General features: G+C 47.0%; 1 protein-coding gene across 3 annotated transcripts; it reads right to left on the bottom strand.

The window, feature by feature from the left end:
• Positions 1-203449: 203449 nt before the first annotated feature.
• Positions 203450-1024170, bottom strand: PPP4R3B (protein phosphatase 4 regulatory subunit 3B). Of its 3 annotated transcripts, none has more exons than XM_069608059.1 (16): positions 1023658-1024170; positions 882707-882762; positions 817498-817596; positions 738246-738869; positions 695440-695517; positions 676394-676510; positions 602842-602958; positions 590251-590382; positions 589876-589972; positions 556854-556892; positions 556510-556668; positions 474794-474963; positions 412876-413015; positions 375781-375965; positions 275520-275716; positions 203450-204657 (listed from the first exon to the last, which is right to left on the bottom strand). In XM_069608059.1, the coding sequence occupies exons 1-16, from the start codon at positions 1023797-1023799 to the stop codon at positions 204568-204570; spliced, it is 2442 nt and encodes an 813-aa protein (XP_069464160.1). In that variant the 5' UTR covers positions 1023800-1024170; the 3' UTR covers positions 203450-204567. The 3 variants fall into 3 exon arrangements, with proteins under 3 accessions (XP_069464160.1, XP_069464159.1, XP_069464161.1); XM_069608058.1 differs by having other exon boundaries at positions 590233-590382; positions 1023658-1024098; XM_069608060.1 differs by lacking the exon at positions 1023658-1024170 and adding an exon at positions 898783-898852 and having other exon boundaries at positions 590233-590382.
• Between the last annotated feature and the right edge of the window lie 129263 nt (positions 1024171-1153433).

The following is a 1153433-nucleotide window of genomic DNA, read 5'->3' as shown; positions in this document are numbered from 1 at the left end:
ATAGATCTCAGTGGTTCCCAGGTAGCACGTTCAGGAGTTGACTTGCAAAGCACAAAGATGTTCTCATGAGACATATCGAGTGGTTTTTAAAGTATTAGAAACTGGGGTCTGTTTGTGAATGAGTGACGTATGTATGTCGTGGTATTAGGGGGGCGGCCTGCTTCAAGGGGAGGCCTGGCTGGAGACACAGGGTCTGAGGAGGCCATGTGACCGATGGCCCCTTGGCGTGGGACACCTTTTGAAGTGTACATGTAGTTTGGCACCTTGGCCTTTCGCGCCCCTGACAGCCCCCCATGCCAGCGCGCATCCACCGGCGCGAACCGCCTTTGATACAGGGGGGTGGGATGGATGGGCCTGGGGCGTGCAGATAAGGCACAGGAAGACTGCTGAATGGAGACACACTTATGTGGATTGCAGGGGGGCGGCCTGCTTCAGGGGAGGCCTGCCTGGAGACACGGGGTCTGAGGAGACCATGTGGAAAATGGCCCCTTGGCGTGGGACACCTTTTGAAGTGTACATGTAGTTTGGCACCTTGGCCTTTTGCGCCCCTGACAGCCCCCCATGCCAGCGGGCATCCACCGGTGCGAACCGCCTTTGATACAGGGGGGTGGGATGGATGGGCCTGGGGCGTGCAGATAAGGCACAGGAAGACTGCTGAATGAAGACACACTTATGTGGATTGCAGGGGGGCGGCCTGCCTCAGGGGAGGCCTGCCTGGAGACACGGGGTCTGAGGAGACCATGTGAACAATGGCCCTTTGGCGTGGGACACCTTTTGAACTGTACATGTAGTTTGGCACCTTGGCCTTTCGCACCCCTGACAGCCCCCCATGCCAGCGCGCATCCACCGGCGCGAACCGCCTTTATATCAATATATAGTATATCGCCTTTATATCAATGATAGTATATCGTTGCTTATCAATAACAAATGCCACATACCAGAGATTCTTGTGAGCACAGACCCACACTTCAACCGGTGTATTATAGTGGTCAAGACCCTAAGGCCTGTATAATCCAATGGTAATTGTTAGTATAGATATATGTGTGACTTTTATAGAGACATAACCTACTGAAAGACTTTGAACAAGTGTTATTTAGTGCATGCATTATCGAGAATATGTTATGTTAGCTTAGATAGATAGTGACCACCCTGCTTCACAGCGACCAGACCTTCACCCATTCGTAGCACAGATGTCTGACGTCCATCCTTGAATGGAGAGACACTTGATTCATTTAAAAAATCGAAACAAACGTTGTTAAAATATATGTGGTGTTTTATTTTGTATCTTATTTTCATGACACAAAAATACAAGACTTTAAAGATTATACAGGTCAGGTTGCAGCACAGCGAGAGAAAATCCCCTGTACTGACCGCTGTCACTCGGGAACGTTTCTCTAATGGCACGAACGGCACAGGTGGGTATCACTCTTCGAACGCGGTGTCCAAGCCTCCCGTGGAGCCACCATGTAAAGGAATGATAGGCCACCAGCCTGTACCACCTGTGAAAAGGAATGAAACAAACTGTTTTTAAATGACCAAGATAAGTTTAATAAACGTTTGTTGTCAATGACGATTCTTGTAACTAATGGCATTCTGCACGGACAAATGCTATCTAGACAATGCACACTATTGAACGACTTACATGCGTTACAATGATATGTAGATGTAATTTTGGATATAGTAGAAGAACATGAAATAGGAGTGGCATGACAAGCAGAGTATACTTACTCGTTACTCGGATTACGAGGACAAACAGTTGCGCGAAGTTCGTGCATAAGCACCATCATTATTCTCAACATGGCCCGTGTGAGGCAGGCTGCCCTGAAGTCTGGCAGCTCGGTGATGCATTGCGGTCGTGGCTCGCCTTCCGAAATGTAGGCCAGGCATCCCGAGTTTTCTCGGCAGCAGCAGTTCTTGTCCTCAGTTGGCATTAGCTTGCACCGATTGCATGTGCACCAGGTGGAGACGCCGTCCATTCGACTAGGCCCAGGCTCTTCATCTGTTGATTCGTCCTGCCAACTGCCGTCTGAATCCCCATTGTTTTCGCGTGCTTCCCTTTCCAGTAGTTCCTCCTCGGTATACTCGGGCTCGTACATGTAGGGCATTATTGTAGCCATTGTGTGTTAAACAAACTAAAATAATTTATAGCGGTGGTACTGGTATCTGTTCACACGGGCTACAAGTGGCGAAGGTAGCTGACCAGAGCACTGAAACGAGTCACAGAATACTCAAAGTAACACAGAGAGAGGAATGGAATCGAAAATCTGCTGCTGTGTGTTGTGAAACGGTCTGTTTATACTTATTGAGGAAAGAGGCGTCCTGCCATTTCCATGGCGACACGTCATTAGCTGAAGCGCAGCGAATGTTGACACGAGACGTGCTTTGGCGTTGGGAAATGGGCGGTACGAGTCTGCTGATGACAGGCTCAGGGGCGGGGGAATTGATTTAGTGCCGCAAAAGCAGGTCAGCCAGGGCGATCGGGGAAAAGATAGGATTATCAGAAAATGGCGGCTCCCTGGTGCTTGTTTTCGCGTGCGTTTAATGGACGAAAACTCGGGTAAGGTCCATAGGAAAGTTTTCTAAAATCGAGCCACTTAGGCTTAAAAAAACATGGCCGACCCGTAGGGAGAATAAAAAATTTTACTAGACCATGCCTTTAACAATTGTCAGGTAGCAGGTACACAGACTCAGAAGCACACATGTTAAGACAAGTTATTTATATTTTGCATAATAAGTGCACTGCCTTCTTTGTCCACGGCAGCCATTTCAGGGCCCCTCTTATGGTGGGGGCCCGGGTTACAGGCTTCTTTTGCCCTCCCATAAAGACTCTCTGTATCGAAGCATTTGATAAAATAAACTTGTATCCTGAAACACTGGGTAATCAAAGTCGACTTGGATTTTTCTAAGATCACGAAGACCACATTCTCTACGTACAGTGTCACCGGGCAATCCATGGTAACTGTCGAAGACTTTTGAATTGCAAAAGCTGCCGCTAAAACTTGCTCACAAAGGAACTGTACCTGCATCACTGGGTGTAGGAGTCTGCTATAATACGCTAAATGTTTGTGGCCGAGTGATGTTTGCTGGGTCAGGACTGCTGTCATCACCTGCCAGTTAGAATGAGAAAACAAATGAAATGGTTTCTTGTAATTCAGGGTCACCAAGACTGGAGAATTACTGATTGCCACCTTGAGTTCCCGAAAACAAGTTACCATTTCTTCAGTCCATTCTATCAGACCTTTCACTTTCTTCACTTCCTTAAGTCCCTGCAGTAAGGGCCTTACGTAAGATATACGTTACTTACCTGTAGCTCCTATTCTCCAGCATTGGATCGTTCATAGATGCACATGCTGTGAATATTCCCCGTCATTAGGCTGGGAATCCTTGATAACAAAGAGCAGTTTAAATTTAAACTTTCTGTCACTTTTGTGCTCTAGTACAGTCCTTTTTGGGTCATGCTGTGCAGAGCCAATAGGAACACCTCCCTTAGCTCTTTCCCTTTCGGCCATCTTCAGATGTGGCAAGCGCTGTCACCATATATTATGCAGCACCAACAAGTCAGAGAACTCTTCCTTTGCAAATGAAGGTGGCGCACAATAAAACACTTTTTATTATTACACAAATTTATTTTTAAGGAGGCCTCCAACCCGTCTCGCACCCAGCCTCCACCAGCACCCCTTTCCCAACAGACCAGGAACCAGGCCGGTGTGTTGTCAATTAATTATTTATTATTTTATTATTTTAATATCCAATCAGAACAAAAATATGACAGCAGCCACTAATGTTGTGGCTACACAAATGCACAGACTTCTAGAAAGTAACCAGGTTAAGAGATACAGTAATGCTGCACCTATTTTGTGGTATGAAAAGTAATGGCAAACAATTTCACTCAAATGATGGCAAGAAGGTTAAGCACTCCCCCTTGCGACTATGGAAAAATGGGTTTTCAATGGTTTACCACTACGGGACAGCACACAAGGTTACTTTGGGCTGCTTACACTAGCAGACATATAGGGCTTCAAAACAGACTAGCTAGCACACATAGGAAATTCGCAGCACATGAGAAAGAAAGTCAAAAATAAAAGGGAATGCAATTCAAAATCTGTGATCAGGGTACAGTAGGGGAAGAGATAAACTAAAAACAACACGATTTCAAAGGTTAAAGACTATAGAAGCAAAAAGGCAAATCACCCTAGTGTCTTCTGGGGCTGTGAGGTGACAGGTAAGCTCTGAGCAATGAAAAACGAAGGAAGTGCAATTCAAAACCTGTGCTCAGAATATGATAGCAGAAGGGGAATACTCTAGGAAAAACGCTTTCAAAACGATGAAAATAAATTTTTAGGAAAACGAAAATGGAAATTACATTTATTTTGCTGTGACTGAAAATGACGTGCTTTTAACAATGAGAAAGGCACATAGGAACCCTGGTTTTCAGTGAAAATGACAGGGGCAACTCACAGGTATGCTTTGGGCAAACGGATTAGTCACAACAGGAACACGGCTTGGGTTTGCTATGACAAATGCAAATGGGAATTTTACTAAAATGACTTTTTTGGGGAACAATTTATATTTAGAATGACTCACAAGACACAGGAAAGGGAGAGGTGGTTTTGTATGCCACCTTTCCCTACTCTGTGAAATATTGTTTTGTGGTGTTCCTTTGAATGTTAATGTATTTTATGGGCTATGGGGTCTTTTACTCCATAGGGTCTCGTGTTTTTTCTGTGTGTTACACAGCACCCTTCGTGCAGTAACACCGGAGGGGTCATAGTGACCCCCCACCATAGACTCCATACCCTGGGACTGACTACTGTCTCCCAGGGCATGTAAAGTCACCATTGGCTTTACTAGTCCCAAATGACTAACAGAACCAGTACAAACCATCATATTGTGGACGTACTGGTAGGGGCAATTCGATTGCCCCTGGGTCTGTTGTTCGAGGGAGTACTGTCCCGTCCCCCTTGTCGAGTTTTGGCTGGTGGCAGTGGATACTACTTTTTATATTCAACCGCAAATATCTCTCTATGGGATTTTCCCATTGTTCGAGGCTAATACTTTTTTAACATAGCCTCTAACATACCGCCGGTTTATTTAATATTAATTCACCGGTTGGTATTTTCTGCCAGAACTCGGTTTTAAAATGGCGTTTGTGTTCACCTCTGTAACTCCAAACCAAAGGTCGAGTCCTTTGTTCCACTTTTGGCGTGCTTCTATACAGAAGCCCTCCAAAGTGGTGCCACTCTGTCTGGGTACCGCAGGGGGTGTGGGAGGGGGTTTAGGCACCTTGGACTAAGTTGCCTTGCCAGCCCAAGTCGCACTGTTCCGTGATTGGCCCAAGTGGTGAGCCACCCCGCTCACCACTTAGCATGTTTGATTGACAGCTAGGCTGAATGAATGGGGATTTTCTGCATAAAAGCAGGGCTTTGGGGACTGGAACTTCAGAAGTCGCCACAGGACCTGAAAATCCGACGAGGGAGAAGCTGAGCCGACCTGCTAGGACGACACCACCGGTGGAGCCCTGCTGAACCGACTCACCACTTCCCAACGACACAGGAGATCTCCCTGCTGGAGAGTCTTCTTCCCTTGACTGGTGGGCACAACCAGTTTACCTTCTTTTCTCGCATCCCAGGACGTATCGTGGTCGAATTGCCCGTACCAAGCACCCTGGCAACCGGATAGCCACTTACCACTGGACCGCGAATAAAAGGACCGCTCCTTTTAATTGAGAACTCCGCGGCTGGTTTCTTCCCTGGCAGTGCAACTGACTCCTGTTTTCCTCCACGACGAGATCCTCTTCCCCCGGACGAAGCACCGACTTGCACTCGCTGCCAGGAACAACTGCCCCTGCTGGAGCGTTCTCACCATTTTAAGGTACCGTGTCCGCCAGGCCTCCCTTTCTAAAGATTGCTACAAGGTAACAATAACCCCTTAACCTTCTGGACTGGGCTAGCCGCCTTGACCATCTAACTGGTCCCTTTCTTTTGGTCCAACTGTTTCTGAACCTTTTGCGAGGCTTTTGGGCACTTTCAACCGTGAGACCTTGGACACATTTCGTCCGGAGCCTCTTAAAGTGGGTCCGGCCTTTTTAACTTTGACTTTACGGTTTTAACCTGTCTTCTTCTCCTACTGTGTTCTCCGAAAGTGTTGGGATCTGTTTCTATCTTTGCTCTGCCTTTCTCTCCCTCTTAAACCGATTGATTAGAGTGCTCACCGCTGTCTGAAAATAAGTGTTGCTTTACTTAAGACTTGTCTAATAATCATTGAAGGGAGTGTATATCTTTTAGTGACCGTGTTTTTGAACTGCTTGATATTAGTGCCAGTGTGTTTAACTAGATGTGTTTTTAAATAAATAATTATCTCTTTTACATCAAGCTCTGGTCAGTGTTTGCTTGTTCTACTGTGTTCTTTTGACCTATTGTGAATACTCTGTATACTGCCTAACTCTTCTTGAGAGAAGTCTGACTGCTCAGCCACAGCTACCAGGTAAATCTGGGTGGTACAGACTGCTACCAATTGGGTTTACTGCCAACCACCTGTAGTCTTAAATCTTTTGCAGTGGTCCCAGAGGGAACTGCACAGGTTTCTGCCTAACACAGGGACATGCAATGAATTCTTCCACAGAAAAATGACTCAACTTTGCAGGCAACAAAGGACTTTTCAGATGGAAAAGGACTATAATCAACGGGCAAGCAAGGGATGATTTTGTTACATACGAAAAATGACTTAAATGCACAGATGAACAAAGAATTTGTCAATGGGAGAGTTCTCGCAATGCACAGACAAATAAAATACTTTTCAATAGAAAAATAACTGAATTTCACAAACAGATAGGATAGGTTTGTTTTCCCATGGGGAATCTCTAGGGTAGTGCTTAAGAATAGATGACTTCTTTAATCTATGGTTGGAGCGGTCTATACTTACAAGAGAAAAAGGGCTTCATGGTCATCAAGGGACGCCAGGGATTCACTGCAGGGACAATTAAGGGGTCCAGCCAAGGCCTCACCCTGTCCTCCAAATCAGCTACTCCAGCTCCCTGCCTCACTCCAAGACTAGGCCAATTTCTGCAAGGATAGCTCCAGATTTTCATCAGCTGCACACCTCGGACTTTGTAGAGAGCAAACCTCATTTGAGGTGGAGTAACCTATTTATAAGTCAAATGACATCACTGATATGTCATCCTTCTCGCACAACTGATATGGCAGTGGTCAAGGGTTCCCTCCCCCTCTGCAAGCCTGTAGGTCCAGAGAATGGGGGAGTAATTTGAGAAGCCAGGGGAGGATACCCCATCAATCATATGACAAAGACAGGGGGTTGGATCTGGCTTCTGTACCTGAAAATCTCACATTTTGATAAATGCCCTTTCTCATCAAATTACATCACATATGCCAGCATATTCAGACACTACATTTTTTGGTGAATCAAATGATCCGACCTAGAAGTTTGTAGGTTATTCAATGGCCGTGTCACAGGTTTTTCCTAGTTTATGCCTAAACTATATTACTAGAAACGCTGGCATTCGATGGGCGGAATACCTATCTCGTGTTACACATTTTCTCACATTTGTATGATTGTCATTTGTCATATTTATACAGCGGACACCATTTTCTTTCTTATAACTTTTGATAGGTTGGTGTCACCAAAATCATGGTCATTTTATTTACACGCTGGATGCTGCCATTTTTGCCTAGACGGTCTCAGCCTTTCCAGACCTTTTTCCAAAGAATCATGAGGTCTTCCCCTCATATGTGGCAAGAAACATTTTCAGGCATCCCCATGCTTAGATACCTACATTTGCTCCTTCGTGTTTGGGCAAGGGCCTCATTTTGCACACAATCCTTTTACTGAGGGGCAGGTCTCCCCACTGACTCCGCCCTGTAGTTATGGCATTTTAGGGCCAGTTCCCCCCACAGCAGACGCGAGTAACAGTAGGAGCCAAAAGAAGAGGCATGAGGGGTAGGTGGGAGGGTTGCATGTGAATCTATCAAAGATACCAATGCTGGAGAACAGGAGTTACAGGTAACGTATTCCTTCTCCAGGATTGGATCTTTCATAGATTCACATGTTGCGAATGGATTACAAAGCAGTATTAATAAACAATACATATGGGCGGAGGCAAGCTCCAAGCACAACTTACAACTGGAGACATAAAAAGTTCCTCAGAACCGATTGGCCAACCCTGTCCATGCAGTAGAATTTGGTGAATGTGTGCACTGATCTCCAAGTAGCTGCACGATAGATGTCAGACAGCAGGATCCCGGAAAGGAAAGGAAGGCAGTGGAATAGGTCACTGCTCTGGTGCAGGGGGCCTGCCTGGGAGAGGCCTGCCAGCCTTTCGATGGCATAAGGAAATGCAGGCCGCTATCCACCTTGATATATAAGATTTAGACCACGCCATCCCAGGTCCAGATGGGCCAAAACACACACATAATTGGTCCGTGAGACAGAATAACTTAGTACGTGCAACATAGTACTTTAGGGCACACACCACATCCAAAGAATGCAATGCCCGCTCAAGCCTGGAGATGGTGTGCCGAAAAATACTGGCAAGACCACTGGTTCATTAAGATGGAAGGCGGATGGCATCTTAGGCATAAATGTTGGGTTAGTGTGTAGTCTGACCGTTTCCCTGTGGAATGTGAAATTAACAAGCTACTTACCAACTGGTAACATTCTTTCGAATGGATGTTCCTCCAACATATTCCACATCTTTGACATGTAATGTCCACAGTTGTGTACTTCGGAAACTTTTTTGGCAGAGGGAGTCTTGCGTCGATGGCGTCGGGTTGATGTCCCTCAAAGGCCTCCATCGAGGGCGACGTCGCCGGATGTTATAAATAGGACACACAGTGCCCGTAGCCTCAGTTTATGTCTTTTCCTCCATAACGTGCGACATGCACATATCCAATGCCTGCTTGACTGCACATAGCCTTGAGGGAACATAAGCTGCAAGAGCATAGGAACTTCAGAGAGGCAGGCTGGGAGGGCGATGCAGAATACGTTGGAGGAACATCCAGTCGAAAGAACGTTACCAGTTGGTAAGTAACTTGTTCTTCGAATGGATTGTGTCCTCCAACGTATTCCACATCTTTGACAGACTCCCAAAGCAGTACCAGAAAATGGAGGTGGGAAAAGATTTTAGAATACCCAATCAGATGGCACAATAAAGAACTGCCTTACCAAAGGCCATATCTTGACCATGGAGCATATCCAGGGAGTAATGTTTGAGAAAGGTGTGGATAGAAGCTCATGTGGCTGCATCACAAATATTCCTAATAGGAACTCCCCACTGCAGGGCTGTGGAAGTAGCCACGCTCCTAGTGGAATGAGCTTGCAACCCTTGAGGAGAGTTCTTGTCCGCCAATCAGTTAACATTCCGTAATGGTGAGGATAATCCACCTGGACAAGGTCTGTTTGGTAACAGCCTGGCCCAATCAGTGTCAAGCATACCCCAAAAAGAGTGGATCGTCCACTCTGATCCTGGACATCCTAGAAATATAAAAGCTCAGAGCTCTCCTAGGGTCCAACCTATGGAGTCGCTCCTCTTCCTTACCAGGATGAGGACGACGACAGAAAGACGGGAAAACCACGTTCTGGCTTAAATGAAATTCAGGTACTACCTTAGGTAGAAAGGAAGGACATACCCTCAGTACAACCCAACGCAACACCCACTCTATGATTTGTTGCCATTGACACTCACTCAACTTTTCACTGATTAAGGTTTAAATAACATGCCGTACGTATGTTTATATGCTGCTATGCTGTCCAGCTTCCATCGTGCCTGTGGTACTCTTACTAAACACATCAAGCTTATGATCCATCCGATTACATTTCACTCTTCCATAATATTATGAGGTGTACTGCTGTATTGGATGCATTACATACACTACCTGTAATGCCTTACAAGCTTGCCCGTACCTAAGCCTCACCAAGTACTTTAACTGCCATCTTTAATAGCACTTTCCGTTGGTCTGCCCGACACGCTACTACATTGTGACTAATATTACCCTTTACTCATTCTACTGGACTGTGTAAGTTTAATCAGCTATGACGTTCCTAAAATAGCTCATGTAACCTATGCTTTAATTTGAATCCGCTTTACGCATCGTAGCCTAGCTGCACATTGCATGGTACTTATTGTATAAATAAGCGCTACCTCTCATCTACCTATACACCTGTCCAGGCACAAATATGAGAATATAAATAGTTAGTGCTGTGTGCCCAGCTTCCCACGTGCTATGCCCGACTCACTTGGATGTATTGTATCATGTTGCCACTGAGATACCACATAGTTTTATACTTGCTATGTTTGAACTACTGTCACTTCTCTTAAAGTTCTCCCATTGATGTTACGTATTTAGTTGATAGTATTTAACCTCTCACCATTGCTGCATTGTCAATTGAATCAGCCTGACTAACTGAACTAGCCATTGTGCCCTCACTATCACCTTGCTGTCATTTGAATTAGCCTACCGTTATCTGAATTAGTCACTGTGCACACGCTATCACCTTTGCTGCACTGTCATTTGAATGAGCCTACTGTTATCTGAATTAGTCACTGTGCACACGATATCACCTGTTGCACTGTCAATAGAATTAGCCCACTGCTATCTGAACTGCCTACCTTTGTACCTACACTACCTACTGCAACCACCAATTCATTGACAAATTATCTTCATAATCATTTGACGTGGCTTGCCACCATGGCCACTTTCCATAGAGTTATATTGGCCATGACCTTCTTCCTACCTCTATTCCAAACCATTACCCCAACTAACTTCCTACCACCTCTCCAACCACGTATCACAAGCACCTTAGTTGATGTTCTTTCCGCAAGGTCCTCAGTCAGCTCACCGCTTAGCCCACTTGAATGGATACAGCACTTTGCTACATCACCCACACCACTGATCCCACTACCGGTACACCCGAGAAACTGGAGACTAGGCTCTCGCTTCCCCAACTACAAAGTCACCTAAAGGCTCAACAAACATTCCACAACACCGGCCAAGCCTACGCCCAAACCTAAATCGTTGCTTCCACCCACCTCCAAATTCTCCTCCAAACCACCCCTGACCACTGCACCACCACCAAACAACCCGAGCTCAGGTGAACCCAAACAGACTCCTCTGTCACCTTCCATCACAGGAGCTCTGATTAATGCTCGCTCCTTAATAGCCAACGCAACAGAGATTGCAGACCTAATCCTAGCCAACCAATTATACTTTCTAGCCATCACAGAAACCTGGCTCTATCAGGCTGCAGGCCCAGCTCTCTCATTAGCCTTACCAGAAGGCTACACTATCATCAGGATAGACAGGAACCAGGGTAAAGGAGGGGGAGTGGCCTTCATATCGAAAGCCCATCTTTGTCTTAGAGCCAACTCCCTCACTAGCCTACCTTCCGCCGAATTCCTATCTGTCAAATTTGTACTCTCACCCACCAAAACTGTACTGATGCATCTAATCTACTGCCCCCAGGCCCAGCTGCATCCTTTGAGGACATTACCAACCTCCTCTCTACTAACACCAAATTAGGATCCCAAACCATCCTCCTAGGAGACCTGAACCTAGGCTTTAAAGACCCTAATGACCCACACACCGTAGCCGTGGAAAATTCCATCCCTCAACTGGGCCTCAATCACAGAATCACAGAACCAACTCACACCAAAGGTCGGATATTAGATTGGGTGTCTGACCTCAACTGCTCTGTCACAATTCTTCAAAATATACCAGTAGCCTGGTCAGACCACCCCTTCATCTCCTTCTCTATCCAAGGAATCCCTGCCCCAGCACCAACACTGCCCCCCCCCACCCTATCCAGAAATTGCCGAAACATCTCCCTAGATAGTCTTCAGCCACTTAACAACATCTAGGACATCTCCAAGCTCAAGGACCTTGACCCCACTAAGCTGGTCGACCTATATAATACTACTCTCAAATCAGCACTAGACACCACTGCACCGCTCAAACCAAGAAAAGCCAAATCTATCGCCCATCTCAATAAGTGGTTCACACCGGAACTAAAAACCCTCAGGAATTTCAAAAGGGCAGCAGAAACCACCTGGTGTAAATCTCCCACAACAAAACCATGTTCACATCAGCAGCGGCAACCTATAAAGCAGCCATCTTATCCACCAAAAAAGAAGCTTACAACAATAGAATCCAAAACGCCAAATCAAGCACTAAAGAGCTCTTTAGTATCTTAAAGGAGCTTGAATACCCTGCACCTCCTTCCCAGGACTGCATTAAGGACGCAGCCTGGTGCACAAAAATACAGCATTAGCTGACAAAATCTCCCTACTACAAAGTAAAATTGTGTCTCAACTAAAAAATCTAGCCTTTCAAGCTGCCACCGCCTTACACCACCGCCAGAGAAATGTCAGCCACACTGTACACCTTTTGAGTTCTCCCAAGTATCCACTAAAGAAGTGGAAGACATCATAAAAGGTGTGAAACCATCTCACTGTCAAGGCGACATATGCCCAGCCTCCATTATTAAGGAAGGAGCCAAAGGGCTAGCACCTTTCTTCACCACATTGATAAACTCCTCCTTCACTTCCAACAAAGTTCAGAACAATCTCAAGGAAGCATGGGTTATGCCCCCTACTGAGAAAAAAAACAGCCTTGACCCAAGCATCCCAACAAACTATAGGCCCATCACCACCGTCCCCTTCCTGCTAAAAATTCTAGACTGAGTGGCCTAACTGCAAATACAGAAACATCTAGAGGATAACAACCACCTAGGTCTCAGACAATCCGGCTTCAGGCCAAGGCACAGAACTGAGACAGCCCTCCTTGATCTGAAGATCCAAATGGATGAGGCCAAGGACAAAGGAAAGCTAGTGATCCTGCTGCTCCTACACTTGTCCGCGGCATTCGACCTCGTCGACCACCAAATTCTAACCAGGCACCTCACCACATCGGCAGCTTTCTCCGCCAATGCCTCAGCCTGGATCAACTCCATCCTCTCTAATAGGACCACTAGGGTCTTCTCTCCATCAGCCTCTGCTGACCTGAGCCCCATTCTTTGTGTAGTCCCCCAAGGCTCATGCGTGTCACCCACGCTCTATAATATTTTCACAAAGCTCCTCTTTGATCGCCTGGACAATTTGGGTGTCATCTAGACCAACTATGCAGATGACACCCAAGTCTTGTCCTCATCCCCCTCACAGGGTGCAATGAACAAGATACTACACTCCTGAATGACATCTATCTAGAAATCCAGGCCTGGATGGCTAACAAAAGCCTATGTCTCAACGACGATAAGACCAAGCTCCTGATTGTCGGCACGCAGGCACCTCTAAACAAGCTTGACTATAGGTACATTACCTTCAGCATTGACGGCAACCCAATCAAAGGAAATAAAAAGATTGGATGTCTACTTCAACGCCATACTTTCCCTCAAGAAACTAATTAGCTTGATAGCTTCCTCTACAGCCTATACTAAGAAACTAATTACAACTGTAAAGCCTACCGTTCCAGCATCAGCTGCCTAACTTTAGCCAGAGCACTAGCATTGTCCAAAATAGACTACTGCAACACACTCTTTTTAGGCTCCTCCGAACTTAACTTAAATAGACTTCAGGTCCTGCAAAACAACTCATTAAGAGCAGCACTTAGTTTACCTAGATCCAGTCACATATCGACCCCCAGGCGCAATGCCAACTGGCTAACAGTTTGCAACAGGATCACCCTCCGCACCCTAGTATTCACACACAAGTGCCTTGCGAATACAGCACCCAAATATCTCTCCGACAAAATCGGTCTACACCAGTCAGCCCACACCACCTGAGCTGCCCTATCTCTCCACCTTACCGTACCCAGGTTCAGCCTAAAAACGGCTTGAGGAGCAAGCTTCCCAGTCCAAGCAGCCAAACGCTGGAACTCCTTACCCATTGCCTTCAGACAAGAGCCCTCCCTCCTGGCATTCAAATCCGGAATCAAGGACTGGCTAAATAACATGCCAAATCCCCACTTTCTTTCCTCACTTGATTGCACTTCTGCCCAGACTCTGTTATAATTGTTGTTGCATGCCTCCAGACCTTCTGTAACCACAGGTCCTGCTAAATTCAATTGTACTGTCATTGATGCTTGTGTATGTATACCACAAATCTTTTTGTATTCATGTATGTAAACCACAAGTCTTTTCCAGTGCCTAGTTACCTCAGGGTTTGGTGCGCGATATAAATAATAAACAAATACAAATACAAACCCTATCCTTGTGGAACACAGTAAAGGTCAGCTTAGATGAAAGTGCCTGCAATTCACTCACTCTGCGAGCGGAAGTAAGCGCAACCAAGAGCACCGTCTTGAAAGACAACAGTCTCAAAGGACAAGAGTGCAAAGGTTCAAATGGAGCACCCATCAGGAATTTCAAGACCAAATTCAGATCCAAAACCGCCTCCTGGAACGGGGACGGCGGGAACACATTAGTGAGTCCTTTAAGAAATTGGGAAATCAAAGGAATCTTAAAATAAGAACACTCTTCTGACAAGCGCTTGAAGATAGACAGTGCCGCCAGGTAACCTTTAATGGTACCTACTTGAAGGCCCCTGTGGGCCAAAGAAAGCAAGAAAGATGGAACCATGGAAATGGAACACTGAAAAGGATCAACATTTTGTCCTCTGCACCCGTCGCAAAACCTACGGCAATGGCACAGGGATTTTGTTGCTGGCCGCCTGGCCGAAAGCAACACCTTCATCACGTTACCCGGGAGGTCCCAATCCTTATATCTCAACCTTTCAGATACCAAGCGTGAAGGTTAAGAGTCCTGACCTCTGGATGGAGAACCCGACCCCCCCCCTCCGCACAAGAGATGATCCTCTCGGTAGGGAAGACGGTGTGGAGGGCAGATGGACATTTCTAGAAGGTCCGGGTACCACGCTCTCCTGGCCCAATCCGGAGCAATGAGGATCATGTGGGATCTGAACTTCCGCAAACTCCTTAACACTTGAGAAATGACGGGGACCAGAGGAAACGCATACATAAGTGGGAATGACCAATCCACAACAAAGGCGTCTCCTAAGGCTCCTCTCGGAGGAAATTCTCTTGAGCAGAATCTCTTGAACTTCCGGTTGGCACTGGTCGCGAACAGATCCACTTGTGGTGTTCCCCAAAGGGTGAATATCTCCAGAAGGACTTCCTGAGACAAGTCCCACTCGTGAGAGACTGTGCTCTGCCTGCTCAGAGCATCCGCCGCCGCATTCTCCTCTCCGGCCAGATGAACTGCCGAGAGTGATATTCCCTGCTGGATAGCCCAGAACCAGAGCTGCATCGCCTCTCTGCACAACGGGAGTGACCCTACCCCCACTTTTTGCATGGCCACTGTATTGCCCGTCATGATAAGGACGCTGCCCCCGTACAGACGGCAGAAAAGCATTCAGCGCCAGCCTGATGGCCCTCAGCTTGAACAGGTTGATATGGAATTTGGACTCCAACGAAAACCAACGACCGCTGGCGGTCAAATTTTCGGCATGTGCTCCCCATCCTGTGAGGGAAGCGTCCATCACTACTGTCACTTCCGGCTACGGTTGCCAAAATGGCTGCCCCTTCATCAGGGTCCCCTCGTTGGCCCACCACAGCAGATCCTGTGAGACCGAGAGTGGAATCTGAACGGGATCCGACATCTTGCCTGAGAATTGTGACCACTGCATCTTGAGGACCCATTGCAGGGATCTCATCCTCAGTCTGGCCTCTGGCACCAGAAAAATGCAGGATGCCATGAGGCCGAGCAACCTTAAGAATTCGAAAGCTGGGAGACTCTGGGCATGTTGAAACTTGTCCACCATTTGCACAATGTGATGAGCCCTTACCTTGGGAGGCGAGCACTTCCCCAAGGACGTGTACCACACAGCCCCGATTTACTAGAGCTGTTGGGAAGGTGTCAGATGCGACTTCTTGAAATTGAGGGAGAAGACCAGCTTGTGGAGGGAGCGGCATGTGAGACCGAGATGATCCATCGTTTCCTCGGGAGAACGCGCAAGGATCAGCCAGTTGTCCAGGTAGGGGTAGATGTGAATCCCCCTTCGCCTGAGATACGCTGCCACTACCACCATTAGCTTGGTGAAGACCCTCGGGGCATAAGTCAATCGGAATGGCAGGACCCGAAACTGAAAGTGCGAGTCGCCAGCCGCAAACCTCAGGTACTTTCTGTGCTTTTAATAAATCAGCACATGAAAGAAAGCATCCTGTAGGTCCAGAGACACCAACAAATCCTGAAGTTGAAGGGCCTTGAGGACCTGAAAAAGTGACCATCTTGAACTTGTCCTTCCTGAGAAGTTTGTTCAACCAACGCAAGTCCAAGATGGGTCTCAATCCCCAGTCTTTCTTTGGAATCAAACAATATGGGGACTACCATCCTTGGTTCCTCTCCGCTGCAGGCACCAGCGCCTTTCTCCAGTAGAGTCAAGATTTCCTGCACAAGGAGCGGATCTGGAAGCTTCAAAGAGATTCCCCGGTGGATTGTCGTGAGGCCATTGTAGGAAGGGAAGGCAGTAGCCGTGGGCTATTGTATCCAGAACCCACAAATCCGAAGTAATAGCTCGCCATTCTTCGAGATGCTGAGACAGTCTGCCCCTAACCGGCGAACAATGGGACATGGCCTCATGATTGTTTTGGAGTGGCTGCGGCAGCGTCTGACGGCAAAGAGGTTGCTGCATGAGTGGCTTTGACACCCCTATTTCCCTGACCACCATGGGTACTTTTACGTTGACCCCTTTGACTGGCGGCTCTTCTCGTTCTACCAATGGAGGAGTAGTAACAAAAAGAACCTCCCTTCCAGTGCTGTCCCCTAGGTCGAAAAGGCACAGGTTGACGCACAGCTGCGCTCAAAGATTTCGCCACAGCTTTTGAGGTCTGCAACCTCTCAAGGCTCTCGTCAGCCTTGCTGCCAAACAAATGCACGCCATCAAAGGGCATGTTCAAAAGACGGGCTTGCACATCTGGAGCAAAACCAGACTTCCACAATCACGCAAATCTGTGTATAACGGTGCTCGCAGCCATGGACTTGCTAACACTGTCGGCTGTGTCCAAACCCAACCGAAGGGATTCACACATGGCATCCTTGCCATCCTGCATGAAAGCAAGGAACCCCATCCCTTTCTTCCCCTTCGGGAATATGCTCAGCCGCTAGAGAAACACAATTCCACAGGGTGTGTGAAAATCTTGCTAAGGCACAAGTGGAGTTGGCGGACTTCAGCGCCATACTCCCTGCAGAAAACACCTAGCGTGCCAAACCGTCGAAGCGTTTGTCGTCCCTATCAGGAGGGATGGTAGGGTATGCCGCCTGCCTCAAGGTGGCCGTAGCTGCCTGAACCACCAAACTCTCAGGAGTGGGGTGAGATGAAAGGTAGCTGGGGTCGCTACCGGAAGGGCAGTATTTTTTAGTTAACGATTTGTTAACTGCCGGAAGAGATTCCGGTGTCTGCCAAGCAGCCGCCACCCTTTTCTGCAATATCAAATGAAAAGGTAACACCGGGTCAGCGGACGGACCTTGATCCAAAATATCTGTTAAGTCATCCGTAACAAAAGCTTCTGGAGGACTAGACCAACCAAGATACTCAGTGACCCTGGCCATCAGTCTAATGTAGGATGACTCAGCATGAGCCCCAGGCTCAGGTCTGCCAAACTCCACCTCAGGAGAAGTGTCCAAACCACGGGCATCATGAAGAGATTGTCGTAACTCTTCCAACTGACTGTCCCCGGAAAAGACAGGAGCCACATCCGGCTCATCAGGGTCAAATTCTAAATCTGACTTCTCATCCTCACAGATGTCATTGAGAGGGTGGAAAAACTCCTGCCTCGGGACAGAAGAGGGTCTGGAGTCCTTAACAGACCTCACAGACTTGGAAGTAGCCTTCCTCAGAGGATCCACCGTACCAGGGACCTCCAGGCAAATTCCGGCCACAAGGCCCCAAAGGTGCCGACGGCTTCAGCATCGAGGGTTGGTGTGAAGGCAAAGCTTCGACATCCGTATCCGATGGACACTGCGGCGACTGAGTCGACGCTGACCTCGAGCCATTACCAGACCTCTGCGGTCTCGCCAGAGACGAGGACCAAGATCTGAAAGCACGTCTGTGGCGATCACCCTGAACCTTGTCCGAACGGGACCTCGAAGGTTCCCGATGAGAATCGCACTGAGGACCCTAGCCCGAAGGCACACGAGCCACGGATCGAGACAGTTCCTTGCCGGCTACTTGCGAAGGCGTGGACAGAACTGTGCCCTGGGATTTAGAACTCCTACCTACCTGAAGCTTCTCCTTACGCAAGTCCTTAGCAGTCAGCAACTGGCATTTGGATCAGTCGTCTGTGTCATGACTCTCGCCCAAGCACCACAAACAAATACAATGCAGGTCCGTAATCGACATCTTAGACTTGCAGTCCCGGCAAGTCTTAAAGCCAGACCGCGGAGTCAGAGGGGTCGAAGAAAACGACTTAGTCACAAGGAATACAAGAGACACGCGAGTCTCCGAAGCAAACACGTTTGTGGAAAAAACGGAACTGAGGGTACTGGCGCCATGCATCCTATTTATTACATCCGGTGATGTCGCCCTTGAGGGAGACATTTGAGGGACATCGACCCGACGCCATCGACGCAGGACACCCTCTGCCGACATTGTTTCCGAAGTACACAGCTGTGGAGATTACATGTCAAAGATGTGGACTACGTTGGAGGACACAATCCATTTGAAAAGGCGGTTTGCAAGAAAATAACTGGATTTCACCTCCTCGTCTGGCCGATGTTATGAACACCAAGAAGGCGGTCTTCTAGGAAAGATGCTTGATGGATGCCCTGTGCAGGGTTTCAAAGGGTGGTTACATGAGCCTTGACAGCAGCACATTCAATTCCCACGTGTGTGCTGGGCGTCGGACACGTGGGAAAGACCTGAACAGCCCATGCAAGAACTCCTTCACCAGCCGGTGGGACCACATGGACAGAACACCAGGAGAACGGTTGGACCTGGAAATTCCAGCTAAGCGCACCTTGATCGATGAGTGCGTCTAACCTGCCTGAGCCAGGTATAACGGTTAAGGCAAAATGTCCTTTGGCCGGACGGCATGAGGCCGTAACTGACTCCTGCCTCTAGCAGCACACTTGCAAGCATCTCCATTTTCACTTGTAACACGCCAAGGTGGACAGCGCTCTAACATGAGCCAGAACCTCTTGGCAGTCTTATGGAGGAGACTAGGATCTGAACTGGTTCCTGGACAGGAAAGCCCGGTGTGGATTCTACTTGATAGGAGCAGCTGACGAGAGGGCGAGGAGATCGGAGTACCAAAACTGCCTCGGCCACTAAAATTAGTCTGCACTAATATTGCCTGAACGTGCTGATGACCTGTACCAGTAGCAGGATCAGAGGGAATGCATAAAGGAACTCACCCCCCCCCCCCCGGGAAACACAAAGGCATATCCCCCAAGCTCTCCAGATGGGGGAATTGGCTGGAGCAATTCTTGCCCCGACTTATCGTAGGTCACGAAGGGGACACTCTCCGGAGTGCACCAAGTCTGGAACCACAGGTGAAGTTGCGTCGTCGTGTAGTTCTCACTCGTGGCAAGAGCACAACTGTCTGCTGAGCGAGTCTGCTGGGGTAGTCTGAATCCCTGATAGATGGAGGGAAAACAGGAGCATGTGGTGTTGCAATGTCCAGTGCCAGACAGCCAGGGCCTCCTTGGATAGTTGCAGGGACCTTCCCCCCGCCCACTTGTTTGTGCACATAGAAGATTGATGTTGTATCGTCGGTGTAGACTTGCACCACCTTCCCCGTCAATAAGGGAAGGAAAGACTTTAGGGCCCAGAAAATATATCAACTCCAGTAGATTGATGTGCAGGCACTTTCCTTCTGCGGACCAAAGGCCCCTTGCGTGTTGGTCCTGACAGTGGGCTACTCAGCCCTCCAGTGAGACATCAGTCGTGACAGTGGCTTAGTGGCCGGGTAGCCTGAAAGGGGCACCCTTCACTAGATGGGCTCTTACTGACCACTAGCGAAGACTCTTTCTGAAGTCTTGCATCAGAGTGATCGTCCCAGGACACTGATGCCTGAAGACATCGAGCATCCAGGAATTCCTTCACCGGCTCCATGAGTGATCAGAGAAATGCATGACAACATCCCCAAACAGGGATCATTCAGGCCCTGCAGAGACTATGTGCTTTTGCGAGGAGCGCCACCATCCTCTCGTCCAAGGGCGTTGTGGTGCAGGATTGAGTGTTGAGCTTCACTCCCAGGTAGAGTGCCTATCTTGATGGCACTAGGCATTACTTTGGGAAATTGATTGAGAATCCAAGTCGTTGCAGACACTGGATGGTGAACATCGTGCTGTCTGCTGCTAGTAGGTAGGAGGGGCCCTGACCAACCAGTCCAAGAGCGGGTATGTAGATGTCCCTCCGCCGCAAGTGTGCCACCACTGGTGCAAGGCACTTGGTAAAAACCTTTGGAGCCAAACGAAGGCCGAAGGGCAGGGTCTTGAATTGGTAGTGTACTCCTGCCACTACGAAACGCAGGTAGCACCGGTGTGAGCGGCAAATAGGTATATGAAAATAAGTATCTTTGAGATCTGTAGGACTGCAACTTCCTCCTGTATTGATCGCCTGAGGAGAATGGCAGTCTCTTATACGAGAAAGAGAAGTGGTTCGAGGAACGGTCGACCCGTGAAGTTCTATTAAAGCATCATTTTCCAGCGCAAAAGGACTGCCAGCTTTGCTGCAACATGCCTGGGGAACGAGCAGTTTCGGTGTAAATCTTGGTCGAGAGTACATTTTTTCTACCTTTTCCCCCGAACAGGTCGATGCCGTCAAATGGCATGTCGACATCTCTGGATTGTACCCCCGGCTGGATGTCTGTAGCCTTGAGCCAACCTTGTCGGCGAAGCACTGCCAGATTAGCTAGCTGGCGAAATCCTGTGTTGTCAATGTCTACTAACACTGTAATGGCATGGTCTGATGCCAACTCACCTTCGAGAAAAATGTCCATTGCCTCTTGCCATCAGGCAGAAATTCTAGAATTGGGCCCAGCTTGTACCATAACTCACAATCATATCTGACGAGAATGTCCATTGTGTTAGCAGCCTTGATGGAGTGGCTGCAGTCATTCTGATCGTCTTGTCAAAGGCATCAAGGCGTTTTGCCTACTTGGCCAAAGGAATGGAGCAGGAAGATGATGGATTGGCCTATGTTTTCCTGGCTGCAGTGGAGAAAACAGTCTGGCATAGGCTGCATGTGGAGACAGATGGGGGTGGTGTCTGGGGCCCTGTATTTATCAAAACATTCCTTTTTTACCAGAGCGGGGTGTGCCATGGTGACTAGGCCATCTTCTAAAAGCAGAATGGACATAATGGACTTCCTCTGCTGCTCTCTCCATTGGTACAGAGACTTTCTTTGCGTTGCTCCTCCGGAGTGAAGCCAAACATCTTCGTCGTCCTGCCAATGAGACCATGGAATGCACCTACTTCATCTGGTAGAGTCTCTCTAATCGGGGCCTTATCTGGCTCCCATTCGGCAGGGACGAAAACCTCAAACTCGTCAGTGTGCGATGTGGTGGGTTGACACCACATCGTCAAGGTGGTCTGTGTCTGTCCCTGTCTGAAACAATTATGGAGGCACTGCCTGGTGTTCGATCTCCCTACGGGGTTGTGGAACGTCTTCCTCCCTGGATGGACCAGGGATGCCTGCGGGAGGCCGCTGTGGTGGTACTGGCGTTGGAGCCAATTCTGGCAGCTTTTGCTGCATTGTGGCCATCAGCATAGTAAGAGTGGTTAATATGTCCAGTGATATGTCTCTTGGTGGAGCGGGCTGCGGAGCTGGCCACAATGGAGGTAATTCGGCCCCTGCAGGGGTTGGATGCAAGGGTGGCACCAATGGTGTCTTGATCAGGCCTGCTTTCCCACGTGATGACATGGGTGCCTCTTAGAAGGTGGCGTCCTGCGCTGAGAGGAACAGGGAGGTGACATAACAGCCTCCACATCTGTTCCCTGCACATCAGAGCAAGAGAGACTGGCCCCACAACTAAGGTGTTCTCTGGGAGTGACCCCACTTTGACATCCGGATATGACGGTCATGGGAGCACTGCCAGCACTGACACCGTGTTGGTGGGAGTGGATGAAGTGGGCATGACAGCTGATGGAGCGATTGCCGTGACCATGCAAGATGACACTTGACGGGGTCATCAACGGACATACCAGTGTCGTCTAGGTTCTAGTCGACGGGGTAGCGTGCTCGTCATCAACAGCTTCGTCGGCAAGGCACTCGATGAACCGGAGGAAAACTTGGACACCGACGAAGACTTGATCGGCGCAAACTTTGCCGACAATGTCGACACAGCAGACAGTCTACTAGAGCCCACCAAATTTTGAAGTAGACTTGCTGGACAGGAAAAAAGGCCCTGGCTGCCCTTGCCCTCAGAAACCCTTTTGGCACCAACCTTAGCTGGTGAGGACAAGTTCTTGTGAGACCTCGGCTCATCGTCGGATGCCTCCCTGTGTCTCTTCCTGCTGCTGGTGTGGTCCTTGTGCTACTTAGACATCTTACTGACGGTGGTTCGCTAGGCTGTCCTGCCCTTCCATAGACAGACATGACTCCGTACAGTAGCAGAGTCAGAGGGCCCACAGGAATCCTCGAGCCACGCAATGAGGCGTGAGTGACGATAAGGCAGCGTTTTATTAGAAAAAAACAGGAAGATTTTGAAGTCCTGTATAATATGTGTATGCAGACATTATAGACAGTCGTCGGGTGGTCTTCAACATGCACATTCTTCAGTTCACAGCAGGCACGGGCCCTAAACAGGCTCTTCCTCATGGACTCAGCCATGAGGTATGCCCAAATAGACAGACAGTGAAATTGAAAGTCAACGGCACCGGTAAACGGTCCACGGACTCTACACCATCGCCACTTGCGACGGTTTTCAATGGGTCATCGGAAAAAGCAATTTTTGTAACTAAGATGATGTGTTACAATTTTATAGTAGATATATTGTAGAGAGATTTCTGAGGACTCCCAAACCAAAAGTGTGGTAAAAATCGGAAGATGGCTGACAGGGGAGGAGCTAAGGGAGGTGTTCCTATTGGCTGTGGGCAGTATGACCCAAACATGTCTGTACTAGAGCACAAAAGTGACTGAAAGTTTAAGTTTAAACTGCTCTATGTTACTGAGGATTCCCAGCCTGACAATGGGGAATATTTACAGCATGTAAATCTATTAATGATCCAATGCTGGAGAACTAGAGTAGTCAAAGATCTACAATAGTTAGAGCCCCAAAAACTGCTGCATTTGTTTCACCGTGACTGGCTGAGGTGCAATCTGAACTCTGGTGGCTCTCTCTGCCATTACCTTCCTTCCTGCGGGCAATATCACTTGCCCCAACCCAAATAAACTACCTCTTTCTGGCAGTACTGCAATTTTTCTTTGTCCACTTTGTACCCCTTCTCCGCAAGCAGGGCGAGGAGTGTTATTGAATCTCCTTGACATTGCTCCTATGAAGTGCTTTAGACAAATATATTGTCCACATACTGAATTACTGTATGGGACACATGTAAATTGCCCAAATCCATTTGAACCACCCTGTTAAAGACAATCGTAGAGTCACAGTACCACAACCTTGGGGCAACCTTGTGTTCTCAAATCTCTGACCACGATGCGTAAACTCTGAGGTACTGAGAATCGCCGTGTAAGCAGACCAAGAAAAATTCATTAAAAAAAAATCAATCACTGTGAAATGGGTCAACCCAGTAGGGCTGTTACAGAGAATGGTAGCAGGATTCGGTACCACCGTAAATTCGCCTCAACAATATGATTGAGGGGTGGCAAACTCCTGGACCATCCTCCAACTGGACCCCTTTGCTTTCTTCACAGGATAGATGGCCGTGTTACATGGTGACGCAGAAGGCTGTATGCAATGCCATAATGGTCTCGTAAATCCCTGTAGGCATGGGATACTGCTTAACCCATGGTAATATTGCACCAGGTTTCAATTTTATTCGCACTTCTCAAAACCTCTTTACAGCCCCACATCATGAGGATCGCTGGTCCATAAATGGTCTGGCACCTTTTCCAAATCCTCCTTCCAATGTGGCAATGTACTACCAACGATTAGCATGGTCTGTGGCTTCCCTTTGCTCCATCACTATCTGGGCAAGGTACCCCAATCTCAAACACCATCTCTCCTGTGTCTTCTTTGTCTTTGAACAATTGCTCATCGGACACATCCCTTGCGATAAGATTGGAACGATGCACAGAACTGTGCGCCACTCTGTCTTCTTCATCAGTGCCCGAGATAACCACCCTGTTCTTCTTGATCACTACTGCTTCTAAGAGAATTGTAACAATGGTGCCAGATGTTGCTTCTTTCAGCACAACAGCCCAAAATAAAAACTCAATTGATACCGGCCATGTCCAATTTGTGCTCCCCGGGACCCAACTCAACAAAACCATTACACCATAAAGAAACAAAGAAACAAAGTTAAATGTACAGCCCCACCCCCCCTTAATTGCGCTATCACTACAATATGCATGCCAACGCGCTGCTTCTCTTACCAGATACAAACCTTGAGTTGAGCATACTATAACTTCCTCTGTGAAAGCAATCGACATCCGCAACTTGCTCAAGAGTTCTCTACCAAGAACATTCACTGGGGTATCTGTACAATGCAACAAAGGAGCGTATACATTTGGAGTACATACCTGAACACGTAGATCTTCAGTATAAGGAACCGACAGGATAGCCCCAGAGAATCCCTGTGTCTATCATTTTGTGTGACAAGGGGAACTCACCTTCCTTAATGCAAGATTTTGTAGCCCCTGTGTCAACCATGAGTGAGAATTTTCAGTTACCTACCTGCACACCTATCCAGGCTTCCTCTAATGGATCGCTGGTAACAGACATGACTGGACACACCAGAGACCCCTGTGGGCTGTCCTACTCCTGGTACATATTCGCACTGGGGAGCCAAAAAGGACTCACTACAAAAACACTTGCCCCAGTATAATGAGTTTCTTGGGTTAAAGGATTTTTCTCCCATGTCTGTACCGATACTTGTGTTGGCATGGTCGGTGGGATCCCATAGGTCTGTGCAGCCCCAGTGACTGGGCTTTGTTGAACCTCTGCCTGCTGCAATTTTACAGAGGCTGGGGCGAAGGGTTAGGGATTGCATCTGTTGAGCTCCCATGTTAAAATACTCTGACCCGTCTCGACAATCTCGTGACACGTGTCCCAACCTTCTGCATGACCAACACTGAATCCTATAGAACCCTCCATAACTATTACCCATTGGCCCATTGTGATGCTGGAAATGCATCGGAGGGACAGGCCCTCCGTATCCTTGTCCTTTACTGCTTTTTATCGTGTGTTCTGTCGTGTTTTCCGCGCAGGAGTTCATGTGGGACTCCTGACGGTGCAGCTCTCTCCTTTGGTTTTGGTGAACAGACCCATGGGATACCCCTATGGCACCCATGGGTAGGGGTGCAACCCTGTGCCCCTAGTGTATGTTTTTGAGCACCTGTGTGTGACCCACAGAGCAGGGTACGGGCTGGTGGCAGCTCCGTGCTGAATTGACTGGTGCCCTGAGGACCTCCATTTTGGGTTGCCCAGGCCCTGTTGTTGGAATCGGTAGATTCCTGATGGAGACAAAATGGCCCCCATGGCCTCTTGCCTTCCATCCCCTGTTACCTTAATCTTCCCGAAGTCCCGGGAAGCCCTGACTATGTCCCTTCCCCCTGACTGGCTGTTGGGTGGAAGTTCCATGTATGGTAGTGTGGGGAAGTGCTGACCAGACTGGCTGGAGCCTTCCCAACGACCGTATGTTGTGGGTACGCCTGTGGGTGGGACCTGGGTGAATGGAGTGTGTGATAAATACGCATTCTATGTTGTGGGTGTCTAGTATCTGGTGTTTGACCCAATGACTGAGACAGTCCTGCCCAAAACCTGTATGAATGCAGGAGTGTTGAATGGCTGGGTACTTGCCCCAATACACAACTTGTTGTGAGTGTCTGGAGAGAAGTGAATGGCCTGAATGCACTGTGTGCCTGATTGGCTGCTTGTCTGCATGAATGCCGTTTGCCGTGATTGGATGCTTGAGTATGACCCAACGGAATGAATGGGAGATCAACAGTATATCTGGGGACCTCTCACTGCTAGGAATCGTGTTCAGAAGCTGAAGTCCACTACAACGAGTAACTGGAGTAACTGAAGCTCGACCTTGAAGCCCTGCTGGATGAGAAGAATTGCTGTTGCTCTCCTTCACAATCTGAAAGCTGCTGTGCCTCGAAGGACTGACCCAGAGAGGACCTCGTAAGGTGCCCTCTTCCCGAGCTATGAGGGACCATCGTGCACCAGCAGATTTTTGCCAAAGCTCCCTGGTAGACAGACCTTCGACAGGCTGCCGACCCGAGACGGGGACCACCGCGGAATCACAAAGAGAAGTGCCCGGACTGTTGCCGACCGGAGCCGCCATGCTCCCATTTGCCTAAGAACTTTCGAATACAAGGACACTCGTCCGCATCGTCGCCGCTGTATCCTGCTGGAGAAGGCCTGACTGTCGACGTGCCGAGAAGCATCCACCGGTGGGTTTTCGACCACCCAAAGACCACAGAGACGCCAGCGACTCGACGCTCTTGCTGGGCCACAGTTGTTCAAACTCTTTGCAGTCCAGAACTATCGACGCTGAGGTGCCCCGCACGCCTCTTCCTGGCAGGACGTTTACGCTTCTCCATCAATGAGCACCACTAGGAACGAAGCTGCCACTTCACCGTCGTAGCTCATCCTGTTCTCTGTCGGATGTTCGACGACCCATGACTCCTGCCTTAAAGGGAGGGCACTCAAGAACTGCCGACGATTCCCCGCCGAGCAACACTACAACGCCAGGTACTTTGGGGTTGCAGAACTATTGGGTAGTCTAGTGGGAACAATAAATGGACTGGGCTTGTATCTTTATTCTATAGGTTGACCAGGTGGGGGGGCTCTCCACACAGAGCTGTGTTTAACGGTAGTGACCAGTATTCTGCCAATTGTTCAACCATCTTGCTTTCCTTCCTCTCTCTACTGCTGGTTTCCTCTTTATTGATCTGTGTGACATTTTGACAGTATAGTTGATGCACTTTAATGAGATCTGATAATAGTTGTGGTACCACTGTAGAACTGTATATATTTACCATTGTTGATTGATTTTCTGAGCACAAAGTGATTTATTGTGATAGTGTACATAACCTTGAATATTAATTATATAAAGAATGTGTTTTAACCAATACAGTGTGTGGACATTCCTTTGTGGGTGCTTGGGGACTACACTGTACTTAAGATCCAGCCTGCATCACCTCCTGAGAAGCTAGGCCTTGATTGCTCGACTACGTTACCAATAATAGAGAATCTTGGCTGGGGTCCTCTGTGCCTCTCCTCTACCCTAAAGAGAGCAGAAGTACAGACACCCCCTCCAGTCTTTATACCCATTAAACAGAGGACCCATTCCTCCGAACCCACCATATGACCAACTTCCCCTTGGAAATACTCCCCCACCCATCTGAAACCCTAATTTGCCTTGCACCAGGAGCATAACCGTCCATCCACCCCTGTGTCATAACCGGTTCACCATGTCCCTGGTGTCCCAATTGCCCATGCTGTTCCTCCATAGACTTAGTAATTACTGCCCTTTCTAAACAGATCTTTGCTGTTTTTTTCTGAGCAAGCTTAGTCTCTGCCTTTAGTGCCTATTCTATACTCCTTTTCTTTTTTTTATTTTACAAAAATGCACAATGTGTGCTTGAATGTCCAGTCAATTCTCTACCCCCTTATCTAAATCATGCTGAATATGCTTGGGGAGTCCCTTCTTTAGTAAGTGATAATGTCCCATAGTCCCATGGTTATCGCGTCTCTGCCCTCCACATCTCCTGAATTAACTCCCAGCTCTCAATCCTGAAGAACTAGATTTTCCCAACCAGCTGACATTTTCCACGCAACCTGCTGGCTGCAAAGTCTGAATGAATTCATAAAAACCCACTACATACAGATTTAAAAAGTCCCTATGTATGTTCCTCAGTGTGCATGCATTTTAATAAATCTCTCCTTTATAGTGGGTTCTTGAGGACATGCCCCTTCTTTGCATGTTCCCCATCTCTCAGTTTCTAAGTACTTCGTAGCACACCATGTCTAAATCTCATTTATATTTAATTTGGAGGTTTTACCATTGTATCTTTCGTGCACATCTAATATTTATCAACTTCAAACAAAAGGTAAAACAATTGTAAATGGGATATGTTACTGTAAACTACACTGGATACATATAAAATTGTGCATCATCGCACCCAGTTCGCCATCCCCCCAGTCACAAAAATGGCGTGCACAACATGAACCTCTCTTCATCGTAGGGACCCTTCCTGACCACCCCAACTGTTTGAAGGGTGGCCCCATAAGCTTACGCAAGGCCATGTTTAAATCCGACCCTGTGGTGGATTTAAAATACGGTGATACATCCTCTTTACCCCTTCAATGAAGGCTTTCACGACTGGAATCTTCCCCATGACACCTTGTTCTGTGATGTAGTGTATGCAGAAAGAGCAGCTAAATGGACCTTTAGGGAATTGAACACTAGTCTAGAGTCAAACAAGTGTAGTTGATATTGCACTATGTTAGAAGTAGAACAGCCAATGGGATTAACAGACTTTCCTCACTGAATGACCAATCCTTTCCAATTGTTAAAGTAGCAGTGTCTAGTGTAAGGTTTACATGCTTCTCTTATTATGTTAATGTTAAAGGGAATTTGTACCGCGCACTATCACCACTGGAGTGGTCCCCTGGATCTCTGGTGGATCTGGAAGGAATGGTTGGGGGGTTAGTAGGGTATAGCGGGAATAGGTAGAGCATGAGTTGTGATGTCCTGTTGACAGCTTCAGTTCGCTTTGCATAGTTTGCTGAGCTTGGGTGCAGTTTACGGGTCGGTACAATTCCCATTTGCTGGTGTGCATGGCTATGTGTTTGTCGTTGCCGTGTGGTTAAAGGGTGTGCGAGTTGCTGTGCAGAGAGGTGGTTGTGTTTGTTTGCATTTGAGAAGTGTATGCAGAAATGGAGGTTTTTTTTATTGGGTTAGTGAATCTTTCCTTACCTCGTTGTTGTGGACTTCTTTGCTCATAGTCTCTGTGTGCCGGACGTTCTGTAGTGGTTTAATCGCCAGGCGCGGCGCATGGTGGGGAATTTCCTCTGTGATTGTCTAGCGGTTTGTGGACATGAGGTTGTGGCACCCCCCCCCCGTACCGCCCTGCGTTGGTCCCCACCCACCGAGGATCGGGTGCCCTAAGGTCTCCTGGGTTGCGAGTTATTGGTTATGCTCCCCCCCATCTATAGCTGGGTTCCTGTCTCTAGGGTAATGATTAGGGTGGTGTATGCATCGGTCAGGTGAGTTAAGATGTCCAAAATCTATGACTTCAGGAGCCAAGCTGCTAAGTTGGTAAGTTGGTTGCTTGAGGGTGTGGATGAAGGGTTGACCCTTTGTTCTAAGACATGTTGTAAGGGCTGGTCAGTTTAACTGGTGGGAAAACAGACATCCTGAGTAGACGAGAGTATCATGTAATAAAGACTGGATGGTGGTTATCTGTACTCCTGATCTCTATATGGCAGAGTAGAAGCACAGGGCACGTCCAGCCAAGATTCTCGATTGTTGGTAGCAATGGACGAGCAATCAAGCTTAAGCTCTCACAAGGTGATGCAGGTTGGTTCTTAAGTACAGTGTAGTCCCCAAGCCCTCACTAAGGAATGTCCACACACTGATGTGATAACACAGTTCTTTATATAAATAAGGTTCAGAATATATACACAATCAATAACACACTGAGCTTTGGCAATACTAATATGATAAATATGTACAATGTCTATGTGGTACCACAGTTAACTCTCGACTCCTTTAAAATGCACCAACTGCTGACAGTTTCCAATGGCATACAAATCAAATAGTAAAGTGAATCAACATCAGACATAGGAAGGAAGACAAGTTAGCTTAAACAATTGCAGAATACTTTGTCCCTACCCAAGACACAGTTCTGTGTGATGATCCCCCATGGGCAACCTGTAAATAAAGTGCATCAACAAGCCCAGTCCATATATGTTTAAAAATAGTCTTGTTTCCAGCTAAAAATGTTCTACGACCCCAATGTTCCTGGTTTAGCAGAATTTCTTTGACGGTTCGTCGATGGATTCTTCACAGGTGGAACAGGGCATCGAGATTCCTCAAAGAAATGTGAACAGTGTCGTCGGGGCAGCAGCTTCGACCTTCGTGGTGCTAGTCGATGATCGGTCGCGGACGTCCTGTGAAGATGAGGCGTGCAGTGCACCTCAATAACGAAAGTTTGTTGCTGCAAAGCAGATCGATGAAGAACATAGGCCCGGCAGCGGGCCTCAGCATTGACATCGACAATCGGGACTCGACCACGGCTGGCTTTCCGATCTTCATCTGCGTCTTTGTGTACTTCGGGTGGCAGGAAACCCACCGGCAGATTCTCCTCGGCTCGCCGACAACCTCTACTTTCTCCGGCGGCACATAGCGGTCGACGGTGATGGCAAGGGAGTCCTTGGTTTCTATGTTCTTTGCTAATGGAGCATTGTGGCTCCAGTCGATGAGGTTACATCGGTCCTCCAAACCTCGATCAGTGGTGATGGTCGATGGCCTCAAAGTCCTGGTGCTTACTTCAATGTTCCTCGGCGGACCCAGTCTCCGGTCGACAGCTGTTTGGGACTGACATCAAGAGTGCCTTGATGAAGATCCACTTCTGCACGATGTTCCCTCGTAGCTCAGGGACAGGTTTCCTAGACAGGTCCTCTCTTGGATCAGTCCTTGGCAGATACAACAGCTTTCCGATTTTGACGACGGCAAGCAACAGCAAAACCTTCTTCCAGTGGGGCTTCACAGTTAAGATCAAGTTTCGACTTCAGCTTCTGAACAATTCTGTTAAGTATGAGGCCCCCAGATATACTGTTCTGTCTCATCCACACTGCTGAGCCAGGCTCAGAAAGCCAATTATTCAGAAGCGCATTCAGCAGGCAGGCAGCCAACCAGGCTCAGAGTGCATTCAGGCCATTCTCTTCCATCCAGACACTCACAACAAGGAATGTGGATTGGGACACAAACCCAACCTTTCAGGACACCACACTGCTTTCATACTAGTTTCAGGCCGGGCTGTCTCATTCATTGTGTGTTACACCAGAAACCAGATGCCCATAACATTAAATGTATATTAGTCACACACTCCATTCACCCAGATCCCACACCCCAAGGATGTACCCACAACATACAATCACTGGGAAGGCTCCAGCCAGTCTGGCCTGGACCTTCCCCACAATACCATATATGGAACTTCCACCCAACAGCCAGTCAGGGCTTCCCAGGACTTTTGGAAAACACAGTAACAGGTCACAGAAAGCAAGAAGCCACAGGGGCCATCTTGTCTCCCATCAGGAATCAACTCATTCCAATGGCAGGGCCTGGGTATCCCAAAATAGAGGATACTCTGAGCACCTGTCAAATTCAGCATGGAGCTGCCACCACCCCAAACCCTGCTCTGTGGGCCACACACAGGTACCCACAAACATACACTAGGGGTACAGCACTGTAACCCCACCCATCGGTGCTATAAGGGTATCCAAAGGATCTATGTTCACCACAACCAAAAAGAGGAAGAGCTGTACTGCCAGGAGTCCAACATGGACTCCTGTGCAGAAAACACAACACACACATAAAAGGACATGGAGGCACTGAGTGTCATTTTGCGTTTTCTCTTGCTGCAAACAGATCTGTGTCTGGCTGACCCCATTTTGTGAAAATGTTGACATCTCTAAATAGCTCCCACTTGTGTTCTGAGGATAGGTGGTCTGTATTTCTGCTTAGTGTGTCTGCTAGGCAGTTGCGTTCCCCTAGAACGTGTTGACACACAAGGAAAATGTTACTCTGGAGGCTCCATCTACAAATCTTCTGTGCTAGTCTGGACAGGTTTAACGAGCGCGTCATGCCCTGTTTGTTCATGTGAATCATGGTGGCTGTGCTGTCTGAGAATGAGAACAGTCCTTCCTGTCAAGTGATGCTGGTAAGCATTTAGTGCTTTGTGTACTGCTAGCAATTCCAGAACATTGAAATGCTTCTTTGCTAGTGGCTGTGCCCACCTGCCGTGTGCCGTCTGTGGAGGTAATGAGCTCCCCAGCCTGTGAGCGATGAGTCTCTTATTGTGGTTTGTGTTTGTGGGGTGATAAAAGTTTAACCTTCTATATGTTGTCTTTTGTTCACCACTGAAGTGCTGACACCACAGTCTGCGAAACTACCACTAGATTGTCCGGCTTACCACCATTGTTTCGCCATTCATTCTTGTACTGGATGCATGTGCAGCTTTGAATGTGACACGAAGATGCAGGATGTCATCATACCAAGAAGACACATCACCTTCCGGACTACTACTGGAAGATTCGCTGGAAATCAAGGTATTTAATGCAGCATGTTTTGGACCCTCTCGTTGGAGGGAAAGATGAAGGAGTCTTCTGTTTGAATTATTGCTCTTAGGAATCATTTCACTACGTTTGGAACTAGGTCGACTTTGATGAAGTCCTAGTTGAACCAGAAGGTTTGTTTCTTGTGTGTGCTGCCAACATCTATGGTGTGTCTTCTGTTATGAGCCAGTCTAGATAGAGGTACACCAGGATTAACTGTATACCATGCCCTCGCCGGAGCTGCTGCTGAAAGGACTGGGGGGTTGCATTTGTTCTTGACTGGCATACCATGAGCTGGTGCCCACACCTGGAAAATAGCTGGACTGGGTTGATCTTGTGTATCCTTGTGCACTACAAGTGCGCTGGTTGCAACAAGCCCCTCTTTGTATAAAAGGATTGTTGGCAATTGGACCTAGAGTCTTAAGGGTCTTATGTTAGCCATTTCCAGGGCGTCATCAACTGCCTTCTCAAAACATACAGTGTCCTCTATAGGCATATTGATGAGTGGCTTGTCTCAGGTTTTAGCCCCGGGTTCCTAAGCAATGTGTGGCATTTAATTAGCGTGCAAGGTGTTTAATGAGCATTCCCTTGGTAACCACGCTACCTGCTGTGTCTGCAGCATCAAGGGAGCTTTTAATGATGGCATTAGCCACTTGTTTGCCCTCAGTTAAAGTCTTAAGGATTGTGATTGCAGATGCTCTGGCACCCCACTAACCTGCTCTTCTACCTGATCCCACTGGGCCCTGTTGAAGCTGGCCACAAGGGTCATATTATTTGCAATACGCATTTGGTATGCTGCAGAAGTCGCAAACTTCTTCCTGAGTGCATAAATCTTTTTGGTTTCTTTTTCAGGTGGCGCTTTGGAGGTAGTTGGGGGCGGGAGTGGGGAGTACCTTCACTTCTGCAAGCGGTTTTAACTACTAGGGAATCAGGTTTGAGGCGACTCTTAAAGAGAAGGTCTGTTGGCGCAGGGTTAAAGCACTTCTCGATGCGCGGGTTGACTGCTCTAGTAAGAGTGGCAGTAGAGAGTGAAGGTAGGCAATGTCTGACCAATGGTAACAGGCGGATGTACTGCCCTAACTTTTTTCTCATAAGGATATTGTGACAGTCAGCATCTTCCTCTGACTCTTATGTATCTATCTCAAAAAGAATAGAGCTGCTCTCTTTATAAGGTCATTATAGATCAGCTGGTCATCGATGGGCGAGTTTTAAACTGGCTCTTGTGTGACGCATGGGGATGGTACAGTAGTCATCTGGCTCATCAGGGTGTGTGCCAGGGTTGTCTTGTAAGACGTCATCCACATCTAACTCAATAACAGGCTCCACATAGGGGCCAGTCTGTTGTATTATGGGCATTTTAGCTGGAGGAGGAACCTCCCCATGTATAATGTTTTGTGCTTAATAGGGTGCTTGTTAAAAAAATTAAATAATAAATTACGAAACTGCCATTTTATCCATGGTGCTTTTGAATCTATCTCTAGTCCAGGGGCCACTAAATTGAGTATCTTGTAGGGGGAAAAACGATTTCCTCTTGTGGAGTTAAATTAGACTTTCTTTGGAGTGCCTCAGACAATGAGAGGTAGCTCCTGTGTACCCTGACTCTAGTGTAATAATACTCGTTGAAACAGACGGTTTTGGCGGCTGTCCTTGTGTAAGTGCTTGTGTATGAATGTTAGGCGCAGAACCACACTTGCTCGCCATGTGTTTGTTTTCAATCGTGCGCCGAAGGACAAGCAACGGGCACAGAGGTCTTCTGAGTAGCCAAGCCGCCTGCTGAAGGGCGAGGTTCCACTGCCGATTTAGCCACTTTTCAGCGGGTGTGCCAAACAGTGTGCCAACAGTGTAAGATGTTAGTGTTTCGGCACCATGTGGGATGCCTCCCCCTCTGTGTGTGTAGTGTGTGTGCTTATCCCTAGAGGCCTCCATGGCAGTGCAGGACGCCTGCCTTCCGGAGCTGGGGGAAGAGCACCCGGGAGTCTTCAGTTTGTCAATCAAACATCTCTCCGGCGTCACTTATGGTGCTGGTGCTGTCTTGTTCAGCCTTGGATTCCTCCTCGCCAGCGAGGCATTTTGGTGATGCTTCACCCTGCATTGCGTAGGCTGCACAGCGCTTCGACCAACTGTCTCTAAGGGTTTTTGGCCAACAAAGCTTACACGCCCTGCACCAAGTTTCCTGGTGGTCCATAGGGAGGCAGTGGCTACACAAGTCATGTGTGCCCTTCCAGCAAATCTTTCGGTTAGCAAGAGGGGAAGAATTTAAATTGATTCTTCACCATGATATGCACCGGAAGACAGGGAGATGGAAGGATTAAAGGGACATGTTAATGGAAGCATTCCCTAAATAAGAATGTGAAATGTAATACCCCACTCTCCCTAATGTGCAGGCCGGAGACTGAAGGTAGGACGTAGAGACTGTCCGGACGGCTTTCTGCTTCGGTGAGCTCCTCTGGATGGGTTGATCAAGGCATTGAAGCTAATGAGGAGTATAAATAAGCAACACTATGCTACAATTAATGACTAAGTCTATGCGCCTAAAAGTATAACTTGGAACTCCACCAAATGAGACCAACACAATGGCAGAAAAAAAACAATCTGAGGGCCTCAACGCTTGAAGGACCATGGGTACAGTACACATCACAGTAGGGATAGTATTACAAACAAGCCCCGTTGAGACCCCTTTTCAATTTCAAAAACAAGTCCAGTACTACTCTGTGTTAACCACTAGATGTCAGCCTATGCACATGTGAATCTAAGCAGAGCCACAAGCCTAATTAATATATATATATATATATATATATACATACATATATTCTGTAAAAAAACTTTGTTAAAGGGACGTTATGGTTAAGTGCGCTACTAAAAACCTATGAAATTCAGTAAAAAAAACTTTGCTAAAGGGACGTTATGGTTCCAAGTAAAACCGAAAAACTCCAGAAATTCACCAGTTATGGTAAGCTATGCAACCATAGACTAACACCTAACATTGCCGGTCAAGTGGCACAGCGAGTAGAGCGCTCGCTTTGACATCCGTGCAGAGTCTGCCAACGCAGGTTCGAGTCCCGGCAAGGCCAAACTCAGCCTTTCATCCTTCCGAGGTCGATAAATGAGCACCACACAAGCAGCGCTTAGGTACCTGAGGGTTCGTAGTGCTATATAAATGCAAAATTATTATTTTTATTATTGCTAACACTTATACAGTGTATACTGTATAACTCTGTAAGCCTTGCATTTTCATATTGTGGCGCCCTATTACCTACGGGTCTGGAGAGCGTAATAAGTGAATAAACAAACAAACCCAGGACATCAAAGATGACATCACAAATGTCATTGATGACCTCACTGATGACATCACATGTCTAACTCGCCGTTTTTTCTTTTAGTGATATATCTTAGACAGTAATAGTTAGGAACAAAGAAATCAAAAAGTAATAGATTTGTAGACTTATATTTCAAATGTGTCCTTACAATAATTCATTTAGGGTCCACTCACAGCATATGAAATATATACATAAGAAAAATACACACTTAAAAGAGAGCAATGCTTTCTGTGTATGAAGATAATCAGTAATGTTATCAACACTTTCTTATTCTTCTGATTTTTATTACTGTACCTTCTCTGGATGTGTTCATATTTGTATGTGTACTACTTTTTAGGGTGCAGTCACATCATGTGATATTTGTACCTAGGGAAGTACTAGGTCTGAAGCAGAGCAATCTTTTCTTTGCATAAAGATAATCATTTAGGTTGTGAACACTTTCTGCTTCTACTGCTGCTTTTTTGCATACTTCACTTTCTCTATACATATTTGTATGTGTTGTTGTGTCATTCTGTTTTGTATGTAGTAATGAAATTATGTAGTCAGTGGTTTTATTAGCTACTTATTACATGTTGCACAGTACAGAAAACTCTAATAAAGCATTTATTATTTCACTATTCAACATGGGAAAATTATGAATATTGCACTTCTATCATATATGCTGCACACAATCCTCATATGTATACATGAATAGCTTAGTATATTCTTAAGAACTTCATAATAGAATGCTATTTATATTAAAGCATTGTCTAATTCACTACATAGCTCAGGATATCTATTCCAATGATCCTTAACACTTTTCATGTCAACATTATAATAAGAATCCCTTGTACAGAGTTTTTATAAAAAGTAAATACATGTCATCAGTGATATCATCAATGACATTTGTGGTGTCATCTTTGATGTCCTGGGTGTTAATCTTAGCAATGCACGTGGTGGCGTGAGTTATGGTTGCGTAGCTTACCATAACTGGCAAATTTCAGGGGGCTTTTGGTTTTACTTGGAACCATAACTTCCCTTTAACAACATTTTTTTTACTGAATTTCATAGGTTTTTAGTAGCGCAACTTAACCATAACGTCCCTTTATCAAAGTTAATTTTCCTGAATACACATATACATAGTGTGAATTTGATAGATGTTTACTACGATTCCCTTACTTTATATACATATAACATGCTGAACCCCCTGCTAGTGATGTTGATATCAGCAGACTGTGCGAATGTCCGCGGACAGACACAGACAACATCAACACTACCCAAAAACTCAGGGGGTATCTTAGATTGTTCTATCATGCTATATAAACACTGAAAAAGTTCAAAAAGCAGCACATAAACACATTATGTGTAATAATAAATAAGAAATGGAACCTATATATGTAACACATCAACCATCTATTTAAATACCATATGTAGTAAAATGGAATATACCACAACAAAAAAGAGATCCCTCCAACATAATTACCTGACAGAAAGTGCACAGCTAAGAGCAACAGCATACCTACACAACAGTAAGAACACAACTTACCAGAAACTAGTAAGTAAAGTTCATTTTTCTTACATATTTCTAAACTTTCTGTATTTGGTACACTAAAAGTAATATATATTTTTTTACACAGAAATGTCCAGTACTTTGGATTGGCTTGAGGAAAATTTCCCACGTGAGGAAATGTCTGAAGACAGTGATACTAATGGTAGACATTTCTCTATATAAGCAAATTAATAACCATTACTGTATGTGTACTTAACATATATTTTTTAACAGACCATACAAACATTGAAAATAATACACCAAAAGAGACATTAGAAAATATTCTGCAGTGCATGGAACAAAGAATGGACATGCTTATGGAAAATTTCAATCTTTTGAAACATTTTGTGGAAGACCACATAAAAGAAAAAAATAAATATTGTCCCACATGCACCTGTTCCCTCTCTCCATGTCCCAGTCAACTATCCCCAAACCCTCAACACCAAGAAAAACGTTTTGATGAGACATCCATCCCTTCATCCCCTCCCATCCATCCTTTCCAAACCACTAATTCCCCTGTTTTTGTGTCAGTTTCTGCTTCCCCGTCTCTTTCATACATTTTATATCTGTATATAATAAAACAAATAATGTGTGTTTTAATTTAGTCCTTTGTGTCTTATTTCTTTCTTTAAAAAGGCAGTTAAGATGTCCGCGGACAGTGCGGTTGTCCGGAATGTCTGTAATTAACCAAAATGGAGGTGTACTAAGGACGCTTTACCGGTCTGTGCTGTTTGCAAGCAACATGGAACTGTTCTTAGAACACAATCTGTGTCCGGATTGTCCGTAATTAACCAAAATGGGGTGTCCTAAGGACACTATATCTGTCCGTACTGTCCGCAAGCAACATGGAACTGTACTTAGAACACATTGAGTGTCCGAAATGTTCACAATTAACCCAAAATGGAGATGTTCTAAGGACACTTTGCCTGTCTGTAGAACATCTATGCACATGTCCACCGCACCCATAAGTCCTACGAACATCGCGCCTGTCCGTAACTCTCCATATTACTTGTCGCACTTTTAATTAGTTTGAGGACCCGAACGCTGTCCGTAGAACACCCGCACACATGCGCATGACCGTTCATGTGCATTTGGTGTCCTGCGGACACCAGTTCCCTTTGAGGATGTGTCTGCGACGTCATCATGTGACCGCACCCACGTTGAGCATGTGTCCTGAATTGCGGACACTGTTCGGTACCGCAAACATTTTAAAAGTACTTTTTTGGGCAATCCAAAGGATTTTACAGTAAACATTCACCATTGACTTCCTGCACAGAGAAAATATGATATAATCACGCTTCAAGAGACGCATATACAGAAAAAAAGGAGAGGCCTCCTTCGGATTAGTGGCTACAATCAAATCATCCAATCGAACAATGAAGAAAAAAAGAAAGGAGTACTTATAGCCTTCGCAAATCACCTACAGATCCACACAAACAGACAAGAACGGTCGCTATGTCTTCACAAAGGTCAAGATAGACAACCGCCAACTATCAATAGCCACTCGGTATGCTCCAAACACCGGACATGAGGGCTTTATCAAGGACACAATCAACAAATTAGAAAACTTCACAGAAGGGGAGGTGATCCTCACCGGAGACTTCAACTTAGCATGGAACCACAAAGAAGATCGATCAAACCCCAAAAGTAACCAAGTAGGATCTCCCTCTCAGGCGCTGAAACAGACGATGCAGAGCCAAGCCCTAGAGGACGTATGGCGCAGACTTAAAGGATCAACGGAAGGATACACCTACCACTCGCATGTACATGACACCAGCTCCAGGATAGACTATATTTGGGCATCAGGGACCCTAATCGGAGAAATACGGGACATAGAAAGAGGCCTAATATCACTCTCGGACCATGCCCCATTGTGGATTACACTCCCCAAATTCATGAAAAGATCAAATCTATGGCGATGGACGCTCCCTAGAGACATAATACAAGACCCAGTGTCAAAAGAAGCTATCATAGAAAAGAGAGGAATACTTTGAGTACGACGACACCCCAGATGTCTCCATAAGCACAACATGGGAAGCATTCAAAGCAGTAATGAGGGGCCATCTAATCGCATTAAAGGCACAGAAAGACAAGTTATCGCATATATGGGAAGATGAACTAGGGAAAAAACTGGTAGAAATAGGGGAAGAAATGGTCAAGAATCCCTCCAGGAAAGTAAAGAGCACAGACATATCCAGAGCCAGCTAGACTTGATCAGGACCAAAAGAGCAGAATCGCAATTAATGCACGCAAAACACTGGTACGCGATGAAATCAAACAAAGCCGACAAACTACTAGCAAGACAGTTAAAGGGTAAACGACAGGAGCAAACGGTGCAAACACTGAAAGACGAACAAGGAACAGAGAAAAAACAAACGAAAGACATAAAAATAGCTTTTTGAAAGTTCTACCAGAACCTGTACTCTTCGCAACATCCGAAGGAAGAAGAACAAGCAGCCTTCCTGAAATAGAAATCACTCTCCCGATGGTATCGCCATCTGAAAAAGAGGCCTTATAGGAGTCCATCACGCCGGAGGAGGTAGGGAAAGCAATAAGAGATCTCCCCAAGAATAAATCCCCAGGCCGGGATTGCTTCACCTCGGCCTTCTACAAAACATATGCAGACGTATTGACACCCCATCTGACCACATTATTCAACACCTTCAAGACCTCGAACAATATCACGGCTTCAATGAACGAGGCTAAGATACTCGTCTTCCACAAAAAGGGAAAAGATCCAGAAAACCCGAGCTCGTACCGCCCAATAGCCCTTATTAATGTCGATGCCAAACTCTACACGAAGGTTCTTGCAAACAGGCTGGCGCCTCTGCTCCCCAAACTGATACATCAAGAACAAGCGGGCTTCATCCAAAGCAGGAAAACCCACGACAACATAAGACGTATAGTACATCTCATAGAGAAGGCAGGGATCATGAATATCCCAACGTCAATTTCGCTAGATGCGGAAAAAGCCTTCGACCGCATCGAATGGTCAATGCTATTCGCGACCCTTAAGAAAATGGGCATGGGAAACTAATTCATAAACATGACCCGTGCCAACTACAATGCACTGACGGCCAGGATAGCAGTCAACCGGGAACTCTCGAATCCCATCAAAATCGGAAGAGGCACAAAACAGGGATGCCCCTTGTCACCACTGCTGTATGCAATTTTTTTAGAACCCCTGGTGAAAATCAGAGCGACCCAAGACATCAAGGGTATAGAAATGGGAGGACACACTAGACAGCCGCATATGCCGACGATATGATGACAATCACAGAACCAAGCAAAACCCTCCCACTCCTCATCCAACTAATAGACAAATATGGGGACATTTCGGGGCTGAAAATCAACAAGCAGAAATTAACAGTAATGGCACTAGCTGGAAACAAAGAAGAGATCCACAAATTAACAAAAGACCTACAACTACAAACGGCAGAAGAAGGCGTGAGGTATCTAGGAGTGACACTGACACCCAAGATACAAAACCTGTACGCTGGGAATTACACAAACCTCATAAAAGCTGTGAAAAGAGACCTAAACAGATGGAACCCGCTGACAATCTCTTGGTGGGGCAGAATAACCCTAATCAAGATGACGATTCTGCCCAGATTGCTCTATTACTTCCAAGCACTCCCCATAAGGATTCCGACATCTTTCTTCAAGTCACTCACCAAAATCATCACCAAATACGTATGGCAAAACAAAACACCAAGAATCTCACAACAGGCGCTCACAGCTCACAAATCAGATGGAGGAATGGCGCTCCCCCATTTCAGGAAGTACTACGAGGCGGCCCAACTATGGGTAATCAACAAATGGATCACGGACACTTCAGAAAAATGGTGGGAGGCACAGGATAGAGCTGTCGTAAGATCGAACCTGCGTCACCTCCTGTGGAAGAGACCTGAGCACAGGCACAAAAACATAAAGATCAGCGAAGTCATGAGCTCTACCATGCAAATCTGGGATAGGGCCACCAAGAGAGAAACCCTAGCGATAGACCCGGCCCCTTTCATACCACTGCTCGACAACCCGGACTTCCCCCCATGGATGGCGAAAGGGTCATTCCAGAAATGGAGAGACACTGACTGCTCAAAAGGGGGAGACATGTTTGTGGGCCAACGGATCAGATCCTTCACGGAATGTCCGGATTTGCTGGGTCTTACGGAGAAAGACAGATACCGGTATGAACAGATCCACCACTGGCTCACAACCCCAAGAATAACGAAGGCCATGACAAGGGATCTCACCCCATTCGAGTCATACATACTGACCCAAACTGGAGAAAATAAATTTGTATCAACCCTCTACAAATATATAAACGCACAAGAAGAAAACATTACATATCTATACATGAAAAAATGGGAAACCACATTGGGAAAACAAATTACGAGGAAGCAGTGGATACATCTGTGGCAAATAATCCCCAAGTGGACCCGGGCAATTCAAACAAGGGAAGCATGGACCAAAGTGATGGTGCAATGGCACTATACCCCAGAAAGACTTCACAAAATGTTCCCCACAGCTCAAGGGAACTGCTGGTGGGGGTGCGACACCACAGGCATATGGAGACACATCTGGTGGGACTGTGGAGAACTACAACCATTTTGGGCAGAAGTGAAAACGCAAATTCAGGAAATGTTCGAGGGAACGGCGAATCTAGCAGATGAGATCTGGATGTGTGACATGTGGGCCCCCGGCAATTGCCCAGAATTGGAAAAAAAAGCCCCCCCCCCCCCCAACTACACAAGAATGGCTTCACAGGATATGGACCTATGTAGCAATGGAGAGAATCACATATAATCTCCAAGGGGACAGACAAAGATTTGCTACAGACTGGGGAGAGGTTATAGAATTCCTTCAAAGTGACTATATGATACAGTGGTGCCCACACACCATCCGCATCCTGGACATGTTTACTAGTTAGATCTGTAGCATACAAGGGACACAAAGGACCTGCAAGGACGCTAACACCGGTTGGGAGGGAGGGGGGGAGGGAGGGAAAGGGGGTTTGGGAACAATGTTGAGTCCCGATGTTAATGTTTAAAGAAATGCCAATAAAAATATTTGTTAAAAAAAATATTCACCATTGCACATATCCCAGACAATGACCCTGATTTCTACATACTTTTCGGAACTTTGAGAGCCTTTTGGGGTGTTCGATCTGTCCGCAGACAGCGCGACTGTCTGCGCACCAGCACCCCTATAAAAAGCCACACCCCAGAGCTGATCTTTATTCTGTCTTCCTACTATTGAAGATAACCTGATTTTGCTGTGCTGCTTTTGCTGAAACCTGATGGCATCCATGGCTGCTGCTGTTCCACCCGGTGCTATATCTGCCTCAGAACCACCCCCACCCCCTCCACCACCTCCCCAAGGGCCTGAAGAGTGGAACAGGCGTGAGTATGTAGAGGAGGTGGATGAAGAGGATGAGGTAGTGGAAGTCCCTACTACCAGCACTCGCCGTGAGTCTTGGGTGTGGCGGTTGTTTACCATTCAGGGTGGAGTACCAAAAGCGTGTGTGAACAAGGTCACCTGCAACCAGTGTAAAATGGTGCTGAGTCGTGGGAGGCCTGGTTCGTACAGCTTTGGTACGACATCCATGAAGCGACACCTAAGGTCGTTCCATGGTGGGGCTATTCGCAAGGTTGTACCTTGTGATAAACGTAGTAGGTTGAGTTCCTCTACAACATCCTCCGTTTCTACTCCTGTCACCACAAGAGACACTCCTGTGGGATAGCGCACCCCTCCAGCTGCCTCACAGGCCATCCATGATGCTGTTGACCCTTACCTTTCGAGGGTCACAATATTGTGTATGTACTGCGATGCAGTACTCTGCAGGGGGGAGAGTCTTCAAAGTGCTTTCGAGACTGGGGCCATGGAGAATGAGAAGGTCTGCTACCTACCTAAATAAGGCCCACCGTACATCTTCCTCTCTCCACCTACCCTTTCTTATCCCCGTAGTTGGTGTCCCTTCCTTCCCCTCCTTTCCCCTCCTCTCCTAGTGTGTTGTGTGTAAAAAAAAATATATATAAAACAAAAATCCCAAAAAAAGGCTCTTTTCAGAGGTGCCTTTCACACTCTAAAAATAGAAGTGACAAATAATGCAGGGCCCTGTACCTTTTTGATAAATCCGCGGACATCTAAAATTTTGGGTTGCTGCCCTATCACAACCATTGCACTTTTCTCTTGGAGGAAGTGGTGGCTCTGAAAAGAGCCATTTGGTGGTGTTTGAAAAACTTCAAATGGTCAACACCTACTCCAAAATGGATGGCTGTAATTCCAAAAAAGGTCGTAATGCATTTTGTACATTTCTCAGAAAAATCTGATTGCCAGCATAAGTAAGATGGACTCCATCTCTGCGAAAAATGAATGTGCTACGAAACATAATATTTTCATTGTGAAACGAGGACATGCCAACATCTCTTAGAAAGGCACAAACAGCCTTATTTACATTGTGCCTCGCTTTCTCCATTTGTGGACCAAATGAAGAAGAACGCAGCCACATTTGTCGCTGCGCAATACGAGAAAAAATTACTTGGGAATTTGGAAACATGTCATTGACCTTCCCAAGTCCTTCTTTCATTGCAAATTGCAATGCAATTCCAGACACGTCCTAAACTGTTCCCTCGACAATGAATTATAATTATGTCTGGATGATGCTCTGTCTCCAAACTAGCACAGAGAGGTACCAAGTCCAGCCACTTCATTCCATGCAGTGCACTTCCACATGAGGGAATCCAAGATCTGAAGCTACTCCACAGCGTTCTGCATGCACCTCCAACCAATGTATCCATGAGTCTCCCAAAATCCATATAATCTGTTTTCTGAAACACACAGCCATAGCTATCTGTTCTTCTCTCAGGAAAAGGACTTTCTGACAAACTCTCTCCTTACACAACACACCGAGTAAACTTTACTGACAATCCCTTGCTTTTCTCATTCTCATGCCTCTCCACCCCAAAATCCGCGTATGTAATATGCGATGTCCGTGGACAACTGCCATGTCTGCGGACACACAGAAAAATTTGAGCATGGTGTATTTAAATTTAAATAGTGTGCCCCATTTCCCCTTTGAGGTTGGCTCTGAAAAGAGCCTTTTTTTGCAGATGCTTGACAGACACCTGTTATTTTGTATTTATTTTTCTTACTTTACTCCTAAAATCTTCACATTACCTTCTCCAAAGCAGCCCTTACATTCCAGAACAGCATTGCATTTCCCATAAAAGAAAGAAATGCCATCTTCTTTAAAATAAACAGCATTACTGGAATCAATATTATCATTATTAAAGAAGGACATACCAGCTCTAAGCATGAAAGCACACATGCCTCGGTTGATTGCACACCTAGCAATGATTTTCTGAGGACAAAAAAACAGAACTATTGTCCCATATTGCCCTAGGTACTAATCCTGAAAAAATAAGTTTGGCATTTGGAAGGATGTTCATTAGTGCTTGAACCAAGTGTTCCAAATCTGCCAACAAAGTTGGGGCACTGACATAGCCCAAATGCAAAGCACCATAGTGCAAAACTACCACATGGGAACTGTTCATCCTGCCCATATCTTTACAGACTTGTACAATTACCTGTACATTGCAATCAGGCACAGTGCTCCACAAGACCTCCACTCCTTTATTAAAATTGTTTGCCACATGCCTACATTGAGCATACTGCTCTAAACCATGCACAAACAAATCCCAAAGCACCAACACCCTGACTTTCTCCACCTCTGCCAACTTCACTACACACAGTCTCTTTCAACACAAATCGACAACCCCAACAACTGATTGGCTGATCCCTACAGCCCCCTTTCCATGCTGCATTTGCAGGAAATCCCTGGATGTGGCACACCCTGTCCGCAGACAGCCGCGGACCACGTAACTCTTGGACAGCCCTTCTACGCTTTCCACTTCACTCTATGTGCCATTCAATCATTGGATACAGCAAAGCTGTCACACAACCATCCACCAATCACATCCAAGACCTCTACATCTAACTCCATCATCAGAGTTCAGCACTTCAAATGTACTGTTGATCAGTCCGAGTACAAGTCTCATATCATTGGTAAGCACCTACTACAAAAACTACTGTACAAGTCTCCAAGATTTCTACTTGCAGCTACAGGCATATCCACATGCAAGAATACAAACTACAGGTATGCATATTGTCTGCACAGTACATGAACAACTCTTATGAATCCATATAAACAGAGTAACTGCCACTTAACCTGTATAACCTATAAAAAAAACTCACTGCCATTTTTCCCCATCTGCTCAACTCTCACTTCCAAACCGATCTAATTTTTTTTTTTTTTACACACACCGCTATCTAAAAAATTATAATATTAAAAAATGGGAGAAATAACAGTATAATTATAGAAAAACACTTAGTAGTGTATTATAAAATCACACACAGTCAGGATAAGATTATGCATCTTTATACTCTCACACAGATAGACAGTATCATTGAAAAGCTCCCAGCTGAAATAACACCACTGCTTATAAATCACATTCTTCTACTTTATTACCCATCCCATCACAAATGCAGTCATTCCATGCTTCTCTATACATTACCTCTATACCTAACATTCAATAACACAGCCTTAAAAAACCAAGTGAGATTCATACACTTAGTATTCTACTCATTTGCAAAGCATATTGACCTAACATATTGTAAGTAAAATATAAAGCCTACACATAGTCAAAGGAAACTACATTCACACACTATGTTCACGTATCAAACAAGAATACTACTACAAAAACAAAAATAAACGTCTAAATTAACATCAGTGCTATAAACACACAAAATTACTAACTTCTTTCTTTTACAATTGCAGTGAAGACATTCTACTGAAAAGCAGCAACATCTGCAGTACAAACAACAACTCAGAAGAAACCTGCTCATTCCAAACAAAAAAGTAAGTACAATACTACCATAATATTCTTACTGTTACTCAAACACGCTGTGCAGTTGATTCATGGACTTTGTGTGCCAAAAAACAGATTTGTACACCATTCTGCCCACAAATCCCCATTTATTAAACAGGGATTAACAGGCAGAATAGCACACAAATCCCTGTTTTTCGATGCACACATGACATAACTCAGCCCCTAGAATGTTAGTATTACAGAACAAAACTTGTTTTAATTCTATACCATTAGATTTAGCATTAGTACTTCTCCTCACCACTAGCCCTAGCTTACTTTGTACTGTCATCTGAACCCAAGTATAGCAACACACAAATACAAGAATAGCCTTCCCAACTAGTTGTAGCTGCTCAATGCACAATCACACACCACCACATACATCCTTACCATCATACTCACACACTCATGCACACAGCACACATACATTGCAGAACAGCAGAACCCATACCTTCTTTTTTTTCAACTGACCCCAAAGAATGCCTACCAAGAACCAAGTCTGTAGAAAGCAACGCAGAAGTAGAGCAAATGAAAATAAAAGTGTACAAAATAAGCATCCATCTCTAGCAGAATTTGTAAAAAAAAGTTCAATCAGATATAATAGAGTCATTAAGCGAAACAAAACAAGCTTCCAGTACAAACACTTTCCCTCCTCTTTCAAAATGTAAAACGAAACAAAGTGATTAACAACAATTCAGCTACCACTACTGCTAACACTGCTCCTATAAATCTTGATGTAGTGGCAAGTAACCATACCAAAAAAAGTATATCAGAAAAAAAGTTCCGCCACAGAGTCCTTCAAAATCTTATAAAAACAGAAGAGAAATCATGCACAACCCTTAAAACCTACCGTAGAAAATTAATTTTAGAAGCATTGACAGACAGTGCAATCCTTCTCAAAAGGAAGTTATTTATTTTAGTGTTAAACAGAATGAAACCACTAACAAAACTAACTACTAAATTACAAAAAAGACTTCTAAATAAACGGAATGTCAACAAAAATAACTTCTTAAATATCTGTGGAGGTGAATGGAGTCAAACCACCAGCACAAAACCATATTTCAATGAAGAAGCATGCAAACAAAAGCAAACAAACATAATTGCCATACTTAGCAGTGGAAGAGGCTATGTAAAACTTAATACCATTATGGAACAAGAAATACTGCTTACAAAAATGTGCCCAGGAAATTCATCATCACCTCTCCATTCAACTGAACCAGAACGTCCAGTATATAAATGGCCATGCAGGTCAATGTGCAACATGGACAAAATATCTTTCAAATGTTTACGCCAGTTCCTCAATCAGTATGTGAAAGGCAAAGACAAAATCAAAATGAAACTACTACAAAATATGGATACCTGTCCAGTGCGCAAACACACAGGACTACAAGAACATTCATTAGCCTGCATTTCAGGACCTATTTGCAAAAGCACCTTCCATCATATCAAAATGATATCAGCATATCATTCAACTATAAGAAATCTAGTCTATAAACTGTACTATGCTAAAGGTCCTGCTTTAGCACTAGCCAATGTAAATAGTCTTCTACATGGTACAGCCAAAGACCTACTTAAAGAAATAGAGCATATCCAGAGAAAATATTTTGCAAGTGAAAGGCACTTACAAAATGCAATACCTTTACACCTTCTACTACACACATACAGAAAAGTACATCCGCTGAAGTACTATGCCTTGTGTGTGTTGCCGCAGAACTTTTTATAAAAGCAACACAAAAACTGTAGATGTAACATACAAAATAGAAGACAATGAAGATTCCAAATGGTTTGAATTAGCTCTGTACCTTATAGCAGAAAACAAATATGAAATAAATGACCGTTAATACTTTGCACTTACTACACTACAAAACTTGACAACAACCAAACTCCTTCACGTGCTATCACAAATAACTTGGAATTATTCCCACTACCAAAACCCCAGCAACAACTCAATGTATATGAGAGCATCATATTTCAAACAGTGCACCCATTTCAAACAATAACACACCTTCAATCAAAAACAGCTAAATTACCTCCCTCTGAATTAGTGAAAGGCATTCGTGGCAAAGTAGTTCATTTACCATTAGATCTGAAAGAAAATGTGAACACACTGAGTACAACGTCCAATAGAGCAATCTTGAATTGTCTTAGTAAATGGTGTACCTACAAAAGAAACAAATTTGGCAACAACTTGTAGGATTACATAAAGTTAGACAAGCCTTGCAATATCTAAAATACAATAATGAATACTACATATACATGAATATTGAAGAAAACTTGAAGGAAACCACTAAAATAATTCAAGAGTCACCAGAAGCTGGTCAATTTGAACTTCTAGATCCTGCTACACTATCCAATATTTTAGACCATTATACAATTCATCCATTACACTCTAGTGACACCATAGATGATGCACTAGAAATGCACCAAATGCGACAAACCAAAGGATCACCAATCAGCATATGGGAAAAAAGTATAGAAGCACAGGCTTTTCCTCTACTCTTTCCTACTGGAAAAGGAGGAAGGTACGATGATAGACCCATTCAGATAACCGCATCAGAATAACGCTTGTTACAAATGTATTCTGAAGATCCACATTTTGTCTAAATCTGGGAATACATATTCCATCTACTCTTTGAAAGTGAACTAGCAACTCTATGCTACGGAGTTACACACACTAAAATCAGCTACCCAATTTCAAAATATGTCAGCTACGCAATTACTACAAAAAGGGCAAGAAAAAGATGAGGTTCTACAATCAAGCATAGCAAATCTGTTAGTAGACATGCGTGGTACTAAAGAGTACTGGTTCAGACATCACAGAGATGTATGTTGTATGAGAAACGTTGGCCCGCCCACTTGGTTTGTTACATTAAGTTGTGCAGAATATGCATGGGAAGATTTACATGATTTCCTACGCATATCAAACAAAAACAAAACAAACATAGATATACTAACACCTGGAGAACTTTGCTCTCTAGATCCTGTTAATGTCTCAAGATATTTCCATCATCACTTCATTGCTATTCTACCCTTTATTTGTAATAAAACTTTCCTCGCTTGGAGAAGTGCAACACTTCTTTTGGAGAAAAGAATACCAAGCCAGAGGAGCCCCACATATCCACAAGTGTTTATGGATTAAAGATGCTCGTAAATTTGGTCAGGACAGTGATGCCACAGTTTTGCAGTTCATCCAAAAATATGTCACTTGTGAAATCCCTTCACAAACGACACATAGTGACCTTCATGCATACATTTTACAATTTCAAAGACACAAATGTGAGAAGTATTGTCATCGCAAATATAAAAACAAATGGAAATACTACACCAACTGCAGCTTTGGTTTCCCTAGACCAGTTTCAACAACAGGTAAATCACCTAAGAACACATTATATAAAAAGAACAGAAGCAAAATATATCAATGATTACAATGGAATCATTGCCCTCTTATGGAATGCAAACATAGATGTGCAGTACATTTCAGATAATTCCACTGCAGTTGCACAATATGTTACAGCCTACTTAACCAAAGCAGAACAAACAGAGCTGCAAGACCTCTGGAATGACCTATCATTGGACAAAACACTATCTCAGAAATTGTACAGTTTAGGCATAAAAATGCTCTCCCATAGAGAATGTGGCTGCTATGAAGCTGCAGATCATTTAACTGGTACTGCTTTAAATGGAAAATCTGAAAATATAGTATGGCCAAGTCTTGGTCCTGCTAAATCTAGAAAAAGTTCTCAAATCATACAACAACATAGAAACAATAGCCAAAAATGATCCCAACAGCCAAGACATTTTGAAAAACAATTTACTAGACACATACTACACAAACAGAAGTACCACTTTGGAAACCATGTGTCTATACCACATAGCCCAAAACTTCACATACAAAAATAATATAAAACCTGATGAAAACAAAGGTAGATACAGTGTGACAAATTGTGAAAGCAGTTTAGTGAAGCTTACGAAAAGAAACTTAATCATATAGAAATGTCATTAAAAACTCCTCAATATAAAGAACTATATTACATGTCCCTGCTACAACTTTATAAACCATGGAGAAAAGAAGAAGAGATACTAGGTATCTATGACTCTTATGAAGATGCTTTCAAAGCAAATGAAAGCACGATAACCGATGTAAACTTTACACAGTACAAAACAATGTTGCACAATGAACAGCAACACACAGAAGAACTCCAGGCTCAACTAGATAAGGACACTCCCGACAGTAGTCAACCTTCTGTAACAGGAAGCCAAGAACCACTGAGACAGCCACTAATGGCAAATGAGGCAGAATTAGCTATGGCAGAAGTAGAAAACACCATGTGGGACTATGAAGAAGACACAGAAGACTTAAATGTACTACAATCAAAACTAAACAAAGAGCAGCATACCATTTTTCAAGAAGTAACAAAAGAAATTGCACATGGTGTACAACATGAAAATAAAGAATGTACCTGCCAAAATTACAAACCTATACTACTATATGTCAGTGGTGACGCTGGTTCAGGCAAAACATTCTTAATCAAAGTCAGCAAGTTCCTTCAACAATTGACGAACAACAAACTGTCAGCTGTTGTAACTGCCCCCACAGGTTTAGCTGCCTACAACATAGGCGGTGTCACTTTACACCGATTACTACTCCTTCCAGTAGAACACCGAAACAAATTAGAATATTACAAACTTTCTAGCGAAGCTGCAATGGAATTACGCAGGGTGTTAAAACAAATGAAAATGCTGCTAATAGATGAGATGAGCATGGTCTCCAATCTAATGTTGGCTTTGATTCACCTCAGATTACAAGTAGTACTCCAAACAAATTACAAAGAGCTCTTTGGAGGAAACACATTGTTTTCGGAGATCTTCAATTGACACCAGTGAAAGGTGAACCTATTTTTAAAACGTTAGGACACAAACTCTGCCTTAAAACTGTTGGCAGCACAGGAAATGTTAACCTTTGGCAACATTTCCAATACAGAGAATTAACAGAAAACATGCGCCAGTCTGCAGACCTCACCTACGCCAACATTTTAAAAAGTATTAGAGTTGGTGTACTATCTCAAGAAGCACAAGCAATATTAAAAACCCAGCAAATCCATGCACTTTATGGCCGTAACTCATGTGCTACTGATGTTGTGGAACAATTACCACACACAAATGTCACTTGTATGTCCTTGATGCCAACTCCTGCAAGCTGTTCCAAGTTCAATGAAACAATGTTGAAAAAAGAAATGCAACCAATAATTTAAATTTTCTCCACAGACAAACTGGACGTACATGGTATGACACTACCCATGTGTCAACAAGCCACAACAAGATTAAATACCTTAGAAAACTATCTCTAACACAGCTGGTTTGGAGAAAATATTAAAATTATCTTTAAACTGTAGAGTAATGCTTAAGCGTAACCTTGATGTGGAGCAAGGACTAGTTAATGGAGCACTTGGTACAATTGTTGGCTTTCAAACATACCCACGTGACAACAACATTCAGTTTGTCAATATTCTCTTTGAGAAACTATCAGAAGTAAAGAGAATAGGACGCTCAACAGCTCGATTCCTTCTTTTCAAAGACATGTATGTACGCAGAGAGCATTTTTTTCTAACTCTAGCATACAGAGTCACCATTCACAAATCACAAGGTCTTACCGTAGATAAAGCATTGATAGATATTGGGAACACAGTTGTAAAGAAGGCATGAGCTACATAGCACTATCACGCTTACGTACACTTGATGGTCTATTTTTAATCAACTTTGATGCAAGTAAAGTGAACGCTGATATTCCTTGCGTTTTAGAATACAATAGACTATGTTCACTGTACACCCCATCTAAAAACCTATCCTGTTCCACAAAAAGCAAAACGTTATAAAAGAAAACTACTTCAAACAGAAATGCAACAGGATCTCACTGCAAATCCTCCAAAGAGAGTAAAATAAGCTAATACTTCATCAATTACTACAACCAAAGAAGAATGTACTACTCAAAGTAACTCAACTACTTCTTCAAAGAAGCAACACACACTCCAAAGAAATGACTTGCACACAGAACTATCTGGTCCATTCAAATTTTCAAATGTAACTGGTGGCAATTGCTACGCAAATGTAGTAATAAATATTCTATTTCAATTGCCACCAATTATTGACAACATTTACTTACACAATACAGACCAATTGTGTTTGCAAATGTTAGTCCTTCATAGAAATGCAACCAACAATCCTGGCAACACTTAGTTTTCATGGAATAAGACAAGAATTGGACTACTGTGCTGGAATAGTGAAATTCACTATAAACTCACAAGAAGATCCACAAGAATGTCTAATGTACTTACTACAAGTACTGGAAAACAAAAATATACCTATAAATGAAATCTTCCAGATTTCATACATGTGGAAACATGCATGCACTCTCTGCAACAATGTGGCACAGGAACACATCCCTAATGAATGCTTCCTGTATGTATCAATACCTAACTGTGAATCCATTCCATTTCAGCAACTTGTACAAAATGCAAACCATGGTAGATTATGTACTACCTGCAATTCAGATAATCGCTCCACCTTACAAATACAAAAACATAGTAAATACGTAATACTAATGCTTTTACGTTCCAATGCAGATGGAACCAAAAAACAACTGCAAGCTGACTGGATTCTCACATGGTCAAGTATCACTTGGTTAGAAAACCTTCACAATAGGTATAATGTACCATGCAGGAGCCACAACCAATGCAGGTCACTACACTGCATATATAAAAAAAAGAATTGTGGATGGTTTGAATGTAATGATACCATTACTCTAAAGCAAAGATTACCAGCAAATCTTATAAAGGCTTATTTAATCTTCTTAAAACCAAAACTTAATAACAAATCTGTGCATAAACATTAATAAAACTTCAATTAGAAAACTATAAACACATACAATACGCCAACAGGTATCTAACTGCCTCAAAAGTCTGCAACAACCAAACAGATAAATCAACACCACTAAATTATAAGAAGGAATAAACAGTTAGAATACACCAACATCTATCTAACTGCCCGAAGAATCTGCAACAACCCAACAGGTATATTAGCAAAGTTAATAATATAAATAAAAAACTATAATCGGTTACAATTCGACATCAGGTATCTAACAATCTGCAACAACCAACAGATAGAACATTAGCCAGAAGCAATAAGTAAACACTAAAAACAAAGAAGAAAATGTACTGTACCATAACAAGGAAAGTTTTTTTTAATCCAACATGTATTTCTTTCCCCACAGACCCAATGATTTAAGCAACAAACACAGAAACGGAGCAAATTGCACAATGCACTGGTTTGTAAACTACTAAATATAAGGGTCAAAATAAAGCAGAAACGTCCATTATGCAATGTAATAAGTCTTTATAAAGTACCTACACTAACATGATCTTTTCTTTTATCACAGAAATTGAAAAAGAATATCTGCGCCAGTTACACACGTCATGAAAAAAATATATCCAATCACAAAAAAATCAAACATTAAGTATACTATAATAAATACAACTCATAAATACTGCTCCATAACACAACCATTGAAGCAAACATCTAACCATACACCACAATACAAACTGTTTACTTCCATGGATATGTTATACTGCAGTGTTTGTTACCAAACTCTACAATCTTAATGACATGACATAGCCAAAACATCACATACAAACTATACAAATCAAACACAAACTGTATATTTGCAAATATTTGCTAGATGTTTGATTGTATGGGTGTGATCTATGGGTGTGATATGCTGCAGTGGTTGTCCAGGGCCTTGAGTCTTGGGTGCATGGCCTACGGCCTTAGGCCATGCACCCAAGGCTCTAGGCCCTGGCCACAACCACCGCAGCATATCACACCCATAGATCACACCCATAGAATCAAATTTTTTAACTCTGCTATATGGGCTACTTATACAGGATATTAATTACAATCAACACTGTACTAACAACCCAAAACCAATATCATACTAAAGTAAAATAGCCAGAAGCGCATTTTTTTTTAAGTCCACGGACAGCTGCGGTGTCCACAGACAAGATGAACACATCAGGGGTGCCTGCCACCTAAACATATATAGCATTTGACCCATCTCTTACTCCCCACACCCTCCCCAAGCACTCCTGCACACCAACACACTTGCCAAAGGTGTATTTCTCCCCCGTTCGTCGCCGCGCTGTCTGCAAATGTCCACGGATTCAAGATGGCGGACGCATTAAAACAATACGACGCACCTCACGCTTCATTCCAGCCAATCAGCGAACATGTTGCATGTCCGCGGACATGACGCAAGCCGATTATCCAATCGGGGTCCTGTCCGCGGAGCGAACAGGGAAAAGTGTCAGCGGAGCGGACATTGATATCACTATTTTTTGTGACCTACTTTTTGGTCTTTTTTTATAAAAAAAACCTACTGGATGGATTTTTACCAAATTTACAAAAGCACGCTTTCGGGACCAAGCCGCTGCTCCTGCCGCAAATTTGGTGAAAATCCGTCCAGCGGTTTGGGCTGTAGGCGTGAACAAAGTTTTTCCCCCATTCAGTCTATGGGGAAAAAAAGACATTTTGGGACCCCCCCCTTATAACTTTGCCCCCTCTGGACCAAACCTCACAATATACACACACATTACACAGCCACAGTAGTGGCCGTGTAGTTATGGTTACAATGCTAATCCCATAGGAAGAGCACTTTTTGGGCGGCTTATAACTTCACTCTCCCTGGACGAATCCTCACCAATCTTTGCAAATGTTTTTTTGCAAAGTTTGACGAGGTTTGGTCCAGTGGGGGCAAAGTTAGAAGGGGTCCCAAAATGTCTTCCCTTTCCATGGTGGCCATCCTGGAAAAGGATTTTCCTTCCTACACTGGGACGCCTGCGGTGTCCCAGTGTTGGAAGAAAAATCCTATTTTTTAGCATCCTGGGTTCCTGCTGTGGGAACCTAGGGTGCTAATGGCCTTCATTCCCCATTTCAGGGGCTGGAATGGGGGGATAATGGTCCAGAGACCTCGTTATCCACCCTCGTTTCGCTTGGGCTGATAACTTGGGCTGCTGGGCCGGTATCCACCATTCCAGTCTCTGGAACAGAGGATGAACGTCACAATAATCCCATTAGCATAACACAAAATGCAAATGGAAATGTTGGAAAATCTTATTTAGTCTATGTACTTTACTGAGAAATATAAAGTAGATGGAGTCTATACATTTTTTTTAGTTCCATTTTTTAACTGTGAAAGGTGGTTCCTAAAGGAATATGTCGTTTGTTGTTTTTGGATGTATTTTTTTTGGCAGGAGAGCGGAGAACGAAAGGTGGGGAGGGAAATGCTTAGCTTACCATAACTGGCAAATTTCAGGGGGTTTTCGGTTTTACTTGGAACCATAACGTCTTTTTAACAACGTTTTTTCAGTGAATCTAATATATATATACACACACACACACATAAATATATATATATTCAGTAAAAAAACTTTGTTAAAGGGACTCAGTGTCCGGAATGTCGGCAATTAACCAAAATGGGGGTGTCCTAAGGACATTATAACTGTCCGTACTGTCCGCAAGCAAGATGGAACTGTTCTTAGAACACAATCAGTGTCCGGAATGTCCGCAATAAACCAAAATGGCTGTGTCCTAAGGACACCATACCTGTCTGTATTTTCTGCAAGTAAGATGGAACTCTTCTTAGAACACACTCATTGTCCGCAATTAACCAAAATGGAGGTGTCCTAAGGACACCATACCTGTCCGTACTGTCAGCAAGCAAGATGGAACTGTTCTTAGAACATACTCGGTGTCCTGAATGTCCGCAATTAATCGAAATGGCAGTGTCCTAAGGACATCATATCTGTCTGTACTCCCTGTAGAACATCTACGCACATGCGCACCACACCCATAAGTCCTACAAACATTGCGCCTGTCCGTAACTGTCCGTCTCATGTGTGTCGCACTTTTAATTAGTTTGAGGACCCGAACACTGTCCGTAAAAAATCCATTCCCACGCATTTGATGTTCTGTGGACACCCATCCCATTCGCGGACACGTTCGCAATGTCATCATGTGACCGCACCCATGCTGAGTGTGTGTCCTGATTTGTGGACACTGTCTGGGTCCCCGAAAATTTCAAAAGTACTTTTTGGGACAATCCAAAGTATTTTACAGTAAAGATTCACCATTGCACATGTCCCAGACAATGTCCCTGGCGTTCTACATACTTTTTGGGCCTTATTGGGGTGTTCAATCTGTCCGCAGATAGCAGGGCTGTCCGTGGAGTGCGCACCTGCACCCCTATAAAAGGCCACACCCCAGAGCTCATCCTCATTGTGCTTCTGGCTACCTGACAGAGCATTGTCTATTTTGGCTTTTTGTAATGCTCACCTGATTCCCACAGAGGCACCGACCTGTTCTGGACTGCTATGACCTCTTCTAAGGTGATGCGCAGGACTCGGAAGACGGACTGGACCGGACCCCCAAACCTTGCCTGTCTGGCCCGTAGAAGAATCCTTCTGTAGATGGAAAAGGGGATTAACTGTCTGTTGGATAATGTGTCGGATTTCCACCCTTCCCCCTCTCACACTCCTCGAACCCCCTCCGCGATTCCCCGTAGAGTCTCACCTTAGAGTTTGAAAGGACGAGCTCTCCATCCTGCTTCCGATGCAGGGGTTCATTGATTTCCAGTTACTTCACTGGATCTCGGGTTTGGTGAGTATTCAACTCCGCTTGACTTTTCCGATATGAGGCCGTAAGTATTCAGTTGCAAAAGTTCAAGCCTTAATTGTCCGTTGTCCTTTTCTCTATTTCAGATGCAGGATGAAGAATACGCGTAGAGGAATGGATTCGCCGAAGGTAAACTCTGGTGAGTCTTTTTGATGGATGGTTCCCTTAGTGATCTTGCTTTCACCCACTAATGCGTGTGTCTTTTTCCCCTTAGGGGCCGGGGTACGGAAGTGCCAAAGAAGCGGCGCCAACCCGAGGTGAGGAAAGATTGTCCCAACAATAATCAGGTAAGTCTTAAGGTGGCAGAATCAGGCCTTCCTCAATCTGTTCCTTCGCTCACCTTTGTTTTGTCTCTTTTTCTCCTTAGGCGCTGAAAGGCGACGGATGGTGCCAATGGTCGCTGAAGAGCCCGAGGGCGTCTCGTGAAGGTGAGTGGAACGCGGCGCTGCAGCGAGCGATGCGATGCGCTTCTAAAAATAATGTCTTTTCTCAGGATCGTCGGAGTGATGGTTCCGGACTCCGGATGGAGGTAGGTAAAGTTCAATTATTCACCTTTCTCTCCTTTCCTTCCTTTTCAGGTGTTCCAGGTTGCAGGCGGGCGTGGCTGGAGCCAGGATGCAGGAGCAGACACGGTGAGCGTCCAGCTGCTAGATGCAGAACAACGCGAAGCGTGAGCTGCTGTCTGGGCGTGGTTTAAATAGCCCCCAAAGTAGTTCCAGGTAAGTATTCTTCCTCAGCCACGCCCGAGTTGTAAAATAGTCCCATAGGTAAAATAGTCCCTTTCAGACCTCAAGGAGGTCTCGATCCGGCAGCATGGTCTGCATCAGGTAAGTCCATCCAAGCACTCCCATAATGAGCCTGGCGCCTATGGTGCCAGGACTGATGCCTTCTATGAGCCTGGCGCCAAAGGCGCCAGGACAATGTCCAAAGAGTCCCTATAAGGGGTTGCTGGGTCCCTCCCTGGGGACATGATGTCTGCTTTCGGGACGCTGGGCCTGAACTGGCTTCCCGGGAGTAGGCATCATGACAGCACTCTCCCCCAAGGCCCCTCCCAAGATTGTTCCCTCCGGGGGTTTTGGTTTGTTTGGGAAGATCCGGTGGAATTTCTTAATTAATCTAGGTGCATGTACATGGTCACTGGGTTCCCACGACCTCTCCTGAGGCCTGTATCCTTTCCAATCGATTAGATAGAAAAGTTTTGATCTTAACATCTTTGAATCTAAAATGTTCTTCACCTCGAATTCAGGTTCTCCATCTATTTGAATGGGTTCTGGAGGCTTGATTAGTCTGGTTCCAGGTTGCACTGGTTTCAAAAGTGACACATGAAAAACAGGGTGAATTCGCATGTTAGCTGGTAAATCAAGTTTAACGGCCCCTGGATTGATTATGGCCGTAATGGAGTAAGGCCCCAGATATTTTGGATTAAAAGTTCGAGGTCCCTTGAGCGATAAGTGCCTGGTAGCCAGCCATACTTGGTCCCCAATCTGGTACTGAGGTGCTTCACTCCGATGCAGGTCAGCATTCTTCTTGTATTTTCTCTTGGCTTGTTGTAAATGTGTAGTTGCTTCTTTGAAGGCTTGGGTAATTGTAGAATGCAGATGGTCCACTGCGGGCATTCCGAGGCCTTGAGGCGAGTCGAGGTTCGAGGGTAATGCCCATATAAAGTATAAAAAGGACTTTGCCTAGTTCCAGAGTGTACCGAATTATTATATGCATATTCGGCTATCCAAAGAATGTCTTTCCAGTTACTTTCAGATTGCTGCAACATACACCGTAAATATTGCTCAAGGGTCTGATTCGTCCTCTCTGTTTGACCATCGGTCTGAGGGTGGTGACTAGTCGATAATCTTACATCGATTTGTGCCAAATGACAACATCTATGCCAAAAGTGGGAAATGAATTGGCTTCCCCGGTCTGAGATTAGTACAGACGGGAATCCATGTAAACGAACAATATTTTCAAGGAATTCTTTGGTTAGAACTGAAGCTGAAGGTAAACCTTTCAATGGAATGAAGTGGACCATCTTGGAAAATAAATCCACAATAACAAGAATAGTGTTATATCCTGAACAACAAGGTAAGTCCGTAATAAAATCCAATGACAGGGTGTGCCAAGGTGCTGGCGGAATGTCTAAAGGTTGAAGGAGACCGGCTGGTCTTTTCTTTTGGCCTTTATTTTGGGCGCAACCACCACAGGACATCACAAATGATTTAACATCTTTTCGCCAAGAAGGCCACCAGAATTGTCGTTTCACCTTTTCTTCCATCTTGGCAATACTGGGGTGCCCCTCTATTAGTGTATCATGATAACGAGAAATAACGAGCTCTTGTAATTCCTTGTGTGGCAGAAATAAGCGCCCTTGGAAATAAGGTAAATCATTATTTATAGTAAAGTCAGATCCCTTTTGTATCCAATCCTGTAAGTCTGTAGGGTCCAGGAGTTGTTTAACTCTAGCTTGAATGTCTTCAAGCGTTTGTAAAGAAGTCATGCCCAAAATTCTCTGTTCGGGAATTATCGGTACAGGTTCTGAGTTAGTATCAGTTCCTCCCATTCCTATTCGGGATAGAGCGTCCGCTTTGCCATTCTTACAGCCAGGACGGTAGGTGATTACAAAATCGAATTCCGCAAAAAACAAAGCCCAACGGAGCTGTCGAGATGACTGAGCCTTGGCGGTCTTTAAATACTGTAAGTTCCGGTGGTCGGTGATCACCGTGATGGTATGTCTAGCGCCAAGTAGATAATGCCGCCAGGCTTTAAAGGCAGATTTAATGGCTAACAGTTCTTTGTCAGTGATTGCGTAGTTAACCTCGGGTGCCGAGAACTTTCTGGACCAAAATGCAACAGGATGCAGTTGGTGAGTTTCGGGATCTCTTTGAGACAGGACAGCTCCCATGGCTAGGCTGGATGCGTCAGTTTCGACGGCATAAGGGAGATCTGGGCGCGGGTGCTTCAATACAGGTGCAGAGGTAAATTTAGCTTTTAGTTCCTGAAAGGCCTGCTCGGCTTCTTCAGACCATTCGAAACGTTTATTTTTCCTTAAGAGCGCAGTGATGGGATGAACCACACAAGAAAATTCCGGGATAAACCTGCGAAAAAAATTGGCAAAGCCAACCATGCTTTGAACACCTTTCACAGAGCTAGGCAATGGCCATTTGAGGATAGCATCCACTTTTCGTGAGTCCATGCGGACTCCTTTAGGTGTCAGGATGAAACCAAGAAATTCGACTTCTGTGGCATGGAAAACACATTTTTCAAGTTTAGCAAATAGTTTGTGTTGGCGCAATTTCTCGAGAACTGCCCTGATATGTTTTCTATGATCAGATTCCGAAGAGGAGTACACAAGAATGTCATCGATATATACGACAACACAAACGTCGATGAGTTCCCGAAAGACATCGTTCATGAAGTATTGGAAGGCAGCCGGTGTATTGCACAATCCGAAAGGCATCACCTGGTACTCGAATAGCCCATATTTGGTGCGAAAGGCAGTTTTCCATTCATCGCCTTCCTTTATTCGCACCAGATGGTAGGCCCCCCGGAGATCTAACTTGGTGTATATGCAGGCATCCTTCACCTGGTCAAGGAGTTCAGGGATCAGAGGCAAAGGGTATCGGTTTTTAACAGTTATCTGGTTCAATGCGCGATGGTCAATACAAGTTCTGAGGTCGCCTTCTTTTTTAGGCACGAAGAATTAAGCCGAGGATGCAGGAGACTTAGACGGGCGAATAAAACCATTGGCTAGGTACTGATCTAGATATTGTCGTAAATGAAGATTCTCGGGTTCGGTAAGGGCATAGATCCTGCTGCAAGGGGGTTGTGCACCGGGCAATAGATCGATCTGGCAATCGTACGACCTGTGAGGCGGTAGAGTGTTGGCCTGTTCCTTTTGGAAGATGTCTTGAAATTCTTGGTATTCTGGCGGTATTTGCAAAATGACAGGGGTTACTGTAGCTAGGCCAATATTTGGATTTCTTGCATAACAGGTTTGTGCACAATCTGGAAAGGTTATCCTCTTTGCTCGCCAGTCAATTCGAGGATTATGTGTTTCCAACCAAGGGATTCCTAGAATTACTTGAAATTGCAGTGCCTTGATTACATCAAACACAATTGCCTCCCGATGTCCGTCTTGACCCAACAATGTCACTTCAGTAGTGGAGTGCGTTACCGGCCCAGAGGCGATTTCGGTTCCATCCACTGTGGTGATGACATCCTTACTGGTTTTAGGGCAAAGAGGGAGGTTGATCCTGGAAGCCAATTCACGATCCACATAGTTTCCTATAGCCCCACAATCGATGTATGCCTTAATGGCATGTAACCGTCCAGGCTGCTTCGGATTTACGAGGACCATTGGCATGATGAAATGCGAGGTCAGAGAGTTAGTTTTTAAGCTCGGCAAGCGGACCCCTACGCTGGTCGGGCGTGGTCGTTTCCCGACTCAGATTCCATCAGGTTCTTATCAGCGACTCCTACCGCCTTCTTAGACGGTTTTATAGGGCAATCTCGTAAAAAGTGTCCAGAAGCCCCACAATAAAGGCATAATTGCATTTGCCATCTTCGTTCACGCTCTTTTTGAGTTAAAGGTCCTTTAACCCCTCCAATTTGCATAGGTTCAGTAACATCGGCACACTTGGGGTTAACATGGGTTTTGACCAAAACCCGGGTCTCAAACTTGGACCGATCTGCCTTTCTGTTTTGAAGTCTGTGATCTAATTGGACCACCAAGTCTATATATTCAGAGCAGTCTTGGGGTGGATTTACGACCTGGGCCAAGACATCCTCAAGTTCTCCACGTAGACCTCGATGGAATAACGCGATTCTTTTATCCTCCGGCCATCCAGTCTCCACAATTAACCTATTGAAGGTCACGATATAGGCTAAGAGGTCCAAGTTACCCTGTCGTAGGGATAGAAGCTCGTTGTCCAGGGTCTGTCCCTGAGAATGCCGCGCAAAAAGTCTTTCCATGCTTGTCTGGAAGGCTTGAAAGTTCCGAAGAATTGGGTCATCTTGAGTAACCAGTGGAACTGACCAATCCGCAGCACTGCCGCTGAGATATGATAGTGCAAATGCAACCTTGGTTTGGTCGTTAGGGAAGGCCCCAGGTCTGCAGAGGAACTGCAATCGGCATAGATTCATGAATACGGCGAACCTTTTGGGGTCCCCGGCAAAACGTTCCGGTGGGGCCAGTGGCATATTTCCAGGTAGATTAATTTGCACGGGGTTATTTGAATCCACTGGGGCGGAATTACCCCCAGAACCTGGTAAAGGAGTTTGACCAGCCTGACCTTGTAATAGCTGTCTGGCAAGATCATCAGTTCGTTCTTTAGATACAATTAACTCTCTCCTGAGGGCATTCGTCTCCTGGCGAGTGGAATGAACTTCAGCCCATAATTCCCCCAATAGCTGGGCCAGCTGGTCTGTCTCGGAAGTCTCCATAGCGCCCGGGTGGGAAACTGTAGGTAGGCTTCGCATTCTGTAACGCTCACCTGATTCCCACAGAGGTGCCGACCTGTTCTGGACTGCTATGACCTCTTCTAAGGTGATGCGCAGGACTCGGAAGACGGACTGGACCGGACCCCCAAACCTCGCCTGTCTGGCCCGTAGAAGAATCCTTCTGTAGATGGAAAAGGGGATTAACTGTCTGACGGATAATGTGTCGGATTTCCCCCCTTCCCCCTCTCACACTCCTCGAACCCCCTCCGCGATTCCCCGTAGAGTCTCACCTTAGAGTCTGAAAGGACGAGCTCTCCATCCTGCTTCCGATGCAGGGGCGCGTTGATTTCCAGTTACTTCACTGGATCTCGGGTTTGGTGAGCATTCAACTCCGCTTGACTTTTCCGATATGAGGCCGTAAGTATTCAGTTGCAAAAGTTCAAGCCTTAATTGTCCGTTGTCCTTTTGTCTATTTCAGATGCAGGATGAAGAATCCGCGTAGAGGAATGGATTCGCCGAAGGTAAACTCTGGTGAGTCTTTTTGATGGATGGTTCCCTTAGTGATCTTGCTTTCACCCACTAATGCGTGTGTCTTTTTCCCCTTAGGGAACGGGGTACGGAAGTGCCAAAGAAGCGGCGCCGACCCGAGGTGAGGAAAGATTGTCCCAACAATAATCAGGTAAGTCTTAAAGTGGAAGAATCAGGCCTTCCTCAATCTGTTCCTTCGCTCACCTTTGTTTTGTCTCTTTTTCTCCTTAGGCGCTGAAAGGCGACGGATGGTGCCAATGGTCACTGAAGAGCCCGAGGGCGCCTCGTGAAGGTGAGTGGAACGCGGCGCTGCAGCGAGCGATGCAATGCGCTTCTAAAAATAATGTCTTTTCTCAGGATCGTCAGAGTGATGGTTCCAGACTCCGGATGGAGGTAGGTAAAGTTCAATTATTCACCTTTCTCTCCTTTCCTTCCTTTTCAGGTGTTCCAGGTTGCACGCGGGCATGGCTGGAGCAAGGATGCAGGAGCAGACACGGAGAGCGTCCAGCTGCTAGATGCAGAACAACGCGAAGCGTGAGCTGCTCTCTGGGCGTGGTTTAAGTAGGCCCAAAGTAGTTCCAGGTAAGTATTCTTCCTCAGCCACGCCCGAGTGGTAAAATAGTCTCATAGGTAAAATAGTCCCTTTCAGACCTCAAGGAGGTCTGGATCCGGCAGCATGGTCTGCATCAGGTAAGTCCATCCAAGCACTCCCATAATGAGCCTGGCACCTATGGTGCCAGGACTGATGCCTTCTATGAGCCTGGCGCCAAAGGCGCCAGGACAATGTCCAAAGAGCCCCTATAAGGGGTTGCTGGGTCCCTCCCTGGGGACATGATGTCTGCTTTCGGGGATGCTGGGCCTGAACTGGCTTCCCGGGAGTAGGCATCATGACACTTTTGCTGATCTTGTTGCTCTTGCTGCTTCCCATCATCAAACCTGATGGCATCTGTGGTCAGCACCACTCCCAGCCCCTCCACCACCCCCACCTCCCGAAGGGCCTGCAGTCGGGAACAGGCGTGAGGATGTAGAGGAGGAGGATGAAGAGGATGAAGAAGATAAGGTAGTGGAAGTCCCTACTACCAGTTGTCGCTGTGAGTCATGGGTGTGGCGGTTGTTTGCCATTCAGGGTGGAGTACCAAAAGTGCGTGCGAACAAGGTCACCTGCAACCAGTGTAACGGTGCTGAGTCGTGGGAAGCCTGGTTCGTACAGCTTTGGTACGACATCCGTGAAGCGACACCTAAGGTCGTTCCACGGTGGGGCTATTCGCAAGGTTGTACCTTGTGATAAATGTAGTAGGTTGAGTTCCTCTACAACATCCTCTGTTTTTGCTCCTGTCACCACAAGAGACACTCCTGTGGGACAGCGCATCCCTCCAGCTGCCTCACAGGCCATCCATGATGCTGTTGACCCTTACCTTTCGCGGGTCACAATATTGTGTATGTACTGCGACGCAGTACTCTGCAGGGGGGAGATTCTTCGGAGTGCTTTCGAGACTGCGGTTACGGAGAATGAGAAGTTCTGTTACCTACCTAAATAAGGCCCACCCTACATCTTCCTCTCTCCACCTGCCCTTTCTTATCCCTGTGGTTGGTGTCCCTTCCTTACCCTCCTTTCCTAGTGTGTTGTGTGTAAAAAAACAAAAAAATATATAGAACAACAAAATCCCCCAAAAAAGGCTCTTTTCAGAGCCGCCTTTCACAGTTTAAAAATTGACAAATAAATAGTGCAGGGACCTGTGCATTCTTTTTTAGAAGTCCCTGGACAGTTTGCGGACATCTTAAATTCTGGGGTGGTGCCCTATCATAACCATTGCACTTTTCTATGGGAGGAAGTGGTGACTCTGAAAAGAGCCCTTTGATGGTGTTTTTTTGTGTTTGAAAAACTTCAAATGGTCAACACCTACTGCAAAATGGATGGCTGTAAGTCCAAAAAAGGTTGCAATGCATTTTGTACATTTCTCAGAAAAATCTGATTGCCAGCATAAATAAGATGGACTCCATCTCTGCGAAAAATGTATGTGCTAGGAAACATAATATTTTCATTGTGAAAAGAGGACATGCCAACATCTCTTAAAAAGGCACAAACAGCCTTATTGACATTGCACCTTGCTTTCTCCATTTGTGGACCAAATGAAGAAGAACACAGCCATATTTGTGTCTGCGCAATACGAGAAAAAATTACTTGGGAATTTGGAAACATGTCCATTACCTTCCAAAGTCCTTCTTTCATTGCAAATTGCTGGAGACATTCCAGACACATGTCCTAAACTTTTCCCTCCACAATGAATTATAATTTTGTCTGGATGAGGCTGTGTCTCCAAAGTAGCACAGAGAGGTACCAAGTCCACCCACTTCATTCCACGCACTCCATGCCAGTGCACTTCCACATGAGGGAATCCAAGATGTGTAGCTACTCCACAGCATTCTGCTTGCACCTCCAACCAATGTTTCCATGAATCTCCCAAAATCCAGATAATCTGTTTTCTGAAACACAGAGCCATAGCTATCTGTTCTTCTCTCAGGAAAAAGACTTTGACAAACTCTCTCTGTACACAACACACCTAGTAAACCTTATTGACCAATCCTTGCTCTACTCATTCTCATTTGCATGCCTCTCCACCCCAAAATCCCTGGATGTAATACGCGATGTCTGCGGACTACCGCCATGTCCGCGGACATATCGAAAATCTGAGCGTGGTGAATGTAAATTTTAATAGTGTGCCCCATTTCCCCTTTGAGGTTGGCTCAGAGCCTTTTTTTGCAGATGCTTGACAGACACCTGTTATTTAGTATTTTTTTTTTCCTTACTTCACTCCTAAAATCTTCACATAACCTTCTCCAAAGCAATCCTTACATTCCAGAACAGCATGGCATTTCCCATATAAGATAAAGAAATGCCATCTTCTTTAAAATAAACAGCATTACTGGAATCAATATTCTTATTATTAAAGAAGAACATACCAGCTCTAAGCATGAAAGCACACATGCCTCGGTTGATTGCACCCTTAGCAATGTTTTTCTGAGGACAAATAACAGAACTATTGTCCCATATTGCCATAGGTACTAATCCAGAAAAAATAAGTTTGGCATTTGGAAAGATGTTCATTACTGCTTGAACCAAGTGTTCCAAATCTGCCAACAAAGTAGGGGCACTGACATAGCCCAAATGGAAAGCACAACAGTGCAAAACTACCACATGGGGATTGTTCATCCTGCTCATATATTCACAAACTTGTACAATTCCCTGTACATTATAATCAGGCACAGTGCTCCACACCACCTGCACTCCTTTAACATCAAAATTGTTTGCCACATGCCTGAATTGAGCATACGGCTGTAAACCATGCACAAACATATCTCCAACCACCAACACCCTGACTTTCTCCACCTCTGCCACCATCACTACACACAGCCTCTTTCAACAAAAATCCACAACCTCAACACCTGATTGGGTAATCCTTACAGTCCCCTTTCCATGCTGTATTTGCTGGAAAACCCGGATGTGGCATGCCCTGTTCGCGGATAGCCACGATGTCTGCGACCGTGTAACTTTTAGACATCCCTTCTACCCTTTCCACTTCACTCTCTGTGCCATTCCCTCATTGGATATAGATAATCAGTCACATAACCATCCACCAATCACATCCAGGACCTCTACATCTAACTCCATCATCAGAGTTCAGCACTTCAAATGTACTGTCGATCACTCCGAGTACAAGTCTCATATCATTGGAAAGCACCTACTACAAAAACTACTGTACAAGTCTCCATGATTTCTACTTGCAGTTGCATGTATATCCACATGCATGAATACAAACCACAGGTATGCATATTTTATGCACAGTACATGTACAACTCTTATAAATGAATATAAATAGAGTAATTACCACTTAACCTGTATAACCTATAAAATGAACTTACTATTATTTTTCTCACCTGCTATAATCAACTGTCACTTCCAAACCGGTCTGCTATCTGAATTCTTTTTTTACACACAAATATCTAAAAAATGATATTCAGATAGGAGGAATAACAGTATAATTGTAGAAAAACACTTAGTAGTGTATTATAAAATTACACAGCCAAGATAAGTTCATGCATCTTTATACACTCACACAGATGGACACCATCATTGAAAAATTCCCAGCTGAAATAACACCACTGCATGTACATCACATCCTTCTGCTTTATTACCCACACCTTCACAAACTCATTCATGCTATGCTTTTCTATACAGTTCCTCCCATGTACCTTACAAAAATTGCAAAACTAGTACATCATTATTTCTTCTATCTCCTAAAATGCAATAACACAGCCTTAAGAAACCAAGTGAGTTTCATATACTTAGTATTCTACTCATTTGCAAAGCATGTTGAACTAACATATTGTAAGTAAAATATAAAGGCTGCATGCACATAGTCAAAGGAAACTGCATGCATACACTACGTTCAGTTATAAAACAACAATACTACTACAAAAACATAAAAATCAACTTCTAAATTAACATCAGTGCTATGAGCACACAAAATTACTAACTTCTTTCTTTTACAATTGCAGTGAAGACAACTCTCCTGAAAAGCAACAGCATCTGAAGTACAACCAACAACTCAGAAGATACCTGCTCATTCCAAACAAAAAAAGTAAGTACAATACTACCATAATATTCTTACTGTTACTGAAACACACTGTGGGGTTGATTCATTGAATTTGTGTGTGGAAAAATGGGGATTTGTGCACCATTCTCCCCACAAATCCGCATTTGTTAAACAGGGATTTGCAGGCAGATTGGCGCACAAATCCCCATTTTTCAGCACACAAATCCATAAATCAGCCTCTAGAATGTTAGTATTGCAGAAAAAGAACTCTTAATTCTACACCATCAGATTTAATATTAGTGCTTCTCCTCACCACTAGCTTACTTTGAACTGTCATCTGAACCCCAGTATAGTTAACACAAATACAAGAATAGCCTTCCCAACTAGTTGTAGCTGCCCAATGCACAACCACACACCTCCACATACATCCTCACCATCACACTCAGACACTCATGCACACATACATTGCTGAACAGCCCAACCCATACCTTCTTTTTTTGTCAACAGACTCCAAAGAATGCCTACCAAAAAGCAAGTCCGTAGACCGCAACGCAACGGAAAATAAGTGTCCAAAATAAGAATCCATCTAGCAGAATTTGTACAAAAAGTTCAAACAAAAGATCTAATTGAGTCATTAAGCGAAACAAAACAAGTTTCCAGTACAAAAACTTTACCTCCTCTTTCAAAATGTAAAACAAAAAGTGATTAACAAGAATTTAGCTACCACTACTGCTAACAGTGCTCCTATAAATCTTGATGTAGCGGCAAGTAAACATACCAAAAAAAGTATTTTACAAAAAATGTTCTGCCACAGAGTCCTTCAGAATCAGGAGAGAAATCATGGACAACCCTTAAAACCTACTGTAGAAAATTAATCTTAGAAGCTCTCATAGACAGTGCAATCCTTCTCAAAAGGAAGTTATTTATTTTAGTGTTAAAAAGAATGAAACTACTAACAAAACTAACTACTAAATTACAAAAAAGACTTCTCAATAAACGGAATGTCAACAAAAATAACTTCTTAAATATCTGTGGAGGTCAACGGAGTCACACCACCAGCACAGAACCCTTTTTCAATGAAGAAGCATACAAACAAAAGCAAACAAACACAATTGCCATACATAGCAGCGGACGAGGGTATGAAAAACTTAATACCATTATGGAACAAGAAACGCTGCTCACAAAAATATCCCCAGAAAATTCAGTATCACCTCTCCATCAGACGGAACCAAAACATCCAGTGTAAAAATGGCTGTGCACGTCAATGTGTAACATTGACAAAAACATATTTCAAATCTTTACGCCAGTTCCTCAATCAACATGTAAAAGGCAAAGATAAATTCAAAATGAAACTTCTACAAAATATGGATACCTCTCCAGTGCGTAAATACACAGGACGACAAGGACATTCATTAGGCTGCATTTCAGGACCTAATTGCAAAAGCACCTTCCATCATACACAATGATATCAACACATCATTCAACTATAAGAAATCTAGTCCATAAACTATACTATGCTAAAAGTCCAGCTTTAGCATTCGACAATTTAAATAACAATCTTCTACATGGTACAGCCAAATACCTACTCAAAGAAATAGAGCATATCCAGAGAAAATATTCTGGAAGTGAAAGCCACTTACAAAATGCAATAGCTTTACAACTGACTATGAACAATTCTACAAATGGCAACCTTCTACTACACACATACAAAAAAGAAATACTAACATTTAAAAGTACATCCGCTGAAGTACCAAACCATGTGTGTGTGTGTTGCCGCAGAACTTTTTATAAAAGTGGCACAAAAACTGTAAACATACACAATAGAAGACAATGACATTTACAAATGGTTTGAATTAGCTGTCTACCTTATTGCAGAAAACAAAAACGAAAAAAATGACCCCTTAATACTTTGCAATTACTGCAGTGCAAAACTTGACAACATCCAAACTCCTTCACGTGCTATCACAAATAACTTGGAATTATTCCCACTACCAAAATCCTTGCAACAACTCAATTTATATGAGAGCATCATAATTCAAACAGTGCATCCATTTCAAGCAATAATACGCCTTCAACCAAAAACAGCAAAATTACCTCCCTCAGAATTAGTGAAAGGCATTTGTGGCAAAGTAGTTTATTTACCATTTGATCTAAAAGAAAATGTACACACTCTAGCAGTGCAACGTCCAATAGAGCAATCTTTAATTGTCTTAGTAAATGGTGTACCTACAAAAGATAAACAACTCGTAGACTTACATACATTTTAGACGAGCTGTATGTGGGATATTTTGTGTAAATTTGGGGTCTGGCAGTATTTTCTTGCCACCAAAAGATGAGTGGTAATTTGGTAATAACTTATCCTTGCATTTAGTTTGGATTTGGCCTCTCATCAGTCTAGTGACCATACCTTGTTATATTATATTGGCAAATCTAGTAATATGTAATACTGGTGGTATTTTCTGGTGATAGATCATTTAGTGGTGAGCATAGTTTCCTTCCCTACTTTATAACCCCATCATAAACAAAACCTTCCTTTCTATTAGACTACCTCCTAGTGATCAATAGAGGGCCTTGGACCTATACACACAAGGGGACCCAACACTTTTATATAGAGTACCACCTATAGCCTGTAGCCGGTATCACAGGTTTATCTACATCAGTGACCTATGCGCCTGTAGGCATCATTACTGGCGCAGAGACCTCCAGTAATCTATGTATTATATCAGAATCCCCCAAACAACATGCAAGGAGGGGACACACACACACACTTATTTTATCACTGCTTATTCTGTTTGTTATTCTATCTGTATGGGCAAATTGACAAATGTACTACCAAAGAAAATGAATCTTCCCCATGTCCACATACGCAATCCCCAATGCAATAAAAAAAACTCTGAATAAGCTGCTTTTATATATTGATTGCATTGCAAACAAATACAATTCACAATAAGAATCTTACCATGTACATTTCACCATTATCCGTAATAAAAGAGGAAGAGAGAAAAAACAGGTACAGAGCAAATAAACCTTTTTAAAAATAGGCATTACTATCTAGCATTATGAACATGACGAATTAAAATGCAGGGGATTTTATTTGCTACTCTGCCTACATGACTTTTTTAGATCGCTCCTTCATACAACAGCACACAGTGACCTCACTTAAACTGTGTCTGCTTACCAGAAATATGTGTAGCTCTCTCCCACACGACCTTGTCTTTGCTCCCCTCAGAAGAACAGGCCCAGTCAGCATGAACTGTCCCTGTAATCTTGGTGTCTGGAATGCACGGTAAAACTTCCAAGCCAGTGCTTAGTGACACCAAGAACTTCTGCCTTCGGAGCCCAGCCAACACAAACTAACTTCTCCCTGTCAGTTTTCCTCTTAGCAGAGCTATGCACCTACCCACTTTGCCTTTGTGATATCTGCAGACACTTTCCTCCAATCAGGTTAAAAGGCAGCATCACCCTTCACTTTTACACAATGGGATCTTTGCTCACTGAGTAACTGTTTCAATTATTATTTCCTTTCGTGCATACTTTCTGATTTCTGCAAACACAGAAAGAGAAAGAAGAAGAAAAATGCCAGTGCACATTTGAAAAACGAATTTCAAAATTTGTATTTTCACCTCATTTTGTACATGGGACTACATTATAATGTTAAGGAGTTCGCATTAGTGATTAGTAATTGTTAATTAAGTTAGTGAGTTATATAAATAATGTTCAATAATGTAGTCTTCTATGATTGAGGTATTCCAGAGAGAAAAAGAAAACAAAATGGTGCACTTTTGTTCTTTGCAGTTTCACATTGAGCTTTTGCTGCATTATGAATCCTGTACCTTGCATGCCACCAGCAACCTATTCACATGTTATACTGGCAACATAAAAATGGCTATATGTGTGTGCCACATTATTGCTGGCAACAAAATACCATCACATTTATTGAAGCGCTATATACTCTGAAGCGCTATTAATATTATAAAGCGCTATATATATTACTACATACCCCTCCTTTTTCCGACAATTTGGCAATCCACAATTAGAGGAAACTCAACTTGTGCTCCTCTTTTTCTTATCAAAGCAACTCAATAAAATGAACATTTACATTTTTCATAATAAATCACTGCTTAATCACCATAAAAGCAAAATCCATCTCAAGTGGGTCCATAGGCTCTTATGAAATTTTGTACACTTTTCTTTCCAAAGAAGTGTCCATAGGCCAATGTCCAATGTCTTTGTTTGATTGTGAACAAACATTTTATGTTCAATAACAAAATAAAACAACAAATTAAAACAAAGAATTAACATAACTAATTAAAATAATTAAATAAAACAATTAAGTTGTGGGGCTCCATCGCCCATACTTCCAGGATGCATCGGAAATAATGCACCCACAACGCTGCAGGTTCAGTTCAACATTGTTCCATTAATGATGTCCACCTCTGAGACGTCCCGACCATCAACTTCACATCATCTGGTTCATTTGGTGCATTCTTTCATCCTGGCACTCTTGGGTGCTTTCCATAGGAATCATCTCTTTTGGCGTCCCAGTTACTTTGTCTTCACCTCCATCCGGAGACATTGATCTTCATCCCTTGGACTCCATGACTGCATCATCTCCTGTGTCCTCCGGTCCTGTGACCTCTGACCTCAAAACATATGTTAATTGTTCTAGATCATAAATAAATAGAAAAGAGACACATTAATTAGATAGCACAATACCAATTTCACCCTTTTTACCAAAAATAAAATATATAGTCCAAAACATTTCGCCCTTTTTCTTCTAGTTTCTGAAATTAAGCACATGTTAAAGAGAAAACAAACATATACACAAAACATCACTATATATTAAACATATTTCAACCTTGTAATAAAATAATAACACCTGCTTCAGCCCCCTTTTGTCAGTGTTTACCACCTATGGTATTTTATTTACATCTATTTCAAAACAAGAATTACATCCATTTTTATTTCTCTGGTATTGGATATTATGAAGGGTACTATGTGTTTTTCTTTCATGTATTCAGGGTACTTGAGCTGTTTCTACTTGCTCAAGCCTCCCGACTTCATGTTTGGGATGACAGGACTTAATTTGGTTAACATGAACAAATTGCTGTGTTACCGTTTCACCCTCTGTTTGTAACATTTTATATACCACCGGAGACACCTTATCTATAATTTGAAACGGCCCCTGCCAGGCCGCCAGAAATTTAGAATTTTTCTGTTTACCTTTTCCAAAATGAAATTTATACACCTGATCCCCTACACTATACTCTTTCACAGATGTCTTTTTATCATAATATCATTTTGCACTGTCAGCTGCCCTTTCCAAATTCAGCTGCACAAAAGCAAATGCATGTTGTAAATGCTTCCTCAGTTCTTCCATATATTCATGAACTGTAGATGCGCTTACAAGTGTCTGTTCATGTGTCCTGTATAACAAATGTTGTGGTAACACCATTTTCCTACCTGTCAATATCTCATGAGGGCTGATACCTGTTGCTTTGGCAGGAGTTGATCTGATTGCCATCAAAACCAGAGGTAAATGTAAATCCAGCTGGAACCTGCCTTTGCTACAAACTTCTTTAATATGTCCTCAACAGACCTGTTCAACACCCCCAGAAGAGGCGGGTCTGTAAGCAATATGCAGTTTTCTTTTCACCCCCAGTATCTGCCACACTTTACTCATTAAAATGCTTGTAAAATGACGTCCTCTATCTGATTCTATTCTTTGTGGTAACCCAAATCTTGAAAATATATGATTTACCAGTAACATAGCTGCTGTTTGCGCAATACAATCTGGTGCAGGAATACACTCTATCCATTTTGACACCAAACAAACTACACTCAAAATATAACGATTCCCCCTGCTCGACCTTTTTACAGGCCCCACATAGTCTATTTGCAAATCTGACCATGGAAGGGTTAACCCTCTTCATCAGTGGAGCTCTATGGATTGGTGAAGCGGGTTTAAATTGGGCACATACTAGACATCCCCTAGTATATAATTGCACATCCTGGGACATATGTGGCCAGTAAGCATTATCTTTCAGTATCTCTAATGTTTTTTGTGAACCCCTGTGCCCTGCATTTATTGCATCATGTGCATGTTGCAGCATTAGCCCTCTGAATGAAAGGGGTACCCACCCACTGTATTTGTCCTGTTATGGATTCCCTAATCATGAGGCCACCCTGTAGTCCGATTCGTTTTTTATTCTTTAATAGCACCCTCAACTCTTCTTTTCCTTCACAATCATTCTCAGTTAAAGGATTTTGTTCTGGGTCTATCAAATGATTATAATAGATTCCCAAAATTGGATCATCTTTTTGTGCCTTAATCAGGTATTGATCTGGTGTATCATAACTCCATTACACTACTGGGTGTTCTACCTCTTTTGGAGCCTTAGAGCATGTAACTGCAGCAATCTGTATTTCACCAAGAAAGTGTTCAATAGGTAGCAACTCTCCCATCACAGCCCCAATTTTGGCTAAATTATCTGCTTTATCATTTCCCTACTTATCGTCTCCTGGAGTTTTTAGATGTCCCTGAATTTTCCTCCAGTATATTGTTAAATCATTCTCTGACACTAATTTGTCTATAGCCTGTAGCATCTTTCCATGTTTGAGGGGCTTTTTATTGTACGTAATCATGCCTCTTGCTTTCCAGCCAGGCAAATATTCCACAAAGCTATTTCGTGCATAATCAGAATCAGTCACCAGGACAATTTCACTAAATTTATTATCAACTGCGGTAGTAATTGCTTTATAAATGGCTGCCAATTCCGCTATCTGACTGCTCCTAGCCCCAATTCTCATCCCTATATTGAGAATGCCCTCACATTTCAACCAGACATGTCCTATTCCTGATACCAATTGTTTATTACTGTCATTTTCAATGTGAAAAGCACAACCGTCAACATATACAGTTGGCAAATCCTTGCATGTCTTTTCATCAAAAGCTTTGTGTGGTGATTGTTCAAACTCCTGTAAACTAGATTCCACTTCTACCTCATTTGATACATGTTCAGCTGCACAGTCATGTAAATCTGCCAATCCTTCAGCAACTGGGCCATTTTGTCCATATCTCACTTCTACAGGAAAGCCTTGTAATGCCAATGTCCAAGATGTAATTCTGGACTGTGCTAGGTTGCCTGACCTAATCCTTTTACTCTCTTAAAACTGCAATGGTTGATGATTTGTCTCAATGATTGCCTTTTCTCCCTGAACAATGGGGCGGAAATGCTATAACGCCCACACAGTGGTCAAAAGGGCCTTTTCACATTCACTGAATTTAAATTCAACCCGAGAACATGCATTACTTACATATGCAATGGTTTTGTGATTCAAATCATGTTTTTGAAATAACACTGCTGACATACAATGTTCAGAGAAACCTATCTCTATAAAGAAATCCCTGTTCTTTAAGGGGTATGCTAAACATGGTGCCTTTATAAAACAGTCCTTTAATTTAACCACTGCCTCAGATTGCTCTTTTTCCCATTTCCAAGGTGTATTCAGCTTCAGTAGTTTAGTCAATGGTTGAGTCATTTCAGCATAATTTTCAATATACTTCCTGTTATATCCCGTCATTCCTAATAAACTTTTTAAACCTTTCACACTTGTAGGGTCTTTTAATTTCTGTATGGCCTCCACCTTTTTCTTTTGTGGGTTTAGTCCATGTTCAGTCACTTCATGTCCTAGAAGATTTACCTTTTTCTTGCACTGTTGTGCTTTCTGTAAAGATACTTTGGAACCCGCCTTTTGCAATTGGCCAAGAACATGTCTAATTTCATGAAAATGTCTTTTTAAGCTTTCTTTTTTTATCAGGACATCATCCACATAAACTATAGTTCCTCTTTCCGCTGCATCAGGCATAGCCTTTCTCAAAAATATACCAAACTCACTCCCACTATTGACATACCCGAATGGTGTTCTAACCAATGCGTATTGGGTCTTATCAAATGAAAATGAAAACATATTCTGAATATCCTCTGCCAATGGCACACACCAATATCCAAATGTGAGATCTAATGTAGTAAACACCTTTGAGCCATGCACCTGAGCAAGGCCTTGATCAATGAATGGCAGTGGCCATCTGGACATTGGCACTCTTTTATATAATTCTCTCAAATCTGCACACAGACGCCATTGAACTATTTGTCTTTAACACACCCAGAATAGGAGTGTTGGATGTGCTATGAATGGGCTTGACAATTCCCAGAGACTCCAAGTTTTTAATTATCTCTGCCAATGACTCTAAACATGCCACTGGTAACCGGTACTGGCGCACAAATACTGGATTTCTACTACACACTTCCGGTAATGTGGCAACATATAAATTAGTTAGGCCGCAATCATATGCATCTTTAGCAAAGACATCTTTAAATTCCATAAATATTTTTCTCAATTCATTTTTATCTTCATTGCTATCACATGCATCTGCTAACAAAATCTGCTCCTCTATCATTTTTGAGAATTCTGGGAAATCCTCCAGTGGAGGGATCTCTGTGCTTTCTTCCAACTGTGTGGCTGTGTCTCTCTGTAAAACTGTCACTTTTAAATATTTTGGCATATCAGCTTCCACTTCAAAGTGCTGATTTTCGGTTTCATTTTCATTTAAGTCAAATACTATATAGTCCTCTTGGTGACAGCACACTGTCTCATTTGAATCATAAGGGTACACAGATTGAATTTTAAAGATCCCTTTGGGCCGAGAATCCAGATATTCTGGTAATACACCCCCTGCATCTACATACCTTTCAGGGATATTTCCAATTACCATGTTATTGAAATCTGCAGTATAATGCGATTTTTGTATGGCCATTCCTAATAAAGAATTTTCCTCTAAATTAATATCCTGATGTCCTTTATTATTCCCCATAATTTTGACAGATCCTTCTCCAATATCTATCAATGGGGTGTATTCATAATCCAGGCCTTGTTGCCTCTTGTACTCATTTAAACACACAAATGCATCCAAATCTTTCATTTGCTGTCCATTCTTGCACTTCAGCATTATTGCACCCTGCTTGGTGAATGCAGGAATAGTAGTATCCTTCCTCATCTATAATTCAATTGCATATGGGACCAATTGTGCACAATGATAAGCCTTTCTTTTGTCTTCAAATTCAGGTGCAGGCCCACCTAGCCGTGACCATATTTTTAAAGGAGATCTAACACCATACACATTCTGTGCATGATATCATTGCCCATGTAAAAATCATTTTGTGTTCCACTCACTATCCACACATAATGGTAAATTGTTTTCTGCCCAATATTAATCTTTAGCATTCATCTATCTGCAATTTTGTTTTCAAAGTCTGGACTGTCCAAACCAGAGACATGTTGGTTTTTAATTCTAAATTTTGGTATCTCCTCCCTCTCCATTATTTTCTGCAGTCATTTCTCATTAATAAAGCTTCTTTCCTGTTCAAGCGCTAAGGTGGCTTTTATCACTTTAGAATGGTCATTTATACCAATGTGAACACATGGTTGCTCATCTTCCATGGGTATTTCAGCAAGAGAAGTAGTGTGTTTTTCTGTGTCTGTTTTAGGAGTTGTATTCTGTTTGCATTTCTTCTCTTTTAAATAGAAGCGCAATCTGTGCTCATCTATTTCATTTAGCCATGTTTTCCTAGGGTCTAAATAAATATGCACAGATTGTTTTTCCTTTCCACCTTATATTTTATCTTGGCACATCAAAATGACAGTAACGCTAGGTATACAGCTATTCTGGAGGTATACCTCCACTGCATCATTCGTTTTGGCAACGGTGTGGCATTCATTTATACTGCTGTTTTGTGATTTTCTTTTTTTTAGGTCTCAATGGTTTTTTGGTTAAGGACCACAGTACTCCATTCACCCCACCTATGAGAGGAGACAATCTTTTCAAGCAAACTGTCCCCATCAGAAATGGAATTTCACAAATAGATGTGATCAATACCTCCTGTTTCATTCTGTGTTTTCCTATCTTTATGTCAACGTTGGTAACACCTATAATAGGCACCTCCTCACCGTTAAAATTATGTACTGGTCCTTCACTTTGCCTCACTGTGATCTGATTCTGTGGGGCTCTCCCTTCATTGATACTTTTTACCAATTCTTTGGACATAATTGTGGCCTGTGCGCCGATGTCAATCATCGCAAATGTAATGCATTTCTCTTCCACAGTGATGAGAGCATAAATGTCTTCAACTCCCTCTAATACATATAAAAAGAGTGAATTCTGACTGAATTCAGGACTCACCTTTCTCAGGCCTTTTTCACTTCTGGCTAAGCACATTGGTAAATGGTAAGACATTTTTCCCTCCTTTCTGTCCATTTCTGTGTGAGAGACTATTCATTTCCCCATATTCAGAGGTCTTTTGGAGTGTGGCCACTGTTCGCCCATCCATCCAGGGATCATCAAAGTTCACACTACAATCCTCCAACTGAACATGTATAAGAACATCACTTGGTAATTTGCCATTTTCTAATTCTGTGCATTTGTGGCTATTTGGTATGGTACCAGACTTTTTAACTTCTTCAAAAATCTGTGGCTCAAAGAACTCTTCAGGTGATTGATCTGTACCCTCCTTTGGAGTATTTATTCTTTCTGCCTGTGTTTGGATAGTGTTTTGATTGTCCAGGCAAGGGGTTATAGCATCCCCACTTAGTCCCTGCTCACTCGTATTCCCCATGCATGAGTTGTCTTTCTTAAATCCGTCCCTTTGTTTTTTTGGAATCTCATGTTTTCCTTTTTCATTTGTGCACATTTCTACTGTTTGATTTAGCTCCAGATTAAACCAAACTTCTTTTTAGATGTATTTGCACTTTGTCACATGTTCATTTGCCGGTACTTTCATTTTAAAATCATTAGGCATCTCAGAGTCATTATGCAAAATCACATCAGGGCAATCTGTTTTCTTAGCATTGCAGGTATCATTACTACTTAGTCACTTGTCAGAAACCACACAGTCATTGCTATGGCCTTCTGCCCCCTCCTTTGATGACTGTTTTTGTGCTGTACAGAGGTTTCCTATTTGCTCAGCCAACATTTTCACTTGGGCCTGGAGAAACTGGAATCTTTCCATCTTCCTAGAATCTTCTCTGTGTCCTAGAGCGATATTGGTTGTTTTCCCCCAGATTGAATCTATTCTGATATCTCAGGAGAATGATTTCCATTGGGATTGCTTCTGAACTCTCTATTCATATGTGGAGGGGAGCAGGGTGCACCCATCCTTTGGTTGTAGTCCCCTGGTGGTGGTGATTCATTGTATTGACGTGGAGCATAATTCATATTATTCTTCATGTCCTGTCTCATTTTGTGAGTATTGTCGCCTATGCTGATTCACATTTTCAGCAAATAGATCCACATATCAGGGTCTATCCTGATTACCATATATCATGGTGTTCAGGTCAAATCTGCTTTGTGTCCCCAATGTCTGGTAGGAACCATTATTTCTTTGATCCTGACTTTGTCTCTGATTATTATTCATACCCGACATATCAGGCCGATACCCTGCCCGGGGCCTGTCTCCTACGTACCTAGGGCTGATGTAGCTGTCCCTATTACTGGGATCATGTGATTGAAACATCGGTGCAGGGAGTGACAATCTCTGTTGATTACCCCTTTGTTCAGGTGTCAAATTATTTTTACCTGGACTTTGAACAGACAAGGGACATTTTGGCTGACCTGATCTCCATCACTGTTGCTGAGGGTTCTTTAGATTTTGGTCTAGTGTCTTTCATTTTATCACTTTCTCTACCCGGACAATAGAGTACTTCATATAGTTTTGTACTTTGGTGTACAATCCATTCAAGGGACTTGTCACAGTCAAATTCACGGACCAACTGTGATATGATGTCTTTCTGTATCCCATAGAAGTAGGCAGTTTTAAACTCATTAGAATTGGGGTCAAAAGATACATCAAAGCGAGAAAAAGCTCTTTTTAAGTCTTGCAAAAACTGCCGGTGTGACGTGTTAGGCCCAGCCGTAATTGTGTATGCAACCTTTTTTGCCTCTTGCAATGATTGGAAAGGAGAGAAATGAGGTCTTATCTCTTTTTCAAACTCTGCCCATGTCATGTTCTGCTGTTCATTTAACCCTCTAATGATACTGGCTGTGGGAGCATCCAGATTTAAGTATTGCCTGTATTGTTCCTTAGGTATCTGGAGGGCTTTAAATATATCAGGCACCGCTTCTAAATGGTCCTCTAGACCACACTCCCATCCTTTTTTAAATGGTTTGATCAGAGCTTTGATTGATTTCATTATTTTTATGGGGCTACTCGTTGCTATGCAAGGAATTGCACTACTTTTTGATTCAACCCTGGTTTCAGGTGTATGGGATTGGTGGCGGCCCCCAATGGGTGTATCAAATCCCCCAAGGGTGCTGCAACCAAGTTCAGTCACCGACCCAGTCACTGGGCCACTAGCTCTCTGTGTAGAAATAGGATTCACCTCAACTCCATTGAATGTGGTGCCCTGCCGTCTATCCTGGGATCTGGAAATGCAGATTTGCTGTTCCAAATCCTTGTACATTTTAAGGAGCCTATCTGCCTCCTTAAGCAAATAATTGTTTTCATCACTCATCTTATTAATTACCTCCTGCATATCGCCCATTTGATTTGGCATTAATTGAATTCTTTGTTTCTCTTGTCTCTTTCTTGAAACATTTTAACCATTTCCTGTTCACCATTTTGGAGATCACTTTCTTTCTCAAAATGTTCTTTTTGCAAAACCTGCATTTCCAAAACAACCTCATCTTTATCTTGTCTAATATGATCTACCAACACTTTCAAGTGTTTCAATTCTTGTTCACTATCCTCAAACTGCTTCTTGCTTTGAGATAATTGAGTGTCGAGATCTCTAAATTTTGACTGCATGTCCACTAACAAATTCACCTCTATATACACCTCTCAAATTCCTAACCAACACAACCAAAACCTACAGCACAACAAACCGCACAAACTTCACTACATTGCAACAACAAAACAAAAAGTCACAGACCCGCACAACAGTACATGACGATTACCGTCCGCAAACACCCCAGGCCCAGCCAACGGACCCACTGGGCTGAGGCCGCCAACAGCACATCACTGCTCTCTTGCACTTTTCCTGCTTCCTCCCACTAACTCAACCTCCCCTTCTTTTTCAGAGTCACCAGAGCGCCAGGGGACCACTCCGGTGGGGATAGTGCGCGGTACAAATGTCCTTTAACATTACCATTAACATGTCATTTTGACATACCTCCAATTCTGCTCTTAACATTTCCTCCTTTTCACTTGCTCCATCCAGATCAGATTTTAACCTGCTAATAAGCTTGGTATCATTTTCTTGCATTTGCTGGGATCTATTTAGGATAACCATGTCTTGGCACATAGCCGTATCAGACAATCTTTCTCTGCATGTTTATCAACTGCATTTAGTAGTCTCAAAAGGCAGACCTGAATTATACTGCCTTCTGCAAAAATGCTGTCTAATGGTTCTTTCTGTACTTCACCATAGATGCGGTGATGCCATTCTGTGGCATGATTTGATGACCATGTCACATGTGCATATAGCTTTGCCTCTAGATATTGCACTAGCTCTGGGAATGTGGCCTCCATTTGAGACATTCTAAAATTCACTTTTAGTGTCACACTATCATCATGGAATGGGTTCCCTCTAATGCAAGTATGGTAGGGTGAGACACACTTGCCATGCCCAGTATGTACTCTACAGCCACATTCCTGGCCAACACACCACGTATATAGGATATTTTGTGTAAATTTGGGGTCTGGCGGTATTTTCTTACCGTCAAAAGATGAGTGGTAGTTTGGTAATAACTTATCCTTGCATTTAGTTTGGGTTTGGCCTCATACAATTCTAGTGACCATACCTTGTTATATTATATTGGCGAATCTAGTAATATGTACTACTGGTGGTATTTTGTGGTGATAGAGCATTTAGGAGTGAGCATAGTTTCCTTCCCTACATTATAACCCCATCATAAACAAAACCTTCCTTTCTATTAGAATACCTCTTAATGATCTACAGAGGGCCTTTGACCTATACACACAAGGGCACCCAACACTTTTATATAGAGTGCCACCTACAGCCTCATTATAAACTACCTACAGTAACACAATCTTTTCATCACAGAAATTGAAAAAGAATATCTGCTCCAGTTACCCAAGTCGAGAAAAAATATATCCAACCACAAAAAAATCAAACAGTAAGTATATTACAATTCAACTCACAAATACTGCTCCATAACACAACCATTGAAGCAAACATCTAACTATACACCACAATTAAAAATGTTTACTTCCATGGATATGTTATATTGCAGTGCTTGTTACCAAACTATACAATCTTAATTACATGATGTAGCCAAAACTTAAACTATACAAATCAAACAGTACACAAACAGTAGAGTTGTGGATATTTGATGGATGTTAGATTCTATGGGTGTGTAAAGCTGCGGTGGTTGTGGCCAGGGCCTAGAGTCTTGGGTGCATGGCCTATGGCCTATGGCCTTTGGCCATGCACCCAAGACTCTAGTCCCTGGCCACAACCACTGCAGCATACCACACCCATAGAATCAAACATTTTAACTATGCTATATGGGCATTTTTTATGTCCGCGGACAGCCGCAGTGACCGCGGACATGATGAACACATCAGGGGCGCATGCCACCTAAACAAATGGAGCATTTGACCCATCTCTTACTCCCGCACACTCCCCAAGCACTCTTACACACTAACACACTCCCCAAACTTGTATTTTTCCCACATTTGCTGGCACACTGTCCGCAAATCCAAGATGGTGGACGCATCAAAACAATATGACGCACCTCGCGCTTCATACCAGCCAATCAGCAGACACGTCACATGTCCGCGGACATGACGTAAGCCGATTAACCAATCGGTGTCCTGTCTGCGGAGCGAACAGGGAAGTGTGTCCGCGGAGCGCACATAGATATCACTAATTTTTTGATACCTACTTTTTGATCGTTTAAAAAAACAAACTACTGAATGGATTTCCACCAAATTTACAAGAGCATGCTTTGGGGATCAAGCTGCTGCCCCTGCCGCACATTTAGTGAAAATCCGTCCAGCGGTTTGGGCTGTAGGCGTGAGCAAAGTTTTTTCCCCATTCACTCTATGGGGAAAAAAAGAAATGTTGGCACCCCCTATAACTTTGCCCCCTCTAGTCTTAGCAGTGCACGGTGGTGGCGCGAGTTATGGTAGCTTAGCTTACCATAACTGGCGAATGTCAGGGTTTTTTCAGTTTTACTTGAACCATAACATCCCTTTAACAAAGTTTTTTTCTCTGAATTGCATAGGTTTTTAGTAGCGCAACTTAACCATTACGTCCCCTTTACAATTTTTTTCACTGAATTTCATAGGTTTTTAGTAACTCAACCTAACCACCCCTTTAACAAAGCTTTTTCACTAAATATAGATATAGATAATATAAATTTGATAAATGTTTACTAGGATTCCCTTAGTTTATATACATAGAACATACTGAGCACCCTACCTGTGCTAGTGGTTCTGATGTCCGCGGACTATGCGCATGTACGCGGACGGACTCGGCCAACATCAATCCTATCCAAAAACTCAGGGGGTATCTTACATTGTTGTATCATGCAATAGAAACACTGACCAAGTTCAAAAAGCTGCACATAAACGCATTACATTTAATAATAAATAAGAAGTGAAAACTGTATATGTAAGACATCAACCATCCATTTAAATAGCATATGCACCAGAATGGAATATACCAAAACAAAATAAATATGACTCTTACATAATTACCTCACAGAAACTGCATAGCAAAAAGCAACAGCAGACCTACATAGCAGTCACAGCACAACTTACCAAGAAACTAGTAAGTACACTACATTTATTTTATATATTTATAAGCTTTCAGTATTAGGTACACTAAAACTAATATTTATTTTTTTTGCACAGAAATGTCCAGTACTTTGGAATGGCTGGAAGAACATTTCCCACGGGATGAAATGAGTGGAGACAGTGATACTAAGGGTAGACACAACATTTCTCTGTGTAAGCCAATTAATAACCATTACTTTATGTGTACTTAACACATTTTTTTAACAGACCATGCTGACACTAAAAATTATATACCAAGAGAGACATTAGAAAATCTTCTGCAGCGAATGGAACTAATAATGGATATGTTAATGAAAAATGTCATTATTTTAAGACACTTTGTATAGGACCACAGAAAAGAAATCATTAAATACCACTGTCCCACATGTACCTCTTCCCCCTCTCCATGTCCCAGTCAACTATCCCCAAACCCTCCACAGCAAGAAAAATGTGACAATGAGACTTCCACCCCTTCCCTCCCCTCCCATCCATCATGTCCAAACCCCTAATTCCCCTGTATTTGTTTCAGTTTCTGCTTCCCCCTCTCTTTTGTAATTTTTATACTGTTATACAATAACATTTTAAGTGTGTTGGTATATTCCTGTGTCTTATTTTGTTTAAAAAAGGCAGTTAGGGTGTCCACGTACAGCGCGGGAGTCTGGGATGTCTGCAATTGACCAAAATGGGGGTGTCCAAAGGACACTATACCTGTTTGCACTGTTTGGAGTTAAAATGGGGGTGTCCGCAGGACACTAAATCCGTCCGCATGTCTGTAACTATACAAATTAGGGAGTCCTAAGAACATCCCCCTGTTTGCAATGTCCGCAACCAGAATAAATATGTCCATAGAACACATATCCCGTCCGCAAAGTTCTGATGCACATTTATTTTATTCAGGGACTTGAATACTGTCGGTAGAACACCCACGCGCATGCGTACCACACCCTTGGGCCCTATGAACAGCACGGCTGTCTGTTACTGTCTGCCGCACATGTACCGCACTTTTAATTAGTTCAGGGACTGGAATACTGTCCGTAGAACATCCACGCGCATGTGCACAACCGACCCCGTGCATTTACTGTTCTATGAATAGCCGTCGCATTCGCGAACGTGTCCGCAATGTCATCATGTGACCACACCCATACTGAGCGTGGGTCCTTGTTCGCGAACACAGTCCGGGCCCCCAAACATTTAAAAAGTCTTTTATGAGCAATCAAAGGTATTTTCCAGGAAATGTTCACCATTGCACATGTTCCAGACAATGTCCCTGGCGATCTACATACTTTTTGGAACTTTTTAAGCCCTTTCTTGGTGTTCAAAGTGTCCGTGGACAGCACGGGTGTCTGCGAAGCGCACCCCAGCACCCCTATAAAATGCCACACCCCAGAGCTGATGCTCATTCTGTCTTTCTACTACTGCAGATTGACCTGCTTTTGCTGATTGCTAAGAGCTGTCCTGATGGCATCCATGGCTGGTGCTACTGCTGTCTCAGCACCACCCCCTCCACCACCACCACCACCACCACCACCTACCCAAGGGCCTGCAGAGGGGAACAGGCGTGAGGATGCAGAGGAGAGTGATGAAGAGGATGAAGAGGATGAGGTAGTGGAAGTCCCTACTACTAGCACTCATCGTGAATCTTGGGTGTGGAGGTTATTTGCCACTCTTGATGGAGTACCAAACACACATGCAAACAAGGTGCACTGTACTCAGTACCAGATGGTGCCGAGTTGTGGTAAGCCTGGTTCGTATAGCTATGGTACTACTTCAATGAAGTGACACCTAAGGTCGTTCCAGTCGGGCTATTCATAAGGTTGTACCTTGCGATAAACCTAGTAGGTTGAGTTCCCATGCAGCATCCTCCGTTTCCGCTCCTGCCACCACAAGAGACACTCATGTGGGACAGCGCATCCCTCCAGCTGCCTCACAGGCCATACGTGATGCTGTTGACCCTTACCTTTTGAGGGTCACAGTATTGTGCATGTACTGTGACACAGTACTCTGCAGAGGGAGACGCTTCAAAGTGCTTTCGACCCTGTGGTCAAGGAGCATGAGAAGGACTGCCCACTACATGAATAAGGTCCACCCTACATCTTCCTCTCTCCACCTGCCCTTTCTTATCCCCGTGGTTAGGACAAACTTCCTTACCCTGCTTTCCTTGTGTGTTGTGTTTAAACAAACCAAAATATTTTAAAACAACAAAAAACAAAAAAAGGCCCTTTTCAGACCCGCCTTTCACAGTTCAAAAATAGATTGTCAATTAAATGCTGCAGGGCCCTATGCATATTTAGAGGTCCGTGGACTGTCCGCAGACTTAACATTTTTGGGGTGCTGTCCTATCAGAACCATTGCACTTTTCTCCAGGAGGAAGTGTTGGCTCTGAAAAGAGCCTTTTTGTGGGTTTTTTGTGTTTCAAAAACTTCTAATGGTTTTGCAACACTTATTGCAAAATGGATTGCTATGATTCCAAAAAGGGATCCATGCTTTTTGTATATTTCGCAGAAAAATATGATTGCCAGGATAAGATGTCTCTGTGAAAAATGTGTGTGCTACCGAACATATTTTCATTGTGAAAAGAGGACATGCCAACATCTCTCAAAAAGGCACAAACAGCATTGTTGACATTGTGCCTCGCTTTCTCCATTTGTGGACCAAATGAAGAAGAACGCAGCAACATTTGTCTCTGCGTTATATGAGAGAAAATAACTCAGGAGTTTGGAAACATGTCCATGACGCTCCCAAGTCCTTCTTTCATTGCAAATTGCAAAGAGATTCCAGACACATTTCCTAAACTGTTCGCTCCACAATGAATAATAATGTCTGGATGACACCGTCATCAAAGTAGCACAAAGAGGTACCAAATCCGGCCACTTCATTCCACGCACTCCATGCCAATGCACTTCCACATGAGGGAATCCAAGATGTGCAGCCCCTCCACAGCGAGCTGCATGCACCTCCAACCAATTTATCCACGAATCTCCCAAAATCCAAACAATCTGCTTTCTGAAACACACAGCCATAGCTATGTGCTCTCCTCTTAGGAAAAATACTTTGACAAACTCTCTCCTTACACATCACACGCAGTAAACTTTATTGACCAATCCCTTGCTCCGCTGAGTCTCATTTGCGTACCTCTCAGCCTCAGAATCCTTGTATGTAACATGCGCTGTCTGCGGACAAATCGTAAAATCTGAGAGTGGGGAATGAAAATTTAAATAGTGTACCCTATTTCCCCTTTGAGGTTGGCTCTGAAAAGAGCCTTTTTTGTTGTTTTTTGTGAAGATGCTTCAGAAACACCTTTTATTTTGTATTTTTTTGTTTTTTTCTTCTTATTTTCCTCCAAATATGTTCACATTAGCTTCTCCAAAGAAATCCTTATATTCCAAAACAACATGGCGATTCCCATGAAAGATAAAGAAATGCCACCTGCTTTAAAGTAAACAACATTACCAGATTCAATGTTGTCATTATTGTAAAAGAACATCTCAGCTCTAATCATAAAAGCAAACATGCCTTGGTTAATTAAACGCCTAGCAACATTTTGCAGAGGACAAAAAACAGGGCTATTGTCCCATACTGCCCTAGGCAACAAAGAAGAAAAAATAACCTTGGCATTTCGAAGGACTTTCGTGGCTGCCTGAACCAAGTTTTGCAGATCTTGCAACAAAGTAGGGGCACTGACAAATGCATGACAACCACATCTGGACTATTGAACCTAGTTATATCCTGACAAACTTCCAACATTGTCTGAAAATTAAAACCAGGCACAGTACTCCACACCACCTCCACTCCTTTTACATCAAAATTCTTTGCCACATTCCTACATTTAGCATACTGCTCCAAACTATCAACAAACATATCTCCGAGCACCAACACCCTGACTTTCTCCACCTCTGCCATCTTCACTAAACACAGCCTCTTTCAATACAAACCACAACCTCAACACCTGATTGGCTGATCCCTACAATCCTATTTCCATGCCAGATATGTTGAGAAGTCCTGTATGTGGCGCAGACAGCCGTGGTGTCCTAGTAGCAATGGGGCAGCCATTATACCCTTTCCCTTCACTCTCTGCACCATTCCCTCACTGGCTACTGTTAAGCAGTCACACAACCATCCACCAATCACATGCAAGAACTCTACATCTAACTCCATCATGACAGAACAACACTATTGATCACTCAAAGTACAATTGGGCTGTGACTGCAAAGGACTTACAGCAACAACTACTATAAAACTCGCCAAGATTTCTACTTGCAGATTCATGCACATCCACATGCATGAACACACACTACAGGTATGAATATATTCTGCACAGTACATGTACAGCTCTTGTATGAATGCATATAAACAGAGTAATTGCCACTTACTGTAACGCTCACCTGGTTCCCACGGGGGCGCTGGTCTAGTCTGGATTGCTGTGGCCTCTTCTAGCGTGATGCGCAGGACCCGGAACACCGATTGGACAGGACCTCCAAATCGTGCTTGCCTGGCCCGTAGGAATATCCTTCTGCAGATGAGAAAGGGGATTAACAGTCTGCAGAATAGTGTGCTAGCTCCCCCCTTGCCCCCTTCGTTCCTCTCTAACTTCCTCCAAACCCCGGTTTAAGCTCACCTTATGGTTTGGAAGGATGAACTCTCCATCCTGCTTCTGGTGCAGGGGCGCGCGTTCGTCCAGTTACTTAACTGGTTTTCAGAATGGCGCTGGCAAAATCCACTTGACTTTCCTGAGCGATGCGCCGTAAGTATGAAAGTTCAAAGTTCAAGTGAGGCCCCCTTTATGTTGTCTTTCTAACCTGTGATCTGTCCTTTATTTCAGGTGCAGAATGAAGGCGATGCGTCGAGTGGTTAATCTGCCGAGGTGAGTAGTGATGAGGGCGATCCCTCTAAATGTCCTTACTCCCCAGAAATGTCTCTTGTCCTTTCCCCATAGGGGTCGGGGTACGGTACCTGCCAACGGGGCGGCGCCGACCCGAAATGTGGAAGAAAAGCAGGTAAGTATTATGGCTGTTAATCAGGCTTTCCTTCTGTGTTCCTTCTGCTCACCTTTTGTTTCTTCCTCTCTCCCCTAGGTGCAGAGATGTGGCGTCCGATGCTGACAGCGAGATGGAGCCGGGAGATGTCTCGAGGACAGGTGAGTGAAGCGTGGCACTGCAGCGAGCAACGCGATGCTTTTAAATGGAAGTCTTTCTTCAGGGATGCTGGCGAGAAGATTCCGGATGCAGGTAAGAAGTTTGAAATAGTCCTTGGTTTTCACCTTTCTCCTCTCTTCCTTCCTTGCAGGTCTTCCAGGTTCGAGGCGGGCGTGGCTGGAGTCCAGGAGCAGGAGCTGACACGGTGAGCGTTAAGCTGCAGGAAGCAGAACAACGCGAAGCATGAGCTGCTGTCTGGGCGTGGCTTAAATAGCAACCAAAGTCGTCCCAGGTATGTATCCTTCCCCAACTAGGTATGTATCCTTCCCTGGCCACGCCCGAGTGAAAAAAATAGTCCCTATGAAAAAATAGTCCCTTTCAGGTCTCAGGGAGGCCTGAAGCGTGCAGCATGGTCTGCATCAGGTAAGTGCACAAAACACCTCCCTTTATGTCCAACATGAGCGTGGCGCCAAAGGCGCCAGGACTGAGTCCAACGAGCCCCTATAAGGGGCCGCTGGGCTTTTACCCGAGGGCATGATGCCTGCTTCCGGGGGTGCTGGGCCTGGCCTGGTGCTCCGGGGGTAGGCATCATGACACTTACCCTGTATAAACCAGTAAAATAAACTTACTGTAATTTCTCCCATCTGCTATGATCAAGTGTCACTTGCAAACCTGTCTACTCTCCAAATTTTTGTTTACATACACAGCTATCTAAAAAAGTGTCATTTCATATTAAAAGACCAGAGAAATAACAGTAGAATTGTGGGGAAAGGCTCTGTAGTGCATCATAAAATGACACAGCCAGGATGAGTACATGCATCTTTATTCATACACACAGGTAGACAATATGATTACAAAGGCTTCCAGCTGAAACACCACTGCCTCTACATGAAATCCTTCTGCTTTATTTCCCACACCTTCACAATTGCATACATTGCATGCTTTTCTGTACAGTTCCTGCCATTTACCCTGTAACAATAGGAAAAAAAGCATATAATTATTTCTTCTATCTCCTAACATTCAATAACACAGCCTTAAGAAGCCAAGTGTGCTCTGTACACTTATTATACTCATTTGTAAAGCATGTTCAACTAACAGATTCTAAGTAAAATATACAGGATGCACATAAGCTAAGGAAAGTGCATGTACATACTATGCTCCGTTATCAGAAAACACTACTACTGCAAAAACAAAAAAAATCAATGTCTACATTACCAGCAGTGCTATAAACACACATATTTACTAACTTCTTTCTTTTACAATTGCAGTGAAGACCACTCTCCTGAAAAGCAGGCGTCTGAAGTACAAACAAGAAGAAGAAACCTACTCTTTCCATACAAAAAAGTAAGTGCAATACTACCATAATGTTCTAACTGTTACTCATACACACTAGAATTCTAGTATTGTAGAACAAACAAGTGTATTAACCCTGTACCATTAGATTTAGTATTAGTGCTTCCCCTCACCAGCTGCATACTTTGTATTGTCATCTGAACCCCAATATAGTAACACACAAATACAAGAATAGCCTTCCCAACTTGATGTAGCTGCCCATTGCACAATCACACACCTCCACATACATCCTTACCATCATACTCAGACACTCATTCACAAAGCACGCATACACTGCACAACAGCCCAACCCACACTTTTTTCTCAAACAGACCCCAAAGAATGCCTACCAAAAAGCAACTCTGTAGAAAGCAACGCAGAAGTAGAGCAAATAAAAATAAAAGTGTCCAAAAGAAACATTTATCTCTAGCAGAATTTGTACAAAAAGTTCAAACAAAACAGCTAATACAGCCATTAAGCGAAACAAAACAAGCTTCCAGTACAGAGCTTTGCCTCCTCTTTCAAATTGTAAAACGAAACAGAAAGTGATTAACAAGACTTCAGCTACCACTACTGCCAACGCTGCACCTATAAATCTTGATGAAGTGGCAAGTAACCATACCAAAAAAATTATTTTACAAAAAATGTTCCACCACAGAGTCCTTCAGAACTTTATAAAAACAGGAGAGAAATCATGCACAGCCATTAAAACCTACTGTAGAAAATTAATCCTAGAAGCTCTCATAGACAGTGCAATCCTTCTCAAAAGGAAGTTCTTTAATTTAGTTTTAAACAGAATGAAACCACTAACAAAACTAACTACTGAACTACAATAAAGACTTCTCAATAAACGGAATATCAATAAAATTGGCTTCTTAAACATCTATGGAGGTGAATGGAGTCACACCACGAGCACAGAACCATATTCTAATGAAGAAGCATAAAACAAAAGCAAACAACCTCAATTGCCATACATAGCAGTGGACGAGGGTACGAGAAACGTAACATCATTACGGAACACGAAACGCTGCTCACAAAAATATCCCAAAACGTCCAGTTTACAAATGGACGTGCACATCAATGTGTAACATTGCCAAAAAATCTTTCAAATCTTTACGCCAGTTCCTCAATCAGTATGTAAAAAGCAAAGACAAATTCAAAATTAAACTTCTACAAAATATGGATGCCTGTCCAGTGCGCAAATACACAGGATTCCAAGGACATTCATTAGCCTGCATTTCAGGACCTATTTGCAAAAGCACCTTCCATCATATCAAAATGATATCAACACATCATTCAACTGTAAGAAATCTGGTCCATAAACTCTACTATGCTAAAAGTCCTGCTTTAGCACTAGCCAATTTAAATAACAATCTTCTACATGGTACAGCCAAACAACTACTCGAAGAAATGGAGCATATCCAGAGAAAATATTTTGGAAGTGAAAGCCACTTACAAAATGCAATAGCTTTACAACAAACTAGAGAATCTAAGTGATTTCCCCGCTGCTGAACCTACCACGGGCAAAACGTTTGCATGAGAAAGGTGCAAACTACCAAAGGTACTAATAAAATAAAACTACTGTACAAATAGCAACCTTCTATTACACACATACAAAAAAGAAATACTAAATTTTAAAAGTACCTCCGCTGAAGTACCAAACCGTGTGTGTGTGTGTGTGTGTGTGTGTGTGTTGCCGCAGGCCTTTATTTAAAATAAAAGTAGCACAAAAACTCTAGACATAACATACAAAATAGAAGACAATGAAGATTCCAAATGGTTCCAATTAGCTCTCTACCTTATAGCAGAAAACAAATACGAAATTACTAACCCCTTAATACTTTGCAGTTACTGCACTGCAAAACTTTACAACAACCAAGCACCTTCATGTGCTATCACAAATAACTTGGAATTATTCCCACTACCAAAACCCCTGCAACAACTCAATTTATATTAGAGCATCATAATTCAAACAGTGCACCCATTTCAAGCAATAATACGCCTTCAACCAAAAACAGCAAAATTACCACCCTCTGAATTAGTGAAAGGCATTCGTGGCAAAGTAGTATATTTACCATTAGATCTCAAAGAAAATGTACACACTTTGGGAGTGCAACGTCCAATAGATCAATCTTTAATTATCTTAGTAAGTGTTGTACCTACAAAAGACAAAGAAAATTTGGCAACAACTCGTGGACTTACATAAAGTTAGACAAGCCCTGCAATATCTAAAAGACAACAATGAATACTTCAAAGAAATGAATATTGAAGACAACCTGAGAGAAACCACTGAAATAATTCAAGAGTCACCAGAAACTGGTCAATTTCAACTTCTAGATCCTGCCACAGATTCTAATATTTTAGACCATTATACAATTCATCCATTACACTCTAAAAACACCATAGATGATGCACTGGAAATGTACCAAATGCGACAAGCCAAAGGATCACCAATTAGCATACGGGAAAAAGTATAGAAGCACGTGCCTTTCCACTACTCTTTCCTACTGGAAAAAGGAGGAAGGTACGATGATAGACCCACACAAAAATAGCATCAGGATATCGCTCTTTATGAATGTATTCTGACGACCCCAGATTCAGACAAAACGTGGAATACATATTCCACCTTTTCCTTTGAAAGTGAACTAGCAACTCTATGCTACGGAGTTGCACACACATTAAAATCAGGTACCAATTTTCAAAATATGTCAGCTACGCAATTACTACAAAAAGTGCAAGAAAAAGATGAGGTTTTACAGTCAAGTATTACAAATTTTTTAGCAAACATGCGTGGTACAAAACAATACTGGTTCCGATGTCACGGAGATGTACGCTGTATGATAAGAGAACTTGGCCCACCCACTTGGTTTGTTACATTCAGTTGTGCAGAATATGCATGGGAAGATTTACACGATTTCCTATGCATAGCAAACAAAAACAAAAAACACAGATATAAAAACATCAGGAGAACTCTGCTCTCTAGATCCTGTAAATGCATCAAGGTATTTCCATCATCGCTTCATTGCTATGCTACACTTCATTTGTAATAAAACTGTTCCTCCCCTCGGAGAAGTGCAACACTTCTTTTGGAGAAAAGAATACAAAGCCAGAGGAGCACCACACATCCCCATGCTTTTATGGATTAAAGATGCTCCTAAATTTGGTCAGGACAGTGATGCCACTATTTTGCAGTTTATCCAAAAATATGTCACTTGTGAAATTCATTCACAAACACAGTGACCTTCATGCACATATTTTACAATTTCAAAGACACAAATGTGGGAAATAGTTGTTGCAAATATAAAAAACAAAGCAAAATACTACACCAAATGCCTCTTTGCTATCCCTAGACCAGTTACAACAGGTCAAGTAAACAACTTCATGTCTTCAGTTAGACATAGTGTCAAAGGTAAATCACCTAAGAAGACATATTACATAAAAAGAACAGAAGAATCAAAATATATCAATGATTACAATGCAATCATTGCCCTCCTATGGAATGCAAACATAGATGTGCAGTAAATTGCAGACAATTCCACTGCAGTTGCACGATATGTCATAGCCTACTTAACCAAAGCAGAAAAAAACAGAGCTTCAAGACTTGTGGGATGACATATCATCTGAAGAAACACTGTCACAGAAATTGTACAGCTTAGGCATAAACATGCTCTCATAGAGAATGTGGCTGCTATGAAGCTGCAGAACGTTTAACCAGTACTGCCTTGTATGGAAAATCTGAAAATATAGTATAGCTAGTCTTGGTCTTGCTAAATGTCGAAAAAGAGTTCTCAAATCATAGGGGGACATAGAAACAATAGCCACAAATGAGCCCAACGGCCAAAACATTTTGAAAAACATTACTAGACACATACTACCCAAACAGGAGTACCACTTTGGCAACCATGTGTCTATACCACGTACCCCAAAACTTCATACAAAAATAATATAAAACCAGACGAAAAGAAAGGTAGATACAGAATGGCAAATTGTGAAGGCAGCTTAGTGAAACTTACCAAAGTTTAATAAATCATAACAAATTGTCATAAAAAACTCCTCAACATAAAGAACTGTATTACATGTCCCTGATACAACTTTTTAAACCATGGAGAAAAGAAGAAGCATTACTAGATACCTATGACTCCTATGAGGAAGCTTTCAAAGCAAATGAAAGTACTATAACAGATGTAAACTTTACACAGTATAAAACAATGTTGCACAATGAATAGCAACACGAAGAACAACTCTGGGCCCAACTAGATGTGGACACTCCAGACAGTAGTCAACCTTCTGTAACAGGAAGCCAAGAACCACTTGGACAACCACTTATAGCAAATGAGGCAGAATTAGCCATGACAGAAGTAGAAAACACCATGTGTCAGTATGAACATTCTACAGAAGACTTCGCTGTACTGAAATCACAACTGAACAATGAGCAGCGTAGCATTTTCCAAGAAGTAACAAAACAAATTGAACATGGTGTGCAACATGAAAATAAAAACTGTACCTGCCAGTCTGCAGTCATCACATCTGCCAACATTTTAAAAAGTATTAGAGTTGGTGTATTATCTAAAGTAGCACAATCTATATTAAAAACCAGGCACATCCATGCACTCAATGGCCATAACTCATGTGCTACTGATGTCATGGAACAATTAGCACACAAATGTCAATTGTATGTCCTTGATGCCAACTCTTGCAAGCTGTTCAAAATTCAATGAAACAATGTTGAAAAAAGAAATGCAACCAATAATTGAAATTTGCCCCACAGATAAACTGGACGTATATGGTATGACACTACCCATGTGTAACAAGCCACAACAAGACTAAATACTTTAGAAAACTCACTCTCTAACACAGCTGGTTTGGAGAAAATATTAAAATTATCTTTATCTTTAAACTGTAGAGTAATGCTTAAGTGTAACTTTGACGTGGAGCAAGGACTAGTTAATGGAGCACTTGGTACAGTTGTTGGCTTTCAAACATACCCACGTGACGACAACATTCAGTTTGTCAATATTCTCTTTGACAAACTATCAGAAGTTAAAAAGATAGGACTCTCACTAGCCTGCCCATTCACAAATCACAAGATCTTACCCTAGATAAAGCATTGATAGATATTGGTAGCACAGTCTTTAAAGAAGGCATGAGCTATGAAGCACTATCACGCTTACGTACACTTGACGGACTATTTCTAATCAACTTTGATGCAAGTAAAGTAAATGCTGATATTCCTTGCATTCTAGAATACAATAGACTGTGTTCACTCTACACCCCATCTAAAAACCTATCCTGTTCTGCAAAAAGCAAAACGTTGTAAAAGAAAACTACTTCAGACTGAAATGATACAGGATCTCACTGCAATTCCTCCAAAGAAAGTAAAAGAAGCTAATACTTCATCAAGTACCACAACCAAAGAAGAATCTACTGCTCAAAGTAACAACTACTTCTTCAAAGAAGCAACACACACTCCAAACAAATGACTTCGACATGGAACTGTCAGGTCCAGTCAAATTTTCAAATACAACTGGTGTAAATTGCTACGCAAATGTAGCAATAAATATTCTATTCCAATTGCCACCAATTATTGACATTTACTTACACAGTACAGACCAATTGTGTTTGCACATGTTAGTTTTTCATAGAAATGCAACCAACAATCCTGACAACACTTACATGGTCAAATTCACTATAAACTCACAAGAAGATCCACAAGAATGTTTAATGTACTTACTACAAGTACTGCAAAACAAAAACATAACTTCCAGATTTCATACATGTGGAAACATACATGCACTCTCTGCAGCCATGTGGCACAGGAACAAGTCCCTAATGACCGCTTTGTGTATGTATCCATACCTAACTGTGAATCCATTCCATTTCAGCAACTTGTACAAAATGCGAAACATGGCAGATTATGTACTACCTGCAATTCAGATAATCGCTCCACCTTACAAATACAGACACATAGTAAATACATAATAGTAATGCTTTTACGTTACAATGCACATGGTACCAAAAACAACTGCAAGCTGACTGGATTCGCACATGGTCAAGTATCACCTGGTAAGAAAACCTTCAAAACAATAGGAATAATCTACCATGCAGGAGCCACAACCAATGCAGGTCACTACACTGCATATATAAAAAAGAAATGTGGATGGTTTGAATGTAATGATACTACAATTACTCTAAAACAAATATTAACAGCAAATCTTGTTAATGCTTATTTAATTTTCTTAAAACCAAAATGTAATAGCTAATCTGTGCATAAACATTAACAAAACTTCAATTTCAAAACTATAAAAAGGTAGAATACGCCAACAGTATCGAACTGCCCCAAAAATCTGCAACAAGCCAACAGATAGAAGATTAGCAAGATACGAGAAATGAACACTGAAAACAATTTAATAAATATATTTGACTACTACAAAAAGTTTTTTTTTTAATCCAGCATGGATTTCTTTCCCCACAGACCCAATGATTTAATAAACAAAGAAACTGAGCAAATTGTACAGTACACTGGTTTGAACTACAGTACTTCTAAAGTACTAAATATGACGGTTGAGAAAATACAGAAATGTCTATTATGCAATACAGTAACTCATTATGAACTACCTACACTAAGATATGACCTTTTCTTTTATCACAGAGATTGAAAAAGAATGGCTGCTCCAATTAACCATGTCATGAAAAAACTGCATACAACCACAAAAGTTCAAACAGTAAGTATATAATAAATGGACTCGCAAACACTGCTGCATAACACACACATTCAAGCAAACATCTAACGATAGACCACAATCCAAAGTGTTTACTTCCATGGGTATCTTATGCTGCAGTGCTTGTTACCAAACTCCACAATCTTAACTGCATAGCCTAGCCAAAACTTTACATACAGACTCTCCAAATGAAACAGTACACAAACGTGTGGGTTGTGGATAGTTGATGGGTGTTCGATTCTATGGGTGTGTTATGCTGCGGTGGTTGTGGTCACGGTCTAGAGTCTTGGGTGCATGGCCATGCACCCAAGACTCTAGGCCCTGGCCACAACCACCACAGAGTAACACACCCATAGAATCAAACATTTTGACTGTGGTATGTGGACTGCTTAAAGGGGTTATTAATTCCAATCAATGCTCTACTAACAACCCAAAACCAACATCATACTAAAGTAAAATAGCTAGTAGTGCGCCCAGTATTTAGTATGTCCACGGACAGCTGCGGTGACCGCAGACACTGCGAACACATCAAGAGCTCCTGCCACCTAAACAAATACAGCATTTGACCCATCTCTTACACCCACACCCTCCCCAAGCACTCCTACACACTGGCACACTCCCCAAAATTGCCTTTCTGCTCAGTTTGCTCAGTTCCGCACGCTCTGTCCGTGGATGACCATGGACCCAATATGGCGGGTGCATCGAAACAATGGACATGACGCAAGCCGATTAGCCAAGAGCAGACACAGATATCACACATTTTTTTAGACCTACTTTTTGGTTGTTTTAAAAAGATCTACTGGATAGATTTCCACCAAATTTACAAAAGCACGCTTTCGGGACCAAGCTGCCTCTCCTGCCGCACATTTGGTGAAAATCCATCCAGCGGTTTGAGCTGTAGGCGTGAGCAAATTTTTTCTCCATTCAGTCTATGGGAAATAAAGACGTTTTGGGACCCCCCTATAACTTTGCCACCCCTGGACCAAACCTCACCAAACTTTGCAAAAAAAAATCAGAGTGGGGCATATAGTTTGGTGAGGATTCATCCAGGGGGAGCAAAGTTATAAGCCACCCAAAAAGTGCTCTTCCTATGGGATTAGCAATTTAACCATAACAACATGGCTGCTACCGCAGGCCATGTAATATTATATATATATATAAAAAAACTTTGTTAAAAGGGACGTTATGTTTCCAAGTAAAACTGAAAAACCCTTCAAATTCGCCAGTTATGGTAAGCTAAGCAACCATAACTCGCGCCACCACTGTGCACTGCGAAGACTAACGCCCAGGACATCAAAGATGACATCACAAATGTCACTGATGACATCACGTGCATTTACTTTTCATGAAAAGTCTGTACAAGGGATTCTTATAGTAATGTTGATAAAAAAGTGTGAAGGATTATTGGAATAAATATGAAGTACGTAGTGCATTAAGTAATGCATTGATACGAATACCATTCTATTATCAGGTTCTTTCCAGTATACTAAGCTAATCATGTAGAAACATAGGACTTGTGTGCAACAGACATGATGGATGTACAATATTATTAATTGGAAAGCAACGCAGAAGTAGAGCAAATCAAAATAAAAGTGTCCAAAATAAGCATTGAGCTCTAGCACATTTTGTACAAAAAGTTCAAACAAAACAGCTAATATAGTCATTAAGCGAAACAAAACAAGCTTCTAGTACAGAAATGTTCCCTCCTCTATCAAAATGTAAAACGAAACAAAGTGATTAACAAGACTTCAGCTGCCACTACTGCCAACGCTGCACCTATAAATCTTGATGTAGTGGTAAGTAACCATACCAAAAAAAATATTTTACAAAAAATGTTCTGCCACAGAGTCCTTCAGAACCTTATAAAAACAGGAGAGAAATCATGCACAACCCTTAAAACCTACCATAGAAAATTAATCCTAGAAGCACTCAGACAGTGAAATCCTTCTCAAAAGGAAGTTACTTATTTTAGTTTTAAACAGAATGAAACCACTAATTAAACTAACTACTAAACTACAAAAAAGACTTCTCAATAAATGGAATATCAACAAAAATAGCTTCTTAAACATCTGTGTAGGTGAATGGAGTCACACCACGACCACAGAACCATATTCTAATGAAGAAGCATATAAACAAAAGTAAACAAACCCAATTGCCATACATAGCTGTGGACGAGGGTATAAAAAACTTACCACCATTATGGAACAAGAAACACTGCTCACAGAAATATCTCCAGAAAACTCAGAATCACCTCCCCATTCTACTCAACCAAAACGTCCAGTCTACAAATGGCTGTTCACATCAATGTGTAACATTGCCAAAAAATATTTCAAATTTTTACGCCAGTTCCTCAATCAGCATATAAAAAGCAAAGACAAGGGGGTGGCCACCAGGGGGCGCGCGGATGAGTTCCTCTCCAGCGTGAGCTCCCGTCCCGAGGTCCCGAAAATTGGAATGAGCCCCCACTTTTGGACCCCCCCGGGGGTTAAAACTCGAGACAAAGGTTTATGAAGGTAACGACCATACATGGAAGAAAACCCGGGTGAAAACGACCCAGGCTTGCAGTAAATATCGCCAAGAACCTGTGGCGGCGAAAACTAAACTGGATTTGGCCTTGGTGCGGCCCGGAACTTCTACCCGGCTGGGAGCGACTGCTTTGCAGACACCAAGAGGAGTATGCACCAGAGGCTGAGCCCCCACATCTACGCGACGCCACTCCTGGATGCGAGGACCCGGCGGAACAATCAATGGCCCGCAATAGCGAAGAAAGGGTCAGAGACAACCCAGGCAGTGAGAAGCCGGACGCCCCATGGGGACAACAGGGGCATGGGCCCTGTGCTCACTCTTCCGCTGCAACGTATTCCCGCGGAGGGATTAGTTTGCCTCCCTCTGCAAGGAGCGCAAACCAAGAGAAGTAAGTGATTCCCGTTGCCCCCCCCTCGCTTGGCCGTAGGACACAGAGCCCTCAGCCCGAATCTGCGACACAGTTAATTGCGGCCTTGCCTGCGCCCTACGCCCTGGGGGAACCCGCGAAACCGAACAAAGGCAATGCGTTACCTTCCAGACGCGGGTTGTCCGTGGGGCTTCTTGATAGTTAGCCCAATCGACACTATTGTGCCCTCCAGGGGTACCAGAAGAGCTCGACTCTGCCTAAAAGCGACAACGAAGGGGTGGGCACACAATGGGTGCACTTTGCGTCTGATCTGCAGGCCCACACGTGGAGGTGTCCGCAGGACATTGAGAGACTACCAACAACCCCGCTCCCGCCCTTCTCTAGATGATAAGGTCCTTGCTCAGACTAACAAAAACGCATCTCCCCCACAGAGGGAAAGGCCCCCGGAGACACTCTTAAAATGGCCCGTCTTGGCCAGAAACTGAATTTAAAAAAAGAGGAAATAATTGGACTAGGGGCGTGTGCCTCCTCTGTGGTACCAGGTACTCCAGCACTTGCACTCACGGCACGTTGAAACTGCAAACATCAGGCACATGAACGCCCGCCAGAAACTTGCGATATACGCATACGGATCAGCACCCCGAATTGACGTCGGCCCCACAATGGCCACATCATCAACTGCTGGCGCAGAGACCGCCGCGACAAAAGGAGATATTGCAGATTTACTGGCGGAAGGAAGGAATATGGGAGCCAACATAGGAGGAAAAATCGATAAACTCACACAGCGCCTTGACAACATAGAGGACAGGGTTGAAGGTGTTGAGAACAATCAGGCCTCAATTGATGTCTTGGAAATGCAGCTCACCCACAGAATAACTGAATTAGAAAGAAGAGAGCAAGAATTCAAACTTAAGATGGACGATTTGGAGAATCGCGAAAGACGAAACAATCTACGCTTTTTTGGGATTCCTGAGAAGGAAGGGGAAACAGAGGAGGACCTAAAAACGACCCTTCATGACATCATCAAGCTCCTCGTTGCGGATGACAACATTGATGAACCCAAAACAGAACGCATTCACAGAGCGCGAGGCCCACCTGGAGGCCCGAGATCGGTGCTGGCAAGATTTCACCGGTATCAAGATAGGATGAGAGTGTTGGAAAAGGCGAGGAGTGGAGACACCATCACCCTGAGTGGAGCCCAAATATCGATATATCAGGACCTCTCCGCCCTGACATTAGCCCTGAGGAAAATGTGCAAACCACTCACGACGTGGCTTAAATCTCGGGACACGCGCTACAGGTGGGGATATCCCTTTTCTCTCTCCTTCGAACATGAAGGCACGAAAATCAGGTTGAGCTCTGAACAGCAGATCAAGGATTGCATCGCTGATTTACTAGGCCCGCAGGATTGCGAGGAATCCCGTGACCGTCCTCCCAGGGATGGGACGGAATGGCAGACACAGGGCCCGAAGAGGAAGAAGGTGAAAGGTTCGAGGAAATATCGCAGAGGAAACGGCTCTCCGGAGGGTGGCAGTTGAGCCTCGATAAGTATGGTACTCTTTGCTTGAATTGACATTTGATAAAGGGACAACATGGTTGCTTCTTGGTGAAATGCGATTGAAACCTCCACTCATCTTGCAGAATTGGGCTCACTCTGGGGGGAGGTTCCTGGAGCTCATTAGTTATGTTGATGTTTATTCTACGAGGGGACCGGGAAGTAACGGTTTCCACTGGTGGTTCGGTCTATGGCTAGTGAATCTAACTTGGCCCGATCGGACGCCACCGAACTCAGGTAGAGGAAAGGGGGGGTGGGGTGAGGGGACTAAGGCACATGTTGAATCAAGTGTAAATTTAAGAACTATGAACAGTGCAACGGTCATGTGGTTGTTTCGATACCAAGGAATTGAGTTACAACGGTCAGAGAATATGTATGGTCTTAGATTCCGTTGTTACGATGACCGCTGAATCCCATTGCAGGGGTGCCATAAGGGTGGGAACGTTGAATGTCCAAGGTCTCAATTCACCAACGAAAAGATCACTTGTCTTTAGAGAATTTCGCAGATCAAAAATTGATATCCTTCTATTGCAGGAAACTAAATATATGAAAGGAGAGGAGAGGGTGGTCCTGGGGAGGCGTTCCAGGATGGAGTTCTGGGGTTCGGGACCATTGAGGAGGGGAGGAGTGGGAATTCTCATTAGGAAGGGGTTAGACTTCAAGATCACAAAGGTTTGGTCAGATGTTGAGGGCCGTGCCCTGCTGGTTTCGGGGACTATTGGGAATGTGTCCACCACGATTGCCACAATTTACTCCCCCAATGTAGGGCATGTTAGATTTCTCTCCAAAACAATTCCTAAGATTATGCTAGAGTCAACAGGTCATGTCATCCTTGGGGGAGATTTTAATACATGGATTGATCCCGCGTTGGATTGGAAACCTGGTAATCCAGAAACGTGTGAAACTCGGAGGAGATCACGCTCAATTCAGGTCAATGATGGAACTGTATGGACTCACTGATGTGTGGAGACAAATGCACCCTACAGAGAGAGCTTACACCTTCTTTTCAGCCCCACACAATACACTCACCCGCATTGACCACCTCTACCTCTCAAGAGATCTATGCGGTACAACCTCACACACAGAAATCACACCAATCACATGGTCTGATCATGACATGGTGATCGCCGACATGGTATGGGAGTCCTTGCCAGTCAGAGGTGGGAAATGGAGATGCAATGAAACCCTATGGAAAGACCCTGTCTTTAAGTCAGAAATGGAAACTGAGATTGCCGAATACTTTCGATTGAATGACACTAGGGAGGTCTCTAAACAGGGGGTCTGGGTTGCGGGCAAGGTGACCTGGAGGGGAATCCTTATGAGGGAGGGAGCCAACAAGAAAAGAGAGGGCTCTGATCGAAAATAGACTCTGCAGGGAAATCACTCAACTAGAAAATGAGGCGAGGGATGGGGATGCGCTAAAACCGTCAAAAAGCCAGCCAAGCACAGAAAAAAAAGAGGAGCTCCGCCTCCTGGAACATGACCAAATAACATGCAAACTCCTCTTCCTCAAACAAAAGTTTTATGCGAAAGGAGACAAGGCGGACGCGTTGCTGGCGGCCAGGCTGCGAGCACAACAAGCAGAACGCAGAGTGCAGGAAATAGTTGATGGAGGACCCAGCACAGCGATAAGTAGGACCACCATTCCCCAAAGCCTTTGCAGACTTTTATGAAGTCCTGTACACCCCAGAGACGGAACCGGACCCGTCCGGCATTCGCTCCTACTTGTCTGACATTGATATGCCCAAACTGTCATGCAATAAGTCGGAGGCCGTGGACGCCCCCGTAACTGAGGAGGAGATTCAGGAGGCCATAAAACGATTAACACTAGGTAAATCCCCGGGCAAGGATGGGTACACTGCAGGTTTTTACAAGACATTTGCCACACAGTTTACGCCCTTCCTAGTCGAATTATTTAATGAAATCCTAGAGACCGGGAAACCTCCAGACTCTTTTGTTAAAGCACTCATAACTGTCATCCCGAAAGAAGGGAGAGATCCTAAAAAATGTGGATCATATCGCCCTATTTCCCTGATCAACATAGACGCAAAGATATACACAAGGGTCATGGCTGCTAGAATTGAGTCATTCATGCCCCGCCTCATCCACCCCGACCAGGTTGGCTTTATATTGGGTCGCCAGGGTGCAGACACCATGTGTAAGACCCTGCACCTGATACATGCCTCCCACAACTTGGATACTGATCCCTCATTTTCCATCGACGCAGAAAAAGAGTTTGATAGGGTTGACTGGTACTTCCTAATGGGAGTCCTTTGCAAGATTGGAATGGGCCCCAGACTCAGGAAGGGAATCCAGGCAGTCTACTCGAGGCCCACAGCTTCGGTATTCGTAAATGGGACATATTCTAGGTGGTTTCGGTTGAAGCGAGGAACCCGACAGGGATGCCCACTATCGGCCATCTTGTTTGCCTTATCGCTTGAACCACTGGCACATAAAATACGATCAGACACCAGCATAGAAGGGATGCACCTGGGTCACACAGAGCACAAGCTGGCATTATATGCTGATGACATACTCCTTCATGTGGTCAACCCCTCTAGATCCATTCCGCGAGCTATATCCCTCTTTGAAGAATATGGCCAGTTATCAGGGTAAATCAGTCCAAATCCATATTGTTACCCCTCCAGGGGACACCAGAGGCAAATGAAACGAAATATTCCTCCCTTGGACTGAAGCGAGAACATGACGCTATGCAATATTTGGGGATTCAAATTACGAAACGAATAGACACTCTATATGAGGCAAATTTCCCAAAACTCCTTGCCAGATTCCATGCGGACCTAGCCAGGTGGGACAAATTAACCATCTCGTGGCTTGGCAGACTTAATGCCATAAAAATGACATGTCTCCCGAGGTTCCTCTATCCCTTTCAGATGCTCCCCATTAAAATTCCGGAGCGATACTTCACAGAGATTCGAAAAGCGACCCTTAGGCTTCTGTGGCAGGGGAAAAAAGCCAGAAGCGCCTATCACACATTAACGTTGCCCAAAGACAAAGGAGGGGTAGGCCTTCCAGATCTCAAGAAGTACTACGTTGCGGCTCAACTGCGAGTGCTCATCCCTCATTTACGCAACCATAAAGAACCACAGTGGATAGAGATGGACAACCACTATTTAGACCCAGCGACACTCTCGGAGTGGCTATGGACCCCACGAAAGAGAGTGTTGAGGAAAACAAAGGAGCATCCACTCTTTGCCACCATATGGGAAATATGGAGGGAGGGTCCAGAGATGAGAGGAATCACAACATGGCCGTCCCCCTTGAGTCACCTATGGTCCCCTGGCATTAATAACCACATCCCCAATGTTGAAAGATTCCAGGCGTGGTATGAGGCGGGGCTAGAGAGGGTAGGCCAGCTTCTCCGATGTGATTCCTTTATCACTCTCCCGGAACTAACAGAGGCCCTAAATATAGGCGTGCTGTCCACTTTCCATTACCTACAGATCAAAGGGGTCTTAACGAAGGCGGCATGGAAGGCAAAACTAAGAGAACTTATCCCCTTCGAAAAACTCTTGGACTCCAAGACTGACAGGAAAGGCCTGATTTCCGCCATGTATAAATTACTCGTAGAGGCAGGTGGAGGGAACACACAATCTCAGAATGCGTTGGGAGAAAGACATGGGGTTGGAAATCGATGATGACATGTGGGACAATATGTGCCGCATGGCAATGCGCACATCCATATCGTGCCAATACAAACTCCATTCCATCAAACTCTTGCATCGCTGGCAGTATGATCCTTATAAACTATCCAAAATGTATCAGTCATCCTCCCCCCTCTGTTGGCGTGAATGTGGACAAGTTGCAGACTATTGGCACATGTGGTGGGGATGTCCAAAGATTAAGATCTATTGGGATGAGGTCTTGGGGTGGATTAGACATCTGGACGGGATTCAAAGGACGGCAGACCCTCATCTTGTCCTATTTGGTCTAGAGAAAATAGAGGATGAGTGGAAGAGAGTACAAGGCTTAGCCCCCCATCTCTTGCTTGCGGCTCGGGCCTCATTAGCCACAAAGTGGAAATCAGCTATGACCGCAACCGAGAATGAATGGATTAATACTGTAATGAACATATGCACCATGGAAAAAATCACTGCCTCACTCCACGGCAGGGCAGCACAGTGTGAGGTCCTGTGGTCAGACTTCCTATGCAAACACACATCAAACAGACACCCACCCTAATGGAGATAGGGTTAATTGTCCGTAGAGCTCGATTGGGTCCCTCTCCTCTTGGTAATGTTCCCCTACTGCCTTCCGCTTTGATCCCATTCCCATACTGCCCACCAGACACCATCAAAATCAAGATAAGACGCCCTCCCAATGGAGAGCCCCTGAACACACTACATCGAAACAGTTTCAATCTGTGACAAAGGGCACAAGATCATACAAGCACGACTCCATGGTAACACGACTTCTTAGTCCATGGGGGGTGGGGAGGAGGTTTAGGAGAATGAAGAAAATGAGAAATCTAGGTAGATCATTCTCACGGTTATTCAGTTTGGTCTATGGTTACGAAGTTGTGCATTGTATATTGGTTTTATTTCCACCTGTGTAACGTCTATGAATCCATATGTAAATTGTTCTTTTGTTTCTTTTCTCATTGAGAGAACTGTTATGTATAAAAACCTAATAAAAACCAAATTTTTTTTAAAGAAAGCAAAGACAAATTAAAAATGAAGCAAAGGCAAATTAAAAATGAAGCAAAGGCAAATTAAAAATGAAACTACTACAAAATATGGATGCCTGTCCAGTGCACAAATACACAGGACTACAAGGACATTCATTAGCCTGCATTTCAGGACCTATTTGCAAAAGCACCTTCCATCATATCAAAATGATATAAATACATCATTCAACTATAAGAAATCTGGTCCAAAAACTCTACTATGCTAAAAGTCCTGCTTTAGCACTAGCCAATTTAAATAATCTTCTACATGGTACAGCCAAACAACTACTCGAAGAGATAGAGCATATCCAGAGAAAATATTTTGGAATTGAAAGCCACTTACAAAATGCAATAGATGTACAACAAACTAGCAACTACTGTACAAATAGCAACCCTCTATTAAACACACACAAAAAAGAAATACTAAAGTTTAAAAGTACCTCCGCTGAAGTACCAAACCATGTGTGTGTGTGTTGCCGCAGGACTTTTTTTTATAAAAGAAGCACAAAAACTGTAGAAATAACGTACAAAATAGAAGACAATGAAGATTTCAAATGGTTCCAAATAGCTCTCTACCTTATAGCAGAAAACAAATATGACATTACTGACCCCTTAATACTTTGCAATTACTGCACTGCAAAACTTAACAACCAAACACCTTCACGTGCTATCACAAATAACTTGGAATTATTCCCACTACCAAAACCCCTGCAACAACTCAATTTATATGAGAGCATCATAATTCAAACAGTGCACCCATTTCAAGCAATAATATGCCTCCAACCAAAAACAGAAAAATGTACCTCCCTCTGAATTAGTGAAAGGCATTCGTGGCAAAGTAGTTTACTATTAGATCTCAAAGAAAATGTACACACTCCAGCAGTGCAACGGCCAATAGATCAATCTTTAATTGTCTTAGTAAATGGCGTACCTACAAAAGACAAAATAAATTGGCAACAACTCGTGGACTTACATAAAAAGTAAGACAAACCCTGCAATATCTAAAAAAACAATGAATATACAAAGAAATTAATATTGAAGAAAATCTTAGAGAAACCATTGAAATAATTCAAGAGTCACCAGAAATTGGTCAATTTCAACTTTTAAATCCTGCTACAGAATCCAATATTTTAGACCATTATACAACTCATCCTTTACACTCTAAAGACACTATAGATGATGCACTGGGAACGTACCAAGTGCGACAAGCCAAAGGATCTCCAATCAGGATATGGGAAAAAAGTATAGAAGCACGGGCCTTTCCTCTACTCTTTTCTACTGGAAAAGGAAGAAGATACGATGATAGACCCACACAGATAACAGCATCAGAATATCGCTCTTTACGAATGTATTCCGACGACCCCAGATTCAGAGAAAACATGGAATACATATTCCACCTTCTCTTTAAAAGTGAACTAGCAACTCTATGCTACGGAGTTGCACACACATTAAAATCAGGTACCCATTTTCAAAATATGTCAGCTACTCAATTATTACAAAAAGTGCAAGAAAAAGATGAGGTTTAACAGTCAAGTATTAAAAATCTTTTAGCAAACATGTGTGGTACAAACGAATACTAGTTCCGACGTCACAGAGATTTACGCTGTATGATAAGAAACCTTGGCCCACCCACTTGCTTTGTTACATTAAGTTGTGCAGAATATACATGGGAAGAGTTACACGATTTCCTACGCATAGCAAACAAAAACAAAATAAACTGATATAAAAACACCAGGAGAACTCTGCTCTCTAGGATCCAGTAAATGTTTCAAGATATTTTCATCATCGTTTCATTGCTATGCTACACTTTATTTGTAATAAAACTGTTCCTCCCCTCAGAGAAGTGCAACAGTTCTTTTGGAGAAAAGAATACCAAGCCAGAGGAGCACCACACATCCACATGCTATTATGGATTATAGATGCTCCTAAATTTGGTCAGGACAGTGATGCCACTGTTTTGCAGTTGATCCAAAAATATGTCACTTGTGAAATCCCTTCACAAACAACACAGTGACCTTCATGCACAAATTTTACAAATTCAAAGACACAAATGTGGGAAATATTGTTGTCGCAGATATTTAAAAAAAGGGAAATATTACACCAAATGCTGCTTTGGTTTCACTAGACCAGTTTCAGCAACAGGTCAAGTAAATAACTTCATGTCTTCTGTCAGACAGTGTCAAAGGTAAATCACCTACGAACACATATTACATAAAAAGAACAGAAGAATCAAAATACATCAATGATTACAATGCAATCCATGCCCTTCTATGGAATGCAAACATAGATGTGCAGTACATTGCAGACAATTCCACTGCAGTTGCACGATATGTCTCAGCCTACTTAACCAAAGCACAGAAAACAGAGCTTCAGGACCTCTGGGATGACATATCATCTGACAAAACACTATCACAGAAATTGTACAGTTTAGGCATAAAAATGCTCTCTCAGAGAATGTGGCTGCTATGAAGCTGCAGACCGTTTAACTGGTACTGCCTTGTATGGAAAATCTGACAATATAGTATGGCTAAGTCTTGCTCCTGCTAAATCTAGAAAAATAGTTCTCAAATCATATGAAGACATAGAAACAATAGCCAAAAATTATCCCAACAGCCAAGACATTTTGAAAAACAATTTACTAGACACATACTACCCAAACAGGAGTACCACTATGGAAACCATGTGTCTCTACCGCGTAGCCCAAAACTTCACATACAAAAATAATATTAAACCAGATGAAAAGAAAGGTAGATACAGAGTTGTAAATTGTGAAGGCAGCTTAATGAAACTTACCAAACACAGCTTAATTAATCATATCAAATTGTCATTAAAAACTCCTCAACATAAAGAACTGTATTACATGTCCCTGCTACAACTTTTTAAACCATGGAGAAAAGAAGTTACTGATACAAACGACTCCTATGAAGAAGCGTTCAAAACAAATGAAAGCACTATAACCGATGTAAACTTTACACAGTACAAAACAATGTTGCACAATGAACAGCAACACAAGAAACTACTCCTGGGCCAACTAGATAAGAACACTCCCGACAGTAATCAACCTTCTGTAACAGGAAGCTAAGAACCACTGGGACAGCCACTAGCAAAAGAGGCAGAATTAGCTATGACAATAGTAGAAAACAAACACCCTGTGTCAGTATGAACAAGCTACAGAAGACTTCGCTGTACTGGAATCACAACTGAACAATGAGCAGCGTAGCATTTTCCAAGAAATAACAAAACAAATTGAACATGGTGTGCAACAAGAAAATAAAAACTGTACCTGCCAAGACTACAAACCTGTACTGCTATATGTGAGTGGTGAAGCTGGTTCACTCAAAACATTCTTATTCAAAATCATCAGCAAGTTCCTTCAACAATTGACAAACAACAAACTGTCAGCTGTTGTAACTGCCCCCACAGGTTTAGCTGCCTACAACATAGGCAGTGTCACTTTACACCGATTACTACTCCTTCCAGTAGAACACCAAAACAAATTAGACTATTACAAACTTTCCACAGAAGCTGCAATGGAACTATGCAGAGTTTTCAAAGAAATTAAAATGCTGCTAATAGATGAGGTGAGCATGGTCTCCGACCTAATGTTGGCTTTGATTCACCTCAGATTACAACAGGTCCTTGAAACAGACTACGGAGAGCTCTTTGGAGGAAAAACACATTGTTTTCGGAGATCGTCTTCCATTGACACCAATGAAAATTGAACCTATTTTTAAAACCTTAGGGCACAAACTGTGCTGTAAAACTTTGGCAGCATAGGAAATGTTAACCTTTGGCAACATTTCCAAAACAGAGAATTAACAGAAAACAAGCGCCAGTCTGCAGACCTCACATACGCCAACATTTTAAAAAGTATTAGAGTTGGTGTACTCTCTCAAGAAGCACAATCAATATTAAAAACAACCAGGCACATCCATGCATTCGATGGCCATAACTCATGTGCTACTGATGTCATGGAACAATTAGCACACAAATGTCAATTGTATGTCCTTGATGCCAACTCTTGCAAGCTGTTCAAAATTCAATGAAACAATGTTGAAAAAAGAAATGCAACCAATAATTGAAATTTGCCCCACAGATAAACTGGACGTATATGGTATGACACTACCCATGTGTAACAAGCCACAACAAGACTAAATACTTTAGAAAACTCACTCTCTAACACAGCTGGTTTGGAGAAAATATTAAAATTATCTTTAAACTACAGTAATGCTTAAACGTAACTTTGACTTGGAGCAAGGACTAGTTAATGGAGCACTTGGTACAGTTGTTGGCTTTCAAACATACCCACATGACAACAACATTCAATTTTTCAATATTCTCTTTGACAAACTATCAGAAGTTAAAAGGATAGGACGCTCAACAGCCCGCTTCCTTCTTTTCAAAGACATGTATGTACGCAGAGAACAATTTTCACTAACTATAGCATACGCAGTTACCATTCACAAATCACAAGGTCTTACCCTAGATAAAGCATTAATAGATATTGGTAGCACAGTCTTTAAAGAAGGCATGAGCTATGTAGCACTATCATGCTTACGTACACTTGACAGGCTATTTCTAATCAACTTTGATGCAAGTAAAGTAAATGCAGATATTCCTTGCATTCTAGAATACAATAGGCTGCGTTCACTCTACACCCTCCATCTAAAAACCTATCCTTTTCCACAAAAAGCAAAACGTTGTAAAAGAAAACTACTTCAAACAGAAATGCAACAGGATCTCACTGCAAATCCTCCAAAGAGAGTAAAAGAAGCCAATACTTCATCAATTACTTCAACCAAAGAAGAAAATACTACTCAAAGTAACTCAGGTACTTCTTCAAAGAAGCAACACACACTCCGAACAAATGACTTCAACACAGAACTGTCAGGTCCATTCAAATTTTCAAATATAACTGCTGTAAATTGCTAACCAAATGTAGCAATAAATATTCTATTCCAATTGCCACCAATTATTGAGAACATTTACTCACACAGTACAGACAAATTGTGTTTGCAAATGTTAGTCCTTCATAGAAATGCAACCAACAATCCTGACAACACTTAGTGTTCATGGAATAAGACAAGAATTGGACTACTGTGCTGAAATGGTCAAATTCACTATAACCTCACAAGAGGATCCACAATAATTTCTAATGTACTTACTACAAGTACTGCAAAACAAAAACATACCTATAAATGAAACTTCAGATTTCATACATGTGGAAACACACATGCACTCTCTGCAGCCATGTGGCACAGGAACAAGTCCCTAATGAACGCTTCGTGTATGTATCCATACCTAACTGTGAATCCATTCCATTTCAGCAACTTGTACAAAATGCAAACCATGGCAGATTATGTACTACCTGAAATTCAGATAATCGCCCCACCTTACAAATACAGACACATAGTAAATACGTAATAGTAATGCTTTTACGTTACAATGCAGATGGTACCAAAAACAACTGTAAACTGATAAACTGACTGGATTCACATATGGCCAAGTATCACTCGGTAAGAAAACCTTCACAACAATAGCTATAATCTATCACACAGGAGCCACAACCAATGCAGGTCACTATACTGCATATATAAAATAGAATTGTGGATGGTTCGAATGTAATGTTTGTACCATTACTCTAAAGCAGAGATTACCAGCAAATCTTGTAAATGCTTACTTAATATTCTTAAAACCAAAATGTTATACGTAATCTGTGTATGTATGAACATAAACAAAACTTCAACTTCAAAACTGTGCACAGGTAGAATACGCCAACAGGTATCTAATTGCCCCAAAAATCTGCAACAAGCCAACAGATAGAAGATTAGCAAGAAACAAGAAATAAACAGGAAAACAATGAAAGAAATATATTGTACCACAACATAGGTTTTATTTTAATCCAGCATGGATTTTATTCCCCACAGACCTAATGATTTAGAAAACAAACACAGAAACTGAGCAAATTGTGCAGTACACTGGTTTGAACGATAGTACTTGTAAAGTACTAAATATGAGGGAAAAAAAAATACAGAAATGTCCATTATGCAATGCAATAACTCATTATGAACTACCTACTCTAACATACGATATTTTCTTTTATCACAGAGATTGAAAAAGTATGTCTGGTCCAGTTACCCATGTCATGGAAAAACTGCATACAACTACAAAAAACTCAACCAGTAAGTATAAAATAAATAGACTCACAAACACTGCTGCATAACACACCCATTCAAGCAAACATCTAACCATACACCACAATCCAAAATCTTTACTTCTAAGGGTATCTTATGAAGCAGTCCTTGTTACAAACTCTACAATCTTAACGGCATACCCTAGCCAAAACTTCACATACAAACTCTACAAATGAAACAGTACACAAAATTTTGGGTTGTGGATATTTGATGGGTGTTTGCTTCTATGGGTGTGTTATGCTGCGGTGGTTGTGGCAAGGGCCTAGAGTCGTGGGTGCATGGCCTATGGCCTACGGCCATGCACCCAAGACTCTAGGCCCTGGCCTCAACCACCGCAGCATAATACACCCATAGAACCAAACATTTTGACTGTGGTATGTGGGCTGCTTATAGGGGATATTAATTACAATCAATGCTCTATTAAAAACCCAAAACCAACATCATACTAAAGTAAAATAGCCAGTACTGCATTTATTATGTCCGCGGACAGCCGCGAAGACCACGGACATGGCGAACACATCAGGGGCACCTGCCACCTAAACAAATACAGTATTTTACCCATCTCTTACTCCCTAACCCTCCCCAAGCACTCCTGCACACCAACACTCCCCCAAAATTGCATTTTGCCTCTGTTTGCCGCTGCGCTGTTAGTAGATCCAAGATGGTGGGCGCATTGAAACAATGTGATGCACCTCAGGCCAGCCAATCGGCGGACAGGTTGCGTGTCCGCGGACATGACACAAGCAGATTGGCCAATCGGTGTCCTGTTCGCAGAGCGAACAGGGAAGTGTGCCCGCGGAGCGGACATATATATCAAAAAAAAATTTGCCTTACGTTTTGGTCATTTAAAAAAAAAACTACTGGATGAATTTGTGCCAAGTGCAGAACTCATGCCAACATTATAGATGATACACTGTGCAAAGCATCGCAAGATATTGTGCAAATAGCAAATCATCCCCTGTAGGTGTTCTTCTCGTCTGTTGTGTTCAAATATAAAGTGCAATGTGCTATGTAAACAACTGGTACCAAACTGGTAACTATGTATAACTGTTGTAACCCTAGAGACACTGGAACATTAGGGACACTGAAAAGGTGCAATGCACAGTGCAAATAATTACATCAGCTCACTGTTTTGCATAAAGTGCAATGTGCTGGGCAACTTACATTGTGTGTTCTTGCTATATGTTGCAATCTACAAGTTACAAGTTACAAATGAAACCTGAGTGAAGCCCAAGTGGGCATATCAAGCCGTGCACCATGTGGTCTGATGGGCCTACATGTGTCACATGAATATACTTATGGGACTGTGGATTGCATATTGTCATATTGCACATGCTAGTGTGTTCTTGTTTGTGTGTCGGGCATGCCGTATTGTGCAGCCCTTCTTAAAGTTGGCTCCAATCGCCATGCCCGGCACGTTACCAGCAGACAGATCTTGACCTGATTTAACAATCATATAAGCAAACCTAAGTATTAAAAAAACGGAATGTTGACACTCAATAACATTTCAGTGAGAATTCAACTACAATGGGGACCACAGAGCAATTTAAGTTTGTAATCTTGGGAAACCTGCTATTGACCATAACTTTGCCAGAAATGTCTGTATCCACACTTCTCAGGGACACAACATTTCCACTGCTTGTGGCAAAGAATGTCTACACCAATCTTGTCTAATCTCCCATAAATGTGTACAGTTCATCTCTATTGTGCCCAGTTGGAAATTTGGTGTTGTAGTCCACTATATAGCGGGATTCCATTTGTCTCAACTTCCTTAATCTATTCCCTCCTCTGGGATGAGCGGCGACTGTATCAATCGCAAAGTATTTGAAAGAGGAAGTGTTGCCTTTATGTACATCCTCAAAGTGCTTTGCTAATGGATAAGCCATGTCGCAATTTTTAATCGCTCGCAGAGGTTGTAAAATGTGCAGTCTTACCTCAAGTTTGGGACTGCCTATATACCATAACTTGCATTCACAAGTGATGACATACATCACAAATTGTGTAGAGGATTTGATCACCTTCTTGATTGAAACCTCCTTCCCTGTGCGTGGATGGGTATAATTTTCTCATGCTGGACCCAAATCATCATGCTTTGAATTTTGGGCTGGTAGAAAAACCAGACGATTGATTGGGAAGCCACTTGTCGACCGTTTGGGCACTGATGGGCTGGATCATGCTTGGTGACAGCTTAGATTGAATGGAAGCAGATTTCATATTTTTGACTTTTGCATGGGCTTGTAAAAGGTGGCTGATATATTTATCTCTCTTCAACAGGTACCAATGTTTGCCCAACATTCTTCTCATTTCATTTGCACCTTGAAGGTGGTAATGAATCTGATGACATTGTCACCTTTATCTTGGGAATTGTTGTATTGGATCTGATTTTTAGCATTGATATCCTCCCTGGACTTGCTGCAGCTTTGGTTGTACGCTTTATTAATCATTTGCTTGGGGTATCCCCTGGCCAGGAATCTCGTAGCTGCTCCCTTTGCATTACTCTCCCAGGTTTCCTTTTCACTATAATTCTGCTTTAGTCGAAGAAACTCGCTGTATGGTATACTGTTTTTAAGGCAAGTTGGATGCGCACTTGTGGCGCGCAGAACTGCATTCTTGCTTCTGACATTTCAATACAGATCCGTTGTAATATCATTTACAACTTTTACATTGATGTCTAAGTAAGTAGACCACTTCAGCCCTGTGATCTTTGGTGAACTTTAGATTGGGTCGCTCCATATTAAGTATTCAAAAACATTCCAACCATTCTGCTTCAGTGCCGTCCCAGAGGATGAACATGTCATCAATGTGCCTTCGCCACAGGATGACCTTGCTGGTATGAATTTTCTTATCACTGGCGAATAAGCTTTCTTCCCAGGCACCCATGTATAAGTTGGCAAATGTCTGGGCTACTACAGTACCCATTGCGGTTCCGCATATTTGATGATATAATGCCCCGTTAAACATGAATGTATTATGCGTCAGGCAGAAGGATAACATTTCGAGCAGCATCTGCGAGTGGTCACGATGGCGGAGAGATTTTGTCGAAAGGTAACGTTTCACTGCTTCAAGGCCTTGAACATGCGAAATGCAAGTATAAAGTGAAACTATGTCAAGTGTCACAAGAAGATCATTTGAATTCCAGGGGATTTGGTCAATTTGATTGAGAAAGGCTGTGGTGTCTTTCGTATAGGATGGTAGTACCTCAACGAACGAAAAAAGGAACATATCCACAATTTGATGTATTCTCCAAGAGAGAATCTATTGAAGCCACTGTGGACGAACCTCATTGATTTATGCATTTTGGGAATATAGTGGATTATCAGAGTGGTTGGGTGCACCTTCATTAAATACTTTTTCTCGTCCAAATGAATAAGACCTTGTCCAAACCACGCTGTTAGTTTCGCATCGTATTCTGCTTTGTATTAAGTATACGGATCTTGTGGTAGTTTGGCATAGCTGTGGGCATCTCTCAGTTGTTACATTGCTTCTACTTGATAGTCCTTAGTGTTTAAGAGCACCACATTGCCCCCTTTCTCTGATGATTTCACCATGATTGTTCGATCCGTTCTTAAACTCTCCATTGCTAACTGCTGCACATTGGTCAGGTTGGACTTGCATTTCTCCCTCCTGAGCTTGACTGCTAGATCCTTGAATTCATCAATGATTAAGTTCTCAAACAAATCAAAAGTGGAACTGTTGATGTTAGGTGGATTGAATTTAGATTTCCTCTTCAGATTGCTTTCTGCTGGCATATTAGTATTTCCGCTTGCAGGTAAAGCTAATTTCCATACATCTTGATCCTCCATACCAATTTCTAATGATGGCTGTTGATTGTATAGAGAATTTAAGTCAGTTAGTGCTGGTATATCTCGGAAACTTAACTCTTAAGAGGAATTTCTTCAGTGACTTCGAGCTTATCCACATGATCATTAATCGCATAAAATCTGGCCAGTCTTAATTTTCTGACAAAGCAATAAAGATCAATCCTAGATTGAGAGTAGTTGTAACTGGTAGTTGGACAGAAAGAGAACCCTTTTGTCAAAACATTACATTACGCTTCTGTTAGAATTCTATCCGATAGATTAACAACTTGCATTGCACTATCTGGTGTTAAGTCTTCTTGTTCTTGCCAGAGCGTGCTAGACGGCCTCCTAATTGGTCTCTCAATTATTTTCCTTTATCCCCTGCTTCCCCTTGTGGTCTTCCTCTTGACATTGTATTGTTTGCAAATGGCTTGCTTCTGTTTTGGTTCCTCCCTTGCATTGATTTTCCTGCGTGGTGCAACAGTATAATTTCTTCTAGAAAATTCAATTTGATGCAAGTGTCATCGTTGCTGGTGATTGTGGAGTCTGTTGAGGTGCTAGCGATGTCATCTATGTCTGATTCTGTTCAACGGGTATTCTGCTCCGTTGATTCAGTCATGTTATACATTCCCTTCCTGATGCTATCGTACTTCCTTGCAAATGTGTAAATCCGGCTGGTGTCGTAGTCTTCTTTATCTCTCAAAAATTTCCATGGTTTCCTATCCTTGATTTCAACCTCATATTTGCTCAATTTTTTTGCATTTGCGCCTTCATGTTATTGGCAACATCTGCATCGGCTCCAGTGAACACATCTTTTTCCAGCTCCTGAATGTCTTTAAGTGCCTTGGCTCATCGCTTTTTGCATATTTCACCAAAATGGTCAACATACTGAACATGAATAATCATTGGTGGCTTCACCCCATTGATTTAACATTTCTGGATCAGGGTCTTCATATGTCGTTATCGTGAAAATCCTAAGACCCCTCGGTATCCTACAATTGTCTATGTAATTCTGCAAGGATTTCACTTCCCACCATTAGTTGGTTTCCTTTCTATGGAGTTTTTCCAATCTGATTTTTTTTGACGTATAGTCTTAGTTTGTTACAGTAGCCGAATTTCTGTGGGCTTCTAATTGTATTTAAGAGTCTCACTGAATAGAGCCGCTGCTTGTGCATCTCTGCTGCCCTCTTTGCCCACCATATTTGTGATTTAAACTTGTAATGGACAGCCTGGGAATGATTTCAAAATATATTTCCAACTGATTGGCTGTTCAAAGTAGTGGTCGTAAAATACTTTACTGCACTATTGCACAGCATTACTCTATCAACAGTTGAAAACTGGTTTAGCCGCGTGTCATGTTATGCTTCTGCTTTAAGACTCATGTGTCACCAATACAGTAAAGTAAACTAGCACTGGAATTAAGGTTTAAACAACAGGGGGCTTTGCCTACCTGGCTTGCGCTTTCCGGGTCCTCTGACTTGAGCAACGCAGTTTTTGGCTTTCCCAGAACTGCTGGTTGTTCATCACACGGCGATCCAGAAAGCTGTTCATTGAGGCAATCTGAAGTTGCAGATGCGGGGCAGCGTACGCTGAAATATATATTCACTGAAAAACATTATTAAAGAGATGTTATGGTTAAGATGCACTAATAAAAACCAATGAAATTCAGGGAAAAACTTTAATAAAGGGACATTTTGGTTACAAGTAAAATCAAAACATTTGCCAGTTATGGTAAGCTATGCAAACATAACTCGCATAACCGCCATGCACTGCCAACATTAACACCCAGCACATCAAAGATGCGATCACAAATGACATAATCGATGACATAGCTGATATCACAAATCTGGGTGGTTGTTTTCTTCAGTTACAGTATTCATTTTAAGCTGAGGACTTCATGCAGATATACTACATTGAAACCAGGATACACATACTATAAAGGTACTGTGCATGTAGAGCTTCACCTTGTGCTGTATTCTGAAGTTTTTATTTCCCCAGGGTTTGCTCTGCGGTCATAATGCACATACGTAAAACAAGAAGCAGGTCCCACACAGAGAATAAATTAATCAAGAATGTGATATGCTTCGACTTTTTGTACAACCTAAACATACCATCTTAAGAATACTTTAGTTCTATGATCCATACTGCATCATTGTTTCTCTATATATTATTTGATCGCTGTATTCACAAAAAACTTCAGTACAAAGTTTATTTTTGAAGAAGCACCTTTTATGTGGCATGGAGTTTATTGCAAGGCCACTGATTACCTTTGATATGTTCTAAATGACACTAAGCGGTACCCCTTATACAGACGTTCCTTTTGCATTGTTACACAGCAGTAATATCATATGTGATGTAATTTGTGATGTCATCTTTGATGTCCTGGTGTAAAGACTCGAGGGGGTGTCTGTACTTCTGCTCTCTATATGGTAGAGGAGAGGCACAGAGGACCCCAGCCAAGATTCTCTATTGTTGGTAGCAATGGACGAGCAATCAAGGCCTAGCTTCTCAGGAGATGATGCAGGCTGGTTCTTAAGTACAGTGTAGTGCCCAAGCACCCACAAAGGAATGTCCACACACTGTATTAATTAAAACAGTCTTTATATAATTAAGGTTCAAGGTTATAGACACAACCAAAATAACTCACTTTGTGCTCAGTAAATCTAAAATGGCAAATATATACAGTTCTAAGTGGTACCACAATTATCATCAGATTTCATTAAAGTGCATCAACTATACTCTGGTTAAATATCACACAAATCACTTAATAAAGGTAACCAACAATAGATATAGGAGGGAAAGCAGTTGGTTAGAACAATTGGGCGAATACTGGCCCCTACCACTAGACACAGTTCTGTGTGGGTGATCCCCGCACCTGGGCAACCTGTAAAATAAAGATATATCACAAGCCCAGTCCATATATTGTTCTATAAGTCTTATTTTCCTTCTATAAGGTTTCTACCACCCCAATGCACCTGCAATAGCAGAGTTAAACGACGGATCATTCTTGAGCGGCTCCCTTTAAAGCAGGAGACATGGATCGTCGAGATCCCTCAAAGAAAGTGAACTCGGCGTCGAGGTGGCAGCTTCGGTCCCAGTGGTACTCGTCGGCAACGGAGCAAAGACGTTCTGCAAGGAAGAGGAATGCGGGGCACCTCGATGTCGATAGTTCAGGACCACAAAGAGTTTGTGAAGAAATGTGGCCCAGCGGGAAGTCGAGTCGTCCGGCGTCTCTACGGTCTTTGGGTGGCGGGAAACCTACTGGCAGATGCTCCTCAGCACGTCGACGGACTGGCCTTCTCTGGTGGGATTGAGGCGGGCGGCGGTGTGGACGCGCGCACCCGTGAATCAAAAGTCTTAGGCAAAGGAGCGTTGCGGCTCTGGTCGTCGGCAGCACAACATCAAGCGGTTCCCTCTTCTGGGCAACACGGCTTCGACGGGCCTCCAGCGGTTATGCAAACCTGCGAACCCTGGTTGACGGCAGTGGACAGAATGTCCGGTGCTCATCTTCGTTCTCCTCGGCGGTCCCAGTCTCCAGTCGGCAGCCTGTCAAGGGTCTGACTTGCAGGGCGCCTCGGCAAAGGTTAGTAGTGCTCGATGGTCCCTCGGAGCACGGGAAGAGGGCGCCTAACCAGGTCCTCTCTTGGATCAGTCTCGCCGGCTTTCGGCGAAGGGAGACAGCAGTCAACCTTCTTCTTCAGGCTCGGCTTTGAGACCAAGCGTCAGTTTCAACTTCTGAACGATTTCTAGCAGTGAGAGGCCCCCAGATTACTAGTTCATCTGTCATTCATTCTGCTGGGTCACACTCAGGCAACCAATCACTCAGAAGGGCATTCAGCAGTCAGTCAGCCAATCAGGCATACAGTGCATTCAGGCCATTCTCCGCCTTCTCAGACACTCACAACAAGGAATGTGTAGTGGGACAAGTACCCAGCCATTCAACACTACACACTGAATTCATATTAGTTTCGGGCAGGGCTGCCTCAGTCATTGTGTCAAACACCAGAAACCAGACATCCACAACAAGAAGTGGTCACAGACTCCATTCACCCAGGTCCCACCCACAGGATGTACCCACAACAGACAGTCACTGGGAAGGCTCCAGCCAGTCTGGCCTGGACTTCACAACACCACCATATATGGAACGTTCACCAAACAGCCAGTCAGGGGGAGGGGACAGAGTCAGGGCTTCCCAGGACTTTGGGAAAACAAGGTAAGAGGCACTAGAAAGCAAGAAGCCACAGGGGCCATCTTGTTTCCTACCAGGAATCAACTGGAGGAAATGGAGGATACTCAAAGCACCTGTCAATTTCAGCATGGAGCTGCCACCAGCCCATACCCTGCTCTGTGGGCCACACACAGGTGCCCAGAAACATACACCAGGGACACAGAGCTGTACCCCCACCCATGGGTGCCTTAAGGGTATCCAATGGGTCTGCACACCAAACAAAAAGACAGGAAGAGCTCCACTGCCAGGAGTCCCACATGGACTCCTGGGCAAAAAACAATACAGAACACAAATGAAAAGGGACTACAGGACAAGGACAGGGAGGCCCTGTCCCTCCAATGCATTTCCACCATCAAACCTGGTGGTTAGTGTTAGCAGGGCAGTGGTGTGAGTTATGGTTGCATAGCTTGTCAGAACTTGCACATTTCTTGGGTTTTTCGATTTTACTTGCAACCATAAAGTTCCAACATTTATTTCACTGGATTTCATAGGTTTGTGTTACTGCAACTTAACCAGCATGTCCTTTTTACAAAACAATTTCACTGAACATATATGGCATACATTTCTTACCGTAATCTTATTTCTGATGCTTGTATCTGCTTGGATTCACATCCTTTGCATAGGCCGATATCTAGTGGTAGCTGCAGAGTATTGCACATGTGGTTTCCAAAGTTCAAAAAGGGACGTTGACAGTGTCTGTAATTCTATCGCTATTGCAACATCCACTGTACCCATGATCCCTCATGCGTTGAGGTCCCTCAGATTATTTGATTCTGGCAAGAGGGAGTGTAAGCATGGAGTGTATGTAGAGACCATGAGGTGTGCAAGATCTAGGTTTTCCCCAAGAACCTTCAACTCCAAGAGGGGAGGGAGGGTGGGCGCATGTGAATCTAAGCAGATACAAGCATCAGGAATATGATTACAGTTAGTAATGCATGCCTTCTGAGGTTTGTGGATTTGCTTCGAATAACATGCTTCGCATTGATTAGCAAGCAGTAATTGTAGAAGGCGGTGGGTTGTTTGAAGGTAGCACTGCAAAAAGATATTTCAACACTGATTGTCCCACCTGTGTATCACCCTTGGAATGCGTGTCTAGACAGTAATGTTGGATGAAAGTGTGTACTGAACTCCAAGTGGCAGCTTTGCAAATGGTATCAGGGGCACATTTGCTATGAAGGCTAGAGTTGCCCCTGTGTTGTCTGCTCTAGACTTGAATGGGAACGTTCTCTTAGCAGGAGAATAGCAGAGTTGGATGCAGTTGACAATGCATTTAGAAATTGCTACCTTAGAGATAGGATCCCCTTCCCGTGGCTAGAGATCCAAAAAGATATAGGTTTTCTCAATGGGTTTCGTCTTTTGAAGGTAGAACATGACAGCTCTAAATACATCTAGTATATGAAGGCTTTTTTCTGCTAGGTTTGATGGATTCTGGAAAAATGCAGGAAGTTCTATAGCCTGGTTTACATGAAATTTAGCTATACATTTGTCATGATGCATACCCCCGGGCATCCAGACCACGTCCATCAGCCCCGGGAGCAGGCATCATGTCGCCTTGAGAAAACCCAGCAACCCCTGCTAGGGGCTGTCTGAGTTCAGTCCTGGCGCCTATGGTGCCAGGCTCATATGGGACATCAGTCCTGCCGCCATAGGCGCCAGGCTCATAGGTGCACACTTACCTGATGCAGACCATGCTGCAAGAAGATCCAAGCCCATGTGAGGCCTGGAAGGGACTACTTTACCTTAGGGACTATTTTGTTACTCGGGTGTGGTCGGGGAGGAATACCTACCTGGGACTACTTTGGAGGCTATTTAAACCACGCCCGAAGAGCAGAACACGCTTTGCGTTATTCTGCATCCAGGAGCGTAACGCTCACCGTGCCAGCAGCAGCATCCAGCCTTCTGCCACGCCTTGAACCTGGAGCACCTAGAAAGAAGGAAAGAAGAAAGGTTAGAACAAGAGTATTACCTGATTTCTTGCCTGATTCCGGATTCATCGCATCTTCAAACCAGAGGAAAGACTTTGTTTTAAACGCGTCGCATCTCCAGCAGCAGCGCCGCGCCATACTCACCGTTCCACGCAGCATCTCTTCGATCCGGCGCTGTCTCCATCTTAACATCGCCGAATCCCGGCACCTAAGGGGGACAAGAAACAACAAGGTGAGCAGAGAACAGACAGACAATCTCTTTAGCCACCATATGCTTACCTTATTTTACCGCTGCAGGTATAATTCTTCAGCACGCCACATCTTCTAATGCCTCACCTGTAAAATAAGGAGAAAGCAGCAAGTTTAACCCTTGGCATTATTTACCGGACAGTTTTGGGAAACAGACTTTTACCGGAGCGCTTTCAGCTGTCAATCTACTTATTGGGTCAAAGCTGCAAGATAAGAGAGGAATTGAACAGGAGTGAATTCCAGACATTTTGAACTCTTACGAACTATATACTTACGGCTCTTCGCCAGGACCTTTTGGAGTCAGGATTAGTCTACAACTCTTCCAACATCTTCAGGCCAGTGAAGTAACTGGTCATCAATGCGCCCCTGCGTGCTTCGCAGGATAGAGAGCTCATCCTTCAAGAATATAAGGTGAGATTGCTGAGAGGGCGCTTCAGAGGTGATTAGCGGGGAGGACAGTGGGGGTGCTATCACTTCTATCACTTGAATCCACAAGTGGCTAAATCTATCTCTCCACTTGTAGGAGAATATTTCTACGGGCAAAGCAGACAAGATTAGGAGGGCAGATCCAGTCAGTCATCGCTGCACTACGCATCACTTGGGTGGAGGCCGCAGCAGTGCGGGTCCGACCGACGCCCCTGTGGGAGCCAGGTGAACGGAACAACATTTCGATGTGAAATCGAGGGTGGGAGCATAGCACTACCTTGTCTTTGTGGATAATCGCAAATGGGTATTGTACAGATAGAGCTTGCAGTTCACTGACTCTTCTGATAGTAGTATGGGCTAAAAGAAAAGCTGTTTATATGTCGGATGTTTAAGGCTGGCCCTCTGCATAGGCTCAAAGTGGGCACCGATGAGCCTTTTGAGTACGATATGGGGTCCCAGCCGGGAGTAGGATTAGAAACTGGTGGGTATAATCAGTGCTACAGATAAGACTTTAGAAGGGGAGTATTTTACTAAGTTTTTGAAAATTGGGAGTAAATTGATTTTGTTGGGAGTAAAAACATGAGTCCTGTTCCCAACGGGAGTATTTTATAAACAAGTGAATATATGTTCAACTGTAAAACAGAAAAGATTTTGTGAGAAATACCTCTTTGCACCAAGTTATTCATGCATATTAAAAGATACATTTGACCACTTCCATAGTTATAGTAATTTCTTCCTGTGGAACTACATGAACTACAAGTCCAAACACATCCATGGAACTGTTTGGGTGAAAGCAGGGGCACAGGCTCCAATGTTCCTTTTCCACATTTTCTTTTTATTGGAAGTATTTGTACTCCCCATTTGTTTTTGGGGGGGGAGCATTTGCCTATTATTAGGGAGTAAAAGTACCCGATACACCCCTTATCTGTAGGACTGGCTAATATTATGTGAAGTCATTATAGCAAATCCGATACCAGCTCATTAATACGGCTATTCTCTCCTGGTGGACATGAGTAGGAATACCCAGTGAAATCAATAGGTTTAATTCTGTGACTGCTCTCTGAAATTGAATATTTTGCAGATTCCGCTTGATGGGCTTTGGCCCAAATAATTTTTCATGCCGATTCTTCTTAAACCTGGCTGATGTCACTGTAGCGCTGAAATGGGTACGAATTTGGTCTTATTGGTTAATGCACTTCAGCAAAATTAACTTTCCAAGTGCCGACACCCCTTCCTAGCTGCCTCGGATACAGTAAGGTCAATTGCTGAGCGACCCCATACTTTGTATCTAAGTGGGAACTATTTCACAGATCCATGGTTTGTGGGAAAGGTTTTGTATGGTGGGTGAGGGGGTTCGGGTTTCTGGTGCAATGCTGGCTCAGCAACCTGTCAGCCATAGGGGAGACTATGGCAGCTGCAACAGCAAACTTGATTTATTGGGTCATTCAAACATGTGAATCACTTTGAGACGCATTAAGGAAAAAAGTTCTGGAGTGGCTCCGGCAAAGGACCGGACCTGGAGTAGTTAGATGCTCTGAAGTGAAACTGGTTGGAAGACTTCAGATTGATGAATGGTGTATCCAGGACAATAGGGATTGTGCATTAGTGGAATGCGGAGCAAGTAACCTTCCTTTTTACTTTAGTAACTGCAATTACTTACCTAAAGTACCATTAACCTGAAACTGGTAGTGAAATAGTTCGGAATTAATTTTATTGTTCCAAATATTCTGTGTAAAATGAATTTCTATAGTTCTAGTTTATGTTTTCTGTTGTACGTCATATTTGTCAGCGCTCCTATGCCTGCGGGCAGTAGTGCTTGCAGAAGGCCGAGGAAGTAGCCGACGTAGCCGCATTGCTGATAACCTGCCATTGAACGTGTTTGGAAAGCTACCGCCGTGGCCATAGCTCTGATGGCATGTGTAAGGAAGGATTCCCATTTATGTGAAGTTTTCCCTCCAGTTGTGTACCCCCCAACTTTTTTGCTGCTGTATAACCACCATAGTCTGACTTTGCCAGTGGCGCACAGCCTTCAGCTGCACTCAACTGGGCTTTCGCTCACTTTATTATGGGAAATGGACATATCCTTAAAGACAGTCAGTACTGGGAGACTTTGTTTGCCTTAATCCTTTTCCATTTTGCAACTTTTCTGCAACATGTTACAAGTACACAATGTACATTACAGTACAGTGCGCTTGGGTCTTCCTTTCGTTCCAAAGACCCTAGACTCCCTCAAAGGATTGTTTAGGAGAAGTGCATGTGTGCCTGGGACAGGGCTGGTGGCAGCTTTTCTTTTCACTTTATTTTAACGCTTTCTTGCAATGCAAACCGTGTTTACTGCATTTGGCATAGGAAGGTGGCCTAGCTCCAAAATGGCCATGCCACAAGGTTCTTTGTCCTGTCCTTTGGCCATCTTGCCCCTTTGCCTTCCCCGGGTCAGTCCTTATTTGGGCATGCATTCTCCCGTGAAACACCAAGCTTTTGCAGGCTTCTGCATGCCTTGTGTGTGCTTCCAGGATGTGGGCTGGACTGTCTAATTCCAATACACATCATGGGTGCCAGAGAGTCGGGTGTTCTGTGAATGACTGGGACCACCATGGACCATGATTAGTCCACGTCTGGTGTGCCTGTATGTGAGCAGATCTCCCATTGGGTTTTGGCACAAAGGAGATTCTGGATGAGAGAAGGCCCCAAACACCCACACCAGGTCGATCTCTTGAGTTCTCACTGAACCTAAAATAGGATCCAAGTATCCTAAAACTAAGAAGCCGAGTCGAGGAACTGCTGATGACCTGCTGGAAGGTTTGGCTCCCTGAGCCCGCTGTCATCCCGCTGGACCCCTCTGCATCTGATGGAACTAGAAGGTCTGCGAAGACACTTGGATCCATTAGAATAGTGGGACCAACTATTCTCGGCACCTTCATCAATCCCTGCAAGTAAGCCTTCTCGGAAGTGTTCCTGGGCCAACCAGTGGCCTGACCAGCTTGTGCAGGAACTTTGCTCACAAGCTCTGTGTTCACGGCACTTTCATACCGAATTTCGTACACTTGGCATTCTCACATCTGGAATAAAGAGAGCGCCCAAACCGGAGTACACACAGTTACCGTGTCGCCCAGCCGTGGTGACAAACTTCACAGGTGCATTGCTGCTGTGCCCCTCCGAGCCCTGAAGCCTGCTACAGTGAAACTGGCCTGATCCATCCAACAGGAGCGGAGAAATCACATCTGTGCAGTTTGGGAATCAATGTTGTAACTTTGTGCAGAGTCGCACAACTGCCGCATTTGAACCAGCAACCGAAGTGGGCTTGACTGCCTAAGTTTGATCTGGAATGCGCCGGGGTTGGTGAGTACCTGCAACCCTTACCGGTGGCCCCTAGCACATCCACCCACTTTTACGCACAAGTGTCCCATGAGGTCCACTCTCCTTTCCACTGATAGCCTGTGCTATCGAACCATTCCCAACTCCTGGAACCCATTCTGCCCTCAGGGAGTGACCCACCACGAATAGTAGGAACTTGTTCTTCATTGCCTTACCCACCTTTCTGAGCTGCTACAGCCCCTGTAAGAGAACCTGTTTTCGTCCTTTTGCACTTTCACGTGCACCAGCATTTGAAAGTACATTGAGCGCTAGGCTCCTCTCTTTGTAGGGACTGGACTGCCTCTCAGTTAGGGTTTATTTTATGAAGAACTGCCTAAAGACTATTTGCGCTGCTTGCTTCCTTCCATTCTAGGTTGTGGACCCATTCTGTGCGCTTTAATCCTTTAGGCTATTTGGTATTGTATACATGTATTGTAGTAGGATTGTATTGGTTTAAAGGTATTACTGTTAATAATTACTGTGTGTTGAAAATCAAAGGCCTTGAATAAATGTACTTATATTTTTAATATCGATACACCCGTTTGGGAGTGATTTGTAGTGTCCTTTACTCTGTGTGTTCATTGAGGTCTTTCAGTCACCCTCATCCCTCCTGAGACCTAGTATTGACCACCGCCAATGCCACCTTGATTGGTCTGGCTTGTCCAGAAGGTTGACCGGTTCCAAGAAACTAGGCTGGCCTTCTGGACCTCTGCCCACCAGGTCAGAATTCAGAAATCCATCTTAACAGCATGGGCATGAACCCCGGTGTCCACCTCTGTATTCCAGGAAAACAGGTAACTGGACATCGTCGTGGCATCCCCGTTAATGCACAGTAGTGGTCGGTTGACCCGTGCTGTTTGCGATGTAGGGGGAACTTTTTGTTGCTCAGGCCTCAAAAGTCAGAAAGGGAGTATCTGTCCACCAGTAATGGTGGGTGTGTCTTTAGCACGTGTCTTCTAAGGCTGAATTCAAACGTGTCTTCTGAGTCTGCAGTCTATTTCAATTAAAGCCGACATCTTTTGGAAATGCACACTATTCCTTCCCTGGCATTAAGGTGGTTAAGTGCTTAACTGTAATGTGCCGAACGTTAGAAAGGCTTCAGCGTTTAATACATATTACACGCGCCCCACTCATCTCTCCCCTCACACGGCACGGAAAGGAGTACTTGACATCGGTTTCCCAATGTATTGCTACTCACGGCCAAACGCTTCCTGGTCAGAGCTCCAGCCTGCCGTTCTTCTCTCCTCCAACGATCAAGAGAGGCTTTGGAAGCCCGACAGCCTGGTTTTTACCCCCAAAAGGTGATGAAGAGGGAGTTTGATTTGTGGAAGCTCTTGTTTCTGTCCAGGTAGAATTTTAGAGCACGTCTGACATCTAGGAAGTGCAATACCCTCTGGGCGTCATCCTTGGGGTCCGCGAAGAAAGTTGGTAACACTATCTCCTCATTTAAGTGAAAAGAGGAAAAGACCTTAGGTAAGAATGTGGGGTGTGTTCTGAGCACCATCTTGTCCTTATGAAATGTAGTATATGGTTCTGTAGTCACGAGTGCCTGGATCTCACCGATTCGGCTTGCTGAAGTAAGGCCCTCTGGAAGGGCCACCTTGATGGAAACCAGCCTGATGTCCACAGACGCCACAGGTTTGAAAGGTTTATGGGCCAGGGCACCCAGGACCACCTGGAGGTCCCACACCAGGATGGTTTCTTGATAGGAGGGTATAGTCTAGTCAGGCCCACCAGGTGCCTCTTAACCACTGGATTAGAGGATGAGAATATCTCCCTCCTCGGTTCTTGTAAGCTCTGTGCAGCATGTGTCTACTTGCGCACCCGAGTGTTCGAGTTGCGCAGAGAAGGATAGCACGTCATCCAGAGTGCAAGTCACGGGAATACTTTCCTTTAAATCTGCCCAGTCATAGAACCTGGTCCACTTGCTTTTGTACTGGCTCCTGGTAGCGTCGCTCCTAGCTCCCTGTATAATAGCCAGGTTAGCCTGCAACAGGTGCAGATGCTTCAGGGAGCCACGATGCAAGGGCTAACCTCTGCAGGGAGGGGATGATGAACGTGCCCCCCTACTGACAGAGTAAGTGTGCTGGGCCCAGTGGATATGTACTGGGGCTTGGTCCAACAGGCTGAGCAGTTCCGAGAACCAAGGTCTTGCTGACCACCACAGAGCCATCAGGATGATCCGAAGGTCCTGCGACTCCCTGCTGCTGCAGATGACCCTGTGCACCAGGGGAGTGTGGGGTGAAGCGTATGCATTCATGTTGTTCCAAGGGATCTGCATTGTGTTGCCCAGTGAACCCCTGCCTTGCCCCAGCCAGGAGGCGAACTGGGGGCACTTCCTGTTGGTACTGGTGGCAAAGAGGTCCACCTGCGGATGACCCTGCCTGCTGATTATCCCCTGCAGGACCTGCTCGTTCAACTGGCATTCGTAGTTGTCCGCACCCAGCCTGCTGAGGCTGTCCACCTCTAGGATTGTCTCCTCCGGGAAGTGGACTGCCGACAGGTACATGTCGTTCTCCAGAGCCCATTCAAAAATGTCGATCACCAGTCTGCATAGGGGAGGGGACCGGGTGCCAACCTGCTTGTTGATGTAATACATGCAGGTGGCGCTGTCCGTTTGAATGAGAATCACCTTGCCACTCATAATGGGTAGGATGGCTTTTAGAGAAAGCCAGATAGCCATCCTCTCGAGCCAGTTGATGTGCACCAGCTGCTCCTGACGGGACCATCCTCCATGGACAATATGGTTGTCCAGGGTAGCTCCCCATCCCTCTAGGGATGAGTCTGTGGTAATGGTGACCTGAGGTGATGGTTGCCAGAAGGGCCTGCCCATTTGCAGGTTGTTGTCTGCACCCCACCAGACTAGATCCTGGTGGAGATGTGGTATGCTGACCTGCTCCGCCTGTGAACCCTTGTCCTGGTTCCAGGAGGCTGAGAAGTAGCTGCAGCCACTTCATTCTGAGCCTCATATGTGGCACTGCAAGAAGACAGGAGGCCATAACTCCCAGCAGGTGTTGGTACCACCATAATGAGGTCACTGCTCTGCTGAGAAAATTTCTATTCTCTGCTATGACGGCTGGGGTAACCATCTTGAACCTTTGGAGGGGAAGGGAAAGGTGCAAGGTGGAAAGGTCCAACACAACTCTCAGGCCAGCCGGTTCTTTTTGTGTATGGCAAAAATTTGTGAATAGAAGCCCATGCCCTGCTGTGAGGCTTTCTCCACTGCCTGGCTTGATACTAGCAAGCGTATTCCCGCCAACAGAGTTGCTGTACCAATCTGCGGGAGCGGAGTGGAGGAAGGTGGTGAAGGAGGGGACTGAGGAGTGGCGCCGGTGGGTGGAGTCAGGGGAGCGCATGCTCCCAGGTTCGCACCCCCACATGCATCTAAACTTAAAGGTGAAGATGATTTTTCTGGTGAAAAAGGTTCCGTCTCCAGTCCCTAGCGAGGGACGTCCATACAGTATGGAGGAAAAGGGGCAGGATGTAGCAGTATAAATAAGACTGCACAAAATCCTGATTGTGTTCCAGCCAGCGTCTCCACTAGCACAACCTACAATTCGTTTGGAAACTCTGGCAGCCGCAAGACCATCCAGGGTTAGATAGTACATTCAGGGTGTGAAATTTGCAATCGGCATTCGCTAGTGATATTTGACGAGTAAGAAAAGGTGTGCTGTGCACATGTATAGAAGTGAGGTGGCAAGTGATTTATGGCTCATTAGTAGCTTGCAACTGGAAATTGCAGCAAGAACTAAAGCACATAATTTCATGTTCAACTCTTAAGGAAAGAACCAACCTCAAACAATTATCGAATCATTGAATATGCCAACTAGGGCCGATGGGAGTTGTAGACCAAACCATGAGGAGGACCAAACTGCCTGGAGAGACAAAGATTGCAGACCCCTGCTCTAGACTGGCTAGCTACTAACAAACAACCATTTCATTTACATTGTATAAATCTCACTCACTCAGGGCCCATTCAAACACTCAATCATCCAGATGGACAGTGTCAGTCTCTCTGGTGGTATCAGATAGTCAGGCATGTTGATGGGGACCTATGTAGATGAAGACTGGCACATCCCTGAATACAGGACTGTTCAGATATGAACCATAAGCAGGCAGATAGGTTTATATCATTTAAGTAAACAGGAACAGAACCCCTCCCCCAGCACAGCTTCTCCATTCACCACCAACTGCTGTGCCTGGAATCCTAAACATAAGATACATTCTATATGGAGTGTTGCCAGCAGCACACACCTTACAGGGCAAGATACATCCTAACACATCTCAAGTTGTTTACCCAACACACCCTCTTTTCACCACTGCAATCTTGCCCTTGTTCCATACTTGGCCGCCACTCACACGCACTGCACCCTGAAGTACAGGCTCTACGCGAACAGGATCGGAGTATGCCAAATCTCCTTCCTCTTAACCACTCCTTTCTTTATTCTGACCCAATAACTGCACTCCACTCTTAATTCTTTCTTTCCCCGTCTCATTCTCACTCATCACCCACTTCTCCTTTTCCTTTAAACTCCTCCTCAATTTATCTACCACACAGTCCATCTCTTTCTCTCTTCCCAACCAGGGGAAACTCACCCTGGTGTTAGATTTGCACCCTCTTTTAAGTTCAAATTGACTTACACCCGTTTGGAGAATGGGGCGACACGCGAAAAGCATATCATCTCTCTTGGATGGCCACTTTGTCCATTCCACATGCTCCAGCCATGTGGATAGCATCCGTTACACATCTAATCATCCTTTCTACCATACCATTCCCTTCTGAATGATATAAAGCTGACCTCTTGTGCTTCACACCACACTTCATGTACCTCACAAAACACCCACCCGTGAATTGTGTACCATTGTCAGTCAGCATACTTCCCGGAATGACTTCCCTAACAAAAAGTTGCTAATTTAATTCCACAATACTCTCACCACAAATCTTCCTTACAATCTTGAATTCAGACCATTGCGAAAATAAGTCTACTGGTAACAAAACATACTTTCCGCAACCATAGCCTGTCTCCACGTGATCTATGATATCCATGGCAACCTCATCCCATACTTTTCCAGGAATGCTAAACTCCATCATGGTTTGACAACTGACTTCCACACCTTTGCCCACTTTGATACATTGAATGCAATTGGTCGGTCTTCGCTCAACATCTCTATCGAACCCCAGCCACCAGTACTTGCTCCTCAAAATGGCGTTTGTCCTTGTTGTGCCAACATGTCCACTATGAGGCAAGTCAACAATTATTTTTCTAATGTCCTCTGGAACAACAGCGCGTTCCCACCGGAAAATGATATCGACTATACTCAATTCTTCACACACCTCCCAATTACGCCTTCTCATTTTGTTGCAACTCCACCTTTTTGGGCCGTACGGATTCCAACCTTCACCCACAGAAGCACCACATCCTTTTTCCTAGCTTCCATCCATTCCTCCTTGCTCACAATACCTTCATGGTTGACAAAAACCATTTCAGATACAACCTCTTCAACATTTTCATTACTCCTGCTCAACCTTGACAATTGGCTAGTACATTCTCTTTCTCTTGTATGACTTGCATTTATTTCAAATCTGCGACTTTGTAATCTCGTAACCAAACTAGCTACACGCCTAGATACCTTGTCCAAACCCTTACTCTCAAATATACCTCCTCTTCAGAATTCCTTGCCTGCGACAGAACAGTACCAATACCATTATCACTGGCTTCTACAGTAACTATACTCATTCTATGTGTATTAAAACTGCCCAAAGATGGGGCCAAATCAATTTCCTCCTTAATTACATTACACTCTTCACACTTTACATTCCATTTAAACTCCTCACCTTTCTGTAGCAATTTTCTCATTTCACTAACCTCATCAGCATAATTCTTCACAAATTTCTGATAGGATTCCCTCGTCCCCAGAAATGAAAGCAGTTCTTTCAATTTTGGCCTTTCCACCTCCTTTATGGCACATACTATACTACTCTTGGGTTTCACACCATTCACAGATACCTCATATCAGAGATACTCAACTTTGTTTACCTTAAAACGTACATTTCTCTTCCCTCAAGGTTATTCAATTTGCTTGTAGAATACCCAGTACTTCATTCAAAATTCTGTTGCGTTCTCCTTCTGACCCACCACACACCAACACGTCATCCTGGAAACCGAATACTCTCTTCACCCTTTTGAAAAGTTTATCCATGACCTTCTGGAATACAGCCGACGCGGAAACTAAACCAAAGGGCATCCTTCGAAATTGGAATACTCCCTCAAGTGTTATGAATGCTGTCAACTTCCCACATCCTCCTTCATGGTCAATCTGATGAAGCCATGTCCAATTTAGAGAATACACGATCCTTGACCCACCGCACCCAACCTTTCCCCCATGTTGGGTAATGGGTTGTGGTCTATCATAACACATCTATTCAATTCACGCAGAGCTACATAATCGCAATTCACCCGATCATTTCTTCACTAAAACCAAAGGGGACGTCCACTCAACACCACCTGCCCTTTCAAGGATGCCCATTCGTAATAAGTTGTTTAACTCCTTTTTCACACCTTCCCTTAAAGCCAAAGGAACAGGCCGCACTCTTGCTGCGATGGGCACACTCCCTTTCTTTAACACAATTTGATGTTGCATGCCACTCACATTTCCCACTCCCTTCTTAAACACATTTGTGAATTTCTCGCTAACTGTGGACCCCACATGAAGAACCTGATCGTCAGTACTGGGATCCGACCTTATCAGCTTTTTCTGATCGCACCAGCTCAATAGAGTCAATCCGTTCTTCGTCACATACACTTTTCCTTGTGCACATCTCCCTTTGAACTCAAACTTTGCTTCAAAGTATCCAAGAAGCTCTATCTTGTCTTGGTTATATCCCCCAGGATTAACCTAAGGCTCCAACAAATTCCTAATATCACCTTCCATATCTTGCTTAAACACCAACCTAGACATAAGGGATATTCTCGAACCAGAATCTGCCATCATTGATATCTCCCTTTCATTCACTCTCGCACTCGCATAAGGGTGCGCTCACTCCTCTTCATCCACACCTTGGACCATATTGACAGTAACATTTTTAACAGGACAAGCTTCCTCCTCTACAGAAGATCTATGCCATTCTTCCTCATTCACATATAACACTTTTTTTTGGCTAAACTGAACATTTTTGCAACGCACACCTACAGGTTGCTGGCTGACGTACCAACTTGCCAACTCCCTCGCTTGACGCATCAATGCCGTGGGAACAAGGCGTAGCGGCGAATCACCATTTCTCAAACAGGAGACCAATACAGATGGTGCCAGGGGTCTGGGTCTTTGGGATCCTCGTTGCCAATGTTAAGATATGAACCAAAAGCAGGCAGATAGGTTTATATAATTTATTTTAGTAAACAGGAACAGACCTCCAGCACAGCTTCTCCCTTCATCACTCTCCAACTGCTGTGATTGGAATACAAATCATAACATCCATTCTATAATACACTCTATATGGAATGTTGGCAGCAGCATACTCCTTACAGGGCACGATACATCATAATAAAGACATGGTCTGTTTTTTACAACCTGGGAGCACAAACCGATTTAGCTTAAATCTGGAAAACTGGCAAGTCTCCACATACACCCACTTTCCCTACCATCTGAGATCCAATATACTTTTTCCAGTTGTCAGCTTCAAGGCGCCGCCTCAATATGCTCGGGACTGCTGCTAGGCGGCACACCACTGTCACTGTAAGTCTTCTGTTCCTTTGTGAGTCGTCTCTGGAGACAGAGGACGGTTTAAGTTACTTACTTGTAACTATTGTTCTCCATCATGGGTCTGGCGTGGATTTACCTGCTCATGAATATTCCCTATCGTCAGGTGAGCATCTTCAGTAAAAGAAAAAAGTTTCAATTTCATTTTAAAACTGTATTTCTCCTCTAAACCAATTATATTAGCATTATATGCTCTCAAGATTTCCCATATAATGCCATATCATCCAGTCCAGATTTTAATATTTTCAATCGGGAAGTAACATTTTTTTGCCGCCTCTAGCCCTGAAAGCTCTGCATGCACTGTTAATACAAGTGAAAGGCAGTGACCCCTGAGAGGTCAAGCATTTTGACATTCCACTGAAACCCCTATAGCCATACTAGTCATTAAACGTATGTTAGAGTATGAAAAGTAAAACAAGGTGTTGATTCACCATGTCACCCCTTCATGTATTGCATTTTTGAGCTGTGGTCGAGAAAAGGGTTAACCTTCCTTTACATGAGTGTTATACAGCATTTCTTCCGAAATGGGAAAAGGGAATATGTGCCCGGGGCCCCGCCCCCTCACTTAAAGATAAAGGCCCAATATGGAGTGCTCACTCGCCGCAACATCATTTGTGAACCCGGGTTTCACTGAAAAACCCAACAGAGTGCAATGTTTGGAAGAGGTTACATCCCATCATGTCCTCAAGTTAAACAAGCAAATATATGTCAATCATTTCTACTGAATATAGATGGGTAAGAGGGGTTATTGAGTTTGCTTACTCAAGCAAACTTATTTGTGTGTCAAACTGACCTATTTGGAACCAGGTGACCAGGATTTCAACCACAGTGTAACCAAAAAGGTAATGCCGGACAAAAACATGCCTTTGTCTCATGGAAACAAATTAGAAGTGCATGTAATGGCAATCCCTACAAAATGTAATGATGCCTGGAAGCTTTTAAGGAGAGTCCTTTTTCAAGGTTTGAGCTACGCTCATGTCCCCTCACTTAGGTACTGGATCACCTTTGCAGAGTTAGTTTCCTACTAAGAACAGTGGGGATACTGAACACAGATGGACAATAGTTTCAGATTTGGCACAGGCTGCAAGGCTGGAGAGATGCTCAGCAAAACATTGAACACTTTGTCCACATCATTCTCTTGGCATTTTAGGCCATCACCCTACCATTTACTGTCTGCAACTCACCACAACAAGGCAAGAAAGCTTCATGCCATGACCCTGTATGTACATCTTTTGTACAAAACAGACACTCTTTCAAGAAACTATAAGGACTTCTTCGTTCCTCATCATGCATGCTCATCAACATAGTGATTGCAGCTTTGGTAGAGGGCAAGCCAGGTAAGTTGGACCTCCAGAATCCAATCCTAGGCAGTGGTTTATTTACTGCCATACAATTGGATGAGGCGACGATGCATTTTGCCTAACATCCCCTGTTGCCATGTCCGTTAATAACAAGGTTCTTTGGTCATGTTATTTTGCCACGTTTGCTTATGAAGGGCACCATTTTTACACTTCTTACAGTCTTATTGCGCTTATTCTTATGATTCTTCATTACCCAGTTTCGGTCAGATGCTGAATGACTTGCAGCCTGCAGTGCCATCTAGTGGAGAGGAGAGGAAGCTTTCTGTAATGAATAAATACAGTGACAACTTTGCGTAAACGGTAGAAAGTGGAAAATGAAATGTTCTGTATTTGCTAGAATTACATGCATAAAAAGGCAATATACGCACCTTATCTGAAGGGCTGGGTATAATTGAACACCTTCCATGCAGGCTTTAACTACTGCCACTTTCCACCACAAAACATTGCTCCGAGAAGTGGTGTAGGCAGAGAGAGACTCCAAGTGTACGTTCATTGAGTTAAAGACTAATTCTGAGTCTAATGGCTATAGAAAGTAGTTGACTATATTTGACGGTGAACACTCAATTGGATTGAGCGAACGTGTCTTGCACCATAAAACAAATCAATTGCATTCATTAAAATAGCAATGTTGTGTGTAAGGTTTACACCCTATCGATTTCCATGTACCTTTGATCTATGTGACCAAATTCTATGACCTCAAGAGCCAGGCTGCGAAGGTCAATGTCTGAGGGCATGGGTGGAGTGTTGTCCCTTGATCTTGTGTCAGATTGTCTTCACAGGGTAGTTTCATGGGAAGACCCAGGGACATCACCCGAAGGTAGGAGAACCAGGTTTGTAGTGCCCACATAGGAGCTATCAGGATAAGTGTTGCTTGTTCTCAGTGTAGGTTTGGGGAAAGCGTGCGCAAATCTCCCTGGCTAATTCATTATTAGTGCATTCGCTTTGAAACCTTTCTGGGGAAACCTGTATGTGTAATCTAGGCATTGTGCGTCCTCCTGTATAGCAAAGAGGTCTATTTCTGGGAACCACCATTTTGAGAAGATGTTGTTTCACGTGTCTGTGTTTAGTTGCCACTCTTATTCTGAGGGCAGCATTGCACAACCACCAGTGAATTGAGTACCCCTGGAACATGTGTTTTAGTGCCCACTGACAAATTTTCTGGGCTGCTTTGGACAGCCCTGGAGAATGTGTCCTGCTCTGTTTGTTTATATAAAACATGGCTGTGGTACTGTCTTTTTAGGACAGATTAGGACTGTTCTGTGTGCCGAGTCCTGCATGCCTGAAGTGCTTCGAGGACTGCTAGCAGTTCCAGGAGGTTGATCTGTTTCTTGGTCAATGTTTGTGTCCATAGCCAGCGGGCAGTGTGGTGGAAGAAGTGAGCTCCCCACCCTGTCAATGATGCGTCTGTTCTAAGAGTAGCTTCGATTGCTGGGGTGTTGAAAGGTTTTCCCTTTAACAGATTATTTCTGGACCACCACTGTAGCGATTGAAACAGATTGCAAAACTACCACTGGATCATCCCACATGGCGCCTGCTTGCGACCACTGTTTCGCTAACCCCCTTTACATTGGATGCAAGCACACTCTGGCATGCCGCACTAGGTAGATGCAGGAAGCCATCATTCCTAGCAGGGGCATTGCCTTTCGTACTGCCATTTGACGACCAGCTGCATACTGAGGTGTTTGGAACAGCATGTTTCGGAACCCTCTCTTTGGAGGGGAAGACTAGATCAGCTTTTGTTTTGATTAGTGCCCCATGAAACTGTTTTACTTGGCTGGCCACTAGACTGGACTTTTAGTTTATGGGAAGCCTAATTAGAACAATGTTTATTGTTGTGTGTTCTGTAGGTACCGTTGGGGTGTGTCTCCAGTAGTTAGTCAATCCAAGTAAGGGTACACTGGAATGGACTGCCTTGGCAAGTGGGTGGCCACCACTGCTAAGACGTTTATAAACACAATGGGTGCTGATGCAATGCCGAATGGTAGCACTTTGAATTGTTAGTGCTTGCTTCCAAATTTGAATCTCAGGTATTTTCTGTGCACTGAAGGAGAAAAGGACACCTTTGCACACCTAAATGTATCTAGACTTTTGTGTGAGTTATTTTTTATGTTTCTGTAACGTTATCTAAAGTCAAGGTGCGGGGGAGAAAAATAGCAACCCTGGCATATGGGTTGAAGGAAATATGAGAACAGAATAAGTTCCCTATTAGGGAACTCCCGTCCCCTGCACACTATCTGGGGCTTATGGAGCCAAAGTATTCAAAGAGTATCTAATATAGGTATTTGGTGTAGTTTTTGGTTAGACTTAAACCAAGCGTTAATTGAAGCAAGTGTTTTTAGCCTAACATAGTTAAAACATAGAGACAGTTATAGAATAGATATTCACTTAAGTACAAAAGACAACTTGTGACTTGATCTTTAGTTCAGGATTTATTGGTCCAAACAGGATTGCCCAACGCGTTTCGAGAGTATTCTCGTCTTCAGGGGCTATATGCAATTCAAAACTTTAAATCTATTAAAAAAAAAGTTAAACAATGTTCTAGATTAGTTGAATTGATATTAATAATTTACATTCAATTGCAATATTCATTTTTACAAGAAGATATTCATTAGATAATAGAGAACCTCGTTATTTACAATTCCAGTATAAGCATTGATTATTGTGTAACAGTGATCCCACTGTCGCATATGTTCACAATTTTGGCAATTACACCATACAAAACCAAAAGAGGTATCCATAATTCTTATGGAAAAAACTTAGTTCATTGAAACCAATTGGTTTTTTAGCTAATATTAAAGTAACAGAAAGAGAAAGCACTAGTTAATCGCCATTTTCAGAAAGGACAGAGTAATTCCAAAGTACATATTTTATCATTTCAGCACGAGATCTCAAGGTGGTAAGGAATAGTGGTTGGCTTACCCTGTTTTTATGTTTTAAACATTAGAATAAGAAGGATGCTCCATGATTATGGGTCTGTAAAATATTTCACATCAACAGTTTCAACAGGAGTCAATACGGTGTTTAAGCCTGTGTAAAATAAAGTAATGGACCAGTCTAAGTATATTGGTATATTGATATGATTAAAGACACGAACAATCTAAACTGAGATGTTCACTAATGGGGATACATAATAGACTTACTTAATGGAGTTCAGTCTCTAGAGATGTGGGAAAGATGGTCGTGCTCGAGGTCTGTAGGCATACTGCTACGTTACCGTAGTATCCACGGATTCTCCATTAGCAGGAGAGAAATGCTGGTGTGGCTTTTTTTCTTTAATCTGGGAAATTGAAGAAACCCCGTTTAGGATCTAAAAGATTCTCTTAAGGTAAAAAAAGTTCTGGCTGAGGGCCGTTGTCAGCATACTTACAGGTTTCTGACTGTATGACTCGACTGGAAACAAGTACCGTCCGGCTCCATATGCTGGGAAATACAGAGTGTGAGACTAGGTTACAAGATGGCTGTATTTGTGGATAATGTGAACATGACGTCATCACGCGGCCTGCGTGCATGACGTCACGAATGTAAACAAGGAGATGGGTGCGTGACGTTGAGAAAGGATTCAATCGAAACAACATACTAGATTAATATCTTAGTGCCGTGGTGTAACTTGTAGATGCGATCGGATACGACCCTATGGTGTATATCAAAATAAGGGGTCTATAGTAGATGAACATTAAAAACAAAGGTAAAAAATAAAGGTACAAAAATGAAGGTAAAAAATGGCGGACATGGTCTGCTGAGATACAACTCTTAGATGAAGAGGACCAACTCTTAGATGTGAAGAAGTTAGTTATAGTAACCTTGTCTTGAGGAGAGGAGAGCTACATAGCGATGCAAAAAACTCTAACAGAATGTATTGGGAAATGTGGGAGCAACATGTAGAGTACATATGTAAATTGAACAGATATTAAAGCTTTCATCAGATATTTTCAAATACGATATTTAAAGACGTGGTCCACTTGGAGTATGATGGTAAAAGTACCAACACTACCCCAAGGACTATACTGTGATATTTTTGAAGAAAAGAAGGGGTATGGTCCTCTTAGCGAGTAATGGTAGACAGGTCAGGTAAAAACAAAGTGCAAAATTGACACATATTTGTAATTATACTGCTGCCTCATTCAGAGTTAACAATCTCTTTGTTTTGACATGAAAAAGCGTCTGGTTAAATCTTTGTTGTAACTAGAACCGGTGCAATTCTTATACATTTCTTTTGATGCATTTCTACATTTCTAGGTAGCGTCTTGTAATTATTCAGCTGCCTCATTCAGAGTTCACAGTCTCTTGGTTTTGGCATAAAAAAAGTCAGGTTTCATCTTAGTTGTAACTGAAACTGGTACAATTCTTATACATTTCTTTTGATGCTTTTATATGTGTCTAGGCAGCATCTTGTAGTAGGAAATTCAACATGATGTTAAGAAGAAGATTATGCAAAAGGAGGTTTTTATAGATAGGGTCCTAAATAGTATTCCTCATTAAGACCGTGGGGTGATAAAGCATCAAGTTTATGTATCCAGAATAATTCCCTTTGGGATAGTCTTTTGGCTAGGTCTCCACCTCTTGGAAGGGGGTGGATTAATTCAAGGATTGCCCATCTAAGTTGGGTAATGTTATGTCCATTCTCTTTGAAGTGTCTGTATACCGGTGATTTGGTATTACATGTCCTGATGTTGGATTTATGTTCCGTCCAGCGTTCCTTTGCCTTTCGGGTTGTTTTGCCCACGTAATATTTCCCACAGAGGCATCAGAGTGTGTAAATCAAGTTTTTGCTGTCACAGGTCGCGAAATCATTCAGAATATTTTTTTTTTTTTACCACTGCTGGGGTGTCTTATGTGGTCACCTTTTATGATGTTAGCACAATGCTGACAATTCAAGCATGGATATGTACCGTTTTTTTGCTTCCTCAGTGTCGTTTGGGCGGATTTTTTGGGTCTTTCTGCTCTGATGAGAGTCCCTGAGGTTTTTTCCTCTCTTATAAGCCAGCATTGGTGGTTCGGGGAACAATCGATTCAAATTCGCGTCTGATTTAATGAAGTCCCAATTTTTGGTAATAATCCTTTTAATCTGTAAGCTCTGACTAGAGAATTTCAGAGTATGAATTAATCTTGTCGTCGTTTTTTTGGGTTGTTGCTCTAGAAGTTTAGTTCGAGATATAGGTGCTGTTCTTTGGATTGCTTTGTCTAGTATTTCATCTGGGAATCCTCCGTTTTTGAATCTTTGCTTCATATATTTATATTCATTCTGGAGATTGCTTGTGTCAGACGTGATCCTTTTTAATCTGAGTAACTGGCTATAAGGAAGGTTATCCTTTAAGTGTGTCGGATGAAAACTCCCAAAGTGGAGTGTGTTGTTTGTATCTGTAGGCTTTCTGTAGATGTTGGTAACCAGATCAGTGCCCATTTTCGTAATGTTAACATCCAAAAAATGTATATTCGGTTGGCCGATTTCCAAGGTAAAGGTAATTCCTTTGTGACATTTATTTAGGTAATCAAAGAATTGTTGAAGTTCTTCTTGAGTCCCCTGTCAAATCCCAAAGATGTCATCTATGTAGCGTTTCCAGCAGATAATTTTGTTTTTCTATGGTTCTTTATTCAGTATATGTGTTTGCTCCAAGTGAAACATAAAAATGTTTGCTTAAGCAGGGGCTACTGCTGACCCCATAGATGTCCCTGATGTTTGTAGGTAATATTTGCCTTCATATCGGAAGTAGTTATTTTTTTTTTAATTTTTTTTTTTAAAGTATTTTATTGGTTTTGAAACAGGAATTAATGAATACAAACTTTACGAACTATAACAAAAAATAAAAAGAACAACAAAAACAACAGTCTTCGTGTGATGGTATATTTAGAGTCTGAGATGGCTTGTGATTAACAAAATACTGATTATTCGGGAAGTGGGGGGAAAACAGTTTCAGGGGGCATCGACTCTGTGGTGGTGCAAAAGGACAATACTACAAAGCGTTATGGGGTCTCAGGGAGGCTTATGGTCTGCGTTGAAGCGCATGTCTCTCAGGAGGGCCTTCCAGGAGTCCAAGGTGCTGCTTGTGGCGTCCCCACTGGTCATGGTTCCTTCTTGCCAGGCTCTGGTTTCGGCAGCCGCCCATCTTTCCAGCTCATGTAGCCACTGTTCGTACCTGGGACCGGCAGGCGTCTTCCAGGCCATTGCTATGGTTCTTTTTACTAATATGCAAGAAAGGTCCATCAACTTCACAATACGTTTGAGCTTACTTGGTCTGGGGTAGGTCCCAAGTAGACATTCTCCGGGTGTCCAGTCGTATCTTTCCATTCCAGCGTCCTTGCAAAACTGTTTGGCTTTGGACCAGAGTGACATCGCCCTCGTACAAGTCCAGAACATGTGGATCATATCCGCCTTGTTGTTCCCGCACCATGGGCATGCCGGTGAGACCCTCTTGTTGAATGAAGCAACCCTTTGGGGAGTCATGTAAGTTCGGTGAAGTACGTTCAGCTGTATTTGGCCAAATCTGGAGTTTCTTGACACCTTCTTGGGGTGTATTAGTGCTCTCTCCCATTCCTTGTCGGTGAGTGGTGTTTCAAGGTCTGCTTCCCATCTCGCCTTCAGTGTCAATCCTTTGGGATTAGGTCTATCGATGAGCTTGTTGTAAAGCCTGGAGATTGGTCTCCAACCATCCGAGAGGTCATGCAGTTCCTGCAGCAGCGGGTCTGGGGTGGGTTCCTCTGGCCAGCTGTTCCACTGCTTCTTGGCGGCCTGTTTGAGTCTGTGGTACCAGAGAAATTGGCCCCTGGAGAGTCCCTCAATGTCCTGTAGCGACTCGAAGTCCCTGAATCCCTCTTCTCCGAACAAGTCCCCCCACTGTATATGCCAGCTTCTTCCCATCTCCTAGCTACAGAGAGGTCTGCCCTCGTTTTGCACACATCCACCACTATAGGGTTGTCAGGGGAGTACGGATGCTTCACCTTCCTTGTGTAACAGGTCCTGGCCCATATCTTCCTGCCAAGCTCAACGATTAGGCGGATGTCCAAGGGTTGCCGGAGAGGGTACCACAGAGTTTCTTTAGGGATTAGGTTGGTGTGGTATTGTTTCAGTAGCCCTAATTCGGCTGTTGGTTCATCCGATAACCATTTTGTGATATGGCTGAGCTGAGCGGCCAGGTAGTAGAGCTGTAGGTCTGGGGGTTTTATTCCTCCCTCTTTATGTGGCAGAGTTAACGTGGCCAGTGACAGTCTGTGCCTATGGGGGCCCCACAAAAAGTCCCCGATGATTGCCTCTAGTTTCCTGAAGAAATGCGGCGGAACATAGTGGGAAATGTTCACGAAGAAGTATAGGAATCTGGGGAGAATTATCATTTTGGTGATCGCCGCTCTTCCCACCATCGCTAGTGGGAGCTTGGACCAGAATTTTATAGATCTTCGGAGATTGGTGACTACGACTTCAGTGTTGTGCTCATGTGTGAGCTGCGGAGTGTGGCCCACAGTAATTCCTAGGTACCGGAACTTGTATAGTTGCCACTTTATCCCTATGGGCGGGAGGTCGTTTGCTGGGGTGTCCCGCAATCTGGCTAGGGGGAATGCAGAGGATTTGTGTCTGCTGAACTGTATTCCAGAGTATTTCGCAAAGTTATCAAGTTCTTCCAGTGCAGTCGGTGCATTGACCTCGGGATTCCTTAGGTAGAGAAGGACGTGGTCTGCATATAGCGATATTATGTTGTAGACGTTGCCCACCTTAATGCCAGCATCAAAGAATTGTTGTCGGAAGTATATGGCGAGCGGTTCTAGACCCAGTATGTATAGCATGGGCGAGAGTGGGCATCCCTGCCTCGTGCCCCTCTGTATTTCCCAGGATTCCGATAGTGTTCTGCCCGTTCTTGACCCTGGCCGTCGGGGAGTTGTAGAGTACCTGGATCCATCTAATGAATCCTTTACCAAAAGCAAAATTCCTCAAGACCTCCACAAGCCACTCCCAATAGATGGAGTTGAAGGCCTTGATGGCGTCGAGTGACAGTATCGCTAGGTCTTCATCGGACTCGTAGGTTTCGGCCATGATGTGCTGTAGCCTCCTCAGATTAGCTGTGGTGTTACGTCTGGGAACAAATCCATTCTGGTCTTCGTGGATTATGGACCCCATCACTCTAGCAAGTTTGCTGGCCAATATCGAGGTGAGGATCTTGCTGTCATAGTTTAGCATAGCCAGAGGTCGATAGGAGTCACAATCAGTGGGTGGTTTGTGCGGCTTAAGCATGGTGATGATTATAGTCTCTTTCATAGTATTGGGCAAGATCCCATTCGCATAGGCCTCCTGGTAAACTTCGTGTAGGATGGGAGTGAGAATAGATTCATATGTTTTGTAAAATTCCGGCGGGAGGCCATCACTGCCAGGGGCCTTGTTGGTGGCGAGCGACCTGATAGCCTCCCTAACATCTTCGGGAGAGATCTCCAGCTCCAGTTCATCTCTCTGCTCGCTGGATATTCGGGGTAGGCCTATCTCTTCCAGAGTATCTATTAATGACTCGGTGGGTATCTGGGCTTCATGGGCATACAGTTTTGAGTAGAATTTAGCGAATGCCTCGTTGATCCCCCATTTGCGTCTTGTGAGATACTCCATCATCCCTTATCTCCGTGGGCAGGTGTTTGGGGTGTTCACGCCTACACAGCCAGGCCAGCAGTCTGCCCAGTTTGTCTGACTCTTTGTGGGATCTAGTGGTGTATGTTGCAAAGTCAAATTTCTCCAGTCTATCCCAGGATTTCTGACAATTTTCAGGGGCTTTCAGTTTCACTTCGACCTCTGGAGAAATGTCTGGGGTGGCTTCCATGCAGGTGATCTCTGCTTCATGTGTCTCCAGGTTCGCCTTTAACTGTCTGCGGATGCCGCCAGCTCTGGATATGATTTCTCCCCTGGTAACCACCTTCATGGCTTCCCAGAGTGTGCTCCAGGTGGACACCGATCCTTTGTTGATTTCGACATAATCCTCCAATCTGTCAGCAAGATCTTCTCTGAACTCTGGGTCATCTAGTGTCGCGGTGGGCATCCTCCACAAGGGAATCGGGGGTCTGGGTCCCCTTAGCTGCCATTGCATGCTCAGCGGGGAGTGGTCAGAGATAGATCTCCCCAAGTACTCGGAAGCTATTGCCAATGGGACCTGTTCCCTGTCTATGAACAAGTAATCGATTCTTGTGTGGACTCCATGGGGGGCTGAGTAGTGTGAGTAGATCCTGTCAGCTGGGTGTTGTGCCTTCCAGATGTCCACCAGGTTAAGTTGGTTGATTGTTTCTGTCAGGGTGCGAGTTGCGGGGTTGCTTGATTGGGGGGGGAGGAAGGGATCTGTCCATGGCTGTGTCCATGACGCAATTGAAGTCTCCACCCCATATGAAGGTACGGCCACGATGGTGTGCCAACTTGGCATTTAATACGCTGAGGTATGACGGGATTCCGTGCTGTGGGAAGTATGTGTTGGCCAGGCAAATCGGCATCTGTTCTATGGTGCCCCACATTATCACAAATCTTCCTGCCTTGTCGGATTCACACCCCTGTAGCTGGAAGGGCACGTTCGGGTTCACCCATATTAGTACGCCTCTCGCATATTTGGAGTATGGGGACCCACACAAAGTCCCTTCCCATCGGTCTGCTAGTCTGGACATTGCGTCCTCCGTGAGATGGGTCTCTTGTAACATCGCAATCGAGACTTTCTTTCTTCTGAGGTAGAATTGGATGCGATTCCTTCTGAGGTACGAGCCCATTCCCCTCACGTTCCACGTCATCACGGTAAGATGTGACGCCATTGGTTCAGTGTTCTGGATTTGGGATGAGATACAATCCCTGTGGCCTGGTGTGGTGTCAGGCCACGGATAGCGGGCTGCATGGTGGCGGCATCTGGTTCGTAATCACTTGGTTTATCACCTGTGTCCATCTTGTGTCTTACTGGCATTCGTGAAACGAAGACTGTGAAACTAACGAAACTCAAACTGGTGCACCCAGCGACTACAACACTGTCGCGGTGCTCAGGTGCACTCGAGCCGTCTGAACCCATCCGGGGATCGGGCGCGAGTCGGGTCGGGCGAAGAACTGGCCCGATTTAGTTTTTCGCTGGGGGTGGGGCTGGTGCGAGGCGGCAGGGCCGAGCGAGGGGCGTTTCCTATGACAAACTGTTGACTGGATTACCTTCTGGGGTCCGGCAATGTGCGTTTCATGCACGCTTTATGGCCGCGTGCGGGCGCCGTGAAAAGGTCTATGGGGTTTAGTCTTCCTTCCATGGAGCGTCCTTGCCTTCAGCAAGGTTATTATCTTCTAGCCACATGTTGGCTGCCTCCGGGTTGTCGAGGAATACCACTCGGCTGTTGTAGATGACTCTTAGGCGGGACGGGTAGAGCAACCTGTATTTGAAGTTCAGTTGGCAAAGCCTAGCCTTGATCGGGACGAATTAATTCCTATCCCTCTGCACCTTCTGAGTGTAGTCTGGGTATATGGAGATCTTGGAGTCTCCTCGTTCGATAGGACCTGTTTCCCTGGAGTGTCTCAATATGATTTCCCTGTCTTGAAAATTTAATATCTTGGCTATTATTGGTTGTGGGTGTGAGCCGGGGGGCGGCCGTTTCTGGAGGGACCTGTGGGCCCTTTCGACCGCAAACCCCTGTGACAGCTTGTCGGCTCCAATCTCCTGTATCAGCAGGGTTTCGACGTAGGATGTGGTGTTCGAGCCTTCGTTTCCCTCTGGGATTCCCAGGATCCTGATATTTCCCCGCCTGGCCCGATCTTCGGCCTCCTCAGCCCTTTCCTCGAGGATTGCGACCTTCCTTTTCAGGTTCGAGACTTTCGGACTGTAGGGCTGCGGAGGTCCCGGACGTTTCCTCTGCCGTGTTCTCTAAGGTCGTCACCCTCTCCGCCAAGTTGCGAGCATCCTGTCTGATGAGTTGTATATCTATCTTAAACTCATCGATCTTGGAGTCGATATGGGTTTTCAGTGAGGCAATAGCGTTGAGGATTTGGGTGTGGTTGTCACTGGCCTCCGCCTCAGTCGGCCGAGTGTTTTCGGTGGGGCTAGTCTTGGCTTGGGTGGGGGTCTTAGCCCTAGTTGAAACAAAGGAATCCATGGTGGCAGCTTTAGTTTTGTTTTTGGCGGCCATTTTGGGGGAGCAGGTGGGCTAAAGTTCGAGATCTGTGCAACCCCCGGAGTAAGAGAGTTTGGGGCCACTTATGTGTCCAGAAGGGAGGTTCTCGAGTAGAGCGTGCCCAGAGAGTTCGATGAGTGTAATTGGGAGAAATCTGGGGCGCTGGCCGCCAGTGACGTGAGTACTCCGGGCCTCCACAAGCTTATCCAGGCTCTCGCTATCGCTGCCCCCACCGCGTTTGCACTCCGGTCACAGGAGTATGGGCGTTGGGGCGCAGCAGTGGAGATGCTCCAGCCTAGGAGGTGGGCACAGGCGGCGACAAGGGAGGGCGGAACCGGGGGTCCAGCTAGCGGGTGTCTTACGGTCGCACGCACCTTGTTCGCCAGGCTCCTGCGTCCCGTGTTCACTCGCAGTCTCGACCAGGATCTGGGATGGCTCCTGGGGTCCAGAGGCTGGCAGCGTCGGCGCGTTCTTCTGTGTGCTCCTCCGTCTGAGCGCTCGCTGTCTGGTCGTGGTGCTGGGTTCCGCAAGCTCGGGGACCCTCGCGTTTTCCTTCGTCGGTGCATAATGCCAGCCGGAGCCGATCTCTGCGGTGGATGGGGAGCAGGGCGAGAGCTCGGGGTTCCGGTCCTGCCTCGGTCGGGTGTCGCCAGTTGACACCTCCTCTCCGATCCCGACTGGTGCACAGGCCCGGGAGCGCGGAAGTGTGTGTGCTCCACACGGGGACCCCGCCAAGCTGTTCAGGCCGCCATCTTGGAGCTGGGCCTGGCGGGGGAGGGAGCGTATTCCGGGCCCACCACTGCTGTCCAGGGGGTCCGATAATCAACCCTTCGAGAGATTCTTGGAGGGAACCGCTTCCCCCACAACTGCGTTCTTTTCAGCGGGTTGTTGCTTCTCGTATGCCGGAGAAAAAGGATCAGGAAACGGCGTCTCGGCCGGAGCTCAGCGGATCAGCCGCTGCATGCCATCAGCTCCTCCAGGCCACGCCCCCGGAAGTAGTTGTTATAAAGGATGTTTATCAACTATATGGCAAATACTTTTTGGATCAGGATGTTGTGGTGGTTCAAAAGAAACCATTCAAGTGCCTCTATCCCCTGATTATGGGGAATGGATGTATATAGACTATTTACATCTAGGGTAAATAGAATCACTGATGGATCGTCTATTACTATTTCTTTAAGTAGTCTTAAGAAATGAGCAGTGTCTTTCAAGTATGTAGAAGTTTTTTGCACCAAAGGTTGTAGCGCTCGGTCTAGATAAATAGCCAGTGGGTGGAATATGCTTTCAGTTCCTGCTACTATTGGTCTGAACGGAGGATTCGTCTTGTTTTTGTGGATTTTTGGTAATGAGTAAAAAACAGGTGTGACTGGAAATTTGTTGATAAGAAAGTCACTTGTTTGATCTGTGATGCAATCCATTTCCAGAGCTTTATCAATGGTTTTCTTGACTATTTCTTTGATGGATAATATTGGGTCAGAGTCCAAAACTAGGTAGGTGCTTTGGTCATTTAGTAAGTTCAAACATCCTTTGTTGTAGAATTCAGTGTCCATTAGTACAAGAGCTCCTCCTTTGTCTGCTGGTTTAAGTGTGATTGATGGGTCTTCAGCTAATTCTTTAATTATTTTGAGTTGATGTTTTCTGATATTCATTCTGTTGTTGGAAGAGTATTTGATTCTTCTGAGGTCTTTCGTAGTTTTGAGATTGAAGAGCTTGATTATAGGATAATTGATCTGGGGATGGAAAGAGCTCTTGTTTCTCAGTTCCAAATAGTTACATGTTTTCCTTTTTTCTGCTGTTTCTGGAAGTGAATCGAAGAATACTTTCAGCTCCATTTTTCTTATAAGTTTGAACAGATTGACTTCTTCTTCAAACATTGTAGTGTTAGTTGGAACGAAAGATAGGAACAAATTTAGGGTATCTATTTGAGTTTTTGTTAATTGTTTAGATGAGATGTTAAATACAATTGTTTCTGTTATTTGTTCTTCGTTCTTTGTTTTCTTTTGCCCTCTTCGGGCCTTCCTCCTCCTAAAAAAGGAATTTCGGGAGTTATTGTAGGTGCTGTACTTGGGTGTATTGATGCTAGCACTTCTGTCTCAGTGGTCGAGGCAGTTGTTTGGCCTGTGGAAGGTGTCTGAGATCTGGGTTCGTTTTCCCCACTTGTGATATCACTGCTTTCAGTATTGTCTGCTGGTTCCGTTGGTCTTGATGGTCTTGTAGGTGCAGGTCTTTGATTATTGTAGAATTCTTGCCACGTATACACAATGTCGCGGGCGTAGTCTAATGTGTCACGCCGAAATTTTCTGATTTTTCTTTGGTCAATCTCTTTCTTATATCCGTCAAGTTTTCTATTTGTATCTTCTAAAATGTTGCTTAGGTCTTCCGCTGATTTGAGTTTGGACAATTGTTGTGTCAGATCTTCAATCTCTTCTTTAATTGTAGACAAGGATTTCGCTAATTCTTCAATGGTCAGAAGAATTAGATCTAAGGAACATTTATTAAGGATTTGTTGCCACCGTTTTACTTTTATAATACTGTGCAAGAGTGGTTGCATGTAATTACTGGGAGATCTCCCTCCTGATGAGTTTTTCGAATTTGAAGATGAGCCTGTCTGGATTATCGTCTCCTGATGATTCTTTCTCAGTATCTTTGATGAGGCCTAATATCCGGTCAGCCTCTTCTTCACTAAAAGCAAAGGTAGTGGCTGATTTATCTGTTAATGAATTAATCTTAGAAAATTACATAATTCAGTGGGTGGGTGCAGGTGTGTGTTTTTATGCCAACCCTCTCAAGGGAAATATAAAGAACCAAAGGAGAAAAGGACACCTTTGTACACCTAAATGTATCTAGGCTTTTGTGCGAGTCATTTTTTATGTTTCTGTAACGTTATCTAAAGTCAAGGTGCGGGGGAGAAAAATAGCAACCCTGGCATATGGGTTGAAGGAAATATGAGAACAGAATAAGTTCCCTATTACGTGGGCAAAACAACCCAAAAGGCAAAGGAACGCTGGACGGAACATAAATCCAACATCAGGACATGTAATACGAAATCACCGGTATACAGACACTTCAAAGAGAATGGACATAACATTAGCCAACTTAGATGGGCAATCCTTGAATTAATCCACCCCTTCCAAGAGGTGGAGACCTAGCCAAAAGACTATCCCAAAGGGAATTATTCTGGATACATAAACTTGATGCTTTATCACCCCACGGTCTTAATGAGGAATACTATTTAGGACCCTATCTATAAAAACCTCCTTTTGCATAATCTTCTTCTTAACATCATGTTGAATTTCCTACTACAAGACGCTGCCTACACACGTATAAAAGCATCAAAAGAAATGTATAAGAATTGTACCAGTTTCAGTTACAACTAAGATGAAACCTGACGTTTTTTTATGCCAAAACCAAGAGACTGAACTCTGAATGAGGCAGCTGAATAATTACAAGACGCTACCTAGAAATGTATAAATGCATCAAAAGAAATGTATAAGAATTGCACCGGTTCTAGTTACAACAAAGATTTAACCAGACGCTTTTTCATGTCAAAACAAAGAGATTGTTAACTCTGAATGAGGCAGCAGTATAATTACAAATGTGTCAATTTTGCACTTTGTTTTTACCTGACCTGTCTACCATTACTCGCTAAGAGGACCATACCCCTTCTTTTCTTCAAAAATATCACAGTATAGTCCTTGGGGTAGTGTTGGTACTTTTACCATCATACTCCAAGTGGACCACATCTTTAAATATCGTATTTGAAAATATCTGATGAAAGCTTTAATATCTGTTCAATTTACATATGTACTCTACATGTTGCTCCCACATTTCCCAATAAATTCTGTTAGAGTTTTTTGCATCGCTATGTAGCTCTCCTCTCCTCAAGACAAGGCTACTATAACTAACTTCTTCACATCTAAGAGTTGGTCCTCTTCATCTAAGAGTTGTATCTCAGCAGACCATGTCCGCCATTTTTTACCTTCATTTTTGTACCTTTATTTTTTACCTTTGTTTTTAATGTTCATCTACTATAGACCCCTTATTTTGATATACACCATAGGGTCGTATCCGATCGCATCTACAAGTTACACCACGGCACTAAGATATTAATCTAGTATGTTTCGATTGAATCCTTTCTCAACGTCACGCACCCGTCTCCTTGTTTACATTCGTGACGTCATGCACGCACGCCGCGTGATGACGTCATGTTCACATTATCCACAAATACGGCCATCTTGTAACCTAGTCTCACACTCTGTATTTCCCAGCATATGGAGCCGGACGGTACTTGTTTCCAGTCGAGTCATACAGTCAGAAACCTGTAAGTATGCTGACAACGGCCCTCAGACAGAATTTTTTTTACCTTAAGAGAATCTTTTAGATCCTAAACGGGGTTTCTTCAATTCCCCAGATTAAAGAAAAAAAGCCACACCAGCATTTCTCTCCTCCTAATGGAGAATCCGTGGATACTACGGTAACGTAGCAGTATGCCTACAGACCTCGAGCACGACCATCTTTCCCACATCTCTAGAGACTGAACTCCATTAAGTAAGCCTATTATGTATCCCCATTAGTGAACATCTCAGTTTAGATTGTTCGTGTCTTTAATCATATCAATATACCAATATACTTAGACTGGTCCATTACTTTATTTTACACAGGCTTAAACACCGTATTGACTCCTGTTGAAACTGTTGATGTGAAATATTTTACAGACCCATAATCATGGAGCATCCTTCTTATTCTAATGTTTAAAACATAAAAACATGGTAAGCCAACCACTATTCCTTACCACCTTGAGATCTCGTGCTGAAATGATAAAATATGTAATTAGGAATTATTCTGTCCTTCTTTCTGAAAATGGCGATTAACTAGTGCTTTCTCTTTCTGTTACTTTAATATTAGCTAAAAAACCAATTGGTTTCAATGAACTAAATTTTTCCCATAAGAATTATGGATACCTCTTTTGGTTTTGTATGGTGTAATTGCCAAAATTGTGAACATATGCGACAGTGGGATCACTGTTACACAATAATCAATGCTTATACTGGAATTGTAAATAACGAGGTTCTCTATTATCTAATGAATATCTTCTTGTAAAAATGAATATTGCAATTGAATGTAAATTATTAATATCAATTATTCAACTAATCTAGAACATTATTTAACTTTTTTTTAATAGATTTAAAGTTTTGAATTGCATATAGCCCCTGAAGAAGAGAATAACTCTCGAAACACGTTGGGCAATCCTGTTTGGACCAATAAATCCTGAACTAAAGATCAAGTCACAAGTTGTCTTTTGTACTTAAGTGAATATCTATTCTATAACTGTCTCTATGTTTTAACTATGTTAGGCTAAAAAACACTTGCTTCAATTAACGCTTGGTTTAAGTCTAACCAAAAACTACACCAAATACCTATATTAGATACTCTTTGAATACTTTGGCTCCATAAGCCCCAGATAGTGTGCAGGGGACGGGAGTTCCCTAATAGGGAACTTATTCTGTTCTCATATTTTCTGTGTACTGGCCACACTAAAATATGAAAGTATGCTTCTTTCATGTCCAATGTTGCCATGTAATCCATTAGTTTTAGAAGTGGGATGACTTTCTGCAGCATTGTCATCCTGAATTTTTGGGGCTAGACATTTGTGTTTGCAGGGCACAGGTTCAGCACGGGCATCTTGTTAAATCTTTCTTTGGAACAAGGAAGTACATTGAATAAATACCTTTATTTTCTTCCAGAAATGGCACCAGCTGTATAGCTCTGTTATGTAGCATAAGGAAAAAGTTCCTTACCTGCAACTATTGTTTTCCAGCATGGGTCTGGCATGAATTCACATGCTCACGAATATTCCCAGCAGTCAGGCCGGGAACCCTCTGTAAAAGAAGAAACAGTTACACTTTCACTTACAAACTGTCTTTATCTTCTTAATCCAATCACTGAACTCTGGGACATACTGCCCCCAGCCAATGACTGCTCTCTCCCTAAGCCCCTCCTCTGGCAGCCATCTTCAGATTTGGTGGCACGTAAAGTGGCAGCATGACCAAGAAGAACCGCAGAGGGGCAGGAGGGATTGTTCGCATGAGAATTCATGCCAGACCCATGCTGGAGAATAATACTTACAGGTAAGTAACTTGTTCCTTCTCCAGCATGGGGTCGGGCATGGATTGACATTGAAGGCGAGCGTCCCCAAAGAGCACGACTCTCCCCGCAATGAGAGGCAATAATGGACTCTCCCAAAATGGGAATGAGGCTAGGACCAAGTGCGGGTGAGCTTAATGGAAGTTTTATCTAAGTCAAATAGGGTATGCAAAGAACTCTGCAAACTCCGAGAGCGCTCTGTATGACAATCGCAAAGACAGGCGTTTATATTTACAAAAAGTGTCATAGGCACCTACACACTATAGGGGGCACATGTACATGGAGATTGGGTGGCGTCGACTAACTATATGTGCAGCTGTGATGCATCGCTTTGTGGTTGGTGGACACCGCCGGTCAGCTGGGCTAATCCGGGAGGTGCCGTCAGGCCAGGCGTGGCCAGTGTCATTGATGGACGTCTTTCTTGGCTTTCTGCCCTAATGGCCATGCACACCCCATTCATTCAATGCTGCAATGTCAGTTGTCCTGTAAATCCTACAATAGGTTATTCTACAGGTTAATACAACACAGGAGGAATGCACATTAGGTGGAATACTTTGACGATACATCAATACATGGTTTCTGTTCTCCTGTTGACTAGGTATCATGGGCCATGGGGCCATGGGGTCGGGTCAGCTCTCAGGGCACGGGGTGAGCTGTCCGAGTTTTAGGACTCATTAGAAGTAATCTCTTTAAAAAGTGGAGGAAATCAGGTATAGTAATAATAATAGGCTAAGGGGGAGCAAACCTGACCTGTATATAATTAGAACAACAAAGCTCCCACACCTAAATTAGCTTTATGGCATGTAGTTCACTGGATGAATTAGGGATCCACACATTAGTGAACGACGATTCAAACAAAGACAAGTAGAAGTTCAAGGAAAATACAACCTGACTTCATAGAACAATATTATAATAACACACAGTTTTTAATAAATAGAGTTGTTAAAATCATCACATAAAACAAAGTGTCCAGTGCTCTAAAGTGCATAGCGATGTTCGTCCCATCAATACTAATGTGCAAAATGTGCTTCAATTGTACAAAAAACGCAATTTCACAGTATCTCTCCTTTAGAGATCTCAATTCAAATGTGCATAAAAATATGAACAGCTTTCAGTTATTCAAGTCTCCATTTTTACAATAGGATTGAACCACTTGATATTACAACAGGTGATACTGTGTTGTTGACAATGAGTACCTCCTGTCTAGATGTCTGGGTTAGTCAATACCTGAGTTTCAACTATTCGAGATTCTTAAGCTTTTATTGATGCTTTATATTAGTATCTCAAGTTTCCCAACATGTTTCGTTTCTCTAGTGGTTAGAATTACTATAAGGAACTTCTTCAGGGGTATAGGTGCACCGGGGCGTAACAACGCCTTAAACCGGTCTTGCAGTGGTCTCTAAGGAAGAACTTGACAAGTTGACGTTGTCGTAGCAGTGCGGATGGTGGTTTGTTGATTCCCAAATTGCAATTCTAATGCATAATTATCTTCACCCTTATGGTTTCAATCCCAAAGGGAATATCCAGGCCAAACCTTAAAGAAACACAGACCACACCTTATTAATACATGTGGTCTCTAAAATACATCAATAATATTAACAATATTGTGATGTATTAGGAGATGCTTACTGTATCTTAGTGTCAGTAAGACCACTCCTCAAAGGCTGTTTGAATGTTCAATGTCAGCACCTTATGAAGCCCTGTAGATAAACAAAATACAGGACAAATAGTCCCATCGTCTCTCGTCGCACAATATAGGCTGGCTCTCTAATAGTGTCAAAGTAAAGTTTACTGGGAGCGTAAATGGGAGAAAATGACAAAAAAGTCTCGAAGTTAACAGACTTACTTGGTGGCCGGCAGCTCACAACTCCATAGTACGAAGTCATAGTCAGTTAGTGCTCTTCTTAATCACAAGTCACAAAGGTATGGCTGGTAGATGAGTCCTAAAACAGACTTTAATTAGCACTGTGTTGGAATACAACAGGGTTCAAGAAAAAGTCCCAAGCAAAAGAAGGCTGTTTGCTCAAAACATGTAAAGATTAAGAACAGTCTGAATTCAATATTGCTGCGCTGGATATGTCCCTACGGAGAATATGTGCGCTACATCCATTATTATTCAGCTAAATTATTCAAAGGCACACGATCTGGAGGGGCAAAATGCGAGGTATTAGTCTCGGCGGAACCGTCTGGTGGATGTAGTAACACTAACAATGCTAGCTGTAAAGAGCGTATCATAAACGTTCAAATAGTGCACTAACGGACATATGTTCATTGTTGCGCCTAGTTCAACCAGATAACTGCGTAGGCGTTATGACAATACTTGGCATAATCTTACCTAATTCGGGCGAGCTTTGCAGACGCTGGGTTCGTCTGACTGCTAGAGCTGTCAGTTGGACGCCGTGTGAGCAACCATTGCTACGGTAACTCAATCGTATTGAGCACGACGGCGAGCGTTACTACGCATGCGTGGAGGATGGTACACTCGTCATCAGATAGAATGTTGACGAGCACCATGTACTTGTTACCCTCTTAAAAATATTTAAATTTATGGTGAGTAATCCTATTCTAAAAAAGAGGGATTTTTTTGTGTGTAAGGAAAGTAGAAACAAAGTAAAAAATGGCTTCTGATAACTGGAACTGCATTCGCACTAGGGCTCCGTTTGTAGCCTATTTTCCTCATTACTTCATATTGTCGATGTCGTCCCTACACATGCGCTATCGAAGGTCACACTAGTCACCATTTTGATCAGGGAAAGGAGCAAAGTGCATGTGTTTTATGTGATGATTTTAACAACTCTATTTATTAAAAACTTTATGTTATTATAATATTGTTCTATGAAGTCAGGTTGTATTTTCCTTCAACTTCTACTTGTCTTTGTTTGAATTGTCGTTCACTAATGTGTGGATCCCTAATTCATCCAGTGAACTACATGCCATAAACCTAATTTAGGTGTGGGAGCTTTGTTGTTCTCATTAGAAGTAATGACAGATGCTTTTACACAATGTTGGTGCAATATTAGTTGTCTTATTTTACAAGTGCCATTAATCTGGGGTGAACTGGTGGGTCGTGGGACCTATGAGGGGGCACCTCTGGCCTTTGGTTATGGCCAGGTTTTACTGCTGGGCTGTAAATAATTCAGGTGGCTGGCCGTGGCTATGTGAGCTGCGGGGGAACATGAATGCTTGAAGCGGCTCCAGATGAATTGGGGGAGGTGAGGCGGTGTAGCTCGGGCCTTTGTTTTCTCTGGCAGGCTTCAATGGGAAGGGAGGGGAAGTGACCTTGGATATGCCCACGATGATACTCTTCTCGTATGCTGCAAATTATGTTGAAAACAAAGGGATTCGTATAATGCTTATTGATTTTCTAAAGGGTTACACGTCTACATTCTTTGCACCTTTATATAGTCATTTCAAATATGTTAACTATACCAACATTTCTATTAATCACTACAGGGTGCGTATTTGCAAAAATAGCAGCTTTTTCATTATATGGTAAACACGATACGTGAGGTAGCATTAGGGTTGGCGGAGCATGCAGGAACAACAGACCAATATGGTTGACAGCAGTAATACATGTTAAACTCATACATTCACATTTGATTGCATTCTATGTATCTCTTTCAGCAATTTACATGAGCTCATAATACTGTCGCGCTTGTGTTCCTTTGCACTCTAGCAGCATCAGGGTAGTCATGGCATAAGGACTTGGTATCACTCTCTTTACATTACCCCTAGAGGAGCACATAGTAGGAGGCCAGGGGCACTGAGTGCTTGCACATAACTGATGAGGTTTGAGTATCGTGACCATTTTGTCACACACTAACACATTCTTCTATTCTTACAGTGTTTGTAGATTGTTGACACGGGGGCCGTGCAGAAGGAATATCATTGTGGTGCAATATAAACAGTTTCTTGGTACAGGATTGAGGCTTTTGTTTCATCGAGGACGATTTACAGTTATTTTCCAAGCCAGCCCCACTACCCGGGTCACGCTGAGGATAATGATGCACTGGGGAAGGTGAATGATACAGTGTTTGCTCTAACACTAGCTCATGTCCGACTGTTCGTGGGAACAGGCTTTCAGCGGATCTGCCAGGGAGCGGAGGCAACAGGGGTAGGCGAGGACTCTCTGACAGTGGGGGCTGTGCTGCAGCGCATGAGAAATCATGTCTTAAGATGGTGTTCTGGTTTTCAAAATGGTTTCCAGGACCTAGCCTAATACAGTACGTTTGGTCAATGTGTCGGCCAGTGGTCCACCCACCACCTTGGCCCTGGTGGCAGGGGGTCCCCTGACGAGTCATGGACGTCACAAGGAGGGGACTGCAGGGGAGGGGGGTCTCTTGGACCTGTCCTCCCATACATTTCCCCCCCTTTCGTTACTTAACTAACAAATACTGTAACTCCCCCAACCTCTGACGTTCCTTTTCATCAGCCACCGCTTCATCCCATGCCGGGGTGCCCTTTATGGGCATCCACGTCCTACACACCCCCCCCCTCAGGCTTTCCCCCCTTCTAGCATATTCATCTGGTGTACAAGTCAGGTATATACAGTCCCTATCCCCCTCCAAATCCACCCACACCTCCTCATACCATTCAAGTTAACGGGGCTCTCTAATTGTTGTGTGCCATAATCTGTCTATTATATCCACGCTGCGGTATACTGGCACCATCTGGTATTTGGGCCCACCCTCTTTACCTGTTTGCACCTGAGCTTCCTGCATAGCTTGCACTGTACCTCGAGCATTGCCCATTGTCCCCATCATCAATGTACCATTTGGTACAGCGTTTGCACAACATCGAAGGCCTATCTGGCACACACAAAAAATTAGAAGCAAAAACACTACTGTGGGCATTAGTAGTTTGACAGTCATTCCCAGCCATGATGGGACCCAGGAGAAGAGGTTGTCGAACCACGTGCTTGCTTCTGCCCCACCTTCGGTTTTCATTCTTTCTCCTAGGTTGTGCACTGCTGCGATCACGTGGGACAATGTACCATTATCTGCTTCTTCAGAAGGTACAAAAGTGCAAAATGCACTTCCGATTTTTCGGCAAACACCTCCGTCCATCGCTGTTAATAGGTTTAGGACATACCTATTTTGCATCGTCATTAGCCGCAGTGTTCTCAGCTCTACCTTGATCACGTTGAAACCTTCTTCTGTGTCGTTTGCTAACTGAATTAGCTCCCAGCGGGTTATTTGGAGCCACTTAGCATTTGCCCGTGCCTGGATACTTGGAAGGAGTGAGGCAAAGAAAGTCTCTGCTAAGCTAAACAATCGATATCTGTCTGGGATCTGCACCAGTAGTTCTGAGGATGCTTTGGATATGTAATTGGACGATCGTCTGTTTGGGGATAGCATTTCTTCCTTATTGCCAGAGGACAGGACATACATTTGCAGCTCTTCTGTCGGTTGGGCCTTGTTTTCACAAGGGGTATCTTGCCCTTTCCTGCCCCCACCGATGTGGCTCTCTAGGATCACCATTAGAGCAGAATGTAGTGTGGCCAGTGAGCAACTGCCGCACCATGATTGTGGGAGATGCAAGTATGCCTGGCTGCCACACAACCAGTAAGTGTCCATGAGTGCTGCTGTCCCCTTCCTCATGTCTGGGATGGTGAGAGTCCTGTTGCAGTTTTTTTTTACCCCCATTACCGTTTTTCCTTCTCCCTGGAAACACAGTTCATATGTTATTTCTTTCTGCAGTTTGAACGGTTTTTCAATGGCAGTTACCCAGGTTAGCTTTGCGATATGCTCCTTCCAGACTGGTGTACACGTTTTTTTGATCCACTGCAGCTTTTGAGGTGACACTCCTCGCAGCTCCTCAGCTTTACATGTCACTTCTTCATCTTCACATTTGTTGTCTGTGAATAATGTCCCCTTTATTATAAAGAATGGTTCTTTCAGGCACACTTTTGGGTAGCATGTTTTCTCGTTCTGTAGCATGCTAAAAGTTATTTTGTGTGCCTGAAAGGTGTTCTTAATTCTGCACAGCGTAAGATGAAGGAGACATTGGGCTTTTATAAGAGGCAATTCTTTTGGTAGCAGCACCTTGGGTGTTCCTGAGGCATGGGGGATAAGGGAGCAGACATAGCAACTCTCATTTGTTGTTTGCTTGGCAGTTGCGCTCATGTCCGCATACCATTTATTAGTCTGGTGAGGGTGTCTTGGGTCTTCCATTTTATCTAAACCCAGACCATAATACTTGTCGTACTTTCTATTCCCCACCTCCCTTATCCTTCTATTATTTCTAAGGTATCTCCCAGCTTCATGGGCTAAGTGTAATCTAGACCCCCTTTTCCCACACCCCCCTCTTTCCATTCATCATACAGAGAGGCAAACTTTTCTGCCATCTTTTTGTTCTCTTATTTTATTCTATGATGTAATGAACCGTCTGCTGTAGGGGTGGTTACTTGTGTGGGCAGGGTAGTGGGAGTATTGTAAAACCATGATATGACAGAAGGGTTGCGGTCATTTAGGCTGTGGACATTGTAGTTAGAGACATTTGACAGGGGAGTTGTGCTAACATTCATTTCAACACTGCTTTTCTTGGAGTGGTTGATTGTTTTGGGCGGTTTCGTGTTATAGCCCCATACAAGCTGGTATCCGTTTCATACCAAAAAATCACCACCTTTTGCCCTTTCAGTTGTTATACTTTCATTTGTCATATTACTTCCGTTCCCCCCTTGCCCCCTCATTCATCTCGACAGAGATGAATGCTATGAACCAATAAGTGCTTATGCCAAACAATATCACAAAGAATAATACGATGCACACAGACAGTCCACATTCATACGAATATCTACAACGTTTTACTATAGCATCTCTACATCTAGATATTCTGTTGCTATCCGTTGCGGGCTTCCCGTTTGTTGCCATGGTTGTTCCTATTCAAAACATAAAAGTTCATTAAGTATATACATGTAAAAATTTCTTTTTGTACTGTATCTACCAGAGAATTATAGGGTGAGAGGGAGGGGGTGGGGACGGGTGCAGAGAGAGAGAGAGACGAGAGCGACATTTTCTCATTCATATTTGATCACTTTTTTCATTTCAATCATTAAGGTTATTCAGTTATCTTTTTCTTGTACCTGTAAGTCAATTTGTTCGTTAGCATATTAATATACCTGTTACACTTCCTTTTACCTGTACCTTTTCATTCAACATTTTCATTTGTTATTGTTTGCTGTTGTCTGTGCCTCCTCATTCACTTCCTCCTGAACATTATCGTACCCCCTCCGTACATCTGTTAAATGTATCCAGTACCGGAGTCCTTTGACCTTGACAGCGGTGAGAGTACAAAAAACTACCTCGTATGGGCCATGGAACCCTGGGGCATTCCACCTACGCACAAAACTTCTAACAAATGAAATCCCCTGGCATTAGTTGTCCTTGGGGGCTCTGTTCCGCAAATGACACAGCTGTGTTCCTTTCTTCTCTTGTAAATGGCGGTGAGAGTTGTCTTGAGATTGCACGCGCTGCTCTAGTCAGTTTTTTCAGGTAATCAGTAAACTCATCTCCGAAGATCGTGGTGCTTCTGTGTGCATCTGAGTGTCTACGCAGCGGAGAATGTGCTGTGTGCATTCGTCTTCCCGTCACAATCTCGTGCGGGGACAAGTGGTGGTCCTTACTTGGCTGATTTCTCAGCTCGAATAGTGCAAGGGGTAAACAATACACCCAGTTCTTCTTGAGTGAGAAACATAGTTTAGACAATCTTCCTTTTAACAGGCTGTTGATCTTCTCGACAACACCATTACTTTGAGGGTGATAAATTGAGCAAAGCTTATGTTTAATCCCCAACAATGCAGTAACTTCTTTGAACAGCTCGTTCACAAAATGAGTGCCGTTGTCTGAGCGAATCACGTCGCAAATTCCCCAGCGCGGGAACACCTCTCTCACTAGGAACTTTGCGGCACATTTAGCCTCAGGGCGTGCACATGGACCAGCCTCGACCCACCTAGAGAATGGACATACAACTACTATCATGTAGCGTGCCCCATTACACCTTTTCCCCCCATGTCTGCGTAATCAATATGCAGTTCCCGGAAGGGCCCTGTAGGTTTTGGAATTGTCCCTCCGAGTGTCTGTAAAGTCATCCCAGAATTGTATATCTGGCAGGATGTGCACTTCATTGCTGATCTTGATATATGTTCTTGGAGCCCAGGCACAAACCAATCTTCCTGTATCTCCGCTGCTATGTGTTTGGCATTGTGTGCTGGAAAGTGTAATTGCTGGAATGCTATCTCCATCAGTTTAATGGGCATCACCACTTTACCTGTGTTATTTTGGCGCCATAATAAGTCTGTTGCCGACTCGCTGTAACCCCTTTTTTCCCCACAATGCTTTTTCCTCATTACTTGCTCCTTCCTGCAACTCTAGTATTTGCGATATGGGCATGGCATTGTACCCGTCTGGTAGTTCCTCACTTGCTTGTTGCTGCAATAGGTACTCACTTGCAGTTTCCTTTTGAAAATATGACGCCTCCTTGGCGGCAGCGTCCGCTGCTGCGTTTCCCAAAGATACAATATCTGCATTAGACGTATGGGCTTGGCACTTGACGATTGCCACCATTGTGGGTTCTTTCAGTGCCTCAATTAATTCCTTTAATAGTTCGGCATGTTGTACTGGAGTCCCATCCGCCCTGCGAAACCCTCTCCGCCCCCACCGGGCCCGACCACCGTGTACGGTGGTAGTCATGTAGGCTGAATCTGTGTATATTGTTACTGTGCATCCCTTGGCTGCACGTAATGCTTCAATTAGGGCGATAAGTTCTGCTGCTTTGGCCGAAAAGTGCGATGGCAGACGATATTGTACTAGCATCTCGTACTCCCCTTCTTCTAATCTCACTACCGCCATTCCCACATGTTTTTCACGTGTATCCATGTCAATTGATGCTGATCCATCAATTGATCTGCTGATCCAGCATAGCAGGAACGGCCTCGGATGAGAACAGTGATGCAGGCCCACTGGCTGAACATTGCAGTTTTGAATTTCAGATGTCTTGAAACCTCACAGAAATACAGCTTCAAGGTTGTAAGTGCTTACCTATTGAGTTTGAAGTTCTGTGAACTAAACAACAACTCTGGAAGTGTATGTTATAATAATTAGAGAATAATTGCATTTGAGCATCAGGTGCTCACCTAACAGGAGTTCTTTCTATTTTTCTTTAGTTAGTAAGTGCTTCCATGTTAGGTGAGCAATTGTTGCAATATCTCCACTACAGAAAACCATCTCTCTATACTTTCAAAATCTTCACCAAGCAAGCTCAGAAAAGAGTGGGAAAAATGTGGGAGGAGCTACTTAATGGTTTGGTGCCTTGAGGGCCTTTCAAGGGATAAAAAGGTGGGCACTTCTTCCACAGTCTCAACGCAGGAACGGCCTCGGATGAGAACAGTGATGCAGGCCCACTGGCTGAACATTGCAGTTTTGAATTTCAGATGTCTTGAAACCTCACAGAAATACAGCTTCAAGGTTGGCACCTGCGTTTTATATATTTGTAAGTGCTTCCCCTTTGAGGTTGAAGCTCTGTAAAATAAACAACAACTCTGGAAGAAGTACATGTTATAATATTTAGGGATGGATTGCATTTGAGCCTCAGGTGTTCACTTAACAGGAGTTCTTTCTATTGTTCTTTAGTTAGTAAGTGCTTCCATGTTAGGTTAGCAATTGTTGCAATATCTCCACTACAGAAAACCATCTCTCTATACTTTCAAAATCTTCACCAAGCAAGCTCAGAAAAGAGTGGGAAAAATGTGGGAGGAGCTACTTAATGGTTTGGTGCCTTGAGGGCCTTTCAAGGGATAAAACGGCGAGCACTTCTTCCACAGTGCCCATAACAGGAACAGCCTCAGATGAGAACAGTGATGCAGATCCTCTGGCTGAGCATTGCAGTTTTGAATTTTAGATGCTTGGAACCTCACAGAAATACAGCTTCAAGGTTGTAAGTGCTTACCTTTGACACTAAATTCTGCACTGAATCTGAAACTTGGCCACTCTCACCGACCTCGGTCCTGGGCCCAGCCACTCTCCACTTGCACTGCCTCCCTGGCAACCCCTGCACTGCGGGACTGTTCTCTGTATCCCTACAGCCCCCCCTTCCCAGCACTTGTCTGTACTTACCTTGCACTTGCCACCAGCTGGCCCTATTTATTTATTTATTTCTACTTACCTTGTACTGCACTTTTCCCTTCCCCCTACCCCTGCACTTGCGTGGTCTGAATGACACCTGACCTAGTAGGATCGCTGTCTGTCCTCCCCTGTTCCCCCCTCCCTGCCTCGTCGCGCCTTGAAACACTTGTGTATAGGCGCGTTACAAAAGGGATATCATATCATCTACAAAGTACACTTCTCCTTCTGTTAGGGCATTTTCACTTACCACCGGGCCCTCTCCCTGTTCTCCTGTGTATGTTGCAAAATCGTGCTCTTGCAGGACTTCTAATGTACATGGTTCTGTGATGAATGTCACTGGGTTTACTATTCTGCACCTTACCATGTGGATGTTGGCGCTGGACAATATCTCGTATGCTGTTGCCCGCTGTGTTGTTAGTGTGCTTTTTGATCTCTCCAGTATTGCGAAAAGGGAGTGTTCCACAAACAATGTAACGGAGCACCCCATTACTAAAGTGACACTTTTCTCAATGGCGAACGCGGCGGCAGCGAGAGACTGTTCACACGCGAAGTGCCCTTGCATTACTGCGTCTAGCGTGCTACTGTAGTAAGCCAATGGCTTGTGTCCCATGGATGTCTTTTGGGTCAATACAGCTGTCATAAGAGTTCCTTTGCAGTGGGAAAACAGGTAAAATTTGCGCTCATAGTCTGGGTTGGCGAGTACTGGAGCACTTGAAATTAACTATTTCAGTGATGCAAAGAAGTCACTCATTTCTTTTGACCATTTTATTTCTCTGTTCTCCCGCTGGGCCTCTTTGAGTGCTTGTAAGGGTCTTGTGTATTCTGCGTAATCTAGTATCCATGCTCTGCAATAGTTGCACATTCCTAGAAATGTTTGCATTTCTTTTACCGTTTTTGGCTCTCTTACTGCTGTGATCGCTTCTACTCTGTCACGTATTATCTTTTTGCCATCCTTTGATATCAGCTGTCCCAGGTATAATACTTCTGGTTGACAGTATTGTAGTTTCCCCCTGTCCACTTTGTATCCTTGGTGGGCCAGAAGTGTTAGGAGCGTAACTGAGTTCTTCCTGCACTCTTCCTCATTCTGTGCGCAAATGAGCAGGTCATCTACGTACTGAATGATGGTGCTGTCAGGTCTCCCAAGTCTTCGTGGAGGATACGATTGAATATGCTGGGACTCTCACAGTAACCCTGTGGCAACCTGCAATGTTCATATCTTTTCCCCCCTAGTGTGAATGCTGTCAAGTATCTGCTTTCTTCTGCCAAAGGAATGGAGAAAAATGCATTTTTCAAGTCAAATGTGAAATGTGATGCGTTTTTTGGGATACTGCAAAGTATAGATGCAGGGTTCAGGACTAAAGGAAACTCCTTTTGTATGATGTCATTTAGTGGGCGTAGATCCTGGATCATCCTCCATGCCCCTCCCTTTGCTTTCTTGATCGGGTAAATGCAAGTATTACGTGCTGAATTTGAGGGTATTATTCCCTGGGCCAATAAGGCACTTATCGTTTCCTTTATCCCTTCCTCAGCTTCACGGGACAATGGGTGCTGTTTGACTCGGGGCAGGATTGCTCCTGGTTTAAGCTTTATTGTGACTGGGGTAACTCCGTGTAACAACCCTACATCATGGGGACCCGTAGTCCACAAGTTGCTTGGCACTAGTTTCATGTCATCATCAAAAAAGGAAGGCGGTGCTCCTACCACTGCCATCAACTGTACGGGCACTTGACTCACTTGTATCAAGACATCACATGGTATTGCTATCTCCATTATTATCTCTCCGTCACTTTCTGAGTCAGAAAAGAGATCCTCATCTGATAGATCACGTAAAGGCAATGTCAGCATTGATGCACAACACAGTGCACCACTCACATCCATCTATGTCCATGCCAATTACTGCAATTCTTTTGGCTGATATTTGTACCGCATGCAAATCTAGAGATATCACCGAACCAGGTGCAATGTCTGGGCGTACTATTGGGCGGAAGATGAATTCTGATGGCACCCGCCATTCTAACTTTTTTTAACTCAGGTACTACTTGGGCTAGTGTTTTCAATCCTTCAATGAACACATTTGGGTCTACCGGCATGCCACGTGTCTCTGGTGCTGTTGCTCGCGCATGTACCACCAGCATTACACATAACGGGCATATTCCTGGGGTGGAGCAAACTATTCCTCTTTCTGTGAATGATATAGTCATATTGAGCTTGCTGAGAAGGTCCCTTCCGAGCAAGTTTATCGGTGACTGTTCATAACAGAGTAGGGGTGTCCTCACTGTTTTACCCCCCACTGTCACATCCAAATTTTCTGTATAAGGAACTTCAACGACAGCCCCAGAGAACCCCTGCGTCTCCAACCTACGGTTAGATAGCGGAAACCGACCTTCACGAATGCATGATTTGTCGGCTCCCGAATCCACCATAAATATGAATTGCTTGTTTCCTATCTGCGCCCCTAATGGTTGCTCCGCTGCATTGTAGGTGGTAGATCGAACGGGACACGCAAGTGTTCCCTGTGGGCTGTCCTATGCTGGCTGCCTCATGGCTCCCCCTTGACTAAAGACATCGCCTGACACTACTGCTACACCGCTGTAGGGGGCTGGGGCAGGTGCCCTGTTCGCAACTGTTGCGAAAGGGTTTCCTGGTGTGTATTGCATAGGTTCGTCGTTCTATGGGTGGCCCTGTGCTCTATTGTGTTGAGCTGGTCTTTGGTCTACATACCCTTGCTCTTGTTGCCTCTGCTGTATTCCCATTGGAAGGCCGTATGGGCTCCCTGGGTGGGGGTTACCGTATTGCTCCATATCCTGAAATCCGTTGTTTGGTCTGTTCCTACATTCTTGTGAGAAGTGCCCCCACCTCCCGCAATTCCAGCAGCTCCCTTGTGCACCTCTGGGACCTTGCCCGCCATATCCTCCATTACCACCGTACCCCTGCCCATCTCCTCTACGACCCCTGTCCCACCTCGTCCCCCTCGAGGGGCCCAATCTTGCCACTGTGGACCTCCATACGGCTCCTGTCCGTTCCACTGTGGTTGTCCCGCGCCCAATTCGCTGCCATCCTCCCCTGTATTGCTACCAGCCCCCCCTCCTCCTCCTCTTCTCCCTCCCTGTTATGTGGGAGCTCCGCTACTGCTGCAGCGACCTTCACCAGTTTCGTTTGCACTAACTTGGCCTCATCTGCCAATCTTTTTTGTGCTATTTCTTTGTCACGCTCTTTTATTCTTTTGCAGTGGTGGACTATTATACTCTGTATTTCGGGCCACACCTTCGCCTCAATCCCTGCAATTTTGTCAAGTGCTTTCTGTACCTCTTTAGTCAGGCCTCTCTATTATGAAATAAAATAATAATGTTGACTGGTACCAGGGCGTGCCCGTTTCCACTCTCCACATCTACTGTACCCGGAAAATGTAATCCATAGCATCTTCCCCCTCATTCATTGTACATTGCATAACCGACTAAGTCTGGTGTGTCTGGAAATGTTTCTCTTAATGCGTCCCACACTCGTGCTCACACTGTGTTGAATGAGGCACCATCATGGCGGTCACAGTCTAGTGTTATCCCCGGGAAACCAGCTTTTACCCACGCTCTATCTGCCTGGTCCCCAACTGCTGATACTAGCAGGATTTTCACATCACCTAACGCCAAGGGAACTCCAGCTGTGTGCTTCTCGAATGCATATATCCACTTACTAGCCCCTCCTGACAGCGGTGGTAACAGCTTTAACAAATTGGCCTTATCCATCTGAGCCCAGGGTATGTAATTTGGTCTCCCTCCTCCCTCCTCCCCTGTGTATCAATGGGAGTTGTAACTTCCCCTTCATCACCTTACTTGTACTCACCTTCGTTCCCTTCTTTCCTAGTGGAGCCATTCTCCCCAATCTATTCCTTAATCGTCCTGTCCATTCCTCACCCATTGTTCTCCCTAAAGATGCACCATCCATCCGCCCACTCTCTCCTCCCATTGCCGCACTTAATCTCCCATCTTCTTCTTCATCATCCTCCACATCACACCACAAGTCCTCTCTTCCCCCTGTGACCATTATTTCATCATCCGCATGTTCACTCGCCCCATCTAGTTCTATTATTCGTGTGGGCTCTTCTTGTATTCTGAACAATATTTCCCCCTTTTTCCACCCCTCCTCAATTGTCCTGTCATGGCTCTGTGCCCTTGGTGCTTGCTCTGACCGGGCAACATTAGTCCCTCTTTGCTCACAAATGTTTTTAATTCTTGATAATTCTTCTCTTGCTAATGAGAGCCTGGAATCTAAATCCTCTGTTAGCTTTTCTATGTCTACTGTGGGTGTACTTATCTGTCCACGCTGTCTATGGCTTTCATACGGCGGGGGTGCAGTCGGGCCATGTGTTATTGTAGCTGGAGTTGGGGGCACATATGTGGGGTCACTATATCCCTCTGCGGGCACCGGTTTATTAAGTATAGGGTACAACCGTGTCACTTCACCTTGTTTTCCTTCCATCATCTCTTTATCATCTTTGGGTATCAGTAATGCGTTATCGGTGGTGGATGGCAAATTGGTCCCTGACTCCTCCTTTTTGAGAGGGGGCACTTCTTCAAACAATCTCCAGAGATCTAATATCTCCTTCCTATTGTGGAACTGCTTCCCCTTATATTTCATAAAAATGCAAGTAGCTACCATATCTAGAACATTTTTGTCAAACGATCCTCCTTCTGGCCATATTTGGGGCAGACCTTCTCCCTTTAACTCTGTGACCCACTGATCGTGGTATTTTCTAATGCGTTCAGCATACCCAGGTAAACTCTTACAAATATGGGCCAGGGGTGTTTCTGTCCCCATTGGATGTGCTTGGCTTATGTATATATACATATATATATATATATATATATATATATATATATATATATATATATATATATATATATATATATACACACACATATATATACATATATATATACATATATATACATACACATATTTTACGTGGCCACGCTAGTGGCCATGTAGTTATGGTTAAGTTGCTGTTTCCATAGGAAGAGCACTTTTTGGGCGGCTTATAACTTCGCTCCCCCAACGTGTTCGCTGATTGGACGGCGAGGGGCGTGGAGCGCGTCAGATTTTCTATGGCGCCCGCCATCTTGTATTCGCCGTCGACAGCGTACAGCGCTGTGAAACGTGGATAAAAAAAATTTTATTTAGTGCCGTGTGTTGGTGTGTAAAAGTGTTTAGGGAGGGTGGGGGAGTATGAGATAGGTTCAATGTTTTGTTTTTTATGTGCTAGACGTTTTTGTTGCGTTCGATTTGTCCGCGGAGAACACGGCTGTTCTGACATTTTGTAAATAAACTCAATGGTGGGGTGTTTAGAGGACGAAGTATGTGTCATTTTTGTTCGCAAGGGAGGTAAAAATGAGCTATGAACACTCGCGGTGTACTTAATTGTTCGTAAATACACAAACTGGGGGTGTCCTCAGGACGCTGTCCGTATTGTAATCTGTCTAGTTGAATGTGTTCTAAGAACACTCGTGGTGTCCCGAAATGGTTGCAATTACACAAAATGGGGGTGTTCTGAGAACGTTGTTTGTATTGTTCGTTGTCAGGGTGAAAGTGTTTTAAGACCACTCCTTTTGTCCGCTAATAGTACAATTTCCTATGGGCGTCAACCAACTTTTTGTCCACTAAAGAAACGATAAATCCGGCTGGTGTGCGCCGACATTATGTGATAATCCTATGACTGGCGCTACTGACCTGGCTGACTTGCTTTTGCGACACTAAATCATATCTCCCGCCCCTAAGCCTGATATTATCAAAGCATTCATATTCCCCGCCTCTCTCCGTGACGTTACAGGGTGCGTCATCAAACGCGCCCAGTTCTCTGCAGTCCTAAGGGACTTTACACAGAACCGGAAGACAACACATATTATGTCACAACACAGCGCGCCACAATTTGGAATATGAAACAGTGATTTAAAAGCAAACAGCAAGATTGTAAATTTTGTAAAGTACATTTATTTGACATCAAATGTTTAGAGAATATTCATCAATTTGCATTTGTCTTTGTTGTCGATCCGCAAAAGTTCATGTTGAGGCACGCAATGTTCCTTTGCGGTACAGAGGGTGTTAGATCAGCTTACAACTCAGTGCGCCAGAATTCGGAATATGAAACTGTGGTTTAAAAGTAAACAGCAGGATTGTACATTTGGTAAAGTACATTTATTTCACATGAAATGTTTAGTGAATATTCAGCGATTTGCTATTGTCTCTGCTGTCGATCAGCAAAAGTTTATTTGGAGCCACGCGTTGTTCCTTTGCGGTAGATAGGCTGTTGGTTTATGATAAAAGCAGTAAATGGTCGCTCTGATAATCGGAAGGTTGCTCCAACAACGAGCCATTAGACCACCCTATTGGTTGGTAGGTTGTTTGTAGCTGCTAGAACTGCATAAGGGCATATTGGTCCTTGGCGATTGTCCCATAAAATGGTGAGCGTCATGAAGTTGCATATTTGGACCTGCACCTGGCAGTTGAAGACCCCATCCGCTGGAGTCTGTAAGTCGTAACATAGGCAAAATGGGGCCACATACCGGTTTTAAAAAACATAAATTAGTCTCACCAGCCGATCTTCATTAAAAATCATCATTTTATTCATTAGGGCGTGAAACTATTTGCTATCGAAGTATGTTAATAAAATAATAATATTTTCCCATTCATATAGCGCTAAGAACCGTGAGGTATCTAACCGGTGCTTATTATTAACCACGGTGTGTGGTGCTCATTTATCGACCACAGAAGGATGAAAGGCTGAGTTTGGCCTTGCCGGGATTCGAACTTGCGTTAGCAAGCTGTGCACGGATGTCAAAGCGAGGGTTGTACTCGCTGTGCCACTTGACAGGGTACAGTGAAGTGGCACAGCGAGTAGAGCGCTTGACCGCCTATAGACCGGTTAAATTATTTCTATTAACCCACCCTGTGTCGTCTGCCTTTTTCAGAGCCCTCTAAACGACAGGGGATCAATTTGGCGGCGATAGTGCACGGTAGAAAACATTATGCCACTTTCAACGAACAAGTTCAACTTGAGCGGCCTTTAATGCTACGCTATTGTAATTATATTTGGTATAAAATAATCTAAAGGGTTACTTACAGTGCAATTTCCATTGTCTACGAGTGGTGCAGTCCCAAAATACCACTCCGCGTGTGCGAACGATCTTTCGCATAGTGATATAATATATAAAAGTGGTTTCGTTTCAGAAATTTCATCTTTGTCTTCTGTTACGTTTTAGCAACACTCCTTCAAGAGAAGTCTTTCATCACAATCTCTGTCTGTCAAGGTCAAAACACAATACAACCTTATAGTCCGCTTCGTGAGCCTCTCCGGGGCCCGAGAAAAAAATGGAAGCAGCTGACCTTCACTGTGAACGAGCATACATTCTTACTTTGAAACATTCTGTGTAAAGCCATCTGTAGAAGTTGGTTTTTGCACGCCATGTTTGTATATTGTTTGCGTGATATTAAAAAAAGTTTAAGGGACGTAATGGTTCTAAGTACAGCCGAAAGACCCCTGAAAATCGCAAGTTATGGTAAGTTATGAAAAATAACTCGCGCCACCACCGTGCACTGCTAAGACTAACACCCAGGACATCAAAGATGACTTCGCAAATGTCATTGATGAAATCACTGACATCACATGTGTATGTACTTTTCATGGAATTTGTGTACTAGGGATTTTTATTATAATGTTGCGAAAAAAGTGTCAAGGATATTGCAATAAATATACCGTTATTAGTGCTTTGAACGATGCATTGATATAAATAGCATTGTATTATGGGATTCTATCTAGTATAATGAGCTACTAATGGAGAAACATAGCATTGTGTGCAGAGTACAAGATGAAAGTATAATATTTGTAATGTTAATATGTTGAATAATGAAATAATTGTCCTGAAATGTTCGAAAATTCACAAAATGGGGTGTTCTGAGGACGTTATTCGTATTGTGTGATTGCTTAGCTGTATGCAATGAGGGAATGGCACAGAGTAAAGTGGACGCCGTCCGCGGACACCGCGGCTGTTCGTGGACAGGGCGTGCTACATCCGGGTTTTTCCAGGAAATCCAACATGGAAAGAAGACTGTACGGATCAGCCAATCAGATGTCGAGGTTGTGGATTTGTGTTGAGGCTGTGTGTAGTGAAGATGGCAGAAGTGGAGAAAGTCAGGGTGTTGGTGCTCGGAGATATGTTTGTGCATGGTTTACAGCAGTACGCTGAATGCAGGCATGTTGCAAAGAACTTTGATGTGAAAGGAGTGGAGGTGGTGTGGAGCACTGTGCCTGATTGCAAAGTACAGGGAATTGTACAAGTTTGTGAGGATATGGCCACGATGAACAGTCCGCATGTGGTAGTTTTGCACTATGGTGCTTTCCATTTGGGCAACGTCAGTGCCCCTACTTTGTTGGCTGATTTGGAACGCTTGGTTCAAGCCGTAATGAAGATCCTTTCAAATGCGAAAGTAATTTTTTCTGGATTACTACCTAGGGCAATATGGGACAATAGTTCAGTTTTTTGTCCTCCGGAAAACATTGCTAGGTGTGTCATCAACCGAGGCATGTGTGCCTTCATGCTTAGAGCAGTGATGTCATCAATGACATGTGTGATGTCATCTTTGATGTCCCGGGTGTTAGTGTTGGCAGTGCACGGTGGCACGAGTTATGGTTGCTTATGTTACCATAACTGCCGAATTTCAGGGGTTTTTCGGTTTTACTTTGAACCATAACGTCCCTTTAACAAAGTTTTTTCACTGAATATATATATATATATATATATATATATATATATATCTTTTAAAACCTTGTGCGTTTTCAACATCTGGGCAATAAGGGAGTGGGTGTGTGTAGCTTATTCTTAAAATACCTTAGGGGGCACAAACAAGAGCAAACCACCTTTTGCACACCACCAATATTTTCCGCACAAATATTCAAAAGAACCAGCTCAAGTTGTTGGGCTTACCACCTTAGAATGTCTCTTGGTCACACTTACCATGACCACACCATAATCCTACACATTTTACCATTTGCCAAAATCACCATAACATGGCTACGTTTTAAGACATGTAATGCATATACAATGATAGTCAGCACTCTTAACAGTTAACCTTTTAATCTTTTTCCTCCCTCCCTAGTTGGCCCCTTCTTCCTTTGTTTGATATGAGGTCCCCCTTTTGCTCGAATCTCTGTTTTTGCTCAGTATTAACCTATTTTTATTCATAGGCCCAGAAAGAAAGAATAGCGATTACTAATATATTCACCGTGTCTCCCTTTTTTACCAGACACCTTTATCTTATCCTCCACTTGTTCATATATTCCCAGTACTAGTCAAGATAGCAATATGCGGCGCCGCCTTCTACCCCCTTGCAGAGCTAGGTTCCCGTCTCTTTATCTCTTTTCACCTTTTGATCCTAATGGCCATATGGAAAGAAAATGTAAAGAAAGTGTACGATTGCTTTTAGTGGTCCCAAACGTGTCCCCTTTTAAATTACCTCATTTTTACCCTTCTCCCTTGCCCTACTTCGTTTATGATCACTCGCACTTAATACTCACGTGCCCGTCTTGAACCGAGAGTCTCCGAACTGGATTCGTCCAGGCGGCGCTGCCACACGCTCAACGGCCAGCCCCAGCTCCGGCGAGCGGTACTCAAAGGGGATCTTTTGAAACGGGATCCCGTACCCTTTCTCTATTGAGTGTGCACTTCTAAGCATACCAGTTGCCGTAGGCGGGTAGCTTTCCGGAGTAGGCGTAGCGTGCGTCTGCCCTTTCGACCGCAGATTTTCGTGCCAGAGGGGACGGAAGGGATATATTGGGAAATGTAATCACGCAATCGGGGTCACCACTGAAGGAGAGTGTCCCCAAAGAGCACAACCCTCCCCGCAATGAGAGGCAATAATGGACTCTCCCAAAATGGGAATGAGGCTAGGACCAAGTGCGGGTGAGCTTAATGGAAGTTTTCTCTGCAAACTCCGAGAGCGCTCTGTTTGACAATCGCAAAGACAGGCGTTTATATTTACAAAAAGTGTCATAGGCAACTACACACTATAGGGGGCACATGTACATGGGGATTGGGTGGCATCGACTAACTATATGTGAAGCTGTGATGCGTCGCTTTGTGGTTGGTGGACACCGCCGGGTGCCAACGTGGGGTGGGCAGGTCAGCTGGGCTCATCCGGGATGTGCTGTCAGGCCAGGCGTGGTCAGTGTCATTAATGGACGTCTTTCTTGGCTTTCTGCCCTAATGGCCATGCACACCCCATTCATTCAATGCTGCAATGCCAGTTGTCCTGTAAATCCTACAATAGGTTAATCTACAGGTTAATACAACACAGGAGGAATGCACATTAGGTGGAATACTTTCAAAATACATCAATACATGGTTACTGTTCTCCTGTTGACTAGGTATCATGGGCCATGGGGTCGGGTCTCAGGGCACGGGATGAGCTGTCCGAGTTTTGGGTCTCGTTAGAAGTAATGACAGATGCTTTTACACAATGTTGGTGCAATATTAGGTGTCTTATTTTACAAGCGCCATTAATCTGGGGTGAACTAGTGGGTCGTGGGACCTATGAGGGGGCACCTCTGGCCTTTAGTTATGGCCAGGTTTTACTGCTGGGCTGTAAATAATTCAGGTGGCTGGCCGTGGCTATGTGAGCTGCGGGGTAACATGAATGCTTGAAGCGGCTCCGGCCGAATTGGGGGAGGTGAGGCGGTGTAGCTCGGGCCTCTGCTTTCTCTGGCAGGCTTCAATGGGAAGGGAGGGGAAGTGACCTTGGATATGCCCACGATGATACTCTTCTCGTATGCTGCAAATTATGTTGAAAACAAAGGGATTCATATAATGCTTATTGATTTTCTAAAGGGTTACACGTCTACATTCTTTGCACCTTTACACAGTAATTTCAAATATGTTAACTATACCAACATTTCTATTAATCACTACATGGTGCGTATTTGCAAAAATAGCAGCTCTTGCATTATATGGTAAACACGATACGTGAGGTAGCATTAGGGTTAGCGGAGCACGCAGGAACAGACCAATATGGTTGACAGCAGTAATACATGTTAAACTCATACATTCACATTTGATTGCATTCTATGTATCTCTTTAAGCAATTTACATGAGCTCATAATACTGTCGCGCTTGTGTTTCTTTGCACTCTAGCAGCATCGGGGTAGTCATGGCATAAGGACTTGATATCACTCTCTTTTCATTACCCCTAGAGGAGCACATAGTAGGAGGCCAGGGGCACTGAGTTTTCACATAACTGATGAGGTTTGAGTATCGTGACCATTTTGTCACACACTAACACATTCTTCTATTCTTACAGTGTTTGTAGATTGTTGACACGGGGGCCGTGCAGAAGGAATATCATTGTGGTGCAATATATTTGTATATATGTATAAACAGTTTCTTGGTATAGGATTGAGGCTTTTGTTTCATCGAGGACGATTTACAGTTATTTTCCAAGCCAGCCCCGCTACCCGGGTCATGCTGAGGATAATGATGCACTGCGGAAGGTGAATGATACAGTGTTTGCTCTAACACTAGCTCATGTCCGACTGTTCGTGGGAACGGGCTTTCAGCGGATCTGCCAGGGAGCGGAGGCAACAGGGGTAGGCGAGGACTCTGACAGTGGGGGCTGTGCTGCAGCGCATGAGGAATCATGTCTTAAGATGGCGTTCTGGTTTTCAAAATGGTTTCCAGGACCTAGCCTAATACAGTACGTTTGGTCAATGTGTCAGCCAGTGGTCCACCCGCCACCTGGGCCCTGGTGGCAGGGGGTCCCCTGACGAGTCATGGACGTCACAAGGAGGGGACTGCAGGGGAGGGGGGTCTCTTGGACCTGTCCTCCCATACAACATGCTCATGAATAAAGAATACATAGCAGTACACCATTAGACAAACACAGGAGGTGGCAAGTCTCATCAGAAGCAATTGCTCTTACCTCCGAACGAGCACACCTTCAAGTGAACAGGTTTCGTAGCACTGCTTGCCCGACCCTGGACTCCTCTTTGGAATTCCTGTAGACGCAGTAGAATCTCGTGAAGGTGTGCGTGGACCTCCACGTAACAGCCCTGCAGATGTCCAGCAGGGGCACACCAGACTGAAACGCTGTTGCAGTGATCGCACCGGTGACACAGTGAGTGATACAGCCGGAGAGCCACCTGGAGATGGAAGCCTTGGACAAGGCCTTCCCACGGTTCACAGGACCCAAGTTCACAAAAAGTTGAGAAGTCTTCCAGAAACTCTTTGTGCGTGCCACATAGAACTTCAGAGAACAAGCCACATCCATCGAGTGTACAGTCCTTTCAGCCGACGACAAAGGTTTCGGAAAAAACACAGGCAACACCAAAGAGTTGAGGTGGAATTCCGACTGAACCTTAGGCATGACGGAGGGGGTGCGTCTGCAGCAACACCCTTGTGTCGTGAAAAGTCAGATACGGCTGTTTGAAGGAAAGGGCCTGGATCTCACCTACGCTCCTGGCAGAGGTGATGGCCATGAGGAAAGCCGTTTTCCATGATAGGAACCTGAGAGGACCTGATGCATAGGCTTGAAGGGGTGAGCCTAGTCAGTACCACGTTGAGTTGCCACGCCGGGGCATGCGCCTTCATCGGCAGGAAAGGTTGAAGTAGTCCTTTGCGGAACTCCTTGAGACGGTGGGACCAAAGAGAAGATAGTCCTGGTGTAGCGGGAGGTAGCCCCCAGATGCACCTTGATGGAGGCGTGTGCCAGCCTCGCCTTGGCCAAGAACATAATCTGTGGGGCCGTGACCCTCAAAGGGTTGATCTTCTGCGTCCGGCTCCATGTCGCAAAATGTTTCCACTTGTGCCCATAGCACTTAAGTCGACAACGCTCTGGGCCTGGCAAAGACCTCCCTGCAGTCTATCGGCAGCTCATACCCTCTGAACTCTAAGGCTGCATGAGCCAAGCCTTCAGGTTCAGCAATCCTGGGTTGTGTGGTAGAATTGCACCTCCTTCTCAGACGAGTAGATCCTCGACCACCGGCAGCTTGACCGGGGGCACAGTTTACAGGCTGAGAAGATCAAGGTACCAAATTTGCCTCGGCCACGGAAGGGGGCGACAAGGATTATCCTGCATCAACGCCGTTTCAGTTGATTGATGACTCGCAGCAGGAGAGGGAACGCGTCCAGGAACAGGCCTTCCCACGGGAAGGAAAATGTGTCCCCCCATGCTCCCTGGCTGTTGGAAACTGCTGCAAATTTCTGGCATTTGAATTCATTGCGGTCACAAAAAGATCGATCTGGGGTCTGCCTCATCTGAGGTAGAGGCTGACCACTTGATCCTGTCAAAGTTACCACTTGTGGTAAGAGCGCAGCTCCCTCCTGAGGGAGTCAGCAATGGTGTTCTTGACTCCCGCCAGGTGAAAAGGAATGAGGAACATCTCTTGGACGATGGCCCAGTACCATAAATCCTGGCGCGCCTCTGGAGAGCGCTGTGGATCTGGTACCCCCCCTGCTTCCCAATGCAGAACATTGTGGTGGTATTGTCCATCAAGACCCTCACCACCTTGCCCTTAAAGGAACGGAAGAAACGACTTGAGGGCCAAGAACACTGCCCGCAGCTCCAGGACACTGATGTGGCAATTCCTCTCCTCCAGTAGCCACAGGCATCTGGCATGGAGACCTCCGGTGTGGGCTCCCCAGCCCTCCAGGGAAGCGTCCGTGTTGACCGTCTCCTGGTACTGGGGGCTCTGGAAATCCGTGCCCTTGGCGCTGTTGGAGCACATGCCCCACCATCTTTGTCTAGAACAATTTTGTCTGTGAAGCTTCCGAATACCCGGATCCACCGAGCATCCAGCAATTCACGAAGGGGTTGCATACGCAACTTGAAGAGTCGGATCAGGTAAATGCAGACGACATCATGCTGAGCAGTGACTTGATGGTCCGCACCGTGGTGGTCTTCAGTGCCAACAACCGTTGCACCTTGCCCAGCATGGCCAATATCTTGCCTTCCAAGGGGGCCGCCAGGCAGGAGACTGTTGAGCCTGGCCCCCAGGAACTGCGCATTTTGCGATGGTATCAAGCAAGATTTTGGATAGTTGACGGAGCACCCCAGATCCGTTAGCAGCCGGACAGTCCTCCATGTGTGTTCGATGGCTACTTCCCTTGGCTTGGCAGAGATGGGACAGTCGTTGAGGTACGTGTACACATGTATCCCTTGTAGATGTAGATGGGCCGCCACTGGCGCCAGGCATTTTGTGAACACCCTGTGCGCCGACTTCAGTCCGAAGGGAAAGGCCTTGAACTGGCAATGGCTTCCCTGTATTACAAAGCGCAGGAACTTCCGATGCTTCTCGTAAATGGGGACGTGGAAGTAAGCATCCTCCAGATCCAGCAACGTCAAGAAGTCTCCTTCCTCCAGTTGGCCGAGCACATCCTGAAACGTGACCATCCTGAATTTTTGGAACTGGAGGTATTTGTTGAGACGCTGCAGGTCTAGAATGGGCATCCAGACCCTGGTCGTCTTCTTTACCAAAAAGTATATGGAGTAGACTCCGGATCCCCGGAGTTGCTTTGGAACCAGCTATATTGCCCCTTTTTTTTTTATCATGGTCCATACTTCCTGCAGGAGCCGAGGGATGTGCTGCTCCTGCCGGGCCACCAGTGGTATTTGCAGAAACTTTCGTTGGAACTCAAGAGTGTGTCCGTAGGCGAGAGCATCCAGCACCCATCATCGGTGGAGATCTTTTCCCAATTGCTGATGAAGCCCGCCAGCCGGCCTCCCAACGGGGTGCATGGGTGGGGGCCCGATGTCCTGGCCGGTTCAATTCTGCTTCGGGCCTGCGTGCCACCTTTGAGTGACCAGCTCCCCCGAAAGCCTTGGAACAGCCTCTGTAGGCCTCCTGGGACTTGGATGGAGAGGGTTGACAGTATGAAGAGGACCCTCTGCCAAAGTCTTTCGACGATCTGTCAGTTTTTCCACCAGAGGTACGAAAGGACGGGCGATGCGGATGAAGAGTGTCCAGGGCACGGGCCGTCTATGTGTCAGTCTTAAAGGCCTACAACGATTCGTTGACGGCCTTCCCAAACAGGTTGTCCCCGTCGAAGGGCATATCCAGCACCCTCGTCTGGACCTCCTGACGGAAGTTGGTGGCTTTCAACCAGTTGACGGAGACATACACCGTTCCCCATCGGTCGGAACCCTGTGCCCACGATGTGCAGGGCCACAGTGATGGCATGATCCAATGCCATCTCACCCTACTGCAGGATCTCAAGCACCTCGACCCGCTTGTCATCGGGTATAAACTTCTGCAGCAGGGACATCTTATACCACAGCTCCCCGGCATATCTGGCCATGATTACAAGCCCGTTCGCTGCCTTGACTGAAGAAGAAATATCTGTGCCGTGGAGCACAGTCGAGGCCTCCTCTGCCACCCTTTTTTGCATCCCGAGGAGTCGGTCTCAGGCTTAGGGATGGCATTCTCTTCTCCAGCGTCTTCTCTGGGCCGGGTCAGCCCCTTTTGCCTTTGAGAGGGCGGCCGCCGTGGACTTCACAGCAGGCATAGAATTAGACACGCCCCGTCGGCGCCCCTTTTCGAACTTCAAAAACTTCATGTGCAATACTCTGCAGCTACCACTAGATGTCAGCCTACGCAAAGAATGGGATTCTAAGCAGATCCACAAGACTCAGAAATATATACACATACACAAAGCTTGCCTATTTGCAGTGGAACATAGGGAACAGTGAGTGTGTGAGACTACTTGTGCTGCTGCTTCAAGGAAAACAGTGTCTTTTAGGGCAGTCTTAATGAGAGGTTGACAGTGTCAAAGGCAGCAGAGAGATTAAGAAAGGTGACAGCTTTTCTCTTTGAAGGATGGGGATGCTATTCTATTGGTTTCACTATGTTGTCAATATGGACCATCCAGTTATCAGAGCCCTCTACCCAAGATGCTATATAGTCCCAGCCTCACTTCATGCTTCTTCAATTGCCAAACATGTTTGCCAACTCCCACACATTTGCATATGTGTTTTCCCTTCTGCAATCGCATGGCAGGCTGAAAACTGTTCTGTGGTTTCCCAGAGCAAAATCAATGGTTTCAATTAATTCAAAACTTTCAAGCCATCACTTATATTTTGCAAATGCGATGTTGGGACTTTCAAGCCCACATGTGGGCCCTTAGCCTGCTTTGCCTAGAGGCAAGCAGCACCTCACTGATGACACGGAGGCCAAAACATGTCTGGGGTTGCTTCTGGTCTTGTGCCAAAAGGATGTGACCTCGCAGTCTGGGCTGGACTGCCCTTTTTGGGGTGGGACCAGGCCTGATTTGCATATATTCTCTTTCTGTAATGGTTCTACAGGCTGAACAGCATTCTGGAGGGTTTCCCAGAGCAATGCCAGTGGTTTGGATTCATTCAAAACCGTCCAGCCATCACCTTCTAGGTGTAAGACTATCCCACTGCCTAGACAAAATGTGGGATGCCCTGGCTTCCCCCCTCTGGCAGATATGACGAGCATATGCTTTACATTCTTTGCCATTGGATCTACAATTCCACTGCCATTTTGACCATACACTGAATCCATTATCTTTCATCATTACATTTAAAACTGTACCCGTTTCAATACATACAGGGTAGCTAGTGTGCCAGTATAATTTCCACACACAGGTCACAGATACTTACTCAACCATTAGGTAACCATTAAAAGAAACATAATCCAACCTCTCCAATGCTTCATTAAATATTCAGGGGTGTACCACCAATCTTGGCCAGGTGCTGATATCATCAAAATTACAAGTGCAGGGAAAGGGGGCTGGGACGAAATAGTAAAACGACTCTTGCAGTTCTTGTTACAATATGTAGGTGTTAATGCTTCAGCCATAAATGATCAGTATAACGTCGGGACATGCATGATGTTCTCCCACTTTACTGCAATAGGTCAGGAATATGCTTCTCTTCAGTTTAGACATCGATATAGAAGGCTAGTCCCCCATAAACGACTCATGTAATCCAACTACAACAGAATGTCCTAATCCTTTTCTAAAAGGTTTAGTGTAATAGGGGTCCATCAATAACAACCTGTGATCACTTTTTTCATAAAAAGGTACATTAGATATTTTCCCTTCTCACACATTTCATGTCTCTGCCTTTTCTTGTACTTTACCGATAACACATTCTATTTTGTTAAAAATGACATGGTAGAAGGAATATGTTATTCACCTCCAACTCCTGTTCTCCAGCATTGGTATCTTTCACATGCAATCTTTCATGGATTCACATGCTGTATGAATGTTGTACATCAGGCTGGGAATCCTAGGTAACAGAAATTTATAAATGAATTATAAAACTAAAATCACTTCACTGTTCACTTAGAGTTGTGTTGGGTCATCTTGCCCTGCAGCCAATGGGTAACATGTACCTCAGCTCCTCCCTGCTAGAGGCTCACTTCAGATTAGCATAAAACACAAACGTGCCAAGAAGAGCCTCTAGAGGGAGGGATGGACGTGTATCTAGAACAGATACCAATGCTGGAGAACAGGAGTCACAGGTAAGTAGCGTATTCCTTCTCCAGCATTGGATCCTTCATAGATTCACATGATGTATGAATATATTAAAAAGCAGTATCCAATCAAATATTACAAAAAAAATGAGGTGAAAACTCAGTTTCAGGAATGCTCACCTCAAGCAAACAAATGGCAAAGTAAAGCATGCCTGACCCTGGACTCCTCCATGGAGTCCGTCTATGCAGTAGAACCTTGTGAAGGTGTGAACCGATCTCCATGTCACTTTTCTGAAGCTGTCAGACATTGGGACTCCGGAGAAGAAGGCCCTAGTGGAAGAGACAGCCCTGGTGGAGTGTCCTAGGCCTACCTGGGAGAGACCTGTTGGGGAGGTGTAGGCAATATGAAATACAGGCAGATCATTATTATAATACATTAATAATGTGCCGGAGTCCGCAGGCATTAGGGCACAGAAGAGAAGAGGGACAAAGGACAGAGCAGATAAATGCAAAAGAAACGACAGCAGGGGTGATAATATCGCTAGCATGTTATTCAACGGGGAGGGATTTCCATTTTATTCTGAAACTCAATACATTTATTCATGCAGACGCAAGTTTTTAGGGAGTTCAATTCCATCTCTTGGTGGCTTGAACAGCAAAAGCCCTACCCATGCCTCTTGCTCTTTTGCTCCTAGGAGCAAACATGTAAGCCCCGTTTCTAGATCTGGTAGCTCTACCCGAACAGTAAGCATTTATGCCTACCTTCAGGTAACTGGGTGCATGACCCTAGAGGCATTTATGAATTAAGGTCCACACCTTAAACTGAATGCGTGCTTCCACATGCAGCCAATGCAAACTCCTTCTGTGAGCAGAAATAGGTTAGTGCCTGGGAACATTGACTATCCGCACAGTGTCACTTTGAAGCACCTGCAGGAGTCTTAGTCCATTAGTACTTACTCAGACCATAAGCGCACTGCAATAATCTAATCTTGGTGTTCTAAGTGCGCAAACAAAGGTGGCACAGTTAGACTCAAAGACGTACAGTTTTATTAATCTCAGGATTCTGAGGAAGTATTTGTTTTATTCAAAACGTTGGTGGTATGGGCATCCAGGTTCAAGGATGATTAGAACCTAACACCCAGTGTTTTAACTTTGCCAACGACCTTGATAAGATGTGTTCAATAATGAATCCTGTATACTGACTATCCAATTTTGCTCTGTCCTGGGATGAACCAAATAGCTTAAGCTCAGTTTTGGTGGCATCAAACACATGCCAATATTGTTAATCCAAATCTGCATTTTGGCATAGATCATATTTATTCTCTAATCACAATCTTTTGTGTAGTTACCACTCAGCTCAAACACAAGCCGAGTGTCAGCATAATTAGTGAAATGTACTCTCAGCCCATCCAAGAGATCACAAAGACGGTGACAAAAGACATTAAAAAGTGAGGGGGACAAGCATGAAGCCCGATTGCTGAGGGTGGAGTGCTCCAGATATCTTCAGGAAAGCCTGAAATTGGGAAGTAGCCACTTTATCCAGCACCTTTAGTAGGAAAGGGGCCTTCGAGATAGGTCTGAAGTTGGGAGTGTGTTTTATGATCCAACCATGTTTTTTTTAAATAATGGGGTAACGGACCTTCTTCAGGGAATTCTGGACCTGACTCTCTAAAACTGGCATTAGTATGCCGCACAAGGAAAGGCATAAATAATTCCCTGTTGCCGAGGATAACTGTAGATGGAAGAGTATCCCCTGCGCAGGGGGTGGGCTTCATTTCTTTCAAGATGTTAGTCAAGGGCTCTATCGAAGTGTCAGAAAATGGTGGGTTTATTGCACAGGGTAAATTCCTTATTATGATGGAAAGTAGTAGGCTCCATGCATGCTACCCAACTTGTTTGCAATCTGGGACGGTGCAGCAATTATTTTCTGGGCAAAAAGCTTGAATTGCTTCACAATCCAGTGTAGCGGGGGATAACTCTTGCAGCATAACCTTTGGTTTCTCATGTTCCCTAAGGATTTGGAAAAGTTTAAGAGTAGTTTCCCACCCGCGTGATATGATTATCAAAGTGATTTTTTTGCATTTACGATCTCAGTGCGGTACAATTTTTGCAAGGTTTTACATTTTTCTCTATTAGCCGGGGATTGGTCCTTAACCCATACACGTTCTGCTTTCATCATCTGGAAATGGAGGCTTAAAATAATCCCTTGCCCACAGTCTTAGGACCAAAATCCACAATCATCTGGGATGATGTGCAAAATTATTTTACACAGAACAAAATATTTCAAGGCCCTCAATGTCCAAAGAATGCAATGAAGGTTCAGCCGGATAAAATGGAGTCTAAGAAAACTGGTAGTACAAATGGTTTGTTTAGATGAAAAGAAGGAAGCTTTGGCATTAAGGTAGAATTGGTTCGTAGCTGCAAGAAAACACCAGGAGGTTCAGTGAGAGATAGGAGTCACAAGCAGACCCTCACATTAAGGGTAGAACCCTTGGCAACAACAAAAGAACTTGTGACTCAAAAATTAACGATTTCTTAGAGAGTCAAAAAACGTTAACACATGTCCTCGTTAACCATCAAACTCATTACGGATGAAAGACAATAATGTCAACAGATCTAAAACAATTGCATATTTTAATTATTATTTCATACAAATACAATAGGCATATTAAATACAAAAACTGTATAGATATCCTCTCATGGACAACACAAGCATATTCCTAATCCACAAAGGGAGATTGAGCACAGAGCATCAACGTGCTCTACTGATGCAGCAAAATTCTGCATATAGGTCCCGAAAGTAGGGGCCTAGATGGTTAAGTGGCTTATACACTGTGATAATACATGATGAAATTAATTGCCTTGCTTACCCACTCATCATACGTACCATACATACTCATTCATGAATCATTATTCATTCATACACAATCAATAAATTTAAACCATCATAAAAAACAAGCCCAACAGGTTTCTTTCCTTTAGCGGGTGATTCCATAGACATTCATCAGGGGCGGAAAAAGTGGAATAATTGCATGGTAGCAGTGACCAGAGTTTTATCCTCCCAATGTTTAATTATTCACTTTAAAGTTTAGATACTTTGTTTCATAGATATTCCGATCTTTGTATTCTGGAAAATCTAGGTAGAGAATTTCAAGCGATATCTTCTACTGCGGTACAAACGAACAGTATATCAATTGCTGTTCATAGTTATGTGTAGTACACCTATACAAATATCACTGACACATTTTGTGCCTAGTTTATCAAAGCTTGCAATTAGCTCTGTTCACACAGTTTCAAAAGATGGTACACATGGCTCAGGTTCCCATCCCCCTAAATGTCACAGTGCCTAAGGAATGGCTAGATCTATAAACATTGGGGTGAATAGAGGAATAAAAAGAAAGAGAAATCAATCATGCGACCCCACAAGCAATTATGTGGCAGGGGCCCAAAAGAAAATGGAGAATCAACAAGAGAACAGAGAACGGGAAAGGAAAAGAGCCGAAATTCCAAACATGAACAGTTGACGGTCTCTAATCCGACCCAGCAAGTCTTACACAGAGTTCTAATTGTGCTGGCTCCCACGTGGAATATTTCAATTCGAAAGCACCCTTACTACACAACAGTGAGATCTTAACCTTCCAGTAATTCAATATAAAGCCTTGTTGGCTCACCAGAGTATCTGATGTCTGCTCCTTGACAAGCTCAGGGATATTCGCCTTCCATTGTTATATAGGGTGCACCTTTTAGGAGGTTACCCACCGGCTCTGCATATGGCTTCCCAAAGGGATCAAACCAGGGTACAGGAGCACCGTTCACTCATATAGAACGAGCTAAACAGCTCGTTCCGTTTCTGAAATAAATATATCAGGAGTTCTTCAATAGGGAGCTCAAAATAATGTGAAGACAGAAGTAAAAGCTCTGCCTAATGGTCTGGAAAGGTGTGTAACGTAACAGCTTACCCACAAGCGTGTTGGAAAGAGATCCCTTAGCTAGAATGCGACCTTCTGACTCATGTCTTGACAGGCGAGGTATCGCGTACCGATGAAAAATAAAGCTTGCGCTCTCTCGGACTTGCTCACACCTCGTCAGTGTGCTTTATTGTGCAAAAACTATATGGTGAAAATATACAGCATTACAAGAACATACGGTTCCTTGGTGTTGTCGAAATGTAACAGGAGTGCCTTATTTCAGTTCCTATAAGTGTATTTATATCAGATGTGTCAGTGGGATCAGGGAAGTGAACGACCGGTTAAGTCGTCACTAGTTATAAATAGCCTTCAACAATCCGACTTGTTCTTCAGTTATTCATTCAGTAAATGTAGTTTCCTCAACTTGTGCGGGGAGTGAAAAAGGGGTAGCGTATGGGAAACTAAATTCTCTGTGTAGCTCCCGACTAGAGGAAAAGAACTTCACTTACATCTAGATTGATCTATAACAAGTCCAGTATCCCAAACTGCTGCGTTGCGAGTGTCGCAGCATCGGGTATCAGTCCCTGCCGGATTCAGAACAGGCTCTATATGAGTTGTGTTCCGGAGCGCATTTAAATACTTCCGGGTGCCACCGTATACACCAATCATATCGGCCCTTCAGAATTCCCACTCTACGTCACTGTTACGTGACCAAAAGGTATGACAGAATCGCTTGAGCGTCGGCGTTCCTAATGGATACCGCCGCCGCCATGCTGCGCTCGCCTTCCGCACTCCAGACCACCTCAATCACCATGCCTACAAGCCAAAGTCAGGCAGGAGCAAGGCCAAAGTGTGCACGCCAGGTAACAACCTCAAATGGGCCACAGAAGAGGAAAACATGTAGGCACCACCCTTTGTTGGATAGTTTGTATGGGTACTTGTGTTTTAGTGTCAACACCTCTGTAGATGAAGACGGCACATTAGACCCACTATACCCTGATGTGGCTCCCCGACAGTAATTATAGGAACTATGTTACCCAGTCAAATTTTTCATGGAGACCGTTCGACATGCTTTTAGTCAAAAAAATGAATTCACGTTCTTTTTTTGACAGAGCAATTCTATCGCGGTTGGCATCATTGCTAGGGTTTCATTTGTAGGTCACCGACCAGGAAAGATCCTGTATCTGGTGAATGCTCTCTACCCAATGATCTACCAATGGGGAGTTTAGTCCGGTTTTTTAAGCAACTCTGATGTTCACCTATGCGCAACTTTACTTTTCTCTGTTTTCCCTACATATAATTTATTGCACGGGCACCATATCACGTAAATTATCCAGCTGGTATAGAGTTTGTTAGAGTCTTCTGTAACCAGGGGTTTTTTAGACCAATATCTATAGAAATACGTTTCTTTGTGAATGCACAGCACGTACAAGACCCGCACGGGAAATGACCCTTAGGTGCCTGAAGACCCCAAAGTTGTGTCAGTGTGGGGGGAGTCATTGATCTCAGTGTAATGTCATTTCGAGTTATTGATTCCTTGATATTGCGACTTCGTTTGAAAGTTATGATCGGTCTCTCAATTGGGTTTGGGCTGTTTTCCAACAGCTCCCAATGTTTGCAAATGAGACTTGATGTGTTAGACATGTGGCTATAAGTGTTGACAAACACCAAACGGTCATCTTTGATCTTATCGCATCTCTGCTGTTTGTATTGGAGAAGGGAATCTCTATTATTGTTTTCAGCTCTCTTCCGAGCGGTATTGACAATGTTATTAGGATAGCCTCGCTTCACGAGGCGTGTCTGCATATTATTGGCTTCTGTTTTGTAATCACCTCTTCTTGAACTATTTCTCTTCAATCTCAGAAACTGCCCCAGAGGAAGATTATCCCGTATGTGCTTGGGATGAAAACTATCATAGTGTAAAACAGAGTTCTTATCGGTTGGTTTGTTAAATAGTTTTATAAAAAAAGTTTGGTACGTAGCTGCACCCTGACTTGTACAATACCAAGTATGACGGTTTACAGGACAGATGGATTTCCCCCACTCTCCTGGCAGAGGTAATGGCAACCAGGAAGTTTTCCAAGATAGGAATTTGATAGCCTTGAATAAGGGCTCAAAGGGAGGGCCCATCAGCTTGGAAACAACCACATTGAGTTCCAAAGCGGGGTCAGGCATTTGCACTGGTGGAAATGTGCGAAACCTTCCCTTCAGAAATTCCTTGAGTAGGCGCTGAGATAACAGCAAGGGTGCAACTGAGCTGCGAGTGAATCTTGAGATAGTGGCTAATTGGACTAATAGAAGAATGCTTTAGACCACTGCAGGCCAGCGAAAAAAGTATGGCACGTCCTGCGATTGGAAGCGCAAAGGATGAACATGGTTTGCGGCACACTATGTTGTAAAAAGCTTCCACTTACTATTGCAGAAGGAAACTGAACACCAAGCATACACTTCACAAGAATGTCCCTGTAGTCTTGAAGCATGGTTATTTGTCCAAATTCTAGGGATGCAGGCGTCAGGCTTTCAGGTTGGGACAGGCTGGTAGTGTTGCAGGACTGCTCAGTTGTCCCTGGATGAGACGTTGAAAATTGGTGGTAGAATCAGAGGCGTTGGGAATTTGAGAACTAGAACTGCCTCGGCCAAGCTGGCACCACCAAGATTAGTTTGCACTGACATTGTGTGAAGGAGTGGAGGACCTTTGGAATCAGTGGGAACACATAGAAGCTTGTTCGGCCATTGACATGAGAAAGCATCTCCTAGGCTTCCTTGTTGCTGAAATCTGCTGGCGAATGCCCTGCACTTTCCTTTCTCCCTGGTGGCAAATGGGTCCATGTCTGGACCCCCCCCCCATGCTCTGAAGATGCAGAGCACTTGGTCGTGGTGGAGTTCCCACTTGTGGCAGGAGCATAGTTCCCTGCTGGGGGAACTGGCTATTGAGTTGTGGATGCCTGGCAGATGGAATGGACACAGATACATCCAGTGAGCCATAGCCCATTTCCACAGGGATTCAGCTTCCGTGGAGAGGAGGAGGGAACGGGGGCCACCTTGTTCCCGAATGTATAACATGGTGCTGGTGTTGTCAGTTAACAACCTTCCCTTAAAGGTGGAGTCGGAATGACTATCACCCAGAACACGGCTCTCAATTAGAAGACTGTTTAGCAATCTTTCTTCTTGGCACCAGATACACCCTGGCATGGTAGTTTCTGGAGTGGACTCCCCAACCTTCCAGGGAAGCATTGGTAGTTACTGTGACTTGGTGAGTTGGAGTTTGAAATGGGGCACACAGGGGGTGGGGGGGTATTGCCCACCATTGAAGAGCCTTGCGGAAGGCATGCTAGTGGGACAGCTAGCTTGTCGTTCCAACACCCAGAGATTTGCTTCCAATGGGCATGCAGGTATTTCTGAACGGGTCTCAAGCAGTCGACAGTGCTTAAGTAGCAGAATGCAGGAAGACCTTGTTGTGTTGTGCCTGTCTTATGATGTGCAGCCAGTGATGTCACGTGGAATGTTGATGATTGAGTGGTGGAGTGTTGTGGTGTGAAAGTTCTAGGTGAAGGCAGTTACAGCTTGGCCTGCCTGGGTGATGGGAGCCGGTGTTTGTCTTAGCTGATGTCCTTGTAACTATCCAGTATGTCTTATGTGAGGAACCGTAACTAAAGAAGCTGTAATAAACCTGCCTGAAGTAATCCTAATGAGTCTGGAGACAACGTCTTTACATTGGCGACGAGTTAGTCTCAAGTAGTGAACCTACGTGCATCAAGCTGGGAAAGAAGGCAATTGAACCTGCTGCGGGGGGTGCAGGAAGGACAAGGACAACCAGCAAGAAGAAGGACAACACCGCCCCCTAGTGATATGCAAGTCCCATCACCCAGGGTGCAGAGGGAAAGGGGAAGAAGAGAGTCCCAAGTGAGATGGGATCAGCAGCCCACAAGATGGGGGGAGAGCTGACTCCTCGGGCTCAAGACAGATGCTGGGTCATAAACTGAAAGGACGCTCGAGAGGAGAGCTGACCCTTTAAAGAGAGGAAGGGAAGCTGGAAGGAGAGACGTTACGCCCGTAGGTTAAAATAGCTGGAGTAAGAAGGACTCTCCCACAACCTTAAAAGACATTAATGAGGCGAACCGGAAGAAGCACCATAATGAGGAAGGACGTGGTGGGGCCAGATGCCCCCATCAGCAGGACAGGCAAACTGTTGTCGATCTCCTCTGATCCCTAATTATGGCCAAGATAAGGAGTCGAAACGCATACACATGGCTGTGTGCGCATAATGGAGCTGAGCCTGGCAGTGCCGAAATTATTCAGTGTGCGCTGGAAGCAGTCTCCCATAGCATAATGGGGAAAGGGAAACCGTGCCAGATCCGTGTGACAGTTGGAGGCGCAGAGCTCTGTGAGGGCAGTGGACAGGAGCGAAATGGTGACGTCATATTCCATGCAGGGGGTCATGGCGGAGGAATGGAAAATACCGTTTCATTGTGGCCAAAGATTCTAAATGTCCGACTGCCGTAGCTGCTGTGATGGTTTGTTTGAATTGACATCGGACTCGATTGCGCAGCCTATGAATCTAGTTGACTATCGGTCATAGTCACGTGATTGAGATACTGCTTATCGTATGAGAAAAGGACTACAAGGCGTCGCTCGACGTGATGGGGATGACATGTGAAGAGAAAGGAGTTGAAACGTGATCCATGTGTTAGGAGAGAGGTGTTATTTGATCCAGTCTCAGCGCATTATTAAAAAGAAAAAATAATTGGTTTGTTTAAACCGGAATGTCTGACATCGGAGCGCAGACTAGGAAGATTTTGAGCTCGGGAAAATGTTGTTGCATGAAAAGGGAAGGTTCGACGCGGGACATATCGTTGAAATGTAGTGGTCTTACAAGAAGAAGTTTTTTTTGACTGATAAACTGGAAGATGCAGATGGATTGGCTGCTACTTTCTGTGCAGTGCATGTACTTCGCGTGGATGCTGTTTATTACAGATGCAGCAAAGGATTTCAGATGCAACTTATCACTGCGGTGTGCGCAATGTACTTGATAAGGAATCGAGGAGGATAGACAAGTATCCTTTTTGTGTAATATATAGTGATGTTAGCGCACGTTTTGGCTATTTAAATGTGGTTAACTGTTGATGTAGTATACAACAAGCCACAGAAGTATGGAGGGTAAATAGTTTTTAAAAAATGCACATTTGTGATGGGTTGGTATGAGGAAGGATGTAGTGCGAGTGTATAGAATAATTTGTTTTGAGGATTTTCAGGTTTGGAGTGCCTTGCTCATGGCACATGGACTTCCGCTCGCACAATGTGTTACTGTGTTGGTGCAAAGAATGCACATATGAATGGGTTTGTGTGTGATGGCTAAAACTAACGTTTTCTTTTAGGATTTGCAGCATTTAGAGTTGCATGAAGCAACATGGACTGGTAAGGGTTTCTTTAGAGCCCAAATGGCTATGGACATTTAGGGTGTGATGGAGCCTAGTAATGGCTATGGACTCTTAGGTCCACTAAAGTTTTGGGTTTGGTGTTTTGCTTTATTTAAAGCAAAAGATGGTTAAGGCATTTCATTGTCATGGAATGCATGATATCAATCTGACTGATAATATTGTATATAATATGCAATTTCTGTATCTGGATGGTGAGAGAGTCAGTGAGAGCTTGGTAACGGATTGTACTCACAGTTAGCATGGATGATGTGTGTTGGTTTTGTTTTTAGACATGCGAGTTAATCCATGGGTAATGCGTGCTTGGTGTGGTTTGGACACTGTTGTATGTGGGAGGTAGTTGTGTCCTCATGTTTGGTTATTGGTCTGGTATGGATTTTACCTCATTTGGTAAAAGTTGAACTGACATTATGTAGTTCTAGAGCGGGGTAGCGCCCATGCTCTTTCAGTACAGGAGATTGTTTTTTTTTAAAATTTAAGTTTGGAGATGGGTTTGGTTTATGGAGTTTACCTCATTATGGGTAAAGGTTGAACAACGCTGTGGTTGTTCTAAGGGGAGGTAGCGCCTCCTCTAAGGTTTGTTAACCTTCTCATCACGGAGGACAGTGGGTAGCTGGTGGCAAAGGGGTAGCTGGGGACGCCTGGTTATGACCCGTTGGAATGGAGGTGGTTTGTCCTGAGATGATGAGAAAATAGTTTTCTATGTTTCTTGTGGTGTTGTTTGTGGACCCTTATATAGTTTACATTTTGGCTACTATGGGTTCAATGTTCCGACTCTCGTGAGGTGGTCACCAGAGCTACTGGCGTGTTTGGTCTACCAGTTTTAGTTGATAGGACCGGGAGGGTGTGGCCAGCTTTCCCGGTAGGTGCAGTAGGTTTTCACACGGGGTCTGGTTGTGAGTGCTCAGTGATGCGAGTCAAGGTTCCATTTTCTGTGAGTGGCAGTGGTGCTGTTCGCCGTGTGTGATCTTCGGGTGGCATTTGGAGGGCTTTGAGGCCCATTGTGCTGTAGAGTGGCAGTCTAGAGGCCTGTTGGAGTTCCAGGGTGGCAGCCTGGACCCCGCAGTAGTTGGAGGCAGGGGCGTGTGGAAGGTGGTGCATAAGTGTTCAGGTGACGTCTGACTGTAGGTTGTTTGGTTGGCTGTTTTGAAGGTGGTTAGCCCTCATGGTGGTGGTGTCTGCGTGTGGTGTGTGTCTATACTGTTCGGTAAAGGAGGAAGGTGTGTTGGGTCATGCTTGTGTGTCATATGCTCTGTGTGGTGTGTTTGGATAAAGGAGGGAGATGTGTTGTGCCTGTTTTATGATGTGCAGCCAGTGATGTCACGTGGAATGTTGATGATTGAGTGGTGGGGTTTTGTGGTGTGAGAGTTCTAGGTGAAGGCAGTTACAGCTTGGCCCACCTGGGTGATGGGAGCCGGTGTTTGTCTTAGCTGATGTCCTTGCAACTATCCAGTATGTCTTATGTGAGGAACCGTAACTGTAACTAAAGAAGCTGTAATAAACCTGCCTGAAGTAATCCTAATCAGTCCGGAGATAACGTCTTTACAGACCTCCTAGGAGGGACTTCAGGTTGTGGACTGATGCAACTTGTTTCCTGGAGAGTAAATGGGTTTTTGCTAGCATGGTCTTCACTGTGTCAGGAGATGGGGCAGCTCTGAAAGAGATCATGTTCAGCTGGGTTCCTAGAAACAGCATCTGCCGGGAAAGAAGCAAAGCAGAACGGGTCAATTTATAGGGAAGCCTAGAGAGGATTGTTGTATGCTGGTGAGGTTGAGGAAGGGACGATGCTCTGATAAGCCAATCATTGAAATAGGGATATACATGTACCACAAGTCAACGGAGATGGGCAGCAGTCTGAGCCTGGGCATGTCGTGAAGACTCAGGATGCCACGTTGAGGTCAAAAGGTAGGGCCTTGAACCGATAGTGGAGGCCGGCGACCATAAATTGCAAGACTTTTCTGTTAGGATGATGAATGGGTATGTGGAATTAATCATATTCCAGGTCCAGAGAGGAAATAAAATTATCCTGTTGCAGCTGGCTTAGCACATTTTGGTGTGACCATTCGGAAGGGTCGAGTCCTGATGAATTTGCTGAGGAGGCCGTGGTCTCGAATGGAGCCTCAACTGCTTTACTTTCTCTTTACTAGGAAGTATCTTGAATATACACCATGACCTGTTGTGCATGATGAAATATTTCTATTGCCCCCTTGGTGAGGGGGATGCATACTTGCATTGTAACACCCATGTGTTCGTCCCTTCGCAGGAGGGAGGTATGTTGGGTGGTTCTGAAAGAAACTCTAGGGTGTGACCGTACTGAAGCAATTACAGAACCCACTTGTCCATGGACATTTTTTCCCCATTCTTGGTGGAAGTGGGAGGGGCGCTCGGCCACTGGAGTATGGAAGTGCTCTGAAACACTTGTGTACAAGCGCTATACAAATAAAATATCAATATCAAAAGTGGAGGGGCAATTCCGCAGTCTGTCAGGCCTGCTTACCAGTGTCTCCTCAGTTGAGAGGACCATCAAAATCTCTGTAGGACTGAGACGTTCCTCTCGTGGTCTCCGGAGGTGTAGGCAGTGGAATGATAGGCCTATAAGCGATAGGAAAGCAGATAGTCCTATGATGTTCTGGCAAAACAAGATTTTCTGTACTGAAATGTTATGTTATCTATGTATCATTGGCATGACCGCAAAGCGCTGGTAGGTTGAACGCCCTCGGGAACCGTAGTTCTGGTCAGTTGAAAGGTAGAGATGTAGGATGTGTGGGTGCACCAGTTATGTGTGCAACTGATGTAATTGCCTGATGGTAGCTGCATCCTAGCGTTAAGTGTGGTGCTTAAGTTATCAGTTGAATGTGTGCAGCATGGTGGGTGGACACCACCCAGACTGGACTCTGGCTGCGTTAGGCCTGAAGGACGCATATGTGAGCAACAAGGCCGGAATGTGCTCGGCTAGCTGCGTTTTATTAGGTGATGAGATGTTCATGGGGTCATATTCGTATGTGAACAGCTAGGCCGAATTAGTCGGGGGTATAGCTGTGTTCTGGTTGTATGATGGTGAATCGTAGAGAGTAAGCATAGTGATGTGATAAGATGGTTATCTTTAAAGCGCCCGAGACCAGGCATGTGAACAGGATGGCGGGGACGCAGCGACACACTGACACAGACAGGGTGGGGAACAGGAAAGCAGGGTACACACAGTGATACAGGGTGGCATGTTAACATTTACATTGGCATTTCTATCTAGATGCGATTCAGGATAATGTTTGCGACTCCTCTCAAGTGTAGGGCATGCTAACGTTTGCAAATCTATCTAGGCCCGACTACCTTGTTGCAGGGTTCCCAAAGACCAAACAGTCTCAGTATTGGCCTTTATAGATTGTAATGTCTCATCCACTTTCTTCCCAAAGAGATCCTCTCCATCAAAAGGCATGTCCACAACCTTAGATTGAACATCCAGACGGAGGTTTGTCGCCTTCAACCATCCTTGATGGCGTAGGACTACTCCGTTCCGCATCTGCTGTCAACCGGTGTCGGCAATGTTCACCACCACAGAGATGGTGTGAACTGAAGCTACCTCTTCCGTGCGCAAATGTTTAAAGGCTTAAACCTTATCTGGCAAGAATTCCAAGAAAGGGCCCAAGCTTGTACAGGAGAGAATGGCTGAAAGGTTGGCTGCCTTAATTGTAGTGGCAGCTGTGGACACAATCAGTTTTCCAAAGCCATCTAGCCGTTTCCTTAACCGGTGGCACCGCACATGGAGAAGATCCTTATCCGGTGGCACCGCACATGGAGAAAAGGGGTTAGCAGAGTGCTTATGAGCAGCTGCTTAAATGACAGTCTGGGCTAGGCTCACACGGAGGCATTTGGGAGCGTTCTCCAGCACCCTATATTTCTTTTCAAGCCTGCCTTTTCTTTGAACATCTGGAATATGAGTGACCAGTGTGGCAACAGTCATGGCGCCTAGATGGTACAGGAAAATCAGGAGGCAAGTCCTGGGGGACCTCAACAGGTAGTAGAGGCACCCTAGATTGCAGAGTTGATGACCAGGTCTGCAAGGTGGGTAATATTTCCATAGAGATCAGGTGGAGCAGGACCAGTCGGAGGATGAGGAAAACTAGGTGCATGAGGTGGTTGCAAAACTAGAAGCGGTAAGGAGAGTTTTTCCTCATCTTCCATGGGAAAAAGAAATCTTTGTTGATTATATGCTCTAGGATTTCTTCTGTAGGGACCAGGAATAGCTAGCGGAAAATAGGGATCCTGCATAAACAAATATTGCGTACTTCGACCAGAAGATGTGGTTATCATGGAAGACTAATTGAAGATGGTGCCGGTGGATGGAGCCTTGGGTCTACAGGTCGACGAGGCAGACTATCTTCGATGGCGATTTAGACAAGTGCTTTGCGGATGCTGAAGGTGTCCAGGCTTTCATGGATACTAAAGAAGTCGCCAATGTGGCCGGTGTAAGGGTACAGTAGTACGACTGACAGTGTGACTTGGTGGTTGGCAGAAACATATTTATATGGAGAAAAAAAGCAAATCCCATCTTGCCCCAACTCTAAGAGGGGTTTCCCTGCATCAACAAAAACAAAGGAATATGCAAGAAATGATAAGTTGCCCACTGTAGTGACTAACATACTCCTAGTCCCTAGTCCCCTTTCCTCCATACTGTATGGGCATCCCTCACTAAGGACATGATAGAACCTTTTTTAACCAGAAAAATAAACTTCCCCTTTAAATTTAGATGTGTGCGGGCGTGGCCCTGGGAGCATGCGCTCCCCTGACTCCGAACAGCGGCACGACTCCTCAGTCCCCTTTGAGGCTTCGACAATATTACGATTGCCCAATGAGACTAATTTTATTAGAGGGGAGGATGGTGGGAAGTATGGAGGAAAGGGGACTTTGGACTAGAAGTACGTTAGTCACTACGGTGAGTAACTTATAATTGCTGCTACGTCCTGTCCCCTTTCCTCCATACTATATGGGTGATTACAACTGAATGTAGCCCCAGGGTGGAGAGCTGACCCTCTTAGGAAAACAAGTTCCTTAACACTGACCAAATGCTGCATCCGACCTGGAACTGGCATCCAAGCAGTAGTGCTTGCAGAAGGCCGAGGGCGTAGCTCATCTAGCTGCCTTGCTGATGACTTGCCACGGAACGTGCCTCTGGAAAGCAACCACTGTGGCCTTAGCTCGGATAGTGTGGGCATGCATATTTGCTGGGAGAGGTTTGTGCTGCCCCTCGTAAGCCTTGTTGATGGCCATAAACACTCACCTTGCTATGGACGCCTGATAGCCAGGCTTAGAAACCCCTCCTCCAACCCCCGAAGGTCACAAAGAGCATCTGATTTGCAGACAGAAGCTCCTGGTACTGGCCAGGGAGACTGAGCATGCCTGACATCTAGACAGTGCAGAACCCTCTGAATGTTGTCCTTGGGTTCCGCAAAGGAAGTAGGAGAAACTATCTCCTCACTCAAGTGAAACGAGACCACTTTAGGTAAGAATGCAGGGTGAGTTCTAAGCACCACCTTGTCCTTTTGAAATGTAGTATAAGGCTCTGAAGCCACCAGCTGTCATCTGTAAACCAATTGAAATAATACACTTTCAAATGGCATAATTACTATGCCTGACAATTTACAAATATGGATTACCATGTTACAGAAATGCACAATCTGGAATACAGTGTGCCCGTGTTTAACAACTTTCTCTCACCACAATAGAATACAAAACAACGAAACTCGAGATGCGGTAAGACACTAAGACACTACAAAATGGCGCTCTGCATTTGCAAACACTTTGGACCAGACTCAAATTACCCAATGTCCCTAGCGGTCACTCAGTTAACATCATCCTTTTAGTAGGAAGTGAAAACGCTCACGCGTCCTCATCCGTGACGAAGAAATCAATGAGAAAGTCTCCGACAGGAACGAACAGCGAACCTTGTTTCTCCAGGCTGGAGTTAACACGAAGACGAGCACAACAAGCAGCAGTTCGTTCAAGGAAAACAAGTAAGCCGGCAGTACCATACATAGTTCTAATTACACGGCCAGTTATCCTTAAACAGTCTAGTCCAAGAGTTTTTAGATTATTACAATCCGCACTTTCTGTTACTATTTACAGAACGGCGAGGTGGATTATATTTAAAGACAAGTGTGGACAATACTATCATTATCATGTAGATGAAAACGGTAAAGGATTCTCCGTGTTACATGAAAATCTCCACTCTCAATCCACCAGCATATGCTAACATGGTGAGCATATTGTGATGCTTTTTTAAAAAAAAACAGATGAAATTACCGTGGAGTGCGACCCAGCGCTTTTGTAGAGCGACTTGGTCCCACTCGCGGTTCTTGTACACATAAAACACATGATTAGTTTTTGAAAAATTCTTTTGCATTTCTCTATTAGGCATCAGTGTCTAACACCTAGAAGATTTCACCAGCTAGTTGATCCTATACATCTTGGTTCAGTTACCATTGGCACTTTAAGAACACAGGTCAGTTGTGTTTTTGTTTGATTATTTTACAACCTTTTATAAAACCTAAATAGACACGCTTTAATTAAATTAAATATAAGTTCGATATTTTTATCTTTATTTCAACTTACAGGAAAAGTAAAGCTTGAAAATTGTACCTGAAGAAGGGCTGGTCCCGAAACGCGTCGTCCACTCTGTTTTGTGAGAACTGTAATCTCATGTGTTGTGATTAAGGAAAAACCAATGTTATAAATTTGTTTGTCTGTAATGACTGCATATTGCTGAAACCATTGTCTCGTGGAACGCACAAGTTATTTATTTATTTGTTGGAATTTGTACCTGTGATACAAACCATCTTGAAAAAATAGTTGTCTTGAAGTAAAGCAACTTAAATCAAATTAAACAGTATATTTTCTTTAAACATTAATACAATATTTACTGATGTTCAGATAAAAGTGCGCCCTGTGTTTGCCCACCAAGTTAATGGTGGACCTTTTCTCTAGTTCTATTGTATGGTCTCTTAGCCAAGACTCACACAGGAGCACCTAAATTGTAACATTAAGGGTTACTTTATTCAACCATTGAATAGCCACAGTTTGCAAATAATAAGAGTGCACCTCTACACCCCACGTTTGTTTCTGAAGCCAACATTGCCTGGATTTCGCTGACCCTGCATGCAGATGTAAGGCCCACCAGGAAGGCTGTCTTAAGGGTGACTAGCCTGATGTCCGTGGACACCATAGGTTCAAATGGTTTATGTGCAGGGTGCTGTTAGGGAGAATTCTCTGTTCAGGCTAATTTCCCAAACCTAGTGAGTCCCCCCCAGCAGCTTTGCTGGATTTTTGGGGTTTATTTTTTCTCCTGCTAAGAGTGAGGCTCTTTTTCTCCCACTCTTAGGCATGATTTGAGAATGTCCTTTGACTATGTAATGTGTTTTATGGGCTATGGGGTCTTTTACTCCATAGGGCCTCATGTGTTTTTGGTATGTGTGTTACACAGCACCCTCAGTGCAGTAACACATGGGTGTCATAGTGACCCCCAACATAGACTCAATACCCTGGGACTGACTACTGTCTCCCAGGGCATGTAAAGTCACCATTGGCTTTACTAGTCTTAAATTGTGAACAGAACCAGTACAAACCATCATATTGTGGAAGTACTGGTAGGGGTAATTCGATTGCCCCTGGGTCTGTTTTCCAAGGGGGCACTGTCCAGTCCCCCCCTTGTCGATTTTCTGGCTGGTGGCAGTGGATACCACGCGAAATAGTCCACCGGAATATTTCCTATGGGATTTTCCCATTCATTTTAAACGCACCACTTTTTGGTGCAATACTAAAGATACCACCGGGTTATTTAATATTTATTCCCCGGTTGGGTCTTTTTGCCAGGACTCGGTTTTAAAATGGCGTTTGTGTTCGCCTCTGAAACTCTAACCCAACTCGAGCCCTTTGTTCCACTTCTGGGCGGGCTTCTCCACAGAAGCCCTCCAAATGGTGCCACTCTGTCTGGGGTCAACACGATGTGTGGGAGGGGGATTAGGCACCCTGGACTGAGTTGCCTTGGCAACTCAAGTCGCACTCTTCTGCGATTGGCCCAGTGGTGAGCCGCCCGGCTCACCACTTAGCATGTTTGAGTGACAGCTAGGCTGATGAATGGGGGTTTTGCTGCATAAAAGCAAGGCTTTGGGTACTGGAACTTCAGACGTCGCCACAGGACCTAAAGAATCCGAAGAGGGGAGAAGCTGAGCCATCTACGACGACACCACCGGTGGAGCCCTGCTGTACGAACTCACCATTACCCCGACGACTGAGGAGATCTTCCAGGAGAGTCTTCTTCCCCTTGAGCTGGTGGGACCAACCAGTTCGCCTTTTTCGCCTTCCTGGATCGTCTCGTGGTCGAATCGCTCGTGGTAAGCACCCCGGCAGCCGGATAGCCACGCTTCACCACTACCGCGAATAAAAGGGTCGTACCTTTTAACCGGGAAACTCTGCGGCTGGTTTCTTCCCTGGCAGTGCAACGACCTCCAGCTTTCCTCCACGTCGAGATCCTCTCTTCCTCTGGACGAAGCCCCGACTTGCACCCGCTGCCAGGAACAACTGCCCCCGCCGGAGCTTCCTCACCATTTCAGGTACTGTGTTCCGCCTGGTCTCCCTTGCAACAGACTGTCCAAGGTGTCCCGTAAATCCTTGACACTCTATCCTGGGGTGACCTCGGACCTGCTAACATTACCTTTCTGACTTGATCCAACCTCTTGACTTTTCTGCAAAGACTGAGTGCATTTCCACTGTGTGATCTTGGGCACATTCCGCCTTGCTCTCACCAAGAGTGGGCCTGGCCTATGGACTTTTTGCTTTACAGTATATACTGCCTTTCTTGACTTGCTGTGGTTTCTTAAAAGTGTTGGCATTGTGTGTTTTTCCTATCCTGCCTTTTCTCTCTCTAACTAAATTATTGGAGTGCCATCTACAGTTACACGCTCACCTCTGTTTTGCTAAATAAGTGGTGTCTTAACCTAGACTTGTCGAATAATTAACTAGGGAGGTGTATATACATAGTGACTGTGTGTGAACTTGACATATTAGTGCCAGTGCATTTTCACAAGTGTGTTTTTAAATAAATTATATACTTTTACACCAAAGCTCTGGTCAGTGTTTGCTTGTTCTACTGTTGTTTACGCCCTATTGTGTATACTCTATATACTGCCTAACTCTTCTTGAGAGAAGTCTGACTGCTCAGCCACAGCTACCAGGTAAATCTGGGTGGTGCAGACTGCTACCAATTGGGTTTACTGCTTACTCCTGTAGTTTTAATCTTTTGCAGTGGTCCCTAAGGGAAATGCACAGGTTTCTGCCCAACAGGCGCCCTAGACCACATTGAGGTCCCACACCAGGTGTGGCTTCTTGATAGGTGGGTAAAGCTTGGTGAGGCCCGCCAGGTGTCTTAACCACAAGAAAGGAGGATGAGAATACCACCTCCTCCGAGTTCCTGCATGCTCAGATTGCCGCCAGATAGGTGCAACATGTTTCCACCTGCACCCCCGAGTGTGCGAGGTGTGCAGAGAAAGACAGCACGATGACCAGCGTGCAGGTCAATGGATCGACCTCCTTTGATTCTGTCCAGTGGCAAAACCTAGCCCATTTGCGTTTGTACTGGCTCCTGATAGCATTGCTCTGGGCACTGTAAAACATAGGGTATTGGAAGATCTAGTCAAACTGGTGGCAGGTTTCAATGTAAATTTGTTGGTGAGATAGGGCGGGGCTAGATTATTTAAGGCTTTGTAAGTGAGACAGATTGTTTTTAGTTCAATTTTTTGATGAATAGAGAGCCATGTACATGACTTTCTGATGGTTGAGATATGCTCGTGCCTAGGGATATTTAGTGCTGCACGAAGCGTGTTATTTTGTAGTACCTGTAGTTTATTAATTATAGATTGGTTCGCACCTAGGTAGAGACTGTTACAATAGTCCAATTTGGACTGTATAAGAGCCCTAGCAAGCGTAAGGCAGCTGTTCGTGGACAAGAAGGGTCTACAAGCTCTGATCAGCTTTCCCGTGAAGGCAGTGGCTGAGGCAGTCATATTGATTTGTTTGGAGAGGCTGGTGTTAGCATCAAGGTCAAAGCCGAGGGGTTTTTACACTTTTAACAATGGGAATAGTGTTCCCATCGATGATGATGCTGTTGTAAGTAGGGCTAAGTTTCAGCAGGTTGTTAGGTGAACCAACAAGGAGAAGCTCAGTTTTCTCATCATTCAGGCAGAGGCCATGTGTAGCCATCCATGCCTGAATGATGGAAAAGATTTCATTAATCCGGGTGATGTCATCTTCGTAGTTCCCTGAGATAAGGAGTAACTGGGTTTCATTGGTGTAATTAGTGTAGGTGACACCCAGATGGTCCAGTTTATCAAAGAGAGGCTTTGTAAATATATTATACAAAGTGGGCGAGACGCAAGAGCCTGGTGGGACACCACAGGTGATGGGAATGGGGTCTGCCGCTGCTACTGGTGAGAAAACCCTCATGGTTCTATTAGCCAAGAAAGATTGTATCCACATGACAGCAGGGGCGGAGAAGTGGGCTGCCAAGGAGAGGTGGTTACAGAGGATTTTATGATCAACCAAGTCGAAGGCCGCTGAGAGGTCTAAAAAGGAGTAGGATGGTGACGTTACCTTTATCTTTAATTTCATCAATCTGGCTTTTGAGGTCAACAAGGGCAGTTTCTGTTCCATGTTGAGGTCTAAAGCCAGATTGGCGTATTCCTAGCAGTTGGTTTGTCTCTAGGTAGTCCCGAATTTGCAGGTAGGCAACTCTGTCAAGGATTTTAAGCAGGAATGGGACCGTGGTGATGGGTCTGTAATTAGTGGGTATGGCCGGGTCTAATGATTGCTTTTTTAGGCCTGGCGGCCGGTAGCTGAAGCAGCCTCTGTACCTGCACTGGTACCAGGACCTTCTAGAGCCATCCTGCTCATGTGTTTCCTGGGAAAGAAATAACCTTTGCGGGGTGCGGATGAAAACAGTGCTCCTTCCTTGGGCCTGGACTTGTGCTTGACAAATTCCTTCAAATCCTCTGGAGGAGACCTTTGGAAAGCTCCCTCCACCTGGCTAGTCTGTTCTTCAGAGCACGTGGTGTGAGCGTTTTGCACGCGGCACAACCATCCCAGCCGTGGTCAGGTACAAGGCAGCGGAGGCAAAGAGCATGGGGGTCAGATGTAGCGAAGAGCCCCTCGCAGGCTGGACACCTGCAGAAGCCCGCCGACGTCGACATGTTCCGGGGAGGAGCGTGGCGTGAGAGGACAGAGGTATCTGAATAAAAGACAAGAAAAAAGAAGACAAAATTACTTCTCCAGGGAAGAGCGCATGTAATTACTAGGCCGGAGGCCTAACCAAGGAGCACTGGTGAAAGTGGTCCGTTCCAGTCAATGCGGAATAGAGGACGGAGGAGTGGCACTGATGGGCGGAGTTAGGGGATCACATGCTGCAAGGGCCGGACACCCACGCACATCGAAATTTAAAGGGGAAGTTGATTTTTCTGGTGAAAAAGGTTCCATCGCTCGTTCCTAGCGAGGGACGCCCATACAGTATGGAGGAAAGGGGACGGGATGTAGGAGTATGTCCAAGAACTAAGAGTTAACTGCCCTGTGTCAAAAACCTATTTCCAACCTTTACTTGCAACTAAACTAAAAGGAGTTTGCTGTCCTCTTGGTTCAGAGGAATGACTCCCTTCTTCTGAACGAAGACACACACACACACACACACACACACACACACACACACACACACACACACACGGGGGGGACCTACTCACTTTCCCTGGTTCCCTCTTGGCTCCTTGCACTGCCAAGAGAATGCGTCCCTTCTTGTGGCATTCCAGGCTCTTTCAGCTCCGTATCCTGCCTGGTTTCACAGCCATCCTGGTTGACTACCCTGCCAGGTACTGTGACTAAGATCAAGGAGGATGCTTTTTTTCATATGGGTGCGAGTGCCAGACTCCCTTCTCCTCTTTACGTCTTCTGATAGAGTTGGTTTAATTTCCTGCCAAGTACTCTGTGGCCTGATGTATCCAACAGTCTCTTCACTCTGGTAGTTAGGGTCCCACTGCCTGTATTTTGGGCTTTTCTAGCTCCTAACTTAACACCAGCTTTCTCTGCCCCCTTATCTCTCAGTCTGTGAGGGTTCTGGCTCCCTCGGAGCTGCAGTCATCCGCGTGACTCATGGGGCTTGACCGAAATTTCTACGGTCTGCGGCAGCTCTGCCGTGGAAATCTTCCTACCGGCAGTACTTTCCGGGCTCCAGGGACACCTGGAGCCTCTCCACCAGCTCTAGGTCTCTCCCTATCGCCAAAGGTCGGCTCCAGTCCTTTTGGCTCCCTTCTCGGACTCCTGGTCCTTTTTCGGCTCCAACTCAGTTCTCCGCTTCCTCTGGCAGTTCCTCCAGGAAGGGCTCGACCACAAAGCCATTCTTCCCTTTTCATTGTATGTTTGAATTCGGCTGGCTCAGGTTGTCTAGTCTGTTCATGTTGGTTCTGCCGGATATTCCACATTTCATTGCGGTGCCTCCACTTCTCAGTGGTGATACTCAACTGTTCACTGGGTTGGCAGTGTTGTTCTTCATCCCAGTTTGAGTGTGTCATCCCCAAGCAAACCATACTCTTCCTCGTCTCAGTATTTCCAGAGGGAGTGGTAATATCTACCCTACAGAGACACATGGAAGTGTGTGGCGCAGGTTAAGGTAGGGTTAATGGATAGGGTAAACGGGTGAGATAGGTGGTTTTGTATGGCGGACATACTGCGTTCTCTACAAATAGTCGTTGCTGGTCCTCTTGAGGGTATCCAGAGATAATATATCCCCACCAATAATATCGCCATATATATTTTTGGGGTAAATGGGAGCAGGGGTTGCGGGGGTGTCCCCCACTCCCTTTAAAATAATAGTGTTGGCGGGGGTGTCCCCCACGGGTTTAATGGGTTAATATCACCTAAAGAAATATGGCGCCATTCTTGTATGGCGGTATTTTTGCAGGGCTATTAACACATGGAACCATCATGAGATCCTCCCGCTGAGTCCCACCCACGGGGGACTATCGGGTAGCTGGCTCACTTCCCTGGCCTCATGAGAAGGCCCCCCCCATGGAAGCAGTGATTACATCTGGGGATTCGTCACACTGGGGAAAGTGACTATGTGTGGATTGATTTTGGAGTTTTTCCCTGTTTCAGAGGGGCAGCATGGGGAAAATGGCCCTTCTTGCCATGAGACCTCGACCTCTTGGAAGAGGGAGTACATGCTCTTGGGGTCTATGGTGAATGGAGGCCCGACGCTGAATGGAAGCTGTGTCTGAAGTCATCGTTCCCCTTACCGAGCCAAGTCACTAACCTTCGAGGTCTGTCCTTTAGGGTCTTGAAAAAGTGACATATGGAGCATGAGTTCACATAATGCTTCGGATATGCTGGTCTTCCAAAAACATTTTTTCAAATGGCAGGTGAAGCATGCCTTAAAAAGGCACTTTTTATCCCTTGGATCGGCTATGGCATTAGAAGGAAACCAGAGAAGGCCTGGTGTTCGTTGGACTGAGGCGTGCTGGTGTGGACTTCTCCAGAGAGAAAACCGGGAACCCAGGAGCCTAAAACAAAGACACCAATTGTCAGGATAGTTTTGGTGGCCAATAGCTCCTGATTTTTTTTTTTTAGTGGTAGAGGACTCCCAAAACCTGAAAGTGCAGTCAACACTTGAAGTGAGCCTGTAGTGGAGGAGCGGTGGTACATGCTGCCAATTGACTGCAGGGCAGGATGACCCAAAACGACTAAAAGAACACTAAAGTGGCTGCAGTTTTAGAATTCAAATAAAAATTGCTGTTACCGAAGATTCCCAGCCTCACTATGGTGAATATTCATACAGCATGTGAATCAACGAAAGATCCAATGGTGGAGAAGGCCAACATTTCAAACAGTAATGCACTATAGAAAACATTGGATCCACATTTCAATTTCAGAATTCTATAGTTTAATAACAGCAATAATGGGTAGACATGGTGTTATAAGTGGTAGGGAATACAAACTAACTGTTTAATGGAACATTATACTGAATTTCCCAAAAGCCAGCTCCTCCTTTTCAAACGGAAATTAAAATGACCTACACAATTCGCAGAAAGTAGAATTTTAGTTGACAGGGTTTTCAGGAGAAATGCAACTGTAGCACATACAAGGATAGGATGTTGACTGCACCTGCATTATTCATAGAATTTTCAATTTCAAAGAATTAAATCAGTTTGGAGTATTTCTTCCGAATTTTCTCTTATCAAATAAGGTAGACCCACCATTAAAATATTTCGTTGATTTGATGCTCTTCGAAAAGAAAACTTCAGAAAACAGTTTGCCTCAACTAAATATTTATTTTTTGTTTGCAATTCATTTACAATCATGGAATGTGCTTTTTTAATTTTGTTTTAAAAAGTAGCTTTCACGCACTACCCCACCGAAATAAATGGTTCATGTATTGCATGTTGATCTGTGAAATATACAGGGATACTGACTGATGTACTTCCCTGTTCATCCATTCTAGTTCAAAATGACTTTCAGGTGCAATAAAAAATAACACTACTTTTAGCAGAAATTAGGTCTTTGGGTTAGTGTTTCTAATAACCACAAGCATCTAATTTCACTTTGGAAATAACGTTTCGATGGCAAAGAATTCTTCAGCAGACTTGCAAGAATAACAGTAAAACTCTTGATGAATCTTCTGTGTTCTTCACACATCCAGTCCGGCTTCCATTGGGGCACATTGAGGCACTAATCGAACATTTAGTTATTGTGGATACCATTTAGGAGCAACTGCACCTTCACATGAATAAATCTGAAATTGCATTCAGAGAACAATGCTCTTTACAACTCTGTTCATTCGGTCTCCAACTTTCTTATAAAAACACTGTAAAATGTTCTGTATTTTAAATATAAAACTCAACATGCACTACAATGCAGTGTGCTCTCCCTCCAATAATTCCACTTTGTCCATTTTTAGTCGCACTTAAATAATGGTCCCAATGTTATTTAAAACTTTAATAGAAGAATATTTTCCTTCAGTTTTAAAATGAGGCAATTGATTTAAAAAAAACAATCAACTGGGACAGCACCATTGCAGATGTAAAATTACTGGGTTTGCAATTAAATGTTTCCCCCTGAAGAATTTGGGGCAACCATACAACACTGGCCTTCTCACTTCCCAAATCTAAGAGTTGCTTTGCAGTGAAGCAGTCCTCCAGGTATTCATTGCTAGGCCTTTGAACTGCCTGAATGTCAAACTCCCTAGAGGCTAGAAAGGGATGCAGTGTCTTGAAGCTTGTTGTTTAGAGAACCAACTCCTTTTTAGCATACAGAGTTCCTTCAGCCACTCCTCTGATTTTCATTCAAGGGAGAAAGCTTTTAGACTAATCTCAATGAACAGGTTTGATCATTTGATTAAGACTGCACAATATATGCTCTTTTTCCGATCTTTATGAACCAAGACGCTGCCTTTTCCTCGGAGATGCATCTTCCTCCTCCTCGTCATCGTCTGGGTAATCCACTAGTCCAACTAAAGTTCCCTGTTTGTAGCAAAAGAAAAAAAACATACATTTATAAATTGGAATTACACCTGTGTATAGTAGTTTTGCTATTGTAAAACATTTCAATCTGAACAGACTAATCCGAATACAGATATATATGTATATTTTATCAGTCTTGAAGGGGTTTGTTGCCATTTAACCTGCATGCTACCATGGTTTGCAGAGTATCAATACAAATTCAGCTGACATATCTCAAAGGAAAACATGGTGGTTGGTATTCAAACATTCCAAGAAACCATTTAAAAATAGACTGTACATGGGCAAAGTTTAAGATCAGATGAAGGAAACCATGTAAATGAGTGAGATTAGTGAAGTGAGAGTAAAGAAAGAATGATTAAATCACATGAGTCCAACAAAGAAGAATGTAAACATACATGATATGTGATCCACCAAAACGATGACAAACACGTAATGCGGTCAAAGTCTTCAACAGGGAACTTCAATGGGCCTCAATTTAGTAAAGGAGTACTCAAAAACAAGTTAATTGCTGCAAGCACACCACCACCAAAATAGACTGAAGTCCAATATAAAAATTAACGTTTTCAAAGAACAAATTACTTACCCCGGTAATGTTCTTTCTGATGGATGTTCCTCCCATGGACCCCTCATCTTAGATATATTCTCTTGCTTAGCAGCACTCTGAAACTTTCCCCCAGCAGGGGGGCCATCATGCGACCTGGTGTGGTCGATCCTTGAGTCGTGTGATTCGAGACCGGATGAGACGTTGACATCAGCATAAAGGCACGCCAGGTATCCAGTGACCTCAGCTGTAATTTTTCCTATGCATGGCCATGATCTGGAGTAAAGAGCAAAAAATTGACGCTTAAGCGTTAAAGGAGAGAGCCCTCGAAGAATCGTAGGAGGAAGCTCCTTAACTGTGGGGTAGGTTGGGAAGGCGAGGAAGAATCAGTGGGAGGAACATCCATCAGAAAGAACATTACTAGGGGAAAGTAATTTGCTCTTCTAATGGATGGAAAGATTACTCATCCTAGATAGACTTCTTATAGCAGTAAGGCATCACAGAGGAGGGAAGGCGCATACTCCATGGCAATTAGGTCATCAGCTGTTGACAGACAGTTCTCCCAAAATGACTCATTTGTGGAACTGGTATCCAGGCAATAGTTTTTAGCAAATGTGTGTATGGAAGACCTCGTCGCAGCCCGACAGAACCTTTACAGGTACACCTCTCGAAGAATCGAAGTAGCTGCCACGCCCCTTCTGGAGTGTGCCCTGAAGCCTTCAGGAATTTCCTTACACACTGGTGTAGAATTCAGATACATAAAGCACTAGCCATCTGGAAATGGTTTGCTTTGTTACTCTTGCCAGTTTGTGCCCGAGTTGCCAATACAGAGTTGGTCCTCAAAACTAAATTGCCTTGCTCTAAAAAAGTACAAGCTCAAAGCCCTTCTAGTGTCGAGCCTATGCAGCCTTTCTTCCTCCTTAGATGGATGAGGCAGGTAGAAAGTTGGCAAACAAATTGTTTGCAACAGATTAAATCCTGATAACGAAATATTTAAGAAACAAAGGGTGTACCCTTAGTCCCCTTGCCTTAAATCGTAAAAGGTGGTTTGCAAGACGAAGCCTGCAACTCACGCTTGGGCGGAGGATATAGCGACCAAGAAGGCCTTCCATGAATGTAATCTCAAAGGGCACACATGTAATGGCTCAAATGGTGCAGCCATAAGGAAGTAGAGTACAAGGTTTAAGTCCCATGTCGGCCGGGGGGGGGTGGGGGGGGTGGGGCAGTAGAACGCAAGGTGTTAATCGTGCCTTTTAAAAAGTGAACCACCAAGGGGATTGCGAAGTACGACCCCTGTTCTGGCATGCACTTAAAAATGGATAGCACCGCTAAATAGCCCTCGCTGGTGGCAACCTTTAGACCTTGTTTTACCAGATGAAGTAGAAAAGGCAAAACCCTTCAGATGTATAAAAAGGGATACACACATCCTGTGCTCTACAACAGCTACAAAACGTACTCCAATGGCAGCAGTATGGAACCTCGCTTGCAGCCATTCTGGCCTAAAGCAAAACCTGCATCACGTCTTCCAGAAGGTCCCGATCACTGTATCTTGGGCGTTCAGAAGCCAGGTGTGCAGGTTGAGTGTTTCAACTCTCAGGTGAAGAACCAGTCAGAGAGAAGGTCTGGCCTCCGGGGAAGAATGTGGAGGACAGATGGCCATATCCAGAAGGTCTGGGTACCATGTTTTGCTGGCCCAGTCCGGGACAATCAGGATCATGGTTGCTTCTTACCTCCTCATCACTTCAGGAAATACAGGAATCGGTGAGATCACATAGGTGCTGAAAGTTCCAGTCCACTACAAAAGCGTCCCTCAATTGCTCATCTCAGGGGAAGATCCCTGGACCAGAAATGTTTGCACTTCTTGTACACGCTGGATGCAAACAGATCCACTTGCAGAGATCCCCCACAGGGCGAAGATGTCTAGAAAACCTTCCTGGCACGCTCGTGGGAGACCAAGCCTTGCCTGCTCAGAGCATCCCACCCCATTTTATGCTCCTTCTCATCTAGATGAATTGCTGATAAGCTCTTGTTCTGTAACACCCACAACCAGAGTTACATCGCCTCTCTGCACGGGGGAGTTGCCCTACACCACCTCTTGTTGGTGTAGTGCATGGCCATTGTGTTTTTCGCCATGATCAGGACAGTCTTCCTCTTGTATAGAGGGCAAAAGGTCCATCAGCGCCAGTCACCCTCAGCTCCAACAGGTGTGTTTGACATTTTGTCTCCGCCAGGGTTCACACTGAGCTCACCGTCAGCTCGTTCAGGTGAGCACCCAGCCTTTTTGAGATTCGTCCATTACCATAGTAGTCTCTGGCCACGGTTGCAAAAACAGTTATCCCGCCATAACGTTCTCTTTGCGAGCCCACCACAGGAGATCCTGAGCGACTCTGCTCGGGACTTGAATTAAGTCTGTCATACTAACAGAGAACGGAGACCATTGAGATCTGATGGTACATTGGAGCAATCTCATTCTCAATCAGGGCTATGGCATCAGAAAGATGCAGGATGCCATTTCCCTGAGCAACCTTAGGATGTCTAGGGCTGGCAGGTTTTGGCATTCTGGAATCTTGACACCATCTGTTGGATGTGTAAAGCCCCGTCATCGGGAGGAAAAGCCTTGCCCGAGGGGGAATCCAGGACGGCGTTGATGAGTTGAAGCGTTTGAGAAGGTGTCAGCTGAGACTTCTTTAAATTGATGGGGAAGCACAGTCTGGTAAGGTGTGATTGAGATGATTCAAGGCTTAATCCGGAAACCACGGACTGATTAAACAATCGTCCAGGGAGGGAAAGAAGTGAATCCACCCCTTTACTGAGACTGGCTGCCACTACTGGCAACAGATTGGTGAAAAGCTACAGGTAAGCCTGAAAAGGCAGAACTCGAAACTGGTAGTGAGTATTGTCTATGACGAACCTCAGGTACTTCCTGTGCTTTGGTTGGATCGGCACATGAAAAGCAAGTATCCTGTAGGTAGAGGGACACCAACCAATCTAAACATTCCTGGGCTTGGAGGATCTGCGAGAGTGCTACTATCTTGAACTTCTCCTTCCTGAGGAACCTGTTGAAGTGCCTCAAGTCCAATGTGGGTCGCAGACCTCTGTCCTCCTTTGGGACCAAAACAATAAATTGGCGTACCACTGCCTGCTCTTTACCTGCACTGATAACAACTCTATGGCACCCTTTTCCAGAAGAGAGGAAACCTCTTTGCAATCTGGTGGGTGCCTTAAAAAAAGGGCAGCAGTAACATTGGGAAACTACCTGCCGTGCCCAAGTATCTGTAGTAGAACTGCACAATTCTGGAGAATGGTGTGACAGACGCCATCCTACTGTTGTAGAATGGCAGAAGTCCTCACCAGAGGGGACATATGTGGCAATGGTCTGTGTTTTACTGCCTCCACCTCTTGAAGGTAGAGAGAAGAGTCTTGGACCTTGGAGGGCGGTGGCCCGCTTTCCCTTTTGGCCATACTTACAGTACCAAAAGGGCTTCATGAGGAAGATTGAGTAGGCTGTTTTTCCAGCGCCCCGAGGGGCTTTGCTGCAGCTCTGCAGTTTCTCAAGGCTGGTCCAAATAAGTGTGACCCATCAAAGAGCATGTCTAGGAATTCTTCCTGCACATACTGCACAAAGCATGATTTTCGTAGCCAGGCAAATCTTGCATGACATGAATCGTCTGACACATTCAGCCGTGTTGAGTCCTGGCTGTAGTGCTTGGTGCATAGCTTCTTTTCCATCTTCCATAATGTTGAAGAAGCCATCTCTCATTTACGGATGTGCTCAGCCGCCTCTGCAATGACATACCATAAGGTGTATGTGTATTTGGCAAGTGCACAAAGGGGGTCAGTGCCTTAAGAGCCATGCTGCCCAAGGCAAATACTTTTCTGGCCAGAGCATAATATCTTTTGTCATCCCTGTTTGGAGGGGTGGTGGGGGGAGGGGGATAAGTATGCAAAGTCACACTCTTCTATTTCCCTTGCTGCAGGGCTCCAGCCTATGGCATCGGCCACCTTTGCCATCATCTTTCAGTATGCCACACTAGGGTAGCTCTGAAAATCTCCTTGAGGAAATTCTATCTCTAGAGAGGTGTATAGGCTGTTTGTGTCATGCAAAATGGAGGCCAGATTAGCCATTTTATTTTCCTCCATCTGAAAACCCATAGGCTCAAATGCAAAAGGAACCAAGTTATCATCTTCGTCGAAGATGCCCTGAAATGAGGACAAAGTCCTTTGTCGATTTTGCAGCAGACCCAGAAGTCGAGTGGTCTTTCGACTATCTTTGTCGAGGGTTTTCACCTCTCCCAGGCTTTTTGGCACACAAGGAGGTTGGTGTACTACGTCCCTGCCGGTTTCTTCGGGCGTGGTGCGCTGTATGGTCTTTTTTTCCCCCAGAGGAAGAGAGAACAGGTGAACCCGCTTTCTCAAAGACCCGCATGACCACTTTTCCATCAAAGCTGTTTTAGAAGTGATGCGTATGTGTTTTTTCTGGTGACAAGTCCATGGACGAGTGACTCCTCTTCTTCGATGACTAATGACAGGAATCACTCCTTGAGTGTGATTTCTTACAGTACCTCTGACAGTTTACTTTCCCCGGGCGATTTTTCGGCCGCAGAGAATTTGTCTTAATTGTGTTTGCATTTTGACGATTTCGTATTCTGCGACTTTGAAGTCCACACAATCAAATCCCGTGAGGGTCGGTTAGCGACCTTTTAGCATGGCAATCACATCACTTTTTAAAACTCGAAGGTTTCTTAGCCAACAGTCAAACTGAATTTTTCAAAATAGAAATGCGTCAATTTCTCAAAGGCGATTAATGTGCTGGGCATGCAGAAAAAAGGAACTTGGGTCACTGGTCGCTGTGTATTAATGCTGACTTCGATGTCACATCCGGTTTCGAAGCAGACCGCATGAGGATCCTTGAAAATAGGTCGCACGACGGTCCCCGCTTGGCAAAAGATTCCCGAAAGGGCCGCTAAGAAGGAGAATATATCCAAGATGAGGAATCCATGGGAGGACACTATACATTAGAAATCACTGATCACAAAATTAACTGATTTTCCATTTAAAAGTGCTCAATCATAATTAGCACCTAGGACTAGCGACAATACTGAAATTATTTACTAGTTGCGCAACCAATTGGGTATGTGAAATACCTAGTTTTCCCACTTGGATATTCTCCACTGTGTCAATATAATTTGTCTGGAGCAAAAAAGTTAAACAGCAGCATACATACCTGTGTTATTCTCTGATGGTAATCAATTACCTGACTAAGTCAACAATATATTGCTGTTCAAAATGTTACAAAAACTAGTTGAGTACATGGAAATGTTATATAACCACTAAGGCACTTTTCAGGGGCGGGGAAGACTCTGTACTCACACAAACAGCACCAACACCGATAACCAAATGGGAGACCATGCCACCAATCAAATCACTGCTATTACAACCTCTTCAGGCATGACCTTACCCACGCTAAACAGTCTGCACTCTACAAGGGACAAACATTCTGCCACCGCCAGGAACTACACAAGTCCGACTTTGGCTGGTAAACTCAAGTCTGGGGAGCAAGGATAGCTCAGGGGCAACGCATTTGTCTTGGAAGCAAGACAAGGTAGCGCAACACAGGTTCGAATCCCGATCCCTGCGCTTAGAAACAATTTGTTGGAATGAAGCACATTATAAAAGAACAATTATAGTTATGGGCAGAACAATGACTAAAGAGCTGCTATACATCAAGAAGACACCAAATAAAAAAAATAAAACCTCAAGCCGGATACCGCCATAGGATGGTTGCCTTAAACTTAAAACCTAAATTGACTGTCTTAAAAAACATGCAAGATTGTGCATACTCTACAAACCTAATTCTAAACAGAAGGCTACCTCCTAAGAGAAGGGAAATAATTATTTAAAAAAAAAAACTGCTGAGCAGAGAGTCATTGTTGTGGTCCTTGATAAACGAAAAGGAGGCATATTAACTACACCTTGATGCCAATTATTACCAAGGATTTAGGAATAACCCCCGCCACAGGCTACAAACTATTGCAAAACCCTTCAAGTCTGCGCCAAACAGTATTGGACACACCCAACATTCCATACCAGACAGACTCCTGTAGATTCACAAATCCTATCCGGGGACAATTTATCCACCTTAATCCCCTGGAGATGGACACAACAAGCTTTGTACAGGACAGCGCATTTGAGCAGGAAGACTCAAAATATTCAAAGTGTACCACCAAATGCACTCCTGCCCATGTTGGATGTCACCTCACTTTATTATCACATACAGGGAAAAGGGACTTTGCAAATGCAAATGTATGTGCAAATCTATGTGTGAAACAAAACACTTACAAATTGTGAATGTACTACAACAAATTTTGTGAGACAAGCCAACTATGGTGGGACTTTGATTATGTTCACTAAAAAAGGTTTTGTAAAATTATACACTTTGGTTGATTAAAATAACCCACTTAGGGTTTTCTGACTCTCTATGGTGTAAATTATTGTATGAAGGAATTGTTAGTTACATTTTGTGAACTGAATTAAGTGCATGACAAACAATTAGTTGTCAAACTATAAGTTAACTAGAGGTTATACAACTATCTTAACTTCAATGAACATTTGTATTTTGAAATCCTAATATAAGCCTTTATAATAATATGCTAAACTTTGAACAGCAAGCAGTGGGACCTGTATTAGACCCCACATGCCGGCAACATTAATGTTTTTGGGATTGAACTCCCCTTGGAGTGCACCAAGGGTTGGCATGTAGCAATACATGCCCTCTTCCCTAACCTCACTTTATTAGAACATTGCACACGAAGAAAGAATAGCTGCATGCCTGAAATTTCTGTAAAAAGCTGCCAAAAGCTGCCAAAAGCAAACACACTCCAATCGGGTCTCTCAGACCTCTTGAGTTGGGCGTTTTCACACTTTTGACTAAATGAACAACAGTTCCTAGAAGAGGGTAGTAGCAACAGGCAGACCATGGCTCCTCAATGTGAAACTTTTCATGGCACACCTGGAGTAAGAGCTTTTACAACATCAACACGCAAACTGATCGCATTTTCCTGATTTGTACAGAAGGCAAAGATTCTACTAAACATTGTTCCATGAATCACTGAAAGGCTTCCATCACTGCATTAAATCCAAATCCTGTTGTGGCAGAGCGTACCGTGGCACTTGGAAGATTTACGCTTCAGTGGTGTGTACTCGAAATGACTTGATGTGGATTAATTTAAGCCCGGAGTCCAACATTGGACGTGAACCAGCAGTGTGGTTATGAAATAGCGTGTTACTGAGATATCTGTTGGGGTTTTTGGCTACACGAGGCCTCTGGCCCGGCACTCGCCCTCGCACTACCACCTGGATACTCCATCACTAGACAAGATCGTCTCTCCAAAGGTGGAGGTGTAGCAATTATTGCCAAAGACTGCCTTTCTATCAGGAAGGTAGAGAAATCCTTGCACAACAGTGACTACCTCCAAGTCAAAATTAACCTATCTCCCCAATGTACCATTGCTGTCCACATGGTCTACCGCCCCCCCAGGCCCAACAGGTGACTTCCAAGCCCCTCTCATCCACCTCCTCTCTGACAACCTCAAAAATCAATCAAAAGCCATTCTCCTTGGGGATGTTAACCTAGGTCTCCTGGACAAGAAGGACCCAGCAGCCAAATCCCTTGACTCAGCCCTCAAGGCGCTGGGGTACAATAACACCATCTTTAGCCCAACCCACACCCAGGGCAGAACCCTTGACTGGATTGCGCAACATAACTGCCCACTCATCATCACTGGAAACTCTCCCACCCCATGGTCAGACCACCACATCACCTTCAGCATCCTCACCACCTGCTCCACCACCCCCCCCCCAACCACTGCCACCCAGCCTTGCCAGAAGCTCCCGCCAACTCACTAAGGAAAAGCTACTGCCTTTCCTCCAAGGCTCAGCCTTCAGACCCCCTTTCTCCACAGACCCAGGAACACTTGCAACAGCCTACGAAGTTGCCATCAAAGCAGCCATTAATTCCATTGTCCCCCCCCTTAAACTCCGTAAGTCCAAACCCACCACCCACTCCAACTCCTGGTTCACCCCGGACCTTCTTGCACTCCGCATTGAAAAAAAGGTTGCTCTCACTCAGTGGCAAATGTCTCACTCCGACAAAGACAAGATGACTTTTAAATCATGCTCCACTAGATATAAAAAAGCAATCACCCTAGCTAAGGCCAAATCCTTTGAATCCAGAATCTCTGAAGCACAATCCAGCACTAAAGAAATCTTTGCCATTTTTAGGGAGCTTGAAACACCTACGCCTGCCCCCCAGAACTTCAAAGACAAGGCCTGGTGTGATGCTATACAAACAGCCATGAAAAATAAATTGAGCCTGCTCCAAAACAAAATACTAGCCACGAAGCAAGTCCTACCCAACACACACACCCCTGTCCCACCACCAGCCCCGGACCCCTCCCCCAACTTTTCTCATTCAAACCCATTCTAGAAAAAGACATCACCAACATAATGAGGAACATCAAACCCTCCAATTGCAAAGGTGATGCATGCCCAGCCACCATTATCAAAGACTGCGCTGAAGCGCTAGCTCCTTTCCTTACAGCCTTTGTAAACGCCTCCTTTGCTACTGGGAAAGTCCCTGCCTCCCTCAAGGAAGCCTAGGTCCGCCCTCTCTTAAAAAAAACAACTCTCGACCCCACATCCCCCAACAACTATAGACCTATCACCACTGTCCCTTTCCTCTTCAAAATACTGGACAAAGCAGCCTACCTGCAGGTTCAACACTTCATTGAAGAGAACAAACTCCTAGGACTCCGCCAATCAGGTTTCCGCCCCAGACACGGGACTGAAACCGCCCTACTTGACCTGAAAAACCAAATGGACGATGCCAGAGACATGGGCAAACCAGCACTTCTCTTACTTCTTGACCTATCCGCGGCTTTCGACCTCGTGGATCATGACGTCCTATGCCACCACCTCTCCTCTACTGCCAAATACTCCCCTGAAGCCACAGCATGGATCACTTCCTTCCTACAAGACAGAACCATGCAAGTATTTTCGGATTTAGCATCCGCATCACCAACTATCATTCTCTGCGGTGTGCCCCAAGGCTCCTGCCTTTCACCCACCCTCTACAACATATTCACACGACCACTTTTTCTCATCCTCAACGCCATGGGAATTTCATACACTAACTACGCCGACGACACACAGATCCTCCTCACCCTCACTGGCAACTATGACACTGACTCCATGACCCTCAACAACCTCTACAACACCATCCAAGCCTGGATGGCAGACAATGGTCTATGCCTCAACTCAGACAAGACTGAACTCCTTTTGGTAGGCTCACCCGACACGCTGAAAAATCTAGACTCCCATTTCAGTCATTTCACCATAGACTCCATCAAAATACCTGTCTCAGAATCAGTCAAAACCCTTGGAGTCTACTTGGATTCCAACCTATCCATGGATAAACAAGTCAACGCTATAGCCTCTGCAGCTGCATACCATGCCAAACTTATCAACGCAGTCAGGCCCTTTCTCTCCAAAGAGAACTGCACTAACATAGCCAGAGCCATCACTCGATCTAGGCTTGACTATTGTAATGTACTCTTTCTAGGCACCTCCAACAAAAACCTAGAGAGGTTACAAATCATTCAGAATAGTGCTCTCCGGGCAGCCCAAGGCATTGCCAAAAGAGAACACATCTCGGAGGCCAGAAAACTAGCACACTGGCTCCTAATAAAAGAAGATCATCTTCAAGACTTTGACACTGACCCACAAGTGCATTCACCTTACTGCCCCCGACTACCTCTCCCAAAGGATCCATCCCGTCTCTTCTACGAGGCCAACCAGATCACCATATACTAACATGCTCTCTGTGACATTAGTAAAAAAAGTCAGAGCGGGCGGATGCAGCTTCCCATATCTCGCACCCACTCACTGGAACGCCCTACCTCCCACAATCCGAGGTGAGGCCTCCCTCAGCACCTTCCGCAAAACCATGAAAACCATCTTATTCACATAAGATGCCTCGCACCAGTCGAATACATCTCATATGTTCCTAATGCATAAACTGTATTGTAATGACCAACTGTACCAACCAAAATGTCAACTCTATGCTTTGTCGAATTCATAATGTACCACTGAATGACTATGCCTGTAACTAAGCTCTTGCAAGTAACAGCGCCTCAATGCCCATGGGTTACTTGCGCGCTATATAAATATAAATAAATAAATTTATAAGCATGACGTGCACTTGAAGGACTTGATGTTTCAAGCTTGAAGCAACGAATATGTAGAAGACAGTTGCAGGAAACTTTATAATCAGTCAAAGGTTTTACACACCCCCACACTTTGGGGTTTTTGTCCCGTTCCTTGAACTGTTGGTGTTGAAGGAATCCACTTTTCTAACAAAAATTCCCCCGATGAATGTTCCGTTAATTGAAGACATTGTGAACAGAAACATGTTGGGATCTTATTTTCTGAGACACATGTTGAAAAATGTATTCTATATGTAGGGTCTTGGTCATATGTTGGAATATCTATTATGTGATGTATTTATGATTTGCACAGGCGATGTCCTTCAATGTAAGGGTGTTCAAGGGATCAAAATGGGCGATTGCTTTTACAAAATGTATAAATTCTTCTTTTTACTGTGAAAAAATATATTTAAGAAAAGAATATTAAAACATGTGAATGAAATTTTAATGATGTATTGAGGCTGTGCAGGACATTCATTTGAATATCAGTCTGGCCCCCACCCACAAGTGCCGTCCAGCACCGAAATACTAGGCAATTCTCTGACCAAGACAGTATGTCTTGTGGGTTGTGGTTGTTGTGCAAATCATTTAGCAGGAGCGAAATGGCCCAAAATGCCAACGGGCAGGAACAAGCATCTACACAGGATAGGTATCCGTCCAAACCACACAATTTATTATCTACAGTCATCCCATCACTGTTAGGAACATTTTTCCCTTTTTGCTACTTTTTCAGCCTCTTTCTTTGAGGCTCCCAGCATATTTGCAGTCTGATTTGGTTTTCTTACTTTCAAATCTTTGTAGCAAGTGTGGTACCTTTTCCAACTCCACTTGCCACTACATCTGTTCTTTGTGCAACACTGATTAGCCTTACAGCCGTCAGTGCAGAGAGACCCTGTCCACATTTCTGTTTAGAACTACTGGTCTCTATGGCTACTAGGACAGAGGGACCCAGTCCCTCCTTTTCACCCTGGGTGGATTTTCCAATCAGGCAGCGAGTTTCTGACTGGCTGGAGAAGTGCCTTATTTTTCGTAACCTTATGGGCACTATGGTGGATCTTTCCATTTTTACCTCAAGGTTGCCTTTTGTTCAGTATTGTGGCCACAATGGCATCCTTACGGTTAACGTCAGTCTTTGTGAACCACTGACTTTGACAGTCTTCCTCCTGTTCAGCCTTAGCAATGGAAGTGAAGGCGCATACCTTTTCATGTGCTTTGTCCAGAGCTCAGGATGGGCATGTGTGCTTTAACAGTGATATACGTTCAGGTTTTGCAGTTAGTTGACAGTAGACCGCTATGCCCCTTTTCCAAAGCACAGAGAACCTTGAAGGGCACTGGTACCAAACTGCAACTGCTAAACCTAAACAACGGTAAGGCAAAGCTCTGCAGCTTCCCCATGGCCAGAACTGGTTTTCAGCTGGATATCTTCCTTGTGGCCCTCCAGATGATCCTGGGACAAGCAGATCTGTTCTGGCTGGGAATGCCTGAAAATACTTATCCTCATTTGAACAAGCGTGCCTTTTTAACAGTCATCCTCGCTGGCTGCATCTTGTGGGTGTCGCAGCTAGTAGGATTTTATTTTCGTCTAGCAATGTAAAATAGCCGACAGAGCAAACCTGCAGCCATTACTGTGGCATTGATACTGTACCCGCAGCCATGTTTAGGCAGTTGGCACCAAGCAAGAGGATTGGCTGGCACGCACGAGTATCAATAAGGCTGTGTGAGCATAATTTAAGCATTTGTCTGAGGCACAGGTACCCCGCCCTCCACCTCTCCCCCAACTACATGTCCTGCAGCTTCAAGAAGGCATGCCTAGCTGCATGAGAATTTGAACAAGGATAATTAGTGCACTAGATATAAAATCAGGCCTTGTAACATGTGATGCAAAGATGAGGTATGTGTGTCACGAGGGCTGGCCGAATGTAATTGTACCAGTCTCGAATGGTGCTGTAAAGATATGCCCTCCGATAAGGTGGTTTTTGTACCATCCTATATTGTGGTAGCTACAAATAACCCTAGGGGGAAGGATAAAACACCGGACAAGAAAAGGAAGAAAAACCTCTTAAAAGTAGGTAGCATGGTCAAAGCCATCAGTCTCAACTCCAAGGTAGGGGGTAATATGCCGACAGATACAATTAGTCCACACGCAACTCTAGAAAAAACACCACACATATACTGAAAAACATGCACTATAATAAAGTCACATATAAAACCATTAGTAAAAATAAGTACTTAACACTAATATGAAGTGTTTAGAAGATATCAGTATATTATAAAAACAGTAAGGCCTATACAAGCACTCTCCTAACACCAATGTCTATATGGGGGTCCTTTGACAAGGGCATGCACCCAACATAAAATAACAAGGTTTGGCGAGAATCAGGATACCACACAACCTAACTAGTTCAGTACCTAGTAGTGCACAACTAAGTGCAGGGTCCTAAAGACACATCCCAACCCTAATACCTGTGAAAGGCCCTAGACCTGGTGGCCAGAACCTAACATACATGGAGGGGCATGGGAAACAAGTTCATCCTGAAGAAAAATAGATTTACAATTCGTAAGGGCTAAAACACAATTCCCCATCCATTTAGCCCTCATAGGGCATTACAAGAGTATTAATGCCCAGTTGCCCACATAAAGGATGAAACCATAGTACACTATCAAAAAGCTTTAAAGTCATTAAACATTTAGTAATAGTTACCTTACTGCTCCACATTGCTGCCAGTGGCAGTTACAGGGTTTACGGTACTTTTACCACAGCGGAAATGAAAGGGACGATTTTAAAATTCATATAAATCACAGGCAAGTACAGAAAAGGTAACTTCGCTGAGAGCTCACTGAACCCCTGGACGATCCAGAAAACATGTATAGGGGTAGGTTAGAACCCCAGAGTCACTTTAATGAGTGGTCCAGTGTTAGTTCAAAGTTCCATAGGATAGAATGGAAAAAGCTAAAGGTGCATCCACATTACTGCAGGCAAGTCTGATGTAGCAGATGCTGCAACAATCAACCCAAGGAGTTTCCAAGTAAGAGTTCCAGAGGTCATAAGATGTATCCCAGAAGAAGTTACAGAACAGGAGCACCCCTCAATGCAAGTCTATGGGGAGTCTTGGTCAGGACTCACCTCTGAGAAATCACTACCAGGGCGCAGTGGGGAGATGACCATCATCAATAATCACCTTCCTATCACCCCAATGTAGATATTCAAGTCGATGGCCAGCAAAAAGATGAAAGAAGCAAAAAATACAAGCAGAAAATGCAAAAAGTGGAGGGGCCCCAAAAAGTGGCCCTGGAATTGCCTTAATAGGAATTATGACTTAACACCCTCCAAAGTCAAAGAATACACCATTAGAAGTCTCAGTGTTGATGTAACAGGCTAAATCATCATATTTACTTTTTTGTACCATTATGAACCCACCCCCCTCCCCCAAAAACACGGTTTCTGTACAAAGGAGGCAAAAGTTTGAGATGGGGATACTCTGCAAGTTTCCCAGTCAATTTCTGTACACCTTTACAGTAATAAATCTGAAAATTGTCCATGTGCACCCCTCTGCGAGAGCAAACATGGTCTATTGACCGGTTCTTTGGGATGGTACCCACTCGAGGGTCCGCAGCCACACTTTAGCTCACTGTACCTTTCACAGATGGGAACAACAAGTTACTTTTCAACTGGTAACGTTCTTTCGACTGGATGTTTCTCCAACATATTCCACATCTTTGACATGTAATTTCCACAGCTGTGCTACTTCGGATATTTTTCGGCAGAGTGCGTCCTGCGTCGGGTCGATGTCCCTCGAAGGCCTCCGTCGAGGGCGACGTCACCGGATGTTATAAATAGGACGCACGGTGCCCGTAGCCTCAGTTTAGGTTTTTTCCTCCATAACTTGCGACTTGCTCGTACCCAATGCCCGCTTGACTGCACATAGCCTTGAAGGAACGCAAGCTGCAATAGCATAGGAAATTCTCCATAGGGGCAGGCGGGGAGGGCGATGTGGAATACGTTGGAGGAAAATCCAGTTGAAAGAACGTAACCAGTTGGTAAGTAACTTGTTCTTCGAATGGTGTCCTCCAACGTAGTACACATCTTTGACAGACTACCAAAGCAGTACCAGAAAATGGAGGGAGGAGAAGAATTTAGAATACCAAATCAGATGGTAGAATAAAGAACCACTTTACCAAAGGCCATATCTTGACCATGGAGCATATCCAGGGTGTAATATTTGACAAACGTGTGTATAGAAGCCCATGTTGCTGCGTCACAAATATTCCTAATAGGAACTCCCCGCTGCAGGTCTGTGGAAGTAGCCACGCCCCTAGTGGAATGAGCTTGCAACCCTTCAGGCGGGTCCTTGCCCGCCAATCTGTAACATTCAGTAATGGTGAGGATAATCCACCTGGACAAGGTCTGTTTGGTAACAGCCTGGCCCAATCGTTGTCCAGCGTACCCCACAGAGTTGATTGTCTACTCTGACCCTGCACATCCTACAAAGAAAAAAGCTTAGAGCTCCTACGGTCCAAGCTATGGAGTCGCTCCTCTTCCTTACCAGGATGAGGAGGAGGATAGAAAGCAGGAAGTACCACTTTCTGGCTTAAATGAAACTCAGACACTACCTTAGGTAGAAAGGAAAGACGTACCCCAAGTACAACCCTATCCTTGCGGAACACAAAGGGTGTCTTAGATGAAAGTGCCTGCAATTCACTTACTCTGCGAGCGGATGTAACCGCAACCAAGAAAACCGTCTCGTCTTGAAAGACAGTCTCAAAGGACAAGAGTGCAAAGGCTCAAATGGAGCACCCATCAGGAATTTCGAGAACAAATTCAGATCCCAAACCGGCACCTGAAATGGGGACTGCGGGAACACATTAGTGAGCCCTTTCAGAAATTGGGAAATCAATGGAAGCTTAAAATAAGAACATTCTTCAGACGAGCGCTTGAAGATAGACAGCGCCGCCAGGTAACCTTTAATGGTACCCGCTTAAAGGCCCCTGTGGGACAAAGAAAGCAAGACAGACAGAACCATGGGAATGGAACACTGAAAATGATCGACATTGTGTCCTCTGCACCAGTCGCAAAATTTAAGCCAACAGCAACGGTACAGGGATTTGGTTGCAGGCCGCCTGGCCGAAAGCAACACCTCCATCACGTCATCCGGGAGGTCCCAATCCTTATATCTCAACCTTTCAGATACCAAGCGAGAACCCAACACCCAGTAGGGAAGACGGCATGGAGGGCAGATGGACATTTCTAGAAGGTCCGGGTACCGCGCTCTCCTAGCCCAATCCGGAGCAATGGGGATCATGGGGGATCCAAACCTCCGCAACTTCCTTAACACTTTAGGAATGACGGGGACCAGAGGAAACGCGTACAGGAGTGGGAATGACCAATCCACGACAAAGGTGTCTCTCCTAAGGCTCCTCTCGGAGGAAATTCCCTTGAGCAGAAGCTCTCGCACTTCTGGTTGGCACTGGTTGCAAAGAGATCCACTTGTGGGGTTCCTCAAAGGGTGAAGATCTCCAGAAGGACTTCCTGAGCCAATTCCCACTCGCGAGAGACTGTGCTCTGCCTGCTCAGAGCGTCCGCCGCCGCATTCTCCTCTCCGGCCAGATGTACTGCTGAGAGTGATGTTCCCTGCTGTATTGCTCAGAACCAGAGCTGCATTGCCTCTCTGCACAACGGGAGTGACACAACCCCCCCCTTTTTTTGTTGAGGTAATGCATGGCCACTATGTTGCCCGTCATGATCAGGACACTTTTCTCCCCGCAAGGACGGCAGAAAAGCCATCAGGGCCAGCCTGATGGCCTGCAGCTCCAACAGGTTGATGTGGAGTGTGGACTACGACGGAGATAAACGACTGCTGGCGGTCAAATCGGCAGCATGAGCTCCCCATCCCGTGAGGGAAGCATCAGTCACTACTGTCCCCTTCGGCCACGGTTGCCAAAACGGCTCCCCCTTCATCAGATTCCCCTCATTGGCCCACCACAGAAGAGCCTGCGAGACCGAAAGTGGAATCTGAACGGGATCCGACATCTTGCCTGATAATTGTGACCACTACATTTTGAGGACCCATTGCAGGGATCCCATCCTCAGCCTGGCCTCTGGCACCAGAAAAATGCAGGAAGCCATGAGGCAGAGCAACCTTAAGAATTCGAAAGCCGGGAGACACTGGGCATGTTGAAATTTGTCCACCATCTGCACAATGTGATGAGCCCTCACCTTGTGAGGCGAGCACTTCCCCCAAGGACGTGTCCAACAAAGCCCTGATGTATTGGAGCTGTTTTGAAGGTGTCATATGCGACTTCTTGAAATTGAGGGAGAAGCCTAGCTTGTGGAGGGAGCGGAAGGTGAGACTGAGATGATCCATCGCTTGTTCGGGAGAACGCGCACGGTTCAGCCAGTCGTCCAGTTAGGGGAAAACTAGAATCCCCCTTTGCCTGAGATATGCAACCACCACCACCATTAGCATGGTAAGACCCTCGGGCAGAGGTCAATCCGAATGCCAGGACCCGAAACTGAAAGTGCAAGCTGCCAGCCACAAACCCCAAGTATGTTCTGTGCTTTGGATGAATCGGCAAATGAAAGTAAGCATCCTGTAGGTTCAAAGACACCAACCAATCCTGAAGTCGAAGGTCCTGGAGGACTTGAGTAAGAGTGACCATCTTGAACTTGTCCTTCCTGAGAAATTTGTTCAACCAAGGCAAGTCCAAGATGGGTCTCAAATCCCAGTCTTTCTTTGAAATGAAAGAATATGGGGAATATCATCCCTTGTTCCTCTCTGCTACAGGCACCAGTTCTATAGCGCCTTTCTCCAGCACAAGGAGCCGATCCGGAAGCTTCAAAGAGATTACCCGGTGGATTGTCGTCAGGCCACTTGAGGAAGGGAAGGCAGTAGCCGTGGGCTATTGTATCCAGAACCCATGCATCCGAAGTAATAGCTCGCCATTCTTCGAGATGCTGAGACAGTCTGCCCCCAACCGGCGAACAATGGAACATGGCCTCAGTTGTTTTGGAGCGGCTGCGGCAGCGCCTGAAGGCAAAGAGGCAGCTGCCTGAGTGGCTTTAGCACCGCTTTTTCCCCGACCACCACGAGTACTCCAACGTTGACCCCTTTGACTGGCGGTTCCTTTCATCCTACCAAAAGAGGAGTAGTAACGAAAGGAACCTCCACTTCACTGCTGACCCCTAGGACGAAAAGGCGGAGGTTGACGCACAGCTGTGCTCAAAGATTTAGCAGCAGCTTTTGAGGTCTGCAACCTCTCAAGGCTCTCATCAGCCTTGCTGCCAAACAAATGTGCGCCATCAAAGGGCATGTTCAAAAGACTGGCTTGCACATCCAGAGCAAAACCAGACTTCCGCAACCACCCAAACCTGCGTATAACGGTGCTCGCAGCCATCGACTGGCTAACACTGTCGGCTGTGTCCAATTCCGACTGAAGGGATTCACACATGGCATTCTTGACATCTTGCACGAGAGCAAGGAACCCATCCCTTTCTTCCCATTTGGGAATAGGCTCAGCCACTAGAGAAACAATTCCACAGAGTGTGTGAAAATCTTGCTAAGGCACAAGTGGATTTGGCCGACTTCAGCGCCATACTCCCCGCAGAAAACACCTTGGGTGCCGAACCATCGAAGGGTTTCGGCACGCACTGAGACAAGATACTCAGTGACTCTAGCCATTACAATCCAGGAGTGGTGTGCCGCCAATGACCTCTGCCTTAATGCCAGTAAGATTGAGATTCTCCTCATCGGCACACTCACTCCCTCCCTCCCTCCCTTTCCTGTAGCTCTCTGGCGGGCCTCTCTTGGCCCTCTTCCTGCTCCCACCTGCAAGGCTAAACACCTCGGGGTCATCTTCGACTCCACACTCCCTTTCTCTCCTCAGATCTCTGACCTCTCTAATGTCACACTACCAGCTGCACCTCCTCAGAGGTATTCTTCCTTTCCTCTCCTTTCTCCCCCAGAAGCTCACTGTCTCCAGAGTTCTGGTTCTCTCTAGGCTGGACTATTGCAACAGCCTCTTTCTAAATCTGCCTGCTTCTAACTCTACGCCCTCTGCAACTCATCCAGAACAGGACTGTGAGACTGGTCCTTGGCCTCAAGCCCAGGGATCATATCTCTCCAGGACTGAAATCTCTGCACTGGCTCCCAGTGGCTGGGAGGATTAAATTCAAAACCATCAGCATCATCCACGAGACCTTCGGGGGACTCAATACCTACAACTCTTTTCCTAAATATCTTCCCTTTTAAACTCTTCGCTCATCCGCCTCCAACTCCCTCAGGATAAGTCACTTCTCCAAGCAACGAGTTGGTGGTAGATCTCTCTTTTTGGCTGCGGCCTCCCTCTGGAACAGCCTCCCTGAAACTTGAGGCAAACCATCTTCGGTTCCGGAAGCACCTTAAAACCTTTGCTTCTGCTTTCTCTCGCCCGCTGAAGTCCTGGCTGATGCTGAGACTGCACTGGTTACCTGGCCACCCATCTGATCTCAGGCCTAAGCCCTGCCAGTTGCACACCTGCAGTGGATCCCTGGCAACCCCTGCACCTGGGGACTGTTTTCTGTATCCCTACAGCCCCCCCACCAGCCTTTCTGGCTGCACTCAACCTGCACTTGCCACCAAGCAGGCCGTTCTCTTATTTATCTTGTTATTTTATTATCCCATGTACTGCTCTTTCCCCTCCGCCTACCCCACGCACTTTTCTTTTTTCCCCCCTTCCCTTGCGCGATCTGAATGACACCTGGCATAGTAAGATTGTTGTCTGTCTTCCCTCTGTTCTCCCTCCCTTGCCTCGACACGCCTTGAACCACTTGTGTATAGATGCGTTATAAATGCCATATCATATCTCCTATAGGATGACTCGGCATAAGGCTCAGGCCTGCCAAACTCCACCTCCGGAGAGGTGCCTAAGCTACTGGCATCATGAAGAGATTGACGTAACTCTTCCACCTGACTGTCCCCGGACTAGACAGGAGCCACATCAGGCACAACAGGGTCAAATTCCAAATCTGAGCTCTCCTCATACTCAGATATCATCCAGAGGGAGAAAAAAGTCCTGCCTCGGGACAGAAGAGGGTCTTGAATCCTTAACAGGCCTCGCAGACTTGGAAATAGCCCTCCTTGGAGGATCCACAACACCAGGGCCCTCCATGGGCAAAAGGCCCTGAAGGGGTCGACTGCTTCAGTGTCGACAAAGGCGCCGACGGCACCGAGGGCTGGTGTGAAGGCGACGCTTCCCTTCTGAACAAGAGTACCAACAGAAACCCCATACACGTGTTTCAGCCTTGTTGGGCCTCAGTGAGGTGGAGCTGTGCCTCTCTGAGCACAGTGAGCAAGGGGTCCACGTCTGGATGACCCTAGGAAGCTTAGGGTGACTAAACCCAAGTCCCTTAAATAATAAAAAAACTGCCCATGGGGGCGCCCCTCTGCGAGAACAAACACAGCCTTTTGACCTGTTCTTTGGGATGGTACCCACTTGAGTCTCTGCAGCCACACTTTAGCTCACTGTACCTTTCACAGATGGGAAATATAAATCGGGTCTCTACCTTTGATGCCTGGTTTCCCCATTGGATCATTTAGCAATGGTCTTTGGGGTTCGCTGTGAGACATTTAGCTCATTGTTCTGTTGCTGCTATTTATCGCCAAACTGAGTTATCTATCGGAATTGAGCCCCTTAATCATCTCCAGTGCCAATTCTGGGCCATCTTGTGACTGCCCACCACTAGTTGCTGCTTCTGCCCTTCTCCAGTATCATGAGCCTCCAAGGAGACACTGTTCAACAACATCATCCAGCTACAGGCTTCTTCCTTGCAAATTGCCTCTAGCAGTACATTAGCAATGAAAGCGAGCATTGCTGCGGTACTACGTGTGGAGTGTGCATTAGAGGTACAAGGCAGAGTTCACTTTGACTGCCCGACTGCTATTCAGGCATGGTGTTCTGCTAATGATCTCTGCCATAAAGCCAGTAAGACTGATCCTTCTCATTGGGAGGCCTGCCCCCTGCTTCCCTCAAACTCTGGCCACCGTCCTTGGCCTCCCTCCCCTCACCCTCTTTTGAGGCAAAAAACCTTGGGATCATCTTCCACTCCTCTCTCGCCTCCTTCCCTCACATCACAGACCTCGTCAAGACGTCCGAATTACTGTACCGAAAAGAAATGTCAGACTAAAATGACACTGTCAGGAAACGGTATGCTTGCAGTTAGCAAATACTGGTGTAAACACTATTAAAGAATGGTCTACATCATTAGGCGGCACTCCCGATTCAAACTCTTAATACTGAACACTGGAACATGGTGTATTCAATCTTGCCCCCAATGAACCTACTCTTCTGTCCAGCTCTTTACACTATGCACACAGTCCATCACCACGCACAGAAAAGAATCTGTCTAAAAATGCCACTTTAACCCTCATGGAGAAATGATTGATATGATATAAGGCATTTGTAACGCGCATATACACAAGTGTTTCAAGGCGCGACGAGGCAGGGAGGGGGGAACAAGGGGAAGACAGACAACGATCCTACTAGGCCAGGTGTCATTCAGATCGCGCAAGTGCAGGGGTAGGGGGAAGAGAAAAAGTGCATGGGGAAGGGGAGGGGGGGGGGAGTGCAGTACAAGTAAGTAGAATAAAATAAATAAATACGGCCAGCTGGTTGCAAGTGCAAGTTAAGTGCAGACAAGTGCTGGGAAGGAGGGGCTGTGGGGGATACAGAGACAGTCCCGCAGTGCGGGTGTTGCCAGGGAGGCAGTGCAAGTGGAGAGTGGCTGGGCCCAGGACCGAGGTCGGTGAGAGAGGCCCAGTTGCAGATTCAGTGCAGTTTCAGTGAAGAATTTAGCAGGGGAGAGGGAGAGAGAAAGCAGAAGCAAAGAGGAAGGTTTTGAGGTGCTTCCGGAACCGGAGATGGTTCTCCTCAAGTTTCAGGGAGGCAGGAAGGCTGTTCCACAGGGAGGCCACTGCCGCGGAGGGAGATCTACCCCCAGCTCGTTGCTTCGAGAACCGGCTGACCCTGAGGGAGTTGGAGACGGATGAGCGAAGGGCTTGGGAAGGAAGATATTTAGGAAGAGAGAGTTGAAGGTATTTAGGCCCCAGAAGGCCTTGTGGACAATGCAGAGGGTTTTGAACTTTATCCTCGCAGCCACTGGGAGCCAGTGTAGAGATTTCAGTCCTGGAGAGATACGGTCCGTGGGCTTGAGGACAAGGACAAGTCTCGCAGATCTGTTCTGGATGAGTTGCAGAGGACGGAGAGTGGAGGCAGGCAGATTAAGATGGAGGCTGTTACAGTAGTCCAGCTTCGAGAGAACCAGGGCTCGGGAGACAGTGATCTTCTGGGGGAAGGAGAGGAAGGGAAGAATACCTCTGAGGAGCTGCAGCTGGTAGTGTGATTTCTTAGAGACGTCAGATATATGAGGAGAGAAGGAGAGTGTGGAGTCGAAGATGACCCCCGAGGTTTTTTGCCTTGCAGGTAGGAGCAGGAAGAGGGCGCGAAGAGCGGCCGGCCAGAGAGCTGCAGGGAATGAGGGAGTGGGTGTGGCGATGAGTAGAATCTCAGTCTTACTGGCATTAAGGCAGAGGTCATTGGTGGCACACCATTCCTGGATAGCAGACAGACAGTCGGAGATGAGAGGGGAGAGGAGGAGGCCGAGGGTAGCCTGAAAATGAGCTGGGTATCGTCTGCATAGCACTGAAAGTTGGGGCAGAGAGCGGCGATGCGGTGGGCAAGGAGTGCCAGATACTGGTTGAACAGCCAGGGAGAGAGATTTGATCCCTGGGGGACACCACAGGTGGAGAAAAAGATGTCAGAGAGGAAAGACCCCAGTTGGACCTGGGAGGGTCGATTGGAAAGGAAATGATTCTGCTCACATCACTAGCCCACTACGACCCATTCACCCAACTGCGCTGTGCCCACGAGAAGCCTAATCTTGTAGTGCTGGTTTTCCAATGATTGATCTTGCGATCTGCCCTATTGATAAAATGCACACTCCATTCTCACAGCCACAAATCGCATAGAATTATACCGGCACCCATGATTCTAATACTCGTGCTCTGCACCCATTGGCATCTCTGGATACATATTTTTCTCCCTCTAATTCCTGAGTGCTCCATTTTGCAATGCCACACATGGAGGTCATCAGTATGGCAAGAAGTTCACTCTACAAGACCACTTTACATAAACACCAAGCTTCAACTGGATTTTTACTTAATTTGAAGAAGAGACATACTTTCCAGCAGAGGTGTGTGTTTTCGGGGTGAAACTGGAACACTGTGTACAAGCCCTGATGCACCTTAAAGGGTTGGTATCCATAATGGAGCCTGCCCAGACCTCTCAGGCTAGCACCTTTCAGCAGGGGGTGGTGGCGGATGGGGTGCAATGCAGTGTTCAAAACCATATAGCTTACTGAACTCATGAAAGATATGGGTGCGTTTCATCTGGTTTTCAAGGCTAGTCTTGCATAAATAACTTGTCCAGGACAGGAAATTAGGTTTACAGCTAACCCCCCTCCCCACCAATAGAGCAGCCCCCTCTCTGGAACAGTGACATTTTCCTTTCTCCTCCATGCACCGATGCATTGCACTTTGCCACAGCAATCTGTTGGGGCTAATGTCCGGTGCATAAATACTCTCCAAGCTACGATTTCAGGAACAACTATTGTTAATGAACAGATGTACAAGATTACAAATAACCAACCCCTCTTTGCTATCCATTAATACCTCAGACAAACACTTTCTCACATTCACCGACCACATCCCTTGACCCATAGCACCTTGTAATTCTCCCTTATGTACCCAACTAGCCTATGTGTTCTGATTTCTTCTGCAAGTTTATGGAAAAAAAATCTTTTATATTGCACCACTAGACCCGGCTACAACATTGCTATGTTTCATTTGCCTGTACCACCGCCTACTACTGTGGCTTGATCATTTTCTTTTCATTATTCACACCTTTCCCTGGTTACACCATACAAACTTGTTTGTGATCTCAATGGCTGGTGCTTCTTTTGCCACAATGTGCACTTTCAAGATGGGCTATCCCCTTTAGAAACTATTATCACATCTTTTGAGTCTGGCAGGTGCAAATGAGTTACTTCCTCTCCACAATCACTCTTGTTACTGCGGTTGGACTTTTTTTACGTCAAGTTTGTGAGGCGTTTAAAGTGAATTTTAAAATAATGCACCAAACTGACCATAAATATCTAATTATCAACCCTACGCAGCACATGTGGAATTTGTGGAGAGTGCAGATCCAGTGTAATTGGTTCACGAAATCAACTTTGTGATTGAAGTTTCTTAAATGTCTGTAATAGAACTGTAGTTCCTCTATTCATAAAGCATATTCATGCCCAGGCACAACAGACTTAATTGGTGGGTATTTTTTTTAGAGTTGTAAGGGAGAAAACTATTGTCGGAAGCTTGCTGACCCAGAACAGAAATATGCAGAGTAACAACGCTGTTGAAAGATGTTGGAACATTTAAATGCTGGGCACAGTGCATTGCTGCCACCTAGAGGCATCACGGATATTGCAGCATATTTTTTAACAGATTTCATGAATAGTCTAACCCGCTCGGACTAGTAGAACTAAAATGATACACTGCCTGTCAAAAAAGAACTATGCGAGCCGAGTGGATTTTTCTGGGCCCGTTTATCATATCCTGCTTGATAAGAATACACACACATCTAAGATGAGGAATCCGTGTGAGGGCACAATCCGTTAGAAGCAGCATTTGGAAAACCTCTCCTTCCGCGAGACTCCAAAAAACACTGTGTAGTGCTGTGAAATTCAGCATCCAGTGTGATGAATCCTGCGGAGTCATAACTGATCCCCAGCTTAAGTCTCCTCCCATGTGGCATGGGGAAGGCAGCCGCTACCTGATCCAGAGGGTAGTATTCCAAGGGTGGATCACATGGGAGGAGATGGTTGTCAGGGGAGAGTGGCAACTCCAGCAGGGAAGAAGCAATATTCTTCTCTTTCTTGCAAGGAAGATCCTTTCATTCCAAAAGGTTTTGATGGCATGTTTTCGTTATTCAGAACTATTTAATTATAAAACTCTAAAAACTACTTTGTCAAACCAAAACCCTATTCGGTCTTCATGTGTGCATGATAAGCCTAGAACATATCTATCATATAATGAATGGTTGTACAACTCCAGGCCTCGAGGGTTGGATCCATGTCAGATGTTCAGGATACCCCTCATTAATATGAATGAGATACATTTGCATACAACAATGATAAATTAATGCAAACATATGCTCAAGAATATTAATGAGAGATATATCCTGAAAACCGGTCGAGTTTCTGGTCCACGAGGCCTGGAGTTGGACAACCCAGAAAGAGAATAATTCAGAAGCTGAAACAGGAACCAAAGGAGACTCTGCAGAGATGTGGAAGCTGGCCCTGCGATAGTCCCTTGCAGCAGCCGCACAGTGAAGCAGTCTAAGCAAATATAGGGTCCTGGGACATACAACCATGTAAAAGAATATTTTTGAAGAAGTTTTGAATACCGACCAAGTAGAATTGAAATGAAAAGGCAAATATGGTACAATTCTCCGAATATGAGATGTCAAACCTGGAACCAGCATCGCCTAAGCCAAAAGACATTAGTGAAAACAAAGCGGGAAAAGTTGTACAAATTCACTGACATGAGATGTTAGTTGGGGAATACCCAACAAGCATTGCCAGGCGACACCGAGAGAAAGGTTGACAAACGTTAACAAACCTTCATATATCGGATGACAGTATGGGGGAAATTGGTACAAGTAATAAACTGAAGTCAAAAAGGTTGTGCTTCTGAAGAAGTACATTTGTGTGCTACCAAAGAAGAATGTGAATGCTGCAGAGACACCTGATCAGAGCATGATGTAGTGAACCTTTTTGGAAAGATACATGGCAGGAGAGTACACCAGAGGATCTGTGTGAGCCAAAAGGGTAGATATTCCTGGCAGGAGAGTAAACCAGGATATCAAGAGTTTCAGTTGAGTAGTTTCTCATAAGGAGAGTACACAAGGAAACTTACTTTGAACAGGTGTGTTGGAGAGAGACTGTCATATTATGTCGCTGCTTCAATTGAACAGTTGGTCAACCAGAGAACTTGAAAAGACTTGCCTGTTGCCACCATACTTTAATCAATACTGGAGAAAACACATGTGTTTTGCCATCCTGAGGAAAGTATTAGGTAAAAGACATTTGTTGTGCCTTTAAGAGACTGTTTTTGAAACCCAATATTGTGAATAATTTGCCTGAAAACCCCAGGGGAAGGGAAGAAACCCCTGGACACCAGGATTGTTTGGTTGAAGTCACAGTTTGTGAACATTACTATTGAATTGAAGTTGGAAAACATTACCTTGCAACTTTTGTTTGGGTATATTAGTGCAAATGTCAGATTTAGTTTGGACACAGTCAGCCTGCTTTAGTTTCATAGGAAGGGACACTCGCTTTAGGTTAGGGAAAGTTAAGCCTTTTAGCCAAACCCCTTTCCGTTAATAAAATGGCTGATGTTGAGAACAGAACTTTGTGTCTGCCTCTCATTTCTGACCCCTCACACCAGGCAACTATTTTTTTGGACCTTCCTTCTGATTGGATGGAGACTGAGAATGACCATGTTGGGTAATTTATCAAAAGAAAAGAGTACATCTAGGGTGTGCGCTTGCTTCCACTCTTCTTCTGCCTACTACCATTGGGCACATATAATTGTATTATTACTAAACAGGGATGATGCTGTGTTGTCAGTCACCACAATTGGTTTAAAGAAACAATGCCTTTGTGAAAGCAGTGGTCTTGAAAAAAACTAAACAAAATCAATGGTTCTCACAACCCAGAGGAAAACACATTTTCAACTCTTTAGATTCTGATGGTGGAGCTATTGAACAAGAGAATATGATTATTTATGTGCATGGATAACTGTAAATAGAACTCCCAAATCGAGGAATCTAATTGAACATTAAGTATGGAATGGCCGTGAGGAATTCCAGCATCCGCACGGTGAGAGGGCGCTCGCCTGGGCTTTTTTGATTTCTTAATAATGAAAAACAATATTGGGAGACCAACCTCCGAGGACTGTGAGAGGCCATTCCACACACAGTCCATCTGCGTCCCGCACAAAACACCTAGTCACATGTACTCCGGGAAGGCAGCCTACAGGCACCGCCTTCCCCTGTCATATTCAGCTGGAATGTGACAGCCCCGGGTACATCAAAGCATCTGCAGAAGGGGGAAGGCAAACCTCCCTCCAGTCATAAGCAGCCCAATTTAAATATCAACTCCTCCATGGATCTGCATTCCTTTTGTCCTCCGGCTGGTGGCAGTGCATACTAATGAGAGATAATTATTGAAGCAAGCCTGAAGGGGCTTGGTTGCCTGAATAGACAAACGGAAGGCAGGACTAACCCCTTTGGTTTGCAATGTATCAACTTGAAGCTAGTTCCCACTCCTTTGTACGAAAGGCAGAGAAATGCATGTCTGGGTCCACCATTTACCATAGGCAAACCCCTGCAGAGCTGACCCCTTATGGAGTGGAGAAGTGGTTTGGGGAGACCGAATGTCTCCCCAGCAAAAACTTCAAGGGAACCCTGGACTTTAATCAAGAGTCACAGAGAGCTCAGTTAACCAGAGAGACACTTTGATCTACAACAGACAAGGAGATGGGTGGTACTTGGGTATATGTTGTCACCCCCATTTCTGTCCTGTTGCATAGCACTCTGGTCCTGGCCTCATGCATAACAGAAGATTGTTGGTGGGGACCCAAGATTGGTTCATTAAGGTGGGCTTAGCCTGCACCAATCACTGGGGCCCATTTGGCTTTAAGAGATAGCTAAACTACCTCACTTAGCAGATCTGAAGACTTGGAAAGGAGTAAGAATGAAGACTCATTTGGACCCGAGGTGAAGGTACAGTCTACACCTTACATCTTCAACCATTGAAGGAAGGCCAGGAATTCCAAGAGGAGAAAGATCCCTCCCCTAAACATCTCCCAAGGATCATAGGGAGATACCGGACTCAAAAAGCCCCATCCAGCAGCTCTAGAACCTGTACCCAGCCAGCACACAGCATGCCCTGCTAGGTTCTGCCAGCAAGCTTCACAGTTGGGAAGTGCCAGAGAGTCTCTGGACAAACGACAAGGCCGTTGCCTGCAACCACTCTTCTGAGCTTTGGGTCGCCCACCTTGTAAGGACACTATGAGCCTTGCAAAGAAGCTAGGAGTGCCACACAGGCATCATCCAGCGTTCATCTTTTACAGACATTTTTCAAGACAGCCGAGTCTTCGAACCACACCCGGCTGCACCGCTGTTGTCACACTGCAGGGACCAGAGCGCCCGAGACGCCTTGAACAGCAATCCAGATCCGCCAACCAGCACAGAGAACGATTTTTGTCTTGAGTTGCCGCGCCGGACAGCCTACAGACGTCCGCCCAGTCTCGTTTGCTGAATTGCCTACCACCTGCAGCTGTCTCCCGCCACTAACTCTAGCACCAACAACTTCTTTAGCACCAGGAACCGAAGGCCCCTAGAGACAGCTACAACCCTTTGCCCCCTTGTTGCTGAAACCAATAACCTTGAACAGTAAGACTAATTACCATCTCCCCCTGTCCGTATCCAGAGTGCACCCCTTTCCTTTGTGAAACTGTCTGTCCTCTGTGTTCCTTTGTAGTGTGGGTTGTATTTTGTATTGTGCTAGAAATGTCTGTTGTAGTAATAATAAAGTAGATATTTTCATACAATCTTGACTTGACAGTCCCTTTTATCACTGGGTAATAATTGTATTTTTGCTGTATTGTAACTAACCAACGATCCACAACCTTGCAGAGATAAACCTGCTGTTCCGTCCACGTTACCAAAAATTGGACAAGATCTTATAATTCACTTTTATTCCAATCTGTTCGGAATCCCTTCTCATGTACTAAAGGTGTGGGGTTGATTGATGGTTTAGAAACCGATATTTATCCCTGGACCACTGGTCCCCTGGAAGTTGATTCATCAGAATGGCAATTGCAAGGTTTCACAAAGAACATGGGTATTGAGCCATACTGCCTGTTTTAAAAGCTTATGAAGCCTGTCAAGCACCTATTTATAGCTCTGAACTTTGAGGGTATAGACTTTGCTCTATGCTGTGTGTCTGAAAATGCTTTTCAAAGACTATTGTGGTTGCCAACTTCTACTCCTAATTTACTGCTACATCTACCAATTAACGTAATTAGCATAGATCAATTAGTAGCGCTGAAACCAGTCCTTCATTGGATATGAATCTTGAGTAGCCCTTTTTTTAAAATAAAGTTTGAAGATGCTCTTATGGATTTATTATAGAAAGAGGGTGCTCCTACAGTGGCTTGGTGTTTACTTGTAAGGAGTATGTACCATCATGTTGGCTACCCAGAGTTCTGGTCTAGGCCAGCTCTAATAGATGCAATATGAAATCCTTAATTAAAGCAGCCTCACTGAATGAAGTAGAGCGCATTCCTTTAACTTTAAGGAACGGGCTATTTAAGATTTATTTTGGTTATGTGGAATATTTGTGTTTGATCATGCTCCAGTTTGCACACTCATTGGTTATTAAATTCGAGCTAGACATTTTAGAATTAGCTGTGTGGCGAATCAGTTATTTGTCCCTTCTCCCCATGGGGGAGCACCACCCTGCGAGGCTAGGGAGGTCAGCACGCTCCATAAGACCCTCCATAGGGAGACGAGGCAAGTGGGACCTCACTGGGAGAAACTGCCCTTTGGGGACGACCCCCATTCTCGTGAGAAACTAACTTCCAGGTCTATCTACCAGTCACATACATGGGACTACAAGTAGGAACGAAAGAAATCCATTTGTAAAAGAAAATTAAGATGTCTCGGACCAGATAAGTATATTTAACTGGGACGAGTAGGAGAAAAGGGAGAGCTTGATGCACAAGGGAAGCCTCCTGAAATCATTACACCTTGTGGAGGCGGAGCAAAGGCAAGTCTCAGAGCCCACGACTTTCAAGGAGGCAGAGAACATCAGTATGAGACACAGGAGGCCCGGCTTGTGCAGATGCGATAAAGGCATCGGGAGGAAGGAAAGAGGAACAAGCTATCTGGTGGTGGAGTGACCACAAGTACAGAGGTGTTGGGCAGGACACCCGAAGAATGACGCTGAGATCGCTGGTGTGGAAAGGTTCCGACCGCCAACGCAAGTGCAGAGCAGTAACCTGACTAGGAACCTGGAACGGGAATCCGACAAATGAGAGGCACAAGAAAGCACACCTGAGTGAAAGTTGAGCCCTGCCACCCTACCGAGCAGAGAAAGAGGTACTGGGGGAACCGGGAGGAATTCAGCAGAGGAGAGGAGGAGAGAAAGCAGTAGCAAAGAGGAAGGTTTTGAGGTGCTTCCGGAACCAGAGATGGTTCTCCTCAAGTTTCAGGGAGGCAGGGAGGCTGTTCTAGATGGAGGCCCCAGCTGAAGAAATATCTACCACCAACTCGTTGCTTGGAGAAGCGACTGACCCTGATGGAGTTGGAGGCGGATGATCGAAGAGCTTGAGAAGGAAGATATTTAGGAAGAGAGAGTTGAAGGTATTGAGGCCCCAGAAGGTCTCGTGAACAATGCAGAGTGTTTTGAACTTAATCCTCGCAGCCACTGGGAGCCAGTGCAGAGATTTCAATCCTGGAGAGATACGATTCCCTGGGCTTGAGGCCAAGGAGAAGTCTCGCAGTCCTGTTCTGGATGAGTTGCAGAGGGTGGACAGTAGAAGCAGGCAGATTTATCAAGAGGCTGTTGCAATAGTCCTGTCTAGAGAGAACCAGAGCTCTGGAGACAGTGAGCTTCTGGGGGAAGGAGAGGAAAGGAAGAATACCTCCAAGGAGGTGCAGCTGGTAGTGTGACTTCTTAGAGAAGTCGGAGATGTGAGGAGAGAAGGAAAGTGTGGAGTTCAAGATGACCCAGAGGGACCTGCCACAGAATGTGTCACTCGAATACGATGGCCGTGGCCTTGGCTCTGATCGCATGGGCATGCACGTTTGCCGGAAGTGGCTTGTGCTGCCCCTCAAAGGCTTCCTTAATGGCTGCCACCATCCATCTTGCTATGGAGGCATTGGAAGCCTGATATCCGGGGCTCCACACAATGAAGGTGATAAATAGAGCCTCAGATTTGTGGAACCTATTGGTCCTGTCCAGATAGAACTTTACCGCTCTCCTAATATCTAAACAGTGCAGAACCCTCCGAGCATCATCCTTGGGGTTTGCAAAGAAAGTAGGGAGTACAATCTACTCATTTAGGTGGAACGCCGAGACTACTTTAGGAAGGAACGCGGGATGCGTTCTAAAGACCACCTTTTACCTCTGAAAGGTAGTGTATGGCTCAGAAGCCACTAGAGCTTGGACCCCGCTGACATGACATGCAGATGTAAGACCCACCAAAATGGCTGTCTTCATGCTGACCTTCCAGATGTCCGCGGACACCATAGGCTCAAAAGGTTTATGCGCCAAGGCGCCCAACACTATGTTGAGGTCCCACACAGGGTGTGGCTTCTTGATGGGCGGATAGAATCTGGTGAGTCCTGTCAAATGTCTCTTAACCACCGAATTGGCAGACAAGAAAACCACCTCCTCTGAATTCTGGTAGACTCCGATGGCTGACAGGTAGGAGCGGCATGTGTATCTGCACCCCAGAGTTTTGCTAGGTGTGCAGAGAAAGATATCACATCGTTCAGTGAGCAAGTGAGAGGATCTACTTCCTTGGACTCAGCCAGTGGCAAAACCTAGTCCACTTGCTTTTGTACTGGCTCCTAGTGGCATGGCTCTTAGCATCCTGAATCTCTAGATACGCCTGCGAGAGGCGCAGATGTTTCAGTGCGACCTGCTCAGGAAGCACACTGCTAAGGTTAACTTCTGCAGAGTGTGGTGTACGACTGTGCCCCCTGCTGTGATACTAGATGCGCTGGGCCCAGCGGAAGGTGCACCAGAGGTTGGTCTGACAGTCAGGGTAGCTCTGAGAACCATGGCCTCGCTGGCCACCACGGGACTATCAGAATGATGCAGAGGGGCTGGGACTCTCTTATCGTGCATATCGCCCTGTGTACCAGTGGAGTGGGAGGGAAGGCATAGGTGTTCATGCTGTTCCACTGAATCTGTAACGCATCACCCAGTGAGCATAGACCCTGTCCCTGCCAGGATGCGAACCAAGGGCAACTCCTGTTGAACCAGGTGGCAAAGAGGGCCACCTGAGGATGAACCCATCTGTTTAAAATCTGCTGAAGGACGTGGTCGTTGAACTGCCATTCGTAATTGTCTGCCCCCAGCCTGCTGAGCTTGTCCAACTCCAGGTTCGACTTCCCCTGAGGTGGATTGCCCTCAGGTGAATGCCGTTAGCCAAGGCCCATTCCCAGATGCTGACCGTGAGGGTGCATAGGGGAGGGGACCTGGTGCCACCCTGCTTGTTGAGGTAATACATGCTGGTGGAGTTGTCAGTCTGAATGAAGATCACCTTGCCGGTGATGAGCGGTAGCAATGCTTGGAGAGCCAGCCAGATGGCCTTTAGCTCTAGCCAATTGATATGTGCTTCCTGTTCCTGTCGGGACCAAACGCTGTGGATGCTGTGGTTGTCCAGGGTAGCTCCCCATCCCTCCAGGGACAAATCTGTGGTGATGGTAACCTGCGGTGCTGGTTGACTAAAAGGCCCGACTATCCTCAAATTGTAGTCCGAGTTCCAACAGACTAGGTCCTGGTGTAGGAAGGGAGGAATGTTGACAAGTTCCAACCGAGCCCCACTCCCGATTCCATGAGGCTGCGAAGCGCAGATGTAATTTCCTCATTTTGAGTCTTGTGTAAGGTACTGCCAAAAGACAAGCCGCCATGATACCCAGGAGATGCTGGTACCACCATGCTGAAGTAACCTCTCTGCTGAGAAAGTGACCTGTGGCCCTGTTGATGGCTGTGATCTTGTCCTCGAGGGAAAAACTCCCTCGGATCTCATACCCCAGATGAGGCCGAGGAACGTTGAATTCTGCGTTGGCTCCAATTGAGACTTCTTGAGATTGATGGAGAATCCCAAGTCATGTAACGTGTTCATGAGGACGGAGGAGGTCTGCTGAACCACCTCCGGAGAATTCGCCCTGGCGAGCCAGTCGTCTAGGTATGGGTAGACATGGTGACCTTGAGCCCTGAGAAGGGCTGCTACTACATTTATAAACCTGGTAAAGACCTTCTGGGCTGAATTGAGGACAAAGGGTAGCATCTTGTATTGGAAATCGAAGCCCAAGATCTGGAACCGAAGGAAGGACCGATTGTGCTGCCAAATCGGGACATGTAAATAAGCATCCTTCAGATGCAGGGAGCACATCCAGTCTCCCCTGCACATTGTCCCCCTATTCATTTTTGCATTTGCGTGTTGCTGCCGCCCTGCAACATGGGGTAGGCACCATGTATTTGCCCATTGCTGGACTTCTGCATCTGTGCGTTGCTGCTGCCCTGCAACATAGGGTAGGCACTATGTATTTGCCCATTGCTTGACTTTCGCATCTGTGTGAAATGCACCTATTATGTCCCTCATATGTACTCCTGATGAAGCTCCCTGCAACAAGAGGTGAGCTTTGCCAAGTATGTATTTTTTTCACTACCCGGTCCAATGTATTCCTGGTCTGTAACTAATGTAACTTGTTTGCTTCAAGCACTTACTGTAACCATATTCTTAAGTTAAAGCGCCTAGATGCCTCTGGGCTTTGTGCCCCATATAAAAACCAAAATAAAATAAATAATAAATAAAATAAGTACTGGGGTAACCATCTTGAACTTTTGAAGTGGGAGACAAAGGTTCAGGGTGGAAAGGTCCAACAACTCTCAGGCCAGCCTGGTTTTTCTCGTTTATGGTGAGAATCCTAGAATAGAAGCCCACACCCCAAGAGGAGGCTAGGACTTCTTCCACTACCTGGCTCTCTACGAGCAATCAAATTTCCGCCAACATACTTGCTGTCCCAATCTGTGGGAGGAGAGGGAAGGAGGGAGGTACCGGTGGGCGGTACCTCGTGGACACTACTGATAGGACCCAGGGGTCCACAAACTTCTTGCGCCAATTGTGTGCCTAGACGGAAAGTCTGCGCCCCGAGACACGTGGATCCGGAGGGGAGTGTCATGCCTTCTTTCCCACTGAGGGGGGCTGAAAAAAAAAACCTTATTCACTGCCTTGTGCTGTTTGCAGCGGTCTTGGCTTGGAGATCGGTCAGGCTGCCTGGACTGTCGGTCTTGGAAGCCCCGTACCCCACCGAAGGCTTGGCCCTTGTCGGAACGCTGGTGCGTTGGACTGTAGGTCTTGGGCATGGATTTTGTGATGCTCGATAAAGACTTTGCAGTTTGGGAACGGTTCTTATTCTCCAATTCCTCATCGGTGGAAGAGGTCGCTACCCTCGAATGGCATGTCCAATATGCGTTCCTGGACATCCGGGTTGAACTTTGTGGCCCGGAGCCAGGCCGTCCTTCTCATGTCCATGAAGATGTAGATGGCCCAGCCGGAGTTGTCAATATGCGCCATGGTGGACTCCATGATATCTTGAGCCACCATCTTCGCTTCTGCCAGCCCCGCCTTAAAATGTGCCTGACTGTGCACCGGAAGTTCTGGAAGTAAGTCTGCTATTTCCCACCAAAGCCTCTGGCTAGCGGCTGCGAACATGGCATCCGCATTAGACGGATGAAGGTGCAGAGGCGCGTTGCAGTAGACCACCTTCCCATACGCCTCCAAGATCTTCTCCTCCTTGACTAGCAGAGTCGAGAATGAGGTGGCCGATGTAGACTGAGGCTTTGAGTATATGGAATCTGCTGCAATCACTGAGGAGTGTGGTAGAGGGTGTGCCGACAACAAGAGTATCCCCCTCCAACTGCCCGTACTTGGCGTCGAGGCAATTGTTGGTGGGCTGCGCTGAGAGGTTTCAGCCATCCCTTCTTGGCCAGGGCGACTGTGTCCTTCTGCACCGGAATCCCCGTTCTAGCCTCAGGGAGTGGAGTGAAGACTTGGCGCAGGACCCCGCCTCTGGTGGTTGTTCAACCTCGGGTTGTGGAAGCCAAACCTGCAAGTATATCATGGAAAGCCTTGGCTGATGGTGTGTCGGGGTCCTCCTAATCAGTGTCCACTAGGGTGTCCAACTGATCTGGAGCCGGTCGAGGAGTGCTGGGAGCCTAAGGCTGAGGTGTGGGGCCTGCATCCAGAGGATGCTGTGGAGGCGGTTGTGGAACGGCCTGAGCTGTGGAAGGCAGGGGAGCCGGAATCGAAGTACAGTGAGCAGCTGGGGCTGTGCGGGGGCCTGAGGCACCAGAGCCCTAGGAGGAATGGGTGCTGGCGGTGGGACTGTAGGTAGCATGTCCCGGATAACATCCCGAAGGATGCAGCTCTTCTGAGGGGACCTCATCAGCATTTGGAACTTCTCAAAAACCTGTCCTCGCAGGCTGGCGGGGCGGCAGGTGGTATTGACAGAGTAGTGGCTTGCATCTGGGGCCTGTGCATACTCTGCCTAGCCGGTTGCAGGTGGTATTTGCCCTGCGATGAAGGGTAAGATGTAGGCACCGTACCTGGTTGACACCAGCCACACCGGGACACCATCTCCTACCTGCTCCCCAAAAGGGGTCCGTGTCTGACGAGAACTCAACTTGTCTGGGGCGGTGGCCATCTTGTCGAGCTGCATGCCTTGTGCCTGCGTCGTGGTGCCTGGCTCGCTGGCACCGGCCTCCTCCTGGACTCTTGGCGGTGGAGTGTGAGGCCTACCCTGCACCTCAGGACCAGACCTAGCAGGCGCAGAGCCCTTGGCTGAATCACCAGTAGTGCTGCATACAGGAGTCCCCTCAGACATGTGTCCGGTACTAGCACGAAAAGAACCTTGCGGCGCCTCAGCGCTGTTTCCGGAAGCATCCAACTACCCCCCTCGGCCTGGCGGCTGGTAGCTGGATAAGCCTCGGTACCAGCGCTGGTGTGACGACCCAAACAGTCCCTCCCGCTGAGACGTTTCCTAGGGAAGGAATCGCCCTTGCGTGGTGTGATGGAAAAGAGGCCCTGCCTTGGACCTTGATCTGTGCTTGAAGTTCTTCAAGTCCTCTGGAGGCGACTTCTCGAAGAGCTCCCTCCACCTTGCTAACCCGTTCTTCAGAGATTGAGGTGTGAGCATGTTGCACGCAGTACAGCCCTCCCTGCCGTGGCCAACGCAGCGGAGGCACAGAGCATGGGGGTGGTACATAGTGAAGAGCCCTTCGCAGGCTGGACACCTGCTGAAGCCCAAGGACGTCGACATGTGCCGGGGAGGAGCGCAGTGCCAGAGAACCGCGTATCTGTTAAAGATTAGAAGAAAAAGACAGTAACCGGGGAAGAGCGTGTGGAATTACAAGGCCAAAGCCAAACCCAAAAGCGCTGGTGAAAGCAGTGTGTTCTCGTCGAAGTGGAAAAGAGGACTGGGGCGTGGCGCCAGTGGGCGGAGTCAGGGGAGCACATGCTCCTGGGGCCACACCCCTGCATGCCTCTAAATGTATAGGGAAAGGAGATTTTTTCTTATGAAAAAAGTTCCGTCTCCAGTCCCTAGGAGGGATGCCCATACAGTATGGAGGAAAGGAGACAGGACGTAAGAGTCATCAGGTTGCACTGATACCATCTGAAGGTGTGGCGGACTCGAGGCACCAGAGGAATTGGGGAAATGCATAAAGAAACTTCCCTTCCCATGCCAATGCAATGGCATCATCCAAGCTCACTAGATGGGGGAAGCGGCTGGCAAAGGTCTTGCAGCGACTGTTGTTGTGGGTGGCAAAGAGGTCAATCTCCGGGGTGCCCCACGTTTGGAACAAGTGAAGCTGGTCGTTGTGCAGTTCCCACTCATGACAAGAACTAAACCCCCTGCTGAGGGAGTCCGCCAGAGTGTTCCGAGTTCCCGGTATATGAAGGGGAAAGAGAAACATGCCCTGCTGTAGAGCTCAATGCCACAGGGCTTGGGCCTTCCTGGAAAGCTGTGGGGACTTCGTTCCTATTTGCTTGCAGTTATAAAACATCAATGTTGTGTTGTCAGTGAACATTTGTACCACCTTTCCCTGCAGGAGGGGAAGAAAAGACTTCTGGGCCCAAAAAGTAGCTTGTAGCTCCAACAGGTTGATGTGCTGGCTCTTTTCCTGCTCCGACCAAAGGCCCCTGGTATGTTGGGCCTGACAGTGGCCGCCCCAGCCCTCCAGTGAAGCATCCATTGTGACAGTAGCCTGATCGTCCGACAACCTGAAGGGGGCATCATGCACCAGATGTTCCTTTGCTGACCACCAGCGAATTCTGTTTGAAAACTGGTGTTAGATCAATGCAGTCGTCCCAGGAACCTGAGGCTTGGATCCAGCAGGCATCCAGGCATTCCTGCACCGGTATCATGTGTGACCGACAGTTGGTGATCAACGGTATGCATGTCTACATCATCGCCAGCCAGGATTTGTAGTTGCAAACTGCCATTACCTGGGTGCTGTTGAGACAGCGCACCTCGTGTAGAAGAGCTGCCACCCTTTCGTCTGAGGGTCTGGCAGTGCAGGTTGGGTGTCGAGCCTTGCTCCGAGATAGAGTGCCTGTTGAGATGGAACCAGGCACAACTTCGGGAAGATGGAGAAACTCAGTTGCTGTAGAAACTGTATGGTGGTGGCAGTGTTGGTTTCTGCCAGCGGATAAGAGGGGGCTCTTACTAACCATTCGTCCAGATATGGGTAGACGTGAACGCTCCTCCGCCACAGGTGAGCCACCACTGGCACAAGGCATTTAGTGAACACCCGCGGAGCACACCGCTGACGAATGGAAGGGCCTTGAACTGATAATGTACTCCTGCCACTACGAAGCATAGGTAGCGCTGATGTGAGGCGAATAGGGATGAGAAAGTAGGCATCCTCGAGGTCGAGGGACGCCAAGCAATCTCCTTGTTGCAGCTGGGACAACACCTGCTGTAGCAGGACCACACGGAATGATTGCGCCTTTAGGAACTTGTTGAGCACCCTCAGAACCAATATGGGCCTCAAACCACCCGACTTGTGGTGCAGCAACTTTTTCCTTACCAAGCAGTAGCAGGAGTATACTCCTGTGCCCAGCTTGTCCTTGGGTAACTTACACTGCAACCATCTGCTGTAGAGCTTGCACTTCCTGAAGCAAGAGGTGTCGCAACTTCTGTTTTGTGTGCAGGAGGAATGTCCGGTGGATAAGTCCATGAACTCCACTGAGTGGCTCTGCTGGAGGAGGGACAGCACCCATTCATTGGTTGTGATGAGTGTCCATTCTTCGACGAACCTTGACAGTTGTCCTCCCACAGGGGTGCTGAAGTAGGAGGACCTGGCCCGTTCATGCGTGTTGACCAGACTGGCCCCTAGACTCGGAGGCGACAGGGCGTCGCTGCAAACCCCTATAGGACTGGAACATTTCCTGTACTGGTCTCCTGACAAGTACAGGGTTTTGTCGGAGGAAGACTGGTACGTGGTGCGGTTATCCCGCAACATCCTGCCATAGCGCCTTTTTCCTGAACAAAAGGACTGGCGCCTTTGCTGTAGTGTGCCCAAGGAGCGAGCGGTTTCCGTGTCCATTTTTATGGACTGTAATGCCTCATCCACCTTCTTTCCAAAAAGGGCAGATCCGTCAAAGGACAGATCCACAAACCTGGACTTGACATTGGGTCGGAATCTGTGGCCTTGATCCAACCCTTGCCTCACCCCACGGTGAACTTCTGGGATGCGATGTCCTGCATACTGGCAACGAGACTGACATAATGGCCTCCTCCCCTGCTTCCTCCACATCTGATTGGGATAGACTTGGCTTTGGCACCACAATACCACCGTGCAGCAAGGCCACCCCAAGGTTTGGGAATGATGCCTGTGAATTGGCCGTCAATACAGACACTGTGCTGGTGTGGGTTGCAATTCCTGTGGACTGAGTGCTATATCCAATGACTTCCATTTCAGGAATTTAAGGGCAGGGGGAAGGGGAAGGGGGGGGGGGGGAATGATTTGGCACTGACAATCTGGCTATGTGTTCTATTATTTAGTATTGTGTGATATTACTACTTGTTATTAGTCATTTTTTATAGTGGTTTTTTTGGCCGGTAATAAACAGTATTTTTGTACTTGCCCGTCTGTGTAATCCTTAATTGCTTCTGTGTGTGGACTCTTTGGGGACCCCTGACCACACTCCCCTCTCCCGAGACTCTCCCTTGAACACTCTCCATGCTACCTCGATTAGTAAAAAGTTCCCCTGTTCACTATAACTAGGTTGGCCTCCTAAACATCTGTCCACCAGACAAGAGTTTAGAAATCCATTCCAACAAGAACCGCACAACTTTACCCTTCGTCTTCTGGACGTAGGTGAAAATCTTTGCTGCCCTGCTATGGAGATTGTTAGGGAGAATTCTCTTAAAAGGCCAATTTCCCTTACCTATAGAGTCCCCCAGCTGGATTTGAAGGGTTTATTCTTTTCTCCTGCTAAGAGTGAGACTCTTTTTCCCACTCTTAGACATATTGCTGATGTGTGTTTTAGGCTATTTTTTGTGCTTATGGTCTATGGGGTTTTTCTCACCCTCATAGGTATCATCTTTTTACATGTGTGTTACACAGCACCCTCAGTGCAGTAACACAGGGGTGTCATAGTGACCCCTAAACATAGACTCCATACCCGGGGACTGACTGTCTCCCAGGGCATGTAAAGTCCCCATTGACTTTACTAGTCAATAGTTATGAACAAAACCAGTACAACCCATCTTACTATGGAAGTACTGGACAGGGTTAATAGTTTTTCCATGGTGTTCATTTTCGAGAGGGTACCGTCCAGTCCCTCTCTCCAAAATTTCTGGCTGGTGGCAGTGGTTACTTCCATAAATATTTGACCACAAATATTTTCCTATGGGATTTTCCCAGTGACAGCCTCTAAGATACCACCGGTTTATTTTATTATTAACTTTACGCCTGTAGGGTTTGATTGCCAGATCTTTGATAATATTTATTTCTCGTGTCCTTCTCTGAAATCCTAACCCAGGTTGGGGATCCTTTGTGCGTCCTTTGTGCGGGCTTCTACACAGAAGCCCTCCTTTCGGTGCCACTGAGTCTGGGGTAGACAGGATGTGTGGGAGGGGGAAGAGGCACCCTGGACAAGATTGCCTAGGTAACCCAAGTCACACTCTGCCCTGATAGGCTGGGGGGTTATCCCGCCAGGATAACCACCCCGCTGTGTGAGTGACAGCTAGGCTGTATGAATGGGTGGTTTTCCGCATAAAAGCAGGGCTCTGAGGACTGGAGGACAAGACATCGCCACTGGACCTAAGAAATCCGAAGAGGAGAGAAGCCGAAGACCTCTGCAACGACTGAACCACCGGTGAAGCCCTGCAGCAGATCCTCACCACTTTTCTCCAACGACCAGAGAAGATCTTCAACTGCAAGAATCTTCAACCCTTGAGCTGGTGGGGCCAACCAGTTCGCCAATCTCCTTCCAGGACCTGCGCCTTGGTCGAATCGCCAGTGCCAAGCACTAGGAGACCGGATAGCCAGGCACCCATCCACCACGACCGCGATTTAAAGGAGCGTACCTTTTATTCTGTTTTGGCATCATGGCGGCTGGCTTCATCCCTGGGCAGTGCAGTAACTAACCTTCCTCCACGAGTGCTGGAACTGCCAGGAACTACCGCCCCTGCAGGAGCCTCATCCACTTTTAAAGGTACATTGTTCCGCCAGGCCTCCCGTTTCGTTGGGTACTGCTAAAGGCGTTTTAAATCCTTTACTTACCTTATGGGCTGGCCGCCTCTATCGTCTAACACAGTCTTTTACCTCCTGCAACCGCCTTTTCAAACGTTAAAGACTTGACTGCAGCTACTAGAACAGTTTGATCCTGGGCACTTTGCCTTGTACCACCGACTCTGGCACAGGCCTATTGACTCTGGCTAAATCTGTTACAACTGCATTCTCTAGATTGCTTTTCATCAAGAAATGTGTTGGTGCACCTAAACTCTTATAACCACCTTTTCCTTCCCCTTTAAATATTGCGATATTGTGAAGTGCCATATTGCTCGGTTTTCACTTAAGTATTGCTTATGCTAAAGTACTGCCTTGCCTAACTTGTTCACAATCCAATTGGGAAGTGCTGCTGGTGTTTTTAGGAGGCTAACCCTGTATAACTTGACCTATCCCTCCCTCTGAAGAAATTGTTGGAGTGCCATTTCTGCTTGGTTTACACTGTGCCATTTTGCTCCCTTTTCACTCTTGCTCAAACTTGATTAGGGAGTTATGTATACTTTTCTTGACTGTTTCAACTTGCCTTAATGATAGTGATTTGTGTGTGGAATCAAGAGTGTAAAATAAATTATAAACCCTGAATACTACTCATCTCCCTCTTGAGACAAGTCTGACTGCTCAGCCACAGCTACCAACTAAATCTGTGTGGTACAGACTGATACCAAAGGGGATTTATTGCATATACCTGTAGTGCTAATCTTCTGTAGTGCTCCCTAAGGGAACTGCATAGGATTATGCCTAACGGAGATCCTTTGGGTGCACGGACTGGCAGGACCCGCAGGCCAGGATGTCTTGGTTTTATCCCAAGCAGTAAAGACAAATCCGGTGCAGATGCAATACAGACACCTGCGGACAGCATACTGGGCCAGGCATGCAACCCAAAACCTTCACAGGATTGGGCATGGTGCAGAAACATTTAGAGAAATCAAAAAGTGTGTTCCTGAAGCAAATTGTATTAATTTACTGGTCCCGACATCTTGTCCAGCAAGGGGTGCTTAGAAGTGTCGGGCGGAGCAGAGGCTGCACCCCACTGATGGTTGAAATGTTTCCAAAGAACACCTGTGCGGTGGATGGTATATCACAGATGAACAAGTTACTTACCAACTGATAACGTTCTTTCGATTGGATGTTCCTCTGGAGGAGGGGTTAGATTTTTCGATACCCTTAGATGGCCGAGTATAGTACTGCTTTACCAAAATTGAGCTCCTTAGACTGGGAAGCATCCAGGCTATAGAATTTTGAGAAAGTATGCAGCGAAGACCCAGTTGCTGCTTCACAAATGGACCTTATAGGAACACCTCTTTGTAGGGCTGTTGAAGAGGCAATGCCTCTGGTGGAATGAGCCCTTAGAGCTTCTGGTGGGTCTTTTTGTGCTAATATATAGCATTCTGAAATACAAAGCACAATCCAGCGTGATATTGTTTGCTTTGTCACCGACTGATCCAATTTCTTTCCTGTGTAGCCAATAAACAGTCGATTGTCCACTCTAAGCTTAGAAAGCCTAGAGAAGTAAAAGCTTAAAGCTCTTTTCAGATCCAACCTGTGTAATCTTTCCTCCTCCTTACTAGGATGAGGCGGGGTATAGAATGCGGGTAAGACAATTCTCTGACTTAAATGAAAATCAGATACCACTTGTGGTAAAAATGAGGGTTTAACCCTCAATACAACTCTGTCCTCATGGAACACAGTATAGGGTGGGCCAGAAGACAGTGCCTGCAATTCACTCACTCCTCTTCTTGCAGATGTTAAAGCAACTAGGAAAGCAGTTTTCCATGTCAGTAATCTTAATGGACAAGTGTGCAAAGGCTCAAAGGGAGCACACATTAAGAATTTTAGGACCAAATTGAGATCCCAAATTGGCACTTGAAAAGGGTAAGGAGGAAACACATTAGTGAGTCCTTTTAAGAATTGTACTATCAAAGGAATTTTGAAGTAGGAGCATTCTTCCGACGAGCGCTTGAAGATGGAAAGCGCCACAAGATAACCTTTAATGGTTCTAACATTTAGACCTTTATGTGCTAGGATCAGGAGGAAGGACAGTACTTCCAGAATAGCATACTTGCCAACATTCTATGACCGAAAAGATGTAGGATTTTTCAAGTTTCTTACATAACGACATCACAGGAAAATACAAAACATACATTGTTGGCACCATTGAAGCATTCTGAAATACACAGCCCACCAAACCGCACATGGAAAGATGTTAAAAATGTTTAATTCTGAATGGTAAGTTAACACCAAATTCAATTACCTAACTTCACAGAAGGTAATCGCACAGAGCTGGTAGGCAACGTTTGTCACTGTTCTGTACCGCAGCGTGGGCAATACATATGTATTCCTGCAGTTCAAGTTGAACACTGAATGACATGGAAACTGATACCCCCTCAGTCTAATAGGTAGATGCTGTGTGATGGTGTTATGCTCTGCCACTTGCCATCACTGATAGTTCACCTAAGGGTTGTACCAGCAAGAGTGCAGGGCAGAGTCACGTAGCTATCAGGTCAGTGGATTGGTCTGAGCCCAATCAAAGTAATCCCCTACCAGCCGACTGTACAGACATGTGTTGCATGCTTTGTCCTGCAGCCTGCCTTAGTGTCACAAATTACCTGCCACTGTAAAAAGCAGTAGGATCTGTCACCCAAATCTGTAGGCGGTAGGACTGCTTAAAAAGCAGTAGCCTACTACCTAATTCTGTAGGGTTGGCAAGTATGGAATAGAACATAGAAAAGGATCGACATTCTTTTCTCTGCACCAGTTCCAAAACTTTTTCCAACGGCAACGGTATAGACACTTTGTTGCTGGCCTTCTTTCCGAAAGCAACACCTCCATGACGTCATCTGGAAGGTTCCAATCCTTGTATCTCAGCCTTTCAGATACCAACCGTGAAGGTTGAGCGTTTTGACCTCTGGATGGAGCACCTGACCCTCCATTTGAGAGAGAAGGCTCTCTCTCTGAGGAAGACGTGCTGGGGGACAGATGGACATGTCAAGAAGGTCCGGCTACCACGTTCTCCTGGCCCAATCCGGGGCAATTCGGATAATGCGGCTCCCGAACCGTCTCAGTCTCCTGATGACCTGAGGAATGGCAGGAATCGGAGGGAACGCGTACAATAGTGGGAAATTCCACATCCCCACGAATGCGTCCCCCAGGACTCCGCTCGGGTTAAATTCCCTTGAGCAATACCTTTCGCACTTTCAGTTTATTCTGGTCGCAAATAGGTCCACTTGAGGGGTTCCCCAAAGGGCGAAGATCTCTTGAATGACTTCCTGAGCCAGTTCCCATTCGTGGGACACCGTGTTCTGCCTGCTCAGAGCATCTGCCGTCATATTCTCTTCCCCGGCTAGGTGAACTGCCGTTAAAGAGATTCCTTCTTGAAGTGCCCAATACCAGACTTGCATTGCCTCTCTGCACAGAGGTAGTGACCCTACACCACCTTTTTTGTTTAGATAATGCATGGCCACTGTGTTGTCCGTCATTATCAGGACATTCTTTCCTCTAACAGATGGCATGAAAGCTTTCAGCGCTAGTCCGATTGCTCTCAGTTCCAGAAGGTTGATGTGTAGTTTGGACTCCGATGGAGACCAACAACCGCGGATTGCCAGATCGTTGGCATGAGCTCCCCACCCCTTGAGTGAGGCGTCCGTCACTACTGTGATCTCCGGCCATGGTTCCCAAAAAGTTCTCCTTTCAGGATATTCTCTGAACAAGTCCACCATAGAAGATCTCAACGAACCTTGTTCGGAATATGGAGAAGATCCGTCATTCGACCTGAGAACTGGGACATTGAGTTTTTAGAGGCCATTGAAGGGATCTCATTCTCAGACGTGCCTCTGGCACCAGAAAGATGCAGGATGCCATGAGGCCGAGTAACCTTAAGAAGTCGTAGGCCTGAAGATTTTGGGCATTTTGGAATTTGGAAACCATCTGAAGAATGTCTTGAGCCCTCAACGAGCTCTTTCCCAGGGATGTGTCTAATACAGCTCCTATATATTGGAGCCGTTGAGGTGGTGTCATTTGTGACTTCTTGAAATTGAGGGAGAAGCCCAGTCTGTGGAGGAAGTGGCAGGTGACTTTCAGGTGATCTAGCGCCTGTTCGGCAGAACGTGCTCTGATCAGCCAATCGTCCAGGTAGGGGTAGATGTAAATCCCCCCCTCTCCTGAGGTGCGCTGTGTGATGCTGGAAATGCATTGGAGGGACAGGGCCTCCCTGTCCTTGACCTGTAGTCTTTTTTCATTTGTGTTCTGTATTGTTTTCTGCCCAAGAGTCCATGTGAGACTCCTGGCAGTGCAGCTCTTCCTGTTTTTGGTTTGGTGTACAGACCCATGGGATACCCTTATGGCACCCATGGGTGGGGGTACAACCCTGTGCCCCTAGTGTATGTTTTTGGGCACCTGTGGGTGGCCCGCAGATCAGGGTAGGGGTTGGTGGCAGCTCCATGCTGAATTGGCAGGTGCTCTGAGCATCCTCCATTTTGGGATACCCCGGCCCTGCCTTTGGAATCAGTTGATTCCTGATAGAAAACAAGATGGTCCCTGTGGCCTCTTGCTTTCTATTGCCCATTACCTTGTTTTCCCAAAGTCCTGGGAAGCCCAGACTCTGTCCCTTCCCCGACTGGCTGTTGGGTGGAAGTTCCATATATGGTGTTGTTGTGAAGTCCAGTCCAGACTGGCTGGAGCCTTCCCAGTGACTATGTTGTGGGTACACCCTGTGGGTGCCTGATTGGCTGGCTGACTGCATGAATGCCCTTCTGTATGATTGGCTGCTGAGTGTGACCCAGCAGTGTGGATGAGAGACAGAATGGTATATCTGGGGACCTCTCACCACTGGACATTTTTCAGAAGCTGTGTCTACACTTGAAGAGTAACTGGAACTGCTGATCCTCGACGCCCAGCTGGAAGAAGACTTGCTGTTGAATTTGCTTCGACCCGATCTGAAAGCTGCCAAACTCTTCGAAGACTGATCCGAGAGAGGACCTGGTAAGGCGCCCTCTTCCCGTGCTCCGAGGGACCATTGAGCACCGCTAACCTTCGCCGAAGCTTCCTGGCAGTCAGACCCTCGAAAGGCTGCCGTCTGGAGATGGGGATCGCTGAGGAGAACGAAGTGAAGCACCAGGACTTCGCCGCTGTCAAAGTCCATTGCCGTCGACCAGGGTTCGCAGGTTTGTGTAACCGCTGGAGGCCCATCGAAGTAGTGTTGCCCCAGAAGAGGGGACCGCTTGATGCCGTGCCACCGACGACCAGAGCCGCCTGCTTCTTTGCCTAAGACCATTTGAATCAAAAGGACTCCCTTGTCCGCAAAGTCGACCACTTTGTCCTGCCGGAGAAAGTCAAGGCCGCCGACGCGCCGAGGAGAATCCGCCGGTGGGTTTCCCGCCACCTTAAGGCCACAAAGACTTCGACGAGTTGACGCCCTTGCTGGGCCACAGTTCTTCAGAAACTCTTTGCGGTCCTGAACAATCAATCGCCGAGGTGCCCCGCACACCTCATCCTCGAAGGACGTCGCCGACAAGCACCGCCTGATCAACGTTGTGGTCTCGGCACCCTCGAACTTTCATTGACGTCGTCAATGCCAAGTTCACCTTCTTCGACGCCTAGACTAGAGGGAGATGTCTGTACTTCTGCTCTCTATATGGTAGAGGAGAGGCACAGAGGACCCCAGCCAAGATTCTCTATTATTGGTAACGTAGTCAAGGCCTAGCTTCTCAGGAGGTGATGCAGGCTGGTTCTTAAGTACAGTGTAGTCCCCAAACCCACACAAAGGAATGTCCACACACTATTACTGAAAACACAGTCTTTATATAATTAATATTCAAAGGTATGTACACTATCACAATAACGCACTTTGTACTCAGAAATCAACAATGGTAAATATATACAATTCTAAAGTGGTACCACCAATATTATCAGATCTCATTAAAGTGCATCAACTATACTGTTAGAATGTCACAGATCAATAACAAGGAAACCAGCAATAGAGATAGGAAGGAAAGCAAGATGGTTGACACAATTGGCAGAATACTGGCCCAGCTATCTAGGCACAGTTCTGTGTGGAGATCCCCCCCACCCACCTGGGCAACCTGTAAAATAAAGATATAGCACAAGCCCAGTCCATGTATTGATCAATAGTCTTATTCTCTCCTATAATGTTTTTACCCCCCCCAATGTACCTGGTGGAGTACAGTTCTTCGAAGACGCGTCAAGGGATCCTTCTTGAGTGACTCCCTTTAAAGCAGGAGCCACGGATCATCGAGAGGCGAAGAAGGTGAACTTGGCGTCGACGACTTCGATGAGAAGTTCGAGGGTGCCGAGACCACAACGTTGATCCAGGCGGTGCTCGTCGGTGACGTCCTGCGAGGATGAGGTGTGCGGGGCACCTCGGCGATTGATTGTTCAGGACTGCAAAGAGTTTCTGAAGAACTGTGGCCCAGCAAGGGCGTTGAGTCGAAGTCTTTGTGGCCTTAAGGTGGCGGGAAACCCACCGGCGGATTCTCCTCGGTGCGTCGGCGGCCTAGACTTTCTCCGGCAGGACAAAGCAGTCGACGTTGCGGACAAGGGAGTCCTTCGATTCAAATGTTCTTAGGCAAAGGAGCAGGCGGCTCCGGTCGTCGGCGGCATGGCGTCAAGCGGTCCCCTCTTCTGGGGCAACATGACTTTGACGGGCCTCCAGCGGTTACACAAACCTGCAAACCCCTAGTCGACGGCAATGGACTTCGACAGCGGCGAAGTCCTGGTGCTTCACTTCGTTCTCAGCGGTCCCCGTCTCCAGTCGGCAACCTTTCGAGGGTCTGACTTCCAGGGAGCTTCGGCGAAGGTTAGCGGTGCTCAATGATCCCTCGGATACCACGGAAGAGGGCGCCTTACCAGGTCCGCTCTCGGATCAGTCTTCGACAAGTTCGGCAGCTTTCAGATTGGGTCGAAGCAAATGCAACAGCAAGTCGTCTTCTTCCAGCTGGGCGTCGAGGATCAGCAGTTCCAGTTACTCTTCAAGTGTAGACACAGCTTCTGAACAATGTCCAGTGTTGAGAGGTCCCCAGATATACTATTCCGTCTCATCCACACTGCTGGGTCACACTCAGCAGCCAATCATACAGAAGGGCATTCATGCAGTCAGTCAGCCAATCAGATACACAGTGCATTCAGGCCATCCTCCTCCCTCTCAGACAATCACAACAAGGAATGTGGATTGGGACAAGTACCCAGCCATTCAACACTACACACTGCATTCAGGCCAGTTTCGGGCAGGGCTGTCTCAGTCTTTGTCTCTCATACCAGAAACCAGACAGCCACAACAAGAAGTGCATATTGTTCACACACTCCATGCACCCAGGTCCCACCCACAGGGTGCACCCACAACATACAGTCACTGGGAAGGCTCCGGCCAGTCTGGACTGGACTGCACAACAACACCATATATGGAACTTACAGCCAGTCAGGTGGAAGGTACAGAGTCAGGGGTTCCCAGGACTTTGGGAAAACAAGGTAACAGGCAATAGAAAGCAAGAGACCACAGGGGCCATCTTGTTTTCTATCAGGAATCAACTGATCCCAATGACAGGGCCGGGGTATCCCAAAATGGAGGATATTCAGAGCACCTTGTCAATTCAGCATGGAGCTGCCACCAGCCCCTACCCTGCTCTGCGGGCCACCCACAGGTGCCCACAAACATACACTAGGGGCACATGGTTGTACCCCCACCCATGGGTGCCATAAGGGTATCCCATGGGTCTGTACACCAAACCAAAAACAGGAAGAGCTGCACTGCCAGGAGCCCCACATGGACTCCTGCGCATAAAACAATACAGAACACAAATGAAAAAGTAATACAGGTCAGGGACAGGGAGGCCCTGTCCCTCCAATGCATTTCCAGCATCACACGCTGCCACCACTATCATCAGTTTGGTAAAGACCCTCGGGCGGAGGTCAATCCGAATGGCAGGACTTGAAACTGATAGTGTGAGTTGCCAACCACGAACCTCAGGTATTTTCTAGGCTTGAGATGAATCGGCACATGAAAATAAGCATCCTGGAGGTCCAATGACACCAACCAATCCTGAAGTTGAAGGGCCTGAAGGATATGAGAAAGGGTAACCATCTTGAACTTGTCCTTCCTGAGGAACTTGTTCAGGTTTCTTAAGTCCTGGATGGGTCTCAGTCCTCCGTCCTTTTTGGGGATCAAAAAATACGGTCAGTACCATCCCTTGTTCCTCTCCGCTGCAGGTACCGGTTCTATAGCACCTTTCTCCAGCAGAGTTAAAACTTCCTGCTGTAGGAGCAGGTCTGAAAACTTCAAAGGGTGTCTCCTTGGTGGATTGCTTTGAGGTTGTGTTAGAAAAGGAAGGCAGTAACCTTGGGCTATTATTTCTAGAGCCCAAACATCTGAAGTAATGGCTCACCATTCGTGCAGATGCTGTGACAGCCTGCCTCCTACAGGTGTCTTGTGATGCAAGTGCTCAAAGTGATTTTGAGGCGGTTGCTGCAGCCGCTGATGGCAGAGAGGCTGCAGCTGGAGCTGGCTTTGCACGTTTTACTCGTCCACCGCAAGTGGCCTTTCTCTGGCCCCTTTGACTGGCCATTCCTCTCGTCTTTCCATATGAGGAGCAGTAACAATGGGATCGTCCCCTCCAAGATTGACCTGGTGCACGAAAAGGCTGAGGTTGCCTGATGGCAGCTCCCAAAGACTTGGCAACTGCCTTTGAGGTCTGCAACCTCTGAAGGCCCTAGTCAGCCTTGCTGCCAAAAAGGTGAGACCCGTCAAAGGAAAGGTTCAGGAAACTGTTCTGCACGTCTGGTGCGAAACCAAACTTCCGTAACCACGCAAATCTGCGCATTACCGTGCTAGCGCCCATGGACCTGCTCACACTATCTACAGTGTCCAATCCAGATTCAAGGGATTCCTGCATGGCCCCATTCCCATCTCTAACGATGGCTAGGAATCCTTCCCTTTCGTCCCCTTCTGGTATGTGCTCCGCCGCCATTGCAATGCACTCCCACAGAGTGTACGAAAACTTTGCCAAGGCACTTGAGGTGTTGGCTGATTTTAATGCCATACTCCCAGCTGAAAATACCTTCCGTGCCCAGCCTTCCACACGCTTATCGTCCCTGTCCGGAGGGATAGAAGGGTACGCCAATTTATTAGAAGCTGTGGCTGCCTGTATGACCAAACTCTCGGGAGTGGGATGTTTAGACAGATAACCGGGGTCGCTACTTGCAGGGCGGTATTATGAAATAAGGGATTTATTCACTGTCGGAAGAGAATCCGGAGTCTCCCCATTTTTGGCCACCCTATTTTGCAAAGCTACGTGAAAAGGTAGTATTGGGTCTTCAGTAGGACAATGATCCAATATATCTGTTAGATCATCTTGGATGAATTGGGCTGGAGGTCTGCCCATCCCAAATAATATATTACCTTTGTCATTAGCTGACGGTATGATTGACTGGCATGTTCTCCTGGTCTACCAAAGTCATTCTCAGGAGATGCATCAATACCACTTGCATTGTGCAGTGATTCAACCAAATCCCTCATCCTGCTTTCTTCTGAAATCAGTCATTCCGGGACATTTGGGGTGCCATATTCTAGCCCAAAAGGTACATTCTCCTCATCAGATTTCTCTTGTTCCTCAAGAATTAAGGTGAGAGACTTGAAGAACTCTTTCCTAGGAAGAGGTTTGAAAACCTTTTCTGGGAGAGGTGAGGGAGGAGTATTAATGGGCCTTGAAGGGATTACAGGTTCTTTCCCTTTTTCTGGCTAATTTTGCCGAACTGGGGGTTTCGGCGTCGAGGGCTTCGGGGTCAACGTCAACAAAGGTGCCAATAACGTCGGCGCAGTACCAGTCTTAGACAGCGCCGCCTTCGATGGCGTTGAAGCGCTCTTCGAAGACTTGCCCTTCGAGATGTGTTCGTTCTCGGACGGCGTTGGTGACCTCGAGCGGTCGACTCGACTCTAGCGGCTTTTCTCGCTCGGTGTCCTAGAATGTTCTCTATCCTTCCTCTTTCGATCACCTGGGCTCAAGGGCGCGCGAGTGTCGGAGCGATGATGCTCCCGGCCGGCTTCCGAGGAAGGCGCGGACCGAGGCTTCGCTTTCTCGAACACCTCCATAATTTTGATCCTGAATGCTTCCCATTCTTCAGAGGATGAATGTTTAGTGCGACATTTCATCCTTTTTGGGGATTCGTCCGAGAAGGAGGTGGACCTGTGGCGTCGTTTCTTCGATTTTTTTGTCGAAGACGAGCTATGGTAATCGCTTTGGGACTTGGACCGATGCCTTTCGCGTCAAGGAGCTTTCTCCTCACGGGACCTCGACTTGACGCTAGAGGCTTTATGGTCGGATTTGCAACCTACCTGTAGTTTTCCCCTCCTTTCTCGCAAGTCCTTCCCCGTCATCGCCTGACACTTCGTACAGGCCTCCATGTCGTGGCCTTCTCCGAAGGCACCACAAACACTCTCGGTGCGGGTCTGTGATCGACATTTTTGAACTGCCCGACTTGCACTTTTTGAAACCCGATCACAGGGTCGTGGTCGACGTCGATGACGAGGACATATTCGATATTATTTGCTATTCTTCACAGAACTTGAGGCGCGCCGAATCTCTGAAGCAACGTATACTGCAGAAAAAACGGAACTGAGGCCAACGGGCGCCGCGCGTACTACTTATACACCCGATGACATCACCCACGATGGAGGCCTTCAAGGGACCATCGACACGACATCGACCCACGGCGCCCTCTGCCGAAAATGTTTTCGCCGAAGCAGCTAAAGCTGGATGGAATACATCTAAGATGAGGAATACGTTGGAGGACAGAATCCACTCGAAGAGGAATCCGTGGGAAGAAGAAATCCCTTAGAAGAACAAGTTATTTACCAACTGGTAACATTCTTTCAACTGGATGTGCCTCCAACGTATTCCTCATCTTTGATAATCATGTCCAGCTTCGGAAAACTTTCGGCAGTGCGTTGAGTCAATGTCCCTCGAAGGCCTCCATCGAGGGTGACGTCATCGTGTGCTATAAGTAGCACGCACGGCACCCCTTGGCCTCAGTTCTGTTCCCTCCCTGCTTCATGTTGGCTGTTATCACAGGCAGGCAGTATTCAGCCCTGCGAGAACGAAAGCTGTAACAGCATAGGAAATTCTACAGAGGGGTAGGATGCGCGGGCGATGAGGAATACATTGGAGGAACATCCAGTCGAAAGAACGTTACCAGTTGGTAAGTAACTTGTTCTTCGATTGGATTGTGTCCTCCTACGTATTCCTCATCTTTGATAGAGTCCCAAAGCAGTATGTAGGATTGGAGGAGGGTGGAGAATTTAGAATGGACCTTTTTTTATAAGGCAGAATAAAGTACTGCTTTCCTGTGCATGGGAAGCATCCAAGCAATTATGCTTGGTGAACGTATGCAACGATGACCATGTTGCAGCATCACAAATGGATCTATTGGGTACTCCCCTTTGCAGGGCTGCAGAAGAGGCTATGCCCCTGGAAGAATGAGCCTGCAAACCCTCTGGTGGGTCCTGGCACACCAATCTGTAACATTCTGAAATACCAAGGATGATCCACCTTGACAGAGTCCATTTAGAAAAAGCTTGTCCTAATTTTCGCCCAGTGTATCCAATAAAGAGTTTGTCATCTACTCTCAACTTGGAGAGCCTAGAAATATAAAAGCTTAGAGCTCTTCTAGGGTCCAATCTATGGAGCCTTTCCTCCTCTTTACTGAGATGCGGCGGGGGATAAAACACTGGCAGAGCAATTTTTTGATTTAAATGGAAAACCTTTAGGCAGGAAGGAGGGTTTTATCCCCAACACAACCCTGTCCTTGTGGAATACAGTATAGGGTGGCCTGGAAGACAGCACCTGCAACTCGATCACTCTACGTGCAGAAGTTAGTAGAATCAACAACATGGTTTTAAAGGTTAATAACCTCAATGGAGATGTGTGCAAAGGTTCAAATGGGGCACACATTAGAAATTTGAGAACCAGGTTAAGGTCCTAAACTGAAACCTGTAAAGTAGAAGGCGGGAACAAGTGTGTGAGTCCTTTTAGAAATTGAACTAACAAGGGAATTTTGAAGTAGGAGCACTCTTCTGAAGATTGCTTGAATATGGAAAGCGCTGTCAGGTAACCCTTAATGGTCCCAATATTAAGACCTTTGTGTGCTAATGATAGGAGAAAGGATAACACATCCAGAGTTGAACATAGAAAAGGATCAACATTTTTTTCCCTGCACCAGTCGCAAAATCTATTCCAGCGGTAACGGTAGTGATTTTGTTGCTGGCCTGCTTGCCGAAAGCAACACCTCCATGATGTCATCCGGGAGGTTCCAATCCTTGTATCTCAACCTTTCAGAAACCACGCATGAAGGTTGAGAGTGTTGACCTCTGGATGGAAAACCTGTCCCTCACTTTGCGAGAAAAGATCCCTTTTTGGAAGACGTATCAGAGGACAAATGGACATATCCAGAAGGTCCGGGTACCACGTTCTCCTGGCCCAATCTGGGGCAATTAAGATCATGCGGCTTCCAAACCATCTCAACCTCCTGATTACTTGAGGAATGATGGGGATCGGTGGAAACTTGTATAGCAGTGGCGATTCCCAATCCACCACGAACGCGTCGCCTAGAGCTCCTCAGAGGAAATTCCCTTGAGCAGTACCTTCCGCACTTCCGGTTGTAAACAGGTCTACTTGAGGGGATTCCCTAAAGGGGGGGGGGCAAAGATCTTTTGAAGGACTTCCCTGAGCTAGTTCCCACTTATGGGAGATTGTGCTCTGCCTGCTTAGAGCCTTCACCGTCGTGTTCTCCTCCCCAGCTAGGTGAACTGCTGATAGGGAGATTCCTTCTCGAATTGCCCAGTACAAGAGCTGCAATGCCTCTCTGCACAGTGGGAGTAACCCTACGCCTCCTCTTTTGTTGCGGTAATGCATGGCCATTGTGTTGTCCGTCATTATCAGGACATTCTTTCCCCGTACAGAGGGCAGGAAGGCCTTCCGCGCTAGTCTGATTGCCCTTGCTCCAAATTTGATGTGTAGTTTGGACTCTGATGGAGACCAACGACAGCTGACTGTCAGATCATTGGCATGGGCTCCCCACCCAGTGAGTGAGGCGTCCGTCACTACTGTAATCTCCGGCCATGGTTGCCAAAAGTGTTCGCCCTTCAGAACATTGTCCTTGCTGGCGCACCATAGAAGATCCTTCGACACCCTGGTTGGAACCTGAAATCGGTCCGACATCTTTCCTGAGAATTTGGACCATTGTGTTCTTAGGAGTCCATTGAAGGGATCTCATTCTCAGGCGGGCCTCTGGCACCAGAAAAATGCAGGATGCCATGAGGCCGAGCAACCTCAAGAAATCGAAGGCCGGAAGATTCTGGGCAGTTTGAAATTTGCTAACCATCTGAAGGATGTCTTGAGACCTCACCTTGGGTGGCAATCTCTTTACCAAGGATGTGTCTAGTACAGCTCTGATGTACTGGAGCTGCTGGGAAGTGGTCATCTGTGACTTCTTGAAATTGAGGGAGAAGCCCAGTCTGTGAAGGGAGTGGCAGATGAGGGGGAAGACCCCCTCTCCTGAGATTTGCTGCCACTACCGCCATCAGTTTGGTGAAGCGCCTCAGGCGGACGTCAAGCCGAATGGCAGGACTCAAAACTGATAGTGCGAGCCACCAATAGCGAACCGCAGGTATTTTCTGTGCTTGAGATGGATTGGCACATGAAAATAAGCATCCTGAAGGTCCAATGACACCAACCAATCCTGTAACTGGAGGGCCTGCATGATCTGAGAAAGTGTCACCATCTTGAATTTGTCCTTCCTGAGAAACTTGTTCAAGTATCTCAAATCCAAGATGGGTCTCATTCCTCAGTCTTTCTTGGGGATCAAAAAGTAAGGGGAATATCAACCCTTGTTCCTCTCCGCTACAGGTACTGGTTCTAGAGCACCTTTCTCCAGCAGGGTTAATATTTCCTGCACAAGGAGCGGATCTGGAATCCTCAGTGTTTTCCTGGTGGATTGGTATGAGGCTGCGTTATGAATGGGAGGCAGTAACCGTGGGCTATTGTCTCCAGAGCCCAAGCATCTTAAGTAATGGCTTGCCATTCTTCAAGGTGCTGAGACAGTCTGCCCCACACCGGTGACTTGTGACGCAAGCTCTCAAAGTGGTTTTGAGCGGTTGCTTCAGTTGCTGATGGCAAGGTAGCTGGAGCTGGCTTTGCACCTTTACCTCGTCCACTGCGAGGGACTTTTTGTTGGCCTCTGACTGGCCATTCCTCTCGCCTTTCCAAATGAGGAGTAGTGGCGATCGGATCGCCTACTCCATGGCTGTCCCGTCGGACGAAAAGGGTGGGGTTGCCCAACAACGGCCCCTAAAGATTTGGAAGCTGCCTTTGAGGTCTGCAACCTCAAGGCTCTTGTCAGCATTGCTGGCAAAAAGGTGAGACCCGTCAAATGGCATGTTGAGAAGACGAACTTGCACCTCTGGTGCAAAACCCGACTTCCACAACCACTCAAATCTGCGCATTACGGTGCTTGTAGCCATGGATCTGCTGATGCTGTCTGCAGTGTCCAATCCAGACTGAAGGGACTTGCGCATGGCTTCCTTGCTATATTTAACGATTGCTAGGAAACTGTCCCTTTCCTCCCCTTTGGAATGTTCTCCACTGCCATTGATATGCACTCCCAAAGAGTGTACGTACATTTTGCTAAGGCACATGTGGAGTTGCCCATACTTCCAGCTGAAAAAACGATCCCAGCCCATCCATCCATGCGCTTGTCGTCCCTATTAGGAGGGATGGTACGGTACGCTGCCTTGTTTGATGTAGCCGTGTCTGCCTGGACCACCAGACTCTCTGGAGTGGGGTGCTTGGACAGGTAGCCGGGTTGCTACTGGAATGGCAGTATTTTCTTGCGAGAGATTTGTCCACCGCAGGATTGGTGGACAGGGTCTCCCAATTTCTGGCCACCCTATTTTGTAGAGCCACATGTAACGACAGAATTGGGTCTGTAGGTGGACCTTGGTTGAGAATATTCTTAAGGTCATCTTGAACAAATTGTACCGGAGGTCTAGCCCCAACCTAGGTATTCCACCACCTTAGGCATTAGGTGACGATATAAAGAGCCAGCGTGCTCTCCAGGTTCTGGCCTACCAAACTCCAATTCAGGAGAGGTATCAATGCCACTGGCATGATGTAGAATATCACAAAGATCCTCCATTTTGCTCTCTTCCGATATGAGGCACTCCGGCACGCGGTTCCAAATTGAAGCCCAAAAAGGGCATCCTCCCCATCCAACCTTTCTTCCTCTTCAAAGATGGAAGAAAGGGATTTGAAAAACTCCTTCCTTGGCTAAGGAGTGAAAGATTTCTCAGCAGCACTCACAGGTGTTGTAGGCTTCAAAGAAGGTTTTGATTTAGCCTTCTTACGAGTTTCCTCATGACCTGGAGGCTAAGCTGAAACGACCGGTACTTTTGGTGTCAATGGTTTCGACGTCGACAGTGTCGTCGATGTAAATGGCGCTAAGGGCTTGGATAATGTGGACAAATCAACGGACCCCTTCGGAAATTTTGGCTTAGTGGGTTCTGCAGGCTGCGACGATATCGAACGCTCGTCACGTCTCGAGTGATTTTTACTCTTTGGGGTCCTCGATGGCTCTCGATGAGTATCCTTCCAAACACCCGGGATCGAGGGGGCGCAAGTGTTTAGTCCGCTCTCTGTTGGCTTCAATAGAAGGCACGGACGGAGGCTTACCCTGCTTTCAAATATTTTGAGCATTTCTAAACGGAATGCTTCCCACTCCGCGGGTGTCGACTGTTTGGTGGGGCACTTTACTCTCTCAGGGGTTTCGCCTGACGAGGATGAAGAGAAGGGTGACCGATGGTGCCTCCTTCTTGATCGCTTCGTCGAGGACGAAGAATGGCGTGAGTCACTGCGGGACCTCGATCATTTTTTCATATCTCTCTTGTATGGAGGAGAACGATCTCTCGACTCGGCGGCTGCGGAACGATCGGATTTGGTCTTAAGAGGCTTGGACAACTTCCCTACCTGTAACTTCCCCTTTAGTTCTTGCAGGGATTTTCCTGTCATAGCCTGACATTTTGAGCAGGAATCCGTGTCATGGCCTACCCCCCCAAGCACCACAGGCAAGAACGATGTGGATCCGTGATAGACATTTTTGAGTCACACTCCTTACACTTCTTAAAACCGCTGCGAGGAGTCAGAGTGGAGGATGAAGACATCTTAACGATGATTTTTTCTAAACTGCATAGTCAAAATAACTAGCAGGGCGTGCAGAGTCTGAGGCAAACTTGTTTGCGGAAAATCTGAACTGAGGCCAATGGGCACCGTGTATGCAACTTATACCACCTGATGACGTCACCCTTGACGGAGGCCTTCGAGGGACATTGACTCGATGCAGGGCGCCCTCTGCCGAAAAAGTTTTCTAAAGCAGCCGAAGCTGGACATGATCATCAAAGATGAAGAATACGTTTGGAGGACAAAATCCATTCAAAATGTATTTTACTGTGTTAAATACTTGCCCATTTTGTAGTTACCACCCATGCCCAACTTTTTAATGAAGAATACATTTGTGCAGATATATTGTGTTGACCTTCTCTTCCATTTGAGGCTAGGTAGGCCCGCGCGAAGCGAGGGCTCCGGTGAAGGGCTCTTACCGGTCATGTCGGCCCCCCACAGTAGGGGTGAAAGCCATTTGCACCCCATGGTTTATCCAAGGTGAGAATGGTTCATTTTCTTTCCCTTGGGAGATTGGGAAAAAGATGGCTGCCTCACTAAGGAAAAGGGACTAAGTCCCTTTTCCAGTTCTATGGCAGCAGCTGGGAGACAGGAGAGCTGGGACTGGTCCAGCTGTTAAGAAGAGAGGGAGGGGAGGCAGTGGAGAAAGGGTATGGATGGTTTTGAGAGGGGTGGAGAAGTGGGGAGTCAGAGGCTCACTGCTGCCTCCCCACAATGTTTTGCTTTAAAAGGATACCCTCGGGCGGCTTGACACAGCAGGCAGAGAGAATGTGTATTCTCGTCCCCTGTTCCAGTCACCTGATTGGCTGACTTCCCTTCCCCCCCAATACGAATGTGCCCTAGTCAAAGTATTCCCTGTACCTCTAGCCAGGTCATACCTTCTGAATGGTTGTCTTGACTGCTGTAGTCTTCATACCATTTGGAGAGCCGGAAACTGTCTAAGATAACACCCTGTATTCAAAATGGGTTGTAGCTCAGTTTGAATTTTGACCCGATTTACACAGGAAACATTAAGGCAGTTTTTGTCACAGGAGACTACGTCCTTGCCCAGGATCCATTGAAAATAAAAACTGAGAAATGTTGGACGATATGAAGGGATGCAACCTCTAGTGCCTCTCTCTCTCTTAACCAGGGATGTATGGATCCTTAGAGCCAAGGGGAGATTTTCAGAGCAGTTGCTTCGATTGGACACCAGGAAAAGCAAGAGAAAAGGCCTACCATCCCTGCTTGACTGGTGACCCTGCATTAGGATGTTTTTGCTGGCAGGAGTTATGTTATGTCACTTTGCATTTATATAGTGCCTTATATACCATTGGTATGGTCTGAAGGCGCTGGTAGATTGAACGCCCTTGGGAACCGAAGTTCAGGTCAGTAGAGTGAGTAGAGAGTCAAAGGTGCATGTGAGCACCGGATGTGTGTGCAGCTGGTGCAGTATTCGTGTAATAGTTGCTTCTTAGCGGTAGCTGTGGTGGTTGAGAGGTCAAGAGTATGTGTTCGTTCTGGCAGGATTTATCCAGACCGATTGTGGCTGCGTTAGGCCTGAGGAGAACGCCTGGCTGAGGGTGCGTGACCAGCAGTGTTTAGTTAGAGTGATGGGGAGTATGAGGCAGATGTTGGTATGAGAACAGTTATACCGAATGGTGTCATAGTATCTGTGTTCTAGTTGAGTGGTGGTGTAAAGAAGAGAGTAAGCATGGTGATGTGAGATGGCGAGTTACATGCTCAAACTTTCCATGCATTCCAAACCATTCCATGTAAGTCGCGCAATTCAATGCACTCCAGTTCGATCCATGTCTTCAAGTCAGATCTACGCACTTCAGCCCGCTCCACGCAATCCAGTCCGTTCCACACACTCTAGTCTGCTCCATTCGTGTTGTTTCATGCACTTGTGTTTCACCTGTACCCTGTTTTTCACCTGTACCATCCACATACTTCCCGGTACCTTTCACATATTACACCAGTACCTTCCACATACTTAATTTGTTCTGTCCACATATTTCACCCTTCCATCCACATATGTCACCCGTTCCATCAACATACATCGCTCGTTCCATCAACATACGTCACCCATTCCTTCCACAAAGACTGGTAAGTGGGGAAATTTCTTCTCTGTGAGAAGAACAGTGGGCTAAAGACTTGGTTGAGACTCTCCCAGGGGCCATCCACCCAAGAACAAGTCAATGGGCTGTGTTCGTACTGGTCGAGAGTTTCCCAGACCACCCTCCGTTTTGCATTCCTTCCACAAATTTCATCCATTCCGTCCGCTCTAGGCACTCAACGGCCCCAAGTAGTCTGCTCTATGCACTCATCCATACTCACGGCCCCCCTCTGCAGTCAGGCCCCCCCTCCGCAGTCACGCATTAATTCGCTCTTACACACTCCTCCGTTCTACACACTCCTTTTCTCTGCGTACTCCTGTTCCGCTCTGCACACCTATCGCACTCTGCGCACCTATCACGTTCTGCGCACTCGTTCGCTCTATGCACTCGTTCTTTTCATGCTCTCATCTGCTATGTGCACTCGTCCGCTCTACACGTTTTCTCTGCGTACTCCTCTGTTCCGCGCACTGTTTAGCTCTGCGCACCTATCACGTTCTGCGCACTCGTCCGCTCCTGGCACTCGTCCGCTCCTGGCACTCGTTCTTTTCACGCTCTCATCTGCTCTACCAGGTCGTTCGTTCATACGCTCTCGTCCGCTCTGCACATTCATCTGTTCTATGCACTCCTGTGTTCTTCACACTCCTCCACACTTACGCACTCATCCACCCTACACACTTGTCCGCCCTACACTCATCCCCCCTGCACATTCATCTGCTCTATGCATTCCTTCGTTCTACACACTCCTCCGGACTTACGCACTCATCTGCTCGACGCACTCGTCCGGTCCACACATTCATCTGTTCTACACCCTATCCGCTCAAAACACTCATCCGCACAACCTATTCATGCGTTCTACACTCATCTGGTCAACTCACTCATCTGTTCAACGGATTCATCTGCTCAGCGCACTCATCTCTTCTAGGCGCTTCATTCATTCTCACGATTTCATCTGCTCCATTCACTTTGTTCACTCATCCGTGCATTATCGATTTCAGGCCATGTCACTCGTCATACGCACTGGATCCGTTCCGTGCTCACTATCTTTTTCATGCCACACATTCGTCTCATGTACTTGAATCGTCTATTCTGTATTTTCCATTTATGCCATGCATTCATACAGTCGGTATCATCTGTCTGTGTACTCATTAGTCCCTTGTATTCATCTTTCTATCCTCTTCTCTTTATTCCTTTCGCTCATTTTGCACTCATTACATCCATTTAATTAATTTAAACCTCATTACTGCTTTCATATGATTTATTCTTTTTATCAACTTCACTGCTTCAATCTATTTCCCTCGTTCTATTCCGTTTGTCTTTTTCGTTTTCATAAGCGGTTATTAGTTGTCGCATTCTCGCATGGGTCTTGATGTTGTATTGTTATTTGGTTTATTGTTGTTCAAGATCTAGTAGTTTGTTGGGTTGGTGTTGTTGAGATGCTGTTCAGTTTGGGTTAGTTTGCGTACGGGTTGGTTTTAGGGGAAGAGCCAAGTTTTCAGTAGTTTGCGGAAAGACATTAGATCTTCATTTAGGCGGATGTGGGGTGGGAGTGCGTTCCACAGCGTGGGGGCTAAGGCTGAGAATGATGATCCGCCTAAACAGAGTTTGTTTTAGGTATGATTAGGAGGCCGGCTGAGCTTGATCTAAGTACGTGGAGGGTGATAGGGTTTAAGCTTGTCTTGAAGATATTGAGGTCCTGTTTTATGCGCTGCTCGATGAGAAATGCATAAGGTTTTGAAAGTCACCCTTCGGGCCACTGGAAGCCAGTGCAGAGTTTTAAGGGCTAGGGAGATGTGGTCTCTCGGGCTGAGCACTAGTAGCAGTTTGGCTGCAGCGTTTTGTGCTCTTTGCAGTTTATTCAGTTGGTAAGCGTGGACTTCGCGGTAGAGGGGGTTAGCGTAGTCCAGTCTTGATATAACAATTGATTGGACCGCGGAGAGTCTGTTGGGAAAGGAGGGATAGGGAAAGATGCGCTTAAGAGTTTTAAAGGTGGTAGTGGCAGGACTTTGAGACGTTGACTTGATGCGGGAGTGTTAGGTCGGAGTCAAGGGTGCATGCAAGGTTTTTTACTGAGTTAAAGGGAGTTGGTGAGTTGCCCATGGCAGATGGCCAGGGTAGTGGGTGTGGAAGAAGTTCGGAGTTGCCACATACCATTCGGTTTTGGAGGGGTTTAACAAGAGGTGGCTTTGGGTCATCCAGAGCTCAATGTCGAGGAGGCAGGGTCAGGTCGGCGGTTGGGTTTTGAGTTCAGGAGTTTTAGAATCAGTTGAGTGTCATCAGCGTAGTTGTAACACAGGATGTTGTGTGAACGAATTATTGGTGGGAGGGTGATCAGGAGGGCAGATACGCATGCTCCTTGTGGAACTCCTGTCTCGACTGGTCGTGCTTGGGAGGAATAGGTGGAGAGTATCGTTATTTGGTACCTATCTTTGAGGAATGAGGCTATCCATTTGAGAGCGGTTACACGAATTCCTAGGGAGTGGAGGCGGTCAAGGAGGATTGAGTGATTGATTGTGTCGAAGGCGGCGGATAGGTCGAGAAGGATTAATGCGGCGCATCCCGCGGAGTCTGCCGTGATTTGAAGGTCATTCTAGATTGAGGTTAGGGTGGTTTCAGTTCCATGCCGGGCTCTGAAACCTGATTGTGCGGGGTCAAGGAGATTGTTGGCTTCGATAAAGCCATTTAATTGGGTGTAGGCTGTTCGGTCAATGAGTTTGGCAAGGAACCTGGTGTTTGAGATGGGGCGGTAGTTTTTGGGCTCTAGAGGGTCGAGGGAAGGTTTTTTTATTAGAGGTTTGACATGAACCGTTTTGAATGCATCGGGAAAAATACCCGAGGAAAGGGAGTCATTTATGATGGATCTTGCGTGTTCTGCCGCGCAGGTAGAAGCAAATATTTCTTTGAGGGTTGTGGTTGGGCAAGGGTCTAGCGGAGAGCCGGATGGTTTGTGGGCAGAGAGAAGCTTGAGAAACTGGTCAGGTGATATTGGACTAACGGAGTCGAACGTTGGTTGCTCAGTGGTCGCAGGTGGTGGGTTGGCCGGTATGGGGGGCCGGTTGCCTGGTGGATGTAAGCGAGCTAGTTTGGTGGTTAGCACATTTGTTCTTTCGAGAGCCGTGGCATAAAAGTGGGGAGAGAGAGTGAGTCGCACAGTGGTAGTGCATGCCGGTTTGGTGAATTCTTTGATTTTGTTGAGTTATTTGCTGGGGTTTTTGCAGTTTAGGATTCGGAAGTTGTAGTGGGCTTTTTTTGCTTTCTGGATTTCAGCCTTATACTGGTGAAGGTGTCAGGCTAAGGTGGCTCTGCTCTCTTGGGTTTTGTCCTTCTGCCATTTGCGTTCTAGGTATTTATATAGTTTAGTGGTTCTCAAATCGGGTGTGAACCATCTAGGGAAGAGGCCACGGCGGGCTGATGGTTTGCAAGAGGGTGTGAGCCGCATTAGTGAGTCGTTGAGCCATGAGTCGAAGGCGTCGGGGGTTAGTTGTTTATTGAGTTGGCAGATAGGTGGAGGAGACTGGAGGAGTGCGTCAGCTAGGTCAGGAACGATTATTAGTTTTTTCCAGCATTTGCGTAGATTCTGAGGTTCTGGTTCGGGTAAGGGGAGCGGGATGGGTGAGCGAATGGCGAAAGAGACAATGAAGTGATCGGACCAGATGATAGGGATGGGGGGGTTTAGATGTATCTGGTTGTGAGAGCTAAATATGGCATCAAGAGTGTGTCCTTTATAGTGAGTCGGGCCATTTATGTGGTGTTGGAGGTTGATCGCGTCTAGACCGTCAAACAGAGAATGAGTCATGGGGTTGGTGGGGATGTCCAGCCATATGTTGAAGTCTCCAAGAAGGGCGAGGTTGGGATGGTTTAGTTGGAGGGTGGCAATAGAGTCGCAGAGGTTGTTTAAGAATTGTCTATCGTAGCCAGGGGGTCTGTAGATTATTAGGAAACTGTGTGGGAACGACGGGGAGAGGGTTAGTTTAACGAGGAGTGATTCGCAGGAAGGAATGTAAGGTTGATTGTCGATGATTGAAGCGTGGAAGTGAGACTAAGACGAATGCTATCCCCCCCTCTAGAGGGTTGGTTCAGTGGGATGAGGAACTAGTCAGGGGGGGAAGGCTTCATTGGCGATTGGGGCGAACTTGTCAGAGAGCCAGGTTTCAGTGATGAAAACCAGGTCTGGTTTGTCAGAGGCGAGGAGGTCAAAGATGCTGTGTCTGTTTTTTGCTACAGAATGGGCATTGAATAGGATGCAGGTAGGCGAGGTTGGTGTCGGAGCTGCAGCCGAGGTGGGTTGGGAGGGAGAGGGTGGAAACTGGAGAGGGAGAGCGGTGAGGTGGTTGATGATCAGTGGGAAAAGTGGGCGAGCAGCAAGGGGTTGGCAGGTTTTGGGTGGGAGCGGATGGATGTGTGTGTTAGGGAGATTGGGTTAGGCCCGGGGGACTTGAAGTTGGGGTGTGGGCGGTTAGGAGTTTCAGTTGAAGATGGTGAGAAGTCGAGGGAGAGGGGTTTCAGGAACGGTGAAACAGGGGGGATGGTGGTGATTGAGGGAAAGAGGTGGTGGGTCGAGACAGGGAAGGCGATGAGTGCTGAGAGGTTGAGGGAGACCAGATAAGTTTCCTCTTTAGTGTCTTGGAGTTGGAAAGTTGGAGTCATGAAGAGGATGCAAACAACTAAAGAACAGCATGTGCAACGCAGACTAATGCAACTTGCACTGCCAGTATGAATTGTGAAGTCCTGAACACTGGACACATGAACACATGGAAAAAGAGCACAGAGGGGAGGCCTTCCTTCCTGCAGCGCTTTTATGAAAGACTGTTGTTGAATCAGGCTATATCCTTGGTGGTTACCAGAGAGCGACTCCACTAAGCACCTGGAGCCTGTTTCTAAAGGATGAAGCTGTGAACGGAAGTTACAATAATTCCTCAAACCTGGATACTGTGACAGACCACTTTGCCATCCACTCCACCCTCACTCTAGAAAGCAATATTCCCACCCCACCTGCCACAAATCACAGCCAGGCAAATCAAATGCATCAAAAAACAGCACTCACACCATTTATACCATCCCATTGTGTCCTTCACATCCACCTCTCATTACTCAATTACACCACCACAACCACCAAGGGACAACAAAATTGCCACTCAGTCAAAACACAGAAATCCCAAAGTACTACCACAAGGCATGATTCAACAATTCCCTCACCATCAAACAAGAAACCAGATACCTAGAAAGAGGCTGAAAAAATAACCCATGGCCTTCAACCAGGACACCCCCTAAGAGAGAGCTGCTCCACATGCAAGATGGCTATACACAGCAGCAAAGGGGCCCTCTACCTCCAAGCACTCCAATCTGGTCCAAACTCCACACAAAACCTTTATTATCCACCACTACCACACACCCTCATCCACCACAGTACACAACTCCAAGATACACAGCATGACACAAGCCCTGGCTCCCACACTCCCTTTTCCACCCCAAACCATCCACACATGGGGCGTTTACGCCAGATTAACCACAGCCCTCTCACAATCAAAATACTCTGCACACTTCCTGGACTACACCTGCCCAGCTATGGCTGCATCACCGCCCTGGCTCCAACGCCCGTCTAAAATGGACTCATCTCATCTACACACAATACAGGACCAACATCCCCCCTCAAGAAAATATGCCTGACTCCATGCTTCCCAGAAAGTACAGTCCTATCACAATCCTGCCATACCACATCCAACTCATGGAGAGCTTTGTCACAAGCCAATTCCAACAGCACATCACCACAACCAACCTCCTCAACCCATTCCAATCAGGACTCCGCCAAAGCACAGAAACTGCAGCACTTCACATGCTGAATGACCTACAAAGCATCATTAAGGACCCAGCCATTCTAATCCTACTGTACATTTCCACAGCTACAAGCCACCACCTACCACACCATCCTAGTAAACATCCTCTCAGGCGCTGTCCGACTGATTTACTTCCTTCCTCACTGATGCAACATTTTTTCTCAATGCACCCCTATCAATTAAATCCTACCCTGGTAAAATACATAGTACAACAAAGATCATATCCCCTCCTACTCAACTTATATGTTGAATCCCTCAGAAAGACATAGCAACCATGACATCCACTTTCACCTATGCACAGACAACAAACAAATCTATTTCCAAATGGAGATGCAGCCTCTCAATCGACACCAAGTTGTACACCCACTTTCTAAAACAACCAATCCAAATGACCCATCCAAATTTGAATACCTCATCACCCTCCCTCCCAAAATAAAAATGCCACTAAGAAGCACCAACCGAACCTCATCCCCTGGATCAGAGAATTCACAACAGACTGCCCACACCAGTCAAGTCCCCATGCTTCACCATTGACCACCACCTATCCTTTACACACTGTACAGCTGCCGTTACCACGACATGTAACCTATAGCTACACCTAGGCATAAGACAGCCTTCGCCCGGAATATTACCATACAGCTGTCCAGGCACCATCCCATTTGAAGCTAGAGAACAGTACTGCTCTGCTCACTTGATCACAGTGCGGCTCTCCTCGCTGGATTACCTAACACTTGGCTCTTCTGCAAACCATATAGAATGCAGCAGCAAACCCCATCTACACCTACAAAAAAAAAAACACATTACCCCAACTCCAGACTCACAAACCTAATATTGCTTTCAAAGGACTCTGCATTCACCTCAAAACCCCATCCTACCTTCACCTGTTAGGACAGTTTTTTCTGAAGTCCAACTAAGGGCTTAGTAAAACCATTCAACGGTGGCAGTACAAGACTCCACTCTTAGTATAAGGCTGTACCACCTGAGTTCATGGTTGCTTAGACAGAGCAGCCAGGCTTATTTTAGGAGGGAGAGAGAGAGGGCTGTAGAATCAGAACAAGTGAAATTGAAATACAAATGATCCAAGAAAACACTGAAACACTTTGTATTGTAAAAATAAAGGATTTATTTAATTTACAGGTAGGCCCAGATAAATCTATGTGTAAGGGTAAGTAAGTACTAACACATATGAAATCACACGATAAAAACAAAACTATACTTGAAAGTACACATACCCAAGTATAGACCTTATTTGAAGTACCTAACAGAAGTACTAGGGAAGTCAAAACCTTTTCATACACATTCAGTATAGGTCAAGCCTATTCTCGGGGAGTAAAAACCAATGGTTACTTTTTACAATTACATTCAGTAATGCAAGGGCAGTAGACCCTTCCAGTTATAGAATGATTCTCAGTACAAATCACTTCATCAGTCAACTGGACAATATACTTTTGGTGAATAGTGGAACACTTATTCTAGGTGTAGTAAAAACCTATAACTACTTTTTTGATAACACACAGTTGTACTAGGTGAGTAAAACCTAAGGATGTAATATACAATTACAGGTGTTTTGAAAATCGGGGAAACCCTGATTGAGATAAGCAGTAACTCTTGTAACATTTTTGGGAAGCACACAGCTAACACAAGCTAAGTAAAACTCACATACTTTAACCTTACAATGAAGGGGAAAGTAAAACTCAATGTCATTTTACTGACTAGTTATTCTAGGTAGGCAACAACCTAATGCAGACTTATTAAGGACTGGCTAGCAGCAAGTCAGAGGAAGCAAGACCCGGTCGGGGGGGGCACCCATACAATCATCTTCAAAGGACTAATCTGGTGATACCAACAGTTGGAGGACACTCATACAATTACTCTGCAGGAAAAACTGGTGAAACTAACACTTTACATTTGGGAAGAGGCACAACCTAATCACAGGAGAGTAAAAACCTTCACATCTATTTCTATTAGACTGGCAAAACAGTTTCTAAGGAAGAAAAGATGTTAACCATACTTTTAAGAATAGTGCATCACACATTCAAGATCCGTAAGAACTTTTGTAACTGTTAACTCTTAGAATTACAGTTACCAAACAACTATTTACAAGTAAGTAACTTTTAAACACTTATTTTCTTTTCTAGGTAGAAGTCCCAATCGCTTGAAAGTCTTTCCCTTATTCTTGGAGCACGAGTGTTCAGTGGCAGAAGCGGGGGACACTAAGTCTAGTGACCAACAGGCAGTGTCAGGATAGGTTCTTTAGTAGCAAAAGTCAGAGTTCCTTAGGAAAACTGGGCAGACAGGCGAGTACTTTAATTGTAGGGTTAGTAGAGGGTCCAGGGGCTTCGCAGAAGACACCCTAGCAGGATTCTAGCAGTGGGACTGGGTGCACTGGGTGAGAGGCCTACCCATCACAGAAAACAACCCACAGCTACACAGAAACCCTAACAGGCCTAAGGTAAGTACATACCCAAGCCAACACACTACCTCAGCATTGAAGATTTTGCAGCAGGAGAACTTCAGAGTCTGCAGCCAAAAACCCAGTCAGTGGATTCCTTGTCGTGGGGCCTGAAAACAAGACCTCAGAAGGGACTTTGCAGCAGGGATTGATGAAGAAGGCTCTAGGCAAGGTTTCCATCGCGGCAGAATGCTGTTCTGCGCCTTTTCAAGGAGCACAGAAGACAGAAAATCGTGGTTGAATTCCCGTTGTTTTAAAGGTCCAGCACTCTGGTGAGGGGACTTTTTTCGACTCCATTTGTTTCTCTGGAGATCCACCAGGATGCCCACGAAGTTTCAGCAAGATTCCAAAGACTGTGCACCACACGATGGCTCGAGGTCTGAGGGTATTGCAACAACAAGGTCGCAGCAATGCGTGGGATGGCTCGAAATGAAGGTCTTCTCGAGTCTAGTGGGTCCCACCAGGCTCTGGGCCGGGGTCGTCGTTTTCGGAGGCCCCAGGTTGATTGGAAGGAAGGGCTACAGCAGGCTCCGGTTACACAGCAGGCTCTCAGGTCCCTGGAAATCATCTCAGCCCCTTTTCCTTCATCTTCCTCTTCGGTTTCAGCTCCAGTGGTCGACATATCTTCAACTTCCAGGTACACAGTATTTATCAGCAATTACAGCACAACCTCTGCATTCTCTCCCCGCTTTATACAAGAAGGGGCGGTCTGGTGGTCCAACCAGGAAAGCCAGCCCCCCCCCCCACACCTGGGATTTGTCTGCATTCAAGCAAGGCATAAGAAAGGGCTGGGGAGTTTTAGACTCCTCTCTCACTTCCTGCTCTCACAGAGACTGGAGCCTGGGAGGGGAGTCCAGGAGACTTCCGCCGAAGATCAAAATCACACACAGGAATTTCCCGCCCTGGATGTCACGGGAAGGAACAAGAAACGACAAGAAAAACTAAAATGGCAAAAAAAAGAAGACATGGGCCATTTTGGTAAAAATGGGCACACTTTGGTCCCTTTACTGCAGCTGTGAACACAGCCCGTGGTAACAGTGCACCAAATTAATACAAGGTATCGCTGCCACCAGTCATTGAAGGTAAGCTTGTCACTAACAGAATTGTTTTAGTGTCAAAGGGGATACATTGTATCTCCCCAGCACTCAACATAAGGTGGGGCGTGCTGGTTTCAATTAAAATGTAAAAGGTATCCAAAGATCCCTTATACCCTTGGGAAATGTAGTTCACTCAAGGTTAGCACAAGAAAGTTAAAGGGGAGCCCCTAGGGCAACCTAGCAACAACATGCACTTATTGCCAATATATTGGTAAAGAGGATAACTTTAAAAAGACACTATGGAGAGTCTTACAAATTACACCCATAAAAAGAGTTAAAGATTATGTGAGTGTGGAAAAAGGTTCCCAGTCACTTAGGTATTATGGAAAAATATCCCACTAGTAAAGCAAAAGGTTCTGGGGATGTCCAAGGTCAGGAAGATTTACCAGTACTGTGCAAATCATACCTAAAAAACAACACTGACACAAACACCAAACAAGCCACTGCAAATCTCTTACACATTCCTCTATGCAAGCTAAATCAGCACACAAATGAAGGCCTTCACACAATGGGCACCCAGAGCCTGGAATGCCTTTTCACTGCATATCCATACTACACCTGCCATAACTTCATGCAAAAGCCTCAAAACATAGCTTTCATCGCACCTAAATACACCCAAACGCCCCTTCTCCCATGTTATCCTTTGTGCATCATCTTATCTTAGTTTGAAAACATGGACTTCTGTTTTCATCTCCCCTTTTTGGAACTTTATAAAGGTGTACCAAGACCGGCTGGGTAGGGTCTGCACTGTAGAAAGTGCAATAAAAAATAGAAATGCAACTTTATTCTAAAGGAAATAAACGTTTCCCATAAGAATCAATGCAGATGCGCAAAGAACAACGGTAAGCAGCTGTGAGCCATCAACAAATTCAGAATAGTTTTGAATTGAAAGGTCACTCTTGACATAGATAGGCTGCAGCCAAGTAAAGCTTGTGGAGGAGAAGAGTGTTAGAACATATTGACATGATGGCTGGGGTATAGTGTGGCTGTCTATGCAGGTCCAGCAGCCTGTGGTCTATTAAAGCAGTTAAGGTAAGTCTAGAGTTTCAGGGATCCCAGATAACATTTTCTTTGTAGCAGATCATCTTTTTGTAACAAAAGGCTGCTTGTTCTACCAGTTCCCAACCCTCAGATTGCTTTAATGACAAAGTTTAAGTGCACATTTCCTCTGTAGTATAGGTATATTGCAGGCTTAGTGCAAACTCTGCCACTACTCCCAAACATGCAACTTCACAAACATTTGGCTGCTACACAATCTTTAGAAGTGGGAGGGGGTTTGGTGGTCACCATACTCAAACTTTCAAGGGCGTCATCCTTGGGAAATGCACAGGATCTGAATTTAGCCTCGAATGCCCAGGCATCCTTTACAAATACTCGCCAGATATCGTCTAGGATAATCTTGGCCACAGGCTTCCTGGGCTCAAGGTAACCAACACTATGCATGGGCACATCAGTGTTTTCCCACAAGGACACAACAATAAGCTGTAGAACCCCTTCAGAAATAGCAATGCAAGAGCACACCTAGAAACTACATGGCAAGTGGTTGAGAACCTTGCCAGTTATTTGCAGTCACGATCGTCCAGTGCATTTACAGATAGCGAGTCCTTTAATGAGGGTTTAATTAAGGAAAAGGGTTGGAAAAACCATTAAGACAAGCACAAAAAAGATCACATGGTTTATTTCAAAGCCACATTTCAGGATTGTTGCTCGAACAGTTGCCATTCCAAAAATGCTCAAAATGCCCTACTTGACCAATTATTTGTTAGGCACCATGCATCTCTTGGATAAAATCTACACATTCACTCCCTTCACACTTTCAATCTCCAAAACCATATGAAACTTGTGTCACCAACATCCAAGTACACATGCAATGATCAAACCCATTAATGGACTTCCAATCCCCCTTTATGTAACCACTAGAAAAGTAATTAATTTTTATGTATTTATTGGATGTTTCTTCGTACACACTCCGGGAGAAACTTGGTGCTTAACAAAAGCGTATTCACATTTACATCAACACTAACCACTCAAAAATAAATGCGAAGAAGGCAGCATGGGTAATAGACATATTGTAGAGTAAAAGCATTCTTTGAGAGGAAGCTGTGCAGTCGTTTGCTCAGATCAAATTATGTCTGTCCCCGCAACAACAAACATGAGGATGTGTATGATATGCCATGCTAACATTACAGTATCCCAAATATGACAAATAGAGGAGAAAAGTCAAGCAGAAATAACTGGAAAAGCGAACTGGGTTGACTCAGAAGAGCAATTCTACGAAGATGATAAATTGTAAAAATGTGCTAAGGGCTTAAATAACTCATTTACTAATTTGCAAAAACCTGAAGACAAAAGAAAGTCAGAGTATGATGTATACTGCGCATGACATCAAGTATTAAAAGGAGCAAATAAAGCCTGAAGGGTGTCAAAGCAAATGCGTAAAAACCAAACTAAAATAGGAGTTCCAAAATACAACTAAACTGTCACAAAAGAAAACTGCTAATTGATACAATTTAGCTTTTCGGCAAGTTCACCCTGTCTCAGCAAAAGGCATGGCCCGAATGTTGTGGGAAAAAAGGCGATTGATTTTGTACTTTCCAAAAAAGATTTAACATAATAAAAGTATCGCTAATTTCTTTAACTATTGGAACACGCTTACCTTAGGACTTGCTGCAGTTGCATTTAGATTTGTATTTTTTGATGCAGAGCCATTGGAACTCACTGGCGCTGTCTGAGCAGCCACAGATTTATTTGTATTTGCACCATTAGCTGCGGTAGCAGTGTGGGAAAACGTGAATTTGAAGCCACCTGTTGATGTCCTCTTTGGAAGATTTTCTTTATCTTCACTCTCTTTAGCTAAATAAGAACAAGTGAAATATTGGGAGAGTCTCAGTGACCTCATGAAATGGCAGCATAGCAGATAATGTCATTATACATGTTGTGCAGTATAAAAGGTTTCCAATAGCATATTATGTATTAAAATGACTATCACTCCTTGAAGGTATCCCCAAGCCACCAATATGGCAGATCCATTCGAAGAAAAAAAAGTTACTTACCACTGGTAATTTTCTTTAGACTGGATGTTCTTCCCATGTATTACTCATCTTTGATAAATACACAAGTCTGCTTGCAGCTTCGTAATTTTCTTTTCATAGTATCGGGTGCAGTTTGTCGCCGAGTCATGGCCCTCAGCGGCTTCCGTCCTGCCTTCGGCCGTGACGTTGATGCTGGTATAAGTAGCTTGCGCAGCAACCGTTGCCTCAGTTCGAGTTTTTTCCTCCCTATGCTCAGCCGTTTTAAGGGTGTGACCCTAACATTGTAAGAAAGGAAGGAGTAAAATACAAACATTCTCACCAATATAGAGGAGTATGTTGGGAGGGCGATGAGAAATATGTGGAAGGAACATCCAGTCAAAAGAGCATTACGAGGGGTAAGGAATTTGTTTGTCGAATGGATTTGGTCCTCCCACGTATTCTTCATCTTTGATAGACTGCCAAAGCAGTATGTTGAAGGAGGGGGAATAGAGAATGTAATGCTGATTAATTCTGTGAAGCACAGGCTGTCTAAATTTTGCCTCCTGACATTGCACACTTTCAGCAAATCCTATTGCCTGGATGCTAAGAGGATCAAGTTGCTGCACTACAAATGTCTTGTACGGGCTACCCTCTCTCGAGAACCGAAGCCGCCACACCTCGGGTGGAATGCGCTTTTAGACCATCGGGTGGATCTTTGCCAGCCAAGGTATAGCATTCCGAGATGAGTACAATTAACCAGCTTGATATGGTTTGTTTGGTGATGGCTTTTCCCAATTTGCAACCCGAATAGCCCTCGAAGAGCTGGCCATCTTGCCAGATTCTGGCCTTTCTAGAAATATAGAAGCTTAGGGCCCTCTTTGGGTCTAAACACCACAACCTCTCCTGCTCCTTAGAGGGATGAAGAGGTGGCTAAAAAGCAGGCAACAATCTTTTGAGCCAAATGGAACTCTGACACTAGCTTTGTCAAGAAAGAAGGACACACCCTCAGAACCACCATATCCCTAAAAAGTTATTAAAGGGTTGTTCAGAAGGAAGAGCCTGAAGCTCATTGGCTCTACGGGTTGATGTAGTCGCCGTTAGAAAAACAGTTGTACGGGTTCACATCCTGAGTGGACAAGAATGTAAGGGCTCAAAAGGTGTTCCCATTAAAAACCTTATCAAAGTCAAGTCCCATACTGGTACAATAAATGGCACCGGGGGAAAGATGTTAGTCCTTTCAAGAACTGAAACACTATAGAAACTTTGAAATAGAAACCCTGATCCGGTGAACGCTTACAAACAGAAATCGCTGCCAAATAACCCTTTACAGTGGAAACCTGAAATCCCTGGTGGGCCAGATGACGTAAGAATGACAATACAGAAGACATTTTGCATGTAAAAAGGGGAATTACTCTTATCCATGCACTAGCTGCAAAATTTGTTCCAGCGGTAGAGATTAAGTAGCTGGCCTTCTGGCAGAAAACAAAACCTCCATTAAATCTTCCAGAAGTTTCCAATCTTTGCATTTTACCCATTCAGAAACCAGGTGTGAAGGTTCAGAGTCCTGATTCCTGGGTGATGAATGTGACCTCCCTCATGCGAGAGCGGATGGTCCTTTCTAAAAGGTCAGTGTTAAGGGAGTTTTCTAAAGTCCCACTTGGAGGTAAGACTTTAGTAAACTATCCCAGTGGTTTGTAGATCCCCCAACTCTTAGCATCTGTCTGTACGACTCAAGGACCTTAATAGAGTGGCAGAGCAGTCAGGCTCATCTAAGAGTAAGATGTGAGCTGTTGGTAGGTACACTGAATCCACTTAGTAATGCACATCAAAGAAACACTTACACAAATGTATATTCAAATATAGATTATATTTACACAAGTCACTGTAAAATACTTAACACAATAAACCAACAGAAATGGGTATACTTAATAATTTCAAAAGGCCACTTCTTAGTTGGTAGTTTCTGAACGTGCACAATTGTTACAGGAGTTGACAGATCTACCATACCATCAGTAATAACGTGCAATGTTGGGACAAACCTCCAGGTTTGCCAGGGGACCTCTAGGAGTTTGCAGACTCTCGGAAGGCCCAACACCTTCCTCAGGAAAAACCGAGGACTCTGTCAACGGCAAGTTCAAACTGCGGTTTATTACAACCAAAACAAACTGGTATCAGCACAGGAATAGGAAGAATCTGTGCGCAACTCATTCGTTCTTCAGCTTGCAGGCCGGTTTTACACTACAACTGCGTCAAAATGATGTCACAACCTGGGCCCTTCTCCAGGAAACTTATAAGCTTTCCTAATTGGATACCGAGACTCCTACCACCTATAGTGGACCCTATACATGTTATTCTACTGGCCCGCACATGTCAGGGGGCTCACCTGGTCCATCCCCAAGTCACAATCTACAACAATGTTGCACTGTGGGGATCTTACCATTGGTTCTTGCCCGTTGCTACCTTCCCCTAGAATGCTGAATTGTGGTTGGTTAGAGCCGAAGTCCCCAGGCCTGGGATCTGCAGAGATTCTCAGCTCTTGGTGTACCTTTTCAAGGTAATAAGAACTATGTGTCTGCATTGTAACTTGTGTGTACCACCTTAGTCTATTAGAGTGCTCTTTTGGTCGGTGCAACACTGGTCTCACATTGTAGCATCTTTGTTGCAGTCCTCTGTCTGGTAGCCTGCGGTTGGCTCTTGTTCCCAGCGTCGGCCGCTGTCCATTGTCTGCGTCGGCCAGGTCACGTGTTCAGAGACCATGATTTTGAGCTGTGTAGCTCTGAATTATAAGAAATTATTCACATTTACTGCAGCTGGTGCCCTTATCGTCTAGGGAATGGAATGTCATCCGTATCTTACGGTCTTGGCAGCGGGTCCCATCTCACACATCTTGCTCTGGTCTAGCCTGAATTCGGCTCGGCTCTTGCTGGGAGGCCTGTGGCCTGCTGTAATTTCCTAAACCATTGTAATGTGGTTTCTACAGTGTTCGTGCTATACTACATTCTCCATAGGTTAGTCACACTTTGTTCTGCAAGGTCCCATAGGTGTTCCTGCAGTTCCATAGGGTTTGTCGCATGTAAGCATCTGCAAGCCTTGCTCAGGATCTCTTGCGTTTGCTGCGTTGCTGCGTTTCGCTAATGGCAAAATAATAAAAGTAATGACGGTATGTATATGTGTGTCTGCAAACTATAGAACTGTACGCTCTTGTTCTTCATGTATTCAAGTGTGTGTCTCCTGAGTGCGATTGTCACATGTGCTTCATGTCCAATGCTGCCAGGTCGTGATGCCTCCATCGACGTCAGCAACAGGGCTTCTTGGTGCTTCAATCGAGACTGTCAATTGAGGCGCCTTTGGTTACGACCTGAGGCTCCTCATCCACGCTGGGGTAAATTCGTACAGCGCCTGGTCTGTAGGGCTGGTTGAGGTTGTATGGCTGGCTGAGGGGGTATCTCGCGACATACCCGTCAACCATTGGTCCGTTGGAGATTTGTCCAAAATAAAATGGGCGATTGCAGTGTTTCCTGGCCTCCTTTCGTGTCATGAATTTCGTGGGGAGGGGGTGGTAGCATTCCCCATCTCTCTTCAGCACCCACAAAGTAATACAGTAATTGCATTTAGCCAGCATACACATAAAATGATGATGATTTTTGGGAAGGAGAACAGTTGGTTAGTGTTATCCTAGCAGAGCTTCAGGTTCTAGAGGCGTTTTCCCTGCACAGCAAGTCTTTTAAAGTCCAAAATGCATCCCAAGTTAAAAGGCAGTTGGGTGAGGCTGAAAGTCTTCAAAAGCAGCAGGAATCAAACATTCCTGTCAATAGTTTCTAAGCTCTAGGAAGGAAGATTACAAGAATTAACCAATGTTGGAGACCCTGTTAAAGGACTCACTAAAAGGGACACAAGCAACGGCTCGAGTCGGAGGTAAGGGAGGCGGGGGGTTTGCCATGGACACCTGTGCGTGGAGCAACTTTCTGGAATAAGGTAAGCAATACCTTTTTTCCCCACAGTACTTGAAGTTTGAAGAAAACGTTTATGGTGGATGCTCCGCGATGGTGCTGTTCTGGACCAGAACTACAGATTCCTTGGTCTGATGACAAAAGGCAGGACAATGGACGGGATCTCTCAGCAGCAGTCTCAAGGGAGGGCCTTTGGCGCAGCTTTCAGCAACATCTCTGGTCACTCTGCGGTTTAGGTGCCTTTTCTGCAGCACCAACAAAGGACATGATTCACCCGGTCAATCTTCTTAGGTTCCTGCAGTCCCACACTCAGAGGTGTCTGGTCAAGTTGGATTGGGTCTCGAGTGTCCTTGAGGACTCAAAGACGTGGACAGATACGGCCTTTCCAGGACGATGCACTCATAATGGGCAGGTCTCCTGGCATTGGGGTTTTGCAGCTCTGGAAACTTACAGGCCCTCTGGCGATGGCTCAAATCAAAGTTAGTCTTGGGACTGGTTGTTCCCACCAATCAAAGGGAAGGAGTCCTCTTCGGAGTTCCTCTGACATACAGAAAACAGGGTCAGGACAGCAGCGGTCGCTTCACGGTGCTGCAAAGGGTCTGCAGGCATCTATGGTTGTCTTCTTCGGTTACTTCAGCTTCCAGTGGCAGACTTACTTTTCACTCCAGGAGCCTTACCTTTCATACATTCCCAGCACACACTCCTCTGCAATCTTCCTCAGCAGTTTATATAAAGGGGCGTTTGGCTGTTCAATCATGGCAGCTAAAACCCTAGTGGGAGATGCTCCCATTCAGGCACTCTGGCAGACAAAGGACAGGGGGTGGAGAACTCCTCCCCCATTTCCTGCTTGCCCCGACACTCTGGAGCCTAGCCAGGGACACCCAAGGGTTGCCACCAAAGGCAAAACACACAAACAGGCCTCCCCTTCCAGAACGGTGGAAGAGGGCTAACAAAGGAAAAAACAGTAGTAATGGCAAAGAAAAAGGGAGGCCCCAATTTGGTACTTGGGTGCCCCTATTGTGCACTACCGAGGCTATGGACATAGCCTGCAGTAGAATAATCACACAATAGTTGGTAGAACCCGTCCACCGCCACCAGCCATAACTAGGAGATGGTCTATGTGACTAAAGTCACAGGAGAAGAGAGAATGGGGATACTAGGTATTTCTTTGGCGCTCCACATAAGGTGGTGTGTGGCAATCTCTCAGAATATAACGTTTTTGGATACTGACCAAGTATCTATCGTTAAGGACCGTTACTCTAGAATATTTGAAAAGAATCTCCAAGGAAGACCCTAAGGGTCCCACAGCAACACTGGCCATAAGAGGCCATGTGCTGGAATAGTAAAATACAGATGCCTTTAAGAGTTAGGGAGAAAAATAGGCTCCATATGAAGAAAATAAAAACACTAGAGTTCCAAAAGACAGAGCCCAATGTGTGGTAAAGGCTCTACTCATTCAGGATTGTTCTGGGGTCTCACTAGGAAAGGGTATGAGGCATGAACATGGTAAATTTCCCTAACAGTCCGGGTACTACTTTCTCCTGGCCCAATCTGCAGCAATCAGGATCATGGATTTCCTGAACTTTCTCAACCTCCTGATGGCATGAGGAAGGATGAGGCCTGGTGGCAACGGGAGTGGAAATTCCCAATCCACTAAAAAGGTGCCGCCTAGAGCTCCTCTGAAAAAATTCCCTGGAGCAGAATAGGTTGCACTTCCTGCTTTCACTTGACATGAACAGCTCCACATGAGAGGTTCCCCAAAGTGCGAAGATCTCTAGAAGGATTTCCTGAGCCAACTCTCACTAGTGGGAGACAGTGCCCTGCCTGCTCAAAGCGTCTGATGCTACGTTTTGTTCTCCAGATAGGTAAACTGCCAGGAGAGGGATTTCTTCTTGTAGTGCCCCGAACCAGAGCTGCATTGCCTCGTTGCACAGTGGTGGTGACCCTACACCCACTCTTGTTGAGGTAACAGTCTTCCCCCCGGTACAGATAGCCTTTTCTGCACTCAGCGCTAGTCTCATTGGTCTCGCCTCTAAAAGGTTGATGTGAAGTTTGGACTGACAGACCAACAACCGCTGATTGAAAGGTCGTTCATGTGGGCTCCCCACCCTGTGAGGGAGTCATACGTCACAATAGTCATCTCTGGCCATGGTTTCCAAAAAGGTTCTCCTTTCATCATGTTCTCCCGACGGGCTCACCACAGAAGATCCCACACGATCTTGCTTGGGACCTTGAAGAAGGTCTGTCATTTTGCTGGAGAACTGTGACCACTGGGATCTGAGGGCCCATTGAAGGGACTGAGCTTGGTGAAAACCCTTGGGACTGAGGTCAGCCCTAATGACAGAACCTGGAACTGATAAGAACTGCCAACGGCAGATCTCAGGTACTTTCTGTGCTAGGAATGATTTGCCTTTAGGACTAATTTCTCTCTGTCTTTTACAGCATGTCACTACAGGTTATGTCTACTTCAAAATAGTCTTCACAAGCAGTCAATCTCCCTTCCCCTGCTGCACCCGCACCTTTCTGCCAGCTATCAGCCCAAGTGATTACCCAGAAGTCTTGGTGCCACTCTTTTGGCTTCAGGTAATGCTTGCACAATTGTATCACGGGCCAATTAATTGTTAGCAACTTCACAATGCCGGCAGATTGCTTTTCAACTTAACGAAAGGCTGGTGTTGCTGTTAATATGGGGAGACTCTTGGCTTGGGCAATGCTTGTTCTCTGCTTCAAGAATACATACACTAACTTTGTATTTTTAAAGGGTATGCATTGTTAAAGGAACTAATTACAATTAGCTAAAAATCTGGGAAGATTAGTACCAACACATCCAATGATTATGCAGTCCCTCCTATTGGGTTGAGAACACCAGCCATCAATCTTCTTCCCCCATAGAAACTGAAGGTCAGAGCTTCTAATGATTCCCAGGTGAAGTTCTTAATCGCAGGCAGGCCAATACCTTGTTTTGAAGAGCATCTCTGGGTTCAGACCCCCAATACCAGTGCAACATTAGTGATGTTTCTTTGATCCAGGATCAAATCTCTCAGGGACTTATCCACAATAGTTGGCATCTGTAATTTAGTCGAGCGTAAATTCCCAAGAGATTTGGAACAAGATTTAGAAGTATAGTGATCAGATAAAGAGGGACCTGTATCCGATGCCACAACAGGGATCAAAGGCACACCATAAACTTGCCCATCAATGTCACAGGATAAGAATGGACGCATAATATTTACATCAAATTGATTCAAACTCTCAGCTTTCAATCGATCCCACATATTAACAGAGTTAGGCTCAGTTTGGCTACATTTATCTTCAAAATCCCCGCCTTGTTCCGGTATATCTACTAAAGAATCCTGCTGATGGCTAATGTTTGTGTCCTCGGCAACCATCAGAGAATCCGTTTGACATAAGTTATCCACATAACGAGATTCACTAATGTTGCAACTTAATTTATTAGGGCAAGCCATAGGCAGAAATCATGGGTATTTCTACACTGAAAAAGATCAGTGGCAATTGTCTCTTTTGTGAGTTGCCATTGGGCAAAGCCACAGTAATCCATTTGATTAGATTGCTCACCCTTTAAATCTACTGGGTACATACATGGTATAATAGCTGTCACCCCATCATTAAAATCAAACTGTGTAGACAGTCCTGAAATGACAATTAGCAATATAGCAGCAGACTAAGATTCACACTGAAGACACAAAGATACTAACGGGGGTACAAAAGCAACACCATCCAGTTGCACACTTACTTCATCCTCACTAGTGCGATTAGAATATTCCTGCTGAAGGAAATCTACACTAGTGTTGCCATTATCCGCAAAGAGACTAATTTTAAATCTCTTGGAGACATCTCCTTCGTGTAATGGCAGCCACCACATCCAAAATACGATTCCTGTGAGGCATCTTTTCAACTATGGTGCCCTGTCATGTAATCACCATCAAGAAAGAGTATAATTAGAGGGTTTAAGCCCCACAGGCCTCATACGCCTCACAAATATCAATCACAGCGTCAGAGAAAAGAAAAAAAGCGCTACTATAGGAGAGTGCTACCAGCTACCTAGTAAATTATAGACGGCCAGCACATCAATTGATTCCAGAAGTGCATATAGAACTTTCTTCCACGTAGAAACCAAGGAGACAGACAAGGCACAATAAATAAGCTCCCGGTCCATGGGGCAGAAAGCAGGAACTCTGGCTCAGAAGAGCAATAAAGAAGGTCATGTGGGAGAGCGCTAGGTGAGTCAAGGAGGAAAATACCACGCTCGAGAGACTCACCAGTCACTTTACTCCCCTAACTCAAAAAAACAACACGCTCTAAAGGAGCCGCAATGCCACAATGAACTTAAACAGTATTTCCTTGTTACATAAAACAGAGGACCAGAAGAACAAGTTACTTCTTACCTTGTAACGTTCTTTCGACGGGATGTTCCTCCGACGTATTCCTCATCTTAGGTATCTCCTTCCAGCTCTGCTGGCCTCGGAACATTTTTTCTCTAGAGGGCGCTGCGCGTCGACGTCCTCCGAGTCGATGTCCCTCGACAGCCGCCGTATCGACGTTGAGATCATCTTGCATATAAAGGCCGTGCGCAGCTTCCGTTGCTCAGTTCCGTTTTGTAGCTCACAATAATTCTTTCTGGACTAATCAGCCTGAAGGAGCGTAAGCTGCAACAAGGGAAGTAGAACTGCGGGGATGGATGGGAGGGTTGATGGGGAATACGTCGGAGGAACATCCCGTCGAAAGAACGTTACAAGGTAAGAAGTAACTTGTTCTTCGAAGGGATTGTGTCCTCCGACGTATTCCTCATTTTAGATAGGCTCCCATAGCAGTATTTTATTATTGGAGGAGGGAGTACTGACTTCACGCTGTCTTATATTGATGAATAGAATGCAGTACAGCCCTTCCAAACCTAGTCTCTTGACTGGAGGAGGAATCCAAGTTGTAAAATCGTGTAAAGGTATGGACAGACGACCATGTAGCGGCCGCACAGATGTCTTTAACCGGCACACCTCTTTTGAGGGCCGATGAAGCTGCAATACCTCTGGTCGAATGAGCCCTAAGGTTTTGAGGGGGCTCTTTCCCTGCCAGTTTATAACATTCCAGGATGGCTAGAATGATCCATCTGGAAATGGTCTGCTTAGTTATTGGTAACCCCAGCTTGTGACCTGTGTAACCTACAAACAGCTGGTCTGCCTGTCTTATCCTGGCTAGTCTACTGATGTAAAACTTAAAGCCCTTCTAGGGTCTAGCCTGTGTAACCACTCTTCCTCTTTCCCCGAATGAGGAGGAGGATAGAAAGATGGTAGGGTAATCTTCTGAGTGATATGGAATTCAGAAACCACCTTTGGGAGGAAATTAGGCTTCACTTGCAGGACAACTTTGTCTTTGAGAAAGATTGTGTAAGGGGGTTTACAAGAAAGAGCTTGTAATTCGCTAACCCTTCTAGCAGATGTAAGTGCTATTAATAAAACAGTTTTAAGGGTAAGGAATCTTAACGAACAAGAATGGAGTGGTTCGAAAGGTGTGCCCATCAGGAAAGCTAGGACTAAGTTTAAATCCCATAGGGGGACTTGGAATGGTCTTGGGGGATAAACATTGGTTAACCCCTTTAGAAACTGTTTTACCAAGGGTAACTTGAAATAGGATGGTTCTTCCGCAGTGCGCTTAAAGATGGATAGCGCTGCGAGATAGCCCTTAATGGTGTCAACTTGAAGGCCTGAATTCGCCAAATATAGTAGGAAGGACAAAACCATTGGTGTACCACATGAAAAAGGGTCGATATTCTGTTCTCTACACCAGCTGCAAAATCTGTTCCAACGGCAGCGGTATAAAGGCTTTGTTTCTGGCCTCCTTGCCGAAAGCAACACCTCCATAACATCATCAGGGAGGTCCCAATCCTTGTACCTCAGCCTTCCAGAAGCCAAGCGTGAAGGTTGAGGGTTTTGATGTCTGGATGGAGAACCTGACCTCCCTTCTGTGAGAGTAGGTTCTCTCTGAGTGGAAGTCGAATTGGAGGACAGATGGACAAGTCTAGAAGGTCCGGGTACCACGTTCTCCTGGCCCAATCCGGCGCAATTAGGATCATGGTTCTCCGGAATCTTCTCAACCTCCTGATCATTTGAGGAATGACAGGGACCGGTGGGAACGCATACAGAAGCGGAAACTCCCAGTCCACTATGAACGCGTCTCCCAGAGCTCCTCTCGGGGGAAATTCCCTTGAGCAGAACAGATCGCATTTCCTGTTGAGGCTGGTGGCGAACAGATCCACCTGAGGGGTTCCCCAAAGGGTGAAGATCTCTTGAAGGACTTCCTGAGCTAGCTCCCACTCGTGGGAGACTGTGTTCTGCCTGCTCAGAGCGTCCGCTGTCAAGTTCTTCTCTCCGGCTAGGTGAACTGCCGATAGAGAGATTCCTTCTTGGATTGCCCAAAACCAGAGCTGCATCGCCTCTCTGCACAGGGTTAGTGATCCTACGCCTCCTCTTTTGTTGAGGTAGTGCATGGCCACCGTGTTGTCCGTCATTATCAGGAGGTTTTTCCCTTGTACAGCTGGCAGGAACGCCTTCAGCGCAAGTCTGATGGCTCTCAGCTCTAACAGGTTGATATGTAGTCTGGACTCCGATGGAGACCAACGACCGCTGATGGTCAAGTCGTTGGCGTGGGCTCCCCAACCCGTGAGTGAGGCATCCGTGACTACTGTTATCTCCGGCCAGGGTTGCCAAAAATGTTCTCCTTTCAGAATGTTCTCCTGACAGGCCCACCACTGAAGGTCTCGAGCCACCCTGTCGGGAACCTGAAGAAGAGCTGTCATTCTCCCTGAGAATTGTGACCACTGAGTCCTCAGTGCCCACTGGAGGGATCTCATTCTCAGGCGAGCCTCTGGCACTAGGAAAATGCAGGATGCCATGAGGCCTAGCAACCTCAAAAAGTCGAAGGCTGGGAGACGTTGGGCATCTTGGAACTTGGTAACCATCTGTAGAATATCTTGAGCCCTCACCTCTGGTGGCGAGGCTTTTCCCAGGGAAGTGTCCAGGATCGCTCCTATGAACTGGAGTCTCTGCGATGGTATCATTTGTGACTTCTTTAAATTGAGGGAGAAGCCCAGTTTGTGAAGGGAGTGGCGCACGTGATTTAGCTGGATCTGAGCTTGTTCCGAAGAAACAGCCCTGATCAACCAATCGTCCAGGTAGGGGTAGACGTGAATCCCTTCCCTCCTTAGACTTGCCGCCACTACCGACATTAACTTGGTGAAGACCCTCGGGGCGGAGGTCAGCCCAAATGGCAGCACTCGAAATTGATAGTGAGAGTTGCCAATTGCGAACCTCCAGTATTTCCTGTGTTTGAGATGGATAGGCACATGGAAATAAGCGTCCTGAAGGTCCAGAGATACCAACCAGTCCTGGAACTGAAGGGCCTGGAGGATCTGAGAAAGAGTGACCATCTTGAATTTGTCTTTCCTGAGGAATTTGTTCAATTCTCGCAAGTCCAAGATGGGTCTCAGTCCTCCGTCTTTCTTTGGAATGAGAAAGTAAGGGGAGTACCAGCCCTTGTTCCTCTCCGCTACAGGTACCGGTTCTATGGCACCTTTCTCTAGCAGGTCCAACATTTCCTGCAAGAGGAGCAGAATATATATATATATATATATATATATATATCTCTATCTCTATCTATATATATATATAATTGATGTAACTTTTTTTTTCTTCTTCTTCCTTTTTTTCAATTCTTTTCTTTTTATCTCCACAATGCATTTAAAGTTTCCTTTGCTAACTAATTGATGCAATAAAATAAAAAATAAAAAAATTAACAGATTTTAACGCCATGCTACATGCCGAAAAAACTTTCTTTGCCATAGCATCATATTTTTTATCGTCCCTGTCCTGTGGGACGTAGGATAAGCCGTCTTGACATCGGTAGAAGATGCTGCCTGTACCACCAGACTTTCTGGGGATGGGTGTTTTGACAAAAACTCCGGGTCTGTAGAGGATACCCTGTATTTTGTAGACAGTTTTTTATTTACTGCCGGGACGACATCTGGGGTTTCCCAGTTCGTCATAATCTTCCTCTGAAGAGCTTTATGAAAAGGCACCACAGGATCCTCCTGTGGGCCTTTGCCAAGAATATCCGTGAGGTCATCTTGTTGGAAAGATTGTGAAGGTGCAGACCACCCCATAAACTCTGTGATCCTGGCCATTAAGGCTCTATAGGGGGTTTCAGCATGCTCCCCCGGGTCTGGCCTAGCAAACTCCACCTCAGGGGAAGTGTCTAATCCACTTGCCTCATGTAAGGAATCATGAAGATCCTTTAACCTGCGTTCTTCAGAGGAAAATTCCTCTCTAATTGGGGTTTCAGGTCCCTGCAACTCAAATGTGTCTTCCTGTCCAGACAATTCACCCTCTTCCATAATTCAGGACATAGTTCTCAATTGTTCTGAACTCATAAAGGGTGTAAACCCCATTTCCAAGGCAGAGGGTGCCGAACTTGTCATAATCGGCCTCAAAAACGTCGATGTCGTCGACGTCGAAGGCTTCGAGCGTGGCGTTGAAAACAAAGGCGGAGGCCTCGATGACCTCGACAGAATTGGGATTCTGCTCGACAATCTCGAAGCCATCGTCATCGAGGTCCTGGGGATAGTCACTGGGTGTGTCGTAACCGTGACTTTTCTTGGCGTCGAAGCTGGCGTCGAGTCGACAGACCCGTGTGTCGAAGGTCCCTTCGACAACGGCGTCGAAGACACCGACCTCGGCGTCGACGGAACCTTCGTCGACGGCGTCGATGGAACCTTCGAGGAAGGTTTGGAGGCCATAGTCCTACTCGAGGGTTCGAGACGCGCTCTTGAGGTTTCCTTCGCCGGGTACTGCGACTCGCAGCGTTTTCGACCTTCGGGTCTTTCGACCAGAGCATCGCTCTCGGCAGTCTTCGAGGGGGTCGAGGCCGCTTTCTCGAAGACGCTCATCATATTTTTGCGGAATTCCTCCCATTCAGCCCGGGAACTATGTTTCGTGGGGCAAGGGATTCTCTTTGGCGAAACAGAGGAAGAGGAAGACGGAGAAGGGGATCTTCGACGTCTCCTCTTCGAGTGCTTCGATCTCGAGGAGTGATGGGACCCACACCGAGACCTGGAGCGCGAATGGTGACGAGGAGACGAATGTCTCAACTTCGTCGACGAAGAAGAAGCTTTAAAAGTCTTACTTTTCTCCAGCTTCCCCCTACGCTCCTTCAGGGCCTTAGCTGTCATGGACATACAGTCCTCGCACTCCAAACAATGGTGTTCAGCTCCCAAACACCACAGAAACTCTGTGAGGGTCAGTAAGCGACATCTTTTTCCCACAATCTCTGCATTTTTTTGAAGCCAGATCGAGGAGTTGTCGGTTCCGACGAAGAAGCCATCGAGTACAGATCGAATAACTCGAGGTAAATAGGTTTAACCTGACAAAACTGAGCAACGGTATTCCGAGGCACTGAGTAAGCGCGGAAAAACAGAACTGAGCAACGGACGCTGCGCGCGGCCTTTATAGGCAGGATGACGTCGATACGGCGGCTGTCGAGGGACATCGACTCGGAGGACATCGACGCGCAGCACCCTCTAGAGAACAAATGTTCTGAGGCCAGCAGAGCTGGAAGGAGATATCTAAGATGAGGAATACGTCGGAGGACACAATCCCTTCGAAAGACCATATCTACCAGTGCTCTTCAGCTCTCCATATACAACTTTCAAATGGTGCTTTAAGGGGAACCATATAGTGTGTCTTCAGAATTCACAATTAGGTACACGCGACCACTCCTTGATGTTATATTTAGACGTTAAAGGTTTCAACAATATCCTTAGTAAGGTTATGTATTTGGTAATGGCCTTCGCAATGTTCACCCGCCTTAATTGGTGATACGCGACCACTTCGTCGAATACACAGTCTTGGAATAGTGAACAATGGATGTAAGCAGTGTTCTATTGTACGCGAGCAAAAAGACTTCATTTATATGCAAATGCTACATTTCCCATTATTCAAATAATACAGAGCCGGTGTCCGCTGCCCCCCCCTCATTTTCATGCTTCCGATTGAGGGTATGGCTGCGTTCCTTCGTCACAAACACACGGCCCGTGGTATCCTGACTGGTGCGCCCCCTCCCAATCGTCGCGCTATACGCGGACAACACCCTTCTATACCTACTAGACCCGGACACCAACCTGCTGCCGGTCTTGCAGGAAATATCGGAATTCTCCAAATTCTCGGGGTACAAAATAAATCAGGCTAAGTCTGAGATAATCCCCCTTACACCGAAGGTCACCAGGTCGGAAGCCATGGCGCAGCTCCGCTGGACACCTAACTCTGCCCGATATCTTGGTATAATTGTAGCCACTGATCGGGATACGCTATATAATACCAACTATGCGCCCTTACTTACACAACTAGAAACCAAACTAGCGATATGGAATAAACTCCCTATCTCGATGTATGGCCTCATTGCCCTTCTGAAAATGGTTGTGGTCCCCAAGCTACTCTACCTATTTAGCAACATTCCCATCTGGCCGGGGAAAACTTTTTTGGGAAAACTGCACCTACTGGCCTCGTGCTTTGTATGGGGTGGGGGCACAGTGAGAGAGCTGGTCCAAATTATGCGAAAATACTGATAAAGGGGGGCTGGCAGTGCCTGATTTTACCCTGTACTTCTATGCGGCGCAGGCATACTACTTCAAGTATTGGTTCCACGACATGGAGGCATACCCTCAGACGCAAGTGGAAAGACAATTGGTCACCCCCATTGATCTGTGGGCCAGCATATTCACTGAGAAACGTGGCAGCCGTGTGGGCCTGAACCCGGTGGCCTGCACGTCTCAGGCCTGAGCAGAGCTATTCCGCAGAGTAGGTTGCGCACACACCCCTACTGGAATCACACTCCCCTGTGGCGACACCCAGACTTTATCCCCCTCCTTGATACGAGGCTCCAGAAGAAATGGAACCCGGGGAAGGTCATGGAGCTTGGGGACCTGTTCCCAAACTGGGAATTCCTTACACTTGCAGGAGTGCAGACCATCACCGGCCACAGGCTCACAATAACCATCCAATACCATCACCTGAAGGCAGTGCTAAAACATAGATGGCCTTCATTCCCCAGAGACACCCACTCATCCATTTATGACAGACATACTGAACCAGGACGGCTTCAACAGCACCATCTTTAAAATATACCTCACAGCCCAGACCCACACGCCCTCTCTGAACACGAAAGTTAAATGGGAGCAAGACCTGGGAATAGCAATAGATGACACAGAACGGGCCAAACATTGTCGATATACCAAGTCCATGTCACTAAACGCCAACCTGAGGCTGATCCAATACAAAATTCTAAACCACCTACACATTACACCTGGGAAAGTTGCTAAATTTGACCGTTCCACACAACCCTTGTGTCCAGAGTGCGGGCTGCCAGAGGCTAAATCTTTCCACATGTACTGGGAATGCCCCCCCATAAAGGCAGTTCTGGGAGGACGTGGCCTCCTGTCTCAGTGACACCCTTGAGGTTCGCGTCGCAGCCACACCGTTGAAGTACCTCCTGGGGGACATTGGCAAAGTCTTGGTAGGTTCCCAGAGATTGTTTTCAGTGGCGGTGCCCAAACGCAATATCCTTCGGCACTCGAAAGCTAAAGCTGCCCCCCTGTTCACGGCTGGCTCCGGGACCTGCTTGAGACATATGACTGTGAAACCTGTTTCACGCGACTGACCACGCCGTACAATCGTCCTAAAGACATTTAGGCCCCCCTCAGGCGTTATCTGAACCTGGTGGACTAGTCATATGCCACACTAACGTAACTAATTCCGGTGACTCAATCATACAAGTCACAGTAAGCGGTTGCTATTAATACCTGTAAACACTGCGGTTTGTATTGCAAATTACCATGTACGTTTTATTGATGATCTGTACGTGTCAGCTGGAAAAATAAAGTAAAAAAGATAATAATTCAGAGTCAAGGAACAACTACCACTTGTTTTACTCATACGAGAGTGAACGAGGAACTGGATACTGATGCCGGCAATGCCCATGCAAGATATTAGAACGCTGAGCTTCACTCACCGGCTCCAACCCTAGCTCTGCGGGTTGCACTCGCACTGCTTCTACAACCTCACCACAACTTCTGCTGCTTATGGCTGCTTAAGGAACCACATCCTTCCTCTGCAACAGTGTCTACGGTCCGGTCACACGATTCTGGAACCCCTCTCGCTCCAGAGACTCACGGCTTGGTAACTGCTCCTCTCCTCAGTCGCCAGCACGTTCAGAACGTGGCAATCAGGCTCACATGAGGAAAAGACTACTCTCCTGCATTCCCTTCGCTGTGCAGCCTCTGCAATTCAGAGATTGGGTGAATAGGACCCTCTCGGAACACGCAGTTCAAATCTGCTGTTTCCACGTTCCGGCATCCCTCTTGTTCTCCCACTTCCGCTAGTTTTGCCAACCTTGTGCCTCCTTCCTTCTTCCACAGCTTGCAGTCCAGTCACAGTTCCAGCTCCCTCCTCTCCTTCCTATTGCCTGCACGGGGGTGGCCTTTTATGCCTCCCAGGTTCCTTCCGGTGTGGGCTGTTCCACTTAATTGCCTGACTGCTGCAACTACATGCCTCTTCAGCCCACTTCCTTGTCCCAGTACCTCTGGGATTCTGGGACTTGTAGTCCCGTTGTGCAAAGTTTTCTCTTCTATCATTTGAGTTTATTTTAAGGGTAGATTTATTTCTCTTAACCTCATTAAAAGATGGCCTGTTAGAATTAGTTGTTACAGAGGAAGGAGATTTAAGATAACATTTCAGATTCCTTTACATTGTACCCATGGGAGTAAGAAGAGGGTTTAATTTCGGATACTTTGAAAGATTCTTCTGTTCTTTAAGTTTGCTCTGATTTAACAGAGAACTTGTACCCCAGGTCACAGGTCTTGTGTATAGATCAGGAATGTAATGGCAATATGCCATTATCTGTTTTGGAAACCCAAAAAGGTACTACCTTTCAAATGACAAATACTGTGTCTCATCCCACGGGATCTCACCACCATGGGCCTCGTCTCCTCCAATGTGACCCTCCTGCAGTACTCCACCTTAAGGGTTAGGATCAGGAAGCGTCTGCCTTTCCCTGGCCACCAAGGAAGAGACTTTAGGCAGGGAGGAATTCGAAGGATTCTTCATATTACTCGCCTGGTCACTTGTGCATGGTATAGGCTCACAATGACACCCTGGAATTGTGGAAGGCTTAAAAGCCTGAGTCAAAGACATACTTACACAATTAGAGCATTTTACATAGAAGGGTGGCAGACTGTCACTTTATACAGAAGGAGAGATATAAATATATATCTCTACTTTTGTATAGGAGAAAACTCCTACAAGGCAAAAAACCTTGGGGTCATCTTCGACTCCACACTCTCCTTCTCTCCTCACATTTCTGATGTCTCTAAGAAGTCACACTACCAGCTGCACCTCCTCAGAGGTATTCTCCCTTTCCTCTCCTTCCCCCAGAAGCTCACTGTCTCCAGAGCCCTGGTTCTCTCTAAGCTGGACTACTGTAACAGCCTATCTAAATCTTCCTGCCTCTACTCTCCGCCCTCTGCAAATCATCCAGAACAGGACTGTGAGACTTGTCCTTGGCCTCAAGCCCAGGGACCGTATCTCTTCAGGACTGAAATCTCTACACTGGCTCCCAGTGGCTGCGAGGATCAAGTTCAAAACCCTCTGCATTGTACAGAAGGCCTTCTGGGGCCTGGGGCCAAAATACCTTCAACTCTCTCTTCCTAGATATCTTCCTTCTCAAGCTCTTCGCTCCTCCAACTCCCTCAGGGTCAGCCGCTTCTCCAAGCAACGATTTGGGGGTAGATCTCTCTCTGCGGCAGGGGCCTCCCTCTGGAACAGCCTTCCTGCCTCCCTGAAACTTGAGGAGAACCATCTCCGGTTCCGGAAGCACCTCAAAACCTTCCTCTCTTTGCTTCTGCTTTCTCTCCCCCTCTCCCCTGCTAAATTCCTGACTGTAATTGCACTGAATCTGCAACTGGGCCTCTCTCAACGATCTCAGTCCCTGGTCGTGTCACTCTCCCCCTGCACTGCCTCCCTGGCTACCCCTGCACTGCGGGACTGTCTCTGTATCCCTACAGCCCCCCTTCCCAGCACTTATTCTGCACTTACCTTGCACTTGCCACCAGCTGGCCCTTATTTATCTTGTTATTCACTACCCCTGTACTGCACTTTCCCCTCTTCCCTTTCCCCTTGCACTTTTCCCTTCCCCTCCACCCATGCACTTGCGCAATCTGAATGACACCAGGCCTAGTAGGATCGTTGTCTGTCTTCCCCCCCCCCCCCCTCCCTGCCTCGTCGCGCCTCGAAACACTGTTGTATAGGCGCGTTACAAATACCATATCATAATACAAAGTGACAGTCTGCCACCCTTTTATGTAAAATGCTCTAATTGTGTAAGTTTGTATATATACACATATATACACACACAAACACATCCCTCATTTCACCCTATCTGCGTCTGTCAGTCATCCACATTTGCAGTATATTTACAGTATATTTTACATAGCATGGACAGGGAGCACAAGGTATTTCTTCTTACTAGAGGAAAGTACGTTACTATAGTTTGTCAGCATACTCCCAAGTAAGGCACCACACTTGATAACTCACCTTACATTAATTAGGTAAACACATCATGTAGCCATGCAGGTATGCCTCTTGGAGGATAGTGTCTCCCTTATGTCTATGTTGTGTTCCCCGCATTCATCTTTACACAGCCAACCATTGGTTCCGCCACTTTGGCCAAGCAGCTGGTCACCCCCAGAATATCCTCCTGGTTACCCGGAGAGACATTTAAAACATACAAGCGAAGAAGCATCCTCACTTAAAGCACACAGATCAACTCATCGCACAACAATGCTATTAAGGAGATTTTTCTACACAGGCCTCTGGTTAGAATATTGCAACCATCTAACCATCAGCCGGTAAGATAGCCGAGTGGGTTGAGCGCTCACTGCTTTCTTTGTGATTAGGAGGTACGAATCCCAGCAAGGTCAATTCAGCCGTTCATCATTCCTAGGTCGATAAATGAGTACCAACTTTCAGCTGGGTGAAAATTGCATGTAAATATGTTTTTTGTACAGCACTTTGGTGAAAGTGCTATGTAAGCAACAAATCATCTAACCTAATGGCGAAACAAGAAATCCAACCAAATGGGAAACCAAACCTCTTAAAAGAGTAGTAGCAATGGATGGCCAGTCAGTAATTTCAGGAGTGTGGAAAGGGGGCAGTTTATTTCAGTTTGTATCACAGTTATACAAAAGAAACATCCAACACTAGTATATTGCAAAAAATACAATGTATTAGTCATGCAGATGAACTCATCAGGTCACAAAATAAGTACTTAAGGTACACATAGCGCATAATGGACCCAGTGAATGCATAAAAAACAGCAGTGGTGGTCAGATGAAGAAACAATCCAACACACGGGGATGGTCACTGTAAATAAAAAACAAGGGAGTTGGAGGGAATACTAGTCACAGTAAAACTTTGCATTCAAATACTCCTTATCAGGAGCCAAGATGCCACACAAACCAGGACAGTACGCCCAACCTTCTAGCACATAGTAACATGTGTGAAACAAAAGCAGGCTATATAAAAGGCATAGAGGTAGACATACAGAGCTTCAGGCAACCATACCCAGAGAGCACCAAAAGGCAGGATTAGACTTGAAGTGCTTGTCACAAGGACACATTACACTCCTACAAAAGACAGTAAAACAAAAGAAGCCACAAGGGAAACAATGAAACCGGCCATAAGCAGGAGCACCAGTGAATAGGCCAGCCCTTCAACGTTAAACTCCAGGCACCCTGGGGTGCAGAGGAAAAATATTAATGTCAAGTAATAGTCTTCAGGAAGCAGTTCAGGTAATTGTTCAATGTTGCATAGGAAATACAAGAAAGTCAGTAGGCAGATATGTGGCTGTGGTGAAAAGCCAGTAAGATCCAGTCCCAAATCACAGATACAGACGTGGCAGCAATCAACCCCCTTGAGGAGATCCAGGCCAGGTTCAAGAACCAGCAGCCAGCAGTATTCAGGCCCAACGCAAACTAATGGGAAAACATGGTTGCAGAGTTCTTCAACCACGGGGACCACAGGAACCCCAAAAGTTAAGTATTGAGAATAACCCACCAATTCAGGGCCCAATGATTAAGCTCCCTTGTCTTTGTTCTGAGAAAAGTTGGTTCCAAGAAAGTTTAACAACCCGGCAAATACAGCTATTCTTTTGCACAGTGATTTAAGGGATCTTGAATCCTGGACCAACAATGAGCCGGATGGGTGTGAGAAGTGAACTAAACCTGAAATTGTGAAACAGTGGCAAACTGATATAAAAGGGAAGAATGATCCCCTTTTAAGGATCGGTAAGAAAGTCGCAATTACCCTGGCAGGAGAGTACACCAGGAAGATAAAGAGGCTAATGGAAGTACAAAGTGTCAGAAACTGAACATTTTAGAGAATTGTGTATTGAAAGGAAGCTCAAGGGAAGATGCATTCCCCTTGGACAAACTTGAACTGTGCCAAGTGAAGCAGAAAGTATCCAGGAAAAGAGGTATTTTCCTTACAAACTATGGAAGTATAAAAAGGTGGAGGAACTCAAGGGAGAGGTCTCCCTTTTAAACCACAAAGTAAAATATTGGAAGAAAAACGAAATGTAGGGGAGGACCCACCTACCTAGTCTATTTGAGCAGGAGAACATTGTTGATCTTTGTACAGAGGTGCCAGAGCTACAGTGAATGACCAGAAGGAAAAATAGGGGAAGAAGAACCCATTTCTCTGGTAAAACTTGATTCTTTTTGTGTTTTGCACCTTAAAGCTTTATATTATGGAACTCTGAAAGAAAGCTATAAGTGTATAGCCTACAGAAATCCTCTTGCACACATATTGAATTTATAGTGTAAGGGTCAGATTAGGGTTTTTGGACAAAGGACAGATGACAAACATCCCGTCACACACAATCCTTAGTTTTGTTGAGGCAGGGAAACCCCGTTTAGGATTAGAGATGGATAGGATTTCCCATATCCTGCTATTATTTTGAAAACAAAAGTTCTATTTAATAACAATACTGATTACTGTATTCAAGTCTTACTCTTGATCCTTTACAGAGCCCAGATCTGAAAGGGTCAACACAAGTAGGTTATACACAGCCCTACAGATAAGGTGCGTATTGTGCCTTTTTACGCAAGTAATTATAGCAAATACAGAATATTTCATTTTCCACTGTGTACCATCCTTCACTGTATGTATTCATTACAAAAAGCTTCCTCTGGCCTCCACTAGATGGCACTGTAAGCTGCAAGTCATTTAGCTTCTGACCGCAGCAATCAATCATTGAGATGTGACAGTAGCTGGGTAATGAAGAAGTTCAAGTATACGCGGAATAAGACACTAAGAAGTGTAAAAAATGGTGACCTTCATAAGAAAACTTACGTGACCAAAAACCCTTGTTATCAACAGACATGGCAACACTGGCTAGGATTGTATTCTGGATGTACGAACTTACCTGGCTTGCCCTATACCAAAACTGCAGTGACTGTTGCCACAAGCCAGTGTTAAGGAGCATGTATGAGGAACGAAAAAGTCATTAGTTTCTTGAAAGAGAATGTCTTTTTTTTTACAAAAGATGTACATACAGGGTCCTGCCATGCAGTTTTCTTGTCTTGTAGTGGTAAGTTGCAGACAGTATCTATATTGAGTAGAAATGATTGACTGCTTGTTTAACTTGAGGACATGGTGGGCATAGGGTTTCTCAGTGAAATCAGGGTTCACAAGTGACTTTGCCGTGAGTGAGCACTCCCTATTGTTGAAGGATTGTGCTTTCATCTTCAAGTGAGCGGGAGGGGCCCCGGGAACATTCTATTCCTTTTTCCCCATTTCGGGATAAATGCTGTATAACAAACCCATGTAAAGGAAGGTTAACCCTTTTCTTGACCACAGCGCAAAAATGCAATACATGATGGGGTGGCATGGTGAATCAACCTTTTGGTTTAATTTTGATACTCTGACAGACATTGAGTGACTAGTATGGCAATAGGAGTTTTCATTGGAATGTCAAAGTGCTTGACCTCTCAAGAGGTCAATGCCTTTGACTTGTATTAACAGTGGATGCAGAGCTTTCAAGTGAGGAGGGGATTCTGTTCTTTTTTAAAAAAAAATGTTTACTTTGAATTCTATGATTTGTAGTTGTCAATTTAAAATGAGGGAAGTGGGGGTAGAAGCGGCAACAAAATGTTAGTTCCCAATTGAAAATATAAAAATATGGAGTGGATGACATGGCATCATAGGGGAAAACCTGAGCTTTGTGTGCGCGTCTCATTTGGGATTGATCTGGATGTTTTGAATGTGCTAATGCAATTGCAGTTCTGTTTTGTAAGGCAGTTGGAAAATGATTTTGGATGGTCTCCTGTTAGCAAGCTCGGATTATATCACTTTGCGAAATGGAAGAGTATTTTGTTCAGGGGGAAGTGTTTGGAGGATGAACAGAAATGCTGCAGTCCTCTAGCTCCAGAGAACAGTGACAGTGGTGTGCCGCCTACCAGCAGTCGCGAGCACATTGAGGAGGAGCCTTGAAGCTGACAAGTGGAAAAAGTATATTAGATCTCTGACAGGTAGGGAGGATGTGTGAGAGAGAGAGAGAGAGAGAGAGAGAGAGAGAGAGAGAGAGAGAGAGAGAGAGAGAGAGAGAGAGAGAAACGGGGGGTGAGAGAGATCATCTGGATGATAAAGTGTTTGAATGGGCCCAGAGTAAGGATGTGACTTGGTCACTATACAAATTAAATTGTTAGTAGCTAGCCAGTGTCGAGCAGGGGTCTGCAATCTTCATCTCCAGGCAGTTTGGTCATCCTTGTGGTTTGGTTTACAACTCCCATCAGCCCCAGTCGGCATAATCAATGATTAGGTAAGTGTTTGAAGTCGTTTTTTCCTGTAAGCTGGTAAGCCTGTGAAAAGCGGAGTTGGAATCAACTCAAGGGTAAGCCAATGCAAGTCTGAACTGAGAAAAGCACAGCTCAAAAAGACACTGAGGTTAAGTATCCCAAGTCTAAACAGAACCTCTGGTTTGAAGAAGAGTGGTCCAGCTAGATTCTGTGCTGTTGCAGCGGTGCAGACACTGGGTTCCTAAACCTCAGTTGTGGGAAAACGAGGCAGGACCTCCGGAGGACTCCTGTGGCAGCAATTTGAAGGCCTTTGGCTGCTACAGGCTCCTTTCTGATCAGCGGGACTTTGTGGTTTCAGCACTCGGGAAACCGCACCACCGTGAATCTCGGATACCGTTTGGGCTTCCGTCACTCCATGGGTCCTGCACTCTGGTGACGGGACTCTAGCTTTGGTCATCCTGCTTCTGGAAGGTCCTTAGGAGACTCCTGCAGCTTCTGGCTGGATTTCAGACGTCGCAATCGACTACTGACTTCTCGACCCCGGCACTCGGTTCTTGCAGCAGTGAAGTAGTACAGCCAATCATGTAAGATGGTCCAGTGGAGTTTGTTGCAGGGTTAGTTGGTCCCACTAACCCAAGGGAAGAAGTCATCCCTTCCGGAGCTTCTCTTGTCCATCAGAAAAAGGAATTCCAGCACAGCAGCAGAGCAGGGCTTCACTGGCAAAATCAAAGGCCCAGGAGGATGCAGCAAGCTTCGTTCATGGTTTCTTCGTCGGGCGTTTCTCCCAGTGGTCGACTGCTTCTAGTCCCACAACCCTCGCCTTTTAAACAGGTTTCTCCCATTCATGCACAGCCTAGGCTGTAAATCTTGAAAGGACAGCCAATCAGCACTGGTTGCTTTCAGGCCTTCCTAGAGACAAAGGACAGGGGAATTTCGGGATCCTCCCTCAAATCCTTCCTTTCCATACACACTGGAGCAAAGGTCGGGCTTCGGGGCTGAAGCCCGTCAAAGGCAAAACAAACAAAGGGCTGAACTCGGCCTCGACACAGTAAACCCAAGAAAGACATCACAAACAGAAAATGGCAAAAAAAGAAGACAAGGGCCATTTTCACAAAAATGGTCACCCATGGGTGCTATACTGCAGCTGAGGATTCAGCCTGCGGTAGAAAAAGCACAATGGTAGGAACATTAAAACACTGCCACCAGTCATATAAAGTAGTGAGGGTAGCATACAAATGTAACATGAGAATGTAGGATAAGGGGCTACTAGGTAACTGCCCTCCATATAAAATGGTGTGCTGGACCCACAAAGAGAAAAAGTAAAGTCAATTTCACTTCACTGTTCTTGGGAACGGTAGTTCACCCAAGAAAAAGGCATTTAAACCTTATAAGAAATCTAAAGGATTTCTTAGTGACACTGCACTGAAGGTGCTGTGTGTCACCATACAAAAAGTAGATGCCTATGGAGTTTGTCAGACTCCAAAAACAGAGGAAACCTACAATCCAAATCAGATCAAAATACGAGAGTGAGAAAAAAGGTTTCACTCACTTCATGGTTAGAATTAAAAAGTCCTAAAATCCAGCAAACTAGCTGGGGGTCTCTAAGGATGAAGGGAATTAGCACAGAAATGACAATTCTCCCTAACACTCATCCCCCCCCAGACTAAGGGACAGGTGGATTTAATCCACTCCTGGATGAATCTCAAACTCCAGTCGGTCATACTTTCTGGAGAGAGCATCAGCATTTTGGTGATTACACCCTCACCTATGTTCCATGGTAAAATCAAAACCTTGGAGGCCGTCCCCCTCCCCCTTCATTTGCACAAACCATCTCAAGGGTTGGGGGTCTGTCTGAATAATGAAAGTAGAATCATACAAATATGGCCTAAACTTCTTCAGAGACCACACAATGGCAAAACATTCACTTTCTATAGTTGCCCACCTTGTCGCACGGTCATTCAGCTTCCTGCTGATGAGGCAGAAAGGGTGCTCCCTACCTTTATCATCCAGTCGGCTCAAACCTGCACCTATCCATGTGTCAGAAGCATCTGTTTGTATTGTGTTTATGTTTTGGCTCCGACATAATCTGACATTCTGTAACCACTGCTTTTGACAGGGAGACCGTCACCAGTGAGAATATCATGCTGGCCCCAAGGGTTCAAGCCTGGTGTCAGTGAAAACAGGAAAGGACACTGATTCAACCGAGCCTTGGACTCTTCCCGTTGTTGCAGAGTCAGCTCTGAAGAGAGTTTCACTCCTTCAAAATTGTCTCATCTGAAGGGTGTCGCCTGAGGAGAGCAGGGAGAGGCTCACTCTCCTACTCCTGATCAGAGGATAGAAGCAAAGCTCCTAGTTCTGCTCTGGAAACATAAGCCTTCAGACAGTTAGTGTTATAGACCCTAGGGGCCACACCTTGGGGTTGCCCAAGTCCACTAAATAATTGACATTTCCAAGTTTATCCACGATCATGAAGGGTCCAATTCATTTGTCCTGCAAGGCCCTCTGACTTTTAGGTACTATAGCCAAGACAAGCTGGTCTGGATTCAACTCCACCATGTTGGCCTTCTGGTCATGTCAATGTCTGACCACAGCCTGACCTGCTTTCAGGTTTTCTGAAGCTTCTGTCAACATCAGTGCCATCCTCTTCCCGAGGCCTAGCACACAGTCAGTGACTCTCACTGGCTGTAGAGAAGGAGCACTCTACAACCCTTCCTTGATCAGGGCCAAAGGGCCTCTGACCGGATGACCATAGAGAAGTTCAAAGGGGCTGAACCCAACCCCTGCTTGGGGGACTTCTCTATAAGCAAAGAGAAGGCATGGCAGTAGAAGGTCCCACTTTCTCCTAAGGGGTTCCTTTAAAGCACTGATCATGCTCTTCATAGTACAGTTCAAATTCTGCATGAACCTATTTGTTTTAGGATAGTAGGCGCTTGAGAACTTGTAGGTCACTCCAAATTCTTGTCCACATGTCTGCATAAAGTGAGAATGTTTGATGCCCTGTCAGAGATGACTTCCTTAGGAAAACCTACCCTGGTAAAGATACCAGGGAGGGCCCTTTGCCACTGCCTGAGCAGTAACAGTTCTCGTAGGTATGGCCTCAGGATACTTGGTAGCATGGTCTACCACAACCAATATAAATCGGTTGCCTGAGGAAATTGGAGGCTCTAGGGGACCAACAATGTCAATCCCCACCCTCTCAAAAGGGACTCCCACCACAGGGAGGGGCACTAAATGTACAACATTCTTGGACCCACTGTTGCCAGAAGTCTGGCAAGTGTGGCAACTCCTACAGTATGGATCTACATCAGCCCCCATCTTGGGCCAATAGAAGTACAGCGATAGCCTCTCTTTGGTCCTCTTGAAACTCAAGTGGCCAGTCAAAGGAATCTTATGGGCCAACTGTAGGAACGGTTGTCTCACCTCTTGGAGCACTACCAGTCTTCTGTAGTGCCCTGGGGTAGATTCAGTAGGTTCACTGTAGAGGAGGCCATCCTCCCAGTAGAGCCTATGCTTCCCGGCTCTTGCCTTTCCAAGGGAAGCTGTCTGTTGGCGCACACCTTCTAGAGAGGGACACCCTCTTTGTCCTCGGTATTACCCAAATTGAATTCTTCGAATGAACAATTGACCTTTTCTATATATATATATATATATATATATATATATATATATATATATATATATGGGAGGAAGGGTGGGTCGCATGTGAATCTAAGAAGATACAAGCATCAGAAATACGATTACGGTGAGTAATGTATCCCTTCTGAGGCTTGTGAAATCTGCTTAGATCACATGCTGTGCATAGATTAGCGAGCAGTGTTAGAAGGAGGTGGGATGCGAGAAGGGTCATGAGCAAATAAATGTCTTACAACCGCTTGTCCCACTTGAGTATCTGTCTTGGAATGGGTGTCAATGCATTAGTGCTGAGTAAAGGTGTGAATAGAGCTCCAAGTAGCTGCATTGCAAATGGTGTCAAGGGGTACATTTGCAATGAAAGCCAGAGTGGCCCCAATGCCTCTTGTAGAGTGGGCTCTTGGCGTGAAAGGCAAATATTTTTCAGAAAGGGAGTAACACAGCTGGATACAGTTAACAATCCACTTAGAGATGGCACCTTCAGAGACGCAATCTCCCTCTTTGCCTGTAGCTACGGAGACAAACAGCTGATCTGTTTTCCTTAGCGGTCTGGTTTTGTTTACATAGTGTAGGTCCGCCCTATGCATGTCTATGATGTGTAGTTTCAACTCAGCCGAGCTGTGTGGGTCTTGGAAGAAAGCCGGAAGCTCGATGGACCTGTTCACGTGGAATTTAGTAATAAACTTAGGTGAGAACCTAGGGTGTGTATGTAAAACCAGTTTATCTTTATGAAAGGTAAAGAAAGGATCCTGCACTGACAGAGCCTGAATTTCACTCACCCTTCTTATAGATGTAATTGCTACTAAGAAGGCCGTCTTATAAGTCAGGTGTTTGAGACTGCTTTTATGCATGGGCTCGAATGGGGAGCCCATGAGTTTAGATAGCACCACGTTAAGGTCCCATCCTGGTGGTGGGTTTGAAATTGGATGGTGAAGTCTCTTTACTCCTTCCATGAAGGCTTTAACCACTGGTACTTTCCACCACAACACCTTGTTATGGGAGGTGGTGTATGCTGACAGAGCTGCCAGGTGTACCTTTAGTGAGTTAAAAACCAACCCTGCGTCCAGCAGGTGGAGCATGTATGTGACAATTGTGGAAGGAGTGCAATCAACTGGGTTGATTTGCTTATTCTGGTACCAGATAACGAATCTTTTCCATTTGTCAAAGTAGCAGTGCCTCGTGTTTGGCTTCCTAGATTCTTTTAGGCTGTCCATACATCTCTGCGGCAAATTGAGATGTCCAAACTGTATGACCTCAGGAGCCATGCTGCAAGCTTCATTGAGTTGGGTTGAGGATGCACTTTCTGACCCTGGTGCTGGGACAGTAGGTTGTACCAGCCCGGAGTTTGATGGGTTCGCACACCGCTAGTCTGCCTAAGTGTGGGAACCATGGTTGTCTCGCCCACATGGGAGCAACTAGGACGAGCGTCATCGATTCTCTGTTCATCTTGTTGACCACCTTCCTGATGAGGGGTGTTGGTGGAAAAGCGTAGGCAAACATCCCTGACCAGTTCATCCACAGGGCGTTCTCCTGGGAGCCTGGTTGGGGGAACCTGGATGCGAATCCTGGGCACTGTGTTTTCGCTTGTGACAAATAGGTCTATAGTGGGGAAACCCCACTGAGAGAAGATATCTTCTACGATTTCTCTGTGTAGACACCATTCGTGTTCCTCTGGGAGGGGGATCTCTGCTCGAAGCGTCCGGCAGAGAATTGAGGTCCCCTGGAACATGTTGAGATGACAGGAAGATGTTCCGTCTGAGTGCCCATATCCAAATTTTCTGGGCAAGCTTGGACAGATTTGGCGAACAAGTCCCTCCTTGCTTGTTCAGGTAAAACATGGCTGTAGTGCTGTCCGTCCGGATCTGCACTGACAGGTTCAATAGGTAGGGCTCGAACGCTTGAAGTGCTCTGAATACTGCCAGAAGCTCTAGCAGGTTGATATGATTCTTGGCCACTGAGTGAGACCAGAGACCCTGAGCTGTGTGGTGGAGATGGTGTGCTCCCCACCCTGACAGGCATGCGTCCGTTGTGACTGCCGCCTGTATCTCGGGATCGTAAAAGGGTTTTCCTGTGGACAGATTTTCTTGTCCACCAGTGAAGGCTTTGTACAAGTGTTGGCGAAATGACCACTAGATCGTCCCACTGACCACTTGCCCGAGACCCCTGTTTTGCCAACCATTCTTGCCTGGGACGCATGCGCAGGCGCGCGTGGGGGACCAGGTAAATACATGACGCCATCATGCCCAACAAACACATTGCTTTGCGTACCGTTATTTGGCAACCGGCCTGATATTGCGGAATTTGCAGCAGTATATTCCGAATTCTTTCCTCTGATGGAAAGGCCAACCCCTCTTGTCTGTTTAGGACAGCTCCTAGGAACTGTTTGGAGGTGCTTGGCACCAGACTTGACTTTTTCTCGTTTATGGAGAAACCTAATTCAAGAGGAGGTCGATCGTTCTTGGAATGTTTGTTCTGCAAATTACTGGGGTCTCCCCCGTGATGAGCCAGTCGTCCAGATAAGGGTACACTGGGATTGCCTCCCTGTGTAGGTGTGCCGCGGCCACCACCAATACCTTGGTGAATACCCTTGGAGCCCAGGCTATCCCGAAGGGCAGTACCTTGAACTAGTAGTGCTGACTGTCTACCTTCAAGCGCAAGTATCTTCTATGCGCTGGGAACATGGAAATATGAAAATAAGCATCTTTCGTGTCCAATGTTGCCATGTAATCCCCTTTTTTTTAGGAGGGGGATTACTTCTTGGAGAGTAGTCATGCAAAATTTTTGGGGCTTGACATACTTGTTTGCAGGCCTTAAATCCAATACTGGGCCCATTGTAAAAAATGTTTTGGCACAAGGAAGTAAGTTGAATAAATACCCTTGTTTACCTGGTGTCCCGGGACGAGTTCTATTGCGTGCTTTGCTAGAAGATTAGCGATCTCTTCGAGGAGGATCTTCTGGTGGTCTAATGAGTGTACTTTTTGTCGGGGAGGGTGGTTTTCGGGGACGCTCTAACAGTTGTATGCAGTATCCTGCGGACACTGTGGACAGCACCCATCTGTCTGATGTGATCCCTTCCCAAGCTTGGGTGAAGTTGGAAATGCGTCCCCCTACAGGGGATGCGCGAGAAGGGACCCTGAACGGAATGTCACTGTTTTGGGGGAGGCGTGCTGCCACCTCTACTGGGGCTGCCTCTACCCTTACCACGTACTCTCTTGTTACCCCTGCCATAACCCTGGGTAGACTGCTGGTTGTTCCATGGTGTACCCTGCCCCTGGGAATAGTTGGAGCCTCTCTGGGAATTTTGGCCGCGTGGGTGACGAAAATTGCCATTCCCTCTTTGATTAGGGTTTTTTTGGTTAATTGGCCCAGGGATTTGAGAGTCTCATACTCATCCTTGGCATTTTTAAGCGCGTCCTCTACCGCCTTGCCAAACAGTAGATCCGGCTCCACCGGTTTGTCCATTAACGATGCTTGGGTCTCAGGTCTGAACCCAGATCGCCATAATCAAGCATGTCTTTTGATAACGGTGCTCTCTGCTATCAATCCGCCAGCGTTATCCACGGCATCAAAGGTTGCTTTTAAGATGCAACCGGACACGGCTCTTCCCACCGATGCAACCCGCGCCAACTGGCTTTTTAAGGGTTCTGGGGCGGAGTCGATGAGTGCTGCGACTTCTTCCCACTGGTGGCAGTTGTAACTCGCCAGTAGAATGGTGGAGTTGGCAATCCTTGCTTGGTAGGCGGAAGTGGAGGCTACTTTCCTACCCAACCCATAAATCTTCTTGCTCTCCTTGTCGGGAGGAGCTTCAGACGATGATAGGGGCGTTCCCGCCCTCTTTCAGGTGTTCATAACTACTAGGGAGACCGGTTTCAGATGCCCGCTTATGTACAGCGGGTCCGATTGGACTGCCCTGAATAGTTTTTCGATCCTGGGGTTTACCGCCCTGGTGAGGTTGGGATTTACAAGGTAAGGGTCTATTCTTTGTATAGATTTGAGGACAGGGATGGCCTGGGCAACCGGTCTCCTTTCTCCCACTAATTCCTCGGCAAAGTCCCTCTCTTCCTGTGCTCCCTGGGTGTCAATGTGGAAGTGTTCTGCCGCTCTGGACAAAACTTCATTCAGGAGAGGTTGGTTGTCGACAGGGGAGTCGGTAATCGGGGGTTCTTTGTCTACTGGGAAATCTACCCTGTAGGTTTCTGGGTCGTCCTCGTCCTCCTCTTGGTCCTCGTCATCCCCATAGTAGCACGTCCCAGTTTGGTCTCCCAACGTGCCCAAATCTGGATCCTCAATAAAAGGTGGATCCTCATTATATTGAGAGTAGGGCTGTATACAGAAGGGGTCCGAAGACCGTGTTGGTGCTTCAACCCGGGACTTCTTACTTGGGGGTATCGGGTCCCTAGAGCCTGAGGGTGTAGCTCCGTCAGGGGTATATGAGAGGAAGTGCTCAGGATTCTTGGCATAGAAGTCTGCCAAGGATGACATCCTAGACATAACTGTCCATGTCGTCACTAGACCATTTCTTAGAGCTGGGAATTACTCTTTCCTGGGAGAGTTTCCCCGTTTTATTTTGACTGGACCTATGGCTTTGTGCAGGGGTCTTGGTTAAAATGACAGAAGACTGAGACTTGTCTGTCTGTTTCTGTGGAGTAGAAGACTGTGACCTGTCTGACTGCTTCTGTGGTGTAGAAGGTAGAGAATGCTTCTTTTGTTGTTTTTCCCCCTCCCCGTGGGTGGAAGAGTGTTTCCCCGGGGTTTTCGCTCCTTCAGAGCTTTTCGACGTCTGGCGTCAAGGTTCGGGGTAGTATCCCCATCTCTAGAGTGTGGAGGTCGGGACTTGGGAACAGCCGTCACGCGGTCTGCTGACGCCTGGAGTGCGGCCTGGGGATAGAGGTCAGCTTCGTCTTCCGACGATCGAACCTCCGTTACCTTAGGGAGCGAGGCACTTTTGGCAACAGTGGATGGCTGCCTGGAGTCATGTGGCGATCTAGCTCAAGAACGCCCAGAGGACACAGATTCGGTGGACCGTTCTCTGTGTGCCTCTTTCCGAGAACTCGACGTGCGCGTCGAGTCTCGGTGGGACTTCGCGTGTTTGGTGGAAGTGATGTGGGTAGCGCTCGTGTCGCAGGGGGTTTTCCCCATAGCTGCCCTGCCGGACAACCTTCCGAGGTCAGGGACTTGCGCTTGGCTGTCTCTCAACGCCACGTTGCCCTCGCCATCCGAAAGCACGGAGTCACTGCCATCGCTGAAGGCGCCCTCCGCTGCCATGGCCTCTTGTTGCCTGGAGTGGTGGGCCCAACGTTTGGTTGAATGGTCCTTAAGGGTTTTCGGTTTAAACCGACTACACGCTCTGCAGTTTGTCTCGGGGTGGTCCCTCGGCAAGCAGAGGTTACATGTGGCATGTCTGTCAACCCAAGGGTACTTGCAGTTGCACTTGGGGCAGAATTGGAAAGGGGTACCCTCCATACGCACCTTGTGGCAGCGGGCTAGTGTGTGTAGGAATCTATAAGAAAAAGCATATATATATATTTAGAGTGTAGAGTATGTACCACCCCCACTCTCCCTACTTGCAGGGCAGAGGCCTTCCAAGGCCCGGGCCGAGGCCAGAGGCCTTCCGAGGCCCAATTCCGGCGTGCAGCTCTCGATGGTTCTTTCTTCTCCGACGACATCAAGTGTCGAAGGTCGGTGACTCGATGTTGGGGTGGAGAAAATGGTGAAATATAACGATATTTAGCAAAATTATGGCTAAGGCCAGGGAACTCTGCGGGATGCTTCCGACCAGTATGGCGGAAAAAAACAATCTGAGGGTCCTGGACGCATGAGGGATCATGGGTACAGTGGACGTCACACTAGGGATAGTATTACTGGCACACCCTGTGTCGACGCCCATTTTCGAAAAACAAACTAATATTCCGCATATATACATTTTTAAGGGGTTTTGGTGGGGGGGGGTTCCCCCTGCACATTTTTGTATTTTTTATTATTTGTAAAGTGTGCCAGGCCCAAAGGCATCTGGGCACAAACTTAGAGAACAGTTTCAATTGACATACAGGAGAGATCATTGAGTAGCTCAACCATGTAACAAATGACTCACAATTCTGTCAATTGTGAAAAGGTCATTGTCATTCGAGCAATTGACTAACAATTCATATACAGCCCTTTGTCCTCTGCTGAAGTCTGCCCTAGAGGGTCCACCTTCTTAAAGTAAGGTCTGTAGCTCAGGGTGGTCTCTAGAATCCAGATCTCCGACGCAGGGAAGGTTTTCTTCCAGCTATGTCACCAATAGCTGGTTCCACAGAATTTGGTTGGTCCTCCCACTCAGCCTCAGCTGGGGAAGGATTGTCTGGAGGGACCTGGGACAGTCCTCTCATGGATGTCCTTTGAATAGGTTTATGATTGAGACCTTTGTGATGCTGGAAATGCATCAGAGGGACAGGGCCTCTGAATCCTTGTCCTTTACTGCTTTTTATCGTGTGTTCTGTCGTGTTTTCTGCCCAGGAGTCCATGTGGGACTCCTGGGAGTGCAGCTCTCTCTTTTGGTTTGGTGAACAGACCCATGGGATACCCTTATGGCACCCATGGGTAGGGGTACAACCCTGTGCCCCTAGTGTATGTTTTTGGGCACCTGTGGGTGGCCCACATAGAAGGGTATGGGCTGGTGGCAGCTCCATGCTGAATTTGACAGGTGCTTTGGGTGTCCTCCATTTTGGGATACCCAGGCCCTGCCATTGGGATCAGTTGATTCCTGATAGGAAACAAGATGGACCCTGTGGCCTCTTGCTTTCTATTGCCTGTTACCTTGTTTTCCCAAAGTCCTGGGAAGCCCTGACTCTGTCCCTTCCCCCTGACTGGCTGTTGGGTGGAAGTTCCATATATGGTGTTGTTGTAAAGGCCCAGCTAGACTGACTGGAGCCTTCCCAGTGACTATGCTGTGGGTACCTCCTGTGGGTGGGACCTGGGTGAATGGAGTGTGTGACCAATATACACTCCTTGTTGTGGTTGTCTGGTTTCTGGCATGAGAGACAAAGACTGAGACAGCCCTGCCCGAAACTGGCCTGAATGCAGTGTGTAGTGTTGAATGGCTGGGTACTTGTCCCAATCCACATTCCTTGTTGTGAGTGTCTGAAAGGGAGGAGGGTGACCTGAATGCACTGTGTGCCCGATTGGCTGGCTGACTGCATGAATGCCCTTCTGTATGATTGGCTGCTGAGTGTGTGCCAGCAGTGTGGATGAGAGACAGAATAGTATATCTGGGGACCTCTCACCACTGGTAATTGTTCAGGAGCGTTCAGAAGCGTTCTGGAGCTGAGTCTCCACTCTAAGAGTAACTGGAACTGCTGATCCTCGACGCCCAGCTGGAAGAAGAAGACTTGCTGTTGCATTTGCTTCGACCGATCCGAAGGCTGCCGAAATCGTCGAAGACTAACCCGAGAGAGGACCTGGTAAGGCGCCCTCTTCCCGTGCTCCGAGGGACCATTGAGCACCGCTCCATCTTCGCCTAAGCGCCCTGGAAGACAGACCCTCGAAAGGCTGCCGACCCGAGACGGGACCGCCGAGGAGATCGAAGTGAAGCACCCGGACATTGACGCCGTCGAAGTCCATTGCCGTCGACCAGGGTTCGCAGGTTTGTGTAACCGCTGGAGGCCCGTCGAAGTTGTGTTGCCCAGCCGTGGGAACCTCTTGACGCCGTGCCGCCGACAACCGGAGCCGCCCGCTCCTTTGCCTAAGAACATTCGAATCAAAGGACTCCCTCGTCCGCACCGTCGACCGCTTTATCCTGCCGGAGAAAGTCGAGGACGACCAACGCGCCGAGGAGAAACCTGCCGGTGGGTTTCCCGCCACCCGAAGACCACAAAGACTCGAACGACTCGACGCCCTTGCTGGGCCTCCGTCTCCACAATCTTTGCGGTCCAGAACTATTGTCACCGAGGTGCCCTGCACGCCTCTGCCTTGCAGGACGCCGACGCTGCGACGCCGACGAGCACCGCTCGGACGAAGCTGCCGCCTCGTCGACGCCGTTCTACCCTGTTTGTCGACGGACGTTTGCCCCGTGTCTCCCGCTTGAAAGGGAAGGCATTCAAGGAGGGCCGTCGATTCCCTGTCGCGAACGCCGAGTTCCTCGACGCTTCTCGACGATCCGTGACTCCCGCTTGAAAGGGGGTCGCTCAAGAAGGATCTGTCGACGCCTCTTCGACGAACTCGACTCCACCAGGTACATTGGGGGGGGGGGGGGTAAAAACATTATAGGAGGGAATAAGACTTGCAGAACAATATATGGACTGGGCTTGTGCTATATCTTTATTTTACAGGTTGCCCAGGTGGGGGGATCTCCACACAGAACTGTGTCTAGTGGTAGGGGCCAGTATTCTGCCTATTGCTCAACCATCTTATTTTCTCTCCTCTCTCTACTGCTGGTTTCACTCTATTGATCTGTGTGACATTGTTACAGTATTGTTGATGCACTTTAATGAGATCTAATACAAAGGGTGGTACCACTTTAGAATTGTACATATTTGCCATTGTTGATTTTCCTAAGTACAAAGTGAGTTATTATGATAAGTGTACATAACCTTGAATATTGATTATATAAAGACTGTGTTGTAACCAATACAGTGTGTGGACATTCCTTTGTGGGGGCTTGGGGACTACACTGTACTTAAGAACCAGCCCGCATCACCTCCTGAGAAGCTAGGCCTTGATTGCTCGACCATTGCTACCGTACTAGAGAATCTTGGCTGGGGTCTTCTGTGCCTCTCTTCTACCATATAGAGAGCAGAAGTACAGACACCCCCCACCGGTCCTTTACAACCTTACTCTTTTCCAGAGATCTTGAATTTCTCCTTTCTCTTTTTCCCTTTCTTGGGAAGTGAAGGGTGGCCTTCCTGTGGACTGGAGGCATTGGAAATCCACTCAAACTGAGAGGGTCTCAATGTTGCCTCTCTGGCCAATCTGGTTTGCTCCTTTCTTTTTGCTGCGAGGCCTGGGGGTACTAGATACAACTCCAAGAGTATTTAAATCATTTCCGAACAAGACTCTCCCTGGCACTACATTATGTACACTAACAGGCATTCTAACAGTCATTATTGCACTGGATGAGAGCTGACAGAATAGGAACCATTTGGATAGGGCCTCCTGCAAGTTTAGTGGGACCTTTGAGTGCCTTCGCTACATCCTCAGGTTTGAATAAACATTTATCTACCACTGTAATGCTTTCCCCAGTGTCTCTGATGGAAGGGGATTCCTGACCATTTACAAGAACACTGTCCATATAATATTCTTTTGTGTTGTCTGGAATGGAGTTAAACAACCACATTTGGTTGTTCCCACAGACCCAGGGACACTAAAGATACACTGGCTTGAACACCAATGGGGTCTTCAGCCAGAAGTTGAAAGTGTGCACTTGCCATTTGTGCTTCTCCCTCAGCAATGAAGGCTAAAGAGGCAGTGTGGATCCCTGAAGGTTTACCCTTACATCTGCGATCTTCTTTCACATGGTCTACAGACCCACATACAAAACATTTCCCAAATGTTCTCTGGAATGTGTGTTTCTGTTGACCACCCTCTGGTTTGGCACCAGAGGGTTCACTAGACCTACCAGTTTTGCCATGGCATTTACCCTTGATATGTTTGTGGCTCTCATGTGGATGGTTGGAATTGTCCTTGTCCTTACCCTCTTTCTTGTGCTGCATCCCTTCTTCTGAGTTGCCCCAGAGTCCTTGTGAGTGGCCCTGTTGGCTACCCATAAGTCAGCAGCTTGTGCTAGCTATTTAGAATCTATTTCTTTTGTCAGCCAAGCGCTGTCTCAGCTCAGGAGAGCAGGCATCTAAAATAGATTTTAGCAAAAAAGATCTAACTCCTTCAATTCCTTGGAGTTCTTTCTAGTAGCCCCAAGCCTCCCAGCAAAAAGAAAGGAAGAGCAAATCAGATTGGCCAGAGAGGCAACCTTATGATATGATATGGCATTTGTAATTTGTAACCTTGAGACTCTGCACTGTCCACAAGGTTTTCTGGGGGTGGGCTCCAAAATACCTTCACCTAGCCCTCCTCAAATACCTCCCCTCTCAAGCTCTTCGCTCCTCTACCTCCAACTCCCTCAGGGTCAGTAGTTTTTCAAAGAAATGAGCTGGGGATAGATCTCGTTCTTCGGCTGGGGCCTCACTCTGGAACAGCCTCCCTGCCACTCTAAAACTTGAGGAGCTGGGTCCGGAAGCACCTCAAGACCTTCCTCTTTGCTTCTGCCTTCGCTCCCTCTCCCCTGCTGATCTGTTCCCTCTTGGCACCATGCACCTGGCCACCCTCTGTCCTCCGGGCCCAGGTACTTACTCACCCTGCCACCCTCCCGCACTGCCTCCAGGCCACCCATTGCACTGGGGTCTGTATCTGTACCCATACAGTCCACCCCACACACCCTTTTTCTTCCTGCACTCATCAGACCTAGCCTGTCTGCTGCCTTAAACACAGCACTTGCCACTTGCTGGCTGCACTACCACTGTTTGCTCCCTTTATCATTTATTTATTATGCATCTTTCTCCTTTGCTCTGCACTTTCCACTTCTCCCCCGTTCCATGCACTTTGCCCTCCCCCTCGCCCATGCACTTGCGCATTCTCAGTGTCACTGGGCCTAGTAAAATTGTGTTTTTGTTCTCCTCCCTTGCCGCGCTCTGAAACACTTGTGAATGAGCACAATAGAAATAAAATATTAATTGAATTCAAAGATCTGTACTCTGTACCCCTAAACCCAACCATCTATGTTTTTCAAACATTCACATACCCAGGTAGCCCAAGGGGTACCATCAGTCTTTTTGAGAGTCCTAAACCTCTTAAGGTACTCGGAAGGAATTTTCCCAAACCTGGCTATAAATGCCAATTTCACTGATTCATAATCATTTCTTTCACTGGTACCCAATTCCATCACAGCCTTTCAGGGGGAGCCTACACCTGAGCCATGGAATTAAAACATTCCCACATATTCCTTGAAGACCATAGGTGCATTCAAACGTACCCAGCCAATCTAACACATCAAGTTTAGGTTCATACATACTCACTGCTTCTTTGGGCAGGCAAGGCCTCTTCAGGCTAGTAGAACTAGAGGACCCTGCAAGAGAAGCAGAATCAAGTGACATCTTTCTCATTTCCATTTCATGCTGCATCTCTCTTTCCCTTAGTTTCAGCTCTTGATTTTCTGTTTCAGCCTGGACATTTAAGTATCTTGAACTCCAACTCTAATCTTAGTCGCTCAAAAGAAATATATTCTGGGCTTAGATTTGGACCTTGTGGGGTCGCAATGGGAAGTGACTGGGGTATAGGAGTAGGCTTTGGCAGAGGGGGATCTCCCTTCAGGAGATTCCTTTGGCTCCTCTTGCAGATTGGAGTTTGACTCCAAACTAGCATCCTCATCATGGTCTTCCACATTACTTGGGCGAGTAGGTTTACAGGCCTACTACCCAAACTTTGGTGATTTAACAACCTTACAATCAATTCCCATGTTTTTCCTTTCAGAGTCAGACCCCCCTGGTTTTGCACATATATTTCAGTTCTACTGTTAGGACAATCAGGGCTGCCTCATTAAATTTATCCATAGTCGGCATGTTACAATTGCTTAACGTTTTGGTGGAGCTTAGCCTTGTGGCTGGTTTAGTTGCGCACAAGTACAGCAAATAGTCAATGTAACCACTCTACGCCGATCCCATTTCCTGTCACCAGTGTTAGATAAGAATTAATTGGTGTAGTAACACTGGGTGAGACTACACAACACTTATCTGCTTGGTGTTAGGTAACCTGCCTTCTGGTATAGGTCTGTACTATACAAGTTAGTAGTGTGACTGAGCAGCCAGGCCCATCTCAAGAGAGGTAAACGTAATCTGTAGCAATGAAATTCGCAATTACAAGTATCTAAGTAACAATTACACTCAAGGTTTAAGTTATAAATAGCTATTTGTTTAACATCAATTTTTAAATAAGTGTTCTTTAAAAAGGGCAAGATATGTAACAATCAAATATACTTTAAAATACTTTTCCAGAAAGAGCACAAGTTAGTGGATACTCTTTGGATATGCTTTTTACACACTTTCTACACCCGGAGGTGCCTTCATTCACAAGAACAGTAATGGCGTTCATACGACTAGTTCTACTTTGCAGATTCAGATGTTGCACAAAGGAAATGTTAAAGGAAGGAAACAAAGGTTAAACAGGTTAACAATATACGTGAGGACAACTAAATCTTCCAATGAAATCTAGACAAGCCTTTCCCAGCAATGACAGTCTAAAACAAGTTACCACCTATGAGGGACAGAAAATATCAAAGTCAATGGACTAGCAGAGTCTGCAGGGAGCCAGGACTGCCGAAGTCAATTGCAGCACACTCTATGGAGCGGAAGCACTTAGATAATAAAAGCCTTGCACAAAGTTAGAGAGTTTTGTAGACATCACATGTAGGGTCACAAGCCGTTAAGCCTGTGAAAAGCAGAGCTGGAATCAACTCTAGGGTAAGCCACGGCAAGTCTCAACTGAGAAAAGCACAGCTCAAAAATACACAGAGGTAAGTACCCCAAGTCCAAACAATACCTCTGGTTTAAAGAAGAGTGGCCCAGCTGGATTCTGTACTGTTTCAGCAGTGTAAACCCTGGGTTCCTAAGCTTCAGTCGTTGGGACAAGAAAGAGGACGTCTGGAGGGCTCCTGCTGCGGCAATTTGAAGATCGCTGACAGCTACTGGCTCTTTTCTGATCAGCGGTACTTTGTGGTTTGAGCACTCGGTAAACAGTACCACCTCGGATACCGGTTGGGCTTCCTTCACTCCTGGGGTCCTGCACTCTGGTGACGGGATTCTAGCTCTGGTCGTCCTGCTTCTGGAGGGTCCTTAGGAGACTCCTGGAGCTTCTGGTCAGATTTCAGACGTTGCACTCTACTACAGATTTCTCGACCCGTGGCACTCGGTTCTTGGAGCAGCAAAGAAGTACAGCCAATCAGGGAAGATGGTCCAGTGGGGTTCGTCTCGGGGTTAGTTGATCCCACTAACCCAAGGAAAGAAGTCGTCCTTTCCGGAGATTCTCTCGTCGATCAGAAAAAGGAGTTTTAGCATAGCAGCAGGGTTTCACTGGGAAATTCAAAAAGGTCCAGGAGGATGCAGCAAGCTTCGTTCATGGTTTCTTCGTCGTGCGTTTCTCCCAGTGGTCGATTCTGCCTATAGTCCCAAAACCCTCTCCTTTTAAGCAGGTTTCTCCCCTTCATGCACAGCCTGGGCTGTAAATCCTGAAAGGACAGCCAATTATAAAAAAATGTTGATTGTTTATGGTTTAATAAAAAAACCTTCACAAAATAGTTACATTTTGATGACTACATATATAAAAAAAAACAAAAGAATACATGAATTTACCGGTGACATTAAAAAAATCAATCAATAAAGTCAATCAATACAATTTAAAACATAATTCATACACATTAAAATTATGACTCAAGTTTGTAAACACGACTTAAACCTAAAGGCAGCATCATTCCAGCATTCTTTGCACATTTATATATTTCTAGGCGTTAGAACCGCTTTGTAAACAAAGACCCAGAGTAGGCTACATAGATGGAAAAGGGGCATGATGAGATTTTGCTATGGTTAAGTTAAGAGTCCATATATCTTTAATTAAACCGAGCAAGTCTATAAGTCCGAGCAATTCAATCAGTTTCAGGATAAGTCGTTGGCTATAGCCCTTCATACATCATTTCCATAGTGATTCCCTAGCAATCTGAGTTTAGCTCAAAGAGCACAAATCAAAAATTCGAATGCGTGGATCCTCGAAAAAAAATCACAATAAACCACCAGGTGCTTCAAAGTTTAATTTTCTTAGTTCATAACACAAAATCGACATCTGCCTGATTCCATTATCCCCTGGCATCTATACCAATATTTAGTTCTAGCATAAGTTGGTAATTGGTTTCGTCTAAAACAGATATTTTCATCGCTGTTGAGGAGGAGAATTGAATTAAATATTTAGGTATATCACCCCATTTCCTCCGAAAAAGATTATATTCAGGGAATGAGGGAGTTTCGTTGATGGATTTGAGAATTAACTTTAGCTTTAACGATAATTTAATCAGAGAGGGAATATTCGGTTCACTGAGAATTTTATTCAGCTCCACAGAACAAGAATTCTCAGAAGCTTGGTTACAGTGCTTATCGCAGGTAGATACATGTGTGTGCATACATGCATACAATACAATGCATATAATTTGCATGTAAGGGAGATATGTATGGATATATATATATACACACACACACATATGGGATACATTACTCACCGTAATCGTATTTCTGATGCTTGTATCTGCTTAGATTCACATGCTGTGCATAGGCCGACATCTAGTGGAAGCTGCGGAGTATTACAGTTTGTTTTTCGAAAGTCGAAAATGGGCGTCGACACAGGCGTGCCAGTAATACTATCCCTAGTGTGACGTCCACTGTACCCAAGATCCCTCACGCGTGTAGGATCCTCAGATTGTATTTTTTCTGACATGAGGAAGCATGAGGAGTAGCGTGAGTACAGATAATCCAAGCAGATAGACAGAAAAGGTAAGACTACAAGCAATCATGCGCCTTCTCTCGGAGGGGAGGAAGGGTGGGTCGCATGTGAATCTAAGCAGATACAAGCATCAGAAATACGATTACGGTGAGTAATGTATCCCTTCTGAGGCTTGTGGAATCTGCTTAGATCACATGCTGTGCATAGATTAGCGAGCAGTACCAGAAGAAGGAGGTGGGATGTGAGAAGGGTCATGAGCAAACAGGTGTCTTAGAACCGCTTGTCCCACTTGTGTATCTGTCTTGGAATGAGTGTCAATGCAGTAATGCTGAGTAAAAGTGTGAATAGAGCTCCAAGTAGCCGCTTTGCAAATGGTGTCGAGGGGAACATTTGCAATGAAAGCCAGAGTGGCACCAATGCCTCTAGTAGAGTGGGCCCTTGGCGTAAAAGGCAGAGTCTTGTCAGAAAGAGAGTAACACAGCTGTATACAGTTGATAATCCACTTCGAGATAGCGCCCTTAGAGACGCGATCCCCCTCTCTGCCTGTAGCTACGGAGACAAACAGTTGATCTGTTTTCCTTAGCGGTCTGGTTTTATTTACATAGTATAGGACCGCCCTACGCACATCTAGGGTGTGTAGTTTCACCTCAGCCGAGCTTTGCGGGTTCTGGAAGAAAGCCGGAAGCTCGATTGACTGGTTTACATGGAACTTGGATATGAATTTAGGTGAGAACCTAGGGTGTGTGCGTAAAACCAGTTTGTCCTTGTGGATAGTAAAGAAAGGATCCTGCACTGACAGAGCCTGAATTTCACTGACCCTTCTTATGGAGGTAATGGCTACTAAGAAGGCCGTTTTATAAGTCAGGTGTTTGAGACTACTTTTATGCATGGGTTCGAATGGGGGTCCCATGAGCTTAGCTAGCACCACGTTGAGGTCCCATCCTGGCGGTGGGTTCGAAATAGGAGGGTGAAGTCTCTTTACTCCTTCCATGAAGGCTTTAACCACTGGTACTTTCCACCACGAGACCTTGTTATGGGATGTGGTGTAAGCCGAGAGGGCTGCCAGGTGTACTTTCAGCGAGTTAAAAACCAACCCTGCATCCAGCAGGTGGAGCATGTATGTCACAACGTTGGAAGGAGTGCAATCAACCGGGTTGATTTGTTTATTCTGGCACCAGATAACGAATCTTTTCCACTTATCAAAGTAACAGTGCCTTGTATTTGGTTTCCTGGACTCCTTTAGAATGTCCATACACCTCTGTGGTAATTTGAGATGTCCAAACTCTATGACTTCAGGAGCCATGCTGCTAGGTTCATAGAGTTGGGTTCCTGATGCACTGTTTGACCCTGTTGCTGGGACAGTAGGTTGTACCAGGCTGGGAGTCTGATGGGTTCGCACACCGCCATCCTGCGTAGGTGTGGAAACCATGGTTGTCTCGCCCACATGGGAGCAACTAGGATGAGCGTCATAGATTCCTTGTTCATCTTGTACACCACCTTCCTGATGAGAGGAGTTGGTGGAAAAGCGTACGCAAACATCCCTGACCAGTTCATCCACAGGGCATTCCCTTGGGAGTCCGGCTGGGGGAACCTGGATGCAAATCCTGGGCATTGTTTGTTTTCGCTTGTGGCGAATAGGTCTATAGTGGGGAAACCCCACTGAGAGAAGAGATCTTCTACTACGTCTCTGTGAAGGACCCATTCGTGTTCTTCTGGGAGGGAGTTTCTGCTTAGAGCATCCGCTAGGGAATTGAGCTCCCCTGGAACATGTTGCGATGACAGGAAGATGTTCCGTCTGAGTGCCCATATCCATATTTTCTGGGCAAGCTTGGACAGATTTGGCGAACGAGTCCCCCCTTGCTTGTTCAGATAGAACATGGCTGTCGTGCTGTCCGTCCTGATCTGCACCGACAAGTTCAGTAGATGGGGCTCGAACGCCCTTAGCGCTCGGAATACTGCCAGAAGCTCTAGCAGATTGATGTGGTTCTTGGCTACTGAGTGAGACCAGAGACCCTGAGCTGTGTGGTGGAGATGGTGAGCTCCCCACCCAGTCAGGCATGCATCTGTAGTCACCACGGCTTGTACTTCGGGATCGTAAAAGGGTTTCCCCTTTGCGAGATTCTCTCTTGTCCACCAGTGTAGGCTCTGTACGAGTGTTGGCGAAACGACCACTAGATCGTCCCAATGACCACTTGCCTGAGACCACTGTTTCGCCAACCATTCCTGCATGGGACGCATGCGCAGACGCGCGTGGGGGACCAGGTAAATGCATGACGCCATCATGCCCAGTAACCGCATAGCTTTGCGTACTGTTATCTGTTGACCTGACTGATAATGCGGAATTTGCAGAAGTATATTCCGAATTCTCTCTTCCGAAGGGAAGGTCAATCCTTTCTGAGTATCTAGGATAGCTCCTAGAAACTGTTTTGAGGTGCTTGGCACCAGACTTGACTTTTTCTCGTTGATGGAGAAGCCTAATTCGTGGAGGAGGTCGATAGTCCTCTGAATGTTTGACCTGCAAATTCCTGGGGTTTCCCCCGTTATGAGCCAGTCGTCCAGATAAGGGTACACCGGGATTGCTTCCCTGCGTAGGTGTGCAGCCGCCACCGCCAGTACCTTGGTGAATACCCTTGGTGCTGAAGCTATCCCGAAGGGCAGTACCTTGAATTGGTAGTGGCGACTGTCCACCTTGAAGCGCAAGTACTTTTTGTGCGCTGGGAGCATGGAAATATGAAAATAAGCATCTTTCATATCCAAGGTTGCCATGTAATCCCCCTTTTTTAGGAGGGGGATTACCTCTTGTAGCGTGGTCATACGGAATTTTTGGGGCTTGACATATTTGTTGGCAGGCCGTAAGTCCAATACTGGGCGCATTGTCAAATCTTTCTTTGGCACAAGGAAGTAAGTTGAATAGATACCCTTGTTTACCTGGTGTCCTGGGACGAGTTCTATCGCGTCCTTTTCTAGCAGAATGGCGATCTCCTCGAGAAGGATCCTTTGATGCTCTAGGGAGTGCACTCTTTGTCGTGGAGGATGATTCCGGGGACGCTGCAGTAGTTCTATACAATATCCTGCGGATACTGTTGACAGCACCCATCTGTCTGAGGTGATCCCTTCCCAAGCCTGGGTGAAGGTGGAAATGCGTCCCCCTACTGGGGTTGCGTGGCAAGGGACCCTGAACTGAGCGTCACTGTTTTGGTGGAGGCGTGCCCCCGCCCTTGTTGGGGCTGCCTCTGCCTCTTCCACGACCTCTCTTGTTACCCCTGCCGTAACTCTGGGTAGACTGCTGGTTGTTATTCCATTGTGTACCTTGTCCCTGGGCATAGTTGCCTCTTTGTGAATTTTGGCCGCGTGGGCGACGAAAATTATTGTTCCCCCTCTGGTTAGGGGGTTTGTTGGTAAGCTGGCCAAGGGATTTGAGAGTCTCATATTCATCTTTGGCATTTTTAAGTGCGTCTTCGACCGCTTTCCCAAACAATAGGTCGGGTTCCACTGGCTTGTCTATTAAAGAAGCCTGGGTTTCTGTCTTGAATCCCGACTGCCGTAACCACGCATGTCTCTTGATAACAGTACCTTCTGCTATCAATCTCCCTGCGTTGTCAGCGGCGTCGAAAGTTGCTTTTAAAATGCAACCAGACACGGCTCTCCCCTCTGGCGAGATCCGAGCCAGCTGGCCCTTTAACGGTTCTGGAGCAGAGGCAATGAGCGCCGCGACTTCTTCCCATTGATGGCAATTGTAACTAGCCAACAGGGTGGTGGAATTCGCAATCCTTGCTTGGTAGGCGGACGTTGAGGCTACCTTTCTGCCAAACCCGTAAAGTTTTTTGCTCTCCTTGTCGGGAGGAGCTTCTGATGAAGATAAGGGCGTGCCAGCCCTCTTTCTAGTGTTGGTCACCACTAGGGAATCTGGTTTAAGATGTCCCTTTATATACAGAGGGTCAGACTGGGCTGCCCGGAAAATCTTTTCAATTCTGGGGTTGACAGCTCTGGTGAGGTTAGGATTCACCAGGGAAGGATCTATTCTTCGTTGGATGGATTTGAGGATAGGGATGGTCTGAGCGACCGGTCTTCTCTCTCCTACAAACTCCTCCGCGAAGTCCCTTTCCTCCTGTACACCGTGGGTGTCGATGTGGAAGTGTTCCGCTGCTCGAGCGAGAACCTCGTTAAGGAGGGGCTGGTTATCAACTGGAGAGTCAGTAACTGGGGCTTCGCTTTGTACTGGGGAATCTACTCTGTAAATTTCCTGCTCATCTTCTCCCTCCTCCAGGTCCTCATCCTCTGCATAGTAATCTGTCCCGGTTTGTTCTTCCATAAATGCAAACTCCTGGTCCTCTTCAGGGAAAACTTGTCCCTGATAACTGGGGAGTGGAGTAGAATATGGAGTGGAGTAAGGCTGAACCTTGAAGGGTTCAGGTCTTTCGACCCGGGGCTCTTTACTTAGCGGGATAGGATCGGAGGAGCCTGAGGGTGTGGCCCCTTGAGGGTTATATGAAAGAAAGTGTTCTGGGTTCTTATCATAAAAATCAGCCAAGGAAGACATCCTAGACATAACCCTGTCTATGTCTTCACTGGACCATTCCCTGGAACAGGGTATTACTTTAGCAGGTGATTTATTTTCAAGGGTAGACTTGTGTTTGCTTGTCTGCTTAGGCTTTACAGGGGTGGAAGGCTGTGCTTTCCGCTGTTTCCCCCCTTCTCCGTGCGTGGAAAAATGTTTTCCCTGTCCCTTGGGGGCCCCAGAGACTTTCGACGCCTGGCGTCGAGGGTCTGGAGAGGTATCTGTGTGCTTCGGGCGTGGGGCCTCACTGATGTTAACCGCGGTCTCGGTATCTTGGAGCGCGGCCTGGGGGTGGAAGTCGTCTTCGTCTCCCGACGATCGAACTTCCGTTAGTGTGTGTAGCGAGGCACTCTTGGCAAGAGTGGATGATTGCCTTGCGTCGTGAGGCGATCTCGATCGAGAGCGCCCAGAGGACACCGAGTCGGACCGTTCTTTTTGTGCCTCTTTCCGGGAAGTCGACGTCGTCGAGGTCCGGTTGGTCTTAGTGTGTTTAGTGTGTGTTAGGTGTGTAGCGCTTGCGTCGCCGGGGGTCTTCCCCATAGCCGCCTTGCCGGACGACCTTCCGAGGTCGGGGACCTGCGCTCGTCGGCTGTCTTTCGACGCCGTAATGCCCTCGCCGTCCGAAAGTACGGCGTCGCTGCCATCGCTGAAGGCGCCCTCCGCTGCCATGGCCTCCTGCCTGGCGTGGTGGGCCCAACGCTTTGTCGAACGGTCCTTAAGTGTCTTAGGTTTAAACCTACTACACGCTCTGCAGTTCGCTTCGGGGTGATCCCTCGGCAAGCAGAGATTGCACGTGGCGTGCCTGTCGACCCAAGGGTATTTGCGATTGCACTTGGGGCAGAATTGAAAAGGGGTACCCTCCATACGCACCTTAAGGCAGCGGGCTGCTAAGTGTAGGAATATATATAAATGTAACTATATATCAAGAGTGAAGAGTATGTACCACCCCCCACTCTCCCTACTTGTAAGGGCCGAGGCCAGCGGCCTACTAGGCCCGGGCCGAGGCCAGCGGCCTACCGAGGCCCAGATCCGTCGTGCAGCAGTCGACGGTCGATGACTTCTCCAGCCGTCGTCGAGGTTGAGGGTCGACGTTGGGGTGGGGAAGGGAATGAATGTTGGCAGATCTCGTGGGTCGGATGGCTGTTCTCTTGGTGATTCTTTCCGAAGTAAGGAGGTACTAGGTTGTTCAGGTATTTGGAGGTGAGGGAGACTGTTCTGAGGAAGATTCTGTCCTTTATTTTTAACCAACAAGTCTCTTTTCTGAATTTAGTGATGTGTTCTCTATGTGGAATATTCAGCGCTGCTCTCAAGGCGTTATTTTGCAAACTTTGAAGTTTGTCTATGATATACTTGTTGGCTCCTGAGTACAGGGCGTAGCAGTAATAGAATATTGACATTATAAGAGCATTCCGCAGTGTAGTGCAGCTAGCACTAGTGAAACAGTCTGGAGGCTCGGATGAGTTTACAGGTATAGGCTGTTGTGGAAGCAAGGGAGTTGACTTGCTTTTTAAGGGTGAGAGGAATCCAGATAGAATCCTAATGTTTTTACCACGGGCATCACCTTGATAATGTTATGAATGTTGAAGGATGTGTAGTTTGGGCTTATTTTTTTTAGATTGGTGTCAGAGCTTAGGATCAGTATCTCAGTTTTGTCGTCATTCTGGCAGAGGCCGTGGGACGCCATCCATGCCTGAATGAGGATGCATATCTTATTCACCAAGGCCGAGTCCGCTTCATGGTTGCCCGAAAGGGGTATGAGGATCTGGGTGTCATCTGCATAGTTAGTGTAGGTGACACCCAGTCTGTCCAACTTGTTGGACGGTTTGGTGAAAATGTTATACATAGTAGGTGAGACACAGGACCCCTGTGGGACTCTGCAGGTTATTAGGATGGGATCAGCGGAGGCTGAGGTGGAGAAGACTCATGGTCCGGTTTGCTAGAAAGGATTGGACCCAGGCTATGGCCTCTTCTGTAAAGTTGGCGGCGAGCCTGAGATGGTTGCATAAGACTGCATGATCCACCAAGTCGAAGGCTGCCGACAAGTCTAACAGAAGTACCAAATCTGTTTTTCCGTTGTCCTTTAGCTCCTCAATTTGTGTCTTAAGGTCTAGCAGGGCTGTTTCAGTGCCATGGAGGGGGCGGAAGCCCGATTGCCGCGAGTGTAGCTTGTGATTGGCTTCCAGATAATCCTGAATTTGTAAGTAGGCAACTATCAATTTTAAGCAGAACAGGCACAGTGGTGATAGGTCTGTAATTAGTTGGGATGGAGGGATCAAGGGTTTGATTTCTAAGTAGAGGAAGGACCCAGGATTCTTTCAAATTGGTAGGTACTGTATTTGATTTGAAGGAGTAGTTTATGAGCTTTGAAATGAAGGGAGCTAGGTCCCTAGCTGCATCCTTTATTATTGGCGCTGGGCAACTATCACCCTTGCAGCTAGAAGGTTTGAGGGAGAGGATTACTTTTTCAGTGTCAATAATGGAGATAGTCTTGAAGCTGAAAGGCAGAATTGTTCTAGTTTCGGTGGGCCGAGGTAGTTGTTGATCAGAGAGGGGCAGTGTGGCTTTTTAGTTGCCTATTTTGAGTTGGAGTGGAGATTTTATTCGATAAGGCATTTTGTATGTTGGTGCACCATATCTTGTCCTTGGGGACATTGTCTATTGGTTGGACTGGGGGATTCCATTTCCCGGAGGATGGAGAAGAGTTCCTTCGTGTTAGATTTGGCTTTTGCGATCCGGTCATTGAAAATATTCTTTTTAGTGTTAATTATTTCTTTTTTATAGTGTTTGGATAGTTTGGTTAATTTGTCTTTATTAGTTTCAGTGGGGGAACTGTGCCAGATGGCTTGGAGCTTTCTTTTTTGTTTTCTTAGGTCCTTGAGTTAGGGTGTGAACCAGGCATTCAAGTGCGCTTCCTGCTTTCCTTTACGTAGCTTAACTGGTACAATGGTGTCTAGTGCTTTAGTCATGGCGTTGTTGAAGGCCTCTACTAGAGTGTCAGGATCGGCATTACTTTCCAGTATATTGATAGAGGGAAGGAGAAGAGGGATGAGTTTTTCCGGAGTGATGTCCTTGTTGCTCCCGGCAGGGAGGGGGGGTGCCATATTGATGGTTTTCGGGCCTAGGAGATCTAATGCAGCGGTAAAGGTTATTAAGTAGTGGTCCGTCAAGAGTTGCGGGGTGATGTCAGTAAAGCAGATGTTGCAGTTAAGATCGGATACTCAGCTGAGGGTCCCACCCTTAATGTGGGTGGGAGAGAGGACTTTTTGGGTGAGTCTGATCATTTAGCAAGGCTGCTATTGATTGGGTATGTTTATTGTCCGTTTCATTAAAGCCAATATTAAAGTCGCCCAACAGCAAGGTTTTTGAGTGGTCTTTAGTGTTTAGCTAGGAGACTAATTAAGTCATCTTCGAATGTACCTAGAGGTCCCGGAGGCCTATATGTCAGATGGATAGTCAGCGTACGGTTGTTGGATAACATCAATTTAGCTGTGAGTATTTCACAGGATGAGCGGGGCGGCAAGTCTAATGGGAAGGGTGGTTTTGGAGAGGATGGCTAGCGTCAGGGTGCTATTAGGTTTCGGTGGAGGTGGGGGTTTGGTTGTGGGGGAGATTTGGCTCATGTAATTCTTCCACATGTAGTTCTTCCAATGTAGTTCTTCCACATATTCATAGAGTAACAATCTGTTAGTGGGCGGCCCAAGTACTGAATTAGAGGGGCATACACAATAGCAACCCCATTAAGAGTCCAAGCAAAGCGTGTGGTTTTCCGTTTGTCATCAGCAAAGATTAGGATGTATGATTTGGCAGGATTGGCCAAGAGATTATGTTCTTTCGCAAATTCTGCGAATATATCTAACTTTTTTTGCAGACCGAAAGGGGTTCTATCAAAAAATAGAAGATCGTCGGCAAAGCAAAGCCGCCATGTTACACCCCTTTTTGACCCTGATATCAGTAGTAATGGGGTTGCTCATTGCCCCCTCATGATTCAGTCTAATTCGATAGTGTTGTGATGAAGTAACGCAATCTGGGCTACCAGATAGAAAAGAATACCCAATTTCAGCATTTTTGCCCAAAGAGTTTCTCGGATCACACTGTCAAAGGCCGCAGTTAGATCTAAACGGGCTATATAAACAGGCCCCATTTTCGAATGACTAGTTTGAGCCTGAAGATGAGATAAAATGGTTGCATTCAAGGGGCCACCTATCTGTTTGCGAAATTCCACCTGACAATGTGACAATAGTACCTTTTGGTCGATATGTATTTGCAATTGAGTCAACAGTAAAAGAGAATATCTTCGAAGAGGCGTCTGTAAGCGCAATATTTCGATAGTTAAGAGGAGAGTTAGGGGGACCCTTTTTATAGATCGGGATAATGTGTGCAGAGCGCCAGGAAGATGGTACTACACGAGTATTGACAATCAAATCGTATTTTTAAAATTTGAGCCCATAAAAGAGGATCAGATTTATATACACAAGGGGGCAGGCCATATGGTCCTGGAGCCTTTGAGTTCTTTAATTTCCCTATAGCTTCAGCAATGTCAACAATGGACCGTATAGAATGCATACCTGGTTCTAGTTTTTGGTTCAGAGCCTTTGAACGAAGTGAAATGCGCTGGCAATTGAGATTTATCCTTTATGAAGATTGACCATTTCTCCGCAGTGATAACAGACTCAACTGCAGCGGCAGAGCATAATGTTAAAGTGCGCAGGATAGACCACACTTGCCTGGTATCGGGTCTTAAAAGATGGTAAAACATTTAGTTGTCTACAATGTTTAGTTCTCTTCTCATCCAAATAATTTTATTTTTGAATTGCTGTTTAATTTTTCTTATCTGTTCTCTCAATAGTTCAGAATAAGAATTTCTTCTTAATAAGTACCTGATAAGTGTGTTTTTTTCTTTCTTTAAGCCCGCGAGACTTTGATTGAAGGAATGGGCATGGCTAACATACGAATGGACTTGGGTCATTTTTTCAATTGCCAGCCTATTTACGTGAATTTGAATGCGAGAAGTATTCTTCACTTCTACGTCCAACAGGGAAGGACCCACAGCACTTAACCTAGTTATAATTTCACCATCCAATTCAATATATTTTAAGAGCTTGCGATAAACTGTGGGGTTCAATTTTACAGTCAAGAACTGACGGTCGGGTTCCACCAGAGTTAGTGAAGTGCCCTCTGAGAAGCGAGCAAAAGGAATATGCAGCAACAGTTTAATAATCATATGTTCACCCAATTCTGGGTGGAGCAGTGTATCAATAAAGTCCCAAAGAAATGAGGAAAACGTCAGTGAGCTGCTAACTCCCCTTGACCAAGTAATTATAGGGATGTAAAATCATAGGGGGTGATTGAATGTCCCATTCAAGAAAAAAATGCATCCATTTCTGGATATTTCTCCTTGACAATTCTGAATGTTTCTTCGCAATAGCCTCTGATTGAGACACAGCATCATAACAAAAAGAATTGAAGTCGCCACCAACGATTATTCTTACTGCAGGATTTGCAACAAATACATCCTCTAATATGGGTTTCAATTCATCAAGTATAGAGGATAATGCAGTAGTATACTTATTCCAATAAATACAAATCAGTAAAATAATAATAGATGGATCCTCGCCGGCAGTCAGCTGAATGGCCAAAGTTGCATCAGAACTGCTAATCAATTTGGAAGAACATTTGCAAGCGGTGTTAATTAATATGCCCAGGCCATGCAATGGTCTTCCCAGAGAACCACGACTTGCCACCTGCATATAGGCAAGGAAGCCCTTGACGGTAAAATGAGTTTGGTGCATGGTTTCTTGCAGAAAGAGAACATCTGGGTTTACCCGTTTGTTATTCCTGCGCCATGATTTAAGGTTATTGAGACCGCAGGAGTTCCAGGAGATAGATAAATTAGCGGAGATATGAATCTCCTAACAGATCGGATTGCATTTCTGATTGCACAGTACAAGGCTCCATCCATGGCAGTCCCTTAATTGCTGATACAAAAGGCATGAGCTGTTTCATTGGGTTCCCATCTATTATAGGAGGATTACCATGAGCGGCCTTGGTTGCCGTCTCACTAACAGGAGGTAGGGGAGTCTCTATGAAACTTGTAGCATCCTCCATTGACAAACAGATGAGACATTAAATCAATTGATTTGAGGTCCTCCCTCTGTTCCCAAATAAGTTTCATTATGAAATGAGAAGTGAATTTACAAATCATTCTGTTATTGTTCACTGATGCTAATTTAACCCACTCAATGTTATTGGATTTTATAGTGCGTAGGGTGGGAATGTCCAGTAAAGCATTTAACAAAAAGGCTCTATTCAACTGAGCTTTAACGAGTTGGATCGCTTTCCCAGCCCATCAAGGTAGCAGAAAAGGACGGCCAATCAGGACTGGTTACATTCAGGCATTCCTACAGACAGAGGACAGGGGAGTTTCGGGATCCTCCCTCACATCCTGCCTTTCCAGACACACTGGAGCCAGAGGCAGGCTTCAGGGCTGAAGCCCGCCAAAGACAAAATGAACAAAGGGCTCAACTCAGCCTCGACGCACAGAGTAAATCCCAAGAAAGTCCTCACAAACAGAAAATGGCGAAAAAAGAAGACACGGGCCATTTTGACAAAAATGGTCATCCATGTGGGTGCTATACTGCAGCGGAGTATTCAGTCTGCAGTAGAAAAGCACAATGGTAGGAAAATTAAACCACTGTCACCAGCCATTTAAAGTAGTGAGGGTAAAATAAATATTACATGAGAATGTAGGATAACGGGCTACTAGCGTGTGCTGGACCCACAAAGTAAAAAGGTAAGTAAAGTCAAATTCACTTCACTGTTCTTGGGAACGATAGTTCAAACAAGAAAAGTTATTTAAACCTTATGAGAAATGTAAAGGATTTCTCAGTGACACTGCACTGAAGGTGCTGTGTGTCACCATACACAAAGTAGATGCCTATGTAGTTTGTTGGACTCCAAAAACAGAGGAAGCATAATCCAAATCAGGTCAAAATACATGAGTGAGTAAAAGGTCTTGCTCACACCAGGATTAAAATTAAAAAGTCCTAAAGTCCAGCAAAAGAGCTGGGGGTCTCTAAGGTTGAAGGGAATTGGAACAGAAATGAGAATTCTCCCTAACATCTGCGAACATGAATCAATCAAGGGTAAAGGGTGGCTTCCACAGAGCAAACACTACTTTCAAAGCTGTTGCCGATAGGGAAGCCTATGACACCGGGAGTATGTAACGAAATAACTGAATAGGCCCCTGAAGCAAAGGCAGCTCCATTGGAAGCTTTCCCCTATATCGCAGGGAAACATTGGAAGTCTCTCCCCCACACTAAGAGAAGAGCAGTCTTGCTGGGTGTTGTGCAAAGCTCTAAAAACCCAGCTGTTTGATCGGACCTGCACATAGCATGTTCTCAAGTCTCTGCTATGCGCTCTAACCCCATGTACCTGCAACAGTTCATCATGTAAAATATACCACCTATAGGGGTATATAACTGAGCAATAACCTGTAACTGCTATGCAGACCGAATGTACCACATGAAAGTAAATAACATGCATCTGTAACAGCGCCTCAATGCCTTCGGGTTGTTGCGCGCTTTAAAAAAATGAAACGTACACCAGTGAATGTAGCTACTCCAATTGTGTACACAAACACAAGTACGGAAATTCGAATTGTCTGTGCTATAGCCAGAACTGAATGTTCTCATATTAGCGACATTAGCATGATTGACTATGCTGAAAACGTGGCATAAGACCATGCCGGGCCTGAAAGAGGATGAAATGGAGGTTTTTACTGTGGAGTCAGACCGCTGCTCAGGGGAGGGGCAGGGACTGGGTTCTCACATAAAGAGAACTGATCTGCTGGGCTATAAATCCTGCGAGGAAGTACAAATGAGGGGGAGGGGTCTTTGCTTCACACACTGAGGGAGGTAGACTAGCAAATTAAGTTTACCTCCACTATTTTGCATCTCAACATGGTGCTGAGGTCCTTAGTCAAGCTTTATGACAATATACATGATGAATTGAGAGCTCACATCTTATTATTGAGCGAAATTAAGTTAAACATTTAACTATTGGGGTAGCAGTGTCTTCACAATCCACCCGTTGGTATATCTAACCCTAATATTTATATATATCCAGAGTTACCAGGATAGGGGGGATCTCAAAGAGTTTGGTAATCGGTGACCAAAATGTGGAAATCACAGGAGTCATTCTATCTACAGGGAACAACTATTTGAGCTGTTTTGGTGAGTGTGAAGGAGCGTTGAATAAGGATGGTGTGAAGCAAGTTAATAAACATTTTACAAAATCTAAAAATGCCGAGGAGCTAAATGTGATACCCAGTAAGCGGGATGCAGTCATTGGTCATAATGTGAAAAACATTGGAGTCATCTCGTCTTTGGTGGATGACCCTCTGGAATCTGGAGTAAAAATCGAGGTATGAAGAAATTGGTGGGGACGAAACATGCTAAAAAGTAAAAAAAAAAAAAAAAATTAGAGCAGCAGATTCAATGGGAAATCATCTCGCAAGTTTTTAAGAAATGTGACGATTGTAGAGTCTTGACCACACAAAAAGGAGGAAAGGAGGGAGGAGTGGAAAAGAGAAGGTCTATAACCAGCAGCTGGAAGAGAGTATGGAAGTTGGGGGGGGGGGGGGGAGAGAGTGAATTGGGACCGGTGCATGTTAATTTCTTGCAGAGTAAGAAGAGTTATTCGGGCCCAAGCGGTGGTTTATGCCGCAGTTCAGACCATGGGCCTGAATACACATTTTCTGCATTTGGTGGGCCTGAAGGAGAGCCCTCATTGGGATAAGGAGAGGGCATTGACTCAGGAGAAGTCTGGGTGCCCTACTATCCCCAATGGGGGAAGAACAGGGGAGGCTCAGGGTATAAGGAGAATTGAGCCAATTGTGTAGAATGCCTTTTTGAAGAAACTCCCTTGGTCCGATCTTGGAAAAAATTGAATTGGTACTAATATTTAGTTAAAAGCTGGTCAGAATGTTGGAAGAGAATGAATACACAATCCACAATGGAAGTGGGGTGGGGGGTGATCCGAGGAGTAGGTACAGTGTGTTGAAATGCACCCGTAGTACAGACAATATGAGTTCCCACCAGAATGGAGTGCACTTCACCCCATTAATTGGGGGTGAGATAATGATTTCGATACTGGCCTCGGCTGGGTCAGACCGTCAAGTGGCATTTGGGAATAATAATCAAATTGAAAATCCAGAATGGGTAGACTTGTCTTGGGAGGCAGCAGGATTACTGAGGCTGGTTGCACACAACAAGCAATTTCTTTAGTCGAGAAAAATGAAAACTGCATCATGGAACTCACGGGCGGTGCTCACTTTTTAAATAATCAGACTGCGATGCTCCTGTTGAAGGATTTCAGTTGTGTACTTCTACAGGAGACGCGACTTAATGCTCCCCTGGTGTTGGACAGATTTGAAATCTTCACTCAAGAGGCAAAACCAAGTGTTCTCGGTAGGTCCATCAGGGGAACTTCTAGCCTGTGATAAAGTCCTGTCAAGACTTGGGAGGCCAGAAAACTGTCCAATCTCCGATTTGGTATATGAACGGTGGAATTATCATGGAGTCTGTATTATGTTAAACCACTGCTTTTATTAAACATCTATTGGTATAAAGGGGTGAGCGATGGACAGGTTTCTGAGCCTGATCACTAGACTAATCTTAGATTGGAAATGTGAGAAACCTGATGGCCGAGTCATCCTAGCAGGTGATTTAAGTTCAATTTGTGCTGAAACTGAGGCAGAATTATGGAATGGTCTAGGGAGGATTTTGGTTTGTGAGACAAGGTGAGGTTTGGAAGGAAGTGGACGACGGGGCGGGCACCTATAGGACTGTCTGAAAGGAAACATGCAGGTTGACTGCCCAAGAGGATAAACCTGGTATCGGGGGGAGAGTAAGACCACACTGGACTACATCTTTGCAGACTTCGCCTTGTTTTGAGAATGTGTGGATCTGAACACTGTCAAGAACCCGTGAAGTGACAACTGTATACTTAACACCCAATCTGCGCGAAAGCTGGGAAAAGCTGATCAAGGGGGTGCAGTGGATCTAATGGTGAATGCTGCAAATAATAGGGTCTCTTGGAGACCAAGGGACATCAGACGCCTGAATCAAAAATTTAGATACTACATGTAAATACATAAGAGTGTGAATTGAACACCTTTTTGGTAAATAATTATGACAAGTCTCCAGAGAGATTGGTTAGCATGGCTTTACCATGTGATAAAAATATATATAGACGGAATAAGGTAGATACTCCTAGGTATGACAGTGTTATGGCTACTGAGAAAAAAGAGCTGTGTGCCACCATTAAATCGGCGAATGGGGGTGGGTGGGACAGCGTGATTAATGACAAATTGGCGTAAATTAGGAATTTGGTGACCATCTGCAGGCTGCGTTGCGCCCTCACCTCGGGCAGCAAGGCTTTTCCCAAGGTTGCATCAAGGACTGCTCCGATGAACTGGAGCCTTTGAGATGGTATCATGTGGGACTTCCTGTAATTGAGGGAGAAGCCCCATCTGTGGAGTGAGTGGCAGGTGATGTTGTTCCAGCACTTGTTTGGGGGATTGTGCCCTGATCAGCCAATTGTCCAGGTAGGGGTAGATGTGAATCTCTCCCCCCCACCCCCCTCACCTGAGACTCGCTGCCACCACTGCCATTACCTTGGTGAAGACCCTCAGGGCGGAGGTCAGCCGAAAATGGCAGAACTCTAAACTGAAAGTGAGTCACCAATTGCGAACCTCAGGTACTTTCTGTGCTTGTGATGGACAGGCACATGAAACTAAGCATCCTGAAGGTCCATTGACCGTTAGGCTAGAATTTATGTAGTAACCCTGTGGGAGACTACACAAACCTTGTCCTCTTGGTATTAGGTAACCCACCTTTTGGTATAGGCCAGTACTACGCAAGTTGGTAGTGTGACTGAGCAGTCAGACTCATCTCAAGGGGGGGGGTAAATGTGAGCTGTAGCAATTAAATTCGCAAATACAAGTAACCAAGTAGCACTTACACTCAAGGTTTCAGTGATATTTATTTAGCATCAGTTTTTAAATAAGCATTCTTTAAAAAGGGCAATATAGCTATCAAATATACTTTAAAATACTTTTCCATAATCAACACAAAGATAGTAGAGAATCTTTAGAGATGCTTTTTACACATTTCCTACACCCAAAGGTGGCTACACTAACAAGGACAGTAATGGCATGTATATATCACTAGTACACTTTGCAGATTCTGAGGTTTGCCGAAAGGAAAGGTTAAGAGAAGGAAAAAGGTTAGACTAGTTCTCAGAGCATGTGAGCACTTCAATCTTCCAATGAAATCTATACAAAAACCATTCCCAGCAATAGTAGTTAAAAGCAAGTTATCACCTCTGAGGGACAGTAAATATCTTTATTTTAATTTATTTAGGCATTTATTAAGCACGCTTAGCCCGGGGACATCTAGGCGCTGGTTACAGAAGCATGCAGGTTAGAAGATTATTTAACTTGCTTATGGTTACAGAATTGCATAGTATACGCAGCAACTATCTTCAGGTACATTGGTAATGCTGGTTGCAGGAATAAAAGTGTTAACAGGTCGTTTCTAGCGTCACTTATTCAAGGTTACAGAGTTGCAGGGGTTTTTCAAATTATACAGTGGTCATACATCAGTGATGCTGGGGTGCAGAACACCACATTGCGGATGTGTAATCAGTATCTTAGGATACATTGGTCATACAGGGGTATAGGAGCATGCCCCGGTTCACAAAGTGTTGTGCAGCTATGCAATAGTCACTGGTTTGCTGGGTTGAAAAGCCATGTTTTTAGTCCTTCTGGAAGGACCAGAGGGAAGGGTCAGCTCTCAATGCTACTGGTAAGGCGTTCGTGTTTCACTGAAATCACTGGGAAGCTGCTGCCACCTGCTATTTTCCGCTTGAAGCAGGGGATGACCAGGCAGGAGGAGTAGGCAGCTCTGGTGTGTCTGATGGATTCGGTTCTGGTGATTTGGTTCGAAAGCTAGCTGGGGAGCTCATTGATAGACATATGCGAGTGAGGAGAGGATTTTAAATGTAATGCGCTCCCTTATCGGTAGCCAGTGGAGTTTCCGTCTGGCTACGGAGATGTGCTCCCTTGTAGGAATGTTGAGTGCTGCTCTTATTGCAATTTTCTGAATTATTTTGAGCTTTTTGACACTTTTGGTGCTGGAGCTGGCAAATAGAGAGTTGCAGTAGTCAATCCTAGATGGTATTAACGCTCTGGTGAGTGTGATGCAGTTGTCTGTGGTCAGAAACGGTCTGCTAACATTGATCAGCTTGGCAGTGTAGGCTGCTGCCGATGCGATAGCATTGACCTATCTGGTCATGCAAAGTGAGGAATCTAGGTACACTCCTAGCGTTTTCACCTGTTTAGAGGTAGTGATGGTGTAACCATCTATAATGTAGAGTCAATGGATAGGTTAATTTGAGAGTGGTTGCTGATTAGTAGTATTTCAGTTTTGTCGTTGTTAAGGCATAGTTCATTATGAGCCATCCAGGTCTGGATGGTGAGGTAAATTTCGTTTAGAATGTTAGAGTCATGGAGGTGACTGCCTGGGATGGGTACCAGTATCGGAGTATCATCAGCATAGTTGGTATAGGTAACTCCTAGCATATCAAGTAGGCCAAACAATGGCTTGGTGAAGGCATTGTAAAGGGTACAGGAGATGCTGGACCCTTGCGGGACTCTGCAGGTCACTGGGGCAGGAAGGGCGGCTGCTGTGTTGGAGAAGACCCTCATGGTGCGATGAGAAGGATTCAACCCAGTTTATGGCTTGATCTGAGAAGTGGGCGTCCGAGGCTAAGTGTCTGCACAGTATTTCATGGTTGAACAGATCAAAGGCTGCAGATAGGTCTAGTAGTAGAAGAGCAGCCATGTTGCCTTTGTCTTTAACCAAGCCCATTTGGATTTTTAGGTCCAAGAGGGCTGTTTCGGTGCCATGGTCTGCGCAGAAGCCAGACTGAGGCCAAGGAGATTGTGAGTTTCTAGAAATGTATGAATTTGTAAATAAGCAAATCTGTTCAGTATTTTAAGGAGGAACGGTACAGTGGTGATTAGGCGGCAGTACGTTGGGCTATTCGAGTCTAGAGTGGGTTTTTTGAGGAGAAGGGGGGACCCAGGCCTGTGAGGTTTTCTGGTACCTCCCTTGTGGCAAACGAGTTATTGATTAGGGACGTTATGAACGGGCCAATTCAGCTGCCGACTCAGATGCTGGGCAGATTTCACCTTGACACTTGGAAGGTTTTAGGCTGCCGATGGTTTTGATGGTGTCACTGATGTTTATGGGGGTGAATTCGAATTTAGGTGGAGGGGTCAGTGGGATGGGTTGGGTGTCGCAGTTGAGGGTGGGCAGTGGAGCTAGCTTAGATTTCTTGGTATTGATTTTGTCTCAGTGTGGCGACTTTGCCCAGGAGTGCATTTTGGATATTATTGCACCATTGTGAGCCTTTGATGCAGTGGTCTGGAGGGGGTGCAGGGGATTCTAATTCCCGAAGGATTAGAAAGAGGTCTCTGGAGTCGGATTTAGCTTCCAGACTCCGTTGGTTGAAGGAGTTTCCTTTGGCTTGGAAGATGGCTGTTTTATAAACTGTGGCCGCAAGGTCAAATAGTTGTTTGTTAGAGAGCGAGGTATTTTTTTCCAGGAGTTCTCCGCTATTCTTTTTTTTTTTTTAAGGCATAAGGCTTTAAATTGGGGGGCAGGGGAGTACCAGGAGTTGCGCTGTGCTGAGAGTTTCAGTTTATACATAGGCCCAATGTGACAATTTTGTTGATAGCCTCAAGAATGGTATTATACAATGTCACCAAGTCCTTGGGGTTGAGCTGGGGTGAGGGGGTTCAGAGTTCCGAGTTGGGTTGCGATATAAGTGGGAGTATGATGTGAGGGGTGATGTTGCGAGGATAAAAGGCCGACTGGGTTTCTAGGGTGGGGCTAGTTTCCAGTGGGGTGTTGGTGAAGAGTATGAGATTGTGGTCCAACCATGGGCAGGATGTGTTGGCTGTAATGGTTGTGCTGCAGTTGCAGTCTGCCAACCAGTCTAGGGTACAGCCTTTGTCCTGAATAGGGTTGGTTATGCTTTGGCAGAATCCTTGCGTCTCGAGCAGGTTGGCTATTGCAAATGCCTGATCATCTGTGGGGTCATTGAGACCTAGACTGAAATCTCCCATGAGGATGATTTTGGAAGAGGCTTTGGTGTTCGTGGAGAGGAGCAGTGAGACGTCCTCCTCAAAGGCGCGCAGTGGTCCTGGAGGGCGATAGATGTGCAAGTGGAGGGTAGAATTTGGTGATAGCGAGATCTTAAGTGATAGAAGTTTGCTAGAGAAACTTCAATCAAAGAAACCAATTGTGATGTTAGAGAAGGTTCTGGCAGGGATGTTATTTTTGACGATGAAGGCTATTCCCCCCCCCCCTCTTCCTCTCCATTAGCAGAGTCCTTTATCAAAGTCAAATGGACTAGAAGAGGCTGCAGGGAGCCAGGACAGCCAAAGTCAATTGGAGTACAGTCTATGGAGCTGAGGCACTTCTTAGATAGCACAAAGTTAGTGTTTTTGTTTGAAGAAAAATCACTGTAGGGTCACAAGCTGTTACACTTGTGAAGGGTAGAGCAGAAATCGGCTCTAGCTAAGCAGCTACTGCAAGTCTCAACTGAGAAGAGCAAAGCGAAAGACACTGAGGTAAGTACCCCAAGTCAGAACAGTACCTTTAGTTAGAAGAGTGGTCCAGCTGGCTTCTGTCTGGTTGCAGTGACGCAGATTATGGGTTCCTGGGCCTCAGTCGTGGGGACAAGAGGGAGGACGTCTGGATGTCAGCGGCAGCTACGGGCTCTTTTGGGATCAGCAACACTTCACGGTTTCAGCTCTCTGTAAACAGCACCACCGCAGATCTTGGATACGGGTTGGGCTTCCTTCACTCCTCGACTCCTGCACTCTGGTGAGGTGACTTGAGCTTGCGTCGTCCTGCTTCTGGAGGGTCTGTGGGAGACTCCTCGAGCTTCTGGTCGGATTGCAGACGTTGCACTAGACAACAGATTTCTCGACCACCGGCACTCGGTTCATGCAGCAGCAATGAAGTACAACCAGCCGGGGAAGATGGTCCAGTGGAGTTAGTCTCTGGGTTAGTTGGTCCCACTAACCTAAGTCGTCCCTTCCGGAGCTTCTCTTGTTGATCAGAAAAAGGAGTTTCAGCACAGCAGCAGAGCTTCACCAGGCAATTCAAAGGTCCAGGGGGATGCAGCAAGCTTCGTTCACACTTTGTCGTATGTTCTTCCCAGTGTTTTTCAGTCCCAAAACCCTCGCCTTCACTCACAGCAGGGTGGCTGTCCTAAAAGGACAGCCAGCCAATCAGGACTGGTTGCATTCAGACATTCCTGAAGACAAAGGACAGGGGAATTTCGGGAATCGCCCTCACTTCCTGCCCTTCCAGACACTGGAGCCAGAGGCGGGTTTCAGTACTGAAGCCTGCCAAAGGCAAAACGAACAAAGGGCTCAAACCTGGCTTGGCGCACAGAGTAAATCAAAAGAAAGTCCTCACAAACAGAAAATGGCGAAAAAAGAAGACTCTGGCTATTTGGACAAAATGGTCAGCCATGGGTGCAATACTGCAGCTGAGGATTCAGCCTGCGGAAGAAAAGCACAATGGTAGGACAATTAAACCACTGCCACCAGCCATTTAAAGTAGTTCGGGTAACATAACAAGTAGGTAGGATAAGGGGCTACGAAGTAACCCCCAGCAGCCCACATCTACAAAGAGAAAAGGTAAGTTAAGTCAGTGTCACTTTACTATTCCTGGGAACAGTAGTTCACACAAGAAAAGGTATTTAAACCTTATGAGAAATCTAAAGGATTTCTCAGTGACACTGCACTGAAGGTGCTGCGTGCCACCATACAAAACGTAGATGCCTATGGAGTTTGTCAGACTCCAAAAACAAAGGAAATACAAATACATAATCCAAATCAGGACAAAACACATGAGAGAGAGAAAGAAAAAGGGCTCATTCACTACAGGGTCAAAGTCAAAAAGTTCTAAAGTCCAGCAAAAGATCTGGGAGTTTTTAGGTTCAAGGGAATTAGCACAGAAATGAGAATTCTCCCCAACAATGACACCATCCAGTCTTGGAGTTGGAGGGCCCGAAGGATCAGAGAAAGGGTAACCATCTTGAACTTGTCCTTCCTGAGGAATTTGTTCAGGTTTCTCAAGTCCAAGATGGGTCTCAATCCTCCGTCCTTCTGGGGATTAGTAAATAAGGGGACTACCAAACCGTTGTTCCTCTTCGCTAGCGGTTCTATAGCACCTTTCTCTAGCAGGGACAACATTTCCTGCACAAGAAGCGGATCTAGAATTTTGAATGAGTTGTTCCGCAGAGGATGATCCCGAGGCCTTTTTAGAAAATGAAGGCAGTAACCTTGGGCTATACATCTGAAGTAATGGCATGCCATTTTTTCACATGCTGTGAGAATGCCTCCCACAGGGGTCTTGTGGGTTAAGTTCTCAGAGTGGTTTAGAGGCGGCTGGAACAGTGGCTGAAGGTAAAGCAGCAGCTGTTTAGGCAGACTTGGTACCTTTTCCTCGTCCACCAGAGGGAATCTTCCCTGACCTCTACGACTACCCAGTCTTCTCACTCTTCCAACTGAGGAGTAGAAGCGAAAGACCCTACCCCTCCAAGATGATGCATTAGGGTAAGAATGTTGAGGCTGTCGGATTGCTGAAAGACTTTGCTGCCGCTTTAGAGGTCTGCAGCTTCTCCAGGCTTTCGCCAGCCTTGCTGAGAGCCGTCAAAAGGCATATTGAGAAGCCTGGATTGCCTGTCCAATGCAAACCCCGACTTTCTGAACCACCTAAATCTGCGTAGTATGGTACTTGTCGCCATGAATCTGCTGATGCAATCTGCAGTATCCAGACCAGACTGTAGGCACCCACACATTGCCTCTTTTCCATCTTCATTGAAAGCCAGGAAGCTGTCTCTTTCCTACCCTTCAGGGATGTGGTCAGCCGCCATTGCTACACAGTCCCACAGGGTGAATTTTGACAAAGCACAAGAGGCATTGCAGACTTCAAAGGCATGCTCCCTGCTGTGAAGATCTTCCGCGCCCAAGCATCCACACGCTTGCTATCCCTGTCCGGCGGAATAGTGGGGTATGCCGACTGTTTAGTGGCCTGCCTGGATTACCAGACTTTCTGGTGTAGGCTACTTGGTAAAGTATTCAGGGTCCCTGCTGGATGTCCTATACTTCTTGGAGAAGTTTTTGTTAACTGCAGCAATAGTCTCTGGAGATTCCCAATTTGATCTAACCCTTCTTTGCAGAGCAATATGAAAGGGCAAGATAAGATCTTTCTGTGGGCCGTGGTCCAGGATGTCTGTTAAATCATCTTGCTCCAATGGGGGCACAGGCGTGATCAGAAAAGTCTTGTTTTCCAAACTCCAACTCGGGTGATTTATCCACACCACTGGCTGTCTGCATATAAATCTTTCATTCTTGACTCCTTGGATATTAAGGCTTATGGGACATTTGGAGTACCATACTTTTGGCCAAAAGGAGGATTGTTTTTCATCAGAAGGCTCATGTTCCTCATAAATTTAGGATAAGGCCAAAAGAAATCCTTCTTTGGCAAAGGTTTATAAGGCGTCTCTTGCGTCACTGGCTGCTTCGAAGGCTTCAAACCTGCCGTCGACGATGGCTTGGAGGTCAATGACTTAGAAGTTTGACCATGGCGTCAATCTCGACATATATTGTTGACAATGCCATGGAAGTGCCGGATTCTCGACTTGTTGAAGCCAGGGGCGTATTTTCACCAAAGTGCCAGGGGTGGCAGAAGTGACATCGCATATCCTTTCACCTATGACATCACAGGAAGTGATGTCATGTGACCCCCACCCCGAAGTGACATCACGGGAAGCGATAGAACATGACCCTTCACCCCTTTAAGGAGTTAAGCAATTGTATAGAATTCCAGAAAGACAAATTTGTTATTCCTATTCTTTCTTATTTAGGGTCACTACTCAAAGTGTTACAGTCCTCAACATGAATTCCAGCCACTCCAAAAACAAAGCCACATGGCACTGGCCACAGCCCAGGAGCTTCAATGAAAAAAGAAAAAAAAAAGTTTTTTTTTTTAGGGGTAGCAAGGGAAACCCCAGGGGTCACAGTTGCGACCCCTGGCGACCCCCAAATGCCGTCCCTGGTTGAAGCCCGCAATGATTTCTCGTTCATTCGAGGCCATGATGGCTCTCCATGAGATTCTGGCCTGCATCTCTGGCTCAAGGGTGCATGCGATTTAGCCTTCAACTTCCGTTTGTAGTCCTTATACAGAGCGACCGTGGTATGGCTTCTCTTTCTTCGAGGGGGTTGGGCCTCCCTCTCGAAAATGTTTAGCATTTCTCTCTGAAACTCTTCCCACTGAGCCGGAGTGGAGGATTTGGTCGTGCATGTGATCTCTCAGGAGAGGAATAACTTGAGGTTTAAGGAGATGTACAACGCCTCTTTGCCTTCTTTGACAAAGACGAAGAGTGATGTGATCTACTCCTGGATTGTAATATTTTTTTTGGATCTCTTCCGACGAGGAGAATCTCTCAACTCGTCGGATGACTGTTTTTTGAAAGACTTGAAAGGGTTTTCGGAGGGGTCCTACCCACTGCAAATTTACCTTTACGCTTCCTTGGAGCCTTATCGTCATTGCCTAACAGGAAACAGCCGTCGTATGGTGCACCGTGGCCAGACACCATAGTTATACGCTGTGGGGGATCAGTAATCAACATTTTTGCCACAGTCTTGACATTTTTTAAACCTGTCTTAGGTGTTGAAGGGGCAGACAGTGAAGACATTCTAGGTTTAAATTTGAAGAACCAAAGCATGCTTTAAATCTCTCGAAGTGAAAGCTGCATCGGGAAAACGGAGCTGAAGCCAACAGGCATTGCATGTGCTACATATACTGGTGATGACGTTGACCGTCGGACTGAGGGCCTCGAGGGACATCGAGTCGACAGGACCAGTGCACAGCACCAATTTTCCCTCAATTATTTTTCTCTACATGCGGAAATGGCTGGCCTTTGTGTGCTCATTACTTTCCATGTGCACAACTGACTAACGAAGTAAGACAATTTGTGAGCATGCGTGTGGTGAGTCAATCCAAAAGCGTTTGTAAGGCAGTCCTTTCCAGCTACTGCAACTCTTTTACAAATCAGTGTAATTTGCATAACGTTTTCCAAAGATAGACTAAGAAATAATTTCTTATGTGATTATAAAGCGTCAACCAGTCTAAGACTTAAGGATCTGCCACAGTACCCAGCAAAGCTACGCCTTCTGAGACCATGCATTAAGCAGGGCGCGAAATGTGCACTCGCCACAAGCCCTGGCTAGTTGTATTTGACTCTTGGTGAGTAAGAAATGGTGTGCTGTGTGTATGTGCAGAATTAAAGTGGAGAGTTACTTTTTCAGGCTGGCTAGGAGTTTGCAACCTAACAGTTTGACCCCTGCATTAAGTGTTTTATTCCCTTGGAACAACCTCTGCATTACAAAAAACAAATCACCCATCATTACTGATGTGGCTGGCAAAAAGATTCAGATAGGATACTGTTAGGGAGAATTCTCTGTTTAGGATGAATTTCCTAACCTAGTGAGTCCCCCAGCTGCTTTGCTGGATTTTTGGGGTTTATTTTTTTCTCCTGCCAAGAGTGAGACTCTTTTACCCTCACTCTTGGGCATGATTTGAGTGTGTTTCTTTGAATCTAGATGTGTTTAATGGGCTATGGGGTCTTTTACTCCATAGGGCTGCATGTGTTTTTGTGATGTGTGTTACACAGCACCCTCCGTGCAGTAACACAGGGGTGTCATAGTGACTCCCCAGTATAGACTCCATACCCTGGGACTGACTGTCTCCCAGGGCATGTAAAGTCACCATTGACTTTACTAGTCTTAAATTCTGAACAGAACCAGTACAAACCATCATATTGTGGACGTACTGGCTGGGGCAATTCAATTGCCCCGGGGTCTGTTAGTCGAGGGGGCACGTCTCCCTCCCGCCTGATCGAGTTTTGGCTGGTGGCAGTGGATACTACTTTTTATATTCAACCGCTAATATTTTTCCTATGGGATTTCCCATTGTTTTAGGCGACTATCTTTAATTATTTACGGTAGCCTCGAACATGCCGCCGGTTTATTTAATTAATATTAATTCTCCGGTTGGTATTTTTTGCCAAAACTTGATTCTAAAATGGCGTTTGTGTTCTCTTCTGTGACTCCAACCCAAGTCGAGCCCTTTGTTCCACTTTTTGGCGGGCTTCTCCACAGAAGCCCTCCAAGGTGGAGGCACTCTGTCTGGGGTACTTAGGAGGGGTGGAGGGAAATTTAGGCACCCTGGACTGAGTTGGCTAGGCAACTCAAGTTGCACTCCATCCTGATTGGCCCAAGTGGTGAGCCGGCTGGCTCACCACTTAGCATGTTTGAGTGACAGCTAGGCTGAGTGAATGGGGGTTTGCTGCATAAAAGAAGGGCTTTGGGGACTGGAACTTCAGAAGTCGCCACAGGACCTAAGAATCCGACGAGGGAGAAGCTGAGTCGAACTGCCACGACACCGCCACCGGTGGTGCCCTGCTGGACCGCCTCACCACTTTTCCCAACGACAGAGGAGATCTCCCGCCGGAGAGTCTTCTTCCTTTGACTGGTGGGGATAACCAGTTTCACCGTCTTTTCGCTTTCCCGACGTACCTCGTGGTCGCCTTGCCCGTGCCAAGCACCCCGGCAACCGGGATACCACGTTTTACCACGACCGCGAAACAAAGGTACCACCTTTAACCGGAAAACTCTGCGGCTGGTTTCTGCCCTGGTAGTGCAACGACCTTCATCTTTCCTCCAAGTCTAGATCTTCTCTTCCCCTGGACGATGACGGAACTTGCACCCACTACCAGGAACAACTGCCACCGCTGGAGGATCCTTCCCACTTAAGGTACCGTGTCCCGCCTGGCTTCCCTTGCTACCGACTGTACGGGGTAGATTTAGCCCCCGGCTTTCGAACCTGGGTTAGCCTGGGACACCCTGGCTAAACTTTCCTAAGCCTCTCTAAACTCTTTGAACCCTCTGCAAGACTTTCTAAGCCTAGTGTAACTGTGATCTTGGGCGCATTTGTGCTCTGCTCTCTCTAAGAGTGGGCCCAGCCTTTGGCTCACCAGTGACTTTTGCTCTTCTGCCTTGCTAATAGTGTTCCTGAATCTTAGAGTGGTGTACCTTTCCATATTCTGTCTTTTTCCCTCCCTTTCTCACAAACTTATTGGAGTGCAATCTAGTTAAGCGCTCACCTCTGTTTGAAAATAAGTGGTGTTTTACTGTGATTTATCTGATGAGGAAAAAGGGGGTGTATATATTACAATAGTAACTGTGTTTAGAATAGTTTACAACAAGAGTGCTGGAGTGTTTCAAACCGTGTGTTTTTAAATAAATAATTATATACTTTGATACCAAAGCTCTGGTCAGTGTTTGCTTGTATTGTTGTATCTGAGTGCCTATTGTGTATACTTTGCATACTGCCTAACTCTTCTTGAGGGACGTCTGACTGCTCAGCCACAGCTACCAGGTAAATCTGGGTGGTACAGACTGCTACTAAGTGGGTTTACTGCCAACACCTGTAGTCTTAAATCTTTTGCAGCGTTCCCTAAGGGAACTGCACAGGTTTCTGCCTAACAGATACAATAGTTGCAGATGGAGTAATGCCAACTAAAAAGAATCTCCACTATAATGAAGTAATTCAAAGGCCAGGAGAACATAATTTGTGTAAGGATGAAAACTATTAGAATAACTGCACCACAGAATATGATAAGAATTCCTGGGCCACTACTTCCCAACCACGCTACATTGTTCTGTGTACGGAGCAGTGACAACACTTACTCAAAATCAGTCTTGCAGCTAAGGCATACCGCCACCCATTTTTTCTCCCTTAACAAGGAAACTGTGCCCAACAAAAACGGTAAACAATGAACATATTCATATATCACCCTTCTTAAACCCACAAAGCTACATTGATATTCTGGAAGCAATGGCCAGCAGAGAAGTGGCATAGGAAGGAACTCTACTAATATTATTTCCCGGTTTCAAGAGGAATTATTAGGGGAAAGAACATCTTCTGATCGGCATAAAGTATCCCTTTTGGCAAAGCAAATTATTTGACGCCCTGAAAAATCATTTGCTTCCATGTAGGGAGTAAAATCGCATCAGAGCCCTACTTGCAACCCCGACATAGGAAATGAAATGACAGGGCACATAATGTAGCCTATAGTTTTGCCATCCCTTCCTCACCACAGCCCAGATGACAATTTAACAAGAGCCTTACTGAGGTTTTGCATGGAAACTGTGGAAGAAAAGCACATGCATTTGTCTTTTATATTTAGAGCTGCATTCTCAGAGGTACAACAGTTCACGGTCCTTTGTCTGTAGTTGTGGCTGGCCGAAACCAGTTCTAACTGGGCGGCTGACTGTCCTGGATGGACAGCCTACCCCCCAGGTGAGTGACAGATCCAAGGGGATGAAGTTCCGCGATATAAGGTGAGGATTTTTGGACTATAGGCAGAGTCGACCACCGTAACCAGGAATCCAAAGCAGAAGACTGGCAGAGATGCCAGCAGCACCTTCCGGGAACACAGAAGCACAGGTGAAGCCCTGCAGCTGTGCTGACCCCATTTTCAAATGGACAGGGAAGACCCACCAAGGGCGACTTCCTCTCTTAGGCCGGTGGGACCAACTAGCATCAAGAACTCCTTCATTTTGGGCCATCCCCCCCACGTCCTACAACTTACCTGGGCTGCAGAAACACCAATACCAAGGGTACCTGGACCATTACAGAGTGCATTGTCTTCCGAAGATCGAATCCGGCTGAAACTTCTGTGTGGACATTCAGAGGCAGTAATTCTTCACCAAAAGTCCCCTCACCAGAGTTCAGGACCGAGTAACCGAAGAAAATCCCGCCAGCGATATTAGTTTCTTCTTAGCGCGGAGAAAAAGGCACCAAAACCACAAAAACCAGCTGAAGTGAGCTGAATCCATTGAGGCCGACCCTTTCTCACGAGTGCTGCAGCAGGAGCCTGCCAAAGGTCTCTCCCCCCCCCCTTTCATCACCATAACCAAGGAGCACGAATCAGCATCTGCAACGTTGTACCCAGCTACATTTTCTTCATATTTACTTTATTTTAAAGAGTCATTTATGATGCGCTTAGTTCTTACGAACTTTCATATTACAAAATTAGAGGTACAAAAAAATACCTAAGAAAATTCAGATACACATCTTTTTACAAAATACCTATGAAAGGCACTAATAAAAAAAAATTAAATACAAATAGGTCACAAACAGATGCCACTGCATATAAACAGACAAGCACAAGTACGAAGAGCACATTAAGTTGTACAACAGAATAAGACCTAGTCAATGAATACACCACCATTCCTTTTGCCTTAACAGTGTTGCACTCCAGTAGACATTAGGTTTCTCAAATTTCCCTGTGGCGGTCACGCAAGTCCAGATGGCACAAGTTACCTACCTGTAACTGTTCTCCAGCATGTGTCTGGCATGTGTCTGGCATGGATTCACATGCTCATGAATATTCCCAATCGTCAGGCTGGGAATCCTTGGTAAAAGAAAAACAGTTTCATTTTCGTTTATAAACTGTCTTTCTCCTATAAACCATTCACTGAACTCTGGGTCATACTGCAGCCATCTTCAGATTAAGTAGCACGCAAAGTGGCAGTATGACCAAGAAGAGCCACAGAGGGGTAGAAGGGAGGGTTCGCATGTGAATCCATGCCAGACCCAGGCTGGAGAACAGTTACAGGTAAGTAATCTTGTTCTTTCTCCAGCATGGGGTCTGGCATGGATTCACATGCTCATGAATAAAGAATACATAGTAGTACATACATACATAACCGTGGGAGGTGACAAGGCTCAACAGAAGCAATTACTCTTACCTCCTCACCAGGCTCACCTTCAAGCAAACAGGTTGCGTCGCACTGCTTGGCAGACTCTGGACTCCTCCCTGGAATCCCCGTCAACGCAGTAGAATTTCGTGAAGGCGTGTGTAGACCTCCACATAGCAGCCCTGCAGATTTCCAGCAGGGGCACACCAGACAGGAACGCCATCGTAGCAGCAATCGCTCTGGTAGAGTGGGCTCTCGGTCAGCCAGGCAGCGGTCGGTTTGCCAACCAGTGAAAATGAGTGATGCAGCCAGAGAGCCACCTGGCGATGGAAACCCTGGACAAGGCCTTCCCATGGTTCACAGGACTAAAGTTCACAAAAAGCGGAGAAGTTTTCCGGAAACTCTTTGAGCGAGCCACATAAAACTTCAGCGCTCTCGCTACATCTAGCGACTGCAAAGTTCTTTCAGCTGGCGACAAAGGAGTCGGCAAAAACACAGCTAACACCAAGGGCTTGTTGAGATTAAATTCCGAAGGAACCTTGGGCATGAAGGAGGTGTGCATCTGTAGCACCACCTTCGTCTTGTGGAAAGTCGAGTCGAGTAAGGCTGCTTGCAGGACAAGGCCTGGATTTCACCTACTCTCCTGGCAGAGATGATGGCCACAAGGAAAGCGGTCTTCCAAGAAAGGAACTTCAGCAGGGTTTGATGCATCGACTCGAATGGGGCCCCCGCCCCGTTAGCCTAGTCAGCACCAAGTTGAGTTCCCACGCCGGGGCAGACGCCTTCACCGGCGGGAACGAACGGTCGGTCCTTTGAAAAACTCATTCACTAGACAGTGCGACCAAAGAGAAGACTGTCCCGGAGACCTGGTGTAGAGGGAGATAGCCGCCAGATGCACCTTGATGGGGGCGTGTGCCAGCCCCGACTTAGCCAACGACAACAAGTACGGTGGACCTGGGGGGCCGTGACCCTCAGAGGGTTAAATCTTCTGTGATCGACACCAAGTCGTGAAACGCTTCCATTTGTGTCCATGGTACTTCAGCGTCGACAACGCCCTGGCCTTGGCGAGGCCCTCCCTGCAGTCCGCAGGCAGCTCGTAACCACCAAACTCTAATGCTGCAGGCCTTCAGGTTCAGCGATCCTGGGTCGTGGTACAGGTTTGTGCCTCCTTCCCTGGCGAGAAGATCCACGACCACTGGTATCTTGACTGGAGGGGATGCGGACATGCTGAGAAGGTTCAGGTACAAGATTTGCCTCGGACCTGCTGGCGCGATGAGGATAATCATGCACCAGCACATTCTGAGTTTACTGATGACTCGAAGTAGCAGCAACTACAGAGGGAACGCGTACAGGAGCAGGCCGTCCCAAGGGAAGGAGTATGCGTGTCCCCCCCCCCATCTTCCCCAGCTGGGGAAACCTGCTTTTTCGAATCTCTGGCACTTGGTGTTCGTCGCCATCGCAAACAGATCGATCTGGGGACTGGCCCACTTAAGGAAGAGGCTGTCCACTTGATCCTGCCAAAGCTCCCAGTCGTGGCAAGAGCTTGGCAACAGTATTTTTGATTTCCCCCTGGTGGAAAGGAATGAGGAACATCCCCTGAGTGACGGCCGAGTGCCACAACTCCTGCACCTCTTTGGAGAGCGCCGGGGGATCTGGTGCCCCCCTGCTTCTGGATGTAAAACATTGAAGTGGTATTTTCTGTGAAGACCCTCCCCACGACTCGAGGGCCCAAAACACAGCCCGTAGTTCCAGGACGTTGGTGTAGCACCTTCTCCTACGGTGGCCACAGGCCTCTGGCGTGGAGACGTCTGGTGTGTGTGCTCCCCATCTTCCCAGGGAAGCATCCGTCGAGACTGTCTCCTGGTATGAAGGGTTCTGGAAATCCGTGCCTCTGGTGATGTTGGAGCGCACACCCAACCACCTTATCGCTCGACGGAACTCCTAGTCGAGCGCAATCCTGTCTTTGAAGCTTCCGTACACCTGGATCCAAGAGGAGTCCGGAATTCTTGGAGCGATCAGATCCGCAACCTGCAGTGCCGGATCAGGTAGATGCATAACGACATCATGCCGAGCAGCGACTTGATGGTCCTCACCGTGGCAATCTTCAGTGCTAACTTGCACTTTGCCCAAAATGGCCACTATCCTCCCCTCCGACGGAGCCACCAGACAGGACACTGTTGAGCCTGGAGCCCAGGAACAGCACATTCTGCAATGGAATCCAGCAGAATTTTGCATAGCTCACCGGGAACCCCAGAACCGTCAGCAGCCAGACGGTCCTCTCTGTCTGATCGACGGCAATGGTACACATGTATTCCCTGTAGTTGCAGATGGGCCACCACTGGTGCCAGGCGCTTCGTAAAGACTATGGGTGCCGACTTCAGTCGGAAGGCAAGAGCCTTGAACTGGTAGTGCTTCCCTTGTACAACACAGCGCAGGAACTTGCAATGTTTTACGTGAATGGGGTTGTTGAAGTATGCGTCACCTGCTGCAATGTGACCATCCTGAATTTCTGGGACTTGATGAACTTGTTGAATCGTCGTAGATAGAGGATGAGCCTCCAGCCCCAGGTCTTTTCTTATATAAACTCTGGAGCCCCGGAGTCTCTTCGGAACCAGCTCTATCGCCCCTTTTCTTAACATGGCCCCAACCTCCACCAGCAGCTGAGGGATGGGTTGTTCCTGCCATGCCACCGGCAGTATTCGCGGACACTTTCGTTGAAACTCCAAAGTGTTTACATGGGCAAGAGCATCCAGCACTCATCGATCAGTGGAGATGTTTTCGAACACGATGACTAAGTTTGCCAGCTTGCCTCTAACCGGGGTTCAGGGGTGGGGGCCCAATGTCCTGGCCAGTTCAGTCCTGCTTGGAAGCTGGCACGCCGCCCTGGGAGCCTTGACGATGGCCACCTCCAAAGGCCTTGCAACGAGCCCTGTAGGCTTCCTGGGTCGTGGAGCGGGAGGGTTGGCGGTAAGAGGACGATCCACCACCAAAACTCGTGAGGGAAGGAAGGACGGTGCTGTTGCAGCGTGCCTAGGGCCCGAGCCGTCTGTGTCGGCTTTGATGGCTTGAAAGTCGACTGCCTTGATGAAGATTGTCTGTCGAAACGGCATGTCCAGGACGTTCGTCTGGACCTCGTCGGAAAGTTGGTGGCCTTCAGCCAGCCACGACGACAGAGGCAAACCCTGATTCCCATCTGGCTGAACCCTGTTTCCGCAATGTCCAGAGCCACGGTGATGGCGTGGTCCGACGCCACCTCCCCTTCCTGAAGGATCTCCATTGCCTCTACCCGCTTGTCCTCAGGGAGGAAATCTAGGATCTGAGCCATCTTGTACCATAGCTCTTGGTCGTACCAGGCCAAGATCGCTAAGGCGTTGGCCGCCTTGACCGTCGTCGCCAAGTAAATTACTTTCCATCCCATGGCGTCCAATTTCTGCCCCTTGCCTTCCGGGGAAGAAAAGTTGAAGACAGATTGGACGACTACTTCCTTTTGGCAGCCGAGTCCACTGAACCCGGCAATGGTTGTGAACGTAGACATTTGGAGGCAAACTCCGGCACTCAATATTTATTCTCTAGCCAGTCTCAATTTGCCGGCACCGAGGAGGGGTTCTTCAGAAGTGCCAGCCCCTCATTCCAGACGTCATCCAGGAGTGGTACAGACAGAATAGGCTTCCTTTTCGCCTCTCGCCGTTGGTACAAAAAGACTTCATTTTTCTTCTCTTCCGGGGTGAGCTGAAAGTTCTGATGCACGGGCGATCATGGAGTGGAAGATCCCACTTAGTCCTGCGGAGAAGCCCTTGGTGGCGATGAGACCACTGTTAGTCTGTGTCCGTCGTAGCTGTGTCTGTCACCGTGTCCCTAGGGGGAGGGCAGTGAGGGTTGGAGTGGAGGCATAGGGTGCCTCCTTGTCTTCGACGGTGGTGGCCCAGGTGTCGTCGCTGGTGGTGCCATTGGCATCCTCTTCTGAATCTCCGACACCAGTGTGAGTAGGGGCGAGAGAACATTCTGCGACAGGTCTCTGGCAGGTGCCCAGGGAATAGGGTCGCTGAGCCCAGCGCCCATGTCGTCGACCCCTACCAAAAAGCCTTGCCTTTTATGCAGGTTTCTCCCATTCATTCCAGCCTAGCTGTCAGTAACCCAGCAGGGTGGCTGTTCTTGCCAGACATCTAGCCAGCCAATCACCTACGATTGCATTCCTGTCTCCTAGGAGACTAAGCACAGGAAGTTTCGGGCACCTCCCTTGAATCCTGCCCCCGGCAGACACCCTGGAGCCAGAGGCGGCCTTCACTCGTGAATCCCGCCAAAGACAAAACTAGCAAAGGGACCAAACCTGGTTTGGCGCGCAGAGTAAATCTCAAGTATGACCTTTCCACAAAGAAATTGGGAAAAAAAGACGACCGAAGTCATTATGAAGAAAATGGCACCCTTGGCTGCTTTACTGCAGCTGCGAACGCAGCCCGCGGTAAAAGCACACCACAGTAGTTAAAAGTAAACCACTGCCACCAGCCATTCATTGAGGAAAGGGCAACATAAAAATGTTACATGAGAAGCTAGACAAAGGGATACTAAGTAACCCCATCAGCACCCTATTGTTAGATGGTGTGTGCTGGGTCTAGAAACAAATTTAAGTAAAGTCAATTTCGCTTTACTGCTCTTGGAAACAGTTTATCCAAGAGAGGTATTTACACCTTGAGGAAACCTGGAAGACTTCCCTGTGCCACTGCACTGAAGGTGCAGTATGACAATGTAAAAGATGATGCCTAAAGAGTTTGTCAGACTCCACAATCAAAAGAAACAGTGTTCAAATCTGCATGAGAGAGTGGGAAAAGGGCATCACTCTCTCTGGGTTAAAAATTCAAGTCCTCAAAATCCAGCAAAGTTGCTGGGGGTCTCTAAGGTAGAGAGGAATTAGCACATTTCTGAGAATGCTCTCTAATACTCGTCCCCTCAGACTAAGGGACAGGAGGATTTAATACACTCCTGGATTAATCTATTCCAGTCATTCATACTTTCTGAAGAGACCATCAGCATTTTGGTGATTACACACCAACCTGTGTTCTATGGTAAAATCAAACCACTGAAGGATGACCATCTTAACAATTCAGGATTTTTCCCCTTCATCTGCATTAACCATCTCAAGGGTTGGTTGTCTGAATTACAAAATTAGATCCATACAAGTATGGTCTAAACTTCTTCAAAGACCACACAATGGCAAACCATTCACGTTCTATGGTTGCCCACCTTGTTTCAGGGTCCTTCCGTTGCCTACTGATGTTAGGGAGAATTCTCTGTTTAGGCTGAATTTCCCTACCTAGTGAGTCCCCCAGCAGCTTTGCTGGATTTCTGGGGTTTAATTTTTTTCTCCTGCCAAGAGTGAGACTCTTTTACCCTCACTCTTGGACATGTTGAAGTGTGTTTTCTTGGTTAAACCTTGTGTTGAATGGGCTATGGGGTCTTTTACTCCATAGGGCCTCATGTATTTTTGTGATGTGGGTCACACAGCACCCTCTGTGCCGTGACCCAGGGGTGTCCTAGGGACTCCCCAACATAGACTCCATACCCTGGGACTGACTACTGTCTCCCAGGGCATGTAAAGTCACCAAAGACTTTGCTAGTCTTGAATCCTGAACAGAACCAGTACAAACCATCATATTGTGGACGTACTGGCTGGGGCAATTCGATTGCCCCAGGGTCTGTTAGTCGAGGGGGCACGTCTCCGTCCCCCCTGATCGAGTTTTGGCTGGTGGCAGTGGAAACTACTTTTTATATTCGACCGCGAATATTTCCCTATGGGATTTCCCATTGTTTTAGGCTAACACATTTAATTAATTATTTACGGTAGCCTTAAACATACCGCCGGTTTATATATTTATTTTTATAACTCCGGTTGGGACTTTTTGCCAAAACTTGATTCTAAAATGGCGTTGGTGTTCGCCTCTGTAACTCTGACCCAAAGTGGAGCCCTTTGTTCCACTTTTGGCGGGCTTCTCCACAGAAGCCCTCCAAAGTGGTGCCACTCTGTCTGGGGTACTTAGGAGGGGTGGAGGGGGATTTAGGCACCCTGGACTGAGTTACCTTGGTAACTCAAGTCGCACTCCGTCCTGATTGGCCCAAGTGGTGAGCCGCCCGGCTCACCACTTAGCATGTTTGAGTGACAGCTAGGCTGGGTGAATGGGGGTTTGCTGCATAAAAGCAGGGCTTTGGGGACTGGGACTTCAGAAGTCGCCACAGGACCAAGAATCCGACGAGGGAAGAGCTGAGCCGACCTGCTTCGACGACACCACCCGGTGGAGCCCTGCTGAACCGTCTCACCACTTTTTCCCGACGACCGAGGAGAACTCTTAACGGAGTGGCTCCTTCCCTTGACTGGTGGGGACAACCAGTTTTCGCCTTCTTTCCGTTCTTTGAGGTATCTCGTGGCCGCCTTGCCTGTGCCAAGCACCCCGGCAACCGGAATACCACACTTTACCCCCATACCGCGAAAGTCGGCACCAACCCTTTAACCGGAGGACTCCGCGGCTGGTTTCTTCCCGGGCAGTGCAACGACCCTCTTCTTCTGCTCTTCAGCGAGAACTTCTTCTCCCCTGACCGACGTCGAGCCCTGCTGCCACTGCCTGGAACAACTGCCACCGCTGGAGGATCCTTTCCGCTTAAGGTACTGTGTTCTGCCTGGCTTCCCTTGCTACCGACTGTACGGGGTAGATTTAGTCCCCGGCTTTCGAACCTGGGAGTGCCTGGGACACTTTGGCTAAACTTTCTGAGCCACTCTAACCTCTTTTTGACTCTTTGCAAGACTTTGAATCTCTAACTAACAGTGTGATCTTGGGCACATTTTCGCTCCGGCTACTCTAAGAGTGGGCCCTGCCTAGTGACTTTTGCTCACCTGTGACTTTATTCTTCTTTAAGCCTATTGCAAGTGCTCTGGACCTTAGAGTGGTGTGTCTAACCCATTTCTGCTTTTTCTCTCCCTTTCTTGGAAACTACTAGAGTGTCATCTAACGTTAAGCACTCACCTCTGTTTTAATTAAGTGGTGTTTACTTAGAGTTGTCTAGATAGGAGAAAGGATTGAATCTACTTTCATTATAACTGTGTTGAAGTGCTTTTACTATATTTTTGCTAGAGTGTTTTTAACTTATGTGTATTTTAAATAAATAACTATATACTTTTGAAACCAAGCTCTGGTCAGTGTTTGCTTGTGCTATTGTGTTTTGGTACATATTGTGTATACTTTACATACTGCCTAACTCTTCTTGAGAGAAGTCTGACTGCTCAGCCACAGCTACCAGGTAAATCTGGGTGGTACAGACTGCTACCAAAGGGGTTTACTGCTCTACCTGTAGTCTTAAATCTTTTGCAGTGTTCCCCAAGGGAACTGCACAGGTTTCTGCCTAACACTGGTGTACAGCGGTGGGATTTGTATTGAGTATACATTTTATTGTGCTTTAGATACCTTAGTGCAACTAACCACAAAGCTTAGCACTGAAAAAGTAAAACCTCTAACATGTCAGTTATAGAAAGCTATAGTCAAGAGTCCCTTGCAGCCAAAACTGCTGATTGTTTAAGAGTGCTCTGTAAACATAAGGATCTCCTGACTAAGGGCAAGAAAATGGAGCTGATTGAAAGATTGTTAGCTAACCAAAGTCTGGGTGATGGTTCAGAGGAACCTACCACTCCAGCGACTGTAGATGACAGTGTTGAAGTTAACATGGAGCAAAATGTTGATGTTTCTGAGGAAGAGTCAGAAGAGGAGGGTGAGGCTGTTGTAACTGTCCCCCCTAGGCCTCTGCCTGCTCTACCTGCTGTACCTACTGGACCTTTACCAGGTCCCACATTTAGTCCTCAGTACTTTGAACTGGAGAAAATGAAGCTAGAATTGGAGTATAAGAAACTTAATGCTCAAACTGACAAAGAACTAAGGCTAAGGGAAATGGAGCTCAAGTATGACTTAGAAATGAAGAAATTATCTGTTGAGAATGTTTCTCTCTCTGGCTCCTCTAGAAGTTCCAGTCCTAAAAGACCCCGGATGCCTAAAGAATTGGTTGGTATGTATGAGCCTAAGTTGGATGTGTTGGATTGGTTGTCTCTGTTTGAATATAATCATGGGCTCCAGAACATCACAGGAAATGACTTACTCACCTGGTTGTTCTCTAGGCTTCCCCCTGTTGCAACTGATGTGGTAATGGAGATGGGGGAGGAGGATAGGAAGGACTATGAATGTGTGAAACTAGCTTTGATAGCTAGGTTTGGGAAGACCCCTTCCCAGTATCTTAAGAGGTTTAGGAGCCTCAAAAAGCATGATGGTACCCCTTGGGCTACCTGGGTGAGTGAATGTTTGAAAAACTTAGAGGGATGGATTAAGGGTTACAAGGTGAACACTTATGAAGGTATGAAGAATTTGTTTATGTTGGAGACTATTTATGATGCCTGCTCTCCTGAGCTCAGACAACACTTGGCTGATTCCAGGGAATTAGATTCCCGGAAACTAGCTAAGGCTGCTGACTTGTGGGTTGCCAACAGGGCCACTCACAAGGATTCTGGGGTAACTCAGAAGAAGGATGGGGAGAAACAGCCTAAAAAAGACTCCAAAGAGAATTCTAATAATTCCTATCCCAAAGAGGGCCCCAAACCACAAAATAACCAGGGTAAGCCACATGGGAAACCTAGTCAGGCTACTGTACCTTCTGGCCACAAGCCAGAAGGAGGTCAGAACAAGCCACCCTTCCATAGAGCATTTGGACAATGCTATGTCTGTCAGGGTACCGACCATATCAAAGGAGATCCCAAGTGCAAGGGTAAACCTGCAGGGATCAGCACAGTCTCCTTAGCCTTCACTCCTGAGGATGAAGTACAGATGGCTAGTGCCCACTTTGAACTCTTTGCTGAAGAACCCTTGGGTCTTCAAGCAACTGTAAACTTAGAGCCTATGGGTCTGGTTAGTCCCCAGAATAGGGTTGTGTATAACTCCCTACCTGTTAACTCTAAGGTGTATTATGTGGACAGTGTTCTTGTCAATGGCCAGGATACTCCTGCCAGGAGAGACACTGGGGCCAGCAGAACAGTAGTGGATGAAAGCTTCTTTCAACCTGAAGATGTGGCCAAAGCACCCAAAGGTCCCACTAGGATGTCTGGAGGCCCTGTCCAAATGGTTCCTATTCTACCAGCCCTCATTCAATGTAACAACATGACAGTAAGGATCCCTGTCAGTGTTCAGGCTGAGGTACCTGGGAAGGTCCTGTTAGGGAATGACCTAAGAACTCTAGGAGTAGTGTCACATACCCCCAGGCCTCCCAGTATGGAGAAGCAGAACTTAACCAAATTGGCTAGAAAGGCTACCTTGAAGGACCCTTCTAAGCCTGTGGGACCCTCTACTGAGAACCCCACTACAAGCCCTGGGTTTAGTAAGTTGACCTCTGACCCAGGCACCTTTCCGGATAGTATGCTAGGAACATGGGAGCCCCAACCAAGCTCCATCATTGTTCCCCTAGTCTCAGAGTCTCTGACTCCCCCTGCTTCTGAGGAAGAGGTGGATAGACCAACTAGGCCCCTATCTGGACCCGAGAGAACTGGTAATTCTCAGTGCTGGTGGAAAACCAGAAAAGAAAAGTCTAAGGCCAAAAACCTTCAGACTGTTGGACCTTCTACTGAAGACCCCAACTCAAATCCTAATATTAGGGGGGGAACTCCTAAAATAGGTAAGGGTAGATCTAAGAGGAAGGGGAAGCAGGTACATTGCCTAACCCCAACCCCTCCAACCAAGAGGCCTAAGACCCAACCTGCTCCCACAAGAGAGGTGGTGAGGAACCTTGGAGGCCCCTCTAGATCTAAGGGAATCCTTTATAAGGACCCCTTGAAAAAGCCTAACATAGGTTCAGAAGTTGTACCAACTTCTGAGGGACTGGTCAACCAGATCCCCTATAACAAAAAGACTGATGTTCCTCAAAGGGTCTGTAGGTCCGTTAGCTTACAAAAGAAAACCTTTGAGTTCACCATTGAGCACAGGTCAGGGTGTCACCATCAAAATGCTGATGGACTCTCTAGGATGTATATCATCGACTAGAGGTATGAGGTTCATCCAGGAGTGGATTAAATCCTCCTGTCCCTTAGTCTGGGGGGGGCGAGTGTTAGGGAGAATTCTCTGTTTAGGCTGAATTTCCCTACCTAGTGAGTCCCCCAGCAGCTTTGCTGGATTTCTGGGGTTTAATTTTTTTCTCCTGCCAAGAGTGAGACTCTTTTACCCTCACTCTTGGACATGTTGAAGTGTGTTTTCTTGGTTAAACCTTGTGTTGAATGGGCTATGGGGTCTTTTACTCCATAGGGCCTCATGTATTTTTGTGATGTGGGTCACACAGCACCCTCTGTGCCGTGACCCAGGGGTGTCCTAGGGACTCCCCAACATAGACTCCATACCCTGGGACTGACTACTGTCTCCCAGGGCATGTAAAGTCACCAAAGACTTTGCTAGTCTTGAATCCTGAACAGAACCAGTACAAACCATCATATTGTGGACGTACTGGCTGGGGCAATTCGATTGCCCCAGGGTCTGTTAGTCGAGGGGGCACGTCTCCGTCCCCCCTGATCGAGTTTTGGCTGGTGGCAGTGGAAACTACTTTTTATATTCGACCGCGAATATTTCCCTATGGGATTTCCCATTGTTTTAGGCTAACACATTTAATTAATTATTTACGGTAGCCTTAAACATACCGCCGGTTTATATATTTATTTTTATAACTCCGGTTGGGACTTTTTGCCAAAACTTGATTCTAAAATGGCGTTTGTGTTCGCCTCTGTAACTCTGACCCAAAGTGGAGCCCTTTGTTCCACTTTTGGCGGGCTTCTCCACAGAAGCCCTCCAAAGTGGTGCCACTCTGTCTGGGGTACTTAGGAGGGGTGGAGGGGGATTTAGGCACCCTGGACTGAGTTACCTTGGTAACTCAAGTCGCACTCCGTCCTGATTGGCCCAAGTGGTGAGCCGCCCGGCTCACCACTTAGCATGTTTGAGTGACAGCTAGGCTGGGTGAATGGGGGTTTGCTGCATAAAAGCAGGGCTTTGGGGACTGGGACTTCAGAAGTCGCCACAGGACCAAGAATCCGACGAGGGAAGAGCTGAGCCGACCTGCTTCGACGACACCACCCGGTGGAGCCCTGCTGAACCGTCTCACCACTTTTTCCCGACGACCGAGGAGAACTCTTAACGGAGTGGCTCCTTCCCTTGACTGGTGGGGACAACCAGTTTTCGCCTTCTTTCCGTTCTTTGAGGTATCTCGTGGCCGCCTTGCCTGTGCCAAGCACCCCGGCAACCGGAATACCACACTTTACCCCCATACCGCGAAAGTCGGCACCAACCCTTTAACCGGAGGACTCCGCGGCTGGTTTCTTCCCGGGCAGTGCAACGACCCTCTTCTTCTGCTCTTCAGCGAGAACTTCTTCTCCCCTGACCGACGTCGAGCCCTGCTGCCACTGCCTGGAACAACTGCCACCGCTGGAGGATCCTTTCCGCTTAAGGTACTGTGTTCTGCCTGGCTTCCCTTGCTACCGACTGTACGGGGTAGATTTAGTCCCCGGCTTTCGAACCTGGGAGTGCCTGGGACACTTTGGCTAAACTTTCTGAGCCACTCTAACCTCTTTTTGACTCTTTGCAAGACTTTGAATCTCTAACTAACAGTGTGATCTTGGGCACATTTTCGCTCCGGCTACTCTAAGAGTGGGCCCTGCCTAGTGACTTTTGCTCACCTGTGACTTTATTCTTCTTTAAGCCTATTGCAAGTGCTCTGGACCTTAGAGTGGTGTGTCTAACCCATTTCTGCTTTTTCTCTCCCTTTCTTGGAAACTACTAGAGTGTCATCTAACGTTAAGCACTCACCTCTGTTTTAATTAAGTGGTGTTTACTTAGAGTTGTCTAGATAGGAGAAAGGATTGAATCTACTTTCATTATAACTGTGTTGAAGTGCTTTTACTATATTTTTGCTAGAGTGTTTTTAACTTATGTGTATTTTAAATAAATAACTATATACTTTTGAAACCAAGCTCTGGTCAGTGTTTGCTTGTGCTATTGTGTTTTGGTACATATTGTGTATACTTTACATACTGCCTAACTCTTCTTGAGAGAAGTCTGACTGCTCAGCCACAGCTACCAGGTAAATCTGGGTGGTACAGACTGCTACCAAAGGGGTTTACTGCTCTACCTGTAGTCTTAAATCTTTTGCAGTGTTCCCCAAGGGAACTGCACAGGTTTCTGCCTAACAACTGATGAAGCAGATTGGGTGTTCCCCGCCTTTCTCATCCGGCTGACTCAGAACTGCACCTATACCTGTATTGGAAGCATAGGTTTGTACAATAAAGGATTGGTTGTAGTCAGGAGCTCTCAAGAATGGAGCTTGACAAAGGGCTTTCTTAAGTCCTTCAAATGCCTTAGTGCACTCTTCATTCCACCTGACCCACTCGGGGAATTTGGGTGAGGAGATCACATTCAAGGGAGAGGCAATGGTCCCATAGTTCTCAATAAAGTTCCTGTAGTACCCGAGACCTAGAAAGGCTCTCACTTGGGTTTGAGTAGTAGGGGTGGCCCAGTCTTGTACAGCTCGTACTTTGCTAGGCAATGGCCTTACCTCCTCCGACCTCATGTCCAAGGTAGACCACTTTACTCTGACCAATTTGACATTTACCTACCTTTAATGTCGGATTGGCCTGCTCAAGAGCCTGCAATACATATCCTAAGGGGTCAATTTGTTATTTCCAAGTAGGGCTGAACACTGCAATATCATCCAGTTATGCCATGCAGAAGTCCTCCCTCCTATTCAGAACATGATTTACAATCCTTTGGAATGTAGCAGGTGCATTCTTTAGTCCAAAATGCATAACCTTAAACTGGTAGAGGCCTCCTGGGGTTGAAAATGCAGTTTTCGCCTTGGCATGGTCTGTCCGAGCTATTTGCCAATAGCCTGAGGTTAGGTCAAATGTACTGAGGTATTTGGCTAAACAAAGTTTGTCCATCAGTTCATCTGTCCTACGTAAACGATGATTTAACAATCTAGCAATTAGTTCATTTTTTTTTTTACTTTTACATGGAAATTCCTGACTTTACACTTTTCTTTCAGTTGCTCTATTGTCAAAATGATCAGGGCTTCCTGACTGAAGTTATCCATATTCGGCATGCTACAATTGCTTTTCTAGTGGAGTTTAGCCTTGTGAAGGTTTTTAGTTGAACAAAAGCAATGCAATTTCTTAGTGCAACAACTCTACAATAGATCCTCACCGCCTGCCACCAGTGTTAAGCAAGATTGTATGCAGTACCCTTTGGGTGCACTACAACAACCCTGACCTCCTGGCAATAGGAATCCAACCTATGGTACAAGTCTGTACTACACAGGTTGGTAGCGTGTTGAGCAGCCAGGCTTATCTCAAGAAAGGTCAATGTGAGCAAGGTTGTAACAGAGTTTCACAATGACAGTTTGTCAAATAAATACTTCTACACAAGGTTTCTTGACAAAACAATTAATTTTTTAGCAGTCAGTTGAATAAGCCTTCTTTAGAAGGGAGCAAAACATTTAACAATTTAAAATATACTTCAAAACACACTTAGTTTCACTAATCAGATAATACCCATTGGGAATGGCAAACAGACACTTTCTACACCCTCCGGTGAATTAAATAAGCTAGGACACTGTAGGCATCGATTTAGAACAGGTACATTTAGAGCAATACTGAGTTTGGTGCAAAAGGTTAGATATGGGGAAAAAACAAAGGTTACAAAATAATACATAAACTGGCAAGTACTTTTTGAACCCTCCTGTTAGGCAAGATTGTACCCTTTGGGTGCACTACAACAATCCTGACCTCCTGGCAGTAGGAACCCAACCTTTGGAGGTACGGGTCAGTACTACACAGGTTGGTAGCGTGATGAGCAGCCAGGCCCATCTCAAGAGGGGTCAATGTGAGCTGACGGGGAGTTAGAGATTCACAGTGACAAGTATTCAAATAAACTCTTAGACACAATGTTTCTTGAGTAAACAATTATTAATTTATTTACCAGTCAGTTAGACTAAGACTTCTTCAGAAGGGAGCAATATAAAGCAACACACAAATACACTCCAAAAATACACACTCATCGTTATCTAAATCAGCAATTACCCATTTGGGATGACACACAGAGACTACCTACACCCTCAGGTGACTTCAATAGCTAGGGTGCGGTTGGCATTCATGTATCACCGTTGCATTTAGAATTATCTTGGGAGTAGTGTTAAAGAGAAGAGAGTTCAGAAGAAAATAAGTATTCACAGTTATTCTTAAGTAGGTAAGTGCTTTCAAAACAACCCCCCCAATGCTAAGTTAGTTAACCCTTTCCTGGAAGGAAGGCAAAACACATAAGCAGAAGAGACCACTTTTCCAAAGCATCCAAAACCAGTGATGCACATATTTTTCCCCAAGATGTCAAGTAACGCCAGTACTCTAAAGTTTGCTGGTAAAGATAGTTTCCTTTTTTGTAGATAGGTAGCAGATATGATCTTCGCCCAGATGCCGGTATAGTACCTTCTCTCCAGACCTTAGTATACAATAGGAAAAGTAGTCTGGCCCAGAATTCAGGGGATCTTTTTAGGACTGCATTAGATAGACCGTTAGGGCCAGGAGCACCAGAATCTGTAAGCCTATGGATTTGAGTTTCATTATCATCCAAATCAAAGAACAAGTTACTTACCAACGGTAACGTTCTTTCTATTGGCTGTTTCTCCCACATATTCATTATCTTAGATATTCTTATCGTCACCTTTGCCGCTTCAGAAAAAAAAGTCCACACCGGAGGGCGCTGTGCTCAATGTCGTGGCGTCGATGTCCCTCGAGGGCTGCCGTAGAGCATCAACGTCATCCGTAGTATAAATATCTTGAGCCTCAGTACTGTTTTTTTCGATATCCTCAACTGAAGAGTTGATAAGGCGTACCCTTCGACTGTAAGCTTGCAAGGAACATGGAGTGTAAAATACATAAACTGTACGGCGGAGTCGGTTGGGAGAGTTGATTAGGAATACGTGGGAGGAACATCCAATCGAAAGAACGTTACAGTTGGTAAGTAACTGGTTCTTCGAATGGATTGTGTCCTCCCACATATTCCTTCTCTTAGATAGACACCCAAAGCAGTGAAAGTTTGGAGGAGGGAGTACTCATTAATTCTACTCATGGACTGTATGTAGAACGGCTTAGCAAAAAAACATCCTTGGGATGATGTCAAATCTAAACAATAGTGCTTCACAAGTGTGCATTGACGACCAGGTGGCCGCTGCATAATCTTGCACCGGCACATCTCTCTGAAGAGCCGTCAAAGTTGCCATGCCCCTAGTAGAATGACCCCTTAGCCCATCTGGAGGGTCTTTACCTGCCAGCCTGTAGCATTCTCTAATTGCTAAAATTATCAATCTGGGTAAGGTTTGTTTTGTTACTGCTAGGCCCAATTTGTGGCCGGTATATCTAGTGAAAAGTTGGTTACTTTGCCGAAATTTTGACACTCTAGAAATATAAAAGCTAAGAGCCCTTTTTGGATCCAGCCTGTGGAGCCTTTCTTCCTCTTTTCGCATGAAGGGGAGGATAGAAAGATGGCAATGTGATCTTTTGAGACAAGTGAAAGTCAGACTATTTTTGGTAGAAATTAAGGTTTGACTCCAAGTATAACTGTCTTTACAAAAGATGATGTGAGGAGGCTTACAAGAGTGCCTGTAACTCACTCACCCTGCGGACTGATGTAATAGCCACTAGTAGGACTGTCTTGAAAGTGAGAAGCCTTAGCGGACAACAATGCAAAGGCTCGAAAGGAACGCATGAAAAGAATTTTAATTCTAAATTTAGATCTCAAACGGGGACTTGAAATGGGACTGGAGGGTACACGTTAGTGAGACCCTTTAAAAATTGCACAATCAAGGGGATTTTGAAGTAAGACACCTCTTCCGAGGAGCACTTAAAATAGAAAGCGCAGCTAGGTATCCTTTTATTGTACCAATCTGGAGCCCCACATCGGCCAAATGTAATAGGAAAAAAGTACCATAGGTGTACCACAAAGGAATGGATCCAAAGTCTTATCCTTGCACTAGTTCCTGAACTTGTTCCAATGACACCGGTACAAGGATTTTGTTGCTGGCCTTCTGGCCGAATGAAAAATCTACATTAGTCGTCCGGGAGGTCCCAATCCTTATATCTCAGCCTCTCAGAAACCATGCCTGAAGACTGAGTGTCTTGACCTCTAGATGGAGAACCCAACCTTCCTCTAGCGAGAAAAGATCCTCTCTTTGAGGAAGACGTATTGAGGGCAGATGGACATGTGCAGAAAGTCTTGTTACCATGTCCTCCTGGCCCAATCCAGGCGAATTAGGATCATGGTTTTCCTGAACCATCTCAACCTCCTGATTACATGAGGAATCACAGTGACTGGAGGAAACACGCATAGGAGTGCAAATTCCCAGTCCAATACACGCGTCCCCTAGAACTCCTCTTGGAGGAAATTCCCTTGAGCCATACATTTCGCACTTCCGGTTGACACTGGTCGCGAACAGATCCACTTGCAGGGTTCCCCAAAGGGTGAAGATCTCTTGTAGGACTTCCTGAGCTAGTTCCCACTCGTTGGGAACTAGTTAGACGTTTAGCTTGGTGCATGTTAAATAAGGTTAGTTCAATTCCTTTAATGTGACATCTCTCTCTGCACATAAAGCTGTCAGACACTAAAAGGGTTATCAGAGTAAGGTCTCCTGTTCGTGCCAGGCAGATATGAATAGTATCCCTTTTGAAATGATAATCTGGTCAGATTGTCTGTAATCCATAGCTCAATCTCATCAGCGTTCTGATCTTTTAAGGCGGCTAGCAATATTTCTGGATTAGCAGCAACAAAATGACTGGGTTTTTTCCAGATTTTATTCTGTCCATTTTATTTTGTTGCCACTCGCATTAATGTCCGAGTCCTCAACCAGCATTTGCTCAGCACACACGTCTCAGCCGTCTAAAGTAAACAATGGTGGAGTGATCGCTAAACTCATTTCTCGTTACTACTAGCTTTCTGGCGTGAGAGATGACAGGGTTGTAGCAAAAGAAATAATGTAAAGTGGCCGATTTAGTTCCACTTTTCCCAAGTTTGTTTGCCTGGTACATCACCGAGCACACCTCTGTTCATAAAGCAAACAGTCTGATAGCGTCTAAATACAGCCAGTACCTTTGTTATTAGTAGCATTATTAACTTCCATCATGTACATACTCCTTACATAGTCTGCGACATTCTTTTTTAAAACAGCAACAGGCATTAAGGTCACCTCTTATAAGTATAAAAGCATGTGCACCAGTTCTATTTATATCCTCAATTTCTCAGACTGATTCCATAATAGTCTCAGAAAATTGGTTACCCGGCGGATCATAAATGTTTATAATTATCAATTCATATTCATCATTTGGAAGGCAGGCTCTCACGGCAAACAGACACGTTTTCAATGATAGGCAAAATTTTACTGGCTTTTATATGATTTTTCACTTCAATTATCAGGCCGCAATAAGGGCGACCCTGAATACCCCTTTTATGCCACAGTTACAAACATTTGGAAATCATCCATGTTAAACTCAATGAGCAACCAGCTTGCCTGTAAGAGGATAATATTCTGTAACAACATTTTTAAAAGATCCTTCCACATTCAAAAGGTGAGTAAAGTCTCGTTTGTTCTAGCTACATATTTGTCAATTTCAATTCTCATGCATAATTGTGGGTTCATTGTTTGAAATTAGCCAATTCAAAATCCCAATTACATTCTCTTGCAGGGTACTTGTACTACCTTTCACTCCGGCATTAAGTCCAACAGACTTGAGGCTTTCTAAAAAGTTTCCAGTATCCACAGTTAAGCATTCTTTTATAGGCCCTTTTTCAATGACAGCATCCAACTCATAGCCCAATTTAAGGATACGATTATGTGTCCTAATCATATGAGCTGTTTCAGCAGACAAGTGTACTCTGCTAATTGGAAACTTCACATTTGTAATTGGTTCAATGAAGTCAAAATCTTTAGTATCCAAAATTTGCAGCAGGAGTATTTGACGTGAGGGACACAAGAGATAGGATGTATTAATATGCTGCTTACTATTAGCGAGATGTATCATTTGTATGCTTCATCCCCTCTCCTAGAGACCCCCAGCACGTTTTGCTGGCCCTTTTTCTTTAAACCCTGAATGAGTGGAGCCTTTTTCCACTCATTCATTCTTGTGGGCTCTGTCCTTTGGAACTCTATTCTTTGTATTCGACCTAAACTATGGAGTCTGTCTGCTCCATAGCTCTTAAAGGAATCTGTATGTGTTATATTGCAGCACACAGCTCCTTGTTGATAGTGTTGCTTGGGACCCTTAGGGTCCTCCTTTAAGATTTTCCAATACCCTCAAGAACTACTGTTTTTAAGGATAGAGGGATACTTAATATCCTTCCCAAAACATTTTAGTCGGAGAGATTGGCACACATCATTGTATGTTGAGTGTCCAAGAGATACCTAGTATCCCTCCTTCTCTCTGCCCCTGTGACTTTTTAGTCACATAGACAATCCCCTAGTTATGGCTGGTGGCAGTGGACGTGTTCTACCAGCTATTGTGTCATTTTTGTCCATAGCCTCGGTATTGCACAATAGGGGCACCTAAGTACCCAATCGGGGTCTCCCTTCTTTTTTCTCGCCATTACTAGCGTTTTGTTCTTGGTCAGCCCTTCTACCATTGTGGGTGTGTGTGGTGTGTGTTTTGTCTTTGGTGGGAGTTTCCCACCCCCACTGTCCTTTGTTGCCAGAGTGCATTAGGAGGACCAGCTCCCCACAGGGGGGGGTCTTGGCTGTCATGATTGGACAGCCAACTGCCCCTTTTTGTAAAATGCTAAGAGATTGCAGAGGAGTGTGTGCTGGAACTGTATAAAAGGTGAGGCTTCTGGAGTGAAAACCAAGTCGACCACTGGAAGCTGAAGTAACTGAAGACAGCCAGAGATGCCTGCAGACCCTTTGCAACACTGAAGCGACCACTGCTGTCCTGACCCATTTATTTGCGTGACAGAGGAGCTCCGTAGTAGACGACTCCTTCCATTGGGCTGGTGGGAACTTGGTGCAATAACGGGCCGGGCTGATTACCTGACTCCCATGACTCAACACTCAAAAGTTGAGCTTGGCCAAACTAGATTTAGTTTTTAGTATTGAGTTTGCATTGTGCAACGTAAAAGCGAATATTGATGATACATATGGAACTCAACTCTCTGTATGAACCATTTAACAATTTTGATAAGTCAAACAAATGGAAGCAATACTAATAAAAACAGACAATTTTGACTCCCAGAAGTGTGCACTAATTTTTTGTGATTTAGGAAAGTAGTGAGAGAGGTTAGGGCAAGATTGCGCCTCTATCCCTGCACCTTGATAGGCGGCACACCAGCACATTACCAGGGCGACCTACATCCATTCAGGGATATGAAGAGCTCCATAACAGGGACTTTAAGTGATAGTGAACTAAGTTGAGGAATAATTTGTGTAAATATTTGTTCTGTCCATGATGTGTTAAAATGTTGATGAGTGAACACAGTACGTGCTAACCCCTAGACTCCTTTTGTGATTAGCGAACTTTGAATTGAGTCATCTCCCGAGGTCCTAGGAGTTTCCAGTGCAGTGGAACCCCAATACCAGACCACCAGCTGCAAAACCACAGTGTGAACCAAGAAGTTGCTGAAAGTCGTGCCCCAGGTCCTCCCTCGATACTGCTGCTGAGAGACCCTGTTATCAGACCAAGGAATCCGGAGGTCGGGTTCAGAGCTGCAACACTGCAGAGCATCCACCACAAACATTTTCTTCTAACCCAAGGTACTGTGGTGGAAAAAGGTATTCCTAACCTGATTGCAGCAAGTCGCTTCAGAGCATTGAAGTGCACGTAGAGGTGCCCAGTTGAACCCCCTCTTTACTCCGACTCAAGTCGCTGCTTGTGTCCCTTCATCGAGTCCTATTTAGGGTCTCCATCATTAGTTACAACTTGCCGTTTCTAAAAGACTAGAGCCCTGAAGAAATCCACACAAACTCTTTGTATTCTGCTGCTTGTCAAGACTGAGCCCTCTCAGAATTGCCTTTAGCTAGGGTTGCGTTTTTAGACAAAATACTTGTTATGCGAAGAAACTCTCTAGAACCAGGCTAGTGTTACTCTAACCCTTTTCCTTCCTTTAAGTTACTTTTTATGTGTTTGCAGAGTAAATACCTTACCGTAAATCTGCTAAGAATCGCATGTCAGGGTAACTACCGATAATACGATGGCAATGCATTTTCCCTTCCCAACGTTGCAACAAATGCAACCGTGAACACACACAAGAGTGAAAGTGTCCTTTGAAATCTATCCTAACGTATTCTGAAGTGTTCTGGTGTAAACGTATGAGGTATTTAAAGTGATTCTGGTGTAACTAGAATAAATATATAAATTCTAAGTGTAAATGCTTTTTTTCTGTGCTCATCTAACTGGGTTCAGTGTACTTACCTACAGCTCACATCTTCCTCTTAAGATGAGCCTGACTGCTCTGTCAATCTACCAAGGTCCCGAGTTAGTACAGACAGACTGAGTTGGGGGATCTACAAACCACTGGGATAGTTTACTAAAGTCTTACCTCAAATTGGGATTCTAAGAAAACTCCCCTAACACTTATGTTTTGTTGAGCCTTGTGTTATTCCTTTTATTGCGAATACAGATTCAGGATTATTCACATCTATCTCAAGAGCCACAGCTTGTTGGACACAGACCATTCTTTACATGTTTTTAGCGATATTCTCTTTCATAGATTTTTGTAAGTCTGGGGCCATTGACACTGCCTGGACTACATCTTTAGCATTTTTAAAAATTTAAGTCGGCATTAGCAGCTAACATGGAGTCTTCAAAATGTTGTTTCGACTTACAGTTTGAATCAGCCAGCTTGTCAAAACTAGTTTTTGTGCACAGTTTCTTCTTTTTCTAAGTCTTCTTATTGCTCGTATTTGTGGTTATCCCAGAGTTGGAATTTTCTCTTCCCCGGAACTGTAGCTTACAATAATACAGAGCCATCATTCTTACACTTTTTTGTCGCTGTTTCCTAGTAAGATGTTATCGTTGAAAATTCACAAACTTAATCATCCGATTCATTCTGTGCGGCACTTACATCCTCTTGTGTAGGGATGACAATGGGATGATTTCTCTGTGGAGAAGCTGAATTCTGTTTTTGCATTCAATTCATCCAGGTCTGTATCTTCAGGATCGGGCTGAGGGACAGCCAAATGTATTTTTCCATTTAAGGGTAGTAATACTTTCATAGCAAATTGTAATGCCGCCAATTATGCCTGCATTTCATTCTGGGAGAAAGTCATGTCAGATATGGAGTTTACCATGCATATGTCTTCTGTAACTGGCCACAAATTAGGGGAAACAGTCTCTGCGTACCATTTGAATTAAGAGAAGGCGTAGGTTCATTTGTATGACTTCTGATGCAATGCAGACTAACAGCAAGTCATGGGAAGCAAGACCTAGTTGGGGACACTCATTTATACTAACAGGAATAGTGAAGAGGAACCAACATCATTACTTTTGGGAAGAGGCACAAGCAAATCACAGATGAGTAATATAACCTTACATCTACTCTGTTAGAATGGCGAAAGAGTTTCTAAGAAAAGAAAGATGTTACATATACTTTTCAGAATAGCAAAATATTTCCAAGGTATGTAAAAACAACCTTAAATATACTTTTCAAAATGGCAGCCCATTTCTAAGGTAAGAAATACATTTTGTAACTGTTCACTCTCAGAATTAGTTACCAACCAACTTCTTTTGCAAGCAAGTAACTTTTAAACAAGTCATTCATTTCAAGGCAGAACCCTTTCCTTATCCAGTCCTTCCCTTATTCTATAGCACAAGTTCACTAAGAGGCAGTAGAGGGACCCTAGCGGTCTAGGGTCCAGCTGTAGGCAGGGTGAGATGGGGTTCAGTTGCAGGCAATGTCAGAGTTCCAGAGGAAGACTGTTCAAACAAGTAAGTATTTCACTTTAGTTAGTTGAGGGTCCAGGGACGCCAGAGAAGACACCCTAGGAGGATTGCGCAGTGGGCTTGGGTGAACTGGATGCGTTGCCTCCCAATCACAGAAAACGCCCCAAAGCTCAACAGAAATCACAAGGTAAAATACCCTAGCCAACACAGTACCTCAGCACAGAAGAATAGTTGCATCAGGAAGACTTCAGGATATGCAGCCAAAAACCGGGCTAATTGATTCCTTTGTCAGGGAGACTAAAGACAGGGCTTTGGAAGGACATTTGCAGCAAGGATCACAGGAGAAGACTCCAGGCAAGAGTCTCCTCACAGCTGGATGCGATTGTTTGCAAGGTCCAGAACTCTGGTAAAGGGACGTTTCGGACTTGGATCATGCCTCTGGAGATCCAGGAGGATGCCCATGAAGTTTCAGCAAGATTCGAAATTTGGAAGACCAGGCACCGCACAATGGCTCGAGGTCCCAGGGTATTGCAGCCCCGCAAGGTCGAAGCACAGCGTGGGATGGCTCAAAAGGCATGTCTTTTTGAGCCTATTGAGTCACACCAGGCTCTGGGTTGGGGTCATTGTTTTTGTTGTCTCCAGGTTGATTGGAAGGAAGGGCTATAGCAGGCTCTGGTTAGCCAGCAGGCTCTCCGGTCGCTGTAAATCGCCTCAACTGCATTTTCTTCATCTTCCTCTTCAGTTTTGATTTCAGTGATCGACTACCTCTTCAGCTTCCAGGTTTGGACTTTTATGCAAGAACCCAGCCAAGCAAACAGACTTTCAACATTCAAACTTGGGGGTTGGCAATTCTTCCAGGATATTTGAAAGGTGTTACACTCTGCACACCTTTGTTCAGTATTGGTGTAACTATATCCTTAGTGGATGTGTGTGTAAATATAGATATTTATAAAGGTATATCGTGGTTTATGGTGTGGAGGTTCAACTGTCAACCCTGAAACATAGGTTGAAAATCTAAAACGGAAACATGAAAGAGGTTCCCAAATAGGGAACTCCCGTCCCCTGCACACTATCACAGGCCCTATATATGAGCCAAACATTCAACAAATGCTTATGTATACTAAGAAATTGATTGATAGGTCTACGAAAAAGTAATCATGGCCATTTTTTTTATAGTATCACAAATGTGCCTTGAGGCAATAAGCGTAATATATAGTTAATGTTCATTTCATGAGGCCCAATGTGTTTCCAGAATATTCTCCATCAGGGGTTCAATTTTCAAATCAATTCTAGAAGATAATATAGATAACAGTTTTAGTAATTCATTAAGCATACTTTTTCAATTCCAAGTGAATATCAGACTCATTAGATTCAATTTATATAATCCTCTTCAATTCATTTGAAATTTGAACAGTCTATCAATGTTGCAAGGACTTGGTGGAAGAATGCAGCAAAACCCGTTGCAGGACACCTATCATGATTGGACTCGGGTCAGGTAAGCGATTTTGGACGGTGGTCACTGCAGTACAGCAAAGCAAGGGACTCATCTGCCGAGGTTGGGCTTTCCCTACTAGCTTGTGTCCCCTTGGTGCAAGGACGCCGGAATTTCGCAGAGGTTCGTCTTGTAGGGCCAGCTGAGGATCCCCCAAGTTCCAGGTCGAAACTCGGAACGGTGACGCCAGCAGTCTAGTAACCCAAATTTAGAGCTGGTCAGCCAAAGGACGATCCCGGGACACTCCGAAAGCTCTTTGTTTGCAGGGTACAAAGCAGACATCAGGAATGGATGGTCCCTCCCCTCCAAGGGTCGCAGCTTCTTTGCAGGACTGCTAAAGATCTTTAGCAAGACAGGGCTCCTCTAGGACAGCAGCATAAGTTGGTAGTCAGCCTTCCTTCTGAGGGGTCTCCGGTTTCTTCGCAGGTCTCACAGCAGGATAGGAATCGTGGCTCCTTCAGGTTTCTCCAGGATCTCTGAGGAATGGGTGCAGGGGCCCTCGTCATCTCCTAAAAGTCAGGTAAGAGCAGCTGCCTTCAGTAGCCAATGACAGGACTAGCCCACACACACTTTCACACACTTTCACACATACCACTCAGACACACAAACCAGTTTGTGGCTTGGGACCAGATAGTCCATGTCCACATCCTGCGAGCAAACACACAGCCCTCCAGTAGCCCGCCAAAAGCTTCCGCTTTCCCAGGCACTGGAAGTCCTTATAAGGATGTTCCAGGCCTCTCAGGCCAGGAAGAAGGCTAAAGAACAAGATGCCAAAAAGAAAAGCCAAATGCGGTAAGGCTAAAGCGAAAAGTCCCCAAAAGTGGGAAAAAGTCAATGCTGCCACTAGCCTATCCTTTTAGCAGACAGAGTAACCAAAACTCCTGAGTTTTAGCCTACGGCAAAACAAAAATGTACTCCATTGTACTGCAGTGTAAGCTGCATTGTACAATGAAATAAGGTTACAACAAGTGATACAAAAGTAACCAAAAGTAGTAGCACTAAAACGACTAAGGGAAAGACGTTTTCCCAGTACTAACAGCCTGAACGACATGTTGGTTTCTCCATAACATCTGAGCAGAACAACCATCACAGAGACATCATTATGCATTTCAGGTGGAATGTGCTGTATACTAAGGAGTTACTGTGAAGGCGCAGAATGACTGATGGAAAGGAGGCGTTCTGTCGTAGTAGGGATACACAGAAACGCCTACTGATCGTTTTATCTTAGGAAATTAGCTCTAAACCTGAATTGTATTAATGATTTTTTTGGGAACAAATGTCTAATGGCTCACCCAACTTCAGCTGGTCTTGCATTGTCTGGATTTATTATCTACAGGATATGGAGGTTTAGGGTGTTGGCCAGACGGCAGAGTTATATGGGTTTTAGGTAGTTTTACATGTATGACATGATATCATTCTGGATGTACTTTTTTATTATATAGAATTGTTGTTTTAAGTGAATTACTGTATGACTGCTTTTATTGTGATAACTCCTTTGATGCTTGATGAATTTTGTAAAGGTTTGGAATAAACCAAATACAAAAATAAATACAACCCCCCCCCCCCCAAAAAATGAACTGCCCTCTCTCTCTGCATCTGTGGTTTACGGCATACTTTGTGACCTCGAAGGTGCCCCTGGAACAGCCATGCAAAAAACTTGGGAGTCTGAAATGCATGTGCAGATATCCGATTCGAATTGGTCAATGTGTTAACGACTGCAGAAATTCAAACTGTATCTGGATTTACACTATACACAACAGCGGGTTATAGCCAGTCTGTATTGGTTGACAAGAAGGATGAAAGTATGAACATTTTACCAATCGGATATTTGCAGGAACTGCAAAAAGGAAATTGGAACCAATACCCATGTGTGTTGGTCTTGTGAACAAGTATCTCAATACTGGGAACAAGTACTCTCCCGAATGGAATTTGTAACTCAGTCAGTACTGCCATTTAGCCCACTGCTCGGTGTTCTGGGCTTATTCCCAAATGGTTCAAAAAGTTTTAAACTGGAGTTAAAAATTGGACATACAAACCAATGCTACGAGCTAAGAAACAGATTTTGATGAGATGGAAGTCTAATGGGGACTGGTTCCAGAGTATGTTGCCATTGGCTGAGAAGGAAAAAAGTTTCCAACGACAAAAAAAAAAATTGGTTGTAGATTATCAATTAATTTGGGGCATTGCCAATGACTTATACGCTTAAAATATTACTGTTATGGAATCTCATTATGTGTGTATGAATAATGATCTGCTGGTTTAGCTCACCCTCGTCCCTTTTTGCACCTAGTGTTTGCTCAGGTTTGTCTTGTGTTGGGCGTTTGTATTGTTGTGCTCGGGTACAAGCATGTAAAGTGGGGTTGGGATATTCTGTATTACAACAATATGAGAATGTTTATTTGTTTGGCATGTTCTGCTTTTGCAAGATCTCTCACTGGATTACTTAAGTTAACCTTCCTGTGTTTTTGCAGAGACTGTGGGTCATTGGACTAATGCATCCACTTCAGAGGCCTGTGTTTGACCTCGTGCTCATAGGTTTGAATCACAGAAGGCCCACTCAGCCTTTCATCCTTCTGAGGTTGATAAAATGATTACCATTAAGTTGGTGCTGGGAAGGGGCGACCCCACCCCACCCCCCTGAGCGCTTTAGGGTAAGGTGAGCAGCATTCAAAGCACTATGATAGTTAAGGGGGGGGGGGGGGGGGTAGTGGTAGGGCCCCACCCCAATATAATCAATCCACAATGTGTAGCCCAAGGCGCGAGAAAAAATGCCATTTTGTATAGCAGTTAGTCCATTTTGTGTAGATGTTAGTAACCATAGTTTGGAGACTAGGTCAGCGCGGCTAATGCAGCATTTCATGCACTAGGCCCTAATTGCGAGACGAGGAAACTCCAGCCATGCCCCAGCTCCCATGAGGACAATCCACATCCCTGACCACCATAAAGCTCATTAATTGTTCTAACCGTGTTGCAAATATGTTTTTCTATCCGCAAGGAATGTGCCCTACAGGGCCGCGACAGGCGCCTGGTGTGCATTTTATCTCACACTGGCCAAAGCATGACCGAGCCCATCCCTGGGCGACCATGAGTTTTAGCAAATATAACGTACTAAACCTGAAGATCCCTGAATTCCATGTCACCAGGTGCCCTGTGACCACCAACCACAAAATAACAAGTCCTGAAATGTTCAAAGATGACGGATATTGCATGTCTTTGAGCAACAATTATACGATTTGTATTGCGAGCTGCTGGGAGGAATAAATTCTAGTTCAAAACGAGGGTGGCGACCTTCGAACCGAATGGCGCGTAAGGGAGACAGTGAAATGTGTATGTGAAGGTTAAAGTGCCCCAGGTGCACAGTATAATTATAAAGTAGCATTGTGTTAGGAGTGTAGTTAATTTGTTCATTGACCTTCGTGGGTGAGCAGAGAATGACCTTTGCAGCACACACGTGATGGAAGACGGTCAGACTGGGCTTGAACCAATGACCTGGCATTGATTGGCATGGGGCAAGCGGATCATGTATAGGCGCACACCAACCAGCCACGCAGGTTTTTACTGTATGTATTGCGTCACTATGACAATGTGTCTCCTTTTAAGCCTCTGCTTGTACCTTCTTTTTTGGCAGAATGTTTTAAGCAGCACAGTTCTTTGATGTTGCTCTCACCTGTGTGCAAGATTAAAACTGGTTATCCTTATAAAATAGACTGACATTTCTTCCCTAGCGTGTTGCATTCTCTCTGGTGTGAGCGTTCAGGGACTTGCCTTCAACGGGTAACACTAAACATCCGTTATTAGCGCCACGATGCCCCTTCGGGTGTGAAAGTGCGCTTTACAAATACACAGGTTAGGTTATGTTAACACTGTTGAATACTGCTTGTATTTCAAGGATTGAAAATAATTCATACAAAAATATGTCAGGAAAGGATCAAAAACAGAAAAATGAATAAGTTTCCATAGAAAACTATGGAGGGAAAGTTGCAAAAAGAACATCTTTCCTAACCCCTCCCTATTCCCCCTTGGCGAGAGGCAACAAACCCTTGGGACTCATCACACTCATCCACCTATGCCCTCCATTGTGGGCTGTGCCCTTACACCACTGTATTCCGATGCCTATTACCTTTACCCTCCCTCATGCACATTGACTTTATTCCTTTCCTCCTTGTACTCCCCTCTCCCCCCCCCCCATTTCTCTCGTAGTCTTCGGCCACAACTCAGTCAACTTCCATCTTACTCTACCATGCCCCTTCACCATCTCCCTCATCCCCAGCACCCCGCAAACCAGATGCTTCTGCTCACCCAGGTTCTTCAAACTCATCTATCCCCTTTGCCTTCTGCACAACACCTCATCCTTTCCACAAGCCTGTCACTTAATTGTCCTCTGGCAGGCACAGCCCCTCTACATCACTGACCACTTCGACTGATCACCCTACACTTTCACTTCTTGCTACCACAGAAAACTGCCCGCCCACCCCCCAGACTAACACTAGCAGCTCTCCACACCAACTGCTACCTCATCCGATATTCCCTACACTGTTGGGAAGGGCAGTGGAGTGTCCCACTGTCCGTCTCCGACAGCACCACATAAGTCACTATTAAACTTCACCTTTTATTACTGTTCTGGCTCTCCTTTGATCATCCCCTGGAACTCTACTCCTTGACATAAATCTTCTCAAGTTACTTCCCACAGGCATAACAATTGTCATGTTGGGGGGACTTTACCTTCCCAAGCTCTCCACAGATACCCGCCTTGAACGTCCATGCTATCTGGCCACTCTTTCTACTCCCTCCCATTGTGATGGGTACTCTTGACCTTGGATTTCTGTCTACATCACTCTCTTTCTCGCCCTATTAACTGCCCTTCTCCTGATCACTCCATTGTTCACTATAAAAAATTTTTTCCTCTACCTTCTAACTCCTCTTGACAACCCAAAAGGAATATCAAGGAGGATTTTTCGCCTTACGTAGATTATGTGAGGACCTCTAGCCATACTCTGTCCCCTAGTCATGCCTCTTCCATTGGCTATGCTTTTCTGACTTTCAATATGCACTTGTGACTCCCTTTGACCATCACTATCCTGGATGCATGATCGCACCTTCATGGTCCCAGCCCTGGATCACAACTATTGAAACCTAGCCCTTCAAAGAAAACGTGTTGTGACTTCCGATGCTGGCACAAACCCAGTCCCCCACACTACTTCTCAAACTACACAAATTACCTTTTTGTGCTCTCCCATGCAGTAGCCTCTACTAAATTCTACTTCACAAACCTAATCGCCTCTCTTTGCAATCACCCACCAAACATTCATCTACTCTCCTAGCTTTGCACTTAACACCCAAATACCTATTGCCTCCTCCGTCTTTGCTAATGACTTTGCTCTCTGCTTTTAATCTAAAATCTCAACTTTGTGCCACTCTCAGCCACCTTCTTCCTTCCCCACACAACTCCTATCCACCATCTCTCAGGAACCCCATCTACTCTTGACTACATGTCAGCTACCTGACCTACAAATTTATAAACCATCCTTTCAGCGCCAAACTACACTGCAAATCGATCAACCCATTTGCTCTTTAAACATTCAGACTTAGTCTTAGTCACTCAACCTCATCTGTAAACTCCTAAACCTCGTGCCGCTGGACTATTCAAGCATTCTTCAAATAGACAACTGTTCTACCCCTTTTGAAATAAACCTCTGCCAATCCAACCGCCCCAGTGAACAATCACCTGCTTTAACTCCCACCCTTATTATTCAAAGTTGCTTGTCAGAGTCCCCCTGCACTGAGACCCATAGGGAGTGATCAGTGAACCCTCCCCCACAATAGATGAGCTAAACAAGATACGTAAAGCAAAAAGGTGTTATTTATCTTCAAAAGTAGGGCCAGGATACACACAATAGCTAAATGAGGTATATGGAGAGAAAGCAGCAACAAGTAAATCTTTCCTAAAAGGATCACTCTTCTATGTATTACTCTCCATTTTACCCTTGTGCTCAGCAAACTACCAATGCTTATACCTACTCCTTGGCATTGCACTTTACTCCTTCCTACCTGTACGAAAAGTCCTCAACCTAGTTACTCATACTTTCTAATGACCCAAATCCCCCCTCACCTTCAACCTACCAACGCCATCCTGGACGGCTCTCCCTGAAAACTACTCAAGTTCCTTCTAGTCTAAAATCTATCAACCGTCATGCTATCCAGTACCTGGCTGACAATCTGTTGACTCCCCATCCTGATTCCTCCACTCTCAACCTCAATGTTCCAAGCAACAGACCCTCCCCACCTCAGCATGCACCTACCACTTCTGCCCTCCCAACTCACCCACCTCCATTCTGGCGAGCAGCTCATCAAAAAGTTAGTGCAACTCTGGTCTCAAAAACGGAGCTTAAACTTCACCTACCGGCCAAATAGAGAGTCCCCACCTGGCTCCCCCACCTCCGATCCTGGCCATATCTTACCCCACCACTCCCTTCAGTACTGCATAACAATGTAATTGTGTATTTGTACAGTATTCCCCTTTTCTTTGAGGCACTTGCTCCCCCGAGCACTAGGTTAATGTTATCTTCGTAAATGACTGGTTTTATTTCTGTTTTGGGCCAGGGCCATGTCCCACTTGGTTCACGCCCTCAAATTGGCTCACCAGGCGTGCTCATCTTTCTGCTACGTTACAGGCTACCCTTCCTGGAAATGCCTGCCATCTATAATTGTTCAGCTGAAATTCATAATAAAGAGGATGCTAAGACATAGGAATATGGAGACATGGTTTCGCAGGTGTTTTTTCTTTGCATCCATGCTCCAAATTCTGAAGGTTAGTTTCTGGTCCTCTTCACAGGCAGCAGGGTAGAGGGTTCCCTGCAGTTGAATAATAGGACAGAAGCTAACCAACACATCACTTCAATGGAAAACGTATTTCCTTCTGATCCCCAGTCTTCAAACACACAGAAGATTTCAAAGCAGCCCATTTTCATACATGTTTAGAATACCTTTCTTAGATTCCATAAATTTTTCATAACTGTCTGGAAAATCATCCTCAGATTTAGATTTCTCAACTGGTGGTACAACGGCGTCACCTTCTTCCTCTTCATCTTCATTGAACCACATATCCTCATCATCCTCCAAAGCTCTTGTATCTCTACGAAATCTGTTGCTACGCAATATAGATGGTACACTGTAAAATAAACCCAAAGTGAGTTTGAGAATACTGAATTTAAAAAGTAAATGACTGTTAGAGAACTGATTGGACACTATGTGGATTTAATTAGCCTAAGAAATGGTCAAATGTGTGGAATTAGTTTAAAACACAGACGGCAAAAATTATCTTTTTGAAATATCTCTAAATGTCGACAGTAGAATGGAACTCTGAAGTCTACCTGATCAATTACATGCCCGCTGGAGGTGCAGACAGGCAGCGACTATGGATGACAATACTAAGACAAACCAACCAACTGGGCAAATCAAAAGTAGTAAATTAATAAACAAGAGATGAAACGCAAAAGGGAAAAAGACCTAACCAATTTGACAATTCTCACAGGGCTGCAAAATAAAGCCATGCAGTAAGATGCACGATGGTGATGCCTACATCTATATGGCTTCCTTTTGCCCTAGGCTTTCATATGATTTACCTGGATTTCGGTGACACATCTTATCACAATATTCCAGATGCCGCTAATCAAAGCATACTCTGATGCATAGCAGGATTCAATTAGAGCCCAAAGAGAAGGTTGCCAACTAATCAGGAACGTGGGCTGAATATACCAATATAAGCCCATGTTAAATCCTGAGGCAATCACCTTTCCCCAGTCCATGTTCGACCGCCCCAAGTGCCCTTTTCCACTCCCACCCCACCGAACCACCTCTGAATCCTGCAAGGTCACACTCATCTGTTCCTCAGGCTCTGCTCCTGCCTTTTGCATCACAGGAATAGAAGACTGGTTCCAGCTGGAGCCATTCTTCCATTTCTAAGACTGTTTCTTATGCGACCTGCACGCGTGCACCCTCCCCCCCCACCGCCCGCATGTAGGTTTTCTTTTTTTTTTTATTTAAAACTGTTAGCACTTTGGGGCTAAGCCTAGGGTGGAGGGCAGCTGCATTGGCCGGCAACTGTCTGGAGCCCTGGCCCATTAAAAAGGCAGATACAGCCTGCCAAGGCTGGCATTAATGTTTAAAGAGCAATTTCACATTGTAGTGTACAGTGATATGCTTTGCCAATCTAAGTTAATGAACTGAAATACAATATGGACCAGCACAAACTCAGAATTGGCTACTACTATTTTTAGGGTATTCATTCAATATAGACCTAGCTTCGGGAAGCAACTGAAGGCTTTTCAATCATAAGGGGAAGAACATGGTGAGGGAAACAAGGGATTGAAGCCCACAGTATTTGTTGTACTGTGCAAGATTAGCAATTCTCTTCTCTTACTGACCATTAACTCACCCTGCTATCCTAACAGAGGCCCCAAACAATATAACAGAACACGCCATTTCCCTCCCAGTAACTGGAAAACTAGTATCAGTTGGACATGCCCTCACCATATTCTTGCCTAATCTGCACGCAGGTGACGTGCTCTGGCTTGCTGAATGCCAACAAAACACTAATGCATACAGCACACAAGTAGACAGCATGGCCTGCATAAGTGTACTAATCACAACCTTAGCTTTGACCACCCATAGGCTCACCTTTTTACTTGCATGAGCCAAAATGCAAATAGAAAAAGCAACAGGATGGGCAAACCTAATAAGTCTAAACACCAGATATTCACTGGTGGACGGTGGAGGAAATGACAGTTTGCCTTCCATTCTCAAACAGATGGTTAATGATGTTTTTTTAAAATAAATTGGCATTTTGCATGGATATCAAACAGTAACAATCCCCACACCTCATCCCAGCCGCCCCCTTACCCAACTTTTCCCCCATCTCTGCAGGCTTCTTCTTAAACATATTCAAATTTCCGTTGGTATACAGACCACAAGTCAGGATGTATAGCGGATAAGCATAAACGATGAGCCAAGAGCATATGTTAGCACCCTCCTGCTGTTCATCCCCATCTTTCCAAGGATCTCCCCCTTTTCCCAATCCCTCCCCAGAGAAGGTATTTCCCAGGCCAAATGTTCTGGGCTAGTTTGGACAGCCCTGGAAAATGTACCCCCCGTTTCTTTATATAAAACATGACTGTGGTGCTTTCTGTTAAGTATAGGACTGGTTTGTGGGCTAACAGTCCTGAAGGCTTGAAGTGCTTTGAGGAATGCTAGCCGTTCCAGAAGGTGGCTATGTTTCCTGGTCAGGGTCTGTGTCCACATCCCGTGAGCAGTGTGTAATGGAGGAAGTAAGGTCCCCACCCGGTCATTGACATGTCTGTTCTAAGAGTGGCTTTGATTGCTGGGGTGTTGAAAGGTGTTCCCTTTAACAGATTTATTCTGGACCACCATTAGATCTTCCGACATACCGCTTACTTGCAACCATCGTTTCACGAACCACTCTTGAATTGGACGCATGCACACTATGGCGTGTGGCATTAGGTAGATGTAGGAAGCCATCATTCCTAGCAGGCGCATTGCCTTTCGTACTGTCACTTGACGACCGGCATACTGAGGTGTTTGGAATAGCATGCTTTGGACCCTTTCTTCGGAGGGGAAGACCAAACCGTTTTCTTGATTAGTGCCCCTTAGAAACTGTTTTACTTGGCTGGGCACTAGAAAACTGCTTTCTGTTTACGGAGAAACCGAATTGGAACAACCGGTTGATTGTCTGTTGTGTGTTCTGTAGGCACCTTTGAGGTGCGTCTCTAGTAATTAGCCAGTTGTCCAAGTAAGGGTACACTGGAATGGACTGCCTTTGCAAGTGGGCAGCCACCACCACTGCTAGGACCTTTGTAAAAACCTTGGGTGTTGATGCAATGTCTGTTACGCTCACCTGGTATCCACAGGGACGCCACCCAGCCGGGTTACTCGCTGGTATGCTTCTCAGCTTTGCCCTGATGTGGTCTGCGGGGAAGGTTCTGCCTGAAAATACAGGAGGACTGTGTTCAAGACTGACCGACTGGGGTAAGTATCCTCCCTCCACCCCCGTATGCTTTCAGTCCCTCTGGCACCCTCTCCTCAGCTTGTGGTAGAATTAGGCGTGCTTTCCGTCCTGCCTTCTTTGCAGGGGCTTGTTGTCTTTCATGGGCGAGTACGGTCCAATTACTTCACTGACGCCGGCCCGTTTGATATTGTTCAGGTAGGTCTTATTGCTGTTCTTTTGTTTTGTTGCTATCCTGCATACCTTTCTTTGTTTAAAATGTCTCTTTTCTCTCCCTTAGGTATGCAGAGCTTCAGAGCGGCGAACTGGCTTGGTTGAGCACCGTTGGTAAATGATGGCGCATTAGGAGCGCTATGATGCGGTAAGCAAGCGCTATGCGCAGCAAAGTCTTGCTTTTTCTAACCTGCGTTTTCCTTCCTTGTAGGTTGCGGTGTTCTTCAGCGCGAGGGGAATGTCCGGAGTGGTGCCAGCCGAGAGGCGACCAGCCAGGTACGCCTTTTGAGCAGTTCGTAATTTGTAAATGTCTACTGCTTTCTTTAATGTTGCCTTTATCTTCCTCTTTCAGGTCGTTCTGTCCGGGAGGCGTGCAAATTCGAGGAAGCTGTTCCCAGTAGCTGTGAGTGTTTAAAGATGAAGCCTGCAGGTAAGATGCTGCAGCGAATGATGTTCCTTTTGTCTCCTGGCAGGTTCTGCTTCTCCGAGGTTCGAGGGAATAGCTGGACACGGTGAGCGTCACGTTGCAAGCTGCAAAGTAACGCAAAGCGTGTTGTCTTGCTCGGTGTGGTTTAAATAACCCCAACAAAATAGTCCAGGTAAAGTAGTCCCTAGGCTGCCACACCCAAAACACTAGACCTCCATGTTGGCTGACAACACAAAGTAGTTCCCAAGCACATTGTTTTTCATGGTGTATGAGCCTGGCCCCGTAGGCGCCAGGACTGGCCCCAGGAGGGTGTTTGAAGAGGATGCCAGGCTCTAGAGGCCCGAGTCCTGACTCCACCTGGCCAATGGGTTTGCAAGAGGGGGTTTTGGGCGAGGGTCGTGACAAAGCCAAATGGTAGCACTTTCAATTGGTAGTGCTTGTCTCCCAATTTGAATCTTAGTTTTTTGTAATGTTTGCTGGCAACATTGAAATATGAAAGTATGCATCTTTCATGTACAATGTTGCCATGTAATCCCCAGTTTTAGTAGTGGGATGACTTCCTGTAGCGTTGTCATCCTGAATTTTGAGGCTTGACATGTGTGTTTGCAGGGCGCAGGTCCAGCACTGGGGGCATGGTTAGTTCTTTCTTTGGAATAAGGAAGTATATTGAATAAATATCTTGATTTTCCTCCAGAAATGGAACCAGTTCTATTGCTCCTTTTTGAAGCTGTATCTCGATCTCTTCCTGTCGTATATGAAAATGTTCTGAGGACATTTCCTTGCATTAAGGGGATGGTGGTGCAGTGTTTTCAGGAACTCTATGGAGTATCCTTTGGCCACTGTCTAGCGTGCCCAGCGATCTGTAGTTATTCCCTCCCATTGCTGGGCAAAGATTTATGCCACCCACAACTGGGGAGGCATGGGAGGGAATGTGAAGCAGCCTGTGATTTGGCAGCAGGTGTTTGTGTGCCTCTAGAGGCTGCAACACTGCCTCTCCCTTTTACATGGCGTAACCCTCTCTGCTATGTTCCTGAACCAAATTGGTTAGATCCTTTGAAATCTTGTGCACAAAATGCCAGCGTGTATTTAATTCTCCTCTTTGTACAAAAGGCTTGTTTGAAATTTGACCCAGGGTCTTGATGGTTTTGTGTTCCTTTTTGGTAGTTTCCAGCGGTTCATCCACAGCCTTCTCAAAAAGGACAGCCTATTCAATAGGCATATTAATGCATGCTGTCTGCTTTTCCGGATTAAAACCGGAGTCCCGAAGCAATTAGTGTCTTGAGAAGTGTTCCTTATGTGTTAACTCTTCCAGAGCAGAGTGGGACGTTTTGGAGAAGATTTTGAGTGCTTGCTATTCTGGTCATATAGGCGCCAGAGGTAGTAATACGCGTGCCCATTGTGTAAAGCCATTTACATTCTTTATTAGGGGGGCGCTTCTGAGGTGGTGAGTGGAACGCCAGCTCTCTTCCTGGTAGCAGTGACCACAAGGGAATCTGGCTTCACATGCCTTATGATATAAAGAGGATCGGATGGTGAGATCTGTTCCACCTTTGGGTTCACTGCCCTAAAGGAGTGAAGTAGTCGAAACTCTCTTCTTGATGGATTGAAGAAAGGGACTGAATTTTTTTTCTCTCATTCATAATGTCTTCTACAAAATCAGTTCCCGCATGGGCCACTTCCTCAGTTTGTATGCCGAAATGGTGAGCTGCTCTTTTCAGCAGATCATTATATGGTCAGCTATGAGTGAGGCATGACCACTCTACTGTCGTGGCATCAGTTGAGTCGATCATAGTGACATCATGGTCATCTTGGTCTCTTAACTGATTATCGTCAGGATCCTGTTCAGGGTCATCCTGATCCACATACCAAATGTCCTGATCTGCCTGTTCAGATTGGATGTCTCCATGCTGAGAGCCTGGGATGCATCTCTAAACCTGATAGTAGGGATCACACAGTGGGCTACAAGGAGTGCTAGGGCCGAATAGGCGCCATAGGTTCACTGAACTGATCCATGGTCTATTGTCAGATAGGGAACTTGTGCATGAAATTGACAAAGGATGACACCTTATACATGGTTCCCTCAAAAATCTTGAGTTCATATTCCAGTTTTTGGTGTTTCCGTCAATGGGAACACTACATATGTTTTTTTTTTTTGCAGGGATGAAGAAAGGTGAATGGGCTTCTTCATAGTCCACAAGGGCATCAAGAATCTGTTTTTTATGATTACAAGGCGTCTTATGGTGCTTTTCTCCGCCTGATCTTTTCGAAAGGAGTTTGTGCAGGCCTATTGCCAGAATTTTTTTTTTTTTAAACAAACTTTATTTTCTATTTTCTTCTACAGAGCATAAGTTACACGCATGCCTAAGAAAACCAGTTTAGTATTTGAAGCATTCTGCATTCTTCTTACAGTCAGTGTTCATTTTTTCTTAAGTAGGTTCTTGAGTATAACAATTAAACAATTAATCCCCCCCCCTTTTCCATTATTCTCTTTTTAAACAGATTTATTTTCCCTTCGGCGATACCGTATTCCAAACCTAGTAAGTGCAACATGAAATTTCTTACAACATAGTCCTATTTACTCTTGTTGCTATATCGTATATTGTCCTGTATCTCCGGGGTTTTCCCCTTTTTTCATTTCATTTTGCCCCCCCTAGGTCTTCTCGGCCCCAAACCCCCCCACCGCCCCATGCCCATTCTTACTGGGTTCTTGAGTCCTTTGCTGTCTCCTTCTGGTTTTCTCGTCGTGCTGTCTGTCTCTCTCTTTCTCCCTCGGTTCTGGATTGTCAGGTGATCAATATATTGGAGGGACCGTGGTTTATAGAAATGGGCTTCCCTGTCTCCGACAAAGTCTCTAAAAGGGGACCATATGGACAAGTATCTCTGGTATGTCCCTGTTTTATGGCAGTTACCTTCTCCATTGCCATTACCCCCCATATTTTCACCCACCACCATGGTGTCGTCGGGCCCTCTAGCGTTTTCCATCGTTGTGCCAATGTCATTCGTGCTGCTGATAGTAAGTGTGTTATTAGGGTGGCCATGTGTCCCGATGCTGCGTTAATCCCTCTGCCTCCGCTCCCAGCAGGACCACCTTACGAGAGAGCGGCAAGTCCCTGCCAGTAATGTCTGATGTGTCCCAGTATCTCCTTCCAATAGAAAATTGCCTTGGGGCATGACCACCACATGTGGAATAGATCACCTCTCCCTCTACATTGTCTCTGGCAGTTTGGGGGATACTCTGGGTTTATTTTGTGTAATCTGGGGGGGGGACATATACCATCTGTAGCATAATTTATATGCTGCTTCTTTAATTGCTGTACATTTGGAGGGTCTATAGGCTCTTGTCCGTATCTGGTCCCACTCTCTTTCCGTTATCGACTCTCCTACATCTTTTTCCCAGTTCTCTTTATATATTAGGTTATCTGTTGGTTGTGCCCCATCAAGCAGTCTGTAGATTATTGATAACCCCCTCTTTGCTTCCTCCTCTTGCATTGTTAGTTCCAAGCCTGTTGGGGCTCTTGTTCCCGCCCTTTTCACTGAGGGGTGGGAGATCCAATGTCGTACTTGCATGAACCTTACGTTTTCCCCCAGTACGAATTTCTTTTTGCATTCTAAGAAAGGGATTGGGTTACCGCTTTGGTACATGTCCTGCAGTGTTAGGGTGTCTGCGCCCTTCCATCCCTCCCAAAATTTCTTCTTCAAGCCTGGGGAGAAGTCAATGTTATGTGCTAATGGGGATAATGGGCCCAGCCCTCGTTTGATCTTTTTCATTTGCATGGCTCTGTCCCAGTTACTCAGGGCTGTTTTAGTGGCTCCTAGTACTTTTCCTTCGGCTTTGCAGGCCTTGGGGTTCAGTGCCAGGAGCGCTGTTATCAGGATCTGTGTGGATGCTTGTTCTATGCCTCTCCATCCTTTGGTGTCGGCTGGTTTAGCCCACTGGAGTATGGGGGCCAAAGTGTGCTGCCATGATGTATCTGGCCAGATCTGGGACCCCCAGGCCTCCCAGGAGCGGGGGACGGGTCAATATGCATCTCTGTATTCTGGGTCTCTTTTTCGCCCATATGAAGCTATATACTGCGTTTTTAAGTTCTCCGATTAACTGTGGCGGGATCTCGGCGGGTATTGAACTAGTCATGTATAGTAGGTGGGGAGAAGGGTCGTTTTTACTGCTGCTATTCTGGCAAACCACGATCGTTCCTGGTTATCCCATCTCAGCAGGTCCGCTTTTAGTCGTTTCCTAAGAGGGGGGGGGTGTTTATCTTGTATAGGTCCTCGGATTTCTTTGCCAGGTGTACTCCCAAGTATTCTAGAGTGTTTTTCTCCCATTTCAGGGGGAGTCTCTGCTTCATGCTGTTTATTGTATTTGTGTCCTACGTTATGTTTAGTGCTTTCGATTTATTGTAGTTGATTGTAAACCCGGATATGGTGGCATATTCTTCCAGTGTCGCTACGGCTCTCGGTAATGTATTCGTAGTGTCTCCCATATAGAGCATCACATCATCGGCATATAATGCTATTTTCTGCGGGGTCTCCTTGATTTGCACTCCTTTTATATCGGGGTCTTCCCTGTATCGTGCTGCTAGTGGTTGCATAGCCATTGCAAATATTAGTGGGGGTAGTGGGCAGCCCTGGCGCGTACCTCTCCATATAGCCATTTGTTTTGAGTTGCGGCCATTTATCCAGAATGATGTAGATGGGCATTGAAAGTTTGCCAGGATCATCTTGCTGGACTGTGTACCGCACCCGAATTTCTCCAGGACCATCTGCAGGTATTCGCAGTCCAAGCTATCGAAAGCACGTGTAGCGTCGAGGGCCGCTAACATGAATTTCTGATTTGTGCGTCTCCCCCATTCAATTACATCTATGGCTCTTCTGACGTTATCTTGGGTGTGTCTTCCCCCGAGAAACCCTGCTTGATCCTTGTGGATGATGTCTGGGAGGACCTGCAATGGCCTATTTTTCTGAGGAACTTTCCCAATGCCCGTCTGTTTCTCTGGTTGACTGCCGTAGGGGGCAGAGTTTTGTCGAGGCCAGGGACCATTACAAAGTTGAAATCCCCTCCTGTGATTATCTGGCCTTCGCACCAGCTCCCTAATTTCAGTAGGAGATCTGTGATGCATCGATCTTGTCTGTTAGGTGCGTATATCGCCAGGATTGTGTAGGTCTTCCCCGTAATCTTTCCCTTGATTCCCAGGATTCTCCCTTCTGTATCGCAATCATTTGTTGCTTTCGGAAGTTCAATTCTTTAGCCAGCAGTATTGCGACCTCTTGATTTCGAGCCGCTGGAGGCGAAGAATTGTTGTGGAAAGGCCTTGTTGGACATCCTTTTTTCATCCGCTTTCAAGAGATGGGTTTCTTGCAGGATCGCTACCGTTGCATCTTCTCAAGCCTGTTGAGAATCACTCAGCGTTTTCCGGGGGAGTTCAGCCCCTGTACTTTAGTGAGACGGTCAATGTATCTGCCATTGTTGTATGGGATATTTTTGTTGCTTCCGTCTTAGTGTGTCTTTGGGGAATTATCTCCCCCTTCTGCTTTGTTGATTGTCGTTTCTTCCATTTTTGGGTGGTGGGCCTTTTCTTCCAGACCCGGATCCCCTCTTTATGCATCTCAATCGCTGTTTGGCCAAATTTCCCTCCTCCCCACTCCCTCTCCCCTCCAATGGGGTGTTCCGTGCAGGGGATTTGAGTTTCCCCTCCCAACCCACACCCGTTGTGGGTTGTCCCCCCCCATTCTTCTCTATGTCGGAATGTATCTTTTCCCGGTTTGGTTCCAATATACGCCTTTTTTTCCTTTCCTCCATGCTTGTTTTGGCTATTTTGAGGTGGTCCACCTGCTGTGGTCAGGTGTTGCCTCAGTTTTTCTTCCAGTCGCTTCTTTATTTAGTGTCTTCTTCAGGGTGTCTCGCTCATGATATTTTAAAGGGCCTGCTAGTTTCTTTTCTCTGTTAGTCCTTTTCTTTTCGGATGACCATTCCCATTGGTTGTTTTGGCTGCTAGGTGTGCTATATTGTGGGTTAGTTTCGGTTTGGCTTTGTTCTCCCTCAATTTGTAGTACTGAGAGGACTTCCACGCATGTACTGATCCTACCTTGTTTCCCTTTCCAGGATAAGGCTAGTCCAAAGGGGAATGTCCATCTATATGCGATTTGTTTGGCTTGTAGAGCTTTTGTGATCGGTTGCATAAGCTTCCTCTTATGTAGGGTGACTGAAGCTAGGTCTTGGTACAGTTGGATCCACCCTCCATTGAGTGTTAGTTCTTTGTGGGTACGTGCGGCTCTCAAGATGTCTTCCTTCAGACTATAAGAGGCCATGGCGGTGAGAACATCTCTAGGTCTCACTCCTGGCTGGTTCCTTTTGGGGCCTACTCAGTGAATGCTATCACATTCGAATCTCTCGGGGGGGGGGGGGGGGGTCAGGGGGGATGAGTCGTTCAGGATGCTGCTGAAGCAGTGCTGCATGGTGTCTCGTAGGTCTTTATCCTGGATCGTTTCTAGGAGGCCCTTGACCCGGATGTTGGATCTTCGTGAGCGATTTTCCAAATCTTCGGTTTGGATCTCAAGATTATTTGTGGCCCTGGCAACTTGGTCTAGTAAGCCATTGTATTGCTTTGCCTCCTGTGCCATATGAGAGAGACCATTTTCAAGTGCATCTACTCTGCCTCCGAGTTAGTCCATTTCTTGTCAAACCACTTTCAGTGATGTCAGCTCTTCTTTCATCGTTTCTAGTTGGGTCGGGAGCGTGTTCGTTATCCTGGTTTCGATGCCCTTTAGACAGTCAAGTAGCTCTTCCTTATTTATGGCCACGTCGTCCTGGGGCGTGGAGTTGTTGGGCGTCGTTAGTTCTCCCTGATTCGGGGGGGGGGGGGGCACTCCGTTGTGATGTGTTCCAGCAGCTTTCTAGCAGACTGATTTTTCGTCAGTGTTTTGGTTCTCGGGTGGGTGGTTTTCCCTTTGTGCCCAGGCATCAGGTTCTCTCACCGTTGAGACTCTGTGTGGGCCTCCTGACACTTGTTTGCGTGGGTTTCTGTTGAGGGTGGTTCCATCCGATTGGGTTTCCCAGCGGTATTCTATGTGGTTGGGTATTATGGGATTTTTATTGCCCAGTGTTGTTGGTCTGTTTGGGTGCCCCCTGGTGTGTCAGTGGTCGGCTGGTCTGGGATTAGGTCTGGAGTAGGTTCCCTTGTGTGACCACTCAGGTCACCACTTGGCGTTTACTGACCCCCTGCTTCAGGTTGTTTTCGTGGTTCTGCTCCAGGGCATGTCTGGGCCTAGTATTACTCTGTTCCCAGGGCTCTCCTGTTTTTTGTAGAGCTCCCAGTTATGTAGTTGTGATGCGGTCATGCTCCACTATATTGGGGAGAGTTCCCTTTTTGGCTTGTTTGCCCACAACTCTCTGGATAGCCTCACAATGCACACCGCCTCTGGGTACTTAAGTCCTGTAGGTGCCGATGCAGGATTACAAACTCCCAGATGCCACCTATCCTTCAAATGTCTCTGCAATTAGGCAGGGGGAGGGAGGCACGAAGGTATGTCCCGACAGATTTGGAGGATATAGATAGGTTGGCCCCGCAGTGCGTGGTGCGGCGTGAGTTTGCTGCCTCTAGGTCCCTTAAGCAGATGCTATGCTCAGTGAGGATCTGGTTCAGAGTAATAAGGGGGAGAGTGGACGTGTAGCTCGAGATCTGCAGCCAGGGATGTCGTTTAAAAGCCACACAGCATTTGTGAATGAGCAGTGTTATGCCCACTCAGTGGGCCCCTACACAAATGATGGCTGTATGGGCCAATGTGCAGCCCATCTAGTGCCCCTCCAGCTAGTGGGGCCCCCGCAGCATCTTCCGTGGCCACTACACCGCAGCAGGGCAAGAGGGGAGCGCACCAACCTGCCACAACGTGTTAAACTCTGAGGGTCTGTACCTGCGGTCCTTGATGAGGAGCGCTGGAGTCGTGGTTCCTGGTCGTAGTCCGCAGCACCCTCAGCCGCCGCAGGGTCTCGTTGGTCCTAAAAGACGGTTGGCACTCCAGGCCTGGGACCGACTCGAGGAGCGTTGAGGTAGTGGTTCCTGGTTGCGGTCCGCAGCCCTCAGCCGTCGCAGGGTCTCGCTGAAGCAGTGGGGCAGGGCACCAAGAGTGTCGCCAACGTGATGCCGGCAGAGTGGAGGCAGCGCAGCTGGGGTGTCCGTTGGTGCTGGGGCCTCGGCTCCAGAGTAGCGTGTCGCTGTTGGTGAGGTCACGCAGGTACGTGATTGTGAGGCAAGGGTCATGGTATGCCCACCTCACGATAGAAGGGCAGCGGACCCGCTGCGTTTGGCAACGCTTGACAGAGTAAAGTGGGTGAGGTGCGCGGCTCAGAGCAGCAGCCGCCCCTCCCCCATCAAGCCCATGGAGCACCGCCACTCCGTGATTGTCCTTTTTGTTGTGGGGCGGGGGGGATGCCACCCACCCTGGGAGCGGGGCGCCCGCCTAAATAGTCCTACTTGGTTCCCTGCTGTGTCTTCCACTTCCCAGCATGTGCAGGGTGTGCTTTCAGAGGGCTTTCTGGTGCCGATTCCCTGCGGGGGGGGGGGGGGGGGGGCGCGGGATTCGGATCCGCACCAGTCCCTTTTCTGGTGTTGTGTGGGGCCTGGTGGTCAGGATCCCGGTGTCGCCGGGTGCGCGTGGCCGCTGTCAGCTTTGTGCGCTTGCTGCCTGCTGGGCTGCTACAAGTACCACTGGTGGGCTCCGAGAGTCTCTGTGCGGGGAGGCTTGGGGCGTTATGCTAATGCCCGCCACGTGTTGTCGATTCAGCTTTTATGCTGCTGGGGCCCTGGTGTAGGGCCTGGGTTCACCCGCCCCTTGCCCGCTTACTTGTTCTTGGTGAGCGCTGTCATCTCTGTCTTGGCCCCCCAGTACTGGCGTCACCGGGCTGAGGCAGCGGGGGAGAGGGGGTGTGGGTGTGGGAGGGGATTGCGCAGACTGCCGGGGGAAGACCTGACTGTCAGCTCCAGAGGCAATGTCTCGGGGTGGTGCGCCTGAACCGCTACGCTGGGGCCGATGCCCCCCTAATCCCCTGGCTGGCCTGAGTGGGTTTGCTGCGGATTTCCCCTGTTTGGTTGAGCGGTTCCTACTCAGTTGGGGTGCACCTCTTGTCCATGCAGCCCCAGTCCCGATGGTGTGTGGGCCGGACGTCTGGTCCGGCCTTGGTCACAGCCCTATTGCCAGAATCTTAGCCGTAAAGCGTGGTTGCGGAAACACAGCAGGCCTTGTCGGCAGTGGTTCGGTAGGTCGAGATGCCCCTACTGCCGCCGTGCAGCCCTCCTTCGACAGTTCCACAGAGGAGCGATCCTGGGGTATGTGCTTGGGTGTGCCATCGTTGCCAGAGACTTTCCCCCATAGCGTGCTACGACTGCCTTTCCAGGCTGGGGATAGGCACGTGGGAGCCAGAAGGTTCCCTTGTGATGTCTTTGGGCTCTGAAACTGAGCCTCTGCTGCCTTGGCCTTCTGGATCCAAGTTGCGCAGTGGTCTCTGACTCCGCAATCATGGCGTGTGTCGCCCACTGATGTGATCGGCACTCTTGAGTTTTAAGTCTAAAGAGCTTGCAAGATACGCAGCAGGACTCTAGGTGATCACAGGGAAGGCAGCGGTTACACACCATCTTTCCACAGGAATTTTCGATTGCACTGCGGGAAAAATTTACATGAGTGCGTTACATGGGGAAATGTTGAGAAAAAGGCAGCAAGACCAGAACAGTAGAGACTTGGAATGGGGGCAGGCATTCTCTAGACAGAAAGGATCAGTCCTCCCCTCCACTCCCTGCTCTCCCTACTGATAGGCTGAAGCCCGTTGGTCAGAACAAACGTCTGTCTCAGTTTCCAAAAAGCAAGCGTCGATGAGATGCGAACAGTAACCGGTAAGTAAGGTAAAACAGTATTAAGTTCAAAGTAGCTTTTGATAAGGGACTCCGCAATAATTATCCACGATGGTGGAAACAAATAATCTGAGTGACTTCCTTCTGCAAGTACTGCTTGTTAATCTATGCAAAGCATGTGTTTCTAAGCAGATCCACAAGCCTCAGAAGAAATACATTATTCACCGTAATCCTATTTCTGATGCTTGTATCGGCTTAAGATTCACATGCGCCTACCCTTCCTCCCATCTTGCAGTTGAAGGTTCTTTGGAAAAACAGATCTATCCCCTCTACCTACACTCCACACTTACACCTTACACTCCCTCTTATTGTAAACAAATAATCAGGGACAGACACGTCGGGGATCATGGGTACAGATGTCACACTAGGGATAAAATTACAGACACCCCCATTGACGTTCCTTTTCAAACTTCAAAAACGTCATGTGCAGCTTCCACTAGATGTTAGCCTATACAAAGCATGGGATTCTAAGAATAGCCCAATATCTAGTGGTAGTCGCAGAGTAGTACATGATTTGTTTTCAAAACTTAAAAACGGCAGTTAACTGGGCGTGTTTGTAATATTATCCCTAGTGTGAGGTTTCCTGTAGCCATGGTCCTTCAAGTGTCGGGGTCCCTCAGATTGTTTTGTTTCTGACATGAGGGCGCTTGAAGGGTTTGCATGAGCAAAACAAAGATAAAGTAGAAAGGTAAAGGTAGAAAAACATCCATGCACCTTCAAACTCCTGGAAGGGAGTCGGGGAGGGGCATGGGAATCTAAGCAGATACAAACATCAGAAATACGATTACAACAGGCTCCATGCCTTATCTGTCGAGGCATCAGCACGCTATCGTCATCGATGCTCACATGCATTGCAAACATTCCACATCGGGTATGACGCTCCGACTAACCCCAACACGATTAGTCTACTGTCTTTTCCTGGTTTTTATAACACATGCTGGAACTAAATACCTGCGCTACCCTGCTCGGCATTTCACCCTTGTCACTTAGCTATTAATGTCCTTGCGCGCCCGTGATGATGCCCTATACTGTGATGATGCACTGTACTGTTATTTGTTTACTGTCCGGCTAGGCCTGCACCTGTGATAATGTACTATATTGTTACTTGCTCTGTTAGGCCCGGTCGGCGATGATGCCGTATAGTATAGGGCCTATACTGTGATGATGGTCTAAACTGGTATTTGCATTCTGTCCTGCTAGACCCCTACTATGATGACATTTTGTAGTCTCTCGCACCCTATTGGCTAGGTCCGTGCACTTGAACACTTACTAGATGCAACTACGACCCCACTCCTAGAACCTCTTTCTCATAGTACATGCGAGAGTTTCCACTCAATTAAACCTGCTGTGACAGTCCATACTACCTCAAACTTAGAGTAGTCTAGTGCATACGACAATAGTTATACCACCCGTGTAAGCAATTATGTATGCCTTCAAAACTTTCACCTTCATCGTGTTAACCTTCCTCCACATCCTCATCACCACCGCAAGTACTACCACTACCAGCCACCGCTCATCCATCCGGACTACACACTGCCCCATGGATGAATACATTAAGCCCACCACAACTCTGCTTCCTACATGGATTAACCCAACTCCATTCCTACCTTCCTTCCTTCAACACTACATCTATAGTCACCCCAACGCGACCAGCAGTACCTAATGACACATACCAGCCCCATGGCCCCTGCTGGCCTTACGCCACTTATCCGCAGCATCCTTTACCCCACAAAATTAAGAAATGCTAGACATGACTCTAGACTAGGCAAGTCCCATCTAATCCCGCCAGGCCCTCTACCTACCAATAACCAATGTTCACGACCCATAAGGCTTCCGTCCAAACCTCACATAGTCCCTAGGAGCACCAGGCCACTGTCTGCCCTACCGGTCACCCCTGTCCTGAATAAAACATCCTCAGCTATCCATGGGCATTAATTAATGCCAGATCATTGGTGGCCCATGCAACCGACATTGCAGACCTAATCTTAGATGAAAATGAAAAAATTGGACTTCTTAGCAGTTAGAAACTTGGTTACATGCAGCTGCAGGACCATCTATCCTCATTGCCACGCCTGACAACTACACAGTCCTTAAAGCCGATAGAGCATCTGCAAGAGGAGGTGGCATCGCCTTCATTGCTAAAACCTCATTAGGTCTCGGATTGGCATCACAAACCCCCCACAGAATCCTGCGAGCTACTGACTGCCAAACTACCCCTCTCTAACTCACGTACCACAACAATACATCTGATTTATAAGCCCCTTGGACCTATAGGATTGTTTGAAGAAGACATCACAGCCCTTCTGTCCGCTGATACTAAGCCAATGTCTAAAATTCTCATACTAGGCGACTTTAACCTCGGCCTCAATGACCCCAATGACCCATCAGCATTGGCCTTTGCCAACTCCTTGGCTGACTTTGGTCTCACCTAGATAGTTATACTCCCTATGTTCTATAGACAAGCACACTGGAAGAAAATTAGGTGTGGTTTGTATTCATGGCTCCTACGGGACCAGAATCCCAGACTGGGCTTCCTGGAAGTTCTTGAGGCCTACTAGGTACCATATTGATATTGATATAGATATTTTTTTCTATCGCGCTCTTGCTACGACTATCGTCAGCCACGCTTCGTGAGTTTACAAGATTCACAACCAGATTTCCCTATTAGTTCAGTCAGTCCTGTTTTCTGTCTAACTTTATCTACTTCTATTTCGTATCCTTAGCGGTTCTCTCGGCTTCAAATCTTCCCGTCATTGCCTTCCTGTTCTTGTTCCGAGCAGAACTCATTTATGTGCTTCTTTGGTGTAAGCGATTAGAGTCTTTCCCGCCATTTGACATCAGCAGTTTGTCCCCGAGCCACCCATGAAAAAGGAATAACCCTTGACTGGATTGCAGACTTCAACTGTGCAACCGACATCTCCATTGAACCATTACATTTGACTGATCACCATCTGCTCTTATTTAATTTCCAAGATTGCACACTTCCCAAAAGGGAGAACCCTATGGCCCAACCCATACAGACTAGAAACAAAATAAACATTACAGCAGATAATCTGAAACCTTTTCTTCAACCCCTACGCTATCCCTTACCTGCCACCTCCAACCCAGTAGTACTAGTGGATCTCTATAACAAAACCATCACCAATGCACTAGGTAGTATCGCACCACTAAATGCGTAAAAGTAAACACATTGCACACTTAAATACATGGTTCACGCCAAGCTTAAAGCCTTAAACGAAAAAAGGAAATGTGCAAGAACCTGGAAAAACAACCCATCCACTATCAATAAAGCTCTCCTCCAAAAATCTCAGCTAACTACGTAGAAGAAATTCTGTTAGAAAAACGGGATACCTACAACAAAAGGATTGAGAATGCAAGCTCTTACACAAGAGAACTCTTTACCATTCTAAGAGAACATGAATCCCCAACCCCACCAACCGATAATTGCATCAAGGACAAAATATGGTGCACCAAAATTCTAAACGAATTATCAACCAAAATCACTCCGCTCCAAAAGAAAATAGCTATCAAAAAACGTAATCTCCCACCCCAAGCTAATCGACCAAAACTTAACCATATCTTAGCTAGGCCACTACACCGCTTCAGTTTTAAGGCAGTATCCACTCACGAAGTGCATAATATAACCTCACTCAAACCCTCCAACTGCCAAGGTGATTCCTGCCCTGCTTCCATCATAAAGGAAGCTGCAAGCAAACTTGCCCCTTTTATTACTAAGCTAATCAATGCCTCCTTCCTCACATGTACCGTCCCCACCAACACTAAAAAACTCTTGGGTCCTCCCTCTCCTAAACGCTGGACCCCAATATCCCCACCAACTTTAGGCCCATCGCGAGAGTCCCTTTTTTACTTAAGATCATTAACAAAACGGCATACAATCATATCTGGAAAAAACCAAGCTCCTTGGACCTAGTCAATCCGGCTTTAGACCTCAACACAGCAGCGAAACAGCCTTGATAGATTTAAAAATTCAGATTGACGACCTGAAAGATGAAGGAAAATCAGCCCTCCTGCTCCTGTTGGACCGGTCAGCCACCTTTGATCTGGTTGATCATAAGTTGCTATGTAACCACCTTTCAACTACGCCCCATTTTTCAACAGAAGCAACAGCCTGGATTGAATCTTTCCTTAGCAACAGATACATGAGTCTTCTCTGCATCTGCTGGTGTCGACCCCATTCCCATATCCTGTGGAGTCCCTCAGGGATCCTGCGTGTAACCTATGTATAATGCGTTTACCAAACCATTGTTTGATGATCTGGGTGTCACATATACCAATTACGCAGACAACACCCATATCCTTCTACCGTTGACAGGTGAATATGACAAAGACGTAGCGCTCATTAACAAAATCTACCTCATCATTCAGGCCTGGATGGCCACGCATGGCTTATGCTTGAATGATGAGAAGACTGAATTACTACTTCTTGCCACTCCCACTAATCAGAAAAAAATGAATAACCAATACCTATCTTTCAATATCGATGGGAATGACATTAAGGTGAATAAAGAGGTAAAAACCCTATGTTTCTATTTAGACTCCGCCCAGAATCTACGCAAACAGGTCAGTGCCTCAGACACAGCCTACAACGTGTAAACTTATACATGCGTGTAAACCCTCCACTCAACTAAAAGCTGTATTACCTTGGCTAGAGCACTAGCATGGTCTAAAATTGACAACTGCAATGCACTTCACCTAGGCGCTAGCAAATATATCACTAACAAACTACAAATCCTACAGAATAATGCACTGAGAACTGCTTTGGGCATCTCCAGAAGGCAACACATTTCTGGGATCAGACGTGACAACTGGATCTAAATCAATGAGAGACTTCAACTAAAAACAGCCGGTCTAACCCATAAATGCCTCAATAACTCTGCCCCTCCATACCTGGTTGAAAAATTCTCCAAAAACATCGCCCGACTAACCAGATCTACACACTCTGGTTGCCTAAAAGTCCCCAGATACAAATTAAAAAAAGGAGGGGGCAGTTGCTTTCCCGTTATGGTGGCTCAACAGTGAAACTCACTACCTACTTTCTTAAGAGAGGACAAGTCTTTCCATAAATTCAGGAAGGAAACCAAAATCTGGCTTACTTCCAAAGATTCACCAGAATAAGAACCCTCCCAAGGCCCCTTCACTGACTATGTATAATCCGAGTAAATTAGACCTGGATATTTTGTATATTGTAGTGTACTATTCTGCTATCCTCTTTTTGAATCTCTCTCCTTCCAGACTTTAGCAAACCCGATCTGATGCTTTTGTATATTTTACATTCCTCTGTGTTAATTTGATATTATTCTAACTCACATTAATGTAATACTATCTATGTAACCAAGAAATGGAATATACCTGTAATCTGCGCCCAGTTACCCTTGGGTTGTGGGCGCATTATAAATAAAACAAACAAACGATTAGTAATGTATGCCTTCTGGGGTTTGTAGATCTGCTTAGATCACATGCTACGCATAGATTAGCGAGTAGTAATTGGAGAAGGTGGTGGGTTGTGAGAAGGTACAGCAGCAAATGTTTTAATACTGCAGGTCCCACCTGAATCTGCTTCAGAGCATACGTCTAGGCAGTAATGCTGAGTAAAAGTATGAATGGAACTCAAGTAGCAAATTGCAGCTAAAATAACATTTGCAATAAAAGAGAAAGTAGTTACTGTGCCTTGTGTTGAGTGAGCTCTTGGTGAAAAAGGTAGACTTTTTTTGACAGCGAGTAGCAAAGTTGGATGCATTTGACTATGCATCTGGATATTGCAATTTTAGAAATATGATCTGCTTTGCCAACTGCTATCGAACCAAAGACTTGATCTGTTTTCCTTAGTGGTTTAGTTTTGTTTAAGTAGTATAAAACCGTCCTCCTTAAATCCAGGGTATGGAGGCTTTTTTCTGGTGAAGATGGCCACCAGGGGTGGAGCTAAGGGGACCTGTCTAATTGCCTGTGGGCAGTATGACCTCAAAATGACTAATGGAGCACTGAAGTCACAAGTAGTTTAAAAAAAAACGTAAAGGCAAACTGTTTTATTTTAGAGGAGTCCCAGCCTGATTAGAAATATTCAAGAGCATGTGAATTCATGACCGATCCAATGCTGGATAAAGATGGCCTTATATGTGAATGAATCTGGTCTTTGTACTCCCAGTCCTTGAAGGGGTGGGCGAGGTGTGCAACAGTGCAGCGAGGACAGATTATTTTTAGAGCCCAGGTTGCCGCAGTCATGAGAGCACTGGTCTTGACTTCCTTCTCGTGCACCTGATTCGTCTGCGCCTGTCTTGCTGCTAGGCCGCCTTGTGAGTTTGTCGTACATTGTTCAGTCTCACCATCCCTCACTTTCTCCCCCTCCATGGTGCTCTGCATCTATTCTGTTACTCAATCACCTATCCCATTTCTCTTTTAAAGTCTGGAAGGAAATAATTCAAGAAAGATCTCCTGGTCTCCAACCCAGGCCTGCCCATTGCCAACACCTATGTCAACACTTCTTCCAGGCAGAATGTCACTGACATCCTCTTCTTCATTCCCTCTCCGGATCTTTGGATTCCCCATATGGTCTCAGTCCTCTCCCCTTTCCATTAATGGTGGAAGCTGGTGGGAAGTACTCTTGACAGTTCCCATCGTCTAGGGGCATCATTCATGTCTACCAGAATGGCACGGTCATTGCCCAGTGCCCTCATCCCAACAACCTCCTCGTTTATAGGCGTCTTCCGTCTCATCAACCCCATCCCCTTCTCCTGCCACCACCCAATGGCGTACCACATTCCTGTACCCCTCCGACCTTCAAATTGACAACCAGCGCCACTTCGCTACCCTCAACTGTCGCTCTGCCGTTTAACAATCCTCCCGCATCTGCCACCTCCTTGAAGACTTCGACCTTGGAAGTCCTTGCTCTCGTGGAGATATGGTTCACTGCCAGCTCTGTCACTGTTTGAAACTCCTCCCAGAAAGCTACAAGATCCTCTCCAAGCCAAGGCCCAACCAGCTTGGGGCGGAGTGGCCCTGATCTTCCCTGAATGGGTCCCGGCTACCATCATACCCACTCACATCTACCCTTCCTTCGAATCCCTCGTCTGCAGACTTGGCCTCTCTCCAATCATCTTGCTAACTCTTGCCACCAACTACAGGAACCAAAGGTTTGAGCCCTTTGTCTTGCCTTTGGCGGGCTTCAGCCCTGAAGCCCACCACTGGCCCAGAGTGTCTGGAAGGAAAGGATGCGAGGGAGGGTCCCGAAACTCCCCTTTCCTTTGTCTCTAGGAATGCCTGAACAAAACCAGTCCTGATTGGCTGGCTGTCCAGGTCAGTCACCATGCTATGTGATTGACCACTCAGGCTGTGCATGAATACATGATGGAGAACAATAGTTACAGGTAAGAAACTTGTTCCTTTGCCAGCATGGGGTCTAGCATTGATTCACATGCTCATGAATGCTCATGAATAATACATAGCAGTACAACATTACACAACCACAGGAGGTGGCAAGGCTCGACAGAAGCAATTACTCTTACCTGCGGAAGAGGCTCATCTTCAAGCGAACAGTTTGCATAGCACTGCTTGGGCGACCCTGGACTCCTCTCTGGAAACCCTGTCGACGCAGTAGAATCTTGTGAAGGTGTGGGTGGACCTCCACGTAGCAGCCCTGCAGATGTCCAGCAGGAGCACACCAGACCAGAAAGCTGTCATTGCAGCAATCGCTTGGTTGTAAGGGGTTCTCAGACGGCCAGGCAGCGGTTGGTTTGCCAACCGATGACGGTGTGTGATACAGCCGGAGAGCCACCTGGAGATGGAAGCCTTGGACAAGGCCATCCCATGGTTCACAAGACAAACGTTCACAAATAGTTGAAACGTTTTACAGAAACTCTTCGTGCGTGCCATAGAGAACTTCAGAGCACGAGCCGCATTCAGTGAGTGCAAAGTCCTTTCAGCCAGCGACAAAGGTTTCAGAAAGAACACAGGCAACACCAAAGGCTCGTTGAGGTGGAATTCCGACTGAACCTTTGGCATGAAGGAGGATGCTTCTGCAGCTCCACCCTCGAGTCATGAAAAGTCAGTTACGGCTGTTTGCAGGCTAGGGCCTGGATCTCACCCACCCTCCTGGCAGATGTGATGGCCACAAGGAAAGCAGTTTTACATGAGAGGAACCTGAGAGGAGCCTGATGCATAGTATCAAAAAATAAAAAACCCATGAGCCTAGTCATTACCACGTTGAATTCACACGCCAGGGCAGGCGTCTTGACGGGTGGGAACGATCAAAACAGCCCTTTGAGGAACCCTGAACAAGACAGTGGGACCAAGGAGAAGACCGTCCTGGAGACCTGGTATAGCGGGAGATAGCCGCCAGCGCCAGATGCACCTTGAAAGAGGCATGTGCCAGCCCCGCCTTGCACAAGGACAACAGGTATGGAAGAAATCGGCAGGGCCGTGACCCTCAGAGGATTGTCTGCGCCCAGCACCACGCAGCGAAACACTTCCACTTGTGCCCGTAGTACAAGGGTCTACGCTGTGGCCCTGGCAAGGACCTCCCAGCAGTCCAACGGCAACTCGTATCCTCTGAACTCTAAGACTGCAGGAGCCAAGCCCTCAGGTTCGGCGACCCTGGGTCGTGATGCAGGATTGCGCCGCCTCCTCTGGTGAGCAGATCCGCGACCACTGGCAGCTGGAGCGGAGGTGAGGTGGACAGGCTGAGAAGGTCCGGGTACCAAATCTGCCTTGGCCACGCCAGGGTGACTAGGATCATCCTGTATCAGCACTCAGTTGATTGATGACTCACAGCAGGAGAAGCAACGTAGGGAATGCGTACAGGATCAGGCCTTCCCACAGGAAGAAAAACGTGTCTCTTCCTGCCCCACCCTCCCAATGCTCCTTGGCTGCTGTGGAACCTACTGGCGGATTTCTGGCATTTGGAATTTGTCAGTCGTAAACAGATCGATAGGGGGCCTGCCCCACTTGAGGAAGGGGAAGTCCACCTGACCCTGTCAATGTTCCCACTCGTGGCAGGAGCGCAGCTCCCTGCTGAGGGAGTCTGCAATGGTGTTCTTGACTCCCGCCAGGTCAAAGGGGATGAGGAACATCCCTTGGGCGATGGCCCAGTGCCACAAGTCCTGCACCTCTGTGGAGAGCGCTGGGGATCTGGTGCCCCCCCAGCTTCCTGATGTAGAACATGGTAGTGGTGCTGGTGAAGACACTCACCACTTTGCCCTTGAGGGACGGAAGGAACGACTTGAGGGCCCAGAACACTGCCTGCAGCTCCAGGATATTGATGTGGAGATCCCTTGCCCCTGGCAGCCACAGGCCTCTGACGTGGAGACGTCTGGTGTGGGCTCACTAGCCCTCCAGGGAAGCGTCCGTGGTGACCGTCTCCTGGCACGGGGGGGGGCTCTGAAATCCTGTGCCCCTGGTGACGTTGGAGGGCACGCCCCACCACTTTATTGCTTGACGGAACTCGTCGAGAGCAATTTTGTCTACGAAGCTTCCGGACACCTGGATCCAGCGAGTGTCTAGGAAGTTCTGAAGGGGTCGCATCCGCAACCTGCAGAGCAGGATCAGGTCAATGCATGATGACATGCCGAGCAGCAACTTGGTCTGGACCGAAGCGCTCTACAGTGCCAACAACCGTTGGCAGCTTGCCCAGCAGGGCTGCTATCCCCTCTTCCAAGGGAGCTGCCAGGCAGGAGACTTGAGCCTGGCCCCCTGGAACAGCGCGTTCTGCAATGGTATCAAGCAGGACTTTGGATAGTTGGAGAACCCCAGATCCGTCAGCAGCTGGACGGTCTGCTCTGTGTGTTTGATGGCTACTTCCCTTGGCCCAGATGAGCCAGTCATCGAGGTATGGGTACTGTAGACGCAGACGGGCCGGCACTGGTGCCAGGCACTTCGTAAACACCCTGGGTGCCGAATTCAGTCCGAAGGGGAGGGCCTTGAATTGGTAGTGCCTTCCCTATACAACAAAGCACAGGAACTTCTGTTGCTTCGCATGAATGGGGACGTGGAAGTACGCGTCCTCCAGATCCAGCAACGTCAAGAAGTCTCCTTCCTCTAGTTGGCTGAGCATGTGCTGCAATGTGACCATCCTGAATTTTTGGGACTTGAGGGGAGATGCTGCAGGTCTATAATGGGCCTCCAGCCCCTGGACTTTACCAAGAAATATCTGGAGTAGACTCTGCAGCCCCAGAGTCTCTTTGGAACCAGCTCTATCACCCCTTTTCTTATCATGGCCGGTACTTCCTGCAGGCGCTGAGGGATGTGCTGCTCCTTCCGGGCCACCAGTGATATCCGCGGACACACTTCTGCTGGAACTCTAGAGTGTGTCTGGTCGAGAGCGTCCAGTGCCCATTGGTCGGTGGAGATCTTCCACTTGCTTACGCAGCCTGTATCCCACCAGGGTGCATGGGTGGGGGTCCAACGTCCTGGCCAGTTCAATCTTGCTTCGGGGCCTGTGTGCCGCCTTGAGAGCGACTATGTCGGCCACCTCCAGCAAAAGCCTTGGAACAGCCTCTGTAGGCTTCCTGGGTTGTGGACCGGGAGGGTTGACGGTACGAAGAGGACCCTCTGCCGAAACCTTTCAACGATCTGCCGGTCTTCCCGCCAGAGAGACGAAAGGAAGAGTGATGGTGTTGAAGAGTGCCAGATCACAGGCCGTCTCTGGGTCAGTCTTAATGGCCTGCAACAACTAGTCGACGGCCTTCCCAAAGGGCATGTCCAGTACCCTCGTCTGGACCTCATGAAGGAAGTTGGTGGCTTTCAGCCAGCCATGACAGAGGCAAACACCGTTCTCCCCCATCTGGCGGAACCCTGTGTCCGCCATGACCAGGGTCACTGATGGCATGGTCCGATGCCACCTCCCACTCCTGGAGAATGGAAAGTGCCACGACCCGCTTGTCGGGTAGGAACTCCAGTAGCGGGGCCACCACAGCTCCCTGTCGTACCCGGCCAGGAATGCAAGTGCGTTGGCCGCCTTGACTGTTGATGCTGCCGAGTAGATCACCTTTCTTCCCATGGCATGCAACTTCCTCCCCTCGGTATCTGGAGGAATGGAGGATGAAGATTAGGAGTTAGAAGTCTTCTTTCTCGCTGCCGCCGGAACCACAGTGTCCGGGGGAAGGCTGTGAACGTAGGCACTTGGGTGCAGACTCTGACATCCAGTACTTTTTCTCCAGCCTATCCCTCTAGGTCGGGGCTGTGGGCGGATTTCTCATCAAAGCTAGGCCATCCTCCCAAACGTAGTCCAGGAGAGGCACCGCCAAGATGGTCTTCCTCTTGGCCTTGTGCTGTTGGCATAGGAAACCTTCCTTCTTGCTCTCTTCTGGCGTCAGTTGGAAGAGTTTGGACGCTTTGGCAAAAATGGCATGGAATGACCCCACCTCGACCAGGTGAGAAGCCCTTGGCTGCAGTGAACTGCCCGCTGTGGGCATGTCATCCATAGTCGCTGTGTCCGTCCCCCTGTCCCTATGGGATTGGGGGGGGCACGTGCGTGTGAAGGTTGATGCAGCGGCGTAGGGTGCCGCTTCCTCTTTTTGCCGGAGCCAACTGTCATCATCCTTTTCTGAATCTGGGACACCAGGGTGTGTAGGGTCGAAAGAATGTCCAGCGATACATCCTTCAGAGAGGTCGGCCGGTAGGCCGACTGGGCTCCATGCCGATGTAAGCATTTCCGCTGTCTGTCCTCACCCGCAGCATCCTCCTGGACCGTGTACACAGACACATGGTCCTCCTCGTCTGAGGAAGAAATATCTGTGCCCTGGTGTATGGGTTGAGGCCTTCGCCCACCCCTTTTTCGCATCCTGAGGGTTCGTGTTCAGGCTTCGGGATGGCATTTTCTTCTCTGGTGTCCTCTCCACCGGCTTGGCTGAGGCCTCCCGCCTCAGAGGTAGGGACACTTTGGGCATTGGTGGGACTGCCTTGACTGGGTCAGCACCCTTGGCCTTCGAGAGGGCGGTCTCCACCAAATCAATCTTCGACAACTACTTCACCTGGAGCCTTCTGGGGCAGGTTGACGCCTTTTCCGGCACCTTCGTCTTCTCAGGCTTTTCCCGCAGCTTCGCCGGGTTAGCCCATTTCCTCTTCGGACGAGGAGCTGGAGCGATGGTTGGAGAAGAAGAGCGCGCCCTGCCCATCACAGGACCCACTTGCGCGGCGACCCCGGCGGAAACTGAGTTGGTGTTTGGCCTCGTCTTGGGCCCTCACAGATGGATCGCCCTCAAAGGACTTAGAATCCCGCTCCTCGGACTGGCCGGTCCTGGCTGAGACATGCCCCTGCTTGCCGCACAGGGCAGAGGCCTTGGTGCTGAGCTACGACGCCAGCCTGTGACTTATCCTTCACGGTTCGCTTGGAGAACCAGAGGTAGATTTCACAATCCGCTTCCCTGTGATCCGGATGGAGACAGAGGCACTGGAGGAGTTTGTCCTCTACAAACACATTCTGCAGTCCGCAGCTGGAGCAGAGCTTGAAAAGGTAACTCCCCTCGCTCTTCTCTTCAGACATGGTCCGGAGTACGGAGTAGGCCCGATGGCCTTCTGGAACCCTCAATGAAACCTCAACGATTCCTGCCCTAGAGGGGCGTTGAAATTCACCAACAAATGAATGGCCCACTTGTCTGCCAAAGGAGCGCAAGAGCACATGGATTCTATGACAAATAGAACTTTTTATCGCAAAAAGTTTGTAAACGTAGAACAGCTCATGGAGCAAAACATGAGGACTCCAAACACTTGAATGTGCAGTAAAAACCTGAAGATTGTTACCAGAGGAGGGGCTTATGGCGAGGGCAGTCATTGACTGGGGGCAGTATGACCCAGAGCTCAGTGATTAGGAGAGATAGTGTGAAAGTGAAACTTTTTTCTTTTACCAAGGATGCCCAGCCTGACCGGGAATATTCTTGAGCATGTGAATCCATGCCAGACCCCATGCTGGATAACTTTTTGTTCTTCCTAAAGTGTAATTCGGTTTTGCTCGACCCGATCTGCTTTATACAGATCTAAAAGAGTGTAGAAGTTAATATTTGCCTTCGGAGTTGCTTAAAGCCCCTCTTAAGAAGTATACGATTACTTACCTTGAATAGCTGCTGTTCTTCTAAAATTAACACTGGGTTGTGCCTCCCCTGAGACTGTCTAGAGCATTTCCAAAATATTCATAGGGTCAATTATTTAACTTGAAATACATTGCGTCTTTCTTAAACAGTGATTGGGATTTTCTTTCTGTATTCTAAAATAGTTATTAAGTGTTCATACTTGTGTAGCTTAAGGCCCATCCAGAAAGTCTATGAGATTATTTACTAGCTCTGAACGGAGTTCTAAAAAGTAATGTTGCAAGGAGTACATTTGTAACAGGGTTGGTTTATTGTGCGATTTCCTGATTGCATTCTGAATGTGTTGTAAGTTTGACTCACCAGGAACTGTTGATTGCTATTCTGAATAAGCTTATACTTTAGGTTGTATCCCCCCCACCCAAAGTATTCAGTTGGTTTTTATAATTGTGTTCGTATGATATGTGATCGTACTTATTTCCCAAAGATATATCTGCGCCTACTTGTATTTTTACAATAGTGTTTCTCTGGGCCATATGTATGCTACCATTTCTTTGTAACAAGCTACAGCCCTCTCTCCCTCCTAAAATAAGCCTGGCCACTCTGTCCATGCTACCAAAACATTCTCAGGTGGTACAGCCTTATAGTAAGAGTGGATCTTATGTACTGTCTCAGATGTATGGTTTTATGAAGCCCTTAGTTGGCCTTTACAAAAACTGTCCTAACACCACATAATGCCAGTTCGAGTACCATACACTCAAAATAGCTGTGCCACACATTTTTCACCCGAAGACTTACTCTACGTCATTTAGGGCTGTCCTCAGTGAACATGAAGATCATTGAGGCTGCCAGAAAGCAATTGACAAGATCCCAAAACAACAGAAAGTGGGTTAGGTTAATCAACCCTCTTTCCAGCACTTGGACAACGAGATGATCGCATATGGCATCTCGGTGGATGTATATGCCATACTTATCTTGCGGCCATTGGCGTTTCCCGGAACATCAGCAAGTCTACCTTCTCCACAACAAATCCAGTGGTCCGAACACATCTGGAACGCCTGCTTCGGTTGCATCCACTCATTAAGAGGCCTCACCATGTGTGGAATCTGAATGTTTTGTCTGCGCTCACCAACTACCTAGGCGACCTATGCCCTGTGAAGGCTCACTCCCCGTCTTACACATGCAAATACAAATGAATATGAAAACACCCCAATGGGGAATGAGACTAAGAAAAGGTTGCAAGAGTTAAGTTTTCTATATAAAGAATTGCCATCCAGAGAACTCTTCTGCGAGAGCGCTCTGGCAAACAATACAAAGATATTGGCTTATGAAGGGAAAAAGCATCATCGCGGACATCACACTATATGGGACTACAGATGCTTGGGATTGGGTGAATAACATTGACACATCTGGCTATGGGTGCCGTTTCATCCGGATTGGTTGCTCCATTGGCGGGAGGGTGAGCGTCACGTGGTCCGGCTGCCAGTGTCCAGGAGTGGTGAAGGTCAGGTCTCGCTGAGGCAGGGCAGACACTAACTACGCTAGCATAAAAAACTACCACTAGACATAATAAACAATGACCATCAGTATAAGCTTAAATAAATCTTCGAACCTATAAATTGCATGCATAAAATCAGAGCATCATTCATTAGGATTTATATGAAGTTACCAGGCTTAGGGGTCCTGGTCAGTGTGATAACATCGATCATGAGATGGGTCGGAACGCATCAAAGCAACTATGGGGCACACTGACATTTGTTAGTTCTAGGGTGCAATACACTGTGACAGAGGTCTAGTTTTAGTGGGGGGCAGACTGGGGTGGGATTCACAGCGGGGTCACATCTCTGGCACATCAAGGGAATATCTTAAGGGGCTTAGGGTTATAGTGGCAGTAATTTTCTAACAGCTGGGGTAAGTGGGCACAGACAGGTTTTGTGGAGACGGATGAGCTACGAGTCATGGTTCGGGCCGGTTCACACACAGGACAGTGATCTCAGAGGAAGAGTGAGATGTTACATTAGTATATTTGTTTCAATTGTCCCCGGCACATCCGTGAGAAATGGAGCTGTGAAGCTTTCAGACAGTCAGAAAAGGTGGGGGCCATAAGCGCGGAGTGCGCGGCGCTGCAGAGGGGAGAGAAGCCTTTTCGTATTATCGCAGTGATGCTTAGTCCAAAGATGGAGCCAAGGGTGCACAAAATGGACGCCAAGTGTCCCCCACAACAGCCCTGCTTAAGACACGGGCAATAGAAGCGTCCGCCGCTATTGTGTGAGCAAGTGGTCTACATTGTGCTGAATGCGTGAAGGGGGGCCTAAACAACCCTCACTCCCACACATTCCCCCCTTTCGTTACATCTAAAGTAACAAACTAATCCTTTTCATTATTCTCCCTCCGATAATACTCTGCTTCTTGCACTGCTTCATCCCATGCCGGTGCACCTTTTATTGGCATCCAAGCCCTGCAGACGCCTTTAAGGCTCTGCCCTCTCCTGACATATTCATCATGGGTGCAGATCATGTATATACCCCTTCCCCATCTAGATCCACCCATACCTCCCTGTACCATTGTAGTTCCTGTGGTTCTTTAATCGTGGTGTGGTATAGGTTGTCTACCCCGTCACTCCCACACACCTGCCTCAGTGATCAAGGAAGGCGCCAAAGAATTAGCCCCATGTATCACCACCCTAATCAACTCTTCCTTCAAAAACTTGGTAGTCCCACACAACCTCAAAGCAGCATGGGTCCTACCTCTAATCAAAAAGCCAACCTCGACCCCAAAATGCCCACAAACTATATAGACCCATTACTACTGTCCCTTTTCTGTTAAAGATAATAGAGTAGCCTACCTCCAAATACAACAACATTTGGAAGACAACCTACTAGGCCTACGGCAATCTGGTTTCAGACCCAGGCACGGGACTGAAACAGCCCTCCTGTACTTAAAAATCCAAATGGATGAAGCCAAAGACAAGGGAAACTTGGCCATCCTGCTCTTGTTAGATTTGTCTGCAGCCTTCGACCTAGTTGACCACCAAATACTCACCAAACACCTCCACTCGGCTGCTGCATTCTCCCAGGGGGCCTTAAATTGGATTCAATCCTTCCTTTCAGACTGAACAACCAGAGTCTTCACCCCCTCAGGCATACCTCAAGGGTTCTACATTTCCCCCAACACTTTACAATATCTTCACCAAGCTCCTCTTCGACCGCCTTGAAGACCTGGGAGTCACATGTGCTAACTATGCTGACGACACCCAGGTCCTTTTTGCGCTCTCGGACGCTATGATGAAGATGCTGCCAAGCTAAACGAGATTTACCTCGAAATCCAAGCATGGATGGCCACCCATAGCCTCTGCGACGATAAGACGGAACTACTGATAGTTGGATCACATGCCCGTCTCAATAAACTGGACCCCAGATCCCAATCCTTTGTCATTGATGGTAATCTCAAAAGTCTCGAAAGAAGTCAAAACACTTGGCGTGTATCTTGATTCTACCTTCTCCCTTAAAAAACAAATCAACGCCACAATCTCCTCCACAGCATATACAAATAAACTTAACGCCTGCAAACCATTCCTGTCTACTAACAGTCGCCTTACGTTGGCCAGAGACCTGATATAGTCCAAACTAGACTATTGTAACACTATTCCTTGGCTCCACAAACTACAAATACTACAGAACACACTCAGATGTGCACTGAATCTCCCACACAAAGCCCACATCTCCAAGGCGAGAAATGAAGCCCATTGGCTACCGATCCGCGAGAGAATTAAACTCCGAGCACTGGTTATCACACAAATGCCTTTACCCGACAGCTCCACAATACCTTTCTGACAAATTCCAGACCTACCAGATCCCCATATCTACACCAACTCATCATCCTGAGATTCAACTTGAAAACAGCAGGTGGAACTAGCTTTCCTGTTCTAGCAGCCAAAACCTGGAATGCTCTCCCTATGACAATCATGGCGGAGACCTCGTTCTGGTCATTCCGAGCCAAAGTAAAAGAACTCTACGCTACTCAACAATAGACAGTCAACTGCACTTGGCTAAATCATGTGTCCGATCATCTTTATATTTATTGTTTACAAATCTGACCATGACTGTATGTGCAACTATCTGTAACATTGCTGCTCATAAGTTAATGCGCCCAGTTACCTGAGGGTTCGGCTGCACACTACAAATGAACAAACGTAACTAAACTAAAGTTATAAGCCTTTGGAGCCATTGGCTACCAGAGATCTTCAGTTGCTCAATTGGAAGGTGGCACTGTTGGTTGCCCTCCCTTTCTCAAGGAGAGTGCAAGATACAGGCCTTCTCAGGATCAGAACCCATCAGTTTTTTCAAAAAGACAAGGCCTTGCTGCATAGGTACCCGGATTCCTGCTCAAAGTGGTTTCCTTCTTTCCCATTAATAAGGATGTTATCCTACCAATGTTTTTTTCTGGACCTACAGTCATCTGCAGACTCTGTGCAACAATGGATGACTTTAAAAAAGGTTATACATTCACAGGTATGCACAGAAATGTTGAAACTTGGTCCAGAGCTCAAAGAAACCCTCTGTGGATCAATGAAAAATGTCCAGGTTCAGGTAAAGTGTCCAGTGTCAATAAACAGAGTTCCAGTATCAATTCACAGTTGGATTGGAATGAACTGGGTGAAAATTAAAGCGCAGCATCACAAGTGTGAACAACCATGAAGGGCCTAAAGTGAAGTCCTCAGGAACCAGACCGCTAAATTGAGCAATTGAGGGAACGGATGAAGGACCTTGCCCTGTTCTTGGACCAGGAGATTGTGCCATTGTGGAAGAGGGATTGGCCCTTTTCCGGTTAGCTGCACCAGTTCGGAGTACCAAACGCAAGCTGGCCACTGTGACACCATTAGTACAATTTTGGAGTCTGATTCTTTCAGCTTCGCTAATACCTTGGGGATCAGCGGAATTGGCGGGAAGGCGTAGAAGAACTCCCTCGCCCAGGGGATATTCAGCGTGTCTCCCAGAGACCTTGCACCCACATTTTCCCAAAGAGGCATACCGGGCCAGTTTTTATTCTGGAGTGTTGCTAGCAGATCGGTCTCAGGAAGACCCCACTCTTCGAATATGGGGCATACCGTTGGCGGGTTGATTTCCCACTCGTGGTTGAAATGCAGTATTGTGCGGCGGAAACCCGTTTTTTTTTTTTTTTTTTTAAATCAGGACTCTGGACAGATGGAGTGCCATGAGAAGAATGCGGTGAGCCAGGGTCCATTTCCAGATAGAGTGGATGGGGGGCTTGTGCCCGCTTGGTTGTTTATATACAACAGAGGTAGAGCTGTCCTTTTGTACAAGGACTGACTTCTTTGCATTGTTTGGAAGAAATGCCTCAAGCGAAAATATAAATGCCCTGTAGTTATAAGGCATTTATGTGTTGCGGCTTCTCTCCTTGGACCACAGCATGTGGACTTTGAGGCCTTCCAATGTGGCTCACCAGCCGCTGATGGACGAGTCGGTGGTCATTTATTTATTTTTATTTATAGCACGCTAATCCAGAAGAAAGCAGACAGGAGAACCTGCATCTGGGGGCAGATGTCAAATAAGTGAACCAAACTAGAAGACCATAGAGTGAATCAGCAAAAGAATGGTTTTCCTAAATGCCAGTAGAGTGTCAGCCTTGCATAGCTCCAACGAAGATTGTTCCATTATGTGGGGCCAATTACTGCAAAGCATCGGTCATCCCTGTAATAGCAATGTGTGCGAGGGATTAACAAGAGATTACTGTGTGCTGACCATAAGCACCTTGCAGGCTGATAGAATTTCAGCAGTGAGCTTGGGTAAGGTGGGCCATGCCAAGCTTGTCCTAAACTCTGAAGACATGGGGCATTTTCCTTTCCTCCCAGGATTTTTGGTTCTAGTCTTTGTTGGTTCCCCACCTGGATTGGTTAAATGTCTCTTCTATCTATTTCACATTTCTTGTTAACCAGTTTAGTCAATATCTCGTCCTCAGGACTGGAACGTGTGTCTCTTTTCACACGATACAAGTCTTCGCAAACCAGGTTATTTGCTTTCTCTGTTTTTTACAGGTCCAATTACATAGTCTTCTATTTACTCTGTCATTCTTCGAACTGGGACAAGATTATTCCTGCATATAATGGTTCCCTGCAGTCTCCCACTTTTCCCAGTTCCCCCAGTACCATTTGTAATGCGGGGGAAGGTTGCAGGACTTGGCGCTTCGTTGGGTAAGCTTTCTCTGTCTTCTCACTCGTCTGTTTCCCACTCTCGGTTCCTAGTCTGGTTCATACCATACACTGGCTATCAAACTATTCACACTTCACGCCATGGTAGTCTGTCATTTTCCAGGTGTCCTGCCCACCACTATACAAGCGTGGTCAGACCACCACCAGGTACATAAAACCTTTCTTCTTCCTCGTAAGGCTTTCCTCGCTGCTGTACGCACACCTGCACACAGCACTCTTCCTCTCCACTTGCTCTGACACAACCCAGTTAAAAATACATCTCTTGTTAAAAGGACATCTGCCTTTCTTTTTCCATATCGTTTTTTTTTATATTGCTTTAAGCCAAATGTAAAGATGCCACACTACTGTTTATAGCAGGCAGTTCACTGTACGTGGTTTAGGGTGGATCTCAGGAACCAGAGTCCTTGTCACCAAAGGAGGAGTCTCTCCCAGTGAGGTACCACTTGCCTTCACCTCTAGGGAGGGTCTTGCGGAATAAGCTCACATCCCTAGCCTCACATAGGGAGGCCCCCCCTTGGGGAGAAGGGACAAACAGCCAAGATTCGTCACAGAGCAAATAAGCCCAGATTGAGAAAATACTATGAATAGCCCTGAGGAGGGTAGTGAGAACAGCCCCAGAGTGGGGAGAACCTGAGAACACCCTAGAGTGGGGAAGAGAGTGAGCAAGGCTTAAAGTTGGGAGTGAGAAGGCAAAATAAAAACCAGGGTGGGGGGAAAAACTGAGAAAACCCCAGAGCGGCGAGCAGAGACTGAGGCAATTCCAAACTACGGAAGTAGGAGAATAGCGCTTGATTGGGAAGGAAGCAAGTCAGAAAGAGTCCCAAAGTGTGAAGAGACAGAGGCCTAGTCTGGAATGCCTTGATCGCATTCCATCACACCTGTGGCAAATGCCTTTCCTAAAAAAGCAACACAGTTAGAAGCCAGCAGCCATCCCATTTCCAGTTAATCGTTCTACAAAAAGTCTTCCTTTGTTTCTTTGGTGGTTTTCTTTTTTTTTCAAGATGGACAAAGTGGTTAGGTTAAAGTAGGATTCTGGAAAGAGGAGACTGTTCAGGACTCCAAGACCCAGCAGTATGTACTGACTGCAACAGTTTTCAGTGAAAATAGTTACAGCCTGGAGAAACACTAGTAAGTAGAGGACTCTTTTGGATTTCTGGTTTTCAGGATCTGGTGCCCCAGGGCTTGAAGGACCCCCCATACCCCCAAGAGTCACTGAAGATCCCTACGATGGACAACAAAAAGCCATAGCACAACGGCTACAGTCAAGCCGGGAGTGAAGAACCTGTTGAAGACTCTAGTAAGATGAAGAAACCCATTAAGAATTCAATCCAGCGGCTGGGTGGACGAATACCACCAAGCTCGAAGTACGAGAACAAGGACGGGAAAACCAGAACATCAGCTGGTCTGACGTACAAACAGAATGAGACCGTAAAGACCAGCACAGCAGAAATCAGATTGGAGCAGTCTAGCAGGAGAGGGCACTGCTACAAGAAGGAAACTCACCTTATAGGACCACAGTGGAGAAGGACCAAGGAGGAATAAGCACCTTATGGAGGTGACTGAGATGGTGAGGCACTGACTTGGGAGTAAAAGTGTTTCTGCACTTTTGAGTGTGCGAGTTTGTGTGGCAAGTGGATAGGTAAAGTAGTTTAGAGCGTGACTGAAGTGGATGTTACTAAGTGAAAGGAGGGTGTTTGAGTAGTAGTTGGAGAGTGTAGAGAAGTAGCGTGAGGAGGGTGGAGAGTAGTAGCGGAAGGAGGGTAGTAGTGGTAGAAAGGGAATGAGTAGTGTAGAGTAGGGGAATAGTGGTGTGGAGGAGTGGTAAAGCCGAGTGGGAGGAGAGGTAACATCAAAGGGTGGATGCAAGAACTAGATTGTGATAAAGATTCTGGGGGACAGGAGAGAGAAACAGCAGGAACAGTCGAGATGAAGGGAGAGGACAGAGTGGGCGTGGAAGATCACAACAAATCTTAAGAGTATCTGCAAGGCAGCTCCAAAATCACTGTAGAAAATGAACATCTGGTTAGAATATGGACAGCTCGGAAGCCCCCGAGCGAGTTTAGAGTTCGGTAGTACTAACCTGCGGTTACAAATGCCTGTGTTAGGGAGGAGATCCGAAAGGAGACTAGGGAAGGATGGCCCTATGGCCCACACGTATTTTAATAAAAATCACTGAACCTTCCTTGAGACTTAGAAAGAATGGTGCGATATCTGTGACAACTGCTAGACTCAACGAGTATAGCATAGAGATCATTCAAAAATTTTAAAACTGACAGGAATCTGTCATAAAACTCCTTCGGCAGTTTGCCAGACTGGCTTCCTCAAAGAGACCAGAGAGCAGGATCCAGCCACCAAATCATTAGTGGGAGTTGCGGGCAAAGTGCCAGTAGAACTGCCGCTCAGCCTAGACCACCCCCCATAGGAAGTGAGAGGGAGAGGGGCCAGAGAGGTCAACGAATATAAACCAGTTAGTACTAATATGGAGGCTGCCACACGGGCTCACAAAGAGCCTGTGTGGTCAGAACACCCATTTTGAGCCTACCTTGTGTTTGCCCTGAACAAAGGAAGCCCTTAAAAAACAAAACGGTAAAGAGGATAAAAAAATAAAAATATAAAATAAATAATACACTGGTACCCCAAAGGCTAAACAAAGGTGAATATGCAACCAATGCAATAAAATGGCTTACTCACCTAGTGAAGCCAAAACTAAATTACAGCTAACACCAACCTACTGCCTAAAACCAATGTAGAGGATAGAATAACCCTTGGGCAAAATTGGGTGCACGAAAGGAAACCCTTGGACTGGGGACCTTCGAGCAGCCCAATACCATACATCTTAGGGCATAAAGTGTTGTAATGGCATAGAGACTTCAGGACAGTTCCCACAGGCTACCGTAACTGGGGTCCATGATCCAAAATTGTAGAGGAGAAAAAGCAAACAAAGTTGCCAGGTCTGAAGTGTCCCTAGAATCCACGAAAATAGAAATTCTGTCTTAACGATAATGTATGAGATTCAAGGATGAAACTGGCAGTGAGCAGGCTATGAGTCACCCAGCACGGGTCTGCAGGTAATAAGGTGACAGTTTCAGCTCCGATGAGCCAACGCCGCTATGAGCAGCATCGGAGCCACAAGGATAGGGGCCCTTGATGTTGGACAGCAAGGCAAGCAGCACCTACCGCTTATTGCCCATGGTCAAGAGGCCCCCCTCTCAGAATGTGCAGAGACCCCAGACTGGAGTAGAACGGAAGGCAGAAGAGTACACCAAAAGAATTACTGTACTGAAGGGAGAACTAGTAATGTCCGCTGGTTACAGTGAAGGGGGCATTCAAGGTAGGCTTCCCCTGGTTGAGAGAGGCAGCGCTTCGCTTTACAGGAGATGGCTCAGACAATGTTGGTTCAGTAGCAATCACAGCTTCCTTGAAGACCTTCCTGGTGTTTTAGACACCTTTCAGTGGTAAGGAAACCATTATTTAAACTTGGAGGTTATCCACTCTTGGATAACCAACTCTGAGACACTTGTGCAGTCAGTCAAAATGAGGATGTGGATTAGGGTGTCCGAGAGCTTACCCATGCCAAACGAGTTTCAAGCACACTGCAGCCCTTCCCACACTCTGGACAGAACCAGCAAAGAGGAAGAAGGCAGCAGTTCACAAAGGCAGGGTTTGAAAAAGAGCCATTTTGGTAATTGTAGTGCCCAAAAAGCACAGTTATGCACATCTAACATATATACAAATAAAGAAATACTGCTACAAGCCTGTCAGGAACGAACTGTCAAAGAGAAACATTGAAAATAATGTGCGACAGGCACCATCAGTCGTAACGATAGTAGTGCTACACAAAATTGTAAAAAGGGAATTGGGGTCCCCCTGCACTGGCAGCTTTAGGGCTGGCAAGTAGAGAAGTTACTGAGGCAAGTGGGGTGGTAAAAGCACCTCACTTGCCAAAAGAGCCAGGAAATATGCCCAGGGATCACAAAAGAATGAAGCTTAAAGGCAGCAGAAAGGAAACTAGTAAACCTGTGACACGTACATGCTTGATAAGAGACAAACCTTTGTCATCTCGGTACCATACTATTCAACAAAAAAGACAAAATTATACTTTGTCAAATGAACCTCAACACTCAATTCACAAATTCAGTGTATTACTGCAAGACTTCAGCATAAAACGGTTTACAAATCAATGTTAGTGTCAATGATTGCAGAGCTTACAGAAAATTTTCTTCAATCCAAAACAAACTTATGGTTTGAAAATTGATAGTACCTGTTTAGTTTTTGATTTTGTCGGTCCTTTTCTTGTTCATATTTTGTCTTCAGTCCCTTAAATGTCTGAACATATTCAATGGTTTCAAGTGATTTATAAAAGTTGTCAACAATATGTACTGTCAATGACTTAATATCTTCCTGTGAATAAGAAACATTTAAAAATAAATGATTGCAAAAAGTACTAGACAACAAGTATAATCCTTGGTGGTTATTCTAGATGTTTGACCCCTAACTATTTCCTCGAAACAGGAGTAAGTGACTTATGGCAATTAAAATTCAGAGATGTATATAAACCAGTAATAAAGAAAGCACACATGGCAAATTAGATACATTGTTCAATACGTAAAAGTAATACATTTGAGTATTGCATTCTTTTTACAGTTGAGCACTAGCCAGATTCATAAGTATTTCTTTTTTTTAAGGCAATGCAGCAGATTACATTTGTCCGATTTTGAGTAGTATTCTGTAGCCGTCTATGATCTGTGCACGCAATATAGCAATTTTGTTTTCAACCACTTCTGGACTTTCACCCCACCCCTCTCAGATCCATCTGATATCCTGGCTGATCAAACAGACCAGAAGTAGCAGAGGCAGACCAAATGATGAATGCGTAGGCTGCACCCCAATGGGCCTTCTGCTAGCGCGTTGCAAACCAGTCCTTTTCATGCCATACAGGTTGCAGGACACTGTGTTAGTGGACATTGTGATTAATCCTTCAGAGTCATTATTGATCCCCAGCATAAAGTCTCCATGTGCCATGGGAAAGGCAGCCGCTACCTGATTCAGACCCTGGGGGTGGCAATAAGAGGGAGGATCACATGGGAGGAGATGGCTATCTGGGAGAAGTGGTGACTCCCTAAGGAGTCGCCGCAGTATTCGTCCTTTTGTGGTGATGAAGATCCTATAATCCCTAAATATCTGATGGCATGTTGCCACTACACAAAACCCACCCATGTGAAAGCCCCAAGATGATCTATGAGAGGCCACCTAAACAGAATAGGTTTTCCACTTTGGGAATATATGGATCACATGCGGTACCCCCTGACTGCAATGGTTATGTCTTTTGTAAAGACCCTAAACTTAATGTTGTTGCACATAATGTTCATATGACATCTGCCGTCTCCTCAACCATCATTTGAAACAAAGTGACTTTGGGAAACCTAGAAACATTATGGACTTCAATGCCCAGAATGCCTATAGTACTGGGATGACAGAGGAGGGAAGAGTTGATGAGGATCACTGGTGATGTTAAACATACTGTGTGGTCTAGTTTCAATTCTAACAGCTGAGCAGGACATTTAAATTGAAAGCCCAGCTGTAGCTGGGAAACTGAGGAAGGAGAGCGGCAGGAGCAGCAGAAAGGAAACTAGTAAACCTGTGACACGTACATGCTTGATAAGAGACAAACCTGGTGATGTTAAACATACTGTGTGGTCTAGTTTCAATTCTAACAGCTGAGCAGGACATTTAAATTGAAAGCCCAGCTGTAGCTGGGAAACTGAGGAAGGAGAGCGGCAGGAGCAGCAGAAAGGAAACTAGTAAACCTGTGACACGTACATGCTTGATAAGAGACAAACCTTTGTCATCTCGGTACCATACTATTCAACAAAAAAGACAAAATTATACTTTGTCAAATGAACCTCAACACTCAATTCACAAATTCAGTGTATTACTGCAAGACTTCAGCATAAAACGGTTTACAAATCAATGTTAGTGTCAACTTAATGTTGTTGCACATAATGTTCATATGACATCTGCCGTCTCCTCAACCATCATTTGAAACAAAGTGACTTTGGGAAACCTAGAAACATTATGGACTTCAATGCCCAGAATGCCTATAGTACTGGGATGACAGAGGAGGGAAGAGTTGATGAGGATCACTGGTGATGTTAAACATACTGTGTGGTCTAGTTTCAATTCTAACAGCTGAGCAGGACATTTAAATTGAAAGCCCAGCTGTAGCTGGGAAACTGAGGAAGGAGAGCGGCAGGAGCAGCAGAAGCGCAGGCCACAGCAGAGGTCACAGCAGGATTCTGCAGTGTGCACGCAGTGGGAAGCAAAAGCATGGAAGAACACTGAGATGCGAGAAGCACTCCCAAGTGACGGGGGACCACTCGCGTAGACCTGTGTACCTGAAGACCCGCTGGAGCCTAAGTGCCGCGTGAGCAGCAACAACCACCGAAGAGCTGTCCGTTAGCAGCGCTGGCGGACCAGAAGGAGTCCGACAGTGACCCGAGGTCACGCCTGCATGGAGACCGCACTGCAGCCCCGTGAAAACACCCAGAGATGCCGAAGGAAGCCAGTGAGTTTACCTAGAGGGAGGTAACCCCGGGTCACTCCGTAAAGCACTATTACAATTTGAAGACAATTGCGAAATCCAACTAAGGAGAAAAGTAGAAAAGGGCAAACAGGGTACAATTCTCCTCACATGGCACATCAGTTTTGGTAAACCTGGAATTGCATTGCCAAAAGGCTATGAAGCAGAGAAAGAAGGGCAAACCGGGTGCAATTCTCCTCACAGGAGATGATCAGCTTGGGGAAACCTGAAACCCGCATTGCCACCAGCCAAAAGACTAAGGTAGAGAAAGAAGTGCAGAAAGGGTGCAATTCTCACAGGGGATACCAGTTTGGGGAAACCTGCAACCCACATTGCCATTGCCACAAGCAGAGAAACCATTGAGAGTTGCATGAAGTTAAAACCATTCCTGGCAGGCGAGAAGACCAGGAAAGGAACAGTTATTTTCAAGATTATAACTGCCATCATAAAAGGGTTTTGTGTGTGAAGTTGAAACCTTTCCTGGCAGGCGAGTGAACCAGGAAAGGAACAGCTTCCTACAAGTATAAAATGTTGTTGCTATAAAGAGCAAGTAGTGAGTAAAGAAGATGTTCACATTATCATTATTTTATCGTTTTGACAGACTATTGTATAACAAGAGACACGTGCTGCACTGTCCTGACAAAGTTATTCTATAAAAAGGTTTGTGACATTTTCCAAAGTAATCATTTGTCATTTTTTGTTCAGAGAGGAATTGCCATAGCATTTCGGTGCTGGACTGCCCATGTGGGCGGGACAAAGACTGATGTGCAAATGGATATTTCCCATTTGTGAAAGGTACAGTGAGCAAAAAGCGTGTGCTGCAAACTCTCATCTCAGAGTAGGTTATCATGCCATGTTCTTTCTGGAGAGGAGCACCTGCTACCTTTTTTAAAATATTTGCAAGGAACTTGGGGTTGGTCACCCTGAGTTACCTGGGGGCAACCAGACGTGGACTCCCTGCTCACTGTGCTCCGAGAGGCACAGCTTCACCTCACTGATGAGGCCCAACAAGGCTGAAACACGTGTATGGGGTTGCTGGTGGTACTCTTGTTCAGAGAGGAATTGCCATAGCATTTCGGTGCTGGACTGCCCATGTGGGCGGGACAAAGACTGATATGCAAATGGATATTTCCCATCTGTCAAAGGTACAGTGAGCAAAGAGCGTGTGCTGCAAACTCATCTCAGAACAGGTTATCATGCCATGTTCTTTCTGGAGAGGAGCGCCTGCTACCTTTTTTAAAATAATCATTTTTGCTACTTGGAAAGAAGACTTTGTGGAAGAAAAAGGTGCTTGGATTTTGAACACGTTTTGTGGAAGAGATTTTCTTTACTCATTTGAAAGAAGTGCTGGATTAAAAGAAACCTTTTTTATTTAACTGAATAGAAATCTTTCAAAAGTCTTCCTGCATTGATTCAGGGGAAGGGAATCAAACCCTATTCACAAGGATTGCTTTATGGGAAATGGAGTTTGAATTTTTGCACATTTAGGTTAAACTAAAAACAGATATTTACCTTATGCACTTTGATTGTGTGCACTAGCGTGAGGGTCAGATACATTTGGATACAAGGTCATCTTTAGCCTTTAGTTTGTTAGCTAAGAAAATGTTGGTTAGGATAGGGACAGATAGGTGTTTATCCCATCCCCTTTTCATTTTAATAAATTGAAAAGTGAGGTAACTATAACTTTGTGTCCGTCCCTCATTTCTGACCCCTCACAGCATGTTCAAGATAAAAAAGGGATACCGAAAAAAGATTCTTCCTTGTGATTCCAGTACTCCCAATCCTAAATTTCCCTCCTTCACAAATTATTGGGTATGCCTGCACCACAGGCTGGACAGGAAAAAGCATTTCCCAAAAAGATACCGCCGCTTAGAAAGGGGGCTCTGAACATGCATCACTGAGACCTGCACGTACCAAGGTTTTTTCTGCTGCAGTGACTGGAACACAACATACACATGTAAAGGTAAAATGTGAGGGTGTTTTGAAGAAGGGAGATTAAGGGCTAGGAGCAGCGGAATAACCATGTAGATAATTTGTTCATACTCTAGTATCTGATCCCCCTCCTTCCCAACCCTTAAGGAAACTAGACCCCGCAGATCCATGAAATAGATAGCAAAACCTGCTTGACAAATAAAATGTCCCTACTTTAGGACGCATCCAAAGAATAGTGTTTAACAAAAGCATGAGAGGTGGCCCAGCTGGCTGCCCTGCAGATATTTGCAATGGGGCCATGTCTCTGGAAGGCTACCGATGCTGCCATGGGGCGAACGAGCGCAAAGTCTTTCAGGAGCCAGGAAACCAGAAAGCTTGCAAGCTTTGCAGATAAAACTGATTAGCCATCTAGAGATGGTAACATTAGCCGCCATGTTTGCATGTGAAAGACGACCGTAGGTTATGAAAAGATGGTCCGATTTCCCAAGAGACCTAGGGCCTCGTTACAAGGTGGGCGTTAAGTGGATAATGTGGCAGTAATTCAATCACTGTCACATTTACCACACCACCAAATAAAGGGAACCTGAAAAATAGCGCTAATACTGCCAGCAGAATCAACGCCAAAAACCAGCGGTAGGAATAATTTAGTTACCTTTAACTCCTGTTCATCATTAGTATCTTTCATCGATTCACATAACTTGTTAGGCTGGGAATCCTCAAATAGAGCAGCTTAAACTTAAACTTTCAGCCACTTTTGTTCTCCATCATCCTTTTTGGGGTCATACTGCCCCAGCCAATAGGCAAGGCTCCCTTAGCCCAACCCCTGTCTGCCATCTTCAGATTTTGGCACGCACACGTGAGTGGCAGTATAAGCCAACAAAAAGCCAGTGGGGAAGGCGGGATAGTCGCGTGTGAATCGATGAGGATACCAATGCTGAAGAACAGGAGTTACGGGTAACACACGTATTTCCTTCTCCAGCAGTAGATCTTTCATAGATTCATATGCTGTGAAGAGATTACAAAGCATTATACAATCCTGAAAAAGGGCATAGGTAAGCTCAAAGTAGTACACTTACCAACAGAGACAAACTAACCTGACGCAAACCGCCAGAGAATCCCTGTCGATACAGTAGAACTTGGTAAACTGTATTTACCGATCGCCACGTGGCTGCCCTGCAGATGTCCAGTAGCAGAGTAATTAATAGTTACTCACTGTAGTGACTAACGTACTCTTAGTCGATAGTCTCCTTTCCTCCATACTGCATAGGCGTCCCTCGCTAGGGATGGGAGACAGAACCTTTTTCACCAGAAAAAGCCTTCTTCCCTTTAAAATGTAGAGGCGCGCGGTCCTGGGAGCATGCGCTCCCCTGACTTGGCCCCCAGCACCACTCCTCAGTCCTCATTGACGCATCAACAATATTTAACATTGCCTAATGACACCAGTATTAGGGGGGGAAAGATGGTGGGACGTATGGAGGAAAGGGGACTATGGACTAAGAGTATGTTAGTCACTACGGTGAGTAACAATTACTCTTCTGTCGTGTCACCTTTCCTCCATACTGCATGGTCGATTACAACTGAATGTAGCCCCAGGGTGGAGAGGAGAGCCTCTTTAAGAAAACAGATGCCTTAGAACCGCCTGTCCAAAAGCCGCGTCTGACTTGGAGCCTGCGTCCATACAGTAGTGCCTAAAGAAAGAAGAAGTGATGGCCCACGTGGCTGCCCTGCCGATGACCTGCCACGGTACCTGCAGCTGGAATGCGATGGCCATGGCCTTGGCTCCGACAGCGTGGGCATGGATGTTAGCTGGAAGAGGGTTGTGCTGCCCCTCAGGCCTCCTTGATGGCCAAAACCATCCACCTTGCTATAGAGGCCTTGGATGCCTGATAACCGGGCCTCAACCCCCCCGAAGGTAAGACTCTGACTTGAGGAAGCCCTTGGTCCTGTCCAGATAGAATTTCAGAGCGCATCGGACATCCAAACAGCGTGAGGCCCACGGGGTCTCGCCCTTCGGGTCGGCAAAAAACACACGCAAGACTATCTCGTCGTTTAGATAGAAAGTGGAGGCTACCTTAGCTAGGAACATGGGTGTGTTCTCGAGACCAACCGATCCTTGTGAAAAGTAGTATAGGATTTGGAAGCCACCAGAGCCTGGATCTAGCTGACTCTGCGAGCAGAGGTGAGGCCCACCAACAGAGCTGTCTTAACCCCTTAAGTGCCAAGGACGAGGTAGCTCGTCCTTGGCATTAACTTCCTGTTGCCAAGGACGAGATAGCTTGTCCTTTTAGGCACACTTTTGTGCGATCCCTGAATGGCAAGGATTGCACAAAACTGTAATCCAAACCCTGGGCTATGTGAGGGGGAGGGCCCCCTTCATGGCCCGGGGGGTTGGATTACCTTCAGTTTCACGTCGGCATGCGTAATGCACGCAGACATGAAACAAAGTAAATTCACTGTGGCAGCCATTTTTGGCTGCCGCAGGGAATAGAGAGGGTAAGAGCCCTTCTCCCTTGATCTCCGGCTGTATTGCAAGCCGGAAACCGAGGGAGGCGTCGTTGGAAAGGGGAGACTCTCCCCTTTCCAACAACACCTTTTTTGAAAGCATTGCTGGTCGTGGATCAGGTGCAGAGCGCTCGATCCGCGGCCAGCAATGCCACTAGACCACCAGGATCTGTTTGTGATGTGGGAGGTAGGGGGGGGGGGGCTGCTTACTAGGTAATTGTTATTTTTCTGACATGAGGTAGCATGAAGTGTAGCGTGAGTACAGTTATATCCAAGCAGATATTTATCAGACAAGCTCATAAGCATCCATGCGCCTTCTCTCCGAGGGGAGGAAGGGCGGGTCGCATGCGAATCTAAGCAGATACAAGCATCAGAAATACGATTACGTAATGTATCCCTTCTGAGGCTTGTGGAATCTGCTTAGATCACTTGATGTGCATAGATTAGCGAGCAGTGGAAGAAGGAGGTGGGACATGAGACGGTTCATGAGCGAATAAGTGTCTTAGAACCGCTTGTCCCACTTGTGTATCTGTCTTGGAATGGGTGTCAATGAAGAAGTGCTGAGTGAAAGTATGCATAGAGCTCCATGTAGCTGCTTTACAAATACTGTCTAAAGGAACATTTGCAATGAAAGCCAGCGTGGCGACAAACAGCGGATCTGTTTTTTCTTAGCGGTCTGGTCTTGTCTACGTAGTAGAGGACCGCCCTCCTCACATCTAGTGTGTGGAGTTTCACCTCAGCTGAGCTTTTGGGTTCTTGGAAGAAAGCCGGTAGCTCAATAGACTCGTTAACATGGAATTTTTAAATGAACTTAAGTGAAAACCTAGGGTGAGTTTGTAAAACCAGTTTGTCCTTATGTATTGCAAAGAAAGGATCCTGCACCGACAGAGCTTGGATTTCTCTGGCCCTTCTTACTTCTTATGGAAGTGATGGCTACTAAGAAGGCAGTTTCATAAGTCAAATGTTTGAGACTAGATTTGTGCATGGTCTCAAGGGGGGGGGGACCATGAGCTTAGCAAGTACCACATTAAGGTCCGAACCTCGTGGTGGGTTAGAGATTGGAGGGTGGAGTCTCTTTACCCCTTTCATAAATGCTTTGACAAGTGGCACTTTCCACCATGCCACTTTGTTATGGGAAGTGGTGTAGGCTGATAAGGCTGCCAGGTGCACTTTAAGTGAGTTTAAAACTAAACCTGCATCCAATAAGGAGCATATAGGTGACAATATTAGGAGTACAATCAACTGGGTTGATTTGCTTATTCTGGCACCAAATAACAAATGGTTTCCATTTGTCTGGGTAACAGTGCCTTGTGCTAGGTTTTCTTGATTCTTTCAAGATATCCATACATATCTGGGGTAAATTGAGATGTCCAAACTCTATGACTTCAGGAGCCATGCTGCCAAGTTCATCGAGTTGGGCTGAGGATGTACTGTTAGCCCCTCGTGCAGGGAGAGTAGGTTGTACCGGCACATGAGTTTGATGGGGTCGCACACCGCTAGTTTGCCCACATAGGAACAACTAGGATGAGCGTCATCAGTTCCCTGTGGATCTTGTTCACCACCTTCCTCATCAGAGGGGTTGGTGGAAAAGTGTAGGCAAACATCCCTGACCAATTCATCCGTATAGCGTTCCAACCTGGACACGAAGTCTGGGCATTGAGGATTTTCGCTTGTGGCGAATAGGTCTATAGTTGGAAAACCCCACAGGGAAAAGGTGTTCTACGACCTCTTCGTGTAGACACCACTCGTGTTCTTCTGGCAGGGGGTCTATGCTCAGTGAGTCTGCTAGAGCGTTGAGTTCCCCTGGAACATGTTGAGATGCCAGGAACATCTTCCGTCTGAGAGCCCATCTCCAGATTTTCTGTTCAAGTCTGGATAGATCTGGAAAGCGTGCCGCCCCCCCCTTGTTTGTTGATATAAAACATTGCTGTTGTGCTGTCTGTTAGGATCTGCACCGACAGACCTGTTAAATGGGGTTCGAACACTTAGAGGGCTTTCAACACGGCTAGAAGTTCCGGCACGTTGATGTGGTCTTGAGCCGTAGAGTGAGACCATAGACCCTGAGCTGTGTGGTGAAGGTAGTGCGCCCCCCCACTGCACTAGTGAGGCATCTGTTGTAACCACTGCTTGTATCTGGATCGTATAAGGGTTTCCTCTTGATCAGATTCTCTCTTGTCTACCAGAAAAGATTTTGTACTAGTGTTGGCGAAACGACCACTAGATCGTCCCACTGACCGCTTGCCTGAGACCATTGTTTCGCCAACCACTCCTGTATGGGACACAGGCGCGTATGGTGAACCAGGTAAATGCAAGATGCCATCATGCCTATTAAATGCATTGCTTTGCGTACCCTTATCTGGCGGTCGGCCCGATAGTGTGGTATTTGCAGTAACAAGTTCTTTACTCTGAGGGAAAGACTAACCCTTCCTCGGTGTTTAGAATAGCTCATAAGAACTGTTTTGAGGTGCTGGGCACCAGGCTTGATTTTTTCTCACTGATCGAGAAGCCCAAATGAAAGAGGAGGTCGATTGTTGTTTGAATGTTTTGTCTGCAAATCGGAGTTTATTCCCCTGTTATGAGCCAGTCGTCCAAGTAAGGGTACACTGGGATTGCCTCCCTGCGCAGGTGCGCTGCGACCACCACCAGTGCCTTGGTGAATACCCTTGGAGCCAAGGCTATTCCGAAGGGCAGCACCTTGAATTGGTAGTGCTTGTTTGCTATCTTGAAACGCAAGAACCTTCTGTGCGCTGGAAACATTGGAATATGAAAATAAGCATCTTTCATATCCAGTGTTGCCATGTAATCCCCTTTTTTAGAAGCAGGATTACTTCTTGTAGCGTGGTCATGCAGAACTTTTGTGGCTTGAAATACTTGTTTGCAGGCCTTGAATCTAATACAGGGCGCATTGTTAGATCATTTTTGGGCACAAGGAAGTAAGTTGAATACATACCCCCGTTTACCTGGTTGGCCGGGACCACTTCTAGGGCGTCCTTTAATAGAAGCGCTGTAATTTACTCTAGAAGAATCCGTTGATGTTCTTCTGAGTGTACCTTTTGTCTCGCGGGGTGATCGGGAGGTCTTTGAAGAAGTTCTACACAGTAGCCCCCTGCTACCGTTGACAGCACCCATCTGTCTGAGGTAATACCCTCCCATGCATGGGTGAAGTTGGAAATTCGTCCTCCTACTGGAGATGCATGGGAGGGTACTTGGAGCAGGATGTCACTTGCTCTGAGGTGGCATGCCACCTCGAGCTTGGCCTCTGCCCAGAGTACCACGACTTCTTCGTTGTCCTTGTGGATAGCCTTGAAAGGATTGTCCTTGGTTGTTACCATAGGAACCCTGGCCCTGGTTGTATCCAGATCCCCTCTGAGAATTGCGTCCCCGAAAGCGGCGAACATTGCTGTTGCCCCTCTGCCCCGTGGGTTTGTTCGTGAGATGGTCTAAAGATTTAAGGGTTCTGTATTCGTCTTTAGCAGTTTTTAGTGCGTCTTCTACCGCCGTGCCAAAGAGCACATCTTTTTCCACCAGCATATTGATTAAGGTGGCCTGTGTTTTCGGCCTGAAGCCTGATTGGCAAAGCAATGAATGTCTCTTAATGATAGTGCCCTCTGCGATGAGTCTACCTGCATTGCCTGCTGCGTCAAAGTTTGACTTTAGGGGACAGGTAGACACCGCTCTACCGTCTGCTGCCACCTGGGCTAATTGGGACTTAAGTGGCTCAGGTGCGGAAGAAAGTAATGCCGAAACCTCTTCCCACTTGTGGCAGTTGAAACTTGCCAGAAGTGTAGCATTATTTGCAATGCGAGTCTGGTAGGCTGCAGAAGAGGCTACTTTCCTGCCCATTGCATAAATCTTTTTGCTCTCCTTGTCCGGAGGAGCCTCAGAGGAAGCAAGAGGAGTGCCTCCTCTTTTCCGTGTGGTGGTAACCACCAGGGAGTCCGGTTTTAACTGGCCTCTTAAGTAAAGGTGGTTGGAAGCTGCAGGTCTAAACATCAAGTCCACACGCGGGTTAACGGCCTGTGTGAGGTTGGGTGCCTCCAAAGAAGGTTGTATTCTGCGTTGCACAGACTTTAGTATAGGAATAAATTGGCCTACAATTGCTCAGCAAGTCTGTCTTCTACCACCTCTTGGGTATCTATGCGGCAATGTTCTGCCGCTTTAGTTAGAACTTCGTTGACTAGCGGTTGGTTGTCTACAGGGGAGTCTACTACTAGAGGATCCTGATTAATGGATGAATCCAAGGAGTAAATGTTGGTCTCCTGGTCTGGGTCTTCATCGTACCCCCCATAGAATTCATCTAAGTCCTCATCCATAGGTTGAGGATCAGATGTATCAAACAAAACATCCTCCTGTTCTTCTTCTGGATGGACTTCAGGGTCATACATATCTAAAACTCTGCCCTGAGTTGGGACATCAGTACGAACCCTCTTAGAAGGGTGTTGAGACACAGGGGGTCGGGAGCTCAAAGGGGCTGAGGTGGGTGGGGTGGTCTGAAGGCTTAAAAGCTGGCTAGGGTGCTTTTCAAAGAAGTTCCCAATAAAGCACATCCTATGCATAACCCTGTCGATGTCCTCTGCGGACAAATCTTTCGAGTTTGGAATTACAATTTCGGGCTCGGCGTCAGGAAGGCCCATGCCTTCATTAGTGGGAGGGAGAGGCTTAGGCCTAGGGTCTTTAGGTCTCCCCTTGGATAAGTTTTGTGTATGGGAGATTTTAGAGTGTGTTTTATGGTGTTTGTCCCCACCCTGGGTCCCAGAGGAGAGTGAAACTGACTTTTTGGGGCCCGACGTCTTGCTAGCTGAAGAACGTTGAATTTCAGGTGTGGGGGTCGAGGTTTCGTCTGCGGACGAATTACCCTCGGATGTTGTTTTTCGTAAAGCACCCTTGTCGTCTTTCGACGTCTTACCGTCTTTTGACGTTTTACTGTCTTTCGACGTCTTCGTCTTGTCATGTGGCGATCTGGATCGAGATTGCCCAGAGGACCAGGATTCAGTTGACTGTTCAAGGGGTGGCGAGAGTCGTAGAGTACTCGATTCATCTGTCTGTCGAGTGTCGACTGGGGTTTGTGTGTTTTGTGGTGTGTATACTTGGAGCGCTACCGCTGCCGGGTGCAGGCCCTGCAACATGGCCGCAGGCCTGTCCTACGGGGTCGGGGGCTTGCGCTTGGGTAGGTACCGCTACTCCGGTGCCATCACCGTCCGAAAGTGCGGCGTCGCTGCCATCGCTGAAGGCTCCCTCCACGGCCTTCAGTTGCCTGGCGTGGTGGGCCCAGCGCTTAGTGGAACGGTCTTTCAACGTCTTAGGCTTGAAGAGCCTGCAGGCTCGACAAGACGTCTCGACGTGATCTCTCGAGAGACTAAAGTTACAAACGAGAGGTTTGTCTACCCAGGGGAACTTACGGTTGAACTTAGGAAAAACTTAAATGGGGTGTTCTCCATAATACTGGGTAAAGGTGATGGCAGCTGGGCGAACAAAGTGTAGGGAGGTGAGAATATGCATTCTACAAATGGCCTAACAATGGCCTCCCCCCTCTCGCCCTACTGTTTGGGCACCGAGGCCCGGGGCAGCCTTCCAAGGCCGTTCGGTCCGGCACGATGGTCTTCGACGGTAGTCTTTTTTCCGATTCTTCGGCGTGGTATTACGAAGTCGAAGAAAGGATAGAAAGAGAAACTATCTTATTTAACAAAGTCAATGGCTAATTTGCCAAAAGGACCTCTGCTATACTCGTCCGTCTAGCATGGCGGAAAAAATCAATCTGAGGGACCACGACGCGTGAGGGATCATAGGTACAGTCTAGCATGGCGGAAAAAAACAATCTGAGGGACCACGACGCGTGAGGGATCATAGGTACAGTCGATGTCACACTAGGGTTAGTATTACTGGCACGCCCTGTCGACGTCCCTTTTCGAGTTTCCAAAACAACTGTAATACTCTGAAGCTTCCACTAGGTGGCGGGCTATGGACAGCATGTGATCTAAGCAGATTCCACAAGCCTCAGACACAGTAAAAAAACTTGTTAGAGACGTTATGGTGAAGTTGCGCTAATAACCTATGAAATTCAGTGAAAAAACTGTTAAAGGGACGTTATGGTTTTACGTGTAACCATAACGTCCCTTTAGCAAGTTTTTTTCACTGAATTTCATAGGTTTTTAGTAGCGCAACTTAACTAACGTTCCTGTAACAGTTTTTTTTCCCTGAATCTACATATATAGATAATGTAAATTTGATAAATATTTACTAGGATGCCCTTAGTTACATATAACATAGAACATACTGAACCCCCTACTAGCGCTAGTGCGTCTCATATCCGCGAACCATGCGCCTGTTCGGGGGCGGACTCGGACAACATCAGCACTATCCAAAAACTCAGGGGGATCTTCCATTGTTATATCATCCAAAAAAACACTAAACATGTTAAAAAAAGCAGCACATAAATTACATTCAATAATAAATAAGAAGTGAAACTGTATATAAGACACTAACAGTCTAATTACATAGCATATGCAACATAGTGGAATATACCACTACATTTATTGTATATATTTATAAACTTTCTGCATTAGGTACACTAAAGCAATTTCTTTTTTCTTTTTTTACTACACAGAAATGTCCAGTACTTTGGAGTGGCTGGAAGAATATTTTCCTCGGGATGAAATGAGTGAAGACAGTGATACTAATAGTAGACACCACTTCTCTATACAAGCCAATAACCATTACTTTATGTGTACTTAATTTTTTTTAACAGAGCGTACAGGCATTAAAAATAATATACCAAGAGAGATGTTAGAAAATCCTCTGCAGCGAATGGAGCTAAAAATGGATCGGTTAATGAAAAATGTAATTCTTTTAAAACACTTTCTGGAGGACCATATAAAAGAAAACATTAAATATCACTGTCCCACATGTACCTGTTCCACCCCTCTCCATGTCCCAGCCAACTATCCCCAAATGCTCCCCAGCAAGAAAAACATTACGATGAGACTTCATCCCTTCCTCCCCTCCCATCCATCATGTCCAAACCCCTAATTCCCCTGTATTTGTTTCAGTTTCTGCTTACCCCTCTCTTTCGTAATTTTTATACTTTTATACAATAATAAAATATTAAGTGTGTTAGTATATTCCTTGGTCTTTTTTTTTTTTTTAAAAGGCAGTTAGGGTGTCCGCGGACAGCGCGGCTGTCCGGGATGTCCTCAATTAACCAAAACGGGGGTGTCCTAAGGACACTATGCCTGTTTTTTGTTGGCAATCAAAATGGGGGTGTCCTAAGGACAGTATACCTGTTCAAATTGGCCATAGGCAAAATGGCTGTGTCCGCAGAACACTAAAGACATTTGCATGTTCGCAGCTATGCAAAATAAAGTGTCCCAAGAACATTGACCCTATTCGCATTGTCCGTAACCAGAATGAATATGTCCGTAGAACACAGACTGTCCGCAAAGTTATGAGACACATTTGTTTTGTTCGGGGACCTGAACACTGTCCATAATACATCTGCACGCATGCGTACCACACCCTTGCCCGTACAAACATCGTGCCCGTCTGCAACTGTCCACCAAACGTGTGTCGCAGTTTTAATTAGTTCGAGGACTGGAACACTGTCCGTAGAACCGCACGCATGCATGCATGCGTGCGTAGACCCGACCCCGCGCATTTGGTGTCCTACGGTCAGCAGTCCCATTCACCAAACTGTCATCAATGTCATCTTGTACCTGCACCCGGGCTAAGCGTAACGAACACAGTCTGGGTCTCCGGACACCTAAAAAGTGTTTTTTTTCAGCAATCCAAGGTATTTTCCTGGCAAAGTGCACCCTTGCACATGTCCCACACTATGTCCCTGGTGATCTACATACTTTTTAGAATTTGATCTTTTTCTTGGTGTTCGAAATGTTCAAGAACAGCACGGGTGTCCGCTAAGCGCGCCCCAGCATCCCTATAAAAGGCCACACTCCAGAGCTGCTCCTTATTCTGTTTTTGGGCTTCCAGGACAGAGACGGCTCCTTGTTCCATTGGATTGCTCTTGCTCTTTGAAACAGCTGTCCTGATGGCATCCATGGCTGCTGCTGGTGCTACTGCTGTCTCAGCAGCACCCCCAACACCTCCCCGAGGGCCTGCAGAGGGGAACAGGCGTCAGGATACAGAGGAGAGTGATGAAGAGCATGAAGACGATGAGCTAGTGGAAGTCCCTACTAGTTCTCACCCTGAATCTTGGGTGTGGAAGTTATTTACCACCGTTGATAGAGTACCAAAAGCACATGCACACAAGGTGACCTGCAAACAGTGCAAGATAGTGCTGAGTCGTGGGAAACTGTTTGTACAGCTATGATACTACCTCAATGAAGCGACACCTAAAATCGTTCCATGGTGGGGCTATTCGTAAGGTTGTACCTTGCGATAAACGTAGGTTGAGTTCCCCTGCAGCATCCGCTCCTGCCACCACAAGGGACTCCTGTGGGGAAGCGCATCCTCCAGCTGCCTCGCAGGCCATACATGATGCTGTTGATCCTTACCTTTCAAGGGTCACAGCATTGTGCATGTACTGCAATGCAGTACTCTGCAGGGGGGGAGAACCTTTGAAGTGCTTTCGAGACTCGTCAGGAAGCATGAGAACAACAATAAGGCCCACCCTACATCTTCCTCTCTCCACCTGCCCTTTCTTATCCCTGTGGTTGGTGTCCCTTCCTTACCCTCCTTTCTCTTCCTTTCGTTGTGTGTCATGTTTAAAAAACCAAAAAATATATAAATCATCAAAAACCAAAAAAAAGGGCTCTTTTCAGAGCTTCCTTTCACAGTTCAAAAAGAGAAGTGTCAATGAAATGCGCAGGGCCCTGTGCATTCTTAGAAGTCTGGACAACCGCGGTCTCCGCAGACATATCGTAAAATATGGGCGTGGGGAATTAAAATTGAAATAGTGTGCCCCATTTCCCCTTTGAGGTTGGCTCTGAAAATATCTTTTTTTTTGCAGATGCTTCAGAAACCCCTTTTATTTTGTATTTTGGGGAGGGTGGGGGGTGTTTCCATATTTTCTTCCAAAAATGTTCACATTAGAGTCTCCAAAGCAACCCTTCTGGTCCAAAACAGCATGGCATTTCCCATAAAAGATAAAGACATGCCATCTACTTTAAATTAATCAACATTACCAGAGTCAATGTTGTCAATGTTGCAAGAGAACATGCCAGCTCCAAGCATAATAGCTAACATGCCTTGGTTTATTAAACACCGAGCAATATTTTGCTGAGGACAAAAAACAGATCTATTGTCCCATATTGCCCTAAGTACCAAACCAGAAAAAATTACCTTGCCATTTTTTTTATATATTTCTCTTTATTTAGTTTAGGTTAGACCTTACATCAGGGAACATAAACCAAACAAAACATAACATTCCGACTCTGACAGTCTAGTAACTACAACAAGTGCACTGGGTCCTGCTCTAGAAAATGTCACATACTTTAAGCATCATGTAAGCTTTTGCGGCATTGTCGCTCTACTTTTGCCAGTTGTGTCGCACCTTCCCTTTATTTCCTTTAGTCTATTGGGCATCGTCCCACTTCTGCCACACTTTTCTGGCCTTTCGGATCCGTGATCCATTGTTCATATGTCGGGCTTACGTCAGAACCCCACAGTTGCGCTATGTTCCGCTTAATTATTGCTGTGGCGGTTTAAAAGAGGATTTTTTCGTACCGTGTCATTGTTCCTTCCTCTTCCACCCCTAATAGTAAGCTCTTTGGGTCTGTGGGGACCTCTCGTCCCAATACTCTGGAAAGTTCAGCACCGCACTTTAGCCAATATTGTTGGATCTGGGGACATTCCCATATTATATGAAAAAAGGTGCCCTCTGCTTGTTTGCATCCTAAGCAGTTTGGATCTGCCGTTTTGCCCCAGTGGTATAGTGCCACCCTTGGGTGATATACTCTGTGTAGTATTTTTAATTGTATCAGCCGTAGTCTAGATGAAATGGCCATTTCCCTAGGGTACAACAGCACTGTGACCCAATCTTCAGGTAGAATTTCGCCCACGTCCCTTTCCCATTTGGTTTTCAGGCCTTGTAGCTCGGGTGTTGCAAAGGACGTTATTGCATTATACATCTCCGAGGTGGTTTTCCTGTCAATGCTTTCTAAAACTATGTTTCTTTCTATTGGATACAGTCTGGCATGTCTGCGAGGGGCGTGAGATGAGTCTGTAATGAATGTTGCAGTATTGCAGTGTATTTAAAGCACTCTGGGTCAGGGAGGTGGAATCGTGTTGCTAGGGTTTCAAAGGGTAGGATTTTTCCAATCTGCGATTACATCATCTACTTTTGTTCCCCCCCACCCCCTCCGCACCCAGCTCATCCATCTCGGTAGTTTGGCAACTTCAGGGAGGTTCTGGTTTCCCCATATGGGCTGTATTGGCGTGATTGTTTTGCCCCAGCTGATGTAATTATGTACTTCTGTCCATATTAGTGTCGAGTGTGTTCTCATGGTCCGTGCGTGTGCATTGTTTGGTATAAGTGTTCCTCCGGGGCTCCCTCGGTTCCATTCATGACGTTGGCTTTGAAATGGGGCAGCGTCGCATCTCAATGTAATATAGTGTTAATTACCGCCATCTGACTCGCCCAGTAGTACTCTGCAGGCGGGGTAGTCCTATGCCTCCTTCCCAGATTGATCTCTGGAGTGTGCTAAGCGCTATGCACGGGTGTCTGCCTTCAAATATTAGATTCCTAAGGGTGCCCTCAATTTTGCGGAATTCAGCTGTCGGGATGTGTAGTGGGGCGTTCTGATGAATATAGAGGAAACGGGGCAGTGCTATCATTTTGAACAACGCCGCCCTTCATGGCAATGTCAGTGGCAGGGAGGTCCAGTGTCCAACATCCTCTGTGAATCTTTCCACTATTGGCCGTAGATTTCTTGTTGCGTAGTCATTTAAGTTGTGTTATCTGTATACCCAAGTATCGGAAATGATCTATCTCGACTCGATAAGGGCAACTATCCGGGACTGCATCTTCTACATTCCCTAATGGAAATAATATTTACTTGGCCCAATTTACTCTAAGTCCACTAAATTGCCCGTACCTCACCAGTATCTGTGTCACTATGGGGCAGGAGTTCGCCGGATCTTTTAGGTAAATCAGTAGATCATCTGCATATAAGGAGACTATCTTCCCAGTCTTCCGCCCATTGGAAACCCCTCCATAGGTGTGTGTCCCTTAAGAGTCTGGCAAGAGGTTCTATTGCTATTGCAAATAGCATTGCTGATAAGGGACATCCCTGTCTTGTTCCTTTCCCTAGTTTGAAGGGTTTTGAGGTCCATCCGTTCACCTTGGTCTCTGCTTCGGGGAGCTATAGAGGAGCTTAACCCATCCCATGTACCGTTCACCAAAGCCCATTCTACGCATTATCTCCCATAGTGCCTCCCACACCACTGAATCAAAGGCTTTCTCAAAGTCTATTGCTAAGAGGGCTAGTGTATCTTGGAGCGCCGGTGCTCTTTCCAATGCCGAGTGCAGTCTGTGTATGTTCATTCGTGTGGACTGCTATGGCATGAATCCACATTGGTCCGGGTGTTTTTTCTTATTAGCCGCGATCCAGGAGACCACCTCCCCCCTGAGCAGCGTTTTATATGCTTCACAGAGTTTCCCAGGGTCATCTACTGATCCCAGGTTTATCTCGAAATATGTTTGTGTAGTTGCTTGTATCTGCTCCACCAGGTCCGGAAAGCCCAGGTAGTAGCCGTTGAGCCGCCATGTTGGAGGGGGGGGGAAGCGGTCTCTCTGTCTGCAGCTCCATCAATAGCGGGGGGAGTGATCTGAGGTACCCCTTGGGAGCAGGGTTGCTGTGGTTGCTTTATGTATATCTGCTGCCGGGAGGAAAAAATAGTCCAGCCTCGATAGCGAGGCATGTGCTCCCGAGTGGAATGAGTATTCACTTGCATTTGGGTGCAAGTCTCTTCATACATCTCTTAGTCCAAATGCATTTATGAAGGTAGCTAGTTTGGTGTGGGTATTCGGGTTTCTCCCCCTCAGGTGTGAACGGTCTAGGTCCACCATCATCACTTCGTTGAAGTCGCCCCCCAAGACCAGCATATCTGATGTGTCCGTGGTGATTATGTGTGTAATCTCCTCTAGCAGTCCTGTATTCAAGGTTGGTGGTGAGTAGACCGCCACCATGGCTACAATTTGGTTCCGTAGGGTCCCTGTTAGATAGACATATCTGCCCCCGATGTATTGTGTTACTTTGGATAGGGTGAAGGGAAGTTTCTTATGTATCAGTATTAGCACCCCCTGGGAGCCCATAGTAAAACCAGAGTGAATTGCTAATCGATCATTTGAGCGCTTAGAGAAGTTACAGGTTGTACCCGCTAGGTGCGTTTCAGTAAGGAATATTACATCTGGTTTTTGTCTGTTCAGGTATTAACACCAGTCTCCTTTTTCAACCCATTGCCTAGCCCATTTACATTCCATGTCAGGAATTTTAGGGTTCTTTCTGCGTGTCTAAATGTGGTTGCCATCAATCATGTATGTTATTATCATTACTGCTTCGTGTTCACTGTCCGGATCCTGGCCTGGCGTTTTATTTCTGGTGCTGTGCCGCTCTAATGACCTATTTGTGTAGTGACGTCTAGATCTTTGTATCAGGGTGGGTGGGAAAGGCTCTCTCCAGTTTCTTTGTGCTTTTAACCTCCTCAAGTAATACATCCTGCGAGCTTCCCCCCCGTCCCCTGCACTTTCTTCTTTTACTAACAGATTCAACCAAACAACCTGCCATCCCCCCCTCCCCGTACTCCTCCCCAACTTGAAGTATCTGTCGCCCAAACATTGTTAGCAATACAGAACTCTGTCGCTAACTCAAATTAACTAACCCAACTTATTCCCACTCCAAGCAGACTTACTACTTTGGTGAGAATCTGCGGTCCTGGGGTGGGGCCATCGTGGCCGCAGATATTGTAATGATTTGACAAAAACAGAGTGGATCATCACTCTTTCGTGTTAGTGGTGGAGCCTCGTTCTGTCCATCTCTTGAGCATTTGTTCTCAGTTTGCTCCATTGTGTCCTGAATATCATTCTTGCGGTCTTCAGGAAGGTACCTCTTCACCTAGATTATTCTGCCCTTGCGGTATGTGTTGTCAAGCCGATCGGTCTAGGTTCAGTCGAGCCCGGGGTCTTCACCTGGGGTTTGGATCGTCCGCCTCCCAGTCACCTTCAATGTGGTTTTCGGCCCATTTCCAGGCTTCTTGCGGAACAGTGAAATGTACAGTGGTGCCGTTATGTTGGATCCTTAAATGGGCCGGAAAGAGTAGCCCGTACTTCACATTCATTGCATGGAGCTTTCTCTTCAGATGCTCAAAGGATTGTCTGGCCTTTTGTACCTCAAGAGTGTAGTCCGGAAAAAAGGAAATCCTAGCGGCGTTATATGTGATTGTACCCTTCGTTTGGCCATTTGCAGAATTGCGTCTGTCTCGATAGTTGAGAAGATTCGCAATATTTGTTCTTGTGGGGGTGCCGGGGCTTGGTCTACCTGCAAGCATTCGATGGGCTCTTTCTATCGAGAAGAAATTTTAGAATGATTTGGGCGCAAATAGATCTGCCAGCCACTGCTCCAGAAAGAGCTCCATGCTGTGCCCCTCCGTTTTCTCGGGAAGGCCGAGGATGCAAATGTTATTGCGGCGTGATCTGCCTTCACCCTCATCCACTCATGCCTCCAGTGTCTTCAGTCGGGTTAGCGCTTGTGACAGTTGTTGGCGCACCCCTCCAAGGTCATCCTCTACACCAGATACTCGCTGTTCCACTTCCCCAGTGCGTGATTGTTTCTGGAGATCATGGCGGAGGAAGGACACCTCCGCTGAGATGCCGTACATTTTTTTTCCATCGAGGAGCAGGAATTGGTGATGGCAGCCATCACGTCTTTCAGTGTCAGTGATTGATTCAACCGCTGAAGAGGAGGCATTTTGTATTTCCGTGTCCGACGTTGCCGTGGGGATGCTCGTGGCGTATTGGTCCATGGTGCTATGTGTCGCTGTTTTTCAATTTTTATCTTTGCCTATGTTATCGTCCAGTGCTATCTGGTTAGGGTCTGCGGATCTTTCCAGTTTCTCTTGTGGTCTGAGTGCTTATGGTGGTGTCCGTCCAGGAGGCATAATATGGCGATGCAGAGCGGGTCAGGATTCTCAACACCTTCTCAGTACAGGCCCCGGTCTATCTCTGTGTATCACAGGTCCGTTTGTGTATTATTGTGGACTTCAGGGTATTTTGTTACCCCACTTGGATCCTTCCTGCCCCTTTGCCTTCTTCTCACACAGGCGAGATTGGGCTGGGAGTGGAGGAGGTTTGCTGTAGATGAGTCCTTCACCCCACTTCTCCTTTTCGTGCCCTGTTATGGAGTGATGACGGGCACTGTGGCGTTATGTCAGTGCCTCTGCCTCGTGAATCAAATTGCCAGTCTTAATGTTTGGGCTGTCCCCTTGGGGTCTTGAGGTCTGGGGGTCTACTATTTCATGCCCCTGGGTATTGGTATATGGTGGATGGGGGGGTGGGGGGATTCGCCTGGACCATATTATCACTTCCTGGTACTTCTACTATTATTGTGTAGCTAGCTCTCTGTCATCCCCCCTCCTCTGTCGTTCTGAGTTGGGGGATTCTGTGCAATTATAGCAGCGGCTCTGCCACCGGTACTCACTGGTCGCTCTGGAGCAAAGTCTCTCTTCCACTTGGGGATCAGCTTCTTTCTTCTTCGTGCACCGTTAGTGTTGTGGATCACTGCCCCTCACTCTGCCCGCTGTCTCTTCTTGGGTGTTGTTCAGGTTCTCCGGGCTCGGACCGATTCCCATTTCCTGTGGTGTCTTCACTGCCAGACTTTTGGTCGCCACTGGACTCTTCCGGCCCCCGCCTCTTCGTGCCCTCGACGCTTCCACTGCCTCCTGCTTCGGCTCTTCCTTCTTGCAGCAGGGCTGTCTGTCGAGCGGTGCTTTGTCTGCCTGCGGGGCTCTGTCTGAGGCTGGTAGATCTCTGTTGTTTCCCCTGCTCCGTTGGCCCGCTCTGGGGGTGCACCTTCTGGAGCGCTGCTTTCCGGACTTGGCTGCTCCTCCTGTCGCTGATCTCAGGTTTCGACGGCCATCTTATTCGGACATTTTCGCGCCTGCAAGCCCCGGACTTTCGCGGTCTGTATCTCCTGCAGGAGTCTATTTCAGGCTGTGCCACTTCGGTCGAGTGCTCCGGATCCATTCACACGTCTGTGGATATAATTTCCTTGTCCTCCGTTTCGCCTAAAAGGATAATTTCCCAGGATATTTTTGGCGGCCCTCGGAGCTCTCGGGACTCATGTCCTTTCGCTCTGATGCTGGCCACGCCTCCGGAAGTAGTTTCATTACTGCCTGAATCAAGTTTTCTAGATTTAACAAAGTAGGGGCACTGACATAGCCCAAATGCAAAGCACCACAGTGCAGGACAACCACATGTGGAGGACAACCACATGTGGACTGTTAACCCTAGCCATTTCTTGGCAAACTTCTTCCATTGTCTGCAAATTGAAACTAGGCACAGTGCGCCACAATACCTTTACTCCTTTTACATCAAAATTCTTTCCCACATTTTGCATACTGCTCCAAACCATTCACAAACATATCTCAAAGCACCACCACCCTGACTTTCTCCACCTCCACCATCTTCACTACTCACAGCCTCTCTCAATACGAACATCAACCTCAACACCTGATTGACTAATCCTCAAAATACACTCCCATTTCATGCTCGGAAGCACCTGATGTGGCATGCTCTGTCTGCGAACAGCCGCACTGGCTCTGGAGCATGCAAGTAACACTGGGGCAGCCTTTCTACACCTTCCACTTCACTCTCAGCCCATTTCCTCATTGGATACTTTTAAGCAGTCACACAACCATCCACCAATCACATGCAAGACCTCTACATCTAACGCCATGACAATTCAGCACTTTAGATGTACTGCTGATCACTCAGAGTACAATTGCGCTGTGACTGCAAAGCACCTACAGCAACTACTAGTAAACTCTCCCTGCAGATTCATGCACATCCACATGCATGACCACAAAGTACAGGTATGAATATTTTTTGCACAGTACATCATACATGCCAACATTCCGACCCACCTGGGAGGGACATTTGTAGATCGGGAGACAACATTTGTGTCATAAGAATGCATTGGGCAAAGATGTATTTTTGGCGGGAGAATGTGAAAAAAAAGAAATTTCACAGAAAAATCGGGAGCCTCCTGCCGAAAGTGAGAGGATTGGCATGTATTGTACATGTACATCTCTTGTATAAATGCATATAAACAGAGTAACTGTTACCCTGCGCAACCTGTAAAACAAGTTTACTGTCATTTCTCCCATCTGCTATCAAGTGTCACTTGCAAAGTGGACTGCTGTCCAAATTTGTATTTACCCATATTATTAACTGCAATGTGCAAACTGTTATTTTCTTCATTCATTCTTTCATTTCTGTAACCACTGCCACGTATTAACCACATTTCAACCATGATAGCATTTAATGCATTATTATTCATAAGATGTACATACAATTTCCTTTCTATACATTCTGCATATTTCACATACATTCTATCATTTCAACTTCCTTTACAAATGACTATATTAGTAATCAGACACAACACACACAGCTATCTAACAGTGTCATTTCATGTTAAAAGATGGGAGAAATAACAGTACAATTATGGAAAAAGGCTTTCTAGTGTGTTATAAAATTACATGCAGCCAGGATGAGTAAATGCCTCTTTATTTATGCACACAGATGGCCAATATCATTTGAAAGGCTCCCAGCTGAAACACCACTGCCTCTACAACTGTTCTTCCAATATAGACGACTCTCTCATTCCAGCTGGTTGCCCATTCCGTTCTAGATTTCACAACAGCATTCAACTATGCGCAGGTGCAGTGATATCCATCACATCACCTACAACTACGTACAGTGTTGTAAACATCTCCCCCCTTCCCTTCAGTCTGCAACAAGCACCAGATCCTTCCTTGCAACCCTTACTTTATTTCAGACTCTTCCATCTCCATGCACCACAAAAATCACCCAGTACTTTACTAATCACCTACTGAGTAATAACCTGCTGACCCCATCAAATCCATCAGATTTATTTCCCACACCTTCACAAACACATACATTGCATACTTTTCCATACAGTTCCTGCCATTTACCCTGTAAAAATGCAAACAAAGCATACCATTATTTCTTCCATCGTCTAACATCCAATAACACCGCCTTACGAAGCCAAGTGTGCTCTGTGCACTTACTATTGTACTCATTTCTAAATCACATTCAACTAATAGATTCTAAATAAAATATACAAGATGCACATAGGCAAAGAAAAGTGCATATACATTCTATGCAGTTATCAGAAAGCACTACTACTGCAAAAACAAACATCCATGTTTACATTAACAGTGCTATTACAACACATATTTACTAACTTCTTTCTTTCACAATTGATGTGAAGACCACTGTCCTGAAAGCAGCAGCGTCTGAAGTACGACCAAAAACTCAGAAGAAACCTACTCTTTCCATCCAAAAAAAGTGCAACACTGCCATAATGTTCTGTTACTCAAACACAGTAGAATTCTAGAACAAACAATTGCATTTACCCTCAACATTAGATTCAGTATTAGTGCTTCGCCTCACCAACGCCATACTTTGTATTGCAATCTGAACAGTACAGTAAGACACAAATACAAGAACAGCCTTCCCAACCTGATGTAGCAGCCCATTGCACAACACACCTCTACATACATCCTTACCATTATACTCAGACACTCATGCACAAAGCACATGTACACTGCACAAGATCCCAACCCACACTTTTTCCTCCAAAAGACCCAAAAAAAGCCTATCAAAAAGCAACTCAGTAGTAAGCAACGCAAAAGTTAACGAAATCAAAAAAACTCTCCAAAATAAGCATCCACCTCTAGCAGAATTTGTACAAAAAGTTCAAACAAAACAGCTAATACAATCATTAAGCGAAACAAAACAAGCTTCCAGTAAAGAAACTTTGCCTCTTCTTTCAAAATGTAAAATCGAAACAAAGCAATTAACAAGACTACAGCTACCACTAGTGCTAAAACTGCACCGATAAATCTTGATGTAGCGGCAAGTAAGCATATAAAAAAAAAATCTTTTCCAAAAAAAAACTCCACATAGTCCTTCAGAACCTTGTAAAACAGGTGAGAAATAACCCTTAAAACCTACCGTAGAAAATTAATCCTAGAAGCTCTCGTAGACAGTGCAATCCTTCTCAAAAGGAAATTATTTTAGTTTTAAACAGAATGAAACCACCAACAATATTAAGTACTAAACTTCAAAAAAAGACTTCTCAATAAACGGAATATCAACAAAGATACCTTCACAAACATCTGTGGAGGTGAATGGATTACACCACGAGCACAGACCCATATTTCAATGAAGGAGCATACAAACAAAAGCAAATAAACCCAATTGCCATACATACCAGTGGTCAAGGGTATGAAAAGCTTAATACCATTATGGAACAAGAAACGCTCCTCACAAAAATATCCCCAGAAAACTCAGTATCACCTGTCCATTCCACTCAACCAATAGGTCTAGTCTACAAATGGCCGTGGACATTAATGTGTAACATTGCCAAAAACTCTTTCAAATCTTTACACCACTTCCTCAATTAGTATATGAAAGGCAAATTCAAAATGAAACTACTACAAAATATGGACCCCTGTCCAGTGCGCAAATACACAGGACTACAAGGACATTCATTAGCCTGCATTTCTGGACCTATTTGCAAAAGCACCTTCCATCATATCAAAATGATATCAACACATCATTCAACTATAAGAAATCTGGTCCATAAACTGTACTATGCCAAAAGTCCTGCTTTAGCACCAGCCAACTTAAATAACAATCTTCTACATGGTACAGCCAAACAACTACTCGAAGAAATAGAGCATATCCAGAGAAAATATTTTGAAATTGAAAGCCACTTACAGAATCCAATAGATTTACAATTGACTACCAACTGTACAGAGGGCAACCTTCTATTACACACATACAAAAAAGAAATACTAAAGTTTAAAAGTACATCTGCTGAAGTACCAAACCGTGTGTGTGTGGGTGTGGGTGTGGGTGTGGGTGTGTGTTTCTCTGCAGGACTTTTTATAAAAATAGCACAAAATAACGGTAGACATAACGTACAAAATAGAAGACAATGAAGATTCCAAATCTTATAGCAGAAAACAAATACGAAATTACTGACCCCTTTATACTTTGCAATTACTGCACTGCAAAACTTAACAACCAAACACCTTCATGTACTAACACAAATAACTTGGAATTATTCCCACTACCAAAACTCCTGCAACAACAATTTATATGAGAGCATCATAATTCAAACAGTGCACCCATTTCAAGCAATAAAACTCCTCTAACCAAAAACAGCAAAACTACCTCCCTCTGAATTAGTGAAAGGCATTTGTGGTAAAGTAGTTTATTTACCATTAGATCTCAAAGAAAGTGTACACACGCTGGGAGTGCAACGTTCAAAAGATCAATCTTTAATTATCTTAGTAAATAGCATACCTACAAAAGACAAAATAATTTGACAACAACTCGTGGACTTCCATAAAGTAAGACAAGCCCTGCAATACCTAAAATACAACAATGAATACGACAGAGAAATTAATATTGAAGAAAACCTGAGGGAAACCACTGAAATAATTCAAGAGTCATCAGGAACTGGTCAATTTCAACTTCTAGCTCATGCTACAGAATCCAATATTTTAGACCATTATACAAGTCACCCATTACACTCTAAAAGGCACCATAGTTGATGCACTGGAAACGTACCAAATGTGACAAGCCAAAGGATCTCAAATCAGGATATGGGAAAAAAAGTATAGAAGCACAGGCCTTTCCTCTAGTCTTTCCTAATGGAAAAGGAGGAAGGTACGATGATAAACCCACACAAATAACATCAGAATACCGCTCTCGACAAATGTATTCTGAAGACCCCAGATTCAGACAAAACGTGGAATACATATTCCTCCTTCCCTTTGAAAGTGTACTAGCAACTTTATGCTACGGAGTTGCACATACATTGAAATCAGGTACCCATTTTCAAAATGTCAGATACGGAATTACTACAAAAAATGCAAGAAAAAGATTAGATTTTACAGTCCAGCATTACAAATCGTTTAGCAAACATGCGTGGTACAAAAGAATACTGGTTCCGACGTCAGAGAGATGTACGCTGCATGATAAGAAACCTTGCCCCACCCACTTTGTTTGTGACATTAAGTTGTGCAGAATGTGCATGGGAAGATTTACACGATTTCCTACGCATAGCAAACAAAAACAAAATAGACAAAAACACCAGGAGAACTGCTGTCTAGATCCCGTGAATGTATGAAGATATTTCCATCATCGCTTCATTGCTATGCTACACTTCAATTGTAATAAAACTGTTCCTCCCCTCGGAGAAGTGCAACATTTCTTTTGGAGAAAAGAATACCAAGCCAGAGGAGCACCACACATCCACATGCTTTTGTGGATTAAAGATGCTCCTAAATTTGGTCAGGATAGTGATGCCGCCGTTTTGCAGTTCATCCATAAATACTTCACTTGTGAAATCTCTTCACAAAACAACACATAGTGACCTTCATGCACACATTTTACAATTTCAAAGACCCAAATGTAGGAAATATGGTCATTGCAAATATAAAAATAAAGGGAAATACTGCACCAAATGCCACTTTGGTTTCCCAAGACCAGTTTCAACAACAGGTCAAGTAAACAACTTCATGTCTTCAGTTAGACATAGTGTCAAAGGTAAATCGCCCAAGAACACATTACATAAAAAGAACAGAAGAATCAAAATACATGAATGATTACAATGCAATCATTGCCCTCCTACGGAATGCAAACATAGATGTGCAGTACATTGCAGACAACTCCACTGCAGTTGCACGATATGTCACAGCCTACTTAACCAAAGCAGAGAAAACAGAGCTTCAGGACCTCTGGTATGACATATCTGACAAAACACTATCTCAGAAATGGTACAGCTTAGGCATAAAATGCTCTCTCAGAGAATGTGGCTGCTATGAAGCTGTAGACCGTTTAACCCTACTGCCTTGTATGGAAAATCTGAAAATATAGTATGGCTAAGTCTTCGTCCTGCTAAATGTGGAAAAAGAGTTCTCAAATCATATGAGGACATAGAAACAATAGCCAAAAATGTTCCCAACAGAAAAAACATTTTGAAAAACAATTTACTAGACACATACTACCCAAACAGGAGTACCACTTTGGAAACCAAGTGTCTATATCACGTAGCCCAAAACTTCACATACAAAAATATAAAACCAGATGAAAAGAAAGGTAGATACAGAGTAGCAAATTGTGAAGGCAGCTTAGTGAAACTTACCAAACGCAGCTTAATTAATCATAAAATTGTAATTAAAAACTCCTCAATATAAAGAACTGTATTACATGTCCCTGCTAAAACTTTTTAAACCATGGAGAAAAGAACGAGTTACTAGATACATATGACTCCTAGAAAGTTGCTTTCAAAGCAAATGAAAGCACTATAACAGACGTAAACTTTACACAGTACCAAACAAAGTTGCACAATGAACAGCAACACGAAGAAGAACTCCAGGCCCAACTAGATGTTCACACTCTGACAGTAGTCAACCTTCTGTAACAGGAAGCAAAGAACAACTTTGACAACCACTAATAGCAAATGAGGCAGAATTAGCCATGACAGAAGTAGAAAAAACCATGCGTCAGTATGAGCAATCTACGAAGACTAGACATACCTGACCTTTTCCTGCATTACCTGGTAGCGCAGGCCCAATACGCCTGCGCTACCAGGCGTATAGGGCCTCTGGTGGTGGTCCCCCACGGAGGACCTACCACCCACACTCAGAGAAGGCGACAATACAACCGAAAGATGTGAGGGGATTACTATGGGGCACTCAAGTGCAGCATGATAAGCTGGAGGTGCAGCCCCTGGAGGTTACACTTAAGGCATGGGACCACCTGGCGCAATGGGCCAGCTTGGCACAATGGTACTCTCCTCATATGGCCATCTACTACGTTAGGGGATCCCACTCACAAGGACATTTTCAGACCAAAAAAAAAATAAATAAATAAAAATAAGAAAAAAAACACTTTACGAACCTACACATTTCCATAGTGGGCGACTTGGCACCAGACAGCAGATTTATTTCCTGGGAAAGGGAGAGTGGAGCCCCATAACAATGTTTTTATATTACGGACTACATGAAGTACTACGATCCAAGTGGACTGATTTCCCAGATGCCCCTGCGGCTTCTCCTATCTTGATGTATGTCAACTGGCGTCTTCCTTATATAAAATAGTACGCTCAAATGTACCCTATCCAGCAAATCCCTATAGGGATAAATGGGAGGATTACTTGGGAAATACTCTGACTAAAGACCAGTGGGACACAATTTGTACACAAACGAGAACCATATCCATAAACAATAGGTTTCGCCTGATACACTTTAAATATATACAAATATATTACTCTACTCCGCCTGAATAAGCTATATCGGGATAGTTCCCGAATTGCAAACGCTGTGATCAGTCACCAGCGGTTATCTATCATGTTGCTTGGCTGTGCACCCAGGTATTGGCACTTTGGGGTAAGATTGCAGTGGCAGTGTCCACAGTGCTGAATGTTCGGGTATTGCAATCTCCTGCGGTTTGGTAGCTCGCCATTGTGGAATCCGGTACTCAAAGTGAGAAAGGACTCATGGGAATGGCACCTATTGTAGCAATGTCGCTCATCGCCAAACCATGGGGCGCGAACAGAGCCCCCACCTTTCAGGAATGGATCACCACTATGTCAAGGTGCGAGGAGAGAGAGACCCAATATAACCAGATGCTCCCACCCAGTGACAGACCCTAGCACTTTTGGGCACTTTTCTGAGCTTATATAGCGGAGAGAGCGGAGGCCAGGGCGCAACCCTACTCATAGGATTAGAACCTACAGGGAATGTAACACTCTTTCTACACCTGTGGTCCAGTTATCAGGTACCCCTGGGATTAACTTAAGGTATAATGGGAAAGGGTTATGTGAAGGTATCCCCCACCAGTTTATTAGTTGATTGTTAATGCCAAAACAATTGTTGCCCAACAGGGCAGGCGGAAGGTATAGCCCGATAAACGTGAACTCTCGATGTACCTACGCAAACCTGTGATTCCCTGTGCACGGATTGGGAGGAGGGGAGGTGGTGGGTTGGGCTCTATTGCCCCCTTTCATTTCTCCATTGTCAGCTTGTTATGGATTAAAAATGTCAATAAAAACAGTATAAACAAATTTAACAAGATTGATCTATGGAAACACCTTCAAAGACGCTTGAGCAAGGGGTTCAGTTCCGCCGTATTTAATAAAAATTTCCATGCAGACATAAGTGGGCTGACTTTGAGGGTGAGGCTGAATCTATACCAAACAAAGGAAGTAAGAGGCGCAAGCCAGTTGCCCTTCAGAACTTTCAATGCAGGCTCTGTGGCCACAACAAGGAAACATATCACATCACCTTAATGTGTTCGGGGGCTATTGCTCTGAGAACTAAATGGTTGGAAAAATGTCTCAGTAAATTTACAACATTGCCACCGGAGGACTGGTGGGGGTGGCTGACCTTTTCCCGAATCTCCCTGACACTAACTACGTTAGCCTTTTTGAAAATAACTATTTAAACTATTAGCAGAAAAGTAGGTGCTGGTCTAAAGAAAGTCAACTATGTAGAGAGCTGGGAGACGGCTACACTTCTTTTTCTTTGTTTTTCTTTTTGCTTCAGTTTATCAAATAAGGATTTCATGATTTTAAAGTTAAAATTCAGTTTCATTGATTTTTAATTTTGTGATTGAATAGGTTTGTTCTGTTTTTATTTTAAAATGTCTTCAAAAAAGCTTAAGGTTAATTTTATCGAAAAATGTTTCATATGTACGTTGCCAAGTATCAGCATCATAGAGCTCAATCGGTCAACAGAAGAAAAAATACGGGCATGTTTAACATTCAACTCTTTAACTTGGTATTAACTCCCTTACCCACTTCCCTTACCCCTCCCTCCACCCAACCCTTACCCCCTCCCGCTGGAGACACGACAGGCATTGGTTGATGGTGATCCTCGGGTCGAAGGCACTTTGGTCTGCAGGTGTTTTCGGCACTTTAGCTGGGTTCCAGTCATTTGTAGGCCTCGAGGAACGAAGCCCATTCCACTTCCCTGCTCAGGGATATTCCGTGGATGGCCCCCGTGATGCTCTCCATGTCGAAGAGTTCTCTGGCCTTTCGGGCCCAAGTTTTTTCGGAAGGGAGGGTCGTGGCTTTCCAGCAGATGGTGATGCAAACCCTCGCTGCGAGTAAGAGGACGTAGGTCATGTGTGGGACTTTTACCTAGTCCGAGTGAACATTTATGAGAGCCTCAGGAGGTCATACTGCCACCTGGGCAATAGTTTGAATCCATGCAATTTGTATTGCACCATGATGGATGTTTTTAGGGCTGTTCTGCACATCTTGGACCATAGCTGGTCCAACATTAACAGCCCTAGGTCTTTTTCCCATCTTTTCCTGAGGACCTCGAGGTTGCTTTTCTGTTCCGTTATCAGGGCTCCGTATAGGAGAGAGGCAAGGCCTCTACTTGAGTGGTTCTCACTGAGTATCCGTTCAAAGTTGGAGGTCTCTTTGGAGTTCTTTCCACGTTGATGCTGAGAGCACCCCTTTTAGCTGCAGGTACTTGAACACTTGGAGATCCCAGTTGGAGCACTGTTTCTAGGTCTTGAATTGCTATGCACCCATCTTGTTTAAGGAATTGTCCAACTCTTTCTAGGCCTGCCTCATACAATCCCCGATAGCGATTAGGATCTTGAATTTTGTCTGATGGGTGGGGCCCAGATACAGCTCATGGGGGAGGGCCATGTGGTGAGACCTTTCATTTCCTTCTTGTTCCACCACATTTTCAGGAGCAGGCCCATTGCGAAGTGCTTTAGCACGCTGTTCGGGAATGCTTTTTTAGGGGCAAATAGCCATTTGCCCAGAGTTACTGGCCTTAGTAGGTAATTTTGGATGGCCACCCATTGTTTCTGCTTGTCTCCTAAGGTGCAGGATAAGGGCACGATACTGGGTGGCACAATAGTATGCCTAGGGGTCTGGAAGACTGGTTCCTCCCTTTTCCTTCGGCTGGATTAGGGTGCCATATGCGATGCGTTGTTTCTTGCCTTGCCATAGGAATTTCATAAACATAACTTTCAGTTCGGTAAAGCGTGATGTGGGGATCATGATGGGCAGCATGTGATATTGGTATAGGAGCTTGGGCAGCATTACTATCTTTGTCGCTTTATGACAGCCTAGCAATGATATTGTAAGTTTGCCCCACCTCTCTAGATCCTTCATTAGTTTTAGCAATAGTGGTGGTAAATTAGCCTTGAAGAGGTCCTCCACGTCTTTGGTAATTTAGATCCCCAAACATTTCAAGGTCTTATGTGTTGTCTGTATTCCAAATGCGGGGATGTTTCCATCTCTGGGGTTTGTTGAAGCTTTATATGTGAAGAGTGATGATTTTTCCTAGTTTACCTTTAGACCTGCCCATTTGCCAAATTCTTTCAGTGTTTGCAGTAATCTGGTATTGACGTGCTGGTTTCCGACAGGTAGAGCATTATATTATCCGCGAACATGGCTAACTTGTGTTCTGCATCGCCCACCGCAATACCCTTTATTGCTGGGCCACTCATTGAGTTGCCTAGTGGTTCGATTGATAGGGCATACAAGAGTGGGGACAAGGGGCAGCCCTGTCTGGTTCTCCTTGATAGGGGGAATTCCTGTGAGAACTTGTTATTCACCACTACTCTGCCCCTGGGGTTTTTATATATTGCTTGCGCCCCCGTTAGGAAGTGCTCTCCAAATCCCATTTCTCTTAGGGTGGCCCAGAGGAATGCCCATTCCACCCGGTCGAAGGCCTTTTCTGAGTCAACACTGAGGAGTTTGCAAGCTCCATCCGTCCTCTTGGAATGCTCCATGAAACTTAGGTTTTTTTTTCATGGCGTCTGACCCTTGCCTCCCTTTGATGAAGCCCACCTGGTAGGGTGGATCAGGCAGGGCATTATGTCCTCCATGCGCGTGGCTAGGACTCTTGCATACACCTTAGAGTCAGTGTTCAGCAGCAAGATTGGGCGGTAGGATTTGCATGATGTGGGGTCTCTTTCTGCTTTGGGGAGGATCAATATGTGCGCTATCGAGAAGGAGGGTGGGGCCTGGCCTGAAGTATGAATGTGATTAAATAATTTAGCGAGGTGAGGGGACAGGTTTTTCTTGAAGTGTTTGTAAAAGCCCATAGTGTATCCGCGTCTTCACCCGCCCCCCCACCCCGCCAACCCCTCGGGGAGGCGTTTGCTGCCTCTACTACTTCGGGGGTTATTGAGGACTCGAGGAGGGTCTGCTCTGTGTGTGTGAGGTGGATTACGCCAGTTTTCTTTATGTATTCCCCCCCTTCCTAGCTTTCACCTTTTCCCCCTCTAATGTGTAAAGTTTTGCATAGTAGTCAGCAAATTGGTTGGCTATCCCTTCCTGAGAATGTACCCAGCTCCTTTATTCTGTTCTGGTCCGGTCGACCCATCTTTCCACTTTCTGGGCTTTCAATCTGTTGGCCAACATTTTATCTGCCTTATCCCCCTTCTCATAGATTTTTGGCTTCAGGAGTGTCAGCTTTCTTTGGACATCCCCCATTCCCAAGATACTTAACTCTTCCCTTTTTTGCTTGAGTGTTTCCAGGTATCCTCCCTGTAAGAGCCCAGGGTGTGCAGCCTCATGTGTAATGGCTTTCCCCAATTGTTCCTCTCGTAATCTCCTTTCTCTCTTCTGTTGTGCTCCTCGTCTCAACAGTTGCCCCCTCCAGACCGCTTTTCCTGCCTCCCAAACTGTTGCGATTCCGATCTCCCCATTATCATTAATTTGAATGTATTCTTGTATTGCTTTATCTAGCTCTTGAGAGTAGATCTTATCCTTTAGGAGGAATTCGTTACAGCGCCATTTAGTCTCTCGCTGGCTCAGACCTCCCAGTGTTGCCGTGACCATGTGATGGTCCGACCATCCGATTGGGCGGATTTGACCGCTTCCAATTGTTAGGGATGTTTTCTAGTAACCATTAAGTAATCGGTTTTGGTGAACGTCCCGTGGACTGCGGATCTGAACGTGCATCCTTTTTTGTTCGGGTTGAGTTCCCTCCAGACGTCCACCAGATCGGCCTCCCTAAAGCAATCTTGAAATTTGCTAGAGTTTACCCCCGAGTGGTTTTGGGTTATCCTGTGTCGTCTGCATGTCCATTTGAGGGTCAGCCCATGAGTTGAAGTCCAGCCCTGCCGCCCAACCAGCAAGGGGACCCTGGCCGTACTCATCATTGATGTGAGGGCTTCCTCATTGAACTCCCCTTGGCCGGTATTTGGTGTATAGACCCCCGCCAGAGTGATGGGTGCAATTCCCAATCTCCTCAGACTATCGGGAGTCTCCCTTCCATTGATGTTTGAACCACTGCATTTTCTATATTAAACATCTTGCGGAAAATCAGGCCTACCCCTCCTTTGTTACGCTCTGCCGAGCCCCAGTAGGATTGTCCCTTCCCTCTCAGCTGTTTCTCTTCCCCAGCTTTCAGCCTGGTTTCTTGGATAAAGAGCAAGTCAAGGTTTGCTCTATCGAATTCCTGTGTCACAAGCGACCTTTTAGAGGGCGCGTTGAGCCCCTTGACATCATGTCTGCCCACTTTCAGGGTTCCCATCTCCCGTTTTGATATAGTGGGTGCTGCCATCATCCGGTTGGGTCCCGCCCGGCTATCACCCTATCTCCCCTCTGGGCCTTGTGCTTGGCATGTTGAGGTGTGCCCCGAGTCTTGTGTGACTGTCTGCCCATTTGTGTGTCTCCCTCCCTTTCCCCTCCCCCTTGAACTGTTAACCAAAGTAATCCCTTTAAATGAACTGTGAACATAAAATCACCCGATAACTGAACCGCAGTCATTGTGTGACCTAGGCTCTTTGGGATAGGATGCCCTCTGGAAGTTGAGGGCCACTAGGGTTTCGACTCACCCATCCTGGGGGTAGGGGGTCTCTCCTGAGACTTCCTTTTCTTCGTTTTTTGAATGTTTGTCTTGGTAGCGAATACCTTTCAGTCATTATCATGAAGGCTTTGTTAGTGATTCTGGGCTTAATTTAGCGTATTTTCTGCCAGCTTTTTATCGTTTTCGCAATTGTTGGGGTTTGTCTACTTCTCGCACCTTGGGTGCCTGGTCTTGACAGTCTGGTTACGGCTCCGTTTTGGTCCATTAGGTGCTTCAGTACCTGTTTGGAGTCTCTTCTGGGGTCATCACTTAGTATTCTTCTCCTTTCTCTCGAAGGTGAGGTCAAATGGGTAACCCCACCTGTATCTCACTGCTTTCTCCGTTAGCCCTGTGGTGAGGGGTTTGCATGCTCTCCTTCTGCGAAGTGTAAAGTTAGACAAGTCTTGGACTAAGGTTGGAGCCTTGGAACGGATGTCCTGTGTCGGTTTTGCTCTTAGGACTTCAGTTGTTTCCTTGTAGTTTAGGAACTTCACTTTTATCGAACGTGGTCCCCCCGCAAATGACGCCCTCCTCTGTGGGCTCTTTCAATGTGCACTATTTTGCCCACTTCTGTTGCAAAGAGCTGGTTTATAATTTCCTGAATTTTTCTCTCGACCATAGCTGGTGTTTCCCCTTCTGTCTCCGGTAGGCCACTTGTTCTTAGGTTGGACCTTCTCTCCCCATTTTCCATGTCGCCCATCTTAAGGGTTAGTTCTTTTTTTTATTTCTATTTCAGTCATCCTTGCATTGAGTTTCATTTCCATTAGGTATGTGTTAATTTGGTTGTGTTCTAGATTTTCAACCTTGCTCTCGATGCATTCCACTCCCCCCCCTACCCCCCCCCCCAACCGGTTTCTGAGATGGAAGTTTGTATGTCCGATCTCAGCGCACGGATTTCCGCCATGATTCCTGCAATGTCCTCTTTCGTGGCCGCTGTGCTCATTTTGGTGGAGGGGGTGGGGGGCCCAGGTTCTCTGCCCTTCAATATTGTTGCAGTCTATCTAGACTTCTCGCCGCCAGCCTTATTCGTTTTCGTACCGTTTCCCTGGGGTTTTCGGCTTGGCTGTGTGGGAGCTCCCTGTGCGTTTCTATTGAAGGTTCTGGAAAGTTTTATTGGGCTCCAAGGTGCTCAAGTACGTATTATTGCTCCTTATGCTGCTGAGGTAGGTTGGTGTGAGTTTTACCCTTTGTGTTCCTCTGGAGCACCAGCGGCCCAATTACCTTGAGTGTGGACTGTAGCCTTGGTATCTTAACAGTGTTGGTGCCGGACTGCTATGGCTCGTGCCGGGGCGAATCACCAGGTGTTCCCATATGGGGCCCTATCCGGCCTTCTAGCCCTATCTTGAGGGCTGAGAACAAGGCTGTTCTCCGGGGGTGCACCGGCGTGTGCCCCCGGGTGGGTGCTGCTGACTCTGCTTATTGGGGCAGTTTGCTGGGTTCAAAAGTCACGATTTGCCCCCCTCCCGGGTGTGTCACTTTATTGGCGTGGTGTTGCTCTATTCCCCGTCACTGTTCTCAGTTGCTGTAGGGCACACCTGGGGCTATGACTATTCATTACTACGCCCTGTGCAGGAGCGCGAGGGTGGAGGAGGCCTTTCTTTACCTTTTCTCCTATATTCCCGGCACAGCCTCCGCACTCTTAAGGTCTTTGTTGTGCCGTGGGAGCTAGTGGCCCGTGCTCCTGGTGCAGGTTTTTCTCATACGTTGTTGGGGGAGGCTGGTAGGGTGCGTCGGGGGAGGGGAGCAACCCTCTCCCACACCTTCCAGGTCAGAGCGGCTCACGAACAGCTTCCTTGCCTTTGCCTTACGTGTTGTGCTTCCAGTGCCTTTGTCCCTCTTCACCCCCACCCCCAATCTCCCCCCCCAGCACCACCGTCCCTGGTGGGCTCGGGTGGGACAGGCTGGATGTGGGGTCTGTGTGGAATTCTTCCGCTTTATCCGCTGTTGCTGCACCTCTACCTACCGACGGGGGTCGTGGCTCTCCTGCTGGATCCCCGCATTCTCCCAGGGTCCGGCTGCAGGCGACCACCACGGCAGCAGGGGCGCTGCGGGGAGGACCGGGGCCAGTCTCGTCCTCGGGGCTCGATCCGTCTCAACGCCCCCATTTCATGCCGTGGTATTTACTCCGTAGTCCCTCTCACCGAAGCCCCAAGCAGCCGTCCCCACCCCAGGTTGGGTGTGATTCGCTTCTCCACATGAGGGGCAGCTGCTCTTCCAGGCAAAGTAATGTCAGCGGGACACGCCCGCTTCGCTTGTCCCCAACAAGTTGGCAATCTTTTCCTGCAGGCCTCCGTTGCTGGTGCCTGGTGGGGGTGGGGGTGGGGGTGGTGAGCGCCTCAACAACTTCCGTGATTTCTCTTCCAAATCGTCCCCCGAGTAGCTTTTTGGTGCATTTGCACTGGCGAGCAGATCTTACAACCCTTTTTCTGCTGTCTTTCTTTCATTAAATTGTTGGGAAGTGCTCCGTTTCATCCGGATAATCCCCATTGGGTCAGGAGCCGTGGATCAGGCGGCCATCGCTGTCCGCGCCCCCTAGTGGTCTCTTCAGGTTTACTTTTAACCAAATGCTAATGAAATAAAAAGAATTCCACTTATTGTTTTTTGCCTCTGTTGGACTTTTCCCTATATTGTTCTACTCCCTTTCAGGAGTTGGATAGGTCTAAAACTCCCGTTAGAGCAGACTCGTGTGTGTTAGAGAGTGAAATGGAATCAATAACTTTGCCTTTAATGCGTTGTTATATACTTGCTTTGTTTGCACCCACTGAAGTACTTGTCTGGCAGTGCTTTTGATCTGAAAAAAATACTAAATAAATTGATAAATATTCTATTATGTGGTCTAAGTGTGGGCCTAATTGTACTTTTATAATTGCACATCCCCATCCTAAAAGGGGAGCATGACTGCTCAACTACATTACCCAGAGAGTGCATTTTGTCTAACTTGGTGGACACCATGTACTTCCACTCAGGATAGGCCATTTCACATTACTCAGAGGGCTTTAGAAAAACCACAACACCAAAAACAGTCATCAGAGTCAAGTCTACTTGTTTTGGTTTTATATGGCATTCATTTTAATGATCATATGCCATAGATGAACAAGTTACTTACCAACTGGTAACGTTCTTTCAATTGGATGTTCCTCCAACATATTCCTTATCTTAGATGTATTCCATCCAGCTTTAGCTGCTTTGGAAAAAGAATTCGGCAGAGGGAGTCGATGTCGTCGTGTCGATGGTCCCTCGAAGGCCTCAGTTGAGGGCGACATCATTGGGTGTTGTAAGTAACACGCGCGGCGCCCGTTGGCCTCAGTTCTGTTTTTCCTCTTTTACTATTGATTTTGCCCAGTGTAGATTGTGCCGGCAGACAGATATTCACAAGAGTTGAAGTGGCAATAACCCAGAAAAATCTACAGAGGGGTAGGTTGGGAGGGCGATGAGGAATACGTTGGAGGAACATCCAATCGAAAGAAGGTTACCAGTTGGTAAGTTACTTGTTCTTCGAGTGGATTGTGTCCTCCAATGTATTCCTAATCTTGGATAGACTACCAAAGCAGTATGGACAATTTCTCTGGAGGGGTTAGATTTTTCGATACCCTTAGATGGCTGAATATAGTATTGCTTTACCATAATTCAGCTCCTTAGACTGGGAATCCAGACTAAAGAATTTTGAAAACGTATGCAGCGAAGACCCAGTTGCTGCTTCACAAATGGACCTTATAGAAACATCTCTTTGTAGGGCTGTCGATGCCTCTGGTGGAATGAGTCCTTAACCTTCTGGTGGGTCTTTTCGTGCTAATCTGTAGCATTATGAAATGCAAAGCACAATCCAGCGTGATACTGTTTGCTTTATCACCAATTGACCCAATTTCCTTCCTGTGTAGCCAATAAACAGTTGATTGTCCACTCTAAGCTTGGAAAGCCTAGAGATGTAAAAGCTTAAAGCTCTTTTTGGATCCAACCTGTGTAATCTTTCCTCCTCCTTACTAGGATGAGGTGGAGGATAGAAGGCGGGTAAAACAATTTTCTGACTTAAATGAAAATCAGACACCACTTTAGGTAAAAATGAGGGTTTAACCCTCTAGACAACTCTGCCCTTATGGAACACAGTATAGGGTGGCCCAGAAGACAGTGCCTGCAATTCGCTCACTCTTCTTGCAGATGTTAAAAGCAACTAGGAAAGCAGTTTTTCAGGTCAGTAATCTTAATGGAAAAGTGTGCAAAGGCTCAAAAGGAGCACACATTAAGAATTTTAGGACCAGATTGAGATCCCAAATTGGCACTTGAAATGGGTAAGGAGGAAACACACTGAGTCCTTTTAAGAATTGCACTACCAAAGGAATTTTGAAATAGGAGCATTCTTCCGACGAGCGCTTGAAGATGGAAAGCGCAGCAAGATAACCTTTAATGGTTCCAACATTTAGACCTCTATGTGCTAGAGACAGGAGGAAGGACAATACTTCCGGAATAGAACATAGAAAAGGATCTACATTCTTTTCTCTGCACCAGTCGCAAAACTTTTTCCAACGGCAACGGTACAGAAACTTTGTTGCTGGCCTTCTTGCCGAAAGCAACACCTCGATGATATCATGTGGAAGGTCCCAATCCTTATATTTCAGCCTTTCAGATACCAAGCGTGAAGGTTGAGCGTTTTGACCTCTGGATGGAGAACCTGACCCTCCATTTGTGAGAGAAGGTGCTCTCTCAGAGGAAGACTTACTGGGGGGCAGATGGACCTGTCTAGAAGGTCCGGGTACAACGTTCTCCTGGCCCAATCCGGGGCAATTAGGATCATGCAGTTCCCGTAGCGTCTCAGCCTCCTGATGACCTGAGGAATGACGGGAATCGGAGGGAACGCGTACAATAGTGGGAAATTCCACTCCACCATGAACACGTCCCCCAGGGCTCCTCTCGGGGGAAATTCCCTTGAGCAATACCTTTCGCACTTCCGGTTCATTCTGGTCACAAATAGGTCCACTTGAGGGCTTCCCCAAAGGGCGAAGATCTCTTGAATGACTTCCTAAGCCAGTTCCCATTTGTGGGACACTGTACTCTGCCTGCTCAGAGCATCTGCCGTCATATTCTCTGCCCCGGCTAGATGAACTGCCGTTAGAGATTCCTTCCTGAATTGCCCAATACAAGAGCTGCATTGCCTCTCTGCACAGAGGTAGTGACCCTACACCACCTCTTGTTTAGATAATGCATGGCCACTGTGTTGTCGGTCATTATCAGGACATTTTTTCCCCTGACATATGGCAGGAAAGCTTTCAGCGCTAGTCTGATTGCTCTCAGCTCTAAAAGGTTGATGTGTAGTTTGGACTCCGATGGAGACCAACGACCGCTGATTGTCGGATCGTTGGCATGAGCTCCCCACCCCATGAGTGAGGCGTCCGTCACTACTGTGATCTCCGGCCATGGTTGCCAAAAAAGTTCTCCTTTCAGGATATTCTCTGAACAAGTCCACCATAGAAGATCTTGTCGAACCTTGTTCGGAATCTGGAGAAGATCCGTCATTTGACCTGAGAACTGGGACCATTGAGTCTTTAGAGCCCATTGAAGGGATCTCATCCTCAGACGTGCCTCTGGCACCAGGAAGATGCAGGAAGCCATGGGGCCGAGTAACCTTAAGAAGCCGTAGGACTGAAGATTTTGGGAATTTTGGAATTTGGAAACCATCTGAAGAATGTCTTGAGCCCTTGACCTGGGAGGCAAGCTCTTTCCCAGGGATGTGTCTAATACAGCTCCTATATATTGGAGCCGTTGAAAAGGTGTCAATTGTGACTTCTTGAAATTGAGTGAGAAGCCCAGTCTGTGGAGGAAGTGGCAGGTGACTTTCAGGTGATCCAGTGCCTGTTCAGCAGAACGTGCTCTGATCCACTCGAATGGTGTGACAATCCACTCGAATGGTGTGACAGGGTCAGGTCATGACCCAGTCAAAGGGGAGATGGAGGGGGTGAGGCACAGGGACCCCACAATCTGAGGCTGGAGGCTTACTAAAACAAAAGGCAGTCCTGCCCCCAGATAGAAGTGGGAGATGGGGGACCCCCCCAGTCCCTAAAAATACGCCTTGTGCCTTGGATGTTATCAATGGTGCCACTGTCACGCATAATGACTCCCGCTAGTCCTCCTGCCTGGGGTTCTCTTTCTCATTTTAAGACAGCAGCTCCCCGAAAACCCTTGGGAGTAACCAAGAAAACCCAGTCTGGACCTGGTGTATAATAAAGAAAGTTAATTTAAAAAAAAAAGGAAAAACAAAAAAAAGCAACCAAGACAAACCATGGGCCTTCCCCACAACCAAACTGCAACCAGCACCTCAGAAAAACACAAAACTAACAAAAACAGCAAAAAAGGGAACTTCTAGATCCACAGCACGCCAGAGAAACAGCAGGGAAAATGGATACTATTCCAGCATGGTTTCAGCAAAAAGGGGAAAGGGTTTGTTTTTTTAAGGCTCACACCTCTAACACTTCTTGGAGAAAGGGCAGGCACCAATTGGAGCAGAGTTAGGTGAGCACTGCAGCCAATGGAGGGGGCAGGGGCACAGAACCACTTCCAGCACGGTAGAGTGGAGGCAGTGTGTGCCGATGAGGTCAGAGGTGGTGCAGGTCGACCAAGAGACCAGGCGGAGGACGGGTAGAAGAATAGTGTGTGTGTGGTGGGTCAGAAGAACAAACTAATTTTCCATCTCACTGCGGATATTTCTTAAATGAAAAGGTGAAAACGGCCATCTTTCATTATGCGAAGAGTGTTCCGTACCAAACAAAACTAAGGTTCAAGTCAGTGAGCCCAAATCAAGATCAGTCCACTATCCAGACTAAACTATCCTAATCCCACCACTATTGCAACAAAAGTACAGGATAATGACTCCCTTCTCCTGTAAGGTGTTTTTTCACCAAGGTCAGTAAAGTATAGTTCTTGGTAGCTACTTTTTTCAAGTCACACAGTTCTGATACTGGGTTCGTCAATGTTTCAACAGTCTTTCACTCAATTACACTTTATTTCCTTCTACATCTCTTGTTTTATTCCAGTTGTTTGCCCCTCACCTCTCAGGGAACAGGTTTATTAATTTCTCTTCCCTCAGATTTAAGATTTTCCCTTTATTCAATGTCCACTCTCTCTCACTGGGAGTGTGGGTATTTCAGTAATGATCCTCACTCGCTTCAATTATTCTTGATACCTTACCTCAACTGGGATGAGTAGGAGCGTTCAAGTAATGATCATCATTCCCCCTACGGGGTCTCCTGCTTTCCCCTTTAACTGGATTGTTCAGGGATAACATCACCAGATTCCTAACAGGCTGGGATCCTCCTTCGCCTATCAGGTTGGCTTTTTGTTTCTTCTGTAGTGTCACCTACAGTTTTCCGTTCTTTCTTCGGCGGTTCACTTCACGATACCTCAATGGAAGTGGTATCGGCACTGTTCATGGGCGTCCAAGTCCCCCATGATTTGCTTGCGGTCACGCCCTCACTTACCTCTCGCTCCAGACACCTTGTGTCCCCCTCAGATTCTTGCATGTCCTTTCCTACACGGAGAATCGGAAGCTGCACTTCGGCTTCGCTCTAGCACCGGACGCCACGCGTCCAAGTTTCCTTCAGAGTACCTTTGCCAGCTGATTCAAAACTCACAGGTGCCCCCCTCTACCAAGGTCTTCCGCCTTATGACGCTCTTGTGGTACTTTCCCAGCATGATGCCAAAGTCCTTTTCCGTTTGATTCATACTCCATATTCAAGTCGTTTTCCTCTTCTCAGTACCACATAGGTTTTCCTTCACAGTTATAATTAGAGTTTTTGGAAGACAACAATAAGTACTTCATAGCTTTCCTCACTGGATGTTTATGAAAGTGGGTTAGTGATATGTTGTGAAGGGAGTTCCTCATAAGAAGGGGAGTCCTTGTACCCCCAGAGGCGGAGTCTCTCCCAGTGAGGTCCCACTTCCCTCTACCCCTATGGAGAGTATTGCAGAGTGGGCTCACCTCCCTGGCCTCACATGGAAAGGTCCCCTATAGGGAGAAGTGATGGAATCCTGTGATTCGTCACAAGGGTAAGAAAGGTGGTGGCAGAATCTGAGCACAGTACAGGTGAGGTACTTGTGAGTGTTACCAGAGGTATGTAGTGTAATATAGAAGTGTGGATGGGTATTTTAGAGGGAAATTATAAAAAAGTTACTCACCGTAGTGACTAACGTACGATTAGCCCATACTCCCCTTTCCTTCATATTGTATGGGCGTCCCTTCCAAGGGACGGGAGACGGAACCTTTTTCCCCAGAAAAAAGCTTGCCCTTCAAATTTAGAGGCATGTGGGGGCGCGGCCCAGCCAGCATGCGCTGCCCTGACTCTGTCCTCCGGCGCCACACCTCAGTCCCCATTGACGCGCCAACAGTAGATTTAACATTGCCTAATGACAATAGTATTATTAAGGGGGAGGTTGGTGGGACGTATGGAGGAAAGGGGTCTATGGACTAAGAGTACGTTAGTCACTACGGTGAGTAACTCAATTACTCTTACGTCCCGTCCCCTTTCCTCCATACTGTATGGGCGTTTTCAACTGATTGTAGCCCCAGGGTGGAGATGAGACCCTCCTTCAGCAAATAGGTTCCTGAGAACCGCCTGCCCGAAAGCCACGTCAGATCTACAGCCGGCATCCAAACAGTAATGCTTGCAAAAAGCTGAGAGAGAGGCCCAGGTGGCCGCCCTGCTTATGACTTGCCAAGGGACATGGCGCTGGAATGCGATGGCCGTTGCCTTGGCCCTGACTGCGTGGGCATGCATGCTGGCCAGAAGCGGCTTGTGCTGGCCCTCGTACGCTTCTTTGATAGCAGAGACCATCCAGAAGGATCTGGAATCCTTTGAGGCCTGATAGCCTGGCCTCAAGCCGCCAAAGGTGACGAACAGAGTGTTGGATTTAGGGAAGCCCTTGGTCCTGTCCAAGTAAAATTTCAGGGAACGCCTGATATCCAGGCAGTGCAGCGTACTCTGTGCTTTGTCCTTGGGATCGGGAAAGAACGTAAAGAACAAGTTACTTACCAACTGGTAACGTTCTTTCGATTGGATGTTCCACCAACGTATTCCTCATCTTAGATAGATGTATTCCATCCAGCTTTAGCTGCTTCACAAAAAGTTTCTGGCAGAGGGCGCCGTGCGTCGTCGAGTCGATGGTTCCTCGAAGGCCTCCGGGAGGGTGACGTATACAAGTAGCACGCGCGGCGCCCTTTGGCCTCAGTTCTGTTTTTCCCCCTCACTCTTGTTCTACTGTTTAGATTGTGCCAGTAGTCGGGTATCAGCCTTGCGAGAGGTGAAGTGGCAATCACCCGGAAAAATTTACAGAGGGGTAGGCTGGGAGGGCGATGAGGAATACGTTGGAGGAACATCCAATCGAAAGAATGTTACCAGTTGTTAAGTAACTTGTTCTTCGAGTGGACTGTGTCCTCCAACGTATTCCTCATCTTAGATATATGTTTATTTATATAGCGCCTATACACAATGTGTTTCAAAGCGCTTCAAGGCAAGGGAGGGAACAGGGGAAAATACAACCACATTCTTACAGGCCATGAACAGTAAGGATGTGAAATTAACTATCGTACTCGGCCTGAAGACATTTCAGATAGTGCAAGAGCTAAGACATAGATAAGGGAGGGAGGGAGGGGGAGAGTGGGAAGGAAATGGAAACAGACAGGCGACTACCGTACTAGGCCCGACGACACTTCTGGTAGAGCCGGAGAAAAACAAAAGGTGAGGGAGAGGGGTGCAGAAAGGGAGGGGAGGAACAAAACAAGCGACTATCATACTAGGCCTGACGACATTTCAGATAGTGTTGGAGGGGTGGTGGGGAGGAAAAAAAACAGTAATGGGAGGGTGGAGGAAACAGACAAGGTTGCTATCATATTAGGTCCAGGGACAATTCTGATAGAGTAAGTGCATAGAAAAAAGTTAGGCGGAGGAGGTAGGAAAAGGGAGAAGGGAAAGGAGGAGAGAAAAGAGTAAGCAGTCAAAAAGAGTTGAGAAGCAAGAGTGGAGAGCAAATATAATTGCTGAAGTCAGTAGTAACACATAATGTTGCAAGCCAGGATACAAGATGAAGATGGGAACAGCCTGATTCAGGGCCACCATGAGTACAAGATGCAAAGTAAGTCCAGCATGAGAGTTGAGAAAGAGTGACGCACCGTGAATGAAGTCCATAAAAGTCAAATCCAGCATTGGCCACAAGACAGTGATGGTGAAGGAAGGCACAAGGTGGGTGGGGCTTGCTAAGTGGTGAAAAAGAGCAGCAGGCAGAAAGGTACCAGGTGGGCGGGGCGTAGGCCAGGTGACCTAGATCCACTTGCACCTCCTCCCCATCTGCAAAGGAAAAGAAGCTGGAGGGCTCCTTAAGTAGGGAAACAGAGGCAAGCAGGAAGGCACCAGGTGGGTGTGGCTTGCTAAGTGGTGAAAAAAGAGCGGGAAGCAGGAAGGCACCAGGTGGGCAGGGTTTGCTAAGTGGTGAAAAAGAGCAGCAAGCAGGAAGGCACCAGGTGGGCGGGGCTTAGACCAGGTGACCTAGATCCACTTGCACCTCCTCCCCATCTGCAAAGGAAAAGAAGCTGGAGGGCTCCTTAAGTAGGGAAACAGAGCGGCAAGCAGGAAGGCACCAGGTGGGCGTGGCTTGCTAAGTGGTGAAAAAAGAGCGGGAAGCAGGAAGGCACCAGGTGGGCGGGGCTTAGACCAGGTGACCTAGATCCACTTGCACCTGCTCCCCATCTGAATCCCCATTGACTCCCAAAGCAGTATGGACAACTCTCTGGAGGAGGGAGTAGCTTTTTTGATGCCCTTAAATGGCTGAATATAGTACTGCTTTACCAAAATTCAGCTCCTTAGATTGGATGCTTCCCAGACTATAGAATTTTGAAAAGGTATGCAGCAAAGACCAAGTTGCTGCTTCACAAATGGATTTTATGGGAACACCTCTTTGAAGGACTGACGAAGAGGCGATGCCTCTGGTGGAATGGGCCCTTAAGATTTCTGGTGGGTCTTTCTCTGCTAATCTGTAGCATTCAGAAATGCAAAGCACAATCCAACGTGATATCGTTTGTTTTGACATGGATTTACCCAATTTACTTCCGGTGTAGCCAATGAAAAGTTGATTATCCACTCTAAGCTTGGAAAGCCTAGAAATCTAAAAGCTTAGAGCTCTTCTCGGGTCCAACCTGTGCAATCTTTCCTCCTCCTTACTAGGATGAGGTGGAGGGTAGAATGCGGGTAGAACAATTTTCTGATTTAAATGAAAATCGGACACAACTTTAGGTAAAAATGAGGGTTTAACCCTTAATACCACTCGGTCCCTATGGAACACGGTATAGGGTGGCTCAGAAGACAGTGCCTGCAGTTCGCTCACTCTTCTTGCAGATGTTAAAGCAACTAGGAAAGCAGTTTTCCATGTTAATAATCTTAATGGACATGTGTGCAAGGGTTCAAAAGGGGCACACTAAGAATTTTAGAACCAGATTAAGATCCCAAATTGGTACTTGGAAAGGATAAGGAGGAAACACATTGGTGAGTCCTTTTAAGAATTGTACAACTAAAGGAATTTTGAATTAGGAGCATTCTTCCGACGAGCGCTTGAAGATGGAAAGCGCTGCAAGATAACCTTTAATGGTCCCAACATTTAGACCTCTATGTGCTAGGGACAAAAGGAAGGACAGTACTTCCATAATAGAACCTAGAAAAGGATCAATATCCTTTTTTCTGCACCAGTTGCAAAACTTTCCCCCAACAGCAACGGTATAGAGATTTTGTTGCTGGTCTTCTTGCTGAAAGCAACACCTCCATGACGTCATCTGGAAGGTCCCAATCCTTGTTTCTCAGCCTTTCAGATACCAAGCGTAAAGGTTGAGAATCTTGACCTCTGGATGGAGAACCTGACCCTCCATTGTGAGAGAAGGTCCTCTATCTGAGGAACACGTACTGGGGGACAGATGAACATGTCTAGAAGGTCCGGGTACCACGTTCTCCTGGCCCAATCCGGGGCAATTAGGATCATGCAGTTTCCGAACCATCTGTCTCCTGTTAACCTGAGGAATGACGGGAATCAGAGGGAACACGTATAATAGTGGGCAGTTGCATTCCACCACAAAGGCGTCCCCTAGGGCTCCTCTCTGTGAAATTCCCTTGAGCAATACCTTTCGCACTTCAGGTTGATTCTGGTCACAAATAGGTCTACTTGAGGGGTTGCCCATAGGGCGAAGATCTCTTGAATGACTTCATGAGCCAGTTGCCACTCGTGGGACACCGTGCTCTGCCTGCTCAGAGCGTCTGCCATCATATTTCCATCACATTTCCAACCCGGCTAGATGAACTGCCGTTAAGGAGATTCCTTCTTGAATTTCCCAATACCAGAGCTGCATTGACTCTCTGCACAGAGATCGTGACCCTACACCTCTGATTTAGATCAGGCCGAGAGCGGGATTGTTTACAGAGAATGGGACACACAACTCAAAAAGGGAAAGAGCCAAAGCTTTGCATCTAAAAACCATAAATTGGGACAGCTTTAAAACGAACAACTTTTCCCAAAGTAAAAACTAGACAAATGTAGCGGCACAGGGGAAGAAACAAGTACATATACCTGCATTGCTAAAAAACGTGTAAAGTCCCTCCTGAAGATCTATCTGAAAAAACAAGATAGTGAAACACGTGTAGAGGGCATAGAATTGAAAGCATGAGGGCATAGAATTGAAAGCATCGATTTATTAATTTTGAAAATAAAATTTGTTGTGCTGAGGGCGCAAGACATTTGGTTCCGGTCTTTCTTTATGAAAAGATAACATTATTATTTAGATAATGCAATGCCACTGTGTTGTCCGTCATTATCGAGACATTTTTTCCTTTGACAGATGGTAGAAAAGCGTTCAGCGCTAGTCTGATTGCTCTCAGCTCTAAAAGGTGATGTGTAGTTTGGACTCTGATGGAGACCAGCAACCGCTGATTGTCCGATTGTTGGCATGAGCTCCCCACCCCATGAGTGAGGCGTCCGTCACTAATGTAATCTCCGGCCATGGTTGCCAAAAATGCTCTCCGTTTAGGATATTCTCTGTGCAAGTCCACCACAGAAGATCCTGCCGAACTTTGTTCGGAATCTGGAGAAAATCTGTCAGCGGGCGTAGAGTGTATGACAGAATGGGTGATGTTGGTAGAAGGAACGAGTGATGTAGGTAGACGGAACGGCTCTAGTATGTTGAATGGAACGGATGTAGTGTGTGAAGCGGGTGTGGAGCGAACAGGTGGTACATATGGATGGGACGGGTGATGTATGTGGACGGAACGGGTGATGTATGTGCTTGGAATGAACAAAGTGTTGGATCGGATGAACTGGGTGGAACGATCGGGTGAACTGGGTGGAACGATGGAACGGATTAAGAATGTGGAAGGAACGTAGAAAATGGGTGAATGGAACAAGGGAGGTTTGTAAAAGGAATCGGTTGAAGTAGGCAGATGTAACAGAGTAAGTGGGTGTATAAAACGGGGGGAAGCATGTGGATGGAACGGGTAGAGTGGATGAAATGAATGAAGTGTGTAGATGAAACGGGTGAAGTGGGTATAACTGACGAAATGCATGGAATGGTCAGTCTACACTGAACGGTTGGAATGCATGGAACTATTGAGTGTGCTCGATCTCAAGCACCTAAGGTAAACCACCATATCTCATCTCCACGCCTACTCTCTTTCTTACACCACCACTCAACTAGAACACAGCAGTACTATGACTCCATTCGGTATGGCTGTTCTCATACCATCACTTGCCTCATACTCCCCATCATCCTAACTAAACACAGCTGGTTACACACCCTCCAGCCTAGGTGTTCTCCTCAGGCCTAACGCAGCCAAAATCGGTCTGGATAACAACCTGCCAGACCGAACACATACCCCTGATCTCCCAACCACCACACCTACTGCTAAGAAGCACCTACCACACGAATGCCACACCTGCTGCACACATATTCCGGTGCTCACACGCACCTTAAGACTCTCTTCTGGCTTGAACTTCGGTTCCAGAGGGCGTTCAACCTACCAGCGCCTTGAGATCATACCAATGGTACATAAGGCGCTACATAAATGCAAAATAACATAACATTTGACCTGAGAACTGAGCCCATTGAAGGGATCTCATCCTCAGGCGTGCCTCTGGCACTAGGAAGATGCAGGATGCAATGAGGCCGAGTAACCTTAAGAAGTCGTAGGCCTGGCGATTTTGGCCATTTTAGAATTTGGAAACCATCTGAAGAATGTCTTGAGCTCTCGATCTGGGAGGGGAGCTCTTTCCCAAGGTTGTGTCTAATACAGCCCCTATTTACTGGAGCTGTTGGGAAGGTGTCATTTTTGACTTCATGAAATTGAGGGAGAAGCCCAGTTTGTGGAGGAAGTGGCAGGTGACTTTCAGATGATCCAGCGCTTGTTCAGCAGAACGTGCCTTGATCAACCAATCGTCCAGGTAGGGGTAGACGTGAATCCCCTCTCCTGAGGTGTGCTGCCACCACTACCATTCACTTGGTAAAGACCCTCGGGGCGGAGGCCAATCCAATTGGCAGGACTTGAAACTGATAGTGAGAGTCACCAACTACAAACCACAGGTATTTTCTGTGCTCGAGATGAATTGGCACATGAAAATAAGCATCCTGGAGGTCCAATGACACCAACCAATCCTGAAGTTGAAGGGCCTGAAGGATCTGAGAAAGAGTGACCATCTTCAACTTTTCCTTCCTGAGGAACTTGTTCAAGTTTCCCCAAGTCCAAGATGGGTCTCAGTCCTCCGTCCTTTTTGGGAATCAAAAAACACGGGGAGTACCATCCCTTGTTCCTCTCCGCTACAGGTACTGGCTGTATAGCACCTTTCTCCAGCACTGTTAGAACTTCCTGCTGTAGGAGCGAGTCTGAAAACTTCAAAGGGTGTTTCTCCCTGGTGGATTGTTTTGGGGTTGCGTTAAAAAAGGAAGGCACTAACCTTGGGCTATTATTTCTAGAGCCCAAACATCTGAAGTGACAAGATTGTCCTGGCGCACGAAAAGGCTGAGGGTGCCTAATAGCAGCTCCTAAAGACTTGGCAGCTGCTTTAGTGGTCTGCAACCTCTCAAGGCTCTCGTCAGCCTTGGTGCCAAAAAGGTGAGAACCGTCAAAGGGCATGTTCAGAAGGCAGTTCTGTGTGTCTGGTGCGAAACCAGACTTCCGTAACCACGCAAATCTGCGTATTACCGTGCTAGTACCCATGGACCTGCTCACACTACCTACAGTGTCCAAACCAGATTGAAGGGATTCCTGCATGGCCTCCTTTCCATCTCTAACAATGGCTAGGAATCCTTCACTTTCATCCCCTTCTGGTATGTGTTCCGCCGCCATTACAATGCACCCCCACAGAGTGTACGAAAACTTTGCCAAGGCACACGTGGAGATGGCTGATTTTAACGCCATACTCCCAGCTGAAAATACCTTGCGTGCCCAGCCATCCACATGCTTAACGTCCCTGTCCGGAGGGATAGAAGGGTATGCCATCTTATTTGTAGCTGTGGCTGCTTGGACCACCAGGCTCTCATGAGTGGGATGTTTAGACAGATAGCCGGGGGTCGCTACTGGCAGGGCGGTATTTTGAAGTAAGGGATTTATTCACTGGAGGAATAGAATCCAGAGTCTCCCAATTCTTGGCCACCCTATTTTGCAAGGCTACATGGAAGGGTAGGAATGGATCTTCGGTGGGACCATGGTCCAATATATCGGGCAAATCATCCTGGATGAATTGGGTTGGTGGTCTAGCCCATCCTAAATAATCAACCACTTTTGTCATTAGTTGACGGTATGGCATGCTCTCTTGGTTCTGGCCTGCCAAAATCTGTTTCAGGGGATGGATCAATGCCACTTGCATTATTTAAGAATTCCACCAGGTCCCTCATGCTGCTTTCTTCAGCAATGAGGCATTCTGGGACATTTGGGGTACCATATTCCAGTCCAAAGAGTACATTCTCCTCATCAGATCTCTGCTGTTCCTCAAAAATTGAGGTCAGGGACTTGAAAAATTCCTTCCTAGGAAGAGGCATTACAGGCTTCTCTTTTCCCTTTTCTGGCTGGGGTGGCTGAACTGGAGCCTTTGGAACCTTTGGCGCCAAGGGCTTCGGGGTAGACGTCGACAAAGGCGCCGACGGAATAATGGTCGTCGACGGAGCAGACTTCAAGGGGGTCAAGGCGCTCTTCGAAGATTTGCCCTTCGAGGCGCTTTGGGTTTCGGATGTCGTTGGTGACCTCGAGCGGTCGCCTCGACTCGAGCGGTCTTTCTCGCTCAGCGTCCGGGAAGGTTCTCGATCCTTCCTTCTTCAATCACCCGGGCTCGAGGGCGCGCGAGTGTCGGAGCGATGACGCTCCCGGCCGGCTTCCGAAGAAGGCGCGGACCGAGGCTTCGCTTTTTCGAACACCTCCATCATTTTAACTCTGAATGCTTCCCACTCTTCGGAGGAAGAATGTTTTGTGGGGCATTTCATTCTTATTGCGGATTCGTCCGAGGACGAGGGACCTGTGGCGTCTTTTCTTCAATTTTTTCGTCGAAGACTACGAGCGATGGGAATCGCTTCGGGACCTGGACCGATGCCTTTCGCGTCGAGTAGACTTCTCACGGGACCTCGACTCAACGCTAGAGGCTTTCCGGTCGGATTTAGGGCCTACCTGTAGTTTTCCCTTCCTCTCGCAAGGTCTCCCCCCGTCATCGCCCGACACTTCGTACAGGCCTCCATGTCGTGGCCTTCCAAGAGATACCAAAGACATTCTCAGTGCGGATCCGTGATAGACATTTTCAAACCGCAAGTTTTACACTTTTTGAAACCTGATCGCGGGGTCGTAGTCTACGTCAATGACAAGGACATATCGATATATATCAGTGATATTCACTGTGTCACAGAACGAGGCGCGCCGAATCTCCGAAGCAACATGTACCGTGGAAAAATTGAACTGAGGCCAACGGGCACTGCGCGTGCTACTTGTATACCCGATGACGTCACCCTCGACGGAGGCCTTCGAGGGACCATCGACTCGATGACATCGACGCACAGTGCTCTCTGCTGAAAATGTTTTCCGAAATAGCTGAAGCTGGATGGAATACATCTAAGATGAGGAATACGTTGGAGGACAAAATCCACTCAAACTGACTATTTCTTCATTCAAGTGAAATGTGGATGGAACCTTGGGCAGAAATACTGGGTGCGTTCGCATTACTACCTTGTCCATATGAAAGATGTTATATGGTTCTGAGGTGACCAGCGCCTGAATCTCGCTGACTCTGCGAGCCGAGGTAAGGGCGACTAGTAAGGCAGTCTTGGTGACCAGCCTAATGTCTATGTATGCCACTAGTTCGAATGGTTTGTGCACCAGGGCGCCCTAGACTATATTCAGGTCCCACACTGGGTGTGGTCTCTTGACGGGCGGTTAAAGTCCTGTCAGGTGTTTGACAACAGGGTTGTAGGAGGAAAAAATGCCTTCCTCCGAGTATTTGTAGGTCCCAATGGCTGCAAGGTAAGTACGGAAGGTGTCGGCCTGTACGCCCGAACGAGCGAGGTGCGCCGGAAAGGAGAGCACGTTGTCCAGATTGCAGGCCAGAGGGTCAATTCCCTTGGAGTCTGCCCAGAGGCAGAACCTGGTCCATTTGCTCTTTTTCTGGGCCATGGTGGCTTTGCTCCTGCCGCCCTGTGTGATCTCCAGATTGGCCTGTGAGAGGCTAAGGTGCTGAAGCGTTAACTGCTCAGATACCACGCTGCGAGAGCTAGTTTCCCTGGTGCGGGGTGGAGAACCCTGCCCCGCTGCTGAGCCAGAAGATGCGCTGGGCCCGTCGGGGAGGTTTATCAGGGGCACCTCCGAGAGGCTGAGGAGCTCCGAAAACCATGGTCTGGCCGGCCACCATGGAGCAATCCGAATGATACAGAGCCGGTGCGACTCCTTGATCTTGCAAAGTACCCTGTGGATCAGGGGAGTGGGCGGAAAGGCGTAGGCATTCATGTCAGTCCACTGGAGGTGAAATGCGTCGCCCAGAGAGCCGGGGCCCTGACCCTGCCAGGATGTGAACTGGGGGCACTTCTTGCTGTGCCAGGTGGCGAAGAGATCCACTTGGGGGAGACCCCACCTGTTGAAGATCTCCTGAATAACGAGGTTGTTTAGCTGCCACTCGTAATTGTCCGTTCCAGGCCTGCTGAGCCTGTTCGCCTCCAGGTTGGATTCCCCCGGGAGGTGGACTGCCGAGAGGTAGATTTAGTTTTCCAAGGCCCATTCCCACATGCTGATCGCCAGTTGCACAGAGCCACCCTGCTTGTTGACGTAGTATATGCTGGTTGAGTTGCCTGTCTGGATGAGGACAACCTTGCCCCTGAGAAGTGGTAGGAATGCTCTGAGCGCTAGCCAGATGGCGTTCAGCTCCAACCAATTTATGTGGTAGTCCTGCTCCTGTCAAGTCCAGGTGCTGTGAACTGAGAGATCGTCCAGGGTGACTCCCCAGCCCTCGAGCGAGGAGTCTGTGGTGATGGTGGCTTGCGGAGAAGGTGGCCGGAAGGGCTTGCCCATCCATAGGTTGTAGTCCCTGGACCACCAAGTTAGGTCCAGGTGGAGAGATGGAGGAGCGGTTATTTCGGATTGAGAGCCCCGCTCCTGACTCCATGAGGCCACGAAGTGCAGCGGAATCCTTCTCATCCTTCGTCGTGTGTGCGGGACGGCTAGCAGAACTGCCGCTTATAGACACAGGTGATGTTGATACCACCAAGCCGAGGTCACTTCTCTGCTGAGGAAGTGGACAGTGGCCCTCTTGATGGCCGAGATCTTGTCTGACGGGAAGACCTTCTCAGAGCATGTGTCCCAAATGAGTTCCAGTAACGTTAGAGTCTGCGTAGGGAGCAGCTGTGATTTCTTGAGGTTGAGCGAGAAGCCCAGGCCATGCAGTGTGTTCATAAGGGCATGGGAGGAGTGGTGAACCACCTCCGGAGATGTAGCCCTGACAAGCCAGTCGTCGAGGTATGGATAGATGTTGGGGGCCCTGCTCTCTGAGGAGGGCCGCTACCGCGTTCATGAGTCTGGTAAAGACCCTGGGGGCCGAGTTGAGGTGACTTTTATTGGAAATGGTAGCCCATGATCCTGTAACGCTCACCTGATTCTCGCAGAGGCGCCGGTCTTGACTGGGCAACTACCGTATCTTCAAAGGTGATGTGTAGCACCCGGTTGGCTCTTTGGGTTGGACCTCTGTGCACTGTATGCCTGACGTGTAGAGTAAGATGTCTGCAGATAGAAAATATGGGGTTAATGAACTGGGGTTATTGGGGTGTCCCTATCTCTTTCCTCTTCTCCTCTCCTGTAGACCCCCAAAGGTTAACGCTCTCACCTTAGGTAAGTGAATGCCGAGCTCTCCATCTGCCTCGGGGCAGGGTGCTGTAACCAGTTTCTTCACTGGGTAGGTAGCGCAGGCCTCTTGACTTCAGAGGACTGCTGTCCGTATCTACTGCACGAACGGTAAGTTTCGAGTAATTCTAATGTCTTTAAAGTCTTTAGTAATGATGTCTCTTGTTTTGCAGGGTTCCGGCGATGGCGGATGACTGGCTGAAGTGAGTTGAAGATGGAGCCCGTGTGATGAATAGAAGCGCCTGGAAGCACGTAAGTAAGCGCTTGTTGCCTGCTTCACGATGCGCTCTAACTGTCTTTTTATTTTGCAGGTACGAGTTCGGAGCGGCTGCAGGGTGCCGGAATACCCACTGGATTAGATGTGGCAAGGAGTAATGGCACATGAGTATTAAAGTTCCCCAATGTCTTTAAACGCACCTTGTTTTGTCTTTCAGATGCGGGATGCAGCGCCGAAGGCCTCCGGAGCGTGCGAAGAGATGGTAAGCTTTTGTCTTTCAGATGCCGGAATGCAGTGTGAAGACCTCCGGAGCGCACGAAGAGTAGGTAAGCCTTTGCCTTTCAGATGCCGGAATGCTAACCTGTTCTTGCTTGTCTTTATAGGTGTTGCTGAAGACTGGATTCAGGATGGTAAGCCTTTTTCCTTAGGCCCAGGACCGGATGCAGAAGACACGATGAGCGTTCTGCTGCAGAGGTTGCAGAATAACGCAAAGCAAGATTCATCCACCGGGTGTGGTTTAAATAGCCTCCTGTAGTGCTTAGGTGTCTCCTTCCACAGCCACGCCTAAGTAAGAAAAGAGTTCCTGGTAAGAAAAGAGTTCCTGCCTTCCAGAAGAGTTCCAGTGTTCTGAATCTAGGGAGTGGCTCCAGCCCCACCCAACAGGAAAAGTAGTTCCAAACAGAAGAGGATCAGAGGCTCAACTGGCAGGCAAGTAAGCAGCATGGTCTGCTGCAGGTAAGTCCACCCAAGCATTATGAGCCCGGCGCTTCCAGCGCTGGGACTGGGCATATTTATGAGCCTGGTGCCAATGGCGCCAGGACTGGGTCCAAAAGGTCCCAATTGGGACTGGTTGGCACTCGGAACCTGGGTTATGGATCTGCTTCCAAGGGAGTTGGGAAAACCCTGACCTTTTGGAAGCAGAGATCATGACAGATCCTGAATCTTAGGAAAGAACGATGGGGCTGCCAAATCGGGACGTGTAGGTATGCGTCCTTCAGGTCTAGGGAGCACATCCAGTCTCCCTTGTCCAATGTCTGCTATAAAAGCTGGCGTAACCATCTTGAACTTTTGCAGGGGTAAGGAGAGGTTGAGGGTGGAAAGGTCCAGCACAATTCTCAGGCCCGCCTGGTTCTTCTGAATGGCGAAAATCCTGCAGTAGAAGCCAAAGCCTCGTTCGGAGGCTGGAACTTCTTCCACTGCCTGGCTCTTTATGAGCAACCGGATCTCTGCCTAAAGAGTTGCTGTCCCAACGTGTGGGAGTGGAGGGGAGGAGAGGCTGGAATGGGTAGGCGGTACCCCGTGGATACTACAGAGAGAAATGTGCACGGAGAGCAAGTGTGCCCGCCCCCCACCGGAGACATGTGGACCCTAAGGTGCGTGTCATGCCTTCTTTCCCTCGGAGGCTGAGGAGGGGGACTGGAAAAAGCCCCAACTCCCCCACACCCTTTTTGTTGTTTGCGTCGGTTCCGAGACGGTGAGCGGTCTGGCTGCCTGGATCTGTGTTCCTAGAAGCCGCGGGACCCTCCATATGTACAACCCTTCTCTGAGCGCTGCTGAGATTGGGTGTAAGATTTGGGCGTGGTCTTTGTAAGAATGGAGAAGGCCTTTGCCGTTTGAGAGTTGTTCTTTTTGACCAGCTCTTCATCCGTAGAGGAGTGGAAGTCGTCTCCCCCTCCCACGGTAGATCTAGAATACGCTCCTGGATGTCCGGGTTGAACTGCGTCGCCCAGAGCCAGGTTGTGCGCCTCATGTCCGCAGCAATGCAGATGGCACAGCCCGAGGTATCGATATGCGCCACTGTGGATTCCATGAGGTAATGCGCCACAAGCTTGGCCTCTGCTAGCCCTGCCTTAAAGCGTGATTGGCATTGGGAGGGGAGTTCCGGAAGGAAGTCCCCGATTTCCTGCCATAACCGTTGGTTGGCGGCAGCCAGCATGGCATCTGCGTTGGTCTGACGCAGGTGTAAAGAGGCGTTGGAGTAGATCTTCTTGCCATAAGCCTCCAAGATCTTCTCCTTGACTAGCAGCGCCGCAGAGGAGGCGGCTGAGGATGACTGAGGCTTGGAGTAAAGTGATGCTGCAGCGATCACCGAGGAGTGTGTCTGAGGATGGGTCGAGAACAAGAGTGTCCCCCCCCTCCATCTGCCTGTACTTGGCGTCAAGGAATCGGTTGACCGGCTGGACTCAGTGGGGCTTGAGCCAACCCTTCTTGGCCAGGGAGACTACATCAGTTTGCAGTGGAATCCCCGTGTTGGCAGAGTGGCTTCTTGTGAGGACTTCAGTCAGAACCCCCTCTGCCGGCTGTTTGATCTCGGTCTGAGGGAGGCCTAGGTACTCTGTCGGGCCAGCAAGACGTTCATGGAAGGCCCTGGCTGAGGATGGCGTGTCCGGATCCGGATCCTCGTCCATGTCCTGCGGATCTGGAGGATCTTGTGGAGGAGGGGTAGATGGCGCTGGAGGCTGGGTTACAGAGACCGCAGCCGGAGGCTGAGGAGGCAGAAGAGATTGCAGAGTTGGCTGTGGAGCCAGAGTAGGCGGCTGCACCAGGTTCAGGGAGCCTGATCGAGGCATTTGTGGTGCCATTAGCATGGCGGGGAGGACTTCCCCGACTGCGTCCTTGATAACCCCCATCTGAGGAGACCTCATGAGGCTGAGGCATTTGTCGAAGAGCACCTCCTCACTGGCCAAAGAGGTGGCAGGGGGTACCGACAGGGTAGCGTGGGACTGCTGGAGCCACTGTGTACCCTTTCGTATGGTCGCATGGGAAAGCTGCCCTGCGCATATGAAAGGTAGACTGTAGGTCACATACCTGGTTGCGACCAGTCCCATCTGGACCCTCGTTCTTCGCCGAATTCAAGGAATGGCAGACTGGTGCTCTTGTTAGGCGCGGCGGCCATTTTGTAGAGCTGCCTACACTTACTTTCCAGCTCAGTGAAACACAGTCTAAGATCAGTAAGAACCTATCACACTATTTCTGGGATGGCTCAAGGCAGACCAAGCTACACTCAAGAACACTTTTCAAGAATGGCACACAGCTATTCTAAGTAGGTAAAACCCAATGTTGTAATATACTATTACAGTTTAATTTTCAGATCAGTTCAACACAGCAATAACTATATTGTTTTAGGGTGGCACTCAACTAACAGAAGGTAAGTGAAACATGCATACTTTTTAAGGGGCCATCAGCAACTTAAGGCAGACCTATTCTGGACAGGCTAACAGCAAGTCAGGGGACGCAAGACCCAATTGGGGACACTCATACATGTATATCCTAACAGGAATAGTACAGTGGAACCAACAGCATTACTTTTGGGACGAGGAGGACCCAATTCACAGGTGAGTAAATGCACCCATCTACTCTATTTTAAAATGGCGAGCCAGCTTAAGGAAAGTAAGACTTTCAGTACACTTATTCAGAATGGCACACAGCTATTCCAGGTAGGTAAAACCTATATTAACTTTTCAGAATGGCAAAACCGATCTAAGGTAAGTAATAACTTTGCATACACTCACAAGTGGCAGAACACTTTCAATGTGTAAGTAAGAACCTTTGAACCGGCTCACGCATAGCAGTTACCAAGTAACTCTTTTACAAGTAAGTTAACTTTTCAACACTTGTTTTACTTTTCAAGGCAGACCTCCAAGTATCCAGCCCTTCCCAATTGTATGGCAGGAGATCTCTCAGAGACAGAAAAGGAACCTTAGTGGTCTAGGAGCCAGCTGTAGGCAGTGTGAGATACGGTTCAGTTGCAGGCAAAGTCAGAGTTCCGGAGAAAGACTGTCCAAGTAAGTACTCTACTTTCAAAGTTAGTTGAGGGTGCAGGGACTTCAGAGACAACACACTAGGAGTCGTCCAGCAGGGCCCTAGTTGACCTGGACAAGAAGACTCCCAATCATAGAAAACACCCCACAGCTACACAGGAATCACAAAAGATGGAAAGTAAGCAATATCGAAGCCAACAGTACCTGAGCACATAAGAAGGGTTTGCAGCTGGAGGGCTTCATGATCTGCAGTCAAAACCCCAGGTGCTGAATTCCTTATTGTGAAGACAGAACCCAGGACAGGCTTTCAACAGGGATCAACGAGGAAGGCTCCAGGCAAGAGTTTCTTTGCGGTTGGATGCAGCTCTGTGGATTTTGTCGCCCTTTTCAGGAGCCAGAAGAAGACTTCCTATCGCTGGTCAGATTCTCATTGTTTGCAATGCCCAGCACTCTGGTGAGGGGTCTTATCGGACTTGAAGCACGTCTCTGGCGGCCCAGCAGAATGCCCACAAAGTTTCAGCAAGATTCGGAAGACTCCGCACCTCACGATGGTGCGATGTCCCAGGGTATGCAAGGGCACAATATGACGTGGGATGGCTCAAAATGGCGGGTCAGGGTCTTTGTTGTCAGAGTCCCCAGGTCGATTGGAAGGAAGGGTAACAGCAGGCTACGGTTACACAGTAGGCTCTTCGGTCGCTGGAAATCGTCTCAGCCGGGTTTTCTTCATCATCCTCTTCGGTTTCAGTTCCAGTGGGTGACTACCTCTTCAGTTTCCAGGATCTGACTTTTATGCAGGAACCCAGCCAAACAGACATGCAACCATTAAACCTGAGGGGGGCTTAGCAGTCCTTTCAGGACAGACAGCCTGCCAGTTGAACTGGATTCTCGCAGTCAGGCTGGAAGACAGGGGTGCGAAGTTGGACTCCTCCCTCGCATCCTGCCTTCCCACATTGGAGTCTGGGCAGGCTTGACCAAGGTCTCCCGCCGAAGATAAAGACAAGACAAAGGTGAAGGAACAAGAAAGGACATGGAATAATAAAATGGCAAAAAAAGACTGGCACCATTTTGGTCAAATGAGCACCCATGAGTGCCTTTACTGGGGCTGTGGAAACAGCCCACGGTAAAGGTTCACCGAATTAATAAAAAAGGTTCACTGCCACCAGCCGTTGAAGGTAAGTTTGTCCTTGTAACAAATGTTACATTTAGAATGAGAAAGGGGATAACCATCATCCCCCCAGCACTCCACATAAGGTGGGGGAGGAGGTTCCTAGTCTCACCTAATGTAAAAGGGATCCAAATATCCTTTCTACCCTTGGGAACTGTAGTTCTCACAAGGTTAGCCCGAGAAAGTCAAAAGGGGAGCCCCAAGGGCAACCCAGCAACAATAGGCAGTATGTGCCAAAAGTTGTCAAAGATGATACAATTATATAAACCACTATGGAGAGTCTTAAAAATGACACCCATAAAAAGCGTAAAACACTCAAGTGTGGAAAAAGGTTCCCACTCAATGAGGTATAAGGAAAAATAATCCACAAGTAAAGCAAAAAAGTTCTGGGGTTGACACGTCAGGAAGACTTATCATTGCTGTGAAAATCTTACCCAACAGTAACAGAGGGTGGAGGTAGGTGGGAGGAGAGAAACATCGGAGAGACGCAGGGTGGAGAGGTTGGTGGAGTTGGACAGAGGAGTAAGGCGATTGAGTGATGCTTAAAGATCTTACCGTACATCGCTACATCACCCTATAGTACCAACATCATTGATAGTGCAGGGTCACTTATTAAGTCTGAGGGAGTTTAGTTTTTCAAAAAGCCATCTATAGTCTGACAAGTTACTAGGCAGTAGGGGTTGCAGTGCAATTAAGACTAACCTGAGCCAGGGACCAGAGGGTTAGGGGTGGGGTGTCAAAGGAGACTAAAGGGGGACAGTCTTAGTGCCAAACCCCTTTTTCACCCTGGTGTCCTTCAGTAAACTGCCCGTTTCTATCCTGGAGAGTTTACTAATTATTCAAAAGAACAGTCCATATACACCTTGCGTTGCATTTAAATAAAACCCCTGAAAATTCCTTGAGACTCTGCAAATTAAGGCCATCTCTGACATTGGGTAGTAGACATTTGTTCCAGTGTCTACTACGAAAGAATGGGGAGATGTGCTTCCTTTACAAGAACTCTCTGCTGCGCCATCTCAAGAGTCCCAGAGCATGTGCAAGAACCTAATCGTAAAGCTTCCCATCAGCCTCAAAGCTTTATGGATGGGTCAGGCCATAGGAAATGCATGCATCTTTGTTATTAGCCAGCATTCTCCTTATGCACACATGACAAAGAAAGGATATTCCATAGATCAAAAAGGAAGACAATAATTTGATACCATTAAGAAATATAACAACTGTTTGTAATAAACAAGTAAACATTGCAAGGTGTGTGGGTGGTGGTGAAAAATTAGGTCTAGAAGAAACGTTTGGGAAAAACTAAACTGTTGAACAAAAGCCATCTGAACAGATAAGTGTGGTGGTCCATGTGAAATGTGCAAGTTGCTATGGCAATAAGCCAAAAAATAAACTCAACGGGGGGGGGTTTCTTTATCCTCCATCAAATGGCAGGAAAAGTCTTTGGTTTACTGTACATAAAGGAGGTTACAGAAGTGCTGTAAAGTACTAAGATTGCAGTTCTCGCCTACCAAATTTATGAATCTAAAGAAAGCCAATCCTTGACAAATATCACTAAAGGATGGTGGGTCAGAACAGGTGCTCACTCCAAGCTGTTCCACACACTGCAGAGTGTGGATGTTTTTGCTTTGTATTTTTGAAATATTTAAGTACAGGATGTCATTTGGAATAGAAATGACATACAATTGGAGCAAAGACGGGTTGGTAAAGCAAAGCATGGGTAGAAGTTCAGTGAGGGATAAGCAAGATATAAGTGCAGGATGACGGGTGGGAGAGCGATTGTACAAGATGTCCACCATTTTTGTGATTTTAATGACAAGGTAGGAAGTCAAGTATTCGGCAGAGTGCGAAGGATCCGGAGGGGTTTTTGAGGGGTGAGGACTGGGGTGTGGGAGCATGGGCTGGAGAGTCCTGGGTAGGCTGTGAGGGTGAGCAGAGGGGTAAACCAATAATAGTGTAATAACAGCATTTGGCTGCGCCATGTGTGGTCAGGGTCAGCAAAGTCGCAGGGGGAATAGCTGCGTTAGTTGCAATGCATTGTGGTCTTCAACCAGCTGGATGGCAGGGGAAGATCAATGGAGCGCAGACAGGAAGAGGTAAAGGAGCAGACCGTAGTAATTATCTTGGTCGAGGTAAAGGGGACAATGAGTCAGACTTGAATGGACCTTTGGAGATAGGTGAGGGCGGAGGATGGACGAGTGGGGGGCATAGGGTAGAGAGGGTGAAATAGGAATAGATCAAGAGTTTAACTGGACGGGAGTTGGAAGGTTATGCAGGTTGGTTAGTGACTTATCAGAGTGGAATCAAGCAAGAGCTGTTGGGGGCTTTAGTCATATTGGCGAGACCGACATCGTTATGATAGCAGGAACATCAGCTTGGAGTGTTTCAAGTTAGAGGTGAAGGTCATAGAAGAGATCGACTATGCCCTGTGGGTTCTGCTTAGGTCAAATCACTTTTCTGTGTGTTTGTGTTTTGGGAACGTAGCACATGGTTTACTGATAATCTTTGACAATACAATACATGATTTGAATACAAGATCTGAGCAAGACATACTTACCACTCTGATAAATTCGAAGAGTTCAATTACTGCAGAATTTAATAAATTGTATCTAGTTCCATTGTCCAAAAGTGCATTTATAACTGGCTCAAAGAGATTTCCCTTAACGATGTAACGGTTATAAAATTCATCCTTCAGGCCAATTATCCTCCTCATGAAGCGTAGAGCACCTATTGAAAATATTTAAGGCTGTTAGTATTGTGGGTAAAATCCGATACTAAAACATGTATTAAACATAAAATTGAAAGCAACGTAACAAAAGCGTGCCTAGATGGATTTTCAGAATCAGACCTGTGGACAGATTGAAAGGCCACTATTTTGATGGCCATAAAAAGACACTAATAAATAGCTAAACTATCAAGATAGTATGGCTGAGTAGCAAGGCTGAGACCTTGGAGACTGCGAGAATGGGTAAAGTTTAATTTAGGCACAACTCAATGTATGCAGAATGTATACAAATGGACAGTTATATTTATTAGGCCTTGAACAAACCATTACCAATTAAAATCATATGTAGGTAAACTAAACATACACTAAAACACATACATTCACCTTGGGGTACTCTAGATACCGAGAATTAACACTACTTTTAACAGTTAGATCAGTTTGATAGAGCACTAACAAAGTAAAGCAAGTGAAGAAAAACAGAAAAAGGTAAGTATGAAACCAGTTGGTGAACAGACAAGTAATTCAAAAAGTAGAACAATACAGACCTGTACTAATGTCATTCCCTTGCTACCGGAGAGGAGGGCTAGTACCCTAAAAGTCATGTCCCAAAAGGTAACGTGCAGGGAGCAAGGAGTCTTAAAATGAACAAGTGCTGGCAAAGCTCACATGTAGCTTTAAGTGTCTAAAGTAGCGAAAAACAAAGCAAGCAAAATCCTTAGGGGGTCCTCTCCCAATTCCAAGTGTGTCAGGGGAGGACCAGGAGGGAATCCTTGACCAGAACTCCATTGATCATGACAGGAAGGGAGAGGCAGGGTTAGGACTTTGCATCCGCTAAAGTCTATGGGGGTAATGGGTAGAAACAGGCATATTAACTCACCCCCGCCCGTACTCCAATTCTGCAAAATCGTGCCTCTGAATCCACTGGGCCCACTTAATGTCTTGGCTCTGTCCGTGGTGGCAGGGGTTGCTGGTGTAGAGGTCACTTTCAGCTTTTGGATTTAGGTCAAGCTAGTCGCAAGTTCTGTGCTCTGGCGAGGCGGCTCCTGGCACTATGAAGAAAGTACGACCACGATGCCGCCCATCTTGGAGGACACCAGGGAACAATGCGGGCACGAGAAAGATGGCCACCACAGTCAAATGGTGGAAGACGAATGTAAAGACCGGAGGTGGGGTCTGTACTTCAGCTCTCTATATGGTAGAGGAGAGGCACAGAGGACCCCTGCCAAGATTCTCTATTATTGGTATCGTGGTCGAGCAATCAAGGCCTAGCTTCTCAGGAGGTGATGTGAGCTGGTTCTTAAGTACAGTGTAGTCCCCAAGCACCCACGAAGGAATGTCCACACACTATCGGTTAAAACACAGTCTTTATATAATATTCAAGGTCATATACACGATCACGATAACTCACTTTTTACTCTGAAAATCCACAATGGTAAATATGTACAATTCTAAAGTGGTACCACTAACGTTATTAGATCTCCTTAAAGTGCCTACGGTCAGAATGACCCACAGATCAAAATAAAGAGGAAACAAGCAATAGAGAGAGGAAGGAAAGCAAGAGGCTTAAGCAACTGGCAGAATACTGGTCCTGCTACCTAGACAGTTCTGTGTGGAGATCCCCCCCCCCCCCAACCTGGGCAACCTGTAGAAGAAAGATACAAGCCCAGTCCATATATTGTTCCCACTAGACTTTCCAATAGTTCTGCAACCCCAAAGTACCTGGCGTTGTAGCGTTCCTCGTCGGGGAAATCGACAACCCTTCTGGAGTGTCCTCCCTTTCAGGCAGGAGTCACGGGTCGAACGTCCGACGGAGAAAAGGTCAGGCTACGACGGTCAAGTGGCTGCATCGTTCCTAGCGGCGCTCGTTGACGGGGAAGCGTAAAGGTCCTGCCAGGAAGAGGCATGCGGGGCCCCTCAGTGTCGATAGTTCTGGACCGCAAAGAGTGGAAGAACTGTGGCCCAGCAAGGGCGTCGAGTCGTCGGTGTCTCTGGTCTTTGGGTGGTGGGAAACCCACCGGTGGATGCTCCTCAGTGTGTCGACGGTCAGGCCTTCTCCAGCAGGATACAGCGGCGACGATGCAGACGAGAACGTCCTTGGATCAATGAAGTTCTTAGGCAACGGGAGCATGGCGGCTCCGGTCGGCGACAGCGGTCGTCGACCGTGGCGGACAACAGTCCGGCGCTTCTCCTTGGAGTTCCGCAGCAGTCCCCGTATTGGGTCGGCTGCCTGTTGAAGGTCTGTCTACCAGGGAGCTTAGGCAAAGATCAGCTGTGCACAATGGTCCCTCGTAGCTCAGGTAGAGGGCGCCTTACCAGGTCCTCTCTGGGTCAGGTCTTGAAGCACAGCAGCTTTCAGATTGTGAAGGAGAGCAACAGCGATTCTGCTCGTCCAGCAGGGCTTCAGGATCAAGCTCCAGTTACTCGTCGTAGTGGACTTCAGCTTCTGAACACGATTCCTAGCAGTGAGAGGTCCCCAGATATACTGTTGATCTCCCATTCATTCCGCTGGGTCACACTCAAGCATCCAATCACAACTACGGTCATTCATGCAGGCAGGCAGTCAATCAGGCACACGGGGCATTCAGGCCATTCACTTCTCTCCAGACACTCACAACAAGTTAGGTGTATTGGGACAAGTACCGAGCCATTCAACACTCCAAGCTGCATTCATACCGGTTTCGGGCAGGGCAGTCTCAACCATTGTGTCAACCACCAGATACTAGACAGCCACAACATAGAATGCATATTTGTCACACACTCCATTCACCCAGGTCCCACCCACAGGCGTACTCACAACATACAGTCGTTGAGAAGGCTCCAGCCAGTCTGGTCGGCACTTCCACACACTACCATATATGGAACCTCCACCCAACAGCCAGTCAGGGGAAGGGACAGAGGCAGGGCTTCCCGGGACTTCGGGAAGATCAAGGTAAGAGGTGATGGAAGGCAAGAGGCCACGGGGGCCATGTTGTCTCCATCCGGAATCTACCAATTCCAACAACAGGGCCTGGGCATCCCAAAATGGAGGACGCTCAGGGCACCAGTCATTTCAGCACGGGGCTGCCACCAGCCCGTACCCTGCTCTGTGGGTCACACGTGCCCAAAAACATACACTAGGGGCACAGGGTTGCACCCCTACCCATGGGTGCCATAAGGGTATCCCAGGAGTCTGTTCACCAAACCAAAACAGCGCTGCACTGTCAGGAGTCCCACATGAACTTCTGCGCGGAAAACACGTCAGAACACACGATAAAAAGCAGTAAAGGACAAGGATACGGAGGCCCTGTCCCTCCGATGCATTTCCAGCATCACAACGACCCATGTGGCAGACAAAAGACAGTCTTACAATGTCCTTCGTGCCAGAGAGCAGCAAGGGAAGGCCTCTTGTCTCACTAATTGAGGGTCTTCGGGTACCAAAGTCCAAACCCAGGACGGCAACTGATGCAGAGGGAATGAAGCGGGAGCTGGCCAGTCGGTTTAGGGTGATTGTCCAATTTCATCGTGTGATAATGCTGCGCATAGGAAACGCTTGTAAAGCATTCATCAAAAAACGAATGAGCAAAATATGCGTTTTTGAAAATGTCATCTTACCATACAGTCAAATTCCACACAATGGCACAATTGCACATTGTGTTGAATTTGACATCATAAAATGACATTTCTCAAACTGCATCATGTTTATCTGACATCTATCCCACGCAATCCGTCCAATGTAAGCGGGAGACACCATTGCAGCCCCCGCTTCCAGTAGACCGAACAAGGGGAGTGGGGCACGACCCTGTAAGCCCGGCTCCTCTTCCACTATATAATAGTACAAGGGGAGTACAAGCCTGTGGTCCAGATTAGATCGGGATGCAATCATTTAATAAAGACAATTTCTGCAGTAATCGGCTATGCAACTAAATGTTTTTGATGAAAATTCCCAGTTTTGGCCAGTCCACAGGGTGGTCATAGGACACGTCTGAAGGATTCCAAAGGAAGGATCCTCGAGCAGGGGGTCATGATTGGTTGTTCTCACTGTTCCAGTGGTTGAAGCACCAATGTTGGTTGGCTGCAACGACTATCCAAAAGTCTTCAGCCGGATGGTCTTATTGAAGGGGCCTTGTCCGTAATGAGGCTCGGCCTCATCTGTAAAGAGACTGAAGAATGGTTGCGGGAGTCCTTCTACCTGAAATTTGAACTGGAGTCATCCTCCCTCCTCCCCCCAAAACCTCCAATATTAAGGATCTGCACCATTCAAACTGGCAGAGGCTGAAAAAATAATCAAGGACAGTTTCAGACCACTACATCTGCCCAAACACACTGCCACGATATGGACTGAGACCAGAAGGACCAAGACCCCACACTCAGCCACAAACATACCACAGACTTGCCCAGGAAAGGGCTTACCATTAGAGTAAATCTGGTCTGGGTGGGGAAGAAGGCAGTCAAAAAACAATATTGCCAATGGACAGCCAACATCTTGTGGCACGGGCACTTTAGTGCATAGGGTACTCTAAAAGGCGTTATGCAGTAAGATGCCAAATTGCTAACAAGAAAGTAAAAAACCTGGTAGAAGGAAATCTGCTGCCACCGGTCCATCCTGGACAAATCATGCAAGTAATCATCAAGTTACTAAAAAACAAGGAGAGAAAGGAATACAAAGTATCCATACCACACCTCACTAAGGTGATGTGTGCAGTTTAAAAAAAAACATTAATTTCATAACTGGGGCAGTCTCACTCTGCACGGATGGCTTGCTTAGCTCCTCTTTCGGGGCACTGTGGCTAAGGAAAGCAAAATGGTTTTACTTCCCTCTAAAAGTCATAGCAAAATGGATGGAGGGGCGGGGGTGGTCATATAGATTTATAGAGGGAAACGTGATGAATCAGATGGATGCATCAAGGTTTTCCCAGCGGTGACCTACTCTGATGTGGCTTGGGGAAGGCAGCTGGTACCCGCTCCCGACCCTGGGGGCGGCTATATGAGTGTCACATGGGGAGGGGAGAGAGAACCTCTGCGGAAATAACTGGACTCCATCAGGTGAGATGCAGTATCCCATTTTTCGCCTTCAGGATGAATCCTCCATTTGCAACAATCTAATGGCCCTCTTTCACTTATGGAGGGCAGTTGAAAGCTTTGGTCACATCCCAAAAGCCAACTTTCAACTAACCGGCCTTGAAAAATTATGGAAGACACTTTTCCCAGCTCCACATACTCATCTAAACATAGTAAGCCTTTAAAACCCATTACAAACATGTATAGAGTATTCTCAGAAAGGGACTACTGTTTCCACAATCCCCACAACACAGTGACTAGGAGGAGGAGGAGGAGGAGGAGAAGTAATGATCATTTCCCACTGTAAGCAGTCTAGTCCTTCTGCCAAATCCTATTGGCCAAAGCCGATATAAAAGAAGGAACAACTCAGGAATTGTGAGCGAGGTCCCTTGGAGGACCTGGCTGCAGGAATCCTGTGCTGGAGAAGGGCTAAAAGAAAACTGCTGGGCCAAGGGTAGAAAGGGGCAACCGTTGCCTCCCAACTGCCTGTGGGGAGCTGTCAAACACTGGAGGTGTCAAGGAAGAAAGTCTGAAGAGACTGAAATATTGCTTCATTGAGGGGGGGGGGTGGCGAGTGGGGGGTGGGGGGTGACCAAGGAAAGTTTGTCTTACCCAGCTGGGGTGAGACACGAAGTTGATGAGACTAAAGAACTATGCTGGCAGAGGGAGAGGCAGCTCAGGAGAAGACGTGGCATCTCCACTGAAGGCATGCAGAAGCTGGATGCGCAAGCTGGTGTGGTGGAGCGAAGGAGCTCACCATCAGAGAAGGAAAGAAACGTGGTGCAAACAAGGCATGCCGTGGAGAAGCCAGGACCTGCAAGAGAAACCCTGGTGTCCGGCAGCCAGAATTAGAAATGTTGTCCTTACCGGGAGCTGAAGAGAAGCCAGTGTGCAGGAGCAGAGCCAAGAGAAACTGGAGAGATGTCCAAGCCGCCCAGCTTGGGAAGCAAGCGAAAAAGGTACGTTATTGTAAGCGTGAGCAAGACCTAAGCTGCTGCACACAGCAGGTGAGTCTGCTACAGCAGAGTGGTGACCCCGGGGTGTTTTTGAACATTGTGAAGTTACAGAAAGTGAAATGACCAGAGCATGGTTTGTAAATCGAAAGGTCAGGAGAATTTTAATAATGTGACGTTATGGAAAGTAAAGTATTAAGAAGATTGATTGTGAATTGAAAGTGTCAACCCAAACCGCAATAAGAAATGAATGCAAATGTGGGGAAAGCTTAAAAGAACAGTGAGACAAGTAGATATACGAAGCCAAGAAAGGTATCATTTACTTGGTTGTAAAGAGGAACTACAGAATATGAGAAGTCCAGGCAAGCATACACCAGAGGAGACATTCTGGCACAAGAGTACATCAGGCAGTCGTGAATACAAGAGAATTCCTGGATGGCAGGAGAGTACGCCAGGCAAATGGCAAATCTAAAAGGAGTGTCAAGCAGAAACAGTGTTTGTAATTAAAAAAAAACTTTAAAAAAAAACTTGTGTTAAAAGAAGGCACTTTTGAAAATTCAAAGATGGCCGCTGGAGAGTGAAGTCGCACTTCACATACTCCGTGCTAACCCTTTCTAAGGAGGAAACAATGCAAACTAATTTCCGCACCAACAGAGGAATTATCACTCTCCACAAAGCGGACAGAGGAGATATACTGCAGCTGTGTGGAAAAAGAAGATCGCCGTTATATCGCATAGCTATACCAACTGAAGAACAAGCAGGAGACTGCTTACTGCAGCGAGGGACAGAATCACGCAGGAAGGACCGACACAAGCAGAGGCCGACAACAGTGCACTGAAGTGGCAACAGTGCACAGACTTGAGGGAATACTCCCAACCCCAGTACCAGAGAGGAGACCCGCTATGGGAGCCGAGGAAGCGAACGCCCCGTATGGTGCACTAATAAGGTGAGCCGGACCGGGGGGTAGGGGTAGGAGGAGGAGGAGGAGGAGGAGGAGGAGGAGGAGGAGAGCGTCGACCCCACGAACGGGAAAGCAGGTAAGCAAACACTGCGAGGAAGGTCCTGAGGGACAGCTACAAGCCAGCAAGCACAGACACCGAGATAAAATAAAGGTCCCTGAACACAAAGGAGGCTACCTAAATCTGCCTACACACAGACAGACAAAAGAAGGCCCGCTGCAGAGCACACCAACCCAATCAAAATATATCTGGCAACAATCTAAGCGCAGGACAACAAAAAAAAGCAGATTCAAAAAGCAGTCCCTGGAGGGGGACCCCTCAAGTCGACAGGAGAAACGAAAAGTGCGCAGGGGTGTCCACCCCCCCCCCCCCCAGGTTTCACAAGCGATCTCGCAGCTGGACAATAATGCAGTCCCTTGGGACTATTTCACCACAGGGAACCCACCGTGAGGAGCACCCACCGAAACCATATCTGAAGCAGCCAATAACCTCTTCAACATCCGCATCTCTGGAGACCAAGTGCAGCCCATTGACCGGAGCCTCTGGGGGTTCGGGGGGGAGGGGGAGTCACAAGAACAGTGGAATCGACTCCCGGGCCACAACACATATCCTAAGCCAACACCCAAAACGAACTCGGCGCCAAAATCTAAGGGGAAGCAGACACCAGATCTACAAGATGTAAACAAGGGCAGGAAAAGGGGTCAGCTGGAAATGTGCTGGCAACAGAAGCCCCAGCAAACGGACTTGGAGACCAACATAAAGAGCCAGAAGATGCACTGAACCGCAGAGACATGGCACTCAAAGAGGTCCTCCAAGAATGCCTTAGAATATGGAAGAATGAATGTCAACATCGTTCCAGGAGCAAATAGCGAATCTAAAAGAAGGAACAAGTTACTTACCTGTAACTGTTGTTCTCCAGCATGGGTCTGGCATGGATTCACATGCTCATGAATATTCCCCGTCGTCAGGCTGGGAATCCTCGGTAAAGAAAAAACCAGTATCAGTTTCGTTTCTGATCTGTCTTTCGTAGTAATAACCAATCACTGGTCTCTGCGTCATACTGACCACAGCCAATGACTGCCCTCTACCTAAGCACCGCCTCTGGCAGCCATCTTCAGATTTGGAAGCACGTGAAGTGGCAGTATGACCAAGTGAAGAGCCGCAGAGGGGTAGGCGGGAGGGTTCGCATGTGAATCCATGCCAGACCCATGCTGGAGAACAACAGTTACAGGTAAGTAACTTGTTCCTTCTCCAGCATGGGGTCTGGCATGGATTCACATGCTCATGAATAAAGAATACATAGCAGTACACACATGCACAACCACGGGAGGTGGCAAAGGCTCAACATTAAGCATCACATCAACTCAACATTAAGCATCTTACCTCCTCACCAGGCTCACCTCAGGCGAACAGGTTGCGCAGCACTGCTTGGCCGACCCTGGACTCCTCCCTGGAATCCCGGTCGACGCAGTAGAATTTCGTGAAGGTGTGCGTCGACCTCCACGTAGCAGCCCTGCATATGTCCAGCAGGGGCACACCAGATAGGAACGCCGTGGTAGCTGCGATCGCTCTGGTGGAATGGGCTCTCGGACGGCCAGGCAGCGGTCGGTTTGCCAACCGGTGACAGCACATGATACAGCCGGAGAGCCATCTGGAGATGGAAGCCTTCGAGAGAGCCTTCCCCTGATTGACAGGTCCAAAGTTCACAAAGAGTTGTGACGTCTTCCGAAAACCCTTCGTGCGGTCCACGTAGAACTTCAGCGCTCTAGCTACATCCAGCGAGTGCAAAGTCCTCTCAGCCGGCGACGAAGGCGACGGGAAGAACACAGGTAACACCAAGGGTTCGTTGAGATGGAAGTCCGACGGTACCTTGGGCATGAAGGAGGGGTGCGTCCTGAGCACTACCCTCGTGTCGTGGAAAGTCAAGTACGGGGCCTTGCAGGAAAGGGCCTGGATCTCTCCCACTCGTCGTGCGGAGGTGATGGCCACAAGAAAAGCTGTTTTCCACGATAGAAACTTCAACGGGGCCGAGTGCAGAGGCTCGAACGGAGGTCCCATGAGCTTGGTCAGCACCACGTTGAGCTCCCACGCCGGGGCCGGAGCCTTCACCGGCGGGAACGATCTGAACAGTCCCTTCATGAACTCTTTCACCAGACGATGAGACCACAAGGACGTCCGCCCCGTGGTTCTGGTGTATCGGGAGATCGCAGCAAGATGAATCTTGATGGACGCGTGTGCCAGACCAGCTTTGGCCAGCGTCAGCAGGTACGGCAGTACTTGGGGGGCCGTAATCCGTAGAGGGTTAATCTTCTGTGCGTGGCACCAGACAGAGAACCTCTTCCATTTGTGTCCGTAGCATTTAAGAGTCGAGGACGCCCTGGCCTTTGCAAGAACCTCTCTGCAATCGGCCGGTATGTCGTATCCTCCAAACTCTAGCGCTGCAGGAGCCAGGCCTGCAAGTTCAGCGACTTCGGGTCGTGGTGGAGGATGGCGCCTCCTTCCCTGGAGAGTAGATCCGCGTCCGCCGGCAGCTTGATCGGCGGGGACGCTGACAAGTCCAGAAGGTCCGGGAACCATATCTGCCTCGGCCACGCAGGTGCGACGAGGATCATCCTGCACCGTGACCTCTTGAGCTGGTTGACGAGCCGGATTAGCAGAGGCAAGGGAGGGAACGCGTAGAGGAACAGGCCCTCCCAGGGGAACGAGAAAGCATCGCCCATGCTCCTCGTCTGGGGAAACCTGCTGGCGAACCTCCGGCACTTGGTGTTCGTCGCCGTCGCGAACAGGTCGATCTGGGGTGTGCCCCACCGTCGGAAGAGGCGATCCACCAGATCCTGCCGTAGTTCCCACTCGTGGCACGAGCGCAGCTCCCTGCTGAGTGAGTCGGCAATGGTGTTTTTTATCCCTGCCAGATGAAACGGCACCAGAAAAATCCCTTGGGCAACGGCCCAATGCCACAGGTCCTGCGCCTCCTTGGACAGCGCTGGGGACCTGGTTCCGCCCTGTTTCCTGATGTAAAACATGGTGGTGGTGTTGTCGGTGAAGATCCTCACCACCTTGCCCTTGAGGGACGGAAGGAAGGACCTGAGGGCCCAAAACACTGCACGGAGCTCCAGGACGTTGATATGCAGGGACTTCTCCGTCGGGATCCAGAGTCCCCTTGCGTGCAGATTTTCGGTGTGCGCTCCCCACCCTTCCAGGGAGGCATCCGTGGTCACAGTCTCCTGGTGGGCTGGGGTCTGGAAGTCCATGCCCGCCGTCAGATGCGCGCGGGTGCCCCACCACCGTATCGCTCGTCGGAAACTCTCGTCGAGCTTGATCCTTTCCTCGAAGCTGCCCGTCGTCTGGATCCAGCGCGCATCCAGGAATTCTTGCAACGGGCGCATCCGGAGCCTGCACATGGGAATGAGGTAGATGCAGGAAGACATCATCCCGAGGAGGGACTTGATGGACCTCACTTTGGCCGCGTCGGCCACCAACATCCGTTGCACCTTGCCCAAGATGGTCCTGGTCCTCTCCTCCGACGGGGAGGCCAGAAGGGACACTGTGTCGAGCCTGGCTCCCAGAAACAGTGCGACTTGCGCGGGCACCAGGTGGGATTTGGCGTAGTTCACGGAGAATCCCAGGTCCGTGAGGAGTTGGACGGTCCTTGCCGTGTGGACCACGGCGAGCTCCCTCGTCTTGGCGCGGATGAGCCAGTCGTCCAGGTAGGGGTAGACGTGAATCCCCTCGCGGCGCAGCTGCGCCGCCACCGGTGCGAGGCACTTGGTGAATACCCTGGGTGCCGACCGTAGTCCGAAGGGAAGGGCTTTGAACTGGTAATGACGCCCTTGGACCACGAATCTGAGGAATTTGCGGTGCCCCTTTAGGATGGGAATGTGGAAGTAGGCATCCTCCAAATCCAACGACGATAGGAAGTCTCCTTCCTCCAGCTGACCCAGGACGTGCTGGAGGGTGACCATCCGGAACTTCTGCGCCTTGATGAACTTGTTCAGACGTCGCAGGTCTAGGATGGGGCGCCATCCTCCCGTCTTCTTCTTCACGAGGAAGTATCTCGAGTAGACTCCGGAGCCCCGAAGCCTCTTTGGGACGAGTTCGATGGCGCCCTTTCTGAGCATCGCCTTTACCTCCAGGAGAAGTTGAGGGACGTGAAGTTCTTTCCTGGCCACGGGGGGGACGCGCGGGCACCTTCTTTGAAACTCGAGCGCGTGGCCCCGGGCCAGGGCGTCCAGCACCCAACGGTCGGTGGAGATGGACTCCCACACGCTGACGAAGCCCGCCAGCCGGCCTCCCACCGGGGTGCTTCGGTGGGGGCCCGACCCCACGGCCGGTTCAATCCTGCTTGGACGCGGCCTTGCCGCCTTGACCTCCTTGGCGACGACGGCGGGGTCCGCTAGACTTGCCTCGTCCTCTGTAGGCCTCTTGCGACGACGAGCGGGCCGCTTGACGGTAGGAAGCGAAACCGCCGCCGGAACCTTTGGAGGCGCCCTTGCCTCCGCCGCTCCGAAAGGGCGTCCGTCGTTGCAGGACTCCAAGGGCCCGGGCCGTCTCAGTATCCGCCTTGATGGCCTGAAGGGAATCGTCCACTGTCTTCCCAAACAGGTTGTTCCCGTCGAAGGGCATGTCCAGGACTCTGGTCTGGACGTCCTGCCGGAAGTCCGTAGCTTTGAGCCATCCACGACGTCGAAGGCAAACGCCGTTGCCCAGCTGGCGGAACCCGGTGTCGGCGATGTCCGTCGCCACGGTGATGGCGTGGTCCGAGGCCACCTCACCTTCCTGCAGGATCTCAAGGGCCTCCGCCCTCTTGTCGTCCGGCAGAAAATCCAGCAGGGGAGCTATCTTGTACCAGAGCTCCCTGTCGTAGCGGGCCACGATAGCCAAGGCGTTGGCCGCTTTAATCGTCGTCGCTGCCGACGAGATGACTCTACGTCCCATAGCATCCAATTTCTTTCCCTCGCCGTCCGGCGGGGAAGTCGATGTGGAGGCCGCACCCCCCCCCGCTTTCTTCCTGGCTGCCGCGGAGACGACGGAGTCCGGGGTAGGTTGCGCCCGGAGGCATAGGGGGGCCGTGTCCGGGACCCGGTACTTTTTCTCGTACCGGTCTCTTCTAGCTGGCGTCGTGGAAGGGTTCTTGAGGAGGGAAAGGCCCTCATCCCAAATGTCGTCCAACAGAGGCACTGCGAGGACCGTCTTCCTCTTGGCCTCGCGCCGCTGATAAAGGAAGCCTTCCTTTTTCTTCTCCTCAGGGCAGAGTTGGAAAAGCTCGGAAGCCCTGGAGATCATGGAGTGGAAAGATCCGATCTCGTCGGGCGGAGAAGCCCTGGTGGGAGGCGACGACGGAAAATCCTCGTCGTATGCCTCGTCGTCCGTACCCGTCGCTGCCGTGTCAGTCCCCGTATCATCCCCTCGGGTGGACGGGGAGGAGGGCTGGAAGGGGCGCGACGGTTGAAAAGGAGGTGGTGGATGGATCCTTCTTTTCTTGGTAGGGGGAACACCAGAAGGTCCCGGTTCTGGATCCCCCGACGGGAGAGGTTCCTCCGTCGGTAACGGTAGCCTCGTCCTTATCTCGGAGCATAAGGACTGTATGGCCAACAAAATGGCCGCCGAGTTGTCTTGCGGCGCTGGCAGAGGGGAATCCGACGGGCGAGCAGGGGCCCCGTCGGTATCCTCGACGACATAGTCGTCGTCACCTGCGTCGGGGTCCATTCCGACGGGCTGGCCTTCTTCCACGCCTAGGCCGTGGCTTAAGACCTCGATCAGCTCCTCTTCTGAGTTTGAGGCCGAATCTCGACGACGCCCTGCCCCCCCCTTCTTCCCCACGGAGGGTTTCACGGGGGTCCTATCGATGGGCACAAAGGAAGACTCCCTCCGAGGAGGCAGGGAGATTCTGGGCCCTGAGGTCGCCACCACTGGTGCAGCCACCACAGGCTGAGCCAGGGCCGCCGCGACCGTTTCGATAGAGGGCTTGGTCGGATGGATCAAGGCCTTCACCACCTTAGGTGCGCTCACCGCCTTATCCTTGAGGGAGGGGGCACTGCCACGCTCCTCCTCTGCCTTAGAGCTCGACCGGGGCCTCTCCAGGAGCTTCGCCGGGTGCTCGGCCTTCCTCTTACCCGACCCAGAGCGTTGGCTCGTGGCTGATGGTGCCGGGGAGGGTGCGCCCTGCCTGGCGCCCGTAGAGCCCGACCGTTCGGCGCTCCCGGTGCCAGCGGACTCGCGGTGCTTGGCCTTATGTTGGGCCCCCGTCGCCGGGGCGCCCTCAAAGGTCTTAGAAGACCGCTCGGATTTCTTCTTCTTCTCGCCAGACGGGCTCTTACCCTCCAGCCAGTTGGCGAGACGTTGATGGCGGTCCTTCATGGTCCGTTCCGACATGTTGCCGCAAAACGCACAGTCCTTCTCCACGTGCGTCTTGTCCTCATGAAGGCAGTAAAGGCAGAAAGAGTGTTCGTCCTCCTTGAAGACGTTCTGCAGCTGGCATCCAGGGCAGACCCTGAACAGCTTTCCGGGCGTCGAGCTTCCCTTCTCCTGGGCCATCTCCGAGACCGGGCCTGAGAAGCTTCTGGATTCCTCCGAAGTGTAGCTCGACGAAATCTTCACCCTTGAGGGGCACAGATGAATCCGACACGGGTCCCCGTTGATCGGATGTAGGATCGGTGGAGCTTGAGGCTCTTTTGACCGAAAGAATCGAAGTTTTTTGTGAAAAAAGCGCGAAAAATAGCACTAACGCTCGAGAGCAATAGCACGAGGATCCCAACACATGAACGTGCGGTAAAAATCTGAAGATGGCTGCCAGAGGCGGTGCTTAGGTAGAGGGCAGTCATTGGCTGTGGTCAGTATGACGCAGAGACCAGTGATTGGTTATTACTACGAAAGACAGATCAGAAACGAAACTGATACTGGTTTTTTCTTTACCGAGGATTCCCAGCCTGACGACGGGGAATATTCATGAGCATGTGAATTCATGCCAGACCCCATGCTGGAGAACTAAAAAGCTCCCTGAAAGAGGTCAGGGAGGAAATACTTTCGGTGATAGGGTGGACACTACAGAACAGGAACTATCGGAGCTCTCCGACAATGTCCGGCAGAATTCTGAATTGCTGGATCAAATTGCAACTGTGACACAATCTGGAGATCCAGTCAGAGGATCTCGAAAACCATTCCAGAAGGTCGAATGTCAGGATCAAAGGCATAGCAGAAACAAAGTAGGATGCAGACCTAAAGTTTCTAGTCCAACAATGCTTTGCCACCCTTATGATGGAGACCTCCCCAGAGAATATACATATTGATTGCATACATAGGGTGGGACCTAGAAGGTTAGGTCTGGGTGACGGACCCAGAGATGTCCTGGCAGCACGGACGTCTTACAAAATTAAAGAAAATCCTTCGAACGCCCAGGGGTCGGACAACTATTACAATGAACGGATCGCAAGTCTGTCTGTTCCAAGACCTAGTTGCATCCACATTAAGGAAAAAAGAGCGATGCGCCCCCTGACAAAAGTACTCCTAAATAAAAAGATCCCATACAAATGAACATTTCCTTTTGGCCTACTCTTCTCATGGGGTGGGAAGCAACAGACGGTTACACTACATGCACCGAAGGCCTTAATACTGGGAATGGAGGAGGAAGAGGCAGACCCCAGAGAGAACTTGAGGGGCACCCTGGCATAGGACAAGGCCATGGGATTGGTCCACCGCAACAGGGAAAAGAGGAGACAAATTGAAGGGCCCCCTACCAAAACAGAGAAGGGACTAAGTAGTATAAAGCGGACACAAGCAAGTTCTCAGGGAAGGGGGAAAGAACACAAAATACAGGGGTAACCCAAAATTGGAATACAATGAAGTGGAGAGGAAAAGTGGAAATACATGGAGTGAGAAAGGAATGATTAAGATTAAACTAGTTCTCAAAACAGGCACCACTTTGAATCCACAGGAGGTTACACTACTACCTCAAAATCGTCTCGGGGAAAACATAGGGTGCTTCCCAAGATAATTTGGGTTGTCTTAAGATACAGAGCCTAGACTGGATAAGGGAAGAGTGGACAGGGAAGGAGAGAGGGGAGGCTGGGAAAGGTTGGTGGGGAAAGGGGACGGGGATACAGTGTCTGTGGGCCACGAAGTAGGCGGTTTGGAGGACCACAAAGCGCTAACAAGCAGCCAACTCAGAAGTCAGAAACAAGGTTACCAGAGATACTCCCTGAAGTGTGGGTGGGAATGAGCAAGGGGAACACCAGGAACATACAAGATTACTCCTATGAGGCAACAGCAGGACAGAACCCAAGAGATCATGGGTGGGGGGAAAATACTGAAAATATTTTCACATAACGTGCAGGGCCTAAACAACCCCATGAAGTCAAAGAAATTAGAGGTCCAACTTTAAGCGGAGGCAGACATTATCCTTCTGCAAGAGACACATTAAAAGAGGGGATAGATCTAGAATACATCTACACCTGTTTATGTAAATCTACCAGGCTAATGCCAAAAATAATACCGCTGGTGACCTGATCAGCCTTAGAAACAAGCTTCGAGCTGAAGTAATGCACACCCTGGCAGATCCCACTGGCAGATATCTATTTAGTCAGATCCGATTGAACGAGAGGGTACTCGCGATAAGCACAGTATATGCCCCTAACACAGGACAAGAGACCTTCCTACATCAGGCCTTAGGGATATTAGAAGGCTTTGCAGTAGGTGAGGTCCTACTGACATGAGACTTCAACATGGCCTAGGAACCGGTCAAAGACCGGAGTAGCCAAGGACCCACTAGGGGGCTCAGCCCATCTAACACTGTAAAGAACATGTTTACAGACTTCGCATTAAGGGACCTGTGGAGAGCAAAAAAAGGGGACGAGATGAGGTATACATGCTTCTCCCACATTCACTGCACGTTTTCCAGGATGAATTACGCATGGGAAACTCCAAGGATATTAGGGGCAATGTCCAAAATAAAGGTGGATCCAATCTCCCCATCAGATCATGCCCCCATATGGCTTCAGCTGAGAGGGATGAGGCCACAAAGCTTGGTTTGGTCATGCAAGATGCATAGGGCAGTAGTCCATGATACAGTAACACGAGAAACATTGGGGGCAAAAATTAAAACCTACTTTGAACTCACGACACACAAGGGGCCCCATCAGATGTAGTGTGGGATGCCTTCAAGGCAGTGCTCCAGGGAGAAATTATCTCTTTCAAAGCACAAAAATCTAAAGAGAACAGATTATAAAAAGATCTAGAGGAGGAACTGAGGGAGGCGAAAAAGAACTAGCCGAGAAGAAAAACAAGACAAATTATAGTAAAGTGGAGGTTAGTATGAGACAATTAGATCTATTGCAAACAAGCAGGGCAGAGAAAGCGATACTCCATCTAAAACAGAGATTCAACATTAGGGGCTAATAGGGCGGACAAAATGTTAGCCAGACTCGAAACAGCGGTAGAAACAATATAGATCGCATTAGACTGTCCAACGGCACAATCTCAGAGTTCAGAGACAGAATAGACTCCTTCTCAACCTTCCACACGCAATTATAGTCCTCAGAAAGACCAACCCAACAAACCACAAAAGATTATTTAGATAAGCTCCAGATGCCGAAGGTGACAAGAAGATGGGGACATAGTTGAAAAAGACATAACAGAGGAGTAAGTAGGGAAGATTATCAAACATCTCCCCAGTAATAAGGCACCAGGCCTAGTGGATACTCTGCAATTTTCTATAAAACTGAGCAGGGACCTCATGCCATTCCTTACAAAATGATATAATACATTTCGGCAAATATGAAGTATAACACGCTCTATGCTGGAGGCGAAGGTCGTACTCTTTGGGAAGCCAAATAAAGCCTTCATGAATTGTAGCTCTTACCAGCCTATAGCGTTGCTGAACATAGATGCCAAAATATATACTGGATCTAGAAAAAATGAAGAATATACTGCCAATGGTGATCGGCAAAGACTAGTCAGGCTTTATCTCAGGAAGGCAAACATGGGTTAACGCTAGAAAGGTCATCCATCTTATAGAGCAGGCGGAAAAACAAGTCCCGGCAGTACTCATTTCCCTCATGCCGAAAAGGCATTCGACAGAGTAGAATGGCCCTACTTATTTAAAGTAATTAAGCACATGGGTTCGGACCAAACTATATCCAGATGTTGGAAGCAAATTATAAAGACCCATCGATGAGGCGATCCATCAATACGCAAGTCTCAGACAGTACAGATAGAGTGGGGTATGAGGCAGGGAAGCCCCTAAGCCCCCCCCATCTATACGCTATATACCTAGAACCCCTGCTTGCCACAATTAGAGCAGACAAAAACATATGGTATTACCTTTGGCAGGGAGACACAAAACAGCAGCATATGCAGATGATATGCTAGCGGCACTTGCACAACCTGAAACATCAATCCCACCTTGGTAACAGTCTTAAGGGAACAAGAAGATGTCAAGGCTGAAAATAAACCTGACCAGGTCAGAATTGCTGGAGCTAGGATTATCAAAAGAATCATCAGCTGACATGCAAAGGTACCCAATCCCCCGTCAGAATAGCTAAGGGAAGTATCTCGTACCTAGGAGTAGAATTGACCAGTAAGGTATCCAAACTATATAAGCCCAGTTAACCGGAGATGTTAATAAAATCACAGGCTGATTTCGCAAGGTGGACCCCCCCTCAACACCACCTTGCTGGGGTGCATATTAGATAAAAAGGTGACCCTCCCTAGATTATTGTACACATTTCAGACCCTCCCAATAGCAGTCCCGCAGTCATTCTTCAAGGTACCAAACACGATATCTAAATTCATCTGGCGGAACAAACGGCCAAGGATGGGTCTAGATCTACTATAACTCAAAGGAATAAAAGCGGGCTGGTCATGCCAAATATAAACAGATACTACGAAGCAGCCCAACTGAGAGTGAATGGCTCACGGAAAACGGGGAAAAGGTCTGGGCACGGATAGAAAGAGCAGCAGCGGGCTGCCCACTGGCCAGCCTATTATGGTTACCAGGGAAGGACAGGCCCCAAAACGCAAGACGCAGTCTATTCCTTAGAACAACATGCAGCATTTGGGACAGATGGTTCAAGAAGGGATTCCTTTCCAGTTGCCCCTCCCCATTTACTCCACTGTTTGGGAATCCAAACTTCACCCCGGGGATGGAAAAAGGCAAATTTACCCAATAGTGGAAGCATGGGTGTAAGAAGGTGGAAGACATGCGTTACGCTCACCTGGTATCCACGGGGATGCCACTCAGCCTTGGTTGGTTGATATGCGCCTCAAACCCTCTCCCCGATCCCTGGGTAGTGCCGCTGATGGAAGTTGAGCCTGAAATACAGGAGGGCTGGATTCAAGACTGTCTCTGGTAGGGTGTCTTCCCACCTCCCTTCGATTCAAAACCTTCCCTTGGCCCTCGCCTCACCTTAATTCTTTAGAAGGCGTGCTCTCCGTTGCAGGGGTGCCTAGTCTCGAATGGGTGTGAGCGACCAAGTTGCTTCACTGTTGCGAGCCCTTTTGAGTGTCTTTAAGGTAGGTCTTGCTGCTTTACAGTCTTTGTATTCTATTCTGTTCTTTCCTTCCTTCCTTCCCCTTATTGTTATTAATGTCTCATTTCTTCTCTTTAGGTGCGCAAAGAGATTTCCGCGTTTTCGTGCGGGTTGGAACTAAGCACGAGCCAGTAAATGAAGGCGCGGTGTGCGCGACGCTGATTTGCATTTATATGCTAACCTGCGTCTAACCAGGTAAGAATCTTGTGGTTTTCGTTGTTCATTTGGAACTGAGAGTATGCGCTCACTAATTGTAACGCTCACCTGATTCCCGTAGAGGCGCTGGTCTTGACTGGGCGTATACCGTATCTTCAAAGGTGATGTGTAACACACGGCTGGCTCTTTGGGCTGGACCTCTGTGCACTGTATGTCTGACTTGAAGGGTAAGATGTCTGCAGATAGAAAATATGGGATTAAGGAACTGGGTTATTGAATGTCTCTCTCTTCTTCCCTTTCTCTTCTCCTGTAGAACCCCAAAGGTTAGCGCTCTCACCTTAGGTAAGTGAACGCCGTGCTCTCCATCTGCCTCGGGGCAGGGTGCTGTAACCAGTTTCTTCACTGGATAAGGGGAGCAGGCCTCTTGACTTCAGAGGACTGCTGTCCGTCGTTTACTGCACGAACGGTAAGTTTCGAGTAATTCTAATGTCTTTAAAGTCTTTAGTAATGATGTTTCTTGTTTTGCAGGGTTCCGGCAATGGCGGATGACGGGTTGAAGTGAGTTGAAGATGGAGCCCGTGTCATGAATAGAAGCGTCTGGAAGCACGTAAGTAAGCGCTTGTTGCCTGCTTCACGATGCGCTCTAACTGTCTTTTTATTTTGCAGGTACAAGTTCGGAGCGGCTGCAGGGTGCCGGAATACCCACTGGGTTAGATGTGGAAAGGAGTAATGGCACGTGAGTATTAAAGTTCCCCAATGTCTTTAAACGCACCTTGTTTTGTCTTTCAGATGCGGGATGCAGCGCCGAAGGCCTCCGGAGCGTGCGAAGAGTTGGTAAGCTTTTGTCTTTCAGATGCCGGAATGCAGTGTGAAGACCTCCGGAGCGCACGAAGAGTAGGTAAGCCTTTGTCTTTCAGATGCCGGAATGCAGCGCGAGGCGTTGGTGACAGCCGATGGACCAGGTAAGTGAAGAGCTGTCACTGAAGCCCGTACTGCTAACCTGTTCTTTCTTGTCTTTACAGGTGTTGCTGAAGACTGGATTCAGGATGGTAAGCCTTTTTCCTTAGGCCCAGGATCAGATGCAGAAGACACGATGAGCATTCTGCTGCAGAGGATGCAGAATAACGCAAAGCAAGATTCATCCATCGGGTGTGGTTTAAATAGCCTCCTGTAGTGCTTAGGGGTCTCCTTCCACAGCCACGCCTAGGTAAGAAAAGAGTTCCTGCTTTCCAGAAGAGTTCCAGTGTTCTGAATCTAGGGAGTGGCTCCTGCCCCACCCAACAGGAAAAGTAGTTCCAAACAGAAGAGGATCAGAGGCTCAACTGGCAGGCAAGTAAGCAGCATGGTCTGCTGCAGGTAAGTCCACCCAAGCATTATGAGCCCGGCGCTTCCAGCGCTGGGACTGGGCATATTTATGAGCCTGGTGCCACTGGCGCCAGGACTGGGTCCAAAAGGTCCCAATTGGGACTGGTTGGCACTCGGAACCTGGGTTATGGATCTGCTTCCAAGGGAGTTGGGAAAACCCTGACCTTTTGGAAGCAGAGATCATGACACTAATGCTGTTCTCTCTCATTTTCAGGTTGCTGCGTTCCGGAAGCATGCAATGCCCAGATGGAGTTCGCTGGATCGACTGTCTCCAGGTAAGCAGAATCAGGAGCGGACGATGGGCTGAAGACCGGATCCTATTCGCAGGTAAGATTCCAATAACTGTTTTTTCTCTCTCTGCAGGCACGCGGTTCCAAGAATAGCTGGCATCAAAGAATACTGGAGGCCCAACTGGACAAGGTGAGCGTCACACTGAAAACAGCAGAATAACGCGAAGTGTCTTCTGCTGTTTGGGTACGGTTTAAATAGTCTTCAGGAAAGTAGTCCAGGTAAAGTAATCCCAGGCCAACCACACCCTAAGCACTATACCGCATAGCTCAGTTCTTGGTAACTGAGCTATGCAAGTGCCTCCATGTTGACTGAAGCCCCCAAGAAAGTAGTTCCAAGTAAAATAGTCCCAACCTAAAGATGTTCTCCATAGTGATTATGAGCCTGGTGCCAAAGGCGCCAGGACTGACTCCAAGAGAGTCTCAGTGAGATTTTAAGGCCTTTAAGGCCATAATGGAACCCCGAAATCTGGTCTGCCTGGCAGGCAGACTTGCCAGTGGGGTTCAGGGGTAGGGATCATGATAACATGGTATTAAACGGTGAGATAGCAACTTTCGAGAAATGTAAGGCTCATCTGGCAGTGAAGGAAACTGACAGATACGAATACATACAGTTGAGACACTGGCCAAGACAGCCCAAGGTATATACCGCAGCAACTAGACGATTGACAGAATTTGAAACATACATAACCATACATACAGGGACAAGCACCTAACATCAAGCATCTATGCGATCCTGCAGGGATGCTTAGTTCAAGAAAACTGGCCGTACCAGGCAGCATGGCAGGGGACAGCTCAGTCAGCAATTCCCCAGGAATACTGGGAGGGACTATGGAGAAACATCCCGAAGGTGACCAGGTTTATACAGCTCTGGGAGGCATGGTACAAGATGCTACAGTAGCACTACACGCCCAGCAAATTACGCAAAATGTATTAAACAACTGCCCACGGTTGCATCAGGGGTTGTAGAGTATTAGTAGACTGGAGGGACTGCCCCAGGATAGACATATTCTGGGAAGACGTGAAGGCTCCGATAATAATCATACCAGAATACCAGAACTACATGATATTTCCCTGGGGGGGGTGGGGGTCCTATATGGACTTCTAGACCCAGAACTATACACAATCTTGAAATTGCAGAAGAGAGCCTTAATGACAATTTTAATTACTGCATGGCTTGTCATTGCTAGGAACTGGTAACAATAAGACCCCCCCCCAAATGGTCGGAAAGGATACACAAACTGTGGAACCTCAAGGCAATGGAGTGGACCACATACCGAATACAAGGATTCGGTCGAACTGTGGAGAAGTACTACAATACCTAAAGAGATTATATGCAACAATGGTGCCCACAAAATCTGATACTAGATCTAAGGTGAACCCAAGCACAAGAGGTATAGATTTAAAAAAATAATAATCGAGTGGAGCAAAACTATGAAAACGAGATGGCTAAGACACTGCGAGATGCAAGGAAGGGCTGGGGGGGAACAATGAGGGGTGGTGTTGGGGGATGTTGTATCATGGAATAAACATTTTAAAAAATAAATTAAAAAAGCCACTTTTGTTAAAGAACTTACAAGCCTGAACACTTCATCTAACAGGATTGTTGTGGTCCAAGAAGGACACAGAATTGTTAAACCCAGAGACACAGTGATACCAGTAAAGAATGCAGGGAAAGGGAATCACCAAACCCAATCTACGTACGATAGCTGAGCAGTCAAGGCTTATTCTCAGAAAAAGTGTGAGCGACCTAGGGCTAAAAGGTGTCAAAACAGAGCAACACCAATAATTCAAGTTAGACAGTTGGTATATAAACAGTACTCTTAGGTCCCGTCCCCTTTTCTTCATACTGTATGGGCGCCCCTCCTAGGGACAGGAGACAGAAACTTGTTCACCATAAAAAATCTTCCCTTTAAAATTAGAGGCGCGCAGGGATGCGGCCCCGGGAGCATGCACTCCCCAGATCCGCCCATCGGTGCCAGTCCTATTTTCCACATTGACGGGAATGGACCGCTTTCACCAGCGCTCCTGGGTTTGGCTTCGGCCTTGTAATTCCACGCGCTCTTCCCCGGATACTTTCTTTTTGTCCTTTTCTTCTAATCTTTAACAGGTACTCGGTCCTCTGGCGCCACGCTCCTCCCCGGCGCATGTCGACGTCCTTGGGCTTCAGCAGGTGTCCAGTCTGCGAAGGGCTATTCCCTACGTCCGACGTCCACGCTATGTGCCTCCACGGCTGGGAGGGCTGTACTGCGTGCAATGCTCTCAGACCTTGAGCTCTGAACAACAGGTTAGCAAGGTGGAGGGAGCTCTTTGAGAAGTCTCCTACAGAGGACTTGAACTTCGTCAAGCACAGATCAAGGTCCAAAGGAGGGCCTCTCTTTTTCATATCACCCTGCAAGGGAGATTCCTGCCCGATGAAAATTCGGAGGAGGGGCTGTTCTGGTCCTAACACCAGCGCTGGTACCGAGGCTTATTCAGCTACCAGCCGACAAGCCGAGGGGTCGTTGGATCCTTCACCAGACAGCGCAGAGGGACCGCAAGGTTCTTTTTTCCAGGTATCCACCCGAGGGGCTACACCACAGTACCGAACAAATGTCCGAGGGGGCGCCTGTATGAATCACTACCGGCGAATCAGCCGAGGGTTTATACGCCTGCCAGGTCTGGTCCTGAGGTGGAGGGGAGGGCTCACGCTCTCCCACCGAGTCCAGGAGGAGGAGCCAGGACCACTACGCAGGCACAAGGCATGCAGCTCGACAAGACGGCCGCCACACCAGACAAGACGGCCGCTCATCAGACACCGACACCTTTTGGGGAGCAGGTAGGAGGTCAAGTGTCCAGGTGGGACTGGTGTCAACCAGGTTCATGGCCTACAGCTTATCTTTCTCCATCACAGGGCAGATAACACCTGCAACCGCCTAGGCAGAGTATGCACAATCCCCAACTACCAGCCGCTACTCGGTCAATACAACCTGCCAACTCACCAGTAGTTAGTAGTTCCTCAAGCTGATTAGGTCCCCTCAGATGAGCTGCATCCTTCAGGATGTTTTCAGGGATATGCAACCTCCAGTCCCGTCGCCAGCACCCATAGTCATTACTCTTATGGCTCTGGTGCCTAGGACCCCTCCCCCCCCACCCGCGCAACCCCAGCTGCCCACGCTTGGGCCTTGGATTACGGCTGCACTGCCCCCTACAGCTCAGGCCGTTCCACAATAGCCTCTGCAGTAGCCTACGGCTCCGGTCCCCACAACTCAGCCTAAGGGTCCCAGCACTTACCCACCGGCTCCAGATTAGTCAGACACCCTAGTGGACACGCACCATCATCAGCCAAGGCTTTCCATGATCGACTTGCAGGTTTGGCAGAATACATAGGGCTTCCACAACCCGAAGTTGAACAACCGGATGCGGGGGTCCTGGCCAACGTCCTCCATCTTCGCCCCGCGGCTAGAACAGGGATTGTGATGCAGACGGACACAGTCGCCCGGGCCAAGAAGACATGGCTGAAACCCCACTCAGCGCAGCCCACCAACAGGCGCCTCAATGCTAAGTACAGGCAGTTGGAGGGAATACACTTGTCAGCACACCCTCTAAAACACTCCTCAGTGATTGCAGCGGCTTCCATATACTCAAAGCCTCAGTCGTCGGCCACCTCGTCCTCTGCTCTGCAAGGAGCAGATTATTTTGGAGGCATATCGGAAGGTGGTCTACTCCAATGCCTCTCTGCACCTTGGTCAATCTAATGCAGATGCCAGGTGTGCAGCCGTTTACCAGAAGCTTTGGCGAGAAATACACTTCCTTCCGGAACTTCCGGTGCACAGAGGCATGTTTTAAGGTGGGGCTGGCTGAAGCGAAGATCGTGGCTCAAGATATCAAGGAGTCCACAGTGGCGCATATTGACACCTCATGCCAGGCCATCTGCATCGCCACGGACATGAGAAGGACGGCCTGGCTCCGGGCCACAAAGTTCAACCGGTTTGTCCAGGAACGCCTATTGGACCTTCCATTCGAGGGTAGCGACCTCATCTATCCAATTCCTCATCGGTGGTGGAATGGAAAAGATTAGGCTCAAGACACTCGTCATCTCCCAACTTACCTTGACCACTCAAATCAAGAAATTAAAGATTAGGCTCAAGATTTACCCCAACCCGGCCGCCACCAAAAAACAGTATTCCTCCGTCCAGACCTCACCACACCCCCACAGCTACTAGCACTACCAACATTCCTCCAACCATAATCAAGGGTGCACTGATCAATGCTAGAACCTTGAAAGCCCATGCCCTCGACATATCCGACACCATAAACGTCTCTAGACCTGAACTTCCTAGCATCTAGCAAAACGTGGCTTCATGCTGCTGCCAGTCCCGAGCTCTCACTCGCCATGCCAGACAAATACTCAATTACTCGATAGGGACCCCAACCTTGCCCAATGAGGGGGTGTCGTCTTTTTCTCTAAAACTGCATTAGGTCTCAGACGTGTCTCCAACCAAACTCTTGCATATGCCGAATTGCTAACTATCAAACTACCCATATCAGACTCCCGCACCACTACCATTCACCTCGTCTGCAGACCACCAGAGCCGGTATCCACATTTGAAGAAGATATTGTTCTTCTGCTGTCCAACACCACGCCAGGATCTCAAATTATTTTACATGGCGACCTCAACCTGGGATTCCAAGATGCTAAAGACCCTAAAGCCACTACTCTCGCTAGTTCCATCTCTGAAACAGGTTTCAGACACAATCTCAGAACCTACCCACATCAAAGGTAGGACTCTAGATTGGATCATGGACCTTAACTGCAACATAGATATTGTGTCCAATACACCTTGCGCCTGGACAGACCACCACTTGATCTCTTATTATAAAGAATGACAGTAACCAGATCATCACTCCTAACTTCGCCCCCCATATCCAAACTAGGAACTCCAACAACAGTGGAAAAACTGCTCCCACTACTGCAACCAATATTCAATGCCACTAACACTAAACATTCAGACCCCACAGCGTTAATAGACCTGTATAACCAAACCCTATTCAACGCTTTAAACACCATTGCCCTACGCAAAACTAAAGCAAAAGAAGTGCAGAAACGCTCTGCAAGAGTCACTCGACAGCTATCAAAGAGAATTTCGAATCAGCCTCTCTAACCAACAACAAGTCACTTACCAACTGGTAACGTTCTTTCGACTGGATGTTCCTCCAACATATTACACATCTTTGACATGTAATGTCCACAAGCTGTGCACTTCGGAAACTTTCAGTAGAGGGTATCCTGCGTCGATGACATTGGGTCGATGTCCTTGGAAGTCCTCTGTCGAGGGCGGCGTCACCGGATGTTATAAATAGGACGCATGGCACCCATAGTCTCAGTTGAAGTTGTTTCCCTCAGAACGTGTGGCACCAGTCTCATGCCTCCTTGACTGCACATAGCTTTGCGGAAACGTAAGCTGCAATCGCATAGGAAATTCTCCAGAGGGGCAGGCTGGGAGGGCGATGTGGAATACGAGGAAGGAACATCCAGTCAAAAGAACGTTACCAGTTGGTAAGTAACTTGTTCTTCGAATGGATTGTGTGCTCCAATGTATTCCACATCTTTGACAGACTCCCAAAGCAGAACCAGTAAATGGAAGAGGGAAATTAAGAGTACCCAATCAGATTACGGAATAAAGAACTGCCTTTCCAAAGGCCATATCCTGACCATGGATTGTATCCAGGGAGTAATGTTTAACAAAGCTATGGAGCGAAGCCCATGTAGCGGCATCACAAATATTCCTGATAGGAACACCCCACTGGAGGGCTGTGGAAGTAGCCACTCCCCTAGTGGAATGAGCTTGCAGCCCTTCAGGAGGGTCCTTAGCCGCCAATCGGTAACACTCCGTAATGGTGAGGATAATCCACCTGGACAAGGTCTGTTTGGTAATGGCGTGGGCCAATCAGTGTCCAGCATATCCTACAAAGAGTTAATCGTCCACTCTGACCCTGGACATCCTAGAAATGTAAAAGCTCATGAGGAGGGTAAAAAGATGGAAGAACCACCTTCTGACTCAAATTAAATTCAGATACTACCTTAGGTAGAAAGGAGGGACGTACCCGCAGTACAACCCTGTCCTTGTGAAATACAGTAAAGGGTGGCTTAGAGGATGGTGCCTGCAATTCACTCACTCTGCGAGCAGAAGTAACCGCAACCAAGCACAGTCTTGAAGGACGGTAATCTCAAAGGACAAGAATGCAAAGGTTCAAATGGAGCATCCATGGGAAATTTCAAAACCAAATTCAAATCCCAAACCTGCACCTGGAAATTGGACGGCGGGAACACATTAGTCAGTCCTTTAAGAAAATCAAAAGGAATCTTAAAGTAAGAACATTCTTCAGACGAGTGCTTAAAGATAGACAGCACCGCCAGGTAACCCTTAATGGTACCCACTTCAAGGCCCCTGTGGGCCAAAGAAAGTAAGAAAGACAAAACCATATGAATGGAGCACTGAAAAGGATCAACATTGTGATTTCTGCACCAGTCGCAGAAATGACGCCAACGGTACAGGGATTTTGGTGCAGACCGCATGGCCGAAAGCAACACCTCCATCACGTCATCCGGAAGGTCCTAATCCTTATACCTCAACCTTGCAGATACCAAGCGTAAAGTTTGAGAGTCTTGACCACTGGATGGAGAACCTCACCCCCCCTGGCCTCCATCGCGAGAGCAGATCCTCTCGGTGGGGACGACGGCATGGAGGGCAGAGGGACATTTCTAGAAGGTCCGGGTCCCAGGCTCTCCTGGCCCAATCCATAGCAATGAGGATCATGTGGGAACCAAACCTCCACAATACTTAAAATGATGGGGACTGGAGGAAACGCGTACAGCAGTAGGCATGACCAATCCACTACGAACGGGTCTCCTAAGACTCCTCTTGGAGGAAATTCCCTTGAGCAGAATGTCTCGCACTTCCGTTTAACACTGGTGGCGAAGAGACCCACTTGCGGGGTTCCCCAAAGGGCGAAGATCTCCTGAAGGACTTCCTGAGCCCACTCGTGACCGTGCTACGCCTGCTCAGAGCGTCCGCCGCCGCATTTTCGTCTCCGGCCAGATGAACGGTCGAGATCGAAATCCCCTGCTGGATGGCCCAGAACCTGAGTTGCATTGCCTCTCTGCACAATGGGAGTGACTACCACCCCTTTTTTTGTTGAGGTAATGCATGGCCACTCGGTTGTCCGTCATGATCAGCACTCTTCTCTCCCCCCCCCTATAGACAGCATAAAAGCCTTCAGGGCTAGCCTGATGGCCCTCAGCTCTAACAGATTGATGTGGAAGTTTGGACTCTGACGGAGTCCAACAACCGCTGACGGTCAAGTCAATGGCATGAGCGCCCCATCCAGTGTGGGAAGCATCCGTCACTAAAGCCACCTCCGGCCACGGTTGCCAAAACGGTCCCCCACCCCCCTCATTGGCCCACCACAGAAGATCCTGGGAGACCAAGAGTGGAATCTGAACGGGGACATGACATCTTGCCAGAGAACTGCAACCACTGCATCTTGTGGACCCATTGCAGGGATCTCATCCGCAGCCTGGCCTCTGGCACCAGAAAAATGCAGGGTGCCATGAGGCCGAGCAATCTTAAGAATTCGAAAGCCAGGAGACTCTGGGCATGTTGAAACATGTCCACCATCTTCACAATGTGATGAGCCCTCACCTTGGGAGGCAAGCACTTCCAAGGACGTGTCTAACACAGCCCTGATGTACTGGAGCTGTTGGGAAGGTGTCAGATGCAACGTCTTGAAATTCAGGGAGAAGCCCAGCCTGTGGAGGGTACGGCAGGTGAGCCCGAGATAATTCAACGCTTGCTCGGAGGAGTGCGCCCAGATCAGCCAGTCGTCCAGGTAGGGGTGGACGTGAAACTCCCTCGCTTGAGGTACACTGCCACCACCACTAGCTTGGTGAAGACCCTCAGGGCGGAGGTCAATCCGAAAGGCAGGACCTGAAACAGAGTGCGAGTCACCAGCTGCAAACCTCAGGTACTCTGTGCTTGGGATGAATCGGCACATGAAAGTAAGCATCCTGTAGGTCCTGTTAAGCTCACCTGGTATCCACTGGGACGCCACTCTGCCCTGGTTGGTTTCTGGAACCTTCTCCCCATTTTCCAGATGGTGTCTACCCTGAAAACACAGGAGGGCTGGGTCCGAGACTGGACGACTCAGGTAAAAGTATCCTCCCACCACCGCTTTGGTTTCAGCCCTTAGGCCCTCTCCTCACCTTGTTGTGGTATTAGGTGTGCTCTCCATCCTGCTTTCTTAGCAGGGGTGCCTAGTCTTCAGTGGGCGTGGGCGACCGAGTTACTTAACTGGTGCGTGCCTGTTCAAGTGTCTTTAAGGTAGGTCTTATTGCAGCAGTTTTTGTATGGCGCTGTTTGTTCTTGCCTGCCTTTCTTTTGTGATTAATAATGTCCTTTCTTTCTCCCTAGGAGTGCGGGAGATTCGGCATGGCATGCCGGTTGGTTTGAGCACTGCCGGCAAATGATGGCGCGAGATGTGTGCTGCAATGCGGTAAATAATATGCTATGCGCTGCTTTGTCTTGCCTTTGCTAACTTGTGTCTCCTCTCTTCCTTACAGGTCACGATGTCCTTCTCCAGCAGGTGTGGAACTCCTGAACGATGCCGGCCGGGAGGTGACAAGCCAGGTAAGCTTTGTGTGATGTTCGTGGCTTAAGCAATGCTGAAGTATGCCTTTTCTAATGTTGTCTTTCTCCTTTTCAGGTCGCTTCGTTCCGGTAAGTGTGCGGTGCCCAGAAGAAGCTGTTCACTGGAGAGCAGATGACAGGATGAGATTACAGTTAAGATTCTATTAATGAGGATGCTTTTGTCTCCTCTGCAGGCTCGTTGCTCTGAGGCTCGCGGGTATCACAGGACAATGCTCTGTTGCTTGGGTGTGGTTTAAATAGCCTCCCAGCAAAGTAGTCCAGGTAAAGTAGTCCCAGGCCACCACACAAAACACTATACCGCATAGCTTAGATTTTAGGAACCAAGCCATGCGAAAGCCTCCATGTTAACTGCAGGCCCAATGGAAAGTAGTCCCCCTTCAAACATGTTCTCCACAATGAATATGAGCCTGGTGCCAGAGGCGCCAGGACTGACTCCAAGAGAGTCTTGGCAGTGGATGCAAGGCCTCCGAGGCCTTAATGGAGCCCCGAACCTTGACCTTACCTGGCAAGTGGACTTGCCAGTGGGGGTCTGGGGTAAGTGTCGTGACATGTCCAGAGAAACCAACCAATCCTGAAGTTGAAGGGACTGGAGGACTTGAGAAAGAGTAACCATCTTGAACTGGTCCTTCCTGAGATGTTCAACCACTGCAAGTCCCTGATGGGTCTCAATCCCCAGTCTTTCTTCGGGATCAAAAAATAAGGGGAATACCAACCCTTGTTCCTCTCCGCTACAGGCACCAGTTCTATAGCGCCTTACTCCAGCAGGGTCAAGATTTCCTGCGCAAGGAGCGGATCCGGAAACTTCAAAGAGAGTTTCCCCTGGTGGATTGTCATGAGGCCGCTGAAGGAAGGGAAGGCATTAGCAGTGGGCTATGGTATCCAGAACCCACGCATCTGAAGTAATGGCTTGCCATTCTTCGAGATGCTGAGACAATCTGCCCACAACCGTCGAACCATGGGGCATGGCCTCATGACTGTTTGGAGGCGGCTGAGGCAGTGCCTGAAGGCAAAGAGGCAGCTGCCCGAGTGGCTTTGGCATCACTATTTCCCCGACCACCACGGGTACTTTTTTGCTGGCCCCTTTGACTGGCGGCCCCTCACAGTCTACCAAAGGAGTAGTAGTGGTAGTAACGAAAAGAACCTCCCCTCCATTGCTGTCCCCTAGGATGGAAAGGAGAAGGTTGACGCACAGCTGCGGTTAAAGATTTAGCCGCAGCTTTCGAGGTCTGCAACCTCTCAAGGCTCTCGGCAGCCTTGCTGCCAAACAAATGTGCACCATCAAAGGGCATGTTCAGAAGACGGGCCTGCACATCCGGAGCAAAACTCTACTTCCGCAACCACGCAAATCTGCATATAACGGTGCTCGCAGCCATGGATCGGCTAACACTGTCTGCCTTATCCAAACCAGACTAAAGGGATTCGCACATGGCATCCTTGCCTTCTTGCACGAGAGCAAGGAACCCATCCCTTTCTTCCCCCTCGGGAATATGCTCAGCTGCTAAAGAAACAGTTCCACAGAGTGTGTGTGAACCTTTCCAAGGCACAAGTGGAGTTGGCCAATTACAAGGCCATGCACACCCAGCAGAAAATACCTTCCGAGCCAAACCGTCGAAGCGCTTGTCGTCCCTATCAGGAGGAATGGTAGGGTACGCCACCTGCCTCGAGGTGGCCATAGCCGTCTGAACCACCAAACTCTCGGGAGTGGGGTGAGTGGATAAATAGCTGGGTCGCTAACGGAAGGGCGGTACTTCTTTGTCAAAGATGTATTAACAGCCGGAAGACATTCCAGGGACTGCCAAGCAGCTGCCACCTTTTTCTGCAAGGGAAGATGAAACGGCAACACCAGGTCAGAAGATGGATCTTGATCTAAGATGTCCGTTAGATCATCCTGTACAAAGTCTTCAGGAGGACTGGACCATCCCAGATACTCCGAGACCGTAGCCATGAGCCTCCTGTATGAAGACTCAGCATGAGCCCCAGGCTCTGGACTACCAAATTCCATTTCCGGAGAAGTGTCCAACCCACTGGCGTCATGAAGGGTTTGCCTCAACTCCTTCTATTGACTGTCTCCAGAAAAAACTGGAGCCGCATCAAGTTCACCAGGGTCCTCAAAATCAGACTTTTCTTCCTCTTCATAAATGTCATCCAGAGGGAGTTGAAACTCTGACCTGGGGACAGAAGAGGGCCTGGAGTCCAAGACTGGCCTCCCAGACTTCCCAGTAGCCTTCCTAGGATGATCCACGATATTCGGATACTCCACAGGCCAATTGCATGCAAAAATACCTGAAGGCATCAAGAGCGTCAACAAACTCAATGTCGTGAGCGTCGAAGGCTTCAGCGTCAATGGCGCCATGGGCTGATAAGACGGCAAAGCGTCGAGCTTTGAGCCCTTAGCAGGTTGCAGCAGTCTCGCCAGAGATAAAGAACGAGACCTGAAGGCACATCTCTGGCGACTTTCCTGAGCCTTGTCCGAACAGGACCTCGAAGGTTCCCAGTGATCGTCGCAGACCCGAGCCCGAAGGCATGCGAGCCGCGGTACGAGACCAGAACTGTGTCCTGTGATTGGAATATCGCTAACATCTGCTCCTTAAAGGCAGCCCATTCCTCCGAATGGAGGACTTCGTCGGGCATGCCACTTTCCTCGAGGCACCATCCTCTGAGGAGGACGGGGAAGGTGACTGGTAACTGAGCTTCCTAGATTGCCGGGACGAGAAAGAAGAATGGCAGGAACCACTCCGGGACCGAGATCCCCGGGCCACCTGCCGACGCGGAGAGTTGCCCCTCGAGTCGTCAGTGGAAACCCCCTTGGACGATTTAGATTTTCAGGACTTACTAGGCTTAGAGCCCCTACCTACCTGGAGATTGCCTTACACTCCCGCAAGGCCTTGGCAGTCAGCGACTGGCATTTCCAACAGTCATCGGTGTCGTGTGACTCACCCAAGCACCACAAACAAATGCAATGAGGTTCGGTGACCGACATTTTCGACTTGCAGTCCCGGCAAGTCTTGAAGCCAGACAGCGGAGTCGGAGGGGGTTGAAGAAAAAGACATCAACAATGAACACACGAGGTGCGCAGATTTTCACGAAGCAACACATTCGCGGAAAAAACTGAACTGAGGCAATGGGCGCCGTGCGTCTTATTCATAACATCCAGGGACGTCGCCATCGACGGAGGCCTTCGAGGGACATCGACCAGACGTCATCGACGCAGGAAACCCTCTGCTGAAAAAGTTTTCGAAGTGCACAGCTGTGGACATTACAGGTCAAAGATGTGGAATACGTTGGAGGACACAATCCATTCGAAGCAATCTTACAGTCCAAAAAAGAAACCTATAACGCCTGCATCAAGCAAGCCAAATCAAACACAAAAGGAACTCCTCAATGTACTTGGAGAACTGGAATCACCAGCATCTCCACCACTCTCATGCATCAAGGACACCACATGGTGCTCAACATACTTGCAGCACTACTCAATAAAATAACCATGCTGCAAAATAAAATTGAATCTAAAAAACTTCTCAAACTAGACATCACTGCCAAACCTACAACCTCAACGCCAGCCACAAAATATTGCAAGCCGTACAATTTCTCCCCTCTGACCACCAAAAAGGTAGCAGACATAATAGCTAAAGTAAAACCCTCAAGATGCCAGGGCAACATCTGCCCAGCACCCATCATTAAGGAGGCTGCCAAAGAACTTGCGCCATTCATTGCGTCACTCATTAATACGTCCTTCCAATCCGGCATAGTGCACAACCTCAAAGATGCCTGGATCCTCCCGCTTCTCAAAAAGCCCTCACTAGACCCTGCCATTCCCACCAACTGCAGACCCATCACTACAATCCCCTTTCTCTTTAAAATTATTGATAGAGCAGGTTACCTGCAAACTCAGGAACATTTAAAAATCAATCTCCACCTTGGCCTCAGGAAATCTGGTTTCAGGCCGAGGCACAGCAGCGAAACAGCCCTTATATGTGATACATTACTCACCGTAATCTTATTTTTGATGCTTGTATCTGCTTAGATTCACATGCTGTGCATAGGCCGACATCTAGTGGAAGTTGCGGAGTATTACAGTTTGTTTTTCGAAACTCGAAAATGGGCGTCGACACAGGGCGTGCCAGTAATACTATCCCTAGTATGACGTCCACTGTACCCAAGGTCCCTCACACGTCTAGGATCCTCAGATTGTATTTTTTCTGACATGAGGTAGCATGAGGAGTAGCGTGAGTACAGATAATCCAAGCAGATAGAAAGGTAAGACTACAAGCAACCATGCGCCTTCTCTCAGAGGGGAGGAAGGGTGGGTAGCATGTGAATCTAAGCAGATACAAGCATCAGAAATACGATTACGGTGAGTAATGTATCCCTTCTGAGGCTTGTGGAATCTGCTTAGATCACATGCTGTGCATAGATTAGCGAGCAGTACCTGAAGGAGGTGGGATGTGAGAAGGGTCATGAGCAAATAAGTGTCTTAGAACCGCTTGCCCCACTTGTGTATCTGCCTTGGAATGGGAGTCAATAGAGTAATGCTGAGTAAAAGTGTGAATAGAGCTCCAAGTAGCTGCTTTGCAAATGGTGTCATGGGGTACATTTGCAATGAAAGCCAGAGTGGCCCCAATGCCTCTAGTAGAGTGGGCTCTTGGCGTGAAATGCAGAGTTATTTCAGAGAGTGAGTAACACAGCTGGATACAGTTAATAATCCACTTCAAGATGGCACCTTTAGAGATGCGAACCCCCTCTCTGCCTGTAGCTATGGAGACAAACAGTTGATCTGTTTTCCTTAGCGGTCTGGTTTTATTTACATAGTAGAGGACCGCCCTACGCACATCTAGGGTGTGTAGTTTCACCTCAGCCGAGCTTTGAGGGTCCTGGAAGAAAGCCGGAAGCTCAATGGACTGGTTTATGTGGAAGTTAGATATAAACTTAGGTGAGAACCAAGGGTGTGTGCGTAAAACCAGTTTGTCTTTATGGACAGTAAAGAAGGGATCCTGCACTGACAGAGTCTGAATTTCACTGACCCTTCTTATAGAAGTAATAGCTACTAAGAAGGCCGTTTTATAAGTCAGGTGCTTTTATGCATGGGCTCGAAAGGGGGGCCCATGAGCTTAGATAGCACCACATTAAGGTCCCACCCTGGTGGTGGGTTTGTAATAGGAGGGTGAAGTCTCTTTACTCCTTCCATGAAGGCTTTAACTACTGGTACTTTCCACCACGAGACCTTGTTATGGGAAGTGGTGTATGCCGACAGGGCTGCCAGGTGTACTTTCAGTGATTTAAAAACCAATCCTGCATCTAGCAGGTAGAGCATGTATGTAACAATAGTGGAAGGAGTGCAATCAACTGGGTTGATTTGTCTACTCTGGCACCAGATAACAAATCTCTTCCACTTGTCAAAGTAGCAGTGCCTTGTGTTTGGTTTCCTAGATTCCTTTAGGATGTCCATACACCTCTGTGGTAAATTGAGATGTCCAAACTCTATGACCTCAGGAGCCATGCTGCCAGGTTCATTGAGTTGGGTTGCTGATGCACTGTTTGACCTTGGTGCTGGGACAGTAGGTTGTACCAGGCCGGAAGTTTGATGGGCTCGCACACCGCCATCCTGCGTAGGTGTGGGAACCACGGTTGTCTTGCCCACATGTGAGCAACTAGACGAGCGTCATCGACTGTTCATCTTGTTGACCACCTTCCTGATGAGGAGTTGGTGGAAAAGCATACCCAAACATCCCTGACCAGTTCATACACAGGGCGTTCCCCTGAGAGTCTGCTTGGGGGAACCTGGATGCAAATCCTGGGCATTGTCTGTTTTCGCTTGTGGCGAATAAGTCTATAGTGGGGAAACCCCACTGAGAGAAGATATCTTCTACGACCTCTCAGTGTAGAACCCATTCGTGTTCCTCTGGGAGGGAGTTTCTGCTCAGAGCATCCGCTAGGGATTTGAGCTCCCCTGGAACATGTTGTGATGACAGGAAGATGTTCCGTCTGAGTGCCCATATCCAGATTTTCTGGGCAAGCTTGGACAGATTTGGCGAACGAGTCCCTCCTTGCTTGTTCAGGTAGAACATGGCTGTCGTGCTGTCCGTCCGGATTTGCACTGACAGGTTTAGTAGGTAGGGCTCGAACGCTTGAAGCGCTCTGAATACTGCCAGAAGCTCTAGCAGGTTGATGTGGTTCTTGGCCACTGAGGGAGACCAGAGACCCTGAGCTGTGTGGTGGAGATGGTGAGCTCCCCACCCCGTCAGACATGCATCGGTAGCGACTACTGCCTGTACTTCGGGATCGTAAAAGGGTTTCCCCTGTGCAAGATTCTCTCTTGTCCAACAGTGAAGGCTTTGTACTAGTGTTGGCGAAACGACCACTAGATCGTCCCACTGACCACTTGCCTGAGACCACTGTTTCGCCAACCATTCCTGCATGGGACGCATGCGCAGGCACGCGTGGGGGACCAGGTAAATACATGACGCCAACATGCCCAGCAAACGCATTGCTTTGCGTACCGTTATTTGGTGACCGGACTGATATTGCGGAATTTGCAGTAGTATATTCCGAATTCTTTCTTCTGAAGGAAATGTCAACCCCTCTTGAGTATCTAGGATTGCTCCTAGGAACTGTTTGGAGGTGCTTGGCACCAGGCTTGACTTTTTCTCGTTGATTGAGAAGCCTAATTCGTGGAGGAGGTCGATAGTCCTTTGAATGTTTGTTCTGCAAATTACTGGGGTTTCCCCCGTTATGAGCCAGTCGTCCAGATGAGGGTACACCGGGATTGCCTCCCTGCGTAGGTGTGCAGCCGCCACCGCCAGTACCTTGGTGAATACCCTTGGTGCCGAAGCTATCCCGAAGGGCAGTACCTTGAACTGGTAGTGCCGACTGTCCACCTTGAAGCGCAAGTACCTTCTGTGCGCTGGGAACATGGAAATATGAAAATAGGCATCTTTCATATCCAAGGTTGCCATGTAATCCCTTTTTTAGGAGGGGGGATTACCTCTTGTAGCGTAGTCATTCGAAACTTTTGGGGCTTGACATACTTGTTGGCAGGCTGTAAGTCCAATACTGGGCGCATTGTCAAATCTTTTTTTGGCACACAGAAGTAAGTTGAATAAATACCTTGGTTTACCTGGTGTCCCGGGACGAGTTCTGTCGCGTCCTTTGCTAGCAGATTGGCGATCTCCTCGAGGAGAATCTTCTGATGTTCTAAAGAGTGTACTCTTTGTCGTGGAGGATGGTTCCGGGGACGCTGCATTAGTTCTATACAGTACCCTGTGGATACTGTTGACAGCACCCATCTGTCTGATGTGATCCCTTCCCAAGCCTGGGTGAAGTTGGAAATGCGTCCCCCTACTGGGGTTGCGTGAGAAGGGACCCTGAACTGAGCGTCACTGCTTTGGTGGAGGCGTGCCGCCTCCTCTACTGGGGCTGCCTCCGCCTTTACCACGTCCTCTCCTATTAACCCTGCCATAACCCTGGGTAGATTGTTGGCTGTTGTTCCACTGTGTACCCTGCCCCTGGGAATAGTTTGATCCTCTCTGGGAATTTTGGCCGCGTGGGCGAAGAAAATTTCCATTCCCTCTCTGGTTAGGGGGTTTATTGGTTAACTGGTCAAGGGACTTGAGTGTCTCATATTCGTCCTTGGCATTCTTCAGCGTGTCCTCGACCGCCTTACCAAACAGATCGGCTTCCACCGGTTTGTCCAACAATGATGCCTGGGTTTCTGCCTTAAAACCAGACTGTCGTAACCACGCATGTCTCTTGATAACAGTACCTTCTGCTATCAATCTGCCTGCGTTGTCCGCGGCGTCAAATGTTGCTTTTAAAATGCAACCAGACACATTTTCTACCCTCTGCGGAAATTCGTGCTAACTGGCCCTTTAAGGGTTCTGGTGCAGAGGCTATGAGTGCCGTGACTTCTTCCCACTGATGGCAGTTGTAGCTGGCCAACAGGGTGGTGGAGTTTGCAATCCTTGCCTGATAGGCGGACGTTGAGGCTACTTTCCTGCCGAAACCATATAGTTTTTTGCTCTCCTCGTCTGGAGGAGCTTCGGACGATGACAAGGGTGTTCCAGCCCTCTTACGAGTGTTGGTGACAACCAGGGAGTCTGGCTTCAGATGTCCTCTTGTATAGAGAGGGTCAGACTGGGCTGCCCTGAAAAGTTTTTCAACTCTGGGATTGACTGCTCTGGTGAGGTTCGGGTTCACCAGGGACGGGTCTATTCTTCGCTGAATAGACTTAAGGATAGGGATGGTCTGGGCAACAGGCCTCCTTTCTCCCACTAACTCCTCGGCGAAGTCCCTCTCTTCTGGACACCGTGGGTGTCAATATGGAAATGTTCTGCTGCTCGTGCGAGAACCTCTTTCAGGAGGGGTTGGTTATCGACAGGGGAGTCGGTAACCGGGGCTTCCTTCTCTACCGGGGAATCTACTCTGTAGGTTTCAGGGTCTTCCTCTTCCTCTTCTTGGTCCTCATCATCCCCCATAGTAGCCCGTCCCGGTTTGCTCTTCTACCATGCCATATTCTTGGTCCTCACCAAAGGAAGTCTCTCCTTGATACTGTGAGTATGGCCGTGAGTATGGTTGTACATCGAAGGGGTCCGCAGACCACATAGGTGTCTCAAACCGGGGCCTCTTACTCAGGGGGGGGGGGGGGGGGGAATAGGATCATTAGAGCCTGAGGGTGTAGCCCCTTGTGGATTATATGAAAGGAAATGGTCTGGATTTTTATCATAAAAGTCTGCCAAAGAAGACATCCTTGACATGACCGAGTAGATTTGCTGGTTTTAGAAATAGCAGCAGACTTGGGCTTGTCTGTCTGTTTAGGAGGAGTGGAGTGTTTCACAGGTGTGGAAGAGTGCAGTGGCGGCTGCTTCTGCTGTTTTGCCCCCTCCCTGTGAGTGGAAAAGTGTTTTCCCTGTCCCTTTGTGGTTCCGGAGGTTTTCGACGCCTGGCGTCGAGGATCGGGGGTAGAGTCCCTGTCCTTTGAACGTGGGGCTGCGCTGATCTTGTGTGCGGGCTCCGACTCCTGGAGAGCGGCCTGGGGGTGGAAGTCGTCTTCGTCCTCCGACGATCGAACTTCTGTTAGCTTAGGGAGCGAGGCACTCTTGGCAAGAGTGGATGATTGCCTGGAGTCATGCGGCGATCTCGATCAAGAACGCCCAGAGGACACCGATTCGGACCGTTCTCCATGTGCCTCTTTCCGAGAACTTGACGTCGAGTCTCGGTTGGACTTCGTGTGTTTTGTGTGAGTGGTGTGTGAAGCGCTTGTGTCGCCGGGGGTCTTCCCCATAGCCGCCCTGTCGGACGACCTTCCGAGGTCAGGGACCTGCACTCGGCTGTCTTTCGACGCCGTAATGCCCTCGCCGTCCGAAAGCACAGCGTCGCTGCCATTGCTGAAGGCACCCTCCGCTGCCATGGCCGCCTGCCTGGCGTGGTGGGCCCAACGCTTCGTCGAACGGTCCTTAAGTGTCTTAGGTTTAAACCTACTACACGCTCTGCAGTTCGCCTCGGGGTGGTCCCTCGGCAAGCAGAGATTGCATGTGGCGTGCCTGTCGACCCAAGGGTATTTGCGATTGCACTTGGGGGAGAATTGAAAAGGGGTACCCTCCATACGCACCTTGAGGCAGCAGGCTGGTAAGTGTAGGAAATGTATAAGGTGTACCTATATACCAAGAGTGTAGAGTATGTCCAACCCCCCACTCTCCCTACTTGCAGGGCCGAGGCCAGAGGCCTTCCAAGGCCCGGGCCGAGGCCAGAGGCCTTCCAAGGCCCAAATCCGTCGTGCAGCAGCCAACGGTCGAATTCTTCTCCAAGCCGGCATCGAGTGTCGAAGTTCGACGTTGGGATGGGGAAAGGATGTAAATTAATCGATATTTTAGCAAAAGTATGGCTAAGGCCAGGGGACTCCGCAAAATGCTTCCGACCAGTATGGCGGAAAAAAACAATCTGAGGATCCTAGACGCGTGAGAGATCTTGGGTACAGTGGACGTACACTAGGGATAGTATTACTGGCACGCCCTGTGTCGACGCCCATTTTCGAGTTTCGAAAAACAAACGGTAATACTCCGCAGCTTCCACTAGATGTCGGCCTATGCACAGCATGTGATCTAAGCAGATTCCACAAGCCTCAGAAACTTAAAAACTCAAATAGAGGTGCTCAAAGACAAAAGGTAAACTAGCCCTCCTCCTACTTCTCGATCTGTCGGCAGCGTTCGACTTAGTAGACCACAAAATCCTCTGCGCTCATGTAAAGATGCCGATGGGGGGGGGGGGGGGGGGGGGTGTCTGTACTTCCGCTTTCTATATTGTAGAGGAGAGGCACAGAGGACCCCAGCCAAGATTCTCTATTATTGGTATGTGGTCGAGCAATCAAGGCCTAGCTTCTCAGGAGGTGATGCAGGCTGGTTCTGAAGTACAGTGTAGTCCCCAAGCACCCACAAAGGAATGTCCGCACACTATCGGTTAAAACACAGTCTTTATATAATATTCAAGGTCACATACACTATCACGATAACTCACTTTGTACTCCGAAAATCAAAAATGGTAAATATATACAGTTCTAAAGTGGTACCACCAACTTTATGAGATCTCATTAAAGTGCATACGGTCAGAATGACACACAGATCAAAATAAAGAGGAAACCAGCAGTAGAGAGGAAGGAAAGCAAGATGGTGGAACAATTGGCAGAAAACTGGTCCCGCTACCTAGACAGTTCTATGTGGAGATTCCCCCCCCCCCACCTGGGCAACCTGTAGAAGAAAGATACAGCCTAGTCCATAAATTGTTCACTCTAGAGTTTCCAATAGTTCTGCAACCCCAAAGTACCTTGGAGTTGTAGCGTTCCGCATCGGGGAATCGACGGCCCTTCTCGAGTGTCCTCCCTTTCATGCAGGAGTCCCGGGTCGTCGAACGTCTGACGGAGAACAGGTCCAGTTACGACGGTGAAGTGGCTGCGTCATTCCTAGCAGTGCTCGTTGACATGGAAGCGTAAACTTCCTGCAAGGAAGAGGCGTGCGGGGCACCTTGGTGTCGATAGTTCTGGACCGCAAAGCGTTTGAAGAACTGTGGCCCAGCAAGTGCGCCGAGTCGTCGGCGTCTCTGTGGTCTTTGGGTGGCAGGAAACCCACCGGTGGATGCTCCTCGGCGTGTCGACGGTCAGGCCTTCTCCAGGAGGAAAAGTAACTACAGAAATTGAGTCGATAGGTGTACCCCTCCTATCTATATCTCAGTATTTCACATGTGACAGAAGGTTATTTCATTTACAAAATTATTCCTAACACTAGGTCCCTAGTAAAAAAGCTTTTTCGCCCTATGTGTGAACAGTCTAGTGCCCATAGGTACTTGACCCTAGTGGGTACTGATGTGCCGACTGCAAGGGGATGTTGCGAACCTGTCCCTATCCTCTCTAAACCACTTGCCTATTGGCTAAAAAAAGAGTGCACACCTTTGGGGGTCGATATCCGTATTTTAATATTTTCGCCTCCCAGCCGTGTGTCTTATCAAAATTCAAATTTCAAAACAATAACACAAGGTTTTATAAGAAGAGATTTCTATGTCATGCTTGTCACATAGAGCTCTATTAAAAGGCTCTTTTTGCTCTGTACAGTACTGTGACTGTGGAAAGCAAATAGAGTTGTGATAACTTCGATTTCTTTTTGCAAGCCCTTTACTTAATATGTAGGGGTATTGGGATCTGGGTTATCAACCAGATACTGCTATAACAGTCAACCGGTTTCAGCGGGATTCGCAAGTGGCCGCTTTCTTCAGGAGTGAATATTAGTGAATTGAATATTCTCTTTGAAATTCTTCAATGCTAGATTACATATGTAGTAATGATCAGAATCCGCACAGTGAACTGGATGCGGTTATACATAGAGACACAGGCGTTGAAAATCAACCTGTACAGAATGGATAAGAGTCCAGATGGACAGTGAGATATAGTGCACAGTACATCCCCTTGCAGTCGGCACATCAGCACCCACTAGAGCCAAGTACCTATGGGCACTAGACTGTTCACACATAGGGCGAAAAAGTTTTTTTTACTAGGGACCTAGTGTTAGGAATAATTTTGTAAATGAAATAGCCTTCTCCAGGAGGATACAGCGGCGACGATGCGGACGAGAGTGTCCTTGGATCAAATGAAGTTCTTAGGCCAAGGTAGCACGGCGGCTCCAGTCGACGACGGCGGTTGGTGACAGTGGCGGACAACAGTCTGGGCGCTTCTCCTTGGAGTTCCGCAGCAATCCCTGTCTCGGGTCGGCAGCCTGTCGAAGGTCTGTCTACCAGGGAGCTTTGGCAAAGATCTGCTGGTGCACAATGGTCCCTCGTAGCTCGGGAAGAGGGCGCCTTACCAGGTCCTCTCTGGGTCAGTCCTTGGAGACAGGAGCAGTCAGATGGTGAAGGAGAGCAACAGCAATTCTTCTCTTCCAGCAGGGCTTCAAGGTCAAGCATCAGTTTCACTCCAGTTACTCTTCGTAGTTTGGACTTCAGCTCTGAACACTTCTGAACACGATTCCTAGCAGTGAGAGGTCCCCAGATATACTTTTGATCTCCCATTCATTCCACTGGGTCACACTGAAGCATCCAATCACTACAAAGGGCATTCATGCATGCAACCAATCAGGCACACAGTGCATTCAGGCCATTCACTTCTCTCCAGACACTCACAACAAGTTATGTGTATTGGGACAAGTACCGAGCCATTCAACACTTCATACCGGTTTCGGGGAGGGCTGTCTCAGTCATTGTGTCAACCACCAGATACTAGACACCCACAACATAGAATGCGTATTAGTCTCACACTCCATTCACCCAGGTCCCACCCACAGGCGTACCCACGACATAGTCATTGGGAAGGCTCCAGCAAGTCTGGTCCGCACTTCCCCACACTACCATATATGGAACTTCAACCGAACAGCCAGTCAGGGGGAAGGGACAGAGGCAGGGCTTCCCGGAACTTAGGGAAGATCAAGGTAACAGGCGATGGAAGGCAAGAGGCCATGGGGGCCATTTTGTCTCCATCAGGAATCTACCGAATCCAATAACAGGGCCTGGGCATCCCAAAATGGAGGACGCTCAGGGCACCGGTCATTTCAGTAAGGAGCTGCCACCAGTACGTATCCTTCTCTGTGGGCCACCAACAGGTGCCCAAAAATATACACTAGGGGCACAGGGTTGCACCCCTACCCATGGGTGCCAAAAGGGTATCCCATGGGTCTGTTCACCAAACCAAGAGAGCTGCACCGCCAGGAGTCCCACACAAACTCCTGCATGGAAAACACGACAGCACACAATAAAAAGCAGTAAAGGACAAGGATACGGAGGCCCTGTCCCGCCGATGCATTTCCAGCATCACAGCTCACCTCAGGACTTCAGCATGCTTCTCTCACAACGTGGATCGAATCCTTCTTAGACAATAGAATGAGTAATCTCTCAAACAGCATCAGCTAACCCTGAAACGGTCACCTGCGGCGTACCCCAAGGCTTGTGATTGTTACCCACCCGTTATAATGTATTCACCAAGTCTTTGTTCGACGACTTGACAATCTGGGTGTCACCTACACTAACTATGCAGATGACACCCAGATAATCATACCAGTCACTGGCGACTACGACACCGACACCAAACTGCTCAATGAGATGTACAGAATCAACCAAGCCTGGATGGCAAAACATGGACTGTCTAAATGACGAGAAGACAGAGCTCCTCCTCCTAGGATCAAAACTCAAACTAAACAAACTCAGTTAGCAGTTTGACACCATCATTGATGGCAATTCCATCAAAGTCTCCAAAAGAGGTGAAAACTCTTAGCATATACATCGACTCCTCATTAAACCAAACTAGACATGTCCATGCACAAGCCTCATCTACAGCCTACACATGCAAACTAATCACAGCCAGAAGACCCTTTGGCTACTCCTAATTGCATTACCATAGCCCGAGCGCTACTACTCTCCAAGCTAGATTACTGTAACGCACTCTGTCTTGGAACTAGTCAACAAAACTTGAAAAACATGCAAGTCCTACAAAATAACGCCATGAGGGCAGCTCTAAATATTCCCAGATCCCCTCAAATCTTGGAGGCTAGACGCAACCTCAACTGGCTTTCAATCAAGCAAAGAATCTGTTAGGCAGAAACCTGTGCAGTTCCCTTTGGGAACACTGCAAAAGATTTAGGACTACAGGTGTTAGCAGTAAACCCACTTGGTAGCAGTCTGTACCACCCAGATTTACCTGGTAGCTGTGGCTGAGCAGTCAGACTTCCCTCAAGAAGAGTGCGGCAGTATGCAAAGTATACACAATAGGCACTCAGATAACAAGCAAACACTGACCAGAGCTTTGGTATCAAAGTATATAATTATTTATTTAAAAACACACTGTTTGAAACACTCCAGCACTCTTATTGTAAAACACTCTAAACACAGTTACTATTATAATATATACAACCCTTATTCCTTATCAGATAAGTCTTAGTTAACACCACTTATTTCCAGACAGAGGTGAGCGCTTAACTATAGATGGCACTCCAATAAATTTATGAAAAAGGGAGGGAAAAAGACAGAATATGGAAAGGTACACCACTCTAAGATTTAGGAACACTATTAGCAAGGCAGAAGAGCAAAAGTCACTTGTGAGCCAAAGTCCATAGGCTGGGCCCACTCTTGGAGAGAGCAGAGCACAAATGCGCCCAAGATCACACAGTTACACTAGGCTTAGAAAGTCTTGCAGAGTGTTCGAAAAGAGTTTAGAGAGGCTCAGAAAAGTTTAGCCAGGGTGTCCCAGGCTAACCCAGGTTCGAAAGCCGGGGGCTAAATCTACCCCGTACAGTCGGTGGCAAGGGAAGCCAGGCGGGACACGGTACCTTAAGTGGGAAGGATCCTCCAGCGGTGGCAGTTGTTCCTGGCAGCGGGTGCAAGTCTCGTCGTCGTCCAGGGGAAGAGAAGATCTCGACTTGGAGGAAAGATGAAGGTCGCTGCACTGCCAGGGAAGAAACCAGCCGCAGAGTTTTCCGGTTAAAGGTATTACCCTTTATTTCGCGGTAAAACGTGGTATTCCGGTTGCCAGGGTGCTTGGCACAGGCAAGGCGGCCATGAGATGCATCAGGAAGGCGAAAAGACGGTGAAACTGGTTATCCCCACCAGTCAAAGGAAGACGACTCTCCGGCGGGAGATCTCCTCTGTCGTTGGGAAAAGTGGCAAGACGGTCCAGCACGGCTCCACCGGTGGTGTCGTCGTGGCAGGTCGGCTCAGCTTCTCCCTCGTCGGATTCTTAGGTCCTGTGGCGACTTCTGAAGTTCCAGTCCCCAAAGCCCTGCTTTTATGCAGAAAACCCATTCACTCAGCCTAGCTGTCACTCAAACATGCTAAGTGGTGAGCCGGCCTGCTCACCACTTGGGCCAATCAGGACAGAGTGCGACGAGTTGCCTAGGCAACTCAGTCCAGGGTGCCTAAATCCCCCTCCACCCCTCCTAAGTACCCCAGACAGAGTGGCACCACTTTGGAGGGCTTCTGTGGAGAAGCCCGCCAAAAAGTGGAACAAAGGGCTCGACTTGGGTTGGCGTCACAGAAGAGAACGCCATTTTAGAAACGAGTTTTGGCAAAAAATACCAACCGGAGAATTAATAATAATTAAATAAACCGGCGGTATGTTCGAGGCTATCGTAATTAAATAAAGATAGTAGCCTCGAACAATGGGAAAATCCCATAGAGAAATATTTGCGGTTGAATATAAAAAGTAGTATCCACTGCCACCAGCCAAAACTCGATCAGGGGGGACGGAGATGTGCCCCCTCGACTAACAGACCCCGGGGCAATCGAACTGCCCCAGACAGTACGTCCACAATATGATGGTTTGTACTGGTTCTGTTCAGAACAGAAGACTAGTAAAGTCAATGGTGACTTTACATGCCCTGGGAGACAGTAGTCAGTCCCAGGGTATGGAGTCTATACTGGGGGGTTACTATGACACCCCTGTGTTACTGCACTAAGGGTGCTGTGTAACACACATCATAAAAACACATGAAGCCCTATGGAGTAAAAGACCCCATAGCCCATTAAACACATCTAGAGTCAAAGAAACACACTCAAATCATGCCCAAGAGTGAGGGTAAGAGAGTCTCTTGGCAGGAGAAAAAAATAAACCCCAAAAATCCAGCAAAGCTGCTGGGGGACTCACTAGGTTAGGAAATTCAGCCTAAACAGAGAATTCTCCCTAACAGAATCGCCAACAAAAAACAGACTCACAAATGTCTGCTCCTCTATAGTTGACAAAAAAAAACATTGCATGCAATATCTCAGACCGCCCTATGAGATCGGCACAGGCAAACTCCCTCAAAGTCCCAAGCTTTAAACTGCAAAAGGCAGGAGGTAACAGTTTCCCAGTACTTACAGCCAAGTTATGGAACTCACTACCCCTCTCACCAAGACCCAAGCCAGCCTTCCACCCATTCAAAAGAAACGCAAAACTTGGCTTTATACCCAGGCACCTTAGCTCATCCATACCCATGTAAATATTGCAATCATAAAATTGCTGTAATCTGTGCATTCCTACACATGGTAATCTTGCAACTGCTGTATATACCAGTGTCTAACGTAATCTAACATTTTCCTTTATATTGCCATTGTACCTTCTGTAACTATCTGCGCAAGAAATGCGTCCAGAAGCCCTTGGGCTGCAAGTGCAATACAAATAAACTAAATAAGAGGTACAGTTCCCAGACTGCAAAGTGTTTAGCCATCCCCGAAAAAAATCCACGCCCAAGACCTACAGTCAAACGCACCAGCGTTCCGACAAGGGTCGGGCCTTCAATGGGTTCCGGGGCTTCCAAGAACAATGGTCCAGGAAGCCTGACCGATCTCCAAGCCAAAACCGCTGCAAACAGCACAAGGCAGGGAATAAGGGCTTTTTTCAGTCTCCCTCCTCAGCCTCAGAGGGAAAGAAGGCATGATACTCCCCGCCGGGTCCACGGGTCTCCAGTGGGGAGCAGGATTGCCTTCCACGCACACAATTGGCGCACAAAGTCCACAGAACCCTGGTTCCCATCAGTAGTGTCCACGAGGTACAGCCTACTAGTACCTCCCTCTCCTCCCCTCTACTTCCCTCTACTTCTCTACTTCCCTACTTCCCTCTACTCCTACAGATTGGGACAGCAACTCTGTTGGTGGAAACACAATCGCTAGTGGAGAGCCAGGCAGTGGAAGAAGTCCCAGCCTCCCATGGGGGTATGGGATTCTATTCCAGGATTTTCACAATACAAGAAAAACCAGGCAGGTCTGAGAGTTGTGTTGGACCTTTCCACCCTGAACTTTTCCCTCCCACTTCAAAAGTTCAAGATGGTTACACCCCCACCTTCCCCTCCAGCTCTTAATGCGGAGACACTGTACAGGGGAGACTGGATGTGCTCCCTGGATCTGAAGGACGTTTATTTACACCTCCCGATTTGGCAGCCCCCATCGGTCCTTCCTTCGTTTGTTCAGGATAATGGGCTTCCATTTCCAATACAAGGTTGTTAGGCAAGATTGTATGCAGTACCCTTTGGGTGCACTACAACAACCCTGACCTCCTGGCAATTGGAACCCTACCTTTGGTATAAGTCTGTACTACAAAGGTTGGTAGCGTGTTGAGCAGCCAGGCTCATCTCAAGAGCGGTCAATGTGAGCAGTAGGGGGAAGTTACAGAGATTCACAGTGACAAGTGTTCAAATAAACTCTTACACACAAGGTTTCTTGATTAAACAATTATTAATTTATCTAACAGTCAGTTTGAGTAAGCCTTCTTCAGAAGGGGCAATATAATAGTAAAACACAAATACACTCCAAAATACACACTCTTAGTTTCTCTAACTCAGCAAGTACCCATTTGGGAAAGCACACAGACACTTCCTACACCCTCAGGTGACTTAAATAACTAGGGCACTGTGGGCATTAATACATCTCTGTTGCATTTAGGGCAATACTTAGCAGTATGTCAAAGAAAAAGGTTATTAGAACAAAACAAGAGATCTCACAAATATTCTGAAGCAGGTACGTACTTTTGGTAACCCCCAATGAAAAGTAAATTAACCCCTTCCTGGAAGGAAGACAAAGCACACAGAGGGAAGAAGAATCATTCAGGGAGCCAGGCCAATGTCAAGTGGGCAAAAGTCTAGGTGAGCTGAAGCAATTCTTGCAGGTAGGTAAAAAGTCTTGCACAATGTTTTAGAAGTCTTTGTAGAACAGAAGAAATCAAAGTAGAGCCACAAGCCGATTAGGATTGTGAGGTAAAGAAGCTGTTAGCAACTGTACAGAAGCAAGCAAGCAAGACAAGTCTCAACTGAGATCAAGTGAGGTTACACAACAAGAGGTAAGTTCTTAGACTTTACAGTACCTTTGGTTATAAGAAAAACAGTTCCAGCTGGATTCTGTTCCTGTGCAGCTCTACAGGCAACGGGACAGTCGGCGACAGAAAAGGACCAACTTCTATTCAGTGGCACTTTGCAGTTTCATCTTCTCGCGTCTCAGCAAATAGTACCACTGCGGACTCTTGGCTGTTGAGATGGGCTTTCCTCGCATCTGGGGTCCAGCACTCTGTTAGGGTAGCTCAGCCTCGGTCAGTCCTGCTTTCTGGGAGTCAGGAGGATCTTCCTGGCGCTCTTAGCCAACTTAAAAGCAGCACACACAATCGGGTGTTCCTCTCCCTGGCTCTTCAGTTCCAGCAGCAACTGCAGTGGAAACAACCAGCTTCGAGAGGCTGGCCAGGTGGCTTACTTTGGAGTCGATTTGTCCCACTAACCCAAGGGGAGAAGTTGTCCTTTGCAGGGCATCTCTAGTCGACATGAAGAGCTTCAGCACAGCAGCAGGGCTTCACCGAGCAAACCAACAGTCCAGGAGTTGCAGCAAGCAGCTCTTCTTCCGATTCCTTTGTCCAGTGGTCAACTATGCCTTCCAAACTAAAGACCTCGCCTTTAATGCAGGTTTCTCGCATTCATTTGCAGCCTAGTTGTCAATCACACAGCAGGAAGACTGTCCTCCAAGGACAGCCAGCCGCACAATCACCTTTGGGTGCATTCCTGTAACCAAGGAGACGAAGCACAGGGAGTTTTGGGAACCTCCCTCCCTGCCCTGCCAGACACGCTGGAGCCAGCGGCGATCTTCACCAGTGAACCCTGCCAAAGACAAAATGTATAAAGGGACCAAATCTGGTTTGGCACGCAGAGAATCCCAAGAAGGACCTTGCCAACACGAAATGGCGAAAGAATAAGACCGGGCCATTTTGACAAGATGGGCACCGATGGATGTGTACTGCAGCTGCAATTGCAGCCCGCAGTAAAAACACACAATGGTAGGGAAAAGTAAAGCACTGCCACCAGCCATTAATTGTAGAATGGATAACACAAATGTTACATGAGAAAGTAGACAAGGGATACTAAGTAACCCCTCCAGCACTCTATGTAAGATAGTGTTGGGTCTAGAAAGTTACAAATATAAGTAAAGTCAATTTCACTTCACTGCTCTTGGAAACAGTAGTTCAACCAAGAGAAGGTATTTAAACCATTGAGAAATCTGGAAGACTTCCCTGTGCCACTGCACTGAAGGTGCAGTGTGTCGGAATGTAAAAAGATATTCCTATGGCATTTGTCAGAGTCCAAAGTAAAAAGAAAGTGTTCGAAATCCATAAAAAATACATGGGAGAGTGGGGAAAAAGGGTGTCCAGTCAAATGGTCGGAAAAAAAGGTCGATTTTTTTATTTATTTATATAATTTTTTTGTTTGGGTTGGTAGAAAAAAGTGTTTAATAAAGAAAACGGGGGGTTGTGGGGGGAACCCCCCTAAAAAAAAAAAAAAAAGACCCTTTTTTCGATCAGTTTACTGTCGATCAAAAGGCATTCGATCCTTTTGTTTTCGACCATATGACCTACAGCCGGGAAAAAGGTCTCACTCTCTCCAGGACAGAAATGAAAAGTCCTAAAGTCTAGCAAAAAAAGCTTGGGGCCTCTAAGTTAGAAAGGAATTAGCACATTTCTCAGAATACACTCTTAAAGTACACGCTGAAAGACCAGTGCAAGCGAGTTGAGGTCAGCTCAGAATAGGGTAAAATAGCACTCCCCAAAGTAGGAAGCACCACAAATGGCAAAAGGATGCTGCACTCCAAGCCAGTACCTGTGAACTGAAGACTTTGTCCCAGCTGGATGCCTCCTGGTAGCAGTGCAGCAGATCAGTGTTGCTGGACCTTGGTCGTAGCGACGAAAGGGAGGACATCTGGCGGGCTCCTGTGGCAGAACTCGGGAGGGGGACTCCCCAGCAATTGATTTCATTTGTTTTAGCTGCACTTCAGTGTTTTGGTACCTTTTCCTCAGCACCAATGAAGAACGAAATCTCTGGTCGGAAGAAGCTTGCTCTCTCAGTCCTGTACTCTGGTGAAGGGACTCTGGATCAAGATTTCCTGCTTCAATAGGGTCCTCTGGATGCCCACAAAGATTTGTACGGATTCAGACTTCGCAAGACTATGCACTCGTCAATGGTCACAGAACCCCTGGCATTGGGCTTCTGCAGCTCTGGTGAGGCACAGCAAGTTGGGGGTTGTGCCAAATGGATGCTTGTCTTGAGGCTAGTTGTTCCCACTAGCCTAAGAGAGGAAGTCGCCCTGTACAGGTCTTCCCAGTCGATTTGAAAATGGGGTCAGCACAGCTGCAAGGCTTCAACGGGCACTTTGCGGTACAGAGGGGTGCTGCTGGTGTCTCGTCTTCTTCAGATGTTCCTCTCCAGTGGTCGACTGTCTCTAGTCCCAAAAACCTCACTTTTTATGCAATTTCCCATTCATTCACAGCCTAGGCTGTCGATCGGACAGCCAGCCGGCCAATCAGGACTGGTTTCACTTAGGCACACCTAGAAACACAGGACAGGGAAGTTTTGGGACCCTCCCTCACTTCCTGCCTTTCCAGACACAATGGAGCCTGAGCGGGCTTCAGGTCTGAAGCCCGTCAAAGGGCAAAACACACAAAGGACTAAACCTGTTTCAAATGACCGTAAAAGCCAAGAAGGCACCAACAAACAGAAAATGGTGAAAAAAGACTGGGCCATTTTCGGAAAATGGTCACCCATGGGTGCTGTACTTGAACGGAGGATTGAGCCTGCAGTAAAAATGCATACTGGCACCAGCCATTTAAAGTATGTTAGTGTAACAAAAAATGTCACATGAGAAGTGGGAAAGGAACTTACTAAGTAACCCCTCAGCATTCCACATAGGGTTGTGTGTGCTGCTCCCACAAAGAGAAAGGTAAGACAGGGATCATCTTACTATTCTTGGGAACGGCAGTTCACCCAAGAAAATGTAATTAAACATTCAGAGAAGTCCAAGGGACTTCTTAGTGGAACTGGGGACTGCACCTAAGGTGCTTTGTGTCACCATGCAAAAAGCATATGACTGGAGTTTGTAAGACTCCATAAAACGGCAAAACACAACAGTCCTAGTCAGGAAAAAATACATGAGGGAGGAGGAAAAATATATATCATAAGCCCTAAGTCCAGCAAAAGTGCAGGGGGTCTCTGTACTTTTCAGGAGGAACCCTTTCGATGGCTCATTCTCTTAACATATGACGCACCTCTTCCTGTAAAACCTGAAGGTGCGGGTGATATACCTTTACGGGAGGTGTAAGGATTTGTGCGCGTTTGAACTCCAACAAGTGGCCGTACTGGACTGCATCTAGCGACCACCTGTCCTTTGTTATTGTTTGCCACTCGTCGAGGTAGAACGCTACATTTCCCCCCCCCCCACACACCTGTCTGCTGCTGAGGCAGTCATGGTTGTGCCTTATTTTGCCTACCTCTTTTTGATGTGGCTGATCCGCACCTTTGCTGCCCCTGATGGTATTCCCTATTGCGCTGGGAGGATTGGTAATTTCTCTTGTAGCCCTAACAGAAGTATCCATGTCTACAGTAGTTCTGGTCTCTAGAGGATGAGAATCTTGAATTACCCGAGGCTCCTCGAAAGTAGCGAAAGGACTGCCTGCCCTGCAGGGCTGTAAGACCTAGCAGTTTTCATATCTGCCTTCATGGCTTGAAGGGCCTCATCAATCTTGTCTCCTCCAAACAGATTTTCCCCTTCACATGGCATATCAATGACTGTGCTGTACTTCCTGCTGAAAATCGTTGCAACGTAACCATGCTTGCCGGCTGAGGACTACACCATTGCCAATCTGTTTGATCCCCGTTTCAGCGCGGTCTACAGCGATGCTGTGATTCGAGGCTTCCTCCCCCTTCACGCACCAGCGTGGCTTCCTTCCTGTGCTGTTCTGGCAAGTGTTCCAATATAGGGGCCAGCCAGTGTCACATCTCTCGAACGTTATCAAACAACTATTGCCAGGGCATTTGCTGCTTTGACAGATGTTGCCCCGATGGTGAGAACCTTTTTTCTGAAGGCATTCATTTTTCTGTTTTCATTGTCTGGAGGATGTTAGGGAGAATTCTCTGTTTAGGCTGAATTTCCCTACCTAGTGAGTCCCCCAGCAGCTTTGCTGGATTTCTGGGGTTTAATTTTTTCTCCTGCCAAGAGTGAGACTCTTTTACCCTCACTCTTAGACATGTTGAACTGTGTTATCTTGGACAAACCTTGTGTTGAATGGGCTATGGGGTCTTTTACTCCATAGGGCCTCATGTATTTTTGTGATGTGGGTTACACAGCACCCTCTGTGCCGTGACCCAGGGGTGTCCTAGGGACTCCCCAACATAGACTCCATACCCTGGGACTGACTACTGTCTCCCAGGGCATGTAAAGTCACCAAAGACTTTGCTAGTCTTGAATCCTGAACAGAACCAGTACAAACCATCATATTGTGGACGTACTGGCTGGGGCAATTCGATTGCCCCAGGGTCTGTTAGTCGAGGGGGCACGTCTCCGTCCCCCCTGATCGAGTTTTGGCTGGTGGCAGTGGAAACTACGTTTTATATTCGACCGCGAATATTTTCCTATGGGATTTCCCATTGTTTTAGGCTAACACATTTAATTATTTATTTACGGTAGCCTTAAACATACCGCCGGTTTATATATTTATTTTTATAACTCCGGTTGGGACTTTTTGCCAAAACTTGATTCTAAAATGGCGTTGGTGTTCGCCTCTGTAACTCTGACCCAAAGTGGAGCCCTTTGTTCCACTTTTGGCGGGCTTCTCCACAGAAGCCCTCCAAAGTGGTGCCACTCTGTCTGGGGTACTTAGGAGGGGTGGAGGGGGGTTTAGGCACCCTGGACTGAGTTACCTTGGTAACTCAAGTCGCACTCCGTCCTGATTGGCCCAAGTGGTGAGCCGGCCGGCTCACCACTTAGCATGTTTGAGTGACAGCTAGGCTGGGTGAATGGGGGTTTGCTGCATAAAAGCAGGGCTTTGGGGACTGGAACTTCAGAAGTCGCCACAGGACCAAGAATCCGACGAGGGAAGAGCTGAGCCGACCTGCTTCGACGACACCACCCGGTGGAGCCCTGCTGAACCGTCTCCCCACTTTTCCCGACGACCGAGGAGAACTCTTAACGGAGTGGCTCCTTCCCTTGACTGGTGGGGACAACCAGTTTTCGCCTGCTTTTCGCTTCTCGAGGTATCTCGTGGCCGCCTTGCCAGTGCCAAGCACCCCGGCAACCGGAACCCCACCACTTTTACCCCAACCACGAAAGTCGGTAAAACCCTTTAACCGGAGGACTCCGCGGCTGGTTTCTTCCCGGGCAGTGCAACGACCTTCTTCTTCTGCTCTTCAGCGAGAAATTCTTCTCCCCTGACCGACGTCGAGCCTTGCTGCCACTGCCTGGAACAACTGCCACCGCTGGAGGATCCTTTCCACTTAAGGTACCGTGTTCCGCCTGGCTTCCCTTGCCACCGACTGTACGGGGTAGATTTAGCCCCCGGCTTTCGAACCTGGGAGTGCCTGGGACACCCTGGCTAAACTTTCTAAGCCACTCTACCCACTTTCTAACTCTTTGCAAGACTTTGAATCCCTAATAACAGTGTGATCTTGGGCACATTTTCGCTCCGGCTACTCTAAGAGTGGGCCCTGCCTAGTGACTTTTGCTCACCTGTGACTTTGTGCTTCTTTGAGCCTATTGCAAGTGTTCTGGATCTTAGAGTGGTGTGTTTAACCCATTTCTGTTTCTTTTTACCCCTTTCCTTAACCTAATAGAGTGTCATCTAACGTTAAGCGCTCACCTCTGTTTTAATTATGTGGTGTTAACTTAGAGTTGTCTAGATAGGAGTAGGGGTTGAAACTGCTTTTATTATAACTGTGTTTGAAGTGTTTTTACTATATGTTGCTAGAGTGTTTTTAACTTATGTGTATTTTAAATAAATAACTATATACTTTTGAAACCAAGCTCTGGTCAGTGTTTGCTTGTGCTATTCTGTCTGAGTACATATTGTGTATACTTTGCATACTGCCTAACTCTTCTTGAGAGAAGTCTGACTGCTCAGCCACAGCTACCAGGTAAATCTGGGTGGTACAGACTGCTACCAAAGGGGTTTACTGCTCTACCTGTAGTCTTAAATCTTTTGCAGTGTTCCCCAAGGGAACTGCACAGGTTTCTGCCTAACCCTGGTGTACAGCGGTGGGATTTGTATTGAGTATACATTTTATTGTGCTTTAGATACCTTAGTGCAACTAACCACAAAGCTTAGCACTGAAAAAGTAAAACCTCTAACATGTCAGTTATAGAAAGCTATAGTCAAGAGTCCCTTGCAGCCAAAACTGCTGATTGTTTAAGAGTGCTCTGTAAACATAAGGATCTCCTGACTAAGGGCAAGAAAATGGAGCTGATTGAAAGATTGTTAGCTAACCAAAGTCTGGGTGATGGTTCAGAGGAACCTACCACTCCAGCAACTGTAGATGACAGTGTTGAAATTAACATGGAGCAAAATGTTGATGATTCTGAGGAAGAGTCAGAAGAGGAGGGTGAGGCTGTTGTAACTGTCCCCCCTAGGCCTCTGCCTGCTCTACCTGCTGTGCCTACTGGACCTTTACCAGGTCCCACATTTAGTCCTCAGTACTTTGAACTGGAGAAAATGAAGCTAGAATTGGAGTATAAGAAACTTAATGCTCAAACTGACAAAGAACTAAGGCTAAGGGAAATGGAGCTCAAGTATGACTTAGAAATGAAGAAATTATCTGTTGAGAATGTTTCTCTCTCTGGCTCCTCTAGAAGTTCCAGTCCTAAAAGACCCCGGATGCCTAAAGAATTGGTTGGTATGTATGAGCCTAAGTTGGATGTGTTGGATTGGTTGTCTCTGTTTGAATATAATCATGGGCTCCAGAACATCACAGGAAATGACTTACTCACCTGGTTGTTCTCTAGGCTTCCCCCTGTTGCAACTGATGTGGTAATGGAGATGGGGGAGGAGGATAGGAAGGACTATGAAAGTGTGAAACTAGCTTTGATAGCTAGGTTTGGGAAGACCCCTTCCCAGTATCTTAAGAGGTTTAGGAACCTCAAAAAGCATGATGGTACCCCTTGGGCTACCTGGGTGAGTGAATGTTTGAAAAACTTAGAGGGATGGATTAAGGGTTACAAGGTGAACACTTATGAAGGTATGAAGAATTTGTTTATGTTGGAGACTATTTATGATGCCTGCTCTCCTGAGCTCAGACAACACTTGGCTGATTCCAGGGAATTGGATTCCCGGAAACTAGCTAAGGCTGCTGACTTGTGGGTTGCCAACAGGGCCACTCACAAGGATTCTGGGGTAACTCAGAAGAAGGATGGGGAAAAACAGTCTAAAAAGGACTCCAAAGAGAATTCTAATACTACAAATTCCAAAGAGGGCCCCAAACAAAACTATAAGGGTAAGCCACAAGGGAAACCAAATCAGGCTAGTGTACCTTCTGGTCCCAGACCAGAAGGAGGTCAGAACAAGCCTCCATTCCAGCGAGCCTTTGGCTCATGCTTTGTTTGTAAGGCTACTGACCATGTGAAAGGAGATCCCAGATGTAAGGGTAAACCTTCAGGGGTCCAGCTTGCCTCCTTAGCCTTCGCTCCAGAAGAGGAAGTACAAATGGCAAGTGGAAACTTTCTATTACTGGCTGATGAACCCACTGGAGTCTCAGCTAGTGTTTCTTTAGTCTCTCTGGGGTTGTGGGAGCAACAGAATTTAGATGTCTATAACTCTATCCCAGATAATACTAAAGAGTATTATAAGGACAGTGTCCAGGTGAATGGTCAGGAGACTCCTGCCATTAGGGACACTGGAGCCAGCATAACTGTGGTGGATGAATCATTTTTCAAGGCAGAGGATGTTGCTAAGGCACCCAAATGCCTCACCAAGTTAGCTGGTGGGCCTGTGCAGATGTGTCCCCAGTTACCAGTTCTCATCCAATGTAATGATATGGCTGTAAAAATACCTGTCAGTGTACAATGTGAAGTGCCAGGTAGGGTTCTGTTGGGTAATGACCTCAAAGCTCTTGGAGTTGTATCTCATACCCCCAGACCGCCTAGCAAAAGGTTCCAGGAACTCACCAAACCTGCAAGGGAGAAAACCCTGAGAGGGTTATCTCAGGAGATGATGACAGAAATCACTCCTCTACCACTGGAGCAACTTACTGCAGTAACTACCAGATCAGGAGCAAAGGGGCAACCCAAGACTCCTAGGAAAAAGCCAGCAGCAAGCACTCCAGTGCTTCCAACAAGGACTTCCCCTAGGTTGTCCAAAGTTACACCTGTAACTCCACCTCCAGCTGAGGCTGAGAGGGAGGTACAACCCTGTGTGGTTGAGCTAGACTCTGAGGAAGAGCTAGAAGGAGGCCCCAACCTTATTGGAGATTTGGACCCTGAGGACCATCCTGAGCTGCAGTCTTTACTGGCAGAAGGTGGGCCTAGCAGGGCAGCTTTTCGTAAGGGGCAAAGAGAATGTCCAACTCTGGAAGGTCTCCGCCACCAGGCAGCTTCTCAAGCTGATGGGCAAGAGCCTGGGAAGTATAGGTTGCACTGGGAAGATGGCCTCTTCTACAGTGAACCCACTGAGTCTGAACCTGGAGACTACAAACGCCTTGTAGTCCCACAAGAGAACAGACAACAGTTCTTACAACTAGCCCATGAGATACCTTTGGCTGGTCACTTGAGTTTCAAGAAGACCAAGGAAAGGCTCTCACTCTACTTTTATTGGCCAAAGATGGGGGCTGAAGTAGATAGATATTGTAAGAGCTGCCATACCTGCCAGACTTCTGGTAAGGTTGGTTCCCAGAATGTGGCACCTTTAGTGCCTCTCCCAGTTGTGGGAGTCCCATTTGAGAGGGTAGGGATTGACATTGTTGGTCCCCTTGATCCCCCAACCTCCTCAGGCAACAGGTTTATCCTTGTTGTAGTAGACCATGCTACTAGGTACCCTGAGGCAATTCCTATGAGGACTGTTACAGCTCCGGCTGTGGCTAAGGCCCTCCTTGGTATTTTTACCAGGGTTGGGTTTCCTAAGGAGGTAATCTCTGACAGGGGGTCAAACTTTATGTCCCACTACATGAAAGCCATGTGGAAAACCTGTGGAGTTACCTACAAGTTCTCAACCGCATACCACCCTCAGACAAACGGGTTGGTTGAAAGGTTTAACAGAACCATGAAGAGCATGATAGGTGCTTTAGAAGAACCCCTTAAGAAAAAGTGGGACCTTCTACTGCCATGCCTTCTCTTTGCTTATAGAGAAGTCCCTCAGGAGGGAGTAGGTTATTCTCCCTTTGAGCTTCTCTATGGCCATCCAGTCAGAGGTCCATTGGCCCTGATTAAGGAGGGATTGGAAGGTGCTCCTCCCCTCAAGCCAGTCAGAGTGACTGACTATGTGATAGGTCTCCGGAGGAGAATGTCACACATGATGGCAGAAGCAAGTGACAACTTGAAAGCTGGTCAAGCCCTGGTCAAACATTGGCACGACCAGAAGGCTAACATGGTTGAGTTTACTCAAGACCAGCTAGTTCTAGTTATGCTCCCAACAAGGCAGAGGGCCTTGCAAGACAAATGGATGGGACCCTTCAAGGTTGTGGGAAAACTTGGAGAGGTCAACTATCTGGTGGATCTGGGCAGACCCAGGGAAGCTCCTAGAGTCTTCCACACCAACCGACTAAAAGCATACATCTCCAGACCTGATGTAGGAGCCTTGCTTCTAGCTTCAGCTGCAGAGGAAGAAGAGAGTGAATCTCTCCCTGATCTTCTCAGAGGTGTGCCTTTAGATGAGAAAGTTGAAGGAGTCAACCTCTCTTCAGACCTGACACCTGAGCAACAAGAGGAGTGCAAATCTATGTTAAATCAGTTTGCCTCCCTGTTCTCACTGTCACCAGGCTTGACCCCTTGGGGCCAGCATGAGATACTCACTGGTGACTGTCTGCCAGTCAAAAGCAGAGGATACAGAATGTCAGAACATATCAGAGCCCACATCAAAGGAGAGGTCAAGAAGATGCTTGATCTCGGGGTAATAGAGCCCTCTACTAGTCCATGGTCTAGCCCAGTTGTGTTAGTACCAAAGGCAGGATCCAAAGATTTGAGATTCTGTGTGGACTATAGAGCTCTAAATGCAGTCACCAAGACTGATGCCCACCCTTTGCCCAGGACAGATGAGTTGGTGGATAAACTTGGTGCAGCCAAGTACCTCAGCACATTTGACCTAACGTCAGGCTATTGGCAAATAGCCCTGACAGACCATGCCAAGGAGAAAACTGCATTTTCAACCCCAGTTGGCTTGTACCAGTTTAAGGTCATGCCTTTTGGACTAAAAAATGCACCTGCCACATTCCAAAGGATGGTGAACCAAGTTCTGGCTGGGATGGAAGATTTCTGCATGGCATACTTGGATGACATTGCAGTCTTCAGCCACTCCTGGGAAGAACATGTGAACCACCTAGGACATGTGTTGCAGGCTCTGGAACAGGCCCATTTGACAATCAAAGCCAGTAAGTGCCAGATTGGTCAAAGTAAAGTGGTCTACCTTGGACATGAGGTAGGAGGTGGAGAAATAAGGCCTTTGCCCAGCAAGATTGAAGCTGTGCAAAATTGGACAACACCAACTACTCAAACCCAAGTGAGAGCTTTTCTAGGCCTCACTGGATATTACAGGAATTTCATTGAGAACTATGGGACCATAGCTTCTCCACTGAATGTAATCTCCTCTCCCAAATTCCCTAAAAAGGTAAAATGGAATGAGGAGTGCAATCAGGCCTTTGAAAAACTGAAGAGAGCTCTTTGCCAAGCTCCAGTATTGAGAGCTCCTGACTACCACCAGCCTTTCATTGTACAAACTGATGCTTCCAATGTAGGTATAGGTGCAGTTCTAAGCCAACTGGATGAGAAGGGTAGGGAGCACCCCATTTGCTTCATCAGTAGGAAACTGAAGGATCCTGAGACAAGGTGGGCAACTATCGAAAGAGAATGCTTTGCTATTGTGTGGGCACTGAAGAAGTTTAGGCCATACTTGTATGGTTCTACTTTTGTTATTCAGACTGACCACCAACCCTTGAGATGGTTAATGCAAATGAAAGGGGAAAATCCAAAACTATTGAGATGGTCAATCTGCCTGCAAGGGTTTGATTTCACCATTGAGCACAGGTCAGGGTGTCACCATCAAAATGCTGATGGACTCTCTAGGATGTATATCATCGACTAGAGGTATGAGGTTCATCCAGGAGTGGATTAAATCCTCCTGTCCCTTAGTCTGGGGGGGGCGAGTGTTAGGGAGAATTCTCTGTTTAGGCTGAATTTCCCTACCTAGTGAGTCCCCCAGCAGCTTTGCTGGATTTCTGGGGTTTAATTTTTTCTCCTGCCAAGAGTGAGACTCTTTTACCCTCACTCTTAGACATGTTGAACTGTGTTATCTTGGACAAACCTTGTGTTGAATGGGCTATGGGGTCTTTTACTCCATAGGGCCTCATGTATATTTGTGATGTGGGTTACACAGCACCCTCTGTGCCGTGACCCAGGGGTGTCCTAGGGACTCCCCAACATAGACTCCATACCCTGGGACTGACTACTGTCTCCCAGGGCATGTAAAGTCACCAAAGACTTTGCTAGTCTTGAATCCTGAACAGAACCAGTACAAACCATCATATTGTGGACGTACTGGCTGGGGCAATTCGATTGCCCCAGGGTCTGTTAGTCGAGGGGGCACGTCTCCGTCCCCCCTGATCGAGTTTTGGCTGGTGGCAGTGGAAACTACGTTTTATATTCGACCGCGAATATTTTCCTATGGGATTTCCCATTGTTTTAGGCTAACACATTTAATTATTTATTTACGGTAGCCTTAAACATACCGCCGGTTTATATATTTATTTTTATAACTCCGGTTGGGACTTTTTGCCAAAACTTGATTCTAAAATGGCGTTGGTGTTCGCCTCTGTAACTCTGACCCAAAGTGGAGCCCTTTGTTCCACTTTTGGCGGGCTTCTCCACAGAAGCCCTCCAAAGTGGTGCCACTCTGTCTGGGGTACTTAGGAGGGGTGGAGGGGGGTTTAGGCACCCTGGACTGAGTTACCTTGGTAACTCAAGTCGCACTCCGTCCTGATTGGCCCAAGTGGTGAGCCGGCCGGCTCACCACTTAGCATGTTTGAGTGACAGCTAGGCTGGGTGAATGGGGGTTTGCTGCATAAAAGCAGGGCTTTGGGGACTGGAACTTCAGAAGTCGCCACAGGACCAAGAATCCGACGAGGGAAGAGCTGAGCCGACCTGCTTCGACGACACCACCCGGTGGAGCCCTGCTGAACCGTCTCCCCACTTTTCCCGACGACCGAGGAGAACTCTTAACGGAGTGGCTCCTTCCCTTGACTGGTGGGGACAACCAGTTTTCGCCTGCTTTTCGCTTCTCGAGGTATCTCGTGGCCGCCTTGCCAGTGCCAAGCACCCCGGCAACCGGAACCCCACCACTTTTACCCCAACCACGAAAGTCGGTAAAACCCTTTAACCGGAGGACTCCGCGGCTGGTTTCTTCCCGGGCAGTGCAACGACCTTCTTCTGCTCTTCAGCGAGAAATTCTTCTCCCCTGACCGACGTCGAGCCTTGCTGCCACTGCCTGGAACAACTGCCACCGCTGGAGGATCCTTTCCACTTAAGGTACCGTGTTCCGCCTGGCTTCCCTTGCCACCGACTGTACGGGGTAGATTTAGCCCCCGGCTTTCGAACCTGGGAGTGCCTGGGACACCCTGGCTAAACTTTCTAAGCCACTCTACCCACTTTCTAACTCTTTGCAAGACTTTGAATCCCTAATAACAGTGTGATCTTGGGCACATTTTCGCTCCGGCTACTCTAAGAGTGGGCCCTGCCTAGTGACTTTTGCTCACCTGTGACTTTGTGCTTCTTTGAGCCTATTGCAAGTGTTCTGGATCTTAGAGTGGTGTGTTTAACCCATTTCTGTTTCTTTTTACCCCTTTCCTTAACCTAATAGAGTGTCATCTAACGTTAAGCGCTCACCTCTGTTTTAATTATGTGGTGTTAACTTAGAGTTGTCTAGATAGGAGTAGGGGTTGAAACTGCTTTTATTATAACTGTGTTTGAAGTGTTTTTACTATATGTTGCTAGAGTGTTTTTAACTTATGTGTATTTTAAATAAATAACTATATACTTTTGAAACCAAGCTCTGGTCAGTGTTTGCTTGTGCTATTCTGTCTGAGTACATATTGTGTATACTTTGCATACTGCCTAACTCTTCTTGAGAGAAGTCTGACTGCTCAGCCACAGCTACCAGGTAAATCTGGGTGGTACAGACTGCTACCAAAGGGGTTTACTGCTCTACCTGTAGTCTTAAATCTTTTGCAGTGTTCCCCAAGGGAACTGCACAGGTTTCTGCCTAACAGAGGAGTGGCACACTTCTGCTGCGTACAAGTCTTGCGGCTTGCTGCCAGTGATATCACAGACTCTGGAGCGGGTTGCGAGGCATTTTGGTGTTGTGTCTGGCGCCTTAAACTTCTTATCCAGTCTACCTTTAACTGGCAGTTCTGAAAATGGATGCATCAGAGTACGGAGGCCCTCCTGCCAAACGTGATACAGGATGTGTATGGAGAACACTGCCTTCCTGCGTTTACCCATGTGGTCGAAGAGGAAACAGTCCTCTTCCAGAATCAAACCAAACTCCTGTAATGCTTTAGACATCATGGAGTGAAAAGCCCCAATGTCATCTGGAGGCGAAGGTTGAGCAGGGCTAATCAGCACGTCTCAGTCAGGATAATCTGTGTCCCATGTGTCGGCTCTGCATGGAGACAAGGAGGTGGTGGAGCTTGTATGCCACAGACCAATGTCGTGGTCTGCGTCAACCAATTCTCCCCATCTTGCCCTCTTCTACGTGGACTATAACCTCATGGAGGTCTAAGAGGCGTTTGACCTCTAGAAAGTTTGTCCTGGTATCTAAAAGGGATGGGTTTGGTCTCTTTGATGCTGTGGCTTAACTTGGCCTTCTCCGTATGCCAGTCTTGTCTGAGACTGCAGGAGCCTGGCATCAAGCTGCACCAAAAGTAACTGTAGTGTTGTAAGCACTTGCAGGGAAAGCACGGATTGCAGATAAGGGGGTATTGTGGATTCATACTGCCCATTGCAGCAGGTGTTATGGAAGATAGGTGTCTGAAACCGTAGAGGTGGGTCTTCCTCTCTGGTCCTTAAATAGGAGGATGGGAAGTTCCTTCTTCAGGATCGGAATTAGTGACACCTGGACATTCTTCTGGCAGAGACTCAAAATCAGATGTGATTTCATGCTAAAAAATTTCTTCTGGCATGATATCTGGGTAATCTATAGGAAACATTCCTAGAGGAGACTGGTCATGCTCTACCGTGTCCCCAGTTGGGGTTTTCGAAATACCTTTTGTAGACAGTATACTGCCCTGCATAGGTAATCTCTGAAGTCTCCTTCGTAATGGTGGTCGACTGATGCGTAGGTTTTTCTCCGGCCATTTATGTTTTTTGGTCGTCGACGAGGGATGAGCCATTGACACTAATGAAGTTGTCTCTGTCAATGGTGCTGTTGCAGTGGATTTCGACGACGATTTGGTCGACGGGTCTCGTTGACGATTCATACCCGGAAAAGGATCTGTGAGATTGGGATGACTAGTAGGATTTCTTTTTCCATCGAAGACGAGGTCCTCATAGCCGGTTTGGATCTGTGTTTGTCCATCAACGGAGGAGATCTCCTAGACGGGTCAGAAGTGGGTTTTGTCAATTGCCGTGAGCCTTTATCCCTCATTTTTTCCGATGTCTTTGTCAACGGGACCTTGGCTGAGTGCTTAGTCAGTATGAGACCCGTCATCAATAGCTGGTAGTTTTTAAACAGGTAAAGAATGGCTGCCCGCATCGTGACCCGTGGACGATTTTTCCTCACCAGTTTGTTTTTTCGCCACCGGCTCGTCAGACCAGGATCTCGGCCGTGATGGTGATCTCTTGTCAGAGGAAGTGGTAGCACTCCCCCTCGTGACGACCCCACTGCCAACGCCGGGTACGTTCCTCATTGAGCCAAAAGATTAGGCAACGGGCTGCTATGTGGAGGTCGACGCACACCTTCACGAGATTCTACTGCGTCGATCGGGATTCCAGGGATGAGTCCAGGGTCGGCCAAGCAGTGCTGCGCAACCTGTTCGCTTAAGGTGAGCCTGGTGAGGAGGTAAGAGATGCTTAATGTTGAGTTTTTGTATTGATTAATGTTGAGCCTTTTACCACCCCCCCGTGGTTGTGCATGTGTGTACTGCTATTTATTCTTATATTCATGAGCATGTGAATCCATGCCAGACCCCATGCTGGAGAAAGGAACAAGTTACTTACCTGTAACTGTTGTTCTCCAGCATGGGTCTGGCATGGATTCACATGCGAACCCTCGGCCTACCCCTCTGCGGCTCTTCACTTGGTCATACTGCCACTTCACGTGCTACCAAATCTGAAGATGGCTGCCAGAGGCGGGGCTTAGGTAGAGGGCAGTCATTGGCTGTGGTCAGTATGACGCAGAGGTCAGTGATTGGTTACTAATACGAAAGACAGATCAGAAACGAAACTGATACTGATTTTTTCTTTACCGAGGATTCCCAGCCTGACGACGGGGAATATTCATGAACATGTGAATCCATGCCAGACCCCATGCTGGAGAAACATACATTTTCTGAACATAATTTTCTCTCAGTAGAGAAACATTAGGAATCCCAACAGCTCAGAAGACGGTTGAAATCTGAAGGGAAGCTGCTGGGCGGAGCTATACATTCAACATCCTATTGGTGGGGACCAAAATCACCCACAACGATGTTGATGGGACACTCAAGGTGTCAAGTTTTTTTCTATAGGAAAATTGCTAAGTCATGGTAACCGGGAATTCCCAGCCTGATGGGGAATATTCACAGCATGTGAATCCAAGAAAGATCCAATCCTGGAGAATGTTAGATAATGCCTCAGGCTCCCCCATTTCTTTAGATGCATTATTGTAGAGGGATTGTGCAAGCTTAGTTCACCGCTGCTCCAAGGTTAAGAATGTGCACTGCTGGGTCACAGATTTCATTAGTAATTTGGGCGTTGAGATTGTAGCAGCGTTTGGTTGTTAATTTGCAGCAACCAGAGTGCTACAACCAGGTTTATTAATAGGCACTCTGTTTCCTGAGGGCAGCTTCTCGTATTCAGTCATCTAAAGGACAATATGTCATTGCAGAAGTTATCAGGAATTCTAATGGCGCAGTTGACTTGGTCTTATTAATCGCTCGCTTTGCTTTGGCCATTTCAGCATATTTTTCTCTAATTTGCAAGCTAGATGTCCGAGTAGGTGGAAGTGTCAGAGATAGTATAAACTTTCGACAGTGTCCCTGGGAATTTGGGATTGGCCAAAGGAACTGGTGTTTTGGTTAATGACTATTGTTTACTTTGCAATATCGACCCCCAAAGATTCTTTTAGAGTTAGAATCCACATCCGCCAAACGGCAGGCAGTAAGATCAAAACAGTTCAGTGTTTCTGGTTGTCCTTGCATCCAATGTCTCGTAAAGTCTTGTTAATTTTGGAGCCATATTCATGGCTCCCAGTGTGACCTCAAGCAGAGGTGGGAACACCTGCATTCTGCGAGGTGTTGTATTGGCAAAAGAGACAGACAGAAGGGAGCAAGCATGGAATTTGAAAACATAAGTGATTGGGACAGCTGTTAGGCAAAAATTGATGTAGTAAAACAGACTACACAACACTCGTCGACTTGGTATAAGGTAAGCATACTTTTTTGTATAGGGCTGTACTACACAAGTTGGTAGTGTGTCTGAGCAGCCAGGCCCATCTCAAGAGGGCCAAATTTGAGCTTGAAGAGCTGTAGCAATGAAATTCACAATTACAAGTAGCCAAGTAACATTTGTAAATGTGTTCTTTAAAAAAGGCAATATATGAAACAATCAAAGATACTTTTAAATAATTTTCCAGAATCAGCATAACCTTAGTGGATACTCAGATGCGTTTTACACACTTCCTATGCTCGCAGGTAACTTCATTCACAAGGACAGTAATGGCATTTATATATCACTGGTACACTTTGAAGATGCTGAGGTTGCAGAAAGGAAAGCTTAAAAGAATGAAAAGGGTTAAACAGGTTCTCAGGGCATGCAAGTATACTTTAAATCTTCCAACAGTCTAAAACAAGTTATCACCTCTGAGGAACAGAAAATATTAAAGTCAATGGACTAGAAGAGTCTGTGCAGGGAGCCAGGACAGCCAAAGTCAATTGAGCACAGTCTATGGAGCTAAGGCACTTCGTAGTTAATAAAAGTCCTGCACAAAGTTAGAAAGGTTTGTAGAAATCACTTGTAGGGTCACAAGCTGTTACACTTGTGGAAAGGAGAGTTGAAATCAACTAACAAAAGTAGCCACTGCAAGTCTCAACTGAGAAGAGTAAAGCTAAAGAAACAGAGGTAAGAATCAAGTCTGAAAAGTTCCTCTGGTTGGAAGAAGAGGACCAGCTGAATTCTGTCCTGTTGGAGTGATGCAGATCCAGAGTTTGAGCTTCAGTCATGGGGACAAGAGGGAGGACGTCTGGAGGACTCGCGCGGCAGCAATTTGGAGGTCGTCGGCAGCTACGGGCTCTTTTCATATCAGCGACACACTGGTTTCAGGGCGTGGAAAACCACACCACCACGGATCATGGATACCGGTTGGGCTTCCTTCACTCCTCGAGTACTGCACTCTGGTGAGGGGACTCTAGCTCTGGTTGTCCTGTTTCTGGAGGGTCCTTAGGAGACTCCTGGAGCTTCTGGACGGATTGCAGACGTTGCACTCGACTACAGATTTCTCGACCCCTGGCACTCCATTCCTGCAGCAGCAAAGTACAGCCAGTCGGGGAAGATGAACCAGTGGAGTTAGTCTCTGGGTTAGTTGGTCCCACTAACCCAAGGGGAGAAGTCGTCCCTTCCAGAGCTTCTCTTGTCGATCAGAAAAAAGAGTAAGCACAGCAGCAGAGCTTCACCGGGCAATTTAAAAGTCCAGGAGGATGCAGCAAGCTTCGTTCATGGTTTCTTCATTGGGCGTTCTTCCCAGTGGTTAACTCTGCATCTAGTCCTAAAATCCTCACCTTTTAAGCAGGTTTGTCCCATTTATGTACAGCCTAGGCTGTCAATCACACAGCAGAGGTGCTGTCCTGAAAGGAATGCCAGCCAGACAGCCAGTCAATCAGGATTGGTTGCATTCAGGCACTCCTAAAGACATAGGACTGGGGAGTCTCGGGAACCTCCATCACTTCCTGCCCTTCCAAACCAGACACACTGGAGCCAGAGGCAGGTTTCAGGACAGAAGCCCGCCAAAGGCAAAACGAACAAAGGGCTCAAACCTGGCTTGGCGCACAGAGTAAAACCAAAGAAAGACCACACAAACAGAAAACGGTGAGAAAAAGAAAATAAAACGGAGCCATTTTTACTAAATGGTCACCCATGGGTGCTATACGGCAACTGAGGATTCCGCCTGCTGTAGAAAAGCACAATGGTAGGAAAAGGAAACCACTGCCACCAGCCATTTAATGTAGTGAGGGTAACAAAAAATATTACATGAGTAGGTAGGGTAAGGGGCTACTAGGTAATCCCCCCCCCCCCAGCACTCAACATAAGATGGTGTGTGCTGGACCTACAAAGAGAAACCAGTAAGTAAAGTCAATTTCACTTTCCCATTCTTGAGAATAGTAGGTCACACAAGAAAAGGTATTTAAAGCGTATGAGAAATCAAAAGGATTTCTCTGACACTGCACTGAAGGTACGGTGTGTCATCATACAAAAAGTAGATGCCTATGGAGTTCGTCTTACTCCAAAAACAGTGGAAACACAATCCAAATCAGATCAAAACACCAGAGTGAAAAAAAGATTTCACTCGCGCCAGTGTTAAAATTAAAAACTCCTACCGTCCAGCAAAAGAGCTGGGGGCCTCTAAGGTTGAAGGGAATTAGCACAAAAACTAGAATTCTCCCCAACAATAGCGCTGGTGACACGGGTGGCATTTGAGGGGGGCCATCTAGAACTGTTGGACATTCGCCCGAGTCACAGTAGGCCCATCAGTCCGGGGCCTGTGACTCGAGCCAGGAAATGTCAGCTTGGCTCTACAGTCATTCAGGGCCGCAAATCAATCAGAACCCTCTTCGACAACTGGCCTAATACAATCCTGGCCAATGGGGTTAGAAGTTAAACTCTGCATACAGCAAATAACGTCATAATTAAGAGCAACAGTCAGAGTAAGTTGTTTCGTGGTGACATCAAAATTGGTTGGAGAATACAGACAAGTGCTCCGCCCTAACAGGATTCATCATGCCACTTACTGTAATTACTTCACCGGCCATCATGCCGACGGGACACTCATCGTGGGACAGGTGTAGAGGAAGGCTCACCGCAGAAAGGAGTGGAGCCAGACCTGCCTGCATTATAGCTGAGTCTACAAAGTCAAGCTAAATAATAAACAAAACAATCTCTAAGAAGCCTCGACTCACTGATTCCTCCGCTACCCAGCCAAACTGTCTAACTGCACTCAGCAAAAGCACTCTGGCAAATGCACGCAACCAGCTGCTTATGCAGGTGGCAGGTAGTGGGGGGTTGTGGGGGTTTGCCAAGATTAGATATTACTAAAAAAAAAAAAGAATTCAGATAAAATATCCACAAAGGAGCCAAATGAATCCACAAAGGTAGATGTTGATGCTATAATGAAAAATATAAGGCAATGGTCCCACAATATAAGTTCAGCACGCGAAGTAGTAATTTCTTGTCGACGTAACATCCAGTGAATATAGTCCTTCATGCAGCACTGCACTCAGCAAAAGCACTCTGGCAAATGCGCACATATGCTTATGTAGACGGCAGGAAGCATGGGGGCGGGGGAGGGGAGTGTATGTGTAAGTGATTCTTTGATGTGCATTGTTGGGACAGAGGGCTTAGCAAAACCTTTCAACTGAGATAGCACAAGACTGCAATCTTAGAATAAGGCTGTACCACCAGAGTATATGGTAGCATAAACAGAGCAGCCAGGCTCATCTTGGGAGGGGGAAGAGGGCTGTAGAATCAGTACAAAGAAATAGTACACATGGTATAAAGAAACACTGAACCATTAAGTATTGTAAAAAATAAAGGATTTAAATATAAGTAGACCAAGGTAAATGTTGGGTAAATAAGTACCATCACTTTATATATAAGCACAATTATAAAAACAAAACATTATGCTAAAGTACATAGACCTTATTTAGAACACTAACAGTATTTATAGGCAAGTCAGACCTTCTCAAACACATTTCGTATACAGCACACCTATTCATGGGGAGTAAACGCATTGCTTACTTTCAGATTACTTTACAGTAATTCATTGGTAGTAGACGGTCAGTTATGCAGCAACACTCAAGGACATCACATAGTAAACCAACTTGCAAATATATGTTTCTGAAGAGTGGAACACAGGTTCAAGGAACAGTATATAACTCTACTACTTTTGTGATGACAGTTATAGTAGGCGAGTAAGACCTTTCAGGTGTAATATACAATTACAGTTGCTTTTCAGCTCGGTGGAACACAGTCTAAGATAAGCAAGAACTCTTTACACTTATTTTGGATGCACCAGGTTGACCAAGGTCAGCTACACCTAAAATGAACACTTCAGGAATGCACACAGCTATTCTTAGGCAGGTAAAACCTAATGTTGCAATATACTATTACAGTTGCTTTTCAGATCAGTGCAACAAAGATTGAGGTAAACAATAACTAACTTGTTTCAGAATGGCACATAGCTAACAAAAGGTAAGTAAAACATATACTTTTAAAAAGGAGCCATCAGCAACTTAAGAGGTAAGCATAACCTAAGGCAGAATTTTTCCGGCAGTCTAACAGCAAGTCAGGGGAAGCAAGACCCAATTGGGGACACTCCTACATTTGTATCCTAGCAGTAATAGTGAAGTGAAACCAACAACATTACTTTTGGGGAAGAGGCACAACCAATTCACAGGTGAGTAAATTAACCTTGCATATACTTTTCAGAATGGTTCAACACACATTCCAGATAAGCAAGAACTTTTTCAACTATTCACTCTCAGAGTTAGTTACGAACCAAATTATTCTACTAATAATTTTTGTTACACATTATTTTCAAGGTAGAACCCTTTTCTTATCCAGTATTTCCATTATTCTATAAGCAGGTTGAGAAGGGTTCAGTTGCAGGCAAAGTCAGAGTTCTATAGGAAGTCTGTTCAAACAAGTATTTCACTTTAAAGTTAGTGGAGGGTCCAGGGACCTCAGAGAAGACACCCTGGGAGGATTCCGAGGTGGGCCTGCGTGAGCTGGATGAGTGGCCTCCCAATCACAGAAAACACCCCAAAGCTGTACAGACATTACAAAGGCTTAAGTTAGGTAAAATACCCCAGCCAATAGTACCTCAGCACAGAAGAAGAGTTGCAACAGGATCTGCAGCCAAAAACCCAGATGGATTCCTTTGTCAAGAAGCAAAAGACAGGACTTTGGAAGGACTTTTGCAGCCGGGATCACAGGAAGAGACTCCAGGCAAGAGTTTCCTAGCAGCTGGATGCAGCTCTGGTTTTGGCACCCTTTTCAGGAGCCAGAAGACTGAACATCGCCAGTTGGATTCTCATAGTTTGCAAGGACCAGCACTCTGACTCCAAAAAGTCCCCTCTATTAACGTTTCTGGAGGTCCAGCAAGATGCCCACAAAGTTTCAGCAAGATTCTGAAATTCTGAAGACTGAGCACCGCACATTGGCTCGAGGTCCCATGGTATTGCAGCCCCGCAAAGTTGCAGTACAACGTGGGATGGATCAAAAAGCGGTCTTCTTGAGTCCAGTGGATCTCACGAGGCTCTGGGACGGGGTATTCGGAGTCCCCAGGTCGATTGTAAGGAATGGTAACAGCAGGCTTCGATTAAACAGCAGGCTCTCAGGTCGCTGGAATTCGCTACAACATTTGTTTCTTCAGCTTCCTCTTTGGTTTCAGTTCCAGTGGTCGACTACCTCTTCAACTTCCAGGATCAGACTTCTGTAGTAGTCCAGCCAATCAAAGAGCCATGCAACATTCAAACTTGGGGAGGGGGGGGGGGGGGGGGGGGGGGGTTGGCAGTCCTTTCAGGACAGCCAGCATCCCAGTTTGAACTCGAGTCTCACAGTTCGGCTGGAAGACAAAGGGCTGCAGAGTTTTGTACTCCTCTCTCGCTTCCTTCCTTCTTTCACAGACTCTTGAGTCGGGCGGGCTTGACCGAGGTCTCCTACCGAAGATGTAAATGGACACAAAGGAATTTCCTGCCCTGGGAGGTCAGGGAAAGGAACACTAAAGTGGGCATTTTGGTAAAATGAGCACACATTGGCGCATTTGCCGGGGCTGTGGAAACCGCACGTGGTAAAGGTGCACCAAATTAGTTAAAAGGTTCACTAATATCAGCTATTAAAAAGCAAGCATGTCCCAGTAACAAATGTTAGTTAAAAGGAGAAAGGGAATACGTTGCATCGCCCCACTACTCCACATAAGGTGGGGTGTGCTAGTTTCGCCTTAATGTAAAAGGGATCCAAAGATCCCTTCTACCCTTGGGAACTGTAGTTCTCACAAGGTTAGCCAGAGAAAGTTGAAAGGGGAGCCCCAAGGGCAACCCAGTAACAATGGGCAGTATGTGCCAAAAGTTGTCAAAAGGTGATAAAATGAAAAGGCACTATGGAGAGTCTTAAAAATGACACCCTTAAAAAGATTAAGGGTGTGGAAAAAGGTTCCCACTCACTGAGGGATAGGGAAAAATAATCTACCAATCCAGCAAAATGTTCTGTGGTTGACACAGGTCAGGAAGATTCATCACGGATATGAAAATCTTACCTAATGTGCATTACTAGCTAGGTTCAGTGTACAAACCTACAGCTCACATCTTCCTCTTAAGATAAGCCAGAATGCTTTGCCACTCTACCAAGGCCCTTGAGTAGTACAGACCGATACAAAGAGTTGGGTATTTACCAACCACTGGGATAGCTTACTAAAGTCTTACCTCCAAGTGAGACTTTAGGAAAACTCCTTTAACAGCCGTTCAGTGTTTCGGCTAAGAACTCGAGGGGTCGTCAGCTTGTCCTGCAAGAGTCCTTCCTGCGAAATTTGACAGACTTCGACGAGACATTTTTGTCCCTTGCTGTCGCCGTGCATAAGTGACCGTCCCTGAAATCGACTTTCCCGCATTTGATCGACCGTCCTGAAGAGTCTTGCACCAGTGCCTGATGCATTGTTCCATGAGAAGAACAAGTTACTTTCTTACCTGGTAACGTTCTTTCGATGGGATGTTCCGATGACGTATTCCACATCTATGATGGGTAATCACCACAGCTGTGCTGCTTTGGAAAGTTCGACATCTGCGTCCTGCGTCGATACGCTGTCCTCGAGGGCCTCCGTCGAGCCGACATCACCGGATGTTATAAGTAGGACACACGACGCCCGTAGCCTCATTTGTAGTTTTTTTCCAAGAACGTGTGGCACCAATCTTCTGCCAGTATGACTACAGAAAGCCTTGCGGAAACAGAAGCTGCAATCGCTAAGAAGGGCAGGTTGGGAGAGTTCAATGTGGAATACGTCATCGGAACATCCCATCGAAAGAATGTTACCAGGTAAGAAAGTAACTTGTTCTTCAAAGGGATTGGTTCCTCCAACGTATTCCACATCTATGACAGACTCCCAAAGCAGTTCCAACGTAAGGGGGTGGGAAAATAATTTATAATTTTAGAATGCCAATTAAATTGCAGAATAGAGGACCGCCTTGCCAAAGGCTAAATCTTGCCCATGGATAGAATCTAAGGAGTAGTGTTTGACAAAAGTATGGACAGAGGGCCATGTGGCTGCTTCACAAATGTTACGAATGGGAACACCCCTCTGCAGGGCAGTAGAGGCAGCCACACCCCTAGTAGAATGGGCCCATAAGCCTACCGGAGGGTCCTTATCCGCCAAGCGGTAACATTCAGAAATTGTCAAGATAATCGATCTATACAAAGTCTGTTTAGTATCAGCTTGTCCCAAACGCCTTACAGCGTATCCTACAATGAGCTGATCGTCCACTCTGACCCGGGACATGCGTGAGATGTAGAAACTTAAAGCTCTCCTAGGATCCAACCTATGGTGCCTCTCCTCTTCCTTACCAGGATGTGGAGGAGGATACGACGCCAGAAGAATGACCTTCTGGATTAAAGGAAATTCCAACACAACTTTCGGAAGCAAAGGAGGACGAACCCTAAGGACAAGCCTGTCCTTATGGAACATTGTGAAGGGTGGCTTAATGGAAAGTGCCTGCAACTAACTCACTCTGCGAGCGGAAGTGACCGCAACTAAAAATACAGTTTAAGGTCAACAGTCTCAAAGGACAAGAATGTTAAGGCTCAAACGGAGCTCCCATTAGGAATTTTAGAACCAGGTTCAAATCCCAACCGGGCACCTGGAAAGGTGATGGTGGAAACACATTAGTGAGCCCTTTCAAAAACTGAGAAATCAAAGGAATTTTAAAGTAAGAACACTCCTCAGACGAGCGCTTAAATATGGACAGCGCCGCCAGGTAACCTTTAATGGTACCCACTTGCAGGCCCTTGTGGGCTAACAAAAGAAAAAAAAAAGACAGAACCACAGGAATGGCACATGAAAAAGGATCCACATTCTTAACCCTGCACCAGTCGCAGAACTTCCTCCAACGGCAACGGTACAGGGACTTCGTTGCAGGCCTTCTGGCCATAAGCAATACCTCCATCACGTCTTCAGGGAGGTCCCAATCCTTATACCTCAACCTTTCAGAAGCCAAGCATAAAGGTTGAGGGACTTGACCTCTGGATGGAGAACCTGACCCCCCCTCCCGTGAGAGCAGATCGTCTCGGTAGGGAAGACGGCATGGAGGGCAGATGGACATGTCGAGAAGGTCCGTGTACCACGTTCTCCTGGCCCATGCCGGAGCAATGAGGATCATTCAGGAACCGAACCTCCATAACCTCTGCAGCACTTGCAGAATGACAGGGACTGGAGGAATCGCATACAGCAGTGGGAAGGACCACTCCACTACAAACGCGTTCCCTGAGGCTCCTCTTGGAGAAAATTCACGCAAGCAGAATCATTCGCACTTCTGGTTGACACTGGTGGCAAAGAGATCCACTTGTGGGGTCCGCCAAAGGCCGAAGATCTCCAGGAGAATCTCCTGAGCCAGCTCCCACTCTTGAGAGACCGTGCTCTGCCTGCTCAGAGCGTCCGCCGCCGCTTTTTCATCTCTGGCCAGATGAACTGCTGAGATCAACATTTCCTGCTGGATGGCCCAGAACCAGAGTTGCATCGCCTCTATGCACAGAGGGAGAGACCCTGCCCCCACCCTTTTTGTTGAGGTAGTGCATGGCCACTAAATTGTCAGTCAGAATCAGGACATTCTTCCCCTGCACAGACGGCCCTCAGCTCCAACAGATTGATATGGAGTCTGGACTCCGACCGTTGACTGTCAACTCGTTGGCATGAGCTCCCCATCCCGTGAGGGATGAGTGTCACAATCGTCACCCCTGGCCAGGGTAGCCAAAATGGAGCCCCCTTCATAAGATTTCCTTCGACGGCCCACCACAGAAAATCCTGGGAGACCGAGGGCGGCACCTGAACGGGATCCGACATCCTGCCGGAGAACTGTGACATCTTGTGCATCTTGAAAGCCCACTGCAGAGATCTAATCCACAGCCTGCCTCTGGCCCCAGGAGAATGCAGGATGCCATGAGGCCGAGCAACCTCAAGAACTCGAACACCGGGAGACTCTGGGCATGTTGAAACTTGTTCACCATCTGCAGAATGTGATGAGCCCTCACCTGTGGAGGAAAACACAGCCTCAGGGATGTGTCGACCACTGCTCCGATGTACTGGAGCTGCTGGGTGGGTGTCAAGTGGGACTTCTTTAAGTTGAGGGAGAAGCCCAGCCTGTGAAGGGAGTGTCAGGTGACTGACAGATGATCCAGGACTTGCTCGGGAGAGCAAGCCCTGATCAACCAATCGTCCAGGTAGGGGTAGACGTGAATCCCCCCCCCCCCCATTCCCGAGATACGCTACAACCACCATGAGCTTGGTGAAGACCATCGGGGCGGAGGTCAATCCGAACGGCAGGACCCGACGCTGAAAGTGCGAGTCACCAACCGCGAACCTCAGGTACTTCTTGTGATGAATCGGCACATGAAAGTGAGCATCCTTGAGGTCGAGAGACACCAACCAGTCCAGAAGTTGAAGGGCCTGGAGGACTTAAGAGAGAGTAACCATCTTGAACTTGTCCTTCCTGAGGAGCTTGTTCAAACCACGCAAGTCCATGATGGGTCTCAATCCACCGTCTTTTTTCGGGATCAATAAATATGGGGAATACCAACCCTTGTTCCTCTCCGCTACAGGCGCCAGTTCTATGGTGCCTTTCTCCACCAGGGATTTAATTTCCAGCGCAAGGAGCGGATCCGGACTCTTCAAAGAGATTCCCTGGAGGATTGTCATGAGGCATCTGCCGGAAAGGAAGACAGTAGCTGTGGGCTATGATCTCCAGAACACGCACATCTGAAGTAATGGCACGCCATTCTACAAGATGCTGCGTGAGCCTTCCCCCCAACCGGCGATCCATGGGACATGGCCACATGACTGAGCTGAAGCGGCTGCGGTAGTGCCTGAGGGCAAAGAGGCAATTGCTCAAGCGGCCTTGGCACCTCTAGTAACCCGCTTTCCACCTCTGGTACACCTACGTTGGCCCCTTTGACTGGCCGCTCCCCTCGATCTACCAAAAGATTAGTAGTATCGAAAGGAACCGCCCCTCCATTGCTGTCCCCTAGGATGAAAAGGCGGAGGTTGTCGGATTGCAGCACTCAACGACTTTGCTGCAGCCTTTGAGGTCTGCAACCCCTAAATGCTCTCGTCAGCCTTGCTGCCAAAAAGATGTACATCAAAGGGCATGTTGAGAAACCAGGCTTGTACGTCAGGAGCAAACCTCGACTTCCGCAACCACGCACATCTGCACATCACGGTGCTCGCCGCCATGGACCGGCTGACACAGTCTGCCATGTCCAGACTCGACTGGACGGATTCACACATGGTATCCTTGCCATCCTGAACGAGGGCAAGAAAACCATCCCGCTCCTCCCCTTCGGTAATATGTTCAGCCGCCAAAGACACAATTCCACAGAGTGCGAGTGAAACGTGCTAAGGCACACACGGAGTTGGCTGCCTGTAAAGCCATACCCCCCTGAAGAAAACACTTTCTTCGCCCAGCCATCAAAACGTTTGTCGACCCAATCAGAAGGGATGGTAGGGTATGACGCCTGCTTTGCCAGGGCCGTAGCCGCCTGCACCGCCAAACTCTCCGGAGTGGGGTGCGTCGTCAAGTAGCAGGGGTCGCTACTGGCTGGACAGTATTTTTTCGACGTCTTGCTCACTGCCGGGAGACTCTCTGGAGCAGTCCCAAGACGCCACCACCATTCTCTGTAAAGCCATATGAAATGGCAGCACCGGGTCAGTGGGTGGACCTTGGTCAAGGATATCTGTCAGGTCATCCTGCAGAAAATCCACTGGTGGTCCAGACCCCCTCTGCCCCTACCACCCCCCTGCCCCACCCCCCGCCCAAAGTACTCTGTCACCCTTGACATGAGACACCGGTACGAAGACTCGGCGTGCGTGCCAGGCTCAGGCCTACCGAACTCCACCATCCAGCGAGGTGTCCAGACCACTGGCATCGTGCAAAGACTGACGCAGGTCTTCCAACTGGCTATGACCAGACAAGCGTTCGTCAGGAACCTCATCAGGAACCAAACCTTCATCAGACCCTTCATCCACCTCAGAGATGTAATCCAGAGGCTGGAATAAATCCCTGGACAAAGGCACAGAAAAAGGTTCAAATGCAGGCCTCACTGACTTCTTCAGGGCCATCCTCAGTTTCCACCGATGCACGGGGTACCTCCGGTAAAGCCTTGACAAAAGGCATTGAGGGCTTCGATGGAATCTGCGTCGAGCGTGGCGCAATGGCTTCCTCGGAGGCGGAGCCTCGAGAGAGTCCTTCGACGGACATGGTGCTGATGGCATCTATGTCTTCTTAGTGGACCTCACAGGTTCTGCTGGTCTTGAGGGCGTCGAGGACCGGGACCTGGAGTGGGCATAGCTAGAGCGATCCACCTTGTCCGATCGGGACCTCGAAGGCTCCCGATGATCTCGCCGACCAGCCAAGCCTGAAAGCGTGCGAGCGGTGGCCCTAGCACGATCCCTGCCAGCTTCTTTCGAAAGCACAGACGGAACAGAGACCTGCAATAGGAAAATCGCCATCTCTGTACGAAATGCATCCCATTCCGCAGGAGAGGAATGCTTGTTGGGAAAAGCAACCCACCGTCTGGAGGAGTCCTCAGACGAGGAAGGTGACCGGTGACGGTGCTTCTGTGAGTGCCTCGAAGAGGCAGAGGAATGGCGGGACCCACTGGGACTGAGATCCCCTGGACTTATGCCGACGTCAGAGAGTCGCCCCTCGAATAATCAGTCGAAAGCCCAGCAGATTGACTTACGCAGTTTGGAAACCCTACCTACAGTCAGCTTCTTCCGCTCCTGTTAGGGAGAATTCTCTTATAAGGCTAATTTCTCATACCTAGTGAGTCCCCCAGCAGCTTTGCTGGATTTTTGGGGTTTGTTTTTTTTCTCCTGCTAAGAGTGAGACTCTTTTCCTCCCACTCTTAGGCATAATTTGAGGTAGGTCATTGACTTTGTATGTGCTTATGGGCTATGGGGTTTCTTTCTCCATAGGATATCATCTGTTTTTGTGTATGTGTTACACAGCACCCTCAGTGCAGTAACACAGGGGTGTCAAAGTGACCCCCCCACCATAGACTCCATACCCTGGGACGGACTACTGTCTCCCAGGGCATGTAAAGTCACCATTGACTTTACGAGTCCTAAATTGTGAACAGAACCAGTACAAACCATAATATTGTGGAAGTACTGGAAGGTGTTAATCATATTGCCCCTGGGTCGGTTTTCAAGGGGACACTGTCCAGTCCCCCCTTGTCGAGTTTCTGGCTGGTGGCAGTGGTTACCACGCGAAATATTCCACCGGAATATTCTCTATGGGATTTTCCCATTGATTTTAAACGCACCACTTTTTGGTGCAATGTTAAAGATACCTCCGGTTTATTTAATATTAAATGAACAGTTGGGTCTTTTTGCCAGAACTCTTTTCTAAAATGGCGTTCGTGTCCGTCTCTAACTCTGACCAAGGTCGAGCCCTTTGTTCCACTTTTTGGCGGGCTTCTCAAAATAAGCCCTCCAAATGGTGCCACTCTGTCTGGGTTCCACAGGATGTGTGGGGAGGGGAATTGGCACCCTGGACTGCGTTGCCTTAGCAACTCAAGTCGCACTCTGTTCTGATTGGCCCAGTGGTGAGTCGCCCGGCTCACCACTTAACATGTTTGAGTGACAGCTAGGCTGTTGAATGGGGGTTTTTCTGCATAAAAGCAGGGCCTTTGGGACTGGAACTTCAAAAGTCGTCACAGGACCCAAGAATCCGAAGAGGGAAGAAGCTGAGCCATCTGCAACGACGACACCACCGGTGGAGCCCTGCTGCAACGAACCCGGCACTTTCCCAACGACAAGAGAAGATCTTCTGCTGGACAAGTCTTCTTCCTCTGAGCTGGTGGGACCAACCAGTTCGCTCCTTTCGCCTTCCAAAGACGTCTCTTGGTCGAATCGCCCGTGCCAAGCACCCCGGCAGCCGGATAGCCATGCTTCACCACGTTGACCGCGAATAAAAGGAACGCACCTTTTACCGACTAACTCCGTGGCTGGTTTCATCCCTGTGCAGTGCAACGACTCCATGTTTCCGCCTCGATGAGATCCTCTCTTCCCCTGGTCGAAACAACGAACTGCAACCACTGCCAGGAACAACTGCCACCGCTGGAGCTTCCTCTCTCTTTAAGGCACTGTGTCCTGCCTGGCCTCCCTTTCTTCGGTTTGCCCAAGGTGACCCTTAAATCCTTGGCTTTCCCACTGGGTTGGCCCCAGACCTTCTAACTTTATCTTCTTGAATCGCCCCAACCTCTTTTGAACATTCTGCAAAGACTTTTAGTGCATTTTAAACCATGTGATCCTGGGCACATTTCGCTTTGCTCCATTTAAAGTGGGCCTGGCCAATGAACTTTGGCTCTACAGTGTATACTGCCTTTATTCCCTTGCTGAGAACTCATAAAAGTGTTGGAACCTGTTTTATTTCTATGCTCTGCCTTGTTCTCTCCCTTTAACTGAACTATTGGAGTGCCATCAGGTTACGCGCTCACATCTGTTTTAACAAATCGTGGTGTTTTAACTCTGACTTGTCTGATAGTTATCAAGGGAGGTGTCTATACTTTACCTGACTGTTTTAACTTGCTTTTGATTTAGAGTGCTAGTATATTGCCTAAAGTGTTTTAAATAAATTATATACTTTTTATACAAAGCTCTGGTCAGTGTTTGTTTGCTCTACTGTGTTTTTAGCCCTATTGTGTATACTCTATATACTGCCCGACTCTTCTTGAAAGAAGTCTGACTGCTCAGCCACAGTTACCAGGTAAATCTGGGTGGTGCGGACTGCTACCAATTGGGTTTACTGCTTACTCCTGTAGTCTTAATCTTTTTGCAGTGGTCCCCAAGGGAACTGCACAGGATTCTGCCCAACAGCTCCGGCAAGGCCTTCGACGTTAACGACTGGCAATCGTCAAAGTCATCGGTGGCATGGTCCTCGCCGAGGCACCAGAGGCAGACTTTGTGCGGGTCTGTAAGTGACATCTTGGAACCGCAGTCCCGACACTTCTTCTTCTTCTACACCACGGTTAGGATTCAAGAAGACATGATATCTGTTACACAAAACACCAAGTTCAAAGAACCGATAGAAGTAACAGAAGAACCGAGGTGCGCTGAGATCTCCGAAGCGAACACGCTCACGGAAAAAACGGAACTGAGGCTACGGGCGTCGTGCGTCCTACTTATAACATTCGGTGACATCGGCTCGACGGAGGCCCTCAAGGACAGCGTATCGACGTAATCAACGCAGGACACAGAACATTTTCCAAAGGAGCACAGCTGTGGTGATTACCTGTCATAGATGTGGAATACGTCGGTGGAACCAATCCCTTCGAAAAGGTTGCACACAGCTCCTGGACGCGGCCGGAACTCTTCTTGCACCCGCAGCTCCGGGACTTCTAAGACCAGAACCAATGCTGGGAAAACATACCTCTGACTACTAGCGGCCTGCCAAATCTGTAGACAAATCATCAGATTATGGTGGTTTGGGGTCAGGGGGTTTAAGTTACAGTGGTACTTACCTGCTCCCCCATCTCTGCCCTTTTAACAGTTTGAGAACTTCTGAATTGTTTGACAACTGTTTGGCAATACTGGTTGCCAAAAGCCCTCCAAAAGCTAGGAGCAGTCTTACCCACCAGAATGTAGTCCTGGCTTTTAGAACCTTTTTCCGACCCCCAAAAATATTGGCAACTTTGTGAACCTTTGGGCACAAGGCCCCATACAACTTGGGGTTGGACTTGATATTCCTGTGGAAGGTTGGTGTAATAATTATTTACTTAACTTCCCTTTCAGGTATGGGGGTGAACTGAATGTTTTACACCAACTCACTGTGAATGTACATATGTATTTTACTATTTAGTATTGTGTGATATTACTACCAGTTTTTAGTCTTTTTTTCATAGTATGCGTCTTGTCCAGTAATTGGGCATTTTTCTACTTACCTGTCCAAGTCTAATCCTTGATTGCTCACTGTGTTGAACTCATTGTGGACCCCTTACCATACTCAGCTCTCCTGAGACTTAGCCTTGACCACTCTCCATGGTGCCTTGGTTGGTCTACAGCTCCCAGAGTTGTGCCTGTTCAAATTAACTAGGTTGGCCTCCTAAACATCTGTCCAACAAACCAGAGTTTACAAATCCAGTCTAACATGTACAGTATTTACAAACCTGAAAAGGTGGGCAAGATGGCCAAAGGGAAAACGAAAACCTTGTGGCACGGCCATCTTCGGCTGCTACCTAACGTTGGTAATTATTTGTGGTAAATGCAAAGGTGCACAAATAAAAGTACATAAACAGTTGAAAAATATATGCGCTGCTGCCACCAGCACATCCTTGGCACATTGACAAACTAAAAAGCCATTACAGAAAAAGAAATGATACAAGTACCCCAACGGAACTTCAAGGCGATGATGAAATTGTAACAATACAAGAAATTCACCAAGAGACATACTCTCTCAACAAGAGACATACACTCTCAGTACTGTTAATGTTAATGGATATTTGAACCGTGCACTACCACCACCGGAGTGGTCCCCTGGCGCTCTAGCGGCTCTGAAAAAGGGGACGACGACGGGGCAGAGGGGGGGGGGGGGTGTTGGGGGGGGGGGGATTTAGTGGGAATAATCTGGAAAAGTGCAAGAGACCAGTGATGTACTGTTGGCAGCCTCAGCCCGGTGGGTCCGTTGGCTGGGCTTGGGGTGTTTTACGGTCGCTAGTTGTGTGCTGTTGTGCAAGTCTATGTGTGGTTTGTTGTTGCAGTGTTGTGAAGTTTGTGCGGATTGCTGCGTTTTAGGTTTGTGGTTGTGTTTGGCTAGAGTTTGAGAGGTGTATGCAGAGGGATGAAATTGTTGGTTGGTTAGTTGGCATTGCTGTCCTTGCAATTATGGAATTCCATCTGTGTGATACATGCTGACATTCACACTTCTATCTAGATGCGGTTCAAACTTAAGTTAAGAATTCCAAACGAGTGCGGCACATGTTAACCATCACATTTGTACCTAGATGCAGCGCATGCTACAGTTAAGAATCCTGAGTGTGGCACATGCTTACAATCACATTTCCATCTAGATGCGACGCAAGCCAAATTTCAGAACGAAGCGTAGTGCATGCTAACAATCACATTTCTATCTAGATGCAGTGCAAGCTAAAGTTGAGAATTCTGAGTGTGGCACATGCTAACCATCACATTTGTACCTAGATGCGGCGCAAGCTAAAGTTCAGAATTATAAGTTTGGTGTATGTTGACAATCCCATTTCTATCTAGATGTGACGCAAGCTAAAGTTGAAAATCCTGAGTGTGGCACATGCTAACCATCACATTTGTACCTAGATGTGGCGCAAGCTAAAGTTCAGTTCCTTACAGGTGTGGCACTAGCTAAAATTGGCAAGTAAGTTAATATGCATCACAAGGCAACATTTACAATCCACTTACTGTGGTCACAAGTCTTCCTAAGTATGTATTGTCAGAGTCTATGGCAGTCTATGCTATTGAAGGTAAGGTAGAGTGACAGCAGCTTTCTGGAGTAGAGTAATTGTTCTACCCCCCCACCCATGCCACACTCAGTTTTGTTGGTGTCTGCTGGCTTCCTTGGCTTCCCCTGCTGACACCTGCAGACAGATATTGGAGCCGCCTCTGTAGGAGCTGCCCTTAGCCGTGGGGGCTGCTGAGCAGAGGGCTGTCCTGGGAAGGTCGGTTAAGACCGTAAATAGCACCAATCGCAGGGCGGGGGTGGACTCGGGAGGCGGGTGGAGGGCAGGTGGCAGCGAGCGGGTTGCTAGACCCAGATAGCAGGATATTCACCAATGGGAAGTGGTGGGCGGGTTGGAAGGCGGGAGGGAGAGGGGAGACCAGGAAATTGTCGCCGGGGATTACAGGGCGCATGAGGCCTGGGAACACTTTTTAAAAAAAATAAAGTGGGCAAATGGGGGTGCAATGGGGACGGCTGCACTCGCCTGCTTCTCCTGTGTTAAAATCCTGATAGTACTGATAGTCTTGGGGACCAGTGAGTTTCTCCATGAGAATGAGCAAAAGGGCAAGGGAAGTCATTTATAAGGCTTCCAAATCCCCAAAATGTGATTCAAGGAGTCTAAAACAAAAATAAAGGGTGCCGTATAGAAGTCTATGGGAGGAAATCGGCAAACAAATGCTTTCGTAACAGTGGACAAGTATTAAGAATTACATGTCAAGACAAAGATGGGGTGACAAGAAATAAGACAGTTAGGCTTTTGTTTTAAATCATACTGTTTTATCAGTTTGGAAATTTGAGAAAATGAATGCAAATGAGACCCAGGTAGCAGTTATCAAGAAAGGCAGCCTTCCCCCAGTTTGTGGAACAGGAGAGAGGTAGGGAGAGGAAAGTGAGAGTGAGGAAGGAACATGAGGAAGTAATACAAAATAGATCCATTTAATTTTTCATGTCGTACTTACATAATGCCAGAAAGGTGTGTCTTGAATTCATTAAGTTTAGCACTCTTCTCAGTAAATCTTTGTTCATAATGTAATTTTTTATGTGGTATGTGTGGTGTTCCACACAAAAGGTAAGTAATTCCAAAATAAGGGCAAGCAACTGTGCTGTCTGATAGTTATCTACAGAAAGATGAAAAACAAACAATTCATTAGTATGATAATGCGCTACAGTAGTATTTATAGACTGATTTCTATTAGAAGATTGTTAGCAACTTTCTAAAACACTGATACTTGTAGGTGTGCACTGTCAAAACGTGAGTCAACAAAGCCTGTTAAAAAGTTAAAAAATGTATGAATAAAATTACCTGGACAAATCGTGCTGCTGTTTGATCCAATAACTGCATCTGACAAAGAATATTGTGAAAAAATTAGCTTATACAGCTCAGCAAAATAATAACAGTAACTTAAGGTGCAGTCCATTTTGAAAAACAGGAGTTTACCACAGTCACCAGTTTGAAAATAAAGGATGACTTGCATTACTACATGACCTGTATAGTCAACTAGATTCTGCATGGAATACTCTGCAAGTTGAATGCACATCGAGAGAAACGCGTTGCATGATTCAGATGGCCCTTTACTTTAATTTTTTGACACAAAATACAGAATGAAAATCGGATCTTTATTATGGAAAACTATTATTCTGAACAAATGTAATTGATAGCTTAGGTCAATTTGTATTCCAGATGAGAGTTAGGATATACAAGTCTCATTAGTGTGTGACTGGACCAAGTATGAAAAATTAAGTTACTCACCGTAGTGACTACAGTACTCAGTCCCCTTTCCTCCATCCATAAGGGTGTTGACCAGTAAAGGGACGGTACTGGAACCTATAGGCTGTGAAAAAAAGTGAGCTTCGCCTTTAAATGTAGTATAGTTAGGGAGAATTCTCAAAAATGTGCCAATTCCCTTCACCTTAGAGACCCCCAGCAACTTTGCTGGATTTTGAGGACTCGATTTTTTTTTACCTGGAAAGAGCGCGAGCCTTTTTTCCCTTCTCTTTCATGTATTTTGATGCGTTTTACTTGTGTTCTTTGATTATGGAGTTTTAAGATAACTCCATAGGCATCTTTCCATGTGTATTGCACAGCGCCCTCAGTGCAGTGACACAGGGATGTCTTTAGACTTCCCAAAGGTTTAAATACCTTATCTGGGATAAACTACTGTTTCCCAGAGAAGGTAAGGTTACATTTACTTTAATAGTCTTAAAATTCCTAGACCCAGCACACACTATCTTCCTATAGAGTGCTTGAGGGGCTACCTAGTATGCCCTGTTTCTAGAAACTCATGCAGCAGTCTAACACTACCCTTTGCTATCGAAATCGCTGGTGGCAGTGGTGTTACAACGAACTACCATGATTTTCCAGACCGCGAACACGGTAGCTAAAAATCACAGGAGCCATGTTTTTCAAGATGGCGCCTTAAGCCCCTTTGTTTAAAACGGGTCCCGGTCTTCTTTCGCCATTTCATTTTGGAAAGTTCCTTCTAGTGTTTGTCTCTGCACGCTAAACAAGGTTTGGTCCCTTCGTTTCTATGCCTTTGGCGTGCTTCAGGACTGAGGATCACCTCAAGGCGTCAGTGTCTGGGGTGGGCACAAAGGGAGGGGGGTGCCCGAAACTCCCTGTGCTTAGTCTCCTAGGAGGCCCAAATGCACTCTGGCGTGATTGGCTGGCTGACTGTCCGGCAAGGACAGCCAGGCTGCTGGGTGAGTGGCAGCTAGGCTGGAATGAATGGGAGAAAACGTTTTAAAAGGTGAGTCTCCTGGACTAGAAAGCAGAGTCGACCACTGGAACGAAAGAACCGAAGAGGATGGCTGCTGCAACTCCTGGACCGTTGGTTTGCCCGGTGAAGCCCTGCTGCAGGTCCGAATTGCCAAGTTCATCTCGACAGAGAAGCCCCTTCAAGGTGTTGGTGGGACCAATCAACTCGTAAGCCACCTGGATACCATTCTCAGAGCTGGTTAGGATTAACCAGGGGGAAGGACACCAGCTTGTGTGCTTGAATTACAGCTACTCGAACTGAAGTGACTGCATTTTGGCAGTGTTTGCTGACGATCCCGTAGAGTGCAGGAGTCCCCCAACGTCCTCCCTCTTGTCCCCACGACTGAGGCTCAGGAACAGTGAGATCTGCAGGACCTGCCAGCAACCAACATCTTCAGCTGCATCTATTGCTTCATATTAAGGTACTGTGCCAACCCAATTGAGAGAACACCTCTCGCGATAAAAGTTTGTGGAACTTTCCCAACTTGGAGGCCTAATCAGCTTTTGACCCCAACATATGATTCTTTTTCGTACAAACTATTTGAGAACTTTGGCAAAGACTTTACTGTTTACTTCAAGAACTGCTCTTTCCTATCCAAGACACTAGTCCATTGACTTTGGCCTAGGCCTATTGAACTGAGTCGAAAACTATTTGCACTGCCTAAGAAAGTATTTGTGATCTATTCTGCTAACTTGTGCCTTTTTACTCCCATCGAAAGTAACAAATGCCATTTTGCTCCTATTTCAGGGGAGCCTAATTTGTTCAGAAACTTATTGGTTTGATATTGAAGTGTGTTTGTGTATAATATTAAGTTGCCTCCTTCTAGTGAATGTTTTCTAAATGACTGTAGTAAATTAATAAGTGTTTTACCAAGAAACCTTGAGTGTAAGTGTCTACTTGAACCACTGTGATTGTAAGACCTCTGTGTAACCTCTTGTACTCCTAACATTCCCTCTTGAGATAAGCCTGGCTGCTCAGCTCGCTACCACAAATTGTGTAGTACAGACTTATTCCAAAGGTTGTTTTTTGCTTACACCTGTAGTCCTAATTGTATGTGGTGGTCCCAGAGGGTACTGCATGCAATTCTGCCTAACAATAGTGTGCAGGGGCACGGCACCGGGTGTAGGCACGCCGTCTAGGCCCTGCCCTCCGGCGCCTCACCTCAGACCCCTTTCAACACATCGGAGTGTTGTACACCTGGATGTACTTGCAGTTTTAATCCATCAACTACTAGCGGGGGGAGCAGTGGAGGGGGGTGGACGTATGGAGAAAAGGAGACTAAGGACTGAGTATTGTAGCCACTATGGTGAGTAACATTAAATACTCATACGTCCCGTCCCTTTTCCTCCATCCTTATGGGTGATTCTGCCAAAACAAACCAACTGGGTGGTGAACAAGAGATTAACGGTAGACAAACTTGGTGTCTTTCCTTGAGCCGATGTCCAAAGACTAATGCCTGCAAAAACCTGAGGGCGAGGTCCAAGTAGCAGCCTTGCTAACGGTCTCCCACGATGCATGCCTTTCCATGGCAATCACCACATGCACGTGGATTCCCGGTGGCACCTTTGCCTAGGGTCGCGTAAGCTTCAGAAATGGGCAGAACCATCCAACGCACAATGGACGCCTTAGAGGCCGGAGTGCCAGGGAATGTGCACCCATACGTGCCAAACAAAGCCTCTTTTCCTGAGCGGTTTTGTCCGTGAGAGGTAGAACTTAAGCACCCTCCACAGATCCAATGAGTGCAGTGACCATTCTGCGACTGACTGAGGATTAGAAAAGAAGACCGGTAGGCAAATTTGGTTCAAATGGAAGGAAGAAACCACCTTCGCCAAGAACTTTGGATGGGTGCAAAGGACCACCTTATCATTGTGAAAGACAGTGAACGGCGCACAAGCCGGCAGGGCCTGCAGCTCACTAATCCTCCGCTCTGACGTGAGCGCAACCAGCAGTACAGTCTTCAGGGTTAGCCACTTGAGATACAGAGGCCAGTGGCTCAAATGGCTTGCGCTGAAGAGCAGACCGCATCACATTAAGGTCCTAGACAGGATGGGGCCTATGTACCGATGGAAACCGCCGCAACAAGCCCTTAGTTGAGCCTGGACCACCCAGTTCACCGCCAAAAAAGTTCCTTCATCTTAGTTTTTGTAGGCCCCTATTGCTGCCAAATAAGTGCCCAATGAAAAAAACCATGTCCGCCTGCTCTTATATTGGGCATGGGTACTTCCTAGCCTCCTGTATTATGTCCCAGTTGTCAGCTGACAAGTTTGCTGGCATAAGCGTTAGCTGTCAGTGGCCAGGCTGCTAGGGCTAGTTTGCCTGGGTCCGGGTGCTGTACTGCAACCCCCCCCCCTGCTGCGCGATGATCCTCCCGTAGTGGATCGGCAGTGGAACTGGCCCCTGCACCTTGAGCTAGAGATGGTCCAAAAACCAGGATTTTTATGGCCACTGCGGGGCTATGAGGACAAGCCTGCAACCCACGGCAGCTCTTAACTTGCGTAGAAATCTGAAGCAAGTGAGGGGGGAGGAAAGTCATAACAGTTGAGGTTGTCCCAGGGCAACTGAAATGCATCCCCCAGAGATGCTGAACCTGGTCCTCCCAATGATGCAAAGAAAGGGCATTTGTGACGCGAAGAGGTTGACATCCGGCCTGCCCCACCGGAGAAAGAGAGGATCCAGGACACTGCTGTCCAATTCCCATTCGTAAGTGTTGGAGCCCAATCTGCCTGCTTCCGCATTGCTGTCCCCTGGAAGATGAACTGCTCTGATCCAGATGCCCTGAGACAGAGCCCATTCCACATAAAGACTGCCTCCATGCAGAGTGCTCTAGACCTGGTCCCCCCCCCCGCTTTTTCAGAGAAAGATTGTGTAAATGCCGTTGCTGACTTGCACCGGTCTGCCGCCAATCAGGGCAAGAAAAGCCTTGAGCACCAACCCCAATGCCTTGAGCTGCAGCAGGTTGATGTGGGAGCTGGCTTCTGTGGACCACAAGCTGTGAATCGAGTATGCCTTCCCCAGCCCTGAAGGAACAAGTCTGTAGTTACCACCTGGGAGGGCTTTAGAGGAACGAACAGGCAACTCCCCTCTCCCCACCCCCTCCTCACCCGCCCCCCACAACATATTGCTGTGAAGAAGCCACCAATGGAGGTCTGGGAGAAGTGTAGATGGAATGAATAGTCTGCCTGACTGTGAACCCATTTCCTGATCCCAGGAGGCCGCTAAGTGCAGCTGAACACGCCTCATCTAGAGTCTGGCGTATGGAATCTTCAGGACATACAAGGCCATCAGTCCCAGCAAGTTCTGAAATCACCAAGCAGATGTTGAGCAGTTGGGAAGAAAATGGAGTACCGCTTTGCGGTTTGACAGCTGGTCAGGAACAGGGAAGGCTCTCTGAGCAACGGTGTCCCACCAGCCCCCCAGGAACTGGAGGGACTGGGAGGGGAACAGCTGGGACGACTTCTGGTTGAGCAAAAATACCAAATGGAAGTGCACATCTGCCAGCCTCTGGCAAGCAGAGGGCCTCCTCCGGGGAACTGGACCTCACCAACCAGTAGTCCAAATAAGGATACAGGTGATGGCCCTCTAACCTGAGGTGACTTCACTGTGTTCATGAACTTGTGAAAACAAAGGGGCAGAATATAGGCCAAACGGCAGCACCTTGCACTGAAAATGGTGCAACATGATCGTGAACCGCAGATCCTGCCTAAGTGGCTGAAAGATGGGGATGTGCAGATATGAATCCTTTAGGTCTAGGGAACACAGTCAGTCTCCTGCGCATAGTGACTCCACAATCTGAGTGGGCGTAATCATATTGACATGTTTGAGGGGTAGGGAAAGATTTATGAAAGAAAGAAAGAAAGATCCAGGACTACCCAAGGCCCACCTGGTGGTTCTTGGGTACCACAATCCTGGAATAAAAGCCAAAACCCTCGTCATAGGGGGCCACTGGTTCTAATGCTTGCATATCCAACATCTTCAAGATCTCCCTCAGTAAAGCAGGGGAGCCTATTTGCAGAAAAGGCAGGGAGCAGGGAAAGGACGAGGGAATTGAAACCCGACACAACAATCGAGAAGATCCAAGGGTTTAAGAAAAGATGCTTCCAAGCATCAACATACAGAGTCAACCGACCCCTCCGCCGCAAGAGGAGAGTTGTGGTTGCAGCCCTTAACTGGATTGTTTTTCCCCCAGTCAGATGCCGGAGCAGAGGGGGGACAACAAAAAAAGTTCCTTGTGATGCGCTGCTGTTTCCATCTGAACTGGGCGACTTGTCCGGCTGCCAAGTCTTTCTATCCTGGAAGTCCCAAAACCCACAAAATGAGCGAGGCTTATGGTCAGAGCTACCCTGACTGTGGGTGAATGGTTTTGGCCAGTATGAGGTCTTTTTTTCATCAGTTCCTCACCAGTCGAGTTAAACAGATCTGACCCCTCAAAGGGGAGGTTGAAGATCTGTTTTTGGACGTCAGTGGAGGACCTGGTGGCATGCATCCAAGCAGTCCTCCACATATGCCCCCCCCCCACACATCCACCTACTGGCCTGGTCTACATGGGAGATGGCAGACTCAATAGGTCTTGCGGAAGGGAAGACGGTTGCGCAAGTCCGGCATTGAAAGCCACCAGTCTTTCCAGCAGCAAGTCTGGAAGAAAATTTCCAGATCTCCTTCTACAGCTTTTGGTTGTTTTCCTAAAGAAGTGCATTCATGTTCTCCTGTCATAGGTGGACACCGACATTAAGGTACAACGTCCTGCCGAAGGACCCCAGCCACTTATCCTCCTTAGCAAGACAGCTGGTTGTAGACAAGGACCCCACACCGAAGCCTTGGAATATAAGGAGGGTGCCGCTACAACAGATGAGTGCAGCTGGGGTGTGCCGAAAGCAGCACCTGATCCGTCTCCAGCTGCCAGAAGCAACCGTTAAGCAGTTTGTTTATTTGGGAAATGGCCCCTGGCTTCTCTCAAACCTTCGAAGCGACAGAGGACATTCTTCTGTAGAGGGATGCCAGACCTGCTGTCCCATTTCAGGGCCAGGACCTCCACCAACACTCCCAGCTCCTGTTGAGCATGCTCTAGCTAGAGGAGCCCCAAATACTCTGCCAGCCTTTGAGGACAATCACAGAATGCTTGGACTGAGGCAGAGACCTGCAACTCCTCGGTGTCGTCTTGCACCTGGGTAGACATGGCTGAGGAGACATGGCATCACGCTGATCCCCTTGGGAGACCCCCCTGTGGACTTGCGCCTTGCACAGGAGGAGCCTCTGTGAGCAGAGCTGGAGGAGGTGGTGGTGGTGTGGAGATTGCGAGGGGGGGGAGAGAAGAGGGGTTGCGGTGGAGGCAGGGGGCCAGCAGCGGAAGCTGGGGCAGAGCCACTGAAAATGAGGCCGGGACCACTGGAGGCTGTGGTGGGGGCTCCAGCAAGGGAGGCAGCATCTGAGATCCGACATCCCTGACCAGATCCTTGAGGTACCCCGCCATCAGTTGCGACCTCATTAGGGTTAAGAACCACTCAAAGAAGCAATCTTTGCATGGCACCTGGCTCGGGTGAGGAGACCAGCCCTCTGTTGCGCTGGGGACCTTGTGGGTGTTCTCGAACCAGCGGGGCACTAGAACCTGGTGGGTTCAGAGCCCCTGGGGGCCTGTAAGGGGTATCCCCACAGCTGACTGGCATAATTGTAACCTTGTGGGGACCATTTGACTGATGCTTGCGGAACGCTGGAAGGGAAAGGGCTGTTGCCACCCTGTGCTGCCCACTCTGAAGGACAGCGACATCCGGGCCCTTACATCAGGTCCCAAATCCAGCATTGCCTGCTGCACCACATTCTTGGCGCAGAGCCTGGGCATCAGGTGCACTTCATGTTGGAGACTGCACAAGATCCTGTCTTCTGCTGCAGAAACAGGCCTGGAAGGCTCTGCCATGTGCTTGGCTGCCATCTTGTGGTTTGGCATCGGAATTTGTGGATGAATATGCAGGGCCTCCAAGTGGGGTGGCCCTGACAGAACTGTAAGGACCGCGGACAGAGCTCCAGGGTGTGCGACATCATTGCCCGGACGGCTGGCAGTCCTTTGGAGCAGACCCATTACCTCAGAGATAGCCCCAGTAAACACCTCCCTCGGTGTGAGCACTGGTAGTCAATAAGCCCTGGGAAGACACCTCTGTCCTCTTACTTGAGCCCGAAGTACCCTCGCGGTCTCGTGCGGTATCAGAGCTAGTGTGCCCCCTGAGCCCCTCAGCATGTGTGCAGGTAGCCTTCACGGCCTCTGACCTACCTCTGGTCGAAGAGTTTGAAGGGCCCCTCCCAGACGGCGTCCCCACGAAGGAATCGCAGTGCTGGGGTTCCTTGTTGAAAAGATGGCTAACCTTGTAGTGTTGTGATGCCTTAGAGACGAAGAAGTCTTTCAGATGTCCTAGCAGCAAGGGGTTGAAAATCTTCCTCCAGCGGGATAGGCGGTTCTTTGGAGAAGGCGAAGCAAGAGTGCCACAACGCTGCACACGCATTCCAATGGTGGTTGGGTTTGGAAGGAACCAGGGTCCTCCCGAACCCCCCCAAGCGCTTTAGAGTTAGGCAAGACCTCTTTAAGGAGCTCTAATGGACTGGGGGGTGGGCGGGCAGAGGGGCACTGGGAAGGATCGGTCATGCAAACATAATCACATACACAGACATAGGCAAGCACTGAAGAAGACAGTTATTGTCTAAATATAAGGTGCAATTAACTGGATAGATTTGTAATGTCAGATCCTAGACACTGAAAAATCTCAGTGCTGTATTTGAGTCAAACTCCCCCCTCCTTCCCAGAAGGAATACGGCCTGCGGGATCTAAAATGGACCACAGGCACTCGCGCGGTATTAGTCTCCATGTCCAGCACACAAACTCACCAGGTGTCCACGGTCAGTCAAGGATCCATGCAGGTTAAAAATAGGAATCACATGTTCTGTGAGAAAAAATACAGAATGGGATAAATAAGAGTAAAGTGTGGAGGAGACTACAGGACCCAGATAAAACATGAGCAGGATGAGTGGAATATGGAGAGTGGCTGGAAAATGTTTGTGCACATAACAATGTTTAGTCTTTCCTTGGGCTAGGCCCCAAGGTTTATAAAAGTCTACAGAGCTGCAGTATGTTTTTGCATAGGTAGCAAAATGTATGAAAGCATGAGCTACAGTGTGTTTTTGCAAAGCTAGCAAAATGTAGACCAGCATGCCCTGACAAACCCTCCGACAACGAAGAAAGGCAGCTTTGGAGAATCCCTATTATGGAAAAAGGACTGATTGGGATGAAGCCATGATCATATCCAGTGACACCACCAGAGCAAGCCAAGCCTATATAAACCCCTGCCTGAAACCACTTTGGCAGGAAGGAATGGAAGAGGGACAGGAGTAGACCGTTCAGGCAGCAGAGTCCTTTGCTACCATTCTCATTTTGTAAGATTAAACTTGTTATGCTTACAATATCGCCTTTTTGCCTCATTTCCCTCAAGGGGTGTATTGATTCTGGTGTGAGCGTAAGAAGACACACCCTTACAGTGGAGTCCCAGGCATTCCAAGCAAAGTGCAAGGGAGACCGACGCAGGGAAGGAACAGTCGCACAAGGTGCACCTGGAGAAGCCTCCTACCACCGACATGTGCTGGGGAAGACAAGGCACCGAAGGGAGGTGAAGATTAAAAAAAACTGGGCAGCACACAAAGCCCCAAAAAACAAAGTTCATGCAAGCTGCCAGTCAGTTCCTGTACGAGCGGAAGAAGGGAATGAGGTAAGGAGCCGGAGGGGGGGGGACCTTTAGGGCGTGCCTACACCCATGCCGCGTCCCTGAATGCTATGCTAAATTGAAATGGGAAGCCCACTTTTCAATGCTAATAGGTTCCGGTACCGTCACTGTGTCTAGGGACGCCCATAAAGATGGAGTAAAGGGGACGGAAAGTAGTTAATTTACTGCATTTAACATGAGCCTATGCAGTGAAGAGTAAAGGCGCATAGGGATGGTGGATTTCAGGAGTCAAAAACCTTCAGCCCATAGTGTCTGACCCAGTTTGGTACAGATAACATAAGTGTTCTCTGTCTAGAGTGCACTTATGTTAAATGTTCTTTTACTGTGTATGGTCACCACATGGGTGGTCCCTTGGCGCTCTAGCAGACCTGCAAAGCAAGCGGGTAAGGGGGTGGGGGTTAGGGGGTGTAAGTTAGGAGGATTGGGCGGGAGAAAAGAGCAAGAGAGTTGTGTTGTGCTGTTGGCAGCTTCAGTTCGGTTTACACCGCTCACTGAGCATAGGTGAGATTTCCCCTTGGTAGCGGTCATGTGCTGTTGTGCATGGATGTGTGTGGCTTGTTTCATCGTTGTAGTGAAGTGTGTGCGGTGTGTTGTGCTGTAGAGGTATGGTTGGGTTCAGAGTTTGAGAGGTGTATGCAGAAGAACAAGTTACTTCATACCCGGTAACGTTCTTTCGATAGGATGTTCCTCCGACGTATTCCTTATCTTTGATGTTACCCATTACAGCTTGCTGGCCTCGGAAATATTTTCAGTAGAGGGCGCTGCGTGTCAACGTCCCTCGAGTCGGTATCCCTCGACAGCCTCCGTATCGGCGCTGACGTCATCGTGTGTATAAATAGACTCGCGCAGCATCCGTTGCTCTGTTCCGTTTTGAAGCTTAAATTTGCTTTGCATGAATTGGTTATTAACCTTGAAGGACCGTAAACTGCAACTATAAGTGAAGTTTTACTGCAGGGATGGATGGGAGGGGCGATAAGGAATACGTCGGAGGAACATACCATTGGAAGAACATTACCAGATAAGAAGTAACTTGTTCTTCGAGGGGATTGTGTCTTCCGACGTATTCCTCATCTTTGATAGAATCCCATATCAGTAGTGTAAAGAGGAGGTGGGAGTAAAAATGAAATATTTCCCTTTAAGAATGTACAGAATGCAACACAGCTTTCCCAAATCGTGTCTCCTGGCTAGAGGAGGAATCCAGGCTGTAAAATTTGGTAAAGGTATTTGCGGACGACCATGTGGCAGCCGCACATATGTCTCTAATTGGAACCCCTCCTTGGAGAGCCAAAGAGGCTGCGATACCCCTGGTTGAATGAGCCCTAAGATTTTGAGGGGGTTCTTTTCCTGCCAATTTGTAGCATTTTAGAATGGTTAAAATGATCCACCTTGAAATGGTCTGTTTCGTGATTGGCAATCCGAATTTGTGTCCTGCATATCCTACAAACAGTTGGTCTGCTTGCCTTATCCCAGCAAGTCTGCTAATATAAAAACTCAAGGCACGACTTGGATCCAGCCTGTGTAATCTTTCTTCCTCTTTCCCTGCCTGGGGAGGAGGACAGAACAAAGGTAAAGTTATTTTCTGAGTAATGTGGAATTCAGAAACCACCTTTGGGAGAAAATTAGGCTTCACTTGTAAAACAACCTTGTCTTTATGAAACATTGTATGAGAAGGTTTGCAAGATAGAGCTTGCAATTCGCTCACTCTTCTGGCAGATGTTAGAGCCACTAGAAAGACTGTTTTAAGAGTGAGAAATCGTAATGAACATGAATGGAGTGGTTCAAAAGGAGTACCCATCAGAAATTTTAGGACTAGATTTAGGTCCCACAATGGAACTTGAAAAGGCTTTGGGGGATAAACATTAATTAACCCTTTCAGAAATTGGATTACTAAGGGTCATTTGAAATATGAAGGCTCCTCAGCAGTACGCTTAAAGATAGACAGCGCTGCGAGATAGCCCTTGATCGTACCAATTTGAAGACCTGAATTTGCTAAGTAAAGCAAGAACGATAACACCATTGGTGTATTGCATGAAAAGGGTTCAATATTCTTTTCTCTACACCAGCTGCAAAATTTGTTCCAACGACAGCGGTACCAAGTTTTTGTTGCTGGCCTTCTGGCTGAAAGCAACACCTCCATGACATAATCCGGGAGATCCCAATCCTTGTATCTCAACCTTTCAGAAACCAAGCGTGAAGGTTGAGGGTTCTGATGTCTGGATGGAGAACCTATTGAAGTGCAAAAATGAGCAAGGTCATGCGACACCTGGCTGATGAACGAAGGGTGAACACACACTTATGGGGGTTACACCTTGGTAAGTGTGTACACGTTACTGTAAATTAATTCTGACAAGAATGTATCAGGACAATTCTGAGTACTGCAGTCAGATTTTTAATAAAACTGCAGTATACGTGTTTGTAGATACACTTAACTAGGAGTTACACAAGCTACAACAGTATTTACACATTTTTCAGATATAGTAACCAGTTTGTAAGTGACAAATTTCAAATATTTGTAGCGTCTTTCAAATACTTACACATCCACCAAGGGGTCCTTGGGAAGGAGACCAGTGGATTTAGTGAGGTGATAGCATGTAATAATCAGCACATACACATCAAACGATGTGGGGTTGAACAAGGACAACGCAGACAATATAACAGTCAACACAACAGTGTTTTTCGACAAGAAGGTGAGCTGGGATGAGCTCTGATGGTGTGGCCTTCATCAGGACGAGATATTCCAAAGCGGGAAGTATCTTGTGAGGTCTGTTGAGATAAACAGACGAGGTGTTATAGGAGTGGGCACATTCGTGGGTATCTAGCACAGGTAGAGATATCAATACATGAAGGACCGGTGCTTACCGTAACTTGGGAGCGCAGTGGCTCAGGGAGTAGCAGTGTCAGGAGTACACTGGAGGATTTTCTAGGTCCTAGAAGTGGCCGTTCCTGTGGAAGTAGGAAGGACATGGAGGCTGTGTTAAGCCATAAAGAGTGGGTGAGCAACTAAGGGTTAAAAAGGGGTTAGAGCAAAGCTCACCTTAAGGAGGCCTGTTACCACGCAAATTATGGGTGGAACAGGCTGGCGTGGTGAGTACGCAAAGTCAACCGCAAGCGTGAGGGGCTGCGGAAAAAAGGACACACGGGGCTCAGATTGCAGGCCTCGGAGTATAATAGGTGTCAAGGTGCACGTGAGGGCTGGTGAGGCATGCAGGTCACAGATGGCCACGGATGAGGTGTGGCGGATAAAATCACGAGTGGGTAACAGAACATGTGTGTCCCACGAGGAAGTAGGTCTGAGCATGACTTATAAATGGACAGAAGTGCGAATCGTTGTGTTCGCGGTGTCAAAAACATCCGTGATACTAAAAAGGGAGTAATTACAACCTTAAAAACCAGGCGGCGGATCAGCGGGATTGCCAGTGCAGGATGTCATGCTGGGGTGAAGAAGGTCTAAAATGGAGGCTAGGTTCCCGTTCTTAAGTGAGACATGCAGCCGAGAATTAGGTGCAAGGGATCACATAGCTGCAGTGGTTGCATGTGCGTGTACTCACCTAGGGTTAAAGGAAGGATGAGCGCTGCAGAGCAAGCTGTCAGCGGTCGCGGTCCCTGGCTGCGCACGGAGTGAGCTGGGGAGCGGACCGTGATTAAATGGGGTGAGCGGCCATGATGAGGTGCGCGAGGCCGGGGTGCCCGTGAGGGTGCCTGACCGGAAATTGCGCTTGGGTCAAAGGCAAAGTAAAAACAAACTCAGCCATGGGAGAGCATACTGGTGTGTACGCATACGCATGAAAAGATGCCTGGCTCAGGTAGGTTGTCCATGGGCAGGCAGGCGGAGGACGCCTCACTGCCAGGCTAGGATGCCGATTGGTCGGCGTCAAGGGTATGGTGGAATGGATGATGTGAGCATAACATGTTTTGGTGACATCATGATACATATTTACAGGAAATGCCCCATTTTTGATGGTGGTTATGTTTAGCAGTGACACAGGAAAAGGCACATATTAACCAAATAGGGTGGCGTTTACAAAGTCCAGTGGTGCCACATGAGGTCAATTAGGAGTGGATGCATTGTCTCAATTATAGGAAGTGTTTCCACTCCACGCAGATGTTTAAACCGGACCGGACCGAATTTAATTTGTGCACCCATTTCTGTTCTAAACGGGTTAAGATTCCATCGACGTCTCCCCCTCTGATGGTGGCAGTAACTTTCTGTATTACCACCCATTTCAGGTCCATATTGGTGTGCTTTTTCTTGACAAAATGATCTACAAGGGGTTTATCAGGTACTTTGTTTTTTATGCAGAAGCGGTGCTCGCAGATCCTGGTCTTGACTGGTCTCATGGTTTTGGCCACGTAAACAGGTCCACAAGGGCAAGTTATAACATATATGACCTGTTTCGTATTGCAATTGGTATGGTCCGGCAGAGTCCAATTAATGTCATTATGTTGGAATATTTTGGTAGTCTCTGTGAATTGGCAGACAGTACATTTGCCACACCGGTAGTGGCCTTGTACGGGTGGGAGATTCCATTGAGTGCGGGTGGACTTGGTGGCTTCGATGAAGGTGTGTACCAAGGATTCTCTGAGGTTCCGGTTTTTCTTGAAGGCAAACAGTGGGACCTTTTGTAGTGATACCACGTTTCTGATGGGCCAGTGTACTTTGATGGTCTTTTTAATGAGGTCACTGAGTGAGCTAAACGTGGTGAGCATACCAGTCTGTCAAGTTCCTTTTTGGTTGTTTTGGTGAGACATATAGTGCAGTCGGTGTTGGTAGCCCGCATCTTGGCGTTTTTGATGGATTTTCTGGGGTACCACCTGTTGGCGAGCCTAGTTTGGAGGTCAGTGGCATGTTTGTCAAAAGGTGTGTTCGGTGCAGTTTCTTCTGATGCGAAGGAATGGTCCGTACGGTAAATTGTACTTCATGCTTTCCGGGTGGTAGCTGTTGAAATGAAGCAAGGTGTTCCCATCGGTGGCTTTGCGAAACAGTTCTGTGTTGAGATGGTCGCCAGATCTATAGATGTGTAGATCTAGAAAATCGATCCCATGGAAATCCCAATGTATGGTCTATACCGACTTTTTTCTCAAACCCTTCGTCAACAGAATGGACTCCTATCTCAAGAACAGCACAGATACCATTCTTATGTTGAATGAGATTGACATGAAACCTGAATACATCCTGGCCACCTTGGATGTGGAAGCTTTATATACATCGATACCCCAGCTAGAAATCTTGGAAGTACTGAAACTTTTCCTCAACACCAGAAATAACATCACAGCAGTCCCTACTGAGTTCATCTTGGAATGTGTCAGATTGGCCATGACCAAAAACTTTTTCCTGTTCCGAGACCAATTGTATATACAGATTAAAGGGGTCACCATGGGCGCCACGTTTGCTCCTGACATAGCGAACCTATGCATGGCCCATTATGAAACTGAACACATCTTGTCAGCGCACAATCCCTACCAACAGAACATCATTTTATGGAAGAGATATATTGACAATGTTCTTCTCATCTGGAATGGCAACTCTGAAGATCTGATGGCTTTCCATGGATGGCTCAACCAGCGCAACCAGCACATCAGATTCACCATACATTGGGATTCCTATGGGATCGATTTTCTAGATCTACACATCTATAGATCTGGCGACCATCTCAACACAGAACTGTTTCGCAAAGCCACCGATAGGAACACCTTGCTTCATTTCAACAGCTACCACCCGGAAAGCATGAAGTACAATTTTACCATACGGACAATTCCTTCGCATCAGAAGAAACTGCATCGAACGCACCTCTTCTGACAACCATGCCACTGACCTCCAAACTAGGCTTGCCGACAGGGGGTACCCCAGAAAAACCGTCAAAAACGCCAAGAAGCGGGCTGCCAACACCGACTGCACTATATGTCTCACCAAAACAACCAAAAAGGAACTTGACAGACTGGTATGCGTCACCACATTTAGCCCATTCAGTGACCTCATTAAAAAGACCATCAAACTACACTGGCCCATCATCAGAAACGTGGGATCACTACAAAAAGTCCCACTGTTTGCCTTCAAGAAAAACCGGAACATCAGAGAATCCTTGGTACACACCTTCATCGCACCCACCAAGTCCACCAGCACTCTATGGAATCTCCCACCCGTACGAGGCCACTACCGGTGGGGCAAATGTACTGTCTGCCAATTCACGGAGACTACCAAAATATTCCAAAATAATGACATTAATTGGACTCTGCAAGACCATACCAAGTGCAATACGTAACAGGTCATATATACTATAACTTGCCCTTGTGGACTCATTTACGTGGGCTAAACCATGAGACCAGTCAAGACCAGGATCTGCGAGCACCGCTCGTGCATAAAAAACAAAGTACTGTTAGGCTCACCTGGCTCCCACAGAGGCGTCGATCTGAACTGGACAGCTGCGGTCTCCACCAATGTGACGCGTAGGGCCGAGATGACGGACTGGACTGGCCCACCTAGCTTCGTTTGCTTGGCCCGTAGGAATATTCTTCTGCAAATGAAGAAAGGGGATTAACCACCCGAGGAGTTGAGCGTAAATCGCGCCACCCCCGCTGTTCTCCCCACAGATCACCTTTGATGTCCCCTCTTATAGTCTCACCTGACGGTTTGAAAAGATGAGCTCTCCATCCTGCATTGAGCGCAGGGGCATGTTGATAACCAGTTGCTTCACTGGCTCGAAGGAATTGGCGAGTTCCAGAACAATATTGACTCCGAAAAGTATGTAGTTCGTAAGAGTTCACATGTCCGACTTTCACTCTTGTCCGATTCCTTGCAGTTTGCTTCTTGACCCCAGCGAAGAGTTCCTTGTGGTAGCTGACGAAGTTCAAGCAAGGATTTGGCTTATCCTACACAGTTCAATAAAATAAGGCCAGAATGTAACCTGTTGCTTGCTCCCTTATTCAGGTGTGGAGAGGAAATATGAAGTTTGGGGAATAATGCCTCCGGCGGTAAAATTAGGTAAATCTATTGTGGTGAGAAGAGTTCCCCTTGTTTGTCCCTTTGTCTCACATTGTTGTCCTTTTGTTCCCCTTAGGGGCTGGGGTACGGCGAGGATACAATGCAGACTGCGCCGACCGTGAATAGGAATAGTAACCCCGGCGGTAATGAGGTAAGTCTATGGGGGTAGTTACTATTGCCTCTGTTTATTCCCTTGGCTCACCTTTGCTGTTCTTGTGTTCCCCTCAGGTGCCAGAGTGTGGCGGGAACGTGCAGGAGGATGCAGTGGATCGTGAGGATGCTGCGAAGGCCGGTGAGTTCAGCGCGGCGCTGCAGCAGGCGAGGCGGCGTGCTTAAAATGCTTCTTTCTTCCAGCTCGAAGGCGCGGTGGATCCGGAATTAAGGTAAGGATCGAAGGTTTTGCTCTTATTCTAACCTCTTCTTCTGTTCCCCCCTTTTTCTAGGAGCTGCAGACTCGAGGCGGGCGTTGCAGAAGACTGGATGCAGGCTTGCAGACTCGGTGAGCGTTACGCTGCTGGATGCAGAATAACGCGAAGCGTGTGCTGCTCTTCGGGCGTGGTTTAAATAGCCTCCAAAGTAGTCCCAGGTAAGTATTCCTCCCCAGCCCCACCCGAGTAAAAAATAGTCTCTAGGTAAAATAGTCCCTTCTAAGCCTCAGTTGGCTTGGCGCTCTGCAGCATGGTCTGCATCAGGTAAGTTCTACTCTATGAGCCTGGCACCATAGGCGCCAGGACCGCACCCAAACAGCCCATAGGAGGGGTTTTTGGGCTTGCTCAAAATAACGTGATGCCTGCTTCCGGGGTTGCTGGACCTGGTCTGGTTCCCCGGGGTAGGCATCATGACAAGTACCTGATGAACCCCTTGTAGATCATTTTGTAAAGAAAAATCACACCAATATGGACCTCAAATGGGTGGTAATACAGAAAGTTACTGCCACCATCAGAGGGGGAGACGTCGACAGAATCTTAACCCGTTTAGAACAGAAATGGGTGCACAAATTAAATTCTGTCCGGTCAGGTTTAAACATCTGCATGGAGTGGAAACACTTCCTGTAATTGAGACAATGCATCCACTTCTAATTGACCTCATGTGGCACCACTGGACTTTGTAAACGCCACCCTATTTGGTTAATATGTGCCTTTTCCTGTCACTGCTAAACATAACCACCATCAAAAATGGGGCATTTCCTGTAAATATGTATCATGGTATGTGTCACCAAAACATGTTCTGCTCACATCATCCATTCCACCATACCCTTGACGCAGACCAATCAGCATCCTAGCCTGGCAGTGAGGCGTCCTCCGCCCGCCTGCCTGCCTGCCTGCCCATGGACAACCTACCTGAGCCAGGCATCTTTTCATGCGTATGCGTACACACCCAGTATGCTCTCCCATGGCTGAGTTCGTTTTTACTTTGCCTTTGACCCAAGAGCAATTTCCGGTCAGGCACCCTCACACGCACCTCATCATGGCCGCTCACCCCATTTAATCACAGTCCGCTCCCCAGCTCCCTCCGTGCGCAGTGAGGGACCGCAACCACTGAAAGCTTGCTCTGCAGCGCTCATCCTTCCTTTAACCCTAGGCGAGTACACGCGCATGCAACCACTGCAGCTATGTGATCCCTTGCACCCAATTCTCGGCTGCATGTCTCACTTAAGAACGGGAGCCTAGACTCCATTTTAGACCTTCAGCCCAGCACGACATCCTGCACTGGCAATCCCGCTAATCCGCCGCCTAGTTTTTAAGGTTGTAATTACTCCCTTTTTAGCACCACGGACGTTTTTGACACCCTGAACACAACGATTCGCACTTCTGTCCATTTATAAGTCATGCTCAGACCTACTTCCTCGTGGGACACACATGTTCTGTTACCCACTCGTGATTTTATCTGCCACGCCTCATCCGTGGCCATCTGTGACCTGCACGCCTCACCAGCCCTCACGTGCACCATGACACTTATTATACTCCGAGGCCCGCAATCTGAGCCCCGTGTGTCCTTTTTTCCCACAGCCCCTCATGCTTGCGGTTGACTTTGCATACTCACCACGCCAGCCAGTTCCACCCATAATTTGTGTTATAACAGGCCTCCTTAAGGTAAGCTTTGCTCTTACCCCTTTTTAACCCTTAGTTGTTCCCCCACTCTTTATGGATTAACACAGCCTCCATGTCCTTCCTACTTCCACAGGAACTGCCACTTCTAGGACCTCCAAAATCCTCCAGTGTATTCCTGACACTGCTACTCCCTGAGCCACTGCGCTCCCAAGTTCCGGTAAGCACCGGTCCTTCATGTATTGATACCTCTACCTCTGCTAGATACCCACAAATGTGCCTACTCCTATAACACCTCGTCTGTTCATCTCAACAGACCTCACAAGATACTTCCCGCTTTGGATTATCTCGTCCTGATGAAGGCCACACCATCAGAGCTCATCCCAGCTCACCTTCTGGCCGAAACACTGTTGCGTTGACTGTTATATTGTCTGTGTTGTCCTTGTTCAACCCCACATTGTTTGATGTATATGTGCTGATTATTCCATGCCATCACCTCACTAAACCCACTGGTCTCCTTCCCAAGGACCCCTTGGTGGATGTGTAAGCATTGGAAAGACGCTACAAATATTTGAAATTTGTCACTTACAAACTGGTTACTATATCTGAAAAATGTGTAAATACTGTTGTATCTTGTGTAACTCCTAGTTAAGTGTATCTACAAACATATACCACAGTTTTATTAAAAATCTGACTGCAGTACTCAGAATTGTCCCGATACACACTTGTCAGAATTCATTTACAGTAAGCTGTACACACTTACCAAGGAGTAACCCCTATAGGTGTGTGTTCACCCTTTATTCATCAGCCAGGTATCCCATGACCGTGCTCATTTTTGCTCTTTAATACGTGATTACCCACCAGGGTAGAGCAAGGCATCAACCAGGTGCCCTTTTTGATGAGCATGGATGGAGAACGTGACCTTCCTTCTAAGAAAGAAGATCCTCTCTTTGCAGAAGAGAAATTGGAGGGCAGATGGACATGTCAAGAAGGTCCGGGTACCACGTTCTCCTGGCCCAATCCGGGGAAAATTAGGATCATGGTTTTCCGGAATCATCTCAACCTCCTGATCATTTGAGGAATGACAGGGACTGGAGGAAACACGTACAGGAGTGGAAACTCCCAGGCCCCTACGAACGTATCTCCTAGAGCTCCTCTCAGGGGAAATTCCCGTGAGCAAAACTGATCGCACTTCCTGTTGATGCTGGTGGCGAACAGATCCACTTGAGGGGTTCCCCGAAGGGTGAAGATCTCTTGAAGGACTTCCTGAGCTAGCTCCCACTTGTGGGAAACTGTACTCTGCCTGCTCAGAGCGTCCGCCGTCAAGTTCTTCTCTCCGGCTAGGTGAACTGCCGATAGAGAGATTCCTTCTTGAATTGCCCAAAACCAGAGCTACATTGCCTCTTTGCACAGTGGCAGTGACCCTACGCCTCCTCTTTTGTTGAGGTAGTGCATGGCCACTGTGTTGACCGTTATCAGGACATTCTTTCCCTGTACTGATGGCAGAAAAGCTTTCAGCGCTAGTCTGATTGATCTCAGCTCCAACAGGTTGATATGTAGTTTGGACTACAAATAAGACCAACGACCGCTGATGGTCAAGTCGTTGGCATCGGCTCCCCACCCCGCGAGTGAGGCATCCGTGACTACTGTCACCTCCGGCCATGGTTGCCAAAACTGTTCTCCTTTCAAGTTGTTCTCCCAACAGGCCCACCACTGAAGGTCTCAAGCTACTCTGTCCGGGACTTGGAGATCTGACATTCTTCCTGAGAATTGCGACCATTGGGTTCTTAGTGCCCACTGGAGGGATCTCATTCTCAGGCGAGCCTCTGGCACTAGGAAGATGCAGGATGCCATGAGGCCTCGCAACCAGTCGAAGGCTGGTAGACGTTGGGCATTTTGAAACTTGGTGACCATCTGTAGAATATCTTGAACCCTCACCTCTGGTGGCGAGGCTTTTCCCAGGGAAGTGTCTAGGACCAGTCTATCACAGAGGCTCCAATGAACTGGAGTCTCTGTGATGGTATCATCTGTGACTTCTTTAAATTGAGGGAGAAGCCCAGCTTGTGAAGGAAGTGGCAGGCATAATCTAGCTGGATCCGAGCTTGTTCCGAAGGGTTAATGGTCATAATACCGAATTTAGAAAATGTCGGAAAAAAAAGGCAGAAAAAAAAAGTCGAATTTTTTTTTATGACGTTTTTTATTCGAAATGGGGGGGTTCCCCCCCTCAACCCCCCCCCCTTTTTTCTTTTTTTTAAATTTTTTATTTTCCCCTTTTTTTTTTTTACTTACCTGACCCCAAAATCACAAATAAATAATTCGATATTTTTTTCCCGAGATTTTTTTTCCAAGATTTTTGTAATTCGATATTTTTTCGGCCTTTTGACTGACCACCATGTTCCGAAGATACTGCTCTGATCAACCAATCGTCCAGGTAGAGGTAGTCGTGGATCCCTTCCCTCCTTAGACTTGCAGCCACTACCGACCTTAGCTTGGTAAAGACCCTTGGGGCGGAGGTCAGCCCAAATGGCAGAACTCGAAATTGATAGTGAGAGTTGCCAATTGCGAACCTCAGGTATTTCCTGTGTTTGAGATGGATTGGCACATGGAAATAAGCATCCTGAAGGTCCAGAGATACAAACCAGTCCTGAAGCTGGAGGGCCTGAAGGATCTGAGAAAGGGTTACCATCTTGAACTTGCCTTTCCTGAGGAATTTGTTCAATTCTCGCAAGTCCAAGATGGGTCTCAGTCCTCCGTCCTTCTTTGGTACTAGGAAGTAGGGGGAATACCAACCCTTGTTCCTCTCCGCTAGGGGTACCGGTTCTATGGCACCCTTCTCTAGCAGGTCTACAATCTCCTGCAAGAGGAGCGGGTCTGGAAACTTCAAAGAGTTGTTCCCCGGTGGGTGACTCTTGAGGGGTGTGTAGGAAGGGCAGGCAGTAAACTTGGGCAACTGTCTTCAATGCCCAAGCATCTGACGTAATAGCCTGCCATTCTGCCAGATGTTGAGTTAACCTGCCCCCTACTGGTGTCTTGTGAGGGGAGACCTCAGAGAGGTTTAGAAGTGGCTGACACAAATGCCGAGGGTAAAGTGGCACCTGCTGCTGCAGCTTTTGTACCTTTTCCCCAGTCCACCACGGGTGAATCGTTTCTGGCCCCTTTGAGCTGGCTGTCCTCTGCCTTTTCCAAATGCGGAGTAAAAGCTAAAGGACCTACCTCTCCAGGAAGCTCCTGAGGGGCGATTTGGAGTCTGCCGGATTGCAGCCCAAAGAGATGTCGCTGCTGCCTTGGATGTTTGTAATCTCTCCAGGCTGTCATCAGCCTTCTTACCAAATAAAGAAGTGCCGTCAAAGGGCATGTTCAGAAGTCTGGCTTGTACATCTGGAGCAAAACCAGACTTCCGCAATCACGCAAATCTGCCGCCATGGCCCTGCTGATGCTGTCAGCAGAATCAATGCCTGTTCGCACATTACATCCTTTCCATCCTGATGATGTTTAAGAATGCTTCCCTTTCTTCTCCTTCTGGGAGACAGTCAGCCGCAGATGAAGCACACTTCCAAAGTGTGTAGCTGAATCTTGCTAGCGTACAAGTGGCGTTGATAGACTTAAGCGCCATGCTACATGCTGAAAAGACTTTTTTTGACATGGCATTAAATCTTTTATCATCCCTGTCCTGTGGCATAGTAGGGTATGCCGACCTACTGTTTGATGAAGTTGCTGCTTGTACAATTAAAATCTCTGGAGTTGGATGCTTGCTCAGATATTCAGGATCTGAAGCAGATACCCTGTATTTAGCAGAAAGTTTTTAATGTACTGCAGGGTTAACTTCAGGAGTTTCTCCAATTTGCAGAAATGTTTCTTTGCAGAGCAGTATGAAAAAGGAACAGGATCTTCCTGTGGACCTTTATCTAAAATATCAGTAAGGTCATCATGCTGAAAAGAAGGTGTAGGTGTAGACCACCCCATGAATTCAATTATTCTGGCCATCAGAATCCTACAAGGGGTCTCAGCATGCTCTCCAGGGTCTGGTTTAGCAAACTTTACTTCTGGAGAAGTATCTAAACCACTTGCCTCATGTAGAGAGTCCTGAAGGTCTTTTAACCTGTTCTCCTCAGAGATTAATTCCTCTGGCATGGGTATTGTAGTCCTTTGTAAACCAAAGGGTCTCTCACGGTCGGAATCCTCCCCTTCCTCATATATAGAGGACAAGGCTCTAAAGTAGTCAGACCTTTAAAACCCATTTCTAGAGCAGAAGGACCCAAATTGGTTGTGACTGTCTAAGAAGTCGTCGAGGTTGTCGACGTGGAAGTCAAAGGCTTCAACAATACTGAAAAAGACATTGAGAACGTTTGAAGGGACCTCGATGCACTAGAGCGGATCGGAATCCTACTCGGCGGCGTCAATATTGTTGATTGCATCCTCGACGTCATGGTCGAATCTTTCGACACCTCTGTCTGTGACGTAGTGACAGTTGTAGGTTTGTCTTTTATCAGAGTCGACAGTAGCGTCGAAGACGGCATCGATGCAACCGATTGATGCGTCGAAGGATCCTTCGACACAGGCGTCAATGACGCAGATTTTTGAGTTGAAGAAACCTTTGACGGCGGCGATGACGCTGTCTTACGGCTTTTACTCAAGGGTTCATGATGCACGAGTAGTTTCTCTCGCCGGGTTCAACAACTCGCAGCATTTTGATTTTTCCCACTTAGCTGGAGAGCTGTGTTTCGTGGGGCAGGTGGCCCTTTCTGGGGAGGTAGAGGAAGGAGATGATCTATGACGCCTCTTAGAGTGTTTTGATCTCAAAGAACGATGAGAACCGCTTCGAGATCTTGAACGGGAATGTTTCTTTTGTCGACGAGGAGACGAATGTCTTGACTCAGTCGAAGAAACTTTCTGAGGGAGTTGAAGTTTGAAAGACCTTACCTCTTTCTAACTTCTCCCTACGCTCCCTTCACGGCTTTCGCCGTCATGGACATACAGTCCTTGCATTCCGAACAGTCATGCTCTGATCCCAGGCACCACAAACAGATCCTGTGAGGATCCGTTAACGACATTTTCTTCCCACAGTCACGACATTTTTTGAAACTGGAACGTGTAGTTGATAGTTTGGATGAAGAAGCCATCGTATTAAGGTAATCGTCGAAGAATAACAAGGTTTTTCCAGAAGAAAGGAACTGAGCGTTACGTTTCCGAGGCCCACGAAGTGCAGTAAAACGGAACTGAGCAACGGGCGCTGCGCGCGTCTATACGCACGATGATGTCGGCGCCAATACGGAGGCTGTCGAGGGACACCGACTCGAGGGACGTCGACACGCAGCGGCCTCTACTGAAAAAAATTCTGAGGCCAGCAAACTGGAATGGGTAACATCAAAGATAAGTAATACGTCGGAGGACACAATCCCTTCGAAAGGGGAGTTTTTTTAGTAGGTTTGGTTAGTGGCGATACCCTAGCCTACCCTCACTGTTTTGATTGACTGTGGCCCGTGGCCCCTCCCCTGTCATGCATTCTGGTGTACTACACTCCTATGTTGTGTGCAGTAGAGTGCAGACCAAGTGCTGCCCACATCGACCACAACAATCGCCTACACGGGGGTGCGCTCCCTGCGGTCTATCTGTTCCAAGATCAGGACGCCCCTACCCATTTTTTTTCCCCAGGCTGTCAGTGGTACAATTAAGTCGGGCCCATCTTTCTCCCCCGCTTTTAGTTTGACCCTCTACAAGGAAGGGTATAACCAAATCCCCCTCCCATTCAGAAGGCTCTCTTCGTCCCAGCACTCCACTTCGGTCCAGCTTACTCCCCGGTCCTTCTCATGGGAGAAACGCCCAAACACGGGACTCACAGTAAATGCAGTGACCTAGGCTTCAAACACAGCAGTCCATGAACAAACAGCTTGATTTGAAACAATTCGGCAGTTCAAGTGTCATGAGAGACAACTTGCTTTGACATATAGCAGCGTTTGAAAAACAAATGTATTGGGCAAGTAAAATGGGTGTACTTAAGGTAATAAGAGTGGTAGGTCTTTGCTCGAATACAGTAATTGCTATATTCCTCACCCAGACCACACTTAACTTGTCAGTCGCTGCTGGTTGACGGCGGCTGGCTTCACAGGCGAACATAGGCAGTGTGGAGCTGCCTTTTGCCTTGGGGCCCTCTGCCGAGGACTGCCCAGGCAGAGGCTGCCCTGAGTGGATGTATCAAGAGGGAGTCAGTGGCAAATCATGGTTCGGGGCAGGCTGGGAGGGGGATTCTGGGGAGAACAAGGAGGCCGCTAATGAGTGGGGTGAGCGCACACAGAGACGGAAGGGCACTCAGCTGTGACGGAGCGGCTGCAGCATGACGCATTTCCACGAGCCCTAGGCAGATCTAAAAGTCGCTCTGTGCACTAGACTGGGGAAGCCAAGGCTTCCAGGAGCCAATCGGTCAGCGGAGGGTGGAACAGGAGTGAGAAACGGTCTAGGGGGCTGGAAATGAAGGGGGGGGGGGAACGGGAAAACAAAAGATAGAAACAAAGGAAGAGAAAAAGAAAAAGCAGGAGAAAGGCCAAAAAGCAGGAGGGACACTCACACCTCTGACTGACCCACTACCCCAGTTGCAAAAATTGAGGGATGCTTGTTTTCAAAGTCCTGAGAGATCACATGACAAATATCTTGCTCCTTTGTGTTTAGTGGGAAGTAGCCATATATGGCTACAGGATGCACATTTTCCTGGCCTGCGGATTGTAGCAGCCAGACCCAGTTCCAACTGGCATGTGACTGTTTGGAAACGTGGATTGATGTATGAAATCACATGAGGGCTAGGGACATCCAAGTTGGTCAGCCATTGCCTGGCCAACAAAAAGTTTGAATGTAGCATGGGGAGAGAGAGATCGGGCTTCTAAAGCCCTCTTAAGTCCTGAAGCTGTAACACACCTACATACCTGAAAGGCCTGCTGCTCAAAGTGGAATAAGGCTGTGTACCAGCATCTCATGCACTCAGCAAAATAAGACGGCGAACGTCTGTCTCTCGAGTTACCAATAAGGAACACTGCTGTGCACCTTTCTTATGATCCAATAGTAACTGGACCACCTGACCTGCCCAAAGGAACTCTGCATGAAGCTCCTGGCTGTGCAAGGAGCAAGAACCCTTTTACTGCAGATCACCCGGCACAACTCTGCTGAACTGGATTTTCAACACCTGCTATGTGCCTTAGTTCCTCCTTCCCACCTGGTAAGCTTCAAGGACTTGTGCTGCCCCTTGGGGCTCTATCCCTTCACTGAACCTACAAACCAAAGACTGAGGTAGCTTACTCCGTTCAGATGTAGTCCTCAGGACTACTCTTAAATAATTCTCCTCTGCAGTCCCCTAAAACAAGCATTGCAATCCAGAGCAGGATTCAAAATTATATAGTTCTAGCCCAGGAGAGCCTGGTGGGCTTGAAACCAAAATTTACCAGGAGCCACATTTGACTATATGCCAACTAGTGCCATATAAGTATATCCATATGACAAACCCTGTGCATTTAAGAATGTGCATAAATGACCACTAGGACACATCCAGAAGACGTTTTAAATATCGCCCATTATGGTTTATTGGCAAAAAGTTAGTTTGCGTCTCACGAGGGAGTTCAATTTGCAGCATGGTAAATAGCTCCTGGTTTCCAGAGTTAGCTCTTGCTTACTGGGTGATGCCAGATACCCATGAGCTGCTTTTAGCTCCTGCTAATCAAATCCCAATTCCAATCCCTGCCGAGCATATGGACATCCCAGAAATAGCATCTCGGATGAGCATCAGCTGCAACTCCGAAGACCGAAATTGCCAGATACTTCCATGAACGCTTTCAGATCACTCTCCGGTGGTTCTTGAGGGCACCACAGGCGGGAAAAGAGGCGGCAGGCCCCCCATGGAGGTTCAAACAGGGATCTCTACAAGACCAGGCGTTCGCCCAAGAACTGCACGCCAAAATACTATAGTATCCTTTTCTGGACATAAATCGTGATTCCGTTGAATCCGCAGAGACACTGGGAAACTCTCAAGTGCTTTGTAAGGGGGGGGGGGGGGGTAGGGGGGTCTGCTTGGCTAAGGAACATGGGATACTGAAGACAATTAGATCAGAATTGGCAGCCTGTGAAACACGCCTGAAAGACCTCGAACAAGCTTACAGCACACAAAAGGACAACCACACCCTTGCTTCCCTTAAAAGAGAACTCGACAACTTCAAAGCTTGCGCAGAAAGGGAAGCTAAGTTTCTTGCTCTGGGGCACAGAATATGCCAGTATGGGGAGGGCCAAAAGCCGGGCGCCATGTTGGCTAGACTTCTGGCAGCAGATAGGAGACCCCCCCCCCCCAGAAAAAATGTATCAGGGAACTCAACGGCACCATGGTCTTCACGGAAGACATGGTAGAGTCCTTCCAAGCTTTCTACCAAGACCTATACAACTCTAAATCCGACAACAGACCAGATCCCCTCCTTCATTGCCTAGATCAGATAGAACTCTTTTGGACGAATCAAACATTGCGAGAACCACTAAACGCCCCCATCTCGCTAGATGCGGTCACAGAGGCCGTCAGGTCGCTCCCTAGCTCCAAAGCTCCTGGGCCAGACGGCCTAACTGGAGAATTTTACAAGGCGTTTGTCACACTCCTAGCACCTCTTCTACTACAGGTGTACAAAGAAGCAGGTGAGCGGGGGTGCCTTCCCACAACACTTAGGGAAGCAAACATAATCCTTGTACACAAAAAAGGTAAACCCCCCCGAAGAACATAGTTCATATTGACCGATATTCTTAATTAACCTAGACAATGAAACCCTGGCCAAAATTCTAGCCGCAAGACTACTCCCTCTAATGCCCGCACTGGTGATAGCAGACCAGGCAGGCTTTATTCCTGGTCGCAATATGACCTTTGGCATACAACGCCTTTTCGGCGCTATCGAGGCCATGGACCCGGCAGTCCAGGCAGTGGCGGTCCTTCTCGATGCTGAGAAAGCTCTTGATTCGGTAGAATGACCTTACCTTTTCACGGTTTTGGGGAGAATGGGACTAGGGAACCACTTTTTGAAACTGGTCACACTCCTGTATGCAAAACCGATATCACATATACTCATGGGGAAGACAAAATCAGCGAGTATAACGCTGTGAAGGGGAACCAGACAGGGGTGCCCCCTTTCAGCCTTTTTATTTGCGCTGGCAATGGAACCCCTAGCAGCCAGTCTATGCGCCCGACACCTGCACAGGGGCCTAAAGCTTGGTCCGCACAAACTGATTCTGGCGCTATGCAGACGATGTGGCCCTTTTTATACAAGACCTGTCCACAAATCTGAACCCGTTGATGCGGGAAGTGATCCGCTTTGGGGAACAACTCTCAGGCCTAAAAATCAATAACACGAAATCAATAGTATTTCCCTTAACCGATGCCACCGTGATATTCACAGATTATGGGCTTAAATGAGAACGGTCATGGGTCCGATACCTCGGTATCCAAGTGTCGAGAGGCCACAACACCCTCCTACAAGATAACTACGGGAAAACAGTGGAAACACTACAAGACATTTCCAAATGGAAGTATCTCCCACTTACAAAATGGGGCTGTGTATCTATCGTCAAGATGGTAATTCTCCCTAAACTCCTATTTGTTTGCGAATCTCCCTATTATACTCCCCAGAAATTGCTGCTCTCGTTACGGAGCATGATTCTCGAACGGATCTGGGTCAGCAAGCCAGCGAGGGTAGCCTTTACAACATTAATTCAACCAGTTGCAAAGGGGGGCATGGCCCTCCCCGATCTCAAACGCTATTTTTGGGCAGCCCAAGCGCAGTTCCTAAGCCATTGGTAAACCACACAGTTTATAAGACCCCATGCCCAGGTCGAACGGGCCCTAATGTCCCTCTACATGTTACGCGCTGCCATCATCGGCAAGATACAGGCTTCACCCAAATCCTTAAACATAGTCCACTCTACATCCACAATATGGAAAAAAATAGCGACGAAACACAAGGTTGACGTCCGGTATTCCCCGCTCATACCCACAAAATTCATCCCCGGGGTCCCCCTCACTAGTGAACGTGTCTATCTTCACTGGGCCAGCAAGCTGCAAATTAACAATCTGGGCAACATGTTCGTAGAGGGGGTCTTCATGACACTTCAGCAGGCTAGAGAACGGGGCGCTTCCACTGCACTAGAGACATTCATTTATTTTAGGCTCCGTCAGACTATTCAAATGCTCTTCCCCACCTTTCCTGCCCAACCGCAGACATGGCAATTGCCTCACGGCGCAATACAGGCCCAGGGCGAAGGTAAGCTGTTACCGTGGCTATATAAAAACCTCCTCAATGACACTCGTGAGCTCGACATCCGCGAAAAACTCAGATGGGAAAGGTCCCTCGGGAAAAGTATTGCTGATGAGGAGTAGGCATAGATCCTTAAACTCAAAAGGTGGCACTAAACTCATGATTCAAACAAATACAATTTAACTATGTGAACCAGACCTACCATACTTCGACCAAACTCCACAAACAATGAGCTGAGATCCCGGGGTCATTTGGCCGCTGTGGAGCACAAGACGCTCATTTCATGCACCTGGCGTGGGACTGCCCAGCGGTGAACGAGTTCTGGGGGAGGTATGGGAAAAGATAACTGCAATCGTAGGAGAAACTATTGAACAAGACCCCATGATAGCACTACTTGGACTCACCAGCGGGGTTTCCATTGAAGCACGAAAATTGGTGGGCCTTCTCTTGGTTGGAGCTAAAATAAGAGTGGCAATGACCTGGGGGAGGAGCCAACCCCCAAGCTCCCAAATGTGGTTGAAAGATGTAGCCTACTGCCAGGACACCGAGACCATGTACATCAAAACTCTGCCACTCCATGTGAGACCTCCTGACATTTGGGGCCCCTACGTGAACTACTTAATCTCCTCAGCACCTGGTACCTCTTCTCCCGCTTTAAGTCACTAACTTTCTGCTCTTAAATCGACCCACCTGGCCTGCGTGGCGTAATGGACAACCGGCCTCTTTGTGTTTATCCACCTATACATTCTGGTTTACGATAGCATCAGTGGGGGTAAATGGACCAACTGGTACGCAGCTCGTTCCTTTGGTTTTGGGCTTTGTTTTTTTTGCTTTACTGCATTTGTATGTTTATTGAAAATCAAAAATAACGTTTAAAAAATAAACACATTTAAAAAAAGGAATGACCTTTCCACAAAGAAATGGGGAAAAAAAGAGTGGGCCCATTTTGACAAAAATGGCACCCTTGGGTGCTTTACTGCAGCTGCGAACACAGCCTGCTGTAAATGCATGCCACGGTAGTTAAAACGAAACCGTTGCCACCAGCCATTCAGTGAAGAAAGGCTAACAAAATTGTTAGATGAGAAGCTAGACAAAGGGGATATTCGGTAACCCCTCCAGCACCCTATTGTAAGATAGTGTGTGCTGGGTCTAGAAAGTTACTAATATAAGTCAATTTCACTTTACTGCTCTGGGAAACAGTAGTTTATCCCAGCGAAGATATTTAAACCTTGGGAAAGCTGAAAGACTTCCCTGTGCCACTGCACTGAAAGTGCTGTGTGACAATGTAAAAGATGCCGCCTATGGAGTTTGTCAGACTCCATATCCAAAAGAGAAACAAAGCTCAGAAATCACATTAAAATATGAGAGAGTGGGGAAAAAGGGTCTCACTCTCTCCAGGTTAAAACAAATCAAGTCCTCAAAATCCAGCAAAGTTGCTGGGGGTCTCCAAGGTAGAGGGAATTAGCACATTTCTGAGAATTCTCCCTAACAGAACTACAGTTCCCAAGAAGAGTAAGATTAAAGTTATCTTACATAACTTCTTTTGTGACCACCCTATGTTGGGTACTGGGGGTGGGGCTATGGGGGTTACATTGTAACTCCTTTTGTTACAACTGACTAACTTGAATGGCTGGTGACAATGGTTACTTTTTACTACCTTTTGTGCAGGTTACTAGCAGGCTGATTTCTCAGCTGCAGTTCAGCACCCAGGGGTGAACCTTTTCTCAAAATGGCCTGTCTTATTTTTTCGCAATTCTTTGATTGTCATTTCCTTCAGGGATTTTCTTCGATCCTTTAGTGTAGATCCAGGCTCCTGTGTGTAATGGAAGGCAGGAAGTGAGGGAGGAGTCCAAAACTTCACTGTCCTTTGTAGGTTACCTGGCTGAAATCCGTTCTAACTGGACGGCTGACTGTCCTGGAGGACAGCCAACAACCGATTGACCGCTCTACGAGTGTGAATGAATGGGTTCCAGCACAAAAGGCAAGGATTTTGGGACCACAGTCGACCACTGGAACAAGGAATCTGATGCAGACAAGAGGAGATGCCAGCAGCACCTTCCAGGAAAGCAGAAGCACTGGTGAAACCCTAGAGCTGTGCTGACCCCATTTTCAAATTGATAGGGAGGACCCACCAAAGAGGACTTCCTCCCTTAAGCTGGTGGGACCAACAAGCCTTAAGACCTTCATTTTGGGACATCTCCCAATGTCCTGCGCCTTTACCGGGCTGCAGGACACCAATAGCCGGAGTACCTGGACCATTATCTAGTGCATCACCACATCATCGCCCCAAGATCGTGCCACACTGAAACTTTGCAAGCATCTGTGTGGACCTCCAGAGGCAGGAATTCTTCACCAAATGTCCCCTACCAGAGTTCAAGATTGAGAAGTCAATATTAGTTTCTTCTTGGCGGTAAGAAAAAGGCACCAAAACCACAAAGAGTCGCGGAAGTGAGTGGAATCCTTTACTGCCGACCCCTTCTACAGAGTGCTGCTGCAGAAGCCCGCCCGAGGTCCCCCTTTCGTCACCACGACCAAGGAGCAGGAACCAGGGTCTGCAATGTTGCACCTAGAAGGAAGCCAGCTACAATTTCTTCTTCATCTTTAAGGTACTGTGGGGATTGGGGTGTAATTACCTTGTGCCATTTTCGGTGCTTCCTGGCTTGTGAAGTGCTGTTTTCTTCAAGTAAGAGTTGACCTTCTCTGTGCAGGCCTTGCAGCCTGTGTACTTTCAGGTAGGCTTGTACTGAGCTCCTGTATTTTCTTCATCAACTATTAACTACTGGTTTCCTAAAAGTCCATCTTCTGATCCGGCAATGCTGGTTCCTCCATAGGTTTTAATTTGCAACACTTATTGCTAGGAACCTAACTGCCTATGTCCACCTGGGAGAGTGTACTTGTTATGTACAGTTGCTAGCTTTGTGCTGTATAACCATTTTCTTCCCCCTCCTCCCTCAATTTTGCAAAGGTGATACTTATAAGTGCTTAAGCCTGGCTGCTCAGCCACTATCTACTTGTGTAGTACAGCCCTCTATTAAGAGTTGGGTGTAAGAGACAAGTCTTATGAAGTCCCACACCAGTTAGACTTTAGAACAACATACCCAACACCAAACTACCCTTTAAAATAAATGAAGGGTGATAATATCATCCTAGGGCAATAATTGGGGGTCTGAAAGGCACCCATGAAATTGGGCACCGCAAGGACAACCCAATATCCTATACCATAGGGTAAAAAGGGATGTTGTGCCGGTCTTTCACTAGATGGGGCCAAGTTTTACATCATGTAAAGACAAATACTAGAGAAACCACATGCCCTTCAAGACTTTGAGCTTTCGGACCGCTGAATTATTAGGAATACCTGCCACCCCGAAGAATGACCGACATGGGCTAGGTCATGGGGCATCATGACCGACATGGGCTAGGTCATGGGGCATCAATGTACACAACCATATGCATCTGTGCTAGGATTATGAACAATGAGGACTACTTGGCAAATTTAAATATGCCAACATGTTTTAGCTCTGACAGTATGAATATGCTTTTGGGCACCTGACCTGAGCACCGTGTGGGGTGAGGGACGGGGGTTGATTAATATTGGTGTTGCATGACTTCGCTATTTGCTGTTATGTTAAGATGTGTGAAAGTACCAATAAAAATGACGTGAAACAAAAACAATGACAAAACTACCCATAATTCTTGTCAAGAGATTTGCAAAATGTGAATGATACACAGAACCACAACTAAAACTAGCCATCTACATTACAGTGAACCATTAAATTAAACGAACTAATATATAGCAGACCAAAGTAATTTAAAGTCCTCCCACCCAAGACACTGACTTGTGGTAAGGATAACTTTACAAGTGTTTTTAAATCATCACAACCACTTTTTCCAAGTTTCGATTCCCAGGCTACCCTCAAAGTCAAAAGCTATTCAGCAGTGTCCGGAAAACAGTGGCATAGTGTTAACAATTTAAACTGCATCCAATTGGTCCTAATCTTCCAACAACCATTACGGTTTACTTTTAAAAGAGTACTTCGATTGTACTGCACCAAGCAATCTGAACTTCCAGTCAGAGTGCCTAAACTGTTGTTGGTAATTAACCACATGACCTACAATTTAAAAGTAGTTTATGCTAATTGTAAAATATTGCTTTTTCCTTAATATATTACAAAGGGCTCCGAAAGAGGGCTTAAGAAGCAAGAGTCCACTTTCAAGCATGTCTTTTCAAGCAAGCATTTGTTAAGAAAAGCGATCAAGCATTAGTTATTAATGTAGTGCACCTCTTCAGGTGGTACTGAAAAATGTCTACTATGAGAACGTAAAGAAAAATCCATCAAATTGTAATCAACAAAAAAGCACCATGATGCTCTGATGACATTCATATTTACTACTCCACCACAGAGTATTTTAACCTAAAAATCACCAATAAAACAAAAAAGTTGCAGTTGTTAGTAATTGACTTTGAAAGTGCCAAGAATTAAATAAAGTAAAGAGCAAAAGTAAATGAAAATGCCTCCAGTTACCTTTTTCGACTTCAGATGTATTTGCCAAAAGCGGTGCAGTGAGAACATGCATGCAGTGATTGTAGAAGAAGTTCAGAAACTCACTTTTTTCAGTTTTCTGCAAAGCAACAGAAGCAAAAAATGTAAATGGTGTCAATTTAAGCATTGAATCAGATATATGAAGATTATACTTAGAAAAAACCTGACGGATGCAAGTTAATTTGCATGGCTTACTATATCCCTTTGCTTAGGAAATCAGTAAACCAAACTATAGTTAAATTTTCAGGTGTGATCATAAAGTTCTTTTAAAAACATTGACTTCAACAGGATGTAGTGCACTCCATAAATGTTCAATGTAAGACATTAAAGATTCTTTACCCATTTGCATTTTCTTACATTAGCTGTGGCTAACATGTTCTCAGGATCAATCAAAGTACGCAAAAGTCCCATTAACTGTACGGCTCCACCAAGTTCTGGATCAGCATCACAGATCATCTGTTCAATTACTACATTGATGAGTAGAATGTCCTACAAAAGCGGCAAAACATAATACACTTACTAATGTAAAATATAAATATTGCAATTATTTGCACAACATAAACTTGAGCAAATGCAGGTCAAGTGAATAAATTTGCAAAAATAAGTTTACAATCGAGATTCAAAAATCTAGTTCTTGCATGGCAAGGTGCATCAGAGACTAAGAGGTTACCCTTTGGTAAGGAAAGGCAACATACTTATCTCCATGTTCACCATTCCCTAAGACACCAGGATGGGACTCCAACTCCCATAGGGAACACATAACCTAAGAAACCCAGGCATGCACTGTGACATACAATTGCATAAGCTATACCAATGCTAGGAACATTCCATAAATAAGAGACCAGAATACGAAAAGTGGCAAATTAAATGCAGAAATAGGGCTATGGTTTTTAGGATTTGTGAAACCATCTTCCCCAGGGGTAATACACGGTTCCAACAAAATGATCAACCAATCTGAGTAGCTGTGGTAGAGCAGTCATGCTACACTCAAAAAACAAGGGGGTAAGGGGAGAGGCTGGTGTGCAACTACAGTTCGTGCCAATAGGCAACCCAAGATAATACACAATATAGGTACACTGAAAAATATATACTTTCACAGTTACACAAGACCCTAAAATGTCCAATAATTACACATATGCATTTTGTCCTAAACTGAAAGTAACAGTAAGAAAGATTTCAGTCAATCCTTTCTAACTCCTAAAAGTAAATGTAAAGTTTACCCCTGTTAGCAAGCTCCAAAATTATAATGCCAAGAGGTGGGGAGAAAAGGGGATTCCCTAGACATCAGTAAAAAAAAAAAAAAGTGTACAGTGATGTTTAGGACTTGCAATGGAAACACATGAACAGTCAGTATTTCTCACAACCTCGAATATAAACTACAAACAGGGTACACACAGGTAAACCAAATACTTAAGAATGCTCATAGGTTAAAAATAAATGCCCTAAGAGCCACTAAAGTCAGGAGACATGGCATACATCTAGCGGTATTCGCGCGATATTACATAATTTATTTTCGAAACTCGAAAAGGGACGTCGACTGTGCATATTAGTAATACTATCTTTGATATTGATATTTTATTTCTTTCGCGCTCGTACAAAAGTGTTTGAGTGCGACAAGGCAAGGGAGGGGGAACAGGGGAGAACAAAAGAGCGATCTTACTAGGCCCGGTGACATTGAGAACGCACAAGTGCATGGGAGAGGGGGAAGGGAAAGTGCATGGAAGGAGGGAGAAGTGTAAAGTGCGAAGCAGAGGAGAAACAGAAATAATAAAGGCAACAAACAGTGGTAGTGCAGACAGCAATTTGCAAGTGCTAGGTTTAAGGGAGCAGACAGGGTAGGTCTGAAAAGTGCAGGAAGAAAAAGGGGGGGCTGTATGGGTACAGATACAGACCCCCGTTGCAAGAGGTTTCGATAACTTTTCTTTCATCGAAGTCAATGAAGCAGTCTTGAGTTCAGAAGGTGTAGTCGATGTCTTATGCGTCAAAGAGGCCTCGTCTCTACTCGAGGGTTTGCAACGCTCGAGGATTTTGCCTTGCCGAGGTCGACTCACAGCGCTTATTTTTATCACGTTTTTCACTCGGGGTATCACCTCTACGCGTCTCCGAGGGGGGCAAGGGTGCATTCACGAAGACCCTTAACATTTTCAAGTGAAATTCTTCCCACTTAGCCGGGAGAGCTGTGTTTCATGGGGTAGGTGAATCTTTCTGGCGAATTGGAGGATGAAGAGGAGAGCGATCTATGGCGCCTCTTCTTGCTGTGTCTCAATTTAGACGAGTGGTGAGTACCACTACAAGATCGAGCGGGAATGTTTTCTCCGTCGACGAGGAGACTAATGTCTCGACTCGCCCGAGGACAATTTCAAAGGGGTAGAAGATTTAACAGTCTTACCTTTTTCCAGCTTCCCCCTACACTCCCTCAAGGCTTTCGCCGTCATAGACATACATTGCTCACACTCCGAGCATGGGTGCTCTGGGCCCAGGCTACAGAGGATCAGTCAAAGATATCTTTTTACCACAATCCCGGGATTTCTTTAAACCGGATTGGGGCATCGATGAAGGCGACGAAGATGCCATTGTAGATTGAAGATTTTCTTCAGAGAAATTCGAAGTTTGGTAGATTCTTGGAGGAACAGACCGTTACGTTTCAGAGGTTTACGAAGCACAGAAAAACAGAACTGAGCAACGGACGCTGCTATGACTAGTATACCTATGGTGACGCTGTATACGGAGGAATTTGAGGGACAACGCACAGCGCCCTCTACTGAAAAAAAGTTTGAGGCCAGCAAGCTGGAAATGGATTTATCAAAGATAAGGAATATGTGGGAGGACACTACATTTGAAATAGAATATTTAACTTGAATAAATAAAAGGCATATAGCCAAGAGAACTCTGCAACGTGCGACCAGCTAGGATGTCAGAAAAGAAAAGCAATCCGAGGGACCTCGACGCATGAAGGACCATGGGTACAGGAGACATCACACTAGGAATAGTATTACTAACATGCCCAATCAACGTCCCTTTTCGATATCAAAAACAGATGGTATTCTGCCTGCTCAGAGCGTCCATCTTATTTTTCCAAGTGAAATGAACAGCCAACAGATCCCATTTTGTACAGCCCAAACCAGAGCTCATTGTGTCCTTGCACAGTGGTAGTGATCCTACGTCCCTCTTTTGTTGAGATAAGTCATGATCAGGGCATTGCTTCCACTATATGGAAGGCAGAAAGGCCACCAGCACCAGTCTGATTTGCAGCAGCTCTTACAGGTTTATGTGTAGTCTTGATTCGGCTGGGGACCAAAGCTCGCTCATTGTCAGAACACTCGCGAGTTTCCTATCCCATGAGGGAGGTATCCGTGACTACAGTTATCCCTGGCCAGGTTTGCCAAAAACGTTTGTTGCAGAGTCCCCCCCTAGAAGAATTCATGTGCTAGCTTGCTTGGAACTTGAAGGTCCATCATTCTGCCTGAAAACCGGTGCTGTTGAGATGTTCCAGCATCTGTTCAGGAGAACGAGATCTGATCTGCCAGTTAACCGGGTAGGGAAAGATGTGAAGCCCTTCTCTCCTTAGATGCACTGTCACTGCCACCATCAACTTGGTGAAGACCCTCAGGGCGCAGGTAAACCCAAAAGGCAGTACTAAAAATTGATAGTGAGAACTGCCAAATGCGAATAACTTCGGTACTTCCTGTGACTGGGATGTATAGACACATAAAAACATGAATCCTGAAGACCGAGTGACACCATCCACTCCTAAAGATGAAGGGCCTCGAGAATCTGCAAAATAGTGACCTTCTTGAATTTGTCTTTCCTGAGGAGCTTGTTCAAGGGCCTCTGGTCCTGGACTTGTTGTAGCCCTCCGTCCTTTTGGGGAACAGGAACAAGGGAGTACCAACCCAGATTCCATTCGCTAGAGGTACCTTTTACACAGAACCTTACTCCAACAGGGAAAAAATCTCCTGTAAGAGGAGCAGATCTGGATCCCGAAGAGGGTTTTTGCTCGGAGGACAATCTGAAGGCCTCTTCAGGAATGGGAGCCAGTACCCTTTGGCATCCATTTGTAATGCCCATGCATCTGAAGTAATGGTGTGCCATTCTTACAGATACTGGGGCAGTGTTCCTCCCACTTCGGTCTTGTAAGCAGTCTCATCCATGACCTCTTGGGGCAAGAGAAAACTGTTTGCTTGTGTCTTTGTACAGGCTGTCTTTCTCTTTGATTGAAGAAAGAGACACCACCGAAAGAACAGCCCTCTCCAACTCTCTGATGACAGATCTTCTGGTTGGCTGATTGTGGCCCGCTAAGAATTTTGCAGCAGCTTAGGAAGCCTTTAGCTTATCGACGCTATTGTCCGCCTTTAGGGCCAAACAGATTATACCCATTAAATGGAATATCCAGCAGTCGACTGGACATCGGGGGCAAAACGAGAGTTACGTAGCCAGGCAAAGTGCCTGATAACAGTGCGAGATCCCATACATCAGCCAACAGAGTCTGATGCATCTAAACTAGATTGTAGAGATTGGCATGAAGCCTACTTCCCATCATTAACGAGGTTAGTAAATCCTTCTGAGCTCTAGCTTCTTGAATACATTCAGCCACTTGTACAATCAATCACATTCCATAAAGTGTAGCTGTATTTGGCTAATGCCCATGAAGCACCCCTTGTACAAGGGTGTCCTAACACTGACCGTCCCCATCTGGAGGGATGGTAGGATAGGCTGCAACTTTGAATTTGTAAGTAGTCGTCTGTACCACTAAGCTTTCTGGTGTAGGGTGCTTGGATTAGAAAAAAGAAAAATCAAGGTCCTCTGAAGAAGGTTTGTATATTTGAAACAACTCCTTATTTACGGCAGGAGTGGTATCTGCCTTTTTCTAAAGTTCCATAGATGGATTCTTTAGTGCTATATGAAAGGACAGCACAGGCTCCTTAGCAGGATCCCTTAGGTAATGCCCTTTGCAGGACGACCTCATCCCAAATCTTCTATGACCACGTTCATTACAGTCCTATGGGCTGCATTTGCGTCAGAATGTACTTCTCGGCTGTCAAACTCAACTTCAGGAAAAGTATCAGGACCACTGGCATAATTTAGGCATCGTCTTTCCCCCCCTTTTAAAAATGGAACCAAAGGATATAAAGAAGTCTGTATTCAATTGCAGTTTATCTCTTAACATCTACCTAAAAGGTAGATGTCCAAGGTACCTTCTACCTTGTCAATTACTTAGAAGAGGATGTCATTGCAGCCTTCTGCTTGGATGCTGACCCAGCAGTAGCCGCCACTCAAGAAGACATCGGAGGTCTTTCGACTGATGCTTTAAGACACGCGTGTCAAAGCCTTAACCAATTCCCTGCCGGTCTTTGAGGATGTGGTGGCATCTACAGTCTTCTTTGGCTCTTACGAGGGGCAAGAAGCAGCAGCCACCGAGAAAAGCTCATACATTCTCTAAAATGTTTCCATTCAACTGCCTTGGGGAAACGTACCAGCCACCTGTCTGGTGAGGATTCAGGCAATGAAGGATGGCGATGTTTCTTACTCTTCTTTTTTGATAACAGGAAGAATGAACAAACCACTGCTGGATCTAGATATTTTGGAGTATTCAGATCTTTTCTTAGGCATTTCAGGAGATTTGTCTCCTGTGGAACCCCTTCCTTTAGAGGATTTTCTTTTTGAACGGGTGGAGGACAGAGATTTTGTTACCGACTGTCAGGACTGATTTTCTATACTGTGGCCTGGGGGACAGATGTATAGAAGGTCAACCTATATTGTAACAGGGACAACTCTGAGCTGTAGCCCGACCAGTTCAAGGTAGCAGTGATGAGAGGTCTGAGCTAAGTCTCAAGAGGTGGTGAGCTTGCAAAGGGTCCACAATGAGTACAGACAACAGTTATTTATGGCCAACCAACACTATGAAAAATCGGTAGTAGCATCACACAACACTAATAGAATACATAGATACAGTCCACAGAGTAGAGCATACGATAGATCAAACCCCTGTAAAGGAAAGTATAGACTAGTTTATGCACTACAGGTCCACAGAGAATGAGCCAGTTGTCCAGGTAGCCTGGTAAATACCCTGGGGGCTAAATTGAGGCCAAAGGATAGCACCTTGTATTAGGAATGGCAGCCCAGGACCCTGAATCGCAGAAAGGAGCAATGCGGCTGCCAAATCGGGACGTGCAGATAAGCGTCCTTCAGATCCAGGGAGCACATCAGTCTCCCCCGCACAATGTCTCTGCAATGAGTGCGGGGGGTAACCATCTTGAATATTTGAAGAGGCAGGCAGGGGTTGAGGGTGGAGAGGTGCAACACAACTCAGGCCAGCCTGGTTCTTCTTTTGTATGGAGAAAATCCTGCAGTAGAAGTCCAATACTCGCTGGGAGGCTGGGACTTCTTCCACTGCCTGGCTCTCGACAAGCGACTGAATTTCCACCAACAGAGTTGCTGTCACAATCTGTGGGAGTGGAGGGGAGGAGGGAGGAGAGTGAGGAATCAGTAAGTAGTACCCCATGGATACTACAAAGAGAATCTAGGGGTCCGTGAACCTCTGATGCCAAAACTGTGCCTTAAGGGCAAGCCTGCCCCCCCACCAGAAACACGTGGACCCAAAGGGACGCGTCATGCCTTCTTTCCCTCCCGCGATGTTGCGGAGGAGAGGGACTGAAAAACGCCCCATCTCATCACCTTTTCTTGCTTCCGCCGGTGCAGACTCTGAGAACGGTCAGGCTGCCTGGACCGCCGTTCTTAGAAGCCGCGGAACCCCCCCTGAACACCCACCCCTTGTCGGAGCGTTGATGTGACTGGGTGTAAGCCTTGAGCGTGGCCTTCATAAGGATAAAGACTTCGCATTTTGCAAACTATTTTTCTTTTTATCTAGCTCCTTATCGTTGGTGGAGTGAAAGGTCACCACCCTCGAATGGAAGGTCCAATATGAGTTCCTAGACGACTAGGTTAAATTTAGTAGCCCGAAGCCAGGTAGTCCTTCTCATGTCCGTGGCGATGAATATGGCCTGGCCAGAGGTGTCAACGTGGGCCATGGTGCACTCCACAATGTTCTTGAGCCACAATTTCAGCCTCTGCCAATCTCGCCTTGAAACGGGACTGGCTCTGCACTGAAAGTTCTAGAAAGGAAATTGGCTATTTCCTACCAAGCCTCTGGTTAACAGCTGCCAGCATGGCATCCGCGTTGGATTGACGAAAATGCAGTGAAAAGTTGAAATAAGGGGCCTTCCCATACACCTCCAAGATCTTGTCCTTCTTGCCTAACAGTGCCCAGGACGAGGTGGCAGAGGACGACTGAGGCTTGAGTAGAGTGACGCCGCAGCAATCACAGAAGAGTGCGGTTGAGGATGGGCCGACAGCAAGAGTGGATCCCCCTCCATTTGCCTATATTTGGCGTCCAGGCGCTGATTGACAGGTTGGGCCGGGTGGGGTTTGAGCCATCCCTTTTTGGACAAGGCGACAACGCCCTTCTGCATCGAGATACCTGTTCTAGCCACAGGGCATAGAGCGAGGACCTCAGCAAGTACCCCCGCCTCCGGTTGTTAGACTTCGGGTTAAGGAAATACTCTGCCAGATCTGCAAGTCGTTCGTGGAAGGCCTTGGCTGACGATGGTGTGTCGGGGTCTTCTTCCTCGTCTGTGTCCACCAGGGCGTTCAGCTGTTCCGGAGCAAGTGGAGGAGTGCTGGGCGCCAAGGGCTGAGGTGTGGAGGCCGGAGGCGGGGACTGGTACGGAACCGCCTGAACTGTGGGAAGCAGGGGTGCCAGAATCTAAGGTGCCAGTGTGGGCAGCAGGGGCTGCACCAGGGCCTGCATCACTGGAGCCATAGGAGGAATGACTAGGCGGAGGGGCCGGACGGAGCATGTCCCTGATCACTTAAAGATGGCCCCCATCTGAGGAGAACTCATGAGTAACTTTTAAACCTGTCCTCGCAGGCCGGTGGGGTGGCAGGTGATCTTGACGGGACAGCGGGTGGATGCTGGGACCGGTGCGTACTCTAGCTGGTTTCGGGGTAAACCTGCCCTGCGATACTGATGAATAAGCTGCAGGCCACACGCCTGGTTGACACAAGTCCCACCTTGTAAATTGTTCTCCACCTGTTCCGTTCCTCAGGGCGGTATCGGATGAGTGGCCATCTGGTCTGGCATGGCGGCCATCTTGTTGAGCTGCATGCCACATGCCGAAGTCATGGTGCATGGCTCACTGGTCCCAGCCTCCTCCAGGACTCTTGGCGATGGAGCACAAGCCCTACCCTGACCCTCAGGCAGAGGCTTGATATGCGTGTCGCCCTCAGCAATATCGCTGGCAGTGATGCGTCCAGGTGCCCCCTCGGCCATGTTGCCGGTACAAGGGCGTAGGCCCTCAGGTGTACACCCGGTAAAAGAACCTTGCGGGCCCTCAGCACCGTCTCTGGAAGGATCTACAGCCCCCCCTCGGCCTGGCGCCCGATAGCTGAACTAGCCTCGGTACCTGTGCTTGTGCGAGAACCTAACGAAAGCAGGAGACTGAGTAAAAATACTAGGCCACACAGCCGCTCTCAAACAAGGCCCAGATGGGCATCAAATTATCAAGTTCAGAAACTTTCTTGTATCCAAAGGTTATTCAGTGCTCAAAAATAATTTAGATGCAGGAAGTCATCTGTTGATTTTTTCAAATTAAAGTTTATCCAAAAAGAAGACAAAGCTGTCACTCTTATTTTTTAGTGAGAGGAAGATTGCTGCAACACACGTGTGTAATAGACTTAAGGCCAATGCATTTCGGAAAGATTTCCTTCTTCAGGGCCAGTCTGCACAGTAATAATTCAAAAGCAAAATATAACAATAGCAATATTGCCATTACATGTGAATAAAAATGAATATAAATGAAAATAAATATAAATACAACATACCCATCGAGGGATGGCCCCATGGAGCACACGGAATATGAAAAAAGAGATAAACAAGTAGGAAGGAGTGAAAAGGAATATTAAAACAGAAAACATGGAAGTGTGAGAAAATAAGAAAATAATGTTATCTTAAAGGTGTTGCATGTATAAAAACAAAGGTTGCTCAGCCCACATGGAGCGGGGCGCAATGTGGTAGCGTGCATACAGCCGCTCAGATAAAGGGGAGATCGTTTTAGCTACTGGAAAACATAAGGATCAGGGTAAGTGAAGTTCAAAGTCTCAGAAAGTAGAAAACAATTAGATCCGACGCGATCGCGTCGCTTACCTCCGTTACACGGAGAGAGAAAGTGCTTCTGTGTACAGAAGCTGGTTCCTGAAAGCGAGATGCCGAGTAAGGCGTTCGCCTAGGAAACCGCTCTTTGTTGGGACACGTGACTACCGCGGCGCCATAGCGCGGCCGGTGTACACTAAGGTGCAGAGCAGGGGAAAGCCTGCATAAATGCAAAAAATGTATAATTTGCGGGAATCTGTAAATCATCGGCTAACTAAAAATTAAATTAGCCCAAATATTTTTAAAAAAGGGAAAAAATTGTATAGACATAGAAAAAATACTCAGGTGAGTGCACTCGAGAACACAGATATGTAAGTGACAGGTGCTGTGGAGCACCAAGGTATCAACAAAGCCATAGCTGGAAAAAAAAGGAGTAGGTAAGCTGAAAGGAAAAAAGGTAGGTAAATAAAAGTATTGAGAGCTAGATCAAGCACATGGATGGCATTACTAAAGTGAACCATAACAGTTAGTGGCATTACTCAAGTGGAGTAGATAATAACATATGGAATGTCAAGTACAAATAGACACATGTAATCAAAAAGGCAATTCATGTTACATAACCCCGCTGAGGGTGGTGTCGCCCCGAGGAACGACACCTTGGGTCCCAGACCAGGATCCGGGATGTCAGGCGAGGTTACTGTCAAAGTCACATGGGAATAAGGTGGAAAAGGATAAAGGATAAAGTCAGCATATCAGTGCATTCGTAATAGGAGAAAAACAGTGTAAACCAACAATACACCAGGCATACATTGGCAGGACATATGTTTAAATATAACAGTGATAATTGATTTCCTCATTCAAACCGTTGGGGACCAGACTGCAGAGATTGTCAATCCAAAATGTTTCTCTACGATTTAGGCGTAGACTCATATCTTCATGTGGATTGTTTCTGGTTAGCACTTCCAACACCAAGAACTTCATTTGGGACAGGTTATGGTTGTTCATGGCCCAATGGCGGGCCACGGCTGAGTTTGGATTGGAGTTCCGAATGCAGGAACGGTGTTCATTCCACATAATCTTGGCAGCTCTAGTGGATTGGCCCACGTAGTATTTTCCACAGGGACATTTTATGCCATAAATGATGTTTGTGCTGTCGCAGGTGCCAAATGTCTTGAGAATAATTTTTTTGCCTGTCCGTGGGTGGAAAACAACGTTATCTTTGACTACAGAATTGCAATTAATACAATGTAGACATGGGAATGTGCCAGTGTGTTGTGTGGACAATTTAGTGCAGGGCAGTCTTGCCTGTACTAGTTCTTTAAGATTCCTGCTCCTTTGGAAGGCAAACACTGGTGGCTCATTGGAAAGGGCTTGTACTCTTATGTCGTTCTTAAAAATGTTCCAATGTTTGATTGTTTTTTTGATTTTATTGCTTTGGATGGAGAATTTTGACACATACACAGGTGATTTCAGTTCTCTGACTGGTTTCTTAGAAGCGGAAAGTAAAGTGTCACGGTCAAGACTATTAATTCTGCTACCAGCAAGGTCCAATTCTCCTTGATGGTAGCCTCGTTGGAGGAATTTTTCTTTCATCAGGAGTTGTGCTATACAATCTTCCGGATCACTCACAATCCTTTTCACTCGAAGAAGTTGACTAAATGGCAGGTTCTGGAGTAAGCTAGGCTGATGGAAGCTGAGGCGGTGCAAAAGATTGTTGCGATCGGTGGGTTTTCGAAATAAGGTGGTATTATAACCTGTGTCTTTCATTGTAATTTGCACATCAAGAAAAGTAATCTTGTCACGTGACAGTTCCCTGGTGAATTGTACTCTGGGGTCAATGTTGTTGATGTATTCGAAGAAATCCTCGAATCGTTGTTCTGTGCCTGTCCATACACCAAAAATATCATCGATGTATCTAGTCCACATGTGGATGTCCCCTTTCCATTCTTGTTTGGTGAGTATATGTTCCATCTCAAATTTAAACAAAGCAGTTGGCATATGAGGGTGCCATGGTGGCGCCCATGGAGGTCCCTGAGGTTTGTAAATAGAATTTATTGCAATATTGGAAATATGAATTTTCAGAAACAAACTAACAAAGTAAGGATGAATTCTTTCTGTGCACGCACATCAGGAGATTGAAGTAACAGCCATTCGACAGCTTCGATACCAAGATCGTGCGGTATGGAGGTATACAGACTTTTGACGTCTATAGTAAACATCAATTGGTTAGGCTGAAGACTGATGGCATTGAGTTTTTGTAAGAAGTGAGTTTTATCCCTGGTATAGGTCGCGGTTTGCTGTATGAGTGGTTGCAGGAAAAAAAAAAAAAAAATCGATGTAGACCCCCAGAGGCTGGTTGAGGCTATCCATCCCTGCGACTATTGGTCGACCAGGGGGTTTGGTGAAGTCCTTGTGAATTTTCGGGAGTGTATAGAAATTAGGAATCCTAGGATGATCCTTGAGAAGAAATGTGTGTATGTTCATTGATCCATTCAAGTTCCAATGCCTTGTCAAGCAGAATGGCTAGGTTGTGTCTGATGGACATTGTAGGATCGTGGTCTAGTCTGGCATATGTGGTATTATCTTGAAGTTGTCTGAGACATTCTGCATCGTAGTCCACAGTATTGAGAATCACCAAAGCTCCGCCCTTGTCAGCAGGACGAATGGTTATTTTCGTGTCGCTATAAAGATCTTTGATTAGTCTCATCTCATGTGGTTCGAAGTTTTTGTGTGGCGGAGTTTAAGTTAATCCGTTCTAGATCTCGGGTCAGGGCAGGAGAGGGGAGGTGAAAGATTTCTATCGAGGGTACGTTGATTGGTGGAACGAATCCGCTTTTCACTCTGAATTCTTGAAAGTCAGACATTTGGGTAGGTTTGTCCACAGTTTCGAGTTCTTTGAAAAAAACACTTTGAGCTTCAACTTCCTAACAAATTTATACAGTTCAATTTTACTGTTAAATAGTGTGGTACCATAAGTTGGAATGAAGCTAAGACCTTTTTGCAACGTGTCTTCAAGTTTGTTAAGGATTCTGTTCGAGATATTGATGACTAAATTTTCTTTGCTTGCTGGCGTGTCTGAGGTCTTGGTCTGAGGTTTCCTCCTCCCCCTACGGGTTCTCTTGGGCGGGCGCCTAAAAAAGCCAAGGCGGAGGATGCTTTTGCTCTAGGACTAGTTGTTTGGTCTGGAATGTCAGTTGTTTGTTCCCTAGGGGTATCTGACTCTCTTGGTGTTTCTGAATCAGAGCTGGAAGTATTCTCAGATGGATGTCTATAGAAGTTTTTGGGAGCTACCGGGCCCTATTTTTCCATCCATGTGTAAACTTCATCATTGATGTAATCGTACGTATCCCGTTTAAATTTTTTAACTTTCTTTTGTTCCAGTTCAGTCTTGTACTCATCCAGTTTGGTATTAATATCAGTAAGAATCAGATCAAACTCTTCTCTGCCCAGTGATTCCACAAGTTCTTTTTCAATTTCCTCGATTTCTGTGCTAAGTGCAGTTAGATTTTTAGCCAGTTCCTGAATGGTAAAATGAAATGTCAGTGGCAAGTTATGATGAAAATAAACCTAGACTACACAAAAAAGGTTAGGAACACTAAAAGTCAGAAAATATATTTAGAGTCTTATAGAATAAGGCTAAAAAGCAGCCAACAGTCTCATGCAGGACAGTGGGAGAGCAACTGAGGGCATCAGAGTCAGGCGGTGGCAGGATGAAAATCCTTGCAGGCTGCAAATAGTAACACAATAATTGGTTTATACATTTCAAAAAATATAAGCATATCCCATAAAACAATACATACATCATCACTTTGCTGTGCTTCTTGCATCACAAATTCTCGGACCATTGATGGACTGAATTCTACCAAATACGAAAATATATCTGTGGCAGCACATCTGACCTGCAAATCATCCATCCCCTAAAGAGAGGGGGGAAAAAAACAAATGCTTGATTTCATCAAGGAAGAAGCGAACTATGATTGTAACTCAAAACAGTTTTGAAAGGAAACACATTATGTGACTTTACATGTGCTATGCAATAAATACATTATGTTTAACTGCGTAGAGGAGTGCTATATCAATTTGATCAGCGGAGCAACCAAGGTGGCCCCCCCCCTTCAACCAGAATATACAAACCTGTTAAATCATCAGCTTGCACACAATCCATCAGGCCTCACAAAATCCACAAACACTAGCATTACCAAGGACTTTTTAGGAGCGGTTTTCACCTTTTTGATTGTACTCGATCATGTGGTCTTTCAAATATTTGTATGCTCTAAACGCACTGTTTTGGCTGGTACATCCCAATTGTTTGAAAGTCAGTTTCTTGCAGTCTGACATTCAAGCCTTTTGGTGAAGTCAGTCTGGGCTATGGGCTCTGAAGCAGGTCTGAGGCGAATGTGCATGGAGAACCAGAGAGTCCGCCAGCCTGGCAGTTGACCTGCACCAGATCACAGGAGCACTCCCTGAGACCTTCAAGTACTTACCATAAAAAGTTTATTTTTATTTATTGTGGTGCAGCTAACAATTTGACTTTTCACAAAATGCAAAACATGAAAATAATCATCTACATTGAACTTTAAGCAAATATAAAACCAAATATTGTAAAACCGAGTTCTAAGCATAATATTTTAGCAAATTAGACTTAAGAAATTAACTACTTCCCATGTCACCATGGTTTCATCGCCCAAGCTCATCCAATCCCAAAATGACTGTTGAGCCACCATTCCTAGTCTACAAATCTTGAAAAATGTTTCACCCTCAGATCACTAGTGCCAGGACAACCTGTCATGATGTGCCTCAGGGAGTCAATACTCTAGTTAACACAACATCTACACAAGTTGTCAGCATAAAGATCCTTGTGTCTAACAAAAAGAAACTCCTTGGGTGCAGAAGGTTGAGAGACAAAACCTTAAGAAGTCACTTCTGCATGATGAACTTGGCGAGCGCCTCATGTAGTCCGGCAGAGCCTTGTGGTTTGTCCTAATGATACATATAGGAACAGTGTGGAACTGAGCATCTCAGCGATAGTTCTGATCCAATCCGTTCTTTTCGGGATACTTTTTAACATGCAATGGGGGAAGGAGAGGGAGCGGGAGAGATGGTCGAGCAGCAGGATGTTGTTAGGCATATGCAATTTAGCCTCTCTGAACCGGCCCTTGGAATAACCAGACCACACACTCCCAGATATTCAGCCAAATCGGCTAAATAAAGATTGAAGAGGCAGGGAGCTACTATGCATCCCTGCCTCACTCACCTCTGTCTGGATGGGTACAGATAGACTACACCCCCCCCCCCCCCCCAAAAGATCCAGCCTCACCCTAAAATAGGAGTGCTGATGGAGCTCTGATATTGCCAGGAGGGGAGTCAGGAGACCCCACTTACTGAGCTTCAGCCACAAACTAGCTCTAAAGTATCAAAGGCCTGGGACAAGTCGGCCTAGGCCCCAAACAGTGAGGCACAACCCTTCACTAATGATTTGGACAATACTGTGCTCAGGATCAGGCCAGTCAATGTTGTGGATAGACCCCAGCGGAATCCAATTTGATACCTTGGATAAAGAAGGAAGGAATCCTATCAAAGCTCCAACTCTCTAAGAACCAACCCAGCAAAGCTGTTACTATCAGCATCAAGATGGGAGATCGGGTGATTCATTAAATTGGTTAGCCCAATCTCCCTTCTTATAAATGGGTTTAACAATGGCACCCACCAGAAGTCCAGGAGGTTTTTCAGCCTGATCACCTCACTAAATAAATTGAACAAAGCATGTGACCACAATGGAATATCAGATTTAAGCATCTGGTTAGTTAGCCCATTAGATCCTGATGCTCTGGAGGCGGAGGAGTTCTTGATAAGCTCTTTTATATAGCCCTGGATAAAATTCAACCCCTCATCTACCCTGATCATTAAAAAATTCCCTGGGCCGAGCCTAACAGCATACAATGATGAAAAGTAATCCTGTCATACAGATTCCCGGATTACATTGCTCTGATAGTTACTCTGGCTCAGGCAGTTTTTATTAATCAGTGACCAGAAACTCTGGGAGTTGGCCTCAGCAACCGCCGTGAGCATCTGTTCTCCATCATTTTGCAGGCGAAGATAGCTGTGCGACCTGGACAAATTCTGATATCTCAGCCTAAATATTCTGCTCTCTATGTAAAAGAAAGTCAGCTGTATTCGAGGTTGAATATTTTAACCTCCGGATCCCTCTGAGTTTTATTTTTAGTGCGCGATTCTTCCGATACTCCCCCCCCCCCCCCTTGACCATTCTATTTCCACCAATATTTAAACAAACAACTGGAAAGGTATGAACTTTTAAAACCTGATACTTCGTATGAAAAGGACCCAATTAACATGTCGTGATCGCTCAACCCCAAGCGCCCGACATAGAAATGCAAACAGTTCTCAAACAGATCTTTTGATATGAATAGTCATATCGCCACAGGACCAAGTCAATGCCGGGGAACATCCCCCAAAATATTTCCATTAGCGATAAACATATTCCAATCAGTTAAGAAAGCATACCACTGTTTACCATTAAATGTAGGTTCTTTGAGGATGGTACTAATTGACCCATGGGTCAACTCAATTTGGATTAAGATATCGGTCAACTGCTCGAGAAAATCTGAAAGGGTGTTACTGGCCACCTCCGTAGAGGAGAAGATGGAATTTTGAAAAGCCAACAAGAGCCCCACCCCTCCCCCCACCCCCATTCCCCTCCACTGGCATGTCTCCCTATTCCTTGGCCATGTGCCAATTGCTTCATGATTGTAAACCCGCACACATCGAATCTTGAGACCTACCAGATCTCTTGGAGGGCAATTATATCATGAAGATTAAAGATCTCTCTAGTAGCTCTATTTTTAAATGAACTGGAGCCCCTCGTGTTCCATCCAATAGGTTTTAATTCCTGAGAGGCTAGAGTGACTCCTCCACAAGACCCAACTAATGAAAGACCTAGCAAATCAATTCCATTTTAACCTAGACAATTAATTTGTCGTCACAGAGCCCCTTTTCTCATAGACAGGGTGGACAGTGCCATTAGGGCACAGAAAACTTCTGGAAGCTTCACAGCCCTTACTGGAGAACCTTTGATTGCCAAACTGCATACTTTGATCATGTATGGGTTCCGCTGATATTGAGACCCTGGTTCTGCAGGGCAGGGGCGGCGGCCAGGATGGCATTGGCCACCACCCTGGTCTTCAACCCAAGTTACACAATATGTACATTTAAATGATCTGGAAACCAGACATATTCAATGTCCTGAGAGGAGACAAGAAAGAGCTCATCCACTTCGTGAAAAGTTGCCAAAATGCCACTCCTGTTCAGGGGCCTAGAATTCTTGCTCACATTTAGTCTTTTGGCCCATACTTGCGAGATTGCAAAGGGACGGAAGACCTGCGAGGATTCATCCTCACCATTTACAGCACTGGATCTTGCTGCCTCCATTATGGTTTGGCGTGGAAAGCACAGAGCCAGTGCTTTTTACTGTTCTTAGAACCATCCTCTGATTCTGTAGTAGTGCAGCTTCCGGGCCCGATGCTTAACTGAGGATCCTGTGACCAGCTGGATTGCTCTGCAGTTTGAGTACAGCTGCATAGGCGACCATCAACGCAGGCCTTCCCACGCGACAGACCCAGGGCAGTATCCTGCAGACCCATTTCTGCGTGAGAGGCCTCTGTCCACTCCATCTGTTTTTGAGCCAACTTGAGTTGAAACTAAATGCCGAGCCATAGAGCTCTTGTCCCGAAGGAATATCATTTTGTCCACCCCCCCGAACACCCCCATTGTGGTTTTCATATGTACTGTGCTGGGCCACCAAGGACATGTGCTCAGACTGATAAGCCCGATTATTAATCCCCGATTGGGCAGCTGGGATCCAAAGGGCCCATAAAGTCCCCCCATTGCGAGCAACTCAGCCTCTCCCAAAATGACATTTTATTCTTGGAAAAAAAAAAATGTTGGTGGCTGTCAAAGTGTATTCGAGACCCTTCTCTAGTGCCATTCTAGAGCACAGAAAGTTAGGCGATAGGACAACCCCCTCCCACAAATCGGCCTGTTGGTTTAATCCAAAAACAGAGGGATCTAAGGAATCATTCCCAGAATGATTTCTCACTAAAGGGGCAACTTTGAAGGATTTCACCAGTTGTTTAGAGATATTTTTCATAGATGTACCAGCTGGAACTGAATCGTCCAGTTCAGGGGCCCTCAAATGGTCATCCAATAGTACACTCCTCAAATAGTAATTGCGCAACATATTGTTAGAGCAGAACTATAAAATGTTAACAACTTGCGACCCTTGATACAGAGGTTATGTCAGATAACCACCCTTAAGGCTCTAAGCAAAATGTATCCAGAGCAACCAAATGCCACCTGATACTTCTCACAATTAATGGAAGCAGACGTCTAACAATAGGCTCCGTATCTCTCCTTCCAGTACAGATTGAGCAAACTACAACCCTCAAGCGAGCCACAAGGTGGAAAGTCACGTAGCTCAATGGCACTAGAGCACCCGCAGTCACTGAATGCAGTTTTTAGAAAACAATCGGCTCAAAGGTTCGCCAGCGCCCACAGTCAGAGATAACAAAATGGAAAGTCAAACAGCTCTAAGGCACCCGCAATAACCGAGTGCAATTTCTGAAATAATCAGCTCAAAGGCTTACTAACGCCCGCAGTTACCGATCACAAGGTGAGAAATCAAACAGTTCAAAGGCGCTGCAAGGCCCAGTCACTGAATGCAATTTTAGAAGGCAATCGGCTCAAAGGTTTACTAACACCTGCAATCACCATTGACAAGATGGAGAGACAAACAGCTCAAAGGCATTGAAGCGCCCGTAGAATGCAATCGGCTCAGAGGCTTAACAGAGCCTGCAATCAGCAATTGAGAGTGGGAAAGGTCATCTCAAAAAGGTACTAGAGACCTGCAGTCATTGACCCAAAAGAGGAAAGGCTGTAATTAATATGGACTCCCAATATATTTAGTGGAGCTCACTCCCAAACCTGCATGATACGAGTCCAAGAAGTTAATAACTGAGTTTGGGGCTTGTATTAAACAGTGTCCTATAACACGAGGAATGTTCTCTCACTGTGCTGTTCACTTTGAATCCACTATACTGCTGTGACATAGGACCAGGGAGGCAGCCCGGCAGCTCAGACTGCCCCTCGTCGCCTCTCTGCGCCGCTCCGTGTGCGTAGGGATGTTATAAAGAAGAGCTCCACCTGGGGACAATCCAGAACTCTGTCCACAACTCGGTATTCTCTTTCATTGCCTTAGCCAGAATGCAGATCAAGTTGCATTAGTCTGAAAACTGGTCATCTTGGCAGTCGCTGAGAACTAAGTCAAAGAGAAAAACAGTGGGTGGCACTAAAGACATTGCAAACACTATTTTGCTAACTAGTATTCATGTGGCCTAGACCTGGTGTGATTCCACAAACATCTTACATTACACCAGTTAGTATGGAGAAAGTTACTTACCTGTAACTATTGTTCTCCAGCATGGGTCATGGATTCACATGCTCATCAATATTCACAGTCGGGCTGGGAATCCTCTAAAGGAAAACAAAATTCACTTACAAATTGTATTTCTCCTTTAAACCAATCACTGTTCTGTGGGTCATACTGCCCCAATCCAATGACGGTCCTCTCCCTAAGCTCATCCTCTGGCAGCCATCTTCAGATTTGGTAAGCGCGTTAAGTGGCAGTATGACAAAGAAGAGCTGCAGAGTAGAGGGAGGGTTCCATGCCAGACCCATGCTGGAGAACAATAGTTACAGGTAAGTAACTTGTTCCTTCTCCAGAATGGGGTCTGGCATGGATTCACATGCTCATGAATAACGAATACACAGCAGTACAATATTACACAACCACAGGAGTAGGCAAGGCTCAACAGAAGCATTTACTTTTACCTCTGGAACAGACTCACCTCAAGCGAACAGGTTGCGTAGCACTGCTTGACCGACTCTGGACGCCTGCCTGGAATCCTCGCTGATGCAGTAGAACTTCGTGAAGGTGTGTGTGTGGACCTCCACGTAGCAGCCCTGCTAATGTCCGGCAGGGGCCCACACCAGACAGGAACACTGCTGTTGCAGCAATCGCTCTGGTGAAGTGGGCTCTTGGACGGCCAGGCAGCAGTCAGTTTGCCAACCAATGACCATGCAGCCGGAGAGTCACCTTGAGATGGAAGCCTTGGACAAGGCCTTCCCATTGTTCACAAGACCAAAGTTCAAACACAGTTGTGTAGTCTTATAAAAGCTTTGTGCGCATCACGCAGAACTTTAAGGGACAAGCAGCATCTAGAAAGTGCAAGGCCCCTTCAGCCGGTGACAAAGGTTTCGGGTAAAAACAGGTAACACCAAAGGCTCGTTGAAGTGGAATTCTGACGGAACCTTCTGCATGTGAGAGGGGTGCATCCGCAGCACCACCCTCGATTTGTGGAAAGTCAGGTATGGTGACTTGCAAGATAGCACTTGGATCTCACCCACCCTCCTAGGTGACAGCCAGAAGGAAAGCGGTTTTCCACAAGAGGACCTGGAGAGTGGGCTGATGCATAGGCTCGAAGGGCCCTCTCATCCCCATGAGCCTCATCAGAACCACGTTGAGTTCCAACACCGGGGCATGGGCCTTGACTGGCGGGAAAGATCGAAAATGTCATTGGAGGAACTCTTTGACGAGTTAGTGAGACCACAGTGAAGATCTTGCTAGAGACTTGGTGTAGGAGGAGATAGCCGCCAGATGTACCTTGATAGAAGCGTGTGCCAGGCCGGCCTTGGCCAATGAGAGCAAGCATGGAAGAATATGCGGGGCCATGACCCTCAGCGGGGTAATCTTCTGCGACCGGCACCACGTAGCGAAACTCTTTCACGTGTGACTGTAGCACTTCAAAGTCGATGACACCCTGGCCTTGGCGAGGACCTCTGTAGTCGGCAGGCAGGCAACTCTTATCCAAACTCTAGGGCTGCAGGAGCCAAGCCCTTAGGTTCAGCAATCCTGGGTCGTGATGTAGGATTGCACCTCCTCTCTGATGAGAAGATCCGGAACTACTGGCAGTTTGACTGGGGGCAACGCTGACAAGACTGAGAAGGTCCGGGTACCAAATCTGAATCTGCCACGCCGGGGAGATGAGTATCAGCATGCACAAACACTGTCAGTGTGTTGATGACTCGTAGGAAGAGGGAACGCATACAGGAACAGTCCTTCCCAAGGAAAGAATGCGTCCCCCAGGCACCTCAGCTGGCGGAACCTGCTGGCAAACTTCTGTTTGCGACAGCAGCAAACTCCAAGATCTGGGGTCTGCCCCACTCGGCGAACAGGCAGTCCACCTGATCCAGACTAAGCTCCCACTCGTGGCAGGAGAGCAGTTCCCTTCTGAGGGAGTCTGCGATAGTGTTCTTGACTCCCGCCAGGTGAAGAGGGATGAAGAACATCCCCTGTCGGACGGCCCATCGGCACAAATCCTACGCCTCCTTGGAGAGCGCAGGGGATCGAGGGCCCCCTTATTTCCCTGACGTAAAATATGTTGGTCGTTTTGTCTGTGAAGATACTTACCACCTTGCCTTTCAGGGACGGGAGGAATGACTTGTGTGCGCTCCCCATCCCTCTAGGGAGGTGTCCATGGTGAATGTCTACTGGTACGGCCGGTTCTAGAATCCCATGCCTTGGGTGATGTTGAAGCGAACGCCACACCATACTATCATCCGCCGGAACTCCTCGTTGAGGTGGATCTTGTCTGCAATATTCCCGGGCACTTGTACCCAACGTGCATCCAAGAAAATCTGTAGTGGTGGCATATGCAACCTCCAGAGACAGACGAAGTAGATGCAGGAGGACATGCACAGCAATGACTTGATGGCCCGTACCGTGGCTGTCTTCGCCAACGACAGTCGTTGCACTTTCCGTTGAAAGGCCATTAGCCCCTCCTCCGAGGGGGATGCCAGGCAAGCCACTTTGTTGAGTCTGGCGCCGAGGAACAGCAAGTTCTGCGATGGCGTTAAGTAGGACTGCGGATAGTTTACCGAGAACCCTAGTTCCGTCAGTAGCCAGACGTTCTATGTGTACTCATCGGCCAGTTTCCGGGAGTGGACATGTATCAGCCAATCGTCCAGGTACAGGTATACGTGATGCCCTGCAGGTGGGCCACCAACAGGCATTTTGTGAACACCCTTGAGGCCAACTAAGCCGAACGATAGAGCCTTGAACTGGTAGTGAAACATCGGAAGCACCCATCATCTAGGTCCAACGACGTCAAGAAGTCTCCTTCCTCCAGTTTGCCGAGCACGTGCTGCAAAGTAAACATCCTGAATTTTTGGGACTTAAAGTACTTGTTCAGACAGCGTAGGTCCAGTATGGGTCTCTCCAACCCGACTCTCCCCCCCCCACCCTCTCTTCTTTCTGACCAGAAAGTATCCGGAAGAGGCTCCGGAGCCATTGAGGAACGAGCTCCATCCCCCAATTACGTAACATGTCTCGTATTTCTTCCAGGAGCTGAGTGATGTGCTGCTCCTGATGGGGAACCGATGGAATACGAGGCCACCTGTGTTGGAACTCCAAGGTGTGTCCGTAGGCGAGAGCATCCAGAAACCATCTGCGGGTGGGAATCCTCCTTCACTCGCCGACTAACCTAGTCAGCTGGCCTCCCACCAGGGTGCATGAGTGGGGACCCGAGATCCTGGACGGTTCAGACTTGCTTGTGCACCAGCGCCCTGACCACGCTGACCTCCGCTACCCTAGGCCTTGGAGAGACCCCTGTACATTTCCTGCATGGAGGATTGGGGAAATTGGCGGTACGACGTGGTGCAGCCCTTCGATGATCTGCTCGATTTTCCCCTGGAGGAGCGAAAAGACAAGCAATGTTTCGAGTTCCAACGGAACGTGCCGTTTCCGCGTCGGTCTAATTCTTGAAGGGATTTGTCGGCCGACTTGCCAAAAAGATTTGCGAAGTCGAAAGGCATGTCCAGCACCTTTGCATGAACGTCTTGGCTAAAGTTAGTAGCCTTCAACCATCCTTGCAGACAAAGGCAAACAACGTTTCCCCCCATCTGTCGGAAACCCAGGTCTGTGATGTCCACTGTCACTGTAATGGCATGGTCCAACGCCACCTCCCCTTCCTCAAAGGGGTCCAGAACCTCTGCATTCTTGTCAGGAAGGAATTCCAGGATTGGGCCCAGCTTCAGGACAGGATAGCCAGAGCATTAGCTGCTTTGATCGTGGATGCCACCATGTAGATGACTTTCCCATAGCGCCCATCTTCCCCTCGTTGTCCGGGTGGGAGTGATGAGAAGTTTCCTTGCAGCGGCGGACACTCTACCGAGTATGGCGACGGTTCTGACCTCAAGCTTGGGTGCCGAGTCCGCACCCTGTTTTTCTTCTCCAAAATGTCTTGTTTGATTGGAACCATGCATGGATTTTTCACGAGGGCAAGGTCTTCCTCCCAAATGTCGTCCAAAAAGGGTACAGACATGATAGTCTTCATCTTGGACTCCCATTGCTGATATAGGAAGCCCTCCTTTCTGCTTTCCTCAGGCACCAGCTGGAACAGCTTGGAAGCCCTGGAGATTATGTGGAATGATCCCACCTCATCTCTATGAGGGGCGTCCAGGTGCAGTGATTTGTTGTATGCCAGAACGAAGAGCTCATCTTCGTCAGTTGCCATGGATGTGTCCGTACCAATGTACATGTCTGTATCCGGGTCTGGTGGTGGAGGAGGCTGATGCGGCGGTTTCCGATGGTGCTTCCTATTTTCCGGTGGAGGCTGGACAGGTGCCTGCGGTACAACAGGTGGGTCTTCGTCACCAATGTGTGGCGAGTTGACAGGATGTCCAGGGATATGGATATGTCCCTCGGCTGTGGAGGGAATGATGGAGCGCTAGGCCCTGCGCCGGCATCCTCCTTGCGGACTGTATGGACAGATGCATGGTGGGCGTCTTCTGTGGAGGAGATTGCTTTTGGGCTCCCCCCCCCCCAATGACCCCCAAGGGGTGCCCGCAGCCCTCGCCGCTGTATCAGCCGGTGTGTTGCAGCTGGGAGGCAGGGATACTCTGCGCTGTAAGGACCACCCTCAACAGGTCGGCGATGGTGATCACGGTCTATCTGACCTTAGACCGAGATCCGCAGCAAACCCGGCTGAATCAGTCTTGTGGTTATTGGCCTCATCTTGGACCCTTCCCCCCCTTCAACGGATGGGGCATCCTCAAAGGACTTCAACCTCCTGCCGGCGGGAGACCGCTCATCGGACTGACTGGTCCTCGGTGAGGCATGACCCTGCTCAGATCATAGGTCAGGGGCCTTGCTCGACTTGAGCCATGCCACCAGTCTCCTATATATGTTTTACTTAGTTTTCTTCGAGAAGCCCAGGCATATCTTGCACCCATCCTTGTTGTGGTCCGAGTGCAGGCAGTACAGACACATTTGATGTTTGTCCTCCACGAACACGTTCCATAGCCCGCATTGGGTGCAGGGCCTGAAAGGTGTCCTTCCCTTCTTTTTCTCCTCCATCATGGTCGGAGAGCGCGAAGTAGGACCAAGACTGCCTTCCAGAAACTTAGATGAACAATTGCCCTTGAGGGGAAGCAACTTCACTGACAATGTATCCCCACTGCAAGCCGATGAAGAAAGGAGCACAAGGGCTCCGATGAAACATAAATAGAACTTTTCTGTGAAAAATGTGCAAAAAGTACAAAATATCTCAGAGCAAGTTGAAGACTCCAAAACTGAAGTGTGCAGTAAAAATCTGAAGATGGCTGCCAGAGGCGGGGCTTAGGGAGAAGACCGTCATTGGATGGGGCAGTATGACCCAGAGGACAGTGATAGGCTTAGAGGAGAAATAGGTTAATCACCGTAGTGACTTACATACTCTTAGTCCATAGTCTCCGTTCCTCCATACTGTATGTGTGTCCCTTCCAAGGGACGGGAGACAGAACCTTTTTCACCAGAAAAAAAACGTTCTTCCCCGTTAAATTTTGAGGCGCGCGGGGGTGCGGCCCAGGGAGCATGCGATGCTCTGACTCCGCCCTCCGGCGCTGCACCCCAGTCCATATTGACGCGTCGACAATAGAGTTAACATTGCCTAATGACACCAGTATTATTAGGGGGGAGGTTGGTGGGACGTATGGAGGAAAGGGGACTATGGACTAAGTACGTTAGTCACTACAGTGAGTAGCCTATAATTACTCTTAAGTCCTGTCCTCTTTCCTCCAAACTGTATGGGCAATTACAACTGAATGTAGCCCCAGGGTGGAGAGGAGACCCTCCTTCAGCAAATAGGTTCATGAGAACCGCCTGTCCGAAGGCCGCATCAGATCTAGAGCCGGCATCCAAACAGTAATGCTTACAGAAAGCCGAGGGAGAGGCCCAAGTGGCCGCCCTGCTTATGACTTGCCAAGGGACATGGCGCTGGAATGCGATGGCCGTTGCCTTGGCCCCGACTGCGTGGGCATGCATGTTGGCCGGAAGTGGCTTGTGCAGGCCCTCGTACGCTTCTTTGATGGTAGAGACCATCCAGCGAGATATGGAAGCCTTAGAGGCCCGATAGCCTGGTCTTGAGCCTCTGAAAGTGACAAACAGGGCGTCCGACTTGCAGAAGCTTTTGGCCTGTCCAAGTAGAATTTTAGGGCACGCCTGATATCCAGGCAGTGCAGCACCCTCTGTGCTTCGTCCTTGGGAATCGGGGAAAAAAAGTAGGAAGGACTATTTCCTTGCTCAAGTGGAATGCCGACGGAACCGTGGGCATAAAAGCCGGATGTGTACACAGGACTACCTTGTCCTTGTGAAAGGTGGTATATGGTTGAGAGGCGACCAGTGCCTGGATCTCACTGACTCTACGAGCCGAGGTAATACTGACTAGTAGGGCCGTCTTTATGACTCGATTTGTTTGTGCGCCAGGGCGCACAAAACTATGTTAAGGTCCCACACAGGGTGCGGCCTCTTGACGGGCGGTTAGAGCCTAGAAAAACCTGTCAGATGTTTGACTATAGGGTTGGAGGAGGATAAAATGCCCTCCTCCGAGTTCCTGTAAGCCCCAATGACTGCAAGGCATGTGCGGCAGGTGTCCACCTGCACACCTGAATGAGCGAGGTGCACCGAAAAGGAGAGCATGTCGTCCAAAGTGCACGCCACCCTCGCTACCCTTGGAGTCTGCCCAGTGGCAGAATCTGATCCATTTGCTTTTGTACTGGGCGTGGTGGCTCTGCTCCTGGCGCCCTGTATAATCTCCAGGTTGTCGTGAGAGGCTAAGATGCTGAAGCATTACCTGCTCAGGTACCACGCTGAGAGGGCGAGTTTCCCTCGGGCAGAGTGGATGACGATGCCCCCCTGCTGCGCCAGAAGATGTGCTGGGCCCATCGGGAGGAGAATCGGGGCACCTCCAAGAGGCAGAGAAGCTCCAAATAACCATGGCCTGGCCAGCCCCCATGGCGCCATCAGAATCCTGCCGAGTCGGCGAGACTCCTTGATCTTGCAAATTACCCTGTGGATCAGAGGAGCGGGCGGAAAGGTGTATGCTTTCATGCCTGTCCACTGGAGGTGAAATGCAACGCCCAGCGAGCCGGGGCCCTGACCTTGCCAGGATACGAACTGGGGACACTTTTTGTTGTGCCAGGTGGTAAAGAGATCCACATGGGGGTGTCCCCACCGGCTGAAGAGCTGAAGAACGAGGTTGTTTAGCTGCCACTCGTAATTGTCCACTCCCAGCCTGCTGAGCCTGTCCGCCTCCAGGTTGGATTCCCCCGGGGAGATGGACTGCCGTGAGGTAAATGTCATTTTCTAGAGCCCACTCCTACATGTCGATAGCCAGTCCGCACAGAGGAGGGGACAGAGGAGGGGATCTGGTGCCTCCCTGCTTGTTGACTTAGTACATGCTGGGACAGAGGAGGGGATCTGGTGCCTCCCTGCTTGTTGACTTAGTACATGCTGGTCGAGTGGTCTGTCTAGATGAGGGCAACCTTGCTCCTGAGAAGCAGTAGGAATGCTAGACAGATGGTGTTCAGCTCCAACCAATTGATGTGGTATTCCTGCTCCTGTCAAGTCCAGGTGCTGTGGACAGAGGCCGTCCAAGGTGGCTCCCTAGCCCTCAAGCGAGGAGTCTGTGGTGATGGTGGCCGGCGGGGAGGGTGGCCGAAAGGGCTTGCCCGTCCATAGGTTGCAGTCCCTGGACCACCATGTTAGATCTGGGTGGAGAGATGGAGGGACGTTAATCATCTCGGATTGAGAGCCCCTCTCCTGGTTCCATGAGGCCGCGAAGTGCAGCTGAATCCTCCTCATCCTTAGTCTCGTGTTCGGAACAGTTAATAGGGACACTGCAAGTAGACCCAGGAGATGTTGGTACCACCATCTTAACTGTATAATTCGTATCTATCTTGTATAACAATGTATATGTGCCTTGTAACCATTATCTTTCACAAAAGCGCCCAGTTACCTTTGGGTCAGGTGCGAGTCATAAATAAAATAAACCATGCCGAGGTCACCTCTCAGCTGAGGAAGTGGGCGGTGGCCTTCTTAATGCCCAAGATTTGGTCCTCTGACGGGAAGACCTTCTCTGGGCACATGTGCCAGATGAGGCCCAGGAAGGTCAGTCTGCGTGGGCTGCAGCTGTAACTTCATGAGATTGAGCGAGAAGCCCAGATCTTGTAGTGTGTTCATAAGGGCATAGGAAGAGTGGTGAACCGCTTCCGGAGATGAAGCCCTGACAAGCCAGTCGTCGAGGTAATGGTAGATGTGGAGACCCTGCGCTCTGAGGAGGGCTGCCACAGCATTAGTGAGTCTGGTAAAGACCCTGGGAGCCGAGTTGAGGCCAAAAGGAAGTACATTGGATTGAAAATGGTAGCCCATGATCCTGAACTCTAGGAAAGAACGATGGGGCTACCAAATCGGGATGTGTAGGTACGTGTCCTTCAGATCAAGGAAGCACATCCAGTCTCCCTTGTCCAATGTCTCCGCTATTAAAGCAGGCGTAACCATCTTGAATTTTTGCAGGGATAAGGAGGGGTTGAGGGTGGAAAGGTCCAGCACAACTCAGGCCCGCCTGGTTCTTCTTCTTCTGAATGACGAAAATCCTGGAGTAAAAGCCAAAGCCTCGTTCGGAGGCTGGGACATCCTTTACGGGCTGGCTCTCTACGCGCGCCCAGAGCTTTGCCAAAATAGTTGTTGTCCCGAGAGGAGGGAGGAGAGGCGGGGATAGGAAGACTGTACCCCGTGGATACTACAGAGAGGATCCAGGGGTCCACGAAAATCTGGTGCCAGAAATGTGTATGGAGCGCAAGCCTGCCCCCCACCTGAGACACGTGAACCCGAGGGGGGTGTGTCATGCCTTCTTTCCCTCAGAGGCTGTCGCTGAGTAGGGGGACTGGAAAAAGCCCTTACTCACTCCTCTCTCCCACCCGCCCCCCTTTTGTTGCTTGCGCCGACTCTGAGATAGCGAGCGGTCCGGCTGCCTGGATCTGCGTTCCTGGAAGCTGCGGAACCCTCCATATTTATGACCTTTTTCTGAGCGCTGCTGAGATTGGGTGTACGATTTGGGCATGGTCTTTGTCAGGATGGATAAAACTTTGCCGTTTGAGAGCAGTTTTTCTTTTCGTCGAGCTCCTCGTCCGTAGAGGAGTGGAAGAGGTCTTCCCCCTTGAACAGTAGATCTAGAATGCCTCCTGGACATCCGGATTGAATTTTGTTGCCCGGAGCTAGGCTGTTCTCATATCCGTGGCAATACAGATGGCACGGCCCGAGGTGCCGATATGAGCCACTGTGGATTCCATGAGGTCATGCGCAACCAGCTTGGCCTCTGCTAGCCACGCCTTAAAGCGTGATTGGCTGTGGGTGTCGTTAGGGACGCCCATACAGTATGTAGGAAAGGGGAATGGCACGTAAGAGTAACAGTTTTTAAAGTGAAAGTGTTTTTTCTTTTACCGAGGATTGCAGCCTAACGACCGGAATATTAATCATGTGAATCCATGCCAAACCATGGTGAATAAGCAATATTTTTTGAGTTAGATGAAATCCTGAAACTACCGTAAGTGGAAATGTAGGACGGACCACCTCTTTGTAAAAAGCGGCGAAAGGAGGTTTACACGAAAGAGCCTGCAATGCTCTTACTCTATGCGTCAATGCAAAGGCTGTTAAGAAAACATTTTTAGGGGTCAATATCCTTGGAGGACATAAATGAAGAGGGTCAAAAGGAGCCCCGATGAGGAATTTCAGCACAAGGTTCACGCCCCAAACCGGTATAAAGAAAGGGACTGGATGCAACACATTAGTAAGCCCCTTCAGGGACACCACCGTTGTGTGTCACAAAAAAAGGGATACACATGCTTCGGTCTGCACCAGCTGCAAAACATCGGCAGCGGTACAGAAACTTGGTTGCTTGTATTCTAGCGGAAAGCAACACTTCCATTACTTCTTCTGGAAGGTCCCAATCTTAATATCTCAACCTCACAGAAATCAGGCATGGAGATTCAGAGTCCTGATATCTGGTTAACGAAAGCGACCTCCCTCTTGCGAGAGCAGGTATTCTTTGGAGGCAGACGATTTGGAGGGCAAATGGACTGACATGTCCAAAAGGTCCAGGTACCACATCCTCCTGGCCCAATACAGAACAATCGGCATAATGGATTTCTTGAATTTCCTCAACCTCCTGATGATGTGAATGACAGGGACTGGAGGAAACTCATAGGCGCGGAAAGTCCTAGTCCACTACAAAAGCATCTCCCAGAGCTCCTCTCTGAAGAAATTCCCTGAAGCAGAACAGGTCGCACTTCCAATTGACATGACGAGAACAGGTCCACTTGGGGGTTACCCAAAGGACTTCCTGAGCTAGCTCCTACTCAAGAGAAACAAGGCTCTGCCTGCACAGAGCATCTGCCAATGTGTTCGCTCCGACTAAGTGAATGGCCGCGAGAGAGATTCCTTAGTGTAGTGCTCAAAACCGGAGCTGCATTGCCTCTGCAGAGTAGTAGTGACCCTACACCACCTCTTGTTGAGGCAATGCATGGCACTGTGTTGTCTGTCATTAGGACATTCTTCTCCCATACATAGGGCAGAAAAGCCATCATCTCTAAAAGGTTGATGTGTAGTTTGGACTCCAATGGAGACCAACAACCGCTGATTGTCAGATTGTTGGCGTGGGCATCCCAACCTGTGACGGAGGCGTCCGTAACTTATCTCTAGCCATGGTTGCCAAAAAGGTTGCCACTTCAGTATGCTCTCCTCACAGGCCCACCACAGGAGATCCTGAGCTACCTTGCTCGGGAACTGAAGTAGGGCCGTCATTGTGCCAGAGAACAGACTACTGGGACCTGAGGACCCATTGGAGATACCTTATTCTCAAACTGGCTTCTGGCACCAGAAAAATGCAGGATGCCACGAGACCCAGCAACATCAGAAAATCAAAGGCCAGTAGTCCTTGGGCATTCTGAAACTTAATGGCCATTTGCTGAATGTGTTCAGCCCTCACTGTGGGTGGCCATATTTTCCCTGAGCAAGCATCCAGGACAGCTCCAATTGAAGCTCCAGAGAATGTGGGACTTCTTGAAATTGAGGGCGAAGCCCAGCTTGTGGAGAGAGTGGCAGGTGACAGCTGTTCCAGGACCTGTTTGGGAGAACGGGCAGTTATCAGCCAATTGTCTCAGTATGGTTAGATGGGAATCCCTCCCCTCCTTAGACTTGCTGCCACTACCGCCATCAGCTTGGTGAAAACCCTTGGTGCAGAGGTGAGCCTGAATGGCAGAACCCAAAACTGAAAAGGAGAACAGCCAATGGCGAACCTCAGGTACTTCCTGGGCTTGTGATGAATAGGCACAAGCAAGTAAGCATCCTAGCGGTTCAATAATACCATCCAATCCTGGAGCTGGAGGGGTTGAATTATTTAAGAGTGACCTTCCTTAGGAACTTGTTTAAGCATCTCAAGCCCAAGATGTTTCTCAACCCTTCGACTTTCTTGTGGATCAGAAAATATGGGGATTACTGCCCCAGTTAACTCTCCGCCACATGCACTGGCTTTATGGCACCTTTCTCTAGCAGGATGGAAGCCTCCTGCAGAAGGAAGGGATATGGAACCTTGAGGGAGTGGCTCCCTGGTTGATGATCTGGAGGCCTCCTCAAGAAAGGGAGGCATTAACCCTGGCCTATGGTTTGCAAAGACCAAGCATCAGAAATAATGCCCAGTCATTCTTCCAAATGCTGAAGCCCTACAACAGTCCTGGACCAAGAAATCAGAGGTTTTGGTGTAGCTGATTGGCAGGAGGCTGTCATCTGGGCAGTCTTTCCACCACAACCTCGTTCACTGCGAGGAAATCTTCTCTGGCCCCGAAAGCACTGACCCCCCCTCCAATCATGAGAAGTCGAATGTGCTTGCGGTTGCCGCCTCATTGCCCTTCCAAAGCGAATTGGCGGCCGTCTTCGATGATTGGAATTTCTCCAAGTGTTCATCAGCTTTACTACCGAATAGATGTGAGCCATCGAAAGGCATGAACAATCTAGCCTAGCATCAGGTGCAAAGCCAGACATGTGTAGCCATGGGAACCAGCGCAAAACCGTGCTGGCTGCCATAGACCGGGTGACAGTGTCCGCAGAATCGAGCGCAGTCTACTTTGACTGGCACATGGCCTCCTTCCCATCCTTAATGTCCAAGAATCCATCCCTTTCCTCCCATTCAGGGATGTGGTCTGCAGCCATAGCTTTGACATCCGCTAGTGTGAATGAAAATGTAGCCAATGCACAAGTAGCATTCAAGGATTTTAAAGCCATGCTACTGGAAGATAAAACTCCTCTTCTGGACAAAATATGGAACCTTTCATCATCCCTGTTCGGAGGAAACCTTCAGGATATGGGTGTCTAGAAAACAAAGCCTAGATCCATTCATGAAGGTTTATACTTTCTGGTGAAATCGTTACTAACTGCAGGATTGTTATCTGGGGCTTCCCAATTGGCCAATACTCTACTCTTTAGAGCATTATGGAAGGACAAGATGGGATCTTTTTGGAGGACCCTTAGCACAAATATTGGTAAGGTCATCCTGCTGGTAAACCGTGGAAGGCCTTCCCCATCTAAGATACTCCCTAAGTGCCCTGTAAGAGGTCTCTGCATGAGCATAAGGTTCTGATGCAGCAAACTCCACCTCAGACACACTTTCAAGGTCACTTGACTCTCTCAAAGAAGATAAAGCATTCCATCCTAGACTCTTTGAAATCAGAGCCTCAGGAACATGTGGTGTCCCAAAGTCAAGCACAAACGGAGTGTCTTGATCTGAAAGCTCATACGCCTCAAAAATCAAAGACTTCGACTTTAAGAAGTCTTTCTTCAGAAGAAGCTTAAAAACCTTCACAGGCTCCGATGAGGTCAACGGCTTCGACATCAAAGAACTGACCCGAGACTTGGAGTAACATAGGAATGAGACACAGACCTTTCCTTGTTTTGACGCGGTGAGTGCTTTGAGCCCAGGCTCGAGGGCGCGTGAGCCGACACCTTGACAGACACCTTCTCGGCCTTACAAGGTGCGATGGGATCATGGGCCTTTGGCTTTTTGGAAGGGGCGACAGAAGCTGCCTTCCTTCGAATATTTTTAGCATGTGGAGGCAAAAATCCTCCCACTCGGCCTTAGAGGCTGACTTACCTTGGCAAGTGACTTTGCCTTTGGGAGAAGAGCCAGAAGACGAAGAGCTGGACCTTCAACATATCCTCTTGGCCTTCCTTCAAGAAGCAGAGGTTGAGTGGTGCAATCTACTTCTAGACCGCAAGGGCTTCTTCGAGCGCTTCCGTGGCAGCGAACTGGCCCTGGAGGTCCTTTCGTCTGAAGATCTCCTCTTTGAAGGAGTTGATGGGGACGTGGGTGAGGGCCTAGCTGCAGCGGGTTTCCCCTTCCTCTCTTTTAGCGCCTTTATTGTCATGGACTGACGGGAACTGCAGTCTTCCGTCATGTGCTCAATTCCCAGACACCAGAGGCAATTGCGGTGTGGGTCCGTGATAGACATTTTGGTCCCCCAATCTGCACACCTCCTAAAGGTGGCCTTAGAAGTTGACACCTCGAAAAACCAACCGTTGACTCAATGTAAATGAACCGATCCGAAGCAAAATGTGCAGCTGAAAAACGGAACTGAAGAACCGGAGGCAGCGTGTGCTATATATACAGTCAGTGACATCATGCTTGAGAGTGTATGGAGGGCATTAGGGGCATTCAGTCGACGATGCACGGAAACCTCTGCTAAGAAAAGAGTTTTAGAAGCTGGATGGGAGATATAAAAGATGAGGAATATGTGGGAGGTGTAAAGAAGGCATGGTATCAAAGCAAGACATTCAAGTGATCACAGTTCAAGGGTGTTTAATGTAAAAATGGGGGAGATAAATGCCTAATCTAGTCCTAAATCTAAGATGGGAGCAAGCTACGACCATCAAAAAATAATAATGTAGTCCAAGTGGAGTCTAGTCAAATAAAAAGGGCCTATACTAAGGTAAACCTATTGACAGTCCTTACCTCTAAATACAAGATAGTGTGGGATAATGTTCAAAGAAAGAAGTGTTCTCAAAAGGATAAGTCAGGATGTTATCGCCGGGTTCTCCCTTCCCCACATTTGGAGCACAGGACAAGGCGGGACTCAAGCACAGCACACTTCTGGGGCTTCTCCGGCCTGAGTTTACAGTTCTTTTTCCTCCGATCAGGACCTTCTGTGCCCAAGTCTCTTTATTCAAAATCTCTTGCTTCAGAGGATCTGATGCATAACAAACAAAAAGTTCAATTTCACAACGTTCACCTCCCTCAATCGAGCTCAGACCAACAACTCCCTGTGGACTTCCCTCAGTCATGTTCAGGTTTGTCATCACAATTTAGTTCCCTGCTCTTTTCAATTCATAAACGTCTTGCAACATTCAGGAATCTCAATGTCTTTTCAAACAATTCTCTGAGTTACTTTCTCCCCTTTACTTTGGTCCCCCTCGTCCAGGTTCACCTGCTTTCCAAAACACTTGCCACTTTACACAGTCTTCCGAAGGGCGGAGACATCTCGCTGTGTCACTGTTTCCATTACAAGTGTAGGTTTCACTGCATCATAATCTATGCGGTGTTCACCCTAGTAACAGTTCATTACACGTGTCAAAGATTTTTGACTACAAGGGGATTTGGCTTGACCCTTGTATGACCACGTTGACATTTCTCACTGGCCTCCCCTAGGAACTCTTAGTACTTATAGTTACAGGACTTATGAATCCAACATGTGGCAGTGAGAAGCGAAGACTGTACTTCGAAGAACTGAAGGGATATTGTGAATAGAGAACTTCTGTGGAAGACGCCTGACAATCTATGCATAGTGCTCTGTGATTGCAAAACAATAGGCAAGCAGAGACAACAATAGTCTCTTACAAGGGACCCAGGCTACAAGAGGCGGTGTAGGCATGCCCGAAGGAAAGAACACTGGTACTAAGAGGTGAAGGAAGGGGGTTGAGAACACCGGCCCGTGCAAAGAAGACGCATTGTACAGAACCATGTACATTAGATCTGGGCCAGAAAACTGAAAAGGGTCCCACCGCATAGCAGCTCGCAAAGACGAGGTGCTGGGATACATACACTTGCTGGTAACAAGCCGGGACATGTCCACTGATGTACGTGCTGCCCTCAATGAAAGGCAAGACTGAGAACAATAAAGTGGGCCAGACGTGCAAAAACATGTAGCTTCGAGGGGCCTCACACACCAGTATAGGTGCACGGAGGGATGGGAAGAATACATAAGCCCTGCAGGGACTGCTCATGTCAGCCCTTCCAGGAATTGATCAGCCCAAGTCAAGACAGATTCCAAGCGATGCCAAGGACAGAAGACGAATAAACGGCAGTTACCGTGGCTGCAAGAGGTTGTTGGAGGAATAAATACTGCATAGTATGGTAGGAGAGAGTCGCAGTAGCCCCGGCAGAAAGAAAAAAGGACCAACAACATTGATGAGGCACGGAGCACCTCACGTCGAAACTGGACAGTGTGCCGAACAACATGGAGCACAACGGGCGAGTGAGGAACACGAGTGGGGCATGTACTATAAGCTCCTGTCTGTATAGACAGAAATAAAGACTCTCTGGAATCGAAAGTGAAGAGTGCAAGAGTGTTGAAAGGCTCTGTACGGTTGGAACACAAGCCGCATTGCACATGCTACGGAGCGCATTCCCAATTTAGCAGGTAGCAGACAGCTGACGGCACCGCGAGTGCTCGGCATTACAGAGGGCTCCAAGGAGTAGTGTTACTACAATGACGACTAAAGCAAACAAAGCCAAAGTAAAACATTTGTCCCTGCATGCGTTCGCCAAGCCTACCCAGATGACCGAGAGCACAAAGACGCAATTGCACGAGACATGCAAAGGGGACACACCAGGAAGGATGGACAAACAAATATTGGACGCCATAGCAGAACTGAAAACGTGACGAATTCAAAATAGATGCGATGCAAAAAGACAAGATGTCAGAATACTGACAGAACGTACTGGGGTGCTGGAGAAGAAGGTGAAAGCCAATACTAACAGCTGCAAAGACAACTCTCAGGAAATCTCCATCTTGAAACAAGTGCAGAACCTGGAAAATAGAGCAGAGGAAGCAGGGGGCCAGGCGTGGAGGAACAATGTGTGGATTATTGGACTTGCGGAAGGTGAGGAAGGACAGAACCTGACCAACTATATTGAGGACATGCTCCTGCAAGAAACAGGTGCTTGAGCAATCACCCAAGGGTTCACAGTGGAGAGGGTGCAAAGAGCCCTTCCTGCCCGACTGATATTTGCAAAGATATTGAACTATAAGGACAGAGAGAATACTGGAACACTTCCGAAAAGGTGGTACCATTAGTCGAGCATCAGCAACCATAACAGCATATCCAGATTGCATGTTTTTGGTACAATAACAGAGCATGAGTTATGGAGCTGTGAAAAGAAGACCGACTACGCGTGGCCAACCTCAAGTTGAGGGAGTTATTAGGGGGTTGCCCTACAGACCGCACCACAGGACAGGGAAGAGAGGGTGGTAGATGTCAAGTGGGATGACACGGTCGGGAAGAATGGGTGAACTCAGAATAGTAACCTGGAACGTAAGGGGCTTGAACAGTTATATTAAAAGGAATAGGGTCATGACTTATTTGGAATGACAGAAAATAGTGTTAGGGAGAATTCTCTGTTAAGGCTAATTTCCCAAACCTAGTGAGTCCCCCAGCAGCTTTCCTGGATTTTTGGGGTTTAATTCTTTTCTCCTGCTAAGAGTGAGACTCTTTCTCCCACTCTTAGGCATGATTTCAGAATATCCTTTAACTATGTAATGTGTTTTATGGGCTATGGGGTCTTTTACTCCATAGGGCTTCATGTGTTTTTGGTATGTGTGTTACACAGCACCCTCAGTTCAGGAACACAGGGATGTCAGTGACCCCCAAACATAGACTCCACACCCTGGGACTGACTACTGTCTCCCAGGGCATGTAAAGTCACCATTAAATTGTGAACAGAACCAGTACAAACCATCATATTGTGGAAGTACTGGTAGGGGTAATTCGATTGCCCCTGGGTCTGTTTTCCAAGGGGGCACTGTCCAGTCCCCCCCTTGTCGAGTTTCTGGCTGGTGGCAATGGTTACCACGCGAAATATTACACCGGAATATTTCCTATGGGGTTTTCCCATACATTTTAAACGCACCACTTTTTTGGTGCAATGTTAAAGATACCGCCGGGTTATTGATTTAATATTTATTCCCCGCCTGGGTCTTTTTTCCATAACTCTGTTTTAAAATGGCGTTTGTGTTCGCCTCTGTAACTCCAACCCAAGTCGAGCCCTTTGTTCCACTTTTGCACAGAAGCCTCCAAAAGTGGTGCCACTCTGTCTGGGTCTACAGGATGTGGGGATGGGGGGAGGAATAGGCACCCTGGACTGAGTTGCCTTGGCAACTCAAGTCGCACTCTTGTGTGATTGGCCCAGTGGTGAGCCGCCCGGCTCACCACTTAGCATGTTTGATTGACAGCTAGGCTGATGAATGGGGTTTTGCTGCATAAAAGCAGGGCTTTGGGGACTGGAACTTCAGAAGTCGCCACAGGACCTAAAGAATCCGAAGAGGGGAGAAGCTGAGCCATCCACGACGACGACACCACCGGTGGAGCCCTGCTGTACGAAACTCACCACTTTCCCGACGACAGAGAAGATCTTCTTCCAGGAGAGTCTTCTTCCCTTTGAGCTGGTGGGACTAACCAGTTCTCCTTTTTCACCTTCCTGGATCGTCTCGTGGTCGAATCGCCAGTGCCAAGCACCCCGGCGGCCGGATAGCCACGCTTCACCACCACAGACTGTTACCAATTGGGCTTACTGCTAACACCTGTAGAGCTTTTTGCAGTGGTCCCCAAGGGAACTGCACAGGTTTCTGCTTAACAAATAGACATAGCGTTGTTGCAGGAAACCCATCTGACCAAAGGGAAAGCGGATACAATTAAGCAGAAATGGAAGAGAACGACCCTAGGCGCAACCTAATCTGCGTATGCCAGAGGAGTATTGATTTGGATAGCATCACATGTTCCATTTAAGCTGCTACAGCCCTTTTTAGACAAAGATGGTAGGATTGTAATGATACGGGGGTTGGTGGAAAGTAAAGAAATGTGTGTCATCAACGTGTATGCCCCGAACAAATGTTTCCACTACTACATGCAGTCATGTGAAGACTCCGGGGAGGAGGGGTTAGATTTACAGGAGATATTAACTGAGATTCTTCTTTATCGAGTTTAGGAAGAGTAGAGAGATAGTCTTGAGATTCCCATCACGTTGGAGGAATTAGAGTATGTGAAAGAGACTGTCGACAAAGTGCCAGGAGCCGACGGGCTACCTTGCAAATTTTATAAAGAATGTATGGCGAAGATAATAACCCCCCCAATTTGAAATGTTGAATGAGGCACTAAATATAGTTAGACTGAGTCGCTGCGGGAAGCGATAATTATCCCACTCCTCAAACTGACTAAGCCAGATACAGACTGTGTATCCCATCGACCCCTCTCACTACTTAACCAAGATGGGAAGATTCTTACTGCGGTCATGGCGAATAGGCTAAAACCGGTTATTGGTAAACTCGCAAACTCAGATCAGACTGGGCATGTTCCACACAGGAATAGAACTCATAACTTGCAGAGGCTGCATCACATAATTGATTATACCCAGAAGGGATCGCAGGAAATGGTGTTAGTTTCACTTGACGCAGTGAAAACGTTAGACTCCGTCAAGTGGCCCTGGCTGATAGCGGTCCTAGAAGAATACGGGAGCAGGCCCACATACATTAAATGGGTGTGGATGCTGTACAGTGCACCAGTAGCAAGTGTTAAGACGGGCTCCATTATCTCTGAGCAGTGGCAGCTGAGAAAAGGCGCAAGACAAGGCTGCCCCATGTCTCCGATGCTCTTTATATTAGCGTTGGAGCCTTTGGCAGTATACCCGAGGGAGTAGTATAGAGAGGTGGGTATCAGCACTATGGGAGGACGACACCTGATTTCATTGTATGCTGCTATGCTCCTGTACCTGCAGCACCCTGAAGAGAAAATGCAGATCTTTCTAGATGTGTTGGCACAATATGCAGCACTATCGGACATAACTTAATCTGCAGAAGTCAAGTTTATACCCCTTGGGAGTGTACGCTGGAAAGCCCATAAACAAGCTGCCGGTAATTCCGATAAAATGGGAATCGGATACGTTTAGATACCTGGGAATAGATATATATCACGACCCTAAATTAGAACAGAGGCATAACACAGAGAAGGCGGTAACCAGAATTTAGAAGAGTATGGCATTCGGTACGAGGTTAGCATTATCCATGATGGAACGTGCAGCATTGCTAAAGATGGTAGTACTGCCAAGACTGCTACACTATTTTGCAAATATTCCATGCGCAATACCAAAGACGTTTTTCATGAAGGTGCAAGGTATATGTAGAAGCTTTATTTGGTATAATTCGAGGAATAGACTAGCATTATGGAAACTGCAGAATCCATACGAACAAGGAGGTGTTAAACTGCACAATTTTGAAGTATATTACTTGGCTAGTCAGCTCCAATGTGTGGCCAAGTGGCTATCAGAGGAACAGACGCCTGAATCTAGGTTGTTAAGTGCAGAAAGAGTACCATAATTCCTAAATGAGATAATCTGGCTGCCAAATCAGCGAATAAACAGAGCATCCGTTACGCATGGGAAATCCGATTTGGAGTAAGGCTTGTCAAATGATTAACAATCCTACTCCATGCTCCCCGCAAATACCACTGGTGGCGCTGGAAGGGGTGGATGAACAAATTAGGCTAAGCATTAGGAGGAGATCGGAGCCTGTGGGAATAATGACAGTTGGGGATGTATGTGGAGGGGGAGCCCAAGGATTTTGAGGAATTAGTTACGGACACAGGGTTACACCGGGGACAATACATAATGTACTCTCGTCTCCTGAAGATTATAAAGGGCAAGTGGCCTGGAGCGAACTGTCCCCAAAATCGGAAGGGGTAAAAGAAACAATCTATGAGGAGTCGGAAGGGGGGACATGAGGTCTCCCGCATATACGAGTTGTTGAGGACTAATGTGGGTAAGGAGATAATACACACAAGACAGAATTGGGAGGCGGAGGTGGGAGAACCCATATCAGACGGGATATGGGGCAAAGTGCAAAGATACCACAAAATGGTGTCAAGAAATGTGCGGTTTCAACAGATTCAACTATATATGATTCACAAAGCATACCTAACCCCAAATAAAATAGCTAAGTTCAATCGAGCAGAGGTACAGGCATGCCCAAAGTGCGGGATGATGAACATGTTTTGGTCATCTGTAGAAATAAGCTAATTCTGGGGATAAGCGGCCCAGATCATAGCTGGAGTGGAAATTACCCTGGATGTGGGTTCCCCTTAGGTGCGTATTTTGGGAGGATTCCGAAGGCCTAGAAGAGCCAAACATGTGAGTAAATTAAAAGACCTAGCATACATACTGGCTAAACACAGAATTGCAATATGTTGGAAAGCACTGACGAGGCTGTCCGCACAAGGATGGTGGAGAGATCTAGTGAAATGGGCGAATGTGGAAAAAGTGGTGTGGCAAGAAGCAAGAGGGAGAAACGAACATTCAGAGAATGGTGTGTTGGAGGCAATTGATTGCAGCTCTTTTCGTCTCGGAGCAAGTTGCCCAAGACGGAGGAGAGTCCAGGTGTGGGGGATGATATTATCAGACCTATGGGTTGAAAGGGGTAGAGTAGGTTGAGTGACATTGGCTGATCTGGGAGGGGAGAAAAAGCATATAACTGAATGTACAAGTTTGTGGTTGAGATGGCTTGTAAATGGTAATGGTTATATGTTAAAATCAATAAATGGAGAAAAAAAAAAACACCATAGGTTTACTGCATGTAAAAGGGTCCTCATTTTCATCCCTGTACCAGCTGCAGAATTTGTTCACAGCAGCGGTACAAGGATTTTGTTGCTGGCTGAAATCAAAATAGCAAAATCTCCATTACGTCGTCCGGGAGGTCCCAATCCTTGCATCTCAACCTCTCAGAATCGATGTGTGGAAAGAGAGAATGTGGAGAGCGCAAGAGAGCAAGACCTCTCTTTATGGAAGATGTATTGGAGGGCAGATGGACAAGTCCAAAAGACTTGGCTACCATGTTATCCTGGCCCAGTCCTGAGCAATTCAGATCATGGATTTCCTGAACCCCCTGATGACTTGAGGAATGACAGGGACTGGAGGCAATGTCTACAGGAGTGGAAACTCCTAGTGCACTATGAACGCGTCCCCTAGAGCGCCTCTTAGGGGAAATTCCCTTAGAGCAGAACCACTCACACTTTTGGTTGACAATGGTCGCGAACAGATCTACTTGAGGGGTTCCCCAAATGGTGAAAGTCTCTTGAAGGACTTCCTGCGCTAGTTCCCACTTGTTGAAGACTCTGCTCTGCCTGCACAGAGCGTCCGCCGCCGTATTGTCCACTCGGGCTAGCTGAACAGATAGGGAGATTGCTTCTTGAATTGCACAGTACCAGAGCTGCATTGCTTCTCTGCACAGTGGTAGTGACCATACACCTCTGTTGTTGAGGTAGTACATGGCCACTGCGTGGTCTGTCTTTATCAGGACATTCTTTCCCCTGCACAGAGGGCAGAAAGGCTTTCAGCGCTAGTCTGATTGCCCTGCGCTCCAAAAGGTGGATATGTAGTTTGGACTCTGATGGAGACCAACGACTGCCGATTGGCAGATCGTTGGTATGTGCTCCCCACCCAGTGAGTGGTGTGTCCATTTCTACCTTTATCTCTGGCCACTGCTTCCAAAAAGGTTCTCCCTTCAGAATGTTGTCCACGCAGCCCCACCACAGGAGATCCTGTGCGACCCTGCTTGGAACCTGAAGGAGATCTGACATTCTGCCTGAGAATTTCTATTGTAACTTGCCTTCCATACCAAGCGCTTCAAACCCTTCAAAATGTGTGAGATCCATCAACTTTTGAATGGTTTCTACCTTTTTCTTCTGTGGGATCAAATATTTGGTCCGAGACTTCATGTCCCAAGAAACGTACCCTTTTTCTACACTACTGCAGATTCTGCAATGATACCTTTGTCCCAGCCTTTTGTAATTGGCCTCATTCTTAATCAGGATATCATCCGCAAAAAACACAGTTCCTTTCTCAGCTGCATCCGGAAGTGCCTTATTCAGAAAGATTCCAAACTCACTCCCACTGTTGATATAGCGAAAGGAAACTCATTCCCACACATAGTGTTCCCTGGAAGGTAAAAACAAACAGATTTAGTATGCCCTTTGCCAATGACACACTAATGCCCAGCTGTCAAATCCAAAGTGGTAAAAACCTTTGGCCATTGTATCTGTGCACAGTCTTAGTCAATGAATGGAAGAGGTGTTAGGAAAGGTTCCTCTTTACTGCACCTTTCCTTTCCATTTCGACAGAGAAACTCCGGAAGGGACGACTTCTTCCCTTGGGTTAGTGGGACCAAAAAACCCTGAGACGAACTCCACTGGACCATCTTCACTGTTTGGCTGTAGATCTTCGTTGCTGCAAGAACCGAGTGCCAAAGGTCGAGAAATCCGTAGTTGAGTGCAACATCTGAAATCCGTCCAGAAGCTCCAGGAGTCTAAGCACCCTCCAGAAGCAGGACCAGAGCTCGAGTCTCCTCAACCAAGTACAGGACCCGAGGAGTGAAGGATGCCCAACCGGTATCCAAGATCCAAAACAGTGCTGTTTTCTAAGCGCTGAAACTGCTAAGTGCTGCTGAACTGAAAAGAGCCGGTAGCCTCCGACAACCCCTAAACTACCACCGCAGTACCCACGACTGAGGCTCATGAACACAGGGTCTGCAGCACGCTAACAGGACAGAATCCAGCTTGACAACTCTTCTTCAAACCAGAGGTACTGTTTAGACTTGGGGTACTTACCTCATCATCTTTTTAGCTGTGCTCTTCTGAGTTGGGAATTGCACTGGCTTACCTTTAGAGCTGAGTCCAACTCCCTTTTCACAGGCTTAACAGCTTGTGACCCCTACAAGTGATTTTCTTTCAACAAAGTCTCCAACTCTGTGCAAGACTGATTCTAAGAAGTGCCTCAGCGACAGACTGTGCTCCAATTGACTTTGGCTGTCCTGGCACCCTGCAGACTCTTCTAGCCCACTGACTTTGATATTTCCGTCCCTCATAGGTGGCAACTTGTTTTAGACTTGTTGGGAAAGGCTTGTCTAGATTTCATTGGAAGATTTAAGTGTCCTCACCTATAGTGAGAACCCTTTTAACCTTTTTTCCTTCCTTAAACCTTTTCATTCTGCAACCTCAGAATCGACAACGTATAACTAGTGTGATAGATACATGCCATTATTGTCCTTGTGAATGAAGTCATAGGAATTGTGTAAGAGACATATACAAAGATGATCCACTAACTTGCTCCGATTCTGAAAAGTCATTTTAACGTATATTTTCATTGTTACACGAATTGCCTTTTTAAAGAATGCTCATTTAAAACTTGATAAATACATTATTTATAACTGAAACCTTGAGTGTAAGTGGTACTTGGTTACTTGTATTGACGAATTTCATTGCTACAGCTCACATTTACCCTCTTGAGGTAGGTCTGGCTGCTCAGTCACACTACCAACTTGTATAGTACTGACCCATACCAAAAGGTGGGTACATAATACTAAGCAGATACGTGTTGTGTAGTCTCACAGTGTGGCTGCATCCATTCTTAACCAAGACCGGTTGCAGGAGGTAGGATTGGCGTAGAGTAGTTACATTGATTATTTGTTGTATTTGTTTATTATTATTACTTGTGCCCAACTAAACCAGCCACAAGGCTAAGCTCCACCAAAAAAGTTAAGAAATTGGCACATGCCAAATATGGATACCTTTAATGAGTCAGCCCTGATTTGCCTGGCAGTAGAACAACTGAAAGATGTGTGTAAAACCAGGGGTCTGACTCTGAAAGGAAAGAAATGTTAATTGATTGTATGGTTGTTAAATCACCAAAGCTTGGGTAGTAAGCCTGTAACACCTACTCACCCAAATAATGTGGAAGATAATGATGAGGATGCTAGTTTAGAGTCGAATTCCAATCTGCAAGAGGAGTCAGTTGAGGGAGAGGAGCCTCCAGAAGGGAGTCACTCTTCCACAGCCTGCCCATGTACCTGAGCCACTTGCCATTGGGACTCCACAAGGTTCAAATCTAAACCCATATTATATTTAGCTTGAAAGGATAAGATTAGAGTTGGAGTTCAAGAAACTAGACGACCAAGCTGAAACCAACTAAGAGAAAGTGAAATGCAGCATGAAATGGAAAAGAAGTCCCTTGATTCTGCTTCCCTTTCACGGTCTACTAGTACCAAGAGGCCTCGCGCATGCCTAAAGAAGCAGTGAGTATGTATGAACCTAAACTGGATATATTGGATTGGCTGGTTACATTTGTATACACAGATGGTCTTCAAGGAATAAGTGGGAATGATTTAATTCCATGCCTAATGTCTAGGTTCCCCCTGAATGGCTGTGATGGAACTGGGTACCAGTGAGAGAAAGGATTATGAATCTTTAAGAGGTTTAGGACCCTCCAAAAGACTGATGGGCCCCCCCCCTTGGGTTACCTGGATATGTGAATGTCTGAAATACGTATAAGGTTGGGTTAAGGGTACAGAGTACACACCTTTGAAGGAATGAGAAATCTTTTTGCTAGAATATTTTATATGCCTGCTCTCCCGAGCTGAGGCAGCACTTGACTAACTCAAAGGAAATTTATCCTAAAAAGCTACCAAAAGCTGCTGATTTATGGGTAGCCAACCACTCACAAGGACTCTGGGGCAACTCACAAGAAGGGAGAGGGGAAGCAGCACAAGAAAGAGGGTAAAGAGAATTCTAATTCCAACCATCCAAATGAGGGCCACAGACATAGCAAGGGTAAATGCCATGGGAAACCTGGTAGGTATAATGAATCCTCTGGTGCCAAACCAGAGGGAGGTCAACAGAAACCCCTATTCCAGAGGTAATTTGGGAAATGTTTCCATGTTCAAGTGTTGGGAGTCCTGGTGCTATAGGTCTCTAGCTTTTACTGCGTTTTGCTATTTTTTCTAAGAGTTTACTCTTTTTTCCATCGAGCCCCAAGCTCAATCGATCCATCATCCGACAGAAATGTGATTGTTAGCATATGCCACATTCATATGGAATTTCAGAAATGTGACTGTTAGCATATATGATTCTCAGCATGCACCACACATAGAATTATGAACCTAGCTCGCGTTGCATCTAGATAGAAATGTGACTGTTAGCATTTGCCACACTAGTATGGAATCCCACAATTGCAAGGACAGCAATGCCAACTAACCAACCAACTAACAATTCCATCCCTCTGCATACACCTCTCAAACTATAACCAAACAACCACAAACCTAAAACGCAGCAATCCGCACAAACTTCACAACAATGCAACAAAACAAACCACACAGAGTTGCACAACAGCATACAACGACTACGGCCCACAAAACACCCCAAGCCCAGCCAACGGACCCACCGGGCTGAGGCCGTCAACAGCACATCACTGCTCTCTTGCACTTTTCCAGCTTATTCCCACTAACCCACCCCTTCTCCTCCCCTTTTTCAGAGCCACCAGAGCGCCAGGGGACCACTTCAGTGGTGACATGGCATGGTACAAATGTCCTTTAACATTAACATCTGGGTCTGTAGACCATGTGAAAAGGGATCCGAGATGTAGGGGTAAGCCTTCAGGGATGCACACTGCCTCTTTAGCCTTCATCACTGAGGGAGAAGCACAAATGGCAAGTGCACACTTTAAACTTCTGGCTGAAGACGCCATTGGAGTTCAAGCCAGTGTATCTTTAGTGTCACTGGGTCTGTGGGAACAACTGAATGTTGATGTATTTAACGCCATTAAAGACAACACAAAAGATTATTATATGGACAGTGTTCCTGTAAATGGTCAGGAAACCCCCGCCATTAGAGACACTGGGGTAAGCATTACAGTGGTAGATGAAGTTTTTTTAAAAACCTGACGATGTAGCGTAGGCCCCCAAAAGTCCCACTAAACTTGCAGGAGGCCCTATCCAAATGGTTCCTACTCTGCCAGCTCTCCTCCAGTGCAATAACATGACTTAGAATTCCTGTTAGTGTACAGAATGTAGTGCCAGACAGAGTCCTGTTGGGAAAGGATTGGAAGACTCTTGGAGTTTTATCTAGTATCGCCAGGCCTCCCAGCAAGAAAGAAGCAAACCAGATTGTTCAGAGAGGCAACCTTGAGAGACTCTCAGTTTGAGGTCAAAGAGATTTTCCAATGCCTCCCTTCACTTCCCATGAAAAAGAAAAACAAACAAGAAATTCAAGATCTGAGAAAAAGAAAGGTCTACATCCTAAACCTATTCACAGGAAAAGGACATCCCTGGGAGGCCTGCCCAAGGTCAACCCATTCATCCCTTTCCAAGCCGAGGCTGAGTGGGAGGACCAACCAAATTCTTTGGAACCAGCTACTGGTGGAACAGAGCTGGAAGAAAACATTCCCTGCGTTGGAGATCTGGATCCTAGAGACTATCCTGTGCTGCAGACCTTACTTACAGAAGGTGGACCTTCTAGGGAAGACTTCAACAGGGGACAAAGAGCCTGTCTCTCTCTAGAAAGGGTGCGCCAACAGACCACTTCCCAGCTGGAAGGGCAAGAGCCGGGGAAGCATAGGCTCAACTGGGAGGATGGTCGTCTCTACAGTGAGCCTACTGAATCTACCCCAAGGGACTACAGGAGACTGGCAGTGCCCAGAGGTGAGACAACAGTTCCTACAGTTAATAAATAAGATTCCTTTGGCTGGTCACTTGAGTTTCAAGAGGACCAAAGAGAGGCTCTCGCTGTACTTCTACTGGCCCAAGATGGGGGCTGATGTAGATCCGTTCTGTAGGAGCTGCCGCACTTGTCAGACTTCTGGCAACAGTGGGTCCAAGAATATTGCACATTTAGTGCCCCTCCCTGTGGTGGGAGTCCCTTTTGAGAGGGTGGGGATTGACATTGTTGGTCCCCTAGACCCTTCCAACTTCCTCAGGCAACCGATTTATACTGGTTGTGATAGACCATGCTACCAGGTATCCTGAGGCTATACCAATCAGAACTGTTACTGCTCAGGCAGTGGCCAGGGGCTCTCCTTGGTATCTTTACCAGGGTAGGTTTTCCTAAGTCAGTCATCTCTGACAGAGGATCAAACTTTGTGTCTCACTACATGCAGACCATGTGGAAAAAATGTGGAGTAACCTACAAGTTCTCAACCGCCTACTATCCCCAAACCAATGGGTTTGTGCAGAAGTTAAACCGTACTATGAAGAGCGTGATAGGTGCTTTAAAGGAATCCCTTGGGAGAAAGTGGGACCTTCCACTACCATGCCTTCTCTTTGCTTATAGAGAAGTCCCTCAAGCAAGGGTTGGGTTCAGCCTCTTTGAACTTCTCTATGGTCATCCGGTCAGAGGCCCTTTGGCCTTGATCAAGGAATGGTTGGAGAGTGCTCCTTCGCTAGAGCCAGTGAGAGTCACTGACTATGTGGTAGGCCTCGGGAAGAGGATGGCACCAATGTTGACAGAAGCTTCAGAAAACCTGAAAGGTCAGGCCAGGCTCTGGTCAAACATTGGAATGACCAGAAGGCCAACATGGTGGAGTTTACTCCAGACCAGCTTGTCTTGGTTATGGTACCTACAAGGCAGAGGGCCTTGCAGGATTAACAAAGTTACTCACCGTAGTGACTATCTTACTCCTAGTCCATAGTCCCCTTTCCTCCATACTTGTGGGACATTCCGTCCTTCGGGGCGGGACCGGAGCACTTTTTTCCAAAAAACATACAATTGAAAAATGTTGTCCTCTTTTTAAGTGGGGTACTGCATGCGGCCATAACCCCGCCCTCCTGAGCTCTGCCCCGCGCATCCCCCTTCAGTCCTTTTCTATCGCCAGGTCTGTGACCATTTAAGAAATAATCGAGGAATTAGAGGGGACTATGGACTGCGGGTAAGCTAGTCACTACGGTGAGTAACTTTGTTATAATTTAATAATGTGATACAGTTTAAGTATAAACTTTAAACATTTCATATATAGAGAAAATAAAAATAAAAGTAAAATGAGATATAAAAGATAAAATAAGAAATAAAATATAAGACAGGGTAGAATCAGAGAAAATGGGGAAGGCAGAGACCTCATTTAAAACTAATTATTCTGCGCATGGAATTTACAAGAAAATCAATTAACTTAAGAATTAACTTAATACAGATTCACTGTAGCGGGAAGCAGAGGAATCAATCAACAATTTATGTTCAGTACATAAACCGAGGGTGTATTTCCTTTCATTACTCAGGGTCACGGCCATCCCATTGTCCAACCAAGAAGATTCAATTTCATTTAGATCGAATTCTCAGGAGCTAATATCGTGCACTGGTAGGGCTCCAAGATATTGTAAATTACAAGTCATATTATATTAGGGAGCCCAACCTACTTGACCCAGTAGACTATTATAGCATTACAGTGTTGATTGTACTAGATGGCAATGCTCCGAGATTTGACACTCAGCCATATGCTGTACATAGCAATTTGAATTTTTGTGCAGGTCGAGTTTAGAATGCGGTACCAAAACCAAGGTTCTTCTATATGCTCCATGTTGTGAACCAGATTTCCATAGTGTAGTTCGTAGGTTTTGGCCAAAGTCAGACAAGCTGCAAGTAAGTGCATAGCCGTTTCGTTAGTAGAGATGTTTTTACACAGACGACAGTATCTCGAGTGGATCCAGATGGTTATCAATCCATTTATTGACTAACACCGGAAGACAGTCGAGACGCAGCAAAAGGAGAAGGCGTCTAAGCCTGCTGGAGGGACTCAAGTTCATGTACAGCTGTGGTTTCAAGTATGCATATAGTCTATATCATACACATTGATATTTTGTGAGTTTGCTCAGGTGTTTGTAGTTCTCCAGCCAGTCCCATAGATTTAGCCGTTTAGACAGACCTTTCTTCGATTTGTCATAATCGCCCCTCAATGTGGGAATCCATCCAATCTCTTTATACAAGCTTTCCATTTGGTCTTTTAGATGGTAAATAGTCGCCTCCCTAGAAATTTCTTGGTGCAAAGATCTTAATAGGCAGTTGAGGTTGGTTAGTCATCTTCAGATGTAGCTCAGCTCTTCTTTTGAATAACGTTGCTTTTAGAGATGTTAGCCCCTTTGTTATACTCCTAAGTCCCGTCCCCTTTCCTCCGTACTTGTAGGAGATTCCAGGTAATGCGGGTGGTTGGGAACTCATTACTGAAAGAGGTTTTTAAGAACAGCCTGACCGAATTGAGCATCAGCCCTGGACCTTAGGTTTAAGCAGTAATGCTTACAAAAAGCTTATGGGGAGGCCCACATAGCCGCCTAATGGTCTCTCAGGGAACATTTTTGGAAGGCAACAGCAGTCGCTTTGCCCTGTACAAAATGGGCATGAATGCCCTTCGGCGGTTGAAGGCCCTGAATGGTATAGGCCTCCAAGATAAAGGAGGCAATCCATCGGGAGATAGTAGCTTTTGAAGCGGGTTTCCCTTATTCTGTGAACGTAACAGAATTGGGAGTAGCCCCAGAGTTCAGTTCTGTCCAGATAGAACTTTAGATATCGGACGAGCTCTGGATTGTGTAATACTCTCTTGGCATCCGAGGCTGGGTTCGGAAAAAAGACAGGTAATGCTATAGATTGATTCAAATGAAAATATGTCACTACTTTAGGAAAGAAGGATGAGTGTGGAACACATCCTTATCCCTATGAAATGTAAGGAACAGATGTCCCACGGACAAGGCTTGAAGCTAGTTTACACGTGTTGCCGAAGTCAATACAATCAAAAAGGCAACCTTCCAAGAAAGGTACTTCAGATCCGTCTTACGCATAGGTTCAAATGGCTTATGGCATAAGGCGGTCAAAACCACATTGAAGTCCCACTTTGGGTGAGGACTGCGTACAGGTGGAAAAAGATGTAATAAACCTGCGAAATGACTTTTCATGACTGTTTGTCAAAGAAAAGGAACAGGCATAGTGGACAGATGGGCGGCAATAGCCGACAACCAAGTCCTACAGGATAGGACATGGGTGCCCGAAGCAGCCAGATGAGAAATGAAAAAAAGGACAGTATCAATCGTAGCATGTCTGGGGTCTAATTGCTTAGCTAAACACCAGTGACAAAACCGGAGCCACTTCTTCCTATATTGAGAGCTCGTAGAAGGCTTCCTGGCCGCTTCGATAATGCGCATATTGTCTTCAGACAGGTTAAACCGTGCTAGGGATTTGAATTCAGGCACCAGGCCGCCAAGCTGAATGTTTGTGGGGAGGCGTGCCACATCTGACGACTGCACTGGTGAAGCAAGTTGGGAATAAACGGCAGTCTGATCGGAGGACAGATCGGCAGATGCTGAAGTTCCAAAAACCAGAATCTGGCTGGCCACCAAGGAGCTATGGACAGGAGTGTGCAATTCGAAGCATTCCTGAGCTTGCAGAGTGACCGATGAATCAGAGGAAGAGGCAGGAAGGCATATGCCTTCATGTTGTGCCACAGGATCTCGAGAGCATCCCCTAGAGAAGAGGCCCAGAAACCGTTCCTGGATGCATCAAGAGGAGGTTTGCTGTTTTTTGGCAGTCGCAAAAAGGTCCAATTCGGGAATGCCCAATTAGCGGAAGATGTTTGAAGACTTCCATGTTCAGTTCCCACTGGTAGCTGGCTGCTGTCTGCCGGCTGAGTGAGTCTGCTGTCACGTTGAGTTGCCCCGCAATGTGTACCGCCAGCAGCCAAATGCTGTGCTGGATGGCCCATTCCCACATCTGAATGGCAAGGTCCACAAGAGGTGGTGACTTGGTACCATACAGCTTGTTGATGTAAAACATGGATACCGAGGTGTCCGTGCGGACGCGGACCACCCGGTTCATGATGGATGGAACGCTTTCAGCGCCAGAAAAACAACCAGGAGTTCCAAATCGTTTATATGAAACTGCCTGTCCTGCGGTGTACAAAGATCGAAAACCAGGAGATGATCCAGATTTGGTCCTCAGCCTAGGAGGGAGGAGTCCATGGTAATCATCACTTGTGGGCAAGGCTCCTGAAAGGAGGCCTCCACCGTAAGATTGCTAGTCAAGGACCACCATCATGCAGGAAGGAACTGGTATCTTGGAATCAGATTCCGAAGCCTGACACCAGGAATTCTGAAGAACCAGCTGTGTACGCCTCATTTTGAGACGCGAAAGAGGAAGAGCAAGTACGCACGAGGCCGAGAAGCCTTTGGAACCACCAGGCCGTCATGTGCTCCGACTGGATGAAGAGCTGACACGTGGCGAATAGATCCGCAATCCTGTTTGCCATCAAATACACCCTGGAGTCGATTGTGTTCCAACCAAAACCCAGGAAGAGCTGGTCTTGGGAGACTGTCATGGAAGATTTCCGCCAGTTCACCGAAAGCCCCAGGTGGAACAAGAGCTGAAGGAGAGACTGGAGATTGCTCAATGCCATCTGTGGACAAGGTCTGCGAAAGAGCCAATTGTCCAAATACGGATATACATTAACGCCCTGTAGCTGAAGGTAAGCTGCGATGACCGACATCTTCGTAAAGACGCGCTGCGCCGAGCTGAGACCAAAAGGGAAGTGCAGAACTGGAAGTGCTCCCCTCCCAGGGAGAACCACAGATACTTTCGATGTGGCCTCCATATCAGGATGTGCATATACACGTCCTGAAGGTCCACAACACTGAGCCAGTTGCCCTTCTGAAGAGTAATTTATTTGGCAGGGTCTGATCATCTTGAATTTCTGCTGGGGAAGAGAAAGATTGAACTGGGAAAGGTCTAGGGTAGTGCGCAGGCCAGCCTGGTTGGGTTTGGGCACTGAACAGTCGAGAGTAGAAGCCCTCCCCTTGCTCCCCGAGGGGAACAGGTTCCACCGCCCTGAGGTCTAGAAGTTTCTGAACCTCTGCTCTGAGGAAGGGTGTCCTGATCTATTGGAAGGGAGAATTGAAGGGTGGGGTAGGGTCAAGCAAAAGCCCGCCCGAGCGATGGCCAAAACCCACCGATCGTCAGTGATAGTCTGCCAAGCCTCCATATGAGACGAGATTCGTTCTCCCACCGGAGTCTCATGCGAATGACAAAAAATATTTTGCAGATTTGTCAGCAGGGAGACTACCTGCTCCTGGAGAGGCGGCTGAAGGCCGAGAGAAAAACAGACCATGCTGTTTGTGACAGCTGCCACCAACCATAGGGTGAGTTCTGCGCGCATGGCGGTCTTGAAACCCTTTGAAGTCAGAGAAGGATCGAGACTGGGACTCTGACCTCTGTATAAGGGGCCTTAGGTGGGACCTTCGCCAGGACCGACAAAGATTTGGCGGTTTGGGTACTTGCCTTGGTCTTTGTGAGTTCGTCATCCGTAGAAGAATGTAACAACTCCTTCCCGTCGAAGGGAAGGTCCAGAACTTTATCTTATACCTCCTTTCAAAAACTTCGTCGCATGGAGCCACGCCTGGGGGGAGGGATCAATTCCCACCATCAGGCCTCGAGCTGAAATATCCACATGGTGTACCGAAGTCTCCAGGATATCCTGTGCCAACACCCTAGCGTCCGACAAACCGGCCTTGAAGTCGTCTAGCCTATCCGTAGGAATAAACGCCTGGAAATCAGCCAACTCCTTCCACAGCATCATATTAGCTGCCACCAGGATCAGCTCGGTATTTGCTTGCCGATGTTGTAGTGCTGAGTTGGCAAAGACTTTTTTGCCCAAGTAGTCCAGAATTTTGGCCTCCTTGGAGAGAATGTGAGCCGCAGCAGTAGAGGTTGCAGAGGCCAGCTTGGATTGAAGTGTGGACGCAGTTACCACCGTCGAGGAAGGGAGCGGACAAGACGCAAAGGCCATCTCCTCAGAGGTGTGAAGCCTGTATCGGTCGTCGATTCTTTTATTGATATGCAGCCCAGTGTGGGGCTTATCCCAGACTTTACAGGCCTCAGCCAAAACGTCCTTCTGGAGGAACAGGACGGTACGCTCTTGTGGTGGCAAGGTGAACGCTCCCGAAAGCACCCCTTCCTGCAGAACGGGGGCCTCATGTACTGGAATGTCAGGGAGGGCCATCATATCCAAAACAGGGTCATGTAATGCTCTGACAGAGCGGGGCTGCTCATCGCTATCCTGAGCTGCTTGAGGGTCATCCAGCGAATCAGGAACAGGCGGCAGTGCCGCCACAGGTTTCAAAGTGCAATCCCGTTCTACCAGTGTCTTCTCTACGGGAGACAGTGGGGGTAGGGGAGGAAGCGCTGCAGGCATACTGGTAGGAAGAGATGGTATCACCACAGGCGCCGCTAGAGCCGCCGGAGTGAAAGGTGGAGCCGGAGGTTCAGGGTAGATTTCCTTGAAAAGACCCTTAAAGTACTCTTTCATAGCGTCAGAATGCATGAATCCTCTGATGAAGGTTTAGGCTCTGGAGTAGGCAGAGTCCTCTCATATGGGGCATACCCCCATGAACGCAATGAGGATGGTTGCCAGGAAGGCCCTCCACAGATCGGATCTGCATAGACCAGCGGAGCAGAAGTAGGAGGAAGCGAGACTAAGCGAAACTAAGGTGAAAAAGGCTGCTCAGCTCCAAAAACCAAGATTCCCAGCACCCAACGTCGAGAACGTAGGTTTAAGGGACTAATCCAAAATGGCCGCCGTGGACCATGAGAGGTGGGCCGCCATTTTGACGATGCCTGGAGAGAACTGCGTCACATATACAGCTGAGGCAATCGTCGCCACAGGCTGGTCAGCGGACTTAATTTAAACTTGACACAAGGATCCTCGGCCGAGCCGATACTTGGGCGAGGGGGGGGTCTCGGATGTTTGCTTGACATCTTAGAGGTGGTCCCAACATTAGCCTCCAAGGTAGGAACCTCGGCAGAGCCGGTTACAGAGGAGTTACAGTGCATGACCGCCCTCTTTGCCCCCTCGACAGAACCGGTATCACTGCGATGAGAGCAGGAAAACTGAGGAATGACCCTTACAGACAAGACCTTAGGAGCAGGTCTCTCGGTTTTGTCGGTACAGACCTTAACTCAAGAAGAGGAACCTCGGGTTTCGTCCTGGTATGTATAGATCCCTCGTGAGGGGCCTCAAGCTGTGGCTCGATACAGAAAGCTCCAGAAACAGACCTCGGAGCGAACCCCGGTGTCCAAAGCCTCAGACGAACTGGGCCAACATTTAGCACCCGACAGGTGAACCTCGGAACGTGTTCCGGTCTTGGCAGGTCCATCGTGGGTACCCTCTGAGAAAAACCGGTTATGCCTATACGCCTGCGAGGCACCTCAGGAGAAATCTTGGTGGTAGAGCTACTGGAGCCCCTCACGGACCGAGAAGACCAAGGAAAGGAGTCCCCGGCCTTGGTGCCCTAAAAGGTAAGGAATTTACCGGGGGCGTATCTTCTTCTCACCGATAAAAAGCTGAAGATGGGCCGGAGGAACGCACTGAAAAACGTCCTCTCAATGAAGACTGCGCTCGAGTGTCCGGACGGAGAGGGAATAGCAGTAGAAGCATGAATCCCAGCGGTGGTCCTGCCCGAGACACTCCAAGCAGAGAGAATGGGGATCCGCCCTAGCGAAGAGACTTTCGCATGAATAGGACACAAATCCCAGACGCTCCGGCATAGACTGAGGACTATGCGACTGCAGAACCGGAGCAGGAGAGAAGGACGAGAAAAAAAAAAAACTCCCAAAGATGCACGTGCGTCCAGTCCCGACCGCGTGGATAAAAAGGACAGAAGGGCGATGCGTTGGAGCTCAGGAATGAAGGGTTACGGCCGCGTGCGGTACCCAGCGTAAAGAGGACGACACATTTTCATTTTTTGATGCCATGTTCCCATCCCGAAGGACGGAATGTCCCACAAGTATGGAGGAAAGGGGAAGGGACGTAGGAGTAAAATGACTTGGACCCTTCACCATTGTGGGTAAACTTGGAAATGTCTATTTAGTGGACCCCTAGGGTCTATCACACTAACCGTCTGAAGGCTTTTGTTTCCAGAGCAGAACTAGGAGCTCTGCTTCTAGCCTCTGATCAGGAGGAGGAGAGTGAGCCTCTCCCTGCTCTCCTCAGGGGACAAGCTTCAGATGAGACAAGTCAAGAGTGAAACTCTTCAGACTTGACTCTGCAACAACGGGAGGAGTGTGAGGCTCTGTTGAATCAGTTTCCGTTCCTGTTTTCACCGACACCAGGCTTGACACCCTTGGGGCCAGCATCATATTCTCACTGGTGACGGTCTCCCTGTCAAAAGCAGGGCTAACAGAATGTAAGATCACGTCGGAGCCCACATAAAGGAAGAGGTCAAGAAAATGATTGATCTTGGGGTTATTGAGCCATCTACAAGTCCATGTGCTAGTCCAGTGGTACTAGTGCCAAAAGCAGGAACCAAAGAGTTGAGATTACATGTGGACTATAGAGCCCTTAATGCAGTCACCACGACCGATGCCCATCCTTTACCCAGGACAGATGAGCTGGGGGACAAACTTGTTCAACCAAGTTCCTCAGTACATTTGACCTGACCACAGGCTATTGGCAAATAGCTCTGGCAGATTATGCCAAGGAGAAAACTGCATTTCCCCCCCCACCCAGGAGGCCTATACCAGTTTAAGGTTATGCCTTTTGGACTAACGAATGCACCTGCTACGTTTCAGAGGAGTTTCATCACGCTGAAAAATGTACCCAACTGAAACAAACAAAACTAGTGTTACGCTAGCTACTTTAAATTACAAAGAGGCCATACTGCAGGCCAAAAGAGAGGAGTACAACAAACGCATTGAACATGCCCAATCTAACACCAAAGAATTATTCAGAATCCTAAAGTAACTGGAGTCGCCCACTACTCCCCCTGACACCTGCTCCAAAGACAGTACCTGGTATACCAACATTCAAAAGGCCCTCCTCGGCAAAATCGCCTCCCTCCAAACTAAAATCAACGACAAATAAAAACTGCCTGCGGACCAGCTTGCAGCAAAAAATCCTCCAGGTCAGCACAAACACCAATCTCGATAACTTCAAACCATTCAGCTTCACACCCTTATCTATCTCTGAAGTTGAGCACATCATCAATAACATCAAACCCTCAGTGTCAGGGCGACACCTGCCCAGCCTCCATCATTAAGGAGGCTTCGCACAGTCTAGCACCTTTCATCACCACGCTCAAATTCCTCATTCAGCTCTGGGACTGTCCCCGACAACCTAAAGGATGCCTGGGTTATTCCCCTCCTTAAAAAACCTACTTTGGATGCCAACATACCCACTAACTACAGGCCCATCACCACGGCCTCCTTCCTTCTAAAAATTCTTGATTGTGCTGCTTACCTGCAGATCCAAGATTACCTGGAAACTAATCATCTCCTGAGACTTAGGCAATCAAGCTTCCACCCCCTGCATGGCACAGAAACCGCCCTCTTAGATCTTAAAACCCAGATTGTAGACCTAAAACATAAAGGCAAGTTAACCCTCCTACTCCTATTAGATTGCTCTGCAGCCTTCGATTTAGTAAACCACCAAATCCTTTGCCGTCACCTTAAAACTGCCGCCCATTTCTCGGACAAAGCCACGACATGGATCACCTCATTCCTGGAAAATAGATCCATTAGAGTGTACGCCCCTTCTGCCGCCGCCAACTCCGCGCCAGTCACCTACGGGGTTCCACAAGGATCGTGTGTTTCCCCAACACTCTACAATGTGTTCACAAAACCACTCTGACATACTGGAATATCTGGGTGTCACATATACTAATTACGCTGAGGACACCCAGATACTCATCCCTATCACAGATGACCACAAAACTGACACTCTAGCTATCAACCCCATTTACCAAGTTATTCAGGCCTGGATGGCGCAACATGAATTGTGCTTGAACGATGAAAAGACTGAGATCATCATCTTAGGCTCTCACCAAATACTTAGTAAGCTAGATCCGTCCTTCAAAGCCTTCACAATTGACGGCAACACCATCAAAGTAGCCAAAGACACAAACGCTTGGTATCTATATCGACTCCTCTCTCTCACTCTCCAGACAAATTAATGCAGTGTCCTCTGCCACATCCTATACATGCAAGCTCATTACGGCATGCCGACCGTTCCCATCACCAGCCAACTGCACCACTTTAGCCAGGACCCTGGTCCTATCCAAGATAGACTATTGCAACGCCCTCTATCTCGGCACCAACCAATGCAACAACAAATTACAGATCATTCAAAATAATGCCATTAGAGCGGCACTAAACATCCCCAGGAACTCCCACATCTCAGACGCTAGACTGAGTCTCCGCTGGCTCTCAGTCGCCCAAAGAGATTCACTCAAAGCGTTATCGCGAACTCACAAAAGCCTCACAAATCAAGCACCTAGTTACTTGGCCAGCAGATTTTCTCTACACACCTCTTCAAGACCACTCAGAAGTGCTCAAGACAACCGTCTCTCCATTCCCCGCTTCAACCTCCAGAGATCAGGCGGGAGCAGTTTCCCAGTCCTGGCTGCAAAACTATGCAACATATTACCCAATCCACTCTGAGCAGAACCATCCTTCTTGGCCTTCAAGAGCAAAGCCAAAGCCTGGTTGTCAGCCCAAGATCAGCCATGATTCTTAGCACCTACTCCTCACTCAGACTTGCTACACCAGCGCCAACTTGCTAGATGCCTTTCCGGACTGATTGTTATTATGTATAGTATCTGTATGTTAGCCTAAATTACCTATTGTACTGCTTGTATTCCCATCCTTATGTATTCTGTTGTATGTAATTTGTACTATGCTTGTTACCCAAGTGCTACGCCCATACTATGTCTGTAACCTGTTATGCGCCCGTATGCCCTTGGGCCTGGTGCGCTTTATAAATAAAATAAATACTAAAAATGGTGGATCAAGTTCTGAATGGGTTAGAGGACTTCTGCATAGCATACTTGGATGACATTGCAGTGTTCAGCCCCACTTGGGAAGAGCATCTTCCCCACCTAGGATAGGTTTTTGCAGGCTCTGGAACAGGCCCATCTGGCCATAAAGGCTAGTAAATGTCACATTGGTCAGAGTAAAACAGTCTACCTTGGTCATGAGGTAGGAGGAGGTGAAATAAGGGCATTGCCTAGCAAAGTACAAGCTGTACACGACTGGGCTACACCTACTACTCAGACACAAGTGGTGAGAGCATTCCTAGTTCTCACTGGGTATTACAGGAACTTCATCGAGAACTCTGGGACCTTAGCTTCTCCCTTCAATGCAATGAGGAGTGCACTAAGGCTTTTGAAGGACTGAAGAAAGCACTTTGCCAAGCTCCAGTCTTGAGAGCTCCCGACTACAAACAATCCTCCTTTGTACAAACAGACGCTTCTGACACAGAGCTAGGTGTAGTTTTGAGCCGACTGGATGAGAAAGGCAGGGAACACCCAATCTGCTCCATAAGCAGGAAGCTGAAGGACTCTGAAACAAGTGAATGTTTTGCCATTGTATGGTCTTTGAAGAAGTTTAGGCCATATTTGTATGGTTCTACTTTCATTATTTCAGAGAAACCACCAACCCTTGTGATGGTTAACACAGATGAAGGGGGAACATCCAAAATTGTCAATCGGCCTCCAAGGGTTTGATTTGACCATAGAACACAGGTCAGAGTGTAATCACCAAAATGCTGATGGTCTCTCCAGAAAGTATGACCGACTGGAATAGGAGCTTCATCCAGGAGTAGATTAAATCCTCCTGTCCCTTAGTCTGGGGGGACGAGTGCTAGGGAGAATTCGAATTTCTGTGCTAATTCCCTTCAACCTTAGAGACTCCCAGCTCGTTTGCTGGATTTTAGGACTTTTTAATTCTAACCATGGAGTGAGTGAAACCTTTTTTCTCACCGTCGTATTTTGACATGATTTGGATTGTAGGGTTCCTCTGTTTTTGGAGTCTGACAAACGCCATAGGCATCTACTTTTTGTATGGTGACACAGCACCTCCAGTGCAGTGTCACTAAGAAATCCTTTAGATTTCTCATAAGGTTTAAATGCCTTTTTCTTGGGTTAACTACCGTTCCCAAGAACAGTGAAGTGAAATTGACTTAACTTACCTTTTCTCTTTGTGGGTCCAGCACACACCATCTTATGTGGAGAGCTGGGGGCGGTTACCTAGTAGCCCCTTATCCTACATTCTCATGTTACCTTTGCATGTTACCCTCACTACTTTATAGGACAGGTGGCAGTGGTTTAATTTTCCTACCTTTGTGCTTTTCTACCGCAGGCTGAATCCTCACCTGCAGTATAGCACCCATGGGTGACCATTTTGGGTCGAAATGGCCCGGTCTATTTTTGCCATTTTCTGTTTGTGAGGTCTGAGTTTTACTCTGTGTCGAGGCAAAGTTGAGCCCTTTGTTTTACCTTTGGCGGGCTTGAAGCCCGCCTCTGCCTCCAGTATGTATGGAAAGGCAGGCTATGAGGGGAGGATCCCGAAATTCCCCTGTTCGTTGTCTATAGTAATGCCTGACTGCAACCAGTCCCGATTGGCTGGCTGGCCTAAGACGACAGCCACCCTGCTGTGTGATTGAGAGCGTAGGCTGTGCATGAATGGGAGAACCTTACACATACAAGTGCACCCACCTGGTAATTAATGCGCCACACTTAAAAGTTAATTCTATGCTGCATAGCTGACGCGCTAGCAGCCTGCAGACCGGCAGAGGGGACTCAATCCAGTTATTATGCATATACCAGACCCAATAGTACGAACGAGCGCCAAGGACCCTGATTTGAAAAAGGCAATGAGTGTTGCCGAAACACGTGTCATCAATATAGGGCAATCTGTATTGCATATGCAGAACATTTTGCGCAAATAAACAGTGTGTGGCATCAATTAACTTGAGTGTGGCACAGATTACCAAGGGGGTGCACTTGTATGTGTAAGCTTGTCTAGAGGTGGGGTTTTACCTCTGCCCCTCCTACTAATGCGACACCCAATCGAGACATGGAAATTTATATAATTGGTCGCAGAGTACCTCAAAGTTGGTGCAAAAAATCCCCATTCTTTTCACTTTCATGAATGGGAGAAACCTGCTTAAAAGGCGAAGGATTCGGGACTATAAGCAGAGGCGACCACTGGGAGAAATACCCAACCAAGAAACCGTGAACAAAGCTTGCTGCATCCTCCTGGAACTTTGAATTGCCTGGTGAAGCCCTGCTGCTGTGTTGAAACTCCTTTTTCACTTCGACAGAAAAGCTCCGGAAGGGACGACTTCTTCCCTTGGGTTGGTGGGACAAACAAACCCCCAGACGAACTCCACTGAACCATCTTCCCTGATTGGCAGTACATCTTTAATGCTGCAAGAACCGAGTGCCATGGGTTAAGAAATCCGTAGTCGAGTGCAACGTCTGAAATCCGTCTAGAAGCTGCAGGAGTCTCCTAAGGACCCTCCAGAAGCAGGACCAACAGAGTTTGAGTCTCCTCACCAGAGTGCAGGACCCAAGGAGTGAAGGAAGCCCAACCGGTATCCAAGATCCGCAACAGTGCTGTTTTCTAAGCGCTGCAACTGCAAAGTGCTGCTGAACTGAAAAGAGCCAGTAGCTTCCGACGACCTCCCAAGTACCGCCGCAGGAGCCCTCCAGACATCCTCCCTCTTGACCCCACGACTGAGGCTCATGAACACAGGGTCTGGACTGCTGTAACAGGACAGAATCCAGCTAGACCACTGTTCTTCAAACCAGAGGTACTGTTTAGACTAGGGGTACTTACCCAATTGTCTTTTTAGCTGTGCTCTTCTCAGTTGGGAATTGCACTGTTTTAACCTTTAGAGTTGATTCCAACCCTCTTTTCACAGGTTTAAGAGCTTGTGACCCTAACAGTGATTTTTTGCAACAAACTCAACAACTTTGTGCAAGACTCTGATTCTAAGAAGTGCCTCCGCTCCATAGACTGTGCTCCAATTGACCTTGGCTGTCCTGGCTCCCTGCAGACTCTTCTAGCCCATGGACTTTGATATTTCTGTCCCTCATAGGTGGCAACTTGTTTTAGACTTGTTGGGAAAGGCTTGTCTAGATTTCATTGGAAGATTTGTCCTCACCTATAGTGAGAGCCGGTTTAACCTTTTTCCTTCTTTAAACCTTTTCTTTCTGCAACCTCAGAATCTGCAACGTATAACTAGTGTGATAGATACATGCCATTACTGTTCTTGTGAACGAAGTCCCCACAGGGTGTAGGAATTGTGTAAGAGGCATAGCCAAAGATTATCCACTAACTTGCTCCGTTTCTGAAAGGTAATTTTAATGTATATTTTCATTGTCACACAAATTGCCTTTTTAAAGAATGCTCATTTAAAACTTGATGAATACATATTTATTTATAACTGAAACCTTGAGTGTAAGTGATACTTGGTTACTTGCATTGACGAATTTCATTGCTACAACTCTACAACTCACATTTACCCCGCGAGATAGGCATGGCTGCTCAGTCACACTGGGAACAAAGGGACACAAGCTCAATTACCCCTCTTTTTGTCCGCCTCGCAGTAGGGCAGGGACAGAGGGATTTTTGGATAGATATGTTTCTTGTCTATCTGAGAGTCGCATAAAAATATTTCATTATTCAGAGGGTAGTCACAGTAAAAAACATATTTTAATAGTATAATTTATACACTTTTGTAGGTGGTTGGTGCTGTCCACCAGGCACCTCCAGACTTAGAAAACAATACATACAACTAAAAAGTCCAAACTAACACATACATATTCTGCTTGTGGTGTCTAGGTTAGTAGAGTGACAATTCTAATGATGCACTTTGTCAATTTTAATTTGTTGACTTTCGAAAAATGGGGAAACTAAGACATTCAATGTACAGCATGCAATTTTAAACGCTGCAAGAAAACACAGTTGTTTCAGTGTTAGGATGTCTACATATGTTTCGGCACATAATATGCATCAACACCATCCCTGGTGTTCTGCTATTTTAGTTGTGGCCCTCTTCAGGGCAGAATGTTGTTTTTCGGAATGACAAAAAGTTCAGAAAAAACCCCAGGTGTTCACGTTGTTTTTCAGTGCTGTAAAGGGTGGAAAATATGGAATTTGAACCTAGACACCACAAGCAGAATATGTATGTGTTAGTTTGGACTTTTTAGTTGTATGTATTGTTTTCTAAGTCTGGAGGTGCCTGGTGGACAGCACCAACCACCTACAAAAGTGTATAAATTATACTTTGTTCCCTCTGTAAGAACCAAGTCCCGTTTTCAGCTCAATCCCCCTTTACCAAAAAATTGGGACTTACCCTCCTTTATACACTGCTCAGTCACACTACCAACTTGTGTAGTACTGACCTATACCAAAAGGTGAATTACCTAATACCAAGCAGAGACGTGCTGTGTAGTATCACAGTGTGACTGCATCAATTCTTACCCAACACTGGTGGCAGGCGGTAGGATTGGCATAGAGTGGTTACATTTGTTGTACTTGTGCCCAACTAAACCAGCCACAAGGCTAAGCTCACCAAAAAGTTAAGAAATTGGAACATGCCGAACATCTATACCTTTAATAAGTCAGCCCCGACTTGCCTGACAGTAGAACAACTGAAAGATGTGTAAAACCAGATGTCTGACTCTGAAAGGAAAGAAATGTGAATTGATTGTATGGTTGTTAAATCGCCAAAGCCTGTAACACCTACTCACCCAAATAATGTGGACGGTAATGATGAGTATGCTAGTTTAGAGTCATACTCCAATCTGCAAGAGGAGGGAGAGGAGCCTCCAGAAGGGAGCCACTAGCTTCCACAGTTTGCCCCTGTACCTGAGCCACTTCCCATTGGGACTCCACAGGGTCCAAAACTAAACCCAGATTATATTGTGCTTGAAAGGATAAGATTAGAGATGGAGTTCAAGAAACTAGATGTCCAAGCTGACACTAACTAAGAAAGTGAAATGCAGCATGAAATGGAAATGAAAAAGAAGTCCCTTGATTATTCTTCCCTTTCAGGGTCTTCTAGGTCTACTAGTCCCAAGAGGAGTCGCGCATCCCTAAAGAAGCAGAGAGAATGTACACATCTAAACTGGATCTGTTGGATTGGCTGGGTACATTTGTATACACAGATGGTCTTCCAGGAATAAGTGGGAATGATTTAATTCCATGGCTTATGTCTAGGCTCCCCCTGAATGGCTTGATGGAACTGGGTACCAGTGAGAGAAAGGATTATGAATCAGTGAAACTGGCATTAATAGCTAGATTTGGGAAAACTCCTTCCCAGTACCTTAAGAGGTTTAGGACCCGCAAAAAGACTGATGTCCCCCTTGGGCTACCTGGGTATGTGAATGTCTGAAATACGTATATGGTTGGGTTAAGGGGTACAGAGTACACACCTTTGAAGGAAAGAAATCTTTTTGCTAAAATATTTTTGATGCCTGCTCTCCTGAGCTGAGACAGCACTTGGCTAACTCAAAGGAAATTGATCCTAAAAAGCTAGCACAAGCTTCTGACTTATGGGTAGCCAACAGGGCCACTCACACAGACTCTGGGGCAACTCACAAGAAGGGAGTGGGGAAGCAGCACAAGAAAGAGGGTAAAGAGAATTCTAATTCCAATCATCCAAAAGAGGGCCACAAACATAGCAAGGGTAAATTCCATGGGAAACCTGGTAGGTCTAGTGAACCCTCTGGTGCCAATCCAGAGAGAGGTCAGCAAAAACCCCCATTCCAGAGAACATTTGGGAAATATGTGGGTCTGTAGATCAAGTGAAAGGGAATCCCAGACGCAAAGGTAAACCTTCATGTGTTCACAATGCCTCCTTAGCCTTTTAGCATTCATCCCTGAGGGAGAAGCACAAATGGCAAGTGCACACTTTCAACTACTCACTGAAGACCCCATTGGAGTACAAGCCAGTGTATCTTTAGTGTTCCTGGGTCTGTTTGAACAACAGCATTTGGAGGTGTATAACTCCATTCCAGACAACACCTAAGATTAGAGGACACTGTTCTTGTAAATGGTTAGGAGACCCCTGCCTTCAGAGGCACTGGGGCAAGCATTACAGTGGTTGATGAACGTTTTTTCTAACCTCAGTATGTAGCCAAGGCGCCCAAAAGGTTCCACTAAACTTGCAGGAGGCCCTATCCAAATGGTTCTGTGATCTGCCAGCTCTCATCCAGTGCAATAATCTGACTGTTTGAATTCCTGTTAGTGTACAGAATGAAGTGCCAGGGAGAGTCCTGTTGGGAAATGACTCAAAACTATTGGAGTAATGTCTAGTACCCCCAGGACTCCCAGGAAAAAGTAGCGGGAGCAATCAAGATTGCCCAGAGAGGCAACCTTGAGAGAGACTCCGTTTGAGGTCGAGGATATTTTCAATACAGTCCACAGGAAGGCCACCCTTCTATATCCAAGTAAATAAAGACAACGAGAAAGGTTTGAAACCTAAACCTGTTCATAGGACAAGGACATCCCTGAGAGGACTGTCCCAGGTCACTGCAGTGACCCCTTCCCCAGCTGATGCGGAGTGGGAAGATCAACCAAATTCTGTGGAATCAGTTACTGGTGACAGAGCTGGAAGAAAACCTTCCCTGCGTTGGAGATCTGGATCCTAGAGACCATCCTGAGTTGCAAACTTTACTTGCAGAATGGGGACCTTCTAGGGCAGACTTCAGCAGGCGACAAAGTGTCTCTCAAGTAGGTCTGCTCCTGCAATCCTGCGAAGGAGCTGCGACCCTTGGAGTGGAGGGAACATCCATTCAACGTCAACTAAGGAGTCCTACGAAGAGCCTTCAGAAATGCCCCAGGACCGCACTGTGGCGCGACCAGCTCAGAGTTTGGGCTACCGTGCTGCAGACATTGCCGTTTTTCCGAGGTACCACCAAGCCGAGGTCACTGGATGGCCGTAATCTTGCCCTCCGAGGGAAATAACTTATCAGAGCTCGGATCCCAGATGAGGCCCAGGAAGGTGAGGCTCTGCGTGCACTGTAGCAGAGACTTCTTGAGGTTGATAGTAAACCCCAGGTTGTGGAGTGTGTTCACAAGCGTAGAGGAAGTATGGGTAACCTCCTCCGGGGATCTCGCCCTGACGAGCCAGTCGTCCAGTTATGGGTAGACATGGTGGCCCGGAGGAGGGCTGCCACTGCATTCATGAGTCTGGTAAATACCCTGGGGGCTGAGTTGAGGCTGAAGGGTAGCACCTTGAAATGGAAATGACAGCCCATGACCCTGAACCGTAGGAAGGAGCGATGAGGTTGCCAAATCGGGACGTGTAGGTAGGCGTCCTTCAGATCCAGGGAGTACATCCAGTTTTCCCTTGTCTAGTGTCTCCGCAATGAGTGCTGGTGTAACCATCTTGAATTTCTGAAGAGGGAGGGAGAGGTTGAGGGTGGATAGGTCCAACACAACTCGCAGGCCAACCTGGTTCTCTTTTGTATGGTGAAAATCCTGGAATAGAAGCCTAATCCTCTCGGGGAGGCTGGTACTTCTTCCACTGCTTGGCTCTTGATGAGCGACTGGATCTCCGCCAACAGAGGGAGGAGAGTGAGGTATCATTAGGCAGTACACCCCTTGGATTCTACAGAGAGGATCCAGGGGTCTGCAAAGTTATGGCACCAGAAATGCACGCAAGAGGCAAGCCTGCCCACCACTAGAGACACGTGGGCCCGAAGGGACGCTTCATGCCTTTTTACCGTCTGAGGCTGCTGCTGACGAGAGGGAGGAGGAGTGGAAGAAGCCCTTGCTCCCCCCCCCCCTTTTTGTTGCTTGCGCCGGTGCCGACTCAGCAAGCGGTCAAGTTGTCTTGACCTCTGTTCCAGGAATCCCCGGAACCCGCCAAACACCTGCCCCTTGTCAGAGCGCTGATGCGACTGGGTGTATGCCTTGGGTGTGGCCTTCGTCAGGATAAAATGATCAAATCCCATGCTGCCGGCCATGCTATACTAAGACGACCAAGCGGCTAGGTGCCAAGCGGCGCCCCCACCAAGATCATAATCCAACTGCCACCATTCAGGTAAGCAGTGGATGTAGTGAGATCACAGTATCTAGAACTAGTTCTGACTCCCATACCCTAAAATTGGATTCACCCTTTACAAATTGGATCTGTACTTTGTCCAGCCAGTGAAGCAAGGACACCATTTTGAATCACTCGGCTGTGTTCCAGCTCCTAGCAGACACGGTAAGCGCCATCAGAGTTATGTAGACAGGCGCTCATAACCAGCACATACAGTGTGCTCTCAATACAATACCTCAGACATTATGCCACCTACCTTATAGCACCACCCCTTACTGTGCTTTATTTATTCCAACAGCACACCCAGACGTTACAGTCTCCTACCCTGACGAAGGCCCCCCCAAGAAAGGCTAATGCTCCATCTCCTGAAGGGCCGAAACACTGGTGTAGACCTCGACTCGCTGAGTCAAAGTGAAACACTCACTACTTTTGTTTATAATTGTACTTGCATGCATTTGTTTGGTCACATTTGCTCACCTGTTATGACCCCTGTCTTGACCACTCTTGACAGAAGGATATGTATGTTGTAAACTGTGTATTCCACTCCAAGATATGTATCTTGGAGATACAGTTATGGTCATTTATTTTGCTGTATCAAATATAACACTGTTGTTCTGTGTGGTGACTCCCAGTAGACATATTGATATCATTGTTTTCATAAGTACAATGAAAAATTTTGGAAACAATGAAGGGGTCTAATCATTTCTTTTGACCAGGTAAATTTGTTTGTCCCAAGTGCATAAAAGTGTCAGGTGGTTTAGTGTTCTCCTTTACCGACCCATTCAACTGTGTTTTATGACACTTCATCAGGATAAAGACTTCGCAGTTTGCGAGGTATTGTTCTTTTTATCTAATTCTTCGTCGGTGGTAGACTGGAAGAGGTCACTTCCCTCGAACGGAAGGTCCAATATGCGATCATGGACGTCGGGGTTAAACTTAGTAGCCCGAAGCCACAACGTCATCCTCATGTCCGTGGTGATGCAGATTGCCCGGCAGGAGGCATCAATGTGGGCTACACTGGACTCCATGATGTCCTGTGCTACCAACCTAGATTCTCCTAGACCCGCCTTGAAGCGTGCCTGGCTCTGCACCAGACGTTCCGGAAGGAAGTCTGCTATTTCCCATCACAAGCTCTGGTTAGCGGCTGCCAGCATGGCATCCGCGTTGGCCTGACGCAGGTGCAGGAAGGCGTTGGAGTACAGCTTCTTCCCGTTAAGACTCCAAGATCTTCTCCTCCTTGCCTGGCAGCACCGAGGACAAAGGGTCACAGAACGACTGAGCCTTAGAGTAGAGTGACGCTGCAGCGATCACCGAAGAATGCGGTTGGCAGTGTGCTGAGAACAAGAGTGTATCCCCTTCCATCTGTCTATACTTAGCATCGAGGCGCCGATTGACAGGTTGGGCAGAGGGTGGTTTGAGCCACCCCTTCTTGGCCAGAGCCACAACATCATTCTGCATCGGGGATACCCGTCTTGGTAGAGGGTCTTAGGGTGAGGACTCCTGCCAAAACCCCTTCCTCGGGCTGCTCTACCCCAGGTTGAGAAAGACCCAGATATTCTGCCAAACCTGCAAGTCTGTCGTGGAAGGCCTTTGCTGACGACAGCGTGTCAGGGTCCTCCTCCTAGTCTATCATCCGGAGCAGGAGGATGGGTGCTGGGCACCGTGGGCTGCAGCGTGGAGATAGGAGCCTGAGGCTGCTGAGGTACCTCCTGAGATGGGGAGGATGGGAGCCGGAATCGAAGGAGCTGGCAGGGGGGGCTGCACAGGGCCTGTGGTGCCAGAGGAATGACTATGGGCACTGGTGGAGTGACCGGGGGGACCAAGTGCCTGACTGCATCCTGAAAAATGTTTGCATCAGGGCCAGGATCCTTTCGAAGAACCTGTCTTTGGAGGCAGAAGTGGTGGCAGCGGATGTTGACTGAATGGCTGGGGGCTGCTGGGGCCAGAGCACACTATCTAGGTAGCATGGGAAGCCTGCACTGCGCTGCTGATCGATAAACTTTAGGCCACGTACATGGTCGACACCAGTCCCACCTTGAAACTCATTCACCCGCCTGCTCGGTTCCTAAAAGTGGCATCGGACGAGCAGCCATGTTTTCTGGTGTGGCGGCCATTTTGTCGTGCTACGTGCCAAAGTCGTGGTGCATGGCTCCTGCGCCCGGCCTCCTCCAAGACTCTTGGTGGTGGAGCATGAGGCCTACCCTGCACCTCAGGTCTAGGACTGCAAGACGTATTGCCCTCTTCATTGTCGCCGGTAGTGCTGCGTGCAGGCACCCACTCCGACATCGAGCCGGTATACTAGGGCGTCGCCCCTCGGGTGTACACCCAGTAAAAGAATCTTGCGGCCCCTCAGCACCGATTCCGGAAGGATCTTACGACCCCTAGGCCGCGAGGCCGGTAGCTGGACTAGCCTCGGTGCGTGTGCTGGTACTAGAACCAGAGAGGTTCCTCCCGCTTGAGCGATTCCCCGGGAAGAAGTCGCTCTTCCGGGGTGCAATGGAAAATAGCAGCCCTCCTTTGGCCCTCGATCTCTGCTTGACAAAGTTTTTCAAGTCCTCTAGAGGCGATCTTTCTAAGAGCTCCCTCCACCTAGCTAGCCTGTTCTTCAGTGTGCCTGGTGTCAGTGTGTCGCACGCGGTACAACCTTGCCAGCCATGGTCAGGTCCAAGGCAGCCAAGGCAAAGAGCGTGGTGGTCAGACGTAGGTAAGAGCCCCTCGGAGGCTGGACACCTGCTGAAGTCCGCTGAAGTCTACATGAGCCGGGGAGGATGGCAAGGCCAAAGGACCGAGTACCTCAATAACAAACAGAAGACAAAAAGATAGACGAATTCGGGGAAGAGCGCATGGTATTACATGGCCGAAGCCAAACCTAGGAGCTCTGGTGAAATCGGCCCGTTTCCATCGACGCGGAAAAGGGGACTAAGGAGTGGCGCCGTTGGGCGGAGTCAGGGTAGCGCATGCTCCCAGGGCCGCACCCTCACGCGCCTCTACATTTAAAGGGGAAGAAGGTTTTTCTGGTGATAAAGGTGCAGTCTCCCGTCCCTTGGAAGGGACGCCCCTGTGCAGTATGGAGGAAAGAGGACGGGAGGTACCTGTACCTTTCTTTTCAGGAGTTTGATATGTATTTTGACCTATACCAGTAATTGTATATATGTATCGTTGAACTCGTTCAGTTAATTTTTGTGGTGGGCCTTTTGAGCTGAAACGCTCCCTTTTTTCGATGGGGTGCCATGAAACTGAGGCTGTTTCGGGATATACTTCTGTTTTGTTGGTAAATTACCAGTTCGAAGCATGTCACAGAGTTCCAATAAGTCCAACCCCAATGGTCTTAACTTTGGTGCCTCACCCAGCAAGACATGTTTAATTAAGACACTTGTTAGATGCAATCACCATCAGTTCTGTATTCGTCCATAAATTGTATGGTGGTTAAATCCTGGGTGGATAATAGCCTCAGTGATGGAAAGTGATGGAATAATCTAATGACACTGGCGCGGTTTAAGGTTAGCCCATCATCAGAAATGATCCGTTCCAACAGGATACGGTATGTTGGTTCAAGTCGTTTTGCTGAAGTTGCAGTTGTGGGCTCACCAGATGGTGATGCATAATGCGCCTCTTGAGTGTATTTATTGGCGCTATTCGAAGAGGTGATATCACAAAATTAAGTTCAGTGGGAAGCATTTTTTGCACCTGGTTTGTTGCCATGCTTGTGTGATGGTCATCACCTCGGCGCAAAAGAAAACATTACCTTTCGATGTTCCCTCGGATATATTGAGTCTGCATCCTCTTGTGAGACGATTGATTCATCGGTATGGTAGCTTTTAATGTGTTTACGCCAGTATAAGAGGCAGACTTCACCTGCAACAGGGAAGCAGCTGGAATGGCCTGGGACATTTCCGGGTCAGCTTCGTGTTTTGTGGGGGGTGGGTCATATTTATTGGGATTGATGTTGGATTCAAATCCACCCCTTATACTCTGATCTTTGTTGTTGGTTTTGCCTGTGATTGACGCTGAAGGCACCTCGGGCCTACTGGTACCTTGTTCCATCGTGGCTTGCTAGATTCGTCATCAGATTCTGAAGAGGCCGGTGCACATGATGATTCTTCATTGTTGCAGTCCGATTCAAGGTTCTCTGATGACGTTATCGAGTATGTTGAGAGATCTGCTAATGGATTGATTGAAATATCAGCTTTCTGTGGAAGTTCTGACATCGCGATAGATTTCTTTGGGGCATTTTGGATGTTCGTTGCCACCATAGTTGTGATCGGTTAAGTAGAGGCAAGTAGTACTATATTTTTGATGAAAACCTTACTTGCATTAGAATTTCTTTTGTTGGTTCCAGTTAGCTGCTTTGTTTTTTTCGTCTGTGTAATCGACCCAACTGCATTGCTTTTTTTATTTACTTTCAAGTTTGTCTCTTGGGTTTTGGACAGTTGTCACCGGTACACCACGGAACTTGGTTGATTTAACTGATTTCTCAAAAATTGGACTCATCTTCGTTGACATAGCTGGAACTGTCCTTAAATGCGCTTGTGTAGAAAATATTTGCTCTTGAGTACTCACTGCTAATTCAGTAGTGCACTGAAAGGTCAGGGTAGCAACAATGGTCGGTGCATCCACTGAATGGTTGGTTGTTGCACTAAATGCGGGTGGTTTGGATATGTTTTCAGTGGCTGTGTAAAGTAATTGCTGGGAGGCGCGATAGCTGCCAACATGTTAATTACATTATTTGCTGGAAAAGTGTCTAACTTTCCCCCAAATCACTTTGCGTTGCTATTGAGGACAACTGTTTCTTGGACATGGCAGGTTGTGCAATATCTGCTGGCTCAAATGAATGCGATAATTGACACTGTTTTTCTTTTATGAAGGGATCTAAAATTGCGTTGTAAGAGTTGATACTTTCGCTCCACTTGATTCCAAGTTCTGTTGTACTCCAGTGACAAACCCTTCAACATAAATCATTTTGGCATGAAGCATGGCAAGCACTGTAGTCTAATCTTTCAGTTGCTCACCCATTTGTTCGTATAGCTTCATAAAGGGATCTAGTATTGTTAAGGTTGAAATCAATAGAAATTCGAGGGCGCTAGAGACGTCCAAGATGGCGGCTTCCCTGTGAGCTCCGTGTAGCTCCCCAAAGATCCTGAAAATAGCATTTTTCTGTGGTGACTAGTTAAGCTGTTGTGAACACCCAGCGAGAGCCAAGGCGTTTCTGTGCACAACTCTGGAACTATTTCATTCGTCGCATGAGGTTTCGCCCACGAGCGACGGTCAGAGAAATGTCCCACCCCCCTTCCGCCATTTTGGTGGCGCCATGGCCTCGGCAGAGCTGTGGCGGGGCGGCCATACGGGAGGTAGCCGTGCCCGGCGGTAACATCAATAGGCGCCAACTGTGCAGCGCCAAAGATCCAGGGGCGTTGGACGGAGCGGAGAGGCCGCTCGGCAGCGGTGTACAGCGGCACCCCCCCCTGAGAAGCGGGGTGGAGCCGATTGCTGAGAAGCCGCGGAGTCCAGAGTGGGCCCAGAGAACCGGCGCGAACAAGCAAGAACGCGGGAGACGGAGACGAGGCCGCAGACCATACGCCAGCGGAAAGCCAGGTACGAGCGGGCTGTGCGCCCCCTAACCACCAGCACCCACGAAAAGTTGGACTGGTCTCCCAGCTCTCCCGCGCGACAACATAACTTGAAACTGCCGCGGTTCTGTGGGACCTAGTGGCCACATACATAAAATGAACATAGATCAGTCCGGCACTACCATCAACAGTAAAAGAGGCCAACTGCGGTCCATTGACTGGGGGGTACAGAGCATGCACCAGGAGCCTCGCGAGTGAAAAAGGTTTCTACAGGCCCGCACAGATATAAGCGACACTCCAAGATGGGGCAACTAGTCAACTAAAAAATACTCTGAATGGCAGCAGAAGCACCCCACCTCCAACTGCTACAGTGAAATCGCCCAAGAGCCCCTGCAAGGCCAGAGCATTAGCTCTGGGCCATAAACTGCGCCGATCACTGCGGCTATCCCCGTGAATTGCTCAGGTGTTCATCAAGAGGTCTGTGTACCCGAGGGACAGTGTCGATACATCCATAGTCTTAACACGGAATTCCTCACCTACTCCTCTCCGATACAATAGAGGAGGCAGAGGCGAAACCAAAAGTTGCAGAGTGTGCGCCTAACCGCGCGGCAAGGAATCCCCGGCAAGCCTACCACAAACCCACCCAGCAGATTCTTGGCTGGCTCTCCTGAGCTCGCCCTGTGTCGCATTCTAGGTGCCTCATCGCTCACTTTTATCGCGATCATGGGGAAAGCTGATAGATCACAGAGAAAACTGAACTTTGAGGGCTGCTCCTCCGTCAAAGCGTCCTCTTCCAACAGTGGATCACAATCATCCAACCCAAATCCGCCCCACGAAGAGGAGATGCAAGACTTCGACAGAGAAATTCTGTTAGACCTCAAGGCAGGGACTAGACTCGCTTTCCTCCAACGTAGACCAGCTCCAACATCGGTTGGATAAACATGCTGACAGACTCGACAGGGTCGAACAGAGGGTTTCCGATCTAGATGATGGGACATCAGCCTTAACCTCCAGGGTATCCCTACTGGAGGCGCAAATGAAGGCCGTAAGCACCAAAAACGAGGACTTGGAGGGCCGCTCACGGCGTAATAACATAAGGATCGTCGGAATCAGAGAGCACCAACCCACCCTAAAAATGGAGGAATACGTGGAGAATATTTGCACGGACCTGTTCGGCTCAGAGATCCTCTCAAAGTGCTTTGTTGTTGAAAGAGCCCATAGGGTTCCTAATGCGAAATCCATTCCCGGAGCAAACCCCAACCCATCATTGCGAAGCTACTCAATTATAAAGGACCGGGACGCCATTCTCAGAGCAGCCAGAGTCAAAGGAGAGCTTCAATACGAAGGTGATAAGATTCAATTTTTCCCAGATTTCTCCCAAACCGTCCAGGCGCAAAGACGTACTTTCACAGCCGTGAAACGTAGATTACAAGAAAATCAGATCCAATACTCCATGCTTTTCCCGACGAAACTTCGCCTCCAGCACGAAGGTAAAACACAGTTTTTCAACACTCCAAAAGAGATCAGTGATTATTTGGACTGCGCAGGCTGCAGGCCCAACCCAATCAACGAAAACCCTCAGAGGGGTAATAGACCGAGGAGGGATCCACCATAAAAATCCACTTCGTAACTATCGCAAAATGAAATACGCCTCACCAACACTCACATAGCAGTTCTATCACCACGGACCGAAATTCGTAACAAAAGTTGGGAGCCAGCCCCCTCTTGGAGGGCCACCGGCGCCCCTAGCACTGCAATGTTGTTTGTTTTGTTTGTAAGGGACTGTTCTTTGTGGGCCAGTTGGGGGTTGCCCACACAAGGGTGGGATTCCAGTTCAGCCGAGCCATTACCTACCCCTCACCCTTATTCCACAACAATCACCTGGTTCCTCGTCACTCCAACACAAGCCAGGCCCTCCGGCCACCTCCAGATTACAAGAATCCAGTCAATTCCTCTAATCCTGATGGATTGGAACTTAATTAACCTCCCAGATGGCAGGAATAACACTTAAAATCGCCACCTGGAACATCCGAGGGGGTAACCATCCAGCGAAGACAAGGAGAATCCTCCATTATCTCCGACGTCACAAGATCAACATTGCTATTTTACAAGAAACTCATCTCCTCCTTTCATCAGAACAACTTTGGGCTAAATCATGGGGTTGTCATAGGTATTTCTCATCATATTCGTTGTACGCTAGAGGTGTTGCAATTTTAATAGACAGGAAATCGAACTTTAGTCTCATTAACTCAGTAAAGGACTCGGAGGGAAGAGCCCTACTGGTGAGGGGGTTGATCTCAGGGAAAGAGGTAGCAATAGCAAACTCATATGCACCAAATATCGATGGACCCAACAACTTTAACTGGGTCATGACTCAGCTGGGGAAGATCAACGCAGCAACCATCATTTGGGGAGCAGACCTTAACACGCCAATTGACCCCATTCTCGACAAATCCCATAATACAACAGGACATCCCTCCAAAGCCAGCGCCCAAGTCCGCGAGATTTGCCACACGTTTGAGTTGTCCGACACATGGGGGTGAAACAATCGAGACGCAAGAGAGTATACCTTTCATTCTGCTGTTCACAATACTAGTTCCCGGATCGATTACATTCTGGCATCCACTCACTGCCCTTTTAACTGGGGGGAAAGCCAAATCTTACCGCATTCCTTCTCTGATCATTCAATGGTCACACTGGAAGCCACCCTTTCAGGCACCACAAACCCTGGACTTCGATGGAGATTCAAGCCCGGATCACTCAACGACACCGTCTTCGCAGATGAACTTCGCAAGGAACTAATATCCTTTATATAAATAAATCAAGACTGTTGCCTCGGCCAGCACCATGTGGGAAACCCTAAAATGTTACGTGCGAGGAGTTTGTCTGGCCAAAGAAAATGTCATACTAAAACTGATCCGGAAAGACTTAGCCTGCAGTGAACAACGCTTGAAAGAACTAGAGATGAGAGCCTCCATTACTTAAGACCTACATGTTCAAGCCGAAATAAAGAAAGAACTGCTGAAGTTCAAGGAAATAGCGGAACGAGAAATAAAGTTCATGAGCCGCAAACACCAGGTCTGCCAATATGGGGGGGAAGGACAGAAACCAGGCGCCTTGTTATCCCATCTTCTATCAATAGACAAATCTCTGTCCCCAGTGGAGTGTATTAAAGATGACCAAGGTCAACTAGTATACTCAGAGGAAAAAATTGCCAACGTATTTCGGGACTTCTATCAAGTTCTTTATAGTTCCAAAGGGGATTCCGATCCAGAATCTATACAAAAGGTCTTTAACGACACGGAGTTGTACTGGGTTGAAGCGGAGCTATGTGAACCCTTGAATGCTCCGATAACAGTAGAAGACATTCTGGAGGCAATAAAATCCCTCCCAAATGCCAAGGCGCCTGGGCCCGATGGGCTCATCGGAGAGTTCTACAAGGCCCATTCAACCATCCTAGCCCCTCTTCTGCTCTGAGTTTTTGAAGCATCTTCGCGGTGTGGATACCTCCCCCACACATCGCGTGAAGCCAACGTAATGGTGCTGCACAAAGCCGGCAAACCCCCAGATGAATGTGCATCCTACAGTCCAATCTCCTTGATTAATCTGGACAATTAAATTCTAGCTAAAGTCCTCGCTGCACGGTTGCTTCCTCTTATGCCCGCACTCGTAATCGGGGATCAAGCTGGGTTTATCCCGGGGCGAAGCACAACCTACGGGATCAGAAGACTGTTTGGTGTCAGAGGCCCTAAATCCAACACAACAGGCTATAGCAGTCCTTCTCGACGCCGAGAAGGCGTTTGATTCTGTTGGATGGCCATTTATGTTCGCAACACTTACACAAATGGGCCTAGGCAAATTCTTCATCAAATTAGTGTCCTTGCTATACAGCGTCCCCCACTCATATATCACACTCGGAAACTCCAGGTCCTCAGGCATAACACTACAACGCGGAACAAGACAGGGTTGCCCGCTCTCTGCCCTTATTTTTGCCCTCATTATGGAACCCTTGGCGTCGAGGCTTCGCGCCAACCATCTGACATGAGGTCTTAAACTGGGTCCCCATAGATTGTCTCCCTCTACGCTGACGACGTCATGTTATTCGTCAGTGACCCCCCCCCCCCCCCAGGCCAATCTTAACCCGGTAATGCGAGAAGTCATAAAATTTGGGCGAATGTCAGGTCTCAAAACCAACCACTCAAAATACGTAATCTTTCCCCTGACCCCGACCACAACTGAATTCGCAGACGATTACGGTCTTAAATGGGAAGCCTCAAAGGTTCGCTATCTGGGTATTTATATGTCACGTAATCATCATGAGATATATAGTGATAAGTATGTCTGTGCACTAAATTCCTTGCAGGAACGAATTCATAGGTGGAAAACTCTGCCTCTAACGATATGGGGAAGGACCTCCTTAACGAAAATGGTCGTCTTATCCAAACTTCTCTATTTGTTCACGAACATTCCGCTACTTGTCCCCAAATCCTTCTTCCAAAAAGTCAGGAGTCTAGTCCTGGAGTTGTTGTGGGTTGGGAAACCGGCACGCGTAGCGTCCAACACATTAACGTTGCCAGTGTCGAATGGCGGACTAGCGCTCCCCGATATCGAAAAGTATTACTGGGCAGCCCAGGCCCAATTTCTCAGTCATTGGTATACGGTCCACTTTGTTCGGCCCCACGTGCAGGTGGAGCGAGCCTTAGCCTACCCCAACCTCCTGAGGGCCGTCATTATCAGCCATATTCCGGTCCCATACAACACGCTAAACACGGTCCTATCCACCTATGCAATTTGGAAAAAAATAGCCAATAAATACAGGGTGACAATAAGATTTTCCCCATTATTGCCCATTAGATTCGTTCCTGGAATCCCCCTTACTAATGAGAAAGTGTTCCTCATATGGGCAGACAAGGTTAACATTCACTCCTTTGGCACCTTTCTGACTCCACAAATGTCCGAAATTAGAGGTGGTAACTCCTCTTTAGATGTGTTCATCTACTTTAGACTACGTCACACCCTTCAAAAGTTGTTTCCATCCTTTCCCAATCAACCTCCCACATGGGACTTATTACACAATACGATTCAAGCGCAGGGGGGAAGGAAGATTAGTGTCGCTACTATATAAATCCCTCATAGCAGGCAGTGTGACACCCAAACCCAAGAATCAGCCATTCAAGAATCGATAGACAGAGACTGGTCGGTCCTACATCCTCCGCCAAACGCAAAAAGTTGCAATAAACACTTAATTCACTTTAACTTTGTGCATCAGACGTACTAAACCCCAGTTAAGAGGAACAAACACCACCCAGAATTGTCAGCCCGATGCGACAGCCAACGCCGACTTCCTCCACCTAGCTTGGAACTGCCCACGAATTCGCAATTTCTGGTCCTCTGTTCTACAAATAACTGAAGACATCATAGGCGAACAAGTGACCCCAACACCCCTTGGAGCCCTGCTCAGTCTTACGAAATACTTGCAGCCAGCATCTCGAAAACTTGCAGCCCTTCTCCTGGTGCTGGCTCATAGGAGAATCGCGATGTCGTGGCCCACTCCCCAAGATTGAAGACTGGAAAAAAGACATTTACTGTCAAAACACTGAGTGCGAATTTATAAGACTCCTACCATTGCATGCTCGCCCCCCGGACATCTGGGGTCCATACATAAATTATCTGCTAAAAAACACAGATCCCTCAGATTCTGATACCTCTGCGAGCTAGATGATGTGCAGTGGGGCTCTGATTCGTAAGGAGGCGCTGGATAATGGCGAACTAAAAATGCGGAAGGAACCCACGGAATTCTGCAAGGGTGAACTTGGGGTGGTGGGGGTTGGCTCGGGGGGGGCTGATTAAAGTTAGGGTATTGTTTTTTCTTTCTAATTTTTCTCTGTTTGTTGTACTCTGGTTGCGCACCCTGGAGGTGCCCATGTATGGCGATCATATTGAAAAACCAAAAATAAAGTTTAAAAAAAAAAGAAATCAATAGAAATTCACGATTATTTTGAGTGTTTTCTTTGTTGGTCTCATCAAGGGTTTGAGTATGAGTTTGAGATCCATTGTTAGTATTAAAAGTCTTCTGATGTAAGTTTGTCGACAGATTATCATTGACCAATGATGGGTTGAGGGAAGGTCCAACTTGTGTGCCCAGAAGGTAAGTTGGAGATGGTGGGCGAACTACGATCTGATGGTATGCAGCTCCAACTTGTTGCCGATCTTCTGCTTTCGTGGCCCGCAGGGGGTATATTTGGGGTGCTATAACAATCTTAAGCTACATCAGTCTCCATTAATTTTGACGTTTCTAGTAGTAGTTTATCCGGAATTTCCAAGTCTTTTGTTTGGGGCTGTAGGTGTATTGACTGCACAGTCCTCCTTTCGGTTCCATTCAGTTGCTGCCATGTTGAATTTGTATGGCTAACCAGCTGAGGGTTGAATGTGTTGAATTGTGATTTGAGAGACATGGGTTTCCATGTGGTTTCTGTGGTTCCTATATGCGCCCTCTTTGCAAAAAAATGTGCCGCCCGTTGCTCATGAAGAGATTTCATGTTTTTTTCTAAGTGCCACAGGCGAAAGTTGTTTAGTTGCACATTGGCTTAAAGTGTCAATATGTGGTTCGATGCAACCAGAAATGGGTACTGCAGGCACTGAACACAAACAATTAGAGCATTGGTTTGAGAATGTGGTTGCCGTGGGTTGGGCTTGTAGCACTGCGAGGCGGGCGGGGCCGTTTGAACGTCCAACGTCTCTGCCTCACAGCCCACGAATGGAGCCGCGCACTCTCCAAGGCTCAGTGCCAAGGGGGAGGGCAGGCTTTCCCTGGGTTCAGCAGCAGCCGAGTCCCCGACCAGAACCCCGCCAGCGAGCATGCTAGACGCCGCACACACCCCCACCACTGTCAAGCCCCGAATGCGGCCCCGGACCACTGTAGGGTAAGTTTGTCAGCAGATTTATTTTCATTGCGCTTGGCGTAAGTTTCCCGTTCTGATTGCGGCCATTATCAGTAACAGGAGATGTATTCGGCGTGCTGGAGAAGAACTTCTGTAAGAGCACTGCCGAGTTTTCAGCTGATTTTGTTGTAATGGCGGATTGCAACATGTTAATATAGGAAGAGGTTGTTGCCACAATATTTACATCAACGTTAAGAGGCACAACACGTTTAGTCTGAGGTGGCAAGTCATTCTGGATGCAGATTGAACCAGGAGAAAGTGTCAGTTCATGTGCTGTGGATACCGCATGTAGAGAGTTTGAATTAGATTCTACTACATAAGCGTTTTCCGAGCGCAGTGACGCCGCCAAAGTTTGATGGGGCAGCGCTTCACATGACGTAAGAGTTCGAGTCAGTTTAAACAGGTATTTTTCATCGGCTAGTGGCATGGTAGTGATGATGGGGGGCAAAATGGGGGGACCATTGACAGGCATCTTGGGATCTACAACTTAGATCAGGTCAATTTCAGTCAAATTGTGAATGAATGAAATGGAGCGCTCACCGTTCAGCGGGACTGCAGGACTGCCACCCTACGCCGCTCCACGGGTAGAATGAGGTTATACGCCCACAGATGAACAGGTAGAAACAGTAGACAGGCTGGATTGCTCTGCTGTAGCACAGTCTCACAGGGTTAGAAGCTGCAGGTCTGCCACTCTCCACAGTTTAATCATTTTTTAATTGCCATCCCTAATGGTGTACCTTCCTCCAAATTAATCTCCCTACATCCTTTGTTATCCACTAGTATATATGGATGGGACCATCCCCTGGTACCAGTGGTGTGTATTCACATTCTACCCCCTGTTGTCTCATGGTTTCATTGATTAACATGAATGAGTCAGACTCATTTATTTAATTAATTTTTGTATCCTTTAGAGGGGGTTAGTGTGTACAGAGGGGTAGTGCGTAGCGTCGATGAGTGTAAATCTCAGAGAAGCGAGTAGAATGCAGGAATGCGCAAACCAGACGAATGCGCAAACTGGATGAGTGTGTAGAACAGATGAATATGTGGAGCGGACGAGTATCTAGAGCCCACGAGTGTGGATAGTGGATGAATGCAGAAGTGCGGAGAGGATGTAGATCGCCGGAGCAGATGAATATACAAACCTGGCGAATGTACAGAGCACATGAGTGTATAGAGCACATGAGTGTATGGAGCGGATGGAGTGTATGGGTATGCACAAGAGTACATGCGTGGAGCGGACAAGAGGGCATGTGCGGACATACTAGAGCGCGCGTGGCAGACAGGAGTATTGGACGGACTGGAGCGCATAGAATTGCATGACGTATATAGTATGCCTTAGAATGCAGAGAGCGTTTAAAGAGCATGTAACCCATCATATCACACCACCACGCTTACTCTCCTCTTTTCATCACCACTCAACTAGAACACAGAGATACTATGACACCATTCGGTATAACTGTTCTCATACCAACATCCGCCGCTCACTGCACATCATTCTAAGTAAACACTGCTGGTTTCACCCCCCCAGGCAGGCGTTCTCCTCAGGCCTAACGCAGCCACAGCCGTTCTGGATAAAACCCGCCAGAACGAACACATTCTCCTGATCTCTCAACCACCACACCTACCGCTAAGAAGCAGCTATTACACGAATATCGCACGAGCTGCACACATACCCGGTGCTCACATGCACCTTTGACTCTCTCTACTGATCTGAACTTCGGTTCCCAAGGGCGTCCAACCTACCAGCGCCTTCAGACCATACCAATGGTATATAAGGCGCTATATAAGTGCAAAATAACATATAGCGGTGGACCCTGCAGGCATCAGTGCGCAGAAGAGAAAATTGGGGTGAAAAGGTCAAATCACAGCCGGTCCATAGCTTTTCAAATAGAAGTGTTTTCAAGCGCTTTCTAAAGTTCAACAAATTAGGTTTGGCACACAGTTCTTTCGGTAGTTTATTCCAGGCTATTGCAGCCTGCACTGGGAATAATAATAATAATTTAGCATTTATAGCTACCATAACCTCTGACTCGTTTGTTAATAGGGATCATTAAACACCTTTCTTTACTGAATCCGGTGGCTCTTTTAGGAACAATCCTCTTCATACGATTTTTCGGGGAACTAGGGGCTTGCCCATGGCAGCATTTGTGCACAATGGTGAGCACATTAAATCGGGTCCTGGCCACCACTAGGAGCCAGTGAAGGCTTCTCCTATGTTCCGAAATGTGCTTGCATACTTATTTTACCAGGCGCACTACATCGTTTTGCAGGACCTGCAGACGACCAAGGCTGCCCTTATTAGCCCCAATGTGTAACTCATTACAAGTTAAATCTTGGCAAGATTAACGCTTGAGCAAGGGTTGTGCAATTGGGTTCAGATACATAGGGTTTCACTAACGCCATACATTTCTGTCCCTTTCTGGATTTCAATGATACAGAAAACTGCCAGGTGAATGCAGCAATGGCAAGTTCAACTGCATATGGCATTATTTGCGCTCAACAATATGCTTTCCTTTTATTCTCAAATTCTGGTGGGGCTCCACCCAGTCTGGACCAAACATTTTGATTTAAAAAATCTAGAACCATACTCATTCTTTGTATTAGATTTCCCATACAGAATGTGGCCTTGGTTCCACTTACAATCCACATATTGTGATGGATACTTTTGGATCCCATCTCTATTTTCAACATGCATCTCCCCACAATTCTATGTCCAAAATTAGCACTGTCTAATCGGAATAGGCTATTTTATTTGTGGCAAAAATTCAGCATTTTTCTGTCTAAGCATTTGTTTAAACACTTTCTCATTGATTAAACTCCTCTTGTTCTAAGGCCAGTACGGCCTCAATCATTTCCAGATACCCACCCAAGTGCACTGGACCCATTACTGACCCTCATTCACATGGATCTTGGCAACAGGCGAAATATATTTTCCCTGATCCAAAACTGAAGTGCAATATTGTTTCATGCCTTCCTCACTTAAATAGAACCTTAACGTGTCTTCATCCACTTGTGTTTGCCAGTTCTGCTTGGGATCTAAATGAATCTAATGACGGTTTCCCTTTTCCCCCTGCATTTCATACTGGCACATGGGAATGACAGTAGCACTTGGTACACAGCCATTTTGAAGATATACCTCAACCACCCTTTCTGACTTGGCAATGGTGTGGCATTCTTTTGCATTGCAAACCTGGATTACCACTTTGATGCTTCAAGGGTTTTTTCACCAATGACCACAGGACACGATTTACCCCATCAATCAGTTGCGACAGGAGCTTCAGACAATTTATACCCACAGGAAGGGTGGTGTCGCAATTGGAGTGACCACCACTTTTTGTCTTAATTTATGTTTTCCTACCTTAATGTTAAACTCAATTGCACCTTCCACAGGTATTTCCTCACCATTGGAATTCTACACAGGGCCATCTATTTGGAGGAGTGATTTTTCTTAAGCCCACCCGACTTCTTTCTAAACAAATGGCTATGTGGAATGATAGCTTAACCCCCCCTTTTTGACCGTCTCATTTTCAACCTTGTCTTTGTTTATTTTTCTGTCCTGTGATCCTACCCGACGCTTTGCTATTGGCTGGCCTCCCTACATAATGGGCCCACTTGGGTTCTCACCCAATTCCTTACCTGTTTTTTCCACATTTTCAATATCACCACATACTTTCTCTATGGTACACGATTTCTCTGTGTTATCATGAACTCCTTCATGTGGTAAGGCATGAACGTTCTGTGTTTGGAACCTAACTTGTAATTTAACCGTTAACTGCACCTCGAACATCTATGGCACAAGGTATTCCTTTGAGGACTCACCTGCATGTGACTTTTGAGGAGTTTCTACCTCTGTGGAGATATGAGCAGTATTAGATTCATCGGGCAATGGAACCCCATCATTTTTTTGCATTCACTCTATCCTTGCAATATACTTCTTTCTTGCTGTTCCTTGGGTTCACCACTGAAAAGGGGGTGTGTGCATTTTTCTTTTGTCTTTCACTTTCCTCACACACCTGACTAGAGTCAATGCTTTGATTTAACTATAAATTAAACCACACCTTTATTTGTGCATGTTCCCATTTCCAAAGTCATTACAAATCGGTTTCCCCAAACCTAAGTTACTGTGCTCCCTGTACTTATCTAATGGTATGTCCTCTTGCACCAGTTCTCTAGTTAGCGGTGTTTGCCCAACTAGTTACTTGCTACTTCCTTGAGCAACGTCATTTTTATTCTCTTTGTTCCCGATTCACCATCTGTTGGTGATTACTTTGCCTAGCACACAGTCGCCCCACTTGCTCAGCAAGCAACTTCACTTGTGTTTCTAGGCTCTGAAATCTTTCTTGATCCCTAAAATCATCTCTGTGCCGATATTTATTTGATTACAATTGCCCTGGCTTCTTTTAGTTACTCGGATTACCTTCAGGTGACTGAACTCTTAGTATTTCTCCTGAATTCCTGTGATAGAGGAAGTGAGGAACGTGGCGTTACTCCTTGTCCACAACCCCCCTGTGCGGTGTATTTAGCATAGGAGCGTTGTCTATATGTCACATTATGTCTTTCATTAGGCTGATCGTGTTCTTTTTGCAATCCGTTTCAATTAATATATCTACATATCTTAGTTCTATTTGATTACTGTTACCATAAGTAACTGTTGTATGATTAAAGCTAGTTTGAGCGCCCAACACCTGGTACGGTCCATTAGGTGAGTGAACTGGGGTGCCATTTGATTCAGCTACACTGTACGGATCTCCTACCCGAGGAGAATTTCCAAGTTACTGGGGGCTTACATAGGTAGCTCGATCCCTAGGACTGGTGGACAAACACTGGCATTGGTGATGCCACCCTTTTTGCCTTTTTGCGTAGGCAAATCCTTCCAATTCTGTATAATTTCATTTATTTGCTGTCCTGTCTCCAGCACCATATTCCTCCCCAACTTAATTTCTGCAACGGTGGGGCAAGCTACTACCTCTTTCCATTTATGTTTCGGCTCTTGGCCTTTATTCTTGGTTTGGAAGATGACTTCCCATATGTTCATGGCTTTTACTGACTGGGTAAGAATACTAATGTATGTAAATATGTCCTATGTAAAGCGCTTTACATTAAAGCGCTATATAAAAAACAAATTATTATTCATTCGAGAATTCACGCGCTTACTGTGCTACAATCAGCTGGAGACCATGAAAGAAAGTATTTTTTATACTCAAATCGAATTAACATTGCAGCACGCATCAAATCATAAAAACACCCTTTTTAGTGTTTGTAAAAATTGCCTAGGTGATTCATCTGCACCGGCTAACAATGCATAAGCCGCTCTCTTCGCTTCCTGCACTGATTTGTAGAGCGAAAAATACTTCCATACTCGATAGCTCTCCCATGATCACATGTACTGCTCATTTAAACTAAGCAAAAGCAGTATGTGCCTGCTCCACCGTCCAGTGGAAGAAACAAATGTACTGTTCTTTCAGAATATTTAGTGTCCGATTAATCTGTATAATCTGATTAAAATGCTCCTCGATCGACCCATCAGAATTCTTTTTAAATGGGTTTATGATCTCCTTAAGTGACTTCATAATTAGCTACGTCAAAAAGCATCGTGTTTTCTGGTGAAATGCCATAACTGAGCACTTTGTGACATCTGCTCCCTTGTGCCGGTCTTTCTCCCTTCAGTGAAAACCCATCTCTCGCACTGATTCACAGAGCCTCTCTGGTTCTCTATACAAGCCCACGGTGCTTCACTGCCTTTTCCCGCTGCGATGCCACATCTTGGCAGTTCATGATGATGTAAATGCAAAATGTATATTTTTGAATCTGTGTTTTGCGCCTTTAACTCCCCTCTGCTCTGCATTCAACTTTTTTTTGTTTTCTCCTGAAAGATGTCCATTTTAGATTGCTCTTTTCTTAGCCTTATGAGTAAAATACTAATTTCAGAGACTTGCCCCATGTAGTCAGATTATTTTCAGACTTCGTGCCCTCTCTGACATTAAATGAGTGATTTCATCTTCTAAGCAATGAACATCTTGAGACCAGTGCCTGTTCCCTTTACGTAATGTGTCAATTTCTATTATGGCGGCGTCCCTTTCCACCTTAACCTGACCTATTTCTGCCTTTAATTGCTCAATGTGTTCTGTATACACTTGTGTGTAACTGCCAACTCATTCTGCAGTGCATCATATCGCTGTGACTCGCTTGTATATGTGCCAATCCATTCAACTCATTACATCTAATCTGCAACTGTGAAAACATTATTCCCCCCCTTCGCCTGAGGCACCGTGTTGTTGAATCACCCTTTCACGCAACTGTCCATTCATTTTGATACATCGCCAATACCCTGTGTAGGATGAATCAAAACTTTGCATCACTCACTCAGACTACGCAGACTGAGATGTCTTATCACAATCAAATAGTCTGACCAGACACGAGTGCAAACTGTGCCTTCATCAAATAATTTATAAGGCGATTCCTTTTCGCTCTAGCCATAAATTCATAGTATCGGAAGACCACGTTCCTAGAGCATAGAAATTCGGTTCGGCACAGTCACGCACGTTTGCTATACTAACCTCAGACATGTTGCACACTGTGCAATTCACAATGCCTCAACTTAAAACTCACTTCAAGCCCAGCACACCATTGATAAATACAATAGTGCCACGTCTGAATGATGCACTAGCTAAAATATCCCCAGGCAACGAACCAAATATGTTGGAAGAAATAGCCCGATTCTTCCTTTCTGCAACTCTTATTATACCCAGGACCTGAGCTATGCATCGACAGTTCTTCACACTGTACCCTTTTACTGATTACTCACTTACTGGACGAAATAAAAACAAACGCATCCTTTCAGTCACTATCTCATCAGCAAGAGACAGTCAATTCTATTATGACACGTATAGAGTACACATACAAAACACAATGAAGCATTCATAAACACATTTTATATTAGCATGACTTTTCAAATGTATGTTTTTTGTAACCTCAAGGTTACTAAAACAATATAAAATCATTAAGGTTCCAGGGCACTGATATTTTCCCTCTCTCACTTACTGGATGACTAGTCTAATCATGCCCCCCCCCCCTTTGCGTGAAAGGACAAACCACCCCCACCCAAGACTTACAACTTTAGCTACTCCATTCATCTTTGGGTACCTTAAAGATTAAGCAGTGTCACCTTTCATGTCTTATCTGACACAATGCAATTACCCTGCAGGACTGCCAGAATGTAATGGAGAACACTTCTGTTCACTTCCACGAACATGCGCTCTACACGCCGTGTTCCTGTTGACATGTCCTCTCCAGGCAGCAAAGTTGCTTGCGGGGCCTGCAGGCATAAACAATCTCCAACTCCAATGCAGAATGCAGAGTTCACCCACCAGCAACAGCGTCAAAGATACTGCCAGACTACAATGCAGAATACTGCTCAACTGCACGAACGCTTCTTGGTTCTAAATCTTATGTCAACACATCAAAACCCATTTTTATTTGGGCTTCTTCCTTCCATATTAAAATTTGAGACCCATTTAGATGGAACATGTAAAATTGCTAGGCTATCATTTACATCTTCTGGGGGTTCCATAAACTCAGTAAGGTGTACAAAAGGAAACACCACCAAAACTTTAAAATAAAAAAGCCTTGTACAATTGTATCACAAGATGTGACACTGTTGCAATGATTAAGTAGAGAGGAAATACACGGTTATAAGGTTCTAGCCCCTAAGCAATAGTCCAACAAAAGTCACAGCTAAGTAAAAAACAATACAGCCCTCTAGGTGTTGTCAACGTCATATAAAACCTAAGTGCGTTTGCCCGAGATCTCCAATAAGCTGCAGAACCAAAAAACCTGCCTTTTGTCGGCAGGGTAATCTAGCCACTTGCCTCGTCGGACGACAATCTGAGTTTTATGTTGTTGAGAAGCACAAAGGAAACATGCAGCTCTGAAAGAAACCTCCAACGAGCCAAGTGGAGATAAGGAACGCAAGACTGAGTGTGTGCAGGTTGTGTCAAAAGGGAAGCAGATTAGCAGTCACCATTAGTCCTTTTCACAATCAAAGTATTTACACCTTCATACACTCAAAGGATTAAGAAAAAAAAAGATTTCCAGCAAGGATTTTGAAATTGCTTAAATCCTGCACTATTTATATGGGCAATTTAACAAATGATCTACCATTAAGTTATTCAGATTGTACACACAGCACACTAATACACAAATATGGACTAACTGGCATTTTGAAGAGATTAATCCACGCCACTCTGTTAAGGGCAAGACTGGGTCCAACAAAAAGGATATCAAGGCAATATGCGGCAGCTAAACAAAATGCAACCCCACTATGGCAGCAACAAAGGACCTACCAAGCTTCAGCTGAAGCACATCAGTTGCGACCCACCACTCTAGGCCAGGTAGGCTCCCTGCCTGAAGTAACTTGCTCAAGGAGGGTTCACCTAAGAGGCAGCACAGAAACAAGACGGAAATGGTCCCAGCAAATGACAACCACTCCACCAAGCAAGCATCAGGAAACTCGGGTAGTGATTCCAGCAGCCAAACAAGGAGCCAGAGTCCAACCAGTAGAGCCAAATCAGGTCCTTACATGCAGCAGCCCATCTTTTCAGTCGTTCAGCAAATCATGCAAGAAGCAGAGGAAAGTATGGAGTCTCCCCAAAACAAACATTCTCTCAGGAGTTGACCCAAGCCATCCCTCCAATTAAAAACCATGAAGAAACACAGGTTCTGGCTGTCTGCCAGTCAGACTGGCACTAAAAACCAGCAAAGATTGTTTATTGGGCCTAGGGTTGAAAACCAGGTTGACCGAATTTAATGCAGTTTAGAGGGTACAGGGCTGGGCTCAAGAGTGAGGCCACATCAGCACAGCCGCCATCTTAGGCCTGCCTCAGTCCACAGAAAAAGGGGGACCCAAAACAAAATGGTCAGGAGTAGAGCTTAAAAAAATGTATTGGTACATTATTGGCTACCATACTGGTACGGTGGACTACCAATTTATTGAAAAGGACTATACCCTTGGCAAAGCTAAAACTAAACTGCTGCAACAGGATTACACCCAAGCACTTGTAAGTTTAGGAGTCACATAAAATGGGAAAGAGGACTTCCAACATTTTAATTGGTGGTATTCTGGCTTTTGGCGATCATCATGACAAAGAATTCAAGGGACATTTCTACTTAATTCAGACGACAGATCATAACAGTCGTTACTTTTGTACATGTTACATTTGCAACTGCCATAAGCCTAATTAAGCATTTGCCAGTCAGAATCAGCCTCTCCCTTGTTTCAATACTTCGTACTGAGATGAATATGTCCAACTTGAGGGCAAAGATTGACCGTTAAAGCACTTATTACCAAGATCAATATTGAAAATTGAATTTAAAAAATGTATACTAAAATACAATTGCTAAAGCATACTACAATACAATTAGGATATCAACGTTTGCAATTTCACAAAATAGGATGAAGCGAGTTCTTACCATTACAATTTCAAGAGCAGGAAGAATTCCCAAGTTCGCCAGAGTTTTGAAAAATGAGTCCCTGTTTTGAGGTTGTAACGTCTGAGAAAATGCACAAAATTCCTTGAAGAAATTGACCTGCAGCACAATTGAGAATTGTTAAAAAATCATTTTGAATTCAGTCAACATACCTAGGAGTTGAAAAGTAGCGTTGTGGTTTATAACTCTGTAGAGGTCTGATTGATGTTCACCCTGAATAAATATCTTAACACAAGCCTAGCATTTATATAGCACATTAAGTATACTGTAGTATCTACACTTATTATAAACTAATCTTAAAAAGCATTGCAAAATAGAAGGTGTTGCATTTAAAGTTTACACATTTAAGATGCCTTCCCCATCTTAACATGTTAGGACAAACTTTCCACTGAATAAACAAACAGGAGGGGAATAAGGACACCTACTGGAAGGTTGGCAGCTGGGTGTGCGAGATGCAATTATGATGAACCCATTGTAATTTGTAATTAGGAAGCCAAGCAAAAACAGGAGCTCAAAGAAGGGCAAAAGTGCATTTGGTTAGTTACGGATTATTTCACGTTATCATCCAGAAACATTTTTTTTTGCACAGAGCTATATAGGGAAAAGTAATCATGTCTCTAGCATGGCATTAGAAGTTCAGCTACTAACTGTATACATTTTGCACTGGTCCAAACCTCTCCTTTTCAGCAATGCGATTAACAACCTTCAAATATCGATTATGAAATTCCACATTTTTACAGTCTAGTTTAATAGTCATTGAAACAAAAAAGTTAAATAAAAAATGCTGTCATTTTACACATGCACAGAAGAGGTATAACCTTAGGGAATTGTGCAGGGACATGGAACAGTCTAGGGTCAGAAAGACCTTTAGCAGGTTGTATTCATGTTGAAGCCAAGTGTTGCCATGCCTGCATAGGGGTGAATGCGCCTTGAAAAAGGTACAAGCACCAGTGAATCTGCTCCAGTGTGTGCATCTATGAAATAGTGTGTGTAAATGTGTGCACTGAACTCTGTTGCTGCTTTGAAAATAATATTTAGCAGAACACAGGCAGGAAAGCAAGCTTAGCTCCTGTTTCTCGAGTGGACTGCACCTTTGGGGTTGCGGTAAGTGTCTTTTTTGCAAGAGTGTAGCACAATTGGCAAGACTGGATTTAGTTACTGAACTGCATCCTTGACCACTGGTGAAATAAATAGTTTCTATATACAATTTCATCCATTCATATGACCTACATTACTACTCACTGTAATTGTATTTCTGGTGCTTATATCTGCTTAGCTTCACATGCTGTGCATATAGTTCGACATCTAGTGGTAATCACAGAGTATTGCATCTTTTTTTCGAAGATCGAAAAGGGCCCTTGAAATGGGCGTGAGTACCCTATCCCTAGTGTGACTTGCAGTGTACCCCAAATCCTGTGTGTCAACGTCCCCCGGTTGTTTTTGTTCTGCCATGCAGGAGCCAGATGGAAGGAGCAAGTGAGTACAGAAGAAAAGAAGGTGTAAGATATCTATGTTACTTCAACTCCAAGAGAAGAGTGTGGGTGATTGCATGTGAATCTACACATAAAATCAGAAATACGATTACAGTGAGTAATTTAATGTCTTCTGATGCTTGTGAATCTGTTTAGAATCACATTCTCTGCATAGACTAGCGAGCACTACCAGGAGGTGGTGGGATGTGTGAAGAAACAGTAGCAAAGACATGTCTTTGCACCGCTTGTCCCACCAGAGTATAAGACCTAGAGCATAATAGTGTTGGGTGAAAGCATGAACCAAACTCAGTTGCTGCTTTGCAAATAGAATCTAGAGGAAATTTGAAATGAATGCTAAGGTAGCCTCTGTGCCCAAGGTAGAGTGAACTCTATGCGTAAAGGGTTAAGTCCCTCTCGTGGCCAGAGAGTAACAGTGTGATCCATTTAACAATCCATTAGTAAATAGCCGATTTAGAGACAGGGTCCCCATCTCTACCCGCTGCACTGAAACAAACAATTGTTTAATTTTCCTTAGAGTTTTAGTCTTTTCAAGGTAGTACACTCGAGTAGTTGGAGGTGCCCAAACTATGACTTCAGGAGACAAGCTGCTAAATTGAGTGTTTGGGGTCACGGGTGTAGTGTTTTCCCTAGGTCTTGTCACAGCATGTTGTACAGGCAGGGAAGTTTTCTGGAAGGGGAGACTGACATTCTCATGAGGTGAGAGAACCATGGCTGTCAGGAAAACATTGGAAGCACCAGGATCATCCTGACTTGTTCCTGGTGCATCTTGTGCACTATCCTGCTGAGAAGGGGGATAGGGGGTAAAAACATTGGCACATTTCCCAGACCATGTTAGCTAGAGACCGTTAATTTGGACCGCCTCCGATGGTACCTGGATGCGTAGTTTGGACATTGGCCGGTCCAGAGTCGCGAACCGGTCTATGTCTGGAAAATCCCGTTTTGCGAAGAAGTTGAGCAGACTGTGCTCTTGCAAACGCCACTCGTGTTCTATGAGTAGGCACAAGTCCCTGCTGAGCATGTCTGCCAGAGGATTGTGTTCCCCTGGAATATACTGTGATAGTAGGAACATGTGTTTGAGTGCCCATTTCCAAATGTTCTGCAACAGTTTGGATATCCCTAGAAAGTGAGTGCCCCCCGGTTTGCTCAGATAGTACATGGCTGTTGTGCTGTCTGAAAGGACCAGGAGCGTCTACCCCTGAAAATGTGCTAAGAAGGACTTTAGGGCTTTGAACAAGTGGTTCCAACAGGATGATGTGCTTGGATGCTATGGGTAGGGACCACACGCTGTGCACTCTGTTGAAGGAGGTGAGCTCCCCATTCAGACAGACCTGTTTGTGGTGACAGTGGCCTCTACTGCAGGGGTGGTGAAGGGTTTCCTCTGCAGAAGGTTTTCCTTTGACCACCACTGCAGAGACTGGACAAGGGCTGTCGAGACAACCATGAGAAGTCATCCCACTGGCCCGAAAACGAGCCACTCCTGCATGGAGCGCGTGCGCGGACAGGCATGTCCGGAAACCATAATTTCCAGCAGCTGCATGAATTAGCGTGCAGTTACTCACCGACTGGCTACATAATGAGGGATCTGGAATAACATGTTTTGAACCCCCGCGTTGGAGGGGAAGACGAAACTCTTCTGTTCGAATCAGGGCCCCCAGAAACGTTTTGACTTTGCTGGGGAATCAGACTGGGGTTCGTTGATAGAGAAGCCTAGATTTAAAAGGAGATCTACTTTCTGGGTATTCTCCAGACACGTTCCGTATGAGTGTCTGGTTATGAGCCAGTCATTGAGGTAAGGATACACAGGGATGGATGCAAGCCGCTAGTACGATTGTAAAAAACCCTTTGTGCCAAAGCAATGCCGAAGGGCTGAACCTTGAGCTGATAGTGGGTGTCCTCCATCTTGAACCCGAGGTACTTTGTGCGCTGGCAAGATTGAAATATGAAAATATGCATCTTTCATGTCCAATGTGGTCATGTAATCCCCCTGTTGCAAAAGTGAGATTACTTCCCCATTGAAGCGTTGACAATATTTGAGATTGCTTACTTACACAAGAATTATTAGGGGGGAGGATGGTGGGATGTATGGGGAAAGGGGCTATGGACTAAGTATGTTCGTCACTACGGTGACTAACTTAATTACTCTCACGTCCCCTTTCCTCCATACTGCATGGGCAATTACAACAGAATGTAGCCCCAGGGTGGAGAGGAGAACCTCCTTAAGAAAATAGATTCCTTAGAACCACCTGTCCGAAAGCCGAGCCTGACTTGGAGCTGGCGTCCAAACAGTAGTGCTTACAGAAAGCCGAAGGTATGGCCCAGGTGGCTGCCCTGCTGATGACCTGCCATGGTACCTGCCGCCGGAATGCGATGGCCGCGGCCTTGTCTCCGACAGCGTGGGTGTGCATGTTAGCTGGAAGTGGTTTGTCCTGCCCCTCACAGGCCTCCTTGAAGACCGAAACCATCCACCTTGCTATAGAGGCCTTGGCTGCCAGATAACCGGGCCTCGATTCCCCCCACCCCCAACCCCGAAGGTGACAGAGCGTCCAGCCCTAGGTCCTGTCCAGATAGAATTTCAGAGCGCTTCCGACATCCAGACAGTGCAAGACCCTTTAAGCCTCGTCAAAAAACATAGGTAAGACTATCTCCTCGTTTAGAGGGAAAGAGGAGGCTACCTTCGGTAGCAACACAGGGTGCATTCTCAGGACCACCTTATCCTTGAGAAAAGTAGCATAGGGTTCTGAAGCCACCAGAGCCTGGATCTCACCGACTCTGCGAGCAGAGGTGAGGCCCACCAACAGAGCTTTCTTAATGGTGACCAGCCTGAAGCCCGTAGACTCCATTGGCTCGAACAGCTTGTGTGCCAAGGCGCCCAACACTACATTAAGGTCCCACACGGGGTGTGGTTTTTTGATGGGCGGCTAGAGCCTGGCGAGGCACGACAAATGTCGCTTGACCACCGGGTTGGAAGAGAAGACAACCACCTCCAAATTTCTGTAGGCCCCTATGGCTGCCAAATATGTGCAGCGTGTGTCCACCTGCACGCCTGAGTGAGTAAGGTGTGCAGAGAAAGAGCACATCATCCAACGTGCACGTAAGAGGGGGCGGGGGTAGAGTCCTCCCAGTGACAGAACCTAGTCCATTTACTCTTGTACTGGCTCCTAGTAGCCTTGCTCCTAGCGCCTTGAATGATTTCAAGGTTAGCCAGTGATAGGCTCAGGTGTTTGTGTGACCTGCTCAGGAACCATGCTGTAAGGGCTAATTTCTGTGGGGCGCCAGAAAATGAGCTGGGCCCATGGGCAGGTGCATGGGTGACCTGGCCAAGGGCTGAGAAGCTCCGAGAATCACGGTCTCACCAACCAACATGGAGCCATCAGAATGATGGAGGTGACAAGACTCATCTTGCAGATCAGCCTGTGGATCAGGGGTGTGGGAGGGAGGCATATGCGGTCATGCCGTTCCACTGTATCTGGAATGCATCACACAGGGAGCGGGGGCCCTTCCGTGATGCAAACTGCTGGCACTACCTGTTGTCCAAGGAGGCAAAGAGATCCACTTGAGGATGCCCCCATCTGCTAAAGATCTCCAGCAGCACCTGATCGTTCAATTGCCACTCGTAATTGTCCGCTCCCAGCCTGCTGAGCCTGTCCGTCTGCAGGTTGGACCCCCCCCGCGAGGTGGGCGGCCGAGAGGTGGACTATGTTCTCCAGGGCCCATTCCCACATGCTTATAGCTAGGCTGCACAGTGGAGGGGACATGGTACCAAGCCTGCTTGTTGACATAGTACATGCTGGTCGAGTTGTCGGTCTGGATGAGGACGACCTTCCCCCACCCTCAAATGAGCGGAAGGAAAGCTTTGAGAGCTCGCCAGATTGGCTTTCAGCTGCAGTCAGTTGATTGATTGACATGAGACTCCTGCCGGGTCCAAACTCCATGGACACTGTGGTTGTCCAGAGTCTTCCCGCCCCCCAATCTCCCAGCCTTCAGGGAGGAATCCATGGTGATGGTGACCTGCGGGGCCGGCTGCCGGAAGGGCTTGCCAGTCCACAGGTTGCAGTCCGTGGACCACCATGTGAGGGCAGAGTGGAGAGGAGGAATGTTGGGAGCCCCGATTCCATGAGGCTGGGAAGTACAGCTGTAATCTCATCTCGAATCTCGTGTGGGGTACGACCAGTAGAACCGCTGCCATACTACCTAATAAATGTTGATACCACCAGGCTGAGGTCACCTCTCGTGTAAGAAAGGGAGGGAGTGAGTAGTGGCCCTCTTGATAGCTGGGATCTTGTCCTCCGAGGGGAAAACTCTCCTCAAAGCTTGTGTCCCCAGAAGAGGCCCAAGAAGGTCAGGCTCTGCTTAGGCTGCAGCTGAGACTTCTCGAGGTTGATCGAAAATCCCAGCTTGTGGAGTGTAAGAAGGGCAGAGGAAGTGTGGTGAACCGCCACCGGAGATCTCGCCCTGTCGAGCCAGTCGTCCAGGTACGGGTAGACGTGGTGGTCCTGGGCCCTGAGGAGGGCTGCCACTGCATTCATGAGCCTGATAAATACCCTGGAGACTAGTTGAGGCCGAAGGGTAGCACCTTGTATTGGATATGGCAGCCCTTGATCTTGAATTGCAGAAAGGAGCAATGCGTCTGAAATCAGGAAGAGTAGATAAGAGTCCTTCAGATCCAGAGAGCACATCCAGTCTCCCTTGCACAATGTTACCAGTCCCACCTTGTAACTCGTTCTCCCACCTGGTCCACTCCTCGGGGCAGTATCGGATGAGCAGCCATCTTGTCCGTCGCGACAGCCATCTTGTCGAGCTGCATGCCGAAGTCGTGGTGTTTGGCTCACTGGGCCCAGCCTCCTCAAGGACTCTTGGTGGTGGAGCACGAGACCTACTCGGCACCTCAGGCCGAGGCCTGGTAGACGTGTCGTCCTCGGCAGTATCTCCGTCAGTGCTGCGCACAGGCATCCCCTCGGACACGTTGCCGGTACAAGGGCATAGCCCCTCAGGTGTACACCTGGTAAAAGAACCTTGCGGTCCCTCAGCACTGTCTCTGGAAAGATCTACAGACCCCTCGGCCTGGCGGTCGGTAGCTGAATTAGCCTTGGTACCCATGCTGGTGTGAGAACCTGAGAGGTTCCTCCCGCCAGGCGTTTGCTTGGGAAGGAGTCACACTTGTGGGGTGCGCTGGAAAAGAAGGGCCCTCTCTTGGGCCTTGACTTATGTCTGATAAGTCCTTTAAGTCCTCCAAAGGCCACTTCTCGAAGAGCTCCCTCCCCCTAACTAGTCTTTTCTTCAGAGCATGCAATGAAAGTGCGTTGCACGCGGTACAACCCTACCAGCCATGGTCAGGGCCAAGGCAGCTGAGGTGGTGGGGATCAGATGTTGACAAGCCTCTCACAAGCTGTACACCTGTTGAAGCCACATGCGCCGGGGAGGAGCGTGGCGCCGGAGGACCGGGTACATGTTTGATAAAAGAAGACAAAGACAGAAGAAAATATCCGGGGAAGAGCACGTGGTATTACATGGCCAAAGCAAAATACAGGAGCGCTGGTGAAATCGGCCCGTTCCCGTCGATGCAGAAAAGGGGACTAGGGAGTGGTGCCCGGTGGGCGGAGACAGGGGAGCACATGCTCCCAGGGCCGCGCGCCTCTAAATTTAAAGGGGAAGAAGGTTTTTTCTAGTCAAAGGGTCCGTCTCCCGTCCCTAGCGGGGGACACCCATGCAGTATGGAGGAAAGGGGACGGGACATAAGAGTACTCATAATTACTCCAATGCCCGTCCCCTTTCTTCCATACTGTATGGGCAATTACAACTGAATGCAGCCCTGGGGCAGAGAATTGCCCCTCTAAGAAAACAAGTTCTTCAAAACTACCTGGCCGAATGGTGTGTCCGACCCAGCGCTGGCATCCAAGCAGCAGTGTTTGCAAAAGGCTGATGGGGTAGCCCAAGTAACCGCTTTGCTTATCGTCTACCCTGGGACATGGCTTTGGAAAGCCAAAGCTCTGGCCTTTGCTCTGTGGGTGTGCAAGTTCGCTAGCAAAGGCCTTGCTGCCCTCATACGCCTACTTGATGGGCATCACCATCCACCTTGCTATGGAAGCCTTGGAGGCCCAACATCCTGGTTTTGACCCACCAAACATGAACAACAAGGCACCCAATTTATGAAAGCTTTGTCCTGTCCAGGTAGAATTTTAGAGCGCGCCCTACATCCAGGCAATGAGAGGGGTAACCTCTCTGCACTTAACCCATGGCCCTGCCGGACTGGGCGCACTTGTTCACCCTCCCTTGCACTTCTGTCTGTACACTTGCATGACCTGAATTTACTAGGCCTAGCAAGTTCTGTCTTGTCCCCCCCCCCACCCCCTTTGTCTCCCCTCCCTAATATGGTTGTGCCTGAAATACTTCATGCACTTGCACCAGGTGAAACGCTGTTATGCCTAGTACTCTAGTTACTTCTTTGTTAGATCATTCGGAAACCTCAAGGCCTAAGAATGACTAAAGTATTCCCTTGCTCCCTTCCCGCTTTGAAGCACTTCACTTGTGGATAAGCGCTGTAGAAATAAACAAATACAATGCAATACCTTCTGAGCCTCGTCCTTTGGGTCAGCAAAGAAAGTAGGAATACTATTTCCTTGTTAATGTGAAAGGAAGAAACAACCTTACAGAGAAAAGCAAGATGCATCCTGAGCACCACCTTGTCACGGTAAAACGTGGTATAAGTCTCTGAAGCCACCAGATCCCGAATCTTGCTGATCTGGCGTGCTGAAGTAAGGCCAACCAGAAGGGCAGTCACGATAGTCACCAGCCTGATGTCTGCTGATGCCATGGGCTTGAAAGGTTTGTGCGCCAGTGCACCCTGCACTACGTTCAGGTCCCATTCTGGATGTGGATGCTTGATCGGAAGGGGTTAATATGGTCAGTCCTGCCAAATTCCTTTTCACCACCGGATTGGAGGAGAAAATGTGGTCTCCTAAGTTCTTGTAGGCCCCTATGGCCGCCAGATATGTACGGCAGGTGTCTACCTGCACACCCGAGTGAGCCAGAGGCACCGAGAAGAACAGCACATTGTCCAGCGAGCACGTCAGGGGGTCTACCTGGTTGGTCTTGGAACAGTGACAGAACCTCATCCGCTTGCTCTTGTATTGACTCCTGGTGGAGTTGCTTCTTCCCCCTTGAATGATAGCCAAGTTGTCCTTGTGAACACTAGAAACATTTGTATATAGGTGCGTTATAAATGCCATATCATATCCTGTGACAAGTGTAGATGCTTCAGAGTGATCGGTTCAGGAACCAAGCTGCCAGGGATAACTTCTGCGGAGCGGGGTGAACCAATGTTCCCCCTGATGGGATAGTAGGTGGGCTGGTCCCCAACAGGAGGTGTACCGGGGGCTAACCCGCCAGTCGGAGAAGTTCTGAGAATCAAGGTCTTGCCGGCCACCAAGGGGCTATCAGGATGAGCCGAAGGACTGTGTCTCCCTGACATGCAGATGCCCTTTTGAATCACTAGAGTGGGCGGTAGGGGGGAATCAGTATATGCATTCTTGCCGTTCCATGGAATCTGCAGTGCATCTCCCAACGACCCACTGCCTACCCCCAGCCATGAAGCGAACTGATGGCATCGCCTGTTGCTCATGGTCGCAAATAGGCCTACCTGCGGGTGACCCCACCTGTCGAAGATCCCGCTCAGGACCTCTTCGTTCAACTGTCACTCGTAGTTGTCGATCACCAGCCTGATGAACCCGTCCGCTTCCAAGTTAGGATTCCCCCGGAAGCTGGACTGCTGACAAATGCTGTTGGTCAGTGGCCATTCCCAAATGTCGATGGTCAGCCTGCAGAGGGGAGGGGACCTGGTACCTCCCTGCTTGTTGATGTAATACATACAGGTGGAGCTATCTGAATTCAGACAGACTTGCTGCTGATAATGGGGAGGAACGCCTTGAGAGCCAGCCAGATGGCATGTTCTCGAGCCAGTTGATGTGTTCGAGCTGTTTCTGCCTCGACCATACGCCATGGACACCGATTGCCCAGCGTAGCCCCCATCCCTCCAGGGACAAGTCCGTGGTAATGGTGATTTCTGGACTGCCTGAACGTTCTGCCCACTACCAGGTTGGTCTCTGCACTCCACCACTCCAGGTTCGGGTGCAGGTGCTGTGGTATACAGACTAGGGCTGCCTGGAAGCCAGTCTCTCGATTCCAAGAATCTGAAAAATGCAGCTCGTCTCCTCATTTTCAGTCTTGTGTGGCATGGCCAGGAGACTAGCTGCTATTATTCCGAACATGTGCTGGTACCACCATGCTGAGGTTGCTGGTCAGTTGAGAAAATGCATTGTGGCCGTCTTGATTGCTGTGATCTTGTCTACTGAGATCCTCTCTGCCCGCATATCCCAAATCAGCCCCAGGAATGTTAAAGCCTGGGTGTGAGTAACAGACTTCTTGAGGTTGCTCGAGAACCCCAGGTCGTATAGCGTGTGCAGGGGTGCTAAAGCTGTTTGACATACTGCCTCTGGAGACTCTGCTCAGATAAGCTAGTCGTTGAGGTATGGCTAAAGGTGGTGTCCCTCCACCCTGAGCAGGGCTGCTACCACGTTCATTAATCTTGTAAATAGCCTTGGGGGCAAGTTGAGGCAAAAGGGAAGACCTTTGCATTGAAAACAGAAGCCCATGATCCTGAACCTCAGGAACGAACGATGGGGCTCCCAAATGGGGACATGCAGGTAAGCATCCTTCAGTACCAGGAAGCACATCCAGTCTCGCCCACACAGTCCCCACAATAAGAGCTGGAGTAACCATCTTGAACTTTTGAAGGGGTAAGGAAAGGTTCAAGGAAGCAAGGACTAGAACAACTGGTTCTTCTGAATGGCGAATATTCAAAAATAGAAGGCCATGCCTCGTTACAAAGCTGGAGCCTTCTCCACCGCCTGACTCGTGATGAGCGAGCAGATTTCCACCAAACGAGTTGCCGTCCCAATCTGTGGGAGTGGAGGGGAGGAAAGAGGGAATGGAGGGTTTGGCAGACGGCAGGAAGCCTGTGGAGACCGCAGAGGATCCATGGGTCCGCAAACATTGCCTGCCATGAACTGAAGTGCAGGGCAAGCCTGCCCCCCACCAGAGACTTGTGGATCTGGATGACATCACAACTTTTTGCCCTCGGAGGATGGTGCCTGGGAGGAGGGCTAAAAAATACCCTTGTGGGAAGATTTGTGCTGCTTGCGCCTGTGCTGGCTTGGAGACCGATCTGGCTACCTGGCGCGTCGCTCCTGTAAGCCCCTGAAACCACCAAAGGTACGCTGCTCGATACAAGCACTGGTGACTCTGGCTATCATCCTTGGGAGCAAACTTGTCAGGATTGACAATGATTTAGCTGTCTGAGAGATATTCTTTTTGGCAAGTTCACCGTCCGTGGTCGAGTGGAGAAAGTCCACCCACCTCTAGAATGCGCGCCTGCGCATCAGGGTTAAATTTTGTTGCCTTGAGCCTAGCCGCCGTCCTCATATCGGTGGTGATACAGACCGCTCTACCTGCTGTGTGTCAATGTGAGCCACTGTAGACTCCATGCTATCTTGGCCCACAATTTTGGCCTCTGCCAATCCAGCCTTGAAATTTCCCTCCACAGCTTCCGATTCACTGCTGCCAGCATAGTGTCAGCATTGGCCTGGCGCAGATGGAGTGTGGAATTAGAGTAAACCTTTATGACGTATGATTCCAAGAGCTTTTCCTCCTTCTCAAGGAGCACCGACGTTGGAGCAGCTGACGAAGACTGGCTTGGAGTAGAGGGCGGACGCAGCTATAACTGATGAATGCGGTTGAGGGTGTACTGACAGAATGAGGGATTCTCCCTCCACCTCCCTATACTTGGCATCCAGGTGTTTATTGGTAGGCTGGGTGGGTAGAATGCGGCTTCACCCATCCCTTCTTGGCAAGGGATTCTACATCCTTTTGCAGGGGGAATGCCAGTTCTCATGGCTGGGCGAATGGTCAGCATTTGCGCCCGAACACCCCCCACACCCCTTCGGTTGCTCGACTTGAGGCTGTGGAATCCCCAGGTACTCTGCTACGCCAGTCAGCCTCTCGTGGAAAGCTTTAGCTGACGGGGGAGCATCCTGGTCCTCCTCGTCTGTCGCCCCCGCTGTGTCCTGCAGGTCCGGCACCGACTTGCTGGGTGAGGGCAGCGGTGGTGTGCTGACTGGCAGTGCCGGGGGCTGCTGCGGAGGCTATGCCGGAGGTGGAGCCTGTGTGACTGGCGTGAGATGGGAACCAAGTGTTCAACTGTTACCGAAGTCTGCAACACTTGGGCCTGAGGTGGTGCTGGGGGTAGCATGTCCTTGATGATCCCCTGAGGATGGTGCCCATCTGCAGTGACTTCACGAGGGTAAGGAACTTTTCAAATAACCTATCTTTGCAAGCAGGGGAAGGGCCTCGAGGTGTGGGAGCCATGCCCTGTGGTTGCTGAGGTCTTGGCGGTCTGTGCCGCACCCCGCTGGGCTCTACATACCTACCCAGTGCAGGTGTGGTCAGGTATGACCCACTGAATCCTAATGCGGCCACCATGTGTCATTTTACCTGCAGACCATAACTCCAGGGCATCTGATACCCGTTGTTAAAGCAAGCAGATGTGGTCCTAAACACCTCATACATTTGGTTTCAGTATTTTACATTTCCAAACAGATTTACTATCACATAGGTATGTTTGTGTTGCAACAATTGGCCTGGCAAGCCAAATGTAGCTTTTGGTGTCCCACTATTCAGACTCTTTTAGGCCACAATCATAGGGCTGGTGGCTTTTAAGAGCAGGGTGGGGCTTTTGACTGGAGAGCACAGACCACAAGGCAACTGGAAATCTACTTGGTGGATTGTAAGAACAGAAAACCCAACAGAGGGCCGTCGGCTGAAAGGCTGAACCAGGCTTTATATCTGGTGTTGAGTGAAAGAACAAATGAAAAGGGTCAATCTTGCCTATACGTATGCCCCAATAGTTGCCATGACAACCGTTCCACAACAATTTTTTAAGTACACATTTTTCCAGTATGATTTTGTTAATTATTAGATACACCATCAATAACTGATTGGCACGTAATATATCAACACCGAACGAGTGACAGCTCAGTGACACGTGGGGTACCGCCCTGCATGCAATTCAAAATGGCCGACCACTATAAACCCACCGGTCACCATGACAACGGTCCGTTGCTGTCACTGCTTGACGACGCGGTTGCAAACTCTTGAAGGTAAGCGTTCCCCTTCCCAAACTATGCTTTCATTTCTTGATAAGTCGGGTAACACCAAATGCGCAATGATTTTTCATAGATAATCACGCTCCGAGGCCTGCTAGAAGCTTACGCAAGCCACCCACCACCTTGGATGCCCACGGCACCGCCAGCACCATCGCATCGTTAAGCAAAAGCGATTAAGGTGACTTTTTAAAAAATTTCTTTGAATATGGTACAGCGTGTAGAAGACGCTCCTTTTTGAACATTCCATGATACTTTAGGGATTATTGAGCCATGCTCTCCTGCCACTTTTTTACAGAGACGCACTCTGTGCCCTGTTTTGAATCACACGCCCATACAAGTTGAACTGCGGGAGACACTACGATTGCAATGAGTATGGCAGCGCATCACTCTGTCCACGTGAGACAAAGTGTAATTAAAGTAATTTCTTTACATGCATCGAGCCATTGTACTCTGATTTTTATGTACGAGTACCACCATAACATTGGCATGGGTTATTCAACCATTCTTCTATGTCTCTCTCAGACCCCATAGGAACAGGAACCATACTGAGTATACCCAGCTAGGCAGCAGCCCGCTAATCATCAACGGTCAACCACATTGTTCAACGTTAGAAGATATACCAGTATGTTGAGACCACAACCTCCCTTCTAGACACCATTAGAAGTGAGGCCCTTATATTTATTATTCAGATTGGACACCTGCCTTCATCACACAGGTTGTATTTCAACAATGAGAAGTATGAAGTCAGTCAAGAGGTTACCCAATTCATCATGGGTGCTCAAACTTCTTGTTTGAATCCGTGTGGAATTACTCTTTATCCGACACAGTAAGATAGTTAATCATTCATTGATAAATATGTCACTAGTGATGTTCTTTGCCTTACCTATCCCTTGATATCCAAGTACTAACACTGGCCCATTTGTTTCATCTTATAGGCAACACACAGAGCAGTCCGTCCGGCATCCTTTCGTCCGGATGAAGGCCCGCTCAAGAACTACTGTCACAACAGCCAGTGAGGGCCGAAACACAACTGTGTAGACGATTTCGCAATCCTAAGTACAGTGCAAAATTGTCAACACTGCCTCCATTGACATTTTTCATGTTTTCCGCTATATCAATATACTAATTGTTGTGACCCCTTTTGTGGCAATACACAGTAGTAGATATTGTATTGTCCAACTCCATTGTATTGAATTTTGATTCTAAAAAAAAATGTGTTTTACAACATCATGTATTTGTTTCATGTTTTTGAATGGAAAACTATATTTATGTTTGTTTATTGATTTTGTATGGCACGCCAAACCCAAAAGGTAACTGGGCACAACAGAGAGCAGAAAAACATGTGTACTTAAAAGCTTGTTTACAAAGTAAGGCACAGTATAAATATGAAACATTACATTGACAAATCAGTTAAAGAATATCCATATATACAGTCAGATTGAGTAAGATCTGTGGGTGTGAATTGAGACATGGTTAACCTTGGGTGTCATTAGAGTGTAGCCATGTGAGAATATTCTGTCTAAAGCTATAGTAGGATTGGTCTGTTCTAATGTCAAGTGGGAGAGCATTCCAGTATTGGGCTGCCTTAACTGGGAAGCTGCTGCCACCTGTTTTTTTCAGTCTAAATTTAGGTATCTGTAGGCAGTAGGAATTGACGGTTCTGGTGGGGCGAGTCAATGTTTTTCTCACTATTCTTGCTGCCAGGTTGAGGGGGGGGGGGGGGCTGCATGGTTAAGACATTTGAAGATAAGTGATGCCGCTTTAAGTGAGATTCTGTCACAGATTTTAAGCCATTTGTATTCTCTTTTGTTGGAAATGTGTTCTTTGGAAGGTAAATTGAGGGCAGTTCTTAGGGCATTGTTTTGCAATGTTTGAATTTTGTCAATGCTGCATTTGTTGGCTCCCAAATACAAGGCATTTCAATAGTCAAGTTTGGCAAGTATTAGGGCGTTGGCAATGATGCAGCTGGCTTGGGTGAGGAAAGCTCTACTTGCCCTAATGAGCTTGCAGGTGTAGGCAGTAGAGGATGTTAAGGAGTTCACTTGTTTCTTTAATGTCAAGGCCGAATCAAGGTGAAAGCCTAGTGTTTTCACTGCTTTGGCAACTGTAATTTTATTTCCATCAATATTAAATGCTGAGTAGTTGGGGCCGAGTCTTTTTAGGTTGGCAGCACATCCGAGGAGCAGGATTTCAGTTTTATCATCATTCAGGCATAGGCCATGCATGGTCATCCATGCCTGAATGATGGAGGTATATTTTATTTACCAAGGCGTATCAGTCTCGAAATTGCCCGAAAGGGGAACGAGGCTCTGAGTGTCATCTGCGTAATTAGTGTAGGTGACACCCAGTATGTCCAATTTGTCAAATAGGGGCTTGGTAAAGCTATTGTACAGAGTTGGCGAGACTCAAGAACCTTGGGGTACACCGCAAGCTATTTTAATAGGGTCTGCTGATGCCAATGTGGAGAAGACTGTCGTTGTGCGGTTGTCCAAGAATGATTGGATCCGGGCTATGGCCATCGTTTAAAAAGTGGCCAGCCGATGCCAGGTGTTCACACAGGTCTGTGTGATCCACTAGATCAAAGGCCGCCGACAGATTAAGAGGGAGTAGCATGGTGGCGTTTCCCTTGTCATTGAGCTCGTCAATCTGTACTTTGAGATCAATTAAGGCTGTCTCTGTGCCATGCTGTGGTCTGAATCCTGATTGGTGGGCACCTAGGAGTTAGTTAGTTTCAAGATAGTGCTGGATTTGTAGGTATGCTACTCGGTCTATTATCTTGAGAAGGAACGGTACTGTGGCGATAGGCCTGTAGTTAGTGGGAATAGCGGGGTCTAGGGTTTGCTTCTTGAGGAGAGGCAGAACCCAAGACTCTTTTAGGTTGCTTGGGATAGTGTTGAAGGAGAAGGAAGCATTAATCAGTTTGGTTATGAAGGGGGCTAAGTCCCTTGCAGCATCCTCAATTAGCTGGGCTGGGCAGTTGTCACCCTTACAATTGGATGGTTTGAGGGATACGATAATCCATTCGGTTGCCAGAGTGGAGATTTTGGCAAATTTGAATGGGTCAGTGCCTGGTGGGTTAGTTGTCGTAGGGTAGGTGCTGAGTGGTGTCTCTTTGGGAATTAGTCTTTTATTTAAGGAGATTTTGGTTCGGAGTGTTTTGATTTGATTTGTTAGAGCATTGTGGATGCTAGTGCACCATTGTTTATCTTTGGCTATGTTGTCAGGTGGGGTTACGGGGGATTCCAGCTCCCTTAGGATAGCAAATAATTCCCTGGTATTGGAGCTTGCATTGCCGATTCTTTCATTAAAGAGATTTTTTTGTGAGTAAGATTTCTTTTTGGTAATTATTAGCAAAGAGTTTAAGTTTCAATTTATTTTCTTCAGATGGGGTGTGGCGCCATTTAGATTCTAGTTTCCTTTTTTGCATTCTTAATTCTTTTAAGTGGGGGGTGAACCAGGCGTGTAGGTGTGCTTCTCGTCTACTTTTTTGAAGTTTTATGGAGGAGCAATAGCATCTAGTGCTTTCTTCATAGCATTATTGTAACTTTCTACAAGAAGCTCTGGATGCAGGTTATCGGGAAGAGTATTGATAGTTGGTATAAGTAATGGCAGGAGATTGTCTGGAGTTATATTTCTTTTGGCTCTAGTGGGTACGGGTGGTTTCATAATTTTCTCTTTGGTAATTTGTTTATTAAGAGATAATGTAAAGTAGATAAGGTAGTGGCCTGTCCAATTTAGAGGGGTAATTTTGGTGATATCACAGTTCAAGGTAGCGACCCAGTCCAGAGTCCTTCCTTTGTTGTGGGTTGGGGTGAGAACTTTTTCGGTTAGGCCATATTCAGCTAGCATAGTGGCTACTGATTGGGCTGGTTTGCCATCAGGGTCATTGAATCCTAAATTCAAATCACCTAGCAATAGGATTGGTGAGGACTCTTGTGTTGTTGGCTAAAAGGCTAGATAGATCCTCCTCGAAGGTCCCAATGGGGCCAGGTGGCTTATATACGAGGTAGATTGTTAAGGTGTGGCAGTTGGAGATAGGCAATTTGGCTATGAGGAGTTCGCAAGATTTGAGGGGAGGTTGAGCCAGTAGTTTTAGAGCGAGGTTCGTTTTTGCTATAACGGCCAAACCGCCTCCTCTGCTGTTAGCTCTGCTTATGTGTGCTATCAGACCATTAGGTCCTTACCTTTGAATACAAACACGTTGTACTAACACAATAAGGTGTGTCTTGTATACAACAAACTATTGGGGCATATGTATAGGTATGATTGACCTTTTTCATTTGTTCTTTCACTATATAGCCCTCCTGGGCAGAATGGGGTCATCAACAGGAGCCCCGATATTTTCCGCTATTTTTCCGTATCTGGTGTTAAGGACAGATCCTGCCCCCAATAGACACTATTGAAGAGACACCATTCAAAGATTGTAATGGTTCATATAAGAGATAAAAGCGATGTCATTTGGGGCATGCTGTGTAACCGCTGCTTTCTACCAAAAGGTAGCTCCTGCTTACTGAGTGATGCCTGTTAGCAGTGAGCTTTTAGCTCCTGGTCATCAAATCTTTATTTCGACCCCCTTTAGGTGTCCGTGCACATCTATAGATCACATGTTTTGACTAAGAACAATGCTTCCTGGGAGGGGGGTGGGGGATGACATTCAATGATTCTACAGCAATAGGGAATGGATGTTTCAGTGGCATTGATCACAGGGATGCAATAAGGATAGGTGGGAAGGAAAAGTAATTTAAGGATAGGAAGTATAGAAAAAATACATTTTTGTTCACACAAAAGGTTGCACACCAAGAAACATCAGGGAGTGTTCGAGAGTGGCTAATGTCGCAGCCAGCATAACTACTTAACCATATGACAAATGGAAAGGGATAATGTGGTCGGGGCCATGCTCTAAACATGAAAGCATTTTGAAAACTAGTAATAAACCAGTCAAATAAGACTTCAGAAATAAGGAAATCCGAAATGCCCATAAAATCCAAAAATGCTGAATAAAAAGCAACCCTCCACAATGTAGCACCGGCCCAAAAGAACGGATGTTTAATCCAGATTACTAGCTGCGTTGTACAATTAGCTCAGATTGGACACCAATCAGGTGAAATTAACGAAAAATTAGTATAGTCTTTTCAGCGAAGCATTTTATACATACAATTTCATACTAAAAGAATGAATCAAATTGAACAGACTACGCATTGATTCCAGTATAAGCATGTAAATCATCTCTCAAATTATTTGCAAAAAGCGGTATACCACAACTAACATTTGGAAACCAGATGGTTTAACATCTTTGAGTAATCCGAAAGAGAACATCTTTTTTTAAATAAGTTACAAAGGCAAACAAGTGTTGGAGGTTCAGGGGAGTGGTTACTGAGCTTTAATCCAAACAAGTACAAAACAGGCACCTAGGGAATAAAAAGAAATGCAATAGAACAGTGAGAAATGTGTTATCGATCGTATAGTTGGGAAGGGGACGTCAAGCGTAATATCATTTTTGAGCCACTCGCACCTCCGCCTCCCCCTCGCTCCCTCTCAGCCCCCCCGGATATATTCAGAGGAAAACCATGGACATTGAAACAAAGAAAGTTGAAAAAAACCCTATAAAAAAGACATTGAGAACAAGATTGCGAAAAAGCAGTTCCACAACCTAAAAACGTCTTTTTGTTTAAGGCACCCGGATCTGAGCTCCTCAGAAAAATATGGCAGCCCACATCTTGACAGGCGGCTAACCATCAGCTATGCAAAGCTTACTGCTGAGGGGAGCTGCCAAAGTTGAACATGGCTCCTGCTCACAGAAATCTCCATAATGTGTGTCAAAGTCTTCGTAAACTAGCTATGCAATTACCTGCAGTAAAGCAGGGTCTATGGCTTAAAGATTGGATGGTTTAGGCCCGGCAAGAACATCGGATTGTTTCCATCAAAAAGCTAGATAAACAACCTTGAAAGTCACAGGAAGGTAAAAGGCAGAGTGTTTTACCCAATACTCTGTAGGTGAGTTTCATGAAGCACATCCATGAATTTGCACCCCACAGGCACCACATAACCCATTACTTTCTTCAGATGCCTCAACCTTAGACTTCTAACACTTGGGCAATCAGTACAGAGACGCTCGAAGGGTACAGAACAGCGAACAGTGACGTGAAAAATATTGACACTGTCATGCTACTGGGGAACTCCTTTAATGTTTTCTTAAATTCTTATAAAGTGTTCAAATGTCACATTAGGCACAGGGAGGGTAGCAGATGTATGCATCAGATGCACATGGAGATATAAAACATCGATGCACTCAAAACCAAAATACAGGGCAATAGCTTACCAGTTCACGTCTTTTGTCGTCATCTGTAGCTTCATCTGTCAATTGTGCAAACACTTCTGACAAAAACTTCTCATCTTCCTGTATGACACATTGCACAAAAGTCATCAATAACATTCCAAAGAAGCATATGGTGTATTTGAACACAAATATCCTATCACTACCACATTCTGCTAATCCAAACAGGACATGGAGTACACCAACATGTCTCATATGTACCTCTTTATGTGAAAAAAATGTAAGCTAGAAAAAATATATATTTATAAGTAAACCAAAATCAAATAGTCGCAAACAAATCATGTCCTGATCCACCAGCTATGCCTAAGAAAATATTTTTCTTAGCCTGAACGGGGAGACGGTGAAAACTCACTGCATGTGTCGCTGACAAAAGCTTGAATGTACAGAAAACTGTCAGTTGGTCCCATCTACATTTCTATGGTTACATTAAAAAAAAGTGGAATTGTTAAGTTAATGTGCTTTTATACAATGCCAAATCACCACCGTAGTAGTTTGAGGCCTTAGGCTTGCCCGATGAATTGCTTAATGGGCCACCAGCAGGGGGAGCCACACCTGCTAGCAGAAATAAAACCACCAAGTGGAGATGATGGAGAAGCAGGAAATGGAGGTTACAAATCATGGGAGTGATGGGAGAATGGTTTGCGATGGCATGGGTGCATGTCTGTCCTGTTAGTTGGACCGAAGTCCTGTAAAAGGGAGGAGACAGACGTCTGACAATGTTAACTCTGGCTTCTGTGTCCGGTATACCAAGGTGTTATCACAAGCAGGAGTGTGTTGAAACCTTACACAAGAGAAGTAGAGATTAAAAATCCCAACTCGCTACCTACACTTTGATCGACTAGGTTCTATAGACAGGAAAGCGGAGAGAAACTACAGGCATGTTTAAAATGACATCAAAAACCTAAAAGGGGCTCCTTTCAGTTATTGATGCCTGCTAGCAACATCATGGGGATGGTTACAGTTGGGCGTGGGGTATCTCTGGGGCAGAGGCTGGGCTCTTGAGAGCTACTCTGCCATAACCAGCCTGGTCTACCATTCTCAACCTGTGCTGCAGTTAAACATGTTCTGTTAATACAGAGCAGAATTGGAATCTCTGCACCAAACAGCAGTGTAGAGCATGCTTACCAGCTTACATTTTCAGATCTGATTTTGGTGTTCTATATATGTATTTCAGGGATTTGTAGAGTGCTACCTGCCATAATCCGGCTGCATGACATTAATGTGACACGACATAAGAACAAATGACCGGGAACAACTAGCTAGACAGCACTGAGTAGCATAACACAGTCACATAACAAAAACAGGTCGTATAGTAACATACCAAACAAATAATGTAACCCAGCAAAACAGCAACACAAAGGTAGCAGGCCCATAAATGACAGAGTGGTTGCTCCACACACACCCCTTCTTGATTTCAAACACAGCTCGTCCTAAGCATGCAGCTTCTAGATATGAACTCTGCTCATATGGAAATCGAAAGCTCTTTTGGGAGACAAGGCCATGCAAACCCTTCCTTCATTCTGCCCTAGTGCAAACTGCGCTTTCATTTCGTCAGGAAAGTTCAGTCTTTGGCTCTTTTGGCACCCACAGCATAACTCATTGGGGAGAAATGGTGGCTTAGACAGTTTGGGATTTGTTTTAAACTGCTACCATACTGGCTACCATTTGCTTCCTAGAGCTTGGAGACAAGGCAGTGCGTTGTAAAGACTAGGAATAAAATAAACTAGACCGTTCAGAAAGCTGCAACAAAAGAGGCACCCATTTCTGCATACCATGTCTCCTATACCTCTAATCTCACAATAATATATTATAGATCAGATCAATGTATCCAGGGGAGCAGGGAGGGGGACCAAACGTCACCCCCTAGGCAAGTTGCGCTGTACAAGAAATACAAATATATGCCCTTAACAGTTTGAGATTTAAAATTAGTGTTCGTGTATCCTCCACTGCCTTAGAATACATGAATGTAATTAGTTTGAAATTGTGTTGAACTGTTTAGCTATTCATAATGCTAGCAAAATAAATTAGATTTTGACAAGCCCCAGAACACAATGTTATATGTGCGAAATATTTTACTCTTGACAAATCTTAGTCAGTACACAAACAGCAATTTTAAGACAACAAATAGAATGTTATCTCCAATGTTGTTCTTGGAGAGATTGTTCATTTTGCTATACTGGCCAAAGTCTTGTGTGAACTCTGCCTGAAATTACCACCTTCACAGTTAAGGTACAGGTCACATTCAATTGTTTGGAAACAAATACTTCACCCTCAATCGCATTCAGGATAACCTAACCTTTATCAAGCATTGTGCTTGAAAGTACGAGATGTCTGAAAAAAAGGAAAATGTCTGGTGTACCCAATGGCATGGATGGCCCCAGATATTACACGAGTATGGTGTGCAATCCTTAAGAATATGTGTAACGCCACTCATGCCTATATGACACAGTGACCAAGATAATTCTATCAAACCAGTCCTTTTAAATAGCCTAGGAAGAAATAATCAAAAACTTTTCTTAGCGATATCACATGAAACTGTTCAGAGGTTCATGAACAATAGGCTAATCACTAGACATTCACCTAAAAACAACACCTTTGAGCCTCCATCAGTTAAAAGTGAAAGGATATTTACCAGTAATAGTGGTCTGTCCGCAGTATTACAGCAGGGTCACTTAAACCAATATCCCACTACTGGGTGGTACATGCTACCTCCAATACTCAGATTGGTTAATTTCCGATCTTATTTAGAACATGCTTAATACACAGATGTTTCGAAGCACTGCCCTAGGGAACGAATCTGTGTTGCTCCGTGCAGTCTTGCTTTCAAGCGAGCATTTTGCCCTTGAGCTATCATCCCGAGATAAATGAACTGGGAGGGTTAACAGTGTACATCCTTCAGGATAAATGATGCGACTAAAATACTCCAAATCTTTTCAGGGGACAAAAAACAAATGAGTTATAATGAATGGGCAAATACTAGTCCTTTTCAGATTTATTCCTGTACACCAAAGAGGAATTATGGGTGGGCAAATGGGGCTCAAACAGATACATCCACCAGAAAGCCAATTACTGTGGAGTAACTTGTATGGAGGGAGTCTTACCTCGTCGCCCCCGCCCCTTTCTGGCATATCTTGGGTCACATCCGTTATTGCCCTCATAATGGGACCTTTTTTGTGTCGGACTGGCAGCCCAGTTTTACCTTTCGAAGCATCTGTTTCTGCTAGGTCGGAGTCTGCAATTTTCCAGGTTCCTACATTGTCCTTGCTGCTGCGCTACCCTACTGGGAAGGCCAATTATTTTCCTCTGTCCTGGTCATTGCTGGTCCAGGGTACTGGATCCTTGTACAGATTGCGTTCTCCCGCAGTCTCCGAACCAATTTTCAATTTGGCCTCTTTAATCCTATGGGGATTTTCTACAAATTCAAAACTTAAGTGCCTATTCAAATTATTCATGTGAACACAGACATTGCCCCTGGAGTTTTCTAACAAATAGCGTTATACAGATTTAACTGTATTAAATTACTGCACTCCTGCTAGAAATTGTTTATTGAATACTGTTTGTGGTTACATTGCATCAATCCTTTACCAGGAGTGTCAGATTATACTAGTCTGGTAGTACAAGGCTAAACTTAGTCTGACTTTTTGGGGGGCTTCTCCGCATTGTTGTAAAATTGTACATGCAGTGCATAGAAGGTGTAAAGTGGGTTAGGTATATGGTCTACCAGTATATTAAACATTTTACTAGATGAGCGGTTGTGTGGATTTTCAATGGTTAGCATTATAGGGTCCAGATTATGACATTGTAAATGCATTTTAGTATTGTCTAATGTTTAATAGTCAGACCTTTAGTTTAGGAATGGTAAGATCTACATTTGGCCTGGTACGGTTTGTATACATACACCGTTTTAATAGGTTACATTTAACCCAAGTAATTATTTAACTACTAGTTACTACATGTAGAGTGCACATGTTTTCAGTTTGTATATTTTTTTTTTAGGGTTATCTATTTAGGACCAACTATCCATCAGAACCCCTTTAGTGAAGCTAGACTTCTCTGCCACAACTACAAATACAGTTTACTCTATCTTTATGTAGGAAATCCAGTGTATAGTGTCAGAGCCAAAGGGGATTGGGCGTGTTGGTTATCCCTGCTTTTCCGTGTCCAGTTTCCCCCACCCCCCCTCACCTCCCGCTTGGCTCCCGAACGGCCAACCTTGCATGTTGTACAGATCTTTTCAAAAAGAAATGCTTGCGCATGTGAGGCACGATGTGCCCTAGTCACAAGTTGTTCAGCAAACGACCAAGATTGATCAGGAAGCAGTAGAACCTGGATTGCCCCATGTCTTCAAGTCCTTCCAGTGCACGCCACTGCTTCCCAAATTAGTTCCTAGCCTTGTGCATGCCCGCTGGCTACAATGGATTAGCATTGACAGCAGTGAGCAGAAGACCCAGGTAGCCCCATATGGCCAAGGAAAGGCAGCCACTACCGGATCCTGACTCTGAGGGTGGATGTCTGAGGGAGGATCATATGGGGGAAGACAACCCTCATGGGAGGGAGGTGTACTCGCTAGCTGGAACATGGTATCCGCTTCTACGCTGGGTATGACACCAATCCCTTAATTTCCCAATCCCATATGACAAACAGGACATCCAGTCCGGACCGACAAGGCTCTTTCATACCCTTGTAGTAGAATGACAGACGAAGAGCACTAAAGCAATGCAGAGCGCTGATGCCGGGAACCCAGAGACACTCTAGTTGTTGGCAGGATCTGATGGGTGCCGTGACGTTTAAAAACATCGAGTGTTGAGAACATGGAGAACCACTACTGCCAAAGTGAGTTGAGAAACCAAGAAAAAGCAAGTTGCAGCGGGGAGCAATAAAGCACCTGGAGGCACCGTCATGAGAGGCTTGGAAGCCAGTTTGCTGCATAGAGGCCAAGAGCAAAGGAAGCTATGGGATGAAGGACTAGGCATCACGGGTACCGGAGAGCCAACAAGACGTCTGCAAGAGGAGGAAGCAAACCGCTGGGAGAATTTCAGACCAAGGAGAACGCTGAAGCAGCCAGGAGAAAGCAGTGAGCCCAGAAAGGGGAGTTGGGGTGCTGGGGCGCTTTGTGGCATACACTGCACACCATTGAAGAAACATATGAACCGGGTGATCCCGAGCAGAGGAGTTGGGACGCAAAGTCAGTTGTTGAATGAAGCAAGTGAGGACAGGTCGAGGACCCAATGGTTGAGTAAAGAAAATATAAAAGCGTGCAACTGTTACACATTGAGAAAGTCCTGACAGGGGAGTGCAGCAGGCACACAGAGTCTGGGACCCGCACCCAACTGTGTTAAGATAAGTGCTTACCACTCGTGCTTGCCAAGAGTCTGCTTATAAACTGAGGGGATAAAGAGGAGGGAGCCAACCTCTTGAGTGTATGACATGCAGGGGAAGGGAGTAATTCGCCCTGGATTTGGAACTTGAACTTTGCAATTAGGGGAAGGGAGGCATTCCCCTAGTGATTGGAAATTGTGTTTACCAAGAGAAGGGCAATCTCTGGGTACTGTGATTAATCCAGTGGAGTCATGGCGGATTCCCCGGCGGTAGCCTCCTCCCATGTGGCTAAGGGAAGGCAGCCGCTACCTGATCCTGACCCTGGGGGGGGTAGGGGGGGAGTGGTTTCCTGAGGGAGGATTACATGGGTGGAGACAGCGCCCCCTTCCTATGAGGAAGACCCCCTTATACCCAAGACCCTTTTCTATGAGGAAGACCCTCTGACGCCCCAAACCCTCATAGCATACTCCTGGTGTGAGAAGTGAAAACTATTTTTATGGCCAAACACAACCATGACACTAACTCGCACTGCTCCAACATAACATCTTTTTCTAAGATTCCTTATCGTAAAACCAGTAACCAGAAATATTCCAATCCCATGTGTTCAACATCTAGGAACTTCAACTCCCACAATTCTCCAAGTACTGAGATGGGGAAGATGCAGAATTTTGAACCATGTACCAAGGGCTTAAACCACAATGAGCAATCTAGCTTTTTAAAGCACTTGTGTGTGGGACATTTAAACTGAACAAGTGCACTGTTCTGAGAGGGAGGGAAGGAAAACACATTGGCTCCTGTTTGAGGGCTCACAAACAGTACAGACAAGCATTGCGGAGCAGGGGAGGCCGACACGGAAGAGATGCTGAAGCAGAGACTGCAGTGCTGTGGAGATGTGGGGAGACACGAGGAATGTCCTGGGTGCTCCGCAAGTAGAGAAGCTGCTGTTCTCCATTTCGGATCCTGAAGAGAAGCAGACGTACAATCGCAGAACCGCGAGGGAGGCCGGGAGAAGGTCTACATCCTCCCGATTGGAAAGCGCGGGACCGCAGCATGCCGCAGAAGCGCGAAGCCGTCCGGGGATGCTGGAAGAAGCTGATGAGTCTACCTGAAGCAAGTGAAGACCACGGTGCGTTCTGGCGATATTGATGAAACAGAAAAACACATGGGTAAATCAAGGACAACAGGCGGATGAAAAAAATGTAGACGAAGCCAGAGTAGGGTGAAACGCGTTGTTCCTTTTTTGTGCTAAACTGCTGCTGCCTTCCTTGTCCATGTACTTTTTATTAATAAAGGACTCTTTGGCTGCACGGCAAACACCGATTGTCTGGATTTTAAGAAATATTGAGTTTTTCATCACGAGCACAGCCGGAGTGCCGCTGCGCCCAAGACTGGATCCCAGTCCTTCCTTTTGATTATATATATATACTTGTATCGACTTAGATTCACATGCTATGCATAGGCCGACATCTAGTGGAAGCTGCAGAGTATTACAGATTTTGAAATTCGAAAAGGGACGTCGAAAGGGCGTGCCAGTAATACTATCCCTAGTGTGACATCCACTGTACCTATAAGCCCTCACGCGTCGAGGTCCCTTAGATTGTTTTGTTCTGACATTAATTTTTGTGCAAGTACAGTTGTATCCAAGCAGATATATACAGAAAGCTCATCTAACATCAATGCACCTTCTCTCAGGGGAGGAAGGGTGGGCGCATGTGAATCTAAGCAGATAAAAGCATCAGAAACACGATCACGGTGAGTGATGCATCCCTTCTGAGGCTTGTGGAATCTGCTTAGATCACATGCTATGCATAGATTAGCAAGCAGTGTTCTGAGAAGGTGGTGGGTCGCGAGAAGGAGCAGTGGAAGAGATGTTTTAGAACCGCTTGTCCCACCTGTGTATCCGTCTTGGAATGTGCGTAAATGCAGTAGTGCCGAGTGAAGGTATGTACTGTACTGCAAATGCTGTCTAGGGGAAAATTTGCAATAAAGGCTAAAGTAGCCCCTGTGCTCCGTGCCGAGTGGACTCTGGGTGTAAAAGGCAGTGTCTTGTCTGATAACTAATAGCATAATTGTATAGATTTGACTATCCATCTGGAGATGGCGGTTTTTGAAATGCGTTCTCCTTCTCTGCCTGTAGCTATGGAGACAAACAGTTGATCAGTCTTCCTGAGTGGTTTGGTTTTATCTACGTAATAGAGAACCACCCTCCTCACATCTAGTGTGTTGAGTTTAACCTCAGCTGAGCTAGTTGGCTTCTGGAAGAAGCTTGGAAGTTCAATGGATTGGTTTACATGGAATTTGGAAATTAATTTAGGTGAAAACCTAAGATGAGTTTGTAAAACCAATGGGTCTTTATGGATAATAAAGAAGGGGGCCTGCACTGACAATGCTTGGAGTTCGCTGACTCTTCTTATGGAAGTAATAGCCACTAAGAAGGCAGTCTTGTAGGTAATGTGTTTAGGACTAGCTTGGTACAGAGGCTCAAAGGAGGGTCCCATGAGCTTTGCTAGTACTACATTGAGATCCCAGCCAGGCAGGGGATTAGAAATTGGAGGGTGGAGTCTCTTTACTCCCTCCATAAATGCTTTAATAACTGGCACTTTCCAACATGAGACTTTACTTTGAGATGTGGTGTAATCTGATAAAGCTGCTAGGTGGACCTTTATAGAGTTAAAGACTAACCCCAAATCCAACAAGTGGAGCATATAATTTAGAATGTGTGATGGGGTACATTCTATGGGGTTTGTTTTGACTGGCACCAAATGACAAATCTCCACTTGTCGAAATAGCAGTGTCTAGTGTTCGATTCCCATGCCTCCTTGAGGATATCCATACAACGCTGTGGAAGATTAAGGTGCTCGAACTCTAACCTCAGGAGCCATGCTGCCAAGTTCATGGAGTGTGGTTGTGGGTGTACAGTTGCCCCCCGTGTTGGGTTAACAGGTTGACCTGGTACGGGAGCTTGATGGGATCGCACATTGCCAGTTTGCGCAGATGTGGGTACCACAGTTGTCTCGCCCACATAGGAGCAACTAGGATGAGTGTCATCCGTTATCTGTATTTCGTTTACTATTCTGCTGATCAATGGTGTTGGGGGGTGGAGGGGAAGCTAAGCAAATTTCCCCAACCAGCTCATCCATAGGGCGTCCCCTTTGGAGTCTGGTTGGGGGAACCTGGACACGAAGTCTGGGCAGGACTTGTTTTCTCTTGTAGCGAACAAGTCTAGAGTAGGGTAACCCCATTGAGAGAAGATGTGGTCTACAACGTGTGGAGTTGTTGCCACTTGTGTTCTTCTGGCAGTGGATCTCTGCTGAGAGAGTCTACTAGAGTGTGGAGTACCCCTGGAACATGCTGGAGGACAGGGACATCCCTCATCTTGAGTGACCACCTCCATATTTTCTGAACTAAACTGGACAGATATGGAGAGTGTGTGCCCCCGTTTGTCGATATAAAACATGGCAGTAGTGCTGTCTGTTAGGACTTGGACTGACTGGTTTGTCAGATGTCTTTCGAAAGCTTGTAGAGCCTTGAAGACTGCTAATAGTGCCAGTAGGTTGATATGGTTCTGTGCTGTGACCTATGTCCACAGGCCGTGTGCTGAAGGTAATGGGCCCCCCCATCCGGAAAGTGACAAGTCTGTTGTGACGATCGCTAGCGCTTCCTGTTTGTGGAAGGGTTTCCCCTTCATTACATTTTCTCTTGACAACCAGTGTAGGTTTTGGATTACAGTAGGCGAAACGACCACTAGATTGTCCCACTGACCACATGCCTAAAACCATTGTTTTTCGCCAACCACTCCAGCATTGGTCGCATGCGCAGGCGTGCGTGTGGGACCAGATAAATGCATGATGCCATCATGCCTAGTAAGCACATTGCTTTGCGTACGCTTATCTGGAGACCGGCTTGATATTGGGATATTTGCCGAAGCATGTTTTGTACCTTCTCCATGGATGGGAAGGCTAAGCCTGTCCTTGTATCTAGAACAGCTCCTAGGAACTGTTTTGATGTATCTGGTACCAGACTTGACTTTCTCGTTTATCGAGAAGCCTAATTGGAAAAGAAGGTTTATGGTTATTTGCGCGTTTCTTTTGCAAAGCTGGTACGTTTCTCCCGTGATCAGCCAGTCGTTCAGGTAGGGGTACACTGGTATCGCCTCCCTGCACAGGTGCGCTGCCACCACCGCCAGTACCTTGGCGAATACCCTTGGAGCTGAGGCTATTCCGAAGGGTAGCACTTTGAATTGGTAGTGCTGGTCTGCTATTTTGAAATGCAAGAACCTTCTGTGCGCTGGGAACATTGAAATATAAAATAAGCATCTTTCATGTCCAATGTTGCCATGTAATCCCCCCATTTTAACAGTGGGATTACCTCTTGTAGCGATGTCATACCAAATGTTTGTGGCTTGACAAATTTGTTTGCAGGGCGCAAGTCTAATACTGGGCGCATGGTTAGATCTTTTTTTGGAACAAGGAAGTACGTTGAATAGATACCCTTGTTTACCTCGTAGATCGGCACAACCTCTATGGCGTCTTTGAGGAGTAGTGCTGCGATTTTTTCCATCAAGATGAACTGTTCTTCTCCTGATGACCTTTTCTGCCGTGGGGGAAGATTTGATGGAATCCCCAGGAGTTTCAAGCAATAACCTCCCGCTACCGTAGATAACAGCCACTTGTCTGTGGGTATCCCCTCCCATGCGTGGGTGAAGTTTGCAATCCGTCCCCCGACTGGGGAGGCATGGGAGGGGACCTGTAGCGGGGCGTCCTTGTTTGGAGGGGGTTCCCCATCCCTTGAGGGGGGGGGGGCTTCTGCCCTTACCGCAGCCTCTGCGTTGGCCTCTAGGAGAACCTTGGGACACTTGCTGGTTGCTATTACATGCAGTGCTCTGGTTCGGACTATACCCGGAGCCTCTGAGAATTTTGGCCTCGAAAACGGCAAAAATTGTTACCCCCCCTTTGTCCCGTCTGCTTATCAATAAATGGGCCAAGGAGATTTGAGCATCTCGTAGTCTTCCTTGGCTGAATTTAGCGCATCTTCTACTGCTTTGCCAAATAAAACATTGGGCTCTGTAGGCATATTAAGCAGAGTAGACTGTTTCTAACAAAACCAGACTGACTAAGCCAGGCATGGCGCTTTAGGATGGTGCCTTCCGCAAAAATGCATCCGGCGTTATCTGCAGCGACTAAGTTGTTTTTAAGTAGATTGCTGGCAGTACCTCTGCCCTTTGGCCGCTATCAGGGCAAGTCTTGATTTAAGGGGTTCTGGAGCTGAATCCACCAGGGCTGTAACCTCGACCCATTTTGTGCAATCTTAACTTGCCAACAGAGTAGAATTGTTAGCGATACTCGCTTGATAAGCTGCAGAAGAAGCCATCTTCCTCCCTATTGTGTAGAGCTTTTAACTCTTTGTCTGGGGGAGTTTTGGAAGAGGCCACTGGAGTACCTGCTCTCTTTTGGGTGGTAGTGACTACCAGTGAATCCGGTTTGAGCTGCCCTGTAATGTATAAGGGGTCAGAGGGTGCCAGCCAGAATAGCTTTTCTATTCTCGGATTCACTGCCCTAGTTTGGTTGGGCAACTCTAGGGAAGGTTGAATCCTTCTTTGCACAGATTTTAGCATGGGTATAAACTGTGTGGCTGCCTTTTTGTCCCCAGGATGTTCTCTACTAAATCCTGATCCGGTTGGGTTTCTCGAGTGTCCATGCCAAAATGTTCAGCAGCCTTGAGTAGGATGTCGTTAAACATGGGCTGGTTTTCCACTGGGGAGGCAGGTAAGGGAGGGTCTTGTGGGACTGCAGGGTCCATAGCAAAGACCACTGATTCGTTATCATTATAGTCCTGACCCCCGTCCTCATCCCCAACGTCATCCTCATCGTAGTATGTATCCTGGTCTAGATACTCTTCCTCCTCTGCATGTAGGGCATAAAGACCAGTACCAGTGGAGATGCATGTCCTTTTAGTGGATGGTGCATCATAAATCTCAGCAGGTGTAGGAGAGAGATCTTTTCCCCGACGGTTGGGAAGACTTGCAGGGTTGAGAAGTTACAGGTAAGGCCTTGGAACGGAATGTCTGAGTGGTAGGAGGTGTACTCATTAAACTTTCAGGGGGCTAGGGGGGCTCTTCAAAGAAGTTCGCAAAGGAAGACCGACATCCTGCTCATAACTGTCAATGTCATTGGCTGACCACTTGGCAGAGATTGGGATAATCCCAGGGGAAGTAATGGTAGGAGGCAGGGGGGGGGGGGTGTAGGTAAGTTATTGTCTCCCTCCTCTACTTCTATCAGGATACAATCTTGCTATTGAGAAATGTCCTGTGCTGGGATCTCATCAGGCTCTTGTGGATCTTAACTAAGAGTTTTGTCTTTACTTTTGACCTGAAGGCTCTTATTCTTATCCTTCCGGGGAGAATCCTTATCTGTGTCTATCCTTGTGATTAGGACTATTTGAAAGGGTCTTCTGTTCAGCGTCCTTGGTCTTCTGGGGCCTGTCATGAGGCAGTGGAGGCTCGGAGTGCGCAGAGGACAGCAAATCTGTAGATTTGCCACTAGACGTCGACTCTCGGCGTGTGTGAGACATCGCCATGGGGTATGTCTTTGGTGTGGGAAAGTGTTGTGCCTTTGCTGCCGGGTGTCGTCCACACAACAGACCCGCCGGCCTGTCTACTAGGGTCGGGGGCTAGCACTGGGGAACGAAGATGTTCCCCGTCACCCTCGCCGTCAGAAGGGACGGTGTCGCTGCCGGCGTTCGAGTCTTCCTCCACCTCCATGGCGGCCTCCGCCTGCATGGCGGGCCCAACGCTTTGTCCTGCGGTCTTTTAGGGTTTTTGGTCAAAGCAATTTACAGGCTCGACAAGGAGTCTCGTTGTGGTCTCGATTAAGGCAGAGATTGCACACACTGTGCTCATCGATCCACATATTTTTTGATGCAGGACGGGCAAAATTTAAATTGAGTTCTCTCCATGTTTAGGGTAAGCAGCACGGCGACCAGGGAAAGGGGTGGAAATATACATCTTGTAATGACCGCCCCCCCCACTCTCCCTACTGTAAGGGCCTAGACCCGGTGGGCCTTCCGAGGTCGATAGAAATCTGTCAAAGATCTTCGTCTGACTGTTCGTCCTCTCCTTGTCGAGTTCTTCACTGCATCGAGACACAGCGGTCGAAAAAGGACAAAAAGAGTAACTATTATTAACATTTTATAAAGTCAATGGCGTACGCTGAAATTGCACTCTGCGATAAGCAACTGCTCACGATGGCAGAAAAAAACAATCTGAGGGCTCTCGATGCGCGAGGGATCATGCGTACAGTTGACGTCACACTAGGGATAGTATTACTGGCACGCCCCGTCGACGTACCTTTTCGAATGTCGAAAACAACAACTAATACTACGCAGCTTCCACTAGATGTCGGTCTATGCATAGCATGGGATCTAAGCAAATTCCACAAGCCTCAGATATATATATATATATATGAGAATGCATTACTTACCGTAAAAGCATTTCTGATGGTTGTATCTGCTTAGATTCACATGCTGTGCATAGGTCCGACATCCAGTGGTCACTGCGGAGTATTGCATTTTGTTTTTCGTAGTCGAAAAGGGGACGTCGACCAGGCGTGTCTGAAACACTATCCCTATAGTGACGTGCATTGTACCCACAATCCCTCACGCGTCGAGGTCCCTCTGTTTGTATTTTTTCTGCCCTGAGGGAGCCTTCTAGACGTGAGTGAGTACAGAAAGAGAGAGAGATATATAAAGGAAGTCTATGTTCCTTCCATCCGAGCGGGGAGGAAGGGTGGGCGCATGTGAATCTAAGCAGATACAACCATCAGAAATGCTTTTACGGTAAGTAATGCATTCTCTTCTGATGTTTGTTAATCTGCTTAGAATCACATGCTGTGCATAGACTAGCGAGCAGTACCCGGAGTTGGCGGTGGGTTATGAGAAGGAACAGTAGAGAAAAGGTGTCGTAATACTGCCTGTCCCACCTGGGAGTCAGATCTAGAGTGTGTATCTAGACAGTAGTGTTTTGTAAAGGTGTGCACAGAACTCCAGGTAGCCGCTTTGCAGATGGACTCAAGGGGAACATTTGCAATGAATGCTATGGAAGCCCCCGTGCCTCGAGTAGAGTGTGCTCTTGGCTTAAAGGGTAGTTCTCTCTTAGCAAGAGTATAGCAGAGAGTGATGCATTGAACAATCCATCTAGAAATAGTGGACTTTGAAACCGCATCTCCTTCTCTTCCTGCTGCCACCGAGACGAAGAACTGATTAGTCTTCCTCAATGGTCTGGTTCTTTCCATGTAGAACATGACCGCCCTGCGTACATCAAGTGTGTGCAGAGTCCTTTCTCCCAAATTGGAAGGATTTTGAAAGAACGTTGGTAGTTCTATAGACTGGTTTACGTGGAATTTAGAAATAAATTTCGGAGCAAACCTAGGGTGAGTGCGTAGAACCACTTTATCTTTGTGAACTGTAACAAAGGGGTCTAGAATAGAAGAGCCTGAAGTTCACTTACTCTCCTGATGGAGGTGATAGCTATTAAAAAAGCAGTCTTAAGAGTAAGATGTTTAAGGGATGCTTTGTGCATGGGTTCGAATGGAGAGCCCATGATTCTGGTAAGTACCACATTAAGGTCCCATCCGGGAGCAGGGTCAGCTATTGGGGGGTGTATTCTTTTTACTCCCTCCATGAATGCCTTTATAACTGGGATCTTCCACCACGACACTTTGAGTTGGGAGGTGGTGTATGCAGAAAGTGCCGCTAGGTGGACTTTAATGGAGTTAAACACTAGGCCTGAATCCAAGAGATGGGTCAGGTATAGTACCACATGTGTGGGAGAGCAGTCAATAGGGTTGATGCTTTTACTCTTGCACCAGATGACAAATCTCTTCCACTTGCTAGAATAGCAGTGGCGAGTGTTCGGTTTTCTGGCTTCCCTGAGGATGTCCATGCATCTTTGCGGGAGTTGTAGATGCCCGAACTCTAGGACCTCAGGAGCCAAGCTGCTAAATTCATGTTCTGAGGGCATGGGTGCAGAGTCCTGCCCTTGTTCTGAGATAGCATGTTGTACGGGCAGGGGAGTTTTACTGGGGGAGATAGAGACATCTCCATCAAGTGAGCGAACCATGGCTGTCGGGCCCACATTGGGGCCACCAGTATCATGGTCACTTGTTCCTGGTGCATCTTGTGCACTACCTTGTTGAGAAGGGGAGTCGGGGGAAAAGCGTAAACAAATTTCCCTGACCATTGCATCGATAGACCGTTCCCCTTGGATTGGTTCTGGGGGTACCTGGAGGCGTAACTTGGGCATTGAGAGTTCTCCAGGGTTGCGAACAGGTCTATTTCTGGGAATCCCCATTGTGTGAAGACGTCGAAGACGATGTCTTCGTGCAGACGCCATTCGTACTCTTCGGGCAGGGGGAAATCTCTGCTGAGTCTGTCTGCCAGCAGATTGAGTTCCCCGGGTACATGTAGTGATAGTAGGAACATGTCCTGTTTGAGAGCCCACTTCCATATATTCTGGGCCAGTTTGGACAAGCCTGGAGAGTGGGTGCCCCCCTGCTTGTTGATGTAGTACATGGCTGTAGTGCTGTCCGTAAGGACCATTACTGTCTTGCCTTGTAGGAGTTCTTGGAAGGCTTTTAGCGCCTTGAATACCGCTAGTAGCTCCAGTAGATTGATGTGTTTGGATGCTACGTTCGGAGTCCACACTCCGTGAGCAGTCTGATGGGATAGGTGAGCACCCCATCCTGTGAGGGATGCGTCTGTGGTTAGAGTGGCTTCCGCCGCGGGTGTGGCAAAAGGGTTTTCCTTTTTCCATGTTCCCCTTTGTCCACCACTGTAGCGAGAGAACCAAGGCCTGCGAGACCACCACTAGATCGTTCCATTGTCCGCTGGCCTGACACCACTGGCTGTTGAGCCACTCTTGCATTGGGCGCATGCGCAGGCGCGCGTGAGGTACCAAATAAATACACGACGCCATCATTCCTAGCAAGCGCATTGCTTTGCGTACCGTCACCTCTCGGCCGGTCACATATTGGGGGATCTGAAACAGCATGTTTTGGACCCTCTCTTTGGAGGGGAAGACGAGGCCGTCCCTTGTTTGAATTAGAGCCCCTAGGAATTGTTTGATTTGACTGGGGTCTAGACTGGACTTCTTTTCGTTGATGGAGAAGCCCAGTTGGAACAAAAGGTCTACCGTCTTTTGGGTATTGGAGAAACATGTTTCGTAGGAGTCCCCTGTTATGAGCCAGTCGTCGAGGTAAGGGTAAACTGGGATGGACAACCTGCGCAGGTGGGCCGCAGCCACTGCCAGTACCTTTGTGAATACCCTTGGTGCTGAAGCTATACCGAAGGGTAGCACCTTGAACTGGTAGTGTTTGCCCTCTATCATGAACCTTAGGTATTTTCTGTGCGCTGGCAACATTGAAATATGAAAGTATGCATCTTTCATGTCCAATGTTGTCATGTAATCTCCCTGTGAAAGCAGCGGGATCACCTCCTGTAAGGTCACCATACGAAACTTTTGGGGTTTGATAAACTTGTTCGCTGGGCGCAGATCTAATACAGGGCGCATAGTTAGATCCTTTTTGGGTACAAGGAAGTACACTGAATAAATACCTTCCGTTACCTGAGATAGAGGCACGACCTCTATGGCTCCTTTTTCCAGCAGTAGTTGTACTTCTTGAAGAAGGATGGCAAGATGTTCCGGCGTCAACCGCCGTCCCCTCGGGGGTCTGTAGGATGGGGAACTGTTGAATTCGATACAGTATCCGTGGGCTACGGTGGAAAGTACCCAACGGTCTGACGTTATCTCCTCCCATGCAGGAAGAAAGGAAGTTATCCGGCCCCCGACCGGTGTTGCATGGGAGGGGACGCGAATCTTCGCGTCACTTGGAGTTGTTGGGGGCTTGGGAGCCTCTGGGGGTGGATCCCCGACCTCTCCCTTTGCCCCGGCGTTGGCCTCTTTGGCTGTACTGCCCACTATTGGCTTGGTAATTGGTGGCAGGGTATTGCTGATGCTGACCTTGTTGTTGTTGCCGTTGGCCACGAAAAAAGCGCTTGTTGCCATAGCCGCGTCTGGTAGTGGGCTTAGAGATCTGGTTAAGAGTCTTGATAGTGTCGAACTCTTTTTTGGCCATCTCTAGGGCTTCATCTACCGCCTTTCCGAAGAGGTTGGCGTCCTCGACAGGTTTATTTATTAAAGACGCCTGTGTCTCCGGTTTAAAGCCTGAGTTGCGCAGCCATACATGGCGCTTTAGGAGTATTCCTTGTACCAGGGAACGTCCTGCTGTTTCTGCCGCGTCCAGAGAGTTTTTTACAATGCTCTGGTTCACTTGTGTTCCTTCGCCAATAGTCGACAGTAGGCGTGTACGTAAAGGCTCCGGTGCTTCCTCTGCGTCTTTGCGCAGTTTGGCCCACTGCGCGTCTGCGTAGCTCGCAAGCAAGGAATTGTTGTTGGCAATTCTTGCTGAGAAGGCAGCCAAGGAAGTAACTCTTTTTGCAAGGGCATATAGCCTCTTGCCCTCCTTGTCAGGGGGTGCCTCACTGGTGGAAAGTGGTACTCCTGCCCTCTTTCTAGTATTAGATACAACTAGGGAGTCCGGTATGGAATGTCCCCTAATGTAGAGCGGATCTGAGGGTGAAGGAGCGAAAAGTTTCTCAATCCGTGGATTGACCCCTCTGATCAATGCGGGAGTGGACAGCGACGGGGTGATCCTCCTTTTCACTGAGGCGAGGAGTGGAATGGTCTGGCTGACCGGGGGTTTTTCTTTAATGACTCTTTCTACAAAGTCTAATTCTGGAGAGAGTTCTCCCGTGTCCAGTTCGAAATGCGCTGCTGCTCTGCGCAACAGTGCATTGAAAGTAGGCTGATCGTCAATTGGAGACGTGTTCCTAACTGGAGAATTATCCGGAGGAGTTAGATTTAGGGCATCAGTGTCGGAACACACTGATGGTGATTGCCAGGGGTGCGAAGGTCCTTCTCCTGGGCTAATCCCGAAGCCTTCTTCTATCATATCTGTTCTGTCTTCTAGACATTCCTCCTGGTCCATGAAATAATCTTCTTCCTCGAAGTATTGTTCCTCCCCAGTGAGGTCATATACATCTTGGGAGTCTGAGGCTGTGTCCAGCAGGGGATCGACCAGCCTCGGTTTTTTGGCTCTGGGGTCGTCTTGAGGCCCTTCTCTAGTTCTTCTGAGAGTTAGAGGGGCTTGGGTACTCATAAACTTTTCCATCCTCTCCATACAGAGGTGGAGTCTCTCCATAGTTTCATGGGGTACCCCAGAGCGGTCTAGCGGGGGAAAACTCGAGTTGTCTACCTCGAAATGGCTCGACCTCTCCCAAAGCGTCGAGGAAAGTGTCCCGTCGCCCTCCTCAAAACCCTCAGGTGTGTCGGGAGACTCCCTGACTGAAGGGGGTAGTCCCTGCTTTCCTTCGGGTGTTTTCGGCGTATCCTTTGATCTATGCGTAACGCTCGACGAAATCTTCGGCGTACGCTTTTGGGCGTCGGCTACAACGATCCTGGCTAAGCTATCGGCGACATTCTTGTCGGCGGAAGCTTGAGTTTTCGACGCTATGGGTATCGAGCGCTGTACGGCGGTCTGCGCCTTCTGTTGAAGCGCACCGGCCGATGGTTTGGTGGTGGCGCCCTTGTTTGCCGAAAGCCCAGTCGCAGGTCGCGGCTGCGGTTGCGAGAGGGGCTTCGAACCCGAACGGTCCGAGGAGGCCGCCGGTGGAACCTGCGTCTCCTTGGGCGCCGAAGCTCTCTTCGACTTAGACGAAGAAGAGCCATGGGTTGTGTGCTTACCTTTATGTGAATCTTTGTGTGCGTCAGTGTCGCCGGGGTGTTCATCCCCATAAGCAGGGCGTGAGCCGAGCCCGTCGGGGCCGGGGACAGACGACGAAGCGCGTAACCGCTCCTTAGAGGGGGTTTCGACTTCCGTGGCGGAGGTCGTGTCATCGCGTTCCTCGTCACTGTCGGTGGTAGCAGCGGCGGGTGAACCTTCGGCCTTCGACATCGCGTAGGCCGCCCACCTTTTAACCCTACGGTCTTTTAGAGTTTTAGGCTTCAGAAGCCGACAAGCCGCGCACCCTTCCTTTGTGATCGAGGGGCAAGCAGCGGTTACACCGTGAGTGCTTGTCCTTCCAAGTGAATTTGCCTTTACAAAGTGGGCAAAACCTAAATGGTGTCCTCTCCATAGCAGAGGCAAGAAATCGCGATAAACACCCCCAGGGAAAGGAAGGGGAAAGGGAAAGGCATTCTCAGAAAGACCCAGAGATGTCCCACGACCCCACTCTCCCTACTGTATGTGGCCAGCGAGGCCAGGCCACGTGTTCGGCAGCGCCGAAGATTTCCTCCGCTCGACCCTCCGTCGACGATTTTGCTCGGCGGAGAACAGCTACACTGCGTCGAGGGAGTGCTGTATTAATCTTCGTAGAAGAAACGACCAAAGGTCGAGGGTTGCAATGTCTCTCGAGGAGCTCCGCGTGAAGGCGACCAGAAGCTGGGCGGAAAAAAACAATCTGAGGGACCTCGACGCGTGAGGGATTGTGGGTACAATGCACGTCACTATAGGGATAGTGTTTCAGACACGCCTGGTCGACGTCCCCTTTTCGACTACGAAAAACAAAATGCAATACTCCGCAGTGACCACTGGATGTCGGACCTATGCACAGCATGTGATTCTAAGCAGATTAACAAACATCAGAAATATATATATATATATATATATATATGAGATCCTGACAGGAAACACAGCAAGCAATTGATATAAATATAAAGATCTGGCAGGGGAGTACACCAGGTAAGTGGCATTGCAAAAATAAACCTGGCAGGAGAGTAAAACAGGTAATTTGCTAGCCCCAAGAACTGTTAAAGGAAAGGTGAGCGTGCGTTTGTAGAATCCTGGAAAGTATGATGTTAAAGACATTGCTATCCAAACCACAGATAAAGTTGCATTAAAGAAAGACTGTTAAAGACTTGGTTGCCTAAACATGAATCTTGGTGAGTCCAAACAAGATACCAAGGAACTGTTTACACAAGTGACTAGTCTTACAATCGAGAATCCAGTGTAAGGGATCCACCCTCTGGAACGAAGGGCTCCCGCCCATGAGAAAATGTTTGTTGGAATTATACTTATTTTAGTTGTGAACACCTTATGGCCAGTTGAAGCGATTTTCCCTTACAAACTGTCATTAGGTTTTAGTGCGAGGGTCAGGATAGGGAGTTTGACACAAGCAGTTTTCTTTTCAGTTGATATCCTGAATGACAAATCCTCTTTAGCATAGGGATAGAGAGGCATTTAAACAAATATCTTCATGTGAAAACATGACATGCATGTGTTCGGCTCTCATTTCGGACCCCTGACAGTATTGTGAACATTGCAACCAGGGGAAGGGAGACATTCCTTCTAGCATCATTGGGAGAACTAAGGAGCCAAAAGAAATACCTTCTTGGCATTGTGAATGTGAGACAGATCAAGGAAAGAACCATACCCTTTGAAACGGTGAACTTTAACGAGCCCAAGAAACTCAGGGCAAGGAAATATGCAGAGACTTGTGGAACTTTGGTTGTTTATTTCTTTTATAACTTTACATTGGAACTTTGGAAAAGAGCTGCAGACAACGAGTTGAAAGACTATTTCCCTTTTCACTTCATCTTGAGTTTAGCGAGTAATGGTCAAATTATGATTTGGACACAGGACGGAGAACTTTACTTGGACATTCTGACACAGATATGCTTTAGTTCTGTTGAGGCAAGGGAAACCGCTCGTGTGTTATGGCAAGATAGGACGTTCTCCAACCCCCTTTTTACTTTAATAAAAGTCTTTGCCAATCACTACAATGCCCTTGTGACTGCGTCTTACTCCGAGTTCCTTAAAGTAAGTATAAATGTAATGCTTCTGTATATGCACTCGCACGAAGTTTGAGTGAGTCGCTGCCCGTGTGTTTGAGGGCAGGGCACAAGTAAAGGGAACACACAGGTGGGCACCACCCACCCACTTTATTTTTAAGGGGGCAGATGCCGTCCCCCGCTTGTGTCTCTCGAAGGGAGAAAAAAAAAGAAAAACAAACCTGCTGCAATCTCAAGAAATAAACAAAGCTGCAGTCAGGATTCAAACCTAGGTTGCATGATTGTGAGGCCAGACCCTTCACTGCAAAACCATAGTAAACGGTCTCCTTTTCAAATCTGCTATATAGGACATGTGTTACAGATCTGTGTTCTTGACAAAAGCTTATTTGTCCTATGCAGTTCCTTCAACTCGGAAAGCCAAACTGCATAACATTTCAGGGTTAAAAATTACGATTCAATAGCCAGGAGCTAAAACCAGCTCTTGGGTGTCTGGCATCACCCAGTAGGCAGGAGCTACTTGTAGGCAACAAGGATCGAGTACACAGCACACTGCAAACATCGACAGGAGAAGAAAACTAACTTTTTGCACATTATGTATGATCCTTTGTGTTTAAATGTGTACTAGATGTGTCCAAATTCTTCTTTAGTAACATCCTCAGATACTCAAAGTTGATGTTGCATATCTATGTTTGTAAAATACCAGTTGGCCTGCAGAGCCAAAAATAGCTCCTATTAGCTGCTGGTTTCGAGCTAACCAGACCCTTCTAGAGTAGACGCAGGCGATAATAGCTCCCATGAATTTTGAACCCAGATTAGCATATTTCACGTTAGAATAGGTACACTTCCTGTTTTCCGATCATGTAGGTCAGATTCCACAAACTTTTGCGACTCGAACCCTGTTATGAGTGAGCCACGAAAGCAGGAACGAGCATGTTTGTGTGGTAGGAGTGGGGGAAATTATCCACTGCCAGTAGCACTTGCAAGTGGGCCTAGCTTCATGAAAGTGATGATTTTCCATGGTCATAACAGCATATATATATTATGGGTCATTTTATCTTAGAGAAAGTGATTTATTTTGTCCATAATGGCATAAAAAAGTTGTGGGCTCATCTTCATGAAAGTTATGTATTGTGATAACAAAAGGCATAGATCGATGTTTGGGCTTCGTTTTATGAAAGTGATTTACTGTGAGCATACTGGCATAGATTGTTGGTTCAGCTTCATGTAAGCAATTTACGACTACTTACTTGCATAGATAGATAGTGGCCGCAGCTTCACGCAAGTGATTTTACTATGACCATTACTAGCATAGGTGCACTGTGGCTGCAGCTCCTGAAATGCGCTTACGTACAGTTGGTGACGCAGCATTTACTGGATTTATGCTATGTGTTACCCTAGAAAACCAATTACAAATTGTATTACCTTTTACCCCATTTTTCTAAAAAGAACTGGTGAAAAACGCATTTCAACGCATTGTCTGCTCCGAACCTCCTTTAATTTTGGGCTATGCTCAGTCGCTCGCAGTAATGTGGGCAACTATTTAGCCCACACTGCAACTCCTGAAAATGTTTATCCGCCATAACGGACTGTGAATCAGGGCATTTACTGGATTTTGTTTTCCATGTTAACCCAGTAAAACAATAGTACATTGTAGGTCTTTTTAAAAATTGTGCTAACATCTTTTCAATGCATTATAGTAAACATTTTCTCTCTCGAATCCCTTCACCCCCCTACCCCCCACCACCGTTGACTATTTTGGACTCACACGATATACTCCGTCACTCTCACTCATTTTGTAATTTGGCCACATATTTAAGCTCCACCACTGAAAATATGAATCAGCCATCAGTGACTGCGAATAATGGCATTTACTGGATTTTTTTCACGTTACCCTACAAACATCTGTACATTTGTATGCGCTTTTAACCCAGTTTTTCCTCAAATGTTTTGCTGAAAAATGCACTATTTCAGCACACTATTTTAAAAATGTTCCTGCGGGAGAAACCAAATAAACCAGCTTAATTATTTTGGGCTCCCTCACTACACTCAGCATTCCATACAAACAATATTCAACAGTCTTGACTGACGGCAACTCATTTAAATCCTGCTGCCCCATAAGGGGTTGTCCGCCTCCTCTGGTACCAAAAGTTGCCTCCCACACAGCCAACATTCGTACCCTTAAAATACATGGTTTCATTTCTGCCGTTAGAGGGACATGAAAATCGCACTAAGTGCCTGTCAAGTATGGCGTCACTCCTTATCTGCCTGCATATTCTCATCGGTGCACTCCTGTTTCCCGAAACACCTTGCATTAATGGCATTTTGGTTTGGGTGTGGAAAGGCCCTTCTTTCCTTCTCTGTAGCCTTATGGGATTTTAAGAGTCTTCTTTTTCCAGAGAGGTTAGACGCAGAACTCTGAGGTTTTTCAAGAGCCCTCTAACATAGGTTTTTCTGCACGATGTTACAGGACATTTGCTCCACTGCAGAGTTTGGGAGTCTCAGTGCATGTGCAATTTTTGGATTTGGGGCAATGTCTCAGCAAGTCTTTTGCACACCATATTCTCCTTTTCCAGGGCCTTTTTGTGGGCCCCCTACGAGATGGGCCGTTTACCAGTACAGCCTGTAGGGTCATCCCGGTTTCTCAGAGTTTGCGGGGCCCTGTTCCACTACCGGTGACTCAACAGAACACTTTGGGCTCCTTCTCATGGGGCACAAGAAACTGTTAGCCATGTATGCCTCCATTGTGCACATTGTCTAACACAGTTTACTACTTTCAGCTTTTTTGGTTTAGATTTTCACAGCCCTGGCAGGTGTCCACGAGTTCTCTTTTGGGCCATCGATGCAGGATTGTGTGTTTATCAGTGCTGGGGGTACCTTTTGTTATGGAGGGCCTCAATTAAAGGGGTCATTTCCCTGGCCTCTTGCCACACCAGAGGCTTGAAAACAAATTGATGTAATCAGTTATTTGTATTCTCTAGACTACGTGATGATCCCTCGGAGCTGGCACCAAAACTCTTGATATCCCTCCCCCCTGCCACCACCTTGCTACAGCATCCTAGCTCATTCGCGGGTCAAAGCACTCTCAGGATGACAATATACAAGCTAGGGAGGGCGGCAGTAAACTTGGGGTACAGAATGTAAAAGGAAACAGCAGAGAACTGTGTGCCATGAGAGTCAAGGACAGGCAAGTGCACAGCTGCTGTTGGCGGAGGGGCATGGTCGAGGACAGCAGGGTAGTGGGTATGGAGGACAGGCCCCTACATTAGAAGCTGGGGGGGGCAGAGGGGGAGGGGCTAAGGGCAACATTGGTCCAGGTTAGAAGACTGGAATTATAAGGAAGTGGGTAGGAGCGACGGTGGCTCGTGCTGGCTCATCACAGATTGAAACACTTCATTTTTTTTGTCTTCGGTCCCGCTACTATGACCAAATCAATAATGGTGGAAGAAAAAGGAGAAAAAAAAAATCAAAAAGCATCAACTTTAAGGAGCACGGAGTACAGCTTGAGCATGAACTATAGAGCAGGGCTTGCAAAATATACTAGCCCACTCACATTGGCGAGGAGATTTCATGAAGGGAAAGTACCATTTGCATGGTACACAACCTTGTTGGCGAGTATGGAGATGTTTGAGACTTATTTGACATTTGCTGAAAAAGTTTGTTTGAAGTAAATGGCAAATACACATTTCACTGTGCATGGCTGGCCTTTGGGTGGCAGCATTGCACCAAATATGAAGCATGTTTATGGCGACAAGCACCATTTTACAGAAGCACTGGTAAATATTCTGTCACTTGTCACCATGGGAGCAAGACCATTTCTTGTAGGTCGAGTATGTCAGCTAAGAAACTTGTAATGCAGGCCTAGGGGGATGGAACAAGTTACTTACCTGTAACTGTTGTTCTCCAGCATGGGTCTGGCATGGATTCACATGCTCATGAATATTCCCCGTCAGGCTGGGAATCCTCGGTAAAGAAAAAATCAGTATCAGTTTCGTTTCTGATCTGTCTTTCGTAGTAGTAACCAATCACTGATCTCTGCGTCATACTGACCACAGCCAATGACTGCCCTCTACCTAAGCCGCGCCTCTGGCAGCCATCTTCAGATTTGGTAGCACGTGAAGTGGCAGTATGACCAAGTGAAGAGCCGCAGAGGGGTAGGCGGGAGGGTTCGCATGTGAATCCATGCCAGACCCATGCTGGAGAACAACAGTTACAGGTAAGTAACTTGTTCCTTCTCCAGCATGGGGTCTGGCATGGATTCACATGCTCATGAATAAAGAATACATAGCAGTACACACATGCACAACCACGGGAGGTGGCAAAGGCTCAACATTAAGCAATTCTTACCTCCTCACCAGGCTCACCTTAGGCGAACAGGTTGCGCAGCACTGCTTGGCCGACCCTGGACTCCCGATCGACGCAGTAGAATTTCGTGAAGGTGTGCGTCGACCTCCACGTAGCAGCCCTGCAGATGTCCAGCAAGGGCACACCAGATAGGAACGCCGTGATAGCTGCGATCGCTCTGGTGGAATGGACTCTAGGATGGCCAGGCAGCGGTCGGTTTGCCAACCGATGACAGTACATGATACAGCCGGAGAGCCATCTGGAAATGGAGGCCTTCGAGAGAGTCTTCCCCTGATTGACAGGTCCAAATTTCACACAAAGTTGTGACGTCTTCCGAAAACACTTTGTGCAGTCCACGTAGAACTTCAGCGCTCTAGCCACATCCAGCGAGTGCAAATTCCTTTCAGCCGGCGACGAAGGCGACGGGAAGAAAACAGGCAACACCAAGGGTTCCTTGAGTTGGAAGTCCGACGGTACCTTGGGCATGAAGGAGGGGTGCGTCCTGAGCACTACCCTCGTGTCGTGAAAAGTCAAGTACGGGGCCTTGCAGGAAAGGGCCTGGAACTCTCCCGCCCGTCGTGCGGAGGTGATAGCCAGAAGAAACACTGTTTTCCACGACAAGAACTTCAACGGAGCCGAGTGCAGAGGCTCGAACGGAGGTCCCATGAGCTTGGTCAGCACCAAGTTGAGCTCCCACGCCGGGGCCGGAGCCTTCACCGGCGGGAACGATCTGAACAGTCCCTTCATGAATTCTTTCACCAGACGATGAGACCACAAAGACGTCCGCCCCGTGGTTCTGGTGTATCGGGAGATCGCAGCAAGATGAATCTTGATGGACGTGTGCGCCAGTCCAGCCTTGGCCAGCGTCAGAAGGTACGGCAGTACCTGGGGAGCCGTAATCCGTAGAAGGTTAATCTTCGGTGCGTGGCACCATACAGAGAACCTCTTCCATTTGTGTCCATAGCATTTAAGAGTTGAGGACGCCCTGGCCTTTGCAAGAACATCTCTGCAGTCGGCCGGTATGTCGTAGCCTCCAAACTCTAACGCTGCAGGAGCCAGGCCTGCAAGTTCAGCGACTTCAGGTCGTGATGGAGGATGGCGCCTCCTTCCCTGGAGAGAAGATCCGCGTCCACTGGCAGCTTGATTGACTGGGACGCTGACAAGTCCACAAGGTCCGGGAACCATATCTGTCTCGGCCACGCAGGTGCGACGAGGATAATCCTGCACCGTAACCTCTTGAGCTGGTTGATGAGCCGGATCAGCAACGGCAATGGAGGGAACGCATATAGAAACAGGCCCTCCCAGGGGAACGAGAAAGCATCGCCCATGCTCCTCGGCTGGGGAAACCTGCTGGCGAACCTCCGGCACTTGGAGTTCGTCGCCGCCGTGAACAGATCGATCTGGGATGTGCCCCACCGTCGGAAGAGGTGGTCCACTAGATCCTGTCGTAGTTCCCACTCGTGGCACGAGCGCAGCTCTCTGCTGAGCGAGTCAGCGATGGTGTTTATCCCTGCCAGATGAAACGGCACCAGAAACATCCCTTGGGCGACGGCCCAATGCCACAGATCCTGCGCCTTCTTGGACAGGGCTGGGGATCTGGTACCGCCCTGCTTCCTGATGTAGAACATGGTGGTGGTGTTGTCCGTGAAGATCCTCACCACCTTGCCCTTGAGGGACGGAAGAAAGGACCTGAGGGCCCAAAACACTGCACGGAGCTCCAGGACGTTGATATGGAGGGACTTCTCCATCGGAAGCCAAAGGCCTCTCGCGTGCAGATTTTCGGTGTGCGCTCCCCACCCTTCCAGGGAGGCATTCGTGGTCACTGTCTCCTGGTGGCCGGGGGTCTGGAAGCCCATGCCCGCCGTCAGATGCGCACGGGTGCCCCACCACCGGATCGCTCGTCGGAAACTCTCGAGTGTGATCCTCTCCTCGAAGCTGCCCGTCGTCTGGATCCAGCGCGCGTCCAGGAACTCCTGCAACGGGCGCATCCGGAGCCTGCACAGGCGGATGAGGTAAATGCAAGAAGACATCATTCCGAGGAGGGACTTGATGGACCTCACCGTGGCCGCGTCCGCAACCAGCAACCGCTGCACCTTGCCCAAGATGGCCCTCGTCCTTTCCTCCGATGGAGAGGCCAGAAGCAACACTGTCAAGCTTCGCTCCCAAAAACAGTGCGTCTTGCGCGGGCAACAGGTGGGACTTGGCGTAGTTTATGGAGAATCCCAGGTCCGTGAGTAGTTGGACGGTCCTTGCCGTGTGCTCCACGACAAGCTCCTTCGTCTTTGCTCGGAAGAGCCAGTCGTCTCGGTAGGGGTAGACGTGGATCCCCTCTCGGTGCAGCTGCGCCGCCACCGGTGCGAGGCACTTGGTGAACACCCTGGGTGCCGACCTCAATCCGAAGGGAAGGGCTCTGAACTGGTAGTGACGCCCTTGGACCACGAAACTGAGAAACTTTCGGTGTCCCTTTAGGATGGGAATATGGAAGTAGGCATCCTCCAAATCCAACGACGACAGGAAATCGCCCTCCTCCAGTTGACCCAGGATGTGTTGGAGGGTGACCATCCGGAACTTCTGTGCCTTGATGAATTTGTTCAGTCGTCGTAGGTCCAGGATGGGACGCCATCCTCCCGTCTTCTTCTTCACGAGGAAGTATCTTGAGTAAACTCCGGAGCCCCGAAGCCTCTTTGGGACCCCTCGATGGCGCCCTTCTTGAGCATCGCCTTTACCTCCAAGAGAAGTTGAGGGACGTGATGTTCTCTCCTGGCCACAGGGGGGACGAGCGGGCACCTCTTTAGAAACTCGAGCGCGTGACCCTGAGCCAGGGCGTCCAGCACCCAACGGTCGGTGGAGATGGACTCCCACGCGCTGACGAAGCTCGACAGCCGGCCTCCCACCGGGGTGCTTCGGTGGGGGCCCGACCCCACGGCCGGTTCAGTCCTGCTTCGACGAGGCTTTGCCGCCTTGTCCTCTTTGGCGACGACGGCGGGGTCCGCCTGACTTGCCCCGTCCCCTGTAAGCTTCCTGGGACAACGAACGGGCCGCTTGACGGTAGGTGGAAAATCCGCCGCTGGAACCTTTGGAGGCACCCCGTTTGCCTCCACCGCTCCGAAAGGGCGGCCGCCGTTGCTGGAGAACCCCAAGAGCCCGGCCCGTCTCCGCCTTGATGGCTTGAAGGGAATCGTCCACTGTTTTCCCAAACAGGTTGTTTCCGTCGAACGGCATGTCCAAGACTCTGGTCTGCACGTCCTGACGGAAGTCAGTAGCCTTGAGCGATCCACGCCGCCTAAGGCACACGCCGTTGCCCAACTGGCGAAATCCAGTGTCAGCGATGTCCGTCGCAATCGTAATGGCGTGGTCCGACACCACCTCTCCTTCCTGCAAGATCTCTAGGGCTTCCGCCCTCTTGTCTGGTAGGAAGTCCAGCAGGGGGGACAGTTTGTACCACAACTCCCTGTCGTAGCGGGCTACGATAGCCAAGGCGTTGGCCGCCTAAATCGTCGTCGCTGCCGACAAGATGACTCTGCGTCCCATCGTGTCTAATTTCTTTCCCTCGCCGTCCGGCGGGGAGGTTGACGTAGAGGCCGCGGCCCCCCCCCCCGCTTTTTTCCTGGCCGCCGCGGAGATGACCGAGTCCGGGGTCGGCTGTGCCCAAAGGCACAAGGGGCTGCGTCCGGGACCCGGTACTTCTTCTCAAACCGATCCCTTCTAGCCGGCGTCGTGGATGGGTTCTTGAGGAGGGCGAGGCCCTCATCCCAAATATTGTCTAGTAGAGGTACAGCGAGGACCGTCTTCCTCATGGTCTCGCGCCGTTGATAAAGGAAACCTTCCTTCTCTTCCGGGCAGAGCTGGAAAAGCTCGGATGCCCTGGCGAGCATGGAGCGAAACGATCCAATCTTGTTGGGCGGGGAAGCCCGGGTGGGAGGTGACGACGGGAGATCCTCGTCGTAAACCTCGTCGTCTGTACCCGTCGCGGCCGTGTCAGTCCCCGTAACATCCCCACGTGTCGTGGACGGGGAGGAGGGCTGAGCAGGGCGCGATGGCTGTAAAGGAGGTGGAGGATGAATCCTTCTCTTAGGGGGAGGGCTCCCAGAAGGGCCTGGCTCCGGGTCCCCCGTCGGGAGCGGTTCCTCCGTTGGTGGTAACGGCAGTCTCGTCCTTATCTCCGAGCAGAAGGACTGTATAGCCAACAAAATGGCCGCCGAGTTGTCTTGCGGCACTGGTTGAGGGAGTTCCGATGGGCGATCAGGAGCCCCGTCGGCACCCTCGACGCCCTCGTCGTCACCCTCGACGCCCTCGTCGTCTTCCACGTCGGGGTCCCTCCCGACAGGATGGCCTTCTTCCACGCCAGAGCCGTGGCCTAAGACTTCGATCAGCTCCTCCTCAGAGGTTGAGGCCGAGTCCACGACAACCTCCTGCCCCCCCTTTTTCTTCTCCGGAGGTTTCACGGGGGTCCTGTCGATGGGCATGAAAGAGAACTCCCTCCGCGGTGGCAGGGAGATTCTGGGCCCCGAGGTCGCCACCACTGGTGTAGCCTCCACAGGCTGAGCCAGGGCCGCCGCGACTGTCTCGATAGAGGCCTTGGCCGGATGGATAAAGGCTTTCACCACCTTAGGTGCGCTCACCGCCTTCTCCTTGGGGGGAGGGTCACCACCTCGCTTCCCCCTCCGATGGGGCCTTAGGGCACGACCGGGGTCTCTCCAGGAGTTTCGGCAGGTGCTCGGCCTTCCTCTTACCCGAGCCAGAGCGTTGGCTCGTGGTTGATGGCGCTAGGGAGGATGCGCCCTGCCTGGCGCCCGTAGAGCCCGACCGTTCGGCGCTCCCGGTGCCAGCGGACTCGTGGTGCTTGGCCTTCTGTTGGACCCCGTCGCCGGGGCACCCTCAAAGGTCTTAGAAGACCGCTCGGACTTCTTCTTCTTCTCGCCTGACGGGCTCTTTCGTTCCAGCCAGTTGGCGAGACGTTGATGGCGGTCCTTCATGGTCGGCTCCGACATATTGCCGCAAAATGCACAGTCCTTCTCCACGTGCGTCTTGTCCTCATGCAGGCAGTAAAGGCAAAGGGAGTGTTCGTCCTCCTTAAAGACATTCTGAAGCTGGCATCCAGGGCAGACCCTGAACAGCTTTCCGGGCGTCGGGCTTCCCTTCACCTGGGCCATGCTCGAGAAGGGCCTGAGAAACTTCTGGAATCCTCCAAAAGCGTGCTCGACGAAATCTTCACCCTTGAGGGGCGTAGAAGAATCCGACACGGGTCCCTGTTGATCGGATGAAGAAACGGTGGAGCTTGAGGCTCTTTTCACCGAAAAAAAAGAGAAATTTTTCTGAGAAAAACGCGAAAAAAAGCACGAACGCTCGAGAGCAATAGCACGAGGATCCCAACACTTGAACGTGCGGTAAAAATCTGAAGATAGCTGCCAGAGGCGGGGCTTAGGTAGAGGGCAGTCATTGGCTGTGGTCAGTATGACGCAGAGATCAGTGATTGGTTACTACTACGAAAGACAGATCAGAAACGAAACTGATTTTTTCTTTACCGAGGATTCCCAGCCTGACGACGGGGAATATTCATGAGCATGTGAATCCATGCCAGACCTCATGCTGGAGAATAAGAATTTAGGAGGGTGCAGAGGTGGTTTTACAGGAATTCCCCAGGCGAATACAAACTTTCAGGTTTTAACAAACATATAATACTCTTGAACCTACCACTGTATCACAGATTATGATTAATATATAGAACAAAAAAAAATAGGCTGCAAACTTTGAACTTGCAAGCCAAGCATAAAACGTAACTCACCCTCTCAATTTGCCCGATGCAGAGCATAGCATTTCTTTCTCTCAAAGATTCAATGTTAACAAGCTAGTGTCAGGTACACATTCTGAGGCTGTAAAAGATCCACAAGTCCCAGAAATAGGTTTAATTTTTATTATTATCTAAAATGGGCTTTTTAACATGATCAAATCAAGAGCTGAGCAATGGTCCATATACATTTCCTCCATGTTCTTGAATTAGATCACTAACCGAGAAACAAAATATTCTATTTACTGAACCGTTACAGATCATTATCCCTGAGCAACAGACATGCCAACCATCGTTCATGGCATTTGATTAACCCAATTAAGCAACGCGACTATTCCAAAAGGTTAGCCAAGCAGGATGCTGTCATACATGGAACATTTACTTTACAAAATTGTTACTGCCTGCACTTGGCGTCATACTTAGAGGGGCTTTGTTTCTCAAAGAATGAAACCTTAATATCTCACCATTTAAAAAAAAAACACACAAATCTGCCAAAAGCCCCCTCATAGCCTTGGATTACAGTGTCCACGAAAACACAGGGGGTCTCACTCCTCTCCACGATCGTCTAAAGAAACAAAACACAAGTTTATGCCTTTGCAACATCTCAAAAAGGGAGTATAAATGAGATTAAAGAGTTGTGGGAGGCCCAAGAGTGTGGATCGTCCGTACATTCACAGAGGAAGCCAGAAGAACTAGACACCTGCAAGAGTAACTAGAATAGCTCCAGGGAAATGATCACGAGTCTGACCTAACAAGTAAATAAAGAACACAGAATTAACATTAGATCTAGCTGCCCTGAAACAAGACCGCGAATAGGAAACTAGGAAAAAATCGTTAACTATAAACCATTACAAGAAATATTATCAATGTACTAGCAGTACCACCCGGATCTGTAGCTGATATGCAAGTGGGGGTCTGCTATAGCCTTGTGTATTTGGGTCAAAACCTCCGGTTTTTTGGAATAGTTGCAAAATCGCCAATTTTTCTGCAATCTCCTGAAATCACTTATACTGATAACACTGGACCCCGACCTGCGCACATTTTAAAAATAGGCAGGACATATGCCTTTCACACATTTTTATCAAATGAAAGGAGACACACACACACCATAATCCTCACCAGCCAAAACTGACACAGAAGGTTCAGCAAGCGGAGGAGAACGCAGGGCCTCAAACAGAGTACTGTACATCATTCCTTTCTAACACTATCCAAGTGGGAAAAAAGAAGACAGTCACAAAAACAAGTGGCATTTCAAGACATGAGTTTTCACAACACAGGAGAAATGGTGTGGCAGCAACAACAAAAAATATTATAACAATAGAAAGGGGTAACAAAAAGGCCAAGAGGCAAACGTTTTCTGGAAAACATTAATGAAATGTTCATAAGGAAATTTCAAATAAAAGTTACTGGAAAAGAGGGGTGTGGCTTGACAGCCATGGAGTAGGCTGTGTTTTTCATGTACTCCCGTTGATCCTGCAGAGATCCTGGTGCACGCGATGTGCAGGAGCTGAAGCCGGTGGCTGTCTTTGGTCTGGTGGCTGTCGGAATATATGGGGCATGTGCGGAGCATCCATGGGCTCGGAAAAGGGCCAGGATACTGAAGTTAGAGCAAGACATTAAGGACTGGCCCCGCGGTGGCGTAAACAGGATGGCGGATGCCTGAGGACAAAGTAAGATACTGAGCGCAGACCGGGACTGTTACAGTGCTCGAGAGGAATCCTGTGAAGGCAAGGGTGAAATACTTTGATGCCCTCCAAGCGTTACAGCAGGCTGTCCTCAGCGAGCCCGAGCGCTGCAAGTCCGGGAGGATACTTTGCTGCGGGCAGTGCACGTGCCAGGCAAGATACATTGTGACAACCCAAGAACTGGAATTGCAAGTGACAAGTTGCGGTCCGATACTTGGACCGATGTAGGAGAGCATTAACACAATGCCAATTCATCTCTGAAGAGGTGCAGGAGGTACTTGTGCCCCAGAGCACACAGCATGTGAGAAGTCAGAGGATGCCAGGGATGTGCTGAGGTGGGTCCTCCACCGGAGAGAAGCTGTGACCCAGCAGAGCTCCGCTGATCGTATACGGCAGGGGTGCATCAGAGGCAGGATTCGAGGCCGACGGGGCTAGTGACCTCCCCGACATGGAGGATCTGAGGCTGTGGTGCATGGACCATTGAAGTGTGTACACGGGCAGTCCTGAGCCGCAACGTTGGATGCAGTGTGGTGGCTGCTGCAGGGGAGACGGGCAGCCATTACCTGGTGAGCAGGGTGTTCCACAGTGGGGGGGCCCTCTGCTGGATTCTTCCACACACGCCCTGGAGTGAATATAGGAAGAGTCGCAAGGCGGTGGCACTGTTGCCAGGATTCCTAGACCTGCAAGAAGCGGTGACACGGCCAGGGGCCGCTTGAGACACATGGACATCAGACGGGAGCCCAAGAACAGGGTGTTCATTCCTCCGGCACCTGTTGCCAGAAAAGCGGCGCACGTTATAAGAGTGGCCTCTGGGAGAACTGCTTGTGCCGTAATGCAGGGGCTGGAGCCTGCATGCACACTTTATGCGGTGGGGGAAAGTGAAGAGATGATTCTGATCCAAGGCATTGGATGCATACCATTGATATGCAGCCCACGCAAATGATACATCGGGGGACCTACAGAGGTGTGGAACATGATGAGACATGTCACATGATTGAACCTCTGGCCTGATGAGCATAGTGCAGTAGGGGCAGCTAGCAACCCATGGACCAAATTGAGGACTGGAAGATGTCGGGACAGGCGCAGGAGTGACCAGCAAACCCAGACTATGGTGTCTCACGATGGATAGGCTGCTCTGGACAATCAACATCACCAGGATGACCGCAAGTGCATGCGCAAGTGCGCAGGGATAGCGCCCAGCGGGCATTGTGGCAACAGGCTGACATTGTATGGAAGAGGAACTGCAAGCTCCACTGGGAATCAGTGACCGCATGGGGCAGTAGACCTGTGGACGGGTGAGACGGATCCTACACATAGGGGGCCTGCCCTCTGAGGGGAGGAAGCAGGCGGAGGGCCGTACCACTGAGAGCCCCATACGTCCACTGCACAGCCGATACCCAGCATGAGAACTGGTACTTTGTAGCAACAGACTTTGGGCGGTAGGCAGGCTGAACCTGCGACAACAGGGGCAATGGCGCTCAAGAGTGGCAAAGCTAAAAGTAAGCAGCCGATGGACATCTTTACTAAACCATCACAATCCCTGACCATGCCTGCAATGGCTAAAGCTAACGTACAGGAGGAGAAGACCCCACCACGAGACGAACACCTGATCCTGGACGCCATAACAGAACTGAAATCCTTGTGAGGGACCACGATAGCGGAAATGATTGCGGCACTGGAATCCAAGATCGATGGAGTGGGAGTGGATGTCAATCTCCTGAGACAGGATATGAGGGAGCTGGCAGAACGCACAAGTGGCCTAGAAAGCGCAGTGAAAACTAATACCGAAGACAGCTCTGCTAATGCCAAAGAGGTAAACATCTTGAAACAACAAGTGCACAACTGAGAAAACTGAGCGGAGGAGGCAGAAGGGCGAGCAAGACGCAACAACATCCGCGTGGTGTGGCCTGCCTGAAGGAGAAGAGGGCTTGGACCCAACAGACTATGTGGAGAATATGCTGATCCAAGAGATAGGCGCAGACAAGCTCTCTCAGGGGTTTGCGATTGAACGGGCGCATGGGGCCCAGACGAGGAGGCGCGGTCATTGCTAAAAGTTTGAGCTACAGAGACAGGGAAAAGATCCTGAAATATTTTCGTAAAGGCGGAACGATAACCAGAGCATCGGCGACAGACACTGTGTATCCAGATTACACCAGGCTGGTGCAGAGACAACGGTTCAGCTATGTGGCGGCGAAAAGACGACTAAGAGCGGCTGGCCTCAAATATATGCTTTTGTATCCTGCGAAGCTTAAGGTTCTACACAAGGGCACGGCACACTTTATGAGACGACAAACTGGTTGGATGCCCAAGGCTGCCCAGAGGATGCGGCTGGGTCATCCCGGGATGGACAGGATAAGTGAATCAGTGCCATACTATTGATTGTGATGGTTGGGGTTAATCCATATCACTGGGGAAGTTGTACCGGGCATTTTAGTGGCGTGTAGATACAGACAAATGGCACACTCACCATGTGGACTTGTGGGACTGGAATATAGGTTTGTGTAACGTCAGACATGTGCTAGGAGTGAACGACGTACAATAGCTTGATACGGGAGACACAGGAGGCGCATGACCTACCCCCAGTAGTTAGAGTAGTTGCATCGCCAGTAGGGCGTTATACATTCCCCCCCCCCCCACTGTTTCCTGAGTACTGGCAATAGCCAAGAAAAGGGCTAGATGCAGGGTAGCCTGAGATCCAGGGATGGAGCTGGGCCTCAGTTGGGGTGGGAGTGAAGGGAGTTGGCAACAGGGGGGCGTGAGCTTGGGTTAGGCAGGGCTGAGGGTGGGAAGGGAGAAGCTGGGCAACAGTTGGGGAGGGGAGTTGGGGAGTTTGCAGTGGAATTTGTTAGGGAACGAGCTTACATCCATGCGCTGCTGCGCATTAGGCAGAAGACAAGGGAGGACAGAGGCGGGACTAGATATGGATGAGCGATGGGAGACCTTAAGATAGCAACCTGGAATGTCAGGGTACTCAATAGCTATTTGAAGAGGAATAAGATCATGATGTATCTAAGGAGGCAAACAATAGATATTGCCTTATTACAGGAAACCCACCTCACAAAAGAAAAACAGGAGGCGATATGAAATAAATGGAAGGGGACCACTATAGGGGCAACGTATTCGGCATAGGCTAGGGGGTAATCACTTGGATTGCGCCACACACAACCTTTCAGTTACTGCAGTCTACAGTAGAGCCAGACGGGAGGATGGTGAGGATACAGGGATTGCTAGAAAATATAGGTGTGAATCATTAACAAGACATAGTGGCCTACTTCAGGGCCCTGTACAGAAAAGTCTGTGCATACATGGTGGGCGCAGTTATATGGGGAGGTGATTTTAACTGCACGCTGGACCCCAGGGTTGACAGATCAGACAGGAAACTAGAAAAACCCACCCTCGCCGCCAAAACCTTGAAGACCCTGTTGGGAGACTTTCAGCTGGAAGATATATGGAGGCTGCACCACCCACATGATAGACATTACTCACATTACTCAGCCCCACAAAACTTGTACACACGGCTAGATTATATGTTTACTACCCCGGAACTGACTGGAGAGATAGGACCCTCGCCTTGTATTCCGACCGCACCATCGGATCACTCGCCACTGATCCTAACCTGGCAATACTTGCCTCCCAGAGCTAAGATTCCAACGTGGGGGCTTAGAGCCGAAGCATTGGAAGATAGTGTTCAGAGGGGACCTGAGGGAAGAAATTGTAGAATATTTCAAAAATAACACTGGAAGTGTAGCATCGGCTGGAACTCTGTGGGAAGCATTTAAGGTGGTGGTGAGAGGATCAGCTATATCCAAATCCAAAGAGGCATAATACGGGAGCTACAAAAAGCAGAGGGGAAGCTAGAAGCAATCATGAGTAGAGGAGATATCTCCCAGGAGGACGTCGAAGCCATGAGTCAATTACAGCAAGAATGTGGTGGGCACTGGGAGAGATTATGCAACTTAAATTATAAGAAATACACAGAAAGGCGACACGCAGGCGTGGGTTTCTTAAATTCTATTAACAATTAAATAGAGACACTGAAGAGGGTGAAGGGATTGAGATAGGGGAGGCACTAGAGGATATCGGTTTACCTAAACTGAGTACAGAAGAGAAAGAGAACCTAGATGCCCCAATTACACTAGAGGAACTAGCAGCAGTGGTTAAGCAATTACCTACTAGCAAGGCCCGGGAGCGGACAGTCTCCCCAGTGAGTTTTACAAAACATACAGGATGGAAGTGCTCCCCCCGTTATTGGCAATGTTAAATGAGGCTTGGGAGACAGGGCGACTGCTAGAATCCCTGAGAGAGGGAATCATTCTGCTTCTCAAACCTAAGCCGAACATGGACTGCGGGTGATATAGACTGCTATCTATGCTAAACCAGGATAGCAAGATACTCACAGCAGTGTTGGCAAACCGATTGAGACAGGTCATAAGCAAACTCATACACCATGATCAGACTGGATACGTTTCCGCATGGAAGCATATCCGACAATCACAGAAAGCTCCACCGCGTCATAGAACAAACAGAAGGGGACGCACACGAAGTAGCAATTGTTTCACTAGATGCAGTGAAAGCCTTCGACTCTGTTAGATGGCCTTGGTTGAAAGCAACCCTGAAAGAATATGGAATAGGGCCTAGGTATCTGAAGTGGGTGAAACTGGTGTATAGCTTGCCACTAGCCAGAGTCAAGACGGGAGCGATCATTTCAGGTAAGTGGCAACTCAGCAGGGGCAACAAAAGGCAGCCCATGGTCCCCGATGCTGTACATCCTCGCACTGGAACCCCTAGCGATATATCTGAGACAACAATACAACAATACGAGGGGGTAGGGGTGCACCTAATATCACTGTATGCAGATCACATGCTGCTGTACCCGAGGTATCCAGAGGAAAATCTGCAATACATCTAAGAAGTAATGGAGAGATTTGCGTCACTATCCGGCATTGCCGTTAACCCTAAGAAGTCGTGTACATTTCCCCTGGGGAGATATAAAAGGGATCCCGCAAGAAAACCTACCAGTATTACAAATGCCCTGGGAGACCAGAACTTTTAGATATTTGGAGATTGACACCTATCACATGGTAGAAGATGAACATAAGCATAACACAGAAAGCAGTGGCAAATATTGAGAACAGCATGAGGTTCTGGGCTGAACTCCCCCTGGCCATGGTAGTGAGGGTGGCACTATTGAAGATGCTCGTATTGCCTAGGCCGTTACACTTTGTGAATATCCTATACATGATACCCAAACTTTTCTTCAGTAAACTTCAGAGCTTATGTAGAGGTTTTATTTGGCACAATACCAGGAATAGGATAGCCTTGTGGAAACTGCAGAACATGTAGGACAGAGGGGCCATAAAATTGCCTAACAGATCTACCATCTGGCCAGTCAACTACAGTATGTGGCTAAGTGGCTAACGGAAGACAACAGTAGAATCCAGATTGTGGAGGTCTGAATGCGCCCCGTTTTTTCTTAAAAAATTGATATAGCTGCCCAAATCAGAGCTAAAAGGGCGGTTGAGGCTCCTAGAACTGGGATGGAAGAGATGGCGCAAGGCGTGTCAGGCCATGGAGAACCAGATTCCGTGCTCTCCGCAGGTGCCGTTAGTGGCGTTGCAGGAAGTGGATGAGCAACTAAGGAGGACGATTCACAGGCACTGGGAACCGGTGGGCACTGCAACATTGGGAGATGCATGGCGAGATGGAAAGGTAATGGAATTCAAGTCACTAGTGGAAGAAACTGGTGTACACCCGGGGCAATACATTACTTATACTAGATTGGTACGGCGGGTGAGAGAGTCATGGTCCGAAATAGTGCTAAAAGACCAACCAGACATTGCTATAGAAACAATTTATGATATCTCAGAAGGGGGGCATGAAGTATCCCGGATTTATGAACTGTTGATGTCCAGGGTGGGAAAGGAAGGGACCCAGCTGAGACGGGACTGGGAGGACGACGCTGGGGAACCCATGCATGATGGGCTATGGGAGAGAGCTCAGCTCAGAGGTACCATAAAAAAAAGTGTCCAGGAATGTGAGGCTGCAACAGATCCAGCTATATGTAACCCATAGGGCATACATGACCCCTTAAAGGATCGCCCGTTTCAAGAGCACAGGGACACAAACATGTCCCAAATGTGGGGAAGTGAATGCAGGGATGATACTTATGTTCTGGGCATGCCCGGAAATTGGGAAATTCTGGGGTGAAGTTACCCACTGCTTAACTGAGAAAGGAATCAAGCTAGATGCAGAATCGGTGTGGGCAAGCATGGTGGCAGGGATTCACTAGACGGCGTAACCTGAAACACTTGAGCACACTTAAAGACTTAGCTTACATACTGGCCAAGCGCAGAATAGCCATGGGTTATAAAGCAAGCCATAGACCCAAGATAGAGGTTTGGTCGCATGATCTCCAGAAATGGGCTGAAGTTGAAACAGTAGTATGGAACAAAGCTGCCAACAAGGGGGAGATGGGGGGTGGGGGGGGGGGGGGGGGGTGAGAGGATAAGGAAGCGGGAAAGCTGATCGCCTGGCGACATCTAGTGGCCACACTATCTGGGTCCACCCAGGCCTGCCCAAGTGAACATGGCACCTGTGGGAGCACAGAAGGGAAGGGGGGGTTGCCCCCAGAGGAATTCTTGCAGAGGGCGTAGTGGAGTAGGCTCGGGATTGGCGGGAGGGTAAAGGGATGGCAGCTATCAATTCACAATAATGGACATGATGTTTGAAGGTATATGACATGTACTGTCGGGTTTGTTTTGTTGATTGGAGGTTGTAAAAATTAATTAAAATTGTTAAAAAAAAAGTTACTGGAAAAAGACTGTTTCTGCTTGCAAACACAAAGCAATAATACCCATAAAAATATATTTTGCAAATGTATAATAAACATACATTTATGAAGTACTTTGCTGCAACCCTCTGCTACCAGAAAAAAAGAACACAATATAACAAAGTTTACAAGATATAGAAGACTTTCAGCTGATTGAGTTAAAAGACAAAAGTCACACTTTAATATCAGCTCTGACCTGGGAACCCTCCCTGGACAAGAGTGAAACCAGCAGGCTAAAATCCTTTTAGTATTTTACCCAACACTGGCTGAAGAAAATAGCAACACGTTTCATAAGGGCATTCTCACAAGATTGTATCAAAACCTACAACAGTATGGCAAAATATGCCCACAGCCCATAACAAAAAGACAGTTCACCTATAAAAGCTAAAATGTACAAGGTAGCAATCATTAAAGAGGCATATTAAGGTGGCAATATTGTTGATAACCAAGACCAGATCACAGAGTCACAGAGGCCCACTGACAAGTACATAATGTACACTTATGACAACATCCCCATGATCCCACATACCTTTGCGCACACATGATTTACGTATAGGTTGACAGCTAGATGGACCAATAAGCCAGATGGACAGATAAGCAAAGAATGTACATTTGTGGACACTGCTCACAAGAGAAACAGGTTGCTATAATCTGGCAAAAATACATAAAAGGCAAATTACTTTCTCCACTTACTCCCATCGAAGATCGATAATGAGTGACAGTCATTATGTGAACAAATTAGTCCAGGCCTCAAAATCTGCACTAGCCATTGCCGAGTAATAATGAACTTACAAGAAAGAAATGGTGTGATGTGCGTATCATGGCGATTGAGGTGGCAAGTGACTTTATTCCGGGTAGGTAGCTTCCAAACAAACTGTTACCCTTTTGATTCCTCTCCAGCCGCATTAAGGCCCTACCTAGTCTCCGAGCTTTCCCCTACAAAACCAGATGCTGGTCTAAATCTGCAGCCCCTTGTCTCCTTCCCTCTCCTGCTCGCTTCAGATCATGGTCCAGATTCCCAGGGCGGGAGCACAATATAGCAATACAGAGAAGTCTTGGCACCGAGTCATTAGGGTGGGCAAGTTTGGTCAGTATAAATGCCTTAACAAAAATTCATTACCTAAAATTCATAGAAAAGTCCAACAGATTAATTTGTATACTTTCATATTTACATAGTGTTACACATGCTTGACTTTACAGGAAATCTACTGCATCAAATAGTGTTTTGCATGCTGGATAGTTTCCTTCTGAAAATCAAAAACATTACACATGGAGAAGTAAAAAGAATCAAAGAAAAGTGAGCCGGAAATTGTGGCTCGAATAAACAAGCAAACTAATACGTTACACATGAGGCTTTAAAAGAAATTACCTAATGAAGATACAACAAAAAGTAGCAGAGTTGTATTGTAAATCAAGCGTTCCAAATAATGTTAACACCAAGACACTGCACACAAGTCGAAATCGCCACACCATGCTACAATATGAGCAGGGAAATCTTTACTATATCAAACATTGGTACCAGCTTAACCAGAGAAAGACTTCACACGACATACAATAACCGACAAAAGAACACCCACACTAATAGGATGGTGCAGGTTGATGACCACATTGAAAGACAAGCCCTTGGATTTCCTCAATATGGGAGATTAAGAGGATTGACATAAAACGTAAAAAAAACAGTTGTGCATACATGGGTGTAACCAGGAATTAAAAGACAGTCAAGATAAAACAAATATTTATGTTTACGGATTCGAAAAATGTGAGAGCATGAGAAAAGATTAACAGCACTGAATGAAACATGGAACAAAAACAGATTAATCCATACCCTGGTGAACACACATTCCAAATAAATGGCCAAAACTGTGCAGGACTGTTGAGTGATGAAATTTGAGAGGCAATTTAGGCTTCTAGATGGTGACCTAAAATCCCTGGGGTCAAGTTACAGCCATTTGGATCATCCCCCTTTTGCAACAGTACCGCAGCAGAGTGTGCCTTTAATGCAATCCATCTTGCCGACAATCAGACCTTGGACTAGGTCTAGTTTTTGATGACTACTTGATGTATCCTTGGGTGCAGCTTTAAAAAACGATGAAGGTCTTTGTATACTTTGAAGCGGACCAAGTACATACATTGTGTGATTTAATGCAAACCTTACAATAGTACAGGATTAAGAAACCTGAATAAATCATCAAATCGACAAACTACTTTTTTGGTAGAATTCACACATGGTCTAAGTGAACTGAATACTTTTTTGGTAACACAAATGTCTGTCAATATTGTTGTAGCAATCTAGGTAAATATGATCTATGTAATTACTGCGACCCCCTAAAGTGTCTTGATTTCGGCCCCCTGCAGCCCCCTCTACATGCATTAAATACTATACCCATCCCCCATATATATGGGGTGTAAAGGGGGTCGATTTTCTTTTTAAAAAGGGCATTTTGAGGGTTGCAGTAAATGTGGTCGCAGTAATAGTATAATACCGATAGAGGCCAGCCATCTTAAATACCCATGAAAACCCGGGCAAAAGAGCTCCTACTCCATATTTGTTGTTTGATACAAACAGATAGGAGTAACTAACATCTGAATAACACTTTTAAGAAGTAAAAACATTATTTTTTTAAACATTGTATATCTCAGATGTTTTTGGTGAAAATGGCAAAAATGAAACCAACATCAGCTCTTTGGAGAGACCACCTCCAAATAATGACTGCAAACCTCTAATATAAAACAAAGGCCAGGATGACAAACTGACACATCAACATGTCCCATTCTGCGAGCATTGAGATCACAGATGCACTTCCCGAAAAAATAAAGTGTAAAACCAATGGATGATGCATTCTTAAAATGAGGAAAGTACATTGGGGTCTGCAAGTAAAATCTGACAGAAAGCTGTGCCATTGACAGCATTACATAGTGAGATGCTAAAATGATGGCACTTGGAGGCATCATATTTAACTTCTTACATTGGTGGGAGAGATCTGGTGGGGCCTCCCTCGTACCAGTCTCCATGATGCATTTTCAGCCACAAATAAACTTTGCACAGGCAAGACGTCTGAACAGTCTAACCCCACGCTACAGATCCTCTCATGAACTCGTCTGAGAGGTACCAAATAAATCCACAACCTTAATTAAATGCAGGGCTATTTCTCCAAATCCCATTCTCTGGAGAAATATGACTGGAGCCTTATTTCCCTTTTCCTAATAGTTAATCAGCACCTTCACCGGCCCAGTGCCTCCCCTCTCACCCACCACCATCATCATAACCATCACACACCAGGCTTCCAACCTCCCCGACCACCCAATTCCTTAAACTTGTTATTTACCAATAGAAATCCATGCTTGCCCCTTGGCACACCCTACATAATCCACGTGTTGCCGCTTACACCAAATCTTGTACGCATTGAGCTTGCCAGGGAGCTATTACTTTCTGGGAAGAGGCACAGTGAAAATGACTGGATGCACAGGACTGAACAGTTACACAAGTTCTGGTATCAATTCCATGCACAAAGCTACTGCAGCACTGCAATTAAGGTGCTGTGCACATGACCAGCTTTCAGCACTGAAATATCAGGATAACAGCAGAATAAAGCAATTTCTTTTTTTTCTTATGGAATATATACACATCAGGAAGCAACCTTAACGGTATCGATATTAAATGAAGATTTAAAAACGAAATATGCCCAATTCTGCCATCAGTGAACAAAAAGCATCAGCATTGATGAAGTCAGGCTATTTTAAAAGCAATTATTTTCATCAGGTCAGTCTGCAGTACTGTGGGACTACTTTAGAGTCAGCGGATTAAAACAGTCATCTTCTGATTCATAACAAATGAACTGTGAATTTCATTTGACCAACAGCAAGTATGCTACCGAGCATCAATGCAAGAATGATACAGTAAAATGCATATTTATATAAAACATACATAAATATTGTATTACAAGAGGATTGCTTAACATCTGCGTAAGTGTGCTGTTGGAATCTTACCTGTAGCATGCTAACAATTTCAACTTTGTTGAAGAAAATAAAGGAAGTGAGAGTGGAAAGGAAGTTCTCTTCAAAAACGGATGGTGTTGGCAAGATGATATCCTGGATGTATTGCACCCTATAAGTCTGATGGATCTTTTGCCTAAGTTCAGAGTCTGTTATTGGTATAACCTCTTTAAACTTAGCAGTTTTGGTCAAGAAATCCCTGTGACTTTTAGGTTGAGGCAGAGCTGGATCATACTCCAAGCATCCTACAACATCCATAATACACTCATCAGAAAACATTACCTCAAATAGAGTTGCTTTATTGAGGAATAAAATCCCTCTAATAATTTCATAAAGATGATGCAAGCCTTCAGAATTATCTAGGTTCTCACAAGTTTGGAAGAGCTGTAGTAGTTTTTTTATGTAGCCTTCATTCTCCAAGGCCAGGGCTAACTTCTCCCTACGGATAGGGGATGACAGAACAGAGGTAACTAGGTCAGCAATCTCTTCAAGTTTGTCGATTTCACAGGTAGGAAGGTCAATCAAATGACTAGTTTCTGGCATCTCTTCAAAACGCTCTTCTTCCGATTCATCAACAAGGTCCTGTGTAACTTCGACTGATGGATCCTTACCTTGAACCTAAAAAGGTCAAAATACATTAGTTTTTCTCTTAAACGAAAGGCGGTCAAATAAATGCACCGAAGGTAAGAACATGTGCAGGTTTAGTACAGCAATAATACACAGTCAATGGGGTTCTTAACTAAACAATATGGATAACAATTTACAATTCGCAGATAATTCATGTCAAGTAGAACTATTGCAATTGTAACCTAAAATCAACATTCTTTGAATAGTAGATGGTTATCTAGTTTGGTAAAGGAAACTAATCTACAGCTTGAAATGGCACCCACACGTTTCTTCCCGAGCATTTAAAAGGGATTTACTCTCATACAATAAGCTTTTAGTTATTTTACTAGTTCTTGCAATGTTCATGTACTGTTTAACCATGGCAACGCAAAAGTATCTATTCTTTGTGTCTGGTCACTGCCCTTCTATCTAGCAGAAGATATCTAGAATAACGTACCATTAAGTCTAAAGATCAGCAATGAGTTGTGTCACAGAAAATTACAGGGGGAGAAGTTCTTCCTTTCGTCAGAGTCCTTAATATCCTAATTAGCTTTTGAAGGGCAGATTATTGGAAAATGGTACTCACCATGGGGTCTACTGTACTCAGAGTCCAGAGTCTCCTTTCTGACATACTTCTGGGACATTGTCTCCTACAGGACCGGCCACAGGAAACTTTACAGCACCAGAAATGTGTACATTTCTATGTGAAGCTGGGTGCATGTGCAGCCTTGGCCCTGTTGCTCCATACCCAGACCTCTGCTTTGGTCCCTCACTAATAGCTTAGCTGTTTTAGGAGGCGTAGGTGGGAAGTGGGCACTGGCCTAAGAGTACAGTAGTCCACAGTGAGTAACTTTCATGCTCCTACATCCCAACCCCTTTCCTGCCTACTTATGAGAAATGGCCAATAACGGAATTACATATGACTTTTACCAGTTAGGATAATAAGATTGGAGGACAGCCGGTCCAAATTGAGCAGACCTCGAGCTTGCATCCAGACAACAGAGCCTGCAGGAAGCAGGAAGAGCAGCTCACGTTGCAGCTATGGATATCTGTAAACCCTTATTACAGCTTCCAACTGTTACGAAGAGCCAACTAGAAGGCTCTGAACGGTCATCCTGTCCACATACTCTCAGGGCTCTTTCCATGTCCGGATAGTGGAGGGCCCTTTCAATCTCAGACGTTTGGTTAGGAAAAATAAATAACTTTACAGTTAGAAAAGACAGGCGCATGCAAAGGGCCACCTTTATCTGTGGAACACGGATTGGTTCCTCCACTAATAGGGCATGACTCACCTACATGTCTCACTGAATTTATTGCAACTAATATGGCTACCTTCCAGTACAGAGTCAGGTATCAGCCATTACCATTGGCTCAAAAGGTTTGAAGAGAACGGCTGCAAGGACTAAAATAAGACCTCACTAAGGATACAGAGGTCTTTGCGGTGGGGACAAATGACAACCCATCAAAGTAATGTATTATTACGAGGTTGGAGATGGATAAAGATTGATGGTCAAAATTGAAGCAATCTCCCTACACAGAGATAGGCGTGCATGATTCAATCTAGATGTCAGTCAGTAAACCTTGATCTGAATGAGAGTATGTCTAAAGAGCTTAAACAAAGGATTATGATTTCTGAAGCTCCAGATGTTAGTACATCGTTTGCGTTATGATACCTGTGGCAGCGTTGGAGACTGAAAAGGATTTGTTCCCTTTCAAGACTGCAGAATCAATGTGCCAACTTTGCCCAAGCAGGATGGCCGACACTTGGGTACTTCCGCCAACATGACGGACGCAGCTGGTACCAAAGCTCCTGAAAAGAAAACCATAGGACTTGCCCATTGCATCGCTACTCGCAGGTTAATTCTTCCTGTGCATACACTCCTTATTCCCTCCCTCTGTCACTAGTTTTATTGCATCCTTCCTCCTCCTGTTCTTTCCTCTTTGTTCTGTGTTCCCTGGAGCCTGGCGCCTGCACTAGCCAGCTACTCTTCCTCTGTCCTTCTGCAGCCCAAACCGGACTACAGCTGTAGAGGCAGATTTACAAGTCATCTCTAGAGCCCACCCCCTCACCTTCATACTATAATCACAGCAAGAAAGCACTGTGTGACACCAGGTATCATCCCAATACCGCATTGAAGATAGGAGAGAATTTATGCACTTAGACAACCGTATCGAATGTACCCTTCCACTGGCATGATCGATGTCTGCATACACCACTGGACATAAGAGCTATATGAGGCAGCAGGCCAGACGAATAAAGATGTAACTGAAGTAACAAGAGAACCATTTATGCAGAGATGAAGAAATCATTTTCTTTGAGAAGTTAAGTGAGAAGAGGATTAATAAATGTACATCACAGAAATGAAAGGAAGATAAAAACCTACAGAAGCTTGCTGCAGAAGCAAACATAACACAATTAAAGCAGCCATGAAGAAAAAGATGAGACGTCAGACTTGTGTTAAAACCAACAAAACGACCTCCGAAACAGACCAGATCTGTAGAGCAGAAAGGCGCTGGAAGACTGCTTCGTGCGAGAAACAAAGAAGGTCTATTAGCCTGGGATCAAGAAATACTTACAAGGCATAAGGGGGGTGAAAGAGGATAAGCTATATACGCATGACATTTCTGTTAGATTAAGCAAAGAAGAAATAATTTGCAAGTGCCACGTATTAAACAAAGACACAAAGCATTTGTGAGATGGAACAACCAAGTCTCCAGAGGCCCAGAGGAGTAATAGTGCCCAGCATAATAGATCCTACAAGATCCTCTCCGTGCCCAGGCCTAACCGTGCTGGAGGGGGTGTGGCCCTTATCTTCCCTGAGTGGATTCCTGCCACTGTTACTCCCACGCAGACCTACTCCTCTTTTGAATGTCTTGTCTGCAGACTCTCCCTCTCTCCTAGCCTTTCCCTTACCGTGGCCACTATCGGCCACCTGGTCAAATTTCCACCTTCCTCAACCACTGGGTGGACCTCTCCTCCTCACTCCTGTCCACAACCACTCAACTCCTCCTTCTTGGAGACTTCAACATCCACCTGGATGCCTCCTGGGGACCCTCTGGACTCTTTCGCGACCTCTGCGACTCTCTCTCACTCTATTCTCTCGTCTGGGCCGACCCCTTCTGCAGGGCACACTCTCGATGCTCTGATCTCTTCTGACCTTCCCCTCTCTCCACTCCTCTCACCTGGAGTGATCACTTTCTCCTCTCCTCCCACCTCACCCTCCCTACCCCACAGGCAAAGCCACCCTCATCACTGCCACCTTCCTTCTCGGTCATCCGACCCATGAAGCGCGTGTCAGTTGAGGCTTTCGCTGCCACCTTCTCGCCCCCTCCTCCCCCTTCGGCTGACTCTCACCCTGACACAGCCCTCTCTACTCTCCACTTCGCTATATCCGATACTCTTGATATCCTTGCCCCTGTCATGAGAATCCGCCTGAAGCCAAAAGCCAAATGTAACTCCTGGTATGACTCGGGTCTCGTCACCCTTAAACGCAAGTGCAGGGTGGCAGAGAGGAAATGGCGTGCCTTATGTTCATCCTCTGACAAACTGGCCTGTCGCCTCCTCCAAAGGCAATACCGGCTCTCCGTTCTCACCAAGAAGAGAGCCCTTATCCAATCCCGCATCTCTGCGGCATCTAATAATTCGGCCGAACTCTTTAAAATCTGCAAGGAGCTGGCCAACCCTGCTGCAGTCTACCTCTCCTGTCTCCTCCCAGGCCCTCTGCACGGCACTGGCCTCTCACTTCATCTAAAAAACTCAGAATATCCTGTCCTCACTCTCCTCCTATCACCCTCCCCCCTCTATTCCCTGCTCTACCTCTGGCCCTTCTGCAGCCACCCCTCTCTCCTTCTCTGCCTTTCCCCTGTTTTCTGCTGACAAGGTTTCGAGACAAGTCCGATCTATGAAAGTCTCGTCAAAACAGGTCCACCCTTGTTCCTCCAAAACTATCAAGGACCACATCGACTCCTTGGCTCCTGCCCTTGCTGACTTCTGCAATCACTCCTTCGCCTCTGGAGTCTTCCCATCCCCTCTCAAGCACTCCCTTGTGCACCTCCTTAAGAAACCTTCTTCCGACCCCTCCTGCCCTGCTAACTATCGCCCAATCTCTATCACTCCCTTCCTGGGCAAACTCCTGGAGAAACTGGTCATCTCCCAGCTTAATCCCCATGCTGAATCTGTTGGTAGTCTTCAAGACCATCAGTCTGGCTTCAGAGCTGCCAGAAGCATGGAAACTGCTCTCCTGAACATCCATGAGGACCTGCTCTCGAATCTTGACTAACTCCATGTGTTCTCATTTTGCTTGATCTCTCTTCTGCCTTTGACACCGTCAACCATACCATCCTGCTCAACTGTCTCCGTGATAACCTGGGTATCACTGGTCAGGCTCTGGCATGGCTGTCCTCTTTCCTCTCCAATCGACCCTCCCAGGTCCAATTGGGGTCTTTCCTCTCTGTCATCTTTTTCTCTACCTGTGGTGTCCCCCAGGGATCTAACCTCTCTCCTTGGCCGTTTAACCAGTATCTGGCACTCCTCGCCCACCACATCACCGCTCTCTGCCCCAACTTTCAGTGCTATGTGGTTGATACCCAGCTCATTTTCAGGCTACCCTTGGCCTCCTCTTCTCCTTCCCTCATCTCTGACTGTCTTTCGGCTATCCAGGAATGGTGTGCCGCCAACGACCTCTGCCTTAATGCCAGTAAGACTGAGATTCTACTCATCGGCACACCCACTCCCTCCTTCCCTGCAGCTCTCTGGCCGGCCTCTCTTGGCCCTCTTCCTGCAAGGCAAAAAACCTCGGGGTCATCTTCGACTCCACACTCTCCTTCTCTCCTCACATATCCGATGTCTCTAAGAAGTCACACTACTTCCTTTCCTCTCCTTCCCCCAGAAGCTCACTGTCTCTAGAGCCCTGGTTCTCTCGAAGCTGGACTACTGTAACAGCCTCTATCTAAATCTGCCTGCCTCTACTCTCCGCCCTTTGCAACTTATCCAGAACAGGACTGCGAGACTTGTCCTTGGCCTCAAGCCCAGGGACCGTATCGCTCCAGGACTGAAATCACTACACTGGCTCCCAGTGTCTGCGAGGATCAAGTTCAAAACCCTCTGCATTGTCCACAAGGCCTTCTGGGGCCTTGGGCCAAAATACCGTAAACTCTCTCTTCCTAAATATCTTCCTTCTCGATCTCTTCGCTCATCCGCCTCCAACTCCCTCAGGGTCAGCTGCTTCTCCAAACAACGAGTTGGGGGCAGATCTCTCTCCGCTGCAGGGGCCTCCCTCTGGAACAGCCTTCCTGACTCCCTGAAACTTGAGGAGAACCATCTCCGGTTCCGGAAGCACCTCAAAACCTTCCTCTTTGCCTCCGCTTTCTCTCCCCCTCTCCCCTGCTAAACTTCTGAAACTGCACTGAATCTGCAACTGGGCCACTCACCGTTCCCGGTCCTTGGCCCAGCCACTCTCCCCTGCACTGCCTCCCTGGCTACCCCCTGCACTGCGGGACTGTCTGTATCCCTACAGCCCCCCTTTCCCAGCACTTGTCTGCACTTATCTCGCACTTGCCACTAGCTGGCCCTTGTTATTTATCCTGTATGCTATTAACCATGTACTGCACTCTCCCCTCTCCACTTCCCCCTTGCACTTTCCCCTTCCCCTCTACCCTTGCACTTGCGCTATCTGAATGACACCTGGCCAGGTAGGATTGTTGTCTGTCTTCCCCTTGCGCCCCCCCCCTCCCCGCCTGGTCGCACCTTGAAACCCTTATGTATAGGCGCGTTACAAATGCCATATCATAATTGAATTAAATGGCATCAAATAAAAGGTAGAAATGGACAAAATAGTGGTCTTCTCAGAAGCGATTCAAGATTCGAAAACAAGGCCTATTCATTATGCTCTAACTGAAGATTGTGATGTACCTACAATCCCTTAAATGTCCCGGAGAAGAGAACGGTCAGCAAGGTCAACTACAAAGCAGCAGCCTTGGCTCAGGGCTTGAATGATGAGATGGTAGCATAATGGACCAAGGGGGTAGTAGCCTGATGTTCCCCGCACCGGTGTTTCGTTTTGCTCACATGCTAACGAGCCGAAAGTCCAAAGATGGGATATAATGCCAACCAATCATGCTGGCCTATGTGGCAGTGTACTATACAAAGTTGCAGAAGCCAATCCACTGCCATTAATCTGTATTATACGTATTTAGAGGTAGTTTGAGGCGTGCCTGTCAGATAAGCGGCAGCCAATTATGATATGAACACCTTCACGATATATAGGCATATATGTTCGCTTAACCAATCCCTCCACCGAGGTATATATATGTTCCATAAAGCAATCCCTCCAACAAATAGGTTTTACTGTTTGCCACGTAGAATGTCATAGCTGAAGTACATCGAAGTAGAAAGCCTTTGTATAATCGAAATATCGCCAGGAATGTGTGAGCTGCAATTTGTATGTTCAGCAGGTTTCCCTACTTTATTCGAGCTGATAATAAAGTAGTATGTTGCCATATTCTTTGAGTCTGTCCGGTTATTTGGGTCTGAGATAGTTTACTGGTAATTCCATCTGGCACTTGGAACGCTCCAGGTGCTACTGCACATTTTGTTAGCAGTGCGGATGGTTCTGATCCAGTCTCCTGGCCCAATAGGTAGACTCTCGGATGCTTGATATCTTCCACCATTAGCCAGAAGATCAGAGCTTTCTGTGCATAACGGAGAAAAAGACACATGTGACGGTAAGACGGCCGGCAGGTGCCCCTGTTCGAAATTCCTGTCCCGTCCACGCAGGTGACCCATGAACAGAAGGCGAAGTGGTCGATTGGGTAAGAGTTGATACCAAGGGACTCGAGCTGAACAACGGATGCAATTAGAGCATCTAAAATAGCAGATAAAGGGGAGGGATTGATAGATATCTATATATGATACATTACTCACCGTAATCGTATTTGATGCTTGTATCTGCTTAGAGTCACATGCTGTGCATAGGCCGACATCTAGTGGAAGCTGCGGAGTATTACAGTTGTTTTCGAAATTCGAAAAGGGTTATCGACAGGGAGTGCCAGTAATACTATCCCTAGTGTGACGTCCACTGTACCCATGGTCCTTCAGGCGTCGAGGTCCCTCAGATTGTTATTTTTCCTGACATGAGGTAGCATGAAGTTTGGCGTGAGTACAGTTGTATCCAAGCAGATACTTATCAGACAAGCTCATAAGCATCCATGCACCTTCTCTGAGGGGATTAAGGGTGGACGCATGTGAATCTAAGCAGATACAAGCATCACAAATACGATTACAGTAAGTAATGTATCCCTTCTGAGGCTTGTGGAATCTGCTTAGACCACATGCTGTGCATAGATTAGCGAGCAGTGTTAGGAGAAGGTGGTGGGTTGTGAGAAGATTCATGGGCAAAGATGTTTTAGAACCGCTTGTCCCACCTGTGTATCTGTCTAGGAATGAGTGTCATTGCAGTAATGCTGAGTGAAAGTGTATTGAGCTCCATGTAGCTGCTTTACAAATGCTGTCTAGAGGGACATTTGCAATGAAAGCCAGAGTGGCTCCTGTGCTCCTTGTGGAGTGAGCTCTAGGCGTGAAGGGCAGTGTTTTGTTTCATAATGAATAGCACAATTGTATACATCTGACTATCCATCTGGAGATGGCATTTTTGGAAATGCTGTCTCCTTCTCTGCCTGCTGCTATGGAGACAGTTGGTCTGTTTGTCTTAGCAGTCTGGTCTTGTTTACATAGTAAAGGACCACCATCCTCACATCTAGTGTGAAGTTTTACCTCAGCTGAGCTGGTGGGGTTCTAAAACAAAGCCGGTAGCTCAATAGACTGGTTTATGTGAAATTTAGAGATGAACTTAGGTGAGAACCTAGGGTGAGTGCGTAAAACCAGCTCGTCTTTATGTGTGATAAAGGATCCTGCACGGACTAACCTCTTCTTATGGAAGTAATAGCCACTAAGAAGGCAGTCTTGTAAGTCAGGTGTTTAAGACTTGACTTGTGTATTGGCTCGAAAGGGGGTTCCATGAGCTTAGCGAGTACACCATTGAGATCTCATCCTGGCGGCGGGTTTCAAATGGGAGGGTGGAGTCTCTACTCCCTCCATAAAAGCTTTGATGACTGGCACCTTCCACCATGAGACCTTATTGTGGGAGGTGGTGTATGCTGACAAGGCCGCCAGATGGACCTTTAAAGAGTTGAATACTAACCCTGAGTCTAGCAAGTGGAGCAAAGAATTTAGAATGTGGGATGGATAACATTGTATGGGGTTCATTTGTTTAGACTAGCACCAAATTACAAATCTTCTCCACTTGTCGAAATAACAGTGTCTAGTGTTAGGCTTTCGTCCTTCCTTCAGGATATCCATACACCTCTGTGGTAAGTTAAGATGTCCGAACTCGGACTTCAGGAGCCATGCTGCCAAGTTCATTGACTGAGGTTGAGGGTGCACTGTTAATCCCTCGTGCGGAGTGAGCAGATTGGTCAGGCACGGGAGCTTGATGGTATCGCACATTGCCAGTTTGGGCAGATGTGGATACCAAGGTTGTCTTGCCCACATATGAGCAATTAGGATTAACATCATATGTTTGTCGTGTATCTTGTTCACCACTTTCTTCATGACAGATGTTGGGAGAAATGGTTAAGCAAATTTCCATGACCAATTCATCCATAGGGCATTGCCCTTGGAGCCTGGCTGGGGGAACCTGGATGCGAAGTCTGGGCATTGACTGTTTTTGCTTGTAGCGAAAAAGTCTATTGTGGAAGTACCCCATTGAGAGAGGAGGCATTCTACAACCCCTAGGTGTAGTCGCCATTTGTGCTCCTCTAGTAGGGGGATGTCTGCTCAGAGAATCTGCCAGAGAGTTGAGTTCCCCTGTGACAATAAGAACATTTTCCGTTTGAGTGTCCATCTCCAAATTTGCTGCGCAAGCCTGGACAGATTTGGAGAACGTGTGCCCCCCCTGTTTGTTGATGTAAAACATTGCTGTAGTGCTGTCTGTGAGGACTTGCACAGATTGGTTCACTAGGTAAAACTCAAATGCCTGAAGGGCCTTGAATACTGCCAGTAGTTCCAGCAGACTGACATAGTTTTGTGCAGCCGCACAAGACCACAGACCCCAACCTGTGTGATTAAGGTAATGAGCCCCCCCCACCGCACCTGGCGAGTGAGGAGTCTGTCATGACAATCGCTTGTACTTCCAGATCATGGAAGGGTTTCCCCTTTAAACAGATTTTCTCTTGTCCATCAGCGAAGATTTTGTACTAGTGTTGGCGAAACCACCACTAGTTCGTCCCACTGACCACTTACCTGAGACCATTGTTTCGCCAACCACTCCTGCATGGGTCGTAGACGTGCATGTATCAGGTAAATGCAAGATGCCATCATGCCTATTAAACGCATCGCTTTCCGTAAGCTTATCTGGCGGCCGGCTTGATAATGTGGTATTTGCATTAACATGTTTTGGCTTGATAATGTGGTATTTGCATTAACATGTTTTGGACTCTTTCCTCTGACGGAAAGACCAACTCCTCTTCTGTGTTTATAAGAGCTCCTAGGAACTGTTTGGTTGTGCTTGGCACTAGGCTTGATTTTTTTTCTCGTTGATTGATAAACCCAATTGAAAGAAGGTTGATAGTTATATGAATGTTTTGCCTGCAAATTAGGGGAGACTCCCTTGTAATCGGCCAGTCATCCAGGCAAGGGTACACTGGGATTGCCTCCCTGCGTAGGTGTGCTGCCACCACTGCCAGTACCTTCATGAATACCCTTGGAGCAGATGCTATTCCGAAAGGGCAGCACCTTGAATTGGTAGTGCTGGTATGCTATCTTGAAACGCAAGAATCTTCTGTGCGCTGGGAACATTGAAATATGAAAATAGGCATCTTTCATGTCTAGTGTTGCCATGTAATACCCCTTTTTTTAGCAGAGGGATTACCACTTGTAGCACAGTTATGCAGAACATTTGTGGCTTGACATTTGTTTGCAGGGCGTAAATCTAATACTGGGCGCATTGTTAGATCTTTGTTTGGCACAAGGAAGTAAGTTTAATAAATACCCATATTTACCTGGTTGGCCGGGACGATTTCTCTGGCGTCCTTTTGGAGCAGCATGGCAATTTCCTCAAGGAGGATGCTTTGTTCTTCTTTGGAGTGGGGTTTCTGGGGTCGGGGGTGGTTCCGGGGTCGCTCAAGGAGCTCTATATAATTTCTGCCCGCTACGGTGGCCAGCACCGATCTGTCATGACCACTGCCTCCAAGGTGTCAGACCTAGCCCAACATCCTTGGAAGCAGGGTCATGACCCTTATTCCAGGCACAAGCCGGCCCCCATAGGGGCCTTTTGGACCTTGTCCTGGCGCCAGCGGCGCCAGGCTCATGCTCATAAAGGGACCCAGTCCCGGCACTGGAAGCGCCGGGCTCATATAAAAAGGATTGGTGCTTGGGTGGACTTACCTCCTGCAGACCATGCTGCTTTCCTACCTGCAGGATGAACTCTTCATCCAATCCTGCTGGGACTACTTTAACTGCTGGGTGGGGCCAGCACCACTCCCAAGAATTACATACTGGAACTCTTTTCTTACCTCTAAAAGCTGTGGAAGAAGACGCCTAAGCACTACTGAAGGCTATTTAAACCACACCCGATTGGTTTCAAGTGCTTCGCGTTATTCTGCAATAGCAGCAGGACGCTCACCGTGTCGGCTCCAGCTGCTCTTCTTCTGCACCTGAAAACAGGAAAATCTTCAACTTACCTTCCTGAATCCAGCTCCAGCCTTCCGCGACATCTGAAAAGGAAAACGAGAACATTAGAGTAGCACGAGAAAGTACCAGAGCTGCTCTTACCACCTTCCGGCGCCTTCCAAGGCCTCGTGCCGCCATTCTTCGTTCTCCAGCCATCTGCAACTACAAAGAATACAGGTTAGCGATAACTCTGTGATATCTGCTTACCTGTGCCACGGTCTCCGCGAGCTCCGTTCAGCGCCATTTGTCCGCACCTGTAAAATACAAGAAGGACATTATTAGAGCTCAGGACTCCATTTCTACTCACGCGCCTTAAGCGGTGATACCTGTCCATCCTCCGGCACTATCCTTCGGCATCAGTCTTCATCGCCGATTGCACCGCGACCTGAAAGAAAGGGAAAAAAGACTTTTAAAAGTGCATTTAACTTCAGATGAACTTTTTGCTTGCCTGCAAAAACTCCGGACTTCTCCACTTACCGGATCAGCATACCGGACCTGCAAAAGAGGCAAGATTCTGAAAGGACAATAAAAAGACTCATATAAGGCACTCACCGTTCGTGCAGCTAACGACGGTCTTGCCTTCTGGACTCTAACCTCCGCAATAAAAGGCTGAACTATCGTCCAGTGAAGTAACTGGCTACAGCGCCCCTGCACAGACGCAGGATGGAGAGCGCCGCTTTTACCTACCTAAGGTGAGCACGTGCGGCCTAGGAGAGTTGTAGGAGTGTCAGGAAGGGGAAAGGGCCGAAACCCCGTCAGGCAGACGTTAACCCCTGTTTCTTCTCTGCCCGCAGACATCTCACTCTCCAGATTAAGATCACAGTAAGGAGCTGGCCCTTCCAGGGTGGTGCCAAAGACCTGCGAGTGACTTTGGAAGGTTCGGAGAACGCCCAGACCAGACCCGCGCCTCCGAGGGATTCAGGTGAGCGTTACAGAACGCGAAGCCTACCACAAATAACCCACCCAGGCGCAATGGAAACCTCGGATACAGACCAATTGGCCCAATTGCTTGGGGAGCTGAGGTACATGCATCTCGTCAAGAAACAAATGCCTTACGAAGGGAATTGATCGTTTCCAAAGAGCGAGCGGACGACCTGGCCAGGCAATTGCTACAAATTCAAGCTGGGCAAGCACCTTTGCCTACCTCGGGAGGGAATTATCCACTTACAACCTCAAGCAATCTGGTGCAGATTAATCTGTCAGGGAACGTGCCCCTGGCTCCACCAGAACGTTTCTCAGGTGATCCTAAACGCTACGCAGTATTCATCAACCAATGCCGCTTGCACTTTTTGTGTAGACCCGCTGCATTCCCAACTGACCAAGCTAAAGTAGCGTTTGTACTTTCCTATCTTAGTGGCAATGCGGCTGATTGGTCCATTCCTTTAGTGACACAGGATGATCCGGTCCTCCAAAACTTCCAAGACTTTCAGGCCAGTATGGAAAAGTTGTTCGCACGACACTCACAAGGGCAGGCCTTGGACAATGAACTCCTATCGCTAAGACAAGGTAACCAAGATCTCCTGGCGTACATAGCATCTTTTAACAGACTGGTGGATGAAACCAGGTGGCCAGAAGACAAGAGGATCACGCTTTTCCACAGGGGGCTACGTGGAGAACTTAAAGATGTCTTAGCACAGGTGGTAAATCCTCTGCAAGAGTGCTCCGATTATATCGACCTAGTAGTTCAATTAGATCATCAACTACAGAACAGAAAGGCCGATCGCTCCAGATTTGAAACCCGGACGTTCTCAAAGACTCAAAACCCTGCTAAAGGAAATGATTCCGTGGAACCCATGCAGATAGGCATCGTGAAAGGACCTTTAACTCAAAAGCAACGAGAAAGGCGAAGACAGTTACAGCTGTGCCTCTACTGTGTGAAGTCTGGACACTTCCTTCGAGATTGTTCAGTGAAACCGGTCAAGAAAGCCTTGGGAGCTTCCGATAAAGATGCAAAACAACAAGAATCGGGAAACGACCTCGCCCGGCAAGCGTAGAGGTCCGCTTGCCGAGCGTAAAAACCAGTTCCTTGACCTCGCATTTCGTACTGCCCATGGTCCTCATAAGCCCCGACCAACCAAATCGTATGCATGCTATTAAGGCATTCATTGATAGCGGATCAATCGGTAACTACGTGGATCAAGATATGGCAGCTAGGATGAATCTTCCTTTATGTCCTAAATTGGTAAAAGATGTAATCACTACAGTGGATGGTACAGAAATAGTTTCCGGACCAGTCTCTCACACCACCGTGGAAGTGACGCTGCTCTGCCAGGACGGACATCAGGAAGGAATCGTGTTTGATGTAATCAAGGCCCCGCAGTTTCAAGTAATTCTAGGAGTTCCTTGGTTGGAAAAACACAATCCTCAGATCGAATGGCGAGCCAAGGTAATCCGGTTTCCAGAGTGCACCCAAACTTGTTATTCTCGGCCCGACATCAGGCTGGCAGCCATCGCTTCCGAGAACCTCCAATTGCCTCCTGAATACCAAGAGTTTAGTGATGTCTTCCAGAAAGATCAGGCCAACACCTTGCCCCCGCACAGATCATACGACTGCCAGATAGACCTGATACCCGGATCCACTCCACCGTGCAGTAGAATATATGCTCTTACTGAGCCAGAAAATCTTCACCTCAGACAATACTTAGACCAGTACCTGGCTAACGGATTTATTCGTCCCTCAAAATCTCCAGCTTCTTCAGCTTTGTTCTTCGTCCCGAAAAAGGAAGGTGACCTGAGAACGTGTATAGATTACCGCGCCCTGAACCAGATTACAGTCAAAAACAGGTACCCGCTGCCTCTGATTCCCGAACTATTGGACCAAGTAAAAGGCGCCTGCATTTACACTAAACTAGATCTCAGAGGAGCTTACCACTTGTTACGAATCAGGGAGGGTGACGAATGGAAGACGGCCTTTCGCACAAAATACGGATTATTCGAGTATCAAGTAATGCCTTTTGGACTATGTAATGCACCGGCCGCCTTCCAGTTCTTTATGAATGACGTTCTCCGAGAGCTTATTGATGTTTGTGTAGTCGTCTACATTGATGACATCCTGGTATACTCCTCCTCAGAAGCTGAACACCGATGACATGTCACCGCAGTTTTGCAGAGGCTTCGCCACCATCGTTTATTTGCTAAATTGGAAAAGTGTACCTTTCATGTAAAGGAAGTCGAATTTTTGGGGTTCATTTTGTCACCCAACGGTGTTCACATGGACACAAGAAAAGTGGATACTATCACCAAATGGCCGTCTCCGACTTCGGTAAAAGGAGTACAGAGCATGTTGGGCTTCGCTAATTTTTATCGAAGGTTTATCCCCGAATTCTCTCGAATAGTCCAACCTATCACAGCTCTCCTAAAAAAGAACAAAAAATTCGAGTGGACTCCAGAGGCCGAACAAGCCTTCCAAGATTTGAAAGCCAAATTTATTTCTGCTCCAGTCCTGAAACATCCTCGTCCAGAACTTCCTTATATCGTCGAGACCGACGCATCTAGTCTTGCAATGGGGGCAGTTTTGTCACAAAGAGATCCTGAAACACACCAATTACACCCTGTGGCGTTTTGGTCCCGCAAATTTTCGGCCCCGGAAATCAATTACACAATCACGGACAAGGAACTTCTGGCAATCAAGTCCGCCTTTAAGGCCTGGCGGCATTATCTCCTAGGAGCCCGGCACACTGTCACTGTAATTACTGATCATCGTAACCTCCAATATTTGAAGTCAGCCAAGGCCCAATCTTCAAGACAACTCCATTGGGCATTATTTTTTGCAGAATTTGATTTTGTGATTACGTTTCTGCCGGGCGTCAAAAACGGAAAAGCTGATGCCCTTTCACGAATAGGCGTTAACGAACTCGCAGCTAATCCAGAACCAGTACCCATAATCCCCGAACAAAAGATTTTGGGAGTCATCAACACAATGTCTCTTGACGACATAAAAAGGAAGATCAAGCAAATAACTCCCGAAGATTCCTTGACTTGGCTGCAGAAAGGAAAGGATTTTACGATAGATCAAGATCTATTATACTTCCAAGGCAGACTTTATTTACCGTGTGATGACTTACAGAAACAGGTCATCACCTGCTATCATGATTCCTTAATAGAGGGACATCCGGGTGTAGCCAAAACCTCCGAAAACATTAAAAGACATTTCTGGTGGCCGTCCTGGAGAAAGGATATCAAAGACTTTGTGGCCTCATGCGGCATCTGTGCACAAAATAAGAGCCAGAGAGAAAAACCAGCCGGGCTAATGCATCCGATAGACATTCCACCGTGCCCTTGGCACACCCTCTCAATGGATTTTATCACGGATTTACCCCCTTGTTCCGGATATAATACAATTCTAGTAATTGTTGATCTTTTTTCAAAGATGGCTTATTTTGTTCCACTGAAAGGATTACCCACAGCTTCCATTCTAGCCCGAGAATTCCTTGAAAACATCGTTCGCTTGCACGGGTTCCCTTCCGTCCTAATCTCTGATCGAGGGAGCCAATTCATTTGCCATTTCTGGAGAAGTTGTTGTCGTCTTGCACAAATTGACGTGCGACTCTCTACCAGCCACCACCCTCAAACTGACGGGCAGACAGAGGACTAACCAAACTCTGGAACAGTATCTTCGTTGCATGTTACAACAATCAGAGGGTACTTGGAGGGACATTCTTTGGATTGCTGAATATGCGTACAACAACTCAATACATACCGGAACAGGTAAAACCCCTTTCTTCCTGTTGTATGGGGTTCACCCTCGGACCTATAATTTAGATCCGCCTCAAGATCTCGGAACACCCGCTGTGGACCATCTTCATGCGACCATAACTCAAACATTTAAGGAAGCCGTCGCACACCTTCAACGAGCCAAAGAATCTTATAAGAAAGGTGCTGATCAACATCGGAAAGAGGCCCCTCAGTACCAAGTAGGAGACCAAGTCTGGCTGTCTACTAAACATCTGTCTCTAAAAGGACCACGCACCTTCAATCCAAAGTACTTAGGACCCTACACGATCACGGCTGTGATAAATCCTGTGGCGGTTAAATTAGAATTGCCCACTCGAATGAAAATACATCCTGTTTTCCATGTTTCACTCCTGAAACCTATGCAACCCGGAACCCGTCTGACTAAACCTCCAGAGCCAATCCAAGTAGACGGAGAAAACGAATACGAGGTTCGGAACATCTTGGATTCTAAGTTTTTCAAGTCAAAACTGTATTACCTGATTGATTGGAAAGGGTATGGCCCCCAGGAGAGATCTTGGGAACCTTCAGAAAATGTCCATGCTTCTCGTCTAATCAGAAAATTTCATCGGACCTTCCCCAACAAACCAAAGCCTCCGGGGAAGACCAATTTGGGAGGGGCCTTGAGGGGGGGTGCTGTCATGACCACTGCCTCCAAGGTGTCAGACCTAGCCCAACATCCTTGGAAGCAGGGTCATGACCCTTATTCCAGGCACAAGCCGGCCCCCGTAGGGGCCTTTTGGACCTTGTCCTGGAGCCAGCGTGCTCATAAAGGGACCCAGTCCCGGCACTGGAAGCGCCGGGCTCATATAAAAAGGATTGGTGCTTGGGTGGACTTACCTCCTGCAGACCATGCTGCTTTCCGACCTGCAGGATGAACTCTTCATCCAATCCTGCTGGGACTACTTTAACTGCTGGGTGGGGCCAGCACCACTCCCAAGAATTACATACTGGAACTCTTTTCTTACCTCTGAAAGCTGTGGAAGAAGACACCTAAGCACTACTGAAGGCTATTTAAACCACACCCGATTCGTTTCACGTGCTTCGCGTTATTCTGCAATAGCAGCAGGACGCTCACCGTGTCGGCTCCAGCTGCTCTTCTTCTGCACCTGAAAACAGGAAAATCTTCAACTTACCTTCCTGAATCCAGCTCCAGCCTTCCGCGACATCTGAAAAGGAAAACGAGAACATTAGAGTAGCACGAGAAAGTACCAGAGCTGCTCTTACCACCTTCCGGCGCCTTCCAAGGCCTCGTGCCGCCATTCTTCGTTCTCCAGCCATCTGCAACTACAAAGAATACAGGTTAGCGATAACTCTGATATCTGCTTACCTGTGCCACGGTCTCCGCGAGCTCCGTTCAGCGCCATTTGTCCGCACCTGTAAAATACAAGGACATTATTAGAGCTCAGGACTCCATTTCTACTCACGCGCCTTAAGTGGTGATACCTGTCCATCCTCCGGCACTATCCTTCGGCATCAGTCTTCATCGCCGATTGCACCGCGACCTGAAAGAAAGGGAAAAAAGACTTTTAAAAGTGCATTTAACTTCAGATGAACTTTTTGCTTGCCTGCAAAAACTCCGGACTTCTCCACTTACCGGATCAGCATACCGGACCTGCAAAAGAGGCAAGATTCTGAAAGGACAATAAAAAGACTCATATAAGGCACTCACCGTTCGTGCAGCTAACGACGGTCTTGCCTTCTGGACTCTACCTCCGCAATAAAAGGCTGAACTATCGTCCAGTGAAGTAACTGGCTACAGCGCCCCTGCATAGACGCAGGATGGAGAGCGCCGCTTTTACCTACCTAAGGTGAGCACGTGCGGCCTAGGAGAGTTGTAGGAGTGTCAGGAAGGGGAAAGGGCCGAAACCCCGTCAGGCAGACGTTAACCCCTGTTTCTTCTCTGCCCGCAGACATCTCACTCTCCAGATTAAGATCACAGTAAGGAGCTGGCCCTTCCAGGGTGGTGCCAAAGACCTGCGAGTGACTTTGGAAGGTTCGGAGAACGCCCAGACCAGACCCGCGCCTCCGAGGGATTCAGGTGAGCGTTACACGATCTGAGGCGATTCCCTCACACGATTGGGTGAAATGGGAAATGCGCCCGCCTACTGGAGAGGCATGGGAGGGCACCTGAAAGGGGTTGCCACTGTTTGAGGTGGGGTACCACCTCTGGAGGAGGAATCCCTTCCCCAACCGCGTGACCTGCGCGGTCCTCTCTGGTAATTGGCCTGGCCTCGATTGGTCCCCAGGCCGTTCCCTGATTTTGATTATAGTTGGAACCTCTCTAGGAATTTTGTCCACATGATCGAGAAGAATTGCAGTTTCCCCTCTGGCCAGAAGGTTTATTGGTCAGCTGGCCCAATGATTTTAGTGTATCATATACTTCCTTGGCTGTCTTCAAGGCATCCTCGACGGCCTTACCAAAGAGTACATATTGGGCTCGACAGGCATGTTAATGAGAGTGGCCTGCGTCTCAGGCTTAAAAACGGCTTGGCATACCCAAGCGTTGTGCTTAATAATGGTTCCCTCAGCTATGATTCTGCCTGCGCTGTCTGCAGCGTCAAGATTGCTCTTTAGCAAGCAGCTTGAAACTGCCCCTCCTTCTGCAGCCACCAGTGCTAATTGAGTCTTGAGGGTTTCCGGGGCTGACGAGAGTAAAGTCGAGACCTCATCCCATTTATGGCAGTTGGAACTAGCTAATAAAGTAGAGTTATTAGCTATCCTGGTCCGGAATGCAGCTGCAGAGGCCACCTTCCTGCCCATTGTGTACAGCCTTTTACTTTCTTTGTCTGGAGGATCCTCAGAGGAGGCTAGGGAAGTACATGCTCTTTTCCTTGTTGTAGTAACAATGAGCGAGTCAGTCTTAAGCTGCCCAGTGATGTACAGCGGGTCTGATGGTGCAGGTCTGAAAGGTTTTTCTATGCAGGGGTTCACCGCCGCAACTGATTGGTTGTTTCCAGCGAGGGTTGTACCCATCGCTGGACAGACTTTAGTAGAATATATTGAGTCACAGCCTTCTTATCTCCCAAGAGGTCATCAATGAAATCCTTGCCCTGTGGATCCTCTTGTGTAGATATTTGGAAATGCTCAGCTGCTTTGATGAGTACTTCGTTCAGAAGAGGCTGATTATCTGTGGGTGAGTCTACAACAGGGGGTTCCCGATTAACGGGCGAGTCATGTTATACATGTCTGTATCTGGATCACCCTCATCCTCGGTCAAGGGTATCAGGCAGGCAGATGGGGCAAGCTGGGTGGAGGCTTGACAGGCCTGGCATAGGCACACAAAGAATCCATAACAAATATCTCCATTTATTCCTTCATAGTGTTTGTAGTAACTTCCTGGTTACCACTTCCTGTTGTCGAACAGGAAGTGCATGATAAACTCATGAGCTCTCTAGTGTTTGGGTGTGGCTGGCTATATAAGCCACACCGAAGATTCTTCCAGTGCTTCGTTTTGCTTACTGTGAGCTGTATCAGCCAGCATCTGCTTACCTGCTCCGGATCATCCCGCTTCTGCTTACCCGCTCCGGATCATCCCGCTTCTGCTTACCCGCTCCGGATCGTTCAGCTTCTGCTTACCTGGTTCTTACTCCACGCTGCAGCTGTCTCCAGTCAAGAGGGGACTTCTACACCGGCACCTGTAAGAACAACGAAGAACAGCGTTAACACGCGCACATCAGTAATGCTGCGCATACTCACCGAATCTTCCCACGGCGCTGGAATCCAGGTTAGTTGCGCGAGCGCACAAACCCCTGTAAGAAAGAAGAAACATTCATTGCGCTCGCTCCAATAACACGGCCACTGATTTCACTGTGCTCTCTCTCTACGCAGTGCATACTTACCAAAAGCCTCCGTGCAAACTTACCTAACCACCAAGTCTCCAGTAGCGCTGAACTCGGACTCGAGGCGCTAATACCACATAATTTCTCCTGCAAGGGAAAGGGAGAGACATTACCAGGCGCGCTCGAATTGAAGACGTTGCGCAAACTTATCAGCAGCTAGCTTCTACACGCAGCGCTACTCACCCACAAAAATACCGGCAAACAAAGGCAATATGGACAATTTTGGACACTCCACATTTTCCGCGCAACGTTCAATTGTGGGAAGGACTTTCTAGCCAGTGAAGAAACTGGCGCCTTGAACTCTCGGCCTCGCTGTGAATGCATAAAACAGCGTTTGGCATCTGAACTCAGCCTACAGACATTGGCACCAATCACATGAGTGAATCGCACCCCTGCAAATGCAGGATGGAGTGCACACCCTACTAAAGATCAAAATAAACCCATAGGGAGACACCACAGCACACAGTAAAGGGAAGGGCTCAGGGGAATCGGGTGAATTCAGGTCTGAGTGTACACCTTGTATTTGACAGGTATTCCTCTGGGTGAAACAAGGGAAGTGAATACTCTGGGTCAAGGGAGGCTCATCCATCGCTCCTGCAGAGACAGGTGAGTGTGACATCCTCATTAAGCCCATTATAAGGGTCAGTGGCTTCTTGGACATCGAGGTCTTCGTGATCAGTGCCCGGGTCATATAGGTCAATGATAGTGGGATCTTGCACTAGCTCACCGGGGCGAGGGCTCTTAGCAGGGGGTTGAACAGGGTTCTGAGACCCAGAGGCCGCTGTTGTGGGGGCAAATGGGTGTAGTGAAAGCTTGTGAAGTATTCAGGGTCTTTATCATAAAAATGCGCTATGAACAACATTCTTTTCATGACCCCTATCTATATCTTCAGCTGACCATTGGGCAGAATTACCAGGTTACTAACCGTAGTGACCACCTTACTCCTAGTCCATAGTCCCCTTTCCTCCATACTTCTGGGACATCTCTCCGTCCTGTGGGACGGGACCGGTGCACTTTATAAAAAGCATCCAAATTCTTTTCCAAAAATGTGTCCTTCCTCTCTTTCTTGCGCGGAGCCCGGCACGCAGCTGTAACCCCGCCCATCGTGGCTCTGCCCCACGCATCACCCATCAGTCCTTTTCTATCGCCAGGTCAAAGACCGATTAGCAATAACAGAGGAACCTTATTAGAGGGGACAGGGGGCGGGCGTATGGATGAAAGGGGACTATGGTCTAGGAGTAAGGTGGTCACTACGGTGAGTAATCTGGTAATACTCCTATGTCCCGTCCCCTTTCCTCCATACTTATGGGAGATTCCCAAGTACTCCTTACAGGAACTACGGGTGGATGGAAATACCCCTCACTGAAACAGGTTCTTTAGCACAGCCTGACCATACTGAGCTCCAGCTCGAGCTCATGTCGAGACAGTAATGCTTACAAAAAGCAGATGGGGAGGCCCAAGTAGCTGCCCTAGCGATGGACTCCCAGGGGACATTTCTGAAAAGCAACCGCGACTGCCTTACCCTGCACCAGGTGTGCATGAATACCCTTAGGAGGTTTCAGACGGTGAAAGACTCTGATGCAGGCGGCGATTCACTGAGAAATAGTTGCCTTAGACGCCTGCTTGCCCTGAGGGTTACCGAAGGTCACAAAAAGTTGAGAAGAACTCCTAAACTCCTGAAGAGTAAGTCCTGTCCAGGTAGAACTTACTCTTCGGACATCAAGACAGTGTAGAACCCTCTCAGCCTCAGAGGCAGGGTTCGGAAAAAAGACCGGTAGGGAAATCTGACTGATTCAGATGGAATTCAGTCACAACCTTCAGCAGAAAGGCCGGGTTTGTCCGAAGGACTATCTTGTCCTTGTGAAAGACCAAGAAAGGATGCTCCATCGACAATGCCTGGAGCTCCCTCACTCTCCTTGCTGACGTAACTGCGACCAAAAATGACACTTTCCAGGACAAGTACTTGAGGTCCACAGTAGCCATTGGCTCAAAGGGTTTATGGCACAGTGCCGCCAGGACCACATTTAGGTCCCACAGCAGGTGCGGATTACGAACTGGAGGGTAGAGGGCGTGTCAAGTCAGCAAAATGCCTCTTCACCACTGGGTTAGTCAGGGAATAAGAACACTGGTCAGTAGAAAGATAAGCGGAAACCGCAGAGAGAAGTCTTGCATGACAGAACATGAACCCCTGACTCTGCTGGGGAGGACACGAAGGACAGCACCGTGTCAATCGTGGCCACCCTTGGATCCAACTTCTTCTCCAAACACCAATGACAGAACCTGAGCCACTCTTGTACGGAGATCTGGTCGAGGGTTTCCTGGCTGTCTGGATAATACGCATGTTATCCGTAGACAAATTCAGATGCTCTAAAGACTTGAACTCAGGCACCATGCCGCCAAGCTGAGCGATTGTGGGGAGGGGTGCCATATCTGCTGTTCCCCTTGGTGAAGAAGATCGAGAGTTACTGGTAACCTGATCGGCGGATACACCAACAGGTGTTTAATCTCTGAGAACCAAAACCTGGCCGGCCACCATGGGGCTATGAGTAGAAGGGAACAGTTCGCCAAATTCTTCAACTTCCAAATTGCCCGGTGAACTAGAGGCAGAGGTGGGAAGGCGTAAGCTCTCGTGTTGTGCCATGGAATCTCGAGAGCATCCCCCAGAGAGGAGGCTCCCAGCCCCCCTCTGGAGGCATACTGAGGAAGGGAATAGTTCCTTAGCTGCAACTCCGTTTCTCCAGCATTGGTATCTTTCATGGATTCACATGCTTAGAATATTCCCAGTCGACAGATTGGGAACCCTTGGTAAACTTATAAAGCCGTTTCCCATAGGAAAACTTCCGACACTTTTGGGTCCTATCTACGTCGTTTTTGGGGCCGCCCACGCACGCCCCACTAGGATGTAGCAGTATAAATGTCCCGCCCCCGCGGCTCCCTTCAGATTTCGACCCCTCCAAAGCAGAATGGGGTGAAAACCTAGTTATACAAGTAGATTGCATTCCGGGGAGGCCGGCGGGCGCATGTGAATCCATGAAAGATACCAATGCTGGAGAAATGGAGTTACAGGTAAGAAACTATTCCCTTCTCCAGCATTGGATATTTCATGGATTCACATGCTTAGAATAGAATATACAGCAGTGATCCTGAAAAGGGGAGGTGTGAATGCAATCTGGCACCCTCCTAAGCATACGTATACCGAACCATGCTTACGTAAAACTGCCAATTTATAAATACACAAAATTACATATACTTATGCTAAAATGAGTACAGACCCTTCTTGAAAAGGGCTTACCTTATTGAAACAGATGGCGTAAGACTGCTCTTCCCATTTATATCTCGTCCGCATGCTGCCGTTCGAGGCAGTAATGGCGGGTAAACGTGTGAGGCACGGACCATGCCGCCGCCTGGCAAATATCTGCCAGCGGGATTCCTGCCCACAACGCCGAAGACGAAGTTGCCTTCATGGAATGAGCTCTCGGACGCCCTTGTAGCGGTTTCCCCGCTTTGGAATGACAGAAGGCAATCGTCGACGAGACCCATCGAGCCAGTCCCTGCTTTGAAATTGCTTTTCCTCTCGCCGACGAACCATATGCAATGAAGAGTTGTTGCGTAGATCTAAGTTGCCGAGTCCGCTGAAGGTCAAATTTTAGAGCTCTCTTCACGTCCAAGGTATGGAGGACATTTTCCGCAGCAGATGAGGGGGTCGCGAAAAAGGTAGGCAGGACAATGGATGAGTGTTTATGATAAACTGTAGAAACTTTTGGAATGAAACGGATTAGTTGACAGAACCACTTTGTCCTTAAAGAACCTTAGGTACGGCAGGTCTACGACCAATGCTTGCAATTCTGAGAGCCGCCTAGCTGATGTTATAGTTATTAGAAAAGCCAATTTCCATGACAAGAACTTCATAGACTATGTGGCCATTGGTTCAAAGGGTGCTTTCATTAACCCTGCTAGCACCGCATGAAGACTCCACGTTGGTGGAAAACGTTTAACCGGCGGGAATGTTCGGAACAGAGCCCTCATGAAGTGTTTCACCAGCCTGTCACTAAACAAGGGAGACGACTGCCTCCTCTTCGTGAACCTAGAGATGGCCGCCAGGTGTACCTTAATTGATGAAAAAAATTATCTGCTCTTCGCCAGGTGTAGCAGATACGGTAGAAGTTGCTAAGGAGTTACCCTTAGAGGTTGCACTCCCGGCTGTCCTTGACACCACGTACAGAATCTTCTCCACTTACACCCGTACGACTTGTTGGTGGAAGGGGCCCGTGCTGCTTGCAGGATTCTCCGACAATCCGACGAAATGCTCAAGTCACCAAATTCCGAAAGGTCAGGAGCCAAGCTGTGAGATTGAGACTGTCTGGATTGTGATGCCACACTGTTCCTTTGTCCCGGGACAGGAGATTGGGAACCTTCGGGAACGTTATCGGTTGATCCACTGACAGGTGAAGCAGGTCGGAAAACCACGGCTGCCTCGGCCAACACGGTGCCACTAGGATGACCGGCACCTGTACCTGCATATCCACTGCAGAGTTCTCCTTATAAGAGGGAACGCGTAGAGGAATTTGTCCGTCCACGGGAAGGAGAACGGTTCCCCCAGAGAACCTTCCTGTGGCCATCTGCTGGCATACATCTCGCACTTCTTGTTCCTCTTCGTTGCGAAGAGATCCAGCGGAGGCCGTCCCCATTTCTCGAAGACTTTCTAGAACTGAACACTGTATCTCCCATTTGTGTATTTGGTCCATTTTTCTGCTGAGTGAGTCTGCTTGCTCGTTCCTTACTCCCGGAAGATGAGCTACGATGGATATATCGTGTTTCAGAGCCCAATGCCACACCTTCTGAGCATCGGTGGAAAGGGTTCTGGACCGTGTGCCCCCTTGCTTCCTTAAGTAAAACATTGCTGTCGTGTTGTCTGTCACTATTTTCACTATGGACCCTCTGATGTGCGGCAGGAAAGACTTCAAGGCCCAGCGCACTGCTCAGTTCCAGAACGTTGATGTGCAGGAGTGACTCCCTAAGAGACCAACGACCTTGCGTTTGTAGAGTGCCCATGTGTGCTCCTCAGCCTGTCGGGGATACGTCCGTCACTATGGTTAGCCGAAACTTCGGCTCCTGTAGGGGTACCCCTCTGGATAGATTCTGAAAGCTCTGCCACCACTGAAGAGCTAGTAGGAGGTCGTCGGTCAGTTTGTCCGACCAGAGCCCTTGGGCCTGCGTCCACCGGTCCGCCAGAAACTCTTGAACCGGCCTCATGAACAGGCGGCAGTTGCCCACCAGAGGAATGCAGGACGACATAGCGCCCAGAATCGACATTTTCTCGCTGATAGTCTGGTATTGATTCTCAGCCGACCTGCCAATCAATTGAGTTTGGTGATACTGTCGAGGAATGGCTTCACTAACCCCGAGTGGGTCTCAAATTGCGCGCCCAGGAACACCAAGCTTCTCGACGGCGTCAACGAAGATTTCTCAAAGTTTACCGCAAACCCCAGCCGTTGTAAGAGTTGCATGGTGGCCTGCAAACTTGTGTGAGTCGACATAGGGGAGGACCCCCTCACCAACCAGTCGTCGATATACAGGTACACATGATGGCCTTGCCTTCCCAGCCAGGCCGCCACCGGGGCCAAACATTTCATGAACGTTCTGGGAGAGGATTTCAGCCCAAAAGGAAGTCCTGTGAACTGGTAGTGAGTCCGTCCTACCACAAACCTTAGGAACTCTGTGTCGCCGACACATTGGTATGTGGAAGTACACGTCCTGCAGGTCCAGAGACGCCAGAAAGTCCCCTTCCTGAACTGACCGGATCACTTCCTGGAGCGTGAGCATCTTGAATTTTAGGCTTTTCAACATCTTGTTTAGATCGTGCAGGTCTAGAATGGGACGCCACTTTTCCGTTTCGTTTTTTCACCACAAAGTATCGGGAATAAACCCCTTGACCCTTCTGTGATGACGGAACCAATTCTATAGCACCTTTTTGTAGCATAAGTGCTACTTCCTGCTGCAACACGCTCAGATGGGGTTGAGCTACAAACGCCGGTGGAATGTGCAGAGGGTTGCTTTTAAATTGTAGGGAATGTCCGTATCTTACTGTGTCCAACACCCACTGATACGTTATTTGCTCCCATTCGTCGATGTAGCACGATACTCTGCCTCCCAGAACGTTCCGATTCCTGTCATTGCTGGTCCTTGGTCTGCTTATCTCTCGTCGACGAGTAACCTGTTCTCTTCCTGGGGGTCTGGTAGTCCCGGCGTCGTTTTGCCGCTTGAGAAGCTCGTCTGTATCCCTGGGAGGGGTATGCCGGCCTACTGAAGGATCTGTCTCTCGATGCCGAGAATCTGGAGTTTCCCGATGCTCCCCTAAAGGGACGAAAAGACCTGAAACTTCGACCACTCGAGGGCACCCAAGGATCACGCCGTGTCCGAGTCCTCCTTCATGCCCTTCAGGGCCTCGTCCACCATCTCACCGAACAGAAGGTCTCCCTCAAAAGGCATATCCAGCACCTTGTATTGCACCTCTGGTCTAAAGTTGGTGCATTTTAGCCATGCTTGCCTTCGGAGAACCACACCGTTATTCACCTGTTTAAACCCCGATTCTGCGAGGTCCACCGCAATGTTTATGGCATGATTGGAGGCCTCTTCACCTTCCCTGACAAGCAACATCGGCGCCTTACGATGTTCTTCCGGAAGATGCTCCAGCATAGGTGCCAGTCGGTGCCACATCTCTGTCCTATCTTGCTACTATAGACAGAATTGGCCGCTTTCACTGTAGTTGCTCCTACCGACAGCACTTTTTTGCCAAAGGCATCCTGTCTTCTGGCTTCACTTTCCAGGAGGGGAGTGGGGGGTTCGTGCACTTGTGCTGGGCCCTCGCCTTTCTCACCGCCGCCACCACCGAGTCAGGGGTTGTTTGGGAGGACAGACACTTGGGGGTAGCTTCTGGGGCCTTCAATTTTTTCTACAGGCGACCTTTTATTGCCGGTTCCGAGAAAGGATGACACATGGTCTGTAACCCCTCCTGCCACACATGATCCAGGATGGGTACCAAGAACACCGACCACCTTCTCTTTCCCATGTGGTCGAAAAGAAAGCAGTCCTTTTTCTCCTCTTCCTGGGCCAACCCGAATTCTGTACACGCTTTGGCCATCATGGCGTGAAATGACCCAATGTCGTCCGGGGTAGACGGCCGAGCCGGGCTTCTCGGGGTTTCTAATTCCACCTCAGACTCCCAGGTCGGATCCCTGGGGAATGTGAGACATCCGATAAGGTTCTCCTGTCCGAGACTGAATCTATCAGTTCTCCCTCCTCGTGGCGTGCAGCTGAGGTCTCCACCCGCTGGCACTGCCGTGGGGGTTGACTGAGGTGGCCGAGACTGGCCCGGTTCGGTTCCCAGTCTGTCGACGGGGAATATTCGAAGCATGTGAATCCATAAAAGATCCAATGCTGGAGAAGCTTCTTGTTTACCGCCGTAGCAAAGAAGTCCACCTCCAGTGTGACCCAACGCGAGAAAATCCATGAGAGGACCTCCGCCTTCAACTCCCACTCGTAGCTGACCACTGTCCACTGGCTGAGGGCATCCGCTGTGACATTCAGCTGGCCCGGGATGTGTACAGCAAGCAGCCAGACACCATGAAGCATGGGCCACTCCCATATCTGGATAGACAGGTCCACGAGGGGAGAGGGGGGGTGTAATACATTGACACCACATTGTCCGTGCATATGCAGACCACCTTGTTTGCAATTAGCGGTCTGAACGCCTTGAGCATCAGAAACATTGCCAGAAGCTCCAAATGATTTAGGTGCAGGAGCTTGTCCTGAGGCGACCAGAGGTCCGAGACTTGAAGAAGATCTAACGTCGCACCCCACCCCAGCAGGAAGGAGTCCGTCGTGATCGTCACTGTGGGGGCTGGGTCCTGAAATCCCGCACCCACCGACAGGTTGCTGAGAAATTACCACCAGTCCAGGTCCACTCTCAGAATCCAGAGTCATTATCCGCTTGGAATCCGAGTCCACAGCCTGACGCCAGGAACTCCTAAGAGCCATCTGGGTCCGTCTCATCTTGAGACGAGCAAGAGGAAGAGCCAGCATGCACGAGGCCATGAGGCCCAGAAGCCTCTGGAACCACCAGGCCGACATGCTCTCCGACTGCACAAACATCTGACACGTGGCTAACAGATCCGCCATTCTGTCCCCGGTCAAGTACACTGTGCAGTCGATCGTATTCCAGCGAAAACCCAGGAAAATCAGGTCCTGCGAGACCGTCATGGAAGATTTCTGCCAGTTGACCGACAGCCCAAGATGTAACAGGAGCTGAAGGAGAGACTGGAGATTGTATGCTGCTGCTAGCGGACAAGGGCTGTGTAAGAGCCAGTCGTCCAAATACAGATACACATGGATACCCTGGAGACGAAGATAGGCCGCAATCACCGACATCTTCGTAAAGACACGCAGCGCCGAGCTGAGGCCAAAAGGAAGCACTCGAAACTGGAAGTGCTCCTCTCCCAAAGAGAAACAGATATCTCCTGTGTGGGTTCCAAATCAGGATATGCATGTACGCGTCCTGAAGATACACAATGCTGAGCCAGTCACCCGTCTGCAAGGAGGAGCGTATCTGGCTGGGCGTAATCATCTTGAATTTCTCTTGGGGTAGGAAAAGATTGAACTGGAAAGGTCTAGGATGGTGCGCAGGCCAGCCTGGTTGGGTTTGGGCACCGTAAACAGCCGGGAGTAGAAGCCCTCCCCTCGCTTCCGAGGGGAACGGGTTCCACAGCTCTGAGGTCCAGAAGTTTCTGAACCTCGGCTTTGAGGGCGCGCCCGACAGCTATAAAGGAGGGTTGCGGGGTGGGGTAGGGGGTAGAGGTAAGCAGAAGCCCGCTCGAGCGACTGACAAGACCCATCTGTCTTCTGTGATGGTCTGCGGGGTCTCGTGTGAGCACGGAAAACCCTCATTTAGTAGGTTTATTGGTGGCGGTGCCACCTGAGGAGGAGGTTTAAGAGCGGGAGAAAAACCACGTCCGTTGTTGCCTACGGCGGTTATTCCCCACAGGGGTATCCACTCTGCGTGATTTGTGGTCGAGGAAGCCCCTAAAGCCAGAAGAGGGTCGACTTTGCGACAATGGTCTCTGGGTTTTGAAAGGAGCCTTAACCAGGACAGACAATGACTTAGCTGCACTTCTTTTGAAAATTTAGTGGCATGCAGCCATGCCTGCCGTGAGGTATCAACCCCCAGCATAAGGCCCTGAGCCGAGGTGTCTACGTGATGTGCCGCAGCCTCCAGGTGATTCTGGGCAAAAACCCTGGCGTCGGATAGGCCACCCTTGAAGTCTTCCAACTTCTCAACCGGGATGTGCTCCTCAAACTCCGACAGACCTTTCCACATCCGCATGTTAGCTCATGCTAATATCAACTCTGCATTGGCCTGCCTGAGCTGCAAGGCCGAGTTGGCAAAGATTTTCCTCCCTAGGGAGTCAAGGAGCTTGTCCTCCTTACCCAGGACCTGAGTAGCCGTCATGGAAGAGGATGCTGCAGGTCTGGATTGCAAAGTGGCCGCAGCCATCACTGTGGAGGAGGGAGGCGGACAAGACGACAAGGCCACCTTTTCTGAAGAATGTAGCCTGTACCTCGCGTCAATCTTCTTATTGATGAAAAGTCCCAAGTGTGGCTTTTCCCAGACTCTTGGGACCTCGGCCAGAACATCCTTCTGCAGGAACAGGCCGGTACGCTCCAAGGGAGACAGGGTGAACCCCCCCAGAAAGCACGCCCTCCTGCAGAGCGGGTGCCTCGGGCACCGAGCATCCAAGTAACTCATGTCCAGTACCCGGTCATGAAAAGCTCTGATAGAGCGGGGAAGGTCCTTGTTGTCCTAATCGCCTTGAGTCATCCGACAGGTCAGGATCCTGCTGAGCCGTGTCAGGCACTGCCTTGTCCACTGGGGACAATGGAGGCAAAGGCGGAAGAGCCAGGGGAAGCACCACGGGCAAGGGAGGCCCCGGCTGAACCACCGGAGGAACGTGTGGAGCCAAAGGCGTAGGTGGACATAACTCCCTGAAAAGCCCTTTGAAATATTCCCTCATGGGGTCGGTGCGCATAAGCGCTTGAAATTTACCGAAAAAGGCGTCCTCCAGAGACTGTTCCGGAACCTGAGGAGGCCTCTCATGAGGTGGACAAATCCAAGGATGTAGCGGGGAAGGGTGCCACACCGGCCCCTCCACCGACGTATCCAGATAAATCAAAGGTGTTGCCCCCGCGGGCAAGGAAACATTGTGCGGAAGAGGCATCTGGGCGTTCCAATCATACGCCGGCCGGTAAGGATGCGGACAAGGGACCTTAGGTTCACCCAAGGGACCAAGCCCTACACCAGAGGCCGATGGCGTAGTTGTAGGGGTAGCACTAAAACGGCCGCCGCAGTCGTGGTGGGAACGGGCGCCATTTTGTCCTCATCTGAGGGGAACTGCGGCACTGGAGGTAGTGAGGCAGGGGTCCCTGTCGATGGATCAGGGATCTTAATCTTAGCCTTAACATAAGGAACCTCGGCAGAGCCGGTACTAGGAGGCCTGGAATGTTTTTGTGAAATACCAACCGCCAACTGAGTCTTCGAAGGAAGGACCTCGGCACTGCCTGTAAAAGAAGAACTTTGCTTCTTTGCCCCCTAAACAGGTCTGGTGTCACCACAACAGCGGGAACGGTGAGCAACAGCTTTCACCGACAAAGCCTTGACCGGCCTCTCAGAACTGTTGGTAGCTGTAGCCTCTGAACGAGAGACCTCGGACCCAAGCCCGGTAAAAGCTTTATCTGTGCGGGCCTCGAACATCCGTTCAGTAACAAGCCCAGCCAAGGCATCGGGGCGAACACCGGTCTTATCTTTGAGGGAAGCCGACAGAGGCCTCAGAGCGAGCTCCGGTACTCAGAACTGGGTCTACACACAGCCCCCACAGGAGGGTCTCGGAGCGTACTCCGGTATTCACAGGCCCCTTACGGAGACCCTCAGAGAAAACTCTGGTAGATTTATTAGGCCCTCAGGGCACCTCAGGGCGAACCCCGGTGACAGAGCAACGCCCCTCCTGGCCTGAGAGGAACCCGGAAAGGTATCCCCCGGCCGGGGTGCTCTGAAAAGTAAAGAACTTACCGGGCGTTTCTTCTTCTCGTCGATGAACGCCTGAAAATGTGGAGGATTACGTCGAAACACCTCCTCCCACTGCTCCAACCGACGTTGAAGTGCCCGGACCGAAAGGGAGTCACAGTAAAAACAGGAGTCCCAACGGTGATCCGGACCCTAACACTCTAAACAAAGAGGATGGGGATCTTCCCTCGCGAAGCAACGGTGACAGGATGAACAATCAGGAAAGTCTAGCTTGAACGACAGACAGACCAGTAAACAAACGCTAGCGAGAGCCAGAGAGGAAAAAGGGAAGAAAACTTCGAGGGTGCAAGTGCGTCCGGCCCCACTCGAGCGGAGAAAAGGATTGATGGGCGATGCGCGGGGCAGAGCCAAGATGGACGGGGTTACGGCTGCGTGCCAGGCCCCGTGCAAGAAAGAGGAAGTACATTTTTTGGAAAAAAATTGGATGCTTTTTTACAAAGTGCTCCGGTCCCGTCCCTCAGGACGGAGAGATGTCCCGTAAGTATGGAGGAAACAGGACGGGATGTAGGAGTACTAGGAATGACAACTGGTTGAGGTGGGAGACCTAAATCTTCTGGAGTGGGTTAGACTACAGTAGAAGGTGTAGCCTTTTTATTTAAGGCTGCAGACAGGGAATCCTGTACCTGAGGTGTATGGGTCTTTTACAGATATTGACACAGAACGTCAAATCTCAGCTACGGGCAGATCCGAAGTCTCGTCAGCCGACTCACGACCCTCGGGAATGTTTTTTCCCACAATGTCTGTCCTGTCTTTCAACAGCCGGGGCCTGCCTTGTAGCGATCTCTATCTGGAGTGCCCAGAGGACAGCGATTCAACTGACCTCTCCTTACAAGTCGTGCGTTGCCGTTTGCTCGACACGTGTGTCGAGTCTCGGCTGTGGGTTATACGTTTGGTGGAGGGGGGTGTGAGCGCTTCCGCCGCCGGGTGTCGTCCCAGTAACAAGGTCGCCAGCTTGTATGTTGGGGCCAGGGGCCTGTGCTTGGGAAACCAGAGGAACCCAGTCGCCTTCGGATATCGCGGCGTTGCTGCCATCACTGAAAATCCACTCCCTCCACTTCCATGGTCTCGACCTGCCTGGCGTGGTGGGCCCAGCTATTAGTTAAGCGGTCCTTCAACATCTTGGGTTTGAAGAGTCTACACGCTCGACAGGTACCTTCAACATGGTCCTGAGGGAGACAAAGGTTACACAGGTTGTTGACGCAAAGGAATAATTTGTAGCACTTGCGGCACAATTCAAAAGGGGTCCTATACTTAATGGAATGACAGCAGCTAGGCGAGTAGTGTACAAAAAGGGGTATATACTATTTTAATATGTCCTCCTCCCCCGCCTCTCCCTATTTTGTGGGCCGAAACCAGAAGCGGCCTTCCAAGGCCAGAACGGATCCATTGACTGAGTCTTCAATGGTCATTTCTTCACCGCTGTCGGATGGTCTTGATAGTTGGTGAATATAAAGGATAGTAAGAAAAACTCAATGATTGGTAATAATTAACGGTGATGAGCCGAATTTGATGAAATAGCGTCCGTCTACGATGGCATAAAAAAACAGGGACCTCGACGTGTGAAGGACCATGGGTAGAGTGGACGTCACACTAGGGATAGTATTATTGGCACGCCCTGTCGACGTCCCTTTTCGAAAACAAAAACTAATACCCTGCAGCTTCCACTAGATGTCGGCCTATGCACAGCATGTGATCTAAGCAGATTCCACAAGCCTCAGAAATATATATATATGATACATTACTTACTGTAATCATATTTCTGATGCTCGTATTTCTGATGCTCGTATCGGCTTACATAAACATGCTATGCATAGGCCGACATCTAGTGGAATATTACAGGTGGTGTTTTCGAAACTCTAAAAAGGGACGTCGACAAGGCATGCCAGTCATACTATCCCTAGTTTGACGTTCACTGTACCCATGGTCCTTCACGCATCGAGGTCTCTCAAGATTGTTGTGTTTCGGACATGAGGTAGCATGAAGTGTAGCGTGAGTACAGGTGTATCCAAGTAGATAAACGCTCAAAAACATCTATGCACCTTCACTCAGCGGAGGAAGGGTGGGTGCATGTGAATCTAAGCCGATACAAGCATCAGAAATAGGATTACGGTGAGTAATGTATCCCTTCTGAGGCTTGTGGAATCTGCTTAGATCACATGCTATGCATAGATTATCGAGGAGTGTTAGGAGAAGATGGTGGGTTGTGAGAAGGATCACCGGCAAATAGTTTTTTTTAGAGCCGTTTGTCCCACCTGTCTATCTGCTTTGGAATGGGTGTCAATACAGTAGTACTGAGTGAAAGTGTGCCCTGAGCTCCATGTAGCTGAATTTGCAAATGTTGTCTAAGGGGACATTTGCGATAAACGCCAGAGTAGCTCCCGTGCTGCTTGTGGTGTGAAAGGCAGTGTCTTGTTTGATGATGGATAGTCAAGATGCATACACCTGTGCTATTCATATGGAGATGGCTTTCTTGAAAATGCCGTCTCCGTCTCTGCCTGGTGCTTGGAGACAAACAGTTGGTCTGTTTTCCTAAGCAGTCTGGTCTGGTTTACATAGTAAAGGACCGCCCTCCCTACATCTAGTGTGTGGAGTTTTACCTCAGCTGAGCTAGTTGGATTCTGGAAGAAAGCTGGCAGCTGAATGGATTGGTTCACGTGGAATTTGTAAATTAACTTAGGAGAGAACCTAGGATGTGTACGTAAAACTAATTTTTCTTTGTGTACGACTGCTAGGCAGAAACCTGTGCAGTTCCCTTAGGGACCACTGCAAAAGATTTAAGACTACAGGTGTTTGACAGTAAACCCACTTGGTAGCATTCTGTACCACACAGATTCACTTGGTAGCTGTGGCTGAGCAGTCAGACTTCCCTCAAGAAGAGTTAGGCAGTATGTAGAGGATACACAATAGGTACAGGGATACAGTAGCACAAGCAAACACTGACCAGAGCTTTGGTGTAAAAGTAAATAATTATTTAAAGACACACTTGTAAATTACACTAGCACAAAGAGAAACGTAAATTCAGCACACAGTCACCATTATATATACATATACAACCCTACTGACTTATTAGACAAGTCTTAATGAGAAACACCACTTATTTTCAGACAGAGGTGAGCGCTTAACATAAGATGGCACTCTAAGTTATTAAACAGGGAGGGGAAAAGGCAGAGTTATGGAAGCACGCAAATTTCAATACTTTTAAAAGAACCACAGTAAGGCAGGATAGGTAGAGTTCTACTGGAGAGCAAGGAAGTCAATTGCCAGGCCCACTCTTGGAGAGAGCAAGCAGAAGGGGTCCAGGTTCACACAGTGGGGTCATGCCCAAAGAGTCTTGTAGATAGTTCGAACACAAAGAATGAAATTAAAGTCAGGAAAAGTTAGCTAGGTTGTCCCAGGCCAGCCCAGGTTAGAAAGTCGAGGCTTTACTGTCACCACGAATGATCTGTCTCAAGGGAAGTCAGGCGGGACACAGTACCTTAAGTGTGACGGAAGCTCCAGCAGGGACATTTGTTCCTGGCAGCGGGTGCAAGTCGGAGTTTCATCCAGAGGAAGAGGTCTCGCCGTGGAGGAAAGGTGAAGGTCGTTGCAATGCCAGGGAAGAAACCAGCCGCGGAGTTATTCGGTTAAAAAGGTACTACCCTTTTCTTCGCGGTAGTGGTAAGCCGTGGTATTCGGGTTGCCGGGGTGCTTGGCACGGGCAAGGTGGCCACGAGATGCTCCAGGAAGGTGAAAAGAAGGCAAAACTGGTTATCCCCACCAGTCAAAGGAAGAAGACTCTCCGGACTGGAGATCTCCTCTGTCGTCGGAAAAAGTGGCGAGACGGTTCTGCAGGGCTCCACCGGTGGTGTCGTCGTTGCAGGTCAGCTCAGCTTCTCCCTCCTCGAATTCTTAGGTCCTGTGGCGACTTCTGAAGTTCCAGTCCCCAAAGCCCTGCTTTTATGCAGCAAACCCCCATTCATTCAGCCTAGCTGTCAATCAAACATACTAAGTGGTGAGCCGGCCTGGGCCAATCACACAAGAGTGTGACTTGAGTGGCCAAGGCAACTCAGTCCAGGGTACCTAAACCTCCCTCCGACACCCTCCTTGTGGTACCCAGACAGAGAGGCACCACTTTTGGAGGCTTCTGTGGAGAAGCCCGCCAAAAAGAGGAACAAAGGGCTCGACTTGGGTTGGAGTCACAGAAGAGAACACAAACGCCATTTTAGAATTGAGTTCTGGCAAAAAATACCAACCGGTGAATTAATATTAAATAAATAAACCGGCGGGACGTTTGAGACTATAGGAATTAAATAATTGAAGTTGGTAGCCTCGAACAATGGGAAAATCCCATAGGGATATATTCGCGGTCGAATATAAAAAGTAGTATCCACTGCCACCAGTCAAAACTCGATCAGGGGGGACGGAGACATGCCCCCTCGAACAACAGACCGCGGGGCAAACGAATTGCCCCGACCAGTACGTCCACAATATGATGGTTTGTACTGGTTTCTGTTCATAATTTGGGACTAGCAAAGCCAATGGTGACTTTACATGCCCTGGGAGACAGTAGTCAGTCCCAGGGTATGGAGTCTATGTTGGGGGGTCGGTACGACACCCCCTGGGTTACGGCACGGAGCGTGCTGTGTAACCCACATCAAAAACACATGAGACCCTATGGAGTAAAAGACCCCATAGCCCATAAAACACATGGAAAGACAAAGGAACACCTCAAATCATGTCTACGAGTGGGAGTAAAAGAGTCTCACTCTTAGCAAGAGAAAAAAAAACCCAAAAATCCAGCAAAGCTGCTGGGGGACTCACTAGGTTTGTGAAATTAGCCTTTACAGAGAATTCTCCCTAACAACGACAAAGAAAGGGCCCTGCACTGACAATGCTTGCAATTCACTAACTTCTAATGGAAGTAATAGCCACTAAGAAGGCAGTCTTGTATGTCAGGTGTTTAAGACTTCACTTATGCATAAGCTCGAATGGGGATCCATCCTAGCGGTGCGTTAGAAATCGGAGGGCTGAGTGTTTCACTCCCTCCATGAATGCTTTAATGACTGGAATTTTCCACCACAATGCCTTACTTGAAGACACTTGTGGTATTTTGTTTGTTTGGAACTCCGGAGGCTGAGGAGACAGGGAGGTTGACACTTTTTGGGGAAATCTGACCTTTGTTTTGGATTCACATTTTTGGCAAGTAGACGACTGTGTCTGCATGTTTAGAGAAGTCTTGAAACTTGTTTTTTGAAACTCACTTGAGTGTCGTGAGGTTTGCTTGGAGAGAAATCCCAAGGGTGAATAATTAAAACTGCAAAATGAGCTAATTTTTTTGTGACTTGAAGGCGATAAGAAATTGGCTTAGAAATATGCTCGATGCCAGGGAAGTATTGCCGGCACCAACCATATTGAAAGTGAATAGTGAAGTAGTAAGAACAGAAATGACACCATATATTAGAAACCTGCAGACAATAATGTATCATCTCAGACATGTAATTGAAGACTGGGAAGACTTCCCCCAGCAGCTTTGAAATTGTACCCATTGAAATCTTGGTCAACAGCGGTGATGGCTGGGAACAGAGTTCCTAAAGAACATTTGGCAGGGGTTTGCCATGAAATAGAGGACATGGAGAGTGCATTTTTGACAGACATGAAGAGAGTGCATAGAGGGTTTGCCTATGACAATTTGCATTGTGAAACTATCGTTGGAAACACCTTTGCATGGAGGCAGTTATGTGAAGCATTTGCAAACTAGGTTTGTGAAGAGAAACGAGATGGCGAAAATCTTTGATTTTAATAGAAATGGCCTTTGTAATGGCATTGACAGGATTGATGGCAGCAGTATTTTGCCTACATTATAGAGTGAAAAAATGATTTTGTCTGACAGAAACTTGGATAGCGTTGAAGGAGAACGTAAATGGAGGGAATTGTGCGAAAGTTGGATGTTCTGAGATAAAGGATTCCTTTAATTTTTTTAGTTTGAATGAGTGCATGGAGAGAAGGATTGTTGATGTTAGAAACATCGCGCGGGATTAGCAGACTGTTTATTTGAAGGAGTAAGCAGTGAATGTGAAGGAATGTTGTTTGAATCTGAATTGTATGACAGTGCAGTGTCTATTTGAATGAAATCGATTTGTTCTATCAACATGAAGTTATTCAGTGTGAATACATTATGTTGAAAGGGGAGTGCATGGAAATGACACAGAAAGCAATGCAAAGGAGTGAAATTGAATGACAGGAATGCAGTTGTGAAGTTTTTGAATGTGCAATTTTTGAAGTTGCAATTTTTGGAGTATGTGAAATGGGCTGTTTTGTTCGGTTTTGAAAAAGACAGGGACGGAGTAATGCATCATGAGGCATGGTTAGACAGGCATGGTTAGACAGATGCACTGATAGACTGATACACTGAGAGAAACTAGCATTGATGTCTTCAGAGACAAGGGGAGTTTAGAACTAGCTATGTGCAGCAGTGCACAATGAGAAATGCGGTTTTGTTTTTGGCTTTGAATACATCCGAATCGGAGGGAAAACTGATACTTGCACTACTGTTTTTTTTCTTTGCATGACATCTAGAGACACCTTGACCAGCCCGAGATTTGCAGACCGTGATACACCTTGCAGATCGCCTGGATGATCAGATTGCATTGCATGAATTGACCAGACCATGATTAGCAGCAGCATGACGACTGAAAGCAGCATGACCAGACTGATAGACTGACCAGACCAGACCTTGATGAAACTATGTGACGTTGCATCATGGCTGCTTGCTGCAGCATTGATGAGACAATAATACCTGAAAGCTACATTTTGCAGCAGCACTACTGGGGAATGCCGACCGACCGACCGATTTGAGGCCTTAGGGTGTGGCTTTGTCTATGGCTGTGCTCTGAGAATGTACCCAGAAAACTTGCTTGCTACCTGAATTCCTGGCATGACAACTATTGCCATGGAAAGTGAAGATCGTGACTGACTTGAAACCGACACCTTGCAGCATTCTGTGCCAAGAGAGAAAGCAGTGAAAGATGTTCAGCAAAAGGAGAAATTTGTTTGTGAGCTGTTTTGTAACCTGCAGCGAGAAGAGAATCCATTTGAAATGCCTTACCTTGTGAACCAGAACCAGACAAGTTTGGGCATGAGGAGAAAGAAATGCAGGAATGAGCAGGAAGACGCGCTTTGAAAGCATTTGAATTCCTGCTGGTAACCACGTTTGAAAAGCAGTGAAGCTTTGTCTCTTGAGTGAAAGAGAAAGAGCATTGATCTGACATCATGGTGCTTTGAAATCTGCACTTGCATCCAACGTTGGCTGGCTCCTTATTTGAAGAATAGGGACTGGCATGGCATGGCAACAGCATGACCTGGCAAGGAAGGAGAGAATTTGAAGCTGGAGTTTGGCCTATGTCAAGGGCCACTGTGCATGGAATTGCCAAAGGAGAGTTGCCATCTGCATTGTTTTGCAACACTCTGAATGACTGCCACATGAATGATACATTGGTATCAAAAAAGGATAGACTAGGGAAAGCTTTGGATTAGGGAAAGTTGAGGCATCATCATCAACGAAGGAAGAGCTTGCAGCAGTGAGGTTCTGGAATTTGTCGCTGAAATTGTCTGTTTGCAGATGTAACACTACTCTTTGCTTTAAGCTATGCTTTGATGCCCATACACGTTTGCTCAACACATATATATGCTTGTTGTGACCCATTTGTGAACACTTGCTTTGAACACACGCTTTGTTGACATTCCTTGACTGAGATTTGCATTAGAACTGGATTTGTACTGACTTGGAGGTTTGCGCAGATGTGAGGACACATACATTATGTTGGAATACAAATGATTAGATCACAGACTGACATGCAGTGAGCATCTGGAAATAACTTGGACTGGAAATGTAACTGAATTGGGCTGTATGACCGATACACTATAAATGCATACATCGGAAATGAGCTTTGACACTGAACGGGAGATTGTCATTTTTGTGCTTGACACATTGAAATTGAAAACACCTGAATCCACAGTACACATGCATGGATTCTATGTGTGGCATTATTGTTTTTGAATAATCTGCTTGTAGATACACTTTCACACTTTTGGCTTTTTGAATTGACTTTTTGCTATGATATGATATTAATAGAAATTTGAATATGCTATTCTGAATTTTGAGACATTTTGGAGCTATGCATTTTAATTTTAGCTTGCCACTAATCGAGTGAAATGCTTGCATTTTAAGATTTTTTTGCATTATGAAATGTTTTTTCCCTTTGCAATTTTGCTTGGTTTTAACATGCCACATTGACTCATGTTTGACAAATAGTTACTAATGATTATATAATCCTAATAGGAGAGATTGTAGAACCTGATAGTATGGAGAAGCCTGGTTTGTTATCATTATGGAATCATTACTCATTGTTATGGAATCATTACCCATTATTACCCATTTAGGGATTAGTTATCATTCATTCATTCATTCTGATTAGTAGTGACACATTATTCTGCCACATATGTAGCCATTTGCTTATAGAATTAGGCCGTTTTATCTGAAGTGCCATGTAGAGACACGTTACACATGTAGAGATATGTTATGTATTATGTACAAATTGAGTGTGCATTTAGAATATGCATTGAGCTTTAAGTATAGTGCTTGGTATGAATGAATGTTTTAGGCACTACATTCGAGACTAGAAAGCACGAGGCCTATGCCATTATAAAGCCATTCTGAATGCAGACACACAGAAGCGCCAGGGAGTGCAAAGTTGTTATGAGTTAGTGTGAAGAAAGGAATGTAAACAGTTTCTTGGTAGGAAGGTCGTAACTTTGCCCGAGAAACGAATGAGACGGCCTGGCTTATCAGCATCTTGGAGGCCTTGTGTTCGCAGACAGCAGAGAGAGAGAGAGAGAAGGTGGGGGCCAGGCAGCAGGGAGTGCTTTTGCATGGAGAGGAGAGATGGTCTGTTCTCTGAGGAGAGAGGATAGACGGAATGAATGGAAAAATATGAGAGATGGTAGGATGCTTCACACAGACAGAAGGCCATGATATAGATAGGCCAAAATTTCACATTGACAAAGAACACGCAGTGATTGGCCAGAACAGGGAGGGATTGCAAAGTAAAGAGCATGCAACACAGACATTTAGGAACTGGCTCTGATATAGAACGCTGACAGAGACAGAGGCATTTTAGATTAGAGAGAGACATGTAACCATGGAGAAAGTGTGACATGAATTGACACTATCCATAATGGGGGTTTGTCCTGGCAGGCAAGGAGCTATATAGCTCAATCTCTTCATATTATTTCAAGGTTGTCTCTATGGTATAGGAATCCAAGAGTATTGTGGATAGCCTCCAGTGGGAGTGTATAATTACCACCCAGTGGGGTATCCTAACGCAGGGTCCTTGTCAAATAAATTCAGGAACTCCTAAATATGTGTTCAATATTTATACATCTCTCTGTCTATAGGAAAAATTCCTTGATGTCGAAAGTTACAACTATGTTTAATTCAATTAGAACATTTCAAAAACAAGATAAGTTTTTTTATTGTTAATAAATTAGGTGTAAAAACTTCTAATATCAAATTGTCTATACATACATAGTAAACATTCAGACAAAAAAACATACGACATATTGTGTACCATCTAAAAACATCAGTGAAAATAGGGCATTTTGTATACAATTATGCACAGTTCCTGGACGTATTTACAAATGGGCAAAAATGGATTTACATCAATTCCCACGTAATTAAACATTACAGGTGAAATAAATCAAACTCATGCCAATTAATGTGACATGATATACATATCAAGCGCCTAAATCTGTTACCATCTCAGTGGTGTCTGGGAGGTGCCTTTTTCAATAACAACTCCACTCAGTTTCAATTCTGCAAGGAGTTTCAAGGAAACGGTTCAACCATTATTTTTCAATCAGATCATGTAGAAGTTGTTCAAGGTCAGCTGGAATACCAAACTTGGTTCAATTAAACCTTTTTTATGCATTGAACCAGTCATTTGTCCAAAGAGAGGTCCATGGATACCTAAACTAGGGGTCTATGTATAACACAGGGAGAGAACCTCAAACGGTGCTCCAAACGTACAAGACTGGATCAGGGAGTACATTTGGTATACGTTTCGGCAGATAGAAAAATTGCCAGCCTTCCTCAGGCCCAGTAATAGATGTGATCCGTTATAGAATAGAATAGTTGCGTTCAGTGCCCAATGTGTGCTGGGGCATGTTTGATTTAAATGCTGTCATTACTTTTGAACAGATGCGTCTCTTGCTATGTTGTAGGCTAGTGTAACTGGAGCCCAGTTGAAATTAGCATTAGAACAATACTCTGAGCCGCTCGTGTTAATCGGGGGGAGCTTCAATTGCAGAGACAAAGGACGTAAATGAAGAAATCACATTGTGTGTTTCCAGGGAAAGTGTTCCAGAGAAGGACTGAATTGACACTATAACTGGAAGCCTGAAATTGAAGTAGGGCATGAGACGTCTGGTTGGCATGAGATCGAGAGGCAAGGAAAGGAAGGTGCCGTTGAGAGAGAGAGGCGTTTGGTGTGGGATTGATGCAGCCTTGGCAGACCAGCTTGGGAGAGATCTATGAGCTTGGCAGAGGCGTGAGGCAGTTCGAGTGACCAGACTTGGCAAAGGGAGCTGGTGAAGGGAGAGATGAGACATTTGAGATGAGACCAAGCACATGCAAATGGGAAGTATGGTTTATGGCCTAAACTGATTGATTAGGGCAGACACTCACACGGAGCTATAGATGGGGTAATCAGACAGAGTCCGTCACAGCGAGAGAGTGAAGTATGGTGTGGAATGGAGAGGAATTGTATTGCTTGCATTAGAAGCCTGTAAGACTTACAGTTATTGCACGGTAGATTTGGACCAAAAGCATAGAAGGTGCAAATTCGAGATTTGCATTATAGTATTGTTTGCATCATGCCTTGCTGTGCATAAATAAATGTATTCCATTGTATTATAATTGGTAACTGACTTGTGCGTTTTCATTTGTGTATTTCTTGTGTCATTTCTTAGTGTTTGGTGTGCATGTTATTTCGTTTTGTGTCTATTCTTATAGTTATGGTAATAGGTTATGTTTGTGTGTCCATAGCATAGTAATCTACGAGTAACAGTGCACAAAGGCCCTGAGGTACAAAAGCAGGGGGGGGGGGGGAAATAGTGATTCAAACCCCCCTAGGAGGTTGTCTAAGGCTGATGCATGGTCGCCCACTAGGGGTAGGCCAAAGGTAGACAGGCAGATTTGTTTTACAGTCTCACAGTACGATGATAAAGCCGCAAGGTAGTCCTTTATGGAGTTAAATACTAACCCTGAGTCTAACAAGTGGAGGCTATAGTTTATAATGTGAGAATGAGTAGATTCTATGGGGTTTATTTGCTTAGACTGGCACCAGATACAAATCGCCGCTAGTCGAAATAACAGGGTCTGGTATTTGGTTTACACGTCTCCTTGAAGATATGCATACACTGTGGGGGTAGATTAAGCCGTATGAAATCTATTATCTCAGGAGCCATGCTGCCAAGTTCATCGAGTGTGGTTGAGGAAGGAACAAGTTACTTACCTGTAACTGTTGTTCTCCAGCATGGGTCTGGCATGGATTCACATGCTCATGAATATTCCCCGTCGTCAGGCTGGGAATCCTCGGTAAAGAAAAAATCAGTATCAGTTTCGTTTCTGATCTGTCTTTCATAGTAGTAACCAATCACTGATCTCTGCGTCATACTGACCACAGCCAATGACTGCCCTCTACCTAAGCCCCGCCTCTGGCAGCCATCTTCAGATTTGGTAGCACGTGAATTGGCAGTATGACCAAGTGAAGAGCCGCAGAGGGGTAGAGGGGTAGGCGGGAGGGTTCGCATGTGAATCCATGCCAGACCCATGCTGGAGAACAACAGTTACAGGTAAGTAACTTGTTCCTTCTCCAGCATGGGGTCTGGCATGGATTCACATGCTCATGAATAAAGAATACATAGCAGTACACATGCACAACCACGGGAGGTGGCAAAGGCTCAACATTAAGCATTACATCAAACTCAACATTAAGCAATTCTTACCTCCTCACCAGGCTCACCTTAGGCGAACAGGTTGCGCAGCACTGCTTGGCCGACCCTGGACTCCTCCCTGGAATCCCGATCGACGCAGTAGAATTTCGTGAAGGTCTGCGTCTACCTCCACGTAGCAGCCCTGCAGATGTCCAGCAAGGGCACACCAGATAGGAACGCCGTGGTAGCTGCGATCGCTCTGGTGGAATGGGCTCTCGGACGGCCAGGCAGCGGTCGGTTTGCCAACCGATGACAGTACATGATACAGCCGGAGAGCCATCTGGAAATGGAGGCCTACGAGAGAGCCTTCCCCTGATTGACCGGTCCAAAGTTTACAAAAAGTAGTGACTTCTTCTGAAAACACTTTGTGCGGTCCACGTAGAACTTCAGTGCTCTAGCCACATCCAGCGAGTGCAAAGTCCTTTCAGCCGGCGACGGGAGGAAAACAGGCAACACCAAGGGTTCGTTGAGGTGGAAGTCCGACGGTACCTTGGGCATGAAGGAGGGGTGCGTCCGGAGCACTACACTCATGTCGTGAAAAGTCAAGTACGGGGGCTTGCAGGAAAGGGCCTGGATCTCTCCCACCCGTCGTGCGAAGGTGATGGCCACAAGAAACGCTGTTTTCCATGACAAGAACTTCAACGGAACCGAGTGCAGAGGCTCGAACGGAGGTCCCATGAGCTTGGTCAGCACCACGTTGAACACCCACGACGGGGCCGGAGCCTTCACCGGCGGGAACGATCTGAACAGTCCCTTCATGAATTCTTTAACCAGACGATGAGACCACAAAGACGTCCGCCCTGTGGTTCTGGTGTATCGGGAGATCGCAGCAAGATGAATCTTGATGGACGCGTGCGCCAGTCCAGCCATGGCCAGCGTCAGAAGGTACGGCAGTACCTGGGGAGCCGTAATCCGTAGAGGGTTAATCTTGTGTGCGTGGCACCAGACAGAGAACCTCTTCCATTTGTGTCCATAGCATTTAAGAGTTGAGGACGCCCTGGCCTTTGCAAGAACCTCTCTGCAGTCGGCCGGTATGTCGTAGCCTCCAAACTCTAACGCTGCAGGAGCCAGGCCTGCAAGTTCAGCGACTTCGGGTCGTGATGGAGGATGGGGCCTCCTTCCCTGGAGAGAAGATCCGCGTCCACTGGCAGCTTGATTGACGGGGACGCTGACAAGTCCACAAGGTCCGGGAACCATATCTGTCTTGGCCACGCAGGTGCGACGAGGATCATCCTGCACCGTGACCTCTTGAGCTGGTTGATGAGCCGGATCAGCAACGGCAATGGAGGGAACGCGTATAGAAACAGGCCCTCGCAGGGGAACAAGAAAGCATCGCCCATGCTCCTCGGCTGGGGAAACCTGCTGGCGAACCTCCAGCACTTGGAGTTCGTCGCCGTCGCAAACAGATCGATCTGGGGTGTGCCCCACCGTCAGAAGAGGCGGTCCACTAGATCATGTCATAGTTCCCATTCGTGGCACGAGCGCAGCGCTCTGCTGAGCGAGTCGGCGATGGTGTTTTTTATCCTTGCCAGATGAAACGGCACCAGAAACATCCCTTGGGCGACGGCCCAATGCCACAGATCCTGCGCCTCCTTGGACAGGGCTGGGGATCTGGTACCGCCCTGCTTCCTGATGTAGAACATGGTGGTGGTGTTGTCTGTGAAGATCCTCACCACCTTGCCCTTGAGGAACGGAAGAAAGGACCTGAGGGCCCAAAACACTGCACGGAGCTCCAGGACGTTGATATGGAGGGACTTCTCCGTCGGAAGCCAAAGGCCTCTCGCGTGCAGATTTTCGGTGTGCGCTCCCCACCCTTCCAGGGAGGCATCCGTGGTCACTGTCTCCTGGTGGCCGGGGGTCTGGAAGTCCATGCCCGCCGTCAGATGCGCGCGGGTGCCCCACCACCGGATCGCTTGTCGGAAACTCTAATCGAGTGTGATCTCTCCTCGAAGCTGCCCGTCGTCTGGATCCAGCGCGCGTCCAGGAACTCCTGCAACGGGCGCATCCGGAGCCTGCACAGGCGGGTGAGTTAAATGTAAGAAGACATAATTCCGAGGAGGGACTTGATGGACCTCACCCTGGCCGCGTCCGCAACCAGCATCCGCTGCACCTTGCCCAAGATGGCCCTCGTCCTTTCCTCCGACGGAGAGGCCAGAAGCTACACTGTGTCGAGCTTCGCTCCCAGAAACCGTGCGTCTTGCGCGGGCACCAGGTGGGACTTGGCGTAGTTTATGGAGAATCCCAGGTCTGTGAGTAGTTGGACGGTCCTTGCCGTGTGCTCCACGGCGAGCTCCTTCGTCTTTGCTTGGATGAGCCAGTCGTCCAGAAAGGGGTAGACGTGGATCCCCTCTCGGCGCAGCTGCGCCGCCACCGGTGCGAGGCACTTGGTGAACACCTTGGGTGCCGACCTCAATCCGAAGGGAAGGGCTCTGAACTGGTAGTGACGCCCTTGGACCACGAACCTGAGAAACTTTCGGTGTCCCTTTAGGATGGGAATATGGAAGTATGCATCCTCCAAATCCAACGACGAAAGGAAATCGCCCTCCTCCAGTTGACCCAGGACGTGTTGGAGGGTGACCATCCGGAACTTCTGTGCCTTGATGAATTTGTTCAGTCGTCGTAGGTCCAGGATGGGACGCCATCCTCCCGTCTTCTTCTCCACGAGGAAGTATCTGGAGTAAACTCCGGAGCCCCGAAGCCTCTTTGGGACGAGCTCGATGGCGCCCTTCTTGAGCATCGCCTTTTCCCCCAAGAGAAGTTGAGGGACGTGATGTTCTCTCCTGGCCACAGGGGGGACGCGCCGGCACCTCTTTAGAAACTCGATCGCGTGACCCTGAGCTAGGGCATCCAGCACCCAACGGTCGGTGGAGATGGACTCCCACGCGCTGATGAAGCTCGCCAGCCGGCCTCCCACCGGGGTGCTTCGGTGGGGGCCCGACCCCACGGCCGGTTCAGTCCTGCTTCGACGAGGCTTTGCTGCCTTGTCCTCCTTGGCGACGACGGCGGGGTCCGCCCGACTTGCCTCGTCCCCTGTAAGCTTCCTGGGACGACGAACGGGCCGCTTGATGGTAGGTGGAAAATCCGCCGCTGGAACCTTTGGAGACACCCTGTTTGCCTCAGCCGCTCCGAAAGGGCGGCCGCCGTTGCTGGAGAACCCCAAGAGCCCGGGCCGTCTCCGTGTCCGCCTTGATGGCTTGAAGGGAATCGTCCACTGTTTTCCCAAACAGGTTGTTTCCGTCAAAAGGCATGTCCAAGACTCTGGCTCTGGTCTGCACGTCCTGACGGAAGTCAGTAGCCTTGAGCCATCCACGCCGCCTAAGGCACACGCCGTTGCCCAACTGGCGAAATCCTGTGTCAGCGAGGTCCGTCGCAATCGTAATGGCGTGGTCCGACGCCACCTCTCCTTCGTGCAAGATCTCTAGGGCTTCCACCCTCTTGTCGTCTGGTAGGAAGTCCAGCAGGGGGGCCAGTTTGTACCACAACTCCCTGTCATAGCGGGCTACGATAGCCAAGGCGTTGGCCGCCTTAATTGTCGTCGCTGCCGACGAGATGACTCTGCGTCCCATCGTGTCTAATTTCTTTCCCTCGCCGTCCGGCGGGGAGGTTGACGTAGCGGCCGCGCTCCCTCTCCCGCTTTCTTCCTGGCCACCGCGGAGACGACCGAGTCCGGGGTCGGCTGTGCCCAAAGGCACAAGGGGGCCGCCTCCGGGACCCGGTACTTCTTCTCAAACCGATCCCTTCTAGCCGGCGTCGTGGATGGGTTCTTGAGGAGGGCGAGGCCCTCATCCCAAATATCGTCTAGTAGAGGTACAGCGAGGACAGTCTTCCTCTTGGTCTCGCGCCGTTGATAAAGGAAACCTTCCTTCTCTTCCGGGCAGAGCTGGAAAAGCTCGGATGCCCTGGCGATCATGGAGTGAAACGATCCAATCTCCTCGGGCGGGGAAGCCCGGGTGGGAGGCGACGACGGGAGATCCTAGTCGTAAACCTCGTCGTCTGTACCCGTCGCGGCCGTGTCAGTCCCCGTATCATCCCCACGTGTCGTGGACAGGGAGGAGGGCTGAGCAGGGCGCGATGGCTGAAAAGGAGGTGGAGGATGAATCCTTCTCTTAGGGGGAGGGCTCCCAGAAGGGCCTGGCTCCGGGTCCCCCGTCGGGAGCAGTTCCTCCGTTGGTGGCAACGGCAGTCTCGTCCTTATCTCCGAGCATAAGGACTGTATAGCCAACAAAATGGCTGCCGAGTTGTCTTGCGGCACTGGTTGAGGGAGTTCCAACGGGCAATCAGGAGCCCCGTCGGCACCCTCGACGCCCTCGTCGTCTTCCACGTCGGGGTCCCTCCCGACAGGATGGTCTTCTTCCACGCCAGAGCCGTGGCCTAAGACTTCGATCAGCTCCTCCTCAGAGGTTGAGGCCGAGTCCACGACGACCTCCTGCCCCCCCCTTTTTCTTCTCCGGAGGTTTCACGGGGGTCCTGTCGATGGGCATGAAAGAGGACTCCCTCCGCAGTGGCAGGAAGATTCTGGGCCCTGGGGTCGCCACCACTGGTGTAGCCTCCACAGGCTGAGCCAGGGCCGCCGCGACTGTCTCGATAGAGGCCTTGGCCGGATGGATCAAGGCTTTCACCACCTTAGGTGCGCTCACCGCCTTCTCCTTGGGGGGAGGGTCACCACCTCGCTCCCCCTCTGATGGGGCCTTAGGGCACGACCGGGGTCTCCAGGAGTTTCGCCGGGTGCTCGGCCTTCCTCTTACCCGAGCCAGAGCGTTGGCTCGTGGTTGATGGCGCCGGGGAGGATACGCCCTGCCTGGCGCCCGTAGAGCCCGACCGTTCGGCGCTCCCGGTGCCAGCGGACTCGCGGTGCTTGGCCTTCTGTTGGACCCCCGTCGCCGGGGCGCCCTCAAAGGTCTTAGAAGACCGCTCGGACGACTTCTTCTCGCCTGACGGGCTCTTTCCTTCCAGCCAGTTGGCGAGACGTTGATGGCGGTCCTTCATGGTCCGCTCCGACATATTGCCGCAAAACGCACAGTCCTTCTCCACGTGCGTCTTGTCATCATGCAGGCAGTAAAGGCAAAGGGAGTGTTCGTCCTCCTTAAAGACATTCTGAAGCTGGCATCCAGGGCAGACCCTGAACAGCTTTCCGGGCGTCAAGCTTCCCTTCTCCTGGGCCATGCTCGAGAAGGGCCTGAGAAACTTCTGGAATCCTCCAAAAGCGTGCTCGACGAAATCTTCACCCTTGAGGGGCGTAGACGAATCCGACACGGGTCCCCGTTGATCGGATGACGAAACGGTGGAGCTTGAGGCTCTTTTGACCGAAAAGAGAAATTTTTCTGAGAAAAAACGCGAAAAAAAGCACTAACGCTGGAGAGCAATAGCACGAGGATCCCAACACTTGAACGTGCGGTAAAAATCTGAAGATGGCTGCCAGAGGCGGGGCTTAGGTAGAGGGCAGTCATTGGCTGTGGTCAGTATGACACAGAGATCAGTGATTGGTTACTACTACGAAAGACAGATCAGAAACGAAATTGATACTGATTTTTTCTTTACCGAGGATTCCCAGCCCGACGACGGGGAATATTCATGAGCATGTGAATCCATGCCAGACCCCATGCTGGAGAAGCACTGTTATTTCCTGTGTTGGGTCAATAAATTGTCTTGGCACAGGAGTTTGTTGGGATTGCAAATCGCCAGTTTGCGCAGATGTGGATACCATGGCCGTCTTGCCCACACAGGAGCAACTAGGATGAGCGTCATCTGTTCTCTGTAAATCTTGTTCACTACCCTGCTCATTAAAGGAGTTTGGGGGACGGGGAGAGGGGAGAGTAAGCCTGACAAGCTCATCCATAGGGCGTTCCCCCTTCGAGTCTGGTTGGGGAAACCTGGACGCGAAGTCTGGGCATGGCTTGTTTTATCCTGTAGCGAAAAAGTCTGGCGTGGGGTAACCCTACTGTGAGAAAATGTGGTCTACGATGCTGGAGTCTAGTTGCCACTCGTGTTCCTCTGGTAGGGGATCTCTGCTCGGAGATTATGCTATAATGTTGAGTACCCCTGGAACATGTTGGGGGGATGGGAACATCCCCCGTTTGAGTGCTCATTTCCATATTTTCTGTGCTAGCTTGGACAGATTTGGAGGGTATGTGCTCCCATGCTTATTGATATAGAACATTGCTGTGGTGCGGTCAGTTAGGATATGAACTGACTGGTTTGTCAGCTGTGCTTCGATTGATTGAATCGCTTTGAATACTGCTAGGAGTTCTAGCAGGTTGATGTGGTTCTGTGCTGTGATGAGTCCACAGACCATGTACTGTGTAGTGAAGGTAATATGCTCCCCACCTTGAGAGTGAAACGTCTGTTGTAACGATCGCTTGTGCTGCTGGGTCATGAAAGGGTTTTCCCTTTAACAGGTTTTCCTTTGTCCACCAGCGTAGGTTTTGTACTAGTCAATGACTAGGGATCTATTCAGTATCCTGCGAGAGCTGGAGTCTCCTTTACCCCCCCCTCCTGAGTTGGGCACTAAAGACTAGACATGGTGCACTAATATTCAGAATGCATTATCCGACAAACTCGCACTCCCGCAAGCGAAAATGGAGACAAAAAAATCTAGTCCGACTAACTCGCCTTTAATCCTGCCAACCGTACCTACTCCAAACCCAGACAACTTGTTTAAATGTATCGACTAAGGATGTCGAAGACAATTACAAATCTGAAACCGTCAAGATGTCAGGGCGACATCTGCCCTGCAACAATCACTAAAAGAGGCAGGAAAGGAACTTGCTCCCCTGATCACCTCAATAATTAAGGCCTCGTTTGAAACCAATAGTCCCGACTAAACTAAAAGACGTCTGGGTCTTGCCTCTCCTAAAAATGCCTTCTCTTGACCCAAATATCCCGACGAATTTCAGACCTATCCCCACAGTCCCGTTCTTGCTGAAAATCCTCGACACAGCGGCCTACCTTCAAGGCACAGAAACAGCTAAAAACACAAATCACACCATATAAAAAAAAATAAAAAAGAAGGGTAACTTAGCGCTTTCTACTACTTGACCCGCCGGCTGCATTGGACTTGGTAGATCACAAAGTCTTATGCAACCACCTTACGACAGCCGCACAATTTTCTGACCAAGCCACCTCCTGGATCCAGTCTTTCCTGAATAATAGAATGACTAGAGTGTTCTCACCTCTTGCCTCAGCAGAACCCACACCAGTTACGTGTGGAGTCCCCCCATGGCTCTTGTATATCCCCCACGCTCTACTACATTTTTACAAAGCGCCTTTTTGACTAACTAGATAATTTGGGTGTCTCCTATAATAACTATTCGGATGACACCCAAATTCTCATGCCCATCACTGGCGATTATGACACCGACTAAACTTCTGAAAGAGGTTTACCCGATCATACAAGCCTGGATGGCCTTAATGATGAGAAGACAGAGCTTTTGCTCACAGTATCCCAAACCAGACTCAGACTAGATAAAGAATTTGACTCATTCAATATTTAGGGCAACAAAAATCTAAAAGTGGTAAAAACGCTGGGTAAATACCTCGACTCTGCACCAACTCTGACCAGACAAGTTAATATGACAGCCTCAACTACAGCATATACTTGTAAACTAATTAAGGCACGGAGGCTGCTTTTCTTATCCACTGCCAATTGCATTATTATATCCAGGGCTCTGGTCCCATCAAAACTAGACTATTGTAACGCCCTGTATGCAGGAACTAGCCAGCGGAACCTAAACAAGTTACAAACACTACAAATTAACACACTCAGATTAGCACTCAACATACCTAGATCTAACAATATCTATGAATTCAGACGTGGGCCACACTGTCTCTCAAAGAATTGCGTTGATCACACTGTCACTTGCACATAAGTGTATCTGACCAAGCCCCCAAATACCTGAGCGACAAACTTGTAAGGAACCTCTCCGACTGCCCAACTAGATCCTTGCAACAAAACTGCCTCATAATACCGAGATTCAAGCTTCAGAAAGCAGGTGGTAGAAGTTTCCTGGTTCTAACAGCCAAAAAAAAAAAAAATGGAACCTACTGCCCACTGCCTAAATATCAGAAACCTTGTACTTTAATTTCAAGAAAAATGTTAAAATCTGGCTCCTCTCACAGGAACAGTAAGACTGGGTTCCTGACCACATTCAACCACCTACGGTGTCTTTGTCCTGATATATACTATTTTGCCTCGTACGTACTTTATGTAAATATGTAAATTATAAGTATCCTGTACCATATCTATTCTTTTATGTCTTGATTGTATGTGGTCTTTAAAACATGTATCCTCTGCAGAAATGGGCACAGATACCTATGGGTTTAGTGTGCTATACAACAAAATACAAAAACAGTGCTGGCGAAACGACCACTAGATCGTCCCACTTGCCCGAGACCATTGTTTCGCCAACACCTCTTGCATGGGGCCCATGCGCAGCTGTGCGTGTGGGACCAGGTATATGAACGCTGCCATCATGCATAGTAACCGCATTGCTTTGGGTACGCTTATCTGGTGACTGGATTGATAGATTTATTTGCCGTAGCATGTTTTTAACTCTTTCCACTGATGGAAAGACTAACCCTACTTGTGTGTTCAAGACCGCTCCTATGGAACCGTTTGGTTGTGTTTGGCACAAGGCTTGATTTTTTTCTCGTTTATTGAGAAGCCCAATTGGAAGAGAAGGTTTATGGTTCTTTGCATGTTTTGTTAGCAAAGATGGGGTGACTCCCCTGTGACCAGCCAGTCATCCAGGTAGGGGTACACCGGGATCGCCTCCCTGCGCAGGTGCACTGCCACCACCGTCAGTACCTTGCTGAATACCCTTGGAGCACATGCTATTCCGAAGGGTTGCACCTTGAATTGGTAGTGCTGGTGTGCCATTTTGAAACGCAAGAGTCCTCTGAGCTGGAAACATTGAAATATGAAAATAGGCATCTTTCACATCCAGTGTTGCCATATAGTCTCCCCGCTTTAGCAGTGGGTGGGGGGGGGGGGGGATTACCTCCTAGTGTTGTCATGCAGAATTTTTGTGGCTTTACATAAGTGTTTGCAGGTCGTAAGTCTAACACTGGGCGCATAGACAAGGAAGTAGGTTGAATAAATACCCCCATTTACCTCGTATGCTGGTAAGATCTCTATGACGTCCTTGAGGAGCAGCGCAGTGACCTCCTCGAGAAAGATTAGCTCTTCCTTCGTTGATTTTCTTTGACGCGGGGGGTGGTTTTTGGATGAGCTCCACACAATAACCTCCCGCCACGTTTGATATCACTTACTTGCCTGTGGTGATTCCCTCCCATGTGTGAGTGAAGTGTGAAATGCGCCCTCCTACTAGAGAGGCATGGGAGGGGATCTGTAGAGGGCTGTCATTGTTTAGGAGGTGCACCTCCACCTCTAGATGTGGAGGAGCTGCCCCGGCCACGAGATCTGCACTGGCCACTCTGGAATCCCCGTTAGGCTTGGCCCTGGTTGTTAACCCAGGAAGAGCCCTGACCCTGTCCGTAACCGGAGCCTCCCAGTTTTGTCCACGAAACTGACGAAAATTGCTTCTGCCTCTCTGGCCAGGTGGTTTGTTCGTCAACTGGCCTAGAGATTTTAGGGTGTCATATTCCTCCTTGGTGGACTTTAGCGCTTCGTATAGGGCTTTCCCGAATAAGACATTAGGCTCCACCGGCATATTAAGAAGAGTAGCTTGGGTCTCAAGTTTAAAGTTAGACTGCCGTAGCCATGCGTGGTGTCATGTACGGTCGTGCAAGCAGTGTTAAGAAACGACTGCGTAGCCCTTTAAGGACGCTGTAACCAGGTGCCTGGAAGTTGGCATGGCAACGCTGGCGTCCTCTGTGTTTCCTACGGCCGACGCCGGAATCCGCGTAACGCTGTCATGTGAACTTTCCTTTTTAGGCACTGCCTTCACTTCGTATCGGTGCTTCCGATTGAGAATTGGTGGTGCCTTGTACCTTGTGCTTTTTATCCTGTTCCCTTGAACCCCGGTTTGCAGTACCCGTCCTCCTCCCCTTTCCCTCCTGTGTTCCTGATTGCCTCGTTTCCCCGACCTGGACCATTACCTGGCCTTGATTCTGGACTGCCTTCTTGTATACTGCCTGTATCGTGCTTCGGCCTCGGCCTCCTCACGGACCTCTTTGCCTTCGCCCATTTGTTTTGGTTGCTCTTCGTCTGTCTTCTGGATCCTCACTCACCTGGATTGCGTCTGGGGAATTCGTTTTTTGGAACTCTTCGAACTCTGGGATTGTTGAAACTTTGGAACTTAGACTTCCCTGCTACGTACACTATCTCAAGACTGCCAAGTGTGTATTAGGCGTCCTCGTGCCGGCGGGATAGGTGGTTGGGCGTTCCTTGGATTCTGGATTGTGGATTTGGATTTGTTGCCCTGCTTTTTTCCACCTGACTGTCGCCCGGCGGTGATTAACACAAAAACACGGTAAGCCATAGTCTCGCATGGGAAGGGGGTTGTTATTGGAATCTGACAAACACGTATTGTATTCTTGATCTGTTTTCGGGTCTTGTCAGAAGGGCTGTTGGTTATACATTCTGTGTTGTGTTAACCCCTCACTTGCAGATACAACGCCTGTCATCGGCCACTCGCACCACCCTGGCTTCACCGGTAACAACTCCTGCGGCACGTGTCATCATCTGGGTCGTCTGGGTCTCATCTGGCATCCTTTCTTTCCTCTGATTGATCACTCTGGTTGTCTATTCCTGGAGCCAGAGGGTTCCATCAGGAGGAAGAACTCTTCGGTTACACGACGTGGGCAACTCGCATCCGACACGTGGCGCTTGAAGGTCCCTTCGGCAATAATGCTGCCCGCATGGTTTGCGGCGTCTAGGGTTTTATTCAGAATGCAGCTGGATGTTGCCTTGCGATCCGCTGCTAACTGGGCCAGTTGTGACTTCAGGCTCGGGAGCGGAAGCTATCAGAGTAGTTATCTCGTCCCATTTGTGGCAGTTCCAGCTTGCCAACAGCGTCGAATTGTTGGCAATCCTCGTTTGGAAAGCTGCCGAAGTGGCTACGTTTTTCCCCCATAAGGTCGAGTTTTTTGCTCTCCTTATCTGGGGGTGCCTCCGATGAGGCCAACGGTGTTCCTGCCCTTTTACGGTTTGTGGTAACCACAAGTGAATCTGGCTTAAACTGGCCCTTGATGTAAAGAGGGTTAGATGGCGCTGGGCGGCAAAGCTTTTCAACCCGTGGGTTAACTGCCCGTGTCTGGTTTGGTGTTTCCAGGGAAGGTTGAATCCTTCTTTGGCCAGATTATAGAATAGGAATTAATTGGGTGGTAGCCTTTTTGTACCCAAATACATCTTCTACAAAATCTTTATTGAGCCGAGTCTCTTGGGTTTGGATACCAAAGTGTTCAGCTGCCTTAATAAGCATATCATTATGGAGAGGCTGATTGTCAACTGGCGAGTCCTGGACCCGCCTGCTTTCACTCTTAAATATTGGTGTGGCTGTTAAGGTTAGTGTATGATGCTCGAGTGGGTCTGTTGGATTGGTTCTGATGATTTGGTTACTAAAGTAGGCTCGTGCATTGTTGGCAAGACATTTGTGGGCGAGAGTGAGAATTTTAAATGTGATCCTGTCGTGGACAGGGAGCCAATGTAGAAGTCGTCTGGTTGATGAAATGTGCTTGTTCTTAGGTATATTCATCGCTGCTCTAATAGGATTATTCTGTACTACTTGATGTTTTGATATTTCTGGTGCTGATGCCTGCAAATAATGAATTACAGTAGTCCATCCTCAAGAGGCTCAGTGCACTTGCTAGTGTGAAACTATTGTCTGTAGAGCAGAAGGGTCTGTTAGATCTGATAAGTTTGGATGTGTAGGCTGCAGACAAGACAATGGCTTTGACCTGTCTGGTGAGAGGGAGGAGTCGATGTAAACCCCCAATATTTTTATTTCTTTGGCGACATTGATTATGTTACTATCAATATTGTAGGATTCAAATTGTTTTGACAGTTTGTCTAACTTGGATTTGGTGCCTATGAGGATTAACTCTGTCTTATAATTGCAACATAATCGTTTTGGGGCATCCAGGCTTGGATAGCAAGGTATATTTTGTTAAGGTTATAGGTGTCAGAGTCATGACAGCCTGATATGGGTATTAATATTTGCGTATCATCAGCGTAATTGGTGTATGTGATACCCATGTTGTCTAGTTTGTCGAATAAGAATTTTGTAAAGGCGTTATACAGTGTTGGTGATACGCAAGAACCTTGCGGGAAACCGCATGGGACTGGGGAGGCTGCAGATGAGGAGGAGAAGACTCATTGGATGATTGGAAAGAAAAGATTTGATCCATTTAATCGCTTCAGTTTTCGTGGTGGTAGCATAGGATTTTATGGTTGACCAAGTCAAAAGCAGCAGAGTGGTCTAGTAGGAGAAGGATGCATAGGTCTCCTGTCTTTGAATTGGTCCATCTGTATTTTTAAGTCCAGTAAAGCGGTCTCTGTACCGTGGCCAGGTCTGAACCCAGATTGTCTTAGTCCTAAAAGTTTGTTGGTTTCCAGGAATAGTTGGATTTGCAGGTAAATTGCACGGTCGAGGAGTTTTAATAAGAAAGACTGTAGAGATGGGTCGAAAATTAGTTGGGATATTAGGATTTGGGGTGTGTTTTTTAGAAACAGTAATACACAAGCTTCTTTTAGGTCGTCAAGTTTGGAGGTGAATGAGCGGTTAATAATTGAGGTGATGAGTGGGGCCAATTCATATGCGTGAATCTTTTATCAATGTGGCAGGACAAATGTCACCTTTACATCTCGACGGTTTTAGCCCTTTGTTGATAATGATAGTTTCTGCTGTGGTCACTGGCCTAAATGTACATTTGTTGGTCACTGGTGGTTGTAGAGTCGAGGGTGTAGTTTGGTTGGCGGGGCCCAGATGGAGTTTGGATTTTTTTATTTCAATTTTACTTTGCAGGAGGGTGATTTTATCTGCTAGCGCTTTTTGCACATTAGTGCACCATAGCTGGTCTTTGATGGGGAGGGGGGAATCAGGACTGGGGTGGGCGATTACAGCTCACGGAGAATGGCAAATAATTCTCTGGGGCTAGATTGGGCATTCTGGATTCGAGTGTTGTACAAGTTACTTGGCTTTGATGATGACTTCCTTATAATTATTAGCTAGTGTCTGCAAGAGGGCTTTCTTTGTCAGTGTTGGCAATTTTCACCAGTTGCATTCAGCAGACCTTTTGGTCGCACGCAACGTTTGTAGGTCAGAAGTGAACCATGTATTGGCATGAGCTTTAGGTTTAATATTTTTGGATTTCAAGGGAGCCACTTTATCCATGGCTGTTAGCAAGGTTTTATTGTGCAGGTTGACTAGTGGGGATGGATTGTCTGCAGGGTAGGTTGAGTTTTTTTAAGGGCGTTAGTAAAAGTGAACCTGTTGTGATTGATATTTTTTAAACCTCTAGATCGTAGCGTGTGTGAAAGAAGCGGTACTTTGTCAGGTTCGGATATTATAGAGGTGGTGAAGATTATGGTGTTGTGGTCAGACCATGGTGATTAAGTGTTCGATATGATGTCGGTGACACAGTTAATGTCAGCAATACAATCTAGAGTGCAACCTTTTTCGTGGGTGTACTAATGAAGTGAGAAAGCCTTGGGCTTTCATAGAGTTAGCTAGGTAACCTGTGTGGGTATCAGAGGGATCTTTCAGGCCAAGGTTAAAGTCACCTAGGATGATTGCTTTAGATTGTGGTTTCGCGTTTAAGGCTAGAAGTGAGGTAATGTCATCTTCGAAAGTGGAAGGAGGACCAGGGGGTCTGTATACAAAGTGCAGAGTGCATGTACAAGTGTGAGCAAGTTACATTTTCAAGGTAATTACTTTGCCCAAGGTTATAGAGAGTTCTCCTGATATTCGGATATCGAAAGTGTTTTTAGGTATTAGAGCTACACCACCTCCCTTGGCTGCTGTTCTATCCTTCCTATATACTGTGTAGCCCACTGGGATGGCTAGTGAGAGGGAGTGGTCTGATGCCATATGGAGCCAAGTTTCCATGACTGCCACGATGTTTAGGTCGTTGACTTTGATGATGTCCGCTATATCTAAGGCGTGGGCTGTGATTAATCTTGCATTAACAAGGCCGCCTTTCAGATATATCAGCGTGTCAGAACCCTCTAATTTATTAGTATGTTTGTTATGGTTCATAGGGTTTCTCAGTTTGTTCCAGGTATGTTTGACGTTTGCTTTGTTGGGATGCCGAGTGACAACTTTGTGGATAGAGCTGATCTATTTATTAGTTTAGGCGACGGTAGTGCTAGGGTGTCCAAAATCTGGTATTTTTGGGGTGTTTCCCCGGTAGGTAGACTAGGTGGCAGTGTGTGGGCAGTCATGTTTCTGTTGGTAAAGTGAGGCCCAGTTCGAGATGATAGTGTAAGTTCACTTATAGGATCAATGAAAGGACATGTAGATTGGTGTCTAGCTGGGGCCATGGTGCTCAGTGTCTCGCAGGTATGTACTAGTTTAGTGGTCGGGGGAAGTAGTGTTAGTGCAGGGAAGGGGATCACTTTAGGAAGGAAGGGGGTCGGACATGGGAGGGGGGGGTTTACTGTGTGCGTAACAGACGGGCAAGGCCGTTCCCTACACAGGTAAAGGAGCCAGTTGAGCAAGGCAGATCCCTTAGGCTAATTGTGACCATGATTAGCATTGGTATTAGACTGGTTGTGATCATGTTTAGGATTGGCGCTAGGCAAGGTACAGTATTCTGTGTCTCAGGAAATAGTGTGTAGATGGCAGACTACCTAATCTGATCAGGTAGTGGGCGGGGTGCAATAGTTAATATTTTAATAGATAGGCGGAGTACAGTAGGTACAATTCTCAAACTAATCGGGCAGTGGGCAAGGTTCAACAGGCAATATTGCTAGCAAATGGGCACAATGCACATCATTCTTGATGGGTACAAGAAGAGAACAAAAAGCTCAAGGCAGAAAGCAGGATGAAGTCAAGTTAGTTCAGAATTTTTGCTATAGAAGGAGCAGTATTGACAAGTGGTGAAGGTGACACAACACAGGATGTACAGCCAGCACAGCCAAGCAATGTAGGGTATTCTATATATCAAGGTGATTACAACCTTTGGCCACGAGGTAGAGGAAGTGGACCCAAAATCCTCAGGCGGGAGGAGGATTTAATTCACGACAGCCGCAGCAATGTTGGAATTGTGGAAGGACAGGACACATGGCCGAACATGTAGAAGCAGAGGGAGCATACAGCAGAACTGGCAAGCTCCAAGAGGGGGGGGGTGTTCTCCACAGAATAACAAAGAACAGCAAGAAGATTATGCCCTCTAACACATGCAGAATCAGATTTATGCAGCGCAAATACAGCAAGCACAGCAAGTACCAAACCAACGACAACCACAGCAAGCGCCTATGCAAACAAGTACAGACTCAGCAAGTACAGACAACAAGCAATACTGCCACAATGGAATACAAAAAAAGGAGTCCCACAAGCAGCCACACCATGAATAGGGAGTGTGACTGTGGTAGGGAGGGAGGAAATGCTTTCACGGGTACTGGAATGAATTTATATCCAACAATAGGAAAGCCCACAGAGTGACCTGATGTGTTCAGTACCATCAGTGACACCAGACCACCAAGTGGAACCAAGGGTCCACGTAACAATAGGAGGCAAGACATTTTCGTTTCTTGTTGAACACTGGAGCGACTTGTTCCTGTGTTCGAGAGGGAAAGCATCCAATGTCTGGCATTGCCATGAAAGTACACAGGTTCTCTGAGGCTATGAGCTTAGTTCCCATCACTGATGAGTTACCAATTTCCATAGGCGAACAGGACGCGTCTATGCCACTATTGTATTCTCAGCAGACACCAGTTTACATATTAAGACGCAATTTGATTACAAAATTAATCATGACAATATCTTTTACTGACAAGGAATAGTGTGTTCCACTCAGTGCTCCAGATAAGATTTTGAGGTGGGAGTATTTTACGCATGATTTTTCAAATTAGAGTGTAAATGCAATGTCAAGAGAGTAAAAAGGAGTTTTCTCCTCTGCAAGTGTAAAACGTATCCAACATACACCCAATGCATGCGTAAAATAAGACCCGTAGCCCAAAAGAGTTGTAGATCAAAGTTGTCTGGCTTGGCTTTAACCATTTTATTACACTTGTGGAAAATATTCTGCCATTAAAAAAAACTTAACCATACCTGGTACTTACAAAGCTTCATTTTCAAAATTCTAGAGCCTAAAAACTCTGTTAAGAACTACTATCGATTGAGACTGATGTATTGCCTGCAGAGGGAGTGTGAGTAAGCAATTGTTAGCATATGATTTACTTACAGGAACTTGCACACATAACCTTAGCAAAAGTCACAAACTGCTAATCTACCTTTCCCGCTGTCTGCTGCAGGAAATTAATGTGGATCGCCAGACACTAGTTAGCAATATCACTTCAAATAACCAAAAAGTTCATGCAAGCTGAATTGCATTATGGTAGGCATATTTATAGTTTTACTGGTTTATTGTTTGTGTACAAAGCCAAAAAACATAATTCTGGCAATTACAGTTAGGAAGAAATGCAGGCAAGTGCATAAATTGAAGACTGGTCCCAAAGCCCAACTTCAACACTAAAGTGTGTGATCCTGGACAAATACTTTTGCCACTGTGCCTTTTTAGCAAAAATAGAAATTGCTACTACAAGTGACTTATTTCCAACTAGTTACTACTAAAAAAGCCTGACTGGCCTCTGTTCCACTGTTCAACCTGTAGCATTAATAGTAGTGACCATTTATATAATGCACATGACAAAGTTTATGTCTCTTGCCTTACTCCTTGCTGCTTGTTTAATATAACTTCACATGAACTCTGAGTATTAAAGACTTGTCTGTACCTTCCCCCATCTTCTACTTCCATCCTACGAGAGCAGTCTTGATTACCCGATAGGTTTCCTCCTAGATAGCCAAGAATCTGCATCTCGGACATAACACGCATCACAGCAAATTCGGCCCATGACCGCTAATCACCTCAGTGGTGGAAGTGGAAAAAAGGAACTAGTGGTCCTCTGGTTGCATCCAAAAAGGAGGGAGTAGGATGGCCGGACAGATGGGGTGGGAGGAAGGGTGGAGTATGGGGACAGGGAACCAGGATCACAAACCTTGGCTGAACAGTGAAGCATGGATTTTAATCCACTCTGCAAATTTGACCACATACCTTCCAAGCATTACTCAGTACAAATCGTTTTAAGGCCTACAGTAATCATGTCTTAAAGTGTTTACTTCCAAAAACACAAATTGCATAATAACACCACATGGCAACATGTAAATCCTTACATCAACATGTTAAGCCTCAATGGTAAACTAGAAGTCCCAAAAATCTAGTTAACCCCACTGTACTTTCAGTGATTTAATAAAAAGAAGTTGTGTAATACACTCAGATATGGAGATTATTTCCATCTAGTGGAGGAAAGTATGCTTTTTAATGAAAATAAATACAGCGTAAATGGTACGCAGAAGAAAATTAAATGCTCCATAATGGCTATAATTACATGCGTATAAAGGCAAGATACGCACCTTATCTGTAGGGCTGGTTCCACTCCAAGGATACATTATATGAATGTTAGAGTTTATATTAGCATTTGCAGGCAACAAGGCATTACGAGGAGTTCCATTAGCCCCAGAAGTACTTTTAGATGAAGTAGCTGTTTTGTGACCATGGTTACCCAGATTGGTAGGTAATATTACTGAGGATACTGGAAGCATTTCTATTCAGGCCAGAAATACCTATGGAGGACAGATTATCCCACAAGAACTAGAAGCAGCAGTGGTCAGAAAAAGGGTGGTTGTCCATGGGACAGATCAGGGAAAAGGATGGAGAGCAGTGATCGCTCTCAGTGAAGGACATTGATAAACAGTTTTGACAGCCGAAGAATGTTTCAGAGATGATTATCCAGACGATTAATTAGTATTTTTCATAAGTCTCACTTATTGGGTCAAAGTAGAGACTAGAAAATCACGCAGAGAATGGCACTGGTAATAAAGAAAACATACTTTTTCCAGGAAAATTCACAAAAGGTGGCAAGCATTTTATGGACCAAGAGTCAATATGACGTGGGCTTAGTAGGAGCAGTTCAAATCAACCTCAAACCTGGAGCACTTACCACGAGCGAAACAGTATCCTACGTCCAGAGAAGCAGATGAAGGTATATTTGAAACCATTTCCGCTTTAGTACGGCAGGGAATATTACTGCCATCAGAATCCTGATGTAACACGTCTATGTACCCAGTGAAGATATCAACAGGGGGGTCATGGAGATGTATTCAGGATCTCCGTCCCCTAAATAATATAGGTGCGATTGGTTGACCCTGAGTAGGGCACCAGTGTCAGCAATATAAATGTGCCGCTTGTTGACGAGGACACAGCAGCCCTTTTCCTGCATTGAGTAGTACCACACATGCATTTCAAGCATCAAAGTTAATTAAAGAAGACTTAAGACCAAGGTTTTTCAAACCCGAAAGACTAAGAAAGAAATATTGGGAGACCGTTACTATGCAGAGTTACCATTTAAATGACAAAGTTCTGAGGGGGTTACGCATCTTAGTCTTCCCAGACTTCAACAATGCGGAAGATGCTGATCTAGCAGAGAAGTGGGAGGACAACCTCAACTCGAGCTCAAAAGTCATGATGGAACTCCTGGTGGGACAAGCGACTGGGGAACATACTAGAACACAGAAGCAAATAGAAGTGGTCAAGAAATAAATATCTGCTATGCAAGCTTTGGATACCAATAAACAGAAAAACTACCACCCTATGTATGAAATTCTTAAAGAATACAATGACAAAGTTAATGTTAAGAAATCAATAACGTTCTTCTGAGATGACAAGGACTACAGAAAGGATGTTTATACATTTCAAGGTAACAAGGAACAATGTTTTACTACCCTAAGGATCATAAGAACTATGCTGGAAGTTGGGTATTGCTTCAACAAACTGGAGAGTGTTGCCACATGACGTGCAGTGTAGATGAGCACAAAGAATGAAGTTGACCTGAGGGGGGAGGGGAGGTATGCTGACAAATAGATTACAAAGAAACCAAAGTATGGAGAAAAATTGAAGAATGAGCTAGAGAAGGTGGTCAAGGACTCGACCAGAGGGGGGAAATGTAGAGAGGCCGATGTACACGTCCTCTCTAGTGCCCGCGCCCTGACCTCTGTCATACTGAAATTGCAAGAGAGCACTGTGACACACCCGGTATCTTCCCAATACTGCATCGACGATGCAAGAGAGGTTATGCACTTAGACAACCGTATCGAATGTACTGACGCAGTGGAAGGATGTCTGCATACACCACTGGACACATAAGAGGCATCAGAGCACAGTGACGTCATGAAGAGAAGACACAGGGACGCACTGAAACGATATGCAAGTATTTTACAAATGAAGATGTAACTGAAGTAATAAGAGAAACATGTATGCAGAGACAAATCATTCATTGAAAAGATAAGTGAGAAGAGGATCAATAAATGTACATATGCAGAAACGCAAGGTAGATAAGACAAATGGAAGCTTGCTGCAGAAGAAAGCAGGATTAAAACAGCCATGAAGAAAAAGATGGACGTCAGACTTGCCTTAAAACCAACCACACTACCTCAGAAACAGACCAGGGCTGCAGAGCCGAAAGGCACTCTAAGATGGCTTTGTGCGAGGAACAAAGAAAGTCTATTGGCCTGGGATCAAGGATGCCACATCAAGAAATAATTGCAAGGCATAAGAGGAGTCATAAAATGAGTCAGAGGATAAACTATGTACGCATGACATTTCTCTTGGATTAAGCAAAGAAGAAAACCTTGCCAAGTATTGAACTATTAAAGACACAAAGTGTATGTGAGATGGAACAACCAAGTCTCCAGAGGCCAAGAGGAGAATAGCACCGAGCACAATTGAATTAAATGGCATAAAAAGGATGAAATAGACAAAATAGTGGTATCCTCACACGTGATTCAAGATTTGAAAACTAGGCCTATTCAATAAGCTCTCACTGAAGACAATGATGTACCTACACTCCCTTAAAAGTCCCAGTCCCTTAAAAGTCCCAGAGAAGAGAACAGTCGGCAAGGTCAACTACAAAGAAGGAGCCTTGGCTCAGGGCTTAACTGATGAGATTGGAGGATAATTGACCAAATGGGTAGTAGTCCAACGTTGTTACCCGCACCTGGGTTCAGTTTTGCTCACGTGCTGCTAACGAGCCAAAAGTCCAAGGTTGCGAGAGAATGCCAACCAAATCATGAGGGCCTATGTAGCAGTGTACTATATAATATTGCAGAAGCCAATCTGCCGCAGTTTTTCTGCTATTCATCTGTATTATACATATTTAGAGGTAGTTTGAGGCGTTCCTACTAGAGCAAGTCAGCAGACCCAGAACTGAGCTCCCGGTTAGGGAGGTAGACATTTATTGTGAAGGTATTCAGCCCCGAGACCGTAGAGGGTGCAATGAACCGAACAGAGCAATTTGAATTTAATACGTTGGGCCACCGGTAGCCAATGTAATGCACTTAGGAATGGAGAGATATGACCTGCATACAGGGCTCTAGTAGCAACTCAAGCAGCAAGAGTCTGAAGGCGTTGAAGTCGCTGGACAAGACCTTTGGGCTGGGCGAGATAAAGCATGTTACAGTAATCCAAACGGCTAAGAACAAGGGCAGCTACAACTGGTGGCCCGAGTACAGGAGGTATAAGGGGGAGCACTTTCCGCAGGACCTTCAATTGGAAGTGCCCCGCCATGCATACGGCCCGAGACCTGATGATCCAGCGAGGGAATGGAGGAAAGCATAACAGCAAGATTCTTTACAATCGTGACTGGAACAGGGGGAGACCCAAGTGCAGACGTACAGAAAATCATCAAATCTTTGTGCTAAATGGATTGGACATTAGCTCAATATCACTTTCAGTCAGAGAATTTTTGTTAGCGTCAATTTTAATTTTATTAGTCCGAGGATTCGTTCCCAATGTGGATGCAATATTTTCTTAACGGGAGTTCGCTTGTGGAACTATTATCAATCTGTACAATGAAGTGATCCACCAGTCCACATGCATTTTTAATGGAGACCCAGTTCAAATCTTAGACTGGCCATAGGAAGGGAGAGGGCCAGGCTCAGTACTTTCGGCCCATCTCTCTCTCCCCCCTCCCCAACTCCCCCCCGGGAGTCGATCTTCTACTCTTATCCAGTTGGTCTCCCAGAGCAGATGTTGGGTGTCGATCCCATTGAGCAGAGCTGGGAGTACCTTACAGAATTTTAGTAAAGGCTCCAAGGAAAACTTACAATATGTTTTCAGAACTCTAATCATCTGGCTAGCCAGACCTTTTGGTTTATCAAAATAGATCCAAATTCAATGTATTCAGTGTCGGGCAGGCATATAATTTAAGCCCAGCTATGTCAACGTTGTCACTACCGTTATCTCATCTCCTTAGGCCCATTTTAACTGTCAAACTTGTTTCCCTGGCCTTTTGCAGATTATTATGTTTGAATTTCTCACATTAATCTCAAATTCATTTATCTCTGCATAGTTCCACATCGCTTTTTTTCCTAATTCTTTTTTATTGCTATTTAAAACATGACAATAGAAACGGAACAGCGGGACTTCAACATAGTCCCTCCCCTTTCCCTCCCTCCCCCCCCCCCAACCCACCGGCTGAGGAACCTTTATCACATTTGCGGTATGTCTTTGGTATCATTCCCTCATGTAAATATGTCCAGGATTCTGATTTTGTGCGGGCACCATTGAAGCATAAAGTCGCTTTGTAAGTAAACAAGTACTGGCCCCCAGTCTGATAGAAAGTTCTGTCGGACCCCCTGGATGTTGTATGTTATGCGCTCCATTGCTATGAACAGCCAAACTCTCTGCAGCCAAACTATAGTGGATGGTGGTGATTTCTGTTTCCATCTTTGGGCTATTGTTAGGAGACCCATAAAAATGTATCTTCTGTGTTTTTGTCAGTGTCCTGACACTGGGGTCCCACATGCCGCACATCCAAACTTCTTCTTGAAGTTGTTCTGCACCTTTAAACATTGCTTGCATTTGGGTTTTTATCTCCAGCCAGAAGTCTTGTAGTTTGGGGCAGTCCCACCAGATGTGTCTCCATGTTCCCTCTGCGTCACAATCCCTGAAGCATTTGTTTTGTTTGGTGTTGAACATTCTATGTAGTCTTTCAGGGGTGTAGTGCCATTGTATCATTATCTTTGTCCAGGCTTCTCTCATCTGTATCGCCCTTGTCCATTTGGGGATAATTTGGCAGACATATTCCCATTGGTCTCTCGAGATTTTTCCCCAATGTTGTTTCCCCATCTCTTCATATGATGACATTTCGTGTCCTCCGCCTGGGCGTGAATTTTTAAAAGGTGGAGACGAATTGTTTGTCTCCTGGGTGTGACATGAATGTCTCGAATGGGGGAGGGGGAGGAGGGTGTATCTTGTTGCTGCATGCTTCATCTTTGTGGTGGTGAGCCAGTGGTGTAGTTGTTCATATTTGAATCTATCTTTTTCCGTGAGCCCGAGAAGTGTACAGCATTCCGCGAATGTTCTGATATGTTGGTCTTCGTACATGTCTCCCACTTTTGTGCATTCGGCTTCCATCCATTTTTGGAACTTGCCTTTCTCTGTGCCCGGTATGGAATTCAGGGTTCTCAAACATCGGCATGAAGGGAGCAGGGTTTATGGTTAGTGTTTCTTTTTTTGTTGCCTTGTTCCAAATTTCCAGCACTGCACTCATGATCTCACTTATGCTGACATTTGGGCGTCTGTGTTCCGGGCTGGTCCACAGTAGATGTTGTAGGCTTTTTCTTGCCACCGCCCTGTCTTGTGCTTCCCATATTTTCTCTGAATTGTTGGGTATCCATTCTTTCAGGACCCACAATTGTGCTGCGTCATAATATTTTCGGAAATGTGGGAGTGCCATGCCTCCCTTGTTCTTCGGGCTGTTAGTATCATGTTGGAGAGTCTCAGCGTTTTGTTTTGGCAAATGTATTTGCTCATCATTTTGGTGAGTGCTTTGAAGAACGTGGGTGGGATTCTTATGGAGAGCTTGGAAATGGTATAGTAGTCTGGGCAGGATTGTCATTTTTAATCGCTGTAATTCTGCCCCACCACGTGACAGAGTGGATTCCAGCTGGCCAAGTCTTTTCTTATCCTGTCTAACAGGATCGGGAAGTTCCCTGCATACAGTCCCGAGTTGGTGAGAGTGACCCCCAGGTATCTGATCCCTTCATCCGCCATTCGGAGTTGCAATTCCCTTGCTCGCTTGTGTATTTCTTTGTCGCCCGCCAGCACCATTAGCTCTGACTTTTGCCTATTTATCCTTAGACCCGAGACGGCTCCAAAATTCTCTATCGTTTGAATGAGTGGGGGTAGCAAAGCTGCTGGATCTGCTAGGGCGATCAACATGTCGTCCGCATAGGCTGCAGTTTGTGGGTTATATATCCCCCATTGTGATGCCTTTGATTTCAGGTGTGATCCTTATTTTAGTCAGTAGCGGCTCTAGAAATATTGCGTACAGGCGTTGGGAGAGGGGGAATCCCTGTTTTGTACCTCTTTCTATTCGTATTGTGTCTGAGAGTTCCCTGATCACCGCTATTCTGGCTGAGGGTGAGTTGTAGTTGGCTCGTATCATTTTGATGAATGTTTCATCAATGTCCAGTTTCTCCAGGATGCGGAAGAAAATGGACCACTCTACTCGGTCAAATGCTTTTTCTGCATCTATTGCTAGCAGCGCGGCTGGGACGTTAGTGATCCTCACCTTCTCGATCAAATGAGTGATTCTTCTAATACTGTCGTGGGTTGTTCTGTTGGGGATGAACCCTGACTGAACCTGATGCATCAGTTTGGGAAGCAAGGGTGTCAGTCTGTTGGCTAGAGTTTTGGTATATAGTTTGGCATCTAGGTTTATTAGAACAATGGGACGATACGAGCCTGGCGATTCCGGGTTTTTCCCTTTCTTATGGAAGACCAGGATTTTTGCCTCGTTCATTGAGCTTGTGATGTTGGCTGAGTCCTTAAAGGTGTTGAAGAGCTCTGTGAGGACTGGACTTCGGGCATCCACGTAGGTTTTATAGAATGTGGCTGTATAACAGTCTGGTCCCAGGGATTTATTTTTTGGTAGGTCCCTTATCGCTTTGGTAACTTCCTCCATCGTTATTGGTGCATTGAGTGATGCCTTCTCCTCTGGTGTGATGGTTAGGAGATTCATATCCTTTCATTTATCTGGTCTATCTTTTGGTTTGACCGATGTGTACAGATTTTGGTAATAGGCCCTGAACGTTTCTTTAATGTCCTTCATTTGTGTTTTCACATCGCTTTTAAAAGGCGTTGCAGACCTACTGGAGAATAGTCCAGTAGGACTATATCATCGGCATTAGCCAGCCGTCGGACAAGAGTATCTCCCATCATGGGGCTGACCAATGCTGTGGTACCTAAACTGTCTAAATCAGCCAAGTAGAGGTTGAATAGAATGGGTGCTAGGAGGCAACCCTGCCTTAACCCTCTTCCCACCCTTATCAGGTCTGACAGCTCGCCTGCTGCATTCAGTCTGATCTTCAGGAAGATGTCTTCATGGAGGCTTGCCTGTATAGCTAAAAGGTGCCTCAGCATTCCTGAGGCATCGAGTTTAACCCAAAGGCACTCTCTGCATACCGTATTGAATGCCTTCGATAGATCGATTAAGATAACATATAGGGCAGGGCCTCCTTTTACCCAAGAGTTTGCTGACTAGATTCAGAACTAATCCAGTATAATTGTCAGGATGCTTTCGTTTGGGTTGCTGCTTCCCTCTTAACCACCCTTTTACTTTTGTTACTCCGAGAACAGTCACTTTTGTCCCAGAGTATGCCACTACTCCAAACTACTTCAATGTGGAAACACCCAAAAAGACTGAGGGCAAAAAGACCAAAGCCCAAAAGCTCGGCCCAATTTGTCCACATTACACAGCCTGCGGTAGCGGCCATGTAGTTATGGTTAAGTTTCTCAACTCATAGGAAAAGCACTTTTTGGGCGGCTTATAACTTGGCTCCCCCTGGATGAATCCTTACCAAACTTTGCCAATAAAGTATATGGCCTGGTCTGAATTTCTTTGGCAAGTTTGGTGAGGTGTCATCAAGTGGTGATGACAAGTTAAAGGGGGGGGTACCAATTTTTTTTTTTCATAGACATGGAAAAGAAATTTGCTCACGCCTACAACCCAAACGCTGGACGCATTTTCACCAAATTTGCACCAGGGGCAGCGGCTTGGTCCCGAAAGCGTGCTTTTATAAATTTGGTGTAAATTCGTCCAGTATTCTTTTTTAAAACAACCAAAAAGTAGGTCCAAAAAAAAATCTGCGATATCTCCTGTTCGGTGAACGGACAGGCATCCGATTGGCCTAGAGGGTGCCGTGATGTCCGCAGACATCGGACGCAGCCCACTTATAGGAAGGTGAAAAGCGCGAAGTGCGTCAGATTTTTGGAAACGCCTGCCATGTTGGATTCATGTAATGGCCTCAAGGGTAAAGTTGGCGGCCGTGTGAGGTGGTCCCGTAGGAGTATTGTCCAGGTAGTCCGCGACTGAGTACACTCAGTGCATTTCACTTTTGTAGCGTTAGCCTTTGGTACATTCCCAACAGTGGTAAAGAACCACCAGACCCATGATTCTCTCTGGGTGCTAGAGGTGGGCACTTCCTCTACCTCATCTTCTTGGTTCTATTCATTGTCTTTGGAAATACTGCACTTTTCTTGTTGTGTGGGTCCTCCAGCTGGTGATGGTGGCTCTTGGGGAGCAGGGATGGCAATACGTGAAGCCATTTTTAAGATACATAGCAGTTTTGCTACTATTCTTCCAAGTATGTGCTTTGTACTAGATTGTTAATGGAAAATGACTAAGAATAGGTGTAGGAGCTGTGCAAGGGTACATTTTGAGCGTTAAGGGTCCTAGATCAGTAGAAAATGCAGTATCCGAACTGCCCTCAAAGCAAGGACGTGAACGCAAAGTGCAAACACGTTCATGGACAAGTCATGCCGCGCGCGAGCGCATGGTCACGTGGCACTCTCCGAAAGGTCTGCGATTATGTCAGATGTTTGCAGATGCAAAAACAGTGGAAAAAGTTGCAAAAAGTGTATAGAAGTGTTAAAAATGATGCTAGAAGGTGGGAAATGGGAGAGTTTTAAAGGTGAAACTTTGTAAATTGGACAAACGTTGCTATATTGGGGTAAGTATGGTTTGTTTGCTTTATTTATTTGTATAGCGCTCCAGACCCAGGGGTATATGGGCACCCAAGGATATGGTTACAGGCATAATACAATAGAATACATGTACAAGATTTATACAGTTGCAGCAGTACAGTTAATGCAGATGGCAGAGAGATAATGTATGGTAAACATTTCGTAGTTAGAGTTTTATGGGCTATGGAAGCTAATAATGCTGTAAACTTAAGTGTGCTATGTACAAGGTGGTGGTGGGTGGATGCTGGTATGTGTGGGAGGTGTCCCCAGGGGCTGGGAGGAGTTTGTGTTTGTTTAGTAGCCAGGTGATGACCCGAGTTCTGAAAGGTTGAAAAGGTGGCGATGGATTTGATGTACAGTGGGAAGAGTATTCCAGAGTTGGGCGGCTAGAACCGGGAAGCTGGATCCCCCAGCTCTTTTTAGGGTGTGTTTGGGCACCAACAGGCATAGTGTGTTAGTGGATCTGGTGATTCTGGTAGCAGGTTTTAGTGTGAATTGACTAGTTAGATAGGGCGGGCAAGGTGATTCAGGGCTTTGTAGGTGAGGCAGACAGTTTTTAGATCTATTTTTTGTTGGATGGAAAGCCATTTGCATGATATTCTGTTGGCAGAGATATGATCTCTCCTAGGAATATTCAGAGCGGCTCGGAGTGCATTGTTTTGGAGGACCTGTAGTTTGTTGATCACAGATTTATTTGTGACTACATATAAGCCATTACAGTAGTCCAATTTAGACTGTATAAGTGCTCTGGATAATGTAAGGCAGCTGTTAGTGGATAGCAACGATCTACAGGCTCTAATCAGCTTGCTTGTGTAGGCAGTGGCTGAGGCGGTCATGTTGATTTGTTAGGCGAGGTTAGTGTTGTCTAGAAAGAAACCTAGGGTTTTGACACTTCATGATGGGAATAGTATTATCATCAATGATAAAGCTAGTATAGCTAGGGCTGAGCTTCAGGATGGTGTTAGGGGATCCGACCAGAAGCAATTCAGTCTTATCATCATTCAGGCAGAGGCCACGAGTGGCCATCCATGCCTGAATAATGGAGAAGACTTCATTGATCCGGTTAACATCCGAATTGTAATTTCCGGAGAGTGTTAGGAGTATCTGGGTGTCATCTGCATAGTTAGTGTAGGTGACACCCAGACGGTCCATCTTATCGAATAGAGGCTTTGTAAATATGTTATACAAAGTAGGCGAGACACAGGATCCTTGTGGGACACCACAGGTGATGGGAGTCGGGTCAGCCGCTGCCAACGGTGAGAAGACACGCATGGTCCTGTTATCGAGGAAGGATTGGATCCATGTGACTGCGGACTGGGAAAAATGTGCTGTGGTTGCATAGGATTTTATGGTCAACCAGGTCGAAGGGAGCAGAGAGGTCTAGGAGGAGGAGGAGGAGGAGGAGGAGGAGGATGGCAGCCCTACCTTTGTCTTTGAGATCGTCGATCTGGCTCTTGAGATCAACAAGGGCCGTTTCTGTGACATGTGGAGGACGAAAGCCAGACTGACGAATTCCTAGCAGTTGGTTAGTCTCCAGGTAATCCTGAATTTGTATATACGCCACTATCAAGGATTTTTAGTAAGAACGGGACGGTGGTGATCGGTCTATAGTTGGTGGGTATAGACGGATCAAGTGTTTGTTTCTTTAACAGGAGGTAGGACCCATGATTGCTTCAGGTTGTTTGGGAATGCGTTACTGGTGAATGATAGGTTTATACGTTTGGTAATAAAAGGGGATAGATCCCTTGCTGCGTCTTTGATGATCTGAGCGGGGCAACTGTCCCCCTTGCAGTTTGATGGTTTCAGGGATGCTATGATTTTTTTGTACTTCAGATAGTTACCTTTTTGAATGTAAAGCCCGAGTTGATAATAGTGGGCGATGGTATGGTTGGACTGGAGGTTGGGTCATGGGTGAGTTGTCGTCCTTTATTTTCAATTTTAGTTTGGAGCACTGTGATTTTGTTGGCGAGGGCATTCTGAATACCTGTGAACCAGGACTTATCCTTAGTACAGGTATCTGTGGGTGGATAAGGGTTTTCTAATTCCTTTAAGATGTTAAATAGTTCTCTCGTGCTAGAGCCTGCCTGAGTTATCCTGAGGTTGTAGGATTCTTTTTTGGCACGTATAATCTCATTTTTGTAAAGAAAGGTGATATTAGCGAGATTGGTTTTATTTTCTGGTGAGGGGAATGTTCCCCATAGTTTTTCAAGTTTACTTTTTTGTTGTCCAAGTAGTTTCAGCTCAGGGATGTACCATGAGTTCAAATGAGCTTTCGGTTTTCCTTTGTGCATTTTCAGTGGGGCGATGATGTCAATAGCTTTGGACATGGATTCATTGTAGGTATTGACCAACAGATTCAAGTCAGCTGTGGCTGATAGTGCATTCAGAGTGGGGACTACCAAGGGCACTAGGGCTTCGACAGTAATGTTACTCTTATTCCTCGTTGGGCAGGCTGGTGTGATGAATTACTTTTTGTGCAGTATGTTGTTAATATTGATATCTAGCAGCAGGAGGTGGTGATCTGTCCAGATGAGAGGCAGTGGGTCTTTGAGGATCATGTTACAATTAAGCGCAGCAACCCAGTCGAGAATCCTGCCTTTTGAGTGTGTGGGTTGGGAACAGAGTTGTAGGAGGCCATGCTCAGTTAGTGCAGTAGCCAGGGAGGATGCTGGGGAGTCATGGGGGTCATTGAACCCAAGATTGAAGTCTCCTAGGATGATACATTGAGCTGAGGGTTTGGCACTCTCGGCTACTAGTGATGTGATATCTTCTTCAAATGAGCCAGGCGGACCTGGGGGTCTGTATATTAGATTAATCGCAACTGTGCTCTTAGGGGATGTTTGCAGTTTGACTGAGATGCTCACATGATTTAAGTGGAGAAGAGTTCACTAGTCTAATGTCGAGGGAGGATTTGAAGATGATGGCTACACCACCTCCTCGAGTGATAGGTCCATCGACTCTGAGGATGTCATATTTGTCTGGGATGGCTAGAGTGAGAGAAAGGCCCGCTGCGACATGAAGCCAGGTTTCCGTCACAGCAAGGAAGTCCAGGTTATTGGTTATAATGATATCTGCAGTCTCTATGGAATGGGCAACTAGGGATCTAGCGTTTAGAAGTGCTTCTTTTAACGGGGGTAGGTTAGTGATGTTGGAAGCTGTATTCTGGTTGTTGGTTTTGTTGGGAGATTTAGCTGGGTGGTCACTGTTCTTGTGGAAGAATCTGGCACCAAGTCTATTATTGCGCTCAGATAAGTCGAGAATGGTGGTTTGTGTGGACAATGGTTCTGATAGGCATATGTCCATGCGTGGGGCTAGATGACCTCGTACTGGTGTGGTCCCACTTGGAATTACTGGTGTTCTTATGGGCTAGTGAGTTAGCCGAGTGGGTGCGGTCATCAGTGGGAAAAGCAGAGTGAGTTCCTGGTGGGAAGGGTGAGGGTGGTGTAGTGGGCAGAAATGGTGTAGGGCAGGCGATGGGGTGGTGCTTAGGGCAGGCAGGTCTGGCTAGACCATTTTTGTAGGGTCTGTAGCTGTTATTGCTACACGGAACATTATTATGTACAACACAAAATGGAAACATGATAAAAATAAGCCAAAGTTGCATGGTAGTGGTGATGCTGTGGCAAAAAGGGATAAGCAGTATGGCAGCAGCGAGTGTGAGGTCAGGTCTGAAGGGTTGGTGGCAGATACACTAAGAGACCAGGCGCAGATCTGGCCCAGACAATAGCTGAGGGCCAAGTACAAATCAGGCGAGGCACAACATCTGTGTGTGGCGCAGAGCCGGCCGAGGCATAAAGCAGGAACTATCATATGGGCGCGCAGAGACAGTAGTGTAGTGTCTGGGTGCAGCATAGGGTAGGGGCATATTGGGTGAGTGCAGTATGTGTGGAGCATTTGCAACACAAATTACAACCAAATAACCGAAGAGGCCTTAAGCGAGCTGTATATGTGTATATCAAAATAAGCACAGTGGTTAGACAACATTGATGGCAATGCGTAACTTGTATGTGCGAGCAGTTGGGTCTAACATTCAATTCCACAGTGTTCAGTAACAGACACGGTAGCCTATCTGTGCCTGCACAATCTACGTGAGTGGGTATCAATGAAGGAAGGTCTTGGTACAGTGGTCATACAATGTATGTAGATCGTCAGCTGTTGCGAAGGTTATACCTTACAGGTGACGCAAGGGCAGGGTGGCGATAGGCTCAATGTGTGGGAACTTTTCTGAATGGGTTGCCGGTGAGCAAATTTCGCCGCCGCAGAGTTCCATAGGAGAGTCTGGATCAAGGTTTTTGCGAAGATTGTCGGCGTATCTGGGAGTGGGTGAGGCCAGCTGGCTGGAGATTAGTGCCCCAGAGTAAATAGTAGGCAGCTTACCTGGAGCATTGCGGATGCCACCGGTCAGGCCCAGGTTTCCGACGCGAACGGTCGCGGTCAGGCGCAGTCAGGCCCTTATTTGCGGCCCTTAGAGGACAGCACGGCTTCCGCCTCACGGTCGTAGGTGTGGTTCAAAGTAGGCAGCTGCAGCCAATCAGCGGCTGCGTTGTCCGATGGGGCGTTGCGGAAGGGAAGGCTATTGCAAGCCTTGCGCCGCCATGGAACACGTTGCCTTCAATGGCGGACGGCCCGAAATGGCTTTGCCTTGGTCGTTGCCGGGTTCGGGCTGCTGTGCAGTGCTTCCAGTATAATAATGGTATTGATAAGTTTTAGGAAAAAAGCATGCACTGGTAGAAACCAATTACATTTTCAGAAAAAACATTAAAAAGGGACGTTATGGTTCTGAAAAACCACAAAAAAAAATAATGAAAAACCTCAGAAATTTGCCAGTTATGGTAAACTATGCAACCACTGTGCACTGCTAAGACTAACACCCAGGACAAAGATGACATCACAAATGGCATTGATGACATTACAAATGGCATTGATGACATCACATATGAAATTAATTTTGATGAAGTGCCTACAAGGGGTTGTGTTTATGTTGTTAACAAGATGTCAGGGGTGATCGGGAGACTTATCATGAACTACTTAATCTATTAAAGAATGCACTCATCTAAACAAAACATTTTACAGGAACCTAATACATAAAAATAGGCAATGGCTACAGCATGCACCATAGAAGTACTATATTTATAATCTTGACATTTTGGATAGTAGAATAATGGCTGCTACATCAGAGTGTTTAATGTTAAACATGTAATAACTAGCTAACAATTCAAGACTTACTACACACTTGTGCTAGTAGAAACAATACATATGAAGCCCCACAATGCATACAAATCAGAGGCACATACAGGGAAATTAAAGTAATGCAGAAAGAACAGCATTATCAGAAAATGTTAATAGCATTAACGTTTATCTTCATGTATACAAATGAATTGCGTGTTTGAGGCCTGCTTATTTCCCCCTGTATGTTGGCTGAGACCAAACCCTGAGGAAAGTACTTTAACATATGACAAGGTTAACGTCTAGATATAGATCACCTTTTCAATGTTAATATTCTGACTGTCCGTGGACAAAACCACCTGGCCTAGATATGTCAGCGAACAAAAACAAGTGGGCCAGATATGTGCTGTCATCAGTAATGTCAATGACATTTGTGATGTCATCTTTGATGTCCTGGGTGTTAGTTTTAGCAGTGCACGGTGGTGGCGCGATTTATGGTTGCTTAGCTTACCATGACTGGCAAATTTGAGGTTTTTCTGTTTTACTTGTTACCATAACGTCCCTTTAACAGTTTTTTTCATTGAATTTAATAGGTTATTAGTGCAACTTAACCATAACGTCCCTTTAACAAAGTTATTTTAATATCCACCGACAGTTGTCATACACCACCGCATTTCAAGTACTTCTACTTCAGTCTTATATTATAGGAATTACTAGGCATGCATTGACAAGACAACTATATGTAGGCAAAGCACTCTTCCTTTCTATGCTCCAAGAAAAGGGCTGCCACTTTGCCTCTTCCGTCTGTCTCACTGCCACAAGTATAACCTGTTTATGCCCCACGACTGACTTCCTCTCAGCCTCAGCATTACAGGTTATTTGCTTAATATTCTTGACAAGCACCCAGCTCCCTTCCTTAGCTTTACTCACACCTTCTCTGATCCAGCAGCTAGCCAGAAGCTGTAGTGACACTCTTTCAGCTTACGGTAACAATGCCACACTTGTATCAGGGGCCACTGGACCATTAACAACTTCAGATTAGGTGTATGGGTTTAAACAAGCTTTGTTCCACTATGGAAAGGGTTTGCCTCTTGGCTTGTGTAATGCTTGTTCCCTCATCTGTATAATAACTTCTGGTAACAAAGAATGCTTGTTCCAAGGGAAATGTATTGATGCACAAGCAACCACTCTAAGGTAGATCTCTAATCTTAAAGGACTGCCAGTAATTGTATTCCCAGTCAATCTCACAGAGATGATTTTGGACTTCTTTCAGGGAAAGACAACTGGCCACATGCAACCTCACTTTGATGTTGTATTCCCTTATAACTGGTGAAAAGTCAACTTTAAGGGTTTGGAATTGTTTTCACAGGCGTTCCCTCTTAAATTAAGGATACGCGACCACTCCGGTAACAGAAAGAAACGTTGTACAATGGAAAGATGTTTTACTTCTTACTTGAACACTACGGCTTTCATTATTAGTGTGTGTGCTACATTTCCATTGTTACAAAGGATTAAGAAAACAAACCGCTTTAACTCTCTTCCAAGTACATGCAAGCCACTTTAGAGCTAGATGCAGTTACCGGCAAGGCTTACTGAGTGAACCTGAACACTGAGCTTCACTCACCGGCTCCAAGAACACTGTGGTGGCTGCTTCACTTTCCTGTTTTACACAACTTCTACTACTGCTATGAGCACACTTGGGCCCACACCCTTCTGCTGCACTGGTATCTCTGGTCCGGCCACGTTGCAAGGGAGTCTCCTTCACTACTCAGTCCCTTGATTTGCCTTCTGCTACAGGCCTCAGGCTTCAGGACAGTCACGGCTCTGCAATCACAGCAACTCGGCACACACGAGGAAAACTTTACCCTCAGCACGTCTCCGTCTGTGCAGCCACGGCAAAACCAGTTGAGAACACAGGACCCTCTCAGAACGTGCAGGTAAAATCTGTTGTCGCCACGTTCCCGCGTCCTCTCTGTGCTCCCACTTCCTTGTGAATTGCCAGCCTCATGTTTCTCTTCTACTACTGTCAGCCTTCCAACTCCTTCCTTCCCTCTTCTCCTGCTTAGGCCTTTCATGCCTCACATGCCTCTCAGGTTTTGGTAATTGGCTTCAGGTGTGAGCTTAGTTTCAATTGCCTGACTCCTGCATTGGCCATTAGGCCTAATTGCCCAACTACTACATCTACATGCCTCTTCAGCCCTCTACCTCGTCTCAGTCCCTATAGGATTCTGGGATATATAGTTTACTTCAAAGTTACTTTTCCACTTCTTGATTGCATTTAAAGGTAGATTTAATTACCTTAGTAATTTCAACAGAGGGGCCGTAGGTTTTAACTTTTATAGAGGAAGATGGTTTAGAAAAATCTCTTGGAGTTTTGAGGGAGGCCTTTATTTGTAGAAACCAAAAGGGGGTCTTTCTCTTGGTATAATATGCTTTGGTGTTACAACCTTAGGGTTTACCACCTTAGATTTAATAGGGGGTTGAGAAACATCAAAATGACAATAAGCCATAACCTGTTCTGGCACAGGTGCAAGAGTCTCCCCGTCAGAAGAAAAATACTGTGTCTCATCCCACAGAATGTCCTCTCCAACCTGGGCCTTGACTTCACCCAGATGATCCACCTGCAGATCAGGAAGTGTCTGCCTTCCCCTGGCCACCTGGGAGGAGACCTTAGGCAGGGTTTCAGTGAGGGATCAGCAGGATTCTTCACATATCTGAATCACTTCAAGGGTTTTCTTCCCCTTGTGGGTTTCTTTGGTGAACACCGTCTGGCCCATACCACCACTGGTTAAGTAGTGCTTCAGAGGGACATCGTACATCACTAGCAATGACACCACCTTCTGGACACCAACATGTTAGTGACACCAGTGGCAAAGCCACAGCCACTTACTCCTATATTGAAAATGTAGTAATGCATTCCTTGCAGTCCGAGTGACGCACATTTACCATGGAGGTGTCTCTCCATAGTGAAGAGTAGCACCAGCAAGGTGATTAGGTTACAGCCTTGCAGAGAAGAGGCCTTCAAAGTGACCCCTCCATCCCGCAGTCTATATGGTGACCAGGTGCAGAGGGAGTATGCTTGCCAGATGATGCAAATCCAGAGAATTTTCCAAGCCCCGAAACACTAGGGCAGCAGACCTTTAGGCTGGTTGTGACCACTAGCACATAGTTGGTCATCCTTCAATGGATACTTTGCTCCAAGGGTCAACATCCTGAGTCGTTTCATAGGCCCTCCTTGTATCCAAGAACACTGGAGGTGACCCTCAACCCACCAATAAAGAACCTGCAACATTTGCAGTTGGCTGTACAATGCTCAACAGCCAATCTGCACAACATCCTCTTGAGCCGAACCTTCCAAGCTTTGAAAATAGAAGTCCATCTACCTATGCTGTGTTTTAGGACACTTCAGAGAAAAGAAGAGAAAGGACCACCCATTAAGGACACCTTTTGTCAGATTGCAGCTAAGTGTGCGTCCCTCATGTCAGCCATCTGAAGCACCATTATCACTGGTTCATTAACTTGTTATTGGGATCCTGTATATTCACCATCATCGTTAAGAACTAAATCTAAATGTGAAGGGGGACTGACAACTATTTTCAAATACCTCTGTGGTAGATTATCTGGGAAGCAGTAACACTTTGTTCGGGAACATGCTGCCAAGGGCTTTTTCTGAAAGGACTGGAATTTAGCAGGGTTCGAAATTGCCAGAAGCTTTGAGCGATTTAGCTCCTGGCTACGGCCAAGGAGAGCCTGGTTACCTAGACACCAAGTGATACCCAGGGCTACTTCTGACCCCTGGCAAGTGGTGCCATACAAACATAGCTGTGTAGGTTTTGGTATGTGTATAAAAGATAATAAAGGACACACCTAGGAGACATTTAAAGCATATTGAATAATACATTAAAATGGACAGAAAGTTAGTGTAAGGAGGTTACGCAAAAATTACATTTGCTGTGCACCGCTACTGGTTGCCCCGGCGTAGCTCCTGCCTAAGGTGGTGATGCCCGATACCAAGGAGCTGCATTTTTCTCCTGGTCAACAAATCCATATTTCGACCCCTGTCTAGGAATGTCTACGTTTTCAGCCACAGGGTAAGCTTACCTCAGCCTGGGCAGTGGCAGAAGGCTTTTCGATCAGTTATAGGAATGCTGCGTGTTGCTACTGGTAATGCTCCAATTAGGGCAGACTGAAATGGGTTGTATTGCTTACTCTGTTGTCCCTCTTCCTTTGACCACCATCTCAAACCCCAACCCACCCTGGTCTTTGTCCCCCCTTTGATGTGAAAATGTTCCTTTTCCTATAGCAAAAGGATATAAAATCAAAATGCTGGGAACTTGTGAGAGAGGGCAGGTGGGATGGTTGTCACCTTTTGGGGATGGGGATGGGGATTTTCAGGCCAGGGCTGTTATAGAAGCCTCAACCGTCAAATTCGACATTTAATGTATTACATGTTTTTCCTTTTTTTACAGTTGTGCAACTTCTTTGAAGCTATTTGATTCCTTCCCAGTAAAGTGGCCACTTTTAGAAACTTTTCACAGGTTTCCTTTCCAGTAACATCACCTTATAACACTCTTGCCTTATTTTACGCGCCAGCGAATCAAGGATTTAACTTAGTTTGGTGTACGATACTCCGGACCTCCAAACCGCTCACTTGCTGTAGGGCCCATGCCTACTTGGTTTTCTTCCAATCTTGCCTTAAGGTGCCCAGCCTGCAAGGGTTAAATATCAACTTAAAAGAAAACTGGCAAAAACTCCTAATGCATAGAATAAGCATCCAAGAATTCATGCGTGTAAACGAAAACATACCTGACAAATTTTTTCCCAGATTTCATCACAGCCAGCCTTTTCTTGGAAGCTAAGCGCAAGGTCATAATTTTCAGCTTCTGACCAGACGATGAGGGTGTCCTGATTAATAAACAAAATAGAGCAATGTAAAGAGCATATTTAAAACAGGAAAATGAAGCCATCTGAACAAGCACGATAAACCTTTGGAATTGGGAGAACACCCATAGCCTTCAAGATCTCACCAGGAACGTCTTAAATGCTCCAACTAATGCATGCGAGCTAGGTTTCTCAAATTCAGACAACAGGCATGCAGATCCAACTTGTACCAGTAAGTTCCCAAAAAGAATTGTGGTATGGGCACTATACTAGAGATTTGTTTTGCAAATATGCGACAGCAGCACTGGTGGTCTATCCTGGTTTTCACAATCTGCCCTAGGCAAGTCCCACCGAACTCAGACACCAAAACAGTTTGATCCTTTCAAGGAGCAGAAAGTCCCTCGGGGTCAGGGTACACCATCTTTTCCCTTTGAGAGTAACCTCACAAACTGGCTTTGAAGGTTCACCAGGTATTGGAAGCCCTTTAACAGTGCTGCATAGTTTACCTTTAGTATGGAAATAGTTACCTTCTATCCCTTTGCCTAATTCAGTGCAGAATCCTGCAATCAGACAGTTCAAATCAGAGAGCAATTCTCCTCAAACAAGGTGTTAGAGACCATTTGCGGCCTTCCCCCAATGGAGCTCGGCAACCACTTGACTGATTTAAGACCATAAACCCTCTCACACTCCCCCTGAGCCTGTGTTTCCCTCCCCCTACCTACCTCCACCCATTAATACGACTTCTCCTATCACTTATCAATTTCTCCACTTACTGTTGCGGCCAAATACTAGCTCTGATGGTACCTGCTCCTCCTTCCTTGCCTCTCTTATTCCTGCAGTGCTGGTAGCACTTCACTGTTCTTGAACACCTTATTTGCTACTCCCTCTCACTGCTCCTATCTCTCTACTACCCCTCATTAATACTCCCACTTAACAGCTACTACCACTTTCACACCACTAATATTACTACCGTTCTCCCTCTAGTCCTACTCTTCACGATCGCTACTACATACTAACCCTCCCTCTTACTACTCTAATACTCATAACACTATCTCCACTTCCCAACTACCACTAGCTCCTCTCTACTCCTATCCTACTGCTAGTTCACTTGCTCCTTATTCTCAAACACACTCCACAGACACCCCTCGCCCGCAACCTCTGATAACGTCTGCACTCCTTTCGCACTCGCCTCCTCTGGTCTCTGAGACGCACACCACCAACTCCTGTCCTCACCCCAAATAACACAGACACTTAACACTTCTTAAATACTCTGAAGCCCTTCCCTCCCAGGATTGGCTTACTAACCCTGTCCAATCAGTCACCTCACTTCCAGGGGATGTGACTGGGTAAGGGCTTAGAGGCTTCAAAGGGCTTTCAAGCCCAGCCCCTTCTTCGTGCAATCTGACTGCATTTCTAACCTAGAGTATAACGGCACACAGCAACCAATTCTTTTAGGCCTCCCTGAAATATTAAAATCCCTGGTGGGCTAGTGGACTCATGCCCAAGGCCTGTGTTGGACCTTTCGTCATGAACCATAAACCCTGGGGGTTTAGTGGTGTGTATCCAGTCGGCACGGGTGCCAGCTGGATCTGTGCTGTTTTTACTCTGCGGCAGCCGGTGTTGTCCCAGCCGCCACATCCCAGGGTGTAGGTTCACAGCCGCAGCTTCCAGCAACCAATAGGATGACTTTGGGTGCATCCCATGGCGTCCTGCTGCTGGATGCTCTGTGCGGGATGCCTTCTTCCAGGCTGCAGCGGGCCTGCTGCACTCCCACAGACTCTTGTCTGCGGTGGGGTCTGTTGCGGCCCCGCCTCCACGTAACAGAGAGGGAGGGGGCCTGCCCACACATGCTCTGGCACCTACGGTGCTGTTTGGGCTCTGGCGACCTCCCTCCCTCCCATGACAGGACCGTAAAAGCAGACCCGTCATATGATACTAACTTTAAAGATTTTCCTGCTGTCACATTTTTTTGAGGCAATTGTCAGTGAAGGCCCACACATAGCAAGGACAGAGCTTCCTACTGCCACATTCAAATGTCAAGGAGATCGCCACAAACTATAGAAGACTTGACTTGTCTTGGTGCCCAAACTGGAGTGCAATTTACTATTATATTAAAAATGTAATAAACACTTTGTTCTGAGAACTATGTGGGTGCTGCACACTGGTGCAATGAAATGGTTATGACATTGCATAAAAGTTGACACTGGCCAAACAACAACGCTACATAAATTACTTAACTCTCGGTAATGCTCCTTGCAATTAATGTTTCTCCCAGGGATTCCTCAACTGTGATAATTAATCTCCAGCACCAGTTACCTTTGGAAACTTTTTTGCCACCAGGTGGCGTTGCACAGCTCTGCGCCGGCACCCCTACACATCCCACAGTGGATGCCATATTGGACTAGCATATATGGAGCTGCCATGACACATGACCTCAGTACCACCATTTTCATCCCGGTCACTAAGCGACAGCGGGACAGATGAGGTGCACATGCTAGAGATCAAGATGGGCATGCTGCGAGGGCTATATTATGTTGATTTATACCACGCACTGCTACCATTTGCATGGTCTCCAGGCACTCACGTGGCTCTGTAAGAAAGTAGTGAGGGAAGAGGGATAGGACAGAAGTTGATACTTGCTGAACCAGGAGACACCAGCGTCTGCATGCCAGCTTTCTGAGTGTGCTTTGATGGCGTTCACTGGGCTTGTGATAGTTAGATCGATAGATGGGATACATTACTCACCGTAATTGTATTTCTGATGTTTGTATCTGCTTAGATTCACATGCTGTGCATAGGCCAACCTCTGGTGGAAGCTGCAGAATATTACAGTTTGTTTTTCGAAACTCGCAAAGGGGTGGCGAACTAGGGCGTGCCAGCAATACTATCCCTAGTCTGACTTTCACTGTACCCATGATCCCTCATGTGTGTAGGACCCTCAGATTGTATTTTTTCTGACATGAGGCAGCATGAGTACAGCGAGTACAGCGTATCCAAGCAGATAAGATAGATGAGACTACAAGCATCCATGCACCTTCTCTTCAGAGGGGAGGAAGGGGGGGGGGGGGTCGCATGTGAATCTAAGCAGATACAAGCATCAGAAATACGATTACGGCGAGTAATGTATCCCTTCTGAGGCTTGTGGAATCTGCTTAGATCACATGCTGTTCATAGCTTAGTAAGCAGTGTTAGAAGGAGGTGGATTGTGAGAAGGGTCATGAGCAAACAAATGTCTTAGAACCGCTTGTCCCACTTGAGTATCTGTCTTGGAATGAGTGTAAATGCAGTAGTGCTGAGTAAAGGTGTGAATAGAGCTCCATGTAGTTGCTTTGCAAATGCTGTCAAGGGGTACATTTGCAATGAAAGCCAGAGTGGCTCCAGTACCTATTGTTGAGTGGGCCCTTGGCGTAAAAGGCAGTGTTTTATCTGAAAGGGAATAGCACAGTTGGATACATTAGACTATCCACCTAGAGATGGCATTCTTAGAGACGCGATCTCCCTCTCTGCCTGGAGCTATGGAGATGAACAGTTGATCTGTCTTTCTTAGCGGCCTGGTCTTGTCTACATAGTAGAGGACCACCCTCCTCACATCTAGCGTGTGGTGTTTCACCTCAGCAGAGCTTTTGGGTTCCTGGAAGAAGGCTGGTAGGTCAATACACTGGTTAACATGGAATTTTGAAATGAACTTAAGTGAGAACCTTGGGTGAGTGCTGTTAAGACGGATTTCTGAACTCTGTCCTGGTGGCGCAGAAGTTCAGAAGGCCAACCTAATTACTTGGAACAGGGTAACCTCTGGACGAGCCAGACCAATCAAGGTAGCGATCGCGGCGGTCAAGACTAGGTCTCAAGAGGGGTGAGGGTGACTGAAAGCCCGCAATGAGCACACAAAGCAAGAGCGCTTACAAACTACTCCAAACAGTTGTTATATCAAAAATATATACACATTTATTTTAAGGCCTTTAAAATAATGACCGTAGCGAGAAAATCACAATATCACAATACTAAACCAACACATACCATATCAACACAATATATATACAAATACACAGTCGCAAGCGTTTAAAGCACGAAATATGTAGTCCACCTGAAAGGAAAGGAAAACATGCAGTGCGATAACGCTTTAGACTCAGTTCGCCTTCAGAGGCACCTAACTAGATGGAAGTCCGAGCCCTGCGAAGAGTGGAGCCTTGTGCTCAAAGTACCTGCCACGCCGGTGCCAACGGGCAAAAGGGGAAGCTCTTCGGAGGAAGTCAGGCAGTTCGGGTTAGTGCACAGCAGAAGGAGAACAGGTTCCGCAACTCAAGCGCAGCCTCCACAGCGGGCAGAAGCAGAGCGCGAGTACGGCCAAAAGGGTGCTGTTTTTACACAGCAGGGAAAAGCAATGGGATACTGCAGGAGGGCGACCAGATCCTAGCTAAACTACTCACCGGTCCCCGAAGCAAGCAGACCCAGGCTTCTCCACGTTAGTTTCAGCAGCTGGCAGGTTCAGAAGAGCAGGAACGCCTCGTAGTCGTGTAGAGCAAAAAGACGTCCCAATCGACGAAACCAGCACAGTTTGTTGCCGCAGCAGGACAACGGAGCGGCCGTGTGTATTCGAGCCAAATGTACACTCCTTCCTTCAGACTTGGGAACACCAAGTGTACTAAGCGTGGGAGAGTGACAAGGACTCGAAATACAACACAACCTGGCGGCGGTTACAGAGCAGGACTCCCTTGTAAGCTGGTCAGTCAACTGGATGGCCCAGAGACACTCCCGAAGGCTTACTTGGCAGGAGATGATGAAGTCGCCGGGAATAGCTGTTCCTGCTATTCCAACGGTCGAAGCACCAGTACAGGCCTTCTGGTTCGATCCAAGGAGGAAAGGGTTTCACAGGACGACAGCAGTGCAAAGGAGGATTCCTTCAGCGGGTCACCAGCGATTCCTCGGTCCAGCCTCTTGGTTGCAGGATACTTGGCTCCTGTATTCCTTCGTTCGTGAGAACTCAGGAGATCGACACGGTAGTGGTGTTTCCAGCTCCCTCTTATCCACTGTTCCCTTCGCGCCAAAACGGAGGGGAGCCAATGGGAGATCCGCTCATCAACACACATACCATACGTGGACCAATCACGGACCACGGTGGTCCCAGGCATTCACACCACCCTAGACTCTCTGGCACCCAGGATGTGTATTGGGACCAGACATCCCAGCCCACACCCTGGAGGCACACAAACGACATGTAGAAGCCCGCGAAAGCAACCACGTTTCGCGGGAAAGTACATGCCCAAATAAGGAAGGCCCCGGGTCGCCCGACCTGGGGAAGGTGAAGGGAGCAAGACGGTCAGTGGACAGGACAAAGGAGCCTCGTGGTCTGGCCATTTTGGGAGCCAGGCCACCATTTTGGGTTCAGTGCGAAAAACGTGCTCAGAACGCCAAAAGGAGCTCAAAATAAACAAAACGATCGTTGCCACCATTCCAGTCCCTGAATGACTTGCACCGATCAAAATACCATCCTAAAAGAGTATCTAGGGCCTGTAGAAGGCTAGAGACCCAAGAGAGCTGTAACTTAGCTTACAGTGCCCTCTTGTGTCATGTTGCACTAAAGCCGCAACATGATAAAAGAAACTACGGGAAACAGCGTTCCCCGGTACTGACTGTCTTAAGGGCATGTCAGTTTCCCCGTAAGAAAGGAGCGAAAGCCCAGAGAAGTGCGGCAGAAGGCTGTACTTCTCTGGCAAAGTCAAGAACAAGGTTAAAAACAATAGCAAAAAGTTTACGGGTTGCCACATGGAAGGAAAATTCCCTACAATTACGAAATCTTTCCTAACAAGTGCGTAAAACCAGTTTATCCTTATGAACAGCAAAGAAAGGATCCTGCACTGACAGAGCTTGAATTTCACTGACCCTTCTTATGGATGTGATGGCTACTAAGAAGGCAGTTTTATAAGTCAAGTGTTTGAGACTAAATTTGTGCATGGGCTCAAAGGGGGATCCCATGAGCTTAGCAAGTACCACATTAAGGTCCCAACCTGGTGGTGGGTTGGAAATTGGAGGGTGGAGTCTCTTTACTCCTTCCATAAAAGCTTTGACAACTGGCAGTTTCCACCATGACACCTTGTTATAGGAAGTGGGGTAGGCTGATAAAGCTGCCAGGTGCACTTTGAGTTAAACACTAACCCTGGCTCCAATAGGTGGAGCATATCAGGAGGCGTACAATCAACTGGATTGATTTGTTTTTTTAATTTTTTTTATTTACTTGATTTTAACCAAAAGAAATTATTTTTACAAGGTATAAAAAAAAAGGCGTAGCATAGGTGCTTCTTTCGTTGCCTACACCGCTTGTGAAGTCTGTTCGGTTGCTTTCGCAGGTTTCCGTCTCAGGTGCCTTTGGTGTCGGGTCGGCGACGATAATGTTTTTTAAGGCAGCGTCGAAGATCTTAACTGCTACTGTAACCCATTTGGTTTTTTCCCCCGCAATCAGTCTACACCACCAAGTGTGCTCTTCTCTGAGAGGGGTGTCATGAAGTAGCGGAAGTAAGAATGCTGTCCGTAGGTAATAGGTTTTCGGACAGTTTAGAATCAGATGCCTTGCTGTTTCTATAGAGTCTGGATTTGCACATAGTCTGCAGATTTTGTTTTCAGATCTAGTGCGACTAGCCTGGATCTCTTGGGTTGGCATCAGATTTAATCTTGTTCTCAGGAACAATTTCCGGAGATTCTTGTTTGTGAATTTGATGCAATAGTTCAGGGGGAGGTTCAGTTTGTTAGTAGTAGGAGGAAGATGACCAAGAAGTTTGTTTGCGGTTGCTAATTTGCATGTAGTAATCCAGTCATCTTGTGCTACTTTGATTTTGATTTTTTCCGGGTTGTGGATCAAGTCCTCTTGGGTGCATGCAAGGTCCTGTAGCTTTGCCGTTAGTTTTTTTTCCCAGGCGGTCAGTGCTTTGCAACGCCCCAGCTTTAGTTCTTCTAGAATCGTTTTGTAGATAGGCAGTGAGTCTTGGTCAATGATGCTGCCAGGGATAGTAAACCAAGCTCGCGTCGTATGGCTGCGATGGAAACAGATTTTGGTAAGCCCAGAACAGCTTTCCAGAGATATCCCTCAAGTTTCGGCCAAATTGACACCTGAATGTTGAGTGTCACGTCCATTCCATAGATTAATGACAGTACCACCTTTTGCTTGTAGAACTGGATCGCCGGTATTAAAGAGAATTTTCCATATTTATTGTCAATTAGCCTTGTTTGAGTGGTGAGTGTTTTGACTTTGGACCACAAAGCCACGATGGTCGAGTTCTCAGTTTTATGTTCATCAATCATTACACCTAGGTAACTGATGTTTGTAACTATTTCAATCTTTACGTTGTTTAAGAACCAGGAGCCAACCGGTTTGGATTTTGAGAGCTTTTTCCCCAAAACCAAGACTTTCGATTTCTGTGTGTTTATTTCTAGGTCATTTTCAGAGATGAATCTAGCCAGGTTTACCAACTGCCGCTGGAGACCGACTTGGGTTTGGTCCATCAGTATGTCGTCGGCATAGAGTAACCTAGAGAATGCAATGTTTCCAACTTTCGGCGGGAATGCTCTCACAAGGGTTTGCGTATATTGAAAATCACCTAGAAATGCAATGAACAATGAAGGGGCTGAAGGACAGCCTTGTTTGACTCCTCTTTCAACCTTGACTGCTTCCGATAGCGTGCCTTGCCGGCTTAGACGGACTCGCATAGTTGTATCTGTATGTAATGTGATTATTGGGTTCAGGATTTCCTCAGGACAGTTCCAGTTGGTCAATTTAGACCATAGTCTTTGCCGGCTTACTTTATCAAAGGCCTGAGATAGGTCGATGAAGGCAAGGAAAACTTTCGGAGCCCCGTTTTTTACATTGTCTTTGATGATGTTCAAGATCATGATGTTTATACTTGTCGAGGCTGTTTTCAAGAATCCCGTTTGGAAGTGGTCGGTTGCAGGCGAAGTTCTTACCCAGTTTTGAAATTTTGAGAGGAGTAGCGTCGCAAACATTTTTCCCATGATGTCCAGGAGGGCTATCGGTCGATAGTTCGCCGGGTTATCTCTACTTCCCTTTTTAAAGATGGGTACAATGACCGCCTCAGTCGATAAGTTTTCGGGATTTGTCTTGATGCTATGCAGTGATCGAAAATTTTTGTTATCAAGATGGACCATTCAGTTTGGTTTTGCTTTAAGTCTATATTAGTCAGACCATCAGGCCCCGGTTCTCTAGAAGTTTTCAATTTTGAGATTGCTGACTTTATTTGGTCTTGAAGTGCTAGGTTTGTCCATAGTACTTCATTTTGGGTTATTGCATCAGTTACGGTTGCAGAGATTGGGGCAAAATGTGCTGAATAGAAAGATGTCCAGGATGATTCTGGTATCGAATTGAGGAGTTTGTCATCATTTCGGATGCCTTTGTTTTTTATTAATGCCCAGAAGTCTCCTACGCTTTTTAAAGATAGCGTTTTTAACATCTGTTCTGCATCTTTCTGATAGAGTGCCGCTCTCCGATGTCTTACCCAGGTTCTATAAGATCTAGTCGCCGCAGTCAGCAGTTGTTTGACGTTTTCGTTGGTATTTCTTTTATAATCACGTTGTAATTTTCTCAGTTCTCTTCGTTTTTGCACTAATGAATCGTCGTATTCATGCTGACCAGTTGTTGTGGGCTTGAGACTCTTGCTTTTTCGTGTGGAGTAATAGAAGAGGCAAGTAGTTTGGCCTTTCCATGCTACTAATGGAATTTTTTTGATAATCAACGTAGCTTTGTGTTATTTCTTTAACGTTGAGTGCTGTAAACTGAAGCCGCCTTTGGTTCGCTGCCAGTTCCACCCCTGGTGTGTAGCTCAGTCTCGGCGTGTTTATGGATTCCACCGTCATGGCTAGAAGGTTGTGGTCGCTTTCTTTCGTTTTGTAAATCTCAAACGTAGTGACGTGAGAAATTAAAGCGAGAGATATGAAGATGTAGTCAAGCGTGGCTGTTGAGGAGTCACGCTCCCACGTCGGGAAAGCGGGAAGTTGGCCCTTCACCATAGCCACGTTATGAACATTTCTGGCTTCCATCAGGTCCAACCACAGATCTCCTCTTACTTTTGCTGCTGTCGCCAGTACCGAGTGGCTAAAATGATCGCAGTTGGCGTTCAGATCGCCACAAATAATGATGTAATCAATGGACAATACAGCCGTGATCTTGTCTAGTAGCGTGGTCATTTCTTCACAGAAGTCCTTGTTTGTGGTTCTTTGCGGGTTCCAATAAGTATTGATGATGGCCAACTTTGAGTTTTGGTTTCCCTTAGGACCGGTTGTTGGATGGCGCCACTACGTCTGCAGGGCGAGGATGCCATAGGATTCTGCTATCTTTCCCTTAACATCGATTCCTGATCCAATCCTGATAGAGGTCAAAAGGCCTGCCGATGGTCTGCCTAAAATGCCCTTTGTCGCTGGAGATATTTCAGTGGTGTAGCCATCTAGAATTGGTTTTTCCCTCAGCCAAGTCCTTGGAGGCAGATTATATCAAATTTTGCTAAGTCTTGTGCTTCCGGGTTTAGCAGATGGTCGTGGCCTCTCGTGTTCCACGAACACATGGAAATGGTTTGGGTGATGGGTTCGGTGGTTGCATACGACGACTTGTCTGACTGTCGTGAGTCGTTGTTGGATAATTGCTAATTTTGCGGATTAGGCTTTAACACTTTTCTTAACCACGACCAGGGGCCTGAGGGAGCTCGTGGTTGTGAGTGGTTCAGCAGGTCTTTATGATCTGCCGGGCAATCATCCGCTGAGTTTCTGTCTGACCTAAGACGGGTTTTTTTCCAATTTTGGACTCCTTCTGGTCTGAGGTGGCGGGCTCTGCTCGTCCAGGTCCGTGGGGTATATTTAGGTCTATCACGTGGATGGTCTCGTGATTCTACGTGGTGGCTTCGGTACTTAATGTTCTGTTGCGTTTGTGAGGATCGTTTGTAATTTCTGGTTGGAGAATTCGTATTGTGTTGTGTTGGTCCAGTTTGGGTCGAAGGTTGAGGAAGTTGCAATTCTGATAAACCAAAGCCCAGTAGATTTAAAGTTTCAAGCGTTTCTTTTGTTGGCTCATGTCTGGGGATGGTTTTTACGTGTAAATATGCTTTGGCCTTTTTCTGTCTATGATAAGGCTCGATTAAGATAAAGTTGGTAGAAGACAGGTGAGTCAAACTAGGGACTTTTGCCAGTATTGTAAGGACTGTTTTTCTGTTCAAAACTAGGAAATTCTTTCCTGACACTAGTTGTTCCATTTTAAAAAGGCGAGTTTGTCTCGTAGTTTGCACGTCTGTAACAGGGGCCTTTAATGTTTTGTTTGATTCTGGGTTTGACTGGGGGACTATTTCGGTGCCCTCTTTGTCACTTTTCTGCGAATTGTCATCACCAGTCATTTTGGCCATTACTGTATGGTGCCAGTTTCCTGATCGTACTTCAACAAAGGGTTTTTTGACCATCTTTGGTGCAGATGGTGGAGCTGGATTCGATGTGCCGACGGACCCTTTTATTTGGCCCAATGTACGAGAGGAAGTGGCGAGATTTGTTGTCTCTGTAGGTGGAGGCTTCTGCGGTGTAAGGTGTGTATTTGAAACATCTTTCGGTTCCAAGTGTTGTGTCAGGTTCATCAGAGAAGAGTCTGGGGAGGATGAATCGGAGTCATCCACCTCAATTATTGGTTCAATTACTAGAGACGCTGTGTCTTTCTGGGAATTTCGTGCCTCAGCTTGTGGCGGGCTTCTTTTAGGTTGCGGCTCCCCTCCTTGCTTGCTCCAGCTAAAGATTTCTGCAACTTTAGTTTCCGGTTTTTTTGTTTCCTTTTTGCTAGTCTCTGTGGATGGCATCGATTTTCTAGTAGATTCAGCTACACATCCATTTGACTCTCTGACTTTCTGAGGTACGTATGCTTTTGGTGTTTCGGTTACGGGCATAGTTTGTGTTTCCCTGATGGATTGACCCTTCTTCGCTTTGTCCACTTTTTCCTGTGTGGTTATGAGTCCATTTATGTTTATAAATGGACAGGGTATCTGTGGTGGTGCTACCGCCTCCTTCCTGAATTTGGCTTCTAAATGCGCCATTCTTTGCTCCCACTGATGTTCACGCTCCCTGTTTTTTTGTTCGGAAGCCGTAATGAAGCCTTCCAAAAAGATCACTTTTGAGTTTGTGGTAGCTGCTATTGCAACTAGATCTTTCATCGAATCATTGAGCTTTACGAATGGGGACAGGCCCACCGTGATAGCTGACATCACTGCAAACATGTCTGTAGACTGGTTTTTTGATCCATGGACTAGTTTCGGAGGGGATAAGTCACCAGTTTTGTCTTTCTCCGGCGTGGAGGAGCTTCTCTGAATGTCTGGATGCTGCTTATTTGGAGTGAGTTGGTTCGTGGTGGTTCTTTGAGGTATGTCGTCGTTCCTAGTAATTTTTGATAGCTTGGATTTGTCCAGGTCCGAACCGATGGTTCCCAGCGGTCGGACTTCAGATGATTCGACGGGGGATCTCAAAAGTGATTGTGTACTTCCATTTAATGAATTAAGATGTGAGAGGTCCAGGTTACTCTAGTACCCTCACTGGAGAAAGGCGTAGATCGATTAAGGGTAGAGTTGGTAAATCAATCACTCCCGTTTTCCTTTGTTTAGGATCCGGGGGAGTTTCAGCAGTTGCGTCCAATAATTCGGCGTCCGAAAGTTCAACTTCTCTCTCCAGCTGCCTTAGTCTGCCTGGCAAAAAAGTCTTTTAGCGCATGGCATGTAAGCCGTTTAGAGTAACGTTTTCCCAATCTCAATTTTTTTGGCTGATGCTCTGTTTCCTTTGGTAGTAGTTTGTATTGACTAAAACGCCGGACTCCCGTGGTTTCTGCTGGTGGAGTGCTTTTCTTTTTTAATAAAGCTATAGCCGTTTGTCTTTGTAGGGCGTAGGGTTCTGTCCCCGGCAGATTCACAGCATTTACTATTGAATCTACTTCCTTCGATGGATTAAAAGGGGCCACCATTGGAGAAGAAGTTGGGAGACTTTCCACTCTCTCTATGGTTGATTACATTGCCGGTGGAAATGATGATAGAGTGGTAGACGATTCGGTGCAGTCTCTTTCGCCAAGGGTTGTCGTATAGCCAAGATTTGCATGCAATTCAACTTGAATGGGAGTTCCAGACTTAACACACACCCCTTGAATTTCTTGCAGGTTTCCATCTTGTGGTAGGGGCGTGTCAGTGTTTCGCTTATCAAAAAGTTGTCGGGCGCTTCACTCGACTGAACATTTCGAGATCTGTTGATCATCCCAGACTGGGCCGCAGGGGTCTTGCCGGCGGCGCCCTCCGGCGTGATCCCACTCGCCGCGACCGGGACCACGGCGGAAGCGGGCCAGTCAGGAGGATTTTGTGGCTACGGTAAGACCAAGCCGCTAGGATCATTCCGGCTGCGCCCTTCGGCGTCGTCAGATGTGGTCCCACTCGCCGCGGCGGAGGCAAGCTGGTCATCGGAAGTCGTGCGGTAGTTACGTGTTGGAGAACGCGGGGTGTTTCCCAGGCTGTTCGTCATCAGCGTTGTGCCATTTTCTATGGAGCCAACAGGTAAGTGCGCCCCCGAATTGTCGTACGAAGGTGCTTGGATGGTGTCAAGGGACTGATCAAAAACTTCGTCCCTCACCGAGTCCGGTTCAATAGGCTCAACGTTTCCCTCCCCAATGTCAGCCCGAGACCTTGCACCCAAAAGAGCAGGGGTGTCTGGTGCACTTGATCTTGATCTTGACAGTGAGGAGGAGGAGGAGGAGGAGGAAGTTGAAATAAGTTTAGCCCCCCCCCCTTTCTCTTCTTTGCGTTTGGGTGTAAACTGAGGTTTTCTTTACCTTTTTTATTTCGTCGGTCGATTCGCTCCAAGCGAGTATATTGGCTGCGTAGAACACGGCCAAGCAGGGTTGTCGGCACTGGCGCTTGATTGAAAAGATCCAAGGCAGCCGAAGAGGCCATTTCGGCCTGGGCTGCCTAGAGTGCCGTGGACTGCTCGCAAATCTGGCGAGCCAACTCCGCGTGCCGCTTCGCACTGGGTCGAGGGTTTTAACTGCTCCTCCCACAACAAGAAAACAGCAACTGTGGAAAGACTGTTGAGACTGCCGTAGACTGCACGCAACTCTGGCGAGCCAACTCCGCGTGCCGCTTCGCGCTGGGTCGAGGGTTTTAACTGCTCCTCCCACAACAAGAAAACAGCAACTGTTTATTCTGATGTGTTTATTCTGGCACCAAATAAGGAATCGTTTCCATTTGCCATAGTAACAGTGCTTTGTGTTAGGTTTTCTGGACTCTTTCAAGATATCCATACATCTCTTGGGTAAATGGAGAAGTCCGAACTCTTCAGGAGCCATGCTGCCAAGTTCATTGAGTTGGGATGGGGATGCACTGTTAGGCCCGGCTCTCGTGGTGGGAGAATAGGTTGTACCGGCACAGGAGATTGATGGGTTTGCACACCGCCAATTTGCATACGTGTGAGTACCACGGTTGTCTCGCCCACATAGTAGCAACTAGGATGAGTGTCATTGGGTCCCTGTGGATCTTGTTGACCACCTTCCTTAGAGGGGTGGGTGGAAAAGCGTAGGCAAACATCCCTGACCAATTCATCCATAGGGGTTTCCCCTTGGAGCCGGTTCCATGTGTTAATATCCACGCGAAAATATCCCCATATTTTTGCAGTGATATTAAGGCATGGAACCTGCGGGGCAACCGCCACAACCCCCATATTATTTTAAAGGGAGCGGGGACACCCCCACAACCCCTGCTCCCAAAAAACCCCCCCAAATATTATCCCCACTAATCTATAGTGGGGAAACCACACACAGAAGAGGTCTCCTACGACTTCTTCGTGTAGTGTCCACTAGTGTTCTTCTGGAAGGGGATCCCTGCTCAATGCATCTGCTAGCGAGTTGAGATCTCCTGGAACATGTTGGGATGACAGGTAAATCTTTCGTTTGAGTGCCCATCTCCAAATTTTCTGGGCAAGCTTGGACAGATTTGGCGAACGAGTGCCCCCTTGTTAGTTTAAGTAAAACATCGCTGTTGTGGTGTCTGTTAGGATCTCCAATGACAGGTTGGATAGGAGGGGTTTGAATGCTCGAAGCGCGCTGAAGACTGCCAGATGTTCTAGCAGATGGATGTGGTTCTGAGCCACTGTGTGAGACCAGAGACCCTGAGCTGTGTGGTGCAGGCAGTGAGCTCCCCATCCTGCCAGGGAGGCGTGTGTTGTGACGACGGCCTGGATCTCTGGATCGTAGAAGGGTTTCCCCTTCGTAAGAATTTCTCTTGTCCACCAGCAAAGACTCTGTACTAGCGTTGGTGAAACACCCACTAGATCGTCCCACTGACCACTTGCTTGAGACCACTGTTTCGCCAACAATTCCTGCATCGGTCGTATGCGTAGGCGTGCGTGGGGAACCAGCTAAATGCAAGAAGCCATCATGCTAGCAAACGCATCGCTTCGAGCACCCTTCTTTGGCGACCGGCCTCATATTAAGGAATTTGCAGCAACATATTCCGAATTCTTTCCTCTGATGGAAAGGCCAACCCCTCTTGGGTGTTTAGGACAGCTCCTAGGAACTGTTTTGAGGTGCCTGGCACCAGGCTTGCTTTTTTCTCGCTGACTGAGAAGCCCAATTGGAAGCGGAGGTTGATTGTTCTTTGGATGTTTAATTTGCAAATTAGGGGGTGGGGGGTCTCCCCTGTAATGAGCCAGTCGTCCTGGTAAGGGTACACTGGGATTGCCTCCCTGCATAGGTACGCCACCACCGCCAGTACCTTGGTGAATACCCTTGGAGCCGAGGCTATACCGAAGGGCAGCACCTTGAACTGGTAGTGCTGGTTGTCTATTTTGAAACGCAAGAATCTTCTGTGCGCTGGGAACATTGAAATATGAAAATAGGCATCTTTCATATCCAATGTTGCGATGTAATCCCCCTTTTTAGTAAGGGTATTACCTCTTGGAGTGCAGTCATGCACACATTTTGTGGCTTGACATACTTGTTTGCAGGGTGCAAATCTAATACTGGGCGCATTGTTAGATTTTGGCACAAGGAAGTAGGTTGAATAAATACCCCCGTTTACCTGGTTGCCCGGGACTAGTTCTATAGCGTCCTTTGCAAGTAGAATGGCGATCCCCTCGAGAAGGATTTTCTGGTGCTCCAACGAGTGTACCTTCTGTCTTGTAGGATGGTCGTGGGGGCGCTCTATTAGTTCTATACAGTATCCTGCAGACACTGTTGACAGCACCCATCTGTCCGAAGTGATCCCCTCCCATGCGTGGGTGAAGGTGGGGATGCATGGGAGGGGACCCGAAGCTGAAAGTCACCGTTTACTGGGTGGCATACCACCTCTGGTGGGGCTGCCTCTACCCCTACTGCGGCCTCTGCGCTGCCCTCTGGGGAAGGCTTGTGATACTTGGAACTGATTGTTGCCCCATGAGGTTCCTTGATTTTGATAGTAATTCGAACCCCTCTGGGAGCTTTGGTTCCGAAAATTAGAGTTTCCCCTCTGTCCTAAAGGTTTATTTGTACGTTGTCCGAGAGATTTTGTCTCATACTCGTCCTTAGCCGTTTAAGGCTTCCTCCACTGCCTTGCCGAATAGCACGTCCGGCTCTACCGGCATGTCTATAAGAGTGGCTTGGGTCTCGGGTTTGAACCCCCGACTGTCTTAACCATGCGTGCCGCTTTATGATAGTGCCTTCTGCGATTAGTCTTCCAGCATTATATGCTGCATTATATGCTGCATCAAAGTTCATTTTCAAATACATCCCGATACCGACCTGCCATCTGCTGCTAGCTGGGCCAACTGGCTTTTCAGTGGTTCAGGTGCGCAGGATACCAAAGCAGCTACTTGTTCCCACTGGTGGCAATTATAGCTTGCCAACAGAGTTGTGCGGTTTGCAATTCGTGCCTGAAAGGCAGAAGTGGTGGCAACTCTCCGGCCGAGAGTATATAGTCTCTTGCTCTCTTTATCGGGATGTGCTTCCGAAGAAGCGAGGGGTGTACCTGCCCTTTTTCTGGTGGTTGTTACTACCAGGGAGTCGGGTTTTAATTGGACCCTAATGTATAGGGGATCAGAAGGTTCGGTACGGAATAATTTTTCAACTTGTGGATTAGCCGCACGAGTAAGATTTGAAGTTACAAGCGAGGGGTCAATTCTACGCTGGATAGACTTTAATATAGGGAGAGCCTGAACAATGGCTTTTTTGTCACTGCCACCATTTGTGGTCCGTTTCATCACAGTACGACTCGGGATGGTAAGAATCAGTGACCAAAGGATCTGACTAAATCCTGCACCTGGGCAGGAGAGCGGGGTCTTTAATTAGGGGGTTGAGAATCCTTGGACCCCAAAGGGGCCGAGGTTGCTGGTTTGTTGGTATAACTATGAAAATAATTAGGGTCTTTTTCATAGAAGTTTGGCATAAATGACATTCTTATCATAACCCTATCGATATCAGCTGAGCTCCAATCTTTGGAGCTCGGGACGACTACAACATCTTCCGTTTCTCCTTCCCTACCCATTTCTTGGGCAGTGGGTGGGATGATTTTCCCTTTAGTGTGAGGGTCAGGGCCCTTGGACCTCTACTGATTTAGTGCCCTTCTGTTTTTCCTTATGAACATGGTGTTCTGAAGGTTTTTTCTGTTTCTCCTCCTTCCCATGACTAGAGGAATGTTTAAGGGCCTCCGATGAGATTCGGAGGTGGTATCGGATCCCTCGCGTCGAGAATCGGAGGTGAAATGAGATTCGGAGGTGGTCTTGGAGGAAGGGTGTCAAATCTCGGGAGTAGATGCTACGCGTACTTCCTGGGGATAGCGGTCGGATTCGTCGTCTGACGGTCAGGCCTCCGGGAGTATTGGGAGTGCAACCCCTTTTCCAACCGTGGTCGGTTGGCCTTTGTCATGAGGCGATCTCGAACGAGAACGGTCAGAGGACATAATCGTTGGACCGCTCTCTCGGTGTCTTCCGTTGCCGATCGCTCAACATGCGTGTCGAATCGGGGCTGGGGCTGATGTGTTTAGTGGAAGTGGTGTGTGTCACGCTTATGCCGCTGGGTGCTGTCCACATAACTGAACCACTGGCCAGTCCTCCGGGGTCGGAGGGTTGGGTGTCTGAAGTCCCCCCTCTGCCCTCACCGTCCGAAATGGCGGCGTTGCTGCCATAGCTAAAAGACCCTTCGGCGTCCATGGCCTCTCATTGCCTGGCATAGTGGGCCCAGCGTTTAGTGGAGCAGTCCTTAAGTGTTTTCAGCTTGAAGAGCTTGCAAGCTCGACAAGTAGCCTCAGGATGGTCTCATGGGAGACAAATTGCATATATTGTGCTCATCTACCATGGGGAACTTCACGTTACACTTCTTTCAAATTCTGCCCAGAGTACTCTCCATATGTATCAATTTGGAAGCAGGCGGGTATATGTAGGAAATAAAAGGTGGGCGCCTGTATGACCACCCCCCACTCTCCCTAATTGTACAGGGCCGAGGCCAGAGGCCTTCCGAGGTCGAAGGTCTATCGTGGAGTTTCAACGGCTGGTTTCCTAGATCTTCGCCAGTTTCAATCTTCTGTATAGGGTGGAAAGAACTTGCCAGGTTACTCACCGTAGTGACCACCTTACTCCTAGTCCATAGTCCCCTTTCCTCCATACTTGTGGGACATCTCTCCGTGCTGTGGGACGGGACCGGAGCACTTTGTAAAAAGCATCCACATTTTATTCAAAAATGTGTCCCTCCTCTCTTTCCTGCGCAGGGCCGGGAACGCGGCTGTAACCCCGCCCACCTTGGCTCCGCCCCACGCATCGCCCGTCAGTCCTTTGCTATCGCCGGGTCAAAGACCCATTAGCAATAACAGAGGAACCTTATTCGAGGGGACGGCGGGCGTATGGAGGAAAGGGGACTATGGACTAGGAGTAAGGTGGTCACTACGGTGAGTAACCTGGTAATACTCCTACGTCCCCGTCCCCTTTCCTCCATACTTGTGGGAGATTCCCCAAGCACTCCTTAGAGGAACTACGGGTGGATGGAAATACCCCTTACTGAAACAGGTTCTTCAGCACAGCCTGACCATAATGAGCGTCAGCTCGAGCTCATGTCGAGACAGTAATGCTTACAGAAAGCAGATGGGGAGGCCCAAGTAGCTGCCCTAGCGATGGACTCCCAGGGGACATATTTCTGAAAAGCAACCGCGGCTGCCTTGCCCCGCACCAGGTGTGCATGGATACCCTTAGGAGGTTTCAGCCCTTGGACGGTGAAAGACTGTGTGATGCAGGTGGCGATCACCTATAAATAGTTGCCTTAGACGCCGGCTTGCCCTGAGGGTTACCGAAGGTCACAAAAATTTTGAGAAGAACTCCTAAGCTCAGAAGTCCTGTCTAGGTAGAACTTAAGAGCTCTTCGGACATCAAGACAGTGTAGAACCCCTTCAGCCTCTGAGGCAGGGTTCGGAAAAAAGACCGGAAGGGAGAGAGACTGATTCTGATGGAATTAGGTCACTACCTTCGGTAAAAAGCCGGGTTTGTCCGAAGGACTACTTTGTCCTTGTGAAAGACCAAGAAAGGATGCTCCACCGACAATGCCTGGAGCTCACTCACTCTCTTCGCTAACGTAACAGCGACCAGAAAGGACACTTTCCAAGACAAAGACTTGAGGTCTACCGTAGCCTTTGGTTCAAAGGGTTTATGGCACACGGCCGTCAGGACTACATTTAGATCCCATGGCGGGTGCGGATTACGAACTGGAGGGTAGAGGCGTGTCAAGCCAGCAAAATGCCTCTTCACCACTGGGTTAGTTCGAGAATAAGAACAAAGGTCTGTAGAAAGGTAAGCGGAAACCGCTGAGAGATAAGTCCTGCATGACAGAACATGAACCCCTGACTCTGCTAGGGAGGACACGAAGGACAGCACCGTGTCAATCGTGGCCACCCTCAGATCCAACTTCTTCTCCAAACACCAATGACAGAATCTGAGCCATCTACTCCTGTATTGAGATCTGGTAGAGGGTTTCCTGGCTGCCTGGATAATGCGCATGTTATCCGCAGATAAACTCAGATGCTCTAAAGACTTGAACTCAGGCACCATGCCACCAAGCTGAGCGATTGTGGGTAGGGGTGCCACATCTGTTCCCCCTGGTGAAGAAGATTGGGAGTTACTGGTAACCTGATCGGCGGAGACACCGGGCAGGTGTTTAAGCTCTGAGAACCAAAACCTGCCAGCCACCACGGGGCTATCAGTAGAAGGGAACAGTTCACAGAGTTCTTCAACTTCCAAATTGCACGGTGAACTAGAGGCAGAGGCGGGAAGGCGTAAGCTCTCATGTTGTGCCATGGAATCTCGAGAGCATCCCCCAGAGATGAGGCTCCCAGCCCCCCTCTGGAGGCATACGGAGGAAGTTTCTTGTTCACCGCCGTGGCGAAGAGGTCCACCTCCGGTGTGCCCCAACGCGAGGAAATCCATGATAGGACCTCTGCCTTCAACTCCCACTCGTAGCTGACCACTGTCCGCCGGCTGAGGGCATCTGCTGTGACATTCAGCTGGCCCGGGATGTGCACTGCAAGCAGCCAGACACCATGAAGCACGGCCCACTCCCAAATCTGGATGGACAGGTCCACGAGGGGAGGAGACTGTTCCCCCTTGCTTGTTTATGTAATACATTGAAACCACGTTGTCCGTTCTTATGCGGACCACCTTGTTGACAATGAGCGGTCTGAACGCCCTGAGCGCCAGAAAGATCGCCAGAAGCTCCAAATGATTTATGTGCAGGAGCTTGTCCTGAGGCAACCAGAGGTCAGAGACCTGAAGAAGATCTAACGTTGCACCCCACCCCAGAAGAGAGGAGTCCATCGTGATCGTCACTATGGGGCTTGGGTCCTGAAACCCCACGCCCACCGACAGGTTGCTGAGTGATGACCACCAGTCCAGGTCCACTCATGGAATCTGGAATCATTATCCGCATGGAATCCGGATCCACTGCCTGACGCCATGAATTCCGAAGAGCCATCTGGGTCCGTCTCATTTTGAGACGAGCAAGAGGAAGAGCCAGTACACACAAGGCCATGAGGCCCAGAAGCCTCTGGAACCACCAGGCCGACATGCTCTCCGACTGCGCGAACATCTGACACGTGGCCAACAGATCCACCATTCTGTCCCCGGTCAGATACACCCTGCAGTCGATCGTGTTCCAACGAAAACCCAGGAAGATCAGGTCCTGTGAGACCGTCATGGAGGATTTCCGCCAGTTCACCGACAGCCCAAGATGTAACAGGAGCTGAAGGAGAGACTGGAGGTTGCCCGCTGCTGCTAACCGGCAATCGCTGCGTAAGAGCCAGTCAACCAAATTAGGATACACATGGATACCCTGGAGACGAAGATAGGCCGCAATCACCAACATCATGTTCGTGAAGACACGCGGCGCCGAGCTGAGGCCAAAAGGAAGAACCCGAAACTGGAAGTGCTCCTCTCCCAAAGAGAAGCAGAGGTATCTCCTGTGTGGATTCCAAATCAGGATATGCATGTACGCATCCTGAAGATCCGCCACGCTGAGCCAATCGCCCATCTGCAAAGAGGAGCGTATCTGGCCGGGCGTGATCATCTTGAATTTCTCTTGGGGTAGGAAAAGATTGAACTGGGAAAGGTCTAGGATGGTGTGCAGGCCAGCCTGGTTGGGTTTGGGTACCGTAAACAGCCTGGAGTAGAAGCCCTCCCCTTGCTCCCCAAGGGGAACTGGTTCCACAGCTATGATTTCCAGAAGTTTCTGAACCTCGGCTTTGAGGGAGGGTGAGCCCGACAGCTGAAAAGTACGGTTGAGGGGTGTGGTAGGGGGTAAAGGTAAGCGGAAGCCCGCTCGAGCGACTGACAAGACCAATCTGTCTTCTGTGATGGTCTGCCATGCCTCCCAATGAGACGCAATGCGTCCTCCCACCGGGGTCTCGTGCGAGCGCAGAACACCTTCATTTGGCAGGTTTATCGGTGGCGGTGCCACCTGAATCTGATGATGCTGAGGAGCGGGAGAAAAACTGTGCACGCTGTTGTCTACGGCGGTTATTCCCCGCAGCAGTATCCACTCTGCGAGATTTGCGGTCGAGGAAGCCCCTAAAACCAGAGGAAGGCCGACTTTGCGACAACAGTCTCTGGGATTTGAAAGGAGCCTTCACCAGAACAGACAATGATTTATCCGTCTGAGTGCTATCCTTGGTTTTGGTGAGCTCCACATCAGTAGAAGAATGAAGAAGCTCCTTACCATCGAATGGAAGGTCCAACACCTTGTCTTACACTTGCTTAGAAAATTTAGTGGCATGCAGCCACGCCTGCCGTGAGGTATCAACCCCAAGCATCAGGCCCCGAGCCGAGGTGTCTACGTGATGAGCCGCAGCCTCCAGGAGATCCTGTGCTAAGACCCTGGCATCGGAAAGGCCTCCTTTGAAGTCTTCCAGCTTCTCGACCAGGATGTGCTCCTCAAACTCCGACAGACCTTTCCACATCCGCATGTTAGCTCCCGCCAATATCAATTCGGCGTTGGCCTGCCTGAGCTGCAAGGCCGAGTTGGCGAAGAATTTCCTCCCGAGGGAGTCGAGGAGCTTGTCCTCCTTTCCCAGAACCTGAGTAGCCGTCGTGGAAGAGGATGCTGCAGGCCTGGACTGCAAAGTGGCCGCAGCCACCACTGTGGAGGAGGGAGGCGGACAAGACGACAGGGCCACCTCTTCCGAAGAATGCAGTCTGTACCTCGAGTCAATCGGTTTATTGACAAAAAGTCCTGAGTGTGGCTTTTCCCAGACTCTTCGGACCTCGGCCAGAATGTCCTTCTGCAGGAACAGGCCGGTACGCTCCAAGTGAGACAGGGTGAATGCCCCAGAAAGCACGCCCTCCTGCGGAGCGGCTGCCTCGGGCACCGGAACATCTAAGAAACTCATGTCCAGTACCCGGTCATGAAAGGCTCTGATAGAGCGGGGAAGGTCCTCATTGTCCTGATCGCCTTGAGGGTCATCCGACAGGTCAGGATCCTGCTGAACCATGTCAGGCACTACCTTGTCCACTGGTGACAATGGAGGCAAAGGCGGGAGAGCAGGGGGGGGGGGCACCACGGGCAAGGGAGGCGCCGGCGGAACCACCAGAGGAACAGGTGGAGCCGGAGGCGCCGGTGGACACATCTCCTTGAAAAGCCCTTTGAAATATTCCCTCATGGGGTCGGTGCGCATAAGGGCTTGAAATTTACCGAAAAAGGCATTCTCAGGAGATTGTTTCGGGACCTGAGGCGGCCTCTCATGAGGTGGGCAAATCCAGGGACATAACGGGGAAGGGTGCCACAGCGGCCCCTCCGCCGACGTATCCACATAAATCAAAGGAGCCGCCCCCGCGGGCAACGAAACTTTGTGCGGAAGAGGCATCCGGGCGTTCCCATCATAATCCGGCCGGTAAGGATGCGCACAAGGGACCTTAGGTTCACCCAAGAGACCGAGCCCTACACCTGAGGCCGATGGCGTAGTTGTAGGGGTAGCACCTAAAATGGCTGCCGTGGCGGGAACGGGCGCTATTTTGTCCTCATCTGAGGGGAGCTGCGGCACATGAGGCAGGGGTCCCCGTCGATGGATCAGGGGTCTTAATCTTAGCCTCAACATAAGAAACCTCGGCCAAGCTGGTACTATGAGGCCTAGAATGTTTTTGTGACATACCAACCGCCAACTGAGCCTTCAAAGGAAGGACCCCGGCACTGCCAGTAAAAGAAGAACCTTGCGTCTTTGCCCCCTCAACAGATCTGGTGTCACCATAAGAGTGGGAACAGTGTGCTTTCACCGACAAAGCCTTCACTGGCCTCTCAGAACTGTTGGTAGCTTTAGCCTCTGTACGAGGGACCTCGGACCCAGGCCCGGTAACAGCCTTTCCTGCGCAGGCCTCGAACCTCCGTTCGGTAACTACAAGCCCAGCCAAGGCCTCGGGGCGAACCCCGGTTTAGTTTTTGAGGGAAGACGACAGAGGCCTCAGAGCGAGCTCTGGTACCCCACGACTCAACAGAACCTGGTCTACAAACAGCCCCCACAGGAGGGGCCTCGGAGCGTACTCCGGTGTTCACAGGCCCCTTACGGAGACCCTCTGAGAAAACTCTGGTAGAATTATTAGGCCCAACGGGCACCTCAGGGCGAACCCCGGTAACAGAGCGATCAACGCCCCTCCCAGACCGAGAGGAACCCAGGAAGGTATCCCCCGGTCGGGGTGCTCTGAAAAGTAAAGAACTTACCGGGCGTTTTTTCTTCTCGTCGATGAATGCCTGAAAATACGAAGGAGGAGTTCGTCGGAACACCTCCTCCCACCGCTCCAACCGACGTTGAAGTGCCCGGACTGAAAGGGAGTCACAGTAAAAAACAGGAGTCCCAACGGTGTTCCGGACCCAAACACTCTAAACAAAGAGGATTAGGATCCGCTCTCGCTAACGCCAGAGAGCCAGAGAGGAAAAAAGGGAAGAAAACCTTCCGAGGATGCAAGTGCGTCCGGCCCCCATCGAGCGGAAAAAAGGACTGATGGGCGATGGGCAGGGCAGAGCCAAGGTGGGCGGAGTTACGGCCACGTGCCGGGCCCCGCGCAGGAAAGAGAGGGACACATTTTTGAAAAAAATGTGGATGCTTTTTACAAAGTGCTCCGGTCCCATCCCACAGGACGGAGAGATGTCCCACAAGTATGGAGGAAGGGGACGGAACGTAGGAGATGGGGAAGTTTTAACAAATTTAGTATACTTGGCTAATGCCAAGGGAACTCCGCAACATGCGCCCGACTAGTATGGCGGAAAAAAAATTAATCTGAGGGTCCTACACGCGTGTGGGATCATGGGAACAGTGGACGTAACACTAGGGATAGTATTACTGGCACGCCCTATTTCAACGCCCCTTCGAGTTTCACTATAATACTCTGCAGCTTCCACTAGAGGTCAGCCTATGAACAGAATGATATATATATATATAAAATGGCTATCCCTTTTGGGCGTGTGTGTGGTACGTGGGCAGTATGCAGGAGAGGAGCAGGGGGTTAGTAGTGTGTGGTTGTTTTATTGCTGGTACCAGGATCTGTACTCTCCCATGAGGATTGTCTTAGGACCGGGTATGTTTTGTGGGAGGTGCCTATTTTTATTCTTGTCTTGTAATTGAATAGCCATGTTTTCAGACATTTTCTGAAAGTTATCTTCTGTTCTTATTTCCTTTGGCAACAGGTTCTATAGTTTGGCTATCAAACGGGAGAATGCGGTTCCTCCGAATTTTCTTTTCTCGCAATGTTTCAATTTGGACGTCGGTAATCAATCTTCAGTTTCTAACTGGTTGGTAGCAGTTGATTTTGGCTTGGAAAATTCAGCTCCTTGTCCGTGTATGATTTTTGAGCGAGGCTGATGGCTTTCAAGTTTATGCAATTTTTTTTTACTGGAAAGCAATGTAGGCTCTCAGGCCTGGTGTGACATGGTATCTTCCGTTTAGTCTCAGGAGTAGTTTTATTGCAGTATTTTGGAAGCGTTGGGAGTTTGTGAGGCGTTCTGACATTCTAAGGTGGATGCTGCAAGCTATAAAATAAGCTGTTCCGCATTGCAATCTGCTATGCAATTCTGTAGGCTTGCCAACTAAATTGCCACTTGTGTAGCACAGTTAACTATTTAAAATCACCCTGATCACCGAAACAGCAGATTACCCAGCATTAATCTCTGGCCCACAGAGCTCTCCACCATCTTTCCTATGTTCACTGCAAGTTCAATGGGACTATTGGTGAGAGTGCAGCAGTAATCATCTTATTCACTATTAAGTGACAAAGGCCTGTGTGGCAGTGCTAGGAGAGAAGTTAGTTCTTTTCTTAAATAGTTGCAAACCAGAAGTAATCGGAATGATAATTTTACTAAACTAACTATATCCTGTTGGGCAAAGACCAGTATGTATTAAATAAAATACAGTTCAGAGTCCTTTATTTCCAAACTTTTAAGTTGTTAAATAATGACAAAGTTACTCACCGTATGGACTACCTTACTCATAGTCCATAGTCCCGTTTTCTCCATACTTGTGGGACAGTCCATCGGGACGGGACTGGCGCACTTTTAATGCATCAAAAAAATGAATGTGTCCTTTCATTTTACGCAGGGCCACCGCACGTGACCACAGCCTGCCTTCCTGAGCTCCGCCTCACGCATCGCTCCTCCAATCCTTTTCTATCACCAGGTCCTGGATGATTTAGCAACAATAGAGGATAATTATTAGAGGAGACGGCGGGTGGGCATATGGTGGAAAGGGGACTATGGACTAGGAGTAAGGTAGTCACTACGGTGAGTAACTGTCATACTCCTACGTTCCGTCTCCTTTCCTCCATACTTGTGGGAGATTACCAGGCACTGACCAAAGGCGTCTCCTAGAACTCCTCTGAAGAAACTCCCTGCAGCCGAACAGGTCACACTTCCTGTTGACACTGGACGCAAACAGATCCCCTAGAGGGGTTCCCCCAAAAAGCAAAGATCTCTTGAAGGACTTCCTGAGCCAACTACCACTCGCGCAAGACTGTCCTCTACTCTGCCTGCTCAGAGCATCCACTGTGTTGTCCTCTCCGGCTAAGTGAATAGCCGTAAGAGAGCTCCCGTCTTTCAGTGCCCAAAACCAGAGCTGCATTGCCTTCACTGCACAGCGGCAGTGACCCTAAACCCCCTCAATTGTTGAGGTAGAGCATGGCCAATGTGTTGTCAGTTATTATCAGGATGTTTTTCCCCGTACAGAGGGCAGAAAGACCATCAGCGCCAGTCTGATTGCCCTCAGCACCAAAGGATTGATATGCAATTTGGATTAGACAGACCAGTGTCTGCTGAACGTCAGACAACCGGTGTGTCCTCCGCAACCAGAGAGGGAGGCATCCAACCACTGTAATTTCCAGCCATGGTTGCCAAAAAGGTTCCCCCTTTCAACACATTCTCCTTGCAGGCACACCACAGGAGATCCTGCACCACATTACTTGGAATCTGGACCAGATCTGTCATCCTGCCAGAGAACTGAGACCTCTGGGATCTGAGAGCCCACTGAAGGGAGCTCAGCCTGAGGCGGGCCACTGGCACCAGAAAAATGCAGAATGCCATAAGACCGAGCAACCTCAGAAAATCGAAGGCCGGAAGACTAGGGGTACTTTGAAATTTGTTTACCATCTGCGATAGGTGAAGGGCCATACCTTGGGTGGCTGAGCTTTCCCAGAGGAAGAGTCCAGGATAGCTCAAATGAACTGCAGCTTCTGGAAAGGAATCAAGTGGGACTTATTGAAATTGTGGGAGAACTTGGTACTTTCAAGGACAGGCCTCTTGGGGAACAGTTCAGAGGTTTCCTTAGAAAAGGAAGGTAGTACTCCAGGGCAACAGTTTGTAGAGCTCAAGCATCTCTAGTAATACTTTGCCACTCTTTCAGATGCTGTGTTAAGCTGCCTCCCACCACCGTCATGCGTCTTAAGTGGTTTTGAGGCACCAGTAGGTGCGGATGGCAAGGAAGTGGAGGGTGCAGCGCCACCTCGGCCGCTACATTCACAGGAGCCACAAGGCTGTCTACTCTCCAAAAACAGAGCCCTTGTTCTGCCAAACAGAGTAGTAGCAAAATGAACGGTTCCTTCATCCCGCAGCAGAGGATGGAGCAGAATGGGCCTGGTTGAGGCCATCTAATCGCTGCACAAAGGGATTTAGCAGCTGCCTAAAAAGATTGTAGCTTCAAGGCTTTCATCTGCTTTGGATCCAAATAAGTGTGATTCCCTCAAACGGCATATAGAAAAGTCTGGATTGTAAGTCAGGAGCAAAATCTGGACTTCCTTCACCAGGCAAACCACCTAAGAACTGTATTGGCGGCCATAGAACGACTTACACAGTCAGCTGTGTCCAGCCCAGTCTGTAAAGACTGACACATAGCGTCTTTGTCATCTTAAATTACTCATCTCTCTTCGCCTTCTGGGACATACTGATCTGCCATAGCAGACATCTCCCATAAGGTATACATACATTTAGCCAGTGCACAGGTAGCAGAGACCACTTAACCCCATGCTCCCGGCAGAGAAGACTCTGCATGTCCAGACCAATCAGGGGTGCCAAAATCCACTTCTGGGGAAGTGTCAATACCACTGGCTTCTTTAAGAGCGTCCACAAGGTCTCATTTTGTATTCTTGAAATAAGCTCCTCTGGAACACAAGGAGTGCCATAATCAAGCCCAAAACCAGGGAGTTCCTCCTCATGAACAGGAGGTCATGGACTTAAAAAAAATAATAATCTTTTTTAGCCTGAGGTTTGAAAACCTTTGATGAACCTGAAGACTACATCAAAGCCTTCGACACGGTCGACTGCGAAACACTCTACTTTGACACCTTCAATGGCGTCGGTTAGAGAGGAGGTGGAGTGGCTCCTCAAGGCGTCGAGACCACAATCGTACCAATGGTCAAAGCCGCTATACAAACGTCCAAAAACATAAGTGGTGCTCGAGAGGCCTTCGGGGCCTTGCTGTAATGGCTTTTGGGCGCGTGGCCAGCTGCTTTCGATGACTCAGTCAGCCTTTGGCTCGATGGCGTCGGAAGTCTCCTTCAACTTCTTTAAAGGGGTCAGTGCTGCACCCTTTGCAAAAACCTCCGTTTGGAGTCGGAATTTCTCCAACTTCGCTATAGAAGCCCCTTTCCTCAGCAAGCTTACCCATTTCTCCCTTGGGCAAGGTATTCGACGAGGTCCATCTGGAGCAATGATGCCTCTTCTGAGACCTCAATGAGGATGATGAAGTCTGTCGAGACCACGATCTTGAGCGTTTAGCATGTGGCCATGTTTCTTGGCCTAGTGTGGAGATCTCTCAAACTCGTCTGTTCGGACGGTTTAGCCATCAAAGGGCTAACTGAAGATGATTTATGAGAGGGCCTGCCTAATGCGAGTTTACCCTCTCTTTTAAGGCGTTTACCATCGTAGATTGGCATGGGCCACAGTAGTCTACGTTGTGGCCCGACGCCAAGCAGCATAGACATACCAGATGTGGACCGGTTATGAACAAATTAAAAACCACAATCGGGACATCTCTTGAAACCAGTTTTAGAGGTAGAAGTAGACTTACTTCGACAATTATTCTCGAACTATGCAATTCAAAAACACGCAGACGCGAAAGAACCATTTCGAGCAGCTGCGTGGAAAAAGGAAACCGAGGCAATGCGCGGGGTGCGTGCCTTTTATACTGACATAATACTTGAAACAGACCCTCGAGGGGCATGAAGCTTGCAACGACGCACTGCTCCCTCGGCTGTGAAAAGTTTCCCCAACTGTAAGCAAGATATAGTATATCAAAGTTGAGCACTAGGTGGGAGGACACAATCCATTTGCAATACAGGTTTTAAAAAACAGCATTCATATTTAAATATTTCCCTTTTTCTACACAGGTTATGCAGATTAAAAGTTTACTTGTTTGCACTTGTCCTAAACTTACAGTGCACCTCCCCCCATGGAGTACCTCCAGCTGTCTGCAAAGAAAAAAAGAGACATGAGAAATAGTACTATGCCACTGTAAATACAAATATTTATATATTGTCTAGAAGAAAATGGATTTTCCCACCGTGACTGAAATCTGACATACGCAGCACAAAACTGTGCCCAGTTCCGGGCAGCAGTAGGCGAGGTTGGAGGTCGTGGAAGGTATAGTGGTGAAGGTGGATGGTGTAGACTGTATATATGGATCACTAATCCTCAATTGGTCCTTTTACTACAGCGTTATAAAAAAGCACATTTGTCTGCAAATCATAGCCGCGACTATCCTTTATATTTGCCGCAGGTACAAGCCCCAGTCGTTGCTGCGACTAAACGCACCTGCATTATAGCCAATAACATCTTCATGGTAGCTGCGACAACAATTAATGTATTTAGGCCCTGGGAGCCTATTCCATAGAGCGTCTCATAGCCGCAGCTATGAAAAGAAAGGTGTACAAAATATACATATGTAGATGTGTGTGGACGGCAGTCCTGTAAAGTTCCATTTTAAGATATGAGTGCAGTGTTTGTGGAAACTTACTTTAACACTGACTTTCTATTCATCAAACAAATATAACTAAAAAAAAAATTCACAGTAGGGGGTGTGAAGTTAAGGTGGCTTCAGCTGAATTTCTGGGCTTTTATTGGGTTCACCTTAACGTCCCTGCAACTCAAGCTTTTACGGGTTTTCCCCAGAACTGTGCTAAGGGAAGCAGGTAAGGCATATGGTTGCATGGGCTCTAGCCTGCACATCTCGTGTAGTGAATAACGGAAGACCGATGTCGAACTAAAGTAGACTGCTAGCAGGGTGTGTTGCTGTTGCAGGTGTTAAAAATTTTGTTTAAAAAAATAAAAAAAAAATAAAATCAAATAATGAGCCTCACCCATAGCAAAAAATAAAAATCGCTAGAGTCCCTGTGAGAATGAGGTGACTGGAGATGGTAACTGGTACCACATTTTTTATTTTTTTATTTAGTTTAAACAGATTTTCAACAGGTTCATTAGAATCAAAAAACAACAACTTGCTTCGCCAAGTCCTTGTGACGGCTTAACATCTTCGGTAAGGATGCATTATCTCAGCGTCTCCCCGCGCCCCCTCAAATCCCCCATCTCTTCGTGGTTCTAATAAACCCACTGGTACTCGTCAGGGCTGGGTCAGTCGTAGTCTGGATCCTAGATGGAAACAGACTGGAAAAAGACAATGCATCATTTGTGCCATCTTTTATACTTCCTTTTTCCTTCATGAGCCAATCACCCTCTCCAATACCCTACTTTCAACGTTGAGTTTCAATTGTACACCCTGCCCTCCTTTGTCTTCTTGGCCACCATGATGACTTCCTTCCTACATGCTCCAGACTCGCCTTACTGTGTATGCCAGAGTTGGAGGTTGCTTGGTTTTCGGGTAAGTGTGATGTTATCATAGATTTTCTCCGGTTATCAGCGCAAGCTGGTCTTATTGTAGAGCGGAGTCCCCGCAGGAGTTCCATCATGGCAGTCTCCACGTGGTTTGTCTAATTGCCACAGTGTCTGCATGATAAGATGGTGCAGTCCGCCTTACAAATGCTGTGAGTGCTGTGTGGCTCAGTATCCCACCAAGTTGTCCATTACGTGCTTTGAACGACTCATTGTCAGGTTTCTGTTCTTTATCTGATCCATGTTGGACGCTCAAGGAGGGCCTGTCAGAGTGAATTCCCCCACCCCAATCATACCGGTTCAGAGTCCAAAAAATGATCTTCGACCAGCTCCAGAACTGGATGCTGACGGTATGTCCGGAACCTTAAGGCTTGGTTCAAGTCTTGAAAGGTCTGTCAGTGTGTCAACTAGCCCAGGGTGCAAGATTTGCACTCGCCACGATCCATTGGCTGGTGATATTCAACTCTTGGCGAATAGGAAATGGGGTGTGGTGTGTATGTATAGAATTGAGGTGGCAAATTACCGTTTGACTAATAACTACCAACTTGAACAGACACTATTCCCACTTCTCAGCACCACCCACGCAGTACATACAAGGATGGATTACATTTTTGTGGGAAGTGAACCGGCTCATCATTATCACGCATGACCAGTATAAAGGTAGATCTTGTCGGATCATGCCCTGCTTAGTCTATAGTGGCAATATGTGCCCCCCAGTGCCCAGAAACCAACGTGGAGGGATAGGAGTGAATCGCTGAGGGATCCCCCATTTCGCGATTGCATTAAATACTGCATCACTGAATAAGTCTCACACAATTTGGGCAGTGTACCCAGTGGTGGAACCTTTTGGGATGCATTAAAGGTGGTGGTTAGCGGGGGTCGATATAGCGGGGTCCAGCCGTGTCCAAGCAAACATCAATAGGGAATTGGCCTCTGCTGAGGAACGATTGAGGAAATCTCGAGAGCAACATCCAGACAGAAATGCAAAGGCTAGTGAACTAAAACAGAAATGCATGGACTGCTTGGAGGCGCTAGGCAAACAGTTTTGCTAAATGCACAGAGAAGCAGCACATAGAGGGGATAAGCCTGGCAGATTGCTAGCATGGTTATACAAGGAGGTACAACAAGGCCTCATACACTCAAACACAGGACAAGGGAACTTATGTGATTATAATCCCCACCCCATAGAAACACATAGCCCATCTTGTCTTGCCTTGGTCCTTATCCTACTCTGAGTAGATATATATATATATATATATATACACATACCCTGGTAACTTGTTGAAACTGTGAGAATTCTCCTTGCATCCTGTCTTTAATGTTCAAGTGCTAGTGACATCTCTTTTCAATGTTGTCTTGTGTAAATTATAAGCCCCTTGTATATTTGGAGCAATCAAACTAATTTCCATATATTTTATTGTTGGGGTTGAGCACTGGGTGACAAGGTTGACCTCGCGAATCAACCTTGGAGCTTACTGTGTTTGTGTTCCTCTTTAACAATATAGCCTAGATAAGTTAGGGAAAATGTTACTTAACTTTCTTTCAAAACCGACTCACTTTTAACTGCTCTATTTTCCGAAAAATTAACCTCACTCTACCCCCCCCCAAATCTCTCAATTCACCAGCTATATTCACTTCAATAGTGTCCCTGGGATGAACAAGTTACTTTCTTACCTAGTAACGTTCTTTCGATGGGATGTTCCGATGATGTATTCCACATCTACGACAGGTAATCACCACAGATGTGCTGCTTCGGAAAATTTCGGCGTCGACGACGATCGCCCCTTCGAGGACCTCCTCCGACGGCTAACGTCACCCAATGTTATATGTAGGACACACAACGCCCGTAGCCTCAGTTGTAGTTTTTTCCCCAGAATGTGTGGCACCAATCTTCTGCCAGAATGACTACAGAAAGCCTTGCGGAAACAAAAGCTGCAATCGCATAAGAAAGTCTGTAGAGGGGCAGGTAGGGAGGGAGTGATGTGGAATACGTCGTCGGAACATTCCCATTGAAAGAAGGTTACCAGGTAAGAAAGTAACTTGTTCTTAGAAGGGATTGGTACCTCCGACGTATTCCACATCTATGACAGACTCCCAAAGCAGTAATCCCGAAGTAATCCTAAATACAATGGAATGATTAAGTTGAGTTTATTTGACATTGATGAACCATCAATTGATGGATTTTGAAAAGAGTGCATGGGACGAAGGGCTCCTACCTTTGGATCCTCATTTCTTTTCTCACTTACACGTTGTAGTGATTCTGTGCCAGGATCACTTTTCCTCCCCCGCACCTGAAAATAATATGTACATTTTTACACATTTTTTAAAGTTTACTTTATAATTGAAACACTTGGTGTGCACCTACTTATCCCCCTTTTTCTGCAGACTCCCAAAGCAGTACTAACGTTAGGAGGTGGGAAAAGAATTTAGAATTTTAGAATGCCCAATTAAATTGCAGAATAGAGGACCGCCTTGCCAGAGGCCAAATCTTGCCCATGGATAGAATCCAAGGAGTAGTGTTTAACAAAAGTATGGACAGAGGCCCATGCGGCTGCTTCACAAATGTTACGAATGGAACACCCCTCTGCAGGGCAGTAGAGGCAGCGACACCTCTAGTAGAATGGGCCCGTAAGCCTACCGGAGGGTCCTTACCCGCCAAGCGGCAACATTCAGAAATTGTCAAGATAATCCATCTAGACAAAGTTTGTTTATTAACAGCTTGTCCCAAACTCCTTCCAGCGTATCCTACAAAGTGTTGATCGTCCACTCTGACCCGCGAAATGCGTGAGATGTAGAAACTTAAAGCTCTCCTAGGATCCAACCTATGGAGCCCCTCCTCTTCCTTATCAGGATGCAGAGGAGGATAGAACGCCGGAAGAATGACCTTCTGGCTTAAATGAAATTCCGACAACTTTCAGACGAAAAGAAGGACGAACCCTAAGGACAACCCTGTCCTTATGGAACACTCAGTGAAAGGTGGCTTAATGGAAAGTGTCTGCAACTCACTCACTCTGCGAGCAGAAGTAACCGCAACTAAAAATAGTTTAAGGTCAACAGTCTCAAAGGGCAAGAATGTTAAGGCTCAAACGGAGCTCCCATGAGGAATTTTAGAACCAGGTCCAAATCCCAACCGGTCACCTGGAAAGGTGATGGTGGGAACACATTAGTGAGCCCTTTCAGAAACTGGAAAATCCAAGGAATTTTAAAATATGAACACTCAGACGAGCGCTTAAATATGGACAGCGCCGACAGGTAACCCTTTATGGTACCCACTTGCAGGCCCTTGTAGGCTAACGAAAGCAAAAAAAGACAACTACAGGAATGGCACATGAAAAAGGATCTACATTCTTAACCCTGCACCAGTCGCAGAACTTTCTCCAACGGCAACGGTACAGGGACTTTGTTGCCGGCCTTCTGGCCAAAAGCAACACCTCCATCACATCTTCAGGGAGATCCCAATCCTTATACCTCAACCTTTCAGAAGCCAAGCATGAAGGTTGAGGGACTTGACCTCTGGATGGAGAACCTGACCGCCCCCATCCCGTGAGAGCAGATCATCTCGGTAGGGAAGACGGCATGGATGGTAGATGGACCGGTCGAGAAGGTCCGGGTACCACGTTCTCCTGGCCCATGCAGGAGCAATGAGGGTCATTCGGGAACAGAACCTCCGCAGCACTCGCGGAATGACGGGGACTGAGGAAACGCGTAACGTAGTGGGAAGGACCACTCCACTACAAACGCGTCCCCTAAGGCTCCTCTTGGAGGAAATTCCAGCGAGCAAAATCTTTCACACTTCCGGTTGACACTGGAGATCCACTTGTGGGGTCCCCCAAAGGGCGAAGATCTCCAGGAGAATCTCCTGAGCCAGCTCCAACTCGTGAGAGACCGTGCTCTACCTGCTCAGAGCGTCCGCCGCCGAGTTTGTCTCCGACCAGATGAACTGCCGAGATCGAAACTTCCTGCTGGATGGCCAGAACCATAGCTGCATCACCTCTCTGCACATAGTGAGAGACCTTGCCCCCACCCTTTTTGTTGAGGTAGCGCATGGCCACTGTATTGTGTCAGAATCAGGACAGTCTTCCCCAGCACAGATGGCATAAAAGCTTTCAGGGCTAGCCTGACTGCCCTCAGCTCCAACAGATTGATATGGAGTCTGGACTTCGACGGAGACCAATGACCGTTGACTGTCAACTTGTTGGCATGAGCTCCCCATCCCGTGAGGGATGCGTCCGTTCAGATAGTCACCTCTGGCTAGGGTAGCCAAAATAGAGCCCCCTTCATCAGATTGCCTTAGACGGCCCACCACAGAAGATCCTGGGCGACCGAGGGCAGCACCCGAACAGGATACGACACTGCATCGATCTCATCTGCAGCCTGGCCTCTGGCACCAGGAGAATGCAGGATGCCATGAGGCCGAGCAACCTCAAGAACTGGAACGCCGGGAGACTCTGGGCATGTTGAAACTTGTTCACCATCTGCAGAATGTGATGAGCCCTCACTGGGGAGGAAAACGCAGCCCCAGGGATGTGTCGAGCACTGCTCCAATGTACTGGACCCGCTGGGTAGGCTTTATTTAAGTTGAGGGAGAAGCCCAGCCTGTGAAGGGAGTGGCAGGTAACAGATGATCCAGGACTTGCACGGGAGAGTGAGCCCTGGTCAACCAATCGTCCAGGTAGGGGTAGACGTGAACCCCCCCCTTTCCTGAGATACGCTGCCACCACCACCATCAGCTTGGTGAAGACCCTCGGAGCGGAGGTCAATCCGAACGGCAGGATCCGAAACTGAAAGTGCGAGTCGCCAACCGTGAACCTCAGGTACTTCTTGTGCTTCGGGATCAAAAAATATGGGGAATACCATCCCTTGTTCCTCTCCGCTACAGGCACCAGTTCTATGGCGCCTTTCTCCAGCAGGGATTGGATTTCCTATGCAAGGAGCGGATCCGGACACTTCAAAGAGAATCCCTGGTGGATTGTCGCGAGGCCTCTGCCGGAAAGGAAGACAGTAGCCGTGGGCTATGATCTCCAGAACCCACACATCTGAAGTAACGGCACGCCATTCTACAAGATGCTGCGCCAGCCTTCCCCCAACCGGCGAACCATGAGACATGGCCTTGTGACTGAGCTGAAGCGGCTGCGGCAGTGCCGGAGGGCAAAGAGGCAACTGCTCGAGCGGCTTTGGCACCTCGAGTACCCTGTTTTCCACGTTGGCCCCTTTGACTGGCCGAAAGAGTAGTATCGAAAGGAACCTCTCCTCCATTGCTGTCCCCTAGGACGAAAAGGCTGAGGTTGGCGAACTGCAGCGCTCAACAACTTTGCTGCATCCTTTGAGGTCTGCAACCTCTCAAGGCTCTCGTCAGCCTTGCTGCCAAAAAGATGGACACATTCAAAGGGCATATTGAGAAGCCGGGCTTGTACGTCAGGAGCAAACCCCGACTTCCACAACCATGAAAATCTGCGCATCATGATGCTCGCCGCCATGGACCGGCTGACAGTCTGCCATGTCCAGACCCGACCCGACTGAACAGATTCACAGATGGCATCCTTGTCATCCTGAACGAGGGCAAGAAAACCATCCCGTTCCTCCCCTTTGGGAATATATGTTCAGCCGCCCAAGACACAATTCCACAGAGTGTGAGTGAAACGTGCCAAGGCACATACAGTTGGCTGCCTGTAAAGCCATACCCCCTAAAGAAAACACTTTCTTCGCCCAGCCATCAAAATGTTTGTCGTCCCTTTCAGGGGGGATGGTAGGGTACGACGCCTGCTTTGCTGGGGCCGTAGCCGCCTGCACCACCAAACTCTCCGGAGTGGGGTGGGTGCGTAGTCAAGTAGCAGGGGCCGCTACTGGCTGGCTGGCATTTTTTAGACAACGACTTGCTCACTGCCGGGAAACTCTCCGGAGCAGTCCAAGCCACCGCCACCCTTCTCTGTAAAGCCATATGGAATGGCAACACCGGGTCAGTGGGTGGCCCTTGGTCAAGGATATCTGTCAGGTCATTCGGCAGAAAATCCACTGGTGGCGCAGACCACCCCAAGTACTCCGTCACCCTCGACATGAGGCGCCTGTACAAAGATTCAGCATGCGTACCAGGCTCAGGCCTGCCAAACTCCACCTCCGGGGAGGTAGCAAGACCACTGGCGTCGTGCAAAGACTGACGCAGGTCTTCCAACTGGCTATGACCAGACAAGAGTTCGTCGGGAACCTCATCAGGAACCAAACTTTCATCAGACCCTTCATCCACCTCAGAAATATAATGCAGAGGCTGGAATTGGGGCACAGAAAAAGGCACAAACAAATTTTTTCGACTTGGAAAAGGCCTTACTCGGGGGTTCCACCGGTCTCCGGGGTAACTCGGATAAAGCCTCCTCAAAAGGCGTTGAGGGTATAGACAGTGTTGATGTCGCGCGTGGCGCCGATGATTTCGACACAGGCCTCGAGGGTGGTGCCCGGAGCGTGTCCTTAGACGGCCTTGGCACCAATGGTGTTGAAGACTTCCTCGGAGGCGGAGCCTCGAGAGAGTCCCTCGACGGACATGGCGCTGATGACGTTGAAGTCCTCTTCTAAGACCTCACAGGTTCCAACGGTCTGGAGGGCGTCGAGGACTGGGACCTGGAGCGGGCATGGCTAGAGCAATCCACCTTGTCCGATCGGGATCTCGAAGGCTCCCAAGGATAGCCCCGACCACCCGAGCCTGAAGGCGTGCGAGCAGCGGCCCTAGCACGTTCCCTGCCGGCTTCTTTCAAAGGCGCGGACAGAACGCAGCCCTGCGATGGGAAAATCTCCAACATCTCCGAACGAAATGCATCCCATTCCGCAGAAGAAGAGTGCTTGTTGGGACAAGCCACCCGCCGACGGGCGGAGTCCTCGGACGAGGAAGGCGACCGGTGACTGCGCTTCCGCAAGTGCCTCAAAGAGGCAGAGGAATGGCAAGAACCACTCCGGGACCGAGACCCCCTCTCCCCCCCTGGACTTACGCCGATGACCTGGAGAATCGTCGGTCGAAAGCCCAGCTGATTTCGACTTTCGGGGCTTGGAAACCTTACCGACAGAAAGCTTCTTACGTTCCTGCAAGGCCTTCGATGTTAACGACTGGCAATCGTCAGAGTCATCCGTGGCGTGGTCCTCACCGAGGCACCAGAGGCAGGACTCGTGCGGGTCCATAAGTTACATCTTGGAATCGCAGTCCTGACACTTCTTGAATCCAGACTGCGGGTTGGAAGAAGACGAAGACATGATATCTTCTCAAAAAAGACGTTCAAAAGAACCGATAAAATAACTCGGAAGAACCGAGGCGCGCCGAGATCTCCGAAGCGAACACGTTCGCGGAAAAAACGGAACTGAGGCTACGGGCGTCGTGCGTCCTACATATAACATCCGGTAACGTCAGCCGTCGGAGGAGGTCCTCGAAGGGGCATATCAACGTCATCGAAGCAGGACGCAGAAATTTTCCAAAGCAGCAAAGATGTGGTGATTACCTGTCATAGATGTGGAATATGTCGTAGGAACCCATTCCTTCAAAATATATCTATTCCCCAGCCCAAAAACTGCACTGCAAAACAGTATTTCACACGTTTTTATTAAAAACCGTTTGGGTAATTTAAAGCGGGAATTGAGAAAATGGCAAGTTTTCCAACGTGTCATTTGGCTGCAGCATGCTCTAAACTTTCCACTCATTTTCAAATTGCATGCCTTTTGCTGATCCATTGCCTTGTGATTGCCAGTGATATAACATACCTTCTATTGTGATAAAACATATGTATATTATAATTTAACCACACCAATTATTTGTAAAATTCGAATGTTATTTTAGGCCTTTGCTAAGGGTTTAAAGTCAGTTTTTGCCTCTTATTCTGTGAAGCAAGTTCGGGTTGTGATCTTTTTCTCCCTCTTATTCCTGGCTACCTGCTGCTTCTTTCTATCCACTTAGAATTCGATTATTTGTGGGTTGAGGGAACATTGCAGGGGGAAGCCTTAACTTGGGTGCTATCTTTCCTAATATCAAAAAGTGCTCCTATTCAATTGTGCAGTGGATCTGTTCTGGGAGAAGGTTAAATTAAGTGCATTGCTTCCATTTTTACTGTAATTATCACCCATTGGTGATTGGTGCCCCATATTAAAAATTGTATGATTCCTTTTGAATTTTAAAAATAAAATATTGTATTTTCAGCAACCGGCCTAGTTCCTGGTCCATGGTGACCCAGGGTATTTCAAAAAGGGGTGTGATAAGAGTTGTGTACCATCTCAAATAGAATTTGCATAGAATAAAGAAAAGGGAATCTCAGTTGTGCGCTACATACTAGGTGGAGACAAAGTTGTGCGACGCCCGATTGAAATCCTTAACAGAATCATTGACCCTGAAGGACATGTACTACACCACGATCAAAGAATCAGCTTACAAGATATGTTACAGGTGGTACATGTCTACATGTCCCCCCACCACCCATCACCTACACAAAATCAATACAAAATACCCCCCCTACGTGTTGGAGGCACTGCAGGGAGAGGGGGGGGGGGACCTGTACCACATGTGGTGGTCGTGTCCAAAAGCAGTAATATATTGGAAAGAAGTGCTAGGGCACATAAAGGACATTAAAGGGGTGGCACCTCCAATGTTACCCAAGACCGTCTTACTAGCAGCGGCAGCAGAGGGTACCTATGCAATGTCAGGGCATAGAGCCACTTCAATCACGCAACTATTGTCAGCTGCGAGAATGACCCTGGCACAGAGATGGAAGAATGAAACTGGTCCGACGACACCCTGGTGGTGGGTCAAGATCTGGGGGTTATGGCAATGGAAAAAAATCTGTACCCTCAAAACAGGGAAATACCTGACATTCTTGGCAGTCTGGAATCCCTTCCACGATTTTGTGAAGGACAGAAGCACATTTCTACAAACCATGAATACTTAGAAACATGCAGGTCATCTGAAGGACCATCTATGGACACAACCTCGCACACAGTTTGGGGAAAACTTAGTATAGACAGAAGCCTCTGGACATCAAGTTGGGGCAAAGGGAGGCGGGGGGCAGCCACATGTTAAGACTATATTGAACATAGTCGGGGGCAGTTGAGTAGCCAAATGCGACGAAGTTGGTACACTGTTCATATGATAGTGTTATTGTCATTGCTGAATGCTGTAAAGCCTCTGATTAATAAATAAAACTTTTTAAAAAAGAAAAAACAATTGGACCGGCCATTAGCGGACGTTGTAGTGAATGGCAGGCTGCCTAGCGGAGAGTGGCTGAGGACGACCACACAGGTGGTATTGGGCAGGAGGCATCAAGACGAAGAAAAAATAACGCTCCCAACAGTAAAGAAGCAGGGAGAGGAGACAAGGGATCACCCCTTTTTGATTGAGGGTATTGCAGGCAGGCTCCCGCCCAGGGGACCGGGGGTGCATAGGTCCTGAGAATTTGATGAGGGGAGTTGGGCAGTAGTGCACCACAGGGAATACGCTTAAAGCCCCAGAGGGGAGTCGCCTTAGTGAACAGCAACTGTGGTTGATTGAGAACAGGTAAACAAGTTTAATACCTCCCTAAGCAGCTAAACCCAAGAAGAACCAGTCAACCCTGGGCAGTTTCACTAAGTCTTGAGGACTTGGGAGATAACATGGACTCTGCAAAGGAGAATGAAGGGGGCCCCAAGGAGTTGCATAACCAAGTGATGTTGGCGATTGCAGACTTGAAAGCTACGTTGGGAACGCAGATTGAGGCAGTGCAATTTGACATTGGTCTCCTGCGACAAAATGTGCGGAACCTGGCGTAGTGCACTACCACGCCATAAACACAGGTAATGGAGAATATAAATTGGCTCCGAGACACGAAAACAGATGTCCACGCACTACAGCTAAAAATGTGTCTGCTGGAGAACTGAGTGGAGGAGGTGGGAAGGACGGGCCCGAAGGAATAACAAATGAACAGTGGGCCTGCCTGAAGAAGGCGGCTCATATCTGACAACTGTCAGGGGTATTGACCCACGTTTGGACTATTATGCTGCAACATTTGGTGCTGTGGGCTTAGGAAATCCAAGATGGCGGAAAAGCCCACATTGCGCCAGAATCCAGGAAAACCGTGCAGTTTTGGCACACACCAAAATGTTCCCCCGACCTGCCATCCACCAGTGCGAGCGTGATGGGCCAGGAGTGCCATGGGTGAAATGTGTGCCAAAGGAAAAACAGCAGTGCCGGTTAGCTCAGAAAGCGCTTTAAAATCACCTTTGTTTCTCTGAAATGCAAGCTAAAAATGCCTATTTTAAACATTGCAAGATATTCAAAAATCTCAATGAACACCAGCAGACATTTGGCAGAAGGTAGACTTGTGTGCATACAAAATCTGGAAAGAGAAAGCCCAAAATAATGTTCATAATGAAACTGGCTGAGCTGTGGGTGTCAGCAGCTGAACTGAAATTGGACTTAAAGCCACTAAAATCGAAATGTTTAAAATAAATGAGTGACCTACTGTTGAGTGTCACATAGTTTGCAACTGTTAAATGTCAGTTTTGAACTTAGAATCAGCGTTCTAGCTGCATGTGTAAAAATTGTAAGTTTGATTTGGATGAAGAAAAACTGGGAACAAAAGTGACATTTGGCTGAAGCCTGGCTTGAAGAGAGTGAATTCTGCCCGGCAACTACCCCCGACAGGAGTTGAAACTTGCTCAGCCACTCTTCCCAGGCCTGGCTGCATTCTGCTGCCCCCACCAAAAGGAGATGACACCTCCCTGATTGAATCAGGGGAGGAGCACCTAGGACTGGAGAGAAACAGAACAATGAGCCTTCCTGGGCACAGGCAAATGTTAAATTAGGGGGGGTCGTAAATGGCTTCCTCTTGAGAGAAACGGGGAGGGGCAGTGCCTCTGTGAGCACCTTGAGTTGGAGGAAGTGGACAAGCCAGAAATTCAACCATGTGCTTTGGGAAACCGCACCCCTCTGGGCCAGAGCATAATTTTAAAAAGATGGATAATTCATAGTACGGACTTGTCAAAATTGATATAAAGATATAATTAATATCATTATTCTTGTGCACATTTTAAGAGGTTTTAGGACTCTGTACCATGTTCTGAGGCAAAACCCCATGAATTATGGAGATTTCAGACACGGGGTTCACGCTAGAAAAATGAAAATTTACTGGAATATGTGTAGAAAGGCGGTGTACATCTGTGTCATTTTTGGTAAAAATCCAAGATTGGTAAACCAACCAAAAAGCGCCAAATGTTGTAATTTCTTAATCATTTCTTAATCCAAGCTCTTAGAAACATCAGAGTTGGAACAGAAACTACCTTATGGGATATATGATGTGTATAGGTAATGTCAACCACTTGTGTATCTGGAAAATTTGTTTAGTTATGAAAATGATTTTCCAAGGTAAAAGCAAAGGGGAGTGTTCTTTCTGTATGCCATAAAGATGACACCTGATGACTCACTGCTCCCTTCTCAAATCAGGTCAAAGAGAAAGCCTTGACCTATCAAATCGTGAGTGGGTTGGGCATAGAAAGATAGCCTTCACACCCACTTCCCAAAAGACATAAAAAGAGCCACTGGAAGCCAGACAGGGACATTCATTTTCCAACCTTCAACTGGATTCCTGCGCAGCACACTGACGGAGAACTCCAGAACCAGAACTCCAGAGATCCAGACTAACTTCAGAACAAAAACTCCAAAGAGCTGAACTCTTCAGCAGGCCTTAAAATCTTTTGCAAACTATTCAACCGCCGCGCTGTGCGGTGTGCTGCTTGCTATGAATCCTGTGTATCCAGAACAGACCGCTGTGAACAGAACCGGTGCCTGATTGACCCGCCGAGCAGAGAACCGCAGCTAAACTTGTTGACCAGATCCGTGACAAGGCCATTCCCTTCAAATTTATAGTGCAAGTACCCAGCTAGAACTGTGCAGAACCCATCTCTTAGCTTAAAATAATCCGATTCAAAACATTTAACCTGTCCAAAACTGCATCATAGAATCTTGTGTCCCTTCTCCGATTTCAAACCTGTAAAATTGTCATTTGCCATTTTGAATCATTATTTCATTTCTGAAAAACTACCTTCATAAAATCGTCCGTATCTCTTGAACCGTTTGTGCTAGGAACGAGATTTAACTTTCACTTGGAAGCTAAGATTCCCAGCTTTCTAAACTTTCTATTCGTTATACTTTTTCCGTAATCGCGCTCGACACACTTGGAAAAAAAGAGCCCCGATTTGCGATTTGGCTCAAATTTCTTCACTTGTCAAAATAGCAGCTTCTTGCTTTCCTTTGCTGAAATTCGTTTGCAACCTGACAATCATTCATAGAGCATTGCTAAAGTGATCCTGAACTAATTTAAAGTAGCTATCACCCACCCTGAATCTCTTATAGGGAATTAAAAGCATTTTTAGCATATTTTTCACTTCATTGCCACCACATTAAAGTATTTTGGGCCTGTGTTTAAAAATCATCCCTGGTGCGCTCAGCTTGCTAGGGGGGAATTGGAACATTGTATTGCTTTCTTGTTGGTATTCTTGAAGACTGTGTGCTCTCTTTCAATTTTCCTTATATTGCATTAAGGGGGGGGGGGGAGTGAATTGTCAAGAGAAAAAGTGATCATATTATCTTTTGCTGAAATCATACCAAGTTTATTTCTGTACTGCCTTTTATTCATCTTTGCATTTCCTTGAAACCGTAAAGCATTCCCAGCTACCTTGTTCTTTCCATACCAACTCCTAAGTAATAAAATAAGTGTGCTAGTGTAAGATTATCCATTGTTGATCAACATCATACTCATAAGTGCGATATCAAATATTAATTTATTATAAAGTGTGATATATATCTATTGTTTAATTTTTCAAATAAACCTTTTTAATTTGCAAAACAAACCTACTTCTTGGCTCAGTGGGATCGGGGGATTCTAAGAGAGGGGCGCTATACAAGGGTTCATCATCCAGATTATAACAGGTCATAAAAATATATAAATAAGGGCTTCCCTTGAGCAATCCCAGACAAGGCACTGACTTAGTGGGAATGCTTGATTGGAGTCATTAACACAACGTATGTGGAAAATATGTTGCTTCAAGAGATTGGGCCTGTGAACCTCACACAGGGCTCCACCATCGAGAGAATGCATAGAGCATTGAATAGGTGACAAACCCCCAAGGGCAATTGTTGCCAAGGTCTTGAAATGTAAGGACAAGGAATAAAATGGGCCGCCATTTTGTCGATGCCTGAAGAGAACTGCGTCACATGTGTAGATGAGGCAACCGTCTCCTCAGGCTGGTCAGGGGACTTAAGTAACACCTTAGCCTTGACACAAGGATCCTCGGCAGAGCCGGTACTGGGGGTCTCGGATGTTTACTGGACATCTTGGAAGTGGCCCCAAAATTAGCCTCCAGGAGGAGGAACCTAGGCAGAGCCGGTCACAGGAGTTATGTTCTATGACTGCCCCCTTTGCCCCCCTCGACAGAACCGGTATCTACATGACCCGGAGCGCGGGAATGCTGAGGAATCACCCTTACAGACAAGACCTTAGGAGCAGGTCTCTGTTTTGTCGGTACAGACCTTAGCCTCAAAAAGAGGAACCTCAGGTTTTGTCCCGATATGTGTAGCTCCCTTGGAAAGGGCCTCAAGACGTGGCTTGGTACAGCAAGCTCCAAAAAAGGAGGCCTCAAGGCGTGCCCCGGTGACTGTGTTCAAAGCACCAGAAACGAAGACCTCGGAGCGAACCCCGGTGTCCAAAGCCACAGATGAAATGGGCTGAGGTTTAGCACCTGACAGGTGAACCTCGGAACGTGGTCTGGTCTTGGCAGGTCTGACGTGGGAACCCTCAGAGAAAACTCTGGTACGCCTATTAGGCCTGCAAAGCACCTCAGGGGAAACCCTGGTGGTAGAGCTGCTCAAGCCCATTCCAGACTGATAAGACCCCAGGATGGAATCCCCCAGCCGGGGTGCCCTAAAAAGTAAGGAACTTACCGGGAGTCTCTTCTTGTCGTCGATGAAAAGCGGAAGATGAGGTGGAGGAACACACTGAAAGACGTCCTCCCACCGAAGAAGACGTCGCTGGCGTGCACCGATGGAAAGGGAATCGCAGTAGAAGCACAAATCCTAGCGGTAGTCCGGCCCGAGACACTCCAAGCAGAGAGATTGAGGATCCGCTATAGCGAAGCGCCCTTCGCATTAAGAACAAGACACAAATCTTAGACGCTGCGGCATAGACTGAGGACTAAGCAACCGCCGAACCGTAGCATGATAGAAGGACAACGGGAACAAGAAAATGTCCCGGTGCTGCAAGTGCGGCCAGCCCCGACCGCGCAGAGAAAAGGACTGAAGGGCGATGCGCAGGGCAGAGCTCAGGAGGGCAGGGTCACGGCTGTGTGCGGTACCCCACGTAAAAAGGACAAACATTTTTCATTTTTGATGCTTTTTAACAAAAAGTGCTCCGAACGGAAGAAAGGGGACGGGCCATAAGAGTAAATGCTTTACAGTCTCTTATTTGCAAAGCCTTATACATTGAACACACCTTACTGCCCACAAGAATGCCCGGGTGGAGAGACCATGCAGTTTTAAAGTGCAAATTGGCAAAGATCTGCGCAGACACAGAGCTAAATTGGATCCAAGCTCTGCCAATAGTTTCAATGTACATACAGGGCTTAATTAATAGAACCACTGGCCTCCCCTGAAATGGTTACTGCACGCCCCATGCATTTACCTGCAGTAGCTTATTCATCTTTCCATTGAGTGATGACATGCTACCGTACTTTATTTCCTTGACCTCTGCCCTCCAGTCTCTCCATTCACAGATCTCAGCCCCCTTCTGAGAGCAACCAGAACAGCCGCTGCACGATATCCAACCTGGGGATATTGTGTACCAGCACGGATTACTGGCATCAGCTCTCAGGAACTGACCATATGTGCTCCTCCTGACATTATATAAAGTGGTGAAGTGTGAGGGCATACCGACATTGTATTGGAGGTGCTGTTTATATTGTGCCTTTTACCATTATTAAAGGCTCAATGCACTAGTGGTGGAAAAAGCCCTTGGGGACAGAAGTCCAAAATGTGGAGATCACAGAGTAGGATTAGAATGTGTGTGTACATCTGGCCACAATAGGGCTTAGCAGGGCTGGCCAGGGTCTGGTAGAAGCAACCCATGAGGTCAGGCATGTGTATGGGTGCTGAGCAGAGTCAGGAGATGGCATGAGCTCTAGAGCCTCGCTATGTATACAGCTGGCACGAATTTGTCCATGGTCTACAATGCATACAGATACATGGGGTGTCGAGACGTGGTCTGGAGTAAGTAAGCGGAACAATTATGTGGCCAGCAAGACCAAATATTGCAGTCGCTGCTGTATTCTGATGTGTACTGGTAGGCATGCCTGCAGCCAGTGTCCACCAGAGTGGTGCGTTTATACATACCCAGAAACTTATATGGAGATTTGTTGTATAAGCATCCTATCAGGTAATGTCATCTCTTGCTGCTGCGACAAATGGTTAAGCAGGCAATGCTTTACAAATTACCACTAGTAGAGGATGCACTATAATTTTAAGTCCTTCTGTAGTTCCATCTCAACAGCTTAGATTGTGATTTGCTAATTTTACTTATACGACATTTGCAGCGACTAATCAATCTGGTGGCATTTCATGGAGTGAAAGCATGATGGCCTGTGTCGGTTAGTGGTGCTTTTGGAGAACCAAGGTCCTGGTTGTTTGAAAAGTTTGTGAGGTCAGCGCAGCCATAATAATGGCAGGCACCGCCTAGTGGTTAAGTGTTTGTATGCTCGGATTGGGAATTGGAAGGTTAGGGACAGGTTTCAGGCCATTGTGGAAAATAGCCAGGTTTTGAGGAATTTTTGAAGGAAAGGTAGTCCTCAGTGCGGCAGATGTGCAGAGAAAGTGTTCCAGATGGTGGGAGCTAGGATAGAGAAAGCTGAGCCGACAACTCTAGTGGAGTGGTTAGGGGAATAGCGAGCAGGAAAGCAGAGCGCAATTGGAGGCTTCTGGGGCTGTGTGGATTATCTTTTCCTGTAGGAACTCTGGTCCCGTATTATGGAGGGAATCGGTGTGTGATGCACATGGCTTTGAAAGTCGCAGGTCGGCCCATAGGGAAGAAGTGTAGTACTATGTCAGCGGGGGCGATATGTTCTCTGGGCGAGAGAGTAAGGCGTAGTCTGGCTGCCGAGTTTTGGATTTGTGCGAGTTTCTTGAACTTGCGTGCTGGTACAGCGAGATAGAGGGAGTTGGCGTAGTCTAGGCGGGAGATGGTGATGGCAAGAAGGGCCAACAAACTAAACACCACCTGGGAGTACATCCCTCACTCCGCTGGCCTCGGTTAATTTTATTTATAAATAACCACATGGAAAAGAATACATTTTTGGCACAAAAATGCATTCAGGGTCTGTGGTATTTCCCTGCATGCTGATTTCATTGAAGCCCTCTCATCCAGGCTAGCAGGCTAGATTTCGGCACTGCAGCAAAGCCCCTTTCCATGCCCCCTTCCCTCTCCATTTCCAATGCAGGGGACATCCATGTAAACCCCGAACCCCCACCTTCCCAGGCGTCTGCTCTGCCACCCCACCCACCGCCGTTCCGACTCTCCCCTTCCTGACCTACTTACACACACACCCAGGTATGCCACAGACACATTCCCTACACCTCCACAAGCCCCCCCCCCCTTACCCACAGTCTGTGTTGCCGCCATGATCAGCCCACTTACTCTATGCACAGTTAACATTTGCGCATTTCCCCAGACAGCTTTGCAACTAAAGTGGCCTTTCGGGAAATTAATGAAAGGAAAGTGGGCAGATTGCAAAATTTACCATGGATAAAGTGGAGGACATTTGTCCTGTACAATGGGGTGAGAGAATGTGACTTGAAGACCAGATGTTGCAGGGGAAGGTGAAAACAAACCAGGGACAAGAGCAGCACAGAAAGACATAGGATCAGGATGGTGGGGGGGGGGGTGCAGGGGGGAGGGGTGGGTTGTCCATGAAGGGTAGGGAGAGGAAAACAGGGCGATGCAGTATTGTAGAGCGCTAGGATATAGGTCATTGCAAAAGGAGAACTTTGAGGTTGGATTCAAATACTGGCAGAGTTGGAGAAGTGCGGAGCAGAAGCGCATTAAGGATGCTAAGAAAGTACACGAAAACAAGAAGCACAGGAGGCTCGAGTGGTGGCAAGGAGGTGAGCCGAGAATGATCGTCATGAGCAAGGACGACAGTAGGGAGCGAGATGGCCAGATAGGAGGGTGGGGCAAGACCATAGATAGTTGTGAAGATGATGAGAAGTTGTTTACACTTAGCCCTTTGTTTCATATATAGACAGGCAATCTGGCGGCGGGCAGAAGAAGCAGAGGTAAAGCGAGAAAGGTTGAAAAGTGTGAGGACCCCAAAGTTGAGGACTTTAACCAGAGGTCAAAAAGCATAGTTGGGAAGGCCATAGAGGAGACTGGCACAGTAGTCCGATCTAGAATGGACTAAGGAGATTCGCTGTTTGGGAAGATGACAGATTTTTCTGATATTTAGGAGGTTGAATCTGGCTGCAGTGGCAGATTTTGGCGATGAAGTGTGATGGGTCGAAGAGCACACCAAGGTTACGAGTAGAAACAGAGTAAAGAAGGTAGTTTAGAGAGAAGAGGGAGAGGAAGAGAAAGCCTGTTTGCCTGGGAAGTAGAGAACTTTAGTCTTAATGGAGTTGAGCAAGTGAGACGCCATCCAGTATTTGATGGCGGGGAGACAGTTTGATAATTTAACAAGCAGATAAGGCGTTAAATGAGAAGATGATTAGAGGGTCGTCAGCGAAGAGCTGATAGGTGAAGCCGTAGGAGGCAGTGAAGGTGCCAAGAGCTGCAGTATATAAGTTAAGAGAAATAGACCAAGGGCAGACCATTGGTGAACTCCAACAGTAAGGTGGGAGGGGATTTAGTGGGGGGTAATGTTGGTACAGGCTACCTGAAAAAGTCTGGGGGCAAAGTATGCAGCAAACCAAGCGAGGGCCTCATCTGATGCCAAGGAGAGAGAATGTAGAGAGAAGGTCCGAATGGTTGACCGCATTGATGGGTGAAGAGGTGGAGAAGAATAGAAAGGTTTGCATGATGAGCGTAATAGATGAAGTTGCTGACATTAAGGAGTGCTGTCTCAGTAGAATGCAAAGGTCAGAAGCCAGATTAAAGAGGGTCCAGGAGCATGTGAGTATCAAGGAACGCAGTGAGCCAATTGAATACTACTCATTCTAGTATTTTGAAATTGTGTGGTAGAAGAGAGACAGGGTGAAAGGTGGCATGACAGTTAGGATTGAAACCAAATTTTTCAAGGTGAGATGACAGCAGCTGTCTAACAGGATGAGGGGAACAGTGGCATCGTCAAGGGAGGAGTCATGTCCTTCATAATGTGCGGGGACAAAGAGGCACACAAAGGGTCAGCCTTGATAAGTAGGGCAAGAATCTAATCAGGGTTAGTGGTGGCAAAGGAAGAGCTAGTAGCGGAGAGTAAGGAGGAGTGGTGGAGAAAATCCAGCAAAGGGGGGTGGGGGGAAAGAAGGTAAATTGCAAGGGTATTGTGCATGCAGTACACGAGATACGATGAGGTGTGAGTATTTTACCCCATTTTAATTAAAACAGTAAATGCAATTTCAAATGAGTAAAAATTAGTTTGTTCTCCACAACAGTATGTGAGAATCCAGCAGACTTATCCCAAAAAGTTAAAACTGTATGGAAATATGCGGCAGTGGTCCACATAACAGAAAAGCAAGTTTCTCACATGCATGCAAAGAATAGGGACAAGGGCAGCATACATTTTCGCTCACAGTTATCTTGTGTAGGGGCCAATCAGGCTTCTTCCCTCACACAAACATAAAAGGCAAATCAGAGTAACACCAATTCAAACTTTCATCATGTAAAATAGGGAGTGGATCAGTGCAAATTAAGCAAGGGTAGAAAATACCCACACAGATAAGGAATGGGTCTATAGAATAGGTGCAATCTAGGAGTGCACACTCCCCATCCAATAAAGAACCTCAGTATAGCATTCTTTACTCATGTGCAACAGGAATGTCATGTGTCTCATCATTACAAGATTACCACAGAGAGGTCTCACAGCAGTAGAGGTTCCACTCACAGAGAAGAAACTGCATTCGCTAGAGCAGTGCAAGCACCCACATGCGAAACAGGTAAATAAAGGGCGCCAGAAATGTAAAATACACTTGCATAGAACTGAAATAGCATAGGCTTAAGCAGTTCATAATCCACTCACAAAGAACACGTCCAGCAGTGATGCAATTGCCTTGCAAGGCTGTGACAATTGACCCCTGGTCATCAGTCATTTATGTATAAATCACCCTAGGCCATGTCCCAGTGCTTAAGAACAGGCAGGCCCAAGCGCTGGTGTTATGAACATAATTAAACATACATACTCAAGGAATTAAGGTTCTTGACTCACTCAGATAACATTCTAACTTGTTGCACTTAAATATACAACAGTTATCATTTTAATATGATCCCATATCTTCAGAGGGTTTGCATTCTCGTTATACAAGCTAGAGCAAAAGCAGATATATCATGAATCCTATGAACAAGAATATCATGTAAGCAAAGAGCATGGTGAATATTCAAATGAGGAAACAAGTGATGTTTAGTTTAAAAGCACGGGAAATGCATATCTCCTAAACTACTCTACACTCCACTCATTATGCTTTATGGCAGCATCAGTGCATCAGGGAAACTCAGACGATGTCAAGTACCGTCTGTTGGATAAAATGTTGGTTGGAAAGGGATAGCTTGCAGATTTTCCTTTAAAAGGAACTTTTTGATGCCAATGACTGATCGCTCCACCTGGCCCAACTATAAAGTAACAGAAGATCTGCATATCACAAATTACTTAATTTAAACTATTCGCCACAATCCGTTCTGCTGAACAAGAAAGCCAAGTAAGGAACAAGTTACTTACCTGTAACTGTTGTTCTCCAGCATGGGTCTGGCATGGATTCACATGCTCATGAATATTCCCCGTCGTCAGGCTGGGAATCCTCGGTAAAGAAAAAAATCAGTATCAGTTTCGTTTCTGATCTGTCTTTCTTAGTAACCACCAATCACTGATCTCTGGGTCATACTGCCCCCAGCCAATGACTGCCCTCTCCCTAAGCCCTGCCTCTGGCAGCCATCCTGAGATTTGGTAGCACGCCAAGTGGCAGTATGACCAAGTGAAGAGCCGCAGAGGGGTAGGTGGCAGGGTTCGCATGTGAATCCATGCCAGACCCATGCTGGAGAACAGTTACAGGTAAGTAACTTGTTCCTTCTCCAGCATGGGGTCTGGCATGGATTCACATGCTCATGAATAAAAGAATACATAGCAGTATGCACATGCAAAACCACGGGAGGTGGCAACAGGCTCAACATTAAGCAATACAACAACTCAACATTAAGCATCTCTTACCTCCTCACCAGGCTCACCTTTAGCGAACAGGTTGCACATCACTGCTTGGCCGACCATGGACTCCTCCCTGGAGTCCCGATCGACGCAGTAGAATCTTGTGAAGGTGTGCGGCGACCTCCACGTAGCAGCCCTGCAGATGTCCAGCAGGGGCACACCAGACAGGAACGCCGTGGTAGCAGCGATCGCTCTGGTCGAATGGGCTCTCGGACGGCCGGGCAGCGGTCGGTTTGCCAACCGGTGACAGTGCATGATGCAGCCTGAGAGCCATCTGGAAATGGAAGTCTTCGAGAGAGCTTTCCCTTGATTCACAGGCCCAAAGTTCACAAACAGTTGTGACGTCTTCCGAAAACTCTTTGTGCGGTCCACGTAGAACTTCAGTGATCCAGCGAGTGCAAAGTCCGCTCGCCGGCGTCGAAGGCGACGGGAAGAAAACTGGTAACACTAAAGGCTCGTTGAGGTGGAAGTCCAACGGCACCTTGGGCATGAAGGAGGAGTGCGTCCTCAGCACCACCCTCGTGTCATGAAAAGTCAAGTAAAGATAGGGCCTGGATCTCTCCCACTCGTCGTGCAGAGGTGATGGCCACAAGGAACGCTGTCTTCCATGACAGGAACTTCAAAGGCGCCGAATGCATAGGCTCGAATGGGGCTCCCATGAGCCTGGTCAGCATCACATTAAGCTCCCACGCCGGGGCAGGAGCCTTCACCGGCGGGAATGATCGGAATAGTCCCTTCATAAATTCCTTCACCAGGCGATGAGACCACAAGGACGCCGGTCCCGTAGTCCTGGTATATCGGGAGATGGCAGCCAGATGTATTTTTATGGAGGCGTGAGCCAGTCCAGCTTTGGCCCGCGACAGTAGGTACGGCAGCACTTGAGGGGCTGTAATCCGCAGAGGGTTAATCTTCTGTGCACGGCACCAGACAGAGAACCTCTTCCATTTATGACTAACACTTGAGAGTTGAGGACGCCCTGGCCTTTGCAAGAACCTCCCTGCAATCAGCCGGGATATCGTACCCTCCAAACTCTAGTGCTGCAGGAGCCAGGCCTGCAAGTTCACAGACTGTGGGTCGTGATGGAGAATGGCGCCTCCTTCTCTGGAGAGAAGATCCGCGTCCGCCGGCAGCTTGACTGGTGGGGACATTGACAAGTCCAGAAGGTCCGGGAACCAGATCTGCCTCGGCCACACCGGTGCGACGAGGATCATCCTGTACCTGGACTTCTTGAGCTGGTTGATGAGGCGGAGCAGCAATGGCAACGGAGGGAACGCGTATAGAAACAGGCCGTACCAAGGGAACGAGAAAGCATAGCCCATGCTCCTTGGCTGTGGGAACCTGCTGGCGAACCTCTGGCACTTGGAGTTTGTCGCCGTCAGGTCGATCTGGGGTTTGCCCCATCGTTGGAAGCCTCGATCCACTTGATCCTGGTGCAGTTCCCACTTGTGGCACGAGCGCAGCTCCCTGCTGAGTGAGTTGGCGATGGTGTTTTTTATTCCTGCCAGGTGGAAGGGAACCAGAAACATCCCCTGGGTGGCAGCCCAGTGGCACAGATCCTGGGCCTCCTTGGATATGGCTGGGGATCTGGTGCCTCCTTGCTTCCATATATAGAACATCGTGGTGGTGTTTTGGTCGGTGAGGATCCTCACCACTTTGCCCTTGAGGGACGGAAGGAACGACTTGAGAGCCCAGAACACTGCTCTGAGCTCCAGAATGTTGATGTGGAGAGACCTCTCCTCCAGGAGCCAAAGGCCTCTTGCGTGGAGGTCTCTGGTGTGGGCCCCCCAACCCTCCAGAGAGGCGTCCGTCATCACCGTCTCCTGAAATGCCAGGATTTGAAAGTCTGTGCTTGTCGTGAGGTGAGCACGGATGCCCCACCATAGGATTGCCCGACGGAACTCCTCGTCGAGACAGATCCTGTCCTCGAAACAGCCCCTCGCCTGAAGCTAGCGGGCATCGAGGAACTCCTGTAGCGGACGCATCCAAAGTCTGCAAAGGGGTACAAGATAGATGCACGAGGACATCATCCCGAGGAGGCACTTGATGTACCTCACCCTGGCCACGTCCGTGGCTAGCAGGCGCCGCACCTTGCCCAGGATGGTCTTGGTCCTCTCCTCTGAAGGGGAGGCCAATTGCCCCACTGTATCGAGCTTCGCTCCCAGAAACAGTGCTATTTGCGATGGAACCAGGTGGAATTTGGGGTAGTTGATGGCGAACCCCAGCTCCATGAGCAACCGGACAGTCCTCGCCGGCGAGTTCCCTTGTCCTTGCTCGGATTAGCCAGTCATCCAAGTAGGGGTAACCGTGGATCCCCCCCGCAGACGCAGCCACTGGTGCCAGGCACTTGGTGAAAACCCTGGGTGCCGACTTTAATCCGAATGGTAGGGCTCTGAATTGGTAGTGGCGACCCTGAACCACGAACCTGAGGAACTTCCTGTGCCTTTTTAGAATAGGGATGTGGAAGTAAGCATCCTCCAGGTCCAAAGACAATAGGAAGTGGCCTTCCTCCAGCTGTCCCAGCACGTGCGGAGGGTGACCATCCTGAATTTCTGCACCTTGATGTACTTGTTTAAGCGACGCAGGTCCAGGATGGGGCGCCAACCGCCTGTCTTCTTCCTGACGAGGAAGTACCTTGAGTACACTCCGGAGCCCCGGAGCCTTCTGGGGACGAGCTCAATGGCACCTTTCTTGAGCATCGCCCTTACCTCTAACAGCAGTTGAGGGACGTGATTTTCCTTCCTGGCCACGGGAGGAATGCGAGGGCACTTCTTTTGGAATTCCAGCGAGTGCCCGTTGGCCAGGGTGTCCAACACCCAACGGTCGGTGGAGATTGACTCCCACACGGTGACTAACTTCGTCAGCCGGCCTCCCACCGGGGTGCTTCGGTGGGGGCCCAACAACACGGCCGGGTCAGTCTTGCTTGGAGACGGCCTTGCCGCCTTGGCCTCCTTGGCGACGACGGCAGGATCCCCCTTGCTTGCCACAACCTCTGTGGCTTCCTGGGAAGAGGAGCGGGCCGCCTGGCGGTAAGTGGAGGAGACACCGCTGGAACCTTTGGAGGCACCCTGTCTGCCTCCAGAGCTCCGAAAGGGCAGTCGCTGTTGAAGCACACCTAGGGCCGTCTCCGAGTCGGTCTTGATGGCCTGTAGAGACTCGTCCACCGCCTTACCAAAGAGGTTGTAGCCGTCGAACGGCATGTCCAACACTCTGGTCTGGACATCCTGGCGAGTCTGTCGCCGTGAGCCATCCTCGTCATCGGAGGCAAACTCCGTTGCCCAGTTGGCGAAATCCGGTATCAGCAATGTCCGTTGCCACCGTTATGGCGTGATCCGACGCCACCTCGCCTTCCTGCAGAATTTCTAGGGCCTCTGCCCTCTTGTCAGGTAGGAAGTCTAGCAGGGGAGCTATCTTGAACCAGAGCTCCCTGTCGTAGCGGGCCACGATCGTTAAGGCATTGGCCGCCTTAATCATTGTCGCCGCCGCCAACGACGAGATGACTCGTCGTCCCATGGAGTCCAACTTCTTGCCCTTGCTGTCCGGCGGGGAAGTGGAAGTTGAAGCCGCCGCACCCGCAGCCTTCTTAGCCGCTGCCGAGACGACAGTCCGGCGTGGGCTGGGCCCTGAGGCACAAGGGGGCGGCATCGGGGACTCTGTACTTCTTCTCGTACCCGTCTCTCTTGGCGGGTGTCGTGGAAGGTTTCTTGAGGACAGCAAGCCCCTCGTTCCAGATGTCGAGCAAAGGCACCGCGAGGACAGTCTTCCTCTTGGCCTCTCGTCGTTGGTACAAAAACCCTTCCTTTTTTTGTTCTTCAGGGCAGAGCTGGAAGAGCTTGGATGCCCTGGTTATCATGGCGTGGAAAGAGCCAATTTCGTCAGCTGGGAAGCCCGCAGGTGGGGAAAGGGGGAGAGGGGTGATGACGGGATTGCCGCCGTCATCGTCCGTCCCCGTCGCTTTGTCATTCGCCGCATCCTCTAGGGTCCGGCGAGGACGAGGGGTCCACAGGTCTCGCAGGCACGAAGGGCGGAGCAGGGTGGACTCTCCTTCGCTTGTTCGGAGGGCTACCCGACGGGCCCGGTTCTGGATCCTCCATCGGGGTCCGTGGTAATCTTGTCCTTATCTCGGTACATAAGGATTGGATTGCCAACAAAATGGCCGAGCTATACTGGGGCTCGGGTAATGGCTGCAACGGAAGGGATGGCCGTTCCACTGGGCCCTCTATGTCGCCATCGTTGCTATCTTCGATCACGTCAGAAGGGACCACCCCCTGGGATCGAACCCTCTCGAACCTCTCGTTGAGGCCTATAGACCTCTCATTGAGGCCTATGGACCTCTCATTGAGGCCTATGGACCTCTCATTGAGGCCTATGGACCTCTCATTGAGGCCTATGGACCTCTCATTGAGGCCCTTCTCGGTTTCCACCAGCTCCTTCTCAGAGGCTGATTCAGAGTCTGTAATGGCCACCGGCCCCCCCCTCTTTTTCCGCCGGGGGCTTCACGGGGGTCATAACGATGGGCTGGAAAGAGGATTCCCTCCGCGGTGGCAGGGATATTCTGGGCTCAGAGGCCATTTCCACTGGCGTAGTCTCAGCCGGCTTCGCCAGGGTCGCAGTGACCACTTCGACAGAGGCCTTTGCCGGATAGATCAAAGCCCTCACCACTTTAGGTGCGTCCTTGGCCTTCGCCTTGGGGGGGAGGGTCAGCGCCTCGCTCCCCCTTCGAGATCGACCAGGTCCGCTCCAGCAGCTTACCTGGGTTCTCAGACTTCCTCTTCCCCAAACCAGAGCGCTGGCTTGTGGTCGAACGTGCCGGGGAAGTAGCGCCCTGCCTGGCAGCCGAAGAACCCGACCTTTCGGCGCTCCCGGTGCCCGCGGACTCGCGGTGCTTGGCCTTCTGTTGGGCCCCAGTCGCTGGGGCACCCTCACAGGACTTAGAAGCCCTCTCAGACTTTTTCTTTGCCTTCTCACCTGCTGTGCCCTTCTCCAGCCAGGCGGCGAGGCGGGAACGACGATCTTGTTTGGTCCGTTCCGAAAGGTTCTTGCAGAACGCACAGTCCTTCTCCACGTGCGTCTTGTTCTCATGAAGACAGTAGAGACAACGTGTGTGTTCGTCCTCCATGAAAAGGTTCTGCAATCCGCATCCAGGGCAGCACCTGAACAGCTTGGATCCAGGCGTCGAGCTTCCCTTGTCCTGGGCCATGTCCGTTGAGGTAGGCTGCAGATCTTCCGGAATCCTCCAAGAAGTGTAAACTGGACGAAAACTTCACCTTTGAGGGGCGTAGAAGAATTCCGAAACGGATACTCGTTGTCGGAAGTAGAAATGGTGGAGCCTGAGGCTCGAATAAACCGAGAAAATGAGAATCTCCTGAAAAAGCGTGAAAACGCAGCAAAAAACTCGAGAGCTAAACACGAGGACTCCCAACACTTGAGTGTGCAGTAAAAATCTGAGGATGGCTGCCAGAGGCGGGGTTTAGGGAGAGGGCAGTAATTGACTGGGGGCAGTATGACCCAGAGATCAGTGATTGGTTACTATTAAGAAAGAGATCAGAAACGAAACTGATACTGATTTTTTTCTTTACCGAGGATTTCCAGCCTGACGACGGGGAATATTCATGAGCATGTGAATCCATGCCAGACCCCATGCTGGAGAAGAACAAGTTATTTCTTACCTTGTAGCGTCGACGGGATGTTCCTACGACGTATTCCTTATCTTTGATAATACGTGTCCAGCTTGCTGGCCTCGGAAATCTTTTCTGTAGAGGGCGCTGCGCATCGACGGCCACCGTATCGGCGCCGACGTCACCATGCCCAGAAATAGCCACACGCGGCGTCCGTTGCTCAGTTCCGTTTTGTAGCATAAGAAAAGTCATGCCTGAATTGGTTATTGACCTTGAAGGAGCGTAAGCTGCAACCACAAGGGAAGTATTACTGCGGGGATGGATGGGAGGGGCGATAAGGAATACGTCGGAGGAACATCCAGTCGAAAGAACGTTACAAGGTAAGTAGTAACTTGTTCTTCGAAGGGATTGTGTCCTCCGACGTATTCCTCATCTTTGATAGACTCCCATAGCAGTGGCATGTAATTGGAGGTGGGAGTAAGAATCTTATGTATCCCTTTAGGGATGGACCGAATGTAATACGGCCTTGCCAAATCTGGTCTCTTGACTAGTGGAGGAATCCAGGTTGTACAATTTTGTGAATGTATGTGCGGATGACCATGTGGCAGCAGCACATGTCTCTGACCAGTACCCCTCTTTGGAGAGCCGAAGAGGCTGCGATACCCCTGGTTGAATGAGCCCTAGGATTTTGGGGTGGCTCTTTCCCTGCCAGTTTGTAACATTCCAGAATGGCCAAAATAATCCACCTGGAAATGGTTTTGTTATGGGTAGTCCCAACTTGTGACCTGAGTATCCTACAAACAGTTGGTCTGCTTGCCTGATAATAGCCATTCTGCGGATGTAAAAGCTGAGCGCTCGCCTTGGGTCCAGCCTATGTAGCCTTTCTTCCTCTTTCCCCGGATGGGGAGGAGGGTAGAACGAAGGTAAGGTAATATGAAATTCAGAAACCACCTTTGGGAGGAAATTAGGCTTCACCTGTAGGACAACTTTGTCCTTGTGGAAAATAGTATGTGGGGGTTTCCAGGAGAGAGCTTGTAGGTCGCTCACCCTCCTAGCAGATGTTAGTGCTACCAATAGGACAGTTTTAAGCGTGACAAATCTCAGCGAACATGAGTGAAGTGGTTCGAATGGAGTGCCCATTGGGAAGTTTAAGACTAAGCTTAAGTTCCATAAGGGAACCTGGAATGGTTTTGGAGGATAAACATTAGTTAATCCTTGGAGAAATGTTATCACTAGAGGTAGTTTGAAATACAATGGTTCCTCCGCAGTGCGCTTGAAGATTGAAAGCGCTGCAAGATAGCCTTTTACAGTGCCAACTTTAAGGCCTGAGTTTGCCAAGTAGAGTAGAAACGATAACACCATTGGTGTACCACATGAAAACGGGTCGATATTCTCTTCCCTACACCAGCTGCAAAATTTGTTCCAACGGCAGCGGTATAAAGACTTTGTTGCTGGCCTTCTGGCTGAAAGCAACACCCCCATGACGTCATCAGGGAGATCCCAATCCTTGTACCTCACCCTTTCAGAAGCCAAGCGTGAAGGTTGAGGGTTCTGGTGTCTGGATGGAGAACCGGACCTCCCTTCTGCGAGAGAAGATTCTCTTTGAGTGGAAGACGGATTGGAGGGTAGATGGACATATCTAGAAGGTCCGGGTACCACGTCCTCCTGGCCCAGTCTGGGGCAATTAGGATCATGGTTTTCCGAAATCTTCTCAACCTCCTGATCATTTGAGGAATAATAGGGACTGGTGGGAACGCGTAAAGGAGTGGAAACTCCCAGTCCACTACGAACGCGTCTCCTAGAGCTCCTCTCGGGGGAAATTCCCTTGAACAGAACAGATCGCACTTCCTGTTGGTGCTTGTGGCGAACAAATCCACCTGAGGGGTTCCCCAAAGGGCAAAGATCTCTTGAAGGACTTCCTGAGCTAGCTCCCACTCGTGGGAGACTGCTCTGCCTGCTCAGAGCATCCGCTGTGAAGTTCTTCTCTCCGGCTAGGTGGACTGTTGATAGAGAGATTCCTTCCCGAATTGCCCAAAACCAGAGCTGCATTGCCTCTCTGCACAGTGGCAGTGACCCTACACCTCTTTTGTTGAGGTAGTGCATGGCCACCATGTTGTCCGTCATTATCAGGACATTTATCCCCTGTGCTGATGGCAGGAAAGCTCTCAGTGCTAGTCTGATCGCTCTCAGCTCCAATAGGTTGATGTGTAGTCTGGACTCCGATGGAGACCAACGACCGCTGATGGCCAAGTCGTTGGCATGGGCTCCCCACCCAGTGAGTGAGGCGTCTGTGACTACTGTTATCTCCGGCCATAGTTGCCAAAACAGTTCTCTTTTCAAGATGTTCTCTGGATAGGCCCACCATTGAAGGTCGCGGGCTACTTTGTCCGGAATCCGGAGGAGATCTGTCATTCTCCCTGAGAATTGCGACCACTGAGTTTTCAGTGCCCACTGAAGAGATCTCATTCTCAGGCGAGCCTCTGGCACAAGGAAGATGCAGGATGCCATGAGGCCTAGCAACCTCAAAAAGTCGAAGGCTTGGAGACGTTGGGCATTTTGCAACTTGTTGACCATCTGCAAAATATCTTGAGCCCTCACCACTGGTGGCGAGGCTTTTCCCAGGGAAGTGTCCAGGACCGCTCCAATGAACTGGAGTCTCTGTGATGGTATCATCTGTGACTTCTTTAAATTGAGGGAGAAGCCCAGTTTGTGAAGGAAGTGGCAGACATAATCTAGCTGGGTCTGAGCTTGTTCCGAAGATACAGCCCTGATCAGCCAATCGTCCAGGTAGGGGTAGACGTGGATCCCTTCCCTCCTTAGACTTGCAGCCACTACCGACATTAGCTTGGTGAAGACCCGCGGGGCGGAGGTCAGCTCAAATGGCAGAACTCGAAATTGATAATGAGAGTCGCCAATTGCGAACCTGAGGTATTTCCTGTGTTTGGGATGGATTGGCACATGGAAATTAGTATCCTGAAGGTCCACAGATACCAGCCAGTCCTGGAGCTGGAGGGCCTGAAGGATCTGAGAGAGTTACCATCTTGAACTTTTCCTTCCTGAGGAACTTGTTCAATTCTCTCCAGGATGGATCTCAGTCCTCCATCCTTCTTTGGTATGAGAAGTAGGGGGGAGTACCAGCCCTTGTTCCTGTCCGCTACAGGTACCGGTTCTATGGCACCTTTCTCTAGCAGCTCTATAATTTCCTGCAAGAGGAGCAGATCTGGAACTTTTAGAGAGCTGTTCCCCGGTGGATGACTCTGAGGGATGTGTAGAAAGGGTAGGCAGTAACGCTCGGCAACTGTCTCCAATGCCCAAGCATCTGACGTTATAGCCTGCCATTCCGTCAGATGGTGAGTTAACCTGCCCCCTACCGGTGTCTTGTGTGGAAAGACACCAGAGTGGTTTGGGGGCGGCTGATGCAGATGGAGGGTAAATAGGCACTTGCTGCTGCTGCGGCATTAGTACCTTTGACCCGTCCACCTCGGGTGGATCTCCTTTGGCCTCTTTGAGCCGGCTGTCCTCTGCCTTTCCCGAATGCGGAATAATAGCGAAAGGACTTTCTTCTCCCAGAGGTTCCTGAGGGGCGAAAAGGAGTTTGGCGGATAGCAGCTCCTAAAGATTTTGCTGCTGCTTTAGATGTCTGCAACTTTTCCAGACTGTCATCAGTCTTTTTTCCGAATAATGAAGAGCCGTCAAAGAGCATATTCAAAAGTCTGGCCTGTACATCTGGAGCAAAGCCAGACTTTCACAACCACGCATGCCTGCGGATTGTTGTACTTGCCGCCATGGCCCTGCTGATACTGTCAGCGGAATCGATGCCAGTTTGAAGTGACTCGCACATGGCATCTTTGCCATCTTTAATAATGTTAAGGAAGGCTTCCTTTTCCTCTCCTTCGGGTATGCAGTCAGCGGCTGATGAAGCACACTCCCACAGTGTGTGACTGAACCTGGCGAGCGTACAGGTGGCGTTGATGGACTTCAACACCATACTACAAGCAGAGAAGACTTTCTTTGCCATAGAATCGTACCTCTTCTCTCTATCCTGTGGGACAGTAGGGCAAGCGGTCCTGCTGCTTGATGAAGTTGCCGCTTGGACCACCAGGCTCTCTGGAGTCGGGTGTTTCGATAAGTATTCAGGGTCAGCAGCAGCTACCCTATACTTGGCTGATAATCTTTTAATTGACAGCAGGGATAACTTCAGGAGTTTCCCAGTTAGATGCAATTTTTCTTTGTAAGGCTGTATGGAAGGGACCACAGGATCCTCCTGTGGACCTTTGTCTAATATGTCTGTCAGGTCATCCTGTTGAAAAACAGGCAAAGGTGCAGACCAACCCATGAATTCAATAATTCTTGCCATCAGGGTTCTATAGGGTGTTTCGGCATGTTCCCCTGGGTCTGGCTTAACAAACTCCACTTCTGGGGAAGGTCCAGCCCACTTGCCTCTTGTAATGACTCCTGTAGGTCTTTCAACCTTCTTTCCTCAGAGGTGAAATCCTCTGAAACAGGTAGTGTGGTCCTCTGCAACTCGAAGATTTCCTGGTCAGAATCTTCCCCTTCTTCATAAATTGAAGATAATCCAGGGTACTCTGACCTCTGAAATGGTATAAAACCCATTTCTAAGGCAGAAGGAGGCAAATTTGTCATTATTGGGCGAGAAAACATCGATGTCGACGCTGATGTGACAGGCTTCGAGAAAACCGGAAGAGGCCTCGAAGAACTCGAGTGGATCGGGATCCTACTCGAGGACATCGACGACGGGCTCGGCGTCGTGCCGGAGGCTCTTGGTATCACCGTTGACTGTGGAGTAGCCGTGGTCTTCTCTTTCATCGGCGTCGAGTCGATCGACCGATGCGAAGAACCTTTTGACAACGGCGTTGATGGCGCCGATCCATGCGTCGAAGGGATCTTCGAAGACGGTGCCTTCTTACCCGATGGCCCGTGCCACTCTCGGGTGGAATGTTTCGCCGGGTGCTGCGACTCGCGGCGTTTTGATTTTTTGGGTTTTTCACCCGGGGTATCACCCTCGAGGGGGACGAGGCTGCTTTCTCGAAGACGCTTAACATTTTCTTCCTGAATTCCTCCCACTCAGCCTGAGAGCTGTGTTTTGTGGGGCAGGAGACCCTTTCTGGGGAAACAGAAGACGACGAGGAAGGGGATCTTCGACGTCTCTTCTTTAAGTGTCTTGATCTCGAATGGTGGGAGCTACTTCGAGATCTAGAATGGGAATGTTTGACGGCGAGGAGACGAATGCCTCGGCCGAAGAAACTTTCAAGGAGGTTTTGACTGACTTACCCCTCTCGAGCTTCCCCTTGCGCTCCTTCAAGGCTTTCGCCGTCACGGACATGCAGTCCTCACTCCGAACAATGGTGCTCGGCTCCCAAGCACCACAAGCAGATCCTGTGTGGATCCGTTATCGACATTTTTTTACCACAGTCTCAACATTTTTTGAAGCCGGATCGCGGCTTTGTCGGTTCCGATGAAGATGCCATCGAGAACGAGTTGGTATTCGAGTAGATGTAGATTAGATTATCTGACTGAACAACGATGTTCCGAGGCCCCACGAAGCGGGGAAAAACGGAACTGAGCAACGGACGCCGCGCGTGGCTATTTATGGGCATGGTGATGTCTGCGCTGATACGGTGGCCGTCGAGGGACGTCGACGCACAGCGCCCTCTACAGAAAAAATGTCCAAGGCCAGCAAGCTGGAAACGTATTATCAAAGATAAGGAATCCCTTCGAACTATAGGTTTTGTCGTTGGAAGTGCGGGTGAAAAATGCAGTTTAGCACTTAGAGACCGTACTCTGTAACCCTCACAGTGAGGTTTTGACATCCATTTGGACTCTACTTATTTAGTTCCAACATTTTCACAAATTATTAGAAATTTTGCATTAAATCCAGAAAATATCAGACAATCAAGCAGGCATGCATTATATTAAAGAAATGGCACCGCTCTTCCAATGAGGGAACTCGGAATGCAGGCTTTACTTCTTGGTATTTCCAGTCATCCAAGCCCTCAAGCAGCTGATATCATCCCGTCCTCATGGGGCAAAGGCCTATGGTCACCAAGCACAAATCCCCCCCCCCCTAAACCTCTCCTAGCCTCCCTAGCTCCCCCAATCTCTGCACCATTCCCTCACAACTGTACCAGCCTTGCATCATCCCCCAACTCCACCAGTCCCGCTACGTCGATCAGCAGCAGTAGCTGTCATGGAAAGGTTGACAGAACTAGGAGTAGCCCTCTTCACACATTTTAGTCCACTGCAGTGTTTCTCAACTTAAAATAGAAAAAATGCAAGCTATTAGCACACCGCAACACACACCAGAGTGCTAATCACAATAACACCATAGGTGATAGGGCAGGGTAAGGGGAGGCATTACCGGTCAAATAATGGCGCCAGAGCCCACTGCAAGCTCCTTAACTCACTCTGCCAGTAACTCAGGGCCGGACCATTAACTAACAGTAGTCCCCACCTATCACAGAATGTTATTGCTTAATTATTTCACCCAGTCAGTAATTCTTCACTTCCATATGGGATATTCATACTGTAGTAATATTGCTGCAGAAACAAATGCAAATGGTTGGTGCATAATCATAAAATACAGCCGCACTTAATTCAAGCATATGTGCAGTTGTATGCATTTTAGCAAACTCGGTTTAGGCTTGGATAGTTTCATAAAGGCCCGTTAGTGCCACACTTTTAATTGATCTAGCCTACCCTGGCAATGACTTGGTGAAGGGGGGTGTGTTGTATCAGTCTTATGTATCTGTCTGGGCAGGGAAGTGTTGGAGTGTATGTCAGAGTGAGCGTGATGTAACATACAGAATGTGTATGTTATGAACTGTAGAATGCCTAATCCCGTGCTCAATAGAGGCAGTTGGAGGAATGGGAAATGGGCGGTGGGCACCAGTGGTTCGTCACCTTAAGACCTTGCTGAAGCAACCATGTTACCTTAAAGAACCTATAATGACGTAACCTGAGCAATGGAGGATGTACTTTACAACATGACTTACTAGGCGGAAGTGTCTAGCACCACTCATTGAGGCAATGAGGTGCTCAGATAGGTGTTTGGCACTAGAGAAAATCTTCAATTTGAAGCTCAGTGGTAGAGACTGTTTCCATTTATTATATGTATACAAAAAAAAAAAATAGGCTGAGCTTGTGGAAGTGTCTTTCTAAAACTGCATGCTAATTTAACTTGAAGTCAAATCCCTGAATTATCAATGCCACCCCTGCTGTCCTAAATTGATAAAGCACCGACTGTCACATCACCTAACAAACTGTTACTATGTGGAGAGCAGACACTGTGGGCAGAAGAGTTAGGACATAGGGAATATTCAGTACTTTCAGGTGTAAAAACAATTAAATGCATAGTAATACTGGATTTGATCATTGGGAATTAAAGGAATGTGTTGCTATTGTCCCTGGTCTACCATAAACATGAATCAGATGCAATGTTGGTTTACTGTACAAGGTAATGGAGAAAACTCATCCCTCGCCCCCTAGAGTGCAAACTGCCAGCCACCTAGGTTAAGATTTTGCATTATGCGTTCTGTTTATTAAACTTCTGATTCTTAGCCTTTGGGGTGTGGATAAAAAGGGACATTTAGCTGCGGAAATGAGATTTATGTTAATACGTTTTATAGAAATGATCAGCACATATATAGCCCAAAAGTTGAAGTGTGATGTGATTAAGGGGATGTTTGCCTTGAAAACAAAATACCATAACCAGAGGTGAAGAGGAGGCATATATTAAAGAAAAAGGGGATTACTCATTTGATTTTAAGATCAGAGTTTGAAATTGCAGTTGCTCTGGATCCACAGAGTCCTTTATTACAGGAATGTTCCTTGCTGCGTCTCTCTGTAGTTAGCCCAACAGTTGTCTTGCATTTTCCATTTGTTGGCGTGGACAAGAACTGAATAGACTGGAGGGTCAGGCTGGTGTTCCTCGCCTATTCTTGCAGTGCTCCATAATTATACATAAATGCAGGGGGGTGACTTTTCAGAGCGTTAAGCAGTCCATAGGAAGGTGCCCACAGTTACTAACCAGGAGCAGCAAAGAAGAATGCATACCTTATTTTTTCTCATCACTTCCATGCAGGACAGGTCAACAGAATGCCCCGCCTCTGACACACACCTTTTCTCAAACAACCAAATGCCGTCTCTTTTGCATTACGTTTTGGGGTGCATCCAAAACGCAAACGCTACGTAAACACAAAGTGCAGAATGTTATCACCCCAAAGAGCAAAAAACTTACTTGCATATCTGTGAGTTAAAGTCTCTTTTTTTAAAATAAACTGATGCCCCAAACATCAGTATGAATTTAGAGACATGATAGTAAAGACTTGTGCAGGCAAGTGCCTTCTATGGAGGACTGGGTCCAAAACTGAAGACCCTGGGGACTTTGTCCACCGGGGGCAATAAAACTGCAAGTCTGTAGTTATACATATTCATGGTCCTGCGGCTTAGCCCCCTTTAATCCTATACAGGCTAAAATCCGGTTGCTAGAGTGAAAACAAGAGAATGGATAGCAGGTCTGGACTTCTGACTAAGGCAATGTAGTTGACCATCAACAACTCACAAATAAGGAACTACGAGAAAAGGGGGTAGAGGAGTCAAAGAACAACAAGATGGTTTGCACCATGACGTCACCTACCCACAAGGCACCCTCCCCTGCCTCTACAGCTGCACTCCTTTTGCCTACAAGCAAGAAATTCCATATAGCATACATGCAAGCTCTTTCAGTTGCACAAACTACCAAAATCCTCTGGTTTCCCCAAACATGACCTGTAAAACAAAAAATCTTGCTCTCAACCTTATGGATACAGTTTCAAAGTACAAGTAGTAACCAGGATACCGGCAGCAAATTGAAAATAGACGGCAGCACCCTAACATACGATCTCAGCAATTCTGATGCAACTATTTGCAGACTTGAGATGCTAATCGCCGACAAAGACATTATGCGATGTACCCGATCGCAGAGCATTTGAAACTGCCAATTCTCCTAGTGTAGTATGTCCGAAGAGCATATGTTGTCTGCCTTGGCCAACTGCAGTTTTCTTCGAGTAAAAACATTTTCAGGCTATGCAAGTAGCATGTTCACCAGTGGCATTAGTTAATTTGCTGCTACATGGGAATAATGTTTCAGAGTACAGAGGAAGAGGTAAAATCACTTAACTAGCTCAACAGTTTAAACAATGTAGAAAGCAGAATTATGAAATCAGAAACAAGTACACAGAATTTAGGAAAAAGACCAGATTTAAGGATTTGTAGAAAAATAGGACCTTACCTGCTGCTTCTGATACGCTGTGTTGGAATTAATCTTTGATTCCAAAAGTAGAGAACCTGAAAGGTAAAAATATACAATTATTTAAAACATATATAAAGTATTCTCCGTGATAACAGGTTATATTCATGAAATGCCTGCACCCTCATGCCTTGATGACCAGAATACTTAATATATGCAAAGAGATACATTTTGGAAATCAAGGATCCAACCAGTAGGAGAAATAGTATTTGAATCCTAGAACCAGAGGGGAGAGAAATAAATATGAAGATTGTAGCTTGAGGTTTTACACCAGTGCCACAAACATTTACATTACTTGGATACCACAAGTTAAATAGCAGGCAAGTCAAAATCGTGATTCAAGTTCTCCTGTGTTGGGATCTTCAGATATATAGGATAATTTCCATCCGAGTTAGGATGTGGAAAAAAAAAAAAAGAAAAATCCCAAAACATAGGTTAAGATCAAAACTGCAAATGTCTCCGTGAACACCACAAAGCGGTATCACAATTAGTAATTTAAGTTGGGTCGGTCTCCACCCACAATTCCCGCTTCTGAGGAAAACATCTTGCGGAAACGTACCCAAGAAATTCAGTACGATAACTTAGGCAGTGGTAGCAGAGTCAAAATTCATTTATCTAAAGCTGTACAGAAACAGACAAGAACACGGAATATCACTACTATGATGAAATGACGTCTACCGTGCAGGAGTACAGTAATGAGTAGTGGCTAAAGCACCTAACTCAGCTCGCCAACAGCTAAAAAACAAGAGTGATCCCAATCAAAGGTAAACCAGGAGCAGCTAAGAGATGTACCTTTTGTGGCAACGTGGGCCAGTGGAAAGCTATAGTCTGAAGAGGGGTGTGAATGTGATTCAGTAGCAATCCAATCTAAGTATAATAGTCCAAAAAAAAAAAAACAAAGTGTCCAATCAAGGTTCTACACAAATATATACTTTAAACACGCGATATGCAAGAATCTCTAAGTAGAACACTAGGTAAGACTAACCCTGGAGGGAAAATTAAAAAGATAAAATATAGAATATGCAAATTATGAATCGGGGTGAAACGCAATAACCACAATGTATGTTTAGATTTTCTTTTTTTAAAAAGAAATGTTCAGGTGAAACAAGTGACCAAAGCACTCTCTAGGGCTCAAAACGGGACCAAAGGGGCAGTTAATAGTCAGTAAAAACCTTTCGGTGGTTGAACAGCATCAAATCCAGGCTTCTTGGTGCTGTGTGAGCAGATCAAGCCAAGTTCGGGTGCAGTGGTTTGTGTAACCCCAAGCAAGAAACGGGCGTTGGGCTGGTATGAAAAAGGTAGCTAAGAGCAGTTTGCAGGCAGCGTTCGAGCAACGCATTTCGCATGGCTCTCCAGGGTCGGTTCGACGATTGGGTCAGGTTCAAAACATAACTGCTAGTTAGGTTTGGCATGTGACATTCCAACCGTCATAGATCAGGTCCGATGAAGGATTAAAACTGAACTTTATGATGTGCGGCGCAGAGGAGACAATAAGGTTGAGCCAGTTAGAGTAGATGGGTAACCACTGGATTGGGAAAATTTGTTACACTATTCTTTCAGCGGTTCAAAGATAGGGCCGACAAACGAGCCGTTGGTTTGAGCTAACAGGTGACAGGCTCTGCTAGAGATGCAACTGCGTCAAACGGGCTTGCTGTGGTTCGATGAGATGGTCACTGAAGTGCAGATCATGTGCGCCACCAGATTTGGTTCGACAGAAGGAGGGGACATGCGAAGATCCTGGAGACTGGATGTGCAGTTCGAGTTGGGTGGTTTGATGCAGTGTTCAAGGTCGCTATTCAATTGGTCGTCCTGGGTCTGGTAGATTAGTGAAGATCGGCAACGAAGACACTGTAGGTTTGAAGAATGGTTTGAACAGTGAAGAAGTCATCAATGGCTTCTTGTTCCAGCCGAGGGGACAATGAGCTCGGCAGGTGCGGTCCAGCTGCAAACTGGTCTGAAAGGTACTACACAGTGGTTCATAGGATCAGTCGAGTGCCAAAGTAATCACCAGAGGGTCCTGTTGGTTTGACCAAGCTGAATGAATTTGAATCGGTTTGACAGAAAAACACAGATCTCCTGGTTGTTTTGAGTCTCAGGTTGCTTTGAGTCTCAATCTAGGGATACGTTTTAGTCCTTGTGCTCAGACCTCACCCTGCAGCCCCCACCACAGAGGAGGTTGTCCCACAAATGCAGGTGGACTTAAAACACAGGGAGTGTATTGAGTACTGGTGTGGTTGGCAGAGAGGCAGGTCTTGTACCTCCAGCAATTCACCCACAATGTTGCTTGAGGATGGTTAGGGGGCTTGCCTCTGCCTTGGACACTAGTCTTCACCTCACGGTGCAGGACCTTTGAAAGATCAACTCTCCCAACAAGAGGTCCAATTAATCTTTCTTTTAGTGTTGGTCTGAAAGAAAATCAAAGGAGTGGGAGACCCTTCTTTCCAAAGAAAAAGCTCTTATGTGACTGGAACAAAGGTTGTGCTACAGGAATAACAAAGTTACTCACTGTAGTGACTACTTACTCCTAGTCCATAGTCCCCTTTCCTCAATACTTGTGGGACAATCAATCCTTTGGGATGGGTCAGAGCACTGCTATTAAAAAGCATCAAAAATAAAAATGTTGCCCGTCTTATTTTTACACTATGCCACCGCGCGTGGCCGTAACCCCACCCTTCTGAGCTCCGCCTCGGCCTTCAGTCCTTTTCTATTGCCAGGTCCGAGACCATTTAACAAACAAAGTGCCAACTAACCAACTAACATTTCCATCCCTCTGCATACACCTCTCAAACTATAACCAAACACAACCACAAGCCTAAAACGCAGCAATCCGCACAAACTTCACAACAATGTAAAAACAAACCACACACAGATTTGCACAAGAGCACACAACGACTACAGACCATAAAACACCCCAAGCCCAGCCAACGGGCACACCGTGCTGAGGCTGCCAACAGCACATCACTGCTCTCTTGCACTTTTCCAGCTTACTCCCACTAACCCACCCATCTCCTCCCCTTTTTCAGAGCCGCCAGAGCGCCAGTGGACCACTTCGGTGGTGATAATGTTAAAGGACATTTGTACCGCGCACTAACAAAGGATACTTTTTAGAGTGGATGGCGGGCGGGCATAGAGAGGAAAGGACACAATGGACTAGGAGTAAGGTAGTCCCTACGGTGAGTAACTTTGTTATACTCCTACGTCCCATCCTCCTTTCCTCCATAGTTGTGGGAGATTCCCAAGCACAAACCATAGGTAGTACGGGTGGATGGAAAATCCCTTTAGTGGAATAAGTTCAGAACAGCCTGGCCAAATTGGGCATCAGCCCTGGAGCTTAGGTCTAAGCAGTAATGCTTGCAAAAAGCTGATTGGGAGGTCCACGTAGCCACCTTGGCAATGGACTCCCAAGGAACATACTTTTGGAATGCAACAGCAGCCGCTTTGCCACAGACTAGATGTGCACGGATGCCCTTTGGTGGTTGAAGGCCCTGAATCTTATAGGCCCCTGAAATTAAATACATGAGGCAATCCAGCGGGAGATAGATGCTTTGGAAGGTGGTTTCCCTTTTGGGTCTCCGAATTTAACAGAGCTGTGAGGAGCTTCTGAAATCACTCATTCTATCGAGGTAAAATTTGAGGGCTCACCTGACGTCCAGGTTATGTAAAACTCTCAGCATCAGATGCCGGATTAGGGGAAAACACAGGCAAGGAGATCGATTGATTCAAATGTAAATCAGTAACCACCTTAGGCCGGAAGGAAGGAGGAGTGTGAAGCACAACCTTATCTCTGTGGAAAGTGAGGAACGGATGTTCCACAGAAAGCACTTTGAGCTCGCTTACTTGCCTTGTCAATGTTATTGCGATCAGAAAAGCAACTTTCCAAGAGAGGTAATTGAGATCGGTAGTGGCCATGGGTTCAAACGGCTTATGACATTACGAAGTCCAAATTCACATCCCATTTGGGATGAAGAGTCCACACCGGCGGGAAGAGATGAATAAGATCCGCAAAATGCCTTTTGATGACCGATTAGTCAATGAAAAAGGACAGCTGTCCGTGGACAGGTAGGCCGCAATGGCGGATAAATAAGTCCTGCATGACAGAACATGAATGCCAGAAGTTGCCAGGTGAGACACAAAGGATAGAACATTGTCGACAGAAGCATCCCTGGGCTTGAGCTGTTTAGCTGAACACCAATCAACAGAGATTTGCTCCTGTACTGGGACCTTGAAGAAGGTTTCCTGGCCGCTTGGATAATTCGCAAGTCTTCTGACAGATTGAACTGCGCTAAAGATCTGAACTCAGGCACCAGGCCACCAAGCTGAACGATTGTGGGGAGGTGTGCTACAGCTGGCGATTGCTCTGGTGAAGAAGGTCGGGAATCTACGGCAATCTGATAAGGGGAAGTACTGACAGATGGTGTAGTTGGAAAAACAGAATCTGGCTGGCCACCAAGGAGCCATGAACAGGAGAGTGCAGTTCAATGCAGTCCTGAGCTTGCAGAGTGATCGATGAATCAGTGGCAATGGAGGGACCAGCATAAGCCTTCATGTTGTCGCATGGAATCTAGGGCGTTCCCCCAGCGAGGACGCTCCGAGCCCGTCCCTGGATGCATAAAGATGAACTTTGTTTGAATACGTTTCAAAGAGGTCCACCTCTGGAGTGCTCCATGGGAGAGGACATCGCTGTTAATTTCCCACTCGTAACGGGCTGTCGACTGATGACAGAATCTGCAGTCACATTGATGTGACCCAGGATGTGTACAGCCTGGCGCCAAACATTGTACTGGATGGCAAGATCCACAAGGAGAGGCGACTTGGTGCCACCTTGCTTGTTGATGTAAAACATCGCCACAGAATTGCCAGTGCGAATACGCACTACTGTTGGTGATAGTCAGTTGAAAAGCCTTGAGCGCCAGGAACACAGCCAGGAGTTCCAGGTAATCGATATGAAACTGTCTGTCTTGATGCACAAACTGAATACTACGAGGTGACGCAGCGTCGCTCCCCACCCCAGATGGGAGGAGTCTGTAGTAACCGTTACTTGTGGGCAGGGCTCCTGGATGGAGGTCCCCACTGGAAGGTTGTTGGTAGAAGACAACCATTGTAGATCCGCCGTCATGCAGGAAGGAACTGGAATCCGGATCCGAAGCCTGGGACCGGTAGCTCTGAAGAGCTAGCAGAGTGTGCCTCCTCTTTAGACGTGCAAGAGGTAGAGCCAACACGCAAGAAGTCATGAGACCCATACGTCTCTGGAGCCACCAGGCCATCATGTGCGATGAATGGAGGAAGAGTGACACGTGGTCAACCGGTCTGCAATCATGTCAGTCATTAGGAACACCTTGGTACTGACCGTATTTTAACAGGAACCCAGAAAGATCAGGTCTTGAGCGACTGTCATGGATGATTTCTGCCAATTTACCGACAGCCCAAGACGGAACAGGAGCTGAAGGAGTGACTGAAGATTGGTCAAAGCCATCTGTGGGCAAGGACTGCGCAGGAGCCAATTGACCGACATCTTCGTAAACGCACGCCGTGCCAAGCGGAGACCAAAAGGGAGTACACGAAAATGGAAGTGTTCTGCTCCCACAGAGAACCGCAGATATTTTCGATGTGGGCTCCAAATCAGAATGTGCATGTATGCTGGGGAGCAGGTGTAAGTGGATCTAGGTTACCTGGCCTAAACCCTGCCCACCTGGTGCCTTCCTGCTTGCCGCTCTTTTCCCTACTTAAGGAGCCCTCCAGCCGCTTTTCCTTTGCAGATGGGGAGCAGGTGTAAGTGGCTCTAGGTCACCTGGCCTAAGCACCACCCACCTTCTTAGCCCTGCCTCTTCCTTTCTGCTCTTAACTCTTAGATCAAGGGCATCTCTCGCCCAAGCGTCCGAAGTGAAGGGCAGTCAAAGACAAGGGCAATTCCTGTTCGGACCAGGAGGATCCAAGATCCGACTCCCTGCAAAGACATCAGGTAACCATGCACCAACATGTGTTTACACCCTCTGTCCCCACAGGCCATCCCCACCCTCTCTGTTCCCCCTGTGGTGTTCCCTTGTGCCCCCCCCCTTCCCGCACACAGGAGTCTGTCCTGATACATTCTGGTTTCACCATCACAGTCTTGTGGCCAATGCTGGATTTTACTTTTATGGACTTCATTGATTCACGGTGCGTCACCCTTTCTCAACTCTCATGCTGGACTTCTTTTGCATCTTGTACTCATGGTGGCCCTGAATCATGCTGTTCCCATCTTCATCTTGTATCCTGGCTTGCAACATTATGTGTTACTACTGACTTCTGCAATTATATTCTCTCTCCACTCTTTTTGACTGCTTACTCTGTTCTCTCCTCCCTTCCCCTCTCCCTTTTCCCATCTCCTCCCCTTACTTTCTTCTATGCACTTACTCTATCAGAATTGTGGCTGGTTTCCAAGATGGCAGCCACAACAAGGAGATGTACTTGGGTTTCTCTCCTGCCGGGCCGCGGCATAATAAAGCACTTCATCAGGAATTTGGTGCATGTGGGGGGCATACCTCTCCTCCCCAGGTTCGCCACAGAGGACTGTAGTGAGCCTTTGAAAACAAGGAGAAGAAACAGTGCCGGACGACCGCCTGGTCTGCGAAGCACACCGACCAGCTTTCCAGGACGAGAAGGGAGCGAACCAGTGCAGCGCCGACAGTTTGTTGAGGCAGAGGGGCCCCCGGGACCTGAAGAAGCAGAGGTCGGTTGCGGCCCCCTCACCCCTTCCCACTCCTGCCGAGGCTGCTGCAGACATCCGCGGGGGGGGGGGATAAGCCTGGAGGACCCGTGGTGAGTGCCCCCGGGGAAGATTGGGAGCCGCTGAGCGTGGAGCACCCGCACCAAGGGAGCAGTAGCCAGTGGGCGAGGGGTCCTCACCAGCCACCCACCCGGGCTGTCTAAAGGATGTCTAAATATTACAAGGATCTCCTCCGGGAGGTGGACTCACCGCGTCACCTGCCACCACCTCGATTCCACTGTGGTGGGGGCCCAATCAGACGGGGAAGATACCGCAGAGGACACAGGGGCCAGAAGGTGGCGTGGAGAAACCCCAGCGAGGTGGTGAGCGGCACCCCAGAAGCGGTGATCTCCTAAAGCCATCAACGGGTGCTCCCCGGGGGAGACCCGCCAGGGGTCAGAGGCAGCCTCACCCCCCACCGGAACAGGCGCAGATGCGGAGCCCCCCAGGGGGTGACCAAAGGCTTGTGAATCGGCTGAGAGGAGAGCGATAAAGAGACAGGAGCACTCCCCAATTTTATAGGGCAGGTGGTAGATTTTGAACACACCCCCCTCTCATATCCCTACCAGGGGAAGGAGGGACATTACCACAGAGCACTTCAAGAGGGCACTCCTGAGTAGCCCGCCTGGTTGATACCCGGCAGGAACGTGAGAGGCATCCAGACAATCTCTCCAGGGAGGATAGGAGGCCAGATAGTTTGAGCCCTCCAAGAGCCGGGCCATCTGTGGAGAGAGGGGGAGGGCCGTGTCAGGATTGACGTCCACAGGAGGGTCGCAGACCAAGGGAGCCATGGAAACACACGGAGCGAGAACGAGAAGACGCTTGAGCAGCACCCCCTGCCCGCCAAAGCAAGGGCCAGCTCTAAGAGAGCCAGGCACAATATAAGGTACCTCCGCTTGGGTGGTAAGTGAGCGCAAGGGGCACTGGGACAAAGGCACAGGAGGAAATTATCGAGCAAATACCCCAGCCAAAGTCGGGAGCGGGCCTGTCCAAGCAGACATACTCCACGTGGGGGAACACAGAAGACTTTGCATAGTGTGCCCCGCACAGATACAGAGAGGGGAAGCTGGTGCCAATTCGTGAAGAGAGGAACCCCCTACGGGACGCAAAATGTCGAATAATAAAGGGAAAGGGGGCCACCCCAGGTACAAACCCATTCCACTAGGCAGGATGCGAACCAAATACAAATCTGGTCCTCAGACGTACCAAGAAACTAGAGAGGTAAAAACCCATGAGGATTCGCCGGGAGATATGAACCAGGCTCCTCAGCAACCACTGCAGGCTTCGAAGGAGAATATGCAAAAATGGTTTGAGGAACTGCAGGACAAATTTATGACCACTGTGCAAGAAAAGCTTGCATCTTTGAGAGAGGACATTAAACAATCAGTGCAGGCGATCAGAACGGATGTATCCAAGCTGGAAGAACGGATGGACACACTGGAAAGAATCGTCCAAATTGTGGAAGAGGAAACACAGGAACATCTCGTGAGGCTCACGCACAACTTAGAACTACAATGTGAGGACCTAGAGAATCGCTTGTGCAGGTCCAATATATGCATCAAAAATATGGTGGAGACGGTGGAAGATAAAGATCTCAAAACAGCAGTCCAAGAAGTCTTCAGGGACATTTTGGCAGCGGAAGAGACAGAAGGCATCAAAATCGATAGGGTTCATAGGGTGGGCCCAAGAAGATCAGGGGAACCGTGGGAACACCCCAGAGATGTCTTGGTGGCCATGGCTTCATATCCACAAAAAGAACAGATATTATGGAAGGGAAGAGCAATGGATTACATTAGGATGAATGGGGTGGAGATCCAATTATATCAAGACCTTGCAGTGGTGACTCTGCAGAAAAAGGAGGGCCATGGCCCTGGTGCTGAAAAAACTGGGGAAAAGGAACATAAAGGTATAAATGGACCTTCCCGTTCAGAATTCTCTTCACTTGGCAGGGTAAACAATGGAGAGTAACATCCTGCGAAGAAGACATGCAGGTGATGGGCATCCAGGAAGAAGAAAATGCCGAACGGAGTCTGCGATCAAGGGAGGTTGCGTGCAAGAAGCCATGGGAATGGGAAACAGTGCAACACAGGAAGAAACAAGCAGGGGGAGGAAAACGTTGAACACACCAGAATTACGCAGAGGAATGGTTCAACGACAGCTGTGCTGAATACAAGTAGGGGTTGGAGAGAACAGGAGACAAGTGCAACCAAAGAGCAGTAGGAAACGTGGCCCGGTGGGGCATCACCGCCGGAAACCAGGAAACGAGAGGTAAATGCAGGGTTTAGAACTCCCTGCGAGGTTTCCCCCCCCCCCACCCCTCTGAGTTTTAAGAAAGCCAGGAGCGACGGGCTTAGCGCCCTAGCAACTTTAGGTCACTGGGCCTCCTCGGATCAGTTGTTGATTTGTTGGGATAGTTAAGTTTTGGGGGTGGGGGGGAGAATGGTGGGGGGGAGCAGGGAAGGAAGGGGGGTCTTCCGGAAGCATGGGCGGTGCGGGCCATCAGGAAGCACAGGTATCTAATAGGGGTAAAAGGGACATGGAAAGGCTGAAAGTCCTTACGTTCAATGTGAGGGGTCTAAATGCCCCGGTAAAGAGGAAAAAAAGTGGAGAACCGCCTAAGCAGGGAACGGGGAGATGTTCTATTGTTGCAAGAGACCCTCATTAGATCCAAGGACAATTCCAAACTACGATTACGGGGTTATAAGCAGATAATACAATCCAAAGCACCAGACAAAAAGGCGGGGGTTCTTCTTGCCCTTCGACATAACAGTGACATACAAATCCAGAGCACACGGGTAGATAAACGGGGACGTTATTCATTTGCCAATGCCCTGATCGAAGGGACGGGCTACACGCTGGCGTCAGTTTACGCACCTAATTCAGGTTCATGAAGGAGACGACAAGGAACCTGGAGGAATTTTCTGGGGGGGGGGGGGGGGGACACAGCAATTCTGGGTGGGGTCCTGAACACGGCATGGCACCCATCAACGGATAGGATCTCATGGAACCACCAGGGCCAGGAGGCGCCTTCAAATAGTCTCTGCCAAAAAGACATGAGACATGGCGCTATGTGATGTTTGAAAGGGCCTCAAAAGGGATTCACTCACTTCTCCCATGTTTATAATACCATGTCCAGGATAGACTACGTCTGGGTTTCAGGGGGGATACAGGGGAATGTCCAAGGGATTGAAATTGGTCCAATAACTCTCGGATCACGTCCCCATATGGATTGATTTAACAACCACAGGGAAGGAAAGCTCCCTGTGGAGATGGAAGCTCCATCAGGATATACTTCTAGACCCCCTCCTGTGAGATAATATTCGTGAAAAAAATATGAGTATTTTGCCGACGACACAGGGAACACCTCGTTATGAACACTCTGGGAGGCATTCAAAGCTGTCCTGCGGGGTCATATGATCACCTTGAATGCGTCCAAGGATAAACAGATATAGATGGGAGCAGGAACTAGAACAGAAATAACAGATACAAAGAATTTACGAGGGACCCCACATTGAGTTTGAAGAGTGCTCTGAGACATGTGCAGGATCAAGTAGAGGTGCTTCGTACTAACAAAGCTGAGAGGAGCCTCATCCATCTCAAACATTGGTATTATATAAAGGCCAACAAGGCGGATAAACTCTTAGCCAGACAGCCAAGTACCAGACAGCTGGCGCTTACGATTAAGAATGTGCGGAATGGCCGAGTGCGCATGTGCGAGCCGCCGATGAGGAGCTAATCGCACCAGCTCCCGGCAGCCCCCAATATCTATACAAAAACCTCTCCCCCCCCCCCGCAGGAGTCGGAGGCCCCCAACCCAGGGCACCACCAAGCAGCAGAACACCCCTGGAGGCTGACCACCGCATCTCTGACAAAAATCGGAGCGGCCACAGCAACAAACAAACCCCGGGTCCCTCGCTACCCGAGATCCGCCATCTTGCAACCAGGCAGCTGCCGAATATACGTGCCGCACCAGCCCTGCAGGCCCCCTGAAGGAGATCCGAGGCCGTGCGCCACCCGCGGGGGCTCCTGCAACACCGGGCACACACTGCAGGAGAGGCGGAAGCCGGCCGTGCCAAGACACGGAAGACCACTGGCACACGCGGTGAGAGGCTTCCCTCTCCCCCTTGATCCCCGCAGGAGTGCCGACCGAAAAGTGAGGTGTGGCCTGGGCGAGGGAGGCTCTCTCCAAGAAGACCTTGCCACGACTGGGGGCGGCCAGCGGATTGCCCTCACCCCCCCCCAATACCACCTAAACATCATACGCCTGCACGGCCGCCACCAGCCAGAGACCCGGAGGCTGAGATCAACCACACTGCTCTGGTTGATCTCAGATCAATCAGAGGCCCCTCCCCACCCCCTCTTCTGATCCCACTCCCCTGGGATTCTGAGGCCACAGGACCACGCCACCTGAATAGGCCTACCCAGATACGAGGGCGCTCAGCCCACCCACCACTCACGGGCTCCAGCACCAAAGCAGAGCCAAGGCAAGACCTCAGAATGCAAACAGAGGGGAGCAATCGGCAGTACCTGGATATGTGCCAGGTAAACACCCACATACCCCAAGCACCACTGTCCACATGACGACCCAGGCCTCAAGGGCAACCACAGAACGGCGGCCAGTGAGCCTCAGAATAGACAGCCAGCCCCTCCCACCCCCCCCTCCCCAAAGGCCCTGCAACACTGGAAGCGACCTGGGCACATCACTACCAGGCCAGAAAAGAGGAAAGGAGCCCCCCAATAAGAACTCTACTCCCTCTAATGAATGCAAACAAACTTGGGGAACCCACCATCCCTCGACCCAGACCCTGGGAAAGGGCAGAAAAGACCAACAGCTCAATATCCTGCAGACGAAACTGCGCAGATACCAGCAACACCCCTAAAAGGGCCCCCTCCCCCAGAGACCTTAACCACACTGGACAACCCACAACAGCAGTGACCACACACAAGGTGAACGGACTGCACAGACACCTGCCCCAGAGAGGCTGTTAGGCAGAATTCTCTGTAAAGGCTAATTTCCCCAAACCTAGTGAGTCCCCCAGCAGCTTTGCTGGATTTTTGGGGTTTATTTTTTTCTCCTGCTAAGAGTGAGACTCTTTTTACTCCCACTCTTAGACATGATTTGAGGTGTTCCTTTATCTTTACATGTGTTTTATGGGCTATGGGGTCTTTTACTCCATAGGGTCTCATGTTTTTAATGTGGGTTACACAGCACCCTCCGTGTCGTAACCCAGGGGTGTCGTAGCGACCCCCCAACATAGACTCCATATCCTGGGACTGATTACTATCGCCCAGGGCATGTAAAGACACCATTGGCTTTACTAGTCCCAAAGTATGAACAGAAACCAGTACAAACCATCATATTGTGGACGTACTGGTCGGGGCAATTCGATTGCCCCGGGGACTGTTTTGGCTGGTGGCAGTGGACACCACTTTTTATATTTGACCGCGAATATATCTCTATGGGATTTTCTCATTGTTCGAGGCTACTAACTTTAATTATTTAATTCTTATAGCCTTGAACATACCGCCGGTTTATTTATTTAATATTAATTCACCGGTTGGTATTTTTTCCCCAGAACTCGATTCTAAAATGGCGCTTGTGTTCTCTTCTGTGACTCCAACCCAAGCCGAGCCCTTTGTTCCACTTTTTGGCGGGCTTCTCCACAGAAGCCTCCAAAATTGGTGCCACTCTGTCTGGGTACCACAGGGGGTGTGGGAGGGGGTTTAGGCACCCTGGACTGAGTTACCTTGGTAACTCAAGTTGCACTCTTGTGTGATTGGCCCAAGTGGTGAGCCGGCCGGCTCACTACAGCATGTTTGATTGACAGCTAGAGCGAATGGGGGTGTGCTGCATAAAAGCAGGGCTTTGGGGACTGGAACTTCAGAAATCGCCACAGGACCCAAGAATCCGAGGAGGGAGAAGCTGAGCCGACCTGCAACGACGACACCACCGGTGGAGCCCTGCTGAACCGTCTCACCACTTTTCCCAACGACAGAGGAGATCTCCAGTCCGGAGAGTCTTCTTCCTTTGAGTGGTGGGGATAACCAGTTGCGCCTTCTTTTCACCTTCCTGGAGCATCTCGTGGCCGCCTTGCCTGTGCCAAGCACCCGGCAACCGGAATACCACGGCTTACCACTACCGCGAAGAGAAGGGGAGTACCTTTTAACCGAAAGACCTCTGCAGCTGGTTTCTTCCCTGGCAGTGCAACGACCTTCTTTCTTCCATGGCGAGACCTACTCTTCCTCTGGACGAAACACCGACTTGCACCCGCTGCCAGGAACAACTGCCCCCGCTGGAGCTTCCTTCACACTTAAGGTACTGTGTCCCGCCTGGCTTCCCTTGCGACAGATCGTTCGGGGTGACAGTAAAGCCTCGACTTTCTAACCTGGGCTGGCTTGGGACAACCTAGCCAACTTTTCCTAACTTTAATTTCATCCTTTTTGTGCAAACTATCTACAAGACTCTTAGGGCATAACCCCACTGTGTGAACGTGGACCCCTTCTGCTTGCTCTCTCCAAGAGTGACCCTTGCAATTGACTTCCTTGCTCTCCAGTAGAACTCTGCCTATCCTGCTTTACTGTGGTTCTTTTAAAAGTATTGAAACTTGTGTGCTTCAATAACTCTGCCTTTTTCTATAACTTATTAGAGTGCCATCTTATGTTAAGGGCTCACCTCTGTCTGAAAATAAGTGGTGTTTCTCACTAAGACTTGCCTAATAAGTAATTAGGGTTGTATATATATATAATAGTGACTGTGCTGAATTTACATCTCTTTTTTGCTAGTGTAATTTTCAAGTGTGTCTTTAAATAAATAATTATATACTTTTACACCAAAGCTCTGGTCAATGTTTGCTTGTGCTACTGTATCTCTGTACCTATTGTGTATACTCTACATAGTGCCTAACTCTTCTTGAGGGAAGTCTGACTGCTCAGCCACAGCTACCAAGTGAATCTGTGTGGTACAGACTGCTACCAAGTGGGTTAACTGCCAAACACATGTAGTCTTAAATCTTTTGCAGTGGTCCCTAAGGGAACTGCACAGGTTTCTGCCTAACAATACACAAACTGGTGCCCCGGCAGGTCAAGAAAGTGCAGACCAACCCCCGTAGAAGATTTGTACTGCTACTCAATTCCTCGTGCAAAGAACCCAAACCACAAAGGAGGCCCTGATAACGGCTTAAGAAGCCCTTAGCAACATAGCCCTGGATAACGCACGGACTGCTCACTGACTTGCTCGAAGCCAAATTTACGAGAAAGGGGACAAAGCAAATAAGACCCTAGCCTGGCTCGAAAGACGCAAACAAACAAAAGGGCATGTGCGGACTACCCGATCATCTGAAGGGGAACTACTAACCACAGACTCCGACATAGTGGAAGCATTCGCCACCTTTTACGAAAAACTTTACGCCCCACCCATAGGGGACCCCACATAGGCTCCTTCTAAATTTCTTGACCGGATCGAGATTCCGAGGCTCTCCGCACAACAAGCAGACCTCTTTGATGCCGATATCACTGAAAATGAAGTGCAAGAGGCGCTTGCACAGCTTCAAACCGGAAAGAGCCCGGGCCCCAATGGTTTCCCAGCAGAGAGCTGTTAATACCTCGGCACCGCGCTACCTGGACACATGCATCGGATGTTTCTTCGAAGTAAAGAACAAGGCGCACTTCCCCTAGACCTCAGAAGAGCATGCATAGTGGTCATACCCAAAGCAGAATGTGCCTCCTACCGCCCCATCTCACTGATCAATGGGGAAGCCAAAGTCCTCGCCAAGATACTGGCAAATAGACTCCAAGGTAATAGATTCCCTTGTCCATCCAGATCAATGCAGATTCATGCCCAATAAGTCCACCCGCATGAACCTACGCAGAGTCCAACTTGCCCTTCATAGGACCCCAGAAATACTGTGCACACTGGCCCTCCTGACGGTCAATTTTGAGAAGGCATTTGACTCAGTCGGGTGGGAGGCCTTGTGGGACATCATGGCCCGGATGAATTTTGGGCGAGACTTCATCTCCTGGGTTAGACTCCTATACGCATCCCCAGAAGCAACCATAAGGGTAAATGGCAAAACTTCTTGACTGTTTCCACTGGGACGCGGGACCAGACAGTGCTGCCACTTCTGTCCCCTCCTATTCTTGCTAGCTATTGAACCACTAGCAATTAAACTCTGATCGGATAAAAACTGGTCCGGATTCACCTAGCCAGGAGGAGAAGATCGGCTCTCGCTTTACGCAGACGATCTCCTCAATGCCGACTGTGTCCCACACCCTCAAGAACTACCAAAACGTTGCCGGCCTAAAGGTGAACGAGCAAAAAAAAAAAACATCTACTTCCCGATCCAGGGTGGTGACACTGCGATCCTCGAGACCTGTCCTTACCACGTCTGCATTCGAGAATTCACATACCTAGGCATACGTATCGGCCCGACCCTAGACAGATACCTCCAACTCAATCTGCAGCCTGTACTGGACAAATTTACCCAAGATGTCTCCCACTGATTATCGCTCCCCCTATCATTAATGGGCAGGGCAGCTCCGTTTAAGATGACACTCCCCAGACTCCTATATCTTCTGCAAAATGCTCCACTCCCCATCCCCCACAAAACATTTGCATGCATAGACAGAAGCTTTCGCGCATTGCTTTGGGGCGGGAAACAACCCAGAATCGCTCTTACTACCCTCCAATGCTCTGTATGGGAGGGAGGCATTGGATTGCCATGTATACGCACGTACTATCTACCATCACAGAAAGGGGTGGTAAATGAATGGCTATACAAGACTCGAAAAGATAGGACTTAATCCTTTATCAACAGTTATCCATTCATCTGAATGCCATTGGTTAATTCAAAAAGTACAAATTTTAATGGAGATAGCAAAATAGTCTAAAATACATGATTAAACCCTCTAAAAAGATACAAGTGTATCGTGTTGACAAAGACAAACATTAAGAACATACAATTCTAAAAGATCTTGGAGATAATGACTTTCTAATCTCTAATTCTTCTATTCTAATTCTATTCAATAATTAGGATTAGATTGTCCCTTCATTGGAATTTTCAATTCACTCAGACAGTTTAACTAATTAGACTGACAAAAAATTCTCGACATGTTTGTCCTCTGTGTAGGTCTTGGGACTTTCTTCAGGAGTGGTCAATAAGGGGGGTTTAGAATGGGCTTCAGCTAAGTGTGAACTCTTCTGGCCTCTTCTTTAAGATGATAATAACTGTTGATAAAGAAACATTAAAAAAGAATCAATTTATGTTTCTTTAGACCCGTTTAGAGGTGTCAAGAAAGACTACAGGGTCCATTTGGTTACCTGGTCTTCTTAGTGTGGGGGCTTTCTTGATTAGCAGGCGAAAAAATGTCCACATATGTTGGGCATCAATTTCTTGGGAGGAAGGATATTCCTACCGAATCTGCAAACAACAAATTATTTTATTTACAAGAAAGTCTACTCCAGCCTTCAGCTTAGAAAACACAAAGCATTCTGGTAATTGCAGTTCGTCTGCGAGGTCGTTTAATTTGGAGAGGAGTGGTGTCCTTTCTTTAAAATATATAGAAACCATAACCAATTACTAAACGTATTTTAAACATAATGGCGAGATCATAATAGCTTATCCCTTATGCATGGGTTCTTAAAAAGGTCGCATTTTAGTCAGCTTACCAGTGGTTAGTCACTCTCTGTTCTTTTCCTTGCCGCGATGTTTTGCGGATGTGTTAATGCAGTTTTAGCTTCTGTGTAGAGGCTTCTACAATTGGTTTCTGAAATAAACCACACGGGTTGTATCCGTTAGTTCTAAATGGATTCCTGTTTCCCATTGCTGAAAACAGTTCGAAAAAAAGACTTCAGTAAAACTGTTCTCCAGCTATTCTTAAAGCTAGAAAAGTGCTAAAAAATGCTAATAGGATGTTAAAAAATGCAAGTCAAATGCTGAGTTTAAATCTAAGTGCTATCTTACTTCTCTGTATTTCAATACTTTGCACAGGCTACCGTGTGTATCATGATTTACCCGTTTCTTGGTCTCTAGTAATTCCCAATGGTGCCACTACAGGGTGGAGTGGTATCCCTGTGGGCTGGTGTCTTCTATGGGCTGATTTTAGCTCCTTCTGTAAGATCCTCCTTCATGGGTGCCTGCGCCTGTTCTGGTTAGTATCTATGTTTGGGCCGCCATTTTGAGGGGTCTATATATAGCTCTCTAGTAGTCCTTTTTTAGTGTTTATGTCATTAAAGGGCCTCTACTTCAATTGTGTTCTCTGGCTCTGCTATTAACAGTCAAAAAGAAGGTTTTGCCGATGATTATAAATTATACATTAGGGCGATCAGATTTTTAACCAATCTATAGACTTGTTGAGTCCTATTTTGTCACTTTTAGTTAAAAAAATTAATCTCTGTTCTTTTTCAAGTAGGATTCTATTTTTTGTATTGTGATCTCTCCCTTGTACCATTAGTAAAACGGTCCAGCTGAAGTTTTCATAACCATGTTGTGCTTCCCCAAAATGTTTTACTAGAGGTGCGTTAGTGACTTTATTTTTCAAACAGCTTTTATGTTCAAGCATCCTGGTTTTTACCTTCCGGTTTGTTTTCCATATGTAGTGTTTATTACACAGACATGTGATCATGTATACTACATATTCAGAATTGCAATTAGTCATTAGTTTTTGTTTCCAAGGGGTGAGTAACCCTATGTCTATTTCTTTGGTTTTTTGGGTTAATTTACACATTGCACAATTAGTGCATGGGTAATGTCCAATTAAAGGTTTAAGTCCCCAGGATTCAGTCAGGCTCAGGGTTTTTGTTGGTTTTTCTTTGAGTTTGTTACTACTCACTCTGTTCCCAATCGTCTTGGATTTTTTGTATGCAAAAAGAGGAACAGGAATCCCTATTTCACTCTTCTCAAAGATTTTCCATTGGGTTTTTACTATTTGGCTAATTTTCAGACTCAAATTCGAGAAAGTGTTAACACATACTAGCATATCTTGTTGCAGTTGTTTAATTTTTGCTTCTAGGAGGGCTTCCCTGTTCGCCGCTCTTTTGGCTGACTTTTTGATCAGTTTTTTAGGGTATCCTCTTTGTTTTAATTTGGCCGTCAGATTTTTTGCTTCTGTTTCAAAGTCTGCATTTTTGCTGCTATTTCTCTTGAGTCTTAAAAATTGGCCGTATGGAAGGTTATCTCTCAGGTGTTTAACATGATGACTGGAGTAATGTAAGAGTGAATTTTTTTCTTTTTTTTATGGTAGTGTTTAACCAACAGGCGCCTGTGCTCATGAAAAATGGTGAGGTCGAGGAAATCGATGGAGGTTTTTTGAATATTAATGGTAAATTGAAGATGTGGGTTACAATTGTTGAGCCAAATTAAGAATTCCTCTGCTTTTTCTACTGTCCCTGCCCAGATTAACAGGACATCATCGATATACCTCGCCCATGACTGTATATGTGCTTCAAAAGGATTTGTTGTGTAAAGGTATTTTTTCTCAAAAAATTCTACAAATAGATTAGCTAGGCTCGGGGCCATCGTAGCCCCCATCGCTGTTCCTTCTATTTGTTGAAAGTATGAGCCTTGAAACTCGAAATAATTTCGTGTAAGAGCTATTTCTATACACCACATAATAAACTAGCTGGGTACTGGGTCGTTGTCAAGTCTATTGAGTAGAATTTCGCTGATTTCAAGTGTAGCTTGTTGAGGGATGTTAGTATATAGGGATACAATATCTAGACCTATAAGGAGTGTTTTCGCGGGATCGTATGGGAGATTTTCATATTTATTGATCACATCTTTGGTATCTTTTAGGTAAGATCTCATTTTCTCTACATATCCTTTCAGGTAGTGATCTGCATACTTAGATAACGGTTCTAAAATAGAATTAATCCCTGAAACTATGGGTCTACCCGGTGGTTTAGTCAGCATTTTATGGATTTTGGGTAGGCAGTAGAACTTGGGTGTTGCTTGTTCCATTTTGTTCAGAAAAGCCCATTCCTGTTTGCTAATCCATCCTCTATCACAAGCTTTGGTAGTTTTAGTTTCAATGAGGTTTTCCAATTCTTTTGTGGGATCTGTAGGTAATCTCTTGTAATAGTTCTCATTTTCTAGTTGTCTGTGGCATTCTTCTATGTATTCTGTCTTATTTAGCAACACTATAGCTCCCCCCTTATCTGCTCTTTTAATAATGATCTTATCATTGGAAGCTAGTGATTCGATCGCTGTTCTCTCATTAGTGGTCAAGTTTTGATACATAGGGATGTTCTGTTGTTCCAACTTGGCTACTTCCGCCAGAACTCTTTTTTCAAAAATTATTGATTCTAGCGAGTAAGTGTATGAGGGGGGACAGAAAGTAGAGGGATTTTTAAGCCCCGAGTGGTTCAGAGTGGTAGGTTCTCTATTTGTTTCGTTACGTGTAGCAAAGAATTCTTTGAGTCTTATTTTCCGCATACATTTTTAAAAAATCTGTGCGGAACAGAAAAGGATCATGAAATAACGAATCCTAGGCCCTTTTCCAGAACTTGTTTTTCCATGTTAGTAGGCGTATACGTGGATAAATTCACTAGAATTGATTTCGGCTCCTCAGGTATCTCTGGTCCCCGTTCCATTGGCCCTGATTGGGCCCTTGGTATAAAAAAGGCCGTGTCCCTTGATTCCCGTTTCCTCTTTTTTGTCTATGGCTGATGCCAGATTACCATATATATGCATTGAGACCGAAACTATGCACCCCGTATCACCCCTTCAAGTCCTATACGCCACCAGTAACCGAACCTCGAAAACACCAAGAATGTCACTCCATATTCGCCATGTCTGGAGGGAAGCACATAAGCATATAGGCTGGGGAGCAAAACCAACACTAGCCCAACCCATATGGTACAATACACACCTCCCAGAAATACAGAGAATGGGCTGTTTCGAAAACTGGGAAAAGCGAGGAATAACTACACGGGCACACGTGATCCAAGAGGGACGCATACTAGAATTCGAAACTCTCCACAACAGATTTGGTCTGACGCCGATGGACCAGTTCTGACACGCACAGTTGGCCCACGCCATACACACCCAATTCCAAGACATATCCACCATACCTCCCTGCTCCCCCTAGAGACCAACACTCTTCCGCAATGTATTCCATCCGAAGTCACCTCCACGCTTTACCAAGCCCTCAACTCTTTCGGAACTAAAGAACTCACCAAACATGAAAAGTTGTTCCTAGCAGTGGCACTGGGAGCAAGGAAACTGCTGATCGCTGCAACATGGGGCTCGGCAGACTATATGCTTGGACCGCTGGATCAATGAACTAAGCAGGTGCGCATCTATGGAACGCTGCATTTACAACGTGCGGTGCTGCCCCCGAAAATTTGAAAAGATATGGGGGAATGGCTAGACACGTACTGAGATGCCCCCCTCCCCCTCCCTACCCTCCACACCCCACTCCTTTACACCCCCCGCCCCCATCTTTCACCTGTCCTTATCCCGGGACATGTCACACTGCCAGAACTACCACCCACTTTCTGACTCTCAGGTGTGCCTAAGACACCCCTATGGCTTTGTTTACCGCCATTGTCAACACTACCATAATTTTCTTTCTGATGAATGCCCATGTTTATGTTTTGTTGTTTAAACTCAAATAAAGTTATAAAAAAATAAAAATAATTAATGTGCGAAATGCACAGGGGGAGACCCCAAGCACAATCCAGCGAGATAGGAGAAGTCTTTAGAGGCTATTACCAATCACTGTATGCAACCGATCAGCCTAATATGCTGACCAAGACGCTTACCTAAGATCTATTACCTTGCCACAAATTACCGAGCAGGAAAGAGTAGCTTTAGATCGGGATAGCGAGGAAATCGAAGTGAAGCCAGCAATAAAGGGACTTCTGCTAAACAAAGCACCGGGCCCTGATGGGTTCACGGCACAATTTTATAAGAAATATGCAGATATTCTAGCCCCTTTCTTAAAGTTATTCAATTCTTTTAGGGAGGTGGGAAATGTAACACCATCCATGAACAAAGCCAAGGTGTTAATCTTTCATAAAGCTAGGAAGGACCCATCCAACCCAGGGTCCAACAGCCCGATAGCTATTATGAACCTTGACTGAAACCTCTATACCAAGATCTTGGCAGCAAGACTATCGCCGCTGCTCCCCCGGCTGATTGCGGCATATCAATTAGATTTTATCCCCGGCCGGCAAACACATGATAATTTGAGGAGATTGACACCTGGTAGAAAAGATCAGCATCACACATACCCCAGAAATGTTATCACTGGATGCCGAAAAGGCTTTTGACCGGGTGGAATGGTCAATGCTGTTCAGAACGCTACAACATATGGGGTTCGGGGAACATTTCATGGAAATGATTAAGGCCAACTACAATACTCCGTCCATTAGAACAGCCATAAATGGGGAAGTCACGGGCAGAGTGGAGATTAAGAGGGGCACAAAACAAGGATGCCCACTTTCCCCCCTGTTAAACGCCATTTTTCTGCAACCACCCTTAATCCGAATCAGCGGGTCACCCACCCTCACAGGAATAGAAACTGCAGGCCAGCAGCATAAAGTAGTTGCATACATGGACGATATGCTGGTGGCCCCTATGGAAGCTATTCAGGAACTATCCAATTTTGGGGCAATTTCGGGCTTAAAATCAATAGAGCCAAATCAGAAATATTAATCTTGGCAGGGGATAGAGGGGACATTACATGTAAAGCAGCAGCTCTAAAATTTAAAGATAGGACTAGACCACCTATACGGCGCCAACTATCCAGACCTCCTGGGGAAGGTGAAGAGGGATACGGAACAGTGGAACCCACTAGCGATCTCATGGTGGGGACGCATCTCCTCGGTAAAGATGACCATTCTCCCGAAGTTGGTTTACTACTTTCAGGCCATCCAGATAAAGATCCCCAAATCTTTCTTTAGAGCACTCACTAAAATAATATCTGCGTTCATCTGGAAAAGGAAGCCCCCCCAGGATATCCAGCTCAGTTCTAACAGCCCCAATCCAGGAGGGTGGAATGTCTCTCCCGCATTTTTATAAATATCAAGCGGCACAGCTGTGCGTGCTTAAGGAATGGATTGGGGAGGCCCAAAAAATGTGGGCACTGCAAGATAGGGTGGTGGCGAGATTTCCCCCCTGGTGGGGACATTGTGGAAGGGGAAACTACACAGGCATTCAAACATTCGGATTAGGAAGTGATGAAGGCACCTTTGAAAGTCTGGGATGAGCTCCAGCGGAAGGGCCTCCTAACAAGAGCAGGGACCTTTTACAACCATGTTTGGGAATCCAGACTCCTCCCCCCTAACCCTCCTGGGGATGGAGAAAGGGGCATTTGGTATTTGGGAAGAAGCAGGATGCACTAAAATAGGGGAAAGGTTTCAGGACCAAGAAATCAGTTCATTCGAGGCCTGTAAGGGATTGCTGAATCTTAAAGAGGTGGACAGATATAAATATGACCAGTTAAGACACTGGTTAATGACTCCTACGGTCAAACAGGCTGCCACAAGGGATTTCACCCCGTTTGAGAGATTTACATTGACCAACCCCGGGTCCAAGAAACTGCTGTCGTTGTTGTATAAATTTATAAACGTTCAACAACAGGTACTTAAGTGGAGTTATATGCTTAAGTGGGAGCGTACCTTGGGGGAACCTATCAGTACAACTCAGTTGGAGGATCTCTGGAAGGGCATCCCTAAACTGACTAGATCTGTCCAAATGTGGCTGAAGGTGGTGATCCAGTGGCACTATACCCCAGTGAGACTAAATACAATGTACCCGCATACACCAAAAGGGTACTGGAGAGGCTGCCAGGGGGAGGTCAGTTGGAGACATATTTGGTGGGACTTGAGGGATTCTGGACTGAAGTAAAGTCCCAAATGAAGGGGAGGTTTCCTCAGGTGGACCAATTGGGTGAGAAGGTATGGTTGTGTGGGATGAGGGACCAGATCGCAATTTTCAAACTCGCAATGGAGAAGCTTTATGGGTCTGTTGATAGCGGCATGGGCGACGTTTGCCCAAAACTGAAAACAAAAAGGAACCACCCCTATTGTTCAGCTGGCTCCAGAAGGTGTGGACACTATTAGCAATGGAAAGACTAACACATAATATTCAAGGCACAAAGGGATCTTTCACAATAGAACGGGGAGAGGTGTTGGAATATCTCCAATCGGACTATATGGAGAAGTGGTGCCCACATAAAATAAGAATCCTGGACATGTTCAATGCATAATTATTGCTCGTGTAGAACAGAAGGGGGGGTGAGGGGGGAGTTGGGGTTGAATTTTGTATTTGAAACCAATAGAAATATAAACACTTTTTTTTTAAATTGTCCCTGGACCTAGTATGATAGCAACCTTGTCTGTCGCTCCCCCATCCCCTTACTGTCCCCCCTCCCTCCAGCACTAGCTGAAACGTTGTCAGGCCTAGTACGATAGTCGCTGGTTTTGTTCCTCCCCTCCCTTTCTGCACCCCTCTCCCTCACCTTTTTCCCTCCGGCTCTACCAGAAATGTTGGACAGGAAACTACCGTACTAGGACTGACGTTTCCATTTCCTTCCCACTCTCCCCCTCCCTTCCTTATCTTTGTCTTTGTCTTAGCTCTTGCACTATCTGAAATGTCGTCAGGCCGAGTACGATCATTCATTTCACATACTTACAGTTCATGGCCTGTAAGAATGTTGTATTTTCCCTTGTTCCCTCCCTTGCCTTGAAGCGCTTTAAAACACATTGTGCATAGGCGCTATATAAATAAACTATCATCTCATATACATCCTGGAGATCTACCACCCTGAGCCAGTCGTCCTTCTGGAGAGAGGACTTTATTTGGCAGGGCATAGTCCTCTGGAAATTCTCTTGGGGAAGAGAAAGATTGAACTTGGAAAGATCAATAGTGCACAGGCCAGCCTGGTTGGGTTTGGGCACCATGAAGAGACTATTAGTAGCCCTCCCCATGCTCCCATAGGGGACCAGGCCGCACCGATCTGAGGTCTAGAAGTTTCTGTACCTCAGCTCTGAGAGAGGGCTACCCAGACTGCTGGAAGGGAGGGTTGAAAGGTGGGGTAGAGGAGGCGCAAGCGGAAGCCCGCCCGAGCGATTGACAAAACCCATCAGTCTTCAGTGATTGTCTGCCATGGCTCCAGAGGAGACGAAATTCGTCATCCCACCAGAGTCTCGTGCAACCGACAAAATATAATTTGGATGATTTGTCAGCAGGGAGACTACCTGTGCCAGGAGAGGAGGCTGTTGGGCTAGAGAAAAACCAGCAACTTTGCCCCTGCTGCTTACAGCCGGGCCCGCCAGACGGAGCATCAATCAGCACGCACAACACAACTGAAAACCCCTGAATGCAGAGATGGGCAGAGTTTGGGACCCTGACTTCTGTGTATAAGGAGCCTTAGCTGGAGCTTTCGCCAGAACCGATAAAGACTTGGCTGTTTGAGTGCTTGCCTTGGTCTTTGTTAGTTCCTCATCTGTGGAGGAATGGAACAATTCCTTACCATCAAAAGGAAGATCAAGTACCTTGTCCTGCACTTCCTTTGAGAACTTCATAGCATGCAGCTACGCTTGGCGGGAGATGCCGACCCCAACCACGAGGCCTCAAGCGGAAGGGTCTACGTGATGTGCCGGAGCCTCCAGTAGATTCTGTGCCAGCACTCTGGCGTCCGACAAACTGACTTTGAAGTCCTCGAGCCTATCCGCAGGAATACATTACTGGACCTCTGCTAGTTCCCGCCATAGCTTGACATTGGCCGCCAGCAGGATAAGCTCGGTGTTACCCTGATGAAGCTTAAGAGCTGAATTGAAAAAGACTTTCTTCTCAATGTCGTGAAGCAGCTGGTCATCCTTGGAGAGGATTTGGGCCTCTGCAGTAGAGGTTGTAGATGCTGGCTTGGACTGGAGGGTGGCTGCTGTCACCACCATCGACGGCGGCGGGAGCAGAAAAGGAGATCTCCTTAGAGGTATGAAGCTTGTAGCGAACATCAATCCTCTAGTTGGGATGCTGCCCGGAATGAGGTTTTTCCCAGACCTTACGGGCCTCAGCCAAAACATCCTTCTGGAGGAACAGGCTAATGCGCTCCTGAGGCGACAGAGTGAAGCTCCAGAAAGCACCCCTTCTTGTGGAGCTGGGGCCTCGGATACTGGAATGTCAAGGAGTGCCATCATGTCCAGCACTCAGTCGTGAAATGCTCTAATAGAGAGGGGAGGCTCATCGCTGTCCTGGTCCACCTGATTCTCGTCCAGTGAAGCAGGAGCAGAGGACTATTCTGCTGCACCTACTGCCTTGGGTCCTAAAGTGTTGTCAAGCTGTGCTCCTGGTGTTTTCTCTACCGGGGAAAGTGTAGGCAGAGGAGGAAGTGGTGCAGGCGGTCGACAGGCAGAGGTGGAGGCGGAAGAAGCACCACCAGTACCTGCATAGGATCTGCCATAGCAGAATACGGTACAGGCGGTCTAGGATACATTTCCATAAACAGATCCTTAAAGTACGCCTTAATGGGATCAGAATGCATCTGCGTCTGAAATTTCCCCCAAAAAAACGCATCCTCGGACGAAGGTCTAGGCGCTGGAGTGGGCAGATTCCACTCAGAAGCGGCATACCCCCAGGAACGCAATGAGGATGGTTACCAGGATGGACCTCCACCAATTGGGTTCCCATAGACCAACGGTGCAGATGCAGGAAGGAGCGAGACTGTATGAGGCAGCGGTGTCCGAGCACGCCAATCCATTGGAGGGCGGAACGGGTTCTTATTATCCACATAGCGTGGAAAAGGCTGCTCTACCCCAAAAGGAGCCCAGCACCAGCCGTAGTGAACAATGGTGTAAGCGAAGTAGTCAAAATGGCCTCTGTGGTCCGGGGAGGTTGGGCTGCCATTTTTCAACACCTGGGGCGAACTGCGTCATAGCGAAAGTGAGGCAATAGTCTCCTAAGGGGCCTTATGTGCCATTTTAGCCTTGAAGCAAGGAATCTCAGCAGAGCCAGTACTGGAAGGCCTGTGGTGCGTGACTGCCTTCTTTGCCCCTCGACAGAACTGGTATCACCACGGCCGTGAGCATGGGAAGGCTGAGAGATGCATCTCACAGCCAGGACATTCGAAGAGAGTCCCTCAATTCTGCCGGTGTTCGCTTTAGCCCCAAGAAGGGGAACCTCGGGTTGAACCCTGGTATGTTTAGCCCCCTCGAGAGATGCCTAGAGACGAGACTCTGCAGTGAGTTCCAGATGCGGAAACCTCAGGGCAAACCTTAGTACCCATAGCCACAGAACTGGGCCCAACCTTATCCCCCAAATGGGGAACCTCGGACGAAGATCCTGTTTTGGCAGGCCTGCTGCGAGGACCCTCGTAGAAAGCTCTGGTGCACTTATTAGGCCCCTTGCAGGACACCTCAGGGATATCCCTGATAGAAGAGCTACTTGAGCCCCTCCCGGTCCTGGAAGATCCTGGGAAGGAGCCCCCTGGCTGGGGTGCCCTAAAAAGAAAAGAACTCACTGGACTTTTTTTTGTCAATGAAAAGCTGCAAATGCGGTGGAGGAATGCGTTAAAACACCTCCTCTTACCCAACAAAACAACACTGGAGTGCACGAAAAGAAAGGGAGTCGCAATAGAAGCAGGAGTCCCAACGGTGTTCCGGGCCTAGACACTCCAGGCAAAGAGTGGTGATCCACCCTCGTGAAACTAGGTTTGCAGGATGAACACTGCGGCATAAACTGAGGACAAGAGGACTGTGGAACCGTAGCAGGGAGGAAGGACAAAGGGAATAAAAGAAAAAATGCCCAGTGACGCTAGTGGGTCTGACCCAGACCACTTGGAGAAAAGGACTGAAGGCGATGCTCAGGGCAGCGCTAAGGAGGGAGGGGTTATGACCACGTGCGGTCCCCCCGCTTTTACATAAAAGGACAACAATTACATTTTTGATGCTTTTTAACAAAAGTGCTCCGGTCCCGTCCCGTAGGACGGAATGTCCCACAAGAATGGAGGAAAGGGGACGAGACATAGGAGTATGGGTGTGGGGGCGGGAGAGGGAGTAAGCGGCAGGGAGAAACAAGACGGTGGAACCTTTCTCCAGCTGTCAGGAGCTCCCTCTGTCTACACTAACCCCCACCCCCTTCCATTCTGAATAGGACCAAAAGACCTTTGGTATGCTGCACCTTGGTATGATGCTATTCCTTTGGTGAATGGGTGTGCCCTTGTATTCCTGTTCCTGGGACAGCTTCTTGTGGAGTGCCTGTCCTTAAGAACAAAGAGGCAACCGCCAGTGGTGCAAGACTGAAGCTCTGGGGGGAGTTTTGAAACAGCAGTGCATATCTTAAGTGTAGGCCTTGCACTGCAGTCACTGGACTGTCACAGCAGCTGTCAAATTGCACCTGTGACCTCTGAACCTGTTTTTTGCCACTGGCGAGCAGGCACCGCAGATCAGTTTACTGAAGTAGTAGGGCACAGGTTTGCACTATGCTTTTGGCATTGGGTTTATGGAAGGGCAACACAATTAGCAGATTTCCCTTGCCGAGACAGAATTACTGGTATCATTGTATTAACTTAACAAGCCAGGTCTTCCAACCCACACCCACTTCTTTCCCTCACCAGATAACAATCTATCACAATGCCCATCTCAAGAAAATGGTCCGAGAGCACAGCTCTCAGGGGTTTTACAGAATGCGAACTATACATGAACAATTAAGATTTATAAAATAATAAAACAATACACTTCATAACACAACATGCTTCGTACTGGAAAAGCAAGGTCTAACAACACCATGTTGCACCTCTACAATTCCATCTCTGCCTGCAGCTGATCGCTCCAGCCTGCAAACAAGACGCAGTCCAGTGAGTGGAACTCACGTGCCTCCTATACCGGTTCTCAGGCAAGGATTCCTTACCCTCACGTGTGACGTGTCACCACATGTGCTCATCTCCAGAGATGGGATTTAACATCCCAGTTGCATAGCCTTATGGCTATTTCCCAATCTCTGACAAACAATTGTGGCTAGTCTCGGCCATGCCACGTCATTTTGCTGATCGTGGCTGCGTTGCCCCTCTGTGCACCATCACTTCTAATGAAATACACAATCTATGGTGGTTTTCAAGTTTTAAGATGTTCGAGGTTTTAACAGGGCACCCGAGGCATGGGTAAACATTTCAAGTTGCAAGTTGCTAGCCAGTTCCCCATATGCACACAAAATCTTACTTGCCATAAATACAATATTGGCTATAGGAAATGGATTGTCTGAGGAAAATGCGCCCTTCTAGAGCGTAAGCTCCAGCTGCTATTTGCAATATTCCCACACGGACTTGGAACATATTTATGTCATCCTAGTAGTACACGGTCATCAATTATGTTGCATCCCAATGACCACCTCTAATCTTGTGCTACGGCACTACACCAACTTTTGACATGGATTCAACCTTGGGCTTTACTGGCCCTCCTCTCCAGTCCGTAGTCTGTATGAATGGTCGGTAATAGGACCACGATTGCGGGCCTGCGATCCCCACGTATACGAAGTTTTGGGGACAAGCTAGTAGTCGTGAAGGCACATTTTCATCATCCTGCGCCACCAAGAAAACATGAATGCCAGTTCCTACGTGAGAAAACAGTTTGTGGTTTTTAAAATTAATGACCGGGTGAGAGGGTGTAACCACATAAGCACGAGTTGCCCATTATTGCGGTAAGCAGTCAGTCCAAATATATGCTATTAGAACAATCAGTAGCAAGAAGAATAAAAAAAAAAAGCTAGTCATCTTTGCAAGTCAGCTATGTTGTCATTAGAAACATTTTAATTACTTGGATGCATGCCTTTTCTCAGACTACCTAAAAAACAATTTACTCACTTGGATTTTATCAAAGCGTAAAAGTTAAATGCAGCCTTCCCCTTGGTTCTTTTTTTCTCTCAACTCGGTCACCACTGCTGTTGTAGCGGGTTAACCACGAATCACCATCTGTCCTTTCCTATGTGTTAGGTTGCGATTTATAACCCGCATGCTGCGATATTCATTGTCTCCAGGCGCTCTAAGCACGTAGAACACACGTTTGCGGAGTAAGTCTTCAAAAATGCAATAACTTTGTAGGTTTTACTTTTTTGTACAGTTTGTCTTACTTTTTATACTCGGACTTCCAGAAAACAAAAGGTTACATTTCCAAAATATTCTCATTCATTTATTCCTTGCGAATGTCGTTATCAGACGCGATCGCCCTTCTTTTGTAAAGCACTGATCAGAACATTGCATCTGCCGAGCTCCGATAGCTATGCTAGTTACAGACTTTAAACAGGATGCTGCAACCACACAGGATGAGAGGTTCTTGTTGTTACAAGTTACCTCCCTGGTATGTGCAAACTTCACCTCTCCATTAAGGGACAAAATGAACAGCTTATTTTTGCTAATCAAGCATAAGTATATGGCTCAACTAGTTTTAATTTACCATGTGCAAGCAGCAACACTTAAAGGCGGTTTTAAACATGTGAAGAAAAATGTAACATCACGTTTAAAAAATGTGTGCGTATATTGAGAGGCCTATAGTCATGTGTGCAATGTAGAATAAAACGTGTGCATCCAAGATTTGAATACATTGGTCATTAAGAATTTGAGCCAGGACATGACCAGATATAACACCCGATGACATAACACTGATACTGCAAGCAACATCTGTATACGAATACAACAGATCCAATATAATTAGTGCGCTTCTAAACATTCAATTGGAAACAGATTGTTCCATATTTTACCATCACTTGCTCGTTTAGAAACAGAATACAAATTATGGAGCCGCACAGAGACGATAATCTGGTAGCATGCGTGAATTTGCAGTGCCAAAAGTAAATGTATAATATTGTTAACCAGCAGCAACAATACTTCGAAATAAAATATTATACACTTACTATCTGCTACTAACACATCGGACCATTAAACCCAGTATGTACGAGTGATGATATGGTTGCCGTTTAGATTGATTACAAACAATGCTAAACCTTTAATCCATACTTGATTGAGCATTTCAGTAACACATTTTATCGGTTACTGGCACATTTGACAAGAAGCTGTAACACTATGCATCTGTTCAACACCCTCACAGACATACCTGGTTTGACAAAGCTTTGGAAGAGAGCAGCCATGTACACTGCATCACGTTACAGTTGTTCTTGAATACGGCACATAGATCAAACACAAACTGCTACAACTGTGTCTCTAGCAAAGCGGCCCCCGTAATTTGTGGCTACCCTCCACCCATAACCCCAACCCACCAAGGGTGCCACTGAAAATGTCCAGGGTGAGTACCGTGTGGCAGGGTGGGAAGGAGGCTTGTGAAAGGCAGTATACAAAAACAGTTTCCTCACTTCAATTGAATGTATAGGGTAATAAAAGATTTGTTACATCCAAAAACACCACATATCGAACATTAAAAAAGGACTTTTTGAAAATACGCAGAAATGTAAAAGCAAGGAAAATAAGCATTAGAGGTTTTAGAAGCTTCACATCATGGTGTGTGGTAGGAGCAATGTGTGTTGTGTGGCATACTCACATCGAGCATCAACGACCAAAGTAGGGAGCAAATAGCTAGACCTCAAAACCTTACTTGGAAACATGATCAAGTATTTAAGTATTACAATGTGTAACCACAATTACTTCTATATTGTATGGTGCTACTCTAAAGGGTGCAGGGGTTAAAAATAAAATGTGTGGAAGGTTTTCAACGAAAGGGATCATGTACCTGACCGAATTGTCTTCACCGTTACATTAATGCAACAACAGTTCAAGCTGGTAATGCCTACTGTGATGACCAGTTCGCACTTCACTCACTGTGCTGTACCAGATACCCATAGACCAGACAAGAGGCACTGTTAAGAACGTGGGATCGAAAAGGGCTATGTTGTAATGGGTGTGGTAGGCCAGAATCAGTACTCTAGCAATGAGACATGGTGTAACGTTATTTTGTCAGCTTTAAACAATCTTTACCCGTTAGCTTTGCCTATTAAGATAGGAAAAAAAGATGGTAGTCAGAATGTCTGTAAGCTAATAACAGCTCTCTGTCCCTGTTCTCAACAGCGATGATTAATCTTCTTGTGTATATCGACATCATGTTAATCTGCCACTATGCGTTTCGAGTCTTCCAACCTCCATAATGACACTGTATCCTAGGTATGCGGCCATCTTCAATGTAAATGTCCTAATTTCCTTCATGTACGATTTAACCTCCAATCTGTTGTCATATTATTGTCAGAAGCAGCATCATTCATAGTGGTTACTATATATCATCAGCAATTCATACTCCTGTATAAATCGTTCCTCCAAAACCAACTGTAGACTCTGTTTGAACGCTACATTTTGTGTCTTTCCACTGAAGAAGTCTATGAGCCTCGAAAAAGGTGTTGGCAGAGTAACATGGTTTATCCAACAATGTCATTTGATCATTTATAAGAATTATGGCTACATGTTTCATGAAATACATCTAATGTGTGGCAGAGCATTCATCAAGACAGCCTATTATACTATAGCTATTGATCAGGTGGTGTAGACCTCAATAGGCCCAAGTGGACTAATTGATGTAGATTTCATAATGCGTTGTGACTTTCTCGTCATACTTCCCTTACACAGATTTGACAAATTAGCAGTGCAAAACCTCCATTTAGCCCAAAAAAAAAAAATAGCTGCGTTTAGGAGGCTCAACGTGAAATCATATTAGGACAAAGATCCTGTACCCATAGTACACTTTAATAAAAGCTACCAAGATGGAAGAAAAGAGCCCAAACAGAGCAGGACAATAGTTCAATATAATTCACGTTTGGTTCCTAGAGAATCCCACGATAACATCAAGCCATCAGTTGTCCTCTGGAATCCAACCAGAGCTATTCAATCTCTGTAATCCATGCTCTGAACTCCCAACTGCAATAACTCACCAACTATGCACTGGGTATCCACTGCTGCACACTCCATTGGTCTTTCAACACCCTCTTAAAAAGGACAAGGCGCTGCATTCTAGCAACTCACACAATTAATCCACTCAAGGGTGCCTCAGGACAACTTTTCACAAGTACCTTATCCAAGGAACACCATTTACAGAGATGCCAACAGACACAGCAGATAGAGACTCCAAGTGGCCCTACTTGTTGAACTACCCTCCCAAGCTCAAATAAGCCACTCGCACAGCAATTATATAATCTTCCAATAGACAGCAGAATGCTACACCTATACAATCAACTTACAGATCACATTACTTGCCACCTCCAAAACCACTCTTATGCAACCTAAACCATGGCCTAAATGACCCATCTGACTTAAACGCAAACTCAGTGGCCAACTCCCTCAGCGCATTAGGATTTAAACACTGCATCAGCGCCACTACCGATGCCAAAGGGTGTATTCTGGACTGGAGAGTGGACCTTAACTGCCAGGTCTCTGATACAATAGACCCTGCCCATGGCGTGACCACCATAGTGTCCATCATCGCACCCATTAGGCCCACCACAGTCGCCACCCCATCTCTGTCGCCCACACTGGCCCGCAACCCCAGGAAACTCACTAAAGATCGCATTGTGCCCCTGCTCAAGTAACTCCAATTCACATTTTCTTGTAGACCTCTACTCTACAACTGCGATGGCAGCAGTCAACAACATCACCCCTCTAGCAACACGCAAAACTAAACCTTCTGGTCATATCACCTCCTGGTTTACCCCGGACCTCCTAGAACTCCGTACTAAAAACAGCTAGCAGAACCTAACTGGGGGTGGGGGGAGAAATTCACTCAGAAGTGGCTGTTCTCTTCTGCAGCCAAATGATACAAACAAGCTATCGTTATGGCCAAGTCCTCCACCTATAATTCCAGAATTGGCAAAACTAAAATTTGATACCCAAGAGATTTTTACCATCTTCATGTAATTGGAATCCCCGGCCGTCTCCCCTCACCCACTATTACTAAAGACAAGGCATGATACACAAATATACAAAGGGCCTTGCTCGACAAAAGTGACTCCATTAAAAAAAAATATATATTTTTTTTTATAACGTCCTCAAACAAGCTTTATTTAAAACGTCTCAACAGCCAACCCCACCATTCATCCACCCGCTGCCACCAGTCAAGACCTCCCCTTCTTCGGCTTCAATTGACATCTCAAAAACCGAGGTCTGAGCCAGCTTAAAGAGTCTGAAAACTACAAGGTGCAAAGGCGACATATGTCCCGCACACATCAGTAAGGACTGCTCTGAAATCTTGACACCCTTCATCACCACATTCATCATTGTCTCCTTCTCCTCAGGCATAGTCCCCACCATCCTCAAGGAATCCTGGATACTCCACGGATTAAAAAACCCTCTCTAGACCAGACGATCCCAAACTACCGGCCGATCAAAAATGTCCCTCCACTGAAAATCTTGGACAGAGCGGCCTACATACAAGTTCAGCACTACCTAGAGACCAACACCCTGGAAATGCGTCAGTCAGGTTTCCATCCAGGCTATGGCACCAAATCGGTCCTTCTCGACTTGATGAACGAGCTCAACAAGTTCAGGGATGATGGGAAGCCTGCCCTCCTACTTCTGGACTTGGCAGCGTTCGATCTGGTTAACCATGAAATCCTCTGCCATCATTTCACTACTGCAACCATCTTTTCACCGGAAGGAATGACCTGGAGTGCCTCCTTTCTAAAACAGATCCGTCAGAGTGTTTACCGAAAACGCTAGCGTCCTCCCAACACCCATCTCTTGTGGTGTGCCCAAAGGTTCCTGCGCATCCCCCACCCTCTATAGTATCTCTACTAAACCACTATTCGACTTATTAGACTCCATCGGCATATCCTACACCAACTATGCCGATGACACACAGTCCTTCTCTCGGGCATCTACCTGGAAGACATTGGCAAGGAAAACTCGGTTTAATTGACCATCCAAGCTTGGATGACAACCCACCGCCTTTGCCTTAATGACGATACTGCTGGTAGAGCCACTGGCGGTACTCAAGAAGCTCAATGCCCAATATGGCTCTTGACAGCCTTCATATCCTGGTCTCTTCCTCAGTGAAGATATTGGGCGTTTACCTTGATGCCAGTCTTTCACTTATTCGCCTGCTAAACGCTACTGCTTACTCCCCTGCCTACATGCCAAAACTAATCAATGCCTCAAGACCATTTTTATCACAGGACAGCTGCCCAACAGTGGCACGAGCAGGCATTGGTTCAAGGCTCTACTACTGCAACGCACTCTTTGCAGGCACTTCGTCGCACAACATCAGGAAGATGCATGTTATCCAGAATAATACCCTACGAGCAGCACTGAACATTCACAAACATTTCTCTGCAGCAAGAAGAGAAGTCCATTGGCTCCTAGTTCGAGAAAGGATCATGTTCAAAACCATGTTGATCACACACAGATGCCTCACCAATGTCGCGCCACCTTACCTCTCACAGAAAACTATCAAAGCACAGTCTTGCAGGCCCACTAGATCTGCCTACTCTCACCACTTCGTCCACCCAAAATTCAAACGTGCAAAAGCTGGAGGCTCTAGCTTCCCTTATAAGGAGGCAAAACATTGGAACGCACTTCTTCCCATTTTGTGAGGGGAACAATCCTACTGGGCCTTCACGAGAGCCCTTAAAACCTGGTTGTTTGTATAATCTTGAGTTTGGACTCCTAAACGTACTGGCATTTGAACATTTACTGTAACCCGAAACACTTATTGTGAATAACTGTCTTGTAACATTGCCTCGATGCCCCGGGTTTAGTGCGCTTTCTAAATGAAAAAAGAAAGCATGTAACAGGGGGCGCTGTTGCGCAACAAGATGGCCGCCCAAGAGTGGAGCTCCTCTCCGGCGTATTATCCTTTTAAAATTATATCCTTTATCTGCCTTCATCCACGCTACCAGACCAGTGGAATCCACCATTACAGCTATCCTGCACCCACCGGGTGAAACAACGGGTGAAACCGGACCCGGCGTGCCCAGATACGGACGGGGTCGCAGACAGCAGGCCCCGGGCCGTTCCTCAGCTCCGGAGTAACCAACGCGAGTGCCGCGGCTCCGGGTGGAGCGTGGGCTCTGCTGTGGGCGGGTCTGGCCCTGCGGGTGGAACGGACTCCCTGTACCCGGACTGCCGCGAGTGCCACCAGAGAGGGAACAACATTCGCTCATTGAGGACGGAGTCCTTTCTGGTAGGAGAAGCGCCTTGCGTGAGACCTGAACTGCATGCGCCCTGCACCGTCCTCCCAGCCCGGCGCTGGAGGCATCCGGTTTCCCTTGCACGGCCCTGGGCGGTCCTGATCGGGTGGAACCCCTACTGCTGGTATCGGACGCCGTCATGAAGAAAGGGGGGAACGAAATGAAAAAGTAAATGTGCTGTTCCAAACGCTAATCCTGTGGCCGCCTGTGAACGCGACCGCACGGGGCACCAACGCCGGCACGCGTAGTACACGGGCAAACGAGGGAAGCAAGTTGGGACACTGTACGACCCTGCTGAAGGGAAGCTCCTGTTGAATTAAAGGCTGTCCACGCTACAACGCTCACCTCACGCACTGCATCTTCCTTAGACCCAGGGTCGACAGCACCCTTTTAACACATCACGGCTTTGCGACTAACTACTACATCAGGCCCACTCACAGTCCGAGGCGAACCACCCCTCAGTGGCCACCTACGATCCTTACCACAACGGATATTGACAAGTGGACACCAGTGTGATGCCTGGGAAAAACGTGCTCAAAGGCAGGAAGACTGGGCCGATGGATTCCTTCACAAACTCACAAGCATCCTCAGAGGCCTCGGGCCCATCGACAACATCTGACCTCCCTGCTACGGAGGACTCCAAGTTTGACCATCTTTTGACGACGGTCCAAAACAGATTCCTGGCGATAAATGTCAAACTGGACGATATTGTCTCCACGATAGGCTCCCTCAAAGCCAAGGTAGATAAGGAAAGTGCCAGAATCACGGAAGCCGAAAACAGAATAAGTGCAAACGAAGACTCGACCCACCAAAACACTCATGACATTGCTGTCTTGAAAAGCGAAGTTAACAAACTCTGTGATAAGTGTGATGATTTGTAGTCGAGGTCGACAAGGAACAATATACGCATTGTCGGCTTAGCAGAATCCTTTTGCAAAGGCCCGATGGAGACCCAAATCGAAGCCCTTTTCAGGACCCTCCTTGGCTCAGACTCCTTTTCTCCACAATTCTTGGTCGAACGAGCACATCGCACCCTGGCCCCACCGCCCAAACCGGGGGGCTCCCCCCGCACGATAGTGGCAAAGCTTCTAAATTACAGAGACAGACGCGGTTTTGAGGCTGACAAGGGAAAAGGGCCCTTTGAGACACGGCAACAACAACATACACATATATCCGGACTTCTCCGCGGGAGTCCAAACTCAGAGACGTTCCTATGAATCCATCAAACGGCAGCTGCGGGTGAGACAGGTCCCATATGCGCTATTGTTTCCAGCAAAGCTACGCATACAACACGGCGGACGTGTGCACTTCTTTGATTCTCCGGCAGCCGTACTGGCCTACGTGGAATCCGCTATTCCCCTACCTCCTGGTAGAAACGAACCTGATCAAAATCTTCTTCAGCAGCCGGTATAGTAATCAACATGGCATACTACCCGACCGCAGCAATGAACCGCCTCCAACGAATCGTTCATTCTTGTTTCACCAAAGAGAGGCAGAACTGTTCTCTTATTTGTTGTACATCTTATTATTCTCCAACAATTAAAGACAGCCGGATGAGATGCGCTTGGCTACGAAAGCGGTGTTGCAGCACTCGCCCCCCCCCTCCACGAGTGAAACCACAGGGTTTTAAATGGGGTTCATCATCAAGTTGGGCCAGATGGTGGGGGTGGGAACTGGGAATTTGGGTCTGTTTAATTGGCCAGATGCATGGTCATTCAAGTCGAAAGCCCCAGTTGGGAAGCAGTTAACGGCTGTGTTTAATGTTAAAAATGCAGTCACAGAGTCATGCGCTGATCCCCCCCCAAATTGACATCCCGTCCTCCCAAGATTGTCTTTAATCCATCGACATGGCACAGAGACCCCATACCTCCAGCGGGTTGACACTTAAGCTGCTAACTTGGAACATCCGAGGTCTGAACAATAGAGCAAAATCCAGTAAAGTGGGGGCATACATCAACAGGCACCGCCCGCACATAGTAATTCTTCAGGAGACCCATGCTCTGCGAGAGACGAACGAGAAGATTTTGAAACAATGGGGTAACAATAGGTATTATACCGAATACTCGTCACAGAACAGAGGTGTCCTCACATTAATACATCCTTCGCTGGGGTTCGCCCCCGAAAAAAGTAAAACGACCCGTTGGGTAGATATGTAGTGGTATGGGGCACAGTGGCGGGGGAGAGATTGGACCAAAGGAGTTGACCAGTACCAAACACGGACGACCCCGAATTTTATGCTCATCTCCTACACGAAATCGACACAACTGACACATGGGTGCTGTGGGGTGGAGACTTTAATACTATCCTAGATGTACTATTGGACAGGTCCTCCAGTCGACAAAGGACACTCACCAGATCCGTTAACACCATCCATCAGGCCCTACAGGACAGGGCGCTGACCGATGCCTGGAGAGGGGTGCACCCTACAGACCGTCAATACACTTGCTATTCGTCAGCCCATGACTCTGAATCCAGGCTAGACTACTGGTTCATATCCGTTCTCCTGCTGAGCTCCGTGGTGAGCTGTGAAATACTCCCCCATACGCTCTCTGACCATTCCCCAGTTACGCTTGAGACATCGCTCCAGAATATAAACGACCGTCCCTGCGCTGGAGAATGCCTCCAAATATCCGAAGGACCCTAACGTGGTTGAATCACTGCAAACTGAGATGGAGGAATTCTTTCAGCTGAATACGGGGTCGGTGGGGGAATGGGCTACGGTGTGGGAAACCGTTAAGGTCTGGGTGAGGGGTAATCTTATGTCTAAAACTACTGGCCTCCTGAAAAGTGTCAGATCCAACCTGAATAACACCGAAACACACCTGAAAACTCTTGAAAACGATTATAGTGTAGCACACGACAAGGACATATTGGCCGATATCAATGCACACTCTTAGATTTAATGAGCTAGCAATCCAAGAACTACAATACATGTCCACTCCGACCAGGGCCCATAGATACAGTGAACGAAATAGAGCAGGACACCATTTGGCACGTATATTGCGAAATGAACACAGTCATGCCCCCCATCACTAGCATGACAGACAACGGTGATCACGTGCACACAGAGGAAGAAATCAACGCCGAATTTGCTAAATATTACACCAACCTATACGCAAGTCATGATACACGGAGTCAGGTAGACATTGCAACATACTTGAACGAGATCGACCTCCCTAGCCTCAAACCTGAAGACAACCTTGCCCTTGAACAAGAAATACCCAAGGAGGAAATCGCTGAGGCAATTAAGTCACTGGCAGCTGGAAAAACCCCAGGCCCTGATGGCCTAAGCTCGGACCTCTATAAAACATACACAATACTATCCCCATACTAACTCACGTATGGGAGGAAGCCTTGAGCTCCGGCTCCCTCCTAGAATCAATAACTGACGCAGTCATAACAGTCCTATTGAAGCCTAGACGTCCGGCCCACGACCGCTTGTCCTATCACCCACTCTCCCTTATAAATACAGATGCCAAGATATACGCGAAAGTGCTCGCAAACAGACTTCTCCCTAAAATGACTTCCCTAATACACCCTGATCAATGTGGCTTCATCCCGACGAGATCCACTGCCCTAAACCTGCGTAGACTGTTCGGAATTATGGCACAGATCAAACCTGATGCACAGGCAGTGGCCGTCTCGTTGGACGCCGAGAAGGCATTTGATTCCGTCTCATGGGCATACATGTTCGAGGTCCTCAAAAAATTCGGCTTTGGCCCATACTTCACACACTGCATCAGGCTGCTCTACACCTCTCCCAAAGCTAGGGTCCTAACAAACCGCACCCTCTCTACCCATTTTACTTTACATCGTGGCACCAGACAGAGTTGCCCCTTCTCCCCCATCCTGTTCGCACTCACTATTGAACCAAGGGCGGCTGCAAGCAGAAGAAGAGAACAAGAATTGAGGGGCATCAAGTTGGCCGGCAGCTACCAATCTATCTCATTATATGCGGACGATGCCTTACTGTATATACGTAAACCGGAGAATAACTTGGAACACATATTGGCAGTAATACAGGACTTCACTCTACATTCAGGGTACAAAATCAATAGAGCCAAATCTGAAATCTTCCCATTGACACAGTCCACCCCCTGCCCTTCACGCACAAACGGTCTAAGATGGTCCCCTGATTACATCAGGTACCTGGGGGATCCTTGTATCTAGAGACAGTCCCTATATATAGATAACTACGAATCCATGTTACAGACGATCCACACCAAACTCCAAATCTGGACCAGATTGCCCATTTCACTGGCTGGTCGGATAGCGGTACTCAAAATGGTGATCCTCCCCAAACTCCTATATATCTTTAATAATGTCCCGATATGGCAAGGCAGACCCTTTTGAAAACCTACGGTCCCTGGCAACCACCTTCATTTGGAACAGGGGTGCTAACAGGCTCAAATGGGAAAAACTGGTGGAACCCTACGACACGGGGGGCTTCGCTGCGCCCGATTATGAGCTGTACTACCTTGTGTCACAGGCTCATTATGCCAAATACTGGCAGAACCTCATAACAGAAGCACCACATGTCCCCATTGAACGGCACTTGGTCCGCCCAACGGACTTGAGATCTATAATCTTTGCAAAATCTTACAAAGACAAATGCAAATTTGACCCCCACAGCTTGCACAATCGCAGCCTGTGTACGTTAACACAGGCCGCCTGGTGCCCCCGAGAAGGTGTCGGTCGCATGAAAATGGAGGCGGCGTGTGCGGCCCCCACATCAGAGAGGAGGGGAACTGCTCGCCCGCAGCGCTGGCCGCGTATGCTGCCGCCCCCTGCCCCACTGAGAGGAGGAAGATTCAGCCTCCGCCGCAACAGAGGAAGGGCGGGTCGTCGCCCGCAATTGGTAAGAAGCCCCCCAAGAAGATATTAAGCGGCATCCGCCGCGTGGAAAGGAGGGTGAGTCTGTGCCCCCCTACCTGGGGAGGACTGCCCCACGGCCCCGGCAGCACCAAGGTGAAAAGGCGGCATCGGCCGCAACAAAGGAGAGCATGCGGGTGGCCGGAGCCGTAACCAGACACCCAGCGGCCCCCGGCCGCAACAAAGTGGAGCTGTCACTCCCCCACCGAGGCAGCCATGCACGCAGTATCTGCTGCATGGTGATGAGCTGCCCCCCCCCCCCCGCCAAGGAAAATCGCTCCGGTTTGGAGCATTCAAAAAGGAAAAGTGACCCAGGCCAAGGTAAGGAGTCTCCCGACCCCCTCCTCCCCAAACCCTGCAATGTAATATTGCATAGGTGCCTAAAAGCACCATAGCGCACTCGGCGCGTGGTCACTCTCCCCAGCCCACCCGCTTCCTGGTTCCCCTGTACCCGCCTCCCAACACGCCCACTCCAACCGGATTGGTCCCCATACACCACTTCAAGGACATCCAAGGACAGCCCTCTGCCCGGCAGCCCTGCGGCGAAGGACCCCGAGGCAAAGGACGACCCCAAGATGTGTCTGCAGGTGTCCGCAGGGGACGCCAAGGAAGCCAGCAGCCAACAGACACCAACAAAAACCGTGAGTGTGGTATGGGTGGGGGATAGAGCAATCACTCTACTCCAGAAAACCCCCGCCACTCTATCTTACCTACCAAGAACATAGACTGCCATAATACTTACATGTCCACTCTTTATAGAATTGCGATTGTTAACACATTCACTCTTTATAGAACTTTAAATGTTAGCATGTCCACTCTTAGATAGAAGCGCCAAATGTGATTGTTAGCATGTGCCACACTTAGATGGAATTTCATAAATGTGATTGTTAGCATATGCCACACCTAGATGGAATTCTCAAGCTTAGTTTGCGCCAAATCTAGGCAGTAACATGATTGTTGGCATGTGCCACACTTAGACGGAATTCTCAAACTTAGCCCGCGTTGCATCTAAATAGAAATATGATTGTTAGCAAATACCACACCTAGATAGAATTTCAGAAATGTGACTATTAGCATATGTGACTCTTAGCATGCACCACACTTAGAATTATGAACCTAGCTTGCGCGGCATCTAGATAGAAATGTGACTGTTAGCATGTACCGGACCTAGATGAAATCCCACAATTGCAAGGACAGCAATGCCAACTAACCAACCAACTAACAATTCCATCCCTCTGCATACACCTCTCAAACTATAACCAAACACAACCACAAGCCTTAAACGCAGCAATCCGCACAAACTTCACAACAATGCAACAACAAAACAAACCACACATAGACTTGCACAACAGCACACAACTACGGACCATAAAACACCCCAAGCCCAGCCGACGGACCCACCGGGCTGAGGTTGCCAACAGCACATCACTGCTCTCTTGCACTTTTCCAGCTTATTCCTACTAACCCACCCCCCCTCCTCCCCTTTTCAGAGCCGCCAGAGCGCCAGGGGACCACTTCGGTGGTGATAGTGCGCAGTACAAATGACCTTTAACATTAACATCGATATCCCCTACGACTCCCAACCTCCATTATGGAACTTCCCGGGCATTGCCCCCTTGTATGACCCAGGTATACAGAAAGCCTGGATTCCGAACTATGACCTCACAATGAAGGCTATATTCCCTAACAGAAGTTTCGTCACCCCTGAAGACTTCGCTGACACAGTGGGGAGGGGCCAACTAGTCACGTTCAAGAAACGCTGGCCATCATACCCAGCTGAACCACCCGAGCACCCCTGTTACCAGGCACTTCACTCACAGCCCCACATAGGTGTCTCCACACTATACAACATAGTCCAAACACACACGAAATCCTCCAATGATATAAAGTCCTCCCGGGAAGAAGACATGGGTATAACAATAGAGGAAGGAACATGGTCCAGGTACTGCCTCCTTACAAAGAAGGTCTCCCTCAATGCGTGGCTCAGACTCATACAATTCAAAATGCTCAATAAACTTCACTATACCCCAGTCAAGATGGCTAAATTCAAGGAGTCCACAAACACGAACTGCCCCAAATGCAATAACCCTCAAGCTGACTAATACCATACGTACTGGGCCTGCCCTGAACTAATTAGATTCTGGACGGCAGTAGCAAGCACACTGGAAGACATTACTCAAGTCCCTGCACAACTCACCCCCCAAAAATATCTGTTCGGCGACATCAGAAAACTCCCAGAAAAAAACAGGAGGCTGTTCAACATCGCAAGAGTGGTGGCTAAAAAATGTATTTTGCAAAAATGAAAAAGTCCCCATGCCCCTTGTGCAGAACAATTCTTAAAAACACTGGCATATGTGCACGAATGTGAAGAAAACGTACATAGGACTGGTCCCCTCTCCGTGTAGACCTAAAGACATATGGTCAGCATTCAGGACTTGCCTTCTCACCACCTCACCTAACCCGGGAGAGTCTGATACCGACTGAAATGTGTGCCTTAACTCCAGCAACATACGTTTAATATCATTAATTGTAATGTTTTATATATGTAAATGAATGGGAGAAAACAAAGTTTATACTATGTATATCCAGTAACATTGGGTGGTTAATGCGTGTGTAATGTGAATTGCACCCGAAAAATAAAGAAAGCATGTATCCTAGCACCAGTCATGCAAGGATGCAGTCAACGCAAATTCCTCCATGCGCTTCACAAAGATCATCTAGAACGAGACCTGCAAGCAGAGGTCAAGGTACTTCCAAAACACTTATCAACCCAACAGCAAAGCTATTTTGCATGTTCTTTCTCACCCCCACTAACCTAATCCCTTCTTTTTCAGACGCACAAGAGCGCCTAGACCCCAAAAAGGCGAAACATGTTTGGGGATGCTTGTGGTCTCATGCAGAGGTATGTGACCAGGCACATTGCCTAGAGTAATGGAGAGGCTACACTTCGGGATTCACTATAAATTACACGAAATTCAAGGCGCTGGGAACATTTGGGTAGGACGTATCCCCTCATTTGGGAAGAAAAGAGTATAGCAAATTTGGGGATAAAACTGATGAGGGAATATAGAGGGTTGTATGGAGCACATATAACAATTGCAGGACAATATGCATAGATGCAATGCCCAAGAACTCTTGGTTTACACAAATTGCGGCGGTCAAAATGACCCTGCTTCCCCGAATACTCTATACCGTGTGCTCCCTCCCTGTATATATACCACCCGAAAGATCAAGGAATTGCAAGCTGCGATAATCTCCTTTATATGGCACCGAAAGAAACAGGATACAAAAGCAGATTCTGACATGCCCAACACTCCTGGGTGGACTGGGGGTCCCAGACGTAGAGAGATCAGTCTTAGCAGCGCACATAGCGCTGATGATGAAATTGGCAGGGCAAGACAGTCTTAAAAGGTTGCTGTGGCATAGAACAACTGGTCACAACCATCCCACTAAAAGTTCTAAACCCTCTCAGTAGAGGGGTTCGGTGGGTCAGAGGGACAACTGCTAGAAGCTACTAAAAGTGTCATTGTGGGGATGGGATCAAGCACTCAGGACGAAAATACAGCGTGGTCTAGGCCCGTACACCCCGATAGCCCACAATGCAGATTTCACCCCAGGTCAAAAGAATGTTGGGATGCTTTGACGGGAACAGACCCCATCCTCTTAAGTGAAATGTATCAAGGTGGGTCCCCCTCCTGTTTGAAGAATGTTAACAAAAATGTGGTATAGGAAAGAAAGGTATAAATATACACAAATTAGGTATTGGATCTCCCAGAAAAGCATTAGGGAGACGCGCACAAGGGTCTAGAATTGTCCATACAGAAAGGTACGACAAGTAAAGGGATAGCAAATTATAGAGGTTGCTGGACGGAGGGCAAATGCGAGACAAGCTTTTGTACAAGGACAGATGGGAAGAGGACTTTGGCAAGCCAATTATGAAGAGGAATGGGGCACATTTGGAGAAGGGCGCACAAAACCTTTCAAAGTACAGCCATCAATGAGACAGCATATAAAATATGTTAGGCTACACAGAATGAATGCAAACTATTCCCCTTGTGCTGGAGACAATGTGTAGGGAAAGTGGACCTGTACCATATGTGGTGATCATGCCCCAAAGCCACAATATACTGGAAAGAGATTCTTGGGCATATAAAGGAGATCACAGGGGTGCAATTGCCAGACTCACCGAAGGTGGCGTTGATGGGAGTGGAAGGGATATACGCAGCAAATGGGCACAACGCTGCCCTTATTACTCACCTGTTGATGGCAGCACTATGACCCTAGCGCAAGGGTGGAAAACGGTGGAAGGCCCTATAACAGCTTGGTGGTGGGTTAAGATCTGGGGAGTAATGGCTATGGAGAAAGTATGCGCCTTGCAAGTGGGAATGTATCTGAAATGTATGGCAGTATGGAAGCCCTTCCATGAATATGTAAAAGACAGGGAAAACTGCTTTCACAAACCGGCGCTACTTAAGAATATTCGCATGTATTGAGCAAAGGGAAAGGAAGGCAATGGACTGTCCCTGGAGAATGAAACTAAGCCATACAAGTTGGGGTTAGGGTGGGCCTGGGGAGGGGGTTGGGGGAGACGGTGGAAAGTTAATGTTGCAAGTTATTTTGTGATATAAAAACTCATGAACATTACAATTGCAAGAGATTAAACCAGAAATGTACAAAATAATATGCTAACAAGCAAAAGTTACAAAGGATACTGCTGGCGATATGAAAGAATTGTGTTCAGATTTAATACATTAAAATAAAACTTTTCAAATCTGTTTTTTTGGTTTGCATTGCTTGGGCTCTTGGGTTCCCTTCGCCTGTAGCTTTAGCGCCTAGATGCCCTTGGGCCTTAGGTGTAATGTAAACAAAATGTATAGAGCGCAACTAACGGCCGTGAACAGGATGGTGCCCTGTTATCCAAGGTGAATCAAATTTGATTCAGGAGGGGGTGCTCCAGTAGGGGCTCCTGGATTGTATCAGGGCTGGCTCCTCAGATTGCTGGTTCTGTGCATTTTGTGGGCTGTGTTATTGGGCCTCTGGAAGTTACCAGTTGTTACATGTTCCCAAAGGAAAATAGAGTCCGGAGGAGCGAGAATCACGCCAGCAAGGTAGCGCTCTGTTATAACTAATGTTCTCATTAACAATGTTGTCCAGTTCATATGTAGAATGTTACAAGTTAAGATTAGAAAGGAATGATAGGAAGGCAGTTGAAGAGTCAGAGAGGGAGGAGGTGTGTACTGTGTAACTTAAATAAAAGGATTTATTACAACTCCCCTGGGAGGAATATCACTTTATAATATTGGTGACAAGTGCATAATATCCCCAAACGCAACTGCAGTGGAGGGGGCTGGACACGAGTAGCGTACGCGTTGGAAGGAGCGGTACGTCCTGTGCGGAAAGAACCTGGGAGGTGCATTTCACATTAATCAACCCATCGGAGCCACATTGGTTATAATTGGTGCAGGCCTTGGGAGCGCCCTGCGGTCAGCCAAAGCCAGTCAGATTGGAGGCACATTGGTTTTGATAATTGGTGCAGGCCTTGGGAGCGCCCTGCGGTCAGCCAAAGCCAGTCAGATTGAGGAGTGGCCTGGGAGTGCTCAGTGAGCGGCAACAGCGGACATCAGGCAGCTCAAGGGTATGTGACGGTGCGTTGCACAATAGCGCTCACATTGACTTCACTGAAAGGTCGCTTCAGCTTCATAGAAGATTACAGGGGGGAAGTCATCTGTTGCGGAATTATCTGATCTCATAAAATTTGAGCTAAGAGAGCAGCACCACTGGTTTGTCAGTTTTTGTGCCCTTTGTTTCTCCGTCACCATTTTTCTCATACCCCACATAACTTGCTTTTCTAGGATGAAGTGAAGGACATTATGAAAGCTTCAGTTTTGAGTGGCTACAAAGTAGAGTTGAAAACCAGTCGACACACTAATGCCAATGATGCTGTTCGAGTAGCCGTTTTGATGCAGGAAGGTGGTGTGAGGGAGAGCACCATTCTGTTTGCATTGAGAGCACTAAGACGTTGAGGCCAGCTACTCAGAGCAGGAGGCTTTGGCCTGTGTGTGGGCAATATCGAAATTCAAAATTTCTGTATGGGCGGCCTTTTGTGGTTAGGACGGTTCACAACACCCTAGTATCAATATTCAACAAAAAAGATTTGGAAGCAGCGACAAGGAAAATTATCAAGTGGGTCACGAGACTGCAAGAATTGAACCTTGTGGTACATGTTTCTGGGAAAAGATACATGCAGTAGTTGCATTCTTTAGGAATCCTATTGGGAAGGCAGTTGGATTGAAGCCTGTTTAGAGGATGCGTTTTATTAGAAAGTGACAGTTGGTGAGAGGGAGTTGGACAAATTTGAGTCATGAAGGATACGATGGTTGTGATGAACTCAAAAAGTACAAGTGATTAAAAGATGAGTTCGGGATTCAAGCAAGTACGTATGCAGAGGACAGACTTGGTGCCGGATGGATGGAGGGAGTCTGATCAAATTAGGACATGAAGGTCATATGGAGATTTCCAGGACCAAAGCTGTAAAACAAACCATTTCTACTGGCCATATATGGATGAGTTCATGGAGGTACAAGTAAAAGAGTGAAGAATGTAAGGACAGGGACAAGGTCCTGAGAGTATAGTACCTCCAATGGTTCCACAACAAGCACCAGAGGTACCATGGATGGGAATTGATAGCTGTTAATTTGTTAGGCCAATTAAACTTTAGGAGTTACTGACAATTATGTAATAGTGATGGATTTACTGCCCAAATGGCCAGAGGTAGATGTTTTGAGAGCTGCAACCACAATAGTCCTCAATTCAGGTCACGTGAGTTTTAAGTTTTTCTAAGAGTTAATAGCATTAAGCACCTTAGAAACTCCTTAGATCATCCCAAACGCAATGGGTGTGTAGAGAGGTATAATAAATCATGGATGGAACAGGAATATCAATCAATTCCAACGACGATTGGTGTAGAGTATTGATCCAGTGTGTATTTCGGTACAAGATCATCCCTAATAGCATGACTGGGGTTTCGTCTTTTGAAGTTTTGAGAGGTAGAAAAGCAAACACCTTGTTGATTCCAGGATGGTTGGGCAAGTCGGAGCAGAGATTGTCGGAAGCAGCCTCATTCCATAGTGGTTCCTGGAGGCGAGGCTTGGCGATTGTCTGGGGGCCTGCATACGTTGTGTACGCAGTTAGGTTCTTTCCCTGCGACACACTATCGGTCAATGGCTGTTCTTGTTGTGCTCGATACGGACTGGTGCCATGTCGAGGGAGGACAGGAGGGTGGTGCTGCCTCCTGTGGTAGCTAGGCAGTGGTGGACTGTTTTCCACAGTTGTACCGTTATTGAGACGTGCTTGCCACAGTGCGGTGGTGACCATTAGCCCAATAAGGAGGGGGTGGGTGCACGAGCAGCCACCGGCCCAGAGAGCCTTCTGGTAGGTGCGATAACGTCGGGAGCTGGTAAAGCTGTACATCAACACAGAAAGCTGATAGTTTTATGTGTACGTGTAAATAATCTCTGGCTGCGGTTTAGTAGTGTTGTGTGGGCGTCTGCCCTTTGAGCTGCGCACCAATGGATTCATGGTGCAATTAAGGAGATTTTTCCTCTTAATTAGTGGTGTGCGCTTCAGCTGAAGTGCAGACAGATTGTAGAAACAGACCAGTTGTGCAAACTTGTTAAATGTCTGGGAAAACTGGCCAAAAAAAAGATAATGTAAGACAAGCCAAAAAGACCAATATGAAGGAGAGAAATGTAGAAAGGCCTCAAACGGTTGAGGCAAATGAGTGTGTTTTAAGAGTAAAGCTAGAGAAAGGAAAAAAGTTACAATTTTTTTTTGATCTGCATGATTTTTCCATCGCGGACCTTTCCGTGACAGAAAAGATTGCATGAGAAATGTGCGAACCACTAACTCTTTGTACATTTTCCATGCAAACATGCATTTAAAACTCCTACAAACCCACACCCACGAGACACACACCCACACCCCCCCCTCCCAACATACCCACCCCCAAACTTACCTTTCCTTCACGCTGTGTCCCTGCGACACCAGTTCCCTTTCACTTCCGTGATCGGGAACCGGTGTGACAGGGTACTTTTCTTTTTTATGGAAGCTGCAGGGGTTTCCCCCGCAACACCCGCTCACTATATTATAAAGTATAGTGAGCTGGGTGTTGCAGTGGGACACCCCTGCAGCCCCCTTTTTTTTTTCTCCTCGTGTGTGCTGCGGGGTTGTCCCCGCCAACACCCCACTCACTACAGTGAGCGGGGGACAATCCCCCAGCCCCAAGTCCGACCCCACTAAAAACACACTCACACCACGAACAGTTCGGACTTTTGGTAGTCTGAACTTTTTGTGGTATTTGTTTTAGGTATTTTGGTGGGGTCGGACGTTGAATTCGGTCAATTCGTCCTGTACCGTTTTAAAGGGCGCAACTGAGGGTATGGCAGAGTCTCATCCGGAGTCCAACAATGCAGAAAATATAGAATGTGCTCAAGGCGACATTTCGGCATAATTTCAATACAAAGTTCTCACAAATCTATGTTACTCATTGCAGACCGAGGTACAGCAGATTGCGATGTCAAATAGGACATTGAGAGAAATTAATATAATACCAGAGGACGATCTTTCCCATAATATTAAATTGACAACTTTACCATCAGTAAGACGGTCGTGTTCTCCGAGGTGAACTGACCTAGTGAATGAGGAGTAGCCCGAGAGGAGATGTATGCACAACAAGAAAGGGGTAAATGGGAAGATGGGAGAAGTCAGCTAGGTTGACATTACTGTTACAGAGGAGATAGTTACTCCCTCTGCACATACATCTTGCACTAAAATCCTACTAAAACTGCAAACACATACATAATGAAATGCTTAAGCATTTGGCATGGTTTGATAGGCTTGAGAAACAAATAGTGTATTGCTCAACAAAGAAACCTTGAAAAGGATGGTAAAAGTAGATTGCAGGGCTCTTGTATAGGTGGGAACAAATCTATTGGGGACGTGATAGTTGAGGACGATGCCCCTACTGAGGATATAGTGCAATAAACAGAAATTGATGTGTTTATACTGGAGGAAGAGCCCAGGGAGCCAATGAAGCCAGCCATAAGACCATAAGACTATGATCAAGAATAGAGCGCAGGAGATGTAAAAGGTAGTCAACTAAAAATATGTGCACAGCACAGGGTGTGGGAGTGTTAAAGAAACTAGCATGCCCCCTCCCCTCCCACCCCCCAACAATAAAGGGCAAGCTCAAAAGAGGCCCAAAAGAAAGTTGCCAGACGTGACAAGAACGCAAAGAACAAAAAGGGCAATTTGACAAAATTATTCACTGGGTGTAAAAGTGGAGAGCAGGAAAAATGTTACACAACCCATACAGACAGAGGGGACTCGGACGTGGAGATTGGTTGTAGTAGCAAGGACACGGTAACGTATGATTTGCTCTCAATTGAAGACTGGTGTGAAGGAGCCAGTAAAAGATCTGAAAGGACCCGAAAGCAGTCCAGAACCTTTACCTTTCTCCTCATTCATGATCTTTAGTCTGTTCGAGGAAGATAAACTACCTGTAATTTGTGGTTTTACTTTACAACTGTGTAGTCGATTACCTGCTTTGAGAGTGTTGAAAAGTGCTGATTTGGATTTTGTGGAGCAATTTCCACCCTTACCTAGAGCACAATGCTATTCCTCAAAGGTGGCCTCCGTTGTTAGGGAGAACGCAGAGTCATTATTAAAGTGGGGATACAATCTAGATCGCCCAGTGAGAGCAATTGACAAAGAGCAAACGATCATTGCTGGGGGTAAAACCCATGTAGCGCCACCTCCGAGTGGTGGGGGTAATGGAAGGTCGCAAGAATATGAGAAGGATAAAAAGCCCCGGTTGAAAGTGGGATTGGCTGTTTTTACCACCAATGGCAAATCCTGATAGTCCCCGACAGTAAAGTCCTGGAACAAGCGTCGACATGCACACTTTTTTATGAAGAACGGCTGAATACGGAAGCAGAGGAAACAATTCCCATTGAAAGGATTCACAGTCGGTCCAAAACAGGATCCGGGTGCCAGTCCCAGAGACACACTGGTGGCCCTAGCAGGTTATTCCCAGAAGGAACAAATTCTTAGGGAAGCCAGAAAAGCAACAAATCACACTCAATGGGAATGAAATCCAACTGTACCAGGATCCCTCACCAGTGACACTACAAAAGAGAAGGGAAATACGTGAGATCCTGCAATACTTACGATCCCAGAAGATAACATACAGATGGACCTTCCAGTTCAGTTGAGATTGGACCAAGCGCATGAGAAGGGTCCAAGCCCTGGTATGCCCCCCCCCCCCCCCAAGGAACACGACAATGGGAATGGACAGTGCAATGGACCCGGACATGAATTCAAAAAGGCCCTACGCCGGCAGAGAACCATGAAGGGTAAACTCTCACTTGGCTAGCTTTGGCATGGTGAAATAAGGTACATTTTTTCTGTTTATGAATGATACCATGTAAGAATATGGGGCGCACGGACGCTCATCTTGGAATTTTTTTAGGACAAATAAATAGGGTTTTAGTATACCTTGCATTTTTTACCTGGGTTAGGAGGTAGGCAATCTCCGAGGACGGAGTTAGAGGAGAGAGCAGCAAGGATGGTCAAAACCAGGGAGAGGGCAAAGTTGTTGGGGAGCTGTTGAGGAGGGATAACTGGGAATATGGTGATGTGGGGGTGGGGAGGGTGTTAATACACAGGACTGGAGAAAGAGGGTTAGAAAGAAGTCCTTCAAATCACATTCCCAAAGTAGCGGTTTTGTAGATGGGCTATACCTTCTGTTTGACACTATATAAGGGGGCTTAATACCCCTGTCAAGAGTAGGAAATTGGAACGGTTATTAAGTATGCAACAGCCTGATCTTATAGCCTTACAGGAGACACATATTAGGTATCAGGATCGCTACAAGTTGAAACTAAGGCAATACCCGATAATAAAGGCAGGCTAACGCAAAGGGGAAGACAGCGGGGGTACTCATCGCCTTTAAGATGAATACGCAGGTCTCCATTATGAAGATAGACGCTGACAAAGAGGGCCGCTTCCTTTTTATTGTAGCGCCGATTGGATCAATGACCCTAAATTTGGTGTCATATGCCCCGAACGCTGGCCAAGAGGGCTTTTTGAAGACTGCATTGTCTCATTTGGAACAGTTTGGTCACAGCAAAAACAATCTTGATGGGGGAATTTAAATATTGCATGGGATCCTATACTAGATAGAAGTTCTACTGCCACTTATGTCCGTCCCCTGCCTTCCTTAGCCCTTAAAACAGAAATTCGATCAGATGACACTTAATTTGGCCCACCCTAAAGAGCGAGGAAAGGGCATATGCTTATTACTCCCACGTTCACAAGTCCTTTTCTAGGATAGATTATTTTTGGGCTTCAGTTAGGCTGATAAGAAAGGGGACACAAAGACACACACGATCACTATTTCAGATCATGCACCTTTGACAATGGATCTGTACTTTCCTAGGGTTGTTAGACTTGGATCTGGAAATTCCTGAAATAAATGTCAGACCAGATTCTTTGCAATGAGAGGGGAAAATTAACAAGTATTTTGATTCCAACCTGGGTGGGGAAACGGGTTTAGATGTGGCTTGGAAAACAGGTTTAGATGCGGCTTGGGATGCTTTTAAAGCAACCCTCAGCGGAACACTTATTTCAATAAAGGCGCATAGGGGGAAACTTGGGCATAAAATAGCAATAGAATTAGAGAGAGGTAAAAGACATCCTGAAACAAAACAGAAACAGACCCCCCCTCCCTGAATCTTCAAAGGCAATACCGAAACGCTAAAGGTAAATTGGATCTAATTCGAACCAAACAGGCAAAAAAAAAGCTTAATGTATTTCAAGCAGGGGATATACATTAAGGCAAATAAAGCAGACACTTTATAGCTAGACAATTAAAGCAGAAAATAGCAGCTCAGACAATCCAGGGAGATGGGGTTGTGGGGCAAGGGAAGATTCAGTAGGGAAGAACGTAATAACAGGAAATCATAGCCCAGTTCCGAATGTTCTACACTGCCTTGTAGAAGTCAGACTCCCCAGATTGTCACAAAAAAGTTACCTGCAATGAATCCAGTTGGAGAGGATCTCGGAAGAGGGTAGACCAAATCTAGAAAAAGGATACCATTTCGGGAAGAATTTTTGGCTGTTATTGCTAACCTTCCTATAAACAAATCACCATGACCGGATGGGTGCATCGCATCTTTCTATAAAAGGTTTCGAGCAACTCTAGCCCCGACATGGACTAACATCTTTAACTATTTTACCACGAGTGGTCAAATAACTTGTATGGAAGAGGCTAAAATAATCCTAATTCCGAAACTGGAGAAAGACCCTGCTAAATGCGGTTCATAGCGCCAGATTGCACTCATGCATGCCGATGCAAAAATATACACATAAATACTAGCAAACCGACTCGAAGGTCTTATGCCTAATCTTATCCGTCCTGACCAGACCGGATTTATAAAAGAACAAACCCATGATAATACACGACAAATCTGTCATTTAATTGAAAAAGTGGCTTAAAAAAAAAAATAAAATAAATAATTAAAACAGGATGCAGTGATACTAGTCTCAGATGCCGGAAAACCATTTGACTGTGTCGAATGGGTCTTTTTATTCAACACCTTACAAGCTACGGGCCTCGGTCTCAAATACCTACCGATGATACAAGCTAATCGAAGAGGTATGAAACAGGGTTGCCCACTTTCTCCTTTTTCTTTATGCATTGCATTTAGGACCATTATTGACACCGCTTTGCCACTGGGAGGAGCTAGTGGGCATATCCTTTGGGGGAGAAACTCATAAGGTGGTGGCATATGCAGATGATATGCTTCTCTATCAATCAGAGAAAATCATTACCTGTGGCATTGGTTCAATTGGAAAGGTCAGGTAAAGAGGCCCGTCTTAAAATTAATATCACAAAATCCGAAATCTTAAATTTGAGGCTCAAACAGGGCGAACTAACTAAAGCAATGGAAACAACACTGCTTTGTTGAATGCCGAATGCTATTCGGTTGTTGGGAGTAATTATTACACACTCGCTTCAGGAGCTATACTCTGCTCATTTTCATCCATTAATAGTCGAGATTCAGAAGCTTGTCCAATCCTAGAGCCCTTGAATGGTTTCATGGCTTGGACGGATTAACTCAGTCAAAATTGTGATTTTACCCAAGATCTTGTATCCGTTTCAGGCCCTACCGATCCGAATTCCGGTTTCCTTTTTTTGTACACTTCATAAAATAATATGAAAGTGTATGTGGAAAAATAAGCCTCCTTGCCCCACATTGAAAGCAGTAATGCCCCCCTTAAACAGAGGTGGAGTGGGCCTCCGTAACTTTAGGGATTATTAGCGAGCTGCACAGTTGCGTGTGATAAAGGAATGGTTTAGGGAAGGCACAACTAAAAGATGGCGACAGATGGAAAGGGCTATTGTGGGACCTTGGGAAAGAAACTATGGCTGCCTAGATTGGATAGACCTTGAGGGGCGTATAAAGTTCAGCAATATGTTTTTTGGGCAGGATATTAAATTGTTTGCTCTATGTAAGGAGGAGTTTGCCCTCCAGGAGAGTCTTCGCTTTCAAGATTGTCAAGTTCACCATTTGCTGATGACCCCACCAAATAAGTCAGCAGCTTTGAGAACACTGACCTTTTGCGCACTTTCAAAAAACTTGTTCAGAAGACTCACACTTGATCTCTAAATTATAGAAACATAAAGGGATGAAAATCCACAACTCCCACCTGCATTTCAACTGGCCGAAGACATTGGGGTACATGTCCATAGAAGAATCATGGTCATGCTGATCGTTGGACATCCCAAAAATGACTAGGTCTACACAGATCAGGGATTTTTTGGATCAAATTAATGCATCAGTGGCACTATACCACCGAACGATAATTTCTCCATCTGTTTCGGATTCTTGTTGGAGGGGTTGTGGGGAGAGGGGATTGGATTCCTGTTTGGTGGTCATGTTCTAAGCGGTTTCTATTCTGGGAGGAGGTGGGGGAAGAAAATTAGGGCAATGTTTGCTTTCAAGTCAGACCGACCCCTAGGGGAAAGCCACTTAGGTTTGGCATAACAAGATAACGAACTTTGGGCCGAAACACAAGAGAAAGGCATTTTGTATTCTTCGGCTGGCAGCGCTGTTGGTAATAGTACAGAAATAGAAAACTACTGACCCTTTGCACATTAAAGACTGGTACCTTAAACTATGGAACTGTATCTCTGGAGTGGGTCACTTACACAATCAAGGGGAACAGGCCAATTTCTCAATGGAATGGACAGCGATTTTTAACTTTCCTCATGGGGACTATATGGAACATTGAATATAATCTGACTTAATCATAGACTGTCAACCTGTGTACAGGGAGGGGGAGGGAAGTAGAGTGGGTATATTGTATATTTTGATTTATGTATATCTGAAAACCCAATGAAACATTTTAGAAAAAAGAAAAAAAAAAGCTAGTGTGGTCTACATGAAGTTCAGTGACCATGTGATGTTAACTTTGAGCAAGGAGCTCGATACGCATTTTAAGAAAGGATATATTAAGTAGGTGTTGTGCAGGTGAATGGTGGGAAACAACTAGGCTGATTGGAATCTGGAAGCCATTAAGAGTTTTATGAATTCAGTAGATAATGAGTATAAGTTGTGGGAGACACCCAATGGAATAGTTGGTTGGATACTCGATTACAGCAAAATTCGTACCCATGGCAGCTGTAAATTCACTAAAGTAAGTGGTAAGATGGATCGTCCTTAAGACAATGTGATCAATAACGAGAAGAAAGTATTGCGGCAGGATCGTAGATGTATTAGGAACTAAAATAGATGTGAAGAAAAAATAAAATGTATTCAGTCAACAAACAATTGATGCAGAAACTGGGTCAAGCAATATAATTTGTCAAACAATAATGCAGCATGGCAGGAAATGTACGCTATTCTAAATGCAGGGGGAGTAGTCAAAAGCTTGTGTGTTTTCAATCAAAAGAAGAGGCGGAAATGGAACTTATTTGTTGCATTAAGGAGACCTGGTGCAAGTTCCCAACTGAAAAACTCCAAACTGAAATAGTCCAGAAAATAATAAAATCTGGTATCACGCTGAAGTTTTGAGGACAAAAGAAATAACAAAAGGTATTTCTTGGCCTTAAACAGTCCTAGACCCCTGATCCTGATTGGGTATTGAATGCGGTACTGAAGCAGAATCCCATACTCAGGTCTGAAATCCCAATGAAATCTGATGAACTAGCAAGTGTAGGCTATGTAGTGAAAAGAATCAAAGCGAGATTATTATTAGGCATGTGCCCACGCAATGCCCTGCTATGTTGAGCATTATGTGTTATTTTGGGAATAATTTAGAACACATGCAGGAAATTAATAATGAGAATTTTTGGCTAAAATATTTATCTTGCTGTTTGGCTGAAACCCGGCAATGGGTTTAGCAGTGGTGAGAGTCTGGAAGGTGGCTGAAACCAGATTGGCCCTTAAATAACAGATTTATCTCTGGGTTAGTACATGGGCAAAAAAGAGCTATGCTGGAAGTAATCAACGAAGAATGTAAATGCCTATGTTTGATTCCTGTAGTTACTGTGAGTGGGCAAGTCATTTTGTTCGCCTCTGTTGATATTATTGTTGTTCTCATTAGTGTTGATTAATCTGTATAGATAATTTGTATGTGTATTACTCCTACATCCCCTTTCCTCCATACTTATGGGACATTCCTCCGTCCTGTGGGACGGAACTGAAGCACTTTGTAAAAAGCATCACATTTTTCAAAAATGTGTCCTTCCTCTCTTTTTACGCGGGGTACCGCACGTGGCCGTAACCCTGTCCTTTTTTGCTCTGCCAAGCGCATTGCCCATCAGTCCTTTTCTCCGCTTGCTCGGGACTGGACGCACTTGCATCTTCGGAATATTTTTTCCTTCCAGTTCCTCCTCTTGCTCTGGCTCTGGCTTGGCGGTCGCATGGTGGTCCGTCTATAACGTCAGCTAAACTTTCCAAATTGTTCTCGTCAGCGACGCTTTGCTAGGGTGGATCCCCATCCTCTGTGCTTAGAGTGTTTGGGTCCAGACCACCGGTGGGACTCGTGCTTTTATTGCGATTCCCTTTCGGTCCGGGCGCTTCAACGTCGTTTGGAGCGGTGGGAGATGGTGTTTCAACGTACTCCTCCGGCGCATTTTCAAACTTTCATCGACGAAAAAAAGAAATGCCCGGTGAGTTCTTTACTTTTTAGGGCACCCCGGCCGGGGGACTCTTTCCGGGGTCCTCCCGGTCCGGGAAGATCATCAAAAGCTCCATTACCGGGGCTTGCCCTGAGGTGCCTTCCAGGCCTAAAAATTCTACCGGAGTTTTCTCCGAAGGCATCCGTAAGGGGCCTATTGACACTGGATTGCATTCCGAGTCCCCTCCTGTGGGGGCTGTTTGTGGGCACAGTTCTACTGAGGCACCAGAGCTTGCTTCGAGGACTCCTTGGTTGGAGCTTCCCGTAAAAATCACCAGGGTACACCCCGAGACCTTGATTGAGGTTGCTGACACCTAACGAAAGTTCGAGGCCCTCGTGTGGGGGCTTTTAGCGGACTGGGGTCCGAGGCCCGTCATTTAGAGGCTAAGGTGAACAACAGTTGAGAGGCCTGTTAAGGTCTTGTCAGTGAGGTGTGTTCCTCATTGTTCCCACTCTTGCAGAGACCCCAGTTCTGTTGAGGGGGCACGGAGTGAGGTTTTGGATCGTAATGCCTCTGTCACCGGCAGTGCCAAGGTCCTTCCATCGAAGGCTAGTTTGGCTGTTACGATGTCACAGAAACATTCTAGGCCACACAGTACCGGCTCGGCTGAGGTTCCTTGTGTTAAGGCTAAAATGAAGACCCCTGACCAACCTGTGGGGACCCCTGCTTCACTTCCACACGTGTCGCAGTTCTCCTCAGGTTCTGACAGAATGGTGGCCGTTCCCGCCAAGACCACGGCAGCCATTTTGGATACATCCCTTACAACTATGCCATCGGCCCTAGGTGTAGGGGGCGCTTTTTCATGTGAACATCGGTTTCCTTGTGCACATCCATTTCGTCCAGTTTATAACAAACGCGCGGATACCTCTACCGCACAATGCCTCGCTTCCTGCGGCATCGGCGCCCTTGATCTATGTTGACAACAGTGGGGAAGAGCCCTCTTGGCAACCCTCTTCCTTACGCCCCTGGAATTACTCCGCTCATGAGAGGCCTCCTCCTGTCGCACCTAAATCATCGGCGGAGGATGTCTTTTTCGGCAAGTTTCAAAAACTGATGCGTTCCGACCCCATGAAGGAGTACTTTCGAGGCTTGTTCAGGGAGATTTGCCCGCCTGCGCCGACGGTCCCGGCTGCAGAGCCTGTGCCTCTGCCGGCGCCGCCTTTACCGGCTGGGCCTCCCCCAACTCTTCCACCACTGCCTCCATTGTCTCCAGTGGACAAAGCTATTGTGGTGCCGGATGTGACTGAACCTAATCCGGACCTATCGGATTATGTACAGGGCGATCAGGACAGCAAAGACCAGCCCCGCTCTTTCAGAGCTTTTCACGACCGGGTGCTGGACATGTGTCTGTTAGATGTTCCAGTGCCTGAGGCACCCACTTCGCAGGAGGGCGTGCTTTCAGGGGCGTTCACCTCATCTCCTTTGGAGCTTTCCAGTTTGTTCTTGCAGAAGGACGTTTTGGCCGAGGTCCGTAAAGTTTGGGAGAGGCCCTACTCTGAACTGTTTGTCAACTAGAAGATTGAGACGCATTACAGGCGCCATTCTTCAGAAGAGGTGTCTTTAGCATCGTGTCCACCCCACTCCACCACGGTAGTGGCAGCAGCCACTTTGCAATCCAGATCTGCATCATCCTCTTCTTCGACGGCTACACAGGTTCTGGCCAAAGAGGATAAGCTTCTTGACTCCCTTGGCAAGATTTTCGTTAACTCAGCTCTGCAGCTGCGTCAAGCCAATGCAGAACTGGTGCTAGCAGGGGCGAATATGAAAATGTGGAAAGGTCTGTCAGAGTTTGAGGAGTTTATTCCCACTGAAAAGTTGTAAGATTTTAAAGTGGGTTTGTCGGACGCCATGGTCTTGGCACAGGATCTCCTGGAGGCTGCGGCGCCCCACATCGACACCTCGGCCTTATGCTTGGTGTGGATACCACTCGTCAAGCTTGGCTGCACGCCACCAAGTTCTCCAAGGAAGTGCAGGATAAGGTTTTGGACCTGCCTTTCGATGGCAAGGAGCTCTTTCATTCTACAACAGACGTGGAGCTAACCAAAACTAAGGACAGCACTCAGACCGCCAAGTCCTTGTCTGCCCTGGTTAAACCTCCTTTCATGACACAGATAGTTGTCAAACCCTCTGCCCTCCTCTGGTTTCAGGGGTTTTTTTTAGATCGGAAATCCCGCAGGGTTGACACCCCTTTGGGAAATTGCCACCAAAGGCAGCAACAGAGTCGGTTTTTCTCCCGCTCCTCTCAGCCTCCTCCTCAGGGTCAGGTGGGGCTGCCACCGACAAACCAACAAAATGAGGGTTTTCTGCGCTCGCACAAGACCCCAGTGGGAGGACGCATTGAGTCTCATTGGGAGGCATGGCAGACCATCACCGAGGAACGGTGGGTCTCGTCAGTCACTCGGGTGGGCATCCGCTTACCCCTTCCCCCTACCCCTTCCCCCTACCCCACCCATCAATCCTCCCTGCCAGCAGTCAGGGTTGCCCTCCCTCAGAGCCGAGATTCAGAAGTTACTGCATCTCAGGGCGGTGGAACCCGTTCCTCTAGGGGAGCCAGGGGACGGCTTCTATTCCCGGCTGTTTAGTGCCCAAACCCAACCAGGCTGGCCTGCGCACCATCCTAGACCTTTCCCAGTTCAATCTCTCTCTACCCCAAGAGAAATTCAAGATGATCACGCCCTGTCAGATAAAGTCCTCTTTACAGAAGGGCTCAGCGTGGTGGACCTCCAGGATGCGTATATGCATATCCTGATCTGGAATCCGCATCGGAGATACCTATGGTTTTCTGTGGGGGAGGAGCACTTCCAGTTCCGAGTGCTCCCTTTTGGCCTCAGCTCGGCACTGCGCGTCTTTACAAAGATGTCGGTTATCGCAGCTTATCTTCGGCTACAGGGTATCCATGTGTATCTGTATTTGGACGATTGGCTGCTGCGAAGTCCTTGTCCGCTGAAAGCCTCGAGCAATCTTCAGTCTCTCCTCCAGCTCCTGTTGCACCTTGGGCTGTCGGTGAACTGGCGGATATCTTCCATGATGGTCTCTCAGGACCTGACTTTTCTGGGTTTTCGTTGGAACACGATCGACTGCAGAGTTTACCTGATCGGGGACACTATGGCGGATCTGTTGGCCACGTGTCAGATGTTTGCGCAGTCGGAGAGCATGTCGGCCTGGTGGTTCCAGAGGCTTCTGGGCCTCATGCATATTGGCTCGTCCCCTTGCTCGACTCAAGATGAGGCAAACGCAAATGGCTCTTCAAAGTTCCTGGCGTCAGGCTGTGGATCCGGACTCCAAGATAATATCGATTCCGGCTTTCATGAGAGTGGACCTGGTGTGGTGGTCGTCTCTCAGCAACCTGTCGGTAGATGCAGGTTTCCAAGACTCTGCTCCAATGGGGACGATCACCACCGACTCCTCCCTTCTGGGGTGGGGCACGACGTTGGATCTTCTTCAGGTCTCTGACCTCTGGTCGCCACAAGACAAGTTCCTTCATATAAATAATCTGGAGATTCTGGCGATTTTCCTGGCGTTCAGGCCAGTCATTGCCAACAAAGTGGTTTGTGCCTGCACGGACAATGTGGTGTCCATGTTTTACATCAACAAGCAGGAGGTGGGGAGGGGGGAGGGGGCGACACCAAGTCTCCTCCTCTTGTGGATCTGGCCTTTCAGATTTGGGAATGGGCGGTTCAGCATGGTGTCTGGCTGGTGGCAGTACACATTCCGGGCCAGCTGAATGCTACGGCAGATGCCCTCATCCGACAAACAATGGTCAGCTACGAGTGGGAATTGAAGGCAGAGGTCCTCTTACAGATAGTCCTGTGTTGGGGCACTCCGGAAGTGGACCTCTTCGCGAAATCGGCAAACAAGAAAATTCCTCTGTATGCCTCCAGAAACATGCTAGGAGCTTCCTCCCTGGGAGATGCTCTCGATTTTCCATGGCACAACATGAGGGCCTATGCTTTCCCACCTCGGCCTCTGATTCATCGGACGATTTGCAAGCTGAAGAACACAGTGAATTGTTCTCTTCTGCTCATAGCTCTGTGGTGGACGGCCAGGTTCTGGTTTTCAGAGCATCAACATCTGTCGATGTGTGCACCGATCAGGCTTCTGCTAGTTCCCGACCTGCTTCACCAGAGAGATCGTCAACTATGGTACCCCTCCCCACAATCATTCAGCCTGGCAGCATGGGACCCCCGAGTTCAGATCTTTAGAACATCTCACCCGGTCTGCTGACAACATGCACAAAATTCAGGCAGCCAGAAAAACCTCGACGAGGTCGCAGTATAAGAGCAAGTGGCTTCGGTTCGGTCACTGGTACTTAGCCAAACAGTTGGACCCCAGGGTGGCTACGATTGACACAGTGCTGTCTTTCGTTTCTCATCTTGCAGAGGCATTCATGCAGGACTTCTCTTTCGGCTGCGGCCGCCTACCTATCCACGGACCAGTGCTCGTTCTCACTATCAAATCCAGTGATTAAACAGCACTTTGCGGGTCTTATGCGTCTTTACCCTCTGGTTCGTAAACCGCATCCGACGTGGGATCTGAATGTGGTTCTTACGGCCTTGTGCCATAAGCCCTCTGAACCAATGGCTACGGTAGATCTTAAGCACCTTTCGTGGAAGGTGGCTTTTTTGGTCGCCGTTAACTCGACAAGGCGCAGGAGTGAGCTCCAAGCTTTGTCGGTGGAGCATCCCTTCTTAGTTTTCCACAAGGATTAGAACAAATCCTTCTTTCCTACCAAAGGTAGTTTCCAATTTCCATCTAAATCAGTCAATCTCGCTGCCTGTCTTTTTTACCAACGCGGCTTCGGAAGCTGAGAGGGTTTTGCATTGCCTGGATTTTAGAAGAGATCTTAAGTTCTATTTGTACAGAAATTCTGAATTTAGGAGTTCTTCTCAACTTTTGGTGACCTTTGCCAGCGCGCAAGGCAAGCAGGCCTCCCGAGCGACCATCTCCAGATGGATTGCTGCCTGTATTTCGGAGTCTTACACTGTTCAGGGTGTACAGCCTCCTAAAGGGATTCATGCACATCTGGTACGGGGCAAGGCAGCTGCTGTTGCCTTTCAAAAGTATGTCCCCTGGGAGACCATTGTGAAAGCGGCTACTTGGGCCTCCCCATCGGCTTTTTGTAAACATTACTGCTTGGACTTGAGCTCGAGATCTGATGCTCAGTTTGGGCAGACTGTGCTGATAAACTTCAGTAAAGGGGTTTCCATCCACCCATAGTTCCTGTGAGGAGTGCTTGGGAATCTCCTATAAGTATAGAGGAAAGGGGACGGGCGTAGGAGTAAAACCAGGTTACTCACCATAGTGTGTGACCACCTTACTCCTAGTCCATAGTCCCCCTTCCACCATACGCCCGCCGTCCCCTCTAATAAGGTTCCTCTATTATTGCTTAAAGGTCTCTGACCTGGCGATAGAAAAGGACTGATGGGCGATGCGCTGGGCGGAGCTAAGAAGGGCGGGGATACGGCCGCGTGCGGTACCCCGCGTAAAAAGAGAGGAAGGACACATTTTTGAAAAATGTGATGCTTTTTAAAAAGTGCTCCGGTCCCGTCCCACAGGACGGAGGAATGTCCCATAAGCATGGAGGAAAGGGGACTATGGACTAGGAGTAAGGTGATCACTACGGTGAGTAACCTGGTTATTTTCCTTTAATGTAAATAATTCTCTTGGTATTAGTATGTGTGAAAGGTTATTGTTATAACTATCACACTATATAAATAAAATAAGTAAAAGTTGACCGCACTGGATGTTCAATACATCAGAGAGAATCAAGAAGAGTGAGGGGCACTGGGTTATCCAGCTAAAGCACAGACAGGGGGAGGGGGATTTAAAGGGTGTGTTGCCGTTTCAGGAATGGTTACTGCATATTTAAGTTACACATTTCTGAACCAAGTCTCTTTACAAGTGTGCTTACTTTATGTTGCCTAAGGAGATGTATCCAATCATGCTGTTCTCTAAAAACAAAATTAGATGTTATGTTATTTTGCATTTGTATAGTGCCTTGTATAACATTGGTATGGTCTGAAGGCGCTGGTAGGTTGAACGCCCTTGGGAACCGAAGTTCGGGTCAGTAGAGAGAGTTCAAAGGTGCGAGTGCGCACCGGTATGTGTGCAGCTGGTGCGGAATTCGTGTGGTAGCTGCTTCCTAGCGGTAGGTGTGGTGGTTGGGAGATCAGGGATATGTGTTCGCTCTGGCAGGATTTATCCAGACCGAATGGGGCTGCGTTAGGCCTGAGGAGAACGCCTGGCTGGGGGGTGTGAAACCAGCAGTGATTACTTGGAGTGATGGGGAGTGAGCGGTAGATGTTGATATGAGAACAGTTATACCGAATGGTGTCATAGTATCTCTGTGTTCTAGTTGAGTGGGGGTGTGAAGAAGAGAGTAAGCGTGGGGTGTGGTAAGATATATGTCCTTTCAAATGTTCACTGGATTCCAGAGCATATTATGTACGTCATGCAATGCTATGCAATCAGGTGAATTGGGTACACTACTAAATGCAATTGGGCACAACTTCTAAGTGCAGCTTTCCTCAGAGAGGCAATTGGGCCCAACTTCTAAATGCGATTGGGTATACTTCTCAATGCGATTGGGTACCCTTCTAAATGCAATTGGGCACACTTCTAAATGCAACTTTCCTCAGAGAGGCAATTGGGCATAATTTCTAAATGCAACTTTCTCAGAGGGACTATTGGTCACAACCTCTGAATGCAATTGGGTACACTTTTAGTTGGAACTTTCTCAGAGGGACTATTGGTCACAACCTCTGAATGCAATTGGGTACACTTCTAAATGCAACTTTCCTCAGAGAGACTATTGGGCGCACTTCTAAATGCAATTTTCTCAGTGAGGCTATTGGGCGCAATTTCTTAAAGCAGTTGGGTACACTTCTAAATGCAATTGGGCACACTTCTAAATGCAACTTTCTCAGAGAGGCTATTGGGCACAACTTCTAGATGCGATTGGGTACACTTCTAAATGCAATTTCTCAGAGAGGCTATTGGTCACAACTTCTAAATGCAGTTGGGCACAACTTCTAAGCAACTTTCCTTAGAGAGGCAATTGGGCATAATTTCTAAATGCGGTTGGGTACACTTCTAGATGCAATTGGGCAGATTCTAAATGCAGCTTTCTCAGAGGGACTATTGGGCACACTTCTAAATGCAACTTTCTCAGAGGGACCATTGGTGACAATTTCTAAATGCAATTGGGTACACTTTTAATTGGAACTTTCTCAGAGGGACTATTGGTCACAACTTCTAAATGCAATTAGGTACACTTCTAAATACAACTTTCTGAAGAGGCTATTGGTCTCAACTTCTAAATGCAATTGGGTACACTTCTACATGCAATTGGGAGACTATTGGGCACACTTCTAAATGCAACTTTCTCAGAGGGACTATTGGTCACAACTTCTAAATGCAATTAGGTACACTTCTAGATGCAATTGTGCGCTCTTCTAGATGCAATTGGGTACACTTCTAAATGCAACTTTCTCACAGAGACTATTGGTCACAACTTCTAAATGCAATTGTCTGAAACAATCGGGATAACTTTAATTCCATCGGTTATCATTTAGGTCAACAAAATACACTGGAGGTCTTTCAAGCTCCCCTACAGCCTCAATTGATATCAGAAAACAGAACCAACAACAAATCTGAATCATTTGAGAAAACAGACCTTGATGAATGAGCTTCGTTGGAGTCTGCGCTGGAAAGGTTTAAAAAAAATAAAAGGCAAAGCAGCCGAGCCTTTGAGGGAGGGCCTTTAACATTAACTACATGGAATATTTGCTGATATCTCAAGTTGAAGGAAATGGGTGCTTCGGAACTAAAGAGGGCAGAAGTGCTACTGCTACAGGAGACTGATGATGATCACTTGGAGACTATGATGATCACTCTTTTTGAGCTGGAAGGGTTTCACACCTACAACAAAGTGGCCATTAGGGGACAACAAGGAAGACCGTCAGGAGGTTTGGCAATCGCAATAGATCTAAATTTTGACTGTATGCATCACGAAATGGAGGTGAACTCGAAGGACCTTATGGCTGTGAATCTCTTCCTGGCCACTATAAATACCAATCTGCCGATTGTTAACCTCTACCTTAATCACTCGAATACTAAAATGACAGACCTACAGCAGGATCTAGATCTCCTGCTTAGGAATTGGTCTGGCAGGGGTGACAAGGAACTCATTGTTGTGGGTGGGGATCTGAATTTCGCTTGTGTATCGCCATACTATACGGGGGGGAATTGGTGAACACTATGGGCCACCCCCCCACACACTGTATGACGGGGGTGGCATGGAATCATTGCTGAGAGCAATGGGATCTTCTGTTATGTCTACCAGGGGACCAAGAAGTGAAGGATTTGTATACGTGGTATCGGGGGCTGGGGGCACTTCTGAAGATCTGGGACACCTCTGATCTGCTAGAAAAGGTGGGGGGGGGGGGGGAGAGTCATGGTAGTGATCACCTTCCGATAAGCCTGCCAATTCGTCTTCCACTTACAATCCACCACATTCACCACAAAACAGCATTCCCTTTGTCAGAAAGAGGGGTTTGGACGGTAAAGTGGAATGCCAGAGCGTATAGAACTTTTAGTGACATATGGGAGAAAGAAATAATAAAACTAGAGCTGGGAGGACAGAGGTTTATAGTCAACAATTATACCCATATTGTACTGGATGGTCTAAAGTCTCTCACTAATAGGTGACAAATGAGTGTAGGAAAAAAAGAGCTAAATGGAGGGAAATGGCGGAATAAGCTAAATTATTAAATCTGCCAGCTATTGTCTCTCTCCCAGAGTTGGGTGGAAGAGAAAACCAGAGAATCTGGGGCCTTCATTACAAAATTCAAGGAAGGAGGCGAGCGGAGAAAATAAAAAAAAAAAAAAAAAAAATTCCAAGTAAGAAATTGAGTGAAACACTTACCTTGATAGGGTCATCTAAAGCAGCGCTTTCCTATGATTTGGCCACTGTTAAGAATAACCTTCATAAATACGACTGGGTGATCTCATCAGGTGGGGACATACAGGATGTACGCTTACAGTACATTTCTCACTAAAAGGGAGGAACTCCACAGGCATGTGTGATGATGGAAATGCATTGGAGGGACAGGGCCCCCGCATCCTTGTCCTTTACTGCTTTTTATCGTGTGTTCTGTCGTGTTTTCCGCGCAGGAGTTCATGTGGGACTCCTGGCGGTGCAGCGCTCTTTCTTTTGGTTTGGTGAACGGACCCGTGGGATACCCTTATGGCACCCATGGGTGGCCCACAGAGCAGGGTATGGGCTGGTGGCAGCTCCATGCTGAATTTGACAGGTACGCGGAGTATCCTCCATTTTGGGATACCCCGGCCCTGCCATTGGGATCAGTTGATTCCTGATGGAAAACAAGATGGCCCCGGTGGCCTCTTGCTTTCTATTACCCATTACCTTGTTTTCCCAAAGTCCTGGGAAGCCCTGACTCTGTCCCTTCCCCCTGACTGGCTGTGGGGTGGAAGTGCCATATATGGTGGTGTTGTGAAGGCCCAGTCAGACTAGCTGGAGCCTTCCCGGTGATGTATGTTGTGGGTACCTCCTGTGGGTGGGACCTGTGTGAATAGAGTGTGTGACGAATATGCATTCTGTGTTGTGGGTGTCTAGTATCTGGTGGTTGACACAATGACTGAGACAACCATGCCCGAAACCGGTATGAATGCAGCTTGGAGTGTTGAATGGCTCGGTACTTGTCCCAATACACAACTTGTTGTGAGTGTCTGGAGAGAAGTGAATGGCCTGAATACATCATGTGCCGGATTGGCTGCCTGCCTGCATGAATGCTCGTAGTCGTGATTGGATGCTGGAGTGTGACCCAGCGGAATGAATGGGAGATCAACAGTATTTCTGGGGACCTCTCACTTCTAGGAATCGTGTTCAGAAGCTGAAGTCCACTACGACGAGTAACTGGATTAACTGACGCTAGACCTTGAAGCCCTGCTGGACGAGAAGAATTGCTGTTGCTCTCCTTCACAATCTGAAAGCTGCTGTGCCTCCGAGGACTGACCCAGAGAGGACCTGGTAAGGCGCCCTCTTCCCGAGCTTTGAGGGACCATCGTGCACAGCTGATCTTTGCCAACGCTCCCTGGTAGACAGACCTACGACAAGCTGCCGACCGATACGGGGACTGCTGCGGAACTCCAAGGAGAAGCACTCGGACTGTTGTCCGCCACAGTCGACGACTGCTGTCGCCGACCGGAGCCGCCGTGCTCCTGTTTGCCTAAGAACTTCCATTGATCATCGGACGCTCTCGTCTGCATTGTCATCCGCTTGTCTCCCGCTGGAGAAAGGCCCGACCGTCGACGCGCCGAGGAGCATCCACCGGTGGGTTTCCCGCCACCTACAGACCGCAGAGACGCCAACGACTCGACGCCCTTGCTGGGCCACAGCTTCATCATCTCTTTGCGGTCCAGAACTATTGTCACCGAGGTGCCCCGCACGCCTCTTCCTTGCAGGACGCCAACGCTCCGTCGTCGACGAGCACCGCTTGGAACGAAGCTGCCACTTCCTTGCCGTAGTTCACCCTGTTCACCGTCGGTTGTTCGACGACCCGTGACTCCCGTCACTAAAGAGGGGCTGTCGATTCCCCGACACCGAACGCCAAGTTGCCCGACACCTCTCGACAATCCGTGGCTCCCGCCTGAAAGGGAGGCACTCAAGAAGGATTGGTCGGTGCATCGTCGGAGAACTCTACTCCACCAGGTACATTGGGGGGGTAAAACCTTAATAGGAAAAAGTAAGACGACCGAACATTATATGGACTGGGCTTGTGCTATATATCTTTATTTACAGGTTGCCCAGGTTGGGGTGGGGGGGGGGGGGAATCTCCACACAGAACTGTGCCTAGCGGTAGGGGTCAGTATTCTGCCTATTGTTTCACCCATCTTGCGTTCCTTCCTATCTCTAGTGCTGGTTTCCTCGATATTGATCTGTGAGACATTTTAACCATACAGTTGATGCACTTTAATGAGATTTGATAACATTAGTGGTACCACTCTAGACGTGTATACATTTATCATTATTGACTTCCAAGTACAAAGTGCGTTATTGTGATCGTGTACATACCTTTGAATATTAATTATATAAAGACTGTTTTCAATAATACAGTGTGTGGACATTCCTTTGTGGGGGTTCAGGGACCACACTGTACTTAAGAACCAGCTCGCATCACCTTCAGAGAAGCTAGGCCTTGATTGCTCGTCCATTGCTACCTTATAGAGAATCTTGGCTGGGGTCCGCTGTGCCTCCCCTCTACCATAAAGAGAGCAGACACCCCCTACCAGTCTTTACAGCATGTTCATATATTTCCTTGTCCTAAACGTAGGATAGTTTACCTACGCTTCAGGCTTAAAGGGATGGTCTAGTAAAACATTTTATTTAAAAAATAGATAGGCCACATTAAAAAAAGAAAATACTAGCATCCTCCGTTTTAAAACTTCCTATGGGAGTGCCCGAGAGCCCCAAATGGTAAAGCAGATTCAGGCAGACAACGCGGCATTGCGGAAAACAACCGCGTTGTGTCCCAACGGGGAGCCCGAGAGCCCCAAATGGGAAATCAACTGCAGGTAGAAACACTACGCGGCATGTAAACATAACCGCGTGTGTTTCTGCCTGCTGTGGGAGCACCGGAGACCCAAAGTGAAAGCCACAGCAGGCAGAAACACACGCGGTTGTGTTGGAAAACGCTGCAGTTTTTCTTTCCAAGTTTCTCAGGCTCCTCCGAGCCGGAGGAGCCTGAGAAACTTGGAAAGAAAAACCGCAGCGTTTTCCAACACAATAACGTTGTATTTATGTTTGCGGTCGCTTCAAAAGCTCTCTCTCTCTCTCTCTCTACCCTGACCATTGCTACCATTTACCAACCTCCAGGTGCTTACTCTCCGTTTCTCTCAGAGTTGGCCGATTTCTGTTCCTCCTTACTCTCTACCAGCTCCAATCTGCTACTCCTGGGTGACCTTAACATCCATTTAGACTCCCTGTGCACAGCATCCACCCTCTTCGTTGACCTTTCCACCTCCCTATCCCTTTCCATTCTTCCTTCTGGTCCAGCTGACTCTGCCGGACACACGCTGGATGCCATCACCCATTCCGACCTCTGTCTCGTATCCTCTGGTCACCCCTCTTTCTTGGTCTGCTAACTCTCCTCTCACCTCACCCCCTATAGCCCTGTGACAACGGCAATAGTCCTGCCAACCTCGTTCACAAACATCCGTCCGATGAAACGATTGTCAGCTTCTGCCTTCACTTCCACCTTCATTACCCCTTGCCCACCCAACTCAGACTCTACCTCTGAATCTGCTCTCCGCAACCTCTATCTTTCCATTACCAGTACCCTTGACATCCTTGCCCAGTCATGAGATCCGCCTGAAACCTGCCTCCAAGCACAACACCTGGTACAACTCCAAACTTGCAGACCAAAACCGTAAGTGCAGGGCTGCAGAACGGAAGTGTCAAACTTCAGGTTCACCCTCTGACAAACTGGCCTGCCGCCTGCTCCAAAAGGCATTACAGACTATCTGTGCCCAAAAATATGAATTAAATTGGCCACTAGGGGGCGCCTCTGTGTGAGCTCTGCCTCCCTTGGTCCCATAAGTGGGGTCTGAGCCCCCACTTATAGACCCCCATTCAGGGAAATTTGAATGGATCTCCTGTATGAATATCCCCCCCCCCCAAATTCCCCACGCCCCCCCCAACTGGGAGAAAACCCAAAGGAAATCGGAGGTGGGAATCGCTGAGAAACACACTGGGAAAGTCCAGCGCTCTTGCGACGGCCCAACACAACAGGCAGAGAAAACAAAAGCAACATGACGCCTGTGTAAGCAGCGGAGGGCCTAACTGGAAACAGTTAATGCCGGGGAGCCACCTGAAGAAGTTACTGAATGAGAGGTAGGCACCGTCCATAGGACTTATTCCCATCGGCCCAGCTGCAATACAGAGGCGGAACGCAGAGGTGGATGATTGCAGCTACGGTCCAATACACCCTCGAAGCGCCGGGAGGAAGCCCGAGTCCCACCAATCCCCAAGAGTCCCTGCCACGGCTCGCTGCTAGTCTCCCGCGCCCTTATCCATCTGGGCTGCTCGGTGGCGGGAGGGATGTGCAACGGAGTGGTACTCTGGTCCTGCGCTGCCTGCGGTTGCAGTGAGTAGCGCATCTCGCGCACACCCTCACGCACAGAGACCCACTCTCAGAGTATTGTTACACTCCGAATACCGGAGATGTATCCCTGATTAAGGGGACACAAAGAGGCATGGAATAACCCTATCTGAGACTTAAAACCTGTGCAATGGCACGTGGCGTTCCGGGTGATGAGAACCGCCCCATACCGCTTTCAGGAAATCCCACTACAGCACCTGGCCTATCCATGCACCTCTCCCCCCAGGAGTGCACACACAAGAAGGCGCATTGGAGAGATGAGGTACGCTCCCTCGAACAACCCGCACTCACAAAGCAGATCTCATCCACGGATCACCTCGACCCTCCCCCACTATGTCAGAGACAGGAGATGTGCGGAGGGCCCAGCGGCCTTTTGAATACGTACGATGAGACAAAGACAGCTCTCTATTGACATGCCCATTGAGCGTTCCCCAGGCTGTGTGTAATCTAGCAGCTCGCCCAAGTGCTGGAAAGTCTGAAGGTGGATGCACTACCCACAAATGTTGAACACATGTTTTGAAGCAGTCCTGGAATAATTCTGGGGCCCCCTGCATACCGGCCTGCATTATGCATACATCTACACCGACACAAGCACTGTGAAGCATCGATTATACCAAGTGAAGGACTGCAGAAGGGAAGCTCGCCCATAAGGCACAAGAACACGACAGATAGAAAAATATAAGGAAGTTGGAAAACGGTGGCCCCCAACCTCGCATGGGCATGACACTCTTATGTATTGAGAGGCCTGAGTAACAGGACTGTTTAAAAGCCATGATCACTCGCAAAGGAAGTAGATTCCCTTTTCATCAGACGGATAGGCTCAGCAAAAGTACGACAGAATCACCAACACCAACACCAACTAAAGACCTTGCAGGTGCTTTTGATCTGTCACGTGCAGCATTTGGTGAGTGGTGCCACGGACGCTAACCAGAGGGTTGGGCCCCCGGAAATGGAGCATGTGCCCTCCTCCGGCACTCCAGCAATTGTCCGACACTGATAAACACCCCCACCCATGGACCTGTGCAGGCCACCAACAAAGTCTACGCCCAGAAAGCATTCATCTGATCAGCCACTGGGACCCCATGAGTGGTTCTTTGGGACAGAACCACCACCTTCTCACAGTGGTGACACACCATCAAGCAAGGTGGATGGGAATGACAGGATCCAGGTCTACGACCGTTCTTGAAGGGCTGGGCCCTCAGGGTTGAGGGTGTGACCTCCTTCTAAGGCCGCTCAGGTAGAAAGAAAAGAGTGAGGCTTCCCAGTTACACTACGGAATTGACCCACCCCAAAGAAGGCAACACGCCACAGGCACAGAGAACAACCCAGAGAAATCTGGCCACCGCAATAACCCTCAAGGGAAATCTGTAAAGCTCACCTTTGCTCCGCAGGGGCACCTGGAAACCTCTGCAACTGCTCTGGTATGCTCGGGCTCTGGGATTGCTGGATAGTGAAGCGTGTATCTGAAAAGGAACATGCCCGTAAGTTACCTAAGGCTGAGTTCAGGAAGAAACCCCTCACCCGGTACCACCCAATACCCAATCCCTGGGATCCTCTCTCACCTGTCTTATTGCTTTAGGAAGCTCTCCGGCCCGTTATATCTCACAGGGACGCTTGTAGATTCGTCCAGTTACTTCACTGGTTGTTGAGGCTCCGCCCAGACCTGCTGCGGCGTCAAGTTCCTTAACGAGGATTGTTCCAGGTGGTTTCATGCAATGCTCATGTAAGAGTCCTTTTGCAACTAGTCCTTGGGGCAATGAGGCCAGTTCCTTTGTGACAGTCTTGCACTGCTATAATGATGCAGGCTGTTTGAGAGTCTATTAGATTCCAGTCCCAGTGTTGGAACCTTGACCCCCTTTTAAAGAGTTAAACAAGTGTCCAAAATGCCCTTGGCTGCTATAGCGTCTGTTGATAACAATCTCACAGGGCAGGCGCTTTATTGTGCTTCTTTGCGCCTATGGTGTGAGAACAGGAGATCGGAGACTATTTGCTGACCTTCTTGTGTGAGTCTTCTTTGAGGACAGGGCCGGCGCTGACTGCCGAGGTTGTTCACGAAGCAGAGCAGGGCCCGCGTGGAAAAACAGCTGATGAGCGAGTGATGTGAAGAGCCGGAGGTTTCCTGGAAGTTGCAGCCGAGCCTCTGCTGTCACCCGATGTGCAGAAGTGGTTTCATGGAGCTGAGCGGGACCCGCGGTGGAAACAGCCGATGCCTGGAAGAGTGAGAGATCCGGAAAGTCGTCGCGGCAGACCGAGTGCAGGTAACAGCTTGAGAACAAAAACCAGAGGCCGCGCGCGTGCTGACAATGCTTTTCTTCTTTCTTCACAGGGAACGATGCCGGGAGCGTCACGCTGCTGAAGCAGAACGACGCAAAGTAGGGATTGTGGTTTGGGCGTGGCTTTTATAGGGAATCAGTCAGCCACGCCCAGGAGACTGGCCTGCTGAGTAGTGCCCATCCTAAAAGGGCCTAACAGGCACATCACACCCCGGATGTACCCACCGTGACTGTATTGAATCCTTGGAAGTGTCCCAGCCTCCAGTATTAACCTATGCATGCCCATGAATGTCAGAGGATTAACCATTAATGTACTCAGGTGTTCCTGGTATGCCCCCAAATCCGCAATGCCTTAACCCACCTTGCCCCTGCCTGTAACCTAACCCGAGACCTCCCACCGTGCTTCAGGTGGTGTTTTGGGGCGCTAAGACTAGGGCAAGAGAGCAAGTCCCCGGAACCCAGGCCTGTGATCGTGACAAAATCAAAGGACACAACGCAAAACTAATAGAATGTGAGGATCACATGCACACCCTCGGAAAATTGGCACAATATTGCTACACCCGAATCACTCAGAGTGCCTTGAACCTGCAATGGCGGCGAAAGAAGCAGAATCAGCTGCGACCAAGGCCGACGTGGCAGCCCTACTCTCCGAGTTGAAAAGCATGAGGGCCGATATTGGTGGGAAGGTAGAGAACACTCAGAATTGCCAAAATTGTAGAGATTGGAAGGAGTGGAACACAATCAAACCTCCCTCAATACCATGGAGTCCCAAATGGACCAAAAGGATCCCAGATATAGAAACTAGAGGGGAGGAATTTTGCCTAAAGATGGATGATATGGAAAACCGTGAGCGTCGGAACAACTTGCCTATCTTCGGGATCCTGAACAGGGAAGGGCAAACCGAGCAGGACCTGAAAAAGACCCTACATACGATTATGAAACTCCTGTTCGAAGATGATGCAGTCGATGAACCGAAAAATCGACCGGATACACGGGGCTGGAGGAGCTGCGAGCGGACCAAAGACAGTCTTTGTAAGATTCGATAACTACGCCGACAGAGCCAGAATTATTGAAAAAGCCAAGTGCACCCAGCCACTTCTTTTGGCTACATCAAAAGAAACGATTTTCCAAGATCTCTCCTCACTCACGCCATGCGGAGAATGTGCAATGCCTCTAACAAAATGGCTTAAGGATAAGGGAGACAGATACCGCTGGGGCTATCCTTTCTCACTCAAATTTGAACGGGAAGGAAGGAACAAGTTACTTACCTGTAACTGTTGTTCTCCAGCATGGGTCTGGCATGGATTCACATGCTCATGAATATTCCCAATCGTCAGGCTGGGAATCCTCAGTAAAGAAAAAAAAAAAATCAGTATCAGTTTTGTTTCTGATCTGTCTTTCTTAGTAGTAACCAATCACTGGTCTCTGGGTCATACTGTCCCCAGCCAATGACTCCCCTCTCCCTACGCCCCGCCCCTGGTAGCCATCCTCAGATTTGGTAGCATGTAAAGTGGCAGTATGGCCAAGTGAAGAGCCGCAGAGGGGAAGGAGGGAGGGTTACAGGTAAGTAACTTGTTCCTTCTCCAGCATGGGGTCTGGCATGGATTCACATGCTCATGAATATAAGAATACATAGCAGTACACATGCACAACCACGGGAGGTGGCAAGGCTCAACATTAAGCATTACATAAAACTCAACATTAAGCATCTCTTACCTCCTCACCAGGCTCACCTTAAGTGAACAGGTTGCGCAGCGCTGCCTGGCCGACCCTGGACTCCTCCCTGGAATCCCGCTCGACGCAGAAGTATCTCGTGAAGGTGTGCGTCAACCTCCACGTAGCAGCCCTGCAGATGTCCAGCAGGGGCACACCAGACAAGAACGCTGTGGTCGAATGGGCTCGGACAGCCGGGCAACTGTCGGTTTGCCAAGCGATGACAGTGCATGATACAGCCGGAGAGCCATCTGGAAATGGAAGCCTTCGAGAGAGCCTTCCCTTGGGTCACAGGTCCAAAGTTCACAAACAGCTGTGATGTCTTGCGAAAACTCTTCGTTCGGTCCACGTAGAACTTCAGCGCTCTAGCTACATCCAGCGAGTGCAAAGCCCTCTCGGCCGGCGACGAAGGCGACGGGAAAAAGACTGGCAACACCAAGGGCTCGTTGAGATGGAAGTCCGACGGCACCTTGGGCATGAAGGAGGGGTGCATTCTCAGCACGACCCTCGTCTCGTGGAAAGTCAAGTATGGAGGCTTGCAGGATAGGGCCTGAATCTCTCCCACGCGTCGTGCAGAGGTGCTGGCCACAAGGAACGCTGTCTTCCACGACAGGAACTTCAACGGAGCCGAATGCAAGGGCTCGAATGGCGGGCCCATGAGCCTGGTCAGCACCACGTTGAGCTCCCACGATGGGACTGGAGCCTTCACCGGCGGGAACGATCGAAACAGTCCTTTCATAAACTCCTTCACCAGGCGATGAGACCACAGGTACAACCGTCCTGCAGTTCTGGTGTATCGGGAAATCGCTGCCAGATGTATCTTGAGGGAAGCATGAGCTAGTCCAGCTTTTGCCAGCGACAGTAAGTACGGTAGCACTTGAGGGGCTGTAATCCGTAGAGGGTGGATCTTCTGTGCACGGCACCAGAAAAGAGAACCTCTTCCACTTGCGTCTGTAGCACTTGAGAGTCGAGGACGCCCTGGCCTTTGCAAGAACCTCTCTGCAGTCAGCTGGGATATCGTACCCTCCAAACTCTAGTGCTGCAAGAGCCAGGCCTGCAAGTTCAGCGACTCCGTGTTGTGATGAAGAATGGCGCCTCCTTCTCTGAAGAGAAGTTCTGAGTCCGTCGACAGTTTGACTGGTGGGGACGCTGACAAGTCCAGAAGGTCCTGGAACCATATCTGTCTCGGCCACGCCGGTGCGACGAGGATCATCCTGCACCGGGACCTATTGAGTTGGTTTATGAGCCTGAGCGGCAACGGAGGGAACGCATACAGGAACAGGCCATCTCAGGGGAACGAGAAAGCATCGCCCATGCTGCTCGGCTGGGGGATCCTGCTGGCAAACCTCTGGCACTTGGAGTTTGTCGCCGTCGCGAACAGGTCGATTTGGAGTTTGCCCCATCGCCGGAAGAGTTGATCCACTTGATCCTGGCATAGTTCCCACTCGTGGCACGAGCACAGCTCCCTGCGGAGTGAGTCGGCGATGGTGTTTTTTATCCCTGCTAGATGAAGGTACCAGAACATCCCCTGGGCAACGGCCCAGTGTCACAGATCCTGGGCTTCCTTGGACAGGGCTGGGGATCTGGTTCCTCCTTGCTTCCGGATGTAGAACATCGTGGTGGTGGTGTCGGTGAAGATCCTCACCACCTTGCCCTTGAGGGACGGGAGGAATGACTTCAGGGCCCAGAACACTGCTCGGAGCTCCAGTAGGTTGATGTGGAGCGGCCTCTCCTCCGGGAGCCACCGGCCTCTCGCGTGAAGATCTCCGGTGTGCGCTCCCCACCCCTCCAGGGAGGCATCCGGCATCACTGTCACCTCGTATGCTGGGGTCTGAAAGTCTGTGCCTGCTGTGAGATGCGCACGGGTGCCCCACCATCGAATTGCTTGGCAGAATACTTCGTTGAGCGAGATCTTGTCCTCAAAGCTGCCCGTCGCTTGCATCCAACGTGTGTCGAGGAACTCCTGCAGAGGACGCATCCGAAGCCTGCACAGGCGCACCAGATTGATGCAAGAGGACACCATCCCGAGAAGGGACTTGATGGACCTCATTCTGGCCACGTCCGTGGCCAGCAGACGCTGCACCTTGCCCAGGATAGCCTTCGTTTTTTCCTCCGACAGCGAGGCCAGTAGTGCCACTGTGTCGAGCCTGGATCCCAGAAACAGTGCAACCTGCGACGGAACCAGGTGGGATTTGGGGGAAGTTGATGGAGAATCCCGAGCAGCCGGACGGTCTTCGCTGTGTGTTCGACGGCGAGCTCCCTTGTTCCTGCTCGGATGAGCCAATCGTCCAGGTAGGGGTAGACGTGGATCCCCTGCAGGCGCAGCCGCGCCACCACTGGACCTAGGCCAGTGGTAAATACCCTGGGCGCCGACTTCAATTCGAATGGGAGGGCCTTGAACTGGTAGTGCCGCCCTTGGACTACGAACATGAGAAACATTCGGTGTCCTTTTAGGATGGGGATGTGAAAGTATGCATCCTCCAAATCCAACGACGATAGGAAGTCGCCTTCCTCCAGCTGGCCCAGCACGTGCTGGAGGGCGACCATCTGGAACTTCTGTGCCTTGATGTATTTGTTTAGCCGACGCAAGTCCAGGATGGGACGCCAACCTCCTGTCTTCTTTCTGATGAGGAAGTATCTTGAGTATACTCAAGAGCCTCTTTGGGACGAGCTTGATGGCTCCTTTGAGCATCGCCCTTACCTCGAACAGCAGTTGAGGGACGTGGTTTTCCTTCCTAGCCACGGGAGGAATTCGGGGGCACTTCTTTAGAAATTCCAGAGTGTGCCCGTGGGCCAGGGCATGCAGCACCCAACGGTCGGTGGAGATGGACTCCCACACGCTGACGAACCTCGTCAGCCGGCCTCCCACTGGGGTGCTTGGGTGGGGGCCCGACGCAATGGCCGGTTCAGCCTTGGCCACCCTGCCGACGACGGCGAGATCCGCCTGACTTGCCTCGTCCCCTGTAAGCTTCTTGCGACAAGGAGCAAGCAGCCGAGGAGCCGCAGCCAAATCCTTTAGAGGCACCTTGCTTGCATCCGGAGTTCCGAAAGGGCGGCCGCCGTTGCTGCAGAACTCGCAAGGCACGAGCCGTCTGTGTCGGTCTTGATGGCCTGCAGTGACTCATCCACTGTCTTTCCGAACAGATTGTTCCCGTCGAAGGGCATGTCCAAAACCTTGGCTTGCACGTCTTGGCGGAAATCCGTCGCCTTGAGCCACCCCCGCCGTCAAAGGCAAAAGCTGTTGCCCAACTGGCGGAAACCGGTGTCGGCAATGTCTGTGGCCACAGTTATGGCATGGATCGACGCCACCTCACCCTCCTGTAGGATCGCCAGGGCCTCTGCCCTCTTGTCCCGGGAGGAAGTCCAACAAAGGGGTGATCTTGTACCACAACTCCCTGTCGTAGAGGGTCACAATCGCTAGGGCGTTGGCCGCCTTAATCGTTGTCGCCGCCGACGAGATGACTCGTCGTCCCATGGCATCTAGTTTCTTTCCCTCGCCGTACGGTGGGGAAGTTGAAGCCGAAGCCCCCCCCCACTTTCTTCTTGGCCGCTGCCGAGACAGGCAGGAGTCGTGGACGGGTTCTTCACGAGAGCAAGACCCTCGTCCCAGATGTCATCCAGCAACAGCACCGCGAGGACCGTCTTCCTCTTGGCCTCGCGCCGTTGGTAGAGGAAGCCTTCCTTTTCTTTTCTTCGGGACAGAGCTGAAAAAGGTTGGACGCCCTGGCAATCATGGCGTGGAAGGAGCCAATTTCGTCGGGCGGAGACGTCCGAGGAATCAGAGACGGGAGGTCAGTCCCGTCGTCGCGCCGTCATCCGTCCCCGTCGTGGCCGTGTCTGTTCCCGTGTCATCCCTCGGGACCGGGTAAAGCGACGAAGGCTGAGAAGGCCGTGAGGGCTGAGGGGGAGCCGGATGAATTCTCCTCCTCTTGTTTGGAGAGCTTCCCGACGGACCCGGTTCAGCAGGGTCATCTGTCGGGGTAGGGGCAGTCTCGTCCTAATCTCCGTGCATAAGGTTTGGATTGCCATCAAAATGGCCACCGAGTTATCTTGTGGCTTGGGCCGTGACGGACGTGCCCGGGAGCGACGTTTGTTCTTCCTCCACAGGAACCGCGTCGTCGCCACCCTCGCTCTCGTCGTCCCCCTCGTCGGGATCCCTCCCATGGGACCGGGCCTCTTCCAAATTTTCAGTCAGTTCATCCTCGGAGGTTGTGTCCGTAATGGCCACAGCCCCCCCCCCTCTTTTTCCACCGGGGTCTTCACGGGGGTCTTCGATGGGCATAAAAGAAGATTCCCTCCGCGGAGGCAGGGAAACTCTGGGCCCCGAGGTCGCCTCCACTGGGATAGCCTCCACAGGCTTCGCCAGGGCCGCAGCGACTCCTACAATAGAGGCCTTGGCTGGATCAAGGCCTTCACCTTAGGGGGGAGGGTCACCGCCTTGCTCCCCTTCAGCCTGTTCCTTCGAGATCGACCAGGGCCTCTCCAGAAGCTTAGCCGGGTTCTCTGGTTTTCTCTTCCCCGAGCCAGAGCGTTGGCTCGCGGTTGGAGTCGGTGAAGGTGCGCCCTGCCTGGTGGCCAAGGAGCCCGACCGTTCGGCACTCCCGGTGCCTGCGGACTCGCAGTGCTTTGCCTTCTGTTGGGCCCCCGTCACCGGGGCGCCCTCACAGGACTTGGAAGACCGCTCAGACTTCTCACCTGCTGGGCTCTTGCCCTCCAGCCAGTTGGAGAGACGGGTCCAACGATCCCTCATAGTCCGATCCGACATGTTCATGCAAAACGCACAGTCCTTCTCCACGTGCGTTTTGTCCTCGTGGAGGCAGTTAAGGCATTTCGAATGGCCTTCCTCCTTGAACACATTTTGTAGGTTGCATCCAGGGCAGATCCAGAACAGTTTTCCCGGAGTCGAGCTTCCCTTCTCCTGGGCCATGTTCCTCTCGTCCGCGAGGTAGGCCTCAGAAACTTCCGGAATCCTCCAAGAAGCGTAACTCGACGAAAACTTCACCCTTGAGGGGCGTAGATAAATCCGAAACGGGTCCCCGTTGATCGGAAGTAGAAACGGTGGAGTTTGAGGCTCGATTAAACAGAAAAATCAGAAATCTTTGAAAAAGCGAAAAAATGCAGTAAAAGCTCGAGAGCTAAGCACAAGGACTCCCAACACTTGAACGTGCGGTAAAAATCTGAGGATGGCTGCCAGGGGCGGGGCTTAGGGAGAGGGCAGTCATTGGCTGGGGACAGTATGACCCAGAGACCAGTGATTGGTTACTACTAAGAAAGACAGATCAGAAACAAAACTGATTTTTTCTTTACCGAGGATTCCCAGCCTGCCGACGGGGAATATTCATGAGCATGTGAATCCATGCCAGACCCAATGCTGGAGAAATACGATACGACTGAAGACGGAAAAAGACATAAGAGCTTGCACGTCGGACGTACTGGGCGAACAAAGCGATGGACAAAATCACAGAGAAGAGCGTGTGGACGACAAACTATGGCGCATCCAAGGTCAGAGACGAAAGAAGATCCCCCGGATCCAGAAAACATAGGAGGATGAACGCCTACCCAAATGTTGAACTTTAAGAAAACAGGGAAATCCAGAACCACAGGAGAAGGGGCACCTTCTAGGGCGAGCTGTAACGATCAGGTGGTGACCTCCTGTATGATGGCCACTGGTGCCATTTGCCCCTGCAGGTCGCCTTGTGGAACCAAACACTAGGGATGACCGTAAGAACAGGAACGGTCACCCCAAGGTGAGGCGACAGCTCGCTTGAACATGGGACAAGGGCTAACCCTTGCAGAAAACTATGGTTCTCCAAAAGGGAGTACCCCGAAGGTAAGAGAGGGATGTCTCTGGCACAGCTAATTTCAATGCCAATGATGGTTTGTGATCATGGATAGATTGCTCTGACACGATGCAGAGGGTTGATGAGCTATAGGGAGGCGGGGGGATGTGGGGGGTATGGGGACTCCATGTTTGATGCAGTTATCTAAAATGGGATTGTGAGAGGCATGGTCCCTGCTGGTGGTCCGGTTCTGGCAAGCTACTGATGTCCTGGTTAAGTTGGACGCCACTAGGGTTGGATGGGGAGGGATTGGGGGGCTGGGAGACACAATTTTCAATGTAAACATGAATAATGATCCACTGAATAGGTTTGGAAGAGGTTGTATGTATGGGGCATGTGTGTGGTATAGACAGAAAGGGCCATGGCACTAGAGCAGTCACTTAATAGTCCCAGGCCTCTCCAGACAGGCATGCTTAACGTCAAAGGCCTATATACACCAACAAAACAATTTCTAGTCTGTAGATAATTCAAAAGAGCAATGCTAGATGTGCTGTTCCTCCAAGAGACCAAGTATGTGCGAGGGGAAGAGCGTAGGGTCCTGAGCTCCAGGGTGGGAACGGAATATTGGGGCTCTGGTCCCATGAGGAGGGTGGGGTTGGGTGTACTGATAAGGAAGGGACTCCATTTTGAAACCACTAAGGTATGGACCGATACTGAATGGAGGGCCATCATAGTTGTGGGTAAGATACACAATCTCACACTTACTTTCGCAACACTTTACTCCCCCAAAGTTGGCCAGTCTCGCATCCTGCACCATACTGTTCCGAAAATAATGTTGGAAGACACGGGACATGTCGCAACAGGTGGGGACTTTAACTTATGGGCAGACACCACACGGGATAGGCAGGCTGGCAAACCAGAAGCAGGCGAACCAATAGACCGTAGTCGCATGGAGGTGATAGAAATGATGGATATGTACGGTTTGTGCGATATTTGGCAAACCCTCCTTCGTAATGAAAGTGTATACATTTTACTCAACACCCCACTCCACGTTTACTAGAATAGATTACCTATACCTGTCGACAGGCCTGAGCAATGCCGCGACTGCCTCAGAGATCGTCCCGATTTCGTGGTCAGACCACAATATGGTCACCGTCGATGAAAACCTGGCCACATTGCCGCAGAAATGTGCGAAGTGGTGCTGAAATGAAACCCTATAGAAGGACCCAGTCTTCCACGTCAAACTGACGGGTGAGATTGAAGAGTACTTAATACAAATGACACGGGAGAGGTACCCAAGGGAGGGCAACGTGGAGAGGTATCTTGATTAGGGAGGGGGCTGAGAAAAAGAGGGAAAGAACCCCGATAGAGAATTGATTGAGAAAAGAAATTAAACAGCTGGATATTGCAGCACAAAATTCCACCGAGGGGAGGGCGGAGAAAGTCGCAGAGGCGGTACAACGGAGAAGGGAACTCTGACGATTGGAGGAGGGGCTGGTTGTGCATAAACTTCAGTTTCTCAGACAAAAACATTATGAGAAAGGGGACAAAGCATTATGAGAAAGGGGACAAAGCAGATGCATTGCTGGCTGCTAGGCTGCGGGGACAGCGAGCTGAGAGGTGGGCTGCTGCCATACATGAGGGAGGAGGTGCCCAGGCGGCAGAGGCGAGAGACGTCCCGGAAGCCTTCGCAAAGTTTTACGAGCTATTATATATATCAGAGACAGTTAAGGGGGAAACAGAAAATCGATACATGCGAACAGTGAACATGCCAAGACTCTCAAGGGATATATCCTAGAAATGGAGTCCCAGATAACCGCGGAGGTCGTCAAGAGTGCAATCAAGAGGCTCCCATTAGGGAAAGCATAGGGGCAATGACGGGTATACAGCAGGATTTTATAAGACCTTTATTTTTCCCCTCCTCCCATTCATGGTTGACCTATTTAATGATATTTTGCAGGCAGGGGTAGCTCCCGAATCCTTCACACAGGCGCACATCTCTGTGATCCCCAAAGACGGCAAAGACCCTAAGCACTGCTGGTCATACCGTCCCATTTCCCTACTCAATATAGACTCAGAAATCTATACCAGAGTACTGGCAGCCAGACTTGAGATCCACATGCCCCAACTAATACACTCTGACCACGTCCGATTCATCTTGGGAAGGCAGGGCACAGACACGATGCGCAAGACGCTCCACCTAATTCATGAGCCCGAGAAGATGCCGGATGACCCTGCGCTTCTGTCAATTGACGCGGAAAAAAGCATTTGATACGGTGGAGTGGGGCTTCCTAGAAGCAGTGTTCAACAAGGTTGGGCTGGGTCCCATCTTCAAAAGAGGGGTCAAGGCTGTCTACACATAACCTAAGGCGTCTGTCATGGTTATTTCAGAGTATTCCAGATGGTTTGATCTGGAGAGAGGCACGAAACAGGGTTGCCCTCTCTCTGCAATACTGTTTGCCCTCTCCGTGGAACCACTTACCCAGATACCCAGAGCGGATCACCAGGTTGAGGGCCTTCAGGTGGATGGGAGGGAATATAAGAAAGCCCTATATGCGGATGACATTCTCTTGCATGTTAAACCACCCACTCCACCCTCTACCCGCCCCCCTGACATCAATACCCAGGGCCATACATCGGATAGAAAGGTATGGGAAACTTTCTGGTTTCAAAATTTAGAAAACTAAATCCATACTCTTCCCATTACAAGAACTCACCCCTGAAAATGGCACGAAATTCTCTGCACTTGGTCTGGTGATGGGGGGGGGGAAAGACACCCACCCTCCATTACCTGGGGATTAACTTGACGCGAGACCTAGGGAAAATTTATGACACGAATTTCCCACACCTCTTAGCTGGTTTTCATGCGGCGAAATGGCAGAAGCTCACAATCGCATTAATGGGGAGACAATGCAGTAAAAATGGTTTGTCTCCTGAGGTTTTTGTACCCATTCCAAATGCTCCCTTTAAGACTCCCGGATGCATTCTTTAGAGAAGTGAAAAGTGCCGTTCTAAAATTCTTATGGAAAGGGAAAGAAAACTGAGGATAGCATATGAAGCTCTACCAGATCTGAAATTATACTACTGCGCTGTGCAACCGAGGGTTCCGATTCCCCACATGAGCGGGGGGGGTGGGGGGGGGGGTGGGGAGCTGCAGTGCTCTAGCCCCCGCCACGGTCTCGGAATGGCTCTGCGTTCCTAGGGATACACTGAGCCGAAGACTCAGCCAATAAGGACACCCTGCCACTACTACACATTTGTTCAACTTGTAACTGTGGACAAAGAAAGGAAATTGTGTTCTAGGGTGAGGATCAGAGTGGGGTGGAGGGAGAAGTTGAAGTTAAGTTATAAGTTAAGGCTACAATACATTTGGTTGGAGGAGGGGAGAAGGGATAGCTGGCTTAATATGTTCCAAATGACGCCTGTATGTTTCTAATACGTTTCATGAAATTAAATAAAATCACATTTTTAAAAAAAGGGGGCCTGCATTAAAGGCACGAGTATCTAGCGCGTCCAGCAACACAGCTGGACTCTTCAAAATCTGCAGGAACTTGCCAACCAGTCCGCAGCATCCTCGGCCCCTACTCCTTCACAGGCCCTTCGCAGTGCCCTCCCCAATCACTGCACCTCCAAAACCCAGGACATATTGAACAGCCTTGTCATGCACTCTTCCAACTCCTCCCTTCTCCTCCTGCTTCCCCCCGATCACTCACCTTCCTCCATCCCTCCGGAAGAAGTCACCAGAGCAGTCAATTCAATGAAGGTCTCTTCCTAACAGGTTTCCCCTTGCTCATCCAGAGCCATCAAGGACTGTTACGCTCACCTGGTATCCACGGGGACGCCACACAGCCAGCTGGTCGCTGATGCCCTTCCTGATGGTTCCCCTGTGGTCTCGGTGTCAAGGGAATTCTGCCTGGTTGCCGGAATCGGTGGGCTCTCCGTCCTGCTCTCTGGGCAGGGGCGCGTTGGCTTTTGTGGGCGGTGGCTTTCCAGTTACTTCACTGACTGCGGCCCTTGTAGTGTCTTTCAGGTAGGTCTTATTGCAATTAATGGCTTTGTATTTCTTGCATGCCTTTTGTCTGTTCTAATGTCTCTTTATCATCTCCTAGGGGCGTGGAGTGTCCACTCGGAGAACCGGATGTGCTGGTTCTCACCGGGAGATGGTGCGCTATAGTGCTATGATGCGGTAAGGAGGCGCTTTGCGTAGCACAGCAATGCCTTGTCCTCACTGACCTGCGTTTTCCCTTTTCGTAGGTCGCAGAGAGTACCCAGCGCAGATGGGGTTTCCGGAGCAGTGCCGGTCAAGAAGTAACCAGCCAGGTAAGTCTTTAAGCGCTTTTATGGTTGTAATGTCTCTAGTACCTCCGTTAATAATGTCTTTCTCCTTTTCTCAGGTCCCTCAATCGGGGCGGCGAACTCCTCCAACAGAGATGCCCAGGAGCTGTGAGCAGAGATGGATGAAGATTGCAGGTAAGATTCTGCTGCTAACAATGGCTTTGTTTTTTCTGTAGGTCCGGAATTCGTCCGGTTCATGAGAAGCTGGACACGGTGAGCGTCACGTTGCTAGAAGCAAAGTAACACGAAACTTGTGTTCTTGTTCGGGTGCAATTTAAATAGCCACTGTAAAGTAGCCCAGGTAAAGTAGTCCCTAGGCCACCACACCCAAAGCACTAGACCGCATAGCTTGGTTCTAGGAACCCAGCTATGTGGATGCCTCCATGTTGGCTGAAAGCCTTAATAAAGTAGTCCCTTAAGCAGATGCCTCTCCCAAATGATGAGCCTGGCGCCAAAGGCACCAGCACTGGCCCCAAGAGGGCTTGAAAAGTGAAGTCTGGCCTTATTAAAGATCCGAGCCCTGATTCCACCTGGCTTGTGGGCTTGCCAGGGAGGGGGGTCAGGGCTGAGGGTCGTGACAGGACAAGGTCGTGACAGGACAACATTTCCTCTCTCGCATCTGCTCTCGCTGATCTTTGTAACCACTCCTTTGCATCAGCAGACCCTTCCTGTCCGGCCAACTATCGCCCCATTTACTTCACCCCTTTCCTGGGGAAACTGCTTGAGAAGTTGGCCCTGCCCCAACTTAATTCGCACACTGAACTTACTGGCGGTCTTCACGACCATCCATCTGGATCCAGAGCAGCCAGAGGAACGGAAAATGCTCTTCTGAACACCCGTGAATAACTGTTTGCATCCATTGATTCCAACTCCCCTGCGGTCGTCATCCTCCTTGATCTCTCTTCTGCATTTGACACAGTGAACCACTCCATCCTCATAAAAAGGATGCACGACACCCTTGGAATCATCGGGGCAGGCACTGCACTGGCTTACCTCCTTCCTAACTGACCGCTCTTCCAAAGTCATATTGGGAACCTGCTCCTCTCCTACATGTGCCTCCACCTGTGGCGTCCTGAGGGCTCCATTCTTTGGTCTTCGCTCCAACATCTACGTTACTCTGCTGGCATGCCTCGTTTCCTCAATTCACCCCCCCCCCACTGCCCCCTCCAACTTCCAGTGCTATTCTGATGACACACAACTCTTTAAGCTTCCTACAGACGTCCTTGCACCCTCTGTCATCCTTGCCTGCCTCTCAGCCACCCAGGCCTGGTGTACGATCTTTTCCTCAATGCCAGCAAAACAGATCCTACCTATTGGGACCCTGGCCCCAACTTCTTCCCTTCACTCTGGCCTTCCTCCATGTGCTCTCGCCCTGTTCCCTCTTCGGAAGCCAGAAACCTCTGAGTCATCTTCAACTCCTCCCTTTCCTTCCTCCCTCATACTTGGGACATTGCCAAGAAGTCCCACTTTCAGCTTTTCCTTCTGAAAGGAATTCTACTTTTCTTCACCTTCCCCGAGAGGCTCAAGGTACCCGGGTTCTGGTTCTCTCTAGGCTCAACTATTGCAATGGCCTCCTCAATTTATCATCGTCCACCCTTTGACTCCTTCAGCTAAGCCAGAATAGGGCAGCAAGACTTATCCTTAACCTGAAGCCCAGGGAGTGCTTCTCTACTGCCCTACAAAGTCTTCACTGGCTCCCGATTGCAGCACAGATACAATTAAAATCCCTCAGCATCATCCACAAAGCTGTCTGGGGCCGTGGACCACACTATCTGCAACTTTTCCCCCTCTAGACCCCTGCGGTCCTCTGGCACCAACTCCTTGCGTGTGAATCGGTTTGCTGAACAGAGAGAAGGTGGTCGTTTGATTTCCTCATCGGGCTCCATTCTTTGGAACAGCCTGCCCCTCCCGCTTGGTTTTCAGCAGGGCCTCCTTAAGTTCCGGAAAAGCTTCAAGACCTTCCACTTTACCTCTTCCTTCACTCCCTCTCTCCCCTGCTAATTCAGGACCCTTATGCATCCTCAGGGCCCTGACCTCCCACATCTTATCTCAGCTGCTGTCTATCCTGCACTTGCTTTGGCCCACACTCCAAGTCGCACTTACCCTTCTTCCTAGCACTTCACCTGCGGCTCTCCATGAGCACCACAGCACTGATCCCATACCCCTCTCACTACTGCACTTGCACGTTCTGAACACTCAGACGACATAGTAGGTTAGTCTTCCCCTCCCCACGGTCTCTTCTTATTGTTGCATTATTTAACATTGTTGTAATTACATTGTCTATCATCCCCATGTCCCCTCGCCCTGTGGTCACTTTGTAACAGTATTTGCTTCCTCTATAAGTGCCTAACAAGTGAGCAATAGCAATATAACTTATTAGCTTGCGCTTACCTGTAAATTGATCACCAGCACTCACATCCACCAGCACAAATCGGGGCAGTATTACGATGTACCGTCACACTGTAGCAGGCATTTAAAACACATGCCAACAAACCATTACTGTGCCTACCTGTATATGCTGCAAATATGGCAGCCATCTTGTCGTGGACTGTGGACATACAGGGTCAGACACATCAATGCGGGATGGGTAATGGTGGACCTGCTTGTCTTCAATCATTATAAAACAGATAAATGAAGTAAACTGGTGCAAGGTAATACAAATTGGACAAAATGGCATGTAGCAAGGTATAAACACAAGGTTTGGGGTGTGGAATTTCAAGTGCAACTGTTATGTGACCCTTACGGCCTAGCTAGTTCTTTGGTCTACATTGTGTACGACATCTAATCAATGTTCTTAGAATAAGGGTGAGAGCACCAGGAACACATGGCTACCGTACTGAACTTATTCGATCCGTGTTTGAGGTTGAAGCTGCCGGCTGCAAGAATCCCTTGGGGCAGTGCTCCTGTGGCCCAGTCAATGGGTTAAAAAGTTGTGTTGGATTCCTGCAATTTTGGCGCCTTGTTGATAGATTCTAGAGATTTTTGAATTCTGTTGTATCCCAGTATCATTAGAGATGTACTAACTTGTTTGTGCCATTAGCACATCGACCGAGATCCAGTTACTATGTGGGGACTACGCCATAACAAGGCACTAATCAGTGCATTGAACTACCACTGGCAACACGTCAACTCAACCCAGTGCTCAGGATTAATCACCATTGCCTTGATAAAGACCCTTGAGTGGTGGAAACACGTGTCGGCACCTACTGTGATAATAAAGACCTAATGGCACAAATCCATAACAAGAGCACTACATCTCTAATGATACTGGGATACAACAGAATTACAAAATCTCTAGAATCCATCACCTTTGTACAGAGCGCCAAAAAAAAGAAATCGCAGGAATCCAACACACAACTATCTAATCAATGTGCGCCTGGGTGTGTGCAACACTGGATTGGAGCCTTCTAATTTAATTCACAGAGAAATGTGTGCCCTCGGCTAACATGTAGAATTTGTCAGCCTGATGCACATGTACTGACCAGTAACTGGTTATGGTTATTCTTGCTTAATTGGTGAGTGAGCACCGCTGGTTCTTCCGTTTTTCACTTACAAGTAGTTATTGAAGAAACACTTCTTCGGTTTTAGATATTGTGTAAGTGGGTGCATACCCATTAAGCTGGGTCTCCATACTGGGCATAAATGTATAAATAGGGGGAAAAGACCAAGGCCATCTAGCCTTCGGTGTGGGCTGCACCCATATTAAAAAAAAAAAAAAAAAAAAGATATTGGGCCTCATTACGAGGTGGGTGGTAAGGGATTACCGGCACCGGTAATCCCTTACCGCCCTACTATGAGTTCCCTTTGCTGGTCCTCCCTTAACGCCTGGTTTTTCCAGACGTTAAGGACACGGACGTCATAGCCCGACACGGACACTACACATTACTCAATGACAGACTGCACATTAGCCCTCTATTTAGATTTAGGCCAGTGTTCACAGCCTCTCCCCTCCCGAGTCTATTAGTCATCGTATTTCTGTATTTTTTTTTCTCACATATATATATATATATATATATATATATATGGGATACATTACTCACCGTAATCGTATTTCTGATGCTTGTATCTGCTTAGATTCACATGCTGTGCATAGGCCGACATCTAGTGGAAGCTGCGGAGTATTACAGTTTGTTTTTCGAAGTCGAAAAATGGGCGTCGACACAGGGCGTGCCAGTAATACTATCCCTAGTGTGACGTCCCCTGTACCCATGATCCCTCACGCGTCTAGGATCCCCAGATTGTGTTTTTCCTGACATGAGGTAGCATGAGGAGTAGCGTGAGTACAGATAGTCCAAGCAGATAGACAGAAAGGTAAGACTACAAGCAACCATGCGCCTTCTCTCGGAGGGGAGGAAGGGTGGGTCGCATGTGAATCTAAGCAGATACAAGCATCAGAAATACGATTACGGTGAGTAATGTATCCCTTCTGAGGCTTGTGGAATCTGCTTAGATCACATGCTGTGCATAGATTAGCGAGCAGTACCAGAAGAAGGAGGTGGGATGTGAGAAGGGTCATGAGCAAACAGGTGTCTTAGAACCGCTTGTCCCACTTGTGTATCTGCCTTGGAATGAGTGTCAATGCAGTAATGCTGAGTAAAAGTGTGAATAGAGCTCCAAGTAGCTGCTTTGCAAATGGTGTCAAGGGGAACATTTGCAATGAAAGCCAGAGTGGCCCCAATGCCTCTGGTAGAGTGGGCCCTTGGCGTAAAAGGCAGAGTTTTTTCAGAAAGAGAGTAACACAGCTGTATACAGTTGATAATCCACTTTGAGATAGCGCCCTTAGAGACGCGATCCCCCTCTCTGCCTGTAGCTACGGAGACAAACAGTTGATCTGTTTTCCTTAGCGGTCTGGTTTTATTTACATAGTATAAGACCGCCCTACGCACATCTAGGGTGTGTAGTTTCACCTCAGCTGAGCTTTGTGGGTTTTGGAAGAAAGCCGGAAGCTCGATGGACTGGTTTACATGGAACTTGGATATGAATTTTGGTGAGAATCTAGGGTGTGTGCGTAAAACCAGTTTGTCCTTGTGGATAGTAAAGAAAGGATCTTGCACTGACAGAGCCTGAATTTCACTGACCCTTCTTATGGAGGTAATGGCTACTAAGAAGGCCGTTTTATAAGTCAGGTGTTTGAGACTACTTTTATGCATGGGTTCGAAGGGGGGCCCCATGAGCTTAGATAGCACCACATTGAGATCCCATCCTGGCGGTGGGTTCGAGATAGGAGGGTGAAGTCTCTTTACTCCTTCCATGAAGGCTTTAACCACTGGTACTTTCCACCACGAAACCTTGTTATGGGATGTGGTGTAGGCTGAGAGGGCTGCCAGGTGTACTTTCAGAGAGTTAAAAACCAACCCTGCATCCAGCAGGTGGAGCATGTATGTTACAACGTTGGAAGGAGTGCAATCAACCGGGTTGATTTGTTTACTCTGGCACCAGATAACGAATCTTTTCCACTTGTCAAAGTAACAGTGCCTTGTATTTGGTTTCCTAGATTCTTTTAGAATGTCCATACACCTCTGTGGTAATTTGAGATGTCCAAACTCTATGACTTCAGGAGCCATGCTGCTAGGTTCATAGAGTTGGGTTCCTGATGCACTGTTTGACCTTGTTGCTGGGACAGAAGGTTGTACCAGGCTGGGAGTCTGATGGGTTCGCATACCGCCATCCTGCGTAGGTGTGGAAACCATGGTTGTCTCGCCCACATGGGAGCAACTAGGATGAGCGTCATCGATTCCTTGTTCATTTTGTACACCACCTTCCTGATGAGAGGAGTTGGTGGGAAAGCGTACGCAAACATCCCTGACCAGTTCATCCACAGGGCATTCCCCTGGGAGTCCGGTTGTGGGAACCTGGATGCAAATCCTGGGCATTGTTTGTTTTCGCTTGTGGCGAATAGGTCTATAGTGGGGAAACCCCACTGAGAGAAGAGATCTTCTACTACGTCTTTGTGAAGGACCCATTCGTGTTCTTCTGGGAGGGAGTCTCTGCTTAGAGCATCCGCTAGGGAATTGAGCTCCCCTGGAACATGTTGCGATGACAGGAAGATGTTCCGTCTGAGTGCCCATCTCCATATTTTCTGGGCAAGCTTGGACAGATTTGGCGAACGAGTCCCTCCTTGCTTGTTCAGATAGAACATGGCTGTCGTGCTGTCCGTCCTGATCTGCACCGACAAGTTTAGTAGATGGGGCTCGAACGCCTGCAGCGCTCGGAATACTGCCAGAAGCTCTAGCAGATTGATGTGGTTCTTGGCTACTGAGTGAGACCAGAGACCCTGAGCTGTGTGGTGGAGATGGTGAGCTCCCCACCCCGTCAGGCATGCATCTGTAGTTACCACTGCCTGTACTTCGGGATCGTAAAAGGGTTTCCCCTTTGCGAGATTCTCTCTTGTCCACCAGTGTAGGTTCTGTACGAGTGTTGGCGAAACGACCACTAGATCGTCCCACTGACCACTTGCCTGAGACCACTGTTTCGCCAACCATTCCTGCATGGGACGCATGCGCAGACGCGCGTGGGCGACCAGGTAAATGCATGACGCCATCATGCCGAGTAACCGCATAGCTTTGCGTACTGTTATCTGTTGACCTGACTGATAATGCGGAATTTGCAGAAGTATGTTCCGAATTCTTTCTTCCGAAGGGAAGGTCAATCCTTTCTGAGTATCTAGGATAGCTCCTAGAAACTGTTTTGAGGTGCTTGGCACCAGACTTGACTTTTTCTCGTTGATGGAGAAGCCTAATTCGTGGAGGAGGTCGATGGTCCTCTGAATGTTTGACCTGCAGATTCCTGGGGTTTCCCCCGTTATGAGCCAGTCGTCCAGATAAGGGTACACTGGGATTGCCTCCCTGCGTAGGTGTGCAGCTGCCACCGCCAGTACCTTGGTGAATACCCTTGGTGCAGAAGCTATCCCGAAGGGCAGTACCTTGAATTGGTAGTGGCGACTGTCCACCTTGAAGCGCAAGTATTTTCTGTGCGCCGGGAGCATGGAAATATGAAAATAGGCATCTTTCATATCCAAGGTTGCCATGTAATCCCCCTTTTTTAGGAGTGGGATTACCTCTTGTAGTGTGGTCATACGGAATTTTTGGGGCTTGACATACTTGTTGGCAGGCCTTAAGTCTAAAACTGGGCGCATTGTTAAATCTTTCTTTGGCACAAGGAAGTAAGTTGAATAGATACCCTTGTTTACCTGGTGTCCCGGGACGAGTTCTATCGCGTCCTTTTCTAGCAGAATGGCGATCTCCTCGAGGAGGATCTTCTGATGTTGTAAAGAGTGGACTTTTTGTCTTGGAGGATGGTTTAGGGGACGTTGCAGTAGTTCTATGCAGTACCCATTGGATACTGTTGACAGCACCCATCTGTCGGATGTTATCCCTTCCCATGCCTGGGTGAAACTTGATATTCGTCCCCCTACTGGGGTTGCATGGGAAGGGACCCTGAACTGAGCGTCACTGCTTTGGTGGAGGCGTGCCTCCTCCTCTACTGGGGCTGCCTCTGCCTCTACCACGTCCTCTTTTACTACCCCTACCATACGCCTGGGTAGACTGTTGTGAGCTGGTGTTCCACTGTGTCCCCTGGGTGTGGGAGTAGCTATTTCCTCTATTGGAATTTTGGCCGCGGGGGCGACGAAAATTGCCATTCCCTCTTTGGTTAGGTGGTTTGGTAGTTAACTGGCCAAGGGATTTGAGGGTGTCGAATTCTTCCTTAGCGTTTTTTAGAGCGTCCTCGACTGCCTTCCCAAACAGGAGATCACTTTCCACTGGTTTGTCTAAGAGCGCAGCTTGTGTTTCTGCTTTGAATCCCGACTGCCTCAACCAAGCATGCCTTTTGATGACAGTCCCCTCTGCTATAAGTCTACCCGCATTGTCAGCGGCGTCCAGAGTTGCTTTTACAGTGCAGCCTGACACGTTCCTTCCTTCCGCACAAATGCGAGCTAGCTGGCTTTTAAGGGGTTCGGGAGCAGAGTCTATTAGTGCTGCCACTTCTTCCCACTGGTGACAGTTGTAGCTAGCCAACAGTGTGGTGGAATTCGCGATTCTGGCTTGGTAGGCTGCCGTGGAAGCTACTTTCCTGCCAAAACCATAAAGTTTTTTACTTTCTTTGTCGGGGGGAGCCTCAGAGGAAGATAATGGTGTACCAGCTCTTTTGCGGGTGTTGGTTACTACTAGAGAGTCTGGCTTAAGTTGACCTCTAATATATAGGGGGTCCGACTGGGCTGCTTTAAACAGCTTCTCCACCCTCGGATTTACAGGTCTTGTCAGGTTTGGGTTGACAAGGGATGGTGCTATTCTGCGTTGAACAGATTTTAGGATGGGAATGGTCTGGGCTACTGGCTTCCTTTCCCCTATTAGTTCTTCCGCAAAGTCCCTTTCTTCCTGGACACCTTGTGTGTCTATGTGGAAGTGGTTAGCTGCCCGAAAGAGCAGTTCATTCAGGAGGGGCTGATTATCTATTGGGGAGTCAGACACTGGGGCTTCCCTTTCGACTGGTGAGTCCATTCTGAAAATATCTGGGCTATTTTCTGGCTCATCCTCGTCTTCGTCTTCGCCGTAATAATCTGATCTTGCAGGATCTTCTGGCGTGTCAATTTCCTGACCTTCTATAAGGGAAGAGTTTCCTTGGTCTGTAGGGAAGAGGTAAGAATAGGGTTGGACCTCGATGGGGTCTAAAGGCCTAAATGGTGTCTCGACCCGGGGTCTTTTATTTGAGGTGATAGGGTCCCTTGACCCTGAGGGAGAATCTTCCTGAGGGTTTAAAGCTAGGAGTTGTTCAGGGTGTCTTTCGAAAAAATTCGCCAAGGAAGACATCCTTGACATTACTCTGTCAATGTCCTCGCATGACCAGAGTTTTGAGCTTGGGGTGACCTTGCTGGGACTTTCTATGGATTGGCCCTGAGAAGACTTGGTCAGTTCTTTTGTAGTGGAGGACTGCCAGGGTTGTTTCCTTTGCTGTTTACCCCCTTCCCCGTGGGTGGAAGTGTGTTTCCCCTTTCCCTTATCTTTCGACGCCTGGCGTCGAGGATCGGAGGTGGAATCCCTGTCTTTCGAACTAGCCTTCGAAACTGGCCCCTCTTTACTCCCAAGTGATGTACCCTTTTCCTGGGGTGCAGTCTGGGGGTGGAAGTCGTGTTCGTCTCCGGACGATTGATCTTCCGGGATATTAATGGTCGAGGCACTCTGTGCAAGTGTGGAGGCTTGCCTGACGTCGTGCGGCGACCTCGACCGGGACCGCCCAGAGGACGTCCTTTCGGACCGCTCCTTCTGTGCCTCTTTCCGAGGTTTCGACGACGTCGAATCTCGGGTGGATTTTTTGTGTTTAGCGTGTGTATGTGTAACGCTTGTGTCGCCGGGGGACTTCCCCATAGTCGCCGGGACGGACGACCTTCCGAGGCCGGGGACGTGCGTTCGGCTGTCCTTCGACGCCTTGGTGCCCTCGCCGTCCGAAAGTTCGGCGTCGCTGCCGTCGCTGAAGGTACCCTCCGCCTCCATAGCTGCTAGCTTGGCGTGGTGGGCCCAACGCTTGGTGGAGCGGTCCTTAGGAGTTTTTGCCTTAAACCTGCTACAGGCCCTGCAACCCGTCTTGCGGTGGTCTCTGGGTAGGCAAAGGTTGCACGTAGCGTGCTTATCTACCCAAGGGTATTTCTTATTACACTTGGGGCAAAACTGAAAGGGCGTACCCTCCATACGCGCCTGTGGGCAGCGGGCAAGTGTGTGTAGGTAAGAAGGTGTCGAGTGTGGAAGTGTACCACCCCCACTCTCCCTACTTGTAGGGCCGAGGCCAGCGGCCCAGGCCCGAGCCGAGGCGGAAGCCTCAAGGCCCAATCCGTCGGGTATTCGACGTTGATCTCCTCCCCGGTTCGGCGTCGAGATGTTGATCGACGAAAGGTTGGCCAAACGGGGCAAATTAGAATTAGTTTAGAGTGAAAATATGGCAAAGCCAGGGAACTCCGATGAAGTGCTTCCGACCAGAATGGCGGAAAAAAACAATCTGGGGATCCTAGACGCGTGAGGGATCATGGGTACAGGGGACGTCACACTAGGGATAGTATTACTGGCACGCCCTGTGTCGACGCCCATTTTTCGACTTCGAAAAACAAACTGTAATACTCCGCAGCTTCCACTAGATGTCGGCCTATGCACAGCATGTGATCTAAGCAGATTCCACAAGCCTCAGAAATATATATATATATATATATATATATATATATATATATATATATATATATATATATATATATATATATATATATATATATTCACATGCTGTGCATAGGCCGACATCTAGTGGAAGCTGCGGAGTATTACAGTTTGTTTTTCGAAACTCGAAAATGGGCGTCGACACAGGGCGTGCCAGTTATACTATCCCTAGTGTGACGTCCACTGTACCCAAGATCCCTCACGCGTCTAGGATCCTCAGATTGTATTTTTTATGACATGAGGAGTAGCGCGAGTACAGGTAATCCAAGCAGATAGATAGAAAGGTAAGACTACAAGCAACCATGGGCCTTCTCTCAGAGGGGAGGAAGGGTGGGTCGCATGTGAATCTAAGCAGATACAAGCATCAGAAATACGATTACGGTGAGTAATGTATCCCTTCTGAGGCTTGTGGAATCTGCTTAGATCACATGCTGTGCATAGATTAGCGAGCAGTACCAGAAGAAGGAGGTGGGATGTGAGAAGGGTCATGAGCAAATAAGTGGCTTAGAACCGCTTGTCCCACTTGTGTATCTGCCTTGGAATGGGTGTCAATGCAGTAATGCTGAGTAAAAATGTGAATAGAGCTCCAAGTAGCTGCTTTGCAAATGGTGTCAAGGGGTACATTTGCAATGAAAGCCAGAGTGGCCCCAATGCCTCTAGTAGAGTGGGCCCTTGGCGTGAAAGGCAGAGTTCTTTCAGAGAGTGAGTAACACAGCTGGATACAGTTAATAATCCACTTCGAGATGGCACCTTTAGAGACGCGATCCCCCTCTCTGCCTGTAGCTACGGAGACAAACAGTTGATCTGTTTTCCTTAGCGGTCTGGTTTTATTTACATAGTAGAGGACCGCCCTACGCACATCTAGGGTGTGTAGTTTCACCTCAGCCAAGCTTTGAGGGTCCTGGAAGAAAGCCGGAAGCTCGATGGACTGGTTTACATGGAATTTTGATATAAACTTAGGTGAGAACCTAGGGTGTGTGCGTAAAAAAACAGTTTGTCTTTATGGACAGTAAAAAAGGATCCTGCACTGACAGAGCCTGAATTTCACTGACCCTTCTTATGGAAGTAATAGCTACTAAGAAGGCCGTTTTATAAGTCAGGTGTTTGAGACTGCTTTTATGCATGGGTTCGAAAGGGGGTCCCCATGAGCTTGGCTAGCACCACATTAAGGTCCCACCCTGGTGGTGGGTTTGAAATCGGAGGGTGAAGTCTCTTTACTCCTTCCATGAAGGCTTTAACTACTGGTACTTTCCACCACGAGACCTTGCTATGGGAAGTGGTGTATGCCGACAGGGCTGCCAGGTGTACCTTCAGTGAGTTAAAAACCAATCCTGCATCTAGCAGGTGGAGCATGTATGTAAAAATAGTGGAAGAAGTGCAATTAACAGGGTTGATTTGTCTACTCTGGCACCAGATAACGAACCTCTTCCACTTGTCAAAGTAACAGTGCCTTGTGTTCGGTTTCCTAGATTCCTTTAGGATGTCCATACACCTCTGTGGTAAATTCAGATGTCCAAACTCTATGACCTCAGGAGCCATGCTGCTAGGTTCATTGAGTTGGGTTGCTGGTGCACTGTTTGACCTTGGTGCTGGGACAGAAGGTTGTACCATGGTGGAAGTTTGATGGGCTCGCACATCGCCATCTTGCGTAGGTGTGGGAACCACGGTGGTCTTGCTCACATGGGAGCAACTAGGACGAGCGTCATCGATTCTCTGTTCATCTTGTTCACCACTTTCCTGATGAGAGGAGTTGGTGGAAAATCGTATGTAAACATCCCTGACCAGTTCATCCACAGGGCGTTCCCCTGGGAGTCTGTTTGGGGGAACCTGGATGCAAATCCTGGGCATTGTCAGTTTTCGCTTGTGGCGAATAAGTCTAGTGGGGAAACCCCACTGAGAGAAGATATCTTATACGACCGCTCTGTGTAGAACCCATTCGTGTTCCACTGGGAGGGAGTCTCTGCTCAGAGCGTCCGCTAGGGAATTGAGCTCCCCTGGAACATGTTGTGATGACAGGAAGATGTTCCGTCTGAGTGCCCATATCCAGATTTTCTGGGCAAGCTTGGACAGATTTGGCAAACGAGTCCCTCCTTGCTTGTTCAGGTAGAACATGGCTGTTGTGCTGTCCGTCCGGATTTGAAATGACATGTTTAGTAGGTGGGGCTCGAAAGCTTGAAGCGCTCCGAATACTGCCAGAAGCTCTAGTAGGTTGATGTGGTTCTTGGCCACTGAGGGAGACCAGAGACCCTGAGCTGTTTGGTGGAGATGGTGAGCACCCCACCCCGTCAGACATGCATCGGTAGTGACTACCGCCTGTATCGCGGGATTGTAAAGGGGTTTCCACCTGGACAGATTCCCTGTTGTCGACCATGGAAGGCTTTGTACAAGTTTTTTTTTTTTAAAAGAATTTTTTATTTTGAGAATAAACAATACAAACCAAACTTGCAGCATTAAGTACAATAGAACCGTAAACATCAATTAACGCCCGTTACTGCTCCCCAGTTCCCTCCCCCCGCTCAAGAGCTTATCAACCTTTCGGTTCTGTATCCGCTACGTGTGGCTGGGTGTCGCTTCCTTCCGAAGCTGCAGGGTCCACTGCCGTGCCAAACAGTCCTGTAATTAACATCCTCCAAGCCGTCAGGTTACCTACATCTTCCTCCCCGCAATTGCTACATGCATCCTGCCATACCACCGTTTCAGCCTCCGCCCATTTTTGTAAGTCCCGCCACCATACCTCTATCAGTGGCTTGTGGCATTGCTACCAGCTCATGGCTATCCTCCTTTTAGCTAGCACATACGCCAGGTCCCTCAGTTTCCCAAGATGTTTAGTGTTCCGTGGTCTGGGAAACCCTCCCAGCAGGCAGGCCCAGGCCGTATCTATGTGTAGCGGGACCCCTTTGTCTGCCAGTTTCCGTGCCACTTCCCCCCCAAAAAGCTTCAATCACTGGGCAGGACCAGAACATGTGTGTCATGTCTGCGTCTTCCTCATCGCATTTCGGACATGCTCGTCTTCCTGCATTCGCAAACTTGGATATTCTTTTCGGGGTCATATAGGCTCTATGCGTAATGTATAGCTGTATTTGCTGCAATCCAGCATTCCTGGACACTTTATGGTATCCCATGGCCCGTTCCCACATCCCATCGGTCAACTGCGCCCCCACCTCCACTTCCCAGTCCAACCTCAAGTCCATCAAGTCCTTCCCCACCCGGGTCATCACCACCTCGTATAGTCTAGAGATCTCGTGCCCTCCCTCCGATATGTCATATCGTTCCAATTAGAGCGTCTGGTTCTTCCGCCAGCACAGTCTCCGGCCAGGTTTTACGGATGGTCTGCACCAGCCTAAGATACGTAACATATTGGCCCCCATGCAACCCTGTCTCTTCTCCCAGGTCTTCGAATTCTTTAATAGCCCCTTCTTGCCATATATCTCCCAATGTGGCCAGCCCAACCGATTCCCAATAGGTCCCGATTATCATCCTAAGATGGCTGTCCCCCTTAGTTAAGGCAACTAGCGGCACTTGTGGGGAACACGGGTACGGGCTCTCCATCAATTGGCATGCTCTGTGCCACATCTTCCACCCAAGCAACAGCATACTCGGGCGTTCATTCAGTTCAAGTCTAGGAACCCAGATGATCTCTTTTAGGTAAAACGGGGCGCAGTCCTGCCCAACCAGCCTAGATTCAGGAGTTTCTTCATCAGAAAGCCATTTAGTTACATATTGCAATTGGCTGGCTACATAATAGGCCTCAAAGTTCGGCAGCTTGATGCCCCCTTTATCATGGAAGTTCTGTAGCTTCCATAGCGCCACTCTATTGCGGGTGCCGTGCCACAGGAAGTCCCTACACATGCTGTTAAGTTTGGCAAAGAACTTCTTGGGTATCAGGTATGGTATATTACTGAAAAAGTGCAACAGCCTAGGCAGGACCACCATCTTGAGCATCGCCCCTCGCCCCATCATCGCCAGCGGCAGCTTCTCCCAAAACTTCATGTTCGTGCGGATTTTCTTCACAGCCACCTCGGTATTGTGCAAGTGTTCCCCCTCCACAGTGTGATATACATCTATTCCGAGGTAGCGGAAAGAGTCAGCTGCACAAAGGCACGGACAACACTGGCAATCGTTCCAGAGGGACTCCTGTGTAGCTCCCTAATGGAAACATGCTCGATTTTCGGGGGTTTACCGCTATGCCGGACAGTTCCGCATACTTTTCCATGACCTCTAAAATGTACAGGAGATTTTCCTCTGGATATTTTAAATACAGTAACAAATCGTCAGCATATAAGGATATTAGGTGTTTCTCTCCTCCCACTTCAATGCCAACCAGGTCATATTGTTGTCTGAGGTACACTGCTAAAGGCTCCAGGGCTAGAATGTATAACATCGGGGACGAGGGGCACCCTTGGTGCCTCTACTGAGTTGCCACCTCTTAGATATCACTGATCCCGTGCGCACTCTGGCCAGTGGTTCGCTGTACAACAATTCCGCCCACCTAACGTAACCCGGCCCCATCCCGTATTCTTCCAGGGCCGCCAGCAACCATGGCCACCTCACCGAATCAAAAGCCTTAACTGCGTCTAGAGACACCACCACCATCTCTTCATCGCTTCTGTTCCCCTCTTCAATCACCCGGTGGAGTCGCCTGTGGTTGTGAGTTATATTTCTATTGGGGACATAGCCTGTCTGATCCGGGTGTATGAATTTACTGATGACCCTTCGTAGCCTATTAGCTAGGACCGCCGTCAGGATCTTGCTGTCCTGGTTCAACATTGACAGCGGCCTATACGAGCCGCAACAATGCCCCGGTCTGTTGGGCTTGGGGAGCGGTACGATTAGTGCTTCTCTAAGCGTATCCGGTAGCCGACCCTTCTCAAAAGACTCATTAAACATCTCTAGCATAGGGGGAAAGGGGGGGGGGGGGGGGGGGGGGGGGGGGGGAGTACCTCTTCCCTATATACTTTATAAAACTCGCTCGGGAATCCGTCCGTGCCCGGGGTCTTGCAGGTGGGCAGCTGTTTCACCACCTCCTCTAGTTCATCCAGGGTAATAGGTGCGTCTAGTTCCTCCCTTTCTCTGTCACTAATCCTAGGTAGTTCCATGTCTTTCAATGTTTCTCTGATCTCTTCCTGGTTTTCCCCTCCCCTGTCCTCATGTAGTATTCTGTAATAGTCAATAAATGCCTCATTGACTCCTTCCTGGGTGTCAACCTCCTCTCCGTTCTCTCTAGTTATTATCCTAATCGGGGGCCTGGGGGTTTCGCTCTTATATAACCATGCCAGTAAGCAGCCAGTTTTGTCCCCCAGCCGCATGTTGCCTCTCGACATATTTTCTATAGTTAAGGTTGCAGAGCCTTTCCCAAAGCTCCGCACACCTTTGCTGCAGCTCGAGTACTAGTTCCGCGTCCCCTCCTGCCCTGTCGCTTTCGTGCTCCAGTTGCTTCTCCGCCTTCTCTAGTTCTGTCAGGACCCCACCTTGCAGGCCCTTTGACTTGGAAATGGCAGTACCCCGCAACACAACCTTGAAAGCCTCCCAGAGTGTGCTCGCTGAATCCACACTGCCCGTGTTCACCTCAAAGTACTGCAAGATCGCATCCCTTATGTCCTCCCTGAAGAGTGAGTCTCTAAGCGCCTCCGCACGGAGGCGCCACGTAGGAATCCGCGCCCTAGGGCGACAGTACTGCCAGGTCAGCACCAGGGGCGAGCGGTCCGACAGGACCCTTGCTCTATATTCTATTTGGGTGGTCTCTATCACCACATCTGGCGTGGCAAAAAAATAATCCAATCTCATATGGAAGTGCTGCGGAGCAGAGTAGTGAGAGTACTGCGTGGCATTAGGGTGTTTCAGTCTCCAGACATCCGCCAACCCAAAGTCCTCCAGTAATGCCTGTAATACCCTGGCCGCCGGGGTGGGCCGATTAATCTTCTCATCAGACATGTCTGCCTTTGGGTCGAGCACGCAGTTAAAGTCCCCTCCCCAAATAATCGCTACCCCCACACACGCGCCCAGGTGGGTACATAGGGTTCTGAAGTACGTGGCAGTGTTTTGGTTGGGGGCATATGTATTGATAATGCACACCTCTTTGTTCTCTACCAAGGCCCTCAGCATGACCAGCCTGCCCTCCGTGTCCACCACCTCCTGTAGGAGTCTGAGCGGAACATGCGGTGCCACCAGATCAGCACTCCCCTAGCATAGGCAGAGTACGGAGAGCCCACTACCGTGCCCCTCCACTTTTTCCCCACCAGTTCCAACTTCTGTTGGGTCAGGTGTGTCTCCTGCAGCAGCGCAATGTCAATCCTCTGTCTTTTAAAGGTACATCATGACCTTGTTCCTTTTTAAATAGCTGTTAAGTCCCCTGACATTCCAGGTGACGATCTTAAGGTCTCCCATGGCACATGCGTATCTTCCTGCATCCCATGTAGCGACTCCCCTTTGCCCACGTGATACAGATAGCCTCTCGTTCCAGTAGCTCCTCGTACCTGCTCAAACCCCCTTTAACTATGTGTACAGCAAAACCCCAACTTCCCTCCCCTCCCCCCCCGTCCCCGTCCCTTCCCCAACATCACACACCCCAACTGCTGCCCAGCTCTAGCTTCGGAGCTCAGGCACCCCCACATCTAGCCCCGCAAGCACTGATCGATGTAGAGCTCAGTAGGGTGAGGTCGCCCTAATGGCCACCCAACAAAAGCTATCGTGGGGTAAAAAGAATCGTTCCGTAAGGCTCCCGTTAAGTAAACATTAATCACAGTGCCCATGACAAACAGTGCAATCATCTGACCTTCTCTACCGAAGGCTTCACAAACAACTATATTCAAGTCCCACGTGCCACGCCATCTTGCGACGCCATTTTCATGCCTCCCGTATCTGTTCCGAGCCCTTCCTCGTCCGAACTTCTGACTCCTGAGGGCATCCTTGTGCGTCGAGCCATCCCATGGCATCCTCCGGGGTCTCAAAAAAACAGAGTTTTATGTGCATGAATGACCTTCAATTTTGCGGGATAAAGTAACATATTTGTGGCCCGCCTCTCTCAGTCTCCGCTTTACTGACCCAAAATTCATGCGGCTGCGCTGTACAGTCAGGGTATAATCCGGGTAAGCCGTGATGTTTACCACTCCTCGTATGATCGTGCCTCCTTTCCGAAAGTGTTCCAGTATCCTCTCCCGGTCGCGTTAGTTGAGAATTTTAGCGATGATAGGCCTAGGTTCCCCGGCGGCAGCCTCCTCGTTAGGGCTCTGTGTGCCCTCTCTACTGCAAATCCTTGGGATAGGGCTCCTCCGGGTATCTCTTGTAATAACATGGATTCAATGAATTCCGTAGGGTCACGGCTCTCCATCCCCTCCGGCAGGCCCACGATGCGGATGTTATTGCGACGGGCTCGTCCTTCCGCCTCCTCCGCTCTGCTCTCCAGGTTGCCCACTCTTTGTATCAGGGCGTGCAAGTCGGCTTTATGAGAGGCGCAATCCGCAGTATTCGGGCCGACTTCCTTCTCAAGGGACTCTGTGCGCTCCGCCAAGGCCCTGACATCCTGTCGGAGCAGGTTAATGTCTTCTTGAACCTCTCCGACCTTGAGGTCCAGCGCCGTTTTTAGTTCGGTGACGGCCAGTTCAAGCTTAGATTCCCAGACTGCCCTTAGGTCCGCAATCGCCGCCAGGATTTCTTGGTTGGCGCCCGAAGTCATCGTGCCGCTCGCGGCCAGCGCATCCTTGCTCTTAGTGGTGTCCTGGCCCGGGGACGTCCTAGTGAAGTCATCCAGGGTGGGCTGTTTCGCCTTCGGCCGCACCGTCCTATTCGACATGACCCAGGGAATCTGCAGTCTGCTCAAGTGACAAATGTGCGCGCAGTGCGCCTCCTCCGCTGGGTCACCGTGCGGCTCACTTCTTCCTTTGTTCCGGACCCTGGTCGGCCATTTTGTATCGTCCTGCGTCCCCGGTGTCCTTATCTCATTCGCACCGATCTCCGTCGTCGTCACTCCTGCACCATCCAGAAGTTCACCATGCGTAGCCCACACATTCACACACCGGCATGTGTTTAGTCAGCGGTCCGTCCTAACGCACTTGTTTGCCCGGATCATTGCAGGATCTCGGGAGCTCCTCCAGAACGCGTCCTCCTACATGGCTCTCGTAGCCACGCCCCCCTGGGGGCTTTGTACAAGTGTTGGCGAAACGACCACTAGATCGTCCCACTGACCGCTTGCCTGAGACCACTGTTTCCCCAACCATTCCTGCATGGGACGCATGCGCAGGCACGTGTGGGGGACCAGGTAAATACATGACGCCATCATGCCCAGTAAACGCATTGCTTTGCATACCGTTATTTGATGACCGGACTGATCATGCGGAATTTGCAGTAGTATATTCCGAATTCTTTCCTCTGAAGGAAAGGTCAACCCCTCTTGAGTATCTAGGATTGCTCCTAGGAACTGTTTGGCGGTGCTTGGCACCAGGCTTGACTTTTTCTCGTCGATTGAGAAGCCTAACTCGTGGAGGAGGTCGATAGTCCTTTGAATGTTTGTCCTGCAAATTACTGGGGTTTCCCCCGTTATGAGCCAGTCGTCCAGATAAGGATACATCGGGATTGCCTCCCTGCGTAGGTGTGCAGCTGCCACCGCCAGTACCTTGGTGCCGAAGCTATCCCGAAGGGCAGTACCTTGAATTGGTAGTGTCGACTGTCCACCTTGAAGCGCAAGTACCTTCTGTGCGCTGGAACATGGAAATATGAAAATAAGCATCTTTCATATCCAAGGTTGCCATGTAATCCCCTTTTTTAGGAGCGGGATTACCTCTTGTAGTGTAGTCATACGAAACTTTTGGGGCTCGACATACTTGTTGGCAGGCCGTAAGTCCAATACTGGGCACATTGTCAAATCTTTCTTTGGCACAAGGAAGTAAGTTGAATAAATACCCTTGTTTACCTGGTGTCCCAGGACGAGTTCTATCGCGTCCTTTTCTAGCAGAATGGCGATCTCCTCGAGGAGAATCTTCTGATGTTCTAAAGAGTGTACTCTTTGTCGTGGAGGATGGTTCCGGGGACGCTGCAGTAATTCTATACAGTACCCTGTGGATACTGTTGACAGCACCCATCTGTCTGATGTGATCCCTTCCCAAGCCTGGGTGAAGTTGGAAATGCGTCCCCCTACTGGGGTTGCGTGAGAAGGGACCCTGAACTGAGAGTCACTGCTTTGGTGGAGGCGTGCCGCCTCTCCTGCTGGGGCTGCCTCTGCCTTTACCACGACCTCTCCTATTACCCCTGCCGTAACCCTGGGTAGACTGTTGGCTGTTCCACTGTGTACTCTGCCCCTGGGAATAGTTGGATCCTCTGGGAATTTTGGCCGCGTGGGCGACGAAAATTACTATTCCCTCTCTGGTTAGGGGGTTTATTGGTTAACTGGCCAAGGGACTCGAGTGTCTGGTATTCGTCCTTGGCATTCTTAAGTGCGTCTTCGACCGCCTTACCAAACAACAGATCGGCTTCCACCGGTTTGTCCAACAATGATGCCTGGGTTTCTGCCTTAAAACCAGACTGCCGTAACCACGCATGTCTCTTGATAACAGTGCCTTCTGCTATCAATCTGCCTGCGTTGTCCGCGGCGTCAAAGGTTGCTTTCAAAACGCAACCAGACACGGCTCTACCCTCTGCGGAAATTCGAGCTAACTGGCTCTTTAAAGGTTCAGGAGCAGCGGCTATGAGTGACGCGACTTCTTCCCACTGATGGCAGTTGTAGTTTAGGCTACTTTCCTGCCGAAACCATATCGTTTTTTGCTCTCCTTGTCGGGAGGAGCTTCGGACGATGACAAGGTTGTTCCAGCCCTCTTACGAGTGTTAGTGACAACTAGGGAGTCTGGCTTCAGATGTCCCCTTATATAGAGAGGGTCAGACTGGGCTGCCCTGAAAAGTTTTTCAACCCTGGGATTGACTGCTCTGGTGAGGTTCGGGTTCACCAGGGACGGGTCTATTCTTCGCTGAATAGACTTAAGGATCGGGATGGTCTGGGCAACAGGCCTCCTTTCTCCCACTAACTCCTCTGCGAAGTCCCTCTCCTCCTGGACACCGTGGGGGTCAATATGGAAATGTTCTGCTGCACGTGCGAGAACCTCGTTTAGGAGGGGATGTTATCGACAGGGGAGTCGGTAACCGGGGCTTCGTTTTCTACCGGAGAATCTACTCTGTAGGTTTCAGGGTCTTCCTCTTACTCTTCCTGGTCCTCATCATCCCCATAGTATCCCGTCCCGGTGTGCTCTTCTACCATGCCAAATTCTTGGTCCTCACCAAAGGAAGCCTCTCCTTGATACAGTGAGTATGGTCTTGAGTATGGTTGTACCTCGAAGGGGTCTGTAGACCTCATTGGTGTTTCAAACCGGGGCTTCTTACTCGGGGGGGGGGGGGGTAGGATCATTAGAGCCTGAGGGTGTTGCCCCCTGTGGATCATACGAAAGGAAATGGTCTGGATTTTTATCGTAAAAATCAGCTAAAGAAGACATCCTTGACATGACCCTATCTATGTCTTCACTGGACCATTTTTTGGAACTGGGAATGACTCTCTCGGCAAGTCTCGGGGATTTATCTTGAGTAGATTTGGTTTTAGACAGATCAGCAGACCTGGTCTTGTCTGTCTGTTTAGGGGGAGTGGTGTGTTTCACAGGTGTGGAAGCGTGCAAAGGCTGCTTCTTCTGCTGTTTTCCCCCCTCCCCGTGAGTGGAAAAATGTTTTCCCTGCCCTTTTGTGGCTCCAGAGGTTTTCGACGCCCGGCGTCGAGGATCGGGGGTAGGGTCCCTGTCCTTCGAGCGTGGGGCCTCGCTGATTTTGTCTGCGAGCTACGACTCCTGGAGCGCGGCCTGGGGGTGGAAGTCGTCTTCGTCCTCCGACGATCTAACTTCTGTTAGCCTAGGGAGCGAGGCACTCTTGGCGAGAGTGGATGATTGCCTGGAGTCATGCGGCTATCTCGATCGAGAACGCCCAGAGGACACCGAATCGGACCGTTCTGTTTGTGCCTCTTTCCGAGAACTCGACGTCGAGTCTCGGTTGGACTTTGTGTGTTTAGTGTGTGTGTGTTGTGTGAAGCGCTTGTGTCGCCGGGGGTCTTCCCCATAGCCGCCCTGCTGGACGACCTTCCGAGGTCGGGGGACTTGCGCTCGGCTGTCTTTCGGACGGTGAGGGCACTAGGGCGTTGAAAGTATGGCGTTGCTGCCGTCGCTGAAGGCGCCCTCCGCTGCCATGGCCGCTTGCCTGGCGTGATGGGCCCAACGCTTCGAACGGTCCTCAAGTGTCTTAGGTTTAAACCTACTACACGCTCTGCAGTTCGCTTCGGGGTGGTCCCTCGGCAAGCAGAGATTGCACGTGGCGTGCCTGTCGACCCAAGGGTATTTGCGATTGCACTTGGGGCAGAATTGAAAAGGGGTACCCTCCATACGCACCTTGAGGCAGCGGGCTGTTAAGTGTAGGAAATGTATAAGGTGTACCTATATACCAAGAGTGTAGAGTATGCACAACCCCCCACTCTCCCTACTTGCAGGGCCGAGGCCAGAGGCCTTCCGAGGCCCAAATCCGTCGTGCAGCAGCCGATGGTCGATTTCTTCTCCAGCCGGCATCGAGTGTCGATGTTCGACGTTGGGACGGGGAAGGATGTAAATAAATTAATATTTTAGCAAAATTATGGCTATGGCCAGGGGACTCCGCAAAATGCTTCCGACCAGTATGGCGGAAAAAAAACAATCTGAGGATCCTAGACGCGCGAGGGATCTTGGGTACAGTGGACGTCACACTAGGGATAGTATTAATAGTATTACTGGCATGCCCTGTGTCGACGTCCATTTTTGAGTTTCGAAAAACAAACTAATACTCAGCTTCCGCTAGATGTCGGCCTATGCACAGCATGTGATCTAAGCAGATTCCACAAGCCTCAGAAATATATATATATATTTTGTTGTCTTGTCGTCCAATGTGCATTATGATTTTTATAGGATTTGTATTTGATGTATTCCACCATTGTTCCTGAAATGAATGTTCGATCTCCTTTCACTTGATTCTATGTTATAACTTATTTTTTGTGAATTAGGATTTATATATCATTTACACTTATGCCCCTCCACAACCCATTACTCTCTCCACAAATGTTGGGACTACATCTGTGGGGCCTTGTGGGATCTAATTTTTCACTAATTATTACTATTTTCCCCTCGGATTTTGGTGTTGTGTTGTTGATATAGGCCACAGGAACCTGTAATAACTGTCGATCTTTATTCAAACATTATGACACACCCGGTCAATGTATTATATTATTGGTGGCACACATACTTGTTGAAACATATGCTTGACCCATGCATTGACTCAATGGAATTATTGCTCCTTGATGAACAGTTCACTTTCTGTGATTCATTCCTTGTGATTAATTTTGTGGGCTTGATTACATTTCTTTAATTCCCCCGATTGGGAATGGAGTCATGATATAACTGTGGTTAACAATTGGGAATTTGACATAATTATGGCTTAATTGATTGGTCAATATTATAATAATCAGATGATTGAATCATGCCCTGACGAAGGACTGTGTATAGTCTTAAAAGCATTGGCAATTGTTGCATCTGCACCATCTATCTAATGAAGAAACTGAAAACTTTTGGAATAAAACAGTATTGAGAATTTTGTGAAACAAATGTTACTTTGAAACAATATGAGATACTGTATCAAATGTTTTACTAAAACCACTTCGTGGATGTTCGGGAGTGCAACCCACACCAAAGGCTAGATAGCCTTGGTCTCCCCCTCACCCCCTCACCTCCAAGATAAGTTTATTATACTAGTGATCCCATTCGGTAGTACTAATCATTACAATGTAACCTGCTGCCACACTAACACTGGATTTACTCAGTGGCTACAGGGGCACATGCAACAGATGCCAACGTAGTAAATTGCAATAGATTTCAGGCGCCAGAGAAAACTTTTTGCAAACACCAATGAGTAAGACTGCACTTGATTTATTTCAGTTGAACTCTCATGTGCAGCAGGTATTGACTGCTAAATAATATTTAATTCTTTGTTATTTTACTGGTTCATATCTAAAGCGTCCACAAGCTCTTGGTCTTGTACAATTGAATACGAGATTGTGTTACTTATTGTAATTTTCACGTTTCAATCTTTGGAATTTTTCTGGTTTCCGAACGTTTCCAAGCCTCCTCTTACTAAACCACTACACGTGTTTCACCACTTAGCTGTGGCTCTTCAGAGGGTAAGTAAGATAGTTTGTGACTTTGATAGTCAAAAAAACATTTTTGCTATTTTCAAAATGACATTAGCCAATGGAATTAATCTTGTGTTTGGATAGCAGTTAAGCCTAATCCAACTTTGAAAAAGGGATACATCTTTCCAAAGTATGTTAACCAATGAGACACTTTCCTATTAAATCACCTTCTTTTCCTTCTTTTTTCAGCTAGTCAAAAACAATAATCTTAACTAACATAAAGGATATTGAATGAGCAATCCAAACACAAAAATCATTTTATTGGCTATTAATCATTTTGAAAATAGCAAATGCTTATTTTTTTGACTATCAAAGTGACAAACGATCCAACCTCCTGAAGAGCCACAGCAAAGTAGTGAAACACTTGGAGGTTTAAGAAGAGGTTTTGAAAACTTAGCACAAGTTTCGCAAATATTGGACCAATAAACATTCTTTGTGAATATAGGATTAACAAAATTTGGAAACCAGAAAAATTGAAAAGATTCTAAATCAAGGAAGGCTTAACAGGGAAAAGAAACAAGAATATTCCAAGATGGCGGCCATGAGGGGAGGACGCGCGTGAACGTCTCTACCTCCTGGACGCAACAGTAAAGAAACGAAATAAAGCGGATCGAGCAATTATGTTCGTGTGACCCCGGCGGGACAATAATCAGAAGAAGGGAACGCTACCAGACGGGTTCCGCCGAAGGAAAGGAACAAGTTACTTACCTGTAACTGTTCTCCAGCATGGGTCTGGCATGGATTCACATGCTCATTCCCCGTCGTCAGGCTGGGAATCCTCAGTAAAGAAAAAAACAGGTCGATCTGGGGATTGCCCCATCGTCGGAATAGGAGATCCACTTGATCCTGCCGCAGCTTCCACTCGTGGCACAAGTGCATCTTCCCTGCTGAGTGAGTCGGCAATGGTGTTCTTTATTCCTGCCAGATGGAAGGGTACCAGAAACATCCCTTGGCCGACGGCCCAGTGCCACAGATCCTGGGCTTCCTTGGATAGGGCTGGGGATCTGGTGCCTCCCTGCTTCTGGATGAAGAACATCATGGTGGTGTTGTCGGTGAAGACCCTTACCACCTGGCCCTTGAGGGATGGAAGGAACGACCTGAGGGCCCAGAACACGGCCCGGAGCTCCAGGACATTGATGTGTAGTGACCTCTCCTCCGGGAGCCAAAGGCCTCTTGCGTGGAGATCCCCGGTGTGCGCTCCCCAGCCCTCCAGGGAGGCGTCCGTCGTCACAGTTTCCTGGTGTGCCGGTGTCTGTAAGTCTATGCCCACCGCCAGATGCGCGCTGGTGCCCCACCACCGGATCGCTTGGCAGAAAGTCTCTTTGAGCAAGATTCTGTCTTTGAAGCTGCCTGCCGCTTGCATCCAACGGGCGTTGAGGAACTCCTGTAGTGGTCGCATTCGCAGTCTGCACAGGCGCACAAGGTTGATGCACGAGGACATCATGCAGAGCCGGGACTTGATGGACCTCACCCTGGCCTCATTAATAGTCAACAGCCGTTGCACCTTGCCCAGGATGGCCTTCGTCCTTTCCTCCGACAGAGAAGCCAACCACGGTACTGTGTTGAGCCTGGCTCCCAGGAACAGGGTGACTTGCAACGGTACCAAGTGGGATTTCACAAAGTTGATCGACAATCCCATATCCGTGAGCAGTTGGACGGTCTTCGCTGTGTGAGCGACGGCGAGTTTTCTTGACTTTGCTCGGATGAGCCAATCGTCCAGGTAGGGGTAAACGTGGATCCCCTACAGGCACAGCCGCGCCGCCACTGGTGCGAGGCACTTTGTAAACACCCTGGGAGCCGACATCAATCCGAAGGGAAGGGCCTTGAACTGATAGTGTCGCCCTTGGACCACAAATCGCAGGAATTTTCGGTGTCCTTTTGGAATGGGGATGTGAAAGTCGGCATCCTCTAGGTCCAACGACGATAGGAAGTCGCCCTCCTCCAACTGTCCCAGCACGTGCTGGAGGGTGACCATCCAGAACTTCTGGGACTTGACGTACTTGTTGAGACGACGAAGGTCCAGGATGGGTCGCCAACCGCCAGTCTTCTTCCGGACGAGGAAGTAGCGCGAGTACACTCCGGAGCCCCGGAGCCTCTTTGGGACGAGCTGGATGGCTCCCTTTCTTAGCATCGCCCGTATCTCCAGCAGCATTTGAGGGACGTGGTTTTCCTTCCTGGCCACGGGTGGAATACGGGGACACTTCTTTAGAAATTCCAGAGTGTGCCCGCGGGCCAGGGCATCCAGCACCCAACTGTCGGTGGAGATGGACTACCACACGCTGACGAATTTTGCCAGCCGGCCTCCCACCGGGGTGCTCAGGTGGGGGCCTGACGCTACGGCCGGTTCAATCCTGCTTCGTTGCGGCCTTGCCGCCTTGGCGACGATGGGATCTCCCTGCCTTGCTGCGTCCTCTGTAGACCTCCTGAGACAAGGAGCGGGCTGCTTGGCGGTACAACGAGGAACCGCCGCCGAATCCTTTTGATGCACCTTGCTTGCCTCCAGAGTTCCAAAAGGACGGCCGTCATCGTTGAAGAATCCCCAAGGGCCGAGCCGTCGGCGTCTGCCTTGATGGCCTGCAGTAACTCGCCACTGTCTTGCCGAACAGGTTGTTCCCGTCGAAGGGCATCTCCAGAACCCTGGTCTGCACGTCATGGCGGAAGTCGGTGGCCTTGAGCAAACCGCGCCGGCGAAGGCAAACGCTGTTGTCCATCTGATGAAAGCCAGTGTCACCGATGTCCGTGGCCACCGTAATGGCGTGGTCCGACGCCACCTCTCCTTCCTGTAGGATTTCCAGGTCCTCAGTCCTCTTGTCATCCAGGAGGAAGTCCAGCAGGGGAGCGATCTTAAACCAAAGCTCCCTGTCATAGCGAGCCACAATCGCGAGTACGTTGGCCGCTTTAATAGTGGTCGCTGCCGCCGACGAAATGACCTGTCGTCCCATGGCGTCCAGTTTCTTTCCCTCGGCGTCCGGAGGGGAAGTTGAAGCCATCACCCCTGCCGCTTTCTTCTTGGCCGCCGCAAAGACCACTGAATCCAGGGACGGCTGCGCGCTGAGGCACATGGAGGCGGAATACGGGACACAGCATTTCTTCTCATACCGGTCTCTTAGCCGGAGCCGTGGACGGGTTCTTCAGGAGCACCAGTCCCTCGTCCCAGATGTTGTCCAGTAATGGGACCGACAGGACAGTCTTCCTCTTGCCCTCCCGCCGTTGGTAGAGGAAACCTTCCTTCTGTTCTTCGGGGCAGAGCTGGATGAGCTCAGATGCCCTGGCGATCATGGCATGGAAGTAGCCAATTTTGTCGGGAGGGGAAGCCCGAGCTGGTGGTGAGGGAAGGTCAATTCCGTCGTCGTCATCCGTCCCCGTCTCATCCCTCAGAGGAGGGGGAAGTCTGTGAAGGCTGTACAGGCTGGAAAGGAGGAGGGGGATGAGTTCTCCTCCACTCGTTTGGTGGGCTTGCCAATGGTCCAGGCTCCGCTGGATTATCCGCTGGTGTTAAGGGAAACCTTGTCCTCATCTCCGTACACAAGGCCTGAATAGCCATCAAGATCGCTCCCGAGTTGTCTTGTGGCATAGGCACTGGTTGGGGAGTAGGATCCTCCGTCCCCTCTACGGCCCACGGTTCCTCATCGGCACCGCCGTCTCTTTCTTCGTCCGCCTCGTCGGGATCCTTCCCGTCGGTCCAGACCTCCTCGAACTTCTTGTCCAGGATCTTTGCGACGCAAGCCAGCTCCTCTTCAGAGGTGGCATCTGTGTCCGTAATGGCTACCGGGCTTCCGCGCCCCCCCCCCCTCTTTCTCCACCCGGGGTTTCACGGGGGTCTTATCGATAGGCTGAAAAGAGGATTCCCTCCACGGTGGCAGGGAAACTCTAGGCCCAGAGGTCATCTCCACTGGGATAGCTCCCGCAGGCTTCGCCAAGGCCGCCACAACGTCCTCGAGCGAGGCCTTAGCGAGGGGAATCAGGGCCTTCGCGACTTTGGGCGCGTCTGAGGCCTTCACCTTGGGGGGAGGGGTCACCGCCTCCCTCCCCCTCGGCTGTCTGTCGGGATCAACCGGGACTTCCCCCGAAGCTTACCCGAGTTCTCCGGTTTCCTCTTCCCCGAGCCAGAGCGTTGGCTCGTGGTTGATGGTGTTGGTGATAATGCGCCCTGCCTGGCAGCCTCGGAGCCAGACCAATCGCGCTCCCGGTGCCCGCAGACTCGCAGTGCTTTGCCTTTTGTTGGGCCCCCCCCCCCAATCGCCGGAGCACCCTCAAAGGTCTTAGAAGACAGCTCGGACTTGTTCTTCTCACCTGCTGCTGGGCCCTTCCCTTCCAGCCAGTTGGCGAGTCGAGTACAACGATCCCTCATCGTCCGTTCGGACATGTTCTTACAAAACGCAGTGTCCTTCTCCATGTGCGATTTGTCATCGTGAAGGCAGTAGAGGCACCGAGAGTGCTCATCCTCCTTAAAGAAGTTCTGAAGTCCGCATCCAGGGCAGCTCCTGAACAGCTTGGATCCAACAGGCGTCATGCTTCCCTTGTCCTGGGCCATGTCCACGCAGGGTAGGTATCAAAGATCTTCTGGAATCCTCCGAGATGTGGAAAACATGACGAAAAAGTGCCCTGGAGGGGCGTAGAAAATTCCAAAAACGGGTCCCCGTTGATCGGAAGTAGAATTGATGGAGCTTGAGGCTCGATTGACTGAAAATATAAGAGTAAACTCTTAGAAAAAACGCAAAACGCAGTAAAAGCTTGAGAGCTAAAGCACGAGGACTGCAACACTTGAACGTGCGGTAAAAATCTTGAAGATGGCTGCCAGAGGAGGGGCTTAGGTAGAGGGCAGTCATTGGCTGGGGGCAGTATGACCCAGAGACCAGCGATTGGTTACTAGTAGAAAGAAAGTTCAGAAACTAAACTGAAACTGAATTTTTCCTTTACCGAGGATTCCCAGCCTGATGACTGAGAATGAGAATGAGAATGAGCACGAGCATGTGAATCCATGCCAGACCCCATGCTGGAGAAGGAGAGGACACCCCTCCGTAGTGTGGCAAGCAAGCAGAACAGGCTGAGATGAGTAGGCGAGCTTTGAAACACCACCCACCTCCCGCCCCTCCCAGGAACTTTCCGGAACAGCGAGGATCGCAGCGCATGCACCTCGAGCGACCAAAGAGTGGGGCGGCTCCGGTGAGGGAACCGAGAGCAGGGAACGGACCTCCCCCCCCTCCTTCGAGATGAAAGACATAAGGATACACAGTGGTGGGATGGAGGGAGGAGCCCCTCGGCATACTATCAGAGCCTCAAGACGGGGCCAGGGTGAATGATCGTGAACGTGGAGTGACGGCAGAGAGAAAGCCACAAATACCATCCAGTCGGAAGCGGAGAGCAGCCGCCACCCACCCGGGCAGAACAAAACAAGGCATCATTTCCAATGGGAAACCTCCGTGAGGACTGACGGCGGAAAGGACACAGGATGGCCTCAGAGGAGCAGCCAACGGGACCATTGACTCCCACAACAGATACAACCTCCTCCTCCCTCCCCACCCCTCGGAGCGCTCTAAAGCCCTGAGGCACAGCTTCTTGGACCACCCCCACATGACTGGGACCACAGGCGTCACACCCATAGTGCGAACATTAAAAGATAGGCGGCATAAGGATTTGCCGCAAAAATAAATAAGTACAATAAGAAAAAAAAAAATCACACAGGAGGGATAAGTCTGCAGGGGGATCTGCCCTCCGGCTACTCAAACACGACAAAGGGACCATGCAGGCTGGGGTAACTCAGCACACTGAAGGGAAATACCAGGGGCAAGGAAACCACAGTAGAGAAGCCAGAAGGACACCCAAAAGAAGCCAAATAGAGCCTGGGGAGGAATCCCATTATTCCACCTAGGGAAACTGAGCTAGGAGCAAGCTGCAGACACAGCACAGTCACCCCATGAAGATCCAACACTGATTGCCCCCGCGCATTGACAGAGGAGCGAAAGCAGTACAAGCAGGGGGTAACCAGCCACTTCAAAACAGAAGGACAACCAATGCAGCTGTGCCAAGATAAGAGCAACAAAAACAAGACAGCCCTTACAAGAGGGCCCTCAGGTGCAAGGGGCACACGGGGAGACAAGCCCTGCAGGTCTAAAGAAAAGTTGGCATGGAACCCAAGAAAAGACATCTTGCACATGACCAGTCCCCCGTGCAAAAGAAAAGAGCAGAGACCCGCAGAAAGAAAGAAAGATAACAATATTGTTTTATTTGTATTTATATAGCGCACAACAGCCCATAGGCAGTGTGGCACTTGTTACAGAAACATGCTTGGTTACAGAAAATAACACGTCGACATTTGTTACATATCGTGGGCGGTATGTATAAAAATATTACATTTGTCAAGTGAATGTAGACAAGGGATACAATATATGTACATAGATTACATTATATTTATATTACATTTATATTACAATATACATATTAGGAACAGTGGACATAGTAGCAGCGTTAGTTCAGGAGAGTGGTCTTGAGGTTTTTGCATAAAAGCAGAGATGGATGCTTCAGCTCTAAGGGGGCAGGGAGTGAGTTCCATAGTTTAGGTGCAATGTATGAGAAGACTAGCCCTCCGGCTATAGCTCTCCTGATACGGAGTATGTGTAACTGGTTGGTGTACTGAGGTCTGGTAGGGCGCGTTGAGGCGGTTCTTGATATAGCTTCAGCTAGATATGTGGGAGCTGTGTAGTTAATGCATCGGTGTGTGATAGTGAGGATTTTGAGAGTAATGCGGTCTTTGACCTGTAGCCACCGTGCCGCTTGGGCTATATGGTCTCTTCTGGGGATGCTCATAGCAGCTCTTAGTTGCATTGTTTTGTGTGGTTTGTAATCGGTTTATGTTTTTGGAGGAGGTGCCAGCCAGGAGAGCGTTGCAATAATAGAGTTTGGCACCTATTGTTGCTCTGGCTATTGCAAGGCAGTTTGGTGCAGATAGGTAGGGTTTAATGGCATTGAGAAGTTTCGTGCTGTGGGCTGACCCAGAAGCTATGGCGATAACTTGTTTGTTCATAGATAAATTTGCATCAATGTGGACACCCAGAGTCTTGACTGATGAGGATACGGTGATGGTGGAGTTATCTATATTAAAAGCTGGCGTATTGGGGACTTAGCTTTGTTCTTTTGTTTTTCTGTCTGAGGATAAGGATTTCTGTCTTGTCCCCGTTAAGACAAAGGCCACTGACGGCCATCCAAGCTTGGACTGTAGCCTGGATATCATGTAGGGCCGTTGCATCTTGGTGATAGGAGCCAGATAGTGGTAGGAGTACTTGTGCATCATCAGCATAATTGGTATATGTTACACCCATTACGTCAAGTAGGTCAAAGAGGGGTTTGGTGAAGAGGTTATAGAGGTTGGGGGCTGTACAAGATCCTTGAGGAACTCTGCAATTTGTGGTTGTAGGGTCGTCGCTGGCTATGTTGGAGAAGAGCTTCATGGCTCGACCTTCAAGGAACGATGTAATCCAAGAAGCTGCTTATTTAGAGAAATGGGCTGCCTGAATGAGATTGGTAGTTAGTGTTTTGTGATCTACCAGATCAAAAGCTGCTGATCAATCGAGCATGAGGAGCAGGGCAGGTTTACCTTTGTCCATGATCTGGGAGATTTGATGTGTTTTTTTTGGTCTAGTAAGGCGGATTCTGTTCCATACCCTACACGGAAACCAGATTGCCCTTTACCCAGTATAGAGTTGGCTTCTATGAATGATTGGATATAGTTATGAACTGCTTTGTCCAAGATTTTCAGAAGGAACGGCACTGTCGTTATAGGCCTGTAGTTGTTGGGCTGAGCTGTGAGTGTGGTCTTTTTTTTAGAAGGGGGCGTACCCAGGCTTCTTTGAGACTGTTAGATACGGAACCTGTTATTAATGAAGGCTTTAATTAATAAGAGGGTCGAGATTGTTGGCACATTCCTTGATAATTTTGGAAGGGCATATGTCTCCTTTGCAGAGTGATGGTTTGAGGAGTTCAAGGACCTCGGATTCGGTAGTGTCTCTAAAGGCGAATTGGGCGTGATTGGGATTACTACTTTTGGCTTGTGTTAGGGCGCTTCGTCTTTTGGTTAGGGAGGGCTTTGCAGTGGTTGTGAATTTTTTTTGGGAGGAGCTCTATTTTTTTCAGCATTGCTGACTGGATGCTAGCGCACCAGGCCTTGCCTTTAGTTATCTCATCTGAGCTGGCCGGGGATGTGACTAATTCGTTAAAGATTGTGAATATCTCTTTAGCTTGCGAGTAAGCCTTGGAGATCCTCTCATTAAAAGAGTTTGCTTTTGCTGCGATGATATATTTGAGAGCTATCTGTTTGAAGAGGTTCTTACTTAAGTCACTTGGGTCCGCTTGCCAATTTTTTTGTAACTGCCGCTTCTGAGCGTGGAGCGTTTGGAGTTCGTCCGAGAACCAGGAGTTACAGTAAAAGGATTTTTTTCGTTCTTTCTTACTTACAAGTGGGGCTATTGTGTTTATAGCATTGGCAAGAGTATCGTTGAAGATGGCTGATTGGCACATTAGGATCCCGAGAGAAAGGTGGTGCTAAACAGGGATTGTTGAGGTAGGGTTGGAGGTTGTTTGCGTAGTTTTTTTGAACTTCTTGTTATGGCTGGTGGCTCATGGGTGAGAGCTTTGGGACTAGGGGTGGTGGGGATGGGGAATGCAATGCATGTGTGCTCGGTCCATGGATAGGCGGTGTTTGATGTAATGTTGGATGCACAGTTGCGATCCATGACCCAGTCAAGGGTACGGCCCTTGGAGTGAGTGGGAGCGTGTACTCCTTGAGAGAATCCTAGGTCTGCTAGTTCCTTTGCTAGGATTGAAGCGGATTTGTCTTTAGGGTCATTGTATCCTAAGTTTAGGCCTCCTAGTAGAAGGATTTTAGAGGATTTTTTGATGTTACTGAGTCGGTGGGAGAGGTGGTCTTGGAAGTCTGCTGGGAGTCCAGGAGGCCTACAGGATGTGGATATTGATTGAATTGTTGGGAGAGAGCATAAGCTTGGCTGAGAGGATGTCGGCATTAACACCCCCATGTACTAGGGTCTGATAGCCTAATGGAGAGTGAATCCTTGTAGATAAGGGTGACTCTGCCTCCAATTCTGTCAGGTCCATCTTGTCTCAGGATGGCGTAGCCTGGGATAGGGCTAGTCAGATAGCTGGGCAGGAGGCATCATTGAGCCAGGTTTCAGTGATGTTTAGTAGGTCAAGATTATGGGTGGATAGTAGGTTATTTATCTCTAAGACATGTGCAGGTACGGAAAGTACATTCAGCAGTGCACATTTGAGAGATGAGTATTGTGCGATCGTTTTTTTTATTTTGGGATTTGATAATGTGTACTTATCGTAGTGTATGGTACTGTGCGTCTTAGTGCGTGGTAGTGCTGAGGAGGGGTGAGGTGAGAGGGACAATGCCTTTGCAGCTATTGGTGTGTAGTGTCGGCACAGTGTGGGTGCCTAATCTGGAGTTTCTTGAGGTGAGAGGTGCGGGTGAACATGGCAGGCGTCTGGGAAATGTGCAGTTTGAGTCTGTAGAGTGACTGCTGGACTGGGTGATGTTATGGTCTGGTGAGGTGGAGTGAGTTCAGTGCACGGCAATGGAGTGTGATGTGCCGGGTGTGGAAGTATGGGGACCATTATTGTGATGGCTATAATAATGGTCTTTAGGATGGCTAGGCAGAGTGTGGCAATGAGAGAGAGGGTGTGTGAGTCTTTGTTGAGAGTGGTGTGTGATAACTTGGGCAGCATGATGGGGAAAAGTCACTGATGTGGGTGCGTGCAGCTGGTGTATGGCAGGGGAAATCAGCGTGACCGTGCAGCTAGTGGAGGAGCAGGTCAGAGCAGGTAGACTAGGAGGCTGTGGGTAGTCTGCTCGGTTGAAGTGACAAGGATCATCTATGTAAGCTTTTCAAAGTTGAAGTACAAGCATGGAAGTAAGCACGCTAATACATTAAGATACTTAATGCTTCAGGACACTAATCACATTGGAGTGCAGTAGATCTGTCTATACTTTACCCGTATTGTGGTATGGACATGTGCAAAAACATGTTGGGTGATGGCAGGTAGGTGCGGTTATTAGCAGACAAGGCGGGAACATTATTCCCTTAATGCCCAAGGTCCCACGGAAGCCCCCACGTGCATGGGGGAGCCGTTGCCACCGAAGACAGCACACATGTTCAAATCAAGGGGAAAGGCAGCACAGGTGTCTGCGCAGAACCCCACACCCTAGCAGGTCACAAATCAAAGGCAGCTTTGGGGCACTGACTCACTAACCACTGATGAAAGGAAAGGGACAAAGACCCACAATCCAACACGGATCAGGGCCCAACACAGACGGAGATGGCCATGAAAGAGGATACGTAATCCTGGTTTAAGGAATTTCAGGAACAATTTATGACCTCAGTACACAACCAATTGGAAACATTGAAAGATGAAACGAAGCAGGCAGTAGAAAACTTAAAAACTGATGTAGCACAACTTTAAGAGAGAACGGACACATTGGAAAGAATAGTACAAAATGTGGAGGAGGAAGCGCAGCAAAAATGGAGAAACACAGGAACGGCTGTCCAACCTTACGCATGGACTCCAATGTGAGGACTTAGAGAACCGCTCCCGTAGATCTAACATATGGATCAAGAACATGGTGGAAACGGTGAAAGACAAAGACCTCAAAGAAGCAGTACAGCAGGCATTCAAAGATATCCAAGGAAGACGAAATAGACCGAATCCATCGAGTGGGCAGCGAAGAACGGGCGAACCAGGGGCACGCCCCTGGGACGTCTTGGTCACACTCACGTCCTATCCCCAGAAGGAACAGATCCTTCACAAAGCAAGGACAACGGGACACATACAAATGAATGGGGTGGAGATTCAGCTAGGTCAGGACTTGGCCCTATCAACACTGCAGAAAAGACGAGACATGGGCCCAGTGGTCAAGGAATTGGCAGCCAAGCAAATCCGATACAAATGGACCTTCCCATTCGGGCTCTTATTCACCTGGGAAGGGAAACATAGAATAACCACCTCTGAGGAGGCATGCGAGCGGACCCAGGCCAAGGAGGAAACTGATACACCAGAAGACAAAGGCAGCAAGCAGCAAGAAATAATCGCCACAAAGGGAACTGGACGTCAGGCAAGGATAAAGACTCTGCGGCCCCACAGGGGCATACTACAGAAATTAACCCCATACGGGGCAATGAGAATAAGAATCCAAACATTACATGACGGCCGGGGGGGTGGGGGGGAGAGGGGGTGACAGAGGGATAATCCCACAATCAGCCAATGAAACCACAGTGGGGTTTAAGACCCCCCCCTCCCCCAAAGTTATTCCTGAGTGTGCTGAGGCCCTGATGCAATGCTACAAGAGACACATATAAGGGCAAAAGCCAAGGGGGAAGACCCATCCGAGAGGTTACAACCAGATAATCCAATCCAATGCGCAAGAGAAAAAGACTGGGGTATTATTAGCATTTCATAATAAACTGAAGATACAATTATAAAATACACAATCTGACAAATCCAGGAGGTTTATATTCGCAAATGTACAACTGGAAGGGCGAATATTAACCCTGGCCTCAATATATGCTCCCAACACGGGACAGGGTGGCTTTCTAAGGGACACACTAGATAATTGGAAAGGTTTGCCACAGGGGAGGTGGTATTGGGAGGGGACTTTAACCTGGAATGGCATGCTATCCAAGTTTGGATAGAACAGGTGCCAGACCACATGGTCTCAAAAACCCTATGCAAAACAAATTGAAATGCTGCCCCTGGTAGATGTATGGCAGGAGAGAATGGGACACAGAAGGTATACACGCACTACTCGCAGGTACACAATACAATGTCCACGATAGATTACATATGGGCATCAGCAGGGCAGAAGGGGAAGATCCAGAAGACATATCTAAACGACATCTTTGTCAGACCATGCTCCACTTTGGGAGTAACTGTCACTTACACAGACAAGACCTGGGCTTTGGCGATGGAAACCCCCTACCCAGACATTCTTCATGATCCTGCACTGGGGAATACGATCAGAACAGGTATTATGGAATACTTCACCCAAAATAACTTGGTGGAGATGTTAAGGGAAACCATATGGGAAGCCTTTAAAGCAGTCACGAGGGGGCAGTTCATAGCACTGAAAGTGACTAGAGACAAACAGAGACCAATGGGAATCCGAACTAGAAGGGATACTGGGCAATCCAGGCAGAAATAGTACAGAAACCCTCGAACAAGCTGAAGAAAGCTTTAAGACATGTGCAGGGCCAATTAGAAACTGCACAAAAAGCTGGCGGAGAAACATTTACTTCACAAAACACTGTTACTACAAGAAAGCAAGAAAGCAAATAAAGCAGATAGCTGATAGCGCATAGCTAGACAGCTAAAAGCCAAACAAAACTCACAAATACTCAAAAGAATGGTTAACAGTCAGCGGGATTACTAAAATATTGGGAATTAATTTCAAGAATTCTATCAAGCCCTCTATTCTTCAGAGAAGCCCTCAGGTAGAGAGCAGGATGCATATTTAAATTCTATAAATGTTCTGAATATATTGGAATCTGGAAAGGTATCAATACCAAAGCTAAACAAACGTCCCTGGACACTTTCACTAGACCGGCACAAGCGATGGAGAGCACCAAGGCACAGTCAAAAAACGCAGACGGTGAGGAAACGCAACCGCACATGGACCAAAAGATTCTGGGGCTAACAGCGGACCTCAAGGCGTCACTTGAACACAAGATAGACGCAATGCAAATAGATATGAACCTGTTGAGACAGGATGTCCTGACGTTGGCGGAGCACACCGGAGCATTGGAGAAGGAAGTGACAACCAAAGCCACTAACAGCACAAAGTACGCCAGGGAGATTCACACCTTGAAACAAGTCCAGAATCTGGATAACAGAGCGGAAGAAGCAGAAGGGCACGCTAGGCGCAACAACGTTCACATCATTGGACTGCCTGAAGGGGGAGGAAGGTAAGAACCCAACCAACTATACTGAAGATCTGCTAATACAAGAGGTAGGGGCAGGCACGCTCACCCACGGTTTCACAGTTGAGAGGGCACAGAGCCCCAACAAGGAGACCCCAGACGGGCACCCCACCGCGGCTGATCATAGCCAAAAGTTTGAATTATAAAGGGAGAAAATATTGGAACACTTCCGCAAAGGGGGTACCATTCACAGAGTGTCAGCAACCATCACCGCGTACCCGGACTATACCTGGCAAGTGCAGAAAAAGAGGATGGATTATGGAACAGTGAAAAGGAGGCTGAAGGCAGCCCAACTCAAGTATCAACTCTTACACCCAGCCAAGATGAAAGTGTTCCACAAGGATCACGCCATGTTTTTTGAGACTCCGGAAGTGAACGACTGGATGGACACCCAGAATTTTTCCCGTCGGAACAGCGCAACAGAGGAGAAGCAGAGAGTGATAAGTGACACATTGATGGGGGATGCAAATGTGAAAGGGGGTGGGGGAAGAAGAGCATAAGGGAGGGCGATAGACACTTGGACAAGTAACAAATCACACTCTGTAGCCTAGGTCATGTAACAAATCACGGGAGCGACGCGCACAGCGCAAGTAACAGGGATACAGGGAGCGATACTACCCCCATAGGGTAGTAAGTGAGAATACTAGTAGCATGGTATACACCTGTAGCGCTCCAAGTACTGGCACTGTGCCGGGAACAGAGGGAGATGCAGGGAGGCACAAGATCCTGTATAGGAGCTGGGCTAAAGTTGAGGTTTGTTGGGGGGGGGGAGCCGTAAGAGTAATGGGACAAAGGGGGGAGCAGCTCGAAGAAAATGGGAGAAATTAAGATAATATCCTGGAATGTCAGGGGCCTGAATAACTACATCAAACGCCAGAGGCCACAGAGTGATGACGTATCTAAATAGACAAAGGATAGATATTGCATTATTGCAGGAGACCCATCTGACCAAAATGAAACTAGAGGTTGTGACCTGTAAATGGAAAGGGATAAACAAAGGAGCTACATAGTCTGCGTACGCCAGGGGGGGGTTATTACGTGGATAGCACCCTGTGTTCCGTTTCAATTGTTGAGATCAGAAGTGGACAAAGACGGGAGACTGGTGTGGATTAGAGGGTGGTTGGAAAACAAAGAAATATGCATCATTAATCCATATGCACCGAATCAGGACACCACTGCTTCCCTCAGAACCCTATACACCAAGATTAGCCATGTATGGATAGTACGGTGGTATTGGGGGGGGGCGGGAGGGGAATTTTAATTGTACATTGAATCCACTCCTGGATAGGCAAACAAGGAAATCACACACCCGACCCCAGCAGCCAAAGCCCTAAACTCCCTATTACAAACTTTCAGTCTGACAGATGTGTGGAGAGAGCATCACCCTCAAGAGAAGTTATTCACATTACTCGGCCCCGCATAACCTACACAACTAGGCTGGATTACATTTTTATGGAGACGGACACATCGTAAGAGGTGACACAGATATATAAAGCCAATTGTTTTATCGAATCATGCACCTCTGCTGGTCACATGACCAAGAGCGAGGATCCCCACCTGGAGAATGAGAATAGAAGCCTTGAAGGATGCAGGGTTTAGGGAAAGCCTGAGGGTGAAATAAAAGGAATATTTCGACATTAACATGGGCAGCGTGGACTCAGCCGGAATAGTATGTGAAGATTTCAAGGTGGTGGTCAGGGGAACAGCAATGGCGAAATCTAAAGGGTTGCGAGACACTATAATGAGGGATCTACAGAAACAGAAGTTGGAAAGGACAATGCAGGAAGGTGCCAAAAACAGAAGGCAGGGCCAGAGAGTATTACCGCACTGCAACAAGAATGTAAAGAACACTGGGAGGGGGTTGAGCAATCTGAGCTATTGGAAGTATTTGGAAAGACAGCATGCGGAGGGAGACAAACCCGGCAATCTACTGGCCTGGCTCTACAAGAGGGAAACCCCTAAGCAGCCCATAAGTGCGGTACAAGGGGATGATGGGAGAAAACTAGGTACACAGGAGGGTGTGAACAAATGCTTTCTGGACTTTTACAAGAAGTTATATGCAGATCCCATAGAGGAGGTGGAGATAGACATACTAGAGGCCCCAGAGATCACACTCCAAGCTTGAAGCGGATAGGGAGAGTCTAGACGCTCCGATAACAGAGGAACTGGACCTATTGAAAAGGCAACTGCCCACAAGCAAAGCTCCAGCAGATGGGCTTTCCGATCGAATGTTATAAAACAAGATACTCCCTCCTTTACGGACGATGCTAAATGAGGCACTAGAAAAAGGGAAACTACCCGAAACCCTTCGGGAAGCGATTATTCCACTCCATAAACTGAACAGACCAGAAACGGAATGTGGATCATATAGGCCCCTATCACAACTAAATCAGGACAGCAAGATCCTGACGGCAGTGCTGGCGAATAGATTAAAACCTATGATACACAAACTGATACACGAGGACCAGACTGGGTATGTACTGCACAGGAACATAACTGAAAATTTGAGAAGGCCTCACCATGCAATAGACCACACCCGAGAGAGCACACAGGAGGTAGCAATGGTCTTGTAAGACGTGGTCAAAGCGTTTGACTCTGAAGTGGCCTTGGCTGCTGGCGGTTCTGAAGGAGTACTGTTTAGGACCCACATATTTGAGGTGGGTCCGTCTGCTGTACAGTGAGCCGATGGCACAAGTCAAAACCGGCATGAACATCTCAGAAAGATGGCAGCTGAGCAGGGGCACCAGACAAGGGTGCCCATGGTCACCGATGCCGTTTATCCTGGTGCTTGAACCCCTAGCAGCATATTTACGTCAACAATACAGAGAAGTGGGGATTGCAGTCACAGGGGTGCAGAACTTGATATCATTTTATGCGGATGACATGCTGCTATATCTGAAATACCCTGAAGAAAACTTGCAATATATTCTAGAGGTGATGGCACGATATTCGATCCTATCGGGCATAACAATAAATCCACACAAGTCAAGTATATTCCCCCTAGGGAGATATGTAGGGATACCGAGACAGGAACTGCCAATACTATCGATAGGGTGGGAGACGGAGCATTTCCGATACCTAGGCATAGGTGTACCATCATGTAGAGGTGGAACACAAACAGAACACAGTAAGGGCAGTGTCAACATAGAGAGGAGCATGACATTTTGGACCAAATTACCATTATCCATGATGGGGAGGGTGGTGCTGTTAGAAATTGTGGCATTACCGAGACTCACCGAGCTGGCTTCCGGAAACCTGCACAGCGTTACGTTACAGGGATTGCCTCCACTCTGCCCGGTGAGGTCCCATGCCACGAATTAACCAGAATGCCCATCGGGAATCAAGTTTACTGAGCTTTTACTGTCCTTTGTGGACTGACACCTTTGGGGAGACACTGATGAGGGTGTGGTATCCTGTAACCAGTGAAAGACATTTGAAGCGATCGCCAAGATGGCACAATACCCATGCTTGATCTTGTAGCCCTGATGAAAGTGGTTCTAATTGGACGACACTACTGAAACTAGTAGGCTCTTTTTCTCATACCCAACAAATGCGAAATCAACAACTCGGTGGAAGGTCGGACATCCTCTTGGAAATAGAAATTTGAGGATGAAGAAAACCTCAAAGACTTGTTTACAATGTACAGGAAAAAATACTGATGAATGACGGTGTCTTTTTCAACTGCGTTCTGAGAACAATGTTTTTGGCTGATGTTTTTTGGTTAAAACTTTAAGTCCTGCGGTCCAGAGGACTAGAATAAAAATTCTATAAACATTCCATCTGCAAAGCAGTTTTAAGAGTGACCTGAAGATTCTGAGAAAAGGGCGAGAAAAACAGAATCAGTATTCAAGACAAAATGAAAGAAACCCCACAAATTGTTCATCTGAGATCCATGTGTTATTGTGTAAATAAGGGAATACTCAGGTGCAAGACCCCTGATGGCCCAACTAGATTATTACTGGGACTACTGCATGGGTTCACAAAATGTCCTGTATGAAATAACCAGGCGATTTTTTAAAACTATGCAGCATATGCAGGGGATTCATATGGCACAATACTAGGAACAGGGTAGCATTGTGGATACTATAAAATGCATATGAACAAGGCGGCATCAGACTGCCAAATTTTGAAGTGCATTATCTAGCCAGTCAGTTGCAATTCGTAACCAGGTGGCTCTCTGGTATACAAACATCAGAATTCAAATTACCAAGGTAGGCGGGCGCCCCATACTTAAACAAGAGGATATGGTTGTGGAAACAAAGGGGGAGATGGAAAACCTGTTGAGTCTGGGTGGGATGATCTGGCACAGAGCCTGCCAGTTAATGAATAACCCGACCCCATGGTCCCCACAAATACCGCTAGTGGTGTTACAAGGGACAGATTATCAAATGCAGAAGAATACCAGGCGGAAATGGGAACCAGTAGGCATAGCGTCAGTTGTAAATGTGTGGTTAGAGGGCCAGCCTAAGGAGTTTGAAGGGCTGGTGGCGGCAGCGAGACTACACAAGGGGCAGCATATAGTATATTCTAGGATAATGCAGAACATTAAGCGAACGTGGCCCGACACAGAGCTAACCCTGCAAGAAGATGCGGTGATAGAAACTTTTATAACGTGTCGGGGGCGGGGTGTAAAGACTGGAGGAGGGGTGTCTGTACTTCTGCTCTCTATATGGCAGAGGAGAGGCACAGAGGACCCCAGCCAAGATTCTCTATAGGGTAGCGCTGGTCGAGCAATCAAGGCCTAGCTTCTCAGGAGGTGATGCAGGCTGGTTCTTAAGTACAGTGTAGTCCCCAAGCCCCCACAAAAGGAATGGCCACACACTGTATTAGTTAAAACAGTCTTTATATACAATATTCAAGGTTATGTACACTATCACAATAACTCGTTTTGTGCTCAGAAAATCCACAATGGCAAATATATACAGTTCTAAAGTGGTACCACAATTATCAGATCTCGTTAAAGTGCATCAACTATACTCTGGTTAAATGTCACACAAATCACTTAATAACGGCAACAATAGACATAGAAGGAAAGCAGTTGCTTAGGACAATTGGCAGGATACTGGCCTCTACCGTTAGACAGTTCTGTGTTGAGATCCCCCCCACCTGTGCAACCTGTAAAGTAAAGATATATCACAATCCCAGTCCATATATTGTTCATAAGAGTCTTCTTTCCTTCTAAATTAGTTCTACAACCCCAATGTACCTGAAATAGAGTTAGACGTCGGGTTGTAGACAGATCCTTCTTGAGCGGCACCCTTTACAGTAATAGCCAAGGATCGTCGAGATCCCACGAAGAAAATCGTTGCACGGGGGCACCTCGGTGGCGATAGTTCAGGACCGCAACGAGTTTGAAGAACTGTGGCCCAGCAAGGGCGTCGAGTCATCGGCGTCTCTGTGGTCTTTTAGTGGCGGGAAACCCACCGGCGAATGCTCCTCAGCGCGTTGGTGGCCGAAACTTTCTCCGGCGGGACAAAGCGGTCGACAGTGCAGGCGAGAACGTCCTTCGATCAAATGTTACTTAGGCAAAGGGAGCATGGTGGCTCCTGTCGCCGACAGTGATGGACAACAGTGTCCGGGCACTTCTCTTTGTGATTCCGCGGCGGTTCCCGTCTCCGGTCAGCAGCCTGTAGGTCTGTCTATCAGGGAGCTTTGGCAAAGATCAGCTTGTGCACGACGGTCCCTCGTAGCCCGGGAAGAGGGCGCCTAACCAGGTCCTCTCTGGGTCAGTCCTTGGAGACACAGCAACTTTCAGATCGGTGAAGTAGAGCAGCAGCAAGACATCTCTTCCAGCAGGGCATCAAGGTAAAGCTTCAGATTTCTCCAGTTACTCTTCGTAGTGGACTTCAGCTTCTGAACATGAATTCTAGCAGTCAGAGGCCCCCAGATATACTAGTCGATCTCTCATTCATTCTGCTGGGTCACACTCCAGGCAACCAATCGGTCAGAAGAGCATTCATGCAGGCATGCAGCCAATCAGGTGCATAGTGCATGGAGGTCATTCACTTCTCTCCGGACACTCACAACAAGTTGTGTATTGGGACAAGTACCCAGCCATTCAACACTCCACACTGCATCCATACCAGTTTCGGGCAGGGCCGTCTCAGTCATTGTGTCAAACACCAGAAACCAGACATCCACAACAAGAAGTGCATATTGGTCACACACTCAATTCACCCTGGTCCCACCCACAGGGTGTACCCACAACATACAGTCACTGGGAAGGCTCCAGCCAGTCTGGCCTGGACTTCACAACACCATATATGGAACTTCCACCCAACAGCCGGTCAGGGGGAAGGGACAGAGCAGGGGCTTCCCAGGACTTTAGGACAACAAGGTACCAGGCAATAGAAAGCAAGAGGCCACAGGGGCCATCTTGTTTCCTATCAGGAATCAACTGATTCCAATGCCAGGGCCTGGGTATCCCAAAATGGAGGATACTCAGTGCACCTGTCAAATTCAGCATGGGAGCTCCTACCAGCCCATACCCTGCTCTGTGGGCCACACACAGGTGCCTAAACACATACACTAGGGGCACAGGGTTGCACCCCCACCCATGGGTGCCATAAGGCTATCCCATGGGTCTGTACACCAAACCAAAAGGGAGCTGCACCGCCAAGAATCCCACATGAACTCCTGCACGGAAAACACGACAGAACACACAATAAAAAGCAGTAAAGGACAAGGATACGGAGGCCCTGTCCCTCCGATGCATTTCCAGCATCACGGGGGAAGGGGGCACGAAGTATCCCGCATTTACAAGCTCTTGATGTACAAAATAGGAAAGGTGATCACTCAAACTAGAACAGACTGGGAGGAGGAGGTGGGGACACAAATGGAGAATGGGATGTGGATAAGGGCGTAAGTATACCACAAGAAGGTGTCGAGGAATGCCAGATTTCAACAAATCCAGCTGTACATAACCCACAGGGCATACATGACGCCCCAGAGGGTGACCAAATTCCACCAAGCAGGCACACAGCCTAGCCTGAAATGTGGGGAGGTGAATGCAGTTATGACATACATGTTCTGGGCATGCCATGAAATTAAGAGGTTTTGGAGGGAGGTGGCCTAACACATGGCAGGATGGGAAATCAAGCTAGACAGAGACCCCCTGGGCATGTCTTCTGGGGGGATTTCCGAGGCCGCGCAAAGTTAAACATGTAAGCAAACTTAAAGACCTGGCATATATATTGGCCAAACGCAGAATAGCGATGAATTGGAAGGCGCGCATAAGACCGTCTGGATATATGGCAGCAAGACCTGCAGCGATGGGCGGGGTGGAAACCGTAGTGTGGCAAGAGGCAGTGGAGGGGTTGGGCGGCCGAAGCGGCTCTAACACTTGCGGCTTGTAGACAACTGGTGGCCACAATAGTAACGTCGGAAGCAGCACCTGAGGAGCATGAGCTGTAAGGGGAACGAAACAAATATGGACTATTGAAATGGAATGTAAAGGCTATGTGAGAGATACAGTAAGCCAGAGGGGGCCGGGGGGGGAAGGGGGACAGAGAGGGGGAGACATGGTTAACAAAAAGTGACATGAAACTGTGCAGTTGCACAAAGTTATGATGAGTACCGGTTACCATGCTGTAAATTTATGTTACAAAATCTAGTAAAAACTTTTTTAAAGGCAACTGCTAGACAAGGAAATCATAGTAGATGAGGTGGAAAAAGCCATTCTAGAGTTAGCCGGGAATAAAGCACCCGGCCCAGACGGCTACACTGCACTCTTCTATAAGAAATTTAAGGACATTCTAGCCCCTATCCTTACTGAACTTTAATACTTTCAAAGAGAAAGGGAATATCACCCAGTCAATGAATGAAGCTAAGGTCCTAGTGTTTCACAAACTATGAAAAGGCCTGGAACTTCCGGGCTCATACCGCCCGATTGCACTAATCAACCTGGATGGGAAATTATATACAAAAATCTTATAAAACAGATTAACGCAAGTGCTCCTGCAGCTAATACATCAGGACCAGTCAGGCTTCATTCCAAATAGGCAAACCCATGAAAATATTAGAATAATCCACCTAGTGGAAAAGACAGGGATCACCCAGACCTAGGCCATACTCCACTCGTTGGACGCAGAGAAGGCGTTCGACCGCTTGGAGTGGTCGCACCTATTCCGCATCCTGAAACAAATGGGCATGGGAGAAATCCTTTATCAGAATGATCCAGGCCAATTACAATTCCCCCAGTATCCCCATAGCAGTAAGCGATGAGATCTCGGACAAGGTGAACATTCAGCGAGGAACAAAAACAAGGGTGCGCCCAATCCCCCTTGCTCTATGTAATCTTCTTAGAACCCCCCGCCCCCATTAACTCGGATAAGGGACTCAGTAACCCTGAAGGTATAGAAATGTCAGGAATCCCCCATAAGGTAGTGGCATGCGCGGACAACGTGTCGGTGGCACTAGCGGGCCACAAAAAGACACTCCCGTCCCCGCTACAAGAGAGAAAAATTTGGAGCGATCTCAGGCCTGAAGATAAATAGGCAGAAATAGAAAATGCTAGTCCTAGCTGGAGATAGGGAGGCGCTAAAAGGCCTGGCCTCCTCCTTGTAGCTGAGAATGGCCGACAGAGGGGTGACATACCTGGGCATAACTTTAACGGATACAGTAGACAGGCTATTTAGGGAGAATTACCCACAATTACTGGGGAGGATAAAACAAAACTAAGAGAGATGGAGCCCATTATCAATCTCCAGTTGGGCCGCATAACCTCCCAGACTGTTGTGCTTCTTCCAGGCGATCCCAATCAAAATCCCCAAAATCATACTTTAAAGCCCTGACCAAAACAATCATGGCGTACATATGGCAAAATAAAACCCCAATGGTCCTCACGGAGGCAAAGCAAGGGGGAGGGCTCCCCCTTACACACTTCGCAAGTATTACGAGGCAACACAATTGTGGGTGTTGAAAGAATGGATACCAGGGAACTCCATTAAGATTTGGGCCTCCCAAGACAGAGTGGTTGCGACTACACCACTCTCAGTACTGCTCTGGAAAGGGGAAAACAGTCCAGACACCCAAATCTCCAAGTAAGTGAGGTAATGAAAGCAACATTAGAGATTTGGGATGAGGCAACAAGGGAAGGAACACCAACACAAGACCCTGCCCCCTTCATGCCCATGTTCCGTCACCCGGTCTTGCTGCCGGGAATGGAAAAAGAGGCATACAGGTAATGGGAGGAAGCGGGGTGCACCAAAATAGGAGACATGTACAACGAACAGGAAATCAGATAATTTGAAGACTGCAAAACCCTATTGGCTTGACAAATAAAGACAGGTACAAATATGAACAACCAGTCCACTGGTTGTCGACCCTGCAGGCAAGGCGAGCAATGACCAGGGAATTGACCCAGTCTGAACTGTTCCTAACGACCCACACAGGCTCCAAAATAAATTTGCTGCAATGTATAAATTCCTGAAAACGCTTGGAGGAAGATATCCAGTGGACCTAGATGGGGAGAAAACATCAAGAGTCACAATTCCCAAGATACAGTGGGAATATATACATTTTACATGGCCTGCGGTAGCAGCCATGTAGTTATAAATTGCTAAACCCATAGGAAGAGCACTTTTTGGGCGGCTTATAGCTTTGCTCCCCCTGGACGAATCCTCCCCAAACTTTGCAAAAAAAGTATATGGCCCACTCTGAATTTTGGTGAGGTTTTGTCAAGGGGGGTGGGGGGGAGCAAAGTTACAGGGGGTGGTCCCAAAATCTCTTTCCCCCCCCCATAAGACCTAATGGAGAAAAAATAAAATAAAAAAAAAACAAAAAAAACATTTACTCACACCTACAGCCCAAACCGCTGGACGGATTTTCACCAAATTTGCGGCAGGAGCAGCGGCCTTTTCCCGAAAGCGTGCTTTTGTTAATTTGGTGTAAATGCGTCCAGAAGTTTGTTTTTTTAACGACCAAAACGCAAGGCAATAATATTAGTGATATCCATGTCCGGTTCGCGGACTGGCCTCCGATTGGCCCAAAAGAATTCACTGACTTTTGCGTGGTCCGTGGACATCGGGACGCAGCCGCTGATTGGATGGTGAGAAAACATGAAATGCGTCTGTTTCCACAACACGCCCGCCATGTTGGATTCGCAGACTTTTTTTGGGGTCCACGGACAGCGCAGCGAAATATATATATATATTTTTTTTTTTTTAATACACAAAAAAAATGCAACATTGCACTTGTCAAACTTAAACAATCTCTGGGGAGGTAAACACGTCCAGATACCTGGGGATAGACATTTATCACACAGTAGAGGCAGAACACCAGCATAACACTGAGAAAGCGGTAAAGAACATCGAAAGTAGTATGAGGTTCTGGACTAAGCTCCCCTTGGCAATGATGGGAAGAGGGGCGCTGCTGAAGATTGTTGTGTTGCCGAGATTATTACATTTTTTTGGGAGCATACCATACCCGATACCGAGGAGATATTTTATTAAGCTAAAGAGTATATGCAGGGAATTTCTATGGCACGGGACTAAGAACAGAATCGCCCTTTGGAATTTGCAGAACACGCATGATAAAGGGGGTATAAAACTGCCACATTATGAGATCTACTACTTAGCTAGTCAATTACAATATGTGGCCAAATGGCTATCAGAAGACCCGACCTCAGAATCAAGATTGTGGAGACTGGAGTGTGCCCCGTTCTTCCTGAAATAAGTGATATGGCTGCCCAAATTAGAGCTGAAAGAGCGCTCAAAGTGTTGGTACTGGGATGTAAGTTATGGCGAAGATCTTGTCAGGTCATGGAGAACCCAGCCCTGTGCTCTCCACAAGTGCCGCTGGTTGCACTGGCGGGAGGGGATGGGCAACTAATGAAGACTATTAGGAGACACTGGGAACCGGTGGGAATTGTAACAGTGGGAGACATAGGGCAAGAAGGGGAGAGGAGGTATTCAGGACGTTGGTAGAGGAAACAGGGTTACATGCAGGGCAATATATCACATAGAACAGAATGGTATGGCGGATCAGAGAGACATGGTCGGAAATAACACTAGAAGAGCAACCTGACGCTGCCATAGAAACGATATAGAAGGAGGGCATGAGATATCCAGACTATATGAGCTATTGATGTCCAAAGTGGGGAAGGAAGTGGCACAATTAAGACAGGGCTGGGAAGAAGAAGCTGGTGTACCCATGAGTGACGGGATGTGGGAGCGGGCACAAGGGTACCACAAAAAAAAAGTGTCTAGGAACGCGAGGCTACAGCAAATGGAGTTGTATATAACCCACAGGGCATTTATGACCTCCCAAAGGATAGCTAAATTCAAAAACGCAGACCGACAACCATGCCCCAAATGCGGGGAAGAAAACGCTGGGATGACATGTTTAGGGCATGTCCTGAAATTGGGAGATTCTGGAAAGAAGTAGCCCACCTGCTAGATGAGAAAGGGATTAAGATAAATGTTGAATCAGTGTGGGCATGCTTGGTAGGAGGATTCCCTAGGCCACACCAACTAAAACATGTAAGTAAATTAAAGGACTTGGCATACATACTTGCCAAACGTAGAATTGCCATGGGATGGAAGGCATGCAACAGACCTAGGATAGAAGTCTGGGGGAGAGACCTTCAGAAATGGACTGAAGCTGAAACAGCAGTGTGGCATCAAGCGGGTACTAGAGGAGGGGAGGAAGAAGCAGAAACCCTGACAGCCTGGAAACATTTAGTGGCCACACTGTATGGGCCCAACCAGGACTGGTCGAGCGACCAGGACTCTGCTGAGGACATAGGAAAAAAAAAAACCTTTGAAGAAGGAGACGCGGACCGCGAAGTGGAGTAGGCTCGGATGGGGGGAGAAGAGAGAAAGGGGTAGGCAGCAGACATTGAACGATATATGCGAATTTGAAATATTAAGACATGTACTGCAAGTTTATGTTGTAGGTTTGTTATAAAATAGTTTAAATAAAAAAAACAATCTCTGGGGAGGTGGGGGGGAAATGAGGATGGGACGGATATGGCCTTAAGAAGCAAAAAAACGGGTTGTTTTAATCCCCGACAGTCCGCATACACTCCATGTCCTGTGGTGTCCGCGGACACTTTAATGTCCTAGGACATCTGCACCTATTTCTGCATTACAGGGTTTAAGAAAAGCAGTTTTTGGACGGCTTACAACTTTAGCACCACTCAATGAAACTGCATGTAATTTTGCAATGTTATTCTAGACCTAACCCTGAATGGTTTTGCAGAGTTTTGCGGGATTCTATCAAGAGGGGGCAAAATTAGAGGGGGGGTCCCAAAATATTGTAAAGGCATATAAATGTGGTGTCAATTTGACGAATCTGCACATTTGGCAAAACGATTTTGGATCTAGATAAATGATTTTCTAAAGTTTGGTGGGATTTTCTCAAGAAGGGCGAAATTAGAGGGGGTGGGGGGCCTCAACACTTTTAGATGGCTTATAACTTTGTTGCTATTTGAAGAATGTGGACAAAAAGGTTTTGAGAAAGATTATAGACCCAACCATCAACGTTTGTGTATAGACGTGGGGGCTAAGTTATGTGACTATTGACTATTGTGACACTTGAAAAAATAAAACATGAGCGGATTTCGAGCAAACTCGTGAGGAGCATTGGCAAGGACATTAAAGCATGGTTTTGCAAATGTGCCTGTGTTTTATTTTTTGACAAGTGTCATAATGTAGGTACAAAAAAAAAAAATAGTCATATACCTTTGGTGACTGAGGTATAGCCTGTGGCCGTGGGCAGTAGCCAGATTGTCTGGGTCATGGCATAAGGTCATGATGCGAACAATCTGGCTACAGGCCAGGGATGTAAAATGGTGTTAAAGTGGGCATGTCCACCTGGGACCGGCTGTGTGGTAAAGTTATTTGAAAGTAAGATAGGTTTGAAAGGCAACAAAAGAAAATAATAATGTGCTTGTGGTAATATGGTTCTGCAGGCTGCCAAAGAAAGGGAAGAGGGGCTATGTACGGAGCCCTGCCTTCTCTTTCCATGGTGGCCATCTTTGAAAAGGATTATCCTTCCTTCCTACTGTAGGGAGAGACTTTTTTTTTTAAAACCACCCCGGCTTCCCGCTTTGGGTACCAGGGTTGCTAATGGCATCTATCCCCCATTGCAGGGGCTGCAATGGAAGATAATGGTCCGGAGTCCTTGTTATTTATTTAGAACACACTAAAGCCTGCAGACATCAGGGCACACACACAGACACTTCGCTTGGGCCGCTAACTTGGGCCGCCGGGCTGTTATCCCCTGCTGCGAACGAAAAATTGTGTTAAAGTGGCCATGTCCACCTGGGACCGGCTGTGTGGTAAAGTTATTCGAAAGTAGGATAGGTTTGAAAGGGAAAAAAAAAAATATGTGCTTGTGGCAACATGGTCACAGGGTTCTGCAGGCTGCCATAGAAAGGGAAGAGGGGCCCTGTACAGAGCACCGCCTTCTGTTTCCATGGTGGCAACTTGGAAAAGGATGGCCCTTCCTACAGCGGGACGCCAAGGAAGAAAGTTTTTTAGCACCCAAGGTTCCCGCTTTGTGCATTTCACTTTGGAATTTTAAGCCTTTGGTACACTCCCAACAGTGGTAAATAACTGCCACACCCACGATTCTCTCTGGGTGCTAGAGGTAGGCACAGCCTCTACCTCATCTTCATTGTCTTTGGAAGTACTGCGCTTTTTCTGTTGTGTAGCTCCTCCAGCTGGTGGCTCTTGGGGATGAGGTAGGGCAATATCCAATGCCATTTTAAGAGAAATAGCAGTTTAACTAATATTCTTCCAAGTATTTATTTATTTATTGCATTTATTACTCGCCCAAACCCTTGGGTACCACGGCGATGTTACAGACAGCTTGGTTAAAACATTTCTTAGAGATTGCCAATCGGGCGCAGTGCATGTGAATACAAAATAATCATACACAAAGACATTTAATGCAGGGCTTCAGTACAGTGATATTTCCTGAAGCATGGAAGGGGATATTAGTCTTGGTTAAATAGCCACGTTTTCAGGGATTTCTTGAAGCCTGAGAACGTTTGCTCATTTTTGATGGGGTGGGGAAGAGTGTTCCAATATGTGGGTGCGAGGTATTGGAAACTACTGCCTCCTGCCTTGGTTGTCTTGTAACGGGGGATGGCTAGAAGTAGTTGACTGTTAGATCTGAGGGGCCTCTTTGATACTTTTTTGGTGATGGCGTGGTTGAGGTATATGGGGACACAAGAGTGGATGCATTTGAATGTGACGCACAGGGCTTTGAATGTGACCCTGGCTTTGATGGGGAGCCAGTGATGGTTTCTTCTAATATTTGAGATGTGATCTGACTTCCTTAATCCAAGGGCCGCCCGAAGGGCTTTATTTTGAATAAGCTGTAGTTTGTTTAGATTGGCTTTTGAGGTACCCAGGTAGAGTACGTTGCAGTAGTCGAGCCTGGATAAGATTAGAGCTCTTGCCAGTGTGATACAGTTGGTGGGTGTCAAGAATTGGCGACAGAGCAATAAGTTTTGAGGTGTAGGAGGTAGAGGAAGAGAGGGCGTTAATGTGCTTGGTCATGGTGAGGTTGGCATCTAGGTAGACACCTAGTGTTTTTACTTGTTTGAGTACTGATATGTTTGTGCCATCGATGTTGATGGATGAGTAATCAGCATGTAATGCTTCTATTTTGGATTGGGAGCCCACAATGAGAACCTCAGTCTTCTCATCATTGAGACAGAGGCTATTTAGTGCCATCCAATTTTGGATTATGGCATATATTTTGTTGATAGTGTCGGTGTCTTGAGTGTAGTCTCCCGATAAAGGGATGAGGATCTGGGTGTCGTCTGCAAAGTTGGTGTAGATGACACCCATGTCGTCTAGCGCTGAGAAGAGGAGTTTAGTGTATGCATTGTATAATGTTGGTGCGAGACAGGAACCTTGGGGGACAACAATGGGTACTATGATGGGGTCGGCGGCTTCTTTACCTATGGCGACCCTGGAGGTGCGGTCAGCAAGAAAAGATTTGATCCAAGTAGTAGCTTCGGTGGAGAAGTTGAAGTCTTTCGCTAGTGTGGCGCACAGTTTATTATGGTCTACTAAATCAAACGCTGCGGAGAGATCGAGTAGGAGGAGGATGCAGAGTTTTCCTGAGTCTCTGATGGTACCCATCTGGATTTTTAAGTCAAGGAGTGCCGTTTCTGTGCTATGGTTGGGGCGGAAGCCTGATTGCCTCGTGCCAAGGAGGTCATTTTGTTCAAGGTGAGTTTGGACTTGGTTGTATGCTAATTTATCCAATATTTTGAGGAGAAATGGGACAGTTGTTCTTGGCCTGTAATTAGTGGGCACAGTAGGGTCTAGGGTAGGTTTTTTCAGGAGAGGGGTGACCCAGGCTTCTTTGATGCTAGCTGGTACTAGGTTAGTATTGAAGGATGCGTTCACGAAATTGGTGATAATGGGGGTGAGGGTGTGGGCGCAGGATTTGACTACTGATGCGGGGACAGAATCTCCTTTGCAGTTGGAGGCTTTAAGTTTGGCGATGGTGTCAAACACTACATTTTGGGATACTGGTGTGAAGTGGAATGGGGAGCTGGTGAATTCCTGATGTGGTCGATTTAGATTAAGGAGGGCAGGTTTGTTGGCTAGTGATTGTTTTTTGGATGTGATTTTTATTTGGAGTAGTTCAATTTTGGCTGTTAGTGCGTCTTGAATAGTGGTGCACCATTCCTTGCTGGGGATGGTTGGGTTCATGGCTGGGGTAGGGTTTTCCAATTCTTTTAGAATGGCAAATAGTTCCTTGGTATCTGAGGTCGCATTGCTGATCCTACTATTATACGCATTAGATTTGTAGGTAATAGTAGCTGTTTTATAGGTTTTGTTTATTTCTTGGTAGGCTTTTTCTGCCTCTGCAGTAGGGTGCTTTCTGTAGGCATGTTCGCATGCGCGTTTGGTTCTTCTTAGGGCGATAAGATCATCTTTGAACCAGAAGCTAGATCGCTTGTCTGAGCGTTTTGCCTTAGTGGTGAGCGGTGCTATAGCATTAACGGTTGCAGTGAGGCAGTTGTGATATATGTCTGCTAGGAGACAGGGGTTGTCACTAGTGATCGAGGTAGAATCTAGGATTTTTGAAAGAGGAGGCGTGAGGTTTTCTGGCGTGAGTTTGCGGGCGTTTCTAGTTTCATAGGTAATCATGGTTTTAGGTTTCTTTTGTGTGGGTTCGGAGGGATTGATTGTAAATACAATGTTATGGTGATCGGTCCAAGTAAGAGGGGAGATGGCCTCAATGGTTATGGGGGTATTAAGGGAGAGGTTCCAGTCAAGAGTCCTGCCTTTGATATGTGTGGGTGCATTAACTAGTATGTGCTTTGCACTAGATTCTAAGTATAGGTGTAGGAGCTGTGCAAAAGGTACATTTTGAGCTTGAAAGTTCATAGATCAGTCGAAAAATGCAGTTCCAAACAGTCTTCCAAGCATGGACCCGATTCCGAAGTGCCGACACGTCATAATGCTGCATGCGAGCGCATGGTCTCGTGGCACTGTCTGGAAGGTCTGTGATGATATCAGACGTTTGCGGACATCGACGGATGTAAAAACAGTGGAGAAAGTTGCAAAAAGTGTATAGAAGAGTTAGAAATGATGCTAGAAGGTGGGAAACGACAGAGTTTTAAGGTGAAACATTGTAAATTGGACAGAAGTGTTGCTATATTGGGGTAAATATGATATTAGTAAGTTGTAGGAAAATAGCATGCACTGGTAAAAACCCTTGAAATTCAGTGAAAAAAAAACTTTTTTAAAAAAAGGGACGTTATGGTTACAAGTAAAACCGAAAAACCTGAAATTCGCGCGTTATGGTAAGCTAGGCAACCATAACTCACGCCACCACCGTGCACTGCTAAGACTAACACCCAGGACATCAAAGATGTCATCACAAATGTCATTGATGACATCACATATCTGGGCCACTTGTTTTTGTTCACAGACATATCTAGGCCAGGTGGTTTTGTTTCTAGATGTTAAGACAGTCATGTTCTTAAAGTACGGTACATATGGTTTAGTCTCAACTAATGGTGCACATACATGGGGAAATAAGCAGGCCTCAAACACATTTCATTTGTATACATGAAGATAAATGATGCGGTTTCTTTCTTCCTTAATTTAGTTTCCCTTTATGTGCCTTTGATTTGTATGCATTGTGGTTATATATACACACACACACCAAAACTGACATGGGCGATACAAACTAGGGAAATGTGTATAAAGATTCTAGTCCAATGGCACTACACCCCGTAGCGACTCCACGCAATGTATGTTCAAACCTCAAATCTATGTTGGCGGGGATGCAGACAAATAGGGGACTGGAGGCATGTTTGGTGGGAGTGCACAAAAATCCAGCATTTCTGGGCAGATGTGAAAGCTCAGATGCACGGGATGTTCAAAGGCCTGGGAAAAGTGGAGGAAAGGGTTTGGCTGTGCAGGCTATGGGATCCCCGGGCAAAGCTGCCGAAACCACAGAAATAGAACTTTATGGGGCTACTAATTGCAGCATGGCTCGCAATTGCGCAAAAATGGAAACCGACAACCCCACCGTCTATCTTTGAATGGCTCCAGAGGGTATGGTCTATCACTGCGATGGAATTGATCATGTACAAGATCCAGGGAGAGTAACACAAGTTGAAGACTGATTGTAGTTAAGTGATTACATGGAACAATGGTGCCCACACAAAATAAGGATCCTCGACTTATTCGGATCATAAATGCGTGAGCTCAAACATTGGCAGCAAAGGCAAGTTCCTTCTGGGGTGGGGGCCTGGGGAGGATATTGTTCTATGTTTTGTTACTTCGAGTAATTTGAAAACCAATAAAAATGTTTAAATTAAAAAAATTCCAATACGTAACACATACTCTTATTCAATTGGACAAGACCAAGAGCTTGTGGACACTTTAGATATGAACCAGTAAAATAACAAAGAACAGATTATTCAGCAGCCAATACCTGCTACACATGATAGAGTTCAACTGAAATACAGTCTTACCTCATTGGTGTATGCACATTTTTTTCTTTGGCGCCTGAATCTAAAGATTACAATTTACTATACTGCCAGGGAATGCTTACATCGAGCCCCTTGGTATCGGTTTTGAGCCAATGACAGATATGGTTGGTTCTAACAAGTGTTCTCAGAATGTTGTACTATCCCGATAACATAACCTGCTGTCTGCACAGGTACCTAGGTTACATGTTGACTAAAATCCCAATTTATCCTCTTTTTTTGTGTTCCACCAGAGCTGGGAAGGAAGAAGACTGAAAAGCCCAGCCAGACACGGGAACTGATTGACTCGAACAATCACGACTAGTATTACCTCATTATCGAGCTGCTTTACATGTGGGCCCTAATAGCGCTGCCAGCCGATCAAGTAACGTGATCAAGTAACGTAAGTGGGGGAGGGGGCTTTGCCTACGTTATTGGTTTAGCATCCCTCCAAGTCGAGAAGTCCACCCATGCAGGGGATTATACATAGTTGACTTTACCTTATTTGGGTTTTGGGGCGGGGGGGGGGGGGTGGTCTGTAGTTAAGGTATCGAAAAAACAACTGATGTTCATGGGAAATGGAGTTCAAGTTGAAAGTTTATATTTTGTTCTGGATGCCATTCTCCAAGATTAAAGTTAAAGAAGCATAATAATACTTCCCCAGGGTCTTTAATAGATTCATGAATTTGCTAAACATTAGTATGAAAACTCTGAACACCATTTTGAGGTGAAACAAGTCAGATATATTATGATATGTTATTTTATTTATATCACGCCCATACACAAGTGTGGCGGGGCAAGGAAGGGGTACAAGAGAGGACAAAACAACGATCTTACTAGGCCCAGTGACATGGAGAACGCTTAAGTGCAGGTGAGGGGTGGAAAGTGCTCAACACAAGATCAAAACAGGTAGGGCAGCCAGCGGGTGACAGTGCATGACTAAAGCGCAGACAACGGGTGTCTAATAAGTGCAGGTGAGGTGACTGTAGGGTTGAAAATACAGACCCAAGTGCAAGGGTTGCCAGGAGGCAGTGAGTGCAAGCAGCAGGTTGGGCAGGGATCCAGGCCTGAAATCAGAGGGTAGCCAGATGCCCAACCCCGAAACAGAGATCAGCAGGGGAGAGGAAGAGAGAAGGCAGAAGCAAATAGGAAGGTCGTCTTGAGGTACTTCTGGAAGCAAAGATGTTTCTCCTCAAATTTCAGAGAGGCAGGGAGGCTGTTTCAGCGGGAGGTCCCAGCCGAAGAGAGACCCACCACCAACTTGTTGCTTGGAGAAGTGACTGGCCCCGAGGGAGTTGGAGGAGCAAAGGGCTTGAGTAGGAAGCTATTTCCAAAGGGAGAGTTGAAGGGATTGCAGACCCGGAAGCCCTTGTGGACAATGAAAAGGGTTTTGAACTCAATCCTTACAGCCAGTGGGAGCCAATGAAGAGATTTCATTGCTGGAGAGATATGATCCCTGGGCTTGAGGCCAAGGTCAAGTCTCGCATTCCTGTTCTGGATAAGTTGCAGAGGGCGAAGAGTAGCAGCAGGCAGATCGAGAAGAGGCTGTTGCAGTAGTCCAGCCTAGAAAGAACCAGTGCTCTAGAGACAGTGAGCTTCCGACAGCATATACTCCTCACTGACACCCTGGTGCTACTCATCCTTGCTATTAGCAATTCCTTCCGAAGTCTGAACTTTTCACACCCCATTAAATAATGATCCACCATTTCTAGTCTTCTTTACATTTCACAATACGCATAAGTCTTAAACTTCCATCCTTTCAAACCTGCACAGCCCACTCCAAGCAGATAGTAAACTAACTCCCCATCCCCGCACATCTCTTGCACTAAAATTAGATGTTACACTACAAAGAGTTCAAAAGGATAAATAAAAGAAACATTCTCTCTTGAATTAAAATCATATTTAACAGGATAAGTAAAGAGGTACGCCTGATTTTGTTTTACATGACACAGAAAGCTGCACTAATACGTTTGGTTGCACGTAAGTATCTGATGAGAAACTTAAACAAAAAAAAAAGAGAAAAAAAAAAAAAAAAAGTAAAAATGCAACCTTATTCTCCACTGGTCCCTCGGTGCAGTGAAATATATATTACATAAAGATAATATTTGAAGTTAAAATAAATATATATTTCACTTGACGAATAAATAACCCCAATGGAAAAGGGAATTCAATAAAGACAAAAAGTACGACCAGGTTAAAAAAAAAATATATATATATATATATATATATATATTTGATTTTGAAGAAATAATTTGCTGCGTATCTGGAGCTCCGGTCGTGAGAACCTGACCGTCGGGAGGCATAACGAGCGCGCTTGATACGTGCACCACTTCTGCGTAGCTCTGCTTACTGCTACAAGAGATCTCCCGGGAATGTGTGCTGGTTTATGTGTTTGGACTTCCGTCTCGTAGCAACAAACCGAGTAATCAATCTGAGCGTAGGGTTTATACACTCTGCGCGCACCTGTCAACCAGTACCGCCTTTCAAAAAAGTTTCCGCAGAGTGAGGGGGTGGAGAAGTTATTCCAGGGCAAGAAGATCCTCCCCGCAGACAGAAGACAAAACGAGCAACCACAGGAGGAAGGCGAGCACCCACTCAAGTCGGGGTGAAACTTCTTTTGTGCGCTACGGTATGGAGAAGCTAGTGTGGTCTGTGCAAAGTAATAAAGACATGAGCGAGCGGAGAAAACTAACCACTGCAGCCTTTGGCAGTATGGTTGCCCCTTTCCAAACACTAACAAATGTCCACATTCCCTGCGACCGGTCTCTTATTCTCTGATAAGAAAAACAAAGACTACCATCAAAAGCACATTTTAGTTTTTAATTTCTCGCGTGACAAACAAAACTCAAATCAATAATCCCCATTAAATGTGCAAATTTGCGAACACCATACTTCTTATAAACACGCTCAATATGAAGTCCCGAACAAAGTTTACAATCTATTTCCCCAATGTCCATTTGCGCCCTCTGCATTGCCACCATCAGTTTACGTTGGCCAACACTTGAAATGGCCCGAGTAAACAAAACCAAAAGGAACAACTGCCATCAACGGTCTACCAGGCTAAGAAGGTAATAGTGGCCCTTTGGTATCTGCTAAAAACTCAACTATTACGCCAAGTAAACCATCTGAAAAGACAATATGTTTTTACCCCCTCCCCTCTGAGCACTCTCGTACTACATACAACTCATGTCACAGATCCCACCTACTAGATCAATGGGCTCTGGCCAAGCAACCTCCCAAACATTACCCAGCCACCGACATGTAGGGAGGCTACTGACAGATGCCACTACCCCCCCACACACCCATTGAGACTCACCATCTACCTCAGCCCGCACCAGCAAAGACATCCCCTTCAGCCTCTCCACATAGGTTGAGGATACGTGTCCAGTGCCCCGATCGTCCCATTGTCGGTCCTCATTCAGGGTGTAGACCTTCACCCGGCGCCGCGTGTCCGTCATATTGCGATGTGAAGTCAGAGCACCCAACCGGGGGCTCTACCTTTGCACTTGGCCCACCATGGCCGCCGCCCCCTTTGGCGAGGCTAGAGGCAGCTAGTGTTGCGCTGCCGCGGGGAGGCGGCTCCCTGGGCTCTCGCGTTCCGGTCCTGCCGCCCCGCCGCAGCAGCAGCAACTACACACCGGCCATCTTGAAATCTGACGCTTTCTCCTTTCTTTTCCTCACCGGGAGCAGCAGGACTGTGAATACAAGCTGCACCCGAAAGACCTACGGCAGCCGGGTTGTTTAAAAGTCAGAAAATAAGGCCGGTGTCCAGCTTCCGCGAAGCAGAAAAAAGGAGGCGGAGCAAGGAATCCGAGAGAGAGAGAGAGAGAGAGAAACCGAAGTGACAAGTGTTCGCGCAGGCCCAATAGAACTAGCACTCAAAGCGGTCATCCAGACCTGAGAGCAGCGGCTTTCGGAAAGGGAAACCATAATATTAAGTGGGCTGCGGTGCGAAAGAGGCAACAAGAAACTTCAGGGCAAATTTCGTTTTATCCAAATTAAGGTTCAACATATTGCTGCAATGTACTCGTTTTAATGGTAGATCCACGTTTTTGTGCCACACAAATTATATACATTACCAAATAAATGATTTGGTTGCTGAGATTTCTAGATATATTTTGTATTTCAGATGCCGGTCGAATGGCTGACAAATTATCAAACCACAAGCGAATGCTTTCCGTAATACTCCATTCAAATATGGCTGCTAGATATTTTTCACTGTTGTTGACAAAGTAGATGACTCGTAATCTAGGGTCACAACTGTGTTGTTTTCGATGCCAAGCTCCGCCCCAAAAAAAAAAACAGACACCTGACAGGCTTAAAAGGGTATAACGTCAGAAAACGAATGTCGAGCAGCACGCCCGAAAGAGTGTGTGGGATACTAGGGCAGATGCTATATCCCATTCCGTGCGGGAGTTGGTAGACAGTCGTATTTTTTTCTTTTTATTCTGGGGAATGGTATAGATTTCGCCATTTATAAACAAGCTCTACAAGTCCTAAAATGGAAAGAAACAAGCATTGTTTGTTTGTTTGTTTTAATCACTTGTAATGCGCACCAGACCCGGAGGTTACTGGGCGCAACAGTACAGAAAATGCGAGACTTCCGTTGCAGGTTACAGATTATGTACAGTGATGAAGATAAATATACAATTATGACACGTTACAATAATGTACAATGATATAGGTTATGTGATGACTGGAGGGCAGAAATTATGTAGGGCAGGCTGGCTAGGTGTAAATGAAGCTGTAATGCAATGGAGTGCGGCATGGGGTAATATAATGGCCGGCTGTAGCCAAGCTAAATATACATAGACCAGGGCAGTTTCTAGTCCATTTGGTGCTCAGGGCGCAACACTAAATTGCGCCCCCCCCTCACGCTCGGCACGCGTGCTGCTCCTAAACTATACCCTGCGGTTAAGTAACTCCTACCCAACATCAATAAATCACTGTTATACACATGAAACAGGTTTTATTACATTGTGATTCAAGAACTTTTTATTAAAATAGCATTTTATTTTTCTAACAATTAGTGTCTATTTTAATTTCTTGTATGTGTGATTTATAAAAGCACATCATTTGCTTTTTGGACCCTTGGCTTCTCTGGTCCATCGTGCAACTGGTCCTTGATTCGTCACTCTCCTCCGGTCCTTGACTCCCTTGCATGCCTGCCAGGTATTTCCATGTCCTTCGTGACACTGAGCCAGCCCAGGCATTTCCTGTTAATTGCTAGGACTGGTATTTGTGTTCTTCCAATTATAAGTATGGGCCTAGAAGGACCTCCATGCAAAGTGAAAATTCAGGACAGACTCATGGCGTCACGCATGGCATGGGCCCCCCACTTGGCAGCAAGGCCCTTGTGAGTTGCTCTGCTTTTCTGTCACCCCTCTGGTCCTTGACTCCCTTGTGAGTCGCTCTTTTCTGCTCAGTCGCCCTTCTGGTCTTGGGGAACCTGGTTGATCGCTCTCCTCTGGTCCTTGGTTCATATGACCCATCACCCCTCTGGTCATTGGTTCCCTCATGAGTGTCTCTTCTGGTCCATCACTTCTCGGGTCCTTGGTTCATATGGCCCATCACCCCTCTGGTTATTGGCTCCCTCATGAGTTGCACCTCTAGTTAATCACTACTCACATTTTGATGTAATCATAAAATACCTGGGTGGTTACCGAGGATAATTTTTGGCAAAATAAGGGAAGAATAGTGGATTTACAATGCATCCGCTTGTACTCCCCCAAGTGAACAAGCCAAGTACCAGATGCTATGGCTGTATTGGCAAAAGGACTCAGTCATCTGGTTCACACTAGAGTTGTCCTGTCAATGTACTGGGCATGAAGGAAACTCTTTCAGCTCTCTTTAATCAAGCCTTAACATCAAACATTGCACTCAAAGTGCATGCCAGTGTTTTTTCAAAGCAGTCTTGTGAGAGTTAATGACTTAATTTGAGCTGGAACCCCTACTGGTGTAGTAAAAATGTCTTAACCAGGTCTGCTTTCAGCCAATCGATGTATAAGCACTGTGACTGTCCATCAGCGAAGTCCTGTTGATTTTTTTTTTGGCAAAGCCAACAGTTTTTGGCTTGTGTATACGTTTTAGGCATTGGGTGTTCAACCTTTCTTTGCACACTTTACTAGGGGATTATCAATTGGGCAGGCTGCTTGTAGCACAAAATGAACTTGAATTCAGGTGCGGCCTGATGCTATGTGTGTGGGGGCACCATCAGTCATCCCAGGTCGCGCATTGGCTTTCAACACTGTTGACTATGGGGCATTACTAAAGGTTATATTCATCAACATGGAAAACTAGGGGCTACTTTTTAAAGCGGGTTTCATCTCCCTAAAATGGATGCTCAATTCGCGCAGATGCATCCTCTCAAGCTCGGACCGCATTACTGTGGAGTAGATCATGGTGTGTCCCAGGGGTCAATAACAACCATGCTATTCAACATGCATATTTTAAGTGAAATCATTCAAAGACTGAATTTTAGTGGATAAGTTCACCTTCTTTTACTTATTCAAAATGAAACTGTTTTTTTTACTTTGCCATGCTCACGGAGGTAATCTGCATTTATTTATTTTTTTCCGTTCACTTTTAGATTCTGCTTGAAATGGATGCACCCTTGTCTTGGGGGAACAAAATGCACCTAGTACGGTCCTTTCAAACTGTACAATCTGAAACTGACAAAAAGCCAACATCTTGTGAGTTTCATACAGTATTTCAGGCCCTGGTTGCTTTTAATTTTTACCAGCGAAATTAGCTTTCCGCCTTCTATTTTGCCTCCTTTACAAATCATTGTACATGCTACAACAGGCCACAAAAAGCGCACTAAACATCTTCATGTTAGCGAGAACCGTCTCTGGGCACTTAAGAAATCGTGTCCTGTAAACACGAGGACAATGGAGGGGGAAGGGAGTCTTTATGCCTGGGTACAGGGCAGTTTCTAGTCCATAGGCTGTGGTGCCAAGCCCATAAAACTTTGCAGCAGCGATCAGCGCTGCCGATAAGCCACGGGGAAGTTAACTCCTAACATGATTGAAAAAGGAGTTAACTTCCCCAAGGCTTATTGTTTCTTCACTTCACCCGCTGTGGCGCTGAGTCTCATAGTGACCCCTGCTGCTAATGAAATTTAGCAGCAGGGGTCCTGGCGCCGCAGCAGGGATTGAAATGAAGAAGGCTGAGGGGCGGAGGATGTCAAAAGGAGGTCGTTTGTGCACGATTGCTCGAGTAGCTGATGTGCTCACAGGTGCCGGGGCAGGCACCTAACGTGAGCACATCAGAGGCAGCGCCAGCACCTGCTGCTTCTACTCGAGCAATCGCGCACAGCCCAAGGCAATTGTGCTTGCCGCATGGCGAATGCACCCCCAGGCCAAGTCGAGCTGTCACCCGTGTGGGCTATTGCGCCCCCGGGGCGATTGCGCCCCGGGCAATCGCCCGCCTCGCCCGGGCCAAGAAACAGGCCTGACATAGACCGTAGGGTCAACTAGGGGCCGGATGAACTGGCGAGGAATAGGTCCTGGCAAGCTTGCTAACACTAATGGGGGGGTGCAAGTGTAGTGGTGGCGCAGTAGCCAGGTGGGAGCTGGCGTGGATGCTGGTGAGAGTGGCAGGTCTGCACTGGAGGTAAAGGCATTGGGTGGTTGCAGGTTGACTAGCTGTCGGCAGCTTTTAGGAGATTGATGTAATTCGATCTAAATTCCAGAAAGGGCTGCTCTTCACGTAGGGTAGGTGATAGTGAGTTCCAGAGTTGGGCTGATTGTACCTGTAAGTTGCTTCCTCCGGCCTTGGACAATCTGAATCTCGGTATGATGAGGCTGTTGACATTGGAGGTTCTTGTTGGTCTAGTAGAGCATCTTTTAGTGAATTTATCTGTGAGATAGCTAGGAGCGGCATTATGCAGGGCTTTATGAACCAATGATGCCGATTTTAGGTGGATTTTATTCAGAGTGGAGATCCAGTTATTTTGGTGCCTAATATGCGATATGTGTAGTCTTTTGGGTACGCCAAGAGCAGCTCGCAAGGCTTTGTTTTGAAGGGTTTGTAGTCTGTGTATGATAGATTTATTGGCACCAATGTAAAGGGCATTGCAGTAATCCAGCCGAGATAGGATTAGGGCTCTGGCTAGGATGATGCAGTTCTTATTAGATAGGAAGTGTTTGCCAGCTCTAATAAGTTTGCAGGTGTAGGCAGTGGCTGATGCCAGGGACTTCAACTGTTTATCGAATGAGAGGGTGGAGTCCAGGTAGAAGCCGAGCGTCTTCACTTCCTTGGACACCTTGATGGAGTTTCCATCAATCACGAATGAGGCATAGTTATGGCCTAATTTTTTTAAGTTGGCGTGAGTCCCCAGGATGATAAGTTCTGTTTTATCATCATTCAGGCATAGACCGTGTGAGGCCATCCATGCCTGGATGATAATATATATACCCTTTTCACCAAGGCCAAATCCTTGTTGTAATCCCCAGAAAGAGGGAGGAGAATCTGGGTATCGTCTGCATAGTTAGTGTAGGTGATACCAAGATAGTCCAGATCATCAAAAAGGGGCTTAGTGAATATGTTGTATAGGGCGGGGGAGACACAGGAGCCCTGTGGGACTCCACATGAGATGGGGATCGGGTCGGCTGCTGCTGAGGGGGAGAACACTCTCATCGTCCTATCGCTGAGGAAGGACTCTATCCAGGTTATGGCCTCTTTAGAAAAGTGAACAGCTGAATCCAGGTGGGTGGCTGAAAAGGACCCTGTGGTCCACGAGGTCGAATGCAGCCGAGAGGTCCAGCAACAGGAAGTGAGCCATTTTGCCTTTGTCTCGCAGGACGTCAATCTGAGCCTTCAGATTGATGAGGGCTGTCTCAGTGCCGTGTTGTGGCAGGAATGCAGATTGGCGTACTCCTAGGAGCTTGTGAAATTCCAGGAATTTTTTAATCTGATTGTAGGCAATCTTGTCCAGGATTTTGAGCAAAAACGGGACTGTCGTGATGGGGCGATAGTTCGTGGGAATAAGTGGGTCTAGGGTTTGCTTCTTAAGCAGAGGGAGTGCCCAGGATTGTTTTAGATTAGTTAGTACAATACCTGTTGCAAAGGAGGAGTTGACAAGTTTTGAGATAAATGGGGAGAGGTCTCTTGCTGCGTCTTTTATAAGCTGGGCAGGGCGGGGTCACCCTGGCAGTTAGATGGCTTAAGGGCCAGGATGACCTTCTCGACCTCAAGGATGGTGACTCTAGAGAACGTGAAGCGTGCAATAGTGCCCTGTTCCTTAGGAGGTAGTACTGTATTGGCGTTGCTGGACTGGATTGGTAGACTAAGGGTAGCCTTTTTCTTAGATATTTTGTTTTGGAGCATCGTTATTTTATTAGAAAGTGCTTGTTGGATATTCGAGCACCATGTTTTATCTTTAGAACATATGTCTGGAATGGGGATGGGGGACTCTAGTTCCTTGAGGATAGTGAACAGTTCTTTCATGTTTGATTTGGCATACCCTATGCGCGTGTTATAAGAGTTTTGTTTGGCCAGATAGATTTATTTTTTGTATCGGGAGGAGATTTCCGTGAGTCTGTTTTTATGGTCCTTACAGGGGGATAATCTCCAAGCTGATTCACAGCTTCTTTTGAGGAGTCGTAGGTCTTTTAATTCTGGGGTAAACCATTTATTTAAGTGGGCTTTGGGTTTACTTGGTCTAAGTTTTAGAGGGGCGATGTTGTCCAAAGTGGTTAACATAATTTTATTGTATTCATCGACCAATGTTTCTGGGTCTGAGTAATCTGCTAATTGGTTAAGAGTGGGTAGGATAGCAGGAATCACGTTCTCCTTCGTGATGCACTTTTGTTTCTTGTAGGGCAGGGCAGGGCCATGATGGGTGCTGGCTTGATAGATCTGGAGGTCGATAATTCGAAGAACACCAGGAAGTGGTCTGTCCAAGGTTGTTGTGAGATGGATTTGATGTTGACTGTGCAGTTGAAGTCTGCTAGCCAGTCAAGGGTTCTGCCTTTGATATGGGTAGGTTCGAGCGTTCTTTGAGTTAAACCCAAATCGATAGTGAATTAGCAATGATGCTTGCATTTTTATCTAATGGGTCATTGTAGCCCAGATTGAAATCGCCGAAGACCAGCAATTGTGATGTAGTTTTCAGGTTGTTGGCGAGTAAGTTATGGAGATCCTCCTCGAAAGTCCCGGTGGGTCCAGGAGGTCTGTAAATGAGGTGGATAGACAGTGTCTGAGAGTTCACGAGGGGGAGTTTAATGGAGAGCGCTTCGCAAGAGTCTAAGCCTGAGGTAAGTGTAGTTCTCATATCTAGGCTAATCTTAGCAACGATGGCAATGCCGCCGCCTCGTGTGTTGGTTCTGTCCTGTCTCAATATAGTATAACCAGCTGGGATTGCTAATGATAGGAGGGGGCCTGCAGCGTCATGTAACCAGGACTCTGTAATGGCGAGAAAGTCCAAATTCTCAGCTAAAATCAGGTCATGAATATCGGATGCATGTGCGGTTATGGATCTAGCATTGATTAGTCCACCTGTAATAGGGGGAGAAGTAATCGTGGGAGGGGTGGGTGCTGAAATGGTAGACCTGGATGAAGATTGTAACTTGTGGTTTTTGGTGGAAGGGATGAAGGCCTTCTGGGTAGCGGACCTAATGTTTGTAGGGGGCAAGGTTCTAGTCAACGGCTCATGCAGTCTAGACAATCTTGCTCTGAGTCTGGTGTTTCTACATGGTAAGCTACAAGGGGTGCTTAGAAATCCGCTGGGAAGATTCAACAAGTTGCTTTCCATAATGTGGGCAGTGGTAGTGGCTATATATCTCGAGTAGGATGGAGCTGTCTTGGTTCCTATTGAATGGGTACTGTTTACCTTGCAGTAGCTAAAGCCCCATAAGCATATGTAGAGTAGCAGGCAGAGAGCTATGCTGTTCATGGTGCGAGAGTGTGTGATGTGGAGGCTGGGTAGGGTAGGTGACTACTGGCAATAGTATAAACTTGGTTATGCTAGAGAAAGCTGGAATCTTATCGAATAAATGGGTGGACAATGAGGTCTGGGTTCAACCGAGGTGCATATGCGACATCAAGGGGTCACATGGGCGGAGGTTAGGCTAGATTCCATGGGCACGTACAAATTAAGCTAGATCAAGTGTGCATAGGCTAGCTAAAATCAAGGTCACATGGGCAAGTAATGCATTGTACAAATTAAGCTAGATCAAGTGTGCATAGGCAGCAGGTTGGCTAAAATCAGAGGTCACATGGGCAGAATATGCATTGTACAAATTAAGCTAGATCAAGTGTGCATAGGCAGCAGGTTGGCTAAAATCAGAGGTCACATGGGCAGGATATGCATTGTACAAATTAAGCTAGATCAAGTGTGCATAGGCTAGCTAAAATCAAGGTCACATGGGCAGGATATGCATTGTACAAATTAAGCTAGATCAAGTGTGCATAGGCAGCAGGTTGGCTAAAATCAGAGGTCACATGGGCAGGATATGCATTGTGCAAATTAAGCTAGATCAAGTGTGCATAGGCAGCAAGTTGGCTAAAATCAACGGTCACCTGGGCAGTAATTGGGCTAGGAAGGAAATTGTGCTATAATCCAGCAGTTCATCCGAGATCGTCAGGCATGCAGGAGAAGGGTCAAGTAGGGCTGAGTTCTAGCAAGGGTGCGCCAATTGAAGGTTGCTTTGGGTTCACATAGGCTACGACCGATAGATCGTTCTGGCAATGGATGAGCATCGACTTGGAAATAGTTATTAGGCCTCCAGTTGATATAGTAACCGAGGGTCGCACAGGTGAAAGCAGGATGGGAGCAGGATGTGGGCCGGTGTTTCTGCGTGCTGCTGAGGTGGAACAGACTAGGTGTTTGGGAGGTATAGCAACGTACCTATACACGCATCATGTGGGCTGGATGGGTGTTACTTCAGGGGAGCTGGATACCTCTTGTTCTGTAGGAATGCGGCCATAGTAACTGGCCCTTGGCTCCGATGCAGCTGGAACTGGGCTCAGACTGGCCCTTATTTGCAGCCCTTGTGAGGACGGACCGGCTTCCGCCTCACGGTCGTGTTAGGTGCCGGAAATAGGTGTGTGCAGCCAATCGGCTGCTGCGAGGCACGAAGACAATCGGGTGGGGCACAGCTGGTGTAATCCTAGCTCCGCCATTGAACACCTCGCTGGAAATGGCAGATGGCTGGGCGCAGGATTCACTGGGCACCAGGGTAGCTCATACCTCAGTGCCAGTGAGCATAGAAGCGGCGTAATGCACTATGATGTGCTTTAGGTTGCATAAAATCAAAAAATGCAGTTAATTCCGGAACGGACTTTCGAGGATGTAATCTCACCCAAATGGCAGGGGTGTGCTCCTGACGATCGTAGTGTTGAAGGGGGATGTCGATGGGGGAGAGCAGGCTCCTGCCTCTCTTTGCCCTCCTCCTCTGCACTGCGGCTGGATCCGGGCTCAGACAGGCCCTTATTCGCGGCCCTTGTGAGGACGGACCGGCTTCCGCCTCACGGTCGTGTTAGGCGCCGGAAATAGGTGTGTGCAGCCAATCGGCTGCTGCAAGGCACGAAGACAATCGGGTGGGGCACAGCTGGTGTAATCCTAGCGCCGCCATTGAACACCTCACTGGAAATGGCGGATGGCTGGGCGCAGGATTCACTGGTCACCAGGGTAGCTCATACCTCGGTGCCAGTGAGCATAGAAGCGGCGTAATGCACTATGATGTGCTTTAGGTTGCATAAAATCAAAAAATGCAGTTAATTCCGGAACAGACTTTCGAGGATGTAGTCTCACCCAAATGGCAGGGGTGTGCTGCTGACGATCGTAGTGTAGAAGGGGGATGTCGATGGGGGAGAGCAGGCTCCTGCCTCTCTTTGCCCTCCTCCTCTGCACTGCGGCTGGATCCGGGCTCAGACAGGCCCTTATTCGCGGCCCTTGTGAGGACGGACCGGCTTCCGCTTCACGGTCGTGTTAGGCGCCGGAAATAGGTGTGTGCAGCCAATCGGCTGCTGCAAGGCACGAAGACAATCAGGTGGGGCACAGATGGTGTAATCCTAGCGCCGCCATTGAACACCTCGCTGGAAATGGCGGATGGCTGGGCGCAGGATTCACTGGGCACAGCTGGTGTAATCCTGTCTATGCCAACAGTTTGGGATTTTGTGTAGGCATGAGAAAGGCACTTGCCAGGCACAGCCGCAGTGGTAGTAACTACCTATTGTTGGTAGCAAGTGCAAAATGGTGCAAGTACCTGCGCATTGTTCTGATGTCAAGCATAGGCCCAATAGCTCTGGCCCGTGTGGGTGTGAGGGCTCCCGGATTGGGGATGGCCTGCGTGCATGCTGCATGAAATAATGCACACCTAGCCAGATTTGCAGCTTGCGTGTGACTGCCATTCTCTCTGATAGGAGCGCAATGTCATGCCGTTTATTTGACGCCCCGCTCCAATGCTGTGACGTGATGTGGATACAGCATCCCTCTTTTTTCCCCCCATGATAACTATTTACAAAATTAGCTTTGTTTGAGTTAATTCACAAAACAGTCCCAGATTAACACACATAGTCATTTAGCTTCCCTGGGGGCAGAGCCGCCGGGTATGGGGAAGTGCTGGTCTGCTGAGCTTCCTCTGGAGTTAGGGCAGGTCTCTCTACTTCTCCTTCCACATCGTTCGGGCCAGAGGTATTCCCCGCCCTGGTTCCCTTTCCATTGTCTCTTCCACTAATCCTCTTCCATCGGTTGGCCCAGGTTTTCTCTCCGAACGGTCGTTGGGATTCTTTTGAACCATGATGTCTCAAAGATGCCCCTCCTCACCCCAAGATTCATGTCGAGACGAAAGGCCTGAAATGCTTGCAGCCATCCATCTTATTTCAGACGAATCCCAAGAGCATCAATGATGGACAAGTATACGGAAAGGTATCCTCTCAGCTAGCCATGCAGACCGAATACAACGCAAGTATTTACATGTGTAGAGGAAGAACCGGAGATCGTGCATAGAAAAATCTATATGGACAGCCTCGACTAAGCACCAAGGAGCCATGCTACTGACGTCATTAGTAACACCACGACGTAGCAGTATTAGACATGAAGCACACTCGCATACCTGCACTGCATCACACAAACACACACTCGTATACATGAAGAACATAAGTGCACAGTTCTATAGCTAGAGGACAGATACATACTGTCATTGCTATTATTATTCTTTTCATTAGCCAAATGCACTAACGCAGAACCGCAAGCACAAAAGATCCTGAGCAAACTTGCAGTTGCCTAACGCGAATAACCCCATGGGACTACATGGATATATATGGAGCCTGATAGGACCAAGTTTGTATAGAGAACCTAGCATAACATGGACAATGTAGAAATTGCATTACAAAGGTTAGGAACATTACAGCAGGCCTGAAGCCACTAAGATGAGCAACGCTGATTCAGGCGGCATGGAGCAGGAAGCAGACTCACAGCCAAGGTCAGTGATACGCAGACACATTCCAATCTCAGACAACAAGGGGATCAGCTTGTTACGCTCACCTGGTATCCACAGGGACGCCACCCAGCCGGGTTACTCGCTGGTATGCTTCTCAGCTTTGCCCTGATTTGGTCTGCGGGGAAGGTTCTGCCTTGTGGTAGAATTAGGCGTGCTCTCTGTCCTGCCTTCTTTGCAGGGGCGCGTTGTCTTTCATGGGCGAGTGCGGTTCAGTTACTTCACTGACGCCGGCCCGTTTGATATTGTTCAGGTAGGTCTTATTGTTGTTATTTAGTTTTGTTGCTATCCTGCATGGCTTTCTTTGTTTAAAATGTCTCTTTTTTCTCCCTTAGTTATGCTGAGCTTCAGTGCGGCGAACTGGCTTGGTTGAGCCCCGCTGATAAATGATGGCGCATTAAGAGCGCTATGATGCGGTAAGTAAGGGCTATGCGCAGCGCTGCGAAGTCTTGCCTTTGCTAACCTTTGTTTTCCTTCCTTGTAGGTTGCAGTGTTCTTCAGCACAAGTGGAATGTCCGGAGTGGCGCCAGCCGAGAGGTGACCAGCCAGGTAAGCCTTTTTTTTTTTTTTTTAATTCTCTTTATTGAAGTTTTCAACAAATATAACAAACCCCAAAACTCCCCCTCCCCCCTGGTGCTGTCCCCAAGAGTACGCAGTTCAATGCCCTTTCTAGATGGTCGTGCAGGATTATTCCAGGTCCAGGAGCCTCAGACGTTGTGGACACCAGCCAATCCTGAAGTCATCCCTGAGAAAACTGAGGACCTCCCCCCACTCACCCGCAAAGTTCTGTGTTGCATTATTGATTCCGCATGAGGCCCATTCCAACGCCACCATCTCCCAAATTTTACGCAACCAGTCTTGGAACAGCTGAACATCTGGACTTTTCCATCTCTTGAGCGATAATTGTCATTGCCGCTAAGGTGAGCATCACCCTCGCCCTTTCCCCACCCCTTGCACCCCTCATCGCTACTGTTGGCTTCAGTCCTAATAGGGACCATTCCAGGGGTATGCTTTCCACCGATCCAAACACTTGTTCCATTGCCCTTTTAACGTCCTCCCAGAACGGGGCTATTTTCGGGCAACCCAACCAGATGTGTTCCGCAGTGCACTCCTGGCCACATCCCCTCCAACATTTCCTTGATGACCCCGGGTAGATCCTACACAGACGAGCTGGGGTATAATGCCACCCGTACAGTATCTTATACCAAGTTTCCCAGGTCTGCGAGGCTCTCGCCAGTTTAGGGATATTCTTCCATAACCGTTCCCAATCCGATTGCCCGAATTCCTTGCCCACTATGCCTTCCCACCTCTGTCAGGTTCTGGTTCCAGTTCCCCCTTCACCTCACCTGAATACTCGGAAGTACGTTCCTTAAGTGCTGTTTCAGGCTTCTTCTTGTCCTTTCTTTCTTTGGGCGGACTTTCCTTTAGTTTCTGTCCTTTTCTTTCGTGTAAATAAGGTCTGGCCCCTCCAGAGGCCACCGTGACAGAGATGAGAACCTGCTCAAGGGGACCTCCAGGAGGGCCAGCCTCGCCCCAGGGAAAAAGCCGGAAGGCAGAAAAAACCCTGGTTCTGGTGCTTTGCAGATGTGGGGAAAGTTGAGTTTCCAAAGACCAAAGTCCTGAGATGATCCAACGGGATCAGAAGGGCAAAAGAAATAAGAGGATGGAACCCAATAAAAAAAGGAGGAAGTACCAAAAATACAGAGAGATAGCACTAGAGCCAACAAGGGAATTGCTATGTAAACTGAAAACCTATACAGATGGAATCATAAACAGAAAATAAGTAGGAACGGACAGGCGCCGTGAGCCTATGCTGAGAATCACCATGAAAGTACACAAACACAAAGTAAACTCGTATGTAAAAAGAAATCAGCTGTGCAGAATAGGCAAGCTCCGCGAATGTACGGAGCAGAAATGGGAGTCGCGAGAGCAGCTCGCGTGTAGAACGAAGAAAGGAAGCAGTGCGGAACGGCAGACGCCGTGAAGGTAGGAAGGAGTAATGAAGTCGCGAGAGCAGTTCGCGTGCAGAACGAAGAAAGTAAGCAGTGCGGAACGGCAGGCGCCGTGAAGGTAGGAAGGAGTAATGAAGTCGCGAGAGCAGTTCGCGTGCAGAACGAAGAAAGTAAGCAGTGCGGAACGGCAGGCACGTGAAGATAGGAAGGAGAAATGGAAGTCGCGAGAACAGCTCGCGCGTAGAACAATGAACGGCAGGCGCCGTGAATAGAGATATGGAGTCTAAGCTAGCGGAAAGAGGAAAACAAACAGGCGAACCGAAGTAGAGTAGCAGGGGAAATACAGCGAGTAGCCGTAGAAGTTAGAAAGGACTGATAGCAACGGATACTATAGAACGACAGAATTGAAATCACGAGAGAAGGATTCAGAAAAGCAGAGCGCAGTAACGAGAGGTAAACAGATACAACGCACTGGCTGGAGGGGCGGAGCCGGAAGATATAGTGCGTGCTGCCATCTTGAATGAGGACTAGAACATTACTCTGAAAAGGTCACTGCCTCCAACCCTTCCAAAGTCTCCACCTGCCGATCCTGACAGTATACCCCCTTCTCATCCGGGGTCCCCCAGGCTTGCCCGGGTGAAAGTGGTGAAATCTCCTTATCAGTCTGGGGGCATGAATATGGCTCACCGGTTCCCAAGACCTCTCTTCCAACGGGTAACCCTTCCAATGTACCAGGTATTGTAACCTATGCCTGTGGTACCGAGAATCAACCAAGTAGGCCACTTCGTATTCTTCTGGTGTTGGGTTCACTTGAGCACGTACCCTGTGGACTGGTCTTTGGAAAGGATCTTCCTTGTATTCCTTGAATAAGGAGACATGGAAAACCGGATGTACCCTCTTGAGGTAATCAGGGAGTCTAAGCTTAAAGGCCACCGGGTTAATCCGTTGTACTATGGGGAACGGCCCGAGGAACCGTGAGGAGAATTTGCCGGAATGTACCCACCTAGGCAAGAAACGGGTAGACAACCAGACCAATTGTCCAACCTGCCATGTAGGATTGAGGCTTCTGCCCTTGTCTGCCCAGCTCTTTTGTGCTTGTTGACTGCTCAGGTGTGCTTTCTGAGCTAGCTCATGAACTTCTTGTAAGTCCTTCAGAACCTCAGCCACAGCCGGAATCTTGGTGGAAGGGGCGCTGAGCCAGGGCAAATGTTGGGGATTGTACCCATAAGTACAAAAAAAAGGACTCATCTGGATGGTAGTATGCAGAGCATTATTGTAGGCAAACTCTGTTTGCGGAAGGAAACGAAACCAATTCCCCTGCTGCGGGCTACAAAAACACCTCAGGTACTATTCCAGACTGGCGTTCAATCTCTCGGTCTGTCCATGACTCTGAGGGTGATAACCCGAAGAGAGAGCCCTGTGAATCCCCAGAGTCTGGCAAAGAGAAGCCCAAAACTTAGAAGTGAATTGAGGTCCTCTATTTGAAATCACTGTCCGAGGTAACCCATGTAGGCGCACTATATCTCGGAGGAATACTGCCGCTGTCTCAGAGGCTGAAGGAATGTGTTTGAAGGCGGAGAAGTGAGCCAACTTACTGAAAGAATCAACAGTCACCATGATCACAGTCAAGTTTTCGGATGGGGGAAGATCCACAATAAAATCTGTGGAAATATGTTCCCAGGGGCGTTCAGGCAAGCAGGGTTGCTGCAATAACCCTAGCGGTTTTCCCGTTCGAAGTTTGTTGGAGGCACAAACCGAACACGTAGATACATACCGATCCACATCATTCCGAAGCGCTGGCCACCAAAAGCCCCTGCGTAGCAGATTGTAAGTCTTTCTGACTCCTGGATGACCTGTTAGTGGGGTGCCGTGGCACCAAGAGAGGACAAGAGTCTGGAGTCTCTTGGTGGGAATGAACAGTGCTTCTCCCTGATAATACAACCCGTCCTTACCAAGAACGACCGAGGAAGGGAGTTCAGAGCCTGTTTGATACTCAGGTATTAGATCTTGAAGAAAAGAAAGAGAGGATGCAATTATCCTGCGTCCTGGGAAGACCAATTCATGTCCCATGTAGGTACCTGAGCATTCCCCTAGACTGCGAGACAAAGCATCAGCCTTCATATTCTCTGTGCCGGGAATATAGGTGATGTTAAAGTCATACTGCAGGAAAAAATATGCCCACCGGGCGTGGCGTGCGTTTGTGCATTCCATCTGTTGTAGGACCCGAAGGTTACGATTGTCTGTTCTGATGTCAAAGCTGTGGGCGGCTCCTTGCAATAAATGACGCCACTCTTGGCATGCTAACTTGATTGCTAAAAGTTCCCTTTCAATTACAGAATAATTGCGCTCACTTGTAGTCAGGGTCTTGGAATAGTAGGCCACAGGATGTTCTACACCATCTTCTAGTTTCTGTAGTAGGATTGCCCCGACTGCACCCAAAGAAGCATCGGTTTCCAGAATGTATGGTTTAGACTGATCCGGTTGGACCAGTATGGGTGCCCTAGAAAAGCATTCCTTAAGGGCGATAAACGCTCTTCTGGGCTCTTCACAAAAGACGAACCTTACGCCCTTCTTTAACAAGGAAGTTAGAGGAAGCACAGTGTTTGAGAAATTGGGTATGAATCTTCGATAAAAGTTTGCTAAACCCAGGAAACTCTGTAGCTCCTTTACATTAGTAGGTTCCTTCCAGTCTCTGATTGCCCTTATCTTGATCGTATCCATCTCTATCCCTTGCTTAGACAGGATAAATCCTAAGTAGGACACTGATGTAACCTCAAATTGACACTTTTCCGGTTTGATCAGTAGCTGGTGGGACTGAAGACGCTGCAACACCTGTATGACAAGTCTTCTATGCTCTGCAAGGGTTTTGGAAAAGATTAAGATGTCATCTAGGTATACCACCACCGTTATGAACAACATATCGGAAAACACCTTATCCATGTACCTTTGGAATACGGCTGGGGCGTTTACCAGGCCAAATGGCATCACCCGGTATTCATATAAGCCAAAGGGGGTGCGGAATGCAGTCTTCCACTCGTCCCCCTTTCTTATACGCAGCAGGTGATAGGCACCTCTTAGGTCAAGCTTCGTGAAGTAGACGGCTCCTTGTACCGCTTCTAATATGTCCCGAATCAATGGCATGGGATATCTGTCACGGATGGTAACCTTATTCAAGCCTCGATAATCTATACACGGACGTAACTCTTTGGAATCCTTCTTGGGGATAAAGAACAAAGAGGCCCCACAGGAGGACCTTGATTCTTGAATAAGTCCGTTCTGAAGATTATCATCCAGATAGTTTCGAAGGGCAGTCCGTTCAGGGAGCGATAAGGGATACATACGTCCGAAAGGAACCACGGCTTCTGGTATCAAGTCGATGCTGCAGTTCTCAGCTCTATGCGGGGGCAGCTTCTTGGGTATAGCATCCATGAATACCTCGGCAAATGCCTGATATTGTAGAGGGATAGAAGAAACGATCACTGGATTGTGGATTGGTCTTCCTGTTTCAGCTCCGACATCTGTGGTTCCGGCAATGGAAAGTTCCATACAGTGGGTCTTACAGAACTGTGAGTCAAAGTTCACCTTGTTATCTGTCCAGTTGATGTGTGGGTTATGTTTTCTTAACCACGGAATCCCTATTATCAAGGGAAAATGAGCTGCTCTGATCTGGTCAAATACCAGAATCTCTTCATGGTGGCCCATCATCATCTTGAGCAGGAATGTTTCAGAGGTAATGGGTCCAGATGATAACGATCTGCCGTCTACACCCTCAACTGGTATGGGAGCAGACTTGAATCTGGTAGCCACCTGGTGTTCGGTTGCCCATCTTAGGTCCATGAAATTTCCCGCTACTCCACAGTCCAACATAGCTAATACCTCAGTGGGGGCAGAACCAGACAACCAAAGTTTAACCTTGAACACCATCAGACTGTTCTCTTCCGGGTTGTTTAAGGTTCTTGTGTTGATGCAAGGGTGCTTGTCAATTCCCCCGACACTTCCCTTGCAGCAGAGCGGGGGCTGAAGTTTTCCTTCCGTCGAGGAGGTACATCCGGGCAGTCTCTCAGTAGGTGTTTGGAGGAACCACAGTACATGCATAACCCGGAGTTCCGTCTTCTCTTTCTTTCTTCTGGAGTCAGGGGGCCCCGGGTGGCTCCGATCTGCATGGGTTCTTCTGCTATGGTTGAGGGTCTTGTGAGAGGAGAAGGGGAAGTGAAACTTAATGCCTGAGAGGTTCCTCTAGGTCGTCTTCTTTCTTGTCGCCTTTCCTGTAGACGAAATTCAATCTGGAGAGACAGAGTTATCAGATCCCTGAAAGAAGCAGGTCGGGCTACTCTAGCCAGCTCATCCTTAATTTCATCATGAAGGCCTCGTCTGAAATGGTCTGTTGGGCCGAATCTGGCCAGTCCGTCTTGGCTGCTAGTCTCTGGAAACGGGAGATGTAAGTTTGCAAATCCATGTTTCCTTGGCGAACGTCCAGAATGGCTTCCAAAGAGGAATAGAGTACTTCCGGTCTTTCAAACCTTTCCTTAAACAGCTCCAACAAAACGGTCGTAATCATTTAAGGACGGGTCATTGCTTGTAACGAACGGCGTTACCCAAGATAATGCGTTTCCAGAGAGGTTAGCGATGATGAACCCGACCCTTGATCTGGCCGTATCATATGCATGGGGCCTGAAGGCAAAGTACACCTTACAGGCATCAAGAAAGTCCTTTAGACCACCAGGATACCCATCATACTTTCCGAAAGAGAGTGGCATAGTTGGCAGGTCTCCATAGTCATCACGGCGTAAAACGACCTGTTGTCGGATTGCAACATTCTCCGTTCTCAGGGCTTGCACCTCCGCTGTTAGATTCTGCATCGCAGCTACCAGTTCTTGGTATTGCTCCGAGGAAGCCATCGTGTGAGTAGGGCGTTGTATGCTGTCAGGTTCCGGTTCCAGTTCCCCCTTCTCCTCACCTGAATACTCGGAAGTACGTTCCTTAAGTGCTGTTTCAGGCTTCTTCTTGTCCTTCTTTCTTTCTTTGGGCGGACTTTCCTTTAGTTTCCGTCCTTTTCTTTCGTGTAAATAAGGTCTGGCCCCTCCAGAGGCCACCGTGACAGAGATGAGAACCTGCTCAAGGGGACCTCCAGGAGGGCCAGCCTCGCCCCAGGGAAAAAGCCGGAAGGCAGAAAAAACCCTGGTTCTGGTGCTTTCGAGATGTGGGGAAAGTTGAGTTTCCAAAGACCAAAGTCCTGAGATGATCCAACGGGATGAGAAGGGCAAAAGAAATAAGAGGATGGAACCCAATAAAAAAAGGAGGAAGTACCAAAAATACAGAGAGATAGCACTAGAGCCAACAAGGGAATTGCTATGGAAACTGAAAACCTATACAGATGGAATCATAAACAGAAAATAAGTAGGAACGGACAGGCACCGTGAGCCTATGCTGAGAATCACCATGAAAGTACACAAACACAAAGTAAACTCGTATGTAAAAAGAAATCAGCTGTGCAGAATAGGCAAGCTCCGCGAATGTACGGAGCAGAAATGGGAGTCGCGAGAGCAGCTCGCGTGTAGAACGAAGAAAGGAAGCAGTGCAGAACGGCAGGCGCCGTGAAGGTAGGAAGGAGTAATGAAGTCGCGAGAGCAGTTCGCGTGCAGAACGAAGAAAGTAAGCAGTGCGGAACGGCAGGCGCCGTGAAGGTAGGAAGGAGTAATGAAGTCGCGAGAGCAGTTCGCGTGCAGAATGAAGAAAGTAAGCAGTGCGGAACGGCAGGCGCTGTGAAGGTAGGAAGGAGAAATGGAAGTCGCGAGAACAGGTCGCGCGTAGAACAATGAATGGCAGGCGCCGTGAATAGAGATATGGAGTCTAAGCTAGCGGAAAGAGGAAAACAAACAGGCGAACGGAAGTAGAGTAGCAGGGAAAATACAGCGAGTAGCCGTAGAAGTTAGAAAGGACTGATAGCAACGGATACCATAGAACGACAGAATTGAAATCATGAGAGAAGGATTCAGAAAAGCGGAGCGCAGTAACGAGAGGTAAACAGATACAACGCACTGGCTGGAGGGGCGGAGCCGGAAGATATAGTGCGTGCTGCCATCTTGAATGAGGACTAGAACGTTACTCTGAAAAGGTCACTGCCTCCAACCCTTCCAAAGTCTCCACCTGCCGATCCTGACAACCTCCTCATAAACGCCCAATGCGGCCTTGGAACCGCCCCATCTAGGATCTTATAAAGTTGCGAGATGAGGCCCCTCGAACCATCATTGGTCGTCAAGAATTTCTCAAAAGAGGTGAGCGGTCTTGTGGCCGCTTCCTTATTCGTGGGGTGCAGGAGCCAGTGCCGCAACTGAGAGTATCTTAGCCTTTCCCCCTCCCCCAATGCAAAGTCCCTTTTACAATCCACAAAAGTACTGATCTCCCCACCTATGAACATGTCTCGTATCCAATAGTAAAATCTTTATTATTGAAGATAGGGGTGAAGGGGAATGGGAATGTTGTGATACGTCGGACCAGACTGTCCCAATTGTCTGCGACCAATTTGGTAATGGAACTCAGATACATATGGTCCGGCTGATGTTGTCTAGGTAGCCACAGGACCTCCCCCAACTTATGCCTCGTAACCGCCCTGTCCATCTGCACCCAGTGTATTCCCTCCCCCTCCCGCAGCCATTCCCTGATCACCCTCAACTGAGTCGCCTCATAATACTGACGGAAATTGGGAAGCGCTAATCCACCCCCACTCCTCGGGGCCATAAGCAGCTGCCTACTCTCCCTTGCCCTCTTCCCCTCCCATATGAACTCATTCGTTAACACCTGGAGTTCCCTAAAGAAGCTGGCCGGGACTGCCTGGGGGATAGCCTGAAAGAGGTAGAGCAACCTCGGGAGGATGACCATTTTTATAGCCTCCAACCTCCCTAGCCAGGAAATCCGGAGATTCCGCCACTGAAGGAGAACTTTTTTAATTCTTTTCAATAGCGGGGGATAGTTCGCCCCATACCACCCTTTAAGGGTCGGAGTAATTCTCACTCCCAAATACTTGATTCCCCCCGGGCGCCAGGCAAAAGACGTGGACTCCTTCAATTCCTCCCTCTCCTCCCTCGCCAACGTCAGGTCCATCAATTTGGATTTATGCATGTTTATGAGCAACCCGGATGCTTCCCCAAAGTCCTCCAGCAATAGCCTGCATTGCCTACTCGACTCTATGGGGTTGGTCAGGGCAAGGAGCATGTCATCCGCGAAGGCCGCCACTTTATGTTGCCTACCCCCAAACGGTATCCCCCGTATCTCTTCCGATTCCTGAATCGCCTGCAGGAGGGGCTCCAAGTAGATCGCATAAAGTAGGGGTGATAAGGGACACCCTTGCTTTGTACCTCTTTGAAGATGGAACGGCCTAGAAAGGGTTCCGTTGACCACCACCCTCGCTCGAGGACCCTCATAGTTCGCCTTGACCATCTGCAGATAAGAGCCTCCTAGCCCCATTTTGTCCATCTTGAAAAGGAAGGACCATTCCACCCGGTCGAATCCTTTTTCAGCGTCTAAACATAAAAGTGCCGCGGGGGTACTAGTCTTTTCCGCCTTTTCCACCAGATGGGCCACCCTCCTGATATTGTCCGCTGTCTGCCTCCCCTTCACAAATCCCGCCTGATCCTGGTGGATCAGATCCGGGAGAAGCCCCTCGAGTCTGTTCACTATAATTTTAGTGTATATTTTAGCGTCTACATTAATAAGCGCTATTGACCTATAGGAGGATCTTTCGAGAGTGTCCTTGCCCGCCTTCAGGATTAAAGAGATCTTAGGTTCTTTAATGGACGGGGTGATCTGCCCACTACCTTTAAAGGAGTTGAAGAGGTACGTCAACTGCGGTACCAGCACTCCGGCAAAGGTCTTATAGAAGGACGCGGAGTGCCCGTCGGGGCCCGGGGCCTTACCTGCGGGCAGCTTCCGGATAACCCCCCTCACTTCCTCTTCCGTTATGTCCTGTTGAAGACCGGTCTGCGCCTCTCCCTCAATTTTGCCCAAGTTAACCCTTTCCAGGAATTTCTCCTGGTCTTGGTCGCAGGGATGCTGCGACGTGTATAAGGACTTGTAAAATTTCGCCATAACTTCTCGAACGTCTTCCGTTCGAGTAACCCTATCCCCCGAATCTGAGTTAAGTGCCGTGATAGTGTTCCTTGCGGCAACTCCCCGAAGGAGGCAGGCTAGCATGGCGTCCGCTTTGTTCCCCTTAGCATAGAATTTTTGCCTCGCAAGAAGCAGAGCCCCCTCTGCATTTTTAGTGCGAAGGATCCCCAATTGCCCCACCGCCCTCCTATAGCCCTTCTGATTATATCTACTGGGGTTCCTCGCCACCCTGCCTCTCGCCTCCTCGACCTCAGCCTCCAGGCGGGACTCCAGGACCTGTAACTGTGTCTGTCTTTGTGCCTTGGCTGCTATAATTTCTCCCCTCATCGTGGCTTTAAATGCGTCCCATCTTATATCTTCACCCGTGTCCCCTCTCTTGTTACTATCAAAGAACTCTCTCATCTTGCCCTCTATCTCCTCCCTAATCAAGGGGTTCCTCAACAGATACTCCGGGTATTTCCAACCATACAAATCCCTCCTCTTCTCTCCCAGGTTCAGCTGCATGGTGTGTATTTTGTGGTCAGCTATTCCCATGGGCCCCACCTCTATCTCCTTGACTTTGCCCACTAGGTTGGCCGAGACCCAAATGTAGTCAATTCTGGACTGCATCCCGTGGACTTCGGAAAGGAAGGTGTAACCCTCCGCATCCTCTTTTACTTCCCTCCAAACATCTCTCAACCCCATGCTCACCACTTTGTCCCACAGTTCCGCCGAGGCCACCGCTCCCCCTCCCCGGTTTCCAGACAGCCCCGACCTATCCTTAGCCTTGTCCCACGCAATATTTAGGTCGCCCATTAAAATCATCCGGCCCCTCGCCCAGTCCCCTAATCTCCCCAAAATGCCGCAGAGGAAGAAGTCCTGCCCTGTATTGGGCGCATAAATAACCCCTATTGTGTACATCTCCTCTGCTATTTTGCCTCTCACAATAACATATCTACCCTCTTTGTCCCTTAGGGTATCCTCCATACGGAAGTTCACCTTGCCCCTGGTGGCCAGCGCCACCCCCCGCTTTCGTGGGGCCAGATGCCTGAATAACCTGATCGAACCCTCTTAACCTTAAGCGGTGCTGATCCTTACGGAGCAGGTGGGTTTCTTGTAACCCCAGAAAGTCTGGTTTTCCCCGCCTCGTTAAGTGGTCCAACTTTTTCCTTTTCAGCGGAGTGTTGAGGCCCCGCACGTTATGCGTTACCCATTTGAACTGTGAATAGGTATCTTCTCCCGCCTGTTATATCCCCTCCTCCATACCCCCCTCCTCTCGTTTGCTCCATGCCCAGCATCCGACTACAAGGACCCTGTTAACCTACCCCTTGGACAGCACCCGAGGATCCCCCCAACCCCTCTCCCTCCACCCCCCTCCAAACCCCTGAGGACCTTAACTCCAGGCCATCCCGTCCCTCCCTGCCCCTCTAGGCTTCCACACACTTAGCGATCCCATGATGTTTGCTCTTAGCTCCCACTCTCCCCCTTATGTCAAAAAACCCAAAGCAGCCTTTTTATCCACCACCCTTTAATATTGTAGGGCACCAATTCAATTCTCCTCGCCCCCAGATCTTTCCTCCCCCGCTGGCTCTGTTTCCCCCCGTTTCCTGGGGGCTCTCCGCTGTGCGGGCCTCCTCCTCTTTCCTTCACCAACCACTGACCATTTCCATGGTCTGGAACGCACCCCACCTCCTCCCCCTGGCGCGCCCCCCGGGCCCGCCGTACACCGGCCCCCATTCGGCTCCTGGTCCAGATCAATTTGCAGAATGGCCACGCCCTCTTGCATCGTAGTTATCCGTTTTTGAGAGCCAGCCCACTCAAAAACGAGTCCAAAAGGAAAGGTCCATCTGTACCTGATCCCCTTCTCTTTAAGCTTCGAGGTGAGTGGACCCCATAGTCGTCTCTTGAGCAGAGTACTGCTAGCCAGGTCCTGAAACAGCTCAATGCGTTGGCCGTTGAAGCTTATCGGCTCTTGATGTCTAGCGGCTCTGAGAACTGCTTCCTTTTGAGCATACCTTGTGAAAGCAGCTAGTACGTCACGTGACCTGGAATTAGGGTTCTTGTTGAGGGGCCCGACCCTGTGGACCCTATCCAGCTCGATCCGATCTGACGAGGGCTCTCCCAGCAGCTCTGCAAAGATCCCCAGAACTGTCTCCTTCAAGTCTCTATCTTGTACCGTCTCCGGCAGAAGCTTCAGCCTAATGTTGATCCTTCGAGACCTGTTTTCCATGTCCTCCATTCTTATTTCCTAGGTTTCGCGTTGCCGTGTCGAGCCTCTCGATCACTTCGCTGTTCTCCATGGCTTCTTTGCCTACCTCCTGCAGGCCTTTCTCTACAATGTCCGTCCTCTCCCCCAACTGACTCACTTCCTGCTTGATCTCCGCCAATGCCTGATTGATGTCCGACCGCATCAATTGAAATTGCTCTTGAAAGGTTTTCCCCAAGGATGCCTGCAATGAGAGCATCTCCCCATGTACATGTAGGCCCTGACGTGAGATGGATGCAGCCGCTTCCGAGGTCTCCGTGTGCTCCTGGTCCACGCCACCCCCCTGTGTGGCTCTGCGTTCCTCCGCCGAGTCTTTGCCTGCCCACAGGGCTAGAATATTGCCGGGGGCATCCCCCTGAGACAAGCCACTTTTGCTCGCTTTGTTTTTATTTTTGTTAGCCATATTTGCAGGAGAAGAGCCCCCTGTGCGCCCTACCAAGGTGCCTCGCCGGGCCAGAACCGATCTTCTCCCCCAATACCGTGGGTTTCAGTGTCACCTTTACTCCGTGAAGAGCCTGAGGGGACAGGTACCAGTCCAGGAGGCCCTGGGCCTCAGCTCCACAGATGGCGCAGCGGGGGCGAGGCCCCTTGAGCACAGAGAAGGGCCCCCCCTCTCCTCCACAATTTAACCAGCCCGGGGGCCCCCCCCTCCAGAGTCCCCTCGGGTCCAATGCAGCTCGGCCCCGCCCCCACCGCCTCTTACTGCACTTTGCCGGTATCGCCTGACCACTGCCTGGGCCTGGTCTCCTCACTACGGGCCTCCGCCTCCGTGTCCCCAGCCGGGGCCGCTCCATGCCGCCAGCAAACGTGCGGGCGGGCATTTCCCGGCCCGATTCGGGGCCCGCTCCCGCACAAGGCCCCGCTGCTGGGCGGCGTCAGGGCAGGCACACCGAGGATCAGGACGGCAGCCTCGCCACGCCACTCCCAAGTCCGCCCCGCGCGCTGGGCTCAGCCGCCAAGTCTCCCGCTTCCTACAGCTGGGTCCGACCAACCACGGCCGCCCCCGAAGGGTGCCGACACTTCTGGTGCGCTCGCCCGATGGATGGGGGGAAGGGCTCGCACCGCTGCAGGAGCCACAAGCCATCCCCCGAAGCCGCACAGGCACAGCTCCTTCCTCCGCCGGGGGACACAGGAGCGGGACTCCTCTCCCACCCGCAGCCGCAGGGCTCGGAAGGCACCATTCTGCTTCTGCTGCTGGGCGCCGACTCGACCACGGCTGCTGCAAGTTGCGGGGAGTTGTGGACCGCCATGACTCTCCGCTCCTCAACACCTACGGGGTGGTGGAGCCGTGTGAAAAGGTTGAGGGGGCAGGAGCGCCGTCGACACACGTCTACCTGGTGTCAGCGGCCATCTTGGTATCCCAGATAAGCCTTTTGAGCAGTTCGTAATTTGGAAATGTCTCTACTGCTTTCTTTAATGTTGCCTCTATCTTCCTCTTTCAGGTCGTTCTGTCCGGGAGGCGTGCAGATTCGAGGAAGCTGTTCTCAGTAGCTGCGAGTGTTTAAAGATGAAGACTGCAGGTAAGATGCTGCTGCTAATGATGTTCCTATTGTCTCCTTGCAGGTTCTGCTTTTTCGAGGTTTATGGGAATAGCCGGACACAGTAAACATCATGTTTCAAGCTGCAAAGTAACGCGAAGCGTGTTGTCTTGCTCGGGTGTGGTTTAAATAGCCCCAACAAAATAGTCCAGGTAAAGTAGTCCCTAGGCTACCACACCCAAAACACTAGACCGCATAGCTTGGTTCTTAGGAACCAAGCTATGTGGATGTCTCCATGTTAGCTGACAATACAATAAAGTAGTTCCCAATCACATTGTTTTTCATGGTGTATGAGCCTGGCCAGGACTGGCCCCATGAGGGCTTTTGAAGAGGATGCCAGGTTCTAGAGGCCCAAGTGCTAACTCCACCTGGCCAGAGGGGGTTTTGGGTGAGGGTCGTGACACAGCTGCAGAGAAACAGAATAAATCCTCATAATTGCAAGCGGAAGAGCTCAATTGTGTGGTCCTTAAACATGTGGTACAGCCAAACGAGAGAGTGGACAGTAATCTGTGGTGGGAAGAGGGAACCGATCCCATCAAGACAGATGCAGACTGCAAAAAGTGTTGCGACATAAGGAGCTCATTCTCATAGGCAAAGGTGGTACACACAAGTTACAATACAGATACTTAATTGTTCACATCACCTTGAAGAGGTGCACAGCGAGCTGGGAACTCGATCGAGTCCCAGGCCTGGGGAGATCAGCTCTAACCAATCCCATTTTACAAACCCAGGAGTGGATGGCAAGGGGCATGAACACTGGTAAGCCCACTACTCTGCAACAATGTAATCGTTTCTTGGGTATGGGACAGGCCAGCCACCTGACATGCAAGGACCAGTAGAATAACACCTTTAGGGCTCCCTATAGATAGTAATACTCTCAATACCCAATCCCCTGTGCTGATAGCCTTTTTGGGGAAGGGTCCAATTGATGACGCCTTGGTGAATGTACAGCTCAGAGACAAGTGAGTACTCAATTGAATAGTGTTATGGAAAGTCAATGGTTAGCACACTTTTCACAACTGTATGCTGATGAGAACTTTGATCAATATGAATACGAAATGCAGACATCCACATGTTGGACAATGGAGTGCTCGGTGGAGATAGTAGAAGACTTAATACATAAGTCTTCCTCCTCTCGAGCAGCAGGGCCTGATGGCTTAAACAATTTAATGTTTAAGCAACACCCGAAACAATGGGCAACTATCTTAAACAACATTTTTCACCACATTCTTAAGTCACGTAAACTTCCATCATCGTGGCGTTCTTCATTGATTGCCCCGATTTTCAAAAAGGGTGATCATACAATACCTAAAAATTATCACTCAATCGCATTACTTGACGCCCCAGGAAAGATCTTTTCCAGGTTAGTGTTGAGAGACTTTAATTTGTGGACTCAAGGGCCCAAATAACGCAACCCGAACCAGACGGGCTTTGTAGCTGGAATGCGGATGGCAGTACATTTGCTCATTCTCAATGCCCTGAAGGCACAGGCACATAATTCGAGACAACCGATCTACTTTGCCTTTGTTGATCTACACTATGCCTTCGACTCGGTTTCTAGAGTTAAGTTAATGTCCAAACTATTGAAGACAGAGTGTCCGCCAACTTTATGTGACATCATATATGTTCTGCATTCAACCACAGCAATACAAGTTAGACTATCCATTTTGGGTCTTTTATCATCATCTGTTGCAACAGCAACAGGGCTGAAGCAGGGTTGTATCCTTGCTTCGGCCCTCTTCAATTTTCTTTACATGGTGTGACGCAGGTTTTTGCAAATGTGTGCTCAGATTCTCCGGAAATGAACGATGTTACAATTAAATCCCTATAGTATGCAGATGATTTGGTGCTGGTCACAAAAACCCCAATGGGATAACAAAAAAATTATTGACAGCACTAAGTGTCTATCTTGCCCAAAATGAACTCATTATAAATCCACAAAAACACAGATTGTGATGTATTCTCCTAGGAATTCAATCAGAAGTAAGATGCTTTGGAAGATTGAGAATGCCAATCTAGAGATAATTTTGAACTACATGTATTTAGGTCTGTTGTTCGATGGAAGGCCATGTGTAAATTCACAGATGACGACAATTGAGCATAAGTTGACCACAGCAATATCGCAGACCAATTTAATTCTTTACAAATTTGGCAAATTTTCTATCAAATCGGCAGTAATTTATTGGCATTAGAAAGTCACGCCCATAATTTTATATGTGATGGAAACAAGGACAATAATCCCAATAGCCTATTTTGACAAATTAGAGGCCACATTTTGGAGACAGATTCTCCATCTCCCACAATGCACACCGGGACCATGGCTGCGATATGAACTGGGGATCATGTAATTAACTGCTCAATCTAATTGGCGTCTTTGCGCGCTTTTTCCGCAAATGTCTAGTTTCTACGAAAGATGACATTATTCTCACAACACTGTCAATGTGTATGTTATCCTCGCAACACAAATTTGTTCAGAAATGGACCAAATATATCTTTGGCGTCCTGGCTACAGCTGATGTAACAATTGATGTCCTCATTATTAAATCGGACAGAGCCAAGGCCAAGGTTTATATGATGGACTGGATTGAAACAAGAGCATTGTGTCTTACATACAAGCATTTTGACAGTCATTGGTTTGGTTAAAAAGTATAGAGACACAGAAATGTATTTGTATAGGGCACCTTTACCCATTGTCAGAAGTGCAATATTGTGATTACGCATGAATTTGTGGCCCACACGAGATGTGTTGGCAGATCGGAGAATGATTAAACATGAAGATAATTATTGCCGTTATTGCTCCAACTTCTTGGTGAAAGAGACATTAGAACATCTGATTGTGGAGTATATAGCTTTCATGGCGCTAAGAAAGAAATACTTTGCTAAACATCTAGAATTTATCGGAAACATGATCCCAGAAAATAGGTGGAAGATGATTCTATCAACTCCTGTAATGAGTATTCGCATTGCCACATCGAATTTTGTTAGTGCATTGAATTTGAATGAGTAAGAGGAAACAGTTATTGCCTTTGTCTGCCCATTGAATCATGGAGTCCTATATAAGAAAACTAACTAATTCAAAAGAAATGGAGTATAAACCTGCACATCCATTGTATCCCTTCCCATTATTTAATTTATTATTAATGTGTTACAGTTTATAAATAAACTTTTCACATAATTACATATCATAAATACATAGTCCAATAGCAGGAAAAAAAATTACATATTCATATTAAATTCTCATAAAAACATACTAAGAACCATATAAAAATGCCTAAAATTCAATACAATCAATAAAATCTATTCTAAAACATTCTGATACATACGACCATAAATATCAAGTCTGCATTTCATCCTCTCTACCTTTAGATGTACACTTAGATTGTGCCATTACCTTACAGTTAACTCAGAGATACCCAGTCTTTTCTCAATCACTAACCAGACATTGTACATTGCTATTAATCCTTTCAATTTTGAAGAGTTCAAGTTACGCCACCAAAAGATTTCTTCCTCTATCTGTGCGACCTTATGCACAAAATCCCCATAATATCTGTGGTAGATGTTTACCATTTTCGGGCAGCACGTCAGAACATGTAGTCCTGTCTCAATTGTTACTTTATCCTCACATAGTCTACAGTATCGCTCCTCATGCCTTAATTTATTTATAACATGCCTTAAGTAATTAATCCTAACAAGTAATATAAATCTTCTGAGTCTGATGCTTGGACATAGATTTAAATAATGTTGAGGGTTTTTATATGTATATAGAATGTATTTCACAAATTGGTATTTTCTCAAACGTTCTAAGTGAGTATCGTTGTCTATCCAATCAGCCAAGTCAATTTTCCTTGACAAGGTAGATTTAGCTGCTAAGGAGAATATCTCCTGGCTACAGTTCCAGTTAATATTGTGCATAACATTTTCAGTACTGGTTTTTAAAATCGATCTCTTCGATTCCATACGCAGTTCTTGCCACAGTAAGACCAATAGTTGATTATTCGAGGAGCTATTAAGCTTCAAATAAAATTCAGTCCTTTTCTTTTTGATTTCAGGGATAACAATCCCAGCTCAAGTCAGATAATGGCCATCGGGATACAGGTTGGGAGGCCCAGCATTTTTCTCCAAAATGTACCCTCCACAACCTGTAACCACTTTAGATCAATTTTTTGAAGGGCCTCCAGGCCATATATCATCGTAGGGGTAAGCACCTGCTGGAACAAAAGCCGCGTCGCCCAAATGCTAAATCCCCCATGGGTCAGAGTGAAACGATAGACTAAGGCTGTAATTTGTGCTGCCCTGATTTTACGTACTTGAATACAATGCAAATAGTCATTACTCATCTCAAACTCAATACCTAGATATCTATGGGAAGGGGTGTAGCATATGACCAATTCCAGCACTTCAAGTCTTACACGTGCAATCTTTTTATTAGCGAAGACCATAACTTGAGTCTTTTCCAGGTTAATTTCCAATTCATTCTTTTTACAGTATACCCAGAGCGCTTCCGCAGATCGTCGCAAACCACTGAATGTGTGGTCAAGAATGACAAGATCGTCTGCATAAGCCAATACCGGGCATCTATCCACACCTATTCGTGGGGGACAATTATGTACCATGTCAAAAGCTAAAGGGAGATCATACACAAATAAATTATATAGCGTTGGTGCAGTAAAACACCCTTGTTTTATCCCCCGATTCTGTATAACTTGTGCAGTCATGTTGCCCTGTGAATCAAGTTTTAAGCAGACCATATTATTGTTATGTAAAAGTCTAAGATAATACAGAAGACCTTCAGGGCATCCAAGCGTTTCTAATTTAGTCCAGAGTAGCTCTCTGCGTACTCTGTCGAAAGCCGCTTTAAAATCCACAAATAAAGCATATATTGGGGGATTCCCCTTTTTCCTAGCATTCATACGCAAGGTATCTAGAATGAATAGGTTATGCGTAGTGGAGTAGCCCTGCCTAAACCCACTCTGGAAACGATAAAAAAGACCTTTCTGAAGTGCTTTTAGTAAAAAACTGGCGAAAGTTTTGCAAGTGCAATCTAACATAGACAATAGTCTATAATTAGCTGGCTCTAGCTTATCTCCCTTTTTATGTATGGGGATCAATATTGCTCTACGCCATAAATCAGGTATTTTCCCTTCATGGAAGACTTTGTCAAACAAGATCTTTAATAAATCTGCCCAAAACCTCGGCTTGTTTTTCAAGGTGATGTTGGCCAAGCCGTTCGGCCCCGGTGCTCGAGATGATTTGAAATCTTTTATTTTGTCAATAAGTTGGTTAATCAAAATCGAGAAAGGGGGCACAGGAGGAATACTCTTCCTTGTAGGATTCATTTTATCTTCCATCTCAATGTTGCGTTCTAATAGAAATTTTTCCCATCTCTGGGCACTGATAGGATTAATCAATAATTATGAAATAGGGGCCATCAAGGTGGAATTCTGGTAAGACATGAATTATGCGCTGTGGCAATCAAATATACATGTATATGTCCAAGTGATACCTAACTTGATCTTGACTTGAATTATTCCTTGTTGAACAAGCTGATGGTAGGATACAAGGATACATGGAGGATGTTTCTGTTTTGATTTGTATAGTTGTGAAGTTTTATAATGAATAATTGAAAAGTTGAGTAACATCAGCTAAATCAATAAAAATAAATTAAAAATGACATAGATATATATGGAGCCTGATAGGACCAAGTTTGACTAACATATAGACAACCTAGCATAAGATGGACAATGTAGAAACTGCATTATAAAGGTTAGGAAAATTACAGCAGGCCTGAAGCCACTGAGCATGAGACGAGCAATGCTGATTCAGGCAGCATGGAGCACAAAGCAGACTCACAGCCAAGGTCAGTGATATGCAGACATATTCCAATCTCAGACAACAAAATGACCAGTTGCAGAGAAACTGAATAAATCCTCATAATTGCAAACAAAGAGCTCAATTTTGTGGGACCTAAACATGTGGTACAGCCAAACAAGACAATAGACAGTCATCTGTGGTGGGAAGAGGGAGCCGATCCCAGCAATCCAGACGTAGACGGCAGCAAGTGTTGCAACATGAGGAGCTCATTCTCATAGGCAAAGGTGGTACACACAAGTTACAATACAGACACATAATCGTCCACATCACCTTGAAGAGGTGCACAGCAAGCTGAGAACTCGATCGAGTCCCAGGCCTGGGGAGATCAGCTCTAACCAATCCCAGTTTAGAAACCCAGGAGTGGATGGCAAGGGGCATAAACCACTGGTAAACCCACTACTCTGCAACAATGTAATAGTTTCTTGGGGATGGGATAGGCCAGCCACCTGACATGCAAGGACCAGTAGAATAACACCTATGGGGGTCTCTATAGGTAGTAATACTCTCAATACCCAATCCATTGTTCTGATATTTCTTGTCCAATTGATGACGCCAGAGTCAAACAAAACTACGCTGCATGCCATGGGAAACTCAGATGTACCAGAGCATTCCTGTTTTCTTGTATTGATCCGTGTTGGTTTTATTTGTAATAATCAGCAGTTTGTACTTGCCATTGCCTGAGTCCTCCGTTTGTTCTGGGGAGGGTGTTGGGCCCTCAAAGTTGGCGGACTCCCAGCCATAATCTGGCATACCTGGGAGTCCCTCTCAACAAGTTCCTTGTTATCGACTTGCTGCCGCGGCAAGCTGTGATCCTGGTCCCTTTCCGTCAGGTCACAGTCCAGGGGGTGGTGTCAAAATGGCTTGCTAGTTTGGCACTTGATGTATTCTGGAGAACCAACACCTGATCCCCGACCTTGTGGTGGGACCAGTTGGCCCGTTGCTTGCTTCTCATCTGTTAATTTGCTCGGATTCACTTTGCGTGCATCCGCCATTTGTCCATTACCTTTGTCCGTTTGCAGCAGTGGTATGGGGGAATGTAGCGCAGTCCCAAACATGAGGTCTGCTGTAAGGACTTTGTTGATGGTTCTCATGAAACTCTTAGCATCTTCGTTTGCCTATGGCCACCGAGGTGTGTTGAGGTGGTGGTGTATGTGAAGGTTGTCCAGATACCTTGAAAATTCCCTGCCTTGGAATGGGGCCCCATTGTCACTTTTTATAGATTTGGGTATTCCATGTGTCACAAACATCTTATCCAGGGCCAGCAACACTGCTTCCGCCCCCGTTGAGGGGACTACCTCCACTTTCGTATATCGGGAGTACTCAACGATGGCCACGAGGAGGTAGGTCCGTCCCTTCCTGCACTGTGCAGACATCAATGCTGACTGCCTCCCACTGTGAAGTGCCCCTAAGGGTGGATTTGATCGGTTCTGGTTTCAGTGATGTGCCATGGCCTGTCACGGGTGGCATGATGATATGGCTGCTTTTACTCTGGCATTCACCTGTAGGAACCACACTCGGTTCCTTATTTGTGCTTTTGTCCTGATGATGCCCTGCTTAATTGTTAATTGTTTTTACTATTGGAATATTGAATTATGAATAAACTTTGTTTTAAAGTGAAACAATTGGAAAGACATGGTAGGTGTTTTTGACTAATTTAGCAAATAACACTAATGTGAAAGATAGTCCGCTATGCCACGGATGTAGAGAGAGGTAATTGCTCTCATTTCATCACTGTTTTGCTTCCGCTATGTCTTACAGACTGACTGCCTTTGGCTTTGTTGTTTGAATGACAAGGCAGATATGCTCCTCTGTTCCAGCGGACTCCGTTATTTTTGCCGCTGTGGCAGGGCAAGGTTGCTTTGAAAGGAAATCTGCAGGATTCCTGCCCGATATAGGAGGTCAAAGTCATAGGGTAACCGCATCAGTCACTTCCCAATCTGTGCTGGGGGGTGAGGTGCCGAGCCAGTGAAGATGGGAATCAACAACTTGTGGTCCGTGTACGTCCTGAATTTCTGTCCGTACAGGTACAGGTGAAAATGCCTGCACCCCCACAGAAAGGCGATGGCTCCTTCCTCGATGTGTGAGTAGCGTTGTTCTGTGAGGGTCAAAGCCTGGGATGTGTATGCCACTGGTTAAATCTCTCCTGGGGGGAGTTTTGTACCAGGACGGCTCCCAGTCCCAGAGGGTTCGCATCCACGTATAGCTCAGTTTGTTGGCAGGTGTCGTTACTGGCAGATAGTGACTCTTTGATGCCCTTGATCGCTTCTTGACAGGGCTTGCTGCACTCCCATTTGGCAACCAGTAGGGTCAGGGTTCCCACTCGTTCTGAGAGCGTGATCAGGTTGTTGACAAACCTCCCGCTGTATGTAGCCACCCTCAGGAAGCTGCACACCTCAGTAGGCGTGGTAGGTGGCACTGCTACCTTAATGTCGGCCACCTTGAGAGGGTCTTCTGATATGCCCTTGCGATTGAACACATAGCCAAAGAAGGTCAGCTCTTCTTTAAGGAACTCACACTTGTCCTTGTGGTGTCACAACTGGCCTCAGAAGCAGATCTTTATGACATTGGTGGCATTTCCATCCGAGAATACGGATTAATCACTGCAATATGGCGCCCAATGCAAGATGTGACGGTCCAGTCCTGCAGATGAGAGACGTGAGCAAAGCCCCGCCTCTTGGCCCGGAAGCAGTACTTGATTCTGCAGTTCCTGATCCGCGACGCGTTGCTACTGTCAACGGTGCCCACGCTCCGAAAGCTCCTTTCCGCAGCGCCCCTTCACTTAGGCTGCACTCCACTACTCTTCTCCCGCTACACGTCAGAGTCTCGACTTTTCCCATTCAGACCGGAACGGTCAAACCTTCTGTCAGCATTACGGCTGCAAGTTCCCGGAAGCTTAAAAGTCTTGAACCCACATTGATTGATTACTCCTCTCATCCCTTCGATCCTTTCAACCATAAGCTGATCTGAGTTACTCAGCAGTAGTCCACACGGCAACACATCCTGAACACGACTCTCCTGTTTACGAGGGTGCCACATCTTCCAGAGATTCCGAGTGGATTCCAATTCAACGCACTCTAATAACCATCACTGGGTTTTATTCCCCACAAGGGTTTCCCAGAGTCCTTTCTCTCGGCGCCTGTGCTAGAAGGCGCGGACAGATCAACACTGGGGGATCGCTCCTTACCTCACTTCTGATCTGAAGACCAGGTAGGAAGTCTTGCCATTGTCGAAGTCTGCTATACTGTCTTGTGGAACTCCCTGAAGTATCGTATTATTGAGATCGGGCATAACATGTGGATGGTTAAACCAGCTTTGTCTAGCCGGTCGCGGACTGCTGCCACTTGACGCACGTGCTCCGCTCTGTCTTTTGCGTGGATGCAGATGTCATCACTGACATTTAGGATCTCCGGGAGGCCCTGTAAGACCGTCTGTATTGTCTGCTGGAAAACTTCGGCTGTGGAAGAGATGCAGAGGTTTGCTCTTTTGTTATCTCCTCAGTCCCAGATGCGTTGAGAAAGTCATGATGTACCTCGAGTCCCTATGTAGCTTGAGCTGGTGGTAGCCGGCGTTTAAGTCTATCTTTGAGAAGATTGTGGACCCAGTGAAGTCTGCAATGATCTCGTCCAGCGTTGGGGTGACGTGTCCCTCCTGAATTATGGCAGCATTCGGGAGATGCATGTCAATGCATATTCAGATCTTCCCTGGTTGTTTGGGTTTCTTAGTCAGAACCATCAGGGAAAACCAGGGTGTGGGCCCTGTCACTTCCTCAATTATTCCAGCTCTTTCCAGCTCAGGCAGTTATTTTGTGACCGAGTCCCTCATGTGGAATTGCGTTCTCCGGTGTTGCACCACCTGGGCTGTGTGGTTGTGTCAATGTGTAGCTTAACCACCCTGTCTTTTTTAAAACTTTTTTTTGTTTATTGAGTTTTATTATAACAGAACCTGAGGGGATCAATTGAAACAGCTGGCCATTTATCAGCAGTCTTGCTTTGGGGTTAGCGTAGTCTGCACCCACGCAATGTATTTGTGCCTGAATCCCATTGTTCGCAGGGTATTGAAAAGGAAAGCTCATCCCACCCTGTCGAATGCTTTCTCTGCGTCCAATGACACCAGCACAGCCTTATCTCCTTTTATGCTTACTTTTTCCAATAAATGGCAGATCTTCTGCAAATTGTCATGGGTTTGACAGTTTTGAATGAATCCTGATTGGTCGGTGTGGATTAATACTAGCATCAGATGTTCAATGCGGTTCGCTAAAACCTTAGTATATATTTTTGCATCTATGTTCATGAGTACGATCGGCCTGTATGACCCACACTTGGCCGGGTCCTTGCGTGGCTTGGGGAATAAAATTATCTTCGCCTCTTCCATGGAGGGCGTAACCTTGCCCACAGCAGCGAAAGAGTTGAATAGATCTGTAAGTTTAGGTACCAGAATGGAGCTAAATATTTTATAGAAGGCTGCAGTGTAGCCATCTGGGCCTGGTGCTTTGTTTACAGGGAGTTTCGCTATGGCTTTCTGGACTTCCTCCCGGGTAATATCCCTTTCTAGCTGATCCCTGGAATTGTCTTCAAAGGGGTAGTGCGTAGGTATTTGCGTTGGAGTTGCGGGTCTGGGTGTTCCGATTTATACAGAGTTGAATAGAAGGTGTGAAATTGTCCCGTGATTTGATCAGTTATCGTAACCACTGTTCCCCCTGGGCCCTCCACCCCCAGGTTGGTTTGGGTTGCGTCTTTCTTTCTCAGTTGTCACGCTAGTAATGGATCTGCCTTGTTTGCTTTAATGTAGTATTTTTGCCTAAAATAAAGTAGGCTTTTTGCTGCGTGTTTCGTGTGTATCAGGTTTAGTTTGCCCCGAGCATCCCTGTACGCCCTCTGGAGCCGCATACTGGAGTCTGTCTCCATTTGCTTCATTATGTCTCTGAATTCTTTTTCGAGATCTTTTTCTACTTTCTTCCTTTTTTTGCCCCTATGTACTGCTACCGTTATGAGGTCACCCCTAAAAGTCACCTTGAAGGCGTCCCATCGAGTGGCTGGGCTGGTTTTCCCACTGGGATTTAAGGAGAAAAATTCACAAATGTTCTGCCCCAACTCCTCGCAGATGACCTGATCTGCCAGCAGCCCCGTCAGGAATTTCCAAGTCCATAGAGAGTTTCTTCTATTGGGGAGGGAAAGGGTGAGCGTTATCGGGGCGTGATCGGAGATGATAATAGCATGAGTTGAGATGTCGGAGATGCAGCCTATCAGTGTTTTCAAGGCCCAAATGTAATCAATTCTAGAAAACGATTTATGCACATGGGAATTATGTGTGTATGCTAGCTATTTCCCTTTCAGCGCCGTCCATGCATCCCTGAGTGTGTCAGGAACCTTGGTAGTTGAACCCGAAGTGTAGCCGTTGAGTTCTTCCTACCAATGTACCCCTCTGGACACAATGAGCTAAATGCAGAGGAGTCTCTTAGTTGGAAGATGGAAACACTGCACAAAAAGGCAGGCACTGTAAGGGAAACAACAACAGGGTCACTGGGAGGTTTGGTTACTGTGTACAGTGAATAACGAATGAAGAACAAGAGTGACCAGTGAAACAATATCTTCTTTCTTTCTAGCCAAAGGACACAATTCTTAATGTTTCTATATGTCGAGGATACTCAGAATGGATTCTAAAAGACAGGGCGTGGGACAGTAGAGTAGAAAAATGCATAGAGAATGCCAAGGCACAGGATATCAAGCCAGAAAGGAACTTACCAAGTCAAACAAGGAGCAGGCGTGGAAAGCAATCGGGCAACCAGTATGTTCCAAGAACTAGCCCTAGCCACAATGGCACGAGGACGCCCAAGACGGTAAGCAGCAAGTCTCTAGTCCCAGGTGTCTATCCCGACGGAACGAGGACGCCTAACATTCTAAGCACCAGTGGTGGAAGTCTCGAGTCTGTGTGCTGGCTTTTGGAATTTACTGGGTTGCACCTGGAGCGGATTTCCTTGTTGGATCCTGAAGGCTGGTGTTAATGTGAGTCCTGGCTATGTTCACGTGATGGCAGGCAACAAGTCCTGCTGTAATTCGTAGTGTGTTGCATGTTGTTCAGTATTCGTAGGCGTGCAAAGATATGAAGGACCAAGTCAGCGAGAGAGAGAATGGTCGGTTAGCGGTCCGGGTTCGTCTTTTTGCTGGCAAAAACAAATGCTGAAATCGGCAGGCAGTAGAATGGTCAAGTAGCATTCCGGTTTCGTTTCTGGAGATCAAGTATCAGGTTCAAGTCAGCAGGCGTATGGGAGTCAAAGAACGCTCTGTGTTCGATTCCGGTATTTCCAAGGAGTCTAGAAGCAAGGGGGAATCAGGAAGGCAGGTACAAGACGAGGACAAGAAATAATAAGAGCAAGCTGCGATTTAACCAAAACCAGAAGCGACGAGCGCGCCAAACCGGAAGCATTATACAGGGTTGTTGTGGATTCCCCTAGCTCAGACCCTCCCGTGTAACGTTCCGCAACAGGTGTGAAGGGGACGCCATAATCACTATGGAAACCAGCCCCCACATAACCTAGGAAGTCGGGAGCGATGAGAGTGTAGACCGCATCGAAGCCTCCGTAATCCTGGGTCCCGTATGGCATGTGAGACTTGCCCATTTACCGGTGTACTCGTCCTGCGTGTTGTTTGTGCAGGAGACCGTACGTGGACCATCTGGGACCTAATCCTGACAGTACCCCTCCCCAAAGAAGCCTTCCCCTTCCTGGACCAGAATTCAGAAAGCAGAATCGGGGCATGTATGTTGGAGGTGGGTTCCCAGGTTCTGTCCTCAGGACTGTAACCCTTCCAGCCCACAAGGTAGAGGCGCCCACCCCGGCGCACCTTGGCATCCAGGATATGGTGCACCTCATATTCGTCTGAACTCTGAATGTTAACTGGGGAAGGGCATGAGGGCAATCTGGTGGATGGGCGGAAAGGTTTAAGAAGGGAGACATGAAAAACAGGGTGGATATGCCAAGAGGTAGGCAGAACCAGGGGGACCGCCACTGGATTGATAACAGCAGAGACTGGATAGGGTCCTACAAAAGGAGGCAAAAGAGACAGGCGTCCCTGAATACGTAGGTTGCGGGTAGACAGCCAAACTCTCAAACCCACTGTGTAAGTGGGAGCCGAGGACCTGTGGGCATCTGCGGGTTCTTTGTGTAGTGCTTTGTTTTTCTGTAAGTGGGTGGAAACAGCATACCGTACCTTAGTCAGATCACGCATGCAGGCTTCCACAGCTGGACGTATGTATTGAGTTATTATATGCAAACCCGGCCATGATTACAACTGATAACCAGGAATCCTGATGCCGAAGGGCAATACAGCGTAAATACTGCTCGAGAGCCCATTGCATTGCTAAAAGAGAACACATTTCTGAGGCCAGAAAACTAGCCCAATGGCTCCCAATAAAGGAAAGGATCGTATTCAAAGCCCTGACACTGGCCCACAAGTGCATTCACCTCACTGCTCCTGCCTACCTCTCACAAAGGATCCACCCCGTCTCCACTACCAGGCCAACCAGATCACCGTACACCAACATGCTCTCTGTGCCACTAGTTAAAAGAGTCAGAGTGGGCGGATCCAGCTTCCCTTATCTTGCGCCCACTCACTGGAATGCCTCACCTCCCACTATCCGAGGTGAGGCCTCCCTCACCACCTTCCGCAAAACTCTGAAAACTACCCTCTTCGCATAAGGCCCGACACATCAGCATGAATACTTATCATATAAGTTGTAATATATGACCAAATGCAATATCTGTAACAACAGTATGATGTTTTGTAGTATTCATAATGTGTCAACAACCGCTATCATGCCTGTACCTCGGGAGGATAGCTCAGTGGCAATGTGCTTGCCTTGGAAGCAAGACGACACGGAGCAACACGCGTTCGATCCCCGGGTCCCCGCTTAGAAACCTCTGGGTATTAAGCGCGTTATAAATAACCTATCATATCATATCATATACCCTGTAACTAAGTTATTGCAAGTGATCGCGCCTCAATGCCCCTGGGCTGCTTGCGCGCTATATAAATAAATAAATAGCGTGCAGGCGCTCGGTCTGACCATCCGTTTGCGGGTGGTATGCACTCGAGAAGCGAGCTTCGATACCCAGGGTGTAACAGTCAAGATGGACAGTTATACCATAGAGGGGCCCAAGAGACCGTGGTTTCCCGAGACCCACGTGGTTGGGGAATGGTGGGGGCAGTAAATATTTAATACAGGAGAAACCCGGATTGGAAAACATAATGTGGAGCTCCAAGGCAGGCACGCGAGAGTCAGAACGCCACACTCCTGCGAATTAGTAGAGACGCCGACGTTCGACTCTGGCAGCAGTCAAGGGACCGCGACCAGTAAGAGGCGGGGCTGCCGCCGCATGGGGTAGCCACGGGTGCTCTGCAGTTGTGGGCCACGTGAGTGCCGCGGAGCAAAGGAGTATGGAAAACAGAGTTCTGACATAATAACAATGCAGCCCAAAAACACGAGATTCCCAGAGACCCACACTATCCCTATCAGGGAGGAATTAAGCACTTACCTGGTCAGAGGTGACTGGGACAGGGAGCGGGTGGAGGTCGAGGACGAAGACAAGTTGCAATGCATCAAGGGAAAAAGGGGAGGGGCTTGGGGAAGCTTATATAGACTGGAGGAGGAAGTGAACACTGATTGGCCTGTTAAGTTCTGCCTATATAAAGACAACACTGGAAGGCAAGAGTGTGTTCATTCTTGGTTTTGTTGCAGATTGAACCAGACAGGACATCAGGAGCTGCTGAAGGCTGGTGGGCGTATGAGGATTAGGAGGAGAAGTCTTGCCAGAAGTCCTTACCCCATTCCCTGCAAGGAACAGAGAAGAAACCCAGCATAAGCACAGAGAAGGACATTTCAGAAAATAATTCTGATTTGAAGCTTATCTTTATTTCCATCATTTTTTTTTTTTTAAGTCTGAATAAAGACCTATTTTAATTTCTCTTAACACCGCCTGACTGTCTCATTGTCACAAAGTTTGGTGGCAGCGGTGGGATCCTGAAACCCGATATGGAGACTATTATCAAGGCCTTAGCAGATGGACAGCAACAGCTCCAGCAACTGGTGCAGGTGCAGGGACAACAAGCCCAGGCGGATCGGCAAGCCCTGCAGCAAGCCCTACAGTTGCAAGCTGCCACCCAGGATGCCCTGAAAAAAGTGACAGAAGCTGTGGTCGCTCATAGAGGCATGACGCCGGCCCCTTCCAACATCCTACAGAAATACCAAACCGGGGAGGATCCAAGCTATTTCTTTACGAACTTTGAAAGGGTGGCTAGAAACTCCCAGTGGCCGGGGGAGAAATGGGGGCATTTCATAGGTCCTTTGCTGACAGGCTCGATGCAAGGTGCCTACCAGGCGGCAAACCCCAACAGCGACACAAGTTACGCGGACATAAAAAGAACCATCCTAGAAAGGATGGGGGTGGATGAGGAGGCATATCGTCAGAAGCTCCGGGAAACCAAACTCTGCAATGGAGAAACACCGAGGCAACTATACTATCGGGTGCACGATTTAACAGAAAAGTGGTTAAAACCAGCCAGTTGCACCATACCTGAAATCATGGACAAAGTGAAGCTAGAACAATTTGTGGATGCACTTCCAAGCAATATGCAACGATGGGTCCGACAACACCATCGATCCACTATCACTGAAGCAATAGACATTGCCACAGCATTCCAAAAAGCAGGTGGAGCTAGGATAAGTCCCACGGAAGGAGGAAACAAAATATTAATTCCTAGACCCACGAATATGGGGGATACAAAGCAAACCAAAGCAGATCCCAAAGGTATGACATGGCCCACCACAAACAGACAAACCCAGTGTTATGATTGTGGGGAGTGGGGCCATATCGCCCGATTTTGCCCAAGGAAGAACAAACCGGAACCTATAGAAATTGGTTGTATTCAGAACTGGGATTTCAGAAGTAGAAGAGAACCCTATACAGTGGAAGTTCGAGTAGACGGTGTACCCCGACAAGGCCTGATCGACAGTGGAAGCGAGCAAACCACCATCAAACCAGAAGTAAGTGTCTTGGGTAAAAAGGGGAAGCAAGAAATTTCGGTAAAATGTGTGCATGGGGATATAAAATCCTACCCTTCCAAAGAAGTAAACATGGAGGTTAACGGGGTTAGCACACCAATGGAGGTAGGCATCATGCCTCATATACCTGCTCCTGTGTTAATAGGGACGGACCTACCCAACTTTGATGACTGTGTCAGAGAAAATGAATGGTTAAGAAGGGCCCCTTTCTCAGAAACAGATGTTGAAGGGAGAAGGGGGAGAATACCAAGGAAAAGCATAAGAGAGGTGAGGGAAAAGAAACACAGATGGGTAGAAAGCTTCAGTGGACTCGTAGATTGGATTCCTGAAGATAAAAGGGTCTCTTTTAGAAGCGAAACACTAACTGACCCAACTTTAATGAATGTCCTCGAACAAGCAATGAAAGACCCGGAGAATACAAGCAGTTATCCAAGGTTCAAAATACAGCAAGGACATCTATACCGGGTTACAAAAAAAACAGATGAACAGGAGGTGGATCAACTTTTGATACCCCTGAGTTTCAGAAAATCTATACTGGGGTTGGCTCATGATGACCAGACGGGCGGTCACATGGCCAGAGCGAAAACCCTAGATAAAATCTTGAAGCAATTTTACTGGCCAGGGGTGTATAGGGAAGTGGCAAAGTACTGTGACGAATGCCCAACATGCCAGAAATCAAACCCAAAAAAAACAAGACGTGCTCCATGAGTACCTATGCCATTGATTAAAGAACCGTTTTTCAGGATTGGCATTGATATAGTAGGCCCACTGGAACCCAGTAGTCACGGATACCAGTATCTGTTAGTAGTGGTGGATTACGCTACAAGATATCCAGAAGCTTTTCCTATGAGAGGAACAAGTACCATCCAAGTATGCAATCAATTGATCCCATTCTTTGCCAGGGTAGGAATACCATCAGAAATAGTAACAGATCAAGGTTGTAATTTTGTATCAGGAGTGATGAGAAGAGTGTGTCAACAGCTTAAATTAAAGCAAAATCGGAAATCTATATACCATCCACAAACTGATGGTCTAGTACAGGGGTCCCCAACCTTTTGTACACAATGAGCAAAATTTGGATATCAAATGGAATGGTGAGCAACATCCATTCTTCGACAGAGCATATCGGCACTCACTTGGTGTATAAGTAATTGCTACACAAATTAGAAATGTAATAAAATGTAAGACTGCCAATAGAACATTTTAATTTGTACTACAGTTATGTAGAACACTTGCCATTCTAGTGAAGTAAATCTGCAAGGCCTATCTATCTATCTATCTATCTATCTATCTATCTATCTATCTATCTATCTATCTATCTATCTATCTATCTATTTATCTATCTATCTATCTGTTTTTATATGGAGCTATATCACCTGCCGGGCTCAGAGCGCTCACAAAGGCAGACCACATAGTACACAGAAAAGCTACAACTCGGATCTAATATCCTAGGCAAGAGACAGAGTAAACTGTTAGTTCTCTAAGCTGCTTCTTCATTGAACAATCGGGTCTTAAGTTGTTTCTTAAACACAGTGAGAGACCCACTGTTCTTGAGCGCAAGCAGCAAGGAATTCCAGACCATTGGTGCCCAGAAAGTAAAGTTAGTGCCACCTACTCTTTTAAGGGTTTGACGTGGTTGATACAAATCATGATTATTATTAGAACTGAGGTCTCTTCTAATGGGTGTTTTCTCTATCTTACTGGGAAGATAATTCGGTGCAGTGCCACCTAGGCATTTATAGACTTTAACTGCGCCTTTAAATTTGGTCCTCTGTTCGACCGGGAGCCAATGTAGCTTCCTCCTAGCTAATGAGATCTTAGAGCGTTGACTCAATCCAAAAACAGCCCTGACTGCTCCATTCTGTATAGTTTGCATTTTTGTGATATTAGTCTTGGAACTGCCCATCAATAGACTATTACAATAGTCTAATTTCGAATTAATAATGGCACCGGCGATCACAGCAAGATTTAGTTGAGTCTGATATGGGCACATTTGCCAAAGTAAGTTAGAGTTAAAGGCACAGGTGGATTTTAAATAAGTCGTCTGCCTCTCTCCTTCCTTTTTCGGAACGAAGAACAAAGCCGATGAAGCTGGAGATTTTGAAGGACGGATAAACCCGTTAGCTAGGTATTGGTCCAGGTACTGTCTGAGGTGAAGGTTCTATGGCTCGGTGAGGGCATAGATCCTGCTGCAAGGAGGAGTTGTTCAAGGTATCAGATCTATTTGACAGTCGTAAGACCTATGAGGAGGCAGGGTGTTAGCTTGATCCTTCCGGAAGACGTCTTGGAATTCCTGGTATTCGAGAGGTAATTTGGGAACCTCCTCAGAAGAGATCGCCGCCAGTGAAACATCAGGCCGAGGATAACAAGTGGTAAAACACTCTGGAAACTGAACCGTCTTTGCTCGCCAATCGATCTGAGGATTGTGCTTCTCTAACCAAGGGATTCCCAGAATGATCTGGAACTGAGGGGCCTTGATTACATCGAACACGATTCTCTCCCGGTGTCCATCTTGACTCACTAGCGTCACTTCTTGGGTGGCATGCGTTACTTGTCCGGAGGCTATCTCCGTGCCATCCACAGTAGTGATGACGTCTTTTACTGCCTTAGGGACAAGGGATAGATTCATCCTTGATACCATTTCACGGTCCACATAGTTACCGATTGCTCCGCTGTCAATGTAAGCTTCTATTGCATGCAAACGATCCGGACGTTCAGGACTAATGAGGACCATGGGTATCACGAAATGCGAGGTCACGGGACAGATCTTAACGCTCGGCAAGAGGACCTCTACTCTTGTCGGGCGAGGTCGTTTCCCTGCTCAGAATTTGTGGTACAGGTATCCGCGGCTCCTACAGTCTTCTTAGCTGGTTTCACTGGACAGTCCCGAAGAAAGTGTCCTGAGTTTCCGCAATAGAGGCATAATTGCAGCTGCCTTCTTCTTTCCAGCTCTTTCTGGGTTAAAGGTCCTTTCATCCCCCCTATTTGCATGGGTTCCACAGAGTCAGCTCCCTTATTCGAGGTCTGTGGTTTAGAAAACACTCGGGTATCAAATCTGGAACGATCTGCCTTCCTGTTCTGTAGTCTATGGTCCAATTGGACAACTAAGTCAATATAGTCAGAACATTCTTGTGGAGGATTCACAACTTGCGCTAGCACATCCTTGAGCTCTCCACGCAGGCCTCTGTAGAAAAGCGTTACTCTCTTGTCCTCGGGCCATTGTGTTTCCACTATGAGTCTATTGAAAGAGGCTATATAAGTCAAGAGGTCTTGATTACCCTGTCGTAATGAGAGAAGTTCATTGTCCAAGGCCTGCCCTTGTGCATGTCTTGCGAACAGTTTCTCCATGCTGGACTGGAAGGCCTGAAAATCATGTAAAACCGGATCATTCTGGGTGACTAAAGGGATCGACCAATCTGCAGCGCTGCCACTGAGATAAGAAAGCACGAAAGCCACCTTGGCCTGGTCTGTTGGGAATGCAGCTGGTCGACATAAGAAGTGCAGGCGGCACTGGTTGATGAACACTGCAAATTTCTTTGGATCACCAGAAAAGCGTTCGGGCGGAGCCAAGGGCACATTACCGGGCAGATTGATTTGCACTGGATTTGAAGCTGATGCAGAAGGATAACTCCCTCCTGGAACGGGCAAAGGTGTCTGTCCTGCCTGCGTTTGTAACAACTGCCTAGAAAGGTCCTCTGTTCGCTCCTTGGAAATTATCAGTTCTCTTCTTAGAGAGTTAGTTTCCTGACGAGCTGCATGTACTTCTGCTCTTAATTCCCCAAGCAACTGGGCTAGTTGATCAGTGTCTGAGGTTTCCATTGCGCCTGGGTAGGAGTTTTGTGGTGGGCTTCGCGTTCTGTAACGCTCACCTGATTCCCACGGAGGCGCGGGTCTTGGCAGGAAGGTGTCTGTGACTCGAAAAGTGATGTGCAGGACTCGATTGGCTTCTGGGGTCGAACCTCTTCGCACTGTGTGTCGAACTCGAAGGGTGAGGTTTCTGCAGGTGAAAGAATATGGGGATTAAAGGTCTGGGTTGTTGAATGTCCCTATCTCTCTCTCTTCCCAGCTTGTCTGTAGAGCCCCCCTCACAGGTCAACGTGCTCACCTTAGATAGGTGAATGCTGGGCTCTCCATCTGCGTCTAGTGCAGGGTGCCGTTGCCAGTTCCTTCACTGGTGAAACATTGGCCTCTTGACTTCAGAGGATGGTTACCTTCGTTGTCTGCACGACCGGTAAGTTTCTGGACACCTTTTGTCTTTATAGTCTTTTAATGCGTGGCAGTGAAGCGCCTGGAAATTCGTAAGTATGGCAAGCGCTCTAACTGTCTCTTTCCTTGCAGATTAGTTAGTGTTGAGAGGCGCCGGAGTATTCGCAGGCGTTTGATTGCGACGAGCGTAATGGGCGTGAGTAAGTACCTGCTTAATGTCTCTTTCTTTGTCTTTGCAGGCGACGATGCAGAATGAAGAAATCCGGAATTCGCCGCGTGCCGGTAAGTGTAACAATGCTGTTGTCTTTGCAGATGAAGATGCAGCGTGAAGAATCCGGAATGCACAGCGTGCCGGTAAGTATAATAATGATGTTGTCTTTGCAGGTGAAGATGCAGCGTGAAGAATCCGGAATGCACAACGTGCCGGTAAGTATAATTATGCTGTTGATCTTTGCAGGCGAAGGTGCAGCGGGAGACACGGCCGCTGCCGATGGATCAGGTGAGTAAGCACTGCGTGTAAAGTTCGTCTTGCTAACCTGTTGTTTCTGGTCTTTTGCAGGTGCTGATGTTGATCGGGTACAGGAATGGTAAGTATAATTCTTGCAGGTTCAGGATCAAAAGAAGAAAGGCTGGAACAGACTCGGTGAGCGTTCTGCTGCAGATGCAGAATAACGCGAAGCACGTTTCATCAATCGGGTGTGGTTTAAATAGCCTTGGAGTGATGAGGCGTCTTCTTCCACGGCCCCGCCTAGGTAAGAAAAGAGTTCCTGCTTCCAGAAGAGTTCCAGTGCTGTATCCAGGGAGTGGAGCTGCCCCACCCAGGTAAGAAAGTAGTCCCTGTTCACCGAGGGCTTCTAAGAGGCTGGTAAGTAAGCAGCATGGTCTGCCGCAGGTAAGTCCACCCAAGCACCTTCACTCCAATGATGAGCCCGGCGCTTCCAGTGCCGGGACCAATGCTTCTGATGAGCCTGGTGCCACCGGCGCCAGGACAAGGTCCAAAAGGTCCCTGTGGGGACCGGCTGGCGCCTAGGATTAGGGTTAGGGGCCTGCTTCCAAGGACGTTGGGCTGATCCTGGCTCCTTGGAAGCAGTGATCATGACACTTAAATGAGAGATGTGAATCCATGTAGATGCCTAAAGTCTTTACGTGATCTGATACCATAATATTGTTATTCATTCTAAAATTTCTGTATAGGTCATCCAATTTCTTTTAGCTTTTAGGAGGTACCGACTATTAAAGGTTCATTTATTTCTTCGTTAAGTGCTAATGAGTTTGTCGCCATCTATTTTTTGGAAAGCGCAGAACAACTCCTTGACTCTTTGAGCGTCCTTTTCGTAAATTCCAGACAGCTCAAAGATCAATTGGGTGTCGTCAGCGTAGTTGGTAAAACGGACACCCGATGCTTACAACATGTTGCACAAGAATTTAAAGAAAATATTAAAAAGCAAAGGGGACAGACAAGACCCCTGGGGGACACCATACGTCAGCAAGCTTTTAAGTGAAATAAAATTCCCTTTTACCACTGCCACCATTCTGGATCCCAGAAATGATTTAAACCATTTGGCTGCTTTAACTTCATTTGACAATAAGTGGTTGTTTACAGGAAATGTTAAGGAGCTTGAGTGCTCAGTAGGACTGTTTTAGACAGATGGGACCAATCAAGTTGTTCAAAAATATTGTAAGACTAAAAAAACATCACCAGTGACTCCAGGTTCTCGAGCTAAATATTTTTAAGAAATGTAGTGCCAATGTTTGGACAGTAGAATTGGTCACAAATGGAAGAATGATTTTCAGGTGTACTTTAGGATTCTGCCCTGGGATTTTCCAGTGTCTTTCATGGCAAATGGTGCATTCCTAAGCATACAAGACCAGTAATACTGTTTCTCAGCCATTGATTACTGTATTGTGGACTGTTTTTATTCAGGAATGTTCTGCAGTTTTCCATTTCTGATTGAACAGAGAGTGATCATTATCCACCTGAGGTAATTTTCCAATGGGATGGGGCAGGCACCGAGAAGATGTCTGACAGGCAAAGGGGCTGGTTGGCTGTGCTTAAGCTTGACAAGGCGGCTTTGGAAAGACTTACCAATTCACAAGAAATTAAGATATTCTCCTAAAACTGTTAAACAGTACAGAGGCCACAAAGGAAAGTGCCAGTTTGTTTTTTGGTTGAAACTATCCAGCACAGCGCTTTTGGCAAATGGTGTCCCCCAGTTCAGGAGTTCCAGGTTATATAAAAGTTTGATGTAGAATGTAGAATAATCTCAAATAGAAAATGGATTAATGATTTAATGAGTGATGTGTACACGGCTGGCCAGAAGCAGGTTTCAGGGAAGGGCTTATTAGAGTGGACCACTGCTTCCTTCTGAGAACCATCGTGGAGAAATACGGTAAGGTTAAGGGAGGGAGATTATTTGTGGCTTTTTCCAGATTTGGAGAGACCATCTGATTTGATTGATAGACATATCTTGTGGCAAAATTTGCATTTTATTGGGTCTCTAGTTGTTTATTAAATACTATCTGAATGTGACACGCAGACATCTCACCGTCTGTCCCATGTGCAAGATGGGGGAATTAAAGGTGAAAAGCAGAGATGTTAGTTGGCACCAATGTATTCCTTTCAGACTTTGGGCCTCATCATGAGCTGGGCGGTATCCCGGCAGTATTACTGCCGGGATACTGCCCGGGCTAATAGCGTTACCACCAAACCCTCCGATCACAGGTTTGGCGATAACGGTAATTCCCCATTGGGTCCCTAAAATGGGAATTTTCCCGGCCCATTTTGCAGCCAAACCTGTGATTTGGCAGACCCTTAAATGCGGCGGTAATAGCGTTACCGCCGCATTTAAGGGTTACCGCCAAACTCGTGATGAGGCTGTTTGACTCTAGTACTTCTCTTAGAAAAGTTAACCTACCCTCTCTGAAGGATACATTTTATAGCACACTTCTTTATGCTGCTGACACAGCCATTTTAGCTCAACGCCGGCAGGTCTGCAACAGGGCCTGCTATAAACTAATATTTGGGAACTATAGTTTTAAATGAAATATGACCAAATTATGTTGTTCGGGAAAAAGGTGAAATCTTGTAGCTGTTTTTTTTTTATTTATGTAGAGATGAGGAGATAGTCTCAAGTTAATTTGAGCCTACTCTTCTCAAAGAGTGGTGCTTGGGTCAAGCATTTTAAGAAGACAGCTGAAAGGGCATCATTAGGTTTTAAAAGGCTTTTCAAAATGTTATTTGAAGGCTGGGTCATTCAGATCCACACGTGCCTGGAGGTTTATAAGGCAAAGGTATATTCCATGATTTTTTATGGCAGTGAAATCTGTGGTGGTTTGAACTGACATGTCCTGGAGGGGTTGCAAAATAAATTCCTGTGCCAAATAGCAGGTCTCCCTCCAGGTACACCTTGCAGCGCTTTATGAGCTGAATTATTTGTATTCAGTTTGAAGATTTTGGTCCAAGTTAAAGATTTGCAACTTATTTTTTTAAAGCACATTTAGGATTTTCTGCAAATCATAAAGTGAATTTCAGTGTGTGATTGCAGCCTACCCTAATAAAGAAGAATTCTTATACTATGGAGGATTTTAACGCACCATCCATTTGTATAGGGGGTGGGACATAACAAAATTTGGCGCATTAAGTCAACTCAAAATAGCGTTTAAAGCAAGAGCTTGTCTGATGGGGCGAGAGGTACATGTCCAAAATATACCTAAGCTGCCCTCATAGAAGACGGCCAGGCGAAATCTGTGAAATAAGATCCCAGAATGCAGGAGGCCGATGCTGAAAGGTACGTTTAAATTTACCAACCCTCAATAAATGAAGAAGCTGTGCATGAGGAAGCACAAAGTGTGCCTGCCAAATGCCGGTCAATTGAGATTTGGTTCAATTTCTGTTAATTTGTCATTGTTTCAGTGTTTGGCATAAGCGTGGGCATTCATTGAAGCTATGTTTTATATAATTAATTTTAAGGGTCAGGTTTTTATATATAGCTTGAATATATTAAAGCTGCTGTTTTATTTTGGGCTTGTTCGATGTGAAGTTTATAAAAAATATGGTACATGTTTTTAAATGTTGCTAACTTAATGGAGAAATATGATTAAATATTAATTGAGTAATTGGTCATTACATGATGGGCTTTACAGATCACTACACTGCGGCTTTGGAGGTTACCTCCTAAGAATTATGTTGGCATGTAATGGCAAATTGTGTATTTTAAAGCACATGGGGCCTATTACATTGGTGAAAAAGTGGTTAGGAATAAAACATAATTTTTTGTAGGATTTGGAGACTCTTTTCTCTGTCCAAAAGGAGTTTTACACAAAACTTGGTAGCAAACATTGGCCAAAACATTGAGCATTTGACGACCACTTCATAGAGGTGTGTGGTGGTGTTAACTAGGTTTCTGGATGAATTGTCTTGTTAATCTAAACTTATTAACAGTAACTTAATTGGATTTTAATATATGGCAAATTAATTATGAAAAATGTGGCATGCATTTACCTTATCTGCCTATTATCCGCATGCCAGATGGACAGAATATCAAAAAGTGACCATTTTTCCACTAAGAAACTATTTAATAATAAATGGAGGTGACACTAAAAGTAAGATTTCAGATAACTTTAGTGCATGGTGGAATCAAACGCAAACACTTGTACAAAAAGCAGGGCCTTCACAAATTATTTAATAAAGGGACGTTGAGCATTCATGCCAATTATATGTCGATTATCCTCCTACTAACTGTACAAAGGAACAAAATATGACAATTTTCTCCAGGACACAAACATGGGAACATGGTTAAATTATTTTGCTCATTAATACATTTGGCAGCTTGGCAAAATATATGAAGATGACAGGGTTTTAACAATGATACTACTATAATAAGTAACGGCATGTACTGAACAATAATGTGCATAGTGCCAACAAACTCAAATCTTGCATGTACATTGCAGGCTCATTTGCCAACATTCTCGCACAGTCCAGGACTCTATCCTGGCTATACTACTACTGAGGTCTCATCCCTTAAGCACCTGAACACCATGGCCCAGAGCAACTGGCGAGCAACAATTTAAGGCTCTGTGAGCAACATGTTGCTCCCGAGCTACACGTTGGGGATCACTGGTCTAGTAGAACACTATAACAAGACCATTAAGCTAATGCTGAAAAAGGTAACGGCACCTACCGGAAAGAATTGGGACAGAGCAGTACCCTGGGTCCTAACGGTATTAAGGGATACCCCACAATCTTCAACAGGCTTCTCACCCTTTGAATTGTTGTTTGGACACCAACCAAAAACAATACTGGATATCGCCAAAGAAGAGTGGGAAGGTCAAGAGGACCCTACCACCCTAACAGACTATGTGATCGAACTCCAGTATAATCTAACTAGGATGAGAGAACTGGCTCAAACAAACCTGGCAAGATCCCAGTTGACCCAAGAAAAATATTATAATCAGAAAACCAGAGTTCGACTATTTAAGATAGGCGACCAGGTGCTAGTGTTATTGCCCACTAGCCAGAACAAAATGTTGGCCCAATGGAGGGGGCCGTATAAAATAAAGGCAGTATTAGGACCAGTAAATTACTTGGTGGATCAACCCGATCGGAAGGAAAAAACACAGAATTACCACGTAAACTTGCTGAAGGAATGGAAGACCACTGACAAAGACGTACAGGTAGCCACAAGAATGACCCAGGAACCTGCATTCAATTCCATTCAGTAGGGAAAACAGCTCAACCCAGAAGAGAAAAGAGAACTGAGGGAACACCTTAAGATTTTAAGTAATGTGTTTTCCTTTTACCCAGGAAGAACACACTTGGCGGAACAAAAAATTGAAACAGAACCTGGACAGACTATAAGGATCCGTCCTTACTGTTTGCCTGAGTCAAAAAGGAATGCGGTACTAGCAGAAGTGGAGGAAATGCTGAAACTGGGGGTAATTGAACCATCATGTAGCCACTGGTCATCCCCTATTGTTCTGCTCCCAAAACCTGATGGTAGCATACGCTTTTGTATGGACTACAGGAAATTGAATACCATCTCTACATACCAAGCCTACCCCATGCCCCGAATTGATGAACTTATTGAACAGTGAGGCACCGCTAAATACATTAGTACCATTGATCTGACAAAGGGTTATTGGCAGATTCCCTTAAGGACTGAAGATAAAATCAAAACAGCATTTTCTACCCCTTCAGGTCTATATCAATTTACAGTACTACCATTTGGCTTACATGGAGCCCCAGCAACTTTTCAATCGCTGATGAATCAGGTTCTCGCTCCTCATCATGGATACAGTGCAGCCTACCTGGATGACATAGTTGTATACAGTAAAACCTGGAAGGATCACCTAAGTCACCTCTCATCAGTAATAAAATTGCTGCAATCAGCAGGACTTAACATAAACCCAAAGAAAACCATACTGGCAGCCAATCAGACCCAATACCTGGGATACCTCGTCGGGGACAGGGTTATACGACCCCAGTTGAACAAAATTGAAGCCATAGGGAAATTGCCTATGCCCAGCAATAAGAAACAGGTCAGAGCCTTTTTAGGCTTCATTGGATATTATCGGCGCTTCATACCTTTGTTTTCTTCCATTGCCAGCCCATTGACGGATGCTCTCAAATCTTCATACAAAGGCAAGCTGCTTAAAGACGAAGAAGCATGTAAAGCCTTTAAAGAGCTAAAACAGATAATATCAACACAACCTGTTCTACGGTGTCCCAATTTCCAAGAAAGATTTTTCGTACAATCAGACGCCTCAGGAATAGGAATGGGGGCCGTACTATCACAAGGTAGTGAAACTGATCTACATCCAGTGGCCTTTATACGTCGTAAACTCTTGCCACATGAGGTGGTGTATTCTAACATTGAAACAGAGTGTCTAGCTATCAAGTGGGCAATTGAGACCCTCAGGTATTACCTCGCTGGAAGATAGTTTACAGTTTTTACAGATCATGCTCCACTCCAATTGCTGGCCACCCACAAGGACTCAAACCAAAGAGTATTGAGATGGTTCCTGACCCTACAGGAATTTTGCTTTGAAACAGTTCACCGCCCAGCGGCTTTCCAATTGGTCCCAGATTACCTGTCCAGAAATCTGGACCAGCCCGATCGGCTGGATGCTTCGGGGGGTGTATGTAACAGTCAAGATGGACAGTTATACCATAGAGGGGCCCAAGAGACCGTGGTTTCCCGAGACCCAGAGACCCACGTGGTTGGGGAATGGTGGGGGCAGGAAATATTTAATACAGGAGAAACCCGTATTGGAAAACATAATGTGGAGCTCCAAGGCGGGCACGAGAGAGTCGGAACGCCACACTCCTGCGAATTGGTAGAGACGCCAACGTTCGACTCTGGCAGCAGTCAGGAAGACATGGACATGGAACCTCCGGGCAGGCACATACGAATTGATACGTTGCACTACTGCAAATTAGCAGAGCCGCCGATGTTCGACTCTGGCAGCAGTCAAGGGACCGCGAGCAGTAAGAGGCGGGGCTGCTGCCGCATGGGTGAGCCGCGGGTACTCTGCAGTTGTGGGCCACGTGAGTACTGCGGAGCCGCGGAGTATGGAAAACAGCGTTCTGACATAATAACAATACAGCCCAAAAACACGAGATTCCCAGAGACCCACACTATCCCTTGCAGGGAGAAATTAAGCACTTACCTGGTCAGAGGTGACTGGGACAGGGAGCGGGTGGAGGTCGAGGATGAAGACAAGTTGCAATGGATCAAGGGAAAAAGGGGAGGGGCTTGGGGAAGCTTATATAGACTGGAGGAGGAAGTGAACACTGATTGGCCTGTTAAGTCCTGCCTATATAAAGACAACACTGGAAGGCAAGAGTGTGTTCATTCTTGGTTTTGTTGCAGATTGAACCAGACAGGACATCAGGAGCTGCTGAAGGCTGGTGGGCGTATGAGGACTAGGAGGAGAAGTCTTGCCAGAAGTCCTTACCCCATACCCTGCAAAGAACAGAGAAGAAACCCAGCATAAGCACAGAGAAGGACATTTCAGAAAATAATTCTGATTTGACGCTTATCTTTATTTCCATCATTTTTTTTTAAAGTCTGAATAAATACCTATTTTAATTTCTCTTAACACCACCTGACTGTCTCATTGTCACACAGGGATTTCGGGAGAGCTCTCCAGAAATGGGATGTGAACTGAGATCCACGATCTGAGATGATGATATGTGGGAGATAGAAGAACCTAAAGACATGGCACAGAAACAGATCAGCTAAAGCAGGACCCGATGGAAGGGCCTTACAGGGAATAAACAGGGCCATCTTGGAGAACAAATCAACCACGACCCATACCGTATCGTAGCCGTGATCCTCAGGTAACTCAACAATGAAGTCCATTGACAACATAACCCATGGTTGTTCAGGAACAGGCAGAGGGTGCAATAAACCAATGGGTTTAGTGGGAACGGTCTTGCACTGAGCACAAACTGCACATGATGCTGTGTACTCCGGAACGTCCTTGCTCATCGACGGCCACCAGCACCAACGTTGTAGCAGTTCTAGGGTTTTCCTTCCCCTGGGGTGTGCTGCAAACCTAGTGTGACACCACTGCATGGCGGTTTTGCGGGTACTAGCATCAGGAAGATAGATCAAACCAAGGTGGTATTGGAGACCATTAATGATTGTTAGACCCTTGTCTCGGACCAGCTGCTGATTTGAGTGCATCCATTGTAACAGAGCAGTACGTAGTGGGATCTGCATTACACAGGCGCAACCAACCTAATGAGGGAGCAAGAGGGGATTGCCATAATGGTTGCAAGAGGAGACACCATGAATGCGAGATAATGCATTGGCCTTCGAATGTTTCAAACCGGGCAAAGTGAAACATTGAAAAGAACTTGTGCCAACGAGCATGACGGGCCATAGTCCATTTAACCGATTGTAAGGCCAAGAGGTTACGATGATCAGTACATACCTGCACCGGCAGCGTTGTTCCCAAGAGGTGGTGTCGCCATACCAGGAAAGCATCACAAATAGCTAACAATTCTTTTCGGTGATAGTATAGTTGGTCTCATATGACGTCAACTTCCTGGAATGAAAAGCCACCGGGTGGAGTACACTCGTATCAACACATTCCTGTGAGAGAATAGCCCCGACAGCCACATCAGAAGCATCAGCATCTACCACATAGGGTAGATCGGGGTTAGGGTGGAGCAAGACAGGTGCTGTGGTGAAGGCGGTTTTAAGGACATCAAACGCCTTCTGAGCTGCCTGATCCCAAGTGAAGGGTTTCTTGGAACCTGTGAGGGATGTGAGAGGGGCGACTATGCTTGAAAAAGATCTGATAAAGTGTCAGTAGAGATTAGCAATACCGAGGAAAGACTGCAGCTCTTTTAGAGTAGAGGGTATCGGCCAGTCCAGAATGGCCTTGACCTTGGAGGTACTCATCTGTACCCCCAAATCGGTGATGTCATACCCCAGAAATTCTACCAAGTTGGCATGGAAAAAGCACTTCTCCAACTTAGCATAGAGATTATTGTCCCTAAGCAGTTGCAAGACTGAGGATACATGTTCGACATGGGTTTCGTAGGAAGGAGAATAGACAAGAATGTCGTCCCGGAACACGTTGTTGATAAAGTGTTGGAAAGTGGCGGGGGTGTTGCACAGGCCGAAGGGCATGACACAATATTCATATAAGCCATACTTGGTCTTAAAGGCGTCTTCCATTCGCCGCTGGAGCGCATTCTAACAAGATTGTATGCTCTCCTCAAATCCAACTTCGGGAATATCTTGGATGTTCCTAACTGGTCTAGTAAGACCAATATCAAAGGTATGGGGTACTGATTGGGGATGGTAATTGCGTTGAGTTTGCGGTAATAGATACATGGGCAAAGATCCTCTTCCTACTTTGGGACAGAGCTCCTGGGGGAGGCTGCTGGAGACCGAGATGGGCGAATAAAACCAATACTTAGTGCTTTGTCGATGTATTCCTTTAAGATAGCATCTTCCTTTACTGTTAAGGAGTAAATCCATCCATTAGGGATTTTAGCCTCAGGTACAAGGTCGATGGGGCAGTCGTATGGTCTATGAGGTGGTAGCACGTCCGCCCCCTCACATCAAAGACATCCTGAAGCCTATTTATTTATTTATTTATTTATTTATTTGGATTTGTAGAGCACACGTGAGCCCGGGGGCCTTGTGGCACTTGTTACAGACATATCTTAGTTGCATATATACAAGTGATACATAATTTACCGGAGCAGGTATGACATTTGTACAAATGTACAGTGCAGTGTATATTTACATAGGTTAGAGAGTGTCACATATTATTGTGCAAGGAAGGAGGTCTTAAGTTTCCTATGAAAAATCGGGAGTGAGTTCTCCGCTCTAATGTCTGCAGGTAGAGCGTTCCAGGACTTGGCAGCAATGTAGGGGAAGCTTAGGCCACCGGCTTTGGCCTAATACTCGTTTGACAAGGACACAAAGGTGAGGGCACCCACCGTGGAAGCGATACCCGGCAAGGAGCAACAGGGGTTCGTTGCTATGAGGGTATGTTCTAAGCAATGGTTTTCACAATAGTCGGAGGTGAAACAAACCTGTCCTGCTGTCCAGTCAATGAGCGGGTTGTGCGTCTTCAGCCAAGGTAAGCCCATAATTAACTTGAACTGTGGTGCGGCTATGACATCAAAACGGATAGATTCCGTATCCCCCGAATCAGTGGTCATTTCCAACAGCACTGTTTGTTCAGTTACTAGACCAGATAGCAAGGTGGTGCTGTCAAACGTATTCACGTGTTCAGGTTGGTCTTTAGGAACGAGAGCAACGCCGTTTTCACGGGCATAGGAGAGGTCGATGTAGTTTCCGGTAGCACCTGAGTCTAAGATTGGCTCACCAGGCCAGGAAGAACCTGAGGGAGGCCGAAATGATGCATTAACCATGCCTGGTTTCACCATTGTCGAGTGTGAATGCATGAAACTCGGCAGTTGGACCCCATCCACTACCTAATTTTCGCGTTTCCTGACTTCTCAGGTTTCTTTGGACAAGCCTTCAACATGTGTTCCGAAGAGCCATAGTAGAAACCTAGATTATCTACCTGTCTTCTCTCGCTTTCACTAGGGGTGAGGGGTACCCTCAAAGCGCCGATTTGCATAGGTTCAGGACTACTGGCTGAGGCAGGAGGTTCTGAAACCAAGGCCGGCAAATGGGCCCTCTTTTCCCCTTTTCTTTCTGCCGGAGTCCCAGTTGTTCAAATGTGGCTTCGAGGGCTTTGGACACCGGGGACCAGGCGTATTTGGTGCTCGTATTTCTGCCCAGCGCCCGGTTCCATGCAACGGTAAACTCCCCAAGCAGGATGGTCTCTCCTTCCCCAAATAGCTCTAGACGCGACAGGACCGATTTAGGAAGCTCTCTTGTCCTGTATTTGGGGCATATATTGAGGCTATTCGCAGGGTAATCTGAGATAGTTTAACAAGAACAAATATATAGTGGCCTTCCTTATCCACTTGTGTGTTTACTATTGAGGCCTGGACCCTGGCTTTGAATGCTAGCAGGACCCATACTGTCTTATTTTGCCATTAGCCTGGATAATTTGCGGGTAATGTCATAATTTTAGCCTATGCCGGTCCTGTAGTCTTATGTGTGTTTCTTGTAGTGCAAGTATATCTGGCTGATGTTTGGACAGAAGGCGCTCTAATTGCCGCCATTTCACTGGGGTGTTCAGCCCCCTAATTTTAAGTGTCAGGCACTGGAATGTCCAGGTCTGTCATAGTGTGCCCACCGCTGGGAAGCCTCCTTTTGCTAGTCAGTGTAATGGTCATCCATTTGACCCTGTATACTCCTCCTACCCCTTTAACTCTATGCTCATGAGTTAACCTAAACTTGTTCCCCCTCCCTACACCGCACCTGGCCACAATCCTCCTCCCCTCCCCCTTCCCTTCCTAAACTGTCCATGGACAAAGCCAGGGAGGCAACCCACTGAGTGACCCAGGGTTATATAACGTGCAGGGTATACTAAAACCCTCTCTTTCCTCCTACATCGATTCAAAGGTGAGCACATGCGGCTCCATTGACGATTATGCAGTGTTCAGATTCCAACCGGGCACTTAGTCGAATTTCCGTCTTTATGTTATTGCTGTTTCTCCCATCGACGGAAGGGGGCCAAGTGTTTTACGTGGGGATAGATTATGAAGCTTCCGCTTGGGGCATTCTTTCGTCGTCCACTTCCAGTGTCGAGGACTGTTAGGAGTATGTCTGTCTAGGGTTGCCGGGCCTGGCTGGTCGTCCACCTCAATTTGCATTATTCTGGCTCCTTCCTCTTTGGTAGTTATCCTATGAGTTGTGTCCTTCCAGCTGAAGATGAGGCCAAAGGGAAAGGTCCATCTATAGGTGATCTTTTTGGCTTGCAGATGTACCAGTAGGTTTCTCATATCCTTTCTCCTCTGCAGGGTGAGTTGTGAAATGTCTTGATAGTTATATCTCGTTCCCGCAGTAGGACATTGGCAAAGCTTTGCTTGCTGCCCCAAGAATCTGTTCTTTTTGCGGGTAAGAGGCCATTACGGCCAGGGCGTCCCTCTGGCGGGCCCCTGGGTCATTACGCATCAGTCCTATACAGTGAATCCTGTCCATCGGGACGTCCGTCCCTCCCTCGGCGCCCTGCAGATCTCTAAAGATGTTTAGCACTTGCTCTTTATGGTCCACATCCCTTACGGCCTCCAGAAGATTCTGAAAACGGATATTAGCCCTTGGGCAGCCAGGCGCAGCAGTACAAGAAGTCTCAAAGCTTAGTTACAGTGCCTGTCGCAGGCTGGTACATACATGTGAGTACAGTGAATACAGTGAATTAGCGGTACAGACATTTGTCATTCGTGGATACAGTTGAATACAGTGTGAGTACAATAAATGAAACTGTAAAGACATTTGCCATTAGTAAATCATAGAAGGTATGGTTAAACAGATACATGCCAGGTAAGTCGCAGTAATAGTGTTAGGTGCAGTGTTGTCAGGTAGAGTGGTTAAGGGTCATTAGAGCAAAGCCATTTGAGAGCATTAATTCGAAATCTGGCTTAGGGTAGGGGACGTCGTAGGTCTATTGGGAGTGTATTCCATGATTGTGCATCTTTGACTGGGAAGCTTTTTCCTCCAGCTGTAGTTAGTTTAAATCTAGGGATTTCGAGCAGGAATGTGTTGGCAGATCTCAGCGGACGGGTTGTGTATTTCCTGGAGATTTATTCCGATAGGTAGGGAGGTGCTAGATTTTTTAGGCATTTGGAGGTAATAGATATGGTTTTGAGGAGGATTCTGTCCTTTATTTTTAGCCAATGGGCCTCATTACGGAATTTAGAGATGTGCTCTCTGTAAGGGATGTTCAACACTGCTCTGAGGGCGTTATTTTGCAATCTTTGGAGTTTGTCAGTGACATACTTGTTGGCTCCTGAGTACAGGGCATTGCAGTAGTCTAGACATGATAAGAGCATTGGCCAGGGTGATACAGCTAGCGTTGGAGAGGAATGGTCTGGCAGCACGGATTAATTTGCAAGTGTAAGCTGTTGAGGAGGAGAGGGAGTCGACTTGCTTCTTCAGTGTGAGAGAAGAGTCCAGATAGAATCCTAGAGTTTTTACCTCAGGCATAACCTTAATGATATTGTTGTCAATGTTAAAGGATGCGTAGTTTGAGGTTCATTTCTTTAGGTTCGAGTCGGATCCGTGAAGAAGAATCTCAGTTTTAACGTCGTTCAGGCAGAGGCCCTGGGTCGCCATCCATGCCTGAATGAGGATGTATATATTATTCACCAAGGCCAGGTCCACTTCATAGTTGCCCGAAAGGGGTATGAGGATCTGGGTGTCATCTGCATAGTTAGTGTAGGTGACGCCCAGTCTGTCCAACTTGTCGAATAATGGCTTGGTGAAAATGTTATAGATGGTGGGTGAGACACAGGATCCTTGTGGGACTCCACATGTTATTTGGATGGGGTCAGCGTAAATGGAGGTAGAGAAAACTCTCGTAGTCCGGTTGGCTAGAAAGGATTGGACCCAGGCTATGGCTTCTCCTTTGAAGTTGGCAGCGAGCCTAAGGTGGCTGCATAAGACTGCGTGGTCCACCAAGGCAAAGGCTGCTGACAAGTCCAATAGCAGTAGCAGAGCTGTTTTGCCACTATCCTTTAACGCCTCAATTTTTGTCTTAAGGTCTAGCAAGGCTGTTTCGGTACCATGGAGAGGACGGAACCCCGATTGCCGGGAGCCTAATAAATGATTAGCTTCCAAGTAATCTTGAATTTGTAAGTAGGCTACTCTGTCAATGATTTTGAGTAGGAATGGTACGGTAATGATGGGTCTATAGTTAGTGGGGATGGCAGGATCAAGAGTTTGTTTTTTTAAGTAAGGGGAGGACCCAGGATTCTTTTAGATTGGTAAGTACTGTGTTAGATTTAAAGGAGGAGTTTATGAGCTTCGAGATAAACGGGGCTAAATCTCTGGTTGCATCCTTTATTATTTGTGCTGGGCAGCTGTCGCCCTTGCATTTAGGGGGTTTCAGGGAGAGAATTACCTTTTCAGTATCAATGATTGAGATTGTTTTGAAACTGAAGGACGGAATGGTGTCGTGCTCAATGGGTGGTGGCGTTTGTTGCTCGGAGAGGGGCAGAGAGTCTTTCTTTTTGGTTATTTGGAGTTGGAGGGTGGAGATTTTATTCGATAGGGCGTTTTGTATGTTAGTACACCATATCTTGTCTTTTGGGACAGTGTCTACTGGTTGTAAAGGGTATTCCATTTCCCGAAGGATGGAAAAAAGTTCCTTCGTGTTTGATTTGGCTTTGGTAATTCTGTCGTCGAATATATTTTTTTTGTGTTAATAATTTCTTTCTTATAGTGTTTTGATAAATGGGCTAATTTGGCTTTGTTGTGAGTCGTCCTGGCTAGATGGTCTAAGAGTTGTTCTGATCTCAATTTGTCCTGCGCCTGGTCTTGCAGAGCCCTTTCATTGGTGTGACTCTCTCCCCTAGGGACGCTATGTCTTTGAGTATGTTGGCCAGTTCCGTTTTAATTTCTGTGGTAAGCGTGTGAAATTGTGCTTGTAAGGACGCCGTGAGTTTATCCTGGAATGACTGGAGGCAGCATTCCATATTCTCCTTTGAGGCTGCCATGTCGCTCTCCGCTGCGTTCATTGTGTCCCAAGTGTCGCCCTCTTCGCCGGGTGCCTGTACCATTCTGGCCCAGCAATCCTGTAGGGGGTTTTGCTTGGGTGTGGGTTGCTCTTGTTGTTTCTTCACCGCTTTCTTTCCTTTTTTGCCAGGCAGGTTACTTCAATTGGTGGGGGAGAAGCCCCGTTGTGCTCGCGTGCCAAGGAACCCACGACCGCTGGATGCAGCCGGGGCCGGCGCAGCACTTGTCTCGCTGGGGGAGGTGATATGTGCATGCACCTTGTGCTGCAGAGACCACCCGTCCTGGAGCAGCAACTTGCTTCCTGGCAGCTTCCGTGGGGTGCCTTTGTGCACTGTCCTTCTCTGGAGCCCCCGTCGCCAAGGGATGTGTGCTGATGCCAGTCGGCGGGGTGCTGGCGGGGCCGGCCAGAGCTCACATGGCAGTGACTCTACAGTTTTGCAGCCATCTTGGAATCAACCGCCTTGTCTTTTGGACATCCAATCCCCTGGAGTAGATTGGGGTGCTTTGCTAACAGGTATTGTATGTAGTCATTGTCAATCAAATTGTAGATGAATTTGATTAGCCCTAGGTCCTCTGCTGACCTCCAGCTGAGCACGCACTCAATGCCAGCATCCACCTCATTTAACTTGGATTGTATCATTGGTCCACCCTTCCTGCTGATTGCTGTGAAAAACCGCCCCACCACCGTTGGGGTTCCTGCTGCCATATGCATACAGCTGTGTGCTGGTGTTCGTCAGTTCCGGCTGGGGCTTCATTTGTCGTAGTGTCTCGAGGGACATCACGTTCACCAATGTTCCGGTGTTGATGGTCATTGTCACATTTTGTTCGTCCACTTGTATGATGCATCAGGGTCTTCGCTTCCTCTTTGTTTGCCTGTGCCCTTGCTCCAGTGTGGATATCAGTTGGATTTTCTCTTTTTCCTTTCCAGGCTGTTGATCTGCAATTGCTGCCATCGTTCTATCGTCTTCAGATTCAGCCGACCAGGAGTCGTTCTCGGCCTCAACCTGCCGTGCTTTGGCCTGTTTCTTTTTCTTTGGTGCTGTACTCAAAGCTAGTGGCTGGTGGCTCGCCAGGGTACCCGATGACCGGCATACTTTGGCGTAGTGATCGGGGCGGCCACGTGTCTTGCACGTGGCCCTTTGCTGGTGCAATTTCCATTTCCATGGCGCTGCCCACCACACCGTCCGCAATCCTTTGGGCCTTGAATTCTGGGGTGCCACCCTGGAGCCTGGCTCGTTTCCCTGTCATCTCCTCTCAGTTGTGGCCAGTTGGTGATCAACACAATCGTGGGTGCAGGTGTCAGCTGAAGCTTCTGCAGGGTTGTGTTCAGGTGGACAGCTCTGGCATGCGAGAGCTCTCTCTGATGACCATATTCAAGTATGCAGTGCAGAGGGATGCCTTTCTCACTCAGTATGATTCTTCGTAACTTCTCTGAGGGCATGCCATTGATTATCTGGAATCTAAATTCCTTGTTGTTGTCCTTGAATTTGCACGACAGGGCCAGGGACACAGACATGTGGTATGCGTTGACATTTTCGGACTCGCTCTGTACCGTTGTGCAGAAGTTCAAAAACTCGTAGTCGGGGTTGAGTTAGGGCATAAAATGGTTGGTGAGAGTGTCTTTTGCTGCCTTGTATTCATCATCATCCTGTTCATTTGGTTATGAGTTCAAAATGTGCAGTGTGTTGGACCCCATGTTCCGCAATAGGTGAGAACGCATCTTCATTTGCGTGGCTACATCCCTGCAATCGATGGCCATCTCGAATTTCTGGATCCACAGGGCCCATCTGGGCCCAACAGACGATGGGTCCCTCTATGAGTCAAACAGGGCCATCGCCATGCCCAAACCACCCTGCCCACGTGTTGGGGGGTTTGGGGCTGAAAATTAGTGCCAATCTGGTTGGTGTGGATGGGCGTGGCTGCCATCATCCGGTGCTCTGGCATGTGGAGATGAGCCTCAGCCACTATTGGTTACAGTTCTGGGTGTGAACCCACTTGTGGCCCTCCAAGTTGCTACTATCAATGTGGTAAGGAGACACTGACCATTTTATGTAGCAATGTTCCTTCTGGATGGCAGCCGTGGTGTACATGTGCGTTTTTCAGGTTCTGCACTTCAAAGAAGACATTTCCCTCAATGGTTTTCCCCTGCCGCATGGGCTGTGCGCTCCTTCATCGCCAGTGTGATGTCAAGCACAGGCCCGGATCGCTCCGGCCAGTGTGGGTGCTTGGGTGCCCAGCGGGGATGGCCTGCGTGCACACTCCATGAAACAATGCATACCCAGCCAAGTTTGCAGCTTGCGTGTGACTGCTGTTCTCCTTGACGGGAGCCCGAAGTCATGTTGTTTATTTCACAACCCACTCTAACGCACTGACGTGATGTGGATGCAACAGACATCTAATTGCAGTGCCTGGCAAAAGCTTAAAACGTATGCACAAGCAAAAAACGTTGGCTTTGCCAATGCTTGTTTTAAATAGGACTTCAGTGAAAACACGTAGAGTGTTTATAAATCAAGTGGCTGAAGGCAGGCCTGGTAAGACTGTCTGTATTGTCTGCTGGAAAACTTAAGAGATGCCAAAGTTTTCCCTTTTGTACCTCCTCAGTCCCAGATGCGTTGAGAAAGTTGTGATGTACCTCAAGTCCCTATGTTCCTTGAGCTGGTGGTAGCCTGCGTTTAAGTCTATCTTTGGGACAATTTTGGACCCAGTGAAGTCTGCAATGATCTCGTACAGCGTTGGGGTGATTTGTCTCTCCCGGATGATGGCAGCATTCGGGAGACGCATGTCAATGCATATTGAGATCTTCCCTGGTTGTTTGGGCTTCTTAGAACCATTGGGGAAAACCAGGGTGTGAGCCCTGTCACCTCCTCAATTATTCTGGCTCTTTCCAGGTCACGCAGTTCTTTTGTGACCAACTCCCTCATGTGGAATGGCGTTCTCCGGTGTTGCACCACCTGGGGCTGTATGGTTGTGTTGAGCCTGTCAATGTGTAGTTTAACCACCTTGTCTTAGACACCTGATCCCCTGGAGTAGATTGGGATGCTTTGCTAACAGGTATTGTATGTAGTCGTCCGTGACATCATAGATGAATTTGATTAGCCTAGGTCCTCCGCTGAGCTCCAGCTGAGCAGGCACTCAATGCCTGCATCCACGTCATATAACTTGGATTGTATCACTGGTCCACCTTCCTGCTGAGTCATGTGCAAAACTGCCCCACCACCGGTAAGGGATTCCTGCTGCCATATGCATACAGCTGTGTGCTGGTGTTCGTCAGCGCTGGCTGGGCCTTCATATGTCGTAGTGTCTCAAGGGGCATCACGTTCACCGATACTTTGGCGTAGTGATCGAGGCGGCCACATGCCCTGCACGTGGCCCTCTGTCGGGGCAGTTTCGATTTCCATGGCGCTGCCCGCCACACCATCCACAGTCGTTTGGGCCTGGAATTGTAGGGTGCCACATAGGAGCCTGGCTCGATTACCTGTCATCTCCTCTCAGTTGTGGCCAGTTAATCAATGCAATCATGGGCACAGGTGTCAGCTGAAGCTTCTGCAGGGTTGTGTTCAGGTGGACAGCTCTGGCATGTGAGAACTCTCTCTGACAACCATATTCAAGTATGCGGTGCAGAGGGATGCCTTTCTCACTCAGTATGATTCTTCGTAACTTCTCTGAGCGCATGCCATTGATGATCTGGCATCTGACTTCCTTGTTGATGTCCTCGAATTTTCCTTACAGGGCCAGGGACACAGTCGTGTGTGGTATGCGTTAAGGGTTTCTGACTTGCTCTTTACCATTGTGCAGAAGTTCAATATCTCGTAGTCGGGGTTGAATTGGGGCATAAAATAGTTGGTGAGAGCGTCTTTTGCTGTCTTGTATTCATCATCATCCTGTTCACTTGGTTATAAGTTGAAAATATGCAGTGTATCAGAACCCATGTTCCACAATAGGTGAGAACGCATCTTCCTTTGCGTGGCTACATCCCTGCAATCCATGGCCATCTTGAATTTCTGGATCCACAGGGCCCATCTGGGGCCAACAGACAATGGGTCCCTCTATGAGTCAGACAGGGCCATCAACATGCCCAGACCGCCCTGCACACATGTTGGGGGGGTTGGGGCTGAAAATGGGTGCCAATCTGGCTGGTGTGGATGGGTGTGGCTGCCATCTTCCAGTGCTCTGGTGTGTGGAGATGAGCCTCAGCCACTGCTGGTTACAGTTCTGAGTGTGAACCCACTTGTGGCCCTCCAAGTTGCTACTACCAATGTGGTAAGGAGACACTGACCATTTTATGTAGCAATGTTCCTGCTGGACGGCAGCAGTGGTGTGCACGTGCGTTTTTCAGGTTCTACACTTCAAAGATGACATTGCTCTCTATGGTTTTCCCCTGCCGCATGGGCCGTGAACTCCTTCACCGCCAGTGTTCTGATATCAAGCACAGGCCTGAAAGCTTCGTCCAGAGTGGCTGTGAGGGCCCAGAGCAGGGATGGCCTGCGTGCGCTCTCCATGAAACAATGCACACCGAGCAAGGTTCACAACTTGCGTGTGACTGCTGTTCTCCTTGGCGGGAGTCAGATGTCATGTCGTTTATTTCACATCCCCTCTAATCCACTGACGTGATGTGGATACAACGGGCATCCAATTGCAGTGCCTGGTAAAAGCTTAAAACGTATGCACAAGCTAAAAACGTTGGCTTTGCCAATGGTTGTTTTAAATAGGACTTCAGTGAAGGACACGCAGAGTGTTTATAAAACGAGTGGCTGAAGGCAGGCCTGGTAAGCCATTTTTATTACACCAGTAGCGTTATTACAGCTCCAAATAAGTAATTAACTCTCAGAAGAGTGCTTTGAACAAACACTGGCAGGAACTTTGAGTGCAACGTTTGATGGTAAGGGTTGAATAAAGCAAGCTCAAAGAGTTCCCATGAGGAGGTTTTTTGGGCAGGAACTTGGCGGGATTGGCCATAAAGATGAGCAGGGCCATGGGCAGTCAATGGGTGGGCAAATAACCAATAATACCTACAAGCTTTGCGTAACTCATATGCCATTAATCCTTATCTGCACTCCAATGCAATAGTTTCAGTTTATAGGTGTCACAAGCAACACCTAAAAGCAGGGGTGGACTGGCCTATAGAGAACTCTGGACATTTCCCGGTAGGCCTCTGCAACCTGGGCCTCTTTTGTGTGATATTTCCACATTTTTCCATAGGAAAAGGGTTGGACTTGCTTATAATCTGTATTATGGGGCCACTTTGAAAATTATTTCCAGGGCCTCTTTTGGTTCCCAATCCACCCCTGCCTAAAAGCCCAAATTAATAATAGTGTAATATCTACTTGCATATGGTTTTTGATGGACATGTTTTAAAGTGTTGGAGTGGAAAACTTTATCAGGCACTGTGTCAGTGATGTATCACAAATATATATTTCTCTACTGTGCATTTTCAGTTTCTTTTGTGCACACAATTTTATGGTAGATCTGTACATAATTTGCTGCATCCACATGTGTACCGCATTTGAGTGACCCAGCATCTCAAGAATTTGGATACAGAAAATGAGTTGTACAATGGACCAATTAATTCATTTTTTTAATAACCACATCATGGTTGAAAACTTTTCAAAACCCTCTTGTTGAATTCAGGGATCCATGCTTTGCTTGCTTGCTCACAGTACTCAGGGAAACTATTTCTGCCTCCCCACTTTAAAAGGTGAGTGGCTACCACTGAGCGCCACCACCAGCCCATTGTTCTCACAGCTGCAGACATTTGTGCACCTCTCAACAACAGCCTTAGAATAACAGACAGAGACATTCAACGTAGTCTAAATCAGATCAAAATAACGTAAGTAATTAATGGAAGTGCAGCAAGTCATAAAAATCATAAGGATAAAATGAGGCATTCGGGTTAACCACAGATGAGGTTTAATGTGGTGTCAACAGTAGGACTTGAATTCTCTTTGTGAATTATTTGTTTGATTTATTATGGTGATTAGTATTAGGGATCACCTTGTTTCCTAAATTCATTCTTACCAAATAAATGTACTGAGTGCTCTCCCTAAAATAAAGTGATTGCCCAGGATCACATACGTTAAGGCAAGTGGGGAAGCTAGGATTAAAACTCATGTTACTTGGTTGCAAAGTCCAAAACATGCTTTGTAGGCCATGGGGTTTAAGGCATTGCAACAATAGTCTTAAACCCTGAGCTTTATGAGGCCAAGGGTTCTAATACGGGGCTCTAATAGGATGCCCTTTATTATTTTCCCAGTAGATATTGAAATGTATTGGGGGATCTAAAGTAGAATACATGCATATGCACTCACATATATTCATACTGCATGGGGTAAATATCCGGTATTTACCCCATGCAATATTTTCTATATAACCCTTGCTGTAAATATTCCACGTGATTCCAACCTGTAAATAGGTAGTATTTTTTTAAATAGTGGGTATTAAATATACACTTAGTGGGGGCGTGGCCTGGCAGGAGGCTGATGGAGTTGTGAGACCTGTGAACTCCTCAGCCCTTCCAAAGAGGGTGCAGCTTCATGGTGCCCCGAAGCCACAATAGGCTATGAAAGCAACTGGCTTCGATGCAGTGAAGCCCAGTAGATGTCTAGGAAAATTCCAATGGAATGGTTCTTCTGCGACAGCTTTATTTTGTCAGTGCTTCCCGCCGGGAGTGCAGCCAGGAGACCCAAGATGGCCACGAATTCTTAATTGCCTGCAGCATAGGTGGGTTCATTCCAGGCAGCGCCCGAACAGAACGCCTGGTTCAAGGTGTTGGAGAGCGTGATCGGAGTTAGCAAGCTCGATTGTGCCCCCTCCCTGAAGATCAGACGTGGATGGTTGGTGCTTTCAGGGACCGGAGCCTTCTACACCGCTGTGGGCGCTCGCCATAAGCGGGTAGAGTTTGCAAGACGCTCTCGACGCGCGGCTTGCCAGGAGCCCTGCTGTGCAGGTCGGGGCCTTTATGCCCCATCGCAACATGGCAGGACAGAGGACTTGTCCCCGCAGCTGATATAGCGAGGTGCGGCTACGGTTGGGTTCCGTCTTCCTTCACTGGGCCTGCCGGGAGCTACAATACAGCGGGCCTGCACCGGCGAGCCTGTTTGCCTTGTGGCGGGGCTCCATTCACTACTCCACCACTGACCTATAAGGAGAGCTCTGTGGTCCTGCTGTTATCGCGGCAAACTGGAAACTTTATCTTACCTGCGCGGTAGGCTCCATGTGTTCAGGGGACCCCCTGGGACAGCTAAACCTGCGCAGCGTTTTACACTGGAGCCCCAAACATAGGGGACAACTACTTCACTTACCCTGCAGATCCGGAAGCTCTCAGACACTGTCTTGCATTACAAGTTGGGAGGCTGCCCGGTGTCAGCTCTGCACTGTTGGATGTGAGTGGTCAGTAGTGAGAGGCGGACAACTGCTTTTGAATTTGTCAAGATATGCCATTTTATTAAATACATTATTTAAAGAAAATACCTTGCTTGCCCTACTCTACAGAGAATTTCCCAACCTAGTCTAAAGGCTAAGAGAACATTCTCTTGCATGGGAAAACTGTCCCGCCCACTAAACAACAAATACAAAGGAAATGAAATAGCAACACAATATTATAAACAATGTCTGAATGACTTTCTCCTAACCTGGGTAAGATCCCTTCCCCAGGATTCATGGTTAACCAAAAATGTTTGTCAAAGGAAAAGAAAGGTTTTGAACCAGATCTTCATAGTTCCAAGTCAAAGCAAAGGTTCATCAAATAAAAATCCACTGGTAACAACTCTCTGGTCCTGGATGAAAAGATCCTCTTCCAACTTCCAGAAAAGAAATGCACCAATGGTAATCCTAGTTATGATGGTATGTTGTCTCTTCAAGATAATTTGTCACAGTTCAAAAGAAGGTGTAAAATTCCCCAATGTCAATAATAAACACTTCTTTAGGACTTCTTCAGTTACAACTTTAAATTTGGTATATTTTTCAGGGGGCTTTCTCTGTGCTGTTGCTTCTATTTTCAACAACCGCACTTCTACTGTTGGAACTATGAGATGTGAGAAACATGAGGCATTTCTCCCAGGCTATTCCCGGGTATCCTTTGTTGAGGTGGCCAGGGGAGGGCCATCACTCTTGGCTCCCAACCCGGGGGGGGGGTTGGCGGGCGAGGGAGGATGTACCCCAGAGGAATGTGCCCAGTCTGGAGCAGGTTTGCGAGGTGTTTGCAGTGCATGGGTCCCAAAGGATGGGTTGCCACCATACTTGGAAGCTGAAAGGTTGGAGAGGGTGTGGGAGGGGGGAGAATATATATTGGAATTTAGCTACCAATGACACTGCTGGGGAGTTTGTTAATTTAGGTTTAAAGAAACGGGGGAATGTCGGGAAGGAGAGATGGTCTTCCTACCCCCCTAGGCGATGTTGTATGCCAAATAAGCGCTTAGAAAGCACACCCAGAGAGCAGGGGGCAGGAGGGTGCACATAGAGGGCGGTGCACAATAATCTTGCTGCATGCATTGCAAGCTATATGGTAGATGCGGGTGTAAACGCCATCTTGACAAGCGGCAGCCATCTTAGAATTTTGGCCAAGCGTGGTGAACAACATTTTGTGTGCTACTATTAGACCCTTGCATGAGCGCGATCACCACCCCCACCCTGGCCAGGTTTCAGAGAGCCACAACATTCTCCATTGTTCAGAAAGTTACAGGCCCTCGCACCCTGGGAAGAATGCACTCTGCAAGGTCATGAGAAGGGAGCAGTGCGCCTCTTGGCAGTACCATCCCACAGAACAGATAGCAAGGTCCTCCTGCCCCCAATGATCTCCACATGAGAAATACAGCTTTGCCATGCTTTCATTCCATGACCCCCGCATGCCACAGCACCATCCAAACCCGGACCACCGACCATAAAACGTTTACACACCTCGATCAATCACTAAGATCAGAAGGCAAGGCTATCGCGCCTTCAGAAATGGATCACATGATTTGTGCAGCGAGGTGCAGGGTAGCATCAAAAATATAGCCTAAAATTAAGGTGGAGAACCTTGGGAGTTGCTGATCTGTCTGGGAGCGAGTGAAGCAAGTGCTTTAGTGTGACCTCGGCTCTCCCCCAAGCCCATCCCTGTATCTGCCAGATGCATTGCTACACCGATAGAATAACATTGTTTTTGCAGAGTAGCTAATTAATTGTTAGGTCAGCCTCACCGCAGATGACGAGTCAGATGCACCTTGTAAATGACTCCAATCAAGCAATCCCACTAAGTCAGTGCCTTGTCTGGGATGCCCAATGGAAGCCCTTATTTATGTATTTTTATGGCAAGTTATAATCTGGATGATGAACCCTTGTATAACACCCCTCTCTTAGAATCCCCCTTGACCCCACTGAGCTAAGAAGTAGGCTTGTTTCGCAAACTTAAAAGGTTTATTTGAAAAATTAAACAATATATATATATATATCACACTTCTATAAATAAATTGATAATGGATAGTACACTTGTGAATATGAGCAGTAATCAGCAAGAGGTAATCCTACAGTAGCACAGTTCTTGTTTACTTATGAATAGGAACAGAAGAATAAGGTGGGAAAGAATGCTTTATATGGTTCAAGGAAACGCAATGATGAATGAAATGCAGTACAGAAAATAACTTCATATGGCTTCAACAAAAGACAATGTAATCACTTTTCCTTGACAATTCACTCCCCCCCTTTATGCAATATAAGGAGATGGAAAGAAGACACACAGTTCTCAGAAATGCAATCAAATATAATACGAAATTCAGTCCCCCCCTAGCAAGCTTAGAGAAAAACAGGTATGATTTTAAAACACAGGCCCAAAAAGCTTTGAATGTGGTGGCAATGAAGTGAAATGATGCTAAAATTGATTTTAATTCCCTGTAGAGGTTCAGGGTGAGTGATAGCTAGTTGGTATTAGTTCAGGCTCACTTTAGCAATGCTGTATGAGTAACTAGTAGGTTAAAACGAATTTTAGCAAATGAAAGCAATGAGCTGCTGATTTTTACACGTGGCTGAAATTGTGCAAAATGTCAAATCGCGGTAAAAATGTAATCGCGTGCGTCGAGCGTAATTACGGAGGCCCTATAAGGAGTAGGAAGTCGGTTCTAGGTTCGTTGGAAAGCCTAGAATCTTATCTTAAAAGTTAAATTTCGCTCCTAGCACAAACGGTTCCAGAGATACGGACGATTTTGTGAAGGTAGTTTTTCGGATTTGAAATTTAAAAGTTCAAAATGACAGGTGACAGTTTTCAGCTTTAAAAATGACAGAATGACACGATTCTAGGAGGCAGTTCTAATAGGCTAAAATAGTTTGGATTAGATTATTTTAAACTAAGAGATTGGTTTTGCACAGTGAGTATTCACATTATATTTTTGAAATAAGCCGTCAAGGTCTGGTTAGGTTGGACGGAACTTCCGGCGGGTGGTTCTGAAGTCCCGGCTATCTGGGTCAGCTCTGCTCTCTGGGTCTGTCCAGCACCGGTTCTGCTCACAACGGTCTGGTTTGCGGTTCTCTCTGGTTCCGGATACAGCACTGCTTTCTGGATACTGCTACAGGTTCTTGCAAAAGTTCTTGGCAAAAAATTCAAACAGCTCGTCCGGCTGTTGAATAGTTTGGTTGGTTTTGAGGCCTGCTGAAGAGGATTCAGCTTGTGGATTCAGGCCTCTCTGCTACAAATTCGGGAGTTAATTTCTGCTACAGGTTCTGTAGATTGATGGATTTGAAGACTGGATCTCTGGATGTGAAGTCTTAAGTCTCCCGGCAAAGCGTCCCGCAAGAAAGTGGAAAGTGAATTTTCCCACCTGTCCTGCACTGTCTGCTTTTATGTGTTTAGAAAGTGGGTGTGTGCGTGGCATAACTGAGCCTGCCCCTCTCTACTTGTCATTTGCCCAATTCTCCCCTCTCCCATGATTGGGCGAAGGAAATGGATTGTCATCATGATGAGGTCTGTTTATGGGTCAGAGGATCCTCCCCTGGTCAATTTGCCCACAAATCTATATTTGATTCAAATACATATTTCCCAGGTACACAAGTGGTTGACATTACATGTACATATTACAGATGAATTAAGACAGGTCTCTGTTCAAGCCCCATGTTCCTGCGAGCTGGGATTCAGAAATGACAACTTTTTGTGCTTTTTGGTCGGTTTACCAATATCGGACATTTACCAAAAATTACACAAATGTGCGCAAGGAGTATGGACATTAATTGATGAAGTGTCAGATTTTTAACATGCAGACATTTGGAGTAAGACCCTATTTTCTGCTAGCAACCCCCCAGAATACACCACAGGGTCCTAACACCTCTTAAAACGTGCACAGAAAAATCACAAAAATAATGATATTACTTATATAATTCTGACAAGTCCATACTATGAATTATCCATCTTTTTTTAAATTATGCTCTGGCCCAAAGGGGCGTGGTTTCCCCCAAGCACATGGTGGAGTTTCTGGTTTGTCCACTTCCCCCAAGCTCAGTTTGCTCTCACAGGTACTGCCCCTCCCAGTTTCTCCCAAGAGGAAGCCATTTACGACCCCCCCAATATAACATTTGCCTGCGTCCAGGACAGGGCTTTGTTCAATTTCCTGCAGTCTGCAGGTACAACCTCCCTTAATTCAATCAGAGAGGTGTGATCTCCTTTTGGTGGGGGCAACAGGATGCAGCCAGGCCTGGGAAGAGTTGTTGAGCCAGTACAACTCATGTCGGGGGTAGTTGTCAGGCAGAATTCAATTTCTTTAAGCCAAGCTTCAGCTAAATGTCCTGTTTGTTCCCAGTTTAAATCAAACTTACAATTTTTACCCATGCAGCTAGAATGCTGATTCTAAGTTCAAAACCATGACATTTAACAGTTGCAAACTATGTGACACTCAAAATTAGGTCACTCATTTAATTTAAACATTTCAATTTTAGTGGTTTTAAATCCAATTTCAATTAAGCTGCTGACATCCACAGCTCAGCCAGTTTTGTTATAAACATTGTTTTGGGCTCTTCATCTTCCCAGATTTTGTATGCACACAACACTTCATTCTGCCAGATGTCTGCTGGTGTTCAGTAAGATTTTTGAATATCCTGCAATGTTTGAAATAGGCACTTTGAGCTTGCATTCAGGAAAACAAAGGTGATTTTAAGGCGCTTTTGGTCTAACAACACTGTTATTTTTCCTTTGACACCACCTTTCACCCCTGGCGCTTCCGGTCCATCATGCTGGCACTGTTGGGTGGCAGGTTAGACAACCATTTTGGTGTGCGCACAACCGCACGGTTTTCCTGGTTCTGGGATGGAATGATGGGTGGCGACAGCTCATCCCCACATCCACCCAGTCTATTGATTTAGTTCATTTCTGGGATAGAATGATGGGCGGCGACATCACATCCCCACATCTACCCCGTCTAATAATTCAACATGGGTCAAAACCCTTGACAAACCCCCCCGCCCGACAGCACTTTGAATTTGAGTCGAGGGGGAGTCAGGTGCAAAGAATGCTTTGATCCACACACTGGTATGTCCGCATCATCTTCTCCCAATTCTGTAGATGGCACAGTTCTGCATCTTTTCCTCCATCCGGTTGGATCGATCAGTTCTCCTCGCCGGTCCTGATGGGAATATTGGGCGGTACCCTGGGCCCCTCGGATCTTTGTTCCCGGTCCCCGGTCGTCCTCCTTGGCCAGTCTCCAGGTTTTCTTTCTCCTAGGACGACAAAGCAAAAGCGGCAATACCTATTCATAGACATTTTTCCACCACTATTGATATAGTGGGGCGACATATACATTTTATAAATCACAAGAATAGATCATAGCATTCTTATTTTGAAAAACAAGATATCATCATGAAACATTTTTTTTTCCAATCATAATATTTTAGAGACTATATGTGGGATATTTTAAGATGGGAACTGAATTAATCTGGAGCGGTCCCCTCTGGTATTGCAGAGGACTCCTCCAGTTCCTGCAGAGTGTGCCTCGGATGGCAACACTTTAGCTGATTTATATGTACCCATTTGTCTTCCCCTTCTGCTAGACTACCTTTGGGGATGCGGATCTTATACGCTACAGGGGAGATCTTGTCTATAATTTCAAACGGTCCCTTCCATGTAGGCAAACCTTTTCGCTGTTTGGCCTGGTTCCTTTGGAAATTGTATAGATAGACCTGGTCCCCCACCTCGTATACTTTCCTGGTGGTTTTCAGGTCGTAGTGGGTTTTCATGCTATCAGCTGATCTTTCTAGATTCCGCTGAGCATAGGCAAAAGCATGTTGAAGGTGTTTCCTTAAATTCTCCACATACTCAAGTAGTTGTGGAGGCATTTATCAACGTCTGCTCTTGGGTCCTGTAGAGCAAATGCTGGGGAAGCACCATCTTGCGTCTGGTCATCAACTCAAATGGTGACATTTTAGTTGCAGATGAAGGGGTAGATCTGATGGTCATTAGGACCAGAGGTAGTCGGATATCCCAACTTGGCCCAGAATCTGCCACAAACATTTTTAAGATGCTCACAATGGTTCGGTTGTAGCATTCTACTGCCCCAGAGGAAGCTGGCCGGTAAGCAATATGTAACTTCCTTTTGACCCCCAGTATCTCCCACATCTTTGTCATTACCTCGCTGGTGAAATGGCTCTGTCTGACTCAATCCTTTGAGGTAGACCAAAACGGGAAAAGATGTGGTTAATCATCAGGGCAGCTGCTGTTTCTGCCTTGCAGTTTGGGGCCGGGAGACATTCCACCCACTTGGTAAAAAAGCATGTAACGGTCAACATGTACTTGTTTCCTCTAGACGAGCGAATTACAGGGCCTACAAAGTCGATTTGCAAATCTGACCATGGCAGTGTCATCCCCCTCTTTTGGAGATGCGCCCGGTGTGTGAGGGATGTTGGCTGAAATTGTGCACACACCAGACACCCGTTCAAGTATTGGACGAGGTCCTGCCCCATGTGTGGCCAGTATGCAACCTCTCTTTAGATTTCAAGTGTTGTATGAAACCCCCTATGACCAGCGGTGGCCGCATCATGGGCATGACTTAACATCAGGCTTCGGAATGAGGTAGGAATCACCCACTGATCATGGCCAGCCTGGGATTTCCTTACCAACAAACCGTCTTGGATTCGGAACATCTTTGGACATTTCATCAACACTCTTAGGTCCTCTTTCCCAATGCAATCGGTATCCGTCAGGGGAAAGTTCTCAGGGTCCTCAATGTGTTGGTAAAACTTACCAATTATTGGATCCCCCTTTTGAGCCGTAATTAAATCAGCATCAGGGGTCTCCTTACTCCATTGTGCAGTTGAAAGATCATTGTGAGCATTTGTCTGGGACCTAGTGATAGCAGTGACCTGGATTTCCCCCAACAGGGACTCTATTTCTATTAGATCCCCTTGGATGGCCCCGGTTTCGGCCAGCTGATCAGCTAAGTCATTTCCAGTTTTGTCTGGTCCCTCTACTTTGGAATGACCCTTGATCTTCTTCCAGTAGATGGTCATCCCATTCGAGGTGACCAGATCATCAATGTTTTGGATTAACTTCCCATGTTTCAAGGGTTTGTTATTAGCACATAACATGCCTCTGGTTTTCCAATTAACCAGGTGCTCCACAAACCTGTTCCGTACATAATCCGAATCTGTGATTATGACCAGTTTGTGGAGTTGATGTTGGACAGCAGTGAGCATGGCCTGATGCACAGCCATCAACTCTGCCACCTGACTACTTCGGGGACCAATTTTGTATCCAGCAGAGGGTTCTGGGGACTCATTCACCCATGCATTCCCTACGCCGGCCACCAGTTCTTTCTCCACGTTGTTGTCAACATGGTAAGAGCATCCATCCACATAGACAGTGGGCATTCCCTCACACTTGTCTTCTTCAAAGACTTTGTGGGGGGAATTAAGGTATGCCTCCATGTTGTCCTTGATTTTTAGACTTTCGTCCTCGAGACGGTTTTCTCTGGCACAATCTTGCAAGTCAGCCAGACTTTGCGTGAGGGGACTCTTCTTGTTTTGGCCATATCTGACCTCCACAGGAAAGCCTTGCATTGACAGAATCCAGGAAGTAATTCGGGAATTACTCACATTTCCGGCCCGGATTCTGTCACTTTGGAGATATTGCAGAGGCTGGTGTGGAGTCTCCACTATGATGTGTTCCCCCTGGATAAACGGGCGGTAATTCTTCAATGCCCACACCGTTGCCAGGAGTGCCTTCTCACAATCGTTGAATTTTTCCTCCACAGAGGATAAAGTTTTGCTCGCATAGGAAATTACTTTATTGACCTTGTCATGCTTTTGGTATAATACTGCCGTCAAGCACGTATTAGAGAACCCTGTCTCCAGGAAGAACTCCTTGTTTCTGACAGGGTAAGCTAGGCAAGGCGCTTGTGAGTGGCTTCTCTTGAGTTGTTTTACTGCCTCAGATTGTTCTGGACCCCATTGCCACTTGACCCCCCCCTTCAGGAGATGAATCAGGGGTCTAGTGATCTCTGCGTAGCCCTCAATGAACTTTCTGCTGTAATTAGTCAGTCCCAAGAGGCTCCTTAGTTCCCGCAGAGTTGTGGGATCCTTCAGTTTCTGGAGTGCTTCCACTTTCTTTTCTTGGGGACAGAGACCCTGAGGAGTAATCTCATGCCCCAAGAAATTAACACGGGTTCTACACCACTGTGCTTTCTGAAAGGAAAGTTTTGCTCCGGCGGCCCTCAACTGTGTCAGAACATAACGGATCTCCGCTATGTTTTCCACCACAGATGAACTTTTGATGAGGACATCATCTACATAAGCCAGGTTACCCCTCGCACCCAGGTCGGGCATGGCCTTATGTAGGAAAAGGTTGAATTCATTGCCAGAGTTGAGGTATCCGAAGGGAGTCCGGGTCCATGTGTACTGCTGGCCCCCAAAGGTAAAAGCCAGTTTGTATTCGTCCTCCCTACTGACAGGCATGGTCCAGTATCCATTGGTCAGGTCTATTGCTGTGAATACCTGTGACCCCTGGATCTGGGCCAGCCCTTGGTCGATGTAGGGCAGAGGCCATTGGGAAGTATGGACCCGTTTGTTGAGCTCCCTAAGGTCGGCACAGAGTCTCCACTGGCCGTTTGGCTTCAATATTCCCAGCACCGGATTATTGAAGGTGCTGTGTACTGGACGTATTATTCCCCGGGTCTCAAGGTTCTTAATTATTTCAGTAAGGGACTCCATGGATGCGAGAGGCAAACAATATTGCTTCACAAACACTGGAGTCATTCCGGGGTCCATGGGAATTGTTGTTGTGTGGATGTCAGTGCGACCACAGTCATATGAGTCTACCGCAAAGAGATCTTGGAAATCCAAGAAACTTGTTTCAACTTTTGCTTCTGTTCCAGAGTCACACAGGCATCAGCTAGGTTGACTCTCTCTTCCACCATCTGCCTGCTGAAGCCTGGAAAGACTTCTGGTTTTGCTATATCAGCGGCCTCCTCCAGCTGGGTGGAGAGGTCCCTGGTCAGAGTGCTGATTTGGACCGGAGGCGAAAAAGGCAGCCCTCATGGACCTGGAAAATCACCTCATCCCCTCTGAGGTCACAAGTCACATCTTCCTTACCATAAGGGCAAGAAGTGTACACCAGGAAGTTCCCCCCCATGCCGGGTGAAAATCCTGTCTGGTGTTGTATTGTCATCACTGTCCCTGTCAAAACAGTCCTTGGGGATTTGTCCTAACAGTTCATTTCCTAAATCAATGGAGAAATGTCGGTCATCAACCACCATTCCTATAATGGTGCCTGCGGCTAGAGTGATACTCTTTAAGATGCTGTTATCCACCTCTATTGGAATGGTTCATGTTCTATGTTGACTAATGGTGTTGGGTTTACCCCTAACCCTTGCTGTTGGAGAAAAGCATTTAGATGAATATAAGCATCAGGGTTTTTCAATTTTTGTCCTCTTTTAACTTTCACTTCCAGGGAGAATTGTCGGGTCCTTTCTGGGATGGTGACTTCCTCTTTAAGCTGAATTTCAACTGCATAAGGTAGCAATTGAGCTGACCTAAATGCTTTTTCTTGATCATCAAAGCCCATGGGATTATCCGCTAATCGGGACCAAGCTTTGAAATTTATTAGGTCCAAACTAATGGCGAAGCGATTGAGAATGTCACTGCCTAAGTAAAAGGCGGCAGTGACGTCTCGCACGACCCAACAATTATGGACTATGCTCTTGTTGCCAATGGAGATGTTGAGCATGCACCTGCTTGGCAGGAGATGTTTGGAATTGGGTGTTTCCAGATCCATTTCCCATTTGTCTATCAGTTTGAATGTGGGAATGGCTGGATCTTTTGGGAGTTGGCGGAACATGGCTTCGCTGATTAAGCTCTTACCGTTGTTCACACACAGTCGAGCGAGAACAGAGTCCTTCCCATCATTTAACTGAACAGGGATGAACAACTGCTCTCCAATTTGCTGAATATCAGCCAGGCTCTGAGCTGATTTCACATCTTTCTGGACTATAGGAGTGGGAGTGTCTGAATGTGGATTGGTAAAGAATTTCAGAGTGTTTCCTTCCAGTGTGGAATACCAGCTTAAACTGGAAGGAAGGTTGATTTTCAGAAATAGGGAGGACCCCCCATCACCAGTCTGTTGTCCTACTGCTATTACTGTCACGTCTGGAATTTGGCTGTTCTGGAAGTGAAATTCTACTTGGTCAGATTTTTGTTCAACCATGTGGCAGGTGCCATTTAAACTAACATGGTTGACACTCTGTTTTAATTTTATTGGTCGGCTAGTCTGGGTCCAGAGGACCTTGTTTACACAATCTATTAGGGGTGACAACCTTCTCAGGAGGTCGTTCCCTAGTAAACAAGGGGTGCCCTCTGGAGTCACTACCATGACCGGGTGTTTCACCTTGTGTCGCCCAATTTTGATGTCCACATCTGCAGTCCCCTCGACAGGAATTTCCTTCCCGTCAAAGTTCTGCAGTTGTCCAGGAAGAGAGGTGAGAGGAGTACGGTAATTCTCCCCCCTTCCTGCATTTAGTTCATCAAAGGCCCTTTTGGACAGAAGGGTAGCTTGGGATCCAGTGTCCACCAGTGCCAAAATTGTACCCTGCCCCTGTACTTGTACCGGGGCATAGTATCTTCCCTCCTTCTCCTCAAGGGGGCACAGATAATGCACATTTCTGGACAACTGGTGGGCTAATTTTCTGGTTTTGGACATTGCTAGCGAAGAGATTTGGGCAGAATTCTGTGGAGAGCCTTGGGAATCTAAAAGAAAAAGTTGGCAACTGGTGATCAGAGCCATTGTGAGTTCCCCTGGTTCCGGTTCTGGGCGCCCCCCCCCCCTTTTTGGAGGCAGTCACCAGGATGGGTTTGAACCAGGGGATTTCGGTATTGTGGGTTCTGGGATGAGATGATGGGCGGCGGTAGCTCAGTCTCCATATCTCCCCAGTCTGGATTGGAATCCCTTGGGAGCCATTTTTCTTTGGGAGGAGTTCCCCCATCTCTAAAGGAGAAGATCCTTTTCCTAGCGTCCTCTGAGGATCCCTCTCCCTCAAATTGGAAGACCTGTACCTCCTCCACAAAGTGGGTCTGTTTGGGTCCTTTGTTTCTCCTACCTCCTCTCTGCTCCTTGGGTGGCAGACTTTCAGGGGAAGAGATTTTGTTTCCGGTTCCTGGTTTTCCAGGGGCTGTTTACAAGTTGGGAAGGAAGCTTCCTCCAAGGCTTTACACCCCTCTTCCCCTTGTGCCTCCTCCCTGGGAACCGGTGGGTTATCGGGGTGCTGCCCCATTCATTGTTCTGGAGCGCCAGGCCAGAGTTTGGGGCATTCTGCGGTGGCATGCTCATCTGAGGGTTCTGTTGAGCCCTCAGTGTGTGACCCAGATCCCGTGCCATATTTTGGACCTGGCGCTCAAGTTGGGAAACCCACTCAGGTTGATACAGGGTTCTGTTTTCTCCCCTGGGCTGATCCCAGGAAGGGTAGCTATCCCTTCTCTGGTAATACCCCGGATTGGGAAGATTTGGGTACCCCTCCACCCTTGGCACCCCCTCTCCTGGATTAGGTTGTCTGGGCTCAGGGAATTGGGGAAAGAAGGATGGATGGTTTTGGGGTTGGAAATTGGGTGGATACCTGGGGAAAAAGTTCTGCCCAGGATTTGGTGAATTTCTGCCCTCCTGTGGGAAGTTTGGAGGGAAGTTCTCTGGCTTAGGTGCTTGGCTGGATCCCCCCCCTTGGGCTGGGGGAGTCCACACATAACCCAGGATTGATCTGTTTCCCTTGTAGCGGGGACTTACATAGTCAGGGGAGCGGGGGACCTCATTTGTGGGACTACCTCCTCGACTCCCTGTCTGTGACTGGCCTGAGGGCCTTCTGGGCTGTGAATTATTTGGCGCAGGCAGGTTTTTAGGCCCCCCCATCTCCAAATCTAAAATGGGGGCAACCTTTACCTCCGCCACCTTGGCAGCAGCAGAGGTGTTGTTGGTTTTGGGGTTTTTCTGCGCATTACTTTTATTTTCTATGGGCTTCTGCACCTCATAGATCCGGGTGGCTTGCTCAATGACCCAGTCTAAAGATCTTTTCTCGTGAAAATCTCTCACGAGCTGGGTCATTATGTACTTGGGAAGAGCATGGAAAAATGTGTTGATGAATTCTCTGCTGTCCTTGCGCACCCTTCTGGTGGTCTGCGCAAAGGCACGCTTCAATTCTTGCATGAATTCTTGTGGGGCCTGATCCTCCCCACATTGCAAATTGTAGGCCGCCTTGCGAGCCTCTTGGGGATTTCTATGTACAGAAAAATGTTTCAAGATGGCCGCCCTATATGTGGACCATCTTGAATGGTTTTGGTCCTCCAGCCCCGCAAAGAAACTGGAGTATTCAGGGGAGAATGTCCATTTGACGTACTGGATGCAGCTACTGCTGTCCTTCAAATGGAAAGTCTCCATCATTTGCTCATAGAGCTCCAAGTGTTCCCAAACAGAATACTTGGCGTTCTTATGATAAGGCGTGATGACACTCCTGATTGCTTTAATCTGTTTTAAGGGGTCCTTAAGCAAGGCCCTTTTCACCTTATTGGCCTTTTTGGTTCGGGTAACCCTGGTCCATTCATCCTCTGATTCAGAAGCACTGCTCCCAGAGGTGCCCGTCTGATCTTCCAGGTTTTCCCGGATTCTGCGAGCGTGGGAATAGCTGGCAGAATGTGGGGACCTGGTTTCCTGTGTCCTGTGACGCTCAGAGGAGTCTTCAGATCCCTCCTTGCTACCAGGATTTGATGGGTACCCCCCTCCAGTGACCTAACTGGGCAGAGGTTTTTAGGATGCCCTTAGGGGGCCTAATTTCCTGGGGTTCCCCACTAAATTGCACTGTACTTAGGTGCCCATACCCGGGTGCCCGCCCATCCATTCCTGGGTGGTACTGGCCTATGAGCCCCATACTTTTGGCTGGATAGTAATCTGCCATTCCTGTGGCCCTGTGCTCATGCGCGCCAGGGGACATGGGGGTGGCAGAGTCCAGGGACTGGGAGAGATGAAGGCCTCTGGTACCAGGGCTCCTGAGGTTATGCTCAGGCGTTTCCCTTTCCCAGCGAACCTCATCTCTATCAGCCCCTGCTTCCTGTTGCAATGCAAGAGCCTGCGCTTTCAGTTCCTCAGTTAAGGCCTTACTAGACTCTATCAGTCTCTCCTGCATGGCTACCTGTTGCTGGAGCCTATCATTGTGCTGGCAGAGAGCCTCATTTTCTCTCTGTGCCTCCTGATTGGTCCTGGAGTACTGGGCCAGTCTCTGCTGCAGGAGGGTTACCTCCTGAGTCCCATCCCTACTGGCCTGCTCCTTTCTTGCCAGAGCCTCCTCCACCCTCCTGGTGTGATCTAGCAAGCCCTGATGCTCTTTTTGGAGGTCACCCAGCCCCTGGAGGGCCAAGTGATTTTCTTAAATTTTTGGCTTTGCAGGGTGGCTACCTGCTTTGTGCTTTGTGTTGAAATCTGTCTGTTGCTCCAGCTTTTTCTGGCTCTGCAGTAAGGAGTCCAAACTGTCTTGGTGCTCCTTCTGCAAAGCCAGAATTCTGGTATCCTGGTCAGCCTTTTCCTGTTGCAGGATATCCATATCCTCCTTCATTTTAATGAGGTATTGTCTACTCTCGTTTTCTGACTCCTGGCTTCTGTGCAGCCTCTACTCAGAAGAGACCAGGTCAGATTGGGCCTTTTTTTTTTATTTAACTTTATTGGTTTTGCAAGAAACAAAAAGAGGCAAACAATATTCAAACAAGATCATACATCTTCCAGAGGTACAAGTCGAACAAACAGTGCAGACTAAAACAGTATACTGGAATCTCTTAGTAGTGCGACAGTCCTGATTATCTGAGTATGTCTCATTGACTGTTCGCCATAACCCACTCCCACCCCTCCCTCCCCACTTGGGTTGGTGTACATCACAAGTGCAATTGTTTGACAATAGTATTAGTATCGTATGATTGACACAGTGTCACATCCGGCAGTACCATGGTCGCTGGAAATGAGACTCTCATCCTTTGTAGTGTTCTTTAAGCATAGCATCATTCGGTCAGGCTTTTGGGGGTTGCTCTGGTTGGGAGTCGTAAGTAGGTGCGATATATGTATTCTTGAAGTCTATCCATAGAGTTTCACATTTCGCCGATTTATTATGCAGGGAGGCAGTAATCGTTTCCATCACATAAATGCTCGTGGCCAGTTTAATCCACTCGGTCTTACCTGGGACCAGAGGGGATTTCCATTTGGTCGCTATCAGGGCCCTCGCTGCCAGTAATAGCTGGGGAGCCAGGCCTTTCACCCGAAACCAATCCTCCTCGTCTCTTTCAAGGTCAAACAAAACGAGGTATGGGTCAAATTCTCTGTGGATGTCGTCTACCTCTTTGATCCATCCCAGGACCTCAGTCCAAAACACTTTGATGTGCGGGCAGCTCCACCACATGTGCCAGTAGTTGGCATTTTCTCCACAATTTCTCCAGCACTTCGGGCTCATGGACTGGGACATTTTGGAGAGTCGAAGCGGATCGTAATGCCATCTGTGTAGAAGCTTTATTGCGTGAAGCTTATATTGGTTGGATATGGAGGATTTGGGTGCAGCTCTGCACATTAAGTCCCATTGATCGGGGAGTATCTCTTCGCCGAGGTCTTTTTCCCATCTGGCCCTAAGGGGTTCTGTAGTTCTGCCTCCTGCTGCTAATAGCGTTTGATACATTACAGATGTAAGGTCTTTCATTTCTGTTCTGGAGTCTAGGAGTTTCTCAAAGGCGGTAAGGTCTCTTCTCAGTTTTTCTCTCCATTCAGGTCTCGTTAACACCCCTTTTAGCTGGATAAAGTGAAATGTCGATAAAGTACCTATCCCCAGTGCCGTTGTCAGATAAGGTAATGTGATGAACGAGTCCTTTCTCTGGAGTTGTCCCACCCTTTCCAGGCCCGCCTTGTACCATGACTGGAACCGCTCTAGGTTCGGGATTTGGTCATTTATGCCAGGAGACCACAAGTGACTGAGCGGGGATGGCCAGGTGGTGACTTCTCGCATCCCTTTCCCAGTGTGGCATATGGCCCATATGGTAGTCAGTATGGGATGGTGCTTAATTCTCCTCTGGACCCGCTGGTATGGTGACCACAGCCACTCTGCCACTGTGGCGGGGGACATGTAGTGGTTGTCCATCTGAACCCATTGCAGGTGTTTGTGGTCCCTGAAGTGCGGAATTAGGACACGCAACTGGGCAGCTTTATAGTATTTTCCCAGATCAGGAAGGCCTACTCCTCCCCTGTCTTTGGGGAGAATAAGTGTGTCGTAAGAGATCCTCGGTCTCTTCCCCTGCCAGATGAACCGCAACATGATCTTTCGGGCATCCACAAAGAATTTTTTGGGCATCTCGATCGGTAACATCTGAAAGGGGTAGAGGAAATGGGGGAGGCACACCATCTTGACGGCGTTGATACGCCCCAGCCAAGAGATCGTCCGTTTGCTCCATTTCTCGAGGTCTCTCTCGAAGCATCGAAGGAGCAGGGGGAAGTTAGCCTTGTAGAGGTCGTCTAGGGTTCTGGTGATCTGTATGCCTAGGTATCGTAATGTCGTGTGTTCTACTTTGAGCCCTAAGGGGAGGAACTTGGTGTCATTATCATCCGGGGTACCTTGGAGTGGAAAGAGTATGGATTTTGACATGTTTACTTTAAATCCAGAGAACCGGCCATATTCTTCAATTAGAGTTAGGGCATGGGGGATGGAGGTCATAGGTTTAGTTAGGTGTAGAAGGATATCATCAGCATACAACCCTGCCTTGTATTCCGTCCCTCCCAGCCGTATTCCCTCTATTCGGGGATCGTTCCTTATTTTTTGAGGTAAGGGCTCGAGGGAAAGTGCAAACAGGATCGCGGAGAGTCGACATCCCTGTCTGGTCCCCCGTTGCAGTTCAAACCACCTGGAATATTCCCCATTCACAAATATTGATGCTTTGGGAGAGGTGTATATTGCTCGTATCCCATCACGGAATTTGGGGCCTATCCCTACTTTCTGGAGGACTACCCCCAGGAAATCCCATTCCACCCTATCGAAGGCTTTTTCTGCGTCAATCGATAGGAGGGCCGGATCATCTGGTAGACTGTGCCCTACGTGGACAAGATGTAGAGTTTTATGCATGGTGTCGGCACCCTGCCTTCCAAGGATAAATCCCACCTGGTCAGGGTGGACCAACTTGGGCATTAAAGTTTCCAGTCTGGCCGCCAATACTCGAGCGTAAATCTTCACATCGAGATTGAGGAGGGAAATGGGGCGATATGACCCACATAGTTTGGGGTCTCTACCCTCTTTAGGGATGACAGTTATGAGGGCTTTCTTAAAGGAATCTGGTGCGATCCCAGAGCTCATTATCTCATTAAAGAGTTCCATGAGAAAGGGTGACAGTTGATCGGTGAAGGTCTTATAGAAGCCGGCCGTGTAACCGTCTTCGCCCGGAGACTTCCCCAGTGTAAGCCGTTTGATTGCCTCTCGTGTCTCGTGTTCGGTTATTGGGCTATCAAGGAGTTCGGTCTCTGTGTGTGTTATTGTAGGCATAGTAATTGGGGACAGGTAGGAGGATATGTCAGAGTGACCCGAAAGCAGCTCGGAGGTATGTAGGTTTTCGTAAAAGGTGGCAAAACTCTCGGGTATTGAGTGGGGTGGGTGCATCGCAGGGTTGGTGGGCTCTATTATCTCTTTCACCTTGCGTTCCTCCCTCCTTTCCCTGAGCCTGGCGGCTAAGAGCGCATCAGCCTTGTCCCCCTTCTCATAATATGTCTGTTTCAGGAATTGCAATTTCCGCACCACCTGGCCGTGTTCTAACAGCCGTAGTTCCTCTCTTTTACGATGGGCCATGTCTAGTTTGGTGGAGTCCACCGTTGTTTTGTCTCTTAGTTCCGCCTCCAGCTGGTGTATTTCTTTACGGAGCTTGTTTTCTACAATCTTACGCTCTCTCTTTTTAGAGGAGCCCTCGCGTATTAATATACCTCTCCAAGTGGCCTTCCCTGCTTCCCAAATCACTTGTTTGGAGACCTCTCCGTTGTCATTCGTCTTGAAGTATTCTTCGATCTCGGTCTCCATTTCATTTCTGAACACCGCGTCAGTCCAGAGAGACTCATTGCAGCGCCAGTATCCCCCAGCGACAGATAGGTCGGCCCAGTTGACGTCTGCTAGCACCATGTCATGGTCTGACCATGTTATCGGGACAATATTGGTGTGACTTGTGGACCTTGCAAGGTCAGGCGCGAGTAATATATAGTCTATGCGTGAGAATGTGCGATGGGGGTTCGAGTAAAAGGTGAAGCCCCCTTCGTCAGGATGTTGTGTTCTCCACACATCCCGTAGATCGTATAGCTCCATCATGACGGTGAATTCAGTACGGTCCCCTCTATGCTGGGTCCGCGTGTCGGGGTTGCCTGGCCTTCAGTCTACGGATGGGTCCACCCACTAGTTAAAGTTGCCTCCTATGATGAGGTGGCCTGCAGTCTCCAGTACTATTTTGGGAATCGTTTTCTGAAGGAATGCAGCTTGTCCGCTATTAGTTGAGTATATTGTGGCAATTGTGACCTGAACTCTTGCGATTTTCCCCACTATCAGAAGGGCTCGTCCACTCACATCCAACCAGGTCTTCTCTAGTTCAAAGCCAACTCCCTTCTTGATGATAATTCTGACCCCTCCTTTCCTGAGCGGACCAGAGCCCCAGAATTCCATACCTCCCTGATTCCCCAGAACCGTCCGCTCCTCCCCTCTCGCAAATTTCGTCTCTTGGAGGAGGAGAATGTCAATGTCAGATCTTCGGAATTCTCTGTGCACCAGCGACCTCTTAGTAGGGGAATTCAATCCCTTCACATTGATAGTCCCAATTCTGAGGAGACCCTTGCCCTTAGGCTTCTCATGTGATGCCATCAGCGGTTTGCAGTCTAGGATCATTCACCACCAGCGGCCAGGGAGACAAGTGGATACCCTGTGCCATCTTGACTGTGATACTTTGGAGCAAACGTAGTGTTATCTGTACATATCCCAAGTGTCCGTTGCCTCTCTCCCCTTTTCCCATGTTCCACCAAAGTTGATGGTGCTCACTTGAGCTTACGAACAGGGGGTGCTGCATAGGCAGCTGTTGACGGCGTCCGGAACAGACTGGATGAGAGTGTGCAGTCCGTCGGCGGACCATCAGTAGGGACCGTTGACCTGCGGTCCCGATCAAATTTACCATCGCAACTTAAGGGTGAGCCCCCATCTCTTTCTCCCCTCCCCCAAACATTATGCAATTTCAACAATAGTAACAACAAACATGTGAAAGTTTCAACATTACGTGTGGTTCTCAGGTCATTCCGCAAGAGTTCACGTCGCCTCCCATTTCTGGTTGGTGCCCTGCCCGCAGCGGCACCAAAGTGGCGGATTTCGCCATGTCGCACCTTCCGCGGGAGACAGCGCCTCGTGTTTTAGATATGACTGTAGCCAGCACGAATCCGACGCAGCTTCTCCTGCTTAATCATGGTCGGGGGTGTTGTTGGGGCGTCTATATTTTCTCGATCCCTTTACCCTCTTGCGCCTGGGGCCCTGGAGCTCCCACTGCGATCTCGGTCGTCCGTCGTCGCCACCTTCTTTGCCCCGCGGGTCCGTACTGAGGAGATCGACGATGCAAACTTTGATTTCGTCTTCAGAGCGTAGGACTATTTTCCTGCTGCCATGCTCAAAGGTGAGCGAGAAAGGGTATCCCATCTGTACCTTATGCCCTGGTCCTTAAGCCATTTCGTCAGGGGACTGCAAAGGCGACTCAGGGCTAATGTTAGCGAGGATAAGTCTTGAAAGATGGTGATTTGAGCGCCTCCCATTGTGAGCGGGCCTCCAGACCTGGCCTTCTCGAGAATTCTGGTTTTGTCTTGATATCGATGAAATTTGGCCAGGACAGACCGTGGGCCGCCGGGTGGCCCACCAGCTCTATGTATGCGTTCCGTCTTAGGCTCATCGATGTCTTCATCGGCGGTCAATATTCTAATGATGTCGTGGATGGTGTCTTTGAGATCTTTTTTAGTTTCACCTTCACGTTCCGGGATACCAAAAAAGCGGAGGTTATTCCTTCTCTCTCTGTTTTCTAAGTCATCCATCTTGAGCCTCGCCTCAACCTCCCTTTTTTCGATGTTTCGGATCCGTACATCCATCTGAGCTTCAAGGGTATCAATCGAAGCCTGGTTATTCTCCACACTTTCCAATCATTCTTCAAATCTGTCCATCCTCTGGGTGATTTTGTCGATTTTACCGCTGAGGTTGGTTCCCATGTTTTTTATTTCATTCAATAGTGTGGCAATGTCTCCTTTGGTGGCAGCGGCACCTGCTTCCGATGGGTCCGTGGCCATTGCGCCTGTAGATCCGCAAGGCGGGAGGTACGGTTCGTAAGCAAATCTGGCTAGTTTGTGGCGTAGGTCCATGCAGCGAAACCCGGATTAGAGGAGGCACACGCCCCTGAGTAGGGGGCCCTACCCTCTATGAGGATACGCGGGTTGCAGGATCAGTATTGTTCTCGATCTCCAGCACTTCGTGTGATATGGGTCAACTCCTCGATTCAGCTCCGCGGGGGGATCATGAGTCTCCCCAACGCGGGCTATGTGTGGTTCAGGAGTGTGCGTGGGCAGAGGGGCTGCACTGTAATTGGTGGGAGGCCAGTAGACCACTTTTGTTCCTCCGACGTGGTGTGTTGTGCAGGGAGCGTATGGCCCAGGCAGGCAGGAGGCGGAAAGTCAGTGTGGAGATCAGCGTTTCCTCAAAAGCGCATTATGCGATGTGTCCTCCAATCCACGTGGTGTCCAATGTCCTTCTCCCCACAGAGCATTCAGGGGGGTCGTGTGCAGTGCTGCTGCAGGGGGGAGCGGCCAGCGCCAGAGCGGGGGTCCCTAGGGCGCTGCGGGGTCTCACGCCGGCCCAACGTGGATCGGCGTATTAGGATGCCTCTTCTGCAGCGGGTTGAGCCGCAGACCCCCGGGACGGGATGTAACATCTCTTGAGGCCAATTCGCCGTCCAGTTCGGGTAGCACACAGCCCCCGGGGTACAGTTCACCGCATGAGCTCTGCGGTAGGGATGGGGGTCACGCGTATTACGCGGCACCGCCGGGCGCGGGCTCTGGCACCGCGGAGTTTCGTGTAGAAGTCCCTCACTCACCCCGTGCAATCGCCCGGTATCCTTGGGAGTCTTTGGGCTCGCCGCCTCCCGCGAGCGAGGGAATCACCACCACAGGCCTGGGGCACAGATGTTCACCGTGGGTAACGCCTGTCGCACGGGCCACGCAACGCCAGGGTTCACGCTTTCCGTGGCGCAGCGGATAGGCACTTCTGGAACTGCTGAGTTCTCGGTCAAAACGAGCCCGATTTTTGTCGGGTTTTTTCTCAGCTGCGGGGGGGGGTCCGTTCAGGTCACAGAATCTCGAACTTTCGTGGGGGGGTCCATCAGCGGGGGCTCATACCACTTATCGGGACCGCAGGGACGGAGCTCACACGGGAGGGATACTCATCCGTGCGCCCCCTCGTGGCCAGTCGATTGGGCCTTTTCTAACACCATCTGTTGCCTATTTGCCAGATCTTGGCCTTCAGCACATTTGTCCTGCATGGCTCCTATATATAGATACAAATATGCCGCTATCCTAACCATCTTGTCGTGTTCATCTTTGGCCTTAGGGGCCATATATAGTTCACTCAGGGCCACATGTAATGGACCCTGATCTCTCCATGTATCTGACCCTGTTTCAGTGACCTGCTGCGCGATTGCCTGCAACCAGACCGTTTGGTCCTGATGAGTCCACTCACCTCTCACAAATAGCTTATGTAAGAAGTGCTCTCTAGCTATTTTGATGTCTACCAGGGTCGTCATTCTGGAGATTTGAGTTCCTTCCTGACTTACAGAGTTTGTATTTTATTTTGCAAAACAGACCGTTTCCTTAGAGCGTTCCTTTGAGGAGTGCTTTCACAGTGTAAAACAGCGTGGTGATCTAACCGGATATGTGTATGCGGTCAGTTGGCACACTGTATTAAGCTGCACAAGTGATAAACCTAATCCAGAATCCCCGGCTACGAGCCCCCACTTTGTAAATGACTCCAATCAAGCAATCCCACTAAGTCAGTGCCTTGTCTGGGATGCCCAAGGGAAGCCCTTATTTATGTATTTTTATGGCAAGTTATAATCTGGATGATGAACCCTTGTATAACACCCCTCTCTTAGAATCCCCCTTGACCCCACTGAGCCACGAAGTAGGCTTTTTTTGCAAATTTAAAAGGTTTATTTGAAAAATTAAACAATATATATATATATATATATATATATATATATATATATATATCACACTTCTATAAATAAATTGATAATGGATAGTACACTTGTGAATATGAGCAGTAATCAGCAAGAGGTAATCCTACAGTAGCACAGTTCTTGGTTACTTATGAATAGGAACAGAAGAATAAGGTGGGAAAGAATGCTTTATATGGTTCAAGGAAACACAATGATGAATGAAATGCAGTACAGAAAATAACTTGATATGGCTTCAACAAAAGACAATGTAATCACTTTTCCTTGACAATTCACTCCCCCCCCTTTATGCAATATAAGGAGATGGAAAGAAGACACACAGTTCTCAGGAATGCAATCAAATATAATACGAAATTCAGTCCCCCCCTTGCAAGCTTAGAGAAAAACAGGTATGATTTTAAAACACAGGCCCAAAATGCTTTGAATGTGGTGGCAATGAAGTGAAATGATGCTAAAATTGATTTGAATTCCCTGTAGAGGTTCAGGGTGAGTGATAGCTAGTTGGTATTAGTTCAGGCTCACTTTAGCAATGCTCTATGAGTAACTAGCAGCTTAAAACGAATTTTAGCAAATGAAAGCAATGAGCTGCTGATTTTTACACGTGGCTGAAATGGTGCAAAATGTCAAATTGCGCCAAATTTAATCGCGTGCGTCGAGCGTAATTAGGTTTGCTGGAAAGCCTAGAATCTGAGCTTTAAGATAAAATTTCACTCCTAGCACAAACGGTTCCAGAGATACGGACGATTTTGTGAAGGTAGTTTTTCGGATTTGAAATTTAAAAGTTCAAAATGACAGGTGACAGTTTTCAGCTTTAAAAATGACAGAATGACACGATTCTAGGAGGCAGTTCTAATAGGCTAAAATAGTTTGGATTAGATTATTTTAAACTAAGAGATTGGTTTTGCACAGTGAGTACTCAAACTATATTTTTGAAATAAGCCGTCAAGGTCTGGTCAGGTTGGACGGGACTTCCGGCGGGTGGTTCTGAAGTTCCGGCTATCTGGGCAGCTCTGCTCTCTGGGTCTGTCAAGCACCGGTTCTGCTCACAAAGGTCTGGTTTGTGGTTCTCTCTGGTTCCGGATACAGCACTGCTTTCTGGATACTGCTACAGGTTCTTGCAAAAGTTCTTGGCAAAAAATTGAAACAGCTCGCCCGGCTGTTGAATAGTTTGGTTGGTTTTGAGGCCTGCTGAAGAGGATTCAGCTCGTGGATTCAGGCCTCTCTGCTACAAATTCTGGAGTTCATTTCTGCTAAAGGTTCTGGAGATTGATGGATTTGAAGTCTGGATCTCTGGATGTGAAGTCTGAAGTCTCCCGGCAAAGCGTCCCGCAAGAAAGTGGAAAGTGAATTTTCCCACCTGTCCTGCACTGTCTGCTTTTATGTGTTTAGAATGTGGGTGTGTGCGTGGCATTACTGAGCCTGCCCCTCTCTACTTGTCATTGGCCCAATTCTCCCCTCTCCCATGATTGGGGGAATGAAATGGATTGTCATCATGATGAGGTCTGTTTATGGGTCAGAGGATCCTCCCCTGGTCAATTTGCCCACAAATCTATATTTGATTCAAATACATATTTCCCAGATACACAAGTGGTTGACATTACATGTACATATTACAGATGAATTAAGACAGGTCTCTGTTCAAGCCCCATGTTCCTGCGAGCTGGGATTCAGAAATGACAACATTTTGCGCTTTTTGGTCGGTTTACCAATATCGGACATTTACCAAAAATTACACAAATGTGCACAAGGAGTATGGACATTATGTCACGGCTCACTCCCTTCGCTCCCGTTCCTATCACTTGGGGGCATGTTTTGGGGTTTATTCCCTACTGGAAATTTCCTCCGAACCTTATGCTACAGTGCTGTGATGAATTGGGAGCGCTAAAACCTTATTTTCCAAGTTACTTCCCTTCCGGATCCATTCCAGGTTTTTGGCAGCCAGCATGCTACTTTAATCTAATGACTATGCTTCCCAGAATGCCTGGCTCACTGCTTCGCCTCCTCCCTTGCAGGACAAGGTTGGGTGGAGGATAGGCAACACCTGTGGCTGCAGGTGCAGCAGGCGGCACACCTGAGGGGTGCGCTCGTTAAGCAGCTTTAAAAGCCTCAGTTTGCTTCAGTCCAGCACTGGTCATTGTTGCAGTGTTCCTGTTGTGACTGGTCCCTTGTTCCTTGTTCCTAGCTTTTGTGCCTAGTTCCTAGTTCCTGTTTCTTGTTCCTCTGCCCTGGATTTCGGATTTATGTGCTTAATTGATTTCTGCTTTCTGGATTTCCCTTTCTGTCTTCCTCTGTCTGCAGGCAGCCTTTCTCTGTGCTTTACCCTTTGATGCTGCCCAATTTGCATGTGTTCTCTGTTTCTTTGATGCTGTCCTTTGCTACTGAAAAACTTGATGCATTAGTCTTTCCCTTTATAGATTTAGCTTCCTGCCTTTTCTCCTTGATGGGTGGGAAAGATTTCCTTTTGTGATATCATTTTCCCTGCTCCTGATCCTTACTTTCTATTGGGATCCATTCCATGTTTTCCATTGCACTTCTGCATTTATTTCCCATTGATTATTAGGTGTGGGTGCTGTTGTAACTAGTCCCTCTGTGAATGCCTTTTGTTTTCCTCTCTTTTCTATAATCACAATTCCTACTTGCCCCTAGATTTGGGTCTTATGTATTTAGTTATCCTCCACCCATTGCTGTTATAGCCTTCTGGGTCCCTTTTTGATCAACTGGGTTTGTGGGTTTACTGACATTCAAGTGGTATTTCCGGTCCTCGTGAGTACTGTTTCTAAGTTCCTTATTCAGTATCATCCAGAGTGTCAGCTCACAGATCCTGTCCTTGCTTGCCCTCTACGTGGGCTTAGCGCTGTCATTATCTGTAATAGCATAGTGGGTAAGGAGTTTGCCGACTTTCCTTTCAGTCATAAGGAGGTTCTAAGTGCTTACCCCACATCCCTTTTCATATATTGGTATTGTTGTTTCACTCTATTTGCACTCCTGGGTTTTAGTATACACGAGTCTTGGGTATTGTATGCACGTTGTTAGATTCAAAGTTGTTCACTGTGTGATTCCGTGCACATTTCCCTTGCCATATTCATTGCCTTCTTCCTTTCTTAACACATTAATTGATGAAGTGTCAGATTTTTAACATGCAGACATTTGGAGTAAGACCCTATTTTCCGCTAGCAACCCCCCAGAATACACCACAGGGTCCTAACACCTCTTAAAACGTGCAGAGAAAAATCACAAAAATAATGATATTACTTATATAATTCTGACAAGTCCGTACTATGAATTATCCATCTTTTTTAAAATTATGCTCTGGCCCAAAGGGGTGTGGTTTCCCCCAAGCACATGGTGGAGTTTCTGGTTTGTCCACTTCCCCCAAGCTCAGTTTGCTCTCACAGGCACTGCCCCTCCCAGTTACTCCCAAGAGGAAGCCATTTACAACCCCCCCAATATAACATTTGCCTGAGTCCAGGACAGGGCTTTGTTCAATTTCCTGCAGTCTGCAGGTACCCCTCCCTTAATTCAATCAGAGAGGTGTGATCTCCTTTTGGTGGGGGCAGCAGGATGCAGCCAGGCCTGGGAAGAGTTGTTGAGCCAGTTCAACTCCTGTCGGGGGTAGTTGTCAGGCAGAATTCAATTTCTTTAAGCCAAGCTTCAGCTAAATGTCCTGTTTTTTCCCAGTTTAAATCAAACTTACAATTTTTACACATGCAGCTAGAATGCTGATTCTAAATTCAAAACCATGACATTTAACAGTTGCAAACTATGTGACACTCAAAAGTAGGTCACTCATTTAATTTAAACATTTCGATTTTAGTGGTTTTAAATCCAATTTCAATTAAGCTGCTGACATCCACAGCTCAGCCAGTTTTGTTATAAACATTGTTTTGGGCTCTTCATCTTCCCAGATTTTGTATGCACACAACACTTCATTCTGCCAGATGTCTGCTGGTGTTCAGTAAGATTTTTGAATATCCTGCAATGTTTGAAATAGGCACTTTGAGCTTGCATTCAGGAAAACAAAGGTGATTTTAAGGCGCTTTTGGTCTAACAACACTGTTATTTTTCCTTTGACACCACCTTTCACCCCTGGCGCTTCCGGTCCATCATGCTGGCACTGGTGGGTGGCAGGTTAGACAACCATTTTGGTGTGCGCACAACCGCGCGGTTTTCCTGGTTCTGGGATGGAATGATGGGCGGCGACAGCTCATCCCCACATCCACCCAGTCTATTGATTTAGTTCTGTTCTGGGATAGAATGATGGGCGGCGACAATTCATCCCCACATCTAATAATTCAACATGGGTCAAAACCCTTGACAACCTACATGGACGAAGATGGACAGATGAAGATGGGATAATCAGCTGGAATCCCATATGGAGCAGGCCCTACAGGTATAGGGCTCCTCCAAACCATATTGTATAATTTTACTATATGTAATGGCATCATTAGTGACATTGTTTGTGCTGAAAATGTGCCGCACATGCCTACGGAGCTCAAAGCATTCAGCAGCAGCAGAGTTCTTTGCTGATGCACTTCTATTTTGTAGAAATAAATACTTGTTATCATTGCAAGTGTGTCTTGGGCATTTTTCCCTACTGAGCTGTATGTTTTCTGGTGTGAGCGTGCAGGGGCGTGCCTTCAGAAGGAATGGAATAGCATCACCTCTCCCATTGTTGGGTCCTATTTCCGAATAACCAAGACAGGGACCAGTCCCACAAAATTTGTACCTGAGGAAGATCAGTTCTTTTACCAGTGGGCCGGGGCCTCTAGAAAATAATTGTGAGCCCCTTACTTATTCACATTCTAGGATGGGGGTTGTTTTTCAACCAGTAACCAACCAAGCTATTCTCCCCACTAGGAAACAGGTGAAGGGTAACATGTACAACCTTTTCTTTCCCCAGCCTTACCAAATAGCCAGTAGAGATAAAATAAACATCTCCCTAGAGTTTAAGATATAAATTCCATCCAGCTCGGTTATCTATCTTATTCCCTATGGTGGAAATAGATGAAAGGGGAGGTTAGAGGTGTTGCCTCTTCTGTTCAGTGGAGAAGAAATAAAGACAAAAAAAGTTGGTAAGACTCTTGGTGCATGAACCCCCATGGGAATCTCTGCCCCAATCTGACAGTAGGCAGGGAGATGGAGGAAACCCAGGAAAGCAACACAATGGGAAGTGGGACCAAAAATGTTTTTTATATGACTCGAAGCTAGATGCAGAGAAAAACTCTGACTCTGGTTATGACCAGACCGAGTCAAGACTACCAAGGGAAGAGAGCAAAGCTGATACCCCAATAATACGAGAAAAACCTCTTCCATGGAAGATAGCACATTGTAATGCTCCTGAGATTATAGTCACTCCATTATACCCCCCAGAGAAGGGTAGAACACCTGAACAGTTAGTAGAGGCCTCTTTAGTTGGGATATCTGATAAGGAAATTACAGCTTTACCGATTCCCCCACCACGTAGAAAAATGTCTTATTCCCTAGAGACAGAGTACTGTGAAGTCTCTCAGTCCCAAAATATTATAGTCATCACTTCGGGCAATGCTCCCCCTGACATAGAGGAGACCCTCAAAGCAGGAGGAGAAGATGTAGAGACTCCCTGGATAGAAGAGAAAAGTGAGGAAGAACCTGTTCCATCATGGTAAGAGTTCAGATTCCCTGCCGGATACCAACCCCCAAAACAGGAGTGTCTTTCTTGTGGGGAAACTGGGTCATTCCACAAAACATTGTCCACTCAATAAACTGGAAAGCTCTACATATCATTAGAGCAGAAATTGGGGCGGAGAAACAAACCGAACCCTGGGTTTTCTTATGCAAACATTATGTATGCCCATTATAGAGAATCCGCATTTGTGGAACCTGAAGTTATACTTTGCACTTGGGATAAGAGTTTGTATCAAATCCCAGTGATATTGCAGAGAAAACAGTTTGAGCCCAATTAGATACAGGAAGTAAGGGTTGTGCCATAAAAGCGAGTCCACTTCCTCAGGGATGGAACCCCATGGGACAGAGAACTGTAGGTTGTGTTCATGGACAATCAAAAGGACACCCATTAACTCAGCTAAATGTTACCATATTAGGGAAGGAAGAATCGTTATTAGTGCCAGTACTAATTGATCTTACAACTCAGTTGGTATTAGGTAGTGAAGTTCCATATTTTGATCAGTGGATCCTTAAAGTGACTCAAGTAACTGTTTTCAAAAACTAAGTGCCCCATAACGAAAGTACAGAAAACATATTTTTCTTATTCTCCAATCCATTCATGGGAAAATAAGGGAATTCCATCAGGAGATCCTATATGGAACTGGGAAACCCCAAAACCTCCTTTTTTTAAATAAGGGGCAGGCCGGTGAGGTAGGTCAGGAAAAAGAACCTCGAGCGTGAGGCCAGGTCTTTACGGGAAGGGTATGTGATGAATGCTGCAGTCATCACAGAATCCCAACCTAAAGTCTCCTCCCATGTTGCCAGGGAAAGGTAGCCACTACCTGATCGTACTCCTGGGGGTGGTATTAGTAGGGAGAATCACATGGGATGAGAAGGTTGTCAAGGGAATGTGGTGAGTCTGTCAGGGAAGATGCAGTATTCATCCTCTTCTGATGATGAGGTTTCCCTGGTACATTAATATTTAATGGCATTCTGTCACGGTAGGACCTTCCCTCCCAGTCCAAGGTGCCAAGTATGAGAACCCTTTTTGTAAGCATGAAAACAATGTATATAAGGGACACAGAGTTAATACAATGACTTTTAGTAGTTATGATTTTACATTGTGTATGGATTATAAACCCAAGAGAAAACCATTACTTCCTTTAAAATCTTCCCTTAAAATTATATCATATAAATCACTCAAAGAGAGTAGATTAAATGACATATAAACACCTAACAACATTGGACTTCAAGTCCCATAATGCTCTTAGTACAGAGACGAAGAAGAGGGGTCCAGAGTTACCAAAATATAATGAGCGGTCTAGTGGTTGTAATGACCCACACCTGAGCGGGACCTGTAAACATTTAAAGTCCTTTCAGGTGTGGACCAAGCAGAAGCAGCAGGAGGAAGCAGAGGTTGGAGCCGACGCTTAGCTGAGAGCGGGATGCCGTGCAGAGAACTTTGCACATGTCGGGGTTCCTGGACGATGCAGAGGACATGCAGTGGGACGCGGTCTTGAGGCCAGTTGTCCCCAAAGAGAGAGAGAGAGAGAAGCTCTCCATGTCCTGCACCTCGCCACGTTGTGAGGTTTTCACCGGAGCGCGTGTGGAGTGGTGTAAGCTCCATTGACAGACACTGCGAGCAGCGGAAAGCTGACCAGAGCTATCAAACGCCAAGGAAGTCCCGACGAGTGAAGAAGCAGAAGCAGCAAGTCAGAAGGAGATGCCAGGCAGTACCAGCGAGTTGGTCTGATCTAAGTGATCCCGGGGTGCCCCCGAAGTAGACCGCTGTGTAAAAATACACCTTTTGAATACCAAACATTTAAATTAAAGCAAACTGGGCACACCTCTCCTATTAAAAGATGTCAAATAGGAGAATATTGTAACCCACATTGCCAAAGCCAAAAGGGAGCAATAATGAACCAAAGTGAATGTAACCTCCATAAAGGGAGAGATAAAATAGGAAAAGATTGTAACGCACATTGCCAAAGCCAAAAGGGGGCAATAATCAAACAAAGTGAATTCAACCTCCCTGACGGGAGATATTGAATAGGAGACTATTATAAACCGTATTGCCAAAGCCAAAGATGGGCAATAATTAAACCAAGGGGATACCATTTTCCAAAAGAGGGATATCTAAAAAGGGGACATTATATCCTGCATTGCCAAAGCCAAAGAAAGCTGAGAGTGACATCAAGGCAATTTGAATGTAGCAATCCCAGAACAAGATACGCTGTGGGAGAAAGTTGTACATTACATTGCCAGCAGCCAGCACGTTGTGTAGAAATAAATCAGCGACTCCAGGAGAAAAGCCCTCCTTGTAGAAAGGGTTAAGGGGGAGAGAACTGTAACCTGCATTGCCTTTGGCAAACAGATCAATGTGAAAATCATTTTCCTTTTATACAGCATGGTTGTGGAAGAAGTTGTAAGCCAATTGTGTTGCAAGTCAAAAGACTTACCCAAGAAGCCATTGTTGGTTCAACTTTCCCCATTGAGGATTTAAGTGTGAAAACTTTAGAAAAAGCCTCAGCCCAGAGTACAAGTTTTAGTAGTAGGAGTTTTATCCTGGCAGACAAAAATACCAGTGTAGGGACAAGTAGTGCTTAGTAGGGGTGTACCGAATAGTGAAATTACTATTCGGCCGAATATCGAATAGTTAGGCAAAAAATTTGGCCGAAGCCGAATAGTGTGCCGAATAGTTGGTTTTCTAAATACATTAACCAACACATGAGAAATATTGCTTTGCAAGACAGTAAAGAACATGTGAATCCACACATCATGGATGCACACATTCACATGCCCTTTTCACCCCATTTCGGCATTTGCGCACATAAGCAGGCATTTCTACACATTTCTACACATTGTCCTGGCAGAGGGACACCTCCCCCGTTTAGCACCCTCATTGACAATGAAGGTGCCAAATGGGAAAGGTGTCCTGCTGCCAGGACAATGAGATTGCTGAGCAGAAACACTGTGCTGCTCTGCACCCTCATTGTCCTGCTCGCAGGACACCTTGCCAGTTCGGCCCCGAACAGGAGTGTTGTCCCGCTGCCAAATGTCCCAGTCTGGCTATTGAAAAAGCCACTGACAGGGCAAGCTGCCCTCCCTGAACCTGCGCTCTGTATGCCACTGCTTATAACTGAAGATTGTTCAAGCTCCAGATCAGTGTGCATCTCTTCAAAGCAGGACGTTTGTGCCATGTTACACTGACAATTAAAGTTGTAGTTATTTGTTTACTAAGGGCCTGATTAACAGAGTGCTTTCCTATGGGATTGAGCCAATGTATAACGCTTCGGTGAACCATGCCCTAAATTGGGAGATTTCATTTAGCATTATACTATTGAAATAAGCAAGTCTTTTATTTCTGCCGAAGCATGTATGCTAAATAAAGTACGTGTGCGTTGCTGAGTAGAATTTTAACCTCGAGGCCTGCTTGAAACAACCCCTTCCCCACCAGACCCACTGTGTGAGCGCCCCTTAAAATAAACAGCTTGGAGCGCTGCACTGACATTGGCCTTAGTGTTCCTTCTGTGCACAAATATGCGTTTAATCCTAGCCTTCTCTGCATGTTTGAGCCTCTCCTTTGAGAGGCGGGCATTTATTTTCCTAGCGTATTCTAAGGAATGTGTGGTATTGTGTATTTATTTTCAGAATGTGGAATGATGGGACATAATGCTCGGTATTTAAAACATTTCTCCAAGCCCGGTTTAAGTGCTGTCTATAAGTGAAGTATGTTTGGATACTTGGAACAGTATACCTCCTGCATTTATTGGTGTAATTGTTCCACTTCTGGTCCACTCAGAACCGCAACGGTTTTGGGAAGGGATTTTCAAAGAGTATGCATTGAATGAATCTCACATTTCTTTGTGCACAATGTCTTAGTGCTTGGTAAAGCTCGAAAGCAGCATGGCCAAAGGATTAGTAATGTGTTATGATGGACCTTGCCGGTAGAGAAATGCGCATTTTACATTTCTTCTTCGGGAAGAAACCCATAGAAATCACATGTCTGTATCGGTAATAAAACCAACCAAAGGGGGCGTGCATATAGGATGTCATAACTTACCTCAACGTCTGTCTTCCCTCGGGCATTATCTTCGGTCGTCTTCTTCCGGTCTCGGCCTCGGTGCACTGTCTCAGTGCTTCACGGTATTTTTCCTTGTGCTGCTTGCAGGAGCTAGTAAGCTGCTAGCTTACTGGCTCCTGCTGCTTTCCCACTGTCCTACTTTACAGGATTGGCCACCGTCTCTCACACAGAGAGAAGATTGCTAATCATAGAAAGAGGACTTTACAAAAAAAACTTTTTTTTTTGTAACTTCGGCTTCGAGTAAGTTTTCCAGGAACATTCAGCCAAAGCCGAATGACTGGTTTTTAGCCGAAATTCAGCCGAAGTCTTACTCGAAGCTGAAGTTCGGTACACCCCTAGTGCTTAGTCCTGGCAGGCGAGTGGACCAGGAAGAAGTTGATGTAAAGGACTGTAAATGTGGTAGAAGGTTATGGTGGAAAAATGGCAATTCCACTACTGTGTTTTGATGAACTGTTGTATTACCATCCTGACTAAAGTATACATTTCTGAATGAATCATCCTGATTAAGGTGTTGCTTATGAAGAAGAAATGTGATGTGATGAAAAGTGATTGGTTTTCTGAGAAAATAACTTTTACATTTACTTTTCAACTTGATATATGAAGAAAGTGTCTTTTTCATTTGCCAAGCGGAAGGTTGTGAAAACTTTTAACAATTGCCTTAAGAGTGAGAAACCTTTTTTGGAACTGAGAAGGACATATTGGATGAAACAAACTGTGTATTCTACCTGGAGTGGAGCTTGGCTAGTGAAATGAACTTTCTTGAAAGTGAACTTTGGTTTGAAACATCCTGGATTGATCCATGGGAAGGGGATCCGACCCTGGTCACAGGGATTTCTGTTTATACGTTTCATGTTTGACTTCATATGTTATTTTGTGAAGTTTAAATAGCCAAATAATTCCTGTATGATTTTTTTGTTTGTGTAATGGTGTCAGGGATAGATACGTTTGGACTTTAGGACACTTTTCCTCTAGCCTTATTTTGTTAGGTAGGGAATTCATTGTTAGGTTAGGGAAAGATAGGCATTCATCTCACCCTTTACTATTTAATAAAATGGCGATTTATGAGAAAAGTCCTCCTATGTGTCAGTCTCCCATGTCTGACTGCTCGCAATCCATAACAAGGAAGGAAAGAGGAGAAGTATAATCAGAGGAGGGCCAGAACCCTAGACCCACCTCCATTATATGTTTCTCTTGTGTACAGACAGGTCATTTAGCCCACAATGTCCCTCAAACAAAAAGGAGGAACCCACGGTGATCCGGTTCATGATGGGAAGAGACTGGGAAGAAGATAGCTTTCCTGAAGAGGAAGGTATTGAAAATGCCAGCAATCTTTTTTGTGTGGTTACATCATTTAAAACTCATGACTTTGCCACAGTAAACGGAATACCGGTCAAAGCCTTAATTGACTCTGGCAGCAAACAGACAGCAATAAGGGACGATTTAATCTCAAGCAAAGATTTCAGAAGGGAGAGCCCAATACAAATCAAGTGTGTCCATGGAGATGAGGAGGAATATTGCAAAATCCCAGTCACCAACCAAGCACAAGGGGAATCAATCCAGAAAAGTGCTGCTGTTACTCCTGGGCTACCAAAGGAAACCATAATTGGCACAGATTTCCCAAGGTTCGAAACCCTACAGAAAATGCTAACGAAACCTTCCTTCCCTATTCTCCTTTTGATCCATGGAAAATAGATGGTTTTATTCCAGAGAGTCTGACTTGGAGGTGGAATACCAAAAGCAGAGAAACCAATCCTTATATAGAGGGACCCACAAACATACAACAAAATAATAGCCATTGTGCTGTAAGTCTGGCCTTAAGAGTATGTGGTGAATCCGATGGAGTCATCACTGATTTCCTGACAGTGACCTCCCATGTGGCCAGGGGACGGCAGCCGCTAACTGATCCTGACCTTGGGGGCAGATATATGAGGGAGGATCACATGGGGGAGACAACCTCCAGGGAAATGTCATGGCTTCATTGGTTGAGACATGGTACCCCCATTTTCTCTTGAAAATAACTCTCCCATATCTAACCTCATGGCCTATTGTGATACTTCCAGTCCTTATCCCATGAAGAATATGGAAATCACCCTCTCCAATTCCACTTATTAATAATCCAGAACTCATTAATCTTTTAAAACTACTCGCCATTTTTATTCAAGTTTTCTAAATCAATTCTCAAAATTGAACTTCAACTCCCTGAATGACCAAAATCCTGGAACGAGAAAGAGGGATCGAGCAGTACAGAGTGGTAGAAGCCACAAGCCCAGCAAGCGCTCTAGTAGTTGCTCGCATACACCTATGCCCAGGAAGTAATAAAAGGCAACTGAAGCAGGGAATCGAAGTCTGCTGTTGCCAGGAGAGAGCTCTGTGTCTCTGTGAAGGTGAAGAAACCGAAAGGCAATTACTGGCGTGCTGGAGCCAGGTGGATCACCAACGAAGAAGGAAGAGGCTGCATAAGAAGGACATGCTGTGGGAACACCAGTAGCCGGCGAGAGATTCCTGGGCGTTCGCAAGTGGTAAGGGAGTTAAGCAAACAACCCCCTTACATGCAAAAGGATATATGTATGCACATATAGCGGAAACCCATAATGGATAATATATCTAAAAGACAGATTGACAAAGTGTATATGCAACTTTGAGGAAGGGTAGAAGCTGTGTGTGCATATAAGAAGTCCTTTAGAAGCAAGAGACCAGGTGCAATACCCAGTCATACAGCCGCTCTCTGAATCCCAATACGGGTTTTAGTTAATTACAATGTTGGTAGACACTTAGTGTAGAGATAAAGAGTTGATTAGAAAAAAACTCAAAGGTAATATTGTTTTCTCAACGATGATTTTATCTATCCAAAAGTAATAATGCATAGTCACTAATAATCACTAATAGTCACTAATGGCTTGATTGCAGCCTTGACACTTGCATCGCGCGCTCTAGCGAGGAGCCGCGATCACGTGTCATATTTAGCTAGGTTGCTAAGTAACACTCCGATGCAGCGGAGGTCAGTCTGCTACTGGCAGACATAGAGAGAACAGCTCCGCTATACTCTCTGTGACGGTAAGCTTATTCTTTATACTTTACCACGTACGTTGTGAATTACAACGTTGTGAATCTCGTGGGATTCTAAACTAGATGTGTCTATGTTTACAGAGACTGCTTTACATTGGATTCGGGGAGCGGTTCGTTTTTTCTGACGATATCAGCCCCTTAGTTGAGTTGCCACATTAATTTACTTCATTCAGGTAACAGACAATACTTCGTTTTGTATGACCATACTTGATGAAGACATGACTTTACACTGTTTGATTGCTTTTATTCTTTTTTCAATTTCCGGTCCTCCTTCTACTTCTACAAACATTATTGCTGGGTATGTGTTTTATTACATTTTATTTTCATATGCTATTTAACTGGATGCTAATTCTATTTCGACATATTTGCATGCATGTTTCACATAATTATCATATCCTTGGGCTTGGATTTGTTTCATAATACTCATGGTATTGTTACTTTGGAAAAAATATATATGTTATGTTTATGATGTTTAGACTTGCCCTGATGAAGGAATTTGTATTCCGAAATGCATTGGCACAATTTGAGTCTGTTGAAAGAGTGACTTGTGGCAGAACTCTTCCTCACTAAAAATTATTAGTGACTATGCATTATTACTTTTGGATAGATAAAATCATCGTTGAGAAAACAATATTACCTTTGAGTTTTTTTCTAATCAACTCTTTATCTCTACACTAAGTGTCTACCAACATTGTAATTAACTAAAACCTGTATTGGGATTCAGAGAGCGGCTGTATGACTGGGTATTGCACCTGGTCTCTTGCTTCTACTGTTATTTTTGACTTGGGTGTCTCCAAGTCTTTTACAGCCGGCTCCTGCACATAGTAAACTACCCTGTTATTGGGAATATACATCAGAGACTTCATAAGGACATTAAGGAGATTAATGTTCCAGTGGTGCCCACTCATTTTTGCTTCCTGCTTTTTTCTTTTCCCATGGTGAGACACACAGCAGTGGCGGCACACTACTTTGAGAATATTTTTTCAAACTACTAAAAATATGTCATTTGAGGACATTGAAGGCTTATCAAACAAATGTGCTGAAACCTTAGGTTTCTCATCTGAGGAAGCATCTGCCATTCTTGAACTAATTAGCGAAACATCTATTGGTGCCCATGGTACCACACCAAAGGATCCAGCCAAGCGGATTAAACAATTAGAGTACCTCATTCGCAAGGAGATTAATAGGAAATTACATGCAATTACCCTTGGACGATACTTTAAAAATCAACGTATTCCAAGAGGTCTTCGCATACAGCTCCGACCAACCCTTTGCAAGGAGAGTAGAGAGTTTGTTCATAGATGGGAGGCCATTCTTAATAAATGTTCATTGGATCTCATTTTATTAACTATCCAAGAATTATCAAAGAACTTGACATCCCTCAGTACAGAAATTGAGGAGATAGAAAAGGAGTTGGCTAGTACGCTTGGAAAGGAAGAATATGATTCCATACTAGTAGTAATTAACACAAAACTTGAAGATTACATTTCGGAACTTGAACAGAAGAAGGTCAAGAAATTTAAACGCGATACTTATGACTATATTAATGATGAGGTATATACCTGGATGGACAGATATGGTCCAGTAGCACCTAAGAAACTGTTTAAATACGCATCAAATAATACCTCCAGTTCTGACTCAGAAGCCCAGAGAGATTCTGAGACTGCAGCCGAGCAAACCACAGAGAATCCAGTGCAGATTACAATTCCTTCAGCCCAAGCTTCATCTACTTTATCTTTTTTAGGCGCCCACCGAAAAGAACCCGCAGAGGGAGGAGGAAACCTAAAAAGCAAACCTCAGACCAGATTGCAGCAAAAGAAAACTTAGTGATAAATATATCGGAGAGGAGACTGAACAAATCTGAAGAAGAGACTCTTCAAAAAGGCTTAAGTTTCGTACCCACTTACGGAACCACCTTGTTTGATACAAAGATTGAACTATACCAATTTGTTCGCAAGCTCAAACTGAAAGTATTCTTTGAAGAATTGGAAACACAAGACAGTCCAGCCAAGATGCCAGATTATCAGGAGTTCAGGATCAAAAGTGGATTTGTACCACCTATTACGGTACCATCCATTGAAATTTTCCAGAAATTGGTGACTCGTGATCTTGAACGCATCAGCTACAAAACTCCTCCATACAGGAACCTTAAACCACATGAAATGAGATTAATCAGGGACCTGTTTTGTGATAAAAGTATCACCATACGTCCGGCAGACAAGGGGGGAGCTCTAGTCATCCAGAATACGACTGACTATGATGCCGAGTGTATTAGACAGCTCCAAGATCATACCACATATACCACTTTAGACCATGACCCAACCCTCTCTATTCAACAGCACTTGAAGAGCCTTTTGGCTAAAGCACTAGAATTGGAATGGATCAATGAACATACACAAAGATTTCTTTCCAAAAGTCATCCGAGAATACCAAATTTCTACACGCTGCCGAAGATCCATAAGGATGGTACTAAACCACCTGGCAGACCAATTGTCTCAGGAATAGAGAGCATTAACCAACCTCTAGGGATCTATATCGACTTCTTCCTACAGCCTCTAATGCAAAAAACATGTACTTACACTCGGGATACCACCCATTTCCTTCAAAAACTCAACTCCTTGACACCTTTACAAGAAGAAGATTTGATGTTCACAATTGACATGAAGAGTCTCTACACCTCTATACCTCATGACCTAGGGATAGAAGCTGTGGAATGGATTTTGCTTGAAGCACCTGAAATACGTGCCCAGAAGGAATTTATACTGGTCCTTCTACACTTTATCGCAGAAAACTCTTATTTTCAGTATGGCAATCAGTTCTACTTACAAATTGCAGGGACTTCAATGGGGGCCACTATGGCACCCTCATACGCCAATAGTTTCATGCACAAATTTGAGACTGACCATGTATTGAAGAGACAAGAATGGAATAAGGACATTCCGATATGGACAAGATACATAGATGATATCTTTGGAGTTTGGAAGGGGACCAAAGAGTCTTTTGAGATATTTTTTGAATATCTTAACAGCATTGACCAAAGGATACAATTCACTAAGGAAACTTCATATGACACCATAACTTTCCTAGATGTCCAGGTCAGAAAGCAAGCTAACAGCTACAGTACTTCTCTGTTTCGGAAAATCACTGATCGCAATAACCTCTTGCATCGCCTTAGGTTTCACCAGCCAGGTTTACTCAAAAACCTGCCATACAGTCAGCTACTACGGGTAAAGAAGATAGTGAGTGATCCTGAAGACTGTAAAATGCAACAGATGGAGATGAAGGAGAAATTTCTGGCCCGTGGATACAAGCAGGATGAGCTTGATTTAGCATCTGACAAGGTCAATGCTCTGTCACGAGAAACTCTATTATCAGTACAGAACCCCAAGGAAAGGAGAGAATTGAAGTCACCAGTATACGTTTCAAAATTTTCAACTCAAAGTCATAAAATCAAGAAAACTATTATGAAACACTGGGAGATATTCAAAAATGATATTAGAGTACAGAATCTGTTTAATGAAAAACCAGTTTTTGCATATCAACGTAGTAGGAACCTAAGGGAGGAATTGGTGCAAACTAAACCAACAATAAAAGGACCTACAACCCAACGTACTGGTACATTCCCTTGCCTCCATTGTGTTAATTGCAACTTTGTTATCAAAGGCAACATCATCAACCATCCGAGAACAGGACAGAAGATTCTGCTGAAGACATTTGGGACTTGTGACAGTAGTAACATCATTTATGGGATCAAGTGCCCATGTGGGAAATTCTATGTTGGACAATCGACAAGAACAGCCAAACTTAGGTGGAGTGAGCATCGGTCCTGTATCCGTAATGCGTATACCAATTCAGCTGTGGCACGACATTGAGTGGTTAATGGACATAATGTGACACAGATAAGATTTGTGATTTTAGAAGTACTTACCAAGAACAGTCTTCACGAGGATCTAAGCCAACGTCTAAATCGCAGGGAAACTTATTGGATAGACAGGCTTGGCAGTCTGGTACCTAATGGACTAAATGAGGAGATTAATTTTCATTGTTTTCTCTGATTGTGTCTGTTTGGATGGACCTGTTTAGAATTACATCTATGTACTAGTGGTACCATGATTTACATGTAACTATTGTTAACACAAACTTACAAATATGGTTGGTATTTTGAAATTTTACGGTCAATGTGTATTTATAACACTCCCCATAGATGTGATTCGCATGCTGCATATCCTGGATTTTTATCTAGGACCTAAGGTGCCGTCTTGATGACGACACCACTGGCAGCATCTTTCTATATATCTACGATTTGATGCATGATGTGAAATATTGACATAGCTACATTCTTTTTCATAATTCTTTGTATAGGCTGTTCTGTCCCTCCTACATGTGCTACTATCTTCTTTGTTACATTACCCGGAATTTTGGCGTTGAGTATTTCTTCACTTTCTATGATTTTCACTTACTTCTATTTTATTTTCTAAATAGGTTTATTACTCTAGGTATGAGCCTATTAGTCTCCAAAATAGTTCAATCCTTCTTATTCAAGACTACTGGCTTGATTGCAGCCTTGACACTTGCATCGCGCGCTCTAGCGAGGAGCCGCGATCACGTGTCATATTTAGCTAGGTTGCTAAGTAACACTCCAATGCAGCGCGGTCAGTCTGCTACTGGCAGACATAGAGACAACAGCTCCGCTATACTCTCTGTGACGGTAAGCTTATTCTTTATACTTTACCACGTACGTTGTGAATTACAACGTTGTGAATCTCGTGGGATCCTAAACTAGATGTGTCTATGTTTACAGAGACTGCTTTACATTGGATTCGGGGAGCGGTTCGTTTTTTCTGACGATATCAGCCCCTTAGTTGAGTTGCCACATTAATTTACTTCATTCAGGTAACAGACAATACTTCGTTTTGTATGACCATACTTGATGAAGACATGACTTTACACTGTTTGATTGCTTTTATTCTTTTTTCAATTTCCGGTCCTCCTTCTACTTCTACAAACATTATTGCTGGGTATGTGTTTTATTACATTTTATTTTCATATGCTATTTAACTGGATGCTAATTCTATTTCGACATATTTGCATGCATGTTTCACATAATTATCATATCCTTGGGCTTGGATTTGTTTCATAATACTCATGGTATTGTTACTTTGGAAAAAATATATATGTTATGTTTATGATGTTTAGACTTGCCCTGATGAAGGAATTTGTATTCCGAAATGCATTGGCACAATTTGAGTCTGTTGAAAGAGTGACTTGTGGCAGAACTCTTCCTCACTAAAAATTATTATTGACTACGCATTATTACTTTTGGATAGATAAAATCATCGTTGAGAAAACAATATTACCTTTGAGTTTTTTTCTAATCAACTCTTTATCTCTACACTAAGTATCTACCAACATTGTAATTAACTAAAACCCGTATTGGGATTCAGAGAGCGGCTGTATGACTGGGTATTGCACCTGGTCTCTTGCTTCTACTGTTATTTTTGACTTGGGTGTCTCCAAGTCTTTTACAGCCGGCTCCTGCACATAGTAAACTACCCTGTTATTGGGAATATACATCAGAGCCTTCATAAGGACATTAAGGAGATTAATGTTCCAGTGGTGCCCACTCATTTTTGCTTCCTGCATATAAGAAGTCCTGGCAGGAGAGTACACCAGACAGTTACCAGTGTGTGAATAACAGAAGGACTGACAGGAGAGTATATCAGGCAATTGCAAGTGTGTAAATACAAGAACCCCTGGCAGGGAAGTATACCAGACAACTATAACTGTATGAAATAAAGAGGTCCTGAGAGGGGCTATCAGGACTAGAAAACAGATGTGTGAACCAGGAAAGGAGAAGTAAAAGCCTGCCAGAAAAGCGTACCAGGTGTTCTGAAAATACAATTGCAAAGTCAAAACAAGTTTGCACAACAATTGTTGTTAGCCGATTCAAAGATAGCTGTCGGAAATGGGGAAGTGTGAACTATGAGCTCCTCCTGACCGCTTTGGGCAAAAACGACAAGAGACCCTTCCATTCTTAGGTGGCAAAAACCGCATAGCTGCCATGAAGACCAGCGATCTTGGACAGAATTTATTGTGACTTTTGAAGTTGTACTGGCAACACGGACCGCGTCAAAACCATTGGACTATTAGGGCGTGGCATAATCTCGAACGATCGGTTCACAGCAAAGCTGAGTAAAAGAATGTGAAGATTCAACAGGTTTGTGACCCAGTTTGGAACTTCAAGCCCAAATATAAACTTAGCGACCCATTATAATCACTAACCCTAGGGCTGGCCAGCTTAATTAGGTAACTATCGAGTACGGCGCGTCAGCGGAAGCTGACTCTGGAGCTGGGAACCCCGGCTGAGGGAGAGTGCCCTGTTTACCATCAGGGGTGTGGTATCTTAGGCATCACAGTATCAATGTCACCCCAGGGTCTGATGCAGCACAAATAAGATTCCCTAAGGGGTCCGAGTAAAGAGGGACACAGTAGAGGACAACACAGAGTGCATGGCGCCATCGGTCGACAGGTGGGCGGTCATGCTATGAGGCATTGGAGGACCCCGTGGTGTATGTGGTGAATTGCCCGTGATGTAAAGGAGTACAAAGTTTCCAGGAAGGGGTGTTATTGCTGACAACATAACCTAAAGTCTGAGAGGTACAGGTCTTACAACGAAGAAGGCTGGCTACTCACACAAGTTGCACTGTGCAATATGCAGATCTTTATCAATGCCTCACATTCATTTGGACTCCCACCTGGATTGGTCACATTGTAACATTGCACTAAAGGTGGAATTGCTTCAGCAGCAACCATCTGATATAGTTCAAGACTTGATTGCACTACATAGGAAATGTGATGTCCAGGAACTAACATGGGGCAGCTGCTCTTCAGGCCAAGAAAGTACTTTTTATACTCCAGGTGGAATATTAGGAATTAATAAGTGAAGGCTGAGGACCGAGGTGGTGCTTTTGGTGTTATTTGACTGCCCCAAAGAATGGGTGAGAGCTGGCACGAAGTGGGTGGAAATCTAAACCAATGGATTGGTGAGGGCTTCATTGCAGACTATTTGAAGAAATCAAAGGGAGTCTATAGACAGGCAGTGTTGAAAGATCTGGACATTTCAAGGAAGGTGATCCGCCTAGGGCATCAAAGCAACTCCGACCTGAGAACACCATCAAACTATATCCAAGATCAGTGAGCGGGTTAACATAGGAATATTGAGTGTGGATCCTAACAGCCACCCCGTAAGACCTGTCAGCATTGCTTAAGTTGTCATCTTACCCACAATCATGTCAGAGGGGCTCCTTACGACTGTAGTCTTCTCCCACAAATGTCTCGGATTAGAGCAAAAGAACCAATGGAGGGGGTTTCCTACCCCAAACTCAAGAAGGGGAAAAAACACCAAGAAGGGGTTCTTCCAAAACTATGACGTAAAGAAGGAGAATAGGCACCTAGCGTTGAATGTCTGTCAATTCATCAAGAATCAGGACCCCTGTCAGCTTCCACGACACCAGAGCAGGACCCATCAACCAAAGTAATAAAGCAAAGCTTCAATGACTTCAAGGATCAAATGACTGAAACCCTCCAATCACAACTAGCTCCCATAAGAACAGAACTTGCACAATCGTTACAAGAGGTGAAAAGCGATATCAACGACCTGGCAGAGCGAATTGAAACAAATGGGACAGCGATCCGAGATATAGCGGAGGACACATGTAAAATAGATTTGTTGACAGATAAGTTAGCAACGGCGACCCAAAATATTGAAATAAAATTGGAAGATCTTGAAAATAGAGGAGATCCAACATTTGGGTTAAATTACTCCAGGAAATGATTGAAGATCAAGAATTGAGATCAACAATGCAACAGGTGTTCGCAGATCTGTTGGATTTGGAAAAGGGAGAGGAAGTTCTGATTGATCAAATACATTGTGTGGGCCCGAAACATAAAGACCCAGGAGCAAGGCCTTGCAATGTGGTCGCCGCAATACAAAGGTATGGCCAGAAAGAGGCAATTCTTTTAGCAGCAAGGAATGCTACTCCCATCAAGGTCAACGGATCACAAATCCAATTATATCAGGATCTGTTAAGGTGTGCGTCACATGGACGCTGCGTACCTGTGCTCCCAGGAGAAGTCCGCACCGGGGTAGACAGACTGTTGGATCCTTTGACAGGGTGATGAAGATCAACGCAAGGAACCAACCCTAATTCCGCCCTGATGGCACAGGGTTGAAAGGGGACCAGCTCCTGACGCCACGGATAAACTCTTCCCTGCGGATTAACGTGACACCAGGACAGTGCAAGCACTGACAGGGAAGGTTGACAGGTGTTGGTACTCTGGCCAGGATACGAGAAGAGGTTCAAGTTCGCTGAGATGTAGGTAGGAAAGTCCACAAGGCGCAGAGGTCCAGGCAAGATACAGGGCTGAAGAGTAGAATGAGAGGAAGTCCACCGGGTGCTGGTACCCTAACAAGGCAGGCGGCAGGCGAGGCAGAGCAAGGGAGGAAGGACTCCAAAGTAAGACTGACGGAAGTAGAGGGAAGGGGTTCAGCCAAATGGCAAACAGGATCCAGCCACCCCAAAACCAACAAAGGAAGACCAAGAACCACAAGGCCAGCAGGAGATCAGGGAACCAGAACCCAGAAGGGAAAAACAAGGGCGACCCAGGAATGGGGAAGGAAGGAGGAGTAAACAGGGAGCCGAAGACAGGCAATGGCAAGGAGTCAGTGTCATGATCTCTGCTTCCAAAAGGTCAGGGTTTTCCCAACTCCCTTGGAAGCAGATCCATAACCCAGGTTCCGAGTGCCAACCAGTCCCAATTGGGACCTTTTGGACCCAGTCCTGGCGCCAGTGGCACCAGGCTCATAAATATGCCCAGTCCCAGCGCTGGAAGCGCCGGGCTCATAATGCTTGGGTGGACTTACCTGCAGCAGACCATGCTGCTTACTTGCCTGCCAGTTGAGCCTCTGATCCTCTTCTGTTTGGAACTACTTTTCCTGTTGGGTGGGGCAGGAGCCACTCCCTAGATTCAGAACACTGGAACTCTTCTGGAAAGCAGGAACTCTTTTCTTACCTAGGCGTGGCTGTGGAAGGAGACACCTAAGCACTACAGGAGGCTATTTAAACCACACCCGATGGATGAATCTTGCTTTGTGTTATTCTGCATCCTCTGCAGCAGAACGCTCATCGTGTCTTCTGCATCGGATCCTGGGCCTAAGGAAAAAGGCTTACCATCCTGAATCCAGTCTTCAGCAACACCTATAAAGACAAGAAAGAACAGGTTAGCATTACGGTCTTCAGTGACAGCTCTTCACTTACCTGGTCCATCGGCTGTCACCAACGCCTCGCGCTGCATTCCGGCATCTGAAAGACAAAGGCTTACCTACTCTTCGTGCGCTCCGGAGGTCTTCACACTGCATTCCGGCATCTGAAAGACAAAAGCTTACCAACTCTTCGCACGCTCCGGAGGCCTTCGGCGCTGCATCCCACATCTGAAAGACAAAACAAGGTGCGTTTAAAGACATTGGGGAACTTTAATACTCACGTGCCATTACTCCTTTCCACATCTAACCCAGTGGGTATTCCGGCACCCTGCAGCCGCTCCGAACTTGTACCTGCAAAATAAAAAGACAGTTAGAGCGCATCATGAAGCAGGCAACAAGCGCTTACTTACGTGCTTCCAGGCGCTTCTATTCATCACACGGGCTCCATCTTCAACTCACTTCAGCCCGTCATCCGCCATCGCCGGAACCCTGCAAAACAAGAAACATCATTACTAAAGACTTTAAAGACATTAGAATTACTCGAAACTTACCGTTCGTGCAGTAAACGACGGACAGCAGTCCTCTGAAGTCAAGAGGCCTGCTCCCCTTATCCAGTGAAGAAACTGGTTACAGCACCCTGTGCCGAGGTAGATGGAGAGCACGGCGTTCACTTACCTAAGGTGAGAGCGTTAACCTTTGGGGTTCTACAGGAGAAGAGAAAGGGAAGAAGAGAGAGACATTCAATAACCCAGTTCCTTAATCCCATATTTTCTATCTGCAGACATCTTACCCTTCGAGTCAGACATACAGTGCACAGAGGTCCAGCCCAAAGAGCCAGCCGTGTGTTACACATCACCTTTGAAGATACGGTATACGCCCAGTCAAGACCGGCGCCTCTACGGGAATCAGGTGAGAGTTACAGAACACAAAGCCTACCACAAAACTCCCGTCCAGGCGCTATGGAAACCTCGGATACCGACCAGCTAGCCCAGTTACTTGGGGAACTAAGGGCAGAAGTGCATGCAGCCCGTCAGGAAACGAACGCTCTAAGAAGGGAACTGATTATTTCCAAGGAGCGAACAGATGATCTCGCTAGACAATTGCTACAGTCACAAGCCGGACAGACCCCGTTACCCGCATCTGGGGGAAATCTTCCTTCTACATCCTCTATGAATCCAGTGCAGATCAACCTACCTGGGAATGTACCTCTGGCTCCGCCCGAACGATTTTCTGGTGACCCAAAGAGGTTTGCAGTATTTATCAATCAGTGCCGGTTGCATTTCTTATGCCGGCCAGCAGCCTTTCCAACTGATCAAGCTAAAGTAGCTTTCGTGCTTTCGTACCTTAGTGGCAATGCGGCAGACTGGTCGATCCCTCTGGTAAATCAAGATGATCCGGTCCTCCATGATTTTCAAGCTTTTCAGCTCAGTATGGAAAAACTGTTCGCAAGACATTCACAGGGGCAGGCCTTGGACAATGAGCTCCTTTCGTTGCGACAAGGTAATCAAGACCTTTTGGCTTATATTGCGTCTTTCAACAGACTGATAGTGGAAACTCAATGGCCTGAGGACAAAAGGATTACGCTGTTTTATAGAGGTCTACGTGGAGAGCTCAAAGATGTGTTAGCCCAAGTAGTGAATCCCCCACAAGATTGTTCGGACTATATAGACTTAGTCGTTCAAATAGATCACAGACTGCAGAACAGGAAGGCCGATCGTTCCAAGTTTGATGCTCGAGTATTTTCCAAACCGCCAACTCCTTCCAAAGGAGTAGACTCCGGGGAACCCATGCAAATAGGGGGTCTGAAAGGTCCTCTAACACAAAAGGAGAGGGAAAGGAGAAAACAGTTGCAATTATGCCTCTATTGCGGAAACTCAGGGCACTTTCTTCGAGACTGTCCGGTGAAACCTGCCAAGAAGGCAGTAGGAGCTGCAGTTACCAAAGTTACAAACTCTGAGCAGGGAAACGACCTCGCTCGACAAGAATAGAGGTCCTCTTGCCGAGCGTGAAAACCAGTTCCGTGACCTCGCATTTCGTGATACCTATGGTCCTCATTAGCCCTGATAATCTGGATCGATTACATGCAATTGAAGCTTACGTCGACAGCGGTGCCATCGGCAATTATGTGGATCATGAAATGGTTTTGAGGATGAATCTAACTCTTTGTCCCAAGGCTGTAAAGGACGTCATTACTACGGTGGATGGTACGGAGATAGCCTCCGGGTCAGTAACGCATACCACTCAAGAGGTGACGCTAGTAAGTCAAGATGGACACCATGAGAAGATCGTGTTCGATGTGATCAAGGCCCCTCAGTTTCAGATTATTCTAGGAATACCTTGGTTAGAGAAACACAATCCTCTGATCGATTGGCGAGCAAGAACGGTCCAGTTTCCAGAATGTGTCTCTACTTGTCACCCTCCACCTGGTGTTGCACTGGCAGCAATTTCTTCAGAGACTCCCCAGTTACCTCCCGAATACCTAGAATACCAAGATGTTTTCCGGAAGGATCAGGCTAACTCTCTACCTCCTCATAGGTCTTATGACTGCCAGATAGACCTGATACCTGGATCTACTCCTCCTTGTAGTAGAATTTATGCCCTCACCAAGCCTGAGAACCTTCACCTTCGACAATACCTGGATCAATACCTGGCAAATGGGTTTATTCGTCCTTCCAAGTCCCCTGCTTCTTCAGCTTTGTTCTTCGTTCCAAAAAAGGAAGGAGACCTTAGAACTTGTATAGATTATCGCTCCCTAAACCAGATCACCGTTAAGAATAGATATCCGTTACCTTTGATCCCTGAACTCCTGGACCAAGTCAGAAAAGCATGCACATATACAAAGCTGGATCTTAGAGGAGCTTACCACTTGGTACGAGTAAAAGAGGGCGAGGAATGGAAGACGGCCTTCCGCACCAAGTATGGGCTATTTGAATATCAGGTCATGCCCTTCGGACTTTGCAATGCCCCGGCCGCCTTTCAATATTTTATGAACGATGTCCTCAGAGAGCTCATAGATGTGTGTGTTGTTGTTTACATTGACGACATCCTCGTTTATTCTTCATCGGAATCTGAACATCAGAAACACGTGAAAATGGTCCTCGAAAGATTGCGTCAACACAAACTTTTCGCTAAGTTGGAAAAATGTGTTTTCAACGTGACTGAAGTTGGATTCTTGGGATTCATATTATCACCTGGCGGAGTGCGTATGGATTCAAAGAAGGTCGATGCAGTTCTCAAATGGCCATGACCATCCTCCGTAAAAGGTGTGCAAAGCATGTTAGGCTTCGCTAACTTTTACCGCAGGTTTATCCCCGAATTCTCTCGAATAGTCCAGCCCATCACTGCCTTGTTAAAGAAAAACAAACGTTTTGAATGGTCTACCGAGGCGGAACAAGCTTTCCAGGATTTGAAGACTAAATTTATCTCTGCACCAATCTTAAAACACCCTTGCCCCGAACTCCCCTACATCGTGGAAACTGATGCTTCAAGCCTTGCCATGGGGGCAGTTCTATCACAAAAGGACCCGGTAACCAATCAGTTGCATCCCGTGGCATTTTGGTCCCGCAAATTCTCGCCTCCTGAAATCAATTACACGATTACTGACAAGGAACTTCTGTCTATCAAGTCTGCCTTTAAGGCTTGGCGGCATTATCTGCTGGGGGCCCGACACACCGTTACTGTGATTACGGATCACCGAAACCTGCAATATTTGAAAACCGCAAAAGCCCAATCCTCTAGACAACTCCGTTGGGCATTATTCTTTGCCGAGTTTGACTTCATAATTACCTATCGACCTGGTACAAAGAACGGTAAAGCTGATGCCCTTTCTCGGATGGGAGTGGAAGAACACTTGATCAACCCTAAACCTGTACCAATCATTCCCGAACAAAGAATTCTGGGTGTAATCGCCACAGAATCCATAGAGGAAGTTAAGGATAAAGCCAGGCAACTTGTAACTCCAGCAGACATACAGAATTGGCATCTGCAGGGAAAGGACTTTGCAGTAAAGGACAACTTATTGTATTTCCAAGAACGATTATACCTACCCAGCACAGATTTACAGAAAAAAGTAATCTCTTGTTATCACGATTCTTTAATGGAAGGACAACCCGGTATGGCCAAGACCTCAGAAAAGATCAAGCGCTACTTCTGGTGGCCGTCTTGGAAAAAAGATATCAGAGACTTTATAATGTCCTGTGGAGTATGCGCCCAAAACAAGAGTCAAAAGGAAAGACCAGCAGGCCTCTTACGCCCTATTGACATCCGACCTCGCCCTTGGCATACGCTTTCTATGGACTTCATCACCGATCTACCTCCATGGCCGGATACAATACGATTCTAGTAATCGTGGACTTATTCTCCAAGATGGCGCATTTCATTCCGCTCAAAGGCTTGCCAACAGCAGCAACTCTGGCCCGAGAATTTCTCGAAAACATCGTCCGACTGCACGGTTTTCCTTCGGTTCTAATTTCGGATCGAGGTAGTCAATTTATTTCTCATTTTTGGCGAAGTTGCTGTCGGTCGGCTCAAATTGATGTGAGACTATCGACCAGTCACCACCCTCAGACCGACGGACAAACCGAGAGGACCAATCAAACTCTGGAACAGTATTTACGCTGTATGCTGCAACAAACTGAAAAAACTTGGAAAGACATCCTTTGGATAGCCGAATATGCCTACAATAACTCTGTCCATTCGGGAACTGGGAAAACCCCGTTTTTTCTTTTGTACGGCAGTCACCCTCGAACCTCGGAGTTGGATCCCCTCCAAGATCTTGAAACACCAGCAGTAGACTACCTGCATTCTACAATCACCCAAGCCTTTAAGGAAGCTGTTTCTCACCTTCAAAGGGCTAAAGAACAATACAAGAAAGGAGCAGATCAACATCGGAAGGAAGCCCCTCAATATCAAGTAGGGGATCAAGTCTGGTTATCCACCAAATATCTACCTCTAAAAGGGCCACGCACATTCAACCCAAGATACCTTGGTCCCTATTCCATCACTACCATAGTAAACCCAGTAGCGGTCAAGTTGGACTTGCCCCCGCACATGAAGATACATCCGGTCTTCCACGTCTCTCTATTAAAACCCGTGCAACCTCAAACCCGACTAACTAAATCTCCAAAACCTATCCTAGTTGATGGAGAACTCGAGTTTGAAGTCAAAAGCATTCTGGACTCCAAGATCTCCAAATCTAAACTATTTTACCTAATTGACTGGAAAGGCTACGGCCCCCAAGAGAGATCCTGGGAACCTGCTGAATATGTCCACGCTCCTCGCCTAATCAAAAGATTTCACCGAACATTTCCTGACAAGCCAAAACCCCCGGAGAAGCCTGGTTTGGGAGGGGCCTTGAGGGGGGGTACTGTCATAATCTCTGCTTCCAAAAGGTCAGGGTTTTCCCAACTCCCTTGGAAGCAGATCCATAACCCAGGTTCCGAGTGCCAACCAGTCCCAATTGGGACCTTTTGGACCCAGTCCTGGCGCCAGTGGCACCAGGCTCATAAATATGCCCAGTCCCAGCGCTGGAAGCGCCGGGCTCATAATGCTTGGGTGGACTTACCTGCAGCAGACCATGCTGCTTACTTGCCTGCCAGTTGAGCCTCTGATCCTCTTCTGTTTGGAACTACTTTTCCTGTTGGGTGGGGCAGGAGCCACTCCCTAGATTCAGAACACTGGAACTCTTCTGGAAAGCAGGAACTCTTTTCTTACCTAGGCGTGGCTGTGGAAGGAGACACCTAAGCACTACAGGAGGCTATTTAAACCACACCCGATGGATGAATCTTGCTTTGTGTTATTCTGCATCCTCTGCAGCAGAACGCTCATCGTGTCTTCTGCATCTGATCCTGGGCCTAAGGAAAAAGGCTTACCATCCTGAATCCAGTCTTCAGCAACACCTATAAAGACAAGAAAGAACAGGTTAGCATTACGGTCTTCAGTGACAGCTCTTCACTTACCTGGTCCATCGGCTGTCACCAACGCCTCGCGCTGCATTCCGGCATCTGAAAGACAAAGGCTTACCTACTCTTCGTGCGCTCCGGAGGTCTTCACACTGCATTCCGGCATCTGAAAGACAAAAGCTTACCAACTCTTCGCACGCTCCGGAGGCCTTCGGCGCTGCATCCCGCATCTGAAAGACAAAACAAGGTGCGTTTAAAGACATTGGGGAACTTTAATACTCACGTGCCATTACTCCTTTCCACATCTAACCCAGTGGGTATTCCGGCACCCTGCAGCCGCTCCGAACTTGTAAAATAAAAAGACCGTTAGAGCGCATCGTGAAGCAGGCAACAAGCGCTTACTTACGTGCTTCCAGGCGCTTCTATTCATCACACGGGCTCCATCTTCAACTCACTTCAGCCCGTCATCCGCCATCGCCGGAACCCTGCAAAACAAGAAACATCATTACTAAAGACTTTAAAGACATTAGAATTACTCGAAACTTACCGTTCTTGCAGTAAACGACGGACAGCAGTCCTCTGAAGTCAAGAGGCCTGCTCCCCTTATCCAGTGAAGAAACTGGTTACAGCACCCTGCCCCGAGGCAGATGGAGAGCACGGCGTTCACTTACCTAAGGTGAGAGCGTTAACCTTTGGGGTTCTACAGGAGAAGAGAAAGGGAAGAAGAGAGAGACAATCAATAACCCAGTTCCTTAATCCCATATTTTATATCTGCAGACATCTTACCCTTCGAGTCAGACATACAGTGCACAGAGGTCCAGCCCAAAGAGCCAGCCGTGTGTTACACATCACCTTTGAAGATACGGTATACGCCCAGTCAAGACCGGCGCCTCTACGGGAATCAGGTGAGCGTTACAGTCAGGAAGCAGGAAACGGCAAGCCAAGCTTTCCGGGAGCGCTACGGTGGGTCAGGAACCAACCACGTTGAGACCCAGTTGATTCCAAACCCGACCGCTGTTTAAATTACCCGGAATGAGGCAGAGGCTTGGCCCGCAAACAAGCCCACGCGCGAGCAGGGAGTGAGTCTGCAAATCGGGAAGCGCATTTCCCCCCAATAGCGAAATCGTGTGTACAGCTGCCAGACCCGGGAACGTCGCATTGGGGTTAATCCAGATAGGTGTCCTAACAGGATCTAGCGCAAGCAACTCGGTTGAAGCGACGACTCCTGGCTCCAGCAGTACAGGTTTTAATCAAGTGTGCTATAGATGGACATTCCCTTTTGGTCTTTTTTTCATATGGGAAGGATAACATTGGGTCACTTCAGGCAAAGAAGGCTTGCGGATATTGAAGATATCAAAGGATAATTAAGTGAATCATCAAAAGTAACCTCGTAAAGTCTAAGAGAAAGGGAGATTCAGAAGATGGGAATGGACTAAACCATTTCAAGATAAAACATTGTGAGTCTGATCCTAAGGAACTGCCGACTGAGTAAGACATCTAAGCCTATGGACAGGGTAAATGTTTAAATGTTTAAATAATTGTAGCAATTGTAGTAACTGCAAAAAAGGATTGTAATAATGGTGGTGGTGGTGAATTGTAATGCTGCAGGGGGCATGAAGTTTAAGAAAGTAGGTGGCGGCAGGAAGGGGGGTACACTTTTCGCACTTGGAATCATGGAGTGTTGGGCACAGGTAGACCTGCACAACCAATCTCTGGGTCTGGAATGGAGCTCAACCTCCATGATAGAAATGCGTGGATGGAAGGGGAATGGGTTGGGTTCAACCGGAGAGATGAGAGGGAATAGGGGGGAGGTGGGGCAAGTTTGGGAGTGTTTTGCATTATTGTGTTGGGGGGAAAGGAGAAGGGAGGGGGGTCAGCTACTTAAGGCACATTCAGAGTATATTTACCCAAATGGGAGGTAAGAGTGTAATTCAAGTCCTGACTCTGAACATTAGGGGCTTACATTCACCACTTAAAAGATGTAAAGTCAGCTCGTTTTTGAGTTAAGAGAGGCCAGGTATAGTGGAATTTCAGGAGACACATCTGGCAAGGAAAGATGCGAACAAATTACAATTGCGTGGTTATCCACATATTATTCAATCTAACGATAAAGGTAAGAAGGAAGGTTATACCATGATCCCAAATCAGAGTATATTTTCAACACACTACGAGCCAGAGAGGGGCTGGAGAAATCGATTGTGTTCTGGGGTAGGTTACCTCTGTCCATGTTGTGGAGGGCGGCACAACTGAAGATGGTGGCACTGCCGAGGCTAATGCACTACTTTAGAAATGTCCCATACAACATTCAGAGACAATTCTTTAAGGCCTTAGAGAAGCTTTGCAGACACTTCCTATGGCAGGGGGGAGGCATAGAGTGGCACTGAGTATATTACAAATGCCCTACAAGTTGGGAGGCCGGCAGATACCGATCTTTGAGTTGTATTTTCTGGCGTGCCAGTTGCAACACGTTGTACAATGGATGGCGGATGATCCCACGACGGAAACGACTTTGTTACAGCCAGCTATAAAACCAGCATATTTTAGGGACCTGATTTGGACCCACGGGGGAAGAGCAAAAGAAGCACCCCTACCTAGTGAAACAGGGAATCCAAGTGTGGAAAAGGACCTGCAAAAACATGGGCACAATAGACCCAATCTCGCCACAGACCCCCATACGGGCGATAGTGGCGGACATCCCAGGGAGTAGCATCAGGGTACTAACCAATTGGGAAACATGTGGCATTGCCACGATTGGAGACCTATGAAACAAAAAAGGGTTGTTGACATTTGCCGCACTACAAGAGCTTACGGGCTTACACACTGAAGTGTAAGGAGAGATGGGAAACTGAATTGAGCAGGAGATTCAAAGAGAAAGAATGGAGTAACATAGTGATATATCACAAAAAGGTCTCCAGAAACGCTGGGCTACAATTGATCCAATTTTATATTACTCAAAGGGCATAACTCACACCAGCGGCAGTTGCTAAGTTTAAGGGGGCAGGCAGACAGGAATGTCCTAGATGCAGGGAGGAGGAGGTTGGGTTAATGCATATGTGCTAGGGATGCCCAGTGGTGCATGAGTTTTGAGTGGGGGTGGCACAAAGGGCGGCCCAAGGTGGTATAAATCTGGACATACAATCCCCAGAGGCATGCATGCTTGGCAGATATAAGAAGAGCGCAAAAAATAAACCCTTGAACAAGCACAATGATTTAATGTATATACTAGCCAAACATAGCATAGCCATGAGGTGGAAGGATGCAAGGGGGCCGAGCGTGGCCAGATGGTGGAAGACTTGAAAAAATGGTCAACAGCTGAAACCGGAGTATGGGAAAGTGCGCTAAGGGAACACAAACAAGAATTGAGCATGGACATCCAACAGTGGATTGCGTTGACTGTGACCCTTTTCAATCAGGATATGAGTGAAGAGGCAATGTGTAAGGAGGCACACGAGGTAGACTGTGAGGTTATTGATATACCGGATGACTAGATGTATGCACGTGGGGGTGGGTTTGGGATGTTTATAGGGAACGGTTGACATGCAAAATCGATATGTTTGTAACATGCAATTAAAAAGGTTGGTGTTGGTTGTTATAAAACAATAAAAAATATATTATCTAAAAGGGTAAGAAGGGATGGGTCTTGATTGCGCTAAAAGGTTGGGTTGGTAATAATATATTGACCAAAGAAGTGGATAAAGAAGGTAGATATCTTTTTATCAAAATACAACTGGAGAGAATGCGATTTAGTATAGCTACAGTTTACGCTCCTAACTCAGGACAAGATGTGTTTTTACAAGGGGTACTGGGTAAGTTAGAAAGGTTCACAGAAGGACAAATTATCCTGACAGGGGATTTCAATATGGCTTGGAATCCCGAGGTTGATAGGTTAAAAGTTACCATGGACAACTTGTCATTGGTAGATGCATGGAAAGAAACTCAGCACGAAGACAAAGGGTATACGCTCTATTCATCGGTTCATAGGACATTCTCTAGGTTAGATTATGTGTGGGTTTCAGCTTCATTGCTAGGAAGAATACAACAGATGAATACAGGCCCAAAAGCCCTTTCTGACCATGCACCATTAAAGCTAACTATTCTCCAAGAACACAAAGGGTCAGGGTTATGGCGGTGGACATTTCCAGAACACTTATTAAAGGATCAGATAATGGGTGAAGCGATTAGGGGCAAAATAAAGGAATATCTTGAACTAAATGGATCCCAAGGTACGCCAGAAAGATGGGTATGGGATGCTTTCAAAGCGACCATGAGGGGAGAACTAATAGCAATAAAAGCCCAGAAAGAGAAGATATTAACAGCAGCCCAATTGGGGCTGGAATCACAATTAAAACACTTATGAAGGAGATGGAAACAAACAAAGGGGCACAAATCTGGAAAAAACATAGATACCTTAGAGGACAATTAGACCTACTACAGACAAGACAAGACTACAGACAAGACGTGCCGAGAAGGCCTTGTTGTATTTAAGGCAGAGCTATTACATTAAGGCCAATAAAGCCGACCGCCTTCTGGCACGTGAAGTCCGAATGAAAGGGGAAGCTAGGATTATCCGTACGATTGATACTGGGCGGGGTAAAATTTGCTCTTCTTTTAGAGAAATAACAGACACGTTTACAGAATACTATTCAGAGCTATACTCTACAGACTCCCCAGACCCTCAAAAACAAACTACTTATTTACAACAATGCCGGTTAAAAAGACTAGATATAGGGAAGACCTAGAGCAAGAGATTACGGTAGAAAAAGTATGAGAGGCGAGAAAGTCTCTACCTCTCAACAAAGCAGCGGGGCCGGATGGTTTCTCAGTCATTTTTTATAAGACCTATATGGAAGACTTGACCCCCATCTTGACTGCATTGTTTAATTCCTATAGGTAGGAAGGGTGTATTACATCCTCAATGGAAGAGGTGAAGGTGGTGCTTTTCCCAAAACCAGGGAAAGTAAAGACTTTACGTGGGTCCTACAGGCCCATAGCTCTTATCAACATAGATGCTACGCTGTATACTAAAATGTTAGCAACCCGATTGGGAAAGTTAGTACCGCAATTAATACACCCCGATCAATCTGGGTTTGTTTCAGGTAGGCAAACATTTGACAACATTAGACGGGTGAACCATCTAATAAAGAAAATCAACAGAGCAAGATTATCGGCAGGGGTTATAACGCTTGATGCCGAAAAGGCGTTTCATCAAGTTGGATGGTCCTTTTTATTTACAATGAAATCTATGGGGTTTAGTCCTACATTTTTGCAAATTGTATGAGCAAACTACAAATCTCCAATTTTAAGATTAGCCATTAATGGGGATTTTTTTGAAGAGATAAAGGTTTCCCGTGGGACTAAACAAGGGTGCCCGCTATCCCCGATATTATATGCAATACATCTAGAGCCACTGTTGTCTAAAAAGACTTTGCTTTTTGTACCTTAAACTGATGAAAATGAAAATAAAAACACGATTTACAAATTGTTGTGAGTCTAGAAAGGCACCAAGAACTGTTGTCTGTGAAACTCCGGAGAGCAAGTTGGAATCCAGGGGAAGGGAACCACCCTCTGGAACAAGGATGTCTGGCCTGGAAGAACATTTGTGTTGGAGCCATTTCTTTTTTTTTTAACTTTTTATTTTTGGCAAGAAGATATGACAGGTACAACATGCGTTACATAGAGACAGGTAGGAACTACAGTATCACATTGTCAATAAACTTTTACAATCATTCGAGCATTGCACCGTGGGGGTGTTGAGCTGTCGGCACGACAGGGCGTGCAGAGTTCAGGCCTCAGGGGGCTCCAGGCAGGCTAGGTGAGGGGGTGGATCTCCACTCAACGCTGTCTCTATTGTTCAAATAGGTGCAAAACTCAGTCCACACATTTCTGGGTCGGGATGTCATGGGGAGGGAGCCAATGTATTCCTCTTTGCACATGTGTGTCCAAGTGTGGGAATTCAACCACATTTCAAATGTAGGGGTGAACGGCGCCTCCAAAATTTTAATATACATTTTTTTTCGCCACTAATGCGCTTGTGTTAAAAAATGTGGACATTTTTTTTGCATCGTCCCCACAGTGTTGGAGCCATTTCTTCTTCTTTTGTGAACACTTTTCTAAACCTCCAATGGTTAAAGATATTTCCCGCTTCACCTTAGAGTTTAGGTTTAGTATTAGGATCAGAATAGAACTTTGGACACAGGACAGTATTGGTTTTGACGTGCTGACACAGACAGGTCCTGAGTTTTGGTTTAGGTAGGTAAATCCCTCCTAGAGCAGGGTCAGAGATGCCTTTTTCCTAAACCTTTTTGTTTTCAATAAAAGTCTTTCACCAAAAACATGGCTTACATGTGTCCGAGTTTCATTCTTGACTCCTCACATACCCTATGCATGCATCTAAGCAGTACATTACAGCGGACATACAAGCGGTCTGGTTTGTCCCCAATCTCTAGGAACATGTAGATCATTTTGTAGTAAACTGTACCATATGCGACCAGTAGAGTACAGGCCACACCTATTTTCATTAAGGGGAACATTGGCCCGCCCCCCCAAGACCCTTTGAGGAGCTCCATATTTATTATGTCAACATGATTAACAGTTGCAGTAACTTCTGTTATTTAATTGTTGTAGTGTACCCATTCTCTCACTGGCTTGCAGCTGTTCCATGTGTCCACCCTGATGCCAAATTGGCAGCTAAATGTTTGGTGTGCAAGGTATTTCCTCATTGGGGAATATGTGAAAACATGAAATCTGACAATGGGACACTATTTTAATTAACTCTTCAAAGAAATTACCTCTCTATTAGGACAAAAGCACACACTGTGCTCTGTTCATCACCTGCAAACCAACAGGATTGTAGAGCACATGAATGGCCTGTTAAAGCAACGTTTAGCCAAATGTTGTAACACACTATAGGAGAACTGGTTTCACTACCTTAAGAATCAGCCAAGGAAGGACCACCATTTAACACCTCACGAGATTGTGATGGGCAGGAGGCTGCATGCATCACTCACACCCACAATCTCTGATGCCCAATAAACAGCAGAAGTATTAGGGGAAGAATTTCAGGGCTATTTTGGGGACCTAACCAAATGTATTAAAGTTGTATCTCAACAGCTTGGACCTCATCTAAGACAGCCGGCTGCATCGCAGACCAACGATCTAGCATCTCTGCAGCAACCACACCTCTTCCCAGGTGATAAGGTGTATGTGGGGACATTTGTCAGAAAGTGGAACAAAAGAAGATTCCAAGGGTCTTACGTGGTCATTTGCGCCACACCGACTGCTGGCAAGGTGGCAGGTCACAAGATCTGGATCCATCTAACAGATATTTGAAATTGCACCAGCACCAGCCCCCCTCCCCAGGAGCAGGAAACTGAAAGGAGGGAGCACTAAAGATGAGTGCTCTTAATATGTTATTGACATTTCTGAAATTGGTGCATCTTTTTGGGTGAGTGAACACTAACCCTTCCTTACAGCCTCCAGGAGTACCAGATAATATAATACGATTTCTGTTGTCTACTAGTTTTCTGTTTTTCTCTCTTCTCCTTTCCTTTTTCATGATGAGATTTATGTGTTTGGGGGTTAGAAAAGGGTGGTATAATGATACTGAAGTAGCACCTGCGTTAGCAAATGGTAAGTCTGTCCATGGGCCTCATTACGACCCAGGCGGAAAACCATGGTGCTAATAGCACCATGGTCCATGCCGGTAACTTACCGATTCCGCCATGGAGAAAGGGGGAATTACCACCCCATTACAAGGTTGGCGAGGCGATAATTCCCCCTTCCTCCATGGCCCTTCCCCATTCCCATTTTTGCCCCTTAGGGCATAATGGGAATGGGGAAGGCAGTAATTACGTACAGCAAATTGCGGTACCGTAATTAGCACCAAGGTCCCTTTGCGGCTCCATTCCTTAACGGCTGGTAAAACCAGCCGTTAAGGTGGGAACCCGCAAAGGGACCTCGTAATCAGGCGCTAAGGGATTACCGGTACGGGTACCCTTACCGGTACCCGTAATCCTTTAGCGCCAGGGTCGTAATGAGGCCCTAGAAGGAACACTATTGATCAGGAGAGCCTGCTAAACGATATTATAGATGTGCATCACCCCGATACGGACAATTTCTGGTATAATCTCATGTGGGAGGTGGGAAGAGAGAAGTCAAATTATTCCTGTTAAATTTGTTCTTTAATACTGCATGCAACTAGCCCACCCAGACTGTTCTTGCCCCAGGAAATGCCATATCTAATAGCACGATGTCTAGTGCACCATGCCTTGTGCAGGATGCATGGGTTGTTTCAGGGACATGAGGTTCAAGCAACTGTGTTAGAAGCAGACAAGTGTGAGTGTTCTGAGAATAACGAGCAGGAGCATTTGCGGTGCAGAATAAGACCTCAATTACAGCTGGAAGGTGCTGTTTTCACAACAATAAGTGGGTTGTGAGGAGCCATGAAGGAGACGCAGACAAAGAGTTCATGCTTGTGTTTACAAACATTTATTCAAATGAAAAAGGGGTTTGAAAATGCCTCAATATCCCTATTCTAAGAGGTATTTCCCTACCTCAACCAAAAACTAAGGAGCTGTCCAATGTCAAGCTCTCCAAAGCAAAACTGTCCTGTGTCCGAAATCCTATCCTTGCCCTCACATTATAAAAGTAACTCCAATGTGCTAAAGGAACTGTCTCTGGTCTTGAAAGGTGCACAAATGTTCAAGTTCAAAAGAAATATATAGATAGTGTGAGGGTTCAGAAATGCAAGACAGACACAATGGTCACGTTTTTGCAAGGTTTGCCATTTTTATTAAATAAAAAGGGGTGGGATAAAAGCCTATCTTTCCCTATCCTAACAAGGAGGTCCCTGCCGAGCAAACTAATACCAAAGAAAAGTGACCTAGTGTCCAAAAAGTCTCTGAACCTCACACTAATACACACAACAAAATGACACAAGGAATGTTTGGCTATCTTTAGTTCAACAAAACAATTTATCACTTCAAACTTAAAGGTTTTTGAAAACACTCCTTATGACCATGACTGGGCTCATTTCCCCTAGATTAATTCATGAATACTTTGAGCAAAGTTCTGATTCCACAAAGTTCTGTTCAATGTAATACAAAAAGGCTCTTCCATCCACTGTGCCTTTCCCATTGATACAGCAAATGCCTTTTCCACAAACGTTTGGTCACAAATCAAGACAACTGTTGTTCTCCACAATATCCCTCTGTCTTTCACAATACAAGTTAAAAACCCAAAGCAATAGTTCTTTTCAAAATGTACAATACTTATTAGCATATCACACCTTCTTCAAATGAAATACATTTGTCAGGATAGAACAGCAACTACTTTTGGTGATGCCACAGCTTGTCAAACAAAGGATAAAGTTAATAGGTTCTTACCACCACACCTTTTTGCACAAACATACTGATTCAAATCATCTTCTTCTTTCCTGGTATACTCACCTGCCAGGACTAACTACTATGATCCATTTCCTGGTTTACTCGCCTGCCAGGAAGAAAGCTCCTACAATTACAATCAAACTTGATGGTAGTATTGATTCCAAGATTCTCCACACCAACATCTCTTTGAAGGAGGGCTGAACAATAACTGCCTTTTCTTATAGTCTCTTGACTCTTGATAATGCATGTTCCAGTTTTCCCCAAAATCGTAAACTCAATATAGAAGCATTGTTCTCAGATTGTCTCTTAACTACTTCTTGGCATCCTCTTGACTGTTGGCAGTGTGGCTTACAAGTTTCCCCCAGATGATATCCCAAAAAGGGACAGTTACGCCCTTATCGCCTCTGCATGGTTTCCCAGTCTCTTTGCTGTTGGCAATGCAGGATGTAACCTTTCCCCAACTGATATCTCCTAAAAAGGGATTTTGGCCTTTGTTGTTTTAGTGTGGTTTTCTCACAGCCTCTTGGCTGGTTATAATCTTTCCCCAATTGTAGTCCCGTAAAATGGGACTTATGTCCTTGCCACTTTTACTCTGTTTCTTTAATTGTTTGGTATTCAAAATGATGTGATTTTAACAATTGTCTTATTCGGAGCACCCCGGGGCCAGCGTTAGCATCTAGCCAACTCACCAGCTTTCTTCGGTGTCTTCTCTTCACAGTCGGCTGTTGCAGTGGACCTCCTGCATCCTGCCTGCTCTCTCTCCAGCTTCCATGTACCTTTGGTGGGCTGCGCGTCTCTCCCATGGAGCTCTGACAGCTCCATTGGTCTTCCGCAGCTTCTCACTCACCGACACGCCATGTTTTGAATTGGGAGTAATTATCATCAGCTGGGCTTCTTCTCCATACGCTGCTTCATCCTTCACATACTATGCAATGCTGCTAGCATTCACTCTTTGCAACATCTTCCACTGGCGTTTTTCTCTCTGTGGCGGTTCCTGCATCTCGGGCAGCCTCTACTTCAGTAACGCCTTCTGCTCTGTCTTCTACTTCTCCTTCATCTCCTTTCTTCAGCTGTACCTCATTTTTGAGATTTAAATGTCCTGCTCAGGGGCCCTGGTCTGTAACAATTGGACCGCACCTTTTGGTTAATAGCATTCTTAACCCTCACTGCCTCTGAGCCCTTCTTCCTCATCTCAGTATCATAAGTATTATGGGTACTGAAGTCCATAGTAGTATTGATCCTTTTATACTTAGTTTTGACTGCTTTATATACTGAGAGTTATCAGAGTGAGGGGAGGTTGTGAGAAGGTTTTGTGATTTAATATTGGAGTGAAGACTTCTACCTAAAGCAGAATTATGATAACTAAAGGATTTCACATACAATTCTTGAACCCCGGAGGCACCACTATTATTCTGTCTAGATGATTTTCTATGATAGGTTCTTTGAGTAGTTATATGGGAGGAACTTGTACATTGATAACATGCCATTAGGTATTTCGGAATGACATCACTCATCCTCAGAAGAAGATTAATACTGCGTCTCTTCCAGAGGAGTCACCACTTGCCACTGATAACCGTCTCCTTTGATGTGATCCTTCCTCCTGATACCACCCCCAGGGTTAGGATCAGGTAGCGGCTGCCTTCCCCAGGCCACATGGGAGGATACTTTAGGCTGGGGTTTAGTGATGACTCTACAGGATTTATCCTTGGCCTCAAGCCCAGGGACCATATCTTTCCAGCCCTGAAATCTCTCCATTGATTCCCGGTGAGTCCAATGATCAATTTTAAGACCCTTTGCATTGTCCACAAGGCTTACTGGGGCCGGGGCCAGCACTACATCCAACGCTCTCTTCCAAAATACCTCCCTTCTTGAGCCCTTCGCTCAGCTACCTCCAACTCTCCAAGGGTTAGACGCTTCTCCAGACAAAGAATGGGGGTAGATCTCTCTCCTATGCAGGTTCCTCCCTCTGGAATGGCCTCCCTGGCCCTTTCAAATTTGAGTCGGACCAGCTGAAGTTCCAGAAACAGCTCAAAAATGTCCTCTTCTCCTCTGCTTTCTCTCTCACCCTCCCCTGCTGACCTACCTGTCTGCTGTATCGACTGGTTGCTTGGCTACCCTCAGAGTCTCACTGGGTACCAGGCTCTTTCATGATCAGTCACCCTTGCACTGCCTCCGGGCCTACCACGTACTTAGGGGATGTAACTGTGACTCTACAGTCCCTTGTTCTCCTTGCACTACCCAGAACCACGCTGGCCTGGCTGCTCTTACTCAGAGCATTGCTTCCCTGTTTTCCCATCCCCTGCCCCTTCCCCTTTCCCTTTTGCACTTCTCATTCTCGCACTTGTACGATCTGAATGACACAAGGCCTAGTAAGATCGTTTGTCTTGTCCTCCCTCTGTCTTCCCTCCCTTGTTTTGTCGTGCCAGAAACACTTGTGTACGGGCGCTTTATAAATGACTTATCATATCATGCCCTTCCCCTAAAGACCTGGCCTCCCGCTCCAGGTTCTTTTTCTTGATTTGACCCAGTAGCCTCTCCCATATCAAAATAGAGTTTTTGGTCTTCCCAATCCCAAACAAGGTCTTTTGAGGGAATTCCTTCTTCATCCCAGGAATTAACTGGAGAATAGGATAAGCAGGTTCTACTAGCATTCCTTTACAGCTTTTCAAAGTTAGGGAAGTCTGTGCCAATAATAGTTTCTTCGGGAAGTCTGGTAATGACAGCAGCATCTATTCTTATAGCCTCCCCCTGAATTCCAGTAGTAACTGGGGTTCGATGATAGAGCTCTTCATCCCCATGTACATAAGTCACCTTGATTGGGCGGCCAATCCTCCGACCTTTAAGAGGTATTAAATTAGATCTTATAGCCTTTTAAAGGATTTACTATTAAGAAACAAAATGTTTGTACCTTCTACTTCAACTCCCTCTAAGTACTCTTCTTCCCAATCTTGCCCCATTAGATAACCAGTCTCTATTGGTTCTTCTCTTTTATTTGAGGGACAATGTTGGACTAAATGTTCTGAGTGACCACAAGAAAAGCATAGAACTGCCATAGAACGTTGACCTCACCCGTCCTCAGGTTTTGGGTCACTCTTTTCCTTCACAAAACCAAACTTTTTTCCCCCACTGGAAGTTTCTCGCATAAACCAAACTTTTTTCCCCCACTAGACGTTTCTCGCATTAACAATTTGGGGGGATTCCCCTGATTTCAATTTTTTGTTAGTGGATTAGGAGGGTGAGAGGGTGATCTCTTTTTAACTCTTCCCCCCTTTGGAGATTTCTTACATGGCGGTTGGCTTCCATGAAATTATGTGCGGTCTTAACGACCAGGGATAAATTAGGTTTATTTCATTGCAATATAGCTTTTTGCAAATAAGAGAACACTGAGTTTATAAACTGTTCTATTGTCCACATTTCCAAATCTTCCGGCAAAGCTTTCTTTCCTATCCACATAGACACAGTATTTTGTATCCCAGTGAATAATTCCACTGGAGTTTCATTGGG

This window comes from Ambystoma mexicanum, chromosome 4q (assembly GCF_040938575.1).
Source record: "Ambystoma mexicanum isolate Mex_15411 chromosome 4q, UKY_AmexF1_1, whole genome shotgun sequence".
In the NCBI taxonomy this organism is placed as follows: domain Eukaryota; kingdom Metazoa; phylum Chordata; class Amphibia; order Caudata; family Ambystomatidae; genus Ambystoma; species Ambystoma mexicanum.
This window is presented reverse-complemented; position numbering and strand designations above follow the sequence as displayed.

What these genes read in the sequence shown, in the direction of transcription:
- PPP4R3B (XM_069608058.1), bottom strand. Translation starts at nt 1,023,799, where the DNA reads ATGACGGACACGCGGCGCCGGGTGAAGGTCTACACCCTGAATGAGGAC. An exon ending in ATGTAAGAAAATGCAAATGG is followed by an intron (nt 589,973 to 590,232) that starts GTAAAGAATCTT and finishes GTTGCTTTGCAG; the next exon opens with AAAACTGAAAAAAGTGAGTT. An exon ending in TACATCTGAAGTCGAAAAAG is followed by an intron (nt 556,893 to 589,875) that starts GTAACTGGAGGC and finishes ATTCTTTGTCAG; the next exon opens with ATGCAGTTATTGGATCAAAC.